Here is a 998,452-nt window from a genome sequence, read left to right on the forward strand (position 1 = left end):
TGTCGTTGTTTCTGGTGGTGTATTTAGGAGCACACTGTCACAGATACATAACTAAAGCAAGTTGTGGTAGGGTATTGCCTCTAACAAGGGCACATTTAATGACTTCTTAAAAATTGCCACTAAATTTGCATTAGGCATGTAATTTTAATATTGAACCATTAAGACACACAAGCAAAACTGTGTGGAACTCAGGTTTCAGATTTCCGCATCTCACAAGTGCTGTGGTATGCTCTCTTCCTCAATTCAATATATACCTTAGATCATGAGTAGCGCATGTCTGTTGTGTTCTGTTTTAGATTCTTTACCTCAAGGTTAGCGCAACGTTGCTATTCTCTGCATTTTGTTGTAGAGTGTTTACTTTGGAATAGAAGTCAGTTGTTTATTCCTACCTGTGATGCCAATCACGTCTTCTGCTCCTGGTTGCCTATCGTAGAAATTAAAGTTCTATTCAGTCTCCTCCATCTCAACATGCTTTCTTCAATTTGACGATGAGGAGAACTGGTCCCCAGTTGTGGATATTCACCACAGACGGCTGGGCCTGTCGTGGTGGGACTCAGCTAGGTCTACCAGTGCTAGGGGTTCGCCCTTCTCTGCACAAAGCCCCCAGACCAACAGGATATAAGTTGGCATGGAAACTGGAATATAAAAACAGTCTTTATTAATCTCATGAGATGGAACTACATTCACACAACACCCTTCGGTAGTGTATGAAATAGCACACTGAACAGACGGAGCATGGTCCTTTTATACCCACACAGGGGCTCAAAAGAAGGCAGTACAAGTACAAAAGAAGGTTTTAGGTACATATAAGGTCATACAGAAAATGCACAGTCAACAGTTGCTAATTCTAGTAAACACATCCTGACAGCTGCAATCTCAACTGAGCATGTGCAGAGTGGAAGAAGCTAAATATAGTTTGTTCCTAGGCAGAATACAAGAGCAGACAACAGAAAGGTAGGACCGAGCACATGGTGAGCACATGGTAGCACATGGCAGACAAGATGGCTGCCAAAAAACAAGATGGCTTCAGCTTAATGCTAACCTCGATCGCTGCCAAGTTACAACAGGCCCATCGTTCCTGATGGCTCTAACGGCCTTGGCGTGTGAGTGCACTCGACTCCGACATCTCCTCACGCCTCTAACGAATTTCACTTCCTGTTGTGATGTTTGACAAGCTCTGATCACTTGGGAGTGCCCTCTTGGTATTGTTTATGCAGTGACTTTCTTTACACCTGTGCTGCGCCCCCGCCACACAGTTTGTTGCCAACACTTGCATGTTTCCTACTGCTGTGAGCCACCCATCTCCGAGACAACGTGCAGCCACTTTAATTTCACTCGCACTCGGCACTGCAACGCTTCAAATGCTGTGACTCATCTGTCCTCAGCACAAACGCCTGCTTACATGGTTGCCTTAATTAAAATGTTTTTTTGTGTTGCCTTTAAGGGACCAAATGTTTCCTTACAGATTCGCTTCACGCACTTGAAGGATTTTCTCTTCAACCACTCATCACTCTCTGCACCCTTCCCTCCTCCCAGGTATTGTGCTTCATATTTACTCTGCAATTATATATATATAGTTTTTTTTCTCAAATGTAATTAGTTTTGCATGTGTTCTTTGAGATGCAGCAGTGTTATTCTCCTCCACCATCACTACTTCAGAATTCAGGTGATCATCCTATGAACTGGAGTAAGTGGTTGGTGTTATTTAGAAATGTTATGGTGGATATTGATAGAAACTTATTTCCTGCAGCCAGGATTAAAGGGTTGTTGTTGAATTGCTTTAGTATGCATGCACAGGAGGTTTTTGATAATCTCCCTCTCTTACCTACTGTTTAAGAGGGTCATCATGCATTGCTACATTTAAAACATTTAAGAAACAACTGCTCATGCATAAAAATCGATCTCTGTCTGAAGTTATTGAGGATGCCAAGGGCACTGGGAGATAGGTCAGATCATTCAAGGTGCTAAATGAAGTCAAAGATAGACACATAGATATGGTGGTGATTCGCAATACCAAAAAAAAGAAAATTAACAGAAGCAAAAGTTACTTTTAATGGGGGAAAGGAAAAGTGTTCCAAATTTGGTTCCAGTGTTCATTCTAATAAGGCTGCATACACGGCCATCAATAAGGATTGCTTTAAGTGTGGTAAAGTCAGACACTTTTCTAGCATGTGCAGATCCTAGTGTATCAATCATGCTATCCAGGTGAGTAAAGCAGAAGGTCATGCTGAGAAAGAGGTGAAAGAGAGAACATGACTCTTGTTGTGGAGAATGGTGGTGCAGAAGGTTATGTTATTATTGACAAGGAGCCATGTAAACCTTCATCTTGTGAGGTCTACATAGATGGAGTAAAGTATGTTTTGTTGGTTGACACCGGGTCATCATTTTCTTTGATTTCTGATGGATTCTTCAAGAAATGGTGGATTGACAGGAAATTAGAAAATAACGACTTCACGTTTTTTGGCTATGGAAATTCCCGTATAAATATTTTGGGCTATTTCATAGATGCAATTGCCTTTGGTTCGCGCACCATTTTAGGGAAGATTTATTTAGCTAGAAATGGTCAACATGTTCTTGAGTGGAGGCACTAGGGAAATGTAGGACTTGTATTGGATCTTTCAGCTGAGTTACCATTTACTGTATGGCCATTCATCAAGGTATTGAAGGAATTATTGATCAATTTCAAAATGTGTTTCATAAAGAATTGGGGGTTGGTGAAAGGTTTCACACAAAGGATTGAATTTAATTTATGGTGCATCCCCTGTTAGACATAAGCTCTGGGATGTTCCTGGGTGCCAGGAAGAGCTCTTAGTTTTTTACTCCAACAACTGCAAGATGATTGGACTATTGAAGCTGTTGATTCTTCATAGTGGGTTTCTCCCATAGTTTTCGTCAAACAGAAACCTGGTATGGTAAGATTGTGTGTGGATTTAAAATCTCTTAATCAATAGATTATTGTGGGCTGTCACCCTCTCCCAAAGATTCAAGAGTTGCTTGCACAGAACAGGGGAGCACAATTGTTCACACCTCTTATCTTAAGTCTACCTATCACCAAATAGAACTGAAAAAGGATTGCCGACATTTAACAAATTTAATTATTCTGGATGGGGTGTATAGATACATAGTAATACCGTTTTGCCTGGTATCAGCCACATCTGATTTTCAACAACTTATGTTTTCACTTTTTGGTGAAATTGATGGTGTCATCGCTTTTCAGGATGACATATTAGTTTTTGCTGATAGTGTTGAAACCCACAATGCCAGGTTACCTCGTGTCTTCAAGATTCTACATGATAAGGGTATGACCTTGCAAATGGAGAAGTGGGAGTTTTTAACTCAGGAAGTGGAATATGTGGGCCATGTTAGTAAAGGTATTTGTCCCAAAAGCAGTTTCCTACAGTCGATTGAGTCCATTCCTGTTCCGACTGATAAAGATCAGCTGAGATTATATTTAGGGTTATGGGAGTTTTGCTTTAGATTTTTTGACAAATGTTCACATATTGCCACTACACTCAGAATGTTACTCAAAAAAAGTGTAAAGGTTTAGGTGGTTGTAAGAACATCAACTTGCATTTAAAAAGATAAAGTTGTCTGTTACCAATGCTGCTCCACTGTCTCCATTTAACTGTTTAAACCATTTTGTTTTCTATTTTGATGCTAGCTTGGACGGGTTAGGTGCAATATTGAATCAGAAGGATCATATTATTGAAAAAGAATTGCTTTCGCCTCAAGACCTCTTTTTGTGACTGAAAGCAAATATTCCACTATATCGCGTCAACCTTTAGCTTGTTTCTGGGGTGTTTAACATTTTAAAACTTATTTGTGGGGAACTGCTTAATGGTACAGGCAGGACTTCTTGTCTGGTGAGAATTTTGTCGTAAATATATGAATATATTTTTCCGCTAATTATATCCCTCGTTTGTGTAATGTGGTAGTGGATTGTTTATCGAGATCGCCCAATTCATGTTGTGTGGAATATCTCCAAATTTGGGATGTGTGTGTTGTTGCGTCTGTTGATGATGTTTTGGAAGTATGAAACAACACACTTTCTAAAGAATACTGGCTGGAGAGTATTCAGCAAGATAAGGAGCTACTTCAAGCAATGAAGTACACTAAGAAAGGTTGGCCATAAGAGAAATTGTTGGCTTCTGATATGCAAGTTTTTGGGAAAGTTAGGGAGGTCATTTCGATTGCTGATGGCATTGTTATGAAAGACGTGTGTTATTTCTTCTAAACGTTTAAGACAAAACATTGGTGAGTTTGCATGAAGGGCATTTAGGTAAGACTATTAAAAAAAAAAAAAGAGTTGGAGAATTCTTTTGTTGGCTGTACATGGATTCATGAATCTCATAGTTTGTCAAGCAATGCTCTATTTGTGCCAATTCAGATAAATCTTTGAGTACCAATAGGGTCAAACCCAGTCATTCTGAATTTCCAGGGAGGCCTTGGAAAAAGATAGATTTGGACGTACTTGGTCTGAATGAAAATATTGCTTTGGGAAAATTTATGTTTTAGTTTGAATTGATAATTTTCGAAATGGGTGAAGAGTATGTGGATTACTCAACCCACTACACAAGTGGTCATGGAGTTTTTGAAGAAATGTTTTCATAAGGAATGACTACCGATTCTATTGAATCTGACAATGGAATACAGTTTACCTCCCAATTGTTTGAAACTTTGTGTCAGAGGTATTAAGCACAAGAAAACGGCATTGTATGCTCCAAATATGAATGGTCTGGTCGAAAGATTTAATAGCAAAAATGTTGAGACCAACCAGGCTATTTGTCTATAGTTCATTTGCAAGCATTTACATTTTGCTAAGTATTGGAAAACATTTGACATTTTACAGCCTTTCCTTTCATTCTGTGCCCCAGCAACATAGTCAGTTGGTCAAGAAATGTACTTAACTTTGCAGTCAAAGGAAAGTAATACAATCTCCCTGTTTAGAACATAAGCAGCAATTTGCAGAGGGTATTGCCTGACATTTAACCTGTCTTTAACCTCAGCAAACGTGGCACGGTTAAATAAAATGTAAATGCCATTTTATTGCTCATTCTCTCTTGTGAACGCTGGCATTGTAAATTTGAGGGTGCTGCAACGCCTCCCACAACCCTATTTCTAGGGACCTTGCCACGGGTTTTCTCCTCCTCCATCACCCTCTATTCATATTAAATAAAAACCTGTTTACAGCCTCCACCCGAGCCACATTAGGACACTCCCCCTCTGTGGCTGAAGGGTGAGTGCCTCGAGCGCCTCTGTGCACCCGCCACCTGTGCGCTCTCCCCGCGCCCCTCGCGCGCAGGCAGCCAACCGCCCCACCCCACTTAGCCAGCACCGGAGGCGCAGGGAGACCAGCGCGAGCGGACCTGGGCTGACGTGCTCGTCACGTGACGCTGCGTCGTTGCTAAGGACTCCGATTGGGTCTTCCCCTCTGATGGGCACTGGACGCTACCTTGGTGGTGGCTCATAGGATACCCACCCGTGTGTCTGTGGACCCTGCTGCCATCACGGGTGATGCCATAGGGCAGTGTCGGGGGCTCCCGGGCTGGCACGAGGCATGCCCGCCGTGTAGCCTCTGAAGGGCTGCTGTGCATGCCCGGCGTCAGCTCTCTACTGTGTCTGTCTGCAGGGGATTATGGTGGAGGAGGAGAGGGAGCTGCTGCCGCTGCCCGTCGGATGCCCGCGGAGCTGTCCATGAATTAACCCCTTGTGCGTGTGTGTGTGAGGACGTCCATGGCAGACCGCACGGCTCCGCGGTCCCAGCTCCGCCTGGAGTGGGTGTACGGCTACCGGGGCCACCAGTGCCGCAACAACCTCTACTACACGGCGGCCAAGGAGCTCGTCTACTTCGTGGCCGGCGTGGGGGTGGTCTACAACACCCGGGAGCACAGCCAGAGGTTCTTCCAGGGCCACAGCGACGACATCATCAGGTGAGGCATGGGCAGCAGGGGCACTGGGGGCAGCATTCACCAGAGACTGCCAACTGTGCTCGTGAGTACAGATGATACTTAAAAATAGACCGAAAAGATTTGACACTGGCTCCAGGATCGGTGTTAGCAGTTGAGACTACCAGAGAGGTGAACTCATTATGGTGCAGCAGGTGCAGTTGCGCCGGGCCCTAATAGGCCCATTGAACCTTAATAATTGCTACATTTTCCTACCCCAACAGCAGTCATTTTCCTTGCTTGCACCAGGGCCTCCTGTGACATCCTTGCAACCAACAGAGGGGGTGGGGTACTCATTAGAATGGGCCTTCGTGGCTTCATACATGTTGGCAGCAGAGTGTTCTCAGCGAGGAAATATGTTCTTGCTGACAGGAGGTGTGAACATCGTGCACTGTCAGGAAGGCGCCTTCAACAGTATGCTCCGCAAGGGAGGGATATTCTTGCCAGAGGGTCTGTTTTTCCAGTGTGCACTGCCGGAGAGGGATATGGTGGGAAGAATTTGCACTGCCAGGCAGAATGAATGTGTGTATATCCTACCAGAGAGGGACCTTCTCCCCCTTATACCCTACCCTGTATTACCAGCGTGCACTGCCAGGCAGAGATTTTATTTTCATGACTCGTGAAAGCAGTGTTCACTAGCAGAGAGAGTTATTCTCCTGGTGAGATATGGCGAGAGCAGTGTGCAGTACCAGAGAGGGATCTTCTGCTGTGAAGGTCTTGTGGTACCAGTGTGCACTCCCAGACAAATATTTTCATGGATTTTTGTTGAGAGCAGTGCGTGTGTGTCTAGTGCCATAGGGTGCCAATTCTGCTCCGAAGGTTTTATGCTACAGGTTGAACTTCCAGGCAGAGATTTTCATGACTGTGGTTAGAGAGGGTGGGGGTGTGGTAGTGTACTGCCAGAGAGGGATTTTCTCTCCCAAAGGTCTGGTACGAGTGTGCACTGGTGCACTGCCAGATATTTTCATGACATTAAGGTGAATTAAGTGTGTGTGTGTGTATAGTGGCAGAGAGGGACGTTCTGCTGTGAAGGTCTTGTGGTGCCAGTGTGCACTGTCAGACAGATATGTTCATGATTCTATGCTGAGAGCAGTGTGCTTCAAGGTGTGCCAACAAATATGAGGTGAATTCACAACAGGCAGAGTTATGAAAAACACTCTGGCAATAAACATATATATTTAAAAACTCTGTCACAAAGAAATTGGCAACAAGGAGAAACGTGAAAATAAATCTGGTGTGGCTTCATTGGCTGCAAAGGCTGTATTAAAAAAAAAACTCATGGGCTTTACACCTGCCGTGGAGAGCTCTTTACAGACTGTGCCCAGTAAATCTCAGGGAATAACAATAGTAAGATAACTATGGTGGGGAAATGCACTTGTGGGAGACATCTGTGTTTTGGCTAGTCGCAGTTTTGGTTCAGAAAGTAGCAGAGAGGGTTACTACGTCTCCTGCAAAGCACATCCTATAACATGCACGTGACAGATTTTTATTTTATGTAGACAGACAAGTGGGTTACTTTCACACAGAGATCCTTTTATTACTTGCAGTTCATAAATTGCAATCACTCTAATATAGCACAGCGAGCGATGAACCAGCATCAAGTACCTACATGCAAATTGAAAGGCATGAGTTTAGAACCTTATTGCGTTTTCCCCAATCTGCAGCAATAAATAATTTCTTTGGGTAGTAATAAAGACTTATTTGTACAGACAACCCCAAGCACTGTGTTATGTTTTCATTCCTGGTTTTGTGTTTTTCCTGGCCATGCACTCTTAATATATAATCCCTACATGAAAGGCCGATGTGTGACCCCTACACAATGAACCCGCCACTGTCTTATGTAACATCCTGTATTTTGATTTATACACTTCTGTGATATATTGCTAATGTCAAATGTGTGCATGTGATGTAAAGCATTCTGTCACCCTGTATTGGAATGAGTAGCACTATAAAAGAATTACAAAAAATGAGTATGCGCAATATTCTTTGTTATTTTTGTTAATGCTTACACCCACCAATATATCTGGTATTCTTACAGTGCATTGACAGTACGTAGTCAGGGATTGAACAAAGTCAAAAGCTTGCCTCCAAATTGTATTTTCTCTTAAATACTTGTGAAGTGATAACAAGCTGTGCACCTTTGCTTCCCATTCGTTGCATTGTGGTGTACTGTTAGGCTCCAGATAGCTCCCAACCAGGATCATAGTGAAACAAAAGGAGAGCTGTTGGGCCTTTAAATTTGGCCTTTGAGGGCCCAGCTAGAATCTAAAATAAGAATACCCCTTCACTCTCTGCATGTTGCTGCTCTGACCAGAAAGCTGACAATGTGCGGGTGCTGCTGAATTGTAGTATTGGCAAACTACACCCAAACAAATTCAGCATATTTCTCTGGGACCAGACGGATCCCTGAACCAGCTCTTTAACCCCTTCGCTGTGGGGTGTTTCTCTCCCCCCCCACCTGTGCGGGGGGGAGGTGGCCGCGCGCGGCGCCACTGTGCTTGTGACGAGCTCGGCTTGTCATGAGGCACAGTGCAGCAGCACTCATGACGAGCGGAGCTCATCACAACCACACCCGTTTTTCGAACGTTCAGCACAGTGGGGTAATTATCCCCGTGTGCAAACGTTCCAACGGCTGTGACGAGCTCAGCTCGTCATGAGTGCAGCTCAACCGCGCCTCATGACGAGCCGAGCTCGTCACGAGCATGGAAGAGGTTAAAAGGTGCCGGATTCAATATCCCCTCTTCATTCCAGCACTGCTCGATAGTGAGATGAGTGTGCACAGCCAGAGAGGAATCTTCTGTCCTGAAGGTCCTGTGTTACCAGTGTGCACAGCCAGACAGATATTTTCGTGACTCTATGGTGAGAGCAGTGTGTGTGCTGCCAAAGAAGGATATTCTCATCCTGGATGCAGTGGTACCAGTGTGCTCCTCCAGAGAGAGAGAGTCTGGATTCCAAGGTGTGTATCAGTAGGGTGCACCCTCAGAGGGGGGTGCATTGGTTCTTTGTGGAGTGCTAGAAGTGTGCAGTGCCAGACAGGGCTCTTTGTGACTCTAGTGTGAGTGATTTGAGTGTGCACTGCCAGGGAGAGTTCTTCTTGACTCTCTGGTGACTGTTATCAGTGTAGTTGACCACACAGGTTATTAGGTCAAGCCTGTGCAGCGCATGCGCTGCTCTGTTGCATGCTGTATTGGAGTATGGAATAGAAGCCCTGCCCACTCTCTGCCTATATTCGTGATTGGCTTGTGTCATTGCCCTTCGTAAATCCTGGCTTCTGATTTGTTAATAGGCTTATTAGTCCCTCCTTAGTACCGCCTTGTCTTCATTTGTAACCTCCCATGAGGACTGGCCCTTTTACTTCGGTTGTCACATTGTATGTCTTTTTAGCCTGTAAGCACTATTTTCTTTAATGAGTTTCTCCTACTGCAGGCACAACATGCTTTCCTGCAACATTCAGCACGCCATGCATTCCTTCGCTTTTCGAGCAGCCCAGGAAAATGGCAGCCGCTTCTTTGAATAAGTCTTACATTTACAAGTTTGAGCTATTGGCATTGGAAATGACAATGCCTTTTATTTTTGTTTTAATTAGCAAAACATAAATACAAGGCATTGTCATTTACAATGCCAATAGCTTTAAACTCTCGCAAATGCGAGACTTATTCCATTGCAAATGCTTGTTTCTTGCTGTTATCAGTGTTCAGTGACAGAGACTGACAGACTTAATTTCCCTCTGTGCCTTTTATAGTATATATCTGAACATGAGTGCACTGCAAGTACAATGGGAATAGCAAAAGTGGCATTGTCAGTAAGATTCACTGCATTACTGTAGTTATTGAAGCAATAATGCTGCCACAAGGGCATATGTATGATCCTGTAATAAAAGGCGAGAACTTGCACACCACGAAACTGTAGCAGTCAGGCCAATCTTAGATCATGTCTCATTGTTGGTATCGGCCATAGTTGTTAGGTACCCCATACTGTGGGTAAAGTAGGGCCATAGGTGCTGGAGGTAGGGGTGCTTCGCTCCCACCCCCAAAGTAACCATGCTGGAGTCCAGAGGTGAATGAGCAATAAAAATGCCTTTACATTTTGTTATTATTTTGTCTCTTTTGCTGTTTTTTCAGAGATTGAGGTCAAACATCAGGCAATGGCTTCTGGCAAACTGCTGCTTACTCCTTTAACAAGGAGATTGGTGTTTGCTTACCCTGTCTGCAAAGTTAGAGGAGTTTCTAAAGTGAGCTATCGGATAATCTTACTGGGGTACAGGGAGTGGGAAAGGAAAGGTTGAAGGTTGTCACTTTTTTTTCTAACACACAGCAAAAAGCAAATATCCACCATTCAACTGTACGTATATCCCAAAATATATATCAAGAATTAGAGAAAAGAAAGCTCTTTTATGTAATTCTTAAGTGTAATGGAAACAAAGATTTTAACAGGTCCAAAACTATTCAAGATACTTTACGTAATAATCAGTGGTGAATTTGTAAAAAAAATTAAAAAGTGCAGGAGGCAGCTTACACCATCCCATTTCTCCTGTTAGCGCCGCCTAAAACAGAAGCAACTACTAGCCATGAAAGTGTGGAGAGGATGTGGCATAACGGCCAGAGCTGCCAATTTAGGAGCTGGGGAACCAGGTTTGAGTCTCGGTGTCAGCTCAACATCCTGTGATTTTTGGCAAATCACTTAATCTCCCCGTAATAGGATGTGTCCTTAACTGGTGCTCATTAAAAGCGCCGGTGTTGGTGATTAAGGGCTGGTGCTGAGTACCAGAAATCACTTGCTCAAATTAAGCACTGATGCTAATCTGCAGATGAGAAATATTTGCTGATACCCGATTTCCACACATTATCGTGTGTGCGCTGTACAGTTTCATCAGTAACATGACATAGTGTGAATTTTGTGGACATTTCGATATAAAATGTGCCTCTGTTAATGACAGCGCATCTTCACGCCATGGTTTAGTAATATATGCACGACAGTCTGCCCCAACTGTGCCACCAGCTACATACCAACACACCCTTACCACTCTCCTGCTGAATGGATGTGCCTCGTTTGCTGTACTTGTTCTTTGTGTGAAGCTGTGATTTTTCACAATACCTATGACTTCAGTGACGTGACATTGATGGCAGCACCTCCACTCTGCAGACTGTTCCAGCACGACAGGGTATGGCTGGGTACACCCACGTGGGCCGTGAAAGGAGACGGGCAGCTGCTGCTCAGCAGATAAAGGGCGACGCTGCCTCGAGCGCGAACGTGATACCTCCTTCCTGTGCCATTGAAGCCCAGGACTGAGCTCTGCCGCTGCCGTTGCCGCCTTTGTGCTGTGGTACACAGGGAGCTGCCCCACACTGCCTCTGTACCAGGGCTGTGCCCTCTCGAGCTGCAGAGAGCCAGCCAGTGTGTGTGTACACACCCATAGCCAGCTTCTTTTACAGCTAGTGGCCAATCATTTGAACCGTTCTCATTTTTGGATGCTATTTTTAGCGGACAACAGATAAAGTATTCATAGTTAATGTCTTATTTCAACAACTATGAAATATTACTGTTAGATGGTATTTGTAAAGTGCAAGGCCTTCTATGTGTTTGGCTTCTTGGCGCTGCTGCCTATGTGAGCACTGTAATAAAAGGCGAGAACTTGCTATATAGCGCCAATCAGCTGAGTGGCAAGAGAACACCTGTGCAGACATTGGGTTGTTGGGTGTACACACACTATCGATTGCATCAACGAATCGGGGGTTTACACGTGTCAATTGAGCAATGACGTTACAATCCACACGACGTTCCACTGGAAATTTTAGGTACATGGAGGATAAGTGAATTGTCCAGAATCTCACAATTTGGAAGTTACATGCAGGAGCCGCCGTTACAACCCAGGTACCAGAGCCTATATTGATCTGTTTAGCCGCTACACCACCTGTGACGTATCAAGGGCGCATGGTCCCTAACGCAAGTGAGCAATTTTGCCCCATCCCTAGATTAGTAATTAAAAAAATACAGCCACTGATAGGTGAAGTGGACACTTCAGAGTCCGCTGTACCATTGCAAGCTACGCCCCTGTAGATAAAAATGCCCCCCACGGTCCAACCCCTACGGTGGACCTGTGCCTCAGTGTTTGTGACACACTCATTGCTTTTGTGTACTTTGTGTTTTCATGTCATATCCTGATGTTCCACCTTCACCCCCCATTGCTGTGCCCTATTGTGCCTGCCCCTCAGGGTCCTTGTCAGCTTGTCCCAGTGTCAGTGAACCTCTCAAGAAGCCCCAGGCCTGTACCTTAGTTGCTCTGTCCTCAACGCATGTCTCAGATACGAACTAGTTAACTGCAGCCCGCCTGGGAGTGCAGCCCACACGCCACTTCATGTTGGATGCACTTACTGGGATGGACGGTGATGCACGCACCGTAGCAGTACAGCTGTAATGTCAACCGCAGACTTTATATTTCACGTTACACAACACATCTGTAATGTCAACCGCAGATTTTATATTTCACGGTACACAACACATCTGTAATGTCAACCGCAGATTTTATATTTCATAGTACACAATGCATCTGTAATGTCACCCGCAGATTTTATATTTCATAGTACACAACATGTCTGTAATGTCAACCACAGATTTTATATTTCACGTTGCACAACACATCTGTAAGGTCAACTGCATATTTTATATTTCATAGTACCCAACACATCTGTAATGTTGTCACCTGCATATTTTATGTTTCATAGTACACAAAACATCTGTAATGTTGTCACCCGCAGATTTTATATTTCATAGTACACAACATGTCTGTAATGTCACCCGCAGATTTTATATTTCACGTTACACAACACATCTGTAATGTCAACTGCAGATTTTATATTTCATGGTACACAACACATCTGTAATGTCAACTGCAGATTTTATATTCCACGGTACACAACACATCTGTAAGTCAACCACAGATTTTATATTCCACGGTACACAACACATCTGTAACGTCAACCTCAGATTTTATATTCCACGGTACACAACACATCTGTAAGTCAACCACAGATTTTATATTTCAGGGTACACAACACATCTGTAATGTCAACTGCAGATTTTATATTTCAGGGTACACCATACATCAGTAATGTCCCCCACAGATTTTATATTTCATGCTACACCATACATCAGTAATGTCAATCGCATAGTTTATATTTCATAGTGCACAACACATCTGTAATGTTGTCACCCACAGAGTTTATATTTCAGTAATGTCAACTGCATATTTTATATTTCATGATACACCATACATCAGTAATGTCACCCGCAGATTTTATATTTCACGTTACACAACACATCTGTAATGTCAACTGCAGATTTTATATTTCACGACACACAATACATCTGTAATGTCAACTGCAGATTATATATTTTATGGTACACCACACATCTGTAATGTCAACCGCAGATTTTATATTTTATGGTACACAACACATATGTAATACCCGCAGATTTTATATTCCACGGTACACACCACATCCGTAATGTCAACCGCAGATTTTATACTCCACGGTACACAACACATCTGTAATGTCAACCGCAGATTTTATATTCCATGGTACACAACACATCTGCAATGTCAACTGCAGATTTTATATTCCACGGTACACAACACATCTGTAACATCAACCGAAGATTTTATATTCCATGGTACACAACACATATGTAACGACAACCGCAGATTTTATATTCCACGGTACACAACACATCTGTCAACAGCAGATTTTAAAAGCTTGTAAAATTGTTATTGATGATGATACAAGTTTATCATTCCACACAGGCTATTAAATGAAATAATATTCTAGATGTCTGACCTCTTTGTATTGCGACAGAGGCACCATGAGCACAGGGCTGGAATACACCGGACATGTGTTCCCTAGAGAGGTTTAAATCAGCGGTTCCTAACCTTTTTATTTCTGTGGATCCCCAGTAAATCATTACTGGAATTCTGGGACCCCCCCCACTGAATTTTTATTGGAAGACAGGGACCCCAGCTTAAGCAATTTCTTTAATTTACCTCAAAGAAATACAAAAACAAGTATACACCAAATACTGAAATATTTAAATATTTTGTGTAATTTGCAATCCAATATAGAATTTATTTTTTCAGTCTTTCAGTGTTTTGCTTCTTGTTTGTATATACTTAATTAATTTGAATTGATTAATCATAATATTAGTTAATTTTATAAAACAGTTGCAGCTCCCAGGAGTAGGCCTCACAGAGCCGTAGAGTCCCTCAGATCACAAGGAAAGAACCACTTGTTTAGATGACGGTAGCTTGGAGTAAGGCGCCTCAAGCATGGTGTGGTAACATGTGTTGTAGAATGAGGGTCGTTGGCCAGATTTCAGAAGTGCCACTCAATCAATCAATTAATCAGGGATTTGTAGAGTGCACTACTCACCCATGAGGGTCTCAAGGCGCTGGGGGGAGGGGGGTTTCGGGCAGCTCTGGTCATCCAAAGAGCCAGGTCTTGAGGTTCTGTGTGCAGTGTGGGGCTTCGTCTAATGCTGAGGGGGAGGTCGTTCCAAGACTTGGCTGCAATGTAGGAAAAGGATCTACTTTCCAATCTGGCTCTGTGGATGCAGGGGATTTTGGGCGAGGCTAGGTCGGCGGAGCGGAGATTTCTCTTGGGGGCGTAGAAGGAGATTCTTTCATTGAAGCATTGGGGTCCAGTGTTGTGGAGGGCTTTGTAGGTGTGTGTGAGCAGCTTGAAGGTCACTATTTTTTCGATGGTGAACCAGTGGAGGTCTTGTAGGTACTTGGTGATGTGGTCTTGTCGTGAGATGCTGAAGACGGGTCTGGCTGCAGCGTTCTGGACGATCTGGAGTTTGTGGAGTAGAGATTTGTTGATTCCGGCAGAGAGGGCATTCCCGTAGTCCAGCCTGCTTGTGAGAAGTGCGTGGGTAACCGTCTTCCTGGATTCGGGGGATCCATTTGAAGGTCTTACAGAGTTTGCAGAGGGTTTTGATGCATGTGGAGGATACGGTGTTGATTTGTCGGTTCATGGTGAGGGAGGAGTTGAGTATCCGTGGGTGTGGGAGGGTTGCTGAGGGCAGGGGGCCACCAGGTGTCGTCCCATGCGGAGGGGGTGGATCGAGGATGAGGACTGTTTAGTCTAGTGGCTAGTGTGCAGTGAGAGACATTGTCGAAGGTTGATGAGAGGTCTAGTGTGATGAGGGTTGCAGTGTGGCCTTGGTCGAGTAGTGCACGGAAATCATCTGTGGTGGCCAGGAGCAGGGCCGGACTGGGAACCAGAACCGGCCCTAGCAAAGTGCTTGGTCGGACCCACAGGGGTGTGGGGGTGTGGAGGCAGCTGAGCTGTTTGCCACAGCCGTTTTCGGCCGATTTTGTTACAGCGGCCGATATTGCAGCTATGCTGCAAAAACGGCCCTGTAACAAAATCGGCCCCAAGGGGCCCAAAACCAGCCCCCAACCCTGGCAGCCCACTAGGGAAATGCCCGGTGCCCGCAACAGCCAGTCCGGCCGTGGCCAGGAGGACGATCCTGGTACTATGGTTGTTGTGGGATGAGGGTTGCAGTGTGGCCTTGGTCGAGGAGTGCACGGAAGTCATGTGTGGTGGCCAGGAGCAGGGCCGGACTGGGAACCAGAACCGGCCCTAGCAAAGTGCTTGGTCGGACCCACAGGGGTGTGGGGGTGTGGAGACAGCTGAGCTGTTTGCCACAGCCGTTTTCGGACGATTTTGTTACAGCGGCCGATATTGCAGCTATGCTGCAAAAACGGCCCTGTAACAAAATCGGCCCCAAGGGGCCCAAAACCAGCCCCCAACCCTGGCAGCCCACTAGGGAAATGCCCGGTGCCCGCAACAGCCAGTCCGGCCGTGGCCAGGAGGACGATCCTGGTACTATGGTTGTTGCAGAAGCACGATTGAAATGCGTTGAGGATGTTGTTGGAGTCTATGAAGTTCGTTAGCTGGATGTTGACGATTTTCTCTGTGACTTTGGCGGCAAAGGGGAGGAGAGAGATGGGCCTGTAGGTCTTGAGGTCCGTCGGGTCTGCAGAGGGCATCTTGAGGAGGGGTTTGACTTCTGCACACACTCAAATCTAAGGGCCTCATTTAGAGTTTGGAGAGAACGCTAATTCTCCAGTTTCTGGCAAAAGCAAAACAGTCGTATGACACTATATTGAGATCGATAATTTCCACATAAATAATATTGTATCCACTTTTTAACCAAACCTCTCATTTCTAAGGCTAACTTGTAGTGCCCTCCTTCATGCTTGCAGTTTCCTCCAGAAATTTGAGGATTTTCCGTTCCCTCTAAACGAGGCCCATAATCTTCATTGGCGTATGTACACTGACTCTGCATGTCTATGAATAGCTATATGGTTTTGTAACAGAACCTGAACCTTGATGTTAAAGAAAGCCGTACACTTTGTAAATTAGGAGGATATTGGTTTCAGCCCTGCCTAACGCCCAGAGTGTGACCTGAAGTTCTGTGCATGTCAATAGAAACCTGAGCCCCTGCACCTCACACCAGACTGCACAGCCTAGTGAAAACCCCAACACTGTCCCACGGTGTACATTTGTATCCGGATGTCTCCTTTAAAGCAGCACTACAATCATATACCACGTCTGTGATTACGCACCAACCAAATACCATTACACAACTAACTGGTCTAGAATTCCGTTGTACTCAGGAGAAATAATCCTAGGTTGAGTTGTTAAACTTTCCTTTACTAAACAGAGGTTTATAATGTTGCTGCTAGGTAATTCCCTGTGAAAAGGAAATGTCTTGGTGTTGGTCTGAGCGATTTTATAAAAAGTTAGCCCAGTGTATTCACTGAAGGCACTTGCGATGGAACTTTGTATGCTCTCTGCAAGTGGTAATTTTGAATTGCTTGTACAAGATGTATCGAAAATGTGTATTTCAGCTCAGTAATAGTAACATCTGGTATTTGTAGTGCCACAAGACTGTTATGGCAGCTTCTCGGTGTTTGTGTGTGTGCACGTGTACGGGTGTGCCATAGAAGCAGAAATAAATGTGGTCGCATAAAACATGTTATTTTTGTATTTATTATTTTATTTCATATTAGTAGTGGTTCAAAGGAAACACTACCACGACACAATATACACATTAAAATAAATAAGTATCAATAAAAACGTTATTATATTAAAAAAGTGAACCTAAGAAATTCATAAGATGCTGTAGCACACATAAAACAAATTATAGTGAAAATTCAGAGGAAGTAGCCTTAGGACTAGAGCGGTCGACGTCGAAGCTGGGGAACTGGGTTCGAGTCTCAGCAACAACGCCCAACATTCTGTGATTCTGGGCAAATCACTTAATCTCCCAGTGCCTAAGAAAAATGAATGTATTTTTGTGTAATGAAACTGGTGCTATGTAAAGCGCTCTGATATCTGATTTCTCGGGTCTAGTTCCGCTATATAAAGCTACCGTCCCCCTTCCCCCCCCCAAAAATAGCATCAGTTCTTTATTCATTTCAACTTCATATTAAATTATTTTTATATTAAATTGCTAAAAGTATACAAACTACACGTCTATGGTAGTATTGCATCTTAAAAAGTGAGTCAAAAAATGTCGCCAGAGGATAGTAAATATTCACAGTAAGTGGATTTGAAAGAAGATATAGTCCTTCCTTGTTAGTTTCTACAGGAAATTTGGAAAATATATGTCTAACACATTTTTGTTTGGAAATGCAGCAAGCTACAACAAAACAAATAACACACAAATCATGTCCTGTATCTTAGCTCTCCAGAATTGACAAATTGGATGGCAGCTGATCTCTTCTCTTTTAATCTATACATTTTCTCCAATATTGATTTGATCTTACTTAAATGTCATAAAAACTCTAGGGACAGATGGGCGATAAACCATGTTATTTGAATAAGTGTCATAAACAAACATTCACACATTTATTACAACATTTCAAAGGTCAAATTCCATTTACTTAAAATGGGCCAGTGAGAGGAAAGTAGACACAATCTCTGCGTACTGCCTCTCATATTTCACGTTGCAATCTCCTTGCAGTGAGACAGGTCCTTAATTCTGAAGCCTATTCTTTAAGATTTTATTTCACTGCACTGATTAATCTCTTGTGCGCTAGTTCCATGTAGATACTTTTGTTTTATACTTCTGCATGTGGAAACAAGCATAACATGAGCCACAAATGTGCTACACAGAGTGTAGTAATGTATTTATTACCAGAGCCATTATGACCCACTCGGGACTCATCATGGCCTTCCCACAATTAAGCATGTTAATAAGTAGCATATTGCACTCAGCACGTGTATGTATATATACTGTCTAAAAACATATACATACACGGCTATATGATGTATTTGGAGAAAAAAAAACTTTCCAGTGGAAAGTAAAAATCAATTTAGTATAATCGGCAACACTTAATAAAGGTGTGGTAAATTAAATGTAATAGAACAGTTAATATATAGTTTGTTTGAAACAGATTTTTTCCCACCCATTAAGAAGCATTGGCAAAACAAGGCTAGTTGCCAGATTGTTACTTCCGATTTTCGATCAGATTATACTTGAGAAACAAAGGATGAAAATTGTTTACTTAGAAGAAATTAACCCGTTGACTGCGGCGGCAATTCCGCCGCGGTGCGGGTGATTTATGACTGGACGTGGCTAGGACGGCCCCCGGCCGTCCTCCGCACACGCCCACCGTGACATTGGAGAGTCACAAACGATAACATTCTGTCAACCATCATCTGAATGTCGTCTCTTTGCAAATATCTATGTATCCAACTTAGTAATAGTATTCAGAAGCAAAAGATATTTTGAAATTGTAAAATCCTTACCATGATTGTCTTTCAAAGTGTTCCAATAAATTTGGACCATTGAGCCTGACCATGGTATAGAGACCATATTGCAGTCCTACTGCTTGCATGTCCAACAAAGGAATGTCGTGTTGAGTGCCACCATCCACAGATATGTGGGAGACCAGATCCACTTATGTAGAATTTTTGAACAAGGTGAACTTCAGTTAAGTTTTCCTTATGCCTTTGTCATGTTGTTCAAGTATGGTGGACCAGTCGTTAGCCGAGTATTGCACATCCAGGTGGTTCTGCCGTTGACGTTGTAGGAATTTCTCAGTGGTTTAGTAAAGCATTTCTGTATATCCATTCAGTCGAGAACCTATTCTCCTAAAGAGCTCTGTTTCTAAAGTCATTCATGTTTCGTGTGAAAGACGAAGGGCAGTGGTCCCTGTCCAACCACACCTGAGGAAATGTGATATATGTGTCTATTTCACTTGTGATCACTCCAAAGATCCTTCAAAGTCTTCACTCTTTGGGGCACATTATAATGTTGGGCGGAAAGCCTCCGCCCGACAGTCGAAATCCCCCGACCGCATAGGAGCCCTTCTGACTGACTCGGTCAGTCCGACTGCCCGATTATGATGTTTGCCGTCGGAACGTACACCGGCAGGTCATTCTGACTCGGATCCAACCGACTCGCGAATTATGCAGTCGGAACAGCACCATAACCCCCTATGGATGGCGTTTTTTCGCCGTCGGGATTACAATGTCGGTTTCCAACACGGAAAGGCTGTCGGAAAGTGACTTTAGGGGCCCCTGGCCCTCGCGGCCTACTGTTGGTGGCCGAAGGGGTACCTAAGGTACCTCCCTGTGAAACCCTGCACTGTGTGGCAGGCACCATTGGGTGCCTGCAAAAGGGTGCAGAGTTTTCCCCATACACACCCCATTTCCCCATACGAGCCTGTGTTACGGCCGATTCTGGGGCATAACATGAGCTCCCATTAGAAACAATGGGAATCCGACCGAGGAGTGTTCGGTCGCATCCTAATCCGGTGGTCAGAACAGCCGACCGCAAGCCGGTTGGTCCCGGATCCGAAACTTTGTCGGGCAGAGGCTTTCCACCCGACATCGTAATGAGCCCCTATGTGAATCCTGCATATTCATATTCAAATAAGGCCATTCAAAGCAACTGAAATATCTTGTCAATCAGGAGAGCAGTAGATGGACACCAGATCTGCAGTTTTGGCAGTCTAACACGCATTGGCGTTTACTTTTAATACACTGTCCCACCACAGATATTTTAAATCCCTGTACCATAACGTGTCCTCTTGCTACTTGGTATTTTGATCAATGTCCTACAACCTATTGCAGGGTCCCTGAAGCCACTAGTTTGAAAACTGTGCCTTTACACAGAGCAGAGCAATGTCACATTGCATTTCATAGACAAAGGTACACAAGTCTTATTTTTAAAACCCTTTCTCTGCCTTTTCCTCCTTCCTTACGTCCTCCCATTTTTCCCCAACATATAGATCTGCCTTTTCTGCCTGTCTCGTTTTGCGATTTTTCCGCCCGGCCCGTTTTACGACACAAGTCTGTCCTACATGTTTTTTTCTTGTCATTAATCACAAGATGTCACTGAGTCAAAAAGTATTCTTTGTTGTGTGAAATTGAGTATGTTCCTCCAGGCGCCATCTTGAATAGTGATACTGTTACACCTAGGTGCAGTGGAGCAGGAAACCGTAGGCCTGCCAGTGTCTCTTAAATCTCTCATAAATCACTGAACACACTTACGTCCTCCTCTCGTTGGCATTCTAATTATTTTTTGCTTTGTTTTCAGTCCTCAGTTTTCACCAAAAAATTGAAGGAGATTGAAGTGTTGCTCTCCTGTGACTGTAATATTCCATTTCTTTTGTTCACCCTGTTTGGCACAGTAGAAGCCAGTGTGTGTAAAGCAGCCCAGGAGATGCCGCTGAATAGTCCAGCGCTGTGAATTATACCCTATTGAAGCATCTTTAGGTGAAGAGCACTTGAATGGAAGCCACTGCCCTTTTATCACGCTCCACTCCATTAGTGACCTGACCTGCTCACTGTTAGACGCTAGGGAGTTGACTGCGAGCGTGAAGCACCTTAGTGCTGTTCAGTGACGCAGTTCCTCTCAGCTGTTGGTTAAGTGCTGTGAATGGCACCCTCGTCTGTCACAGTGCCCGCTAGGCCAGCATCGCGTAATAATAACAATATCAACTTCTTTTTTTTTTTTATAAAGCTTTTCACACTCTACTTCTCAGGGCTAGAAAGACTTGTGTCCAACTAAATAGCACTCAGTTACTGAGCTCGGAATGGAAAAAAGGCCATATTGCCCTGCTGGGGTTCATACCTATGGAAAGATGTTGTCCAGTTTCTTTTGAAAGGCGATGACCCCTGGACAGGGGAGGAATAAGAGACCTAGGAGGGAAAGGAGGAGCATAGAGGGAGACATTGGGAGAGAGCACAAGAAGCCAGAGGGAGGGGCTCTGGTTCACAGACCGAGAAACAGAGAACAAACAGTGGGAATGGGACAGCGAGGTCCTCCAGCGAGGAAATATGTGCAAATTGTAGGAATAAAAAATGGACTTCAGGGGTAAATATTGGCATTTCTTAAAGTGGGGATGATTGAACTATTTTCTTTGATTAGCAGTGCAATATAAAAATGTCCTTCAGGCTTAATGTAGGCCCTGGTAATAATAGGCAACCATTTTAGGTGCGTAACAAAGTGGCAGAATTTTGCGCCCGATGGAGCACCACCCAATCAGGTTAAGAGGATACCTCATCTGACATTTCAGTGGATTCCGTGATCCAATAGGTGCCCCCCTACCACCCCTGGGCACCACAAGTTTGGGGAAGCTGAGGTGTCACTTATACTGAGGTGCCAGCTGCTGGGGTTAGCGCGTTGGTAGTAACCGAAATGCGCAAAACTATGGCGCACCAATAGTATAACATAAGGAAGCATGTTAATGGTCAGTCTGGCCCTGTTTTGTGTGCACCAACACTTTGTGTCGTCATACACCACCAGTACCTAGTACTGTGATGGCTGCACAAAGATGCTAACAGGTATTTCTTCCTATAGGCCTCTTGGTCTCTGCGTGTTTTGCATTTGTGCAGTTTCCTTCTACATCACTAAGACTGTGAATGTCTCTCTCCAGAGCATAGGAAATGGATATGCTTCAAAAACAATGATCTTTCCTACTAAATTGACAATTAGTGCTAAAGATTATTTTCACACTTATGTTTTAGACATTTACTCCTTCCATTTATGTGGCTAATACAATCTTTAAAATGTTGTATGTTTATTTGAGGTTTTTTTGTGTAGGGCAGCTATACAACAACCTTTGCATTATTTTTGTTGTATGAATGTGAATTGTCTTTTATTTCAAAATTACTTTATGCAAGATATAGCAAAGATTCAGCGTGAGAGCACGAACCGCTTCAAAGTAGACTTGTTTTTAGTGCCTGCTGTGTTTCCTCTTGGATTGCAAGCTCTGCATCATAGCTCTGCATTATAAAGTGAGTAAATACAGCAGAGGGGCTGTCTTCTGTGACGTCATCAGAAACACGAGGACCCCTAAGTAAAAGTGTGGTAACACTTATGAAAACACACAACTTTGACAACACAATAAACCCACAGGAGATGCCAGTAAAGCGATTGTATTTTATTGTGTACACAGGCTTTCGTTTCAAAGTAGGTTTGATGCAATGTATACGTCAAATTCTCTCTATGGCTTTTCCCAGCAGTTATTTTAAAAGACTCGAAAAACGGGTCCTCCTCTACCCTGCCTCATTTAGACAATGTCCTAAGGGAATATCAATCAATCAATCAATCAATCAATCATGGTATTTATAAAGCGCACTACATACCTGTGAGGGTCTCAAGGTGCTGGAGGGGGAGGGACGCTGCTACTGTTCGAAGAGCCAGGTCTTGAGAAGTCTCCTGAAGATTAGGTCTTCAGTCTGCAGCAGGCGGATGGGGAGGGTGTTCCATGTCTTGGCGGCGAGGTGGGAGAATGATCTGCCGCCGGCGATCACTCTTTGGATGCGGGGGACGGTGGCGAGGGTGCGGTCTGCGGAGCGGAGCTGGCGGGTGGGGGTGTAGAGGCTGCCTGTTTAGGGTTTATAAGTCGGCCTTTTGCTCTCTTTGCAGAACTGATGCAGCCACCTTTACTAATGATGTGCTCTGCGTGGTGGATTTGGAATGCCTACCTCCTGGTTCTGTTAGCCCACTGTTAGGCCTATGTTCATAATCAGTCCTGGGCAGGGCCGGACTGGCTACCGGGCAGTGGTGTGTGCTGACGTGCTGGGGGCTGATTTCGTTGATGGGGACCTGCGTGTGCAAAGCAAAATTCGTTTTGCATTTTTTATTTCAAATCGCACGCAGGTCCCCATCAACAACAACAAAATAAGCCCCCACCACAGAGAAATTAGCCCCCAGCTCGGCAGCTGCCCGGTAGCCTGTCCGGCCCTGGTCCTGGGGTACTCTGTTCTAGTCTTTCTACACGGATGAGACAAGGGCTAAGGGTATGGAGTCGTTCTGCCTTTTCCATTCTGAAAGAATCCATTCAGACGTGCTTACTACTCGAGGTCTCCTCCATCCCTGTACTGTGTCGAGTTCCCATGTGTTCCGTCCTTTCTCCAGTCATGTTTATCATCTACATGGAGCCAAGGGGAGATGTATGTAGAAGGATATTCAGTTGTGTCTTATAGTCTTTCCTTATTATCATTCATTCGTTGTTGACTGCTGTTGCATTTTGATCTTTCCATTTTCAGTTGCACCCTCCAAAGACTGAATTTCTTAATTTTCATACTCCTCTCAAACGGCTGAGTACTGCGTCATCTAGGAAGATGATCTAACTGGTCAGAAACAAAATGTCATGATTTTTTTTTTTTTCAAGTCAGCTCATGTCAAAGACACTTCTGTGCCCCACTCTTAACCTTAAAGTTATGAAGTAGATACATCATTCTACAGGCGATATGCATACAGATGTAGAATCCATTATGCTTCATCTGATTGATGGGTGAAATGCCCTTGTTGTTGGGCTTCCTCAGTCATCCTTTGTTTTCATGACTGTTTGCCTTATCTCCCCTTTGTGCCTTGATGTAAAATTGATGCTAACCGTCTGAGATGAGAAATCCCCCAAATGAGTAAACGGCGGACTATACTCTGATTGTTTTTAAGAACGACTTAATGACTTATTTTTTCAAAAACATATTTTGAACTCCTCTAGACTTGTTTTTTTTGGCTTCTAAACCTCAATCTTTTTGGGTAGTCATCTTCCTTCACATATTGTTTCAACAATCCGCCTGGGACGACTCCTGGTGGCCCACAGCGCTGGGCACCGCACCTACACCCACGGACCACGCACGCAACCTGGGATTCATCCTGGACTCCTCCCTCACGATGACCAAGCAAGTCAACGCCGTCTCGTCCGCATGCTTCAACACCCTGTGCATGCTCCGAAAGATCTTCCGGTGGATCCCCACCGAAACCAGAAAGACTGTCACCCAAGCCCTCGTCACCAGCCGTCTAGACTACGGGAACGCACTATACGCAGGAACCACAGCCAAACTCCAGAAACGTCTCCAGCGCATACAGAATGCCTCCGCACGACTCATCCTCGACATCCCTCGCCACAGCCACATATCTGCCCACCTGAGTAACCTGCACTGGCTCCCCGTCAACAAAAGGATCACGTTCAGGCTGCTCACCCACGCACACCAAGCACTCCACAGCATGGGCCCAGAATACCTCAACAACCGCCTCTCATTCTACACCCCCACCCGCCAGCTCTGCTCCACCAGCCTCGCCCTCGCCACCGTCCCACGGATTCAGAGAACCACCGCCGGAGGAAGATCGTTCTCCTACCTGGCAGCCAAGACTTGGAACTCCCTCCCCGCACACCTACGACTGACCCAGGACCATCTCACTTTCAGGAAACACCTCAAGACCTGGCTTTTCGAACAGTAACAGCACCCCCCCCCGCCCTTCAGGGCCTTGAGACCCTAATGGGTGAGTATGTTCCTGATTGATTGATTGATTAATACTTTGCCTATAAATACAATTATTTTTGGTTGATTTGCCCCTTTTTTGTACTCAATGAATAGTTTTTTTTTCCTCCAGTGGTATAAAACATTGTTTTTCATTGGTAGGTTAAATTTGTATGAAGTTTGAAGGTTTATTTTGGGTCTGGCCCAGAATGTTTCGTGTAACTGCTCTGGGACATTTCTGCAGGCCGTGATGTTTCAAGAGAAGTACCAAAGAACATATTGACCAGATGACTGCTCTGGCTAATGCTGTCATTGTTCAAAGATATGCACCCACGCCTACGTTGCCCTGGTGAAACTCTGCCCATTCTTGTAATATAGGTGCCAGGATCTTCTGCTATTAGTGATTTCGTGATCCAAGACAAACTGGTTAGGACAGACGAGCTGATAAAGACAAGGGGCTTAGTATCTGATAGCTAACTAACTTCTATGACTTGATGGTTACCCTGAAATTAACTTTCTTAGCTTTGCAAAGCAACTTTGGGAAAACTACTATATAATTTTAAACTTCGCACGAAAATGCAAAATGTGTTTGTTTGATTGATTTACGAAATTGCACTGCTGATTGTAGATATGCCACATCCCAGCCAGTAGAGCCAAGGCGCAACTCTTATTCTAGTACAGACACACATCATGTGCAAGGTGTCATAGTGGGGCCGACTGTGTCTTTTGTATTGGGATAGGTATGTTTTTGATGCCTTCATCATGCCTGAGTAAAATACACGATCTGCTTTGCTTTTGCGTTGATCCTAGTTCAATGTATCTTGGTTGATGTAGGCTGGCTTGTTACATGCTCTCACTCACTGGTTTTATGTAAAGATGGTTTGGGCGCTGGGCCCGGACAGAGTACAGTCAGACTCTTGTATACTCTTCCCGCCTTTACCTCTTCTGGCCTCAAAGTGTGTGATTACTTCCTTAAACTTTCCTCTGCCGTTGGTGTGTTTGCTGACTTGGCTGCATTTGGTCTATGGGTTGTAACTTGTTTGTTTGCGACTTTGCGTTCGTCACGCTGAGCATTAGCTGGATCTTTGCAAGGAGGGGACAAGGCTTCAGTGGCAGCTTTCACCTCTCGCTCTGTCTCTATTTCTCACACTGTGCCTCGCTCTTTCTCACACACACACACACACGCACTTTTTCACATGAACACACACTCCACGTCTATCCATGTCACAAGAACACATAGTCCAATATGATGCATAGATAGCTCACCTTCGCACAACTTCTTCCCTCTGAATTTAGTTCTCTCATATACTATATGCTTTTTATCTTCCATCTTCCTCCCCAATCTCCATCGCCTTGTCCTACCTTGCCCGAGTCTCCTTCCCTTGACAGTGACTGTGATTCTCACAGACTCCATCTGTAGCACTCAGGGGAGCAGACACTCAGTTGGGGGCAGTGCAAGCACAGCAGAGGAAGGTCTGAAGCAGGTGTTGACTGTGAGAGAAAAACAACGTGAACATTGAAACCAAAGAAAATGATGGATCTTGATAATAACATGAAAAAAGTGAAAAGACTGGATCGCTTTGGAGACTCCTGGCAAGAGAAGAACATTTGCCAATAAGAAAAAGATGAGATTGAGCTTTGCTGCGTGTGAGGGGTGTGGTAGGTGTTTGCTGTGCGGTGTGTGTTGTGGTGTTACATGCTCTCTGTATGTGCCGGACCCTGGCTCTGGAATGTGCTGTTGTGATCATTCTTAGGATGGGATGTGCTCAGTGCATCAGTGCTGAGCCTGGCTTTGGGTGTGCTCTGAGTGGAAATGCTGTTGTGTTCTGTACATTAGGGTACTATAGCTTGGGTAGCAGGAGGTGCCACAGTTTTGTTGTATAACTCCTATATATCCCTATATCGTGTTAAGTTAGCATAGGTACGTTTGAGATTTAAACGCCATTTTTCCTTTCTTGCAACTTCTGCACACGACCCTCATTTGTTGACTTAGCTTTCAACCTAGTAGTTTGCCGTGGTGAATGTGAGAATAATATGTTATTGCTCTGATATCTGCTTTGTTTAATAAAACATGTCTGCACGGAGAGTGCTGAAGTTTCAGTAGCTACACGATATGGAATTGTTATGAGGTCTGATCTCCACGCCTTCATAGTCATAACACAAGTGCAGCCTTTGCCAACTTGGGCTTGAGGCGGGATTGATATTGCTTTGCACGAGAATTGTTAACACACTTGATGCGGTGCACATGCAGAGAGAGCTGGTGTATGCTGATGTGATTCCTTCATGCTAGGACGCTAAGGTATGGGCCCGCCCTAAAACAACCCAAAGAGACCTTCTTAGCTAATAATATAATATATGTGTTAGGGAGGGTGAGATATAAGTGTTGTTAACTCTTATTCATTACAGCATGTTAACATGCTGTCACCATTCGCTTTTTATGTCTTAGTAACTATGCTGATAATTTTGCTACTGATAATAAGTATACTTGTATTATCAAAGATACTGCGCCTGAGAAGACGGCATTAGTACATAAACATTTCAAATGCACATGTGTCTTCTTTACTCCATGTTCTGGTTTGTAATGATAATATAACGAAAGAGTGTTCATGAGTCCCACGTACCCTGAGGTACTGTAAGTTCATGTTCTGGTTTGTCTAAACATTGGGTGTTTGATATGTCCAATGAGACACTGTAGCTAGCTCGGTAAGGGGTGAGTTGGTTGCTAAGGTAAGTTTTGGGACATCCTAATTTGCCGAGGTTCCACTCCTCTGTGCACAGTTCTGTGTGAGTACAGAAACCCTGCAACATGGCGCCCAACGGTTTCGGTGGTCTTATATCATGACACTCGAGTAGTTTATCGTTCATGCCTTAACCCCTTCACATCCGTTTCCGGAAAACGGGGTGTTGGTGAAACCTACCTATTTTTTCAAGTAGGTCTTTATTCAAGCTTGATTCTTACTTAAACGGTTTCTTTGAATTACTACCCAGTTGTGCTACAAAGTATTCTTTGTGTTTTCTTGTTTCCAATTCTGTAATGGCGGCAGCGGTGGCTATTGCGCAGCATAGTCGCGTAGCGGTACGCAACCATCTTCAGACGTACCAAGTCCCGGTAGATGGGATGGCTGTGATTTTCGTGGTAAGTGCAGATCCGGCGTTTCCTTACGAGTTGTTTTACTCTTGGGTTACGTTTCCGGCTGTGGACACTAATTCTGGTTTGTACCACTCCTACACCGCCTCGGATGTCCCGGCTGAATATACGCCATACAGGGCATTGGAAATACCTATTGATCATTGGCAGCATCGAGTTTGGTTTGATGGCGCCCTCCCCCACTCTTTGTCCCGTGCGAGGTTAGGTCCACTCTCGATTCCAGGTACTAATTGGCCTGCGCTGGGTGGCTTTACCCCGCACCCGAATCACGGGGCTTGTACCCTGGCAGAAATTCGCAGGCTGCATGTAGTTTCCATTTCCGTGATTCGTGCTTTAGTGCAATACATCGGTCGACATCTTCCTGGTGGTCCCCAGGGGGGTGCGGCCGCTCCCATGGAACGAGGCGGATGGCGTCTCAATCCTGTTATGGTAAATTCGGTTTTTGGTGCGCGTCCTGTTGACAACGATGACTTCCCATTCTGGCTAGCAGAGAAGTTTGATCAACTGGAAGCGGTTTTTCCGAATTCTACTCCTGCTGATAAACATAGAATGTTGACGATTACTCTCCCGAAGGATATTACTCCTGAACTTGCTGACTGTGACAGCTGGGGAAAAACATTTGCGGCAGTTTATTCAAGGTGCTTCGGCACCCCGTCTATGACTGCCCTGCCTGAAATCGTTCGACGTGTTCAGAATGATCACGGTCCAGAGGCAGCGGTTGAATTGGGTATGCGCCTGTGTGGTTCTTTTGAGATTGTAAGTGATCTCATTCTCTCCAATGTTAAAGGAGATGCAGTTAACTTTCAGGTGTCGAATGCTTTGGCTGCTCTGCCCGATGCCGACAAACCCCGCCAGTTAGCAAAGATTGTGGTGGCCGCTTATAAAACGATTGGCCGCACAAGTAGAGGTCTGAAATATTTTCCAGTGAAGGAGAAAAAACAACCACAGGGGCAATCTGCAGTGACAGATGCCCAGCCAAAGTCCAAGAAACAAAATTGGCCTAAAAAACAGACACAGGGGAAGCAGACAATGCAGACTCAGGGTTCTTTTCCTGCAATACAAGCTCCTGCGCCATCCGAAAAAGTTTATGATTTGCGCGACCGCGCGATGATTAAATCACCTGATCGTTTTCAGGGTTCTGATCAACGCTCTCCTCGTTCCTTTCAGGACACATCGGCCCAGAAAACCGGTGGAGGAGGAGGGGGTGGACGTGGACGTGGTGGCCAACAAGGACGTGGTCAGTCCCGCCAGACGGACGGCGCAGTGAAGCAGGAGGATTCTACGCCTCGGCGTCCGCAGTTTGCGAAAAAGAAAGTCGCAGCCTTAACAGCGCATCGATATGCCACAGATAGTGAGAACGCGGCTTCGGAATCTGACGTGGGCTCTGACCTTGCTGGACAGCGCGGCGGAGATAACCATAGTCAGAGAGGCGCTGCGTCCACTACTGAGGGTGACAGCGACTGAAGTCTACGTTGTGATAGAAACAGCGGATACGAGACTTGCTCCCCCTGAAAGACTATATGAAATTGTCCTGTTAATTGAAGGTGACATACAGCGTACCGTTAAAGGTGTATTTTGGGAGAATCTGTCTTCTACATATGATATTTTACTTTCGGAGGCTGACTGGCCCCCACCTTTTGTGCTCGCGGCGCCGCGAGGGGAGGAGGTAATCCTACCCAGTTTCGCGAACACTGTCTCGAAAGAGCATGCGCAGCATTTTGCAGAAGAGTGGGCTCGGGCTCTCGCGCCGGCTCTGTACCGTAACCAATGTGGTTGGGATAAATTGTCGCCTTGCCACGAAATTCCGTTGCGGTCTCAGCCGCAGCCTCAACCTCAATATCCCATTCGGCGTGAAGCAAAATCTTCCGTCGCGGAAATCCTTGAACAATTGGAATATCAGGGAGTTATTGAAACGTGTGTGTCACCGATGAATAATCCCCTTTTTACTGTGAATAAACCTGACGGATCATATCGTTTGGTTTTGGATTACCGGCATTTGAACTCGCATTGCCGTAACTGTGCAGTACAGAATACCCACGGCTCTGCCCTAGTGGATAGTCTCGTGCGTAAGCGTTTCAAGACAACGCTTGACATATCCAATGGTTTTTATGCCCACAGATTGGACAGCTTTAGCTCCCAATGGACCAGTTTTACAAGCGCTGGAGTCCAAAAGCAATTCCGGCGTCTTCCAATGGGCTACAAGAATAGTCCTGGTGTATTTACCGCTCGAATTGTCTCTATTCTGGAGGCACTCGACCCTGATGCTTTTTCGTATGTGGATGACATATATCTCACAGACGACGATATTTGGGAGCATCTGTGTCGTGTAAATTCTCTTGTTTGCAACTTCGCAGACATGGGTTACAAATTCAACTTTGCAAAATCGCACATTGCTGAACACACAGTGTTGTTTTTGGGCTATGAGCTCAACAATGAAGGTAGAGGTTTGGCTCCTCACTTCTTGGAGAAGTGCGCACAATTGCGCGCACCAACAACTCTGAAAAAATTACAATCCTTACTGGGCTTTTTGAATTTCGGCAGAACTTACATTCCGGAATATGCCCAGCGTATCAAGCCTTTGTATGCTTTGATACAACCAACTTTCTCAAAATCATGCTGGCTGCCTGAGCATTCAGCCATTTTGCAATCCTTGCAGGCTGATCTGCTCGCTTCTAAATATTTACTGACTCGTGATAACCACACCAACCTGGTCATAAGAATAATTCCTGGGACGGTGGGTTTCACGTACCTCACTTTTAATGAAGGTGACACAGTACCTATTGCTTACAAGTCACACTTGTACACCTCGGCTGAGATGCGGTTTCCCACCGTAGAAAAGGTTTTAACTGCTGTACAGATGGCTATTCTAAAGGAACGAGCTCTGTCACAGGGGAAACGCATGCTAGTGGTAACACCCTGTCCTCATTTGGAGGCAGTCACGAAAGCCAGTGTACCAAATTCAAAGGCTTTGCACCCTCGGTGGATTCAGTGGGCTGCGTCATTGTCATCCTCGGATGTCATGTTTATTTTTGACGCTTCCTTACGGTCGCAGGAGTACTTGCAGTATGAGTTCGTTCACCCTGCTCCTCTGGCGATGCGACCTTTGGAGGACTTCCATTGCATCATTTACACTGATGGGTCGGCGCAGGTTGCGCATGGCTCTAAACATGCCTACGTTTCCGCATGCGCCATTGTGGTCGGTGCTATGATGAGTTCATTTCCAGGGAGGTACACACATTGCCCCTGGGCGATTGCACCGCACAATTGGCAGAGCTTCGTGCTCTCTTACTAGCTTTGGAGTACGCAGATCCAAGTGTTACTACTCTAATTGTAAGTGATTCTTACTACTGTGTCCAGTCTTACAATGAAAACTTGTTCTTTTGGATTCAAAATGATTTTCATGATTCCAAGGGTAGCACAATAAAACATAAAATGATCTGGGTTCGAGTGGCAGAGCTTAAGGCTATGTTGCCACTCGTTTATGTGATTCATACTCTCGGTCATCAGCGCGTGGGAGTTCACGCTGTTGGCAACTCGCTTGCTGATGAAGCGGCGAAATCAGCAGTATCTACATACTTAGTTGCAGCAGTTACTAGGTCTAAAACCAAGATTGATAGCGACATCTTGGCAGCGATTGCTGCCTCTGAGAAGGGAAGTAAACATCCTGCGGGATTCCCTTCGAAGTATAAATACCACTTAAGTCCCGAAAAGGTTCCTTTTGTGACAATTCCTGATGTTGGGGAACGGCTGATTCCCAACTCGGATCGCAGAGCAGACTTGATTACAGCGGCTCATGAAGGTGTGGCGTCTGCGCATGCGGGCGTCTCGGCCTCTGTAACTCAATTACAATTACGTTTCTGGTGGCGGGGACTATACAAACAGACGCGTGATTATGTCCTTCTGTGTGACATATGCCAGCAGATTAAACCTTCAACTGCTACGCGTCCGCCTCAGACTCAGTTGTACATTTCTAATAAACCACTAGGCTGTGTTTATTTAGATCACTGCGGTCCATTTTCATCTGATACTGCGTATAAATACATCTTAGTAGCAGTTGACTCATGCACACGCTTTGTGTGGGTATGGCCACATCGCAGCGCTGATTCCCGGACTGTCATCAGAGATTTGCGTATCTTTATAGGGATTTTTGCCTGTGGTACCTTCCATTCGGATCAGGGTCCGGCTTTCGCCTCTAAGGCGTATAAGGATGCCATGACTTCGATGGGGGTCCAAGTCAAGTTTTCGTCACCCTACAGACCCGAGGGTAATAGTGTAGTTGAACGAATGAACCGTGATTTAAAGCAATCTTTGACAGCCCGAGTTATAGGCACTGGCAGAAACTGGCTGGCTCACCTCTATGGCGTGCAGCGTGCTCTTAATAATCTCCCTAGAAGGTCTCTGGGTGGGCGGACCCCATACGAAATGCTCTTTGGCATCAAGATGTTCGTCCCTGACCTTGACGGTCTAGACTCGGTGGTTCGCGCCACTTCCTTTGACGCAGATGAACATTGCAATGTTTTACAGAATCTACAAAAGACGAGAGACGCTCTTGCAAAGGAACATTTGCCCTCCACATCGGATGATGCGTTGCAGATCCCGGTAGTTGGCTGGCTACCCCAAGTTGGAGAACTGGTTCGAGAGAAGATCGAAAACAAGAAAGAGTTTGGTCCCTCCTATCGAGCTCCGGTCCCAGTGCTTGGAGTGAAGGGCACAAGAACAGTCATTTTACCACCACTTCCAGGTCGTAAGGAAAACAGGTTTATTTCTATTGACAATGTCAAGATACACAGAGTGGCCGATTCTTCTTAGCATGACACCGGCTGTTTCCTGTCCTTCCATTGTGAGAAATTCAATTATGCCCACTGCTTCTAATATTGAACCTGAAGTGGCCATCGAATTACCTGCTGTTTCCAGTCCATTATTGAATAATTTACCAGGAACTAACCTTGATGAGACAGACTATACATACCCCACTGATTTGTCCATGCCTGACCTACAAGCTCGTTTAGCCACGGAATCCAGATTTTCATTTGACTCTGCTTCCCTTGCCTCGAAAAAACCCTCTAAAATTGCAGTATATGCCGGCCTGTTTAAAAAACATTTTTTGATACCTCCTTGGATATACATTTGGCTGGTCCTTTTTTCAGTTTACCTTTTTATGTCAATTGGTTTTGTGTTTTATTTTTTTCGGATTATGAATGGACACTATGTCGAGGAGAGAACTTGCATTACTCATTTAAATGGAACATTGGCCCCACTTTCCTCTTCACATTCTACACACAGATTAAAAAGAGACTTGACTTTGGTTAACATCACAGCATGGCCTGTTCTGGATGGAATCGCGTGGGATGCAGTTCGTTTTCAGATTCATGGTCCAACGGAAGTCGTTAATGTTCCTAATGTACTGAGAGTTAATATGGGGGATGTGGTGAAACAAAACATTCGTTCTGATGATTGGGATGTTAATGCTGTGGAAAGTTTGTTTTCTGATTTAAAATACTATGCTGCTTTTGATGCTGAGGATTTATATTTAGAATCTGCTAATTATGGTGAATTGTTCTGTTACCAACATTATGGCAATCACTTCTTACACAAGACATCTTCCCGAAGGGATGCGGTTAATTTTACTCAGTGGGAACATTGCCCAGCACCAACACAAGGGAGTTCAGAAACGTTTCTTAAAAAGTATACTTATTTCACTGACTTTAATCAGTCCAATCCCGAGTCCTTTTATTTTAAATTTCACAAACAGCCACTGTCCAAGGTTCGACTTACAAATACAAAATTGTTATATTCAAAGGCCTTCCTGGATCAATTAGTTACTGGAGGGTATGAGTTATGGAAGGATACCATAGACCTTAAATCAGTTTGGGGCTCAAGGGCCTGGCAGGTACAAGGCACTGAGGCTTTGCACCGTGCATGTCTCATCCCAAATCATATGTGGTTTTTAAATGAAACCATTTCCCAGACCACGTGCTTTGGATTGGCTACATCTAAAAGGTTAAACACCCCGTCTTTCCCGGAGTTGGAGGAATATGAGAATTGGAGTAATTTTACTCAATTGTCCATTAGAGATATACAGGTTCTACTTCTGAATTCCTCCTTTAACATTTCCAGTATGAATCCCAAGGGTTGGCTGCTTTGGCACCGTAGTGCTGATTCTTGCCAAAAGAGATTTTTAAACATAACTGACGGTTTTAAGACTGTTAGATCTGATCCCCGTTTTGATTTGAGTCATACTGTCACCTCTTACTCAGTGGGCAAGTTGTGTCAAGCTTGGCTGAAACATTCAACTTTACCTGCGGTTAAGTATCACCTTTCCAAACTGAATGCAGACGTGGATTTGAATGATTTCATTAAGGGCCCAGCTAGTGGCAGGTCGAAACGCTGGTTATATGGTGTTTACAATGAAATTTGGAAACTCTCACAAATTGAGGCTGCTTCACGCCTTAGGGCTATTGATCAGGCAAATCTTGAGAAAGTTCTTGCAGTTGTTGACAATAGCATTAACGTGCTTTCCTCAAGAATTTACACATTAGATAATATTGTGTCGTCTGTTGTTGATATTGTACATGATGAAGTATCTGTATTATACCATGGTCAAAATCAATTACGTTCAATCATGCAGTTTGCATGGACACTTCAGACTCTGAAAATGGGTAAAGTTCCCTGGGGATACATGAATGTTTCTTCTTTATTTGCACCGTTTAATTTGACAGACAAACAACGCTTGCTTTCAATGCGTGATGCTTCCTTTTCTATGCTCCATATTGAAAGGTTGGAATCTTTACCTTTTTCTGTGGCAGAGGCCACTGCTGCTACGTGGCTTATCCACGGTTTAATAACGCTGCCTTTTGCTTTATATAAGTTTTCAAATTGTATGAAATATGTGCCAATAGGTCGTTTTGAACCCTTAGGTAGCGGTTTTCTTCATGAGGTCTGGTCACTCCCATACACATACAGATGTTTCAAGGATGAACAAGAGGTTTATCTAACAGGGGATGAGTGTACTGAGACGCCAGATCATTCTTTAATGTGTAGACACATACAGTTACACGGTTCATGTAACAGGGACAGACCGAATATGGCTTGCGTTTTACAGGGCACGCCAGTTCCTGCTATCATCCCCACGTTTAAATTGTTAGAGAATGGTAGTTATTTAATGCTCAATAATGAAAACTGCTGTGGTTTAATTAAAGGTATAGCTTTCATAGTAACGGTTAGTGAGCGAGTTATTTGCTGCAGAAATGTTCTTTATCCTCCCACACGTGAACATAGGGAGTCTTCCATTTGGCCACAGATACCGACCTTGGGAGCAGAATTCAGCGGCATGGCTAGAATAAGAGCTCTATTGTCCCAGAAAGAGGTGGCCTTGAGCTCGGCCCGTGAAACTTTCGTGCTTCACATTGCTAACACCCGTACGGAGGTTCAGGCTCTATTAAACACTGATTTGCCTTTGCATTTCGGAGCCATGGTCCGTTCTATCTTTAACGCATCCTCCACAACGGGCCTAGCACATTTTTTTAAAGTTGTTAGCGGTGGTCTCGTGACTTCCTTTGAGAAGATATTTGGAGTCATCCCTGCATTCTTCCATTCTATTTTTTCATCCTTATTTGGAGGGTTCCCGTTTTTGCTTGCATTAGCGGCTGGCGCATTGGTGGTTTTCTGCCTTTTTAAATATGGATGCCCTTCCTGTGCAAGACCACGCACAGCTACTACTGACGCGGTGTCGCAACCGCATGCTTGATTACTATGGCACACTGCCGTTAGCGACTCTAAGCACGGCGTTTGGATTATCTTTTCGGTTCTCCTATTTCACCTGTGTCCAGCCTGTATTTCGCTGTCTGACCTGTGATTTCCTTTGGGCCATTGATTTGTGTCTCTGCGGACCAGCATCTTCTGACGTCGATTTTGATCAACTGATGAGTCCTATCATTGCTCACGAGTTGGTTTGTTCTGACGAAAGGGTTATGGCCTTGGCGGTGGCACATGGACTAATGGGTCCCTGGGATGTGTTGTCGGCAGCGCAGAATTTCTTGGAACTAAGTTTTCTTGAGAACCCACCGAGCTGTCCTCTGATGGTTATAGAGGATCCGGTGCTGGAAGATCACGTATGTTCCTTTCATCTTTTAAATTGGATGGCTGAACTGTTTTCTGATGAGGACAGTGACTTCCTCCTGGAGGCTGTTGCAGCTTACTTTTCATATACGGTCTTATCATAGACACTGCCTCAAATTGACATGCTGATTGATAGCATTTCCTTGATTTTATTGACTTTTGGTCAAGACATTTTATTTTTTGCTTGCCTATTGGCTTGAGCCACAGTATATTTGTGGGCTATTTTTTTTAGCATTAATTTTTATATTTGAATCTTTATTCATGCTCGTTTATAAATGGATTCTGCTCTCATGTGATGGCACTTCTGTTACCTTATTTAGTCCGTTCTCGGATCATGGGGGGGTGTTGTATAACTCCTATATATCCCTATATCGTGTTAAGTTAGCATAGGTACGTTTGAGATTTAAACGCCATTTTTCCTTTCTTGCAACTTCTGCACACGACCCTCATTTGTTGACTTAGCTTTCAACCTAGTAGTTTGCCGTGGTGAATGTGAGAATAATATGTTATTGCTCTGATATCTGCTTTGTTTAATAAAACATGTCTGCACGGAGAGTGCTGAAGTTTCAGTAGCTACACGATATGGAATTGTTATGAGGTCTGATCTCCACGCCTTCATAGTCATAACACAAGTGCAGCCTTTGCCAACTTGGGCTTGAGGCGGGATTGATATTGCTTTGCACGAGAATTGTTAACACACTTGATGCGGTGCACATGCAGAGAGAGCTGGTGTATGCTGATGTGATTCCTTCATGCTAGGACGCTAAGGTATGGGCCCGCCCTAAAACAACCCAAAGAGACCTTCTTAGCTAATAATATAATATATGTGTTAGGGAGGGTGAGATATAAGTGTTGTTAACTCTTATTCATTACAGCATGTTAACATGCTGTCACCATTCGCTTTTTATGTCTTAGTAACTATGCTGATAATTTTGCTACTGATAATAAGTATACTTGTATTATCAAAGATACTGCGCCTGAGAAGACGGCATTAGTACATAAACATTTCAAATGCACATGTGTCTTCTTTACTCCATGTTCTGGTTTGTAATGATAATATAACGAAAGAGTGTTCATGAGTCCCACGTACCCTGAGGTACTGTAAGTTCATGTTCTGGTTTGTCTAAACATTGGGTGTTTGATATGTCCAATGAGACACTGTAGCTAGCTCGGTAAGGGGTGAGTTGGTTGCTAAGGTAAGTTTTGGGACATCCTAATTTGCCGAGGTTCCACTCCTCTGTGCACAGTTCTGTGTGAGTACAGAAACCCTGCAACAGTTTGTGATTTGAGCTCTAGGAATTGTTATAGGCACAATCTTCGAGAAAGTGTGCAATGGGCGCATAGCAAACATAGCCTCAAACTGAAAGAGTGTGCAAATAGGAAACACTATGTTCATAGTGCACAGGTGTGTGACATGGAAAACTACTGAGTAAATGTATATTTCATGCACACAAATGCATTAATTATGATAGATGGGAGTGTAAACATCTCAATGGACACAGGCATTGGCAAAGCCAAGAGTCTTGGTGTTGGCTGCCAGCCTTTAGGGTTTGTCAGTGCTGCTCCTGTTTTATCAGACAAGCGGATGAAGAGGGTTCGCTGAAAAATTCTATGTTATAGTATAGTATATTCTACATATTATTTTAGTAAAATCAAAAGGTCCTGCCTAACAGAAGAACATGTAAAGTAATACAAGAAATGTTCTGCTTCTGCTTACACCAATGTAAATTGTTGTTGAGTTCGGTAGGATGAAAGACCTCTTAGGCCCTGCAAGGATGAACACCTGTGAGCTGCGTGCTGTACACAGATCGATGCAGTGGGCTGATTACACCACTGAGTGGCAGTAAATATAGCAGTATAGTTTCCTCCTCTTTCAGACTTCACAGATGAGGCTTTTTATCCGGGGATTTGTTGTTTCTAAACCTGAGACCGTGATGTGGATTTTCGAATACGTGGCACAGATAATGCTGATTTAACTACTTTATAAAAAAAAAATTGTTTTTGTATCTGAGGTGTTAATACAGTACGGTGCTGTGCTATCCATCTCTAACGATGTTTTTTTTTTACCATAACACATCCCGGTGTCATTTGTTCTTTCAAAGGTCAAATTAACCTGGTTCAGGATAGCACTGGGCCTGAGTGAAGTTCACACTAAGATGCCTAGTGTAGTTTTTGAAGCGATTGGTACGCACACATACTGCACCGAACCAATGCCCACATGCATCAAACGATTTTGGAGTCGCAAACGGTGCGAATCGCAAAATTCGGCCGCTTGCGATTCCAAAATCACTTTTTGGGATGCATTAAACAATTTTTCAAAAATCGCAATTTTTTGCGATTTCTAAAAATGCGATTGCATTTAAGGAATCGCATTTTTGCGATTCCTTAAATGCAATGCATGAATGTTTAAAAAAATGCGAATTCGCAAATAGGAGGAGCAAATTAACACGAGGTTGACCCTCGTGTTAATTTGCGAAATCTTTCAAAAATGCTCAAAAAAGCATTTTTGAAAGTGTCATGTTACACACACACATGTCCTTTGGACGTGTGTGTGAAACGTGCAGTTAAAAAAACATTTCAAGGGTGCAGGGGGTGTCCTTTGGACCCTCCTCAGCACCCTTGAAATGCATTAACAAATTGCGATTCGCAAAATGAAAATCGCAAAAAGTTAATGCCTTCCCATTGATTCCTAAGGGCCTCTAGGCCCATAGGAATCAATGTAATGCCATTCCTTAATTGCGATTCGCAATTAAGGAATCGCAAATACAGAAAATTAAGAAATCGCAAAAACCTTTGAGATTTCTTGATGCATAGGAATTTGCGATTCCTAAATTGCGAATCCTTAATTTTCGCAATTTAGGAATCGCAAATTCCTACAATGATGCATGTGGGTGCTAGAGTATGGTTGCTGAAGCACTGTGGATTACTGAATTCAAATACTTTACATGTCTGTGATCTGCTGTGTTGCAGTCTGCACGCGCTCTTGCTCCTTCCGGTACAGTTAGCTGGCTAGGTATTGGAATCTGGGAGGCGAGCCTGGGCTTTTTGTATTTAAATAAGTGAAAAGTGGGGCTCTTGAAAAGTCTCCTGTGGTACAATCCCCCCTATTACCACCCTTAGCGAGACTTTCCCCCTACCTTACTAAGTAAATGTAAAGCTGGAGAGCTCTAAATACATTTGATTGGTTTGTTCCTGTTGAACACGCTCTCTTATGGTCTACCTCCTTCTGCTAAGCAGATTTCACACCTTGTCAACTTGCATAACTGGGTAATGGCTCCCAGACTGATTTGGAACTAAAAAAAACCTACACATTAGTCTTTAAGGCCAATTTACAGCATATTTGCTTGGAGGAAATCAGATAGGCACTAGCATAAGGTGGATTGTGCAAATGGCCCCATTTTCGAGACTTACTCGAATGTTAGGGAGTGTACATCTTGATAGGGTCTTGCATACATGTGCTACTTGCAGATTGAGGCATTTTTACAGGTGAAAGTTGGAATTTTGCTGGGTGTGCTGTGACAGTGGTACATTCCAAGTTAACTAAGACGTGCAATATCATCATACACACCTTTTCTAGACCTTTGATTTGTATTAACACTTGATTGGCTCTAATAACAGCTCGCAAGGGTCATTGTTTACCTCTGTAGCTATCAGGGCCGTGTGCAGCTAGTCCTCTTCAGAGCAGGAGTTCCTTACATCTCATGCCACACTGTAAGCCAGTGAATGTGTTGGAGCATAGTGTGCACCCGGCATATTACTTATGGTTCTGCAGACCTTTTGTGCGCTATGACACTGGTTTTCCAAAACTGTGACTGTTCATATTATGGGTAAAAGACCTGGACATTTTTCAAGATGCGCACAAGCTACACACATCCCCACAAATAAGGATCATGCCGCTTTAGGGAAAAGGTCTTGGAAGTTCTTAGCCTCCAAAAAGACCATTTTTGTTATCTCAAATTGTGAGGCTGAAACTGAGGAAACCAGTGGGGCAATATGAACTTAGTTAGCCTGTCAGAGGATGTTTGATTAGGTGCTGAGCCTTCCTCTGAGTTGTACGTGTTCCTAACCTGTCTCTAGAGATCTTTAAGGAAGATTGAAGTTCTTCTGGGGGCCTTTTACTAGATATTGTCTGAAAAGCTTGGTGGTGCCTTACTTTAAGATTGAGCCAGGAGCATGCCTCATTTTGTGTGGGGTTGAGCTGCTTAAGCAAAATCAACGATTCATGTAGGGAACATGAGTGTCCCAAGTGAGACTATTGGCCCGTCTGTCAATGCATACTTACCTCCAGTGTCAGCAGGTTCAATGGAATAAGCCAATTCTTATTATTTCACCGCAGTTTTACTGTACTGGATCAGAGATAGAGCAGAAAAGCCTCAAATGCTTCGCTCTTATAAGTCACACTTTTCTGAAATAAAATGGTGTTGAGAATTGAGAGTACTTTGTGCCAATGAAACATGCAAATGTATCCCACTTTCTAAATGACTGAGGACACTTGACACGTTGAGCCCGATCTGTCAAACTTAGACGCATATGAAAGGAATGCATTGCTCAGAGGCCAGTCTTCGCTAGTTCAGAAGAAAATGCTGCTGGCCATGGTGCTGCGACATCAGGTGGATCGGCTGGTAGACTTGCACCAGATGGTTGTTTAGTCACATTCCAGTAAAGGCATGGTGGCCATTCTTACACTTGTAAGATGCATGCCTACTAATGCTAGCTGCAGTGCTGAAACTTGATCTTCAGTGGACTCTTTTGCAGAACACGATTACTTCGTTTCAGAGGAACCTAAGCAGCCTCAATTTGATAGGAGGTTCTGATTCCTCCTTGCTGTGAGTGGACTTGGATCCTCAAACAGCCTCCTTTAAACCCCCCCCCCCCAGTTGTGCGAGCAACTCCCGGGCCCTCCCGCCATTCCTCTTACCTATCAATTATGTAGACCAAGACCTTTTGTGGTGTTAGAACGGCCACAGTTTATTCACCTCATAAGTTGGTACCCACTTGTTATCAACATGCTCGTTTCTGGCTCAACTTGGACTATGACATATAAATTGTTGCATATTAATAACCATAACTTCCAACCGTCATGACAGCTCTATTTCTGTCATTTACTTGGTACAGCGGGTCGTGGCTTCGAGGCTTCAACTTATCACTGAATATCTAGCTTTCATGGCCCCGTGACCATGCCTGGGCTGCAAGTGCCGTGTCCGCCCAGCGCAGACCATTACTTACACTTTTGTCTGCCCTCAAGTATCCCTCAGTAAGGCATCCCAAGGTCCTTTTCCGGGCACTTATCTCCAGAGTTCCTGCTGTAAGGCTTCCCACGGATCCTTGTTCGGGCACTTGTCTCATGAGTCCCAGCTGTAAGGCATCCCAAGGATCATGTTCGGGCATTTGTCTCAAGGGTCCCAGCTGTAAGGCAAACCAAGGACCATGTTCGGGCAGTTGCCCTTTTATATCCCTATGTGAAGATTCTTCTAGTTAAACCTCATGACTCCCGACCCCTTCGTCACACTGCGGCGGCGACACCCGTCTTCTCTGGTGTGGATGGGTGGGATCAATTTGTTGCGGTAATGAAGTTGGGAATGGCTTGCCCCGGCCGCCTTCTAGGCCATGCTTGTGACCCCGCTCCTCCTTCCTGATTGGGCCTTTTGAACCCAAACCTCCCTGTCACGCACTGGCCTTTTGGCGTTGGCACAAGAGTGCGCCCTATTGCTGCTGTGCCTTTTTGTCTGCCACCCACAGCAGACAAAACCACAAGGTTATCCGCCCTCCCCCTAGGGACGGCTGTGCCTCCCGGTCAGCAGTAATACTGCTTTGACATGGGTTCAACTAAGGAATAAGTGGCAACGGATATCCATTAAAAAACAAGTTTGTTACCATTGGTAGTGTTCTCTCAGGTGGATACAGGATCTCCACAGATTTCTCATATTCCTCCCATCCTCCCCCTTGAGGATGCTGTGTTTATTTTGTTGCTGTTTTTTTTTTCTTTAGGTCCATCCTCTCTGTCCCTTGTTTCCGTAGGGCTCAGAGAATCTGGATAGAACTGATGTCATGTCACCACAACTCAAGTGTCATTTACGTCACTTTATCACTTCCTGCACTGCCATTTATGTCACTACATGTCACTTCCTGTGGAGTCGTTTACGCCAATCTGCAACTCAGTAACCACTCATTGTTGAAAATGTTTCCCGATCTGCTTGGGCTCTGGAGAAGGTGGTTTATCTGAAGAATCTGCGGGAAATCCGGTATCTATCAGGAAGAACGTTACTGAAGGTAAGTAACTTGTTCACTAGAAGGCAATTCCTTGTAGTGTGCAGAACGGAAAAAAAGATTAATTTTTTTGCCAAGACATGCGGTGGGCAACAGACCTATGAGGAAGGGAACGTGGGAGTAAGCTCCAGGCACTTGCTGCCTGAGGGGAAAATAACTAGAATACTTATAGTACCCACGTTTGATCCTGCATCTTGACTGAATACATAAATATTTGACAAGTTCAAAGTTTATTTCATATTCACACACACAAAGTGCATATGTTGTAAGAGGCCCTAGCTTGGTAAATGTGAAAACTAATGACCTTCTGAAGTGAGTGAGAAATTTCTCCTCTCATCCAACTCGGAGCAATGCACTGTTTATGTTTATGCTGTTACACTGTTCCCTCTAATAATTTTTTTTGCAGTTGCTGTGCCTAATCATGCAGTATGTGACATGAAGGGTAATTGGTCCAATCAGCACTCACTAGGCGCCACGCACGCGTACGGTTTCATGTGCAAATGTAGAACGACTACAGATGTCGCCTCTCATGTCCTTCTCCATTATATATGCTTGTGTTCATTGAAAAAAATGGCTGAGAATATATAGGTTATGGAAGCTGTGCGATGTAAATGTAGCCAGGCATGCAAGGCACCTCTGATGCTAATTGCTCATTATCAGTGTCCTCGCTGCTGAATAATCACAACAGAAACACGCCTACAAAAATAAGGTGCAGAAAAATGGTAATGATGTAGCAAAATATGTGAAGGAGGTCGGAGATCCCTGAAGACCCAGACTTTCAGGGCAAAGATTTTGTTCCCCCTGCACAGGAGAACCTCCTGCCCATCCCGTGTACTCTGTATTCATGAAAAGGCTGTAACATTTCACAAAAAAAATTGTCTGAAACAAATACAGTGCAAACTAAACATATAAGGTAGGTTGCATTACAATGGCCTGTTTTGCTGTTAGGATAAAACATGTGCAATCAAGCAAAATTGACAAATCTGTGGTTATGAAATACGTAAAAGACTTATTGAACATGTATCCTGACACCTTCCCTAAGGGGAGAGATTTAAATATGCTATCTCTGAAATAGGTTGTGTAACTGAAGTGCAAAATGCTCCTTACAGCTCCAAACACGGGCGGGGCAGCAGCAGAGGGCAGGGGGGGAACAACACAGGGCTGCTGGGAGGGAAGAAGACTAACCGGAAGAGAGAAACCTGGAGTTCAGGGGTGGAGAAAAACTAAACTGGCATGAGAACATTGAGCCTGGATGGAGGAAGAGACACATAAGGGAAACAGCTGGAAAACACATGCACTCTTTTGGAGTGCTCAAACAGAAAGAAACAAATAGCGCCTGTTAACTGAGCAGTAGAAGGACTACAGTAATCCATGTTCCAGGGAGGGACACATATAAGAAACAGAAGGAAATCCCACATAATCTAATCAATAAATAAATAATAAGCAAGTAAATGACCATGACCATGAAGTCAATCAATGGTAAGCATTTTGCGGGCTCTTAGCCCACTACAAGCTAACAAACATCTCGCAACAGACCGCAAATGCGCTGTCTAGTAGGCGAAACCTAAAAACTCTGTCTTTGATTCTTCATGGTAAAAGTTTTAGGTGGGTAGACTTTTAGAATGCTATTATACATTTAATTTACATTCTAAGAGGCATATTGGGTATACTTAACAGTTTGATAGTGCACTACTGCTTCAGGCCTTGGGATAGTGTAGCGTTTTTGTATTCTTTTTTATTTTATTAAAAGTATACTAATGGACTACCATTACATGTGGCATGACACGCTAGATAAAGAACGTTGGTTGTAGGCTGCTAAAAAGTGCATAGTAAGACACTGCTTTCTTTTCTCAAAAATTGCAAGATGCAATAACCATAATAAGATAATCGCTGAATGAGTATATATGCTTTTACGTTTCTTTCTGTTTCCTGTGTCATATCTGGTTTGAAGATGGACATTAAAGTGATTTAATGGTTGTTCTGTTGGGAGTCAACGCACTGCACACATTAAAAACATTCTTGGGGATGTGAGGGGACATAATGTATCCGAAAAACATAATGCTAGAACTCTTTAAAACAAAACGCATAAATAAATACATTAATTTCATCAAGTGATGTCATGTCTGAGAATTTGTTTGACGACAAACTATTTGAGCTAGATATACAGATGTGTTTATCTTTAATGTGTATTTCCTTAATGTTCTCTCTTTCCACTACTTTTGTGACTGAATGCTATCTTTTATTGCCTTTCTAGTTGATGTTTTTTGATCATGGAACAATCTGTTAATCTCAAGGTTTTTGGAAGTGTTTCTAATGAATAATCTTTCTCCCCTTTTCACCTGCTGTCTTTCTGAGAGATCTGAACATTTCTTTGGTTTTAGAGCTATCAGGAAAGTATTCATACTTGTTGCGTCACTGCATATCCCACTGTAATTCATTATACGAATAAGCTTCACTGAAATTAGCCCGAAGTCGGGACATATATAACGGCTTTATGTAGCTTTCTTTATCATATTCAAGCAGTTGCTGACAGCACCTCTGCTAGTCATTACCAGCCACGGCCCGTGGAGGGAGTTTTGGTGGGGCGGAACGGTGGGGCGGGGGAGGGGTGAGAAACACTGGAATATGGATAATTGAAGGTAAGTAAACAATTTAATTAATAAAACGAATTTCGTAGCGCGCCCTGCATCGCAAAATGCGATGCAGGGTGCGCTACAAAATTCGTTTTATTTATTAAATGCGGCTCGGGGAGGTGGGCCATGTGGCCCCCCCTCATGTTTACAAAACATAAGGCAATGATGTCATTTGAGATGTCACCAGTGATGTCTTAAATGATGTCATCGGTCATGAGTGATGTAGCATGTGAGTTCATAAACAATGCATGGCTGGGGCACAAGGTACAGTTAGCTCTGCTAACTATAACTGGTGAATTTCTGTGGTTTTTTTTTAGTTCAAAATGTTAATGTTATCACTTAGAAATTCACCTAACTAGAATGCCACTTTACCCTTTGTTTTTTTCAAGGAATATATATTTATATATATTTTATGTCACAAAATCGGAAGGATTTTGTTAACTTCAAATTAATAAAAAAGTAGAAAGGGTTAGAAAAGGCAAATAGCAGGAAACAGATGAGAGAAAAAATTGATAGAAGGAGAGTCAGAGAATGTATTACACAGGAAAGGAAATGAGGGAAAAGTAAGGTTGGTAAAAAGGAGGTTAAAGAAGAGTCTGAAGTAAGACTGAGGAGTGTAGGAGAAAGAAATGAGGAGAAGGGAACTGAAGAAAGGAAGGGTGTGGGGATAGTCAGATGATGTGGCTATAGGAAGGGGTAGAGGGAACGAGGGAAAGGAGGGTTCAGGGGAAAAGGCTCAGTAATGTAGATTTTGATAAACAATGAAAAGGGGTTGTAAGAGAGCAGAGGAAGAAGAAAGAGCAGTGACAGGAGACTGGAAGGGTGGGGAGAAAGTGGGTTGCGAAAAAGGAGACGTGTTAAGGAGAGATGGGTCGGAGAGTGGAGGAGGCAGGAATGGGATGAGGTAGAAAGCGATGGTGGCAGTAAAGGAGATACAGTAAGAAAGAAAACATGAGGAAGGCATGTAAATGAAAGTAACAGAGGAAAAAAGCTTATCTGACAGAATTAATACTTCAAGCATCGCGTTATAAAAGAACAAGGAATACAAAAATCCAGTTTTCGTAACAGACTATAGTACTTAAATCTGGCTTGGAAACAGGGTGGAGGATGAACGCCATACCATTACTGGTATACATGCTGCTGCTTCATTTGTTCCTGTCAAGTACGACAAGTGTCCTGCATCAGTGAAGCATTAGTGAATGCGCACACACCTGTTCTGTGACACAAGATGTTGCTCCCCTCGCTCTGCGTTAACAGTTATCGATTATCAATAGGGGTCATCCAGGTGTGCAGCAGAGATGCTGGGTGTTCAGCAGAGAAATCCTCTCCTGATGCCAGGCAGCTCTGGCACTTCCTCTTGGTGGATAGAAGCTTGCTGTCGGAAGTAAAGAATAAAATATAAAGCACTAGCAATGCCAATAGGTCTGGCTTTAAATGAATGTTGTATGGTAACGTGAAGCATTACAAGTAAATAGCATGGGAATATACATGTATTTATGTGGAAGCAAAGAACTGTTGAATAATATTGATGTAGGTTAAAACGTCAGGTGACGTTTGCTCTGTCACGCAAGGTGTAAAAATGAATGTAGATTAAGGACTGACCTCCAGCCATATGTGCTGCCGCTAGAGAAAAACAACATAAATTATCTAGTTATCTTAGACTCTTTAATAGCATTACAGTGCCCCCTTCATCTCTTTGCTGACGCCATGCATTATTGTTTGAGCCCTGCTCCCATTATGCCAGTCTTTATCAAAGAAGCAGAATCATGTCCATGCAGCTGGCGAACCCAAGGCACTCCAAAGGCAAGCCAATTTGTGCGTGTCTGCCCCCTTCCCCCTTGTGCCAGAGCTCCTGGCCTTTCTGTACCAGAAGAGGTCTTGTGGATATCATATTCTCATGTCCAACTTTGGAACTTAAGGGATGAAGGTAAGTTGCAGGGCTGCTCCTTATTTAACATTAGCATGCCATGTCAGAAAGGGGGGCTGACCTGTACCACATTTGGATTTGAGAGAAAGGTTCTCCTCCCAAGCCCAGGCTTACCTAACGAGGCCTCTACTGTACAACATAGTAGGGAGGTGGGGAGGGATAGCAGCCTGAAAGATGAGAAGATTAAAGGTTTTCTGATCAATACTCGATCTCTAATTAAAAATACGGTGGAATTTGCAGAATTTATTGATGTGCAAAATCCTGACTGTGTCTTAATAACGGAAACATGGGCCCTTGACTCTTGCGTGCCTGACTTGCCTGATGCGACTCCCCCTGGGTTTACTATTCTTAGGCATGACTGAGAAAATAGGATAGGAGGCAGTATTATCCTTATCTATAAAAACTATTTCCATTGCTCTCTCAATCCTATAAAGTGCACTATTCCCCGTGAGGCTTTATGGTTTAGCCTCAAAATTCAGCTTATGAAATCCTTTTTTAGGTTTCGCACCTGCGACGCAGCGCAAAGCGCTGTCGCAATGCAAGACCTATAGTCGTCGACTATGCTTTCAAGGGCTTGCAAGGGCGACAGGAGATGGGCACGCGCAGGCTGCAGATCGGATCGGTGAATGCGCGCGTTCACCACATACACTCACGCGCGGTGCCCATCTCCTGTCTCCCTTGCAAGCCTCCTGGAGTAACTTTCACTTTCCCTCTTCCTTCTGCCGTGGGCTCCACGGCTCGTCAATGCGCATCGTACACGCGCCTCTAACATCGGCTCCCCGGCACGACCAAGCACCCCCCGTCCCCGCTAAGAGGAAACGTGAAAACTCACCCGGTGTGATCACCGGCGCTGGGAGTGTTCTACCCTAGAAAACTGTGTGCGCGCGCCCTTTACTTTTGTGCTGACATGCGTGCCTTTCCATTTAGTACATACGCTTGTAAAGGAAGCATTGCCCGATGCTTGCGTTCACGGCGCCCAGTTGGAACTTCCCCGTCAGCCTTGAGCATGCAGAAAGTAATCACAGGCACGGCAGTGCCGTCACTCACCCGCGTTGTCTGATGGGCCATCACATGCGTCTTCTGTTACTTCCCTCACCTCGCTACTCTAGCCCCCAACCCACTCTCTCTGCTGTGGAAACGCAGTGCGCAGTCCTCATTTAACTGCTGTTGAACTGCAGTGCACAGTCCTCATTTACAGCTGCAGTACAGACCTGCACTGTAGAGAAAACTAATTCCAAACGCAGATGTGCACTTCCTAAAGCAGGCACGATGCACAAGTACCATTTACGTTTCAGTGTTAGTGCACGGTGTAGTGACTACCTTACACGTTCTCCTAACACGTTCTCCTTTTAATGTCACACTCAGACTGCAGGGCATGCTGATCTGCACACGCATGTCCTGATGACTACACATGGTATGATTATTCCTACAACAATAACACTGATACAGCAGGCAGCTGTCCCGATTTCCTCTTCAGCCTGAGGCGCGACCACGCCCCGCGCCCCCCCCTCCCCAGCGGCCCACCTCTCCATCCGGTGGGTGTTCTCGCTTGTGGACTCTCAGCCCCAGCACAACAGTCTCCAGCCCCAGGTTCCTTGAGGCGGTAGCAGCAGGCGCCCTTACCGGTTCTTTATTCTGGCGCTAGGGCACCGGCACAGCCCAATCAGTATTGGTCACGAACAGGCCCACGTTGCAGGCCGGCACCCATATCCTGTGTGTGTGGCCAGTGCCTGGAGTCTGCTTCAGGGCCTCCCACCGGCGTAGGCTCAGAGTTGGCGCCTCCTGCCAGGCTTCGTCACAGACACACCTTCATTCGGTTCAACAAACTCCCCGCCCTCTTCTTCCATCTCGAATAACCTCTGACATCAGTAGGCCCTTTCCAATCACTACCCTGATCGTCGCGCAGCCATACACCCAATCACCCTGGAGGCAATCAATCAATGTCCACCTGCGGGCCAATCGGCATCTCAGCGGGATGCCTTTAATAGCTATAGTAGCTCCCCAAGGTTCCCACAGCCTTGGATGTGTAACTTTCCTTGCACTCTTGCGCCCTACTACTTGGTGTGGTTTGCAGGCTCAGCAGTGACGTCACTGATGTACGGTTGTTGCTGTTCTTGGTAAATTGTGACGTCAGGTTGTGAGGTGCACGGCGCCCCGCTCGCTGTTACCATGGAGGCGCTCATTCCTTCCATTCGGTATGAGGAGAGAGACCTGGAGCCCAAAGGGTACACGGTAAGGAGGAGCAGAGCCGGGGTAGGGTTTCAGGGCACAGAAAAACCATTAGAGTGGCGTGCAACCACCATCGTCATTCGTGTGTACACCACAAGCTCACGTATTGCATCACTGCGAGTCTCCGATAGTGCAACTGAATTAAATCTGTAACAGCATCATTGCATGATGCAGATAGCATCACTTAGAGTTTGGTCATGCGAGTTTGGGAGCATCAGTGCACGAGGCTGTGCGACGGTCCTTTGAACCCACAAATATATGACATGGTGTGGGTGCATGCGTCTTGCCCCTGTCTTTGAGTTAGGCAGCTGTTTGTTGCACTTCATGGTAGTTGTGTCGGGTGTGAGTGTTGTGAAAGGCCACACTCTGGAGAAGCGTGTTTACACAGAGCCGGTGCCAGACGTTCAGGGCACAGCCAGTCCTTCCCTGACCCCAGCACTGCCCTCTGCATGGCAACCTGTAAAAACAATCCGATTTCACTGACCAAATGTAGTCCATGTATGAAAACATTCAACTCCCAACACCCTCCCACCCCTCAACCCTCCAATCCTTGGAAACAGCTAAAAACAGATGGACTCAATAGGTGCAGTGAAAAACGTATGGGCAAGTGGTTTTAAGTAGCTTTAAATACTGGGGAGCCCGGGGAAGAAAAGGTATTGTTAAAGCCACGTGGTGGATGCTGTTACCTCCTCGTGGTTCAAGTGTGACATCTGTATCTTTCTTAACAATTGTGAGTGAACTTCCACAAGAAGCAAGCAGCAGAGCATCTTGAGCCGAGGAGAGGTGTATAAACACCCAGTGGCAATGGCACTATATTCGAACCATTGTCACAATGAAAGTTGAGCTTTAGAGAACTCACCCAACCTGCAAATGTCTTGCATTAATGGCTGACTCACTCTCACTGACACTCTCACAGACTCTCACACTCTCACTGACACTCTCACTCTCTCACTAACACTCACACTAACTCTCACTCACACTGACTCACTCACACTGACTCTCACTCACACTGACTCTCTCACTCTGTCACTAACTGACTCTCCCACTCTCTCACTCACTGTCATTAACAGACTCACTGACCGACTCGCCCACTCTCTCTCACTCACTAACTGACTCTCCTACTCACTGACTGACTCTCCCACTCACTGACTCACTCACTCACTGTCCAGACTCTCACTGACCGACTCACCCACTCTCTCTCACTCAGTAACTGACTCTCCCACTCACTGACTGACTCTTCCACTCATTCTCACTCACTGACTCACTCAGTCACTCTCAACACATATTGCATTACAAATGCAATAGGTGTCACATTTGCAAAAGATTAAGCTATTGGCATTGCAAATGACAATGCTAGTAATGTATCTGTTTTCAAAACACATAAAAAAAAGTGTGTCATTTACAATGCCAATAGCTCAAACTTTCCTAATGCGAGACCTATTGCATTGCAAATGCTTGTATGTATTCTGGTCTACTGCCAACTTGGCCCTACATCTGTCTTCACCTTTGAAATAGGCCAAATGGTTGAACCTTACCTAGAGAATTTTTTTTCTCCATTGTGAGAGACTTTAATTTTAATTTAGAAGACCCCACCTGTAGGGCCTCAATCTCTCTTCTTGACACACTATTGTGTTTTGGCCTTTCTCAACTGGTTAATGCTCCCACATACTGTGCGGGTCACATGCCGGATGGAATTTTCTCTAATAATCCGCTGATGCGGTTTAATGAGGTACTCCCCCCTAAGTTGGTCAGATCACCATGCAGTCGGCTTCGTGTTTTCTTGGAAGTCTTCTCACGGTGACTGTCGAAAGGCTAATAAGAAATTGGTTAAACTAGATTGGAAGGGCTTGTCAGAGGCGTCACTCTCAACCGCCCTTAAAAATAGAAATAGACCTGACTTTGATGATGTCAATTTAGCTACACAAGAATTCACAGTGCGGCTTAGCTCAGCTTTGGACACAGTTGCCATTTTAAGGCAACTCCGAGCCACAGGGAACTACCCACAGCCCCCTGGTTCTCAGATCACCTTAAATATCTCAGGCAAGCTTTTCGCAGACAAGAACGGGTCTGGCGGAAAAAAATATGAACCCAAAGAAAAAAATTAATATAGAGCTTTGATCAGAGACTACAAATCAGCAATTATAGAGGAAAATCTAATTTTGGATGGACAAAATGAATGCCTCCAATTCCTCAAGGGAACGTATTAAGATTTATAAGTGTTATTTCTTCTCCTTAGAGCTCGGCTAATTTAGATGTGACTCAAGATCTTTGAGTCTAAAATCTTAACCATATATTCGGAATTTGATGCAACCTATGAGGAAATACATAACTCCTAAAGACAAGATCTCCAGGGCAAATCAGATCCTAGGGTATTCAAAGAGGAGTCAGTAAATTAACCCATGTTTACATCTTTTTCACAAATCTCGGAGGAACAGACTTAGAGATATCTTCTCAGTGTCAAGTCAGGATCTCCTTTTGAACCATGTTCACCGAAAACTATCCATCTAATGGCCAGCACGATCACTGTGCGACTTGCTTAAATTATAGATATCTCTACAGGATGTTTTCCATTGTCATGGAAAGAAGCAGCAGTCAGGCGTTTAAAAAAAAAAAAGCCAAATCTGGTCCCCAGCGATCTGAAAAAATATTTTCCTATATCCTTACTCCTAATTCCTGTGAAAATTCTGGGGAAACATCTGAATAACCAGCTCATGGCATTCATTGAAGACCACGAATTGCTGGATTCCTCACAATTCGGTTTTCATTGTAGCTATAGTACTGAAACTGCTTTGATTTTGTTCATCGATAATAACAGAGCTCTAGTCAATGCGGGTCAGGCTGCGGCACTGATCGTGTTGGATCTGTCCGCAGCTTAGATACGATCTCCCCGGCCTTGCTCACTTCCCACCTAGCTCAGCTAAGTTTTAAAGATACTGTGCTCAATCTTCTGAAGAAATTCTCATCAGACAAGTAGTAACGTAATGTCCATTCAAATCAAGTCCTTTTGTCCTTTAATTTGGGGTAACTCAGGGATCTTCTCTAAGACCTACATTATTTATTCTATACATATCCCCTCTAGCTAAACTGATTAGTTCCTTTGGTCTTCAGGTCTTCTCCTATGCTGATGACAAAGCAGATTATTATATCTATTACAGATGACGGACATTCTATAGCCATCAATTTCAATAACTGCACAAAGACTATTTCCGCCTGGATAAAGAGTAATTATCTGGAATGGAATGCAGGCAAAACTGGGGCTATCATTTGTGAAGGTCAGGCCTCGATCAGGAACAGCAATTGGTGGCCAGATGTATTGGGAACTTTACCCTTACCTGCCAAATCTGAGAAAATCTCGGTGTTATTGTGGACCAACACCTCTCCTTTGACCTACAGATGAACCGAATGGTATAAACCTGCTTCATCGTTGGTAGGATACTTCCAAAGTATTTCCTTAAATACCTTCAACAGTGCAAAAATCAGAGATTGTGTACTTGATCTCATTGAGGATTGACTACTATAATGCTCTTCATTTAAACATCAACAAGTCCTCTCTTAAAAAACTTCAAACTGTTCAGAATGCAGCAGAGAGGCTCATTTTAGATATACCTAAATATCACTCAATTTCAGCTGAGCTTGTCAAACTTCATTGGCTTCCAGTTGGAAAGCAAATCACCTGTAAAGCTCTGTGCATTACACATAATGCATTACAGATGACAAGGCCTAGCGCCATCAGATTTAATTTCCATTGGTACATGCCGACCAGGTCTCTTCGCTTGTCTAAATGCAATCTGGGGGTGAGGTAGATCCTTCTCAGCTAAGCTGTGGAATACTCTTCCTCGCCATCGAACATGCCTTGGAAATCACATGACCTTTAGAAAGGCTCTTAAAACCGGGCTTTTGCCTCATAGGGATCTAGGACTCCACAGGTCGAGGGTGATGGTCTGGCTCGAGTTTAGGTGGTTCTGATGGCTTTAGTACCTTGATAACTTTTGGTATATGCACACTTTATAAATGTGTTTTCATTTAATTTCATTTCAATGCACATGCCCCTGAAAGTTCAACCTCTGGCAAATGTATTAACAAAATGATCACAGCTGCGTGGTAGCAAAGCACTTTTTTTGTGAAAGCACACAACTTCTGTCCAATCAAAACATGTACTCCTGACTCCCAATGTGTGGGGGGAGGCAAAGCCTCTGTCTAGTTATGCCCAGATAATTGTCTGGTGACAGCTGCGCTATCAAGCAGACCATAAAAGCCAGTTGGCCAGAGCCCTCCTGACCATTGTGCGCATCCACTTTTAGTCTCTTTGTGAAGCTGGCATTTTTGGATCTGTGCAGCACAGGAAAGTACTATCAAGTTAATAAGGCCCTGCTCATCCTTTCATTATACTTGCATCCTGAAAAGACTTCAAGGGTTTTCAACCGTAAGTGCCCTGGGTTATTTGCAGGCGATTCTGCGGCCACAGAGTTTTGTGCATAGTTATGGATTTGCCACATTTGCTATGTAATCCATAATCTGCTGCATAATCTGCAGATTTTAACAAAAAAAATTATGTGTAGCTCAGTCAGGTCAAAAGTTACTAAAACGCAGCGAAACGTGCTGAAGCGTAGTGGAAGGTCCTTGACAAAGGTTGACTGCTCATATTTCAGTTGTTTATTTCTGTATTTGTTTGTGTAACTGGTTCTAACGAGGTGAAATCTATGCCCAGGCAGTGTTACGGTATGTAAAAAAAAAAGACAAAATAATGAAGCAATATTATCACGGAATATTCCGCATTACACCACATAGTTTGCCTTTACTTGCCGCATAATTTGTCAACTCTGCCTCATAATTGGGTCCTCCTCTGCTGCATAATTCCAGTGACCATGGTCCTTTTCATGTTTTCTCACTGATGCAATACCATTGCCATGGCCTGTGAATGCCTCGTACAAGGCAACAGGATGGCAAGCAAACATCGGCAAGCTGGAGAGCTATCTGAAAAGCAGTAGCCTACTGCCTAACTTTGTTTTTTTGGCAAGTATGATTCTGTAATTGAGTTTGATATATACCATATTATTTTTAACTGTGTTGTGCATTGCGTAGAGAATTCTACCCTATTTACTGACAACCTATACATTGCTTTCACTGTGTGATTTATAGAATTCTGTTTTTCTGTTTGATTTATTTTCTGTATTTTATGACCTGTAATACGTAAAGTAGCCTTATGTAATTCACTGTCTCACTCTCTGGGTCTTCTCTGTGGGACAGAAAACTGCTAATCAATAAATACGTCACAGAATTAGGTCAATCCTAGACTCCTGCAGGGGACTGGCCTTCACCTGCTGTACCCGCAGTCCTAGCATTCCAGAATCTTCTGGCAGCTGCAGAGGTTCAAGTATTACCACGAGGCTGTCACAAGTCCTTGCCGTGCTTTCCTGGTTCTTGCGTACATAAAACGACAATTGGTCAAAAAACATAACTAAGTAAATAAATAAACAGGCTCTCAAGAAAAAGTTTAAACCTTCATTTCTTTCGAGGGAAGGAATGCAGAAAGATGTTTGGAGGTGTTGGTGATGGCGGTGGGCGTGATGGGAGATGGGTGGGCGAGAACAGAAGTTGTTTTAGCATAGCACATCCCAGTAAATGGTATTGCAACATTCCTCTTTCCTTTAGATGGAGTCATTTGGTCCAAATGCCACATACATTCTTTGTCTGTGGTCTGGATATTCCATCTCCTAGACATTTATGTCAAAGTAGAGCTGTGACTGATGGGTAAGCCTCATCACAAATGCAAGTTTTGGATTGAATGGACTTAACTCGGGTCTGAGATCCCTGTCTGCCAGTAGATTTCTTCAGTCCCAATATTTCGGGAACCCTGATGGCGCCGGAACCCTTTCCTAGCCGCAGACACGTTAGCAGCAGGACTCTTTTACTATAAGTTGTCTTGCTGCCTAGGGAAAATGCCACAGATTTTTACCTGGGCTTGAATTCGTTTCACCAATACAAGACTCAAAGCATGCAGTGCGTACATATTAAAGAATCAGGTGTTATTCTCTCAAATATGAAAAAACTGTGTTATAGAATGGGTAAATTACAGCCTGCCATCTTGCTGTTTTATTGCAATACTTCAACACTGTTGTTTTGTGAGGACGTTATCTGTGGCTTGCGCTGTTTGGAAAACCTGGGTTCGTGAGCGGGATCTTAGGAACTGCATTATTCTGCACAGACCTTTGTATGTGGCCCTGTTCTTCTAGGTCTGATTAACTAACAGGAAAGGGTCCAGAGTAAATCTTGCTCCCTTCTCGTCTGATTTACAATACACTCTTCCTGATCTCCAGCAGTGCTATTGTGTATATATTTAATTTCTGGCTGGCGTTGGCTCTTCGTAGCCAGATACCACCCAGGACGTCATTGGTCTTAAAAGTGAGGAACCATACAATCAAGTATTCCCCAGAGTTGTTGTTGGAGTAAGAAGCACCTACTCTTTGATGGCACACTGTGAGCTGTAGATCTTCAACTCAGGCAACGTTAGCAGCAGGACAAGCCAGCAGAGTTTCAGAATGGCCTTCAAACCTGTCCCAGCTTAGAAGATGCTGGCAACATTCTGCTGTAGCTTCGTGAATCACCAGTGATTTGGTCTTGCACGTGTGTCTCAAAGAAGGTGTTTATAAGCAAGGTTGGAGCTCCAGCTCCTATTTCCAGCAGCTCACTAAAAGTTAGTTTCTATGCACCCTTGCCAGTTCAAAAGTCCAGCCAATTGGGTCTGGAAAGAATTTTCCTCCTCCACAGTCTACAGACAAAAAACAACAAGCATTGAAAATGCAATAGGTCTCGCAATAGAAGAGTTTGACATTTTTCGTTTTGCAAATGGATGAGTGGCGTTGCGTGGATGAGTGGCGTTGCGTGGATGAGTGGCGTTGCGTGGATGAGTGGCGTTGCGTGGATGAGTGGCGTGTGTGAGTGGCGTTGCGTGTGTGAGTGGTGTTGCGTGTGTGAGTGGCGTTGCGTGTGTGAGTGGCGTTGCGTGTGTGAGTGGCGTTGCGTGTGTGAGTGGCGTTGCGTGTGTGAGTGGCGTTGCGTGTGTGAGTGGCGTTGCGTGTGTGAGTGGCGTTGCGTGGATGAGTGGGGTTGGAATGCAATAGGTCTCGCATTAGAAAAGTTGTAGTTATTGGTCTTGTAAATGACATAATTTATTTATTTTTTCGTTGTTAAAATTGCTAAATTGATGGCTTTGTCATTTACAATGCCAATAGTTATAACTTTCGCGAATGTGACACCTATAGCATTTGGAATGCAACATGTTTTGTATTTACGTGACTTATATGGCAGCTCTGGTCGTTATGCTACATCTCTAGAGAGCAGGAGAGTGCAGCAGGGGAGAGAAGCACAGCAATGCAATATGTCTCGCATTAGGAAAGTTCGAGCTATTGGTATTGTAAAGGACACATTTTTTATATGTGCTTGTTTTTAAAATAGCGAATTAATAGCTTTGTTATTTACAATGCCAATAGTTTTATCTATCGCAAATGTGACACCTATTGTAACACAATATGTGTTGTGAGGGTGAGTGAGGGTGAGGGGTTGAGGGTGAGGGGTTGAGGGGTTGAGGGTGAGGGGTTGAGGGTGAGGGGTTGAGGGTGAGGGTGAGGGGGAGTGAGGGTGAGGGGTTGAGGGTGAGGGGTTGAGGGTGAGGGGTTGAGGGTGAGGGTGAGGGGTTGAGGGTGAGTGAGGGTGAGGGGTTGAGGGTGAGTGAGGGTGAGTGAGGGTGAGGGTGAGTGAGGGTGAGGGGTTGAGGGTGAGTGAGTGAGGGGGAGTGAGAGTGAGGGTGAGTGAGGGGTTGAGGGTGAGGGGTTGAGGGTTGGTGAGGGTGAGGGTGAGGGGTTGAGTGAGGGTGAGGGGTTGAGGGTGAGTGAGGGTGAGGGTGAGGGGTTGAGGGTGAGTGAGGGTGAGTGAGGGTGAGTGAGGGTGAGGGTGAGGGTGGGTGAGGGTGAGTGAGGGTGAGTGAGGGTGAGGGTGAGTGAGGGTGAGTGAGGGTGAGTGAGGGTGAGGGGTTGAGGGTGAGTGAGGGTGAGGGTGAGTGAGGGTGAGGGGTTGAGGGTGAGTGAGGGTGAGTGAGGGTGAGGGGTTGAGGGTGAGTGAGGGTGAGGAGTTGAGGGTGAGTGAGGGTGAGTGAGGGTGAGTGAGGGTGAGGGTGAGTGAGGGTGAGTGAGGGTGAGTGAGGGTGAGGGTGAGTGAGGGTGAGGGTGAGTGAGGGTGATGGGTGAGGGTGAGTGAGGGTGTGTGAGGGTGAGTGAGGGTGAGTGGGGGTTGAGGGTGAGTGAGGGTGAGGAGTTGAGGGTGAGTGAGTGAGGGTGAGGGTGAGTGAGGGTGAGGGTGAGTGAGGGTGAGTGAGGGTGATGAGTGAGGGTGAGGGTGAGGGGTTGAGGGTGAGTGAGGGTGAGGGGTTGAGGGTGAGTGAGGGTGAGGGTGAGTGAGGGTAAGGGGGTGAGGGGTTGAGGGTGAGTGAGGGTGAGGGTGAGTGAGGGTGAGGGGTTGAGGGTGAGTGAGGGTGAGGGGTTGAGGGTGAGTGAGGGTGAGGGGTTGAGGGTGAGTGAGGGTGAGTGAGGGGGAGTGAGGGTGAGTGAGGGTGAGGGTGAGTGAGGGTGAGGGTGAGTGAGGGTGAGGGGTTGAGGGTGAGTGAGGGTGAGTGAGAGTGAGGGTGAGTGAGGGGTTGAGGGTGAGTGAGGGTGAGGGTGAGGGGTTGAGGGTGAGTGAGGGTGAGGGTGGGTGAAGGTGAGTGGGGGTGAGGGGTTGAGGGTGAGTGAGGGTGAGTGAGGGTGAGGGGTTGAGGGTGAGGGTGGGTGAGGGTGAGTGAGGGTGAGGGTGAGTGAGGGTGAGTGAGGGTGGGTGAGGGTGAGGGTGAGTGAGGGTGAGTGAGGGTGAGGGGTTGAGAGTGAGGGTGAGGGTGAGTGAGGGTGAGGGTGAGTGAGGGTGAGTGAGAGTGAGGGTGAGTGAGGGGTTGAGGGTGAGGGGTTGAGGGTGAGTGAGGGTGAGGGGTTGAGGGTGAGTGAGGGTGAGGGGTTGAGGGTGAGTGAGGGTGAGGGGTTGAGGGTGAGTGAGGGGTTGAGGGTGAGTGAGGGTGAGGGGTTGAGGGTGAGTGAGGGTGGGTGAGGGTGAGTGAGGGTGAGTGGGGGTGAGTGAGGGTGAGTGAGGGTGAGTGAGGGTGAGTGAGGGTGAGGGGTTGAGGGTGAGTGAGGGTGAGGGGTTGAGGGTGAGTGAGGGGTTGAGGGTGAGTGAGGGTGAGGGGTTGAGGGTGAGTGAGGGTGAGTGAGGGTGAGGGGTTGAGGGTGAGTGAGGGTGGGTGAGGGTGAGTGAGGGTGAGTGGGGGTGAGTGAGGGTGAGTGAGGGTGAGTAAGGGTGAGGGGTTGAGGGTGAGGGGTTGAGGGTGAGTGAGGGTGAGGGGTTGAGGGTGAGTGAGGGTGAGGGGTTGAGGGTGAGTGAGGGTGAGGGTGAGTGAGGGTGAGGGGTTGAGGGTGAGGGAGGGTGAGTGAGGGTGAGGGTGAGTGAGGGTGAGGGGTTGTGGGTGAGTGAGGGTGAGGGGTTGAGGGTGAGTGAGGGTGAGGGTGAGTGAGGGTGAGGGGTTGAGGGTGAGGGAGGGTGAGTGAGGGTGAGGGTGAGTGAGGGTGAGGGGTTGAGGGTGAGTGAGGGTGAGTGAGAGTGAGGGTGAGTGAGGGGTTGAGGGTGAGGGGTTGAGGGTGAGTGAGGGTGAGGGTGAGGGGTTGAGGGTGAGTGAGGGTGAGGGGTTGAGGGTGAGTGAGGGTGAGTGAGGGTGAGGGGTTGAGGGTGAGTGAGGGTGAGTGAGGGTGAGGGTGAGTGAGGGCGAGGGAGGGTGAGGGAGGGTGAGTGTGAGGGAGGGTGAGGGAGGGTGAGGGTGAGGGAGGGTGAGGGGTTGAGGGTGAGTGAGGGTGAGGGGTTGAGGGTGAGTGAGGGTGAGGGGTTGAGGGTGAGTGAGGGTGAGGGAGGGTGAGGGGTTGAGGGTGAGTGAGGGTGAGTGAGGGTGAGGGGTTGAGGGTGAGGGGTTGAGGGTGAGTGAGAGTGAGGGTGAGTGAGGGGTTGAGGGTGAGGGGGTGAGGGTGAGGGGTTGAGGGTGAGTGAGGGTGAGGGGTTGAGGGTGAGTGAGAGTGAGGGTGGGTGAGGGTGAGTGAGGGTGAGGGGTTGAGGGTGAGTGAGGGTGAGGGTGGGTGAGGGTGAGGGGTTGAGGGTGAGTGAGGGTGAGGGGTTGAGGGTGAGTGAGGGTGAGTGAGGGTGAGTGAGGGTGAGGGTGAGGGGTTGAGGGTGAGGGGTTGAGGGTGAGTGAGGGTGAGGGTGAGTGAGGGTGAGGGTGAGTGAGGGTGGGTGAGGGTGAGTGAGGGTGAGGGGTTGAGGGTGGGTGAGGGTGAGTGAGGGTGAGGGTGAGTGAGGGTGAGTGAGGGTGAGTGAGGGTGAGGGCGAGTGAGGGTGAGGGTGAGTGAGGGTGAGTGAGGGTGAGAGGTTGAGGGTGAGTGAGGGTGAGTGAGGGTGAGGGGTTGAGGGTGAGTGAGGGTGAGGGGTTGAGGGTGAGTGAGGGTGAGGGTGAGTGAGGGTGAGGGGTTGAGGGTGAGGGGTTGAGGGTGAGTGAGGGTGAGGGTGAGAGATGAGACGGTCTTTGAGGCGCCTCTGCTGTATTTGCATTTGGTAAAACAGCCTTAATGATGTGTTGAGAGGCGCCCCCCTGCCATTGTTGCAGGCCGCCGTGTGGGGGCCTGCTAAGTGTACGGGGAGGGGGCAGCAAGCACAATTTATGGTGTCTAAAGCGACCCTTTCCTGAGAGACCGCCCTGGAGACAGAGGATGTTTATTTCAAGGAAGTCCAGCGGCCTTCGCGTCTGGGCAGCATTTAGTAAAAAAACTAAAAAAAAAGTACAAATATTTAGAAGCATTTACATATGCATTTAATCCATCGTGCAAGTCTCTCATTGCACGCGGGTGGAATGTTTGTCTACTTGCTGTTTATTTTTGGCATCAACAGATGCAGGGAGGGTGACGCTCTGTGAAGGAGTGCAGCGTGGGACCCGTGGTGTACGTGGCTGTTAAGTAATGTTTCGGCTGAGATAACATTGCAAAGGCTGACGCATGGATGGTTCAAAACAGGCGCAATAACAAAACGTGAATAGTGCGCATATAGTAGTTACTGCAACAAAACCTACAAAACCGCATAAAACCTAATAAAAAAAAAAGAAAAAAGAGACAGGCTGTTATAAACAATGGAATTTACACACGTGCTTGTTGGTGATGTATTCGCCTACGCCTACATCACTTATAAAACAAGACGGATTGAAGGCAGAGAAGGGGGGGAGGAGAAATGCGACATGGCGGGCAGGGGAGGGGGCGGAGTGGGGAGAGGGTGTTAAGCAGCAGGGGCCTTTGAAGTGAAGCTAAGCTTCACTTCAAAGGTGTGGGAGGAGTGCGGCTGAGGGAACAGACGGCGATTTGGTGATGTGCACGCGCATTTTAGGTCAATGCGCTTGCGCATTGACCTAAAAGCCACGGGCACAGCACCAAATCGCCGCAGTTAGGTAAACTTTGTTTAAAGCCCTATAGTCTTGCTCTGCTCAATGCGCATGCGCATTGACCGGCGAGACCTAAAAATAGTATAGGGACACAATTAAAAAGAAAGGGGTGTTACAGAAACACAGGTGTCCATTGACTGACCTCCTTAGTTGAGGAGACCGATAAATCATACGAGAGATACAAGGGCAAAGAGATGGAAATTTGCCACATGCACATGCACCACAGGATTGAAGGTATTAAAAGAGAGATCAGAAGTAAAGTATTTATAGTAATAATAGGAAATGACAACCGTTCTTTTCTCTGTGTATAGTATCCTGCTCCCCAGGGGCGTTGCTTTGATTGGTGCAGCCGGCACAGTGGCAATCGGGGCCCAGGGGAGCCCATTCAAATCCTGATAACTGCCGTATTTTACTACCACAACAGCAGTCAAAGGGGACATTTTCCTTGCTTGCACCAGGGCCCATGGCATCCAAGCAACGCTCCTTCTGCTCCTTCTCGTTTTCTATGGCAGTTCATCCATGCTTTGAAGTTTGCATAGCACTTCCAATTCACTGTATAAAATCAATAACACACTCTTGCTTTAATTAGAATCTGGAGCTCAGAGACTTGGAACGGAGAAAGTGCTGCAGAGCAAGAAGATTAATCATCCATGCGTAACAAGCTGAAAAAAAGCAGGTCATCTTCTTCCCTTTCAGAAGAAATCACAATATTGGATTTACGGACTTGAGGAGATTCTCACCCTGAATGGAAGGAGCAGTAAGTGAGGGGGGGCGGGGTCCTCTAAAGGATACACGGGTGCTCTATAGAGCTGACTTCTTACAGGCGCCGTTCTTAATTGGGAGAAGACTTGCTACCTCAGTAGTTGTGGACACCCAGAAAGTATATCCAATAGAATTTGCCTTAAATAGCGGTTAACATGAAAAAACAGTAAAACTCCATAAGCTGATTGCTAGAGTATATTGTTGGAGCTTACAACTCTTCAAATACTGTGCGACAATCCATGACCTGTTTTGCAATAAATGCTTTAAAGCTAAATTATCAATGTATATGCACTAAAGACTTTAATAATACCTGTGTTTTAAAAAAACCCTCTACATATGTTTTCATAATTTGTATACAACACCAGGAATCAGTCATTTTGTGATGCGCTGCCTACCACAAAGAATGAGCCCTTGCAGGTAGTGAAAACTGTAATTCATACCTCACGCTGGTAAAATTATTCTCCAGGGCTCTACATCCCCCTCAAGGATTGAGCCTAGTCTGGAGTGTATTTTAGCTACACTAAACTACTCAAATGTGGCCTACACAGCCCCTCGCCTGTGAGGTGCACTGGCTTCAGAAAGCTCAATTAATATAAGGAAGTTGACCTGCAACCGCACTAGTTGCTATCCTTGTCCTGGCAGGCCTTCGAGTAGCGATCAATACCCTTCTAAAGTAGCCACTTTGCAATCAATCTCCAGTATTAGAGCAACTTTACCCTCAAGGCAGGGTCATGGGCACTCTGCCCTATGGCAGCCTCTAACTTCTTCCTAACTCAGTTAGCCACGTACTGGGCTACTTTACCTGCTGGAGTCCACTCCACAGAGTGTTAGTGGTAAATATAATCCAGGTCCAACATGCCTTTGGGTTCTATTGCCCTCATATTGCCCGTGCTGGGTGGCGACTCCGACCCTGGGTGTTTTGGACCGCTCATCAGTCTCAAAGGTCTACTAGGCCCTGCTTTGTTATCGGAATCATCTTAGTCTGGGTCACAATATTTTTCCCCAATATCCTGGCCCTCACAGAGAGGAATCCGGTCCTTCCCTAATGGGTGTTATCCCAAGTTCAGGGAATCTGAAGGATCCACTAAGGCATTGGCTCTGCTTTTCAAGAACTCCATTCTAATTCTCCCGAAAGCATCAGAAAGAGGGGAGGGCAGACTCTAGACTGGGCCCTGTTTTGTGGGGGTGCCGTAGGTGCCTCTTGATGTACAGGTGGTTTCCAGGAACTTACAACTTCCTCAATCGGGGGTTCATGCTGCGTTGCACAGCCACCATCAGCAAATTCCTGTTCAAGGGCTCTAGTACCAGGGACATGGTCCGCTGAAGGGTTGTCCACAAACTTAAGAAGGAAGTTTATCTGCTCCTCACCCACTTCCCTAAACTCCCTTCTCTTTGAGTTCCTGCCATGCGTTTTCAGGAATTAATGGATTTATATAGGCAGAGTTGATCAAATAATGTTATTATTATTAATTATATTGATGGCCTGTATGCACCCACACAGTTGCAGTGGGAAATTATGGGCTTGACTGGGCGTGCTAGGCCCGCAGCACTATGGCACAAGCGCCTTGTTCTACTTAGCTTATGACGGAAAAAGAAGGCGCAGGATGATGCTGTGGAGCCCTAACTCAGGGATAATATGCCTAAAACAAAAGGGGAATGTTTCAAATACCTGAAAAACCCTTTGAGAACGTGTTGAGTTTGAATCTGGCGCGGCCTGTGTCTCCGAAATGAAGGCCAGCGAGACACGAGTACGAAAATATTCCTGCGAATAACACCACTATTGGAATCGACTGGGCAGAGCACCCTACCAGCTCTGCCTGGGGTGCCGATTCACTCAGGAGAAAGCACATTGGGAGAGAAGAGGGGGCAAGCCACACCGACAACCATTTGTGTGTGTAAAAGGCTGCTTTATTGAAACAGGTGCATATCACAATTTTATTAACACTGGCACTTTGCCGTACAAAACTAAAACCTCTCTAAACATAAATTTACCTGACCCCTTGTCTTTCCTCCCCCCACCCCTACGATCCCCACATCATAAAACACCCACCCTGCAACATACAATGCATACATTTAAATAACAATAAATATTACACAATCTTATAACATAGCATTTAAAACTCCTACCCTCCCATGACCTACAATCCTACCTGCCTTCCTGCAACTGTAACTAACGAAACTCTAATGTAAACTTCCAACCTGCTTAACCTTTCCCCGCTCCTGTTCACAAAGTCCCCAGACTTAACCATAAACTACCAAACTCCAGCCAAACTTGGCCAACTTCAAAAACAACCCCGCCACCCAGGAAAAGGCGGGAGTGTAGGCGGATATGCCGCCCCCACCTTTTTCTACCCCCTGCCCTCTGGCCCTAACTCCCTGCTCCCCCCTCCCCCCAGGCCTCTTGTCTAACCTAACCCCCCACCAGGTCCCCACGAAGACGCCCTGCTCAATCTCTGCACACTCCCAGCAGCCTGGCCAACACTTCCCGCAACTCCAACAAATAGAGATACATTCCAAGCCGTGAAAGGTGAACCATGTCGCCCCTTAACAATTCCGGCGCATCATAACGAATGTCCTTATGCCTGATTCTGGAGAAACCCAAATGACGACAAACCCTTACCATCTCAACATTCACCTTCCTCCTGGCCTTATCCACCGCGCCGGGGTTCACTGCGCCCCTCTACACCTGACGCGGGACAAACTCTGTCCAGACCACCGTGCACCCTGACCACTGCCTCTTAATCTCTTCCAAATCCTTCCTCATGGCTCTCATCAACACCAGCCCCGTCTCTCTTACCATGTCATTCTCCCCCAAGTGGAGGACCAGGACATCAGGGCACCCACCAGCCACCAACATCCTGTTCAGTACTTCCAAAAGTTCCCTCCAGAGCATACCCCCCTTTCCCCTTTCAACAAACATTAAACAAATCTAGGTTAAATCCAAGGTCCTCCCCAAAATAACTGATGCGGGCCTGGACCTGGGCCCATTTTACGAACGAGTGGCCCACTATCCATATTGACATATCCCTGGCGAGGGGACCCATCACCCAACCTGAAACGAAAGACATGAGTGAGTACAGGAGAAAACATACACAACCGCGCTACAACTGGCTAGGAGCGCTGCGCACGTAACGCCGATAGCAGCCGGACGACCACCTGCCCAAACTCATAATGTCCCCTCGCCCCCTTCCCCGGTGGTTCGCCACCAACGCCGCGCCGATCCGGAAAGAATTTGTGCCATAGCGTTTGCCATCCAACCCAAGAAGGGATAAGGCCTTCCTTAAAATGGCCAATAGCTGCGAGCCTTTTGCTGCCCGGCCATCCGCGTGCCGAAAAACCGCCCCTTCCGTGCCCCATGCCATGGCCCTCAATTTCAACCCCCTCCCTACCGGACATATCCAACCCGAATCTGCCGCCTGGAGGGAGACCCAACGGCCCACGCCCTTCTGGTCCGTCTTCGATTGCCGCAGCCAAAGACATATCCTGTTCCCCGTAAGAGAAACCTCGGGCCAAAAAACCCAGTCTCTGCCTTTGGCCCTCAACAGTTCAGACACCCGAAAGGCCCCTACAAACATCCACGACATTAGCGTGGAAAACAGGCAGAGCTCCCTGTCGCCCCTGCAAATCCTGGGCAAGGTCTGCAGCACCTGCTCCAGCAGCTCCCAAGACAAAGGTTGCCTAACTCGGCACACCTGCCCGCACTCCCGGGCCCACCCTTCAAGCATGCGAGAGCCGAGCTCCCCAGCCGACGGCGCGTAACCCCACAGGAGCATACCCATGAAGGCGATCCCTGCCAATTTACCCGCTATTGTGACCCACGTTAGCCCTTTCTCAGTTAAGGACAGTATAAACTGGATGACATCCTCCAAGCCTGAAGCCCGCCGTCTCGCCCCAGAAGATACAAACTCCTCCCATGCTGTCATGTAAGTCACCTTAGTAGAGTGCGCCAGGGACTCTAAAACCAGCTGCAACATCCTGTGTTGCCTATGTACCACAAATGCGGCGGCATGCTAACCCACGGAATCTCCCCCACTGCGAACGAGACAAAGCATCAGCTATGTCATTGTCAACCCCGGGCACATGCACCACGTGAAAAGCAAATCATGCCGCAAGCAGCCCAGCACAAACACTCTCAGCAACTTCAGCACCCGCGCGTCTCTAGAAGACTGCCTATTCACCACCTCCACCACCGCCATGTTATCTATGTTGAACGTCACCCTCTGTGGGCCATCAATTCCCCTCAAAGTGAGATTGCCACCACCAGGGGAAGAATTCCAGAAAAGCAATACTCTCCCCACCCCTCACTTGGTCGGGGGGGCCACTTCTCCGCACACCACTTTCCCTGCCAGTACAGCCCATAGACCCCACGTCTGCCCGCCAGCCCCCACTCCCCCAGACCCCTGCGCTACCCTGCCCTCCCTCCGCTCCCCCTGTGCCACCCCCACCGCTATCTCCTGCAAGGGGACCCCCTCCCATGCCTCCCATCCACCTGTGCCCCTGCAAAATCCCGCCCCGTCCCCCCCACCACCCTCCCGTGGGCTGCCTTCTTCCCCTGTGCGCGTCCCCTGCCTGCTGGGGTACGAGTTGGGGATGGGCTCTCCCCCGGCCCCGCGCACACGCTCTTGCCCGACACTTTCTTCCCCTCCTAACCGGGGGCCCAGGCCAACCCGCCCTCATGTTCGGCCCCACCCACCCCCCGTGGCTGCTCCCTAGCACACGGAGCGGCCACTCACTCCCCGTGTCACCCTAGGCTGCCTTGCACCAGCCCCACGCGAACCCCCGGCTCTCACCAGAGGGGCCCGCGCTTCCCCAACAGGTGCCCCGCCCCCGCCTCCCTCCCTACCGTGACTGCCCCCGATGTACCGGGGCAGTCAGAAGAAGCCATTGAGAGCGGCGGGGAGATGCACACGGCGCTCCCCCGCTGAGACTTTCGCCCGCTCGCGACCTGCTCCCTCTCCCCCCGCACCCAGACCACCCACATCCAGGGCCGGGCCCCTGGCATCCTCGCAGCCCTGTCGGCTCACCTGCAACTTCGCCGTCTTGCGTGGCGGCAAACAGGCCAAAACGGCTGCCGCCATACCCGCAGACGCGCGCCTCACGGGGCTCGCCCCTCCCTGGGGGCCCACCAACAAATCCATTCGGCCTGCCTCGCTAAGCAGGCAAATGGCTTCCAGCACCCGATAATCCTCGCCAGACATGCTAATGAACCGCTCCAAAAACGACGCAACAAAGCAGGCCTCAGCCAAAGCACCCCAGACAAAATAACCTACACCTACTGCACTCCCATTCACCAGGTCACCAGAACCTAAAATGGTTGCTGGGCAACCCCTAAATAGCCTTGGGCTATCTTTCAAAATTGGGCTACATTTGGGCTAGTCCCAAAGTAGCTCAAAGCCACAAAACGGCCGCGCCCGTCTGGCACCCCACCCCCCCCTAATCTGTCTGGGGGGCAGACCTCGCAGTGCTCGGCAGCCCCCCAAGCCCCACTTGATGGCGGGAAGCCACAGAGAGGCTCCGACCCCGAAAAGACCCTTGAAGACGGCTTCCGGCTGCTGAGAAGAACCATGGAGCCTATTTGGATGGCGTTGTGAGGGAAAATACCCATATGATGGGATTCCCTCCAGGGCTGGCCTGGGAACAGCAAACAGCCCTGGCAGATTGCTGCTCAACCGGCCATGTGAGTGGTGCAGGGGAAGGATTAGGGGGGCTATTAAAAAGCACCACTCTTGCTTTTGTTACAGGCGGCTGATATTGCAGCTCTGCTGCAAAATCGGCCCCCAGTGACAAAACCGGCCCACGCAGCAGTAAAACTGCCCCCCACCCCTCCGGCTCACCGGGGAAATGCCTCCCCCAGACCCACTACTGCCAGTCTGGGCCTGATTCAGCATCAGTGAAGGAAACCCAGGCAGGCCATCATAAATCAAAGTGTACAAAGACAGTAACAAATTAAGTGAAATGACCAACACTATCAAAGCACTATGTAGTGTATGCATGCACGCGTAAACGCTCGCGCATTCCTTTGCGTGACTCGCGCTTGTGTTTCTTTTCAAGTGTATCTCGTGATGTGTTTATACTTGAATGTATGTACCTCGCTACACTGCACAGTTTGTTAATGGACTAGTCAATGCCTTAACTGTTATTGTTGAGTCAGTTACAGCTGACTGTCCGTAGCCTTCAGATGTGTTCCAGGGAGTGCTTCTTAATCTACAAATAAACTTACTTTTACCATCAAGATATCTGTGGATATTTACTCAACAATTTGGCGACGAGGGACGGAGCATTTTTTGGACCTTTTAGAAGCATTTCCTGGTTAATCCAACATTTTTACTCATTTCAATGAGCATCGGAAAACGCTACTAAAAATTTTCAGGATTTCCTATACCTACAAGTTTGACGGAAACTAACGATCCGAGGTTTGGAATCCATTTACTTGTTCTTTTCTGCTTGTTTAAGCACGTCTCTAAAGCAGCTTACCTTCGCGCTGGTGAATATCATCTTCGTCTATGCTGACGTGTAGATGATTTTGGGCGGAAGCGATTACTGCACTTCCTTCGAGACGCTACTCTCCGTTTGCTGATTAAGGAAAATAAAAGAGGTGACTTCATTTTTCCCGTTTGTGTCTAAATACAGTTTAAAACGGTGAAATTCAGCTTATTAACTACGGAGTGGAAACTGAAAAGCAGAAAAACGACTCCTTCATTTTTCTTTCGTGTGTTTCATTTAATTCAATCTTTAATTACCAAGTGAAAGCGGAAAAGCGTCCTTGTTCTTCTGGAACCGTTTGACTGTTTCTTCAACAACCATTTACAAGTACTTTATCATTCTCATTGGAATTACTCAACAACTTATGATGAACATATATATTTAATGTATTTCATTCATTTCTTTTATTTATTTATAAGATATACAGATTATTAATACTGAGTGTAATTTAACTTTCTAATTTTCACCATTATGTGTGCTCAAGGTTACACTCTTTCTCCACCACAAAGTTATTGGTCAGCTGGTAGTTCTCCTTGTATGCCTTGGATTGAATGGAAGGCTTATTTCTTAAATTATATTGAAACCTTAGATGCCAATGGCAAAATGAAAGCTCCAGAAAAAAAGGTATTTTTCTACACTGTTTTGGGACCTGAAGGGTTAAAAGCCTTTAATCAACTACCTACATCACAAGCAAGTGGTGATATGAATGTCTTTGATAAGGCTGTATATGATTTTGACAAATACTGTTCTCCCAAAGTATGTATAGGAATTTCTAGGTACAAGTTTTTTCAAAGGAAACAGTTAAATGAAGAATCTGTTGACAATTTTGTCTCTTCTCTAAAAACTCTAGCATTAGATTGTAAATTTGGTAATTTACAAGAAGATCTTATTAGAGATCAGGTAGTTATGCACTCTAGTAATGAAACTATACAAGAAAGGCTATGGATCAATGGTGATGAAAATTTAGATTTTGTGGTATCCATTGTAAGAAAAGCTGAACTTTCCTGTAGGAGTGCACAACAGGTTAAAGGCAAAGATGTTTCAGTTAGTAAAGATGTTGTTTCAAAGATTAATCCCAAATATGAAAGTAAGAACAGGGATTTTTCAAAAAAGAAACAAACTATTTTCCCAAAAGGAAACTCTGAGGATTTTAAAAGTAATTGAAAGTGTTTTAGGTGCAACAGCAGTTCACATTTAGCTAATAACAAAATTTGTCCTGGTTTAAAACAGAAGTGTTCAAATTGTGGTCTAATGGGACATTTTACATCTGCATGCAGAAAGGGTAAAATTAACCAAAAAGTGAAATGTATTGAGCAAAGTGACAACAGTGAAGATGAATCTTTTTCAAATGACTCTAACAACTGCTCTTTCGTATTAAATGTAAAGGAGTCTATGATTCTGAATGTAAATGATAACATAATTAAGAAAAAACCATTATGTGATATGGTCATCGGAGGTGTAAAAATCAACATGTATGCTGATTCTGGTTCACCTTATTCCATTGTATGTGAATCTATCTGGAAAAAATTATTTGTGAACAGATTGGGTAATCATTTAGAAAAAAAGTGATATTAATCCTGAAGGGTATTCTGGTGGAAGGATAGATATTTTAGGATTTAGAACTTTAGTCTTCAGATTTAAAAACAGGAAATGTATTGCAAAGTTATATGTCTCAAAAAAAGGCCCTTCAGTTCTTAGCTGGTTTGACCAGGGTAAACTTGATATTATTCTGAATCCAAATAGTCCCAATCCTGTAATGTTGATTGATGAACAGAATGGAATCTCTACTTTAATGTTGAATAAGTTTCCTAATGTGTTCTCAAAAGGCATTGGAAGATTAACAAATTTCAAACATGAGATTCGCTTGAAGAAAAACGCTTGTCCCAAAATACACAAAGCTCGTAACATTCCTTTTTCTGTTAGAGAAGAAGTGAAGAATGAATTAGATGCTCTAGTGGATGGTGGTATAATAGAAAGAATTGAATCATCTGAATGGGTTTCGCCCATAGTCGTTGCAAGACGAGCCAATGGCAAGGTCAGACTATGTATTGACCTTCGCCATCTCAACAATAATATTGTTGTTGATCAATTTCCCCTTCCTCGCATTTCTGAAATGTTATCTGTTGTTGGTGGTTAAAAAATTTTTTCAACCATTGATCTATCGGCTGCTTACCAACAAATAGAGCTCAATGAGAAAAGTAAAGATCTCACTGCATTTATCACTCCATATGGATGTTTTAGATTTAACAGAATGCCTTTTGGCTTAGCGTCTGCAGCTGCTATTTTTCAGAGAGTTATGCAAGATATCCTTAAAAATTGCCAAAATGCCATTTGTTTCCAAGATGACATTTTGGTTTTTAATGATGACAGAGATAAACACATTGCTGCTTTGGAAGAAGTTTTAAGTGCACTTAATGTACATGGCCTTACTATTAAGTATGAGAAATGCAAATTTGGTGTTCATTCTGTTAATTATTTAGGCCATGAGTTATGTGAAGAAGGCATCAAACCAAAATCTAATCTTTTAGAAGCCATTAAGTCTGCGCCTCATCCTCAATCTAAAGATGATGTAAGATCCTTTTTGGGTCTAGTGGAGTTTTATGCCAGATATGTACCTGATTTTTCTTGTAGGACATTTAATATCAGACAATTAATTAAGAATAGGGTTACTTTTGAGTGGACAGAGGAGTGTGAGAAGGAATTTTGTGATGTGAAGAATGCTATTTGCTCTGCAGATGCTCTTTCTTGTTTTGATCCTTCTTTACAAAATATTATTACCACTGATGCCAGCTCAAAAGGGCTTGGGGCTGTGTTTACTCAAAGAACCAACGAAGGGAAAGAAGTTATTATTGCACATGCCTCTAGAGCTCTAACTCCTTCTGAGCAAAAGTATTCTACGATAGAAAGGGAGACATTAGCATGCATTTGGGCCTTGGAACATTTCAGAGTGTTTATTTGGGGTAAGGAATGTATATTGAGGAGTGACCATAAGCCTTTGGTACGTCTTCTCACAACTGAAGGGATGTTGAGAGCTTCAGCCCGCATTGCACGTATGTCCATGCGCTTGCAGGATTTTATTTATGACATACAATATGTACCTGGAAGGGAAAACGTTTCTGCTGATTTTTTGTCAAGAATGCCATTACCCATTCAAGAAGATTTGTATAATGAATGGGATGATTTTCAGATTGCTATGATTCATGATGAAGGTCCTATTTCTATTGATCAAACTTTATGGAGGGAGAAATTTGAAGATGATAAGATTTTGAAGGATGTTGCAAGTTATATCACTGGTGGCTGGCCTGATAAGAAGTATATTAGTTCAGAGTTGAAGAGTTTCTGGGAAGTGAGATCAGAACTTTCATATTGCGACAATGTTGTTAAAAGAGGTGAACGTATTATTCCGCCAGTGGGTGTGAGGAAGGTTATTGTCTTACAGAGTCATGAGGGTCATAGTGGCATGGTCAGGACAAAACAACAGGTCAAGTATTTATTTTGGTGGCCAGGTATGGATGTGTTTATTGAGCGTTTGGTTAGGAATTGTGTTACCTGTGCAAATTCCGATAAGTCATTGATTACTCTTAAACCCAATATGGGTGGGAACATCATTCCTGACAATCCGTGGGAAACTATTGCCATGGACATTATGGGTCCCATTGGGTGTGATTCTAAGTACATTATTGCAGCTATTGACATTTTTTCTAAATGGCCTGTTATCAAGATTGTTCATAAAATAGATACTGACTCTGTTTTATGTTTTTTGGATAAAGTTTTCATTGATGAAGGGCTACCAGTAAGACTCATAACTGATAATGGAGTCCAATTTAATTCCAATAAAGCGAAGGATTATTTTTCAAGGCTCGGTATTGTGCATTCCACTACTTCTCTCTATAACCCAAGCGGGAATGGGGTGCTAGAGAGGTTCAATAGAGTTTTGAAAAGTGCTATACAGTCTGTTGGTAGTGAGGACAAAAAATGAGAGGTAGAAATTTTTAAGAAGGTATGGATGTACAGGACAACTATGAATTCCATGACTGGGTATTCTCCTTTTGAAATTATGAGGGGAAGGATTGCCAGAACCAAAGTGAATCCATCATGGTTGGTTAAATCAACTTCTTCTAGTGTAGATTTAGGGAAAGTTAAAGAGAATCTTGCTCGCACTCATAGTACCAATAAGAAGTATTTTGATGAGAAGTTTGGTTCAAAAACAGATCCGAAAGTGGAAGTTGGTATGATGGTTAAAGTTAGAAAACCTTGGAAGGTCAGGAAGGGTGAAAGTTTGTTCATGGGTCCTTTTGAAGTCACTGAGATTTAAAAAAATTCAGTGAGATTATCAGACAATAAAGTTTGGAATCTCAGTAGGATTGCTATTCTCAAGGCCGATAAGAATGTTTATTGTAAAGAACCTACTTTGGTACATTCTGATCTATCATGTTTAGATGAGGATTTGAGTGGAGATATAGTTCGTAGTGATATGACTGTAACACCCTGCTCTGGTAGTTGCAATATCAATCAGGGTTTGGGTGTCCAATCTCTTTCTCAACCTCAATCTATTCTCAGCAATAATGTTTCTTTACCAAAAAGAACTACAAGGAAACCCAAGTGGCTGTCAGATTTTGTTGCTTACATGATAGGAAAAGTTTAAATGTAGTTTTTTTTTTTTCTTCTTTTGTTTTATTTCATAAGGGGGGAAGGTGTGTAGTGTATGCATGCACGCACGCGTAAACGCTCGCGCATTCACTTTGCGTGACTCGCGCTTGTGTTTCTTTTCAAGTGTATCTCGTGATGTGTTTATACTTGAATGTATGTACCTCGCTACACTGCACAGTTTGTTAATGGACTAGTCAATGCCTTAACTGTTATTGTTGAGTCAGTTACAGCTGACTGTCCGTAGCCTTCAGATGTGTTCCAGGGAGTGCTTCTTAATCTACAAATAAACTTACTTTTACCATCAAGATATCTGTGGATATTTACTCAACACACTAATACAACATTTCTAAGGAACAGCACTTATCTTGCTGCTCAGCAGTGAAGAAAGAGGAAATGCTGTTTCTCTGGGATGTTGATATAAGGTGCCTGACGTACCGGTTTGGTTGATCTTTAGCGAAGTTTTACCGCGGCTCCCTGGATTTGAAGTCCCTAGTGATTAAAGTAAATAAGTAAATCCACATTTGTAAAGCGCACAATCACCCGTAAGGGTCTCTAGGCGCTGGGGGCCGTCAGGAAGATTAAGCAAGCTATTGCTCAGAGTCACATGGTGCTGGGTAAATCTGCCGCCGGTGCCGGGGATCGAACCGCGATCCCCAGATTCCTGAGTCAGTCGCCCTGGCCGCGGCGCCACACCTCTTCCTCGATTAATGTTTTGTTCTATTACATGTTGGAATGCTGAGCTATTAAAGAAGAAAGTGTAAGAATAGGAAAAAATGTAAATAAAAAGAATGCTAAGCAAACAGTCACATACACTCAGAAAGGTGGACACGTGCTTACACTTTTTGCGATTATTGTTGTTTCTGCAAGAATAAAAGCTTTATAAATAACTTTGCTTTACTACTGAACCAATAAAAGATGTATCTACCAGCTCTCATCAGTGTGTGACAGCGAATAATGACATCGGTTTAGGACTCTGCCCAAGCTGCACCAGGTTAGCCCCAGGGGCATAACGTAGGCCCCTGCAGACCTTGTTGCGTAGGAGACCCCTAAACCCTTCATGGGTCCCCGACCTTGCAGGGGCCCCATTCAAACCCAGACTGTAGGAAGGTAGATCCCTGACTATGGTTGCCCCCAACTTTTTGCCTGGTGTTTTGCTGGTTTTCTGACTTAGTTGACCTGGGGCCCTGCTATTCAGGACCCCAGGCCTACTGCTCTCTCTGTAAAATGGATTCCATGTACCTTAGGTACATATCTAAATTGGATACTGAGTCACCTTATCAGTCCCTGTACAGTGTACCTTAGGTACCCAGGGCATAGGTGTACCCAGGGCCTACCAGGGGCTGCAGCATGTATTATGCCACCCCTGGCTGGCCATCCAAATCTGACACAACTGGCTGCTTGACAGCTGGGGCAAGGTGGTGTAAACACCCTTTGCTTTAGATATAGTATACCTATATCTAACCCTAAAATGGACACACAGATCTCCTATCAGTCACTCCTATGGCAGGCCTTAACAATCCTGAAGGCAGAGTTCTTGGAATCGTGTGAGATAGTGCTCTGGCATGAGCTGAGCCTGTCTGCGGCTTTCGGGATCTATCCCTTAGCCGTTTCCATGATATCGCATACCATATACTCTTAAGTGCATTATAATCCTCGCGGTTAAATGCCAACTCTGGTATCGCTTTATCAAAACATGTCGAGTAAGGTGTCATACGACTTGGAATACTAACCCCTCGCCAATTCTGGCGACGGGGTTAGCATTCCACCCTTCTAGAGGGACACGACATGCATGTAACCCCTAAACCCGGTTAAAGTCAAACAGAGCCTCAGCTCCACAAAATGGATGCTGCCACCGAGACACAAGTCTGCCCTCCTGCTGCTGGGAGTCCTCCCAGAGCAGGAGATAAGGACAAAGGGTTTCCTGTCAGGGGCGGTGCCAGCACCGTCCCAGACAGGGTTTTGTGTATTGTAGGTAGGCAGGGCTACAGAAGAAGGTGACTGCACGTGGCACCCCGGTGCTCACTGTGCATAGGCTGGCTTAAACCAGTTCCAGGGACACTCCAGACCCTGTGCTGGGGAAAAGCCCGCCAAGGAAGTGGGTGTAACCACCCCCCTCCTGGTCCCACCCCTAGGGCAGGACTTAGTCGCGTGCCAGCCCCCTTTTCCCAGATAAAGGTAGGGACTGGCCCCCTTCCAAATCAGATCATCTTTGGAATCAAGATACCACTTTCCACGAAAGGACTTCACGATTTCTTCCTCAAGATTCTCCCTTGTGGCTAAGGAGTAGTCACCCTGCATCCGCAGGCACCATCTAAGAACACTGCGGTCTGCTGCACGTCCTTCCTCCGGAATCCGACTGCCCAGCTCGACGAGACCCGGCTTCCCTCGCACCTCTGACCTCTACCCACCTCTACAGCACAGCTGAGAACCGTGGGTGCGACGAGACCTCGAGGGACCGGCCATCGCCAAGACTGCACGACTTCTGCACAGCAAGCCCACCGAGTAATTTCCTGGTGAGTGCTTTGGGGTCCGAGAAGCCCCCACCCTGATCAGCTCCAGCACCGAAGAGCAGCCCCCCCAGCATCTCCACGATCGGCGTGGGGCCCTTCTGCTTTCAGCTGCTCACCGCGTTGTTTGGCTACTAGCCCGCTGGCTTGTGGCCTTCCGAACGACGCCCGACGACAACACTGCTGCTAGTCTGGTTGCTCCAGACTGGCCCTTGCTTCCCTCCATCGGAGAAGTACCCTGGACCCTCCTGGTCCGGCTAAGACGCCATTTTAGGTCCACCGCGTGGGCCTTGCATTTGCCAAGACTTGTTGCCCAATCCTGGGTCCAGCGACGTCGACAGCAAGAACCTTCGTGGGACAGCTCGCACCTCCATCCTGGTCGCCGACAACGCCTCCTGGTCCGAGAGACTGCAGAGCCCAGCAGCGCCCACTCACCTGACTGCGGTGACTTCGCCCGGTGCCATCCTGGTGCCCACTTAATCACTGGCTAGTGATTCAAGAACTTGGTCCCCTCTGCTTTCAGGTTTCCTCCTTCCTTGATCCAGGCTTGGATCCATCGAACTTTCCTTCACTGGTCGCCTGCCAGCAACTTCTTCCTTCCAGGCTCCTGGTCCGGCACGAGGATTCCCGACGTCTTTTCAGACCTATGCAGCTGCAGCCCCTGGGCTAGGTAACTTCGGCACTTCGGTGTCCCAGCATAGCCTCACTATTCAAGGGTCAGGATCCACTGTCGTTTTCTCCCTACCAGGTCGGGTTCGCCCGTGAACACTAACTTTGTGAATTCTAGCTTCCATAGACTTTGTCCCGCATCCCGCGTGAGAGTGCACACTCTGCACCCGAGTTCCCTAGGCCTCCTGCTAGTAATCTAAAGGTTCAGTAGTCCAGTCCTAGCGATCCCAAAGCCTCTGAGAATCGTTACTTACCTGCTAGTAATTCGCATTCCACTTTTAGAGTATATGGTTTTTCGTGCCCCTCGGGCATTTGTGTATAACGTGCTAACTTAAGTATTTTCATAAGAGTTTTGTTGTGTGCTTAGCACCCTGTCCTCATAAAGAGTACAGGGTTGTTGTGATTCTAATAAATACATTGTTTATTTTCATAACACTTGTGTGGTGTCCTTTCACTGGGTGTTCAAGGGGTAATGTGATGGTAAAACAGCTGGCTTAACACGCCCTCTAGAGTCTTAGCCTTAGACTGCTCGTATCCATGCTACTAGGATAGCTGGTCTATAAGGTTGACTTACAACCAATCATCAATAAGGGTTGTTTGGACTGATACATAGTGATCACTAGAATAGTGAGCACTGCACATCAGGCCAACTTCTCACATTGGTGAGCAGCGGTTGGGATTTGAGCTTGCTGTTGTTTTACCACACATGCCCTAAGAATATCTTGTGAAAGATCACATAAGTACTAAAGGTACATATAGCTTAGCTTAGAATACTCTGAGTTCTACTGAACCAGCTGTTGTAGCTCCTAGGGCCTAGCACACCCTAAACTACAACTCTAGCAAGGGATCAGTAGGCAAACCTATAGTGTAGGTAAGTGCACCACTTACACCTCACTAGAAAAGCATGTCTAACCATGGAGAGTCCACTGAGACTCCCCTGGTAAGTGTTGACCCTCCACAGGTCACTTCAAGATATGCAGCTCTCAGTTTCCAGGAGATGAGACAGATCTTTGTCTCCAGGAAACTGAAGCAGGGGTCTAACCCCACCATTCCCTTTCTGATAGGTCTCTTAGAGACATATGATGCCAGAAAGCTTTCTCAGTTACATGAGAACATGCCAGCCTTAGAGGGAACCTCTGGGGATCCAGACCTCCCCAACACTGCTACTGCAGTTGAGGAGGAGGAGGATCAGGAGGAACTCTCTGGGGATGAGGTAGACAAAGGTCTTGAGGTAGTCAGAAGGCTAACCAGGGCCAACTTAGACTTACTTGGGCTAGGATCTGGGGGACCCCCAGTACTAACCCGAAGTGGGCCTAACCTTGGAGTTAGGAGAGATAGATCTCCTTCTAGGGACTCCCTTAGATCTCTGCACTCTAATGCCTCTTCTCAGGGGAGAAGGAACTCTCCCCAGAGGAGATTGACTTCCCCTCAGAGAAGAGAGCATGAAGCAAGGATGAGACAAGCTAGACTGAGGATTGAAAGGGAAGAACTTGCCCTGGCCAAAGAAAAGCTTGCATTTGCTAGAGAGCAGAAGATGAGTGGGTTAGCTCCCACTGGTGGCAGCAATCTCCCAAGAGAAAAAGAGAAGGGTTTAGATACTAAACACCTGACTAAGATAGTGCCCCCCTTTAAGCAAGGGGATGATATCCAGAAATGGATGGCTGCTCTGGAGAGGGCCTGCACTGTGCAGTGCATTCCCCAGAGTCAGTGGGCAGCTATACTGTGGCTCTCCTTTGATGGTAAAGGTAGAGATAAGCTCCTCACTACAAGAGTAGAGGATGCTAACAATTACCAGGTCCTGAAAAATGCACTGGTTGATGGGTTTGGCTTAACCACTGAGCAGTACAGGTTGCTGTTCAGAGACACCCAGAAAACTCAGTCTCAGGACTGGTCAGACTTTGTTGATTGTGCCACTAAGGCTTTGGAAGGCTGGCTACTGGGTAGCAAGGTTACTGACTTCACAGGATTGTATAATCTTATTATGAGAGAGCAAGTCTTAAATAATTGTCAGAACCAGTTATTATACCAGCACCTGGTAGACTCTGAGCTGACCTCTCCACAAGAATTGGGTAAGAGGGCAGACAAATGGGTCAGAACCAGGATTAGGCCCAAGAACCAAGGTGGTGACCAGAAAAAGGAATCAACCAAGCCTCAAGAGAAGGATGGGAATAAATCTCCAGATCAAACCACATCAGGGCCCCAAAAATCCTCTGAGGGGGGTGGGTCCCAGAATCCTTCCAATAACCAGAAGAAACCTTATTGTTATCCCTGTAAACAGGTGGGTCATTTAAAAACTGACAGCAGTTGCCCAAAGAATAACAATAAGGAAAACATACCCCCAAGTAACATTCCCAAACCTCCTGTTACTACTAGTAGTAATCCCCCAGGTGGTGGGAGTGCCCCCAAGAATTTGGGTGCATTTACTTTGGGAGTTCCTGGGGACTCTGGCCTAACCAGGTCCCCTGACTTAGATACTCTTGTCTGTGAGACTGGCATGGGGTTTGCCAACTTCACAACTTGTCCCAACACTTTGGGCAAGTACAGACAGGAGCCCCTCATCAATGGTATAAAAGTTGAGGCCTATAGAGATACAGGGGCTAGCATCACTATGGTGACTGAGAGCCTAGTCCCCTCAAGGCAACTTTTACCTGGTGCCACATACCAGGTGACCAATATTGATGGAGTACAGAGAGATCATCCCATGGCAGTGGTCAATCTCAGCTGGGGAGGTGTCACTGGCCACAAGAGAGTGGCAGTGTCACCAAACTTGCCTGTGGATTGCCTACTGGGGAATGATTTAGAGCTCTCAGCCTGGGCTGAAGTAGAGCAAGAAACCCATTCTAAAATGGTAAACCCCCATGGTAAGGTTAGTGGGGCAGTGTTAGCCACAGCCCCAGTCCAAGATGTCCTCCCTGAACAGGTCAGGAGGGTTGTGCCAGTCACAACCCAATCTCAGACAACTTCCTTCCCAGAACAGGTTGTCAAGGCTGTCATGGTAACAGCCCACACCCAAACTGAGCCCCCTCCTGAAAAGGTTGGGAGAGTTGTGATGGCCACAGCTCAAACTCAGACAGATGATAGTGTTGTGAAGCCTGAAACTATGGATCACTCCACTCAGACAGAGAGCATTGAGGAGGAAGAGAAATCTCCCTCCCACCAGACTTTAGGAAAAGATCAGCCTCCTCAGGGAACTGATCTGACCCCTTGTGAAGAAACTGCCACAGAGGTAGTCAGGCCTAGCCTGGCAGAACCCCTGATGTCAGTGGACCCTTCCAAGGTGGGACCCAGTCTGGAGCAGGTAACCTGCCCCTCTCTACCCTGCCTCAGTCAGCCCAGGGCTGTAGAGGTCAGGGAGGCCAGTGTTGGACCCCAAGGGGCCCCCTGTCCAAAAGAATTTCCCAATCAGCAGATTAAGGGCACTGAAGCTAGTAGTCCTAGCCCAGTGAAAATAAAACATACTCCTGAGGGATCCCCCTTAAAATTAGTTAGGGACCTCCCACAGATGGACACTGTTGGGCACAGCCAAACTTGGGACCTGAGGGCCCCAGACCTGACCTGTCCCTCCAGTAAGCCAAACAGAGGGACCCAACCTCCAGCTGTAGGTAGCCAGAGGTTGACCCTGAGAGCCCAAAACAACTCAGTCTTGGAAAGAAAGGCCTCTATGGTGGAAAATGATTGGAGGAAGCGGAGCCCAAAATTAGTGGAGCCTCACTTCAGTACTCCATTTCAGCACCAGCCTTTTACTTTGCCAAAACACACCACAGGTAGAGATTCCCTATGGTGGAGACCCTCAGACACCCTTAGGGTGAGGGATTGCTTAGTGGACCATGAGATAGGGGGTAACCATGCCAGTGCTGGTACTTCCTTATATGGCCACTCAGGCAATATAGGCTTACCTGGCAAGGCTAGCCTTATCTCCTTTCGTTTGGGGGGGGGGTTATGTAGGAAGGTAGATCCCTGACTATGGTTGGCCCCAACTTTTTGCCTGGTGTTTTGCTGGTTTTCTGACTTAGTTGACCTGGGGCCCTGCTATACAGGACCCCAGGCCTACTGCTCTCTCTGTAAAATGGATTCCATGTACCTTAGGTACATATCTAAATTGGATACTGAGTCACCTTATCAGTCCCTGTACAGTGTACCTTAGGTACCCAGGGCATAGGTGTACCCAGGGCCTACCAGGGGCTGCAGCATGTATTATGCCACCCCTGGCTGGCCATCCAAATCTGACACAACTGGCTGCTTGACAGCTGGGGCAAGGTGGTGTAAACACCCTTTGCTTTAGATATAGTATACCTATATCTAACCCTAAAATGGACACACAGATCTCCTATCAGTCACTCCTATGGCAGGCCTTAACAATCCTGAAGGCAGAGTGCTTGGAATCGTGTGAGATAGTGCTCTGGCATGAGCTGAGCCTGTCTGCGGCTTTCGGGATCTATCCCTTAGCCGTTTCCATGATATCGCATACCATATACTCTTAAGTGCATTATAATCCTCGCGGTTAAATGACAACTCTGGTATCGCTTTATCAAAACATGTCGAGTAAGGTGTCATACGACTTGGAATACTAACCCCTCGCCAATTCTGGCGACGGGGTTAGCATTCCACCCTTCTAGAGGGACACGACATGCATGTAACCCCTAAACCCGGTTAAAGTCAAACAGAGCCTCAGCTCCACAAAATGGATGCTGCCACCGAGACACAAGTCTGCCCTCCTGCTGCTGGGAGTCCTCCCAGAGCAGGAGATAAGGACAAAGGGTTTCCTGTCAGGGGCGGTGCCAGCACCGTCCCAGACAGGGTTTTGTGTATTGTAGGTAGGCAGGGCTACAGAAGAAGGTGACTGCACGTGGCACCCCGGTGCTCACTGTGCATAGGCTGGCTTAAACCAGTTGGGGAAAAGCCCGCCAAGGAAGTGGGTGTAACCACCCCCCTCCTGGTCCCACCCCTAGGGCAGGACTTAGTCGCGTGCCAGCCCCCTTTTCCCAGATAAAGGTAGGGACTGGCCCCCTTCCAAATCAGATCATCTTTGGAATCAAGATACCACTTTCCACGAAAGGACTTCACGATTTCTTCCTCAAGATTCTCCCTTGTGGCTAAGGAGTAGTCACCCTGCATCCGCAGGCACCATCTAAGAACACTGCGGTCTGCTGCACGTCCTTCCTCCGGAATCCGACTGCCCAGCTCGACGAGACCCGGCTTCCCTGGCACCTCTGACCTCTACCCACCTCTACAGCACAGCTGAGAACCGTGGGTGTGACGAGACCTCGAGGGACCGGCCATCGCCAAGACTGCACGACTTCTGCACAGCAAGCCCACCGAGTAATTTCCTGGTGAGTGCTTTGGGGTCCGAGAAGCCCCCACCCTGAGCAGCTCCAGCACCGAAGAGCAGCCCCCCAGCATCTCCACGATCGGCGTGGGGCCCTTCTGCTTTCAGCTGCTCACCGCGTTGTTTGGCTACTAGCCCGCTGGCTTGTGGCCTTCCGAACGACGCCCGACGACAACACTGCTGCTAGTCTGGTTGCTCCAGACTGGCCCTTGCTTCCCTCCATCGGAGAAGTACCCTGGACCCTCCTGGTCCGGCTAAGACGCCATTTTAGGTCCACCGCGTGGGCCTTGCATTTGCCAAGACTTGTTGCCCAATCCTGGGTCCAGCGACGTCGACAGCAAGAACCTTCGTGGGACAGCTCGCACCTCCATCCTGGTCGCCGACAACGCCTCCTGGTCCGAGAGACTGCAGAGCCCAGCAGCGCCCACTCACCTGACTGCGGTGACTTCGCCCGGTGCCATCCTGGTGCCCACTTAATCACTGGCTAGTGATTCAAGAACTTGGTCCCCTCTGCTTTCAGGTTTCCTCCTTCCTTGATCCAGGCTTGGATCCATCGAACTTTCCTTCACTGGTCGCCTGCCAGCAACTTCTTCCTTCCAGGCTCCTGGTCCGGCACGAGGATTCCCGACGTCTTTTCAGACCTATGCAGCTGCAGCCCCTGGGCTAGGTAACTTCGGCACTTCGGTGTCCCAGCATAGCCTCACTATTCAAGGGTCAGGATCCACTGTCGTTTTCTCCCTACCAGGTCGGGTTCGCCCGTGAACACTAACTTTGTGAATTGTAGCTTCCATAGACTTTGTCCCGCATCCCGCGTGAGAGTGCACACTCTGCACCCGAGTTCCCTAGGCCTCCTGCTAGTAATCTAAAGGTTCAGTAGTCCAGTCCTAGCGATCCCAAAGCCTCTGAGAATCGTTACTTACCTGCTAGTAATTCGCATTCCACTTTTAGAGTATATGGTTTTTCGTGCCCCTCGGGCATTTGTGTATAACGTGCTAACTTAAGTATTTTCATAAGAGTTTTGTTGTGTGCTTAGCACCCTGTCCTCATAAAGAGTACAGGGTTGTTGTGATTCTAATAAATACATTGTTTATTTTCATAACACTTGTGTGGTGTCCTTTCACTGGATGTTCAAGGGGTAATGTGATGGTAAAACAGCTGGCTTAACACGCCCTCTAGAGTCTTAGCCTTAGACTGCTCGTATCCATGCTACTAGGATAGCTGGTCTATAAGGTTGACTTACAACCAATCATCAATAAGGGTTGTTTGGACTGATACATAGTGATCACTAGAATAGTGAGCACTGCACATCAGGCCAACTTCTCACACAGACCAATTCATATCTGCGAGATATAAAAGAATCGAACTCTTCTTCACATGCTGCAGGGGAGCCCCGTCATTTTGCATTACGTCACTGCTTAGCACCACTGCCCATTTAAAGCAAGCCTTCTGGAAACAATACATCTTCCAACTGGCGAATGGCCAGAACCTGATATATGCCTCTGATGACACTGCACTGCTGACTAGATCAGGACTTCAGCTTCAATTAAATGAGCTGCCTGAATACATCGAATCCAATTCCTTTGAAATGCACTGCACCACTTTCACGGAAAATCTTATATAAGGTTTCACTGCCTTTATATTTACTTTATCAAAAGTGTCTACTTGAAATCACCCTAGTATGTATACAGCTGTGCATAGCCACACCATGCCCAGGGCCGGACTGGCCATAGCGGGCACAGGGCAATCCCCCGGTGCGCCGCACGGCTGGGGGCCGTTTTTGTTACAGGGCCGGTTTTGCAGCATAGCTGCAAAATCTGCCCTGTACCAAAATCGGCCGAAAACCGGTCCTGGCAAAGAGCTCGGCGGTACCTTCAACCCCCCCGAGTGGGGAGGGGGGCCAGCCGAGCACTTTGCCAGGGCCGGTTGTGGTTGCCAGTCCGGCCCTGACCATGCCCATACACTTTTATTCTGGGGTGAAATCCCTAAGTGAGGGGTCGATAGAAGAATGGGAGTTGGTGCTTTTAGACTATCATGGGCATTTAATTCCTCAACTGGCATGTTTTAGAATTAGAATTCCCTATAATTTGTAGGAGAAATTTACTATACAAGAAAATTAGTCCTGGGATAAGCTCATGGAAGGGATCTCGTGAAGTCCACTGTCTTTAACTTCCCATCAGCGGATAGCATCAGCTGCAGGACTGCTATTCTGAGGGCTCCACAAACAGCAATTTGGGTGTGCGAACTCCTGCTTATGCCAAACTGGGATCTTGACTCTGGTGCTAAGCAAGCCTTCTGCATAATTTATGTGAACTTCATTAGGTCCGATTTTGCGTACCATTAAGCAAGGTTAAGCAAATACAATTGGCATGTTATAAAAATTAATGGTTAATAGTAAAAAAGGCTTTATTGTTATGTGGTTAAAAATCCTTCCAATATAAAAACGATTGCAGCATATTCTTTAAAAGAAAAAACAGTATATAAAATTACACAGAAATCCAAAATTTGCATTGTACATTGGAACTCGGGAGAGGTAATGTTCCACTCAAGGAGCAGCTTAGGGTCAGACAGTTTTTAGTAGTCAGAGAACAGTTACTGAACCCAGAGATGGGGTGCCACGCTGCTGTAATGGGGAGTGGTTGGGAACATTGATGGCTTCCAACTGTTTTAGCACCTTGGTAACAAGTGTTGTTAATCCGATGTTCAGCTTCGTGTTGCTCGGGTTTAAAGCTGCTATTATGGCTTGGCGGCATGATCGAATTCCGAGTATGTTCCATTCTTCACACAGTAAAAAACGTCTGACTATGAGCATTGCGGGACATAGGCAAACTATGTGTTCCAATCCTTCGGTATGGTAGCCGCACAGCCTACAATGTGGGTGATTTTCTGGTCAGTGCCTTTCTGGCAAATTCATTAAAAAAGGCCATTCACCCATCCTTAGAGCCAAAAACGTTTCTTTTCAAAAAGAGTGCAAACGTACTTGATAAATAGTGGGGTACAACCCCGGGTTTAAAATTTGTGATCACTGCCCAGGCGTGTTTCCTTTTTGACAGTATTGCCCTGTCCGATTGAAAGGACCACAGCCTGACGCTCTTCTTAATGACTGCTTTTAATGCAGACTGGGGGGGATTTGTTCCTCAAAATTCCTCAACACCGAGTTTTGTAAGCTATCGTTCAGGCGGAGCCGATACTTATTACTGGCTTGACTTTTCTGGATTTCTTGCCAGAGTCTGGCCTCCAAAGAGCATGACGCAGTCTAATACAAAACTTTATAAATGCACCAGCCTCTATGCCGGGATGGTCAAGTAGACCTAGTTCGAGGCGAACTTGTGCAGGCGATGCTGACTTTGGCAGGTGAAATGCACATTTAAAAATTTTAGTGATTTATTTAAGAGGGTATTTGTGGTGCCCATCATGATCTCATGGCCATACGTTAATGAATTAGTTATCTTGGCATTCATCACCTTCAACAGTGGGATTAAGCTGGGGCCAAGTAGCTTTTTGGAGAGTTTCGTGGCGACGACCTCTAAAGCCAAAGCTTTGGTCCTCAGTGCTTCTTTCTGTTTGACAAAAGAACTTCTAGAGTCAAGAAATATTCCAAAATATTTATAGTGAGTCAATTTTTACCTTGTTGAAATACCACCCACCATACGTTTTCTTTTGCTTCCCAAAGGAGATAGTTTTTGTTTTTGACAGATTGAACTCTAGGAAATTACTTTTAGTTTAGGGGAGCAGTTCATCAAGTAGCCTCTGTAGGCCCATTTTCGTGTGGCTAAGCAGCACCAGATCGTTGGCGTATAAAAGGTTAGTAATACATACTCCATCTAGTTTGGGACAGGTGGCTGTTAACGCTGTCAAGAATTTGTGAGAGATCAGATATAAACAGGTTAAAAAGGAGTGGTGCCAACACGCAGCCTTGTTTTTACCCCTCTTCTCGTCTCAATCTTCCTAGAGACCTGAGAGCCTTCACCCAGCTTGGTTTTAATCCATGTTTCAGAATTGAGTTGAGCTATCGCACGTATCAAAGACCGGGGTGCGCCCCAAGACATTAAAAATGTAATTACATGCTTAAAAAATGTTATGTTGATTTGAATAGTGCACCCAAGAGGGTATCCAGGTGCTTGGTCAAGGTGTGTGTTCCCAAGGTGCTTATATGAAAAGCCAGGTCTTCAGCTTCTTGCGGAACACAAGAAGTGAGGAGGGAACTCTGATTTGTTGAGGGAGGTTGTTCCATGTCGTGGATGCGATTTAGGAGAATGAATGACCTCCATTTGTACTTTTGCGGATACACGGACTGTGTGCGAGTGAGAGCAAGGCAGAATGTAGGTGTTGGTGGGTTGGTGAAAGTGTATGCAGCTGTTCAGGTATTCTGATCCTGTGTTCTGTAGGGCTTAGTATGTGTGCGTGATTAGTTTTAATTGGCTGCACTTGTGAATGGGGAGTCAGTGACGCTACCTGCGGTGCAGTGTGATGTGGGCGTGGGGTGGAAGGTTGGAGGTAGAGCACGAGTCTTGCAGCTGCGTTTTAGATGTTCTGGAATCTGTGTAGGAGTTGTTTGGAGATTTCGGCATAGATAGTGTTTGAGTACTCCAGTCTGCTGGTGAGAAGTGCTTGCGTGACAGTTCCTCTGGTGTTCTTTGGCAAATATTTGAAGATCTATTGCAGCATGTGTAGGATGTGGAAGCAGGTGGTGTACATTGCGTTGACTTGAGCCGTCATATTGAGCTTGTCATCTAAGATGATCCCTAGATTTCTTGTGCAGTCTGTGTGTGTATGGGTGTTGGTCCTAGCTCCAACAGCCACCAGTATGAATTCCATGGGGAGGGCTTGTTACCACAACCCAGGACTTCCATCTTGTCGGAGTTGAGCTTCAGGCAGTTGGTTTGCATCTGTTCTGCTACCATGGTCATGCAGTTGGTGAACGGGATTCTGTTGGTGTTTATCTCGTCTGTCAGGGAGAGGATGAATTGGTTGTCATTGGCATAGGAGGTGATGGTGATGTCTTGGAATCTGATGATGTTGGTGAGTGGTTTCATGTAAATGTTGAAAACAGTGGGGCCAAGGGACGATCCCTGTGTGACACCGCATTTCAGTTTCTTGTTCTCTGTTATGAAGGGTGGCACCTGACCCTTTGGGTTCTTCCAGTGAGGAAGGAACAGATCCATTTTAGATTAGAGTGGATCCTTATATGTCAATCTCGTGGTGTCTTCTGATGAGGGTGTTGTGGGAGACAGTGTTGAAGGCCACGGAGAGGTCATGCAGGATGAGGGCCACTGTTTCTCCTTGGTCCAAGATGTTTCGAATGTCATCAGTGGCCCGATGTGCTTTGCTTCGGTGCTGTGGTTCTTTCTGAATCCTAATTGTGTATTGTCTAGAAGATGGTGAAGCGTGAGGAAGGTTGTAAGTTGCTTATTAATGGTTTTATCAATCACTTTGGCTGGATAGGGGAGCAGGGAGATGGGTTGGAATTTGCTCAGTTGATTCAGGTCGGCTGTGGACGTTGATTTCTGCAAAGTGGAGAACATGATGGAGGTGTTGATGATGTGGGTCAGTGTGGTGCTGATTGATGATGTTCATAGGTTGTAGATGTGGTGGGAGCATGGGTCCGTTGGGGCCGCTGAGTGGATAGTCCGCATGATTACTACTGTGTCATTTCTGGTGAGGGTTGTCCATTCAGTCAGGTGGTCGTCTTGGGTGGTGGTGGGTAGGGTAGCAAAGAGTTCTCTAGGGTTGGGTTTGTATTTCCAAGTTACTGTAGATGTTTGCAAATTTGCTGTGGAAGAAGTTGGATTGCTTCATTGTTGTTGACAGTGGTTGAGGGCAAGGTAAAATTCTTGACGATTCAAATCAAAGTCAAATCAAATCAAATCAAAAATAACTTTATTCGGTTTTTTAGAGAAAAACCATAAAAGTTCATAGAAATACATTTTTATACATTGATTCAATTTAAAAACGAAATGTTAAAAAATCGTGAGTTTAAAATACAGTTTATAAAATCATAAAAAGGGTAAACTTTTACTGCCATCCCTTATGGCCTCTTCACTCATTTGATTGTCAGAGATTAGACCTATGGCGTATGCAAAATTTCAGGAAACATACAGTTGCTTTTGCTATCAGTTCATTTTCCAAATATTGTAATGCCAAGTAAGCTGGGCGGCATTGCCGCAGACCCCAGTATTTAAGTAAGGGCAATAGCCATTGTCTGCGGGGTGCCTCAAAGAATTTACAAAATAAGACTGTATGTATCGTTGACTGCTGCGATTGGGAGTCGCAAGGGCACAACGACAGTTTTGATGACCAGTCATTCTGTGTGGGAAAACAGACCATTAGGTGGAACATGTTGAACCTGAAGCGTGTCAAGAGTAGTTTGTCAAATTGGCTCATATTAAACATCAAATATGGTTCTACAGATGATACTGTTTGAACTAATAGGCTTTGCTGTACAGAAGGTTTATGGACTTCTTTTAGCAGACGTATTTGATGCAAATGTGATAGACATGCTTTCCTCAGTTCTAGTTTGGAAATGCTGTTTAGAGATGTTGGATCTGTAAAATAATGACTGCATCCCATGTCTTTAAAAAAAGCTCTTACATAGGCTGTCCATTTCATCCGCCCGTAGTGCTCGAGCGTCTGTATGTCTTGGATAATGAGTCTGGTTAGGTGGCATTGTTCGGTGACCCAAATTCTACGCCAGAGCATTATAGGTTGAGTTCTTATAATATCCTCTAAATGGTCTATGCCCAACTCTTCGTGACAGGCGTATGTAGAAGAATTTTTCGGAAGCCCCAAGAGGGATCTTAAAAAGGCGTTTTCTATTTTTTGTAAGTCGGTCACGTTTACATAGCCCCATATTCCTGCCCCATAAATAGCAGTGCTGACACATTTTGCCTTGTAGATTTTTAACGTTTCTAGAGGCGGCTTGTGACCCAATTTTTGAACAAATGATCTCAAAGCCATTGTTGCTTTTAGAAAGGATAGTTTCCTAGCAGAAGTTGCTGCTTTCCATTTAAATTTGTCGTCAATGACGATTCCCAGGTATTGGTAGGTGGATGTTCTTTCTAACGGTACTCCCTTCACGAATAGTTTTTTGGGTTTAATAGTTTTCCTCCCCGCATGCATAGTAAAAGTTTTCTTAGCATTTAAAAACAAATTCAGACTTAACATAAATTCACAGTATCTATCCAGCTCTCGCTGCAGTTCCACTGATGTTCTAGCCAAAATGACCGCGTCGTCGGCATATAGTAAGGCAGGTATATGCCGACGACCGACCGAGGGAAGATCTTTGCTTCCCTCAAGCATTGCTATCTCGAGGCCATTTGTGTAGAGGGTGAATAAAAAGGGGGCCAGAACGCATCCCTGTCTGACCCCCTTTTCCACACCGAAGCTGTCTGTCAGTTGTCCCTTTGTCCCGAATCGGACTCTGCCTGTTGTGCCGGTATAAAGTTCTCTTAAGAAGTCAACGATAGGAGGATCTACTCCCATTTTCAACATGGTCATCCACAGCCTTGAGTGTATAACACAGTCAAAGGCTGCGGATAGATCTACATACACCATGTGAAAAACGCTCCCCTTGGCCTCTAAATACTTTCCTGCCAATAAAGACAGGTTTAGCGCTTGGTCCACAGTGCCTAGGCCCTCGCGGAAACCGTATTGTATATCTGATATAACGTTGTTAGTAACAGCCCACTCCTGGAGTCTCTCGAGAATGATCCGACCAGCGACCTTCCCAAGAGAGTCCAGGAGGGAGATAGGCCTATAACAAGTTGGTGAGTTTCGGTCTCCCTTTTTAGGGCTCGCCTGCTGATGCGCTTCAGCGCATAGCTGGCGAAGCTCTATAGGGGCTTATCCAGTGTTTATCCACTGGCGATTCCACTGGCGATTCCTTCAAGTGCATGTGCTTTTTAGGTCATTGCGCTTGCGCAAGCCCTAAAAAGCGCGTGCACAATGCCACCAGCCGCCTGCCTGCCTGCCTCGCATTACCACATCAAAGGCAGCCCTCCGAGCGCATTTCTCACCCCCTAATTATTCACGGCCGGCCGGCAGGCACATCAAAGGCTGCTGCTGCCGTGACTCGCATTTCTCCTCCCTCCTCCCCTATCACTGCCCAGGCCGGCCGTACTTTCTCTTTACAAGGGCGCCCATTCCTGAATCACTTGAAATCTCTCCACATTATTTGCATTTTGTTAATTAAAAAAATTAACTTCAACACAGCGTTGCACATTTTTCTCGACTTCGGAAGGATGAGTCCCAATCTCATTTGTACAAAGTGTTGTAATGGGATTATTGGAGAGTTAGAGAAACGTGCTCACAAGTTAAATTTTTATGCAAATCATCTGAGTAAATAAACAATAGCATGGTGCCGTTTGCGTCCTTGACTTGATCTGGTTTTTATTTTTATTTTGCTATTATTCTCACAAAGGCTAAGAAGGTCTGCCTACTTTAGTATTAAGTGCTATACGTCGCATAAGCAACAGCTAACCATTCACTCACCCACGCAACGCCACTCACCCACGCAACGCCACTCACCCACGCAACGCCACTCACCCACGCAACGCCACTCACCCACGCAACGCCACTCACCCACGCAACGCCACTCACCCACGCAACGCCACTCACCCACGCAACGCCACTCACCCACGCAACGCCACTCACACACGCAACGCCACTCACACACGCAACGCCACTCACACACGCAACGCCACTCACACACGCAACGCCACTCACACATGCAACGCCACTCACACATGCAACGCCACTCACACATGCAACGCCACTCACACATGCAACGCCACTCAACCACGCAACGCCACTCACACACGCAACGCCACTCACACACGCAACGCCACTCAACCACGCAACGCCACTCAACCACGCAACGCCACTCAACCACGCAACGCCACTCAGCCACGCAACGCCACTCAGCCACGCAACGCCACTCAGCCACGCAACGCCACTCAGCCACGCAACGCCACTCAGCCACGCAACGCCACTCAGCCACGCAACGCCACTCAGCCACGCCACGCAACGCCACTCACACACGCAACGCCACTCACACACGCAACGCCACACACACACGCAACGCCACACACACACGCAACGCCACACACACACGCAACGCCACTCACACACGCAACGCCACTCACACATGCAACGCCACTCACACGCAACGCCACTCACACACGCAACGCCACTCACACACGCAACGCCACTCACACACGCAACGCCACTCACCCACGCAACGCCACTCACCCACGCAACGCCACTCACCCACGCAACGCCACTCACCCACGCAACGCCACTCACCCACGCAACGCCACTCACCCATGCAACGCCACTCACCCACGCAACGCCACTCACCCACGCAACGCCACTCACCCACGCAACGCCACTCACCCACGCAATGCCACTCACCCACGCAACGCCACTCACCCACGCAACGCCACTCACCCACGCAACGCCGCTCACCCACGCAACGCCGCTCACCCACGCAACGCCGCTCACCCACGCAACGCCGCTCACCCACGCAACGCCGCTCAGCCACGCAACGCCGCTCAGCCACGCAACGCCGCTCAGCCACGCAACGCCGCTCAGCCACGCAACGCCGCTCACCCACGCAACGCCACTCACCCACGCAACGCCACTCACCCACGCAACGCCACTCACCCACGCAACGCCACTCATCCATATGCAAAACGAAAAATGTCAAACTCTTCTATTGCGAGACCTATTGCATTTTCAATGCTTGTTAAAAATTGGGACGAGTACAGAGGACTTCCATGATTTTATTAGGCCTTCTTCTAGGGATGCATTTAATACATTTGTCAGGAGCGGGGACCAAAGTTCTTCTTCATGTTTGTATATATCTACGGGAACCCCGTCAGGCCCCGGGGCCTTGCCTTTTTTTGAGGACCTTAATGCTTTCTGCACCTCGTCGTGCGTTAACTGCAGGTTTAGTGGATAAATAACCTGGTTCAGCAAGTCTGTTGATTCCGTATTATGTAAGGATCCTAAACCAAAAACATTTGAGTAGTGAGTTACCCATTCAGTGTTGGTAATTGCAACATCAATGGATGGTATATCCTCCTTACCTGTGAGGTATGGTGACCGTACTATTTTCCAGAACTCAGCACTATCTTTGAGTTCTGAGCTTTTCTTTAAACGCTCCCATAGCTCATTTTTTGTCTCTTGTTTTCTATTTTTAATTGCCAAGGCGTATTCTCTCCTTAGAGCAGTGATTATCGCCCGATCTCTATGTTTCGTGCATAATGCTTTTTTTAATTTTCTATGTGCTTTAGTACAAGCTGAATTAAACCAGCCTTTCTTTTCACGGTTAATCTGTTTACAAGATCTAGTTAGTGCCTTTTTTATCTTTTCTGTGATGGTATTAAAACTGGCTAATATATTGGAGCTTTCTGCCTCGTAGTCTAGGCAAAGTGATATCTCATTTTTACATGCTGTAACTATTCCTGAGGTTATCGCTTTTTTATCGACATTTCCCCATTTTAGGGTGTAACCGTTAAGAGACCCCAACTCTAGATTTTGTTGATGTAATAAAGAGAATGTGTCGAGATCTTTTTGTTTTTTTTGTTCTCTTAAAGTCATTACAATCGGGAAGTGATCACTTAAAGGGTTTTTGACTACTTCAAATGATTCTATATTTGGGCCTTTGTGTGCTGAGATCATAACGTAGTCTATCAGACTCATTAGTCCCCTACCATTAAAGGTTGGTGTAAAAGGTACTTGGGAGGTTTTTAGTTCGTTTGCAAAACCTAGTTCTAATTCGGTTACAGCCTCATTCATTTTTTCGCCTTCATGTGAATGGGTAAAGTGGGTGATCGTATTACCATCATCTTCCTCTATCCCGCATTTATCTGTGTTATTATACTCGCATAGGTGGATATTTAAGTCACCACCCCAGAGTATAGTACATGTTTTATTAGTGAATTTCTCTTTTAAGTCTTGTAAAGTAAGAGAAATCTCTTGAAGAAGATTAGTCAGATCGTCTAGTTTCTTGTTATTATAGAAATTTACAATAATGTATAACGTCTGTTTAGTTATCTTTAGGATAACTATTTGGTAATTCTCATGTAGTTTGACTAGAACTATCTCTTCGTGATGTAAAGTATTGGCTATATAGATAGTTAAACCACCACTGTTTCTTCCAGATGAAGATTTTTTGGCTGAAGAAAGGAAAGTCTTGTAACCCATTATATGTAATGGATCGATAGCCCAAGTTTCCTGAAGACAGATAATGCTGCTCGCTGTCACTTGATTTATAAAGTTAGGGTTTGTTACCTTAGCCAGCAAGCCTGCTATGTTCCAATAGGTTATATGTATTAGGGAAGTGCTTCTATTATGTCTAGGAGAAGTTATCTTGATTGCAGAATTTCCCTGAGAATCAAGACTAATTTTTGTTTGTGCTAAATTAAATTCATCATTTGGTCCTACTTGATTTTGAATAATTGGAATATTCTCTGCTATGGAATTATGAATGTTTATTCCCTGAGTATTGAGGGCACTTCCTGACATCTGACCTTCTGGATTTAATGTGTTGGTCTCTAGTCCTACAGGGAAGATGTTTTCTTGTCAATCATTGAAGTCAAGAGTGGAAAGTGCAGCAAATCTATTTTGTGTTGGAATACTATAGAGATTGCCAGAGGCGGCAGCAACTTGTTGCCAACGAGGGTCCCTATATTCTTTGGTTGACATTGTAGACAGATAAGGGTGAGGTGTGAAGTGAGAATGAGCCTGCGGTTGGTGCCTTTGCATATGGGTGTTCGGATATGTAAATTTAGAATACTGCTGTAAGAAGGGAGAGTTGTTTACAAACATTGGATGATGATTGAAAAAAGGGGTGGGTAGGTTGGGTTCCACTGTTAATGCATCGGTAATCAGATGTCTATAGAAATACCCCAGCGGGAGTAGAGTAGTGTTAAATTCCCAAACCGAGGGTTGGGGGGCTCTCGCCAGAGTTTTCTCAGCCCATTGTGGATTTTTAAAACTTATGGATACACAATCACCTTCGAATTTTTTCTTTAAAGGGCCTATCCATCCTACTCTCTGTACATTGTTTATTTCTCCTGCACATTCTATTGGATAGTTACAGTTTGTTACCAGCCAATGCAAGATCTTATTTTTCAAGGATGAAGAAGTTTCCTCTTGATCATGCCTAAGCCTAGGCACATTAACCAAAATCAATACATAAGCACCACATTCGGGAGGAAGATTAATTCTTGAAGGGATCTGCCTTGAATTATATGGAAAGTCTTGTGTTGGTAGGGGTTTTTGAGAGTTTGTCGTAGTAGAAGTTGAATGGTTATGTCTCTTTTTTTGTTCCTGAGATGGTTCTGTTATCTTTCCTGGAGTGGTAGTTACCAGCTGGATGCTGGTGGTTGTATTTCGAGTTGGAACACTTCCTGTAGTAGGATTGTTTGTAGGCTTATCTCTGCTTACTAGAGGTGGATTTGGTTGTAGGTTTGTTGTTCTCGCTACAGATGATGTAACTTTTTCAATTGGTTTTGTAATGGTGGTTATACTGGTGTTTTTGTTTCCTGCTGTATTAGTGGGTACAGTGTCTCTAGTGGGAGTCTTTTTATTAACAGCGGTGAGTTCCTCAAGTTTCTTTTCAATTCGCGTCAATCTAGATTCAATTGGTGAGATGAAGATCGCCAAGAGATTACCAATTCGTTCTATTAATTGGTCATCTTTGTTTACTAGTTTTGCTGATGCGTCCAGATTGTTTGGATACTCCTGGACCTTTTTCTGCATTACTTCTGTTTGAGGCTGGGGTTGGTTTATTATTCCACTAACTGTGGGAGGCTTGATTGTGGTGTTTCTAGATGGAGCTTTAGATTTTTCACGTTGTTTTGCAGGAGGAAGGATGGTTATTATTGGTTGTTGAGTCTGTTTACGAATAGCGCCCTCTTCAGTGGGTCTTAATGAGGTAGAACTATTCACTTCCGTATTGTCCAGAGTAAGATTTATATTTAGATCTGGTGTCTTTTCAAGATCATTGCTCGTATCAGAATCACAATCAATTAATGGGTCCGTAGCCGATAAGTTGATTTCATTGGGAATGGTATGAATATCAGGCCGTGTTTCTTGCAAACAGCCTGGTTGTAATACTTGTTGTTTAATAGGAGTTTTTGCCAGCATAATTTCACCAAGGGAGGAACGTTTGGTTGTTAATAGTTCATATGAGGCCCTGCGCCTGGCAGCTTCTAGGTCTTGTGAGACTCTTCTTTCAAGGAGAGAGATGCTTAAATCAATGGCGTCATGAGTTCTCGTAATAAAATTGTCAATAGGGCCAATAATAGATGTGCTGTTTGCTGCAGCGGTTTTACTTCTGCTACCCCTAGTGGACATTGCGATGTAGTTGTGGCCAGGATGTAATGGCAAGCACTGAATGGAAGAATTAGAGGTCTCCCGGTATATGTCATGCGGGGGAGCTCTATGTCATGAAGGGTATTACTCTTTATAGCCTGAGTAGCAGGGGAGATTCTTAAACACGTATAACGAATAGCATTAGTTTACCTGATGTATCGTTGGGTAGTGATGTCAAGGGGGTGTACCCAACCCGACCTCGTCGTCCTCGGAGGGCCTCAGAGGGCCCGCCCTTAGCCCGGGCTTCGCCCGGCGTCCCGCGAGACGGGGGTGACGCCTGATTTATGCGCCTCCTGGCGCGGAAAGGTAGCGGTATGCGCCGCTAGCGCTGCTGGGATTTGTGGTCCTTGCGCCACGCACACACTCCGCTCAGCTGCCGGACCCCCGAGGTGTCTGAAGGGGTCGGGCGTCGGCGGGCGGGCGGGCTGTGCCGATGCGATGTGCTGTGTCCCCTTAGAGAAGAAAGGCAGCGCCTGTGGTCCGGTAAGGCTCAAGATAGGTTTTTGGTTTTTTTGGTTTCACCCCCTCGATCGGGGTGACGCCTGATTTATGCGCCTCCTGGCGCGGAAAGGTAGCGGTATGCGCCGCTAGCGCTGCTGGGATTTGTGGTCCTTGCGCCACGCACACACTCCGCTCAGCTGCCGGACCCCCGAGGTGTCTGAAGGGGTCGGGCGTCGGCGGGCGGGCGGGCTGTGCCGATGCGATGTGCTGTGTCCCCTTAGAGAAGAAAGGCAGCGCCTGTGGTCCGGTAAGGCTCAAGATAGGTTTTTGTTTTTTTTGGTTTCACCCCCTCGATCGGGGTGACGCCTGATTTATGCGCCTCCTGGCGCGGAAAGGTAGCGGTATGCGCCGCTAGCGCTGCTGGGATTTGTGGTCCTTGCGCCACGCACACACTCCGCTCAGCTGCCGGACCCCCGAGGTGTCTGAAGGGGTCGGGCGTCGGCGGGCGGGCGGGCTGTGCCGATGCGATGTGCTGTGTCCCCTTAGAGAAGAAAGGCAGCGCCTGTGGTCCGGTAAGGCTCAAGATAGGTTTTTGGTTTTTTTGGTTTCACCCCCTCGATCGGGGTGACGCCTGATTTATGCGCCTCCTGGCGCGGAAAGGTAGCGGTATGCGCCGCTAGCGCTGCTGGGATTTGTGGTCCTTGCGCCACGCACACACTCCGCTCAGCTGCCGGACCCCCGAGGTGTCTGAAGGGGTCGGGCGTCGGCGGGCGGGCGGGCTGTGCCGATGCGATGTGCTGTGTCCCCTTAGAGAAGAAAGGCAGCGCCTGTGGTCCGGTAAGGCTCAAGATAGGTTTTTGGGTTTTTTGGTTTCACCCCCTCGATCGGGGTGACGCCTGATTTATGCGCCTCCTGGCGCGGAAAGGTAGCGGTATGCGCCGCTAGCGCTGCTGGGATTTGTGGTCCTTGCGCCACGCACACACTCCGCTCAGCTGCCGGACCCCCGAGGTGTCTGAAGGGGTCGGACGTCGGCGGGCGGGCGGGCTGTGCCGATGCGATGTGCTGTGTCCCCTTAGAGAAGAAAGGCAGCGCCTGTGGTCCGGTAAGGCTCAAGATAGGTTTTTGGTTTTTTTGGTTTCACCCCCTCGATCGGGGTGACGCCTGATTTATGCGCCTCCTGGCGCGGAAAGGTAGCGGTATGCGCCGCTAGCGCTGCTGGGATTTGTGGTCCTTGCGCCACGCACACACTCCGCTCAGCTGCCGGACCCCCGAGGTGTCTGAAGGGGTCGGGCGTCGGCGGGCGGGCGGGCTGTGCCGATGCGATGTGCTGTGTCCCCTTAGAGAAGAAAGGCGGCGCCTGTGGTCCGGTAAGGCTCAAGATAGGTTTTTGTTTTTTTTGGTTTTTTGACGATTCAGAATATCTCCTTGCAGCTTCTAAAGCTTCCTTCTTTGTGGTCCACTAGTGTTTTTTTCTTGGTGTCTCTGAATTGCTGGTTATAGCATCTGAGTGCAGCCTTGTATGTAGTTCTGTTGGTGGTGTTGTGGCTGTCTCTCGATTTCCTTTCTAGCTGTTTCCAGATTGTTTTGGTGTATCAGAGGTCTTCTGTGTACCAACTGGCCTGCTTGTTTGATCTATTATGCTTGTTGTGTTTGATGGGGTGAGGGAGTCCATGCAGTTCTTGATGTCCTTGTGAGGTTGTGTGTGGGGCTTTGCTGATCAGTGCTGAGGGTGCTGAGCCAGTCTGCTTCTATGATTTTGCCCCAGCTGTGGGTTGGGGTGCTGAACCTGTTAGGGGTATTGACTTGAGATGTATTGACTTGGAAGTGGATGATGGAGTGGTCAGTCCACATGGGCAGCATGATGGAGTTGTAGTTGATGCTGTCACTAGAGGTGAAGATGGGGTCCAGTGTATGTCCCGCGGTGTGTGTTGGTTCTGTGACGATTTGAGTGAGTCCGATGTTTCTCAAACTTTCGAGAAGTGCTATGGACCAGACGTCGTTTTGGTCTTCCAGGTGAAAGTTGAGGTTTACCAAGGAGAATGTAGGCTCTGGAGCCAATGGTTTGTGGAGTGACAGTCATAAAGGTGGCTCGTGATCCGGGTGGTCAGTAGGAGAGGGTTCCGTTCAGGGTGAATTTTTCACAGATTTCCAACTTGAAGTGCAGGTGTTCCATGAATGGGATGGTGTACTCTGTGAATGTTGTGCATTTGATAGATTCCTTGTAGATGATAGCGAATCCTCCTCCATGCTTGAGATGACGGCCCTATCAAGCGATTTTATAGCCTGCTGGGATTGGTATAGTGTTGTTGAGAGCCAATGAGGGGTTGAGCTAGGTCTCTGTGATAAAGAGGATATCGGATGCGTTGCAGCTCAGACGGTCCCATATTTCAGTTGTGTGTTTGCTGAGTGATCGTGTGTTGAGAAGCATGCATGCATGCGAGTGTATTTTGACGGGAGGGTTTGTTGTGATGTAGGGTGGAAGTGTAGGCATTGTTGACTCTTTTGTGGGGTGTGTGTTTGGAGGGGAAGATTGAGGGTGTTGGTAGTATTCGTATGGGGGAGGTGGCTGCTGGAGAACCAGCAGGGTCAGGTGATCAGACCAAGTTCCTGGCGTTGGGTGAGGTTCAGGCCCGTCCTTGTTGCTGTTGTCATTAAGTAGGCTCTAGTAGGGGGGAGGAGTCCATGGTGCCATGATGTAATTTCCTGTGCTAAGGTTAAATTATGCAGTGGTTATTATACCCTGTGGTATTGGTATTTATTGGGTGCACAGTTTGCATGTGGATATACACGGGACTTGGATAGAGTCCCAATGTAGATGTGGGAGTACGGTTTGGACTCTTAAAACCACCTGTTTTTTCTTAGTTGTGAGTTGTTCCCTCATTGTTTCATCTGTATTTGCCCAAGTCGTGATGCAATGCAATGGTGTCCTCGTAATAGTCAGAGTCAACATGCACATCACATGTTTGAACGCAATGGTAACCATTTGAAAGTGGTATCCTTTTTAAAGATGTATGTGTGGTTCAAAAAGTAAAAAAGTCTTAGCAGCTGTCCTTTCAAGAATCTAAGGGTTGATCCACTGAGGACTTGAGTGGCATGTGAGAGTCAATGAATAGTAATGCAGGGAGAACGTGCCTGCTCTTTTACTATCCTAATGATGAGTAAGATCCATGAGATGAGAAGGACCCATAAGATGAGGAGGTTCCATAAGATGAGGAGGCCTGGGATCCTTGATTGTGATGTCTACTGTTTATTTGAGTGATAAGAAACTCTTGTCAAATAGTCCAAAACCTGGCTTTTTGCAAGAATTGACCCCGCTTGTTGAAAAATGCACCTCCCTGATCTCTTTTTTACTTCGCAATTTCTTCTGTTCCTTACACGCATTTCTGGACTGAATTCCGATTTCCTAGAAGCCACTAGTAGTTGTAGCACTCTCTAGAAAAGCCAGTAAGGTTAAGATTAGCTTCTCTATTCCAGAGCTAGGCAGGGCTGTGCAATGGTGGTTTCCTCCCCAGGATGGATGAATTTTTTTAAATATATATTTTTTGCTTTATTTTATAATAGAAAGGAAAACACAGTAAAGCCGTAGCAGTAGTCCATGCCACTTCTACATAAAGGCAGAATCCATCATTCTGCAATTGGAGCGCAAAGGTGCCCATATACCCAGCAACAAATGCATTCTGCGTCACAGGAGGAGGAAAAGGGTAGATGGAAAGAGAAACAGAAGGAAAAGTTGAACTCATAACTAATCAACTGCATTCGTGCATAGGAGAAAAAGTGGCCACTGGTATCTATCTATGCGTTTGTCTAATAATGAGGGGGATGTTGGGGCATGCATAGGGGCCTAGAGAGGGGAGTACGAGCTAAGTGTGGGTCAGTTGGAGTGAAGGACTCCCAGGAATCGCCTCCGGGTGGGAGAGTCTGAAAGGCCACACCCGTCAGTTATCATGCTGCTCTCTCAGTGACGCGTGTCCGAGTCAACATAACGAGCTCCATCCTCCATCCACTGACCCGCCACCTAGGATGGATGATATGGATCGCTCAGTCCTGCAGCTCCTTCCCATTAAGCCATTTGCCAATCATCTGATTATGTACAAGGGAATGAATCAGGACATAGAGCTTGTCATTACTCTGAGACGGAACTCATTCAGCTTTCAGGCTTTTTGCGCCATGGTTCTTGCCGGACTCCTGCTTATATGCTGAGGTAGGTTAGCATTTTCCATTTCATCCCTTTTAATTAGCATAACGCTTTATTGGTAAAAGAGGTGGAAAAAACCACAGAACAACATTATGCAATCTCTATTTTTCACGTAACATAAGTACCCAACCAGAAGTGTTAGGCCAAAGACAGCCCCAGGGTAACTCGACTATTAAGGTCTCTGATTTTGACCTTGTATTTCGGTTTGTCATTTTTGGAACCAGAAATCTTTCCCTATGAGAAATCGTTTTGTCTTTAACATGAGATACATAAGTGGTAGCTGGCTCATTGGGGAAGGGAGCTTATACTCTTCGAATCTGTTTCAAATATACTTATCTTGTCCAAAATGACTGTGGGCGCAGATCATTAATTAACACTAGAGTCACAAATGCAAGGTTCCTACAGTATTATATAAAACAAGAAAGTTTAGATTAACATGAGTGAGGCTTTAGGCCTACTCTGTTCTCAGTCAGCACATTTTTAGTGCATGTAGTTTCTATAACTTATCAAAGCTGATGCTGACTCATCTTCCCCTCCCAGTCTGTGCACTGTGGAGCTTCAACTCTGACCATCTCTGCTTGTTATGTAAAAATAGATTCAGTTTCTTCAATGGTCTTGTTCACACTGTAACATTTATAAAATATAGGGCCACATGTATGAAAGTTTTTTGCACTAACAAACGGTGCGATGTGGTAAAATTGGTCATCTGCGAATGAAAAATAGCCTTTCATGAAGTATGAAGTGCTTTGTAGTCGCAATTTTAGGTAATGGCAAACATTGTGATTACCTAAAATTGCAACTACTAAAAAGGTTTCGGAATTTGTGATTCCCTTAGCACATGTATGAAGCATTTTCGAAATGCAAACTGTGCATTCAGGAAAATGCACTTACCCTCAACTTGAAGTAGATGGTAACCAAGGGCAAGTGTGTGCTTTACATGTGCACATTTATTTTTTTGGGGGGGGTTCAGGGGGGACCCTTGGCTTTACATGACCTAATTTGCTATTAGCAATTCGGTAATCCCAAGCTAGCTAATGCAAAACCATTCGCAATTATGGACTTTCGTCCCATAGGAACTAATGGAGTAATATTACCTAATAGCGATTCGCAATTTACTGAATCACTATTAGGTAATATTAAGGAATCGTAAAATCTTTGGCGATTCCTTACATACGTAGCATTCTGCGATTACCAACTAGCGATTAGGTAAATGCTTATTTGATATATGTGGTTTGTAATGTTTTGTGTTGCTGATGTTCCTGGAAGGGACGGATTTTGCAACTGTTTACACATTGAAAGCCATTTCCTTACTTTCTTGTTCCAACGGGGATGCTGTGTATATTTTGAATGTGCTATTGTTTTCTGTGAAAGGCGTGGCACAGCGTATTAATTAGATTTAGAGCAGAGGTTACTAACGCCATGTGATGGGTTTTCTTCTTTTACTATTGGGCCTACTAGTGTAGTTTTCTCTCTGAGACCCCAGCGACTGCATAGTTTCTCTGTCAAAAATGGTACATAAACCCAACATTTTGGGAACGAGTGGGAGTAGACCTGATGCTGGTCAGTTTGTCACTCTGTACTTAAAAAGATTCTCAGGTCCTTTCCTGTTACTGAGCAGTCCATATGACTAATGCTCCATGATACTCCTTTGACATTGTGCTTGGTCATAGTCAGTGCTGCCAATTGATTAGAATAGGGCTCTAATTTTGCTGCCAGTTATATTTTGCATTTTGATATGATTTGACTAACCAATGCATTTTGTTTTTGGTCTAGTTTCTAAATTTCTAATAAACCTTCATGGTTTGCACATTAAATCCTGTCTAGTTTGGATTTTCCTGAGTGGATTTTCTTTGTCCTCTCGAGAAAAAAAAAATTCTCTCTCGACTCGTCTGGAATAGGCTCCACATAGCCCCTCTCCCTCAATCAGCCCTTTAAGTGCTAAAAAGTGCAGACTTTACTCTACACAGCTTGGTGGCTGGGTTCCCATAAATGAATACTTTTCTGTTTGCAATGTCACAAGCAGTAGACAAGATGTTTCAAAGACATGTGAGTTCTGTTTACAAGATCATAATTGGTGCCGAATAACTGGGTCTCCATGGCAATCGCTGTGTTTGCTATAAGAATATAGGGAGATCTATACCTTAAAGGTGGAACAGCACATAATGAGATATTATGTGTATTTATACGATGCATTTTTACCATTTGTATGCTTCCGAAGCACTTTCGAAATCTGGGCCCCTTTTACAGTTCTGGGGTTCGCATTGCCCAAAGTTAGAGCTAGTGGCCAGTGAACATCGTGCTTGGTTCGGTTTCATAATGGTGTAGGTGAACCACCAGTACTCACATAGAGTGACACGGCGGTAGAGTGCTTGGAGTACTGTAACTTGAAGCTGTGTGGTGGTGGTGGTGGAGTTTTTACAGCGGTACCCTCTGCCCTCAAAGGGCCTGTGATAAGAGATGCACACTGGAGTGGTGCTTGACAAAGCTGGTGGTGGCAGTCTTTCAGGGATGCCCTCCTGTGTAAGAGAACAGATGACTGTCAAAGTGGCATTAGACCAGTCTCATCCGAATTGAGCCACATGCATGGGAGCCCGTTGCAAGCCACCACAGTGTACCCAGAGCTGCAGCCTACTAAGATGGCACAAGAGCTGGGCATGGTGGTACAGAACAAGCCAGAGTAATATCAGGATCCCTCATGGGCTGGTGGAGACACGCCTTCTGCCCTCACAAGCTGAGAAACCTGCTGTAAGAAGCCATTGGGTGCTCTGGGACCATTTATAGGTCCTGTTTGGTGGCCTTGGGCTTTTGACAGCTGACATGTACTTTAATGTGATGGCAGCACAGGCTTTTTAGGTCTCGGCCTGCGTAGGCTGCGCTTGCGCAGTCTCGCCCTCGAGATCTTATGTCTCTTAGTACAGGGCTTGAACCCGCCCCTATTCTCCATTCTTGGCTTCCTAAACGGAGGCCAGCCATTGGAGAAGAGGGGCATCTGTCAGTTTAAGCCCTGTCATTTTGGGATTCGGGCGTGTTTTTTCCTGTCCTTTCTCTCATGACGTCTTCAGGAAAAACACCCCCCCCATTACGCTGCCTGCACGCCCAAGTCGGCTCTGCATTGGTGTTGCTTATTAACCGGAAAAAACATGCCCCCCATCATGCTCCCTGGACGCCCAAGTCGGCTCTACATTGGTGTTCCTTATTAGCCAATCAGAGGGCCGACTGGCGCGTGCAGACAGCGTGAGCAGACACAGCGCCTCCTCTCCCCCACCCCTCTTCTCGCGTCTCTCCTCCTCGTGGCTCTCCCCCTCCCGTCCTGGACCGTGCACTCCATGCCTGCAGATAGGCTCTGTGTGCTCCTCTCGCCACCTCCTCTCCCCCCACCCCTCTTCTCACCTCCTTGTGGCTCTCCCTGTCCTGGACCGTGCGCTCCATGCCTGCCGCTGGGCTCTGTGTGCTCCTCTTGTTGCCTCCTCTCCCCCCCACCCCTCTTCTCACCCCTCTTCTCACCTCTCTCCTCCTCGTGCCTGTCCCCATCCCGAACCGTGCGCTCCATGCCTGCCGCTGGGCTCTGTGTGCTCCTCTCGTCGCCTCCTCTCCCCCCACCCCTCTTCTCACCTCTCTCCTCCTCGTGGCTCTCCCCGTCCCGGACCACGCACTCCATGCCTGCCGCTGGACTCTGTGTGCTCCTCTCGTCGCCTCCTCTCCCCCCACCCCTCTTCACTTGGAAGGCTCCATATGAGCCCAGAACTCTCCCTCTGCTTCGGGGAGTCCTCATTTGTTTGCCGCGTCACAACAAACTCAGTGCGACGTCACAATGCAGAGAACATAGAGGCTGACTGGCCTGATGATTGGTCTGTCCACTCCACATTAATGGAGGTATTTCAAAACCGATAGCTAACACTGAGAAGGCTAGTTTTCCCCTTGTGTGTTCAAGGAACCACAAATACCTTTTATGGAGTGCTGATAGTTTGTAGGTTGAGATATAGTGACCAAACTTTAAATTAACAAAATAAGAGTCTGAAAGGCTGTGTGTACAATGTCCAATGTCTTACAGAGCACACCATTTCTGATTGGGTGTCAGTGAAGCTAGCAAAGGACAACACTGAGCTCAGAGTGTGACATCGGTGGCCAGACAAGCTCTTGAGGTCTGTGTGCCACAGCAAGATAGTTAGACCTGCACAAACCAATGATATACCCTAACCTGGCTGGAATAACCGGTGATGTCACAATGGTTGTTTGTGATGGCGGAATGCATGGGAATGCCTTGCTGAGAGCACCGAGTTGAGAAATCATTGGATGGTCACTGCTGCTGCGGAAGCGCCGAGCATCCGATCTTCATTTTAACTCTCTCCTGGATCTTTCGCCCAGCGCCCAGAGTTTCGGTAAGGTTTGTTAACAGGGATTTCTGAAGTTCTGAAAGAGTGCCCATTTTCTTTTTGGGAGGTGAGATGTCAGGTGGAATACCCCTGCCTAAATGTATTAAATTCTCTGGAGCAAACTGGAAAATGAAGTGGGGGAGGTGGGGGTTGGAGTTGGGGGGACTCTGAGAGAGTTCAGAGGGGAAATAAAAGGAATGTCAGACAGTTAACAAAAAAATACTTCAGATCCTTCAAGTCTGGAAGTTCTATTTTAAACACAATGCATCTAATGAAAGTCCTTGACTTAGTGGCTCGTATTCCTGGAAGGTGTTCGACTTTTATTGAGCTTTAAAAAACATCTAAAATCTGCGAAGTATAAGCATCACAGGTGCAGAGTCAGACGACTATAGTGCAGCAGGCCAGAATTCTGATGTCCAACCACCTTTTAGTTTTAGCAAACATAACCATTTTGGACTCATTAGGCTTTAAAAGTTCATTGACATCGAGTGGTCCAACTCTAAGGGGCGCCGCAGTACTCGTGGCTCCAGTAGTCGGCTCCCCTAACCGATACAATGATCTGTATGTCATCGAGTTTGGACAGCTTCAGTTGGTGATACATATGGTACCTTTATTAGATGAGGAACAAAGATCCCATTATATTTAATTGGATTTATGATTTAGAAAGAGAAGTATTCTGCCTCTGAGGTCCCCGTGTACCATTCTATAGCCTATCTGTCCACATCTCATCGGGGTGACGCAACTAATAAGGTCATATCGATAAAGGTTGATGCATCAACCTTGCAAGCCTGGTGGAACAAGGAGAAGGTGGAGACATAGTCTGGTGGTTAAGTTACTCCATTAGAGACATGAGTCCAAGGACTCTAGTCTTGGCTCTAGACTAGAGCTTCTTGTGATTCTGGGCAAATCACGTAATCTCCCTGTGCCCAAAATGGTAAAATAGGTGTGAAATCCCATGCATGATAGACACTGACTTATTAAGGTTCCTGATTTAATAAGCGTAATAGAGAATCACACTTTGTGGGAGTTTTTTAAAATTAAAGTGATATGTAGTAGACACACTACTACTAAACACCTTGTAGGTGTTTACTTTTGCTTGCTGTTCTTCTGCTTGTTTGGTATTTCTGTGAGTGGCTGTAGCTACTTCTGGTTGACAAGTGCTTGAGTACTTTCCTGAGTAGACTGCGGTCAGATCAGCACTTGATGTGGAGTGAATATCACTTTTTGATGTGTAATGCTGAGTCCTATGAGATTAGTAGATCAACAATCCCTCTTAGGGGAACATTGGGCAGTTTTTGTTTTTTTTCACATAGAACTTCGTGCATGCTTTCACCATAAATTGTTTCAAAACATTGATAGTTAGGAGAACTAAGGCACTCGAGATTGAAGTAATTTGCCCATGATCACACATTGTAACAAAGTGGCATAAACTGATTTAGTACCTCGAGCTCCAGTATCCAAAATTGCCAGATTAGCTTCTTAGTCCTCACCCAAGCGAGGGTTGAGTCATCCTGGCATTTGTAGTTCGGGAAATGCTTCTTGTATGTTGTCTTTTGCTGCACTGTGCATCAGTGGAGCCAGCTTGGAACTGGAACAACTTTTCCTTCATATTGTAGACTGGCAATAAGTGTTGCAGCTGCATTCTGAACGTTGTGATGGAAGTAGAGTCTGGCACATTTGGGGTCTTTTGAATGGGTTTCACCCACAGCAGACGAGGGTTCGGTAAGTATGCTGTCCTTGATTAACTTGTTATCCCAGTTTCAAGACTGCCACTTTGTGTAGAATTAACCTAGGGAGTCATGCTCTTGCTGCCTTTATGGTATACCCCTACATTTTAGACCACTTAGGCCTAACAGATTGAGCTTTTGGAGACACTGGCTGGTAGGACATTGACTGACAAAGCCCCAGGAGTAAGACTTCAGTTTCAGCACCATTCCCTTGAAGAATCACTTATCCATCAATCCCTCAGTAGCGTTCTTGATGTTAGACATGTTGATGAAGAGGTATTGTGGGCCCGGAAAAAACACGCCCCCATCACGCTGCCTGCACGCCCAAGTAGGCTCTACATTGGTGTTCCTTATTAACCAATCAGAGGGCCGACTGGCTTGTGCAGGCAGCGTGAGCAGACACAGCACCTCCTCTCCCCCCACCCCTCTTCTCACCTCTCTCCTCCACCCCTCTTCTCACCTCTCTCCTCCTCGTGTCTCTCCCTGTCCCGGACCGTGTGCTCCATTCCTGCCGCTGGGCTCTGTGTGCTCCTCTCGTCGCCTCCTCTACCCCCCACCCCTCTTCTCACCTCTCTCCTCCTTGTGGCTCTCCCCGCCCTGGACAGTGCGCTCCATGCCTGCCGCTGGGCTCTGTTTGTGTGTGTGGCTCCGTCTGTGTGTGTGGCTCTGTCTGTGTGTGTGGCTCTGTCTGTGTGTGTGGCTCTGTGTGTGTGTGTGTGGCTCTGTCTGTGTGTGTGTGGCTCTGTCTGTGTGTGTGTGTGTGGCTCTGTGTGTGGCTCTGTCTGTGTGTGTGTGTGGCTCTGTCTGTGTGTGTGGCTCTGTCTGTGTGTGTGGCTCTGTCTGTGTGTGTGTGTGGCTCTGTCTGTGTGTGTGGCTCTGTCTGTGTGTGTGGCTCTGTCTGTGTGTGTGGCTCTGTCTGTGTGTGTGGCTCTGTCTGTGTGTGTGGCTCTGTCTGTGTGTGTGGCTCCGTCTGTGTGTGTGGCTCTGTCTGTGTGTGTGTGGCTCTGTGTGTGTGTGGCTCTGTCTGTGTGTGTGGCTCTGTCTCTCTGTGTGTGTGTGTGTGTGTGGCTCTGTCTGTGTGTGTGGCTCTGTCTGTGTGTGTGTGGCTCTGTCTGTGTGTGTGGCTCTGTCTGTGTGTGTGGCTCTGTGTGTGTGGCTCTGTCTGTGTGTGGCTCTGTGTGTATGTGTGTGGCGCGTGTGTGTGGCGTGTGTGGCTCTGTCTGTGTGTGCGTGTGTGTGGCTCTGTCTGTGTGGCTCTGTGTGTGTGTGGGGCTCTGTCTGTGTGTGTTTGTGGCTCTGTCTGTGTGTGTGTGTGGCTCTGTCTGTGTGTGTGTGTGGCTCTGTCTGTGTGTGTGTGTGGCTCTGTGTGTGTGTGTGTGGCTCTGTGTGTGTGTGTGTGTGGCTCTGTGTGTGTGTGTGTGTGTGTGTGGCTCTGTGTGTGTGTGTGGCTCTGTGTGTGTGTGTGTGTGTGTCTCTCTCTGTGTGTGTGGCTCTGTGTCCGCTAATATTCTCTACTACCCTCTAATGCTCACCTATTGCCATTGTAAATGACAATACCATTTATTTATGTTTAAAAAAAAATGAAAAAAATGCCATTTGCAATGCCAATAGCTCTAACTTTAACAAAGCCCAGACCATTGCATTGTAAATGCTTGTTAAGTTGATGAGATTGTTGCTCATTTGTACTCTACTAAATAACACTTCATAGAAAACATGGCCGGATAGAAAAAGACGTCCTCCGGGGAAGTCAAAGGTGATTTTGCAGCAGAGCCCTCCAGTGATGTTCTTTTGTCAGGGGGCAAGTGGTCCTTTTGTGCTCCATTAATGTCCTGCATACAGATCTGGTTAATAAAATATCTTATCATAGGATCTGCAGTGAAATGTGTGGAGGAAAATATAGAGACCCTATGTCCTGGTAAATGAGCGGACACTGGAAAGAACTGAGATTGCTGGAAATGAAAGAGTTGCAGTATTTCAGGGGAGGCACAGTGGGCGCTATGTTTACATTGAAGGGAATGCTTGTGTGGGAGAACTATGTTCTGGATGCATCGTGTTTCAGCAGTGGTTATGCCACAGATTTTGCATGGCAGGACTGCAAATGTGGAAGAAGAAGACTTGCTGTCCAACTAGGTGTGGTGGGTAAGCTGTTGAAAAAAGCTTTAGGTTCCTGGCTGGAGTGAAGGACCTGAATAAAGTAAAGTAAAGTCCACATTTGTAAAGCGCACAATCACCCGTAAGGGTCTCTAGGCGCTGGGGGCCGTCGGGAAGATTAAGCGAGCTATTGCCCAGAGTCACATGGTGCTGGGCTAACCTGCCGCCGGAGCCGGGGATCGAACCGTGGTCCCCAGATTCCAGCGTCAGTCGCCCTGGCCGCGGCGCCACACCTCTCCCACTTGAATGGAGTTTCAGGTTGGACAGTTACAGTGGCAATGCATTCGGCTGAAGGGAGAGATCAGATTCTTTGAGACCATCCACTGCAAGGAGGTAAAAATGAGAGATCAGAAACTTGTGTGTCCCAGACATACATCTATCTACTGTGACTAGAAGCAAGGAGACGCTGGACATCAAGTACAATTTTTTGAGAAGGTGGCTCATGGCTTCGGTGGCTTCCATGCCACGGGAAAAGTTCATAATGGACAAAGTTATTTTTCATGCCAACTTAGGAAGCACCTCAGTACTCTGATCGTGGCTGAATTAGAGGATGGTGGATTTGGCACCTTGGAATCAGCCTGGCGTGTGGGGTGTCTGGGCATTTTGGCATTGAGACACAAGAGGCAACTTCTGTGGAGCAGGAACGTGGACCATTCGGGTTGCTGAGATTTTATTTCTGTTGTCTCTCTGATTTACACTTCTCCTACATTGCTCTTTTGAATCGACAGCAGCTATGGTGAACTAATGTGTGTGGAAAAGTTTACCTGGAATGGATGACAATTATACATTGTTTTTAGGCTCTTTGTGATCTTGCACTGTCCCTGTTGGATTGCAGATCGCCCTTATTTGTATTGCACCACTTAATAAATGCAGTTAACTCCTGAATGGTTGATGCGTATATTGGTGAGAGGTAAAGATGTGCTGTTGAGCTGGCAATGCTTGGCCACCACTGACATGGTGCCTTGTTGCGAATGATACAAATGAACCCTTCTGAAACAAGCATTGGCATAGCCAATAGGTCTCGCCTTTGGGACCTTATAAGTGTTTAGTCAAAGCTATTAGCGTTGCCAATGTTTTTGCTTAAAGAGAATATGTTAAGTAGACAAACAGTGACCAAAAGGTGACTTGTGATGCCAAATAAATGTTTTAAATAAAGAAATGAGAGGCAGACTGAAAAGCGACAAGCAACCAGCGCAAAACTGACAGGCAGGTAAACAAGGAAAAAAGAGAAAATGGTATGTCGGTAAAATGAAAAAAACTTCCACGAAGAGACAAGAATGGAAATGCAGAGAAAAAAGAGATAGACAAGCTGAGAAACTGAAGTGCAAAAAGAAAGAGAGAAAAGTGTCCTGTCGCTGAATCGCGTACATTCGCATGTGGGGGAATTGACAGAGCCCAATGTGCACAACAGAAAACACTAAAAGGTCACGTGCTCCAGTTGGCGATTGTAACTTCCCGTGAAACACGTTGGCCTGTAACATCCGCTGTATCCATGTCCCCCTACCCCCACTGTTCTTGGAAGGAGGCGTGTGCACCAGGGTGCCTTACCAGTAGTCTGCACGAGGAAGGGCTGCAGAACCGTGGCATTGCCGTGTGTAATGATAGAGATGAGGCGGATAATGTGGTCAAATAATGGTTTATTTGATTCCTCAAACCATAGACCCACCGGAGCAGCAGGGCAAACGTCCCGACTCTCCAGAAACCAACCGCCTTCTCCCCACAACACACAAAGCTCTAACATTCTAAGTTACATCACTGGATTCTAACGGTGACATAAGCATGTTTTACAGTTTGATTAGACATTACATTTACATAGACACAAATCAAGAATATTACCAACTACCACATGTCTTTTTTTACAAAAATAACAGAATGAAATAAATCAAACATCCAAGATGTAATCGTCAAATTTCTTAGGAACTTTAGGAATCCTCTTGAGGGGTAAATGATCAACCTGAGGAGATATGTCAATAGACTCCTGAAGATTGGAACCACCCTCACAAACACTGGAACTCTCTGAAGAAACAACATTTCCAGTGCCAGCATCGTGAGCAGAGTCATCAGAGAACACATCAGCAGCATGAAACTTTTCTCCACAATCAAGATCATTCCAAGTGCAACCACCATCCTCATCTTTGGCAAAAAAACGTTCTTGCCCAGGTTTAAGAAGAATAACTGAACCCTTGCTCCACCAACCCTTCTCAGCCAGCAGAACAGCAGACTCAGTTACCTTTTCAACCTGAGACGGATTGGAAAATTTGGAAGAACCTTTGCAAGATAAAGTAGGTTTCACCACACGTACCCAATCACCAACCTTGATGCATTTATCTTTGGACTTGAGAGAAGCATCATGATAACTTTTACCAGCAATGCGAGACTCTAGAATGTTTTGTTTGACTTCATCAATGATAACTTTCATGTTAACTTCCTCCTCAACATCTTTAACAAAGTTGGGCCTTAAGACAGATTTAGCTTGTCTGCCTCTCATCAGTAGATAGGGAGAAAAACCCGTGGAGGAATTTGGAGTGATGTGGTAACTCCATAATTTCTCCTTCAAGAATTGCAAAACATCCAACTTGCTCTCTAAGGCAGCCTGAATGCCCTCCTTAATAAATCTATTGGCCCTTTCAACTTGGCCATTGGCCCTGGGACAATACAAAGGAGTGGTTTCAGACTTTACTCCGAACTTTTCCAAAAACCCTTTCATTTTCCTGGAAACAAATTGCACCCCATTGTCAGATAAAATGAAATTTGGAGCACCCTCCAAACTGAAAACAAAATTCAAAAAATCAATGACAGAGTCAGTATTGGGATGTTCCACAAAGGTGTAATATATCCATTTGGAAAAATTATCAATCAGTACAATGGAGAATCTTCTCTCCCTTCCAAGACATTCAAAGGGGCCAGAAAAATCAATAGAGATTCTATCCCAGGGACCAACAGCTCCTTCTTTAAGAGACAAAGGTTGGGTTGAAACCTTCCAGTGCTTATCGGCTCTGACACAAACGGAACAGTTGTCAATAACTTTCTCAATACCAGCATCCATGCCAGGCCACCAATAGTGGTTTTTGAGAATCTTCTTGGTACCAGAAACACCAGGATGACCAACATGAGCAAGCTTAATGAGTTTACTCCTTAAACCATCAGGAGGAATAAACAAGTGTTGACGCAACAAAATATTCCCTTCAATGCTAAGCTCATCAGCAACCTGGGCAAAACTCCTTAAACACTCTTCCAAATTCCTAATAGGAGGCCAACCATTACCTACAAAATTTTTAACTCTATTGAGTACAAGATCCTTGTCCATAGCCTCAATCCAATTTTCCTCAGAAATGCCTGATTCAAACGTACTCACAGCATCGACCAGTGCCACAACACATTCATGTTCATCCAAAATATCATTGTTGTCTTCCTCACTGGGAGGAAGCCTGGACAAACAATCAGCGGTGAAATTTTTCCCACCAGGAATGTGCTGCGTTTCAAAATTGTATTCTTGAAGTCTGGCAATCAACCTCACCAGTCTAGAAGATGCTTTGCCGCTCTTCACACCATCCATCATAAATACAAGCGGTTTATGATCCGTGACAAGTACAAAAGGCCTGCCCCACAGAAAACTCTTGAATTTTTCAACGGCCCAGACACACGCTAAGGCCTCCTTTTCAATAGTGCTGTAATGCTTTTCAGCACCCCTAATTGCTCTTGAAATAAAAGATATTACTCTCTCTCTACCCTCAACCATTTGAGAAAAAACAGCACCGAGGCCAACAGTACTAGCATCCACAGTGACGAAGGATTTGCCCTCCGGATCGAAGGTCTTAAGACCCGGTGCTTTAGAAATAAGCTTCTTTACATTGACAAAAGCTTCATCATGGCTCTTGTCCCAAATAAACTGAACACCCTTTCTAAGAAGCTGTCTAAGTGGCTCCACCACTAATGCGTACCCTTTCACAAACCTTGAATAGTACTCTCCCAAACCTAAGAAAGAGCGCAAAGAATCTTTGTCCTGGGATGTACTGATGTTATCTAAAGTGTTGACTAAATCTTCTTTTGGAAAAATGCCATCGGCCGTGATTTTGTGCCCTAAGTAATTAAGTTCTTCAACAAGGAATTTACACTTTTCTTTGCTGACAGTCATGCCTTTACTACCAAGAATATTAAGAACTTTGTTGAGAATAACATTGTGTTGTTCACACGTCTCGGCAAAAATTAAAATGTCATCCTGGAATGACTGAACACCAGTGATGCCTTGAAACAAATTCTCAATGAGCTTTTGAAAAACACTGGCTGCAGATGCCAGCCCAAATGGCATCCTTTTAAATCTATACAACCCAAAGGGAGTAGTAAAAGTGGTAAGATCTTTCGAAGAATCATCCAGGAGTACCTGATGGTATGCAGATTTGAGGTCTATGATAGAAAAATACCTGGCACCATTGACCGCTGACAACATATCCTGAATGCGAGGTAACGGATGCGTGTCAACGACAATATTCTTATTAAGGGACCTCAAATCTACACATAGCCTCAAATCTTGATTCTTTTTGAGTGCCAAAACTATGGCCGACACCCATTCAGAACTATCAGTAGTCTCAATGATGCCCTCTGAGCATAACTTGTCTAGATGGACCTTCAGTTTCTCACGTATACCCAGAGGAACAACACGCACTTTATGTTGAATGGGAATGGCATTCTTCTTTAACTTAATTTTATGCATATAACCTTTCACTTGACCTACCACATTTTTGAACACATTAGCATGTTTCTTAATAATCATATCTAAACTATACTTGTCCATGTAAATATTATTAACATCAAATTCTCTGAGTTGCAGGGGACGATCAGAACCAGGACACAAAATTACCCCCAGCCTTCCTAAATCAAACCACCCAACCAAATTCTTACCATCAATGGCAACATAAATTTTGGTGAAAATTTTCCTAGACTCAAACTCAAGGGAATCTTCAAAGTAACCTAACATGGTAATATCGAAGTTCCCAAATGCTTTGGGATTGATGTCAGATTTATGGAGAACAACATTTTTCCAATTGTCCCTGAAAAACACATCAGACAAGATGGTGATCGGTGAGCCAGAATCAGCCATGGCTTGAAAAGAAATATCACCAACCAATACCATGCCTAACGGTGCTTTAAACGGAAAACTGAGATTGTTTACAGAATAATCAAAAACACAGTCATAAATGGTTAACAACATGTTCTGTAAATCTTCTTCAACAACGTCAACATTATTGACACTTGAGCTTGAAGAACTAGAACCCCTCCTAGGTGCATGGCAAACAGAAGAAAAGTGGCCAACTTTCCCACAATTTACACATCTTTTTTTAACAGCAGGACAGTTGACATTGTTGGCTAGATGTGCTTTGGAACCACACCTATAACAGGCAGATTTATTGATAGAAACCTGTTTAGAATTAGACTTTCCTTTGTTGGAAAATTGCACAGCGCATACCGATGAAACAGAAGATGATGAGTTGAAAGATTTAGCATTCTCAGCAGAAATGACTTTAGAAGATAAAATGGATCTTTCAATCCCTTTCGCTAGATCAACAGCTTCACTTAATGTAGGATTTCGACAAGCCAGAAGTCTTTCTTGGACCTTTTTTGACTCACATTCAAAAATTAATTGATCCCTAATACAATAATCCACAGTTGCCCCATAGTCACAATTGGCAGCTAGAACTCTTAAAGCAGCCACATATTCCTCAATTGTTTCATCAGGAAATTGTTTCCTCTTATGAAATGCGTGCCTTTCAATAAGAACATTAGGCTCATCCTGAAATTGTTTTTCGAGTCTGGCTACAGCTTCCTTATAAACGTTCCAACCATCACCACCACCACTGGGTGGAGGAATGGGAATCAAGTTTTTAAAAATCTCAATAGCTGCAGAACCCAAAAAACTGAATAAAATGGCTTTTAATCTCTCAGCTGGGAATTTGGACCCATCAATAGCCACAATATAATTTTCGAAACTTTCAAACCATTTCTTCCATTCCAATTTAGGCTTACCTGGAATTTGTAGAAAAACTGTGGGCTGATTGCAAATTTGAGCATTAGCCATGTTAAAAGTCTCTGAAAATCTGAATAAAGAAATAAAGTTAGTTGGGACACACACCTCCTAAGGAGTTATAAATAAAAGAGACCGTGTTTGTAACAGGAACTGAATCAGAATTTCTCAAAAAAAAACTGCAGGAGTAAACAATGTGCCAATCACAGAAATTGCTTCAACAACGGAAGTCCAGCACATCAATTAAATTGAGCATTAAACTGAACATGTACTTAAGTAAAAGTCATCAAATTGTTAACATGTAATTAAAGTATGCGCATCACTGAAAACGCGCTGTTAAAAGAATGTAATAGTGTGCGCATCACTGGTTAGGAACAGCACACGATGTGACACCTTGAATTTAAAGTAAGATGTTGAAGTGCGCGCATCACTGAAAATGCGCAAATGAAGAAAGTAGTATAAGCCATGCAGCAACAAAATGCTTAGTCAGAACTGAAGTAAGATCAAAGTGTGCGCATCACTGAAAATGCGCTAATGAGCAAGAGCACTGAAGCGTGCGTGTGCTTAGTGCTGACGTTGATGTTGACTGAAGTAGCTTGAAGATAAATTAAAGTCTCACCGTTAGTGACAGCCGGATTGTAATGCGAGGCAGCTGGTAATCGCATAAACACGGTGAATTACTCAAAATGGCCGCCCAACGTGAGCACGTGATGACGTCACTGGAACGCACACAGACAGCAAAATGGCGGAAGCAGCGTAGTGACGCTATCAAGTCACTGACGCAACTCTGAAACGCACAGTGGGACCCAATGATGACGCTGTCAGAAACAGTGGCGATTACTCACGCGCTGGAACTCCAAGCTCGATTTGAAGTTAACGGATATCACGAGGCAGGTAGGAAACTCCCAATTTTGGAGAAATAAGAGTAACAGTACCTTGAAAATCCGCAGAGTTCAGCCGAAGTGTAGAAATATTTTCAGATTTAAGAAAGAGTCGTGGGCTCGATTATCCGGTAACCAGTGGCAAAAATCACCGAAAAATTTCAATTTGCCGATCAATCCAGTGGGTCTGGTAGAACCATTTCCCTCGTCGCCAATGTAATGATAGAGATGAGGCGGATAATGTGGTCAAATAATGGTTTATTTGATTCCTCAAACCATAGACCCACCGGAGCAGCAGGGCAAACGTCCCGACTCTCCAGAAACCAACCGCCTTCTCCCCACAACACACAAAGCTCTAACATTCTAAGTTACATCACTGGATTCTAACGGTGACATAAGCATGTTTTACAGTTTGATTAGACATTACATTTACATAGACACAAATCAAGAATATTACCAACTACCACACCGTGGTTTTAATTACATGGGCCACGCCCCTTTGAGAGCCCCCCCCCAGTTTTTTCATCCCACATAAAGCCCTGGGTGGCTCAGACGTCAGGGCTGCATGAAAGAGTCAAACAAGACATGACGGGGCCTTGGCAGCTTTGTTTGCTGTATGCTGACAAGCGGGAGCTTTTGCTCTCAAGAGGCAGGCATTATTCCACAGAAAATAAATGGAAAGGTGTTCTCAAACCCTTTAACATTGCTTTCAAGGGGCTGTCACTTTTGGAGAGGGAGGGGCAATTGAGGGGCAAGGCGGATGCATTCTAAAGGCTTTCTGGGCATAGGCATTGTGAGACTAGTAGTTTTGTTTTCCAATTTGATAAATTGTAGCTTGCTTTCATTTATTGATTTCCTGCTAATTTGTATCTCGCCCAATGCTCACTCAGCTGTCGGCATCTCAGAATGTAAATGCAATGTCTCCCAGTCACTAAAGTCTACCGCAGAGCTCTCCGGGGGACAGCGTGTGGTGCACTAGCTCAGTTCAAATTTTGGCAGGGCTCACTCAACTATTCATCCTTCCGGGGCCGGTACACTCTGTATGTGAGCTGTTGACTTTGTGGTGTTTTCTGGATGAAACCAATAGGTAGTGCATAGGGGTGTGGGGGATCTGGTATAGAAGATACCATTTTATTCCCACAACTCTAACCTCGGCAGAGACTCCTAGAAGTGGGTCACCTGACCCGCAAAGGGTCACCGTATCATGACTTCTGCTCCTGGCTTCAAAGGGCACATTCGACGCGTCCAGTCCCACGCCCAGACCGAATTTCAAACGTGTCACTGTTATTTATTTTAATCTTTTTGGGGAATCCACCCCATGGGTGTTAACGTGTGAGCAGCTGCCTTGGGTCTTGAGTGAGGCAGTATGTTTACGAAGTACCTACAAGTCAGTAATTGCACACTGCGCTCCATCTGTTGCACTTGGGCGGAGACACTGCTAGAGGTACCGGACATGGGCAGGGGGCTGAAATGCCCATACAGTTCAGGATGCCCTTTGGGTCTTTCCTAGAGTTCACCTTGAATGGATGCAAAAACCGAGAAATTCATGGGGGAGCATCTCGGGCCCTGGGTTGTGAAGTTGTGTGTGTGGGAGGGGTGCGAGGGGGGGACGGATTGCTCAGAGAACCCAAGTGTTGTGTCCCCACTGACCTCTGATACTGGGCGCATCATCCCCTACTGTTGCAGGTGATATTTGCGGCCTCAGAAATGGTCCTTTGTGAACTCTACCCTTAGGGCCTGAGAAGACCAACTAATATTTTGTTATTGGGCACTCTGAGGATTGGTATCAGACAAGCAGCGTATATTATCCCAGTGACAGCTGTAGCACTGCTCACGCATGCCTGGAGCGCTGTGTAACTTAGCGCGAGCTGCGACAGCCCCCGGGCTGCCAAACCCCAAAGCACTTAGTGTAATGGGCATAAGTTGTTGGTTCTCGACAACACATTTAAATAAACAGACAACAGAGGTGGGAGCACACTGCTTCACCTCTCGGGCAAGGTTTGCCCCTGACATTCTGGTAAAAGCAGTCTCTTGTAGCTCTCTTTTTAGAAATGTTTTTGAGTGTTTCGCAAAAGTTGGCGCAGATGGTGCTGATGTCTAGACACGTGTTTCTGGTTTGTTAACCGTCATCAGTAGCGATTACAGGCTTACAATTTGGGGTTTGTTGAGTAGGCTGCCACACATCATATCAGGTTGTTTAAATAAACAAGCACGGCAGCTGTAAGGTAGACAAAAAACTATGAATGCAGCTGCCACCCTGTGTGCCGCTGCTCTCAACACGCCTAACATAAAGAACAGCGTCCCGGGAGTGGTGAGCTTGCGCTGTAAGGAAGAAAAAAAGAGGAATGCAGCTGCCTCCCTGAACGCTGCTGCTCACTCCCGCAAGCAAAACGCTGTGGGAGTGAACCTTTGCAAAAGAGGTGAGACATTGGCCCGCCTTTAGCCATTTGCAGGCTACGATAACTAAATGACACAGGCAACAACCAAACCACTGCGTGGGCGGAGTCAGACCCACACAAAGTAGTTTATAGTGCGTACAAGAAGCCTCGCAGAGCAGCACATGCATGATGGCTCAGGCTCGACCTAAAAGAGCACAAGCTCCTTCTTAAAGACAGCTTTAACATTTTTTTTAGGTCTGTGGTTTTAAGGGACAGACGTACGACCGTTTTTTTGCGGTCCGCAAAAAACAGTGGTGGTATGTACATTCGCTATTTTTTGAGTCACTGACTCTCAAAATAGCGTTTGCGAGTCGCTATTAGGAAGGGGCGTGCCAAGGGCGTCCCTTCCTAATAGCGAGTCTGACTGCAGTGAACCATTGTTTTGCAACTGCATTTGTGGTCGCAAAACACTTGCAGTTTACCACCTACTTCAAGTAGGTGGTAAACCACTTGCAAACAGGAAGGGGACCACTTCCTCTTTGTGGATGGGTGTGAAAATATTTTTTAGGAGCAGGCAGTGGTCCCTGCCCTTAAACAATGAAACTGAAAAGTTTCATTTTTCATTTCTAAATGCCTCCCGTTTTTCTTTAAGGAAAATGGGCTGCATAAAAAAAACGGTTTTATTAGAAAAGCAGTCACAGACATGGTTGCCTGCTGACCCGAGCAGCCACCATCCCTGGGAGTGCTAGCCATTCCCAATGGGGTCGCACATTGCACCTGCCTCATGAATATTAATGAAGCATGCAATTTGGGGCCCATTAGGAATCGCAAACAGTGTCTGAGACATTATTGTACATACCATTTTGCAAGTCGCAATTCAACGCAATTTGCATCTCGCAAAATGGAATGGTCGTACATCTGTTTTGCCCGGCTTCTTTAATAAACATTCATAAATAAGAAATTACATACACTTATACATACATACATAGAGTAGTTTTAGCTCCGCCTCCTTCATTCACAATGAATTGTCATTCGCATTTCACATACAACAAAAGGCAGTGGGTCATACCACTTCAGCTATTGGCTCCCTAGCACTGCGGGTAGTGCGATTTTAGCCTGATTGCATGAGCACATAAGCCTAAAAAGTGTACTTCAGTGCCAGAGTTGCTCGGCCAACGCTTTACTCTCCCAATTCTTTTTTCCATTCTTTATCATTCTTTTACTTTTTTTTTTTTTTAGTTATCCTTGTATATTTAAACTATGTGCTATTGAAGGTATAGTAGTTCGAAGCCAGTAGTATCTTTTCTTTGCACCAATAAAAGTCATATTTTCCTGTGTTGTGAAATAAAACTAAAAAGAGTTTGTGCTCCTGTTCTAAATGCACCTGCCTACTAGGAAGCAGCCGTACTGTACTCCTGTAATTATGTGCAATATATATATTTTTTAATGTAAATTTTTTAGTACAAGTACATGGCCACTACTTTTTGGCCTGGCAGTGCACGTTTTTTCCCCACATGTTTACAATAAAAAATGCAAAAAACATGTAGCCATCTCACCAGGTTGCCTAGGTCACACTTGTTCTCTTTTCCGATGCAATTTTTTTGCCTGTGTGTGCAGGAAGAGTTCCTGTCCACAATTACATCCACCAGACTTGTGCTCCTATGTTATCTTTTTGGCCTTCGCTCTGCTGCTCACGTGATCCGTGTTGCACCTGGGTTTGTGTACCGTACTAGAGAGTATAAGTCCTTTAGGCTAAAAAACATCATGTGGAGTCGGTAATGATTTTTAGGAGCAGAAACGACTTTTAAATGACCGGGATGGAGCTGGAGTCGCATTTGTGGCCTATGAGACCTGAGCGTCCTTTTAGTTGTAGGGAAATATTTGAGTGCACCTCAGTGCCAGAGCTGGTGGGCCAATATGGGTGTGTTTTGCCAGTGCTTCTTTCTTTCCACTGTTTAGCTATTTTTAATATTTTTAGTCTTCTTTGTGTGCTTAAACTGTGTCTTTAGGTTACAGTAATCAAAAGCCATTAGTACCTTTTCTTTCTGTCAATAAGAATCATAATTTCCTATGATATGCAATACTACTTTAAAGATTTCCTATACACCTACGCCGGAACCACTGCCAAACTCCAGAAGAGACTCCAGCGGATCCAGAACGCCTCGGCGAGACTCATCCTCGACATCCCCCGACGCAGCCACATCTCCGGACACCTGAGAGATCTGCACTGGCTCCCGGTCAACAAGAGAATCACCTTCCGTCTCCTCACCCACGCACACAAAGCCCTACACGACCAAGGCCCGAGCTACCTCAACAACCGGATCAACTTCTACACTCCCAAGCGCCTCCTCAGATCAACCAACCACGCCCTCGCCGCCGTCCCCCGCATCCGAAGAGCGACAACAGGAGGAAGATCCTTCTCCTACCTGGCCGCCAAGACCTGGAACTCACTTCCCACCGATCTGCGCCTGACCCAAGACCACCTCTCCTTCAGGAAGAAGCTCAAGACCTGGCTGTTCGAGCAGTAGCGGCACCCCCCCCCCCTCCCAGCGCCTTGAGACCCTACGGGTGAGTAGTGCGCTCTACAAATGACCTGATTGATTGATTGATTGAAAAAGCACGTCCCACATAGTAGATGACGCTTTAAAATTACTAGATCAGAACGAAGCCTGCCTTCTTATCCTACTTGACTTATCGTCAGCTTTCGACACCATCAAACATGAGAATCCAAATAAAAATTGCCTGCATGACACACAAAGCTCTACACCACAACACGCCGAGTTACCTGGCCCAGAAACTCTATCTCTCGTGTGGGAACAGATCCTCTAGGAGCGCCAACAACCTTCTTCTGAAGCCTCAAAGATTTGCTAAGAAGAAAACATATAATTGCGCTTTCTCTGGAATTGCTCCAAGGATTTGGAATGCACTACCCCCAGAAACCAGATGCAACCTATCATCTGCATCCTTCAAACGAAATTCACGTGAACATTATCCCGGATTCCTGGAACAATCCAGTTGTAACATATGTCTTTATCTCGAATTACTATGTTTCTTTTGTACTATGCTTCGTTTGTCTAACTACCTCACTTGTGAAGCGCTCTGATACCTGCAAGGGTCTTGTTCGCGCTATACAAAACCTTTACAATAAATAAATAAATTAGTAGTACATAGTTGTCAAGGTCAGATCATTGACTTAGCCAATGCTTGTTGAGTATGTGTTCAGTATTGTGCAGGATGTTTTTTTGGTGTAGCAAATGCTGACCAAGGAAGTCTGATCTACGTTTTGATTTCTTGTGGCTTGCTGAATCTCACAAACCGCAAAGCACCAACTAAGTGCAGTGGGGGAGAGGATGTTGCCTTACGGCTTGAGCGGTCGACCTCGAAGCTGGGGAACCACGTTCAAGTCTCGTAAAGGACACTCAACATCCTGTGATTCTGGGCAAATCACTTAGGGGCAGATGTACAACCACAAAATTGGTCAGCCCCAAGTACAAACCATATGTTGCGAGTCGCTAACCTTTAAGCGACTCGCAAAATATGGTTTGCGATTCGTGCCAAGGGCGTCCCTTCCTAATAGCAAGTCGGGCTGCAATGTGCTATTATTTTGTGACCACATTTGCGGTCGCAAAACACTCGCAGTTTACCACCTACTTCAAGTAGGTGGTAAACCATTCGCTTTTGCTTTAAAGAAAACGGGACGCATTTAAAAACAAGCATTTACAATGCAACGGTCTCGCCTTTGAAAAAGTTAGAGCTATTGGCATTGTAAATGACAACATTTGTATTTGTAGCCACACACACACACACACATACACAGAGCCACATACACAGACACACGCACAGCTACAGACACACACAGCCACACACACACACACACTTCATCCACCCACTAAGTCCATCCACCCAGCCACCACTCAACTCCATTCATCCACTGACTCCATCCACCCAACCACACCTTGTCAGGGGTAGTAAGCACTATATAAATACAGTTACAAAACAATACATAAAACGAACTTGTGCAAGTACATGACACCTTGATGAATCACAATCACTTGCTCTGTCTTGATCCAGGCGTAAAAGCAACTTAAACAAGATAAAAGCTTTGTAAATTAACCCCATTATAACCATCGATTTGCCAGTCGCTGTGTGTGTATGTGTGGGGGGGGTGGGTGTCTCTGTATGTATGTGCGTGCGTGGGCGCTTGTGTGTGTGTCTGTGTGTGTGTATGTGCATGTGTGTGTGTGGTGTTTTGAACTTCCTAGGAGACAGCGCCTGGCTGCAGCGCTCGTTCACGTGCGCGTGTCAGTTTGGAATCGCCTCCAAGGCTCCTGGGAAGCTCACACGCCAGTCGCTGCCTTCCTCATTGCTCTTCCTGATAACTTTACAATAATGATCCTCAATCAGAAAAGAGAAGTATATAATTGAATGGCACAAAACAGACAACTGTGCGCTATATAATATTTCACCACAGACACAGGTGAAATAATGGCATGGGAAGATGTTTTTACGTTAGCAGTTATGTACACAAAAGTGCTACGGATACCAAAGGAAATTGGCACATTTTGTAAACTGATAGCTCATGCTGTAGGCTCCAGCTCCCAACTCTTGGCCAATCCCGGAGAGGCTGGCATCGAAGTCCTGTACCAATCCAGACACGATGACTTTATCCTCGAGTGGCAGTTTGAGACCCCAGGTCATTTTAATTCACTAGTTCGGTCCAGCAGCCCCAAAAGTAAACCCCTGAAAAGGCCGCAGTCATCTGCCCCGCAGGCTCGGAGCCTGGGAATGGAGCAGCAAGCGGGACTCCTCGCCGGATAACTTCTGAGCGTCTCGGGCCCAGGTGGGCCCATCTGCGGCTCCCAGAGGCCCTGGAAGTGTCCGGCAGTTACAGCGGTGCCAGCGGGACGGGGCCTGGGAGGAGGCCGTCTGGAGGTTGGGGGCGGCAGGGCCCCAAGTCCACAGGGACCGGGGATCGTGTCCCCGTCCAGCGGAAGGCGCGGGTTCCCAAGACTCACCAAACACATACATACCCCAAGCCTCTCAAACTCCATACATCTGCACACGCACAAACACACACGCTGACTCACACACTCGCACACAAACACACGCTCACTCACAAACTTGCACACAAACACACCAGCAATACTTTCACACCGAAACAGGCACTCAATTGTCCCCACACAATCCAAGAAACAACGTTGTCGTTGCACACCCAGGTGCATGCTCTACAATTCGTCGGTCGCACGCCAAACTGGACAGGAAGTACACTGCACACGTAGACACAGATCACACACATGCACATAACACGGTCGCAGATAAAAAAAATGCACTGCAGGCACATGCATCCTCACACAGCGCACACACATGCGCACAGATACAAAACAGCCTACCACCCACCAAACAAGGCCACACACGTGCACGCATGCGCACACGTACACAAAATCACCTCACGCCCACCACCACCACAACTTCCACACACACACACCAAAAACAAATAACCTCAGGGGTATTGTCCTATTCTGACCTCAGTGAGGGGTGGGAGAAAAGTCCACTCCAGAGAGCGGTCCTTCGTGGAAAGAAAGTACTCCAGGCTTTGTTGACATCGAACCTGTCGAAGCAAGGGCAAGGGGCAGGGGGTGGGCGTCGCGCTTCCGGTCGGGTCAGGCTTAACCCCTCGTGCATGGGCAGCTCCAACCAGGAGTGAGTTGATTGGCAGGTCCATGCTATTTTTTCGATCCTTTGGAAGAGAGTCCATGGCTTTTCATATCTGACTGAGCCCCCAAAAAATGACATTTAATATCTCACTCTGAGGGACTGGAAAATCAAAATTATAACGTCTCACTCGGAACAGCGTGAACCTATCGTTTTATCTCTCACGATAACACACTGCAAAACCTAACTCTTTGCATTGAGTTATTATCCCCAGTAAACGCTGACGTTTTACATCTAACTCCGAGGTGTTTGAACCACTAAAGTATGCCTTGTTGTACATCTGACATCGAAAACCCGAGAAAGCTGCCACTAGCGCATTAAAATTCTGAACATCTGTACTTTCAAATCTCACCATGACCACTGGCAAAGCTGACTTTTATTTTAATTGTGAAACGCCGAGAAAGGTGAAGTTTAACATCTCAAATTGAGCACAGTAAACGCTGACGCTTTGCATCCCCCTGCAGAACGTCGGGAAGGTCCGCGAGCTCTGGCATCTGTCAGCCGCTGGAAAAGCAAGCATTAGTTTGACATCTCTCGGAGTAGACATACTGCGAATGCTGGCCTTCCCTGCTGCATCTCGCGCTGGTCACGTGAAAAGGGTGGCCCTCGCTTCAGGCTGACCTGGGTACCCGGCCTACCCCGTGCCCGCAGAGGCTGCGATCATTCGGATTTCAATAAAGATGCGTTTAATGCTTCCCTGGTTACAGGGGACACGGATCGCACGTCGCATTGCTTTACTTTGAAAATGACTGTTCATTAAAAGATGCACAGCACAAATTCTGTAATAGCAGTGTGCGAGCCAGGGGAAGGCAGTTATCTGCAGTGATTAGAAACTGTGGAGGAGCGGTGCTATAAAATGTTTTTAAACACAGCTATACAAACTCCTTCCGCGATGTGTCCGGAAGTCAGGCAAAGTCGCCTGTGATGGGGGCGGGGCTGCGTCTGCACCGGAAAAGAAGGCAGGCGGAGTGAAAGCGTCTCGGGACGCCAGAAGGAGAGCGGAGTCCCTCTTAATTGAACTGGTAAGTTGAAAAGAGGGGGGGGGGGCTCGGTGCACTCGTGTGTGTGTGTGTGTATGATGTGTGCGACGGCGTGTGTGTCTGTGTGTGTATGTGCATGCATGTGTGTGGTGTGTTGAGCTTCCTAGGAGACAGCGCCTGGCCGCAGCGCTCGTTCACGTGCGCGTGTCAGTTTGGAATCGCCTCCAAGGCGATGCGCGCGGCCAGGATTGTCTCCTGGGAAGCTCACACGCCAACATAAGGTTCTCGGCGGAGACGCGCTTTGTGCGGCTAGCCGAGACCTAAAAACGGGATGCATTTAAAAAAAAAAAAAAAAACTACTTTATTGAAAGAGCAGTCACAGACATGGTGGTCTGCTGACCCCAGCAGGCCACCATCCCTGTGAGTGCTAACCATTCCCAATGGGGTGGCAAATTGCGCCTACCTCATGAATATGGATAAGGCATGCAATATGCCACCCCATTGGGAATCGCAAACAGTGTCTGAGACACTGGTGTACATTCAGTTTAGTGAGTCGCAAATTGCGAGTCGCAATTCTGCGCAATTTGTGACTGGCTAAACTGAAAGGTTGTACATCTGGCCCTTAATCTCTGCCTAACAAAAATGAATGTGTCCATCTGTAACAAAACTGGTGCTCATGTAAAGCGCTCGAAGTCTCGAAATATATAAAACTCTAAAAAAGTGTATGTATATATATATATATATATATATATATATTCACTGAAAAAACCATAGGTTATAGACCATATATAGTTAGGAATTAGCATTTAGAAAACCTTATTTTACTCACACAAAACCATTGAAATTCCATATATAGTTAGTTGCACTAACTATATATCGCGCACCCGCAATCCACTGCTGATGATGTCACATATTACATCATTCATGACATGGTCAGTGACATCACTGATGACATCACTGATGACATCTCAAATGACATCACTGATGACATCATCTAGTGTCTGTGTGTTTTTGTAAAGTTTAAATACGTTTTACATATTGAAGAATGACTGGATGTATGGAAGACTGAGTGTGTGTGTGGCTGGCTGGGAGGTGTGTGACTCTGTGCATATCAATGTGTACTTGTATCAGTGATTGTATAAGAGAGTAAGTATGTGTTAGTATATGTGTGAAAAGTATGGTGTTCTGTGTTTAACTATAGATGAGGAAATCGAAGTGTGATTGATTCTTCACAGGACTGACTAGGTGTATGAGTGCATATGATAGTGTTCTAATAATAAGTGACTGTATGTATGAGTAATTGTATGGGTGAATGAGTGAATGTGTGTGTAGACGTACGAATCAGTGAGTGTGTATGTAGTAACTGGTATTGGTGTGTCATGATGTCATCAGTGATGTCATTTGAGATGTCATCAGTGATGTCATTTCAGATGTCATTAGTGATGTCATCAGTGATGTCACTGAAGTATGGTGTTCTGTGTTTAACTGTATAGATGAAGAAATGGAAGTGTGATTGATTCTTTACAGGACTGGCTTGGTGTGTGAGTAACTCCATGGATGAGTGGCAGTGTGTGACTGTCTGCATAGGTGTATGAGTGCATATGATAGTGTTGTAATAATAAGTGACTGTATGTATGAGTGATTGTATGGGTGAATGAGTGAATGTGTGTGTAGACGTAGGAATCAGTGAGTGCTTATGTAGTAACTGGTATTGGTGTGTCATGATGTCATCAGTGATGTCATTTGAGATGTCATCAGTGATGTCATCAGTGACGTCATTTGAGATGTCATCAGTGATGTCATCAGTGATGTCACTGACCATGTCATGAATGATGTAATATGTGACATCATCAGCAGTGGATTGCGGGTGCGCGATATATAGTTAGTGCAACTAACTATATATGGAATTTCAATGGTTTTGTGTGAGTAAAATAAGGTTTTCTAAATGCTAATTCCTAACTATATATGGTCTATAACCTATGGTTTTTTCAGTGAATTTTCAAGGTTTTGTAAATGCTAATTCCTAACTATATATGGTCTATAACCTATGGTTTTTTCTGTGAATTTCATTGGTTTTTTAACAGCTAATATCTGTAGCTGTAAAATGTATTCTTCTTTAAATCCAAAAATATATTTTATATGTTTATGAATAATTTTTTTTTTAAATATTTTTTTTTCTTCGTTCCCGCTTCGCGAATCGGGAAGCTTCCCGTTAGCTGACCTTGATGCCGCGAAATAGACCGCGAGCCGGTAAACGTTTCTTTACCGCAAGTGCCGCGTTAGGAAACAACATCGTGACGCCTCCCGTCCGCATGACGTTTCACGTTGTCGCGTGATACGTCATATGACGTACAACGTTAGCGAACTGGTACGCGAAGCGAGTCGCAAAGCGCAGGTTTCTGGAAGCAAACCGGGAGGCCCTGCAAAGCGCTTAACGTAAACACAGCAAGTCATGTGACTTGGTAATAACACTTTTCATTGGTTCATTTCACTTTTGGTTTCCTAATGATGTAAGACTAGGTCATATAATCTAAAATGAACACTTTTGATTGGTTGAGAACTCTTGTTTTTCCCAAATGATGAAAATCCCTCCTTCTTTCCTCACTCTGACTTTCATCATTGTGAGAGAAAGACCCTTTGTGATCACTGAGCAATGGCTTCTTTAGTAGCTTCAGCTGGTGCTTCCCCACCACCTCCACCACATCCAAGGAAGAGTGGACCACCTGCTCAAGTTATAATTCAACAAGGAGAGGAAGAAGAGGAACAGGAGGACGAGCACGAAGAGAGGCAGTTTTTGCCTGAGCAGCCCAGGACGTCTCACCGGAAAGAAAACTTCATTTGGCAATTTTTTAAAATTCCCAAAGGTCAGAAAAAAGTAAATGCAAGATACGTAACTTGCCTTATATGTCAAGATAGACTGTCCAGAGGGACCGACAAAAAATACAGTTTCGGAAACTACACAATGCATCGCCATATGACTAGGTGGCATCCTAACAACTACAGTGCTGCACAGTTTCGGAACGACCTAGATAATCTCCCTATTATGGCCAGAAGATCTGTTGTACCGGAAGTAACGGGACCAGAGGGCAGGGAGATGGTGCCAAATATACAAATGAGATTTGGTGATGTAAAACACATCTGCGTATTTTGCGATGGATTCATTTCCTACGGAGAAAAAAGCATCACTCTGATCAACAGAGCTATTGACTATCATATGCAAGTTTGTACGAAACGCCCAAAATAATAAATACTTCTTTTTTTTGTTTTGTTGCTCCTGTTGAGCCCTTTACAATGAATCGTTTTCATTGCCCCCTCCAAGAAAAACCCAAAAAAATATAAAACTGTTCAGAAAAATTCAAAAAAAGTAAAAAAATGTTCTGAAAAATAAAAAAAAAAGTTCTTTTCAGAACTACCTCCCCGGTATTAAAAAATTGGTACAATATTTGGAACTGTGCCAACCTCTATTTCTCTTAGTTCGCTTCCCAGTTCGCTCCCCGGTACGCGAACCGGAAGCGAACCAAAAACAGTAAGTATAAGGGAAGGAAACAGACACTTATGTTAAAAGAAAGACAGCTATAGGGGAGTAAACTAGAGATACTATTACCCGTAATCCACTGCTGATGATGTCACATATTACATCATTCATGACATGCTCAGTGACATCATCAGCAGAGGATTGCGGGTTTTTTGGCAACGTGCCTTATCCACGGTTTAATAACGCTGCCTTTTGCTTTATATAAGTTTTCAAATTGTATGAAATATATACCAATAGGTCGTTATGAACCTTTAGGTAGTGCTTTTCTTCATGAGGTCTGGTCGCTTCCATACACATACAGATGTTTCAAAGATGATCAAGAAGTTTATCTGAATGGAGAGGAATGCACTGAGACGCCAGATCATTCACTAATGTGTAGGCACATACAGTTACACGGTTCATGCAACAAACACCGACCAAATATGGCTTGCGTGTTGCAAGGCACGCCAGTTCCTGCTATCATCCCCACGTTCAAGTTGTTGGAAAATGGTAGTTATTTGATGCTCAATAATGAAGATTGTTCTGAGTTAATTAAAAGTATTCCTTTTATCGTAACAGTAAGTGAACGGGTTATTTGCTGCAGAAATGTTCTATTTCCTCCCACACATGAACATAGGGAGTTTTCAATCTGGCCACAAATACCAACCTTGGGACAGATTTCAACGGCATGGCAAGAATAAGAGCTCTTTTGTCTCAGAGAGAGGTGGCCTTGAGTTCGGCCCGTGAAACTTTCGTGCTTCACATAGCGAACACCCGTACAGAGGTGCACACACTTTTCAATTCAGATTTGCCTTTCAAATTCAGCAAGATGGTTCCGACTATCTTTAACGCATCCTCCGCAAAGTCCCTGGCGCACTTTTTTAAAGTTGGTACCAGTGGTCTCGTGACTTCATTTGAGAAAATCTTTGGACTCATCCCTGCTTCCTTTCATTCTATTTTCTCCACTCTGGTTCGTGGATTGGCATTTTTACTTGCATTACCAGCGGACGCTCTTGTGCTTTTTTACATTTTTAAATATGGATGTCCCTCCTATGCAACCTCCCACCCTGCAGCTGCTGACACTGTTCCGCAATCGCATGCTAGAATATTATGGCACAATGCCGTTGGCGATATTAAGCACGGCATATGGATTATCTTTTCGATTCTCCTACTTCACCTGTGTCCAGCCTGTATTTCACTGCCTGACCTGTGATTTCGATTGGGCCATTGATTTGTGTCTCTGCGGACCGGTTTCTCCTGACGTCGACTTTAATCAGCTGATGACTCCTATCATTACTCACGAGTTGGTTTGTCCTGGCGAAAGGATTATGGCTGTGGCATTGATGCATGGACTACTTGGTCCCTGGAATTTACTGGCGGCAGCACAGTCTTTCTTGGAACAGAGCTTTCTTGAAAACCCACCGAGCTGTCCTCTGATGGTGATAGAGGATCCGGTGCTGGGAGAGCACGTATGTTCTTTTCCGCTTTTAAATTGGATGGCTGAACTGTTTTCGGATGAAGACGGTGACTTCCTATTGGAGGCTGTTGCAGCTTATTTTGCATACACAGTTATGTCATAGACCTTTTTCATGTTTGATATGCTGAGTACTAGCATTTCATTGACAATTCATTGACTTATTTGTCAAGTTTTTATTATTTACCTTGCCTATTGGCTTAAGACTCGATAAAGTACTTGGCTGTTTTATTTTTCTTTAGCATTAAATTTTCCTAGTTTTTAATGCTTTACCTTGCGGACCGTCCACATATAAACTTGCAATCTGCTCTCATGAGATGGCACTTCTATTATCTTATTCAGTTCGTTTCCGGATCATGGGGAGGTGTCATCTAGGTCCTGGATATCTTTACACCGTGTTAAGTTAGCATGGGCTCATTACCGGTTTAAACGCCATTTTTCCTTTTTTGCAACTTCTGCACACGACACTTAGTTGTTGCTTTAGCTTTCCACCTAGTAGTTCATCGTGGTTTACATGAGAATAATATGTTATTGCTCTACTATCTGCTTTGCTTGTTAAACTATATCTGTACAGCGAGTGCTAAAGTTTCAAGAACAACACGATACAGAATTGTTATGAGGTCTGATCTCCACGACTTCATACTCATAACATAAGTGCAACTCAGTGGAGAAGCGTGGCTCAGTGGTTAGAGGCGGCAGACCCGGAAGCTGAAATCAACCGTGGACCAGGGTTCGATTCCCCGCCTCGGCGGGTCTTGGGCTCAAAAATTCCACGGACTCGACAATTCTCGCTCCGGTGCCTACTCGAATCACGGGGTCACACTCTGCAACTCTGGGCAATAGCTTGCTTAATCCCCACTACGGCCCCTCGCGGCGGGATGCCTGGCTTTCACCTTGTGGACCCCCCGGCCGGGGTTTCTCACAGGGGAATACCAGGACGGGTTCCCTAAGCAAGCGCCAGGATGCCCTTTGGGTGACAGGTTTGCGCTATATAAGTACACCTACAACTTCTGCCAATTCTGGGCATGAGGCGGGTTTTATATTGCTTTGCCGAACACACATACACAACAGTTGATGCGGCTCACATGAAGAGAGAGCTGGTGTATGCTGATGTGATTCCTTCAAATCTAAGACACTAAAGTATGGGCACGCCCTAAACCAACACAAAGAGACCTTCTTAGCAAATAATATAATATGTGTATTAGGGAGGGTGAGATATAAGCAGCCGCGGGCCGTGGAGGGAGTTACGGTGAGGCAGGGAGGCGGGGAGGGGGAGAAGCAGGGTGGAGCCCTCTCTACCTTGCCCCTCCCCCTCCCCGCCTCCCTGCCCCACCGTAACTCCCTCCACGGACCGCGGCTGCTTATAAGTGTTGCTAACTCTTATTCATTTACAGCATGTTAACATACTATCACCATTCGCTTTTTATGTACTAGTAACTATGCTGGTAATTTTGCTACTGATAATATGTGTACTTGTATTATCTAAGATACTACGCCTGTGAAGACGGCATTAGTAAATAAACATTTCAAATACACATGTGTTCTTCTTAACTCCATGTTCTGGTTTCTAAGAAATATATAACGACCGACTGTTCATGAGTTCCACGTATCCTGAGGTACTATAAGTTCATATTCTGGATTGTCTAAACATTGAGAGTTTGTTATATCCAATGTGACACTGTACCTAGCTTGCTAAGGAGTTTTTGATTACTAACGTGAGTTTTGGGACACCCTAATTCGCCGAGGTTCCAATCCTCTGTCCACAGTTCTGTGTGAGAACAGAAACCCTGCGACAGGGGCACCCCCGACCCTTGCTGGAGCTTCATCACACTTGCGATACAACTCCAGCAATGCGCCACCTTTACGGCACAGATACATCACGCATCTGTGCTGTTTTTGCCCCATGATGCGCCGCATTGTAAATGCAGCACACCATAGGTGACGGAACAGCGGCACAGAATGACTAACACATCCCTGGTGATGCGCCAGTCATCATAAATGTATCCCTATGCTTCTTATCTTGTTAGAGATGAACCGCCATATGTATCATCAAAGTTTTTTGCATTTCCTAAATAGCGAACTTTAAGGAATAAATAGCGATTCTTTACCATTCCTAGTTTGCGATGAGCTATTTGCTAATTACAAATTACCCATTAATTTCCTTCATTTCCATAGGGCGGTTGGACTCACTTTTAGCTCGAACGGCTGAATGGATTTCCACGAAACTTGGCAAAATTGTAGGGACTGGTAGCCCGATGTGCCTTTGCTATGTCTCAAGATATATGCTCCAGTGGTTTTTACGAAAATTAACTTTGAAAAATATATATTGGGCTACATTGGCCTATATATATGTTGGAGCCCAAATGTAGCCCAATGTAGCCCAATGTAGCCCAAAGATGGCCGCCAGACACACAAAAAAACAAATGTAGCCCAAATATCAGCCAGATGTAGCCCAACTATAGCCCAGTGACAGAATGACCAATCAGCTTCGCAAACCTCCGTTACGCGAAGCGGAGCGCTGTTACAGATATATATCTTTTTTTGAACGTTAATTTCTTAAAATCCACTGGAGCACATATATTGAGACCTAGCAAAGGCACATCGGGCTACCAGTCCCTAATATTTTGCCAAGTTTCGTGCAAATCCATTCAGCCGTTCGATTATTATTATTATTATTTTTTTTGCCCCGCGGGGCCCTTTTAAAACCTCCACATCAAACCTAGGGGGTCAGCGAGGATCTACTATGCCCCCTTATAGTTATTTCCCCCTTTGTTTTGACCTCCTCTTGTCTCTCGATCCTACCGAGAGACAAGATGGCGGCCGCTACGGACTGTTTGGAATGTTGACAGACGCCGGAGAACCAATCAGCTTCGCTTCACAAAGCTCCGTTGCGCGACAAGTACGCGTCCTGGGCCGCTGCCCAGTCCGCTGTTACAGATATATATCTTTTTTTAAACGTTAATTTCTCAAAATCCACTGGAGCACATATATTGAGACCTACAAAAGGCACATCGGGCTACCAGTCCCTACAATTTTGCCAAGTTTCGTGCAAATCCATTCAGCCGTTCGGGCTAAAAGTGAGGCCAACCGCCCTATGGAAAACTCAATGTTAAAAACATGTTTTGGGACCCCCCTTTTTTCTCGACCCCCCCTGGACGAACCCCCCCCCAATTTTCAGGGGCTGCTCAGAAACAAAATGTGCCATTTTCCTGAAAATTTCAGCCAATTCCGTCCACAAACGCCAAAGTTATTAGACATAGAATTTTCAAAAATCCCATAGAGAAAAAATCCTAACTATATATACCTACTGGCGACCGCCAGTAGGTAATATATATATATATATATATATATATATCACAAACTGGTTTCTCCTTCCACCTCCACCAAAGCCTCGGCGGCGAAGAAAGAGACACGAACCGCTTCTGTTCTCAGGCAAGATGTTTTATTTCAACCTAGCAGCAGTCAACAGATGACGCGTTTCGGGCTCAGGCGCCCTTGTTCACATAAAGGCTGTATGAGGTTAAAGCCGTTTTTAAATAATATGCCCTTCCCACCAAGGTCACGTGTTCAGGAAAGTAAACGATGGACATAGCAAATAGACTACATGATTTGTACTAAATCAATGTAATTTAGCTAACCCAACAAGCCATAAATTATTTTTGCATGACCTTAATACTGTTTCCAAATACATCGTTATATACATGGGAAATTTCTCTTACTGTATTATAGCGTCATGAAAGCTTTTTATGAAATTACAATTTAATTAATTTCAAAGCGCAAATTTCATTTTCGGCATTTTGTCCAATATTCCTGGATAAATCCACATACACTTAGAAAAGTGCAGAAATTCATAATAGCTGCATGAATGCAAATAGCTATAAACTGATTTGTGACTTCAGTTAAAAAAGGGGGATATACAAAAGGATAAGTGCATGGTAAAACTGCTTCCCAAAATTTTCCTACAAAAATATATATACCCTGTGCAAATGATGTGTTACGTGCAGAACATGTTAAAAATGGTGGAAAGATAAAGATGCATCTTTCAACCTGACCTCAACTGAGATAAGACATAATGCAATGTCTCTACCATAGTGTAAAAAAGTGAGGTGAACACTAAACAATCGTCATAATTCGTATGTCTAAGGACCTTCAGCGTCTCTGTATTGACCACGAATTAGACAATCCAAACACAATCAAAAAATCGGATAATAATATCACGATTAAGCAAAAAACAAACTCAAATGTTGTACAGTGTGTATTATCTCATTTAGGGCAGCCATCAGAATACATAATTATAGGCATGTGTACATGTCTTCGGTGTTATTCAGACCATTTGGGCATTTGCTATCGAAGTTAAGGATGAATTTCGTCTCCAATCTCCTAAGCAATGCTTCTCTGTTCCCCCCTCTGCGTGGTTTGGGGACTGCTGATACCACATAGTATTTTAAACAAGATAAGTTGTTATCATGAACTTGTTTAAAGTGACGTGCCACCGGATAATTGGGGTCACTATGTAAGATGGCACGTAGATGTTGAAGTATTCTCTCATGTACCTGTAGTTTTGTACTTCCGATGTAATTAAGTCCACAGGTACAGGTGAGGACGTATACTGCAAACTCAGTTTTGCAGTTATAGTTTCCCATTATCCTTTGTGGTATAGGACTGAATGGAGTACTGTATTCTGTTGTGCTTACCCCGAACTTGCAAGCCCGGCATGAGGAGCATTTGTAAAAACCATCTTTGGGTTTTAACCAATTGGGTTTAGTTCTAATCTCAGGGCTGGTGAGATCTAACTCAGCTCCCATGTTTCTCCCTCTGCTGAATGTTATAGTGGGGCTAGATGGCAAACTCATTTTCAGAACTGGGTCAGTGAGTACTATTCCCCAGTTCTTATTAATGATGGATCTGATTTTGCGCTCGTTCTCACTAAAGGCTGTGATCAGTCTTGGACATTGGACTTTTTCAACTGCCCCGTAGACTGTAGATGGATCAGATTGGTTTTGCGGGACAGGCTCTTCCCCAATGGAATCTGGAAGTAAGCTGGCTCTAGATCTAGCAGATGTCTTCGCTAAAGCTGATGTCAAGATTTTATATATATGGTAGAAAAAGTGGCGATTGGAATTCATGTTTGGAAATGTATGCAAGGAAACACAGCTACACACAAGTACATGTGGTTGCCCTCAATAGGAGCGGTTCTTCTGAAATGTGTACGGTTTTATTATCAACTCCTTTTAAGCCTCTGAGTTATCGAACTGGGTAACCTTTTATCCAGGCACATCACCTAGAAATCTGTGGAGGGTGCTTGGCTTCTAAATGTACTCTGCCTGCTGTAAACCCATTGAAAGAATTGCACTGTTTTGAGGCATTTTCATGGCACATTGCTATACCACTCGTATGGACCTAAAATATTATGTGGCCCCCCCCCTGTTTACTGCTAGCGGGCAAGATTGCATGGTTTGCAGAGTTTATTGACGCTGCACATAAGCATGCTTACGTTGTGGAGAAGTATTAGATTGTCAGAGGTGCTCTTTTAATAGTACTTACCTAAATCCCTTTGTGTTTTAGAGCCTTCTTGTACACAGCGACGACTCCTCCACTTTGGCAGAGGAGCACCCCCTCCCAGCAGCTGCAAAACTTGAAAAATAGAACAATAATAAACAATGTTTATTATTGTTTTATTTTTCTCATACCATGGGGTTTTGGAGGCGGGGCCGGGGGGTGACAGGCTCTGAGGGGGGGTGGTAGGCCCTGTTATCTGTGCACATGACGGTCTGGCCAGGCGTCTCAGGCCGGCCAAACTGTCATGCGCACTGAAACTGTCTCGGGTTGGAGACAGCAGGCACAGGCTCCCAGTCTCCCTGGGAGCATAAATCGAGAGCGTTCAGGCCAATTCTGATGTTGCTATCATGCTGTGCTGTGAGAGCAGCGTCAGGATTGGCCACAGGGCATTCATGGAGTCTGTGCCTGCAGTGGAGCCAGAAGAGCGGCGATGTGGCGAGATTCAGGTAAGTTTATCATTGTTATTTTTTTTGTTTTGTTCTTCCCCCTTTTGCCCGCCCCGCCACTTTGCCTCGACACCAGCCGCGACTGCTTGTACAATCATTTCACTGCAATGTGCAGTTTTGTAGTTCTTTTGTTCTTGGTATGTGCCTCAATAGAGATGTTAGTAACAAGGACTGCCCTTATGCCAATGGGAACCTGTGCATGTAAAATTTACACCAAACAGTGTTTCACCTAGGATTCATTATGGCAAATCAATATTTGGCGGAGAAAAATGATTGCAGTGTAGGCTCACAAGTGATTTTAATTCTCAAATGTAATGAATAAGAAGGGAATACAGCTATTCAAATGAGACAAAAATTATGGCCACTTTTACAAAGGGCGCGTGGGGTGTGTCCCAATGAGAAAACGCATTAAAATGATCATGTGACCTTTCCATAAATAGGAATACTTTTCAGTATGTGCTTCTTATTAGCACTCAACTATAGCTCCTTTTAATGGTAATTTACTTAAGCAAATTAAGTTTGGGTGCGATAGTGACAACGGCGTATCAAGTTCATTTGTAGTATTGAGTTCTCACCAGGACTGTAGATAACAGGGACACCTAATTAAGGAATTAAGAAATAAAGACTCTGATTAGGTATAGAATTTATTAGGCGGTTCTGTGGAAGTCTAGACATGTTAGAGTGGTATTACCTGGATGGTTAGAATGGCTGCTCGGTTGGCCCAAGTAGAACCTGTTGGTGTAATACTGGGTTAATGACAGTAACTGATGCATATGGCGATCAATTGGGTGACCGTAGTAAACTCTTAATCTCACATATATGTGTGAAGAGCGTGGCACCTAAGGTGACTTTAATGAACAGTTAGACTGACTCGAAGAGTCAGTCAAACCTGCCAATTTATTGAAATAAATAATGAGGCAATTAATTAATTGCGACAATTTCTCTAATTATAGGTAGATAATAGGTGTCCATGTAATTGCTCTACTACTCCCTGGTTGTGCAGAACAGATTGTATGTAAATAGAGTACTGTTGCAAGAGAATTGCAGGAAATATCACATCCTACAGACAATTGAATCCCCCTCAGATGTAGATGAGGAAGACCTGGGCCCGTATTATACATGGGGCGCATTGTCACTGTACCTCCTAAGGGCCTGTTTGCCACTGTGTTCACACCCATAAGAGGGCGCAGTTGCAAAGTGATTCGCTCAGGTACATGGGCCACAACACATCCTCTGGTGTGTTCTTTAGTACATGCCTGTTGGAAGCAGCAATGCCTGACCTTCCATTGAAGATATATTTTCTCCAACTTAAAGGCAGCAAAGAAGGCTTGAAGAAAGAAACAGACAGCAAAGGACCAGTGGTGATGTCCTTCCTAGAGAGCATTCAGAGTCGTACTGGATGTCAGCAGGCAGATGGAACAGGAAACAGCATTTACAGCGTGGCCTGAGCCACGCATGCCATTACAACGGAAGTGTTACCACGCACATCTTTACCACGCATATGCCTTTACCACACATATGCCTTTACCATGAAAAATATATGTTTTGGGTGGCAAGGGAGTGTTTAGGGTGAGTTTGGGTGGCAAGGGAATTTTTAGGGTTTAGGGTGGATTTGGTGTTTTGGGTGGCAAGGGAATTTTTAAAGTTTATAAATTCCCAGAAAAAAAGCAAAGGGTACATGGACGTTCTAGGTAGGCTGAGAATTTGCTTGTACAAAATCAGTGAAATTCAGCAGTTACCTGAGCTTACTATAGCTTACGCTCTGGCAATGCACTGCTTGTGACCTCACATATTACATGACTAATGATTTGGTATTTCTACCCTGCCTCCTTTTCTTTTTTTTGTAACCCTTTTTCCTGGGACTTGGTTTAAGCCGGGTCCCAAGATGGCTGTCAACACTTCCCGGTTTGGTGTTGACAGCCAATCAGACCTCAGCACGAGAACGAGAGGGGTCACGGATCCTCCTCGTCCCTATATATACAATGGGAAATGTCTTTTAATAACTCTGCAACTACTGAACAGATTTACACCAAATCACAACAGGCACTTCTTGAACCAACATCTACCTTTCGTCCAAATTTGGTGTCATTCTGTTCAGTAGTTCTTGCTGTAGCCATGTGCCATGTCTGAATGTCCTATGGGAATTAACATGGTAAAACCCATGCTTTTTACCCCCCTTTTTCACAGCCCTCTCTTGATGAATCACTCATGCACATCAAGAGTCACTGGGGAACTTTTTGAGGAATTTATTTTGAAAATTTGTCTAATAACACCAAAGATACAGGCAAGTCAAAAAACGCTTTGCCTATAGAAACTACATCTACATATTAAGGTAGTGCAATGTTCTGCTGGACCACTGGGGATGACATCACCCATCTCTGCCTTGTGGAACATCAGCCAAGGATTGAGGGGGGCGCCCGTCTGCGGGGTTCATCTGCGGGCCCCTTGATTCCAGCAGTACGTTGCACTACCTTAATGGACTAATCTGACATTTCAACTCCCAGAACTCATTGCGCAGTTTTCATATAGAACAGCCCATCGAAGGGCGCGCTATCGTGAGGGAGCAGCTGTGACCAGATTGTGCTCTTCGTCTACCACATCCCATGAAGAAGGTTTTTTCGAAACGCGTCGGCAGTGGAGTAGGAGCTGTGAAAGGAAAGCAGACCGACGGCCCCTGTACCTTTAATAAAGAGTTATGCTTGCTAACTCTTGGCTGGTGTTCGAATGATTCTCAAACTTCGGATGCAAGCGTGAGCGTGATATATATATATATATATATATATATATATATATATATATATATATATATATATATATATATATATATATATATATATATATATACGGTTGCGAGGAATTCCACCTGGCTTTGGGTGTCATGCACTGTCATTTCTACCCCCGTAGACATTTGGACTGCAGCACGTAGGTTGAGACGGTGCGGGGACTCGAGGAGCACTTTGCTGACATTGCAAGAAATCACTTTTTCCATCACCGCAATGCCTACATCCCGCCCATCCCACAGAGACTTCATTCCTATCACCACTTACCTGGAACTTGCCCGTGCATTCTGGGTGTTGTAGTCTGGCGCTACACGGCAGGCAGCAACAGGTGGTGTTTCATCATGATAGGGGGCGGAGCCGACTTTCTTCTACAAAGAGGGCGGCAGGTTGGAACATTATGCAAAATTGGAAGCTGAGTGAAGTTCTTGGGCGCTGAAGAAGGCACGATTTGCCGAAATGCATCCGCCATTACTCTGCCAATAAAGCTGCTTCCTTGTTACTCCCCCGACGTGGCCTCTGCTCCTTTGTTGTTTTAAGGAGTTTACTCTCATATATATATATATATCTGTAATACTTACCTGCTAAATGCATTTTCATTGTAAAGTCATGCGTTGTAAAGGCATTTGCTGATAAAGGCATGCGTGCTAAAGGCGCGGTCGTGGTAATGACTGCGTTGTAAATGCATGCTTTGTAATTGCATGTGTGGTTCCGTCATACAACCAGATTGAACAGTGGCAAGATTTTCTCCTGAAGGGCCCAATGACAAACTTGATGTTTACAGTGAAAGTGAAGTAGGCTGCAGAAGGGACGAAAGATACTTATTGGGATCCTGAGGATGCTAAAGTACTTTTGGGCTCCTGGTGGCTACCAAAGGAGGCAGATTCTGAAAGAGATGAATCTGATGAATGATGCGCTAGAGGTGGAAAAGGAGGTATTGCAGCAGACAAGGATTGTACATTTATGGAAAAGATGGAGCTAAGTTGTTTTATAAGCATAGTTGGTTAATAGTCATTAGAAGTACTAGTTATGTTACCAGCAGCACCCCGTTCTTTAAGGTGGAGGGGCCCAACCCACCACCTTTTTCCCCAACATAAAGAGTGTCTGTCAGGCTGAGGAAAGGTCAGCCTAGCACAAACTCCTTATGTTCACATCACTCAGCCAGGTGCTATACATGCTCTAAATGCTCAGACACCTGGCTGCCGGAGCTGAACTTTGATGGGCTAAAGATATCACAGCTCCTGTGGGCGTGACCTCTTCAACCTGCCAAAGCAACTCCGGGCCCTCTCCCTCGTGATAAGAGGGAACATGATGGATAGTCTTAGACCTGGCCACTTCAATTTTAAGCCCTGAAATGCCCAGGGCCGTGTGTCTATCACTGACACCTCGTCACAGAGTGAGGGTGGGGTCAGCACCTCTGACTAACCCCATCCCACTCTGTAACGAGGTAGGGAATGCCACCTCCTCTCATTGGCTGACCTGAAGCCAGCCATTGAGAGAATGCAGCAGTCCCAGTCTTGGAACCTCTGAGGCTTCCCTCAGAAACGCTGCAGGTAAGTGTTATGTTTTTAGCCAATGTTTGGTACTTTCATGTATGTATGTGTACATGTGAGTGCCTGATCTGAGTGGGTGTGTGTGATTGCATGGGTGTGCGTGAGTGTGCATGTGTGAATGTGTGCCCCCCCCTCCCCACTGAATCCCTGTATGCTGTAATTACTGGCCGCCACTGTATGTTCCATCCTGAGGCTACATGAAGGCGTTCTCTCTTGTAACACTTCTGGACATCTCAGTTAACTCGGTTAACCCGTTGGCTACTGCCGTCGGCCAACGGTCGTCACGTGCACTACCTTGGTAGTGCTGTGCACGTCCGTTGGCCGACGCTGCCCCACCCGTTTTTCGAACGTTCAGCACTGGAGCTGAACGTTCGACGCAGCCAACGGGTTAACCTGTAGGGTGGCAGGGGGGTTTCTTGGAGCATGGGCTTAGGTTAGTGAAGAGGTGTAGGCAATGCTTCGTTAATCATGTGTCTATGGCCCAGATGCATGAAGCTAAAAACCGCTCACAAAGGGGCAGATTCTCAGAATCTGCCCCTTTGCGACCGGTATTTTTGCATTTGGGATGCATCATCCCAAATGCAAAAATCGCAAATTAAGTATTCCCTAAATTGCGATTACTTGCATTTAAGGAATCTCAAATGGAGATTCCTTAAATGCAATGCATGAAAGTTTAAAAGATAGCGATTTCGCTAATAGGGCTCGCAAATTACCATGAAGTTGAACTTCATGGTAATTTGCAAAAACTTTGAAAAATTTACTAAAGTGCATTTTTCAAAGTTTCATGTTGCGCACACACATGCCCTAATGGCCTGTGTGTGCGCAACATATGTGCACAGATCAATTTCAGGGGTGCACAGGGTGTCATTTGGACACCCCTGCACCCTTGAAATCGCATTCTCATGTTGCGATTCGCTAATTGCGATTCGCAAATTGAGAAGGTCTTCCCATTCATTCCTATGGGCCTCTAGGCCCATCGGAATAAAGGGGGAGGTTTTTCCTTAATTGCGACTCGCAATTTGCGAGTCGCAATTAAGGAATTTTAAGAAATCACTATTTTTAAAGTGATTTCTTCTTGCATAGCCTTTTGCTATTCCTTATTAGCGATTCCTTATTTTTCGCGAATAAGGAATCGCAAAATGGATGCTTGATGCATCTGGGGGTATGTGTCTTTTAATTTCGCTATTAGTAATGTGTTATTCCCATCTTTTGGTTAACATTTATGAGGATCTCAAATGTAAAAATACCACATCACACAATTAAACTGGAGGACTACATTGACGGAATAAGGTTAAACATTTATGTTGCATAAGCTAACCATAGGTTTAGTACCTGGTAAGATTTGTTCTGCCTTTGTTCGTTTAGAAATAAAAATATACATTCAACTTTTAGAAAAAAGTAGGAGTTTGGATTAACAGTTCACCAATCTAAAAGCTTCAGGTTAACAAACTCTGAGATCTAACCAATCTCATTATCTGTAGAAACATTTCAACCTGTTTCATTAAAAGAAAGTGAAAAGCCCATCAAACAAGATTTGAGGATTCTCTTTCCATTGGTAACTTTAGCAATAATTGAGTAAAGTACTGATACTACTAGTTCCTGTCTCAGAGCTCTGAAAGATGTTTTCCATTCTCAATGGCTATTAGCTCTCTTCCTGGAGACCTCTGTCTTCAGATATTTTAAGCTAAGGATGCTGAAAAAGCAGGGTTTCAGGTGTTGATCTCCAGCGCCTAGCTTAGAAGCCATGGCTGATCTTTCATTGTTTGAGGGCAGTAGTCATCTTTCCGTCTTAGGCCACAAATGTGGGGTATTGTGGTGGAGGAAATTCTGCCACTGGATTCTCCCCCGAAATCTTGCACTTCCTCCAGAAGTCAGAGGATTTGCATTTACCATTTAACTTTAATTAAACCTATCCCTGAATCTCCAGTTGATTCACGCAGTTCAGTAAATAATGAATGTAAAGGATTGGTTGAGGTTGATATCTTCTTTTACTGGTTCAGTGCCATATATTATTCTGCTAAGTAGAGTTTTTGCAGTTAGCATGCCATTTTTGTGACATTTTACTGATCCCAACAGTGGTAAATAATTGAAACTCTATGATAAAGCTCCTGCCAGGGATAAAAACAGATAGCATGGAGTGTCATTCCTGCAGAGCTAAAGCGACATGCTAAGTACACGCTAGGAGTGGCATTAATGAAGTTCAATCTAATTTTAGCCGGCCTGGCTCTGCTGAATAATGCACAGCCCTGCCCCTATGCAATTATAAGTCTGACATTTGCCTGCTCACCACTTTGAGCTGAACAGCCTCAATAGTCTTTTGACAGTTAAGGTTGACACCCCACGATGTCAACTGGTGCAACTTATAGACAGTTAAATTGTAATGTAACATGACATTTTGAAGTCATTAATGTGTCTCCATGTGTTCAGCAGGGAGAACTCTGGTATTTTAAATATTGTATTTAATTCTCAGTCAAATATAAAAATCAGCATCATTGAAAGGTTCCAACCCAGCATGGTTCAGTGGTGTTTTCCACACGTTCAATGTCATTGGACAGGCGACTTCTGGTAGTCTGTGCTAAATATTTGGTTACAATTTTGAAACACACTGGTCACTTCAAACATCTTCTTTTGGTACCTTTCCTTGAGGGTCCATGTCAAGATAGGTTTCAGGTGCTGAAGTTCATAAACCAAAAACGAAACGCATATTAGCAAGAAGTTTAAAATATAATAAAAAGAAGCAAAGGCCAAGCCATAAGATCCCACCTTTAAACTTCGAGTGCTGACTTTTCGGCTTTGCCAATGCCGGTCTCAAACGGCCTTTATTTTTCATTTTTACTTTACCGTTCTAAAATGGCCATTGGCCATGTTGTAACAGTAAAAAAATAAAAATCGATGCAGTACGTCAAGACGCATGTGCATGAATGGGCGCGTTTAGTGACCATATTTGAATGTTCTGTTTGTTAAAAAACACATTTCAAGGTGGCCATTGAGTGGTCACATAAAATATTTGGGCGCACTTGAAGATTTGCCGGGAAACCTGGAGACCCCTTTGATCTATCAAATTGTTCAGGAGGTTTCTAATGATTGAAGCCAACAAAATGGCTCATGCCAACTGATAAAAAACACACAATATTATGTTATGAAATCATTTTTTGTGTAGCAGTATTCTGTCATTTTTATGGCCTTGTTGCGCTCTTGTGTGTCTGAGGTTGATAGCCTACTGCTTCGGGGATACCTTGTTGGCCAGAGTTGCAAGGTATCATGCACAAGTATGGGTATGTTCTCGGTAATCGTTTAGTCGTTTTCTTATTGGTTTAGAGGGGCGACCACTATGCAGTCTTTTTTTGGTGGAGCACTTTTGTGTGTGTGTTTTTATGCTTGGCTGCGTGAGGTGTAGGACTTTACCGTCCCACTTCACAGGCATGAAAGTTTGTTCATTGATAAATGAGTTGGGCGTGTTTTTAGGCTAAATCCCCTTGTTTTTGTGCTATACTTTTGTTGCTTTTGTGCTATGCTGGGTTTGTGGGATATCAGATGGTCGGACTAATGTGTTCATGCGGTTCTGTGAGGCATGGTTATGTGAACAGTGTATTGTACTGTTGGGGTGCATCACTTTACAAAATGTATGACTTTCTCACCATGTTGTGCTTGTTATGTTGCTGTTGAACTGTCTGATATGTTCTGTTACTGGTGTCAAGTATTAGACACTGAATAGATCTGTAGAGCTCTCTTCTGAATTGCTGAGGAGTGCAACTAGGATGTGTGAAAGGTGTCATAGGGCTCTTTAAGTTGGCCCCAGAGAGGAATCAAAAAACAGAAATAGTAATGAAGTTGAACATTAATACTGATGTTATAAGAAAGGCACAAAACACTTCCTGACATCGGGGGTAAAAGAGCCAAACATGGCTATCCAGAAGTAAAATCTATTGGAAGTTCTGACTGCTAGAAGCAAAACTCAGGGACAAGAATGGTAGCGAGGGGATGAAGAACACAATGACGAGTAAGGAAAGAAAGTGTTGGAAAAATAAAGGATAAAAATAGTAGCAAGGGGGAGCAGAATGGTCATTAAAATAAGTAAATGAAAAGTGTTACGATACATCCTTCACTTGGAAATGCCCCCTTCTTTATAATTCAACCAAGAACTCATCACAGGAAAAAGCTCTACTTTGTCTCAGACTTGGAATCTTGAATGTCATCATATGGCCAGGCTATCATCTTGGGAAGGATAGTTTATAAGGCGTGTCCATGCTCCTTTCCTGAAAATCATGGCATTTGTTTGGTACACAGATGGGAAGCCCACGTATGACATCCTTTGCCCCGCACTGAATTTCACTTTGTATCCTTCACCCTTTCCTATCTAATCATTCAACTCAACTGTCTCACACCTCCTTTTCCTCCGTTGGTCTCAATAGCGCCCACCCTCCCATGAATCCAACTCTTCATTCCCTCGTCTCTCCCTCTACACTAGCCTTCTTTCTGTTTGGAAATCTGGCTCCCCTTCTTGGTTCCACTGGTTAGAAGTCAGTCCGTTAATCATTCAAGTCAAATAATGACATGAAGCTCAGAACAAAACACAAATAATCAAATAGTAGAACAAAGTATAGTTCAACCTAAATAATATGTCATAACTGAGAGACCATAGTGTCACCTTCTAAAGATCAGTGGATAGTGAGCCTAACACCTACAGAAAAGGTTTTCTTTGATAATGCAAATAACAATTTGGATTATACATACGATACATCTGTGTAAGTGTCCCATGATTATAACCTATCAGGTTATAGACAGACTGAGACAGTTCCTGAGATCACATTATTCAGCACTATCCTACAGATACACAAGGTATCCCTGGTGGCCTTCAGACCCCTCAACAGTTCTTACAAATGTTGAGACTCATATACAAGGACAAGTTCTCATGATAAAACACATCATGGTCCCAGTAGGAGAGGCCCTGGGAACATTCACTTCCAGTGAAAGTGTTCTACAGAACTCTAAAGGAAAGAAACATCATTCTGTACCTGGGAAAGTGACATTACAGTTTAAAACATTGTGTACAAAGTTGGTTGCATATGATTCATCTGTGCACAGGATGAGACAGAGACAAAGGGATTACATGCTGAAAAGATGTCCTTTAGACAGCGCAAACCGTGATCAAAATTAATGTGTAAGTGAAATTAGGAATAGAGGGAACCGCATTAGGTTCAGTTATAAGGAGTAAGCAACAATAATGATAATAATGATAATGAGCGTTGTTGCCAAGTTTTACCCTAAGGATCTATAGTTCTGAAGCTTAACACAATCAAGGCCAAAGGGCACCACACTATCTACTTATTCCCATTATGCATGTGTACAACGGGAGCGTTTAATGCAGAAAGGATATTTGTTGCAATGGCGTCCTCTTTGGTAGAGGGTAGAACATGGGGTAGGTGGCTAGGACTTTTACTATATTTATAAATGTGGTTCAAAAAGCAGAGGAGACTCCTGGACTCTGGCGGTGGAGCATCACCCCCCTCTCCACCAGCAGCGGAAACATGCAAAAATAAAATGATGATAAACTAGGTTTATTATCATTTCATTTTTCTCTCACGGGTGAGTCTTGGGGGTGGGGCCATCCATCACAGGGGGGAGGGGGAGTCACGGGGGTAGTGGTGGGCACTGTGATCAGTGCGCGTGACTGTTTGGCCGGCTGTCTCAGGCCGGCCAAAGTGGCATGCATGCTGAAGCTCTTTCCAACCCAAGCTGCATTGCTGGGTTAGAGACAGCAGTCACCGGCTCCCAGTCTCCCTGGAGGTGCTAATCGAGGGCGCTAAGGCCAACCCAGACGCTGCTTTCATGAATGAGAGCAGCGTCAGGATTGGCTGCAGGGGAATTCTGGGAGTCTGTGCTGGTGATGAGGAGGAGTGCGGTGATGCAGCAGGATGGGCAGTAAAGTTATATAAAATTTTTTTGTGTGTAGTCATTAGCCCCCCTGCTATCTCCGCCACTCAGTGCAGACACCATCCGCTACTGTAAAGAAGTGTTATCCCTCTTACAGCTGGAATCTATGATTACGATTAACTATGAGTATCCAAGGGGCCACACTGGCCCTGTAGAAGAAACATTAAGGGTCCATCAGCTGATTCATTGGACACAATGATTCTACATGCACTAGAAGGTAAATAGGACGAACTGCAATGAAAGAATAGGTCAATAAGCTGCTCCTATTCCAATGTGGCGACACGTCCATTTGCATAAAGGAGGCTCTTTGCAACACCATGAACTGATTTGTACTACACCATGAAGCACAGCAATTTTTTTTAATTATTATTACAGATTTATAGAGCGCATGGCTGCCCGTAGGCGTCCCAGCGCTAGTGCAGAAGAAGAAGAGGGGGAAGGGGGGTCTTAAGGAAACAGCCATGTCTTGAGAAGTTTCCGAAAGAGGAGGATGTCAGGTTGGGCCCGAATGTTCAGAGGGAGGGAATTCCATAGTTTGGAGGCGTTGTAGGCGAAGCGACGGCCCCCTGAGCGAGCTTTTTTGATCCTGTGTGTGGAGGTGAGGTGGAGGTGGGATGAACGGAGTGCTCTGTTGGTTGTGTGAGGAGTGATGAGATCCTTCAATATAGGAGGGGCCTTCTTGTGCAGGATTTTGCAACGGTTGCTCGTTCCCGTGAGGAGGCGTGCAGCCGTGTTTTGTACTACTTGGAGTTGTGAGATCACCTTTTTAGGAGCTCCAAGGTACAGGGCGTTACCATAGTCCAGGCGGGACAATATTAATCCCTGTATCAGGAGTTTTTGGGACTGAGGGGGGAGCAGGGGAAGAATTTTCCTGCTGGTCCGTAGGAGGCGAGGTTTACAATAGTACCAAACGAGATGTGGTTTGTCTCTCTACACCACAATCCCACTCTAGTAATAACAATGCAATTGTTTGTTAATCATGGAAATAAAACACCATGAAACAAACACTATTGGAAAGTAAAAACTGCAAATATTGACAACATCTGTACATCAAGAGTGATATAAATGGATGACTAACAAATAGGGTATAGGAAGTAAACACAGTTATTTTTCAGAAAAATCACATTATTATAAGGTGCACTATTTAGTTTTTAAATGATCTGTTTGAAATGTATACTCGAACAGACTTCACACATATTTTTTTGGAAGTTAAGTGCATAACACTGAAATATCTTTTGTCTGAATCGAAAAAGCAATTTATCTACGTAAATGTGAGTAACTTAAGACGTTAATGTAGTTAAGGTTACATTGTAATTTCACTGTAAAGTCTACTTTCTGGTTTATCATGTAGCTATTTCCCAACTCATCCCAAATCACTGGATAAAAGGCGAAGGGAATGAGTGGTGGAGAATGCAGCAAATGTATTTTTTTTAATAAAATTTAAATTTACTTTTTTGCCCATGAGTAACTCAAAGGGGACTATATTATTGACTGTCTAACATGCCAGGTAATTATTACTTATTGCACTGAAGAGCTTTTTTTTGCTCTATGGCGATATGATTTGAACATTTTGGAAATGTATCTTTTAAGTGACTATTTCCATTTTTATTTCCGAGCAAAGCCAAATATTTTAGAAAATTATATATTTTTTTAAGAAATATAAATATTTTACCAAATTACATTTTCCCATTTGAAAATAATGTATGGAAACAAAATATTTGATGGCTATGGCTGAGCATCAGGCAAAACAGTGTATTTTTAAAATGGAAAAAATAAACATAGCTTTAGATCCTTAGATTTGCTGAGTCTTAGGGGGAGTGGATTAGAGGAATTTATAAAGCTTTAATGAGCATCTAGACATTCTGTGGACCTGGTAAACATAACTCTTCAAATAAATCCAGTTAATACAAAATAGTGCACATCGATTTCATTTATAATATGCAATACCTTTTGTGGTAATAGTTGCCCAACAATTTCAAATAAAACTCGCACAAAGCCATTAACATTCTATTCTGCTATAGACCACCAGGTAACAAAAAGTATTTTCCGACACCATTCGTTGATTTGAACTCCACAGCATGAATACACTAAGGTCTATTGTATAGCAACCCTTACACATACTCAAACTGCACTGCCTTATCCTGCATAGAAGAACACACTTCTGGAGCTACACCGTCTGCTCAAAGACTCTACTCAAACTCGAGGTCATATGCTTAACTTGATCTTCTAATAGAAGTTGGGGATTAGCAGTCTGTTGTACCAAAGCATCAAGCTCATAAATACCCTACCCAAACCTTAACAAAAAGGAACAACTACATTCCAGACCAGAACCCTAATTAAACTTCTATCTATACTCCTCTTCCAAAGCACTTCTTTATTTTTTAATTTTTTTATTTATTCATTTGTAAAGCGCATAGTTACACCAACGGTGTGTCCCCGCGCTTAAGACATAATCAGATGAGTGACTACCGTTTCTGCGTGGGTCCTACATTCTTCCCTCATATTTATTGGAGAACAACCATGTCTTCAGGTTTACGGAACACTCTTTCGCTGGGTTCCGATCTTATGGAGATTGGTGGGGTGTTCTTACACTTGTTCCCTCCGATCCCCCAGTGCCTTGAGACCCTAACGGGTGATTATTCGTGCTCTGTGCTAACCTCCTTATCTCACTGTGATTACTTGAGAAATCTTTGCTAACCAAATTCACATTCATCCTAGCACTGACTGCCGCTAGGTCCCATTGCAGTTTGACTTGCACACAGAGCGAGGCACAGAAACGGCCAACCTCAGACTCTGAAGTGGCGCTCTCTCAAGCGGTCATCCACAGAAAAAAGTGGCTGTTATAATTGGTTAGACCAGTTTTTGGGACAGCCAGTTTTTAGGTCATTCATTGTTTATTTTTTTTATGAAACCTAAAGGTTTATTCTTGAATTTTCAATGTAGTCGGAGGTGGTTTCCAGGGTAAAATCCAAGACAATGAATTCTTCACTTTGAAATCATATTGGCTTTAATTTGGGGACCTCCAGTTTATGGGCAGTAGAGGACCCCTTCAGGACAGATGCTAGATTGTCCTTTGTGTTTCAATGTGGACAGGCATCTCGTTATCGAGAGGCTATTGTTAGCAGGGATATAGGTTAAAACTATTCCAGAAGAAGGGGAATACAGAACCCACAAACTTGTGAGGTAAACTGGTAAAATCACAGGAACATCAATTACACTGACCCATCTATACTGGAAGGTAGACTATTCAAATAATATTGTTGTCTGCATGCTTTATTAAACAGCATGTAGAAACGCAGACAGCGGTGAATGCACTCAATTGCAGCTTATGGCTTGCACAGACTGTGTGCCTGTTCACAGAGGCATTTTGGAGTTTGTAAAGTAGTATTCCTGTGGTGCTAATTTACCTGCTCTTACATGCCTTTGTGAATTAAGTTCAAAACAAATAAAATAGGAATACTCACACACAATTAGTACAAATAGAAAGTAAGTTCTGTGCTCTTTTTTCACTTTTACTAATAAGGTGTTGGAAATTTCGGTGTGGGTTTATAAAAGCATAAACGAGTATGTAAAAGAGGACTCTTGTAGTACTACTTCCCGTACCAATAAATGCTTTGTGAATTGGCCCAAAGTACCCTCCCTACACACTACATCAACCAGAGAAACAAGTGAAGTATTAAAGCTCAATGGCAGCTTGTTGAAAATTGGGTTACTGTTTAAGGGGAATGAAACCCTACTCAAGCAGCAACCACAGTCTCTGTCAGGGTGAACACAAGCCAACCCCAAAGTAACCTGTGCTTAACCCTTTGATTTCTTGGCACAAAAGCAGTCATGCTTTAACTTGGAAGCACTGTGTAAAGTATTTATGCAGCACTTCAAACAGTAACAAATTGAAAACACAACACATGAAAAATCCCACACCAAATTAGAAAAATAGATTAAAATTTTATAAATTATTAGAGACCAAAATAACAAAAATCTAATCGAAACAACCGACGATATGCAATTTCAAAGTTTAACGTAAAAATAGTGCTAAGAAGCACACAATGACCTAGTCCAGCTCAACCATATACCCACAGCTGATAAAGTCAAAACTTCAGGCCAACCGAACAGGACACTAGTTAGTCCAGCTGAACAAAGTACATTAAATCCTGGTTGCAGAGCATTGTGGGATCCTGTGTCGAGATTGCATCACCCACAGGTGGTTCCGAAGAAGTGGCTGCACTGCAAAGCGGATTCCTACGTCGTCATTGAGGATGCCGTCAAGGAGGGGCTTGCAATGCAAAGGCCTGCGTGGAGGATGCATCGCGCAGCCACGGTGCCAAGGAGGCAGCAGACAACAATGCGAAGTTCGGCGCTGGGAATGCATCGTGCTGCAGTGGTACAGAATCAACCTGCAAAGAGATGCATCACATTGCCAGCGTTCCGACCACAGGATCACAGCTGGGCTGACAGAGCACCTTCAGGCCCTTGTCTATGGGTCCAGGACTGGGGTGGCACCAGTTGCGGGGGGGGGGGCAGGACTCACAGCAGACTGAGTCTAGGTGCTGGGTTTAAGGTAGTTGAATCCTTTTATGTCCCTGGGGCTCTGATCAGGAGGCAAGCCACCTGGCACTTGGAGTTACTCTGGTGGTCCTGGGTTCAAGATATAGGTCCAGTCCTTTTAATCAGGCAACAGGATAGCTGGGCAGCAATGCAGCAGAGTAGCTGTCCTTCTTGCAGAGCAGCACAATGGACAGTCCTTCTGATACTTCCACAGGTCCAGAGGTGTACTCAAAAGGTAGGTCTGAGGGCACAATATTTATATCTTGTTGCCACTTTGAAGTAAGGAGGTTTGCACCCCAGAGTTGTTTGATATTTCCTGCCTCTTTGTCCTGGCCCCAGCTTGTCTGGGGTCACAAAAGACTAGTGTCAAACCCTTTGCGAGTGTGCTCAGGCAGAGGCTTTGTGATGTGCAAGTGTGGTAGGTGACAACTTCTGCCCTCATCAAACCAGCGATGGCGCATTCTGCAGACACCTATTCTCCTTTGTCTCACTGTCTGGGAGCAATACACAAAGACCAATTGCCAGCTACACCTAGTCACGTGACACAGAATACAGGCTGCAGGACCAAATGGTTAGGGCAAGAAAATGCCAACTTTCTAAAAGTGGATATCCAATTATGGGGAACGATTCAGTTTAGGTTATCAGGGACCAGAATCATATTCAAAATAGTCTAACAAAGAATATGCCCCTGACACCATGAACTATACACTAATTTGTTGATAGCAGAAGTCCCATTTATTGACTCTACTTGTCTCTTATTCTTTTGTTTGTTCTTTATATACAATTTTTTGGTTAGATATGTTTACAGTCCATACACATACATTTGTTTACATTCCATGTTTTAGTAGTTTACACATGAATATATACAACATACACTATTTACAATTGGCAACGTGAGTGGAAATCTATAGAAATAATTCAATATTCAAATTACCAACAAAAAACATATTTCTCCGGGTATTCACCCAATACCACTTCATTTGGTTAAAGTCCTACTTGAGTGCCAATACTTCCTAATTTATTGATTGACAAGATCTAAATTGTGGTCCTGTTAGAGTTAAGAGTCTCTTCCTTGTAGGGATAAATGTGGGAGCGGGTAATCCGTCTCCACCTGTTTATTGCAACAGCATCCTTCCAAATTTGCCCTAGTTCTCTAAATTGTAATGCCAACGCGTTTCGACCTCTGTGATAGTGGACCCCTTGAATTATGTGAGGTCTTCCTCAGGGCGCAGTCAGTTAAGCGTAGGACAGGTTTCTGTTTCTGTGGGGGAGATGATACGGGGATTAATGTGTAAACCTTATTTGTGAATCTATTTACATGTGCCAATAAAAACATAATTTACATCACCTATTACGTACCGCTTGTCATCTGGGGTGAAAGTATTGCGAATTCTTATATTGTCTTTACACGAATGTGTCTCCTATTCTATCAAGAATTGAAAGACACATAAGTGTGTGGCATAATTTCACTTAATTGTTTATATATATTGCCAATGATAAAGGTGACCTACCAGGTTGGGGGGAATGGGAATTTCCTTATATTCCTCTTGATTGTGTGTTTCGTACTTCTTGTGACACAAGGGGGTATTCATTGGTATCTTGTCCCATGTCTCATAAATTGTCACTCATTTTCATACAGGCTGGACTGCTGTTCTTGTCCCTTTACACCTTTTTTCCGTGATGTTATAGATTAAATATCATTACTTTAGGTTAGTATTGCCTTGACATGGGCGGATTTTGCGGATCCACGATTCACGGAATTGCGTATTCACGGATCGTGGATCCGCAAAATCCGCGTATTTGCGGATTTGCGGATTTGGGGCGGGGCTTCCATGCGAGTGCACATGCCTCTTGTGTGTATAAAAGGTCAGAGACCGATCAGAGCAGCGGATGAAGAAGATACAGAAGCTCCTGGCCACAGGAACAGCACGAGGATTGCGCTCGTGACAGTCAAGGATGCAAAGGCCTCTGTCCAGCATCACAGCCGATTTTCAATGGTATATTTGGGAAGAGGGCACAGCTGCCCAGCCTTGACAACGCTCACGATTGTTTTTTGGGCCGATGAGTGAATCACTGAATTTAAGCTTCAACTAGGGCACATGCTTAAATGATATCTGTAAGTGCTTCCGGTTGAGGTTTAATTTTTGTGTCAGGACCATCGTTCCAGAATGAACCCTGCCCTTCATATTTATTCAAGAAGACGCCACCGTTTTGTGCCATACTTCGTTGGCTAAATGTATAGTGCTTTCACTACACTACACTACAGCTGCCTAAAGTGCCAGAGAGTTGTCTACAGCGACCAGGTGTGTGTTACTATGCAATAGCGCCGAAGGGCGCAGGGGTCCCTTGAGTGAGCTATAAAAGCTCCTGTCCACAGGAACAGCACGAGGATTGCGCTCGTGACAGTCAAGGATGCAAAGGCCTCTGTCCAGCATCACAGCCGATTTTCGATGGTATATTTGGGAAGAGGGCACAGCTGCCTGGCCTGTTAACAATTTTACGATGGCGCCGGCAAGCTGCCAGCGCCATCCTAAAATAGTTACTAAATTAGCTTCAACAGGAAGCTCGAATAGGTAAAATAAAGCAGATGCACGAGCGCCTGCTTGATTTTATCTATTAGTGCTTCCTGTTGAAGCTAATTTAGTAACTATTTTACGATGGCGCTGGCAGCTTGCCGGCGCCATCGTAAAATAGTTACAACAACAGGCCAGGAAGGCTTGAACTTTTGGCCTCGGAATCCGCCGCTCGCGGATTGCGAATTTTCGGTAAATTCGCGGATCGCGGATTTACCGAAAATTCGCAAAATCCGCGAGCGTAGCGGATTTTGCGCTCATGCTTACTCGTGGGGCAATCACATTAACTAATTTTCGTGTTGTTAATGGCGGTTTAAGTAGTGTCCCTCGCATGCTGAAGAAGATCGATTCTTTCTGGATCTTTATGGATGCACGGCGATTTTCATTTTTGACATTTCGGAGCATGTGTTACCTTTGTATCGCGGTCTTCCGACTTTCGTTTTTAATCCGGAGCGATCTTCGTCCTGAAAACGGGCTTATTTTCTTCCTTCCGCCAGCCGGTTCGCGTCTTGCTTCATTGCAATGCGCTATGTTTTTCGAGTGGCCGCGTCCCTTGATGTATTAATAATTGCGCGCATGCGTATTGAATTATACTACCGTAGTAGTTTTTCACTTGTATTGATTTTCGGAGGTGTCCAAGTGGGTTATCGTGATTATTTTCCAACTGGTGCGAATGTTTTCACACAGAGACTCCCAAATGATTTTATTGTATTTGTGTATAGTGTCTTCTCATGTCATCGTATCCTTTTGGGGGTCCTACTTTCATTCTAGTTCCGCACATGCGCATCTTCAAGGACTACACAGTAGTTTTTTAATTAATAGTCCTACCAATAAGCGTGGCTGATGAGACCACGTTGTGAACTTTCTAAAAGTGGCATTTTCATAATTGTGACTTAAAATCGGACTTTACAATTAAAGAGGGGTTTAAATTACAATTCTTTAGACCCCAAACTCAACGTCTTACTTGTTTCCAATTGAAAGTTAACTCTTATTAAATGTAATAAGGTAACCCAATGTTATCCTGTGGGTGAGATAGCTCTTGTCGTATTGGAAAATGGATGTAACTGTTTTTCGCTGTCAGGAGATGTAAAACTTAAAACTACATTGCCAGCTTTTTAAATAAACTGCACCCTGCCCTCTGGGCATTTTAGGGCATACCCTTGGGGGACATATGTATTTAATAGGAGGGTTTTGGCCTGGAAAAAGGTTAGTTTTGCCAGGCCAAAAAGGCTGTCTAAACTGCACACACAGGCTGCCATGGCAGCCTTAGATGCTTAAAAGGCAGTGGTACAATCAGTGCTGCAGGCCCTCTAGTTGCATTTAATTTACAAGCCCTGAGTCCCTGTAGTACCCCTTTACCAGGGATTTACAAGTAAATTAAACATGCCATTTGGGTGTAAGCCAATGTTACCACAAACTATATATGCCAATATTTCCATGTTTGGGGGAGTGAGCACAAGCAATTTAGCACTGCTTATCAGCAGTAAAGTGTTCAGAGTCCTATGGCCAACAAAAACGAGATACAAATGTATGTGTAAAGCAAAAGGTTTGGCGGAAAACCACCCTAGGGCTGATGGCTCTAACACAGCTGTACAATATTACAGAATGTATGGTTTTCAGTGGCTCTGTTATCAATGGCAGGATGTTCACCTGCTGTTCACGAGCTAGCTTTACGTATTTCTTTTTTTGCTTCTTTCTGTGCCAACAGCATTTAACCCTAACATTCTCTTCTGGACAAATGTACGCTTCGGTATAATTCCCGAACTAGGCTCTTTCAGCTTTTGTGTCAATTGTTGGGTTTCCAATCCTAATAAGCCCCTGTCACGCAGTGCAGCTGCGGGGAACAATACCATGCGCCTGCCTCTGCATTATTCCTAGACGGCGCGAGCTTGCCTTGAAAAGATCCGGTTTCCTTGACGTCAGGCACGTGCGGCAAGTGAGCATATAAATATAACTTTCACTGAAATTCTTGTGTGCTCTACATTTTCATATGTCACTTATATTTTCGCGTTCCATTGTCAGATCTCTCAGGGCGGGTAATATTGCCGTTTAGCCTGTAACTAGCACAGTACCGTGCACTTTGGTTGTCCGGTGCACTGGTATGGTCAAATACATTGCAGTGCATTGTTTGAGATAAAACCTCGTTGTTCATTGGTCTGCCAGTTTTTCACGGTCCTCCTGACCCCTTGAGCAATGGTTTTATTTTTACCCGTCCTCCCTGCTTTGCGGCTGCCCACGGCACACGCAGTGGACACCTAAAAGGGCGGCCACCTTAGTGCCACTTAGGCACACTTACACCCCCCTCTAGTCTTGGGATCCAGCGCAGGAGTCCCACAGTCCGGCGAGCAGGCAGCATCATTTCCGGCGCACTGAGGGTTGGGGAAGTTATTTATACCTTGCCCTGCCTTCCGGGCACCCTTTTTGTGGCCGGACAGACCAATGTAATGTTTTTGTTTGTGTTGCAAGCAGAGTTACAGGATGATCCGGAGGTGGAAGGGTACAGAAGGGTACTACCTCTTCTGGAGCACAATAGGGGTGCCTGTGCCAAACCCCAGGAGTCTTTACGGCAGGACCCTGGAGAAAGAATTGTCGACACCCAGCTAGTCCTTCGGGCGGTTGGAAGCATGAGCAACTGGGGGCTTGCCGTGCAACGCTCCGCCCTAAAAAGGGGCGTGAGTAAAGTTGTAGACCAGTGGTTCACGGTATTCAAGGGGGGAATCCCTTCATAACTGGTAGCACCGATTGGATTGGCCAAGGTGCTATTTGGCTCTTCAGGCGGGCAAGGCAGCATAGGTCAGTCACCGCTGCCTGCCCTTGGATCGCCCGTAAGTTAACCTACCATGATGCATACTTTTGTATGGAATAAACCTGCAGCAATCTTTTCCAAACAAAGACATGTGTTGTGTATTTATTTATTACATTGTGCATGCTAACTTTGCAAAGGGTGGGGAGTGTTGCCTATATAGGCACTATGCATCTTGGATTATAGGTGATCAGGTCAAAGCAGCAAGCTCAATGGCGAATGATCGTAGTGAAACCCCACCTTATTCCCCTCACTGTGCCCATTGGCTCTCCAAATCTAAATTCTGTCTATTTAAAACGTAATATTTTGAGGCACTGGTGGTGGCATCACATAAAGAGATATAATTTAGGGCGTACCCTGTGCCATGATTGTGGGAAGATGGTATCTTAAAAAGTTGAAAACTGAAAGAGCAAAATGTTACGGCCTTTGGCAGTGGTATTGTACTGTATTGGCACTTTTATAGCACTTTCCATTCCCTCTTACAAGGCCTATAGTTGGTGCCTAATTTGAGTCGGTGGTTGCGTGTAAGTTGGGGGCACTCATTTTTGTGGCCTGGCACTTATGTTTTTTTGTGCGTCAGACATTTACTGAGAGCTAGAGAGAGAGAAACACACACAAAGGGGAATGACTAAGAAAGGGAAAGATGGAAAAAAATCACAAAGGGAAAGCAGAAACCAGCAAGAGAGAGATAAAGGAGGGACAGGGAGTGCCTGGTAGTGAATTAAAGAGGTATGAGGTGAGTTCAAGACAACGTAGCCTTGGTATTCGGCACCTGACGTTTAATGTCACCGGACCCTGGCTTCTGAGCAGAGTTTGGGCACCAGCACTCAGTATTTTACAGATTAAGCACTGCTTACAGTGCTCTCTTAATTGTTGAGCAAGTATCTTCTCTGTATTTATAATTTATATACCGGTTCTTAGCCCTTATGGGATCACGGAAGCAAGCACTTGTCTCCCAGAGCAGCCTTCAAGCTATGACTAAAAGCATGTTGTTGGCAGGTTGGCCAATGTCAGAACAAATTGAATTTTTCTCTGTTTGTATCATTATATGTGCATTCTGGTCCTGCCACCCTTTCTTTGTGTGTGCAGAACAAATTGGGTGCCATGCATGAGGTTTGGAAATGGGTGAAAGTGGTGTGTGTGTGGCATCAACAGCGCATACGTGTGTGAATATAATTGGTTATTTTTCACCCAAATCTTAATGTGATCTGCCTCTTTTATATGAAAATGTAGCAACAGTTGTTTGTCTGTCTAAGAGCCTCATAAAAGAACCAGGTATAATAAAACACCATAACAGGAGACAATAGCACAAAACAGCACAACGAATCAGAACAGATCACGACATAATATTGCAACACGAAAACAACACATACCACAACATAATATCACAGCACAAAAACAACACAATACATCACTAGCACAGCAAAATGCAACCCAGCTACAGCATAGTAGTAAAACACAACACAAATACTTAACACAACATGGCACAAAGCAATATAGCAGCTTAAAAAAACAAACACAACTGTACACCAACAAAAAACAACACACAGCATCTAAAAAAACACAACTCAGCAAAGCACCAGAATACATCATACTCGTCTTCGCAGCAACAATTCAACCAACATTGGAAAAACATACCTACAACAATTGCATCACAAAAAACTCAACTACAAAATACAACAGAAAAATTGCATCATGATTATACTCTAAGGGAAGTGCATTTGATTAGCACATTTCCACGATTGATATGGCCACAGACCTCTTTTGGGGTTTGGGTACTGATTTCGTTTCTTCAATACACGTAAACTGGAGTCTGAGAGCCCTGTTGCTGCTTAGGCTGAGGCACATTAGACAATGGCCGGCAGGTTTGGTAGATTGATGTATAGTATTGTAACTGATTATATTAGAAGGAGCCAGCAAGATATTTTTTTTAGATCTGCTTTAAATGTTATGTGAGTGGATGCATGTGTCAAAGGACTTTTCAGGTTGCTTTATTCTGCTGGAGTGCACAGTTGTCAATTCGATTGGCTTCAAGTGGTTGTCATGGACCAGGCCTCTTTGTAATTATATGGCATTGGTGCTGTTTCGGTACATTTGTTCAAGTGCACTTCAATGTTTTAAAAAATGATTTTTATTGGCTTTCATACTTATCATATTTCAACCGTCTGGTTACACATTTTCACCAACATTACTTGTGGCGCGTGTTTCAAAGAGGTCAAGCAGCCTAGGGTGACATAGTCAGTTTCGTCTATGTGGCTTCCATTCCCCAAATCGTAACCCTCGAAGCAGCCCCAGCTGGTCCGCTCCCACAGTCGCAATGATCCCATAGTAACAGTATGGCGCGGTATGCAGTAAATGTTAGCCAACATGCAACAATAACCTTACCAATACCATTCGCTGGTCAATTCATTCACAAATCCACTGCTACAAGGACCACTCTACGTTCAAAATAGTATCAGGGGTACCATCAACATTCAGGCAACAGTGGCCAGGGTTTTTCAATGCTTTCAACATGAGAATCAAGAAGATACATTGTCAGTGTTTCCAGCCCCAGAAGGGTCAACAGGGCTGCTGTCCAGGTCCGCCATCAAGTAGATGCACAGGCCCCTGTGCTCCTCTTCTCAGAGGGCCAACGTTTCCACTAGCGCCCAGCTTTTCATCTCCCACTTCCACCTACAAGGGGACCTTCTGATGACATCCAGTGCATTACATTTGCTCACTTAGCGAAAGCTAGGGCCAAATTCAGGAACTTTACTGCCAATCTTGCCGATTGTGGGATAGGGTATAAACCTAGTAAGCATGTTTCCATCTGCAGGAGGTCAGGACAATTAAAAGAAAGTTCCAGATTTCCCAGTAACATCTGCCAGAGTTGTGCCACATGAGGACAGGCCCAGATCATATGTACAAAGTCAGCTTCTGGCATCCGAAATCGGGCATGACTTGTCCTCCGTCTTATGTATTCTGTTGAGCTGTTGGGCATGTTGTAGGACATAAGTAGTTAAACCGAGTGTAATGTAATCTGGTATTATGGGAAACTTTGCAAGTTTGCTCCAGAACCCCCTCCCATTCCACCATTGTCAAATGTAGGGTCGATTTATAAAACCAGGGGACCAGTTTTCATCCATGGTGAAGAGGAGCTGTAACACCTCGCGTGTTGGGGGTTCTCTGCGGTCTGTGTTCCATAGTGCTAGTATGCTTGCACCACTGCAGCATAAACCAGGAACTGTGAAATCGGGTAATTCCCCCTCTGCGGTGACCACTTAGAGAGATTTCAGCATCCCTTCCTTGTAACAGTCACCCACCAAGAGCAGGTCCTCCATCATCCACGCCAATTTTGTGCCTGCTGTTAAGAAACCGCCTCTCCGGGAAGGGCAGCTGACCAGTGGTACTGCCGGAGCATAAAGAGGGAACCAATGGGCCCGTTGAAGGATTTTCTCTAAGAACACAGGGCAATGCAGAGCAGCTTAGGTGGGGGTTCTGGGATAGGGCGGACCCTAGCAAGAGGGCCATTAGGCGAACTTGCTTTGCCATAGCCTGTGGTCCCCCAGTTCCTCTGTTTGGCGACCCACCAGCCAACGGGCTAGCCCCTGAAGTTGGACTGTTGTTTGGTACAGTTCAAAGTTCAGGGCACCAAGAGCATTCTCTCTAGAAGTGCGCTACATGAACCGGAGGGAAACCCGACGTCTACCGGCGTCACAGGTTAAGTCCCTCATTAACATATCCAGTGATAGGAACCAGGTTTGGGGGGCCCAGATCAGGAAATTCATGAACAAATAGAGCACCTGTGGTAACACAGTCATCTTCATGAGCACTATTCGGGCCATGATAGGTAGTTGTAATGTATGCCAAGAAGCAACGTTGTTCTTCAGGGATCTTAGCGCCCTATCAAAGTTACCCTCCCGAGTGTCCTTGTGCAGAAGATAGATTTTGACTCCCAGATACTGGAGCACATGAGGCTCCCGTTGTATGCTCTGTGCGGCAACCACTGGTGGGATTGTTTGTAGAGTTTCTAAAACCAGGAAGATGCAGGTCTACTTCCAACTTGTGCAGAGGCCGGTCACCTCACCCAGTAGTCGCAGCATATGAGCACTACAAAGCACTCTGTGCTGGCCCCTCAGAGAAACAAAAGCATGTCATCTGCATAAAGAGCGATGCCATGCTCCTTATCATGTAGTCGGAACCCCTTTGTCCGGCCTTCTTGACGTATAATGTCTGCAAAAGGCTCAATGGGCGACGCAAACAGTAGTGGGGACAGGGGGCACCCTTGCCGAGTTTGGTTTGTATCTCAAAGGCCTCTGATATCTTCTGTCCCACTTTGACCCTGGGCTGTTCTCCAGCATATAGGAGCTTTATCCCCTTGTTCCACTCTGGTTCCATAGTCATACGGTGCATCACTTCGTGCATACATCGCCACCAGAGGGTGTTGAAGGTTTTCCGGATAACGATCCAGGTGTAAAACTCTGATAAGAGGATGGAGCTGGCTGAAGTCGGATAGGATACTGTAACTCTTAATCACTTAATGACTGCCGGAGTAGGTATATGGAGATTACAAATCGTAAATTTAAGGGGTAATAGCTATCCACTTGCCTTGTTTTCATAATGGATTGTTTATGGTAGATAGTTGATACTTTAACACTACTTTTTCGTGTTCTTCCATTCATTTCAAATGCTAGCGTTGTGGGTGCATGGACTAACCTGATGTTCCTTTTTTGCTTCTTTACAATCAGTTTGTGAGCGGCAGAACAGCATTGGAGAGCGAGTGTCGGCAAAAGCATCTGATAAATGATTACTACAGAAAATAATGCAACCCTTTTAAGTCCACGGCTACGAACAGCTAGCACTGTCTGATTTCTGATATGTTGTTTCCAATACATAACATATACTTAGAAAGGGCTTTGGGCCAGCCTCTTTCTCATGACTAGATGGTTTTAATATGTAGCTTGTGTGTCTACTCTTGATCCCAGTTCTTCTGTTTGTCCCACCCAGGATCAGTTAGGTCTCACAGTGCCACAGTGTTCTGATTGGATGACTTCTAGCCTTCAACTACTTGCTTGAGAGGTCTCTTTTTTAGGTCGAGCTTAGAGGCAGCGTGCATGCACTGCTCTGCGAGACTTGTTGTAGTGGAGTATGTAATAGAAGACGTGCCCACTCTCCACCCATTTGTCATTGGCTTGTGTCGGTGTCCTTCGTAAATGCTGGTGTCTGATTTGTAAAGAGGCATGTTGGTCCCTCCTTAGTACCGCTTTGTCTTCATTTGTAACCTCCCATGGCGACTGGCCCTTTTACTTCGGTAGTTACATGGTATGTGTTCTTAAGTCTGTAAACGTTATTTTCTTTATTGAGATTCTCTTACTGCAGGCACAACGCGTTTTGCTTACTGCCTTGCAAATATTTTTTTTAGTTAAGGTGCTCGTGGGCCGTGCGCAACCTCAGATTCTCCCGCATCCTTGAATCTTCCAATAAATGTGCTTTAAAAATTAATAATTTTATAACCATGGCACTTGTTTCACGGTCTCCATACACATGTTAATTGCATGGGCATCGTGCTTTATATTCTACCACGACGCCTGCTTTCATAATTTTTTTAACATTAATGTGCTCCGGCGCCGCACTGCCGATTTCGGAGTCCCCTTTAAAGTTCTGAAAAGCTGCCCTTGCAGGGCAAATTGTGCCGTATCATGCAAAGGAAACACATTTTTTATAATGTCCTTTCATGTATTTTTGGTCAGACCTACTGAAAGCTTTGACAAGAAAACGTAACATATTGAATATAAGCTTGGAGTGGATTTAGGGTCCACCCCTTGCTCGTAATTGAATGGATCTTCTCCCCCAGTTTCCTTCTCCTGATTCAGCGGCTTTTCTCCCTTTTTTGTGTGTCCCGCCCAAGGAGCAACTCAGCCTCAATCTGTTTCGATTGCATGAGTCTTATTCTCCTGCTGCTAATATCATAAATTTGACTTGCAGTGCATGAGGGTCCAATTTGTGCATCTACCTGTTCACCCCTCCGTTCATCCTCCCCATTCTCTTTGAACTGTATTAGTGTCGCTGGTCTCCTCAGCACTCTTGCGCTGTCACTGCTGCGTGCACTGTATTATTGGGAAATCATCTTTAAATTGTTTTTTTCTAAATTCAACGATGGCCGTCTAAAAGTACGCATGTGCGGCAACAATCTAGGAATGTTTTAATGTTGTTTCTCAAATGAGAGATCATTCCAAAATGGCGGGTATGTATGCATGTGCATATGCAGCAACCATTGAAGGGGGAAAAAACCATGGGCAAGACCAGTAGGTATCACGGGCTAGACCTGTTGGCTTAGTGAGTGGTTGTTTAAGAGAGTATTTGATTTTTGTATCTCTTCAGTTATGTTCTTCAAAGGCGTACATAAACACGCTCGGCAAAGCAGCACATTTTATTTAATTATATAATTTTTAATAACGCTCTTAAAAAATAAACCCTCGTATGTGTTTGGCTTACCGGTATAATATGATTGACAATGTTAGTGCAGCGGTTTCTTTATTATTATTTTCCATTGTCTGTCTAAACAATTATTTGAATGTTCCAAAGAAAGGAAGTCCAAAATAATTTCTCACTGGACCAATTGTCGTTTAAATGTTTTTATGTTACATATAACTTAACTCGATACAGATAAAATACAATTCCAAGAGATATTTGTAAAATCTTACTGGAATGTGCATTCCAGTACACTTAACTGTCCTTTTGAGTGAGACAGTTGGTTTTCTGTATACGGAAAGTCAGAGAAGACAATCTCTTGATGTTATAATAAGAAAGAAAGGATAAATTCCCTACAGCAATCAATGCAAAACGACTTTTTGTGTTCCTAATATAAGCCCCAAACATTTACCCCAGTTTTCAGTCGTTCTGTACCATGAATGATTTTAAAATGTTAAATGTTGTTATCATTTCCCTAGTGCAAATTGAAGCCTCCAAGGAACATTCTGACCTCGGACATAAACAGTTGGGTTGTAATGAATGTTCTACTAGTATTTAAGGGAGATGCACTAACGAAGGTTTGCTTTGATTAACAATAGAAACATTTATATCTGTGTGTATATATATTATTGGTAAGGGAAACAGGCCTTTTTTTTAGCTCTTGCCTACTGGCAGCTTTTAATTGTAGCCACTTACCTATTGTGTACAATACCAATATTTAGTGTTGACTCAAGGTTTTCCGTTTCCTTACCATTGTTTAGTTATTTTGGACATCTCGTTTTCTTGCTCCTTATTCCATAACTTTCCTTCCTCCGTAAATTAAATATGTCAGCCCTGTGTCTCATGTGTGCGCTCATACTTCATGATACATGTGCATGCATGTGTCACAATGCATGTGTAGGCATCAGAGGCCATCTTGAAATTGGTTTTCTTGAATAGAATACCCATTGCAAGACTGCTAGCATTGGGTTCAAATGCCATTGAGAAAAGCACTGGAAAAGCAAATAGCTATGCTTTTTAGAGCCAAGATCTATTGGTTTTGCTAATTGTTGTTTTCTTTAGCATTCAGTTTTTCTAATGCTTTTGTCTGCTGTCAATCCACGGGACAGAAATAAAGTATAGGCAAAGCCAACAGCACATCATAAAAACATCAAACAGGTTTGCTTTGCCAATGCTTTTTATGCAAAACTCACTAATTGGCCATTTCTTGGGTAGTGTCCATAGGCAGAGACGTTTTAAGAACTGGGCAAAGTGTGCAATTGCCCAGGGCCCCCGCCTTCCACAGGGCGCTCTGGGAGCGTGAACGTTCTCTTTAGCTCACTTCTGGATATTTGCGTATTTTAACCGCAAACATATAATTTTATATTTTTAGGCAAAACAGGGCTTGAATTTGATAAAATGGGTAATAAAATTCAAAGTTATTCTAAACAGGAGCCCCAAAATATTTCTTGCCTGGGGTCTGTAGTGTGGTAATTGCAAACACAACAATGATGGACAGAATGTGGATCAATGTCACACATTCACCCCAGTCCAAAGATCTGGGCCCAAATCCATCGTTTTTCCACTCCACACCACCCTGGGTTAGACAATGGCGATATGCAAATCAGCGCTGACCCTGTGCCCCATGGGAACAGTCCAGTCCGAACTACAAAAGCCATGTCCTTCCCAGAACGGAAACAAGCATCCGAGGACCGGCCCGGTTTCGAGGTAACACCTCTCATCAGCCCGGCTAGCTTGATTCCAGTGGTGTGGAGTGCCTGGGACTCACGTCTGAGCATCCCCAGTACACTTAGAGCGGTAATTGCAAACACAACAATGATGGGGTCTGTAGTGTGTCCACCCTGCTTGAAATTAAACTCAGGAAACAACTTCTGGTAGCTCGTTCATTGAAGTTTTATTCACTGATTGAGACCCATTTCTGCTCCAAGAGACGTCCCTACTGTGAATGCCTTAAAGGAATTCCAGAACACCCACACCAGATTACATCCACACAATTCCAAATACATAACAACCAACATAATCTGAATACATAAATTCTAGACATCTCCAACAGTGCCACCAAAATCCTCAAGATGATACTGTTCATAGGCCCTGGAAGTAAGGGTGTGAGTGTGCTGCAGAAGCCCCAAAATAAACTTGTTGGAGTTCAGAAAGTGAATGAGCAAAACATATGCCTTCAAATTTTGTTATAATGTCACTTTGCTGTGTGCTCAAAGATGGAGGTCAAATAAAAGGCCATGTCTTCTGACAAACTGCTGCTCATTCTTTTAGCAAGTAGACTGGTGTTTCATTTTCCTTCTCGGACTGCGAATTTAGAGAATTTTTAAAGTGAACTATCTGAGGATCTTGCTGAGGTACAGGGAAGAGCAGTGTGAAAGGGAATGTGCTAGGAAGTCAGTTTTTTCTAACACACACAACATTTAAATACCTGTAAATTCACTGTACAAATAGTTCAAAACATATCAACAGTTAGGAATCAGCAAATAACGCAGCTTTTTGGTTATACAGAAATGTAATGGAAACAAAGATTTTAATAGGATCAGAACAAATCAATACACTTTACTTAGTAAGGTGCAAATGAGAAATATTTGCTGAAACCTGATTCCAACACATTATTTGTGCGCTATATTTTTTCTCTCAGTAAAACTACATGTCAGTGCAAAGTTTGTTGTAATTTCAGTGGAAAATGTGCTGTCTGTAAGTGGCACCACACCATGGTTCAGGAACATATTTGTGACCGCGTGTTCCAAAATGCACCACCCGCTACATATTACACCTGCCATTCTCCTGCTGAGTGGGCGTGGCTCATTTGCTAAACTTGGTATTTGTCTGACTCTTGCATTTTTCACACTACCTATGACTTTTTTGCTGTAACATTGATGGCAGCACCCTCCAGTCTGGCAGTTGTTCCAGCACCACTGGTACTTGAACATAAAAAAGTAAAGTAAGTACATTGTTAAGAAGGAGGCAACCGTCTTTACATTCCCAATGTCTTTCAAGGAAGTCATAAACTCATGTTTTACCCCACGTAGGCCGCTTGGCCTGGAAATAATGGGTAGAGTGTGATGTGCTTTCTCTGTATGTCACTCATTGAGGGAGCAAGAAAGCCGATACATTAAAGAGAATGTAAGGGGGTTCTACTCTGTTTCTTCTGGTGATATACTGATTGGGATGCATAGTTGTGTTTGTTGTATTACATGAAAAAGGTTATTCGACAAAATATCCTTACAGACCTTGGGGCGTCCGAAGATTTAGCAATTGAAGATTTAAAGCATGTAAAAAATAGAATGCCATCAGGGCCAAACTGAGGCTGCTAGGACCTCTCCATCTTTGACATTGTCAACTTCACTCTCAAACATGCCTACGCTCCTGGGTACAATACTTATTTTTCCAGGAAATTTAAACATCTTGGGGTCAATTGTGATGCTGTCTTAGGTTTGATTAGGCCAAATATTGAGAAATCTTTATGCAAAGTGTGGCAACTACACTGTACCATCCTGCTTTTCAACTGAACATCAGGCAAGTGTTGGAGCACTCACGTACTTCAAAATAGGAGTGTTTACAATAAACAAAAATAACTTTAATATGTCCAAAATACTGTATCCAGGGTTATACATGACCTCAACCGATGTCCTCTTTCAAGCATTGCCTGTACTGGCTGCCTGTTGAATACAGAATACCTCAAGATTACCTGACTAGGTTTGAAATTTCAATATGATCTGCCCCGTCTCTAACAGGAGCCATATGTAGGCCATATATGCCAGCTGTTTTATTAGGTCTCGCTAGAGCCAGCGCATGCACTGGTACGGCGAGACATTTAGTAAGCGGGATTTTCCAGTGCTACCAAAGGCCGGCCACCAGCGTGCTATTACGCGCACAAGCGCGCGCGCCTGATCTTTCACTTTTGCGTGCGGGCACCCACCAACTCCCGTTCGCGCCTGAATGTTTTGTTTACACAAACCTCACCGGCTTGCTGGCTTGTTTTGTTTTGCTTTGTTGAGAAATGGCATCAGTTTGTTTCTATTTGCATTCTTTTCTAATCCTGCGCTGTGTTACTGTGAAAAGCAAGTTTAATCGGTTTTTGATAAAAAGTGGAAATAAAAATAATTTTACAGTAATTAGTATGCCTTAAAACACTGTTCCAACAGTGACCCTAAAACTCTCCCTCAAAATGCTTTCTAGCTATCTAAGCTGGCTCTTTCTTTGCTTGCCACCTGGGGGCAGGCGGCACCTACTGTCCCGTTGGCAGGTTTCTGTGCTCGCCTGCTGACTCAGATAAATGTCTTTTCTTGGTACTCGTAGGTCTAGGATCTGGGAGGGTCCGCTCCCCTTTCCACATTATCTCTCCCTTCTCCTCTGACTCAGCATATAATGAACATAATCGAAAATATGACTGTGCAAAAGCAAACATGTGGGGCTGATCTGGCAGCGAGCGGTTTGAGGCAAAGAAAGGCCAGTTTGCCCCACGCGAATGTTGGCTCCCCGCACCCACTCATGGGAAGAAAATGGACTTCCCCTTTATCTTTCGAAGTCTTTCTAGGATGAGTACGGATGTTTCAGCACCAGACATTGGGTTATTCTATATCTGTGCAGTATGAATTTGAACTGTTTTATGAGACTCAGATTATGTAGGTGGGAGCCTTCCAATATCCTATTGCAGTTTCTTCTCCTGTTCAGTACCAGGTGATGCGTGTCTCTGTGACATACATGCATGGCTGCACTGTCTGCATTGGTCATGCAGGCCAGCGAGCTCCAGGAGAGCACATTAAGCAAAGCATCTCGCACTGTACCCCATAGGCAAGACACAACGCAGCTAAGGTCATGCAACAACGCACTCATGTCCACATACACGCAGAATTAATGTTAGTTCTACAGAACACACGTGATGCTGGAGCCCTTCATTTGCCAGAGCGCTGTTCCTTCAATCCCCATCCTCTCTTCACATACCGCAAACTGCTGCATCCGATGCTGGAAGCAGGCTGCTCAGCTGAAGCGTTCTGGCAGGGTCTGACTGGCACGAAAACATCAAAGTGCCCCCCATTAGTGAATTAAAATGCTTAAAGTGGCCCATGTTTGCAAATTTGGGCAGTTTTGAACTTGTAACGGTACGCTCCAAGGTAAAAGATTGTATGGATCCGTGCTTGGAACAGAAACTATTTGTTTTATTATCACAGAAATAAACAGTAGAAGCATGCCCTGCAGATCGTAAAACAGGCCCGCAAGCACCCAGGAAACCGGGCCACACACTGACCAGTGAGAGCAGCCCATCTGGCCCTGCCTGAATGCCCTACATGCTTTGTCGACCGTTCCTCTAGTGTTGCGGCAGACAGTACAATACAGATCCTGTTTGGATCTTATCCTTTCTCCCCATTAACCCATATGAAGCATCTCTAAATAGCATGCTTGTCAGTGCGACCATCACTGGTTGCACACAGTGGCGGAAGCGCGCAAGAGTAGGCTGGTAAGTGCGAGCATTACTGGTCACACTCAGTGGCGGTAGCATGCAAGAGTAGTCTGATCTTTAATGGTTGCCTGCATTTGGTCGGCAGTGCAAAAAAGTGGGCTGGTCCGTCCGAACTTCGCTGGTTGCACGCATTGGCGGCAGCACGCTAAAATGGACTGGTTGGTCCATTTGACCGTAGCTGGTTACTCGCAGGGGCAGCAGACGCAAGAGTAAGCTAGTCAGTCAGTCCGACCGACCTTCACTGGTCACACTCAGTGGTAGCAGCATGTGCGAGTAGGCTGGTCAGTCCAACCGACGTTTGCTGGTCGCATGAAGTGGCGGCAGCGTGCAAGAGGGGGCTGGTTGGTGCGTCCAACCGTCGCTGGTTGCACGCAGTCATCAGAAGATGCATTATCAACAACTGGGCTTGTAGAGATGGTAGCAAATCATTTGGAATAAACTCAACCACTCAACGATCCAGAGTTACAATGGTGTGTCTGAAGTACAACCCTGCAAGATGCTTCATCAGAAGATGCATTAATAACAACTGGGCTCGTAGAGATAGTAGGAAATCATTTCGAATAAACTCAATTCCTCAAGACACGTTATCCCGGGGCACACCTCAGACTGACAGATGCATGAAGGAAGGGTGGCGCTTCAGCTCAAACAATTTCACTAGACACTGGCTGAAACATTCTCTTTCTAATGTTATCTAATAAGCCCTAAGCAAGCTTTGAATGTCGTGGGATCAGCTGAAATCGAACATTCTTGGCTCGCAGTTTGTGTAAATGGTTTGATTGTTGGCCTCGTTTTCAACAAGGCTCTTATTAGAGCTCCTCCTTCAGGCATAAACCAGCTGGCTCTTCATTGGCTTACACTTCAGACCCGCCTTAATTGCTTTGTCCCCAGCTAAACCTGTGGAAATCCAGCCCTTTATTATCCCCATGAAAACGGGGTCGCCGCACGTTTTTTTCTGGCACTGTTTGCACGCTTGAATCAGTCGTTCTTTGGCATTGGGGTTAAGCTAGCAGTTGGGACGGGAAACTGCACTTGGGGGAGGCATTAGGAGTACAGCTTTCATCGAGGTCCACTTCTGGAAGCATGTGTTTCCCCCCTCAAGGAAGGATGTTCTGTAGTCCAGTCTTCAGGTCCACCTGCTGGTTCCTGTGTCTGCAGCAGTCTGGTGCCTTTACCCGCTCTTTGCCAGAAATGGCAGGGCCCATTAAGTGGCATTGAGAATCACTACTGTCCCTTCTCATGACTCGCTCCACAACTAGACCTGCTCAAGCTGTGGTTGTCAGACGTTTGGCATAAAAATACGTTTTGGAGCTGTGGTTCTGGTTTTCTGTCGTTGGGCCCAGACTTAAATATTGACTTTTCTATCCTCTTTTGTAAATAAAGTCTTCAATTGCGATGTGTGATGGCATTTGTGAACCTAGACTATTTTCCCAGATGTGAAATCGTAGAACTCTTCTTAAATGACCTGAGCGAACAATTTTGGTAATATAAAAAATAAAAAACGCCTCTCAGTAGCGTCGCTGGCTGAACTACTCTTCATGGAGAGATCTTTCAGGAGACTAGTATTGGCAAAGGCAATGGGTTTGATTTCTATACAAAGTGCTAATAACTTTGCCAATTCTTGTTTCTGTATTGGGGAACGAGCGCAGACAAAAAAAAATGGATGAAATGAAGGTTTTGTAAAGCACGTGTATGCCAAGGCATCTTAGCGCTAGCTGTCACTGGAGTGGAGCAGAGGGAAGAAGCAGGGACTACAGCTTGGATACAAACAGCCATGTTTTCAGTAATTCCTAAACAACTGTCTGTTGTCTTGACTTCTAAGTGAAAACGGAAGAGTATTCCAAAGTTTGCAGGCCAAGTGGAAAAAACTTTTGCCACCCCATTTTACGGTCTTCACCCTAGGAATGACCAAAAGGGAGCCCGTCGATGACCTTAGATTGCGTCGTGGGCTGTACCTTCTGATATGATGGCTGAAAGAGGCAGGTCCAGCCCCATAAAGTGTTTTGTGTATAATGCACAAGGACTTACATTTGACCCTTGGCTGGACCGGAAGCCAGTGCAGGCCTTTGATGCATTGGGATTTTGGACTAAATTTGGGAAGCTTAGGCAGTAGCCGGGCTGCCGCATTTTGCAGTAACTGCAGCTCGCCCAAAGTCATCTTGTTTGCCCCTAAATAAAGGCATTGCAGTAATCCATTTTTGACAATACAAAAGCAGCAATTACTGTTTTCCTTTGGTCTAGCGGAACGAATGGTAAGGTTTTATCGTAGAAACTTCAATGTAAACAAGCATTGGCATAGCTAATAGGTCTCGCTTTTGGCACCTTTTAAGTATTTAGTTTTGCAACACAATATCTTTGGTGCAAGAACATCAACTGTTGCATGGCAAAACACTTATAAGGTCCCAAAGGCAAGACCTATTGGCAATGCCAATGCTTGTTATAACAGAGTAACCAGCTCCCTCTTTCTGGGGACCCATGGGTTCTCTGTTGAGGCCTCAGGTTGTGGGATTTGCCTTGGAGGTTGACAGCTTTCAACTATGCTGGCTTTTTAAAAGGTGGTTAGAATTTTATTTCGTTGTGGATCTAATTTTCACTCTGTCTAATTGTCTTCTCCGACCTGCTTTTAGCTAGAATCAAAAATGATTGCAGAGCTGTACATTATAAAATGTAAAAAAAGAGCTGAAAATAGAAGCAGAATATGCTCCCCTTGTCTAAATCATCTATTGTGCCTCCTTTCATTCCTTTCATTGATTTAAGATGTCACAACATTGATTTGCTCTCTAGGCTATAATTATTGAAACATTACCATCGAAGATAGTGTCTGAGTAGTTTAGAATTGCACGCTCAGCCTAATTAACATTTACATGAGAAAACATTCAAGTGAAACAGAAGATTAAACCCAAATGAATGGGATTCTGATTTCAGATGCTGTCAAACTTTAAGGCATCAGCTACTGATCTTTTGTGTACTTCCATTTTCACTGCTGAAATATAACATACTGTGATCTCCAATAAATGCGCTAGACAGGTTGTGGGTAATCACTGTTTTAAAATACGTTTGAACGTTCGGGCATTGTAATTTGATGATCTGCATATCACCTTTGTAGGATGATGGGTGGAGGTGTGCTTAATTCTTTAAGAATTTCTGCTCGTCTCTTGGTAAAACTTATCAGGGCAGTAATGCATTTCTAAATTTTCATCCAGTAGCGGTTTCTGCTGATCGGGAGTGTTGGGGCGGGGTGGGAGGTGTGGGGGGCGAGCAGGAACTAAAAAAAGAAAACACTTAGCTGGACTGGCCGGCCACAGCCTCTTGTCCGTCCTCTTCTTCTGGTCTCCACCGGCAGCAGGAAGCAGCAGGAAGCACCCGGGCTCCCAGACTCCCTATAGCCATTCACAACACTGCAATGCAACCTTGTGATTGGTCTGAGCACCATGGTTCGGGGCTCAGACAGGGACTGGGAGGCTTTGCATGTTCTTCACTAGGCTGCATGAAGCAAGTCTGGTGGGGAAGATGCAAAGTGTGCAGGACGGTTTGACCGGCCTAACAGTCATGCACACTTAAGGAGTGCAAACCACTACTCTCCCTGCTCCGACCAGCCCTGCCCCACGAGCCACTGACTTCAACAGGAAAAATTAAATGATAATAATGATACCTTATTATAATTTTATTTTTCCTTTTGAGCAGTGGGGCGAAGCTCCTCCGCATTAGCGGAGGGGCCGCCACTGTATGCATCTTATACAGTAGATGTGCCATTGTTGTAGCAGAATCAGTGGTTAATTTATAAAAAAATAAGTGCCGGGGCTCTATCAAGAGGCAGCTTGCACCAGCCCATTCCTCCTGTTAGCGCCGCTTAAAGCAGAACCGCCTACTAACCATGAAAGTGAGGAGAGGATATGGCGCAATGGCCAGTGTGGCCGACTTCGGATCTGGGAATCCGGATTTGAGTCTCGGCGTTGGCTCATCATCCTGATTCTGGGCTAATCACTTAATGCCTATCATAAATTAATATGTCCTTAACTGGTCTTGTGAAAAGCGCTGGTGTTGATGATTAACTGCAGATGCTGAGCAGTGGAAACCACCAGCTTAAATAAAATAAATTAAGCACTGTAGCAGGTGCATAAAGTGTATTACCTCTAGGCTGCAGTGGCTCTTTTTCATGGTCTTCAGTGTTTAACAATCTCTTAACAGGGACGACTCCCCCGTAACATAGCCTAGCTTTCTTCCCGTGGCGCTGAAAGTAGGGGTGCAGTGCTGCTGCAGCCCCCCCATACATCCTTGATGGAGTTCAGATGGGTAAATAACATTGCAGAGATCTTTATTTATTAGCCCAGAAGTATTTTCTGTGTATTAAAGTACAAACTGTCTGACAGGCAGCTTAGTTTGCCAACGTGGCAATTATTTTAAAATGAAGAGCAGTGTTGACTATTCCTTTCTCTTATTGCATTTAAGGGTATTTTGTCATGTTTAGTAGTGATACTTTTTGCTGGGGCACAGAAGAGAGGAGTAGGTCTCCGTTTTCTAGAATTTTCTAACACATGCGTAAATAAAGATGTGGTTGATTTACAAATTAAATTACCCCATCTCAAAATATAGATCAGGAGCATGAAAAGTACAATCAAGGCTTTTAAGTTAGGTGAGGTCGCGGGCCAGCGCCTCCACCTAAAAAGAATTCCAGCCCCACTGCTTTCTTTAAGACCAAAAACGGTGTTAAGTTTACCTTCTTGGTAGTTTTTCTTTGCATTGAATTGGCTTTATATTTGCCTATTGCCAGATCTAGTTCTAATTGTGTTAGTTACCCAGACTGTACAGTCTTGCTGTCACTACTTAGTGAAATCATTGTCTCATTTAATGATGAGCAATTTTCTTTGGGGCAATTAATGTTTTTTCAGTGACTGCCACAAACACTTTTACTAGTTAATCAGCTACCTTCACTGACTGCAGTTTTGCAGCTTTACTAACCTGTTCCTGGTCCAGTAGAACAGCACCTAGTCTCTCGTGTCAAGTTGATGTTACTCTGCTGTTTCAGCCTACTTGTTAATTAGATCTTGATCTAGGTTTTGGGTATGGGTATGGCATTGAAAACCTTGGACACGGCAGAAGTTCATAGGTGGGTAATGAATTTAACCAAAGACGCAAGAGAATGTGTGCCATGGGCTGTGAGCCCCATGTGCTCTTTTACATCATAGCAGCTTTTTTTTTGTCCTCATATAACCTCAAATGAATAAGCATCCTCCCCGGTCTCAACCGTCCCAATTGTTTATATCTCGGAGTCTGATCTCAGCTGATGTTACGAGATCCAATCCGTATTATACATCATGAGCTGACCAAGAGGTGTAATCATTGGACTTGATGTTTCTACTGCAACCTACTGTTCGGTGTCTAATAAGCTCCAAAATAACCCAAGCTCAGTTTTTTTGCTAAAGACGATTAACCTTTTGATCAAAGTCTCTAAACAATCTCACGGAGTTCCACCAGCTACTCCATGTTGGGTGTAGGGTCGGACGCCTGGTGGAAATTTTTACATATTTCCCTTCTTGCTAGAAGAGCCAAGTAAAAAACAAGTTTACTCTGTAGCTCCGAAGGATCTTCTCGGCCCTCAGGTGGCTGCAAAATGCCAAACGAAATTAATTGCCAAATGCGTCTGACATACTCTTACCCACACTACCCAAAAACTCTTTCAACAGCGGGCAGGTGGTAAACAGGTGCAAGTCGTCTGCTACCTGGGCACAGCACCTTGTACATTCGGCGTCTCCACCACCTCTTATTTTGGACAACTTAAGTGGGGACCAGTAGATCCTGTGAAGTGTGAAAAAAGGGGTTTCTCCTTAGTGCAGCAGATTTAATCAAGGAATAAAGCATGTCTAAAGATACTTGCCATAAGTTTTTCAGCTCCTCAACAGGCAAGCAATTCTCCCAGACCAGATAGGGGGGGCTCAAACTCGTGTCCAATGCAGCGCATAAATATCCATACTAAAGCGATACCGCCTTTTTACTTGGTTTTAAGTCTTGCAGGTCTTTCTCGATAGAGTTATCAGATGGAGAATCCTATTGCTGGTTCCTATGCTACATTGAGATTTGATAGAACTTAAACCTAGATAGTGTGTCATTGGTCAATTTCCTCCAGGTATTCCAGGGCAAGCAGCTATACCCTTCTATTATGTTTTCCCAACCTGTGACACCATCTATTTTCAGTGGCTTTGCTAGGGCATCTATAAGGCACTCCAGTGTTCCCGAGGATTCCCACATGGGAGCCCATTCACTGTAGTAAGATATGCCGAAGCATGAGCGACAGTCAAACCATAGTTTTGCTGCGGCATGCAAGACCTTCAGGCACCAAATTTATACATGAAATCCTCTACCGCACTATCCGCCAACATAACCTTATACATATGACCAACCAAGGTGCCATCTGACCTAAGAAGAAGCATCCTGCAGTGCCCAGGGTTGCTGGACACGCTTCTATTTTACCAGTTGCGTGCCATGTGCCGGAAGTTACACCCTACCTTCCCTCAGTCTCCACCCAGCATGCCAGCTTTGGATTTTATTTACACCTCCTCGACCCCGCATAAATTAGTCACCAAATTGTATGCTCTTACCTTAGTGTCTGCCCCTATCCTTCGGACCGTGCTCGGGAGGCATGTGGTGCTGATCTTGGTGTCGACATCTCGCCAGCGGACTGGCTTTACTGCTGTAATCAAACAAAGAAGCTATCGCCGAACTACCGCCTCCAGTTGATCCATTTTAAATATTTGCATAGGCTGTACCGCACCCCGGTGCAGCTCCATAGGCTCGGCCTTACTCCTGGTGATAACTGTTTGCGTTGTGCTGCACCTGCGGCAGATTTTGCTCATCTTCCCTAGCTCTGTCCTAGGGTTTCGGAATTTTGGCAGGCGGTGTGTTTCACAATTTCTGACATCACCGGCGCAGCGCTACGCCCGGATCCACCTTTGTGTCTTCTTGGTTTCGTCAAGTTCTGTCCTGATGTCTCTCGCTGACTCATTGCGATGCTGCTGGTCCTTGCCAGGCGTAGGGTGGCCATGTGCTGGGGCCGCCGTCCTGCTCCCAGGGTTGAGTGTTGGCTGGAGGATGCCTCTTGGTGCCAGACTCTCCTAACTGAATTCTGGGATTTAATGCCTGCTAGGTCCCGACCTGTTGACATCTGGGGCCCTCTGGTTACCTACCTTCTAGACTCTGTGCAGAAAGTGACAAAACGCTTTACAAAATAGTAGAGTGATGCAAAGTACAAGTAGAAATAACGCAATGCCCCTGCCCTCGCTTCCTTCGCTCTCCCCTGCTGTTTCTGCGCTGTGCTATTTCCTCATGAGGGAGGGACCTTGGTGAGCTGGAACTGTGGAACTACCTTTCTACGTGTTTCAAAGTGCCCACAGTTGTCATCTCTTTGTAATGTAATGATTGACCTGCTTACTGCTTTATGTACTATTGCACTGCGATATTGCACACTGTACCGTGTCTTCTTTGATTTTTCTCAATAAAGGTTTTTGAAAAGCAAAAAAAAACAAAAAACTATTCAGATCAGAATAATTTCTTCTGCCACTGTTACATACATTTCATTTGGGATCAAGTCCGGTTCTTCTGCTTTCTCTTTCTTAATTTTATTGAGAGCGGTCAGGATTTCGTTCCCTGATATTTCAAGGTTAAGAAATATTAGACTATCAGTGCTCAGCTTTGGAAGCTGTTTTTTTTGAGAGCCAATGTACAGCCTCATCTACCATCAAATCCTCCTGATAGAAATTCTGAAAAGATTTAGTGAAGGCCGACTCAATACCTTTCCTATCCTCAACAGCCTGATCCCCATTTTCCGGTTTGATCTTCCTGATGTAGTTGCGTGGCCTATCCATTCTACTCTTCATTGCTAACAATTTCCCACAGTTCTCCCCTTGATCAAAATCTCTCATTTTACTAACCTCTCATTTTTATGACTTCAACGATTTGAGAATGAAAACCAATTATATACATAAAATGGTCTGTGGATATGCAAAGATCTGTAGGGCTTGTGGTCACAGATTTGTAGCACACTGCCCATCAAATGAGAGCACGGATTTGGAGTCCTACTCAGGCTGCACCAACCGAGTTTGCCCTTCCTTGAGGGGAGTGCACGCTCTTTATTCAATTTCAGGCTCTCTGATGTCTGCTGTGAATTTTTTCAAAGGGGCTAAAAGAATTTGTCTACAGAATAATCTGAGGAGCCTGGCCTCATTATTCTACTTTTTACACTTGAGGTTTGTCTGCCCCCTGGCTTATCCTTTGGGTAGACTTGGCTCTTTCTATATATACTTACTCCTTAGCCACATTATCATTTTGTCATTGTGACTGATGTGGTGCCTTTTGTTGTGGAGGAATATGAATCCTATTAGGAGGAACAAGGGCGCGATTTGGCAGATAATCTGGTTGACGGTCTTGACGCCTCAGTGCAGTAGTCTGTCAACAGGGCAATTCAAACTGCAGTTCCCCTTGCAGTTAACAAGGCTTTGGCGACAGCCTTGAAGCCCATTACAGCCCAACTTGAGGTGTTTGCCAGAGGGCATGGATATGATCAGGAGGTATCCCCAAAACCTGCCAACAGTATTTCTGATGTGCCTCACAAGGCAAAAGTCAAGTCATGTGATTGGCCTCATGCCGACGCCTTGTCCACCCTTTCTCAAGGCTCTGTTGGGGATCACCAGTATTGTTCAGTCCCTTCCACTTCCAAAGGGTCTCAGTGCGAACGCAAGGCAAATATTGACATGGATTCTACACATACAGACTCTACGCATTCTGATAATGGTGTCACAATGAGGCACAAAAAGTCTAAAAAGTCCTCCTCTGGTAAACTTTAGGGCTCTGCTCCTTCCAACCCCTTCAGCTTCAACTTTAGGACATTGTCCATCCAAGATCTTCTGATTGGGTCTCCACTCCGGCGGTTTCAGAATATCTGCATGACAAATTGCACAAAGGTTTCGACAAGGAATTTTGTAATAGGCTTCGAGTGGAGTGTCCCCATCCAGATCTCCCCAACAAAGTGGCTGAAACTCTAGCATCGTTGAACTTTCTAAAAAAGTTCGGCATGGACTTAAAAAAGGGGATAGACATGCTTGGCGTGGGTGTCAGCATAAAATGTTCAATCTCACAGGTCCTCTGGCAAAAAGTTTGGAGATGGCCTAACGGCGTAGGAAACGAGTGCCCCTATCGACCCTGACATTTTGGCGGAGTGGCCACAATGGGCCATATGCCTGCTGGGATAGGCCAATTATGCAATGTCCTCAGAAAGAAAAAAATCCCTTCTGATGCATATGGACACAAACCTGTTTGAGTTAACTTCGGCAGAAGCTGGTCCTTTAGCTGAAGGACAGCTTTTCTGGGACAAATTTGGAAAGGACACCTCTAAATATGTCACCACATTTGCTGCGCTGGATAAAGCACTGAGGTACTGGGTTTTTCAGAACCGGTACCGAACCGGTAACCCAGTGGTGTCAGGGTGCACACCCAAAGACCTCGAGTACTTTCCTGATTCAGACCACAGAAACTCAGAGTCTTCTAGGTGAAGTCAAGGATCGATTTTATTGGCTGCAACCAAGTAACAGGCGTCCTAGAAGTACAACAACACGGGATGTATATTCTCAGGAGACTGCTCAAACTTACAAAGCCAGGCTTCTCTTTTTATACGAAATATTGTGCTTTAGGCAAACATTCTTCAAATTTTAGTATACCATTGAAATGTTTCCACTACAAAGGAAAAGCAGAGTCATGGTGACAAGCCCACATTTCAGTTTGTCCAACCCACAACAAATTACCCGGAGAGGAGTTGGCCTAACGGCTAGGGCGCTCGACCTCGGACCTGGGGATCTGGGTTCGAGTCTCGGTAACGACGCCAAAACCTCCTGTGACTCTGGGCAAATCACTTAATCTCCCCGTGCCTAAAATGAGTGTGTCCTCATGTAACGTAACTGGAAAATATGTAAAGCGCTCTTATACCTGATTCGGTTCGGGTCTAGTTCGCGCTATATAAAACTCTACAAAAAAAAAGGCCCAACATTTCCATCAGATATCGGTGGACCCCCAATAAAAACGGGCACCTCCCCATCATAAAGCAAGTGAGAGAAAAAAGAGCAGGGACAGGTGTGAGCAAGATTCAGCAGGGTGTGTGTGCGATGAAAAGGGTTTATGGCCTGTTGTGCCTTGATGCTATCTCGTTCGGCCACTGGGTGAGGAACTGACCAAACAGGTTTTGCCTGGGGCAATGGTTCCAGCTTGCCCAGGTCAGAGAAAAGTCAATTAAGGTGTACGTGTCCTTTGGAATCGAATTTGGCTTAATTCGTCTGCCTATGTGAGGGCAACTCACAAAATGGCTGCCGTACACAAAATGGAAGCCAAGGGTTCAGGACGAAAATGACGATTTCGAGGTGAAATCGTCACTCGAATATGACGAAAATGCTTGTACATAGTGTACTAGCCATTCTCGGTCTTTTGATATAAAAATCGTCATGCTACGACAAAGTTTTATTCACGAGTCCAGAATTTTCAGAACTACAAACCCTCCTTTTGCCCTTACATAGGCAATTTAACCTAATCTCATGCTAATCTGAGTCCAGGTCTATATTCCTAAAGTCATTGAGATGTTGCTGTAACATCATTCTAGTACTGAGTTTGTCTCTTGATACAGGTTTCCTTACACATGATGTAGCACAGAGGCCACATATTGCAGGAGCACACTGCACGCACAGACAGAACAGGAAAAGAATGGCTAAGACCATCCCAATGACCATCAGAATTTTCCATCCCCAGCCGGATATCAGTTCCCAGAACCATCCCATTAACGACCAATCTCCTTTATCCACATGAATAGATTCGGAAATCTTATGCAGTTTGGAGATGGCCTGGTACACTGTTGGAGCGTTATCTGGAATGAAAACACAGCAACTCGATTGGATCAATTTACATACCCCACCTCGGTCTGCAAGTATGACATCTAATGCGACCCTGTTCTGAAGGGTCATAAGACGATCCGACTGGAGCTCAGCAGTCAAGTTACTAAGGGCACCAGCAGTTTCAACTACAGTGGACTCAACCACCCTTGTCAATTACCTTATGTTCCTGCTGTTAACCATGGGTCACCAGAACGGCAGAAAACCCTTTACGAAGTCCCCAAATTCTTGTCCTGCAGTGTCTTCTTTACTCAAGACACCCCTCACTACCCTTGTCTTGTGGTAATCTGCCGCTGCTGTGTAGGTGGGAGGCAACAGGAACGAAACAAAACATGAGCCCGAAAAGTCAGGGGGCAACCATGTATAGGCTCTATCATGGCAGATGAAATAGGTACCCTTAGCTGCTAAAAACGCAGGGGAAGTCTGAGACCCAAAAACATACGTTTCAGTACAGATACTTTTCCCTAACTGAGCTCTGGGATTCTTGCCAGTACCTTGCAGACACAGGTGACCCTGATGGGGTACAATCCAAATAGGGGACGATCTCTTAGCTTGCTGTTTCTCACTCAGAGTAGCTCCATATCCGGTCACGTTCCATCCTATATAGGCAAGTGTCTCATCTTCGGGGTAGTTTTATAAAAAATCTCTTCCTTAATCATGTCGACTATACCCTTAACCAGAGCACTATTCTTAGGATTGTCTTTTTCAGAACGTAGGGGGTGGACTTCACGTGCATATATGAACATCGTTCTGTATGCCCACACAGAACCATTATGGCTGAAAGGCAGGACCAGATAAGGGATACCTTTATCCGTCGTGTGAGGCATAAGACCACACACCCAACAGTTAGTTGTGTTCATTACTAGTTGGTGTTGGTGCAAGAGCTGAACAAAGGAGTTATTAATGAACTCTAATCTCCTAGCGGATTCATGTTCAGGAAGGGGTTGAAAAGAATGAGAGGAAACAGTAGGAGGAGGTATGGGCGATGTAGTGGGTGCAAATCTTACTCGAAAAGAGAATAAAACATATCCTATTAAAAACATCATCATACTGAATAACATGAAAATGCACAATATCAAAAAGCTTTTCTTTGTCATTATTTTACATATTCTGTTTCTAAAGTTTGTTTCCTTGGCAGGTCTCTCCATCTCGAAAAACTCCATCCTCTCTAAAGTGCTGCCTGCATTGGGAGGTTGATTCTGCTAAGGAATGCTTCTGTCAGTCTAGGGCAACTCCCTTGGACCAACCAGAACTGCCGACCTAACGTCATCAGCTGCACCCCAAAGACTTTGGGCAATTGCGGCCCTAGCAGAGGAACCCGGATGGCGGTTCGAAAAAACAAAAATAAGCAAGTTTCTCTGATGGGAGAGCTGCACTTTCAAAAAAATAGTAAAAAGGAAAATTTTATTTATTTGTCCATAGGTCTCGGCCTCAAATTATAACGTTTTCTCCCAGGTACTGTTTGGTCTTGGAAAAGGAGTTCAGGTTCTGTAGTGTCCAATCGAACTGATGGTGATACAGCTGGTTGCAAAATTTTATCACTCTCTTGTTCAGTAAGTGTTCCTTTTACACGTGCATCACTGAAAGGCAGAAAACGTGGCACGGTTTCAGTCTCTGAGTCGCCGACACCCTTCTGGACCCACTGGTCGTACGGCAGAGGTAAAGGTACCCTTTTACAATGGACCCCGTGGATCCAGTGCTTCTTCCCTTCCACTCGAACAGCTGATCTTGTGGAAAGAAGGACGAGGTGCGGTCCGGTCCACCTGGGCTGATCGTTCTTGGTGCGCTGGAAGTTCTTCACAAGAACCCAGGATCCAGGGTCGATGGGATGACCTGGAGTTTCAGAGACCGGAGGCAGGGTGTCATGGACCTGTTGATGTAAAACACGCAATTTAGCCGTCAATTCGTACAGATAATCAAGCAAAACAGGGTGTTCGATTTCACTGAACTTTGTGGGCCTTGGCACTCCCCATATATTGGCCGGGCGGCCGAAAACTATTTCATATGGACTAAGTCCAACTCGCGAATGCACAGTCATTCTGGTTGATAGGAGTGCTAAAGGGAGAGCGTCAGGCCATTTAAGACCTGTGCTCGCTTGAATTTTGGCCAATTTTAACTTAAGCGTGCCATTGTAGCATTCTACTAGTCCAGCTGATTGGGGGTGATTTGCAGCGTGAAACTTTTGCTGAATGCCTAGCCCTTCACATACTTTCTTCATCACACGACCCACAAATTCACTCCCATTATCGCTCCAGACCATTCTAGGCATTCCAAATCTGGGAAAGAATTCTTTCGCAAGGGCTTTCGCTGTGGACAAGGCAGTATTGTCCTTTAGGGGATATGCTTCTACCCATCTTGAGAAGGCACAAACAACAACGAGTACGTATTTTAAATTGTTGCACCTCTCCATGTGGATGAAATCTAGCTGCAAAACCTCGAACGGATACGTAGGAGGTGCAAAATGACCAGCTGGAGTTGGGGTTCCCCTACCAGGATTGTGTTTCAGACACACCATGCAATTCTTGACGACATTCTCTGCACACTTGGGAATTCCTGAATTTTGCCATACTGGAGCCAACAACTTGCAAATCCCTTTCACGCTGATGTGAGCCATTCCATGAGCCATTGTAACTACTGTAAGCACGTACGCATTGGGTAGCAACCATCTGTGATGCTCTGACAATTCAACCCAACAACCATTTGCATCCATTCTACCCGTACTTTCTCTCCACATGTTCAACTCTTTCTCTGTAGCCTCAGCTTGAATAGACTTCACACTCTCTATCGTGTCTTCACACATTCCAACATCACCAACCCATCTTGCAGGGCCTGCAACATACATTCGGCTCATCACATTCCTTGCAGTTTCTTTCGCGATTTCGTCAGCAAATGCATTTCCACGACCAACATCATCAGTCACCTTCTTGTGAGCACTACATTTCACAATCACAACTTGCAGAGGCAAGGTCAGTGATTCAAGAAGCTCATTCACCAACTGCCCATGCTGAATCTTAGCTCCATGCGATGTCAGGAACCCATGTTCTTTCCACAATCGTCCAAAACTGTGAGCCACTCCAAATGCATACTGGCTGTTGGTATAGACAGTCACTTTCATTCCTTTTGACAACACACATGCTCTTGTAAGTGCAATTAACTCTGCTGCTTGAGCTGAATTATGTGGGATACGTGCAGCTTCAACAATTGTATGCAAAGTCGTGACAGCATATGCTGCAGTCGTATCACCATTCGGGAGCTTGAAACATGAACCATCCACCCACAATGTACCATCACATTCAGCAAGAGGAGTGTCCTGGAGGTCTATTCTCCCTTTCGTTTCTTCTTCTGTTCTAAGAAAACAATCATGCTGTTCTGAATCATCTAATTCCTCTACAATTGGCAACAACATAGCTGGGTTGAGAGTGTTGCATCTTTTTATGTGCACATGACTCGCTAACAAGGTTAATTCGTAACCTGACAATCGAGCACTAGTTAAGTGCTGTGTCTTGGTTCTGTTTAACAACGTGTCCACTGCATGTGGAACCATCACAGCTAGCATGTTATTCATCACTAGACCAGCAGACTGTCGAATAGAAACAGCTGCTGCCGCTGTTGCTCTTAAACAACTTGGTAATGCTTTAGCTACCGGATCCAAAGTCGAAGAAAAATATGCACATGGACGCTGCTTGTCTCCAAACAACTGTGTCAACACGGACAATGCACAACCTTCTTTCTCATGGACATACAATGTAAAGGGCTTACTGTAGTTGGGGGTACCCAACACAGGAGCCGAACATAATGCTGTGCGCAATTCAGAAAAAATATTCTGACACTCTTCAGACCAAGGAACGGGATTGGGTGTATCTTTACACGTTAATGCCACCAAGGGTTTGGCTAATAACGAAAAATTTGGAATCCACTGTCTACAGTACGATGTAATGCCCAAGAAAGCACGCACTTCTCTCTGTGTTCTTGGCACATTCAATTTTGCTATTGCCTGAATTCTTTCTGGGGTCAGTTTCCTTCCCTCCTTTGACAAGAGATGACCTAAGTAGGTCACTTCTTGTCGACAATATTGCAATTTGGAAAGTGACACCTTGTGATGCAAGTCACACAGATGACGCAACAATGACAACGTGGCTTTCTTACATATTTCCTCAGTATCTGCAGCAACAAGCAAATCATCAACGTACTGTACAAGAGTAGCACCTTCAGGTAAAACAATCGTATCGAGCTGTGTCTTTAAAGCTTGACTATATATTGATGGACTTTCACAGTAGCCCTGGGGAGCGCGTTTAAAGCGGAAGCTTCGTCCTCCTAAACTGAAGCCAAAAATATCCCTGCTCTCCTCAGCAATCGGGATGCTGAAGAAAGCATTCTTCAAGTCAATCACCGAAAACCACGTTGCAGAAGCTGGAATCATAGTCAATAGGGCAGTAATGTCAGGGACAACTGGAAATTGTGGCACAACTATTTTATTCACCTCTCTCAGATCAATCACAAATCTGTACACAGGTGGCTGAGAGGGATCAGTTTGTTTCAAAACAGGTAGAACAGGAATATTGCAAACGTTGCCTCTTGTCTCTTCAATCACATCCTTTTCAATCAGATCGTAAACGATTGCTAACAACGCTTTTTCACCTTCACTAGAGATTTTATATTGGGGAATGCGTGGCATTTTAACATTGGCTTTCAATGTTACAACATATGGTGGTATTTCTAAAAGGCCCACATCATTAGGACCAGTAGCCCAAAGAATATCAGGAAGAAACGACAATTCTGTTGGAAGTTTATCCCTTGACAAATACATTGAGGAAACCACTTTCTTACCCAGTGTAACTTGTACTCCCGAAGGAGAACAGTACAAAGTCGCATACAATCTTTTTAACAGATCCAATCCCAACAAGTTTTCACCACAACCTGTTGTCAGAATAAGGGGTGCTTCTAATTCACAAGGACCAACAGAAAGGGACATAGGACTAGAAATCGGGTTCCTAACCGGGGCGCCAGAAAAACCTACAGAAACATTCATTTCGCCAGACAAAGGTGCGCCAGGGAGTTTGGAGTGCATAATAGAACTCTTTGTAGCACCAGTATCCAACAGAAAAGGCTCTGACACACCTGATGTAATCACCTCAACGTATGGTCCACTCTGATCTACTGGAACTGAAACAACTCCCTCTCTTTGTCTATGGCTGTCCTAGCAATCATTACCTTCCCAATGCTCATCTTCTGTATAGTAATCATCAGCATAGTACTGAGCTGTCCTACCAGATGCGTTATTCTGCTGATCAAACCTATTCATAGAAGTTTGAGGTGGAAGGGGACGTGCATTCTGAAGGACGTTTCCACGTCCTCTACCTCTAGGCGCTTGCTGAACACCTCTACCTCTTGTGTTTAAAACACCATTCGCGTGCTGTAACAGAATAGGGCAACTATACTTAAAATGTCCCTCTTCCTTGCAATACGAACACTGGTTGGGGCCTACAGGGACACATGGCTGAGTATACTCTACTCTTTGCGAGTTCCTCTGATACTGTTGAGGCTGCTGATAATTATTCTGATAGTTATTCTGACCACCATTATTCTGGCCACCACCACCACGTGGCAGATATGCTTGCTATAACAAAACCTTCGTTTTCAACTCTTTTGTTTTCTTTTCTGCTCTATCTTTCTCATCTTTGTCACGATTTTCATAATACTGTGCAGTAGCCAATATCTGTGCTGAAGGGGAAACTGCCCAAGAACTCTCTGAATCTTTCAACTTCTTACACAACTCTGGAAGCAGATTGTGCACAAATTTATCGACGAACAATCGCTGACCACCTTCTGTGCTCATATCTTGACCACTGTGGTCGACAAACGTTTCTTCAAACCTGGTGAAGAAATCTGAGACCGTTTCATCTTTCTTCTGCTTACATGCAGACAGCTTATCCCAATTCACACGCATCACAGGCATTATAGTTTTCATGTACTCAATTATCCTACCAGGGAGTTCTGCTACTAAAGGTTCAGGTTTAGCACCACCAATTTGTAGGGCATCTGCAGCAGTAATATTAGCCCATGAGTCACCTAACTCCTGATCATGATCTGTATGACGAATCTTTCCCCATAAAGGCTGTGGAACAACATTCCCAAATAACATATCGATATCCGCTAAATTCATGATACATGACCCAGCAGTCTGTGACAACTCTTTGTAATACCCTGCAGGATTCTTACGGGGATCAGGCAATGTCTGTTTAAGGGCCAAAACTTCAGCTCGCTTCAAAGGAACATGTACCCACACACGCTGAAAATGAGGCTGAATAGGTGGGTTAGCTTGTAGGTCCCCTTCCCTCCATTGTGGGGGAACTTCCCTCATGGGATATTGTCTTCTCTTCTTTTTATCAGAAAAATCAGACTCAAACAATGACTTGGAAACACCTTCAGTCCTAAGTGACAACAACGTCGCAACTGCTTTCCTAACATCTGAACCCACAATTGCGCCTTTTGAAAACTCAAACCGTACATGGCTCAACTCGGGCGGATTAGAGTCCAAATCATTTTCCTCTAAATCTTCACACAGAAAAGCACACATTTTCTCAAAAACGTATCTCTGCTTTGATGCTTCCCACTGATGGAAGACATTCATAACAGATTCTAGATCATATAGTGTCGGGTCAGTCATCCATCTATGTGCCAAATGATTTAACGTTTCTATCTCCCTAGAATCAGGCTGTTGACTACGCAACTGTTTATGCTCAGAGACAGGAGCCGGACTTGCCGCTCCAAAGAAAGGATATAGAATACTAGTAACCGTGCTAGCCACTCTCTGATGAACAGAAGGAGAAGTCGATGAAAAGACAAGAGGGAAAGCAGAGTGAGACGAGGCAGATGCAGAGGCAGTGTCAGGAGAAGTACCAGGAGTGGTAGTCGATATAGTAGTCAAAGTTGTAGGGAGTATAGGAAGAGCAGATGTAAAAGCCGGTGGCCCTTGAGGAGGCTGCACCGGAGGAGCAGGAGCCAGCTGAAGAGTAGCTGGTGGGTGCTGTGGAGGAGCAGGAGGCAATGCAACCACGGGTTGCGCAGCTAAAGGTTGCGGAGGTGCTGTAGCATTCTGCGCATAGGGGGGTGGCGAACTTAACAAATGCGCCATTAACGGATCTTTTTCAAGCTCTTGCTGCATCTTGCTGAAGAGGCGGCAAAACTGGATAGCATTTATCTATTACCATTTTACGTTGCCTGTGCAACTGCTCACTCATCTGTTCTTCTTCATTGTCTTTATACTGCATAGCAGCTTGCATTATCGAAATACCCCTTTCTCTCTTATTTTTCTTCTCTAATTTAATTTCCTTCTGTTTGGCCTCCTTATGCCATAGGCGGAAAGAGTCAAACATCGCCGGCCTGGCTTTCTTCTTAAAAAGTTTAACTTCAGGATTATCTAAGATTTCCGTGTCAAAGCTACCATATTGGGGCCATTTTAAAACACCATCTTTTCTGGTGTATTTGATCCACACTTCATTATATGTGATGGGGCCTACTCCATGTTTCACATACAATTCATAAGTTGGAGTTCCAACCGGAGGAACCGGACACGAGTCCTCCAATCGGGAATCCCTATTATTACAACCAAGACAAAACAAATTTCCAAGTCTGCTAAGACCAGGCATTTTCGCTCTCTAGTCTAGCTCCAAACTTCAAAGGATTATCGATTACGATATTTCTCGTGAATACACGAGTCCTTCGGCTTTGGCACTTGCAAGTTCCAAATAAAGATCCCAAAAAGGATACCCAAAACTAAGAACCAACTAAGGACTGGGAGACGCTCCACTTATACTTAACTGAGATATCGATGACGTCACCAGAAGACTCGTCTTAGCGTTTCGCTCTACCAAACTTCAAGGGTCCAAATCAGGGCGATAGCCAGGGCAGCAGTCCTTTGTAGCCGTCGGGAAGTGGGGAACCTCGCAGCAAAGACTTTCGGACCACGTCGACATGCAGGGGTCGTTGAAGTGGTTGGCCTTCCTCCAGAATTTTCACATGAAGCTCCTCACGAACCTCTGGCTGGACTGGTACCGCTGGTATCGCCCCACGTTGGGCGCCAACTGAGGTACTGGGTTTTTCAGAACCGGTACCGAACCGGTAACCCAGTGGTGTCAGGGTGCACACCCAAAGACCTCCAGTACTTTCCTGATTCAGACCACAGAAACTCAGAGTCTTCTAGGTGAAGTCAAGGATCGATTTTATTGGCTGCAACCAAGTAACAGGCGTCCTAGAAGTACAACAACACGGGATGTATATTCTCAGGAGACTGCTCAAACTTACAAAGCCAGGCTTCTCTTTTTATACGAAATATTGTGCTTTAGGCAAACATTCTTCAAATTTTAGTATACCATTGAAATGTTTCCACTACAAAGGAAAAGCAGAGTCATGGTGACAAGCCCACATTTCAGTTTGTCCAGCCCACAACAAATTACCTGGCAAGGCCCAACATTTCCATCAGATATCGGTGGACCCCCAATAAAAACGGGCACCTCCCCATCATAAAGCAAGTGAGAGAAAAAAGAGCAGGGACAGGTGTGAGCAAGATTCGGCAGGGTGTGTGTGCGATGAAACGGGTTTATGGCCTGTTGTGCCTTGATGCTATCTCGTTCGGCCACTGGGAGAGGAACTGACCAAACAGGTTTTGCCTGGGGCAATGGTTCCAGCTTGCCCAGGTCAGAGAAAAGTCAATTAAGGTGTACGTGTCCTTTGGAATCGAATTTGGCTTAATTCGTCTGCCTATGTGAGGGCAACTCACAAAATGGCTGCCGTTCACAAAATGGAAGCCAAGGGTTCAGGACGAAAATGACGATTTCGAGGTGAAATCGTCACTCGAATATGACGAAAATGCTTGTACATAGTGTACTAGCCATTCTCGGTCTTTTGATATAAAAATCGTCATGCTACGACAACGTTTTATTCACGAGTCCAGAATTTTCAGAACTACAGCACAAACCAGCCTAAAAAAGTTATTCCAGGCAAGCCTTTTTGGAAGAGCGAGGCGTGGGCCACACACCATGCCATTCCTACTTTAACGGCCCTCTCAGGGGACACTACGAACGTGGTTGTGGAGAGTATCATGATTCCACAATGAGAGGTACACTCTGCCCATCCTGTCAACAATTCTCCAGATACCACTTAGACAATGGTGGATCCAGAGCTGATTTCCAATCCAGTAATTCCACAGGTAAGAATTATAGATGCCTCCGAGGTTTGTTTGCGGGGTTGAGTACAATTCTTCAGTTTCTCCACAGATTCCTGGGTATTGCAAAGCATTCAAGGTTTTGGACTGGAATTTTATCAGACACCCCATCACTCATTTCCTTCCCTGTCAAACAGTCTCTCTACGGGGTGATCACTTGCCTCATTGGTCTGTTAGCTTTATCTATACAGGTGGTATTTCCCCTTCACTACAGGGCCATTCAAAAGTTAAAACTTCGCCATTTGAGGAAGGGCTTGGCTCATACAAATCAAGTTCCTTTGTTGGGAGAGGTGAGAGCAGAGCTCTGATGGTGGTTAGGATACGTGGACGTGTGCAATGGCACAGCCATTTTCGGATCTCAACCAGAAATGGTTATAGAGTCATACGCCAGCCGTTGGGGTTGGGGAGCTCGCTGTGGAGACATTTCAACAGGCGGCAGGTGGTCTCTCCAAGTGCTAGAACTTCAAATCAATTGCCTTGAGCAGGGTCCTTTGCCATCAGGACCCTCTCCTCCAAAAATATGTCTTGATGCATCCTCCTCAGGATGGACAAAATACAATATTTCTGCAGAAAGGTACATCAACAAGTTTGGGAGCATGAGATCACCCTTGCTGGTGGAGATAGCCAAGAACGTTTGGAACTATTGCCTGAATCACAGGATATCTAGGGTAATCCAACAAAGTGGCGGATTAGAACTCCAGATACCTGATAAATTTCAGCGATTGGAGGCTCCATCCTCGCCTATTTAGGTTGATTCAGGATGTTTGAGGTCCCTGGAGGGTAGGCCTCTTTTCCTCCAGACTGAAACACCAAGTGGAAGAGTTCTTCAGTTGGAGGACGGATCCATTAGTGAAGGCGACAGATGCTTTTTCTCAAGATTGGTCAAAGGACCTGATTTATGCCTTTCCCCACTTCACAATGATCCCCAGGGTAGTGACTCGGATCAAACGGCAGGTAGTAGAGATGGTGCTTGTCAGCCCTGTGTGGAAGCGCAACCTTGGTTCCCAGTCCTCTTGGAATTGTTGTGTGATTGCCCATCTCCTTCACCCTTGGTCTCAGATGATGCTCCAGGGCCCTCAGGGGGAACTGCATCTAATGGTAATATCGGAGCAGTCATCCCTGATGGCCAGTAGGCTTTCCAGCAATAGTGGAGTATTTCAGGCATCTCGGATGTGGCTTCAGAGTTAATTAAACATGCCTGGGCCCCCTCTACCAGGTAGAGGTATTTTTCAGCATGGAGATTCTGGATGGGTTGGTGCTTAGAACGGCGCGTGGATCCAGTGGCAGCAGAGTAACCATTTCAAATTTCTTGTTTCAGAAAGCAATTGAGAGTTTATCATACAGGTCAATGAACTATTTTCGTTCTGCTATTTCAGCAGGACATATACAGGTTGATTATAAACTGAAGGGATGCATCCTGTCATCTGTAAAAATTTTAAGGGTATCTGGGTTAGTAATCTTCCCAAGCCTAAGTATTTCTTTTTATGGGATGTGAATTTGGTCTTAAACCTTTTTGAAGGATGGCCTAGTAATGATCAATTATCTAGGAAACCGTTATCAGCTAAGCTAGCTAAGCGCTTATGTCTCATCGCGTTTTGAAGGACTTCAGATGTGAGAGTTCTGGACATTGAAGGTAGAGAATTTACTCCTAAAGGAGCTTCCTTTGCAATTAATGACAGTACAAAAACTGTTTCAAACTGTATTGAGTATCATGTATTTCCTACTAATGAAAAACTGTGTGTATACTCAAATGCTTGAAGGCTTATGAGGAATGTACTCATGCATCGAGAAATGATACCTCTAGTCAGTTGTTTATTGCTTTACAGAAACCTTTTAAACCAGTGTTATCTACCGCTATAGCCAGATGGTTAAAATCAGTGATGGCAGAAGCTGGAATCAACACTCAGTCATTTAGAGCTCCTTCTGTTCAGGGCTCTATGGTCTCTAAATCCTTTATGTTAGGGTCCGCGATTCAAGATATGAGGAAATTGGCCGACTGCTCATCTACTTTTAAGCAATTTTATTACAAACCAGTGGGTAATATTGAGTTAGTGGTATTGAATAAGCTTTAAACTAGCATAATCGGAGCCTATGGTCCTGACATAGAATAAAAAAAATTGCTAACATTTGTGCCGCGAATTTTCCATTCAATTAAGAACACGTAGGCGAGGATTATCCCACCCAGGAATATCAGTCATTGATTTGAAATGCTATGATTTTGACTGCTCTTCTTTCATTGTTTACCCTACCAGTATGTATCCCTCTGGGGTATATGGATATTATGGTCCCTTATTTCTTTTGTAAGTTACGATCAGAAGACGGATTGAACAGGTTCAAATATCGTTCCCTGGGTTGGAGCTGTGTGCTCCTGTTGATGGCTGAGCAGTTGCTCACGTATTAATGATGTCCGATGGAGATGTCATTTTGGCTTCAATTTATTCTGGACTGGTACCCAGGGCCTGTTGGAAGAATTTCATACGTGGCTGAATAACAGAAGCCCGGACATCAAGTTCAGCCTCTGCTACGACCCCAAATCCTTGCCATTCCTGGATGTTGAAGTATCTGCGACATCAGATGGTCTGTCATGCTCGCTCTATCAGAAAAAGACAGACAAAAACAATGCCTTGCACTATAGGAGTTATCACCCGAGAAGTCTAAAAGATAATCTCCCTTACGGGCAGTTCCTCCGGGTGAGGCGGAACTGCTCGTCAGTCCAGCACTTTGATATACATGGCCAAGCATTAATTTCAAAACTACAGGAAAGAGGATACCCTCGCAAGCTGTTGAAGCACTCTATGAAGAGAGCAAGATGGACTCCGAGGGAGCACCTGTTAGAAAAACGATCGAGACCACCAATTCAAAGGATAGTGTGCGTGTCCACTTTTGGCCCCCACACCCATCCTCTACAGAAAATCATTAGGAAAAGCTGGCACCTGGTCCAAGAAATCTTACCCGATGTCGGTCATCCACTCTTTGCCCTGAAAAAGAATCGAAGCATTGGCCAGTTAATAACATCCACTCGTCCGCCTGCCAAAAAAGACACTCAAAGCACCATCTTCGGTGCCAGCCCGGTGTTGGGCCACCGAAAATGTGGGACATGTACCGTCTGTGACCTCACAATGGAGGGCACCCTCTTTACAGACGGAAGCAAATTCTGGCGTCACAACGAACATACTAACTGCAAAACGAAGAATACAGTATACGCCATTCAGTGCCCCTGTAACAAGGTGTACATTGGAAAGACCACGCAGGAAGTCCGCCAAAGAATTATTCAACACAGATCAAGGATCAATAACAAAAACCTAACAGCCCCGTTGGTGTCCCATTTTCTACGCCTGAAGCACTCAGCTAATGACATTAGATGGACAGTCCTGGCTGTAATTAGGGGCGGTAGTGGTGACTTAGACGCACGCCTCTTGCAGAAAGAGGCGTACCTCATCCTCAAATTCGACACAGCCAACTCTGGTCTGAACGAACTTTCTGAATTGGGCAACTTACTCACTATCTGACCTCTGCCTTGTGATGTCTGCAACTATGGTGAGCTATGCTTGGTCGTGCTGCTCTCTTTGATATGTTTTCTTTGATAAGTGTTCTTTGATATGTTTTCTCAGATGTGCTCTGTTGTACATATGTTTTCTGAAGAGACACATCTTTGATCTAATTCCTGCCTCTCTTCAAATACCACTCACTCCCCCTGTAAAGAACTGTGCCATTCAGGACACCTGGTGCTGTGGCTTCTGTGAGACTCTAGCGCACGTCATCTCCACACATAACTCTGCACCGTTAATTGTAACCCCTCCGCCCTTTAGCGGCGTCCGCTGGCACATTGGTGATACATGTGTTTTATGGAATCAGTATGGTATCCCATGCGCGATCGATCGCATAGATATTTGCAATCTTCAATTAGGATCTCGATTTTACTCATGAACACACGAATTATTTCTGCGCAGCATCGCAGTGATGTAAGTCCACAAACTTTGCAAAAACTACCACTCCCAGAGTCGATCCAACAGATCGTTCAGTCCTCTCTCTACCGCTATGACCCGGCTGTCCAGCATCCCCCGGCAAACAAATAACATCGGAGCCAGCCCGCGGTGATCCATGCAAGTTGCCGGCTGCTTCCGAATGATGCGTTCACATTCATAAACTGAGAGAGTATTCCTCTCTAGCGAGCTCTGTACCTGCCGTACTGAACTTGGTTCAGTTATACGCCTGGTAATAACGCTTGTCTCGCACACAGCGTTCCTCGAAGGAAATCTACAACCCTGGTGTCTCCTGGACCCAGTACTGGTCGGGACACCCGTCGCCTGCTCGCATTTAAGTTCTTTGGCAGGTAGGACCCTCTCCAGCTACCAAGTTGCAAATGCAGACATACCCCTGTTTATCATGTTTGTCCCTTCAGTTTTGTATCGGGGCCAGTTACATGCCTGGTAACAACGCTTGTTTTTCACACAGCGTCCCTTGAAGGAGATCCACATCCCGGGTGATCCCCGGACCCAATACCGGTCGGGGCCCTCGTTTTCCGCCTGCATTCAAGTTCCCTGGCAGGTAGGATCCGCCCCAGCCACTATGTTGTGAATGTAGACGTAACTAGTTTCCAGGAGCACCCCAATTTCTATAACCAACTTTTGCTTTTGCAGAAAGTCGCCACTGTGTCGAGCTCCCCTCTCCAGTTCCACCCGGCCAGCAGCATCTGTGCGCTGATTACAGGTAACCCCCTTTGTGTCACGTGACCAGTCAGAGAGGTCATCATTTTTTACAGTGCTACACAATACTCACACCAGGTCCCATGTCTTACAGAAAAGGACCCTTACAGTCCACGTCCTGAGGAGAACCTTGAACTCATCGTAGGTTCGAAACGCGTTGACTCCCAACCTGTGATAAGGAAGAAGGGTGCAGCTGGGGAATAAGTAGTATCACTGGCCCAGCCCCAGCCGTCCAATCCTTAAAAATACCTTCTCACAGGTTCTTTGAGATAGGCAGGAAGTCTGTATCATCTCTCTTTTCCGCCTATTCGTTGGTATATAATTCAAAGGACTGTGCTGCTTCTATGGAATGTTTTGTATTTCGTAATATGTATTTTATATAGCAATATGGTTCTTGGTGTTTACAATTTTGACAATTCACTGTGATTAACTTTGCCATTTGAATCAATTTATCACTTGTATATATTGTGCACTTTAATGTCTGTTTTTTGATTCAACTGCTTGACAATTGTGCCTTTCTTGTCGTATATATAAAAAAATCAATGAAACCAATATCAAAAAAATGAAAAATAAATAATTTCCAAAGTAATTGTGGCCCACGTAGCATTGACAAGCTGGGTGGGGCTTTAAGTTGCTACAAAGCTTACCGGACCAGCCACTGTGTTCTGTTTGGCACCTGTTGATGGCTGAGCAGTTGCTCACGTATTAATGATGTCCGATGGAGATGTCATTTTGGCTTCAATTTATTCTTGTTCGTATTTAAGCTCTTATGGACTGCTCCGAGCAAAGAACTAGGCTCCCAAAATAGTCTTGACTGTACTTATATGGGCTACTGGGCCATGATTGATGGTTATTAATCAGAGCATCATGGGATATGCAGTTTGTGTTATATGTAAAATGTTTTTTCATTTATTGCTGTTTTTTGAGCAGTTAAGGGAGAGAATCCTTGCCTCAGTGCCCTTAATAGAATTGAAAATTGTTGGTGGGAATGCTAGCAAATATTTTATTTCTCATTGGTCTTCTCTCTGATGTGTGACCCTTATTTAATGGGGCGTAAATGTCATCTGCATCAATCTGTATCCGAATTGCTCTTGGCCCGAACGCCATCTCTGCTTGTTTTGGTAGCTACCCATACTCCTGTTCAAATAAGTGGGAGAACCCCACATCCAAATGGAAGGCAGGACTCCCCAAGACCATTGCCTTCTCTGGCACTCCTGACCCTGTCAGCTCCACTGGGGAGACCTTCAGTTCTTCCAGCAGCCTGCTCTTTGGACCTGGAGTTTTCGAAGAACAGACGTATAGCATGTATATCTGCTTCGTAACAAACCACACCTTGCAATGACATCCAACAGAAACAGTTTCTGTACAGATATCCCAAGACATGGGCTGAGCTGCAATATGCAGCATCACCTTTTCAAGACAAGAAATGTTCTACACAGAAGGACCAAAATCATAAATGCCATAATGGAATTTGATAAAAGTGTGCTCTTAGTCCCCAAGTTTGATTTTTGAAAATGTCGTTGTTAAGTCTGAAAGTTTTGTAAATGAGACAATATGCTGCTTTGGCGTGCCGCTACTTGATTTGTGTTCCATCCAATTCCCTTTAAGCAGATTTATTAAATTACTTAGAACTGCTAGTTGGGAATCTGTGCTTTTTCTGAGCAGGTTTTGCATCATGTTGGACATGCTGTGCATGGGGGCGTAGCAGCCTGCCAGCCGTTCAGTGATACATTGGCAATTAACCATAGTGCTTATGTCTTACAGTGCTTTACAATAAATCAAATATGCCATGTGCTTTGTGGGATAGAAAAACTGTGACTTGAATAAATGTGTGCTCTTCTTAATATACCACATGTACTTTCTCAGATGTGAGGAATGAAATGCCTAGGAGAAATTGGTACATTTAAGTGTGCAGCAAAAAGGTTTTCACTCAAGATCCATGCGGAAAGGATGAGCGCTGCATCACTCTGCAATGCAGTTCCTAACATGTAATATTAAAATATCTTTAATTGGGCTGTTTGGTCGATCATCTGATGTATTGGACATGTCCTTGCAGCAGCGTGTGCCCCCCTAGCTAGAGTTAGCCAGAGTGCTACATGCTGCAATGAAGCAGTGCTACTTTCAAGGGATAGTCCCTTTCTATGATCCAAGGGCGTATATAACTAGTGCAGCCAGGGCTTTAAGTGGGGCGGGCCCCTCTGGGTCTAAGACCGGGCAATAATTAAAAACTGACATTGACGGATTTGCAGTTTGTGAAATTATGCATCATTTTGCCTCATTTACCTGTAACTACGTGAAAGGAAATTTAGCACACCCCAAATTTTTATGCCCTCAACTTTACTGATCGATTTCTGAACAATAATTGTAAAAACATTAAAGTAATCTAAGCCAGCAGGGCAGTTCCTGATTACATTTGACAGGATTACTTAGGGCCGAATTTAGACCTTGGCGGGGGAGGGAATACTCAATCACAAACGTGACAGAGAGCCCTTGTGTGATATTACAATCCCGTTATAACTATGGAGATCGTGATACGGCGGATGGGATATCCATCACGTTTGTAACGGAGTTTTCCATCCGCCGTGATCTAAATAAGGCCCCTAATCTTGCATTCTTTAAAACTGTTTATTTTTCAAGGATGTTGTTTTTCTGTGTTTTTGCATGCAGCATATTTTTCTTGTATTGTGCATACTGTGTGGTGACTAATGTTTAGGTGTCTGCGTGAGTTCAGATTGTGGGTGGGTGTTTATAATGAGGCCTGGATGTTGGCTCTGAAGTTCAGGCCCAAAGCTATACGAGTTTCTCACAGTGCCTCTCAGTGGGTCATAAAGAGGTTCATCATTCAAACTCATACAATCCTTGGCCTCTCAACAGGGCGCAGAGAGCAATAATCAAGAGTGCTAATTGTGATTCTATGAAAAGTGTGTGATGGAGGTATGCAGTTGATGAAATGTTGACAGTGCAAGTAAACTTGCAGGTGAGTTGGTTTGTTGTGTCAATTGGGGTGGTGAAGTGAAGGGGATGCAAGGAAGTACGTGCAGCAGAGAGCGAAAAGAAGGTGCTGAAACGGATAAAAAAATGAGGTGTGCAATATGCAGATGGAAGATTTGAGAAAGATGTTGGGAGAAAATGGGTGCGTCTGAGACATTACGGAGGCTGCTACCACTTCCACAGACCTTATAATCTTTAATTCACAGTCTGATATTTTCCAGTCCTAGTTATTCACAACTAAATAATTGTTCTTACTCATTTATGTGATACTGCTAACAAGCATTGGCAAAGCCAATAGGTTTGGCTTGTTTTAGATGCATATCCGTTACTGTGATATGCCTGGATGCAACAACAAAAGGCTCCAAAATACTAGTGAGGTGATACACTATGGAAAACACAGGATTTTACTTTGTGTTTTAAGCCACACCCTTATGATGATGATGATGAAATGATTACGCACTTGTATAGCGCACGACTACCCGTAGGCATCTCGGCGCTTGTACGAATACCGCCGAGGAACCCTTCCTGGCTTTTCCCTGTGAGGAGCCCACTCCTGGGCACCCCCAAGGTGAAGTCAGACATCCTCAGCGTTGTTGGGGCCGTTGTAGAGATTAAGCAAGCTATTGCCCAGAGGTGCAGAGTGGGTCTCATGATTAGAATAGGCACCGAGGCGAGAATTATCAGGTACGAGGAAATTGAGCCCGAGACCCGCCGAAGCGGGAATTGAAGCCTGGTCCCGGCCAGACTACTGCATCAGGGTCTGCCGCTCTAACCATTGAGCCACACTTCTCTACTTATTGTACTGGGCTCGAAAAATCTACTCGCCCGCTCGCATTTGCGAGCCAGATTTAATTAGGACGAGCTAGTTTTAGGTCCTACTCGCCCTTTCTGGCGAGTAGGAAGACAAACTGGCATTTGACCTCTGTCTCTGAAAGCAGAACAAATGTGATGAGATAGCAAGGTATAGAGGCATCTTTATTACTCACAAAGTGAATGAACAATAAAATGCCTTTAAATCTTGGTTAATTGTCACATGAATTTGCTCACAGAGGTCAAGTGCATTAGAGTTAGGTCGAGTAGATTTTTAAAGTTACTAGACCTGCAGGTTAAGTAACTATTTTTCGATTTTTCATGCCCTGTTTTACATGCCACACTTCTTGGAAACAATTCCTCAATATACTTCTCAAGAGTTGTCCCTTTTAGAGACTACCCACTTTTTCATCCCACTTAAAGCCCTGGATGCAGCAGGTGCAGTGACACCGGAGTGTGAGGTGCCCACTTCACCCTTTTTGGGTCTCGCTGGAAATGCATCCGTAAGGATGCATCCAGCTGGAGACCAATAGCGATCACTCTGGGGGGAAGGACGGACCGTAGGGTGTGCGCGCTTTTGTAGCTGGATTCGTGTGCGCGAACGCGCACGTCGCGTCCCGCGCCGTACACATCGCAGACAGACACTCGCTCACACACACACACCCCCTCCCCCACAGTCACACACACGCACTCCAAGACACATACACACACGCACGCACACACGCACACACACACATACACAGGCCGCCCCCCCCGCACGCGCGCGCACGTACATGCTCCCCCCCCCCTGCCCGCCCGCCGCTCAGCAACGCACTCACCGGCTTCCTCTCCTCAGCTGCAAGGCCCGGAAGCAGGACTCTTCTTCCCTCCTTCGGCACCGGGGCGCAGGGTAGGCTCCTGCCTGCTCCGGTGCTCCCAACACGGCTCCAATCGCGGCTCTTCCGTGGGAGGCGGGGTAGGCTCCCGCCCTCCTACTTCCTGTTTCCGGGTGTCGCGCCGGCCTGCCTGACTTCCTGGTCGCAGGCCGGCAGAGTAACGAGGATGTTTTGCGGTATGTATTTATTTATTTAATTATGCATTTTTATATAGCGCAGACTTTACCCGAAGGCGGTATTTATTTATTTATGTATTTATGCATTTTTATATAGCGCGGACTTTACCCGAAGGCGGTATTTATTTATTCATGTATTTATGCATTTTTATATAGCGCGGACTTTACCCGAAGGCGGTATTTATTTCTTCATGTATTTATGCATTTTTTAGCTTGTACTCCAACATCCACTCTCGCACCAGACAATTTATACTACCCTGTCTTGTAGTTGGGCTTGGGAATTCATATTCCGGACAAATCGGACATGTCTGCAGCGGCAAACTTGGGATCGAGTGGATGTTCGCTGGCAGCTCCATGAGGCTGTTTTAATTGTGGACTGTTCACTATGCCAGTAACATTAATGCTTGCTGAATCCTTCTGCTGTGCCGCTTAGTGTGTGTTAAAAGGATCAAATATTAGGAGCTTTATTGTGAAACACCTGATCAGTAAACTGGGGTCTGCTAGATTAGTTAAGCATGTGGCTGTCACACATAAAACATGGTCCCTTGAGGCATCCTCTGTGCTCCCTTTCTTGAATCTGAAACTGCATTTTCAATGTAATACATAAACTGCCGTTTGCACTGATGTGGCAGCCACCGTTTTATTTTGACAGTCCGGAGTGCTTTTTGGAATGGTGTATTTCTGCTGTCTTTTTGAAAAAAAAAATTTTTTTTATAGTTTGCTAGTGATTGGTTAAGCTTCCAGTGACAGCCATTGATTATCATCTGCTTACGTATTTTTGCATGGGGAATCAGTGGTCAGGAGGAGGAAATTGTAAATACGTTCAACCGCTTTTTATTGTACTTAATAAAACCTATTGCCCCATAACCGCCTTCCTTCCAGACAGCCATGAAGTTTTCCCATGATTATTGGCTCTTGATCTAGTATACTTTTATGGCTTTGGGAAACAGTCTGTGACATACAAGTGTATCATCACAAGGGTCTGGTTCTTTCCTTAGTTTTTTTCCCCAGCTGTTTATATTACCTTGGTGCACACTTTAAATATTTTCATTCAAACACTTGCCACTTTGAAGTCTACCGTTGCCACCTGTCAAGTTGCCCTTCTGCAAATAACTGCATGCAAACACACAGTTTGCGGAACTGCAATGGAGCTAAAGTATAACCAGTTTACATATGCACCACACCTCAACAATTCAGGAGGTTTGTTTATCCCAGTGTGACATGGGTCAAGGCATATGTCTGGTATCTACACCCCCCCCCTTCCCCCCCCCCCAAAAAAAATAAATCCAATGTATAAAATCACGTTTAGGGGTGTGTTTGGTAACATTCTCTGTCTATGCTAGGATTAACAGTTACAGCAGATCATGTCAAGGGATTTGGATCTACAGTAGTTGTACTCAACTTTTATGAGGGATCCAGAAATGATTTTCAGGATATCCATCTGAGATAAATTTGTGTGCAATAAATCTAAAAGTTTAGTCATTTACATAGTGGTTACTCCGAAAACCTTTTAGTTGTTCACTCTTCTTGTGCGTTGGACAACCCTGATGATAAAGATGCAGTGCTCTGAAGTTTTATCTGAGGACATGTAATCCACTGAGTGGTTGTACAGAGGGAAGAGGTCTTGAGAAGAGTGATAGTGACTCTCTCCTCTTTTGCCGGCAGTACTGTGACTGCATTTATAACTCATTTTTTTGCCTTAAATGTTCATTTAAATGATCTTGGCTCATCCATGTGGTTAGGGGAGTTGTTGTTCAGTATGAAATTTGAGCTTCAGATTTGTTTGTGTATGAAGATCTTGCATTCCAGGCTTGGAGTTGTGGTGTGCTGGCAGTTGAAACCTACAGGTAATCTTACAATTTTTGATACTTGTGTACATTATACAGTGTAGTTGAGCGCAGCATGCCATGGCAACACTTGGTTTTGTATCTCCTTGTTGCAAATTCACTCAGATGACACCCAAAGTCGATTGTCTTAATAGTACGCTTCAAAATCCTCATAAAAAGCTACCTAACTTTTAAAATGATAAATCTAAACCAAATCGTTTTATCTCCAGCTTCCTCTTGTGACCTGTATGGAGAGTGCGGCATTTGGACATATGTAAATTGTGTGGTTTATTTATTTATGTGGAGGGGTCGATGGGAATAAAATTATACCGGAATTTTGGAGGAGTGTGATACTGTTGAAGTATTCATATCGGTTCTTTGATCTTGGAGAATTGTTACTTCTATGCCAATAGCAGAATGCGTTATGTATGCTCATATATTTGGATTCCATTTTCTATGTACTTGGTTAAACAATCTCAAGATGATGGTTCTGAGAACATCAAGGGCCGACTAACCTGCACAACGCCTGAAACGGGGCATGATCACTAGGTCCATGTTTTTTTTCAAGCATGACTCTCCTGCGCCCATTCTAACTTTCATTTCATAGGTTCTCCTTCCCCCTCAGACGCATGAACAGTCTGTGAACTCGGTACATTACTTTCTTTCATCGTCTTTAAAATGGGCTAACAGTTTACACCAATGGCCCGCGCAGACCTACCAAGGACCTTTACAGTAAAGCCAGCATATTGGTACGTCCCTGTTAGCACCGTGGGCCCGTCTAGCCCCAATTAACCTCTTCTTTTTGGTTTCCAATAGGTTTACTGCTTTCAAGTCGCGCCATACCACCTCGCCTTTCCATACAATAACTGATAATTGTTTTATACAACTTTGTGATTTTTATACATTTGTTACCGCATAATTTGGCCTCTTTTTTTATTTTTATTTTTTATACCCAACGCTGCCGCATACTATAGCCCAAGCTCTCTCTCTCTCTCCCTCTCTCTCTCTCTCTCTCTCTCTCTCTCTCTCTCTCTCTCTCCCCCACCTTTTCTCTCTCTCTCTCCTCCCCTCTCTCTCTCTCTCTCTCTCTCTCTCTCTCTCTTCCCCACCTTTTCTCTCTCTCTCTCTCTCTCTCTCTTCTCCCCTGTCTCTCTCTCTCTCTCTCTCTCTCTCCTTCCCTCTCTCTCTCTCCTCCCGTGTCTCTCTCTCTCTCTCTCTCTCTCCTCCCCTCCCTACCCTCTCTCCCCTCTCTCTCTCTCGCTCTCTCTCTCCTCCCCTCCCTTCCCTCTCTCTTTCTCTCCTCCCCTCCCCCCAGCCCGGAATACCGTACCACTGTGATCACAAAATTCTTAAGCACCCTGCAACACTGGGGATTTACAGGAATCCAAACACCAGCGTAAAGTACTTGAACAACAATGACGTCTGTCTTATAAATGTCACAAAAAAATGTTAATATTTCACTTCTGTTCTTGGATTTTCGTGAAAATACAACACATATTGCATTACAAATGCTATAGGTGTCATATGGGAAAGTTAAAACTATTGGCATTGTAAATGACAAAGCTATTACTTTAGCTATTACTATAGCTATTATCACAACCAACACATAAATAAAAAAAATGTAATTCACAATACCAATGGCTCAAACTTTCCTAATGCGAGACCTATTGCATTGCAAATGCTTGTTAGTTACTGCTCTTTACTACAAAACAAATGGTTGGAGGGTCCAAATCCCTTACTTGCATTAGGCCCAAGGTATCCTGGCCACCCCACTGGTACCATCCCATGTATGTTTCTAGGTCCACCTCAGTCTTTCAGTCTAGGGACACCTCTCCTTGGAACTATGACACGCTCTTCCATGGTTGCTGGAGGCAGTGTCCCCTTGACCTTGTGTGCAGACATCCGAGCACTGACGCTCTGTGTAGGCTCTGTCGCATGCTTTTCCCCCCTTGTTTCTGCAAGTCTCATATTCAATACAAGAAACCCTGTCGATGATACTCTATACTTTTTATGGAGCTATAAAGTAGTACGCATTACCTTGAAAATGAGGAAATGCTTATAAGCATTAGCAAAACTAATAGGTCTAGCTTGTATTTATATATTTTTAGAGATGAGAAAGAAAGACCTATTGTATTTGCTAGCCCTAGTGATTACCAGTGGCTGAGACTAATTCAAGCATTCTATCCATCACCTTGTTGTGCTATTTCATCCTGAATTGGTGAGCTAGGTCTGGCAGTGTTTCTGCATGTATATGCATTGCAGCATAGGGCCCCTAATAAGAAAGCAGAGTGTTTATCATTTTCAGCCTTCCCGCAAGCAAAACCAGTAGAGGATCCAGGTTTGTTGATGAAGTGGCTGCCAAGAACAGATGATCAGATTCTGAAAACCGAAAACCAGGACATTACACAAACATAGAACTAAAGGCCAGATGTACGACCCTTTTTAGTGGTCGCAAACGGGAAATCTGCCCGTTTACGACATCTAAAAAGTGTGGTGGTATGTACAAACCCTATTTTGCTAGTCTGTAACCAATTACTGACTTGCAAAATAGGGCTTGCGAGTCACTATTAGGAAGGGGCATGCACAGGGGGTCCCTTCCTAATAGCGCGTTGCACTTGTATGTACGATTGTTTAGCCACCGCAATTGTGGTCGCAAAACACTCACAGTTTACCACCTACTTCAAGTATGTGGTAAGCTACTCACAAACGGGAAGAGGTTCCCAGGGGACCCCTTCCTCTATGTGAATGGATGAAAAAATATTAAGTAAGAGCAGGCAGTGGTCCCATTGACCAATGCCTGCTCTTCTAAAAATGAAACAGAAACATTTCATTTTTCTTTTTTGAATGCATTCCTTTTTCCTTTATGTACAACGGACTGCATTTAATAAAAAAAATAAACCTGGTTTATTGAGAAAGCAGTAACAGACATGGTGGTCTGCTGACCCCAGCAAGCCACCATCCCTCGAGCGCTGGCCATTCCCAATGAGTCGCAAATTGAGACCTGTCTCATGATTATTGATGAGGCAGGTCATTTGCGACCCTATTAGGAATCGCAAACAGTGTCTGAGGCACTGTGTACATTCCTTTTTGCGAGTTGCAAATTGTGAGTCGCAAAATGTCGCAATTTGAGACTCACAAAATGGAATGGTCATACATCTGGCCCCACGACCACAATTTTGCATCATCCCAAGGTATAGAATAGCAAGTGATGGCCCTCATCCTAGAAAACGCAGACAATGAGGCACTAGGCTTAATTAAATACAACCTTTAAACACAGGAGCAGCAGTATTAATTAAAGTGGTTATGGATAATACCTGATAAGTAACTAAGCCCTGAAACATATGAAAAATGACCTCCCTATGTGTGCAATCACCCGTCTCAGAAAAAACAGGATGTGCTAAGGTTACTGAAATTTGCCATGACAGATGGTGACAAACCGAGACTGTTACAACATATCTAGGCTGCAGAGTCACCCTATGCCAAGATAGTCACAAGACAAGCACCAATCTGTCTCTTGTTCCTTGAGAGTGCTCGCCATTGCCTGGCACAGCAATTGGATTTTTGGTTAATCAAGCCTCAAGTGGTCATGGGCACAGAAACGAGGCACGCACGCCTAGCTGGGACTCGTAGATTTGTGAGTGAGCCTTATAGGGATAAGATCCTCACCATGGTGTTGTACAGTGAAGCCTTCCCCAGCAGACCCTGTAATGGAGCAACGCGAGTTAGGTGTTCACCTGTAGCAGAGATCTCTGTCAGTGGTGAGGAATCATCCCTTCTGGGCTGTATGTACATTATTGAGCACATGCACACTGACACCCCTGACCACTCACTTTGTTGTAATGTATTTTTAGTGTAAAATTCCACCACAAAGCAGGCAACACTTGTTGGTTGCAGTTTCAACACACTCTACGAATGAGCTATATTTATACCTAGTTTTGTTGAGCCACCCAGCAATGCCTCCTTGTCAAAATTATTCATAATTGAGATAAAACAAAAACACAAACTCTTTTCAAATACATAACTTTCCTCTTCTTGCATTTTGGCCACAAATTGCTCTGGAGCTAAATGTATGAACATTAGTAATAGCAAATACCAAATAGCGATTTTCTGTGAATCCCTATTTGGTCATCTCTATTACTAATGTACTAAAGTGCAATCTGGCCTTGATTTCCAAATTAGCGATTCCTAGTGGATCACAAATAGACCTACTTCATTAATATTAATGAGGTTGGTCACAATTTGTGACCCACTAGGATTCACCGCCATCACAGGAATAGTGGTCTGCTGAGGTCAAATAAATCAGTCTTTTTCCCCCAACTCAGCCTGTTTTCCTTAAAAGAAAACAGAATTTGTTTCAAAAGAAAAATAAAACGTTTTATTTTTAAGAGTAGGCAGTGGACCGTGGGACCACTGCCTAGTCTTAAAAAATATTTTTTCAAGCATTCTCATAGGAGAAGGTGTCCCAAGGGGATCCCTTCCCATTTGCAGATGGGTTACCACCAACTTTTAATTGGTGGTAAAGTGCAAATGTTTTCGATCGCATTACGGTCGCAAAACATTAGTACATGCCATTCATATTCCATATTTGGAAGGGACACCCTGACCTCACCCTTTTGTTCGCAAACTGAGATTTGGTAACAAGTTCCCAAATCGCAGTTTGGTGTTTGTACATTACAAAACGCATTTTTGCAATCACAAATGGCCTGATTCTGTGAATCGGGCCGATTGTGCCAGTAAGATTGCTTGGTACATCTAGCCCTTGGTGTTTAACCAATACTCGCCTGCTCCCAAATGGACCAGTGTGAAGCAGGTGGCATGGCTATAGCATAAGGAACCTGCTGAGCACTGCTGCTGCTCCTATGCTACTGCCTTGTGTCTAGATGGCAGTCTCAGGCACAGCACTGAAGAGCACAGGGATAGCTACACCTACAAGGTCCCAGGGGTAGACTCTTAGGGTATTCTATGACTGACTGTTCATGGTGCCAGGAGCCAGGCTGTCAAGACCAGAGCCCCTGTGTTCTTCCCCAGTGACTATTGAAAGCCAGACTGAGGTGCAGCTGGGAAAGGCAAAGGGCCAGCTGCAGCAGTGATGATAGGCTCCCATTTTCCGCCTATCCATAGACTACCTACTATGGCCCACTTTATTTAGAGAGAGATAGGAAGAGGTGTTCCTGTAGCTTTGATATGGTAATATACTCGTCCCCGTGTCTAAGTGTCCCAGGCTGTGAATACTCTGTGCTGCGCTGAAGTGATTCTGAGCCGATATGTTATACTTTGCATCAACACTTCAGGATTTCCTGCTATTTTAAGGCCCTTCTTGGACCAGTGCATTTTAGAAAAGGGGGTGCATTCTGAAATGAATGCCTTTGCAAGGACATACTGTGAGAAATAGGGTCTGCTCCATTTAATCCTCCTGGATTGTTTACTTTTTGGACTACCTGGTTTATGGACTGCTGCTGTGAGGGGGTCTCACCACCTGTAAACCATGTTGAAATGGATAGAGTGCTATCCGCCAGTGTCTGCCTTTTAAGAGAAGGTCCACTGCTGCGCAGCTAGTGTAAGAGGCTCAGCGGCGCGTGCATGTAAACATGTGTGCACATACATGTTTAAATATGCGTGGGCTGAGTGTATGAAACTACTGTCTAACTCAGCTCTCAATCTGCCAACAAGTACCTGTCACAGAAGGGACCCTTCATGGATTGGTGTAGGACTTATAATTTGGGTGAGCATTAATAGTGTGCGCATATTTATCTATTGTGCTGCATTAAAGTATGTAGAGCGCTTCACTGTATTTTATATTATAAAATATGTACCAAAGCACAGTTTTGCCATTCTTCGGTCTAGAGACTATCCCCCAGATTCATCAAGAACACATTTTGCGATTCCTTAATAGCGAAAAATACCAATTCGCTATTAAGGAATAGCAAAATGCTATTCATCAAGAAATCCCTAAAAAAATAGCGATTTCTACTAATTCCTTAATTGCGAGTCGCAAATTGCGAGTTGCAATTAAGGAATTTCTCCCCATTCATTCCTATGGGCCTACAGGCCCATAGGAATGAATGGGAAGACTATCTCAATTTGCTAATCGCAATTAGCGATTCGCAAATTGAGATTGCGATTGCAAGGGTGCAGGGGTGTTCAAAGGACACCCTGTTGCACCCCTGAAATTGATGTGTGCACATATGTTGCGCACACACATGCCCTTAGAGCATGTGTGTGCGCAACATGGAACTTTGTAAAATGCACTTTAGTGCATTTTACAAAGTTTTTGCTATTTATCACGTAGTTAGACTTCGCGATTAATAGCGGCCCCAGATTGCGAATTCGCAATTTTAAAATGGTTCATGAATTGCATTTAAGGAATCTCAAATTGAGATTCCTTAAATGCAATTAATCGCAATTTAGCGATTTCTAGAATTGCGATTTTTGCATTTGGGATGATGAATCCCAAATGCAAAAATAGTGCTCGCAAAGGGCCAGATTCTCAGAATCTGGCCCTTTGCGAGCCGATTTTGGCTTGATGAATCTGGCCGTAAGCTTCAGGATCCTAGATGACCTGACAATAATTTCCACATATCTGCACTCCTTGTGGTACTTCAAGATTTATCATTTTTCTCTGACTAAGCTCATAATTAGATTCTGGCCTTCGAGTCACTCTGCTGGGCCTTGTTAATTACTCAGCTGGCAGACTAACGTTCTCCCCACACTACAGGGTCATTTGCCAGTAATTAGGCCTGATCTTGGGAGAGAAAGGGGCAGGAACTGAATCAGCATGTGGTAATTACTTTACACATAGCTTCTAGCTAGAAAAGTAGAATGGTTTATAAAGTAAACATGAAAGATAGTAATCGTAGAAATATCTGGAATTGGTCTTGCACATTTAGATCCTAGATTGAAATGTGCAAGACCAAATACAGGTATTCTAGGTATTTCTACCTTTACTATTTTTCCTCTATAAACCACCCACCGTTTCCTTGTGACTGCTAATGGATTTTAATCTTATCTTCATTAACATATATTTCTGGTCTTCCTTTTTTGTACTACATGTATTACCTTCCCCTTCTGCAACCCCACTCGTTACCACCTGTCGCTTCACACCTTGCAGTGCCACGGATACAAATGTCCACTTTGCAATCAGGGGTTTTCTGTACATTACAATATACATATTGACCTTTCAGCCTTGAGAAAACCCCAAACCCACAGCTATAAGCGATTAACCATATATAAGCAGTATCGGGAGATAATCTTTGGCCTACTTATGATGGCTTACAAAATATCACAATTGGTCTATGTACTCTGTGATACGATGAAACCAGTTGTAATAAATCATCTACAAGCATAAGAATAAACAATTCAGACCACATAGAGATGGAAAATGTCGTTGCTGTTCTTTCAAACTATTGAACTTATTACAGTCCTTGACACTTTTTGCACTCAAAATCTGTCATTCTTTAGAAGAGATCCCCACACAGTTTATGCTCTAAAAGACCTCAACTCAAGCAAAAACTCTTGGAATAAGCCAACCCTTTTTTTCCTGGACAGGGTACTTTTCGCACAGCATCTGGCCTGGGAAAGCTCAACCCCCCAAAACATAGAACAATAGACAGACCTCTAAAGCTAGTCACAGGAGAGGGCGGCATTTTAAGGTTTTGGAGAAAAGGGACGAGGCAACTCTGGCAGTTAGGGACAGGGCATAGACTCTCAAAAAAGGTCTTTCAACAGACCATTTGCCAAGCGCCAGCTTGGAAATTCTCAACATGCTGTGCAGGATAGTTGGGGCAGGGTGGAGTGATGATGTATCACATTCGGATTGGGAAGAGGCACCTACTTTCTGGAACTTTTTGCTCTCATTTAAAAAGACATTTGAGAACAGAATGGACCTGGGGGAAGTAGCACTGGAGAAATGCCCAGCTGGAAGAGTGAAGATCCCTGGTGCCTGCAGAGCTCGCGGACTTTTTGATTTCTGCTGGCACCGAGGGATTAGGATTTGCTTTACCAAGGCCAATAGAGAGAAGGGGATCAGTAGAGAGAAGTCCTGCTGGGGTGACTCTGTAAGGCTCACCTGAATCTTCTGTGGGCTAGTGCTGCAGGAGGGTGACTGCCAGAAGAATGGGGACCCTGACTTCCACTGACCCAGGTGCTGTGCAAGTGGTCAGAGCAGGCCCTCAGACATGGAGGGTGCACTTAAGGAGGGCACACTGCTTTAGGGCTGTAGCAGTGCTGTTGAGAGACCCCAGGTGTGGGCCTAAGGATTACAACATTGTAGAGATTAGGAGGCATGAAATACTTGCTCACAGTGACAAGGTTGGATCATCTGGAGCAAAACACAGCTTTCCCCGTGTGAAATGGGCCAATTAGGCCAGAGGAAACAAAAGGAGAAGTTTGATTCCCCTGGTGGGGTGCAGACTGAGGCCCTGACATGCATAGCACACCGCTTCTCAACTTTGCAAACTCCCACAAGGAAGGCCAAGGCTCCAGTGAGATAAGATTGCTGAAGGTGGGGGGCGGGGGGGTGGAGGGGATTGGGGCAGCATGTGTGGGCCTCCCTCATCCATACATTTTCCTTGGGGACAATCCCACTCCACTCCAGTGACTAATGAGAAACACAGCTAAAAGTAAACAAGCATTTGCAATGCAATAGGTCTCGCATTAGGAAAGTTTGAGCTATTGGTATTGTAAATGACACATTTTGTATTTATGTGTTGGTTTTGAAAATAGCTAAATTAATAGCTTTGTCATTTACAATTCCAATAGTTTAAACTTTCGCAAATGTGACACCTATAGCATTTGTAATGCAATAAGTGTTGTATTTATGTGACTTAGATGTATTGATATTACAAATAACAAAAGCTTTTAATTTTTTTAAATAAATAATACTTAAATAAAAGTTATTGTAATTTATAATGGCAATAGCTTAAACTTTTGTAAATAACTTTTGTGAAGATTATGTTCAGTGTATTTTATTGTGACGAAAATCCAAGAACAGAAGTGAAATATTAACATCTTTTTGTGACATTTGTAATAAAGCTTGAAACATTGAGAGAACATTTGTGAACCAGTTGTTGTTGAATGGTTGCACAGATTGTTGCTGTGGTGGCGCTGAGTGATGTTGTGGCGTTCAGTGATACTGTGGTAGCGCATAGTGATGTTGTTGTGCCCCTGAGTGATGCTTTGATGGTGCTCAGTGATGCTGTGGTGATGCGATAGATAGAGTGAGTGCGATAGATAGATAGAGGGAGGGCGATAATAGATAGAGTCTAGATTTATAGATAGAGGAAGGGCGATAGATAGAGGGAGGAAGGGCGATAGATAGACGGAGGGAGGGCGATAGATAGATAGAGGGAGGGCGATAGAGTGAGGGAGGGCGATAGATAGGGGGAGGGCGATAGAGAGGGAGGACGATAGATAGAGTGAGGGAGGGCGATAGATAGAGTGAGGGAGGGCGATAGATAGAGTGAGGGAGGGCGATAGATAGAGTGAGGGAGGGTGATAGATAGAGGGAGGGAGGGTGATAGATAGAGGGAGGGCGATAGATAAATAGATAGATAGAGGGAGGGCGATAGAGTGAGGGAGGGCGAAAGAGTGAGGGAGGGCGATAGAGGGAGGGAGGGTGATAGATAGAGGGAGTGCGATAGATAGAGTGAGGGAGGGCGATAGAGTGAGGGAGGGCGATAGAGTAAGTGAGGGCAATAGAGTAAGTGAGGGCAATAGAGCGAGTAAGGGCGGTAGAGTGAGTGAGGGCGGTAGAGTGAGTGAGGGCGGTAGAGTGAGGGCAGTAGAGTGAGGGCAGTAGAGTGGTAGAGTGAGGGCGGTAGAGTGAGGACGGTAGAGTGAGGGTGGTAGAGTGGTAGAGTGAGGGCGGTAGAGTGAGGGTGGTAGAGTGAGGGTGGCAGAGTGAGGACAGTAGAGTGAGGGCGGTAGAGTGAGGGCAGTAGAGTGGCAGAGGGCGGTAGAGTGGTAGAGTGAGGGTCGTAGAGTGGTAGAGTGAGGGTGGTAGAGTGAGGGCGGTAGAGTGGTAGAGTGAGGGCGGTAGAGTGAGGCGGGATTGTGGTAGAGTGAGGGCGGTAGAGTGAGGGCGGTAGAGAGGTAGAGTGAGGGCGGTAGAGTGGTAGAGTGAGGGCGGTAGAGTGAGAGTGGTAGTGTGGTAGAGTGAGGGCGGTAGAGTGAGGGCGGTAGAGTGGTGGAGTGAGGGCGGTAGAGTGGTGGAGTGAGGGCGGTAGAGTGGTAGAGTGATGGCTGAAGAGTGGTTGAGACTCTTGGAACGTTTGCCAAACTCCTTTTCATGGTGGGACAGGTATGTGGTCAGCGTAACTGCACTGCCACCAGGGAAACATGAAGGGTAGCCCTGACAGCCATCCAGAACATGTCTTAGCTGTCCTGTGGGGAATGACAGTCTCTTAAAGGAATCCTCGCTACAACTATGTCAGCAAAGTTTTACAGGGAACGACAAGGGCAATTTCTTAGGAAACCCAATGCAGCTGCCTCCCTTATTTTCATCGTGGTCCAGACTGCAGCTGGACCAGCAGTTCTTACATCCGGTGAGCAGTCACGCATCATCTAAATGAAAATGGCGGCCGTGCCGCTGCGCAGCTGCCTCTGTATCTCCACGGCCCCGCGTGCCCTCTGACGACAGCGCTGCTTTGCAATCTCGGCGGCCATTCCTGCGGGCTTCAGGAATGCCATCAATCTTCTGACCATTTCCTTCCCATAATTACCCTGCTGACGCTGTGCCAGAACGATTGAGCTTTGCAGACCTTTTGTCGTATTGAACAACTGATTGGACGTCTCAGCAGCTGCAGTACAGCTTATAAGACACAGGCTGTAGTTTTACACTTTTGCGTAGTTCACATAAAGCCCATGGTTTCTGTCTTCACTTTGTGTAGAACCCCACTTCCGGCACAGTACTCCCTCGTCGGAAGCTCTTGTGCAAGTGCAGGGAATTGCGTGGGTTTGTTTGTTTCTTGTCACTTTTAGGTACTAGGCAGTGTGCTCTTGGCTAAAGAAAACCCCATTGCTCTAACACTCATTTCTGCTACGAGGCTTTGTTGCATATTGTAGCGAGCGTCTTTTTTTGGACTGCATTTCAAAGATTCCCAAAACAACTGTCTGGTTTAAAAGAACCAATCACAGGAGCAAGTGTGACGATTATGTGACCAGACACAGCTCTGTTTAAAGGCTTTGGGGAATTTACCAAACTGTTGTACCCGATCTGTCACTGATAACACGCGCATTTTCAATTATGTATTCCTCTGAGGTAAACACTGTGATTCATGTTTTGGGCTAGAGACTCAGTTGCTCACAGTAAATAAAACAAGTCACGTATTGGGAAACTCACCGCCGCAGCCCGGCTTGGACAGGAAGCCAGGCAACCTGTGTTGGGACGGGGGCGGGCCGCAAAAAGACAGGAAGCAGACGGGAGCCTACCCCGCGCTTCTGTGCCCGTGAAGCCAGCCGGAAGTGAGCGCGTGAGCTAGAGAGGCTCCCGTGCTCGTGGAGAGCCCCGCCTGCTGCCGACACTGACCCGCTGACGAGGGAGAGAGGGACAACCAGCGTGGTACGCTGTACCTTTACCAGGAAGAGCAGCATGTGCCAGGTGATGCGGCGGAGTGACGGAGCCTGTAGCAGCGGAAAGAGCCTGCTGAGTGGGGGGGGAAGGGGTGTGTGCGCGTGTGTCTGTGTGCGTGTCTGTGTGCGTGTGTGTGTCTGTGTGCGTGTGTGTGTCTGTGTGTGTGCGCGTGTGTCTGTGTGTGCGCGTGTGTCTGGGTGTGCGCACGTGTGTCTGTGCGCGCGTGTGTCTGTGCGCACATGTGTTTCCGGCATGCTGTTCCCAGTCGCAATGGAGCACGTGTTCACGCGCGCGACCTGATCCGATTCCGGCATGCTGCACGTGCCCATCTCCTGTCTCCTTGAAAGCATAGCCGGCTCTATGGCAGCCAGAGACAAAATGAGCGGCGCTACACTTTTTAGGTCTCGTCTATGCAGCGCAAGTGCTGCCTCTTTCGAGACATGCTGTATCTACTCTGTGTGCTTTCATTACGTCCATCGCTTCTGATTGGTTCCTTCATGTGCCTTTCTCAATTCCTTTCTTTTGATTGGTGTAAGGGTGCTATTTGTCCCGCCTTTAGGTGTGTTGTTACCTCAAATGGAGACGGCCACTGTGACATGTTGCCTAATCCTAGGTTTAGTTATGGTTTTATTGGGCACTCTTTTTTTCTTTAGACTTGGCTCGTGTTTTTGCATTTTATTTATTACTGAATCGCTCCCACACCATTTATTGCTTGTCCCCAGCCGCTCTCTCCCGTCCCGCCACTCGCACCGTTTAATGTGAGCCTCCAGTCACCCAGACAGTGGTGTGAAGTGAATTGATTTCGCCATGTTTATTGCTTGCATTTTCCTGTTAACGTTCTGTGCTCTACCGTTGTTCTGCTCTGGGAGCACGAGGCATATTTCTTTCTTCTTCCTCACTTCTCTGTGGAGGAGGTGCGGCTCATTGGGACCAGCGATGCCTTAGTTTTGAAGTTTTTCTGCATTGTTGCCCCTTTCTGTGAGGTGCTGTGTTATGTTCATAGGCCCTTCAGAATTTACCCCCTGGGCTCATCACTTTGGAACGGTTGGAGAGGCAACCACTGGCTATTTTATTCGGGCATTTTGGAATGACGAGGTTACTGTTCGTATTTTCTATGTCATTATTTAGCTACACAGCTCCCTGACCATACACGCCATTTCACTCTCTAACTTCAATGTACATACATTATTAGAAAGGAAAGAAGGATTATCCATACAATTACCTGTTCTTTTCCTATGCATCAACCAATGCAGCCACCATGAACATGGGTGCTTCCAATGCACTTTAATAATAAATAGTAACAGGGCCGGACTGGCCATAGCGGGCACCGGGCAATCCCCCGGTGCGCCTCACGGGTGGGGGCTGGTTTTGGGCCCCTGGGGGCCGTTTTTGTTACAGGGCCTGCAAAATCGGCCATGTACCAAAATCGACCCCGGCAAAGTGCTCGGCGGCACCTCCAACCCACCGAGTGGGGAGGGGGGGAGGGCATGGGGGAAAACTGGCCGAGCACTTTGCTTGGGCCGGTTGTGGTTCCCAGTCTGGCCCTGAATAGTAATAGTTTGTAACTTAAAACATCATTGCATTTTTAGACATGGGTATACAGTGTCCTTTAGGATAATTACCGTAGTTTAATTCAGTCTTTTTCAACTTTGCTTTTTCAAATTACAAGTGAAACTTAATTATCTTTTTTGTCTCAAACATCATACTTAAATAACAAAAATCAAAAACACATCAGTTTTGTTTTGAAACCAATGTCAACTGTTATGTTTCAAAGATGGCGAAATCCCTGATGCACTTCGCCATCCTCTCCAGTCAAGCAACTTGTTGGTGCGTCAAATCGTCGCCACCCTCTGCTGCTGCCGGCCTGTGTGCTGTGTCTGTGTACCTGTGAAATGCAGACATGTCGACCTTCGTGCTGTCAATAGTGTCCTGCCTCCTGGAGAAATATCTGAGCACCATCCCGCGGCGCAGCAGCCAAAGCTACAGGATACTTTTCTGCTGTACATCCTGCTGACAGGGGGCATGCAATTTGTATACTGTCTACTGATGGGCACCGTCCCTATCACCTCCCTACTCTCCGGGTTCAAATCCTGCGTAGGCTTCTTTATCCTGGTTGGTAAGTATCCAACTCTTTCTGGCTAATTATTCGAAGCCATGTCCAGCCATACCAGCAAAACCATCAGTCACACAACATGTCGGACAGCCTAGGTCACCACTACCAGCATGTTGAATGACTTCATAGCCTTCTGAACAATATATCCTACTACAATGGCTTATTATGTAACACATAAATAATGTACCTAGCAGAAAAGAGTCCTGTTCGTACAGCTGTCTTTTAATAAAAGGTGTGCATCATTTTGTTGATGCAGTCCAGTCATATTCCTAAACTTGTGTCAGTTTCGTTTTAACTTCTGTATATACTACATGGACTCTGCAAATAAGTCTTTCTATTAAGAATGTGCCCTGTAGAACAGTATAATACATTTCGTATCTGTTTGAATGGGTTTCAGCAAGCACATTTAGAGTTAAGATCTTGAAAAGCGATTAAACATGTTTAGGATTCTTATAAAAGTCCAAATGCCCTCTTGAAAGGATTTATGCTTTGAGAACATTGTCTGTGATGTAAACATGAACTTACATGCCTAGTGAGACAAAGGGTTTTCATGACAAAACTCCAATCATTCGTTTCACCGTTTTTGAATTCTGTTAAATACTTATAGTTTTTTGTTTCCTTCTGCAGGCAAAAGCCCTTCCATAAACTCCATCATATTGAGATATTTTTAGTATTGTGGCAAAAGTATCACCAATTTAAATGACTTAATACAGGAGCCAAAACTAAGAAGCGGACAGTTATGTTTTCCAGTGTTTTAGGGAAGGCTCCACCCATGTGGAGTATTTGTTTTATAATTCTGGAAACATTTTAGCCAACAAGAACTGTATTATTTTTTTCTAAAATCTGCAGATGAAAAGTGCGGTACATGCATATGGTACTTGAAAAGGCCTTAACTGTAGAAGTACATTTTTCCATTATAACCATTACATAGAGCCAAGTATCTTCTGCTATCTCTCATTATAAAACCACCATCATTTTGCAGGGGTCAAAGCCACCTCTAATCATGCTAAAACACTAACACGCTAAAACCAGTACACAGAGGCTATGGTCAATGTTCAACCCATCAGCAGTATATACAGCCTGCATCCCTTTATCTTTCTTCACCATACTATGACACCTACATGTAGCCTTTACATTTTCACCATGATGGCCTCTTTATCAACTCTTTGCAACACTCTACCGCCTTTCTTCTATGGCTGCACATGTGGAATGCACTTCTTTTTCGTCATTCCACTTTAATTGGGCATACATCTATCAGGTGTTTATGAGCCCATGGTACTATCGTGTCTGCTAGTTCCACCATCATCCACCAGCGAAGCCAGGCTCATCCGAGGTACTACAAACTCTCAACATCAGTACCATCCACCACTTTTTATAAAGACCATTAATTCACTGAATGAATTCCTGACCCTCTAATATCCGGTCTGCTAACTAGCACCCAAACATTATTATTGCATGACCCTAGCTCTCCCTTCTTTAGTTGGATGCAATAATGACTGAAATTCCAACCTTATCTTGCCTCTAACCTAAACCTTTTCAACATGCTGCACAGCACCCACGCTGCTCTACAACATAGCTTACACAATTTGCTAAGCCAATAGCTCTGGCTAAACACTTACAAGGTCCCAAAAGCAAGGCCTATTGGCTATGAAATGCTTATTTCTAACCTGTACCCAGGAAATCCCTATCTCCCCTGCACCAAAGAGGACAGCCATGAGGCTTTGGGGGCAAGCTGACCTCCAGGAGTGGAGCCAGATGCTTACCCATCCCTCTGTCCACGTGTCTGGGTGGGGGAGAGATAACCAGGTCAGTTGTTCCAGCCTGCACTCCTGGAAGGCAGGAGAGAAAACAAACTGCCGGCTCCTGTGCTTGCCTGTGAAGTTAGGCCTGGCACGAAGGAGCCTGCAAGAGCTGTGGGTACCTTGGGGCTCACACTGCAGCCTCCAGTAAGGGAGATTACACCAGTCTGTTACAGTGCAAGGCAATCTACGCAAAATAACATAGTCGCAGCGTAAAGTTACTCTACATACTGCCTCACAGTGCTGATTTATATTACGGCACGCTGTGCCCAGAAAGGTAGAGGCACTTTGGTGTGCGAAGGGCAATGTTGGGGGGCCACCCGGGAGCAATGGTGAGTACCTCCACTTCCCTCAAAGTCTCATGTTGACATTACGCCATCACCCTAAGTTTCCCAGGTTCTTGTAATAATAACCTGTGGAGACTACTCAATATGTTTCCATGCACTCCTGAAGCTGGAGCTTTCAGGCCAGAGGCTCTGAAGTATGGACCCCTCTTTGATGGGTCTTGAGACTGTTTTGCATCACTTATAAAATTGGAGAGAGGACTCCTGCACACATTTAGTAAATATGTAAATGCTTTATTGATAAAGACAAAGTTTACAGTGGATTGTTGCATGTCTTATTGACAGTAATGAAAATGCTTTATTTACAATAACAAAGTTAACATTGAGTCAGTATTTATCCTAATGAATGTCATTTAAGATGGTACTATCCTTTGGGATTTCAATGATATTGTATTGGTTTATTATGACACATTTTTGCTTTTATTCATTTGGAAACACAGTGACAAAACCAGTAGACCTGCCTTTTGATAACTATGCCCCATTATGTTGTGTCTAGTAAATGTGAGAGATATTTTGGTAATTGGGTTCAGGGCTTGCTATTGGTGCGGACTATTTGGAGCATGTCACCATAGATATTTCCACCTGCAGTCATACATATATTTCTAAATTAATTTGTAGTATTGTGTAATGTGTGGGTAATAAAGTACATTTCCTTAAAAGCACTGACTGGACAGGGATTTCTTGGGTGTTGTTTTTGCATGCCTGTGGCATTGGCTTCTAGCCTACACCACCTTCCCTCAGTTGGACATGGAGTGCTCTGCCTCCCTCCCCAGAGATTGTCAAGTGCTACAACTGGATTCTTGGATCCCAGAAGATGGAAGGTTGTGAATTTAATATTGAGATTGACTTGAATCCTCCCCAACTAATAACCCACGTTCTTACATGTACTGTCTTGTTCCATTCATAATAAAGTGTCACACATAAGGCATTGAACTGTCATACACAGGGCCGGACTGGGAAGCACAACCGGCCCTGGCAAAGTGCTCGGAAGCCCCCCCCCCTCCGCACTCAAGGGTGGGGGGGTGTTGGAGGTGCCGCCGAGCTCTTTGCCGGGGCCGGTTTTCAGCCGATTTTGGTACAGGGCCGATTTTGCAGCTATGCTGCAAAAACGGCCCTTTAACAAAAACGGCCCCCAGGGGCCCAAAACCAGCTCCCATCTGTGGGGCGCACCGGGGGATTGCCTGGTGCCCGCTATGGCCAGTCCGTCCCTGGTCATACAAAAGCACACAGCAAACCTGCAGCTGTCATTATGGGCGTAGCTTGGTCAAGAAGATTGGGGAAGGTGGTGAATTTCAGATTTCCCAACAATCAGACTGGCATATCTTGTTAAAATTCATTAAATGAGAAGCAGGTCATGAATGGGGCTTAAGGGGCAGTGCATATTGTTGGGAGTACTTAAAACACAATATTTTTCAAACAAACATTTTTGAAAACCTTCAGTAGAGAGACGAGAAAACATATGTGTGTGTGTGTGTGTGTTTTTGCCTGTGTGTGTGTGTGTAAAAATCCCAGGTGAAATCCGACAGACGTATCTGTTGGAGTTGACCTGGGATTTTTACATACATACCTGACTGAAAGCACTTGGACCCAACCATTTAGTACAGAATGCAATTTTTAGGGGCTGTAACACCCAAAATACACAACCGAAGCCACGCCCCTGATTGTCATATATTACCAAACTGATAACCTGGCTATGTGCATTTGATCACTTGGAGTGGACAAGCATCCCTAAGGGTCATGTAGCACAGAAAGAAGCCAGCCATTGTGTCAAGCTGCAGCAGAAACTGGGACAGCATCAGCCCAATCCAGTGCCTCCTTTTAAAAGAAAGTGCCAATTATAGGCCGAAGCTGTTGTCCCTTTACTAATTAAGAAAACAAAAACAAAAAAAACAAAAAAAAAAAACAAGCCAGATATAGCACTCCGTTCAATGTCACATTAGCACATGGCACAGCAATTCCAAAAGCTATGCCTAAGGTCATTTGTACAGTATATAAGTAATCAAATGTTAACGATTCAAAACAGTGTCCAATGTATTTCCTTATTCCAATCCAAATTTAGAAATCCAAGTCAGATATATTTTCCAAGATTTTCTTTTTATTATGATTCAATCTTATAATCACAACTTCACAGCACAACAGCCGACACGTGTTTCGTCTCTATACTGAGACTTTTTCAAGGCTGGAAGCAATTGACAAGAAAAAATACAGTCAAAACAATGAGCAAAAATCTATTCAACATAATACATATTATATACATTTAAAATGAATTACAAAATACCTTTTAATCTAAATATGAAGAAAAACCACCTACATACAGTTATATGAATAATTAAAAAAGAATATATATACATATTTACAATGAATCAATTCATTTGTAGCGAAATCTGTATGTATATAACATAGCTTATGAGTGTCACATGATCATCATTAGTCCACAATACCTTAAAGCAATACACTCATAAAGCAAATGTTACACCCATTTCTATTCATATGGAGATTCATAGTATTGTGATGTAGGGAGAAACATCACAAATTCAAGATGCAGATATTGTCACATCTCCTCTACTGTCAATTCTTAAGAAAAGATGTCCATCAATTTATTCACAAGGAAATTACTGATGTTGCGATGTTTTAAAACAATAATACTAAAGAAGTTTAAGCATAGCTTGGGTGTACCAAATCAATATAATCAATAAAGATACATAGCACCTACCCTAGATCGTATAAGGATCTTGGTGGTGTCCAGCGTCCAAATTATTTAATGATTATTGAACTCATTAAGTTCTATTTTTTCAATATTCATGTATTGCTGAAAGAAAGTCTGTGATACCTAACAAGACAAGAATATAAAATTAGAAAGTAGAAAGAAGAGTAAAAATGAATATGAGTGGACAAAAAATTATACGTAGACAAACTCAGTCTCTATTATAATTCTGGCATGTCTTCATTCACTGGATCTCTCCAAAAGGTCACCATTCTATGCATCTAACCCTGGACTATTCACGTAATATCCAGAATAACCTGTTTTATCCCCTCATTCATAGTCTGAAATGACATTACTCTAATGACGTATAATAAATATAATATCAACAGAATGAGGGAGGAATAAGCATCACTCACCTCTCCGCAAATATGTGAACATATGTCAGGAGTAATTCGAAGATATTTCTCACGAGCCCAACCTACGGAGAAATAATACAATGCAACTGGTGCTTAGAGACCCCGCATAGTCATGACATATTCCTAATCAGCTCATATGTATCAACAAATGTCCCAAACTTCTAATCCGAGCAGACCAGTCCATCAAACATAGATATATTGTTAGTCGCCATGAGTGAACATGTATAATGAAGACCACTAAAGCCATCGTCACATCAAATCATGTAGTAATGCCCTAATGCCTAAAGCATCTTAAATATTGGGCTTAATGGACAAGTTCATATTCAGTATATGACAAGAGGAAACAAGTTTCATACTAAACAATGGTTATGTCACAAAAGAGTAAAGTGACATCATCCACAATAAGATGTCTAACGCGAACCATAAAACCTACTTACCGAATTTAGAGTATTCTAGATAAGATTATTCAGGAACTAAGCCACCACTGTCATCAGTAATTGAATGTGCCAATATCTAAAAATCAAAAGCACATTTTTAGAAATAACCCCACAATATGCCTTAGGATGATATTCCATATCGGCACACTAAATGTCTCAGGCAATGTATAGATATGTAAATACATCGTCGTTCTACTTACTAGTATCACAGGCAGAACAAGAGTCCTATGTGGAAAGTCCTTCTATTTAGTGGGGTCGTGACTAGCAGACGACGAGACCATAGTAAGTCTATAGAATCAAAGAAAGAAAAAGATTTTTTTAAAAGCCAAAATAAGATAAACTGCACCCACATATATACAGAAACAGGGTGACAAACTAGCCTCACACTTAATTAAACAGTATGATTATAGGGTAAATACCCGCTCTAAACATTGCAAAGGCCAGTGTGGTGCATTACATCCCAATATATCTAAAGAGTAACAAGCTGTCCTTTTCGAAAACTATACGGCACATGCACAGAGAACAACTATCCGCTCACCTCTATCGAGTCGATAATGAGCCGACTCTGAATCAGTCTCCAAAATCACCAAACGACCGGTCGAGTTACCCGCGCATTTTTAAAGACGCTGATAATATCCGCCCCATCCGTGAATAGTCTCCACCCAGAACGTGTGATGCAGCCACACCCCCGAAATTGACTGTGTATAACTAAAAGTGCCTACACAGCTATTGTATAAAAAGATATCAATATATTAGCATAGTTTTGATGCATACCATCCAAACTATTATTCCAAATTACACAAGGCGTCTGGTGTAATTTGGAATAATAGTTTGGATGGTATGCATCAAAACTATGCTAATATATTGATATCTTTTTATACAATAGCTGTGTAGGCACTTTTAGGAATAGCGCGGCTCACGACATGATAAGATGGCCGCTCGATATACCTGTTATACACAGTCAATTTCGGGGGTGTGGCTGCATCACACGTTCTGGGTGGAGACTATTCACGGATGGGGCGGATATTATCAGCGTCTTTAAAAATGCGCGGGTAACTCGACCGGTCGTTTGGTGATTTTGGAGACTGATTTAGAGTCGGCTCATTATCGACTCGATAGAGGTGAGCGGATAGTTGTTCTCTGTGCATGTGCCGTATAGTTTTCGAAAAGGACAGCTTGTTACTCTTTAGATATATTGGGATGTAATGCACCACACTGGCCTTTGCAATGTTTAGAGCGGGTATTTACCCTATAATCATACTGTTTAATTAAGTGTGAGGCTAGTTTGTCACCCTGTTTCTGTATATATGTGGGTGCAGTTTATCTTATTTTGGCTTTTAAAAAAATCTTTTTCTTTCTTTGATTCTATAGACTTACTATGGTCTCGTCGTCTGCTAGTCACGACCCCACTAAATAGAAGGACTTTCCACATAGGACTCTTGTTCTGCCTGTGATACTAGTAAGTAGAACGACGATGTATTTGCATATCTATACATTGCCTGAGACATTTAGTGTGCCGATATGGAATATCATCCTAAGGCATATTGTGGGGTTATTTCTAAAAATGTGCTTTTGATTTTTAGATATTGGCACATTCAATTACTGATGACAGTGGTGGCTTAGTTCCTGAATAATCTTATCTAGAATACTCTAAATTCGGTAAGTAGGTTTTATGGTTCGCGTTAGACATCTTATTGTGGATGATGTCACTTTACTCTTTTGTGACATAACCATTGTTTAGTATGAAACTTGTTTCCTCTTGTCATATACTGAATATGAACTTGTCCATTGAGCCCAATATTTAAGGTGCTTTAGGCATTAGGGCATTACTACATGATTTGATGTGACGATGGCTTTAGTGGTCTTCATTATACATGTTCACTCATGGCGACTAACAATATATCTATGTTTGATGGACTGGTCTGCTCTGATTATAGGTTTGGGACATTTGTTGACACATATGAGCTGATTAGGAATATGTCTTGACTATGCGGGGTCTCTAAGCACCAGTTGCATTGTATTATTTCTCCGTAGGTTGGGCTCGTGAGAAATATCTTCGAATTACTCCTGACATATGTTCACATATTTGCGGAGAGGTGAGTGATGCTTATTCCTCCCTCATTCTGTTGATATTATATTTATTATACGTCATTAGAGTAATGTCATTTCAGACTATGAATGAGGGGATACAACAGGTTATTCTGGATATTACGTGAATAGTCCAGGGTTAGATGCATAGAATGGTGACCTTTTGGAGAGATCCAGTGAATGAAGACATGCCAGAATTATAATAGAGACTGAGTTTGTCTACGTATAATTTTTTGTCCACTCATATTCATTTTTACTCTTCTTTCTACTTTCTAATTTTATATTCTTGTCTGTTAGGTATCACAGACTTTCTTTCAGCAATACATGAATATTGAAAAAATAGAACTTAATGAGTTCAATAATCATTAAATAATTTGGACGCTGGACACCACCAAGATCCTTATACGATCTAGGGTAGGTGCTATGTATCTTTATTGATTAGATTGATTTGGTACACCCAAGCTATGCTTAAACTTCTTTAGTATTATTGTTTTAAAACATCGCAACATCAGTAATTTCCTTGTGAATAAATTGATGGACATCTTTTCTTAAGAATTGACAGTAGAGGAGATGTGATAATATCTGCATCTTGAATTTGTGATGTTTCTCCCTACATCACAATACTATGAATCTCCATATGAATAGAAATGGGTGTAACATTTGCTTTATGAGTGTATTGCTTTAAGGTATTGGGGACTAATGATGATCATGTGACACTCATAAGCTATGTTATATACATACAGATTTCGCTACAAATGAATTGATTCATTGTATATATGTATATATATTCTTTTTTAATTATTCATATAACTGTATGTAGGTGGTTTTTCTTCATATTTAGATTAAAAGGTATTTTGTAATTCATTTTAAATGTATATAAGATGTATTATGTTGAATAGATTTTTGCTCATTGTTTTGACTGTATTTTTTCTTGTCAATTGCTTCCAGCCTTGAAAAAGTCTCAGTATAGAGACGAAACACGTGTCGGCTGTTGTGCTGTGAAGTTGTGATTATAAGATTGAATCATAATAAAAAGAAAATCTTGGAAAATATATCTGACTTGGATTTCTAAATTTGGATTGGAATAAGGAAATACATTGGACACTGTTTTGAATCGTTAACATTTGATTACTTATATACTGTACAACGGACCTTAGGCATAGCTTTTGGAATTGCTGTGCCATGTGCTAATGTGACATTGAACGGAGTGCTATATCTGGCTTGTTTTTTTTTCTTTGTTTGCTCTATGGGCAATCGTGCCCTAAGGACATCCCTGGTGGTGGATGTACAGCAAGCCACAATAGCACCCGGATGTATGTAAGATAATAAGTATTTACCCATATATTATATGTCTCAATATTTAAAAAACTTTTTTGGGAAGAATATTACTATAGGTGCGGACTTTTTCCCTCTGGTTAGGGAAACACTACCACCACTCCTGTTCTTGTCCTTTACTAATTAATTTACCATGCAGAACAAATGCTGCATGTCCTCTACAGTGTCCATGACAAACTTAGCTAGCAAAGAAACTGAAACCAAGGGATTGTCACATTCAAACCTCCTGCAGAAATATTGTTTACTGTGTCCAGTTTGCTCACCTGGAGAAAATTCAGAATGATTTAGTAATTTTGGGCAACAATCCCAATGTAGAGTCTTGAGACTCTGCGAATAATCTCTCACAAAGAAAGAAACACAGAACAAAGCTACCTAGTAAGTATAAAAGGAAAAAGTACAAGAGGAGCATCAGAGCAAAATAAATGGTAGCTGTGTGACATGAAAAGAGAGGGAAGGAACATGAGATGCAGATTCGATCCAGTGAGTGAAGGGGGAGGGGGCAGTCTGATTAAAACGTGCAAAATGCCTAATGCTTTGATAAAGTGTTGCAATCCCATATGAATAACATAAGCGACTTCATGATCATAAACTTCCCCAAAAGCCCCTCAAGTGAATTTGTAGAAGAAAGAATGAAGGGAAGGCTCTTGCTTGGCAGACACAGAAGTTAGGACCAGGAATCTGACATTTCTGAGGAGAAACTGTATCGTCAACTGAGAAAGACTGCATAATTGTTATTGTTAATGTAGGTTTATATAGCGCCAACTCACCGGCAGGTCTCAGGGCGCTTTGACCACAAAACATAACGACCTAATCAGCGACAGGGAAAGAGTAGAAGCTAGACTAGGCTCAGCGCTGCTCTGAACAGGATAGTCTTTAGGATCTTTCTAAAATGGAGCCTATTTCCATCCTTACGAAGAACCTCAGGCAATTTGTTCCAGATCCTCGGCAACAGAACCGAAAAAGCTCTTCCACCTTTTGTGGCCAATTTAATCCAAGGGCACACAAGCAGTTGAGCCTCGGAAGACCTTAGACTTCTTTCAGGTCGGTAGATCTCCAGCCTTTCTTTAATATAGGCAGGGGCTTGCCCATAGATAGACTTATGGGCTATGCAGAGACTTTTGAAAACAGACCTTTGCGTCACTGGCAACCAGTGAAGGCTCTGCAGCAGCGGGGAGGCATGTGATTTCCTTGAAAGTTTAAAGATGAGTCTTGCTGCATCGTTTTGGACCACCTGCAATCTGTTGGTCAATACCTTTGGTAGGCCCAGGTAGAGAGCATTTCCGTAGTCCAGCCTCGAGAGTATAGTGGCCGAGACTACGGTACGAAGCATGGACTGGGAGAGAAGCTGGACTAGTTTGCGCAATTGTCTTATAAGACCGTTGCAAATTCTTACAACGGTAGAGACCTGGCTCACCATTGAAAGAGCACTATCTACCTTAATGCCAAGGCTTTTGACCGAGTCGGCTGGTTTAGGAGTGGGACCCAGTTCCTGGGGCCAGTACAGGTCACTCCAAGGGGAGCAAGTAGATGAAACTATTAACACCTCAGTTTTTTCCGGGTTAATCTTCAGGAGGTTCCCAGACATCCTTTTAACTGTGTATCTGAGTACCTCCTATGCCTGTAACTGGGCCCGTTCAGTGTCATCCATACTCAACAACAACTGAGTGTCATCCGCGTAATTGAATACGCGGCAACCCATCTCAGTCAAGGTTTTTATTAGAGGTTGTAGATACAGGTTAAACAGGAGGGGGAACAGGGCAGAACCCTGGGGAACCCCACATGTAAGTTCTCCCACTCCTGATACCATGTCTCCCAACTGAATCCTCTGGGTTCTCCCCGATAGAAAAGATTCCAGCCAATGATATGCTGAATCCCGGAACCCAAAGCCAGCCAACCTGTCCAAGAGTAAAGAATGGCTGACAGTATCAAACGTCGCTGACAGATCTAAAAGTATCAGCGCGCTTGGTTTTTTACTGTCAGCCATCAATCTGAGATCGTCCATCACCGAGAGCATGACCAACTCGGTGCTGTGGTGTGCTCGAAACCCTGCCTGCATCTCATGGAGAAGATAGTTAGACTCCAGAAACGATGCCAGGGATATCAGCACATGTTGCTCAAGAACATTGGACAGGAATGGTAGCTGGGAGATTGGCCTGTAATTTTTTAACACTTTGGGGTCTGCCCCTGCTTTCTTTATTAGCGGTTTAACCCTAGCTTCCTTAAAGCTGGCTGGTAACCGACCTGTGTCTAGTGATTTATTCAACATCGACAGGATGTGGTCCTCTAGACTAAGGCGTGCTAGGCGGAACACACTTGGGGGGCATGGGTCAGCTGGAGAGCCTGACTTTATTTTCCTCATCAGGGTTTCGAGGCCTAATGAATCTATCCGGGGGAAGTTGGACATGTGAGTTCCCACCAGAGTTTGAGGTACCTGTGGATCCATAAAGCCGGTGGCAGTATTTTTTATCTCATTTAGAATGGTGTCAACCTTATCCAAAAAATATCTCAAAAAGGTATCACAACTAATTGCGGTATCCGTATCTTGAGCTCTCTTAGTTAATTCCGCAAGTATTCTAAAAGTTTCCTTCTGGACATTGTCCGCCTGATTAATCCGCTTTTCATAAAATGTGGCTTTCGCCTCCTGTATATATTTTTTATATAAGCGAAGCACCTTCCTATAATCTTCATAGGATTCTACATCTTTTTTCCTCCTCCAGACTCTTTCTACATTACGTAGTTCTTTCCTATGCTCCCTCAGAGTGGGGGTAAACCAGGGGGCGCCTTTCCCACCGTTATTAATCTTTTGAGGCTTCTCGGGTGCAATCAGATTAATTGCTCTACTCAGACAGTCCATTATAGTACTACACTCCTGGTCTACATCAGTATCAAGATCTATAGGCTGGACACAGTCCATAAGTTTAGTGGTCAGTGTTTGCAAATCAACATCTTTCCACTTACGGATCATTTTAATTTTAATTGTAGGATGAATGAAGGGAGAACGGATCATTCCTTACACCTAAATAAAATATTAGGATAAAAATCCTCCCCCGTTAAGATTGTTTTAGATCAAGTGTCTCCAACCGGTCTAGCTACTGGACACCTTCAGAGTAACTCGTAACCTTAAGTTAATTTTTAACTAAGAACTGGGTCAGTAATGTTTATTTTATCCTCAGTAAATAGTGTAGCATTTTCCTTTTAAAATTAACACGCCTGTGTTCATTTCAGCCAAGCCTCTTCCATTATAATCCTCGGGATGCAGACAGCAGGGCCTAATAGTGATCAGAGCTTGACTCTGCTTTATGACCCGAAATTGGGCACGGAATTGAATAACTGAAAGATTGATGTATTTAATACCTGAATAAAAGTAGTTATCAACTCAATATTGGAGTGTGAGAGCAAAATGTTTCTGAATGCTTTTTAATGGGAGAAAAATAAAAGTTAACTCAATGATCGAGTTAACTAGTCATTTTAATTGACTCCCATTTCCAAGTGCTGCATTTAAACACAGCAAGCATCTTGCTCCCAGTGGCCGGTAGACACAAAGCCATATTTATAACTAGAAAATACAGCCATTTTCTTTTAATGGGAGAAACTTAAAGTGAAGAAAAACATTTCTATGAAACATTAAGAGCCTGATTTATGTTTTGACGAGTGGCCCATTTCTCCATAAGGAAGGTGTAGTAAATTAGTCCATCACCCTGACAGAGGTGACACCTGCCAAGCTGGAAGTCAATTCTAAAGCATTGGCAAGAATTGCAGTCATGGCGGTTCCTGTCAATGTTGTTTACAGTTTAGTGCATGGCTTCTTCAACTCAAGGGAACCCTACACCAAACTTTTTTTCTTCAAAAAGAAAATCCATGGGAAAGCTTATGTTTAAAAAAAAAATGCTCCCCTCACCATGGGACAGTTTCACTGTCCTTTACCACCAGGGTTTTCCTGGTGGTGATGGGCAGTGAAAACTGACGTCTAATTCCGCCTATCTGAATTTGGTTGGCAGAATTGGACGTCAACCTCCAGCATACCTTATTCCGTTAGGCCAACAGAAGGGTTTAAACATGGGGACATGGAGTAGTTTCCACTGTGATTAAAGCAAAGTTCTATCTGCAATTAAATCTGGTGGCCCGGCTACAGTCTTGGTGGTATGAACACCCTGTCACTATTGCGAGGGAGTATCCTTATCGCCAAGATATAAATCAGGCCCTAAGTCGTAGGGCTCAATTAGGAGTCTGGCAGCCCACGGACCGCCAGACTCATGGGGGCACGGCTGTCTATTGACCGCACTATCACGATTAGGGCGGTTAGACCACCATTGCCCTGCCGCAGCCGCCATGGAACTGCTGTTTCTTGGCGGTGTTACGGCGGTCAGGAGGCATCAATATGCTTGGTGGGACTGTGGCAGTCCCGCCAAGCATATTAGGAGTTTCCTCTCCGCCATGGTTTTCATGGTGGTTCCTCCTTCATGAAAACCCTGGCGGAGAGGAAACACCTTTTGCCTCTGTGCCTCGGGTGCATGCATGAGGGCACAACATGTGGCCCCTGTGTGCATGCACCCCACTACATGGACTTTTTAGTCCATGCTGTGCAGGAACTGTTTTGGTGTTCCCATTGCAGTGCCCCTTTTTAGAGGCATTGCCATGGGAACACCAAAGAAAGCCCGCCAGACAGGAGGAAGCTCCTAATCTGGTGGGCGGCCTAACCAGGGCTATGGCAGATTTGCACTGTACCACCAAAGTCGTAATCAGGCCCTTAATGTTTTTTCCACAATGTCAATTGCATTTAATGTTTTATGATGCATTTTTTTTACTTTAAATTCCTCCCATTTTATCAAATGGCTGTATATTTCTGTTATAAATATGTCATTGTGCCTACCGGGCACTGTGAGTGAGATGCCCCTGTGTGTAAATGTGACACTTTGAAATGGGAGAAAATTAAAATGATGAGTTCTATGGAATCCATATAAACATAATGTTAACTCTTCAGTTTAATTTTCTCCCATTTCAAAGTATCACATTTACAACAGGCATCTTGGAACATTTTTCTGCACTTGAAATTAATCCCATTTAAAAAAATGTTTGTATGTTTGTGTTATACATGCAAAGGTGCCACATATAGTGAAAGGTATATCCTATGCCCCAAGAACATACGATACAAGCTGTCAGTCGCCCATACACATATATCCCATTCATGCACTCATATGTTCGTACATATTCACAGACCATGCACATACTGACACTAAAGGCAACCTTATCTTAGTGCCCCTAGTCTAAGTATTTTGTTCAAACCGTAGTATCTAGCTCTTTGTACATTATGTATAAAGTTAATGAAGCATGGGGGTGTCTAGTAACAATGCGTGCGTTGCTTTGCCTTTAATAACTTGCAAAGATTTGTATTTATCAGAAGTAGCACTCACTGCAGAACATTTCGGAGACACCTGCTCTAGATGATGTGGTTATCCAATCAGACAGATAGACTGGGGTAACCTCACAGAGGTGTTTGGCAATTGGTAAGAAGGAAAAACAGACCAGAAGGTTAAATGGAAATTAACAAGTGGTGAAACTCTGACTTAAATACTTCCTGTAAAAGATCAAAGGGAACTGGGCACACACGTCGCTAATGGCACAAAAAGATATCAAAATAATGCTTAGGGGATCCAAAGATATTGGGTAGCTATTATAATTCTAGGCTCTTTATAGTGCAGGTGGGAAAAACTTGAGAAGGGACTTGACGTACTGAGAAGCAATCAAAAATGTCTGTGGTGATGGTAAACCTAGAAACACATTGTCCCTATGCTTTCTCACATAAGAGCATTCGGTCATTCCGTTCATAGATAGCTTATGCCATCGAAACATTCGGTTATATTTTTAAGACCCTGTTTAAAAATGAATTGATCAAATTATTTTGCTCAGTTTCATGATTACCATAGGCATATAAACGTTTTTGATACAAAAGGTCTTTGCCAAAAAGTGTTTATAATAAACTTGACTTGATCAGCTTAAAACAAAATGCAGTGATGGTACAAGCAATTTGTATAGGTGTGAACGATTTCTTAATATATGCAATTATTTTCCACATAAAGCAAAAATAAAATAGAGCAAATGCACATAATTGTCAGACCAGTTCTCCTGGGCTCTGGAACATAAGGGTAACTAGGGGTTGAATTTATTTGCTGTTGTCCCCGAAGCTAGATACTACAGCGAGCTCCCTGAACTGCTAAGTTGAGCATTCAAGGCTCACTCCTGGAAGGATGTGAGGGGTAGAATATTAAGATCATGATAACCCTTGTATGACTTACAGTAAATTTAAATGTGCAGACAATGTTATGCCTTTAAAAGAAATAGAGCATTTTTTACTTATGATATGAGAGATGCATAGTCATTTATGGAAGTTCTACGAATTGATCTTGGTTGGTAAGGCTCTGCACCTACTCTGTATCAAGCACTTGCTCAGAAATTCAGTGTGAGTTGGTCGCAGGGATACATACAAGCCTTCAAGAGAACTTTTAGCAAAGAGCAGCATCTTGTTTCTGTACGAGTATACAGATCTCATTTCAATCTTATTCAATTTCAGAGATGCCAGAGGAACGCACAAAAAGGGTTCTTACTGAGATCAGAAAGGGGCTAAATGGCTTGAGCACTGTTTGTGCCTGGCGACTGTTCCTCGTTCACTTCATTGTGGGCGAGCGGTGTAGTGTTTGCAGTGCTTAGCATGGAGCATCGCAGTCTCTCTCGGTTGCTTCCTCCTAGGACTATGTTGGTGGGAATGGTAAACATCCATTACAACGCAGTCATTACATCGCACTGCTTTTACAACGCAACTGGTAAAACGCAACTGCCTTTACATCGTATGCCATTACAATGCATGCCATTATAACCCATGTTACTCCAATGCATGCCATTGCAACACATACCATTACAGCATATGCCATTACAACTCATTATAAGGTAAGTAATGGAGATTGTTTTAGTGTTAGGGTGGGTATGAGTTTTGGGGTAGATGGGAATAGTAATTATTATCCCTACACTATCCAACACTCCACCCTACAGTTGCCCCAAAAGTATTATGGGTTGTAATGGTATGTGTTGTGATGGAATGTGTTGTAATGGTAGTTTTAAAAATGAGCTGTAATGGTATGCATTGTAAAAGCATGTGATGTAATGGTAGTTGCGATGTAAAAACCACATTGTAAAAGCATGTATTCTAATCGTTTGCATTGTAACGTCATATATTTGCGGGAACACCAGAACAGACAATGGGCCCCCATGCACCAATCCGCATCACAAGTGGCGGAACTCTGGCCCCGCACCAATGTGGTGGCTCATTGGTCCTCACGCTCGGTTGGCACCATCGCATGTGGGACATTGTGGAACAGCAGCATGTTATAGTGGGATATGGAGGAAGAGAGCGAGACAGAGAACAACACCAGGTTGACTAGTAGTCCACCCTCGACCTCTTAACCTAACAGTTATTCATAAGTGCATTCCCAGCAGGTGCAATTCAGCTACATACAGCATCAGGGGACACCATCTCACCACCATCTGTGACCCCAATAAAACCAAAACACACATGTGTGTCCCACAGGCGCGAAACGCCCATGGGGCTCAAAGGGCTTCAGCCCCCCTGCCTTGTATGGCAGCCTGGCTGAGACAGCTTCCCGGGCACACACGGCCTTACCCGTTACTTCACAGGTCTTTAAAAGACCATTTGCTTGTTAATGAGGCTTTGTGCTTTTTTCACCCCTTCTTAGAGTTCCTGCATATCCACTAACGCCTACTGTTGGAAGAATTAGCCCCCACCCCCGAAAGTTTTTCTTAGCCCTCCCCAAAATTTGTCTCTAGTTGTACCTTTGGTGCCCCATCTTGGTCATGAAAGGCTATACCAATTTACAAAGAGAAAGCCAGTAGGCAGTCTCTTCACTGGAGTGCAAGTAAAAAGGCTTGTGTCCCACCACCATTAATAGCCACCAGTCAATAGTTCTATCAAGGCCTGCTGATGGGGCGGGTAGTACCAACTTGGGTGTACCCCTATCGCCCAACAAAGTCTAGCATGGTATCAATTTTTGTAGGAAGTCTAGATGTCGTTTTACTATAGCTAAGCACTGAAAAAGCAGATACATTTAGAACTTGATGCACTTCTCTATCGAGGCATGGACACTTCTATACGCCGTTGCACCATATTCGTGAGCAGACTGCGGGCGGTCTAGCTTTTAACGGGAATTTGCACTATCCCTCATCTTGAATATAATCGAATGCAAGAGCCATCACTGCAACGTAATTTTACGTGCAACGTCTACTGGCCTCATTTTTAGAATCACAAGGGTTCGGGTCTTCTTATCGTCGGTTCACCCTGTGGCGAATTTAAAGAAAAACGCAATAGACGGCTCCACTCAGTGCAGCCTACCCACCAAGAAGGGTTGGACCAAGCATTTGGAATATTCTGGAGTGCATTTTATGTCCCAAGTGAGATATACCGTAAAATGTGGGAATTTATATTTTAATCCTGAAGAAGGTGTTGGCTTTTAATCAAGTTGCCAAAACCGCATCGCGTCGATGCCATTTTGAATTGTGACACGCTAAGTCATAGGACTAAATAACTTCTCCATCTCAAGATATATGTACAATTTGGAGTTTGATTTGAATATGTCTGACTATTGTGTCCTCTTCTATTTTAATTAGAAATATTCTCTATGTTTTATTCCCACTGTCATGATTATTTGTGTAATTAGTTTATTGTGTTAGGATATTTGCACAATTATTTTACTGTATTTTCGTCTTTTATAAATGTTATAATAAATTGTACACGCTATTAATTTTGACCATTTTGCATTATCTTTGCTCTTGCTAGACTGTATGGATTGAATTAATTCTGTTTGATGAGGTTGCAAGTGTACTATCCGGTTTATATTTTTTCCAAAGGGGATTCTTTATTTGATTTACGAACTCGATAAAAGAACAGAAGACTGCACAGGTCCCTGTCCCTGAGACCCGTACTCATGTGAGCGTTAAACGCCTCCTTGAGTTCCCAAGCACCAGATAACATGGCTGGGTGCCGTCCGGGCGTACATTTAGAGCATCTTAATTACACATGGCATTTATAACCAAAATGAAGTGCACATTTAACAGCCCGGTTCCTAATTAAGAGTTTCACATCCAAAATAGCCCTGGAACAAATTGCTTAGCTTCAGTCTTCGCTGCCTTGTTGCTAATCTGACATTGACAGTCTAAATTATAGTCTATCGCCCAATCAGGTCGAGAAAACTTGCATAGTTATGAGCGAAGTTCATTGATGTGTTCATCAAATAAAGATTAACTCGGTTGGCACAGAGAATTTCTCGGCAAATAATTACTATTCTGGCTCCAAAAACAATGCCCTAAGCTGTGCATGGAAGCGCAGAACACATTTGCAGCAATTGTACTGAGACTTGATTGGCAGATCCTCGCTATAGGCATGTGTTGAGTAGATAGAGCTACATAATGCAGAGCTCGTTGCAGCCACTGCCTTTAGGGCTGAACAGGCTTTCTTTGGCGTGAGATAAACTCAGTTTTTTTTTTCTAATGCCACACTTCTCAAAACCGTGACTCGAAGTTGGAGTTGCATAATGTGATTTTGTGTCAACCGCAGAAATATTGTAACAAAAATATACAAACATTTACAATGCAATGGTCTCGGCATTGTTAAAGTTAGAGCTATTGGCATTGCACATGACATTATTTTTATTTATGTTTTTGTTTTTAAAACATAAATAAATGGCATTGTCAATTACAATGCCAATAGCTTAATCGCTCGCAAATGTGAGACCTATTGCATTTGCACCCACAAAGAGCCACCCACACACACACACAGCCACACACACACACAGAGCCACACACACACACACACAGCCACACACACACAGCCACACTCACAGAGCCACACACACAGCCACACACACACAGAGCCACACAGAGCCACCCACACACAGAGCCACACACACACAGAGCCACACTCACACACACAGCCACACACACACAGACACACAGAGACACACACACACACACACACAGAGCCACACACACACAGAGCCACACACACACACACAGAGCCACACACACCCAGACCCACACACACCCAGAGCCACACACACACACAGAGCCATACACACACACAGAGCCATACACACACAGAGCCATACACACACAGAGCCACACACACACACAGAGCCACACACATACACAGAGCCACACACACACAGAGCCACACACAAACACACACAGAGCCACACACACAGAGCCACATACACACAGAGCCACACACACACACACACAGCCACACATGCACACACACACAGAGCCACACACACACACACACAGAGCCACACATACACACACAGAGCCACACACACACACACAGAGCCACACACACACAGAGCCACACACACACACACACAGAGCCACACACACACATACACAGAGCCACACACAGGGAACAGAGGCCAGAAAAAACGAGGGAACAGGGGGCAGGAGAGCAAGCACAGCGAGGGGGCAGGAGAGCAAGCACAGCCAGGGGGCAGGAGAGCAAGCACAGCCAGGGGGCAGGAGTGCAAGCACAGCAAGGGTGCCGGAGAGCAAGCACAGCCAGGGGGCAGGAGAGCAAGCACAGCCAGGGGGCAGGAGAGCAAGCACAGCCAGAGGGCAGGAGAGCAAGCACAGCCAGAGGGCAGGAGAGCAAGCACAGCCAGGGGGCAGGAGAGCAAGCACAGCCAGGGGGCAGGAGAGCAAGCACAGCGAGAAGCCTGTAACCCTTTTTTTTATAGCAGTGTACAAAGCGCACACGGGCCACAACCCTGCGAGAATTGTAGAGTTTGGATGTACTGAGCTCCCCACCCCCCGGTCAGCAGCAGACCCCGCATCACACGCGGCAGCATCGGTGGGGGTGGGGTTCTTGCAGAGCTCGGATCCGGGGGCGGCAGAGTTCGGGGGACAGCACCCCTCGGGGTGAGCAGAGCTCGGGTGGAGGCTCGGGGCAGCAGGTGACAGCGGAGCCCAGGGGGTAGGAGAGCAAGCACAGCCAGGGGGCAGGAGAGCAAGCACAGCCAGGGGGCAGGAGAGCAAGCACAGCCAGGGGGCAGGTCTTCCCTTTGTACAGCATTTTGAGATGTGTGAAAAGGGTCAGTGCTGCTGCTTACTCTATGCTCCTTTTTGATTTTCAGCAATATGTGTTTTCTTCCTGAGGTAGTGGAAAAGATCAGGGAACAGTCACAACCTTTGCTCTGCATAAGTTTGGCGCCTCCTTTCTGCCTCTTGCTGTAGGAGGCTTTAGCTGTCTCTTTAGGCTTTCAAACCCAGTATAACGGTGTTCTTTCTCCGCCTAGTGTTATCTTTGTAGAAAGTCTGAAGGCTATGTTGATCAGTGTAGCTCCAGCCCCCTCCTCTTTCTGTAATAGATCAACCATTTAATGGATACCATCTGTATTCTGTACCCTCCTCAGATGGTGTATAGGTCAGAAGACTGGTGTTTTCTAGAGTCTCCATCTACTGTTACATGTTTAGAGTGCACATGTCACAGTCATGATAGTCGAGCATTCCTCCTACGGCAGGCTCCAGTTTGGTATGAGGTTAATCCTGTGTTTCTGCACAGCAATCTAAACTTTGCACAGTTTACTTTACCAAAAGGACACTGCCAGCGTACTGTTCCATATTTGATGCGATCGCTTTGTTTGCGATGTTGAATTCTCCTGTTCTGGAATTAAAGTCCAAGTACAGATTGTTCTTACTACTCTGCAGATTCCTTTGATCCCATGCCCCTCCTTGGTTGTTAAAGGGTGTGTGAGCATAGCTTAAAATGCCTCTGCCACCCACCTTTCCTTTTTTGCTTTTGACACATCACACATTAGGTATCCTTTCTATTTTATCGGTTGCTTGACTCACTGCCAATAATTGGTCCCCACTTGATTGATATCACTGTTTCTAGGGTTCCCTTGACTCAATAGATTGACTACCAGACACTCTACCATTAAACAGCAGTGCCTTGACTTGGGATAGAACTGAGCTCCGCACCCCCCGGTCAGCAGCAGACCCCGCATCACACGCGGCAGCATCGGTGGGGTTCTTGTAGAGCTCGGATCCGGGTCGGCAGAGTTCGGGGCACAGCACCCCTCGGGGTGAGCAGAGCTTGGGTGGAGGCTCGGGGCAGCAGGTGACAGCGGACCTCAAACCGGGGGCTCGAAAGAGGGAACGGCGGTCGGTGGATGTGGGGGGGGGGGGCAGAAATCGAAGATCAGGGCGGAAGGTGGCCGAGGAGAGGGCAGATCACGGGCGGGGGGTGCACACGGGTGGAGGGGGCGCCAGCGCTCTGACCCGGACGTTGGGAAGGAGGGGGAACTCGGCCGGCTGGGGAAGGGAAGTGCCCGGGCAGGGGGGAGGAGTTTGGGGGCACTTGGGCCGGAAAGCAAGTACAACGAGGGGGCAGACGCACAACGAGGGGGCCGGACAGCAAACACAACGACGGGGCAGACGCACAACGAGGGGGCCGGAAAGCAAACACAACAAGGGGGCAGACGCACAAGCCAGAAAAACAATCACAACGAGGCCGAGGGGGCAGACGCACAACAAGGGGGCCGGAAAGCAAACACAACAAGGGGGCAGACGCACAAGCCAGAAAAACAATCACAACGAGGCAACAGAGGCAAGAAGAGGCAAGAAAAGCGAGCACTCACCGGAGGACTCGGCAGCTTCTCTACTTCTTCCGGCGGCGGTCCAGCAGAAATGGCTTCCGAAAAGCCCAGACGTTTTCGCATTCGGGGCCGTGGTTTTCGTTCTCTCCTCTTCCCATTGGCTGGAATGTAAAATTCCAGCCAATGGGAAGAGGAGAGAAAGAAAACAGAAAGAAGCGAAAAAACACGCCTCAGAATCCGGTCTTCAAAGGAGTGACGCCCCTCTCCTCCAATGGCTGCCTCCGTTTAGGAAGCCAGCCAATGGAGAAGATGGGCGGGTTCAAGCCCCCATACTGTAAACAAAATTTCTCGCCAGCGAGACTGCGCAAGCGCAGCCTACGCAGGCCGAGACCTAATAAAGGGCTAATTCATTACGTTTTTTTCAGGCATCTACTTGGGGTGCTTTATTTATCTCCGAAAAAGCCAGGATGTGCTGTCCATTCAATATTTCGATTTTGTAATTAAATCTTGGCACACTTTTAATGTGTGTGACATGTACTAACGCCTGTGTAAGCAAGCATTGAATCTGCATGTTTTACGCCAAAGTCTATTCTATATGTGTTAAACACCGTAAAATTGTAAAGAATCTGCAATTTGGATGTCCTCAAAGGAGAGTATCAGAGGAGTTGCCAGGGAAATTAGATTTCCTCTCCCCTCAATATTGCTTGCTGATGTACGGGGGTGAGAGGAACCTTGATACAGGGAAGTAACACAAGCCCCTGTAGCACAGGGGTTGGCCCAACCCTTCAAGGAGCCCCCATTCAGTCAAAGGCCAATGTGTATCTGTGAGATATGGGGGTCTCAGAGGCCCCTCATCACATTCTGCAAGGGTGTCCCTTCATTTTCCTTTACGCCACTGTTTATGGCTGTATAAACATATACACCACACATAGTTGCCAAGGTTTCAGATTGCTAAGTGGGACATTTTCATAATTTCAGTGTAGTTGTGAGTGCCATTTGAACGACTATGAGTAACACTTTCTCGCTAGCAAAATCAAGCTATGAAGACTAGGGAAACATAAATATCAGAAATTACACCCATTTCAGCAACGAGAAACTCTAATAACTGCTACAACGTATAAGAAATATTTGTTAAATGACTTACATTAAAGAGACTCATGCCTAACTAAGTAAATATATATAGAATCATACCAATACCACAAAGCTCTTTTGCAACATATTAAATCAAGGGTTACTGAACACTAGCTCAGGAACAATTGTGTGTTTTTTCAGGCTTGTGCTTCTGTGTGGCAAATGCTAAAAGCCTGCACAAAACAGCCAGCTATGGAAAGCCACGCCATTTGGCAGTGGGATTGTGCAGACCTTCATGTTATGCATCAGCGTCTTTATTCCCAGCCTGAAAATGAGTTCAGCTGCCTAGCCCTGGCCTGCACTCGCAGGCAACGGCACCAGCGAACACACCAGTAGGCTATAACAGACCTGGTGCTACCACTCTGCTGATGTATGTGACGCCGCTGCCGGCCGTGCTGATAGTGATTTGTTGCACCCGACCTGCACCAGCAGTCCCCTGTGACCACGCGCTGTGGTTAGTGCCAAAAGCCAAATTCAATGTCAACAATTAGAGTGAGCGCTCACTCCTTTCAGGCACTCATTTACTTTGCTTGTTGAGCTTCAATAATGGCAATAACAGGCCGCCTCGTCATCAGGGCCGCAACAACTCCTGAGGCAAACGCCGGCCCGCATAATTCCGAGGCTCTGCAGGCCTGGCTGCACAGGGCGTGGGGTTCACTCAGCCAACGGTGGCATGGTGGGTCAGCTCCGGTTACGGCAGGGTCAATAATATCTCAGCACAACGCAGTGCGAGCAGCGCTTACATTTCCACTGCAGTCTGCCAAAACCTCATGAACTGCCGCTGCCCATCAGGCGCCTCTGTGGCGGCATAAGGAAGTCCCGCCTAGGGTACATTAAAAAACTGACCCTGACCAGAGTCATCCAGACCCACTTAATCTCACGTCAGTCATGGTCACGGATTTATCAATAAGCCACTCGCATGGTGGTGTCACGTGAATCCTAGAAAAATTACATTGTTTATTTGTAGCCCTAGCAACTAGAGTTGCAGAGTGTGAGCCAACCCCTCAACCTGGGGGCAGTGCACGGCGGGCTGCAATTCCAACTTTAATTTTTGTGCTTATTATGCCGCAAGATTACTAGTGTGGTGGCTCCTCCTTGGCAGCAAATGCACTATTATGCATGACTTAGCATTTCAGTGCGGTGAACTGAACCACCACACTGAAATGCGTTAGTCTAACGCCTGAAGCGTGGTGCTTGGCAGAGCTGATCACACTGAATTTGACAAAAACACTTCACAGTTTGTAGGTGATATTTTTGTAAGGGGTACCTCTTGTGTAAACATGTTTTTTTCAAAAGGATGAACATTATATACTGGAAAAAAATATTGCTAAAGCAAATAGATCTGGTGTTGGCTGTCAGTTGTTTGGCTTTGTTAATGCTTGTTTTGTTGTGTTATGGTTTTTGCAAAATGTTCTTGTTGGGGGAGATGCTGGGCCCCGGTAAATCTAAATAAAATATGTTTGGTTCTCAAAAAGCACACATTTCCATAGTAGTTGCTGGAACTGAAGGGCACTACTTTGTGTGTGGTTGTGCGATTTGTGAAAGGGCAGAGTGTCATCACTCATAGTGAAGGCAGCCTCTGGTTGAAGTGCGTTGACCTGGACACTGCCCCACGCTGTATGCTGCAGCTGGCGGAAGAAAAATGTCAGTGAAACATTAACAGGTCAAAGGATGGAAAGGTGTGGTTAAAACCTCCTATAAATAAGTATATTATACATATCATTTTATTGAAATCAAAATGGAATGGTTAATGCCGGACTTAAAAATAATATTAGACATTTATATTAAACCTACACATTGATAATCTATGCAAGCATATAATAATCTTAAAGTTATGTCATTTGACGTTGATGGTGACCATATACTGTTTGGCCGGGCGAACAGTACGGTTTGGTCGGCTGCCTCTGTACCGATCGAGGTACACCCTCCGACCCATTGCCGTTTCCTGCCCTGAACACCTTTCATGTTTACTATCCTTTACACATGTGCCTTTCACTCGGGTCCAAACTGTCAGTGAGTACTGCCCTTATGTTTCACTGTTTATTCTTCACTTAGGCACTTCTCAGCACCGACATACCATTTATTTGGGATATGCGGCCCCTTCAATGTCCCCACGCCATAATTGTCCTGATGAGACCCCTTTACCCAGTTGAGGATCGAAATGTTGTCGACTACAAAACAACAAAAAACTGTTTTTTACATTTTGGAACTGTATATATTGTACAAAGTTGTTTGTTGTGAAGAAACACACAATAATTCAGCATGCTGGCTCTTGTGGTTCTCACCACTGGCTTATTGTGGTTGTCTTGCACTTGGGTGAGTGTTTGTATTGTCAACGCTCCGTCCATTATCACCTTTGGTTTTTCTTTGTTCGCCCTAAGTTGGCAGGGTATGCTCAGACGTGAGTCCCTTGCTCACTTTGCCACTGGAGTCAAGCAAGCCCGGCTGAAGACGGCTGTAATGCCAGAAACCGGTCCTGGGAAGCTTGATTCCAGTCCAGGGAAGACATGGCTTGGCAGTTCGGGCTGGACTGTTCCCATGAGGCACAGGGTCAGACTGATTTGCATATGGCTATGTCTGAACTGGGGTGGTGGAGTGAGCTAAAGAACGGTGATGGATTAAACCCAGATCAGTTGACTGGTGTGAGTGTTTGTATTGTCGACCCTCTGTCCATCATCACCTTTGGTTTTTCTTTGTCTTGCACTTGGGGACACATGGCACCCTTGGATGTTGATGTCTTTGAAGGGAAGTCTTTGCTTGATGAATTTTGTTAACATAAAAGGCTTCTTCTAAGCATGTGTTGGCTGTATGTTCCACTGTTATATATTTGGTATATATGCATTGAATGCATACATTGATTTCACTGTTCATTTACAGTTACTATGCATTACTTTATATCGGTGGGAACCATTATTTCCTTTACAATTAGCATATATTAAGCAGCATGATTAGGAAAGTAGGCTCAAGTCTCTGTTCTGTTTGAAAGACATACGTTTGCATTCATGATGTCATGCAATGGAATGTATGTTATGAAGCCCACAGTGGTGCACAGCGGGACATTCAGAATCCTATATGCTCATTGGAGAGATGAGACGTCTATCATTCCCTATGCATTTTGGTACTTATTAAAAAAAACTCCAGCCCAATGACATTACAAATCACAGTTCTGTGAGTGATTTAACCCACTGAAATAAATTCCAATGCAAAGAACATATGTGCCCTGACTTCGTTTAGTAGTTCTCTTTGCCCACCCCTTGTCATGTGAGCATTTTTAAACCAATCGGGGAAGACTAATTGCACCCCCCTTCAACCCCCCCCCTTTGCGAATCCCTAAAAACAATAAAGGCTCTCGTTTACAAGAAAAACAGCTTTATTCTTCATTTCTTCCACTGTTTGTACATCCCTCTGTCTACGTTTTGACCACCCCTCACCTGTTTTGCACTTGGTTTTGAACCCTTTTATCATGAAGGGGGACCTCCCTAATCACCTTTTAGCGCATTCCTTAATTACACTGTCACATACCTGCCAACTTGAACAAAAATCTCACCATGTGCAGAGGGGGTGGGACCTTGCAGGGGTGGGGTCTCATGCCAAGAAGTACATAAGGTGCACTTTTAAACCCCACCCTGCCCCCAAGCCAGCTCCTCTAAAAAAAAAAGAAAAAACAACTTGCTGAGTCTGGTGCGATGTCCTGTGGTGCTTTCACATCCCTTAATTGCAGTTCAAAGCCTTGGAAAACGAGCTGGAAAACCACTATTTACAGCGGTTTTCAGGTTCATTTTCCCTGCAACCGTGTGATTTCGGCTCCTCACTAGGTGACCGTGTGCAGGGCCAGGCTGGCCGTAGCTGGCACCAGGCGTTTCTTCGGTGGGCCACCATGGTGGGGGGCAATTTTGGGCCGCTGGGGTTGCCGTTTTTGTTACCGGAACTGGCAATATCCGCACCCTGTAACAAAATCAGCCGAAACCAACCTTAACAAACAGCTCGGCCGCACCACCCCCCCTCCTCAGGGGGCCAGCCGAGCAGTTTGTCAGGGTCGGTTGCGGTTCCTAGTCCGGCCCTGACCGTGTGATGGGAGCTGATATCGTGTGTCACACGGTGGCACCCCGTGAGTTGGCAGGTATGCTGTCACTTTCTTTACCCTCTTTTATTAAAGTGCCTCTTCCTTTAGCACAATATCACCTCATTTTGAAATGTATCTTCTCCAGTTGCTCTCAGTTGGCAGGACAAATGCACGCTCCCTCCTATATAGAGGAGTGTACATGCAGGGCCCCTGGAATTATGCAGCATTAAAGGACCAAACTATACTGCAGGGTTGGCTAATTATGCAGCATAAGGCATGTGCGGCGTAAGGCAGTACAATCTGTTGCAATATTCATTTTAGTGCATATTAGTGCTGTGTGATGGTTCAGACAGCAAGTATGTTAGCTTCTAAGCGCACCCTGTGTGATGTGTGACACCCTCAGCCAGTGCTGTATTTCTGCGCCTGCACAGCATTGCATTCTGAGTATTTAAGCTTTCAGCATTCAAAGTGCATACAATATCCTTTTTTTTTATGTTTGAAAGCTTTATTAAAAGGAAAATAGATATTACAATAAGGTGACATCGGCAAAATATGAGAAAAGGGCATACAATGGAATAAAGTAAATAGAGGCAGCCAATATCACAAGGAAAAACAAAGCATTTTAAATTATTTGGGAGGGGAGGAAGGGGGAAGGGAGGAGAGAGGGAAAGAAAACATGGTATTTATCATAGAAAATGGATAAGTAAATATAGAAAATACAGTAAATGTGAATCAAAGAGTACAGTAAAAAACCATCATATTCAGTAAGTACTTGAATGAAACCTGAAGTAAAGGAGACCAATATAAAGCTAAATTATTACAATATGAAAACTGAAAAATATCATAACTGAAAAATATCATAAAACTACAGGCAAGAGTACATGTGTTCAGGGGGGTTTGAAATTATCCGAAGAAAGTGGAGAGTAAAACTTTTTGGCAGATTGATCTAAGTATAGAGTAAGAGGTAGCCAGTAAAGGTCAACATTTCGGGAAGGTTTGCAGGAGGAAGCAAAGGCAACATCAAGTCTGTGTGATTGACATACAAGATTCCACCAACAGTTTAGAGACAATGTGTTCAAAGATTTCCAATTGGAAACGATATGTTGTAATGCAAGAGCCAGCATAAGATCAAAAAGACCATGAGAATGTGGGGGGAGAGCTAAATCTTCTGAGAGGCTACCGAGAAATACAAAAGAAGTGGAGAATTGAACAGAGATGGTAAAAATACGAGAAAGACGAGAGAAGATCTGAGACCAGAAAATACGAGTTGAAGGACAGAAAAAGAAGAGGTGCAAAAGATCTGCAGAGGGAGTATTACAGGTCCAACAGGTAGAAACAGAATCCGGATGAAAGCGAGAGATAGAAAGAGGAGAAAGGTATAATCTGTGGTAAAAGAAAAATAGGGTTTGAGTGAGAGAGGCAGTACGGGAAGTCTTCAAGGATCTAGCCCATATTTTGTCCCAAAGCGAAGTCGGCCATGAAGAATGTAAATCCGATTCCCAAGACAATTCCAATTTTGATTTGAGACGATCTGGGTTGGGGGCTGAGAAGTATCGGTAAATGACGGAAGCTTTAGGAGTTGTAGAAAGAACAGTGAGTAGAGAGGAAGACGAGGCTGATAGGTTTTCAGAAGGGAGAGAGTAATAACGATCTAGAATGGTTTCCATAAGGATTGGGAATTTCTTTGCAAAATAAGGAGGGCAGTGGAATTGGGAGCGAAATTTGGGAAAGGAGCAAGGGGATGAACCATCAAAAAGATGATGTACCCATATGATACCTTTCGCTCTCCATGAGGGCCATGCAATAGGTCTGTTATTAATTAAAATAAGTGAATTGTACCATATAGGCAATAGTAGGAAGGATTCCTGTGATACTGAGGTAGGAGAGACTAAAGGATGTAGAAGAGAAGAAGTATGTTTGAATAGAAAGGGATTAAGACATGGGACTTTAGAGGTGAAGCGAATTACCTCTTGGAAGGAGTATGGGAGCAATAATTCTCGTTCAACAGAAAGCCAGAGGGGAGAAAAAGGGGAGGGTTCCTGAGATAACCAACGGGAGGCTTGTCGAAGGGAGAAGGACTTATGGTAGAGGCGAAAGTCTGGAAAGTTGGTACCACCATTAAGTTTAGATTTACGTAGGTGTAAAAGCGATATGCGAGCTTTTTTCTGCTTCCAAAGAAATTTGGACAACACAGAATCAATACGACGGAAATATGAGATTGGAATACGAAGTGGGAGCATGGACAGTAAGTAGATCAGAATAGGGGCAATCATCATTCTGATGGAGTCGAGACGGCCCCACCAGGAAAGAAATAGTGGATTCCAAGAGGTGAGTAATGAGTCTATTCTAGAGATGACTGCATTCATGTTGAGTTGAATAGACGAAGAGATAGAGCTAGAAAAAAGAACACCAAGATATTTAATTTTTGTAGAATTCCAGGCAAAGCCAGTGGCTGTGAAAAAGTGGGGAAGGCAAAATTTGGTTAAAGGAAGGATCTCTGTTTTGTCAGAATTTATTTTGTAACCTGAGACCAAGGAAAATCTCTCAAATTCGTTTAATAAAGCGGGGACAGAGGTGGTCGGATCTGAAATAAATAAAAGGATATCATCAGCATAAGCAGACAATTTAAGATGGTGTTTACCATACGGGAAACCAGAGATGGATGGATTATTTCGTATGGAAGTAGGGAAGGGCTCAAGCGCTAAAATAAATAAAAGAGGTGATAAAGGACAGCCTTGACGAACGCCACGTTGGAGTATGAATGGGGAAGTGAGTTGACCATTAACGAGAACAGAGGCTTTGGGCATAGAATATATTAAAGAAATATAAGATATAAATTTGGGATGGAAACCATGCCATTTTAAGGAGGCCATGAGGAAGGACCAGTCAACCCGGTCAAAGGCTTTCTCAGCGTCTACTGAAATGGCTGCAAGGGGAAGTGAAAGTGAAGGGGCTTTACTTAAAACATTAAGGAAAAGTCTAGAGTTGTCCGACGTTAAACGGCCTTTAACAAATCCACATTGTTCTTTGCCTATAAGATGCGGTAGGAGCGGGTCAAGGCGAAGAGCTAGTAATTTCGCAAAAAGTTTATAATCCACATTAACTAGTGATATAGGTCGGTAATTTTTACAAAACTTAGGATCCCTACCATCTTTAGGGATAAGGCATATGGTAGCGTCCTGAAAGGAGCCTTGGGCTGATCCAGTAGAACAAAAAGACTGAAAGAGAACTAGAAGTTTAGGGAGGAGGAGGTCTGAAAAGTGTAAGTAGAATTCAACCGGGAAGCCGTCAGGTCCTGGAGTTTTGCCTTTAGTGAGGGAGGAAAGAGCAGAAGACAGTTCCGAAATTGTGAGGTCAGAATCGACGTCCGAGAAATTAAGGTGGGAAGTATCTGGGTGAGGTATGTTGTCAAAGTAAGATTGAATAAGCTCTGGGGCGGGAGGGTTTTCCGGAGTATATAAAGTCTCATAAAAAGAGTGGAATTGTTCTAAAATTTCTGCGTCGGTATGAAGAAGAGTATTAGAGGGGGAATAAATAGAGTCAATATTAGTTCGTTCTTTACGGGATTTTAAATAGTTAGCTAATAATTTACCTGATTTATTTCGACCTCCATAATATCGCGCGCTGCTCCGGAGGAGAAAAGAGGAAGCAGAGTCCGTGGTAAGTTTGTTAAAGGCTATCTTAGCTTTAAGCAATTCAGGGGACATAATCTTAGTAGAGGAAGTATAGAAATGATGTTCCATCGATTTAATATGTGCAAGGGTAACTTTACGTTCTTGAAGGAATTTTTTCTTCTTTTTGGAGACAAAATCAATAATAAAACCTCGGGCTGTGGCCTTAAAAGAATCCCAAAGAATATGAGGGGGGGTATCAGGTGTATAGTTGAGGTGAAAAAATTCAGAGGTGAAAGAGCGAAAAGAGGAAGAAAAAAGAGGATCAACAAGAAGAGAAGGATTAAAACGCCAGCGAGAAGATTTAGGAGTCAGAGGAAGAAGGTCAAAAACAGTGATAATAGGAGCATGGTCAGAGATAACAATCGGTTCAATAGAAGAGGAGATAAGGTGTTGAGAAAGAGATGAAGATAGAAAAATATAGTCTAAGCGGGAGAAAGAGGCATGAGGAGGAGAAAAAAAGGAGAAATCCATAGCATCTGGGTGAGTGAGCCTCCATGAATCTACAAGGTGAGATTGAGTGATAGTGTCAAGGAATTGCTTATGTGGCTTGTGAGGGGAAAAACGAACAGAGGATCTACGATCTAAAAATGGGTCCACGATCTGGTTACAATCTCCACCTAATAAAAAGGAATCATCTTTATATTGAATACATTTTGCCGTAATGGAGGGCCAAAAAGAGGAATCAAAACAGGTAGGGCCATAAACATTGAATATCGTAATTGGGATATTATTAATTATTAGCTTAGCCAAAACCCAGCGCCCCTCATCATCCTTTTCTTCTAGAACTACTTTACACTGGAGTCGTTTATGAATCAAAATAGCCACCCCATTCTTTTTTTGAGAAGCAGGAGAAAATAAAACAGTTCCAACCCACAATCGTTTTAGCTTCAAAGATTCAATATCAGATAGGTGAGTTTCTTGAATAAGGACAATATCTGGATTGTAAGATGAGAGGTGGGAGAGTACTCTGTGCCTTTTGATAGGGTGATTAAATCCTTTCACATTCCATGAAACAACTTTGAAGGTGAAAGCTTATTAAACTGATCAAAACCAAGAATTGCAAGAACATACTGTACATCTAGTAATGCAAACTGTAGAAAAATAGTAACTATAAAACTTTTCAAAAAGGAAGAAGGAAGAAAAGGTAGAAAAGGAAGAAGAAAAAGGAAAAGGGAGGGGGAGAGGGGTAGGAACAGGGAAAGAAGATCAGTGGGGGAGGAAGAAAGAAGGAAAGAGAGAAGGCATAGAAGACAGTACAAATCCAAAAGGATGACTGTATTAAACATACCTGAAAGGGGAAGTATACAAAGGGAAGGTGGGGAGGTGGTGATGCGTTACAAGACGTACGGACCAGGATCAGGAGGAAAACCACATCGAGACCGCACAAAAGGAACATGGGACGGGACAAAATGTTGAAAAGGAGTATCCGATATATATCCGTCTGGGGAAGAAAAAGGAAAAATTGTTAACATACAGAACATATGACGCAGAAGAATAGGTGCAAAAAGTAGGAAAAGAAATTAGAGATATATAGGAGACGCAAGAAAAAGACAAAAGGGAAAGATACGCCAAAAGAGAACGTGAAAATTGAGATGAGAAACATGGAGAAGTACATGAAGGCAAAAAGAAGCCATTAGAAGAACAAGCATGTAGACAATAAAAGTCCCATTTCAGCCACTGTGCGAAGCAGAAGAGGAGGCGTCCATCCCTTCTTCACTGTGTAGAAGAAGAAAGTTTCTTAATTCTCCAGGTTCCTGAAATGACCAAGACTTGTCGCGATAGGTGACCCTGAGAGTACAAGGGTGAAACAAGCCATATCTTGCTCCCAGGGAGCGCAGAGAAGGACGCATAGCCAGAAATTCTTTCCGTCTGGAGGCAGTGACATTGGAAACATCCTGAGATAGAAATACTCGGTGACCTTGCCAAGACACTTGTTTTTTAGTTCTTGCAGCTGAAAGAATCAATAGGAGATCTGTGTATTTCAGAAATAAGATGATGACTCCACGAGGTTTGGAGGAGGAGCCCGTTCTGGCACCTAGTCTATGGGCTCTTTGTATACTAATGGAGGTGGACGGTGGTAGGTCTAGAAGTTTCGGCAAGAAAGTGGTGAAGAAAGACACTGGATTGTCCCCCTCAAGATTTTCCGGCAAATTGTAAATACGGAGGTTATTCCTCCTATTGCGATTTTCCAAATCTTCTGTATGTTTTTGCAGTGAGAGGACAGTTTTTTCCAAAGTGTCTATACGTTGTGTGTTGGATTGAACTTCAGGAAGGTGCTGTTCTACAGTAGAAAGACGGGTGTCCATATTGTCCCATTTATCTTTTAAAAGCTGCATATCTGTACTCGTTTTTTCAATAAATGGACGTAGCGCACGTAGCTCCTCTAGAATTTGGTCAGTAGGAGAAGTGGAAGGATTGTCTTCTGGTGTAGGAGAATGTTGCTTAAGGCGTTTGCCCGTTGGAATAGGTGGGGGAGGCTTACTGGTGTTGGTATGAGCCAATGAGGATTTTTGAGAAGTAATTTTCATAGAAGTTGTGGCTTAATTTGTACCAGATGAAGAAGCCTCTGAAGCACTCCCCGATGGCGTGAAGACAAGTTTGCGCAATCTGACCGTAAAAATGACTGGTCGCGCTTCACATATTCTCAATTCCCTGAAAAACAACTAAAGGTGCATTTGAAATGTTCCAGAAATATCTCCAAAAAGAGGCGAAGCACCAAGAAGTGACTGATTTGAAAAAGCGTCAGGGAATTAGAGTGAAATAGGCAGTGAGTACAGAAGAGAGGAGACTAGAATGGGAGCATATGGAAGGGCTTCCTGAAGGAGCTGAGGCGCATGAAAAATGAGCAAAGAGTCTCAGAGAAAGTCGTTATAATAGCGCCATGAGGAAGAACACTTAGGAGAAAAAGGATTTCAGGGCGTTGAGCATGTTAGGGCATGAAAAACACAGCTGTCAGGGGGTGACGCGCTGTGAAAACTGCGGGTTGGTTGTGCCCTCCAATGTGGAAGAGGAGAGAAAAATGTAGGAAAAGAGTTTTCACATGAAATGCATCTCTCACCCCTGAAAGGAAGTCGGCGTCTGCAAGGTCGTTGGTGTCCAGGGACACGTGGCGTAGTGGCAGCGCCCGGCAGCAGAGGCTCCGAGACTCGGAAGAGCCTCAAAATGGCGGCTCCGTGAGGGGCTGAGAAAACATCTCGGAGAGGGGCGAAAACAGCACCACCAGCGCCGCAAAGCTGCTCCACCGACTCCGCCTATGTTCCGCAAGCTAAATCCAGCGACGGTGCCCAGTAGCGGTCCCGTTTACATCGGGAAGATACGCCGTGAGGTGATCGATGCGGCGGAGCTCCGTACCTAGCCGGCCATCTTGCGCGGCAGCCAAGCCACGCCCCCTCATACAATATCCTTTTAAAGAACAGTAGGGCACTAAAGCCCATATATTATACGGACCTGTGTTTGCAGTGCACAGGGGCGCAGCTATGATTGGTGCAGCAGGTGCAGTTGCACCAGGGCCCAGAGCGACCCATTGGATCCTGATAATTGCTGTATGTAACTACCCCAACAGCAGTCGAAGAGTCCATTTTCCATGCTTACTCCAGGACCACCGGATCCTTGCTACACCAGTTAGTGCACAGAGATTCGCCACGTGTTGAGTCAGCTGAAATGCGCCTTGTTTACTAGCACATTTTGTGTTCTTGAGATGGGGGGTGGGTGGGTGCTGTCGGTGGATCACGTTTGAGCAACAGTCCCTCGGGCGACTTACGGCTTCTTGATTCCATTGACAAACATTTTTCTGGTGAGGCAGCGTTCACCAGGGCAGGCCAGTGAGACAGGGGCAGCTTTAGCACTAGTGGCGCCCTGTGCGACAATGTTTGTTGGCCCTCCCAATGACCACATCTACCACGGATTCCCTCACTGCCACCATTTAGTGCTCCACAAGTCTCTATACCCACTCTCTCTCAGACTGATTTTGTTTATAGTGCCACTCATACCAGTGTAGGGTGTTAGAGCACTTTAAATCACACACACATTGACACAGAGACAATCATACATGTGTAAATTAGTGTATAGGAAATGTTACATAAGACAGAGGACTGCAAGGTGTAGGAGTCACATGTCATCTATACTGGTAGGCTGTATAGTTTGAGTCCTTGGTCTGGAAAAACACAAATTCAGAATTTAAAACATAACATCATTGTTAGGGGTTTTCTTTAATAATAGGAATTGATTTCTACCCAAATGAATCCTTTTTGCAAGCTTAGGATAATAAAAGACAGGGCAAAAAGACATATAGCTCTAATACATATTTTGGAGTTTGCATGCAGCTCTTTGATGACAGTCAATAGTTCACTATGCTATATTAGGACTTTAACTTATAAACTGCAAGTAGCAAAGGATCCCTGGGACACAAGCAGTAACCCACTGACCTATTTACATTATATGCACTTTGTTATCTGCATGGTGCACATTCTTTGCAACTGGCGTATTAACCCTTTGGGCTATCTTAGGAGGAGTTAAAACTTCCACTAGACACACCTACAATCTCTCTCCAGCAGGAACATTAATCACTGGAGTGATCTTGATGTTTTTATGGACAGCTGAAAATTGCTGGAAGCAAAGAACACAGCAGCAGGTGCTTTTACAAGGAAAATATATTTGCAAACAGGGCCCCCCCAAACCATGTCAGCGCCCGGTGCAGTAGCACCGATCGCGCCGCCCTAGAGCCGCCCCCGCAGTGAGAGCAGCTTCAGCTCACCTGCGCTCCTCTCACACTAGCCTGCTTGTAAGGGCCTTTCAGCCATATTCATCAAGCCAAAATCGGCTCGCAAAGGGCCAGATTCTGAGAATCTGGCCCTTTGCGAGCGCTATTTTTGCATTTGGGATTCATCATCCCAAATGCAAAAATCGCAATTCTAGAAATCGCTATATTGCGAATAATTGCATTTAAGGAATCTCAATTTGAGATTCCTTAAATGCAATTCATGAACAATTTTAAAATTGCGAATTCGCAATCTGGGGCCGCTATTTACCGCGAAGTCTAACTACGTGGTAAATAGCGAAAACTTAGAAAAATGCACTTTAGTGCATTTTTCTAAGTTGTATGTTACACACACACATGTCCTTTGGACATGTGTGTGCGCAACACCAGTGTACATTACCATTTCAGGGATGCTACAGGGTGTCCTTTGGACACCCTGGCACCCTTGAAATCGCTTCCTTATTTGCGATTCGCTATTTGCTAATCGCAAATAAGGAATGACACCCCATTCATTCCTATGGGCCTAATGGGACAGCCATTCCTTATTTGCGACTAGCAATTAGCGAATCGCAAATAAGGAAGCAGTAGAAATCGCAAAAAATATTGCGATTTCTACATGCATCCCGTTTTGCGAGTCTTTAATAGCGATTCCTTAAAAATCGCTATTAAGGACTCGCAAAACAGGACTTTGATGAATCTGGGGGTTAATGTTTCCCGGCTGACCCACTGCACGAGTAAAGGCTGATCTTCCAGCACCGTGAGAGGTGGAATGACGGATATTTGTCCTTCTCGAGCCACGGGAGGTTTACATGCTATAAAACTCAGAGGGACACACATGGCCAATGTTCGGAACAAGTTCTCCTTCCTGTTCAGATGCTGTGGGAGGATTTCATACTTGATAGAATGTTGCACAAGAAGTGCCTATATCAGTAAATAGTTACAGGTGTCCTTTAGAGCGCTCAGAAGTGGCAGAAGTGTAGCATGAACCACTATATAACACACATTAGCATTACTGTTTCAGTTGATGAATCTTCGTTTCGGTATTATCACTGTAACCCCTAGAACACGAGAATGGTTTTATTTGTATTTATTTTTTATTTATTTAATGCGATTTTCTATAGCGCGAACAGTACCCGAAGGTGTCAGAGCACTTTACAAAAGAACCAGTTGCGATACATAAGGACTTAGGATTACATGAGTTACATAAAAGATACAAACAGGAAAAAAAATGCAAATGTACAAGTTGTAAAGTCACACAGGGAAGAGATACAAATAGAAAAAATTGCAAATGTACAAGTTGTAAAGTCACTCAAGGAAGAGATACAAATGGATAAACTCTAAGAATCACATAGGAATGGTAGTGAGTACAAAGGTCTACCACATATACTAGTGGTTAGAGTTATCTCTATATACATATATATACAAATAGTAGATTTTCTCAGGATTCCATTTTACCAGCGATTCGGCTTGGACAAGTATATATCACATATTTACAGAGTGAAAAGAGAAATAAAAAATTAAAAAAAGAAAATGAAAAGAAAAAGGGGTAGAGAGTGGTATGTGGGGGAGAAGAGTTGGAGGCTGAGATTGGTGAGAGGAGAGAGGGGGACCTGGGGGGGAGAAAGAGATAAGGCAGTCTAGCGTAAGAGAAATGTCTGAAGGTCAGCAGGATGGAATCCAAGGGACCAAAGGAAAGGACAAGAATCAACAAAATGGTGGACCCGGGGCGTGGGCATCAATGGAAACCATCTCAACATGGCAAGATGCACCCAGGGCAAGAGCGACAATAGGAGAGGGTCCCAAAAAGTTACGAGGGCCAAGTCCAAAAAGTGTATTGAAGTTGCGGCTAGCTTAAAAAAAACGGTGAGGCGCAAAGGCGCACAACTCACCATTAATTCAGGAGCTCCACTTGTGCAGCACTTCTGTTTGCTGTCTACAAGCAGGAAAAGGAAGGACTTCCTTCCTGCTTGTGAAATGCAACTCCAACCAGTCCTGGAGCTGCTCTCATACTGTGAAAGTAGCTCCAGGATTGGTGGGAGCAGGCTCACCCAGTGCTCATTTTGAGTCTGGGGCCTTTTGCAAGCAAGCCCCAGGCTGTTTCACATTCTTTGGATTGCTGGGTCTACAGTGCGCATGTCGTGCTGGCCGTCGTAAAACGGCCAGCCAATCCAACATGCACACTATAGACCAGTGCTGTAATCCTGCATTTGCAGGATTCAGCCCCATACACAGCATGAGCTGGTGCGGTGGCACATAAAATGTCATTGACATGCCATTTATTTATTTGTGTTTGCCTTTGCGCTCGCAGCGAGCGGGGCGATGCTCCTCACTTCTGAGGAGCCGCACCTGGTGTATTGTTTTTAATTGACAGTCTATAGTAGAGTTGTAACTACAATAGTCCCCGGATTCCCTGCATTCACTTCACTTTATAGCACTGGTGTTTCAGCGACCTCAGCAGAGGTAAATGCTGTTTTGTTCTTGCCAGGCATGTTATCTGCACCACTGAGTTAAAGTTTGATGCACTGATAGCTTCATGTAAGAATGTGAACTCAGGGTATGTTCACAAAATGGGGTCGCACACTGCTTATACACCAGCGGGATCGCCCCTAAGGACCATGGTAATTGTAGTACCGTTTTCTGCAATGCATCTTCTTTCGAAGTCCCGCGTATCTTCAAATCTTCGCCATCCCTGTACACGTGTTTCGGGGTATTTACCCCTCGTCAGCAGGGATTAGGCCATCTTCTGGGGTTGCTGCGTGCTGCCAAATATTACCAGGTATAGTACCACACAAAGGCACGCAGGTGTCGGGGTCCCTAGCTCGTCAGCTAACAGCTCAAGGGAGCATAAACATTCACAAGTACACGGCCTATCCCTGCTGACGAGGGGTGATACCCCGAAACACGTGTCCAGGGATGGCGAAGACAGTGAAGATAGCAGAAGATCGAAAGATGATGCATCGTGAACACTTTACTACATTGACCAGAGTCCTTAGGGGCGACACCGGCGGTGTGTGAGTAGTGTGCGACCCCACCCCCATTTGTAACTCAGGGTATGTATTTACAAAAAGTTGTGATTTTGGTACACTTTAGAGACGGCGGTTTTCTCAGAGGGAAATATTTGCCCCATTGAGAAACAAAAGTATTAAAATGCACGGGTATGTTTCTGTTACACCATGTGTAAATGTACACGTGTTACCATACACAAGTGTAAATATCTACACATGGAGGTACTCAAGGAAAGCTCCAGTAGCCCCATCTTCTTGTGATGCTTGTGCATTGTGTGAAAACCTAGGAAAATAGAAATGTATTCCATACTTAGCCTAAGTCTACAGAAATAAATTACCACTTCTTTGTGAATCGGGTACTTCTAACCTTCGAAGACGCTCAGAGAACTGTACGTGATTAGAAATCCACATTAGGCATTGGGCGTTGCCTGAGAGGAGAAAGGCTAGAAAACAATTTTAAGGTCTCGTGACAAAGATAAATGGACTAAAGCTAGAGGCCACCAATGATTCACAGAAGACCCTCAAAAGCAGTTCATTTAGATACGAATGTCTTGAGTGCGTGCCAGAAATCTTTTTAGGTTTGACATAAATGGTAGTTACACCATTCTTGGGGAATGCATATTCTGTACTTACTTTAAAAGTCTTCGGGTCAGCCTCGTCCAGCCGTTGTCTTATTTTGCTGCAAAACCTTCAAGCCGTGGCTTGAGAGATTATCATTCTTACCTTGGATCATCCCACAGCCTCACCATTTTTCTATTGAACGCGTTGGTGTGCCCTACCATCTCGGCTAGAATGCATGAGGGACTACTTTTGCATCTGAAATCAGTCAACGAGCAGCCTTCTATCACCAGAGTACCGATAAAAATAAATGTTAGAGAAAAGAAAGAAAGAAACAATTTTTAGGTCGAGCCTACTAGACAGTACATGTGCTATCTTTTGCGAGGCATATTGTTAGCGGCTGCTCCTCCGCTAAGGCAGAGGAGGGCCATCACACTACCCTTTAAGCAGTCCAAAAAGGAAAAAAAATGATAACAAAATGTTATCATTCTATTTTTCTGTACTGAGTCAGTTTAATTTACCGAGTGGGGTGGGGAGGGGCTGGGATGGGCTGTAGTCACAGCCAGAAGGGGGAGGAGTGGTTGGTGCACTTAAGTGCGCATGACCGTTTGGCCGGCCGTCTTGGAATGGCCAAACAGACATGCGCACTTAGCATTTCTCCACCCGGCTGTATTGCACAGCCAGGCGGAGAACATGCACAGGCTCCCACTCCCTGTCTGAGCAATGGTGACAGCAGCGTCGTGATTAGTTTAAGGGAGTCTGGGAGCCTGTGTTCGTCATTGTGTCAACAGAAGAGGGCACAGAAGAGGTGGCGTCTGGCAGCGAGTTAGGTGAAATAGATTTATTTTTCTACCCCCCCTCACCTTACCCCACTTGTACTATCATGTGGCAGCCACCACTGCATATTGTGGCTTACCAAGAACATAGGGGGGCTTGGAGCCGCCCATTGTTTACAATTGGTTGTCTTTCCTTGTCTCAGTTTGTCAGTCTTGTGTTTGTCCCTTCCATGGCACATTGCCTCTTTACCGTCTCTGATTTGGAGGCATTGCTGCTTCCATTGCTTTTCTTTAAAGCAGTCCAGAGTGCATGTGCTTTCGAGCTGGCTCCCTCATGTATGCTGCTCCCCCTGCACTCCGTGGTGCCTGACTGTTTCTCCTCACCCTCATCCCTCTTGGTTTCCCTTCTTCTTCTCCCCATTCTTTCCCCACCTGCTTCCTCTGTGTTTATTTATAAAGTTTTATATAGCTCGAACTAGACCCTGGAAGGGTATCAGAGCGCTTTACAAATGTTGCTTTACCCCAACCCCCATGTTGCTTTCACTCATGCCCTCCCACATTGCTTTCGCATCCCCTCCAGCCCTCCCACCTGTTGTTTTCATATTCCCTCCCATGTTGCTTCGTCATTCCCCCCACCCGCCCCATGTTGTTTTGCCCTTTCCCCACACCCTCCCCCATGCACTGGCGTAACGAAAAGTGAGGGGGCCTCCCTGCACGTGAATTAGAGGAGCTCCCTCCAGGCTCAATCAGGAGCTCTCCGGCCACAGTGCAGTGCCGAGGGGGCCCCTTGGAGCTAGAGGCCCCCCCCGCACCGCGGGGGCTGCGTGGGCCTGTGTTACGCCCCTGCCCCCATGGTACTTAGCCTTTTGACCCCACCATCCTCCCCATGTTGCTCTCCCTTTTCCCCTAACTTTCCCCCATGTTGCTTCTGCTGAGAACTGCTCCTCCTGCCCACTAACGTTTTTAAAAAAATGCTAGATTTTTTATTTTTTTATTATCGTTCTAACTTAGGTAACTATAAAGAAAAAAAAGCCCCAGCGTTATTTTGTAGGCAGGCGCACCTACACACTGATAGGTGTGCGCACCCACTTTAATGACTTTTGCTTGTTGTCTTCTTTGTTTTATTTTTACTTAGCCACACCGCATAGCATCTAGGATGCTGTGCAGTTTGGCTAAATGTAATTGGGTTTTGGGCTGTAAACTGTTTTCTTTTTTTTAAATAATGATGTGAATCTTTTATGGTTTTGTTCAACCGAAATAAAGATACTTGACTAATTGACAATGCCAATATGTCACAAAGGCGAGACCTATTGACTTTGCCAATGCTTGTTTCTGTAACATGCAGTTGTTAGATGCTTTTGTCTGTGTATGTACGCTCCCCGCTGATGCCGGACAAAGACAGTAGGTTTGTATGGTGTGCACACGTCCTATCTGCACAGAATACAAACTTCAAACCTATTGATTTTTCTTGTTTCATTCATTACCCATTAGGTCTCCTCACGTTATGATCTAATGTTGGGCTTGCTGATTTCGCTTGCTCTTTTCATTGCCTGCACACGGTTTGCCTTTGCTCTTCGAATTAAAAAGGCCATTGCAGAGGAAGTGAGGTTAGTGGTTTTCTCAGCCCAAGAGCCATTTAGGAATTTGATCGATGGCTGCCACAGTGGTAATTTTCCCTTGCGACACACAATTCTCATCAGTGGAATAAAGAGGCTCTTAGTGACTATTAAAAGCAAAGCTGTATTCCACCCATGTGTGATTAATCATCTCTGTAACTGAAAGTGTGGGCCCCTCGGGGATTCACGCGAGAGGTAGTTATCGGCCTTCTAAGTACCGCAGGGATAGGAACACCAACTCTTTAGGGACACGTTTGTTTCTTTTGGGGAGATATTGTATTGTATTGTAATTGCATTTATGTAGCGCTTACTACCCCTGATGAGGCGTCAAAGCGCTTTTTTGTGGTTTATTTTTGGGGGGGCAAGCCCCCCCAAGCCCCCCTTTTTTATTTTTACCCTTTACCACACATGCCTTTACTACGTACATCGTAGTAAAAGTATGCGTGGTAAAGGCAGTCGTTGTAACCACGCATGCGTTGTAATGCATGCGTGGTTATGGTTTTCGTTGAAACGGCCTCGTTGTAGTGGCCGTTCCCTCCGGAACCCATAAAGGATTAGTATTGAATTAGTATAGTGAAATATAAAATTAATTTGAGTGGTAGATAGGTTAGTCAGTTATTTGGATTTAGAATGATAGCAGAAGGATAGAAGAGGGATAAAAGGTTTATATGTATATAGCGCTTGTTACCCCTGATGGGGCGTTGTAGGAATTTTATAGTGAAACAAATTAAAAAAACAAAAAAAACACCTCAATGACCATTTACCCTTTATACTTTTAATTTGCCATGCTTTGGACATTTGTAAATCATTTGTTCAAGTATTTTATCCTCAATAAATCTAATGTGCAGCATGAAAGTGTGATTCATGGATTAAATGCTGGTCTACGTTTTTCCCCCAAACCTGTAATGTTCAGTTCCCAATACAATGAACATTGACTGGACCGCTCGCTTTCATCCAATACTCACTTTCATCCATACAATCATCCTCCTTAGCGTCAACTGTAGTTTGTAATGTGCATTCAAGCCGCAAAGAGCGAAGATTTACTATTACTCATCATTTTGAATAACCTGCTATTTTTTTTAAACGTACAGCCAATTAGGAGAGCTTTGCAGTAATAGAGTATTTATTTGATAATGTTCTGGGCAATGATGATCATATGTGCTTAATCTGAAAAGGGACAGATACAACATGGAAGTTACAGCTAGTAGTGTGATGTGGATACTACACAGTTTGTGTAGCAATCCATGGACACCTAAGCATCAAACACTACCCATAAGTTACATCTTAGCTTTTCTGCTGGTCCTTATTTGGGTGCATAAGTAAGAATTCAGTCGTGCCCTCATTCAGACTTGGTCAGCTTACACTCACCCATTCTTGGATGATAAGGATCCTCTCACAATCTAACACGACTTGCGTGTACACCTGAAAGCTTTGAGCGGCAATATTCTGGTCAAGGAGCAGCTGATGAAGAGTTTGGTCATCGATGTTAAGCATTACTGAGGAGAGGCAAGATCCCTGCAAAGCACCCCTGATGACGAAAGAGGTGACAGGATGAAGAGCCCCCCATTCCAACTTCGTGATACCTCCCTGTCAGGATCTGAATCAATCCGCTGACCAACTAGAAACCCCTACAATGAATTCTGCATACCATTCTAAAGTAGTGCAAGGTGTCAAAGGAAGCGGGCAAATCAAGCAACGTGAATGCCACTGCCTCATTGTTCAAAATATCTACTATCCCAAACTTGAACCTCTGCCAATGCTGTTTCAGTCCCTCTGTTGGGGGAAAGTCTAGGCTTGTGGTCATCCAGGATGTTAATAGTCTCCAAATGGGCCTGCAGCTTAATTGTGGCACATTTCTCTTTGATCTTCAGCACTAGATGCAAATTAGATACGGGTGGAAATTTCCTGGAAGCATATATATCTCTCCTGCTAATTCCCTTTCGAATCCCAATACCTTTTTAGGTCCACATTAGGAAGTAAGATGAGCCCGTGGGAGGTGCAATCATCTTGTGGCCTGTCCTATTTATGAATAAGCATGTCGGTGACCACCCTTAGGTCATTTGAGAGCACACACTCTTCTTTGGCTCTCTTGAACAGCTTTAATACTTGTGGGCTCAACACACTTGATACTTCTTTAAGGAGTTAAATGGGGAAGCTATTGGGCCCATCTGTAGCTGATGACTGTATCGGTGATCTCCTCCAGTGTGTCTCCTTCCATGGGTAAGATATTGTCACTGTCTAATCAAAGAAGTGCCTGCTCAGTCAGAATTTGGGCCAGATGTGTTTTTTTTAGAAGAGTACAAATCATGTAAATAATCAGCACAGACCTGACTCATTAATGTGTTCCTCGACATCGCCCATAGTGTCAGGATCCGTTTTAATGCCATCCATCTACTTTCCTCCTTTTGCTTGTTCAACCATACTTTTAGTTTATCTGCCATACATCCACATTCCTATAAATGTCTCTATTCCTAGATAGTATCTCTGGCCTTTTCATTTAAAAGGACCCAGTATTCTATATGTTTCTTTTCAATTGCTTCTTTACCTGCCTCCTCCAACATCCTGAGGGTGTAACCTTCCACTTACACTGACCCTCTCCTCCACTCAGCATCTTAGTCTGCTGAGGTATCACCACTTTTACAAATGTTGGCCCCTAAGAACAGAACAGTAAGCCACCTCTGACCTTGCGAGCCCCCATTCTCCACTAAGTAGTGCCTTGTCATTAAAGCCAAGCCTTCTACAGTTTTTGTATTTTGCAGTTCCCAATGATTTAGCCTTCATTCCTATAGGTCATGTCTAGCAGTGGTTCCCGACTCCATAATCAAGGGAAAGAGGTCTGAAGTTACCCTAAAAAGACATTTTGGATTGTGGAACATCTGCAGGAACAGTCTCTGTGCTAGAACGTAGTCGGAACAAGAAAATGAGCTCTTCATCCCTGAATTAAAATATAAATGTCTGCCTTCTCCATGAAGACTTTGCCACATTTCCACCAGACCCATGTCTGTACTACATTGCAACACATAGGCACAAGTGTAATAGATTAGAGTTGCAATGAGTAAGTGGCATAGAGCAGGGTTGGTGGAGTGGGGTGGAGTGGAATGGAGTAGAGTGCCGTAGAGTAGAGTGTTGTACAGTGCTGTGGAGTATGGTAGAAAAGATTAGAGTGGCGTAGAAGGGAGTGGCGTAGAGTACCGTGGAGTGCAGTGGCATAGAGTAGAGTGGCGTAAAATGGAGGGAAGTACAGTGGCACCGAGTGGCATAGAATAGAGTGGCGTGGAGAGAAGTAGAGTTGTGTAGTGTTGAGTGCCATAGAATGCAGAGAGTGGCGTTGTTTGGAGTGGCATAGAGTAGAGTGGTGAAGAGTGGAGTGGCATATAGTGGCGCAGTGGCATAGATTAGAGTGGAGGGGTGTAGACTGGCATAGGGTGGAGTGGAGTAGAGTAGAGTGCCATCGAGTGGCATTGTGTGGAGTAGCACAGAGTAGACTGGAGTGGAGTGGCGTAGAATATAGTGGCAAAGAGTGTCTTAGAGGGGCACTGTGTGTAGTGGCGTAGATTGTCATAGAGTACAGTGGCATGGAGCGGTGTAGAGTAGAGTAGAATGGAGCGATGTGGAGTGGCATAGAGTAGTACAGTTGTGGGTATAAGTAACTAAAGCATCAATATAGATGGCAGGTATGGTTAAAGCAACATGAATAAGAGGCACATTGCCTGTGTCAGGGATGTGGAGCCCAGCCCCCAGGACATGTTGTTTGGGGTCAAGGGCAACATATTGTCATGTGTATTTTGACATTTGGGACAAGTAGACCCTTTGGCTGCCAGTTTACATTACCACATTATGGTTCAGGGAAAGGTATTGCCTGCAGTTTGCATTACCACATTATGGTTCAGGGAAAGGTATTGCCTGCAGTTTGCATTACCACATTATGGTTCAGGGAAAGGTATTGCCTGCAGTTAAGGTAATATTTGTGTCCATGTGTTAATGCTGTTCAAACTTGTATTCATGGTTCATTAATGCAAAGCCTTTATATTAGGATGAGCGCTCTAAGTAAATGTTGCAAGCTCAGACTGCACTACTGACAGTGGTTCCAGTAAAAATGTGTACACATGTTTTCAATGTTTAGCAACATGAGGCTATGTATCATGCTCCCAGAATGATCTCTGCTTAGATGCCATTATTTGCAGAAGCTTGAAAACAAGATTGATGATTCTTTGCTCTCAAAATAAAATGTACACAAAAAAATGCAAACATTTTTTACTAAACTACTGTAAAATTTTAGGTACCATTTCTTTGCAGCACAGCATCATTTAAAAAAATACGTTGATGTATGCTATTATTTGAAAAGCCAGTGGGTCTGAAATTGTTGGTCAGCCTTTTGGTTTTGCCAATGCGTGACTTGTTTTGGCATGTTTTTTGTAAAACCTTATTGATTAGTGAGCTGCCAGGCCCTCACTATTATAACAAACATTGGCAAAAGCAAAAATTGTTTGGGTCTCAAAAAGCACACATTGCCACAGTATTCCTGGCACTGAACAAAATGACAGTGTGTCGATCAGCTCCTTGTGAAAGAATAGAATGCTGTCACTCACAGTGAAGCTAGCTGATAGACAGAGAGAGAGAGAAACAGAATTTTGATAAACACAAAAGGTCATGGTTAATGCTAGACCTGATTAGAGGCCTATCATTAAACAAAGTCTCATACGTGTACTCATGTCCTTGCATTAAGTGCAGATATACGGCGTTCATGAATTCGCAAGACTTTACAGAAGTAGGCCAAGAAATAATACTCCTAGAAAATATTTGTGAACTGCATTTTAGCATGAGCAAATATGACATATTCAAAATAAGCTTGCCACTCAGTTCTGCTGGTGACTGGAAAGTTTCAGGGTGATTCATCAAGCGGGGCCGAGAAGAAGGGGAGGCCCAAAACGTGTATTCCCCATACAGTTTCCCATACAGTTTTTACACACAACAAAGCCTGAATCGCTAAACGGAATTACACCAAATTTGTCAGAAAGCTAAAAATTGGTCCCCAAATATCTCTTTTTGTGATTTGGTGTATATCTGTTCAGTAGTTTTGTAGTTCTTAAAGAAAAAAAAATATGTTTATCTTGGTACACAGATGTGCTGAGATCTGATTGGCTCCCACCACTTCGACCAGGAAGTGGTGGCAGCTATCTTGGGACTCAGGGCTTGCTTTGAGTCCCATGAAAAATGCAAAAATAAGCACAAGGTGGCAGTGTAGGAATATCCTGACCCCTTAGGCCTGGTGGTGGGGTCTCACAGGCACGCTGTCTGGGGACAAAAACGTTTATTTTAATTTTGCAGCAAATTTGCAGAGGATCCGCTTCAAAATGGAAAGTAATTTTAAAAAAAGCGTGGTCTCCCGGGTCTGTTTTTTCTTGCCTTCCATGAGGGCCAGGTCCTGGGAGAATTTTTTAGATTAATACAGGGGAGTGCGACACACATGGCCCCCCTTCCCTAGGCCTATTTCTACTCCGGGGACCCCATTTTTCAAATCCCGGCCTTTATTAAGAATGAGGAGTGGGTGTGCGCTGACAGGGGGACCTGTGTTTGCTCTCGCTTGGCCGTAGCAATTTCAAAACTCCCGCCAAGTGAGAGCAACAAAGTTTGGTCCTTGCTGGTGGGAGCTTAAAAAGTGCTCCCGACACCCTGGAGCAGACTTCAGTCTGTTTCCATTGCACCCACTATTTGTTTGACTGAGTCTCCAGGGCAGAAATTGGACCAGGGAAGGGGCCATGCAGCCCACCTACCTTTTTAGAATATGGGCAGGCCCCGGGGATAGGGTCCCCGGTGCTAAAACTGTCCTGGGGAGGGCGGCTGTGTGCCTCCCTTCCAATTTAAAAAGGTGCTGGCCCCAGGGTGATGGACTCATTGGGGTCGAAATCGGCCCAGGGAGAGGGGCTGCATGCTTCCCTCCCCCATAATTATAAAAGTGGGTCTGGGGGAATGGGTTCCCCATGGTCAAAAAGCAGCCCGAGGAGAAGGCCAAGTTCCTCCTCTCCTAACATCAAGCATATTTATTCAACTGATAGACGTGCACTCATACTTTGATGTCTGTTGTGTTTTAGCTATTTAAACTGACAAATATTACATAACAATACATCCACTGGTAAATACTAGCAGTATACCACAAATGTAAATTGACACATGCCAATATTTAAAGAAATGTCTTCCTGGTTTTTAATTTCCCATGCTGTCCATCTGTTCAGTTGTTGGGCTATAATTCATGAAAGACAGCACTTAGAGAGTCACTGAAAAGAAGCACCATTTTCTGTATTTATCCACTTTTAAAAATAAATGCAGACAGAAAACACAAATCTGTAAAAACTGAAAACATGCAGCCTTGTATATAATATTTATATTATGCACACATATGTATGTTTCCAAAATATCATCAGTCCTCTCTCCAACAATCATTCGACAGTACCAAATCCGGAGGTCAAACACGGACACCACAAAATAGGGCTTAAAGTGTTTTAATCCATTGAATACACTTTATTTATAACATGCAATGCCAATAAGGCTGATGTGTTTCAGCATAACACATTCCACTACATATCTATATATATTACCCAGTGGTGGTTGCCACTGTGTAGTTAAAGGCAGGACCACGTTTCCATGTGAAAAGCATTTTTTGGTTTGCTTATAATTTTGGCGCTGTTTGATGAATCTTCACAAAACTTTACAAACAAAATGTTAGTCCACCTCAGCTCCTTCTTGGAAAGTTTCAGGGTGATCTGTCAAGCGGGGGCCAAGAAATTGAAAGGAGGTGTCCTAAACTCATGTTCCCCATTCACTTTTTGTATTGGAAAAAGAGACTGCGCTACAGCCAAAACAGCTGAACGGAATTACATCAAATTTGTAGAAAGCAAGCTGTTGCTCCAGAAAAACATGCTTTTTGTGATTTAGTGTAAATCTGTTCAGTAGTTTTCAAGATAGTAAGGTTAAAAAATATTGATATTTCACACAGCGGAGGATCTGTGGTGCTCCGATTTCAAGATGAGGTCTGATTGTTTGTTGATGTGGAGGCAGCCAATCAGATCTCATCTTGAGATCGGTTTACTCCACGTTAGCAAAGATGTGATGGCAGCCATTTTATGTCCTTGGAGCCGAGTCCTTTGTGCTATAGCAGTGTAAAAATATATATAAATATGGGCCAAAAATGTTTTTTTTTATAATTGGCACTGCACATTTGCAGAGTGAGCCAGGGCCCGGGGGCACAATAGGCACATTGATGGCTATGGGGAGGGGTCATGTAACCCCCTCCCCCTCCCCAGGTCTTCATCATGCCCTGGGGATCCCATACTCAAGGGCGGCATTTACTTCAAAGGGGAAAAGGATGTATGCCCCCCCCCCCACACACGCCTTGGACCGCCCCACGGGACCCCACCCTCCAGGGCCTTTCTCTAAATTAAAGGGGAGCCAGGGAAGACCCCAGGGACCCCAACCCCTGTGACCGAAATTCAATTTAAGGGGATGGGGTGTGTGACCCTCTCCTCCCAGACCTTCGAAAGGCCACAGTGGGTGGATCTTGGGGATCCCACCCTGGGACACTGTTTACCTGCCCGTAATAGTGCTGGCATGGAAAACTTGTAAGCTCCCACCCGTCAGGAGCTGCAGAAATGCTCCCGCTGGATAGGAGAACACATTTTTGCCTCTTCCCGCACTGTTGTGGGTAGGGAAATAGAGATTGCTACCGCCTGGGGAGCACAGGAAGAAAACTTGCTTCTGCCGGGCGAGAGAAAAGCCAGCTTCTTCTGCACCCAGTATGTTTAGTTTACTTTATTGTACAGTTAATTAAAACTCACAGTCTAAAACGTACATTTTAAAATCGTTATAAGCTTGAAAGCGCGTGCTGCACCCAGTAGAGGTGCATGTAAGGGAGCCAGCAGGGCTGCAGGGGCCATTGGCCTCCCCTGCAGCTCCGAATGTAGTATGTTGTGTGGGTAGCCTAGGTAAGATCATGGCACCCACCTTAGGCTCCAGGGGAATGAGGTCCCTGTGGCCAGTCTTGGCTCGGGGGTGGGGGGTTACCACACACCCTCTCTCCTTTTAATGAATTTCAGTCCAGGGGATGGGGTCCCGGGGCCTTTTGAAGCTTAGGGTGGGGGCAGACCATACCCCATCCCCAATATTAAAAAAAAAAATGTCCAGCTTCTGCCAGAACCCAAGATGGTGCTGAGAGGGGAGCCGGTGGGCCGTGGGAGCCCTGAGAATCCCTCCCATGGCCCCCAGTCAAAATAAAATACAGTAGGTGTTCCGGGTGGGCCCGGGACACCTACAATAATAGTAAAAAAATAAAAAGGTGGGGTGAATAATAATTAAGTGACAAGAGCTGGTCATTTATTATTCACTGCTTCTAGCAAGGAGCGCCCCATAATGCGCTCGGGCTTTTTTCAAGTAGTGCTGTGCTGCCAAGTTGTGTTGTGACTAAAACCTGACTGACAGGTTGGTTGAATTAGAGATGAGGCTGTGAAAGGTTGCTTGTGAATGAATGAGGAGTAAGTGAGGTCGCTTGAGGACACATAAAAAAGTAATGAGGACTGGTGAAGGGCTAGGAGGATGCCAAGCTGTTATGTGGTGTATTTGTTTTCGAAGTTACACTAATTGACAAGACACAGACAATAACAACTTGGAAATATGAGAAATGGCCTAACTGTCAGCTTGCAAAATAAATGCTGCAACAGTAAAATCAGCACAGTGGCATGGGACTACAGCATACTCAATGCCTTTTTCTGTACAATGCTCCAGCTAGTAGTAACCAGTGTAGTTCTGTGTTCAGAGGTTGAGTGAGGTCAGTAGGGTGCTAAGCAAGATTTCTATGTAGCTGCATTGCAAGGTGTGTGCATTGCACAGACTGTATTAAGAGTGCAGTGTGGAGAGACCAAAGACCATTGTTCCTATGGAGACAGGCCTTTACGGTTAACATTCCTGTTTTTGAGAAAAAAGGCCTACAGGTCGTTGGAGCGTATGGAAGGACCTAAACATGGAAAACCAAATCAATTGCCATTGGAATTAATTTAAACCGCTCCTCTGGGTCCAGATGCGTCCCTACCTCTAGTATTCACCACTCTTTTTTGCTTTCTTAAGTCTCCTCATGTTTCTACTTCCTGGTGGATAGCAGTCCTGAAGTAGCTGCTGACCTCTGCAACGCCACACTAGTGAAGCTTGCACTAGAGGCTGTGCGCTGCTTTCCACCAATCACTGACCAGTTCTTCACTCCCGTATTTACTCTCCTTTCCACTACCCGGTTGGTTTGTTTATTTATCAGTCTGCTATTTAGAGTTTTGACAGACTTTTCTGAGCTATTTACAGATTGCAGGCATCACCCAACTTCTGATGTTAGCTCTCAGAGGCAAGCAACTTAATCAGACTTCCCCTTAGAGAATTGATGCTGATGTACTTAACCTAATCTTGCAAACTACCATACGTTCCTTTCAGTTGTAACAGATTCTATGAGATTCCTCATACAAGAGGCCCCATTCTAGGGCCTGCAATTACAGGTGTAATACCTAACTTTTCTAAGTGCACTGCAGATTTTGGACCTAATTACGAGTCTGGCGGTACGAGGACTGTCAGATTCGCAGGGGCGTGGTGGTGGCAGCCCAGCCACTGCCACATCAGCGGTCCGACAGCCCCATTACAAGCTGGGTGGTTGAACCACCATTGCACCGTCGCAACTCCCAGGGAGCTGCCTTTCCCTGGTAGTGGTGTGGTGGTCAGGGGCTCAGTAGTTTGCTGGAGGTGATGCTGCAGTACCGCCATGCATATTACGAGTTTCAGAACCACCAGCAGTGTCATGGAGGTCTTTCCATGTGCACGTGGATGCATGCAGTGGGGGCATAACGTGTGCCTCCCTGTGTGCATGCACCCCAGTTCCTGCTTGGCATGGACTTTACAGTCCATGCCATGCTGGAATTGTTTTTGGCATTCCATTGAAGTGCCTATTTTCAGAGGCACTGCCATAGAACCACCTAAAAAAGCCCACCAGACACGCGGTAACTTGTGATCTGGTGGGCGGTGTCCACACGGGTTTGGGGATGGGGGAGCGGGATACCGGCATGGCGGTCCGCTCCTGCACTGCCAAACTCGTAATCGGCCTCTTTGTTGGACTACCGTACCCTTACAACTACTATTTGAGAATGTTCAACCCCGTAAAATGTAAACATTTCTTCTACACTGCTGTGACTGTCAGGGCTTCCCGGGAGTACTGAAATTTAACAACTGTTCATTTCTCTGTGTGTGTGTGTGTGTATTTTTACGTGTGTTAATTGCAACTCATCAGTGCGTTTGGACTGAATAGCTGTTATTATTGTTTCTCCATCAGGACATTTATTTTTCCTATGGAAAAACAACATCCTCCACAGCACCACCAGTATTTAGGGTGTTCTTCTCCTTTCTCAATCTGAAAGCAGATTTACTCCTTCGCTAGACTTGTTTTTAGGTTGGAAACTAACTGAAAACAACCTGCAGTTGTGCGTTTGTGGGCGTTCACTCCTTTCAGCAAGTGTCCTTACCCTGGAATGCCCACAGCATGCATCTGTGAGATTTTCTTGCCTTCAAAATTGTGCCTACTGGTGTAGTGTTAAATGTAAGTAAATCATTTTACGAGTGAAAATTCACTTTTCTTGCACAACCTACATTTTCACAGTAAATTGTAGTATTTGCACCCTTAAGTGGGTAGGAGTAATGAATGTGCAAACCTTTGTGTTCTTCTACTCCTCTTGTGTCGGTTGTGTCCTACTCAGTGGGCCTGATTCACAGAACTAATCTGAGACAAAATCCTAAACGTATTACTTTTGGTATTCACAGAAGGCACTTACTACTTTTGGTTCAACTCACTACTTTTAGTTAAACTCACTACATTTGGTTAAACTTACTACTTTTGGTATTCACAGAATGCACTTACTACTTTTGGTTAAACTCACTACTTTTTGTTAAACTTACTACTTTTGGTATTTACAGAAGGCATTTAGTAGTAGTAAACTTAGTTTACTACTACTACTAAATGCCTTCTGTGAATACCAAAAGTAGTACGTTTAACCAAAAGTAGTAAGTGAATTCTGTGAATACCAAATGTAGTAAGTTTAGGATTTTGTCTCCGATTAGTTCTGTGAATCGGGCCCAGTGTGTCCCGTTGTCTTGTCTGCTTTGGACACCTCCTACCTGCCTCGCTGTTTTTTGGTCGGTAAATGTTTTATCAACAGTGTCTCATTTGTTTTTCTGTAGCCCAGTCATGCTTCGCACCGCTGCTTCTTTCGTGAATTCTACAAAAGTGTTCGTTTATTCATCCTCTTTAATAGGTTTCCTTCTACAATCCAAAGCCCATCATGATTCATTACCTGCCCTTTTCCTTCTGCCGATATATTCAAGAAACCACGTTGTCTACATTTTTTCAAGTTGCCTTTGAATTGCTTTCCTTAGCTCACATTGATGTCTTTCCCTTAAAAAAAGTAGCTTTCTGCCTGAGCTCTTAAAAACCAGAAGGGCACAGTTGGTTAATCATGGGTGCCCTTAATGAGTGAACACAGGAAGATCGCTGTAAACACGTCTGTTCATACTGTTATTACTTTTATTGCTTCTACAAGTGATAAAACTCTTGTCAAACTACTTTGAAGGCTCTCATATTGAAATCCTGCTTTCTTTGTTTTGCAGCCTCGCTTTGCACCCGGATAAAGCCCTTGTGGCGACGGGGCAGGTCGGGAAGGAGCCTTACATCTGCATTTGGGATTCCTACACTGTGCAGACGGTCTCTTTTCTGAAGGATGTGCACACGCATGGAGTGGCCTGTTTGGCTTTCGACTTGGATGGACAGGTAGAGATGTTAGAACTGTTTACATCATGTCAATTTCTGTCCTGCAAACTGTGAAATATACTAAATAGTTTTATCAGCTGAATGTATAAGCAATCGGATATTACTATACCAGGACTAAAACAGTCCTTATATAGTAAGCATAAGCCATTGACGCAATTAGAATATTGGTTCCAATTACGTTCAGGTGCAGCATCCTTGATTGGATTTCCATTTGACCAGTTGCAAAAGGCTTTTTATTGCATTCAGCTGCTGGCATTTATTTAGAGAGACTTCTAGTTGTATCTAGCTGTATCTTGGACCTGTTTGTTAATAGCTAATGGTATATCTTTGAAGGTTGTAATTTGAGCTCTGTAGTACACCTCAGCATTTATTTTACCCTATTTTTCACTCACTATATTTTTTACAGGGCTGTGCCTGGTAAACACCCTATTCTCTCCCATTATAACATTTAAGGAAAAAGGGTTTTGGGAAGCGACTCCCCTACCATTTACACCCCTTATCTTCCCATCCTTGTACCGCAAATGGAGATTGGTACAGTACATAGCTTAACCAACCATGAACTGGATTGGACTGAAACTTGGTCAGGAATGATGGTGAAGAATGATGGACCTGCAGAATATAGGGCTCAATAAAAAATACAGAAGACTTTACACTGAATATGGCCAGCAATGGGCTGCCAGAGGAGAAATTCATGACGTCATGTGATGCCTCTTCCCTGTAACAGGTGCAGTTCTGTTCAATATTCTCTTCAAGCAGCACAAAAGAAAGCTAAAGGTTTTTCCAATTATCCCAAGGTGGGAGAAGAGAAAACTGTTGTGGTCGTAAGATGGTGAGAGACTGTCAGAAAGGAAAGAGCTCTTGCACAGCTTTGCAATGGGAGAAACATAACCTTAGGACAGCATTGAGGACAGACAGTTTTCTATTCAAAACCTAATATTCTTTACTACTAGCAAAGGGGTACGGCAAGGGTTGACAGACTAGGGTCAAATGCCGTTCTTCCAAAGGATGAATTACTTCTGAATACCAAAATCCCTGTTTTTCCAGTGTTTAACCTCAGTCTGGTGTGACTAGCTGGCAGCATTTATAAAGTTGCACCACCCGACAGGGATTTCTTGATAATAGTCAAGCAACTGCCTAACCCCACCGGTAAAACTTAAGAGAGCGGTTGAGACCGAGATGACATACAGAATGGAATAATACAATAAACAAGGGTGTACACTCTATGGAGCCTACATACATGGAAGAACCACAAGGATATCTATTGTTAGGCAGGCTTTAATGGCCCGAGAACAATATCACCAAATTTACTAGAAAGTCCCTATATGCACAGTCTTTCCCACAAAACTTCAAATCGAGTGAGGGAATTATTTTTATTATTGGTGGGTCAGGTACCTGCTGTATAAGCCTACATTTGCTCCATTCACTGTTGGACAATATTAGCTTATTTGACTATATGTGTGGTAGGGTTTTCCATCCACTTCCATTTTCCTCCTTCACTTCTCCACAGATAGACCTAAGAGGAAAAACTTTTTCAACTTCCTATACATATCATCTTTGTGAACTAAGTTGCTTTAACTTGGGTAGGGTGCTCTGCCTAATGCCTATTGCCTTAGTAACAGGTATTTGTAAGTTTTTTATATCATTACATAGCTCTCTGCCTAGGCCTAAACCCATCGTTAAAGGTTCTCTATCCAAGTTATAATCCAGAGTCGGCGGCAATGGGTTCTAACCATGGTGTGGCCGGGTAGAAATGTCTACATTTGACAAAGTCTAAAAGAAATATGGAAAACAAGCATTTACAATGCAATAGGTCTCGCAGCATTAAAGTTTGAGTTTTTGGCATTGTATATGACAATGCGTTGCATCCCCCAAAAAATTTAAAATTTGAATTGGTGTAGTGGCAGAAGTACAGGCTACCTGACTCTTCGCACGCACCCATTCAGTTGTTGGCCTCTCAGCTGAGTCTGCCAACTCGACAAAAAAGCATTGGCAAAGCCACAAGGATGGTAGCCAATCCCATATCTACTGGCTTTGTAAATTCAACTGGCTAGTCCTGCTGTTTCAGAGCACACAGAATTATCAAATTCACACTCTAATAGCCCCCCTTCCCTATTATCCCCGTCTTGCCATGGACTGACTTTATGCAGGCCAGATGAAGGCGTTTGAAGGATCAAAGTCTACCTATCATGTGCATATCGTGTCAGTGAGCTGAACTCTACCTATGTGCTGACGTGAGGGATGTGCACATAATATCGCATATCATTCCATGTGCTGCCCCTGCCACCGTGAAATCCTTCCCCACCCGCCATAACATAGTCCTGTTAATTAATTTCAATTGTGTCTCCCTCCAAATCCACTGTTCTTCAGTCGAGACTCAAACCAGCTGAGACAAAATGTGAGTTTTTAATGTGTATCACACTCTTTTCCACGTGCCTGCTTCAGTCCCCATCCTGTCCCTCGTGGTTGTTACTGGTGGGCAATGGTCCCCATAGGGACCTCAGCGGAGAGCAAGGGTGCCAGGGGTCCTAATAGACAACAACAATAACAATAGACACCCGGACATAAAATTCAGTATGGCTAGCAGCAATATACGCTTAACATTTCTAGACGTAGAAGTGTTTCACCAGAATGGTAAGTTAGCAATAACTTTACATCGTAAAAAAACAGACAAAAACATCATCCTCCACTACCGGAGCTTTCACCCACAAAGTCTGAAGGAGAACCTACCATACAGCCAGTTGCTACGAATCAGGCGCAACTGTTCGAGAAAGGAGGACTACTTAACACATGCAGAAATGCTATGTGATCAACTCTCCAAAAGAGGATACCCCAAAAAAATGCTAAAACGCGCGTGGTTCACGCCCAGGGAAGCGTTAGTAGTAAAAAAAGAAAAAAAGCTACTAGAACAATTGGTGTGTGTTACCACATATGGTCCACTCACCAATAAATTCAAATCAATAATTTTGAAAAACTGGCATTTATTGTCTAATTTGAACATTCCGTTTCCAAAACCGATGTTTGCATTGAGAAAAAATAAAAACATAGGACAGCAAATAATCAGAGCAGATTTGGGTATCCCTCAAACCAAGAGTGACTTACGCACACTATGGAAGTTAAATCCAGTGACTGGCCACCACAAATGTGGAACCTGCATATCGTGCGTCAGCACCATTGAAGGCTCCTTGTTTGAACACAATGCCATCAGATGGACTCATACTGAGTTTACTAATTACAAAAGCAAACTGTTGTTTATGCAATTATTTGCCCTTGTGATAAACTTTACATCGGCAAAACTACACAACAAATCGCACAAAGATTGGCCCAACATCGATCCCGGATAAAACAAAAGGTGTTAAATGCACCAATTGTCCAACACTGCATAGACCAAGGTCACTCGGAAAGAGATCTAAAATGGACAGTGATATCAAAGATAAATGCTCCACCTCGAGGAGGAAATGTTGAAACACTACTACTAAAGAGAGAAGCATATCTGATTTTAAAATACGACTGCGTGAGCACAGGTCTGAATGAATATGGAGAATGCTATAATCAGTAGACAGGTCCAATGTAAAACTGACCACTGACAAAAGAAGAAAAATCCCCCAAAGAATAACTAATGTTCTGGACTACACGTCCTAGAAGCGCTAGATCACATGTCCAGTCTTTAAACAATCATGTGACCGCAAGATTCACTCACACGAGTGGATTTTCGGCAGACGGAAGCACCAATATCGAACACTGCAGGTAAATGCCGTAAGCGCCCGCTCTGAAACAATCGGTAGAGCATTCCAAATTGTAAAATATGCCCCTTCTAACAAGTATTCCCCTTGACTCTGTAGCATAAGCGGCAACTTCGGAACAGATCGAAAAAGGCGGCGCCCCACCGACCGAAAGCTCGGCGCTCAGTATGTTTGTGACACAAATAACGTAAGTGCATGATATTAGAACGAACTGCTCAAAACAGTTAACACTAACGTAGAAAACATGTCCCGTTAATACCAAATCCCTTTTACCCACGCAGCACAAACGGTGATCTTCAAATAGACTATAGAGGTGGCGCCCCATTTTAGGAAAAACCCGATGCTTCCCGTCAACTGACATTAAGTAAGTGCACGCCATTCAGGCGGTCTGCCGACGACCTTTACCTGCAGAATCCACAGCCTTTTAACTAAACAAGCCTTTCACCGTAACACGGCGGGCAGGGGAGGGGGCGGAGAGGGGAGAGGTGCGACACGGCAGGCAGGCAGGGGAGGAGAGTAGGAGGAGGAGGGGGGAGGAGAGTAGGGGAGGCACGGCCTAGCGGCCGTGCAATCAAGTAGTGAGGGGGCGGAGCTGGGGGAGGCTGTGAGAGAGAGTAGGCAAGGCTAGCGGCAGGCAGGCAGGGGAGGAGAGGAGGAGGGGGGAGGAGAGTAGGGGAGGCACGGCCTAGCGGCCGTGCAATCAAGTAGTGAGGGGGCGGAGCTGGGGGAGGCTGTGAGAGAGAGTAGGCAAGGCAGGCGGCTGGGGGCATGTGCACGCGCATTTAAGCTCAATGCGCATGCGCATTGAGCTTAAATTTCTCGTGCACTGCAAGGAATCGCCACGATTCCTTGCAGTGTGGATAAAGAGCGGATAAGTGCCAATACTCTCGCCTTGCTCGATGCGCATGCGCATCGACAGGCGAGACCTAAAAAGAAAGACAGACATTGGAATGCTAGGGCAGGGGACATTATTAGCCCTTTGACTCTCTTCTAATATATCCCTGGCGCAAGGGAGATACTGGTTATTAAAGGCCCTCTACTGGAGTAATGGGGAGGGACCTTTAAGGACAAGTGTAGCCAGAGGCAGAATGCAGTAACACTATTAGATCATTCCACAAATTGAGGGTGGAATTATCTAGAATACAGCGGAACAATGAGACAGACATAGGAATGTTGCAACAGATAATCTATCAATGGAATGCTTTGCACAGTGGTTTTTGTGCCTTAGCCTTGTAAGAAATGGGGCTTTTATTTACAGCTTGGCGAACAGGATGTGTGTTACAAGTGTATTATGGAATATAGTACTTGTTGAGGTTCCGTGACAATTTTAAGTGATGTTTTCGACTCGCACGAATATGGTCGAGTCTGGTATCTAAGAACCGCAAATGACGAGTTTAGTAAGTGTGCGCAGTTTCGCTGTGCTAACTTAAACCGTTCGTTTGATATGTGGGTTTTTCATCTGTACCCACGGGTTCCATCTTAGATACGGCATCCATTTTGTCTCTTGCCCTCAAGTAGCCAGCGAACGGACACTGTCCGCTTCGTCACCCTGGGACTCTCAGGATATTTGTGGAAGACACATGTACTTTGTAAATATCTTTTACGATGAGGGGGATGATACTGTAAGGCAGATGGCCCCGCTCGAGGCTCATCTTGCCGTCCGGTTTATTGTCTCAGCCGTGCATCTCATTAGGCACGTCCCTTTGATGCCTGTATCTCGTGTTTCCCGATACCTCCCCTTTTACACCCTTTTTGATTTCCCCACTGTCTCCATCTCCCTCTGCACCTGTCTTTGTCCCTATTTCGATCTGTTTTACTGCCGATTGGAATTCACTAATGTTGGGAAGATGGGTTTTTACAGTTGGGAACCGCCAAATGTTTCCGCACTTATGTTCCGGACCTTATGTGTACCAAAGTGACCAAAGCGACCCCTCTGAGGGATAATTATGGGAACCAGGTTGTAAACTTTTGTGTACCATGTTGTCCTATGAGTTAATTTTGTATAAAAGGAGCGATCCACAGAACCAATTCGAAGCAGTCTCCCCAAGTTACACGTGTTGTACTTGTCGTGACTTCTGTGTTCCCTGCAGTAATAAACCTTGAATCTTTGACGCCAAAGGAAGTGTCCCGTGTCTCTGTAGTTTGTGCGCCGAAACAGGTATCCCATGAAGGTTATAGGTGTTGTTCCCTGGCACCGCTGGTACTGTTAAAAAGTCCAGTCCTTCAGTTGGCGCCCATGTGGGGCGACTTCAGCGGTACCGGTCCGGTCCAAAGCCTGATGATCGTGAGGAACTTCGTGTGAAATCTCCGAGGGAAGGTGCACCCCGCTTCATCGATCCAGTTGTCGAAATAAGTGGCCCGAAGTTTTTCCATGCGAAGATTCCCGCCTCCTGACAGCTGCAACGGACCGATGCCCTGACTGTCGACCTGTCTTCGACGCCCGGCGTAGACCTTATGTACAAGCGAGACGATAGACGGGCCTTCCTGGTGACGCCATTGAAGTTCTGAGTTAAGTATTTGTGGGTCGCTCCCAGTCCTTAGTGGTTGTTCTAGCTTTCTGAAAGCTTTGTGGTTAGCCTTTAAGGCTTTGTGGTAATAGCTCTCCGAGCTTTGTAATAGCCTTAAGGCTTTGTTGTATTGCATGGTTCCATTGCATTTGTGGTTCTTAGTATTGGTTCTTAGTATTATTTGACAGTTGCAATTGCCAAAAACCAAGGGTTTTGACTTACACGAGGTTTCATTGCTTCGGTAATCCTTGAAGTTTGATACTAGGTTAGTGTGCACGATGCCTAGCCATAGTGATTTGTTTCGTATTTTCAAATGTTGCGCAATGGATTCCCGGTTGGAGGACTCGTGTCCGATACCTCCAGTTGGAACTCCGATACATGATCTATATAGTCGACATGGGGTAGGTCCTATAATCTATAATGATTACTGGATCCGCTATACAAAGAAAGACGGTGACCTTAGATGGCCACCACACGGAACTTTTGAACTTTCGATTTTAGATAATCTTGAGGCTAAATTATTTTTAAAGAAAGCTAGGCCAGCTATGTTTGATTCCTTTCGGATATGGCGTAAAGAGGCCAAACAGAAAGAAATCAAACAACTTAAAAAAGATAAAAAGCAAGAGTTTGTTCCGATAATGCAAGCTATAAAAGAATGTAGACAAGACAAAGAAGAAAAAGATATGGAAATCGCTACTAGATTGCATCACATGAAAATAGATAAATGTTACCCAGTTTTACCGAATAATCTAGAAAAGAAAGCAGAAGATTTGAAGGAGGATTCCTTGTTATCATACTTGATGAAATCACCACCTCCTTATGTACAGGGTGCTACTGCTCCTGTAGTTCCTCCTATAGCTCCTCCTGTTGTTCCTCTTGTTGCTCCAGCGGCTGCGGGCCAGCCCGCTGTTAACCCTACGTTTGTTTCACCATCTGTCCTCGTTCCTACTGCTCCTGTACCTGTACCTTTGCAGACTGTTGTTTCTGCTACTCCGACTATCTTGTCCATTCCTACTATGCCTTCCTTCACCTCTAGTGTTGTTGCTCCTGTTTTTCTTTCTCCTTCTGTTCGTAAGCGTGTTCCTAACTCTGTTGCTACCCTTTATTCACCTCTTTCTGGTCCGTTATTTTCGTCTGATTCATCTGAAACTCCTCAGAGACGGAGTCAGATCCCTAGTGGTAGGGAGAAAGAGACGTTAGTAACAATGGCACATAGGTGGATAAGACATCCTGCTAATTACACTCCGCGTGTAGTATTTGATACGTTTTCTCAGTTTAATGAGCCTACGCAGAGATTCGTATTTGAGGAGATGTGTAACTTTTTGAGAGAAGAATGGTACAATAATGATGTAGATGATGTACCGTCCGATATAATTGAACTCCAGAGTCACTTTTCGAACGGTATGATTATAGGAGACGATGTACGACGTGCCGTGGAACGCTTATTAGCATTCAGACCCACAGCACATTCTCGGGTGACATTAGATGATACCACTGAGAACTGGAAAGCGGTTCCTGGTCAGTATCCCATGAGAGAAGTTCCGCCACTATGGGTGCCTGGTGATCCTAATGCGAACCCTGTGGTGCTACCGCATTTTCGAAGGGTGTGGATACATCTTCCATGGAAACGATCGGAAGTTTTGCAAGTGAAGCAATCCTTACCCGATCCGCGTAAAAATCCGGCTGGTTATTATAAGGAGTTATCACAACTGATAGAAGCTTCTATTATGAATATTGCCGACATCGACATGTTGTTTGGCAATGTTGTACCGCAACCAGTTTGGGCTAAAATTCGTCAAGCCAATCACGCAGCTGAATTAGGGGGTGATTGGGCTGCACTGCTAGCAGCTGATGCATTACAAGTTGGTGGGGCTAAACCTGAACAGTTGATCTTGGATTTGCCTCAGAAAATCATTACGCTCATGAAAACTCTCATGCCAGCGATGAAGGTGAACTGGGATAAGTTATCAGCTTGTAAACAAAAGAAAGACGAGAGTGTCTCAGATTTCTTTACTAGGTTTGAGGAAGCGTTTGTCGACCACAGCGGTCAGGACATGGGCGCTGAGGGAGGTCAGCGGTTATTCGTTGACAAATTTGTGTCAAATTTGCTGCCTGAGCTATGCAACAAATTAAAGAATTCAGAAAGTGCGTGGGCAGTTTCAACCCCTGCGCAAATACTAGCAACGGCTCAGTATTATGAGAATAGGGAAAAGGAAGAAAGTGATCGTGTAGAAAAGAAAACGAAAGAACTCAAAACGAAGGTTTTGTTGCAGCAAGCATACCCTCCACGATCAAACCAAAATGATTCACAACAGCAGTATCGACCACGAGCACAGCCCGATAGGACACAGCCGCGCTCTGACAACTTCGATCCCAGATCTTCACTTGGGTATAATCAGTGCGCATATTGTAGGAAAGAGAGACACCTAAAATATGATTGTCTTGCTTTACGGGACCGTCTGAATGGTGTGTCGACACGAGGAAATCGTGGCGGTGGTCCTCAGCAGGCACCACGTGGTAGAGGTCGTGGTTCATCCCACAATCAGATTGATCGTCATCAAAACCTTTCAGATGCAAATAATTATTTTGACCAGCGAAATGCGGGGTCAGTTCGATCTGCACAGTATAATGTTGATGATTATTATATAGACCACGAGACTGTTGTAAATGACCACTACTAGGACAGCCAACGACAAAGAGAGGGAGTAGTGTCAGTTCCGGTCGATCAGAGTGGGCCTTACGTTGCAGTGACTACATCGGGTGTAGTTGAGCCTTTTCTGTTAGACACTGGTGCGACGAAAAGTTCCATCATGCATTCAAAACTCCCTGGCGCACCTTTGTCTGGCTTAACGAATGTTTCCGTTGGATTCTCTGGCGCCCCTGTTAGTAACCCAGTCTCTAACCCTTTGCCTCTTATGATTGGACCACGTGAGCTAACGGCTCCACTGATTCTATCTACAGGTTGTGGTGAAAATCTTTTGGGCCTGGATTTGTTGAAACGATTATATGCAACATTGTATTGTTCCCCCGAAGGAGTGGAGCTTACATTGGGAAGGAGAGTGGTCTCTCCCATGTATTTATCGGTTGATAAATTCCCACCGGAATTGAATTCCCTCCCTGCGTCTCTATGGGCCACAGGTCCCAATGATGTGGGCCTGTTAGACATTCCACCCTATGTGATTCAATTGAAACCAAATGCGCGATTACCGCGTTTACCTCAATATCGTATTTCTCTTGAGGGCGAACGAGCGCTGTTAGCAATCGTTCATGATCTCATTGGAAAAGGTGTTGTTGAAGAAACTCGTGGAAACGTGTGCAATAGCCCTGTATTGCCAATTCTGAAACGAACTGACCCAACTAAACCTCCTGTGTATCGTTTTGTAATAGATTTGAGAGAGGTAAATAAAATAGTAGTTCCACAATTTCCTGTGGTACCTGACATTACGGCTTTATTAACAATGATTCCGGCATCTGCCTCCTGGTTCACAGTGATCGATCTAAAGAATGCTTTCTTTAGCATCCCGATTGCAGAGGAAAGCAGAGACCTGTTCGGATTCTCATTAGGAGGTCGCAGTTTTAGGCTAAAACGCGCTCCACAGGGCTACTGTGAGAGTCCGTCAATCTACAGCCAAGCACTTAAAGGTCAGCTTGATGCCTTTGTATTGCCTAAAGGTGCAGCTTTGATTCAATACGTTGACGATCTTTTAGTGGCAGCTGATACGGAGGCCATTTGCAAAACGGCTACAGTATCATTATTGCACTATCTACATGACTTGCACCACAAGGTGTCGCCTTCAAAGCTACAGTATTGTTGTCAAGAAGTTACCTATCTAGGTCACTTATTGTCAAAAGAAGGGAGAAGGTTGACCCCAGAGAGAATTGCAGCGATTTCCCGAATGACTGTGCCAAAAACCCAAAGAGATGTTCGCGCCTTTTTAGGTATTACGTCCTACTGCAGACAATGGATTCCAAATTTTTCATTGTTGGCGAAACCATTGATAGCCCTTACGTGCAAGGATGTTTCATCCCCAGTACCTTGGTCTGAAGAATGTCAGAAAAGTTTTTCTGAATTGCGTGATGCGCTGTGTTCGGCTCCTGTGTTGGGTACCCCTGACTACAGTAAGCCGTTTACACTATACGTTCACGAGAGGGATGGTTGCGCGTTGAGTGTTTTGACACAACCTTTTGGTGGTAAGCAACGCCCATGTGCCTACTTTTCTTCGACTTTAGACCCAGTAGCAAGAGCCTTGCCAAGTTGCTTAAGGGCAACAGCGGCAGCTGCGGCGTCCATTCGACAGTCCGCAGGTCTAGTCATGGATAACATGCTCACGGTAATGGTTCCGCATGCAGTCGACACTCTATTGAACCGAACGAAAACTCAACATCTGACAAGTGCAAGATTGTCCGGATATGAGTTGACGTTGCTGGCCAGTCATATACGGATAAAACGATGTAATGTGTTGAATCCAGCAACATTGCTGCCGATCAACACAGAATCAAGTGATGAAGCAGTACATGACTGCTATCTCAAAACTGAAGAGGAAACCAAGGGTCGTATTGACCTAAAAGATACTCCATTGACAAATCCCGATGGTACTTTGTATGTGGATGGTTCTTGTTTCAAGTTGCCGAATGGTGATGTGACGACTGCGTATGCTGTAGTTACATTGAGAACGATTGTGGAAAGTGCAAGATTAAATCAAAATTCGGCTCAGGCTGCTGAGTTAATTGCTTTGACGAGAGCGTGTGTGTTGTCTAAAGATAAACGGGTGAATGTGTTTACAGATAGCCAGTATGCGTTTGGTGTGGCACATAGTTTTGGACGACTGTGGAGAGAGAGAGGATTCCTTACGTCACATGGTACGAAGATTCAACATGGACAGCTTGTAAATGATCTTTTAGATGCACTCACATTGCCTAAACAGGTGGCCATAATCAAATGTAGCGCACATCAGAAAGTAACGGATGATGTTGGTCGTGGAAATGCGTTTGCGGATGAGACTGCTAAGGAGACTGCCCGGAACCTTAGCACTCGAATGTATGTGACGAGTTCGGTTAGGTGGCCTGCAGAATCAAGTATGTGTGAAAACACTATCGGAAGTGTGAAAGCAATTCAGAATGAGGCCACCGAGACTGAAAAGGCGAAGTGGAAAGAAAGTACGGGAAAGTTGGATGCGAATGGTTGTTGGATTGACTTATCGGAACAGAAAAGATGGATGTTGCCTGATGCGTATGTGCTGGCTATTGTGACTATGGCACATGGGTTAGCACATATTAGCGCGAAAGGTATCTGTAAATTGCTGTTTCCTGTGTGGAAGAATGATGGTATTACGAAATGTGCTGAACGCTTGGTTAAGAATTGTATGGTGTGTTTGATGCACAATCCTGGTAAGGGCACTCCCACTCCACCTGGCCATTTTGCCCCTCCTGCGTACCCTTTCGAAGTTATCCAGTTAGACTTTATCCACATGGAGAGATGTAATAATTTGAAGTATGTGCTGGTTGTGGTGTGTGCATTTTCTAGGTGGATTGAGGCCTACCCCCTTAAGGATAATACGGCTTTATCCACGGCAAAAATTTTACTCAAAGAGTATTTTTCCCGCTACGGAATGCCTCGGGTTGTGTGGTCAGACAACGGAAGTGAGTTTGTTGGGAGCGTGATGAAGAGTGTGTGTCGCGGGTTAGGGATTGTACAGAAATTTCATAGTGCCAATCATCCTCAGTCAGCCGGTTTGGTTGAAGGGTACAATGGCACCCTTAAACTAAAACTAGCAAAGATTCAGGCTACGACAGGTCTTTCGTGGCCTGACGCTTTACCCTTAGCATTACTGTCAACAAGGGCAACTGTACACTCCCGAGTAGGGCTCAGTCCCTATGAAATAGTGTTCGGTCGTCCTGCCAATGTTTGGGGGGTCCCTAGACCGGGTGCCTTTTGTGAACTTGAGTATCCAATGTTAATCGATTATCTTCATGACTTGACTGCTAAACTGAGGTTAATTCACCAACAGGTTCACGAAGCATTGCCGACACAGACGGAGGGTCCAGGCCACCAGCTCCAGCCCGGAGATTGGGTGGTAACGCGCAATTTTTCGCGCAAGAACAATTTGGATCCCAGGTTCACTGGACCCTATCAGGTCCTCCTTGCCACGAGAACTGCAGTTCGTCTTGAGGGGCGGAAAAATTGGGTGCATGCCACCCATACCAAGAAAGTCCCCATTCCGTTGCCAGCAGACTCGTGGGTAAGGAAAGGCATTGCATCAACTGAAACCGAAGGATTGCCGGCGTTTGTACCTTTCAGCGACGCACAACCTGTCGGAGAATCCTCAGTGCAGCAAAAAGGCATTATTGAACACTTGCCATCAGAAAACTCAAGACCAGAACATTCAGCTGATCAACAGGGCGTTGTCCCTTCAACGGATCTTTTGTTTAACGAACAGACACGTCCTGGGAAAACCCGATATTTTTTAAGATCCAGCACTAAAGACTAATAAAAAACCCCGTTCTGTCCCTTGACAAATGCATTATCCCGTTTTCCATGATCAGTTTGAACACTCATACTATTGTAATTATTTTTGTATATATTCATTGAGCTTCGTTCCTTACACTTTTTGTTTCCACAGCTGAGAGACATTTGTTTTTGATATATATATATATTTGTGAAATAAAGGCCGTAGGGCCGCGCGTGTACTTCCTCCTGGTTAGTAGGTCTTGACGCTAGGTTAAAGACCGTCGATTCCTGGGAACTCCTAGGAATTGACTATTGCTACACAGAACGAAGTGCGTCAAGAAACGTTGCGGACGGTCATAGGGAATGGCATTTTTGAAGCTGATGGACTTGGAAGAAGCTCAAGCACAAAGATTCAAGCTGCAGCAACTCAGTCGTACCAAATGTTGTGTGTTCCAAATATTCGTACTGTTTGTGACTGTTTCTGCGTTATTGGCGGGTGGAGTGTATTACACAATGTCTTACTTCTTGCCCTCTATCATACCTACTCCTACCCCTGACTTTAAACTCACCTCCACTGTTTCTCCTCATTCTTTTCACATCTTACCTGAACACGAGCAGGCTAGACGTGCAGAATTCCGCAACAATTCCTTTATTCAGCTCCTTCATCAGCATCAGTTAGTGGTTAACACTACTAATTGCTGGGTGTGTGGGTTGATGCCACATACTACGGATAAGGGAATTCCATATCTGGTGTTACCGTATAGCTCCCAAGGGTCTGCTCGAGCATTTCAAACAATGTTTCGAAGCGCACTGGGTTTCCACCCCATTCGAGAACCACGTTCCCCCTACTCTGGTCCTACCTCGTACCAAAAATCTTTGTCTATAGCAATAGAGGATTTAGATAGCGATATCTATGATCCCTCGCTTATCCCTGAAGAAGAGGTACAAGCCTATAGGGTCCTTAGTAGAGGCGAATATAGTGTGTTCACTGGTGAAAAACAGCTTAAAAGCTCGCCTCCGATATGGGTCGTACCCCACACTGGCAATTTTTGTTTAATAGGTCGCGGCCGTAGATCGAAAGCCCGACTTGGAGAGAGTGCTTGCACTGAAAATTATATTTTGCCAATGGTCTCGTCCCCTGTGTTTTTGGCTGCCAAGGGTACATACTTTATTTGTCATGATCGTGCGTATGCATGGTTGCCCTCTGACTTCATGGGCTCATGTTTTATCGCAAACTTGTTGCCTCCGACATTTACTGTAGATGCAGATTATCACAAAACTAGAGTTGTGAGAGGCGTAATTAGCGAAGAGGATACTGCCGGTCAAGAGGCAGGAGACTTTTTCAAGGGTTTCCTCCCATTTTGGGGACCTATGGTTAATAGTAGGAACCTGAGACAGTTGACTCGAGTGGTAGAATCGACAGCTAATATTACTGCCAGTGCCCTTGGTAATATCACCACAGAACTTCAGGCGGATAGACTTATGACGTTACAAAACCGTATGGTTTTAGATGTGATCTTAGCAGATCGAGGTGGGGTATGTAAGGTGATCCATTCGAGCTGCTGTATTTTCATTCCTGATAACGCTCCGACTGTCTATCAAGCCATCTCGAAGTTGCATAAGATCTCCGAATCCATACACGTGGATGTAGGGGATTGGACGCTACTTGGATGGTTTTGGGGCCTGATGTCGACCTGGGGTTGGAAAATTCTGACGATCATTGGAGTCGTTGTAGTGTTCCTGTTCACGTGTTGCCTTTGCGTGCAGTGCGGTCCTGCCTTATGTGGCCTCTGTGCTACAACGTGTATGAGACAGCCACCTGTTACCAAAGGGTCTCGGTTGGACAGAGCTATGCTACAGCAACATCTCGAGGGTCTGATGAATATCGAATATGATTCCGACTAGTGCTTGCCTACATGAGGGCAAAAGGAGCGTCTGAGGTTCCGTGACAATTTTAAGTGATGTTTTCGACTCGCACGAATATGGTCGAGTCTGGTATCTAAGAACCGCAAATGACGAGTTTAGTAAGTGTGCGCAGTTTCGCTGTGCTAACTTAAACCGTTCGTTTGATATGTGGGTTTTTCATCTGTACCCACGGGTTCCATCTTAGATACGGCATCCATTTTGTCTCTTGCCCTCAAGTAGCCAGCGAACGGACACTGTCCGCTTCGTCACCCTGGGACTCTCAGGATATTTGTGGAAGACACATGTACTTTGTAAATATCTTTTACGATGAGGGGGATGATACTGTAAGGCAGATGGCCCCGCTCAAGGCTCATCTTGCCGTCCGGTTTATTGTCTCAGCCGTGCATCTCATTAGGCACGTCCCTTTGATGCCTGTATCTCGTGTTTCCCGATACCTCCCCTTTTACACCCTTTTTGATTTCCCCACTGTCTCCATCTCCCTCTGCACCTGTCTTTGTCCCTATTTCGATCTGTTTTACTGCCGATTGGAATTCACTAATGTTGGGAAGATGGGTTTTTACAGTTGGGAACCGCCAAATGTTTCCGCACTTATGTTCCGGACCTTATGTGTACCAAAGTGACCAAAGCGACCCCTCTGAGGGATAATTATGGGAACCAGGTTGTAAACTTTTGTGTACCATGTTGTCCTATGAGTTAATTTTGTATAAAAGGAGCGATCCACAGAACCAATTCGAAGCAGTCTCCCCAAGTTACACGTGTTGTACTTGTCGTGACTTCTGTGTTCCCTGCAGTAATAAACCTTGAATCTTTGACGCCAAAGGAAGTGTCCCGTGTCTCTGTAGTTTGTGCGCCGAAACAGGTATCCCATGAAGGTTATAGGTGTTGTTCCCTGGCACCGCTGGTACTGTTAAAAAGTCCAGTCCTTCATTGTAATGGGCGGATGGGATATTCGCCACAGTCTGGCATAGGATCTCATCGGCCTATCTCCAAATAAGCCGACAGGTTTTGTGTGATGTGATTTGCTAGGCAAATGTGGAGAGGTAAGGAGTTCTGTAACTGTGACGCCAGAATGGAAAATGATCAACCTTGCAAGCTTCTTTTTGAAAGAGTGGAATTATACCAAAGTTCATTTTTTTGTCGATCTGAAGTTTTGATTATGGTCAATGTATTTATAAATCAACAGTAGGCAACCTTTTTTTTTTTTACTGTTTTTATTGATCGCATCGCAGGATATTAGTACAGTTCAAACAATAATTGACAACACTGCATCAAAATGTCTATGATAAACTATGTCCACCCTTCTCTTGTTCATGGGCCGTTTATGAGGCTAAATATCGAATTTGTCCTGGTATGTTCTTCAGTTCTCCTCCAGCGACAAGCAGTAGGGAACTTTTTGAGTGGTATGGATTGTGGCCAGAAGCTGTGGGAGGCTGTAACTCTGGCCAATATTAGAGGTGGGCCAGAGGAAAAAAATGCATATACTCAGGAATAGGTTGTTCCTATATTCATTGCAAAAATCATTGCATCATGGATTTCTTTCTAGTCTTAATTTTTTCTCTCTCTAATAATAAACGCCACAATGAACATTGGATACCCTATTTCAATGATACTCAATGTTCGGCCTGGGGGCCCCATGCGGCCGTCCTGACCTTTACATGCGACCCCCTGCTCAGCAGCAGCACTGGGCTGCTGTTTATTCAACTCAGCACTAACATTAAAATGGTGTTAAATAATCAGGCAGTTATTTACTTAAAGGTTAATTGAAGTTAACGAAAGAACATAACTAGGGTGTCCTGCACCGCTTAACTTTAGGAACACCTTCATTTTTAAAGACATCTTGCAGCAAAAGTGTAAAAATATTCAAGAATTTGATGGACCTGCAGAACTGTTTCACCTTAGTAGATTGGATTAAATCAGTGCATTGAGGAGCATTTTTTTAAAGTGAGTTTTCAAACATTAATTTTTCCCCCAACTGTGACATCAATGCCAATAGTGAACTAAGAAGCAAGCCACTTGTTATGTGCGCACTTTGGGTGGCCTGGGTGCCTAGTATACATGAACATTATAGTTTATTAAATTACGCATAGGAGGTGGTTTTTGACAACACACATCCCGAAGTCATGCATTTCAACGTCCTCTCATATGTGATAATGAAGGAAAAGGAGGGAGAGTGAAATAAAACAATTGCCTAGGATCACGCAATTTGGTAAAGTGGGGAAAGTGAGATTAAACCCAGGTTTTCAGGTTTCACATTGCACAATTCAGCCACTAGATGTATATGCTGTGCTCCGCCTACACCCACCATACTGCCAAACCCCCTCCCTCAAATCCCGAAGGCACATCCTAGACCCAACGTTTTGGCCACTAGGAAAATATTTGCTAGTACCCGTGCCCTATTTGAATGAGCGCTTTCCGAAGCTACATTTTTATATCAGGCTAGAAAGTCCTCTTAAGGGTTTAGGAGTTCGTGTGCTCTCGACACACACGCATCAAGGAGCTGCTCACAGAACAGTTAGTCTGATGGGCCTTGAGCAAATGTAATGTGCAACACCTAGGACCCTGAAAGTTTTCCCTGATAAACAAGACACTGTGCAGCCCTTGACATGGTCTTATTAACATTTGCAACTTGGCACCAGCATTCTCCGTTTTTTTCAATAAAGCGTGTGTGTGTGAGAGAGAGAGAGAGAGAGAGATAGTAAGAGAAAAAGAATTGCTTAATCCCTGTCGTCCACATCAGTAGAATGCCATCAGCAAAAGAGTTCCTCAATTTTTTTTGCCGACATGCTTACAACCTCAGAGTGTGACTAAGAGTGCAGTGTAATTGGACTTCAGTTTAAATAAACTGCTGAACGTGGTACATGGGTTGCCTCCTACATGTTTATGCCTTTCCTTTATGAATGCAAATTCGAGGAACACCCCAGCCAAATAAATAAAGAGGATGATCTTAAATGTCACTGGATGTTGCCAAACTCTGCCATGCCCCCTGAGGATGTGTAGGAACTCAGTCAGTTTGCCTTTACTAAAGTTAGCCCAGTTTGTACAAATGCATGCTCAGTTCCTCTGGAAATGTTTAGCGAATATGCCCCAAAGCTGCTCGTTACAAATAACACAAGATACAGCTGATGGCCATATTCACATTTCTTTACGCATATCCATGCTTACCTTAAAGTACTCAGATAAACTTGCCTCATAAGAGCTAATTAAGTCCTTTTTTTGTCTCTAGCGACTGGCCTCGGTTGGACTGGATGCCAAAAATACTGTCTGCATATGGGACTGGAAGAAAGGGAAAGTACTGGCTACAGCAACTGGTCACTCAGACAGGGTAAGTGTTTGAACATGTTTGTGAATTGTGAAATAATCCATCACTAAATGTCTGTGGAGGGTAACCTTTTATTTTTGTCTAGGTACTGTATTGATGAAACAGAACTTAGCTTGGTACTACTGTAAGGCTGGAGGCCCCGCCAACAAAGGCATTTGTGTAATCTATACTTCCTTGCTCAGATGGCTTGATTTTTGAGTTCACAAAAGGTGAGCTTGCACTCCTAAAACTATTTACCCATGTGTAATCTTACCCCATAATGATTACTATTAGATGTGGGTAAATCCTACTCTAGGGGTGGAAGGTGGGTGTTCTAGGGAGGGGAATAGGCTGCAAAATTTGTGAACATCTACAGACTAGTGATTTTACTGCACATATTCTTTCTGATTGGGACTGAGGGCTTGAGATTTACACATGTAAAGGGCAGGATCAAATCTATTTCCTTGGTGGAAATAGAATAGGAGCACTTTCAAAACTGGTAGAGATGGGGGGGGGGGGGTGAGAGGGGGGAGAGTTCTTCACGTAAAAAAATGTTTCCTCACTGAGGGAAAAAAAGAAGGAAATACATTTGGGTAGCAGTCTGTGCCACTTTGTTAGGGTTTAAGATGTTTATCCCCTTTTCTTATTATTGTAACATTGCAGCCTGTATAGAGAGACTTAATTGATTGGGTCTCACTCCCTCAGCTGACCTGAACCCATATCTAACCAGAAATATCTTGATTCCTGTCTGATCACTCACCAGGTTATCTTATTGAACACTTCTAGTCGTTCAAATTTACTTTTTGTGTAAATTCATCTGCCCCTCCACTTTTTTCATTTTCATGATTCTTAATGTGAGGCCAAAGATTCTTAATGAGTTAAAATTCACTCTTACAATTGAGAGTAAAGCATTCTATGTGTTATTTTAAAAGTACAACCCCCCTGCCTCAAGAACCTTGTTTTAATAAAGTGTTCTATAGCCTGTCCGCGTTAACATATCAGATGGCTACCTTTCCATTCAAAGCTCTTCTGACCTAAGAAAAGAGCATTTATGTAGTTAATTAAAGATCAAGTGTCCTGTGCAGGTTATTGTAAGTATACAGATATTTTCTTTAATTCCTGCTGACTTACCTAAGAGTTGTTCCTTTTGCATTTGTCACCCTGAGTGGGACGGGTATGCCCAGATGTGGGTCCCGTGGTCTCCATGTCCCTGGATTCAAGCTAGCCTGGCTGATGAGGGGTGATACCCCGAAACTGGTCCCATGATGCTTGTTTCTGGCCCAGGGAGGATCAGACATAGCAGTTCGGACTGGACTGTTCCCATGGGGAGCAAGCTCAAGACTGATTTGCATATGGCTGGGTTTAACCTGGAATGGCATGGGGAGCAACAAAACCTGATGGATTTAGGCCCAGTTCTCTGTACTGGGGTGAATTTTTGACATTGATCAGTATTCTGTCCGTCGAGTGTTCTTTTTGGACTTACCTAAAAGAGCGTATGACACCTCATTTATTTTAAACTCACCAGCTTCATAATTACTACTCACTGATATACAAGTGGAATAAATATGTGTTTTTTAAGGAAGAGTTCTAAGCTAATCTAGTTCAGACAGTCGAAGCTTATCCACAAACAAACAGTTGTTTGACGTCAGTCCAGGTAACGCCTTGCTTAAGTTTCAATATTACATGACATCATTCACTGGGAATGAACAGTCCATTCAACGCTATGTCTTCACTTTATTCAGTAAAAACTGCGTGTTCTTGTGATCCTGATATATAATAACTGTAACCTACAGGAACCCACCCGGAATATTAGTTACATGTTTGTGAAAACTTACATTTCCTCATATACACCAATGCGAAGATACATATGAATTATTGGGTATCTAACGAATTGTCAACCCCATACAGCACTCACTCATAGTCTGGTTACCCCACGTCCAGGCTTCTCATTCAGCTTTTGAAGGGAATCCTTAACCCTTCCTTTGGTGTCACTTAATGTGAGGACCATGCTAGTTTATTGTTTGTCCCGTGATAAAAACAACCCCTTCTCAATGTCACAATGACTTAACATAAGCTACTCTAATGTGGCAATGACCTTATGCCATCAGTTTCACTTAATCAGTAATTTTTCCCAGTTGCCTCTAATATTGGCGCCTCAAAAGACATGGCTCAGATCAGTTATTTTTAACATCACACCTGGCATTTTTTGTTGATCAACTAACTGTATGCACATTTTTAGGATTTATGTATTTTAGTACATTTTAAACTATTGTATGGGTTTTAGCTTACACAATAAATCAATAAAGTGGATCTGACAGTGAAGTACTGGGTAGTGAACTGGATGTGGGTCAGGGTTCTAGACACTGGGGATCTTTCCCATGATCTAACATGATTATGGTTCTGCGTAGGTGTACCTAAAACAAACTCTACTATGGGTCTACATCTGTGAAGTCTTCTGTAGGAGAATCGGGGGCCGCACATAGCAAGCCGACCTCCGGAGTCTGTAGAAGGACAAGTAGGATACCAAGGCACTATGTACCGCAGGAAGAGGCAAGTTGAGTGATTCAACAAACCCTATAAATATTAAAGTGGAGTGCCAACGCCTGTGAGCACTAATGCGGTTACAAAATGGACCTGGATAGAACCGCTAAATAAAAGGCGGTGGCGCCATTTTGGCTTTTACCCCAAGGACTGCTGAAACCGTCTCAGCCTCGCATCACTGTCGTGCAGGTTTTTATCCCTTCATTTTAACTGCTTCATAAATATTTCACAAGAGGAAAGTGTCACATGTATTTATGTATTTCTGTCTACTTTCCATCCTACTAAATCATTGTGAAGCCGTGACTAGCAAGCTTCAGGCACACAGCTGCGAGGCTCACTCTCTTCAGGGCCGGTTCTGGTGCAGGGCACGTTTTTTTTTTTAGATTACTTGTGGTAATCTCTGTTACTCACCGTCTTCGCTTCCTCGTAGTACTATTGCTTAATGAATGGTATGAGGAAGCCGGAGCCGGGGCAATAGTCGCCCTGAGTACCACCAGGGGGTTTGGAGGCATCTGATTGGCATGACAAGCATCAAATGTGGGTTCATTTGCAGGGGAGGGTCGACACTATGTCAGTCAATCAATCAGGGATTTGTGAAGTGCACTACTCACCTGCAAGGGTCTCAAGGTGCTGGGTGGGGCGGCTCAGTCTCATCCGAAGAGGCAGGTCTTGAGGCTCTTCCTGAATGCATGCCGTGTGGGGATTTGTCTGATGCTGTGATGTAACTTGATCTATTGAATTCCTGCAAGTTGCTTTGCCTGATCTCTAAGGCCAATATTTGATGGGTTAGTGATTGATTTAAGATTCCATGTTGATGATAGAGAAGAGGGTCACCCTACTCAGGACTACTTACTAGAAGGAAGCTTCGAAAGAAGTATAGGTTGGAAGCCAGCTGAGGTATTGACATACTTAACAGCGCGAGCTAGACTGGGAGCTAAAATCATACCTCAACCATGTTTTAAACCTAGCCCAAACTGCGCCAATCATACCAAAAAAATGTTTTAATACTAGCCCCACACTGTGCAAATTATATACCTCACCCATGTTTTAATACTAGCCCCACACCGCTCCAATCATACATGTCTTAAAACTTTCCCCAAAGTGCACCACTCATATCTCAACCATGTTTTAATACAAGCCCCAACTGCACCAATGATACATCAACCATGTTTTAATACTCGCCCCAAAGTGTACCAATCATACCCCAACCATGTTTTAATACTACCCCAAAGTGCACCAATCATACCCCAACCATGTTTTAATACTAGCCCCAACTGCACCAATGATACCGCAATAACGTTTAAATACTAGCCCCAAAGTGTGCCAATCATACCTCCACCGTGTTTTAATACTAGCCCCACACTGTGCAAATTATATACCTCAACTATGTTTTAATACTAGCCCTACACTGCGCCAATCATACCTCAACCATGTTTTAATACTAGCCCTACACTGCCCCAATCATACCTCAACCGTGTTTTAATACTAGCCCCAAAGTGCACCAATCATACCTCAACCATGTTTTAATACTAGCCCCAAAGTGCACCAATCATACCTCAACCATGTTTTAATACTAGCCCCAAAGTGCACCAATCATACCTCAACCATGTTTTAATACTAGCCCCAAAGTGCGCCAATCATACCTCAACCAGGTTTTAATACAAGCCCCAAAGTGCGCCAATCATACCTCAACCATGTTTTAATACTAGCCCCAAAGTGTGCCAATCCTACCTCAACCATGTTTTAATACTAGCCCCAAAGTGTGCCAATCATACCTCAACCATGTTTTAATACAAGCCCCAAAGTGCGCCAATCATACCTCAACCATGTTTTAATACAAGCCCCAAAGTGTGCCAATCATACCTCAACCATGTTTTAATACTAGCACCAAAGTGCACCAATCATACCTCAACCATGTTTAATACTAGCCCCAAAGTGCGCCAATCATACCTCAACCATGTTTAATACTAGCCGCACACTGTGCAAATTATATACCTCAACTATGTTTTAATACTAGCCCTACACTGCGCCAATCATACCTCAACCGTGTTTTAATACTAGCCCCAAAGTGCACCAATCATACCTCAACCATGTTTTAATACTAGCCCCAAAGTGCACCAATCATACCTCAACCATGTTTTAATACTAGCCCCAAAGTGCACCAATCATACCTCAACCATGTTTTAATACTAGCCCCAAAGTGCACCAATCATACCTCAACCATGTTTTAATACTAGCCCCAAAGTGCACCAATCATACCTCAACCATGTTTTAATACTAGCCCCAAAGTGCACCAATCATACCTCAACCATGTTTAATACTAGCCCCAAAGTGCGCCAATCATACCTCAACCATGTTTAATACTAGCCGCACACTGTGCAAATTATATACCTCAACTATGTTTTAATACTAGCCCTACACTGCGCCAATCATACCTCAACCGTGTTTTAATACTAGCCCCAAAGTGCACCAATCATACCTCAACCATGTTTTAATACTAGCCCCAAAGTGCACCAATCATACCTCAACCATGTTTTAATACTAGCCCCAAAGTGCACCAATCATACCTCAACCATGTTTTAATACTAGCCCCAAAGTGCGCCAATCATACCTCAACCAGGTTTTAATACAAGCCCCAAAGTGCGCCAATCATACCTCAACCATGTTTTAATACTAGCCCCAAAGTGTGCCAATCCTACCTCAACCATGTTTTAATACTAGCCCCAAAGTGTGCCAATCATACCTCAACCATGTTTTAATACAAGCCCCAAAGTGCGCCAATCATACCTCAACCATGTTTTAATACAAGCCCCAAAGTGCGCCAATCATACCTCAACCATGTTTTAATACTAGCCCCAAAGTGCACCAATCATACCTCAACCATGTTTTAATACAAGCCCCAAAGTGCGCCAATCATACCTCAACCATGTTTTAATACTAGCCCCAAAGTGCACCAATCATACCTCAACCAAGTTTTAATACTAGCCCCAAAGTGCACCAATCATACCTCAACCAAGTTTTAATACTAGCCCCACACTGCGCCAATCATACCTCAACCATGTTTTAATACTAGCCCCAAAGTGCACCAATCATACCTCAACCAAGTTTTAATACTAGCCCCACACTGCGCCAATCATACCTCAACCAAGTTTTAATACTAGCCCCACAGTGCGCCAATCATACCTCAACCATGTTTTAATACTAGCCCCAAAGTGTGCCAATCATACCTCAACCATGTTTTAATACTAGCCCCAAAGTGTGCCAATAATACCTCATCCATGTTTTAATACAAGCCCCGAAGGGCACCAATCAAACCCCCACCATGTTTTAATACTAGCCCCAAACTGTGCCAATTATACATCAACCATGTTTTGATACTAACCCCAAATTGCACCAATCATATCGCAACCATGTTTTTATACTAGCAATAATCAGGCGAGCATACTCAAGCACTCTATAGTGGAAGTGGGAGTGAGGAGAGTGTGGTGAGAAAGGTTTGAGTTTGTAGAAGTTTAATTGCCAGATTGTTCATTTTAATGAAGCTAACCAAATCTTTTTGCAATACAATTTTCCGACTTTATTTACAAAGAAATCATAGGTTTTACTAGAGTATGAACAGGAAACTAATGGCATATAGCATTGCGCTGGGACTCAAACACTGCAGAGAAACAATACTCTTTAGGACTAAGGATTATATAGCTTTAATCAAACTGTGTACTAATTACTTAGGTACAGTCAGCGGTGGCTCCTCTACAATTGCAGGAGGAGCGTCGGCCCACTGGCTCAGAGCCAGCAGCTGAAAAATAAAACAATATTTCATTATCGTTTTATTTTTTCACTGCTGGCAGAGCCACAGAGGCGGCTGGCACAGATCAGGGTGGGAGGGTGGAGGGCGGGGGAGAGGGTTAAGGGTGGGGGGAGGGAGAGTGAAAGGCAGGGGGACTGTGAAGGGCAGGGCAGAGGGCGTTAATAAAAAAAAAAGTACTTCCTCGCCGTGTCTCACCACGCTCTCCACCGCCGTCTCTCCCGGATCAGAGCACCTAGAAAGCACCCAGGCTCCCCTGAGGCAATCACAACGCTGCAATGCAGCATATTGATTGGTCTAAATGCTGTTGTTCGGCACTTAAACGGGGACTCGGGCCTGGCCATGTTCTCCACCTAGGCTGTAATGCAATCTGGGGGGAGAACATGCAAAAAAAGCACAACTGTTTGGCCTGCCCTGGACGGCAGGCCAAATGTACATGCGCACTTAGGGAGTGCAAACCACTCCCCTGCTCTGTCAGAAGAGCAGCCTCGCTCTGCCCGCAAAGCTGCAGCAACAAGGAAAAAAGAAAATGATTATAACTTAGAGTTATTTTATCCCCTTGATTTATACTGCTTAAAAGCAGTGGAGCACAGCTCCTCCGCCTTTACAGCGCAGCCACCACTGTTGAGCCAGTGTTTGTAGAGCTGGGCGGGCAGGGCAATGAGTGGAAGCACTGGAGTTCACTTCTAAGTGCGCATGTCTGTTTGGCCGGCCATCTTAGGCTGGTCAAATAGACATGTGAAGTTAAGTTTCTCTAACCTACTTGTATTGCTCAGCCGAGTTAGAGAAACAGCTCAGACTCCCAGTGTCTGAGTGAGTGTTAATCCATCCCGTTTAGGCCAATCCATGTGCTGCTGTCATAGCATGAGAGCAGGGCGGGGATTGCACAGGGAGATTCTGTTGCTGTCCCTGTGTCTGCTGGGATAAGACAGAAGAGGAACACAAAGGCGTAAGGAGCGAGGCGGTCGGCAGCTTCAGGTAAGTCTTTTTTTATTATTACCGCCCCATGCTCCTCCGCGCCCCTTCCACCAGCTCAACCACTTCTTGTTTGTGTCAGCCACCACTGCTATTTTGCGGAATTTTAATGGTTTGATTGTCTGGTGATGTTGTGTGTTTTTTTCTTCGCAATGCGCTTGGTGCATCTTGGCACTTTATTTTAGAGTAGATCTGTGTTGTGGAATCAGAAAGAACTTTGGTAGAAACATTCCTGTAGTCGTGTAGCGCTTAACTCCTTCCATGCTTGTAACGGAACCACTCCGTCACGAGCCACGGGCGCGCTGTGCTTATGACGGAGTGGTTCCGTCATGCCGCCGCCGCTCCGCCATGCAGCACTGATTCCCCGCCTGTGCCGGCGAATTAGTGAGTGGGCGGAGCCGTGACGGAACCACTCCGTCATAAGCACAGCGCGCCCGTGGCTCGTGACGGAGTGGTTCCGTCACAAGCAGGGGTTAAAAGCCACCTTAGTCAATCCAGGGAATGGATGCTAAACCCACCGTGTACAGACCTGATACGGACATGCATGTGTACCCTAGTGACACAGAGTGAACATGCTTGCCCGCATCATACTATCTGCCTGCCTCACTGCAGAGATTCAGAAAAGGGGGTGGTGATGAACAGAGTGTCTGAATTAAGCAGACCACTCTTACCCAGTCCAAAGATCAGGGCTTGATCCATCACCGTTATTTAGCTCACTGCCCCATCCCAGCTCAGAACCTGGCTATATGCAAATTAGTCTGTCCCTGGCCCAGTGCATCATGGGAACAGGGCAGACCAAACTACCAAGCCAATTCTTCACCAGAAAGGAGACAAGCTTCCGGGGACCGGTTTCTGCCATTTCAGGCGTCGTCGGCCCGGCTTGCTTGAATCGTGATGGAGCAGTGAGCAAGGGACTCATGTCTGAGTATACCCTTCCACGCTTATGGTGGACAAAATGATTCAGAAAAGGGGGTGGTGATGAACAGAGTGTCTGAATTAAGCAGACCACTCTTACCCAGTCCAAAGATCAGGGCTTGATCCATTACCGTTATTTAGCTCACTGCCCCATCCCAGCTCAGAACCTGGCTATATGCAAATTAGTCTGTCCCTGGCCCAGTGCATCATGGGAACAGGGCAGACCAAACTACCAAGCCAATTCTTCACCAGAAAGGAGACAAGCTTCCGGGGACCGGTTTCTGCAGAGCACTCAGTCTGTTCACTGCCGACTGCCCTTGGCCACTGGAGCTAATAAAGCTGCTCTGTAGATCACATAACATTGCAAAAATAAATGGTTGTGTATGACTTTAAGATGTCTTTTTTCTCAAACATTTTGTGAACTCTCCCGAACACTGGTGGTTACAAGCTATTCAGAGGGAAAGCAAAGCTGGGATTTCCTGCACCCATGTTTACAGCCCTGTATTTATAGTTCCTGCCGTTTTTATGTTAGAACAAATGGCTTGCGGTCTGAATACAACCGTGGTTTGCTGAAAGCTGGCACTCGAAATGCGAGCAATGAAATCCATTTGTCAAGACATAGGCGCGGGGCCTGGCAAGACATGGTTGGCTGCGTTTTATGGGGCGGGTAGATAGTGGTGGAAATCCTGATGGCAGGGAAAGGAAATCCCAGCCTTGCCTGCTATTGACTTGTGACCTGGGGTTTAGCAGATGTGCTGTGCAGCTTGATCTGCTGCACACAATCCCCGGCCATCCTCTGTATAACTAACAAGACTTACAGATAGATATAAAATGCTGGGGTGGCTGCAGTGCTTACAAGAACTTCTGGTTGGTGCTTATGCCAGTGTGTGCATAGTAGGATAGCATGGCATTGGCAACAAGCTGCATTTTGGTTCCAGCTCTGCCACAGCCGCTGTCCTAGTGATTGCAGGTTTAGTAGTAGCACTTCTCTTGCAACTTGCAAGTAGCTATTTTTTATAAAGCTTTCTATAATTGCTTGTAAGTTGCACTAGAAATGCTAAACCTGCCCCTGAATGTCACCTCCACTAGTGATTTCCAGGGCATGTGTTCTGCCTTGAAGGCGCCCTGCGTTCAGAATGAATGCATCATCAGTGGTCAGAAGTACAACCCTCCCAGAGTGCTCAGAAAGTGTTGAGAAGGTGCTCTTCTTTGAGGTGCAGCCCCTTTTCACTGCAGCTGGGACAACACAGAGATGAGAAACAATCTGCAGTGAAATCCAATTCTCCCATTTAAATGAACAGTAATTGTGCAGCTTCATGCTGGTCCTGAGGGTGCTGATGGAAAGTGCAGCACTTACCATCAGGCCCACAATGAAAGTGCATTGGGTCAAGGTCTATTGATCTGGTCTGCTATAATTGAAGGCTGCAGTGGTGCTGAAACAATTTTCAGAGTGGGGGTGCTGCCATCAATGCTGTGACTGCAATCGTAGGGATTGTGTAAAATCCAAAGGTAGCACAAGACAAGTGTCACAAATGCACTACACTCATTCATCAGGAGCGTGTCAAGGATGTAGTATTTACCTGGTAAGATAATTAAAACACTTACTTGTTGCACTGTACGATTTGCACACTACAGTCCCTGGCGGACATATTTAATGCTGTAAGATATGAGGCATTTTGTAATGTATTTAAATACTTTGTCTACACATTTACAATTGCTTTCTAAACCTTCTTGCCCTCTCAAATTTGCTTTAAAATGCTCCATTTGCACACACTTGGCAAACCCCTCCACCCCGAGTCCATCCTGTAATAGTCGGCTCGCTCACAATCAACGTAACACTTATCCTCGACTTTTACGCCTCACCAATTTCAAATGTCACCATCCGCCCCTGGGTACAGCCTACCAAACCAAACGTTTGAGGATTTCTCACCCCATTCTAAAGCCGAGCACTCTCTTCCAGATTACCAGGGGTGCGCCTTGTATCTCTTGCATGACCAGTTCAGCCCTGCTGACAGCCAAAATCGGTTTCTTTGCTTTGTTGAAACAATGTAACAACAAAGCAACATTGATTTAGCAGAGATACATTATTGTAACAACCTGAATAAAAGGTGTTCTTTCTGTTATGCACTATTCATTACCATCATGTGTGATGTCAATTTCTTGGATGTTTTAATCAATCTTACGTCAAAAATAGTTGTTGGTGATCTCTGTGCGTCATGCTTGACCCTCTGATGCACGTGTCCCATCCTGCTGCACCTGTTGTGGTGGTAATTCCTCCCTCATCTGTGCCGGATTCGGGCTAAATGGTGATGTTGTGAAGACTCATTCTCTTGGCTATATTATGTAGAATGGCACATGTGGCAGCAAGTTTACAACACATCTCAGGTCTATAAAGTATTGTTCTGCCAGTGTTATGGAGGCAGCAGAACCTGGACTTAATTATGCCAAAGGTCCGTTCTATGATGGACCATGTTGTATTATGTGCCCTGTCGTACTGCCTTTCACTTCTGGTTCTTGGGGTCAAGTATGGTGTCAGTATCCAAGTCAATAAAGAGAACTATGGTGCCATCCCTTTTATAAACTGATTTAAAGGTATCTACTATGGCAGGCGGAACTGGGAGACATGGATGACCAGGACTGGCAGGAGGCATTGCCGTCCCCGCGGGATGTGGCAATTCTATCCCGACTACAACTTGTGCAACTGTAAATATTGCACAGAACATACTACACTAGGATGCCACTTCACAAGATCGGACTGACTGAAATACCTTTGTGTTTACGGGGGTGTGGGCAGATGGGCACATTTTACCACATGTTGTGGGATTGTCCCAACATAGCACAATACTGGGAGACAGTCAGGGCTACAATCACCTGGGTCGGTGGCTTCGAGGTCCCCCCAGAACCATGGAGGTGCCCTCTAAATATTTGGGAGTCAACCGACCTCAACCACGCAGCACAGGCCTGGACGACCCTTTGGATTACACTAGCTAAGCGAAATATCGCACAGCGCTGGGGAGCGCTAACTGCCCCCCTGCATCAACGCTGGTGTCATGACCTAGACAAGGCAATGGGGGCAGAAAAGGCAGTATTCATTCACAGAGGTTGTCCCCTAAAGTGGATGTGGGTATGGGGCAAGTAGAACTCATTCCGAGGTAATATTTGCACCCCCCACCTGAGGAATCCAACCCAGATCTAAGCGACTAACTCACACAAACTATCACAGAGCCACATGAGCAGCCTAGGATTGGGGATTGCGAAACTTGTGTCTGGGAAATTGAATGGTAAAGCACATCTGTACCATGTACCACCTGACAAACTACCTTGTAACATGTATATTACGAGATTTGCAAATGTCATATGTTATCAGCAATGTTGTAAGCATACATCAATAGAAAATAAAAAATAGGTATCTACTATTTTTAGACTATTGGTGCTACGGTGCCGCACTTGCTGTAATACCAAGTGCCTAGGGAAAATTCTATGAAGCACTAGCAAGAAAACTTACTAGCACCGTGCACTGTTCACTGGGTTGCAAAGCAAACCCTCCATAATAACAAATTGTTCTAACCAAGAAAACACTTACTCATTTTAAGTCCGTACATATACTCTATTGTTTGACATACATTTTTTCAATCAAGTTTTTACATGAAACCATGGATGTTTATCCATTCAAAGTAAATTTAAACAGTTTTCACATATAATACATGATATAAATCAAAGACATTACAAAGAAAAACATGAATGATTGTTGCATATGATTCTTGTGCAAGCCTGATGCATTTCGGGACTATATCGTCACCTTCCTCAGGAGAAAACCTATAAAAGAATATGTAATCATTTATTTAGAAAAAAAATATTTTATTGCTAATACAGACAAACACATTAATGAGTTTCATTACCCAAAACGTATTAATACACTGGTGATAACTTGCTGCTAGATTTCAGTATCCAATGTACGGCCCATAGGGCAATCTATGGCAAGGCCCCAGCCTACATTAAAGATCGTTTGCAGCTGTATTGCCCTATGAGAACACTCCGATCCTCAGACTCCCAGCTACTGGTCTGCCCTCGCTACAGGTTAGTGACTAAGGGAGGGAGAGCCTTTTCAGTGTTAGTTCCCCAGTTATGGAACAGGCTGCCTGGGGTGCTGCGTGGGGAAGGGAATCTATTACGATTTAGAAAGAGCCTAAAAACACTACTGTTCAGTAAACGCATGAGTACAGTATAATCTAGCTACGGCCTCAGCTTCCACCTTGCCAAGTTATTGTCTGTTACCATTTTTCCAAGCGCTTAGAGACCTGCAGGTGATTAGGCGCGATATAAAACCACAATAACAATAACAATAACAATAACAATGACGCAAGGCATGAGAAGGAGAAATGAATAGGTCGTATTACACAAACAGTTCTGGCCACTGTATGCAATCATCTTGCAAAGTAGAAAGCCATCTCCAAATTCACCCTGAGACAGTCTGTTAAGTATTCCACTGTGGTAGAACATGGAGGAGTCATGGGTGCTGGTTGGGAGATCTTGCCTCATGGTCTGTTATGATGCATGAGGCATGTCGCACTACCTGTACATTGAGTGAGTGTTAGCTTTTCCTATTTCTGTAGATGAATTCATTTCCTGAAGGGGGACATATGACACAGTCAATATCATCGGGGAACTGTGATACCTGGTAAAACATTCATTTGGTGTATTATAAATATTGGGGGTATTTGGAAAATATATGTATTGGTTAACTTTGCTAACCATGATATCCAAAAACTTGTGTAAGAACCTGGAAAATGCATTTTCTGACACCCCCCATCCAGCCACTATTATGACCCATTGATAATTGACAGAAGCTAGAAGGTGTAGACAACACAATACCTGCACATGTGGTAGGATTGCATTGCTTCTGAGTGTTGGGGTTTGAAGCTGAGGTTGTAACTCCGCAATTAATTCTAGGATTACCTCACTACTGATTCTGTACTTCTCATGTATCTCTTCAGTTGTCTGTTCAAACAGGGTGACCCTCACCCTAAATATCCTCTCCTGTCTCCTCCTCCTTCTCTGCTTGCCAACCAAGATCCTCATCCTCCCCACCATTCTGAAAGAGCCTGATGCATTTTGGGTGCCCTTTTATTGTTTGGACCTGGTTACCACCAGATATTTATTAATGGTAATTGCATTTCCTAAATGGCTATTTTGCGACAATTCACAATCAGGAAATCCTTTATGTTATGTTATACCGTTTATAAAGTGCATTGCTGCTCCAACAAGGCTGCTTCCCAGCGCTGGAGCTTGAGGGTTATTAAACTGTACCTACCAGCCTGTCAGAGGGGAGAAGAATGAGGGAATACTAGGTGGAAAAAAGCCATATCTTCAGGCGTTTCTTGAAATGCAGGTGGTTCTCAGTGTTCCTGATGGAAAAAGGTAGCGAGTACAGAGAACAGATGCATCGACACGAAAGAGCGGCCTCCCACTCTTGCTCTCCTAACTCAAGGGACAATGGCCAAATTGAGGTCTGCTGAACATAAGGAGCGGGAGGGTCGGTAAGGGGATATACGATTGGACAGGTTAGGGGCCTCCTGGGAGTGTAGAATCTTGTGAGCGACACACACAGTCTTAAATTGGATACGCTTATCCACGGGGAGCAAATGCAGTTTTTGAAGATGACCGGAGACAGAGCACATTTTCAGTAGGGGGAATAGCAGCCTGGCTGCAGCATTTTGGGCCAGCTCCAGTCTTCTGATAACAGACATGGTTCACAGATACAAGATATTACAGTAATCGAGCCAGGACAGAATTACTGCATGAATGATGGTTTCCCAGGTGCTAGGGTAGAAAAGACCAACAGTGGGTGTGAGGCTTCTCAAGAGCCCGAAACAAGTGCCCACTACCAATTTTGCTTAAGTCTGAAAAGCCAGGGTGCTGTCCATGAAGACACCTAGATTTGATGGATGACTTGGGTATAGGTGGAAACCCGAGGGAGGAGGGCTTCTCACCCCCATAGTGGGTATCTTTTTCCAATAGAAGTTCTTCTATTTTAATTGCATTCAGTAGAAGGCAATTGGCATTCATCCACTCCGCAACAGCTAGCAATCCTTTTTTGAAGTTAGTCCGGTCGAGCATAGGATTATCTTTGTAGGAGAGCATGAGCTGGATGTCATCAGCATAAGAAGATATCAGTGTAATCCCCGTAGATTTTATAAACTGTGGCAACAGTTGAATATAAAAGTAGAACAAGGTAGGGCTCAGTGAAGAGCCCTGGGGAACACCGTGGTGTAAAATGTGGAAGGAGAAATGACCTGGAAGGAGCATTCAGGTAAAAAGACACAAACCTAGACAGTGCCGCTCCACCTATGCCAATGCCTTGTAAGTGCAGCAGTAAGATTTTATGAGACACCATTTCAAATGCGGCGCTTAAAGTCAAGCAGGATCAGGGCTGAGGATCGGCCTTCGTCTACGGCACAGTGAAGTTGCTCAGTGGCTACGAGGAGCACGGATTCCATGCTGTGCCTTGGCCTTAATGCGGGTTTGGAAGATGCCCAAGATGTGGTTATCATCCAAGAACTTGGTAGGAATGCCATCAACTTGTCTCTCTGTTACCTTCACAAGTAAAGTCAAAAGGGAGATAGGATGGAAGATTTCAGGTTTGAAGGCATTCAAAGATGATTTCTTCAGGATGGGGACGACCTTGGCTTGTGTATGTGGTGTTAGCAAATCACTATTTGGAAATCCCAAGTTGCGATTTTCTACTTAGCGATTTTCAAAGTGCAATTTCTACTGGCTAGAAATCTTATTTTGTGCCACCAAAACAGTCTTTTGCACATTCTGGATTAGCATTTTGCCTAAAATTGGGAATCGCAAAATGCCTTTGTTCATATGGCCCTAAGTTCTCCATTAGGGCCTTTGAATTCAGGAGGGACCCCGTGAGCCAATGTTTAAAAGTGGTCATGTTTGTTCTGTCCATATTCAACTAATAGAAACCGCACAGAAGTACCTAGTGGCTAATTTAAACCAACACAGACAAACGTTTTATCTTGGGTAAATCAAATCTATTTTTTGTGGCTGCCATCTCTCACAGAGTAATTGTATATTTTTTGTCTGCTGATTTTTTCCACGCGTTTTTAATAATGGTTCAGGAGATGATGTTTGAATAGATATTTCTTTTTGTGTTAGCAGTAATTTGTTTTCTGGTTAATATCTTTTTAAAGGGTGTATACAGATGGGAAGTCACTTTAATCATTTTTGTATTGTGTCATTACACTCTCTTGTCTCTCGTGTCTGGTTAATAGCCCAGTTTCTGTAGCACAGGACTGGCTTGTCCCATTTTGATAGACCAGGCAAATGGCACTGAAAGTTGTTTACAGCTCATACCTGAACTATTGCAATGCAACCATAGAGGAAGTAAGCCTAGTTGCTAATCATTCAATACTGGTGCAGAGAAGTAAGACAATTTCTGATCCAATAAAAATATATTACCTAGTCAGACTTCTTTGTGACAAAGCTAGCAGCCCAAGCCACATATCCTCATCTAAAAAGATACAATATAGCTACTACATCAGATTGTTATTTATGTGGTCTTGACAGCTGGCGCACATCCATTCTTTCACAGGGTGTTTGAATTAAACCTATTTATAATTATTAGCTATTTCTAATAAAACGTTTTGAGGGAAATTTAATAATCTTATTTTTCAGTTGAGGGTGGATTCAAGTGAAAACATATCTCTAGAAGACGAACCTTATTTATAGATGGAATTTCTCCATGTCAATACATTGACCCACCCAGGCAGAGCCAGGAAAGCTAACTCACACTAGGTGCTGCCCTTCATGTTTGCTCTATTCATGCTGGAGGCTGAAACCAGACTTTAGCACTACACCTGTACAGCATGGGTGCCCGCATTTATTGGCCGATAAGTGTCTGATTTGTTTTGTTAAGCTGTTGGGATAAGCAAGTAAGGGAATATCATGGGACTAGATGAAACTTTTGACTATAAATTTCCCTGGGAGTTCATTAGCATAAGGCCACTCTACCAGGAAGCGGACATGTGTCATCCCATGGTAACAGCAGGTGTGAGAATCAATGGGCCGTTGGATAGTGGTGTTCCCATTGGTGTAGGTTTGCACAGTTTACAAACCCTTCAGGACCACTGAAATGTACAACCAAGTTGGATCTTAGAAGAATATTAACAAATCTCTGCCCTCAAAGTACCACCTTGAAATCTTCTGAAACAACTGATTTGACCCAACACCTTGCATGAGCTTCCTCTTACACCTATTGAGTATGATCTTGCTGTTCAAACCTCTTTACCAAGGTAAGCCACAGATCCCTGATGAGAAATCCAGTTTGCTTTTGAATAGCTGGGCACTGGTCTTGCCCAAAAATATGTTTTCTTTTCTTTTTCCTGTCAGGAAAATGGTAAAATATAATATGGATATAATTTCTTTTTTTGCTACTACAGTCTGTCATTGTTGCTTAGCGGCAGATGACGTGAGGCCCTATGCCCCTGTTTTGGAGCCATCCATACCTGGGAGTCACGTGTAGCATCTTTAACAGTTGCAGTAGTGAAGGAAATTCAACGCAACAGGTGATATTTATTAGGGATTCATCCAGTGGTTGAAGTAGTGTTGGGTTTAGCAGGCAGAGCAGTTAGGTGGTATTATCATTACTCCAATCCATAGCCTTCCTTCCGTAACACAGTTTTTATAGCGAAGTCCCCCATGGCAGGCAACCTTCTTTCTCCATAGAGAAGATGATTCCTACAAATGTTAATCTGAATTTTTTCTTTGGCCTCCAACCATGTTTTTCAAGTGGTCTGCCACCATTGCCAACAAATCCCCCCTGCGAATCACACAGATCCTGGGGTGGCCCTTACAGTGGTTGGTGGAATTATTGCTTAAGGTGATGCCTAGAACTTGGACTAATGACGAGGACTGGTCAGTGGCATAACACAAACTGGTGTGGCCCGTCAGCAGAATGTGGTCAGGCCCCCTTAGATTCCCATACCACACATATATTCATAGGTCTTTGGCTGAATGGGGGGCCCTCCTGCACCGCCGGGGCTTGCTTTACACACCTGGGACTGGTATATAACTTGGTTATTATGATCTCATTTGTCTTCCTCACCGCACCCATCTGTTTTTTATTTTTATTTTACATGGATGTTTTCATTTATTCTTTAGAAACAACATTGTTTTCTGGTAAACAGTAACAACCACTTGTGCTTGAATTCCTTTGTTCATTTAGTAGTGCTTAACATATTGTAAGGACCTGTATTTTTTAATAGTTTTACTTCAGGGACTGCCTAAAGTCTCCAGCTACATTAAAATAAGTTGTTAAATTGGTTGAGGAGACGTATAATCATAGATCTAAATAAAAAAACAAATCCTGTGTTATTGTGCTTTCTAACAGATCTTTGACATTGCGTGGGATCCGTATCAGCCTAACAGACTGGTTAGCTGCGGTGTCAAACACATTAAGGTAAGTTTGTTTTCTTTTATATATGTAATGGGCCAGAGGTTTACAAAATATTCTAAAGTATTTTGTGACTTACAAACTATGTAGAGGAGCAGTAAATGCCTTTCGACATTGTCACTCTAAGTTGGGGGTCACATGCTCATTTGTCATTTCCCTTTCTTCAAGAAATCCCTCCATAATATAGAGTATCTCCCCCAACCACCACAAAGCTTGCAATGAACCAGCACTCAGACAGCAGTTGAAGATCTTACCAAGGCAAAGCAAACCGATACAGAAGGCAGTCTCCCTAATGTCACATTATCAATTTTTCCAAGACCGTTTGTGAAGCTACAGGGGCAGTGAAGAGATTTACTTTACCACCATGATCCACTTGAATTTTGTCTGGATGACAAATCATGGTCTCACATTCAGGTCTCAAGAAGTCCTTTCTCTGGGATAAAATCTTCTCTATTTTGAATTGTGAACATCTTCTAAGATTCGAACCAAAAATCTGTTCTTTCCAGATGTTTATTACATTTTATGCAGTTCAATCAAGTATCATGGCTCAATAATTTGCAGGCGATTGGGAGTCATAGAAAACACAAAGCACAATACAATCTGTATATCAAATTTAGTCGTAACACATCAACCATGGGGAAGGGAAACGTAGACGTATGATAGTGCCTCTGTAATTTCCTTGGGCACTTGTTTTTTTGTCTTTTGAATCCTGCTGCTTAAAGCGGCATGTCATCCTGTCATCATTTTTTGCCGCTTTCAGGAGGAAGGCGCCCCAACTGGTTGCTTTTCTTGACTGACCTCTTGCTTTCTAGTACTTCAGTAGGGATGAGTTCTCTGTCTCCACCCATAATAAAAGAATCTTCTCCTTGTAGTACACATTTTCTTAACTTTGACAACCACAACCATTTTGACTGCAGTCCTCAATTGCACCAAGAACGTCCTTTTACCCTTCAGCTCCCTCTGGGCTCTTGCCCGTAATTTTGTCACCTTCTTATTTGTTATGGGCGAGATGGTCTCAGTTAGAAAAACTTCAGCATCAGTAAATGCTTAAATATACTAATACAAAATTCTCCTTATTCGAAGACCATAAACCCCATTGTGGGGGCCCTGTCTAGATCTTCTAATCTCTCAATTTTTGTCTCAAGCTTTATCAAAGAGGCAACAGTGCAGTTCTGGAAACCACCAAATGATTCCTGTTTATTGCCAAACTCTGCAACTTTTAAAAACCACACCACCTTATTTAGATCTTACATATTATACTTTCCTCTCAGGTGTGTCTGTTCTAGCAGTCAGAAACTCCAATTTAAATTTAATTTCGATACTTTATATCCAATATCGTGGGATGGGAATTTCAACTCTCTGAAGGTAGCCGTAAAGATGGCTTCCCCAAGGGGCAGTGCTAACTGGGTCTTGTAAGAGACTGTCACCCCCGGAGAGTTATCTGTGTTTCTGAGGCTGGGAGATGCAAAGCTCCAGCTTCTCGTTCTGGGTTTCCCTGGTTGTCTTTCGCCATGGTTGTGTTGTATATTTCTGCACTTAGGCCTCAGATTTGCTTCGAGCACCCCAGTGATAGGTCCCCTACCACAGTCCAGCTTCACACCCTCTCTTCTTCAGATGAAGAGCACTTCTTAGGATCATAGCCCCTGGAATTCCACTGACCAGCTCCCGAGTCCTTTAGATCAAATGATATTTCCTCTTAGTAGTCAAAATCAATTGTATCACAAAAATTATGTTGCACATCTCTGCTTGTTGCATTTAAAAGGCAACAACCTATTCTGGTTGGAAGATTTGCTTGTTTTTTGTCATGCACCCTACTGTACAGTTTAGATAATATTTATCATGGCAGTTTTGGCAGAGGATTTGTGGACATTTCACTGTGGGGTAGACACCGACTCACTCCTGATACCTGTGTCTGTCCCGCGGCAACATGGTTCACTCTATACTCCAAATAATCACACATTTCAGACACAATTTACCAATTCACACATTTACCACGTGTATACTCTTAAATGGTCAGCACATAAGACAAGTAAAAGAAATTGATTTGATAGATGAGGACCAGAATTATTCAAAAAGGCAGCATTTGCCTGAGATTGGCAAATGAATAAGATCTGAAATCGACGCGGAGAACTGGAATGATAGCACTCAACCAATTCATTTCTGTTAGTGAGCGAACTATTGGGAAGACAGACCTTACGCCCACATGGTTTCAGTGAGGCAAAGGGTTATAATTTAATTTCATTATAAACCATAAACTGGTGTGTAGATAAAGATATACAGATTAAGTTATCAATGAATAACCAACCGACTAAATACAGTATGCATGCTAGTTTTAATATAAACATGAATACTTAAAACACATTTCTTTATGTTGTAAATAAAATTATCATGTTGTTTACACAATACATAATTTAACATCGAAGCTTGTCAAAATCAGCTGATGCGTAACAGAGTAATTTGCAGCTCACCACTACACAATAACTTTGAAGTCAAAGTTTGCATGTTACTGGTGAAAGGACGCTGAGCAGGGGTACACCGGGATAGCACCTTCAAGCTCTAGTTGTCCCCTTGCTACCCCTGGCATTGTTCTTGATACCCCTGATGTTGGGTTCCTCAAGGGAAGGACAAGAGCAGGCAGTAAACAGGACGCTAGAAGCCATGTTTACGTGGTGTAGTTACCACTCGTGACTCTTCACCTCAATCTCTTCAACAGCTAGGAAGAGGCTGTTAACGGGTAATGGTAAGACAAGGAGTCAACCCTGAGTAGACAAAGGGTACGTGATTTTGGGTAGACAAAGGGTGCGTGATGTCACTTCTCCTACCACTGGCATTTTAGTGTATTAACTCCCATGATCTGTCATTTGGAAAAGTATTTATTTGTCCCAACTGAGTGGCTGCACCAAGGTCTGTGAGTCTAGAACATGTTTAGAATTCCTTTTCTCATTAGTCTTTTCGACATATATTGATTAGAATCATACATCATCTTTTCCCGCTCTCCCTAAATGTTGATGCTTGTACCTTATCCATAATTAAACAGACTTGTTTGGCAAGCTTTGTTCAAGTGAAGCTAAGCATGAAAGATAGTTGGTTGTAGATGGATTGTTTCTATTAACAGTGAGTCTTGCTGCTCCACTATGATTCAAGAACCAGTATGTAACTCAGTGGTTCTTGTTAATGGCAGAGGATCTGGGACAGAAAAACAAAGTACAACACAAAGGCTAAATGGTGCATCCACTGAAATTCTCCCTCGCCACTTGGTCTGTGCATTCCTAGTTTGAGTTCCCCCAGCCCCTTCGTTACTTTATGTGACAAAGAAATGTTAGCATGTGGCTCGAAGACAGAACTGTAGTGACGCCCACAGCACGGAGTGTGTCATCAGAGAGTGTTTCCCAGTGAAACACATTTAATCTTCTCAGGCAAGGCACAGAGACTAATATTCCCTGTACAGTGGCGTAACGAAACTTGAGGGGGGCCCCCCTGCAAAGTACATGGAGGGGCCCCCACGCTCTGGACACATTCAGGAGCTCTCAGGGTGCGGCCAGCCACTCCTGCACAGTGCTGGAGGAAGCCCTCTGGAGATTGCCCCCCCCGCACCGCTAGGTGTGCGGAGGCTATTGTTATGTCACTAGTGAGAGGATAGGTGGACGAGTGGGTCTGGTGGCTTATTGGACTAATGAGTCAACTGTAGGGGCTTGTGTTTGACCTCATAGTCACATATTCAAATCCCAGTGTTCCACTCAGCCTTTCATCCTTCTGGAGTCGATAAAATGAATAACATTGAGTTTGGTAACAATAAACATCTGTTATTCAATGCCAAGATACATGTGCCAGTCAAATACAAATGCTATGGTATGTGAGAGGATAGATACATAGGTGGATGGATGGCAGAGTAAATGGAAATCTGAGGAAGGGTGAAAGGATTGTAGAGAAAATTAAAATCCTAGAGCATGGGTACTCACAAACTTTCTCTCGGGGCCAAATTTACAGTGTGGTTTGTGTCAGAGGGCCGCACCAGTGGGGGCGGGGTCATTGGGGAAGGGGCGGGGCTAGAGAAACAAAAAAAAACTGACCATGAGATTGATCACTGGTCCCTGCAGCGGACGCCTTCGTCCACTGAGCCACCAGACCCGGCATACACACATCTCTCTCTCTCTCCCTCTCCCTCTCCCTCTCCCTCTCCTTCCCTCTGTCTCTCCTTCCCTCTGTCTCCCTTTCACTCCCTCACTCTTTCTCCCTCACCGTCTCCCTTTCTCTCCCTCCCTCTCCCTCCCTCTCCCTTTCCCTCCCTCCCTCCCTCTCCATCTGTCTCCCTTTCCCTCCCTCAGTCTCCCTTTCCCTCCTTCACTCTCCCTCTGTCTCCCTTTCCCTCCCTCACTCTCCCTCTGTCTCCCTTTACCTCCCACACTCTGCCTCCCTTTCCCTCCCTCCCCCACTGTCTCCCTTTCCCTCCTTCTGCCTCCTTTTCCCTCCCTCCTCTCTCTCCCTCCCTTTCCCTCCCTCCCTCTCCCTCTGTCTCCCTTTCCCTCCCTCCCTCCTCTCTCTCTCTCCCTCCCTTTCCCTCCCTCCCTCTTCCTCTGCCTCCCTTTCCCTCCCTCCCTCCTCTCTCTCCCTCCCTTTCCCTCCCTCACTCTCCGTCTCCCTTTTCCCCCTCCCTCCCTCTCCCTCCCTCCCTCTCCCTTTTCCTCCCTCTCATCTGTCTCCCTTTCCCTCCCTTAGTCTCCCTTTCCCTCCCTTAGTCTCCCTTTCCCTCCCTCACTCTCTCTCTGTCTCCCTTTCCCTCCCTCACTCTCCCTCTGTCTCCCTTTCCCTCCCTCACTCTCCCTCTGTCTCCCTTTACCTCCCTCACTCTGCCTCTGTCTCCCTTTCCCTCCCACACACTGCCTCCCTCTACCTCCCTCTACCTCCCTCCCCCTCTGCCTCCCTTTCCCTCCCTCTGCCTCCCTTTCCCTCCCTCACTCCTCTCTCTCCCTCCCTTTCCCTCCCTCCCTCTCCCTGTCTCCCTTTCCCTCCCCCCTCTCTCCCTCCCTTTCCCTCCCTCCCTCCCTCTCCAGCTGTCTCCCTCCATTTCCCTCCCTCACTCTCCTGTATTATAATATTTCATCATCTCACTGCTGTTTCGTAATTCATGAACATTTGCGTCGTCAACATATAAAATATAAAAAATAGTAGTGTACGGAGCTCTCATCTGAACCACCCCAAATTGACTCTATAAATGAAACAAAACAAGCATTTGCAATGCAGTAGGTCTCGCATTTACTTGAGTTTGAGCTATTGGCATTGTAAATGACAATGCCTTTTATTTATGTTTTGGTTTTTAAAAGTAGATAAATAAAAGGCATTGTCATTTACAATGCTAATAGCTTAAACTAGCGTAAATGCGAGACTGATTGCATTGCAAATGCGTGTTCTCTTCTGCATACACAAAACATCAATCCGCATAGTGATGGCCAGGGACAGCTTTAGCGCTGTTGTGGCACAATTGGGTTGCGGCTGAAGGCAGTGTGAGTTTCTCTCAGTGGGGCAGTATGGTGTTCAGTGGGGTAGAGGATGTGGCAGATGACAGAAACTGCAAGGCTCTGAGACAAATGGCTTGTGATAGCACTTTTAAGCATATTTGGGACATTTTGCAAACTGCAAAGTTTTCAGATTAATGTATAGTGTTGACCAATAACAACTGAGCGCATGTGTGCATTGTCAATCTAAATAAACCTGGAAAAATACTAATTGTAGCGTCGTCTTTTGCTTGTGTCAAAAATAAATGTGGATAAATACAGAAAAATTGCCCAAAAAATAAATATGCATAAACGCAGACGGAAATGGCAAAAAAATAAATACCATAAAACCGGGAGCCCTAATCATTTTCTCCGCTTGAAGGATTGTTTCGTGGGGCGATGCTGATTTTTACTCCCGTATGTTTGTGAATGTGTGTATTTTAAATATATTTCCTCTCTCTAAAATACCTAGTTTTACGGATATTATCGGCACTCGGCTGGAAAGACGTTTCAATGGTGTTTGGTGTATTTTTTTTTAAAGGCACTCCATCTATGCTTTAATCTGGGGGATTTGCGTCGCTCCACACACCCCCTCTAACTGAGGAAGGGGTTGTGGTGGGGCAGAGCGCTCTAGCAGTGTTCTACGTGAGGGTTTTTCTGACTTTTTATTGGTGTAAACCCTACAAACCAGGCTTGTCTGTGTCGCAACACTGCTAAATCAATGAATTATGTTTTCATGTGATATTGACCTGTTACTGATCTGGTGCTAACAAGTGACTCCTGTCCCTGCCTGCTGCTGACCCTGCTGGCGCCGTGGACCACGAGATTGGGAGGCTCTATTCATCCATTCATCCACCCAAGATCGCCCAGGGAGATGCTGACACATGAAGAGGCTTCGGAGGACCATGGTTGAGAAGGCCAGCAAGTTTCTCTTGATTTTGGTCGGCTCCGTGTTTTTCATGCTGATCCTCTACCAGTATGTGGGGCCGTGTGTGAACTTGGGTTCCCCCAGCCGGTACCCCCAGGAGGACCTGGACCTCTTTCCCACCCCGGACCCGAACTACGTGAAGAAGTACTACTTCCCGGTGCGTGACCTGGAGCGGGCTCTGTCTTTCGACATGAAGTGCGATGACGTGATCATCTTCCTGCACATCCAGAAGACTGGGGGCACCACTTTCGGCGCCACCTGGTCCAGAACGTGCGCTTGGAGGTGCCCAGCGACTGCTACCGGCCCAACCGCAAGGAGATCTGGCTCTTCTCACGCTTTTCCACGGGCTGGAGCTGCGGCCTGCACGCAGACTGGACCGAGCTGACCAGTTGCGTGCCCACCCCCGCTCACATGTGCACTCATATTTTAGTGAACTGTTTTTTCACCCTCTCTGTCGATCCTACCCAGACCTTATACCACCTGTACCGTCTCACAGCCCCTAATGAACTTTGACCCACCCAGGCCTCTTGCTTCTAAGCCCCCGCCACCCCCTCCTCCCATGCGGAGTGTCATTGCGCTCCAGCTGTTTAACGGCTAACAATGCTCCCACACCCCTGCGACCATCTAGCGTGTGTTTTCAGGCCTTTAATTCTATTACGGCCCCATTGTGCGCTGTTTGGATGAGCCCTGATGGGCTCAGCCCACTGTTTGCAAAGAGGAGCCCTTGAGATGCCGTGGGCCAGTGAATCCTAATCTACTCTCACTGGGGACAGCTCGGGCCATGTTGCAAATACCCCACCCCCTAGTGTTTCTAACCGTCAGTGTTTGCCAGCCATTACTCGTATATCTTCATGGCTCCGAAATCCCACTTGCTGCCTAGCACCACCTTTTGCAGACCCCGACCCGCTCTTTTCAGAGGCGGACCCATTTTCCTGCCTGTCCCATTACCGGTGTACAATTTTCCCATTGCCACATTTCTATGCTTGGACAGGGACAGGCGTTTGCCAGCGCTGGCCTCCGTAGTTGTGCGAGGTGTTTCCTCACCTTGATTACATTTTGTTTCTGATTCACATATCTACAGTTGTGTACAGGCTGTTCTGATAGCTCAGTGGTTGAGTGTCCTCTGAAATGGTTTGCAATGAAGCTGCAAGTACACATTCGCAGCCTTTCTTTTGCCTGAGCAGAGGTTGGCAGCAGGAGTGACGTGCTGTTGAGTCATTAAAGCGCCTAGAGACTGTTCCGGAACATGCACAGATACAGAGCCGTATAGCGCCCTTTTGTTTTCATTCCCCGTGTGTTCTTTCTGCCTCCTGTATATTGCCGTCTCAGAGCGTCGGGTGGGGTGGGAGGATGGGTTCGGGGTGGTTCCTTTGTCTTAGCGGCACGTGTTGTCCATGTCCTTGACCCACATTGCTGCTTTCCGTTCATCGGAGGGTATCGAGGGGGCATAGGTATTTTTCAGTGCCCTCCCCCATCCAGTTCGGTCGAGCCCCCCTCAAATTATCGTGCCTGCCTCTACGGTACATGGAGCAGGGCGGAACCAAGTAAATGCCCCAAATACGGTGTTCATCCGGTGCTGGGGAGTGTCACCAGTCTCCACCGGTATACTGAAGTATTCGGACACAGAAACCTCGATTATCGGTAAAAAAAAAGTGCTGCTGTGGTGTATGTCCCATCCCCCTCATCGTCCTGTCCAGCCCTCATCGTCCTGTCCAGTCAGCTGAGATTCAAGCTCCATCGCAGCAGTACGCAAGAGTATATAACTTGCATTACCCACACCCAAAGCTGCCTGAAACACCCTGTCCGAGATTGCTGCTTCACTGCACGGCCCACACTGGTTTGTCTTTGTAAATGGTTTTAAACTACTGTGTTGGGCTCTCGAAGAACTGACAAGCTGTGCATGTTGTCATTCTCCCCAAAATGACCTCTAACGCGTGCTTTCAGCCTGGTCCTTATTTTTGGAGGAGTGAGCGCACGTGGGAGTAAACTGCCAATGTTCTTTTCATGGCAGGGAAGTGCCCTCCGTACCCTCCCAGCAGCGGGAAAGCTGCACGCTGTGCGGGGCCGTGTGGTGTGCTGGGGTCACACTGGATGGCAGTCACATGGGGACAAATGGCGCAGTAGTATGTACAATGAGATGTAACTGAAAGCCAGGTGTGATGTGGCATCAGTATGTGGGGAGAGGGTTCTCCAAAGGGATATTGTCCAGGGTTCATTTGTAGAAGCATTTTCTAGCGTTGCTTTTCCGCCTTTCTTTTTGTGTATACCGCGTCCTTGCACTTGGCTCTATACACAGGCAATAAAACAATTTGACAACTACTTGGAAAACAGTGTTCACACGAGAGTGTTTCCAAGTCACGGCAGACAGCTGGTCACTGCTCTCGAGTCCTCTGCTGTGATTTTATACCTGCCCCGGCTGTCGCGTGATGCTTAAACAAAAGTTGCTGATAGCTGCCTTTGAGCTTGAGATTTCTCCAGAGCCGAGTGTTCACAAGGGGGTGAGGGGAGGGGAGTGGGGTCAGACTGATAGCACTGAAAAACAAGACGTGCGCAAAAACAAAACCTGCCGTGGGGCGGGACTTCCGTCTTCGGAAGCTCGCGCCCACGGAGTGCCTGGACAGAAAAGCGGTGCTGGTGACGCGGGGCTCCCATGCCCAAGGGAGAGCCCCGCGGAGGCTGCAGAGTCCGGCGATGCGGTGAGTGGGGTTAGTTGGGGGGGTCTCTGTGCGTGTGCATGGGCGAGGGCGGCGGGGGGGAGGGGGTTGTCTGTGTGTGTGCGCTCGTGTGTGTGTGTGGGCGGGGGGGGGCTGGGGAGGTGTGGTGTGTGTCTGTATGTGTGTGCTCGTGTGTGTGTGTCTCTGTGTGCGTGCGTGATCCAGATCCATGGTGACTGACTGAAGAGCCTGCCGGAATCGGAGCACGCGACCTGATCCGATTCTGGCAGGCTGCGTGCGTGCGCGTGCCAGTCTGTTGTCCCAAACCTCGTTAGTCCTTGAAAGCCAGAATGATTACAATAGGACTCCACTGCGACAATCGCTTTCGCGATTGCATCGCAGTGCGAGCCCTAAAAAATTAGTTATTATTAACATGCTGCAGTTCGAGGAGCTGTCACATGAGTGAGGTATGCGGCCACGCATTTTACTAAAAAATTACCAGTCTCCAGCTATACAAGTATAAGGCGTTTTATTTTCAGAGGGTCATCATCATCACAACTATGACAGATTGGGATTACAACATTACGAAAGGACTTGAACTGGAGTTTGGAGATGGAGTTTACTCACTGATTAAATACCCCAGTCATGTGTAGGCACACAGTCACCCCCTCCCAGGGCCTTATCCACAGTTAGAGCACATATATGTCATTTGGGGAAGGGGAAGGGCTTGCATGGCCCTCTTTTGACCTTCACCCTGTCAAGCTGCAGTACTCGGCTGTATACTGGCCTTTCATTTTACCTGGAGCTGCCTGGACACCCAGGCAGACACATACCTCATAAGATAGGCCCTGAAGTCCTTGCTCTTCATGCAGTCTAGTCAATAGCTTTGCGTGCCAGTACTCTCGGCAGCAGTTAGGTGTTCAAGGCCAACGCAATCAGCCGGAAGAGGGACTAGCTAAGACACTGCACCCACCCCGCAGACTCAGCTCAACAAGTCAGCCCCCGCCTCAGCATCATCACTTTATGGCACCCTTGAACAGGGCCCCTAGGGCTACGTCACCATTACTTGAAGCACGGCAAAACAGCATGACTGCGCAAACAACTGCGCGCCACACACATACCCAACTTTTAATTAAATGAAGAGCTCAGAGGCCCTGCTGGCCGAGGCTGCGAGGTCCTGGCCAGGCCTGCGCACCAATGACTAATTAAGAGGCCAGGGCCCAGGCGTGCACCCCTTAATCAATGAAGAAGATGCCGGTGCGTGCCGTGCGCACACACACCATTTAGGCTTGCTGGCTTCTCTGAGAGTGAGGGGGCCCCTGGAGCATGAGGGACCCCTGGAGCATGAGGGCCCCCCCCCCGCAACGCGGGGGCTGCGGGGGCCTGTGTTACGCCCCTGTCCCTGTATGGACAAAAGTTCTAGGGATAGAAGAAGAACACAAGGCACATGGAGGATAACAAATTAACCCACCGTGAAACAATCAGACTGTCTCTACGAATTGGGTTGACTCCTTGTCTTACCATTACCCGTTAACAGCCTCTTCCTAGCTGTTGAAGAGATTGAGGTGAAGAGTCACGAGTGGTAACTACACCACGTAAACATGGCTTCTGTACTCTACAAATTGCCATGCTTTCCATGACACTCTGATCCTGGATATTAAGGGCCAGATGTAGGAAGCCTAATACCGGTCTGTAATGGCCGAAATTACCGAATTTTGGCCGTTACCGACCGGTATTAGGCATTTGGGATGTAGGTGGCTACATTTCAGATTCGGTAATTTACCGAATCGGTATTTAAGAATTCGGTAAATTACCGAATTCTTAAATACCGATTCGGTAAATTACCGAATCTGAAATGTAGGAAGATCTCAAGTGAGTGCTTTTCACCTGTAAGGATTCGTTTTACCACCAACTACAAGTTGGTGGTAAATTACGAAAACCCTAAAAAAAGCAATTTTTTGCATTTACTAACAGTTCCATGTGGCAGATATACATTAGGGCATGTATGTGTTCCACATGTGCACACATGCACAATTCAGGGGTGCAACAGGGTGTCAAAGTGACACCCTGCCACCTTTGAATGTTTCCCCCCTTTTACCGAATCGGTAAATACCGATTCGGTAATTCCCATTCATTCCTATGGGCCTAAAGGCCCATAGGAATGATTGGGAATTAATGGGAATTACCGAATCGGTATTTACCGATTCGGTAAATACCGAATCGCACCGATTCGGTAATACTTACCGAGAAATTACCTACATAGCATTTACCGATTCTAAAATACCGAAACGGTAAAATTCTGTATTTTAGAATCGGTAAATGTAGTTTACCTACATCTAGCCCTAAGTCCCTTTCTCACAGATGAGAGGCAAATGCTTGTCTGAGATATACTGGGCCCAGTTCACATAGAGTTTTATGTGAGCAGGCTTGTCTTAGCGCCATAATAAGTATGTGTGACTTAAATGATGACATTCCAGGACAAAGTTTAACTAATCATTGAAAAAAGCTTTGTGAATGGAGCCCACTGCGCTGTATTCTAGACAAGTGTCCTTCAGGCTAATTACCTCTGATTGCATAGGTTGATAGTAGTTGATTCAAGCACCGGATTATGAAGGGGAGAGGCGGGCTGACATAGATTCGATCAACATAATTCCCTGGACTGGGAATCAAAAGCAGCCCGTTAACTCCTCCCCTCTACCGCCCACTCTCTCCTGTCCCTCTCTCTCTCACCTTCGCTTCTCTGCCTGTTTCTCTCCTCTCCCTGTTTCTTTCTCCCGCCCCCTCTTTTTCTTCTGCACCCCCTCTGCAATGGGAGCTGGAGAAATTGACAAATGCTCCAGGAGCGACCTTGTGCCTTCAAAAAACAACCTTCACTGGATCCAACCCCGTGAAAATGCCCGATGCAATAAATGGCCAATCTGGCTCTAATGATTACTGTTTAAGTAATAGTTGCTCAAATGTATATTTTTTGTCGTTTTCAGTTTTGGACGCTATGTGGAAATGCACTAACTGCCAAAAGAGGAATATTTGGCAAAACAGGGGATCTTCAAACAATCCTTTGCTTAGCATGTGCAAAAGAAGATGTTACGTATTCAGGTGCTTTAAATGGAGACATATATGTCTGGAAAGGGCTAAACCTCGTGCGGACAATTCAAGGAGCACACAGTGTAAGTGAAGTAGTTTTATACTTTATACATGCAAATACAAAATCTACAGGGTTAATTAAAAATGTGTTATGCAGAAACCATACAATGTTGTACATTATGGCACCATACAATGATTCAGAAGTAAGGGACTATAGTCTTGCAATTCATTTAATGTTGTCACTTGTTGAAAAACACTTAATGGCCTGATTTAAATGTTGGCAATTTGCCCCTGCTCTGAGTGATGGAGTAAATTACTCTGTTGCCCTGACGGAGGTGCAGACCACTTAACAGGAACCACCATCAAGGAGGTTTTACCAGTGCATTGTAACTTTGTCAGACGACTCCATCAAACATGATGGAGCCATAAACTAAATAAAAAAAAAATGTTATTTGAAAAGTAAAAAAAACGTGCTTCCCTCACCTGGAGAGTATCCTTCTAAGTCGAGGGGGGCATTGTGCATTTTTCAATACCCGTGCTGTCAGGTTTTTCCAGGCTGTGACGGGCATTGAGAAAACTACTATATGTCCACCCATTTAAATTTGGTGGGTGGGCATGAAGCCAATTCTCTGACTGCCCTTACTCTGTCTAGCTGTTGGAGAAGTTTGACCACAGCAGAGGAGTAGTCTCTGCCGTTGTCCAACTATGGTTCGTTTGAATCAAAATTGGGTGGGCGAACAATAATGTTGATGGGGAGGGAATTCTGTCGCTGTTGCAAAAGAGTTCCCTCTCCACCAACATTTAAATCAGGCCCCAAATAACCTATGGGATGTATATTAAATGTTTTTTTTAATTTAGCCACATGCAAGACAAATGTTTGACTTTTATTTATCTACATGCATGGGGCATAGGATGCAAGAAATATCAGCCTTTACCAATTTGCATACTGGGTTCCTATAAGGCTCACCAGCTCGGTAAAGTGAGGGCACAAGTTATCCTATTATACTGGTGTCCTGCTGGTAACAGTTTTAAATAGATTTTTATTTTTTTAGAAATGTAGAAGTTCAACAAATTGATGAGTACATTCAAAGCATATTTCTTCTAACGACGTACAGAAGAATTACACTAGATGTATCCTTGAAATGACAGTACTTAGGGTGAATGACTGAATAGCTGTCATAAGGCCAGATAAAAATAAGTGCAGCATGCATGGAAAACAGAAAGAGTTACAGCAGCTTAAAACCAACTATTTTCAATAGCTTTGTTTCATTTATCTTTCCAGTTACATATGTTGATCTCTGAATTTTTTACACCCAGAGCTTGGTGTCATAGTCTAAGATCTCATGATCCGGTAGATCATTTGTAATGATGGATGTAGTAAAGGTACTATCTGTGATTAGTTCTAAACTTTAACATTTTTCTGGCAGATCTCATCTAATACAGAATTATCGCTTTTGAGGTTAAGCCTTTGATGGTTGAGTGGAGCTCAGTGGGTGCCAAGAATGTCTGTTTGATGAATATGGGGAGGTTTAGGGCTAGTGTGTGAGTCAATTGCAGTCTTACTCTGTAATCTGTTCCCGCAATTTGACTCATCAGATTCTTGACATTGTTAAACATAGGAGGCTTTATTTGAGTTCCAGTCAGAGTAAAGCACAGTGAGAGCCACAGCAGGAAAACTGAACTGTGGCAGCCAAAGCGTGAAAACTTAAATCTGGCAACTTTTTTGAGAGACATATTTAAGCTTTAAGCCTAAATACTTCCAGAGGGAGTTCTTCAGGTGGCAAGTTGTAGGAATTGCTCAGCTCTTTAGAAGAAAATTGGGATAGTTTTGAATCAATGGAATAAAATAAACTATACCATGGTGAATCCAATTTTGCCAATGGATTTCTTTCTTCCAAATGGTGATGAATGGTTTGTAAAACCAAAGGTGGTGATGGACGGAGCGTTTGACAATACAAGCACTCACCCCCAGTCAACTAATCTGGGTTTAATCCATCACCGTTCTTTAGCCCACTCTGCCACCCCAGTTCAGACATGGCCATATGCAAATCAGTCTGACCCTGTGCCTCATGGGAACAGTCCAGCCCGAACTGCCAAGCCATGCCTTCCCTGGACCGGAAACAAGCTTCCGAGGACCGGTTTCTGGCATTACAGCCGTCTTCAGCCCGGCTTGCTTGAATCCAGTGGCAAAGTGAGCAAGGGACTCATGTTTGAGCATACCCTGCCAACATATGGCGAACAAAGCAAAACCAAAGGTGGTGATGGGCGGAGCGTTGACAATACAGGCATTCACCCCCAGTCAACTGATCTGGGTTTAATCCATCACCGTTCTTTAGCCCACTCTGCCACCCCAGTTCAGACATGGCCATATGCAAATCATTCTGACCCTGTGCCTCATGGGAACAGTCCAGCCCGAACTGCCAAGCCATGCCTTCCCTGGACCGGAAACAAGCTGCCGAGGACCGGTTTCTGGCATTACAGCCGTCTTCAGCCCGGCTTGCCTGAATCCAGTGGCAAAGTGAGCAAGGGACTCACGTCTGAGCATACCCTGCCAACTTATGGCGAACAAAGCAAAACCAAAGGTGGTGATGGACGGAGTGTTGATGAATGGTTTGTCTCATAAATAGGTACATTCATGCTTGTATATGTATAGTTTTTTCTTTTCAGCTGATCGTTGAAACAATCTTTTGGAAGTTCTAATCGTCTATAATAGAGATCAGGTTGAATTTATTTACAGCTATATTATGAAACCTGTGTTTGGAAATGATTCATCATTGTGGATCCATAAGGTCCCTTGACATAGTTGGTGTGAGCCAATGTTTGTTGGTTTGGTGAATGAAAATGATGCAATAAAAAAAGTGAGGTCAGAGAAGCCAGTGCCAGGGATGTAACACCAGCCCCCGGAGACACCGCCCTGCGGGGGACCCCCAAGCTCCGGATGGCACCCTCAGCACAGTACTCTGGCTGCAAAGCTCCTGATTGAGCCTGGAGGGGGCCCCTGCACGTGCCTGTGCAGGGAGGCCCTCTCAAGTTTTGTTACGCCAGTGCCCGCCAAATCTCTCTTTATTTCTAGTTTTGGTAGTGATTTTCTTGGTTGGCAGCTTTTTCCCCTAAAGAAATGACTACAAACATTTTCATTTAAGTGTATTTCATTATGCTTTATTTCAGATAGACATTGTTGGTTTAGTTAGTTCATATATAAATCTGGCAAGTGTATATATTTTTGCAGTGCTATTTTATAGTGTTAAGGACACACCCTTGCAATGTCATCTGTCAACATCTGAGGCATGCCTTATATATGTAATGTAGGCTAGCAAAACAATTCCCAACAGATTTGCATAGGTCTCCTCCATATCTATGCCTCTATTTGCTTATTGTTCGTTTTTGACAACATTCATTTGTTTTATCCTCTTTCCACTACGATTGGCTCTTTTCTTGCCCTCTGCATTTAATCAATTTTCTTACTCACATGGTGTATCTCTTCCCTCCTCTTAATGCTCTCTTGCATTACTATCACTCTTCCTCATCCCCATAGTTCTTTAATTTATTTTGTTTCATGTATTTCTCTTTTTTGGATAATTTGTAGCATTTAATTATTTAGTGTTAGTATCTCTTTGTTGTATATGTTTTGTACCCTAAAGTGTGTGCCCTGAAGGAGATTTCCCTTTGCAGATCTTTTAGGGGTGTTGCTTTTGCACTATCGCAATGCTCTGATGATGTTACATATATCTATTATGATTCTGTTATTTTACTACTTTTATGACTGTGTTAAGATTTGGATCCAAATTATGCCTCAGAAGCAAGAATATCAATAGCATTAATAATTCTACTACAAGAAATAAATATTAGAATTATTCAAAAATTAGAATACTCATGCATCCTTCATCAAATACACTCACCTCACTAATTCTACACCACTAAAACCCTGCAGATGGTAAGTTGGTGCCGAAAGCCATAATTGTTTTCTAACTCTACAAAGCTCTACATGAAAAAAGATTGAGAAGGAAGCAGATCCATTCTCCCATTGGAAATTTGAAATAAAAACATCACCATTGTCAAGTTTACTTTCTAAGCGTGAATGGAAACAATCCCAAATGATTTTTACACTGCATTGACCACAACAATTCATGATGATAAAATTACAAGAGGATGTTCAAACATCACCTGTGATTACATTATGGATAGCAATTACTACACTAAAACAAGTGATGAGCTCCAACTTCCGTCGTAATCTGCTGCATGTTCAGCAGCAGCTTCATCAGCTGCACACTTACAGCGCCAAAGAGGCCTGGTTGGCTGTTCAATATAGGATATATGAATGGGGTGACAAGTCCAGCCTGATGCTCCACAGGCTCTGCAAGGCCGAGCGTCCCTGACGCAGGTCCCTCTATTGAGGTCCCCAGCTGGTGATATGTGCACCTCCCCCAAGGCGGTGGTGTAGGTCTTTGCCGATTTCTACGCGGCACTCTGAGTAATAACCGAACCCCTTATAGACAACTTTTTCACAGCTATTCCCCCCTGCCGCCTCTTGGACAAACAACAAGACGCCCTGGGCAAACGCATTTCCTTAGACGAACTGTGGACGACGCTCTCCAACACCCACCTGGGATGTGCACTGGGCCCGAACGGGTTCCCGTGCGACTTCATGCGCACCCATATGGGGACTCTCGGATGTCATCTGCTCACGGCGCTGCATAATGCTTCGGAGCAGCGCATTCTGCCTACCGATTGGCGACATGCTGAAATCGTTGTCTTCCTCAAGCCCTCCCCCCCCCCTCCCCCCCACTCCCTGAAGATCCGGGTTCGTATCGGCCCTCCGCATGTATATCCAGGAACTGGTGCATCCCGATCAGTCAGGTTTCATGCCACAACACTCCACCAGACACACTATCAGACATGCTCACAATGCCGTGGCGGAGGCTCATTGTCTGGGGTGCCTTGCAGCGGTCTTGCTGGCAGACATTGACAAGGCGTTTGATTCGCTGAGCTGGACTTACCTTTTTAAGCTCTTAGAGGCTGTCAATCTGGGTTCTCGCTTTAGGGCCTAAGTGAAATTATTATATATTATATACAGATCTCACTGCATCGGTTCGCATGACCGGACATTGCTCTGCTCCCTTCCCCATTCGTAGGGGCACAAGGCAGGGGTGCCCACTCTCCCCGCTTTTATTCGCCTTAGCTATTGAGCCATTAGCCGCGTGGGTGCACCTGGATTCTGTTGTCCGTGGACTGGACTGGTCGCTGGAGTGCTCAGACAGGATCGCGCTTCATGCCGATGATGCTCTCTTTTTCATATTATATCCTTGGGCCTCCGGGCCACGGGTGCTCCGGATTTTGCGGATCTTTGGGGAGACTTCCAGGGTCTGCGCTAACCCATCTAAATCTATCTTGTTCCCCATATACGGCGAGCCGCAGTCTCAGACTTGGGCCTCACAACTCATCGTCACTGAGGTGGGTTTCAAGTACCTCTGGGTATATATCACGCGGTGTCCTAACGAAGCTTGGTCGTGTAATATTGGTCCGCTGCTCCCCGCGGTCCGCGACATGACAACGGTATGGTCCCACCTGCCCCTTTCGATATATGACAGATCAGCCATTTTCAAAATGGTGTCTTTGCCGCGCCTGCTATATCGGCTGCAAAATTACCCGTATCCGATCCCCCCGTCATGGTTTCTCCAAATCAATGCCTTCCTGAATAGGTTCCTCTTGGGGGGAGCACGGTTCGTGTGGCGCTTGCAGCGTGTATTCAGTCTACGTATTGCGGCGGCCGACGTTCGGGCGTATTACTGGGCTTCGCACTTCCTGGTGGTTAATGAATGGTGGTATAGCTCTCAGGTGGACCCGGCTTATGCGGTGGAATGTCTCTTTATGGCGTATACCCTGCTGCTCCACCTCTTATACAGCTCCTCGTCCCTGGTGGAGCTTCCCCCGGCCTGAAGGACTGATATTCAGAAATGGAGGCGGGTGGTCCGGTGTATGGGTTGCTGGGGCAGGCAGACCAGTGCGACGCCCCTCTGGCAGGGCTCACACCTCCGGCCTGTTTCGACACTAGTGGGGTTCTGTAGGTGGGACGACATTGGGATATCCACGCCTGGAGATGTAATGCAGGTGTCCATGCTCAAATCCTTCCAGAGATTGCAGGAGGATTTCCACCTCCACAGATCACAGTTCCATAGGTATCTACAGCTCCGTCACGCCTTGTCCCCCCTGATATGGCATCTCACGTCTCTATCTGAGTTTCACCCATTAGAGGGTTGGTTGCTGATGGGGGATCTGGGTGCCCACAAAATCCGGTAAATTTAGCAAACTCTCACTACACACTCAAAAACCACTATTCAACGGACCCGGGTGGCGTGGGAGGTGGATTTTCCCGCCCTGACGAACGATGATTGGGCCAAAGCATTGGCCAGCCCCAGGTACTCCGCTGTTTACACTAGGTATAGGTTGATCCAATTTAAATATCTCCACAGAATATATTACACAAGACTCCGCCTCTGGAAGATGAGGGCTATTCAGTCCTCTGCATGTCTCTGCTGTGAATCGGATGAGGAGCAATTTCTCCATACGGTGTGGAGTTGTGGGGCACTGCAACACTTTTGGTCGGGTGTTTGTCCTGCATGGGCCGGGTATTGGCATGGGACATTCCAGCAGACCCTTGATTGACACTCCTGCATGGCACAGAAGATATCGGGGGAACAGAAATAAAAGACACCTTCTGTTCTTGGGCCTCATGTTGGCTAAGTGTGACATTGCACAACACTGGGAGGCTACATCCCTACCCCGTATAGCAACTTGGAAAAAGGCCATGGATAAGTGCATGTCGGACGAGATTGCAGCATTTCAGGCAAGGAGCTGTCCACAGAAGCACGGGAAGATCTGGGCCGGGTGGGCCAAATACCGAGGCATTGACTTGTCCCTCATGACGCAGCCAGTAAACCAGGACCCTCTTGAACGGCTAGTAGTAAGTGACTTGCCAGTTTAATGTGATGGAGGTATTCAGATATAGACGGGAACTCATGTGATGTGTTTGTATCATGTTTTTTACGATAGGTATGGTGCGTGGTTGGGAGAGGGGGATGGGGGGGTTGTATCTAGTCTGATGTCCAGCAGACCTCAGGGGGGGGGCAATTTTCAGTGCCTAGAACTTTGACAATATGTCTTATCTGTATTTTGCTTGCCGGGCTTGGCCCATCTGGTACTACGGAAAATCAATAAAATCTGTTAAAAAAAAAAAAGTGATGAGAGAGCTCCACTACATTCCTTAATGTATGGCCTAGAGCTACACATATGAGGCCTCCCCCACCCAACCTGTACAGACCATTCTCACAGTTCAACACATCATAAAACACATTCACACCTTTCTACAGGCATCCCTATCTTCAGTATTAAGTAGCATTTGCTTTTCAAATCATACCCTAGTGCATGTCAATCTTTCCTCACCAGAAAAGATCCCAAAAATACCAACTGAAATTCAAACCTTTGTTTTGAAAGATGTAAGGTTTTGTTTAATCTCCAGTCCAACATTGATCAGTCCAAATCTGTCCAAGATGTCAAATTAGTCTGGAACAGGGTTAAGCTCTATGTCAGTGGTAAAACCAAAGCATATACAGCCCACAAAAAGGGAAAACAAATCTCTTTACATTTGTGTAGGCACTTTAATATTAGTTGTGCCCTCCAATGCCACTCACAAACAAGTATTAAGTATAACTAGAAAAACTCAAATATAACATACACAGAATTTACTCCAAAGAAGAAGAGCTATCTCTTTTTCTAGTAAGGCTAAAATACTGAGAAGATGATCAAAAAAGAGGTTGGTGTGTAGGGTACAACTTGAAACAATTTTCTAATCAACTAACTAACTCGAAACTGAAGATGAAACACTAATTTACAAAGACACAGATGATGAATTTCACATTTTACTTAAAGCAACCTCCATAAAGAGGGAGCCATTGGTCTTATAAAACTACCTCACGATGTCTAACTGAATTAGAAAATTAGCCTTGTAACCTAAAGATAAAAGAACTTGAGGGAAATGTTATCAATCCTGATGAAAGCACCTGATACAGACAGATTTGTCAATTAATCCATAACCCTGCAAATTAAACTTTCTCATCTTTCAACTAGTGTGTTCAATACAAACTCCAAAAAGATACTTTTCAAACATTTAAGTAATTGTGTTACGAAAAGACTGACTGACTCCAATATTGTGTCTAGGTAGAAATATTACAATGTCTGGTTACCAAAGTGGTTGATGTAGATCAGTCAGGGTTTATCCAGGGCAAGTATGCCCATCACAGCATATGACATTCATCATTACCAGATTTACTACTTAACTTGGATGATCTAAAGGCCTTCGGTGGTGTAATATAGAGCAATCATTTTAAAATGTTGCACACATGCAACCATGGAGATGCTCCTCAAGACCTCTAGCAATACAAAAGTCATCATCTGCTCTTTTTGCATTTATCGCCCTAGGTGGGAAGGGTATGCCCAGATGTGTGTCCCATGCTCGCTCTGCCCCCAGATACGAGGTAGCCTGGCTGATAAGGGGTGTTATCCTGAAAGTGGTCCCAAGATGCTTGTTTCTGGTCCCAGGAAGATCTGACCTGACAGTTCAGGCTGGACTCTTCCCATGGGGAATAGGGTCAAGACTAATTTGCATATGGCTGGGTCTAAACTGGAATGCGTGGGGTGCAAAAAAATTATGCATTTAACCCAGATCTGTGGCTGGGGGTAAATGTTTGATTAATTCAGCATTCCGTCCATCATCTGTTCTTTGTGCATTTATTGCCCTAAGTGGGAAGGGTATGCCCAGAGGTGTTTCCCGTGCTCCTATGCCACCAGATTCAAGCTAGCCTGGCTAATGAGGGTTGTTACCCCGAAACCGGGTCCAGGATGCTTGTTTCTGGTCCAGGGAAAATCTGGCCTGGCAGTTCGGACTAGACTGCTCCCATGGGGAATAGGGTCAAGACTGATTTGCCTATGGCTTGGTCTAACCTGGAATGGCGTTGCGTGTAAAAAAACAATTGATTTAACCCAGGTCTGTGACTGGGGTAAATATTTGATTAATTCAGCATTCCGTCCATCGTCTGTTCTTTTTCCATCCTAAGTCATTGCCATTAATGGAATCACATGTCAGCTAATCCGCGTTGAAAAGAGGTACTCACCTTAGACGGTCCGCTCTCACCTCTTAAATGTTTCCTGGTTATCGCCCTGTAGCTAAGGGATATCATAGAAAGGATCAGAAATAGTGAGCAAATCGTTTTTCTTTCTTTCTACTTTCTCACATGAATAACTCAGTTAGGAAACCTAAAATTAATAGATTTCTATGGACCCTGAATAACGATCTCTTACTCCCACCTTCCAATGCATTTGTTTAGGTCAATACAGGAGGTCCCAGCTGGAATAGACTATTTACTTTGTGTTTCCCTTCTCTAGATAAACAGTCGAGTGTATAGAGAATAGTTCAACTGAGATAAACAGTGTAAGATGGCTATGAGTCCCTACTAGTCCTATATATTACACCAGTATCCTATTTATGTTTCCCTATAACCATGTGGGTTATGGCAGGAAAAATTACACTCAACTGGAAGATTGTCTGCCAAAAAACCCCAAATATACATAAAGATCTAAAAAAAAGTCCTTCTGAGGACTACACATGATTACCGCCTGCTAGAGTTCTCCAGTATGACAGAAAACGTTTCTCAAAGCTGTTGTGATAGAAGTATTGGGGCCTTTCCTCTCATTTATTCTGTGACAAATGACAAGGTCCTTGAGTAGATCTCTGATGACTGTGCTCCTGGTAGGGTGCTAGAAATCAATATCTTATGACATACAAGAGGCATTGGCCAAGGCTACCAGTTGCTTGCATTCCTGAGGTCCTCTGATGTGAAAAGGCACTACCCTGATTTACTTGCAGAACCCCTTTCCTTGCTTTCCCCTTTTGACATGGAGAAATTCATGCATCCGGCAGGATGAAAAAACCTGGAAAATTCAGACACTTTGCCATTTAGTAGCCCATGGACACAGTTTGTGTCACATGGGACCTGGCTATACCTCATAGTTGATCATCCTCAAGTCACACACAGACCTCTTACTGACTTTTTACACTGGTCACTGAATAATGGTTCCTTTTTTAGTCCTCGCCTGTCGATGCGCATGCGCATCGAGCTTGCGAGACTATGGGGGCTTAAACAGTCTTTAACCAACTTGCAAGGAATCGTGGCGATTCCTTGCAGTGCCCGTGAAATTCAAGCTCAATGCGCATGCGCATTGAGCTTAAAAGCGTGTGCACATGCCCCCAGCCGCCTGCCTTGCATGTATTTTCCCTCAGGCGCACTCCTCCCACACCCCCGCTCCACCCCCTCCCCTGCCTGCCGTGTCGCATTTCTTCAGTTCCCTCAGCCGCACTCCAGGCCCCTGCTGCTTTCACACCCTCTCCCCGCTCCGCCCCCTCCCCTGCCCGCCGTGTCGCATTTCTCCTCCCCCCTCCCCTTCTCTGCCTTCCCTCCGTCTTGTCTCTTTTGGTCTTATTCTTGTTTTAACTTTTTTTTCATCTTGGTTTGCCTTTCTTCACTTTCTACTGCAGTAACACACTCAGTTTGTCCCTTCACGCGACAGCATCTCTCAAATTGCAGTAAGTCTACAGCGGGTTCTTTTTGATGCTATACTTCGTTGCAGTTTGTATTTTAAATTTGCACACTTTTGATGCGGCCGCTGCTTTCACTTTCGCGTGCACAGGGACGAGTCCTCTTCACATCCACCCCCTACAAGTGGTGCCTCCCGCTCACGTGCTGCTGGGTGGCTCTTGTTTACCCCACACTACCCAACCCCCCATCTTCGGGCCACTGCACTGTCTCGCCCGCCAGATTTGCATTTTGCCTAGCACCCTCGCCTTCAGTTCTCGTTGACAGTAAATAATAAAGCGTTTCCGCTATGCTGGCTCTGCAGTGCAGGGCCATGAACCATGTATGATAACATCACCCAAAGTCGCCATTCACATACCGTCTATACTACCAACTTTCAAAGGCCCTCATGCTTGTCTGGCTCCTCCCTAAGTAAAGCAATCCAGAAGTACAACTCTGAATCAAAGACTCTCTGCCTCATCACCATTTGCCAGCATGCGGAGACTTCAAAGACTTCAAGCTGTGGCCATAATCAGGCCCCCTGCTTGCCATAACCCCTCCCTTTTCCCCCTCCCTCCTGGACAGCCTCGCTCTCCCAAGCACCTCGCTTAGGCACATACATACACCACTCACGTGCTCCCCACCCCCCTCCTCCCCCGATCACTTTCACGTCCGTCCGTCTCCCTAGATATAACACAATTACACGCAAAACTGAAAATGTACAGCTCAGCTGTTGATCTCCCAACTCAATGCCGTATGTGCGACATCAAAGAGTTTAAATACCTATATTCCAAGTGCTACTGTTAATGCAGCTTAAGTGAAACTACTAGTTGTTTTGAAACTGGCATAATAAACTCATGTTTTAAAAATATTATTTTAATCTGTGCCAATTGATTGTAGTTTGCACTCGCCACAGGCAGCACAGTCACACACGCAACGCCACTCACACACGCAACGCCACTCACACACGCAACTCATCCACGCAACCCCACTCACACACGCAACGCCACTCACACACGCAACGCCACTCACACACGCAACGCCACTCACACACGCAACGCCACTCATCCACGCAACGCCACTCATCCACGCAACGCCACTCATCCACGCAACGCCACTCACACACGCAACGCCACTCATCGACGCAACGCCACTCACACACGCAACGCCACTCACACACGCAACGCCACTCACACACGCAACGGCACTCACACACGCAACGCCACTCACACACACCACTCATCCACGCAACGCCACTCATCCACGCAACGCCACTCATCCACGCAACGCCACTCATCCACGCAACGCCACTCATCCATTGCAAAACGAAAAAGGTCAAACTCTTCTATTGCGAGACCTATTGCATTTTCAATGCTTGTTCAGTTTGCAATTATTAAAGAACATTTTTATTATCATGGACTCCTGTAAGCGCATGTTAGATTTCAGTTTTTTGAACATTATTAAAATCCTATTTGTATTAAATGTATTGAGTCTATTAGTTTTGAATGTTTGAATTTTGCTAGTAATCTACCTGACGCTACCTCCTACTTTTTTCTTCTATAGAACCAGCTTGCGTTTGTCCTGATGAAGAATTATTTTTTACAAGTGGATATGAAAGGCTGTCTTGCCATTCTAACTTGCTTTTGGCTTAATTCTCATTTGGTCATTTTCTGTGCTCCCAGTCAACCTTCTCCCTAATGTTGCACTATTTGGATTTTGTACACAATGCGGTGTTTTCTGAATCTGTTTTTTTATTACTTCTCTCCAAGATCAACTCGTTAATTGTGAATATTTCTAGAAGAACAAATGGCTAATGGAAACTGTGGAGAGGATATTCAACAGGGTGGCAGGGAATTTGTCCCAGGACATTTACCAACAATAGTGACAGGTCTGTTGTCTTTGTGGACTCGATCATTAGTCGGACCGCCCAAAGCATCAGCTCAGACTTTGGCTATGGAGTGAGACATTTGAGAAAATTCTAGAATTGCAACACTGAAACTGGTGTGTTGGCTGACTTCATGGTAAACCTGGGGAGAAGGTGTGGTCTCAAGGCTAGAGCTGCCGACTTTGTAGCTGGGAAACCAAGATTCGAGCCTCAGGTTTGACTCCACGTCCTGTGCTTCTGGGCAAATCACTTAATCTCCCCGTGCCTACCAAAAAATGAATGTCTCCTTGTGTAACGTAACTGGTACTCATGTAAAGTGCTCCGAAACCTTCGGGTCGAGTTTGCGCTATATACATCTTTAAAAAAAGAAAACCTGGGACTGCAGCTAACGGGCTTGGAGAAGTGCCAGAGGAGATGCAGCTAGCATAGCGACAGCATTTCCTCCTGCACTTTTTGTAAATGCAAGCCCCGAGAGAAGCAGTGCGATAGCCAGCACTAGACTGGCTATACTGGGCATCAGGCGTTTCCCCGGGAGGCTGGAAGGGTGGGTCCTGTTTTGCAGCAGTGGGGGCTGGTTTTGTTATTGGCGGCCCCCAGTGACAGAAGCAGCAGCCAAGTGTTTCCAGTATTCCGGGGCCAGGCAGTGCTTCCCCAGGGGCTGGTCTGAAAATTTTGCAGGGCTGCCTTGGGTCAAGCCCTACTAAATGAGGTAGCTACTGGTCAGGATATTAGTTTTTATTGAGCTGCATAGTTCGCTGGCATCCCCGAAGCCACAGTTAGTGATAAGGAAATGGCAGGAGGAAGAAAAAACAAGAGGTTTTAAACATAGCTCCTCAAGGATTTAACATTTGCCCCCCAAATTAGATAGACCCAAATAAAGAAGAAAAAATTACTCTACAATCCATTAATGCTATACATGTCAACCCACATATTTAAGACTGTGGTGAAAACCCTTAAAAGGCTAAATGGAAAGGTATTGCTGCACGAGTGGTACAGATTGAACTGGATCAGTCTGATGCTACCTCCAAGATTAAAGCCTTGGAATAGAGGGTGCAGGATGCAAAAGAGGTACTTGAGGAACTGACTACATATGAAAGTTGTGCTAGTAACAATATATGTAAACCTGATTTGAGACTGGAAGTGTTGGATCATTTGCAGAGAAGTACACACGTGCGATACCCTATGGTGGTGACCCACGACTGCTGGTTAAGAACACGCGGAATACACTCTGATTATAGACATGGGAGGCAGTTACTGGAGGGCATTTATAGGTGTGCTTCACACCGCAGATTGCCAATGTCAATTACTACAAAGATTATTATTATCAGCCATTGCAAATATAGTACCACAAGAAAAATGCAATGCCGGAGGTCAGTCATCTTCTGCTCTTTCCTAGGCTTTGTCCACCCTGGTCAGCAATAGGAGTTTGTTAGGAATTAAAAAGGACCAAGAGGTGAGGGATGTGGAAGCTTTGGTTGGCCAGCCATTAAATCTGAAAATGTGTCATTAGGTGAAAGATGGGTTCATTCCAGTTGAGGCCGAGTAAAGATTTTATGTACAACCTTAGAGATTACAAGGCCTGAGATCTTTGATTGCCTGCACTCTGGCGCCTTATTGCCCTGCCCTCTCCTCTTACCACTCAAGCATTTGGTTAGCTGTTGTGAATATTCATAAGTGACTTGCGCAGTTGAGTTGTATACATTGTATTGACAGCTAGGCTAAGTCTTATTTTGGCTGTGTTTCTATATCAATGCTGTGCTCTCAACAGTTGAATATAGTTGCTAAAATAAGACTAAATAAGAGATGGCCATAGAGGAAAGATGGCCGCAAGTAAGCTCAGCAGGAAGCAGCTTGTTTATTGAACTTTGTAAACAAGCTGTCGTGGAATGAGCAAGATTGAAGGAAGAAAAACGTAGAGATGAAGAAGAATGGAAAAATAGCTGGGGCTATCGTTTTGAATACTTAATAGTGAGGGAAAATGGAAAGGTTAAATCCCATGCCTTTAAATCCATCATCTTACCACACAAGGTGCTTTGGATGTTGGTGGCGGTAGGGACTGCAGACTGGCTGAAGGAGCGGTGCCATTGATATGGTGAAGGGGAAGGAGCCATTGGCTTCTCCAGTGTCTGACAAGGCTGTGGAGATGAGAACGGCACTGTAGGCTGTGCCAGGAGAAGCAGACAAAAGGGTTGAGTGGTCTACACTCAGTGGTTCACCCCCCACCTTGCTCTTTGGCCCCTGGAACCTTGTGACAATGGAAGATGAGGTGTACACAAGGAGAGACATGGGGAGGTCAGCTTGGCCTCCACTGGAAGACCGGAATGAACTTGAAAAGCAAGCCACTGGTACTGACTCTGAAAAGCCCTGTGTAGAATACAAGGAAATGTCTCAGGAGATCCACACCAGCATAAGCAAGGAAACTAGGGAAGCCTAGACACACAAAGAAACAGTGAAGCTGGCCCTGATAGCCCAGCTGGAGAGACCAGGGACTGGAAGCAAACCCCATGAGAACAACCACAGATTCAAAGTAAAGTGTGGAAGGAGGACATAATAAACAAGTATGCTACAATGGGAAAACAAAACTTGAGTATAAGAAAATTAGAGAACCCTAGAAAGGCATGAGAGCACATTTCCCCTATAGGAAAGAGCTGTGGCACAATAAAGCAACATATGATGTCAATGGTAGGAGGGAACATTAATATGAGAATCGAACCCGAAACTAGCCTCAACTAGTTGTATTCACTTTTTTTTCTGAAAAGGCTAGAGGAAACGCCAAGGATCCATTTATAAACCACCCCTCCCTAGCATCAAGTAAATATGGGAATTTAGAAAATAAAGCTGGCCCTGGTGAACTTGCAGAATGGGAAAAAGAATGTTAACAAAACATTTACAAAATGACCTAAAATGACCCAGTTTATTGTTGAAAAATTGATGATTTTGCAAATGCTAGCAATTTATCTGTGTCACTCTATATCAGAGCAACTACTCTATTGACTTCGTCGACTTCAGTACAAACCACTTGTGACAATACAGACCAAGATCAAGGCCCAGGCTTGGAACAAGGCTGGAGCATGGAACTCAATTCTGTAAGCTCACTGCAGTTCCTGCGGGCAGTGTGACATCCCAGAGAATCCGTAATGCAGCTCCAGAGCTAAGTAGTAGACCATGTCTTCCATTATTGTCATCACATTATAATACCACATTCCTTGCTTAGAGAGGTCCATTGATTTGCACAACTATGAGAACAGGGCTGAAATGGAACTCCCAGAGGAGGATAGTTGTGAGAAAGTGATGACCAACCTTAACACAAAGGTAGTAGAATAGTTCCAGAAAGCAAGAGTACTATTAACTTCAAAGTGGGGGAAGATCCCAGCAAGTCCAGGTTACTCCAGATCTGCCTCTCTTCAATAACTTTTTATCTTTAGCCAAAAAGAGAGCTCCAGCCAATTATCAAAGCAGGAGGGAGGATCTCTTAAGCCCAGAAACCAGGAATGTTATCAAGATAACAGATCACTGCAAACAACCACAACTTGAATCAGAATCTCAGCAACCTCGGCTTGGCTACAGGTCCAAAAGAAGGAACAAAGGAAAAAGTTGGCGAGATCCAAATTCTATTGCAAAAAAGAGATCCTTGTAAAAGTATAGAGAAAGACAGATTGCCAGTGATTACCTACAATGCCAACAAATGTGCTTACCTATAACTACAGTTCTCTAGCATTGTTCTCTTTCCTAGATTCCCATCCTTTAATTATTCCCCGTTGAGCAGGCTGTGAACATTTGGTTATCAATGTTAACCTGGCAGTGTACATATGTTTAAATAACATTGAAACAGCAACATGCAATGGGTAGTCTATCCACCTCCATTATGACCTGGATCTGGCCCAAGAGATGGAGTTATCACCAGTGCAGAGAAAGGGGTGGAAGTACAGATCAACAACACCTATTCCATGCAGGAGTGATGAAAAAGCTAAATGCTTTTAAGTGTGCCTCATCTCACTGTCTCCCATGGAGCTGGATGATCTAATTCCATCTTTCTCTCACAGTTGCCCATGTTAAGGCCTTCTTGGCACTCCCATGCCCTAAATGGATTGTTGATTAACTTTAATAGGCCTGCTGGATTATATATGTGAATCTATGAAAGAGACAAGCACAAGAGAACTGTAGTTATAGGTAAATACTGTTTTGGCTCTTTAGATGGTCAGTGTTTACTGACACTTTCCTGGCAACACTCACTGGGCATCATTTAGTAGTTCAAAATTGAGTAAAAAATGCTGGAATTCTACAGCTGTAACCAGAATATCCGCATCAGAAATTCCGCTGATTCTGATTTTGTGAATCAAGATCAGAGCATTACATGCACAGATGGCAATTTTTCCACTCCTGGATAACACTTTCTAATGGAAAAGGTTCTGCACCAGGCCCTTATTGTAAGGGCTTCTTTCACATTTGGCTCCCCCACCCCCCTTGTGGAGTAAGTGATGAATCTGGTGGAGAATCCACCTGGGATATTTATCAACCAAAGAGATAGGGTGGTGGAGGAATTTCCGCTATATATACTTTACCGGTTTTAGCATGCCCTCCACATATTACAAGATTTACCGGTCTCACTCTATTCTAAATTAGGCTCTAAATGTACTTATTTAATGACCTGACCGTACCCTATATTATCAGCAACTACATATACTGATAGCTGCCAGTGTATGTAATATAAAATACAACAAAAGCTTTTTTATGTGGTAGGTTAGAGCAGTTGCGACTTTGAAATCTAGAGAAAGCGGTTTCCCCACTCAAGTACCTCATCACGGCACAGATAAAGCAATACATTCACTGCTGTCACTTGGGTGATAGAAATATAGTTTGTGTAGTTTATAGAGCAGAGTAATAACTGCTGAACATATCTTTCCATTTTGCAATACAATACACGTTGAGATAGCAGTTTGTTTTAGGATAGCTGTCTCTTCTTATCATCGAGCACAACAATGGAAGATGAGCAGCGAGTATAATGTACTCGGGGTCTTATCTCCATCCCTTTGTATTTATTATGAGCAATGGAAAAGGAAGGCCGCAGAAAAACTAATAAAGGCCAGGTCGGAAAATGAGCGCGCGGCACAAGAACAATTCATCAGCGAGGCGCGTGTCAGGCAAGAAGGGCCAAAAAGCATAGACGTGATTGGAGTGCACTAATTGCATTCTGGGAAGGGAGAGGGCCTAGGCATCATCCGAGTGCTTTAAGATGATTACTTGGAGCGCTGCCCGCGGAGGTATTCTGAGCAGAGACTTTCCTTTATGTTGCCACGGTGTGCAGCTCTTGAGAGTGCTTACTGTAGGAGACGAGAGCCTGCAACGCACGTCTTTAACCAGTCCCTGAATAAACAAGCAATGGCAACACCAACAGATCAATCATTTATATGGTGAATGAAGGAAATAAAGAAGAGAGAGAGATGGACGAAAACAAAGAGGGGTCAACAGATGAGAAGGACGAAGGGGAAGAGGGGAAATGAAGGAGAAGAAACAGTAGGGTTAATTATTTTCTGTTAAGTGAAAGCCTCCTATAAAGCCGGTTGGGAAGACCCCCACACAAATATATTAAAGATGTCAGCTCGCTTCACATTTACCGCTACATTATGTTATGTTATGTTATGTTATAGTGGCTTTTGTAGAGCGCGCGGCTACTCAAAAAGAGTGTCCCGGCGCTTTTAGTAAGGAGGACTACAGTATACTAACATAACACATTAAAAAGAAAGTATCACAGACAGAAAAAAGACACAACAAGCAAAGAGGCCTACTGGGTAAACAACCAGGTTTTGAGGCCCTTTCTAAAAACAAGTAAGCTGGTGGCTCCCCGAAGTACAAGCGGCAGAGAGTTCCACAACTGTGGCGCCAGTAGTCCGAAGGAGCGACCTCCCAGGCGCGCTCTCTTCACTCGTGGAACAGTCGCCAGAAACAGGGACTCTGACCTCAGAGAGCGAGCCGGATGATAGAAAGCAAGTCTCTTTTGGAGGTACTTTGCTCCCGTCGCATGGAGAGCCTTGTAGGTCAGGGTCAAAGCCTTAAAGGCAATCCCCTTGCGGATTGGGAGCCAATGCAGGGTCTGCAGCAAGCCCACTGCACTAGCGTGTCTATTTAAGCCAAAAATCGCTCTCGCCGCCGCATTCTGCACAACTTGGAGCCGCTGTAGCAGGTACTCTGGCAGGCCCAGGTACAGAACGTTTGAGTAATCTAGCCTAGAGCCTATCAGGGCCTGCACAGTCAGCTTCCTGTGCTCCTCCGATAAAAGGGGAAGAAACCTCCGCAGCATCCTAAGGAGGCCGAAGCAAATGCCCGACACCCCCAGGATCTGAGACTTCATGGTCAACCCCTTGTCCATCTTGACCCCCAAGTTCTTAGCCATTTGGGATGAACAAGTTGGGGGGAACATATTAATAGGCCACCAATCCTGCCAGTCTGGCTCCGTGTCACACCCAAAGAAGAGTACTTCGGACTTATCGGAATTGCACTTGAGGCCGTTCAGTTGGAACCATTGGAAAACAGCCCCAAGGCAATCCCGGATACTCTTCCCATCAAAGTCTCCCCCTCTCTTACACGTGAAGAGGAGCTGGGTGTCGTCTGCGTAGGATACGATCCGGGCCCCAAATGACTCCGCCAACGCCGCCAAAGGGGTCATGAAGATATTAAAGAGGGTCGGGCTCAAAATAGAGCCCTGAGGGACCCCGACTCCCAGAGGCGGCATCACGGCGGAATCAGGCGAGGCCCAGACCGTTTGCCGGCGGCCGGCTAGAAAGGAGGAAAACCAGCTGAGCACCGTCCCCCTAAGTCCAATCTCACAAAGTCTTGTGAGAAGGCCATCATGAGGGACGGTGTCGAAAGCCGCCGACAAATCCAGCATCACCAGCATGGCTTTGCCCCCAGTATCCAAAACCCCTTTAATGGTTTCAGAGACCTCGAGGAGCGCAGTCTCCGTGCTGAGATTAGGACGAAAGCCGGACTGGGTGGCATGCAGAATCTCATTCGTCTCTAGAAAATTAGACAGCACAGTCTGCACGTGCTTTTCCACAATTTTCATGAGAGCCGGCAGCAGGGAGATAGGCCTGTAGTTGACTGGGGCCTTTGGATCCAGACCAGGCTTCTTAAGCAGCGGGATGACCATTGCCTGCTTCCAAGCCTGCGGGACCACTCCCTGGCTCAGCGAGAGATTCAGCAACGGGTTAGCCAATGGATTAATCACCTCCGCCATTTTCGCCAGGATTTTAGCAGGGCACGATGTGAAGTGTAACAACAATTAATCTGCTATGATGAAAAGGAAAATAAGACCAAGAAAACCTTTTTAAGACCAAGAAAACCATTTCTAGCTTATGTATAATTTTCAGAAGTAGTCCGTATACTCACAATACATCCAAAGACACCTGGTGTTTTGAGTACATTGGCCTGCGACTTCCTGCAAGGATTTGTAGATAGCACTGACTTACGTTGTGAACAATTTTGTTACGGTTGCTTACATGGTTGAGTAATGTTATTATTTTATCCACCACAGTGGCTGAATCTGGATCTGAGAGCTCAGATTCCTCATTTATTCTTCTTACCCACATAGTGACCGGAATCCTGCCTTTACTACTGGGACAGCGAACAACAGCCGTAAACAATGTCTCAAAGATCTTGCATGAAGCTGCAAAATTCCTAAGCACCGGATGGGTGGGCATTTCCTGTTAGACTGCATTGTGGTGTAATGTCTACCTACAAAGATATTGACGGCATGAACTGGCTTCATGCATGCTGCAACATTGAAGCCCTCCATGATGCGAGGTAGCAAGTGGCTTTTAAAGCTTAAGTGAGGTGTCCATATTTGATTGTGGTCCCACTCCTCCAAAAATCACAAAAGATGCAAAGTATACACCGTCAGTGGAAAAGTCACAGCTCCCCATCAATCTACCAAATGACAGATAGAAGCAAGATGACTTAGTGTCCAAAGGCCCATGTGAGACAGTATGTCTGACAGTAGGGCAAACTGTTTTCAGTACATTGGGGAGGACATTTTGGATCAGTTTGTATCGTAGAAAAAGGCTCTAACCACTTGCCATTAAGCCAGAAGCACTATGAAATATTGTCACTTTTTTCTGTCATGGCAAAATGGGATAAGTGCTCACCTCGACACCACAAGGCTCCTTTCTTCAAAAGATTTTGGCAGGGAGTACTTGGAGAATGGTTTTTTTTTGCCTCAAGGTCCACGTACCCTACCAATGCATACTTGAATGTGAAGAGACATAAAGCTGTAACTAGGCACAGCTTTACTCAAGTTGGCCACCTGAAAGGCAACTGAAAAAAACAACGTGTAACAATGGGTCAACATAAAAGTAAAGCAGCTATCTAGACAACTGTAAGTGTGTTTTTAAAGAGAACACAATCCCAGAATCCAAAGTATTCTTAGTGAAAAATTGTTCCCATCAGATACCCGTCCTGTACCGCCCTACATCACTTGGGATCCTTCACCAGAAGGAAGTGGAACGAACCACTTAGGATTAGGTGTATTGTGACCCAATCGAGGTGTGAAGGAATGTAGGGTGTGTGGGTAGACTATTATGATGGTATCAGGGGGCATAAACAGAACAAAACACAGTGCATTAAGTGCTCGCTGTGGCATGTGAGAGTGAGGGAGTTAATATTGGGTTGAGGGAGTGGAAAAAAGAGTTTATTGTGTTCCTACCCTCACCCAAGGTTAAAAGACAGTGCAAGTAGTGGTAACAAATAACTACTGAGATTTTAATTGGTCGACATGTTTCTGCAGTATTAGGTTCAAAGGATACCAGTCTGCTTCATCAGGACCTAGTTGTTAAGGAAGTGCTACTGCTCATCTTGAAGTGAATGTTGTGTATAAAATCATATCACCCATGTTCTGGGGAATGGACTCTCCACCTCACCCGGCAACAGCTCAGGTACAGAAATGGAGCACCGCTCTGTCCGTCGGTACCCCGCGCCTTCCTCTAGGCTGACTGTGGGAGGCAAACCAATACGAAAGACATCTTAAATAGCTACTGCAATAAAACATGACTGTTTTTGTATACAGTGCACACATGAACTAAAGAAATAAATGTGGTATGGGTGATTGCGGTTTTCAGGTGGAAAATAGTCCCTTGCACATTCCAGTGGATTTACTTACTTATGCCTACTACTTCATCTGGAATATGGGCCATCATCCAGGAGTCTCTAGCCATCTCTGTCCTGGGCCTATCTGTTAGTCTGACTCCAGGTGTAACCCATCTCCTGCAGTCAGCCTCAAGGCCTCAGAGCCAAGGTGTTTCTTGGCTTTCCTCTTTTCCTTCTTCAGTGAGAGTTCTAGGTCAAGACCTGCTTGGTGGTGTTTGATACAGGTTGCAGAGGGCGTGACATATTTAGCCCCAGCATCTTTTCATGAGTAGGGAGTTGGAAAGTCTGTTTCTGATGGTATTTGGCTAGGGGATTTGAAGGATTTTCCTTAGAAAGGTGCTAATGAAGGTCAAGCCTGATGAACTCTGGTCCTCACTTGGAAGGATTCTGTGAGTTTCCCTCCAAGGACTATCTTGCAGGTTATTCCTTTGTAAGACTTCCTGAGGATTATTACGAGTTTATCTAGCACACCGCAGTAGCGGAAGAGTTTCCAAAGGGTCTCTCTGTTCACACTGCTGAATGCCTTCTCTTAGTCAATGAAGTTGACATCGAGGGGAAGTTCCATTACATCAACTGCTCGTTGATGATGTGCAGTGTTGCAATCTGGTCTGTGCAGGATGTATCTTTATGGAAGCCAGCTCGCTGGTCTTGCAACTGAGTGTCAACTTGTTCCTTTATTCTTTTCAAGATGACTCTATTGAACACTTTGGCTGGGGTTGATAGAAGAGTTATACCTCTGTAGTTTGTGCATTTACTCAGGCAGAGTTAATTCCAGTGGAGACTTAAGTAAACACCCAAGCAGTCAATAGAAAACATTAAAGTTAAAATAATAGACAGTGTATCAAGGTAAAGGCTGAAAGTTCAGCAGCTACAAACGCAAGATGCTTATCCATACCCACTTTCTGTATGTAGAGAGTATGTATTGTATACAATATGTCTGCCATGAATAGCGCAAGCCCTTTTATGTATCTAACCTAAACATGTTGCTAAGTACCCACAAATATGCATTTAAAGTTATTTACACAATACCATGCCATAATAACTCAGTTTTGCCTCTCTTGCTACTAGGCTGGAATATTCAGCATGTATGCATGCGAAGAAGGCTTTGCCACTGGTGGTAGAGATGGGTGCATTCGACTATGGGACGCGGATTTCAAGTCCATAACAAAAATTGACCTCAGGGAAACTGAACAAGGATACAAAGGTGAGCATTTATTTTTCTTGCAATGGTTACATTTTGTTAGACAAAACAATCCTTTGTGTACTACCTAGGATCCGAACTTAAATTAAGTGTTCACATACTTCTTTCTTAACAGTAAAGTTCAACCTTCTGCACTGAGTGTGACTTCCATGTCAGGCAGAGCACATGGAGGTCATGGCCTTAGCTAGATTGCTACTTGCTCCATTTTGTCAGATTACCATGTTTACAGTCCTGCACTTTTGTGTTATAAATCATTGTTAGCAAGCGTGTTCGCCACTTGGCTCACCTGAAAGAACTTATATATAGAACTCCCAGAGAACAGAGGGTGGGCAATTGAAAGTCTGGGGCTGGAGACATGTGTACCCTAGCTATCTTAGTTGCATCACATATACACGTATGTGAAATCATTGGCAAAAAATCATATTAATAGATTCCTGAAGCCGGGTTAACTTGGAATGAAAAGTACATTTCTAAATTGAAACCAGTCAGGTACTATCATTTTCTCCACATTGCATAGCTACAAGAGCAACCAACATCTAAATCAAAAATAAAAGAAAAAAAATCAATAGTATGCTCATAAAACCCGTGTTTTCTAAGCTTAGCCTATAGCCAAGGTAAATATAGTAGAACCACACTGGCATTTTAATAATGTTCTTCTGAATTCATAGAATACTGCAACATTTTACCCAGGCACATATGAACGTACCGGAAATACCAGTGACAACAAGCTGCAGGTGTGCTACCGAACCATGAAGCCGCATCCTCAGAGTGTTCCCTTTGAGTCTTGAATGCAGTCTCTGACTCCTGTCCTTGTCTTGGGTGGCCTATAAGCCACATCAAGATTCAGCTTACAAAATGTCCTTACCTTGCATTAATGGTATATGAGTAGGTGTAGATAACAAACCACCATAGTTGAACCATTTACTCGGCAAAAGCCTGCTGTAAATATCCAATGTTTTCTTTGTATAAACAGTGGTGGCACAGCTGTTGCCATGTTTAATACAGCTTGTTCCTTTAAAGTCAATGCTTATATGTTATCATATAGAACTAAGCTTGCCAGGAATTACAAGATGATTTAAATGGTTTCACCTATGTAAGACTAAATACACTCTGGTGGCATCTGCCACTCTTCAACTCCTGCACTCTTACGTCCTCTTGAATACTGTGGGCAAACCATCCTTTTTATCCCTTAAAAGACCGTAGGAAACATCATTTGGGGTGTATGCGCTTCCTCCAATCGACTACTGGATCATGCTGATATGAGCATGTTATTAGTACACCGTCTTCATTACTCTTGCCAGGACCCTAGTGCTTTGAGGAAGTCTCAGACTGACAGCGGCTGCCAAGACTGCTGTGGGATACCTTATGGCTAAAGAGAGGTAAAACTTGATTCCAAACAAAAGAATTGATGGCTGGGTTATAATTGCGCCGGGTAACAGTGATACTACTCTAAAGGAACAGATATAAAAGCTCAAAGGATAGAGTTTAGGCCACCAATCTAAACACAGCAGGCATGAACCAGTCAATGCCCTCATATACAACACAAAATTTATCCTGAGCTAACACAAATATCACTTTGCATCCAATTGACAGATTACAAGTCGTTGTTTATTTTCTTCTTTTTCTTTCTTTATTTCATGTGTAGATTGTTCACAAAACCTCCTAGCCGACACGTGTTTCGTCTGATAGGGAGTTAATCCACAGACTTCTTCAAGGTCTTTTTCACGTTAAATCGGCCCGTGGATAGCAAAAATCAGTCTCTCTCCAATTTATATAGTTAGGGTATTTTCCTCCTTAAGACGATATCTCGTCCTCCATGCATGGGTTTCTGGCGTGCAGCCTGACAACTTAGCACGGAGGAGGACACGTGTCGGCTAGGAGGTTTTGTGAACAATCTACACATGAAATAAAGAAAGAAAAAGAAGAAAATAAACAACGACTTGTAATCTGTCAATTGGATGCAAAGTGATATTTGTGTTAGCTCAGGATAAATTTTGTGTTAAAACTTGATTCCACTGTCAGATGAAGACGGTGTACTGATAACCCAAATTTTGGCACGAAACTCACGGCTAGTATAACCATCTGACCAATCTTTATATGATTGCAGAGTAACTCATATGTTAATTGGGCCTTGAAGAATGCCCATGAACTCTGTCTGGAGTCGAGTGAGGGCAGAAACATGTTGACCTTTTTATAGGGGTATATTTGTATTCAACCCCTAGGCCTCTCTATTTTTAATCCTGTCCCTGGCTACCATTGAATAAAGTTATTAGGTCCCTCGAGACAGTTTTAATCACCTTCTTCATTTTGCACTCTGCACCTGACTCACCTACTTCATCAGCTACCCCTATTTAAAACACCTCAGCTCCTCTCCACTAATTCATTTTCAGCGGAGAGTCGTTGCCCACACCGTGGGCCTTGCAGTCCCATTGTGAGGAGGGAGCCCTACGATGAAGCATGTCACCTTCGGGTGAGTGAGGGTTCTCGTCCTAAAATGGAACGATTTTTTCAAAACCCCTCTCTCCCTTCTCTTTCTTTCCCTTCCCCTTTGGTATTTGAGAATGTATCTCATAGTGAGTTTAAGACATTGATAGAGAGTGATAAGCTCTCTCCTGGGGTCTCTCCCTTTGATTCTTAGTGTGAATTTGATTTTTAACTGTATACCTTTCATCTGGATCCCTGCTTATCTGGTTTGATTTTGTTTAACCCCTTCGACGCTCATGACGAGCTGGGCTCGTCATGCAGTAGCCTCCTGCTACGCTCATGACGAGCCCAGCTCGTCATGAATAATGGTGATCATGTATTTCCAGCACAGGGGAAAAATCCCCATAGCATTCAAAAGGTTAAGAAAACTTAAGTCCATCTTTGGTTGAGTCCGCCCTGGTGGTACTATCCTACCAGGGTGTGGATAGGCGCCGATGATGTAGCATGTGAGTGAGGCGTCTATTCCAATATCTTTGGATGCCCCAGAGGTGCGAGGATGGATCTCCTTCGAACAGGGCACAATCCCCCCCTACTAATTCATTTGAACATTCCAGTTGTTCTTGTGAATGATAAAAAGAATTATACCAGTTTGCCACTCGTTATTGGTAAGAAAAGCTTGGGTGTGATTAATGTGCAACTGGATCTCTTGCAATGTCTACTTATGAAAATTGCATTGTATTACTATGTTATCATGGTGCTGAGGTATCTCTGTACAAAAAAGGGAACTTACCACTTTTAAAATTAGAGTAAAAAATACATGCTATGAACGTATCCAACAGATCTGCAGTTGTGTACGCCTTACGTCCTGTAATCCGTTTTAAGACACATATCTAAGATACCATTTTCATTGGGAGGAGTTTGCAAATATAGTATGCGGGGAAATTAATTTCTAGAAATTATTAACAATTTGGAGCCAATATTACACGTGAATGTTAATATAAAAATGGAGCTGAAAACTGCCTCACAATGGCCATTCGCCGATTTTGGAGTTCATCTAGTTTTAACGAAAAATAGCTTGCTTTGGTCCTCACGTCCATTTTAATTATTAGTGCCTAAAGAATAGTTGTGTGTGCTCTGTGGACAATATTGTAAACCCTGGCTCATTTATTAGATTTAGATATTATTTAATGTTGAACCTTTCCTTCATAAGCGCAAGACCCATGGGAATGTAGTGATGTATCACTTTCCTGGCAACATTTATCAAATACAGTTGCAGAGTGATCCTAATGCAGCCATTGTCTGCAATAAAGCTGCAGCCTGTTGAGTGTGGGTGGTAAAATGAACCAGGGCCGGTTTAGGGCAGTGCAACTGGTGCGGCTGCACTGGGGTGCTGACCTGTGGAGGGGACGCTGACTTCAGGAGGACGCTGTGTTTAGTAATAACTTATGATTGGAGAGATGAGGGGTACTTTTGCCTGGTGGTAGTGGGAGAATCTGAGGAGGCGGTCATGGGATGTGGGGGCCCCAAAAATGATTGTCACACCGGGCGCCACCAGTGCTAAAGGCAGTCCTGAAAGTAATTATTCTTCAATGTCGGTATCATAAATAAATACGGGTGCTCGAATTATTTCCATTGTGAGACTTCAGTGGATTCCCTGCCTGATGACGAGGTATATATAATTCAAATATGTGAAACTATAATAGACACCAAAGCTTGAGAATGAAAACTGTAGTTACAGAGAAATGACTTTAACCCCTTGCGTGCGTTCGCCGGCCAACCGCCGTCGCGAGCACTACTGCCCGCGCAATCGAACGCCCGCACCGCGGCGGAATTGCCGCCACGGTAAACGTGTTAAGAACACAGATGCTATTTTGTGGTGATAATCTTTGATATCAAGGACCATTTTCACTGTGCATTTAATCATATGTTATGCAATAATGCACATGATTGTACTATGCACTCTAGGGGTCAGATAGAATAACTGGCCAAGCTTCAGTTTTTCCACCGAAGGCTGTCCATGTGAAGTATGTCAATTATGCTATTGATAACATTAAAATACAGCTTTGAAAGACAAACGCGAACTAAATTACACGTCACCACCGTGTTACGTTTTTTCCTCTCTCAATTTGGTATCCGTTATTTTTTCCTACCATATGTAATTCATCATGTTTCTCCCAACAATTTTTTCTGCTGAGCTCTGCTACTTTTAAACTATTTTACATATAATTTTTCATACTTGAAGTCCATGAATGCCTGCCAGGATATGCAAAGAGTTTCATTGCATTACAAATCTCCCGTGGGCTCCTGGGAAGAGCCCGTGACGCAGATAGCAATGCGCAGTGCAGTATTTGTTTCCATTATAATGAACAGCATTTGGGCGCCGTAATTTATTTATGAAGGCCATGTGCCCGCTGCGCCGCCTGCGGAGAGGCCATCTCGCGCGCCTGCAGGTGGACCGGAAGAGCACGGGGGAGGAGTCTAAACCGCTCGGTTGTGTGAATGGCGGGCGGAAGGCTCTCATTAGGGGTGCATTACATCTGCACCACAGAATAGCTCTCGACGACGCCATCTGTTAAATGGTGAGGGATATGACTCATTGACATGACATGAGAAGAGTTTAGCAACATTTACACTGGAAAGACTGAGAGAGTGTTTGTTTGGTTTTGCTGTTTTCAGGCAAGGGAAGCCTTAACAGCATTCATCGCAATAGTTTTACTCTCAAATTAGGCGAAAATCTAAATCAAACACATAGCGCAGTCTGTTGCTTTAACTGAGATATTCCGCTGGATAAAACGATAAATTGTGTTTTGAAAAACAAATGGGATGGAGAAAATTGATACAAATCCACTGCCAAGTATTAACTGGGTCAAAAATAGTTTTTCTAGTCTAAATGTTTACTGCATGTGTTGCATGAAACCTTTTGGCATCTGTCCTCTGCCAAACACCCCGTCTCAACTAAGAACCGTGGGGTCATTCTCACCACACTGAAGGCTGACATTTTTTAAACACAGAGCCTTTGGGTCTGATTGGCAGGAAAACTAGTACTGTGGAGGCCTGTAGAACACTGCCTCTGCAATAGCCTTCATGACGATGGCCTTCAGGCCTTTTAATAGCCAACATTCTTGGCATTTGTACTACAGGTGCAATAAATTCAATTCAGTACATTTCCATATTCACAAGAAATTAGCAATCTCTAGACAGATCAAAAGTGGTGCAGCTGCTTGTATAAGAAAGTGCAAGGCAATCTTACATGGGGCCAAGCCATGCATCCCATGAACCCTAGATTCTACTGCTATGTGCTTGTCCCTGTGCTTCATCAATGGGACCCTCTGGCAACAAGCATCTGTTGATCACTTTGATCTACTCCACAAAAGAAGCTGCCTACTCCACATGCCAATTCTGGTAATGCTGTCCAGGGCCAGACCCAATCTGAGAAGGGTTATAGTGTACTTGTTAGGAGGAGTGTCGCCCCACTGCTCCGTGAGCAGTTAAAAAAGGAAAAACAAAATGATAATAACAAACGTTATTATCATTTTATTTTTCTGTGGCTTGTCTGGCTAGGGGTGGGGCGGGCTCCAACAGGAACAGGGAAGGAGTGGTAGGCACTCACTTTAGTGTGCAGGACTGTTTGGCCAACCCTCTTGGGCAGACCAAACAGTCCTGCGCACATTGCATGTTCTTCATCCATGCTGTACTACAGCCTGGGTCAATAACATGCCCAGGCCCTCAGTCCCTCTCTGAGCGCCGAACCACGGCGCTCAGACCAGAGCAGCGTCGTGATTGGCTATGGGAGTCTGGAAGCCTGGGTGCTTCCTGCTCCTGGTTCCTGCCCCTGGAGGCGGGAGAAGAAGACGGAGAGGTGGCAGACTGCCTGCAGGTAAGTGTTTTTTTTAATTATTTATTTTATTTTGTTTACCCCCACCCGAGCTCCCCCTTCCCTCCACTCTAGTTAAGTTGCGGCCGCCACTGTTTGTTAGTAGCCAAGTCTTCTAATGTGAAACAACACCAAATGTAAGGTAAGAAGGAACAGCCAGCCCAAGATGTCTTATAGTTTTCCTGCTTCGTGGCACCAAAGCACCTGAACTATAGTGTAACCCGATACAGTATTCTTACAAAGTCACCCTCCGTTGTCTGGAAACGCAGGCACAATAGAGGAATTCCAGGGGCGACTCCTCCGCTATGGCGAAGGAGCATCACCACACTGCCCGCACAGGCAAGCGAAAAATAAAACAATCTTAATGCAGATCATTTTATTTTTCGTCCTGCGGCTGAGTCATGGGGTGGGGCCGCAGCTCTGCAGCATGGGAGGAGGAGCAGTGAACCCTGCTGTCGCTGCGCATCAGAGTTTGGCTGGCCGTCTCAGGCCGGCCAAACCCTCAAGCACACGGACATCTCTCCAACCCAGCTGTAGTGCTGGGTGGAGAGATCAGGAGACACAGGCTCCAAACTCCTGATGGAGCGCAAAGCCAGTGCATTTCACCCAATCCCAACGCTGCTCTGGTGGGAGCAGCCTTTGGATTGGCCGCAGGGGAAGCTGGAAGCTTCAGCCTGTGCCAAGAGGAGAAGCCCGGGGCGCAGCACAGCGAGCAGAAGACGAGCAGGTAAGTTTTTGTTTTAAAAATTATTTTAACCCCCTCGCATTGCCCCTCCCCCCTGGCCCTCCCCCTGCTCTCCCCCCACACCCCCCCCTGCGATGCCCACCCTTCCCCACCACATTTATCTTACATCAACCTCTACTCAGGAATTCCTTTTCAGTGACCACAGTTGTTTCCAAGTGAAATATACAATGTACAGCTAGCTAAATTGCATCAGCCTATAATGATCTGAAATAGCTACCTCCCAGGGGAAGATGAGTCCGCCACTCCTCCTCTTCCAATGCCTCAACATTTGCTTTCCAAGCGGGCCAGAGAATCGGTTATCAGTGACATTAATTACTTGGGATCAGTAGAATTGTGTTATTTTTTTCCCCTCTACAAATCCGAAAAGGAACAGAGTCTTGTTTGACTTGTGGAGTCTTTGAGTTTGGACATGCCGATTATTGGACTTGGCCCTCTCTGGAGGGTCATCCCCAAACCTTTTGCCTTCTCCACTTCCCTCCTGTTTCTTTGAATTTGTGTTTTGGCTGAAGGACACTGTGCTCTTTACCACTGCATACAAGTGCTAAAGTGCTTTTACTTCCTCCCTAAAACATGGTAAAATTGACCTACACCTGATTGGCATATTTAAATTACTTGTAAGGCAAACTAAAGTGGTATACCCAAGGCTGGAAAGTTAATTGTTACTAGTGGGCCTGACGTGTCCTAAGCTGCTGGGGTACCTGTGGCGACCAGAAGATCCCCGGGAGGCCGTGTAGTGAGCTGCTGAGCTGCCGACGGACTGCGGGTGAGCGGCGGCGCCCGCCATTTTGTGCTGCCAGGAGAGAGGAGCTGCCCTGAACCCCGGAGCCTGACTTGCCAGAAGACCCCCTGTGCCGACGCTGTCTGAGCGGAGGGCCCCCCCGGTGTGAGAGCCTCCTCGAAGGTCATTGCCACCGGGAGGCTGCGGGGGGTGCGGCGAGCCCGCCTGCCGGGGCCCATCGGGGATGAGACGGCGGCTGGCCTAGGGCTGCAGACCGGAGCGGAGTGGAGACCGGATCTGAGGCGAGCCCCCCGGGACGTAAGCGGTGGAAGAAATGGACCCGGGAACACGAGCCCCAGTGAGAAGAGCCGCGGCCTGCCACCGGTGAACCGTGGAGTGGCTGCGGGGCGAGCTGCTGCACCGCTGAGGAGCCGCGGGTGAGCGGCGGCGCCCGCCATTTTGTGCTTCCAGGAGAGTAGGGCTGCCCTGAATCCCGGACCCTGATCTGTCAGAAGACCCGACGGAGAGCTTCCGGGTGTTGGCACTGTGTGAGCGGAGGGCCCTCCCGGTGCGGGCGCGGGCCTTGGGGGCCGCTGTCGCTGGGAGGTTGCGAGGAGGCAGCGGCCCGGCCTGCCGGGGCCCATCGGGGAGGGCTGCAGCCCGGAGTGGAGACCGGACCTGAGGTGGTACCCTCTGGGAGGTGAGCAGTGAAGAGGGGGCCACGGGAGCATGGGCCGCAGTAGGAGGAGCCGCGGCCTGCCGCCAGTGACCTGTGGGGTGGCTGTGGAGCGGGCTGCTGAGCTGCTGGGTGCCTGCGGGTGAGCGACGACGCCTCCCATCTTATGCGGCCTGGGCGGTCCTGAGCCCCGGGGACCCGACCTCCCAGCACGCCCGGCGGGAGAAGGCTCTGAATTGACGCGCCCTGTGTGGTGGGCCCCCCCGAAGCGGACGCCTGAGACGGGGCCTTCTGGGCCGACGGTAGGCCCCCCGGGGATACATACACAGCAGCGGTGAGTGCCGCGCCTGGTTCAGTGACTGAGGTGCCTGGGGGGACGGCAATAGCTTTGGAACTGCCCTAAGGGAACGGGCGCAACGCGACGGCTGGGTGCACCACTCCTGGGTCCTGAGGCAGACGGTGAAGCGACGCTGTGGGGGGTGACGAATCCGGCCTGGGGCGGAGTGATTGCCTGCTGCCTGCCCCTAGAACGAGCCCACGACCCTGCTGCATCAAACTTTGGCCCTGTCATACAGCTTGGTGAATAGGCCCCGAGCCCTGCCAGCGAGCGCCGCCATACTGAGACCTACGCCGTCGGGGCTGCACAGGCCACTGGGAACAGAGGCGGGCGCCCGGGACCTGCCAGGCGGGCGCCACCATCTTGTACTCTAGGTTCCATTGCGTGTTGGTAAGCGCTGCGGTTGAGGGCCGCGGTGGAGGCCCGCGTAAGGGCCAGTAAGGACATCGCAGGGACCCTCACTCCTGACCGGGTGGATTGTGAACAGCACCAGGGTAGGAGCAGTACGTGGGCGTTGAGAGGGGGCCCTACACGTTTGAGGGTGCCACTGTGTAGTGGAGGGACGCCGATGTAGAGACCCCCTCCTTCTGCTTGACACGGGGGTTGGATGTTAACAGACCTATCTAGAGCCTACAACCCATTGGGCCTCCTCTCCACTCTGCTAGCTGGACCCCTAGAAGTGCGAGGAGTGGCGCTAGGAACTCCCCGAGTGAACTCCTATCGGCTAGGCCTCACTGCACTAACAACTCACTGCAACGGCGCTGGCGATGACACGCTCCAGAGGGGGCAGGGCAGGTCCGGCGGAGGCCTCTAGAGACACCTCAGTGGTGGCAATGTGGGGTAAGGCGGGGACGACAGCACCCGTTGAGGAGCCGCCGCACGCTACTGGAGATGCGCTGCCGGTGACCCAGGCCTTCATGACCTCCTTTATGTCGGAGCTCAAGCTGGAAATAGGCTCTCTAAGGTCGAAGGTCCACACCTGTGTGAAGGAGCTGCGGAGAGAAGTTACGGATCTCGGCGACCGCACAGACGGGCTGGAGAAGACGATGGATACCCGGACGGAAGACCAGGAGCAGCTGTGGCAGCGCTTGGCGGCATTGGAAGAACAGAACATTGAACTACAGGTCAAGCAGGAGGACCTGGAAAACAGAAGCTGCCGTAACAACCTGCGCATTAGGGGAGTTCCCATTGGAGCAGAAGGGAAGAACATCATGGCCTACGTGGCGCAGCTCCTCCACGAGGTTTGGGGGGACGACGATGCCTCCCCCCCGAATCTGGACCGGGCCCACAGAGTCTCCGGGCCTGCGGGGCGACCTGGCCTCATCCCAGACATACTGACTCGGGTACATTTTTTCACCGAGAAAGAGGCGATCCTGAAAGCGGCAAGGGACAAGCCTGATCTACAGTATGAGGGCCACAGGATACAGATATTCCAGGACCTAGCACCCAACACTCTGCACAGACGGCGAGTCTTCAAACCGGTGACCGAAAAGCTACGGGCGCTCGAAATCGCCTACCAATGGGGGCACCCTTTTGCCCTTATCTTCCAGTGGGAGGGCCGACGACGAGTTCTACGGTCCTATTGGGAAGCGGCACAACTGCTCGGACTGCCTGACTCGCCAGCGCATAGTCCCTCCCGGCACCGGCGTCAAGAAAGGATTCCGGCCCGGCCATCCTGGACAACAGTGCAGCGACGCCGCCGAACGCCTCCAGTGGATGAAGTCTCCGCCTCCCAGGCCAAGCAAGATATTATAGCGCATATCAAATCCCTCGAAAGCGATAGAGAAGGAACACCGCCGCATCCGACCACCCCGTGATCACCTAACTGGCAGTGCAATGTACAAGAGCGTCCCTGCCCCGGCGGGCGGCGCATACCTCCCTCTTGAACCACCCCTGGGAAATCTGCCCTACTTTTATGTCCCATCTCCCATACAGGGTGGCAGGGGCACCGGAGCTGTGGGGACAACAACCCTTGTATCGCCTCTAGGCCCCCAGGCTGTCCCCTAGGGAGTGACATCCCGAAGTGCATCTGAACCTGTGGGTAGAGGATGCCTTGTGAGTGGGATAGCAAGATGTGGCCCGGTTGGCCTCTGGCAGCTCTAGCTGCCCGTTGGCCTGTTTGGCCGCTACTGGAGTCTTTACCCCTATGTTTTCCTCCTGACTTCTTTCCTTCTCTTTCCGTCTTTTTCCTTTTCCTCTTGGCGTGTGGTGGAGAGGGAGGTTGGGGGGTGGCGGCTCCTGGGCTGGGGGATTGCAGGGGAGTCTATTTTGCTTACCCCGGCTTGTGGGGGTGGAAGTGGGAACATAAGTGGGCCCTATCCATTATGACATATGGCTGTTTGCGCGCCTAGGCCCCTGAAGATTCTCACCCTCAATGTCAAGGGCTTAAACTCCCCCAACAAACGGAGGCAAACATGGCGTTACATTCTCCAGAGAGACCCAGACCTAATATTCCTTCAGGAAACCCACTTGCTGCGCGCGGACACGAAGCGCATGGCGCACCCTAAATATCCTCTTCAGTTCTGGGCTGCGGCTGACTCCCAAACATCTGGGTGGCAATACTGTGCAGGAATGGCTTCAGGCGGGGGGGTCTCTTGGCCTGTCAGGGGTGGCGATGGACGCTTCCTTAAGGTCACGGTTACAATGGGACGGCGCCAGTTTATGTTATGCAACATATATGCGCCCAATCAGATGCAGGATAGATACCTCCAAACACTCTTGCGGGATCAGATTATGTGTGATGACTCGTCCCTGATAGTAGGGGGAGACTTCAACCTCGTCTGGGACCCGGGCCTGGACCGTAGCGAAACCCTTTTAATGACACCAGGACCATGTCCGCTGCCCTGCGCAATCAGATAGCAGAACTGGGGCTAACAGAGGCATGGCGCTATCAGAACCCGGGGCTGAGAGATTACTCGTTTTACTCACACACCCACAGATCGTACTCTCGCAAAGATTTCCTATTTATTTCACATGACTTGTTGCGCGATGTGTTAGGAGCCTCCATGTCGGACATCTCACTGTCAGATCATGCCCATGTCGAATTGCTGTTTCAGGACCCGAATGCCCCACCCGCCCGGGAGACACGCTGGCGCTTACCGCCGAGTGTCCTTCGGGACTCCGCTGACGTGGAAAGCATCCGTGAGGCTATTCACTCTTACTTTCTCTATAATGACATCCCGGACACACCATTCCTGGTGGTGTGGGACGCTTTCAAGGCCACGATACGGGGTCACATCACCTTGCTGTCAATAGCAAGGGGGCGCGAGGCCAATAAGCTGGAAGATGCCCTAACGAAGGAGATAAAGCAGGCTGAACAAAACGACCAATTGCATTCCTCGCTGAAAACTAGGAGACGGCTCGCTAATTTACGTGGACAACTTCGGTTACTGCGCACCAACAAGGCGGAACATTCCCACCTGGCGCTGAAACAGAAGTATTTCGAGGGAGGGGATAAGGTGAGTCGCTTATTGGCGGGAAGGTTAAAAGCTCGGGCGGCTAAGGCCCATATAGCCAATGTTAGGCTTCCTGGCGGTCACAGAGCTGTCTCGGAGAAAGATAAGCGAGATCTAGAGGGCCCTATCCTCGAAGAGGAAATAACGGCAGCAATAAAGGACCTTCCCTTAGGGAAGACACCCGCACCAGACGGCCTGCCCCTGTCCTTTTATCGCATGTTCCAGTCCCAACTTCGGCCCTACCTCCTGCGGATGTACAACTCCTTTACGGAAAACGTGGGGCCATCCCCCGATATGGGTATGGCGGAGAACGCATTGATACCAAAACCTGGGAAGGACCCTACGCTGTGTGCATCCTACCGACCTATAGCTTTACTAAATACGGACCTTAAAATATACACCAAACTCCTCGCGAAGCGCCGCGAACCACATATGCCGAGCCTTGTAGACCCGGATCAGGCCGGATTCATCCGCGACCGGCAAGGAGCGGACAATGTGCGCAGGCTCGCACACATAGTAGGGAAGGTGCACCATTGGAAGATCCCGGCCTGCCTCTGTCGCTGGATGCGGAGAAGGCCTTCGACCGGGTGGACTGGACCTTCTTAAGGGCGGTTTTGCAGAAATTCGGATTGGGACCCAAGATGGTCACGAGGATCATGGCCCCTTACATATGGCCACAGGCCAGGATTCGAGTTAACGGCATGCTGACAACGCCATTTAATATATGCAGGGGCACCAGGCAGGGGTGCCCGTTATCGCCCCTGCTGTTTGCTCTCGCGGTGGAGCCCCTCGCAGAAATTATCCGGCGAGCGCCGAATATACACGGCGTCACCCACGGAGGACGGGACAACAAGGGGGCGTTGTTTGCAGACGTCCATATCCTTACGCTGATGCATCCGCGGGAGTCCCTCCCGGCTCTGCACAGAGTACTTAACCTCTACGAGGGCGCCTCTGGCCTCAAGGTTAACCATGATAAGTCATGGGCCCTTAACCTAACCATCCCGAACGAAGACCTTCATGCCGTTAAAGATACGTCGCCCTATCAGTGGGCTGAGCGCCATATCCGCTACTTAGGCCTTTTGCTGACCCTGCCCTGGATGAGTGGACAACGGTCAACTGGCGGGAGTGTAGGATGGCAGTCCTCGAGGATATGCGGAGATGGAAGCCCCTGATGCTGTCCTGGCTGGGCAGATTGAACGCTATTAAGATGTCGATTCTCCCCAAAATCCTGTACCTATTCCAATGCCTACCCACTCCGATCCCACTTCATTGCATACGAAGCCTACAATGGGAACTCACATCCTTTATATGGGGCGGGGGGAACCCCGCTTCTCGCAACAGCTCCTCATGGCACCGCGGGACAGGGGAGGTCTGGCCTGCCCTAACCTGGTGCACTACTATTGGGCCGCGCACCTCCGCTTTGTGGTGGAGTGGGGAGTACTAGAAAGTGAGAAAGGATGGCTCCACATGGACCGAGCGGTGACGGGGCGAACCATCTGGGACCTACCATGGTTGCACCGCGCGGCTCGTTCCAGAAGTGCTTATATGGCGACACCCACGAAGACGGTATTGGATATATGGGACATGGTGGCTGTGTCCAGGGGCCTCACCACGTTCCCATCCACGCACACCCCCATAGTCGGGAACCCACACTTTCCACCAGCCCACAAATCCCGCGCCTTTGACAAATGGACACAGGGCGATTGTAGGGCGATTGTAGGGTAATATGTGACCTGTACGACGAGGGCACACTTAAAACATTTGAGCATTGCCGGGAAGAGTTTCGTGTACCACGGGAGACAAGATTGCAGTATGCTCAGATCAGACACTGGCTCTCGGAAGAGGGGATGTCACAGGCGGCCACGGAGACTTTACCCCCTTCGAAAAACTACCACGCTCCCTTGGAGGGTTGAAGGGATTGGTATCCAAGATTTGTCACATCCTGCAACACCCGACGAGCACGCCATCTCATACATATCAACGTCAATGGCAACTGGCGATTGACGCGGACATCGGACCCCCACAGTAGGAACGGCTCTGGCGAGATATCCCTAAGATATATCGGAGCATCCCGCAGAGGGAGAACGCTTACAAACTCTTGACCCAGTGGTACTACACTCTTCAGCGTCTCCATAAGATGTTCCCCGCAGTCTCCCCCACATGCTGGAGGTGTCGATCTGCAACAGGGGACCTTGTGCATATATGGTGGGGATGCCCAGTGATGTCTGTCTTTTGGAAGGAAGTTCTTAGCCACATAAAAGAGGTCCTTGGGTTTCCTCTGCCTGAAGACGTGAGCACGATCTTACTCAGCATTAGACCTGCCGGTCTAAAGGCGCTTACACACAGCGACTGGATCCTGACGCTCCAGATGCTGGGAGCAGCCAGGCAGCTCGTAGCCCTATACTGGAAGAGGACCGAAGCAGACTTGAAATAAAACATATCTCAAGCCTTTCATTGCAGTCTGTGCGCAGTTTTTATACTTCCAAATCAACTTTGCAATATAAACCTTTTGCAAAGCCCATAATTCTCATTTTAATACATATTTTCACCACTAGGGTAGGACCTAAACAGCCCATAGGACAGGGTGCAGTGTATATAGAATGTTGGACATGTACTTTTAAGTTTTACATGTCCTGGTAGTAAAACACACTTAGATTAAATTTATACTACGCAAATAGTCCAAATCACTGTTATTAATTATGAAAAAGTTTTGTGCTGCACAGAATTACCAAAATTTCATTTTTCCTAGATACCGATAATTCTCACACTATTTTTGCATGTGCAAGCAAAGATCTAAAAAATGGTGGGAATTTCAGCTACTGTAGAAACCTTGCTTAATGTCAATATTAAGGGAAGATGTTACACGTTTTAACCATGTGTGCCACACACATATAATCTACTTAGGGATTTTCCAGAATCATGTCTTTGACCAGCCTTTTGCTAGGGTCACCTTCTCATGAACTGACAATGTGCCCTATCCCCAAAAGCACAATGCACACACCACTCTGATGGTTGGAGTGCAGTGTCTGAAGTGATGGCTGCTTCCAGGCCTCACTGTAGTCACCTCTGTTTTTTTCAAGCATGGTCTGGCCAACTAAAAACTACAGCATTAAAGACACTTCAGATGTGTGTCCCTTTTACTGAATATCATCTACTCCCTCCTGTGTGGGCTGCAAGATGTTAGTGAGTGAGTGGGAAAGACAGTGATTCTCTGCACATACACAATGATTCTAAAAGTAATGGGATGTGAAAGACTGCAGGTATCAGAATAGAGTACAATAGGCTCTCCCTGCGGGCCAACACCTAAATAGGACAACTGCTGAAACTGTTCCTTTCTTTGTGTAACATTTTCTGTGGGTCTCTGCGTCCTGGTGATTCCATTCTCTCTGGATATTTGGGTCTGATGGTTTGCTGCCTTGCTTGTTAACGGAGGTAGTTGATTGTTGTTGCTTGTAGCATTCATGGCAGTCCAGTTTGTCCGAAGATTACCAATGACCATTCGAGTGTAGGTGCAATGGGATGTTAAAGTGAGAAACTGTGATTGGAAAGACTGCAGGTGCCAGGTGACATAGTGGACTTACAGGTGTTGAATATGTGACCTCTGAAATTGATTACATTTGAAAGACTAAAGGCTATAAACGCAAAAGCTGCCTTACCTGAGTGAATCAAACATGGCTTAATTGCAAAAATCGCTAATTACGAATCTAAAATGTATCCACTGCTGATCTTTTCCACTGTATCACCTCTTCAGGCTTGTCCATCAGAAGCGTTTGTTGGAAGGCAGACCGAATTTTATGTGGGACTCAGGACAGTGAAATATTTGAGGTGATGGTGAGAGAAAGAGACAAACCAATGCTGATAATGCAGGGCCACTGTGAAGGGGAGCTCTGGGCCTTGGCTGCGCACCCCAAGAAGCCATTGGCTGTGACTGGAAGCGATGATCGTTCTGTACGGTAGGTGTTAATGTCCTCAGTTAACCTGTGGCAGCCATTTTCTTTCAATGTATGTTGTGCTTTTTGTCTCAGGAAAATCTCAGATACTGTATCGCTGTTTGGGCTGTAGTTAAAATAGAAAAAATTTAGACATATAGTCACTAACGGTTACTTTCTGTCAAATCAGAAAATCTGTTGTGTTAACACCATTGCCAGGAGTTAACCCTATTCAGAGCTAAAGGCACCTGAGAATTAGCATACTTGCATCATTCATAGCATGTAATTGAACATTATATTGCTGTTCTTTTTGCCTTCTTGCAATGAACAACTTTTGCTGTCCCTGGCAGGTAGGATTACATCCCATACTTCCCATATATAAAGGCATTTCCATTGGATTTATTTTAATGTTCTGCTTTTGATAGGGATTCACTGCTTTCCTCCCTATTCTGTGTGTGCCTTGCCCCAGATCCGTGCATTTTGATTGGATTTGTTGTATCCTTACATAACTCATAGACAGGGGACTACTTTTTCTCTGTTTAACTTTACATATCATGTCTCTTTTACCACTCCATTGACGCACATGGTTGTTGTCCTTCTCTTCTGAACCCCTTTCCATTTTTTGCTTCCTTCTGATTCCCACTTATTCTTTTCTTTCTACCTGTTGCTCCAGATCCCCAGGAGTTCTGTTGTCTTCTGAATAGTTTTCTCTTCCACTGCTCGTCTCTTTTCTTGCTTCCCATTTCTGCAGATCCCCTCTTGCTCTGTCGGCTGAGTATTTTTTTTTCCTCGCCACCCCCTCTCATTCTTTCTTCCAATTACTCCTGATCCCCACTTGCTCTATTGCCTTCTTAATATTTATCTTTCCCCTACCGACCTTCCCTTGCGCCATGGTGGTAGCCGCCATTGCCGGACACTTTTAAAATCCACTAGCACAAATAAAGATCTAGTAGTTGTGAGCGGCTATATTAAAAGTGTAGAAAACATTGTTTACTATATTTTCAAGATAGCTCCCTCTTTGTGTAACAACTTGTGTTGTGTTGTCACATTACATCATGCAATACATTGGTCATCGTGAAAGCATAAACAAGTGTTTTCTATACTTTTAACGTAGCCAGCTGGACATTGGCAAAGCAAGACCAATTTACTTTGATAGGGCATATTTTATCCTGGAATTGAGGAAATGTGGAGATCACTTAATTTTTTTAATATTCAAGATATATTCAACATATATCACTTCATGTAAAGGGGTTATTTGTGGGGCAGTACACCCACAATAACAAATAATCTACGTTAATGAGCATCTGGAGTGGTACATTCGGAAACCGAAAGATTGATCACGTTGGTTTAAGGTGTAATCTGCCAGCCAGTAAGACGGTCAATACCTACAGAAAGAGACCTACATACATAACGTAGGCAAATTCATGTCCTAAAGCAAACCTGTGAGATGTAGTTATCCTGCAAATCTATAAATAGCTGTCATTCTGCTCAGTCAGTTTGAACATCTTTAATGCACTGTGAAAGGGGACCATGGACCATATCAACCTTGTCGATTTGGAGGGCTTGGCGGAATATGCTGTGTCCAACCATGAGGTTCTGTGATTCTCGAACCGGACTCCATTTTGTTTGAGTTGTTCGTGACGCCATTTTTGTGTTGCCCTCACGTAGGCCTATGAAGGTAACCGAACGAACAAGTTGCATGGGCTTCGTTGTTCATGTGCATATTAACTAGGCCTTTTCTGACTTGTGAGTGAACTTTAGGACGCTGACCCCGTCACCTGAAACTGACCCTTTGCGAAGCCAATTTCTCTGGCCGATCGTTGTCTGAGATTGCCAATCAATGTTCAGGATATCGTTAACTTTAGTGCCCTTGTACATATCTTATCCTATTCAGCATCTGAACTATTTCCTTTTCTTATGACTTTTCATTACATGGATAGTGCTTTCAATTATGGGTTTGTCCGGCTTGTAGAAATCGAATTTGGGACATTCCTAATAATTAACTTGTGGGTTGGTACAATGTAAATCGAACTTTTATGATGTGATAATGCGTGGGAAAAAGTATTTCATTCGTCAGTATTTGTTGCAGTGGGTGTGCATTTAAATGAGCAAAATGTAGATAAAAAGAGGTGTCTTGCTCTACGAAAGTTGAGCAGTTTCCTGAGTTGTACACCGTGTTGTATTGCTGGGATTACTGTTACTAGCTGCAGCTAATAAATTTGATCTTTGACGCCATCCAGAAGTATTCCGTGTCTCTGTATACCAAGACAGGAGAACCCGAAGACTTTGGGCGTGCCCCTGGCGCCGCTGGGTTCTAAAACCCGGTTCTTCAACCACGTAGCAAAAGTCTAATGGGAAACATGTTTTCAATCTAGAATACATGACCTGTGTATTGTAAATATTAAGGAGTGTATTGAGAGCTGTCTAGGGAAGAACACTTTAAAGTTCAAATTAATTGAACATAATTAGGACATCACAGGGTCGACCACTATATTTTCTCACAATAAGGGGACACTGCTTATAGAAAGAAACACAAATATGAACAACAGAATAAGTTGGAAGGGTATACAGTGCTTGAAATTGAAATCTAGAAGTGTCGCTACTCGCTAAATAGTTACAAAGTCAATTTCAAGCTTGGTGTTCACTAGCAGTATGCACAAGCAAGGCCGTGGTGTAGGGTCTGCTGAGCTGCCTAACTCTGACACAAGGAAAACAAAATAAATGTTACAAAAGGAAATCATGTTTAAAAAAAGACAAGGCACACATTAGGCCACCAGCCCCTGGCACTTGAAGGGATCTGTTTTTTATCTGTTTTAGTGAGAACATTGTGCTTGGGCAGAATGCTGTCACTCACACAGAACTGAGTGGAGTGATTCTTTGCCCCTTGCTGTATATTGTAAGGTCTGGAAAGAAAAAGTAAAGTGCACTACAGCAGACCAATGAAGAGGGCTGATCAAAAGCCCCATGTATGTATGTTTGTAGGTATGTATCCTTTGGGAAAATCAAAAGATCTAAAAATGAGGAGAATAAGTTATCTGGTTTTTGACAAGGAACTGAAAATACAGATACAAAACACTGATTAATCTAAATGTGGCAAAAAACTAACCCTTGGCGAAGTACTACGCTAGCGTAGTTTCCGCTACTTCGCACTACGCAAATTGCACGTAGCACAGCGCAAACACGCGTAGCGGTAATTTTTTGCTTGCTCGCGGTCCTCAAAGTCAAGTTGGTGACCGCGAGCGAGCACAATTACATCCCTGCGAGACTTTCTCCTCGTTCGCGATCAGCAACATCAAGTTGCCGATCACGAGCGTGGAAAATAAACCTCCCGGTGAGATTCTCAACGCGGGGAGGTCAGGTTTCTCATTGCGAGTGGGCATGTATGCTAGCGACCGCTCGCGATGAGAAACTACCAGTCCGCGTTGAGAAAGCTGCCGCTCGAGTAGAAATCTACTAGAGCGGCAGAAAACGACCGAATGCACTGTGCAGGATGCAGTTTGCACTGATTGCACAGTGCGGACAAGCGCCCGGCATTGTGCAATCAGTGCGAACAGCATTTTACACAGTGCACTACGCAGTTCGCGTAGCTCATGAAGTACACTTCGCGTAGCTCGTGAAGTACACTTCGTGTAGCTACGCGTAGCGATACTACTTGAACTACGCCCAGGGTTACAAAAAACATAATCAAGGTTATCATATTCCAATAAGTTACATAGCTTTAGCTAAAACATTGGATACAGTGTAACCAACTCTAAGTTTAACCCTTCAATGGCTCATCTAATTAAAAATAGAGGGCTGCGAGCACCCACTGTGGCATATTAAAAGTTATTATCCCCAGAATCAGAATTCATAAGGATAACAGTTTAAAAGTTTCTGGGCTCAAGGTGACCATCCCTAGCTAACAGGACACACGGTAAGAGCCTAAAATGAAAGGAGATGATGCTCAAGCCCCTTAAAGGCTTAATGGGGGCAATACTGGCTCCCAAATTTGGACATAGATGTGTACGTTTATCAAGATGAATAGGCCTTTGGTGGCTGTGATGCGTCATCAACCGTCAGCATGTGCAAATCTTTAGAGAGATGTGTAACATAATGGGAGGGCAGAGATATGAACCCCTGAGCCTTCCCACAAGACCTGGCAACGGTAGCAGATAAGTAATTCTCCAACTGGTCATACTGTGTGCCTAAGAGGAAAGAAAAAATTTCCTGAAACATCTTACACCACCCCAGTATCAGACTGTAAAATAAGTAGGTGTGCCTCATGGTAGAAATATCAAAACTCGTCTAGAAAGACAAGTCAGTAAGCCAAGTGTGTCTAGGAGTGTAAGACTAGATGTAGGCAATACATTTGGTAGAGCATTATCATCAAAGTAAGCTTTAATAGTCAAAAGCATACGGTTCACAAACCACTTTAATCTTTACATTTAATCCCAGTTGAGCAGAAGCTCATCTTTAAGAGTTTACAAATCACATACAAGCTATGCCGATCCAGAGGAACCAAACACCTAAGATAACTTTGTGCCACTATAGATCAAAGACCCACCCCCAACATAGGATCCACAGTAGAGGGCACACCACACCTGCAGCATTAAACCAGCAGAGATGCAGAGGGAGGGCTTGTGAAACATCTAGCTGTGTGCCACGCAAGTAACTAAGGCCAGCATTGAGGCTTCCATTGGGCTGCTAAAGCTTACATAATGAACAGAAAACAGAGCCAGAAAGCATTGTGTCATTGTGTAACCGTAAAGTAATAGATGCTTTGCAGTTTCGTTAATTCCTATTATGCCTTTTCAAATCTCACTGTTCCGATGTGGCTGGCCAGCAGCATGTGGTGCCTCAGACATCCCACTGATTTCCACTCATCCTTCTCTTACCTTTAATGGCTTGTTTGTTTTTGTTGTGTAGGTTATGGAGCCTTGCTGATCATGCCTTGATTGCTCGCTGTAATATGGAGGAGGCTGTGCGTAGTGTATCATTTACCCCTGATGGTTCCCAAGTAGCTCTGGGGATGAAGGACGGCTCCTTCACTGTTCTCAGGGTCAGGTAAGTCAAAACATTGGTTATTAATAGAGTTTTATGGTTCGTTTAGTGTACAGAAAATGCTGTCTAATTTTGTTTAGCTTTTTTTCTCCTTGAAGTTTTAGCATATGTAGCCAACATTTGTTTGAAGAAAATTAGAACATATAGGGCCATATGTAGGTAGCCCAATATCGGACAGTAACGGCCGAAATGACCGAATTTCGGCAGTTACCGACTGGTATTTAGGGATTAGAGATGTAGGTGGCTGGATTTGGGTATTTAACCCCTTCCATGCTCATGACGGAATGGTTCCGTCATGAGCATCGGTGCTCCTGTGCTGATGACGGAACCATTCCGTCATGAGGCCAGGGGCACAAAATCCCTCTGCTGCAGACAGCAGAGGGATTTCCTTTTCACCCCTCTGACCTTGGGAGCTGGGGAAGAGCTTCCCCAGCTCCGGAGGCCCCCTCCCTGGTTTCTGTTCAATGACGATCAGCGCGCACGTCGCGCTGTTGTCATTGAACATAAACCGAAACTAAAATGAGCCTTTAGTAGGTTTCCCTAGATGTCCATCTAGCTCGGGCCAAAAACCCAGATGACCACACTTTCAAAAGCTGGTGGGTTTGACGGAGTCAATGTTGAAGTCGCCTATGTCAAAACCTCCAGCTTTTGCTAGTGGGGACATCTGGGTTTTTGGCCCCGTGCTAGACGGCCATCTAGGGAAACCTACCAAACCCACACATTTCTACAAAGTAGACACCCGGGGGCTTTCAAGAAGCTATGGCTTGCGTGGATCCCCCAACGTTCTCTTACCCAGAATCCCTTGCAAACCTCATTTTTTGCTGAAAAAATCGTTTTTTTCACACATTTTTGTGTGGAAATGCGTGGGACCACTGGGGTCACACAAATTTCCTCCCACCCAGTGTTCCCCCAGGTCTCCCGATAAAAATGGTACCTCACTTGCGTGGGTGGCTCAAGGACCCGCGACAGGCAAGGGCCCCAAACCTAAGGAGGCGACATCAAAATAACCAAACACTAACCAACCTGTTTTTGAAAGGGGGTTCCCATGTGTTTTTGGCCCGGGGCTCGGCGGTCATCTAGGGAAACCTACCTAACCCACACATTTCTTGAAACTACACACCCGGGGGAGTCCAGCGAGGTATGGCATGCGTAGGTCCCCCAAGGTTTTCCTACCCAGAATTCCCTGCAAACCCTAGAATTTGGTTAAAAAACACTTTTTCATACATTTTTGCGTGGGATCTCTGTGCCGGCACAAATGTCCTACCGCCCAGTGTTCCCCTTGTTCTCCCAAGTAAAATGTGATACCTCATTTGTGTGGGTGGGCCAAAGGCCTATGACTAAGGTGAGGTGCTTAATTTGTCAATCCCAAACACTACAATTTTTAAAAATTCATTTCTAGCCTGTTCTGCTTTGGGGCACCCACACAAGTGAGGCATCATTTTACTCGGGAGAACAAGGGGAACACTGGGCTGTAGGACATTTGTGCCGGCACGGAGATCCCACGCAAGAATGTATGAAAAAGTGTTTTTTTAACCTAATTTTAAGGTTTGCAGGGAATTCTGGGTAGGTAATCCTTGGGAGACCCACGCATGCCATACCTCGCTGGACTCCCCCGGGTGTCTAGTTTCCAGAAATGTGTGGGTTAGGTAGGTTTCCCTAGATGGCCGCCGAGCCCCAGGCCAAAAACACATGGGAACCCCCTTGCAAAACCTGGTTGTTTAGTGATAGGTTATTTTGATGTTGCCTCCTTAGGTTTGGGACCCTTGCCTGTCGCAGGTCCTTGAGCCACCAACGCAAGTGAGGTACCATATTTATCGGGAGACCTGGGGGGACACTGGGTGGGAGGAAATTTGTGTGAGTCCAGTGGTGCCACGCATTCCCACACAAAAATGTGTGAAAAAAATGATTTTGTTCAGCAACAAATGAGGTTTGCAAGGGATTCTGGGTAAGAGAACGTTGGGGTATCCACCCAAGCCATAACTCCTTGGAAGCCCCCGGGTGTCTACATTGTAGAAATGTGTGGGTTTTGTAGGTTTCCCTAGATGGCCGCTGAGCCCCGGACCAAAAACTCATGGGAACCCCCTTGCAACACCAGGTTGGTTAGTGATAGGTTATTTTGATGTTGCCTCATTAAGTTTGGGGCCATTGCCTGTTGCGGGTCCTTGAGCCACCCACGTAAGTGAGGTACCATTGTTTTCGGGAGACCTGGGGGAACGCTGGGTGCGTGGAAATTTGTTGATCCACGCAGATTCCAGAACTTTCCACCACAGAAATGTGAGGAAAATGAATTTGTTTCACAATTTTTTAGATTTGCAAGGGATTCTGGGTAACAGAACCTGGTGGGAGGCAGTCGAGTCACCCCATCCTGAATTCCCCTGGGTGTCTAGTTTTCACAAATGTATAGGTTTGCTAGGTTTCCCTAGGTGCCGGCAGAGCTAGGGTTCAAAAACAAAAGGTAGGCTCTTTGCCAATAAAGGGCACGATTTCACTGCGAAATTGAGGTGCGACCACGTTGCGTTTTGCGCTGTTTCCTGTCGCAGGCACTAGGCAGACCCAGGCAAGTGAGGTACCATTGTTTTCGGGAGACCCTGGGGAACGCTGGGTGGGTGGAAATTTGTTGATCCACGCAGATTCCAGAACTTTCCACCACAGAAATGTGAGGAAAATGCGTTTTGCTTGTAAATTTCTTAGCTTTGCAAGGGATTCTGGGTAACAGAACCTGGTGCTAGGTAGTCGAGTCACCCCATCCTGAATTCCCCTGGGTGTGTAGGTTTAAAAAATGTATAGGTTTGCTAGGTTTCCCTAGGTGCCGGCAGAGCTAGGCTTCAAAAACAAAAGGTAGGCTCTTTGCCAAAGAAGGGCACGATTTCACTGCGAAATTGAGGTGCGACCACGTTGCGTTTTGCGCTGTTTCCTGTCGCAGGCACTAGGCAGACCCAGGCAAGTGAGGTATCATTGTTTTCGGGAGACCCTGGGGAACGCTGGGTGGGTGTAACTTTGTTGATCCACGCAGATTCCAGAACTTTCCACCACAGAAATGTGAGGAAAATGCGTTTTGTTTGTCAATTTCTTAGCTTTGCAAGGGATTCTGGGTAACAGAACCTGGTGGTAGGCAGTCGAGTCACCCCATCCGGAATTCCCCTGTCTAGTTTTCATAAATGTATAGGTTTGCTAGGTTTCCATAGGTGCCGGCAGAGCTAGGGTTCAAAAACAAAAGGTAGGCTCTTTGCCAAAAAAGGGCACGATTTCCCTGCGAAATTGAGGTGCGACCACGTTGCGTTTTGCGCCGTTTCCTGTCGCAGGCACTAGGCAGACCCAGGCAAGTGAGGTACCATTGATTTCGGGAGACCCTGGGGAACGCTGGGTGGGTGGAAATTTGTTGACCCACTCAGATTCCAGAACTTTCCACCACAGAAATGTGAGGAAAATGTTTTTTTTTGTCAATTTCTTAGCTTTGCAAGGGATTCTGGGTAACAGAACCTGGTGGTAGGCAGTCGAGTCACCCCATCCTGAATTCCCCTGGGGTGTCTACTTTTCAAAAATGTATAAGTTTGCTAGGTTTCCCTAGGTGCCGGCAGATCTAGGGTTCAAAAACAAAAGGTAGGCTCTTTGCCAAAAAAGGGCACGATTTCACTGCAAAATTGAGGTGCGACCACGTTGCGTTTTGCGCTGTTTCCTGTCGCAGGCGCTAGGCAGACCCAGGCAAGTGAGGTACCATTTTTTTCGGGAGACCCGGGGGAACGCTCGGTGGGTGGAAATTTGGTGATCCACGCAGATTCCAGAACTTTCCATCACAGAAATGTGAGGAAAATGCGTTTTTTTGGCAATTTCTTAGCTTTGCAAGGGATTCTGGGTAACAGAACCTGGTGGTAGGCAGTCGAGTCACCCCATCCTGAATTTCCCTGGGTGTCTAGTTTTCAAAAATGTATAGGTTTTCTAGGTTTCCCTAGGTGCCGGCAGAGCTAGGGTTCAAAAACGAAAGGTAGGCTCATTGCCAAAAAAGGGCACATTTTCACTGCGAAATTGCGGTGCGACCATGTTGCGTTTTGCGCTGTTTCCTGTCGCAGGCACTAGGCAGACCCAGGCAAGTGAGGTACCATTCTTTTCGGGAGACCTGGGGGAACGCCTGGTGGGTGGAAATTCGTTGATCCACGCAGATTCTAGAACTTTCCATCACAGAAATGTGAGGAAAATGCTTTTTTTTGTCAATGTATTAGCTTTGCAAGGGATTCTGGGTAACAGAACCTGGTGGGAGGCAGTCGAGTCAACCCATCCTGAATTCCCCTGGGTGTTTAGTTTTCAAAAATGTATAGGTTTGCTAGGTTTCCCTAGGTGCCGGCAGAGCTAGGGTTCAAAAACGAAAGGTAGGCTTGTTGCCAAAAAAGGGCACATTTTCACTGCGAAATTGCGGTGCGACCTCGTGGCGTTTTGCGCTGTTTCCTGTCGCAGGCACTAGGCAGACCCAGGCAAGTGAGGTACCAGTTTTTTTTGGGAGACCTGGGGGAACGCTGGGCGGGTGGAAATTTGTTGATCCACACAGATTCCAGAACTTTCCACCACAGAAATGTGCGAAAAATGCGTTTTTTTGTCAATTTTTTAGCTTTGCAAGGGATTCTGGGTAACAGAACCTGGTGGGAGGCGAGGCAGTCGAGTCACCCCATCCTGAATTCCCCTGGGTGTGTAGTTTTCAAAAATGTATAGGTTTGCTAGGTTTCCCTAGGTGCCGGCAGAGCTAGGGTGCAAAAACTACAGCTAGGCACTTTGCCATAAAAGGGTCAATTTTTAACTGCAAAATTGAGGTGTGACCACGTTGCATTTTGCGCCGTTTCCTGTCGCAGGCACAAGGCTGGCACACACAAGTGAGGTACCATTTTTATCGGGAGACTTAGGGTAATTCAGATTTGTAAATCAACTGTTATTACCTATTGAGTTTTCATGCATTTCTCCCTTCCCAATGAAAGACATTGTGTAAAAAAAAATCTTTTTGAAAAATGACCAATAATTCTCATGCTAGTATGAGTATTCACAATTTTGAAAATGTGAAAATATATACTGTTTCTAAACTCTATAATTCGTACCCAATTCAGAAATACATAGGTGTCTTTCATACCTATTTTTCCATGTATACATTTTCCAAGAATAAGTGTTCTATACCCAGTAAATAATAAAATACCATTGCAAGTTGCTGCTCAGTTTTTGGCTCTGGGTTCGTCGGGTTCTTCGTGAAACTACAAGTCCTATATATCCCCACAACCAGGAAGGTCAAACGGATGTAACGGTATATTACTTTCCAAGAGCTGTCAAAATTACAAGAAGTTATAGGTGAAAACGTTGAGATAAAAGGCTGTTTTTTTCAACAAATTTTCAATTATTCCAATATTTAACTGTTAGTTTCTATAAAGAAACCTTCATGGATGTAGACAAATGACCCCTTTCTGAATTAAGAATTTTGTCTACTGTTCGGAAATGTATAGCTTTCCAGGATCCATTATTGCTTTCAAACTCATTTCTACCATTAACTGGAAGGAGGTTGAAAGCTCTAAAAATAGCAAAAATAGGCTATGTCCCAGAAAAATGCCAAAACTGTGTGAAAAATGTTGTTTCTCTGACAAAAGACTGTCATTCCCTAAAAGCTGAGAAAATGGAGATTTCAGCCCCACAAACCCTTTTTTCATAACATTTGCAGGGAAAAACCCAGAGGCTTTCATTTGCAGCCCGTTTTTCCAATTTTTCTGAAAAAAACTAAAATTTCACTATATTTTGCTTAAATTCTGGGACCCCTCCTAGGGAATCCACAAACCCTGGGCACCTTTAGAATCCACATGATGTTGGAAGAAAAGGACGCAAATTTGGCGTGGATACCTTATGTGGTCAAAAAGTTACGGGGGCCTAAGCGCGCACTACCCCAAATCGCCAAAAAAAGGCTTAGCACAGGAGGGGAAAAGGCCTAGCAGCGAAGGGGTTAAGGAATCGGTAAATTACCGAATTCTTAAAATACCAAATCGGTAAATTACCGAATCCTTAATGTAGGGAGCACTCAAGTGAGTGCATTTCTCATTCAAGGATTCGTTATTTACCACCAACTACAAGTTGGTGGTAAATATCGAAAACCTTTAAAAAAGCAATTTTGTGCTTTTTTAAAAATGCCATGTGGCAGACATACATGCCCTGAGGGCATGTATGTGTGCCACATGTGCACACATGCACAATTCAGGGGTGCAACAGGGTGTCAATGTGACACCCTGCCACCCTTGAATGTGTTCCCCCTATTACCGATTCGGTATTTACCGAATCGGTAATGGTGAATGGCTTCCCATTCATTCCTATGGGCCTCCAGGCCCATAGGAATGAATGGGAATTACCGATTAGGTAATACCGAATTTTACGGATTCGGTAAAATTTACGGAATAATTACCTACATACTATTTACCTATTCTTAAATACAGAATCGGTAAAATTCCATATTTAAGAATAGGTAAATAGATATTACCTACATATGGCTCATAATCTCCAGATCTCGGGTGTCAGGAGATGTCAAAGGGGGTACAAACCTCTATGCCGACCTATTTAATTTAACAAACAACTATTAAGGTTCTATGTTACCATAATACCCACATAGAGTTCAACTGCCTATACATATATCATTTACATTCAATTTGGACCACAGACGTTTTCTAAATTACAAAACATATCTCTAAAATGTATTACACAGCTACATACATTTATAAAATTTGTAATGAAGTGAATTTTCTTGAGTACTTTTTGTGGGTATCACTCCAATAATATGCCATAGGACATCTCAAAAAACACAAACATTTGTTAAAACTGACTTTCACCATTCATTCATTACCAGTATAGTGCTGTCATACAACCTCATTCTCACCATACCACACAACTCATACAACATGCAATATAAAAAAGTTTCGACCCTTTGGAAGGTCCCTGATGGTAGCAGAAGGGCCAATGATGATGTTTCCAAAGCACCCAGTTCAATAGATTATGCTCCCAGGGAACACTTCCCAAAAAACATGCTGTCTACGTGTGTTTCAGTGGATACACCACCTTCCTCAGGACCAAGGTGTGCTGAAATTCATAGAAGAAACGAGGGATGTCTACGGCACTGGAAATAAAGAACAATAAAAGTAACTAGCGGTGGTGGTAACAAAATTGTTTCATCAATTTAAATTAATTTAATTATTAGCATTTTCTTTTTACAGCTGAAATTGAAACTCAGTTATCACAATATTATTTATCAACCAAACAATCAGTCTTAAATTACTATAGCGCTCTAAACTAGGAAAAGAATAATTAAGGAAAGAGCTCCTGTGGAGTTTGGCAGAAGAGGTAAGACTTGAGAGCTTTCCTGAAACAAATGAGCGCCTAAATCTGTCTCAGATTGTCAGGGAGAGAGTTTCCCAAAGGGCAAACAATGGTTGGAAAAGATCTACCTCCTGCTTTTTTTAAAACTCTTTTTTGCAGAATCAGAATATATTCACCAGCAGACCATAATGATTAAACAGGATGGTAGATACTGGAACACTGTTTAAATATCCAAGGGCATCGGTGAAGATAGATCTACGAGCCATCAGTAGATCTTTGAAGCAGATACACGAGGCAACTCTTTGAAACAGATAAATGAGGCAACCAGTAACCAATGCAGTTTATAAAGGCTAAAAGAGATGAAATGAAATGAAAAAAAAACTTAATAAAGCGCACTGCGGCCAAGCGGCTTCCTGACGCTGAAGACTCATCCAAGCTCACAGAAGGAACCCAAGGGGACTAGCTAGAAAATGCCTGAGAGAACAAAAAAGTTTTGAGGGCCCTGCGAAAGTGGGTGTAGATAGGGACGGAACGTATGGAAAGAGGGAGACTGTTCCAGAACCGGGGGGGCCAAGACCGAGAAACGGGTGCCCCCGTTGCGTGATTTACGGAAACTGGGGACGTGGAGGAGAGAAAGTGATGAGGAGCGGAGAGTGCGGCTGGGGGCATGGGAAGTGATGAGAGAATTGATGAAAAGAGGGGCGGAACGAGCATGGGCCCGAAATGCCAAACAAGCAAGCTTGAAGTAGGATCTGAAGTGAACAGGGAGCCAGTGTAGGGACTTAAGTGCAGGAGTAATGTGAGAAGATTTGGGTAAGCGGAGGATAAGGCGGGCCACTTGGTTTTGAATGGCCTGGAGGCGGCGGGTTTCATAAGCGGGAATGCCTACATACAGGCCATTCCCGTAATCCAGGCGAGAAATAATAAGAGCCATGACGACGGTCTTAAGGGCATCTACAGAAAAAAAACAGAAAATCTTACGAATTAAGCGAAGAGACAAAAAGCAGGAGGACACAACGGAACTGATTTGGGCATGCATGGACAGGTCATGACTGACCTTGATGCCCAAGGTACGAACAGAAGAAACCGGTGAAGGAGGGGGACCAAAGGAGAGGGGCCAATTTGCCGGGGACCAGGGGTTAGAAGGACCACCCGTGAGGACAAGCTCTGTCTTGTCCGGGTTGAGCTTCAAATGATTGAAACTCATCCACTGAGAAATGAAGACTAATGTGGAACAGAACTTGGGAAGGGAGTCAGAAGGGGACAAAAGATCAAAGTCGAGCTGGAGGTCATCTGCGTAATTATACACAGAGACCCCCAGCTCGAGAAGAGAAGAGATAAGAGGACGGATATAAAGATTAAAGAGAAGTGGGGAAAGGGAGGAGCCTTGGGGGACCCCACAGGTAACCGAACGAGGGGGAGCGGAGAAACCAGAGAGGTGAACCTCTTGCGACCTGCCTTGAAGAAAGGACGCGATCCAAGAAAAGGCAGCGCCCTGAATGCCCGCTGCGCTGACACGGTCGAGAAGGATGGCATGATCGACCGTGTCAAACGCAGCGGACAAATCGAGGAGGACCAGAGCTTGGGGGAGATTGCTGTCGGCTTTTCCCTTGAGTTCGTCCAGGACCGCAAGAACCACTCCCTCAGTGGAGTGGCCTGGGCGAAAACCCGCCTGATGGGAGGCCAGAAGATGGTTCTCCCCGATGTAGGTGGACAGGCAAGATGTAACATGGCTTTCAAGGATCTTCCCCAGGTAAGGGAGCAAGGAGATAGGCCTGAAATTAGATGAAAGAGAAGGATCTAAACCAGGTTTTTTAAGAATTGGGAGAACTATAGCGGATTTGAATGAAGAAGGGACAGAACCCAAAGCCAGGGAAGCATTAAGGAAAGTGAGAGGAGGCACAGGGCATCAGGTGAAGAGTGTTCTGAGAATCCGTGCAGGAGCACAGTCTGCCGGAGAACAAGACTTAACCTTAACAAGCAGGTCAAGGAAAAGCTCAGGAGAGATGGGTTGAAAATGATCCAAAGAAGAAGAGGGCAAAGGAAAGGGAACAGAGAGTTCAGGATGAGATACAATGGGAAAATTGGCCTTGATATTGATGATCTTGTCAATAAAATAATCATTCAGAGAAGAGCAGAGAATTTGAGAAGGAACAAGAGACGTGCAGGTGCGGTCGGAGGTGGCGAGATTGTGGACTAATGAGAAGATTTGTTGGCAGAGAGGGCCACTCTCTCCATGAAGTATTTTGTTTTGGCCGCTAGGATAGCTCTTTTATAGTCATTGAGGAGAACTTTATATTTGAGGCGGAGAGTGGGGCAGTAATTCCGTCTCCAATGGCGTTCCGAGCGCCTGAGATCAAGTTTAAGAGCTTTAAGCTCGCTGGTAAACCATTTGTGCGCATCGTAGGGACGGAGAGATTTGACCTTCTTGAGCGGGGCAACCTGGTCGCATGAGGAGGAGAGCCAGGTGCTGATGGCATCTGCCTGACTTTCCAGGGACAGGTCAGTCAGGTCAGGAGCAGAAGAGGCCAAGGAAGATAAAAGAGGGTTAAGGTCGGTCTGGTTCCAACTACGAGCCCGGATGTTTTTAGGTAGAGGGACTTTCTCAGGTGGACCCAAGTAGATAGAGAATGAAATCATAGAGTGGTCCGACCAGACACAAGGGAGAATAGAGGTAGATGAGACGTTACAGTGTAAGGACCAAATTTGGTCCAAGATATGACCCTGGATGTGAGTGGGGGCCAGAACGTGAGGTGTGAAATTGAGACACTGAAGTGTAGCAGAGAAGTCTTTGGACGATGAGTCCTCCCTGGGGTCACCCGGCTAGAAATTAAAATCACCGAGCAGTAGCAACGAAGAGTTGTTAACCACCAGTGTGGCCAGGAGATCCAACAGGGTGGGCACGAACAGCGGCATAGCTTGAGGGGGGGCGGTACATAAGGACAACAGTGAGAGGAGAGGAGAGATTAAGGGAGCGGGCCACCAGATAGTCTACGTTGGGTATGAGGGGGTGAGCAAGAAGTTGGAATTTCAAGGAGGAGCGGATTATCATAGCCACACCCCCTCCAATCTTGCCGTCAGGGCGGTCTGCTCGGAGGGCGTAATAGGTGTCAGGGAGGATAGCCAAAAGATCTGGAAGAGAATCTGTGGAGAACCAGGTTTCTGTGAGAAATAGGAAATCAGGGGACTCAGTGTTGAGAAGATTAAAAAGTGCCGTTTGATTTTTGGCCGCAGATCGGGTGTTGAGCAGAAAAGCGGAGGCTGCCAAGGGACCAGGGGAGAGGCGAGTGACAGGGAGAGTACAGGACGTAGGAGAGGTGGGACTGGATACAACTGAGAAAGGACAAGGGGAGTGAGGGGCATATATACCAAGAGTATCTAAACGGTGCAGTAAAGAAGGGGAGAGAGGAATGGTAGCAAAACGTGCAGACAGTTGGGCCGAAGTGTAGACCAGTGGAGGAGCAGAGTCTGTGGCCCCTGGTCCCGGCCCGTCGCGGACGGGCGCAGACGGGCTTAACTTAGGCGCAACTTCGGCGCGCCTTCATCGCGCCCGCTACGCTCGTCCGCTGCGCTGCCGGGACTGATTAGCCAAAATGTAGGGACACATGAGGGGAGAGGGTCAGGGGAGTGGCAGGGGGGGAGGGGCCGGAAGACTGCAGCGCTGACCACAGAGCCGCCCAAGATGGTGGACTCGCCCGTCCCTACCAGCCCGGCAGGAGGAGACGATCAGCGGCAGACGCTCTGGGGCGCGTGCAGGAGGGTGAGGCAGCTAAAAAGCTAGCAGTGCGCGAAAGTCCAGAGCGCAGCTAGAAGACCCAAAGTTCGTGGACCAAAGGTCAGTATGTGGCTAAAAGAAACGTTGCTCCCGGCGAAGCCTCGGGAGATCTGTAGGAGGAGTGAGGATAGGCGCGAGGTCCGCTGGGTGCCTGAAGTGCTTGTCGGGGGGGGGGGGAGGGGCCGGAAGTCTGCAGCGCTGACCCCAGAGCCGCCCAAGATGGTGGACTCGCCCGTCCCTACCAGCCCGGCAGGAGGAGACGATCAGCGGCAGGCGCTCTGGGGCGCGTGCAGGAGGGTGAGGCAGCTAAAAAGCTAGCAGTGCGCGAAAGTCCAGAGCGCAGCTAGAAGACCCAAAGTTCGTGGACCAAAGGTCAGTATGTGGCTAAAAGAAACGTTGCTCCCGGCGAAGCCTCGGGAGATCTGTAGGAGGAGTGAGGATAGGCGCGAGGTCCGCTGGGCGCCTGAAGTGCTTGTTGGGGGGGGAGGGGCCGGAAGACTGCAGCGCTGACCCCAGAGCCGCCCAAGATGGTGGACTCGCCCGTCCCTACCAGCCCGGCAGGAGGAGACGATCAGCGGCAGGCGCTCTGGGGCGCGTGCAGGAGGGTGAGGCAGCTAAAAAGCTAGCAGTGCGCGAAAGTCCAGAGCGCAGCTAGAAGACCCAAAGTTCGTGGACCAAAGGTCAGTATGTGGCTAAAAGAAACGTTGCTCCCGGCGAAGCCTCGGGAGATCTGTAGGAGGAGTGAGATGTGGGAACTCATCTGTAAATTGAACACAACTCTTGCTGCAGAATCCTGCACAATTTGCATCTAATGAATGTTAGAATTTGATAGCCATTGGCTAGTCAATCTTTGATGCCATCACTGCACAAGCCAGATTTTTCAAAGTAATGCCAGATTATACTTGGAGGATTTAATAATCTGAGTCGCCTGATAGCCCAGCGCATGTTTCTTGTCAACAATAACCCCTATTTTTTGTAGTTTCTTCTCAACTTGAATTTCATGGTAATGGACATTCAGACTCAGACAGCTCTGATGCATTCAATCCTGTATGATAGCAAAAATCCCATCTTCCCTCTTCCTATTAACTAATGGATTTTGTGATCGCCGGAGCATACTTTGCATATCAGCTTATGTCTGAAAACCAATAGCAGATTTAACTAGCAATTAATGGAACAGCTCGACATGGATATTGACCAGGAGCTGTGAAAGGCACAATCCCTGCATTACTCCATAACAAACCGTAATGGCATTAGCTAAATCATCACTAACTCTCACTCTAGAATTAAGTCGTAACAAAAGCGACACAGCCATTTTAGGGAAGTCCCTAGCACCTCACCACCCTACCCAGATTACGGATCAAGGTGGGATGTTTAAAGTTGTCAAAGGCTGCTAAAAGGTCCAGTGAATGTAGCTGGATCCCCCCGATGATGTTTAATATTCAAGTTTGAACAACAATTAAAGGGTCTCCATGCCCTGGTGTGTACTGAAGCCCCACCGAGTAACTTCCCAAATCGTATTTCTTTCAATGAAATTCTGTACTTGCATTGTAGTTTTTTCTCCTACTTTTTGTGTTATGGCATAATTGTTTCTGGTCCTGTGTGTTCTAACCAACTTTTTTTAACAGGGGCGTCACACAAAACTCTTTAGAACTTTGAGGGATATTCCATTCAATAAAAGAACTGTTGATAATTTACCTCACAAAAGGGGCCAGAACCCCAAAGACATCCTTTACTAACCTTGTAAGACAGGGAACTCTCTTACAAAAAGTGGTGCAAAATGATTTAAATTCTGAGTGGGTAAGTTTATAAACATATGTATATTTAATATCTTAATATGTGCGACACAACTGATATGTACAGCAAGTGGGTCAAGAAGGCATCAACAAATAATCATTAATTAGATAGTAACAGCTGTCCACTGCAATTATGTTGCAATGTATTACATTTCAATATCATTTGTAGCGATGGCCCAATATTATATTCCCACTGTCATTCTCCAGTATAATTTAATCCGTATTAACAAATGTAACCCCTCATAAATAACATACTGATTTACCACTAGCTCTGTAAAGTCGACACCCTCCATATGAGAATACACATAATAGGATTTTAGAAAGGGTAAGAGTAAGCTAGTATGATTTTTTTCCTTCTAGCCTTATTATTTTCTGTGGGGGGGGGGGGGGGGGTTAAAGAAATGTCTGAGGATTTGTAATTGAATGTATAGAAAGGATACCTGCCAGAAAAATGCTGAGTTTTCTTTTGCTTATGTAATGATCTTGAGAGGGGGTTCCTAATCTATCACGCTTTCTGCATACTGATACCCCCCCTACTAGCCGCTGGCACTCTTCCCAAGCACCCTTCCTTAAGTCTTGCAGTAATTCAGTTGCTGTCTGGCGCAGTCCTTTGGCACATGTTGACTTTTAGGTTGTTGAGTTTGAAATGAATTTGCACATCAGTTCCTCCTGGTTCTTTCCCTGAAAGACCAGGCTTTGCTGCCGGTTGATCAAGGTGCCTGGTCGCCAATGCCTGTACAATATTGGAGCCCAATCACTATATCAAAGTACATGGATGCATTGAAATCGTGCACTGTGGGAATACTTTTGTGTGAATGTGAGAGACCTCCCCACTATCATGGGCCACAAACTTAACTCTTTTCCGAGATGATCTATCTTTTATTCTTCTTTTGGTCAATATGTTTTCACTTGTCAAACCTATAGGGGGTCATTAAATGCTGCACATCAACCCATACATGTTCTAACAGCTGATAGTGTTTGACTTTACTATTTTTATTTCTAACATTCTCTAATCGAGCTTCTCCATTTAAGAGTCATGGATGCATCACACACCAAGCCATCACAACACAGTTCTGGCAAAAAGCACCACTGTCCATCTGATGAACAGTCATGCGTTGTGCCATTGCAACTGCTCTGGAAAAGAGAGATTTGTATTAGCTTGCTAACCTGGGGCAGATGGGACACACACGGCTGCACATGTTTTGTTGTGCAAGTTAGATCATAGTGTTTTAGTATAAGTGTAAATTTAGTCTCTGAATTTCGATGTGGTCATCTTGCTCTATATTTACTATGACATGCGCTAATGCCTTGGTTGTTTGTTCCTGCTTTCTTTTATGCCTTCATTTGTGTGTATTTCAAGTGTGTATCCACTTTCTTGTAAGTCTTCTCTGTTTTTCACCCTTCCAGAGATATGACAGAAGTTGTTCACATCAAAGATCGAAAAGAAGTGATCCATGAAATGAAATTCTCCCCTGATGGCGCCTATCTTGCTGTCGGCTCCAATGACGGGCTTGTGGATGTCTATGCAGTTGCTCAGCGGTACAAGAAAATTGGGGAATGCAATAAATCTTCTAGCTTCATCACACACCTCGATTGGTCTGTAGACAGTAAATACTTACAAACCAATGATGGCGCTGGAGAAAGGCTATTCTACAAGATGCCATGTAAGTGTGTGAAATGACCAAGGTACATGCGTGCTAAACAGTCTCAATAACTCACCATTCAGTGTCACAGTGAGTAATACCATGCCAAGGATTGGCTTGGTTTGAATATGCTACAACCTCAGGTGTGTTTGCTTGTCATCAGTTGCTCTTGGGCTGTAGAGACCCAAGGGAGGTGGACATCAGTTCTCCAAAATGCTAATTCTTTGATCATTAATCACTTAAGAAGATTGACCCAATGTCTTACCCACAGCTTCTCTACAGCATCTTATGTGCTCCTGAAGATGTATGGGATGGGCATATAGTGCAAGTGATCTTAAGTAAAGAAGTCCATAAAATCTTGTTCACTTATTGTTTCTGGTGCTGAGTTAATGATACCCAAGAGCAGTGGTTACCACTCACTGGTGATCATGCAGCTATTGTGTGTGCCTAGCGTCCTAGAGCAGGTTGTTTCCTTTGCTGTGACATCCCTCCTTTGCACAGTGACTTTCAGTTCCTTCTGCTATGTCATCACCGTTGCTGACAATGGTCTTCAGATTGCCTTGCTGCCTTCTGCTATCTCCAAGCCAATGCACACTAGTCTCTATATGAGCAGCGAATAAGAATGTGACTCGATGGTGATAATAAGGTAACTAAATTAGTTTGTATTAAAATAGCTATTAAAAGAGCTTTAATAGACTGGAGACAGAACAGTGATAGTTTTATTTATTTGAGTGTGGCTAAACCACTTTTAGAAATATGTGTTCAATATAGATCACTGCAACGGGAACATTCTATTGAGAACATTCAGAAAATAGGCAAAATCAAGAAAAGACTCTAGGTACGAGGTGCCTATGACAGAAAGATTGTAATCGTTGGAATGAAACTTGATAACACTATATACATATTTATGTGTATTAAATCTACTAATATACTAATACAAGAAAGGTTGTTGTAAAAGTAGAAGAAATTCAATTTGCTTCAAATATTAGGAGCCGTTTGGAAGATTATGTATTACTATTGAGATCCTAATTTATGTAATTTTCCAAACTTGTCACTGGAAGGCCCCCAACATAACTTCAATAAAGTAGAGTACAACCCATTAGCAAAGTGAGTGTTCCCAGTCGCGGGCTGGAGAGTGGGCTTGGCCACGATGACCCTAGGACATTTCTCTGCTTCTATGCCTTGTTTTATCTTTCCATTTTCCATAACAGAAGGAATATTTTAACAAATGCATTGCCATTTGGCAAGGTGATCCAGAATGAAATCACAGTATTGCATTTGAGTTCAATAGGCTACTTAGTGATTTCATTTTTCTGAGTCAGACATTGTCTCCACATACATATTAATTTGCTTGTAGCGGTGACATGCTGTTTTGGTTTCTCAGCAATGGAACACTCAGTGTGCCAAATGACGTGATCGATTAAATGTGATTCTCGGAGCCCGTTTCTATAGCCAATTATCAACTGCAGACATTTCAATAAGCTTTTTTGATGCACATATACCCCAGCAATGTGGGAGGGATTGAAAAATGGCATTATATAAAAACCTTAAAGGTCTCACAAGGACTGGTCTATCCTCTTGGACCTCAACATGAGTGTAATTCGTAGTAAAATGCACACTTAGGTCAAAAAGAGAAATATATTTATCTGAAGAGAGTTACTCTTGTGTCTGTCTGAAGTACTGTAGCAGTTAGTGCTGCTGCTAATGGCATTTTATGTGGGAATGTACCTATGCTGAGGATTTCCAAGCAAGGGAGTAGCAGGAAAATTAAAGTACTCGTAGGGCATCAAGCAAGCGAAGCAAATCATCGCGATCCTCCTAAAAAGAGGTTGCCTGTCTCTTTCATCCTAGAATCTTATCTATTTATTCTTTCATCCTTTAATTAATCCACCCACTGATATCCACCATTTCACCTGTACATTCTGTCATCTATACAGTCTTTCATCCAACATTCGTTTTGTCACCATTCCATCTATCCATCGCCCATCCATATCTAAACCTATCTATCTTGAAACCTATCCATCAAGCATATCCATCCAACATATCCATCCTTTCACTCGCCATCCATCCTTTCACTTATCCATCCCCCTTTCTTCCATCCATTTATCCATTCTTTCACTCATCCACCCTTTTACTCCATCCAACCATCATGCATCATCCTCCCTTTCACTCTTTCATCTATCCTTTGACTCATCCATTCATCCTTTGACTCAGCCATCCATCCTTTCACTCAGCTGTCCACCCTTCGACCCATCAATCCATTTATCCCTTTTCTCATCAATCCTTTCTCTCATCCACCATCCACTCTTCACTCCATCCATTCACCCTTTCACTCATCCATCCGTCCACCCTTTCATCCAGCCACTCATCTACCCTTCCTTTCACTAATCCATTCATCCTTTCACTCATCCATCCATCTTTTCACATTCACCCATTCATCTGTCCATTTACCCTTTCACTCCCCCATTAATCCGTTACTTCACTCGTCAAGCCATCCTTTCTCTCACCCCCATCGATCCACCCTTTCACTCATCATCCATCCACCCTTTCACTCACCCATCCATCTGTTCAACCTTTCACTTATCCATTCATCCATTCTTCCTCCCTTTCAGTCATCCATCCTTACATCTATCCACTCTTTCACCCACCCATCCATCCCACATTCAAAATGCACCCATTCACTCAACATCCCAGACATTCACGTTAATTATGAGCCTTTGTCTCCCGAGTTGCAGAAGAGGCCCATCAAGAACCCCATCCTCACTGTAACTATTAAAGCGGGGGGTTGACGACGCCACTGATTCCAAGCACCACTTTGTTCATGTGCACTATGGAACAGTTGGGTTGTGGCTGCAGAGTGGTAATTTTCGATGGTCACATTAAGCACATATGAAATATAAATGTTTAAGTGATCCAGCTTCCAAAAGACTCTCAAGGAAAGGAGACGTTTTAAGCACTGTATTGTATGTTGTGTACTGGTATTTGCATAACACTTTCTATCCCCCTGGCGAGGCTCATTCAGCTTTTCATTTGTTGAGTAGATACCTCCGTATTTATCACATTTATAGCACCTTGTAAATCCATGTACCTTTGAGCCCCTGACTACATTTATACAAAAAATAAAAAGAGAACAGTAGATGAGCTTTTGGCAATGTAAACGTAACACTCTTTTAGTGAATTTAAAGTAATACCAAAACAGTATGACTGCATGAACAGCCTCCTTTTTTAGGTCTCACCTACAGACACCTATTAGCGGTCTGATGTCGAAAGACCTCATGTGGACCTTATCAAAATATTACAGTGGACTTGGAGGTAACCAATTGCTTACAATTGGTTGGCTTTCTTGTCGCTTTCATTTATGTGATTCCATTCAATGGCATTCCTTACTCTTCTTGTGTTTACCCCTGCCTTGGAGCATAGCTTATTTACCTTACTTTTGACTGGAGGACTTGTATACTTCCTTTGCTCACATCACATCCAGGGAACTACTTCTTTCTTTTCCTTTCAGCACTTCATAAGAGTGCATGTGTTTTCTTGCTCTCTCCCTCGTGTGCTGCTTTGCACCCTCAAATACCGCCCCCATGTGGGCACAGCGTTGCTCCCTCCTTCTCCTCCTTGGCACCCTAGCTCTTCCATTGCTTCAACTACCTCTTCTTAGCTGTTTTTTTAAATTTTATTCTGTACCCTCCCAGCCTCAATTGCCTATTATTTCCTGCTACTGTCTGTTGCTTTCCCCGACTCTGGGTTCACTTTGTCCCACAATTCTCCTTCATTGCTTCCCATTGTGTCCTCTGGGGAAAAAATCTTACATTTTTCGGCGAGGCCACCTGTTTACGTTTGCTGCTAGACGGACCCTTTTTCAAATGCACTTTGTGCTCCTTAAAGTATAGTTTTTATTTACTGCTCCAAGAGATGCGTCTAAAATCTTGAAATGATACAGTTAAACAAAAAATAAAAAATGGCAGACACGCAATGCAATGCGATAGCATCATTACATGTACATGCGTCATCACGCATGCATGAGTACAAGTCATTGTCCTATTTTTCTTTTCACTTTTTTCCTGCTGATGCAGTGATGTTTAACAGCATTGGCAAAAAACATTGGTAAAGCCAATACTTAGAAAAGGTGAGACCTATTTGCTTTGCCAATGTTTGTATTTGCTTACGGGCCATTGCCCTAGCAAAGGGAAGGGACTTGCTCATGCTACAAGAAGAAGACTAAGGAGCTAATTAAAATGTCCCGGAATAAAAATAGCCATGGTAAATCTGCACCCAGGTACATTTCACGTGGGACCCTAGATATTTAAAGCAACCAGAATCTCAGGGTTAATTTAAGGGGGAAATCAGGAATTGTTAGAGGAATCTGACCCAGATATGCAACACCTGATATTTCCTCATTTCTCAAAGAAACCTCTGGGTTCCAGTTGTAGCCCTCGTTAACCTTGCCAATCTGAAATTGCTAGTACCTTCAGAATCTGTAGCATCCAGGAATTAGACTTAGGGCCTTATTATGAGTTTGGTGGTGCAGGAGTGGAACAGCCCCACTCCCGCACCACCAAACCCATGTACGAGCCGCCTGTCAAATCAGGAGTTTTCTCCTGGTCTGGTGGACGATTCTTTGGCGTTCCTAGGGCAGTGCCTATGTAACAGGCACCGCAATCGGAACTTCAAAAAAGTACCTGCACGGCATGGACTACTGCAGTCCATGCCATGCGGGTACTGGGGTGCATGTTCACAGGGGGCCACGTATTGTGCCCCCCCCCCCCGGTGTGCAGCCACGTGGCGTGAGGCACCAGGCGACCCTGTAGGGCCTCCTTTGTTTTCTCTCCGCCACGGTTTTCATGGTGGGCCCACCGCCATGAAAACCGTGGTAGAGAGGAAACTTGTAATATGCTTGGCGAGACTGCATATTGCGGCCCCCGGACTGCTGCGCAACCACCAAGGAACGGCGGTTCCCTGGCTGCTGTGGCGGCCCCTGGGCGGCCAGACTCATAATAAGACCCTTAGTGGGTTGAGCTTAGGGGACCTCGTAAGAAGTGATTGTGTAGCTGAGCCTGGGCTCCATCATGGAACACCTGCTTGGTTTCCACTTAATCAGTTTCATTTACTGAAGCAGCAGGACTTGTCGTTCTGCACAGCAGACTCTTTGTGAGCAGCGGAGTGCAGATAGCATTTTTAAATGTAAATTTTAGCTTCAGTCTGGAGGTAATCACTGGCCTGTCGGCTTATGTCTCCTTAGTGCTTGAAGGTGTCTCCTCTGGCTCCGGAAAGTCTATCAATCTCTGGGGCTTGCATTCCACTATAGTTTTAGCTGCAAGGCCATACATTAGAGGGTAGATTTTCATTTTCAGTTAACAGTACCTTGTTATTTCTGAACATACTTTGTTCCAAGTAAGGACTGTCTTGTGAGAGGGTGGATGACAGAAACAGCTGTTCAAGTAAGAGTGGCACTGAAGTTCTCTTAAGCCTAGCTTGGGCAGTCCTTTTGCTAGTGCAATCGCAAGGCATTTAGTCACCTCATCAGACAGATTAGCTGTTCGTAGTGATGAACCTTCAGCTGATGCCACTACAGTTTTGTACCTTGCCCCACGACTTGTCCTGCTGTTTGTGTTCTCTTCAGACTTTCTGGACAAAATCATTGGAGAAAGATTTGATCTAGACCCAACTTTTTGCCAGCGACAGCAAAGCTGGTCTCTTGAGGAGACAGATTTTATTAACACAGTTTACCAACTCTCTCAGACACTTAGGGCCCGATGTAGGTAATCCCAGATTACCGATTCTTAAATACTGAATCATACCGATTCGGTATTTAAGAACAGGCAATCGGTAAGTTTCGGTAATTACCGAATCGGTAAATACCGATTCGGAAATTGCCATTAATTCCTATGGGCCTGGAGGCCCATAGGAATGAATGCCAATTACCGAATTGGTATTTACCGATTCGGTAAAAGGGGAAACATTGAAGGGTGGCAGGGTGTCACTTTGACACCCTGTTGCACCCCTCAATTGTGAATGGGTAGGGGTGCACATGTTGCAGACATACATGCCCTAAGGGCATGTATGTCTGCAACATGGCACTGTTGGAAAAGCCCCCAAAAAAAGTTTTTTCCAAGGTTTTCATTATTTACCACCAACTTGTAGTTGGTGGTAAATAACGAATTCTAAAAGGGGAAAAGCACTCATTTGATGCTCCCTACATAGCAAAATCGCTAATTTACCGATTCGGTATTTTAAGGAATCCGTAATTTACTGATTCCTTAAAATACCAATTTGGTAAATTACTGAATCAGTAGAATGCCCATCTACATCTCATTTTCCAAATACCGGTCGGTAACGGCCGAAATTACCGAATTTCGGCCGTTACCGACCGGTATTTGCCTACCTACATCTGGCCCTTAGTCTTTTGACTCCACTGGAAGGAAGAGGCAAGGGAATTGGGCCTGAGATTTCTCGCATGCGTGTCCCACCTGAACCCATCTGAAGAAACCTTCTAAGTTTCAGGGGCTCTCGCTTCTTGATTTCCACAACTGTTGTCAATGGTTTCCTTCTTGGCATTGTTTATAGAGCCAAAGATTATTTCACTGAGATTTTACCCCTGCAACCATCTGTAATACCAATTCCGGCCCCATATTCCGTAGACCCAATCAGGCTTTGTAGCATTTATATAGTAAGGCATATGGTTCTATAACCCCTCTATCCACCCCTCAAGAATGTTATACATTTCATGAGGTCGCAGAGACTAGTTTAAGATCTGGCTGAGGACTTGAGGTCTATTTACCTCTACTGCTTCTGTGGCTCATAGGGACACAAAAGACACCCAAATGATGGACATAGTGCCGAATAAATCAAACATTTACCCCCAGTTAAGAGATCTGGGTTATATCTATTGTTCTTTTGCTCACAATGCCACCCCAGTTTAGACCCAGCCATATGCAAATCAGTCTTGACCCTGCTCCTCATGGGAACACTCCAGCCCGAACTGCCAAGCCAGGTCCTCCCTGGACCAAAAACAAGCAAACTGGGACCGGTTTCGGAGTATCACCCCTCATCAGCCAGGCTCTCCTGAATCCAGTGGCACAGTGAGCCAAGGACCCACATCTGGGCATACCCAGCACACTTAGGGCGAGAAAGCAAAAGACACACAAATGATGGACGGAATGTGAAACAGATCAAACATTTACCCCCAGTCAAAAGATTTGGGTTAAATCCATTGTTCTTTTGTTGTTTCCGGTCCTGAGAGGACCTGGCCTGGCAGTTCGGGCTAGACTGTCAAGACTGGTTTGCATATGGCTGGGTTTAAACTGGAATGGCATTTGGACCAAAAAAAAGATGGATTTAGGCCCAGATCTCTGTACTGTGGTGAATGTTTGCCATTGTTCAGCATTCTGTCCATCAATTGTTCTTTTTGCATTTGTCACCCTGAGTGGGACAGGTATTCCCAGACGTGGGTCCTGTGCTCTCCATGCCATCTAGAGACAAGCTTGCCTGGCTGATGAAGGCTGACTCCTTGAAACTGGTTCTAGGATGCTTGTTTTTGGTCCAGGGAGGACCTGGCCTGGCAGTTAGGGCTGGACAGTCCCCTTGGGGAGCAGGTTCAAGACTAATTTGTATATGGCTGGGTTTTAACTGGAATGGCATGGGGAGCAAAAAAACGATGGATTTCGGTCCAGATCAGCATTCTGTCCATCAATTAGTCTTTTTGCACGTGGCTGACAGGAACAACACGACTGCCGCCTGTTCAACCCTTGGCCAGATCCCTTATTACACCTGATGATAGGTAGAAATGCATATTCTGTTGCTTTATCAAGGCTATGTTGGTTTGCTTATGGTTGAAAGAAGGAGGCCGATGTCTCAACATGATTGAAAGGTACACTGGTGCCCATCCTACCCTGTACCAATTAGATCTTTGTTCCCATACAAGATAACATATTAGTGTTGGCTGAAAAGTTGCATTAGGCCCTCATTCCCTGACATTGGGGCTGGCAAAAAACACAGTACACTCGTAATCGAAATGGTCTAGATCATGACTCGCCCACCAACACAATCATGTGTTGCTTGTAGTGTTGGCTGCAGGAAAACTACCAACATTCCCATCTTTGCCCATAGACATAGGTTCAGATATTTATTACAAAACAAATAATGCAAGAACTCTGCCCTTTTATATTGTCTACGTTATTTCATATGCTATCTCTCTTAGATGTAATCTTAAAATGTGGGACAATGGTGGGTCAAGCTTTATATGCCCCCCTCCTAATAGATGGTCCAGGACTGCCTAGTGACCTCCTACTCCAGAGGAAAGTGCTTCTCTGAACGGTTGCATTGAAATCTCTTCCAGTTGTTATGGCCAATTTTGCCCCTAATGCACCACACTGGCTTTTTATTTCCGGAATGATCTGTCAAGAACTGCCATTGATTTTCATGAATTTGTTGCACACACTGCTTCACATCAACCTGTTCGAACAGAAGCCAGAGAAGGAAATGTCAGCAGTCCTGCAATCTTGGAGACCTGGCTTTAGCTCTCATTGTCTGCACTTGCTCAACCTATCATATAATCCTTGACAAAAAATGTGACCTGACTATGCCTGAAATGGACACTTTCTGTGTGATATTTACCTTGACGTATGTTCAAGACACTACTGCTAGAACACAAATATTCTCTGTAAAATGTTCCACTATTCCTTAGAAAGATATCTGTCCCATATACAAAACCAAAATATTTACAAATTCTATGAAGTTCTATCACTTCAGCCTTGACAGTGATCAGGAAAGGACCCTTTTATCCCTTTCTTAGGGTGTAGTTGTCATCCAAACGAACATTAGATCCATTAGGAACCTTCCTTTCCCCAGGCTCATGGGCATCACTTATGTTAGCTTCTTCAAAGCATCACTTATGTTAGCTTCTTCAAAATAAGAGTTCTTATTTTTGGGAAAAATAGGGTTGCCATAAATAAGATCATCAGTAGAGGCCAAGTTAGCTTCTCAAACCACAACTCTTGCCCCAATGTGGGCAAGAGTTGTGGTTGAGGTGTTGAGGTACTCTCTTAACTGAACTTTGGAACGTCTATGGTTGTTTTGTCAATGTGTCATCTACATTTGATGGGGCTCTGCAATAAACTTCCAAATTTGAAATCAGACTGTATACTGATGTGTCTCTTGACAGAGCAGTACATTAAAACATTGACCTATGTCCAGCTTCAAAGCAGAGAGGAATTTCCGATCAAACTTCCAATTGTTGTTGCTTCCTGGGCCTATTTTCATGTAATGCTTTTTTCTCTGATCCCCTGGATTTCCTATCACAGGATGCCTGTTTTGCCTTTTGTCCAATGGCATAGTCTTGACACCTCAGCCTTGTCCTCCAAGACACCAATGGGGGAGGTGGTGTGTACAAAACCTGTAGATGCTATAACTGTATTTGCCATAGTGAACTGACTAAGTATTAATTTGTAAAAGAGTGAAAATGTGGGACTAACCTGGTCAGTACCTAAATGGACACAGGCTGGAGGCCATCCATGTGGTGGACCATTTGGACACACTAATACCTGAGGTGGGGTGTTGGGTCAATAAAAAACAGTTTCCCTTTCATATTCACACATGTATCCATTGATCAATTATATCTCAAATCAGTTAGAATGCACTGAATGAAATACTGCATATATATTATTAATCTGTATCATCAATTGTGACAGTCTCCTTGTCTTAAGAAAATATATGTTTCTTTAATTTATTCAAGTACATTTGATTGTATCCACAATATGCAAATCAGTCAATATACAAATCTAAAACCATAAAGCATCTTAGTAGATATCAAACATCATCTTTACCTGATCTCACATACATTGAAATATTTCTGAAACAGACCCTTTGTTTCTTGTAAACACCCTTTACAAGCCACACATTATAAACATACATAAATTGTTAAAAACAGACAATTGCTATATATCCAAATTCTATCACATGGGACACTTACCCAGCTGACTCCCTTATGGCAAGGCACGTAACTCCGCTCAGTGGCAGCCTTGAAGGGTGGGACCATGAGTGGATTTCGACCCTCGGAGACAGCAGAATCTTCATGAAGAATCAAGTCAACAAGGTCCCCTCCACTTGCTTTCACACTCACAAACTGCTCAGGCAGTTCTTGAAAGGTCTTTCTTTGGACACTTTCAGATCCGGCACGCAAGCCCTTATCACTAGCATGCGCAAATATGTCAACGCCCTGCAGGTTGTCATCACAGCCCAATTCACCAAAAGGCTCCCAGCTATATAGAACATTGCCGTAAAACTCGCACTCAAACTCCCACTCCTACCGCACATATCCAAACACCTTAAAGACCTCCAGTGGCTCCAGATCCACAAGTTTGCCCTTTTTAAACCTAAACCCAGCGTACCTCTACTACAGCATCCTTTTCCACACCCTTTGGGGTTCTTTGCACACAAAATAAAGGTGTAAGTCAAGAGACACCACCCTCAAGGTGAATGCTCAGATCAAGGGCGTGGCTAGTGATGTGTCTTGCAGTGGTGTAATGATAATTGAGGGGGCCCCCCTGCCAGGTACGTGGAGGGGCCCCCTCCGGACTCTATTAGGAGCTCTCAGGCCACAGTGCAGCGCTGAGGGGGCCCCCTTGAGCTTGAGGGCACCCCCGCACTGCGGGGGATGCGTGGGCCTGTGTTACGCCCCTGGTGTCTTGGCGCAGCCATTGCACTCCAACTCTTGCCTCACTGCACTAGCTGCTCATTTATGTTTAAGATACTTTGGGGGTCATTAGGATGGCGGACGGAAGTGGCTCCGCAGCACCGGAGTATGCGGATAATGCCTATTCTCCGTCCGCCCGTCGCGGACACTCCGTCCGCCAGATCAGGATAGCAAATAGAGGTCAAAATCCATCCGCTGAGGTAGATGACGGTCCGCCGCTTAACCTCACCCAACCACGAAGCGGACGTAACCAATCCAGATACGCCGCCGTACGGACTGACGTCTACGCCCGTCCACCAAATCAAGATAGCGGAAAATACACATAAAAGCGCCGCGGAAAAACAACCTGCCTGAACACAGCAGATTCACCACAGCGACCATACCCACCACGAGCCGCTCGCCGACATGGACCCTGCACTACACGCATACCCGATACTCTACGCGATCCACCACGTCCTAGTCTTGGCCCACCATCGAGGACGACGCAGGTAGGCTACAAACATTTCGCTGCCTGGTGAGGAGTACATGCAAGGGACGTGACGTAGAGAGGGGGGAGTGACATGTAGCGGAAACGACTGATTCTTGTTGAGGGCACCACCTGCAAGGGTCGTCACCCAGGTAGGGGGGAGTCACATGTACCGGAAACCACTGAGTCGTGTGGACGGCAGCACCTGCAAGAGTCGTGACCTAGGTAGGGGGGTAGGGGGGAGAGACATTTATCCGAACACCCTCAGCAAGTCCATCAAGGGTCTCAGGGTGGATGATGGTCATCACCTTGTCCTCCCACTCGGTGTAGGGTAAGGGCTCCGGGGGGGTTCCACCGCCTGTGTGATTTGCCCGGAGATAGTTCTTGGCTCGAATGGATTTCACTCGGGTCTTGAGATCATGCCACCGCCTCTGTATATCCTGCTTCGTCCTCGGGACGCTCCCGGAGGCATTCACCCTGGTGACTATCCGGTCCCACATGCTGTTTTTCCTGGCTATGCTGGTCTGCTGCACTAGGGCCCCGAATAAGTGGGGTTCGACACGGATTATCTCATCTACCATAACCTTTAACTCGGTGTCAGTGAATTTTGGTTTTTTTTTGGTGCCATGGTGTGTGGTGCTCGGGGTGTGGGTTTGCGTGAATGGGGAGGTGCAGGTGTGTGGTGTGTAGGAATGGTGTGGTGGGTCTTTGTGTGGTGGGTGTGTTTGGGTGTGGGTTATGTGAATGATATATGTCTTTGCTGTCAGTTAAGTCATGTATCCTGCTAGCAGCTATGCAGTGATGCAGAGGATTTGTGGAGTGGGTGGGAGTTATTTTATGGTGTGTGTCTTGGCCGTGTCTGAATGGTTATTGGCAGTCAGGTGCTAGGTGGGTGTGTTGCCAGGTGTGCATTGTGTGGTGCTTGGCGGTGGATCATTGTGTGTTGTGATTGGTTTGGATGTTTTCGGTGGGTGGTCGTTCATTTTCGTGTGTTTGGTGATAACTTCCGTCGCAATGTATGGCATTGGTTTGACAGTAGGGATGTTGTTTGTGTTGGCGTTCCGCTGTGGAGCACGGATTCTCGGTGCATTGGTACCGCTGCGGACGTGGATGGCGGTGACTACCGGGGTACTTGCGGAGTTATCCTAATTGCGGACACGGACACTGCGCAGGTATCGCGGGGGAAGTGGATGTATTCGCGGTCATGTGCGTACGCGGCGGTCGGTGTTCTTTCTGTTCCGTCCGCCTGCCGCGGACTCAGGTGTACTCCGACCGCCGCGGACGGGGATTGGTGTGCTCCGTACGCCGCGATCGGCGTTTTTAGCATATTTTATCCTAATTGCTGTAGCGGATTTTCCGCGGACAGGTCCGGAGTATCTTGCCACCTTCCGCGGCGGACGGTACACGTTTCCGTCCGCGATCCTAATCGACCCCTCAGTTTGGTCCATAAATCACTTAATCCTCATACCTTTGCACCTTTTGCTAAAAGGTTCAGGTGGTATCAGCTTCTTCCCAAGTTGATATCCTCTGATCAATTCCTTCTGCAGATTCCCAAGTTTAAACAAACTCCAGCCGACATTAGACCTCTTTCCACCATTGCTGACTCTGTGGAACACAGGCTTTCCCCCATTCGTATGAAGACAAGTCTGTTTCAGTTCAAGAAAGAACTAATCATTTTTAATATGTTTAGTTCTTTGCCTTCCCCAACCTTCAGTTTGTCAGTTGCACCTAGATGCCTTTTGGGCGAATATTATCTTGTGCTGTACAATTGCACAGATGCATGTCCTTAATTATGTGCCTCGACTCGTCTTGTAGCTCATTTACGTGAAATCGTGCAGGTCCTGTATTGTTTTGGTTTGGCGCCGATAGGAATTCTCATAAATAACCTTTCTCATTAAAAATGCATTTGTCTAGACCTTTTAATAAGCTGTTCTTCTTTGTTGACTAGTTATGCTAAAATGTACAATCGACGTTCTCATTGTCATGACATCAGCTGGCCAAATGCATGAACGCCAGGATTTCTCAGAAATTACACCTTACAAAGTGAAGCGATTGCTCTTAAGAACTCATTCTGTATCTACGCCAACTTTTTGTCAGATTGACAAATTAACCAAAAAGTTTTCCTTCAAATCAGTTTTCCATATCCTTCTTCGGAATCTCAAACCTGGATAACACAGCATAAATGCGCACAGACTACTTGTATCGCCTCCCTTCTCGGTTTCCTCTTTCTGTACCTCCTGCGGTTGCACCCTCTTTTTCATTGCACAACCCTGTGGTGCCCGTGGGGCAGAAGCATCTCAAGCAGGTGGATTAAACAGCAACAGCACAATATGTCCTCCCACTCAACTCTGCTACAGCCATGTAATGCCATGATTATTGGTGCCATTGTCATGGTCTACATAAAGATTGCAATTTTATAAGGTGCAAATGCCCTATGACCCCATTTGACATGTAATGCAGAGATTTTGCTGTGCATATGTGCCTGAAGTTATGTATAACTGCCTGTTTTGTTACTAATTAAAATGATGAAAACAATCAAAGGAATTATAAAAAAGCATCAGCACCAAAATCTTGGGCAATGAGAAACAGGGCCCAGTAGTAGGAAGCACAGAAAGAGGCAGGTTGCTGGGAGCCATGGCAGAAATAGTCAATGCACATGTGCATGGCTGTGTTTGTATGCCTTGGCTCAGTAAAACCAGGTCTACCGGTTTCCTTGTTTAGTCTCGTCATGGAGTAAAAGATGTCTTTGTCATGGAATCTACCGAGGTCGTCAGAGAAAGGTGTCCATCAAGATGCACACCTGATGTTTGACTTTCTGAAGTGGTCTTATTTCCTGACCGATCTAAAGGGTCAAGGATTCTAGACACTAGTTTTATTCAATTGTTCTGTGGTCCCAAATTGCATATATTTCTCTTTTATAATTGAATTGAATGCTGAGCTTCTAAAGCCAACTTAAGAAAGAAAATGTTGCAGCTTTACGTGGTCTATTGCATCAACCAGCACCATAATTCGAGTGTCTCCATTAAAGGATCGACACTTGGGTACCTATCGTTGTAGGATGTCCCAAATGGGGTGCATTCACACATCTGGTGGAGGCCAGTAAATAGACAAGAACCCTCGGAACGCTGCGCCCAGTTTTGGATGATTTTGGGTAGGACTCAATGGACCGATCAGTGAAGATTGAGCAGAACTAGTGTAGAGTTGTTTTTATTCCTGCTGCTTACTGGACATTTGAAGAAGGATTGCATCCTCCACAATACCAGATGGTGCAAAGAAGTCCATCAATACTTGCCCTGAATCTACAGACTGCCAAATATTGTCAGTAATGTCAAATAGAGCAGACGCAGTTCAGTGGAATGATCATAAATGGGATTAGCTTGGGAATTAAAGTTAGCCTTCTGTTGCATAAACCCTAAACTTTTTGAAAGTTTTACAAAGCATTTGGAGCCCTACTTGGAGTAAAGACTGGTCAAATGAAAGCTAAGGTAAAGCGGATGACGTTTGGATCATTAAACGTACGGCTGGTGATCTGGGATAGCCATTAATTTCTGTACGTGTATGGTGGAGGTTTGGTACTGGATGAGCAGATACTTTACGAAGCTAAACTCAGACAAGAGTCCGCTGATGGTGGTTGGGCATAGGAAGAACTTTTAGAAGTTATCTTTCTTTGGCCGGACGAATTAGGGGTCTCTCCTAAACAGGTTTGTAACTTGTATATCAGATATGACCTTTCTCTATCAAATCAAATTGATTCTTTATCAACAGGGTGAGTTTTTTAGATCAGTTAGTTCTAGTGTATCTTGCCCTGTCTTGCATCATCTGGAGGGGATTACAGCAGTCATCTCTTAGTGGATTTAAATTGCGGTTGTGGGTAATCTCTCTTTTTCTTTATCTACCACAGAATATTCTTTCACCACTGCAGGTAATGCAGAACTCTATGAGCCCACATGTCGGTATTAGCAAACCCTTTCTTATAAACAAAAGTTAATTGGCTGTCTATATCAGCCAAAGTGTCCTTCAAGGTGATGTACATTACTCGTTGCACCATCATGTTAATGCAACTGAGAATTCTGGCGATGTACTCCTTAAATGATGTTTGATCAGATCCCTACGCTCATCTGAACAGATCCGCCTCTGCTTATCGTACATCAAAAATAGGCGGAAGGTAAATAGTTACTTTTTTTCAGTTTCCTTCTATGAGGAATGGCTTACTCGTCAATTGCGGTTCTGTAACTATTTGTTTGCAAAAACGGTCTTTTGCACTCGACTCCTTAATATTTTTTGCATCTTTTGTCCCTGCTTCCTAGTAGCAACACCAAAGAAACCTTTGGGGTGAATGTGCTTTTAAAAAAGCTACTAAATTAATAAATACTAAAGTGATGACTATGCCTGGGCAAACACTGTGTACTTTCCTTTGCGAAAAAATCATGAAATGCCCCTAACATTACCCAAAATTAAATGGTATTATGTGAAATATTAGTTTTGGCATTTTGCACTATTTTGTAGTGTTTGTTTTTGGTGAGAGGATGCATGACCGCACTAAAAACTACCACAAAACCACGCAAGATGCGGGCCACAGCCACTCACATTCAGTTTGTTTGAGTTCTTGCTGTGTTCTTCCCGTGCTTTCACCATATGATTTTTACATGAATGAAGTCACCAAATACGCGAAGTGACATAATGGCATGATATAGGCATTGCAGTAATGCAATACGCCAAAAAGTTAGCGACTTTACGCCTCTGTAAATGGAATTTCATCCGGACCTACATTGGTGAACACTGTACTTTTAAGAGAAGGGAAGGCAGCGTGCAGACTAGAAGAAGGCTCTATAGAGTCTAATTTCCTGTGGAATGTTTAGATTTCTATGGAAGAGCTGCAAATTATGGCTGTGTTGGCTCAGAAATCTCAGCCTTCATGATTAAAGATGAAGAAAACTCGATTCCGCGTCTTTCAGATGAAACTGCAGTACACCAATTAGACTGAACTGCAGTAACTTAAAGTAGCCGTCTGTGACAAAGCGGTATTTTATGGGGCTTACTGTACATAAAAATGCTACAATTTACAGTAAAGTCTATTCGGCGCCTGAATGAGCCAGATTTAGAGTTTTCCTCACATAGGTAAATAACAAATGCATTGGTGAGCTGTATGAAATGTAGGCTGGTGTGTGCATACTGTAGTTTAAGAGATCGTATTCTGTTCTGATCAGCTGCATACACATGAACAAATATATTTAAAAATTGTGCATTGAGACTAAGGGCCATATGTACGAAATTCAGTTTGCCTTTCCTAAATAGCGAATCCTAAGTAATCGCTATTTAGGAAATGCAAAATGTAATGTACAAAAATAGTGATTCATACAGAGTCAGAATCGCTATTAGGAAATTTGCTATTTAGGGAATGCTAAACCATTCATTCCTATGAGACTAATGCCCCCCCTCCCTTGATGCACTCCCAAAAAAGTGGTGCACATGTAAAGCGCACCCTAGGGGCATGTGTGCACTTTATGACACTACCAAAACTGCAATTTTGGGTTCCTTTTCCTAATTTGCACTTGGTTACCATTGTGTTGGAGCCAATGGTAATAGCATTTCCTTAGGAAATGATTTGTACATGTGCTTAGAAAATCGCAAATAGGAAATCCCTATTTAGCAATTTCTTATTTAGCATTTCTTAATGGCCCAAAATAGCGATTTGGACCATTAAGAAATGCGAAATAGCTTCATTCATATGGCCCTAAGGGCCTTATATAGGAACTGTTTTTACACATTCTGTCCATTAGGAAATTCGTTGATAAATAAGGGCCATAGTTACACATAAAGAAGCTATAGACATAGGTCCTCCTAATAGCAATCCTAAAGAATAGATTTATACCAGACCTTTCTGACTATATCAATGCACTTTCTTCTTTTCAGAGCCACTACGGGCTGTAAAGTTCATAGGATTGACATAGATAAGGCTCCATGCTGCATACATCCACTGTATGGCACAGGTGATGGGAGGGGCACTAGTTCATGGATAAGAAAACAACCTCTTGTCACCGCTGTTGAAGTACTGGTGTTGTGGGTATGACACTAACCGCAGAGCATTGGTGGTGGTCAGTGAAAAAGTAGCAAGTGGATGGGGACAAACGTGATGCCATGGGTCTAGAGTAGTTGAATTTCCTTCAGGTTTTCAGATGGGTTCCCAGTTTAATGTGCCTCAGTGGTTGCTTCCTGTAGTATAGTTCAACTTTCGAAGGCTTGTTACTGTAGTTTGGTATTTGGGAAATTTCTGTTTATCAGGGTGTTTACTCTGCTTTCAGGTGGGGTTGAGCATTTCTGAGTGTGTGGCCTCATATGGAAAAGAAATGCTGCATGATTATTTTTTTTTCACTTAATTTTTTCAACTTTTCAAAAATTAATAGAGCGGTTGAATGCAGTCTTCACCATATCTTCAAAAAGTCAATTCCAATTAGCGGCAGAGACCCATGACACATCTATTAGTAGTAATATACTTTATTCGGTAGCCGAGTACCATCAAAGTGTACATATGCAAAAGATTACAAAAATGCATCAGAAACCATTTTAAAACATCTCACAACACAGTTCATTTAAAAATGCATGATAATCTACAGCATACTGTGAGAATAACATCTTACATATTTACCGTATCACACAAATCTCAACTTTACGTTTCGCTGTATCTGCATCTCAAGTTGGTGGAGATTGTATCCATGCTGCTCGTCATTCGTTCCTTTATGCTCTTCATGCTCAGAAAGGGTGGTCACCTGCTTGTATTCTAATTGCAGCCTTTTAATATACTTTTTGGGGAGGCTGCTGTAGATTACATTGCTGTAATCCAGCACTCTCGTACTCGGACACTCGTTAGGTGGCTTCAGGAGATTGTAGAAATGGTAGAATCTTTTGGAGCAGGGATGGCTGGAAGTTCGTGCATTTGAACACTGTATTATTTAGAGAAATTTGGGACCGATTCAAAGATTATGCCAAGGTTCTTTAATGTCTGTGCCCATTGTACCATGATCCCTTCAAATGTGGGCTTCACAGACTGGATCGTTTGTCATTGACACACAATACGAGTTTTAAGACAACGTTATTTGTTTCTTCTAGTAGTAGATAGGTTTATGACATTTGGCTGGATGCTTACTTTTTTCTGGTAGAAACTGATCTGTAAAAGGACAGCAGCTTACATTTAGAGCTGTTGCTATTCTTTTAAGGTTGGCATTGGGCACATGTAGATGTTAATCATCAAATGTTAAATACACAAGTTAACCACAACCTTTGATTCAACTGACCCAATGACTAATTGATGGCTGGTTCAGATTTTCCTTATAGTTTAATCGTTCCTAGGGCAGTTACTGAAATACCCATCCAATCTTTCAGAATGCTAGAAATATGTCAAAGTCAATAGTGATATGCGCTGCTGAGTGATCAGGGATAATCAATTTTGCTGGAATGCTCCTCTATGGGGACACAAGGAGACCATGTCTGAGTGTTGCAAGTGTTACTTTGGTCTCGTTTAAGAGTGTGCAGTTGCACGGTAGCGTGTCGTCTTTCTGCCACCTGCGTTTTTGCTAAGTGTAAACAATTTGAAATGGGCTGTGGTGGCTCCTGGGGCATGTAAGACACAAAACTGACTTACTTTCTGAAAGAGACTAACATTTTCTCAATATTTTTTAGCTTATTAAATCCAGTGCAAGGCATCCACTTACTGTGTGAACTTTGGGCATTTTTGGGATACATTTTGTGAAAAAAGTTCAATCTCCAAGCCTACATTAAGTTTAACACAAGTCTTTTTGTGCAGAAATCAGAAAAACATAGGCCCCAATAGAGACAGCATTTCTTCTCTCCACGATATTCAGAATGTAATTTTAACCATCCTGCAATGTATACTCTTTTATACATTTCCAATTTATAAACTGCAATGGAATGAATACAACAGTCAGAAACTGGGACTTAAGTTGGTGGGAATTAGCAGGTGCAGCCAGGGGTGCTTCACATAAGAAAGACTAAAAAGACCTTGAAGCAATAAAACCGATGATATATAATCCTAGGCAGAGCAGTGTTGAGAACCCTCTGTTGGAGTTACCAGCATGAAAAAGAGGCTGAACACGTCAGAAGGAGGAAGGTTGTGATGGCCTCCATTATTGCAACATAGCTGCGGGTTGAATAGTATGGAGTTCTGTTATATGTAATACAAGCAATAGAAATCATCCAAATGCAAAATCTGTTCACGGTTTTTATTTTTATTTATAAAGTTTTGTATAGCGCGTACGTAACCCTAGTGGATATCAGAGTGCTTTACATGAAGAGAATACGATTAACAATTGTTTTTTGGTTTAAATGTTAACTCTTCATTATTCACGTGCACCTCACTGCAGAGTGTTCACTCCATAAAAACCTATACAAGAATAAAGAAGCGAATTGCACGGAAAAATAAAAAAAGGGAAGATAAAATAGTAAATTGGTCTGGTATTTCCTTTATTCAAATACGGGTGTTCATACGCATGCCATAGTGTCCTTCTTAACAATGTACAGCTTGCAAAAAGGTCATCTATTAAAATATAAGATAACAAAAATTGATTATTTTAAAATAACCTCAACTTAATATTTTCAGCTGGAAAGCATCTCACCAGCAAAGAGGAGATCAAAGGAATTCATTGGGCCTCCTGGACATGTGTAGTAGGGCCTGAGGCGACAGGCATTTGGCCCAAGTATACAGATATCACTGATATCAACTCTGTGGATGCCAATTTCAGCAGTGCAGTGCTAGTCACAGGGGACGACTTTGGATTGGTCAAATTGTTCCGATTTCCAAGCCTTAAGAAAGGTAAGTGAGATGCCTGCAGATGTATACAATGAGGCTCTTTTATAAGGTTTTGTTCAACAAAGCATGGCACGTAGTGCACGCACTTTGTAACAACATGTTATTATTTTATATTGGTTCATGGTCAATCTTTTTAAAATGAATTGCCTATTGTTATATTATTTTATGTTATTTGTATTTGTAAAATGCATTATCACCTGCAAGGGTATTCTGGCGCTGAGCAGGCGTGAGGGTCTAACCTACCTAGGTTAGTTAGTTGAATAGCTAGGTCTTCAGCGTCTTGCAGATTTCAAGAAGACAGGAGGAGTCTCTGATGTGAAGTAACATGTTGTTTCATGCTTTAGCACAATATAGGAGAACCCTCGTCCTCCGGATTTAGTTCTGTGTACATGTGGAATGGATGTGAGTAGGAGTCCTGCACAGCGGAGGTGTCTGAGTGGTTGGTGGATGGAGATATGGCTGTTCAGGTAGGTTGGGCCAGTAGTTGTGTAGTGCCTTGAACGTGTGGGTGACCGCCTACAAGGGTGACCGCCTGCCAAAGGTATTGCTCTAACACGAGGACCCATAGCCTAGGTTACAAGGGGATGCATACAAAATAAACTGCAGGAATGCTAGAATGAACACCACAATGCCAATACATAATTACCTCAACGTCCTGCATTAACTAATATATGATATCTGATTAGCACCACAACATGTTGCAGTAGATGACCATGATTCAAACAGAGTCCGACTCATACCTGGCAACTCTTAAGTTGAGAACTGTATTTTGGGGCATCAAGGGGTGCCAGGTCCTTGGAACTAGTTGTCTGTCTGCTAGGTGTCTCTGAAGGTATCGAGGTGGCCTTCTCCTATCTTTGAGGAGGTGCTGAATATCCCGCATGTGGTTGGTATGGATATGTTTAGGATTGCTGCTGTTGGACATTCTGCTCCATTCCTGCTTTGTGGTGACTGTCTGGAGCTGGAGACAAGGAGATGACGAGCGGGGCAGAAAGGAAGCAGGTGTGATATGGGCACTGCTCCTATGTTCTCTGCATGGAGTGCTGGGTAGCTGTTGGAGGACACTGTTGAGCCAAGGAGCATGTTGAATATTCTCACAACGTTTGGGAGTGCTGTGGGTCAAGTGCCAAATATATTCCAGTTTTCATTTGCCATTTGGGTACAGGGCATTCTGCACTGGACTAGATAGAGTCAACCCTATAATCAATTAACTAAGTTAGACCTTGCCCAGTAGTGCTAGGTGGCCTGGCAAGCTAGCAGCTAGACAACAACTGGTTTCACCTCAACACAGTGATCTGGACACCACAACAGTGTAGATTGGTTGTAGGGGTCAATATTGAACCTTTAGTGTTATGGGGCCATCCACTTTGATCACCTACAGGGGAAGTACCAGATGTCGACCACACACTGGCTAAAATATAGGCAGCTGAGACATGCACTAACCAGCAGCATAGATAACGATGAGAAGGCCCAGGAGGAATCCGGCTGGATAGACGGTTATTAGATGGGCAGATACAACACAAATTAATATCACTGACATATGGAACGCTAATTCGGTACACCCAGGGGCCTCTCGAAAACCTTAAAGATATGTGGGAGCAAGATATTGGGGAAATTGATGTCAAAGACTGGCAGGAGGCACTGGGCTTCTACTCAGAGGGGACCATTAAGTCCAGCTTCAGATTAATCCAACTTAATGTACTGCATAGGATATATACCAGAACTTTACTTCACAAAATTACGAGGGCCAAGAACCCTTTCTGACTGAAGTGTGGTGCTGAAGGGACTTTTATTCATGCATGGTGGCACTGCCCTGGAATACACCCATTCTGGGATCAAGTAACCAAATCCTTGCAGGAAGCGGTTGGGACCACAATCGATCTAGTACCCTGTAGGGCCCTGCTTGGCATATGGGAATCCTCAGATCTCACGTGGTAGCAGAAGATTCTGGTAAACATGGGGTACTTGGTGACAAAAATAGATGTTGCTCAAAAGTGGGGATGCTACACGTCACCATTGTTCAGGAACTGGTAAGAAGGCATGACATGCTGCAAAATTATTGAAAAAGAGGTATATAAGGGCTGAGGCTGTGAGAAAAAGAACGAGATGATATGGGGGGCCTGTGATACACGAGATATGGAGAAATAAGAAAGTGGCCACCAGATAGCATGCTAGTAGTGGCAGAGGCCTAGAAGGTGGAGAAACTGACGATGGATAGGCACACACAGGGTCTAGCACATGGCAAGACTTTCCAATAAGATTGCGTAAGGATGAGGGCTTCATCATGCACGAGGGGTAGGGAGGATGTAATATAACAGAAATGTACTGCATGGATCATGATCTGAAACTGTGTTAATGTGGTGCCTGAGCACTTATTGCTCGTTGTATTTAAAGAACAATAAAACTTCTAAGAAAATATATATAGTTAATCTTTAGACTGATTCTCCAGGCCATATCATGTCCTGGAGTGTTGGGCCAGAGGGTGGCACTGTGCTAACTGTCACTCTGCAGCTGCACCAGAAGAGATACAATAGAGTATGTTTGCTGTTCAGTACCACCCCTGTCTGATCTGTAATATTGAGGTGCCCATGTACTGCATGAGTCAGCTTACACTGCCCAGAAATGTTAGCAAACGATCCAGCTCTGGCAGTCACCTGAGACTGGAGCTGGATTGGTTGCCCTGGAGTTGACTGGGTGTTGTGTTGGTCTGTCTTCTCTTGCCCATGTGGAGGTAACAGGTTATTTGAGAATGAGCTGTGTTGGATACTCCGTGATGCTGTTGGTATCTTCGTGTGGCAGCTGCTGATTGGCCCTTGCTGACTAGCTCTGAGGTATCCTACTTTTTTGCATTTGGCCCCCACAGTGCTTCAAGCTGCTCAGTGTTTTAATTGGACTGGGGCTACACTATGTTCTTCTATAAGCTGCTCTTGATGGTTGGTGTTGTCCCCCTTGAGTGGATTTGCTAGGACTGTGCTACCCTTTCTCAAAGCATGCAAGGCTAATCTCAATCCTTCCCTGGCCGTTGCCTCTGACTCCCTGTGCTTGTCTGAAGATTCTGATGGCCTGCTGGAGATGCACTGGGTCATTGAAGTGGACAGGATTTGCTTTGTTCTGCTTGATGAATTAAAGCAATATTTTTGTTTGGTATTTGTTAGTTCTTCAATCTTTTGTTCTTCTCTGCCTGTGCCTTTGTACTGGACATGTACCCAGAACACTGCTAACTTTATATTCTCTTTCCTGTGATGTTGACCCTCAGTCTAGGTTTTGTTGGTAACTCTGTACAAATGCTGACAGTAGTATGAGTTTGTGCATGTGAAGACAGTGGTACGTAGGTGGACTGCGCTGTCTCACCCCTTGACTCCAATTGGATCTGACCTCTAATGGCCATTATGTTGAAAAGGAAATAGACAAATCTGAAGCAAAAGAACACAACGAACAGTAACACCAAGTCTCATGCTTGCATGTCCACATGTCTTCCGGCAATGTTTTTAGAGCCCCATTCCCTAGCCTCTGATTTCAACAACTCATCTATAATTGAAACTGCCGGGATACTTGAAGTTATCCAGAATTGCCAGAGGTCAGTTTTAAAACAATATTGAATCTGTAGCAAGTGAAGTCCATTTTGTTTGTTGCAAGCTGCATGAAAGTAGAAGATCGCAGTAGTTGAGACCTCTGTACAGGATCTGGATAAGAAAGTGCTTGACCTGCAGACACCATAGGAGGGAGAGGACCTCCCTCTTGGTGGTTCCAACTCCTACATCTCTAATGTAACTTCTCTGCCACCATGGTCCATTAACCATTAGCCTATGCTATATTCTGCCCCACCAAACGTTAGTGGGATCTCTGTGAGCCTTGACAAGAAGAATGAACATTGACTGCTAGGAAGATCCATGAAAGCAGCAAAAGCAAGGTATTTGCTACAACTTGTCTTACTTGACTCTGCAGAAGCATAGCTGTCCTAAGAATGCTACAGCCCACCCACCTGTAGGCCTTGCCCAGAATGCAGAAACCATTGTCCAAACCACTTGAGTCAGCTGCTGAAAAACCTTGGATGCAGTGTTGCCAACAGAGTGGTTGAGGAAAAGACAACCAAGACTCACCAGTGACTGCTCCACCTTCTTCACTGTGTGCTCGCCTAGCCCACCAACCTCTCCTGGGAGTACATTCGAGTGATGGCGCATTGAGCGGTGAGCAATGTCTAGTGTCCAGCCACCCCTTCTCTGCTTGGCCTAAGAAACAAGGTGCTTGGGTACAATGGCTAGTAAAAATCATAGCTTTTGTTTCTGAAACGGTAGCCATCTTACTTTCTGATAACCTCCAAAACTAGGCCATATCATGAGGTTCCTAGTTAAAGAGCTATGAAAGCCTTTCTAGAGTTCTTTACGTACCATGACATCCAGTTCCTTGGTGGGCTACAGTACTTCATTATAACAGCATTCAGCAAAAGTCTATAATAATCCAGCTCCCCATTCTGAAGTGTTTCAAATTCAGTGATCATGTAATCGGCATCCAAAGTCAATCAATCACAAATCTTTAATCACTACATTTCTGTAGCATAAAAGTGCAGGTAGAAAATCAAATAAATATTAATTAGCTTTTCCCAACAATAAATACACTTTACTGCCCAAAAACAGCATATCGCCTACAAAATCATTGCAATAAAAAACATAAATCATTGCAACTAAATATCTAAATGGTTGCTAAATCACTCCCATCATGTAAAATGTATATAATTCTTCTCCTGGGCAACAAACATCTGTTGAGGCATTCCACAAGACGTTGCCCTGTCACCATCAATTTTCCACGTTTACATGACCCCCCTATCTGCCATCCCTGAGTTCTACAAAATAGATGTCCACATGCATGCAGACGACGCACATGTACATCTTAGCTCAATAAACACTTTTCAAACTCCATAATTGCTTCACTGCCTCCCACATTTTCACAGATTAATATAGAGCAATTGAGTATACTTCATTGGAGTGAAACTGGCAGTCCTGGCCTTCAGGCTTGTGAACCCATACCTCTTTCTGTTTATCGTGGCACATAAATTGGGGTGCCCCTCCAGCCCCTGTGTTTAAAGTTCTTAACTTGGGAGTGCTGGTTGTCAGTGACATATCTTTCTTTCACAAATAAATTACATCTCCAAGAGTACCTTCAGCCACCAATGCCTGTTTAAAGTAGCTATGTTTTCATATTTTTCGTCTTGCTGCTTCTTTTCCCCTTCTCATTCTTTCTCTTCATCATAGACAGATAATGAAAAAAAAGTAAGCCCTATTCCACAGTCACTGGCACAAATTAAACACTGATACTTCTGCCTTAATCTTATTGACTCAAACAATAAAACACCAAGAAAGATGAAACACCATCATGGGGTGAGTCACCAAAGTATGTGAGTCGGAAAGGAAATAAATTTGTTCACAAATGTCTGGGCTAGTTCTTGCTTACACCATTCAGATATTTGACTAGTATTCTCCTGCAATGTTTTTTAATAACGCCAACAAATGCTATTGATTATCAATTGGACACTGGGTCAGATTTCACACTTGTATTTTTTTATTCTCTGGGGCGTAGCTTGATCAGTGAGAGGGGGGGGGGGTGTTTCCCAACAGTCTCGCTGGTTAAAATACATTATAAGAGAAGCAGAGCAGAAGGTGGTATTAAGAAGCAGCAGGAGGGAGAGGAGTTGATTGGGAGGGGTACTTAAACTCAATAATTTGTAAAATATCATTTTTAAAGATCTTTAAAACAGAGAGGAGAGTGTGTGTTTTCGTCTGCATGTTTATGTAAAAATCATAAGTTAAATCCTACAAACACCTCATTATACCCAACTTAAACGACCTCTACCCAACTAGTTGATACAGAATACATTTATTAGGGGGATGTAACATCTAGTGGGCTGAACTCAGTGAATGTTGTGCCCGTTGAAATGTGTGTGTTAAGAGCGTAACGTAGCTGCAGGTACTATTAGAATTGCGAGGGGTGGAGAGCATAATGGCCCTGCAGGTCTTGGAACGTTCTAATGTGGTCACCCACCCAGATATCGCCTAGTAGCGATATGCCAATGTTATCCCACCGCCCGAAGCCGCCAAGCACGGCCACGTCTCTCAGCCATCTACCATGTCAGAGAGGTGTCTGCTGGCTTAGTTTCCGGTTCCATTGAGTGTGTCTTAGCACTGTGCGCCATGCTCTCAGGACCGACCCAGTGATCAAGGGCAGGGCCATGGGAATTGGGCTTCTGTAGAGGAATGACTGGATTTGAGGGAATTCAAGGGTTCTGAGCTCTGTTTTGTAGGCTGGATCAGACCCCCCCCCCCAGTGAACCAGTCATGGAGAACCAAAAACCGGGTGGCTAAGTAGTAGAGGTGGAGAGCAGTCATGCCTAGACTGCCATCGAAGGGTGGGATCTGACACCGGGCAAGGGAATACGCGGTCTCACCCCCCTCCACACAGGAATCTCGTGGCCACCCCATCTATTCCCTTAAACCAGCTACACAGGAAGTGGAGGGAGGTGTTTTGGATGAGGTAGTGGAAGCTCGGAAGGACCATCATTTTGAACAGGGCTACTTTCCCCAGTAGGTTGAGTTGTAGGGTTTGCCTGCGTTTAAGATCCTCCTTGGTTTTCTTGAACAGCGGGGTGACGTTTAGTGGCCATTCCAGTTCAGGGAGCAGGGCGATCAAAGCACTCCCTGGAGGGGTGGAGGGGCCCAAGGGTCGATTTTGTCGGGTTAAGTCAGAGACCTGAGACCCTCTCGAAGGAGCGGAGGGTCTGGAGACATCTGGGGCCAGATTCGGCTGGATCTGCCAGGAAAAGCAGGACATCGTCCGCATATAAGGCAATTTTATTGATGTGGTGGCTGTCTCAGTTCCAGCCTTTGATCAGGTCATCCGACCGAATAAGGCATGCCAGGGGTTCCACTGCCAAGGCAAATAGAAGGGGGAGAGGGGGCAACCCTGCCTCGTGCCCCTTTGAATGGGGAATATCTCTGACAGGGCTCCATTGGTGAGCACTCTCGCTCTAGGGTTAGAGTAAAGGACACGAACGAAGCGCCGGAATCGTGGACCCAGACCCATCATCTCCAAAACCTCCTCCAGGTAGCGCCAATAGACAGTGTTGAAGGCTTTTTCGAAGTCGACAAGGAGGAATGCAAGGTAAGGAGTAAGACATTGACAGTGTGCCAGGGCTAGGTGGAGGCGCCTCGGACAGTGCCTCGTATCACTCACCGGCATGAAGCCACATTGATCTGGGTGTACTAATTTACTCAGGAGTGGGCGCAGACGTTGGGTCAGTATCATGGCGTATATTTTCATTTCAGTGTTGATGGGGGAGAAGGGGCGGTAATCCGTGCAGGACGGTGATGGCGGCTGAGTTTTTGGGATCACTACGATAGACGGTATGTCTGTCTCAGGAGGGAAAGACCCTGCGTCGGCAACCTGTTGTATATAACTCCACCAAGTGGGGAACCATAGGTCTCGGTACGCTGCGTAATATTCTTGTGGGACTCCTCGGATGGTGGCTTTGCTGGCTTCCCAGTGGGTACTCGGAGAGGGGACGGATCCCAGATTGGCAAGAAATTACTGTTGCACCTCTTTCCCTATCGTTTTTTTGACCTCTTTGTCTTGTAGGAACCAGGCATTGAATCGCCACAGTGGGCGAGGCGTATCAGGGGTATCACCTAAGCGCAGGCACAGCGCTGAGTGGTCCGAGATTCCCCAAGGGAGAACGGCAATGTTGGCTACTCTCTGACATTCAGACGCAAGCATGAGGATCATTTCAATTTGTTAGTGTGTGCGGTGCGCTGCTGAGGTATGAGTGTAGTGGGAGCTCCAGCGGTTCCAGATTCGCTAAATGTCACACAAACCCAGGGAGAGTGCCCAATCAGTCATTTATTTTGCATTGGCTATCCGAGCAGGGTCGGGTGTGCCAGTCGCATCCAGTAGTGGGTTCATGATTGTAATGAAGTCTCCCCGATCACTGTCTGACCCGTGGGAGGGCAGTAACAATGAAGTGAGCGTAGCTGGTGGAATATATACTGAAACTAAATTAAGGGTGTTCCCTTCCAGCGACCCAGACAGGGTGACAAATCGGCCTTGTGGATCTGTGGTGACGTGGTCAGGTGTGAGAGGAAGGCCTCGCCGTAGCAAGATTGCAACCCCTGTGAGCCTTGCTCAAAGCCAGAGTGCCATACCATGTCGAAGCCATATCTCACCAGGAAGGGCAGTGAGTTTCCAAGAGATGGATCTCCTGGAAGAGGAGAATGTCGGTGGCATGTCTTTGGGCATACTTAAGAACGGCTGTCCGTTTAATGCAGTCTAGCAGTAACTTCACGTTCCAGGACAAGATTTGGAGGGGATTACCCTTAAGAGACGGTCGCTTCATACCTGATGTCTGGAGCGAATGGGACCCGGGGTGTGGAGTCCTCAATTAGCTGATGCATTTCCACAGGAGGGTGCAGATGTGGTCTTCGCCTTGCGAGGTGAGTGGTCACAGTGTACATAGAATGGGCAAGTGTCAAAGTGCTGCAAATAATAAAGGAGAGAGGAAGAAACATTGGCAAGTTCCAACAGGGAACTGGACAGGGGACAACGGTCCTAACCCCACCTCCACCCTCCCCACCCTATACTTCTGGAACGGGAGCATCTGTCGCCCTGTAAAAGAAAACATAACATAATGAGTGAGGCTAAACTAAAACTTTTCGTTGGGAAATACGTGGTGAACTCCTCCACTATTTCGGATGCAATACTAGCAATGGCAGGTAGTTCTAGAGATGTGACTCTGTGAGAATGTTTCTTTTGTCTCATCCCGTTGAAACCCGTGGCTGGGGTCGGTCTTTGGTTATCCAGGTCGATTGTGGGGATTCAAAGAAATGCGTTTTATTTTGAAACACTTCTTGGAGTCGGGCCGGAAAGAGGGCCTGTATTGAAGGCCTAGGTTACGGAGCTTCTGTTTAACCTCTACGTAAGAGCGCCTGGACTTCTTTAGTGTTGTCCGGGAAGATCATTATAACATGGTTGTGGAATTTCACTGCGCCTTGGGCCCGATCTGCACTTAAAATAGCGTCTCTGTCCCTAAAATTCAGGACTCGGGCAATGATGGGGCAATGTGGGGTGCCAGGAGGTGGTTTAGGTGCCAGAGATTGGTGGGCTCGTTCGATAGTGGATCACATTGACAGTGTGTCTCTGGGCATCCATGAATCAGCCAGTTCTCAAGAAAGGTCGCCATCTGGTCCTGCTCAACTCCCTTCGGGAATCCCACTAAGCGCAGGTTATTGCGCCATGACCGGTTCTCCATGTCTTCGGCCCTTCTGTGCAGTTCCTTACATTGAGTGCGTAAATGGTTAACCTGTTCTTGCAGTTGACGGATATCGTCGGTCGGTCTTTGGTTATCCAGGTCGATTGTGGGGATTCAAAGAAATGCGTTTTATTTTGAAACACTACTTGGAGTCGGGCCAGAAAGAGGGCCTGTATTGAAGGCCTAGGTTACGGAGCTTCTGTTTAACCTCTACGTAAGAGCGCCTGGACTTCTTTAGTGTTGTCCGGGAAGATCATTATAACATGGTTGTGGAATTTCACTGTGCCTTGGGCCCGATCTGAACTTAAAATAGCGTCTCTGTCCCTAAAATTCAGGACTCGGGCAATGATGGGGCAATGTGGGGTGCCAGGAGGCGGTTTAGGTGCCAGAGATCGGTGGGCTCGTTCGATAGTGGATCACATTGACAGCGTGTCTCTGGGCATCCATGAATCAGCCAGTTCTCAAGAAAGGTCGCCATCTGGTCCTGCTCAACTCCCTTCGGGAATCCCACTAAGCGCAGGTTATTGCGCCATGACCGGTTCTCCATGTCTTCGGCCCTTCTGTGCAGTTCCTTACATTGAGTGCGTAAATGGTTAACCTGTTCTTGCAGTTGACGGATATCGTCTTCAGCTGAGGAGATGCGGGATTCCACTCCTTTATGTGAGCTGTGGCTTTACCCAGGTCCTGACGAATAAGGGCCATATCCACCCAGAACTTGCCGATTTTGCTCTCCACTGAGGCCTGGGATGAGCTGATAGCCTGCAGGATTGTAGTGAGATCGGCTCCTGGGAGGGAGTGGCCCCCGGGCGCCCACTCAACTGGGCCCGCGTCACTTGTGGTGTACTGGTCCATTTTGGTCTGGGTCTGGGTGGAAGGTGCTTTGGGGGCCCGGTCCTTCCCCATCGTGGGTGGCAGTTGGTATCTGGGTCCAACCGCCCGCAGTATATCGCAAAGTATGGTGTAGGTGGTGGTCAGAGGAGGGTTATGTGGGGCCAAGCAAGTTTAAGTCACCAGCCGTTGTTCACCCCCCTAGGCATTCCACCCCCAAGGTCCAAGAGGGGGGTTTCCATTGTCATTGACCAAGCTCCTCGAGGGTGCGGGTGGCGGCAGCAACAGTAGATGCTAGAGGGGGTTGGAAAAACAAATCGGAGCATGGAAGGGCCCCCAGCCGTGAGTCTGATCCCCTTCAGTCACAAGTTAATGGTCGTAGGGCCCTCGACCCCTCACAGTCTGGCTTCCGAGCCAACCACAGCACCGAGACCGCCCTCATCGCTGTCACCGATGACATCCGAGCCCTGATGGACAACGGAGAAACAGCGGCCCTCATCCTCCTAGACCTCTCCGCGGCATTCGACACTGTCTGCCACCGCACCCTAGTGCAGCGTCTCAGCAACATCGGAATTCAGGAGAAGGCACTGGAATGGATCGTCTCCTTCCTCGATGGAAGAACACAGAGAGTCCGTCTACCACCGTACAAGTCAGAGGCCACCAAAGTCATCTGCGGCGTCCCTCAAGGATCCTCGCTGAGCCCCACCCTCTTCAACGTCTACATGAGCCCCCTCGCGCCCATCGCACGCCAACACAACCTGAACATCATCTCCTACGCCGATGACACCCAGCTGATCCTCTCACTGACCAACGACCCCGCCGCTTCCAGAGCCAACCTTCACGAAGGGATGAAAGATGTAGCCGAGTGGATGATGACCAGCCGCCTGAAACTGAACTCAGACAAGACGGAAGTCCTCATCCTGGGCTCCTCGCCCTCCGCCTGGGACGACTCCTGGTGGCCCCCCGCCCTGGGCACCACACCCACACCGACAGACCACGCACGCAACCTGGGCTTCATCCTGGACTCCTCCCTCTCCATGACCAGACAAGTCAACGCCGTCTCCTCGTCATGCTTCAACATCCTGCGCATGCTACGAAAGATCTTCCGGTGGATCCCCACCGAGACCAGGAAGACGGTCACCCAGGCCCTCGTCACCAGCTGACTGGACTACGGCAACGCCCTCTACGCCGGAACCACCGCCAAGCTCCAGAAGAGACTCCAGCGGATCCAGAACGCCTCGGCCAGACTCATCCTCGACATCCCCCGACGCAGCCACATCTCCGGACATCTGAGAGACCTGCACTGGCTCCCCGTCAACAAGAGAATCACCTTCCGTCTCCTCACCCACGCACACAAAGCCCTACACGACCAAGGCCCGAGCTACCTCAACAACCGCATCAACTTCTACGCTCCCAAACGCCACCTCCGATCAGCCAGTCACGCCCTCGCCGCCGTCCCCCGCATCCGAAGAACGACAACAGGAGGAAGGTCCTTCTCCCACCTGGCCGCCAAGACCTGGAACTCCCTCCCGACCGACCTGTGCCTGACCCAAGACCACCTTTCCTTCAGGAAGAAGCTCAAGACCTGGCTGTTCGAGCAGTAGCAGCACCCCCCCCCTCCCAAGCGCCTTGAGACCCTCCGGGTAAGTAGTGCGCTCTATAAATGTCCATGATTGATTGATTGATCGATAGGGCCAGTTCCAAGGAGTCGTGGGGCTGCTGCATGGGTGGGATCCAGAAGGGGGGGGTAACCCCAGGATTCAGAGCTCAGCCAGGTGCAGCAGCTCAACAGAGGTTTTGTGCAGTCTTTCCGCCCACGTTGGTTAACCCAGGGCCCAGCTCACCTCCCCAACAGTCCAGGAGATCTCAGCTTCGTGTCTGTTAGATGTACTTCCAGCCCCAATAGTGTTCACCCAGGCCTCGGTCAGCATGGATCCTCCAATATGGTAGTTCTGCTGCATGGGGGGGCCCAGCTTAGTTCACGCTTCTCAGAGCCAGTCCCGTTTCCGGGTGCTATGACTGCGCGATGCACTAGGCCCCAGGTTAGGTCAGAGCTGCGGCCGTAACCTTGCATGGGAGGGGCCTCCTGCTGACTGTGTCCAAGAAGTGCTGCAGGTGCCTCTTAGGCCTCACCAACCGGTCGGTTCCATCACCAGCAGGACGTCAGTGCGGATGGCGTGGGAGCGGAGCCAAACAGTCTGCCAAGGCTCCCAGTTTACGGGGGGGGGGAGGGGGAGAAGAAGGCGCCTGTGGAGCGTGGGGCGGGCTGGAGGGTCGCTTGTCGCCGGTTCGGCCTCCCCCTCCAGGCTGCGCAATGTGGGTCTCAGGACCTTGAGGGACTCACCGATGTCATCTGGTGGTCTCACGGCTGCTCCCACACCAGTAGTTGGGTCCGTCCAGGCAGCCTCTCCGCGGCCCAGGGCTCCGGTCGCACCCCACCCCCGGCAGCTCCGGCTGGGTCAGGAAGGCCACAACAGGGCAGGTGGTTGAGTCGGGATCCTGCCAGGCCTGTGTCCACCCGATCACTCCGGAGGGCGGTCAGTAGGTTGTCTGGACGCCGGGTTCAGGGGGGCCTGTACCCACTCCACGCAGATTCGGCCTGGGAAACAACAGATAAATGCCACAATCCCCGCACTTAGGCCGTGTCGGGTTTCAGGCCTCCTCAGCAACTCCCGGCTCATCTATGGTTCTGTGGCGGGACCAATTGAGGCGACATGGGTGGCCTCCGATGACTGCCCGAGCTAGTATGCCGGGCCCCAGGCGCCCGCCGGCACCAGGCCGGATGTGCACCGTGCTCCGATGGAGGCCCTTGATGAGATCTGGCACCAGGAGGCGGGTGCGCAGCAGTGGCAGGCCTCTGCCAGAGCCTCGGCACCAGCAAGCTTGCAAGGCGAGTGTTTCAGAGATTCCAGGTGCTGCAGGTTAGTGGCACAGCCTTCACAGCTCATCTGTAGCTTATGGGGCATAACTATACCTGCTGTTGGCTGTGGATTGTGGAGCGGAGGGGTCCAGAGCACTCTTAGAGTGCAACCGCCATCTTGACACTCCTGGCAACGCCCCCTTCCTTACAAAATTAATAACTAAACAGAGATAATGTGGATACAACTTCCAGGAAGAATGCATAATCACAATTACAAAATATGCATGAAACGGACCTTGAAACCTATACAGAAAACACAAGGGCAAATGTAAGCACACAGTTGAACTGTATAAAATGAACAATAAACCAAACCCAAACCCAAAGAGCACTTAACTGAGAACGAAAAGTGTGCTTTCATACCATGGTACTAAACATTAACAAAATCCATCACATCATGTAATCATTGTACTTGTGTGGAACACACTTTTTCAGCCTTGAAGTTGGGCGACCCGCCGGAGCACAGACAGACTTCACGGAACCTTGAGGCAAATCCATCCCCATTCTTTCACACACAAACTTAGCCTTGGATTTGGGTACCACCACCAATTTGCTTTTGTTCCACACTTTCCCGTTTTCCAAAACCACAACCTGTTCCATTACTTCCTTTACACAAAATGGAGAGGAAAACCTTGACTGTCCCTTATGAACATGCCTGGGATTTACTATCCTCACTAAATCATCCACTTGAACTTTGAATTCCCTAAGCTTGTTCCCCTTGCAAGCATACCTCTCTTGAATGCTTTTTCGCACATCCAGAGCACCACACATCTTCTCCATGTCCAACTCTTTTCTATTCATCCATACCCTGTTCTATTGTGAACTCGCCATTCTGCCTCTCAACGGAGAAAAAGAAGTTACACCAGTACTAGCATGTGGGGTGGTTCTAATAGCCCATAGCATGTCCATTATGGCATCTTCCCAATTTATGCCATTGACTAAGGCTAACTGAAGCTGAAACTGCCGGGATGGTACAGTGATGGGCTTGTATATTTGATGCCACAACACTCCAAAAAACTACTAATTTCACTCCACACTAATTGACTGCCGTTGTTGGTCACTGATGCTCCTGGGAAACCCTCTCTCATGAACTTGTCCTGAAAGAATTGAATGACAGCTCTAGAACTGACACTGTTGACAAATTTTAATTCAGTCCACTGAAACAAAAAGTCAATCAACACCAACGCATATTTTGGTGAACTACCTAACGCCCTGAAAGGACCAGACACAACAAATGCCAACTTGTGCCAAGGTATCCCATTACTGACAACAGGAACAATAGGAGATGGTACAGTAACCTGTATTTTATCGTTCAAAACACATGCACCACATTCTCACACACATTGTTCCACAGCCCTGTCCATTTCTGGCCACCAGAAATCCTCTCTCACATGGCGTTTCATGGCATGCATCACCATATAAACTTCATGTGCTAATTCCAGCACTCTCTACCTCTTTTCCCTCGGAACCACTAACCGTTCACACCTCAATAAGACACCATTAACAATGGACAATTTGTCTGCATTCCTTCAATATGGAATCAAATCCTCCATCATATCTCATGCCCTAGGCCTGCCGTTCATAACACACTTAATCACCTTGTGCACCTCTTCATCTGCAGCTTGCCATTCTTTTTCACTCAGCACCCCTGAGGTAAATACACTCACTGCACACTCAAATTCCACATCCTCATCATCACCTTTGTCATTGTTCTCATTCTCAACTACAGGTACCCTTGAAAGACAGTCTACTTCTCCCGTCGTATGTTGACTTACCTGACCCCCTCCTGCCCCCACTCCACTGCCCCTACTCTGCCTCCCCACCGCTCTTACCTGTACCGGCTGCTACTGGTTACAATAGTAGTAATTAAACTCGGACGTTTACATCGGTGGATGTGTGTAGAAGTTATGGACAATGTGATGCATGGCTAAACACTTATAATGTCCCAAAGGCAATCACATGGATAAAAGACATTATCATTTACAATACCAATAGTTCTAAGTTTTGCAAGACCTATTGCATTGCAAATGCTTGTTTTCTGTACTGATAATGTATTTGGCGCGGAGCCTCCACAAATACAAATTTGGCATTTTTATGTTCTGAGACTCCGCAATAGTACAGATACTACTCGTAAATCCCTTTGTGAATAGCAAACAATCATAAACTTACACAAAGTAATATAAATGTGTAGACAAGGGAGGCATACCTGTCAGCTCCCACCAGCCCCTCAAGTGCCACAATTCTAAATAGGAAATTCTAGATTTCAAACAGAATGACAAAGAATAAACCCAACATTAAACAGCGTGCTTTCTAAGTGTGTAGTCTAGAATACTCTAGGTGGTAGAAAGTGTATTTTAAGATGAGTAACGTACGCATTTACTTTATGCATTATGCCATTACTGATAGACGGCTTTAATATCGCCAACTTCATATTGGAGACATGGTGTACATGACAATCAAAATGACAAATATGACAAGATGAAAATGTACATGTATTGATTGTGATATTCTCACTCACTCAAAAGTACTTTATTAGATTATTTAAAAACAATCATAAAAGCTGCACAAGCATCAGTAGCACTTGTCATTAAGAACATGAATATACCGGAGGTGAGGCCAGCGTAGGTGCTAGTAAGCACTAGTCATCAGAGACAAGTCTTGGTCTGTGTTTGCGCCCTAGCATCTTGATAGGTCGATCTGCCCGAAAATTCAAGAGGGTTTCCAACCAAGTGCTGTAGTAGTACAGAACTCAACAGCAATGGTAAAATGTCAGCCGGCACCTTATCACCCACACACGTAGTGGGGCTTTGAGTTTTAGAGTTCCTCACTCTATTAAGAAGATTAGAAATGCCACTAGACCGCTCCATGGCTAGCCTAGGCATGAAACATATTGACCCGTTATGTAGACCATAGCTCAAGAGTTGGTCTATGATTGACCGATATACACTCTAACTTGCAGAGACAAGGGATCATTATATCCTAAGTTTCTCTGTCTTCTTTTTAAGCTCAACATCAACCAGGGATTTCACATTAAATATTTTGGCAGCATCTGGTTGACAGTTGATTTTATTTCCACACCATTCACCTATCTTGTCAGATTGTAGGACACACCATTCTTTGTCCTATGGTGCTCGATCAATGTATTTATTAAAAGATCTCAGACAATGAGCCCTCTTGTGGGGCCTACCAGGAATTGCAGTGCCGTCCTGGCAAGAAGCATGTCACCTTCCGGTGAGTGAGGGCAACTATTCTAACAAGCATTTACATTGCAATGGTTTTGCCTTTGTTAAAGTTAGAGCTATTGGCATTGCTCTTGACATTATTTTTATTTGTTTTTTTAACATAAATAAATGGCAATGGCATTGTCATTTACAAAAGCAGGGCACAGGGAAGGGGGGCGAGGAGAGACTAAGGAGAGCTGCGGGCTCAGGGAAGGGGGGGCGAGGAGAGACGAAGGAGAGCTGCGGGCTCAGGGAAGCGGGGCGAGGAGAGACGAAGGAGAGCTGTGGGCTGTTGTAATGCTTGCATGGATGAGTTGGTGGATGCATGGATGGGTGCATGCATGGATGGGTGTATGGATGGGTGTATGGATAGATGCATGGATGGGTGGATGGATAGATGCAGCTTGACTTGTTGACCGGTTAATCTATCTAACACTAATATGACTATACTCAGAAGTTTCACAGTCCTCGAGCCATGGATAAAGATAGCACTACCTAGGGCCATTAGCAATTAAACCAACTACCTTGAATTCTGAGAAATAATCATTTGTCGGAAACGTGTTGCCTTATAACGGAAGTGGCGGGGGGGGGGGGTTCAATCATTTTGCAATTACAAAACACAAATTCATTTATTGATCTCTGGGGCAACGCAGCACAGGAGAAAGGCGGCAAGACCGGCAAATAATAAAATTTAAATGGTGTTTTGGAACAACAGCAGGAAAGTGTGTCATTAATCCGAGAAGTCTGTTCCAGAGCTAAAGTTTTTAAACAGAGGAATAACACGGAAGTTAAATGAATTCTGAGCTAAGCGGGCTAACAACAACAACGGTGGCAGTCATAAATGCCTAAGTAATGCAACCACAAAAAATTGTATTTATATAAAAGTTGGGTTGTTCGTTAGCTTTTCTGTGGGTCAGCCAGACATAAATTTGCGCCTGATTCATTTAATCAGTTCAGTCTCTGTGGGTGGTGTCTATTAGCAGATAAGCAATTAGTATTCCAGGTGCATTCTACCCCTTCTGGTGCAATTAAATCTGCTTTTCACATGGCACGATAAATGACGTAGCGCATGCAGAAATCAACTCGAAAGACAGCTTCTGAAACTATTTTGAAAACCTAACGGACCTCAAAACTTTGATCTTAAATCTCAGCAGCCTTCAAACTGAATGCATGCAACAATACAAAGTACCATAACGAGCACTTGGTCAAAATGAGTAGTCGCTGAAAAGAGGCACAATGTTGCTGAAAATGAATGTACCTTTTGATAATAGGGGATAGAGCATCCATCTAAACAGTAGGGGCTATAAGAAATAATGAGTGAATGTTGAACCTATTATTTCCAATGCTTTGTAGATATTTGTGTATGTTGACTGTATTTGTTTGTAAATAGTGTAATATCTATATATATATATATATTTCATACTCGTTACCCTCTCAACGACGCGCCCACAATCCAGAGCCATCAAACAGGAGGAAAAACGGAAGACCCAAGATGCAAGTGAGTTCTTTTATTGCTTAGTACGCCACGGCAGCATAACGTTTCAGCCTACACAGAGGCCTTGGTCACAATATGTTTATTATATATATATATATATATATATATATATATATATATATATATATGTATATATATATATATATATATATATATATAAAGTGAAGTTAAAAATTAATATACAAAATATTTGAAAATAAAATATAATTTCAAAAAAGGAAGACATATACGGTGAATATAATTGATTTATTGAGGTAATGGCTGGTAACTGACATATTAGAATTGTAGAGATTTATTCTAGAATAAGAAATAGGGTCTGATAGTTAACTTATAAACCTGTTTGGGCATTTTTGCATTGAATTGGTCCCACAGCATCATATTTTTGCTTGTGAAAATGAATGTACCTAGCAACAGTCACTCTCACGTGAAAAAATACCTTCACTAGCGTTACCTGATCTGTGCTAACAAGTACCTGGTGAATCAGTCAACCGCTACAGCGTTTATAACGACCCCTAAAATCAGGAACCACACTTTGCACAAATAAAGCAAATGTCTGCCCTTCTATAAGACTTGTTTCACTTTTAAAAGAGTGATATGTCTCAAGTAAAATAACATGCCCTTATAATTGGACCAACTCGAGATATCAATAAGGTACCTGACAAACACAAAAAAGGTAGCTGCCATCCCGTCATGTTAATACGTACAATAGCTACTCTGATTGAATGGGAAATAACCCCAACCGGTGGCAGTAAATAAGAGGCCACTAATAGCAACAACACTTTCCACGCCCATCCGCCCCTTCTGAAACAGTTACAGAAATGGCAGTGCATTGCCAGTGGGGCTCCCTCAACTCCCTCAGAGGTATCCGGTATCCTCCACTCCTTGCTGCCGTCATCACTACAGTGATACTCCGTCTGCCCCTTACACCACTGGCAGCCTCCACCTTCAATGTTCTGCACAATACTCCACGAAGGGTATAGCTTCCCTCGATCACTTTATTTGTGGGCTGTTAGACGTCATTCATAACTGCAGCCATTGCACCCCAAACCCCAATAGACGTGTGACTGTCCCTGTAGCCTCATTCACTCAATACCTATCCTACCACCGTAACTGGCTACACCTCATTCATTTACACCATGGACCCTCCACCTCCCATGACGACGAGGAGGCTCTCCGCAGTATTCAGTCACCCCCTCCGTTAATACACCCACCCCCTCACCATGATTGCGGCTCGTTCTCTCCTCCGGTCTCTACCTCCTCCTGTCACTTCCTCTCCTCCCAAGGAGTTGAACATCCAGGTCGGCGGGCAGCACGCGACCTGACGCCTAGGAAGGCGGGGTCGTGGTGGAGTGGAGTGGTTAATAGACAATGGGGCGTGGACTTCTAATGGATAACCAGGAAGAGTAGCTGTGTAGACAGAGGGAAAAGACTACGAAAGAGGGTGTCATCTTAAAGTGGGACCGCTTATTGTGAAAGTGTGGGAGTTAGAGGGAGGAGTCGTGGGGCGCAATGAGGCTAGCAGATTGCGCGTCACCTGAATTATCATGTCACAGTGATCACAGAGAAATAGCGTCAGTCCTAGGAGTAGGAGCAAGTCTGAACTTGCTCAAATTTTTCACTCGAGCCTCTCTGGGCTCGCAAAAGGAATATGGGCTGGAGCCTCTCGGGGCTCTGAAGGACAAGGAACCGGCACTGCGGAGCGTCTCGGGCCTTAAATGAAGAAAATGCCCCCAGAGCCTCTCGGGCTCTCAATCGACAAAAGTGCGGCTTTCTGGGGCAGTGGGGCCCCTCACGGGGGACCCGCGAACACGTGGGCGTCTTTGTTTGGAGTCCCCCCTCTGGGGGGACTCGAGATGCCTGTAGTGCCCCCTTGAAGCCCTCGTGGCTTCACAATGGCAATGAGCGCGAGCTCGCGCTACGGGGGGGGGCGGACACCGACAATGTGTCCCGGCGCCCCTCCCTCTCCTTCTGCCCCACTCACCGGGTGTCTCGCGGCGGCTCTGCTCCTTCTCCCGGGGCTCTCCCTTCGCTCGGGAGCCTCGGCAGGGCACGGCAGGCTGCTTCCTGCTTCTTCGGTCCTCCCAGCAGCCAATCACCGCGCAGGTCGCCCGGTGAGCCTCCCGCTGCCTAAACCAATGGCAGCGCGGCTCCCGGGTGACGTCAGCGGTTGCTCCTTTGGCGTCTCCTCTGACCTGGGGCTGAGGCGGTGATGCGGGACTGAAGAGGGGTGGGCTCCCTCGATTAAAATAAATAAAATATCCAAACGGAGTCGGCACACGCAACCACGGGCAAATAAAGGCGGCAAATGAGCGGGGTGGCACCCGCGCCGCTTGGTCACCACACGGGGTGAAGGTACACCAAGCGCTAGCAGCGAGGAGAAAGCGCTCTCAAGCGCTCAACGGAGAGTGCAACCACGCCACGGAGAGTGAAACCACGCCCATGGAAAAAATCTCGGGAACACCCCCGAATCTGGTCCGAGATTGACGGACAGAGCCTTCTCCCAATGGCTAGCCTCCATTTATGGAGCTAGCCAATGGGAGGAGGGGGCGGATACCCGACCCCACAGAGAAAAACATAAGATTTTGCTAGCGCCTGCGTACTTCGTACGCATTGGCTAGGCAAAACCTAAAAAGCATGTGCTTCTCAGGGTACCAGCTAGGGATAATTTCTCTGGCACTGAATCACCTCGGAACAGTAAACTAATTTTGACTTATATTAAAAAAAGCACAACAGTAAAAAAGGAAATATCAGTCAACGAATTTCGTTAACATAGAGCGTATTTCAAGAAATTCCCAACAACCAAAGGATTCGCAAGCATACACAGACAATATAGAGCAGGCTTCTATTGGTGAAAACCATAAAACTTAAGAACAGGTCTTAAAAACTTTTTCGCTTGAAATTCATAGTATTTACAAATAAAATATGTAATGAAACAAAGATTGGAAATGGACAGGCTATAATGGATTAATTATTATATTGTCCCTGAGGAAAGCAAAGCAGGTATCTAATGGTCCCAGCCAAAATGTAGCTAGAGAGCTCTTTCCCTAGCGTTGGCCATTCATATTAAGTATGGTTCAAGATAAAGTGTTGTTTGAATGACTGCGTAATTATGCAGCAGAGGTTTCCTTAGTTACTCTTGTTCCCTATATGACACTCTATGGCTCCTGAAAGGTTTTTTTTCTTTGGGAATATCCGCTTTGGTCAATGAGTCAGGAGAGGTAAACAATTTATTCCGGCCTATGGCTTTCGAAAATGATTGCACATAATTGAGCCAAGTGATATAAATACTCTTCTCACCGTTCAGAAAATCTGAGATGATCTCCTGATTAAGGGTTGTATGTTTATTAGACCAAACAGAGATACAGAGCAATAATGGTGTAACCTAAATTGAGTCAGAAACATAGTCCAAGCCCAATTCCACATGTAAAAAAGATGCAGCGTCGATGGGGAAGGCTGAGCAAACGCCGGTAGAATAGTTTCTACTCCGCCTGAACCTTGGTGGCATCCTGATAATACCAAATTCAGAGCTGTACGTTAAAACATGTAAGAACTTCCGCATGTAAACCTCCATGAGCGCCTTGATTGGCTTATTGCCTACTCTTTTGACGAAATCGAACAGGGCCCCTATCTAATGGTTAAAGCATAACACTGGTTCACTACACAAGTTAGCCATGAACTGTTAGAATCAATAATATTTCCAAGATAGGGTAAATTAGTAACCTGCTCTATTTCCTTACCATTGATCCAAAATAACTGTTTTAACAGCTTTCAAAGTACATATCATAAACTTTGTTTTAGAGATGCTGGTTTCCAAGTCTAAGTTGTCCATGAAGCCACAAAGCTGTTAATTAAGGTCCTCAAACCTTCAGGGGTACGAGACATAAGAACAAAATTGTCTGCATAAAGTGGAGCTGGTACTGTAGTAGACTCCATCTTCGACAGATGTTTCCTGGGGGTTTGCAGAATAGCATGTAAACTATTTATGTGCAGGAGAAACAGAATGGGCGCTAGGACACAGCCTTGGCGAACACCACACCGTAAGATGAAAAAATCAGTACATTCTCCTTCAGGCTTATAACTTACAGTAGCACTCACTCCACAGTTCAGGGCCCGCAAGAAGACTACCAAGCTATCGTCAAATCCTGACTCTGAAAGGGTTGTCATAGTTGGCAGCGATTGACTCTATCGAAGGTACTGCTTAGGTCCATTATGGAGAGAAGCAGTGCCCCCCCCTTAACAGTTTTGTATTTATTAACCGCATGCGTGCGGTCGATATTCTGCTGCTGCGCTGACTTTTTAAAAAACCCATTATTCATGACGAGCTGGGCTCGTCATGAGCGTGCGAGGAGGCTACCTCATGACGAGCCCAGCTCGTCATGAGCGTCGAAGGGGTTAATGATCAGGTAGAGGCTGATGCATTGTTCTACTGTGCTGAGGCCCTCTCTGAACTTTATTACAAGAACAAATCACATGGTTAAGGCAAGTCTTTTTCTCAATCCTGTTAAGAACAATATGCACAATGATTTTGATTGTGGAATCTAACAAAGAAATGTATCTTGCCTGCACCCTTTTTTATAGACCTGAATTATCACTGCAGTACGGCAGGAGTTGGAAAGCCTGCTGGGTATGGCACTATTGACCACATTGGTAATGACAGGTGCCCAAAACCCAATGTTCTCCTTATAGAGATCCACTGCAGCACAATCCGGTCTGGTCATCTTCCTTGATGGACTGGCAATAATGGCCTCGCACACCTGTTGGATCAAATCTGATATAAAAAGGAATGGAGATAGATGGCTGACCATGGTTGCAAGCTACATTGTCCGAGTATAAATGGCTTTAAAATGCTTAATCCAGCACTCAGCACTGTTGTTAGTCCACTGTCACTTCAGTCAAAGGGAATGCTCATAATGTAACGAAGGGTGATTTTTGACCGATTAATGATTTTCCAAAAGCCACTGATATACTTTGTCTCAATACTGAAACTAGCTTGTCCCAACATTTCATGTGTAATATCCCATTTTCTAACATGAATAGATTTTTAATGTGCAGTTAAACAGCTAACCAGTGGGATCCTATCCCCAGGGATAGATTGAATGGCTACTCGTAGTCGCCTGTTAGCCTCCTTGCATTCCTCGTTAAACTAACCCAGATTAGAGTTGTTGCCCACAGATACTGGACATGATATGGTAATTTTAATACTAGCATTCAAAAAACAGATTCTAAGACTACAGCATCACTGAGCTGATCAAGCGACAGGAGGTACTCCATTAGTATGGACATTTTTTATTTAATCATAGTACTGCAGATTTTGGAGGAATCTATATCTCGCCACCTGATCCTTAACCAACGATCCCATAAAGAGATACCAGTTTCCCCAATTAAAGTAGGGAATTTGAGCAGTCAATGGGAGGGCAAGCAAAAGCTCAAGGGGATTGTGTTTACTGAAAGCACTAGTGGGGATGTCTATTGGGACAGCTAACCTGGCCATAGAGGGAGAAACAAAGATATAGTCAATGGTCGTGCCTCTGCATCTACCAGTAAAGGTGGGAATATTAGCAAGATCAGTGGGTCCCAATAGTTCCATTGAAATCACCAAACCCAAGTCAAGGATATGCTTATAAAGCCTATCCCCCCTAGTCCTGGTAGACTTGAAATGGTTAAAGCACAGTATGATTGCACCCCAATTTAGCATTCAAATCTCCCCCAATTCTAATATTAAAACATTTAAACATTAGAAAAGACCTTCTTCGGGGGCACTGCACGATATAGAACAGATCATCAATGTTACAAGTGCTGCAAGAGGGACCTACAGCATTATAAAAGTTGTAACACAAAAATTAAAGTTATTGGAGTGTACTGACCTAATAATCTGAATCCCAGTATGCTTAACCGGCACGGGGAACATTTTAAGACTACATGTGGTACGGAGAGAGATAGTTAAACCCCCACTAGATCTCCTCTGTTGGCTTTTAGTGGAGGAACTCGAAAGCTCTGATAACCATCCCACATAAGTTGTTCTGTACACCAAGTTTTTTCAAATATAATCAGGTCAAACGTTTTAACGTAGTTAAGCCAATCCTCGTCGCTCAGCTTCGACGACAACCCTGACACGTTCCAGCACATCAGTTTCAACAGAGATCCTAAAAGGTCTCCTCCATCAGGACTAGGGGAAATGTTAAGAGCTTGTGATATTCATAAATAATGTTGACATAGTCCTGTGTGTTAGATGTAGCTTAGGGTTAGGGGAGAATGAGCTTGTCCTCCAGGGGAATAAAGCAAATTATGAACATTTTGACATGCATTGAACTTCGAAAAGTTAAAAACCTTACTTAACAAAGTGTAATATCTTCATGTTATGTTTATTGTGTTCCCTTTTACTTTGTAACTAGATGCTCAGCCAGTGTGAGTGTTCTGTGTGGAATGTTGGAGTGATGGACATGAGTGGAATGCTTGGGTGCCTGGTGTGAGTGAGACAGTTGGCAGATGGGCTGAGTTGCTAGCAATAAATAATTTAAAGACACTACTTGGCTACGTCTGCTGTGCCATCTCTACGCATGGAACCTGCTTATTACACAAAGGTCTTTACTAAAGTGTAAATCTATAGCAAGGCCGGTCATGCCTTTTATTTCACCTGACGCTTTCCCTGTAGGCTGTAAGCCTTGGAGGTTGGTTTCGAAAGCCCATGGCCGCCCCTGGTGACAGAATGAGCGAGAGACTGGATGGAAAGAGAACAAGCATTTACAATGCAATGGTTTTGCCTTTGTTAAAGTTAGAGCTATTGGCATTGCTCTTGACATTATTTTTATTTATGTTTTTTTTAAACATAAATAAATGGCATTGTCATTTACAATGCCAATAGCTTATTCTCTTGCAAATGACACACACAAACACCCACAGATACGATCCCCAACACGTGTGTGGTAAAAAACGAAGACCTTCCAGCCTCAAGTTTATTCGAACATAACAGGATAGTGAAACGAATACTTTCCGAATGCTCTGTGAAACTGCAAATCCTAAATGAACTCCAAGTTGCGTTTACAGCCCTTGCCATGTCTTTGCGCCATGTTGACTCAGACATTGACAATTCTGTACATTAACACTAAAGTGTTCAGTCCCAGGTTATACTGCACAGACAAAAACAAACACTACTAACAACAATGAGAAACTCCCAAGATTGTTTCGAGAAAACAAAATATATTTTAGTTGGTCAATAATTCAAAGTTAACTGCCAAGAGTCTAACGTTCCGCCCAAAGTACCAGAGTAGAATGAAAGCTAAAGTGAAGCCCAGAACTGGAAAACAGGTGTCACAAGTGAAACGGAATCTCTTGCCAACCAGAAGCATGGTCCCCTAGGGCTGAATCATCAGCACTCAGCAGAGAAGGAAGCCAACTTACCCATGAAGAGGTTCAGGAGCACCTCCTGCCCAGCCAGCGTGCTGCTCCTCCACAGGCAGATGATGACACCCCCCAGCCAGGGGATTCCGTGCCCGGTGACCCCGAGGAGTTTGACCATAGAGCGGGCACTGCCCCAAGATGAAGCACTGCTGGCGCACACCCCTATCCTCTTGGACATGCAGATGTCGATGGCCAACATGGAGTTCAAGGCGATGCCCTTGAAGGAAGGGTTCAGTTGTATGCAGTCCTCCTCGGGCAGCTGCTGGGACTGCCGGCGGTCTTTGCTGGTGCCCTCATTGGGCGATGCGAACTGAGAAAACTGCGCGCTCTGCTTCCTGCTCGAACCCCGGTTCTCTGGGTTCCCTCGCAAGGGCTGGTTCAAAGACATAAACTCTGGTCTGTTCAGGACATTGTTCCGGTCCCTGGCTCGAGATCTGCTCTGAGGGGCAGGCATGGCAAGCTGTGCCGTCCCAAACCTGCTGTGTTAAAAAAATAATAACAGAGAAATGCTATATCTATTTTCTTTAAAGTATTTCCTTTACAGTTAAACAAGCGACGCTGAAATATATTTCTTTTTGAGCCTTCATATATCTGGAATGCCTGCTGCAGCCCCAGCTCCTGCTGCTTGCAACAGACTCGAACAGATAAATATAGAGTGAAAGGTATGTCCATGCTGTTTACGTTCCTCTCCCACCAAGCTTGAGGAGACTGTGGCTGGCCCCGCCGTCCACCAATCAGGCTCTGACAGGACTGCCAAATAGCCAATGGTCACCGCGCAAAGGTAGAGCCGTGCAGGATGAGGAGGTTTGGTGGGCTCGGCTCTGGGTTATTTAAACCTCGTCTCTGGCTCAGTCCCGATGGGCATGAGTGACGGATGACGGGGATTGTAGTTTCAAAGCAGGCCTCCTTCCCGTCCCTCTTAATCCCGTCCCCTGCAGCTGCTGCCGGCCCCCTTCTGGGATCTAAATCAAGTGTCGTGTGTCCCAAGACAGCGAGGAGGGCCGGTTGAGTGAGGTCAGCACACAGCCGCTCCCGACTCTGGTTACATCACATGTGCCAACTGCAGCTCTTTTGGAAGGACCCTTCTCACTCGAGCGCCCACCCCCTTCGCCAACAACATGCAGAGCAGACTATAACCGGGGGCCAGTCCTGTGCAGACCCCGCTCTTACCAGCAGGCGGGCCATTTTCACGGTAGAATCTGCGTGGGAATAAAAGTTCCACAGCTGTCAAATGGGCAATTACGCGTGCAATACTTTTAACCAGGTTCAGTCTTTTAACCGGCGTCACTGTGCAACACGTCATTTAGAATTTAGTATAACTGGTTGGGATTTTAACCTGATCAGTGACACAATATCCTTGACAAAACTAATGTGCCAGAATTATTCATCACCACAATATCGTATTCCTATAATGGAACGGGAACCGGGATGGGGCGGGAACGGGAGCCGAGGCAGCGGTAGGGGGGCGGGAACGGGGCCGGGGAGACACGGAGAGCGAGGCAGCGGTAGGGGGGCGGGAATGGGGTCCGGAGACAGGGAGAGGGGGTGGGAACCGACAAAAAAAAAAAGCAAGCACTCACCTGGACTTCTTCCGGGTGCCTTCAATGCCGGACCAGATTCGGGGGCGTTCTCGGCTTTCGGCTGACGTCGCGTGACGTCGGCAAAAGCCAAAGAATCTCGGGAACGCCCCCGAATCTGGTCCGGCATTGACGGACAGGCCCCTCGTCCAATGGCTAGGCTCCATTTATGGAGCCAGCCAATGAATGACGAGGGCCGACCCAAAGCCACACTACAGTTCTCATCAGGTTTTCGCCTGCGCGAAAAAGATGCGCAGAGCGCATCTTTTCGCCAGGCAAAACCTAAAAATTGCTTGATGAGACGAAGGTAGCGTAGCAGGTTTCAGCATTTTTGCCATGGCTGTGTTTAGTTCCCTAGCCCGGCCTTGATCTATAGATTGACTGAAATTGGTAGTGCTTTTACTCTGTCCATCTCCGTTTGCTGCTGAAAAGTTTTGCTTCATGTATTCACCAATGCCTTTTGATATGTCGTAGTGTGTAATTCCCTTTCAAAGCCAGCTATTCAGGCTATCAATCATTAAAGTAAATATGGTTTCTTATAGTCCGAGAATTATGCCCCAGGGGGTAACTATCTGCTCCTCCACCATAGTGCTTTGGGCTGTTGAAACTGTGTGTTCTGCTTGCCCCCCCCGAGGCATTTCTGCAGCTGCATTGCAACAATACTGCTAGTACAAGTGTGGATTACATTGAAGTCATTGAGACAGCCCACCACCTTCCCTAATAACCTTAGGTCTTGCAACACATTACAGTATTTACTGTTTTGCTATTTCCAGCTGCTGAATAGCTTCTGTGTGTAGGAGGTGTTTTATGTGTGCAATAAATGCCTTTTAAATGAGATTTGTTCAGTGAGTTTCAGCATGTAAGGAGCCGCCAATGACCTCTCAATTAAGTGCAAGTAATAAACACATCAAATTGACCCGTTCCGACCTGGCCATTGTACACACATTAGATTTTATTGTACTTTAATAACAATTGCTGGAAAATAAAAACTAGAATACGTTCAGCAGACTGGAAAAGCTCTTGTATGGGAGCACCTGCTATAAATAAATTGTATTCGCAACTCCCCCCGAGCTCCTCCCACCTTCACCATCGTAAACATGGAGTGGGCAGGCATTGTTTTGGGTGAATGGTAGTTTTCTGAAGGGGGTGGGGCTGTTTTTAAGATTTTAGAACCACTAATGGCTTTCGAAGTAGAAGATCCTTAAAGCAAACACATTGCCATGTACATTTTTCTGTTTGTTTATTTGCTTTAGTGCAACTTTACGTGTTTTGCGGAATCTTTGAGATGATGCACACACAAAGATGTGGAAATTGGTGATTCTCTGGGGATTTCAATTTTTGCAAGGTGTAGAATCAAACCCTGCCTGCAGTGGCTCACAGTCTCAAGGATCTTAAGCAGACTCTTCTACAGAAATCCCTGAGATTTAGCAAGTGTTTTCACAATTAATATGGCTAAAGTTAATCAAACGATTTCAGTCAATTATCTTTATTCGATTGTTAAAAATCATAAAAGAACAAACATTAATACATGACAACATTTCATCAGAACACGTAATAATACAGATCAATATTTTGTTAAAAACCCTAAACTCTCAATGTACAAAATAAGTTATGCATAAATATTAAAAGTATTAAAATCAGTAAGATATAAAAGAGTAATCATTAATCTGGAACAAGGTGCATGTTTCTAGAACGGTGCTTATTTATGCGGGCGCCTGCAACCAAAAAACTAGCAACATAAAATGCTACTTTTAAATTAGGAAGGAGTTGCAGGAACATCATAGCTAGCTTTACCTGCGTAAAACCCAGATTGCACAGTATAGGAAGCAAGTATTTTTTCCTGATCTCAGTATAATGGCCGCAGAACAAGATAAAATGAGTCGTATTCCTGGGTAGAAAAGTGGTCACAATCACATGGTTCGGCATTTTCAGGTCTAATCCATGTTTTAAAATTACCCAGAATGAAGGGAATCAGGTCAAGACGAAATCTCGTTAGAAGGAAACGGTGGTATGGTTTAGTTACCAAAAAAAGATATGGTTCCATACCTGGGACAGATGTTAACGTGCAATGTTTCCTAACCGTAGATTTATTTAACTCTGTGGCTTCCCTCTCCAAAACATAAAAATTAGTCAGGATATTTTTAACTATTTTTGTATCTTCATGGTTTATCAAATGTGGAGATGAAAAAAGTTCAGGTCGGCCAGCTAAAGTTAACTGAGTCTGAACGTATTTTAGCCACGGAATGTTCTGAGCTCTATCCAGGGCTAAACAATCTTTTAAGATAATATGATTTAGTGTGAGCTCCTGGTTGAGCCAAATTTTCAACCATCCAATAACTGGGGCTAGTTTTAAAATGTCGGTAATATAGCCCAGTCCAAGCTCTGTGTGTATTATATAGGTGGAAGTCGATTGGGGGACAGAAAGCAGGGTTCTCAGAAATTTATTTTCTACTTTCTGGATTTTATCATGATTAGTGTACCCCCAAATAACAGAGCCGTATTGGGCAACCGACAAACATTTAGCTTTATAGACCTTAATAATGCTTTCCATGGGGCGGGCTCCAAGTTTTTTAGCAAAACCAAGCAACCCAGCGGCCGCTCTTGCCACAGCGTTGCTTTTAACGGAATGCTGGGGGCCCCACGTGCCCTTTTCATCAAAGGTCACTCCTAAATAAGGAAAAGATGGAACTCTCCTAACCTCTTTCCCAGCACAAAAAAATGTTTTCGACTTTCTTTTCCTGCCTGCGGCACCTGCAATCATTACATGAGATTTTTCTGCATTGGTTTTCATGTCCAACGAGGACATGAAATCCCCAAAAGATAAAAGGAGTTTGTTTAGTGCCACTCCAGAGCGTGCCAAGAGGACAGCGTCATCCGCGTACAGGAGGACAGGTATCTTTGTCTCGCCTGCACGCGGGATGTCGATGTGGGAAGCTGCCAGGACTGCCTCGAGATCGTTTATATAAAGAGTGAAGAGGAGGGGGGCAAGGATACACCCTTGCCTGACCCCCCTCTCTGACTTAAAGTGGCAAGTACACCTTCCTTCCCTGGTCACTCTGACCGAGGTCTTAAGATCTCTATGTAACTCGGCCAGATACCCAACCAAAGGAGCATCAATGCCCATGGTCAAAAGGACCCCCCACAGCTTAGCCCTGTTAACCAGGTCAAAAGCTGAGGAGAGGTCCATAAAGGCCATGTACAGAGAGCCCCCCTTGGCAATTGCGTATTTATTTATGATCAGTTCTAAATTTAGACACTGATCTAAAGTTCCTCTTTTGGCTCTAAAACCATATTGTGCATTTGATAGGGCACCCTTCCCTTCTAAAAGCTGAGTCAGTCTTCCTAAAAGGACTCTCCCCAAGATTTTAACACTGGAATCAATGAGGGAGATTGGCCTATAACAGGCCGGGTCTGTTCTCTGTCCTTTTTTTAAAAATCGGTATTATGGTGGACTTAGCCCAGCTAGTAGGAAAAATAAAATTCCTTGTAGTATTAAAAATATTTGTGAGTATTTTGGCGCTTAGTTCAGGGGCACTCTTAAAAAAATCTGCGGGGACCCCATCGGGCCCCGGTGCCTTTTTAGAGAGTGTGTCATTAATCGCTTTTTTCACCTCCTCTATACTAAAAGGAGAGATGGTGGGTACTGCTTGTGTGAATTGTATTCCACAGCCTGGAGTAATGTCAGGGCAGCTATAAATGTTACTGAAATGTGTGACCCACTGTTCATCAGGTATGGTGCAGTCTGCTCTCTGCTTCTCTAGTCCCACAAAATATGGATGGTTTATTATCGCCCAAAATCTAGCACTATCTCTCTGTATATCAGGCGACAATAAGTCATTCCAGGCCTCCTTTTTAATCTCAGATTTCCTCGTCCTGATAGCATAACTGTATTGTTTCCTCAGAGATGCTATCTGTTCTTTGTCTCTTGGTTTATTTTTTAAGGCTTTCAGGAGGATTGAGTGAGCCTTGGAACAATTTGAATCAAACCATTTGGGGCCCCTATGTGTATAAGGCTTTTTCTTTATGGTCAGGTCTAAGTTAACCTGACGACAGATAACATTGAACGCCTCTATCATGGTAGTTACAGAGTTATTATTATTCAAGCAGATTGCGACCTTCCCCTCAACTTTAGCCAGGGTATCCTGCAAAAAGGTAATTGGGGTTACTTGGTCCCATTTCAGTCTGCGGTTCTGGTCTCTCAGGACTACATCTATCACACATAATGCTTCACTCACTCTCTTTCCCAAAACTCCCTGTGATACAATCTCTAAAATTACAGGGTTGTGGTCGCTAAAAGCTGAAGTTTCTACCTTGTAATTGAGCACTTCAGGCAAAATACTGGACGATAAAAAAATATAATCCACAATTGCGCCTGTGTTGTTACCCACGTATGTTGGTAACCTCGAGCCTATATGGCTACTATGTGATTCATAAAGATTAAAAATTGCTAGGAGCGATTCCAAAGCCTCTCCACGTGGTGAGTGTTCAAAATGCGGAGTCGAGGAGTAGGGGGAAGAATCCTCGTATTCCACACGGCAATCCATATTACATGGGTGGATGTTATAATCACCCAAAAGGATCACCTCAAAACCATGAACACTGTTCTCGCTGTGGGTAGACAGGAATTCCTCTAAAGTTACCAGATGCTCATTCAAGATTTGACTGACAGGGGAATTATAAAAATTAACGAGTAGTATAGGCTGTGAGTTTGGTGTAGTTAGTTCAACCGCTAGGATATTTATTGAATTAGTTTTAATCTGTCTTGGCTTTCCTTGAATATCTAGGGAAATGTATATAGCCAAGCCCCCCTTTGCCCTTCCTGATTTACTAGGTGCTGCCGGTACAAAGAAATGGGAAAAGCCGTCCAGAACAAGTCTGTCTGACGTTTCCCAAGTTTCTTGGAAAGCAAGAATGTCGTTAGATCTAATTACCTCCAACCAGTTCTTATCGATGAATTTGGCTCTAATGCCAGCAACATTCCAGCTCATGATTCTGCAGACCCTAAAGCCTGTAAGTATTGGATCTAATATTCCAGGAACAAGCGAGGGACCCTCGCCGTTAGTATCTTTTCTGGAAGAGAGTCAATCGTTTTGATCCATGAAGGACAATGGGGCGTAGCGATTAAACAATTGAAGGGGTTCTACGAAAGGATTGTGCTGTGGTAAGAGGGAATGATGGGCTGCTGCATTATGCCTTATGTCCTGCCCCCATCTGAGGTTTGAGTCCCAAATTCTATCCCACCCTGGTGCGGGAGTCCTTGGATGGGTGACGTTCTGCTGTTCCCCGTAAAAGAACTTTAGGGTTAGGGGAACAACAGTGCCCTGTCTGCGTTGAGGAGGGAATAGGTTAGCAAGTATATTAGGGAGGACGTCTTGATTTGAGAGGCTCACTGCCACACAATCCCCTTTAAACTTTTTCGGCCGGTTTCCCAACCAGGGGACCCTAGTTGCTGACTTAATTGAGCTAACCGCATATTACTGGTTAACCAGTGCAGAGCCTTGCTTGTGAGAGAGGTAGGGCTTTCCACTGTTCCCCCTTCCAAAGGAGGGACATTCGCTAACACTAGGACCACTGGTGTGGCCTCAGCTAAAAATTGTAGGGGATCCGTTGAGTGAGCAATTACTGGGGGGAAGCTGACAGAGGGGGTACTATCTGTTGGGATGTTAACTAGCAGAGGGTCCTCACTAAAAGTGGACGATGATGTTGATGGTTGGGGCGGTAAGTTCTCATCAGGCGCCTGGATCCGTGCGCCATCACTTCCAGCCTCTCTAACCACATTTCCCCCTGTATTATTGCTCAAGTTTGTAACTAACGTGGTTATGTTTTCTACCCCACCTGCAACCGTGGAGTAGAGTCCACCCAATTTCTTAATCTCTGCTTGCAGTTTATCAATTTTTGAAGTTAAAGGTTTAACAATGGCATTAATTTTTAACTCAAGAAAGTCAGCAATCCTATCAAAAAAAGCGTCCTCAAAAGTATGATTTTGTTTATCCTCCACAATGTTTACTTGCTTCGACTTTGGGGTAATAGCCCTCTTCCTTCTTATCCCCGGACGTGGGCCACCCTGCTTGGGTGGGTTTTTAGTGCATAATCGTCTTGGCCTTGTAACACGCCCTTTGGGTGTCTGCTCGTCAGATGAAACTCGAATCTGTTTCTCCTGATCAGAGTCAATGTCAATGTCACTCTTTGCCTCTACGTTAGGAACCTCAGAGGCCGGAACTATGTTGACAGGTGTGCCGCTTAATCCTTGGGAGATAGGGTCACAAGTTATGCCCTCCTGATGGACTTCCTGCAAAATAGTGTCATCAATCAGAATAGATGCAGTAGGGGACAAACAACGTAGGTCCGGGGATTGGCTCAACCCCAAAGAATTCCTCCTCTGCGTGTTAATTTTTTTCACGGTTTGGACAAGGTAATTGTCAAGAGAGTTTTGCGGGGCTTCCTTCGATTTCGTAGACATGTTTGCAATATACACTCAAACTCACTCTTTATACAGTTTTAAAAGCTAATAGGAAACTCTTAGAACCATAAGTCTTACTTGCGGAGATGATTCCTGCAGCGTTTCCGGCCCTGCCCCTGCCTCCTCCTGCCGATGAGGGCCGTAGAGGGCCCGCCCTTTGCCCGGGCTTAGCTCCGGGCGTCCCGCTCGCGTCCCGCGACGCGGGGGTGTCGGGGAATTTGTAGCGCCTCCTGGCGCGTTCTCCCCGCGACCTTGGTCACGTGCTGTGCGCCGCCGCGTGGCCTGCCGGGTGTTGTGGTCCCCGGAGCGGCGGCGCAGTCTTTGTAAGTTTGGTGACTCTTGGCGGTGGCGGCTGGGACCTTCTGCGGACTCTCAGCGGTGGCGGCGGTAAGTTAGCTGTCTCCCCCGCTCTGCCGGGGTGTCGGGGAATTTGTAGCGCCTCCTGGCGCGTTCTCCCCGCGACCTTGGTCACGTGCTGTGCGCCGCCGCATGGCCTGCCGGGTGTTGTGGTCCCCGGAGCGGCGGCGCGGTCTTTGTAAGTTTGGTGACTCTTGGCGGTGGCGGCTGGGACCTGCTGCGGACTCTCAGCGGTGGCAGCGGTAAGTTAGCTGTAAATAGATTTCCAAAATGTGTGGGTTAGGGTAACTTGTTTAAAGATGTTAGTTAGTTTTACCCAATATGGTATATATGCTGATGATGTGTTTGTGCAATGTAAATGTTCAGTGTATACAAGATTCAAATGCAGGACTAATAATTTCTAGCTTCAAAAGCATGCTAGAGAAATTAAAGATACCCCTAAAAGTGTGGGTTTGACTTTCGAATCAGTATTGCAGTAGCCTTTGAAATAGAACATGCCAGGAGAATAAGAGACATTTATAAAGCCAATACCATCTTGAATTGTAAAAGTAATATCAAGTAACTGAGAAGGGGTTCTGTTTATCTCTAGGTAATGGGGATTGTAGAGTTGAGTGGATTCCAATTCTGCTATAAGTGTATTGATTCTAGCATATTCTCTTCATGGGATACCCCTAGCGTTTTTGCTTTGCACGAACAAACTTGTTGCAGCACAGCAGTTTTGGACTATGTAAAATTAAAGATGGATGTAGTCAAGAAAATCACGAAATAAAAAAAATACAAATAAAATCACAATGGTTCTTTTGTAACTTGTAATTTGAAAACAATAGGAATAAATCACTTAAGGATTCTTCATTAAATAACACAAACACCATATTATAAACAGAATAATTATGCAAAATAATCCTTCTGAATGAATGCTATCTGGGTGAATAAGTGAGGGTGCAGTGTTCAGTTGATGAATATGTGCACAGAATGTGAAAAATAGAAAGCACATGGAAGATAAAAACAATGGCTGTCACTACTAGGAATGAGAGGGTGTTTTTTTAAAAGTAATGAATACCGTGCTACATCCCCTGTATTGAGGGGGCGAATGGAGAGTCCTATGCTGTTCTATTCTTAATTTCGACCACACAGTAGTCTATTCGCTGGGACATCATCCGAACCAATCAAGTGTACAAAGTAAATCTATAAAGTAGTAACACTGTGAGAAAGAAATATAAAAGACAAATGAGAAAATGAGAATCCTAAGTAAGGATGAGGTGTTTATTAAGGGGGGGCGGGTAACTTAAAATTGAAGGGAGTAGTAACCCAATTAGTAGTCTAGTGAGAATTTCAGCAAAAGAGTGCGAAGGAATGACTCCGGAATTAATTAACCATGGGCAGAGTTTGCGGAGTTGCTCTACGCGGAACTCCGCAAGCTGCGGAGTTCGATAGAAAAATGCTGTTCGCAGTGATTGCACATTGCCGGATGCTTGTCTGCACTGTGCAATCATTGCGGACGGCACCTTGCACAGTGCAAGCAGTCACTGGTCTCCTTTTCTGCCGCTCGAGTAGATTTTTACTCAAGCGTCAGCTTTCTCAACACAAACGGGCAGTTTCTCAACGCGTGCAGTCGCGAGCATTCACGACCACTCGCGACCACTCGCAATGAGAAACCTGACCCCCCCCGCATTGAGAAATCTCGCCGGGAGGTTGATTTTCCATGCTTGCACTCGCCAACTTTATGTTGACGATCGCAAATGAGGAAAAATCTCGCCGGGAGGTTGATTTTCCTCGCTTGTACTCACCAACTTGACCTTGACGAACGCGAGCGAGAAAAAAACTCCGCTCCGTGAAGTGGAGTTTTTTGGAACTCCGCGAGCTCCACGTAATTTGGAGTGCGGAAAACTCTGCAAACTCCGCAAGTGGAGCGGAGTTCACCGACTATGGTTAGAATTAGTTGAACAGATGTCCATATCTGGAAAGTGTTGGCCTTAACCAAATTGGTTCAGATGATTGTGGAGCATTGAAGGATTAAAGTCCGATGAGAAAACATAGCAAACAGGATCTGTTTGCTAACAACAGTAGGTCTCAGTTTATCCATGCCGGCATTTTCTAATGATGATTTGTCTCAGAGGCTGCAAACACTTTATGCCTTTGAAGAAGTTCTATGACAGTCAAATAGGATTATTCGCAAGAGGTATAAGTGTTCGTCTAGTGTTCCATGAAAGAACTGGTTGCTGGAAATGCCGTTTACTGACATGATTTAGAATATTTCTTTTATCTTAATGACAATAGGGATTTTTCTAACAAAATCTTTAGAGAATTTTTACTTTGTGTGCTTGAATGTACTATCCCGTAACAGGTTTTTACTTAGCTATGCCCGGTATGTTGGTAGATCTGCATCTGTTTTATGCGTACTCTCTCTTAGGTGTCTCTGTTTTGTAGCTATAATTGGTTTAACCCACAATAGTTAACGTTGCAGATACTGCATAAAGTTATTTGTGTTATATCTTCATAATTATTAGGTTACAGTACTACTTTTTAATGCTACATTTATGTGATGGTACCCAATGTAATTGGAATTATTAATCAATACAGTTCTAAAATATGAAAAGGAGACAGGGCAGAACTGGCTACCGGGCCTTTTGTCATGCTGCCGAGCTTGGGGCTGATGACACTGTGGTGGCAGCTACTTTCTTTGATGGAGACCTGTGTGTGCTTCGAAATTAAAAAAGCAAAACGAATTTTGTTCAGCACGCGCAGGTCCCCATCAACGAAACACCCGCGTAGCTAGGGGGGTGCGGGGGGGGGGGCGGTCCTCCCCGGGCGCCAGTTTTTTGAAGGCGGCAGCCGCGCGGCACTGGCCCATTGCGGAGGCCTTTATAAATTATTTGGGGACAGTCACTGACACACACTACTGTCAGTCAGTGTACCCAAATTATGAAGGCGGCCGCAACGGGGCAGTGCCGCGCGGCCGTCGTTTGAAGTGCAGGCGCTGCCTGCGTAGTGCGAACCTGCTTGCAAAAACGAAAAGCAAAAAATGCAGCACACTGCGCATGCACCACGGTGCGCGACGTACGTACCTCAGCGTTTGTGATTGTTTCAGAACCACGGGCGGGACAGTCATGAAACGGGGTCTGAGTTCAACATCTCGAGGGGCCATGCCGTGCTGTCTGTCATTTGTCAGACGCAAAGTAATCCCTACCGAAATTATGTCCACCAGGGGTATTTAAACTAAAAGCTGCTGGGCGCGAAGTTTGTTTTTACTCTCCCATTACACTTGCGGGCAGAGAGACCTTGACACACAATTTACTCATTCGCGCCAGTCATCTGCCATATGTTCTAGAGGTAGCCTTTGAAAGCTAAAAAGGGCCCTGTTAGGTGCAGCATTGCTTCAGAACGGTGCCCGTGCTCTGGGAGGTGCTGTTCTGGCAGGCAGCCTTCGGGATTGTCCTCGTGCACGGCCAGGTCCCTTCGGGAATGCATGACGGTGGAATCGCTGGTCCATGCAGACAGTGCTGCCCGCAGCTAGGGCCGGAGCCTTCCAACGTGTGCGAGTCTCTGCAGAGCCAGGGCAGGAGCACGCCGGTGCACGTGGACGAGCGGCCTGTACAACCTGCGGAACGTGTACCACTGGGCGAGTGGCGGGCACGTTCTTCAACCAGACCTGCCAATGTACAGGTAAGAGGCGTGCAAATTGCAGCGAACCGACAACTTCGAGCCTGAGGTATGGCACGCGTTACTTAATTCTGTATTTGTACAGTGCTTTCAGGGTTCCCAGGTCCATGAGAGGAGCTCAGCGTCCTTGCTTTCTAGATCTCTGATCACACCCTTATTAAATCAGAACTACAAGTCCCAGAATGCCGTTAATTGGATTTTGTCAGGCAGTTATTACTGGGTGGTTATGGCAGTGACTTGAGTAATCGTGGCCAAGTCTCTTGCCTTGTTTCTCTTAGCTGCCAGAAGCGGAATCTCTTTTAAAGCAGTGGGCGGCTATTTAGCACAAAAATGATTAAGATCTCAGATATAACGCAAATCACCCTGACATGGCATACACACCCCTCTTCATGTTGTATCCACTGGGAGCGCGTGCATTAATGTTTTTGCCCAAGTTCATTTTCTCTATGGGCACACGTCTTTCCCCTGTGCCCTAGCTACGCCGCTGGGTTGACTACATTATGCGGCTAGAAAGTCAAGTTATGCAGCATACTATTGCACATTTTTTGATAGTATTACTTCATTGTTTTGTCACTTGTAGCAGTTATCACTGTGTGAACAAAGGTTTCAACCCATTAGCACTGGCGTAATACTCAAATACAGAAATAAGCAGCTTTCCCCTGCGAAGCAACACATTGCTGCATTTTTAGTAACCTTTCATCCATTTTAGAAGAAGAAAAATTGTTTTTGTTGTTGAAACCTGCAGATTGTGCAGCAGCTGATGGGTTATGTGACAAATGTTCCTAACCCTGCCAAAAATGCTGCAGCCGTAGAAGTGCTTAATTGCAGTGGCACTGCTGTTAAATTGCCCACCAGGGCAGGGGTTGTGCCAAATGAAGTCACCTGTGCACATCTGTTGATTAAAATAATGTTCCCAGTTTTGTTAATGTGCTTAATTCATATGTTTCACTTGTGTACACATTATGACCTGTTAGCTTTGGGCACATTTTTACTATATCCACAATTATGCACACAATCCTCTAATGCCTTCATCATTCATCTTTGTTTCCTACCTAATAATAATCCACTTCTTGTGTTTGTCACTACTGTACACAATCCAGTTGTTCTTGCCACTAAAGCACACTAAATGACACACTACTGTAAGTATTTCCCATTATTCACATAACCCCTCATATTTGTCACCACTGAACCTGTTCCTTTTGTATGTTCCATATGCATGTATCTCATGTCTAACACTAATGTAGCCCTTGAGCAGCTGTGGGCATCAATGTTGTACTTGGAGTCTGCTACCCCAGTGACGGTCTGTTAATTAAGATAAACTGTTTTATCATGTTGTTAATTCTTCGACCCAATCGAAGCAAGGTCAGTTTGAGAAAAACTTCTATAGCTGACATTTCTGTCTTTTACTGCCTTGTTGTGATGGAGTTAATCTGAAGATACGTTAGATTAACAAGCAAGATCATGGACTTCATTGATGGATTCTAAGATTTCCTCACTACCTCTTCCATCTGACATGCTTAATCGTTCCTCTTGGGTGAATTCAGCCTCCCAGATAACTCAAGATAAGCAAAGAAAAACTTAAACTGACTCTTCAACCAAATCTATACACTTAACTTGGTACACTGTTTTTCACAACCAACACACTCCAAAGGCCACAACCTCAGTCATGTCTTCTGAATGTAACCATCAATCAATATACACCACCCTTACCCATGGTCTGGACCAACCACTTTGCCATCCAAGTCTCCCTGCTCGGGATCCTACCATCAAACCAAGCTCAAAACAAAAGAGAAGATCAAACCTTCAGATCCTTCAAAGGCTTCTCTGTAGGCAACCAATACTTTAACTCAGCTCTCACCCTATCAAATCCACATCAGACGCTAGCACCCCTTTAAAAAAAATTGGGTAAGCTATGTGAATATCCATGCCCCAATTGCAACACTCAAGTGCAGGCCAAAACCTTCAGCTCCTTAGTACTCTTAAAAACCTTGCTTGAAAATAAAAGGGACAACCAGCTACTCCACAAACAGCAGAATAAAACCATGTTAGGCTTACAAGTAGTCTCCCACTCCTTCCCACTTAGGACAGACTAACAAAGCTGCTATTCGATGGATAATGAAGACTAAAGTAGACCCGAGTGTACCCACTTTGCTTAGCACTTGTGTTTTAGGAAGGCATCAGTGCTTTAAATGGGCAGGTACTGAGTACTGGATCTTTTTTATTTTTAGACGGAGAGTACCGGCACTTCCAAAGAGTGACGTAATACGTTTAATTTGAAAGTACCAGCACTTCTCAAGAGTGACGTAGTACGTTTAATTACAGAGTACCGGCACTTCTCAGAAACAAGCAGGTACTCTGGTACAGGGTGCCTGCTCTTCAATATTTCCATTTCTAGCTTTGGAAGGCATAGGTAGGTAACATGCCTCAAGCTACTGTACATTTTTCAAGGACGAGCACAGGAAGTGATTCGTTTTTGCTTGTTTCATTGTAAGTTCTTTCACACCCAATTCCAGAGCTCAGCTTAGCAGCGGGCTGCCTATGTAGGAGAAGTTGTGAGCTTCGTCTGACTATTAGCGACGATACTATGTGTCCCTCAGACCTCTTTCAGGTGCTCGCCGTCCTTTTTTCCCAGCACGCCACCCAGGGGGCGTCAATCTGAAGGATAGCCCCGGGCGCCACAAGCTCTAGCTACGCCCCTGCAACGAAATCAGCCCCCAGCTCGGCAGCATGCCAAAACTCCCGGTAGCCAATCCCGCCCTGAAAGGAGACCATACCAGGAAAGACGAATCTTGATGCTGTGGATGCTTGATGGGCAGAAATGAAAGCAGCCTTTTAAGAGGCTTTGATATTTAATGGCAGACAAGTAAATACATCAAGTGTTAAATTATATGATGGGTTGCAGTGGTGTGACATATGGTAAGGTTTATATGATTTTTGGGGGGAGTAGAGTGAATTATAGTAGCAGGTGGAGAAAAAGAGGATAATCAGAGACACTTGCCAAATCTAAGAATGAAAACAGAGACACAAAGGATAGAAAAGGTCAGACTGTATAAAACAGAAAGGTAGACCCCCATTCGGAGTATGTAAATGATACTGGATGTTACAGGGTGATGGTGAAAATGTATCCCTGAAAGTTAGGAAAATCTGAATTGTAAGAGTAAGTAATAGCGAACGGCCGCTGATTGGCTATAGGAAATGGAGTTTAGAGAGTTGAGTTTGTTCCGTCCCTGCTAAAGCATGCAAAGCAAGGTGTACTGATTCTAGAATATTAATTGAGCATAGTAAGGTCATGTGAAAAGTACTTGACACTAATCTTGGTGTTATTCTTACGTGACTTGAAAAATAGATATTGCAAGGCATACGTATCTGAGCTTATCAGTAAAGTTTTTACACTGTTTCAGGCAGAAGATTCATATACACAACTTCTCCATCCTTTGAATGGAAGTCTGGAGTGTAAACTGAAAAATGTACTTGCTGAGTGAGAGACATCATTGATAGACCGCATTGTAGCTCCTTAGGACACCTACTATTTAGATGAGAGGAGAGATATGGAAACCGTTAACGGTGGAGGGACACAGACAGTTGGGCAGGTGGCAGAGAGCCCAGGAAGAAGACAAGAAGTGGACAAAAGGACACGGAGACAGAAAGGGAGGAGGCTTAAAACGGTTTACAAAGAAGTCCGTGATACTGGAAATGCAATATAGATGAGAAGAGGCAAGAAGGACAGACGTTGGGCAGATGAAATGAACTTATAGGGAGGCAGACAAAATAATTTGATGAAAGGGGGAACGGAAGGAGAAAGCTGACAGTGAGCCATGGTCTAAACTGGCAAGGTAAAGGGTGCGAAGGGAACTAGACAAGGCTGTGAGATATGAGTAAATAACAGGGCAGTGAATCAGAGCATGAAGAGAGATTATGAGACTCCCGTTATAAGTTAACGTGTATAGGGATTTCCCATATGCAAATTAGAAAATGAACAGGCAAGAGATTTACATGAGATATAAAATCTGACCCGTTTCTTACACCAGCCTAATGAGACCCCGACTATATTGAGTGCTACTAAATGAAGAACAAATTGCAAAACAGGTGACCCATGGTGATATATTTGCTGAGAAGTACTTTTCAATATTGTTTTTGACCTGTCATTAGGGATTCAAGGCAAAGGTGTAAATTTTTAGCTGATAATACAAATATTAGTCACAGGGTTGATGCCCTTGTTTCAATCAAATAATACAGAATAAACAAAAATCTAGAATGCTAGATAGTTTACATAGTTTGGTGATAATTAACAAGAATTGTCATTGAGTGCATGTTCATGCATTTACTACATCTTAATACTGGGGAGATGTACACATTGTAATCGGAAGTAGGTCTTCCATGTCAAGGAATAGAAAGATAATCTTGAGTTTGGCAATGTCATCATAATAATAATAATAATAATAATAACGTAATTTTATAAAGCGCGCAGCTGCCCCAGCAAAGGGGCGTCCCGGCGCTAGAGGCAAAAAAGCAGAACAAAGGCAGCGGCACAGTCTAGGCAGGAAACAAGAGGGTTTTGATGGCCTTACGGAAGGGGAACAGACCATCCAAATGGCGGACATGGGCAGAGAGGGAATTCCACAGCCTAGCCGCCAAAAGGCAGAAGGACTTCCCCCCCGGCTCTGGCCAGCTTCACACGGGGAACCACAGTCAACAACTGCTCCAAGGAGCAAAGTTGGCGGTTGGGAACATAAGGAGTCAATAAATTGGATAGAATTTCAGGAGAAGAACATTTTAAAATCTTAAAAGTAAGACAGTGTGCTTTAAATTCAATCCTTTTTTGAACAGGCAACCGATGAAGTTGCCTGATGGCACCTGACACAGAACAGAATCTAGGGAGCCTGAGCAGGACCCGTGCCGCTGCGTTTTGGACTCTCTGCAGGCGGAGAACGTCCGCCTTGTTGGCCCCTAACAAGAGAGAATTCGCATAATCTATGCGTGAGAGAATGGTAGCCTGAACTATCAGTTGGCGAGTGGAAGAGTCAAAGAATCCCCAAATGGGCCTAAGGCCACGTAGGAGACCAAAACAAATGCCAGACACCTTTTTAGTGTGATCCTGAAACCCCAGAGTAGAATCAAGCCAGATCCCCAGGTTTTTTACAACTGGTTGGCGCATTGTCCATGGAAGTAGGCCACCACTGTGAGCTCCAAAGGTCCTTGTTTTTTTGCCAACCAGCAATACTTCCGATTTGCTAGCATTTAATTGAAGACAATTCGAGGTCATCCACTCCGAAATTGCCTCGAGTCCAGTACGAAACTGCACCGGACCACAGACTCCGCCATCCGAGAGGGCAACCACCAATTGCGTGTCGTCGGCATATGACACTAAGGTCAAGCCGGCTTCACGCGCCACTCTTGCCAGAGGCTGGACATAGATGTTAAACAAGCAGGGGCTCAAGGCAGCGCCCTGAGGGACCAACTGCTTGCTAAAATGGACATGCGAAAGAAAAGGGGGCGAAGTAACCTGGAACGTCCTGTCAGCAAGAAAGGAGCGAAACCAATCCAAAGCAAGGCCCACTACCCCCGCCTACTCCAGCCTGCGTAGTAAGATCTGATGAGAGACAGTATCAAACGCGGCGCTGAGATCGAGCAAAATCAGCGCCGCTGTTTGACCCTTGTCTAGAATCGACCGCAGATGTTCACAAACTGCCAAAATCGCGGTCTCGGTACTATGGCCCGGGCGAAAGCCCGTCTGAGAGGGGTCCAAGGTGCTATTCCTTTCCAGGAGGCACGCAAGAGTGTTATTAACGTGAGCCTCCGCTACTTTGGCGGCCCAAGGAAGGAGAGATATCGGTCTAAAATTAGCAGGGTTGGTGGGGTCAAGAAAAGGTTTTTTCAACAGGGGGACCACCCTGGCTGATTTCCAAGCAAGCGGAACAACCGCCGAAGAAAAAGAGGAGTAGATCATTTGACAAAGGGGAGTAAGAAGAACCGGAAGGCAGTCCCTGAAATGATCCGGCCGCATTGGATCCAAAGGGGAGCCAGACTTGACCCTACTACTTAGGGAAAGCATCTCCTCCTGGGTGATAGTAGGAATAACCGATAGTGTGTTAGTAGGCCGGAGAGCGGGGATAGCAAATTGCTCAACAGAACAGCCAGGGAACGTTTTGTAGATGTTTTCCACTTTCCGGACAAAATATTCAGCCAGAGCTTCACATTGCTCGCTAGAGGTGAGCGCGTGGGCGGGGGGATTTTTCCTACTTTTAAAATCATTCAAAATTTTAAAAACACATTTAATAGGGTTATTACTGGCCTTGATTTCATCGGTAAGATAGACAGCCCGAGCAGAATGAATTGCTTTATGATAGGCCATAATCTCATCCTGGTACTGTCTTTTAGCCTCTGGGTCGTAGTTCTTTCTCCACGCCCGTTCAAGCTTTTTACAGGCACTGCGCATGGCAGCCAAGGAGTCACTATACCATAGGTTGGATCTAGAACAACGACCAACAGACCGCTTCACCGGGATGAGAGAATCCAGGGCACCAGTAAGCCAGTCACAAAATATTTTATAAGCCAGATCGGGATCCGCGCTTAAAGTTGGAGGGCAAGCCTTTAAGGCGGCAAGAAGCTCCTCCAACTTAAGTTTATGCCAACAGCGTCTAAACGTAGATTTAAGATTAACTCTGGGAAGCGGAGTGGGAAGCAAAAGGGAGAGAGGTACTAAACAATGGTCTGACCAACACACTGATCTAGGAGCCCCAGCTGTGATCCCCAAGATGTTGGAAAAGACCGGATCCAACAAGTGGCCGGCAGAGTGTGTAGCACCCACCACCAATTGTCTTAGCTGGCAAGCGGCAAAATCAGCAAGAAGCCTCCTAATTTCCCCATCCGCGAGGAGATCAAAATGAAGATTAAGGTCTCCCAGGAGAATAAAGTTAGCAGAGGTCAGAGCCAAAGCACTTGCTGCCTCGACAATCGCCGAGCTAAATTCTGCCGCAGGGCCTGGGGGGCGATATACTAGGAGGCCCGTAATGGAGAAGTGTGCCGTAAGAGGAAGAACAAATCTAGCGCATTCACACCCCACTATAGGCTCACTGACCAAAGAGCAGCGGAACCTAGATTTAAAAATAACCGCTAAGTCCCCCCCCCCTCGTCGCCCTGTTCACTGTCAAGATGCTATACTCAGGAGGCAGGGCTAGACCCGGTCCGCCACGCTGTCCTCGGTTAGCCAAGAGTTGGTTACTAAAGATGGCGGCGTAGCAAGAAGCGGAATCACCGCGCTCCCGCCGACGGCCTTTCGTAGCACCGGCCAAAGGCTGCAATAGCTACGGTCGGTACGGCATAACGAGCACCGGACATCCCCATAGTTGCGGTGACACGGACAGACTCTCGTCTGTCCGACAACAGGAGCCCCGCTCCGGAGAATCCTGCTGCCTTCGAGATCCGAGAGGGGGAGGGGCAGAGTCCGCGGCAGGCTGAGACTCTCTGGGCACCGGACCACACCGACCGCCGGATCCCCAGCGCTGACGTGCTCTGCATCACGGCAACAAGGTAGGAGATCCAGTACCAGGCCCCGATAACTGAAGGGGGACCCCAGGGCACCGGAGAGATTGCGGCCGCCATATTGGTAAAGGCGGGCCGGTGCCGAAGTTCCGAGAGGATCAGGGGTGCGGAGCAGGACGTAGGGAACAGCCACAGCCCAGAGGACAGGGCAAAGCAGAAGGCCAGACACGTAGGGGTTGACCCCCACGGCGGCCAGGACGGCTCAGCGAGGTGCAGTGAACACGGCCGCCATATTGGTAAAGGCGGACCGGTGCCGAAGCTCTGAGAGGATCAGGGGTGCGGAGCAGGACGCAGGGAACAGCCACAGCCCGGAGGAAAGGCAAAGCAGAAGGCCAGACACTGTGGGGTTGACTCCCACGTCGGCCAGGACTGCTCAGTGAGTAGCCAGCATGATTTCTGCCTGACTCTACAATGGCGCCGTGTTTGGAACCTGATTTAATCGGAGCCTGCCCCCCTGCAATTGTTGTTCTGCTCAAGGGGTTCTCTGGTCTGATTTGCTATGCTGCTGCTCATGACAAGCCATGGCTGCTGCTCTGTGTAAATCCTCCCAAATAATTACAAGATAAAGGATTCCCTACCCTTCACCCAGTTCACCGCGCCTGACCCCAGAATGGCGGATGAAAACAAGATTTACGTTAGCGTTTCTCATGCTCCTCATGTCCTGAGCCCACTTTTGCTGCTCCAGCATCACCTTTTGCCCTACTAAGCAGTGATCGAGCCTGTTAATTGCTGAGCGCCTCAGGAGGGCGGGAAGACTCTCTCTTTCTTCAGCGCAGCAAGTCCTCTGCTGATACACCAGTTTGGACTTTTACAACTGCGCAGCAAGTAGTGCCAGCTGATCCGCTTAGGCCTTCTTCAGCTGCGCAGCAAGTAGTGCCAGCTGCACCGTTTAGGCCTTTTTACAGCTGCGCAGCAAGTAGTGCCAGCTGCACCGTTTAGGCCTTTTTACAGCTGTGCAGCAAGTAGTGCCGGCTGCACCGTTTAGGTCTTTTTACAGCTGCGCAGCAAGTAGTGCCGGCTGCACTGTTTAGGTCTTTTTACAGCTGCGCAGCAAGTAGTGCCAGCTGCACCGTTTAGACCTTTTACAGCTGCGCAGCAAACACTGCCAGCTGCACCGTTTTGGCCCGTCACAGCTGTGCTGCGAGTAGCGCCAGATGCACTGTTTATGACACAATTTTTCCCTGGGGACATTTCTGTTTGAGTCAGAACTCTCGCTCTATTGGCTGCAACCTTGACACTATGGTTTCTGATTAGAGTCCAATAGTGGTCCGCTGAGACTATGGGCATACAATGCGGTTGGTGCCGAATGTGCTTATGTTTCAAGCTGATGCTATGTACAGTGATTACCAATAGTCACTGGGCGTTCATCTGTGATCTGCTTTACTTTGACTAATTGTGCATTGTGATGGTTTTGACAGTGACCCAGTTGGTTCTATCATATGTAATCATGTCTCTTGCAAATATTATCTTGTGCCAGTTGTTTTCATATACACCTAGATGAAGGGCCCATCAACTACACATTAGTCCAGACGCCTGGAATATGTGCCCCCTGTTAGTCCCTATACTTCTCATCAGCACCGCTCTCCTATGCACACCCGTCTCTTACCCTCCTCGCACTCTCTCTCACGTCCCCAACATGGCCACCTCTCGAGTTAAGGATGGAATTAACTGTTACAAAATCATCTATCCTCCTGGTCAAACTAAAGCTTCAGCTAAACGATTGAAGCATGAGACTATTGAACGTTTCCCTGATTCCCTTTTTGTTGACCTTTTTTACAATTGTCGTTCTGGGAGGCGCAAAAATGATTTCATTTTCTTCACTCACGACACCCCTTCTTGGTCCTCTAGTTTATCTAATTCCCTTAACGTCACCTCCTCCTCCTCTATCCCTCATGGGAAACAACTAAAGATTTCCCCTTCTGCGTATTTCAACGGCTCCCTCACCATCTCAATCTATAACAATGGTACTGTCTTGATCCAAGGCAAAGACACCTCTCTCTCTCTCTTTGACCACCTCTTCCCCTCCCTACTCCCCTCCCCTGCGACCAGGTTTTCCCCCGACTCTCCATCTAACTCCACCCTTTACTCCCTTTCTCCTCCCCTGACCCCCCTACACTTCAATAGGCTGCACCCTCGGGAGGCTCAGGTCGGCCCTCTTCCTTCCCCATCCCCTGTGCCCTCCTCTCCCTTTCCTCCCACTTCACAGTTTGCCTCACCCTTCATCACGTCAGCCTTACCACTAGGCAATACGCTCCTCGTCCAGTTGGCACCCCAATCTCATCTCGTCCCCTCTATTCCTTTCTGCTACTCCCTTTTTTTAGTCCACCCCTCCGCCAACCCCCCCCTGCTAACTTTCCTTATGCTCCCCTCATCCCTCCCTCTCCCCCTCTTCTCTACCCCCTCCTCCCCTCACCTCTTTCCCCTATTTCTTCACAATCCCATTGCATCTCTTTCTTTCCCCCCACTCCGCTAGCAATGCTGTGCTGCCCCCTTTACCCCCCTGGTACCTCTTTCCATCTCCCCCCATCAGGCACAGCAGAACCATTTCCTGTCGTCAACTTCCCCTTCTCCCAACCCCCCCCCCCACTCTACCAGATACCGGCTCCCTCACAGCCACCTCTCCTAGCCAACAGGACCTCTCCAACCACCTCCCCTTTTTTCCTCCCAAACCTCTTACACTCCTATGACACCCCACAGTCCTCCCATCTCCTTCCTCCCCACCGTCTGGTTCCGCACCCATCCCCCCCTAAACATGTCCTTAATTCCTTTCCTTCGTGCAACGCCATCAAAGACAACTCCCCCTTCTCCTCTGATGCTCCAACTCCCGCTCTCAACCTCCCCCTTTCCCCACATATGAACCCTATACCTCAACTCTCCTCCTGTCCTCCCACCTCTCCCTGCCTCCCACCACCTATACCACCCAATCCCTTGGCCACCGAGACACCCAACCATCCGTGTTCTGCCCTACTCTCACTCGAAAATAAGCTATGCTCTCTCATCACCTTCATCTCCCAGCTTGTAGCTTCCATTTCACTTTTAAGCTCTAAGATTTCAACTTTCCCATTCTCATCAACTCCTCTGGAAAACTCTCACCTTCCCACGAGTTGCACCTCGCCCCTCACACCATTATAGCCAAGCATAACCTGTCGTCTGCAAACATTGCTCACTCACACAAACCTTTGAACGCCACCCTTCTTCAACCAGCACTTCCGAGTAACTAAATTACCTACTCTATTCCAACCATCTCCTCTGTCAGAACCAAGCATCCACCTAGACACTCCCGTGCACCCCCATATAGGTATAATATCCCTATCACCCTTCTTTGCCCAAGTGCCCCCGTCACCAAAACAGTCTCGACAGAACTGCGCTGCCTGCTCCACAACTGCAGATCTGCAATAAAACACAAACTCGAAATCTCTGATACCATCACCCATCACAATATTGACCTGTTCTTCTTAACAGAGACCTGGTTCAACGATAGCTCTCAATCCATGTTTGACCTCCTCCTACCCACTGGCTACTCTATTTTCAGGAATGACAGACCTATCAAAGTTGGGGGAGGTGTTGCAGTTATCTTTAGAAACTCCCTTCAACTCAAGGCTTTTCCCATCAGGGCATTCCGCACTTTTGAATGTCTATCTCTTGAGATTCAACTTCACCACCGCTCACCCCTTAGATTCCATGTCATATACCGCCCACCTGGCAGTGGCCCTTCATTTATGGAGGAACTCACTGACTTCATCAGCGACCAATACGCACAAAGTGAAAATCAGACCTTCGTGGGTGACTTCAATCTCCACTGGGGCTCCCTGCAAGACTCGTCCGCAAACCTGCTGGCCTCCTTCCTCTCTACAAACGATCTCACCCAACACTGCACAGAATCAACACACTCTAAGGGCTCAATCCTGGACCTTGTTATTTCTAAAGCAGGCATGCTTTCTATCGCTACCCCAATTCACGTAGACTGGTCTGACCACCTCCTCATTCCATTCTCTCTTCTCCTAGCTCACTCTATTACTCTTGGTCAACCTAAGAGGGCTACCTCCTGGTTCCGTGACTCTAAGAATATTGACACTGTTTCCTTCTGTGAATCAGCTTTGCTGTCACTTCCAAGGCTAGACCCGAACCTAGATGTTGATGATCTCACCTCACAATGCCTCTCAGTACTCGCAGTCGAAATCAATAGCGTTGCTCCTCTCCAAAGCAAAAAGAAAAGGCCCATTCCCTCAGCACCCTGGTTCAGCAAATCCCTATATGAAGAAAGGCAGCACCTAAGACGCCTGGAGAAACAATGGAGGCAAGCACCCTCCACCGATAATTTGGCCACGCTTCGCTCAGCAAGATCCGAGTACCACAAGCACATCTTCCTTGGGAAAGCATCACACTTCAGAACCCTCCTTGACTCAGCCAAAAATAGACCCAAAAAACTATTTGATCTCATCAAGAACTCTAACTACTCTCCCCCAACCTCCAAATTGGAGGATTCTACAAAGAAAGCTGCTGATTTCGCTGTATTCTTTGACGAAAAAGTGAAATCACTTGTGGTTCAGGTCGCTCATCCTACCCCTCCAGAGGAGCGCAAATCACTAGCCATCTGGCAGAACTACGACCCCATCTCTGAAGATGTCCTCCGCAAGTGCATCCTCGAAACTAAGCCCTCCAACCACTCGCTCGACCCCATCCCTAGTGCCATTGCCATTGAATTCTATACCCTTTCTCTTCCCTATTGGACCACTCTGGTCAACCTCTCCCTCTGTCAAGGCTCCCTTCCTGTTCCCTTCAAATCTGGGCAGGTCACCCCTTTGCTTAAAAAACCCACTGCGGATGCAAATGACCTCAACAACTTCCGCCCCATCACTAACCTACCCTTTCTTGCGAAGATCACAGAAAGATGTGTTGCGAAACAACTCTCTCGTCATATCAAGAACAATGATCTTCTTGACAATTTTCAGTCCGGCTTCATCCAAAACTGCAGCACTGAAACTGCCCTGCTGCAAGTGATCGATGACGCGCTGAGAATTTTAGACTCGGGGGGGGGGGGCGGGGGGGTCTTGTCTTCTAATTCTCCTTGACCTTTCGGCAGCCTTTGACACTGTCAACCACAACACCCTCCTCAATATTCTTCAACAGAGAATGGGCATGGAGGGCACTGTGCTCAAATGGTTTGCTTCCTTCCTCTCTGATAGATCCCAAAGGATCAAAATAGCGGACAGTCTTTCATCGCCTTTGGCGGTGGGTCAAGGTGTTCCCCAAGGCTCTATTCTTGCACCCACATTGTTCAATCTCTATTTGGAACCTCTGGGAAATCTCTTAAGTAAATCTGGGGTCAACTATCACCTCTACGCTGACGACACTCAAATTTACCTCAAGGTTGCCTCCACTCACGATCTCTCTCTCCTAAGCTCTACCCTCGACTCCATTCATAACTGGATGTCAACACATCAACTAATTCTGAATCCCTCCAAAACGGAGTTCCTCCTCCTCTCCTCCTCACTTTCTCCTCCCCCGGTGCAATCATGGATGGACCAGATGAATCTGCTGAACAATAAACCCATCATTGTCGACAGCGCAAAATCCCTTGGTGTCATACTCGACACAAAACTCAATCTACTCTTCCACATTAATTCAATTGCAAAGGTTGCCCGATACCAACTGCGCCATCTTTGGGGGATTCGTCGCTTCTTCCAGGTGCATGACCTTAAAACCCTGGCCCAATCGCTGGTCCTCTCCAGACTGGACTACTGCAATTCTCTTCTGACTGGCCTCCCCAAATCCCACCTTTCCCCCCTGAAGTCTGTTCTACATTCAGCAGCTCGTTTTATTTATGGGACCAAAAGAAGCGACCACATCACTCCCATGTTATCCTCCCTCCGCTGGCTTCCCATCGAGGCTAGAGCTATCTACAAGACTGCCTGCATCACCCATAAAGCCTTGCACTCCTCCTCTCCACGCTACCTGGCGAATAAATTGAAACTCTCTGGAGGCTCTAGACCATCACGAAATGCGGAAAATCTACTGCTTGAACCTCCCACTTTCAAGAAGGAGAGATCAATGGCCCAATCCTTTTCAGGCAGTGCAGTGAGAATCTGGAACTCAATTCAGCCTCAGCTCCGGACCACCACCTCCTCCCAGGCCTTCAAAACTGACCTCAAAGTTCTCCTTCTTCAAAGACATTTCCAAATGTAATCCATGCCCTCTCTTTTATCTGAAGGAAGCCCTTCAACTACTGAAAAACCTACTTTACATGACTATGGAAGTGTCTTCCCAGTGTGTTCTTGTGGTTTGAGAGTCTGCCTTTTATTGCAGTATTATCCTTCTTCCTGTATCTGGGACTCGTGTGTAACATGCACCCGTCACTTTCTCCTGTAACACACTGTTTTCTACCTCTTACATTTGTTTGTTTCGATACCTGCACAAGAGCCACCGGTGCCTACGTAACGTTTGTTCTTGTGCTGGAGTGTCCTCCATATTTTGCAGTATTATACCTCTGTGTTTATTTTGTATGCTTTCTGTAACCTGCACACGTCACTTTTTCCTCCTGCAATACAACGTTTGCTACCTCTTGTATTTTGTTGGCTCACGATTGTCACTTTTGTAATGCACCGTTTGCGACCTCTTATATTTTGTTGGCTCACGATTGTCACTTTTGTAATGCACCGTTTGCTACCTCTTGTATTTTGTTGGCTCACGATTGTCACTTTTGTAATGCACCGTTTGCTACCTCTTATATTTTGTTGGCGCACAATGTCATTTTTTGCTTCATTTAATGTAACGTTTGCCTTTGTATTTTGCTCACGTGTAATGTTCTCATGTATCAGTTCTGTTCCTATTGTGAAGCGCTCTGACACCTTCGGGTAAAGTCCGCGCTATATGAAAATGCATAAATAAATAATAAATAAAGACTCGGTTATAAAGAGGACGTCAGGAGCCTCATCTACAATGAGATCGTAAATATCCATGTAGTGCTTTACCATAGAGCGGGCATTGAGAAGGAGGAGTTTAAGGGAGGGCTTTACTAGGGCTGGCGGGGACGGGGAAGTGTCAAAGCCACATTTGCGGCAACAAAACGGACCCTCCATACATTCACCCAAACGGGGGCAACAAGGATTAGAAGGAATACAGAGGGACAGCAGACACTCCCTGGAATAAATCAGCAGTTTGCTTACAGGGCCATCAGAACATCTGACATCTGGCTTATCATATGTAAACAAATGGGTGGTTTATTAAAACGGGCCATAAGGAGACCAAGAAAGGTTGTCGAGCTCCAGGGCTTGGGAGAAAAGGATGCTGTTTTATCAAGGCGCCTATCACTGGTCTCCAATTTAGCAACATCATCACATAATTCTCCTGGAACCTTGTGGCATTTGGCTGACTCTCAAGGTGTTTTTGTTCTTCATACAAAAGCATGGCTGGTCAATCCAAGTGCTAACGGGCATACTGACGTCCATATATGACTGCAATATAGCTGGTGGCATGGGGTCATATTCCCTCTGGATGGGTGCATTAAGGATATGATGCTGGCTGATGTTTCCTGGTTGGGGTGAGTTCTAATTTAAATTGATTCAATATCCCAATGGTTCATTGTTTTAGTGTAGTAGATCTATTGCCTCGTCCTCTTGCTGAGCCTGTGAAAGGATTTGCACATACGCATTTACATTTGGTGCTGGTCTAAGGGACTTTGTAATGTGGTTCTCAGGCAAAGTCTCAGAACTTTTAGGGGGCGACCATTGGGTCCTAATCAAGAGCTGTCATGTAGCTACTGAATATCTTTATATCGTGTTAAGTTAGCATAGGCTCATTAGAGGTTTAAACGCCATTTTTCCTTTTTGCAACTTCTGCACACGACACTTAATTGTTGATTTAGCTTTCACCCTAGTAGTTCGTTGTGGTTTACATGAGAATAATATGTTATTACTCTGATATCAGCTTTGCTTAATAAACTATGTCTGTACAGAGAGTGCTGAAGTTTCAGGAACAACACGATACAGATTTGTTATGAGGTCTGATCTTCACGGCTTCATAGACATAACATAAGTGCAGCTTCTGCCAACTTTGGGCTTGAGGCTGGTTTTATATTGCTTTGCTTGAGGCACAAAAACACACTTGATGCGGTTCACATGAAGAGAGAGCTGGTGTATGCTGATGTGATTCCTTCATGCTAGGACACTAAGGTATGGGCCCGCCCTAATACAACCCAAAGAGACCTTCTTAGCTAATAATATAATATGTGTGTTAGGGAGGGTGAGATATAAGTGTTGTTAACTCTTATTCATTTACAGCATGTTATCATGCTGTCACCGTTCGCTGTTTATGTACTAGTAACTATGCTGGTAACTTTGCTATTGATAATATGTTTACTTGTATTATCTAAGATACTGCGCCTGAGAAGACGGCATTAGTAAATAAACATTTCAAATGCACATGTGTTCTTCTTTACTCCATGTTCTGGTTTGTAATGATAGTATAACGAAAGAGTGTTCATGAGTTCCACGTATCCTGAGGTACTGTAAGTTCATGTTCTGGTTTGTCTAAACATTGGGAGTTTGTTATGACCAATAAGACACTGTAGCTAGCTCGGTAAGGGGTTTGTTGGGTACTTAGGTGAGTTTTGGGTCACCCTAATTCTCCGAGGTTCCAATCCTCTGTGCACAGTTCTGTGTGAGAACAGAAACCCTGCGACATGGCGCCCAACGTTTTCGGTGGTCTTATATCATGACACTCGAGTAGTATATCGTTCAAACCTTAACCCCTTCACATCCGTTTCCGGAAAACGGGGTGTCGGTGAAACCTACCTATTTATGGTAATAGGTCTTTTTCAAGCTTGATTCTTTCTAAAACGGTTTCTTTGAATTACTACCCAGTTGTGCTACAAAGTATTCTTTGTTTTTCCGTGTTTCCAGTGTTAACATGGCGGCGGTGGCAATTGCGCAACATAGTCGAGTAGCGGTGCGCACACATCTACAGACGTACCAAGTCCCGGTGGATGGGATGGCTGTGATTTTAGTGGTGTGTGCTGATCCGGCGTTCCCTTTTGAATTGTTTTACTCTTGGGTTACGTTTCCGGCTGTAGACGCAACTTCTGGTTTGTTCCACTCCTACACGGCCTCCCCTGTATCGGCTGAGTATACACCGTACAGGGCACTGGAAATACCTATTGATCATTGGCAGCATCGAGTTTGGTTTGATGGCGCCCTCCCCCACTCTTTGTCCGCTGCGAGGTTAGGTCCACTCTCAATTCCAGGTACAAACTGGCCTGCGTTGGGTGGTTTTACCCCGCACCCGAATCACGGGGCTTGTACCCTTGCAGAAATTCGCAGGCTACATGTAGTCTCAATTTCCGTGATTCGTGCATTAGTTCAATACATAGGTCGTCATCTCCCGGGTGGTCCCCCGGGGGGTCCGGCTGTTCAAACGGAACGTGGTGGTTTACGGCTCAATCCAGTTATGGTAAATTCGTTTTTTGGTCAACGCTCTGATAATAAAGATGATTTTCCTTTTTGGCTGGCCGAGAAATTTGACCAACTGGAAGCCGTGTTTCCCAATTCTACTCCTGCTGATAAACATAGAATGTTGACGATTACTTTACCTAAGGATATCACTCCCGAACTCGTTGACTGTGAAAGTTGGGGTAAAACTTTTGCGGCTGTTTATGCGAGGTGTTTCGGCACCCCATCTATGGCTGTACTGCCTACGATCATAAAACGTGTTCAGGATGATCACGGTCCAGAGGCAGCGGTTGAATTGGGTATGCGCCTGTGTGGTTCTTTTGAGATTGTAAGTGATCTCATACTCTCCAACATCAAGGGAGATGCTGTGAACTTCCAGGTATTTAATGCACTGGCAGCGTTACCCGATGCCGAAAAGCCCCGCCAGTTGGCGAAAATTGTGGTGGCCGCTTATAAAACTATCGGTCGCACAAGTAAGGGTTTGAAGTACTTCGCGGTTAAGGAGAAGAAACAATCACAAGTGCAATCTGCTGCGGCAGATGTACAACCAAAGTCCAAAAAACAGAATTGGCCTCAAAAACAGACACAGGGGAAGCAACAGCAGCAAACTCAGGAATCATATCCTGCAACACAAGTCCCTGCGCCGGCTGAGAAAGTTTATGATTTGCGCGATCGCGCGATGATTAAATCACCTGATCGATTTCAGGTTTCTGATCAACGCTCTCCTCGTTCCTTTCAGGACTCATCGGCCCGAAGACCGGTGGAGGAGGAGGCGGACGGGGACGTGGTGGCCAACAAGGACGTGGCCAGCCCCGCCAGACAGAAGGCGCATGGAAGCAGGAGGATTCTACGCCGAAGAGACCGCAGTTTGCGAAAAAGAAAGTCGCAGCCTTAACAGCGCATCGATATGCCACAGATAGTGAGAACGCGGCTTCGGAATCTGACGTGGGCTCTGACCTTGCTGGACAGCGCGGCGGAGATAACCATAGTCAGAGAGGCGCTGCGTCCACTACTGAGGGTGACAGCGACTGATGTGTACGTTGTAATAGAAACAGCAGATACGAGACTTGCTCCCCCTGAAAGACTTTATGAAATTGTCCTGTTAATTGAAGGTGTCATACAGCGTACCGTTAAAGGTGTATTTTGGGAAAATCTGTCTTCTACATATGATATTTTGCTTTCGGAGGCTGACTGGCCCCCACCTTTTGTGCTCGCGGCGCCGCGAGGGGAGGAGGTTATCCTCCCCAGTTTCGCGAACACTGTCTCGAAAGAGCATGCGCAGCATTTTGCAGAAGAGTGGGCTCAGGCTCTCGCGCCGGCTCTGTACCGTAACCAATGTGGTTGGGATAAATTGTCGCCTTGCCACGAAATTCCGTTGCGGTCTCAGCCGCAGCCTCAACCTCAATATCCCATTCGGCGTGAAGCAAAATCTTCCGTCGCGGAAATCCTTGAACAATTGAAATATCAGGGAGTTATTGAAACGTGTGTGTCACCGATGAATAATCCCCTTTTTACTGTGAACAAACCTGACGGATCATATCGTTTGGTTTTGGATTACCGGCATTTAAACTCGCATTGCCATAACTGTGCAGTACAGAATACTCACGGCTCTGCCCTTGTGGATAGTCTCGTGCGAAAGCGTTTCAAGACAACGCTTGACATATCCAACGGTTTTTATGCCCACAGATTGGACAGCTTTAGCTCCCAATGGACCAGTTTTACGAGCGCTGGAGTCCAAAAACAATTCCGGCGTCTTCCAATGGGCTATAAGAATAGTCCTGGTATATTTACCGCTCGCATTGTCTCTATTCTGGAGGCACTCGACCCGGATGCTTGTTCGTATGTGGATGACATATATCTCACAGACGACGATATTTGGGAGCATCTGTGTCGTGTAAATTCTGTTATTTGTAACTTCGCTGACATGGGTTACAAATTTAACTTTGCAAAATCGCACATTGCTGAACACACAGTGTTGTTTTTGGGCTATGAGCTCAACAATGAAGGTAGAGGTTTGGCTCCTCACTTCTTAGAGAAGTGCGCACAGTTGCGCGCTCCGACAACACTGAAAAAATTACAGTCCTTGCTGGGTTTCTTAAATTTCGGGAGAACATACATTCCGGAATATGCCCAGCGTATCAAGCCATTGTATGCTTTGATACAACCAACTTTTTCGAAATCATGCTGGCTGCCTGAGCATTCAGCCATTTTGCAATCCTTGCAGGCTGATTTGCTCGCTTCTAAGTTCTTACTGACTCGTGATAACCATACCAACCTGGTGATAAGAATAATACCAGGGACAGTGGGTTTCACGTACCTCACTTTTAATGAAGGAGACACAGTACCTATTTCTTACAAGTCACACTTGTACACTTCGGCTGAAATGCGGTTTCCCACTGTGGAAAAGGTTTTAACAGCTGTACAGATGGCTATTCTTAAGGAACGGGCTCTGTCACAAGGGAAACGCATGTTGGTTGTAACACCCTGTCCTCACTTGGAGGCAGTCACGAAAGCCAGTGTACCGAATTCAAAAGCTTTGCACCCTCGGTGGATTCAGTGGGCTGCGTCCTTGACGTCCACGGATGTCACGTTTATCTTTGACGCCTCGTTGCGGTCGCAGGAGTACTTGCAGTATGAGTTTGTTCACCCTGCTCCTCTAGCTATGCGACCTTTGGAGGACTTCCATTGCATCATTTACACTGATGGTTCGGCGCAGGTTGCGCATGGCTCTAAACATGCCTACGTTTCCGCATGCGCCATTGTGGTCGGTGCTTTGTTGAACGATGAGTTCATATCCAGGGAGGTGCACACATTGCCGCTTGGAGATTGCACCGCACAATTGGCAGAGCTTCGTGCTCTTTTACTAGCGTTGGAGTACGCGGATCCTAGTGTTACTACTCTTATTGTAAGTGATTCTTTTTACTGTGTCCAGTCTTACAATGAAAACTTGTTCTTTTGGATTCAGAATGACTTTCGTGATTCCAAGGGTAGCACAATAAAACATAAATTGATCTGGGTTCGAGTGGCGGAACTTAAGGATAAGTTACCGCTCGTTTATGTAATTCATACTCTTGGCCATCAGCGTCTTGGGGTTCACGCTGTCGGTAACTCGCTTGCAGATGAAGCGGCGAAATCAGCAGTATCTACATACTTAGTTGCAGCAGTTACTAGGTCCAAAACTAAGATTGATAGCGACATCTTAGCAGCAGTTGCTGCCTGTGAGAAGGGAGGTAAACATCCTTCGGGATTCCCTTCGAAGTACAAATACCACTTAAGTCCCGAAAAGGTTCCTTTTGTGACAATTCCAGAAGTTGGTGAACGTCTGATTCCCAACTCGGATCGCAGGGCTGACTTGATTACAGCGGCGCATGAAGGTGTGGCGTCTGCGCATGCGGGTGTCTCGGCCACTGTAACTCAATTACAACAACGTTTCTGGTGGCGGGGACTGTACAAACAGACGCGTGATTATGTCCTTCTTTGTGACATATGCCAGCAGATTAAACCTTCTACTGCTACGCGTCCGCCACAGACACAGTTGTACATTTCTAATAAACCACTGGGTTGTGTTTATTTAGATCACTGCGGTCCTTTTTCCTCTGATACTGCGTATAAGTACATCTTAGTAGCAGTTGACTCATGCACACGCTTTGTGTGGGTATGGCCCCATCGCAGCGCTGATTCACGGACTGTCATTAGAGATTTGCGTGTCTTTATAGGGATTTTTGCCTGTGGTACCTTCCATTCGGATCAGGGTCCGGCTTTCGCCTCTAAGGCGTATAAGGATGCCATGACTTCGTTGGGGGTCCAAGTCAAGTTTTCGTCTCCCTACAGACCTGAGGGTAACAGTGTAGTGGAACGAATGAACCGTGATTTAAAGCAATCATTGACAGCTCGAGTTATAGGCACTGGCAGAAACTGGCTGACCCACCTCAATGGCGTGCAGCGTGCGCTTAATAATCTCCCTAGAAGGTCTCTGGGTGGGCGGACCCCATACGAAATGCTCTTTGGCATCAAGATGTACGTCCCTGACCTTGACGGTCTAGACTGTGTGGTTCGCGCCACTTCCTTTGACGCAGATGAACATTGCAATGTTTTACAGAATCTACAAAAGACCAGAGACAGTCTTGCAAAGGAACATTTGCCCTCCACATCGGATGATGCGTTGCAGATCCCGGTAGTCGGCTGGCTACCCCAAGTTGGAGAACTGGTTCGAGAGAAGATCGATAACAAGAAAGAATTTGGTCCTTCCTATCGAGCTCCGGTTCCAGTCCTTGGAGTGAAGGGCACCAGAACAGTCATTTTACCACCACTTCCTGGTCGTAAGGAAAACAGGTTTATTTCAATTGACAATGTCAAGATACACAGAGTGGCCGATTCTTCTTAGCATGACACCGGCTGTTTCATGTCCTTCCATTGTGAGAAATTCAGTTATGCCCACTGCTTCTATTATTGAGCCTGAAGTGGCTGGCCATTGAGTTACCTGCTGTTCCAGTCCTTTATTAAATACTTTACCCGGAACTAACAATGATGAGATAGAATATACCTACCCCACTGATTTGTCCATGCCTGACCTGCAAGCACGTTTAGCCACGGAATCCAGATTTTCATTTGACTCTGTTTCCCTTGCCTCGAAGAAACCCTCTCGTATTGCAGTTTATGCCAGCCTGTTTAAAAAACATTTTTTGGTTCCCCCTTGGACATACATTTGGCTGGTCCTTTTTTCAGTTTACCTCTTTATGTCAATTGGTTTTGTGTTTTATTTTTTTCGACTGATCAATGGACACTATGTCGAGGAAAGAACGTGCATTACACATCTAAATGGAACTTTGGCCCCACTGTCCTCGTCTCATTCTACTCACAGATTGAAAAGAGACTTAACTTTGGTTAACATCACAGCATGGCCTGTCCTTGATGGAATAGTGTGGGATGCGGTTCGATTTCAAATTCATGGCCCAACGGAAGTCGTTAACGTTCCTAATGTACTTAGAGTGAATATGGGGGATGTAGTGCAACAAAACATTCGTTCTGATGACTGGGATATTAATACAGTTGAAAGTTTGTTTTCTGATTTGCAATATTATGCTGCCTTTGATGCTGAGGATTTATATTTAGAATCTGCTAATTATGGTGATTTATTTTGCTACCAACATTATGGCAACCACTTCTTACATAAAACATCATCACGAAGGGATACTGTTAATTTTACACAGTGGGAACATTGCCCAGCGCCTGCTCTAGGCAGTTCAGGAACTTTTCTGAAAAAGTATACTTATTTCACTGACTTTAACCAGTCCAATCCCGAGTCCTTTTATTTTAAATGTATTAAAATGCCAAATTCCAAGGTTAGACTTACCGATACTAAATTGTTGTATTCGAAGGCCTTCCTTGATCAATTAGTTATTGGAGGCTACGATGTATGGAAGGAAACAATAGACCTTAAATCAGTCTGGGGTTCAAGAGCCTGGCAGGTACAAGGCATAGAGGCTTTGCACCGTGCATGTCTCATCCCGAATCATATGTTGTTTTTAAATGAAACCATTTCCCAGACCACATGCTTTGGATTGGCTACTTCAAAAAAATTAAACACCCCTTCTGTCCCGGATTTGGAGGAATATGATGGTTTGAGTAATTTTACTCAGTTATCCATTAGAGAATTACAGGCCCTACTCCTTAATTCTTCCTTTAACATTTCCGGTTTGGATCCAAAAGGTTGGTTGCTTTGGCACCGTGGTGCTGATTCTTGTCAGCATCGATTCTTAGGTTTATCTGACGGTTTTAAAACTGTTAGGTCTGATCCCCGTTTTGACTTAGTCCACACTGTCACAACTTATTCTGTAGGCAAATTGTGTCAAAATTGGCTGAAACATTCTACTTTACCTGCAGTTAAAAGTCACCTTTCTAAACTGAATGCAGACGTGGATTTAAATGATTTCATTAAAGGTCCGGCTAGTGGCAGGTCAAAAAGGTGGATATATGCAGTTTACAATGAAATTTGGAAAACATCACAGATTGAGGCTGCTACACGCCTTAGGGCCATTGATCAGGCGAATTTGGAGAAAGTGCTTGCAGTTGTTGACAATAGTATTAACGTGCTTTCCTCCCGTATTTACACTTTAGATAATATTGTGTCGTCCGTTGTGGATATTGTGCATGATGAAGTGTCAGTATTGTACCATGGTCAAAATCAGTTACGGTCAATCATGCAATTTGCGTGGACCCTTCAGACTCTGAAAAATAATAAGGTTCCCTGGACGTACATGAACGTTTCTTCACTCTTTGCCCCGTTTAATTTGACTGACAAACAACGCTTGCTTTCAATGCGTGATGCTACCTTTAGTATGTTACATATTGAGAGGTTAGAATCTTTACCTTTTTCCGTGGCAGAGGCCACTGCTGCAACGTGGCTTATCCACGGTTTAATAACGCTGCCTTTTGCTTTATATAAATTTTCAAATTGTATGAAATATGTACCAATTGGTCGTTATGAACCATTGGGTAGTGGTTTTCTTCATGAAGTCTGGTCCCTTCCATACACATACAGGTGTTTTAAAGATGGTCAAGAAGTTTATCTAAATGGGGAGGAGTGTACTGAGACACCAGATCATTCATTGATGTGTAGACACATACAATTACACGGTTCATGCAACCAACACCGACCGAATTTGGCTTGTGTTTTGAAAGGCACACCGGTTCCTGCTATCATCCCCACATTTACCTTATGAGGTAATGGTAGTTATTTACTTTTAAATAATGAAGACTGTTGCGGGTTAATAAAGGGTGTACCTTATATTGTAACAGTAAGTGAACGTGTTATTTGCTGTAGGAATGTTCTGTATCCACCCACACATGAACATAGGGAGTCTTCCATCTGGCCACAGATACCAACCTTGAGAGCAGAATTCAGCGGCATGGCAAGAATAAGGGCTCTTTTGTCCCAGAAGGAGGTGGCCTTGAGTTCGGCTCGTGAAACTTTCGTTCTTCACGTAGTGAACACCCGTACAGAGGTTCAGGCCCTTTTAAATACTGATTTGCCTTTACATTTTGGCGAGATGATTCGTACTATCTTTAACGCGTCCTCCACAAAGGGCCTGGCACATTTTTTTAAAACTGTTAGCAGTGGTCTCGTGACTTCCTTTGAAACAATTTTTGGAGTCATCCCTGCTTTCTTTCATTCTATTTTTTCATCTTTGTTTGGTGGATTCCCAGTTTTACTTGCATTAGCAGCGGGCGCTCTAGTGGTTTTCTGTATCTTTAAATATGGATGTCCTTCCTGTACAAGGCACCGCCCGGCAGCTGCTGATGCTGTTCCGCAATCGCATGCTTGACTATTATGGCACGCTGCCGTTAGCGATATTGAGCACGGCATATGGATTATCTTTTCGATTCTCCTACTTCACCTGTGTCCAGCCTGTATTTCACTGCCTGGCCTGTGATTTCGATTGGGCCATTGATTTGTGTCTCTGCGGACCGGTTTCTCCTGACGTCGACTTTAATCAGCTGATGAGTCCTATCATTACTCACGAGTTGGTTTGTCCTGGCGAGAGGATTATGGCCTTAGCAGTTATGCATGGACTAATTGGTCCCTGGAATGTACTGGCGGCAGCACAGGATTTCTTGGAACTGAGCTTTCTTGAAAACCCACCGAGCTGTCCTCTGATGGTGATAGAGGATCCGGTGCTGGGAGAACACGTATGTTCTTTTCCACTTTTAAATTGGATGGCTGAACTGTTTTCGGATGAAGACTGTGATTTCCTGTTGGAGGCTGTTGCTGCTTATTTTGCATACACAGTTATGTCCTAGACACTTCCGTGTATTGACGTGCTGAAGTGCTAGCATGTCATTGACACTTATTGACTTATCTGTCGCAGTTTTTTATTACTCCTTTGCCTATTGGCTTGAGCCACTATTTTTTTTGTTTGGCTATTTTTTAGCATTAAATTTTATTACAAATTTTGAGGTATTTTTAATGTTTAGTTTGAGAACCATGCTCATATAATGTTGCACTCTGCTCTCATGTGATGGCACTTCTGTTATCTTATTTAGTCCGTTCCCGACTCATGGGGGGGTGTCATGTAGCTACTGAATATCTTTATATCGTGTTAAGTTAGCATAGGCTCATTAGAGGTTTAAACGCCATTTTTCCTTTTTGCAACTTCTGCACACGACACTTAATTGTTGATTTAGCTTTCACCCTAGTAGTTCGTTGTGGTTTACATGAGAATAATATGTTATTACTCTGATATCAGCTTTGCTTAATAAACTATGTCTGTACAGAGAGTGCTGAAGTTTCAGGAACAACACGATACAGATTTGTTATGAGGTCTGATCTTCACGGCTTCATAGACATAACATAAGTGCAGCTTCTGCCAACTTTGGGCTTGAGGCTGGTTTTATATTGCTTTGCTTGAGGCACAAAAACACACTTGATGCGGTTCACATGAAGAGAGAGCTGGTGTATGCTGATGTGATTCCTTCATGCTAGGACACTAAGGTATGGGCCCGCCCTAATACAACCCAAAGAGACCTTCTTAGCTAATAATATAATATGTGTGTTAGGGAGGGTGAGATATAAGTGTTGTTAGCTCTTATTCATTTACAGCATGTTATCATGCTGTCACCGTTCGCTGTTTATGTACTAGTAACTATGCTGGTAACTTTGCTATTGATAATATGTTTACTTGTATTATCGAAGATACTGCGCCTGAGAAGACGGCATTAGTAAATAAACATTTCAAATGCACATGTGTTCTTCTTTACTCCATGTTCTGGTTTGTAATGATAGTATAACGAAAGAGTGTTCATGAGTTCCACGTATCCTGAGGTACTGTAAGTTCATGTTCTGGTTTGTCTAAACATTGGGAGTTTGTTATGACCAATGAGACACTGTAGCTAGCTCGGTAAGGGGTTTGTTGGGTACTTAGGTGAGTTTTGGGTCACCCTAATTCTCCGAGGTTCCAATCCTCTGTGCACAGTTCTGTGTGAGAACAGAAACCCTGCGACAGAGCGCAGGTAGGAATTGCTGTCCTAGGATCATCTAAACTCTCTTCTTCTAATTCTGTGGATTGGTATGTAGTATTCCTTTTGTTGATGTAATGGAAGTCTTGTTGGGAAATGGAATTGAAGTTGCAAAACGGACCATACCCTGCTGCTGGTTTTGGTCTTCCAGGTGTTTGCCCGTCATAACTGTCTTGAGTTGCTTCAAACTTCCTGTTTGAAAGACGGCAAAATCGTGTTTGCTCTCTGGGAAATTTCTTATGTGCATAGTGTTGCCTTCTTTCTGCCTTTGCCACATTTGACCTAGTCTTCCTGTACACCCAGCCACCTTGTGGCGCTACTGAGGGGTTAGTCAGTGGCTTGTTACTTCTTACTTCTCCTATGCAGTCAGAGTCCATTTGGCTTTCCTTAGTAACTGATGTTTTTCTTTGCAGGTGTCTTCTGTCTGGTTGATGTTGGGTTATGTGCTGTAGATTTAATGGACTAGATTACGTCGCTCAGCTAGTATATCCAATGACTGGGCTTCCAGGATACATTCTTTGGCATCCTTGGTCCCCGATTCATTGGCCCCCTTCTTTTGGCCCCCCTCCCTCTCCGGTTCCCTCCGTTCGGACCTTGGGCATCAAGGTCAGCCATGACCTTACTATGCATGCCCAAGTCAGTTCCGTTGTATCTTCTTGTTTTTTATCCCTTCGTCTCATCCGGAAGATCTCCCGCTATTTCTCAGCAGACGCCCTTAAATCCATAGTCATGGCTCTCATCACCTCCCGCCTTGACTATGGGAATGGCCTGTATGTGGGCATACCTGCTTATGAAACCCGACGCCTACAGGCCATTCAAAACCAGGCAGCCCGCCTCATCCTCCGTCTTCCCAAATCTTCCCACATCACTCCTGCACTTAAGGCCCTTCATTGGCTCCCCGGGCACCTTAGATCTTTCTTTAAATTGGCCTGCCTGGCCTTTCGGGGCCACTCACGTTCAGCCCCTCTCTTTATTAGTTCTTTGATCACTCCCTATACCCCGACCCGCACTCTTCGTTCCTCTTCTCTCTCTCTTCTGCACGTTCCCCGCTTCCGCAAAACCAGAACGGGGGCACCCGTTTTTCGGTTCTGGCCCCCCGGTTCTGGAATAGTCTTCCTCTCTCCATTCGTTCTATTCCTATCTACACCCACTTTCGTAAAGCCCTGAAAACATTCTTGTTTTCTCAGGCTTTCCCTTGCTAGCCCCCTCGGATCCTCTACAGAGTCAGGTCTAGTCCCTAGCGCTAGGAAGCCGCTTGGCCGCAGTGCGCTGTATCAAGTTTCTTTTTCATTTCACTTCATTTCATTTCATTTCATTTCATCTTCCTTCAGACTAACCAACCAATTAGCAAGTTTGGATGGTAATAGTCTACTCTCCTCAATAATGTTTTCTGTCCTTATGTAAGAAGTGGGTGTTTAATAAGTCTGGGAAGATAGCTGCTGATTTAGGGACGGGATCTTTGGTAGTATTGTGCCTGTCCAATAAACCCACTATCCTCCTAAACTGCTCCAGATGCACTTCAACCTTCTGTGCCTGGGCCAATAGAGACAGTGCCCCAAACTTTTTTGCATTGGCACTCATTGTTTTAAGAACAGAAAATGCAAGTGTAGTATCCTCCACATTTTGAATTTCCTTAGTATCACTTTCAGTGGTGGACATCTTTCCCCTTCTGCACTTATGCACAATTGGTAACGAAGCCCCCAATTCTATACAGCAGCTGAGCCATCTTTTTCCTACCATCCCTTCCAGATCCTGGAATACCTCAAGGGTTTTGTCAGTAATAAACATCTTTATGTGCTCATTCATATCACTGTGGATAAAACTGGTGTTCTATGCTAGTATGCATTATGTAAATGTAAATGTACAGGAATTTATATAGCGCAAATCACCAAGCGGTCTCTAAGCGCTTGCTTAGGGAACCCGTCCTGGTATTCCCCTGTGAGATAACCCCGGCAGGGTATCCGCAAGGTGAAAGCCAGGCATCCCGCCGCGAGGGGCCGTTGTGGAGATTAAGCAAGCTATTGCCCAGAGTCGCAGAGTGTGAACCCATGAATCGAGTAGGCACCAGAGTGAGAATTGTCGAGTCCATGGACATTTTAGGACTCAAGACCCCGCCGAGCCGGGAATTGAACCCTGGTCCCAGGCTGACCTCTGCTTCCAGGTCTACCTCCTCTAACCAGTGAGCCACATTTCTCCACAGAAATTAGCAATGCAACAGCTTTCCTCACAGCCCTACCCTCAGTCTTTGCTATCATGAAGCACAGAACCAATTGATCTTTCCATGATACAGCAGGTGCATTATATAAGGAAGACTGTAATATGCAATGAGTGCCAACTGCCGGGTCAGATTTTGAACAGCCTTACGCGAAGGACTAACTTGTGGCTCCGGCCTGGCTTGAAGTCTAACTTCATAGTTCTTTAAATCAGTGGACCTGGTACAGGGCCAGTCTTATTACTATCATACATGCTCATGCTGATATCAGACGCTTGACTTGGGCCAGAAACAGAGATAAATGGTGGTAGCCAATTTGGCAAAAGTATTAATAGCGGTGAAACTCAAAAAGTCAGAGGGTGGCTATAAAGCTGCTCCTATCCCCACGCTGTCCAACTTAATGCCCTTCTTAGAGCATGTCAACATAGTTGTAATTTTTTTTGTGCCTCAGAATGTTTTAAACTGCGCAAATATTACAGGTCACTCAATTAAATATATCTCTCCAGTTCTTGATGGAGCTTGGTCTTACTAGTCTGTCAATATGGCAACCAAGGTCTCAAGGGGTTTGTTGCGCTTTTGGGCCTCCAGCAGCAATCAACTGTGGCCACCTCGGGCACAGACACTAGTGCAGACATCCTTCACACTCCTCCAAATTGCGAGCTAAGATGCACTATTCCACCATAATGATCAGAGCTAAGGCAATAATAGGGCTGGGGGAGTAGAAAGAGGTAACTGCAAGTCACACCTGGTGTCACTTTCCTCCCATCACAGTGTCCTGTGGTGCGCCTGGGCAACCGGGCAACAGTCGTCTGCACCTCGAATAGGGTGCCAACACTGCCCTGCCGAGCCATGGCTTCCCTTGGGTTGGCAGCCAGCCCCAACAAGTGTGATAACTTTAGGGGGAAAGGTGTGGCAGCAGTCCCTAATTTGAGCTGATGGTTCCCAATGTAGGCCTCTGGCCCTCAATTTTGTGGGCCAGCACTTATTTTCCCCTATTTTTCTGCATCAGACATTTACCGAGTGGAGGTGAGAAAAATACAAACAAAGCAGAAAGATGGACGAAGAAAAGACGGAAACCCAGTCATGAAGGGAATTAAACAGCAGCTTGCTAGAGTGAGATAAAGAGACAGGGAGTGTCTGGCAGGGCTGGACTGGACTGGGAACAGCAACCAGCCCTGGAAGATTGCTGCTTGACCGCCCATGGGAGCAAGGGGCAGAGGAGCTGCTAGTGAGGAGCACAACTCCCGCTTTTGCCGCAAAACCAGCCCTCCGTAACAAAACTGCCCCCCACGGGTACAAAACCATCCCCACCCGTCCGGCCCACCGGGGAACCGCCTGGTGCACGCTATGCCCAGCCCAGCCCTAGTATCTGGTAGAGTATTAAAGAGGCACAAGGTGGAATAAAGACTACGCTGCCTTGGTAGTCGGTGCACCAACATTTAATTGCGCAGGCTGCGGGCTTCTGGTCAGAGATGTGGGAAATGGTACTCATTCTTTTACAAATTATACACTGTGTTGCAGTGAGCCATAAACTGAGACCAAAAGCTGAGGCTCCAAGAGAACGCTGCAGCAGCCGGAAGAGAGGCATGAGCACGTTTGACAGCTTCCGCGGTACGTAGAAGTTTCAGTTGATACTTGACAATGCAGTGCAGAAGGGAAAGATCATTATACCAGATTTGTGAAGAAATTACAGAATGAGGAGAAGATAATGAAGAAAAAGCTCATGATGGCATTTAGGATGGAAATGATCTGAGTAAGAGCCGAGTTCTGAGGCTAAGAGATAATGGAAGTGAGATGAGTAGATGAAAATGTTTGAGAAGGTAATGGGATGAGGTGATGAAGTACACTGTAAGAACATAGAAGGAATATAAAGCAGAGAAAGAGTCACACTTTGCTGTAGAAAGCAAGCAGGTTGCGGCTTAAAGGTACTAGAGACTTCAAGGCAGTAGAAAGAGTGTGTGTAATTGGGATCGCAGAAGAGACAAGGTGGCTCTTTGTTACTACAAAAAGGACCTGTAAGGGGGCTGCAGTGGAAGGAAACTATCTGGCACCCAGACAGCTCTTTTTTGCAGAAGGATGAAGTGGTGTGGGATGGGATGACCGTGTTGTTTTCTGTGCGCAGCGTCTATCCTCCAACATCCACCCTCCATTCAATTTCGACATAACAAGATGTTCGCAGCTATCTAGGAGTAGGCCTCGTCACAGGTGATTCCAATATTTCCTAAATGATGGTGCTATGTTTTATTTTCTTAAAAAAACAGATTCTCCGTTTCCAGGTCTTGGGTACCATATTCCCAATTGGGATTTGTTTTCCAAGCCTAATGATTGAGAACACTTCCCTACATTAAGCGATACAAACATTTAACTCCATGTTATCAGTGGACACTCGGTGTAACTTTACTCGGTGATGCAATAGACATCTCCCCCCTGGTTGCAGCTACTCATCAAAACTAACAATAGATTTCTACCTGAGAGGACCTGGGTAATGGAGTTGGGCAGTGAACCCCACCAAACTAATAAAATGAGGGCGCCCAGTCACCCAGGGAACACCAATGTTTTTTTTGAGGCGCATTAGAGTTTCAGTTTGGGCTCAAACATATTCAGAAAGAAAACAAATAGAGGTGAACATCAGGAAAGTATTTAAGGTCTCCTGGATTTTGAGTGCTTGAAACAATTACTCAGTGTGTTTTAATTGAGTTTTTACAGGCACAGATAGCATTAGACTATGGTCCTGATTTAGATCTTGGCGGACGGTGCCGGATATCCCGTCTGCCAAAATATAAATCCCATAGGATATAATGGGATCTATATTTCTGCGGATGAAATATCCGTCACCGTTGTGATGTGGCAACCTGTCTGCCAAGATCTAAATCAGGCCCTATATTATTAGCAGTTTATTACTTTAGCACAGTGGCATGGTCTGCTTACTCAAGTAGAAAGATCTTAGGCGTTCTGCTTCAGACACAAGCCTGTACAGCCAGACCTAAAGTAGGAGGCAAAACTGTGGCCCCGCCCCATCTCTGTTTCTACCTTTTCTTATTATGTAACAGGCAGGGGTTGGATCAGTGAGCTTGCTGATCCCACCTCGGTCTGTTAATGATGGGAAGAGTAGGAGGAGGAGCTACGCTAGCAACCAAGATGGCCGCATAAGCTCCCGGCTCCGTCGACCTCCGTCGCTGGCGGATCTATCCTGAACTTAATCCTGACCTCCCGCCAGACTCCCGTGTGTCTGAATCGTCTCTGAGTCTAGGGGCGCAATCCCGGAGTCTTTATCACCTTTTTTGACGAAGTTACACCGTCTGTCATTTTCGGGCCTCCTCTGGACTATAAGCCGGGGCCTCGAGTACTGACCCAGCCGGGTTTCAGTTGAACAACATCGGCCGCAGGTACCTGGCAGGGTCCGGTCTCATCGGAGTGAAACGAATTCTCGATCCTGGTGGTGGTCTCGAGTCCCTGCGTATACTAGCCAGACGGCGACGAGACGTGGATGCCGCGGTGAGTGGGGGTCCGATTCCTGGGACCCTGCTGCAGCCCTAGGGGTCCGCAGGGGGGGCCCCCGCTCTCGGCAGCGGTGTAAAGAGCGCAAAGCCTGAAAGTCGCCAGTCGCCTTCGCTCACCCCACTCCAGTTGGTTTCCCCGGAGTAGCCGGCCTCCGGGGTTGATGATCTGCTTTGTCATCGATTAAGCGGAGATGGATCGGGCGACGTGTGGACCGACACTGGGGACTGTAATGGCCGCCATCGGGGCTCTTCACTGGCAAATGGAGGCTGCTCTCCACAACTTGACTGTACGCATCGAGACTATTTGTTCGAGACCGGACCCTGGCCCAGAGTCAGACCCGCAACATATGGTGACCCCTGCGAAGCTTGATTTTATCCGAGAGGAGAACCCCGAGCATCATTATAATCTGATGCCAATTGTGTCTGCGCAACTACAGCAGCCCGCTACTGGAGCCCCTGACCAGCCAGAAAGCTCGGCAAAGTCATCGCCCGCACAGGTCTTATTTCTTTCTTCGTTTCTGGAGACCTCCATCGATATTCTTTGGATTGACTTTTGTGTTTCTGATAGACTTCGAGACTTGACTCTTCTGATCCTTTCATGCTATATTGATCCCCTCCCTTTTCCACAACGTTTTGACTCTTTTGCTACTGTGCTGGTCCTATCGAAAAAGGTTTGTGTGATGGATCGTAGAGGCCAGGGCTGAACTTGACTGTTTTAATTCTGTACAGGGACTTCCTTTGACACTGCTGGGTGGTATCGGTGGGAGTGAGGGCCAGATGGGGTTCTGCTTTTTTGGGGTTTGGTGTACTGGCTGTGTTCGACAATGGGATTTGTTGCCTCTGTGGTGTCTGGGGCCGGGGGGATGATCTTTTCTCTTTTGGTGATTTCCCTACCAGTTTGCTTACAAGTCTGCTTTACCTCGCTTAGTACCATGGTAGGGAACATCTTCTCACGGCGGGGGGAGGGGAGTCCGGGTGCCCGCATCGTATCGTATGACATTCCTCCTCCATCTTTTCCCTTCCTTGGGGTGTAGTTTAGGGGGCGACGGGCACGCTGCTAGTGGGGTTAGGTCGTAGCCATCCGCAGGGGTGCAGGGTGGGGGGTTGAGGTTTTTTTTTTTTTCCTTTATTTTGTTCTATGACCTATCTTTTTCCCTTTTCCCTTCTTCACAAGAGATGTGGCATATTCTCCTGAGCCTGTTGTTATGCATATTCGGGTGTCGAGTGTCCATTACTATATCCTGTATCCATGGTGGGCGGATTCTGATAATGTTTGCTTATGATTATTTGTATTGTATTGTTTTGACCCAGCTCCGTCTGGTACTGATACTTTCAGGATGCCTACAATCGTACCATGTTTCTTCATTTCTTCTGCCCGTTCGCCACTGTAATATGTTCTACCAACCATACCCGAATTGTACATTTCTACTCTTGTGTTATACTTAATAAAAATATATAAAAATAAAAAAAATGATGGGAAGAGTAAAAGAGGAAACTCCATCCTTTCTGTCCCAAAATCGATATTCGGGCTCAATATGCCTTAGGGGATTGAGAGCTACAGCAAGCAGCACTCGTCTCCTGGGACATCGAAAGTCCTAGAACCACATGACTAGGTGTCCACTAACTATTATTAATCAAAGAGAGAGTGAACTGCACTGGTGAGTGGGGGATGGGTGCTCTGAGTATTGACCCGAAACCCTCAACCAGTAATTGCCAAGGTGGTGTAAGTGATCACCAATATGGACTTATATATGGGTGGCGTCATAATTGGGTTTCGCAACTGGGTACTCACTTCCCCAGGTGAACATCGCCTCCATCTGTGGGAGGGTACTGGTGGGATCTGTGCATAAAGTGTATAAAATTATCTCTGATACCCCAAAATGTAAAGTTTAATGAAAACAAAAAATATAGGAGTAAGATTAAAAAGTAAGACAGTGATGTTGTATTGGTGTGATAATTGCCCTTAGCATCACTCATGAGTGTTCAACATGTTTCGGCCTTTTGTGCCTTAATGGGTCCAGGCCATTATCAGGACCTCTTAGTGGTAATCAGATCCCTTTCACAATTGTTCCATTGTACATAGGTGTCCGCTAAATACAGCTCCCTCCTTACACTCCCATATGTTGTTCCCTCAGGGAGGAGAATGGCGTGACGCAAGGCTAGAGGACCATTGTGGTCTGTGGAGTGTTGTGTGCAGTGTACATGCACTTGGTGAAAATGCCAAGCTGATGATTTAGGACCAAAAATGTATTGCTGTATTTTTCTTGAAATAACAATCTTACGTGTGGTGGAATTAAGCTGATTTATCTAAAGTTAACTTTGTGTATTTCATGATAAAACGTCTTTAATTTCAGAAAGTGTCAAACTGATGTTTCGGCCATAGCAACTCCCTTTCTTTGAATAGATTTAAAGATATTTCAGAGATTGGTTATCTCACAGATTTATTGCTGATTGTGCCAGGCGGTTTTTACTGCTATGTTTGTTATTTCATGAACTGTGTACAGAAATGTCATTATGTTTTGATAACTTTTTTTTTGACATGATCACTACTGATACTGAGCCCTGACCATGCAAGATTGATATAACATGTCCCCTATCTCATCCTGTGATCTCTGTGTTTTAGTAGTAACATTGCTTTATGAGCCTGTTCCAATTGTCTAGCACTTATGCCGACTGCCTGGGACTGTAAGGCTTGTCTACCTTGATTTATTTACCTTATTCACTGTGTCCTTTGCATGCATAGCCTCGTTCATAAGTTATGACCGAGAATCAAGTTTAAAAGCTCTGGGTGGAGAACTGAAGTAAAGAAAGAACACGCATAAGAAGATTTTCGTAACTACCTGTAATAAATATAATTCTTCTCCCAACATTATGTTGAAAAATCCATTGTTGGAATATTTCAACAGTGACCCTCCAGAAGCCCTGGCTTTTCAGTCAGTTTAAGTCAAAATTGTGCTGCAATATGTACTATATAACCCCTCCCCTTAACCTCCCAAAACACCATACATAACATAAGCCTTGTTTGAATTCGAGATGGGAATTTGAGCACCACAACTTCAAAGTTTACAAGGTGGCACTGTCTGAAGAATTGTGTTATTCTAGCGGAGATTATGAAGACCTGATTGGTCAGTCTCCTCCTTTTGCTTCACATATTTCCATTTTAACAGAATAAAGGCATACATAATAGTTGTTCAGAAGTTAAGCCACAAATATATTTTCACATTTTCTAAATAAATCAGTTTTGCAGAGCATGAAAGCTAATTTAATAAGCATGATTCAAAGACTATTTTTAATGAAGTAGACGTCAATTTTTGTGTTTATGCACAGGTTCGAAGAGTTCTTTAATCTTGCTGATTTTTTACTTTTCTTTTTTTTAGGAGCAAAATTTCGAAAATATGTGGGTCACTCTGCTCACGTCACCAATGTCCGCTGGTCACATGACTTTCAGTGGGTGTTGAGTACCGGTGGAGCTGATCACTCGGTTTTTCAGTGGCGGTTTGTTCCGGAAGGTGTTACAAACGACATCATTGAAACAGCACCACCTGGTAAAACTAATTTTCTAGAATATTGTTGTTCGATTTTTATTCCTGCATGCTTTTAGAACCCTTCCAAACGTGTCTAGGCTTAAAGCGTAGTGATTTCAACCACACATGTTTAGGGTGCCTTATTTTTTCTAGTCTCACAATCCTAGAGCAATTTAACCTAACCTATATTATATGTGCTTAGATGTGTATAAAACTTTTATTGTAACCTGTAACTAAAACAAATGCTGCAATTGTAATAGACTAACTACAGATTAAATTAAGCATAATGATCATACATTTACAGAAATAGTCCCAAAGCTTTTGTTCATGACTAAGTGTCTTTTACTCTTAGAAATGTGCGAGGCACACAAGATTCCTCAGTAGTTGTAAAGGCTGTAGTTAAGGAGGAAAGGAGATAGTAATCGTGAAATATTCCATGGTAGAAGTACTAACATCATTGACCTTGACTGTATCAATCACCTTCCCACAGATATCCTCCCACCCACCTGTACCAGACTTGACTGCTGGATGAATTTTAATGGGTGGGTTCTAACATTGACTCCGATTTCCCCAGCGGCGGCCCCTCCATTAGGCTGGAGGAGCGCCACCCTGCTGCCACCACCCGCAAATAAAACGATAATAAAACTGGGTTTAAACCTGTTTTATTATTGTTTTATTTGAACCCCCCTGGACCCGCCACTAGACTCTGATGAGTCTTGGGGGGCAGGTCCAGGGGGATGACACTGTGGTGGGGGAGTGGTAGTGCACTTCCTTCTCTGTGCATGAGGGCAGTAGCATGGCATGGTCAGGTGGTACCCGGTGAAGAACATTTCTTGTCACCACTGGCTTGACAAAATGGCAAAAATATGTGTTGACACCCCGGGCAGCAAATGCTGCAAGTGTAATAGACTATCTACAGATCAAATTAAGCATAATGATCATAATGGGGCATGGAGGTTTGAAAACATCCCTGTTCGTGTTGTGGCTTGTGCTGCCACCTTTTTCGGGCAGCAGCACAAGCCGCAATGGAAAAAGTTATGATTCTGGCCGCCTACATGGCGGTAGCATCATAATTTGGCTGGTGGGACCTCCGACTACTTGTTGGTCGGTCCAAATCCCGCTATGTGCGTCCGACCGACATCGTAATGAGGCCCTTAGTGTTAAAAAACGGCATGTTTTCTGTGCATAACACGCAACTTTGCTAGCAACAGTGCTACTAACTCATACTCACCTCAAGGTCTCCAGCTGCCATAACCAAAAAAGTGCTATGATGCAGCAATCGCTCTCCACATCTTAGTGCTTTTTTGTAAGCTTGTTTCTTATTAGTAATGCTGTGAGGCCCTCCGAATTATGTGGCCGCTCCTGTGCCAATTTAAAATTATGATTTTCCTCTAAAACGTAATGCACAATGTGTTTTTTCCTGCCCATGTTTTGTAAAGCGCTCTGATATCTGCAAAGATCTTGTTCGCGCTATATAAAACTTTCAAAATAAATAAAATAAATAAATAATACGTTATCATGCAGTAGACTGTACTGTCTCCTGCTGGTATAACTGCGGCTTTTCCTGCTGATACCAACAAGCATTGCAAAGCCAATAGGTCTTGCCTTTACAAGATCAACTAGCCTTCTTGTCTCTTTTAACCATGTTGTACAGCGCGTCAGCAAATTTCTTCTTTTCACATTAACTCCACTCTCACACTTTTTATGCACGCATTTCGCACTCAAACGGTGTGGTGGCTCGGTGTTGCGGGCCCCTGTGGTCAGCGACTTTGCATCCCCAGGCTTCAGTGTCTTTGCGTGACACTGCATGTGGTGGTTTGTCCCTGGGATGCTGAGTTAAACAGTACACTCAACTGGCTTGTCAGCAGTTGTAGTCTCTGGGCCACTGTAGGTGGGCACTCATCTTTGGCAGTCGAAGCCTCTATGCCGACACAGTGGCTGCTCTAGTGGCTGCAGTAGCACCCGTCCAACAGGAACGCCTGCAGCATGATGATTTGATGCACAACTTCTTCTTATGCCATTTATGGCAGGAACTGAACTGAGAGCAGAGGGACCCCTCTCATTTTGGCCAGGACTGGCTTTGCTCCCTGTGGGCTTCTCCTACTAGACCGTTGCTAAGGGGCGTGAAGAGCACTTGCTCCTACTGAGGATTTTCTTAACATTAGGAAGCTAGACAATACCGACAAGGAAGCCATACATTTGATAGTGCAAAAAGCAAATCTATATCGAACAATTAGCAAGAAATTATAAAAAAAATAAAAATATATATTTTGTTTTGTTGAGATATGAAATATATGGGTACAAATACGTGTTTAAACTTTACATCCTCAAAGCACATTGTGGCACATTGAGAAACTTGTGCGTGATGTTGGACTGAATGTCCTTACTAGATTCAGGTGACATTGACACCTTGAGCCTGAATTCGCGCTGGTATTAATAGTAAGTAATCCTAATCATCCACAGACTGGTTTAGCGCTTACCTTTCCCACACGGATGTGTATATAAATACATATTCAAACAGTTTATAATCACCTTGGTAACCCCGATTACAGAAATCGATCACCAGGGCAAATGAATGAGAGAAACCCGGGGTCCTGCCTCGGCTTCATGTGATATCCTTGAAGCCATCGAAGTGTAGTGTGACTTAGCAGAGTCGATCTGTACAGCAGAAAGGAAAGCAACGAGCCGAATCATTAATAGCGACCTGTGTGTAAAGAGAAGCCAGAGGTGTGTGTACATTGAGTGATATTGGCACGGCAGGGGTGAAGCGGTGATCCTCCTGGGTACAGATCCTGATAGTGTCCTCGCGCGTGTCTTACAACACCTGGTAGAAGTGTTCCACCTTCCTTATCACTCTGTTCTTGGAGAGACAGGAAAGGTCATTATGCAGAGCCTACATAATGTTGCACAGCACCATCTCAAACTGCAGACAGCGCCATCTCAGACTGCAGACAGCGCCATATCAGACTGCAGACAGCGCCACATCAGACTGCAGACAGCGCCATCTCAGACTGCAGACAGCGCCATCTCAGACAGCTGCATCTCAGGCTGCAGACGGCGCCCTCTCAGGCTGCAGACAGCGCCATCTCAGGCTGCGAACAGCGCCATCTCAGACTGCAGACAGCTGCATCTCAGGCTGCAGACAGCGCCATCTCAGGCTGCAGACAGTGCCCTCTCAGACTGCAGACAGCGCCATCTCAGACTGCAGACAGCGCCATCTCAGACTGCAGACAGCGCCATCTCAGACTGCAGACAGCGCCATCTCAGACTGCAGACAGCGCCATCTCAGGCTGCAGACAGCGCCATCTCAGACTGCAGACAGCGCCATCTCAGACTGCAGACAGCGCCATCTCAGACTGCAAACTGCGCCATCTCAGACTGCAGACAGCGCCAACTCAGACTGCAGACAGCGCCATCTCAGACTGCAGACAGCGCCATCTCAGACTGCAGACAGCGCCATCTCAGACTGCAGACAGCGCCCTCTCAGGGTGCAGACAGCGCCCTCTCAGGGTGCAGACAGCGCCATCTCAGGCTGCAGACAGCGCCATCTCAGGCTGCAGGCAGCGCCGTCTCAGGTTGCAGACTACGCCATCTCAAGCTGCAGAGTGCGCCATCTCAGGTTGCAAGCAGCGCCATCTCAGGTTGCAGGCAGCGCCATCTCAGGTTGCAGACCGGGCCATCTCAGGCTGAAGATCGCGGCATCTCAGGCTGCAGACCGTGCCTTCTCAGGCTGCAGACTGCGCCATAACAGGCTGCAGACCGCACCATCTCAGGCTGCAGACCGCACCATCTCAGGCTGCAGACAGCGCCATCTCAGGCTGCAGACAGCGCCATCTCAGGCTGCAGACAGCGCCATCTCAGGCTGCAGACAGCTCCATCTCAGTCTGCAGACAGCGCCATCTCAAGCTGCAGACTGCGCCATAACAGGCTGCAGACCGCACCATCTCAGGCTGCACACCGCACCATCTCAGGCTGCAGACAGCGCCATCTCAGGCTGCAGACAGCGCCATCTCAGGCTGCAGACAGCGCCATCTCAGGCTGCAGACAGCGCCATCTCAGGCTGCGAACAGCGCCATCTCAGACTGCAGACAGCTGCATCTCAGGCTGCAGACAGCGCCATCTCAGACTGCAGACAGCGCCATCTCAGACTGCAGACAGCGCCATCTCAGACTGCAAACTGCGCCATCTCAGACTGCAGACAGCGCCAACTCAGACTGCAGACAGCGCCAACTCAGACTGCAGACAGCGCCATCTCAGACTGCAGACAGCGCCATCTCAGACTGCAGACAGCGCCATCTCAGACTGCAGACAGCGCCATCTCAGACTGCAGACAGCGCCATCTCAGGCTGCAGACAGCGCCCTCTCAGGGTGCAGACAGCGCCCTCTCAGGGTGCAGACAGCGCCATCTCAGGCTGCAGACAGCGCCATCTCAGGCTGCAGGCAGCGCCGTCTCAGGTTGCAGACTACGCCATCTCAAGCTGCAGAGTGCGCCATCTCAGGTTGCAAGCAGCGCCATCTCAGGTTGCAGGCAGCGCCATCTCAGGTTGCAGACCGGGCCATCTCAGGCTGAAGATCGCGGCATCTCAGGCTGCAGACCGTGCCTTCTCAGGCTGCAGACTGCGCCATAACAGGCTGCAGACCGCACCATCTCAGGCTGCACACCGCACCATCTCAGGCTGCAGACAGCGCCATCTCAGGCTGCAGACAGCGCCATCTCAGGCTGCAGACAGCGCCATCTCAGGCTGCAGACAGCTCCATCTCAGTCTGCAGACAGCGCCATCTCAAGCTGCAGACTGCGCCATAACAGGCTGCAGACCGCACCATCTCAGGCTGCACACCGCACCATCTCAGGCTGCAGACAGCGCCATCTCAGGCTGCAGACAGCGCCATCTCAGGCTGCAGACAGCGCCATCTCAGGCTGCAGACAGCTCCATCTCAGTCTGCAGACAGCGCCATCTCAAGCTGCAGGCAGCGCCATCTCAGGCTGCAGACTGAGCTATCTCCAGCAGCAGACCGCGCCATCTCAGGCTGCAGACCGCGCCATCTCAGGCTGCAGACCGCGCCATCTAAGGCTGCGGACCGCACCATGTCAGGCTGCGGACCGCGCCATCTCAGGCTGCAGACAGCGCCATCTCAGGCTGCAGACAGCGCCATCTCAGGCTGCAGATAGCGCCATCTCAGGCTGCAGACAGTGCCATCTAAGGCTGCAGACAGTGCCATCTCAGGCTGCAGACAGCGCCATCTCAGGCTGCAGACTGCGCCATCTCAGGCTGCAGACTGAGCTATCTCCGGCTGCAGACCGCGCCATCTCAGGCTGCAGACCGCGCCATCTCAGGCTGCAGACCGCGCCATCTCAGGCTGCGGACCGCGCCATCTAAGGCTGCGGACCGCACCATGTCAGGCTGCGGACCGCGCCATCTCCGGCTGCAGACCGCGCCATCTCAGGCTGCAGACCGCGCCATCTCAGGCTGCAGACCGCGCCATCTCAGGCTGCGGACCGCGCCATCTAAGGCTGCGGACCGCACCATGTCAGGCTGCGGACCGCGCCATCTCAGGCTGCAGACCGCGCCATCTCAGGCTGCAGACAGTGCCATCTCAGGCTGCACCCCGCGCCATCCCAGGCTGCAGACCGCTCCATATCAAGATGCAGGCAGACAGGTGGCATGTGGAGCAGTGGGCAGAGGCGAGATTAGCAGCATGTTGGGTCGAGGGCTGCTCATGGCCATAGACAAGCGCCCTATAGAGGCCATCCGTTTGTTCGAGTGCTGCATCTTGGAGATGTAGCTTCAAGAGGAAGGAGCTCTCAAAGATGCTGCCATTAGATGTGATGGTTCTCAGCCTTGACTGAGTTCACCTACTGTGCTTGAAGGATTATAGTAGTGTAGCACAGCGCTTCTTAACATTTTGACTTCTATGGACCCTTCTCAGTCATTACTGGAACCCGGGGACCCCCAGTGAATTATCATTATTTGACTTTGGGCAGACCCACTAAGTCATCATTGGAAGGCGGGGACACCCCAGCTAAGCATTTTTGATTATTTAAACCGAAAAACAATATGAAAACGAATAGAGAAACATTCATTCATGAAACAAATACACAAAAATGAAATATTTAATTTCATTCACAAATCTATTAAGAAAATCACAATCTTAATTTTAATGGGAAGGTTGGAGCTTTTCTAAAATGAATGGAGGCCACTCATCATCCATATTGTACTCTGATTGATACATTTGCACTGCTCCTACAGTCAGTCGCTAGACGATACTAACTAAATTTCAAATACCGTTGTATTTACAGAACGTTTTAAATTGTTTAATTTTACATTTTGTTTCTTCATTTATATACACTTTATTAATCTGTTAATATTATTTAATTTTCCAAGCAGTCGCCGACCCCTTAGAAAGGCTTCCCCAGACCACAGGTTAAGAATCACTGGGATACCAGATTGTTCTGGACAGTGTGGTGTGTAGCTCCTCGGCAGTCTTTTCCCCTGTCAAATTCCAGGCTCAAAGTAGATTCACGATGACCTACACAGACACACAAACTCTAGTCGCCCTTTTATGAGAGCTTCTTTACTGATCATAAAAAGCAATTTTCAATTGCTGCTAATAAGGAAACTGTTGGGTTGCCTACGTCACATTACATACATGTGGATTTTCTTAGTGAGGCATGTTTCTTTCTCTGGAGACGGAGATGTATTCTTCACAAATCCCGCCCATGGGGGTTTAGTTTGTAAGGCGCGTGTTTTCCACCATTTCTGTCCCTCAGTTTCTAACTTTTCACAGCCAGTTTAGAAATGGAAGGCAACTGTAACTTCGTTGTTTTGTCGCACAAGTGGGACATACATCTCCTATTGATGGATTCTTCAAACTCTGAGGAATCCCCTGGTAGAATTATATCAGCAGCTGTATGTTCCACATAACTGCAAGGTTTGTACTGGTGCACACTACTCACTCATTGGTGGCTGGAATCTGGAGAATATATGAAAGATGCAGATTTCCTCATTTATGCTATAACATACATATGTGGTTTGTCCAATAGCTGTCTAATCCTCCATTTGTAGGTAAAGCAGGAATGTGCAGTTGCAACATGCCGCGCTTGCACGTAAATAGAGGCCAAACCTCCTTTCTCTAGAAGAGCCGCGTTAAAAGAAAGGGTCACAGCTGCCATTAAAGTGAAAGCACGTTATGGGGCGTTTAAAAAAAAAAAAAAGCATTTGTCTGAATAACAAATGTTTTTTAAGTAAAACCGGCCCAAACAGCGCTTTCATTTTAATGGCGGCCGTGCCCCTTTCTTCAGAAGCGGCTCGTCTAAAGAAGGGGGCTTGGCCTCTATTCACGTCCTAGCGCGGCATGGTGCCCTTGGAAACAACCCCAAAAAAGTGCAAAGCAATAAGTCTCGCATTTGGGAGAGTTTAAGATATCACCATTTACAATGCCAATAGCTCAAACTCTCGTAAATGCAAGACCTATTGCATTGCAAATAAGTGGCTGCGATTGTCCCGCTGCTTGGAAAGTAAAAGTGCGCATGGCGCTCTGAATCTTGCAGAAAAGCATGCCGAGTCTGCAGTATGAGAAACTCATTAAAGAAAATAGTGCTTACAGACTGAATAAGACATACTGTGTAACAACAGAAGTAAAAGCGCCAGTCCTTATGGGAGGTTCCAAATGAAGACAAGGCGGTACTAAGGAGGGACTAACGAGCCGATTATCGAATCAGAAGCTAGCATTTACAAAGGACAAAGACACAAGCCAATGAAAAATAAGGGAAGAGAGGGGGCAGAGCTTCAACTCCATACTCTAATACAGCATACCTTGCAGAGCAGCGCCTGCGCTGCCCAGGCTCAACCTAAAAACACTCAAAAGGGAAAAAAGAGAAAGCGAAAGATGGAAAAACCGTCACCAATGGCGAAAGCGGGAACCTGGAAGCAAAAGATAAAGGTGCAGGGAGTGTCTGGCAGTGGATTAACACCTTGCCTGCGGCAGGAATTCTAGCCCGGTGCTGGACATTTCAATCGCGGGCGGTGTCGTGACGGAACCCAACCGTCATGCGCACAGGCCACCAGTGGCTCATGACGGCTGAGTCCCGTCATGAGCATTGAAGGGGTTAAAGAGGCATGGAGGTGAATTCAACATTATGCAGCTTTTAATAGGACCTCTAGAGCAGAGATTTAGGCACTGGCACTCATTCTTTTACAAATTAAGCACTGATTACACTGATTGCTTAATGAGCATGTTTTACCTTACTGTATTTAAGAACTGATTTTTTGGGCTGTGCTTTAGTCCCCATGTGATATTTCTTGTTTTTTTCCTGACATTAACTCCTTCTTGTGTGTTTGTTTCATGCAGAGGCTGCCAATGATTCCTACAGTGAAGAATCTGATTCGGACTTGTCCGACGTGCCAGAGCTAGATTCAGATATTGAACTGGAGGCTCAGATTAATTATGATCGTCAGGTCAGTAAACTCCTTAGCATTCCAGAATCTTTATCTCACTTCCTCTGTCTAGTCTATTTGATCAATATGATTATACTCATCGGAATTATTTTTGTTGAAAAAATTATTCTCGGGTTATCTTTTCTCATGGCTTTTCTTCGAAGCTGAAAAGTAGCTCAGATACACAAAATCAGAGCTGATCCACAAAAAGGCATCACTGAGCCTGGGAACACCACCCACCTCGCTGTCATCAAACACACCAGCAGTTCACATCACATTGGCTTAATTCATTGTTGTCTAAAAGATGTGGGGGTGCGCCCGCTGATCCACTGGTCCAAAATGTTATGGTTCAGATCTACAGATGCTCCCCAAAACTGACATCCTAATCCTTACAGCGGTACCTCCACAGGCACCGCCTCCATTGTTGGGATTACAGGCTCTATGGAGGTGTTTTTTGAGACGAGTCGTGTACCGCCTGTCAGAGCGCGTCACCCTCAACACCATCTTTGTTAACGGTCTAGTCTTTTTGGGTATAAAAGACCGATGCTAGCGCAACTGCACTGCCATAACGGTGGAGGGTGAGCGTCCCCCGGGTCAGCAACTTTGTCCTTTCGTGACAACTCTAATATGTTGGCTGCTAAATGTTAGATCCCTGGCCAAACATGCAACATAAATAGGTGTATTACTGAGCTGTTATAGCTCAGATGCACGCTTTCTAACAGAAACCTGGACTTCCCCTGACCTGCTGGTCGATCTGGGTTTAGTCTGACCACCTGGATTTAAGATTTTTTTATGAACTGTGGAAGGATAGGACGGGATGGTGTGTGGGTATTATTTTTAAGGAAAAGTGGAACTTTGTCCCACTCAGTCTTGATGACTTGGTCGGACCTGATTTATTGGGCTTTTCCCTCAAGGATGGCGAAGGCTGTTTGTGCTCTGGTATTTTATGCTACCACCCTCAAGGGCATCTGGCTCATACTTACCTGCTCTTTTAGATCTATTTAGTAATATGGTGTTAAACATTTCCAGTCAATATCAGGTGGTGGGGGGGGGGTACCAGACAGGGATGCCCACTTTCGCCCCTATTGTTTATTCTAGCGTTGGAACCTCTTCTGCAAAAACTGCGTACAGCGGCAGGCCATAGGGGTATATGTATAAATGGGGAGGTGCATGTGGTATCGGCATATGCTGATGACATTATTCTAGATGGAGTGTATGACCCTCTACTCGAGCTTTTTTCAATATTCCAAAAGTTTTCCAGTCTTACGATAAAAGAGTACAAATCATACACCTTCTTTTTTAATGATGTAATCAGGAATGAACCAATTCACTTTAGTCGCTGGAAATTCCAGACCGCACCAGTTACCTTTAAATATTTAGGCATTCAAATATACAGGGACGTGGAAGACATACTAGACGGTAATTTAACTCAATTTATCACATCTCTTCGGAAACAGATAAAGTTTTGGACTTCCCTGCCGCTATCGTTGGCTGGCCGGGTAGCCATAGCTAAAATGGTAATGCTACCGAGGATGTTATATTATTTTGTTAATTTACCCATTTTGATACCACTGTCTAAATTTAAATTGTTGGACACCCTACTAATTGAATTGGTATGGGGCACGGGACGTAAGCACATAGGATTCACTAAACTACATTTAGCCACAAAGCACAGAGAAATTAGAGTCCCTGACATGAGAGCGTACTGCTATGCAGGCCAACTGCAGTGGTTGGCATATTGGATAAAAGGGCGTAACTTGAGAGAGATATCCCTGACCACACAAGCATGGGAGATTGGGGAACTGCATGTACTATTGCTACCGGGCAGTAAAGTTTCGTCGACAGCACCCCCGCTTTTACGCATAGCCCTGGACTATTGGAAGAGGGCTACACGATACACCAAAGTCTCGGTGCCTTACGCTCCGAATATACTTCTAATGGGCCTTCACTTTCATCGGAAAGGGTACAACTCAGACATATAGGGACATGGGCGGAAGCGGGAGTGTCCACAGTAGGTGACCTCTTCACCGATGGCGCACTAATGTGCCATGATGCATTTGTGAGGGGGTTGGGGGTGACAGATAGGCTGTTTCTGTTGCATGTACATATTACCCGTTATATTAAGACAGTGTGGGCATCTAGAGGGGATGAGCCACAGACCCATGCGTTGACACATATGCAATACTTGATGGGTAATGGGGGTCTTTTGACAAAATGGCTGTATCGGGGTATCCATACACACACACGTCGGTGTCACTACGTTCAATTCGACATAGGTGGGACATGGATGTTGGCCGCACACTCACAGACAAGGAATGGCGGTTACTATTGGAACACCCGAGTAAGGTCTCCTGAAACCCGAAATGTAAGTTTATCCAGCAAATGATAATACATTGTGCGTATTTAACCCCACATAAACTTAACTAAATGTTTCCAGAGACGTCAGTGATTGTCCCCGCTGCTGTTCTCCCAATGCAGGCTTATTACACATGTTATGGGACTGCCCTAGGCTAATGACCTATTGGTCGACTGTGCAGGTACTGGTCAACAGCGTGGCACAGACAGAGAACATCAGGTCCTTGGACTGTTGTATCTTAGGTTTAAGCCCCAAAGGGAAGAAGGGAAACCCTACGCGAAGGTTTGTGAATATGGCAATTATACAGGCGAAAAGAAACATAACCATGAGGTGGAAGGCATCCAGACCACCCAAACTGTCAGACTGGTATGATGAAGTAGTGCAATGGGGGAAGGCAGAAGGAGCAGAACTACATAGAGAAGAGCAGGGGGGTTGAGAAAGATGCCAATATTGCTTGACTGGAATGTAATAATGGATGAATTTGTGGCCAAAGACCTACAAGAAATGTGATGGAATGTGTAGAAGTGGGATTGTATATAATGTCAGGTGGTGTGGACGATATAAAAATGCAATACTGTGAACTGGATATACAATGTTAATAATCTACAACTCATTTACACGATATGTATTGTTGACCTCGCATGGATGTTGGATTACTGTAAAATGTACATGTTAGCTCGAGCCAAAATAGGGGGCAGCATGTATGGGAGAGTTTTGTCAATTGTCTTGTTCATAAGGGACAGAAAATAGTCAATATAACTCTAGAAGATCTAGATGATTGTGTTAAAGCTCAAAATTTCAATACAAATGTTTAAATAGTCATATTGGGTGATTTTAACTTTTGGGTGGGCAAAGCTCTCTCCCCGGCATTGAGAGATTTAGTAGGTCTTTGCAACACTTAGGGCCTGGACCAACTTGTGCATGCTCCTAGTAGCAAGGGACCCATACCCTGGATCTCTACTTTTTTGGCCGTTGGGCTGGTGAGTGTAGACACATTTTACACCTTGTTGCTGGACCGACCACGCCCTGGTAGCTTTTTCACCAGCACGTAGAGAGCCTAGCAAAGTCAAAGGGCATCGAGTCAGTATATGCCACAGCAGAGCTTGGAATTAACTCAGTAGGACGTGCCTAGATAATCTCTCCTCTCTCTCCTTTTCGACCTTTGACTAAGGATATTCGGTAAAAGACAATCTCTCCACCTTGGAAAACGAAATATCAGAAACTCTGGATCGAATCATTCCTTTAAAAGAAGTAAAAGTTGATCGTAAAATCCCTGCTCCCTGGCCAATGCTTCATTATGGCTGCTCAAACAACAATGCAAAAAGCTAGAAAGGAGATGGCGTACGGCCTATAAGGAAGAGGAGAAAATAGCTCTTAAGGTCGCCCTATGTGACCATAAGCTAGGCATTTTGAAGGCTAAAGCGGATTATTATGCTAATGCCATTTTAGCCGCCCCTAACAGCACTAATAAGGTGTTTGATATTTTGAGGGAAATGTCTAAGCCAAGCTTTTGTACCTTCACAAGGTCTCTGTGATGACCTGGCAACATATTTTGAAGGCAAGATTAATGCAATCTGAGATGCCCTAAATTGTCCAATTTCGGCAAAGGCCTCCTCAGGTCTGAGGATTAGCTCATATGTGTTGCTGCCTGGCGAGGTGTCACAACCCACGCTAGGGAATTTAGACATCTTTTAATCTATGTCTGTAGAAGGTTTCCACGCCTCAGCCATGACTACTTCACCAGGTTCCCCCTGAATGTCCTCCCAGGTACAATCTGGAAGGAACAGGTGGAAATTTTGTTTCCTCTGCTAAGGCCAATTTGAAATCAATCCCTGCAATCGGATATAGTGCGGTCTGCATGTAGAATGCTATAGTTCACGCCTGTTACGAAAAAGTCATCCTTGAACCCTGCCGTTATGAGTAACTATAGACCCTTCTCCCTTCTGTCTTTTTTGGTGAAAATCTTGGAACGCTATGCCAGTAACCTTCTAGTTCAATACTTGGAAAATAACAGCCACTTGGAGGAAGAGCAATTTGGCTTTAGGCCCAGTAACGGCACTGAATCAGCTCTAATTATGGCCTTGGACGGGCTAAGGGTGTGAGTTGATGAGGGGCACTGAGCTGTACTGATTTTATTAGATCTCTCAGCCACATTTGATACGGTATGCCTATTTCGGGTAGAGTCAATTGGAGTGAGTGGAACTGCCTTGGATTGGTTCTGCTCGTACCTTTCAAATAAAAGTCAAGCAGTTGTTCATCCCCCCTTATGCTCTAAGGTCAGGGGCAATAATCAGGTAATGCCACAGGGCTCTGCCATCAACCCAATTTTGTTCAACAACTATATGGCCCCTTTGATTAGACCTATTAAATCTCATAAAATTACCCTGATTAACTATGCTGATGATATTAGCCAGCGTATCCTTTTGTTGGATTGCAATCAGCGATTCTCCTCTTTTCATAACGGTTTGAATGACATTATTTTGTGGCTCAGCCTAAACTCCTTAAACTTTAACAGGGATACAACTGAAATTCTCTTCTGTGCAGCCCAATCTATCTTGGAGGTCTTACCCCTCAATCTCTGGCCCAGATCTTTGTGGCCTCTGCTAACTCGGTTTGGAATCTGGGAGTTACCTTTGATGACAAAAACTTAGTATGGAAAGTCATGTGAATAAAACGGCAGGTACCTGTTTTGCGCTTTTGAAAGCCCTTAGGAAGATCCTGTCGGTGCTCCCTTCTTTCTCTAGAGCCTTGGTTGTCTGCAGCTTTATTCTTAGTCATGACTACTGCAATGCTCTTCTTTTGGATGCTCCAGAATACTGCCTACACCGTCTGTCTAGGGTCCAGAACGCAGCTGCCAAACTTGCCTTAACCCGACCTTGTGGAGCTTCTGCCTCTCTGGCGCTTAGGGAGCTGCACTGGCTGCCACATAAGCAAAGAATGTGGTATAAATCTCTCTGCATGGCTTTTAAAGCCTTCCATGGGATGAGCCCTGCTCCCCTTCAAAAGTGATTGAGAAGATACATCCCTAATAGAGCTCTTCGATCTGCATCAGCCAACTTACTTTGTTAGCCTAAGTTTAGGAAATCCATGCAAGGTGGCAGGACGTTTACGGTCCTTGCAGCCAAACTCCGAAACTCACTTCCCTCCCTAAGATCTATTACTGACCTATTGAAGCTCAGGAGGGCTCTTAAGACCTGGCTGATCACCCAAGAAGCTGAAATGTAGCCGCCTATCCCTGGAGCTCTGCCTTGTTTTCCCTGCGGTCCTTTTCTTTCCTTTTTCTTTTCCTGTATTTTCCTTAGCTGTTATGACCAGCGCCAGGATTCTTGTTTTTCAAAAAAAAAAATCTTTTGGTTGTTGCACTCCAATACAATAATTGTACTAATCACTGGAAGCCAACAGGATATAGGCTCCGGAATTATCTATGAATTATTGAATGTTGGTTGTGATTTGCATCATCCCTGAAAAAATAGGCCAAATGCCTCGGTTGTCTCCGGGACGCAGGCCGATTACTCCTTTGCCTGCTGTCTGACTAGGGAAGTCTCCTCCTGCAGGCCTGATCTGTTTGTCCTCCCTCCTCCGATTCAAGGGTGCGTTCATCCTGCTAGTTCCTCTGTGGCCTCACCTCTGGCGGCGGCCGGGATTCAGCCACGTCTCTGGTCTCCGCAAGGGGCTCAGCTCAGGTCCCCCTAACATTAGCGCTACTCTGGGCTCACCGATTGCCCGAGGCACTTCTCATGGCTGAGACTCTTTTCACTTTCGACATCTTGCTGCGTCTTTATCCGCTCAGCTATGCTACGGGCGCCATCTTGTTGTCGTCTCGTCTGTTCCACACGGTAACAGATTTGCAGTTGCAGGCACTTTACACAGGCAATCGGAGCTCCCTGCTTGTTTCCCCGTGCTCCAGGGGCCCTCCGAATCGCAGATCTATGTGTATACCTGCGCCCGGGGCTCAGGATGTGTGTTTACCGGGGATATGGCGGACAGAGCCCCGCTGTCCACGTTCCCTCACATCGGCTCCAGGCCACGCCTCCCTCACCCATCCAAGTTTCATGTTCAAGTTTTAAGTTCATTTATTTATGATACGGAACTCTGAAGGTATCCACAACATATAACACACAATCTTACAATTTAACCAGACAAAGTCCATTTCTCTATCCATTAAGATTACTGAAAGGTTCATTAGAAATTATACAACAGTAAAACAAGAGTCACAAAGGTGCAGTAAAATCATTACAAATTGAAAAAGCACTTTCTAAAAGTTCAAAATTTTATAGCTAAACATTTCATTAGAAGGATCATAAAGTGACTGCAGTGCTTCCGAGGCAGATTGTATAGATAGCTGTAAAAATATAGGTCTTAACCATATTTGGCGATATAGTAAAAGTGTCGGACAGACAAAGAGAACATGGTTCAAATCTTGAATCCCATTTTAAAATAAACCTCACACAGAAAAAGTTTCATACCATTTGGACTTGAGGGGATTTAGAGGAGTTATACCCAACCTCAGCAAAATCCAAAATCCTCTCACTCCATGAGATAAATTCCAGTTTATATAGGTTTGTGGTCTTTTTACTGATGTGGACCCTTCAATGCTCTGAAATCTCCTTTTCTTGAGGCATGCCTACCTATCCAGGTAGGCATACCATGTGGTCTGTTTTAGGTGAACCTTTAATTGTTATACAGGTAATGTGATTACCAAATTAGTGTCTAATTGAAGCGGATTAACAGCACAGGAGACATTTCTGTAGGCTAAAGAGTTTTCTTTTTTTTCTACCAGAAGTTATTTTCTCATAAGGTACCTTAGTGCGTCTCCATCACTCCTGTTTAGGCAGACCACTCAGCGGACCACCCATGCCAATGGATGGACATAAACACTTCTAAAGTCCATTTCCAGCCTCAGAGAAGCCACTAAAATCGTGGAGTTGGCTGAGGAAATACTTCTTAGCACTCACCCTTCCATTGTATTTTAAGAAGCCCCATTTGGCTACATCTATTGGCTCCAAAGCATACAGCAGTGCGATGGGGATTTTTGCTCGATAAACCTCTAAGAGAAAAGAACAATGTCTTCTACCAGTCGCTCTATAAAGAGCGCCTAACCCTTTAGACTGAGACTGTGCTTTACTCATGTTACTCTTAATGTGGGCCTTGTCACTGAGGTTACTACACCTTATCTTCCCCAGAAAGGAATAAGCTTTATTATTTCTAACTTTTGAGTACCCAGGAGAAATGAGTGTATTTGGGTTTCTTCTTACCATGAAAGCACATTTTTTTACTTTTAGAGATGTTTATCTCCAAGTGGTGTGCATCAGCAAATTGTTGCAAAGCCTCCAGGAGACTCTTTGGACCTTTGGGGGTAAGGTCCAAGATTTTTCTGTCGTCCGCTTATAGTAAGCAGGCTATTGCTCTTCCACCAATTGTTGGGAATATACCCTTACTCTGTAACAAGTGGGATGGTAAAGTAATCTTTCTAAAAGGCACCCTTGTTTTAGACCATTTTGGGTTACAATTTCCTTGAAGAGGCCCCGGTCACCACATAGCAATACTCTACAACAGGAAGAGGGGTGGAGCGCAATACTAGTTCTAAGAAGGTGCCCTGCATAACCAATCCTAAGAGCTGTCTCCACAGCAGTGATTGATCTACTTTATCAAATGCTGTGGTGAAGTCTATAAAAGTCGCATAAATCACTTCACTTCTAATAGATACATAATTCACGGTAATCAACTGTAGGGCAGCTATATTATCAATGGTCCATGGGGTCACATGAACTCCATTTGTTCAAGTGGTATGATTTGGTTACCATGTCCCGTTTGTCTTCCCATTAGATTTTGTTGATGGGATCAGTAGTTCTTTTGTTAAACAGCAGATGAAATATGACCTTTATTTTGAAACTGACGACTAATGTGTGTTTTTGATGTATTTCATTTAGCTAGGACATCAACATTTTCATTGCTGATTTATGGTTTTACTGCTTGCTATTTGGATGCCAAAACTTGTCATAAAATAAGGTGCAGACCTTTTCACTAATCACTCTTCCACATTCATTTGAATTACATTGGTGTCATGTTAAATTCTTGTTGTATTTGCAAAAATACTGGCCCTTTGTCAAAAGTATGTAGTGTGCGGTCAAAAGCTTCTGCTGTGTAATGTTTTTGTGTGTATGCCTTTTTAGTTCACTATTTATAGAGCAAACTTAATCTTCTGACTCTGTCACATAACACTTTTCTAAGAGATTACTAGTTAACTCGTTCAACGTAGCCTGTTCTGAAGAAGGGCTACTAGCATTTATTATCTTTATGATTATTGTTGCCACTATGAAAAATCTCCTACATGTAATTGTACTAATAAACTATTCCTTTTTTTCCCTACATGATTAGATGTTTTTTTTTATATTGAAGTGAATTGTAAACAACAAACAAACCATTTATAACTTCATATTTATTAAACAACTTATCTGTAAGCAAAAAAGTGTACTTTATATGAGAGGGGTGAAAAAGAGAGAGTAACCTTCGGAACCAAGGGGGCAGGTTTACATACAAGCAATATCTAATGAACTCACCTCACCAATTTATGAAGGAAAGAGCATCTACGCAAATCTGTAATCAATACAGTACTAAATGAATTAATTCTGCTTATGGTAATTATTCTGTTTAGTTAAACATTATTATCATAAATATCGGTGACCATACATAGGCACGTTACATAACATAACACATAAAAAGAATATGTGAAAAAATACAAAAGCATCAGTATTTGAAAATAAATCCACCTAGCCTGTACTATCGTTGTACACACATGAATTGCTGTGTAAAAGAATTGTTGAAGCGTTTCAGTGATCTAAATGAATTTCTCCACCTCCTTCAGGACTACATTCTCTTGTAACCTTCTGGCCATCAATATATGCAGCATAGCTTGCAGTTGTAACAGTTAACTTATTTCTAAGCCAAACGTTTTGTACAGTGTCCTTTAATTAATTAATTAATTAATTATGTGCTTATATAGCGCTGGAATCACTCCCGAAGGGGTACCTCCGCGCTTCGACCGCTGCGAAACCCTTCCTGGCTTCCCTGAGAGATGGTCCCTTAATGGGTATCTCCAAGGTGAGACCAGGCATCCCCGGCGGTCTGGTGGGGCCGTTAGTGAAGATGAGGCAAGCTAGTGCCCAGAGTTGCCGAGTGTGATCGCTGATCAGAGTGGGCACCGAGGCGAGAGAATTATCGAGTCCGCTGACCCTGGTCCAGAAACCTGCCGCGTCGGGAATCGAACCCTGGTCCCGGGCCGTCCTCTGCTCTCGGGTCTGCCGCCTCTAACCAGTGAGCCACACTACTCCAATATGTCTCCATATAATCATTAAAGTGCCCAGAGACTCGGTTAAATCCTCTATGGGACGTCTTAGTTAAGATCATGTGGTTGGGGGGGGATTTTGAAACATATATAGCCACCATGAATCAATCGCAAGGTTTCTAATATACATCAAAGCCTTTAGAATTTGATCTGCCACTCATCCCGGGTATTATCGTCCGGGCTGCGTTGATCAACAGTGCCTGTATCACCTAAGTTTCTAATTCTACACAACACTCCACTCCATCCGTTATTGATGAATCTCCACAAAGTATATGGAGTGTATCTTTATGACTGTCCCCCTCAAACAAGGACAATCAGAAAATAAATCTCTTACGTATATGTGAACTCCACAAGAAAAAAGTAAGAGCATGTGGCTTATTTCTTTAGTACTGAATTGATTACAGATTGGAATGATTGTTGTTCCTTTACAAATAGCCTGGGGGAGCTAATTGTTTTTTTGGCTTCATTAATAACTGTATATTTGCTGTGCTTCTTATTCACAATTCTATCATTTGAAAGCAAGAACTTTAGAAAATGCGTAAATAAAGCTAACGTATAAATATTAGATACAATTATTATGTCCTGCCATACATAACCTTCCAAGCCCATCTAACTATCTACATACTATACCTAACCTACCTTATCTAGACCGCCATACTTTTTTACTTACCATACCTATTATGTTGCCTACCATAAGTAAGCATTCGACCATACATATGATGCCTAACCTACAATATGTACCCTACCTGCAATACCTAAACTAGCATATCTTACCTACACGCTAAATGTAACATATCTAACCTACTTATCAAATATACCTACAATACCTACAGAAATAGCATATAAATGCATAGATACATACATACCATATCCAATCTATCAACTCGAATCCACCAACCCTAACCTACCTACCATACATAACTTACCTAACCTGCCTCCACCAAAAAAGTGCCTATATCCTATGACTATTCTGAGATAGTGGAATTGTGGAAAAGGGGCAGTTTGTGTCTACTTGACCTTTAGTAATGGCTCAAGCTAGTGCAGTCCGCTACAGAAAGTATATTTGTCTATCTCAATGAACCTTTAGTAACACCCTCAGGTACTACAGCCTGTTTGGGAAAAGTGGAGAATGGAGCCTTTGAAGTGCTGGAAAATGTGAATGCCATAGCTTCTTTAAAAATAGTTAGACATATTGACTTTGCCAATGCTTGATAACTCCAGGAAGACAGAAAAGCAACAGGAAGAGCCAGTCTGGCATATTCCAAAATGTAACCCAGTTTGTGTTGCATGCAATTGAGTGCTTTCAGCTTTTATAAATATTTCATGTAGAAGAAAAAAATAAAGCAATGAAATTTCGAATTTCTGAACAAGGAAACGCTCTTTTGCTGTAAATCAACTTTCAAAAAAGGCTATTATCTCCTTTTTAGTAGAAAATTGATGACGGGCAGTATCTTTTTAATTAAAGTAAGAGCACATTAATTCATTCTCTCTGAACCAAGAAATTGCTCCTAGGAGACTTAATGAGGAAGTTGCATTCGAGTTGGATCCCATTTACCATAGAACATAGACTGCTCAGTGACTGCAGACTGATTAGAAACATTAGTTGGCCTTTCAGAAACACTGATTAAAATATGGTACTGAAATGAATGTATTCCAACTTCAATCTCTTTCACTGACTATTGAAAGGGAACAATCATGCCACCGCGGTTCTATCTGTAAATGGAAAGGGGATGCCAGTGTAATTGTCCTCTTTCTCCTACATGCTTCATTGTGTCAATCAAGCTTTGGTGAGACACACTTTATTGAACATACAGTGGATCTTGGTTTCCATTTGTGGTAACAGGAGCTCATCTGTGTATCCACGAAACGTTCAGTGACTGAAGTCCATTACTAGAATCCATACATAAAGTCAGAGGTCCAGCCAACCTCACTTAAGTCCTGGTTCGGATCCCCAATACCACGCTTGGAGCTTCATAGTTAATGAATCTAGATAGTAAAAACAAATACAAAAATACTCTAGCCAATACTATGAATGGATATTTCTAATCAAAATGTAATGGATCCCATGTCCGTGCATTGTATCGGGGTGCTTTGAAAACTCTTCAGTGGCATTGTGGGAGGGATAGTAGGCGCTTTATTTTATTTCCTTCTGAACTTGTTTTTCTTTTTCTAAGACATGGCAGCTCCCCAGACACTGCTACTAAGGTCCTGCTGCAGTCAAACACTATACCAACATACTATCCTTGTGTGTTCACATATTGAACTCTGTATAGCTTTTATTATACTTTGCCAAAAAAACTTCCTTAAAATGACCGTCCGTGCATGTGTTTGCCGGTAGAGGCATTGGTAACCATCCTTGAATATTATTTGTCATACTTCGACAGAATCCACTCCAAGATGGGGCCAACGTGTGCACATTGTTTCCATATGTTTGGGCTCCGTTCACACACTGGGGATTATTTATGAGAGGCTTGCATCACAGCAGCATTGCTTTCCCTGACGCTCCGGCAGCGCATACCTCTCAACCATATCTATGTGGCCAAGCAAAGTCAATTTGCGTGGTTTTGCATAGCAGCACAAGTCGCTGTGTTGCCTTACTCTGTGCCAGGGAGGCGTTCCATGGGCGTTGTGGTGGGTTTTACTATGCGACACCCTTGGATTTTGACTGTCCCAGATTTACTTAATCACGTAAATCTGGAGTAGCGCCAAAACCTTACGCCTCCCCAGAGCAGACGTAACAAGGAGAAATATTTGTATTTCTCCACGTTTGCAGCACACCCAAAAAGAGGAAAACGCCTCTCAGGATTGTTTTTGTGAAGGAAGGTGCCCTATCTGACCAAAAAGAATCCTGCATGCAACGCAGACACCTTTGCACCATGGTGCAAGAGTGCCTATGTTAGCGCTAGGCAGCAAATTGTGCACCAGCGCAGAGGGAAAGACCAGTATTTCATAAATATGGTGCGTTCCTGCCCTTTCACATTGGCGTATGGTAGCACAGAAAGAAGACTTGCGGTGCTGCCCTAAGCCAATCCCTTATAAATTAGGCTCAGACTACTTTTCTGTTCATGGTTGAGACAGTGGTCCTGTGAAACAAATGTCTCTGTAGAGGCTCTGATGTTCCTTGTGGCCGAGTTCTCATAATACTGGGTGCCTAGTGAACATTGTGCCTTGATTTTCAGATTTCTCATCTGAACACGTTTTTAAATATGTTGAAATCCCTGTATGCAGGCTTAATTCTTTTTAGTTTGTTCTTTGGAATTTTCGGTAGCTGGTGGTGACTTTTTAAAATGTACGTGTATTGTATTGGTCTATTAGTCAAAAGCAGCTGATTACTGTGTGAGTGTATCTTTGTTTCATATGTAAATCTTATGAAGAGCTTGTTCAATTTAAAGCTTGTTTATTTTAATATGTAAATCTTTACAGGTTGTTATCTGCTGGATCAAATTGCATTTAGTACCGCCTGCAGGTGAAATCCATAGCACGGATATCATTGGTATTCAAAGAGTGTCTTCTCCTGAATACTAACAGCTAGATTCATGAAAGACCCGTTTTACGAGTCTATAATAGCGATTCATAAGGAATCGTTTTTACAGACTCGGAAAACGGAATTCATGTAGGAATCGCAATATTTATTGCGATTCCCACTGATTCCTTATTTGCGATTAGCTAATTGCTAATCGCAAATAAGGAATAACTCCCCATTCATTCCTATGTGTGATTCTACATCTAATCAGGATACCTTGCACTTTCTTTTGATCTGTCCTAGTTATAAACGTTTGCATAAGCGTTTTTTAGAACCTTGCTTGGTGAGTAGGCATTTAATAGGAGCCAGATCTGTGTTACTGTGTTTACAGATGCTAAATCGTGCTTCTACTTGTCTTCATGTTGCTTGCTTTTTAAACAGGGCTATTAGATTAAGGAATCCAATGATTTTAGAATGATCAATGTATCTGTTGACTTTTATGGCTTTACTTCTTTTACATCGAATAAAGTTATTGAACAGAAGAAATGCTTCCAAGTAATTGCATGTTTCCCCCTCTGGTTGCATTTTCCTTCAGGTTTACAAAGAAGATCTACCTCAGCTGAAACAGCAAAGCAAAGAACAAAATCACCCAGTGCCCTCACTTAAAAGAGAGAAAGCGCCTGAAGAGAGTTTGAAACTAAAGTTTGTGCACGGGTAAGTATATAGCAACTGTTACTTATTGTTGTTTTGAGTATATATTGTGAATGTGAGGAAGGCCCACGTGTAACTATTGTGTAATACCTGAATCCAGCTAGGTCATGTGTTCCAAGATCATGTATTGTCAGTGAGAAGGCGGCACTTTAACGGTTGTACGACGTTACAACGCATGCTTGTACCACGCATGCCTTTACATCGCAGTTTTTACAACGCATGCTGTTACAACGCATAGCGTTAAGGGGTGCTGGATAGTGAATAGTTTAATTTACTATTCCAACTCCAGTCCCCGTGGATAGTAGGGAAAGTGTTGGATAGTAAATGAAATCTATTCCCTATCCTAGAGCGCCCCCCAGCGCTATGCGTTGTAATGACATGCGTTGTAACAGTTGCGTTGTATAGGCACTGCGTGGTAAAAGTTGCGTTGTAAAGGATGTTTCCCCACTTTAACATCTAACTTATGACCAAAGTGGGCTTTACCTGTGGCATTATTGCCTTGTCCAGCACAGCCCTCCTGACTTTGTATTTCATCAAATAAACAAATCTGAACTGTGTAGATCAATTAGGCATTTGCGTAAAGGATTGGAAGTGGTGGCTAAACGTGGTCTTCCATGTGGCCCTCTCTCTACTGTTGTCTTGCAGTAACAGGGAGACCCACTGTGGACATAACCAATCAGCGCAGTTTGTCTGGATGTCACATGCTAGAACTAAGCTTAGTTAGTCAGGAATATTCCAGATTACTCAAATGTCAAACCTACCTTGCCCGTTGAGGTCTTCTCTTTTAAGCTTTTCTGTACGTACTCGCCAGTTGCAAATGATGGTGGTAATTTGTGGCATTTGCTCGTGCGAAGCTGAACACCGTGATGAATGTGTCAGTAACATTTCAAGAAGAGGGGGTATCTTGAGTGATTTTAGATTGAGGAGTTTCCTTATTGCCAATGTGATTGTGGCACAATGATAACATCCAGGAGTTTGAACTTCGTAACTGTCCATCGTCTGTATGAATACGACGTTCTAATAAATGCTGCTAGTTAGTCATGACTGTGTAGGGACATTTATACAAGGGATGCTTTTTATGGGACAATAGAAAGACAGAAAGTGATGGGTAGAATGCTTGAATTAATCTCAGACGCTGATATTTTCTGAGGGCGGCATCCGAGTCCATTATTCTTCAGCCCACCAGGCCACCTCAGACGAAATCTAGCCATATGCAAATGAGTCTTCGTTTTCTTCCAATGGGAGCAATCCAGCCCAAACCACCTACCCAGGTCCCCTCTGAATGGGAACATAAGCAACCCCAGACCGGCTTTAAACTGAAACCTGTCTGTGTGTTTCATGTGTTTCGATTCAGAGAGCACCTGACGTGGCTGTTTGGGTGGACTGTTCCTACTTGGGCTGGAACAAGACTGATTTGTAAAAGACTGGGTACAATTTGAGGTTGCATGGTGTGCAGTAAAACAATGGGCTGGGATGCAGCTCTAAGTAATGAAACCAGTGGCTGAGATTAAAACGAGCATTCCACCCGTTACATTTTTGTATACCTCATAGACATCCTCCTCAGGGTTGGACAGGGATAGAAAATAGTTTCATGCGCCAAAATAAACGTGGCCCGCATTAGTGAATTAGATAGCTAAGAAAATTGCCAATTTTTACAAATTGGGCAGTTTTGAACTTGTAAAGACACTCTGTATAAGTGTTTTGCAAGGTATGGAAGACTGCATGGATTTGAGCCTGCTGCAGGCAATATTTGCTTTAATATCAAGGAAACCTTACCATAGAACATGCCCACAAACATCCAGAAAAACACCCCACACACTGACCTTTCACACCAGCGTTTCAGCCACCTCCTGATTGCCCTACAGGCCAGTCCGACCCTGATACTCTTTGAGAACGAATCTGAGCACTCCCTCTGGAGAGATGCAGTTGGTGCAGAGACATTTGGGTCCCGACTAGCCCGCACAGATGAGAAACACTCCAGTAAGTATGTGCCAACCCCACACCTTTGCCTCTACCTTATTAACTACCCAATTGCTGTGTACGCCTCACCTCAGCACCGCATTCACAGCATTCAGTATCTACCTGGCCCTCATCTATGCACCCACCACATTCTCCACACACCTGCCACCTATGTCATTGTCCCTCTTTCCCAACTTTCACCACACCCATCACTACCCAGCTGATCACCAAATTCTGCCCCAACCTCAGTCACTACCCATTGCCATCAGCACCCACACACCTGTTTCAGTTGTTACTACCTGCCTGCCCCACACCTGTTTCCAGCTCACATAGTACTGGCCTGTCCCCAAATTCTCCACTACACACCTGACTCCAATGCAGTATCTGTCCACTTCACTACCCTCCTCCTGCCATCCCCAGTCCAAGTTGTAACTACCTGAAAGGGGAGTCTTCCAGTGCAATTATTGTGCTTTAATACTTATCACACTTTGTATGTGTATGTATAATGCAGCACACATGCAAAGTTGGAAAAATGTGGAGACTTTTAAAACCTGACCCGGTGTTACTCTAGGAGGCATAATTTACATACAGATGTTAGTAGATAGGGACTTGTATGGGCTTGTATGAAAATCCATCAGTGGGTGCATGTAAAGCTCTGCCCTGCGTTACTTTAGACAACTTTATAACGCAAATCATTATTTGTGTTGGACAGTAAATCCCACCACAACAGTTTATACTACCCTTGCATCACTTTTGTGATGCAAAATTCTACACAAAGTGTTAGTAAATTTGGGAGGGCGTGACCAAGCAAGATGGCCGACCGGACGTACATCGCTTGAGGTCCGCTGGCCCCAGGTTTAATCCTATGGCATCGTGCGAGTAAATGATACCCTACTCGCTGTCCGGACTGCCTTATAATCTGGATATGTCCGCTGGCGACAACATGGCATAAAGTGGTCTGTAAAAACCTACAAAGGGCGCCATTTGCTGACTCTCTACCACTGTAGTATTTGCTGCCCTTTTCTGCCTTGCAAAGCGCGTTGTCACACGCCCGGTGGTGCTAGGGAGGCTGTGAGACTGTAGGGGACCTCTGTTACAACAAAAAAGGTATCGCCCTTGAACAGACGCAGCAGCAGTTTGGAGTGGGGCCAGGACAATTTCTGCAATATGCCAGGTTGGCCATTGTGGCTCGCCAGATCTGGCCCACATTTTCTGGACAAATGACAGACACGCCCTGTGGTGCTCCATATCACCGACCTGGTGGGATTTCGGCACCTGATCACGCACATACATAGGGCCCTGCTAGAGGACAAGTGAGATACGACCGGGGAGGGGGGCGTCTATGGACTTTGGAAAAAGCCTGTGAGACAGTGAAAACTGTATGACCTGAAACTAAATTTAAACGGACTCATTTTAACTACATACATCAAACCTCTCTGACCCCCAGCAAACTGATCTGGATTGACCCTGTTAGGGTGGTGACGTGTGCGAGGTGGTGTCTGCGTGCAGCGGATTTTCTTCATATAACCTGGTTATGCCCACATGTTGTTAGTTTCTTGGAGACTGTTACTAAGGAGCTAGTAGCCATTAAGGCGATAAGGGGGGAGAGGACAGTACAGATGTGCCTTCTGGGCATCTTTTAGGGCTGGAAAAAGCTAAATATGGGAAAACGTATGGTAGTGCTTAGCCTGGTAGAGGCCAAGGGCAGAATAGCGATACATTGGGTTGCCACACAAGCCCTTCAGGTGCAGGTGCGGAGGAAAGATTTAGTGGAATGGGCAATAGTGGACACACAATTCATGAGGCCATTGAAGAAATATGAAACCTTGAGAAGTGGGTTTATGATCCACAGAATTGACTAACACCCTGGTGATCACTCGAATGGTGAGGCAACAGAGGAGAGTGGGGACAGCACAGCTTATGCTCAAGATAGCAGCAAGAGATATGGATTTGTGTACACTTGCGATACTGTATGATTAGTCTGTCTGATGCCTATGTATCCTGTCGAGATGGTTGCAACTGTGCCTATTTTGTTAAACCTTAATAAAGAGATTCTTTAAAAGCGTTAGTAATTTTGGGCCTTCACATCCTAAGTCACTGCTAGTTTTCATGCGAGTGAGATGATGAGGCAGAAAGAACAGAGGGCAGGCGCACATGAAAACAATAAAAATAACACACATGGATGTCCATTCACAAGTGGATGGGCCTTGTAGGGCCAGAGAACTCCTTTGGAACCCGGCCTCTTTGACAAGGAATGGCAGTGACCCATTATAGTCATTTAACACATTACTTCCACCCCAACACTCTGCAACCCTCCCCAAATTTTCTCCTGACCTCTTCACCTTTACCTCCTCTGAACCCAGCCTCTCAGATCTCTCAATATCCCTTAATCTGCCCCTTCCTAAACCTGCTCTTCACCCTTCTCTCCAGCATTCTACAGTTATAATTATACTAAAGTATACACATATTTGCCTGGTTCAACTCGCGCCTGGCTAGTCCCGTACACACCTTGCCCGAGCACAGCACATACATACTTAACTCCTGTTCAGGCTATACCGCCAAGCCCACAGATCGTAACCCTTGACCTGCTCTGTCCTTGCCCTGCACATGCCACTGCTAAGGCCAGGATCAAGGGCTGGAAAGAAAAATATAATTATTTGACATGTACGAACATTAAAATGCAAGCAGTTTTATTGAGAAAATCTAACTCACCAGTAACAGGGTTCCACCTGCTTGCGCAAATGAATTGCTTACATTTCAGGATTAAATGCATGGAATTCCTTTTGTATTAATCGTTATCTCCTTTGGTCCTGGTGCCAGGAGCACGTTGAGAAATTCCATGATGAATCACCTGTGTCCGCCATGGATCAATCATTGTGTAGGAATTTCTCTTTTTATATGTAGAACAAATAAAGAATATTAACAGTACAATGGTTGAACTAGACTTGATTTTTTTTTCCCAGTGTGAATATTGTTATTACCGGTACATGCCAAACTCTTGTCATAAATATTTGTAGTTTCTGATTACGGTTTCCAAAATGTAACTGGGCCTAGGCAGAGGTGCTCTAACTAGGGATGTGCAGCGTGCTGCAGCAACCCCATAAAACCTGAACAACTTAAGATGGAGAACTAAACCACAAAGGGAATCCTCAAATGTTTTTCTTCTGGCAACATTTGTTGTGTTTTCAACGGTAGCCTGTCTCACATCTCTTATACCTTTAGTGAGGTGACTTTATCTGCCAGAGCCCCCACTCTAAGAATTTTTCCAGCACCAGTTGGTCTAAGAGTGGGCCTACAGTTCATTCCTATGGCAGTATGTCTATTGAGACCCTTTCTCTGTCATTTCCCTGCAGCCTGCTCTACCTCTTCTTTGTGCCTAGGAGCTGGGCGGCAGGCTAGGTAGTAAAACTACCCGCTCATGAGGGTGATAACCATCATGGATATTCCCTAAATGGCTGTGGTCCAGTTGGGATTCTACCCTCACCTTGTACTTGGGGCAGGATGAGGGATATTCCAATGGGTCCATTGCCCTAGGGGGACTTGTGGGCAGTAGGAAGGATTATGTCCCCATAAATCTTGTGAAGGAAGCGAATGAAATATAAACAGTACAAAGTAATTTGATATATTTTTGGGTTACCTATAACCTGCATCTGTAATTTAAAGGCATGTATTGTATCTTTTCATGTAGACGATTGGGAGCCTTTGCCCTTATGTGGATTGCTATTTTTATTTCCAGTTACAGAGGATATGACTGTCGGAACAATTTGTTCTACACTCAGACTGGCGAGGTGGTGTACCACATAGCAGCAGTGGGTGTGGTGTACAGCAGGCAGCAGCACTCTCAAAGACTGTATCTTGGACATGATGACGACATTCTCTGCCTTGCCATTCATCCTGTAAAGGACTACGTAGCAACTGGTCAGGTATGGATCTATTTTATATTTACTCCAACTCCTAAACATAACCTCTGTGAAGCATAAAAAATCAAAAGAGAGAATTTGAACATTTTGTTCACTTTGAAATGTATAACTGATGAATGATTGATTCTAGCTGCATTGCATAAGAATAATCTTGGAATCTCAGAACAATTGGTCTAGAAGCCCACGTCTTCACTTTCTAACAAAGTACCCATATTCCCTTGCAAAATGAACATCATTGCTAAAGATACACACATTATTTAGTTATCTCACTGTTCTTTACAAAATTACATTGTGAAGCTGATTGTTACAGATTACACCATAATTCGAGTAAATATACTAGAATGAATAATAAAAAGCGGTCACACTTCTTAATTACTTTACTCATCTCTCCTCTGATATGCTATATTATGCTTGCCACAGATGTCACTCTGATACAGAAGTTAATTCACTTGAGTTAAACTTAAACAGTACTTATAAATGTAAAGGTTTGTAAGTGATATGCAGATAAACTTTTAGAAACTTTAGGTCAATCTCAGAAAATGCAGGTACTTCCTCGTTAGAAGCTGTGCATAGGGTGGTATTTCTATCTTGTTGGCTTGCAGATTGTATTGTTTGAGAGGGTTTCCCATAGAAGTACTGATGTACTAAAAGGTCTAGGCCTTAAAGGGTAGTATCGTCTCTACCGTATCTATCCATAGATTCTGAATTATTTTCTAAAGGGTATGCCACAATCAATCAAGCAATCAGAGTACTTGTAAAGCACGCTACTTACCCGTGAGGGTCTCAAGGCGCTATGGGGACGGGGGACGGGGGGTGCTGCTACTGCTCAAAGAGCCTGGTCTTGAGGAGTCTTCAGAAGGCAAGTTGGTCTTGGGTCTGCCGTATGTGGGTAGGGAGGGTGTTCCAGGTCTTGGCGACGAGGTAGGAGAAGGATCTGCCACCGGAGGTCGTTCGTTGGATGCGGGGGACAGGGGCGAGGCTGGCTGAGCTGGCGGGTGGGGGTGTAGAAACTGAGTTTGCTGTTCAGGTAGGCTGGTTCGGCATTGTGGAGTGCTTTGTGTGCGTGGGTGAGGAGCTTGAAAGTGATCCTCTTGTCGACGGGGAGCCAGTGTAGGTCTCTCAGGTGGGGGGTGATGTGGCTGCGGTGGAGGACGTTGACGATCAGTCGGGCAGAGACGTTTTGGATGCGTTGTAGTCGTCGTAGGTGTTTGGCTGGGATTCCTGCGTAGAGTGTGTGGCCGTAGTCCAGTCTTGTGCTGACGAGGGCCTGTGTCACCGTTCTTCTTGTTTCGTCGGGATCCACTTGTAGATCCTGCAGAGCATGCGGAGGGTGTTGTAGCAGGAGGAGGAGACGGCGTTCACCTGCTTAGACATGGAGAGGGAGGAGTCGAGGATGAATCCTAGGTTGCGTGCATGGTCAGTGGGTGTTGGTGCTGTTCCCAGTGTGGTCGGCCACCAGGAGTCATCCCAGGCTGAGGGGGTGGGTCCGAGGAGGAGGACCTCCGTCTTGTCCGAGTTCAGCTTCAGACGGCTGCTCCTCATCCAGTTGGCGACGGCCTTCATTACCTTGTGGAGGTTGGTTTTGGCGGTGTGTGGGTCCTTGGTGAGAGAGAGGATGAGCTGGTTGTCGTCGGCGTAGGAGATGAGGTTGTGATGGCGGGCCACTTGTGCGAGGGGGGCCATGTAGACGTTGAACAGCGTCGGGCTGAGAGATGAGCCCTGGGGGATGCCGCAGATGATGTCGGTGGCTTTGGATCGGAAGGGTGGGAGGCGGACGCTCTGGGTTCTGCCGGAGAGGAAGGACGTGGTCCAGTCAAGGGCCTTCTCTTGGATTCCAGCTTCTAGGAGGCGTGTCTTTAGAAGTGCAATGGCAGACCGTGTCGAAGGCGGTTGACCGGTCCTGGAGGATGAGGGCTGATGTTTCGTCGTTGTCTAGTTGGCGCCTGATGTCGTCTGTGGCGGCGATGAGGGATGTCTCTGTGCTGTGGTTTTGTCTGAATCCGGACTGGGACGGGTCCAAGATGTTGTTGTCTTCCAGGTGGTCGGGCCAATTGCATGTTGACGATTTTCTCTATGACCTTTGCCGGTGACGGGAGCAGGGAGATGGGCCACACGGTGTTCTGGGTAACCTAGAGTCTTCTAGAGTGATCGTTTTAAAATGTACCCTAGTTTTGCTGGTAGCACCTTCAAAGATTTTCAAGAAAAACTTTGTGTTAGCAGGGTACGTTTATTTATTTTTTTGTATATTTTTTTATTTTAATTTTTGTCATAAACAGGTGTACACATCTCATACATATGTAGTCAATATAACAGATATAAGTATATTCATTGTATGGAACTGCGGCATCATTCATCATTAGAAATTCACATGGCATTTGTCCATCTTCTTTGCTAATGTATACAGTCATCTTATCATATTACTTATGCATGCAGTCTATTCCTAGTAGCATTTCTTCTCACTCCACTATGGGCATCGTAGACTTTTTAGCCAGTTTTTAAATAGGAGTCCACCTATGCCCCTAAGTCTTATAATATTTTGCATACATATATAGCAGAGAAAAAAACAATATTTGCAAACTATAACTAAAACTTATGCTGAGGGGCATATTTTACGTCAATGTGTGTCTGATTCGAGGTTCTTGATCGCTGTGTCTTATTGTGCATATCTAGGTGAGCTACTGGATCCACCCGGTCCAGTATGGTGTAGTATGATGTCCTAATCTCTCTCGGCTATTTTATCTAATTGTTCATTCCTAGGAAAAAGAGAAAAAGAAAAAGGGGGGAAAAGATTTTCGCCCTCCATATCTCATTTCTGAGACTTGGGGATCACAGCTATTCGTGCTCCTTGTTGCTCCTACCCCTCTTCATTTTCTTCCTCTTCTCCGCTAGATTGTGAGAGCGTCTCTTATATTGATATCTCCTCTTTCTAGAGTTCTGCAATTTGGCGCTGCCATATGCCTCTGGCTTCCTCTCTTTGCAGTGGTCTGCCCTCTGCTCCAGCCCAGCTATCACATCCCGATTCCACCCTACTACCTGAGCGTAGCTGACTTCCACTCCAGCGCAGCTCTCCGCCAGGCCAGCCCCAGATCCAGATCCAGATCCATCAATCTATTTCCTACCTTGCGTTTGTGCGGTCGGGGGAAAAGACCCAGCAGGCATACCCTCACAGTGAGAGCCAGTTCCCTTCCCAAAGCATCCTTAATTTTCGCTAGAACCACTTCCCAAAACTCTTGCATCCACTTGCATTCCCATGTCATATGCAGAAAGTCGATTCAGAAAAGGGGGTGGTGATGAACAGAGTGCTTGAATTAAGCAGACCACTCTTACCCAGTCCAAAGATCAGGGCTTGATCCATCACCGTTTTTTAGCTCACTGCACCATCCCAGCTCAGAACTTGGCTATATGCAAATTAGTCTGTTCCTGTCCCAGTGCATGATGGGAACAGGGCAAACCAAACTACCAAGCCAATTCTTATACTGGGAAGGAAACAAGCTTCCGGGGACCGGTTTCTGCCATTTCAGGCGTCGTCGGCCCGGCTTGCTTGAATCCTGATGGTGCAATGAGCAAGGGACTCACATCTGAGTATACCCTTCCACGCTTATGGTGGACAAAATGATTCAGAAAAGGGGGTGGTGATGAACAGAGTGCCTGAATTAAGCAGACCACTCTTACCCAGTCCAAAGATCAGGGCTTGATCCATCACCGTTTTTTAGCTCACTGCACCATCCCAGCTCAGAACTTGGCTATATGCAAATTAGTCTGTTCCTGTCCCAGTGCATGATGGGAACAGGGCAAACCAAACTACCAAGCCAATTCTTATACTGGGAAGGAAACAAGCTTCCGGGGACCGGTTTCTGCCATTTCAGGCGTCGTCGGCCCGGCTTGCTTGAATCCTGATGGTGCAATGCGCAAGGGACTCACATCTGAGTATACCCTTCCACGCTTATGGTGGACAAAATGATTCAGAAAAGGGGGTGGTGATGAACAGAGTGCCTGAATTAAGCAGACCACTCTTACCCAGTCCAAAGATCAGGGCTTGATCCATCACCGTTTTTTAGCTCACTGCACCATCCCAGCTCAGAACTTGGCTATATGCAAATTAGTCTGTTCCTGTCCCAGTGCATGATGGGAACAGGGCAAACCAAACTACCAAGCCAATTCTTATACTGGGAAGGAAACAAGCTTCCGGGGACCGGTTTCTGCCATTTCAGGCGTCGTCGGCCCGGCTTGCTTGAATCCTGATGGTGCAATGAGCAAGGGACTCACATCTGAGTATACCATTCCACGCTTATGGTGGACAAAATGATTCAGAAAAGGGGGTGGTGATGAACAGAGTGCCTGAATTAAGCAGACCACTGCACCATCAGGATTCAAGCAAGCCGGGCCGAAGACGGCTGTAATGCCAGAAACCGGTCCCCGGAAGCTTGTTTCCTTTCCAGTGAAGAATTGGCTTGGTAGTTTGGTCTGCCCTGTTCCCATGATGCACTGGGCCAGGGACAGACTAATTTGCATATAGTCAGGTTCTGAACTGGGATGGTGCAGTGAGCTAAAAAACGGTGATGGATCAAGCCCTGATCTGTTGACTGGGTAGGAGTGTTCTGATTAACTCAGATACTCTGTCCATCACCACCCCCTTTTTGAAATTATATGCAGAAAGTCTGCATCCAGGTGTGCGCACCTTGATATGATATGATAAAATGATTTATTGAGCGCATGTTCACCAGCGGTTTCTTGGCGCTAAACGGAGATGCGTAGACCAATGCAGTGAGAATTAATTAATTAAAGGCCTGGGAAAAGAGCCACGTCTTAAGGGATTTCCTAAACTGAGAATAGGAAGGAACTTGGCGCAATTCGGGGGGGAGGGTATTCCAGAATTGAGGCGTCAAGGTCGAAAATCGTAGACCACCATGTTTTTTTCATTTGAATGAGCAAGGGGTCAGTAGATTCAGGCTGGTAGAACGTAGCATATGAGAGGGGGCGTATTGCTGTATTCTGGTGGCAATTAAAGCAGGTCCATGGGACGACAGGGCTCTGTGGATCAGGCAGCCAAGTTTGAAGAGACAGCGCTGGGTCACTGGGAGCCAGTGGAGACTCCTAAGCAGGGGTTTTGCGTGGTGGAATTTAGGCTGGCCGTATACGAGCCTGGCCGCTTGATTCTGTACCAGTTGTGTGATTGATATGCAGGGATTCCGGAATACAGTGAGTTGGCTCAGTCAATACGCTACATTACTGAGGCCTGGGTAACTTGGATAAGAGCCTCAAAGGATAGGAATCTGCTGATTTTCTGGATTCTTCGCAAGTGGAAGAAGCAAACGGAGACCACCGAAGTAATCTGGGTCTTCATGGTGAGGTCACTACTAATTGTGACACCAAGGCTTTTTACCTAGCTGACTGGGGAGGGTGGGCAACCCGAGAATGGCGCTAGAAGTTAGAGTTCCAAGGGTTGGCTAAGGTCCCAGTGAGAACCAGCTCTTCTTATCAGGATTGAGCTTTAACTGGTTTAAGTTCATCTAGTTGCTAATGAAATTCATGGTCGATTGAAAGTTCTCCATTGAGGAGGGTGACGAGTCAATGGTGAAGACAGGCTGGAGGTCATCAGTGTAGTTAAAAGTAACTACTTCTCTCTTCCGAAGGTCTAAAATTAGGGGAAAGATATACAGATTAAAAAGAAGTGGGGAGGGAGAAGAGCCCTGGGGGACCCCGCAGGTCAGTCCTTTTTCTCAGAGGATAATTGGAAAGACGGACCGCTTGGTAGCGACCGTTGAGGAAGGAGATGATCCATTTTAGCGGGAGGCCCTGCATGCCAGCGCTCTTGACCCGATCAACCAATAAATTGTGGTCAACGGTGTTGAAAGCCGCTGACAAGTCCAGGAGCACTAGTGCCTGCGCGATGTTCTGATCAGCACCCTTCCTGAGTTCATCGTGACCCGCAGAACAATGGATTTGGTAGAATGTTCGTGCCTAAAGCCCGCTTGATGTGAGCCTAAGTAGTGGGAGTGTTCCAGAAATGTGCTCAGGGAATTTGCTACATGGACCTCCAAAATTTTACGCAGAAAGGGTAGCAGCGATACTGGGCGGAAGTTGCTAAGTACAAGAGGGTCAGAGCCTCCTTTTTTTAGGATGTGTGCAACTTCCACGGTCTTGAAGAGGTTAGGGACAATGCCCGTGGTGAGGGAGTTGTTGAAAAGCTATAGGGGAGGTTCGGGAAGGTGGAGAAAGGCCTCCCGAGCGATGTGAGGGGGGGCAGCTGTCCGTTGGGGAGCCTGAGCGAACCCTTTTGAGGAGGGAGAAAAAGACCTTCTGAGTGATCGGTGGAAAAAGATCAAGATGGAGAGGATTGCGATAGAAGCAGCCGGGGTCAGGGGGTAGGGTGGCCTTGGGGATGCTAGCTTTGATGCTGGTGATTTTGTCAATAAAGTATGTATTGAGAGAGTCACAGAGGGATTGTGAAGGGGTGGGTTTAACAGTGACGCGGTCAGGTTTGACGAGTTTGTCCACAATGGAGAAGATGTCTTTGGCTTTGTTGGTGGATTCTAAGATTTTCAGCCAAAAATAATCTGATTTGGCTCTGAGGATGGCGGTCTTATAATCTTTAAGGGCCGATGTGGAGATAGATTTTTTGATAGGGCAATAATCCTGTTTACACTTGCGTTCAGTTTGGCGCAAGGCAAGTTTCTTTTCCTTGAGGTTGTTAGTGAACCATCGCTGAGTGTCATGAGGCCTCTTACATTTGACCTTTCTCAGGGGAGCCAGGCTATCTCTTGCCGATGCCACCTTGGGCACTTACTCATCTCTCCTCCATATGTGACATGGAGGCGGTGGGGTGTCATGTAAGTCATGTGCAGAAAATTAAATTGTGTGTATTTCAACCGGGTATTGCAGGATATCTTCTTGGGATATTACAGCACTTCCCCCCAGTCTACCTCTGATATTTCCCCTTCTACAGCCCTCTCCCACTTTTCCCGCAGCCTAGTCAGAGGCTCAAGCGTTGCCGCTAACAGGCCAGTGTAGAACCATTTCACCTGGTGCCACGCAGAGCCAAGCGTGAGTATTGTATGTTCTATTGGATGCATCTCAGGTTCGGTACAGAATGGTAAAAGATGAATTAAGTAATTTAGCCAGGAGTAAGTCTGGGCTAACCACAGGCTCCGACAGGCAAACCCCCTCCAACCACTGTGCCAGCAATTGCAATTGGGCTTCTAACATATAAAGTTCAACATTCGGTGCCCCCAGTCATAGGACGCTGAAGCGTCTTCAAGGACACTCATTTACACCCATCGCCCCACACCAAGTCTCAAAGTAAAGAATTCAGCAATCTTAACGACTTTGGGGGCATCATCACTGGAAGATTGACAAAGAAATAAAGAAGTCGGGGTAACATAACCATTTTAGACAGGGAGAACGTAGCCATTATGGGCATCTGAAGGGTACCTCAAAAACTGAGACAGGATCTAAGTGTCTGTAGGGCTCTGTCCAGGTTTCCTTCCCTCCGGTCGTCTACTGAATGAAAGACATGTATGCCCAAATATTTGAACGAGTGGAGGGCCCAGTTAATGCCCTCCATCAAAGTCCCAGGCCTAGCTATGGGGCACGCTACCGGGAACAAGTACGTTTTGGCTCTATTGACCTGTAGGGTATGTTTATATTTTTTGAATTGTTAGATGCTACTTATCTTTTAGAATTTCAAATGTCACTATGCAGGCGGTGTTAAATGTAATCGACCAACAAGTGCACTACACACGATATGCTTAGACTGCAATGGTGTCAAGATTCTACAAAGGCTTTCTTCATCTCTGAGCTGCCACCAGCTCCACACATTAAGCCATCCACAATGATCAAGTTGACACTCTGTTGGGACCAGGTTTTCTTAAATGAAAGCAAACATTCTATAAACTTCAAGTAGTGAAACTTAAGGAATACCTTTGTATAAAGATTTTACCAGTAGGAATAAAGCCACTCAGCATGGAATAGTAAAATAAACACTGCAGTTAGAAGAGAAAAGGAAAATAATGATGCAATCTCTTGTTCATAATCAGTAGCAAGACACTTGTAACTTTATTGGCTGTAAGCCAATGTCTTGTAACCATCAATTCATCAAACATAACATGTAAGACTTTATTCGGGAGACATATTAGACTTTTACTCTTTATTGTAGTAATCTAACAGTACTAGGCTGATCTTTAAAACTTTTTTACTATTACTATACATACTTTGCATAGCATATTTGTTAACCAGGGTCTTCAGGCTTTAAACTATTGCTTGCATTTAAGTTAATAGCTTAAGTAGTAATGCTAACTTCATTTCTAGATATGAGATAAGAGTACATTTTGGGTGTTGCTGGTAATATTGTGCAATATTTGTAATGTGGTTGAGCTTACTTGTGAACCCCCAAAAAATATTCCACTTAAGAAACTTTATTCACATATGTGCTCACAAACATGACAGCAACAGTATTGTGGTGCAAAAACCTGCCCCCCCAGTGTGTCCATTGCTCTGTAAAGCGTCAGAACCTGTGAGCAGTTGTGAAGTATCCTATAAAGATGTTTATGTATGTACTTAATGTCTGATGGATATTTCTAACCCCAGATTTCTCACCTTTGGAATATCCCCAGGTGCCAGACTGGATCCAAATGATTTGAAACAACTTTCCTCCCGAGCATGTAGGTGGTGTAGTGAGTCTCCATGTTGACGAATGGAGCCATCTCTGTGCTCTGCCATCAAGTCCTTTTTTTTAAAGGGCGGTGCCAGAACATTAACATACTCCCCACTTTGAACTAAAGCTCTGATAGCATCAAGCAAGTGAAACAAGTGAGCCCAACCCGCCCTAGAAGAGCTCTCTTGTCTCTTCCATCCAAGAATCTTTCCATTCATCCTTTCACCCTTCCACCTATCTATTGATTTCCACTAGTTCACCTTTACATTCTGACATTCATTCATTCTTTCATCCATCATTCCATCTTCCCCATTCCATCCATCCATCAAGCCATCCATCCACTCTGCCATCCATCCATCAATCCATCCATCCACTGTGCCATCCATCCATCCACCCACTCCGTCATCCATCCATCTCACCATTCTGCCATCCATCCACTCTGCCATCCATCCACCCACTCTGCTGTCTATCCATCCACTCTGCCATCTATCCATCCATTCACTCTTTTATCCATACTCTCTGCCATCCATCCATCCACCCATCTACCCACTCAGCCATCCATCCATCATCAATCCAATCTGTTATCCATTCAGACATCCATTCACTCATCTTTGTACCCTCCCATCTATCTATCCATCCCTTAACTCTGCCATCCTTTGACCTCTTCATCCACCTATTCATTCATTCACTCACTCAGCCATCCATACATTTACCATGTCATCCTTTCACCTGTCCATCCACTTATCCATTCATTCATCCACCCACTCATCCACCCACCCACTCATTCATCCATTCTTAATTCCTTTTTACCCTTCCTTCCATTAACTATTCCTTTCTTGTTTCCTTTTTCTATGAACCCATCTTTTGTTCTTCCTTTCTCCTGTTTGCTCTTCTATTGAGGCCGTATACCTTTATTGCGTTAATTACGAGCTTTTGTCTGCCGAGTTGCAGACAGAATAGGAGCATAAAGAACCACAACCCCCTCTGTAGCTGCTGAAGCGGGGCGTTCAATGACGCCCCTGCTTTCTTTCCAAGCCCTCGTACGTGGAACCAGAGCTCGCTCCCACTTTATTGTGGTCAACGGTTTTGGTCCTGACTCCCTCTTCAGTTTCAAAATCTGCACTGGTCCCTTCAACATCGACGCTAGTCCTGGCACTGAGGAGGACACCGTACCAGTAGTTGTGTCCGACTTCGAACCAAATTCATTTCGGCCTCTAACAAAGTTGTGTCTCGAAGCCTCCCTGACGCACCTGGTCCTCTTAGAATCTGATTCAGACAGGGCAGGGCCTCTGCCACTGAGCCATCCCTCAGCGCTCCAGCAATTTTTCGGTCCTGACTCTGAAGAGAGCCACCCTGCCTTTGGAGATGATGATGAGGATTTTTTCATGGGTTTACAGGAGGTCAGTGGGTTTGTCGCTTCCCCGGATACTGGGCTGGTTTTATTTCATGGGCCATCAACGGAAGAGATTATTTCTTTAGCCATGGTGGTACACCACACAGCTGAGGTATTAGACTTACAACTTCCCTCCATGGAAGTCAAGACAAATGTTCTCACTGAAGTTCTTTAGCCTGGACAAACTTGCTCGGAACCTCTGCTGCCATTCAGTGAAGCCCTGACTTAGCACATATTAAGCCCCTAGGCTAAGCCTTGTATTTGGCCACAGTGAGTAGGCAGGTATCCAAACTTCACAGACTGTTGAACAGACAGGTAGCCAGATATTACACACTGGCGCCAGATGACTTGATTGCGTTTTTATTACATCACCCTATGCCAGAAAGTCTAGAGAAACAAGCTTCCACCAACAGCGTAAACATTAATTATGTCCCTGTTACCCCCCTGGGCAGAGAGTTAAAGGGAAGTGAAGCATTCGGCAAACAAGTGTGGCCTGTCAATGCCAGCTGTCTATGGGATTCATATGAGCCCTGGAACATGGTCAGCGAGATCTTGCCAGCAGACCCTGAAGAATCTTGTACCTCCCAAGCTCAAACCATCCAGGATAGTCAGGATGCTGCCAAATACGTTATATGCTCCAAACTGGGCACTACAGGCTTTTCCAGAGAAATGCAAGCACCACTCATGGCTGTACCTTTCAACGGGTCTCCAGTTTGATGACAAGACTGATTTGGCCCTTGAACGATTTAAAGACAGCCGGGCCGCGGTACATTCCTTGGGCCTTTCTACACATGCTAGCCAATTTCCTCAGCAGTTTCATACCTTTTGGAGTTTGAGTACCAGCAGTGCCAAGGCCCACTGCCTCTGCAACATGTACCCCAGTCCTTTCAAGATCAGAGTCAGGGTCAGGAATCAAGCAGACAATATCCAGGCCACCGCGGGCAACAGACTTTCCAGGCCCCCCCTACAGCAACAGCTTCTAACACTTTAGTTTGCCCTTAGTGGCATACAACTAACCTGTGGGAGGAAGGCTCAGCCATGTCTTCCATGGATAGAAAAACATAACATCCCACAAATGGGTCCTTCAGATCATTCAACAGAGCTGTGCTCTGCCATACTTTTCCCCACATCTTCCAATCACAACAGAGCAGCTTTCAGCAGTACATATGTCCATCTTGCTTTAAGAGGTGTATGCTCTTTTGGTGAAATGAGGGTCCAACCCCAGAAATACGTATTGGCTGTTACTCCGTTTATTTCCTTGTGCCAAATAAGAAAAGAGGCCTTAATCCTATTTTAGATCTACTCGCTCTGAATGCCTTCTTGTAGGAAGAAAATTCAAGATGGTCACTTTAGCCCAGGTTCTGTCTGCCCTAGATCCTAGAGCTTTCGATCTGGAGGATCCCTATTTTCATGCACCTGTTCTGCAGTCTCAGCAATGCTATTTGTAGTTCAGAGTGGGTCAGGAGCATTTTCAACTTGCACTACTTCCCTTCTGCCTCATCATTGCCTCTCAGGTGTTTACAGAGGTGATTGTAGCACATCTTCGTGGGTAAAGAATTCCAGTTTTCCCCTACCTCTACAGTTGGCTTTTGAAGGCAGGTGTAGACCACCTCCAGATGACGGTCAGCCTCCTGAGATGGTTGAAGTTCACAATCAATTTCCCGAAGTCTCACCTGGCTCCTTCTTTATGAATCCCTTTTATTGGCGCAATCCTGGATACAGTGTGGTTCCAGGTCCTACCTCCATCACAATGAGTCCAGGACGATCCAGCTATGATCCCTATATTTCAGCATCTGTCCTCGGTTTCAGTGAGTGTGGCTCTGAGACTTCTTGGTCTCCTGCATCCTGCTCATTATACCAGGAGGCCTTTACGAGCTCTGCAGTGGAATCTGAAGTCTCAGTGTGGCCAGCATCAGGCGCACCCGACGAATTCCATGAAAGTTTCAGAGGAGACCGCAAACGATCTGCAGTGGTGGCTGCTCTATCGCAATTGGATTGGCAGAAGACCCCTCTCTCTATCTCACCCAGAGCTGATGGTGCAGACAGATGTGTCATTGATGAGCTGTAGAGGTCATCTGGGAGGGGTGGATATCAAAGGACTCTTGTGTTTGGAAGAGGTCTGCCTCCACATCAACCTGTTGAGTTGCAAACTATTCACCTGGCGCTGAAAGCCTTCCTACCATCCACTGCAGAAAGGCGGGTTCAGGTCCTCACTGATACCACCATCACCATGGTTTACTACAACAAGAAGGGTGCTGTTGAGTCCAAGATGTTCTGTCAAGAGGATGCTCATCTCTGGCGTAGGGTGGAGCATCAGGGTATTTACTAGTCGTGGACCTCTTGGCAGGTTCTTTAAATGCCAGGGCAGACAAACTAAACCGCTGGCGCCTGGCAGATCACAAACATCATTACATCCCAATGTGGTGCAGGGTTTCTTCCAGTAATGGAGAGTAATCTGACTAGATTTTTTCGCCACAGTTGCATGCGATGTGTCAGAATGTTGCACGCTGAAGTTTCAAAGAAGTCTGTCTCTTGGAGATGTATTTTGGCTACAGTGGAGCATGGGATTTTAGTACACTCTTCTGCCGCTGTCTCACCTGCCCCAAGTTCTGAAGAAGATCAGGAAAGACTGGGCCCAAGTCAATCTAGTAGCTCCGATTGGGCCAGTTGACTGTGGTATGCAGAAAGTCTGGGCATGAGGATCTGTACTCCAATCAGGCAACCACGTCTGGAGGATCACCTGTCTCAGCAGAAAAGTAATTTAGGACAGAGTTGAAGGGGAGCCTTTTTAAAGAACATCACAATGCAGCAATAGTACACTCTGCTCCCAGAAACGAGCTTCCTCTCCAATCACTTATTGACAGTATCCTTACTTTTGACCCTATACAGCGCTCCACTGCTATGTTATTAGGTTTGTGCTATAAAAATAACACATACATACATTCATACATAAATTACTGAAGTCTGTGAGAAGGAAGGTGTGTGTGTCCTTGGAGGGAACTGAGGCTTGCCACTCTGGTTCTTATGGCCCAATTGCTACTTAACACGTTCAAGAAGACACTTGTTAAAAATGAAGTTATCGTGATCAGGACCACCCAATTTGTTTCGGCCCGCACTCTACAGAGGACACGTACTTGCCATGCACTAAGGATTTCCCCTTATCCTTATTGATTGTCTGGCCACATTAGGGAGGTTGAGGGGCTTGCAGGCATGGGCTGAGAGAAGTCTTACAGTGTTGGGGAACCTATATGCAGAGGGAACAAGTCTGGGATTCCAGGAACTTCATGAGGAATATGATATAGTATTGGTACAGTTTCTGCACACTGGGTCCCTCAAAGGAGTAATACTCAAATGGTGGAAAAGGGATGCAGTGGAACCCCTGAGCATGAGTGTTGCCGATATATCTTTATGCTTTATAGCAAAACGAAAGTGGTCACACTCTTAGTCACTTTTAAAGTGTGCAGGGATCTACTGGCTTAAGGGTAGGATTGGGCAGAGGACTTGGGCATCCAGCTTACCAATGCTGACTAGCTAGCATCCATAAGTGTTCCTCCAGTGTATCTAGAGAGATCAGTATTATTACATGTACCCTGTGTACATTACCCATAAAATAATTTATCGCTTGTTCCTAGATGAGTGGGCAGGAAGCCCTAGGTGTACTGATGAAGGGGTGGACTTTTACCATATGGTCTCGAACGTCTCTTCACTTAACGTTTAGTAGAACACAATACGCTAGGCTATAAATAGAGCCACTGACCACAAGATCCTCTCCACCAGTTGGTTTGCCTACTGGGTCACTTCCCAAGAGCAAAGACCAACTTTTTTGTTTAAATTTGTTTATTTGAATTTTACATTTCTGGTCGGTTGCAAAATTAGTCATATTTTCTATGACATCCATACACAAATTACAGTAGAATATTTGCAATCAAATACAGGTATTATTACCATTCGATACTGCGACTACCATTCATACTATGAGAAAAAACAAACAAAAAAATCACAAGGGAGGATCTCCCCTGACGTTGTGAGTTATTCAGCGTCATCGCTTGGCACTTCGTCTGGACTTGCCTCCGTTGGGTGTGTGTGAATCTTACAGTGTTGGTTGTTTACCCAATGTTGTTGCGTCCATTCTCGTCAGTATATATTCCCATCAACTATTATCAGGGTTGTGCTTTCCGATGTGAACTTATGAATTTACTATAACTAGGATACACTACGGGGGAAGAGGGGAGAGCTATCGGACTAAGAGACTGCAAGATCGATATCGTCAGTGGTTTCGGATCTTTTTTTTTTTTCTGGTGTGGAGGTGTGATGGCGCCCATATGGAAGGGGGGCCGGGGGCGCAGAACGACATATGTGGGGGGAACTCTCGATTATTCTAAGGGGGGAGTTCGGGTGCATTGTCGAGTGCAGGATTGCCCTGGACAGGTGGGTCTTCCTGTCGCGCTTCTGTGATAGGTCCAGCGGGAGATACCGGTGGGGTCTGAGACTGGGAGTCTGTGGGTGACTCTGGTGGATTTGTTTCGTGTGTGAATCTGTGTAGTACTTGTGCCCATTCCAGTGAGATAGGATGTTTACGGATTCCCTTTACCTCCTCATCCCGGAGCAACTCTTCCTCTGCTTTGCCCCATTTTTCGTCGCTCCTACCCAGGCGGCTTCGGGGGGCCCTGATGGGGCTCGCCAAAGAGCAAAGACCAACTTAGTGATGAGCTAGCTTATATATTAGGCTAGGAGGCAGCATGCAATAGGCTGGAAAAGCCCTGGGGGCCCTGACCTTCAGAAATGTAAAAAAGAGCTGGGTGCATGGGTGTAATGTGGGAGTGTTGATCATAGATGAGAAGAATGACAGGGACTTTGACAACATCCTATAGTGCAGACTTGGGTCACAATTTTCTAATCCTGTCCGACCATAAACTGCTATGGGCAGCTGAACCGGCCACAGACTGAAGAAAAGTAGGTAGAACGTGTGTGGTTGTGGTTAGAAACCTGTAGAAACATAGGGACTATGCTTTCCCCAATGTAAGCCAATCGTAACTCTGTACCCCTACAAGTTAGTGAGATTGTGGTATTTTTGGGCCTGTATATGCACGCACTCCTGGTTGTTGCTACCACTCCAGCATTTCCGATTCCTGATTTTTGGCTATGCCTTTCATACTAGACTAGTGCATGATCATCATGGGTCGAAATGTCCCATATTTCAGTCTACTTTCATAGCAAGATAAGGTTGTGTTATCTTTGTACATACTCCTACATAGGTACATGCCTCTCTAGCTTTTTATTTGATACATCTATTGTCAAGAGTCGGAATCTTCTGTCTAAAAGAAGCTCGTTGTACGGCACTGTTTGGTGTGAGATTGTTAGAATTATGATAAATAGTTGCAACATGAAAAAATATTGTGTGTCTTCTCAGCCACAGCTACTAAGGGCACAAATGTAGAGATGTTCCTAGGTTACTATTATAAATCTCTGTAGGATGACCTCCCTAAAGACTAGCAGCAAGCAGCCATGAATAACGTTTAAAAAATCATTAATACAAATCTCCTAGTTTCTAGCCAGGTCATTGGTGCTGTGATGATTCTTCTAGCCATATGTCCCTTAGTTACTGATATGGTGTAGTGTTAAGTAAATCCTGCTGTCTCCATCTGTTAGAAATTAGGTTTCTGGTTTGCAGAGGTATGCACCCTGTCCAAGCAGGAACCATAATACTAGTCAGGGTAAGTTTAGTACACGGTGAAAGCTTACCTGTGCTCACTCTCTTGTAGCTAGGCATAGAGCAGTCAGGCTAAACTAAAGAGGCAATGTGTAAAGCATTTGTGTACACATACACAGTAACACAGTGAAAACACCACAAAAGTACTCCACACCAGTTTAGAAAAATAGCTAATATTTATCTGAGTAAAACAAAACCAAAGCGATTAAATCCAACATACACAGGCCAAGATACGAATTTTGGAAGATTAAGTCAAAAGGCAGTATTTCAAAATCAATAGCTCCAACTGGGGCTATCTGGTCGCGCTTGACCGAGGCAAGTCCAAAAGTTCCGTCTGACTGTAATGGAGCGTTGGCCGGATACTAGAGTCATGCAGACCTGCTGCCAACCCTTTGGATGTGTTGAAGCTCAAGGACGATGTGTTGATCAAAGGAGGGGATGCTTCGCTGTCGAAGGCAACGCATCATTCCTGAAGTCGGGCAACTTCGTGGTTGCATCGATGTCAAGAGCGATGTGCATCGGCCCGATGCGTCGATGTCGAACCCCTGGGTTGCATCAGGGTCTGGGGATGGTGCATCACAGTTGTTGGCGATGCAATGTTCAGGGCCCAAGCAGCATCGGTGATGCGGAGGCGCGGCAGAGGCAAAGTCAGGGCTGCATTATAAGTGGCAGTTGTTGATCGCACACTCAGCAAGCAGTGTCCGCGCAGGGAATGTGTCAGAATCACAAGGAAAGGCACCTGTTCCGATTGATGCTTTGGTATCAGTGCATGCATAAAACTCTCACTCCCAGGACCATAGGACTGAATTTGGCACCACTTGACAGAGCAGGACTCACAGCAGAGGAGCCCAGGTACTGGTAGCAAGATGCAGGTGAAGTCTTTGATATCCCTGAGACTTCAGAAACAGGAAGCAAGCCCAACAAGCCCTTGAAGAACCTTTAGAGATGCAGTATGTGGAGATTCAAGTCAAGAAGCAGCAGGCCAACACAGCAAAGCAAGCAGCTAATGTAAAGATCCTCCTGGCAGCAGGGACGTATATGGTGACAGAGGTCCAGTACTTACACCCAATTTAGGCTTTGAAGTAGGGAGACTTAAAAGAAAGGTCTTTTGTAGTCCACAGACCCTGCCCTATGCTGCCTTGGCTACATTCACACTACAGGGGGGTATGCAACTATGTCTGGGAACAGGCGCAGCCCTTTTCAGTTTCAAGTGTCAGCTCTTCCTACTTACTCTAACTCAGGAAGACCCATCACATCAGCCTTTTGATGGCCATCAGGATATGCAGGGCACATCTCTGCTCTCTTTGTGTGTGACTGTCCACGGGGAATGCACAAAGCCCAGCTGTCAACCAACCCAGACTTGTGTTCTAGATACAGGCAGCGGCACAGAATAGTTAAAGTAAGAAACGGCTAACTTTCTAAAATTGGCATTTTCAGACTTGTAACTTAAAAGCCAACTTCAGTAAAAGATGTTTTTAAATTGTGAGTCTAGAGACACCAAATTAACTTTCTTATCTTTTCTCAATTGGAAGTTACACTTGTAAATTGTTACAAGGCAGCTCCAATCCTAACCTATGGGAGAGATAGGACTTACTGCAGTGGAAAACTAATTTAGCAGTTTTCACTACCAGAACATATACAACTCACAAGTACATGTCCTACCTTTTAAATACACTGCACCCTGTCCATTGGGCTTCCTAGGTCCTACTTTAGGGGTGACATATGTAATAAAAGGGAAGGTTTGGGCTGGCTACTAGGTGAACATGTCAGGTCCAAATGGCAATTTAAAACAGCACACACAGGCGCTGCAGTGGCAGGCCTGAGACAAGTCCACTTGGATGCTAATGACAAGGGTAACTCGTCATGGAGTTCCCATTCATTTCAATGGAAATTACATGAAGATCCTCCAGGGACCCTAGCATCCAAGTGGTTAAAGGGCTACTCATGTGGGTGGCACTATCAGTGCTGCATACTCACTAGTAGCATCTGATTTATAGACTCTGGGCACATGTAGTGCACTGTACTAGGGACTTATCAAGTAATCAAATATGCCAGTCATTGAGAAACCAAATAACATTACATTTTAGACACAGATCACATTAACTTTAGCACTGGTCAGCAGCAAAAAAGTGCACAGAATCTTAGAGCCAGCAAAAACGAAGTTCAGCACACAGTTAAAAACATGATGTCAGAAGGCAAAAAGCCTGGGGAAACCACGCCAAAAGATTCCAGACCTAACACCATCTTGTACACCTTCTCTTGTATATCTCTATATAGCACTCAAGCTAATGAAACAATGTATCACATGTAGATGAAGGCTGAAACTCCAAGGTATGTGGGCCTGGAAATGTATGTTACAGGCATTCCTATAGGTCTCACAAAGAGTGACCACCAGCGAAAAACAATCTGGGAGAGGTGGCAGCAACCTTTTTTCCCCTGGATCTAGATGTGTTAGTAGAAGGAGTGATGATTTCTCTATTTAAGATGGCCAGTCTACCTGGAGAGAGGCCTTCAATCTAAGATGATTGTCCCTTGTATACTGCATGCTTTAACAAATGCCCTGTTTAACTTTGGCGCCTGGTCTTGCTGCTTTTCGTTCAGTGAAGAAGCAATACATCAGTGATAATTTTCCACTAATAATCTGATATAGATTAGTGTCCCTCCCAGGCCTTTTTGCCATTCTTTGAATTATCCAGGATCTTTTTTTGATCCAACATGAATTTGTTGGTTTCTATGAATCTAAAATCTGTAATTCGAGAGGGAATATTCATTCCTATGCGCTGGCCAGATATATGCCAGCATTCAAAATTATATATAGGTTAAAGCACCCCAGCTGTACATTGAAAGGATTTTGCATGTCACCAAGGCATTAATAACCAATATGTAAGCACTGACAAAGACTGAGTTCCTTTATATGGTCATGAAACTCCATGGTGACTTGAAATTAGCTAATAAAATAAGGCAGAGACTATTTTAGTCCTTAGAATTCACGGTGACATCATCACTCTTGCCACAAACCTTTTAAATTCTTGATAGTCTTACTGCAGAATAAAGAATAAAAGAGGAATCGGTTGAGGGAAATTAAACACACCAAAAAGCAGTAAGTAATTTTTTGCAAATAATATTAGAGTTAGTTTAGATCTGTTGCTCAGAATGAATAGTAATATGTCTGGTGATTTTTCTTTACTGTAATTAACTGTTCAAAAAATTAACATTTTTATAAAACTTTCCATTCTGCTGATCATTGTTCATTTACGAAAAAAACGAATGATAAGATCGAGAATCAAGTTCTCGTTATTTTTGCTTAAAAACAGCTTGCAATGATGCTCTGTGATCAGTCTTTCACCCTGGATGCAGCCATTATGAGGTCACAACTCAACTATAATAAGTTATTGAGCACCTATGTCATTTCTTATTACAGGTGAGTAGAGATGTGTCAGCTTAACTATAATAAGGAAATAAGAAATAGATTTTAGTATGAGATTGCATCCCTCTTTGTATTATTTGCACATGACCTCAGATAGATTTCTTAATGTTCCACTGATATGCCTTGGAAATTTGAAATCGAGGTCAAAGCTAGTGGGGAAAATGCATGCCGATTTTAAATGAAATACCCGGCAAGATACACTTTCATAAAAATATTGAAATTTTGTCAAAAAAACATGGAAAGGTAACACATTATTGTGTTATCTGTCTCCACAAAGTAATTAAAACGAGTACCAGAATCCGGGATTTGCCTCAAGAACTGCAAGCAACAGAGAACTGGTATGTTATAGACCCTTAGAACTGGCATACTGTTGGACCACTTTATACAATGTGTGTACATATGGTGATTAGCTTTAGTGTGGAGTAAAATAAATTAAAATAAAATAACAGCTAGCTAACTGAGCATGATATCCCTAGTGGGAGAACATAAAACTCAGAGACCTGCTTTCTGGGGTGAGGTAATTATGCAAATGAGGTGACTGTGTCCCCCATATCCCATATTTCATGCAGGCCCAGTCTGTCCATTGTGACACTCCGGCATTTTACCAATCACCTGCAGACTACAGGGATATTTCTGGATAGCTTGCTGTAGTAAAGGAGATGTACAAGTTATTATATTCAAATTATTTTATTGATAACGACCTGAGTGACTTAGGAGCCACACTCTCCCACAGGAATTGCCCCAAACGTTCTATGCTGTGAAGTCAAAATAGCAAAGAACTTAGAACCTACAAACATCAGGGTTCTACTCAACTCACTTTGCTCTAGAACCACACAGAAGCTTGGATTTGAGTCCCACCAGGACGTTTCTGAAGTGCTTATGGATCCTTGCTCTGCCGTTAGAAAGGTGAGGACATCCCGTACATTTTGAAAACACTCCACAGAGCCTTTCCGTTAACCTGTGCTTGCGCTTAGCTTAAAGGTGATTGCCATAACCATATGTCTTTGAAGCAGTAAAAAACAGATATAAGCACACACATCCGTTCATGTATTGGTGATCTTCTCCACTAGCATACACTACCATCAGACTCGAGATGGCCGGTTGAACGCTGGCACACAGTACAAGCTGGCGACTAGCCAGCAACGCTCCCCGTAGCCCTGCTCCAAACATTTTATACTCGGACGTCACAGTAACATACAACTTAGAACCTACAAACATCAGGATTCTACAATGCAAGTTGTGACCAAAGATTGAATTAACTTACATTAAAGGTGCCCTGCAGTTGCCATGGCCCAACCATGCCTCCACGGCCTCTTTCTATTCATCGTCTCCTGTAATGTTCGTCTGGTTCATACATGTTCTCATGGCCGATTTCAGTTTTCAGTCCATCTGATCCCAAGATGGCCGTCTCTGCAGCCGTCAGAAGCAGTTTTGGAGAGTAACCTACTGTAACCCTCCTGTATCATATCTCACAATCTTCATTTTGAATACTAGATGAGAATATCTGGAGGTAATAGCGCCTAAAGAACAATTACCCTCTCCCTTCCCAGCAACTACACATTCGCCTTCTCAAATGATTTATTTTCTACAAGGAATTAATTGTATGCACAATAGTATCCTCAATTCTTAAGTCAGAATCTGCACGTACAAGAATAGTGTTGGCAACTGGAAATATTTGATTAATTCTGAAAATACTTAGAGGACATGTCCTATCATGCCTCATATTGGGGATAAACATGCCGTGCTTTAAGCTCAAAATCTTTTACAGAGGCTTTCTTTTTGCTGTATAAGTTCCCAATCGATTTTAATCTGTTTTACCTTGTTCTCTCTCGTGAGCTAGTAACCTAGTCTAGTCAGTACAATGCAAATAGTTGCAGTTTCTTAACAAAGGATGTTAGAAAGTCAGCCATCCACCCGATTTGCACTTGGCCAGCGACTCGTGCGGCTTCAATGGAGAATCCTCAGTTCCTAAAAAGATGCAATTATGCCAGGGATGTCGCTTTGCATTATGCGGCAGATGATTCTAAGAAAGGAAGTACTAAAAGGATAGCCTCTTGTCTTCCTAATGGCTGGCTAATTAGAATACTCGATATAGTCTCAGCAGCTACATCAGTGGCTGGAAGTGATCCAAATTACCTCCACTAAATGCAATGCTCATTAAACTAAAAATGCCCACTTCATCTCTCTGATTCAAAATCAATTTCTGTTTCAGGCTAACCATGAAACACTCCTGCCCTGCATATCAATCTCATTATTCTAGTCTAAGATATTTTCCAGTGTTTTTATTAATTGGAAGTGGCATTATTCCATTTACCGTACCTGTGTTCTGGTGGGTAGCCACAATCACTGACAGGAAATAAAATACATTCAGACACTATTTAAAAAAACGATAGAGATGTTGAAAAAGAACACGAATCATTGCATAATTGTGCACCGAAAATTGATTTGTGATATTTTCATGGTTAGTATTTTAGAAAGTTACTTAAAGTATCTAAGTTTGTACATTATCTTCAACCCTAGATTGCTTCAGTACAGGGTTGTGATGGACTCCAGCAGAAGGCGTTAAGTAGCAACTTTTCTCAAAATGATGCATTTTGTATGTTTGCTGTGACTCAAATTTATAACCATGTACTACAATATTCAATTTTTGTCTTCATTGTTTTTTTCTTTCCTTTCCAGTCTCTTATGCCCATTACTTTCCGTTGCTTGTATTGCAGCAGGATATGAACACTCACTACTCATCGCCTTCCAAGCTCTTTACTATTTTTACTCGACCAGTCTAGGCCAATCCCTTATAAGACCGCTTCCCACCATAAAAACTTCCTGTTTTCTGTAAAGCCCTTCTCTTACCTTCCGGCTTGGAGTTGTTGCAAGGCTACTCCTGTTTTACAGAAAACATTATTTTATGGAGAGTGCTCTGTCCTTTTCATTCAGTGATGTAGGGGCTCGCTTCATTTGACTTTTAATTACAAGCCCATATCAAGAGTTCTGGCTACGCTAGTCTCATTTTGGGCACTGGTGCTAGGGGCCAGCACACGTTTTTATTAGGTCGAGCCTGCGCAGCGCATGAGTTGCTCTGCGACGCATGCTGTATTAGAGTATGCACTTGAAGTTTCCCCCGCTCGCCGCCCATATTTTTGGTTGGCTTGTGTCTTTGTCCTTTGTAAATGCTGACTTCTGATTCGGTAATCGACTTGTTAGTCTCTCCTTAGTACCCCCTTGTCTTCATTTGTGACCTCCCATGAGGACTGGCCCTTTTACATCTGTTGTTACACGGTCTGTGTTATTTAGTCTGTAAGCACTATTTTCTTTAGTGATTTTTGTCTTACTGCTGGCACTCGCAAATGCAAGACCTATTGCTTTACAAATATAATTTTTTTGGGCTGTTTCCAAGCCCAATTAAGAGCCTCTATTCTGAGCAGGCACAGAATGGGACACTTGAAAACTAACAATATTTGCAATTGAATTAGTCTCGCATTTGCGAGAATTTAAGCTACTGACATTTACAGTGCCAATAGCTCAAAGTCTTGTAAATGCAAGACCTATTGCATTGTATTATTTTTTTTTTTTTTTTTTTTTTTTTTTAAAACCTTTATTGAACAATGAAAGCTCACAAATACTGGCCTACAACCCCACGGGCTGGCCAGAACAGAATGGTCAAATAACCAGCATACAAAAAGAAGATCAGCACAGGATATAACATCAGGAGCACTGGTGAAGCAATAAAAACCATCGAGCGTTCAGCAAGAGCAGGATAATAAAGGTTAATTTTCTAGCACGGGGAGGGGACCAAAGGAATAACGGGCCGTATATGAGAGTACAAGGGAGGGACCGCGGCAAGCCGCCATTTTATAAACACAGCGTAAGAAAATGAAGCCATATAATCAAATCTAGCAAAGGACAGAAACAGAATCAGACCATCAAATAGCGACAGTGGCAACAGTCAATCGCGCTCACTCACCTCCGCCCCTACCCGAACAAAGAAGACGTGGTCAAAAAGCCCCATCACAAAGACTATGCAATACGTACCCCAACGGAAAAAGGGGACCTCCATAAAGGAGGAAGGGAAAGAGGGAGAAAAAGACAACAAAAGGAACACCCGCCAGACCATGCACCCCCAGGGGGAAAAACAGGACAATAAAACCGGCATGCGATGTAACAGAAACACGATACCAGAATAGGCAGCGAACCACAATCAGCCACACACCGGAAGAAGGACAGAAAACCCCCGGGGGAGATACGAGGTGACAGAGTCCCGAAAAAGTGAATACACAAGAGCCATAGAACAAAAAAGGGAAAATAAGGGGGGAAAAAGACCCCCCGACACAAACAGACCCCCCCCACCCACCCCTAAGCCCACCCTGCACCCCTGCAGAAGGCTACGGCCTACCCCCCCCGCAGCGTGCCTGTCGCCCTAAGTAGAACCCGAAATATAGTGGAGCAAGAAAAGTTGGAATTAAAAGACAAAAAAAGGGGGGGGGGAAGGAAGGGAAGGAAAGAAGGGAGTAAAGACATACAAACATACACACGGGGGAGGGCCAAAGACAGGAGTAAACGCACCCATCCACCCGCCCGGGTTAAAGGTCCAAGTCCTCGGGAAGCCAAAGAGTATCAGGCCAAAGTCCAGGAGCACGAACCAGTTACACAGAACCATATCAGGACACAGAGATCATCCAAACCGTTCATGAGCTACCGCATATAAGAGTCAGTTTTCATCAGCCCTGACCCTTTTTATCCAAAGCAGTAAGGGTCCGATCCAACGAGGACCCTGCCAGAAAGAACAGAAGGCAGGCAGCAGGAGAGTCCAACGGCAGTCCAAAAAAGTCACAGGAAGAAAAGCACGGAAGATCCAGGAAAATCACAGAATGTAGCAAACGATGCAGGCACAGTTCCAAGGATATATCCATAAAAACCGACCCATCCGGGCCGGCACAGGAGACGTCATCGGGCAGTGGTGATTGAGAGGGACCAGGAGAATCATGAAAGTCCGGCAAAACAAAATCCAGCTCCCGGGCCAAGGGCAGAGGAGGCAGCACAGGAGGAGAAGGCGCCATCAGGTTGCGCACCTCCGGGGCGGCAGCCGGGGCCGAGTCCGCCAGGAGAGTACCAGCCACACCCCGCGATATCAATGCCTCATCCGGTCGTGGGGGCCCGGGAGGCCCGCAGTGAGGAACCGTCTCCAGAGCCAGGAGTGGCGCGGCCACCGAGAGCCGCCAGGATAGCAGGATGTTTAAGATCCCCTTAAGTGCAGGAAAACCTTCACAGTATCTGACACCCGGGCCTTGCGGCGGGCCCCCAGTGCTCGTCCGGGCCCGGCCCAAACAAATGGGGTTGGTCGCCATCTTGAGAGCCCGAACAGGCCGCGTGGCCAACAACCTCCGCCGGGGCGGCAGTCAAGCAGATGAAGTCCCGCCGACAGGCAGAAGAACACCCCGGACAGGAAGGGGGGCCACCAGAAGAAGGGGATTCGCCGGCCCCCCAACGTCGCCAGTCCCGTTCTCCGAGTCCGGGCGGCAAAGAACAAAATGGCCGGACCGGAGAACAAAGGGGGAGGAAGCTGAACACACGAGGAACCCCAATAATGAAGGGCAGCGTCACCATCCAAGGCTGCCGCCACACAGGAGTCTCTCAGCCAGGAACCTCCGGCTCACACGAACAGCGGCCCTCCAATCACCTCCAGCGCGCCCCGAAGGGCAAGCCCGCAGGCTGCATCTGGCCCAGGAGCCGGGACGAAGAACCAGGCCAGTCCGCTCTCGAGTCCCGGGAATGGTCGGGGGCACTGCACCGGACCCACAGCAGCCAGGACAACCGGAACAAGTGGTAAGTGCCTGCAGTGCGTCGTAGTAGTTCCACACAGCAAGGAGGGCTTCCCGGGGCAGGATAAATGCAGGATAAATGTGAAAAACACAGGCGGGCGAACGGAGCCGAGCTAAAGCGCGGCCATCTCGGTCGCGAGCTAGGCTCCCCCCCCCCTATTGCATTGTAAATGCTTTCTGCTGTACCAGGGTGGTACAGAAGGTTTATGCCTGTTTCATAGTTGAGATTTCGGTGTGTGGTGAGCAGAGCGCAGAAGTGCCAAAGGCTGTCCCTTGTTTCATTGCTGCCCCAGTGCGGTGCGGGACACCTGTGCTGGTTTCATTTTTGTTCTATAAATCAACAAGGGGCCTGATCAATCAGTATTACACCTAACTCTATACATCCAGCAATGGAGTGGCACCTATACTTTATAACTCACTCCCGGATTTAACTAAGACCCTCAGCTGTGGTGTATTCCAATTCTAAAAAAGTACCTATACCATCATAGTCCACCCAAAGTGCATGAAAAAAAGTGTGGAGCGGAAAGGAGGCACCTCACAGTAGTAACACCAAGGGGACTGCTAGCTGGTACTCGTCAGCAAGTCCACATATCATCATTGGTTACCACCTTTCCGTGAAAAAAATGTGTGTGTGTCTTTAGCAAATCAAAGCCATGAAACCAAAACTGTAAAAACCTAAAGGTGATAACATGCTAGTAACATGTCTACCCAATGGACCCCATGAGGATCTAAACAAGCAATCCTCACCACTAAAACTTGGTGAAGCTAACTAGCTAAAACTAACTTTATTTGGTGCTGCTAGCTTCCCAGATTAAAAATGATTCCCTTCAAACCATGATCAATTAATCTACGCCGACATGTTTCGTTGCCAAGGAAAAATTTCGGGCAACTTCTTCAGGGCTGTTGGGGCTCCAATTCAATGTCTCATAGTAGGTTCACATCAAACCTATGATGGTATATAAAACAAGAGAGAAGCGCCGACTGTGAATGCACTCGGCTTAACATTAATTTACTATGTCATCACTCATATTCTTAAATATTGCCCGTGTACCATTTGGCTGCATCCATAACATATACCTGCAACCATGTTTAAAAGGAGAACCTTAGGTGCGTCAATGGATCGCAGTTCTCCGCAGTGAATGCCCCTGAGTCTTTTCACCTGCAGAAAAATTGTATAAACCTTCATTTTATGGCCACATCTCAAAACATACATTCTTGTAAGGTCCCTTGTGTCAGCAACCCATCTATAGAAACCAGCCTTCTTATATTGATGTCAGATACTGTCTCATTCCATAGGTACACCTTGCACCCAACTTACTCAACTGAGTATATCATAAGTATTTACAACTTATCAACCCCTTCTCTTATGCGTGCAACTCCTTTCGAGACCACCATCGGGCTCGCATACCTTTTTCAAGCCCAAAGCTGAGCTAACTTGCACTCATACTACTTAACTGCTGCACTCCCCCACTGTTTTAATCTGCCGTCATGCGGAGGACCAGTGCGTGTACGAGGCATGGGTTAGAGGCTATACAGTATTACGCGCTACGCGACACCTTCTGTATAATGTCCGTTTCAGCAATGCGCGCTTACCGCTACCGGAAACGTCCGGTTCCTACTCCGGTTCCACCGGGATCTGGCCAGGCAGCCAGCATAAATCCTGAACACCTCACTGAAAGCCACGCCCACCGCTTGGTTAACGCGGCTACACTCCACTTTGGTGGCCATCTTTGAACAGGATAGATCATTTGAAACCTGTCGGCCATCTTAGAAGGGTCAAATATTGCACCTTCTAGCATGTCACTTAATCAATTGCTATTACAACCTTACTGAGGATTTCAATTGATAATGTGTATTTTGCAATATATTATTCTATTTCCAGGCTGCGCAACATGTATAGAAATATTCATAGCCTGTACCCAGTGTTTAAAATATAATTACATCACAAACCTGCTGATGTATAAGGTAACCCGACCGGGTAGTCATAGTTCCCGGCTCAATAATTACTCATAAGTGTATATTTAGAGGGACATGATTTACAATTTCTATTGTAGCACTCGATCAAACGTTTATTGCCAACCAACTGAAGGCTTCAATAGTCACTTTTACCTCCAGTCGACTGTACCATTTCAAAGATATATGTCAGAGTATTTTGCGCCGAATCAGGCTGGATTCCGCCCATGTCATTCCACCGAGGCGGTCATCCTCTCGGTGCAGAATACTCTGAGACGGAATGCGGATGAGGGAATACATCAGGCTCTGGTGCTGCTGGACCTCTCAGCCGCTTTCGACACGGTCGACTATAACATCTTGGTCGACCGTGTCGAGCAGGCAGGTCTCAGGGGCCTGGCATTGAGCTGGATCCGCTCATTTATTACTGGGCGCACTCAGGCTGTCAGACTAGGACCTTTCACTGCCCCCACTATATCCTCTACTTGTGGAGTCCCGCAGGGTTCCTCGTTATCACCCCTGCTTTTTAATGTATATCTACGCCCCCTATTGTACTCCCTTAGGAGGGCCAAAGTTACGATATTCAACTATGCAGACGATTTGCAGTTGATTTTCCCGTTAAACACCAAGGATGCTGTGGTTGAATTTCAAAACACTATGTCCCACATTTTGAAATGGATGAACTGCAGTCATCTGAAGCTTAACCCTGGCAAGACCGAATTGGTCTTGCCGGGACTGAGCGCCCACAGCTGGAACCCCTGCTTCTGGCCTTCCTGTATGGGAACTCCTCCATCTAAGTCATGTTCGGTCAAGAGTCTGGGAATACACATTAGCGAAGACCTCTCCCTTAAAAAACAAGTCGGAGCAGTTGTCTCAGCTACTTTCTTCCGGCTGAAGAAAATCAAGAAAATTGCCAGCTTCTTTTCCCCGGCCGCTCTCACTCAGATAGTCATCTCCCTGGTTCTGTCCAGACTTGACTTCTCCAACAGTCTTTACCTTGGCATTCAAGCTGGAGAGCTCAAACGCCTTCAGCTGGTTCAGAATCAGGCCGCCAGACTCCTCCTGAACCTCTCAAAGAGGCAGTCTGTAAGATCTGGCCTGAAACAGCTACACTGGCTGCCTGTGGAGCAGCGTGTGGCGTTTAAAACAGGGTGCATTGTATTCAAATCTCTGCACGACTCTGGCCCCCTCTTCATCAGAGACATGTTTAAGAGATATACTCCCTCACGTAATCTCCGTTCTATTCATAAATTGCTTCTGACTGTTCCATCCTACAAGAGGAAGCGTCTTGGAGGCAGCTGCTTTGACCTTCTGGCAGCTGGTTTTTGGAACTCCCTTCCCCTCCATTTGAAACTGAATGACAACATCCTCAGTTTTAGACATTCCTTGAAAACCTGGCTCTTCACTCAGGCGCACGGTTGAGCTGCTCCCCCTCCCCTGTGACCCTGCGCTTGCTCCTTCCTACAGCGCCATGAAGCCCCCGGGCGTACGAGCGCTTACAAATACCTATTAACATTAACATTAACATTAAATAACTCTTCATCATCCTAAGACTGGATATTGTGTATGGACATGTTATAGCCATACTGCTCTGTAAAATAGTCCAGTATGAACCAAGCTACATACAAGTTCTTAAATCTGTTACTGATTGTCATATCAATCAGATCCCATCATGTGTAATCCAGTGCGCAACGGACCAGCGCCACTAGGCATTGATTACCCAATATATATACCCCTCATGTCAGGGCCCTGATTACAGGTTCCGTTAGAACATACATACCTTCACGATGACTATGATCTCGTGCATTTATTCCATTCAATGGAATCATTCAGTCCAAACCTGTCCGCTTTCTCAGAAAAGATCAATTTTGCCTCCTTCCTGGCCAAAATGGACTCGATGTTATGGGTTTCGCCAATGACTCTTTCAAGAACAGTCCACCTCAGGTCCCTGGGATTATGCTGTTTTTCTTGGAAATGCTGTACCAGTCTTGTTGTCAATTTCTTTGCCTTAAGAGTGCTCAGATGTTCCTGTATACGGACCTTGACCTTCCTGGAGGTCAAACCAATATAATGTAATCCACAATTGCATGTCAACCTTTAGATAACATTACTGGTATTACAGTTACTAAAACTGTTAAGGTGCCACACTCTGCCACTTTCCAGTGTAACACTTTTGGTCGCTGTTGTGAGACCACATACAGTACATCCCCCACAAGGATAGTGCCCAGAGGGGAGGTTAGATGCTGTTGATGTCAGTATTGCACGGGTGGGTACCAGTTTATCCTTCAAGTTAGGGGCCCTTTTGAAAGTTAAGTAGTATGAGTGCAAGTTAACTCAGCTTTGGGCTTGAAAAAGGTATGCGAGCCCAATGGTGGTCTCGAAAGGAGTTGCACACATAAGAGAAGGGGTTGATAAGTTGTAAATACTTACGATATACTCAGTTGAGTAAGTTGGGTACAAGGTGTACCTATGGAATGAGACAGTATCTGACATCAATATAAGAAGGCTGGTTTCTACAGATGGGTTGCTGACACAAGGGACCTTACAAGAATGTATGTTTTGAGATGTGGCCATAAAATGAAGGTTTATACAATTTTTCTGCGGGTGAAAAGACTCAGGGGCATTCACTGCGGAGAACTGCGATCCAGTGACGCACCTAAGGTTCTCCTTTTAAACATGGTTGTAGGTATATGTTATGGATGCAGCCAAATGGTACGGGCAATATTTAAGATTATGAGTGATGACATAGTAAATTAATGTTAAGCCGAGTGCATTCACAGTCGGCGCTTCTCTCTTGTTTTATATACCATCATAGGTTTGATGTGAACCTACCATGAGACATTGAATTGGAACCCCAACAGCCCTGAAGAAGTTGCCCGAAATTCTTCCTTGGCAACGAAACATGTCGGCGTAGATTAATTGATCATGGTTTGAAGGGAACCACTTTTAATCTGGGAAGCTAGCAGCACCAAATAAAGTTAGTTTTAGCTAGTTAGATTCACCAAGTTTTAGTGGTGAGGATTGCTTGTTTAGATCCTCATGGGGTCCATTGGGTAGACATGTTACTAGCATGTTATCTGAAAACCAACTAACGAGTAGCATTAAGTCAAAAAACCCTCTAGGTGAGGGGTGAATGAATGCGTGTGCTGATGGCAAAATCAATCATGGGGCACCTTCAAATTAGTTGCAGTGTTCCCATCAGAGTTCCATCCTGTACCGCCCTACATCATTTGGGAATACCACCAGTAGTACACAAGGAGAGACCCAATGTACGATTTGGCGCAGCGTTAGCCTGGTGGGGATCAATAACCCAATGGATTTTATATAGCTGGTAGGAATCAGGATGAAACTGGTAAGCAGTGCTAATAAGTGGAGAAAATAAAGAATTTTTCAAAAAGTGGTGGTTTAAAAAGGGGTAGAAGAAGGAAAATGAATTTATTAGAAACCTTCTGCTCCCACTATCTAAAAACAGTGCAAAAGGTAGTGTCAACAAATAACTACCTAGACAGTTTACATGGTCATGGTCGACATGTTTCTGCAGCTTTACCTGTGCCCCGGGGTCACTTACTGCTTCGTCAGGACCTCTAATGCTACTGCTTAATTAGTGCATGACAAATAAGGAAACTCAAATAAATTTAATATCACCTTCGATTCTCCTGATGAGAGGACCGTTGGATTTCACAAGACAGCACACACATAGAAGGAAACAGAGAACACGCCTGTTAGTAAGTATCTCTGGCGAGACTGAGATTCTATACAGTGTCTCGCTATAAATGGTGATATATCCATTACATTTAACACATATCTTGTTCTTACAAATAGTCACAAGAGAGCAAGATTACCACTCGTGTAAAGACACTCACCCGCTATTAAGGAGAATGTTGCCCCACCTCACCCGGCACTAGCTCAGGTACTACGGAGCCCCGCTCTGTGTAAACAGCAAAACACACACACAAAATGAGCCGGTTAAAGGAAGTACTGTCTGGCCGAGACAAGCCACTCGACATAACATGGTTCTGAAAAAGCGCTAGTTTGTATCTCACAACTCACCTAACCGTCGGTACTCCAGACGTCCAACTGGGCTGTCTGTGGGAGGTACCGACGGGGTGAGTAAGCCTGCTTTTATAAGTATAGGTGTACATACCGAGAAGTAGACGCCGCGCTCACAGCTGGAAGCGTCGTTCATCGACTTCCGGGTATTCAGAGGTGTCTCCCAAGGGGTCGGCGCGGCGCGATGACGCAACTGCGTCGCGCTTAGACCTCTGGGTGATGTGGTTCTTATGAGGCCTGTATTCAAGAACTACTCAATCTAGATTCTTATATTAAAGAGTCTCATATTCTTGTAACTGGGAGGCGGCGACACACAACGTGTTGTGGTGCCCTGCTGGAACGATTTAAAAGCCTTTTGGAATAATCTGGAAGGAGGCGCCAAATACGTCTTACACCAGATGCTCCGCTTTTCGCTGTGCAGATCTTTTATCAGGATGACATTTGGTGTCATGTTAACATTTGGAAAGACACGGAGGGACATTGCGAGAATTTACATGGGATGTCAATGCGTGATCGTGCCACTCATGCGCTATGTCATCTGATTACTGTGAAGCATACTGAACCCTGCAAACCAGTCACATATCAATTAAAACGTATGGAGATGATATCATCAGCACAATATACCGTGTCACCTAATTAGAGGGATTTTAAGGGCAATCTTATCTTGCTCTAGACGTCTCTCTAGAGTCAATAACATGCATTTGTATCATTTATTGTTATGTCTATTGCTCATGCATGAACAAATAAAAAACTACTGACAAGATTGCATACGATGTCAGTTTGTAATCACGCCCTTGCAGCGGTATGTCATCATGTTGGTGTGGTTCATATTATACACTGCAAATAAGTCACATGTCACTTGTAACAATGGGAGATGGTTTGTTAACAATATCACAAAGGTACATTGCTGAGGGCAAACAGCTCATGAATGTCGCAGCATTGTATGTAAAGTGCATCTAGCTTCAGAGTGACATCCAAGGAATATCTTCGTTCAATCCTTGCTTGTCTGTCCCCAATTTGTATACCCATCTCTGTTCACGCCGGAACAGAAAACTTTTGATATCAGTGATATGAGTTGGTATCAATGGTTGCTCTAACACAGTCCAATGCAGATCGGACGGAGTGTGTTTAGTTAGTAAAAAATGGTTCGTCAGTCTGGTTGACTGTCTAGAGCACCTTTAAATTCTGCCCTCTTTTAAAGGCGAACAGTGTTCGCCTTTAAAAGAGGGCAGAATTGAAAGGACAAACTAGTCCATACTCGTCCCAAAGGGGCATTACCACGAGCACTGGGCACACTGTGGGACATGCCTGCGGCCACAGGACACCATCCCTGCGGGAATTGCGCAGCTTGTCCCAATACCACCAGATCACAGACTATTGACATAGGGACTGACAGACCGTGGGAACAGCGGAGATTTACAAATTGTAATAGCTCCAACTTGGTGTACTTAATCAGCTGCCCATGCAATAAGAGATATGTGGGCATGACAACCCGCAAAATTAAGACACGCATTTCTGAACATAAAAGCTCCATTCGGTGCTCTAGACAGTCAACCAGACTGACGAACCATTTTTTACTAACTAAACACACTCCGTCCGATCTGCATTGGACTGTGTTAGAGCAACCATTGATACCAACTCATATCACTGATATCAAAAGTTTTCTGTTCCGGCGTGAACAGAGATGGGTATACAAATTGGGGACAGACAAGCAAGGATTGAACGAAGATATTCCTTGGATGTCACTCTGAAGCTAGATGCACTTTACATACAATGCTGCGACATTCATGAGCTGTTTGCCCTCAGCAATGTACCTTTGTGATATTGTTAACAAACCATCTCCCATTGTTACAAGTGACATGTGACTTATTTGCAGTGTATAATATGAACCACACCAACATGATGACATACCGCTGCAAGGGCGTGATTACAAACTGACATCGTATGCAATCTTGTCAGTAGTTTTTTATTTGTTCATGCATGAGCAATAGACATAACAATAAATGATACAAATGCATGTTATTGACTCTAGAGAGACGTCTAGAGCAAGATAAGATTGCCCTTAAAATCCCTCTAATTAGGTGACACGGTATATTGTGCTGATGATATCATCTCCATACGTTTTAATTGATATGTGACTGGTTTGCAGGGTTCAGTATGCTTCACAGTAATCAGATGACATAGCGCATGAGTGGCACGATCACGCATTGACATCCCATGTAAATTCTCGCAATGTCCCTCCGTGTCTTTCCAAATGTTAACATGACACCAAATGTCATCCTGATAAAAGATCTGCACAGCGAAAAGCGGAGCATCTGGTGTAAGACGTATTTGGCGCCTCCTTCCAGATTATTCCAAAAGGCTTTTAAATCGTTCCAGCAGGGCACCACAACACGTTGTGTGTCGCCGCCTCCCAGTTACAAGAATATGAGACTCTTTAATATAAGAATCTAGATTAAGTAGTTCTTGAATACGGGCCTCATAAGAACCACATCACCCAGAGGTCTAAGCGCGACGCAGTTGCGTCATCGCGCCGCGCCGACCCCTTGGGAGACACCTCTGAATACCCGGAAGTCGATGAACGACGCTTCCAGCTGTGAGCGCGGCGTCTACTTCTCGGTATGTACACCTATACTTATAAAAGCAGGCTTACTCACCCCGTCGGTACCTCCCACAGACAGCCCAGTTGGACGTCTGGAGTACCGACGGATAGGTGAGTTGTGAGATACAAACTAGCGCTTTTTCAGAACCATGTTATGTCGAGTGGCTTGTCTCGGCCAGACAGTACTTCCTTTAACCGGCTCATTTTGTGTGTGTGTTTTGCTGTTTACACAGAGCGGGGCTCCGTAGTACCTGAGCTAGTGCCGGGTGAGGTGGGGCAACATTCTCCTTAATAGCGGGTGAGTGTCTTTACACGAGTGGTAATCTTGCTCTCTTGTGACTATTTGTAAGAACAAGATATGTGTTAAATGTAATGGATATATCACCATTTATAGCGAGACACTGTATAGAATCTCAGTCTCGCCAGAGATACTTACTAACAGGCGTGTTCTCTGTTTCCTTCTATGTGTGTGCTGTCTTGTGAAATCCAACGGTCCTCTCATCAGGAGAATCGAAGGTGATATTAAATTTATTTGAGTTTCCTTATTTTTCATGCACTAATTAAGCAGTAGCATTAGAGGTCCTGACGAAGCAGTAAGTGACCCCGGGGCACAGGTAAAGCTGCAGAAACATGTCGACCATGACCATGTAAACTGTCTAGGTAGTTATTTGTTGACACTACCTTTTGCACTGTTTTTAGATAGTGGGAGCAGAAGGTTTCTAATAAATTCATTTTCCTTCTTCTACCCCTTTTTAAACCACCACTTTTTGAAAAATTCTTTATTTTCTCCACTTATTAGCACTGCTTACCAGTTTCATCCTGATTCCTACCAGCTATATAAAATCCATTGGGTTATTGATCCCCACCAGGCTAACGCTGCACCAAATCGTACATTGGGTCTCTCCTTGTGTACTACTGGTGGTATTCCCAAATGATGTAGGGCGGTACAGGATGGAACTCTGATGGGAACACTGCAACTAATTTGAAGGTGCCCCATGATTGATTTTGCCATCAGCACACGCATTCATTCACCCCTCACCTAGAGGGTTTTTTGACTTAATGCTACTCGTTAGTTGGTTTTCAGAAGTCTTGAGGGACGTAGCATTTTGGTCGTTAAATTTCCCTCTGACCCCCCCCTAGTGAAGTTACTAGCATGTTATCACCTTTAGGTTTTTACAGTTTTGGTTTCATGACTTTGATTTGCTAAAGACACACATACATTTTTTCACGGAAAGGTGGTAAACGATGATGATAAGTGGACTTGCTGACGAGTACCAGCTAGCAGTCCCCTTGGTGTTACTACCGTGAGGTGCCTCCTTTCCGCTCCACACTTTTTTTCATGCACTTTGGGTGGACTACGATCGTATAGGTACTTTTTTAGAATTGGAATACACCACAGCTGAGGGACTTAGTTAAGTCCGGGAGTGAGTTATAAAGTATAGGTGCCACTCCATTGCTGGATTTATAGAGTTAGGTGTAATACTGATTGATCAGGCCCCTTGTTGATTTATATTACGTGGAGTGGGGGGCGGCCTGGTTTCTTCTTCCCCCTGTAGCTCCTATTGTGTGAATAATTCATTTTTGTTCTACCAGCTTCTCTTTTTTTTGGAGAAAAATAGAGCATTCATTTTTTTAAGTGTAAAATTAAGCAGAGACTGTCCTCCTGTTTTTTTGTAGTACATTGGCCCACTTAAGAGATTTCTTACCTGCTGTAGATAGTCCTGTCTGGGATACCTGATTTCTCCTATGACCAGGTAGAAGTACATTTTGTCTATTAACGTTAGGGGGAGAAGAGGCAAAGGGGGAGTTTCCCTCTATTAAGCCATTCTGTGCTGCCTTTGTAAGTGCCTGATACTTTTGTATTTTGTTATGATAATATGGCATACATATGTCATGCATTGATTGCATTCCTGAATTGCAGAGAAAAGGAACAGACTTTTTAAAAACACAAGGTCTCTATTTAAGCTGCTTGGGAGCTCTGGCTCATTGTGTGTTGAACATGCCGTTGTGAATCAAGGGCAAGTATTTTCATAAGAAGAGTCACACAACGCCCTCATCTCCCATGGGCAGTGCTATGCATGGGAACAGAGGCCTAGCTCATGGTATTACTCACTCTTTCTCTATGGCTGAAGAGAGGTTACAGTCTCTATATCAGGCTTATGAATATCATAGGGGCGGACACATTTATCCACAGTTTTCTCCTGATTCTTCGGATCCCTCCCAGTTCTCTGTCACTTCTGCCATTATGGTTTAAATCTTTTATTGAGTTTTCACAAAAAACAATACAACATGACCTCGCTTTGACAAGAAGGCGTGGCGCGGTAAGCTTCGGTGCAATGATACTAGGCATACTCAGTGCTGGCGGAAGCAAATCAGCGTTGAAGGTCACCAAAAACACCCTGGAACAAAATAACAGATCCCTCCACCCTCCCCGCCCCCCTTGTCCACAAAGCAAAAGGGTAACTCCGGTAAAGAAGGGAAAGTCAATGAGTGAGAATAACATCAGTGCGTGGTTTCTGTTTGCGCTTGGGCGCCCTCTGATCCGGAATTGGAGTGTCTGCCAATCGGAGAAGGCGCAGGTATCGGGGGCAACTTAGTTCACGGAACTCCCCTGTGAGGAAAGTCAAGAATGGCCTCCACAACTCCGGGAACTCATCCCCCCGTCCAGCCTGAGCCAGGGATAGCTTCTCCATCCACAGCCTGTGTAGCCAGCCAGTATGTGGGGGGCTTGTGGTGTCCCCCAGTGTGCTAGGAGGTTCTGCGTGGCCGCCCCTAAGGCAATAGCAATCAGGCGACCCCTCCGTGACTTCAAAGGATACATCAGGGTATTCGGCAAACCCAGCAAGATGTAGGTGTCTAAGTATGAGTCTATTTCATCCAATATCATGCCCCAATAGCCCTGTATGGGGTTGCAGCTCCAAAGCAGATGTTCCAGTGTGCCCAACTCCCCACACCCTCTCCAGCAGCGATCGCTGATGCGGGGGTCAAACCTATGCTAGCGCTCAGGTGTGTGATACCAGTAGGTGGCCACTTTCGTCAGGGTTTCAGTCAGTCCAGCATGATATGCGGAGTGCCGTGCTCTATGATAGATACCTCCCCATTCTTTATGCGTGAGGGCCCTCCCCAGCTCCCGCTCCCACCGACGTCTGCCCGCGTTGTACGTGTGAGTGCTTGTGAGGAGGAGAGGTTGATACAGGTCAGAGATTAATTTCTTCTCGGAAGTGCGGGTGACAAGCCATTTGTCGTAGGGTGTTAGATGTCGTTGTGCTGCCGGTCGAACCTCAGGGTGGAGTGCCCAATGACGCACCTGTATATAGGATAGCCTGCTGTCCTCCGGGATACCATAGTCTTCCTTCATCTGTGGAAAGGAGAGTATCCCGCTTAAATTAAAAAGATGTCCCAGGGCCCTGCAAGGGGACTGCCGCCAGGCCGCAAAGGCTTTAGGGTCCAGTCCCGGAGTGAAGTCGGGGTTAGCAAAAAGCGGCGTCAGAGGGGAGGGGAACAACGTCAATTTGTGCCTAATGGCGACCCTATGCCACACCTCCATAACCGTGCCCGTTATCTGGGACGCATAAAGGTTAGGAGTCCGATGGCGCTTGGGGAGAAAGGGGATCCCCTGGAGGGGCATGCCCGCTACAGCCTGGTCCTGGAAGAGCCAAGGCTTTCCGGATTCCAGTTGGTACCACTCCACTAAGCTTCGGAGTTGCGTTGCGTTAAAATGAGGTTGGAGATCCGGTATGCCCACTCCTCCATGGCCGGGCGGGAGAACCGCAATATCGTGTTTAAAGCGAGGACGACGTCCCTGCCAAATGAAGTGCGCCAGATCGGACTGCGTCTGTTGAATCCAGCCTTTCGGTGGTCGTAGGGGAAGGGTCTGGAACAGATAAAGTATCTGTGTGCAGAAGGGTAATTTTCGTGGCAGCTATCCTCCCAAGCCATGAGAGAGAGTGGCGCTTCCATCGCCTGAGCTCGTCGCGGAGCTGCGTGCAGAGTCTGGCATAATTTGTCTCGATGGTAGCTGGGATGGTAGTTCCCCCTGAACTTCTGCCAGCATCTCCGGTGACAGGGACACATTAAGGGCAATCGATTTGTCTGTATTGATTTTGAACCCGGCGGTGAGTGTAAAGTTATGGAGTTCAATAAAAAGCGCACGGAGTGATTGGACCGGTTCGGTGAGAGAAAGTAAGACATCCTCCGCGTAGAGGCTGATTTTGTGACTGTCTCCTCCGAACGGAATGCCCTTGATAAGGGCGTGCTGCCAGACCCGCTGCGCCAGCGGTTCCATATAGAGTGCGAATAAGATAGGGGAGAGGGGGCATCCCTGTCGGGTCCCCCTTCCAATTGGGAAGCGAGAGGAAGTGTGTCTGTTGACGTGGACAGTGGCAGTGGGCAGGCTGTAGCAGTTTAAGATATGAGTACAGAGGACATCCCCAAGACCGAAGTGGCGCAGGACCTGCTCCAAGTAGGGCCAGTGCACCCTATCAAAGGCCTTTTCGGCGCCGATAGTGAGGAGCATGCAATCTGGCCTCTTACGCGAAACCGCTTCAATGAGGTGGAGGACCCTCCTGGTGTTGTCACTAGTTTGCCACTGCGGTATGAAGCCTGCCTGATCTGGCTCCACCAATTGTTGCATGTAGGGTGCCAGCCGACTCGCTAGGATTCCAGTGTATAGTTTGAAATCAATGTTTAGTAGCGAGATCGGCCGGTATGAACTACAGCGGGCCTTATCCCTAAAAGATTTCGGTATGACCGAAATGGCGGCTTCCGAAAGGTCAGCGGGAATCAATCAATCAATCAATCAATCAGCACAATTTGTATGGCGCGCTACTCACCCAGTAGGGTCTCAAGGCGCTTGGGGGAGGGGTTCGTTGCTGATCGAAAAGCCAGGTCTTGAGTTGTTTCCTGAAGGAGAAGTGGTCCTGGGTCAGCCTTAGGTGGATGGGGAGGGAGTTCCATGTCTTGGCCGCCAGGTAGGAGAAGGATCTTCCTCCAGCGGTGGCTCTGCGAATGTGTGGCACGGCGGCGAGGGCGAGGCTGGCCTATCGTAGCTGGCGGGTGGGTGTGTAGAAAGTGAGGCGGCTGTTGAGGTACTTCGGGCCCATGTCGTGGAGAGCCTTGTGTGCGTGGGTGAGGAGTCTGAACGTGATCCTCTTGTTGACGGGGAGCCAGTGCAGGTCTCTCAGGTGGGTAGAGATGTGGCTGCGGCGAGGGATGTCCAGGATGAGTCGTGCAGAGGCGTTCTGTATGCCCTGGAGTCTTTTCTGTAGTTTGGCAGTGGTTCCCGCGTAGAGGAGGTTCCCGTAGTCCAGTCGGCTGGTGACGAGTGCCTGGGTGACTGTCTTCCTGGTTTCAGTGGGGATCCATCTGAAGGTCTTACGGAGCATGCGCAGGGTGTTGAAGCACGATGACGATACGGCGTTGACTTGTCTGGTCATCGAGAGGGAGTAGTCCAGGATGAAGCCCAGGTTTCATGCGTGGTCCGTTGCCTTGGGGTTGGTGCCCAGGGCAGGGGGCCACCAGGAGTCGTCACTGGTGGAGGGTGATGATCCCAGGATGAAGACTTCCGTCTTGTCCGAGTTCAGTTTCAGGCGGCTGTTCTTCATCCACTCGGCGACGTCTTTCATCCCTTCGTGTAGGCTGGCTCTGGCGGTGGCGGGATCGTTGGTGAGGGAGAGGATCAGCTGGGTGTCATCGGCGTAGGAGATGATGTTAAGGTTGTGTTGGCATGCGATGGCTGCGAGGGGGCTCATGTAGACGTTGAAGAGGGTGGGGCTGAGTGAGGATCCTTGTGGTACGCCGCAGATGACTTCGGTGGCCTTGGATCTGAACGGGGGGGAGGCGGACTCTCTGGGTTCTTCCGGCGAGGAACGAGATGATCCACTCCAGTGCCTTCTCTTGGATTCCGATGTTGCTGAGGCACTGTACTAGGGTGCGGTGGCAAACAGTGTCGAATGCTGCAGAGAGGTCCAGGAGCATGAGGGCCGCTGTTTCCCCGTTGTCGAGCAGGGACCTGATGTCGTCGGTGGTTGCGATGAGGGCGGTCTCGGTGCTGTGGTTGGCTCGGAAGCCGGACTGCGAAGGGTCGAGGGATCCGTTTGTCTCGAGGAAGGTGGGGAGCTTTTTGTTGACGGTCTTCTCGATGACTTTGGCAGGAAAAGGGAGGAGCGAGATGGGGTGGAAGTTCTTGAGGTCGGTGGGGTCCGCTGTTGGTTTCTTCAGGAGGGCGGTGAGCTTGGCGTGCTTCCAGCTCTCCGGGAAGGTGGCGGTGTTGAAGGAGAGGTTAATGATGTCCCGGAGTTGGGGTGCGATAATGGAGTCGGCCTTGTTGAAGACGTGGTGGGGGCAGGGGTCGGTTGGTGATCCAGAGTGGATGGTGTTCATCGTGCGGGTGGTGTCTTCGGTGCTGACCGGGGTCCAGTTGCAGAGGGTGGTGGTGGGGGGCGTTGGTTCGGTGGTTGGGTGCGTGGTCTGTGCGCCAAAGCTGTTGTGTATGTCGGCGATCTTGCGGTGGAAGAAGGTGGCGAGTGAGTCGCAGAGGTCTTGGGAGGGTGTGATGTCGTTGTTTCCAGCGTTGGGGTTGGAGAACTCTTTGACGATGCTGAAGAGTTCCTTGCTGTTCTGGGTGTTGTTGTCCAGTCGCTCTTTGAATGTTGTCCTTTTCGTGGTGCGGATCAGCTGGTGGTGTTTGCGGGTGGCGTTCTTGAGGGCAGTCATGTTTTCTGTGTTCTGGTCATGGCGCCAGGCTTTTTCAAGGGTGCGGCTGTTTTTCTTGGATGTTTTGAGTTCGTCGGTGAACAAGGAGGCTTTCTTGCTGCCGGGTCTGCTGGGAGGGTTCTTCAGTGGTGCGAGGTCATCGGCGCAGTTGGTGAGCCACGGTGTGAAGGTGCGGGCTGCTTCGTTGGGGTCCGTTGCGCTCGCGGGAGGGTTCTGGCTGAGGGAGGTGGTGAGCTGGTCGGCGGTGATCTTGCTCAGCTTCTGCGAGGAACCTGTTGCGGGTGGTGGTGGGTCGTGGTTCTTCTGAAGCTGAAGTGGACGCAGCTGTGATCCGTCCAATGAAGTCCGGTGGAGTGGCTGAAGGAGATGTGCTTGCTGGAGGAGAAGACGGGGTCAAGCGTGTGGCCGGCGTAGTGGGTAGGGGTGTCCACCAGTTGCTTGAGTCTGAGGTTGGCGAGGTTATCTAGCAGGGCGGTGGTGTTGCAGTCCTTGTTGTTTTCCAGGTAGAAGTTGAGGTCCCCTAGGAGGATGTAGTCAGCGGAGGGGAGGGCGTGCGGGCTGATGAAGTCTGCTATGTCTTTGCTGAGTTGTGTGCGTGGTCCTGGGGGTCGGTAGATGAGGGTGCCTCTGAGGGTGGTCTTGGGGTCGGTGTGTATCTGGAAGTGGAGGTGCTCGGCGGCGGTAAAGGTGTCGTCGGAGTTGGTCGTGATGCGGATGATGTTCCTCTGGACGATGGCGATGCCTCCTCCGGTCTGGTTGACGCGGTCCCTCCGGGTGATCTTGTATCCGTCCGGGATGGCTATGGCGATGTCGGGCGCTAAGGAGGCGTTCATCCAGGTTTCCGTGAGGAAGGCGACGTCTGGTGATGTTGTGTCGAGCAGGTTCCAGAGTTCGACGGCGTGTCTGTGGACGGAGCGGGTGTTGAGCAGGATGCACTTGAGGTGGTTGTTGCTGGTGCCTGGCCTTTTGGGTGCGGTTCAGGTCCGGAGGCAGGTGAACTTGCAGGCTTGGCAGGTGAAGGGTCCATGGGTGCGTTTTGTGGTGGCTCGATAGCAGGAGGTGTTCCGGTCGGGTTTGAGTGCGTTGAGGGTGGCGGAGTCGTAAGTCTGTCGTGTTGGCTGGCATCGTCGGGGGCCAGGGGTCCTGGCGCTGGACGCGGGTCGGGCGCGGACGGGCGCAGACAGGCTTGCCTTTGGCGCGCCAGCGGCACGGGCGCTGCACGGCCTCCATAAGAGTGGGAGAGGGAGGGAGGAGCAGCTGGGAATCGGGAGCGGGGCAGCCAATGGGGAGAGAGGGGGCAGGGCTGCGGGGAGCGAGCGGCGGGAAAGGGACACGAAGGCAAGAGGGTGCAGGGGGGATGGGAGCGGCGGCACAGAGAGGGGGTAATGAAAGAAACAAGGGGGACAAGAATCAGACTAACGAACTCAACGAGAGCAACACGGGGTACAGAAGAAATAAGGGGGCAGTCAAGGCACAGACAACAGTCACTCAAGATGAGTGCAACCACGGGATACAAAATAAAGAAGGGGGGTAGACAGACAACACAGTCACTGAAGCGAGCGCAGACCTGACTGCAGGGCAGCAGGTCACAGGGGGGCAGCGGCGACGCACAAGGGTGTCTGCGCAGTGGCAGAGGGAGCGACCTGCCTTGGCACAGGGTGCGCAGGAGTTAAAAAGTTCTCGCAGGAGGGGTGCCACCTGGTGACAGAACGTCTTATAAAAGAGCGCAGGCTACCCATCAGGGCCGGGGGATTTCCCTAGCTTCAAGCGTGAGATCGCCGACACTACCTCCTCCAGGCCTATGGGTCGGTCAAGAAACTCCGCCTGTGCTTGGTTCAAGGACGGAAGATACGCCCCTTGTAAATAAGACTGACCTGCCTGCAGGTCGAGAGCGTCGACGGCATAGAGGGATTTATAGAACGCCCCGAAAGTCTCCGCTATCGCAGCGTCGTCCGCGACCCCATCCCCCTGTTCCATCTGTATGGCCTGCACCCCCTGTCTCTGGCATTGTTCACGCAGCTTACTTGCCAGTAGTCATCCGCACCTGTCTCCCCCTGTGTAGCAAGCGTGCCGGAGGGGGAGGGCCGCATACTCCACGGCGTCCTGATCTAGTGCGGCTACCATCTTCAACTTGACGCATAGTTGACGCCAAGCCCGCGCCGCTCCCGGGCGCTGGTGCATTTGCTCCAGCTCTGTCACTCGTTGCGTTATTTCATCCCTCTTCTGCGCCCGCTCGCGATTGTTGGCTGTGGCGATAGAGATAAACTCGCATCGCACGACCGCTTTAAGAGCAGCCCACTGAGTGGCTTGTGTAGTGTCGGTGTTGTTATTGTGTGTCTTGAAGTTCGTGATGGCAGTTTTGATGCGGTCTACTGTCGACGGGGTGTGGAGAAGGTTCACCCTGAGACGCCAGTGCTGTTGTGAGGTTGGTGCGGCTGGAAAAAGGAATGTGGCCACCACCGGGGAGTGGTCAGATAGTGAGGCAGGCAATATTTCTACCTCCTGCGCTCGCGATACCATCGCAGAAGCGCAGAGGAAGTAGTCGAGCCTGCGTAGGACTTATGGGCCCCAGAATGGTAGGTGTAGGCGGTGCTGCGTGGGTGGATGTTTCGCCACAAGTCCGTGAGGCCTAAATCTCGAAGGTGTGCGTGTCCGGACTTGGAGAGGGCCCCTACGAGGCCCGTCCTTTGACAGGAGCGCTCAGCTATGTTATGGAAAACGAGGTTGAGGTCGCCCCCAATCAGTAAGTGTTGTTCAGTGTTAGCTGTGGCAGCTGCCAACGCTGTCTGGAGAAAGGTTTCCTGTCCCTCGTTGGGCGCGTAAATCGAGCCTACCAGTAATGTCAGTCCCGCTATCAGGAAGCGATACAACAAAAGGCGCCCTTTTATCTCCGCCTCCCGCTGTAGGACTCTGCCCGTGAAAGATTTGGATACCAGTATTACCACCCCGGCCACTTTTTTGGGAGAGGACGAGAAGAGTTGCGTGGGAAAGGCTCGTGTTCTAAGTCGGTGTTGGTCCTTGGGCAACAAGTGGGTCTCCTGTAGGAGGCAGATGTCCGCCGAGGAATGTTCCAGAAGGGAGAGGACCGCTTGGCACTTGATTGGGTTGTTAAGCATTAAGGGAAAGGATTTTAAGGTTGTGGAGTGCCATAGACCGTCAAGGTGTACTCCAGAGCTTTGTGTAACATGTGGGATCAGAACAAAAAGGGTGAAAAAGTGGACAAAGGGAAGCCCCACCCCCCCAAAACAACCCACCCGACAACCCCCTGTCCCTGAACTCCCCAACCCCCCCAAAAACTCCAGGCCCCAACTCCTCCCTCCCTCCAGTCCCCCCGCCACCCCCCTCATGGGGCCCCAACTAGTGAGCATAGTCCCAGTCCTGATTCCCTACCGTGCAGGTCTATGGTGTGTTACCTGTGTGGACATCCAGCCACATCGTCCCCTGTGGTCCCCCCGCACCTCCCCACCACCCCCGGACCTGCGTGATGACTGATGCTGATGGTTTCTCCCCCCGGAGGCAAATCTCTGGCCACCTCTTGGACGGCGTTGTCCATTTCCGTCTTGATAGTGTGCGCGTCGGGCCTTAATCTTGCTCCCGGCGACGAACAATTTGCTGCCAGCCATCCCTAGACGACCGTCTAGGTGGCTTTGGTGGTGCTTCCTCTTCGGTCTGGCTGATGTCCAACAAGGTGCATGTTTCTCGAAGGGAGCGAAGCTGATGCAGGGCACCATTCCACCGGAAGATCAGGCGGAAGGGGTGTCCCCAGGTGTATGGTATCTCTTTGCTCCTCAGGAAGTCCATCGCCACTTTGAAGGCCTTGCGCTTTTGGAGTTTGATTGCCGACAGGTCTTGGAAGAGGGCCACCGGGTGGCCCTGAAACCGCAGGGGCTGCTGTTGTCGTGCTTCCCTGAGAATGCGCTCCTTGAGAGGGTAGTCCGGTAGGAAGGCCAGGATGTCCGGAGGTGGCGCCGAAGCCCGCCGCGTTAATCCCACTCTGTGAGCTCTGTCTATTCTGATTGCAAAGTCCGCAGATTCGTCCAAGATGTCTTGGAATAGGGCTTGTAGATATGTGATGTCCGTGCCTTCTTCTTTAGGCGGAACCCCTCGGACCCGGATGTTGTTCCGTCGGGGTCTGTTTTCCAAATCCTCGGCGTGAGCCTTGAGGTCGACTTGTTGTTCCTTCAGTCGTACCACCTCTTGCTGTAGTTGTTCCATTTCCTCGTCCCGTGCGCGACCTGCATCTTCCATGGTGGATACCCGTTTGCCAAGGCCGTCGACTTCTCTCTTGATCTCTCGGACTTCCTCTGCGACTTCTTGCTTCAGAGTATGGAAATCCTCTTGCAGCAAGTTGAAATGAGTCTCCAGGAAGGATTTAGTGATGGGCACTTCCCCTTCATTGGTCTCTTGGTGGGGTTTGGATGCGCCCGGGGATGATTGTCCCTTGTCCCCCTTCAACTGTCCTTTGCCCAGCATTTCTGGGAGGGTGCGTTCTCCCTTTTTCCCCCTTTGGCCTGCCATCAAGTGTCCTGCGATGGGGATTGTGGCTCCTCAGCTCTCTCTGCTGGGCCTGGGTTCTTCTCTTTCGGATCTCTAGCTTGCTCGCCCACCCCAGTTCCAGGGGGGAGGGGAGGTGGGGGAATGGGACAAAGCGGATCTCTTCTCCGGGTGGTTCGCTCGTCTTATGTGGCGTGGATGCAGTCCGTCCGGTGAGGGCCCCCGGGTGCACTGACCCCTGCTTTGTTTGGTCGGGTAGGAACGCTTGGTCTAGCTGCTTTATGGAGAATTCTGCCTACCACGCCTCTTCTATGTCAGCGGGGTAGGTTGCAGGGGCGCCCATGAGGTCCCGTCCGGCCGGCGATGTACTTCCCACCCGTCTCTTGGGCCCCTAGTCTCTTCTCCGGGTCCTGGTACCCCCGATTGAGTCGGGCCGTCCCTCCTGGCAGTAGAGGGGACCGGCGGTCGCGTGGGGGGTCCCCCGCTCTTCTGCGGGTGCAGTGGGGTGGTGTGTTCGGGCCGGGCGGGGCACCGTTCTGTCTTGCCCTCGCGGTTGTAGTAGCCCCCGCCGGGGACCCTTGCCCTGAAGCCGCAGCAGAGGCCCACTCGGGCAGACCCCGGCACCTCCGGGTGTAGGCCGGATCCCCTAGGGGGCAGGGCAGGGCGGGAGGGCCGGGCCGCTCCCTCTCATAGGCCGCATCCTGGGTGGGTCGCGGCGCCGCCACCCACGGCTGCTTATGGGCCGCGGGGCCTGCTCCTCACTACCTCCCTCCAAGATGGCGTCGTTGGGGCCAGTCACTGCTCCCTGGTGAAGGTCGTGTCCCGGCTTCAATTCTGTCCGACCCCCCTTAAGTGCACCGGGGGTTTTGGGGAGCTTACGAGCAGTGCGGGAGTGCCCGGCAGGGTTCCCCTGCACGGCAGGTCAGGGCGAGAGGACTGGGCCGCGTCCCGGGTTGGGCGTGGCACTGCCACTCACCGGCTTCTTTTGGGCCACGTGACCTGCTCCTCACGACCTCCCTCCGGAATGGTGGCGCAAGGGGCCGCCAACGCGCCCTGGATGGCAGCGTCGTCCGTCTCGGCCTTCAGCGGTGCACCGCGTCCTATTTCGCCGCAGTCCCGATGCTCTCCGGCGCGCGCCCCAGTTCGCGCCGTTGCCGCTGTCGTGCCTCCGCTCCAGCTCCCACCGACTCGAAAGGAGCGAAACCAGCCCCAGGAGCGGTGGGGGGGGAGTCCTGTCCTCTCCTGCCCCCGGTACAGCGTTGTGGGGGGGAGAGATGCTGTGTTAGGTGGCCCGGGAGAGTTGAAAGCGGAGGAGCCCACGGAGTGTGCGACTTCTCACTCCGCCATCGTGGCCACGCCCCCCTTTCTGTCGCAGACATTTTGGTAAATATAGGAGCAATTTTGAGAGGGGTGAGTGCAAGAGATATGATTATTTTTACAGGTCTTATTTCAAGCCTAAATTGTTTCAGAGGTATGAGTCCTCTTGCTGGTCTTCTGGAGGTAAGGAATGCCAGAAACCGCATCCCTGATTATACTGAGATCCCAGAAGATTTAAACCTTATGGATGCCCATCTTGCCGTCTTTCAGCATTTTCCGAAGATTACACTAAAAGTCAATGGTTGCTCAATACATTTTATTATCAACAGTGGTGCGTTAATAAACATGCCTGAGGAGAAATAAAATGAACTATCTCCATTGCCCCGACTTACGCCATTGAAAACTAAAGTGTATACTTTGGCTGCTTCAACAGCATTAATTAGTCAAGGTTCATTTGTAGCAACGATGAAAGACAAGAAAACAAAAGTCAAAGCACCCATTCATGTACTTCAAAGTAAGGCGTCAACTGCCTGTTTACTAAGCTTCAGCACAGCTGCTGATATGGGACTGCTATCAATAAACTATAACATGAATGCGCATCACGAAATTGTACGTCAATTCCCTTTGTTTCATGGGGTGGGATAACTCAAGACTATGAAAGTCCAATTACACAATATTGAGAACATCCATCCTATTGCTCAAAGACACAGCCGAATTGCATTCGATTTACAGGAAGTCCATGGGTCGCACACTACTCCACCCACCAGCGGGTATACACCAGGAGCATCTCGGTAAATGCAGTTCTTCAAAGCGTGTGCGCTTTTCGTAGATTTTGAAGTGTAAAAGCAAAGTTGCAGCACCAACTCTGGACACTGGTGTTTCAGGATTATTTTCCTTCATCAGCAGAGTATAGGTAGTTTTCGGGGGTTTGCTGTGCAGGCTGCCAAATATTATCAGGTACGGTACCTCTCACGGCGCGTAGGTGCGTTATCCGAGCTCGTCAGCCCAATGGCTCGAGGGAGCCATATTTAAATGACAGTCCATGGGTCGCACACTACTCCACCCACCAGCGGGTATACCCCAGGAGCATCTCGGTAAATGCAGTTCTTCAAAGCGTGTGCGCTTTTCGTAGATTTTGAAGTGTAAAAGCAAAGTTGCAGCACCAACTCTGGACACCGGTGTTTCAGGATTATTTTCCTTCTTCAGCAGAGTATAGGTAGTTTTCGGGGGTTTGCTGTGCAGGCTGCCAAATATTATCAGGTCCGGTACCGGGTCTAGAGATTCTTGGGAACAACAAGTACATACTTGCACCTACTCAGGTGAACCACTCACGAACTTTACAGTCATTCTTCGAACTTCACGCACTTCATGTACCAGAGTGCCATGGGGCGATCCGGAGGAGGGGCAAGCGTGTGCGATCCATTGCGGTGGTTTCTTCTATTCGGGCTCCCTTGAGCCTTTTAAGCTGACGAGCTTCTGGAGACGCACCTGCGAAGCCTGTTAGGCAACGAGGCCTGTGACGGTTACTTGGCGGCCTTCTTCTCCACCCCAGATACGTTCTCTACTGATGAGGGAAGATATCCCGAAACCCGGGCCATGTCTCGGGTCTAGAGTTTCTTGAGAACAACAAGTACATACTTGCACCTACTCAGGTGAACCACTCACGAACTTTACAGTCATTCTTCGAACTTCACGCACTTCATGTACCAGAGTGCCTAGGGGTGATCCGGAGGAGGGGCTAGCGGTGTGCGATCCATTGCGGTGGTTTCTTCTATTCGGGCTCCCTTGAGCCTTTTAAGCTGACGAGCTTCTGGAGACGCACCTGCAAAGCCTGTTAGGCAACGAGGCCTGTGACGGTTACTTGGCGGCCTTCTTCTCCACCCCAGATACGTTCTCTACTGATGAGGGAAGATATCCCGGAACCCGGGCCATGTCTCGGGTCTAGAGATTCTTGGAACAACAAGTACATACTTGCACCTACTCAGGTGAACCACTCACGAACTTTACAGTCATTCTTCGAACTTCACGCACTTCATGTACCAGAGTGCCTAGGGGCGATCCGGAGGAGGGGCTAGCGGTGTGCGATCCATTGCTATGGTTTCTTCTATTCGGGCTCCCTTGAGCCTTTTAAGCTGACGAGCTTCTGGAGACGCACCTGCGAAGCCTGTTGGGCAACGAGGCCTGTCACGGTTACTTGGCGGCCTTCTTCTCCACCCCAGATACGTTCTCTACTGATGAGGGAAGATATCCCGAAACCCGGGCCATGTCTTGGGTCTAGAGATTCTTGGGAACAACAAGTACATACTTGCACCTACTCAGGTGAACCACTCACAAACTGTACAGTCATTCTTCGAACTTCACGCACTTCATGTACCAGAGTGCCTAGGGGCGATCCGGAGGAGGGGCTAGCGGTGTGTGATCCATTGCGGTGGTTTCTTCTATTTGGGCTCCCTTGAACCTTTTAAGCTGACGAGCTTCTGGAGACGCACCTGCGAAGCCTGTTAGGCAACGAGGCCTGTGACGGTTACTTGGCGGCCTTCTTCTCCACCCCAGATACGTTCTCTACTGATGAGGGAAGATATCCCGAAACCCGGGCCATGTCTCGGGTCTAGAGATTCTTGGGAACAACAAGTACATACTTGCTCCTACTCAGGTGAACCACTCACGAACTTTACAGTCATTCTTTGAACTTCGCGCACTTCATGTACCAGAGTGCCTAGGAGCGATCCGGAGGAGGGGCTAGTGGTGTGCGATCCGTTGCGGTGGTTTCTTGCATTCGATTTACAGGAAGCTGTTGAAAAAGATCTTGAATCCTTACACAAACTTGATATAACTGTGCGTTCCACTGGTCCAGCGCCATGGGTTTCTCCCATAGTGGTAAAATCCAAAAAGAACAGTGAAGGAGCTGTGCGCATCTGCATAAGATATGCTGCATCATACGGACAAGGCAATTTAAAAGAGAGAATGACATCCAGGTCTGCACATTGCCGACATGATAGCACAATTGAATGGTCTGAAGGTATTCTCTCGTCTTGATCTGATTATAGGATATTATCAGTTAGAACTCGAGGAGATTTGGAGTACATTGCAGCCTTTTCTACGCACATTGGTTTGTTTCTGTTACAAAGACTACGTTTCGGTGTGTCATCAGCTGCAGAGCAGTTCGAGGATGTCATTCGATGTGTCATACAGCCTGTCATGAATGCTTTCAATTATGGTGATGACATATTAGTTTTCAGAGCTACACAGAAGGAGCACGATAAAGCTCTCACATAAGTGGGTCACTTGCTTGCTGATGCAGGTTTAACTATGAATGCTGAGAAATGTGAGTTCCATAAAACAAAGTTAACATTATTTGGCCATAACTTTTCTGATGAGGGCATGACACCTGATCCAGCTAAAGTGCAAGCGATGTCAACTGCCAGTCCCCCACAAGATGTTTCCATGTTACGTTCATTGCTTGGCATGGCCAGCTGCTGTTCAAGATATATAAGAGACTTTGCCACAGTCAGTGCTCCATTACGAGACTTATCGAAAAATAATATTTATTTTCATTGGTCACATGAATGTAAGCAAAGGTTCCAGAAAATCATTCAAGCTATTGAGAACGCTACTGGAATGGCATACTTTGATCCAAAGCTTCATTCCGAGGTTGTTGTTGATGCTATTCCTGTCAGGTTAGGTGCCATCCTTGCACAGCACAACGGACACCTAAATGCTGAAAGATGTATTGTGGCATATTGAAGCAGAAGTGTGTCCCAAACAGAACGTGCTTCTTCACAACCTGAGAAAGAAAGCTTAGTTGTGATGTGGGCTTGTCAACATTTCAATGTATTCTTGTAATTTATTTATTTATTTATTTTGAAAGTTTTGTATAGCGCGAACAAGATCTTTGCAGATATCAGAGCGCTTCACATAGAAAGGGGGAGCACGAGGGAACATAGTCAAACAGGTAGGTAAAAATGCTAGTAGTACAAACACGTGGTAGGTTAGAAAATCACATAAATCATTAATACATATAAAACAAATAAGCCACGGGGTCAAACACGGAGTACAGATCAGTGCGGAGTCTTAACAGAGTTCAGAATAGCACTTCAAGTGTATTTAGCCATGAGGATAGCTTTTACTTCTTTCTTAAACAGTGTAGTGGAGGAGATAAGCCTCGTTTCAGGGGGGAGTGAGTTCCAGATCCTGGGCGCCATTCCTGAGAAGGAGCGTTTATAAGTTTTTTCCTTCCGGAATCTTCGAGGCTTCAGCAGAAGATTGTTTGTGCCTCTGGTGTTTCTAGAGCTGCCAGAGATTGTCAGCTTCTGAGAGAGATAGCTTGGTGAGCTCATGTGGACAGCTTTGTGCGTCATGCAGGCGATTTTCAGATGTATTCTGGCTTCGAAAGGCAGCCAGTTCAGGTGTTTAAAGTCAGGGGAGATATGTGAGTGTTTTTTTGAACCAGTGATGAGTCTCGCTGCAGCGTTTAGAGAAGCTTTTAGGGGAGCAGTAGTAGTTAGGGGGAGTCCGCAGAGGGCGATGCTGCCATATTCAATTCGAGGGATGATTAGTGCTTGTACTGCAGTTTGGAAGTCATTGGCAGGGAGGAAGGGTTTAAGTTTCCTCAGGGTATTGATTTGGTAGTTCGCTCCCTCAGTTGCCTTGCTGATATGTTGCTGCATGTTGAGATTGGTGTCAAGTGTAATGCCTAAGGATTTTGCTGAGTCTGCGATGGTGGGTTGGACATTGAGTGCAGTTAGGTGTTTAAGCCAGAGTTGTGTGGTAGAGATCTTGGCGGGAGGTGAGATAAGAAGGAACTCTGTTTTCAGAGCAATGAAAGCCTTTCACGCTTATGACAGATCATCAAGCATTGTTGGCCATATTTGGCAATCCAAAGGCAAAAATACCTCCTTGCATTGAACTTTGGGGTCTGCGATTACAAGAATACAACTACACCATGATATTGTGCATCATCCAGGGAAAGATCAAAACCCTGCAGACTACTTGTAAATGTAAATGTAAATGTAAATGTACAGGAATTTATATAGCGCAAATCACCAAGCGGTTTCTAAGCGCTTGCTTAGGGAACCCGTCCTGGTATTCCCCTGTGAGATAACCCCGGCAGGGTATCCGCAAGGTGAAAGCCAGGCATCCCGCCGCGAGGGGCCGTTGTGGAGATTAAGCAAGCTATTGCCCAGAGTCGCAGAGTGTGAACCCGTGAATCGAGTAGGCACCGGAGCGAGAATTGTCGAGTACATGGACATTTTAGGACTCAAGACCCCGCCGAGCCGGGAATTGAACCCTGGTCCCGGGCTGACCTCTGCTTCCAGGTCTGCCTCCTCTTATCAGTGAGCCACACTTCTCCACATGTGACTCTACAGTGCCCTGGCACCCCTTTCAAGATGGCTTAAGCATACATAAATTTCACTGTGAAATCAAGTACATCAGCTGCTGTTTCGTTGAAATAAATTGTCATTGCCATGAGTCAAGATAGTGACATGTTTAAACTGAAAGACATTATTACACATCAATCTTGGTACTAGCCCCCTCGACCTCATACCAGTGACAGTGAATACCAGAAGTTTAAAAATGTCGATGATGAACTGTCTGTTACTCGGGAAGGCATTATTCTAAGAGGTTCGAGAACTGCCATTCCGGAGAGTCAGCAACAAGGCATAATTGAAGTGGCCCATGAAGGACATCGTGGAATCGTTGCCACAAACCAAGCTCTCAGAGACTGAGTCTGGTTTCCACATCTCAACGAGAGAGTTGAAAGAGAATTGAAGGCCTGTCATCTATGTAATTGTCTGTCATCGAAAACCACTCAACACACCGTAAACATGTGAGAGTTACAAAAGCAGGTATGGGAAAGAATTGCTGTTGACTTCTTTGGTCCTTTTGACAACGGACATCACTTGATGGTGAATTGTTGATGAATACTCATGTTTTCCATTAATAGAATATCTCTCATCTATCATTCAAGAAAGAGTCATCAAGAGGTTAGACTGCATCTTCGTGATATGGGGTGTTCCTGTGAACTTAAAACCTGACAATGGCCCACCTTTCAACAGTCGAGAATTTAGAAACTTTCTCAGTCATCTTAATGTGAAGCATCAGAAGAGTGATAAGTACAAAAATTACTGTGCTGTTCCTGAATAAAAGAAAATTGTACGTTTATCTACAGTGTATAGGATGGTGTAGGGTTAGGAAACAACTCCTCCACATGGGCATCCATTATGTTGGATGTAGTGCCCTCACACACCCTTTCAGGTGTCATGCTTCATCATTTGGGCTTGCTCCTCTTTGGGTCAGCGGTGCAATACCCAACGGGCAACACCTCAAAGAGGGGCTCTTTGGCGGAGATCTTTTATCCAACTGCCATATAGATGAAGTGCGGGTGTGGGGCCAGTACTGCGTAGATGTGTGAGTGTGAGTTAAAAATAAAGCTGGGGGTACCGGGAATACCTTTATTCTGGGGGTCCCCTGCTCTAATTAAAAAGAAAACTATCCGGTACTGACTGGAGTGTTATGCTACCAGATTGCAAGTTACGGTGTAGTATGTGCTGTGGTTGGTCGACATGTTTCTCGCTATAAAGCAATTAGCTAGCGATTCCTCAGGACCTAACAGTCGAGAAAAAGTGTCTCAATTGTGGACTATCTACGGTGATGCTAAGTTATCTCGAGATCAGACAACCCTTCATTATATGTAGTACACAGTAAGGTTTTCCTGCGTCAGAACTCTGTTGGACTGCTTCTACCTAATCGGTCTTGTGTACAGTCTTCAACAGTAACCGGCGGGTTAACAAACGTGTAGAACCATCTCAAATTTGGAGGCTACAGCGTTCTGTCATCTATCCCCTACCCCTCTCCATCGGAACCGGGCATAACACATCCAGTTAGTACCGGATAGTTTTCTTTTTAATTAGAGCAGGGGACCCCCAGAATAAAGGTATTCCCGGTACCCCCAGCGTTATTTTTAACTCACACTCACACATCTACTCAGTACTGGCCCCACACCCGCACTTCATCTATACGTCAGTTGGATAAAAGATCTCCGCCAAAGAGCCCCTCTTTGAGGTGTTGCCCGTTGGTTATTGCACCGCCGACCCAACAAGGAGCAAGCCCAAATGATGAAGCATGACACCTGAAAGGGTGTGTGAGGGCACTACATCCAACATAATGGATGCCCATGTGTAGGAGTTGTTTCCTAACCCTACACCATCCTATACACTGTAGATAAACGTACAATTTTCTTTTATTCAGGAACAGCACAGTAATTTTTGTACTTATCATTGTTCAGAGGGCTTGACTGTGGCTGGACCTACCACTTTTTCCAAGTGGTGATTGCCCTTTTATCAACATACCTCTCCCCCTTCTTGTAAATTATTTATTAAGCATCAGAAGAGCAAATATCTTTGGCTACAGGCCAATGGGCTTGTTGAACGTTTCATGAGTACTCTTAAGTAAGTTGTTTGGCGTGCTGTCCTAGAACAGTTTGACCATAAAACTGTCTTAAATTCTACACTTCAAGCTTACTGTTCCGACCCCTGATTTGACCACATATGAAAGCCCTGCAAACTTGATGTTTGGGAGAGCCATGAAGACCAAGTTACCTTAATGGACCACCAGAAGATCAAGTACTGAGGAAGAAATCTGTGTAAAAGACTTGGATCATAAAAGAAAAATGAAGGCCAATGCAGACAAGCGCCGACATTCAAAAGACGTTATTTTCACGAGAGAAATTCGAGTTCTTGTCCGTCAATCTCGAAAACGAAAATCTGATGCTCCCTTCGATGCTGAGCCCTTTCATATTGTGACCAGCAAAGAACACATGGTGACTGCCCAGCATCCTATTGCCTGTCCCCAGTTTCTGAAGACACAGTCGGGACATGTGATCAAAGCGCCACAAAGACTCATTGAAGAGCTATGATTGTGTATATATTGGTAAAAAAAAAAAAATTTTAACAGAGGGGAAGATGTAGTATTGTGTGAGTTAGAACTGATGGATCCCTTGCGGCTCCAGAAGTACTCTGTAGAACCGTGACATAATTGTTACAACGTAGTGAAGTGAATGCAGATTTAGAATGTTGAGTTTGCGGTTACACACAGAAGAATAAAGACGTGTGTGTGGTGTAGTCATTCGCAAGTACCCGAGCTGGGAAGGACGTTGCTAACAGTACCTCACATTTTGTGTAGAAAAGGACTGTTGGCAGTTTTGAGTTCTCTCTTTCGGCCTAAAGACGGCGCCAAAGGTATTTGCAAAGATGTTGCCTGCTGTAAGAGCTCTGATTCACATCTTAAGGATAAGTGTTTTCCCCTATCTCGATGACCTCCTGATGCAGACTCTTTCTTGTTTCAGGTATTGGAACAGACCCAGATAGTGTTTAGAACTTTACAAGTGTTTGGGTTCCTAATCAATCAGAAAAAACCCTTTTGAGTACCTTCACAGAGCCTGGAATATGTTGGAGCCTAGTTCAGGACGGACGTGGGAAAGGTATTTCTTGCTTTGGAAACAAGAATGAGGTTATGCAATTACCTGTTTTATATCCTATTAAAAAGGGAAGCCACAGTCTGGGAGTGGCTGGGGATCATGGGAGTTATGGTAATTTCTTTCTTGATGTTTAAAAGGAGGGGGGAGGAGATCGTAGATGTGGGTTTGGGATAGTTTACCTTCTCAGTAAGAATCTTTATTTCCCCAGGGAGCTTACCTTGGTGTTATCCTTATTTCAGTGCTGCCCCATTGAATCTTTAGAGAAGGCAAATTTAATCTTCAGGGTTTTTTTTCTTGGTGGCTATCATAACAGTCGGAAGAATTGGGGAATTAGGCTTTTTACAGTATCGCTATCCATGCTTGAAAATATTTAAGGACAGAGCTGTGTTATTTCTGGGTCATTCTTTTATTCCTAAAGTGACGTCCAGCTTTCATAGAGATCAGGAGATTACGCTTCTTTCTTTATCAGGTTATTCACCTCTGATGCCTCTATTCTTCTGGATGTCGTAAGAGCTCTTAGAGCAGCAGTCTTTAGACAATCTGACAGCTTGTTCATTAATTTGATTTATAATGTTATAACAATAAAGTTATTGAATGCTAAGTGTATTTGAAAATTTATTTCTGAGATCTTTATTTCTTTAACTTGATTTCTTTTTGTATTTATTAATTTAAATGAAATAGATAAAGGATCTATTATTGAGTTCTTTGTAGTTAGTCTTGTTTATATTATTATATGTAATTTAAAACATACATGTTGTTATTTTCCTAAATAACTATATTGGTTTGTGTATTCTTATTTAATAATGTCTTGTAGTCAGTGATCAAAATGTTTCACTAATTTAATAGGATTTATATTCATGTATGTAATACGTTTTATGTCAAACACTTTATCTGCTGTTGCTTAGATTGGAGCATAGTCAATCTAACAGCTCCGAAGTCAAATGCTTCCCTACTGTTACTTAGACTGGAGTGGTAATTGTAAATTTAACCCCTCCAAAGACCAACACTTTCCCTATTGTTGCACTGACTGGAGTAGGAATAGAAAACCTAACCCCTTTCGAAGTCCAAAATGTTCTCCTAAAGTTGCTTATACCGGAGTGGGAATAGTCAATTTAACTCGTCCGAAGTCCAATGCTTTCTATACTGTTGCACAGACTTGAGTGGCAATAGTAAATCGAACATCTCTGAAGTCCAGCATTATCCCCACTATTGCAGCAACTAGAGCAGGACTAGTAAATCTAACCTCTCCAAAGTCCAACACTTTCCCTACTGTTGCATAATCTGGAGTAGAAATATTATATGAAATATTCTTATAGTTTTCAAAATATTGGTAAACTTGATTTTATAATAATGTATTTTTTTTATGTTTTATATTATTTGTGTTTCTTTTTATGGTTATAGTATTTTTTATAGTAAATGTGTTTGGGGATTGAAATTTGTAGTATTTAAATTATTGCCGAAATTAATAAAAATATTTTGGTATGCAATTTTTTCAATTTTTTGTGTAAGTATGTATTTTGAATATGCTTTCATTTTTGCATAATTAATTAGGCCATCTAAGCCTAAGCCTGACAGCATATTGTTTTGAATTATAATGGGTGCTCCCTTGTGTCTGGACAAAGCAAACTCTCTCTGAAGAGCTGTAATGACAGCAAAACACCTGTCAGGGGTTGGTTTTATTCGTTCCAGGTTGGCTTGTAAGGCATTTTACCAATCCCAAGCTGTTAATACTGTGCTCGAAGTGGTAAAATGTTTTTGCCATTTTACAGGTCAGTATGGATGGTACTAGCTAATCTTATGCTTAAAGACTTTGCTGTATAAATGGCAAAATACTTTGTCCCTTTCTAGCTCGGCATGGATGGCACTGGTATAATCCTTTGCTCAAAAACTTGACTAGAAAAACAGACATTTGAGTTGAGCAAATTTAGTGTGTCGCTGGAGTTGCAAGGTGCTCTATATAGGATCTGCCCTCCACCTAAACTTGGGAACTGCCCAGAGTTCTCTGCCTCTTTTTTGCATAATTTATGCAGCACTCTAAGCCTGAAAAAAATAATATATCTATATATATATATATATATATATATATATATATATATATATATCACAGCTACAAACAATCCACGAATCCTTAATTCGTAAAGAAAGCAGCACACACAGGGGGTGGTTCCACGTAGATTTAATGGGGGAACCTACAGCATACGACGCGTTTCGCCAGAGGGCTTCGTCAAGATATGCAAAGGGCAAGACATAACAACTCATTATAAATCAAAAAAATCTCTTACTTCCGCTATTACAATGATAAGCAAAGGAGGACTATGTACAAGGTTACAAATGAAACCGCCATCTTGGAAAGGTATATATAGATCCAATTGTGTATAATTGAGAGATAAATCTACACAATCTATATACATATATACATAAGATACTGCACCTCAAATGTGTGTCAAAGGGGGGTGCATAATTAATCAAGCCCAAAATGGGCATAGTAAGTCCTTCTTTCGTAATGACGCCCCTAAATGGGCATATCAAGTGAACAGGTGATATGTACAAAAATACGGGTGTTGATAAATACACATTCTTCTGAGGTACAGGAACCGCTAACCACATATACATACATAAATGCATCTATATACAAGCCGCAATGCAATGTATTCAACATGATCTACTAGCATGGCACGGAAACTTAAGATCCCCGAAGGACACACCCTTAACACATAGAAAAAATATAGGTCATACCTAAATCTCGCCCTGTATGGGCCTATGTACACACCTGCATAAGAGATAATATCCAAAAAATATATATATAGGATGTAAGAACAAATTTAAATAGTAGTGATAATCATATTTACATCAAGAAACCAGAAATGCAAATAAAAATAAAATATGTGGACTACAAAGACAAATAGAGAATACAGTATATGTGCCAACATAAGAATTCATCATAAATGCATGCAGATTAACCCAAATGTACTGAAAGCTCTTCATGCATATTAAGACCTTTGGGATATTTACTCTGCAAGTCGATGATGTATCTCGACTCCAGCCTTCTAAGTTTGAGAAGGCGGTCACCACCCCTGATGTTTAATGCTACACTGTCGAGACAACAATAGGCTAACAGATCCCTGTTGCTATTATGTTTCTTTTCAAAATGCCTCGCTACAGGGTAGGTGGTGTCTTTTTTGGCAATAGCACGCATGTGCTCTAAGATTCTCAATTTGACAGCATTAGTAGTGCTCCCAATATAGTTCAGACCACATGGGCAGGTAAGACAGTAGATGACGTAAGCTGTAGAGCACGTTAGGAATTTAGTGATCTTTTTGGGTGCAAGAAGACCTGGAATTTTAAAAGCAAGCGTCCGCTTGCTATATTTACAGGCCTTACACCGGCCGCATGGATAGAAGCCTTTCAGTGCAGGCAATTGGGCTTTATTTTCAGGAGCTAAATGATAACTCGAGACTAACTGGTCTCTGAGAGATCTGGCTTTCCTAAACGTTACTAGAGGATTGCTGGGCAGGTCAGCTTTGATGACATTATCTGACATTAAGATGTTCCAATTCTTCTTGAGTATCTTTTTAATTTGGCCAGCATTACGGGAAAAGGTGGTAATGAGGCGAAATGCCCCATTGATGGATTTACCCGTTTTCTTGGGTTCTAATAGCGTTTTCCTTTGTGTCTTATTGGCTCTATCCAGAGCCCGGGTCAACACCTTTTCACTGTATCCCCTTATTCTGAATCTTTGAAGACTAGCGTCCGCTGCCTTCTTAAAATCCTCTGAATTAGAGTTGTTCCGTCTAAGCCTTAGAAATTCTCCATAAGGGATACTTTCTACCAATTGGCGCGGATGGCTGCTGGTGGCGAAAAGGGTGGAATTACCTGCCGTCTCTTTCCTGAATAGCTTAGTTTGCACCATTCCCTTGTCATCTATATACACAGTGAGGTCGAGGTAGTTAACAGAGGTCCTGCTTATGTGACCTGTGAATTTTAGATTCATGTCATTGGTGTTAAGTAGATCTATGAACAACATGGCAGTGTCTGTCGGACTCTCAAGGATGATAAACAAATCATCGATATATCGATGCCATCCGATAATTCTGTTGTGCCACTCTGGATTGGTAGTTCTCCAGGGAGCCTGCTCCTCCCACCAACCTACAAAGAGGTTAGCAAAACTTGGAGCGGAGCAAGCTCCCATGGCGACTCCAGAGATCTGCCTATACAGCTGTTTACTGAAAAGAAAGATATTATTTTTCAAGCTGAAATTCATGAAATCTAGCAACATCTTGTTATGTTCATAGTAACACGCAGGACGTTTACCCAGAAAACTAGCCATAGATCTCAACCCATCGTCATGAGCTATACAAGTGTATAGACTGGCAATGTCTAACACCATCATGCAATAAGTGTCTTTCCATACAATGTTGTCCATCAAAGTCAGAAAATGTTTGGTGTCTCTCAGATAAGAGGGCAATGACATGACCAATGGTGAGAGGAATGAATCCACATAAATGGAGAGGTTTTCAGTGAGACTACCGTTGGAGGCGACAATGGGCCTTCCCGGGGGGTTAGTCATGTCCTTATGTACCTTGGGAAGGTAATAAAAAGTTGGAATCACAGGGCTTAAACAACGCAGGAACAGATATTCGTCTGTGCTGAGCATTGTGCTGTTGTACCATTTAGATAACATATCGTGGTACTCACCCACACTTTTGTTGTAATCTTTTTCTCCCACGATAGTGTACGTTTCCATGTCTCCCAATAGACGATTAGCCTCATTTTCATATTGTGCCGAAGTAAGGAGCACAATATTCCCCCCTTTATCAGAGGGTTTACAAACCAGTTTGGAATCAGAGCACAAAGTTTGTAGAGCATTTTGTTGTTGTTTGGTGAAATTCTCATTAGATGAAGTATACTGTTTCACCCTACGTAGTCTGGTAAGATCTCTTAGAACAGCATCTGAAAAGATGTCAATGGCGTCGGTACTCATAATTGGCATAAACGTGGATGCAGGTTTGAATCCACTATGCCCACCTTTTTGTTTGATGTTAGAGGTGGACAAGATCTGTGTATTGGTAACTTCGCCCTCCAGACCCAAATTAATCTCTTGGTCTAGACTCTCCATAGCTCGAAGCCCATCCAGGTCACGACAACTGAGATCTTCCATCATGCTGATACTTCCAGAAGCAGTGCTCTCAATGTGCGGTTTTAGTTTGAAAAATTTGTGTAGTTTTAACTTTCGAGTGAACTTAAAAATGTCAATCCGAGTTTGTGCAAATTCAAAGTTTTTTTGTGGACAGAATGATAGGCCCAATTGTAGAATAGAATTCTCTTCCGTGGTAAGAACCCTATCCGTAAGATTAATAATGGTAAGATTATCAGGTTTCATGGAATTTTCTAGGTTTGAGCTAGGTTCTTTTTCTTTTGATAATTCTTCATACTGCGGGTTACTGGAGGCGAGCCTAGAGGATTTCTTCCTACGGCCCCCCCGCCTCGTCTTCCTCTTGGTCCTTGGTGGTCCGGGGGCTTGCCCCTGCCTCCTACCAATTGGTTGTTTCTCATTACCTTGTATTCCACCTGAAAAGAAGAAGAAGAAGAAGAAGCCTCTTCACTCCCATCTTCGCTGAGCACATCATCTGCGTTGGTATCAGATTCGGAAGTGGCAGGTTCCACAGTGTTAGGACCAATTGCTTTTATCTTGAGTTGTTTCCTTGTATGCTCGTATTTTTTAGCAAAGGTTAACACTCTTCCCATTTTGTAATCTCTTTCGTCTCTATCAAACTTTTCCTCTTTACGTTGTTTAATTTTATTTTCATATTTCTTCAGACGTTTTTTGATAAGTTCACGTTTATCTTCCAAGCCGGTTTGATCCTCTTCCTTTCGTAGATCATCCTCAATCTCCTTGATCTGTGTCAGAGCTTTATCTCTGTCACTCCAGGCAAAGCGAACCAGTATAGCCAGACTACCTTTACACGATGCAGCTGTATGTTCAGCCCAAGCGTCTAGTAATTTAGGATCTGGGTTTTCGTATGCTGGTATGGTGTATATTCTTAATCCACGAGGGACACGGTCAACATCTATATAGTTCTGAAGTGATGTTGCCTCCCACCACTTTCTAATTTCTCTCTCATAAAGCCGTTCCAAAGTGGCCAATTTTGAGTTCAAAGTGGTGCTGCCTCCTCCCGCTGGACTAGTGCTTGCCTTTTGTGTTGCATCTGGTTTTTTCTTGTTTTTGAACATCCCAAGTTCCGCCTCTCTCCTCTCTGCCTCGCTAAACATGATGTGAAGGTAGTGCAGCCGGACTTACTATGCCCATTTTGGGCTTGATTAATTATGCACCCCCCTTTGACACACATTTGAGGTGCAGTATCTTATGTATATATGTATATAGATTGTGTAGATTTATCTCTCAATTATACACAATTGGATCTATATATACCTTTCCAAGATGGCGGTTTCATTTGTAACCTTGTACATAGTCCTCCTTTGCTTATCATTGTAATAGCGGAAGTAAGAGATTTTTTTGATTTATAATGAGTTGTTATGTCTTGCCCTTTGCATATCTTGACGAAGCCCTCTGGCGAAACGCGTCGTATGCTGTAGGTTCCCCCATTAAATCTACGTGGAACCACCCCCTGTGTGTGCTGCTTTCTTTACGAATTAAGGATTCGTGGATTGTTTGTAGCTGTGATAAATACAACGGGTACACCCCCGTTCGAGCGTGCACCCGCTCACGAGTGCAACCGGCTGGTGTTTGGAGCATTTGATTTGGATTACTGGCTGCACCGAGTTTGCCTGCAACTTTACACCGCATTGCCCGGTTCCTGAAGACACCGCCGCGAGCTAACATCGGACTCGCATCATTTTGGCGTGTGTATCATTTGGGTAAGGCGCGGTGTGCGCTATACTGACTATTTGAACTTGGTTAGGCGCTGGCATTTTACTCTGAGCGAAGGGGGGAAACAGCTTGTTTTTACACAGGTAGTTGCGGCTGCACTACCTTCACATCATGTTTAGCGAGGCAGAGAGGAGAGAGGCGGAACTTGGGATGTTCAAAAACAAGAAAAAACCAGATGCAACACAAAAGGCAAGCACTAGTCCAGCGGGAGGAGGCAGCACCACTTTGAACTCAAAATTGGCCACTTTGGAACGGCTTTATGAGAGAGAAATTAGAAAGTGGTGGGAGGCAACATCACTTCAGAACTATATAGATGTTGACCGTGTCCCTCGTGGATTAAGAATATACACCATACCAGCATACGAAAACCCAGATCCTAAATTACTAGACGCTTGGGCTGAACATACAGCTGCATCGTGTAAAGGTAGTCTGGCTATACTGGTTCGCTTTGCCTGGAGTGACAGAGATAAAGCTCTGACACAGATCAAGGAGATTGAGGATGATCTACGAAAGGAAGAGGATCAAACCGGCTTGGAAGATAAACGTGAACTTATCAAAAAACGTCTGAAGAAATATGAAAATAAAATTAAACAACGTAAAGAGGAAAAGTTTGATAGAGACGAAAAAGATTACAAAATGGGAAGAGTGTTAACCTTTGCTAAAAAATACGAGCATACAAGGAAACAACTCAAGATAAAAGCAATTGGTCCTAACACTGTGGAACCTGCCACTTCCGAATCTGATACCAACGCAGATGATGTGCTCAGCGAAGATGGGAGTGAAGAGGCTTCTTCTTCTTCTTCTTCTTTTCAGGTGGAATACAAGGTAATGAGAAACAACCAATTGGTAGGAGGCAGGGGCAAGCCCCCGGACCACCAAGGACCAAGAGGAAGACGAGGCGGGGGGGCCGTAGGAAGAAATCCTCTAGGCTCGCCTCCAGTAACCCGCAGTATGAAGAATTATCAAAAGAAAAAGAACCTAGCTCAAACCTAGAAAATTCCATGAAACCTGATAATCTTACCATTATTAATCTTACGGATAGGGTTCTTACCACGGAAGAGAATTCTATTCTACAATTGGGCCTATCATTCTGTCCACAAAAAAACTTTGAATTTGCACAAACTCGGATTGACATTTTTAAGTTCACTCGAAAGTTAAAACTACACAAATTTTTCAAACTAAAACCGCACATTGAGAGCACTGCTTCTGGAAGTATCAGCATGATGGAAGATCTCAGTTGTCGTGACCTGGATGGGCTTCGAGCTATGGAGAGTCTAGACCAAGAGATTAATTTGGGTCTGGAGGGCGAAGTTACCAATACACAGATCTTGTCCACCTCTAACATCAAACAAAAAGGTGGGCATAGTGGATTCAAACCTGCATCCACGTTTATGCCAATTATGAGTACCGACGCCATTGACATCTTTTCAGATGCTGTTCTAAGAGATCTTACCAGACTACGTAGGGTGAAACAGTATACTTCATCTAATGAGAATTTCACCAAACAACAACAAAATGCTCTACAAACTTTGTGCTCTGATTCCAAACTGGTTTGTAAACCCTCTGATAAAGGGGGGAATATTGTGCTCCTTACTTCGGCACAATATGAAAATGAGGCTAATCGTCTATTGGGAGACATGGAAACGTACACTATCGTGGGAGAAAAAGATTACAACAAAAGTGTGGGTGAGTACCACGATATGTTATCTAAATGGTACAACAGCACAATGCTCAGCACAGACGAATATCTGTTCCTGCGTTGTTTAAGCCCTGTGATTCCAACTTTTTATTACCTTCCCAAGGTACATAAGGACATGACTAACCCCCCGGGAAGGCCCATTGTCGCCTCCAACGGTAGTCTCACTGAAAACCTCTCCATTTATGTGGATTCATTCCTCTCACCATTGGTCATGTCATTGCCCTCTTATCTGAGAGACACCAAACATTTTCTGACTTTGATGGACAACATTGTATGGAAAGACACTTATTGCATGATGGTGTTAGACATTGCCAGTCTATACACTTGTATAGCTCATGACGATGGGTTGAGATCTATGGCTAGTTTTCTGGGTAAACGTCCTGCGTGTTACTATGAACATAACAAGATGTTGCTAGATTTCATGAATTTCAGCTTGAAAAATAATATCTTTCTTTTCAGTAAACAGCTGTATAGGCAGATCTCTGGAGTCGCCATGGGAGCTTGCTCCGCTCCAAGTTTTGCTAACCTCTTTGTAGGTTGGTGGGAGGAGCAGGCTCCCTGGAGAACTACCAATCCAGAGTGGCACAACAGAATTATCGGATGGCATCGATATATCGATGATTTGTTTATCATCCTTGAGAGTCCGACAGACACTGCCATGTTGTTCATAGATCTACTTAACACCAATGACATGAATCTAAAATTCACAGGTCACATAAGCAGGACCTCTGTTAACTACCTCGACCTCACTGTGTATATAGATGACAAGGGAATGGTGCAAACTAAGCTATTCAGGAAAGAGACGGCAGGTAATTCCACCCTTTTCGCCACCAGCAGCCATCCGCGCCAATTGGTAGAAAGTATCCCTTATGGAGAATTTCTAAGGCTTAGACGGAACAACTCTAATTCAGAGGATTTTAAGAAGGCAGCGGACGCTAGTCTTCAAAGATTCAGAATAAGGGGATACAGTGAAAAGGTGTTGACCCGGGCTCTGGATAGAGCCAATAAGACACAAAGGAAAACGCTATTAGAACCCAAGAAAACGGGTAAATCCATCAATGGGGCATTTCGCCTCATTACCACCTTTTCCCGTAATGCTGGCCAAATTAAAAAGATACTCAAGAAGAATTGGAACATCTTAATGTCAGATAATGTCATCAAAGCTGACCTGCCCAGCAATCCTCTAGTAACGTTTAGGAAAGCCAGATCTCTCAGAGACCAGTTAGTCTCGAGTTATCATTTAGCTCCTGAAAATAAAGCCCAATTGCCTGCACTGAAAGGCTTCTATCCATGCGGCCGGTGTAAGGCCTGTAAATATAGCAAGCGGACGCTTGCTTTTAAAATTCCAGGTCTTCTTGCACCCAAAAAGATCACTAAATTCCTAACGTGCTCTACAGCTTACGTCATCTACTGTCTTACCTGCCCATGTGGTCTGAACTATATTGGGAGCACTACTAATGCTGTCAAATTGAGAATCTTAGAGCACATGCGTGCTATTGCCAAAAAAGACACCACCTACCCTGTAGCGAGGCATTTTGAAAAGAAACATAATAGCAACAGGGATCTGTTAGCCTATTGTTGTCTCGACAGTGTAGCATTAAACATCAGGGGTGGTGACCGCCTTCTCAAACTTAGAAGGCTGGAGTCGAGATACATCATCGACTTGCAGAGTAAATATCCCAAAGGTCTTAATATGCATGAAGAGCTTTCAGTACATTTGGGTTAATCTGCATGCATTTATGATGAATTCTTATGTTGGCACATATACTGTATTCTCTATTTGTCTTTGTAGTCCACATATTTTATTTTTATTTGCATTTCTGGTTTCTTGATGTAAATATGATTATCACTACTATTTAAATTTGTTCTTACATCCTATATATATATTTTTTGGATATTATCTCTTATGCAGGTGTGTACATAGGCCCATACAGGGCGAGATTTAGGTATGACCTATATTTTTTCTATGTGTTAAGGGTGTGTCCTTCGGGGATCTTAAGTTTCCGTGCCATGCTAGTAGATCATGTTGAATACATTGCATTGCGGCTTGTATATAGATGCATTTATGTATGTATATGTGGTTAGCGGTTCCTGTACCTCAGAAGAATGTGTATTTATCAACACCCGTATTTTTGTACATATCACCTGTTCACTTGATATGCCCATTTAGGGGCGTCATTACGAAAGAAGGACTTACTATGCCCATTTTGGGCTTGATTAATTATGCACCCCCCTTTGACACACATTTGAGGTGCAGTATCTTATGTATATATGTATATAGATTGTGTAGATTTATCTCTCAATTATACACAATTGGATCTATATATACCTTTCCAAGATGGCGGTTTCATTTGTAACCTTGTACATAGTCCTCCTTTGCTTATCATTGTAATAGCGGAAGTAAGAGATTTTTTTGATTTATAATGAGTTGTTATGTCTTGCCCTTTGCATATCTTGACGAAGCCCTCTGGCGAAACGCGTCGTATGCTGTAGGTTCCCCCATTAAATCTACGTGGAACCACCCCCTGTGTGTGCTGCTTTCTTTACGAATTAAGGATTCGTGGATTGTTTGTAGCTGTGATAAATACAACGGGTACACCCCCGTTCGAGCGTGCACCCGCTCACGAGTGCAACCGGCTGGTGTTTGGAGCATTTGATATATATATATATATATATATGTATATATAGAGGATTGGGAGGGCCTGAATTCATTAAAGGAGGAAGTTTGGACTCACCTCACCACAGCGAAGGCATCTGAGGAAGGCTCATGGGAGCCGAAATGCATTATGCTACACGAACTGCTAAATAAAAGGAAATCCTGCTAAGCTCCCCGCTGTGTCCTCTTTGCTTCTGTGAGGGAGAGGTAATTTTTTGGATAATTTACGCGCTTGTCAGTGCGCGTTCAGAGGACCCGTTCTCCAAGCGTCCTGCAGCAATCTGGCGACGTGGCAATTTGTTTTCCGAGGTATCGGACCCTGCAGGACCCCCTTTGGATCAAGCCTGGCGAGTGGCTACTGCGCAATACAGCCCGTGATTGCACGGGTAAGAGGGAGCATGGACTCACCGATTCACGGCCCAGCTTGACATGTATTCAGGGGTAGAACGTTGGGGACTTGAGCAGGTTTGGGGTTTGCCACAACATTAAAACTTCCTCCCTTATTCGGCAATTCAGCGTAAGCTCCACACCCGGTGTTACCGGTAAAAGGGATTTTGGGAGCTGCAGTTCGAACTCCAATACTGCAGCTGCTACCTGATTAGCGGAGCCAGCTGACCTCACGGCATTGGGAGGGCCTAAATTCACTTTTCTTTGCTTCTGTGAGGGAGAGGTAATTTTTTGGATACATACATATATATATATATATACATCACCGGACCTGTGCTTACTTAGGCGGAAGGTACGCAGGCTCGCTGTGAGGACTGAGGTGGGTGTAAGGTCAATTTACTGAGCCTCTAAAGCACCACAAGTACCACACACCCTTAGGAGCTGCAGGCACCGCCCACTTGGGTTAGGACTACCTATTGTGCCACTGCAGTAAACAAAGAACTCGATCCAATGAGTTTCAAGTCCCTTGATAAGTGGGAGGAGTGTCTCCAGACTCTGGTGAGACGCGATGTGACTTGGGGTGAACAGTGATTTTAAAACGAGCAAAAGCATCTGACGAAGGCACTGAGTGCCGAAATGCATTATGCTGCTTTGTTTTTCTGGAAATAAAGGAGGCTCTGTCTACTCACCTGTGTGGGCTCTCGTCTTCCCTGTTGGAGGAGGTCGTTGGTGTTGATATATATATATATATATATATATCCAATAAATTACCTCTCCATCACAGAAGCAAAGAGGACACAGCGGGGAGCTTAGCAGGATTTCCTTTATTAGCAGCTTGTGTGGCATAATGCATTTCGGCTCCCATGAGCCTTCCTCAGATGCCGTCGCTGTGGTGAGGTGAGTCCAACTTCCTCCTTTGATGAATTTAGGCCCTCCCAATGCCGTGAGGTCAGCTGGCTCCGCTAAACAGGTAGCAGCTGCAGTATTGGAGTTCGAACTGCAGCTCCCAGAATCCCTCTTACCGGTAACACCAGGTGTGGAGCTTACGCTGAATTGCCGAATAAGGGAGGAAGTTGTAATGTTGTGACAAACCCCAAACCTGCTCAAGTCCCCAACGTTCTACCCCTGAATGCATGTCAAGCTGGGCCATGAATCAGTGAGTCCATGCTCCCTCTTCGCCGTGCAATCACGGGCTGTATTGCACAGCAGCCACTCGCCAGGCTTGATCCAAAGGGGGTCCTGCAGGGTCCGATACCTCGGAAAACAAATTGCCACGTCGCCAGATTGCTGCAGGACGCTTGGAGAACGGGTCCTCCGAACGCGCACTGAGAAGCGCGTAAGTATCCATATATATATATATATGTCCAAGAAAACCCTCCTCAAAGGAAAAGGCAGAGGCCTCAGTAGGGGAACAATGTGAAGCTTCCTTTATTGCAGATATGAGGCAGGTAGGCGGGCGTATGCATTTCGGCCGTGTGGCCTCTTCAGCGCCCAGCATGTGATGGGGGGTGAGTACAAATGCTGCCAAAAGGTCGCTGCCCCAGTTAAACCCAGTTCAAAATAAGCTCCACCCCGTAGGCGGGGATCAGTGTCACCTGCTGCAGCTGTGAAACGGTGGAGCAAACTGCAAGTCCCAACATGCATCAGTTCGGCAAAGTTGGCCGCAAGGTTGCGGAAACTGGGGATCCTTCAGGCGGCTCTCTCCCAATGACCCGCACTGCCCTCTGCAACACCGAAGCTCCTCACGTCCCCTGACTGCACAACCACCACAGTCAGGTGTAATGTCCACGGGGGCAAGGCAGCAGTGTGCCAAGCCCAGAGCGGAGTACAGTGACTCCGGCACCGCTTCTCTTCTTCCTGCATGGGATGGTGGGCCTGGCTCTTCCGCTACCACGGAACAAAGAAAGATTCTACCGAGGCAGAATCAGCGCCAACGATAGCCAGGCCAGCTTGTGTGCAGGGGCCTCAGAAAGCACGCTGCTGGCTCGCAGTGTAAGTTATGTCCAAGAAAACCCTCCTCAAAGGAAAAGGCAGAGGCCTCAGTAGGGGAACAATGTGAAGCTTCCTTTATTGCAGATATGAGGCAGGTAGGCGGGCGTATGCATTTCGGCCGTGTGGCCTCTTCAGCGCCCAGCATGTGACGGGGGGTGAGTACAAATGCTGCCAAAAGGTCGCTGCCCCAGTTAAACCCAGTTCAAAATAAGCTCCACCCCGTAGGCGGGGATCAGTGTCACCTGTTGCAGCTGTGAAACGGTGGAGCAAACTGCAAGTCCCAACATGCATCAGTTCGGCAAAGTTGGCCGCAAGGTTGCGGAAACTGGGGATCCTTCAGGCGGCTCTCTCCCAATGACCCGCACTGCCCTCTGCAACACCGACGCTCCTCACGTCCCCTGACTGCACAACCACCACAGTCAGGTGTAATGTCCACGGGGGCAAGGCAGCAGTGTGCCAAGCCCAGAGCTTATATATATATTTCAATCCCTGTTACTATTCGTAACAAAAATGAGCTGCACTTACAAGCCAGGATAATAATAGATTTTATTCAAAAGTTGAAAGGGAGTTGCCAAGTAATGCCCAATGCGTTTCTTTTTATTTGACAACAAGCTATTTCAACAACAACAAGGCACAGCTATGGGCACCTGCTTTGCCCCCAGCTATGTAAATTTGCATTTGGGCTGGGGGGAGGAGCAGGTGCTCAGAGGGCCTAAAATGGAACACTGGTCAGGAAACATTATAACGTGGTTGAGGTTCATCGACGACCTGTTTGTTTCGTGACAGGGTACTGAAACAGAGGCAAATCTATTCATGTCAGAAATAAATGATAATGCTCTCAACTTAAGATTCACCGGGAAAACAAGTAGGACATCCATTGCATTTTTCGATGTTCTCATTAGAGTGGGGTGGAGAAATTGGAAATTACTATTTTTAGAAAACCTACAGTGAGGAATACTATTCTCCATGCTGGAAGGTCCCAGCCCGCCCCTCTGTTACAAGAGTATAGCTTTTGGTGATTTCTTTTTAGCTAGATTGGCTTGCAGTACTGATCAGGACTATAACAAAGTGGAAACAGAGATGAGGAATCGCTTCTTGCAGAGAAGTTACTCACAACCTATAACAGAAGCAGCTTCAAGGAAAGCCAGGGTACAGAACAGATAAGAGGCCTTTTACAATCCCTCTCATTCTTTGTTAAAGGAAAAAGTAAAGGAAGATGCACCACGCAGATTTATAACAACTTGCAATACCGAGCATGCCAAGGTACGTCAGATTTTACAGAAGAACTGGCATTTAGTCTCTTGTATGCAAAAAAAAGAATTTAGCCAGAATTTACTTTGATCCACTAGTTCTGGGCCGATACAGATTACATTTGTTAAATCTTCTTTCGGCCATGTAAACAATCTGATCCCTATATATGTAGGGTGCTTTAGGTAAGCCCCTTGCTCATGATTGGATGGCTTTCTTGTTTATCTCAGGTACCGGCTCATGACTTTATAGCTTTCCTTCCTATTCTTGTTGTTCCTCCTCCCATGAAGCATAATTATTTACTATAATTTTGATTGGCTGGCTCGTATCCTTCCAGTACGGATGTAGAATACCATTTTCTCATTTTCCCTTTGGACACCATGGGAACAAATGGCTTTCCTCACTCTCTGCCCTGTCTTGCATTTTTTCATTAATAAACGTATTCTTCTTCGTTTTGCGATGACTTGATAACAGTGCACTGCTACCAGGTTGCTCATTTCCCCCAATGCAATATTCTGTGTATACTTTCTTTTCTTTTTTTTATTAACTCTTTCAAGATGGCCAACCACCATCTTGAAATGGTAAATAAAAGATAGAGTAAAGAAAATGCAGCACATGCATGGTGACCATCTTTGAATGAGTTTTCTTTTGGTGTAAGACAAATCATTACAGATTGCCCAACACACTGTGCGTCAGATGTTTATGGAAAAACAACAAGCTCTCGCCATTAGGTTTTATGGGAGAGAGCGATTGGCTTTGTTAGTGCTTGTTTATAATGTGATGGATGCGAAAACAGCAAAAAATGGACGGACTGCCCAAGGTTTTGCATTCACTTAACTGTGGTTAAAAAAACGGTCTACAGATATAATGGTCTACAAATATAAGGAGGATTACGTGATGTCAGACCATTGGAGCATAGCACTACTCTATATTCATGCAGAAAAAAACCTTAGGAAGGCCCGGTTATTTTATAATAAAAACATTTGGATGCTTATATGTAGTTTTAGCACAAAAGTTTAGAGGCACTATATTGAAAGATATTATTGTTACCTAACTGAAATAGCTGTGAGCCTCTCAAGGTGCACGCCTTTAGCCATCAAGTTGCACATACATTTCTACATTAAGTGTGTTTGCCCTTTTATGGATCTTACCATTTGTTAGTGTTGTATCTGCTGCTTTTCGAAAATGCCTCTAGTTTAGGAAAGTCATGTTATTGTTATAAGTTGTTTACTATCTGCGAGTACTTATAACGCCTGTATAAACATTAATCATTCAATTAATCTGTTTTAGATCGGACGAGATGCTGCCATTCATGTGTGGGATACGCAGACACTAAAATGTTTATCGCTTCTGAAAGGGCAACATCAAAGAGGAGTATGTGCACTGGATTTTTCAGGTATGCTATTTTACACACCCAGTCTTTCTTAAATTCTCTTAAACTCAATTTGCTATCCCCAGAAAATCTTGAGTATCTCTTGTGTAGTTCAGATATAATTGTGTGGTCAGAGCTGAAATATATACAGATGAGACAAAAACATTGTACTTCAAGTTCAGTGTTTAGTGGTGCAAAGGATTAAGCTCCCCACACTCAGCAGGCGGTCTGGGAAGCTCATGTTAGTACCGGGCATCTAAAGAAGGGGGGACAGTAGGGTTGGTGTGGATGCCAGAATGGGCTTTATGCCCCGCCCAGGCCAATCACTTTCCAGGGCCCCGTTCTCCTTCAGCAACTTTAATTTATGGATTTAGTTGCAAGCAAGCCTTCCATCTTCATTAATGATCAGACAGCTTGTGTGACAAAACCATAAATTGTACCAGACACCATGATTTCGCTTTTCTTGAAGTAATGTTTTTGAAATATTTGAAACAGGTGCTACTTGTCATACCTGGCCATAACCGAAGAAGCCTCAAGGTGGCCCACATTATATTTTGGCCCAGGCTTCTCAATAACATTTGACAATCCTAAATTGGCAGTCTGAGTAAAAGAAGTAAAAACTAATGCAGTGACAGATCTTTAATTTCTGTGCAAAGAGATTAATCCATAGAAATGTAGTCTCTAGTGTCCTTACCAGGAAGTAGACAGTACAAAGAGAGTACTTTTTAAAGAAGCCAATGAGATTTTGGAAATAAATCTCTCCAATGTCTCTAGAATAATTTATTGTACTTCTTATTTAAGTTAATTGCAAAGTAGTTTGCCTGTGCTGATTCCAGATCATAATTAAAGACTCTGTTTGTATAATAATGTGCAGTGTTCTGAAAGAGGTGTTCTTTTCCTAAATCCCCGCAACCACAAAGTTCAATATAAGAATATAGAACATTCAGTCAATTAATCAATCAATCAATCAATCAATCAGGGCACTTCTAAAGTGCACTAGTGCTGGGGGGGATGGTGGGTGGGAGGGGGTTTGCTGCTACTGGTCGAAGAGCCAGGTCTGAGAGTCTTCTGAATCCCAGTAGGTCTTGGGTCTGCCGTAGGTTGGTGGGGAGGGTGTTCCAGGTCTTGGCGGCGAGGTGGGAGAAAGATCTGCCGCCGGCGGTCGTTCTTCAGATGCTGGGGACTGTGGCGAAGGTGAAGCCAGCGGAGCTGGTGGGTGGGGGTGTAAAAGCTGAGTAGTCTGTTGAGGTATGCTGGGCCGGTGTTGAGGAGAGCTTTGTGTGCGTGGATGAGGAGCTTGAAGGTTATCCTCTTGTTGTCAGGGAGCCAGTGCAGGTCTCTCAGGTGGGGTGTGATGTGGCTGCAGCGGGGGATGTCGAGGATCAGACGTGCTGAGGTGTTCTGGATGCGCTGCAGTCGCCTCAGGAGCTTGGCCGACGTATCTGCGTAGAGGTCGTTTCCGTAGTCCAGCCTGCAAGTGACGAGGGCCTGAGTGACTGTTCTTCTCGTTTCGGTGGGGATCCACTTGAAGATCCTGCAGAGCATTTGGAGGGTGTTAAAGCAGGATGAGGAGACGGCGTTGACCTGCTTAGCCATGGAGAGAGTGGAGTTGAGGATGACCCCTAGATTGTATGCGTGGTCGGTGGGTGTCGGGGCTGTTCCTAGTGTTGTTGGCCACCAGGAGTCATCCCAGGCTGAAGGGGTGGAGCCGAGGATGAGGACCTCCATCTTGTCCGAGTTCAGCTTCAGTCGGCTGTTCCTCATCCATTCGGCGATGGCCTTCATTCCTTCGTGGAGGTTGCTTTTGGCGGTGTGAGGGTCTTTAGTGAGGGAGAGGATCAGCTGGGTGTTGTCGGCGTAGGAGATGATGTTGAGGTTGTGCTGTCGGGTGACGTGGGCGAGGGGCACCATGTAGATGTTGAACAGCGTTGGGCTGAGGGAAGAGCCCTGGGGTATGCCGCAGATGAACTCGGTGGCATTGGAGTGGCAGGGGGGAAGGCGGACGCCCTGAGTTCTGCTGGAGAGGAAGGGCCTTCTCTTGGATCCCGGCGTCGTGTAGGCGTGTTCGTAGTGTGCGGTGGCAGACCGTGTCGAAGGCGGCTGTCCAGGAGGATGAGGGCCGCTGTTTCTCCGTTGTCAAGCAGGGTCCTGATGTCATCGGTGGCGGCAATGACGGCGGTTTCGGTGCTGTGGTTGCTGCGGAACCCGGACTGGGACGGGTCCAGGATGCTGTTCTCCTGGAGGTAGCGGGTCAGTTGTTTGTTGACGATTTTCTCGGTGACCTTCGCCAGTAAACAAGAGCAGGGAGATGGGTCGGAAGTTCTTGAGGTCCTTGGGGTCCGCCTTGTGTGTCTTGAATCAGGCTTTGAACTCGGCGTGCTTCCAGCTTTCCGGAAGGTTGCTGTCTCGGAGGAGATGCTGATTCCTCTCCGGAGATGGGGTGTGATGGCTGTGCATGCTTTGTTGAAGATGTGGTGAGGACATGGGTCTAACGGTGTTCCGGAGTGGATGGTGTTAATGATCTCGCTGGTGTCCTTGTCGTTGATGCTGGTCCAGGAGAGCAGGCAGTTGCTACAGGTGGTGGTCATGGGGGCGGTGGTTTTCGGGGTAGTCGTGCCGTTGAAGCTGTTGTGGATGTCGGCGATCTTGCGGTGGAAGAAGGTGGCCAGCGAGTCGCACAGGTCTTGCGAAGGAGGGATGTCATTGGTGTTGGAGCTGGGGTTGGAGAGTTCCTTTACTTTCTCCAAGACCATAAAAGCTAATTAGTTGATAGTGTAGTAAACCAGTATGCACTCCTGTAGAAACTTGCTAACATTTTGGATACAAAATACCCTGATGTAAACATGCATTATATCCTGTTAGCCTGCTGCCGAGGGCTATACCAGTTGTTAAAGGGCCTGAACCAGAGTTATATGGGTGGGCCTTTAACGAGGGAGAACGTCTGTAACAACCAGTATTTCCAGAGGCAGAAGAGCTAAAAGGCTATTAGAACATTCCTCCCATTAAATGTAGAATGTTCTAAATTAACAAGCATTGGCAAAGTCAATAGGTCTTGGCAATGAGCGTATTTGGCATTGTCATTGTCTTTTAGCCATGTTGTATAGTAGCACGGCTGTTGTTCAGCATGGCTGAAAGTCCTTGAAAAAGTGCTATGACGTGGCCAGCATTGACGTGTCATAGCACTTTTTTCTCTGGCAGCAAGTGTGGGGAAAGCAAGACAGCACAGGGGCAGGGCATGCAACACAACACAGGAGTGGGTGGACGGCAGGTGGGGAGAAGGTAAATACAAGGGCTTTTAGTATTTGCTAAAACAGTCCTCACACTTCACATACATTTTACCAGCCTTGTGGTTAGCTGCATCACATTACACCAACTACAATAGTCTCTTAGAGACAGCGCTTGTGCTGTCTAGCCGGAACCTAAAAGGGGGTTAAAACCCAGAAGTTAGGAAACTATGGTTCACTTAAACATGTCCTAGGCAATTACAAGGGCATGACAATCCATCATCAGCCGATAGTTTAAGGGCCTTATTATGAGTGTGGCGGCCCTAAGACCACCGCACTCCTGGCGGCTGTCCAACCACGGCCACCCCTGTGGGTCTGCCCTCAGTATTACGAGTGTGGCAGTCAGACTGACGCATCCGCTGGGATCCAGGATCAGGGGCAGGAATATGCTCTTGGTGCAGCTGCTGCACTGCCGAGCAAATTCCGAGTTGCTTTCCACTACCCATTTAATGGCGGTGAGCCCATCATGAAAAGGGTGGCAGAGATGCAACTATGGGGGCCTAAACAATGCCCCCTGCCGCTTTTTGACCTAGGGGTGCATGCGGGTGGCACATGTTGTGCCCCTTTGGAGTTGGGCCCCTGGTCCTGCACAGTATGGCATACACAACATAGTGCATGCCACACTGTGTCGTAACATGCTGCAGGCACGGTCTGCTGTTAAGCCTCTCCTAGGAGCCTAACACAGCTGCTGTGAGACCCCCGCAGCACCGCCCGCCCAACCTGGAATAGTCTGATAATCCAGCGGGTGCACCACAGACTTGGTGGGCCTCCTACCAGCGCAGCATTGGCTGTGCTGCAGGAGGACCGCCAAACTCGTAATAAGGCCCTACATAATCTCACTAGATAAAACATGCATATAGAATGTGCATTGAAACAACAAGTTTCTCAAAGAAACCTCAAAACACATATACTGATTAAATCAGATTGGATCTAACACGGTATAACCCAAGGGGTGGAGCAAATCAACTGCACTCACAAAAGTCCAAAAGAGTTAAAAACCCAGAAACCTGAAAACTATGGTTCGCTTGATTTTGTGGTTAAAAGGGGAAACCTGATTAGCTTGCCCGCTACTTAAACAGACATGACAGTCACTCACCAAATGTTAATGTAAATATATTAAAGCAGCAGAAACAGACCTAAATGAATGACTCAATACATTGATGTGAACAAAAAATCTTACTAATTATTTTTTGGAGCTGAGTGAATCAACTGCACTACCTCTTTGCTGTGCTCAGAGATAATGAAGTGCGTCATAGGAGTCCCGTTAGATATACGGGATGCTGCCACCAACTGTAGCGTCAGCATGCGCGTTGGTCAACGCTCAGGGTCCTCATACTAAGATGGCGGCCAGTAGGAGGTGGTCTTGACAATGTAGAATTGAAGTATGCCGAGCAGGGTGACTGACATTGGTATACTAGTGAAAAAGACAATCCATTACAAAATATTCAGAGTGGGCCACGGGTAAGATTAAAGACACATTCTAACTCTGTAAAGCCGAGTGTGAAGACAGACATCAGCTTAGTAATGAAAAACTATACTCCGATCATAAAATAAAATAAAAGGAGCGTATGATGTCTCATGGAAGACACATTGTAACCCTGTCAAGCTGAGCGTTAAGGCTGACCTCAGTAAAATAATGAAAAACTGAAGTCCGATCACAGAATGAATGGAGCGGGCCTCAGGTATGGTGATTCATGTAAGATACATGTTATCACTGTAGAGCTGAGCGTGATCACTGTGGCTATTTCCAAAGACAGGCTGATGGATCCATTTGACATTTGACATCAGTCTTTGAATGCACAGCAAATGCAGCGAGAGAAGAACAAGATTTACAGGCCTGTTTCCAGAAACTGAGCTTTGTTTCCCCTGCTACCGTGTGATTTCGGCTCTTCGCCATGTGACCGTGTGAAGGGAGCCAACATTGTGTGACACACTCTGGCACTGTGTGAGTTGGCAGGTAAGGGAATGTAACATGTCTCTTCGAGACAGCGCATACGCTGTCTAACCCAAGACCTAAAAAGGGAGAAGCATGAAGACATACATTAGAATGTTGGAGCTCCAGGCCTCTACCAGCCATTTTAAGCCCGGAGCTGCTCCATTGCCTTCAATGGAGCACTCAACATTCCAATGTTCTAATTAGATATAGAGCCCTCTAGTAGAGATCAGAGAAATATAGAGAAGGAATGGGCAAAAGTATGGGGAGCAAGACCTATCTTGCTCTAATACATACTTGATTCAGTAGCTAACAGACAGGAATCTCCACATAATGTTGAAGACGTGCATATGAGCACAATTATGAAAACAAAACAATGTACACAAAGACACTATGTCATTACTTGATCGTTCCCAGAAGTATACAAAAGGATATTAAACAGCTACCTTGTGAACTTTATCTTTTGAAAATGGAACTCTTTGTAGACAAGTTGTTCACAAACGCAACCAACGAGAAATGTCCACAATGGTTGTACCTTGTTAATTCGATTAATTCTTCTTTGAAATAGCATCAGTTTTTTTTTTATCACCAGTTAATTGCTCACCTTTCAAATTTATAGAGGTTGCTGTTGAAATGAATTCTGTGCAATGTTACTTTGAAAAGCAATGCATTCTTTTTTGTATTTTGAACAGATGGACAAAATAATTGTAGCAATCACTATCATAATTTAAAACCAATAAATTTACTGTTGTTGGAAATAAAATTCACGTTATATAATGAAATTATTTAAATTTAATTTTACACTACACATCCCTGAAAACCCATGCTACCTCTTAAGGCTACCCATTCATATACCCTAAAATCCCCTTGCTACCCGTTGATCCTACCCATCCCAAGCCCTTCGAATCCCATTCTAGCCCTTAACACCACCCATCCCTGAGACCTCAAAATCCTTGCTACCCCTTACCTACACTTATCTCTGAGCCCTAATAAGCACTTGCTACCCTATTAAAGGGTACTAAAAACATTACCCACCCAAACAATAAAAATGACTTCTATTTAATTAAGCAAATAGAATTACTCAAAATTAATATAATAAACACAATTATATTGCTTTAAAAGTAACATTAAGAGAGGGGGAGCAATAATATAAGTGTCAGGACAAACCTAAATGGACTGTCTGGTGAATTGATTGTAATCAGACGAATATGTAAAGACATTAAACGTGGTTTGTTGCCATGGAAGTGTATGCTAACTGTAAAATGTGATTATGTCCAACTTGAATCATATGCCAAAGTTTGTAAAGAAAACAATAAAACTGATTTTCAAAAAAAAAAAAGTAACATTATGTATAGAATATTAAACATAAATTACATAGGAGATGATTGTAAAATAATTTCAATTTATTTTAAATTAACTCTCAATTACTACACATTACTGTACAAAATGAGAGGCAACAGGCCCCCTAGCTGCCATTGTTTATTCAAATTAAACAATGTACATTAATTTTAAAAATGTATATATTTTATCTACATATATATGATATATATATATATATGTTATATATATATATATATATATATATATATACACACACACACACACACACACACACACACATGCACATGTGTAATGGTTCACATACATTTTAAAAAGTAAATATATACTTACCTACGAAGTAAAGGTTCCAAGGACGTGTTATTTTTGTAAGTGTTATTTTCAAAGGTTTCATTGAATACCTCCAGAATCTGTATACAGATTCTATTAAGATTAATAAATGGTGCATGTCATTTTGATCAGTTTGTCAAGAATATGTCAAAATGCTTTCCCTTCCAAGACACTGATCACAAAGGTTCTCAACAAGCAGAAGCAGCAAGGTCATCAATTCTTATTGCTCCAAATTGCCCACTTCTGTGGTGGTTCCTGCATCTTGAGTCTCTCCATTAGACCGCATATGAAATTGTCAAGCTCCAAGGTTCCTCCACCAGAATGGCATTCATTGACCTTGTAGATTTGGCCCCTCGCTACCTCCAAAATGACATCTTTGAACTACCATTGACTGCACACACATACTTGAGGGTATGAGCATCCTTCCATCACATTACCCTATTGGCCAGGTGTACGACCATTTGGAATTGTGACTCGCAAATTGCGAAAAAATAGCGAGTCGCAATTTGCGAGTCGCAATTCCAAATGTACAACAGTGTCAGAGAAACTGTTAGCAATTCCCAATGGGGTCCCAAAATGCGAGGCTCATCAATATTCATGAGGGACTCGCATTTTGCGACCCCACTGAGAAAGGCTGCCACCCCCCAGGGATGGTGGCCTGCTGAGACCACCATGTCTGGGACTGCTCCTTAAAGGAAAACGGGAAGCATTTAAAAAAAAAATTGTTTAATGTTTTAAGGGCAGGCAATGGCCCCATTGGGACCCCTTCCCATTTGCGACTGCATTACCACCTACTTGAAGTAGGTGGTAAATTGTGACTGTTTGCAGTCGCAAAACAGTCATACATAGGGCTCAGAGTCACAATTAAATTGCGACTCGCTAAATAGCGTTTGTAACTGGCCCTGTAGGGTTTTTGCATGTGCAAACGGGTCACATATCTGTTTGCACATGCAAAAACGTGTCGTACATCTGGCCCAAGTTCTTTGTGTGAAAAAAAGTTGTTCACCTGTTGCCTTTAGAAGTTTGTGGATCCTAGGAGATATATCGAATAGTCAGTACAGCCATATCTTCTCTTTTTAGCCAAATCTAGCTGGCAGTCATCTTTCATGAAAGTGTTATATCTGCCATAACGGCCTTCAGCAAAAGGCCAGTCCTTTTTTTCTTTTGGACTATTCCTGTGATTAAGGATCTCTGAAATGACTGTCTGTATCTCATTCAAGAGATCACCACTATGATGGAAATTATATTTTGTCCTATCAGACTTGAAGAGCTCCCCGTTTCAACAAGTGCATAAACGTTCTCTCCAACAACATCCTTGAAAGCTACCTTTCTTATTACTATCACCTCAGCCCATACAGCCAGTGGGATTCAGCCTTTATGACTGATAAACTATATTTTTCAAGAATAAAGTATGTTTGAGAACGCAAAGGATTGACTTATTACACAATAAGGAAATTTGTTTCAGTAATAACCTCATATTTTGCACTACACTACCATGTCTTAGAAGCTAGTGCTAAAGTCAGCACATCATCTGTGATGGTTTTGATCTGAAAAGCGATAGCCGACAAGGGGATCCCTTGACTCCTCTTTGCAATTGTAGCATAGGAACATTGACATCCTATGTTTGACAGAGTAAGCAAATACATAAGTGTATCTCTTTCACTAATGAATTAGACGCCTTGGGATAGAACACAACACCACAATTCTGGATTTATGGTTTTCGTTTTCTCATTTAAAGGTATCACATATTCGGTAACTCTCATACTGAATTATGCCACAGAAAAGTAGCCTTCTTGAATGGTTGGTTAGGTAATGAGGTGTTTGGGTCATTGCTGATAGTCTGTTTTATTTTAATGAGAAAGAAACCTAACAAAAGTAGGTTCCTCCACCAAAAATTATTATACGTTGGTGGGCGCACTAGACCAACAATGAGGTGCTTCATTGGAAAATATTGGATAGCAACTAACATCGCGAATGTGTGAGTAGTACATTACTTGTTTCCTTTAAATTCAAAATGTTAAACAAAATTTCATATTGGGGGAAAGAGGCAGTGCAATAAGCAAAATCCCTTTATTTCTCCCCCACATCAGCAATAGAGAGATGTTGAGCAACCAAAACATTATAATGTCACTACGAGTATATATGGAGGAGCCACATTGGTAACCTCCTTTTTTATTGCTTTTACTGGCAACAGACAAGCACTCTTCCCAGCCAGGGCATTCCTTAGTTACTACCTTCCGTTTACACTGTTTTGATCTTTCCTTGCCATCTAATCCTCAGGAGATTTTTTTCTTCTTTTGCCCTTTCCCTTATTTTATTTTTATTTTCTTTTTCCTCCCAAACATGTTCTACCTCTCTACCACCCCCTTAGCAATGCATTTTTAATCTTTATTTTTGCCTCCACTGTTTTTTTAGGTCTCGCCTGTCGATGCGCATGCGCATCGAGCTTGCGAGCCTATTGCGGCTTAAACAACTTTTAACTAAGAAGCAAGGAATCGTGGCGATTCCTTGCAGTGCCCGTGACTTTTAAGCTCAATGCGCATGTGCATTGAGCTTAAAAGCGCGTGCACAGCCGCAATCGCCATCTGTTCCTCTCTCCCGCATTCCTCCGACACCTTTTGAAGTGAAGCTTAGCTTCACTTCAAAGGCCCGGCTTCTTAACACCCACATGCCGCTCTCCCCGCTCCGCCCCCTCCCCTGCCCGCCTTGTTTTTCTGGCACTCGTCCTCTACTCGTCTTAAGCTCCGTGCCCTTTTTCCGACAGCTGACCCCCCCTCCCCCCCGCACCGCCAGCTCTGCGGCACAGAACCAGTAACATCCAGCGAAACCTTAATCTTGTGAAAATGAAAGGGTTATTAAGAAAGAGCAGATAATTACTGTGGCTTCTTAAACACATGGTTTCGTGTCCCACAACGTATTTGCTGAGATTACTTGGAATAAAAGAAGGCGTTCAATTAGGATTGAGAATGATGCGTGTCAATTTGCCAACACCCTTCGAATTGTTTTTACTTTTTTTCCAAATTTATCTTTGTTCGGTGAGACATCGTAAACCGCGCCTCCTTTGTAGCCGATGCCGCAGCGCTATCGTCCGATCAACTATTGCAACGTTTCATTTGGAGCTTTACAATGCTTTCCTGAGCTTCCTAGTTGGCATCATGTTCTTGTGCTGTAACAAAGTCCCTTTTCATTAAATAATCTTCCTCAGTTGGAGCACGTGACCAGTCGTCACAGATGGTTTAAATTACTTGTTTTCTCACGGCCGAGGCCGTGAGCTACATCAAAGGGTTCGGCTCCCCGACCCCTGCTTCACGGACGCTTCTCAGGCCACCAGCCTGCCCAATATATTTATTTTGCATAGCTCTGTCTTGTTCACTACGTTTCCTTGGAATAAAAGAAGGCGTTCAATTAGGATTGAGAATGATGCGTGTCAATTTGCCAACACCCTTCGAATTGTTTTTACTTTTTTTCCAAATTTATCTTTGTTCGGTGAGACATCGTAAACCGCGCCTCCTTTGTAGCCGATGCCGCAGCGCTATCGTCCGATGAACTATTGCAACGTTTCATTTGGAGCTTTACAATGCTTTCCTGAGCTTCCTAGTTGGCATCATGTTCTTGTGCTGTAACAAAGTCCCTTTTCATTAAATAATCTTCCTCAGTTGGAGCACGTGACCAGTCGTCACAGATGGTTTAAATTACTTGTTTTCTCACGGCCGAGGCCGTGAGCTACATCAAAGTGTTCGGTTCCCCGACCCCTGCTTCACGGACGCTTCTCAGGCCACCAGCCTGCCCAATATATTTATTTTGCATAGCTCTGTCTTGTTCACTACGTTTCCTTGGGTGCATGGACGGTCCAGCAGAACACGACTTTCTCACCCTCACTCACCCTCAACACTTCACCCTCAACCCCTCACTCACCCTCACTCTCACTCACCCTCTCACCCTCAACCCCTCAGCCTCATCCTCACTCACCCTCACCCTCACTTACCCTCAACCCCTCACTCACCCTCACCCTCACTCACCCTCAACCCCTCACACTCACTCACCCTCACCCTCACTCACCCTCAACACCTCACCCTCAATCACCCTCACCCTCACCCTCACTCACCCTCAACCCCTCACCCTCACTCACCCTCACCTTCACCCTTTCACCCTCAACCCCTCACCCACCCTCAACGCCTCACCCACTCTCAATCCCTCACCCTCACTCACCCTCAACCCCTCACCCTCACTCACCCTCACTCACCCTCACTCACCCTCACACTCACTCACCCTCACTCACCCTCACCCTCACTCACCCTCACTCACCCTCACTCACCCTCACTCACCCTCACCCTCACTCACCCTCAACGCCTCACCCTCACTCACTCTCAACCCCTCACCCTCACTCACCCTCAACCCCTCACCCTCACCCTCACTCACCCTCAACACTTCACCCTCAACCCCTCACTCACCCTCACTCTCACTCACCCTCACTCACCCTCAACCCCTCAGCCTCATCCTCACTCACCCTCACCCTCACTTACCCTCAACCCCTCACCCTCACTCACCCTCACCCACCCTCAACCACTCACCCTCACCCTCCCTCACCCTCACTCACCCTCACAACACATATTGTGTTACAATAGGTGTCACATTTGCGAAAGATAAAACTATCTAGGGATGTAGCATAACGACCAGAGCTGCCATATAAGTAACGTAAATACAAAACATGTTGCATTCCAAATGCTATAGGTGTCACATTTGCAAAAGTTATAACTATTGGCATTGTAAATGACAAAGCCATCAATTTAGCAATTTTAACAACGAAAAAAGAAATAAATTATGTCATTTACAAGACCAATAACTACAACTTTTCTAATGCGAGGCCTATTGCATTCCAACCCCACTCATCCACGCAACGCCACTCACACACGCAACGCCACTCACACACGCAACGCCACTCACACACGCAACGCCACTCACACACGCAACGCCACTCACACAACGCCACTCACACACGCAACGCCACTCACACACGCCACTCATCCACGCAACGCCACTCATCCACGCAACACCACTCATCCATTTGCAAAACGAAAAATGTCAAACTCTTCTATTGCGAGACCTATTGCATTTTCAATGCTTGTTTTCCTTGCGCTCTCAAACAACTTCCTTTCTCTGCCTGCACCATACCCCAACGTGCTTCCTTATCCTTAAACTCAGCTTTGTGTTAAGTTGTGCTGCAGCTTCCATGTACCTCTACATACTCTGTTGGCTTCACAATTGCCCTTCCTCTTTATGCCCCATTCACATCACCACAGGGCTGCCCATGTTTGTGTCCATTGTGACGCATGATGCAACAGCCATTTGTACTTGCATGGGTGCCATAGTAACTAGTCTCAGCTCCTACCTTGTGGCACGTACAGTTGTCTCTTCCTTCCCCTGCAACATTTATCTTACATGACTGTCCCGCCATTTTGATTCAGATAGCGCATTTCACCCTGCCTCCATTCCTTCAGCAGAATTAAGAATAAATAAACCAAGGGCATATCGATAAATATTTGATCAACAGGGGGCTATTTGTATTTCAGTTAGCTGAAAACACAAGTAAATAAATAAATAAAAAGTTCATTAGAAATACAGAAAGCTTTTCATAAAAAAAAAAACAGAAGGAAGATATTGGGAATGATTCAAGAGATTTAAGGTAACCGGAGGGAATTAATGTAATCCTTCAACTAAACCGCTGTATTGCTCTTATTCTAAACCTAAAGGTCACCCGCCTCAAATTTGCATTACGTCTAACATAGACATTGCACCCTTAAATATAATTTACATTTCATGAAGATACAGAGGTATTAATAATTGAACGCACTGTTTCGATGAGAATTTCTGTGTTAAAATGTAGATTGGTTGCCACGACAGCTAGGTTTATGTCCTTCATTAAAATAGTTTGTATTCACCCAGAATACTACTGTTGCTGAATTCTTTTGATCTTAATCTAGAATTTGTGAAAGCCACTCACCTTGGAAGTTGAATTTACATTCTCCAGTATCTACAGTAGAAAGTGATAATAAAGATGTTGTCGGATTCAAAGTGATAGGGAAACTTTTGTTTGTTGACATCTAATCTCTGCATGCCAAGATTGAATGAAATGGATACCTTAAGTCATGTTTTATGGAAATGCTGAAGGGTTTGGGTTCTTCTTTTGGTTGGAAGTCTTTAATTGAGTTCATTTAGATTTGACATTATCACTACAGAGCTCTTGTAATGTGATATTCACCAAGTTGTCCCAGGGATTATTACTCAGCTTTGTTGATGGGAGAGAATAGTTAAAATTGTAGCTAAGTCACTTAACGGTGGCTGTAAAGGTAATGTTTTGACTGTCAAAATCTAGTTCAATAGGTTTTCCTCTTTTTTAGGTCTCGGGCCTAGCGTACACTGCGCATGCAGTGTCGCACAACGAGAGTCCTTTTCTCGGGGTTTAGAAAATGGACCTAGAAATTCCACGCAGCTCGTGCGTGTTGTTTCCTAGGTCCATTTTCATTGGCCTTTGAGTGCGTGTATTTATAAAAACAGAACACGCAATAGGCCATGGGCGGTCGCGTAGCTCTGCCCATGGCCTATTGGTGTCTGTTACGTGCACCAAAGGCCATATATCTTCAATTATCGCGGCCATTGAAGACATATGCTGGCAGTGGCGCGCGCGCGCACCTCTCTCGAGCTTCTTTTTTTTTTTTTATCCATTTCACGGCGCAGCTCTCCCTGTCAGCGCCTCTTCTCCGTGTCCCCTGGCGATTTCAGTACAACCAACCCAGTGGCACGTACAACATGGGGGAGACTAGGTGCCCACAATGCATCGTGGAGCCGGTAAAATAGATAGGGGTGGGCTGTGTGAACACAACATGCCCTAGAACCAGTACTGGCGAAAAGCAGCAGGACGCGTTCACCACCTCCCTTCATGGAGTATGATGCTGTGTAGATGGCTAGGCCGCCGTCAGCTCAGCACAGCACTTCCCGCGGTCGATCAAGGAGGAAGGGGGTAGGCTGTGTCAGCACAAGCCCCCCCCCCCCCAGAACCGTGCTACCAGGGGAGTGCAGCCGGCTTCCAACACAGCACCCCATGTGGCCGGTAAAATATGGAGCGATCAGAGTGCTTTCAACACAACACCTGCGGAGCCTGTACTAGGCGGGGTGGGGGAGGCGGGAGACTTTTCCACACTGCACCTCATGGAGCCAGTGCTGCGTCGAGGGGGGTGGGGGGGCAGTACAGAGGGAGTAGGACGCTTCAACAGCTCCTCTAGTGGCCAGTACTAAAATGAAGCTGCAGGGCGGGTTCATGCACCCCTTGTTTCTGGCATGGGGGCAAAGCAGGCCCCTACAGGCGGGGGGGTGGAGGGCTTGGGGGCAAACCTCGACGGCATTCAGCTCAAGGCCGGAGCATATTTGTGAGATACGGGGGGGGGCTCACTACAATCTGTAAGTGGGCATCATTTAGTATTACGCCGATGGTGGCCGGTGCAATAAGGCGGGCTTTGGTCGTAGAGTGCACATGGTCATGGAGGCTTTGGCCCCTTTCAGCACATCACCATTTGTGGCCGGTACTGCAAGGTGGGGGAAGAGCGCTTACAGCACACTCCCCTCTGTGGCCGACAGAGTGTGGGGGGGCGGAGGGGGTAGGAGGATGCGTGCGCACAGCACCCCCTGGAGGGACAGGGCGGCTTCAGCCCAGCACCTCCGGTGGTCGGTGCTGCGGGTTAGGCCGCGGGAGCAGAGCACTCCCTGGAGCTAGCGCTGTAGGGAGGGGTTCAGCCCGCCGAGAGCACATGGCCGTCTGGAGTGAGCACAGCAGGGAGGGGCGCATGCGGCTCTCAGCCCAGATCCTCCTGGAGCGCAAACTGCGGGGAGGGGTGAGCAGGTCGCTGTGAGCAGAGGGCACACTGGAGCAGGCACTGCAGGGAGGGGCGGGGGCGCTGCGAGCACTGCATCTCCAGGGATGGCGTTGTACAGAGCGTCTGTGTGCAGGGCATGGGAGGGGTGACCCGACGGGCCTCTGAAGCTGGTAGTACAAGGAGGCCTTTGTGATGGCGGGGGTGGGAGGCTCCAGCAGCTGGCCTTCTGCCCCTCCTCCCTGCTTGTGTGTCTAAATGCAAGAGTCGTATCCTCTGGAGCCTCATTTCAGACCGCCCCAGGGCACCCCTGCACATCTGCAGTGTTCCCTGGAGACCCAGTACTGTGACCGAATACTCCGGTACCAGCAAGATATACTAGAATCACACCGGAAAAAAATCAAAAGGGAAACAGGGCGCACTCCCGGTGTAACAGGGAGTGAGCCCCGACATTCCCGCATTCCCTAGGTCATACAGCCCCGAAGACGGTTTATTTAATGTGCTTCTTGTATAGCGCCACCATGACTCTATTAGGGCGCTCTAAGCATACAGTGGCGGGCGCTGGAACTAGTGGCGCGGGAGTTGCTGTTGCGCCCCCAGAAAACATGAGCTAGTTTAGATGGCGAATAAACAATAAAGGGACAGTTCAACGGTTTTTCTCTGGCAACATTTGGTGTGTTATCAAAAACACAAGCTGCCCATAGGAAAGAAGAAATCAGAGCTTCTACTTTTTTAAAATAAGAGGCCTGGATTGCGCAGGGAATTGCACTAAAAAGGAAATTAAAAAGGGGTAATACCGACATCCGAATTAACGATGCCCGCCCTATAATAGACAGGGGTAACAAATTCCAACGGTCTAAGAGTGAGCCCACCTTTTTTAATAAAGGTAAAAAATTAAGTACAAAAAGGTCATCTAGGCTGTCCGATACAAATATTCCAAGATATCTTTTTGGATCCATGTTATATATCCGCCTGAATTCTGGAGCTACAGTGTCTATAGTGCAGTAAACCAGAATAATTTCCGTTTTGTTTACATTAATTTTATAGCCCCCTAGCTTTTGAAAATCAGAGAAGATTTTTAAAATCCTCCGTTGACTAGAGGGTTTAGAGTCTATAAAAAGGGCAATATCATCTGCATACAGTTTTATATTTGTCATTCCTAATATTGGGGCTGTGTCAGCTTTGATATTCCTAATGGCGATCGCGAGAGGTTCAATAAATAATGCAAATAAAATTGGCGACAGGGGACATCCCTGTCGCATGCCTCTAGTGACTTTACAGGACCCAATATTTGTATTATTAATGATAATTTGTGCCCTAGAATTCATATACAGTTGTCGTATGAGAGAAATAAAAACATTCGGGAAATTAAAACTACGTAAAATTGCAAACAGGCAATCCCAAGAGACTAGATCGAAGGCTTTCTCCGCATCTAAAAACCAAATTTAAGCCTTCACCTTATTAGTTCTAAAATAATCTAGTGCCTCTAATAAAAATGTAGTGTTGGAATGGAGGTGTCTGCCTGCAATAAAACCGCACTGATCTTGAGCTACCAGGGATCCTACTATTTTATTTAATCGGTTTGCTAAACGTTTTGTAAAAATTTTATAATCTGTATTCAGAAGGCTAATCGGGCGGTATGAATTTATATTTTCCTTGTCCTTTCCTTTTTTTAAAATACTGACCACCACCGCTGTATGGAAGGAATCCGGTGGGGGACCTCCTTGGAGTAAGTTATTAACTAATTTCAGAAGTTCTTTGCGTAATGTTCCCACAAATCTTTAAAAAAATTCAATGGGAAGGCCATCCTCACCGTTGGCCTTACCGTTGGGGAAAGACTCTATCACTTCCTCTAATTCCAATAATGTGAAATCTTGAGTAAGATAATTATTACCCTCAGGGTCTAATTTAGGTATTTCAAGTTGCTCTAGAAATTTCAAGATAGAGTCAGATGTAGCCCCCTCTGATGCTTGATAAATTCCCTCATAGTGTTTTAAAAACAGTTCACCAATAGAGGTGGTGGTCTTAACTTGTATTTTAGTGGTGAGGTCTAATAGCTGATTGTTAGACGGACCGGGAGGGTCGGCCGAGGATAAGGGGAGAGGTCTCCGGGGAGAGCCGTCTCCAGCGAATCGTACAGACAAGTAACTTCCCCCCCACAGACGGACACCACACAAGGATAAAGTTCAACGATACTTTATAGGGAATTCTTTAAGTACGGTAGGATGGTACAAGGAGGTCTGGACTCAGGGGTCCCCTCTATTCTGGTCTCTGTTTGGGAAAAGGGTAGCGGGACAGTCTTGTTACCAAAGAGATGGAAATAGCTCTCAATCCTCGAGCTCGGGGGTGTAGATGAACGGGCCGCGGCGGAGCCAGCAGGTCCCGTGATGGATGAAGGAAGACGACGGTCCGCGGCAGAGCCAGCAGGTCCCGATGAAGGTGGTGGTTACAACGGTCCGCGGCCACGCCAGCAGGTCCCGACGACGATGAAGGATAGGGTGGTTCCCAAAGCCGCGGCAGCGCCAGCAGGCAAGACGAAGGTGCACAAGACAGAGCTACGGCAGCGCCAGTAGTCCGTCAAGGATGAGTTCTTCTTTGCGTCTCTCGACTCCAAGATACAACTGCCGTCCTGCTCTGGAGCTGCCCCAGTTATAGGGCTGGTGTGCTTTGATGTCCGGACCCTCGCACTTGGAGGTCGGGAGGTCCGGGATGAGGGGGTTCAGACACCCAGCAGGGGGGTGGAGCCAGCGCCCGGGGAGGCGATGGGCGAGCGGTACTTGGCGGGGGAGAGCCATCGACACCTCTTGCTCCCATTGACTGACCAAGTAGCCCGCTCACCTCCTGGGTGGATGTTGGTGCCGGAATGTCTGAGGCCTGGCCAGGCCCAGGGTTGAGGTCGATCGGGGGGCCCGGCGGCCTCGTGGTGGAGTGTCCAAGATGGCGCCCAGGATGGGCGCGCAGGCCGGTAGTGGGTCGGCCTACGCGGTCAACAGGTTCGAGTGTAGGGGTCCCTGCGGGGACGGTGGACGTGCAATGGTGGTGTGTGGTACTTGCGTGGTTGGTTCGGGCCTGGTTGGGCCGGGGGAGAGCGGCCCTTCATGTGGCCTGTCCAACATGCGTCCCCCCCAGCTGAAGGCGGGGAGAGTTACCCATTCTCTTGGGGACTCTTCTCGTCGAGGCGGAAGAACCGGGACAGGCCATCTGCGTTGGCGTGATCTGGCCCAGGCCGATGTTCAACTGTGAAGTCCATCCCTTGTAGGGAGATGGACCAGCGTAGTAACTTCGGGTTTTCCCCCCGCATCTGCATCAGCCACTGCAGGGGTCGGTGGTCGGTCTGTACCCGGAAGGGTGTGCCAAAAAGGTAGGGCCGGAGCTTCTTGAGGGCCCATACCACCGCGAAGGCCTCCCTCTCTATGGTGCTCCAGCGTTGTTCCCGTGGTAGGAGTCGCCGGCTGATGAAGGCCACCGGCTGATCACGGCCTTCGGTGTTCACTTGAGACAGGACTGCCCCAATGCCATGGTCAGAGGCATCCGTCTGGACGATGAACTCCCGGCTGTAGTCGGGGGCCTGGAGCACAGGGGCGGAGCACATGGCGGCTTTCAATTGTTCAAATGCAGCTTGACACTCTGGGGTCCAGTTGACTTTCTGGGGCTGACTTTTTGACGTGAGCTCTGTGAGGGGCCTCACGATAGTACCATAGTCTTTCACGAACCTTCGGTAATAGCCCGTGAGGCCCAGGAAGGCTCGTACCTCGGTCTGGGTAATGGGGGGCTGCCAGGACTGGATGGCGGCAATTTTTAGCTGCAGAGGGGCCACCAGGCCGCTTCCCACCTGGTGCCCGAGGTAGGTTACAGACCCTTGCCCAATTTGACATTTGCTGGCCTTGATCGTGAGGCCAGCTTGCTGAAGGGCGTGCAGCACTGCTCGGAGGTGGTGGAGGTGCTCGGACCACTGGTTGCTGTATACAGCGATGTCGTCTAGGTAGGCGGCGCTGAATCCTTCGAGCCCCGCCAGGACCTGATTGACGAGCCGTTGGAAGGTTGCTGGGGCATTCTTCATGCCGAAGGGCATGACTGTGAAATGGTAATGGCCATCGGGAGTGGAAAAGGCAGAACGTTCTTGTGCCCGGGGTGTGAGGCCGATTTGCCAGTAGCCCGCCGTCAGGTCGAAGATACTGAGGTAGCGGGCAGCTCCCATGCGGTCGATTAGTTCATCTGCCCGGGGGATGGGATGTGCGTCTGTCCTGGTGACCGCATTCAAGCCCCGGTAGTCGACGCAGAACCGGAGTTCTGGTGTGGTGCCGGGGGCGGCTGCTTTGGGGACCAGTACTACCGGGCTGGCCCAGGGGCTGTCTGAGGGCTCGATGACCCCGAGCGTGAGCATTTTGGCTACTTCCTCCTGGATGCAGGCCCGTACCCGATCTGGCACGCGGTAGGCCCGGTGGCGGATAGGGGGGCTGTCCCCCGTGTCCACATCGTGCGTACACCAGGAAGTGACACCTGGGGTGAGGGAGAACAGGCTGGCGAATTGTGACAGGAGAACTTGGCACTCCTGGTGTTGCTCTCGGGTGAGGGCCTCTGAGAGTCGGACCCCCTCTACGGAACCGTCTTTCTCCCGCGTTCGTAGGAGGTCCGGGAGGGGCTCGGAGTCCTCTTCAGCCCCATTGTCTGTGGCCATCAGGAGGCTGAGTTCTGTCCGTACAAAGTGCGGTTTCAGTCTGTTAGCGTGGAGGACCCGGAGGGGGTTCCGGGAAGATTCCAAGTCGATGAGATAGGTAGCCGGACCCTTGCGCTCGACCACTTTGAAGGGCCCTGTCCACTTGTCTTGTAGGGCGCAAGGTTCGGTGGGGGACATCACCCATACCTGTTGCCCAGGTTCAAATTCGATGGAGGAGGCATTCCGGTCATACCATCTTTTCATGTCCTCTTGACTGGCCTCTAGGTTGGCTTTTGCTAGTTCTCGGAATCGCCGGGTCTGGTTGCGGAGTGTTAGGAGGTAGCGGAAAACATCTGGTGGGTTCTTTAGCGGGGGCATCTCCCAGCCTTCCTTAACTAGGCTGAGCGGCCCGCGCACGGGGTGTCCATATAGCAGTTCAAATGGGCTGAAGCCCAGGGACTTCTGGGGAACCTCTCGATATGCGAAGAGGAGGCACGGCAGCAGCACATCCCACTGGCGACGGAGGGGCTCTTCCAACCCCCCGATCATCCCTTTGAGCGTGCGGTTGAACCGCTCAACGAGGCCGTTTCCTTGAGGGTGATAGGGGGTCGTGAACCGGTAGGTAACCCCGCACTGTTGCCAGAGAGATTTCATATATTTCGAAATAAAGTTCGTGCCTCTGTCACTGACGACCTCCCGGGGGAAGCCTACCCGGGAGAAGATCCCCATCAGAGCCCGGCCGACTACCGGGGCTGTCACAGTCCGCAGGGGAACAGCCTCCGGGTAGCGGGTGGCGTGGTCCACTAGCACCAGGATGAATCGATGGCCTTGCTTTGTGCGCGGGTCCAGGGGCCCTACGATATCGATTCCGACCCTCTCGAACGGGGTGGTGACCACGGGAAAAGGTTGCAGGGGGGCTTTCAGTTTGCGGCCGCTCTTCCCACTGGCTTGGCACGTGGGGCAAGATCGGCAATGCTGGTGTACATTGTCCCTCATTTTGGGCCAGAAGAAGTGGGTCACCAGGCGGCTATAGGTTTTGTCTTGACCCAAGTGTCCTGCCAGGGGGACATCGTGGGCCAGGTTTAGCAGAAAGTCTCTAAAACGGAGGGGTACCACTAGGACTCGGCTGGCCCCCAGCTCCGCGATTCTTTGCTCACTGTACAGCAGATCATTGTCCCAGTAGACCCAGTGAGTTCCGGAGGTATCCCCTGCGCTTTGGGCCAGTGCTTGCTGGCGGAGTCCCTCGAGGGAGGGACAGGTCTTTTGTTCTTGGCGAAATTGTTCTTGCGTGGGCCCCCCCTCTTGAGGCCACTGGTCGAGGTTAGCGAGGTCTGGAGGTTGAGCTGGTTCGGGGGGGACGTCACAGTCGGTGGTTTCGGCGGGGGCGACCGGAGGCGGTGGCGCCGGCCATTCGAGTTCCTCTGGGCGGGTGTTGGCACGGGCGGTCATGGACCGGGTGGTGACGCACGCCCAGTCCGGGACGCCCAGCATCCCCAGGTGTTCTTTTCGTTCGACTGCTGCCCAAGGAGAGCTTTCCAGGTCATTACCCAGGAGGCAGTCTACGGGGGCATCATCTCGGACCGTCACCTTCAACATGCCGGAGACCCCTCCCCATTCGAAGGGGACGCAGGCCATCCGACACAGACTTTCTGAGTTATCGGCTGAACGTACAGGGCAGAGAATGTTTGGTAAGTATTGTTCGGGGGTCACCAGGTGACAGCGGACGGCTGTTACACTGGCCCCAGTGTCACGAAGGGCTTCAGCCCGGCGTCCATTGATGCCCACCCATTGGCTGTACTTCTGGGTATTAGCGGGTAGGGGGACCCGCGGGACCATGTCTCTCCCCCCTAGGCAGGCGAGAGCCATGGCGGCTGGCTCCCATTCTTGGTGTTCCTGTTCATATTCTTCTTGTTCCTCTGAGATCTGTTCCTCCCCCAGAGCAGCAGCGGCTACTTGGCGGGGTCTTGGGCTCTGGTACTGGGGGCAGTTTGGGTCGTTTGCATAGTGTCCGACTCGTTGGCATCGATGGCAGGTAACATTGGCTCGATGTCCCGGTCGCGCTGGGGTGCTGCCCCGGTTGGCCGGGGGGGTGGGGCTGGTAGTGGGGGTGACCGGAGCGTTGCTTCTTCCGCGTCCTTGGCCTCCACCTCCTCGGGGACGGTGTTGACCATTGTTGTTCCGGTTCTGTTCGGAGGACCCATTTCGACTTACTCTGGTGATCTCCCACCGGTCTGCTTCGGCTGCGAGCTGCCGGGGATCCGCTAACTTGCTGTCGAGGAGGTGCTGGCGAAGTTCAATGAAGCAATTGTTCGACAGATGCTCCCATACCATAAGATTGAACAGTTGTTCGTAGGTTGTGACCTTGCTTCCTTTGATCCAGCCCTCGAAGGCTCGGCTAAAGTAATTGACATAGTCCACCCAAGTTGTACCTGGGATGCGGGTGCAGTCTCGGAACCTCTGACGGTACATCTCGGGTGTGAGGCCATAGCGGGTGAGGAGTGCAGCTTTCATATGGTCATAGGAGGTCATCTGGTGGTCCGGGAGTTGCAGCAGGGCGTCGCGGCCCTCATTGAGGAATCTCCCCCACAGACCGGCCCCCCAATCGCTCCTATCGATCCGGTGTGCAGTCATAGCGATTTCATAGGCCTTAAACCATTGCTGGATGTCGTCCTCTCGGAAGTATTCTCGAACGACATCCTTGGGGATGTGTACCTTCTTCTCTGTTGCCCCTGGAGTGTGGGGTTGCTCGGGCACCCCTGCTCCTTTATTCTGTTTGCGTAGGTCGATTTCAGCTAATTTCCGCTCATGTTCATATGCCAGTTTCTTTTCCTCGAGCTCCCTTTGTCTCTGTTTCTCCTCTCTTTCTTCCCGGAGACGCAGGTGCTCTAAGTTGATTTTCTGTTCGGCCAACTTTAGTTCAACGTCCATTTTGAGCCGGGCCATTTCCAGCTCGTGTAGTCGGGTTCTTTCTCGTTCCTGGATCTCGTCTGGCGAGAGACCCGTTCTTCGTTCTTCAGGGGCCATGGGGGTTTGTGCTGCGATGTCTTGATCGGGGGTTCCGGCAGCCCCGTTTTCTGCCCAAGATTCCAGGGCCTGCTTAAAGTCATCTTTGGTATTTAGTCCGGTGGTAGCGATACCTAATTCGATACAGAACTGTTTAAGTTCACGATGGCTGTACTCGTCCAATTTCTCCATCTGGAATTTCTCCGTTGATCCGCTGTCTTTAGTTGACATCGTGATTCGCCGTGGGGTGAGCTACTCTCTGTACGGTTTATGCGGTGATTCGGATCCCGTCGCTGGCCACCAATGTTAGACGGACCGGGAGGGTCGGCCGAGGATAAGGGGAGAGGTCTCCGGGGAGAGCCGTCTCCAGCGAATCGTACAGACAAGTAACTTCCCCCCCACAGACGGACACCACACAAGGATAAAGTTCAACGATACTTTATAGGGAATTCTTTAAGTACGGTAGGATGGTACAAGGAGGTCTGGACTCAGGGGTCCCCTCTATTCTGGTCTCTGTTTGGGAAAAGGGTAGTGGGACAGTCTTGTTACCAAAGAGATGGAAATAGCTCTCAATCCTCGAGCTCGGGGGTGTAGATGAACGGGCCGCGGCGGAGCCAGCAGGTCCCGTGATGGATGAAGGAAGACGACGGTCCGCGGCAGAGCCAGCAGGTCCCGATGAAGGTGGTGGTTACAACGGTCCGCGGCCACGCCAGCAGGTCCCGACGACGATGAAGGATAGGGTGGTTCCCAAAGCCGCGGCAGCGCCAGCAGGCAAGACGAAGGTGCACAAGACAGAGCTACGGCAGCGCCAGTAGTCCGTCAAGGATGAGTTCTTCTTTGCGTCTCTCGACTCCAAGATACAACTGCCGTCCTGCTCTGGAGCTGCCCCAGTTATAGGGCTGGTGTGCTTTGATGTCCGGACCCTCGCACTTGGAGGTCGGGAGGTCCGGGATGAGGGGGTTCAGACACCCAGCAGGGGGGTGGAGCCAGCGCCCGGGGAGGCGATGGGCGAGCGGTACTTGGCGGGGGAGAGCCATCGACACCTCTTGCTCCCATTGACTGACCAAGTAGCCCGCTCACCTCCTGGGTGGATGTTGGTGCCGGAATGTCTGAGGCCTGGCCAGGCCCAGGGTTGAGGTCGATCGGGGGGCCCGGCGGCCTCGTGGTGGAGTGTCCAAGATGGCGCCCAGGATGGGCGCGCAGGCCGGTAGTGGGTCGGCCTACGCGGTCAACAGGTTCGAGTGTAGGGGTCCCTGCGGGGACGGTGGACGTGCAATGGTGGTGTGTGGTACTTGCGTGGTTGGTTCGGGCCTGGTTGGGCCGGGGGAGAGCGGCCCTTCATGTGGCCTGTCCAACACTGATCTATTCTATTGCGGACCTGCTTTTCTTTAGATTGCCAGGCCAAAAGCTTTCCTGTATATTTTAAAAAAGTAGAAGCTCTGATTTCTTCTTTCCTATGCGCAAAAAAATCTCCCAGACTTGCACTGAGCACTTTGTATGTATCATCTACACAAGGAGGGCTGTCCCTCCCAAATATTAGAGAATATTATTTTGCGTCTTTTGCACATTATAGTCACAGGTTCTCTGTTTTAGATTTTCATGAGTGGGATGATTTTTTTATTAATAGGATGTTGTTGGAATTGAAAATCTATGACCCAGTCAGAATCACTAAAGATCCAAAAAAAGTACGCTATAAATCCCTGCAGTGGATCTTTAAGGTGAAAACTCAGTTTTTTAAATTCTGTGGATTATCTAATTTTAGCAACAAGACAAATTTAATGAATTTTAGCTTGGGAGATGCTGGATGTATGGACAAATACATATTAACTACTTGGAAGGAGAATGGCTTTGAGAAAATTGAAGACTTCCTGTTGGGCAACAGATGGAACTCCTGGGATGAAATCAATAGTCAGTTAATCTATTCGCACTGTATGCTGAACTGGTCGTTTATCAGGATAAATCCAAAACTTAGAGAACTCACTATAGGAAATGTATTCATGAAAGAAAATATTTCCACTATCCTTAACAACAAAACACAAAAGAAAATGAGTATTTGGATTAAAATACTAAGAGAAGGTAAAGATCAGGACTTTTACAGCAAGATTACTGAAAGATGGAAAAAGAGGGAAGATATTATAATTAATCAACAGGTATGGGATAAAATAAATAAATTTAATAAAATCATTTTTCGAGGAGCAAATTTTAAACGTATGCAATTCTTTAATAAATGGTTAATATATAGAACTCCGCCCTTTTTGCATAATATTTTCCCCCAAGTAGCCGACAAATGCTTCCGATGTGAAGGAAAAGGCACGTGGAAACACATTGTTTGGGAATGCCCAAAAATCCAGTTATTATGGAAGGAAATAGAAAAATATCTCTCAATTGTCCTTAAAACTAATATTGTATTGGATGAATTAATTTCCGTCCTAGGTTGCTCTTCTATTCATACCCAACATGATGAGTCCCTTTTTATAGCTTCTTTAATAGCTAAATCTCTTATTTTACAGTCCTGGAAAACAGATCTTGTCCCATCCTCCCAAGCATGGAAGACAAAATTACTCCGAATCCAGGATAGGGAAAGAAAATACGCTCTAAGATCAGGGGATCTGAAAAAATATGATACATTTTGGAGTGGGTTTGATCCTTAAATTTGCCTTGTTACTATTTAATCGGATTTAAAATTGGTCTATTAAGATCGTTTTGTATATGCACGATGCACTTTACAAATCTAGCTATGAAAAATTAACTGAGAATTCTCACAGGGAATTTAAAGGCTTTGTATTGTTTCAATTCTAACAAAATCTTTTGAATATTAGTGAAAGACGATTGCCTGCTTGCTCTTACACAATTTTGCACTTTATAATTTAAATGTTATAATGACAAATTGTAAGGTTGTTTTCAATATTCTTTGCTTCTGTATTGTATTAATTGGATTTCAAATGTGTCTTGTCTCTTGTACTGTATTGTTATATCTGAACTCTCAATAAAAAAAAAAAAAAAAAAACACAAGCTGCCCATGTCCCCATGCATTTAGTGAGGTATGGTTTACTGGCCGCCCGCACTCATCGGTGATCAGGGGAGGTGGACTTTTGGGAGCTAGGATAGGCCCCGTCGAAACAATGCAAGACTCCCAGAGCACACAAAAGGAACTCCATTTATAGGCACCCTCTCTCCAATCCGCCCTGGTACAGGTAGGCGCCAAACAGGCTGCCAAGCCACTTATCAAGCAATCCATCTCAGGACAGGCCTTTTGCCCACCTGCTTCACCCCTGGGACTTCCTCGCGCCGAGTAGGGTTACAACCAGATCTTAAAGCTCCGGCACTGCCAGTGACAAAAAGAGCAGACCCCGAAGCGGTTCACACAGCCACACAGTCAGTGCACACTTTCAACAGACACCATCAGTTGGCAGTGCACGCTTTCTCTAGGCACAACCACCACCAGCCGTCAGTGCACGCTTTCACTGGGCACAAACACCACCAGCTGTCAGTGCACGCTTTCACTAGCCACAAACACCACCAGCCGTCAGTGCTCGCTTCCACCAGGCACACACCACCAGATGTCAGTGCAGGCTTTCACCAAGCACATACACACTACCAGCTGTCAGTGTACGCTTTCACCAGGCACACACACACACACACACCAGCAACAATCAGGGCATGCTTTCACCAGGCACACACACACCAGCAGCAATCAGGGCACGCTTTCACCAGGCATACACACACCACAAGCCGCCAGTGCACGCTTTCTCCAGGCACACACCACCAGCCGTCAGTGCACGCTTCCACCAGGCAGACGCACACCACCAGCCGGCAGTACACACTTCCACCAGGCACACACACCACCAGCCATCAGTGCACAATTTCTACAGGCACACATACCACCAGCCATCAGTACACACATCAATTTTTTAACGCATCCACAATTAAGTACTGTAGCAATCGCAGTATTGCGCACTTTACATTTAAACATAGCCATCTAAAGCCCAACATGCCACCATTGCTACAATACCAGTACAACGCACATAATTCCACTACACACCACATGCATACACTTCATAACACATAGCAAAAAGACATTGCCATTTACAATGCCATTTGCTCTAACTGAAATAAATCCGAGACCTATTGCATTTCCAATGCTTGTTCTCTGATTTGGGTGTAGGTTCCCCTTTTCTTTATCAAAGAAAATGTTTGCTCATGTCTAACCAATCTATCAACATTGGATAGTTGAGTTAAATTGTAATAAATTGCAGATGTGTTACTGTCTCTGTTGTTATGATATAATTGTGTGGATCCAACAGTAGGCGTTTCAGTATGATAGGTTTGATTATTTGTAAAACTCCTACATTTTGAATAAAAAAAAGCTATCGTCGTACAGTGGCTTCAAATTTCAAGGTAACTAAACTGATTTCCTTTCCACCTTTGTTCTCAATCCTTCTTCTGAGCAGAGATGTCTCTTTACACCATTGATGCTAAAAAAGCACCTAATACTATTTAGAACATGATTTGACAATAACAGCAGATCAGTTACAGAAGATTGCAACTGAAGGGGCCTCTTCATTCAATTGTGGCTAACTAGCACCACATCCCTTGAGTATTGCTGTAATTTGTGTCTTTCCAGGCAACAAAGTACCTGTATATAGGGTTTAACACAATGTAATAAAAATCCACCCTTGAAGGCCTATTTACCTTTAACATATGCTTTTTACAATAAATTCTTATTTGTCATAATATTTCGAGATGATGATATCAGCATTTTGTCACCATAGCATCCAGGCCTACTGTTTTGAGCATAATCTTTCCCACTAGGCAAACCGTGCAATAACAGCATTCTTTTCAGTGGAAGCACACACCTTTTGCACAACCAAACCAATCAAACACCTGTAGAAAGGCAAATGATCATTTGGGTGTAGCCAAAGCCCTCCTCACAGAAGTGCTTTTTAAAGCTCTTTATCTGACCTGGGCTGTAAGCCAGACCTAAAAAATAATGAGCCTCAGGAAATCAAGACTCTGCGGAATCTTCGGTGCCCTCATGCTTTCACATCACTTGATTACATCATCTCTTCATTTGACTTCACTCACCACTCATGTGTGGAGGACTCTTGATTTCTTGTCATTTTCCTCACACCGCCAGGAACGAATATCGGATTGTACCACAGCCGTGTGTCACTGGATGTTGAACTCATGAATGACAGTTTCCTGTACTTTCCCTCCTCCTCTGTGACTCCTGCTCTTCCTTTCTCTGTCCACTTCCCTGACATCACAGCCCTGCCAGAAACCCTGGTGTTCTCCTTGGCCCTTCTATACTGATGCTCAACACTGTAGTGTCCTGCTGGGCACATATTTGTGTTCTATCATGTAGCTGTTGTCCAGCCACTCAGCAAGGGCTGGTCTTACCCCCTCCTCACACCCATCCAATACAGGCGTCACCGATCAGGTGACCCTGTCAATAAAAGGGCCAGAGTGAATGTGTTCATGCCCAGATATAGTACTGTTACTCTGGTGTATGTATCCTTCATTAATCTAGCATGTGTGCCTGGAGCCCACTACACCACATTGGCGACGAATATTCTGACCCCATGCCTTGCTGCCTCGCAGTTTTCCTCCGTGATTGAGGAGGATATCAGGATTAGCATTGTCGCTGCAGCCTGAGAGAAGGAGTAGCAGGAGAGAACAGAGACTGTTCGCCTCCAATCCCTCACTGTGACTGCTGCCATCCATCCGGTGTGAGGGCGGACAAGTGAAAGAAGCGAAAAGCAGCACTATCGGTAAGACACCAACAAAGAACGCGCCTTGACCGCCAGGAATGACAGGTCCGTAGGCTGCCCGACCCTGCCGTCATCTGTCCCGGCGAGAGAAGAGGGGAGGAGTACCTCTCGACAATGTAGAGACAAGTCCCCAGTGAGACACGCATATAAACCCCTAGCCCATAGCAGCTGCCACCTGCTATAAACTGACCTCGCAGGTCTGTACCCTCTGCAACACATACCTTCTGAGAACCAGAGAGTCACAGCGACATGGAGAGTGGCGCCATGCATGCCACCTGCCTGCCACTGACTACGCTCCGACTATCATCTGCTGGCAAGTGGAAGGAGGACGCGAGACCAGCAGCTGTCTATCTGCACCACGACGTGACATCGGTGGTACAGCAGGGATCGTGCTGCGATGTATCCTGGCATTCAGCTGGTGATGGAGATACCCGCCTGTGAGGGAGTAAGCCCTGCTTTTGACCATGCTGAAATGTCCATGTCCTCCAGTGTGCCCAGGCAGTAGCATCCCTGATTCCCTATGGGGAAAGCACCGATAGAGAGTGCCCAGCAGCACCACCAGGCGACTGACCACTATTTCCGCACATTGCGGTTGGAGAGCTGTGACTGCCCAGGTCCATGTGTCTAAAAGGGGAAGTGTGTGCATCAAGTGGAATGGATTGAATTGGTGCCAGACAATAAAGTGAAAGCTCTATGGCAGCAGAACGAACACTCATGATATGTACAAGCCGCCCTGCATCAATAAGAGTCGGCAGTGCCCGCGACATCAACCTAAGCAGCAGAGACCGAGAGTGAGGCCCACTGCACATATATGTACTCCCTGCAGTGGCAGAATCAGCAAGGGTGAGGGGTCTGGGTGGGAGGCTCAAGGCTCATGCCTCTGCCCCGAATGGCTGGCATTGGAAGAATGTCAGTGCAAACATTATCAACACAAACCAGTTGTGCAGCCACATTCCTCCACAGAAACTGAGCCACTCTGCCATCTCTCATGCTGTGTGAAGCCTGTAGTCAAGACTGTCAGAGAGAGTGCTGCATGCCCCTTGGTGGTGAACGGCCTCCACTGCATGCTGCCTCCGCAAGGGAGGAGAAACTGACTGTGTCTCTCTGAAAAGAGGAGGAGAGCATTGTGTGCCACTGGTGGCAACCATTGCCACCGCACGAGTGAAGACGCAGGCATACTGGGAGCCAGCAGAGAGCATCCTTGAAGAGATTTTATGTATGTCAAGGAAGAGCCGAATTGCCTGCCAGGTACCTGCAAAAGAGACGCCACAGTTGATGCCAGGAGGAGGCAGTACTCCCCACCAAGGAAAAGACAAAGGCTGTCTGCCATCCACCCTATGACACTATTGCAGCAAAATCAGCGCTCCCCTGAGAGAAGAGGTAAGGAAAGGGCCAGTGTGGCCTGAATGCAGGTAAGAGATTGTTTACACCCCAACTGCAAGTAGCACCGCCAGTAGCGGCCAGAGACTAGTCATGGGGTGCCCCCACACTGAATAAAGACTGAGGCGCCCATTGACCAATTAGAGTCATGAGGGGTGTCTCATGCCCTCCTAGTGGCAAGCTGCCACCACCACAACAAGAAAAGGAGAAGACACCCAGTCTTACAGAGTAGACCGGACCTGTGAGAGGTCCATGACGGGAGAAGATGCACAGTCCTATGAACAGCATGAAGAGAACCAAAGACATGTGGCCTGGCACACTTCACACAACAAAAGAAGAGAATATGTGTGACGCACGGCAGGATGCCACATTGCAAGCAAGAACTGAGAAAGGAGAGAAGTGTGTGGCAAGACCTGTCACACTGAAGAAGGATGTGTGACCAGACTTGTCACACTGAAGAACTTGATGACCCCAGATGTGATCAAAGGTGACAAGAGGCAGGACTCGTGCCACTACCGCAGAGTGCACCCACCGACACAAGCAAGCCATGAGGTGCAACGATGTCACTGGGGACAGCCCACCGGGAGAACCGAAAGTAAGCTGCCTGCAGGCGCGAGCTGCATATCTACCCCACGCTGCCTAGTGCGACTGTCCAGACACCGTCTCTGGCTGCTTGATGAAGATGGCATTCCCGCTAGCAACCGTACATGCCAAAGGTGAAGAACAGCACCAGCAAACACATCGAACTATGTGGATGCGAGGTACCTCCAGTCGCCCTCACTCCCTGCAAACAGTACTCCCTGCAAGCCCTAGTCACCTATTGTACAGTTTGTCTAAACACAACAGCATCATTATGCCATGTACATCACCCTTGGCACCGAAGGAGCATCTCACTACCAGGGTGGAGCCTTACACCCACAAACTTTCAAGAGCCCAAGAAGGCAGTCCTGGCACCGTGGGCGACCAATTGTCCATAGACTATCTGCTGGGCACGCCTGCACCTGGGTCCTGTGGGTGAGCACACTCGACCATATGTCACATACCCATGTGGTTGCACAAATTATTTGGCTGTTGCTCTGTTGGTGAGCCTGCAGCGGCCCCCATGCAGCCCACATGCAGCCCAGCACAATCCATGTGGTCCCGTGGCGACCCATCGGAAAGGGCTTCAAGGGGATTCCAGCACGAAAGATGGTCTGGAAGCAGCTGCACCGCCAATGTTCCGGGAGGCACTGGGCCTCAGAGGAAGACGCCAAAACATTGTCAATGCCATCCAGCACTAATAAAGTTGTCCTTCATGGAGTCGGTAAACCCCAAGAGTAAGCTCTGCAGCAGACCTCCACCAATGCTCCTGATGCACCCCAAGTTCGAACTTTTGACACCTACCGCATCACGGCAAGAGCACACAGGACCGACCAACATTGCATGGGTGGACTTTAACCCCACGAACATGCTGTCAAAGGATCCGGACACCATCTGCACAGTGTTTGTGCCTAGAGTCATTTGGTTAAAGTATGGATGTATGCAGTGACGCCCTGGTGCTCCCCTGCTGCACCGGTCTACATGTCCAGTGCTGCCCTGCGGACAGCCTCTCGAGGCTGAGACTCAGTGGTGTCTAATATGTTCTCATTCTCACAGTTTGCACTTTGTTTCGTTTTTCAATAAAGTTTGGAAGGAATGTAGTGTATTGCTGAGCACATACGTGTGTTCTAACACATAGCTGTTTTCCCGCCACTCCTCAAGGGCTGGTCTTACACCCACCTCACACCCATCCAAAACAGGTGTCATCGGGGTAATGTGACCCTGTAAATAAAAGTGCTCGAGTGCACATGCTCGTGACCCGTCCTTCATTTATCTAGCATGTGGGCCTAGGACCCACAACACCACAGACTCCACTAATAAAAAAGTAGTAATTTTGACAGAAAGATTTGTGAATTTGTAAGTATAATTATTGTATGTGGTCAGCCACTGATAATTATCCTATATTTTTTTTAATAGTACTTAATCCTTTTAGCGGTTTTGTAATTGCATTTTTTTTGGTATTGAGCTTTTTGATATAGAATTTTGCTGACATTCACATCATCTAGGGATTGCAACCATTATATAGATTGCATATTCAGGGGTCCTTCTTTCGCTACTATCTTTTTTACACGTTTCAGTGGGTTGTGTATTTGTTTATTTTCTATGATGTAACCTACCTTTTATACTATAAATATATTGATATATTCTTTTTAAGTTTAGAAAGAATTTTATTTCAGGGAAGAAGAAGGGACAAGGTGCCAAAACAAAGTACAATAAAAAATAGAAAGTACAAGCAAATCAGTAAGCAATGGGCATAATACAGTTAGAAACAAATGGAAAGCTAATCACAAGTATCAGGGCTAAAGAAAATGAAAACCACAGGTGTAGAGATAAAATCGTGTAAAAGGAAGTACATACAATTGATGATGGAATAGAAACGGAATGCAGGGGGCAGTCAAGGAGGCTTGAGAACTTCTTGCTGCGAGGGCTGTGGATGAAACGAGCGTTTAGCACATACATCAAGATAAAGCGTAACAGAAAGCCATAAATCTGTACGTTTTGCTGCCATGTGGGCAGGAAAAACAAAAGCAGTATCCAATCTATGATTATGGCATACATTATACCACCATGCTTTAAAAGAAACGTTAGAAAAATTCTTCCAGTTGACTGTAACTTGCTGAAATGCAACAGCTAATAACAAATCAATAATCCGGGTGTTAAGATCAACATCATCCCAACAAGGAGAGAGGCTTCCTAAAAAACATTAATATAAGAGAAAGGAATGCGAGTCTGAAAGATTACATTAATTTGGGCCCAAACCTGCAACCAGAAGTTATGAACAGATTTACATGAGAACAACATATGAAACAAAGTCGCTTGCGGTGAAGAACAGGACCAACAAATGTGTGGAGTGGTAGAGAAGCGCTTATGGAGATCAAATGGCGTGAAAAGAAGCCTATTGTAAATGAAGAACAGAGTCTGTGTCAATGTTGCTGCTCTAGAGGACTTGCGAATCTTAATCCAAATCTTATCCCAAAAAGGGATGGGCCAAGATGTACCAAAATCTTGTTCCCAGCTTTCCTCCACCTTAGATTTGGGTCTAATAGGATCTGTGGTGTGTAGATATTTGTAAATGAAGGAGGCTTTGGGAGAGGTGCGTAAGAAAGAGTGAAGTAATGAGACATGGGTAGGAGAAGAAATAGGGGAGGGTGTATGCACGAGGCGAGTGTAAGTTATCATTGCAGCTTCTTTAAGAAGAAGGTATTTGTGGATAAAAGAAGCAGGCAAACCATAGGTGGTGCAGAGAGTAGGGAAGGATATGAAAGATGAATGTGAGAACAGTTGGGAAACCCAGATTAGCCCTCTATGCCGCCAGGACTTCCAGTAAAAGGGTTTGCCACGTATCAAAAGGGAGGTGTTGTGCCAAATAGTGGAAGTAAGAAACTCATCAACAGGAGGATCAGGAGATGAAGAGTGAAGCAATTTAACAGTGAATTTGTGAATAGGAGTGGGAATAGAGGAAGGCTTGTGTAAGAAAGAAAGATACTCAGCAAGAGAGAAAGGTGAAAGGAAAAGACGCTCAAGTTTAGCCCATAAAGGGGAAGGGGAAGTCGGGTCCTGCAGTCAGAGGGAAGCCTGTCGTAGTAGAAATGCCTTATGATAAACTGGGAAATCTGGAAAGTTGACTCCCCCTTCTGATTTGGGACGAATAAGTCGGGCAAGGGACATTCTAGGGTTTTTTTTGCTCCAGAGAAAGGATGTCATAAGTGAGTTGATTCTCTTGAAAAATTTAGAGGGAATGGAGACGGGAATATTAGAAATAGTGTAGAGAACTATGGGAGAAAGCATCATTTTAATTGTATCAAGGCGGCCCCACCATGATAAGTAAAGGGGATGCCATCTGGATGTTAAGTCTGATAATTTTTGAAAGCATTTGTTCAGACAGAGGGAGACCGTGTCTGAAATAGAAGAGGTAATAGAGAGGCCAAGATATTTAATGTGTGAGGAGCTCCATGTAAAGTTGGAGGCACTAAAATCAGGCTTAAACGTGAACTTCGTCAAGGGCAGAATCTCACACTTGTCATTATTAAGCTTGTAACCAGAGATCTGAGAGTAATCTCGTACTTCAGCAAGAAAGGCAGGAATGGATTGAGTTGGGTTAGAAATAAAAAGTAAAATATCATCTGCATATGCAGCAAGCTTAATTTGAGAGTCTGAAGCATGAAAACCAGAAATGTTAGGGTTTTGGCGAAGTTTGGATAAAAAAGGTTCCAAGGCCAAGTTGAAAAGAAAGGGGGATAGGGGACAACCCTGACGTACACCTCTTCCTAGATCAAAAAAGGAAGAGACCAGACCATTGGCGCAAACCGCCGCACGGGGATTGGAGTATAATAGAGAAATCAAGGAGATAAATTTTGGGCCAAAACCAAACCATTTAAGGGTATGAAACAAATAGATCCATTCAACCCTATCAAAGGCTTTCTCAGCATCTAGGGCAATTGCTGCAAGGGCATCAGGTGATTTATGAGATTTCGATAAAACATTAAACAAAAGCCTAGTGTTATCCGTGATAAAGCGGTCCTTGACGAAGCCAGACTGTTCCTCGCCTAAGAGATCTGGAAGTAAGAGGTCAAGACGGGCTGCGAGTGATTTAGCAAATATCTTGTAATCAATATTGACCAAGGAAATAGGCCTATAGTTCTTACAATGGTGTGCATCTTTCCCTTCCTTTGGTATAAGGCAGATATGGGCGTCAGAGAAAGAGCCTGAGGAGGCACCTAAGGTAAGAAAGGAATCCATTAGAGAGTGTAGTTTGGGGATGAGGAGTTTGGAGAAATGTATGAAAAACTCAACAGTGAAACCGTCTGGTCCAGGGGCCTTGTCCCTCCGTAAGGTCTGAAGTGCTAGAAGTAATTCATGCTGGGAAATATCTAATTCTAAGGAGGAAAGGTCGAGAGGGAAATTGTCCGGCTTATGTATGGTAGAAAAGAAGTGATCTAGTGACTGAGTAGAGGGTTGAGTTTCAGAAGAATACAAAGTGTTGTAAAAAGAGGAAAATTCGGTGAGTATGTCTGCATCTTTGGTATGAAGATTAGATTGAGCGTCTTAGATGGATTCAATATTTAATTTGTTGTGCTTAATTTTCAAGTAGTTAGCTAAAATTTTCCCGGCCTTATTTCTGCCACCATCGAATTTTGCACTAGATTTTAATAAATAAAGGGAAGCGTCCTCTGTGGATTTTTGTTAAACTTCATTTTAGCATTAACAAGGGCTGTTAAACTGTCTTGTGAGTGAGAAGTAAAATAGGCATGTTCCAATTTCTTGATATTGTGGAGAATATCCCCTGTAAATTTACAGGCGATTCTTCGTTTCTTTGCAACATATCCAATTATAAAATCTCTGGCCGAAGCCTTAAAGGTATCCCAAATGGTACATTTGGGGATGGAGGGAGTGTCATTAAACAAAAAAAATTCATCATAGAATTCAATAATGGAAGCAGTAAATTTGGGATCCAATAAGAGAGCGTTGTTGAAGCGCCATCTTCTAGGTCCTACAGGTTTGGGGAGGATATCAATGCAAACTATGGTAGGAGCATGATCTGAAAGCAAAATTGGACCAATTTCAGCAATGGTAAGAGTTTGGGCAATATTATGAGTAACAAAAATATAATCAATTCGGGACTGGGAATGATGGCATGGGGAATAAAAAGTAAATTCTCGTAATGTCGGATTGCACAAGCGCCAAGCGTCGATAAGTTTATGTTGAGAGATAGCTTGGGTAAAAAGCTTGTGAGGCTTATTTGGAACATAGGGAGACTTAGAGTTTCGATCAATAAAGGGATCAAGGGGTTGATTGCAATCACCTGCCAAAATAAAGTTATCGTCAACAAATCTAGTGATATGCTGGGAAAAGGTGTGCCAAAAAACAGGATCACCACCGGTGGGAGCATAGACATTGAGGAGGGAAATTGGAACACCCTTTAGAGACAGTTTAACATGTAGCCATCTACCCTCAGAATCTGATTCCTGAGCAATTAGAGAGTGAGATAGAGTTTTACGACATAACACAGCTACTCCTTTCCGTTTACCGTCCCCTTGGGAGTAGTAAACCTCACCCACCCAACCTCTTTTAAGCTTGGCTGATTCTATATCAGATAAATGAGTTTCTTGCAAGAACGCAATGTCTACATTCAAACGGGCTAAGTGTGATAAAATTCGTTGTCTCTTAATTGGAGAATTAATGCCCTTAACATTCCACGTAATTATTTTCAGAGACATAATACATAAAATAAAAGAAAAAGGAATTCAATAGCAATATAAGAAGAGGAACCTGTGAGAAAAGGTAAGTAAAAGAAAGCAATGTGATCATAAGTGCCAGAAAAAAGGAAGAGAAGAAAAAAGGAAAATGAGAGGAATGTCAAAGAAGGGAAAAAAGGAAGATAGAAACAGAAGGGAAGATAGAAAGCCATAATAGAAAAGCTGATGATAAGTAAGAAAGCAGTAAGGTCCCAAAACGCATGAGCCAAAAATCTGTGAAAAAGGGAGAGGATAGAACATAAACCAGAAAGATTCACCCAATTAGTTAACAAAAGGAGAAAGATGCAATAAGTGACAAAAAAGAAGGCACGGAGAGAGAAAGAACAGAAAGATTGATGAAGGGAAGGGAGAGAGGACACCTTGGAACACAGTTGAAAATAAGAAAAAAGGATGATTAAGAGGAAAAAGGAGAAGGCATACATTGAAGGAAGGAATGAGAACGTACTTACGAGGGATGAAACCAGGGAAGGGTAATCAAAAAGGAGAACAAACGAGAAACTGGGGGGGGGGTAGAGCCAACTGGGGAGGGCAAGACATCCAGTGAGAGCGAACCGTCAAACCGGGGAACATCACACAGCGAAGTGTAGATTCTGTGAAAAGATGAGGAAAGAAAAACATCAAAAAACAGAACAACGAAGATGTAGTACCAAACAACGACAAAGAACTTATGAATGACTTATATAAATATAAGGGGACAATAAAACAAAAGAACTCTGTAAAAGGAAGAAAGAAAGAACTAGTATAACATGCATGACCAAATCAGCATGAACTGAGTGAGCCACGTGGTGAGCAGTAACAACTCAATAAAGTCATGGAGGAAAAGCAGATGAGGAGCTGGATGAGTCCATGTCAGCTGTTTGACAAGAATTTAGAAAGCTCCGGAGGCGAACAGGATCTTCATAAGTCGTCGTCTTATTGTTATGGGTGACTCTAAAGAGGCAAGGATGAAAAAGGCCATATCTGGCGCCAATGGAACGAAGTTCTGGCCTTATGTCCAAAAAAGCTTTGCGTCGGTTAGCTGTGGCTCTTGCATAGTCCTGCGCAAAGAACAACGTGGATCCTGACCAAATCAGACGAGGAGAAGCTCTAGCTGCTGAAAGAAATTTAAGAAGGTCAGTATACTCCAGGAAATACATGATAACGCCCCTTGGTCTCGAAGAGGGAGAAGCAGGTGAGGGGGCGCGGCCAAGCCTATGTGCGCGCTGGATGTTGAGCATGGTGCCTTCTGGTAAGTGGAGGAGCTTAGGAAGGAAGGATTTGAAGAAAGCAATAGGATCGCTTCCCTCACAATTCTCCGCCAGGCCGTAAATGCGCAGATTATTGCGCCGATTGTGATTTTCAAGCTCCTCAACCTGCTTCTGGAGAGAGGAAATCTGCGACTGCATATGCATAACCTTGGAGGAAGACTCCTGGAGAGAAGAAACACTGTGCTCTACTGTCGTGACTCTTGCATCGAGCTGCGACCAGTTATCGGTTAAGACCTGTAGCTTGGTATTAGTTTCTTCCATAAAGGGACGAAGGGCCCGTATCTCCTCCAATAACAGCTCCATGGATACAACTGAAGAGGAACCCGACGGCGATGGAGGGTCTTTTTTAAGCCGTTTCGTTGTGGCTTTCCCTGGTGGTTGCGCAGGATGATCCGGACTGGATTGCGACATGTGGTCAGCAGACGCCTGAGAAGCTTCCAGACGAGCCAGCGCAGAAAACACTTTGGAGTTCTTAATGAGGACACGTCGTGGGTTCCTGGGAGCACGACCTGTTGTGCCGCTATCCATAAGATTGTAAGCAACCACGTAAAAAGGGAGACAGCAGTTGGGGCGGTCCGTCCGTGAAACACTAGCAGGTAAGTAGAGGGACAGTGAAGTGTTGAAGAGTCCACAGGAGCAGGTGTAAAATGACCAGGGAAAAAACACCTCAAAATGACATAAGAGTGTCAATAGCCATGCAAGAGCACAAGGAAATGCTTATCTGGTTAAGCTGTGAAAGCTGTGAAGCCCTCCTGTAGAGATAAATGCCACAAAATCGCCGCTGATATGGGGAATATGAGAGCAGCATACCTCATAAATAAAGACATCCAATGGAGAAAGTCATAACAGTGTAGGCAATGCAGGCATCATGGAGGGAAAAATCAGCCAACCTGAGAGAAGCAGGAGGGAAGCATGCCTGTCGTTCGTTGCGTGGTGAAGAAGAGCGCCGCTCAGGAAACGCGCTGAGAATCAAGCAAAATGGAGGCCGCGGCCGTCATAACGCCGCGAGTGAGGAAGAGCGGCAGAAACTCCTGAAACAGTCGACCAGGGCAAGAAAACAGGTCCTCAAAGCATTTCTGGACCCTTCCGAGACACAATAATGGTATTGCCGCCGAGAAACGGGTCCGTTTACCGCTGGTTCGCCCCGGCGGTCACGGAGCTCTCTCATAGACGCTTCCGACTCCGCCGGGCGCTAAGCCACGCCCCCCATATTGATATATTCTTGAGTTATTTATTGAGGAGTTGTGTATCCACAAGTTAGGATGGCCATTGATATCTTTACAGCAGTTGTTGTAATTGTGTGGTAGTGTACTTAGACTTGGCCTAGACCATCACCTTGCCTTGAGCTATGCCTGCACTGCTCATCCATGTCTACACGGAGAGTCGGGAAGGCGTAATGAGGCTACCGATCTGGAACTGATCTAGAAACAAGAGGCCTGCTTGTTTGGGCCCCTGACTTCTCACCTTTTAAATGTGCAGTGTTGTTTGGTATCTGCGAACCCCAGATAAAAAGTCTGACCCCTTCCTAAAGGACCATCCTGCCTGTTAACATGTCAGAACATGTAGGGACAGCTCATTAAGCTCTGACTCAGAAAAGGGCATATACCTTTGTCATCACAAATGCCATGAATGTTAGTACAGTCCTTTCTGACCCATTTGGCGCTTTGCACATGTCTTGTTCCTTGTGTTATTCTTTTAGATTGGTTGACTGCAGCAGTGTTACTTCCATGCAGGTATGTTCCTTGTGCTGTAAGAGCCATCTCACATAAATTAATGAATATGACTATATGTCTTTCATGTTTCAGCGGATGGAAAGTGTTTGGCTTCTGTTGGGTTAGATGACAATCACACTATTGTGCTGTGGGACTGGAGAAAAGGAGAAAAGATTGCAACTACAAGGTATGAGACATTTGTATCTTTACATATTAGACACTAACAAAAGCATGTGAAACTGGGCTTTTGTTAATTTAATAAAACTGTGACTACTTTTTCCATTTATCTGTCTATCAGATATTCCACTTATTATGCATAGGTGGGGTGTGTCAGAAATTAGGGCATTGCAAGGGAAGACTGATAAATAAAGACTGCAGACAGCACTGGTCGTTGAAAATTAATCCAGACATGCAGCTGTGAACAATGAAGCTTCCTTAATGTTTTCTCTTTTACCGAGATTGCGTGTGCTGAAATGGTTGCAAGAAAGCCGTCCTTCTTTCATTTTCATGCTCTGCTTCATTTGAACAGTCACTCCCACATACTGTTGGCTTTTCACCATTTGCAAGTGTAAAGGAACAAAAAATTGTAGACTTACTTATTTTCACCTCCGATACGGGGTGGAGCTAAATTTATGAGTGTAAAGTTAATAAAGCCAAAAAGGAGCAGTAATTAGTCCAGCACCACACATGGCCAACCGCTGATACTGCAACACCCTCCCATAGACCGTAAAGGTGGCAGGTACTTAAAACAGAACCCCATAGACAATAATGTTATACTAAATTAACTTATTTCAACTTTTTTTAAATATATATATAAATAAAATTAAATTATGAAATATTATATATGTTTTAAAAATAAATATGAATTCATGATAACGTATTTAATAAACTTTGCATAAATGAAGAATACATGTAACTAATTTGTAAGAAAAATGAAATTAATTTAAATTAATTATATATATATATAGCTTTTTATAATTTGAATATTTAATAAAAACATTTTTAAATTTACTTTAAGTGGGATTTTTCCATAAATCTTTAAAAAACAATGATAATTACATTTAATATATGTAAATTAATTAAATATTAAATTCAAAGTTGAGTTAATCTATAGCATTTTTTTCTTTTAGTCTAAATTTAAAAATATTCTAAATTATTGTACATTAATATTTAACATACAAATAGTTTTACTTTTTTTCAAGTATATTAAATTTTTTCAGTTTTCCCCATATTTTACCATCTTTACCCTGGTGACAGAGATCTCCGTATGGTAAAGTGCAAGCAATAGTAGTTGGGAGTCTATGTAGGAGCAATTGGCCCCATCTTCATCATGTAAGTGGCTTTTTTTTATTATCCCAATTTTATATAAAATCCTGGGCATTAAGAATGGGATTGAGCTTGTCAGGCCTTTCTCTGAGTATCAAAGCAATGGGATAAGTTTTAACATTTGTCTTTTACCTTTGCTCTCTTATGGATATATTGGGTCAATTCATACTCTATTCTTTAATAAGAAGATGGTCTAACAAGTGTGGTGTGTGATAAGGGGGGACCTGTTTTGTTTTTTGCAGCATTGCTTAAAAGTTGTTTTGAGACCGTGAAAATCGAGAATATATGAGCGATATGGCTATTTGGTACAAAGTTCTTAAACTACGTTGCCAAAGACAGAGCATAGGGAATATTTAGATAAATTAGGGCTGTTTTTGTATGACTCTGGCATACCAGAATTCGATTGCACCCATATTTCTGATTTAGATGTATTTTAATCTTTTTCATATCTACCCTTGTTTATGTCTTTACAGAGGTCATAAAGATAAAATCTTCGTGGTGAAATGTAGTCCTCATCATGCAGACAAACTAGTAACTGTTGGGATGAAACATATCAAATTTTGGCAGCAAGCAGGTACTGTGGAATTATTTCTTAGAAAGTTGCTTTCACGTCAAAGTTGTTTTATCATTGATGGTAGAAGCCTATGCCTCCACCTGAATTCTTATCAAAATAAACGTTTTTGATCATATTTTTAAAGCCGTATGGGCATTTTACTCAAAAATGATAATGGTTCAATTTATGCAAAACCAAAAAAAGAGAGAGGGGGACTAGGAGCGGATAAAGGCCCAGTAACTATGCTCCGTAAATGTAAGTAAATTTTAACAAAAGGGGGTATTGACCCTAGAGACACAAAAAAGACTAAGGTTGTGGTCAGAGAGCCTAAGAGAGACATTAAGAACTACTTCTTGTTTCCCTCACACCAATTATTCCTCACATGCAATTTTTTATTTTAGTAGACCAATTCATTTGCCTCTAATTATGAACCTGTTGGTACTAATGATGATGCTTGGAGACTGGCCATCAGGGCAAGGCAATTGTTACATAAAAAAAGTATTAGCTATCTCCTAGACCGTTTTAACTCACTCACATTCACGGTCACCCTACACATTTGACACTCCCTCTTACTTGCACCCTTCTCCATAGGGCGTTAAACCACAGAAAGATCTCCACTAATGGAATACGGCCCAACGGAGGTAAGTAAACAAATAAATAAAACTAATTTCGTTGCACGCGCTGCATCGCATTTGGCAATGCAGCGCGCGCAATGAAAGTTGCTTTATTTATTTGTTTACTTACCTGCGATGGGCTGTATTCTGTAGTTTACTACCCCCCACCCTGGTCCTCCACTGCCCCGCCCTAATGCCTAGCAGCACTCCTTGCACAGGCCGCTACTGGACGTAGAACCTTTTGGGACTGAGTTCTGGGGCACTCATAGTGCACCATGTGGCTAAGCTCTGGCTGTGAGTCATTAAACTTGCATGCGAGGCCCGCCATGTGAAGACGCAGAATTATCTGATATCTACTATGCTGGCCCACCCTTGTTCATTTGTTCAAAACCCTGTTTGTTCACTCCTTATCGCAGAGCAGTGCAGTGAAGCCACGTCTAGTTGGGCCTACTTGCCCTGATGGCCAGTCTACAAGCATCATCATCATCAGTGCCAACAGGGTCATAATTACAGGCAAATGAATTGGTTTGCTTAAATAAAATATTGCATGTGAGGAATGATTGGTGTAGTGCAAGGAAAAGACAAGCTGGTGTTTGTGATCACATGTATTTTTTGTAACTAAATATTAGCATGGTACTTGTGAGAAAAATGAGCCTATTTTCAGGAAATTAAAAAACCAATGTTGTTGTCAGGGATCCAATTAGTTAATACACTGAGAATGAAAATATGACATTTTGATGGACAAAGATAGCAATTATAAACCTTTACAAGGTGATATTTGAGTGTTTCATAGCTGATATAATGAAATCGTTTGCTTTGTGATAGAGGGAACTGTTTTGGTACTTGGGTAGTTATTTTACTTCTTGTCTGAGTCCTTATCTTGTAGGAGCTCAGCTTTGTGAATTAGTAAGATTCTTCTGACCTGAAGGATAGCTCATATTTTGTACAATTTAAAAATTTTCGATCCTCCCCTTTCCATATAGATTTGGATTTCCAGTCATGTTAAATGATAGAAAATATATTTACAACTCATTTGTTCTTGAGAAGAAAGCCTATAAGCCACAGTGGATAATTGTTATTTTTTTGGGGTCCATGAGCTATTGCATTGCTTAATTCTTGAAAGAATAAGTGTTGGGGCCCTAACGTAAGCTTAGAAGCCCGGCACCGGCCCTATTGAATGTCTTGAGTGCTGAATACCAAGACTTAGTAGTCTTGTTTCTCCCACATCCAGTGCTTAATTTGTAAAAAAAAAAAATAAGTTCCTTGTCGATAGGCAACCAAAGCTTGCACCATCCATTGCCGCTGCCAATGACATTACCTACACAACTACTAACCATCACACTGCTGCAAGTGTGACATTTCAGACTGTCCAAGCACCCCAAAGCTATAAGAATGGCTTGGTTCTGTTGGGTAGCAAAAAACAATTCCTTTGGTAGAGGCTGAAGACAGCTCCAAAACATACAACAAGCACACACTCTCTGATAGACAAAGTTTTTATATATATTAAAAACAGAAAAAAGAGACAATATCCTGGAATTACTTCATTCCACTACATTGCTAGTCAATACGTTACATTCGTGAATAGTGACAATAGTGATTAAGGTGACAAGTGCAATGTATATGGTGACACTTATATGCACAACAATTATTTACAATAAAACCACAAAGGGAAAAGGACCGGGGGGGAGGAGGAAAACGAGGTATTTTCTGTCGTTTGTGAGGCCAGTCTTTTACAAGTAAATATTCCAAGGAAAACAAAATGGTTAATGTCCAAGTTCCTGGAGTTTAGCTTGGCCAATGTAATAGCGTCGACGTTTCGACCCTGATAGCGCCCCAGTTGGTGGTCGCGGCGGGTCTTTATCAAGACAAGGGGAAAGGAAACGGTCAGGTGGTGAGTTATTCCAGAGGGTCGCCCGTTGGTCAACCCTCGAAATGGTGTCAACCGCGCTCCGAGCATTACCCACGGACAGCTCGTTTTTGGCGTTCGGTGTTAAAATTCTTGAACTTTACCGCGGATTCAGATCGCGGTTGACACCATTTCGAGGGTTGACCAACGGGCGACCCTCTGGAATAACTCACCACCTGACCATTTCCTTTCCCCTTGTCTTGATAAAGACCCGCCGCGACCACCAACTGGGGCGCTACCAGGGTCGAAACGTCGACGCTATTACCTTGGCCAAGCTAAACTCCAGGAACTTGGACATTAACCATTTTGTTTTCCTTGGAATATTTACTTGTAAAAGACTGGCCTCACAAACGAAAGAAAATACCTCGTTTTCCTCCTCCCCCCGGTCCTTTTCCCTTTGTGGTTTTATTGTAAATAATTGTTGTGCATATAAGTGTCACCATATACATTGCACTTGTCACCTTAATCACTATTGTCACTATTCACGAATTTAGCGTATTGACTAGCAATGTAGTGGAATGAAGTAATTCCAGGATATTGTCTCTTTTTTCTGTTTTTAATATATATAAAAACTTTGTCTATCAGAGAGTGTGTGCTTGTTGTATGTTTTGGAGCTGTCTTCAGCCTCTACCAAAGGAATTGTTTTTTGCTACCCAACAGAACCAATTTGTTTGTTAATCGCATATACCCAGGTTCTGAGGGACACAGGGTTACCCCTTGTTTATAAATCATAAGAATGGCTTGGGCGGCTGGTTTCAGTTGTTTTTAATGTATATTGAATTATTAAACTGTTGTTCTTCTCATCTTTTATTGCTCAATCAGCGCCATCATATGGCAGCTGACAAAGTGCCAGTGTTGACGATTAAGTGCTGGTACCAAGCACTGGAAACCACGGTCTCAAATTATGTACTGCCCTAATCCCTCTTTCATCCACTACCAAGACACTCCCTAGTCCCTTATCTCACTCTTGCAGTTTTCTACTTTCTCCCTTAGAGGCTGTTCTTCAGTTTTTCTCTTCCTCCTCCTTTCGCTCTTTTGTGTTTTCCATTCTCTTGCTCTGGGTGAAAATCTGATGAGGAAAAATAAGTGCCAGTCCCCAGAGGTGAGTGCTGATGGGCCCCACCTGCAGCCATCTGCGCAGATATTAACCACTGAACAATTAGAAGACAATTACCCCATGGTAATTACTAGGGAAAACCTATGATGTTTTACACACTTTATGCGAAAACATTTTCCTACAAAATATATAGGATAGGGTTATCATTTCATTTTCAAACGTTTCTATAAAAGAGAACCTACCTAACTTTCCAGTGTGTGGATGCTTGGGGTGGAGGGAGGAAAAGAGAAAGAGCGACAGTGTGTGTGCATTTTTGGTTTGGGGTTTGGGATGACTGTAGTTTCTATGTGCTCCCTTAGTGCGGCTTGACTGAACTGTTCATTGCCCACTGGTATTAAAGTTCACCAGCCACCACTCCAACTATGAATACCATATGTAATTGGTAAAAGACTTAAACATGCATATCTCCTTTTGAGGCTGGAGACAAATGCTAGTATTTATTGTTTGAGAAAGAAAAAGTGATGCAGCATATTTTCTTGTTTTATATGGTCAGGATGAGTATCAGGCCACTTACCATTGATGTCATTTGGTTTTGTGTTAGTATATTTTCCTTTCTGTAGGCGTATGCACTATTTTTGTATGTCTACGTTTTTCAATTCTGCACCATTACCTTTGTTTATTTTGACATGCTGTGTTTTAAATTTGATATAAATGAATATTATCATGAAATTAATCTATCACCTGCGATGTCCACTATGTCCACTAGAACCTATTTGGCTAAGTTTCTCATTAACGCCTATTCTCCCTGCGTTATGTGGGCGGTGGTGGGAGCCCTAAATCCTGAGGTTAAAAGTAGATCTTAATTTGAAGTCCAGAGTGGACATGTAGTGTCAGCAATCTATCGTGATGACAGGTTGAGATTTCTGATGCAGAGTGCATGTAGGTATTACTGAAATTATCGGATTATACATTACAAATTTAGACCGCGATATGGCATGTTGTGAAACGAAATAATGACAATCAAATAAATTTAAACCATAAACACTTAGACAGAATCTATATTTTTTGCGGGGGTGGAGGGGCAGACTCTTTTGAATGTTGTGTATGTTATTGCTTCAACACAAATCATTATATTCTTTTGTCAAGGTGGTGGATTGACACCCAAACGTGGAACCTTTGGCAATGTTGGAAAGCTGGAAACCATGATGTGTGTGGCTTATGGGAGGACAGAAGATCTTGTTTTCTCTGGAGCCGCCACAGGCGATGTTTACATTTGGAAAGATGTCATTCTCATTAAAACCGTGAAAGCCCACGATGGACCTGTATTCGCTATGCATGCCTTAGACAAGGTATGTCTTTTCATCACAGTGTTCAAAAAGTGCAGGATTGTGGGAAACATGTGTAGAGTGGCAAGTGAATATCTCTTGTACACGTTATGATGTATTTTCATACATTTGTTGTATTTAAACAACGCAGCATCTAGTGAGACTTGTTTTTACTGGGCATTTTATTTCAGCCTGTAGATTTTTCTTTGTTCACAACAAATAATGACCCACTTAGGTAAGGTGTGATACTGTCTGTTCAACAGTCAGCAACGAAAACAAATTTCCTCTGGAAACTAAGTGATGTTACCAAATGTACAAAAGCTTAAAATGCCTAAAATGTTTTTTAAAAGCCCTAGAGTGTCTGATCAAGAGTCAGAATTGCAATCATGACCAATTTGAAGCAGCCCAAATCATCCCTTAGTGGGCAGCTGCCTAAGTGAGTCTGCCTCTCCATATAGACTGATAATATGGTAGATGTGCTGGTCGTAAGGATATCACGTAATGGACACTTCAAATATGTGGCCCTTTGTCAATGAAAAAGCAAGTCCCATACCACAACTTTGTCTTGTAATATCCAAGTATGCATAATTTGTCAACCCACATTCTCTGACCCTAATGGGATGGTCACACATTCCAATTGACAAACTGCCTCTTTTTGTTACTTCCATTATTGCCAGAAGTCGCTTTCAAAGCTAATTCAAGATAGGGATTATAGGAGCCAGTGGCAAATTTACCACTTTACTTTAATGTCTTCTATCACAAGGCGGCTAAACCTAAACTATAGTTGCTTGAGAGGAAGTCCATATTTGCCCAACAAGGGTTTCAGGTAACCTAACAACAGGGCTTCTCTTAACTCTATATCTTGCCTTCTGTCTGTTGCTCCCTATTTTACCATGTATCTGCTGTAGTGTAAATACCTATATATTACAAACTCTTGAATTACTTGCAACTCTAAAATTAGTTCCTTTAAAATGTATCTGTTCTGCCTAGTTCCTTGAGGAGCTAGCTAAAGGAAAACAATAATATGGCAATTAGAAACCTTGATGTTGATCATATCTGAACACTTATAATCATTTTACAGAGTTAATTCAGAGCCTACAGGTCATGTATCAGTCAAAAAGAGCACTTGATACTACTTCACCCTGAAGAAAATTAGTACTGGTCTAAAAAGCTTCCCCTTCACAATTGTTCTTTTAGATCATATCTATGATGCTATGGCCACCTTTTTCCGCACCAACCCTATTTATATAAGAATGCATCTTGATTAACTAATTATCACAAATATATGGGTGCCCTTTGATCATGTATCCCTAAATGTTCATTAATTACTTCACAATGCCCTTCACTTAGTACTTTGCTACCACTTTCCTTCTCCCATTGTCACCTGTTAGTCAAAAATAACTATTGTACTGGCTTCCTAGGTCTTTCTTACTTCTTTGCTAAAAAAAATATTCTACATTTCTTCGCCCCCAATAAATTCTACTTAGTCTTGAGATGTTTCAAGAGGGCAGTTGACACCCTGATCTTGGAAAAGCAACTTGTGAAACAAAAGAGTTTTTGGTTGATTGGGAGACATACTCCATGTTGGAAAATTGCTAGAGTGGCTAATCACTCTGCAGCTTCAAAAGTTCATAGAATCACTTATGTTTTTTATAATTTTCTTTGAAGTGGGCTTATTTGTTCTTCAAGGTATGTAATCCGTGCTTGTCTATCTTTTGGAAGATGTCTGTATTGTGGCAGTGGTGTCTGTGCAGTGATAGCGTGAGACCTTTCAGCTGCCTTTGACAGTGTTGGCCATGGATTGTTAACCCAACTATTTTAAGGAGGCAAATTTGGCGACCCACTTGCATTTGACTGGATTCCCTCTTTTCCATCTGTTTTCAAGTCATTGCTTTCACCATTTTGTTTTAAGATTAGTTTTCTTATGTGATGTGCCACAGTGGTACATATTGCCTTTGCCTTTTCTTATCAGTGTAATGTTAGCTCACCATTTGTTTATCTTTTTTATTAAAGGCGGTTACTGTTGACTTAACCAACAGGAGGAATTCCCTATGCATTTAGCTTAGCTGTCTTTCTTGGCTCCTCTTAAAGTGAGTAGACAGTATCCCTGACTGCCAATCTCATTTATGGGGCTCAGTAATTTGGATTTAGTCATTGGCGTTATTAAAGATATATCCCAAAGTAGTAAATTTGCTTTTGTTTGTGAAAGAGTGGACCATCCTGCCTTTTTTTTTTTGATACTCAGGAATTGTTGAAGCTTTGTGACCTGAGCATCGAACAGAAGCCAAGTATGCTTGTTCCAGCTCACAGACTATGGGTCATGCCAAAAGAAAGCAGTCCTAAAAACAAAACATGCGCCAGTTTTCCTCTGTGAACCATTCCAGGAGACAATAGTCTTATATACTTGTTAGTTTGTAAAGCTTTGAGAACTGCCCTGCCAAGTGTCTCACATTTAGGGTTAAAGTAATATATTTTAAACATAATTTTCGGCATTATCACTAGAGCACAAAGTTGCCACGCATCACTACATAAAGTTGCATCATCCCACCCTCTTCCTCGCAGCCCGGTAGCTCATATCTGTCACCTGGAAGGTAGGTGTGGCTCGGACTACTGCCAGGGACAGATGGGGCAGAGTACTGCAACCAATAATAGTAAATCTTTTGGGCGCAACCTTCATTGAGCTGTGTTGTTGATCCTACGGGGTTGAAGGGCTCCCGCCTGGATAGTCATAAGTCACTTAGTTCATAGTAGAGCATGGCCTCTCGACCTCAGGATCTGTGACGCTTGTGTGAACATGACTACAACCACCGGTGAGGTGCTGGTGCATGGAGGGACCGGAACTCACGTTCTGATCCAAGGTAAGGAGAGGTTTTCAAATACTCTACTGTGCAGGCGTACCCGGGTCACTTTAAGCCTTGTGAAAGTGACCCAAATGTTCCATCACTGGCTCAGTGGAGGGAGACCTGTATAACTTTAGGGCACTGGACACTGGAAGCACCTTCTGCTCCCAAGAACGGTCGCAAGCTACGACAGGCTGGCTGGATCTCCAGGCTTGGAGTTTGCCCATGTTGGTCCTGTCCACCTTTATCTCTGTATCAAAAGTGAATGAGGAGTAGATGGTGTGACAAAATATAGAGTGCTGAACAAGGACAATATGCTAATAGGATACCTGACAATTAGTTGAGTTGTATTTTTGATAACAAAAGAGCAACACATAAAAAAATAAAACAATAACAAAAAGATATCAAGAATGGAGAATATTGAAGGTAGGAAGTGGCTGTTAACCATCGACCACCACAGGAATACTTCCCACAGGAAACCAGCAGTGACGGATTTCTGCCCCCTTTTCCAACCACCACTCCATTAGTTGAAAGCATCAGAAGGCATCATAACAGTGGCAAAGGACCAAGAACGGTAGATTAAATTTGAAATCAGAAGTCTGTAGTCTAGACAGGGTGTGGAGAAGAGGTTACTATCCTGAGCCAAACCTTCAGTAAAAATCTGAAAAAAACATGTGCATACCTTTGCTATCAAGGATGCAAAAAGAATCTGTTACAGTACTTAAATTGTATGATTAGACAACTTACGAAATAACTATTTAGGATTGTCTGATTTATCTAGCCTCACAGTCTTACAGACCCTTTACACTCCTCCCAAGAGTTAATGTGATTTCCTCTCTCTCTCTCCCTCTCCCTCTCTCTCTCCCTCTCCCTCCCTCTCTCTCTCTCTCTCCCTCTCCCTCTCCTTCTCCCTCTCCCTCTCACACTAGCTCAGGCAAAAGATCACTCTGCAGTAGAAAAAGAAGAAAATAATCTACCCCCCAAAGGGCCTCCCCTTTCTTTGTCAACTCCTGCGCTTTCTCTCTTACTTAAGACGTTTGACCACATAACACTGTCCGAATGTACTGCCATTGCACTTCGTTTGGCCCTCTGGTTTGTCTCTTGACACTTGTCTGTGTAGTATTGTAGTGTCAGGATTTGTAGGTAAATGACTACACGGATGCAAGTACTCTGCTAATCTATTCTTTATAATTCATACCCTTTCTTCTTCAGTTGTTCCTCGATGTCTCTGCAAGCTCACCTCCAACCCTGCTGCCTCTGCTCTATCCCGTCCTGGAAAGTCCTGCTTCTCCCTACACTTCTTGTACAGTGCCTGGGGCAGGAAAGGACACCCAGTGTCCTGCCTGTGGGCCTGGGGCGGCTCTGCATTGCAGGGGTACTAGTGTCCTCACAACATGACACCTCCCCACCTCCTCGAAGCAAAACAAAGCATCTCCAACACATCTTTCACTCTCTTAAAGAAGGAAGATACAACATGTCCTCCAGATGACAAAAGGAAACATGAAAAATAATTTTCAAACAACCTATCCCGGCTGTGATCAGTCAACACAAAATCCTTTTAAATGGTCCTTTTGCATGGGTGTTTTTGATGGTCCATCAGAAAAAACTTTTCATGTTTCTGATTTTTCATCACTATTTGTGTTCATTTGTTATTGATTAGGTTTTTTTGTCTTTATTCATTGCCCTTATTGATTAGGTACGGTTTACTCTTGGTGGATCTCAAACTCACTACTCATAGTATTTCATGTGTTGGAAGTGAAAACACCTGAGTTGAGGCCCTAAAGAAATATTTTGAATGTATGTAACACAAATGTAATCTGAATTTATTACAGATAGCATAAACAATGTCCGCATTTCTTGTTTTTGAATAGCAATGCCAAAAAGTAAATGGTAAATAAAGGTACTGTTTAGGTTTCGCCTGTCAATCCGCTGCGCAGATGCGTTCGCCCAGGCAAAATCTTTTGAGAACAGTATGTGGCTTTGTCCCGCCTCTCTTTTCCATTGGCTAGCTCCATAAATGGAGGCTAGCCATTGGAAGAGAGAGGCGTCCGTCATTGTCCGAGGCGATTCGTGGGCGTTCCGGCGATTATTTCCCTCTCCGCCCCTTTATAAAACGTCATGCGTCGGTGGGCGGTGGTTTATTTTTTTTTTTTATAATGTTTTTTTGGGTCATTCCTCCACGCCGACCGCCGCCGGAAGAAGTCCAGGTGAGTGCTCCCCTCCCCTCCCGCTGTCCGTGTGCCCGTTCCCACCCCACTTGTAAATGCTTGTTGGGAGGGTAGAATCAATGCCTGATTAAGAGAGGTGGAAAGGCAGTAAAATCTTTTTTAAACTGCAGACCCTTTCCAACCTTGTTGTTTATCTGCCGCTGAGACGATTCCATGTCGCCCCCAGGACATCTGATTGCTGATAAGAGCACTGTTGACCCGGGAGGTTGACTTCTCCGGGTTGTTTTCCCGATGGCGTTCAGTGATAGATGGAGGGGGTGGTTCCTGGTGGCTTTTGTTCGGGTCCCCTCGCATTCGGTCTCTTAATCTGCCCGTCATTAATCGAGTGGGCCTCTGCCGGTTCTCTACGGTCTTCTTGGCCGCAGACAGTGATGCGTGTCAGCGAGCGTGTTGCAGCTTGTTTCCCAGTGGACCAGAACCCTGTCTTTGCTGAAAGATAGGAAACGTGCAAGGAATGTCTGGATTCAACAAAGCCCGGGACCGAGCCGAGAGGGAGGCTCGGGCGTTGCGAGAGGTGCAGAAACGAGCAGGCAGACCTAAATGTGCCCGACCCTTATCTGCCGTCAGCATCTGTGTCCGGCTTACATTAGCATCCGAGTACCTCGGTACTGTTTCCACCGTGGGCCTGAATTATTTATAACCTGTCACCGCTAACACCTCTAATTAAGGACGCGAGCCTCTGAAATGTACATTGGTTCGAGGTTTTTAAACCGGATGTTTACAATACTTGGCTAGTCCACTGTCACTTCCAAAAAAGACGTAAACATGTTTTTGCTAAAGTAGGTTGTATGCACGATATCCCGACAAGTGTGATGTTAGTCTTGGGGGATCAGTTCCTTTTTGGGATGGGGGGCAGGTTGGGGTCGAGGTTGCGTTGCTTTAGAGCTCGATTATGAGCCAGAACTCAATTTCGTCTCAGGCTTCCGTAGCCATTTTTTTGTCTCGGGGCGCCCATCTCCAAATGCGCACTATTGATCGTATGATAGTCACTATGCACTGTGGAGTAAAATAACAATACAGGTGAATCTAAGGAGATGATATTTCTAAGCTGGGAATGCAAAATGTATGCAGACCTTAACTTGTGCCATCATTGATTTGGGTCACATGAGTAGCTTTTTGGTTTTTCAGCCACATCCACGCTTTCATATAAAACTAAAGGGGCTCGTTGCCTGGAGAAGGAGATATGGCGAGGTGGCTAGAGCTGCAAACTTTGGAACTGGGCAACCAGGTTCGAGTCTGGCACCAGCTCAGCGTCATATAATTCTGGGAATATTACTTCATCTTCAGTGTCTAATAAATACATTGAAAAAAGTGACTGAGTAATGTACTCTGATGCTCATATAAAGCGCTCTAATGCACTGGCCTTGTTGGTACTTTATGAACGTGCAAAAAAGTGCAAACAACATAAATGTATGTATTCTGATAGTGCTGTCACTCCAAATACATATCTTGGCTACATTTGCAGTTACAGCCAAGGAGGATATGCTTTGATATTCTTTGAACGTGCTCGGAAGGATTCTCGTCCGACTTTAGGCACGTGCTCTTTTTAGGCTGTACCGAGCAGAGAGGGAGGCTCGGGCGTTGCGAGAGGTGCAGAAACGAACAGGCAGACCTAAATGTGCCCGACCCTTAGCTTCCGTCAGCATCTGTGTCCGGCTTACATTAGCATCCGAGTACCTCGGTACTGTTTCCACCGTGGGTCTGAATTATTTATAACCTGTCACCGCTAACACCTCTAATTAAGGGCGCGAGCCTCTGAAATGTACATTGGTTCGAGGTTTTTAAACCAGATGTTTACAATACTTGGCTAGTCCACTGTCACTTCCAAAAAAGACATAAACATGTTTTTGCTAAAGTAGGTTGTATGCACGATATCCCGTCAAGTGTGATGTTAGTCTTGGGGATCAGTTCCTTTTTGGGATGGGGGGCAGGTTGGGGTCAAGGTTGCATTGCTTTAGAGCTTGATTATGAGCCAGAGCTCAATTACGTCTCAGGCTTCCGTAGCCATTTTTTTGTCGCGAGGCGCCCATCTCCAAATGCGCACTACTGATCGTATGAACGTCACTATGCACTGTGGAGTAAAACAACAATACGTGTCAATCTAAGGAGATGATATTTCTAAGCTGGGAATGCAAAATGTATGCAGACCTTAACTTGTGCCATCATTGATTTGGGTCACATGAGTAGCTTTTTGGTTTTTCAGCCACATCCACGCTTTCATATAAAACTAAAGGGGCGCGTTGCCTGGAGAAGGAGATATGGTGAGGCGGCTAGAGCTGCAAACTTTGGAACTGGGCAACCAGGTTCGAGTCCGGCACCAGCTCAGCGTCATATGATTCTGGGAATATTACTTCATCTTCAGTGTCTAATAAATACATTGAAAAAAGTGACTGAGTAATGTAGTCTGATGCTCATATAAAGCGCTTTAATGCACTGGCCTTGTTGGTACTTTATGAATGTGCAAAAAAGTGCAAAAAACATAAATGTATGTATTCTGATAGTGCTGTCACTCCAAATACATATCAATATTTGAGTGGAATTTTAGGAGATGTTTATGAAATCGGAATGACCAACAGTTCTGCTGCCGAAGCCAACATGCTCCAAATCTGCTTTCTCCATCACTTGTAATGGCCATACAATATTGCACATTTTTTGTAGGCGATGTAACTGAGAATGTACAAAGGGTCTTTTGAGAACGCTGCTGGTGGCTGCTTGCTTTACATCAGCATCCTGGTATTCTGAAAACCACACACTACTTTGAGATGTGGTCTCTAGTGATGACCTATTTGTAACATAATTCATAGGATGCCTCACCCTCACACCCCCCCACCCTCACACCACCGCACCCTCACACACCCTTACCCTCACATACCCTCACACACCCTCACCCACTCACCCTCACACACCCTCACCCCCTCCCCGTACAGCCCCACCCCCTCACACCCCCTCACACCCCCTCACCCACCCTCACACCCCCTCACCCACCCTCACCCTCACACCCCCCCACTCTCACAGACCCTCACACCCCCTCACAAAGCCTCACCGTCACAAAGCCTCACCCTCACACACCCTCACCCTCACACACCCTCACCCTCACACCCCTTCACTCCCTCACACCCCTTCACACCCCCTCACCCCTCACCCTCACCTCCCCCTCACCCCCCCTCACCCTCACACCCCCTCCCCCTCACACCCCCTCACCCTCAGACCCCCTCACCCTCAGACACCCTCACACCCCCTCACCCCCCCTCACCCTCACACCCCCTCACACTCACACCCCCTCAACCTCACAACCCCTCATACCCCCTCACAACCCCTCACTATCACACACCCCCTCACCTTCACACACCCTCACTCGCCCTCACACACCCTCACTCGCCCTCACACACCCTCACTCGCCCTCACACACCCTCACTCGCCCTCACACACCCTCACTCGCCCTCACACACCCTCACTCTCCCTCGCTCACCCTCACTCTCCCTCACTCGCCCTCACACCCTCACACCCCCTCACCCACCCTCACACCCCCTCACCCTCACACACCCCTCACACACCCTCACACCCCTCACCCTCACACCCCTCACCCTCCCTCACCCACCCTCACCCTTACACCCCCTCACCCTTACACCCCCTCACCCTCACTCACCCTCACTCTCACACCCCTCACTCACACCCCCTCATCCTCACACACCCCCTCACCCTCACACACCCCCTCACCCTCACACACCCCCTCACCCTCACACACCCTCTAACCCTCACACACCCTCCCTCACCCTCTAACCCTCACACACCCTCCCTCACCCTCTCACCCTCGCACACCCACACTCACCCTCAATCACCCTCACACCCCCTCACCCTCCCTCACCCTCACACCTGGCGCTCTGTGTGTGTGTCGCTGTGTGTGTATGTGTCGCTGTGTGTGTCGCTGTGTGTGTGTGTGCCGCTGTGTGTGTGTGTGTGTGTGGCACTGTGTGTGTGTGTGGCGCTCTGTGTGTGTTTGTTTGTGTCTGTGTGTGTGGCTGTGTGTGTGTGGCTCTGTGTGTGGCTCTGTGTGTGTGTGTGTGTGTGGCTCTGTGTGTGTGTGTGTGTGTGTGGCGCTGTGTGGGTGTGGGGGTGCAAATGCAATAGTCTCACATTTGCGAGAGATTAAGCTATTGGCATTGTAAATGACAGTGCCATTTATTTATCTGTTTTCAAAACCAACACATAAAAAACAATTTTGTCATTTACAATGCCAATAGCTCTAACTTTTGCAAAGGCGAGACCGTTGCATTGTAAATGCTTGTTTTATGTAAGCAGATGCTGTGAGAGCCATGTTCGGTAAAAGTAAATCAACTAAACCAAGGCAGCAATGTAGGATTTCCACCCCTTGATGCTGTGGCTGAGGTCAGTTTGACCATTAAGACCATACCAGGATTAATTAATAAGTAGAAGGGAGTTATACACTGCTGTGGCTTTTCATCTAGCTATGAAGCTCAAACATACTCTGAAAATAACCATTCTATTTTCTGCAGGGATTCGTATCCGGAGGAAAGGATGGAGTGGTTGGTCTATGGGATGATATGTTTGAAAGATGCCTAAAAACATATGCCATTAAACGAGCAACTTTGTCATCTACCTCCAAAGGTAGGGAATATATGGGCACTAAAACTGAATCAATGTTAATAAAAGCATGCTACTGCATATAATGTTCAAATGTGTTTTCTTTTTTCATTATAAAAAAAAGTAGCAACATTTAAAATGTCTTTCTAGCCTATGTTATCCATTCTTACCTTGGCTTCTACTTTTATTAAGAGTTGTGTACTTTTAGATCTCTTTATGTTTTTCCTTGTGTTTTTTTCCAAAGCTGATAGATGTACAATTATGAATGAAAAAGAAACTTGTTGGCTGATTCTACCACCTTGGTGTTTTCATGACTATACAAACATAACAAGCTACTTATTTTATCATGTTAAAATGAATGGAGCATTGTCACTTAAAAAGAAAAATTATACCATCTATAAAAATTATTTTGATGGCACAAGACGAGGAAACATAAGGCACCAGTGTGTATGAAACATGTTTGAGTCTGGGAGATGATATCAATTGAAGTTTAGCTACGGACATTCATTTTCATTTGGTGTTACGCAGGAATAACAAATGGATTGTATCGTGGACAAGAGTAACTTAGAAGAAATAGATGTGGAGAAAACTGAAATATAGTGAAGACGGAGGCAAGGGAAAAAGGTCCAATTAGCTATTGCACGAAGGAGTGTGTGAACACTTCCTGGTCCCGATGCTTAGAGTAGGAGGAAGCATACATATTAAGTGTCCTGCCAACCCATAATGGCAGATGGTTCTTCTGCATGAACACGGATACACAATATTAATTAGGCATGCCAGTGCTGTGAAAATATTCCTTATTAAGTTAGAACATTTGTATGATTATTGTTTCCCAGATAAATACAAAATGGATAGAAAGTGCAATAAATGAGCCTGGTCTACATGTACTAAAAACTATAAATAATGTTATAAAGGTAAAAACATACTGTAACATGAAGGTAAAAGGGGTCGGTAAAAATGAATTATACATAACTATAATGTCGTGTTCACTGAATTCAGCATCAAAATGTTGAAACTATATGTGAATGCAAGTGAAGTATTCCCTTTCTTGGAAAGGTGTTACTGGCCCCAGCGTCTGTGGAATTATGTTTATTCTTTTGGAAAAGCATTCAATCATACCTCTAAAGGAGAAGGCTCCAGGAGCACATTTGCAAGGAAGTTTATACCTCTCTGGCAATCACACATAGCATCTCCTTTTGGCCATTGAGTTCTGAAAACAGAACATTGTATTGTGTACTATATTCTATCAAAAAAAAGTTCCAGTACCTGGAGGTAGCTTTTCACAGCTTTCACCTTAAATGGTCCATCTCTACTATTCAGGTCCTCATCTTCTGTCACAGTTTGTATAGATTCCCCTAATTGGTGATATAATATTTTGTGTACGTCTTAATACATATGTACATGACACAATGTTTAATGTATAGCTGAGGGGACTCCTCTTACTTCTGGTTAGAGAGAATTTAGTTCGAAATTCTCAACCTCATCTAAAAAGGCCTGCCAAGCTTAGTCCCCATCCAAACTCTGGAAAAAGGTCTCTCCTTATAAACAGCACAAACAATTTCTGACTCATAGGCGACTGGTACTTTTTATGCTGCCTCATTGACGTAAAGTCTCCTACCTGACTAGAAGGAGCCACCATTATCCTTCAAATTATATCACAGTCATTTTGGCATGTGTCCTCTCTCTTCTACCAAATGGCCTTACCTAACAAGCAGAAGTACCAGGTCCCTGGATCCACAACCTTCGATCAGATGTCCCACATCAATGATGTGCCATTTTGTGGAGAGTCAGCACGTCTCTCAACACTGTATTTCTGTGTGAATTCCACATCCCTCTACTTCTTCTCCATTTTTTCATGAGTCATGCTGCTCACCAAATAAACTATAGAGTAAGCTGCCGGTATCCCATTACAACCGTACATTGTTTTGTTTGCCAAATTAGTGCTCTGCCCATATCCCCTTTTATTGTTAATGTGTAAGACTGTGTTGTGCTGAAAACAGATGATGTAGAGGTTGGTATAGTCGCCAAACCTCAATGGTATAAAGTCACAAGTGCCAAAAGGGAGCTTTACTGTCCCCAGAATCGAAAACGATGTCCTGCAATCTAGAGGTATCGGTGGCAAATGGCTGTATGGTGTTGTGCCCTTTCCCACAATATATAACTCCATAATAAAGGAACATTGGGTTGAGACATTGGGTTCCACAGAAGTAGTAATAGGTTCCTAATGGCCAAAATCCATTGTCTGATGGGTTTCTTGTAAGAAGTGGGATACCGCAGCTTTCAGAACATCTATAGCAAATGTGCTGTATCGTTCTTATGAAGGGCTGTGTGCCATACCCATGCGAAGAATGAATGAAATGAAGTGGCTCATTCAGAATTCATGCTCACTTACACCATCACACCAGTGTACATGCCATTGTTGAAAAGGTCTTAAATCAACTATATGATAAGTCAGAACATAGGTTTCAGCTTGGAGCTTTGCTCATAATTACCTCTTATTGTTTGTTATGTTTGCTCTGTTGAGTAAACAATTCAGTTCTTGAATCTCTTCAACTTGCTCAGCTGTGCAAACAGTCAGAGATATTTTTGCTCAACTATGTGAGAGGGCTGCAACCTCAATTGTCTGGATTATTATGTTTATTTTTTTAGGACTCAGTGATTTAGGTGCTTGGCCAGTCTGTGAATGGGGTTTTCCTCACCAGGGTATATCTGTGACACCAGCACCTCATTTGGCCTTCCCAAGGGGCCATATATGCTAGGGCTGATGGCTATGACATATTGACAGTTTTAACTCATTCATGAACTTCAAAAGTGTAAGAATCGTTGTGACACATACTGGTAAGATCCAGAACTGTTGAAGGAATACCATTTCTCAAAATGTCTCCAGAACTAAGAACAACAAAGTTAATTCAACACAATTTGATATCTTACTAATGTTCAATGTTAGTTAATGTAAGTTATTCAACATTCCTTTAGATCTAATTTTATGAAAATACCTTGGGTACTTCATAGCCTTGTTAGCAAATAAGACAGTGTTCATCAGCCCCACCATACATTATGCCTCTGCAGATCTTCTACGTTTTAGTTCCCAGTCCATGTAATTTCCCGTTTCAGACTAGTGAAGATATGGTTGTTAACCAGCAAAAATATCCTCAACAATGCCACTGTTCTTTCAGTTGCTGTGCAAGGCATAGACAGCTACATCTCTTCTCCCTAGTGAACCTCTGCATTCTGACCACAACAATCAGCATAATACATTTTACAAGCTGTGCCTGAGCGATACAGATGGGCGGGGCAAGGAGGGACCCTTGCCCCCCCCTGGAGCGACCCTCCTTGCCCCCCCTGCGGACGCCCGAGAAAACCGTGACTTCAAGACGGGGGTTCTAACTCTCTTACCGCTCCTTTCTCTTATTTGCTTCCCTGTGAAATGGATCCAAAAAAGAAAGACGCTTTTTCTGGAAATGTCATATTTTTCTGACATTTTAATTCCAAAGTGCAGCATTGGGAATAAAAGGCTAAATATATATAAATAACTAAATAAAGTAAGACAGAGTGGTAGCAAACTGGCCAAACTGATTTTACTCACACTGAAACACATTAGCGCCACTTTTACAGAGTTTGCCAGAGAAGCGATATTTTTGTTTTCTTGTCTTTGTTTTCCCTGGACTTGGAACTAGTGCACCAATCCTGGAGGTACTACAATGTGTGGATTGGAAAACAAAATGTGTGCTGCAGCTCTGCGTCCAGGGATTTGGTCTTTTTACCATACTGCTTACCTTTTGTAAGGGTATAAGCAATGGCCATTGAAATGGGTCCATTCAGGGCCCTGTAGTCGTGCCCTTAACTTTTCAGGAAAAAGCACTCACTGATTTCTGAATAGTGAGTGCAAAACCATTAAGGTAACCATGTTGTTCCTGCTTACCTTTCCCATGGTTTGCTAAAGTTTGCATTCCCTAGAAGTGTTTGCTTTTTCCAGGATGTTGTTACTTTTTTTTTGTAGGCCGCATATTGCTCTTGTCTAGTGCGTAATTTAAATTGAGCCGCATCCAGGTGTTTATAGCGGGCAATGATTGGGTTGTAGTTGAAGACAGTGGGAGTTTTTCTCAGTGGGGCAGTATGGTGTTCAGTGGGGGAGAGGATGTGGCACTATGGTCAGAGCTGCTGGATTTGGAACTGGGAACCAGGTTTTGCCTTAATAACAGTCCATCAGACCACTCTCCTGCGAGAGCACAATCACATGCTAGACTGTAGAAGGCTTCGCAACACCTTAGAAGTCCTGGTGTATTCGCACCAGCAGGTAGACCCTAGCATGACAAGTGTAGGTTAACCTTCAAGGCTTGTCCACCACTATCCATACTGAAGTTCACCTCCAGTCTTGCGGGCAGGCCTATGAAGCAGCACACCCTAGAGCAACAGTGACCCTGTCACTGAGGTCGCAGGACCCTTGAGAAGGGCCAGCTCTAGGGTGGTGCAACCAGTGTGACCGCACCGGGTGCTGACTTTAGGTGGAGGCATCATGTTTGCAAGTATATTATGGTTTTAAAAACGCTTGCTGCCTCCTTCCTGGCCTCCAGCAATTTTCGGCAACCATAAAAATGTCATGATGACTCTGGTGATTAATGTTCTTCCTAGAGAGAGATCAGAATTTTGTCTAGTAGAAGTTTTGACTTATGGAAAGGTAGCTCAGAGGGTTAATGTACCAGCTGCAAAGAACATGCGCCATGCAGATCACAAAGTGCACAGGTCAGTGGGCTACTGCTTTTGTCAGAGAGATCCTTTTATTACTTGCAGTTTATTAGTTAAAATCCTAACTTAGAACAGTGAGCTATTAACTGTGGAGATGTGTGGCTCAATGGTTGGAGCGGCAGACCCTGATGCAGAGGTCTAGCCCGGGACCAGGGTTCAATTCCCCGCCTCGGCGGGTCTTGAGCTAAAAAATTCCACGGACCTGATAATTCTCGCCTCGGTGCCTATTCCAATCATGGAGTCCCACTCTGCAACTCTGGGCAATAGCTTGCTTAATCTCCACAACGGCCCCCACAACGCTAAGGATGCCTGGCCTCCACCTTGGGGGTGCCCAGGAGTGGACACCTCACAGGGAAAGCCAGGATGGGTTCCACAGCGGTATTCGTACAAGCGCCTTGAGACCCTTGTGGGTGAGTAGTGCGCTATACAAGTATCAATTTACATTTTTACATTTACAGTCATCTAAGAGCTGCAATACAAACTGCAAGGTATAAATTAGAGCGTTATGTCCCCCCCCACTACTCCCCCCCCCCACTAGTCTTTGATTATCCTAATGTCACAAAAAGTGTTCTTTTGGACAGAAATCAATTCTGATTGTTAAGGAGAACCCCCAACCATGGTATTACGTTTTAAATTCCGGGTATTGTGTTTCTCCATACCAATCACTATAAAACTATACGGGCTACTAGTATGGTTGTCATGTGACTCCTACACCTTGTAGTCCTTAATCTTATGTAACATTTTCTATACAGTGATTTACACACATATTGATTGTCTCTGTGTAATGTGTGTGATGTAAAGTGCTCTGACACCCTACAATGGTATGAGTGGCACTGTAAATCAAATTAAATGCATCTGAGAGAGAGTGGTCATGGAAACTTGGGGGGCACAGTTAAAGGGTGGTAGTGAGGGAATCCATGGCAGAGGTGGTCATTGGAGGGCACTAACAAACATTAATGCACAGGACACCACCAGTGCTATGTCTGGCCCTGCCCTTGAGGCCAGTCTGCATCACCCGTAGGTACCTCCATTGGCCTTGTTTCAGCAGTAGTAGCTGCAACTCACCAGGGATCGGCAATGCAGGATTTGCACGTACACCAAACTAAGTTCGCAAACTTACAGTCACCCGGCTTCATTCACAAGCACTTTTAACATGTGCTGCCTGCTGTGGGGCCACTGGAATTAATTATGCAGCAAAGGATGACAACATTATGCCGTAGTGTTGACTAAATTATGCATTAAAAGAAAGGCTGCAGCGTAATGCAGTATATTTTCAGATATTTTATTATTTTGACGTGTGTACACGTGCTAACAGTGTCTGGAAAGATTTTGCCTTATTAGTACCAGTGTAACATACAAACGCAGCAGTGAGAAAGGTGATCAGTCAACCTTTTCAATAGGCCATCCACTCCGCAGCAACACAAGTCACATTTTATATTAACTTTTGATATGTTTGAGCTACAGACAATTTATTAGTTTAAATGGTCAGATCATACAGCAGATCTTGCATTATGAGGCAAATATGGCAGAGCCATAATTTTAGAGAAAACATTTGCAAACTAGGATATTTTGCCATTCATGTTTGAACTGCTGTTGTGGAAAAAGGGAGTAGTGCTGATGACAGAAACTCCATGGCTCGGAGACAAATGGCTTGTGTTTCCACATTTTATCGTATTTGGTACATTCTGTGATTAGAAGCATATCCCACTTTGTGAATATATTTTAATGTCAATAACTCATTATAACCTTAAATAATCATGTGTATCCATTGATTGATTAAACTGGGCAGTGAAATGCCAAACAAATACTAAAAATTGGGATGTCTGCACATTCTGGCCACACCTCTGGCTCCACCCACAGATCCAATCCTTGGCTTATTCCCGCCCTTTGATTCTCCGCCCACTATTCCCCTACTTTTTTCCCCCCAGTTCGACCACTGTGCAAGACTCAGCATTTTTGGACCGGAGATGTGCCGCCGCTGCGGGCGCCGCTTGTGCCACACCTTTACGGTGCCAGGCTTCCGTATAAGGGAGCTGGCCATTATTGTATCCCTAAACGTGGGCACGTTGTCAGTTTGATATTGACTGCACGTAGAGGGACTCTAAGTTTCTTTTAAAAAATATAGCTAACATTTGGACCTATACATTTTGTTTTGTATAAATTAATTGAATGTGTGTAAAAGTTATCAATGCCCAGGGAATTCTAGTAAAGGGAGCACCCATTGGCGAATCACTAGCGTGTGTGATTGATGCATTATTTATGACTAACTTTGATGTTGTGCTTTATCTTTGGATAAAAGTTATCAATTCTATCACCAAGAAGCCAATATTGGTAAATATGTGTGCTACAAATAATCCCTAACATACACTGTGCACAAAGTATAATTAATCTGGTGCTTTAATCATAGGCTGTTTTAAAGTATTCTGAATTGAATCGTGCTGAAGACAGCCTTGATTGGTGTTGGATCGAGGACCCGGAAGTCTGCACACCTAGCAGACAGAGATAAAGCACCTTGTCAGAAAGTTTAGCGTTTTCCTTACAGGTGGTGTTTGTTGGCCTGTGGCAGGGTCAGTCACATGTCCTGGATTCCTGGCATTTAATTGAATCTATCCCAGTTCTGCGCCCCAGTGTTTCTTGTCCCCCACCTGGCACACATCATGTCGGAGGATGGTGATGACGTTAACATTTTGCCCCCCCCTGGAAAAATGTCTGCGGACGCCCATGACTGAGTATGTTGCCTAAATGTGGTTTGTTTGAGAATCTTGACAGATTTTAACACATTTGGCCTCTGCATTGCACCTGAAGTGAAAATCTATTAATAATGCGACAACTTTAAAGAATATACAACTAAGTCCACACTTGATAGTCTTATCTGATCACCATGTGCACATAGGTTCCCACTACACTCACAACCATCCATGTCTACATCAACATGATTCCCTAGACCTGGTCAGTCTCCAAAGTTATGCTTTTTGAAGCTGTTGCAGTTGGTCTCCACAATTTCGAAAGTATGATACACCCCATCAAATAATATTTCTACACTGAGAGACTAGAACTCTCATCCACCTTACTGATCATTTGAACGTCTTGAAATGCCGTGCTTCATAATTTTAGATGGAAATTCTTGAGCTCCTTACCATTTGTGAGTCAAAGCCTTATAACTCCACCAATTGCTAAAGGGCCACCAATCGTGAACTGTACAAGTGGTAGCTCAAGAAGGAAAGCACAGTTGTCAGGCGTGTCTTTTTCCCCATGCTTCATGAAGACTGCCAGTCACTTTAAAGTCTGTGGCCTATATTTTTGGAATTTTTTTTTCTAGAACCTGCAAGTCAGAACAAATGACCCTCATTTGGAGCCCTGTTTGAAAACCTTAAATTCCTTCTGCTTATTTCAGCTTGAGTATTGTTGTCTAGTGCTAACAAGTGGGTGCCTCTGCAGTATCTGTGGCACAAATGATCTCAATCACTTGCTTAAGCACACACTCACTCACTCATTTTCAAGAATGTGGCCATATACACTCCATTCCACAAAGCCCTTTTAACCTGCTTGAGTAAGTCGATGCAGCTCACGACAAAGAATTGAGCCCGCTACTGTGCAGCATTGTGCCATGGGTCCAGCCCAACTAATACATCTTCCTCATTGCTGTCATAGACCTTTGGTGTTAAAGTAGTACATTTGTAAACAATATATTCAAAATGCATTCTTTTCAATTTATTTTGATTGCTGTTTTGTTACTACGTTGTTGGACTTTGACCTTTCTGCATGGTCATCCCCAAACCTTTTCCCTTCACCCTCCTGTTTTCTGAACTGTTTGTTGTTGGCTTTTAGGACTCTGCACGCTTTACCACTGCTAACCAGTGCTAAAATGCTTGTGCCTTATCCTTTAAACATGGTCAAATTGGCTTACACCCAATTGGCTTATTTCATTTAGTTGTAAGTTCCCCTCAAAGTGGTATTACATGTACCCACGGCCTGTTAATTAAATGCTACTAGTGGGCCTGCAGCACTTATTGTGCCATCCCTGTAAACATGTCTCAGGCCTGCCATTGCAGCATGTGTGTGCATTTGTAAACTGCTATGTAAGTGTCTAGCCTGCACACCCTTTTGGTTGGACCTATCTTATTCAAAATGTAAACGAGAGTTGAGTGAATTTGGGAGCATCCCAGTTGTGAATTGTGCCCACAATAACAAGTATATCAGCCCTGTAAGGACCTGGACCAAACCAGGTCGATCTGGGAGCTCACCCTATGTCCTATAAGGTTTCAAAATTGTAATACTGGTTTTATCGTAACCTTTATCCAAATTTACAAACTAAATTAACAGTAATTCATTTCAGATTGGTAGTACTTGTTTTTTTACTGATACAATCAACAAGACTGTTCAACATTAAACAATTCAAATTGTACATATGAAATCAAAGACTGATCAATACATTGTATTCTCTCACATGTATCAATAATTGCAATTTACACAAAGATCTCAAAAAAGAAGAAAATTATTCATATAAAACATATCCCAATGCATTTCGGGTCCCGTGGGACCCTTCTTCAGGGGAGTGTAGTTTTCATTCAATACTGATCCTTGAAATTCGATATATGTTGTTCTGTTTCTATGCACTTCAATCCTGTTTTCAGGCACTATAAAAATGATAATCATAATGGGGGTGTGAGTGTCTGCATGAACAGTATATGTGATAAACAAAATACTTGAACGAATACCCGTCACTAATCCACATTGAATTCCATGGTGATATAAGAAAAAGCCAACTACCACTCGTGAATCCTGTCACCCAACAGAAGATAAGGCAACCTTCACCAAACTTAAGTGATCAAAACCTCTCCCTAATGTGTAAATACCAGTCATCTAAACGAAGGGTAAAACCATAAACTGTCTCAAAACAGGGTAAAAAACGTGCAAAGCTATTTTAGGAAATCGGGCTTACCCAACGTGCTGTACACTGTTGGTGTGCAGGTGTTTATCTCAAGGACTTAGGGGAATCGTCCGGTTCTGGAAATGATATTTAATGTATTATTCATACAACAGTCTACAAAAGATCTGTGAAATGCCGATGTGAGAAGAAAAACAATGCTCCCAAACAGAAAATGTGCACGAGTCTCTCCGCTTACCAAAAACACACGTTTCCGAATCTGGCCAAGTCTTCCTACTTGCGGCGGTACTTCAAGACGTCAACAGCCTGTGTCGCTAAAGAGGTTAAATGTAACGAAATATCAGAACTGTATCCCTTATGTTACCCATGTCCTAACTACTCCGGTAAAACGGAGAACGCTTAACAGGCGCCTACCTCAGTCGTGGTTGCGTGCTCCGACCCTTGACCTCCAATTGCTTCCGGCATCAACATCCGGTCCGTCCTCTATTCTATTTTATAGCCTTAAGTAGCAAACCATGTTACGTACCCGATCCTAACATCTCCGTGCGTCTCACGATTGTATATCCCCTACACCAGAAATAAATACCCGTGGTCTAGTAAGTGCACGTATTGTCTTTAAATAATGTAACAGAGTCGTGTGAACAAAGTGCAGTGATGTACACCAAAAGTAATGTGTGACGGGGTAACATGACTAGTAATACGTCTGACAGTGCAACGTATACATAGTGTGCTGTAAAGTAATATTTGACATGGTATTCATTCAAACAAGAGGTTCAGAATTGTGAATTATAAAAAATAAACGATAAGAAATAAACGCAGTACAACAGATGATATTCTAGCATCAGATGTCCAACAATCATAAGGTCATACAATCTGCTTAAGTGATACTATTGACTAAGAATTCCTACATATGCACTACAACCTAAGGTGTTTGAGGTTGACAAGACAATAAGGAACATATCTGCAATGTTAAAATGTGTACAACATCAAGTAACAATCACCTGTCCATGGTGATACATTGCATTGTATGTATGTTAATACTGGATTTCTATTAAGTTTACATGTTGTCTAATCAGATCATAAAAAGCATAACATTTCGTATTGGTCATTAAGCCCCCCCGGTGTAAGGGTGCCTAATTTCTTGATCCAAAAGGTCTCTCACAGGATCAAACAAATCCTCCAAAAACGGTGGGAAATGATTGCGAATGAACCAGACTTTGTCAATGTATTAAAATTTTTTCCCATAATAGCACACACCCGTGCTAAAAACATCAGGGAGATACTCAAAAAACCTCGTAGAAATCTTGAGACCACTTTCAAAGGGATGAGAAAATGTCATAATTGCGGCCAATGCAATAATACAATAGTGAGTAAGACCTTCTCACATCCACAAACTGGCAAAGACATCATTCTGAAATTTAATGCTGATTGCAACACTACAGGAGTCATTTATGCCATACAGTGTCCATGTGGACTAACATACGTGGGCCGCACTTCCAGAAAAATCAAGACTCGGATTATTGAGCATAAAAGTACTATTCGAAACAAATCCACCACCTCCAGTTTAGCCACACACTGGACAAACACATCTCACACCATACCACAACTGAGATACACAGTATTAGAAGTGGTAGAAAAACATCCAGGCATAGATCATAATGTTGCATTATCCCGCAGAGAGACCTTTTGGATCAAGAAATTAAGCACCCTTACACCGGGGGGGCTTAATGACCAATACGAAATGTTATGCTTTTTATGATCTGATTAGACAACATGTAAACTTAATAGAAATCCAGTATTAACATACATACAATGCAATGTATCACCATGGACAGGTGATTGTTACTTGATGTTGTACACATTTTAACATTGCAGATATGTTCCTTATTGTCTTGTCAACCTCAAACACCTTAGGTTGTAGTGCATATGTAGGAATTCTTAGTCAATAGTATCACTTAAGCAGATTGTATGACCTTATGATTGTTGGACATCTGATGCTAGAATATCATCTGTTGTACTGCGTTTATTTCTTATCGTTTATTTTTTATAATTCACAATTCTGAACCTCTTGTTTGAATGAATACCATGTCAAATATTACTTTACAGCACACTATGTATACGGTGCACTGTCAGACGTATTACTAGTCATGTTACCCCGTCACACATTACTTTTGGTGTACATCACTGCACTTTGTTCACACGACTCTGTTACATTATTTAAAGACAATACGTGCACTTAATAGACCACGGGTATTTATTTCTGGTGTAGGGGATATACAATCGTGAGACGCACGGAGATGTTAGGATCGGGTACGTAACATGGTTTGCTACTTAAGGCTATAAAATAGAATAGAGGACGGACCGGATGTTGATGCCGGAAGCAATTGGAGGTCAAGGGTCGGAGCACGCAACCACGACTGAGGTAGGCGCCTGTTAAGCGTTCTCCGTTTTACCGGAGTAGTTAGGACATGGGTAACATAAGGGATACAGTTCTGATATTTCGTTACATTTAACCTCTTTAGCGACACAGGCTGTTGACGTCTTGAAGTACCGCCGCAAGTAGGAAGACTTGGCCAGATTCGGAAACGTGTGTTTTTGGTAAGCGGAGAGACTCGTGCACATTTTCTGTTTGGGAGCATTGTTTTGCTTCTCACATCGGCATTTCACAGATCTTTTGTAGACTGTTGTATGAATAATACATTAAATATCATTTCCAGAACCGGACGATTCCCCTAAGTCCTTGAGATAAACACCTGCACACCAACAGTGTACAGCACGTTGGGTAAGCCCGATTTCCTAAAATAGCTTTGCACGTTTTTTACCCTGTTTTGAGACAGTTTATGGTTTTACCCTTCGTTTAGATGACTGGTATTTACACATTAGGGAGAGGTTTTGATCACTTAAGTTTGGTGAAGGTTGCCTTATCTTCTGTTGGGTGACAGGATTCACGAGTGGTAGTTGGCTTTTTCTTATATCACCATGGAATTCAATGTGGATTAGTGACGGGTATTCGTTCAAGTATTTTGTTTATCACATATACTGTTCATGCAGACACTCACACCCCCATTATGATTATCATTTTTATAGTGCCTGAAAACAGGATTGAAGTGCATAGAAACAGAACAACATATATCGAATTTCAAGGATCAGTATTGAATGAAAACTACGCTCCCCTGAAGAAGGGTCCCACGGGACCCGAAATGCATTGGGATATGTTTTATATGAATAATTTTCTTCTTTTTCGAGATCTTTGTGTAAATTGCAATTATTGATACATGTGAGAGAATACAATGTATTGATCAGTCTTTGATTTCATATGTACAATTTGAATTGTTTAATGCTGAACAGTCTTGTTGATTGTATCAGTAAAAAAACAAGTACTACCAATCTGAAATGAATTACTGTTAATTTAGTTTGTAAATTTGGATAAAGGTTACGATAAAACCAGTATTACAATTTTGAAACCTTATAGGACATAGGGTGAGCTCCCAGATCGACCTGGTTTGGTCCAGGTCCTTACAGGGCTGATATACTTGTTATTGTGGGCACAATTCGCAACTGGGATGCTCCCAAATTCACTCAACTCTCGTTTACATTTTGAATAAGATAGGTCCAACCAAAATGGTGTGCAGGCTAGACACTTACATAGCAGTTTTAGCACGGCCCATTTTCTAGACCAGCACCCATAAAATCATTGAGAAATGGCTTCTTTCAAAGAAATCTCAAACCTCACATTAAATCAGGCAGAAATCAAAGAGTATGGAACAGAAGAGGCAGCATCCATATACTCATTGATAGAACAGGTTCGCACTTTCAGTACGTCCAAAGGCACCACCACACAGATGTTGAAGCAACTAGAGTACACCATGCGCAAAGAGGTTAACCAACGGCTGCATGCAACAACACTTTTTGAATATCATAAGGTTAAGAGGATACCGAGAGGACTCCGAATTGCACTTAAACCAATGTTGTTCAAATTTAACAAGGCGTTTATGATCAAATGGCAGGCCATTCTTAATAAGTGTTCACTCGACCTTATTCTTTTGATCATCGAGGAATTGTCACAGATACTAAATGATTTGAAAGAGGACATCTATAATCTACAACAGGAACTGATCAGAAACATACCAGCAGAGGACTGGACTAAAACCTTGGAGGACATTAATCGAAGACTGGATACTCACGCCAAAGAGGTGCATGATCGCAAAATTCGCAAATTTCGTAGGGATACGATTGATTATAAGCTGGATGAAGTCTACACATGGGCGGAAGCCTATGCACAAAGAAGATTTACAAGTAGGCCGACTCCAAAACAAACATCATCAGAGGAAAGTATAGTACAGGATGAAGATCTCTCATTACAAAGGGCACCCGCACCTGTTGTAAGCACTGAGCCTCAAGAATCAATTGCGTCTGGGTCTTCAAGAAGTGTGAAACCTTCTTTTTTAGCGGAAGGTCAATCAGCAACTCATCCTCCCGACTTAACGACAGAGACAAGAACAAACGGATCAGGAGGGGACAAAGCCATAAAAAAAGTGCCAGACGGTGGACGACCGCAGCGAGTGGTCGCGAAAAAGGTAACTTAGTGGTAAACATATCAAGTCGTCAACTATCACAGGAGGAAACCAAAGTTCTAAACAAGGGGACCTCATTCGTTCCCACCTATGTATCGAATGGCCTAGAAACTGAAATAGCCTTGTTTAAATTCCTACGAAAATTACGACTCAAATGGTTCTTTTCTACTACAACAACAAATGGGTCTCATCGACCCCGGGACACATTCAAACCTAAAAGCAAGTTTATGTCCCCAATTTCACATAAAATACTGGACAACTTTGAAATTTTAGTGAAAAAGGACCTAGAAGCCATCAAGTATGAAACACCCAAGAACCCTAACATTTCCAAACGAGAAAAACGCATTTTGAACAATCTTAGACAGGATACTTCCATTACCTTCCAACCAGCGGACAAGGGAGGAGCACTCGTCATTATGGACACTACATTTTATGACCACAAGGTGGAGGAGCATGTACATGATGCAGCCACATACATTCAACTGGAACAGGACCCTACCCAGGAATTCAATAAATTTCTTGATGAAATCATAACCAAAGCAGAAAAAGCCGACACCATTAATACCAACACTGCCAGATATTTGAAAACTACCACACCTCAAGTGCCACATATATATATGTTGCCAAAAATACACAAGAGTTTGGTAGACCCACCGTTCCGACCCATTGTGGCTGGATGTGGGTCTATACATGAACCAGTTGGACGTTTTGTTGACCATTACCTACAGCCATTGGTACAATGTTGGGGAACATATTTGAAAGATACCACGGACTGCTTGACAAAATTAGCAGAAGTTAATGACCTTATTGACGACAAGACAATACTGTGCACCATAGACGTGGTGGCACTTTACACGTCGATTGCCCACATGGAAGGCTTAGAAGCCATTGAATGGAGATTGTTACAATCTAATTTAGACCAACAACTGTGTGTTTTTTTACTGGAACTGTTACATTTTTCATTATTCCATAGCTACTTTAGCTGGCAATCTCAATTTTTCTTGCAGAAAACAGGGACATCAATGGGCTTTTCAGGAGCCCCAGCCTATGCTAACACATTCATGGCGTTTTTTGAACAACAACATATCCTCACTAACACCAGATGGACAGAAAACCTGGTACTATTTCTAAGGTACATTGATGACATCTTGGTGATTTGGCGCGGCACCAAACAAGAATTAGATGAAAGAATTCAAGAACTGAATGAACATAATCCAAGAATCAAATTCACTCATAACATCCAAGATCAAAAGATACATTTCTTGGACATGGAAATACGAAAAACATCCCAAGGAATCTCAACCACAGTCTTCCGAAAACCAACGGATGTGAACAACGCGTTGCACTACACAAGTGCACACCCGAGAAACCTGAAGAACAATTTACCCACCTCACAACTCATGCGCATCAAGAGAATATCATCGGATGAAATAGAATGTGAAACTTCAATTAAAGAGCAATTGGAGAGGTATACCGAAAGAGCTTACCCAAAAAAGGTGCTGGAAGATGCGGAACAACGAGTACGCCAAATAGATCGTGAAAGTCTGTTAAAGAAAACGGAGAAGTCACCGAATGAACGCATAGTTTTTGTTATGAAACATTCCACTCAATCTCACAGGATCAAACAAATCCTCAAAAAACGCTGGGAAATGATTGCGAATGAACCAGACTTTGTCAATGTATTCAAAAATGTTCCCATAATAGCACACACCCGTGCTAAAAACATCAGGGAGATACTCAAAAAACCTTGTAGAAATCTTGAGACCACTTTCAAAGGGATGAGAAAATGTCATAATTGCGGCCAATGCAATAATACAATAGTGAGTAAGACCTTCTCATATCCACAAACTGGCAAAGACATCATTCTGAAATTTAATGCTGATTGCAACACTACAGGAGTCATTTATGCCATACAGTGTCCATGTGGACTAACATACGTGGGCCGCACTTCCAGAAAAATCAAGACTCGGATTATTGAGCATAAAAGTACTATTCGAAACAAATCCACCACCTCCAGTTTAGCCACACACTGGACAAACACATCTCACACCATACCACAACTGAGATACACAGTATTAGAAGTGGTAGAAAAACATCCAGGCACAGATCATAATGTTGCATTATCCCGCAGAGAGACCTTTTGGATCAAGAAATTAGGCACCCTTACACCGGGGGGGCTTAATGACCAATACGAAATATTATGCTTTTTATGATCTGATTAGACAACATGTAAACTTAATAGAAATCCAGTATTAACATACATGCAATGCAATGTATCACCATGGACAGGTGATTGTTACTTGATGTTGTACACATTTTAACATTGCAGATATGTTCCTTATTGTCTTGTCAACCTCAAACACCTTAGGTTGTAGTGCATATGTAGGAATTCTTAGTCAATAGTATCACTTAAGCAGATTGTATGACCTTATGATTGTTGGACATCTGATGCTAGAATATCATCTGTTGTACTGCGTTTATTTCTTATCGTTTATTTTTTATAATTCACAATTCTGAACCTCTTGTTTGAATGAATACCATGTCAAATATTACTTTACAAAGTAAACAGAACAGAATGGCTGGATAGGGAAAGTTAGTATCGTGAGTATCAGTCACGCAGTCAATATGTACTACGTAACCCAGGTCTTCTGTACCAAAACAAATTTATTTAATTTTTTATCTGTTTTTTCAGATTTTTCAAAGCGCATGGGCAAACCAAAGACTGTCACGACAGTGAATACATGAATACAGTATTTACATTTATACACACATACCAATGTACATTATTTACAAGGTGAAAGAAACACAATTAAATAAAGACAGTTGTAAATGACACACCAAAAAAGCAATAACGTTATTCAATATTCAAACATTAATTGCATTTATATACAATGAGAAAATTCATGCAAAGAGCGAGGGTACAACCAGTCCATGGGGATGTGAAACCAAGGGACAGGCGGGGACAGATGGAGTAGTACGCCTGCCTGCCTGACAACACTGTGGTTCAATATTTTGTATTGGGTTGCACCACTAGGGTCCCAGGTGGTATATACTTTCTCTTGCCACGTGCAGACTCATTGTTCCCAGTCCCCGTCCTGAAGAGAACCGTCAATAATCCGGTTCGAAACGCGTTGACATTCCCACCCTGTGGTCATTCAAAAGGGTGCACCTAGGAAGAGAAAGTATATACCACCTGGGACCCTAGTGGTGCAACCCAATACAAAATATTGAACCACAGTGTTGTCAGGCAGGCAGGCAGGCGTACTACTCCATCTGTCCCCGCCTGTCCCTTGGTTTCACATCCCCATGGACTGGTTGTACCCTCGCTCTTTGCATGAATTTTCTCATTGTATATAAATGCAATTAATGTTTGAATATTGAATAACGTTATTGCTTTTTTGGTGTGTCATTTACAACTGTCTTTATTTAATTGTGTTTCTTTCACCTTGTAAATAATGTACATTGGTATGTGTGTATAAATGTAAATACTGTATTCATGTATTCACTGTCGTGACAGTCTTTGGTTTGCCCATGCGCTTTGAAAAATCTGAAAAAACAGATAAAAAATTAAATAAATTTGTTTTGGTACAGAAGACCTGGGTTACGTAGTACATATTGACTGCGTGACTGATACTCACGATACTAACTTTCCCTATCCAGCCATTCTGTTCTGTTTACTTTGTTGTGGAGATCCGGGCTGGGTAGATGTAGGATCCAAAACCTTTTTTGTTCTACAAATATTACTTTACAGCACACTATGTATACGTTGCACTGTCAGACGTATTACTAGTCATGTTACCCCGTCACACATTACTTTTGGTGTACATCACTGCACTTTGTTCACACGACTCTGTTACATTATTTAAAGACAATACGTGCACTTAATAGACCACGGGTATTTATTTCTGGTGTAGGGGATATACAATCGTGAGACGCACGGAGATGTTAGGATCGGGTACGTAACATGGTTTGCTACTTAAGGCTATAAAATAGAATAGAGGACGGACCGGATGTTGATGCCGGAAGCAATTGGAGGTCAAGGGTCGGAGCACGCAACCACGACTGAGGTAGGCGCCTGTTAAGCGTTCTCCGTTTTACCGGAGTAGTTAGGACATGGGTAACATAAGGGATACAGTTCTGATATTTCGTTACATTTAACCTCTTTAGCGACACAGGCTGTTGACGTCTTGAAGTACCGCCGCAAGTAGGAAGACTTGGCCAGATTCGGAAACGTGTGTTTTTGGTAAGCGGAGAGACTCGTGCACATTTTCTGTTTGGGAGCATTGTTTTGCTTCTCACATCGGCATTTCACAGATCTTTTGTAGACTGTTGTATGAATAATACATTAAATATCATTTCCAGAACCGGACGATTCCCCTAAGTCCTTGAGATAAACACCTGCACACCAACAGTGTACAGCACGTTGGGTAAGCCCGATTTCCTAAAATAGCTTTGCACGTTTTTTACCCTGTTTTGAGACAGTTTATGGTTATACCCTTCGTTTATATGACTGGTATTTACACATTAGGGAGAGGTTTTGATCACTTAAGTTTGGTGAAGGTTGCCTTATCTTCTGTTGGGTGACAGGATTCACGAGTGGTAGTTGGCTTTTTCTTATATCACCATGGAATTCAATGTGGATTAGTGACGGGTATTCGTTCAAGTATTTTGTTTATCACATATACTGTTCATGCAGACACTCACACCCCCATTATGATTATCATTTTTATAGTGCCTGAAAACAGGATTGAAGTGCATAGAAGCAGAACAACATATATCGAATTTCAAGGATCAGTATTGAATGAAAACTACACTCCCCTGAAGAAGGGTCCCACGGGACCCGAAATGCATTGGGATATGTTTTATATGAATAATTTTCTTCTTTTTTGAGATCTTTGTGTAAATTGCAATTATTGATAATGAGAGAGAATACAATGTATTGATCAGTCTTTGATTTCATATGTACAATTTGAATTGTTTAATGTTGAACAGTCTTGTTGATTGTATCAGTAAAAAAACAAGTACTACCAATCTGAAATGAATTACTGTTAATTTAGTTTGTAAATTTGGATAAAGGTTACGATAAAACCAGTATTACAATTTTGAAACCTTATAGGACATAGGGTATGCATTTGTAAACTGCCATTTTGACCTGTCAAAATATACTTTCTGCCCAGTGTCATAACATAGACCCCTGTGGTGTGGGGGGCCCCATGCTCCAAGCAGTCGCTGCTTGAAATTCTCGTGGGTGGGGGGGGGGGTCGTGCAGGGGTTATCGCGCGGGGGTTATCGCGCGGGTGTTACTGCAGGGGGGAGGTGGTAATAAAAATAAAATGAAAACGTACCTGATCCTGGTCCGTGCCGCCTCTGCTCCTGGGCCGGTCCTGAACAGGAACAGGCATGCTCCCTCCCCTCCAGTAGCCAATCACAACACGGCAATGGCAGCGTTGTGATTGGTGCGGAGTCCCGGACAGCGCCCAGCTGGCCACTTGTAGGGAGGCCATTTCCTTTATGTAGGATGCATGCAGCCTACATAGAGAAAATGTAGAGTGCGCATGACTGCTTTGGTTGGCCCCAGGGCCGACCAAACAGACAGGGTACTCCGAGTGGTGCAAGCCACTCCTCCCCGACCTGCTCACCCACCCGCCCTCAACCAGGCATTGTCTCCCGCCCACCCCCAACCAGGCATACACCTGCCTTCTGCTTTCTTGCTGAGCGAGAAGCAGAAAATAAAATGGTATTTGAAATACCAGGCCCACTAGTAGCATTTAAAATACCATTTTATTTTCTGCGTTCTCGCACTGGGAGAAAGTAGTGGGGCGGAGCTGTTCCGCCCTAATGGAGGAGCCGCCCCTGGTTCCAAGGGCCCCCTCAGCACAGTACCTTGACCTGAAAGCTCCTGATTAAGTCCAGAAGGGATCCCTTCCATGTACCTTGCACAGGAGGCCCTGCAAGTTTTGTTACGCCATTACTTCTGCCAGGCCCAAACCTTCCTTTTGAAAACATATGTCACCCCTAGAGTAGGCCCTCAACAGTCCAGAGGGCAGGATGCAGTGTATTTAAATGGTTGGGTGTGTACATTTACATGTTCTGTTAGTGAAGAACTCTTAAATTAATTTTTCACTACTGCACGGCCTACCTCTCTCATAGGATAACATTGGGTTATCTTATTACATGTAATACGTGATAACTTTCAATTGGGAGCAGGTAGTCAGCTCATGCTTGGTGGCTATAGAATTGTAATTAAAGGCCCTTTTTAATGGTAAAGTCAGATTCTTAGTAACAATTGTGAAAATGCCACTTTTAGAAAGTTAAAAACAACAAGGTGATGGATGGAACTCCTGAATTATTCTTAGCCACTGGCAATCGCTCTGGATGCATCCCAATCCATTGTGGTTCTCCCACTATGCTACATCAGTTTGGACCTAGCTATATGCAAATCAGTCTTGATCCTGCTCCTTATGGGAACAGCCCAGCCAAACTGCCAGGCCAGCGCCTTCCTTAACCGGACTACAAGCAAGCTAGGACAAGTTTTGCCCTAGGTAGGGCTTTTCAGCCAGGTATAGCTTGATTCTAGTGGCACATTAAGCCCGGGACCCACATCTGGGGCTGAAAGGACTGGAACTCTGCTGGACTGCGGCCAGGAAAGACTGCTGCCCTACTGTGCTTACCTGCTGCCCTCTTGCCTGTGTGCGAAGGACTGGACCTGCATCTCTAAGCCCAGGACCCCAGAGTGACTCCTAGAGCTAGTTGGCTGGACCCCTGATCTGAAGCCTAAGGGACAGAACAGGCTTCCAACAACCTTGAACCCAACTCCTGGACTGTGCCGTCTGTGAGTCCTTCCCTCCCATGTGGTGCCATTCATAACCGCAGCCGCTGCTCGACGCATCAACACACAAGAACATCGCCTCATCCATTACAGCCTACTGGAACCGCTGCGGCACAAGCATCTCCATGCAAGGACATCACTTGCAGTTCTCCCGAACTGCTGCAGTGGGATGCATCTCTTCGCCCAGACATTTAATCTCTTCTGTTGCACGACGCATCTTCAACGCGGACTCCGAATCTCTTTGCAGGCGAGGATTAGTGTACTTTGATCAGTGGACTTAAGTGGGTCCCTGTAGCAGGCCCACATTTCATTGCGTTCAGCCTGAACTTGTGACTTTGTTCAGGTCTGGCACAACCAGATAACCACAATTGGCGCTTTGTGCTTTTTGGTGCTATTTTCACTTAAATGTATAAACTTACATATCTCCAATTATGCTGATTGGATTTTTCATCATTTTGGTCTGGATTTATTTATTACAATTTACTCTATGTTTCAATTTTGATGTGAAATGTTTTTTGCATTGTGTTTTCACTGTATTACTCTTTGAAGTGCTGCATAAATACTTTAAAAATTGCCTCTAAATTAAGTCTGCCTGCTCTGTGCCAAGCTGCCTGAGGGTCGAGCACAAGTTATTTGGGGTTTGCTTGTGACTTCACCCTGAGGATTGTGGCTGACGCTTGAGTTGGGGTTCACCCCCCTCAACCAGTAACCAAATTTCTTACATACGTGAAATATGCACAAACCATCATTAAATTAGACACTTGTTACATAGGTATTGCTGTATTTGTGCATAAAAGTAATTATGCTTAAGATCATCCTACTTTCGAAAGCTTTGAAGAGTGTTTATATCAATTTGGACCAGGAAGGTTTCTACATCGTACACTGTAATTCTGTTCAATGCATAAGGGCATCAACAATTTATTTGGATCGGCATATGTAGAAATAGGGATGATCAGAAGTAAGTAAACAACAAATAATAGTAGGGTATACACCAAAGCCCTTATTACAAGTGGCCTGTTAAAATCCCTGTTATTTAATTGCACTGGAATTACCATTACCAGGGCTACCTGTAAATCTGGGATCTCAGAAATAACAGGAATTACATATTTGTTGGGAATCACATGCAGAAATCAGTGTTTCTACACTGATTCCTGTATGTTTTCCACCAAAGTTTCACATAAAGATTTAAATCTCCGTGTGAAAAGACAAAACTTAAAAATTATTCCAGCTACCGGGCCCATTGAAATTCATGGGCCACTTATAATCAAGGGCTTAATAGAGGACAAAATACAAAAAATTTACTAAGGGTCATTGTGCCAGTTAGTCTTGGGTAGAGGTCTTGAAGAACCTGGAGGTTCTGATGATATACATGTTCAGTTTTAAGTTGCATTTGGTGAGCAGTAAGCACAACCTTGATGGTGAGGGTGATCAAGGGTCGTTCCCATGGTTCAGCTGTGCAGGTGATTCACTGGAGCATGAAGGATCCAAAAAGGGATGATGTGTGCGTATGGTCTTGGGATGAAAAGCACAAGTTGGTTTACCATGCAAGGAATTTGTGAGAGGAAGTGGTGGATGAGATTTGGGTAGCCTTATAAGAGGGACATGGCCATTGATGACCTTCAAGAGTTTGTATTGGGCCCTGTTTTGTATAGCTAGCTAGCTAGCCAGCTGAGCAACTAGAGGGGAGATGGTTGTGGGAATTGAAGAGGTTGAAGAGAACTTGAATCACAAAGTTTAGAATTTTTTGTAGGGGGACTACTTAGAGTAGGGAGTGGGTGTTGGACTAGAAGGCAGTTGCCATGGTCAGACTTACTCATTATCTAGGTTTTAATGTGGCGTGGCACTTGACTGTATGTAAACAAATGTTAGGACAAATCATTTCCATGTTCAGCATTTGTAATGTCAGACTGAGGTTAAGGGGACGTATAGGAGCTGTGTAATTCTTCTTAAAGAAAAGTTACATCATGAGATTGAAAGCAAGAGATGCAGGATCATGGTTACTAAATATGCAAAGAAAATTAATAAATGTGTTTTCTAAGCATCATGCACTGAGACTCTAGGTACTCAACAAGCTCCTATCTCTAAAATGTTTATATCCCCACAAGACAGTGAGCCCATAAATGTGTTTTCTAAGCATCATGCACTACTCTAGGTACTCAACAAGCTCCTATCTCTAAAATGTTTATATCCCCACAAGACAGTGAGCCCAAGTTGTGTTCCTCCAGCGTGTAATGTACCACACAAAAAATAATTTGTGATTTACATTATACTGGCTAATAAATTTTGGAAGCCAAAGAATTAGGCGCTTTACCCTTCCTTCTCATATTATGATGTATTGGATGGTTATGGAAAAGGTGGTTGGGAGCAGGTGGGTAGGGAAGTAGATGATTTCAGTCTTGGAATAGCTCAGTATAAAGAGGCCCACACACTGATAAATATGTGCCAGTCAGTACGTCTGGTGGAGGAAAAGAAAGGTGAGAATGAGAAAGAAGATGTGCTTGTCAAACCTTTTTAACACGACAACTTATTCAAACCACCAATCCCAACTCTCTAACCACAACTGATCCACCTTTCACTGACTCCATGTTCTGGGGCTTATCTCTTCAAGGCCCTCTACATTAGAATTTCATATCTGTAGACATGTCTGCCTCCCTCCCTCTCTCCTCAAGTGTTAAACATAGCATTGAAAAGACATCTGCTACAATGTGAGACAAGAATGAGACCTAGCCCCCTCTGGTAAATAGGTAGATTACATACTTTCATGTACCTTTGGTTAAATGCACTTCCCTACATTGTGTCTTCACCAATCAGTTCACACATTGGTGCAATTAATCGAAACCTAAGCTGTTATTTCTCTACACATTTTACCCACCCTACATTTGCTGCCCATGTACTGCAATCAATGCTATTTAAAATGTTAGTTTTAAAAGGTAATGTGGCTAAAAAAATAAATATAACTTAGACAGGAGACAGAAGTAGTCAAAGGAGTTAGTGCCCTGCCAGACATGTCAAGGGAGACAATGGTAGTTAACAGTGCATATTGGTTAATTGTGTTGTTCTATCCTCTTTAGTCCAATTCAACTGCACATATTGACAACTCATTTCGTAGTACAATATTACAAAGTAAGTAAGAAATTACATTATTATTTTGAGGGACCGGATAGTGACTACCCACCTCAAGGAAAAATAACAACCCTTCTCGGGGTGAACCCTCAAAGTCACTAAGTTAACCTGAGCTAAATCCCCTGGCAGTTATGACACAGAGCAGATAGGCTCACCATATGGCAATGTATAAAGTATTTATGCTGTATTAAAACAGTAATAAAGTTAGAATGCAAATAATAAAAATCCCAAACGGAATTCGTAAAATAGAGTAGAATGTAATAAACAAAATTACATAAAAATGAGAAGAATCCACTAAGTGAAATTGGAGATTTTTAAAATTGTAAGTAGGAATAACGGTAGAAGCATAAAGTACCACTGATAGTCAATGATCGCCATAGATCGGGACCTAGGTACAATTTCACAATGATCACAATGGAGCATGCGTTAGATACACCAACCAGGTTTTGTCTTTCTCAAAGATTTGAACTTCTTACTTAGTCCTTTAAGTCCCAATCCACCACAGGAGTACACTTCTAAACTCCCCAGGAGCCCTGTAGAGGTACTTAGAGACTTACAGGGTGTCCGACAGTGGCCAAGCAGGAGGTTCCAGTCCATATCCCTTCGCCACTGGTTAGCTAGGTAGTTGCAGGACATGGTCCCTCGTGACTTATTGTATTGTATGACCTTTAGATTCCACTTTTTTGTCCTGGGTACAATAGAGAGCAGGTCCAGTCCTTTAGGGCTCTTCTCAGGTCTCAGACTGCAGGTTCAGTCTTTTTCTGATCTTCCACAGGTCCATCAGTGTTCTGAAGGGGAGGCTGGAGGTGCCACATTTATACCTAGCACAAACTAGTGGGCGGGAATGTATCCTGGTCATACCCTAACAAATGAGGTAGAAGTTCCTAGGGTCAACCCTACCCAGTTTGAAATACTTTTGGTGGCAAAAGTCTCTGGCCACTCTAAACATGGGCTCTGAGCGCTGGGTGTATGTGGGGAGTTTACTATGGTAATCCTTGTGTCCTCCCACATCTAACACTATGCAGTTAGGGACAGTTGCTGTACCCATACTAAATCCAGAGAAAGAAGTCTGATAGAGAACACTGTTTTTCAGCAACCAGACAGTGGACACACACACATTTTTTATCATCCTGTTTCTCTGCCTTTCAAGTGCATACTCATTGTTATATGTAAATGCCAGCTGACCTCTCAAGCAGGATTTGACACTGTACTGTCAAACATAGTCACACTGTGTTTGGAGCCTACCAGGCCGTCAGGGGTAGGGGTGGTGGGGGAGAGGGGTTTGGGGGACAAAGGAAGGGCCCTGCCCAGGCGTCAACTACATTTACCTGTGACAGTGATGGCCTCTTTGAAGTTAATCCAGTTTCCTGGGCCCACCCCACTGATCGTCCAACAACACCTCTCTAAATGTAAAAATGTGTTTTCATATAGAACAGGCAGCCTCGCCAGCTTTTGGGACGTTTTCACTGTACGAATATGTTTAACATTGCATTCCTACATGTCCTACTTTTAAATGCTATGCACCCTACCTTATGGCCAATAAGGCCCACATAGGGGTGACTTATAAATATTTAAAAGGATGGTGTTGACCTGTCAAAAGGTTTTTTTTGACAGGGTGAGTTTTCAGGGTAAAACTGTCACAGCCAGGCTACACTGGTAATTTTGAAGCCGTGTTTGCACTGCCACTGTAGTGCATGACAAAGTAGGTGCTGCAGGTCACTAGTGCCATTCAACTTTCAGGACGTGGGTTCATCTAGTACCATATACTAGGGATTTATAGGTACGTTTAATATACCAATTAGGAATATGTCAATTCGACCAGGTTTAAAGGAGAGCACAGGCACTTTACCACTGGTTGGCAGTGTTAAAGTACGCAGAGTACTAAAGCCAGCAAAAATATAGGGTCCAGCAAATGTTGAAAAATACAGGGGGGCCACACAGAAAGGCTGATTAGAAGTAGCATAACAAATAATTGTGTTTTTGGCTTTTATTATTTGTCATTTTTAGAAAATGTTTAAAAATATCTCAAACCATGTGTATAATTTGAAACTTTGATGGTAAAGAAAGGATCTAACCTTTCCCTGAGCCATTTGCTATAATCGTACTTCAATAAACACCATAGCACCACTGCTATGATAGGACAAAACAATTAAAATACATATGATTTGTAAAAGTATCATTTGACAAGAAATATGTTCAGTTGCTTCAGATATAGTTCAGCTTAAGTTTATTTTTCAGGTTTACTGTTGGAAGACAATCCGTCAATACGTGCAATAAATTTGGGGCATGGCCACATCTTAGTTGGAACAAAGAATGGAGAAATATTGGAAATTGATAAAAGTGGTCCCATGGCTCTTCTTGTTCAGGTATTTGTATGAATGTTTGATTTATGTCAAGTGGTTTATGGTTCCTTTTCAGTAGTTACTGTCCTCATCGGGACTACAGGTAATGTTGGAATACCATGCTACCTGAGTTTTCGATCTGTACACTATGCCTGCTGTTAGCAATCAAAATGTCCAAGGTGAAAATATACATAAAAATGGAGGAAAACTTGTGAGTATTGACACAGAAACATCAATTCCTACGTCATCCATCATTAGCTTATTATTGAGAGTAATTCCCACCCCCCCCCCTTCTGGAATTACCAATGTCTGCATTATTGGTTGCTCTGGAGAAAGGGTTGAATTCCAGACTTTAAACTGTTCCACTCGTTATGGGTCCCTGAGCCATATCTTTTGTAGTGCGCCTAAATAATTAAGTGAGCAGATCTTCGAGTGAACTATTGTTGTTTTTCATGAATGCATCCGTCATCATTTTTCCTTCTCTATCTCTTTGTCTTATCACATTTTTACTATAGCCTTACAGCCCGCTACCAAGGGCTACAACAGTGGTTAAAGGCCCTGAATCTGAAACAGACCCAAGCTTCAGGCAAGGGCCTATAACAAAGGAGAGGGCCTTTAACAATAAATGTAGCCCGAGGCAGAGGGCTATCAGGCTATTATAACATTCCACCCTCTAAGGGTTTTACATTAAAAAGGGAGAAACATGAAGATAAACATAGGAATGTTGTAGCACCGGGCTTGTAACAGCCATTATAAACCCGGAACTCGTCTATTGTCTTCAACTGAGCTCTAAATAGTCCACTGTTGTAATTATGTTTAAATCCCTAAAGGGAGTTGCAATAGATTCACTAGCCAGATGTTTATGATTGAGTCCAGGAAGTGAGAACATCTGTGGTTGACATGATCCACAGAGTGGAAAACTCACAAAATGTGCTTGGGTTCTGTATCTAATATGGTTACTTAGTAAGACTCCACAATCATTCAAGGGTGTAAGTCATTAGAACCTAACCCAGACATGTGGACGCCTGTGGTATAAATGGTAGCTGTAAAAGTCGGGTGCAGCTATTAATGAAAGCTGAAAGAAAAAAATTGGAAACTTTTGCAAAGAAAATCAAAGTTATCTATTCAATGAGGGTGAAAGGCAGACTGTCCCAAAGGCAGGTGAAAGAAAATAAACTTGCATCCTCCTTTCTTCTGCCTCTGCTGCGGGATAACCCATTTCATCTGTAAGGTTGACTGTAGAGTAGAGCTCTTCCTCTTTCAGGTGAAAAGGCAATGTGTCATTTTTCAGAATAGATTAAGCCACCCCATAAATAAGGTGGTGGATCTGACATAGGGCTTGATTTAGAGTTTGGCAGATGGGTTACTCCATCACAAAAGTTATGGACTTGTAATAAGGCGGACAGGATATATGTCAAGTTTGTGACAGAGTAACCCATCCGACAAACTGTGAATCAGACCCATAGTTACTTAAATGTAGCTCTGCTGGTCATGAAGCGCCAAAACAATTAATCAATTAATGAAGTTGGATTGAAAGTGACTGTACAAAAACCAGTGAATTAGGGGCATCCGAGATGGCCGCGTGAGCACAGCGCTCTCCGGACCCCCGCCACTCCCGGCATGATATCCTGAACATATCCTGACTCTTCACGAGGATTTGTGTAGAGGACGCTGGGCTGATCTTCCTGGAACTTTCGGAATTTGATTCTGACCCGGGGTGCCGGAGTTACGGTGATTCGAACTTTCGGGATCCGCCCTCGAGGTACGCCCGGGACTGGGTGAGGCTCTGTGGCCGTCTTGGAGTTGAACAACAGCGGCAGGGGGATTGGACTTGTGGGTCCCCCTCTTAAGTTTCGGTTTCGATTCTGCCTCAGACGGAGACATCTGGCAGGGGAGTCTGGCCTGGGCTGGGTCCGGGGCACGAGACGGCTGTCGGGCCTTTGGCTGGCTTATTCTCCTATCTGATTGGCTCTATCCTAGTGGTACCCTTGTGGCGGCTCTTTGATCCCGAAGCCTTACTTTCCTGTGCCCATTCCATCGAGCCTGGTGAATCGCCTTGTGACGCAGTTTCCAACATGGCGGGCAGAGGGGACCGAGAGACACGGAAGACCAAGACGCCCCTGCGCGGGGGCCCGGTCCAGTCTAACGTTATGGACCGTTACACCCACTCGAAGGGGTCCCCCGGAGCCGCCCTGCCCGGTCCAAGTGCTGCTGACCACATCGTGGACGCGTCAACGGAGCCGTCCTTGCAGGACATCATGGGCGCCATTTCTGGCATGAAGGAGACGATAGGCCAACAATATGAGGCCTTGGCCCACAAAATCGACACCGTGGCCATTGATGTGAACTTGATTCGAGCCGACCTATCGAAAACCAATGAGAAGGTGAAATCATTGGATCTCAAGTCATCCAGCCTCACGGCAGACGTCTCGGAGATACAGACGGAGATTGGTAATCTCCGTAGGGTGAACGATTTCATGACCCGGCGCTTGGAGGACTTTGAGAACAGGGCACGTCGCTGTAATGTGCGCGTGGTTGGCGTTCTGGAGAATCCAGAACCTCACTCTGTTGATCTCCTGGTTGAGGACCTGATCCAAAACTACCTCTCTCCGTCTGGACTGAGTAAATTTTTCGCAGTGGAGCGTGCCCATCGTGTTCCGGGGGGCCAGGGTAAGCCAGGTGCCCCGCCGAGGCCTATTGTTGCGAAACTCTTCCATTATAGGGATCGGGACGCTATCCTGCAAGCATCACGTGTGAAGGGCCCGGTGGCCTTTGAGAACGCCACAGTGAACTTTTATCCGGACTTTTCTCAACAGGTCCAGAAACAGCGTATGGGCTTCCGTGGTGTCAAGAAGCGTCTTCGGGACATGGAGTTACGCTACGCTATGCTGTTTCCGACCAGGCTGCGAGTGGAGTACAATGACCGAACCTTTTTCTTTGATCGGCCAGATTCTGTGAACGACTGGCTGGACTCTCTGCCTGACCGACCTCCTGCGACTGAGTCCGCCGCCCACCCGGGTGGTGCTGAGGGTGGTGTGGAGAGCTGAACAATTCGTCTACGCCTGGGCCCTCGTATAGAGTAAACTCTTCCGGGATTCTATGCCTAAGTGCCTCTACTGTTTGTGTGTTTTCCTCGTTATCTGTCTTGCTCGGGGTGGCGGGTGGGCCAGAGCCTTTCCTCCTCCGGGGTCTTTTTGTAGAATGGGGGTTCTTGGGCGACAGGCACACTGCATGTTGGGGTGGCTTTTTAGCATTTTGCAGGGGTGCAGGGTGGGGGGTGTTTTCTTGATTGTTGGGGGGTGGGTGGTTGGGAAGTTCGATGTTTGTGTGTTATGTTCTCAAGGCGACTCTATCTTGCTACTGTTGGTTTTTATGTCATGCTCATGGAAGAGGGGTTTCGGCGTTGAAGTGTGGGATGGGGGGTAGCGGGTTGAGGTTTGTTTCGTGGAATGTTAATGGTCTGGGGGATCGTATTAAGCGGAGTGTGGTGTTGAAATGTTTACGACGTTTATCTCCAGATATTGTTTTTCTGCAGGAGACTCATTTGGTGGGCAATACTTGTCGTGCGATGAATAGGTGGGGCTATCGCCTTGCCGCACATTCGGGGTTTACCACGGGTTCCAGGGGGGTGGGTATCCTTGTTCGGGCTTCCCTCCCCCTAGCTCTTGATGATGTGATCCTTGATGATCGGGGGCGATATGCTGTCCTCGTGGGTCGTTATGAGGGTCGTACCCTCTCCTTATTTGCTGTTTATGTGCCCCCCGGCCTGCAGACTTCTACCTTTTCCGATTTGGGCCGTGTTTTGTTGGACCTCCCTAATAGTACTCTCTTCATTGCAGGTGACTTTAATTCTGTGTTCTCCGGTCTACACGATCGCCACCCCCCTAGAGATACTCCTTCGGCCCAACAGTGGCTGGGTGGGTTTCTGGACACGTTTGGCTTGGTGGATTGCTGGAGGCTTATGCATCCTACTCAGCTTCAATACACTTTCCACTCTGGGGCCCATGGGAGTTTGTCTAGACTGGACTATTTCCTGATGCCTGCGGCCCAGTCGCCGGCGGTGCGTGAGATTAGACACCTCCCCCGGGGCATTTCCGATCATTCTCCGCTCTGGCTTTGTTTTGAGATGGGGGTGGAAGCGGCGGGCCGGGTTGCTCCTATCAACCCATGGTACCTTACCTCCCCCGAGACCCGCAACCTTTTGACTAAGTCTTTGGACGCCTATTTTTTAGACAACGAGGGGTCCGTTTCCTCTGCGGTATCCCTGTGGGAGGCCTTTAAGACAGTGATTCGTGGGCAGGCCCTTTCCCTTATTGTTGAAGCCAAGAGGGCGAGGGATCGGGAGGTGGTGGACCTCGAGAGGGAGATTGCTGAAAGGGAGGCTGCCTTAGAGTCGGATGTCACATCTGATAAACTCCATGCCCTGGGTCTGAAACAATTTGCTTATAAGTCTTTGGTCACAGATGCGGCCAAACAGATGTTCCGGGAGCAACAGGGTCGTCTGTATGATGTGGGGGACAAAGCGGGCAAATTATTGGCGTGGTTGGATAAGAAGGAGAGGGCGAATCGTGTGGTGCCCGTGATTCAATCATCGAATGGTGTGAGAGTGACGGACCCGATTGGAATAGTTGCATGTTTTGCTGAGTATTTTCGTGTGGTTTATACCCCTGTGTCTGGACGGGATGTTGCTGACTCTCGCCTTTTGTTGCGCGATATAGCTTTGCCCAGTGTCTCCGATTTAGACCGTAAATCGTTGGAGTCCCCTTTTACTACTGACGAGATAGCTACTGCCATTCGCTCACTCCGTTCGGGCAAAGCCTTGGGCCCGAACGGGTTGCCGATTGAACTGTACAAGCTACGTCCTGATAAGGTGGCGCCCTATCTTCGTGCCATGTTTTTGGAGTCCCGGGAACGGGGTATTCTCCCGTATGATCAGCGTCTGGCCACGATAGTCGTAATTCCCAAGGACGGTAAACCGCGGGACCTTTGTTCGTCTTATAGGCCCATTTCCTTGTTAAATGTTGAGCCCAAAGTCCTGGCTAAGCTCCTGGTGACCCGCCTCTTCACGGTCATTAGTGACTTGGTTCATCCGGATCAATCCGGATTTATCCCACATCGCAACACGGCTCTTAACCTACGTCGTCTCCACGGTGCTGTTGCGAGGGCGGGGCTTCTGACGGAACCGGCCATTTTGGCCTCGTTGGATGCCTCGATGGCTTTTGACACTGTGGAGTGGCCCTATCTTTGGGCAGCTCTTGAAAAATTTGGTTTTGGACCTGAGTTTATCGGTTGGGTGAAGTTGTTATACGCTGAACCCTTAGCGCAGGTAGTGGTGAACGGTAGAGTTTCTGTCCCCTTCTGCCTTGGTAGGGGGACCCGTCAGGGTTGCCCCTTGTCTCCGTTGCTTTTTGCGCTCGCCCTGGAACCGTTAGCTGCGTGGCTTCGATGGGAGCCTTCACTCAAAGGGATCCGTTGGTCACCGGACTTTGAGGACCGCGTCTCACTTTACGCGGATGACATTCTTTTATATCTTACTTCCCCGCGTAAATCTTTAAATGTTTTATTTGATGTTCTTACTTCGTTTGGTGCTAACTCGGGCCTAGTTATTAATTGGGCTAAGTCCTGCGTGTATGTTCTTTCGGGTGTTTTGCCCCCATTGCCGGACAGATTTCCTATCCAGGTGGTCCAGTCTGGCTTCCAGTATTTGGGGATCTTTATTACGCTGGACTCCTCACTCCGATTCGAGCGCAATCTCCTCCCCCCGCTTCTTAGACTGCGACTAGATGTGGCCCGTTGGCATAAGCTGCCCCTGTCTCCTCTGGGCAGGGCAGCCCTTTTTAAAATGATGTCCTTGCCGCGGTTCCTCTACGCACTTCAGAATTCTTATGACGACGTTCCCCTACCTATTTCGGAGAGATCGAGAGTCTTCAAAGACAACTGATCTGGGACGGGCGTCCACGTATTGCCCTTGCGAAACTCACCATCCCTTGGTATGACGGGGGCATGGCGCTCCCCGACATCAAGAGATATTACTGGGCTGCCCAGCTGTCTGCCATCAACCACGCGATGTATTCACCGGGTCGAGATCCGGCCTTTGAGATGGATAGACTCCAGCTGCCGGGAGGGGACTTTAATAGAGCGCTTTATTCTAGATCGGCCGGGCGCCATCTTGTGGGCCCGTCCAGGATCGCAGTCACTGTGTGGCGCGCCGCGAATGTGAGTTTGGGATGGGAGAATCGACTGACACTGGCGACGCCGCTTTATGCCTCTGAACGTTTGGGGTGTCTCTGGTCTACTAAGGGCTTCGACCGCTGGGATATGATTGGGATATGTAAGGTGGGTGATGTCTGTGCGAAAGGTAGCGTGAAGTCATTCCAGACCCTTAAGGCGGAATACGACTTGAGTGATAGAGAGTTTTTTCGGTATCTGCAGGTCCGGCATGCCCTGGCCTCAGTTCTAACTCCTGATGTGACCCTGCCCGAGTCTTCCCCCCTTGAAGATCGTGTACTAGATGGACACCTGCCTGATAGCACTATCTCCCTTATTTATAAAAAATTGATTCATAGTCGCGCCGACTTGTTGGTCCGCCTTAGGGAGCTGTGGGTCGGTGACGGATTGGAATTAGATGACGAGGATTGGCAGTCGGCACTCTCTTCTCCTAAGGAGGTAGCCATTCCCGCCCGTCTTCGTTTGGTGCAACTTAAGATCCTCCACCGAGTGTATGTAACTGGTCCGCGCCTGGTTGTAATGGGTTTTTCCCCGGATGGCTTATGTAAGCGTGGCTGTGGGATGAGTGCTACCTTTATGCATATACTTTGGGAATGCCCGTTGTTGGCGGCCTACTGGATTGATGTACTTGAGGTGATGACTGTCGTGACTGGTGTTACCCTGCGGCCTGAGGCCCGACGATGCCTGTTGAATGTGTGGGAACCCACCGATTATTCTGTGGCCCAGACCAGATGGGCAACCTTGGGGTACATGGTCGCGAAGCGGGACATTGCGCAACTTTGGGGCGCCTCCAGACCTCCGGACGTTTCGGTGTGGGAGGATAACATGGACTGGTCCATGTTTCGAGAGAAGACCGTCTATGTGGCTAGGGGCAGACCCAGGGCGTGGACTAAAATTTGGGGTCAGTGGAATGCATATCGTGGAGATATCTGTACCCCTCCCTTGGTTGACACATCCGATGTTACCCTGTCTCCCTAGGCTGACGTTCCCGAAATTTTTCATTCTCTTTTAGGATTTTCCTGTCCTCCCTGCTGCCCCCCCCCCCCCCCCCCGGCCTTGCCGAGTCTCATTGATTTACCTTTATCTTCCTGATTAGTGGCCTTCCCCTCTGTCATCTGGGCTGACGTGATTGCTACATTCGCCTTGTTTTCGTTTGTTATTTTAATGTTTAAGACAAAAAACTGTTGTGTCCTGTCATATGCTTTGTGCAATATTTAATCTGTGATTTGGGCCTGGCCACGGAGATTAATGTTTACTACATGGTACGTGCTTTGCGAACTAGCGGCCAGCCCGTGTGGTTGTAGGCCCATCTCTGTACTTTTTATCTGATTGCTCAATAAAAGTTTTTAACCCAAAAAAAAAAAAGAAAAAAAAAAAAAAAGAAAGTGACTGTACATACTAATACTACTTGATCTCTCAGCTGCATTTGAAACTATTGACAATGAGATCCTTCTAATCACCATTCCTACGCAAATGATGATTAGCAGCTCTCGTATAAATTGTTTTTTTTTGCTTTCTGGTTGGACCCAGTTAGTACAATTTGTACCCTCTAGTCCTCCTCCTTTGCCCACGTAGTGCTAACTGCTTCTACGTTCATTGTTTTGACCTGCATCTTGTACACGGAGCCACTTGATGCAATGCTACCCTAGCCATTCACTGTCATGTTGAGGATTGACTTGTACCCGAAAGCGCCATCTTTAAGCTGAAGTTATTTCAAGCCATCATTTGGACATCAATTAACTCTGATTAACTCTTTCTTGTTAAAATTAACTAGTCAAAAATAATAATAGGCACCAACTTCTCTTTGTGAAGGAAGCAGACCTGTCATTCTTCCCGCTTACATCAGATGTGTTCTTCAATAAATTATATGTTCACACCTGATAGGTAGCAGAACAGTGCTGGCAGGTTTCCATAATGCACCACCAGCTCTTCTTGAATCCATCCTACAGGCAGGGCAGGAGTTGGTCTGATAATGTCAGCCAAAGAGAAGTAGCTATAACCACAACAATGGGTGAATCTCTGCTGGTTCCCACTGGCTACAAGAACCCAATTTTAAACTTGAGTCACATACACTTGTCAATCAATCATTTAGATTGCATTATTGACTGGCAACTACATTCAGCTCCCATAACGCAGGAGGTTAATAGATTCTTCTGCCTAAAACCTTGAAAGTAAAGACAACCAAAACACTGCCTTAAGCAATCACGTGCCAACGTTCTACTTGAAGCAATGTAGCTCTTTAATGATAAAGAAAGCCTTGACAATCTGCATGTTTAGGTATTGCTCATTAAGGACTTACAGCTAGCATCGAAAAAAACAATGTGTATGATATATTGATAACCATTTAGTGCACCCTAAACAAAATTTGCTAATTTTCTTTTTTATACTTAACCACTTGGATGCTAAGGGGTGTGCTAGGAGGACCATTGAATTTCCATTGAAATCAATGGAAACTCCATGACGAGCTGAGCTCGTCATGAGCGTCGAAGGGGTTAATAGAACTTAATATAAACATAGTATAAAATTATGTCACGCACAAATATGCAATAAGAATGAGAATACAGGTTGGAGGAGCTACGCTAGCAACCAAGATGGCCGCGTAAGCTCCCGGCTCTGCCGACCTCCGCCAGTAGCTCGTAAATCCTGGTATTTATCCTGAATTTGCACCGGACTCCCGGGTGACTGAGGTGTTCCTGAATCTAACGGTGCAATCCCGAGATTTCCATCTTCTCGAATGATGAAGATATGCCATGTTTTTATTCTCGGCCTAACCCAGCGTTGAAGCCGGGGACTCCATTTCTAACCCATCCGGGTTGGAGTTGAACAACATCGGCCCCGGGACTTGGGCGGCGTCCGGTCTCCCGAAGTGAAGAATATCCTGACTGACTTGGATGGCGAGACTGTGGTCAGTTGATTCCGAAGATACAGCGGCGTGTCGCGCCGATCGCTGTGGTCAGGGTTCCGTTGCCCGGAGGCTCTGCTAGGCTCCCGGGGTCGACGGGCTTGGATCCTCGCCGGTGGCGAAGGTGTCGATATCGCGAAATTGAGAGCGCCCGCTGTTGCCATCGGCCCCTCCTGTGCCTGATACCCCGGAGTAGTCGACCTCCGGGGTTCAAGACCTGATCTGTCGCTTTGCGAGAGGGGATGGAGCAGGTGGAATATACGCCGTCGCTGCGGAGCGTAATGGCCGCTATTGGGGCGCTCCACTCGCAGGTCACCGCCATCATCCAGAAAATGGTCGTAACAGTTGACAATATCTGCCTGAGACCGGACTACGACCCCTCGATAGGTTTGAAACAAGCTGTGTTACCCGCGGAGCAGGTTAAGCCTGAGACTGAGGGCCCCGTGCGGAAGCCAGATTTGGTGTTTTCTGTTGGCTCCCAAATACCAGCTAGCGAGCCTGGGACTACCATAAGCTCATCATGCGCAAGACCGATACCGCCCAAGATGGACATAGACGATCTTATACTCCATAATAAGTTCCTCAGTGACTATCGGAGTGACTCATTATCCTTTTCCGTCCAGTTGGCTCAATCACGTTCTTGTGTCTTCTCTTTGAGGAACAGTTATCTCCGTCGGACTTGTGGACTTCGAGTACTAATATCCTGGTTTTGGTCCTACCGTACTGACTTTCACTTTTTGGAACATTTGGATACTTCTATTGAAATGGCGGTTCGAACGGAGAGGGCTCGCATGAAAATCGGAGTAGCCAGGGTTGAATTCGACTGTCTGGGTTTGATAAAATGGCTTCATTTGCTACGGGACTTGTAACCTATAATGATGTGGGAGTCGGGTGGTTTTTACAAACTCCCCCGGTTGGCTTGTAATTGTAGCTTTAAATTGTCTTGATTATATTTAGGGGTGGGTTGCTTCTGGCGGGGGGTAAGGGAGACTGGGGGCCTGTTTGATATCTCCTCCTCCATTCCTTTCCTTCTTTTAGGTTTAGTTCTTGGGCGACAGGCACGCTGCTAGTGGGGTTAGGCCATAGCCATTGCAGGGGTGCAGGGTGGGGGGTTTGAGGGGGGGGTTTATTTTGTCTTTGTTTAGTTCTATGGCCTTTGTTTTTTCCCTTTTTTTTCTCCTTTTTACGAGAGGTGGGTTGTCTATCCTGAATCGAATTTTCTCTCTTATCTGGGTGTCTACTCTGGTCTTAAATATGCTGAATCGTGGGTGGGCGGGTCCTGCAGACTGATGCTTACCGAGGTTGTTGATTATTCTGTCTCTCCTTTTTTATATGCTTGTCGACGTTGAAGTCTCATACTCCTGTGGATTGATTTCTCTGCATTGGCCTCTTCACCTACATACGGTTGTAATCTATTTCTATTGTATGGCACCTGATATTTGTAATGTTTCCTCTTGTTTCTCTTCAATAAAAAGATTTTAAAAAAAGAATGAGAATACATTCAAATCTTGATCCGCTATTTCTGAAGCTGACCCTTCCAATATTCAGAACTCTTATCAACAGAATTTTTTAATAAATCCAGCGGTGCAATTGAGTAATCTTACATAAATCAATGAGTCCTTTTGTAAAATCACTCCCATGACCAAAATGGCGGGTCATGACAGAGGTTGAGATAACCACATCTGAAAAGTGTGATTGTCCAAATTAGTTTATTATCCTCGGGAAAAGATATATATTAATCTGATTGAGAGCAGTGCTTCGGTGTTTCTGGTAGGGCCCCTCGCATATTGTGCTAACATATTCAGTGCCTGCTGATATTTTACTCTACTTTATTTCTTAAACATTAGATTTTAAGTACTCCAGTGCCGATGGGTTTAGTTTGGCTTCATAAATGCAGAAATAAATTATATTTGAACGAACTGCTTGGAAGCTGTGCTATGAATCCGTTAAAATTTGTCCTGAAGATATTGGACTGTGCGTAGAAGAGATATGCACACAAACGCGCGCACACACTCTCGCTCTCACACACACACATACACAAACTCACACACACACACACACACACACACACACACAAACACACACACTCTCTCGCTCCAAAATCTTACTTAACTGTTTGACATTTTCTCATCCAAAATTAGGGGATGCGAAATATCCATTTGAGCTAAAACATTTTTGTGAAATCTGTAAAGTATGCATATTATGTGGCAAATGTGGTAAATCCATCATATGCGGTAATATCGACCACTATAAAATCACAGAAGTCCACCAGCCTGCACCATTGCCGGTAAATTAAAAATATATTCAAGAAAGGTAAGCAAAACCTAAATATTTTGATTCCAGTCAGTGTCCATTGTTAAAACTGCACTTCAAAGAAAACAGCTTTTTCAAACTAACTGTCCCAAAATAAACATGTAATATAAACAAATTCATGAGGGCTAACCTGTAATATGGACCTATATTGGTATGTCTGAGTATTTGTAACATTTACAAACCACTCACCTTGGGCCTCATGTATTAGAATATCAGAAGAACCAGTTGATGGCAATGCTGAACTAGGCCTTTTGCTATAACCGGACAGGCAGCCAAACCCCACTGAGGATGGCCCATGGTTTTGCTCAGTGGGGGTTTCCTGCAGAGATTAGCATGGTCAGGTCCTCCGCCAAACCCGCCATGGGCTCCCAACTCCCAGTCTGCTTCTAATGGACAAGCTTTGGCTTGCCACTTTTTCTTTTATTTTATCCTTTTCGACTGGTTCTCAAACCCCATTGTGGATAAACAAACTCAATGTGGGATCATGTACCCATGCATTTGTTGGACCACTGTGAGCTTCCCCACCCTTTCAAGAGGAACAACAAAGGTCCAAAAGTGCTGTTGCCTGGGAGTCGCTGGCCCATGGCTGGGTTTCCAACCATCAGAGGCTTTCTGTGGGTCTTTGTACCTCACAGCAAAATGTATTTGTACTATTTGGGGCGGTCCCTTTGCAAACCAATGCCTCCCCTGCTTCCTGTGCTAAACAGTGTAATGAGCAGCAGTCAGTAGTTTCAGAGGACACAGTAATGAGGAATGAGTGTGTGTATAGGGAAAAGGATACAACATACAGCATTTACAAAGTGGGCATGAGGAAACAGAAGAAGAGATCTCAGTCAAGGGAACTTGCAACCCGGCCAACAGGTAAATCCTCTTGTTTCAGACTAACTTGAGGTTTCTGTGCATGCATTTCTGAAGAGACAGCAACCTAGAGTATTGACAATGATGCCCAGCAATAGGCAGGAAGAGTCATGACAGGACAGAGCCTGACCAAACATATTGCTCAGGGCAGAGCATACTCTTGCAGGCTCAGGAGAAGTAAAATGGGGTCCTCAGAGTAATTAACAAAAGGCAATCAACTGCAAAGCGTTCATGTTTTAGGAGTCTGGTTCTTTAATTGACCAGTAAAGAACCATGGTGCAGGGAAATTGTGCTGACATTTTAGATAGCCGGTCCCCTTGTTTGTTGGTCATGAAGGATCTCATCTTTAATTGGGGTGACCTCTAACATTTATTGGGGCTGCGTCCATCAAAAGCAATGCAAGATGAGTTCTACAGGCATGCGCTGTGGCCAATTTTGCCTCTATTCCCTTCTTGGTGACGTGCTCGTAGATGCAGCTCAATCTACTCCTCCTCAAGTAATTCCACTGTTTCCAGCCCAAATGGGCCTTAAACCTGTGCCTCTGCGATGGGCTCCTAGTTATTAGGCTCTTTAAAGAATGACAAGGACCCAATCTACGATGAATGGAACCTGAATGGAAACTCAGAGATTCAGTGATTAGCGACAGTGGCAGGCAAGCTGTGTTCCTAAGCAAGACGATACCTACCGTTACATTCGTCAGTCAATTACAAGGTAATTCTACATGTTTTTAATAAGGTTTTCCTATTTAATTGTACTCCATGTACCTGCCTCAGAAGGATTTAAAGTTGAACAGCTGACTACTTTTGGTCAGTGTGAGATGGATGTCAATTAGAAGCTGCTACATCTGCATTTTATCTAGCAACCCATGACCTCCAAAAGGGAGCCTCTGCTTTCCTGGCAACCAATCAACATGAACCCCTACTGTTCAGAATGTATCACAAGTTGCAATATTGTTGGAAAGTAAACTCAAAACTGTGATGCAGCGAGACATAAATGGGATTTTTTTTCTACGTAATGAAACCAGAAGCACCCTTTGTAACAACCATGTGAGTATGTACTCCATTAATTGATGTGGTCGGACATGTATTTATTATTACAGAAAGAATAAAACAATGTCAGAGGTAGTAAAAGGCAAATTCAAAGGCTAGCAGCAGCACTTAAACATGTATGTTTTTTCTACAGAAATAACATCTTTCCGAAATTAAACTATGGAATTACCATCTTGTTAGTGAATATTGCTTCATTTTATAATAAATTGTTTGTAAAGTTTACATAACTCATATCATGTTATGTTATGTTATGTTATGTTAATAACATTTCTATAGCGCACAGATGCCCCAGCCAAGGGGCGTCCCGGCGCTTCTGGTAAGATACCCAAACACAACACAGCAGAACAGCGGAGGAGGCACGCAGATGAGGATCCTAAGGGAGATGAGGGAACAAATGCGTTTTGATGGCTCTCCTGAATTTCAACAGCTCATCAATTTCTCGAATGTGGGAAGGCAGAGAATTCCACAACTTCGCAGTCAAGACTCGAAAGGAGCGTCCTCCCGCTCTACTCAGTCTGAATCGTGGGACCACAGCCAGATTTTGGCCCGAGGATCTCAGAGGGCGCGAAAGAACATAAGGCTTCAGAAGATTGTCAAGAATCGGAGGTGAGGCCATCCTGAGGATCTTGAACGACAGACACAGGGTCTTAAAATAGATCCTCTGTGTCACCGGTAGCCAATGTAACGAGCGGATAGTACTCTCAGCAGAACAGAACCTCGGAAGCCCCACCAGGGCTCTGGCTGCTGCATTCTGGATACGTTGCATCCGCGCGATTACAGCCAGTCAACAGTTGTATATTTCTTCAATGTTTTTCTCTATATATAAATCCTCAATTAATATTGTCAAGGGAAGTTTCTTAGATGCATGTTTGCAGTTACTCAGACTCTCCCTCCATAACCCCTCTTATTCCTGTATTACTAACAATGAAAACCTTGTTTGCAGCCTATGCATGTTTAGGTTTTGTCTACCAGACAACATGTGCCATATCTGTTGTGAGACTTATTGATAGTTTACTGTAGGCTTACAGCCCACCCATTGCTTACTATTGGTTGGCTTCTTTGTCGCTCTTATTTGTTACTTCTTATTCATTTGCATGTGCAAGCTTTCCTTCTTCTACTTGGGATGTATTACTGTGTCCTTATACTACTCACTTTTTCAGGCTCAACTTTTTATCAATACTACATAAGCATGCATATGTTTTCCAGCTGTCTCCCTAGTGTGTTTCTCTTCCCCACCCCACGCTGCTCCCTTTTGTGCTTGTGGTTCTCCCCCACACCCCTTAGTGATTCTATCCTGTGCTCACCCTGTCCACGTTGTTTTCACGCCACTGTGCTTTACCCTCTCCGAGCTCCACATTACTCTCCATTCCCCGTTTGTTTTCCTCTCCCATCATCCACACTCCATCTTGGTTTCCTGTTTGCTCCCCTGGTGCCCTCAATGTTGCTTCCCCTACCCGGACCCTCAGTCTTGCTTCTGCCCCCATGTAGCTTTAGCCCCTATCTTCCATTTATGTATTGCTTCCGTGCCCCTCCCCCACATCCCCGGCCTTGTTGCTTCTCCTCTCCTGCTTTCCCAAAAAGTAATGCTTTTGCAATTTTTACTTTTTATTTGCCGAGCTGGATTGGCAACTAAAAAGAAGAAAACTGAGGCGTCATTTTATGGGTGCCCGCATGCATGGTGCACACGCCAACATAATGACGCAACAGGCTATTTTTTTCTTATTTAGCCATACTGCACATCATTGAGGATTCTGTGCAGCATGGCTAAAAGGTATTGGCAAAATAAATAGATCCCAAAGACAGACGAGACCTATTGGTTTTGCAAATGCTTGTCATTCATAGGGGCATAAACAGAGGTAACCAAAATATGGAGATGGGCCATTGATGCTTTAAAAAGAAGAGAAATTTAATTTAAGTGGCACAGTTTTTTTAATCCCAGCCCACCCATTTGGCCACAGAATCATCATCTTAAACAAATAGCTTTCTGCCATTAAAAATAGCCAATGCATTAATCTAGAAGGCTGAAAACCCCCTCCTTTGCCTTTGAAAATGATAATGTCTTCAGAGCCCCTGCCATGCACAGTATTGTTATAAATGATGATTTTTAAGATGTCATCAGTAATTTCATCAATGAGGCCATAGAACATGTCATGACTGATGTAATATGTGCAGTCATTAGGAGTGCTTGGCAAGGACCTGAGTTATATTTACTTCTATTAACTATTAAATATAACTGGTGAATTTCAGTGGTTGTTTTTAGTTGAAAATGTTACTCTACCTAACTATCATGTCACTTTAACCTTTGTTATTTCCAATGAATTTCTAAGGTTCTTTTTTTTTCACCATAGAGGATTAGCTCTTTCTTAAGAGAGTACCACGGTAACATACAAGGCAAGCCTATTGGATTTGTCAAAGGGGCTGTTAACACAAACCTGAAACAAGCTAGAAGTGTGCAAAGTAAATAATACTAAGACGCTGCCACAAGATTAACCCAAATCCTGGTTGAGAAATTGTTTTTATTGGTTACAATACAGTTACGTCAAGGGGCCTTGTCCACTGTGTGGTAGGTGAGAGGGCAACAGACTGTCAGACTAAGGGCTCGATTACGATGTTGGTCAGCGGCACTGTCGCGGTCTCGGAACTACCTGAGCTCCGGTCCCGACACCACAATTACAATGCGATCACCCATGCTGCAGTCGCATACTCCCATTTCTGTATGGGCGCGTGTGCTGCGGCCGGAAACCGGCTGTAGCACAAGCACCCATGGAGAAATGGGAGAGTCTGTTCATCCCTACACCGTGTGGCAGGCACCTCAGGGTGCATGCCACATGGTGCAGGGATTAACAGGATCACCATAGTGGCGAACCTCGGCCCCCAACCGGAGGCCGCAAAGAGAAGGGGTCCCTGCTAGGGGACCCCAAACTCTTTTTCCGACAGTCTTTCCCTATCAGTAAGCCCGGCATGGAAAGCCTGTCGGTAACCGAACATTGCAATCTCAACGGTGGAAACGCCGTCTCTTGTGATTACGGGCCAGTCTCTGACTGGCCAACGGGCTAAAGGAGCCCGTCGAAATCCAGCCGGAAAGATTGGCTGGTTTCAATTCCGACTGCCTAGCTTGTAATTTGGCAGTCAGAATTGAAACCATCAATGTCGGTCAGAAAGCCTCCGACCTGTGGTCAGAAGCTTTCTGCCCAACATTGAAATAGGCCCGATATGTTCTGATCCCTAGAATGAGCAACAATTCTTATTTATTGATCATTCATAGTTCACATTCTAAGCAATGTGCATCTGTCACTAATATACATTGAACAATTTTAATAAGGAATCACTATGCGCAACAAGGGAAAGGTCTGTGGACGTGTAAGTTGAGCATGCACGTGCAGATGTGGAGGAGTGTGGCTCAATGGTTAGAGCGGCAGACCCTGATGCAGAGTTCTGGCCAGGGACCAGGGTTCGATTCCCGCCTCGGCAGGGTCTCGGGCTCAATTTCCTCAGACCTGTTAATTCTCGCCTCGGTGCCTATTCTAATCACGGGCCCCACGCTGCAACTCTGGGCAATAGCTTGCTTAGCCTCCACACCGGCCCCAACAGCGCTAAGGATGCCTGGCTTCACCCTGGGGGTGCCCAGGAGTGGACACTTCACAGGGAAAGCCAGGAGGGGTTCCACAGCGGTATGAGTATCAGCGCCAGGAAGCCGCATAGGCGACACCGCAAGGTGACCGTCTGGTGACAGTGCGCTCTATAAGTACCATGACATTTACATTTACATGACAGATGGCTTTGATGAATCCAGACCCCTTACTGGCCACCTCATTCACACGTTGGTTATACTTCAGACAGTTCCAGGGATACGTAGCTTGAGCAATCAATGCTTCTTGAATCGGGCCAGTTGATTTTCCTACTGCTCGAGAAACATGCATGTTTTACTTCAAAACAAGGGTGTCCCAATAATCGTGCTTGCATTAAGGCCCGGGGCACTCTTTCCATCCATCGGGTGTAAGTGTTAGTGTGCTGCAGAGTGGTGTCTGGAGATGACGCAGACATTCATGTGTCAGCAGATTTGCAGACGCAAGTCACTCGTCTCATGTGACAAGGAACGCGGTAAGGCTCATTGTAACTGGACCCCAAGCCGCTCTGCCAGAATCGTGTTTCTGCTATGTATAGCTGGCAGGGTCCGACATGCCCACAGATATCAGGCACCCGCCTTCTGCTGTTCATAGTGAGCGCAGACATACACGGTGGACACAGCTTTCTTGCAGCTGAAGCGTGTCTACTTAATTGTTGCTAATAACTGGCCACGTCACTGCTGAAAAAAATGACTGCTCGAACTCGGAGTAATTATTAAATTGAGACTGCGCAATTATAAGAGAAATATAGTGTGCATGCTTTCAGTAAAATACCGTTCCGGACAGTGGATCCTGTTGTTTGCCGTAGGATCTGATTAGGAGGAAGTCAGGCATCCTCTTGGGACAGATCATTATATATTTAATTGTATTACTGTGCTCTGGTTGGCCCGCAGGACCTTTGCTTTGAATGGCATTGCTGCCAATTTGAGCTGCTGATAATGAATGGGCAGGATGTTGCAAAATGGCGGCTGTGAAATCTCGCCAGTGCGAAGTGAGCTGACCTTTCTGAGTTCTTTTCGAACAGGGTCACATGGAAGGCGAAGTCTGGGGGCTGGCAACCCACCCGAATCTGCCCATCTGTGCCACGGTCAGCGACGACAAGACCCTGCGCATCTGGGAGCTGTCTTCTCAGCACCGCATGCTGGCGGTGCGCAAGCTCAAGAAAGGTAACCCCAAGGGCTGGTATGTGGGAAACGTGTGAGGCTGCACTTAAGTGTATGTTCAGATCATTGTTTCCAGCAGGTACACATACATTGCTTCGCTCTAGTCCAATAGTACCTATGTAAACGTACACCTGAGCATCATTTGATAATGATCCTGATCACCAATAAAAGTCTGCAAAATATATGACTCAATTACTAAATAACCCTTCATCCGTTCTGTACGGAAGTCTCACTTTTCATTCGCAAGGACAGCTCATATTTCAGATTTATCCAGCTCAGCAATTAGATGTTTGCTTATTTTGTGAGGCTTTTGACAAGCAGTGTGGAGGTCCCTTCTCTGAGTTACAGTTCGGTTTCAATCCTGCACATGAGACACAGGGCTAACAAAACATTCTGTTTATTATGCAATGATGTCCAAACAAACTGCCTTTCTAGTATGGACGCCTCAGGGCCTTAAGTAAAGAAGGTATCAGCTTAGGGCTCCTGCACGTGGTGGTATCAAATTAAATAAAGATGAGAAATTGCCTTTTCTGTGTATGACGAGATCTCCAGAGCCAAAATCGTATTTTGCTTGGAGTGTTGAAAATCTTCCCCCTGTTCCTGGGAATTCTGTTTACTCCCATCCTGTTGAACATCCACTGAGGTTAGAGATGGTACCAGAGTTATTCGTAATTTCTTGATTGCTCTAAGTTCTGGCATGCTAGGCTTAGCCTAACATCTCTGAGGCCTGGTTAACAGATCTTCCTGCATTTAAGTGTTGTTTGTTTTTGTTATTGATAACACACATCATAAGTACAAGTGCTGCTTCAAGATTCAAAAATTAAACTGCACGAAAAAACGCTGTAATCCTTGTTTTCAGAAGCAGGAGTAGTAGTCATTTCTTTCCTCAGATCAGATGTACTACAGTCTGGCTGGTTGTTCATTGTAATAATTGTGTGACTATGGTTGAGACATATGGCATATCTGGGGGGTTGCGGGTCGTGACCCTGCAAAAGCTAACAAGCACTGCACCTAGATATTGTTTTTGAGAGGTATTCTCAAATGTGTGGCAGGTCATTTTCCATTCTGGAAGGTTCATCTGGAAAATAACAGAAGTGCCTATCACAATTGGGAAATAAAAAAGATATGGTGCACCCCTTATTTAATCGGGTTGTAGGTGAAGGGCTTTCAGTATGGAGAAAAAAAATTCCCTTGTAGAAAAATGTTGATTTTCGACATAAATACTTTTTTAAAGAACTCTACATTACGACACAGAAACCGTCTACTTCCGCTCATAGACCCTATCTTCAATCACATGTTGGCTGTGTCTTTGTTCCAGCCAACCCTTCACTGCCTTTCAGCGAGGTTAGTGCCATTCAAATGCCGAATGCTTGATACATACGTTAGTTGAGTTCACCTGGAGAACTAGAATTGTGCCAGGAAAGATACAGTTTTCATAAATTTCAATATATACTCCTTTAAGGTTCAGAACATCAGTAACAATGTCTCAATCCCTACAAATTGTAGGCGTTAGTCTCCGATATATGGATGTATACATTATTTTTAATGAGAACCTAAAAAGTGCAAAGGTACTGCGGTCATTTTGGCTGTGTCTTCATCCCCATCAGACAAAGGATTCTTCTCTGACCTACTTTTTCAGTTGCTGTTTCGCAAACATTTCCTTAACGTCTACACTCCTGCAAGGTTATCTTTCTTGCAGAAGACTGCTCCTATCAACCGTTTCTTTTTCTTGCTGTTTTAAGAGACTATCATGTTAAATTGCATTTGTTCTTTTTCTGCAGACAGTTTGTCTTTCAGGAAATGGCTTGGACTGGACTGGAGCAACACTTCCTGAAACATGAAAAAAGCATTTTTTTTATGAACGCAAGAATATTTTTCTTTGTCACCCATGAGATCAGGCAGTAAAGAACAACAGTGTCCTGTTCTCGAGGGGGCTTATAGTCAGCTCTTCTGGAGGTTACAGACTTTATCAAATATAATCTTAATCTTGGAAAAAAAATTGGTAGTCATCCTACTTGACTTGTCTGCTGCTTTTGATACAGTGTCTTATGACATCCTGCTGTAGAGGACTGGATAAGGCTGGTATAGTGGTTAATGCATGGCATTAGCTAGAATCTTACTTCCCTGACAGGCATCAAGCTGTTCTTCTATCTCCCTATACTTCATTTTCTAGAGAAATGAAATGTTGGGTCCTGCAGGGGTCAGCACTCACCCCTGCTCTGTTTAATATTTATACGGCTCAGCTGTCCCCAATTGTTCAATCTAGGGGGTTCAACATCGTGTCTTATGCCAATGATACACAACTGATGCATGGATTTCAACATCTGGGTGACCCCATGATCAGCAACTTCTAGGGATGTATCTTGGCTGTAGCAAGCTGGAGCGCAGCAGCTGTCTAAAGCGGAACTCTGATAAATCTGAAATCTTAACCTTTGGGGATTCTTTCTCATTAGGCAACTGGAGAATATGGTCTACTGAGCTTGGTGAGGCTCCTTTTCTTACATCAGTAGCTAAAAATGTAGGGGTTCAACTGGACATAGCCCTGTCATTCACTGCTTCCTCACTCTGTGTATGCTATGTAAGATCTTCAAGTGGCTACCTCTACACACAGGAGACACCAAGACACAGGACCTCATTATGAGCTGACCTGACTACGGCAACGTCTTCTACGTAGAAATCGCTGCACATCTCCTACAGAGACTTCAGACCATACAGAGCTCTGCAGCCAGACTCATCCTCGGCCTTCTCTGGCGAACCCACATCACATCCCTCCTCGGGCAACTCCACTGGCTCCCCGTATAGAAGAGATACCAATTTAAACTGCTGACCCATGCACACAAAGCACTACACAACCAAGGACCCGCCTATATTAACCACCGCCTGAACTTCCATCAACCATGGAGAAGACTACGCTCCACCTCCCTCTCACTTGCCCATACTCCCCACATCTACCAAAGCATAAGTGGAGGACGCTCCTTATCCCACCTGGAACAGCCTCTCCACGCAACTCTGGACTATCACCTCACTGCTGGAGTTCCGAATAGCCCTCCAGACCTGGCTGTTTGAATAAGCCTTTAGGACCTGCAAGCGCCTGGATACCCTATCGGGCAATCAGCCATGCTTTATAAATCCTGATTGATTGAATGATTTAAACCAGAGGTGCAGACTATTGCTGCTGTTTGGTCCTTTCTTCTTGAATCTTGAAGAAAAACCATAAAATGACTCCCATTGGTCACCCGGAGAGGCATTGTGGATGCTTTGATTAAATCAAGACTGGATCAGGCCAATGCCCTTTATGTGGGAGTTCCATTGGAGCTGATTAACAGGCTACAATGTGCAAAAAATGTGGCTGTTTTTCTTATTTTAAACATTCCTAAACTGCAATCCATTTAGCAAGGTTTGACGTAACCTCATGGCTACCTATCAAGCAAAGAATGACGTATAAAGCACTAACTATTACCCATAAGGCTTTTCATAAAAAAAGGTCCCTCATACATTCAGGAAATAGTTAAACAAAAATATATCCTCCATAGGGCACTACACTCTTCTCATCAAAATCTATAATGCATTCCTAGGGTGCATAAACCCAGAGCAGGGGCCATATCTTTCTCCTTTTGGGCGGCTTGTTTGTTTACCAGAACACCTTGGGGGCAATCCCCACGGAGCTCGCCTTTAAGGCCGACTGGAAGGCTTCTGTTTGGAGAGGTGTATACAGATTTTGCTTTCCAACTCAGCTCCAGGATGCTTCTTTGGAAGCAGCAGTACATCTCTACACATTATTTTCCATTCATTCATTCAAAGCCATGGGGAAGAGAGAGCACAATCTTGTTATGACTTAACACAAGCTACACTAAAGCTACTACGACTTTCATACTGTCTGACCCCTAAAGGTGACAAGGTTTCCGTGAACTCACCCAAAAACAGCAAGTCTCCTTCAGAGAAATACATGTGGTACATGTGCAATAACTGACTAAAATAATGATCCTGTGAAAGAAAAAAAAAATGTTCAATCCACTGTTTCTGGCAAGATGGCAGATGTCCCAAACCCTTCCAGGTCATAATTAAGAGAAGGTGGCGAGCATCAGTCCCATTAAATAAACCAAGAAGTGAAGTAATTCCCACCATACACAGAGAATGAAACAATATGATTAGAAGCAGAGCGGTTATGGTGTTCAAATGAAGCCCATTTTCCATAAGAATGCCAAGACCACAAGAAATATTGTCTTTAGAACGACATGTGGAGTCAGACTACAGGCCCAAGATGATGTTGGCTATCAAAACATCTGAACACCATGAATTAGGAAGACCAAAGAAGAGAAAGATCCAGGTCACCTAGTCCTAAGCTACCCCTTTTGTTCTGTGAGGTGTAATAACACTGACAACAAAAGAAGAAATAAGCGTAAAATCTAAAAAACAAATTAGATAAAAGATCCGAATGTAATAGGTAAAATGCAAGAATAGTGACATGAATCTAAAGACGGAGGCAAAAGTTATATCAGCAACAAATTACAATTACTTGTTGATAAAAATCAGTTTTGTGGCTTCTTTTCTTAAAACCGCCACAAGGGAGCAGCACTTGATATGTTTTTGTAACTGAAGAGCAGCTTTTTTTATGTTTCGCCTGGCGATCCGCTGCGCAGCAGCGTTCGCATAGGTGAAATCTTTTGAGGATAGTATGTGGCTTTGTCCAGCCTCTGTCTTCCATTGGCTAGCTCCATAAATGGAGGCTAGCCATTGGAAGAGAGAGGCGTCCGTCATTGTGCGAGGCGATTCGTGGGCGTTCCGGCGATTTTTTTCCCTCTCCGCCCCTTTTTAAAACATCATGCGGCGGTGGGCGGATGTTATTTTTTGGGGGGGGGGACGGCATGTTGTTTTCAGTTCATCGTGGCTTTTGCAGGAGTGGGCTGCGCGATTTCTGTTGCCGGGATGTGTTCCTCGATTTGCGAGCAGGTAAGCAGCATATTGTAACTTTGTATGTCTTTCCGTTTTTGTCGTCTCTGTGTATTGTTGTGGCTTCTCTCCATCTTGTCGTTTCCGTGTATGGCCGCTCACAGAATTGGTGTAAACTTGTGGCTGTCGTCTTTGTTTGCCGTCTTGTTGTCGTCTCTGTGTATTGTTGTGGCTTCTCTCCGTCTTGTCGTTTCCGTGTATGGCCGCTCACAAAATTGGTGTAAACTCTTGGCTGTCGTCTTTGTTTGCCGTCTTGCCTGGAACTCGACGATGCATGGGGCAAAGTGTTAATGTGCAGTCCTGGATAGCGCGAGACCATAGGACAGCACGTTATACTTTTTTTACACAGTCATGAGCTGTTTCAGACCGTTTCACAGTCCTGGATTGTGGCAGAACACGGGACAGTGTGGTCATGCACAGTACTGTAGTGTGCGTCTGGGGCCATGCTTGATGTCCTACAACGAATTCGGTGTGTGTGGGGGGGCGAATGTTCATGCACAATCCTGCATTGTGGTAAAAGGTAGCACACTTGGGTCTTGCACTTGCCTGGAACTCGACGATGCATGGGGCAAAGTGCTGATGTGCAGTCCTGTATAGGCAAAGTGTTGATGTGCAGTCCTGGATAGCGCGAGACCATAGGACAGCACGTTATACTTTTTTACACAGTCATGAGCTGTTCAGAGCATAGGGAAGCATGCTTGCATGCCAAACGTATGGCAGTGTGTTGCACGAGCATTGCTGGTCTGTGAATGTGCACCGCAGGCACGCTGCAGAACCAGTGGTGTAACGCAAAAACCCCACCACCCACACACAGAATGTGGTGCGGGGTCTCCGAAACTCCTGTGCCTTATATATATGACAATTCGTGGGCAGAACGGGGACCACCAGTTGCGTGGGCGATCCCCTGCACTCCACTGCCTACATGGCCTTTGTTACGCCTCTGCATAGACCAGTGACCCTGTCTGGTGACGAGTGTGCTTTGACCCATGACAATGACGGCTTCCCTCAGCCCACGGAGCTCATCAGCTATTATCTGCTCGGCTGGCGGTGCTCTTCTGGCTGGTTAGGAATCGGTTGCTGGGTTCCAGCCAGGCATTGCCTTACTTGTGAGACAAGAAGCTGCATTCCCATCCCTGGGAAGCGAGGGGGGCCCTGCATGATCTGTGCTTGGATTATCTGCGAGGCGACAAGAAGAGACATCTGCCTCCAGTGTGTGGGGCTCTGTGTGGGTGTGTGGGGGGGCTCGCAGTGTGTGGTGGGGCTCGCAGTGTGTGGGGGGGCTCTGTGTGGGTGTGTGGGGGGGCTCTGTGTGGGTGTGTGGGGGGGCTCTGTGTGGGTGTGCGTGGGGGGGCTCTGTGTGGGTGTGTGTGGGGGGGGTTCTGTGTGGGTGGGTGTGTGTGTGGGGGGTTCTGTGTGTGTGTGGGGGGGCTCTGTGTGGGGGGCTCTCTGTGGGTGTGTGTGTGGCATTTGCGAGAGATTAAGCTATTGGCATTGTAATTGACAATGGCAATTATTTATCTGTTTTCAAAATCAACACATAAATAAAAATGTTGTCATTTACAATGCCAATAGCTCTAACTTTTGCAAAGGCGAAACCGTTGCATTGTAAATGCTTGTTTTTTTAGGAAACAGTGTATTTAAAAAAAGGAAATAACCGTACAACTTAACTTGCAGCATCTCCATCCAGCTTAGTACTTACCCCCGTCAGGATTTTTAGGGAAACAATGCTTTATGTGTTTAAAAGCAAATAACTTTTCAAGTTCACTAATAGAGATTCTACCCATTTTCTCAGGAAATGATCTTGATAAAATAGAGCTACATCAATTTTAAAATGTCCTTAAATATTCATAATTGGATTTTCCAACCTTGGTTCACTGTTTCTAGTTGCAGGGTGCTTCCTACAATTTCAGTACACATTTATTGCCAAGTGGCAAGTTCAAAATGAGCAGGCTGCATTCTCTGGTAGTACCTCAACTCCTTTGTTCTTGAAGGTCAGCAAGCTAATATGGCTACTAGTCCTGGAACAACATTTTGGACCCACAATTTCAAGGAAACAATAGATACATATCTCTCCATAGTCCTCTATAACACAGGAAGGAATGAATAGGTTCGGTAAAGAGGGAAGTATTCATTTCTTCATCTATCATAGGAAAGTCTGTCCTCTGAGTGGGTCACGTACGGTATTTTAAATCATAACATCAGGTGAATATGACTAAAATTCTTTAACTTCACTGCCTAGATTTTTACGTCTGGCATCAGCCTTGGCCTTTGGATATTAGTAAAATTATATACATACATTATGCTTACTTATAGCGACTTTCAACCAGCCCTCTTCATCCATTCGGCTGTTGTGTTATTCATCTACCCACTAAAGCATGCCGACTATGCAGTGGGTCAGCCCACTTTAGCCATTGGCTGGTTTTACTCTAAATTATGGCAGTCTGCTGTTGCACATTGTGCACTTACATAGAAAAAGTAGTCCCCTTTGGTACCAGGGACTGCTGGCCTAGTGTATGCTTTTTGATAAACGAAAATTTGACTAATTGTTTGATGAAACAAGTGTTTTTTGTCTTCTTCAGTAGGTTTCACTGGTTTTCAACATACATTCCTGCCATTTGGCATGGTGTCATCTCTTCAAGCACATTGTGCTGGTGATGATAGTGCATCATGGTGGATCGGGTATACAGGTGTTCCCATGTATCGAGCACGGTTAATGGTGGTGGGCTAATTAAAAAACTAATTTTATTTTCTCCCATGAAAGGTCATTTTCTGTTAGTCTTGAATTAAATCTTCTCCTGCTTCTTGTCCTCCCCTTCAGCTTTTATACCTCTCGATTATTCTTGATAGGGCAATTGTAAGGTGCGTTCAGGACTTTCCATCACCCTAGGAGGGCCAGATGCTTTTAGGAAGATTATATTTCGGAAGAATCAACCTACCCACAGGAAGGTGTGGGTAGTGTTCCCAGTATCTGGAGTTCTAAAGGATTTAGCATTAGAAATTGGCCTGCAAGGCTATGAGGACCACAATTGATCTGGCCATGTAGCTGAACATGAGAGTAGAATATTGTATTTGCCATCTTTTCGCCAGTGTATGAGGGCATCTTCTACCGAAGGAGGCTCTTTCTATACTTTCACAGTGGGACACCCATCAGGTGATTCTCTTGTCTTTTACAAAAGCTTTGGCACATTTGGACAGCCACTTCTGTTCCACTGTGGGACTGGAAGGATATTCCCTCCCTCTGGTGGAACTTTCATTTTGATTACTTGCTTGCTCCCTACGTTCCATATTGTTGTGCTCAGTGAAAGCTTTGTCAGAAAAAGAGGCTGGCAAACTTAATTGTAGGACTTCGGTAGGGAAAGGGCAGCTATAGGATCTGTTGCACTTCTGTTCTATATTCTTGACTTCCACTTCATTCGTAAGAAATCCTCTTGTGTGGGAGGGGAAGGTTATTTATACAAACATTAAGAAATGGCTGCCTTGTGACCATGACTAGGTTGAAATAACGTGATCAAAGCTGCCTTACACCTAGGTTGAGGTGTTTTACCTTGGCTGGTGTTGTAATCAAAATAGGCCAAAACTGCCAAAGGTAACTTGAAGATTTATTGTGACAAAAATTTGTGAGGCCCTTCCGGCCAGACACTTCTCTTCAACTGATTCCACTGTTCCAATGTCAAAAGAATGAAATGTATAACCATACCAATTCACATGTACACGACTATGACAAACAATGGATGAAAAATTTGGCGTACGGACACAAAATCATAACAATGAGATAAATGTTCATCATCAAAAAAGAGTATAACCTACAGGCAGGTAACGATGCCAGTGGTGAGCTAGCAAGGATTAGTTGCATACACAATTATCCAAACACATTGGTGGTATGTGCCCATTACCTTGTGGATTGTATCAAAATGCGCAAACATGTTTGATACCTCATCCTTTAGAGAACTGTTTCATCTATCCAGATCAAGCAGGTTGGGATGCCTTCTGTTTGAAAAATCTATCTCAATGCACTAACTGTAGACTGAATGGCGATATTCTACATGAACATGACTTTAACCTATTTAGAACTGCCATCCACCAATACTGCAGCATGGCTCTCCTACTTAGACAGAATGAAAAGCGGACCAATAAAATCCAGACACAGCTTATCCTGAGCTGTTTTCTTGTCACATAAGTGCTGTCATTACTCACCACATTCAATACTACCTTCAGTCGCTTTTCTGCATCCTTACGCACTTCACAGTTCATTACCCGTCGCTTAACTTTCTTATCTAACTAGTTGTCATGGTTTGCCTGTAGAGTCCTTCATGGGCCAAGCTGTGAGTTTTCCCTAATACCACATGGATCACATCACCTTTACAAGTCTCCAACAACCATATAATATGGCCCAACCCCTTCAGAAAGTGTAGTTTCCCTGCTTGTTCCATTTTTATTTAAACACTTACCAACTGCAAAGTGTTATCTTCTCTCATTGCTTGAACCCATCATCCATAGTTGTAGAGCTGCGGAACCCTTCCATTGAATCCCCAACACTTGCCACAACCTCCTTTATCTCCAAATTGCATTCCTCCACAGAAACATCAGGCAACCTGAGCAAACAGTCTTCAACCATATTCTTCAAACCAGGGACATACTATACCACACAACTACACATGTTGAATTTAGCTGCTAACTTCATTAATCTTGCTGAACCATTACTAGTTCACCAAGTCTCAATACTCTCAACAATGGCTTGTGATCAGTCCATAAGGCAATTTCGCTGCCCCATATATAAGTACGAAAACGAGTGATGGTCCATGCTGCAGACAATGCTTTCCATTCTATGAATGAGTAATTCCTCCTACCATTTGACTGAGACCGCTGCAGTCTTTTCTACTCTTTTGTGCAAATGGAAGGCAACCGTTTCAATTCCCATTGGCTTGCATCTACTATTAAGATGGTTTTCAAACCAATTTGAAAAGAAGCTAGCCTTCTTCCATTAGCTATGTCTGCTTTCACCTCCAAAAGCACTTTCTGCTGCACCTTCCCCCATTCAAACTTTCACCTTTTCCTTAATAATTCTCTCAGGTTCTCTGTTTTGTGTGCAAAACCTTCAATAAATTCAAAATAATATTCCAACAGGCCCACAAATGAGCTTACTTTCTCCCTGTTGTTTGGCACTGCAGCATGTACTATGGCCCGCACTAAATCATATTTAGGCCTGATTCTTTCCCCTGAAATCAAGTACCCCTTGGGTTCTATTTAAGTTTTCAAAAATCTGTACTCTCTTGTGAAGTTTGTACCCTGAATCAGCAATTCTTCTCAGAGCTTTTTTCCAATGCCTTGTTATGTGTTACAATAGGGGTACCGGGTATCAAGATTTCTTCCTGGAAGAACATCTGACATTAGTTTTTGAAAAATACTGACAGCCGAACACAGCACAAATTACATTCTAGTAAATTGGTAGACATCTTTGGTGGCTATGAATACCATTAATGTAAATGTAAATATGCTGGATTTGTAAAGCGCACGGCTGCCCGTGAGCGTCCCGGCGCTTGCTTAGGGAACCCGTCCTGGTATTCCCCTGTGAGAAACCCCGGCAGGGTGTCCACAAGGTGAAAGTCAGGCATCCCGCCGCGAGGGGCCGTAGTTGAGATTAAGCAAGCTATTGCCCAGAGTCGCAGAGTGTGACCCCGTGAGTTGAGTAGGCACCAGAGCGAGAATTGTCGAGTCCGTGGAATTTTGAGCCCGAGACCCGCCGAGGCGGGGAATCGAACCCTGGTCCACGGTCGATCTCAGCTTCCGGGTCTGCCGCCTCTAACCACTGAGCCACGATTCTGAATGCAACTTGAGCTTGTGGTAAGCACTTCTCAGGTTTAACTCCAAAAAATACTTACCACTAGATAACATCATTATCATCTTGTTGATGTTGAGAAGTGAAAGGCAATCAGAAACTGCATTGGCATTGAGACTTCAAAGGTCCACACAAAATTGCAATGATCCATTGGGTTTCTTGGTAATAACCACCAGAGACATCCATTCAGTGGCTTACATTAGCTCATTTACTCCATCTTTGATCATTTGGCACAATATAGCCTCTACCTCACTCCTAATGGTCAGTGGGACTCACCGGGTGATATGTCTCCCAGGCACAGGCCCTTTTCTTAAAACTATTTTATAAACAGATCTTTTGGCTTTTCCCGGTCTGTCTTCAAACATACTATCATGCTAATTAAGAACTCCATTTAGATTCTCTTCTCTGGTTAACATGACTAGTTTTTTTTTTTTTTTTACTTCTCTACCCTGGCTCATTGCCAATACTTTAGCCGGTATCTTAGTGTCAATAACCAGTATTGATAAAGGCCAAAAGGAGACCACTATGCACAGGTCTTTACCCAGTTTAAGGAGCATCCCGATTTGCGCCTCTGTCATCAACGATGGTTCAAATCCCTCCTGCCTGGTTTTCAGTAGGGTCTCCAGTAGGTTAGAAAGCAGGAGGTCTGCGTAAGTCTGAAAATAGTGTACCGGCAGACCATCAGGTCCTGGAGATTTGCAGTGGATCACTGCTTCTTTCAGGTCTTTCAAGCCAATTTCTTCACTGAGACCTTTGCTTTGCCTCTCATTGAGGCTGGGGAGTGCAAGGTCATCCAAAACACTCCAGTACATCCGGAACCACGCCCACCTCTTCTCTGTACACCGATGATAGGTGAGCATGCATGAGAGAATTAATACCATGCTGTGTAGACACATGGCTACCATCTGCCTGCCGAAGCGTGAGAATGATTGGGGGCGCTCACGCTTAAGAAGCCATGCCAATAAACGACCTGATTTGTCCCCCTTCTGGTGGAGCAGTTGACGATAGGCTCTAGGATTAATCACAATATCAGATTGTATTGATGTGTCATCTAACCTAATATTGATGGTCCTGATTTTGCAATGTACACCTTACCACATACTTCCCTCTCTGAGAATTGAATTTTTGCTAACATAAAACCTCCTACATCAATGTTAGGACACTGATATCCCTTCAAATCCACATCCTGAGATTTCTAGTGTTCTCTTGACCAGCTGTTAAGAACCAGATCTTTCAGTTTTATGGTGTATAGTAATCCTGAGCCACCATCAACATGACCTCTTTGTCATTGATTGTAAAAACTGCTTTCGGTCTTCTATTTCTGTTCACACAATTTTCAAATCGTATTGGTGTCCACACTAATATGGGTCAGACAAAAATGTTGTAATAATAATAATAATAGGCCAAAACTAACTTGAAGATACTTTGTGACAAATCTAGTGCCGCCCTGCTAGTCAGCACCACTTTCCAACTGATTCAGTGTTCCAGTATGAACAACTCTGTAACTGGATGTGTAATCAATCATAATAATCTTCTAAAGGATTTAAATTTACAATAGCTGCACTTTGCCCTCCAGTAGAGACTATGTATGGCAGTAGCAGAAAGCTTTTTTTCGTGTGCTGAAGAGGAGGCAGTTTTTTTCAGGCAAATCTGACAGTTGTGTTACTCTGCACTATTGATGTGCTGGCAAAGTTGTCCCATGAATTTCTTTGTTCACCAATCAATCTTTCTTGGTTTCTCTATACAGCTTGGCTCACATGTTTCTTCATGGTTTACCATGCCTTGGTGGGGCATGGTTTGGTCCTTGTTTTCTCGTGGGTTCATGACTGGACCTGATAGAAGGTTGTCTGTACACCTATTTTACTTTACGACTATATATTTTTTGTATCAACATCTGTTTGAAGTATTTCAGGGTTACTGATTTGTGGGGAGCATACCCCTTTTGTTATGTTCTAATTGACAGGTTAGTGGTCCTTATGGAGGTTTTTCAGCATCTGAGCCCTACCAACAAGGGAAGGAGACTGCACACCCTGCATCTTTATGGGACATTGAGTTTTATATTGTTTGTTCTTAGAAAAGTTGTAGTTGGCTAATCGTAGTTGGAAACACTGGTCCTAAGGAGGTCGTTAAGGCACCCCAAAAGAATACTTTTGTCCTCCTGCATCTTTTTCTGCATAAAATAAAAAGTGGCTCTTAGGGACATCAAACCTATTTTACCAAACAAAGACTGTTTCTTTGGCACTACCCAGGAGTATTTCTGGTAGGGACATAGTTTAGACTGTAACCTGGACTTCGGTCCACAACTTTGTGACACATTACTGTCTCAGCGTTGGGAATGTTGGAGCAGACACCTAGATGAGTCTGTGTGAAAGGTGTCTTGATAGTATTAACTTCTCGGAACCACCTCCTGGGTTGTACGCTTTTAGTATTAATTCATGAGGTAAGGAATCTGCAAGTGGCAGTATCCATAAGAAGAACATGTTATGTATCTTTCTAGTGGATACTGTGGAATCTGTCTGCTGATTCCTCTCTGAATCCATCCTCCACCTCTTTCTAAGAATCAGTGTGACATTTTACTTAATGTTTCAAATTACTTTCTACACTACATTCCTGACGAGTTTGTCAGTCTTGTCTCCTCCTCTAACGGTCTGAAAAAAGGAAAGGAACGGACAGCGGAGCCCTGGGGAAGCACCATATATGACTCTGTAATGTTGCGGTACTGCAGTTGAGCTGGTATTGTGGCACTGTGTACTGCAGAAGGGAAGCTATTTCTGCCTTTATCTATCCTGTCTGTTGCTTGGTAGAAATTAATGAAGTGAGAAATGTGCAGGTTGAGTACCCACCAGAAAGATTGTTACCGAAGGTAAGTCACTTTGTGCCAGATCTATTACATTCACAAAAAAGCGGTCACAATTTGTGCACCAACTTTTTGTGATTGCAATCAAATTTTGCGAACCCATACATTTACAAATAAATAGTTTCACAAAATCCTGCTTCACCGAGAGTTGCAGACAGACTTCCCTAATTATTATTCTTTAGACAGGTCCCAATTTGCGTCTCTCTGTGATTAGCTGCTACCACAGGATGGTGACTTCTAAGGGACAACAGACCGCAATCTCCGTGATGACTTTCCAAAACATTTTGTTATGAGAATTGCCTCAATTCCTTAGAGGATTTTTTTTTTTTCCGTTTTGGAAAACTTCAGTGAGAGCAGACAGTGTTCACTGGACTACTGCCTACTCACCTGAAGTTGTCACCCAAATTCGAAAGGGAAATGGGTCCTAAGAGGACCACTTACCCTTTACGAATCAGTTACCACAACAATTTGGGATTCGGTAGCTTATCAGTTGTTTGTGACTAGAATTGTAGTCGCAAACCATACATACTTACTTTTCCAAATCGACATTTGGAGAGATGCCATAAACACCTCATCGAAATTGCGATTCAGTATCCATTTCGAAACCCATTTAGCAATTCAGAAAACGTGTTCTGAATCACTATATGGGATGAGTACAAACTCTCTGATTTATCAATCGGTGGGTTTGTAAGTGCTACAACCCTTCATATGTTTGACTCCCATTAATTTAACCCATATTTGAAGCAGTGGGGCCTGCTTTGTAGCTTCCACAATGCAAACTGTTTACAGAATCAAATTCTGGTCATTCAACCATTTCCCAATTGAGCTATATTGTAGAAACCTTTTAGATAAAAGTGGTAAGCTGACAGCCATGGCCTCAACAAGTGTGGTATATTGTGAGCCTGTGATGGATGAGTTTGTAACTGTTTCTCAGTTACCAATATAAATGTGCCTCAAACCCTCATTACCAAAGGAGGCCTAACTATTATCTGAACTAATATTACTGGAAATTCCTTTATCTAAACGGTTTGTATAGGGAGTGTTCTCCATTAGCTACTTTACTTGCCACAAAAGCTATTAAAACGTTAAACTAGATGTTCATGTTTCCTACAGGTGGCCGGTGTTGTGCCTTTTCTCCTGATGGCAAAGCCTTAGCCGTCGGATTAAATGATGGGAGCTTTATGGTGGTAAATGCCGATACCCTGGAAGACATGGTTTCATTCCACCACAGAAAGGAAATGATTGCCGATATCAAATTTTCTCCAGGTACAAGTTTGGGTATTTTCTATTTGTAGTGTCTAACGTACAGATTGGCAGCAATGCATATATATTTGTGACTTGTAGTATATTGTTACCATCACTAAAATGTTTAGTAGCACTGTTTTAGGAATGATTACTGTCATAAGTCAATTTCAATTACCAATGTACTTAAATTGTGGGAAATAATTAAATAAAGACACCAAACTGCTACCAGTCTTCCCTCTTGAAAAGGGGATGTGTATTAGATTGTCAGTGCAATGTATATAGACAATTTCGTAAAGAAAGATAGCATTGCATGTGGTGTGATGCAAGGCTACTCATAATGTAAAGAAAGGTGGTATTTCATGTGGTGTAGTGCAAGGCTACTCAGAGTGCCCTCTTCTGTTCATAGTCCATAAATATCTCTCTAGCTGGACTTCCATTCATCTGATCAAAGCAACATTAGAATGTTAGCAGGTCTTACACCTGGTATTTCACCACACTTGGTGCCCCGGAACCTCAGAATATCTCATGCCCAACCTTTAAGTGCCTCGCCATGATTTGTACTCAGCCATTCAGGGCATCTTACACTGTGCCTCAACGTGTGTCCTGTCTGTTAATACTGCATGTCTTGTGCTCTCAACCTCAGTGCCTCCTGTCCCGTAGCCTCTGCACTTCTTGCAACCACTGCCTCAGCACGTTGTGGTAGCACAGACCAGAATCTTACCTCTGTTTACAGAGAGCCATAAGTGGCTTCCCTGTTTGAACATGTGCCCAGGGTTTGGGGCATGCACCGACTTCCATGTTTATACGTCTTGGGATAAACATGCACTTGTCAGAAACCCATTCCAATATGATATATTTTGCCACTACTCACCCTGTACTTTCTCCCAAACCAAGATGGCTATTTTTTTACTTTTGTTTAAACATAGCAGCTTGAGTACTTCAACAAACGTTATTTAAGGGGTTCAGTGCATCACAAGCAAGCTTGATACATCCTATACAGATGATCACCTTAACCCCTTCCACGCTCATGACGAGCTGGGCTCGTCATGAAGTAGCCTGCTGCTACACTGATGACGAGCCCAGCTCGTCATGTTGTGTGGGATTGACGATTTCTCAGCACAGCAGGGGAATATGCTGAGCATCCATGGGGTTAAAGCATCCCACACCAGTTTCAAGTTGCTTTTGTGCTTCTTAGGCTCAAAAGGCATGGTGGTACTGTTTCATCATTTGTTTTTTACACCCTTATCCTTGATATGCAATGTTACATGTATTTAGATAGATATCCCCGTGAGGTTACACTGGCACTGTATCAGGGGTGTGAGGCTAGCCTCGGGAGAGCTTACTTAAAGAACCAGGTCTTCAGCTTCTCGCGTAGTTCAAGAAGGGAGGAGGAGGCTCTGATATGTTGTGGGAGGGTGTTCCAGGTTTTATGACCAATGTTTGAGAAGACACAACCTCCTTATCTGCTTTAGTGTGTGCAAGGGGTGTGTGCTAGTGAGAGTCCAGCAGAGCAGAGGTGCCAGGGGGGATGGTGAAATTGTACTTGGCTGTTCAAGTATGAAGGGACTGTGTTCTGAAGTGGTTTGCATGCCTGGGTGAGGAGCTTGAAGTGTGTGCTCTTGTGTATTGGGAGCCAATTAACTTTCCTTAGGTGAGGTGTGATATAGGCCTGATGTGAGAGATTGAGGACTACTTTGGCTGCTTTGTTCCGGAAGTCTGGAGTATGTGTGTGAGTTTTTTGTTATTCCTGCATATAGGGAGTTTCCCGTAGTCCAATCTGCTGGTTATGAGGACTTGGGTGTTTTTCTGGTGTTGTTCGGTAGCCACTCAGCGGTCTTGTTTGGCATCTTCCGGGTGTTGAAACTTAACGATGCAACTGCGTTGACTTGAGTGGACATGCCCAGTTTGATGTCTATGATGATTCAAAGGTTTCTTGCTTGTGTGCTTGACTTGGGAGCAGATCCGAGATTTGTTGGTCACCAAGTGGAGTCCCATCGGGAGGCATCTTTCCCGAAAATCACCATTTCAGTCTTGTCTGTGTTCAGCTTGAGGCAGTTGGACTTCATACAGGTGTTCACTTCGGTCATGCATGTGGTAAACTTTTAAAAATTTTTTTTTTTTTTTAAGGGTTTTATTGAAGAAAACGAGAAAAATTCACATATATCGGGTGTCTTACATAGAATACAATATTGCGATAGGTGAGCGAATAAATCAATGTGGAAAATTCAACGCACAGGAGTATGCAATGTCAACCTAGTTCGGTACATCAATAAGAAGAAGTACGATCAACAATCCAGCAAAGTAGCAACCAGCAGGGCTCACCCACCCATAGTTCAGGATAATGAAGGCCAAGTCAGACACCCCGATACATAAGAAAATCAATACAGGATAAACAACCCGTCTCTCGTAAAAGAAAAAGGAAAGAAAAAAAAGGCCATAGAACTAAACTAAGTCAAAATAACAAACCCCTCCCCAATCCCCCCACCCTGCACCCCTGCAATGGCTAAGGCCCATCCCCACTAGCAGCGTGCCTGTCGCCCCGGAACTAGACCTAAAAGAAGGAAAAAGAAAGAGTGGAGGAGGAAATATTAAACAGGCCCCCGGTCTCCCTTACCCCCCGCCAGTAGCAACCCGCCCCTACACGTATCCAGAATAATACAGTGCAACGATTAAAATCAGACGGGGGGAGCTTGTAAGAACCACCCAACTCCCGCGCTAATATAGGTTGCAAATCCCGTATTAAATGAAGTCATTGTTCAAACCCATCCAGTCAAAGTCAACCCTGGCCTCTGCGATTTTTCATGCAAGCCCTGTCCGCTCGGTCCGCCATCCCAATGAGAGTATCAAAATGTTGAGAATGTTCAAAGTCAGTACGGAAGGATTGAAACCAGGATAATAGTACACAAAGTCTAAGAGTCAAACGATGTCCGCTGTTCACCAAAGATAAATCGCTAGAGCGTATTTGAACCATCCAAGAGAAAAAGGGTGAGGCAACAGTCCTATAGTCACTGGAGAACTCGCTCTGAAATATAAGATCATCCATGTCCATCTGGGGCGGTATCGGCATAGGGCATGATGTAGCTTCGATGGTCCGGGGCTTGCTAGCAGTCGTTCGGGGGTCGACAAAAGATATTAAGTCTGGCTGCAGCGCGGGGCCCTCCGTCTCAGACGCTTCTTGCTCCGCGGGTAAAACAGCTTGTTCCAGAACCGACAGAGGGTCGTAGTCCGGTCTCCGACAGATGATATCAGCCGTTACGACCATCCTCTGGATGATGGCGGTGACCTGTGAATGGAGCTCCCCAATGGCGGCCATTACAGTATGCAGCGACGGTGTACATTCCACCCGCTCCATCGCCCCTCACGAAGTGACCAAGCAGGTCTCTGAACCCCGGAGGTCGACTACTCTGGGGCACCAGGCACAGGCAAATCCGATGACAACTGTGGGCACTCTCAAAAGCGCGATCTCAACATCGCCAGCGAGGAACCAAGTCCATCGACCCCGGGAGCCCAACGGGGCCTCCGGGCAGCGGGTCCCCGACCAAGGCAACTGATGCGTCACGCCGCCGTAGCTGCGAGATAAAACTGCCACCGATCCACCATCCGAAACGGACCAGAAACACTCCACTTCAGGAGACCGGACGCTACCCACGTCCCGCTGCCGATGTTATTCAACTCCAACCCGGCTGGGTTAGAAATCAAGGCCCCGGCTTCAACTCTGGGTTAGGCCGAGAATAGAACACAGCGTATCTTCGTTATTCAAGCAGCTAGAAATTCCGGGATTGCACCTTTAGAGTCAGGAACACCTCAGCTGCACGGGGTTCTGGTGAGAAATCAGGATAATCGCCAGGATTTGTGAGCAACTGGCGGAGGTCGACGGAGCCGGGAGCTTATGCGGCCATCTTGGTTGCTAGCGTAGCTCCTCCTCCGCATGTGGTAAACTTGTTCCTGGTGCTGGATGTTTTATCAGAGAGAGACAATAAATGTTGCATGTCATCTGTGTATGTGCAGATGTTAATGTTGTGACCCCAGATGACATCTGCCAGTAGGGACAAGAATATGTTGAAGATAGTCAGGCTGGGCAAGGAGCCCTGCAGGCTCTCTGCAAATGAGTTCACATGCTTCTGAGGAGTATGGTGGCATGTTGAAGATTTGGGTTCTTCCTATCCTATCCTATAGTGGTGTAAAATGGAGAGAAAGGAAATGAAAATCTACTGTAGCACCGGAGATGTCACACGATTGGCCCAAATTGTATCATAGACACTGGATGTTTAATGTGATCCAGCTGCCGATCCAGCTGCCTAAAGCTAAATAATGTCAAAATACAAATCCACTTGCCGATCAGCAAAGGAATGGAATTCATAAATGGAGTATTCTGCTCTACGTCCATGGGCGTGACACACAGTTTTCCAACACTTATTGGCAGGATTGCCTCATGCACTGACTGCAAGTCGTAACCCTACAGTGATTACAACAGAGGACCCCAAAACACTGGTGACTTGCCAGAATTTCATTAGGCTTTTCACACACTCACTTAATGTTCAAATACGATTTATATGATATAGGCAGTATATACTTGTGGTTAGCAAGCGTTTTTCATGTCACTGTCCTTGAGCTGAGGGTGAGATTATTGCATTTATTTCCTTTCTTCCTTTTAAATGCATTTCAACGAAACTTGGTTTCTTTTGCAGAAGCAGGAAAATACCTGGCAGTGGCATCCCATGACAATTTTGTAGATTTATATAATGTGCTGACCAGTAAGAGAGTGGGCATCTGCAAAGGAGCGTCCAGCTACATCACTCACATTGATTGGGACACAAGAGGTAAAGCTTAACAAAACACGTTGACAAAGATTTTTTTTAACTTTTGCAATCTCCTTTTTTGTATTCGCCATAATAATTCAACATAATTTCTGCATCCTCTAAAAACCTAAGATACAGCATCATGCTTATTAGAATGTTCTGTTTACTCTATATAGCAACTGTTCTTTGTGGCAATGCCAGTGGTATATATTGGCTAATATAGTCTAAAGAAAGACATTTCCGCCAGGTGTGAGTGGACAAAGAGCCCTCAAATTAACCATATATAGAAGGCAAATCTTATCTAGGAAATAAGATTCTTTGTGCCAAGTAAGGATAGATTAACTTAAGTGCCTGGTTCAAAAGGTATCTTTTCGTTAGTGCGTATGTGTTTTCATGACCTGCTTGTTTGCCAACTATTTTTAAGATGTTATATATTTAAATGAAATTCTTTATTTGCTTGCTGATACTGTAAGTTTGAAAAGTGGTATTGAGTTGCTCAGAACAATGTCTAATACTTCATTCAACAGGAAAATTATTACAAGTGAATTCAGGTGCCAAAGAACAATTATTTTTCGAAGCTCCCAGAGGGAAGAGACATGTAATCCGAGCCGGAGAGGTATGGGGGAAATCCTACTTCCTATATCAGCTGTCATGTTCACTCTTTTGAATGTGTTATAGTGTGCTTATTGCTGCACATCTTGGAGCTGCAGTTCATCACACATGATCTACTGTAACGAAAATGCTTGTGGTGCTTCTTTCTTAAGCTCTTGGGCATCTTGTTTCCTCACAGTGATCAAAGCCTGCAGGCTTTTTTAGGTCGAGCGTCTGTAGCGCATGCGTTGCTCTGCAAGGCATGCTGTATTCAGGTGTGGTCTTGAAGCTCCACCTACTCTCCGCCCTCATTTTTAATTAGCTTGTGTCATTGGCCCTGGTAAATTCTGGCTTCTGATTCGTTAAGAGGCTTGTTATTCCTTCATTAGTACTGCCTTGTCTTCATTTGTAACCTCCCATTAGGACTGGCCCTTTTACTTCTGTTGTTACACGGCAATTGTTTTTAGCGCCTGTGAGCACTATTTTCTTTAATGAGCATCTCCTATTGCAAGCACAACATGTTAACTGCAACAGCGTCCGCTTTGCTTGCACCACTCACAGGACGCTGCTTTCACAATGTCGGCTCGTGCCCTCTTTGCTTGCAACTCTCACGGGTCGCTGCTTTCACAATGTCATTCGGTTCTTGTTATCTCTGGCTAGCACGCTCTCCTGAATTCATAAACTCTGCTCTCAGTGGGCTGGAATTATTTTGTCCAGAAGTGTCTGTCTTTTGTTTCTTAGCACTTAACTCCAGGAAGAGTCGGGCGTTTCTGTCGTTATCATTCAATTAGATGCTCCACTGGCTTTCTTTTGGTCAAAGAGCAGAGAAACTTTTAATTCTGAAGATAATTGCTGCCTCACTCACAGACAAAAAGCTGTCACTTGCTTGTTTGCAGAAGAACTGGGCTATGCGTAGATCATTAAAAAAAAAAAAAAAACTACCAGTCGAAAAGTAGTGCATGTGATTATTAGAAAGAAAAAAGATACGGGCTGCAAAAAAATCGCAGAACGCTTGTCGGTGTAACATCGTTTTGCGCACTTAACTACCAGCCCCCGTGCAAATGAAGAACAGGATATGCATTTCGAAGTCTCCTCCTGAAAAGTCTGCACCGCACTGATATAAAAATAAAAAAGCATTTGCAATGCAATAGGTCTTGCATTTGTGAGAGTTTGAGCTATTGACATTGTAAATGACAATGCCTTTTATTTATGTGTTGGTTTTTAAAACATAAATAAAAGGCAATGTCATTTACAATGGCAGTAGCTTAAACTCTTGCAAATGCGAGACCTATTGCATTGCAAATGCTTGGTAGACAAAGTAACAAGGGCTAGACCAGGCCACTGTACCTAGCAGCAGAAACGTTGGGTGCTCCAGAACTCTGTGACCACCACCACAACACTGATACAAACAGGGCCATTAAACAAAAAAGCCACCAATGTACAATCCCTCCAGTTACAGACACCAATGGCAGCCTATGTCAATTTTTACAGTTAATAATACTGACAAGGTAAAACTTCCCCAAGTCACTCAGTAGCAACACGGACAACATGCAACAGTTGCATCTTCTGTTTACAAAGTGGCAAAGTTTCAAACACTAGTCCTGAGTTTCTAGCTTGAGGGGTCTTGGTCATGTCTTCCAGCACCATGTGACTTTCAAAGGCACATGCTGTTTCTGTCTCCTGAGATTTGAGTGTTTGTGTGTCTGTATCTTTTGCTGTCCTCACAAGTCACTCCGCCTTCATGCCTCGTGTGTGGTAAGTTAATGGATAAATGAATGTAAATATATTTCAGATCTCTTTTGTGGCATATATGACGTAAATAAAATCTTAAAGCTGTATGTAACGTTTTATTTTTAAGTTCACTTGGTGAGATATTGCCTCCAAATTGTATTTTTTGTGTTTTTTAACTGTTTAACATTTTACTTTCTTTCATTCGGCTCAAGTACATGACGCCTTGTCTGGGGTCACTCGAAGAAGTGGTATCCATATGTTGATGGATCTTTCTAAGAGGTTTCAGTGCAGTTATTGACCTGTTGGGAAGTTGCGAAGTTGGGACCATCACTGTATTATGGACGTCAGCAGGGCTGCCCATTGTCCTTGTTCTTGTATGTTTCTGTGTGGCGCATGGGGCACAGAAGATTTACTAAATAATGAATATCTCCCATTCAGTTGTAAAATCATCAATATAAGCTCGTTGACTTTACTGATCATGGGGCATATGTATCAAAGGATACATTTGCGATTCTCAAATAGCGATTTTTAGAGAATCACTATTTGAGAATCGCAAACCGCTTAGTATGTAGGATTTGCAAATAATTTTGCGAATCCTACATATTCCTTTATTGCGAATCACAAATTGCGATTCGCAATTAAGGAATACCTCCCACTTCATTCCTATGGGCCTAGAGGCCTATAGGAATGAATGGGAAGACATTCTCTATTTGCGATTCTCAATTAGAGAATCGCAAATTGAGAATGCAATTTCAAGGGTGCCAGGGTGTCAAAAGGACACCCTGTTGCACCCCTGAAATGTGCATGTGTGCACATGTGGCGTACATACATGCCCTAAGGGCATGTATGTGTGCCACATGGCACTTAAATGCAAAAAAGTGCAATTTTCTAAGAAATCACAAATTAAAACCAACTTGAAGTTGGTGGTAATTTGTGATTTCTGGAGGAGAAATCGCACAACTTGGGTACTTTTTACATCGCATTTAAGGAATCGCAATTTACGATTCCTTAAATGCTTTAGCAAAATAAGGAATCGCAAATTTTGCGATTCCCTATTTTGCGAGGGCCTTCTTTTTCCCGTTCGCAAACAGCTGATTCTGAGAATCAGCTGTTTGCGAACGGGAAATGGGCTTCATACATATGCCTCATAGTTGCTTATGGCATGGGATATTCACTTAACATACACTAATATGTGCTTAAAGTTGCATATCCAGCCATTTACCTTGTAGAAGACCCTGCCATTAAAGCTACTGTATAGCCAAAGAAACCATAACCTCTCTCAACCCATCAATAGCTGCACACACCACACACAACGACAGAGAACACACAATGGGTAATTGTATAACAGGGTCCATTATTACCTAGAGGGGTTCTGATGACATAAACCAGGAGGCTGAGTGGTTTGTAAATGTTACCAGCCTCCTAAGATGGTAGGATAGGACTATATGGCACATGTTAATTTTTTTATCTTTTATTAAAGTTGTTGTCATATAGTCTTTAAGTGACTCTGTAGCCATCCGAGATTTGAATCATCGGTTAGCTAGTGATGTATTCTCGTCTCCTTCACACATCATTATAATAATTGTATTAATAAAATACATGGCACAACTGGAAAGCTTGCTTCGTAAAAAAAGAAAATCACCAGTAAAACAGCCGCAACAGTGATAAAATTGCATGCATATGGCAAATACACTTAAGAAGCAGCAAGTTTTATTTTTCGTTTTGAGGCACATACTTGCAAAAAAACCTCTTTGCACTGGCTTGCCTAGGCCTGACTTTTTGGGTTTGATAATACTACTTTGCTGTTGTGGAAATGCCGATATCCTTCCTTGCTTCTCTCTGTTTCTAGATATTAGCCTTTAAACTGTTTATGTGATCACTTCTCCCCTGAAATGCTGGCGTTTTACCCATGCAAATTCCACCTGTATTACTTTGCTTCACTGCGGAATTGCAATTGCTAGTGATTATAGGAGAACAAATTACCTCTGGGTTGAGCTAATTTTTTGTGGGAGAAAAAAGGCCATTAACTTTATATTGAGTGCTATTTACGACTGCATCCGCTAGGGAAGCCTATAGCTCATGACATCCTCTTTAGCAGGAATCATAAGTGAAGCACAGTAGTCGAAACACTGATATTGGGTAATTAGTCCTATTCCTATAGAATGATAAACATGTTTACAGTTCGAAACATTTCTGAGGCTGACGTTTGAGGAGATATGTTAGGTGCATAGAGCACTGTTATACCTCAGACTGGTCCACAGTAATATGTAGACAAAGTACAATCACACATTTACTGTTTCGCACTGTCATGGGAAAGTGCAAAGTATATTTTTTCATTTATGTAGCTTATAGCAGCAGCGTAGGATGGGTGGCCAGCACCCAGGGCAACATTTTAAAAGAAAGCATTGCGCCCCCTAACTCGTGGACCATTAGCTCAGGAAGTGCTAGCGGTCCACGAGTTAGGGGGCGCTATACTTTCTTTAAAAATGTTGCACCCCCAAAATGTTTGCCTCCGCGGCAACCGCCTCTGTGGACCCCCCACGCTATGCCAATGGCTTATTGTGCACAGACTGAAATCTAAATCAACACTTGGCACAAATAAATGGGCCGTACGGTCTTAATTTGCATGCTTACTGCTTTATATCACTGATCTTTGATTCCCATACCCTTTTTGCTTAAAAATATGCAGTTTTCATTACAAAAAGCAGAGTACTTTGAAAATGTTGGCTTGCGTTGGTTCAACTTTTTAATTGAAATTACAGATTGAGAAAATTGAGTGGAGTAGCTGGACATGTGTCCTCGGCCCCACTTGTGAAGGAATCTGGCCAGCACACAGTGATATAACTGATGTCAATGCAGCTTCCCTAACCAAAGACAGAAAAGCACTTGCCACAGGAGACGACTTTGGCTTTGTGAAGCTGTTTTCATATCCAGTAAAGGTAAGTGAACAATTTCTTTGAATGCACTGCTTTCAAGTTGGCAGATTCTCCATAATTTCGGGCTGTCTTTTCGTTGAGGGGAAATTGTGGGGGATTGACAGAAACAATCTTCCACTATCTTCTTTTTTATAAAATACCTACTACATGCCCTCCTATAGTCGCATGCCTCCCACTTGCAGAATAATGGAGGAAATATTAGCAGTGGATAAGGTGGTTAAACAAATTAAATGCTCCAGCTGATACCTTGTGTGTTTGCACCTGTTATTGAAAACATGCGACAACAATAGCTGCTCTATGAAGTTTTTTATAAAGACAGAATATTATTATAACATATATTATGTCATTTATAAAATACCACAGTATCCTGAACCCAATACAAACGGTTTTTAAAATCTGCCTCGGCTGCGTCCTCTTCCACATCCAAGAGTTTAGTGACAGACGCTTTTGGAGCAGGATGTTCCCTCCATACAGTGGTGTAGCAAGGGGCGTGCGCCACGAGTGACCTGTGGCCATAGCGAAGCGGCAAATGCAGGAGTCACCAGCAACCCCCCGCTCTTACGGACGCCGCGCGGCAGCAAAAGCTGGGACCGCCACAGGCAGCAAAAGGCCTAGCTATGCCACTGCCTCCATAGTAGTACAGGCCTATGTCCCTGCCCTGCCGGACCCGAGTGGTAGGCTATCTGGTGTGCCGACATTTCTTGCCCAGCACACACGATAATGAAGCATGTGCGCTGATGCCTAGGCCTTATAAATAACCATGAGACTCGGGACTTGCCTCTAAGGTCTGGAGGAAATACACAGTTCTATAGTATTCCCTACTATAGAACTGTGTATTTCATTCCGACAGAACCATTATTCTTTGTTTTACTACCCACCCAGGTTCTGAGGGTTACAGGGTCACCCCATTACATCTAATGGTCTAAGGTCTGGAGGGGCACACAACACACACTCTGTGGTTGACAGTTGATATGGAATTAAATGTCCATGTCCTGGGATATATATTAAGCAGTAATGGCAGTGTACCATTTTACTAATTTACAATACTAAATATACAGTTTTTCCTGTTTAGGTGCGGTACTCATAGGCCCAACTCAGGTAAAGTTCCATTTGAATGTGTTGCCCAGACCCTGCTTTGACATCCCTGTGTGCATGCCATGCACATGCTGTATGTGTGGTGACTCGAAGAAGGACTCCATGGCTATTGTAACTGTATGGTTGCAGAGGCAAGTAGCATGCGTTACAGACAGTCTCGAAGACCGAGTGAATTAAGGAATTGTAACCAGCAACAACCCAAGTTTAGGAGTGGGTTTCCCTGCATCCCCATACATTTCTTGACCAAGCATCATATACCCACACAGCCAACCGCTTGAAAGCATGACCTTCAGCATGATCGCTGTTACAACCCACTGGTTGCAACTGGGATGTAACATGGCAAATGAAGGATCTATGACCATCTGTGGGTAGGTTCCTTGTTGTGTGATTGGTGGGAACCCCTGCTTCTGTGATAGAGGTGCCACTTTTTTCGACCGCCTCCTGGAAAAGGAGGCATTTATTGAAGCAGGGTCTTCATACAATGAAGCCATTCATGTAGGAGGTAAGTTCTTTATTTCATGTTAGGCTCTTAGGTTACAGCAATAGCAGGTAGGTCATGCCAGCCTTCCACCCTGCTGCAACCACATACCAACATTCTATTACACCATTCACTCTCAACGTTCCGGACACCAGCTCAGACATACAGGGAATGGGTACACACGGGATGCTGCAAACCTCCCTTTATTACAAACCACAAAACAAAGAACACACATTCCCTTGCATTTAAAGTGCAGGAACAACAATTCACAATCGACCAATCTTCAACATGTCTAGCTTACACATTCACCCAAAATCAACCTATTAAACTGTCGAAATACTCATGCAGACACACAGGCAGCAAAAAGCAGTCATAGAAACTCCATTACATGCCAGGACATGACTCTTCCAACACCTCATGTCAAACAAAGAAATAAGACAGCAGCAGGTTGCGAGTACCATTGTACAACAATCCAAGACATGCAGGTCTTGCGACTTCCTTGTGCATGCGGCCTTACGATCCCATGTGTGCCTCATCACAATGATACCATAAAACATTTATGCACACAGTACATGTAGTTACGGACGCTCAGTCACGCGACAGCCACAGCACGAGACCTACCGGCTTCCTTTGATACAGGGTTTCCCTGTCATCCCTAAGTGTACACACTCAGGCACAAACAACACAAAGATGGAAGGTTTAACCATACATCACCTTAACTCAAAAAACTCCCTTGACCAGATTTGTATACAAAACCTGTCTTTACAACACTCATGCACAAAGTCCCCAGATTTCCACATCACACTACTAAACTACACAGGGGACTCAGACGTAACTCTCATATGTTCTTCATCTTCAACAAACAACATACACAACCCCAGAAAGATAACACTCACCACTAACCACTCACTCACAGAAATGCGAGCTGGTGCGTATGAACGAGATTTGGTATCCCCTAGTGTGATTTTCTAACACAGGCAGTCGCTGGCGTTAGCAAGCCCTCGTGGTCAGAGAGATGCCGTTTGAGTAGATTTGCTGCAGTTTGAGTAGATTTGCTGCTGCTCTGGTAGATTTTCTACTCGAGCACCAGAAAAATCACTTGAATGGCCATGCTCTCTTGCGCAAGACATGGTACCATTCACACTGATTTTCGGCACGGCTTGTGCTACTCGTGCAAAATTGCAGTGCAGAGCTGTATATTTTACATCCGTTGGTGGAATTCCACAGAATCTCGCAGAGTTTTTCTATAACTCCTGGGAATTCCGCTGAGTGTAACTCCGCGAGTTCTGGCCGCCCTGCTGCTGCACATTTTTGTGTCTGAAAGGTAGAACTTTAAAACAAAAAGACAGAGGCAAATCTAAAATTTCAATCAAGGGTATATTTAGTAAACTTTGAATTCCAGGCCCTGTCCATCGAAATCTATGCGTATCATACAGGCCGATTTCAACTCAATTCATTTATGGTCCAGGAACCAATGAACCTGTATCAAATGGTTTAATCCAGAGTCAAATTATTTTAGCCCTAAAAGTAATCTAGCAGAATTCTGTGTGTATATATTGAATGCAAGCATTTGATGTGGATGGTAGTTTTAGGCTGAAAGATTTGCCATAGACTAGATGAAAAGATTGTATGCTAATCTTTTAACTAACCTAAAAAATGCAAAGATTCTGTAATAAAAACAAGCTTTGAAATAGCTGTGATTTGTGTTTCAAAAGAGAGGAAATGTGCGCTAGTATCACTCCCCATTTAGTGGCAATGGGGAAGATTTCCCGTGCAAGTGTGATACTATGGGAGTTATGTGTGGGATTCAGTTGTACATTAAACAGAATTTGTGTGTAAGCAGCATATAAATAAAATGTTATGTCACATTTTTGCATAAAACATGGGAGTGGCGTAAATACAGATTCAATAAAAGATAAGATGAAGAAGAGCCTTGGGAAACATCCCTAAAAGTCAGCTTACATTCAGTCCGAAATTTCGCATTTGTGGAGCTTGCATTCTTTCTGTTAGAAATTACTTTTATCAGTCGCTGTGCTGCTTTCTTAATGAGCCTGGCCAGGATGGTCGGGTGGTCTGTGGTGATGTATGCAGCAAAAAGTATCATCACCTTCTCCACACCTTCTCAACCTACTTTAATGCACAAGACATCTGTAACAGATTCGTCTATCACTGCTGTACTCATCTGAGGATTAAAACTTACATTAGCATCATAAACAAAACTAAGATTTGTACAAAATCTTGAAGCTGCTATGTGACCATTGTTTATGCTAGTCTGATGACACAGGGGGGTTAAAGAGAGTGACTTAAAATTAGCAGATTAATTTTGATCTGGAGAGCCTTCCTTTAGCAGCTGTCTCACAATTACAGTTTATAAACGTTTAGGTGCAGTCCCTGATGTATTTAGAATATCAGTTAGTATAGGGGCAATAGTATCTTAAATAGCAAATATTAATTATGCTGCACAAGTATCCAACAGAGAACCTGTTAGCTTGCTCTTTATCATCAGGTTTAAGACATCTGTAGTGGAGAGAATTTGGACTGTCAAACTTCATATTAGAACAAGGAACCTCAGATTGCCATTTCATTTTAGATTACCTCCTCATCCGTCTTGCTCGATACAGACCTTAAAGATTGAGATGTTCTCTTCCTCACAGAACTTATTCCCTAGATAATCAAAAATAGTTCCCCCAATATATTTTTTTAAACAAATGTTATTGACATTTAATGAAATCATGATCATCACAAGGTAGGAATGGCAATATTTAATGGTACTTAGGCAGAGCGTATGGGGCTGCTAGACAGCAAGACACAAAAATAAAGAGTTCGGTCTCATGAAATAACAGTGCAAAGTCTGTTCTCCAGCCCAACCTCATGATCATACTCCTACGGAACCGCTGCAACTCCCACAACATGCAGCTCCCTCCAACCCACCCAGCACCCAGTGTGGACATGCCCTGCCACATATTGCCCCCCAACATTGGGTGCCAACTCCCACCTCTATCTCAGTCAGTTTGTCATGCCTAATAAAAATAGTTACCCCAATATGGCTGCAGTTACTTATAAGCCCTTAAAAGGGAGGAACCTACTCCAACACTTCCTGTTCTTTCTTTTCTGCAAGTAGGATGTTCCCTAGCTGACGCAAGTAAGCAGTGTCGTTATATTTATCCTGTTAGATTTGCTATAGCAATCTCCTTCAGATACATGATCAGTCGATACCACCTTGCCGTAGCTGGCAAGACCGTAAATCATGTTTGCTGCACAGAAGGGCTCTCTCTATGGTTTAACATCAGGCATCTATTAAAACCAAAACCTCTCTACTCCAGCTCATTTTGAGGTTATGTGACTTTTGCCATTATCTTAGCACAAGGAATCTCTCCACTTGTGTGTCAGCCGTTTTTGCTGAATTCAAGATGTGAACTCCTGCTGTATTAGCTACAAGACTGGAAGTTGCTAAATCCGGGGTAGAACCTTCCCTGCTATTCCTTTCAGGCTATTTGGGGGAAACCTTATTACAGTCCTTCCCTCATTTGAGTAGCTTTTGAGCGGTCATCAGATGAGGTGGCAGGGCCATACTCAGTGGTTTAAAGCTTTACCACTTTACAGTAAATGATTGAGGCAGCAGTGAATGCAGGCTTTAAAATAAGAGAAGGTCTACCACCTCCTAAGGTTCAGTCATTAATACTGAGGAGGAGGAGGAGAGACGGGAATGTTTTATTCAGGGCCCATAGCTGGCAGAGATTTTGCAACACTTGAGTGAGAACTTAAGTTTTCAATCAAATGTTCCTTCATCAAACATAGATGTTTTTTTCATACAGTAGCAGTTTTTTGAAGCCAGAATCTACCCAATTGCATGGGGGTGTTTGAAGCGTGCTCTCTCATTACTGGAAGGAATTGGACAAATTCACTTTTTCTAGATTTTGTTATGCTATCCAGTGGACACATTTTCTGATAAATTCCCTGTGGTAGTTAAACTGGACAACCATATGACCAGCCTTTCTTCACAGGGTGCTAGAATATCTGAAGAAGCCTTAACCTCAGACCCTACAGACAGTGAAGGTTGAGAGTGTGATAAAGATATCGTATGCTGTCTCCAAATTGTGCATGGGGGTGCACATGGATTTCTTTGGCACCAGATAAACCCATTGAGCTAACTCACTGGAATCAACTTGTCCATAGACGTAAACTGTCGTGATCACAGTAGCAGGCTTCTTTCTTCACACATCCTTGCATGCTAGATCCCCCACTGCCACATCAGATAGTATCAGATGTAGGATTACGGTTACCACCGTGCTGGCCCTAGGTAGGGAGTCAATATTGTTTTATTTGGAAACTCCTCAGGTGCCAGAGCACCTTTTCACACATTCCTTCATCCACTTTCAGTCCCAAGTTTTCTTGTTGTATACAAGGTTCATAACAATCTACTGGATCTAGTGAGTGAAGGCAATCTCTCCTGGTGAGAGGTTTGTACTGTTTCCAACATGAACAATTTACTTTTTTGCTAAATTCCGCTGTGAATAAAGGGGGGTAACCAGATACCATGTGATTCCTGTTTTTGAAACAATTGGTCCAAGATTTTGTCATAAGATATCATAATCACCTTGAGAAACAAATAGCTTCTAGTACTAAGCAAATTCTAATCTAGTTTAGCAATAGCCATTGAGTTAGAAATTCTGCCTTGTGCTATGCAGTGAGATGTAAACACCACCAATGACCCATCTCCAAAATGCTGAGGCTGTTTCCCTCCAAATGTTTATATTGCTGCTAATGCTTACTATCCAATATTTGACTATCGGGCATAAAACTGATCCATCAGCTGTTGCCTAACATAGCACTAAGTATCTGTATATCTTGTGGCTTCCCTAGATTTAAGTGAGCCCCGCATGTTATGCCCATGATCACACTAGCTCACCTTGTAGATAATCTCCCGTATGTGTAATTGACTGCCTTTGCACAGCCCTTTTGAGGTACTATAGCGTGTGGAGCCAACTATTAGAGTACTTAACGCTCCCGGATACCCTATCACTACACCATTTTTAATTTGTAGTAGTATTTATGTGGAGCGTCACACACCTGATGAGTTGCCGAAGCGCATTTGTGGACCAATTGTACTGTACTCCGTGGAAGTCATTTGGATGTAAAATGTGTGTCTGCCACGTGGCCTGTATGGGTAGTGTTTCCATGTCATGCACAACAAGGTTGTGCAATATATATCAATATAAAAGAGAGAGGCCCTGCCACTCCAAAGACAGGGTTCCATATGATACTTTATTGTCACCAGTAGATTCTCCTGGAGAACTCAGTACATTCACCATTTGCCTACTTCACTTCTTTCAAAATCATGCACTCCTCTACACCCGTCTTTAAAGGGGCCCACAGGATGATTCTTGATAGTCAGTTTTTAATATCAAACCATATAAAGCAATTTGTACAATTTCATACAATTCATTTGATTAAAAATTGTTTAAAACCCAGTCATAAAAACTTTTGCACATGGTTTTATGAATACATTATAACAAGAGAGACAACACAAAAGACATACACATTTGTCATCAAAAATCTGTTAATTTGAAGGAATGAATAGAATAATTATGTTATCTCAGATCTTTTCAACATATAACACTTTGTGTCGCAAATTTAACACAGGTAGGCGTCAACGTGTTTCGGTGGGTCAACAGGATAGAACCATCTTCTTCATGACAACAAGAAATATTCTTATCCCTCCCAACGTATGTGCAGCATTTGCCTGCATCAAAACCACAACACATATATCAGATGCTATCTCAGATCGTTATAATACAGCCAATTTTATATAGAGAGAATTTACTCATCTTTTTCTCAAGACACTAATCGAATTGACTATCTTCTTCTCATATTTCAACCTTATGATTCAGACAATACATTCCATTGAAGATTATTCACACAAAAAACATGTTATTAAAAAAGAGACAATTGTCCTAAAGGCCCAGTCAAGACTAGGGTGCAGAATCCAACAGCAAACTACATTTGTATGCACTATCATTCATTCAATCTCAAACAAAATCAACTCACCTAGTACCCTTTGTATCTCATGTACTAATTGTCACGATATTTGGGAGTTCATTGAATTACTGCACTATAGGTGGGTTTGGCCCCATTTTTTAGTATCCATTTCGAATTAAGGGTATCTTTGTTTTAACCACTTGGATGCTAAGGGTATTTGCTCTTCTTCATGTAATTTCCATTGAAATCAATGGAAACTCCATGACGAGTTACCCTTGTCATTAGCACTGAAGGGGTTAAACAATCACAGAGCTTACACTGGCCTGTTTAGCTCTTCTGTTCTTTTTATACATAGGATGTTATTTATTGGAAGAGCTCTTACTGAAAAGCAGTGTTCTATCTATCAATAACTGTATCTACAACCACATGCCCTTCACAAATATGGGAGCAATAGTGTATAAAGGTATGTCCAAAGAAAAAATTATTTTTTTAAGTAGTACCTCATCGGAGATTTGAGTATAGATCTGAAGGGTTTGCATTCTGAAGTGACATTGTACCCATTTTTTATCTATAGCTCTATAAAAAGGACTGAAAGCTTACGCCAACGTTTTTAAAGAACAGCTCTGTCAGACCAGAGCGTGCCTCACATTAGAGGGTATTAGGTGAGTTAATTTTGTTTGAGATTGACTGAGTGAGATTGTATACACATGTAGTTTGCTGTTGGATTCTGCTCCCTAGTCTTGACTGGGCCTTTAGGACATTGGTCCCTTTTTTAAGAAAATGTTTTTTTAGTGTAAATAATCTTCAATAGCATGTAGTGTCTGAATCATAAGGTTGAAATATGAGTAAAAGAATGTCAATTAGATTATTGTCTTGAGACAATTGGCTGTACTTTAACAATATGAGACATCATCTGATATATGCTTTGTGTTTTTGAAGTAGGCAAATGCTGCATATACGTTGGGAGGGATAAAGGAAGTTCTTCTTGTCCTGAAGAAGGTGGTTCTATCCTGTTAACACACTGAAACGCGTTGATGCCTAGCTTTGTTAAATTTGAGGAACAAAGTGTTATGTGTTGAAAAGATCTCAGATAACATAATTATTCTATGATTCCTTCAAATTCACAAATTGTTTATGACGTGTATTTCTTTTGTGTTGTCTCTCTTGTTATAATGTATTCATAATACCATGTGCAATAGTTTTTATGGCTGGGTTTTAAACAGTTTTTAAACAGATGAATTGTATGAAATTGTACACATTGCTTTATATGGTTTAATATTAAAAATTGACTATCAAGAATTGTCTTGTGGGTCCCTTTAAAGAGGGGTGTAGAGGAGCACATGATTTTGAAAGAAGTGAAGTACATAAATGGTGAATGTTTTGAGTTCTCCAAGAGAATCTACTGGTGACAATAATGCACAACAAGGACCAGAGTTGTGTTTTCTATTGTGTTACTCTTCATGCCTTGGCATGATTTGAAGTGAAAAGAGCCAAGAGATAGGACTCTTCAGCATTAGATTAGTATATGAATAAAGAAAAAGTTTGTGACTGCACTGTAGACTATCTTGTAAGGTTTTTGGTGTTGTGCATGTCTGGCAGACACTACTTAAACAGTGTTCTTGCTGCTAATACTATAGGTGTAGATTAAAAATAATCAGCTATTAGACCATGTGTCCCTAGAACAATTTTCTTTACATTTTGTTTTACAGGGTTAAAATATGAATGTGCAATCTAACTTTACAATATGTGTAAATTAAGGTTTAAATTCTGTAATTGAATCCCTCAGGTTTACCATTAATGGTTTTATAATGTTATATTACAAAATGATTTTGGTGGCTGAACACAGCACTGTTCCTGGAAAACAGTGATAGTGTTATCTGCTGAGCATACTCAGAACCACTGGAATTATGCAGCAGGGAAGGACCAAATAATGTGTCAAAACTGATTAAAGTATGCAGCAAAAAAGAGCAAATTATGTGACGTAAGCAGGAAATGTCATGGTAGCATTACTTGATTATGTTGTCATTTTTACATGTTAACACTGTGTGAACAAACGTTTAGCCCTATTAGAACCAGTTTAACACCAAAAATACAGCAATAAACAACAGAAAGGTAACCTTTCAACCTTTGGGCAGGACCTTTCACTGTGCAGCAACGTGTCACCACGTGTTATTAAGTTTTGGGCTGTTTGAGTCATAAACATTGTTTAAATAAAATCTGCTGATTATGCAGCAGATCAATAATTATATGGAATATACCAAAATTGCGTAATTCCAGTGAATTTGAATATGCTGATAGCAGAGGATTAGTGCCCATCACTGTATTGTGTTACTTGGGTGAACCTAGTCAATTTTAATCTGGTGTAAAGAAATCCACCATCACCGCTGCATGTTCTAGAGACAAACAATGTTGCAATGTAAATGTTTAAGAATCCGTGATGAGTACAAAGGGCACATGATTAGATATGTGTTTTAAAATGTAAATTGTGGACTGTTGATGTCACAGGGCCAGCATGTAAAGTTCAAGAAGTACATTGGCCACAGTGCCCACGTCACAAACGTAAGGTGGCTGCAGGATGACTCAACGCTGTTGACTGTTGGTGGGGCTGACACTGCTCTGATGATCTGGACTCGAGAGGCGTTTGGCAATCTGGAGAGTAAGCCAGTCGACAGCGAGGAATCTGACTCAGATACTGATGAGGATGGAGGTAACCTTATTCGGAAAGTGATGTCATGTATATTTGCCCGAACCTGCACATACAGCTAGAAATATATATTTGGGACAGTCTTAATCGCCATTAATTTTGCCTACAAATCTTTTAAGAATTTTACTCCATTTTGAGTTTAAAGTGAACCCAGACATTAAATGGCTTCATGGGCTCATGCAAGTGGGCCTTTAATGGCCTGCTTTGGTGGACTATTAGACTGCAGTGTGACATGTCCCACTTGTCAACTGATGTACAAATTAGAAATGTCAGATTAGTTTTTTTGAGATCCATTGTAATTAAACATTTTCAGTCATTTGCGGCTCTTTTTATTGATGATTCTTCCTATATGAGTGGTTATGCTCTTTAATATACACTACACATTTTGATTTTAAGTTGCGCTATATGTTTTTCAAAAACTCTCCTAGAATGTAAACAAAAGTTAAATATTTTTAAGACTGAGTAATTAGTACCCATACCCCCGCATGTTCAATATTTCCCTACTACTTAGATTTGTTGTGCATTTTCTTGTCTAAGCGTCAGTTGTGCATTTTCTGTTAGTCTTTGCCAAGTCACATTAGGGGAATGTCTCTTTGTGCCCTTGGAATTTCCAAGGTCACTTTTATTGCTATTATCTCTCATGTGGGCTTCTGTACAGCTGACCTCTTTTATTTTGAAAGCACAGCCATTACGGCCTCTTCTTTAACGTTTTTGTCTTGAAACAGTCGAAACTACCAATACAACCGAATGAAGACATAAACGTTTCAATAATTTAAAAAAATATATTAACATTTGATTATGGTTGTATTTTAAAGGCTATGACAGTGATGTTGCAAGAGAAAAAGCTGTTGATTATACAACCAAGATCTACGCGGTTAGCATCAGAGAGATGGAAGGCACAAAACCGCATCAGCAGCAAAAGGAGGTGTCGGCGGAGGAGAGGTACATAAGAGACAGCTTGCAATTAATAAGGAGTCATTTCAAGCATGACGTTTCTGAATGTGTGCAGTGCTTAATCCGAGCAACCTTGATGTTCGCCTTGAGATGAAGTATCTGTGTAGAAGTCCATATCGTAAGATCTGTCACACTAGGTGAAAGCCGTCAGACTCCCTGTGCCTTCCCACCAGTTACATGTAACTCAGCATGGCAGAAGGGAAAATCACTTACTTTCTTCATAATACATTTGACCAACCTGCTTAGTTTTGTTATTAAGTATTTAATTTGTTATTTTAAATTATAGGCTCACACTAACCCATGTTTCAAAGGATGTGTGAAAAAAGTTTTGGGTTTCCGCTTAATTAGGCATGAAATACCTCTTACTAAATATGATATCATTAGTGACAAGACCTAACAGTGGGCAGGCAGACCATCCTTTCTCTTCAATGATTTTCTATGGCCTTCCACTCCAAGGACAACTTTTGCACTCTGCCCCTCCCTCCCCATGTAAGAAATAGCACTTACAGTGCGCGTGACAACCCCGCTCCTCTCCTATGGGAGAGTTGTAGCCCTCACTGGCTACCTTGCGGTCCCAGTGTGAAGAAGGGATGATGTAGCATGTCACCCTTGGGTGAGTGAGGGTTCTCGTCTTAACACAGTAGTGCTCTGCAGTCCTTTTCTCTTCATACCATCATATTTCATATGCCCGTGAACAAAATCACCAACTTTATCCAGTACCCTGCAACGGAACTGAAGATTTAAGGCCCTTACCTGTGGTTCCAGAATTGTCAAAGACTCATATTGGCAATGTCAGCAGAACTGCTTAGGGAGATCCCCATCATCAATACTACATCCAGTAAATGTAATTTGGCCTCACTTTTAGAGACTGGCTTAAGAAAGAGTAAAGCCTTCATGAACTCTTTTTCTACATGTAAGGAAGGCACTACCTTAGTGATGAAGCCTGTACTTAAACTCTGAGAATTATCCAATCAGGGAACTCCCTCAATTAGAAAGGTGTTCACACAAATTTGAACAACATTGTTCTGGTGATCACAAACAAGAAAAAAACCCTAAAGAGTTGCAAACTCAACTGAGCCTTTCTGAATGCCTACAAAGGGGTGAAAATTTGGGGAGATCCCGGGAAGGACTCAAACCAAAGGAAGCATTACTGCAGAGTTTTGAATGAAGTGATTAATTCATATCTAATCAAATCTGCAAGGCTCTTGAAAGGCTCAATGGGGCCCACTGGATACATAGCGTAACCACCAATAAGCTCAGCTCAGAACCCTCTTGCAGGATCAGCAGTACAAACCTAGCATCATACTCATAAGGCCTGATGGTTGTCATAGAGGTGGTGTAGGTGCAAAGGGAGGACCTATTCTGGATCCTCAACCAAATGCCACAACAAGGGTACAAAAAGGGACCACCACTAAAAAAAGAGATGCTCCCCTTCAAATTTAAATAAAAAACCTGGGAGCAATGAATAATGAACATTCTATATATGACCCAAGAGTCTGATAGTGAAGCCACCGAGCCCTGAAGAAAATGGGTCAGTCATTACCACGGGAAAAGTCTGAATATGACAGGTGCCATAGTCCGTGACTATTGTTATTAATGGTGTTCAAACTGGCGCCTGTCTCTTCCCAGGCGAGATTCTCTAGGCTGGTATTTACCTGTGCTTGAAGGGGTGTATATTGTTTGCCCTGATTTTTTTGATAGGAGTGCTTAAACTTATGTACCAACTTTGACCATTGAAAGGATATTTGTGCTTCTTATATTCGAAGGAGTTGTAAAACGTTACCCTAGTTGAACACAACACAATAACTGATCTTGGTAGAGGTTAGTTCTGTGGGCTGTCACCACTGCACTTGAAGCCACTGCAGGTGACAGCATTGATAGGGCTCAATGTTTGCAAAATGTATTTGCATCTCAGTCTTCTCCCGCTTGCATTGACAAGGACAGTGCCTGGAAGTCCTTGACCAGTAACTGTACGTCTGGAATTGAAACCAGAATCAGCCTGGCAAAAATGTTCGAACCACCCCCACATTGCCCCAAATAGAAAATGGGCATAGGGGCAGCCCATCCTTCTAGAATGCTTTTCTGAAAACAGGCCATTAGCCTGCAGCCCATCTAGAAAATACCAGAGTGACACAATGGACAGACAGGCCCAGCGCAACTATGAAGAACATAGTGCATACCTCCAAGAGTGAACAGCCACTTTCAGAATCCAGTAGGTCTCTTTTATCCTGACTTGGCCTTTCTGTCAACAGGATCTGATACTGCCACATCATCTGTAACCACAAAGGTGTAGCCCTTGAGGTTAGCCTGCATGCCATTTAAAATAGGGACTATGACATTCACGCTCCACTTTGGCTGGCACTATTGGTGGATGAGGAAATAAAGCATGAAGTCTCATTCCGATCTTTCTATTCACTTAAAAGCAAATCCTTCTCAGCAGCATGAGTGAGTTGAAGAGTAGATTGGCAATGGGACTGCCTGAAATGTGGCCTGTTATCACTTGGTTAAGTTTCATTCAGAAGTATGCCCAGATTAGAACTCAGAAAGACCATGAGGAAACAAAAGATGAAGAGACAAAAAAATGACATACTCAGAGAAAACTGAAGAATTAATACCCTTAATCTGTCCTTGTTCTTGGTCATGGACTGTATCAGCAATTTAAAGTTGTATTGAGAAATTCTAGAGGGCTCCTAACTGTGATGCCCTAGTGTTATCTACTTCTCTTTGTACCCTCATGACTACTTTTTGTTGGGAAAGAAGAGTAATTATATTGGGACTTTTCTCCCACCATTTGCTATGCTCCGCTGCATTCTTCTAGACTTACCAACACAGATATAAAAGTAAACCAGGTATGCCCTAAATATATTTAGCTGAATCTGTTACCTAAGGTGACCGTAGAAAATGTGACCCCACCCTTGCAATCTCAAATTCCTCCATGGCTGCAAAAGTGATTAGAGACATGTACCTCTGTTAGGGTGGGCTGGCCTACACATGACACCACTCTCTGGTGCTGAGAAGGTGGTGCTGAGAGAAGGCATATACCGTTAAGTAGAATCACAGACACTGTAGTGGAGATCAGGCAGACATGCCACCTCGCCTAGCATCATGGCATGTTTCCCATTAGTCCTCCTGTCCAACACCAACAAGGACTCACTTTGTCTTGTGCATGTCAGCAACAAAGAAATATAGGATGATTTTTAAGGGAATATCCCTTTATTCTCCTGTCCTAGTGCAGCAGAAGGGCTTGAGTGGGAAGTGATTAGAGAAAGTAGTTTCCTTTTTGGTGCTAATTAAAAATGTGGTGCCTTTAAACAGAAGTGAGGATGCCATCTCTATTATGTGAGTAAGCGGTCAAGGAAGGGCATGAGAAGGTATTAGTTGTGCAAACCTTTCATGAACGAGGAACCTTAAAAATATCCTTTTGAGCAAAGTCTTCTCTCTGCTTGTATAGTATACGAACTATCTCTCTCTCTTTCTCTCTCTCCCTCCCTCATGGGTCCTAGGTTCAGATACCACTGTAACCTACCAAAGTCAGGTGGTTTTCTTGGTGGCAGTGATCACTTTGACTCCTGCTCCTCCTTATTCACTATGATCATGCGGTTTCTGCAGTGGTAAGTATTTAGCATGGGTCCACGTGTGTGCCTTCCCGCACGTGGCATTGGAGAAGTTTCATGGCTTGGATTTCTGGGATGTGATTTGAATGGCAATCCCAGTCATTTGCATAACCATCATCTGATTGCTCCGGCCACTAATCCCTTTTGCTGCATTGTTTTTCATTTTAATTTCAAAGTGTGCCAGGCTACTACTACTCAGCAATTAAAAACAAATGTCTATAGATTTTCCATCATTTGTATCTGCAATGTGAGTGTACTCTTGTCTTGATTCATGCTGGTTCTCACATAGGTTAGATTGGCAGCCATCTTGTCTAGGTGATTGTTTGGAGAAAAATCAGTAGTTGGATACCTGCTACTGACAGAAATGCCATTGGGACTTTTGCACGTGGAAGCAGAGTGTTGGTTTTGCTGAAGGAAGTGAGGTCAATAGTAATTAATGTCCTCTGCCCGTTCATGAATCTCAGAGTTCCAGAGTTGCTCAATGGCAGGAAGTGCGTTTTATAGATTGGTGTCAGTAAGCACTCCTGTAAAGGAGTAAAACGTGTTTGCTTCTATTGATCTGCGGTGGTTATCACAATGTATGCTTTGCAGAACAAACGTATTCTATTAAATGGCAAATTAAGAAAGGGAAATGGGATTCCAACATGCTGTTGCCAACCCTTCTTCTCTTTTTAAAATGTTTATCCCATTGTCGTCTTTTACTGTGAAAATAAAAAGGGCAGCACGTACTGTAAATCGTTAACCAGCCACATGAATAAAATACTAGATCACATAACAAAATATTGTAGAGAAATTCTGCAGAATGGTATGCATGGCTTCCGTAGGAAGCCTCCATCGTTTACACCAGATTATTAATCTGGTTACTCGATTGACGTAGCAACAGTTGATAACACAACTCTTTACCCACTGTTGCTTTGTCATAAAGAGCTTCCAGGCCAGGATGGCAGGACTCCATGAGAGCTTGTTGGCACAGCACTGCTCATCTGCTTTGACTCAAAACAGAAAACAACGCTGAAGGAGATGCCATGTTATCTATGGCTCCCCCATAACTCGTCTGCCCCTGTGCAGTAGTTTATGGCAGGGGCTGATCATTTTGAGGGCCATACATAACATAAAATTATAGCTGAGTTTAAAGTGAACTACGTGGATGTATTTCACCTCGCGGTTATGAGTAACATCATAGACAACTCGAGCTTTGCTCTTGGTGTCTATTTCATGTGAACAACATCCTTGCAATTTACTGTTAGCCTTCTATAATTCAATGTATTGTATGCTTAACTGTACGTTGTAATTTATGGAGAAATGTTGTGACTTATAAACACCATTGGTAACAGAGGTCAGAGTGCTTCATACTAGCAAATAGCTCCATAATGAATAATTCACTTGACGGTGGTATATTATTCAGTATAAAAATACATTAAAATGAGTTATTGCCATTTGAGATGGTGCTTAGAAACCAATCCTTCCTTTTGGAAAGAGCATCTATATAGGTGAGATAATGCTGCTTTCCTTTGAGTGGACGACTTACCTCAGAGCAGAAGGTAGCATTCGCACCACCTTCAATGAAGTTCTCATCCTGTTTAAGTATTAGGTGATAGTGCAACTAAAGAATTAAAAGCAGATAAACTCCCAACAACTTGCAGTGGTATAATTCATGTATTATACTAGTGCTAACATTACCAGTACTACCTATATTATTAATAACAATACAATAAGAGGCTGTTCATTATCAAGTGAGCAACGTACTTCTTTTGTGTTACACAAAGAAACATTGTAGTCTGTTTTTATTCTGCGATACTCAAACATGATCTGGGCTTTATATGCCTGGACTACATTGGTGAGAAGCACAACGTGACAATGTCCACAGTTTGAAAGAATTTGTTACCAAACTATCTTGAGTGCTAAACCTACTTCCTTCCACTTTCATGCTCAATATGCTGCTACTGACATTTGTTTCCCATTCTTATGTGTGTTCAAATCAGTTTGTTTATTTTACCCACTTCAGAAGACTGTTAAGACCACTGATAACATCGATATTTGACAGCTGTAGCTATGTTCCCAAATTACCCTTATCTCGAGGGAGGGGAAGGGATGAAGCAAGGGGCTGTTCTCAAATCCACTTGAAACCACGTGGCCCATTGAGAGGTAAATCAAATGCCCTAAATCTGCTATGCATGTGGAAGCAAGAAATCAATAAGCATAACTACACTCACATTAAAAGATAAGAGTACTTAAATGCTCAGGTATTTATAAAACAGGACTACTGATGTTATGGAATAGTGGCAACAATTTTAACCATCTACATGAAAGCTAATGAGTGCCATCTTTAGCAGAGTAATCAATGGAAGTCCACCATGCCTATAGGAAAGCTAGGAGAGTTCAGAAATAGTTCACAATAGTCCTATGAAACGTTTCAGAGAAACTTGGAGCTCAAGGGAAGCCTAGTTATGAGTTAACTTTGGAAGTCTTAGGCAGGACGTTGGGGCTTTGTAGACAATGTACTCACTTCAGGAGCAAGATCACAAACAGGTAGGTGCTAGCCAAAATGTGCTTTGTAACTCAAGACTTTTTCAACAAGAGGCGCAAGGTACAACATAAACATGAGGATGATGAAAAGATGCCTCTGAGCGGCCAACTTTGAAATTAAGATCATCTGATTAATGTAAATCATTTTCCTTGATGGATACATTTACTTGCTGGTTTTGCACCTTGTGAATCTTCCCAGGTTCCAGTCTAGAGCTGGAAACTCTTGCAGTACTTCTTGGTACCAGTATGTGGCACCATCAGCCTCTGTTACGAATTTGTCCCACATCCAGACATGACATGGCGCTGTGACATCTCCCCTGAGCACTGTGAGTTCCTCTTGTTCTGCTCTCTTTGACGTGAGGATACACAGTTGACATATGAGGTCCTGCCTTTGCATTCCTCTTCAGATCTGATAGCAATTCTGGAGCTGATGTACCCAGAATTATCAGGCCATCGTAAACTCCGCCGCAAATTGCAGCCTTAGAGGAGGCCATGCTGCAAATATTCAACTTTGCTCCTGTTCCCTCTTGTGCGATTTCCGACTCCATGGACCCATTATTGGTCCGCTCGTCAAACTTTCACAGGCAGAATTGCCCTTGATGTCGATAGACCGTATGCAAACTCAACCAGTTTCACCATCGGTCCCAGGCTGTGCCTCAGCTACACTCCTCTGCTGCAGGCCTCGACAGTTGTTTTACTGGTGCCACTGCTGGCCCCAGTGAGATTGGATCCCAAATTCAGATTATTCTAAATGTGAATTCACCCAATGTCATGCTATACATCACAAAAGATTCAATGGCAATAAGTCAAAATCAATCACACAAATGTTATGAATGTAGAGGAATAAGTCAAATCACACCAAACAAAGGACATACTTAATATGTATCATTTCTATATAATTTGAATGCATCATGGTATATGTGGCTACATGGCTTCGCATTCACTGCGAGTCGCTTGAAGGTTTACATTGAGGCTGATTAATAAGACACCTTCTCCTTCTTGATTGAATTCACAGCATGGATATGGACACAGAAAATTTCAGAATTATTTAATTCCCCCTATTTGAAACAAGGATCTTAATCTTGTTTGTGTATTCCATCCGGACCAGGAGGAGTACCGCTTTGTGAATTCATTCGCTTTGAATTGGATAAAGAGGATACAATATTCAAGAATTGGCACATCCGCATCTTATTGTGAATGCAATTTACTCTCGCTCCCTTACTCCATCCTGACAAGGAGGAGTACTGCTTTGTGAATTCATTCACCTTGGCTGTCTGCAGGTTACAAACCTGACCTGAGGAAGACCCTTGTGATGTTGACATATTAACACACACATCCTGGGTCGAAACGACGACGTTTAATTTATCCAGTCCTGATGTCACTTCACCGTATAAATCATTGTCAAGGTTAAGACAGGGTGGTAGCTGAACTATATATGGTGTAATAGGTCAGATTTTTTCAAAAATATGCTTTGTCTTGAAACGTTTATTTTTTTTGTTAGTTTTTGTGAACATGGGTACCGAACATTGCCACACTCCACGTTATATCAGGCTTGTATCTATTATCCTGTGATTTAACTGTGTTACAGCCAAATATACCATGATGCATTCAAATGATATATAAATAATACATATTAAGTATGTCCTTTGTTTGGTGTGCTTTGACTTTTTCCTCTACTTTCATAACATTTGTGTGATTGATTTTGACTTATTGCCATTGAAACTAAGTAATTGATTGACCCGAAAGAACACATTGTACCAGCTATCAACTATACCCACGTTCTGAGGGACAGAGAGTTGCCCCATTGCATTTAATGGTCTCATCGCAAAAGAGCATGCTCAGAAGCACTCCCCTCTATGTTTTCATCTGCTTTAACAATATTTCGGCTTTATGGGAACCATTTTTTTGTCAGATTTGGATGCTATAGAAGATCTTCAATCAGTCGAATAGGATAAAAATGAAGCAGATCATTTGTGCCCTCCACATTATACTGTTGCTCAACTATACCTTAATTTTCAAAAAGCAAGGGGCCTCATCGTAAATCTACTTTGAATTCATTGCCCACGGACAAAAGTACCTAATTTGCTGTAGTGGGTCAGAGGGCATCACTGTTGGATTTGTCACTCATGACTGAAGAGACTAAACCTAACACACTGACAGAGATTTTTCAGCCAGGACCTTCCACTTCTGAGCCACTGTTGCCATCCAATGTGGCTTTAGTTGACGTACGTGTGGTGCCGTTGATAGAGATCGCAGGTCACCCGACCAACAATTTTACCATATGCGTTTCGGGCCCATACAACTTCAATTCACCATATATACATTAATCAGGTGACCTTACTTTCTACTACCAGTAACCCTGATTCCTTCCTATTTATTTCTAGTGTACCCGACTTACCAATCCACCGTTACGGGTACCTATGACCACAATGGAGCAGGGAGCTAGCTGTAAAAGAAAGGCAGGCAAAAAACAATACCGACTTTTATTTCTTAGGTATTCATCAAATAACCACAGACAACTGGGAAGTTTTAAAGGTTTATCTAGTTTTCAGATTCAGAAAGTAAACAATTCACAGCCAAGAGACAATCAATGATCAAGATAACAAAGATCACATAACCATATAAGAAAAATATCAGGGCAACCATTTATGAGTCTAAAGAGGGTAAGAACATGAGAAATATGCTAAACAGATTTCAAGAATTGGAATTCGATAATGAATATCTATAAAGGGCAAATTTATGCATGTACTAGAGATGTACTACTGGGAAATACTACAAAGGTTGAATAAAGTTTGGAGAATCCTATGCATCTATAGATAGGGGGGGGGGGGAAATGGAACACGCTAAGTTCTAGCAACTTTACTTCAATCGGTTTGAAAAGAGAAAGTTATAAACCACATCTATATGTCATGAACAGTATAGAGAAAGGTGCATAAAGGAAGGGTAACATAGGAACATGCTAGAATAATAGCAAATTACATATGTGCTTTCATTCAGTAGCTTTGCAAAAGCATGGAAAATCAATTATGCGCAAAGGTATGTCTTTATTAAAGCAAAGACAGAAAAATAGAAAGGTGCAGTATAGAGTTCTCAGCACTATATATATTTACCTAGAATGGTGTGAAGACCAACCCTGGCCACGGATCAGTCAAGGACAGGAAATACCCCAAGGAAGGACAGTCATCAATGGGACAGCAGGTGCAGAATGGACACCCCAGGACAGGACAGGAAAACCAGATTGGATCAGGACAGGACCACCAAGGCACGACCAGCACCCGCAGTTTGGAAGCAACGCCTGCGCTCCACCCTCTCTGCAGCTATCAGTCAGAACCCCGATTGGGTTAGCGAATTCCCCAGCAAAGTGCTTCGCCAGCACTTAAGGTTCAGTAAAACCTCCAGAGTCTATGGTATCTTTCGGACAGAGTGCTCCGCAGCCTCTCTGTATCAGTCACCTATTGAGTGCGTTGGGTCAGTGACAGGTCAGCTATTCAGACAAGTCGGACAAAATCTCTAGCTAAACCTAGGCTAGTTATACTGTTTTCGGGTGAGTGTACCACCCCCAAAATGTTGCAAGTGTCAGAATCCCCAATTTCGATTGGTGTGTAGACCTGGCCTACTTGGGAACCAATCACAATTTACGTCTACAAGCCCCTATTTGCATGTTTCTGGGACCGCCTAGCAAGTTTAGGGTTCCCATGAGAGATTTACAGAATACAATGAAAGAATTACATATGTTGCTAATGTAATACATTTCAGCTTCTCCGGCTGGGTGAATGTGCATCTTCCCAGGCACGTCTTGGCAGGGACCTTCAGTTGGCACTGTGTCAATGCCACCGGCAGAAGACGGGCATGCGCATTAGTGTACTTCAAGATGGAGTCCCGTGCATCCCATCAACCCTCAATACCGCGGTACATGAAAAGTAAGCGAAAAACAAACTAAAACATAGAAATAAATGATTCACTGTATACCGTGATTAGCTACTCTATACCCCTTACTTTATAATATACTATTGCGTGTATGATTAGTGCAAACAGAAAATAACACGAAAGCATCTGCGCAAGCTTCACCATGTGAATACACAGACAGCCATCTTAGACGCAAGTACGCAGGCGCAAAGATTCCCACCAGAACTGCAACTACGTCACGTGAGTGTGACTAACGCATGCGCAGTAGAAACCCGCCAAGCAGCGGCCATTTTAGGAACAAGGGTTATGGAGTTAGTAAAACACATAGGCAAGCGCCGCTAGGACACCCCAAGTGTAAAATAAAAGGGAAATTAGTAAGACGTACAGGTTGAGTTACATTATTATATGTTATTCGAGGTTCATAAATTCAAGCAAGTCGCGTAATATGCGAAATCTTGCTTCATCACCGTGACTGAAACCCTTTTTGGTCCTTGCAATGAGCCACCTCATTGCTAAGCACCATAGGCCAGCTCCTTGGGACCCAGAATGTTTGATAAAACATCCTACACAAGAGCCTTGTAGTGCAAGCTTCTACTTTTACAGCCTATCCAAGCTCTTTCCCAATCACTCTACCAATACAAAGAGCCAAACATATTGACATGATGTAAATGAAAGTTTTTCCCAAAAGCGGTGTAGCAATATTCTCTTTAATCACCACTTACTTACACTCCCGCTATTCCTACACTTTTTGGGACTTGGTATGTGAGGTTTTGCCCATGGTGCCAACGGATGTTCCTTACCCCTTTGCTCAAACAATTCAGGATGGCCTTGAGCGTACAACTATTCAGAAAAGGGGGTTGGTGATGAACAGAGTGCCTGAATTAAGCAGACCACTCTTACCCAGTCCAAAGATCAGGGCTTGATCCATCACCGTTTTTTAGCTCACTGCACCATCCCAGCTCAGAACTTGGCTATATGCAAATTAGTCTGTTCCTGTCCCAGTGCATGATGGGAAAAGGGCAAACCAAACTACCAAGCCAATTCTTATACTGGGAAGGAAACAAGCTACCGGGGACCGGTTTCTGGCATTTCAGCCTCGTCGGCCCGGCTTGCTTGAATCCTGATGGTGCAATGAGCAAGGGACTCACATCTGAGTATACCCTTCCACGCCTTTTCTGAATCATTTTGTCCACCATAAGCGTGGAAGGGTATACTCAGACATGAGTCCCTTGCTCACTGCTCCATCAGGATTCAAGCAAGCCGGGCCGACGAGGTTGAAATGCCAGAAACCGGTCCCCGGTAGCTTGTCTCCTTTCTGGTGAAGAATTGGCTTGGTAGTTTGGTCTGCCCTGTTCCCATGATGCACTGGGCCAGGGACAGACTAATTTGCATATAGCCAGGTTCTGAGCTGGGATGGGGCAGTGAGCTAAATAACGGTGATGGATCAAGCCCTGATCTTTGGACTGGGTAAGAGTGGTCTGCTTAATTCAGACACTCTGTTCATCACCACCCCCTTTTCTGAATCATTTTGTCCACCATAAGCGTGGAAGGGTATACTCAGACATGAGTCCCTTGCTCACTGCTCCATCAGGATTCAAGCAAGCCGGGCCGACGAGGCTGAAATGCCAGAAACCGGTCCCCGGTAGCTTGTCTCCTTTCTGGTGAAGAATTGGCTTGGTAGTTTGGTCTGCCCTGTTCCCATGATGCACTGGGCCAGGGACAGACTAATTTGCATATAGCCAGGTTCTGAGCTGGGATGGGGGCAGTGAGCTAAATAACGGTGATGGATCAAGCCCTGATCTTTGGACTGGGTAAGAGTGGTCTGCTTAATTCAGACACTCTGTTCATCACCACCCCCTTTTCTGAATCATTTTGTCCACCATAAGCGTGGAAGGGTATACTCAGACATGAGTCCCTTGCTCACTGCTCCATCAGGATTCAAGCAAGCCGGGCCCACGAGGCTGAAATGCCAGAAACCGGTCCCCGGTAGCTTGTCTCCTTTCTGGTGAAGAATTGGCTTGGTAGTTTGGTCTGCCCTGTTCCCATGATGCACTGGGCCAGGGACAGACTAATTTGCATATAGCCAGGTTCTGAGCTGGGATGGGGCAGTGAGCTAAATAACGGTGATGGATCAAGCCCTGATCTTTGGACTGGGTAAGAGTGGTCTGCTTAATTCAGACACTCTGTTCATCACCACCCCCTTTTCTGAATCATTTTGTCCACCATAAGCGTGGAAGGGTATACTCAGACATGAGTCCCTTGCTCACTGCTCCATCAGGATTCAAGCAAGCCGGGCCGACGAGGCTGAAATGCCAGAAACCAGTCCCCGGTAGCTTGTCTCCTTTCTGGTGAAGAATTGGCTTGGTAGTTTGGTCTGCCCTGTTCCCATGATGCACTGGGCCAGGGACAGACTAATTTGCATATAGCCAGGTTCTGAGCTGGGATGGGGCAGTGAGCTAAATAACAGTGATGGATCAAGCCCTGATCTTTGGACTGGGTAAGAGTGGTCTGCTTAATTCAGACACTCTGTTCATCACCACCCCCTTTTCTGAATCATTTTGTCCACCATAAGCGTGGAAGGGTATACTCAGACATGAGTCCCTTGCTCACTGCTCCATCAGGATTCAAGCAAGCCGGGCCGACGAGGCTGAAATGCCAGAAACCGGTCCCCGGTAGCTTGTCTCCTTTCTGGTGAAGAATTGGCTTGGTAGTTTGGTCTGCCCTGTTCCCATGATGCACTGGGCCAGGGACAGATTAATTTGCATATAGCCAGGTTCTGAGCTGAGATGGGGCAGTGAGCTAAATAACGGTGATGGATCAAGCCCTGATCTTTGGACTGGGTAAGAGTGGTCTGCTTAATTCAGACACTCTGTTCATCACACCCCCTTTTCTGAATCGTTTTTGGCCACTATAGGTGTGGCAGGGTATACTCAGACATGAGTCCCTTGCTCACTGCTCCATCAGGATTCAAGCAAGCCGGGCCGACGAGGCTGAAATGCCAGAATCCGGTCCCCGGTAGCTTATCTCCTTTCTGGTGAAGAATTGGCTTGGTAGTTTGGTCTGCCCTGTTCCCATGATGCACTGGGCCAGGGACAGACTAATTCGCATATAGCCAGGTTCTGAGCTGGGATGGGGCAGTGAGCTAAATAACGGTGATGGATCAAGCCCTGATCTTTGGACTGGGTAAGAGTAGTCTGCTTAATTCAGACACTCTGTTCATCACCACCCCCTTTTCTGAATCATTTTGTCCACCATAAGCGTGGAAGGGTATACTCAGACATGAGTCCCTTGCTCACTGCTCCATCAGGATTCAAGCAAGCCGGGCCGACGAGGCTGAAATGCCAGAAACCGGTCCCCGGTAGCTTGTCTCCTTTCTGGTGAAGAATTGGCTTGGTAGTTTGGTCTGCCCTGTTCCCATGATGCACTGGGCCAGGGACAGACTAATTCGCATATAGCCAGGTTCTGAGCTGGGATGGGGCAGTGAGCTAAATAACGGTGATGGATCAAGCCTTGATCTTTGGACTGGGTAAGAGTGGTCTGCTTAATTCAGACACTCTGTTCATCACCACCCCCTTTTCTGAATCATTTTGTCCACCATAAGCGTGGAAGGGTATACTCAGACATGAGTCCCTTGCTCACTGCTCCATCAGGATTCAAGCAAGCCGGGCCGACGAGGCTGAAATGCCAGAAACCGGTCCCCGGTAGCTTGTCTCCTTTCTGGTGAAGAATTGGCTTGGTAGTTTGGTCTGCCCTGTTCCCATGATGCACTGGGCCAGGGACAGACTAATTTGCATATAGCCAGGTTCTGAGCTGGGATGGGGCAGTGAGCTAAATAACAGTGATGGATCAAGCCCTGATCTTTGGACTGGGTAAGAGTGGTCTGCTTAATTCAGACACTCTGTTCATCACCACCCCCTTTTCTGAATCATTTTGTCCACCATAAGCGTGGAAGGGTATACTCAGACATGAGTCTCTTGCTCACTGCTCCATCAGGATTCAAGCAAGCCGGGCCGACGAGGCTGAAATGCCAGAATCCGGTCCCCGGTAGCTTATCTCCTTTCTGGTGAAGAATTGGCTTGGTAGTTTGGTCTGCCCTGTTCCCATGATGCACTGGGCCAGGGACAGACTAATTCGCATATAGCCAGGTTCTGAGCTGGGATGGGGCAGTGAGCTAAATAACGGTGATGGATCAAGCCCTGATCTTTGGACTGGGTAAGAGTGGTCTGCTTAATTCAAACACTCTGTTCATCACCACCCCCTTTTCTGAATCATTTTGTCCACCATAAGCGTGGAAGGGTATACTCAGACATGAGTCCCTTGCTCACTGCTCCATCAGGATTCAAGCAAGCCGGGCCGACGAGGCTGAAATGCCAGAAACCGGTCCCCGGTAGCTTATCTCCTTTCTGGTGAAGAATTGGCTTGGTAGTTTGGTCTGCCCTGTTCCCATGATGCACTGGGCCAGGGACAGACTAATTTGCATATAGCCAGGTTCTGAGCTGGGATGGGGCAGTGAGCTAAATAACGGTGATGGATCAAGCCCTGATCTTTGGACTGGGTAAGAGTGGTCTGCTTAATTCAGACACTCTGTTCATCACCACCCCCCTTTCTTGAGCGTACAACTGCACACAATTGTGGACTAGACCCGCTTGGTCACAGAAGATCATTTGGTCCTACACATTGTCCAAGTAGACTACGACCTTCCCTTTCTGATTAACCCTCCTCACATTTCCCTAGGTTATACAGACATCATGCCCGTACACACACATCATACACATATCGTCTTCATTGAGGTGATGATCTTATTCACTAGGGGTGCCATTGAGAAATTGGAGTGGGGGTTTTAATGCTTCTCGTAGTATTTCTTTATCTAGGAAAGTTCAAAATGATACCAAAAATAAAATAAAATTAGAATTTTGTGTAAAAGGGATGTTTATTAGACAATGGCCTTAAAATCATAACCAATATCAAATACACTTAGAAGATAATTACATTTAAAAGTCCTAATAAGACAATTAGTAAATATTTTCATAAGTCCAGGTTAGCATTTGAATAACAATTCCTTCACATTCTTGATCACAAAATAAGGCTACTACTACTTTCTTAGTTTCAAATGTATTTTTATTGAATACGTCAACAAGCATATAATGAGACATCTCCATCATAGGTTCAGGCAAGTGGCATACATAGCGGGCGGGACAGACAAGCATGTCTTCCCTATCATGAAGGAATGAGCAATATAAGTACGTCAGGAGAGCAATGTGACATCGTAAGCGCGGCAACGCTGTTAAGCAGTCAAATGACATGAAAAGAACGACAACAACTATAAACTCCCCGCCCCCTCCCCCAAACCCCCTTCCCCCACCCCGACCAGTGTGCCCTGAAATGTCAGTCGAATCATCAATGCGCCAGGGAAAATCAGTGTGGCCGTTTTGTCGTTCACCGAGAGTCGTCAGTGGTAGTGGTGAGACGTAGGATTCGAAGGTACTTAGGGCATGTAATTTCATTGAACTCTTTAGATAGGAGAGTCAGTAAAGGAAGCCACGTCTTCCGAAAGGCTTCGGCAGAATTAGTGAGTGTAGCATGGATGCGCTCCATCCCAAGAGTGAACCAAAGCTTATGCAGCCAACCTGTGTGCGTAGGTGTAGTTGTGGATCCCCACAGTGATAAAATGTGTTGCGTGGCCGCTTGCATGGCTACTACTACTTTCTTAGATTCCAAAGCAAGCAGATACTCAAAAGCCCAGAGCGCCAACTAACTGGCTTCCATATTCTTTTATATTTATAACCAGTTCGAGATACCTCCTACACGCTTCAAGTGCAGTTGCGCATAGGAGCATTAGATGAGCTGAATCATTTGAAAGATGATTTAATGGTGACAGGGGAGGTGATTTATATAAATATTCAATGTATTATAATTCTGAAATGCAGCAAGATGAAAAAGTAACTATTGATGTTAAAGGCCTTGGATTAAGATCATTTGACAAATATAGTGCTAATTTTTACTTGTTGTAAAAAGACAATGCCTTTTTAGTAAAAAATGCCATAAATAATTTCTCCATAGCCACCTGCCTCAGTGTAAACTTGTTTACATACACTGGGCTACCTGCAAGTATTTCCTTTAAATTAAAGTTCACGTCATATATTTCAGATAATGTATTATTTAGATTTCTAGTTTTTTTCTCCATAATTGGTGTTATTGATAAGGCAGAACTTCCTAGCACTTTGTGTCCAAACTGTAACTACTCTCAAAGTCATGGAGCTGTAAAATGTATTTATGCAATTTCAATCTTGTGTTGAACTGAACACAGCCCTAGTTCTAAGTGGATAGATCATTTAACTATGGTTGATGATAATCCCAGAATATGACCCATCCCTTGAATTTCTTAAAGTCATGGACACCCTCTGTGACCAATCCTTGCAGGTCATATGAGAAACTTGGTAAATTTTTTGCATGGTGCTAAATGGTACTAATGGTGCTATTGTTAGACCATGTTATTGACAATTACAATGTCATAAGCCTGCAATGGCTCTCTTTGCTCTGGTAAGTAAATATGGGCTACATTAAAAAAGGTGCATTGGTGGAGCATGCAGAGATCCAATAATAATTTATTATTATTTATTCATTTTGATTGATTATTAAAATGAATGTCTGGATATTTATAACCATAGACAATCTCCTGTTTCAAATTGTTTACGAGGCAACTAAAAGGCTTTCTATAACACACACATATCTCCTGAGCCTTCTATATGTTAATTATTAGTTTATGTGTTATACCATAGGACCTAAGGACATGTAGTTGGTGTTGGAGTCCAGTCGGCATTTGAGGCAATATGACCAAGTCATCACCATATAGTAAATTGTTTAGAGAGGATTCACCTAATCGTGGAGGATTAGCTCTTGCTGAGTAAAGCAATGCAGGGAGATCATACATAAAAAGGGAGGACTACAGTTGGGCCATGGCACATCCCTGCTTCAAGCCATTGCACGATAAATCTTTTCTTGTTCGCTCCCCATGATGCCCCACATTCACTTGTGCCCAGGTGTTTGAGCGAAATGCAAACTGTAGTGATAAGAGTGCATTAGGGAATTCCCATGATAGCTATTTTGGACCTCAACAAATTTCGATCGACTACATCAAAGGTTGATTTGAAATCCACAAAACATACATAATGAACCTTTTTCAGATGCTCTATGCTTGATGGAGTTTAAAGCAAATAATTTGTCTAAATCCCACTTGCTTCTAGGGATTACTCGTTAGGTATTTGATAAGTTCTCAACTCCTCCCAGTAAAATCCGTGTAAAGAGTCTTGAAGCTAGTTTTAAAATGGAGGTAAACAAATAAGCGGAAGGACTATTAGGCTCAAATAAACCAGAGCCCCAAGGACAATTAGGCTCACCTCCCTTATTTAAAAGTAGAATGACTGAAGCGTTCCCACCATCTGTAACTTCACATGTAGCAGATATGTGGCTTAAATATTGGTTCAAATATCCCGCCAAAGACTAGGGTCCTGATTTATATATTGGAGGAAAGGGTACTCCGTCACAACTGCGACAGGTTTCCCTCACTACCAATATAGTGGTCAGACTGCCACATTTACATGCTGGCGGACCTTGGGGTTAATCACGGTGTAGGCTACTCTGTCTCCTGCGTGATTAATTCCCTGCGATGGCCCTGGTGAGTAAGGACCATTGGAGAAATAGCTACATGTTCGCCCACCCAATTTGGATGGGCAAATATGTAGTCATTTTTAGATCTCGAGTAGGCAGCACATGGGCTGTCTCTTGAGACATGCTGTGTCTACGGTATGGGCTTTCAGCACGCCCATCAGTGTTCATTCATTCCTAAATGTGCCTTTCGAAATTCCATTGTTTTTATTGGAGAATAGTTTACATTTGTCCCCCCTTTTGCTATTTTGATCATGCAGTAGAGACTGGCCCTGTTACATGGTTCATCAAATATGCTAGTTTTGGTGCACTACCTTTTCTTTTGCTTCGGCTTGTTTGACTTTCCGAACAATCTCAGCCGAGGACTGCCAATCATGTTTTTTATCTTGTTTTCCACTGTCTTTGGTTTCACAAGCGCTAGTTCAGCCAGAGACTATATTGTTTTTCATCCAGTAAAATGTTCGGTTTCATTATCTCAAATGTCCAAACTTTAAATAATATGCTTAATTAGTTGAAAGTGTAGTTTAAGAAGATGGCTGACAGTGGGATCAAGCTGTTTACATTGTGCTTTTGACAGTGTGATTCTTTGGATATGATTAAAGATGTAAACATGCTAATATTGCTCCTTTTTATGAAAATAAAAGCAGCTTTAGGTTGCGCGCTTTAAACGTGTGATGTTTCCGTTAAGTTTCAATTGTTGGTGAAATAACACCAATATCATAGTATGGCTCCTTGTGCTCTCCAAACTCGGAATTCAATGTGAGGTCACTTAACAATATATCCTGCAAGTAGACAGTGCAACACCACCTCAGTATTACTTCAGTGACGGTCAGATTTACTCAGCACCACTTCAGTAGCACCACCACCCGAGCATCATTCAACAGCATCTGAGCACCACCACAACAGCAGCACATCACCACCTCAGCATCACTGACCCCAGTGCAGCACCTCTTCAGCACCAGTGCGGCACACTACCTCATCATCAGTGCAGCGCCATCACTCAGCATCAGCGCAGCACCAGTACAGCATCCCTCAGGGCCAGCACAGCATCACCCAACACCACCTCAGCACATGCAAATCTCCTCAGCATCCCTTAACAGCACCACCGCAGCATCAGAACAGCGCCACCTCCACATCAGTGCACCATCACCAGCACAACATCAGCTTAGCACCACCTCAGCAGCAACTCAGCATCAGTGCAGCACCACCTCAGCAGCAACTCTGCACCAGTGCAACACCACTTCAGCATTAGCGCAGCATCACCTCAGCACCAGCGCAGCACCAACTCAGCATCCCTCAGCACCACCCGAGCACCAGCACAACATCATCTAAGCACCACCAAAGCATCACTCAGCACCAACCTCAGTATCACTCAGCAGCATCTGAGCATCACCTCCGCTCAAGCACACCACCACCTCAGCTTCACTCAGCAAACGTGCAGGACTACCTCAATACAGCATCAGCGCAGCATTGCCTCAGCAGCAGCACAGCACCACAACAGCACTACCTCAGCATCAGCACAGTACCATCTCAACATCAGCACAGCACCACCTCCAAATCATTGCACCACCTCCAGCGCAGCCTAACCTTTAGCACCGAATCAGCACCAACGCAGCTGCACCGCAGCATCAGCACACCACCCCCTCAGCATCACTCAGCACCACCTCAGGATCAGCACAGCAGCACCTGAGGACCACCACAGCACCACCCCAGCATCACTCAGCCCAGTGCAGCACCATCTCAGCACCTGCACAGCACCACCTCAGCACCAGCATAGCACCACCACAGCAACGGCGCACTACCCCAGCAGCAACTCAGGACCAATGCAGCAGCACTTCAGAATTAGTGCAGCACAACCTCAGCACCAGTGCAGCATCACTCAGTACCACCTGGGCACCAGCACATCACCTGAGCACTACCAAAGCATCACACAGCACCACCTCACTATCACTCAGCAGCAACTCCGCACAAGCACACCACCACCTCAGTACAACCTCAGTATCGCTCAGCACAACCTCAGCACAGCATCAGCGCAGCACTACCTCAGCATCAGTGCAGCACCACCTCAGCATCAGCCCAGCACTATCTCAGCATAGCACCACCTCCTCATCAGTGCGCCACCCCCAGCACACACCAAGTTAGCAAAAGCTCAGCACCACCTCAGCGCAGCACTACCTCAACATCAGCACAGCACCATCAGCACAGCACCACCGCTGCATCATTGTACCACCATCAGTGTTGCCCCACCTCAGCACAGGACAGCCCCACCTCAGTAGCAACTCAGCACCAATGCAGCACTACTTCAGCATCAGCACAGCACCATCTCAGCATCAGCGCAGCAAGCATCACCTCAGCACAGCACCAACTCAGCATCACTCAGCTCCACCTGAGCACCAGTGCAGCACCACCATCTCAGCATGACTCCGCACCACAGCATGACTCATCACCACCTCAGCATCACTCAGCACCACCTCAGTATCACTCAGCACCACCTCAGTATCGCTCAGCATCACCTGAGCATCACCTCCACACCAACACACCACCACCTCAGCATCACTCATCACCACCTCAGTCTGTCCACGGAATCTGGCATCTGTTGATTCTCTCCTAGTGTTCGTCCTCTGCTCATGTTATAATTCAAGTATTATTTCCCAACTTCCACCCTCCCCGTTGTTTGTGTCCGCCCATAACAAAAAAAAGCTATGACAAACAAGCATTAGAACATGAAGGAAGAAGTTGCCAGCATTGCAAGGACAAAAAACTAGAACTCTTTTATGTTAATTCTTTTTTTTAATAGGCATGTTTAGTTGTACATAATGTGTTCTTGGTTATATATAAGGTAGCAGGAATACTTATGAAACTTTGGTATTATAACTTTTAAACAAGCTGCACAGCAGTTACACTGGTCAACAACATATCTTAAAGACATTGGCAAAGCCAATCGCTCTGGCTAAAAACGTATAAGGTACCAAAGGCGAGACCCATTGGGTATAGCAATGCTTGTTTACTGTTTCTTACCACCAGGTAAAAGCTTAAACCAGGGGGTAAGGAACAGTAAAATCATTATACTGCTTCCCATCATGGTAGAATACTCCCATGGTAAACGGAGCATAATATGTTTTCTTTTAAAAAAGAAAATCCTGTTTCGGCATTTTATTTTTTTAAAGAAAATTGAAATACTCTGTGCTGCAGGGCTGCGTCCTACTGATGCAGCCCCTTAGAAAGAGTAGAATGCGTTGACAGGAACTGCTTTCATGGCGGTTCCTGGCAATTCTTTTATAAATGATTGCCTGCCTGGCTGTCATTTATAAATCTGGGTGGCGGTCCTTCCATCAGGGCAACTGATTTGTTTTTACTCTGTTGCCTTGGCGGACCCAAGGGCTGACCACCAAGATTGAAATCAGGACCTAAGTCTGTCCACACTGCTGCCCTACTCATTTACAAATTGGCAATATCTTCCTTTATTTTTAGCTCATTAGAGGCAAGTGCTTAGTTTAAAATGTTTATTATATTATGAAAATTCTTGCATCAACTGTAGCTGAGGGGGTACACTTAAGTTTTTTATTTAGAATCCCTTGGAGCTTGTTCAGTTTATTCATACATTCATTGTTAAACCAAGTCTGAAGCATTGAAGGTCTTGCTGTGTCTATAAGTAGAATGTTTGCATAACTTCAACCAATATTCTAGTGTAGCTTCACAGAATTTGACTCATCCAGATTGAAATGCTCACGTTTTAAATCATTCAAAACTTACTCCTAGTTTGACGATTTCACCATTCTTTTGGACCACTGTCCCTTTATTTAAATTGGCATTATTCCTTCTCCATGTCGCCTCAGCTTGAGGTGGAACCTGTGGTGCCCCCTGTTAATACCTGTACTACGTGGCCGGCACCTTGAGGTGCCTGCACGCAGTACAAGGTTAACAGAATCTCCCATTTCTCTATGGGAGCTTGTGCTACGGCCGCAGCACAAGTTCCCATAATATAAATAGGAGTATGCGACCGCACCGTGTGCTGTTGCATTGTAATACTGCGACAGGACCGCTGACTGGAAGTCGGTCGGTCCTGAATCCACGATGATGTGGGTCGGAGGCAACTCCGACCGACATCATAATCAGGGGCAATGGTGTAGGCCCCCATCTAATACAAGAAATTAGACTTCTATCACAGAACAGCAGGTTTTCAGAGGATTTGGTCAGCCTTAGAATTATTTTAAGGAAGTTTAAATATTGGTGGCAGAAATCGGAAACAGCTTGAATAGCCAAGTAATACTATAGAGTTCTTGAAACCTTTTATGAACTTAACCTGAATGGCATGGTCTGGGTATTCCCTCTCCCAAGATCTGGTGAAAAAAAACTGTATTTTTACATCAGTAATACGTTAATTAAAGGGATCAGGTTTCAGAACTTTAAAATGTCTTCTGCGAAAGTTGTTCTCAAATATTCCTCTAAACCTGCTCTACTATCAGGGTCCATTACATTATACTCATGCCCAACAGAGATCAATAAAGAGCTTTTGAGAAACATGGTTCATTGACCTCATCTGTATCATAAATATATCCCTTGCAGATGAAGTTGTGCTACAACCCATGAAACCATAATAACCCCACTCCTGAAATAAAAGAAACAGAAATCCAGTCTCTCCCCTGCAAGGCCCTCCAGCGTCCGACCAATACTCAGTATCTTGTAGACTATGGATGATCAAGCTTAACAGGCCACTAAGAACTCCCACTGCCTTCTAGTACAAGCAGTGGAAGATTATCTGATTGCATTACCCACAGTGGCATCTGGAAAGGGTTCTGCTTACCTCAGCTCTTCTGTATGATTGTACCTCACAGTTCTCAAGATCCTGTCAGCCAATTTCTATGTGGCGTACAAAGCTCAGAAAATGAAGATTTGATGGAAGGGGAATTACTGACGCATTGCCTACTGGTCTTGGAGTAAATGGCCATAATTATAGATACATTAAAAAATGCATAAAGTGCAGGTGGCTTTGCTGTTCCCAGTTTCACAGAAACTGATACCATTGTATGTTACTGCATTGTTATCATAAGCAATTTTATCAAAGTCCCACATTACTTCTTTCTTTATGTTCGACAGCAACAATTAATTGACTAAACCCTCTTACACGTTTATATCTGGGGTATTGCAGCAAGTCGATATAGCGAATTGCCATTGCAAACACCCAGCCATTGAGAAAAATCACTTAGTGGTACCACTTGAAATTTGCGAGACAAACAAAATAGTAGAACCAATCCAAAGCAGTACTGTGTATATGGAAGTCCACTAATCTCTGTTAATACATTTTATGGTCATCGGTGCTGAATACTTGCTGATGGATCTAATGAAATCAGGACACTGGCACTGCCACCATCGACCATGCAATGGTGGTCATCTTAGCATGATGCTACCATAAATTTATTTCCCAAATCCTCCGTTTTCATCTGATAAATTCTGCACTTAAGGAGTTGCACCTCTCTCTAACACTTTAGGTCAGAATGAAGCAGGGAAATGGGACCAACATTAATAGGAGCATCTGGTTTCAAAGAAAGCTTTTAACAACGGATGAACAATTACTGATTTCATAAAGTTGGGTACACATCCCTATTCGAGAAGGAGCAATTCATAGTTTGATGTAAAATTGACCTAACAATGTCTCTATTTGAAAGCAAGGGCTTGCAACGAAAAAGATCTAGTGAAGACATCGCAGACTTGCTGGTAAGTAGGATCTTAACAACGTTTGCTATCATTAGGTTGGTAAAAACTTGACTTTACTCAGATGCTAAGTTTGCCTGCTACATTTCACCACCAGAAGGCAAATGGGTGACATCTAAGCCAATGGGATCATGAAAAACATCCAACCTTGTCTTGAAAAAAATAATGTAACCAATCTGAAAAAATGGGCAACCAAATCTTTGAAAATGTGTCTCTTTTTTGTTTAGTTCAAAGTGTCAGTGGCCCATAACACAGTGTTATGGGCCACTGACGCTTTGAACTAAACAAAAAAGAGACACATTTTCAAAGATTTGGTTGCCCATTTTTTCGGATTCCTTCACCCATACACTAAAGCCTCCAATGATTAGGAATTCATTAAAGATCGAGGAAAGATTAGTCTCTAATTTGACGAGCCAATTAAAGAATTCCCTAGATAAATTAGGCAAGCAAGATAGTAAAAAAAAAATCACATTGATCTTTTTTTTTTAGATTGAAATAAAATACATGCAATTTCCTAAATTGGGTACACAGAAAGGATGAGCTGGGCAAACTGAAGAAAATTATAAGCTACTCCCTCGGGATTTTCTTGAATATTATTGCCTGAAAAAGGTAAACTTCGGTGCATCAAGGACATTCCCAGGGTCTGGCCACCAAGTCTCCATCAAAAAGAGCAGTCTAAGAATATGACATAAAATCAAGCTCTGTTGTAATGTATGTTTTTATAGCTGACCTCACATTTATCAAACTGGTAGCTAGATGACAGTATTGTCTGACATGCTTACTGTTCTATTGGACTCACAGTGCGCCTTACTGGTGAGGTCATCTGTACATTATAAATAATATGAAATTCTTCAAAGAGTTGCTTGACTATATAAAGGATTAACCCCTCACTTAAAGGGGTTTTATTCTTTATATGAAATTGGACCCAAAAAGCCTCTGTTTGTTTTCCCTTCCCTTTTGACTCTCATGTTCACATCCCATTTAGCTTTTAAAAAAAAAATGTATCTTCACTTCTCCCTCTCCTGTGCTTCAGCTGTTCCCTGTTTTCACCACTGTCCAGTTTCAAAATGTCTAGTTTTTATGCAAAATATGTTCTATAGTGATTACACAATAGCACCTTTAACTCATCCATCCTCTAAAAACCCCAATTCACAAATACTTAATTTTTTTCTGGTTTGTGGCTGAAGTTGGGTCACGCTTTTGATCACATACTGAATGCATGGAGATGAGGCTGCTCTGAAGTGGTGCCTTCCCTTTAAATTTGTGAGGGGCAATGGTGCACAAGGGCCTCTATGCTCTGGAAGTACGATGATTTGTTTTTAGACCCTGACTACAGGCAGCAACAGCATATCTTTAATGGAGACAACATTATGTTGTGGATGAAACTGCTTGGCAGTCTTATATGTTATGGATCAAAGTACCTCTCTCTGCCTATTTTTAGTATTACAGGGAAGTCAGATGTGTTGGCATTGCCTATGCTTGTTTGAGAGAACCACCACAGAGACGATTTGTTCTGACAGTCACACGCCATTTTCTCTTTTAGTGCTTTGGGAAGGCCAGCAGCCCTCTAACTGCCACCTTGAAAGATTAGATCATTATATCACATCACAACTTGCTTTCAATAAAGTATTAAAACCTGGTATTTACATTTTTACAGGTGTGTCTAAAAAAGTAAATTACTCGAACTGGGAGTTTATGTAGAGCATAACTCTCCCTAGTATTCTAATGATTATAAAGTTATCAATAGGTAAATGCTGCGTTCGTGAGTAAATGTGGTCGACACGTGGGCAATCTAAAATAAATTATATGACACCACCAAGAGACCTCCATTCCACCACATTAGTAAGTGTATTCCCCATGCCAGCACACAGATGATTAAACATTTCCTGCCAGGTGGAACTTGCATCACTATATACGTACTGAAGGAATGGTACAATATATATATGCTGTCATGTGTAATCCGATGAATGTGAAGAAACTGTTAATATGTTTATTAATTTTTTTAATTTGCTTTCCTTTGGAGGCAGGGAATTGTCAAGTAAGTATTCGCACATGCCTCAAAGTACGTTTTCGATGTAACTTGTTTATCATGCTAAACAGGGTAAATATGGTATAATTTGTTCTATAAGTTGATTGTAGACTTGCAATTCTGACTGGTATAATTCTGCCTATATGTATGTACTGATAGGATCACGTCTTAGAATTCAACCTTTTCCACAGTTCCCTCACTTTTGTACTTTTACCTGACGTTTATTCAGTCTTGTACTTCAAATCAGGTCCTGTTCAATCATTGCCCTCATACCGATGTCCTTGTGCTTTTTTCATTTTCTGGTTAGAAAAAGACTACTTTGCAATCCTCTAACATGACCCATAATGTTGTCTTAAATATTAGAGAACAGTAAGCAAGCCCTAGCTCATGGCAGATGAAAATGTGTGAGAATTATTCGTTTTTTTCATTTATGTGATTGTTTTTATATGGATTTCCTGGTGTCAACCAGTGGTATTATACCGTTCATGGTACAAGGGGAAAAGCAGATGAAAACAGTCTGCTGAGCCCTGAGTGGGGGGATGTTAGTTTGGGGCAGTTTTGACTACTTGGTGTAAGACATTGAGTTTCAGCATTTACTGTTTTTTTTAAATGAATCTCTTGGCTGAGTGTCATCTTGAGTGCTTTCCATTGGCAGCAGCCTTGAAAGTAATGGGATTTCGTCCCAAAATGTTTGAATCTTCTATTGTTGTGGTAGAACAAACATAGGTTTCTGGTCTAGTGGTATGTGGAAGATACGCATTTTAGTGCTTAGTCAATATGGCCACGCAGGCATGATAAGACATTCAGATTTTCCACTCGCTACTCAAAGTACCTTGCTTAAAAACATGTACAGAATTTCTTGAAAAGTCTTCTTTGTTACACTTTGATAGATTGAGGCAGTGAACAAGACCCTTGTGCATAAAATGAGCCTTTCGCAGTCTTCTTTGTGCAGTTTCTAAAGCGGGACAAATGTATGATATGTGGAAGAGACTCCCTGCTATATCCTTAGAGATGGCACTTCCTTTATGCCAGCCCAGACTTTGCAAATTTTTTCTTCATCTGTCTCTATATATTTTATCTATTGAGGGGATCAGTCATCACAGGATATGGTGGATCTAATGTCAGGCTCAGCAGTCTCAAGAGTAAACTCTTGGTACTCTCCAGCTCTTTTGCTCATCACTCGTAGTTTTTTCATCCAAGTTCTCCCATGCATATGTACAAACTTCTCATCAGTGAGACAAAAGGTCCTGAGCCCTCTGGCTTGACTAGAGAGAGAGCAAAATTGCGCCCTCAGATATGTAATATCCAATCCTGCATTGGTTTCCTTTATGTTTCAAAATGGATGCCCAAATCTTCCACGTCGATCACCAATTTCTGCAAAGCCAATGTTGACCAAAGCCTGTGGAGCCACTGGGAGACTGAGAGAGGTTTGTTTTTTTCCTATGGAAAGTAATAGCCAGGTTTGCCATTCCCAGGCTTTGTAGTGTCAATACCAGTCTGCTTTGGATATATGATCATAATTATTCAATCTAAGGCCAAATATAAAGACCCTCAGGTTGTGGGGTAATGGGAAGCCTACTACCTTGTTTTTATTTGTGTGGGCTATCTCTAATCATCAGAAGGATGAAAGCTTAGGCCAACGCCACTGTATGTCCAAAAAGTCACTGATTTCCCGTATCCCCTCCAGCATAGTGGAGGGGATACGTGAAACATCCATTGAATCTTAAGTAGAGTGTAGCAAAATCCATACATGATTTTATAATGAATTTCTAAATTTTTCAAGCTAATGAAATGTTTGTGGATATCTCTTCTATGAATTTCTAATGTGCAGGTTCTTATTATCGAGCCTACTTATTTTACCAAGTGTTTTATGTAAGGCCATTCAACAGATGGTGTTGTATTTATCAACATTAAATGAAAGTTTGAGATTACACCCATAGTGCTTATCAATTTCCCAGTTATTGTTTTCCAAATATTGTTTTAGCTCTGTTTGCATTTGTTTTGATATTGGGATGTAGGACTCAGTGGTGTATTTGAACATAATGGAATCTTTCAGTTTCCTTCAGAGTAAATTTGTGTTTACATTTTGCAAAACTCTATGGTAAAGTCTTTAAATAGATCCGCTGTCACACAGCATTTCCCCTACTCCATCTGTCAGATAGACCTGAGTTTAAAACGGAGTGAAACTTTTACTAAGGTGAATTGGTGTTGGTGTGGAAGGGTAGTTAGTAACCCACTGTATCCTATATAGTTAGAGTGGTATTCACCTGGGTCAATAAGAATGCATTCTGAGGCCTTTCTTGTTTGTGGCGCCATATAACACGTGTTTTTCACATGTATACCTGAATTCTGTCAGCGGTAATGACAAAAATTCTTAGGTGAAATGTTGGTAGAGGGTGCTCTGTGATACATTTTCCTGTGGCACTCCGCAGCCTTTGCAACTTTCAACACTCAACCACTTACAGATTATAAATAGGTGTTATCCTTTGAATGTTTTGCAGCCATACAGTTACTATATAATGGTTCACCATCGTAACACTGCAGATTTGAAATTGTGGTGTTGCATAGCCTTTTTCTTGTGATTGGTATGGGTAACGAGGCTTGTAGGGACAGTGTGCATAACTTATTATGAGGCATAATAAAAGACTGTGACGTGTGAATCCTACTTTCACAGGTGCACAACTGGCCTCAGTGTGCAGCAAGGCGTTTATTTTGTGTAATTTTATATTATTTTCAATACCGCGGACTCCACTCACCCAGGTTTCAAAGGATCATACAAGTCATTGAGACACAAAGTAAAAATTATTGACTGTAGCACTTTGAAGATTAGCATTAATACTCAGAAGGTAATTCTAGGTAATGATGGAGTGTAATGTAACAAACTATTGGGTCATACTTAGGGGGTGTGAACAATAAATGAGGTATTTACAATATCATTCAAATTACGTAAATCATAATGGGAGTAGAAGAACAATGTCATGTCATGATGAGATGTACCTGATAAGTACCAGAAACAATGTATAATTAACATGGGTCTTTCACTTTACTATATTTAGCCCATAAGGTTTGAGTGTGAACAGTAGGGTCAACAACTGATCGGGTTAGTGAAAATAAGGGGAAACAAGGGAAAATTTACTCAATTGTTAGCAAAGGGATATTCTTCTGAAGTGGGTTCCGGAGAGGGCAAAGGCAGGGGAAGCACCATTTACATTAGACAGCTGCTTAGGGAAAAGTACAGAAGTACCGGAAATTGTAGGATGCTATTATTAGAGAAACCAGAAAGAGAAAGCGGTATGACTTTATATGATTATATGAACATGTTTCCTAATAGGCACCTCTTAAAGAAAAGATCTGAAAAGAAGAAAAAGAGCATGCTTTATATGTACAGAAAGGGTGCTCCATGTTCCAGGTGCATAATCTGAAAAGGCTCTGCATAAAGTGGCTTTTCTAAAAATGTAGTTAACTGGTGAATGGGAGAAAGTTAAGATGCAATGTACTAAACGGGCCTCAGACAATTTTCTCTGTGTATCTTGCATCAGTAGGGAGTCGTTTAAAGAAAACAACCAATGGTGTGATATGTTAATGTTTTTAGAATTGACTAGAAGTTGTGCAGAAGTGAGACAGCTCTTAGAGAAGTGATTTGTTTTGGGTTGGCCAATAAGGACAGCCAAACCATAATCTATATGAGATGTTACAAGAGAATCTACTGGGTTTTTTTAGATATTTTTCAGATTATGTTTATGCTTTTGAACTTTTAAAGACGAAATCTAGCAGATTTGGCCATAGCCTGAATTAGTTGTTTGGGGGTGAAGGCTTTATCTAGAAGGAAGCACTGTTATTTTGCAGTAGTGTCCAGTTACATTTGGAATAATGACACCATCCTTGATGGCTTCAACATGCATTTGGTGGTTACTTAGTTAAGATTTAGAGGTAGTGAAAAGAAATTCTATCTTTAGGGAATACATTTCAAGTATTTTTTGTTCCATCCATTTATAAGTCCATTGTAAAGTAGGTTCAATCAAGGAAATACATTTATTGGATTTCAATAAAAGATAGACTTGGGTGTCCTCGGCGTACTGAAGAAAAGAGAGTTTAAGTAAAGTGTTGTGAACTAGCTTGTGAGAGGCTGCTGTGCGATCCAGTAGGATGAGAAGACAAACAAGGCTGTCATCAAAAATGCAAAGGATCTTATCTTTTACTATATGTATTGCAGATTATGTCCTGTGCCCAGCCATGGATCCAAATTGAAGCATGCCAAGAACGTGTTTGTCTTGGAACTGCTGTTTAATTATGAAGAGACTGACTTCTCAGAAATAAAAGGGAGACTAGAGATGGGATATTAATTCTGAATAATTGAAAGGCACAGGTTCTGGCATCTATGACTTTAAACAACACGATGTAGCTTGAGTCTTCTAGCTTTTTAAAATCCCACAGTGATTTGAAGACAATAGAATCTGCCATGCATACTTGTTTTCATGGTCTTCCTGTCCCACACCTGTGGCGAGAATAAAAATCCAGTTCCTCAGCTGTCAACATGAGGATGCTGTCATGAGCCCTTTTGATCGGCACAAGTTGGTCCAGCTTCAACAACTCTACTTTGAAATGCATTGGACTTGAGGAAACATTTGAAGGGCCACTGTGAACTATTGATTTCCTATCTGAAATTTGGATTAGAATAAGGATCTGTTTAGGATTTCATCTTTCAAAAAGGTACTATGAGCTTTAAACAAAAGTGATACATGTATAGAATCAGACAATATGAGCTGATAATAAGGAGAGTATAAACCACAGTCGCTCTTTCATCCAGTTAAAGTAATACAATTGACTAGGTGTCTTGTAAGCCATAAATACATGTCTGTTTATGCTATGGCATCAAGGTGTGACGTGTACCACACCCACAAACTTCTTTATGACAGTTGCCAAAGAAATAATTATGCACATTATCTATTTTTTTTGCAGCTCTGTTGAATGCATCTCTGCACAGAGCTCATTTTTCTAATAAAGGGAATTCGTTATTATTCTTCCTAATATCCATTTGTGTAGTGAGCAGTCTGCTATTAGTATGGCTTTGCAGAACTTTCGATACTCCTGGGTATGACTTTCCAAACATATTTTTCGTAGACTGGAGTGTGATTTCGATTTCTGAGCAGAGCAGCCAGTATGGTGAGTGTGGCAGTATTAGTTGGGAGGTTTTTTGAGTAGGCTAGGCCAAAGAGTTGTACCAGCAATGTGCAGTGCTGTTTGACACCCAAAGCATATGCAATAACAAGACTCCCTACAGCGCCCTCACATGTTTAGTTGGACGGTGGCCTAGTGAAAGTAGCTCAGAGGCTGAATTTGTTGCTGATCTTCAAGGACCCATGTTTATAGCTATAATATAACTATTATGGAGTTGTATAATAGTGGTGAGATGGTGCGGCACAGTAAACTGGTCAGTGGTCAGAATTTGCCCCCGTGGGCAGCCAGAAGTCTTTACTAGCAATTTAGGATGTGGGGTAGCAGGGTCCTCAGCGTATCAGCCATGTGCTGTCCTTTGTTTGATCATAGTAACACATAGTCATGTGTGCATTTGTGTTTGTATATCTGCTGGTTTGTATTTGTAAATTACCCTTGACACAGAACTTTTAGTAAAAGGAAATCCAATGTTTGCAATCCTATAGTATTATTGCATCTTCTGCATAAATTGATATTATATGAGTTGTGTGAATGTATTATTCAAGTAACATTCACAATGGGGTCCAAGGTAAATGTTATATATCTCTGATAAAGACGTCTAGCTGCAGACTCCTTTCTTAGAATTATCCCCAGGTGTCAGACGATCAGTACATTTTTTGTAAACAGTACCCCTGCGTGAAGTTAGATGGCGTCATTCAACTCCGCGTGGCGTTGTCCACGCCAGTAGTGCATGGTGCCTGTATAGGCACCACACCAGCATGCTGATGTCAGTTCTTTTCTTTCCACACCAGTCAGCACAGATCTGGAGACAGCTACCCCATCAGTCACTTCTCGACTGAGCTTTATTGATGTTTGGTCATGGTATGGCAAGGATGTCGACTAGGAAGGCTGGTTTTAAGCTCTGTGGTGCCTTTCACCAGCAGATGTCGGTAACGGACCCGCATCTCGCCTGCCTCTAGTGTCTTGAGCGTGACCACAACACCAATACCTGGGTCGATTGCTGCCCTATGCACCCCAAGGCCTTTACGAAGCGATCCCTCAAGCTCTTTGCCGTTCGACATGCAGCTCTGAAATGGTCTCGATCCCAGTGGAGAGGAAGGTCCTGGGACTGGTCACAGAGCCATCGATCTTCATCACAGTCGAAGTCGTCCTAAGGTAAGTCCCACAAAAAGAAGAAAAGTAAGAAGTCAAAGAGGTCTTTGACTTCTCCTAGTCTGTTGAAGTCATCTGACAAGACTAGGGAGCGTCATCACTCGAGACCTGGCTCTGCGGTTGAGACTGGGTCTGGGTTGTTTCCGCGCTTTCCCAGGTTTCTGGGAGCCAGAGTAACACCCAGCCAATTCCAAGAGATTTATGAGGCCATGCACCTCATATTTAGGCGCCCCGTCCCCGCCGAAGCACCTTCTGGCCCAGTAGGTTAGGGAGGGGCCCTTACTGGTTCTCCACAGGTGGGTCCTCCCTTTGCACTATTCAGGCACCTTGCATCCACAGATGGATCTGGACCGACACTGGTTGAGCCACCTCAAACGTCTCCAGCATCGGTCCCATTGTTGAGATTGGTGCCGTCACCATTCTTATCCCCGACTCTGATAAGTAGCAGGAGGGCGTCGCCCGACGCCAACTCCAGTGCCGACTGAAGCCATTTCCTCCAGGCCGGAGCCTAAGTCCTATTCCTATGGGTTAGAATTTGGGGAAGACTGGGAAGGGCCACTGGACCCTGGAGAATACCAGCACCTAGACCCCGGTGTGGACTGGTGTGGGGATTTGGCAAATGCCAAAGGACTTGACACCTCCCCAGATACTGGCTTGGTCTCGCCTCCTACCATGGCTATGGTGGAGGGAGCTTCATTTGCAATGATGGTGAGGTAAGCAGCTGAGGACCTGGACCTTCAGTTGCCCGTTGTGGCAGTCAAGATGAACATCTCGACAGAGGTGCTTCAGCTCGGAGTTAACCCCTCAGAACAGCTTCTCCCATTTAATAAAGCCCTTACGGATGTCCAGCTCGGGGCCTGGTCCAAGCCCTGCACAGGTTCTCCTGTGAATAGGACAACTGCCCCCCGCCATGTCCCAACCCAGGGGACCCCTCGTTCCTCACCCAACACCCCTCCCCACCCCGAAGAGCTTGGTGGTCCAAGACTCCACTTCCCATGTAAATCCTTGCACATTACCTACCACCTCAACTGATAAGGAATCTAAAAGGCCAGACTCCTTGGGTAAGAAAAAGTTTTCTTCTGCCAGCCTGGCATTGCGGTCTGTGAACACCACGTGCCTTTTGGGCCAATACTCTGTTTCCCTTTGGGATTCAGCTGCGCAGGTGCTGCCCATGGTCCCAGAGAAGACCAGGACCATATTCTCCCAAGCTATGGCAGATGGGAGAGACACTGCTAATGTTACGATTCATTGTGCCAGTCAGAGTGGGTTTCTTCTTTGGTGGCCTTACAACACCATGCCTGGCTTGAGGACAACTGGCTTTTCAGGGGATGTCCAAGCTTTGCTTATGGACATGCTCTTTGATGACTCCCATCTCTGTTCGGAGACAACGCGGGCTCAACGCTGCTGCAAATCAAGGACAGCAGGGCCACGCCCAGGTCCTTGGGCCTTTCCATGGCCCCCCATCAGCCCCAGTCCATCTTTCTCTCCTTTCGTGGCAACGGAAGGGGCTTCCCACTTTGTTCTTACCTACCCAAGTACCACGTCATGCAAGTTCCAGAAACTCTGCGTGGCCGAGGATACAGTGCCCACTGACCCCTTGGGTCGGGCAGCCAGATGTCAGGCCAGCTCACAACCCTATCGGTGGCTGCAGCCTCCAAGCGTCTTTAGTTTGCCCTTTGTCCATCATTTGCAGCAAATGGGGGGCAGGATACACCATCACCTGCACCACTGGAGCTCAATAACCTCAGACTGCTGGGTTCTCCAGTTTGTTCCCAGGAGCTACTCCCTCCCCTTCATGACTACTTCTCCACCCATGCCATCCACTTGTGACAGGCTGATGGAGGACCATCTATCATTACTCTGCCAGGAAGTCGAGACTCTCTTGGCCAAGCGAGCCATAAAGTGGGTACCGATGCCAGAAGTAGGTCATAGTTGTTATTCTCGCTACTTTCTGGTGTTCAAGAAGGATGGAATGTCCTATCCTACACCTGCCCCTTCTCAATTTCTTCTTGAAAAAAGAGAAATTCAAAATGCTCTTGCTCACTCGAGTTCTGTCTGCCCTCAACCCAGGGGAATGGATGGTAGTGTTGGACTTCCATATTCCTACAGGCCACATACTTCCATATTCCTACAGGCCACAGTTGCTACCTGCTGTTCATGGTTGGCCACAAGCACTTTCAGTTTGCCATGCTCCCTTTTGGCTTTACCATGCACCTCGGGTGTTCACCGAGGTGATGGCTATGGTTGCAAGTCATCTACGGAGATCAGGGGTGCCAGTCTTCCCCTATCTGGATGACTGTCTATTAGAGGCGGGCTCGCCCCGGGCAGTCCTCTCCCACCAAACTGTGGTGGACCTCATACACTCACTGTGGTTCACTATCAACGTGCTGAAGTCACACCTGACTCCCTCTCAAATGTTCCCTTTCATCTGAGCTGTTCTATACATGGTGCAGTTTCTGGCTTATCCTCCAGAATAGAAAGTCAAGGGTATTAAGGCTGTGTTACTGATGTTTCAGCCACTATCCTGGGTTTCGGTGAGACCGACGATGACACTGCTGGGCCTCATGCCGCCTGGGTCCTGCTTGTGACACATGTCCTCTAGCATATGCGGGCTCTGCTGCAAGACCTAAAGTTCCAGTGGGCGCAGCATCTGGGGAATATCTCTGACCTGGTCCAGATCTCGGAGGGTACACCACAAGATCTGCGCTGTGGTAACGAACTGTGATTGAGGCAGACTCCTCTCCCTTCTCCAACCATATCTGAAAGTAGTGACTCTTTGGGTAGGGCAGCCATCTGGGAGAGGTGGATATCAGATGCCTTTGGTCTCCAGTGGAATCCGGACTCCACATCAGTCTATTGGAGTTCTGAGTGATTTGGCTGGCATTGAAAGCCTGTTTACCTTCTATCAAGGGATGCCTAGTGCTAATATTTACAGACAAACACCACTGCCATGTGGTACCTCCACAAGACGGGCAGATTAGGGTGACACATCCTTTGTCACAATGCCCTGTGCAAGCTGGACATGGCTGGAACAGCAGGGCATGTCCTTGGTGGTTAAAAACCTGCCTGGCTCTCTGAATGCTACGGCGGATGAACTCAGCCGAAGATGCCTAGTGGATCACGAATGGCATCTTCCCCCAAAGGTGGTGCAAGGTCGCTCTCTGCAGTGGTGAGAGCCGTGGTTAGATCTGTTTGCCACCACCGAGAACATGCAATGTTGGCAGTTTTGCACGCTGGAATTTCCAAGGCAGCTCTTGCTCAGAGACGCTTTTCCTCTTGAGTAGAACCCAGGCCTGCTGTACGCCTTCTGCCCATACCACTCTTGCCCAGAGTTCTCAAGTCATCCTTGTGACTCCAGACTGGACTCGGAGACTTTGGTATCCTGAGCTGTTGAGCATGGCTCTCGATCCTCTGATCAGGCTGCCCCTTCGTAGGATCTTCAGTCGCACCACCGAACCTGTCCACCCTCTTGCTTCATGCGTGGAGATGGAGCGGCGCCAGTTGGCAGCTTTCAACCTTCCGCCCGAAATCTGGAATATAATCTTGGCAGCCAGGTGTCCTTCCACCAAAAAGGTATAAGTCTGCCATTGGTGAAAGTTTGGGGTTTGGTGTGCAGAAAACAGGTTGATCCCCTTTCTCAGGTTCTTCTGTTTATTCTTTCTATTACCCAGTAGGTCTATTCTTTGGGCACCCAAAAGGCTATCTTTTTGTCATCTCTGCATTTCACTGGTTGCCAAATCAGTCATCCCTGTTCAAATCCCCTATTGTACATAGGATTTTAAAATTTCTCCAACACATTTTTCCTCCTTCATCCTTTATCATGCCTCAGTGGGACCTAAATTTGGTTCTCACATGTCTCATGTGCGCCCCCATTGAGCCGCTACACAACTGTCCTATCGGGCTCCTTACAATCAAAACAGCATTTCTGGTGGCCATAACATCTGCCCAGAGGGCAAGTGCGCTCCAGTCTTTGTCATCTAAGCCTTTGTACCTCAACATCTTCCCGGACAAGCTGATTCCTCGCACCAGAGCTTCCTGCCTTGCAAAGGTAGTCACTCCCTTTCATGTAGGCCAGTCCATCACCCTGCTATTTTCTTAGCTCCACAGCATACCTCTAAGGAAGAAAAGTGACTTCACCGACGGGACCCAAAAAGAGAGTTGTCATTCTACCCTGCCCACACAGAAGAGATCCGGGTGGATGACCAACTATTCATGGGGTATATCGGAGCCAAGAAAGTGAATGCTGTGCAGAAATGGACCATCGCCCAATAAATCGTGCTCTGCATAAAAAGCTCCTATGCATTGTTCAAGAAGCAACCCCCATAGGGTTTGTGGGCTCATTCCACCAGATCAAAGACTGCGACCTCTGTGTTAGCTCCTGGAGTCCCAGTTCTGGATATCTGTCAGGCATCAATGTAGTTTTCTCTGCACATGTTCGTGAAGCATTACTGCCTGGACAGTCATATCCGTCAGGATGGGCACTTTTTTGGTGTGAAATTGTTTTGCAGACCCTCCTCCTGGCAAATATTGGTTTGGTATCTATTCTAAGGTAAGGAATCTGCAGCTAGAAGTGTCTATCAGATTAATAATCTACTTACCTTTGGTAACACTTTATCTGGTAGAGATTCTGTCTAGCTGCAGATTCCTCACCGATTCACCAATCCTGCCCCGCGGTCTGCGAACAGATTGCTAGGGCAAGGCTGTTCCCCTTGCAGGGCCCTAGTTTTACACACCATTGGTCAATGTTCTTCTTGTCTCCGTGTTCCTGGCATGGAAAGTCGCAAAAAGTAACTGACTTGGTGCACTGGGGTGGCATCTATGCGCACACGTCCCTTCTGGTGAGGACAACGCAACACAGAGCCAAACGACGCCACCTACCAGCACGCAGGGTACTGCTTACGAAACATATTTGGATCCAATCTGCCTGGGGATAATTCTAAGGTAAGGAATCTGTGGCTAGATCAAGTCTGTACCAGATAAGGTGTTACCAAAGGAAAGTAAGTTGTTGTTTTAGCACTGAAAACTAAAATTGCAGTTTGCTGAAAGTTGGGGGAGAGGGAGGTAAGTGGTAAATTAGGAGCAAAACATATTTTGTTTAAAACATCAAGCTCCTTTCATGCAAATGTGTTGTATGTTTACAACAATTACAGGTTCTACATACCTAACTAAAATGACCAAAGCACACGGTAGGCGTTTTAACATAGCATTGCGTGTGTGTGGGAAGCATTGACAACGCTTCCTTGTTTCCCTTTGTCTTGTAGGAGCTGTAGTGCAGAGTTTGCCCAGTTATGCCAAGGGTTGAATTTTCTAAATGTGTAGTCTGGTGCACTATTTTAATTTCTGTTTTATTTTTTGCTGGCATGCTTGAATAGCATGGTTTGTGCAACAAAGCAATGACTGTTTAACTCAGAAAGTGCTTGTGCATGAACTAGACGGTCAAAGATGATCAGCTGAACTGCACTAAGTGTCTCAATTCGCTTTATTTGCTGCTTGCAAGGGGATCCAGGTAATTCTTTTTCTCTTTCCTTCTCCATGGTGCCATTGCTTTGTGTATCCATGTAAGTGCACATGTCAGTGTTTGCCTATGTAAGTAGTGTGTTTCATTTATTTCCATTTTGTTTCAGTATGTCTCATTGGCCTAATAAGCGAATGTATGGGGGAATTAAATAAAAGAATAAAAATATTAGAGACAATCATCAGTATGCAACCTGCATTTACAATTTAGAATTGTGTAAACATCTCCCATGAGTGATGTTGTGTGCACCAACCAAGGCAGAATGGGTGCAGTGTGAAATTTGATTCCCTTAGTGATGGTAGCATGACTTGTCAAATATTATAGAGACAACACAGTTAATTAGATTTTTTTTGTACAAGAGTCAGAGGTGTCTGTGGGTGCACAGTTTCTTTCGACTTGTAACTTTGTAGAGTTTTAAAAAGCACAGACAAGGCTGCGTTAGCCCTTCACCCTAGTATCAAATTGTTTCCGCTGCCATGTAAGCTCCCAGATAAACCGGCATAGGTAAGCAATTTTCCCCATGCCCCGCCTATTCACCTTGCCAAAGGAGACCCTCCTTGCACCAACCCATTTCACACTCCTAAGCTGTCAGCACGCGCTGTCCTCACTCACACTCCTAAAACCCCATTGCTCTTGCGCCACGTGCTGGCCCGTTCCTCAGTCCTGAGCCTCTGTACCGCCTACCTCAGGCACCCTCCCCTTCCGCAGTTTTCAAGGTCCCTTGATACAGCGCTCCGCCCCCTGCACCATTCAGTTGAGTTTAAAGCTCCAGTGAACTCCTCCCCCACCCCGCTCCCGTGATGCCTCATCCATGAACTGTGGTACCGCGAGAGGGCAGCGCTCAGCCCACAGGATGTTCCAACAAGAAGTCGTCATTGCTGCCGGGCTAGGGGTGTACAGCTTTACTTATTGTTGCTTGTAAAGGAGTTATAAAGAGGAGGTGTTTTAATTGGATCCAGCAGTTACAGAAAACGGAACAGGGACGCCTTCAGTCGGAATATATCAGAGAAATATTTTTTTCTCGATAGTCATAAAAACTTATGTGTGCCCAATTCTGAAAGCTTTTCAGTAGAAGGCCAAGATTACGCAAGAAAAAAAGCTTTTCAATCAAAAAAAGATTTGACCCTGGAAATACATGAGTGAGTTAAACCTGTGCCTGAACTGAGTCAAAAGTCCTTGCATCACAGACTATGTGAACCAGGCCTGGATATTCATGAGTAATTCACTAAGACAGGAGTAAGAAACAACTTGCAGAAAATGCTTATTGAATTCGGCCTATTATTTACCTCACCATCCTTTGCATTTGACTCCATCACCACACTACATTGAGCATTTAATTCAAGTTTATGGAGAGTTCTTTCTTGAGATTAAATGTCATACTACATAAAGTAGCAGATTGCTCAAGGATTTATAAAGTAAGAGAAGATATTTTTCATCAATTAAACTTGTCTTTTTATCAACCTGCTCTCCTTTTTGATAATCGGAACCTTTAAGTTTTATTAAACAAACCTATGTTCGTCTGTTTATTATTTCCCATCTGTATCATCAATTGTGCTCTATTTCGTATTCATTTATAATGTATTTAGACGTTGTACAGTCTTAATAGATAGATAGATAGATTGATAGATATATAACAACTTGTTAAATACAAAACATGTGATTAGTTCATGTATACACATTAAAACACTACAATTATAGGTCCAATAAATTAATCTTCCCCACTCAGTTCAGTTCAATACATATTTAACATCTTTAGCAGTGTTTCCTTACGTTGTTATAATGGGACTATAATGATAATACCTTCATAAGCATATTTTTATTCCTTTCCTTAAAGTGCTAGGGTAATGCTAGGCATATTCATTTTAAGTAAAGCAATCGTGAATTCTCTCATGCTGAGGTCCTTCAGTTGGTCTTAGTTTTTTCTTTTCAAATTATTAAAACGAGGGGAGTCAATATGACCTGTAACATCACGTCTTTGTCCATCAATAATCATCAGGTTCCGTACTGACCCATGTTCCTTCCATTCGTCGAACATTGTATTGTACTGCAACATTTATATAGCTCTTACTCGCCTATGTGAGGCGCTGGAGTGCTTATCTACATGGCTAGCGTGCTACGCCGTGTAAGGTGTGTGGTTGGAAGTGTGTTGTCTTTGTTTTGATCCCACGTGAGAAGTGCATGTATGATGACCATCGCTGTAGGGTTATCATGTTATGGGACGCAGCGCTTATACACACAGTTGTCCCATCATTCGCTCAATGAGGACCGTCCTCAAGCCAGGATCATCTATGAGGCCGTTGTGCTGCCAATTTCTGAACCTTCTTTATACAACCATGACAGTGTTGTGTTCTTCCGTATATACCTTATACTTCAGGTATATAAACAGCACATTTATCTGTTCTCTTTGTAACTCTTCTTATATCGCAAGTGGCGAAATCAATGCTAATCAGACTCCATGTATCACAGACACATTTGACAACTGGAGAGCAGTTTTCAAGCATCTTATGCAATCTCATTCCACAAGAGCTTCTGCTCTAGACTGCACCTTAGACATCCCAGGAGCACCTCAGAGACAACCGTAATGTAAAATGCTTGAATAAAGGTAGCGTAGCAAGAGACAAACCTAAATCCTTCTGACTCTACTGTTCCGGCCCACCTTACAATGCACTGCTTGATATTTCCTGGCCAATTATGGTCCTTCAAACTAAGCTTTATTATAAAAAGTATCCCAGAAATTGCCCCAGAACATCCGCATGTCAGCACTTTAACGTGCCTACTACATACTGTTGGTTGATGAACCTGAGCATCAGGAAGGGCACTCAGCAGATCTGATAAATAAATCCTGAACAATATGGGAGCAAGTACACACTTCTTTAAACCATTGGTAACAGGGATTTCTGGTGCGCCTTGACCACTTTGTCTAATGAGAATTTGTGCCCATTTCAATACGTGCCAGGACTGGAGAACTGCTACTAACGTCAGCGGTATGCCTACTTTTGGGAGCTATTTTTTTAACGGGCTGTCTTAGCGCTCATAGTTCAGAAATCCACCAAAAAGCTGCTGAGCCTTCATTTGGTCTTTATAGATCTGGAACAAAAAACATAAAATGTTACAAATGTAATATTCAGTGTAACCAATGGTTCTTGCATTCAAAAGCTACATGTTCCAAGTTTGTGCACTGCAGAACTTGGAAAACATATACAATTACAGAATTATTCACTGTTCCAAGGTCCAAAGCTCAGAATGGTGTACACATCACACACCTAGTATATGCCATAACCTGCTGTACCAGCATTTAACAGTATTTAACAAAGTGCATTGTTTGCTCCCAGGATGCATTGAACTTTGATTGTGCCATTTTGTGTCCTCTGTGAACATTCAGTGTCTAATAAGTCTGCTGTTATTCATTCGTAAGCATCCCGTTTGGCATTGCTTGACTATTCTCCTGACGCGGATTAAAATAAGAATTCCTCAGTGCTTTCCTACATCACATTATTGCTTTCTACACCACTTTATCTCCTCCAGCCTACTGTAAAGGACGCTCATGGTACCTGTGAACTTGTAAATGGCAACCGAGAAATGGCTGCTTTCTGGCTCCCACGATTGCAAACCAAAGTTCAGAATCATTTCTTAATCTGAAGACATTCAATTCAGAATGGATTTTTACCGGCAAATATTGACCTTTGTTAAACATATTCAACAATTCTATCCATATTTTACCTGACAGTGTTATGCACTCAACATCCTGTGGAAATCTACCTTTTATCCTATGTTGTCCACCACTTCTAATCTCACTGTTGATATAATGCAAAGTAGTTCTCCGCTAAATGATGTGTGCTCCACCTGCATCCTTCAAACCTTAGAGGCAAAAACCCTTGTTGCAGGAATCACTACCAATTGGTGTCCCATTTCTGTTGTGTTAGTAGTCGCATAACAGTAATAACATGTATCTGTGTAATGGTACATGTTCACTCTGAGCCAGTGCACCTTGTTGCACTGTTTTATTAATATTCATTGTATTATATCCTCAAGAAATAAAGTAATCATAATGTTTTGTGCAACTTGCAGCATTGAAAATATTTTTTTATTTCGTAATGCTTTGATAGTATATATGTTAAATGTTTCTGTTTTTAAACTCTTCTACTAGACCTGGTTCACATAAGGCTGAGAAGAACGTAAGACATTTGCTCCTGTGAGGTTACTCCTACTTTTAAAGCAAATTCCGAGCTTTATTAAAAAAGTTCAAGTGAAGTCCTGAAAATCTGCAGCAGTCGCAGATTTACAGGGTACTTAGCAACTCTAGTTACCGGACTCTCATAGACATTGAAAATGTACAGAATTTAGAGTGCATGATGTATCAAAGCAGATGCATTCAGTTGCACCTCAGTTAGTCTTATTACAACACCAGTATCTCTTGCTATATTATGGACGTCGCATTTGGCCCTTAAAGCTTTGGCAGTGGCACTAAGAAGGAAGAGGTACAACACTCTGAAAGGAAGTAAAGATTACTGAAACTGTGAGCAAACAGCGAGATGACAGTTCCATGTCAGATACACCTATCACTGTGGACATTAGGGCACGAATTATAGTGAAAGTAGAATGACTTTCGGGAACTTAAGATGAACCATTGATTTTAGCAGCATTGAAACACTGGGTGAACATGTGGTCTTACATAAATTCCATTAGGGATAGATTGCTAAATACCTCCTGACCTTTTTGAAGGTGGGATCTAGTGCTTTATGTTTGAAGGTTCCCGTTGACTTAAAAGTTGATGGATGACAGATATACTTCATAATGGGCCACAAGATGAATGTCCTTTCCAGTCATTTACAGAGGCATTCATCAATCTGATATTGAATATCCGGGATGGACCATGTTTGATGTATGCAATTTCAAGATCTGTGTGGAGGAAGTTGAAGCATATATTCGCACCCACATTTTACATATCTTTCTGGATTTGCCTCCACATACGTTTTAAAAAGGGCTGCCTATGATAAGGTTTTCACATGGCAATATCTAGCCTTCCGGTAACAAAGTACAGAAGTGAGATAGCAGCTGCAGATGACTGAGAAGGCAATAAGCCATATGCTTGAAGGCAAGGCAGAAGTTTGGACGCAAGTAGTATCAGATGGTTTTGACACTCCTGAAAAAACGTACAATTAGGATTGGTTCTATGGCAGGGTCTACACATTTGGCAGGAAAACACATTCCCTCCCTTTATACATAAAGTTTTTTTCGATGCTTGTGTGCACCATGGTGGTGGAACCTTAAGGAGATACAGAGCTTAGACAAAAGCCCCAAAACTACCACATATGTTCACCTGTGTGCACATGGTAACGATTACTCATGCAGCCATGCACAGAAAGTCCTTAGAAGTGTGCCAACTCTGTGCTCACTGCATACAATGCTTTCTCTTACGTAACTTACCCACTGTTGCCTTCTTCTGCACTCTGATTTGTCCTGACTCTTCTCCTGTAGCGCACACTGAGGAGCCTTCACTATCTTCATCAAGTCCATACATTCACACCACTCGATGTGACCACACCTGGTCAGCTCCACTCACCTGTAATATGCCAGAAAACTCACCGAAAAACCCAGCACCGCACTCACTCTCTCTGCAGCCTGGGGTTTCCATTGCACTTCTCTCTCGTTCCACATCCCAGTACATGAAAGCATCCCATACAAACGTTGTTCTCTTTTACACAGCTCTGGGTCAGCCCATAACTCTTTCAAAACAATGGCTACCCATGTGTTATGTATATGCGGAACCCACAGAAGGCTTAAAGTACCATACACCCCAAGAACAACTCAAAAGCCTCTTTAGGGGATAAACCAGGCAGCTTGGGTCATACTCTTGCCTTAAACATTTTTATTTATTAATTCATTTCAGGCATCTTATGGTCTACACAGTCTCCACGCTACAGGTATCAGCTGGGTTAATTTTGGAAGAGGGTACAACCAGTGACAAACGTCATTATCAACAAGGGCATTTTGCAGTTCGAGTGTTGCATCTCAGATTGCTGTGACATTTAACACCACAGTCTCTACTTTTACTTAATGAATTTCAATGTTATGAACAAAGGTCCTGCTCTGTTCTTACAACTTAAGACGTCTATGGTCCGTGAGGTATTCCACAGCATTGCCTTACTGTATTTAAAGGAACAGCTCCAAAACAAAATCCTAGATAATCAAAATGGTGTAGAATTTGTTGACTGAAAGTATTCAGGGGGGAAACTTTTCTTATGAATGTGGTCGGTCAGCTATCAGGCCTTCCATTTTCCCTAATTTAGCTTTATTTGCGTAAGTTGACATATGCCCCGAAAGGCATGGAATAATATATGCAAAGTAATCCAACTATTTCTATTTTAACCGAAATTTAGAACCCCTCCCAGTTACATTCGAGGATGTTAGACACTAACCCTCACATTCTTATTAACTGACCAAGACGCCATCTTTAAATTGAATACCCTGACCAAGCAGCCGCAGCCCTAAGAATGCACTGCATGATCTGGCATACATTGCATTTCTGGATGTTGCTGATTTGCATGGTGTTGGCTTATGTAACACACCTCCTTAAAATTGCAATTTTTAAGGCTGTGGCTATATGTTACCGAAGTCAATAAAAACTATTTTTAAAAAATGTAAAAAAAGAATGTACTGCATGAGATCGCAGAACATCTTGTTAAACTTTAAAGGGACAGCTAAGAGCCAGATTACTATTTTCCATGAGGTTTAGTCACCATTTAATAGTAGACTATACTCTCAAGTAGCACTTGGTTGTACACTTATTTATAGTTACCCAATTGCTATTTACTCCAGTAAATCTGGTACAAAAGGCACGATATCACTGTTAAAGGGAGAGATAACTGCACAATCAAGACCACCTAGGATGAAATCAGTAACTTATGTGTGGAAACAAATGGCTGTTGTTTCCACACATAGTAGGGCTGCAAAAGAAAACATCAAAGGACACACTGTGCGCCTGAATGTTGATTACAAAAAGAAAAGATATGAGGGTCAGAAGCTGTAAGATGATAGAATTTTGTTTTTTTCTGCTTAAAATCCAACAAACTGAAAGTACAATAGCAGACTGGAGGATGGATGGAACCGGCTCCACAAATATATTCAGCTAGAGTGCTCAGTGAGGCCTCGTGGAAATTGCGCAAACATTTTCCTACCGTTTACCGCCAGAAATAAATGTGCGTGAATCACAAACTAACGTACACCAAAAAAATATGGGGTATATTATATATATATATATATATATATATGCAAAGATGCAGCAGTTTTGGAGGAAAGCACGCGGGAGTCCCAGAGATATTACACAAAATTAAAATAACTTTTTAAAGTAATGTTTCCTTTTGTAAGTCTTTATCATTTCTCCTGTAGATAGGTAGTTAAACTTATAAAGCTTCACATTAGCAACATGGTGAAACAAATGGAAGGTGAGTTGATGCATTTAGATGGCCGTTTTCAGTGAGTAACCACATTTTTTGATTGTAAATTTTTTGAAAGTGTCAATGGCAGTGTTTAATTTGAGCCGGTGGTTAGAGGTGAAGCCCACTGGCCCTTATTTTCGGGGAACGGCACTTCTGAGCTGGCTTCTGAGCAAAACTTTGGTCCCAGACACTTCTTCTTACAAAAATAAGTTCCACTTTAAACGCAGTCCTCGCGTGCTCCAGGAGACAGTGAAGGGTTCTGAAAGCTCATTATATGTGTTCATGTCCGGCATATTTAAACCAAATTTGGCAGCCTGGTTTTGGAGCCTTTGCAGCCTATCACAGGAGGCCAGTGGAAAGAATGTTTCATTAGTCCAGGGGAGCTAACACCAAACTCTTGGAAGCATAGGTTATTCTTAGTTATACTGTAAAATGGCCAGCAGGTGAAACTTTATTCTTCTAATATTTGTGTAAGACACGATTTGATTTGAATTTGGATTGTTGTAGGACACAAAATTTCCTTAGTCCAGGGGCATCTTGTATCACATATCGGTGGCATTTGATATTGTACTACACAAAGCCATGTTTGTCAGGTATAAGTCAGTACAAATGAGTAGACCCTGAATTTATTCAGTTTATTCAGTACCAATGCCCCAATGCCACAGAAGTCGGAAGAATTCCTGCCAACCAACATCTTTTGCTGGCCCCAGCCACAATTGTTTTTTTAGGCCTTGTTAGAATGATACAAAATTAATATCTATATTTTGTGTTATTTGTTCTAGACCACCAGTTAGCCGAGCTGTTCCTCAACCAGAAAAACTACAAACGAATAACATCAACAAAAAGAAAAAAGTGATTGAGGTTGGATAAAACTTTGTATTTTACATTTATTATCTTAATGTCTGCCTTGAAATGATTTACTTCGAACTGTTACTGTAATTGTAATTGCCAATTGTATTTATATAGTGCTTACTACCCCATACGAGGTGTTGTAGTGCTTCACAGCAAATTTTTTATTGCTGAGGTCTACCAACGACATGTCTTCCATTTTAGAAATAGAACCTGTTCTGAGCCCGTAAAATACATGCATGGTTAAGTTAATTAGCATGCTAATTGTATCATCCCAATTGAGCATACCAGTGCATACTTGTAAGTATATCCACATATGTTTACAAATATATACTGTTATGCTCCATATAATACAAATTAAGGCTCTTAAATTTCAATGAAAAATGCTTGTATTATGTGATCAGAGTAGTGCGCAGAAAGTCTTGAAACAACTACTTAAATGTTAGCAGAACAAGGATAGGAAATTTAAAAATATGTTGCCATGCACCATTAACCAAATGTTGTTGCCTATTCTAATGGTGTCACTCATGATATTACATATGGCATCATAAATCGCATAACAAGTCAGAGGATTTGGGGAGGGGTAGAGAAGGATCTTATTCCATCTTCCATTTCTAGATCCTAAATTCTGCATCTTCAGCCTCAGACACTTTGCTCTTTCTTCAACATCCTTTCCTCTTACTCTTCTACTTTCATTCAGTTCTCTCTATATGCTCGACACCTTCCACAGCTCCTCAGTTTTCCTCATCTCTCTTTCACTCACCTTCTTTTTCAACCTATTCACAGTCTCTTTTCCCATCCAACTCTCTCTCTTCCTCATTGAGTCTCCCCTGTTCTCTTCTATTTCTGCCCTGTGTCTCTCTTCTACATGTATGCTATCTGAGCAGTGTCCTCCGACAGCACATATTTTCCCTCCTTTTGTTACAGATGTAGTCTTTTTTCCATTGCAAGACTGGTGCATAGACTGCAAAAGTGTGTCAACCTAGCTCCACATCACCCACTTCATGATTTGTCAAAATTATTTAAGGTTTTGCAGCAAAATAAACTTCAAATGTCCCAGAAAATGTAAGATTTATGACTTCTCACATGGCAGCATAGACCTAAGAAACACATCATTCAAAAGGTGGAAGATGTTAAATTGCATAGGAGACAGAGGAGAAAGTTGTTTCCTTGTGGGTCGAGGTAGAATTATGGAAATAGGATTTAGGACTGATCAGGGAAGAAAGCATGGGGAGAAATGGAATTATAGTGATCTACACTGTTCAGTTTTTCATGTTCTGGCCGGGTTCTCAATGGGAATGGGAATGGTAAGGCTGGACTGCGGTACTAATCTGGTTTGATGCACATAGCTGATCGTGGTCTCTCAAGTCTTGCTGAAATTTAGATTCAATCTATATTATGAAGATTTAGATTCACAGCCGCTTAAATCGAGGGAGTTTGATGGCCCATACTCTGCAGGAACCAAACCCAAAAAAGACTTGCAACTAGAAACTTTTAGTAATCAGCAATTCACTTCTGTCATCCCAACGGTGCACTTATTACCAATCTCCCATTGAACACTTGCTGCCTGGCTTGCTACAGCCCTTAATCAAGTTTTGCATTTGGAGGCAAACAGGCTTGCCTCGCTCCTAAACAAAGTATTGCCTCAGTTCCACTATGTCTTTGTCCAGTTTCCTTACTGTCTAATTCCCAACTAATGCATCCTAAGCACATGGCGACAGAAGGGGCTGTTTTTTTTACCTAATGAATTCCAAGATGGGCACTGTGAGGTATCATAAACATGAACTTCATGGGGTGTCAACTTTGAGTCACTATATATGTGGTACAGAAGGACTGCATTAGCCTTGGTGTGCTGTGTGCCTGTGTGTAGTGTTGTCATGCTTCATACTGTGATCTGTCTTGGGCCCTAGACTATTGTCTCTTGCACTAATTTCAAAGGGCCAGCCACAATGGAGTCCTTAATGATGATACAGGTGATACCAATGCAAAGGAGGATGGAAAATATATGTGACAGCACAGGAAAAAGGTGTGTAGCAGATATGCCATCCTTAAAGATGGTAGGGATGATGACTCCAAGAAAGAGCATCGTAGATGCCATGTTGTTAGCCCGCATTCCAGGGTAAGGAAATAATGTCCGACACCTTCACCTCCTGCACCTAACCTCCATGGTGCATTTCAAGTCCATACTGTCCTGTTGCAGGTCTTTTGACATAATCAAGTGCCACGATTCACAAATTCAACGGAAATTTCATGAATTGTTCACACATCATGATTTTCTTTATTCAAGTTGGGATGTATCATCAGTAGAAACAAATTATGTAAGAAACAGCCAGCATGTGTTTCGAGGAAAACTCATCCAGCGCGATTGGCCCTAACTGCTTTGCTGCTAGAGTGAAATGATTATCGTGATACCTTATTGTGGGGAGTGCTATAATATTGTTGATGAGGATGAGCTACATTGCAATGGAACCAAGTACTTGACATACTGATATAAGTCTGCCTTGAGTATGAGAAGTATTCCTCGAAACACGTTTTGGCTGTCTCTTACATAATGTGTTTCTACAGATGATATATTTGAACTTAAATAAAACCGTGTTTTATGAATACTTCAACAGGCTTCAGTTGAATTTGTGAATCATGGAATTGATAGGGTCAAAGGATCGCCAACAGGACTGTATACATGTCATGTTGAAGGACATTTTGTTTTCTTGGCGTGACCTTCAGGAGGTAAGGATGCCACCTCACTTGTGTGCATGGATGGAATTAACTCACCTCATGGGGCACACAGGTCTTCCTTGAACATCCCCACTTTCAAATTTCAAAGTTTCAGTTAACAGAGCTCTCGGTGTCAAGGACCATCTGCAGGATGTTTCTATTCTTGGCTCTTATCAGACTCCATTTGGGGGCATAGGGGGAAGGCAGGGGCTAATGAGCCACAACTGTGAGGGTTGAGGTAGTTTGGCATAGGTGTCTCAGATGCCATTCTACTATGGTTTTGCAAATTGCACCAAGTACTCCTCTTCTAGACTTGACTCTCAAAATAGTGAAGGAGAGCAGTCAGAGGGTTCTCAGGAAGGTAGTGTGAGGACAGACACGAGCAGGGGTTGCCCATCAGCTCCTCAAGTACTCTGTAGAACACTCCCTTCCTTGGTCAGGAAGAACCTGGGACTGGAACAAAGTGGGGTGGTGTGGATCTTACATTTATACACGCTTTCCAGACAGGGAATGTGGATCTACTGACTAAGGCTTCAGAACCGGTTTGGACTGGTTCTCAGTCAAATTTTATTTTCAGGTTACTCCTCAGGCACAGCCTTTGGGTGAAGTGATGGCATTCACAGCAGGGAGGGAATCCCTCTCTTGTGCCATGTTAAACCATGTGCCATGTTAAACCCAACTCATTCAACTGGATTCCACAGGACCCATACTCACACAACACAGACTCCTACCACCACACTCGTACTACAGACTCACTGAGATATTCATTATCTATCTAGACTTTAAGGCATGGTGTCCTAATCTGTTGCTGCTTATTTGGAAAATAAATTTGCACCGGACATAGTGCTAAAAAATAAACTGTGTAGCAGTTAAACCATAAATCTATAATCAAATTATACAACCAAAAATAATATGATAGAAAAATATATCTTTTTTATTTCACTTCTTTTTTTTTCTCTTTCTTAAAAATTATTTCATTTTATGAAAAACATACATACATATAATCAATAGTTCTATCAGAAATACATACATATCCTAAATCATTCCCTATATACATGGAAACCACAAGGTATTGTAAGGTATGATGTGCCTAAGAGGTATAAATGTCTTCAGTTATTAAGCAAAACCAGTCACAATAGATCTAATACAGTATATCTAAGTGATATTCAGTTAGACACCGAGCTTACGTCAATTTTAGAAAAATATTGATCACAGATGTTAATTTTCAGGTATCTTATATGCACTGATTTTGAGAAGACACTGGTTACAGAACTTTTCTATCACCAACGCGTTTCGGCAGAAGCCTTCCTCAGGGTTTTCACACCAGTAGTTTGCTAAAATGGAAAAAGATTTTAATGTAACTTATATAAATCTATGGTACAACTGCATCTATACATGGTCATCAAGGTTCACAGGTTCCGGATCCACTATAAAGTGAATCTACATATATTAATATGAAATTTGTGAACATATAACATACAAAATGCTATAGCACCCCTAGAGTGATATTACTGTTATCAAAAATAGATACTATACAGGTCTATGTCTGGTCTTTGTTATTACCCTATGGGTTCAAATACCTCACATGAATGTCAATTGTCCACTTAATTTAGATGCCAAATATGTTGGCTAGATGTTAGTTCGGACCACTATATGTGGTCATCTATTCTGAACAATAGACAATAGAGTGATGTTCACAGGTCCTATTTTAAAGGATTATTCTGTATGCCTGTACTCCCCTATGTTCAAATTAATGGGGGTACAAGACTGTTGTTCTTTTTTGCAATTATGCTCCATTGTTTCTGCTGGTTCGTACTAATGCCTATGTATTAGCACATAGTACATATCTTAGCATTTAGCAGCCTCTTACCAGAACTATTCAGTTCACTTTCTTTGCTTCAACACATAAATCTACGGGTGTAAGAACTTCACTATTTGCGCATGTATTCAATATCGGGCTTTCTCTGAAATTGTAAAGAATAATGTTTATTGACTCATTCTCATATCTATGTAATCCTAATTGTTATACTTATTGATTACTTACCTGAACTATCTTGATTACATCCTTTAATAGCTTATATTCCAGCTTGAGCATCAGCATAAAATTTAAATGACTTGGTTCTTGGGTATTGAAGGGCATATAATGTGGCTGTTACGATAAATCGATCCTTATTACCTATACAAAATTATTTTATTGTACGGTCTCTCAATCTACTATAGGGATACTTTCAGGAGTGTTCGTAGAATACTCACCTTTTACTTTATCTCCATACACTTTCTTAATCAAGTATTAGCCTCCAAGCGCTTTATAGATATACTAGCAGCCCGCCCCGGCGTTGCCCGGGGGCAGAAGGGGGCTGGGGGCTGCATTTTGAGCATTTGTTTAGTCCCGGCCGTGCCGCCCGCCCGCCCGACATTGCTTATACCGCTGCCAGCCCGCCCTGGGGGGCAGAAGGGGGCTGGGGGCTGCATTTTGAGCATTTGTTTAGTCCCGGCCGGGCACCCCGCCCGCCCCGACATTGCTTATACCGCTGCCCGCCCGCCCGCCTCCCGCCTCTGCCTTACCTCAGCCGTGCTCCGGACTTAGCCCCCACTCCCGGGCCCCCGCCCGCCCCGACATTGCCCAGACCGCCTCCCGCCTCGCCTTACCTCAGCCGCCGCGCCACTCCTTGCCACACGTCACTCCTCGCCGCACGTCGCCGCTCGTGACCGCTCCTCCCCGCCTGTCGTCATCACGCAGGTGTAGGTCGCGGTCAGCGCTACGTCGTGGCCGGCGCTTGTTTTAGGGGACTACTTTGTTTTGAAAATTTAATTTTTTAATTTACGTTTATTTTTTATTTTATGCAGCCTATGTCCATCTACACACCCTGAGGATTACAACAATGTATTGGGTGTGTGGATTGGCGCTGTGGTTCCTGAGTTTACCTTGCCAAAAGGTTTCTGTTCTCTCTTTATAATAGTAGTATAGATGTCCCTGCAATTATAATTAATTTGGCTACATTAGATTCAATCTTTCTCTTATATATCTTTATCAATATATTTCATCCATGTTTATACACCGCTAATGAGGGATATACTGACCTCTGCAGTTGGAAATAATCTATGTCCACCGATTGATATTCTGGATTTCCATATTTCAAGGCTAATGAAGGTCATGTGGATAGGTCATGATGTATCCTGGTGAAAACAAAAAGGAAAATCCAGCTAACTGATACAAATATATGTCTATCGTATGTCGTTACGGGAAGTGGATAAAGCATGTGCGTCTACTTATCCTCAGTAGTAACATACTATGCCACTTTCCTATTGGTAAAAGGATCTTATTATTGAAAAGGATTATTAGGCTTATAATTTTAAATACTCAAATTCGTAGCCTAAAGTGAACCCACGTATATATTAATATATTTTGTCATATGTACGCATCATATAAGCGTGCCTCCAAGAATCCCTACTATGTATTTTGATTCTTTAACTCATTGTGACTTGCCGTTCATACTTAGGTGGCATGATCCTGATGAAGTATAAACCACCTCTAGAATCATTGATTTATTAATCTTATACCTTCACAATGATATGCAACCGCTTTATCAGAGGGTCGCTTACTCTATTTTCCCGTACTTTATTATTTGATGAATTTTTTATATATACCCAAATTCCTCTTTTGTAGCTAACAATGTGCAATCTATATCTTTATCACTATAAGAAATTGTAACGCGTTGCTTTTAGCTTGCAACTAATGTCATGTACGATATTGTTTTAATAGGATGTCACCCGAACCCCAGTTCAATGATTTATTAGCCTCATGCCCCGGTAGGAGCTAACTTTGAGACTTCGCAAGTTTTACTTTATCTTTTTTGTAGTCTTAAATCTAAATGGCATTGGTAAAGTGAATACAGAATAGGTTGTCTGCAGATCGATCTCTTACCTTCCTTTCTTTGTAGGTTCTAAACCGTACTTCGGTGTTCCAAGATGCAAACACGGCCCGGCTCATTTCACCATTGAAATAGCCTGACGTAGCGTGAATACGTGACGCAATGACGATAGTATAGTGCGTCTTGGTAAATTATAATGTGTGAACGAGTCCACCATGTTGGTGTTACTATATTACCAATACAGGTGTTGTTATCTAGATGATTAATCATGTGTTTGCTTAAATCAGATATGAAAAATTAAGAAAGAGGCCGTCATGTTGAATAGCTTTAACCGTATGTCGGGAGTCTTTTTAGGAAAAGTCCGTATTGCTGCATTTAACTTAAGTCCGGAATTAGAATATTATATAAACATTGCGGACCCATATTCCCTGTTGTTTTACGTTTCAGTCCTAAAAGGAATATTTAATGCTTTGAAACATTTCTCTCCACACAAGACTCTGACTAGATTTTCACTTGCCAAAACAATTATAAAAAACAACAAAGTGACAAACTTAGTATCTATCCGTGTACCGTTTATCTAAAGATGTTTATTTCATCAAGGGCCAAAACTGAATTCCCGCATATATAGCCATACGTCAGTGACATGGCGATAACAATATTGTGTGTCAATCTACTACTTGTTGTTAAAGAAAAGCTACATAATTCCGAATAATATAGGAAAAAATAGGCTGAACCGTAACAGTTTACTTTTCTTGGTACAACACCCTAACTATCCACCTTCCTGATATAAATATGATATTTATACATATGTAGTGTCTATACTGTCGCTTATCATATGTATACGGTACTAACCTCAGACTATTATATATCAGGCACACACTTTTCTTTAAAGCCCTGAAATCCATATATTTGGTGGAAGTTGTCCTGTATCAAAGGGTATCAACAAACAAGGCTGTGTATATTATCTGAAAGTATAATTTTCAACATATATATATGTGGTGTCTATACTCACACTTCTCATGTGTGTACATTACTGACCCCAGACTTATATATATCAGGCATCACACGTGTCTTTAAGGTCCTGAAACTCATGTATTTAGTGGCAGTTATGCTTTATATTAACTTAAATTATACTGTATTACCTTGATATCTTTGGCAATATATATTTAAATTAAATAAAGTAACATTGTGGTTCTACTTGATAGCCTGATCCCACGGTATTTCAAGGTTCAAGCCCTATACTGCAGTACCCAAGATAAAGATCCAGTATACTTCTCTAATTTTTTCGAATAGAATCTAAAGATTTTCCTTCTTTTGGACAGATTCTTTCCAATATGTACAAATGCATATCCTCAGGTGCATGTTTTTATTTTCAAATTATGGTTTACTAGGGGAGCTGTTGTCTTTTTCGTCCTGATAGCAGACCTGTGTTCCGTTAGCCTCACATTCAGCGCTCTCCCAGTCTCGCCCACATATCCCAATTCACATGGGCATATTATCAAGTAAATGACGTTAGATGGCTTACACCGGTGGGTAGTATCACTTGTCCATTAAAATGTAGTGTGGGAGCCTCTATTGCTCCTGCGCAAGTCTTACAGTTCACGCATTTAAAATTGCCTACACAGGTTGTAGTCCAGTGATACTCATTTGTTTTAACGCTCCTGTCATATTCATGCGGGAGTGCACCACATGATCTTTTATGTTTTTGTTCCTCTTATACGCAAACATGGGTTTGGCAATTGTATCTCTTTTAGATGCATCTGCGTTTAAGTTCTTCCAGCTGGAGTATACTGATTGTCTAATCCTCTCATTTAGCATTGAATGCCGAGTAATGAAAATGAGGGCAGGCTCTTTTTCTGCTTTGGTACTCATTAGTAGATGCTGGCAGTCAAAAAACCGAGCCCTTTTGTAGGAGTCTCTAACAATCTTTCTGGGATAGCCCCTGGCCAGGAACTTCCTCTTCATATCCTCAGCTTTGGAGTCATAATCACAGATGTTAGTGCAGTTACACCTTAGGTGCAAAAATTCTCCAAAGGGGATACTATTTTTTGGGATTGCAGGATGATAACTATTATAATGCAGTAGGGTGTTCCTGGCAGTTGGCTTGACAAATAAGTCAACCATCAGGACCCCCTCACCACACTTGATTAGTGCATCTAGATATTCTACTTGTTTCGTGCTGATGGTATATGTGAAATGTATATTATCATCACATAAATTTATCCATTCAACAAACTAGAGAAGATTCTCATGGCTATCATTCCAAATAAAGAAAAACATATTTCTTTTCAAAATGTGTCATGTATATATTAGCAATAGTAGGGGCACATTATGCCGCCATGCTGACACCTTGTTGCTGTTTAAAAAGATGTTTATTGAATTCAAAAATATTATCTGTAAGGACAATCTTGAGGCACTCCAAAACAAATAAAGTTGGGCATTGGATGTTATATGCATGGATAAACCAATGCACAGCTGCAATAGCACCATCAATTGGGATATTGCTATAGAGTGCCTCTATATCCATTGTAACCAGAAACTGGCTATCAGGACAAAAGTGTACATTCTCTACAAGATTAATGATGATGTGTCTTGTGTCCTGTACAAAAGCTGGCGTAGGATACATGGGGGCATAACATAGCATCCACATATTTGGCCAATGGCTCAGTTACTGAACCTATTGTGGTGACTATTGGTCTTAAAGGCGGGTTTATTATGTTCTTGTGGACTTTAGGGATGCCATAAATACTGGCCATCCTAGGTGTCTCTACATTCAAGTAAGCCCACTCCTTTTCACATATGTCGCCATCTTTCAGAGCTCGATTAGTGAGTTTGCGTATTTTGATAATCACCTGTTTGGTAGGGTCTCTAACTATAGGTAGATAAAACCTAGTATCACTTAACATTTCTTGAATTTGGTCACATAGGTGGAAGTATCATAAACAAGTAGGCCTCCTCCTTTGTCACAAGTTTTTATGACCTTATCTGTACATGTTTTCACATTTTCTAAGGCTTTGTATTCGTCTCTATCTAGTTTGAACTGTGTTTTCTGAACATGCTTGGTGAGATTCACAAATTTATTGTACAAAACCTTTTCGAAGATAGCTACTTCTGATAGTAATTGATCAATAGTAGGAGTGAATGTGGATTTTAATGAGAGTCCTGATCGATTCACATTCTCATTTTCCTTTGGTTGATCGGAAAAAAATATTTCCACATTTTTGAGCTTGGAGGCTACTATCTCCAAATTGCCCCTCTCCATCCGAATCCGAAGAGTCTGAAAAGGTAGTAATCTTTTTCCATAATTAAACTGTCTATTTGGGTATTGGTCGTATTGGCCCATTTGATTATCCTGTTGACTATAGTAATGATCCACTAAGTATGGATAAGTTGTTTCTTTGCTAAAGAATCTAATATCTTTATTCAGTTTGTCAATTTTACGCTTGGTAAGATAATCAGAATAAGAATTGAGATCCTTTTCAATATCCTCCAATTTCTTTTTTGACTCTTCTACTACCTGATGCTTTGATTTTGTTCTCTAGATCTAAGATCTCTGCTGCTAGCTGTTCAATAACCTCCTCAGCCGTTTCTACAATAAGCATCATGAAGTCGCGTGAACATCGGTTTGATATCATGGCCCATCTCTCCAGAAATTCTTTTATCTGGACAAATAGGCCAGGGATGTTCCTTACTCTCAAGCCTTGGGGGATTACTCCTGCCTTCAAATAGTCAAGCATATATTTTCCATGTAGTTCAATACGCCTCATCTTTTTCTTTAATACCAGAAGTGTAATCTGTCGCTGCCTCTCTTATCTTTGGACCATTTTTTGTCCACGTAAGAACCATTGTTTTTCCAGAAACATTAGATGTTAGCACAGGGTTCTGGGATTCATATAACTGCTAACCTTCACATGAGAAATACCCCCATTACATGAACAGTAGTCCAATTCCCATTATGAGGACACATTTTTTGCGGGTCTCTAGGTCATAGAACAGGTTCTGAACCTCACATTACCGTTACCTCACAGACCTAGACCACTGCGCACACTCAGGGCCAAGGTACCCGTTTACCATGCGGAGGACATTCTTATCCCAACATGGAGTAAATCATCAATTAGTTCATTCAGTGAAGTTCTGACAACCTCCCTGCCAAGTTCTCATCACCTGATCCTTCTGAAAATCCCTTTTGCTATTTTTTATATAGGTAGGTGTTTATTAGAATGCTGGCTTGTGATAAATGTTTTACTGGAGTGCTGATGCCACAGAAAGAGGCAGAGGAGTCCAAATATCACAGTCGCTTCATTGGCTGCCTATCCGGCAGCGAATAGTCTTCAAAGCTTTGACCCTTGCGCATAAGGCCTTCTATTCCACAGGGGCTAAATATTTGCAGAAGAGGCTGATGCCTTACCGTCGCTCCCGATCTCTGAGATCAGAGGCGAAGTTTCTTGCCATTGTCCCTCGTGTGAGGAGGGCTCGCATGGGAGGTCGCTCTTTTATGCTCCGGGCCCCTCAGCTTTGGAATTCTTTGCCCCTCACCTTACGTAGCAACTCAAACTTGCTGTCTTTTAGGAAGGGCCTGAAAACTTGGCTCTTTGCCTCTTAGATTTTATGCTCCCCCAACCCTGCTTCTTTTTCACTGTGTTGTGTTTTGTTCTCTAGGATGTCAATAAAGCGCCAGGACACTCTTTTGAGTAGCCGCGCGCTATAAAAGTCACATAATAACATAACATATTCCCGAATGAACCAAGATACAGCTTTAAGGCGGGTGAGGAGATGCCTAAAGGTTAAATTTGGATTGTTCTTTGTCAGTAGTCATTCAGTATTCCACAGGTCCCAATCTCTGTCTTTAGGTGGATGCAGTCCTGATCGTTTCGATAAAGGACAAAAACACCTCTTTGAGAGACAGGTTTTCAGTTTTCTCTTCAAGGATGCCAGATGAGAGGTTCATCAGGTCATGTTGCAATGAGTTCCATATCGGTTCTTTCTGTACTATATGGTTTGCGTTCCTTTTTTCTTGCACTTGAATGTGGATTTATTAACCTAGTTTGCCTTACTGAATTACAAGGTGTAGTTCAGCATCTAAGAAGCAAATGAGCGCTGAAGGTATTTCAAACATCTGCCTTTTGTGTTGTAAAAATGGTCCAGAGAACTAACTTTGTTTTTTTCCTCGGTGGCAATTTTAGGACATCTCAACATGGGAAACTTGCTGCAACATACTTTCCTTTTGCAGGTCTCCAGCGGTGAGAATACTGCCTCTCTGGCTTTCTCTTCCTGCTCCGGTGTTGTTTTTTGTTTTTTTTAGGTTGCCCTTCTCTGGAACCTTTTGTCTTTGCCTAGGAAGGGAGGTGGACCATGCTTCCAGGAACTGCTTTTATTCCTTCGGCCTGCCTCCTTATGTATGATAACATGGGCTTGCCCCCCTTATCTCTGCTTTTTTGGGCAGGAAGGTGGGTTCTTGAGCCCAGGCTTGCCCCTCCCCTCCCAACTAATCCTTATTGTTCGTATTTTTAATTAATCTCTGCCTGCTTCGACTGTGCGGTTTAATCCCACAGTGAAGTGCAAGTTAGGAATTATTTCGCAGTGTACAAAACACACATACAAAAACACATACCATCTATGGTACCAGGATCCTGTGAAATGTTTTAAGAGCTTGCTTATTGTCATTAGATTATTTTAAGTAACAGGAGACTGGCTTGTTGATTGGCAACCTAACGTATGTCTAACGTTTCATAACTTCTTGTACCCTGGGTGCTTTTCCTAGCCCCCCCTTAGGTTGATCATTAACTCAGATTTACGAATGTTCAGTTTGTTCACCATGATTCACTAATGGTACAGCATTTCCTTGGTGACGTCACACTGTATGTGTACATTTACCACTGTATTTTCAACACTAGAGAACAATATCTATCACTGAATTATGAATGTATAATATATATGTATATATGTCAGTATTATTTTAAATACAGGGTTTCTGAGCATCATTTTTGTTTGGATATGTGTTGTTTTCTGTGTATAGAATTATTGGTCCTCGTTCTAAAAAATATTATCCCTCTATGGTTTTATATAGATGTGTATTGTTTTTCAATCTAACATCAGTAGCTATGTAACTGTGCTTCCACTGACTCCCTGTGTTATCCTAAAATGATAAAGCTTCCTTCCTTAAAACCCAGCTTAATGTAAATGGCTGGGTGGATTGAACAAGCTCATATTTTTTGTTCATTTTCCATATAAAGCGCTATGGATATACTTACCTTCTTTAGCGTGGTTTTATTATATGTAGACATTGATGAACAGTCAGCATTGATAGTATCTATAGACAGCCCTACAAGCTTGATGCACCGTAAAATCTATCAAGTGAGCACTACCTTGAGTATACAAAGAAGTGAGTGTCCATAACCGACCAGGAGCACCACTAAAGCTCCTGGGGCCACTATCAGGAGTCCATTAATTACCTAACTCCAGTAGAGAAGGATTGCATTATGCAAGAATCAGACCAGGATCTTATAGAATGTATAATCAATTGCATCCCATTTTAGGGAGCACTCAATTCTTCACAGCTAATTTTATTTTATCTTCAGTGCTAATTCTTGGAAATCGCAACATAGGAAACTCGCTGACACATACTTTACATTTGCAAGTCTCTTGCGGTGAGAATACTGCCTCACTGGCCCTTCTCTTCCTGCACCATTTTGTTTTTGTTTTTTAAGTTGCCCTTCTCTGGAACCATTTATTTCAGGATGGTTTTTGATTACCCTTATTTTCTTGGTTAGGTTGTTCCATAGCTTGCATGTCTGTACAGAGAAGCAGCTTCCCTTTCTGTGGGATTCTTTGAAGAGGGAATATTCGGGGACTATGCCATTTTTGATCTGATGTTCCTCCTTTGAGTGTATTTTTAACAATAGGAAGATAGGACAAAGAGGGTAATAAAGGGAGCTTTAAAAGAACGTCTTCTTGCTACCGCAGAGCCTTAAGAACTCTGATGATATGGTCATGCTGGTTCGGGCTAAGAATTTATCTGGCAGCAGCATTCTGCTTTTGTTGAAGTTTATTCATTAGGTATATTGTGAGCCAAATATATAGATGTTGGTGTAGTCAAGACATTACAACACAAGAGATGTCAAGGCCTGTCCCCTGTAGGAAATACAAGTTGTAATGTTCTCATAAGTTTAAAGTGTTACAGAAAAACAAATGATGGACGGAATGCTGACAATGCAAACATTCTCCCCCAGTCAAAAGAACCGGGTTAAATCCATCTTTCTTTTGCCCACTACGCCACCCCAGTTTGGACCCAGCCATATGCATATCAGTCTTGACCCTGTGCCGCATGGGAACAGTCCAGACCAAACTGCCCAGCCAGGTCCTCCCTGGACCGGAAACATGCATCCTGGGAACGGTTTCAGGGTATGTCACTCTTCTTTAGCCAGGCTAGCTTGAATCCAGTGGCACAGTGAGCAAGGGACCCAGTCTGGGCATACCCATCCCACTTAGGGCTAAAAGTGTTACAGCAAACAAATGATGGACGGAATGCTGACAATGCAACATTGTGTGTGTCTTTTGCTTTCTTGCCCTAAGTGCGCCAGGTATGCCCAGACATGGGTCCTGGACTCACTGTGCCACAGGAATCAAGCTATCCTGGCTAAAGAGGGGTGAAACCCGGAAGCCAGTCCTAGGATGCTTGTTTCTGGTCCAGGGAGGACCTGGCTTGGCAGTTCTGGCTGGACTGTTCTCATGAAGCACAGAGTCAAGACTGATTTGCATATGGCCAGGTCTAAACTGGGATGCCATGGTGAGCAAAAGAATGATGGATTTAACTCAGATCTCTTAAATGGGGTTGAATGTTATGATTTGTTCTGCATTCCGGCCATCAATTGTGTGTCTTTTGCTCATAAGTTTAAAGGCACTTTTGGTTGCATTGCTGACCTGTCCTTGGAGCCAGAGTTTGAAGTCCTTTATCACACCTAAATTCTCTACTTCTATCAAGGTGGCTGTGGCTTATCTAATCTTCTTACGCCAGGCCATGGTGGGGGTCATAGCTAGGCCTACAATCTGCAGGGGAGGATCTCTGTTTTTGAGCGGTTGAGTTTCAAATGATTTTGTCACATCCACTTGTCTACTATTTCCACGCTTTGGGAGAGTCTGCTTCTGTCTAGGTTTATAGGCTTTTCTAGTTTTTGAATAATTTGGGTATCTCAGCATAGCTGTAACAGTTAACCTGCAAATAATTGACAAGCTCAATCATTTGGAACAGATATAAATTGAAGAGAAAAAGGACGATCAGTGAATAGGAAATGCCATGGTAAAATGCAGTAACTATGTTGAAGTCAATGGTTGTCTTTTGTTTGACCCAGATTGCCTTCATTGCTAATTTTGTGCTTTCCCAAGTTGGAAATCTGTCTGCTAGAAAAAACGTTGTTTAGCTTAAAGAACTGGTTCGGGTGTATTCTGCTTTTTTTTTAGTTAGCATATCCAGGAACGGTCTGTTTGATATAGGTCTGTAGTTAGTCAAGTCTATATTCTCAGGCCCTTGCTTCTTAAGGATTGACTTTATGTAGGATTTTTTTAATTCACTGGGCAATTCTCCAGTTGAAAGTGATACATTAATGATCACGTGAACCATTCTGGATGCATACCATTACTAGAAGGATATACTTTATCATATTTGGGGCTGTGGGTCGGTGGGTGATCCAGTGATGATGATCTAATTTCGATTAGATTGTTGGTTTCTTTTATGGTGAACAATTTGAACAAATACAGGTGTTATAGTGCTGCAAAATTAACAGAATTCGTTTAGTTAGGCAGTGTGATGTCTTGGCTTGCATTGGTTAGAAAACAGGCCTCAACATGATTGACTCTTTTAGTCAGCTATTCTGTTATAGAGTGGCAGAATTATTGTGTGTGATCGATGCAGCCTGAGGTGAAATCTGCATCTGGAATTCCAAAATAATGTAGAAAAATTATTTTGACAGTTATGCAATATCGAAGATGCACTGTGTGTAGTCAGATTTTTTTGTTTTTTTTAAATTTGCTTTGTAGATTCTCTACTGGCGCTAAATGACTTATGTACTCAAAGCACTGCTGCACTGGTTCAGCTATAGGAATCTTATATGCATAAAGTGTATGTAAATAACAATGTCTGATGGCAGTTAAAGTTCAAAAACATTGTCTGTATCCATGATCATCCATTGATTTTAATTTCCTTTGCATTCTATCTTAGGAGCTGTCATTAGAACACGTATTTGGATATAGGGGATTTGATTGTCGCAATAACCTTCACTACCTCAATGATGGCACTGACATTGTTTTTCACACTGCTGCTGCGGCCATTCTCCAAAATATTTCCACAGGTAAGTTATAATTTTTTACAGTATGTCAACATGTTTGTGGCTGCTTAGCCTCAATGTAGTACTGTCTAATGGACATATCAAGTAACCTCGCAAACAACAGAATGCCAGCTTGGAGACCTCTAAGAAACAACATACTAGATTTGAAGTGTCTGTAGTAAATTTCATAGTACAAAATAAAGGCATTAAATGATTTCTGCCTAGAAGAGTTACAGTAAAAGGATTGTTTATTTTAGCATGCAATACTGGGATTGTGGGAGGTCACTTCAAGTTACTGCATGACTCTATTTTCCTCCCATCAGTCAGTAGCTTGAAGGATTACCTGGTTTTACTTGTCTTCTGCAAACATTCCAAACCTTTTTCAATTGAGTTGCATAAGATGATGATCTTAGTAGAGTTAGATGTGGTGTAGAGCCCACAGTGGAATCCAACAACAGACAGTGAAGAAATTGAAGACGCCATATACTCAATAAAAATGAATCTAGTGCCACAATTTATGAACATGCCAAATTAACATAGAATTAATAATGTGCAGAATTCTTACCATTATTATTACCCTGTATAACGGAAGGTAGATCAGAAGGCATTAGTATGTTTTTGAATGGCTGGTGGTCAAAAGGAAAAGGATGTTGTGATCAGTGGTGGTATATGGAGTTTACTTAATTATATTTAACAAATTATATAAGTTCCATCAAAACTCATAAACAATCCGTTCTCTGGAAGAGAATTATAGACGTATCCTATGGCATTTCCAAACCACTGGTCTCTCTTAACCGCAGTTTGGGATTTCAGGACGTTTATTAGAAATAAACACAGAGACTTTGATCAATGTAGGATGTAAAATGAATAGTCAATCTTAAGACTACATTGAGTCAAACTGGCCCATAGCGTTCTCAGGTGGACATATGTGGATTTTCCTACAGCAATTTATGTCCAATACTATATATGGATATCTTAAAAAGTATTAGTATTTGGTGGAAAATAGAATCAGATAGTCGTCTGTACTATGAGTCACAACATAACCCAGCGAAACTGCTAAGAATATCAAAGGCATGTTCGCTGCTTAAAATCTGAAAGGTTACTTTTGTATAAAAAAAATATGTGACTAATACCTTATGCTGAAAGACGATACAGGTTCATTTAGAGATATGGTGACAGTTAGTCAACATACAATTAAGAATAGCATTACCAAGATACAGCAGTGGGGTCAAGAGGGCCTTCTATTGCTGATAAAGGCACACTTAAATGTGCTATTTAGTTTCACATTAAAAAAATAATGTTGCATGGTTGTATAGTTTAACTTTCATTTGTATTATTTGAAAAAAGAAAAATATTTTATTTGTCAACAGCATAATAAACAGTTAGAGGAACATTTTAAAAATAGGAATGATGTGATGGAGAGAAATGTTATGTGAAATCTGGATAACTTAGGAAAGTGATAGGTCACTAAGGAGGAACATAAAATGAAAGCTTTCCTTACAAAAGGTTTGCACACCAGTAATCAAGGGTCCTTTAATATGGACATGTGTTTAATAGAAATAGCTTTCTCTGATTTATGTCGATTATTTCCTTTGTCATTGTGTGCCTAAGGCATATGAAAGACGGGGCACTTTGACCGAAGCTACTAGCTCAGCATAATAATGCTGATATGTATAAAAACATTATAAACACAACTTAGTGTTATGTATCAAATTGCTGCAGTCTTACAGTGAGACCAGAGCAATATGCCATGTCAACTATAAGCAAAAGAAGCAAGGTGGCAAAGGGAGGGTCAGGTTCCACAATTGGAGCTGCCTAGGATCCCCACTCGAGAGCCCCGAAGTAACATACCAATATTCAAAATGAAGCGGAAGAAAGGTTTTTCAAAGAGGCGTGTCTCCTCTACTATCCTCTCCAATACAATTCCACCTACCCCACCAACTTTATTCAGGGGACAGGGTCCTGCCAATCCCAAAGGATCATCTATTATTTCATCTAGGTTTTGCTAGTTGATTAAACACAGAATGGGACATGCTTCCACTACTGCTTGACAGTTAAGATTTACCCTGCTGAAGCAGAACACCCTAGATCGGCATTGTATTGGAAGTGCTGATGCACATAACATCTACATTAGTAAAATATTCTTAGATTATTTTTTCTGCACATATTATGTTATGTGAAATGCTTGAAAATGCCAATCAGTTATGTCTAATTTAATCAACCCAGAACAGCTCTTTGTGCTTGAAAGCTGCTCTCAAGGATCTAGAACAACATTCCTATGACCATCAAAACCATCCCAATCCTGCTCCGAGTTAGGGAAGAGCTAAACACACACCTCTTTGAAAAACACTTCATCACAATGCAGTGACAGTTCACTTCCTCTCTCATCTAAATATAAAATCAATTCACTAAAATCTAATATTATGGTTAGCCAGAGAGTGAATTTGCTGCATTTAAGAACATTGTCATTACAAGTCACCTTTTTTGTTACAAACAGTACATTTAAAAATTGGTTATCAGACATTATGGATTTTCATTGTTTCATCCCAGGTGTCCATTACTTGAAGTATGCAATGAACATTATAACAACTGCATTAACAAATGTACTTGTAAAATAATCGATATTTTCATCTTTTATAGCAATGCCTCTTTTTGTGTGTCCCTTTTAGGAAGCCAGAGTTTCTACCTGGAGCACACAGATGACATTCTCTGCCTAACTGTGAACCAGCATCCAAAATATAAAAATGTAGTGGCAACTGGTCAGATAGGTAAGAGATCGACAAATGGTTACCAGAATCATGGATTTCTTTAAATCAAATTGGGAATGGTCTGTTGGGGCACAATCTAGTCACTGTATTCTGTCTGGTGGTGGCACTGACTTTCTCAAAAGGCCTTTGAATGCATAAAATCGAATACGTTGGATATCTGTTGGCATATCTTCTACAATTCTAATTTTAAATGCGGGAACCATACTATGGCAAATGATGAAAAGTACATGCAAAAGGTAAAATCATAACTAATACACACATTCACAAATAACAATTAGATCATAAATCAAACACCAGGACAATTCAGCTAACAAAATATTTATTAGGGTCTGCTCTAGACCGCTGTTTAATAATATTGAGGGCATGAGTACAAATGCTTATATCTGAAAGTCATTACCCAAGACCGTGGGGAACTTGATACTTGACAGCATAGCACCCCTGATCTAATAGGGCACATAAAAAAACAGAAGACCTTAAATTATAAATAGTCCTGAAATGTGGGTTATAAAAAATTATCATATGTAGATTGCAGTCCAGAGTTCTATCCCATTTTACACTGATATAGATTCAGAAAATAATGTATTTGCATTCTCTAAGTCAAAAAAGGATATTGCTCATACTTCATGTGATTGTGGTTGTGCATGCTTGTTTCCCTTTAGTGTAAGTGCACTCAGATGCATGCCAGGTGGTGTGGCAGGCTTGGGGCCCAATTTAGATTTGGGTGGATGGATTACTCCATCACAGCATTGATAAAGGCGGGCCCTTTGTAACCCAGAGAGAAACAATTAAAAGGAAAGGCATAGCCTTAGCAGTCTCAATGAGAAACCTCAATTCCAGACTGACGGGTCCTTCACTGGCTCCTTTGGTAGAAGTTATACGGGCACAACTTCTACCCACAATAACCTATGGTAGCGAGGCACAGAGGGGGAGGGACTCGAAGCTCTTGGATGCTGTGGTTGCAAAAGTATACAGAATAATTTTTGGTTTACCAACACGAGTCTCTCCAGCGCAAATTAGGCTTGAGTTTGGTGTGCAAAAACAGACCATTGCAAGGAAAGGTGCAACAATCATCTTCTGGGACAAAGTAAGGAAATCTGAACCTGGCACCCTAAATTGGCACTTATGGACAGAGCTACAACAGAAGGAGTCATCACCAGCGGCGAAATATTTAGCAACATGCGTGGCAACGCTGGGTCTTAAAGAACTTTGGGCAATACCCACAAGTCATAACCTCCTTAAAAAACTAACAAAGAAATCGGTGCGAAATGAATCCTGGATTGAAGATAAGGCAGCCTTAACAAGGAGGTCGCACGGTTGGATGATTCTGAGCACCTATTCCTCTCTGGGGGCTCAGAAGTATCTAGCTTTGGGTTTTGCTAAACATACAAAAAATTCATTTTTGAAATACAGACGAGGCTTGTTGCCATGCACAAAGCACTTTCCGCATTGGCTGAAAACCCAATCTGATTCCAACTGCCGCTTATGTGGGACAATGCAAGAAGATATGCTGCATCTCCTCTGTACATGTAAAGAATTAACTGAGGAAAGGAGACGGTTTTTAAAACCACTTTTTAACCAGAGAGGCATTCGCACACGGAGACAAGCTGTGTTGGCATGTTTTGCACCCGAGGACACGCAGCTTAACTGTTGCTTTGTAAAATTTTTAATACAATTAGAGAAGAAAATGCCAAAGACTGAATTACCGCACAGCAGATAGGTATAAGGACAAACGCCGCTACAATAATTGCTCGTTTTAATGCGTTGCAAATATCATTAGGTTATAATGTTTTTTAATTGGTTTTAATTGGTTTTAAATCTGCAATGAGATATTTTGTAGCAAAGGTTTTAAGTAACTATGCTAATTAAAACTTTACTTACTTACCATCACAGCAGTGACAGATATCCCGTCCACCAAAATATAAATTCCATAATATCATGTAGGATTTATATTTCATCTAGGTATATGATGGAAGCTGTGCCTGGCACTCCCACTGTTCCTTTTTGTCAGTTATGACTGGCATATTGGTGCCATATCGGAAGGCTCAATGCATGCTGGCATAGCATTGTACCCTGCGTGTATTGCAGACTGTGTACTCATCTGATCATGAGCAGAGGTGTGCTCAATTTACATTTGCCACAGCTGGGCAAATACGTTTCTCATTTTCATTGAAAAACTTGCTTCCTATGACTGAGTACAAGGCTGACCTTGTACTCAGGTGGCTGAGTACAAGGCTTTCCATATAAATATGAACGATCAGTGATAACGTTTGTCAAATGTAAACTGTAGAATGTGCATAGAGATTAATTTAAAAATAAAAAGTATTCAGTCAAATAAAAAGTGAAGACAGGTGAACGAAAGATGTTCAAACCTTGGTGATATGCTTGGATGACTGACATGATTAGGGGAAAAGGCAAAATTGATTAATAATAAAATAGTGGTTTCCACTGTGTTCCATATTAGTTTACTATTGTGCTAGTCTGTCCAACATTTTTTAAAATTGTTTTCTAACTCACAAAGGGCTCGGGCATCAGTGTTATTTTACAATAACTGGGACTGAACAACCAAATCTCTATGCAGTTGATCAGAAGAAACACCCATTCCCTCTCAATTACTGCCCTCCCTCCACCCTGGGTGAAATTCAAATAAAAATTACTGTCTGTTCAGTATACTGCCCGTTAAAGCCTTACGGTTACATATACTCAATAAGTTGTTGCTTAGTCTAACTCAATCTATTGAGGTGTCTCCAGGTGACAGATATCTCATTGTTTTTGGACATATATATAAAAAGTCCTTTCCAAACAGATATTCTTTTAGAGGAGACCACAATTTCTTGTATTTATCACCCATTTCGTTAAGCTACCAAGTCTGTTTTCCAGAGCCAACAGCGTACAAGGTTTAACGGCCCACTCTTGCATAATCATAATAGCTGCAGACTTCCATCTCTGCATAAGTAAATGTTTAGTGGCAAGTAACATATTGCTTATCAATCTCTAATATATCAATAAGACATTGAGAATTTCAGCGGGTCTAAGACCTGCAGGATTGCCTCTGGCTCCTGTTGTATTGGACACACCACTGCCCCTTTTATGTGACTTAAAATTTCTTTCCAAAAGGTTTTCAGTTTCGGGCAAGTCCACCAAATGTGCAACCTACTTCCCACACCCTCCCCTGTTTGCTCTCCCTCCAACAGAATCCATCGGTTTTCCCATACATTTGCTTCAATTTCAATGAGTAACATGCCAACTCATCATATGCTTATGCTCCATTTCCCTGTTCTGTAAACTCTTGCTTGCCTGAAGAAAGAAGGTAGGCCCAGAGCTTTTGCCAACATGGCAAGGATATGGAAGTGCCCAGAATGCATTGCCATTTTTTCATGTATGACCAAGCAGGTTTGGGGCCACATCCACAAGTACTATAAATGTTCGAAATGAGGCCCTTAGACATAGTGTAGGTTACAACGAGCTTTTCTGATGGCATTAGCGGTGTGGTTGCCACCTTGTGCTACATTGTAACCTGTGAGGTCAGTGTATGTTTGCTCAGTCTTTCTGTTTTGGTTAAATTGTCAAATATTGCCATGAAATAGTGACTTAAGGCCAGATGTATGAACACATTCTCCCATAGACACAGAATGGGTAAAACTGTTTGATACATCTGGCCCATAGTTTAATTAAAAGGGCAGAGGTTGGTGACTCAACATTTTTCACACCATGACATCATGTTTTAAGTGCCCTTAAGTTACATTGGCAATACTGATTTTAGGTCTCAACTACCAGGCTGTATGGTGTCTCATTGTGAAAGTCCTATTATGAACTTACAGTGGGCTTGCAGCCCACTAATTGCTTACTATTGGTCGGCTTTATTGTCACTCTCATTTGCTTGCTTCGTATTTGATGGCTTGCATTCCTCTTGTGTTTGTCCTTCCCCTGGAGCATAGCCCCTTTGCCAACATTTTGAGTGGCTGAATTGTGTTCCTCGACTGCTTAATTTTATGGAACTTGAGTTTTTTTTCATTAGGTACTTCATGAATGTGCATAACTTTTTCAGTTCTCTCATTTGTCTGCTTCTTCCCTACCAAATACCATCTCCCTGTCTTTCTTTCTCCCTCGTGTGCCTCTCAATCTTGCTCATGTGCTCCCTTCCCCAAACTTGCCTGCTCGCTGCATTCTGGGTTGGTCTCTCTCTCATGCGTTTCTCTCCCTACCCCACAGTATAGCTCTCTCTCATTCATGTGCTGCTCATTGTCTCTTTTGTGCATTTCTCCCATGTGCCCATGTTGCTCTCTCTTTCGTGTGCTGCTATTCCCCTCTCCCCACGCACTCCTTCATTTCTCTCAACCCATCCCGCAATCCTTTTTCATTTTGCTCTAAAAAGGTCTTTTTTTACTTACCGATTTAAGTGGTGTCTGCCATCATGGATTGGTGAATATTTTTTTTTTAGGAAAATAATGCTTCATTGTTCTTTTTTTTTTTGTTTTTTTTGCTGATGCTGCATATCTTCAGCAAACAGCATTGGTAAAATGTGTAAAAGACAGCAGTGGCATAACGAACCTTGAGGGGGCCCCCCTGCAGGGTAAGTGAAGGGGCCCCCTCCGGACTCAATCTAGAGCTCCCCAGCAGAAGTGCGGTGCTGACGGGGCCCCCTGGATGGTGAGGGCCACCCTGCACCGCAGGGGCTGCAGGGGCCTGTGTTACGCCCCTAAAGGACAGCCTAGTGTTCATCTTATGTTGCCCTAGAAAGAGTTTCATTACTACCTGCAGTTGGAGTGTGAATGCTGCCTGTTTGTGTGTTCCTTCTTCGACCTACAGGCACATTAAGAATGGGTGTTTAAGTAGGATAAGAGGAATTGTATTGGAGCAGCCTTTTTATAGTGCTTATTACCTGTATGTTGAGGCACTGAAGTGCTTGCCTACATTGGTAGCAAGGTATACCATGTCGGGTATGTGGGTGGAAGGGCATTTGTTTGTTTTTGATCCTATGTGGGAATTGTTTTCATATCGTGCACGATGACCACTGATATGCTGTTATTGTATAATGGGGCACAGCACTTAGCAGTTTGGTGGGTTAAGGGGTGAGAGATAGGCGTGCAGTGTATGGTTTTCAGTAAGCTAAAAGCCTTAAGCAATTCTGCAGATCCCATTATGCTATTTGGTATGATCACAATCTACTTAGCTGGTTACTGCTTTGGGTGGCCCAACCCATTTTGTTTATGATCCTGAGCAGGCATGTTTGGCGGGAGAAGTGGTAAGGAGATCTGCTTGGGTGGATCTAATTGCTATAGTCCCTTATCTCAATGTTGCATCAGATGCAAAGAGTGGTCCTAGTATGTAGCTGGTTGAAACCTGCAATGGTGGGTTAGTTTAGAGTCCCCTAATTGGACAGAAGTTTGTGGCCTATCGCTTTAGTTAATCCATGCATGTTCAGTTAGTGACGGCTGGTACAGTACTGGTTGAAGGACACGACTCGTAGCAGATAAGTGTTATGTGAGTGTATGAGGATAAGGTTCAGTTGGCTGCCAACCGCTGAATGCTATGAGATTAGGAAATTACTATACAATACCCAGCGTAGCCATTGGTCAGCCCTTCTTAATAGCATGCACTTTGAAGTAGCTAATAGAAAGGGCTTAGGCACCGTAGAGCAATTTCACAAAAAGGCTTTCTCAGTAACTTTTGTGAATTCGAAGAATGGTAGCACACAATATTTCCTGATGCCGAGTTTGCTTTAAATGTGGATGGACTTCCTATTGTTTACTTAAAAACAAGGTATCTACTCAGATACTGCAGATAAAGAAGTTGTCCTTTAGCTCACACTCAGGAGCAGGACCTCATGTTAGCTCCCCCTGCAGCAACTTTCCTGTCCACCTTGCACACAGTCAGCGGACTTTGTGCAAGGTGGACAGGAAAGCTGTTGCAGGCCGTCTACCTACCCATCTACCTGCTGCACTCTGTTTATGCCTCCTCATTTCTTGCTCGTTTTTGCTTTTGCTGCTTGTTTTTCTGCCCTCTGTTTTGACTTTTTTCTGCCCTCTGTTTTGCTTTTCTGCTCGTTTTTCTGTCCTCTGTTTTGCCCTCTTCTGCTCTGTTTTCCGTCTCTGCTTGTTTCTGCCCTGTTTTTGCTCTATTTTGACTTTTCTGCTCGTTTTTCGGCCCTCGATTTTGCATTTTTCTGCCCTTTGTTCTGTTGTTTGTCTGCCTTTTATTTTGCCTTTTTCTGCCCTCCGTTTTGCATTTCCTGCTAGTTTTTCTGCCTTTTGTTCTGCCTTTTACTGCTCGTTTTTCTGCCCTCTGTTTGGCCCTTTCTGCTCTCTGTTTTGCCTGTTTTGTGCTCTTCAAATAATGATTGATTGATCACACAGCCACTACTGGCATATAAAGGGATTTTAACTTTCACCGTTGCTATTCCCAGGGGCTAAGAGATTGGATTTATATACCCGAGATCACTTTGGGTTGAATGATTTTGACCGAAAATGTTTGTCCACAATTGGAGTTGGTATCAATGATTATCTTAAATGCACAGGCTTCTATCCTGATATGCCTGCATACATCAAACATGTATAGATATTAAAGTACTTTTGCACAGGGAAATGAACCTCATTTTCAGTGCTACCTTGGCTACCCCCTTCATTTTTGCCCCACCTTCACTGCTAGTTTCCCTCAGAGCATAGTTCCGCCCACCAACTCAAACAGTAGTTCTAGGTAACCCCTCTTCACCAGTCATGGATGCGTTGGCCCAGTTACCCCTCTGATTTGTCTACATCTTCATCTTCCTAAAGTAATTCCCATACTCAGAAGATAACTTCTCCAAAGATCATAGGTACAATCATTATTACTCTTTTGTTATTCTAATTTAAAAATTGTATTTTTCCATATAGTTTGATCCACTCTTGGGACTTGAACCGAATGTCTAACATAAAGATTTTTCAACAAATTGCGAGTTGGGAAATGTTTTAATAAAAATCAATTTGAACCTTCCATCTAACCTATCTGTAATCTGTACAGACTAGTCTTTTAAATGGCTAACTATTAGCCTGATCATACCCATGAGGGAAGCACATGATTCCTCTGCAGAGGCTTGATATGGAAATTTTGGAGAGGGAGTTATCTCTACATATATATATTGTCTCTGAGGGGACACATAAAAGTCTAATTCTCAAGGCTGTAGTCACACATAGCTACACGTTTGACGGCAGCAAAACAGCCCTAGGTCATGAATACAGAAACAAATGCAGGTTTATATTGGCACAGCATCTTCCCAGTACTTGTCTATTCAAATATGTCTATTAGGATTTTCGAAGAACATTACAGAAAACATACAAAAAACGTACTGAATAATAAAATGGAATATTAGCACTTACAAATACAATAGTGTCCTATGCATAGAAGTAACAAATGCCAATTTTAATAGGGAACATTAAGAAAATGGGAATAAAATTAAGAAACTATAAATCTGAGCTACTCACAAAAGTATGTAAAACTGTAACTTTTTAGAAATAAATAAATAAATAGTTTAGGACCCATAATAATCAAGTGGTTTCCAAAATATATTGTGACTAGAAGAAGATAACCTATTGACTGGTCTTGTGAAGGTTATCCAAGCACTGTGTTTATAGATAGAGAGTTTAGCATCTCTCCAGTTAGAAGTTATGGTTTTAATCACTGCAGAAACCAAGTAATCAGTCAGCTTCTTGTTAGACGGAGCTATAGAAGAAGAAAGGGCAACGTATTTATAGATAAGTATAGAATCTGAAATTTCTGATAGATACATCTGCCGTGTGGATTCCTCACCTTGTGAATATCCCCCTTGCGTCAGCAACGTTCGGAAATTTTCTTCGTAGCACGCCGACGTGGACGACGTCACAGGAGCACGGCATCGCGCGCGACTCCGTCTGACGTCACCGACCCCTTATCAGGCCCACGCCGGCGTGATGACGTCAGTTCCCTTTTTTCCGCGTCTTCGACGCTAACGGTTTTCGGGATCTTCTGCGATACTTAGTATCTAGCTATTGTTTTATTGTCACTGTTTATCCTTTGCGATTTAATTCTTCATCAAGAAGATGTCATCGAGGAAGACAGGATTTAAACAATGTAGGTCTTGTGCCCGCATGATGTCTATCACTGACCCACATAAGGATTGTTTGTGGTGTCTTGGTTCGAGTCACGACGTTAAGAACTGTAGTTCTTGTTTTAAAATGAACCCAAAAGCGCTTTGTGAGCGTGAAGCAAAGCTACTTCTCGCGAAAGTAAAAGGTCAAGATACTGGAAGATCTTCGAGGTCAACATCGAGACGCTCGAAGTCGAAGCATAGGTCTCTATCGACGTCGAGATCGGCGTCGAGATCCAGAGCGGGTTCGAGATCCAGGGCGGAGTCGAGATCCAAAGCGAAGTCGAAGTCCAGGGAGAGATCTAGGTCTGGATCCAAGTCGGCTTCGGGTCACGCTTCGAGCTCCTCGAAGAGAAAGCACAAGAGGAGGAAGCACAGTTCAAGACATCATTCAGGGAAGGATTCTTCTGATTCAAAGAAAAAGTCTCGCAAACACCATAAGGACTTTGTTTCTCCTTCTCCTGCTTTGTCAATCGGAGGTTCTCCGACTCCGGAACCGGATCCGGTATCTTTACATCCTTCGGAACATGAAGAGGAAGAAGAGGTAATTCCTCAGACTCCGGCTCCGATGGAAACTCCTGTGGACCCAGAAGGTCAGAGTGAACAGGTGTCGGAACGACCTCCGTTGGAACATCCTTTAGGTTCGTACCCTCCCTTTCCTGGTCCTGGTCAGGACCCCTCGCATTTTCTCAATGCGATGTTTGGAGTGTATTCCAGGGCAATGTACCCCGCTGGAGCACCTGTTGGTCCCATGGGTCCATTATCATACAATTTGGGCATTCCTCAGTCGTACGCCCCAGCTCCATTTATGCCTTTTATGCCGGCGCCTCTTCCACCTTGGCTCGGTACGGCACCACCGAGGTCTTCGACTCCGCATGCGGCTTCGCCGACTCCGGATAGACCTCGTAGTTTGGATCAAGGTTCCTCACCTGTCCGTGAGTCTCGTCCTTCGGCTACCCCGACTCCTCACTCGACGTCGAATCCGGCTCCGTCGGAGTCGTTACCGAATCCACCGACTTCGATTCGGATAGAGTGGTCGAGACGAAGGGCGCAACGTCTTCTTGAAGAAAGGGAAGATGAAGATTCAGACGTAGAAGAAGGTGAGCTTCCTGATCATGATGATGATTTTGAAGACCTTCGGGATGCTAGTGGTCTGGAGCTCTCTCCTGAGTGGGGTCTACCTTCAGCTTCTGATGCTCCTTCTAGGGATGTGGCACCCTATCACGTTGTTATTAGGAAGGCTGCTGATCTTCTCAACTTGAAGCTGCCCACAGTTGAGTACAAACCCAACATCCTTACGGAAGTCTTACACTCTCCCTCTTCTATTGTTGAACCTACATTACCGTTCACTGATGCTTTAACGGATCCAATAAAAGAGATTTGGAAGAGACCGTTGTCTGCTCCTGCGGTTTCGAGAGCTATTGCAAGACGCTATAGGGTGGCTCCTGATGACCCTGCGTTCCTTTCTTCACACCCCTCTCCAGAAAGTCTTGTGGTGCAGGCGGCATGTTCTAACAGGGCTGCTGGCTCTTTCCCTCAAGTACCAGCGGACAAAGAATCAAAAAAATTAGATCAGTCTGCAAAGAAGACTTTCTCTTCAGGGAGCATGGCTCTTAAATCGGCTAATGCTACTTGCCTTTTAGGAAGGTATGTGCATGCGTTGATGGATTCAGTGAAGCAGTTATCACCCACGCTTCCTGAGGAAGACAGAAATAACTTTAATGAGGTGGTCTCTGACACTCAGGCTGCTGCGCGCATGGTCATTCAGAGTGGCATGGACACTGTTGATTCTGTTGCCAGAATTATGGGCTCTTCTGTTGCGACCAGGAGGGCTGCCTGGTTAAAGTCCTCTGATTTCTCTGCGGATGTGCAATCTACGTTGCTGGACTTACCTTTTGAAGGGACTGGCCTTTTTGGTAAAAAGGCGGATGTCGCCTTGGAAAGGTTTAAAGATAGCCGTGCCACTGCAAGATCTTTGGGTCTCCAGATGAGAGGGTCGGCGACTAAAAAGTTTAGAGGCTTTGGCAGATCCTCTTTTCGTCCCTTCAGGCAAGGCCAACAACAACAGCAGCAACAGCAGAACCCTCTATATAAGTCCTATAGGGGTAGACAGAAGGGTTGTGGACGTGGGCGTCAAGTCTCCTCTTCCTCCACTTCCTCCAATAATGCCCAACCCCCACCCGCATCAGCAAAGCAGCCCTAGATCCACCATTCTGGATCATGTAAGGCCAGTAGGGGGTCGGCTTACTCATTTTCTACGAGATTGGGAATCGGTTACATCAGATCTTTGGGTTCTCAATCTCGTAGAGAATGGGTATGCACTTCCTTTTCAGGAGTTCCCTCCCAATTACCCTCCTTGCCAAGGTTATTGTTCAGAGGATCACCTGCTTCTCCTGCAGGAAGAAGTCCTGGCTCTGTTCCGAAAGGGTGCAATAGAGGTGGTTCCAGAGCAGGAAAGGGGTCAAGGGTGCTACTCCCGGTATTTCTTGATTCCCAAGAATGATGGCAGGCTTCGACCAATCCTGGATCTCAGGATTTTGAACCTCTATCTCAAACAGGAGAAGTTCAAAATGCTCACCCTTGCTCAGGTTCTTCTGGCGCTGATGGAAGAAGACTGGATGGTGTCGATCGACTTGCAGGATGCGTATTTTCACATCCCCATTCTGAAGTCGCACAGAAAGTATCTCCGTTTTACGGTGGGATCGCAGCACTACCAGTTTGCGGTCCTTCCGTTTGGACTTACTACTGCGCCTCGAGTTTTCACCAAGGTGATGGCAGTGGTGGCTGCGCATCTCAGAAGATCGGGGATACCTGTGTTCCCTTATCTGGACGATTGGCTGATCAAAGCGGAATCGCCGGAGAAGGTGCTCCATCATCTGCAAGAGACAACTCAGTTGTTGCACAGGTTGGGTTTTTCGATAAACGTACCCAAGTCTCACCTGGTGCCCTCCCAGCGCAACCTGTTCATAGGTGCGGTACTGGACACTACTGTATGTCGTGCATTCCCTCCACCTCAAAGGATTCACGACATACAGGAGATGATTCCTTTATTCTTCAATGGAGCGGTTGTTCCAGTCCTGAAGGTCCTTCGTCTGCTTGGTCTGATGGCTTCTTGCATTCTGTTGGTCAGTCATGCACGCTGGCACATGAGTGCACTCCAGTGGTGCCTCCGCAGACAGTGGTATCAGCACAACGGAGATCTCAGGGAGTCAGTGAGGATCTCCAGAGAAGCTGCAGCGGATCTATCTTGGTGGGGCGTGGAAGGCAATCTGTCTCATGGGAAGGCTTTTCAGCTGCCTCCATCAGTGACCACAGTGATAACGGATGCATCCACTCTAGGGTGGGGTGCTCATCTGGGAGACCTGGAGGACAAGGGCTTTTGGTCTCCGGAAGAAAGGTTGTTTCACATCAACCTTCTGGAATTGCGGGCGATACGTCTGGCGCTCAAGGCCTTCCTCCCTTCCCTTCGCGGTCGGTCGGTTCAAGTCCTGACGGACAACACGACCGCGATGTGGTACATCAACAAGCAGGGAGGAGTAGGGTCGCAGTGTCTCTGCAGAGAGGCTCTGCGTCTCTGGTCCTGGGTTCAGGACCATCAGATTTGTCTGGTGGCAAATCATCTGTCCGGAGTTCTGAACGTTCGTGCAGACAGTCTCAGTCGACAGCTCTCTGCCGATCACGAGTGGAGGCTTCACCCAGAGGTTGTTCACAGCATCTTTCAGATGTGGGGGACTCCTCGGGAGGATCTATTCGCCACTCGCGAGAATGCTCACTGCCCGTCATTCTGCAGTCTCCAGTATCCGTTGCAAGGAGCTTTGGGGGACGCGTTTCAGTTGAGTTGGGGAAATCAACTCCTTTACGCGTTTCCTCCCATACCCTTGATTCCTCGGGTTCTGAGGAAGATTCGTCAAGACCGGGCCCAAGTCATATTGGTCGCCCCGGATTAGCCAAGAAGGGTGTGGTACACGGACCTACTCCACCTCTCCTCTCACCCGCCGCTCCGTCTCCCTCACAGGGCAGACCTCCTCTCTCACATGGAGGGGCAGGTTCTACACCCCCACCTCCAGACATTACACCTTCATGCCTGGAGATTGAACGGGGCAACTTGAGTTCTTTTTCTCTCCCTCACGATGTGGTGGATGTCATTCTTTCTGCCAGGCGCGACACCACTAAGTCCATTTATTCCTATAAGTGGTCTAAATTTGTTTCTTGGTGCAGGGAGAGGGATGTTGACCCTTTAAAGGCTCATTTATCTGATATTTTACAATTTGCTCTTTCTCTGGCGCAACAAGGTTTGGCTGTGTCCACGGTCAAGGGGTATCTTTCGGCCTTATCGGCGTTTCTCTGTTTGCCGGATCAGCCCTCTCTCTTTAAATCTCCGGTGGTTTTAAGATTCTTGAGGGGTCTCATAAATATGTTCCCTCCTACTCCTTTTGTTGTTCCTCATTGGGATTTGAATCTTGTGCTGACCTTCTTAATGGGTTCTCCCTTCGAACCCTTGCACAAGTGTCCATTGAGGCTTCTCTCTTTTAAAACGATCTTCCTCGTTGCAATCACCTCGGCAAGGAGGGTAAGTGAGTTTCAAGCTCTAAGTTCCAAACCCCCATTCCTGACCATTCATGCTGAAAGGATGGTTCTCAGGACCAGGGCTGCTTTTCTGCCTAAGGTGGTGGCTCCTTTCCATCTTGGGCAGTCCATTACCCTTCCTACCTTCTATCCTCCCCCTCACCCGTCTAAGGAGGAAGAGAGACTGCATCGCCTGGACCCTAAGAGGGCGGTGTCGTTCTATCTGGACAGGACTAAAGACTTCCGGATGGACGACCAGCTGTTTGTTGGTTTTGCTGGCTGCAAGAAGGGCAGAGCGGTGCACAAGCGCACACTTTCCAGGTGGATAATCCTGTGCATCAAGATCTGCTACTCCCTTGCTGGTAAGGACCCTCCTGAGGGTATTAGAGCACATTCTACTAGAGCAAAGTCTGCAACACCTGCTTTGTCTAGGGGTGTACCTGTTGAGGACATTTGCAGAGCCGCGACTTGGGCCTCCCTCCACACTTTTGCGAAGCACTACTGCTTGGATACTGAGGTGAGGAGGGACGGCCACTTCGCGCGCTCTGTCCTCCAAGATTTCCTGGTATAGCAGAGTGGACACCCTCCTCCGGGAGTGGGGACTGCTGTGGGACTCTATTCACAAGGTGAGGAATCCACACGGCAGATGTATCTATCAGAAGATCAAGTTACTTACCTTCGGTAACGCTTTTTCTGGTAGATACTATATCTGCCTGTGGATTCCTCACATGCCCACCCGCCTCCCTGTTGTCCACTCTGCTATGCCTGGTTTTATTGTTTGTATATATTTTGGGTTTTGATACCTTTGCTATGCACTGTGTGCTATGATGGTTTGTATGTACTGTGTACATTGTATATATATGCATTTTTGCTGTCGTTGGTCCGTCCGTGTGCCTCGAAGGCATGGAAAAAAGGGCGGAACTGACGTCATCACGCCGGCGTGGGCCTGATAAGGGGTCGGGGACGTCAGACGGAGTCGCGCGCGATGCCGTGCTCCTGTGACGTCGTCCACGTCGGCGTGCTACGAAGAAAATTTCCGAACGTTGCTGACGCAAGGGGGATATTCACAAGGTGAGGAATCCACAGGCAGATATAGTATCTACCAGAAAAAGCGTTACCGAAGGTAAGTGACTTGTTCATTAGGAGAGCTATCAAGAATTTTACAAACTATATCCCACATGAGAGCAAAATGTAAAAACAATAACCATTACTGTTATTACTGTGCCAAAACATGTCATTATTGTAGGGTTGTCTGTGAAAGGTTTATCAGGGGTCTATAAACAATTGGAAATAATGAGTAAATTAAATGTATTAGAGAGAACCAAGTAGCCAACCATATATGTTATGTAACCATATCTGCTGCTATTGTTTGAAAGAAAGAGATATTTCCACATTATAATAATTTTAAATTGTCTGTAACCTAGAAACATTATTCAAAAAAAGTTCTTGTGGACTTTAGAAGCACCATGACCAGATCTAATGAATACATTTAAACACAATTCAATCTCAGTAATCTTTGTAATCAGTAAAACGTTAGATAGTGAAAGTTCATAGCTACTCTATATAGAAATAGAGCATTTATACTTTCTCCAGATAGCTGTAAAAGATGAAAAGGCATTACCTTGACTTACATCAGCTACATAAAAAATGTCCTGCATTCTTCCTGGATTCCCACTATGTGATGTTATGAGTCAGTTTGATTGTTGGATTTAACCACAAAAAACATTTTACTGTATGATATAAAGCATCATAATTCAAAAGAGCTCTCTTTGTAGCTTTAATAATTGGACAGTTTATGATCATGTTTTTCTTTTTAAAATTGACAGAATTGCTGGCAGTGGATATGGTTTCATAATATTTTCTAAAATGTTAAGCCAAGAAGTGGTATTTATACTTTTCCTAGATTGAAACCATAAAGATTTTAGACATACATTGAAAGCGGTATGATAATCATTAAAAGGTAATCTGCCATTATCTTTAGTGCATTTAAGTTTGGAACAGCTCATTCTAGGACTTTTGTGATTTGAAATAAAAATGGATATATAATTTTGCAGGTTTTTTATAAAATATACTGGGAAAAAACAATGGTAACATGGGTAGGATGTAAAAAATCTGAGGAACAGTAACCATTTTAATTAATTGAAATCTATCCCACCCATTTAAATGAAGAGGGGGCAATTTCTCAGGTTAATTTCTAATTTTAGAAATAATATACTTACTGTTGTATTTCAATGTGATTTGTGTGGTATTAGCAAAACATACTCCTAATGTAATACTGATTGATCATAGTTGGTGTACAATGAATAATCAATGGTGAAAATGTTGTTTAGATTTTAGGTATAGCCAGAAACCATTGAATAATTATTGTTTATCTGTAATATAGCAGCTATAGAAATAATAAAACATCAGCAAATTCAAAAAGTTTAACTATGGCATTTCGATTAACAATACCTTTAGAATGTAGGGAAGATCTGAGAAGACACTGGAGAGGTTCGATAACTAAGAGGAAAAGAAGAGGGAAAGAGGACATCCTTACCCAGTGCCTCTAAATAGATAGAAGAAGTCCGATGAGTGACCGTTAATGAAAAGTTTGGCAAAAAGATGAGTGTTTAAAGTATTAACCATATCAATAAAATTGTGACCAACATTACAGCAATTCATGATATGAAATAAAAATTGCAAATTCATCATCATTATAAACTTTATTTCGGTCATTACGACCTCAAAAGTACAGTCAAAAATACATACAAGGGAAAATAAATAACCTCATAATTAAATTACATATTTTTGTAAAAGCAACACTATAAATCAGTATCAATGGGTACAAAAAAATAAATAAAAATAAGCATACAACAATACACAATCCTAATAGTATGGAATGGCTAATCACATCGTAAGGAGAATGGACTGGACCCTAGGCAAGAATACATAGATGGAAAGTGCATAGTGCAGATAATAAATAAATAAATAATTACATTAGTATAAAAAGTTCATAAAAAGGTGACCAGGTCTTATCATTAAAAATTGGCGTAAACCTCACATTAGGCTTTCTTACTGCTAAAGGTTACGTCTATACATTAAATTTTAACAGTAATGAATGAGTAGACTAACTGCTTTAGGGTTCCTCTAACAGTAAGCGAACAGGTTAAAATCAAATCAGAATAACAAAACTGTACACTTAAGGCCGTCATGAAATAACCATTAAGGAGTGGACTACCCAACTTACAAGATCTACAGTACTTATGATTCTGTTCTCAGGGCATCTATTGCCCGGTTGGAGGATATTAGAAAGTACCTACGAGAGCACCGCATGGAAAATAAAAAACCTGCGACTGAGTAGACAATAGGGATTCTTGTACCATACTGAAGAATCCTAAAAGCCTCCACACATTGTCTAGTCCCAAGGTTCCTACAGACCTGCACCAGCCAGCGTTTTCTAGCTTTGTGGTGGCCAGGGCAACTGAAGAAAATTGCAAATTAACTGTGTTCTGTCTAACAAGAATAAAATAGATTTTGACGGGTGAAATTTAGAAAGACTATCTAATAAAGGGTCTCTAAAAAAGTTTTAATCGCCTCCAACTATCATCAAGACATTACCTAATTTAAGGATTTCAGTAGTTGTTCTTTTCCAACAAAGAAGGGTCATCTATTGTGGGAGCATAAATATTAACCAAATGCAAGGTAGTATTTGCTACAAGTATCACAACACTTATGCAAAATTTTGAATGGAATATTCTTTGAGATAAGCATTGCAATGCCACTCTTTTTTCCAGTTGTTGAAATTGATGTCCGCTTTATGACGATATAAATACTTGCTAATTTGCTTATGCTTAACTGGATGCCCAAGCCCCTTAACATTAAAAGATACAATTTTTAACTTGAGAAGTAGAAATCGTATATAATGTAGATATTTGAAAACTTAAAAGAAAATTTTGAATAGATGCAAGAAGAAGAAAGTAAAACGTGGATAAAAAACAAACAATACACATTACATAGATAAACACAAGAAAAGATTTACCAGCCTCAAGTAAATAATATAGATAAAGAGATTCTCATCAGATATGGGGAGCTGTGAAGGTAATCCACCTGCTTGATACTCCATGTGAGTAGGGTAGTGTTGATCAAGATAATCAATAAAATCGTGTGGAGAGCTGAAGGATTTAGTTGTACCATCTTTCCAAATCTTCATAACTGATGTGTCAAATAGGCCATACTTATATTAAGTGTCTTTGAGGGGAGGTCAAAGATAGTGAAATTGTTTCTGCATGGCAACATTTTCTTTCGCAAAATCTTGGTTGATGTATATTTTCTTTGCCTATTTCATTAACTATCTGTGATGATATTTTGCATGCAGCTTTCCTGCTCATTACGAGATGATAACGTAGCACTGTAAAGATAACTTGACAAGATTTGGACTGGTGACCTTTGCTATAAGGTGGAATTGATGAGCTTTATCAATCACAACATGAATTTAATGTTACAAATAAGAACATTAGTTCTGACCATCAATATTTCCAGGTAGATTGAAAATTCTGAGATTGTATTGTCTATTAAGAGCCTCCAAATCTAAGAGAGATTTAGATAGAGGAGGAACTTTAGAGATTGTGTGTGTCATTTGGTTAATTTTAATTTGAATGTCTCTAATTTGAAATTTGTTGACAGAGACCTTAATGGAAAGGCGAACAATATCTTGCTGAATTGTTTAATATCAAGAATTCTAATGTCAGTGTTATTACGAACTGCCTGAATTTTGTATAAGGAAGATTCTTGCATTTCCACAGCTTTCGCCTTGCAAGGAGCAAGGGAAGTCACCTGCTTTCTTTTATTGGCAGAAATATGAGTGGTTTTATTTTCAGTTGACATATTTAATTCACCCATAAAATCCAAACAACCAAATAATGTGTTTAGGTTCATAAAGTAAGTGGAGAAAATTAAGTTTACTCTTATTTTGAAGAAAGGTTGTGCATCCCACCCTTCAAAGAAATTAGGCAGGCCAGCGCACACCCTCGCCTTAACTACTGGTGTACACTTCAGAAAGCAGCATTCTAACTTGCAGTAAAATCCACAAAAGCGAAGACTGGAAAACTAGCACAACCTCCACAAAAACAGATGGTGACTGTTCAGAGCCTCATTATCACAAAGAGGATTGTCAATGAGGCTATTAAGCTGAGCATAAAGCGCCACTTGTATCCTGAGTATTTGCCACCGGAGCCCATGTTCCAGGCGCCTCCAATCATATATTTTGCAGGACCAAATACAAGCGAGAGAGAACAAGTAACTGGGAATGTCTTTTAGGCATGCTCATGTTCCTATTAGTAGTCTACCACCACTCCATATGATTGTTATCAACGTCAGCTTAAGAACTAGATGACATGCACATGCTCAACTCTTACTCTGTAGAAGAGTCACCCTCACCAAAGTTAAAATGTTCATGCAAAATAAAATGCAAGTGGGGGAGGCTTTATCTCATCCTTCTATTAGGTGCTACAGTTATATCAAGACTCGAAATCTGAATTTTAATACATCCTAAATAATTAGCCCTCAAAATCCAAAAGCATCTTGACAGCTCCTCCTAGGTATGGGTTATTTAGCCAGCAGATAAGTTCGGCCAGCGCAGTTCAGTAGGCTAGTGCCACATTCAAATGGAATATTGCCCCCTCGAATGTTTCTTGAAAGTATTAGGTAAAACTACCACCATGTCAATTGCTGTTTTAAGTAGTTTTTTTTTAACAAGTGACTTGGATAGGTTGGGTAAGCCAAGAATTTCACCACTAATCATGGTGCCAGCATTTTCACAAACAGACAGTCAACCTATCAGCTTGAAACAATCACAGAAAATCTATTTGTTTTATTTTGAAGGTTTTATATAGCGTTAGCTTCACCCGAGGGTATCAGAGAGCTTTACATCAGCAATGACATTACACAATAACAAACAATCATAGTAGTTGACCACATACGAGTTATACAGGTGTTAAAACCAATACAAAATACAGGTAATAATATAGGCAAAACAATAATGATTAAATGCATATATAGGGAGAGATAGAATAGCAAGTTGCAGGAACCAGAATGTAATTGTAGATAGGAACATTTATAGAACGTCAGGGAGGATTCAAAGGACATAGAAGTAGTGGGAGGTAAAGGGAGGGGGAAGGGAGGCGACAAAAGGAAAATGGGAGGAGTGAATGAGGGTAGGGGGAGAAGTCTAAGGAGGGAGGAGGAGAGGGTGTCAGAAAGGAGACCTTTGATTTAGTTTCCCCAGAATGTAGTGAGTAGATGAATTTTCAGATTTTTTTGAATCTGGGGTCGGTGGGGTTGCATCGAAGGTCTTTGGGTAGGGCATTCCAAATGGTTGGGGCCTTACCTGAGAAGGAGCGAGATTTTGAAGCAGCTTGTTTGAGTAGGGGGGGAATGAGAAGGAGAGTGTTGGAGCTTCTCAGTGTTTGGGCACAGCCAGCTTTTTTAAGTTTATTGGAGAGGTAGGATGGGGTCTTCTGGTAAAGGGCTTTGTGAGTAATGCAGGCAATTTAGTAGGAGGATCTGCCTTCAATGGGGAGCCACTTTAGGGACTTGAGGGCAGGGGAGATGTGGTCCATGAGTTTACAGTTTGTTGTTAACCTGGCGGCAAGGTTGAGAACGGATTTGAAGGGGGCTAGGTGGATTTTGGGGGCGCCAGAGAGAAGGGCATTACCATAGTCTATTTTGAATAGAACAAGAGACTGGATAATTAATTTGAAGTCTTCAGCTGGGATAAAAGGTTTGATTTTTTTGAGATGGCGGAGAGTGAAGAGAGCACTTTTTGCAGAGTTCTTGATTTGGGAATTAAGTGTGAGTTTATTGTTGATAGTGATACCTAGTGATTTAACTGAATCGGCGAGGGAGAGAGAGCAGTTTAGCGCATTAAGGTCGGCGATCCATGTTTGGATGGGGAGAGGGTTGTTTTTGGGAGAGAAGAGGATGATCTCAGTTTTTTTAAGCTTGAGTTTCAGATGATTGTTGTGGAACCAGGTTTGGATCTTGGTTAAGGCTGAGTTAAGGTGCAGGATATCCACATGGGATTTAATTTTATAGTACAATTGGGTGTCATGAGCATATAGGTGGTAGTTGATTTTTTCTTGTTTGAGTATACGGGTAAGGGGTTCCATAAAGAGGTTAAAGAGAGCGGGAGAGAGGATGGATCCTTGAGGGACGTTAAGGGAGACAGAGGTTGGGTTAGAGAGGCTGTTTTGAATTTGAATTTGTTGTGTTCTATGTTGAAAGTATGAAGTGTACCAGTTAAGGACAGTGCCACTGAGGCCGGAGCGGTTTTTGAGTGTGTTTAGTAGGGTTGGGTGGTAAACAGTGTCAAATGACGCGGAAAGGTCAAGAAGGATGAGTAGGTAGGTATCACCCTTTTTCCAGGGCTAAGTGAATATCATTGACCATGTTGAGAAGTGCGGTTTCCGTGCTGCACCCTTTGCAGAAGCCAGATTGATGGGGTTCGAGCAGGTTAAACGTATCAATGTGTTTGTCCAGTTGGAGGAGGGCACATTTTTCCAGGGCTTTGGAGAGGAGGGGAAGGCTGGAGATGGGTCAGAGATTATTAGGGTCGTTGGGGTCAGCTTTGGGATTTTTGGGGATGGGAGTGATTAGCCCGAGTTGAAGGGAGATGGTACCATGAGTTTACAGTTTGTTGTTAACCTAGCGGCAAGGTTGAGAACGGATTTGAAGGGGGCCAGGTGGAATTTGGGGGTGCCAGAGAGAAGGGCATTACCATAGTCTATTTTGAATAGAACCAGAGACTGGATAATTAATTTGAAGTCTTCAGCTGGGATAAAAGGTTTGATTTTTTTGAGATGGCAGAGAGTGAAGAGAGCACTTTTTGCAGAGTTCTTGATTTGGGAATTAAGTGTGAGTTTATTGTTGATAGTGATGCCTAGTGATTTAACCGAATCGGCGAGGGAGAGAGAGCAGTTTAGCGCATTAATTTAGGCGATCCATGTTTGGATGGGGAGAGGATTGCTTTTGGGAGAGAAGAGGATGATCTCAGTTTTTTTAGGGTTGAGTTTCAGATGATTGTTGTGGAACGAGGTTTGGATATTGGTTAAGGCTGAGTTAAGGTACATGATATCCGCATGGAATTTAATTTTATAGTACAATTGGGTGTCATCAGCATATAGGTGGTAGTTGATTTTTTCTTGTTTGAGTATATGGGTAAGGCGTTCCATAAAGAGGTTAAAGGAAGCGGGAGAGAGGATGGATCCTTGAGGGATGCCAAGGAAGACAGAGGTTAGGTTAGAGAGGCTGTTTTGAATTTTAATTTGTTGTGTTCTATGTTGAAAGTATGAAGTGTACCAGTTAAGGACAGTGCCACTGAGGCCGGAGCGGTTTTTGAGTGTGTTTAGTAGGGTTGGGTGGTAAACAATGTAAAATGACGCGGAAAGGTCAAGAAGGATGAGTAGGTAGGTATCACCCTTATCCAGGGCTAGGTGAATATCATTGACTATTTTGAGAAGTGCGGTTTCCGTGCTGCACCCTCTGCGGAAGCCAGATTGATGGGGTTCACGCAGGTTAAACATATCAATGTGTTTGTCCAGTTGGAGGAGGGCACATTTTTCCAGGGCTTTGGAGAGGAGGGGAAGGTTGGAGATGGGGCAGAGATTATTAGGGTCAGCTTTGGGATTTTTGGGGATGAGAGTGATTAGCCCGAGTTGAAGGGAGATGGGTACATTCCCTGTTGAGAGGGAGGCGTTGATGATGTTGGTCCAGGTGGGGGACGATGACATGTTTGAGATCTTGGATGAGTGCGAAAACACTTAGATCCCAAACATGGGTTAACAACGCCACTCCTCTTCCGCTCTCACAGACCCATACGAACCTCTAACACCTACTCCGCCATTGACCTCTCTACCCTCTGCCTCTCCTACCTAAACAACCTCCCACCTAAAGGATCTCCCCCCTTTCACTCCAGTATTCCTGTTATTTTGGGAACCAGCAGAATCCTGGAGCCTCCTAGCTCCCCGAGACCCCCCAACTCACTAGTATTCAATTACTCACCCCCCCTGCAGCCAAACCCAAACCCCTGACCTGCATGCTCGTCAACTGCCGTTCAGCTGTTCGACATGCGACTGATATCTCAGAAACCATTCTTAACAAAGATATCGATATCGCCTTCCTTACCGAAACCTGGCTCAAAGACCATTCAACACCCATCATCGACCTTCTTTCCCCCCCTGGCTACTCTTTTCTCAGAAGAGATCAACCTAAAATAATTGGGCGTGGCCTAACGATCTTTTCAACTCTCCCCTATTAATGACACTGACTACACAACCTTCAAATACTTAGGCGCCAAAATCAAAATGAAATGCTCCACCCCTATACGAATGCATACCATCTATCATCCCCCGGGTGAACCCCTTCCCTTTGCTGAAGAATTATCCGACCTCCTCACTAAATCGTTACTCTCCAGCTCCAAAACCCTTTTCCTAGGAGACCTCAACCTCCACTGAAACGAATCTAATGACCCGGCAATCAGCCTCGTCAATAATCTCCTTGAGATTGGCGACCTCCAGCAACTTTGCCTCACCCCAACCCACGCCAAAGGAGCCATCCTAGACGCAATCATCTCCAACCCAGATCTGACATCCCTATCTAACATCATCCCCATCGACTGGTCTGACCATCATCTCATTCTGTTCACAATATCACCCACCGCCCCTAAAAAAATTAATAAAGCTGCAGTCGTAGTTAGAAACTTTAAACAAACCTCTCCTGGCGCACTGGAACATCAACTCCAATCCCAACTTAGTCTCACCCCCCCCCCCCCCCCCCACTTCTAATGCTAATGACCTCACGGAGCATTTCAACAAAACTGTAATTGACGCATGCTACAGTTTGAGGAGACAATCTTCTCAAAATGTGTGCCTCATTCTAAAATAGTAGGGTAGTGAGGGAGCCTAAAATGTCATTGATTTACGAAAAATAGGTATGCTCGGGTCCTTAAGCACTTATTTCCTTCCCCAGTGATTTCCATTGCATGATTTGCTTGTTTCTGTTCTGGTTAGCACATCCTTTTCGCTTGTCATACACTGAATAATTATTATATGGTTCAATAAAATATAAAAATCTTCTAAAAACACTTACATACACGGAACAAGTCTTGTTTGGCAAACGTGAAATTTTAATGAAGAGGCCCAGCAGAACAATTTGTATTTAGTATAAAATAAGGTACGAATAAATATACTGTATTGAAAGTGGTGTGTGGGGAATATTTATGTCTGCATTTGTATATAATTTGGGTTGAGCACTAAAATTAAAATATGTAATTATTTTGGTAGAGAGTTTGAATTGTATGTCCTCTTTTTAGATGTTTTCATTTTGAGGTAGTATTTGTGTTCAGATATAACCTGCAATGTCAAGAACCATGTGCATTTTTTAATTCCTATACAGCCATTGTTGTAGCCTAAATACATTTGGAATGCTTTTGGAAAAAAAATAATTTTTAATTGGCCTAGAGAGGAATATCTGCAATGAATGTGACATTATTTATAAAAAATTTAATTTCTAAAATGTGGTAGCTTCTCTTTTATGTTACGTAACTCAATATGTCGCCCGCCTAATATCTTTTTAGCTGCTTTTTGCCAAGCTCTCCACACAAACGTCTGTTTGTTTTTGGTTGGAAAAAGAATAACAAATTATGAGTAAATTTCAATAAGGGCCGTATGAACGGCCACAAGGACCATTGTTGTATAATTTGGAGCTATCATTAGGAACAATGATATTGACCTTGCTAAACTATCCATGTTATCTTTACTAGTCCCCATCACTGCTCTTCCCCCAGACAGGCAACCAGTGGCAACCACAGGTAGTAAAATAAGCTGATAGATCTCGTTGTCTGGGAAAGGATTAGTGGCTGATAGACAAGCTCAATTAATTTGGCTATTTAGCAGCTGCATTCTTGCATTCTACTATAAAGTCTTGAAATATCATGGGTGGTGTTTGATCAGTCTATTTTCACAGCCAGTTCAAAGTAACTTTTCCTGTTTGTAGTGACACTGAACAGTGGTCCAATTCAGATCTTTCTGTGCACATAAATCTTTTTTAGGTGTTTAAAAAAAATATCAGTGATTGTAAATCCCAGATCCTAATTTGCACAATTTGGATCTGCAGACATTTAAATCCAAAGATGTAGCTTAGTAATACAAACCATATTACCAGTTTGGTGGAATGTGCACATGTTAAGGTTTTGGGCTGATATGGGTGTTCCCAGCAGAGGAGATAACCTATACAGCGTAGATTTCTCCATTTGATTTACAATTCTTTTAATTGTTCTTCTGGGCAATAACAAAAGCATCATTTATGAATATAAGAGCTCTCATTAGATAATCCATTCTCTCTGGTTGTGACATAAAGTATCATAAGCCTTTCATTTAATACAGCATCACTCTTGCCTGGTGCAGTGTATGCCAAACTGCATGAACGTCAATATCATAAGTGTTTTAATGCAATGTATAAAACACTATTTACTTGTCAGTAAAAATATGTTTATTTTTGCTAACTCATTTCCATTTTCAAGAAATATATTTTGTACTTTTGGTGCTGTGTTTTGGCATTAGGCGCATGTCTTATTTTAGCTATTTATTTCACTCGATGCTTACTCATTTGCCATTGCTCTCACGATGCAGGTGATATCACAGAATTTACAGGTAAGGGTTTTCCCACACCTTTGAGTGTTGTAGACTGTTTTCTCCTCGTCCGCTCAACAGGATTGTGTGAAAATGTTGCATTACCGGTGATTGTATCTGCTTGAAATGGGGATACATGCCATTGTTCACAGCACATTTTATTTTGCATGAAACCTGCCATTAGTCTCTCACTATTCAACCACAAGTAGTCGCATTCCATACACCCCAGAAACCACCACATGCTTCCTCAGCTGTTATAAGGTGGCAATAGGCTGCACTGCACCATCTCCAGTACTATATCAAACTGTTTTCAATTTGTTCTGATTATGGAATTTGTAATGGCTTTTTTTCATCCTGGTTCAAACTGTAGGTACAACGCCTTCTATTCATGTTTGGGATGCAATGAATAAGCAGACTCTCTCCATTCTACGCTGCTGCCATACCAAAGGAGTGGGCTATATTAATTTTAGTGCTACAGGGAAGCTGCTGGCCTCTGTGGGAGTAGATGCAGAACATACTATCACAGTGTGGCGGTGGCAAGAAGGTAAGCGGAGATTTGCTGCAGTAGGTTTACTCAAATTAGGACACAATTTCAGAAAATAGAATTTTGAGCCATGGTTTCACTGCGGTTAGTGTATTTGGTGAATAATTCTGTTTACTCATTGCAGTTTTGGAAGTGACGCATGTCTTAAGTGTTAGAACAAATCTAACATGCACATAACATTTCATTATAAAAATACCGTTGAAGTTGATTTTTCCTGGTTACAGTGTAGCAGTTGTATATTGTAAAGACGAAAATGCTGTCTTCCTCTCAAAACATGTCATGTCTGAACGGGAAAAACTCAAATCACTTGAATTTTGTGTTGATTCAAGAGTCATCAAACTATCAGACAAATTTGTGGCTCCACGTTAAATTGGTTCATTGTTAAATCTGTCTTCCTGGGTTTGTGTTGGGAAGGAAAAGTCTCCGCTTAGTAAAAGACGTGCACCTTAGCCCAGAGTTACCCAGCTGCATGTAGATCTGGAACCCTGATTATAAAATTGGTTTTCAACATACATGGATCATGCGTGTGTGCCATGACCTAGCCCTACCTTGATGGACTGCAATTTACCATAAATCAGGGAGGGAGCCAAAAGCACTTTTACAAGAATGGGTAGGGCTGCTGCCCTCGGACAGATTTGCGGATAACAAGTGTGGACAAGGCAGCACATCCGTTTAGTGAGCTGTAGATTGGTCGGCCTCCATCCTGTGCCATATTGGTGGAGCCTACCGGCTCACGATGCTCGAGTTCCTGGGCTGTATGCACAACTTGCTTGGTCTTCACAAGAGGAATGTGGTGCATTGAAGCATGCACATGTTTGTGTGTTAGATACTGCATATATGTGTACCTGTGGGAGTACATAACAAGGAGGCAGTGGGTTAAATTTTGGTAAGCTGACTCTAAGATTGAGGTGTGGACTGCAGACCCAGCAGAAGATGTGGATTGCTGACATTTCTGGGACTTCAGGGGAGATCTTCACTGGGGCATGGAGCAGGATCATAGCATTCCCTGTGAACATCAAAGGTACATTATGATTCAAGAATGGTGCTATGCAGGGAGACAATACACTACAGGAACAAAGAATCATAAAAGATGGGAGGCTTAAACCTTTGATGGTTTGAGAGGCATATTTCGCGAGAGGCTGACACCCAGGTGTAACCCTTGGCTGCATCCATGGCCTTAGGTCAGGTGCAACCCCTGCTGGGCAGTCAGGCCTGTGAACACAGACTAGAGCCAAGGAGTGGACAATTCAAAGAGCCTCATGCCCAAAACACTAAATTCAAAGGAGCCAGGTTGTAAATCACATTTGTGTACTTGCTTTCTTGCCCAGACTTGTTTTTATTCCCCTGTGCCTGTACTTGCTTTCTTGCCCAGACTTATTTTTATTCCCCTGTGCCTAACTTGCTTTCTTGCCCAGACTTGTTTTTATTCCTCTGTGCCTGTACTTGTTTTTCCTTCCTGTGCCCAGTTCTCCCGCGGCCCTCGCCCGTTTTTCCCGCCGCTGCGTCCCTGCGGCCTGCCCACCTGCAATCCCATTTGCTGCCCCGCTCCCGCCTCCCAGCTGCTCTTCCCTCCCACATCCCCTCATATGGAAACCGCTACTCAGCGGGCACGGTGCTGGCGCGCTGGTGGCGCACCTAAGGCAAGCCCGTCTGTGCCCGTCTGTGCCTGGACCGTGCCCAGCGCCAGGACCCCTGGACACCACGAACGCCACGACGTCCCACACCGCTACGATGCCAGAACCCTCCACGCACTCAACACCGGACGATCACACACCTGCTTCCTGGCCGCCCGAAGCGCACCCACGGAGCTTTCACCTGCCGGAACTGCAGCTTCACAAGCATCCGCCCCACCATGCTGCCGACCAGGAAAGAGCCCAACCACCTAAGATGCATCCTTATCAACACCCGCTCTGCCCGAAAACATGCCGTTCAACTCTGGAACCTACTCGACTCAACTTCCCCAGATGTCGCCTTCCTGACGGAGACCTGGCTGAACCCCGCCTCGGCATCCGACATAGCCATAGCCGTCCCGGAAGGCTACAAGATCACCCGCAAGGACCGCACCAACAGAGGGGGAGAAGGAATCGCCATCGTCCACAGGAACACTCTCAGAGTCTCGACCAACACCGACGACACCCTCAGCACCGCCGAACACCTGCACTTCCAGATCCACACCGACCCAAACACCACCCTCAGAGGAACCCACATCTACAGACCGCCCGACCCCGACCACAGTTTGGCGACTCCATCGCCGACTTCGTCAGCACACACGCCCTCGCCTCCATGGACTACATCCTCCTCGGGGACCTGAACTTCCACCTCGAGAACAATGACGACACCAACTCTACCACCCTGATCGACAACCTAGCCAACCTCGGACTAAGACAACTCGTCACAACACCCACCCACTCCGCGGGTAACATGCTTGACCCCATCTTCTCCGCAAGCCCCCATGTCTCCTTCAACCATACCACCGAACTCCATTGGACCGACCACCGCTGCACCCACTTCACCTTCAAGAAACCCACCACGCACCACCGCGCCCAACAGATGCCTCACCGCTGCTGGAGCAAAGTCACCGAAGACCAGCTAACCACCACCCTTGCCCAAAGCCCCCCCGCCGACCATACCAACCCCGCCACCGCCGCCCGCAACCTCAGACAGTGGATTAATGACTGCGCCAACACCCTCGCCCCGATCAAGAAACCCTCCAACAATCATACCAAAAAGAAAGCCAGCTGGTTCACTGAAGACCTCCGGGCCCCCAAGCAAAAATGCCGAAAGCTGGAGAAGATCTGGCTCCGTGAACGAACACCGCACAGCCACGCCGCCCACAAGAATGCCACCCGCAGACACCATCACCTCATCAGATCCACCAAAAGGGCCTCCTTCAAAGACCGCCTAGACAACAACGCGCACAGTAGCAAAGAGCTCTTCAACATCGTGAAGGAACTCTCCAACCCCAGCTCCAACACCTACGACGTCCCACCCTCGCAAGACCTATGCGACTCGCTGGCCACCTTCTTCCACCGCAAGATCAAAGACATCCACGACAGTTTCAATGCCACAACCGCCCCGACAACCACTGAGACCTCCGCCCCCACGACTACCATCCGCACCAACCGCCTGCTCTACTGGGTCAACATCAACGACGATGACACCATCAAGATCATGAACACCATCCACTCCGGATCTCCGTCAGATCCATGCCCACACCACATCTTCAACAAAGCCAGCACATCCATCGCACCCCATCTCCGGAAAGTCATCAACACCTCCTTCGAGACAGCAACCTTCCCGGAGAGCTGGAAGCACGCTGAGATCAACGCCTTACTCAAGAAACCCAAGGCAGACCCCAAGGACCTCAGGAACTTCCGGCCCATCTCCCTGCTCCCGTTCCCGGCAAAGGTCATCGAGAAGACCGTCAACGAACAACTGACCCGCTACCTCGAGGAGAACAACATCCTGGACCCTTCCCAGTCCGGGTTCCGCAGCAACCACAGCACCGAGACTGCCCTCATCGCCGCCACCGATGACATCAAGTCCCTGCTGCACAACGGAGTAACGGCGGCCCTCATCCTCCTGGACCTGTCGCCGCCTTCGTCACGGTCTGTCACCACACCCTACGAACACGCCTCCACAACGCTGGGATCCAAGAGAAGGCCCTGGACTGGACCACCTCCTTCCTCTCCGGCAGAACACAGAGCGTCCCCCTTCTCCCCTTCCGCTCCGAAGCCACCGAGATCATCTGCGGCGTACCCCAGGGCTCATCCCTCAGCCCAACCCTGTTTAATATCTACATGGCACCGCTCGCCCACGTCGCCCGTCGGCACGACCTCAACAGCCTCTCCTACGCCGATGACACCCAGCTGATACTCTCCCTCACCAAGGACCCCCACACCACCAAAACCAACCTTCACGAAGGAATGAAGGCCGTTGCTGAATGGATTAGGAACAGCCGACTGAAGCTGAACTCGGACAAGACGGAGGTCCTCATCCTCGGATCCAACCCTTCGGCCTGGGACGACTCCTGGTGGCCAACGCACTGGGAACCTCTCCAACACCCACCGACCACGCACGCAACCTAGGGTTCATCCTCGACTCCACCCTCTCCATGAATAAACAGGTCAACTCCGTCTCCTCCTCCTGCTACAACACCCTCCGCATGCTCCGTAGGATCTACAAGTGGATCCCCACTGAAACGAGAAGAACAGTCACCCAGGCCCTTGTCAGCAGCAGGTTGGACTATGGAAATGCCCTCTACGCAGGAGCCCCGGCCAAACTCCTGAGATGGCTCCAACGCATCCAGAACGCCTCTGCACAACCTGATCCTCGACATCCCTCGCCGCAGCCACATCACACCCCAACTGAGAGACCTGCACTGGCTCCCGGTCAACAAGAGGATAACCTTCAAGCTCCTGACCCACGCACACAAGGTACTCCACAGCACCGGACCAACGTACCTCAACAGACGACTCAGCTTCTACACCCCCACCCGCCAGCTCCGCTCCGCCCACCTCGCCCTCGCTACAGTCCCCCGCTTCCGAAGAGCGACCCCAGGCGGCAGATCGTTCTCCCACCTCGCCACCAAGACCTGGAACACCCTCCCCATCCACCTACGGCAGACCCAAGACCTGCTGACCTTCAGAAAACTCCTCAAGACCTGGCTTTTCGAGCAGTAGCAGCATTCCCCACCCCAGCGCCTTGAGACCCTCACGGGTGAGTAGTGCACTTTACAAATGATATGATTGATTGATTGATTGATTGATTGTCTGCCAATATTGTTACAAAATTTGAAGCTAAAAATCCACTTGTTGTTTAAAGCTATGACAAGATCAGTGCTTAATTTGTGCTGGTGCTTGCCGGTGCTTAGCACCGGTACTTAATTATATCTGGGCCGGATCTACACGCGTTTAGTGCCCTTAATTGATTTCATAGTAATTATTTATGCGTGGCACCATAAGTGTTGCGCTGCTGTTACTGCTGTGGTGTACGTTCATTAAGTACTGCTTCCCGACTCACACGCTTCTCACTTACTTTGTATTTCCGTCAGTCAGTATTAGTAATAATGATCCATCTCCTTGATGCTGAAATGAATCTCTTGACGACGAAGGGTTGAATACAGCGGCTGCGGCTCAGTGTTGCTGGCCCAGTGGGCTGGACACTGAGTTGGGCAGGGCTTTGGTGACAGTCTTCTGGGGGGGTTGGGGCTGTGCGCGGCAGCAGGCAGCGTGCGCAGATTTTTTTAGATTGAATGCGCCCGCATATGCTGCTTTGCCACCACGCTCCAGCATACCCACACGGCCTCACAAGTCATTGTGGACGGCCGCCTCTTGCACTGTCTAGTGAGAGGCGAGCGCGATATGGACCACGTTGGTGGTTATACCAGCACTTACAACCAGTCAGGCAGCACAGCACTAGGTGAGGCAAGGCCTGCTGGTAGGCCTAGATAATCATCAGTTAAAATTAAAGGCTGAGTGTATGCTTGTGGAGGACAACCACGGACGCGAAGAGGGCGAAGCCCGCCGCCCATCCTTGAGCTGCAACTGGCACGGGTGCTCCAACTCAGCAGAGTTTGTTGGACTTGCTTGCTTTCAGTGGCCTCCGATGTAACCAGGGGGATGGCCAGGGCCGCCATCGGGATTGAAGCTTTCAAACCCCTGGACACAGTGTGGGGGGGTTGGGCCTGTGCGTGGAAAGCAGCGTGCTCAATTTTTTTCCAGATGAGCATTGCAAGCATTGCGCGCGCATTCGCTGCTTTCGCAATTAATTTGGCACACCCCAGCATACCAGGCCGCACAACTGGCCTCGCCCTCACCTCTCTCAAGAGTCTGACACCACCGAGTCACTCATGATAATACTGGCCATTCGGTGCGGCTTTCAGCCCTGGTTGCAGGATGGGGTATGGGCGTGGGAGGGGGGGGGGTACGCTGGGGTCCTAATGAAGACAGAGTTGTAATTTCTAAAATGGTTTTGTAGATACATCCAGGCTCCAGCATCTAAAAAATACACTCAGATGCACGATGAGGCACAAAAGTGGCATTTACTTGTTGTAGGGTGTTTTGATTGCTTTGTCTAGGTGTAAACCACATCGAGGAGGTTCTCGAAAGCTTGGCTAATGTAAGCAGTATTTACGGTGAACTTGTAGTTGCTTTAACTTTCTGCTGGGCTCCGCTTTCACACTTCGGATTGTTATATCTGCCCATCAGCTGTTTTGAAATAGTTTGTGTTTGATCATGTGGCATGTTTTCAGTTTTGACGTTCCTGTGGTATCAGTTGATGCTGGTGTTTCACAGTAACAAGAAATTTGTGTTTGAGCCTGAGGTTACATGTTCCAATATATTGCCAGTGTTTTTGTTTATATCACCTCTTGTAGATCTGCCTGATGTCATTTTGGCAATGAATATGAATGTGATATTCTTCTATTGGTGGTTGCAAATGAGTCTGCTGTTGTCGTTTACTGCTGTTTATTAAGCAATTTTAGTCTCTGCAATTGTAATATTTAAGACACAAATTTGAAGGTAAGAAATGATTTTCTTTTGAAAGTGCCCATAAAGCACCCTGGAGGGCAGCTGGTGTCTGTCCTTTTTCCTGGTCATTGGTAGTTCAGCTGTAGGTACAAATTCGACTTAAACAGCCTTGACCAGAGATGTATTTTTGCATTCCCTTGTGTGGTCTGAGAGGTGTCAAGAAAGAAGTGTTACACCGAGGGGATGTCCGGTTGAAGTGTGTGGGTGAAAATCTCTAGCTACCCCCCAATTGTGTAGGAAAACACTCGTGTAAGTATGATATTTATGTTGTGACCTTGTGACAAGCCCTATTCAATGCTACCTGAGCATAATAGCATTTGATTAAACAGGCGGCCCCTTGGATAGTGGACTCTTCGTGCCCCTGGCTTTCTTGAGTGACTCATGCAGATTTATTTTTCTTAGGAATTCATTGTTTCTTTATTTTGGCAAAGGCCGGCAGAGCTACAGTGTGTGTCTACTACGGAAATACCTGGGGCTTAATGAAGTTTATTTATGCCTCTACTTTCTTCACTTTATTATTACTACCAGACTGGTAGTAATAATAAAGTGAAGAAAGAGTACCAGCACCAGAAGCATGGTAGCAGCAAGAGGGAGGTTGGGGGTGAAAAATAATTTAGCAGAGGGTAGGGAGGAAGGGTAGGAAACAGAGAGAGACCGGTAAAGAGGGGTGAGGTCAGATACCAAGAGAGAGATGACGTAGCAAGAGATGGGCGAGGAGAGAAAGAAAGATATATAGACAGGGTGTTGAGGGAGGGATAGGTAGAATGACAATCAGAGTTAGAGGTAGAAGGGGTGGGGGCGAGAGATTTAGAGAGAAAAATAGAAGCAAATAAGTGAGAGATAGAATACCGGGGAGGGCCTTGGGAGGTGGGGGCCAGAATAATTGCCTACTTTGCCTTGCCTTAAAGAATATCTGGATGAGAAACCACCCCAATTACGTATACAAAGTTGTGATCCTCATCCTCTTTTTGAATACAAATGCCCTCCAGCCCAGTTGATGAAACTTAAACCCTGGTGGCATCAGCCATGCACGAGTTCGTTTGTAGTCTGTTAAGATATGACTGCGGTGTTGTTTAGTGCTGTGCAGCATTATTTATGTACAAACTTGTATGAAATATGCATTATTAATTTGTAACTTTTAAAAGTTTGCAAGCGCAAGTAATGCACATAAGGTGATGGTAGCACATGGCAGTGGGTGCCACAGCTTGTGATTCACACTTGGCAATCTTGCACTGTTTACTATGAGCAAGGCTCCCTTGCTGAAATTCAGATTGGGTATTACATCTGACTTTTAGCTGTGCCAGTTAAGGATGTGGAACTAATAGAGTAAGTGGGTGGAGCCAGTGGAAGAAGTGGGTGGAGCTGGAGAACAGTAGGTGTGGCCTCCGACAAACTATTGAGCACCTACACTTCATATTTTACAAATTAAGCACTGGACAAGATTACCATGACTTGAGCTGCTGCAACAAGGGATCGAGGACTGCTGGTCTCCCAGCTGACCAGGGGGATACTGGCAAGGATGCCAAAAACACTTGTCCTGAGTTTGGAGCACCAGCCTGCCTGCCACAGTGCGCTGATGGCCATTTTGAGTGTCTGTTGTGGGCCATTGCACAGAGACATCGGTGGGGCCATATCCTGTTATTACAGATTGAGGACCATCATCGTTGAAGAATTTGGCCACTTCCCAAGTGCTTTGTCGGGGCCATCATCCGAAGAACCAAGCAAACGTGCTGTAAAAGGGAGACCTTCTTGACTTTGGGGCTGCTATCTGCGACACTGTGTGTGCATCACCGAGCCCAAGGAGCCCAGGAGCTGCTTACCTGCCGTTGGCTGCCATACTGCCCTGCTGAAAAGGATGCTGCATGATTGGAAGACTCCTGCTTTTCCCTGGACCACCAACTCCTTTCGAAGGGGTTCTCCACTGCCAGAGGAGGGTCTTGTGTCACCGGAGACCACAAGTAATACCAGGGGAAGGATTCTAAACCCCAGATTTCCATGTGTCAGGAGCCGCCCCCACTGCCGGCGTTCCTCCCAGCGCCAGGAGGCGCCTACCTAGAGCCGCGGGAGTTCCTGCTGCACAGGAGACTGCAGGCAATATCAGGGGCAGGACTCTTAGCCCCAGACTTTAATGTAGCAGGAACCACTCATACGGTTGACATTCTCCAGCACCAAGAGGTGCCTACTTTGCACTGCGGGGTTCCCACTGTGCTGGAGACCCATACTCCCAGCCCCAGACTTCAACGTGGCTGGAATAGCCCACTCCGCCAACGTTTCTTCCAGCGCCAGAAGGCGCCCACTTAGAGACACTGCGGTTCACACTCTGTGGGACACAGCAAGCAATACCAGGGGCAGGACTCTAAGCCCCAGATTTCAACGTGGAGCTAACCGCTGGGACAGACTAATGGCGATGTACCTGACAAAACCTATGTGGTAATGGGAGAGCTGTTTTGTTTCGATTTAGGGCAGGCACTGTCAAACATATGTTATGCTTTACCCTAGGATTTCAGGAAAATGTTGACTCCACCCCAATGGGAGTTCAGGCCAATTGCTGCTACACTCTGTATTCTTCTGTGGTTTTTTCTACTTACACTAAAATAATTTTACTTCCCCTAATCAAAAGGTTTGCTACCAGTAATTATAGAGAAGTATACAGGAAATTGCTCCAACTCATTGATGACAAAAGCATTTTCTCTGTGGAAATTTTCCTGAAACTGCAGTGCAAGCCCTTATGTCGATGAACACAATCTAGCAGTGGCCTATAGATGGTTTAAAGTATATGGTCATGAATATTTACTTTAATATTTTATATGGAATGTTAGTTTTTAATGTTTCTTTGTGATTTAAAATTTATTTTAAGGACACTTTTGTAGCAGAATAGAGGAAATTGAATTGAATTGCAAGGGAGGCACCAGGACGTTTTAGCCATTAACATGGCGGGCCAAAGTAGGTTTTTGTTTTTAGGTTTTAAGAACCTGCGCCGCCCCATCTTACATTTATATGCTTTGCTACTGGGAGTGGGCACCTTAAAATGTGATTTTGTTCTAAATGTTATGCTTTTACTGTGTACTTTTATGGTTTCCTTACATGTAAATCTAATAAAGATAATAAATGAAAATTAAATGGGTCACTGAAGGTACTCTGCCTCATGCCAGGAAGCAGCACTTCTAACCCAGTGCTGGAGCATAGAAGGGGACTGGTATATTGTTGCTCCCACCTAGGTAAACATCTCAAACAGGGGCTCTTGGAGACTTAGGAACTAAGATGAGAAGTGCTGCATGTGGAAACTGTTCAAGAGACTTGCAGGCACTGAGTACGGACTTTGGGGCCGATTAGGATGGCGGACGGACTTTGTCCGCCATCCCGTTGTAGGAAGGGACCGTCCGCCAGGGGCGGAGGTGCCGTGCATCGAATTAGGATGCACCCGCCACAGTGGCGGGTGCATCCCGCATTTTTAACATTGCGGCGGGCGGTGCTGAATGCACCATCCGCCGCAATACTAAAAATGCATGTTGTGCGTTTCAAAGCACAGCATGACAGGCACCGCGCGATGCCTGCCATGTTGTACTTTGAAACGCAGGGGGGTACCATAGGTACCCACCATGTGCACCCCCACCCCCGCTTCACCCTGGGGGCCCGCAACGGCCCCCCAAAGCAAAGCAAAGGCAATGCCGCCGTGGAAAGGCATAGGTCCGCCGGCATCGTAATATGGTTGGCGGTGTCTCGCAGACACCGCCACCATATGTAAGCACTTTTTTCCACCGGTCACGAAGGCGACCGGCGGACGGTCTTGCCGTCCGCCGCGGACTCCCCCGCCATCCTAATGTGGCGGGGGGGTCATTTCTGTGAGAATGGCGGACGGATTGTCCCCGCAGGGCCAGAGGTGGCTACCGCCAGCCCGGCGGGGGCAATCCGTCCGCCATCCTAATCGGCCCCTTGGTGAACAGATGCTTACAGCCAAGGGGTGTTGCGTCTGGGAAAAGTCACCTGACGCACAATCTAGACACTTCAGAACAGAGGAATGGGCCTAGATTGGAAGTACTCTGGTGAACTCGTACGAAGCGCTAGAAGTAGCGCTGCAGCGTACTGTGTTGGTTATTTACAGTGGTAAATTTGAATTTGTGTAATAAATACTTGTTTTCCATAAAACTCGGTATTGGGCTGGACCGGATTTATTGGTGCTGCTGGAGGGCACGTCGCGCTGTGTGTTAACAACTATTTGACACTGTACCTCCCCCTCAAAAGCCTTGGACTGCTCCAGCCCCTCTGCCACTGAGAGTCAAATGCTGACAAGGTAGTACTTGGCCCAGTTGCGTAGAGCCTATAGTAGGTTGTGCCCCAGGACAGCAGGAGTAAAAAGCCGTAATCACCAAGGCAGGACCCAGTATCCCCTGCCTGCCCCGTGGGCCACTGAAAGGGGCTCTGACAGTTTGCTTGTAAACAATAAATGTTTTTTGTTGGCTGCACCATTAGGAAGGCCCATTTAGTGGTCCTTATATCTCAAAGCATTTGGAATTCTATTATATATTTTAGACCTGTCAGCCTTAGGGTGGTCTTCTCCCAAACGTTTTGCCTTCATCCTCCATTTTTGCTAATCTCGTTTTTACTGCCAATTGGACTCTGTACTTTACCAATGCTACCTGTGCAAAATTGCATGTGCTCACTCCTTAAAACATGGTAACATTGGCTTATTGCCAATTGGTGTATTTAATTTGCTTTGGCACTACAGGTACCCAGGGCCTGTAAATTAAATGCTACTACTAAGCCTGTAGCACTTATTGTTCCACCCACTTAAGTAGCTCTTTAAACATGTCGTAGGCCTACCACTGCAGCCTCTGTGTGAAGTTTTAAACTTCCATTTCAACCTGGCTAAATACACCTTTGGCCAGGCCCAAACCTTCCTTTTTAATACATGTCACCTGTGACTCCTACTTAAGTAGCCCTATAAACATGTCTTAGGCCTGCCATTTCATGCTGTCTGTGATGTTTTAAGCTGCCATTTCAACCTGGCAAAATAAACCTTTGGCCAGGCCCAAACCTGCCTTTTTAATACATATGCCACCCCCAGTGGCGTAACGAAACTTGAGGAGGCCCCCCTGCAAAGCACATGGAGGGCCCGGTCCACCACCTACCACTTTGACCCACCACCCATCTGGCGCCCCTAAGATTGCCAGCCTTTGCCACATTGGGCCCTCTCCATGCCAGTAATCAATAAGGAGAGCACCGGGACTCCAGGGCTGCCTCTCTTTCCACGGGACCCGACCCAACAGGATGCAGGGCAGCCCCAACATGAACAGTTACAACACACAGATCCATCTTAGCTGCCTAAGTGTGTCACTGAATTGGGCATGGTCAGGCACCATAGTGGCAGTACTGCATTATCCTCAGGTTGAGGCAGGAGCTGTGCAGTATCCCACAGCAAAACCAACAGCTAGTCTGACTGTCAGAAGACACCCACCTGTTTTAAATTACCCCCAAGATACAAACCAAGCACGGCTGCCAGAAAGCCGGCTGCATTTGCCAACAGGCCCTTGAAATAATGTGCGCTCGTACCTGCGGCATTGCTGACAAGTTTTTTTGATTGCTTATGTGCGACATACATTTCAATTGCGATTATTAGGTATCTAAAATATAGAGCAATAATACCATAACAATACATAAGCATTAAGATGTTATGGAGGCTACACTACAGCACGCACCGTCTGCCAGGCATGATTTTGGGCAAGCCACCCTCAGGCTCTGTGAGGCATACACTAGGTTGCAGTGGGCAGGCCACTGCCTACCGGCAGCCTAAGCCTAGAGCCTGCAGCCATGCTCAGCAGCCATGGGGACATTAAACTTCAGGCAGCCGATCGTGCGTTGCTGCTTACACTGAAAAATGAATTGTTAACTTAACATGCTGTTTGCAGGGCTGGCTGTTGTTGTTGTCTGACTTTCTTCAACTTGCCACTACCAGCCAGGCCCGAGCTGCCTGTGCCATGATTCTTGAACCAGTGATCTCCTAAAAAGGACACTAAAGAGTGTTTTGAACCTGCAGAGTTATCTAGCACGTTCTTGCTCTTGGTCCATGATTGGCACAAGGGCATCTTATACCTTTTAGACTCACAGACAGAATGTAAGTAGCTAAGACACATGACAAGAATAGAAACCTAATGGTTCAACATGGAAAGGATGTGACATCTACCGTTATCACAAGCGCAATCATAAGTAGACGCTGATGGAAGAAATGCAAAGGCACACTTATGTACATAACACTGCAAACCGCAATATTTCATTCCAAAGCGCTCCGTCAATATTGGCAGCTATATAAGCGGAGGGATGGAGAAATAAAGCAAATGACCCGTCCCAAGCCAGTATCACAAAATGTGCTATAGTGGGGAACCCATGATCTCTGCCCAGGTCTCCTCGATCCAAAGTATGCATCTTGTCCACAAGACCACTACATAATCTCCCCGAGAGGGACCACACGTTCTATCATGCTTCTCAATCGCCTTCTTACTGCATCCCCATAGAATCAATCTCATGGCCAGTTCTGTCCCTAGGCTTACTCATTTGTTCCTCATGGGGTCTGTCCTTAGCGATATTTCCTCAAATGTGAACATTCCTCAAAATGGCAAATGTCATGCATGTTTTCACCGGAGGTTCCATTAATAAATGATCATCTGGAACAAACTTCCCTGCCAACTACGCAAATGCCAGAACCTCCTACATTTCAGGAAGCTGTCTCTTCTGAAGTGTGTTTGTCTGGCTGAAGCACGCTGCCCCAGCGCAGAGATATCCCTGATGGGGTGATTCGGGTGCTATATAAACGTATAAATATCAAATATTGGCGAAACCATATTCAAGGTAGGCAGTTACTGTCATAGCTTTCTTGCACAAAATTAACAAACTAGTACTGCAGTGACCGGCAGGTGTGTGTGACCCAGGCTGTGTCCCCTACTGCACATCACCCTTTGGTGCCGGATGCACAAACTACACATCACTTAGTAGTCACCACTGGCGAACAACACCCAATGCGGCCCTGGCACTAGCACTTATTAATCCCTTCCTGCACATTACCCTGGGTTCCCCTGGTACATACACATCTGGTACACATCATCCTGTGGTCCCCTAAAGACGACAACAGTTTGCTCCTTTGCCACATCACCCTATGCTCCTCTGGGGACCATCGCCGTATCAATCCTGCTGCGCATCCCTCTGTGCCTCCTGAGTGTTATGTGCACATTATTTACCCCAGTGTGTATAGTGGTCCGTGTTTATTTTGGCCTGTTTTATGCTTGTTTGTATATTTTTGGTCTGTATGCATACGTGGCTGTCTGTCTGTTAATTGGTGCCTGTAAGTGTGTTTGTCTCTCTGCTTGTTTTTGTGTTTTATGCTTAGTGCGTTTGTGCACATTCAGTATACAAAAGCCAGACATATTGCCTTTGTCCATGCGTGTTTACCATTATAGTCAATTGAATGGACTTGACTTTTTCATTGTTAAAACGAGAAGTTTTAACATTTGAATCAATAAATAAATGTAAAAATAAACATGCAGTTTGTGGTTTTCATTTGAGATAAAATAGAGTGAGAATGATAAAAAACAAAATGTAATAGCAACAAAATATCGGAAAGTCATACATAAATAAAAATTTAAATGGTCGTTTGTTCAAAATCGTAAATCTCCGAAAGTTCTTTACCGATTGCTTTGAAATTTTGACACAACGTTAGATTCAAACACACGCGTGTTTTTATATACACAACGTTGGATTCGAATACACTTGTGTCGAATACGCGAGTGTTTTTAATCGAAGGCCTGAACAGACACATAAAAATGTCAATGTTCGTTTGTTCAAAATCTCAAATCTCTGAAAGTTCTTCACCGATTGCTTTGAAATTTTGACACAACATTGGATTCAATTAAGCGCGTGTTTATATATACACAACGTTGGATACGTTGGATTTGAATACACGCGTGTCGAATGCGCGCGTGTTTTTAATCGAAAGCCCGAACAGACACATAAAAATGTTAATGTTCATTTGTTCAAAATCTTAAATCTCCGAAAGTTCTTCACCGATTGCTTTGAAAATTTGACACAACGTTGGATTCGATTAAGCACGTGTTTATATATACACAACGTTGGATTCGAATACGCGTGTGTCCAATACGCGCGTGTTTTAAATCGAAAGGCCGAACAGACCCTATTGTTTTGGTTTCTGCGCAACAACCACAATAGACGCATAAGACAATAGTCTACATATATTAGGATGGACAGTTGGTGTCAGGATGGCAGACCGGGAAGTGGGTGGAGGGAGGGGGGAGGAGTTGGTTCACTTTGCAACATTAGCGCGTGTTTATATATACACAACGTTGGATTTGAATACACGTTTGTACAATGCGCGCGTGTTTTTAATCGAAAGGCCAATCCGACCCTATTGATTTGCTTGCTGCGCAACAACTACAAGGGACACATACAGACAATAGTCACAAAAACATTGTATACCCACAAGCATTGTGAAATTAAACATATTAGAAACGTGCACTTACTCTTTTCTTTCTCTTCCATTTAACTAGACTGAGCAACAGCAATGCGTGGCTGGGTACAGCTAGTTGCTAATAAAGAAGAAAGCGTGTGTGAGGTATACATTCAGAATCCCGTTAGGCCACCTCTCTAAAGCATAAATGTAAAAATAGCAAAATAAGTTAGAAGCTTGTAGCAGTCAGATGAATAGTAGGATTGGGACTCAGCGGCACTGTGGGTTTAGGAAGTTTTTACCTCGCTGGGATTGACATAAAAATACCACCACAAGCAGTGACAGAGCTGCTGCTATTGAATATTCCGTATTGGTACTTTTTAAAACAGTCTTAATATACTGTGATATTACACTTTATACATTACGTGGCTGATTGAGTTTTTCTTAGGCATTTATCACAAGATTTTGAGAGCCATCAGGCTCTCACAGGAGATTAGGCAGATAAATACAGTTTTGCTTCAGTCGTTGCTGTATTGTGATATAGGGTATACGGATTACTAGAACCCGGAGTGTGTGACACGACATCCAGTCCCCTCCAGGAGTGGTCACGTCATGTTAATACATACAAGGGCCCCGGGGTGTTGCACAGAAGACCATTGGTATCTGCGCAGGTGGATAATTACGAGAGGACTAGGTATTGAGTCATACTTGAAAGTACGGTTATTGTGGCCTACTCAGTGCTTGTGTGATGAAGTGATTAGTCTCAGATTACTGTGTGGGCTTTCAGGGCCAAAGGCCTTCATGCAAATCTGGGGTTATGAATTCTGTACTTGCAACTGCGCCCCCTCGCCCCGATACCAGCTACTGCACCCCCTGCCCGATACCAGTTACTGCCACCCCCTTCCCCGATACCAGTTACTGCCACCCCCTTCCTCGATACCAGTTACTGCCACCCCTTCCTCGATACCAGTTACTGCCACCCCCTCCCCGATAGTATATAGCTATCATCTCTCTATGCTGATGGCATGTGGTTTTTAATCGTGATGATTGTCACGGTGACAATCTCTGCCTCCGGCCCCCTTTCATCCTTCATAATCCTGGCATTGTACTTCTGAAACCTGAAGTTGTGCCGGAGATACATTGGCAATGGCGACCATAACAACTGGAACGCTGGTGCAGACCCGATCAAGGCCATAAGGACTGGCCTGCATCTGAGGCCTACGTGGCAGTGCCAGGCACAACAGGCCTGGCACTTGTGAGTGGACTACAAGGAGCTGGTGGGACCGTTAGAAAGCCTAGATGTGTGGCGGAGGTGACTGTCTGCGAGTACACCCATCTTGGAGACATGACGATGCAGCACCCAGGAGGAAACATGAAAGGAACCCTGCCTGCCAATGCGGGGACCCGGACAGGAACAATAATAGCTGTTTTGTGCAGCACTGTCCCGCCTAAACCTCGGGTGGATGGATGGAGGCATGCGACTCTCATGAGTAAACATTTTGATTTATTGCAACCAACCACGCCACGGTCCGCGACTGGTGCGCATGCCGCAGACCCCACCTCGCTCTGCTCTCACTGTAACTGAAGATATGTATCTTCACGGTCTCCATAGCGCAGAACCGGGCCGGGGCCTATAATATCTTTGGTTTTTAATCCCGGCCCGCTTTGCAGATGATGATACATACTTCCCTCTCTCCCACATTCCATCCCAACTGTCTGGAACCGACAGACTCCCTCACCTGCGTGGGCCGCAGAAGACAGGGCAAACAAGGCTAGCCAAGGGACTTCGCACGCAGTCTCTCAATCGTCTCTGGCCTGGGATACCTCCTCTCCTCACCAGTCATGCGCACTTTTAATTGCCGAACCGCAATGCCCATGGCAATTGTTGGTCACACACCAGCCCCACCCTAAGGCTGCGCAGACATCGCAGCAGAGACATCTGCACGCTGCGCAGAGTGCACATTACCATTTTTACATTTTAGGGTTTACCATTTAATTTGTGAAGACAAGTCTAGAAGCTTGAGCGAGCGTAAGTTTGTTACATACTAGCTGATAGTGCTACCTATTAATTAATTACCTTCACGCCGGATGTGTACGGCTTGATGGCTCTGCTGAGGGGGCCCCTGGCTGGAGCAACCCCTCTCCCATAATTTATGAAGTCTAGAGCGAGCGTATCATAACGTAAGTTACGTAACCCCTACCTATCAATTAATTACCTATTAAAAACGGTCACAGATGTGTAGTGTGTAGTGCTTACTGGCTCTGCCTGAGGGGGTCCATGGAGCGCGGGCCCCCCCCCCTGCTACGCGGGGGCTGCGGAGGCCTGTGTTATGCCCCTGGTCACCCCTAGGGTAAGCCCTGGTCCGCCCATAAGGCAGAGCAGTGCATTAAAAAAGTTGGACATGCACATTTAAGCTGTACATGTCCTGGTAGTGAAAAGCTCTTAAACTTGTTTTTCACTTCTGCAGGGCCTACCTCTCTCATAATATAACTTTGGAGTTATCTTATGATATTTAATAAGCTGTTACTTCCAAATGGGCACAGATAACTAGTTCATGTTTGGTGTCTTTGGAATTGTAATTAAAAATCCTTGCTTATGGTAAAGTCGCAATTTTAAATTGCAATTTTGAAAATGCCACTTTTTGAAAGTTGCCATTTTCTTGCTTTAGTCATTTAGTGCATGGGTCAGATGACTAGATGTTGTTGAAAGTTGGGCTTTGTGTATTCCTCCTAGAGAGCCACATTCAATAGAGAGCTTATGTGTGCCTGGATGGTCCATCACTGGCAGGTGGGAGGACGGAGCTGGACACAGCCCTACTTACACTTGAATAGGCTGTGTCCTGCCTCCACACAAGGGCTGCATACCCCCTGTAGTTAATCTGGAGCTGGTAGGGGAGGCAGTACGCCTGTGCACTTCAAGAGGTAGCCTCTAGAAACTTCTCCCACTTCAAAGGAACATCCAGGTATAAATATTGCACCTCAGGCACCACCTCTTCAGTACACTTCTGGATCTGTGGATACTCTACCAGGAAGAAGGACTGCTGTGCTGCTTGAAAGGACTGCCACTCAGCTGGACTGCTGCTCTGAAGAACTGCTACCCTGCTGTGCTGACCTGATCCCTGCTGCCCTCTGAGCTGGGTGAGAAGGACTGGACCTGCATCTGTTGAACCCAAGACTCCAGAGTGACTACTAACCTTCGTTGTGGTGCTACCCCAGTCCTGGACCCTTGGAAGTGGGCCTAAAGAAGTTCTGCCAGCCCATCTTTGGACCCAGCAGAACTGACACATCTCCTCTGCTGCACGAGGTGCAATACGGAGCATAACCAACACATTGCCTCTGCTTTGAGGGTTCCCTCAGTACAAGGACTCTGTATCGACTTTGCAGACAGCATCAGAACCACCACCTGTGGGACCTCGCAATGATCTGCAACCAGAATTTAAGGCACTCTCGTTCAGCGTGCCTAACTAGCTGTAGCTGGCAATTTGTACTTTTTGATGCATAACTCTGGTTCTACTGATTGGAATTTTGTCATTTTGGACTTGTGTTGTTCGTGTTTTTTTAAATACTCTATTTTTCTAATTTGGTGTGGAATCCTTTTGTGCTTTGTTTTCACTGTGTTACTGTATGAAGTGTTGCACAAATACTTCACATTGTCTCTGAATTAGGCCTGCATGCTCTGTGCCAAGATAGCCCGAGGGTTGAGCACAGGTTAATTTAGTGTTTGCTTGTAACTTCACTCTGACAAGGATTGTGGTTCCTGATTGAGCAAGGTTTCACACCCCTCAACTTGTAACCCAATTTCTTACAATATAGAAAATAGATTATGTTCAACTGAATTTAAATTTGCTCAATATCTAAAGAGCTTTATTAACAGAATCCATTAAAACTCCTCTAGAGGTTTAACAAATCTAGTGAACCAAAAAAAGGTTCGACCATATCACTACTAAAAACATAATTTTCATGATGTGACTATGATTAGAATATGCAGTCTATAAATTGATTTCCATTGGCCAATCTATATGAGATACTCACAGGTTTTTTCTATATCTTTTAGCACATCAAATTCTCCTCATTATGTTAACAGCAATAGCAAGTACTGTAAGCAGTAGGTGTTACACTTGTGTTTTTAATCACCTACTGTTCCCAATGTTCGTACATTTTTAATTATCCCGTTTTGTATTTTATTTTTTATTGTTTAACTTTACCCTGGTTTTAGGCGGAGACTTGGCCCTTACTTGCTCCATAATTGTTTGAACACCGCACTTGGCGGGTCCTACTCACTTGCATCGAATGGTCAGCGCCATCTTGGGGGAACGATCGCACGCTCGGCGGCGCCATTGTGGTTAGCGTACTAGGGGTTAACACGACTATTTAAGGTGGCCATGCATACGCGCAGCGTTCGCGTGCAGCGTGAGCACGCCGGAGTCCAGCCCGTCTGCGCCCGTCCGCGCACGACCGGGCCCAGGGGCTAGGACTCTTAGTTGAAACTATACCTATTCTGCGGATACTTTGCATCAGCTTAATGCACATAAGGTGAGGCTAGATCCGAGTATTATTGATAGGCTGAAAGATTTGCGTATTTTAAGACCCCTTAATACTAGGCTCTATCGCCGTCAACACCCATTGAAAGTGGTTAGTCTGAATACAAGATCTCTTCATAAACACCATCTCGATATATTCACTCTCCTCCAGGATGGAGATATCGATATTCTAACCTTAACCGAGACGTGGTTAGATGAAAATTCAGCTCCAGACATTCTAGCTGCCTTGCCCAAAGAATATGACGTTGTTTGGCACAATCGTGCTAACAATCTGCGAGGGGGCGGAGTCGCAATCTTTTTTAAAAGGTTTTTGACAATGGAAAATTTGATGGCAGATTCGATAGATCTTGCAGACCTACTTGGCGTCAAATTTATTTTTGAAAATTCGTGCCTGGTGATTCTCACCATCTATCGTCCCCCAAACTCCTCGCCTGCATTTAATGATCTTTTTTGCCCCATCATATCAGATATCTGTTCCAGATATCAAAAAGTGGTGGTAACTGGCGATTTTAACTTTCATTGGGAAAAATCCCTCAAAGATTTAGCACCCCGACAACTGGAGCTTGTTATGTCCTCAATTGGCCTGACACAGCTTGTAGAAGGTCCTACTCACATTAAAGGACATACGCTCGATTTGTTATGGACCTCAGATCCTGAAGTCACTATTGAGGGGGTCCTACCTTGTATTTGGTCAGACCACTTCCTTATTTACTGTACCATCCCCATTATTGGGAAACCCCCTTGTCAAGTCCCAAAACTGAAGCGAGTACGTCAATGGAGGAAGGTTAATTCACAAGTCTTGTTGGACACTCTCCCACAGCACTGTGTTTAACTCAGACTATCTCTCAGGCAATCGATCAGATAGCCCCAGAGAAATTACAAAGAGTAAAAGGTCTGGGGAAGGGTGCTCCATGGTATACCCCTTCTCTGAGAGAATTTAAAAGAAAGCTTTGTGGCATGGAAAGGAGATGGAGGAAATCAAAGGAGGAAACTGACAGGGAGCAATATAAAACCTTATCAAAAGCATATAAGAAATGTATGTTGGTGGCTAAAACTGAATATTTTGATACCCGCATTAAGCGTGCACACAATGTGCAGAAAGAAACTTTTAACATCCTGTCGGAATTGACAAAGAAACCAGTAAATGCGGATACAAAGATTGAGTGCAACACGTTCCAACATTACTTCTTAGAAAAAGTAGAGAGCATCCTCTCTGAGATCAAGAACAACACTGTAAGTGGGTCTAGCCCATTGCAGACGGTCGAAATATCGCAGGATTGCACTATTTCGACTTTTCCAGAGTTGGACTCCACTAAGCTTGAACATCTTATGTCTTCTATAAAATCTGGTTCACCGGCGGATCCGTGTCCCCCAAGCATTTTCAGAGTAGCTCTAGCTATTCGTGCAGACCACACGGTCTCCTTCTTAAATAACTCACTGCAGATGGGCTGTCTCCCAACGAGGCTGAAAGAAGCCCGGGTACGACCCCTGCTAAAAAAAACAGGTGCCGAACTAGCAAATCTGAAAAACTATCGACCAATTTCTCAGCTGCCGTTTATGTCCAAAATTCTGGAACAGCATGTCCTACAGTCGATGTCTGCTTTCCTGGAGTCACACAATCTTCTCCAGGGACGTCAAGCAGGATTTCGGGCACATCACAGCAACGAGTTGGTGATGCTCTCGGTGTTGGATGAGCTCAGGGACATGGCTGACAGTAAGAAACCGAGTGCCCTGATACTTTTAGACCTATCAGCGGCATTCAACACTGTCAGCCATGTTCTGCTCCTGGACAGACTGGCGAGGTTTGGAATAAAGGACACAGCCTATATATGGCTAGAGTCCTTTTTGACAGGGAGGCAGCAGAGGATCCAACTGGGAGAGGAGATCTCGGAGGTGGGCAGTGTGAACTGTGGGGTTCCGCAGGGCTCTGCGTTATCACCGCTACTTTTTAACCTTTACCTGCAACCCCTTATCGAGTCCTTAGCACAGATGGGTTGTCGGGTGTTCAACTACGCTGACGACACCCAACTGCTATTTAGCATTGAGAACTCCAAAGGAGCACAGCTACATATGCAGGAGGCTCTTAGGTATACAGTCAGCTGGATGAGTGACAATCTGCTGAAAATTAACCCCGAGAAGACGGAGGTTCTGGTGGTGTCAACTGGCATATCACCATGGGGGGATCTGTTTTGGCCAAAAGAACTTGGGCCCACGCCAACACCAGTGCCAAATGTGAAAAGTCTGGGTATAAAAATTGACAAGGATTTGTCAATGACCACCCAGATTTCTGCTGTCGTAGGAACCTGCATTGGCCTAATCAGGCAATTGCGTAGATTAGTCCCTCTTCTATCCGAATCTATGCTTCGGACGGTGGTCTCGGCCACTATACTATCAAGACTGGACTATGGCAATGTCCTTTATTTAGGCCTACCAAAGAACTTGATTAGTAGATTGCAGGTTGTACTGAACGACGCTGCACGCTTAATCTTCAAACTTCCGAGAAGATCTCATGCATCCCCTCTATTGTTTAAGCTTCATTGGCTCCCTGTGAAACAGAGGGTAGAATTCAAGAGCCTGTGCATTGCACATAAGGCAATACATGGGCAGGCTCCTGTCTATATCAAGGATCGTCTAATGCCTTACAACCCGAAACGATCTTTAAGATCGTCGGATGCTCAGCTGCTGACTTGTCCTCGGTTTAAAATGGCCACAAAAGGTGGAAGGTCCTTTTCCGTACTTACTCCACTGTTATGGAATAAGTTGCCAGTTTCCTTGCGCAAAGAGCCTAACCTTCTTTGCTTCAGAAAACAGTTGAAAACTATCCTGTTTAGGGAGGCTTTTGGATCCACAGGCTAACTTGTATAATACTTCTTCTTTTCTGCTGGCAAGAATACTGTGTGTTTTCTTTTGGTCTGGAGCGCCTCGAGACCTGTTGGTGAGTTGGCGCTATATAAACCAAAGTAATATAACAATGTTCTAATATCGTGAATGAATACAGACCTATCGCTGCTGCCGGGGGCTCAGCCAGTTGTTAACCTAAGTTTTGGCCTATAACGAGGGACAGGATCATTAACAACTGGTATAACCTGAGGAAGAAGGGCTATAAGGCTAATAAAGCCTTCCACCCTCTGACAGTAGAATATTCTCAAATAAAAAGGGAGAAGAAAGACAAACGTTGGAATGTTGGAGCAGAAGGCATATACTGGCCATTATAGGCTATGAGCCACTCCATTATTTGTAATGGAGCTCTCACCATTCCAATGCTCTAATGGTACATAGAACACCATTAATGAGAAAATTGCCCTTTATTATTGTTAAGCACATTTGCTTTCGGCTTCAGGTGTACAACTTTGCTGTTGGGCAGTTATCTCATGCTAATTCTTTCTGAAGCCATTCAATAATTTTATAAAACCTAAAGATTTCTGCCAGATAACTCCTAGCAGTCTTAATTATTGAGCAAATATATGTTTCAGACACTGACAATATTGCTGAATTAATTTTTTTGTGAATTTTTCGTCACAGTTGTGGGACTAGGTTTGAATATGGGTATCTCTTTTTGTAATTTCATTGTTTTCCTCTACTAATGAAGTATAATATTTGGTAAGTTTAGGAACCTCTTTACCATCTGCTACCAACATACCTCTCACCTCCTGAGGCGGAAGCCGGGAGTTCTCTTTACTTTTCTTTTGCTTGTGAGATTTCGCTCGTGTAATTTTAACATTGCATTTTATTGTGTGCCTTTGCAGCTCGTGCTCGCGCTTGTGTTAGAAGCGTGTAGGAGCACAGCGCTGCTTGTTATTTGATCTCCCAGCGCTTGTAAGCGCTTCGCTTCCCCCCCCTCCCTTGCCTGGGACTCTGAGACCGCCCTCGGCTGAGCATTGACGCCGAGGGCTGGGATCTCATTTTGGCCGCCATCTTGGGGGTAGGACTACTCACCCTCGCGCTCTAGCAGCGCTACAAAAGGGACCCGGATCACATAGCCGGTGATTACCATCTGCTACCAACATACCTCTCACCTCCTGAGGCGGAAGCCGGGAGTTCTCTTTACTTTTCTTTTGCTTGTGAGATTTCGCTCGTGTAATTTTAACATTGCATTTTATTGTGTGCCTTTGCAGCTCGTGCTCGCGCTTGTGTTAGAAGCGTGTAGGAGCACAGCGCTGCTTGTTATTTGATCTCCCAGCGCTTGTAAGCGCTTCGCTTCCCCCCCCTCCCTTGCCTGGGACTCTGAGACCGCCCTCGGCTGAGCATTGACGCCGAGGGCTGGGATCTCATTTTGGCCGCCATCTTGGGGGTAGGACTACTCACCCTCGCGCTCTAGCAGCGCTACAAAAGGGACCCGGATCACATAGCCGGTGATTACCATCTGCTACCAACATACCTCTCACCTCCTGAGGCGGAAGCCGGGAGTTCTCTTTACTTTTCTTTTGCTTGTGAGATTTCGCTCGTGTAATTTTAACATTGCATTTTATTGTGTGCTTTGCAGCTCGTGCTCGCGCTTGTGTTAGAAGCGTGTAGGAGCACAGCGCTGCTTGTTATTTGATCTCCCAGCGCTTGTAAGCGCTTCGCTTCCCCCCCCTCCCTTGCCTGGGACTCTGAGACCGCTCTCGGCTGAGCATTGACGCCGAGGGCTGGGATCTCATTTTGGCCGCCATCTTGGGGGTAGGACTACTCACCCTCGCGCTCTAGCAGCGCTACAAAAAGCTCACCCCCTCCTCCGCGCAGCGGACGCGATCAGCGGCCGCGCCGGATCTGCGCCGGAGTCGTGCCAGAGTCCTGCCCGTCTGCGCCCGTCAGCGTCCCGGAGGCGTTGGGCGTGGCAGGTACTTCTGGCCACTATGCTTTCTTACTCCGCTCAGGAGCTCATTTCGCTACGCAATTGGAATGAGTCGTGTATGTCAGTCTTTCCAAGCCGACATAGGGGTAAGCATAAGTGCCCTGTTTGTCTTTGGCACCCTGTCCGCTCCCTCCTTTCCCCTGATCCTGTTAAGGAGAGTGGCTTTAAACATCACTGCCTACTCCTTAATACGAGGTCGTTGCATCGCCACACCCAAGAGATCTTTGATCTCTTATCAACAACTAGTCCCACCTGTTTGATGCTCACGGAGACATGGACCAATGATTCCTCCCATCCGGACATTGTGGCTGCCATTCCCACTGACTATACCATCTACCGGCAGGATAGAGACAAGGGCAGAGGAGGAGGAGTTGCCTTAGTTGTGAAGAACACTTTTCCGTGCACGGTCATGCATACTCACACCATCGAAGGGGCTGACTCTTTAGCTTTTACCATCTCCTTATCGCCGCAACAAGCACTGAAGGGCCTGATTGTCTACAGAGCTCCTGGCCCTGTGGGCTCTTTTCTTGACGATCTTCAACAGGTCATGTCGGTCTTTGTCCTGAGGTCGGAGCAATGCATACTTGCGGGAGATTTTAACTTCCATATGGACGACCACAATGACCAAAATGCCATCAAACTGTTGGATATTGCATCCACCCTTGGTCTTTCCCCTTATCTTATTGGTCCGACCCACGATAAAGGCCATACACTTGATCAGGTTTTTTCCACCATACCTATCATGAATGTAACACTCTTGCCAATCGTCTGGTCTGACCATTTTTTGGCCCATTTTGAAATATCCTCTACCTTGGCTTCTCCCGCTAGCGCCACGAGACAGCAGGGCAGCAGTTATAGAGCACTTCATCGGGTGACCACAGATATGCTCACACATGCTCTGATTGATCACCCTGTGGCCTGTACTGGGGACCTGGAGAAAGATCTGGAGAACCTGCAATCCTGGCTTCTTGCCAGACTAAATGAGTTCGCTCCCTTACAGTCACCCAGGTCCGCTGCCCGTCGGGTTTCTGCCCCCTGGTTCACGGAGGAACTAGCCAATGCCCGTAGGCAATGTAAAGTGGTGGAACGGGCCTGGAGAGTCCAGTATGAGCCTGAGGCTAAACAACAGTACAAAACCACGTTGAAGTCATACCATGAACTTGTCCTTCAGAGCAAGAAACGATATCTTGCCAAAAGGATTGATGATGCCGCTAATTCCTGCAAGGAGATTTTCTCCATCGTGCGCGAATTCACTAGCCCCCGGTCCATCTCTACTCAGGGTGCTCCAGCAGAGACCTGGGCTAACACTATTGCCAATTTTTTTACCACCAAAATTAGGCAAATCCAGGTTTCCTTTCCGCTGAGAGCCCCAGATGATCTGTCTGCAATGCCGATTGAAACAGCGTCTCTGTCTCCCTCAGGCCCAGTCCTGCTTGACTTTCCCCCTCTCTCGGTTGCTACATCTCTAGCCTTGATGAGGAACCTCAAGTCGGGCTCACCTCTTGATCCGTGCCCGGCAAAATTTCTGGCAAAAATGGCAGATGCCATAAACCCTATAGCCAATCCCATTCTTAATCTCTCCCTGAGCGAGGGCTTTTTGCCTCAGACCTGGAAGCAAGCTATGGTCATCCCTCTGATTAAGAAGCCCAATCTTGACCCAGAGGTGCCTTCCAATTACAGGCCAATCTCGCTCCTTCCAGCACTGACTAAGATCTTGGAGAAACACGTGCACAGCGTGCTTTCCAACTTTCTGGAGTCTAATGATTTATTTCATGAATCCCAATCGGGATTCCGCTCCAACTTAAGCACCGAGACGGCGCTTTTGGAAGTCTCGGAGATCGTAAAAGAGGTGCTGGACATGGGAGGTAGGGTGTTGTTAGTTATGCTAGATCTGTCGGCGGCGTTCGACACCGTCCCCCATGAGGATCTCCTCACTAGGCTCCGTGACATCGGGCTAGGGGGGACGGTGCTCGATTGGTTTTCTTCCTTTCTGGCCAACCGCCGCCAGACGGTCTGGGTCCCACCCGGATCCGCCGAGATGCCGCCACTGGGAGTCGGAGTGCCCCAGGGCTCTATTTTGAGCCCCACTCTCTTTAACATCCTGATGACCCCTTTGGCGACATTGGCGGAGTCCTATGGGGCCCGGATCGTCTCTTATGCTGACGACACTCAGCTCCTCTTCACCTGTCGCAAGGGTGAAGAGTTCGATGGTGAAGGGATTCGCGAGTGCCTTGGGGCTGTTTTTAGCTGGTTTTCACAAAACAGCCTGAAGTGCAACTCGGACAAGTCCGAAATACTATTCTTCGGATGCCCATCAGAACCAGATTGGCGAGGTTGGTGGCCTGCTGACATGTTCCCTCCCACCCAGTCTTCTAAGTGGGCAAAAAACCTGGGAATTAAAATCGACAATGAGCTCTCGCTCAAATCCCAGGTCTCCACTCTCACGGGAACATGTTTTGGGATACTTAGAATGTTACGTAAGTTTTTTCCCCTTCTATCGGAGCAACATCGGAGGATTACTGTTCAGGCCCTTATAGGGTCCAGATTGGACTACGCCAATGTCTTATATCTTGGCTTGCCTGAATATCTCCTCCAGCGCCTACAGATTACCCAGAACGCCGCGGCGCGTGCCATCTTTGGCCTTCATCGTCGCACCAGCGCCTCTACCCTTCTTACATCCCTCCATTGGCTTCCGGTGCGGAAGAGGATACTGTTCAAGGCCATGACTCTTGCCCATAAGGCCTTACATGGCAATGGCGCTAAGTATCTTCAGAGGAGGCTGGACTTCTATCGACCCGCACGATCCCTCAGGTCAGAAGCCTTGGCTCTGGCGCGGGTACCACGTATTAAAAAGGCTCGGCTAGGCGGCCGGTCTTTCAGTTTCCTCGCTCCTCAGCTGTGGAACTCGCTACCGTTGTTCCTGCGAAACACCTCAAATTTGCTTGTTTTCAGGAAAGACCTGAAAACCTGGTTGTTTGCTGGATAATCTTTTCTCTCTTTGGGCCCCTTTCTGTTACTGTTATGTTTCATGCTCTCTTCTATGGTTTGGAGCTTAAAGCGCCGGGACACTCCCTTGGAGTAGCCGTTGCGCTATAAAAGTCCTATTTTAACATTTTTTTAACATAACCTAAAGGTTTAGCCAGTGTTCATGAAGTCATGCATTTGTTCTAAGTCATTCCAATTTCAGTATTAGCTGTCGTATTTTAACAAAAAACGGTCTGCTACAGTACCTTCACTTTACATCTCAGAAACCCTACATTTTTCTCCTTCTGATTTTTCTTGGGGAGTCTGTTTCATCATAAGTCCTGAATCTTGGGCTCGGCTATCGGATTACAAATCAGCCATTTTCTTGAAGGCTTCTTGATCACTAGGTGCACTTAAAATACTAGGTTACGCACCAGTCTATGCAAAGAACAGAAGAACAAATCAATCCAGGTGATGGCATTTCAGGAAAAGTACAAAGAATCGGCGTAGGGCAGCGCTGCGAGTCATTTTGCTGCGTTGCCCTAAGCCAATTAAAAAATGACAGAAATGCACCGTATTTACAAGATACAGTGCATTCCTGTCCCTTCAGCCAGCGCGGGGTGCAAAAATGGAAGCCGTGCTCCAAAGCAAGCACTCTTGCACCATGGTGGAAAGGTGTCTGTGTTGTTTGCATGATTGTTTTTGTGCAGGAGGGGCATCTTCCTGCAATCACGAAAGGTATTTTCATCATTCTATGTGTACCTCAAAATGCAGCACACGTGGAAAGAGGAAACAACAAGGAGAAATGTAAACATTTCACCATGTTACGCCTGCTCTAGGGAGGCGTACATTTTTGGTGCTGCCCCAGATTCACACTATGTCGTAAATCTGGGGTAGTGTCAAAATCTACGGGTGTTGCATGAGAACACCCATCGCATGGCTCCCTGCCTCAATGTAAGGCAACAGAGTGGCTTACTCTGCGTGGCCTTACACCTTTTCCTCAAGGCCATGGAAAGCAATGCAGGGTGGCTCTGCGGGGTCTTGTAGATATGGGCCTGCACTGTGCGCCACGGGACGTCAAAAATAGTAACACTCTGGTGGGGAAAGGGGCTTGAAAATATGTTGAAACATTTGGAAGTTTTGGTGTTTATTATGAAATCCTTCATTTTGAGTCATGTATTCCATCAAAGACCTCTCAGTGCAGAAGACACATTGAGATTTGCCAGGTGGTATATCGGAAATTATGTTGCGGAGTGGTTTTATTATTTAATTCTGTACTGCAAAGACGGATAATACATCTATATTGTAATAGAGGTTCAGCTATTGGCTTCAAACCGCTGTTAGAAACTGTCCCTTTGGACTCGAGTTGTGGAGTGCCGATAGGAGTGGACAATAATCCCAGAAGAACATACTCACGAGTGTCTCATGCTAACAATTGGTAATATCCCCAGCAATGAACTACATTGAGCTGTTGATGTTCTGTTTTTTCCATTTACTCGTTTTTTAAATACTCACACACAGTATTCGAGATGGTGTGCCAGCGTCTTGCCCTTTATTGATTCTGTACTCTATTACTTTGTAATGCTCTAGGGTTACTATGATCCGATGGCATGTGTTGTATCCTAATGTTCTGTAAAATAAATGCGATAGGGGCTTTGCTCCAATCACATACATCAAAGCCAGAGCTTGATTGGTTCTACAATTAGAAACACTCAATTTTTATTGGCCAGCAGAAAAAAATATTTTATTTTTGCACAAGTTGAGGGCAGAAGCCTTTTATGAATTAACTTATTATAGTGGTAGAGGCACGAAAATTTGACCTCACTGTTCCCACAGCTTAATAGCTTATGCTTTTTATTATTTTCCATACAATTACAACAACATGGTAGTAATTACTGATCTGTCACAGAATAAGATACGTTCTCTTGAATTTATAAACAGATTACAGTCAAATAGTTATCTAACATTGTTCAGTAAGCTTTATACTGGGTCATACGCCTTGATAGTGTTACTTCTAGGGCCCCCAGATTTTCTTGCGGTTTTTAGACCACCTCTGCATATTATATATTGTTTCTTCAGCTTTGGCGCAGTACTCCATGTCTTTGCCCAGCCAAAAAAACAAACCCCATTGCTTTCAGCCATCGTGGAAGGGGGCGCCTTTTTCTGTTTTCCAGTAGTATGCAGTATTGCGTTAGTCTATTAACACACCTATTGGAATAAGTATTCAAGAGTCTAGGTCCACAAATTTCCTTGACAATCACAAATTATTATTTTTCAAATACATTTTTATGGTTATTTTGAGATAAATAAATCATCGCTAAAATAGGCGATTAATTAAGTAATCGCTCTGCCGCCCTCAGTTATACATTCGCAGCCAACAATTACAATTCAAAACATACAATTTTAGAGCTGCATTTACGTTCAATAGCTAACATTGTTGGGCAGATTATACATTCTTGAGAATCCTTCTTGTGAGTGTTTCTATAATAATGACCGCAAACATTTTAACATGCTTATCGGAATTCAAGCAAGACACGTGTGTCGCCCATCTTGAACATAACTGTACATGTATCAGCAATGTAAGCAAAAGGTTATTGTTTACAGGGACTCTTAATGGAGAGCTCATGAACCAGGGGGTTAATAGACGGTTGGGTAAGGGGCAACCACTGGCTCTCAGGTGCATGTAGGCTCTGGGGGGATACCCATGGGGTATTTTGCCCCCCACAAATGTTCACCGCAGATACCATGCAGCAGCATGGGCCGACGGCCTGTCCTCCATGTGCCCGCATGCATATGTTGTGTGTGCAGTGTAACACTTCACTATGATGGTCTATCATCACTTTTAATGGCTTGGGAGAAGGATTGGACCAACCCATCACATGCCCTTGCAATCAGAAACCTCTGTGAGCCTCTTGCCTCCCCCTCTACGTTGGGCCGGGCTCTTGCAGTAGTGTGGCTCACTGGTTAGAGGCGGCAGACCCGAGAGCAGAGGACGGCCCGGGACCAGGGTTCGATTCCCGGCGCGGCAGGTTTCTGGACCAGGGTCAGCGGACTCGATAATTCTCTCGCCTCGGTGCCCACTCTGATCAGCGATCACACTCGGCAACTCTGGGCATTAGCTTGCCTCATCTTCACTAACGGCCCCACCAGACCGCCGGGGATGCCTGGTCTCACCCTGGAGATACCCATTAAGGGACCATCTCTCAGGGAAGCCAGGAAGGGTTTCGCAGCGGTCGAAGCGCCTTGGGACCCTACGGGTAAGTAGTGCGCTATATAAATGCCTATACATTTACATACATACATTTGCAGCTTGCAAATTGTATAACTGCCACCTCCCACTGCTTAGTGTGGAGTCCAGCCCTGGACCTTCAGTGACTGGCTATGGATGGCTGAGCAAACAGCATTAGTAGGTCACAAATCCAGTCTCAGCCTTAACAATTATAGACCGGGACAAGTTCTAAGATACCACAGGTGTATAGTGTCCCTTTCCCATTGTTCTTTGAATGTGTTCACCCACATGTTTCCAAAACTGAGCCAGTGAGAGGCAAGCCCACATTATGTGTAACCTCCAGCATGGTAAGCACCTCCAGCTATTTGCCTCCCTGCCATTTTTCAGTTTGTTGATTATGTTTGGAGTCATGCATTCCCTGTGCAACTGATAACATTGAATCTGCTGTAGCCAGGCATTCTGGGAGACTTTTGGTGGTATAATAATAATACATATAATAATATACCCCACTCTTTTTGTAAAACAGCCTATCTATGACTGCTTCCCACCGGCGCTTCACAGTACTCAGAGGTATCCAACAGCTCCCTTTATATCCATAGAATAAGCCTACGGCCATTACCCTATCTAAGTAGTGCTTCAGTGTATTCGTTTGTTTGTGGCTGTATGCAACGAGCCCACATAATGCATACATACCAGCCATAATAACTCTGTGAAGCAATAATTGCCCTGTGGAAAGGGGGAGGGGACTGTTGTGTCAGTGTGGCCAGGCGGTCAACTCCCCGTTTTCAAATAAATCCCCCATTATATACAACCCATCTTGTTCCCTATTCTTTGTTTCTACTACCTTACAGCTCCAGAGATGCAAGACAATTGTGAAATATGATGGTGACTTTTGATATATATTTATGAGAGTAATGAGTAATTATTACTTTTCATTCGTTTCAAAAGCACAAGTTTACAATGCCCTTTACTTTCTGCAGATGTGGATTTTAGAGTGAGGTCTTAACAGGTGCCCGATCAAGACGATCTAGCAATTAGATCAAAGTGCCACATGGTCACTAAGAACCAACAAAGGCTGCTGGTTGGTATTGTCGTTAGGGGCAGCATGTGGTGTATTTAGCATCAACCAGAAGTACTTAAAAGTGCTTTGTAAGGACACTCCCCATGGGCCTGACTAGCCTGTGAAACAACTGCCTATTGGTAGATCATGATTGAAAAAGCATCTGCAGCTGCCAGCAGATAGGTAACAGAGTGCTGTTCTTATCCTCCAGCTCCACCTCTTTTGCTATGATATAAGCCCTTCCTCTTGACAGAAATGCTGTTCCACCTGTAAACCTTGGTCCATACCTGTGTTTAATGTGAGTGGGAACCTTAAAACCATGTATGCTTTGCTGCTGTCCTGACATAGATTAGAAGGTGAGGTCCACGTAGATAGCACCATAAGAAGCTCAGAGAGGAACAGTCTGTCATTGGCATATTCTCGTGCAAAAGGAATAGTCATTTCTTTTAAGCTTCACTCTTCCTCCAGGAATACCCCATCTCTTTAACAGATATAGTTTTATTAATACCATGCAAATCCAATTGGACCATAAATCGAATGTAAGAAATGCACTTTTAAGCACTGCTAATTTCTTCCGAATTTACTGTATCATTTTCCAAGTTTTAAATTTTATAGTAACTTTAAATATTTTCATAACAAGCGAGAGCCTTTGGTGGTGGGGTGATGGGTCGCCACCAGGGAATTAAGATGGTAATGAATTAAGATAGGTGCTCACCATTAGTGCTTTGGCACTTGCTCCTTGCTACTCCTATCCATGCAGTCGCAGGGAATCTGAAATGTGTAGCCACAAATGGATCCAGGTGCAGAAGTACTGTAGTTTCAACAGATTCTCCAAAATGTGCTGAAGGGGGATTGATGCTGCAGTCAAAGACAACGCTCTTCCTATTCCCGTTAGCCACATTGCTCACCCACCCAGTTGAAAAGTCAAACCCCCGCTGTGGTGCCAGTGATGTCTTGCTAGCTGAAATCTGAGTGACTCTCAATCCTGGCAAGAATCAGTAGACTGAGCTTTTGTTTTACTTGAGATGCTGGGAAACTAAGTCATGTCTTGAAGACTGGTACTGGTGGATATTTTGCTACTGAAGGAGGTGGTGTTCATATCAACTGCTGTGAAAAAGGCACTATAACACCCACTGTATGAAGTGGCTCAACCACCATGACATCTTGCTTGACAGACTTGCTGAAACCGGTGTGCATGCCACTGTACACAGTTGGTTTGCCTCCTTTATGCGAGGCCCTTCCTAGCAGTCTCACTGGCTCCAGACCGTTCCGCCTTCAAGATCATAAATTGCGAGGTCCCACAAAGCTGATTTTATGAGCCACACGCTTGTCAACATGTATGTGGCTCCCCTAAAAGATCGTATTTCTTTTGGTGTCTGGTTCTATGCATATCAGTATGGCTTCAAATCATCCTAAGACTTGAAGGAGAGCTTGCACTTCTATAGGATTAGTTAAAGAGCTGCCTGTGCTCATTGGCAAGTTTGATGAATGTCATCTCACTCACGGTAAACATATATAAGGCTGTGGTTTTTGGTAATTCTTCCATTTGGACCTCAAAATGGTGGCTTGACTTAGGTACCTGTCCGGGTAACTACTTCCAATGCACACAATTTATTAGAACAACCTTTCTTTCAAAACACATAGTAATGAAATAACCGCTATATGCTTAATCTTTATGATGAGGGTTATTCAGGCAAATAACTTCCTTACAGCCCAGTTCCTCTAGGAAACTTTTAGTCCAGTGCATTACCATTGTTAGATTAGATTATTGCACCTCTCTCTTTGTAGGATTTCCAAATTTTCTTTTTCACAAACTGCAATTAATACAGAATGCAGTAGCTCGACTCATCTTGGGCTTCAGGTGAAATGTTTGTATGTATGTGTGTGGTATTTCTATAGCGCAAGCATAGCCAAAAGGCAGCGTAGTGCTGTATAGGGTCAAAGACCAGCATAAAGTGATAAAAGAGGTAGCTGTTAAAGCATTGGGAAGTAGTGTTCTTTAAAGACACTTTCCTGAATCTGAAGGGCATATGGGATGTTATTGCAGAATCTGCATGCATTAATGTAAAAGACCTGCTGCCTTGTTTTCTTCTTTTTTACACTTCTTCTCCGTCTGCTGTCTGATGGTGTCCTGGCTGTGGATGTGCAGAGATCCACCAGAGATGCTGAGCTTGTCTGTATGATCGGAGTGGAGACTTCTGATCTGATTATTAAAATTCCTCAAATTAGCTATTTTAAATTCTTTGTTCTTATAAGCTGAAGTATTTGTCAGCAATAGAAAGAGTGAAAGAAAAGTGGGATCAGCAACAACTCTTCTTTATTGATGAACCATACACCTGATTCATGAATCAATAAAATTAACAGTTTTATCCCTTTAGACGTATTAAAGTCTATTACTGGGAATTTTCCTGAGTGTCCTATTAATCTTGTTGACTTATTGTTTTCAACAGTACATGAACCAGGTGGGTTGTTTTCCTAAGTGAAAAGAAAATGTTAGTTAAGTGGTTAACATATTTAATGAAATCTAGAAACAATGTGATAACTTTTGACTCCCCATGTAAACGTGGAAAGGAAAGGAAGAAGCTAGAAAAGGAAATGATCTGTAAGCCAGATAAGTAAGTACATTGATCACTTGTGTTGCCTCAGCGTCTCCTAAAACCATCAAATGATTTTTCATATGTTAGAGACTCTTGTTCCCCTACCAATTGATGATATGCATTTTCAGCTTAAGATCGCTTGTTCTAGCATTAACTTTTTTGTCAGCTTCTAAGCAAAAATTCAAACCAAATCATTTAGGGCTCTCCTCCATTTACAATATTACAATATGTGTTTTAGGTCTCACCTAGGCAGCGCTTGCGCTATCTCTTCAAGACATGCTGTACTTAAGTTATGTGCATAAAGCTTCGCCTACTTTCCGCCCATCTTTTTAACTGGCTCCTGTCTCTGTCCTTTGTAAATGGTGGCTTTTCATTGGTCAATAGACTTAGTAGCCCCTCCTTAGTACATCTTTGTCTCTTCTTCTAACCTCCTATGAGGACATAGACTGTTACATCTGTTGTTACTCCCCAGGTTTTAATTACAGCCTCAGAGATCTATTTTCTTAAAGGGCTTCAGGCAGGACACATGCTTGGTCCTAAGCAAAGCTGGCAGTGGTTACTTTACTCGCTAGCACATCTCACATTTACGAGACCTCCTATAAATTTCCCTTCATCAGCTCCACACAGAGTACAACTTAATCCGGAATTAATATAATAATTATTTTGTCACATTTCAAAGTTACTAATTGTATATATAGACAGCTATTTGAATGTACTTGTGGTAGTGTCTTGCATGCAATGCATTATGGGCAGGGTGCAGTACCATGTGTGGCCAAAAGAGGTCCCATGAGACCTCCTCTGGCCACATATGATTCTGCACCCTGCAACATGACTTGGTAAAAAACATTGCCATTTATTATGCCAATAACTCCAGCTTTGCAGGGTGCAGTACCGTATGTGGCCAAAAGATGTCGTATGGCACCTCTTTTGGCCACATATGGTACTGTACCCTGCAACATGGCTAGGTAAAAAAAACATTGGCATTTATAATGCCAATAACTCCAACTCCAACAAATGTGAGACCGCTTGCATTTCCAAAGCAATAGGTCTTGCGTTTGTTAAAGTTAGAGCTGTTGCCATTGAAAATGACAATATTTTTTACTCTTGCTTTTTTATACCATTGGCAATCGTGCTATTCAAATATAATAACTACACTGCAAATAAAAAACAAAAGTAAAAACACTGTTATTTTTAACACCCGGGCTTTAACTTTAACAAACGTGAGACCTATTGCATAGCAAATGCTTGATTTATTTACTGTGGCTAATTTGTATTTTTAGATGTGATTTTTTTGTCTCTATATGTTAATATTTAATTGAATTCATTCAAAAACAGGTGCCAAAGTGGCCAGCAGAGGAGGTCACGTGGACAGGATATTTATCGTCGAGTTCCGGCCTGATTCAGACTCGCAGTTTGTGTCCGTTGGCGTGAAGCACATCAAGTTTTGGACTTTGGCAGGAAGTGCCTTGCTCTATAGAAAAGGAGTTGTCGGTTCTGTAGACAATGCCAAAATGCAAACCATGCTCTCAGTTGCCTTTGGAGCTGTAAGTAGATTTGTGTTAAGAAATTTGAAGATCTTCCTTGAAATTATTCAAATTATTCCTGGTTTTAGCATCTTCTATGCTGCAAAGAGTGACTCATATTTTCATTATTTAATCTATGAAATATTTCTTATCTTGAAAATATGATGAAAAAGAATTTGTAACATCTGGACTATATATTGAGGATGTAGAACAAAGTCATTATGTAATTGGTAGTAGTGGACAACTGAGTGGCTACTCGAATGCCATACACCCTTGATTACTCACCATTTGTGTAATTAATCACTCATATTAGTATCACATAAAGAACTACTATTTTCTTCTGTGAGATTACACCAAATGTGTTGTGCTGTTATTATGTCCATGGACTCATGACTTTGGCTTTTTCATGCTTCTTTTTTTAATCACTGTAGAGCTACTCGTAGTTACGCTTTTATTGTGTGTCGGGATCACAAGTTGTTGCCTATTTAAAACAGGGGTTAACCCAATTAATCCATAGGTATCTGGGTAAGGACATACAATAAAAAAAAAATAGCAATGCCTTGGGATAGATAAGTGTGCTAAACAGTAAGATGAAGAGAAACCTAATTTAACTCTTCCTGTAAATGTGAATCTTCTAAACAACTAACATACATTTCAAATATCCATAGTCAATGAACAAACAATATGTGTACAACTTTTCCTGATTCAAGTCTCTTTGTACTGTATGTATTCCATACGTTCTATGCAAAAAAGTCATATTTTTTTATATTTTCAAAATGAGTATACACAAAAACATTACCACAACATATTTATACACATATTTACATTTATACATACAACACAAAAGCAAGTGTAATTATACTTTCTTTATTTTTTTTTTTATAAATTTTTATTTGGAAACCTCAAAAATATCTCCTCAAACCAATATAGACATGGGCCTACAACCATTCAGGCCGGCCGCTTTGTAGGATCGAAAAAACAGTACATAATAAAAGAACACAGTTCAGCATCCCTAGCGCCGAACTCATAGCAAATCGGAAGAACAGGAGTTACATGTGAGCGTGACCACCAAATATCAGGGTATGAGAGGATTCCGTTTTATAATACGGGAGGAAGGATCCGAGAACATATAGTCAAGCAAAGTCAAATTCGAAGCAAGTCATGAAATAGGGTATTCGCCTTCTATACCAACGTGAAAAGAGAGTTACATTAAATACGTGCAAATCAGAATATACCAGTGTACAATAACTACGCGCTAACCCAACGTCCTACCCATTAGGGTCTACAGATGTAATAAGAAAAACGCAAGCGCACAGCGTCAAATTACGACCCAGAAAGAACAAGACTGGACCCTCATCCAAGCAAAAGTATGAAAAGACAAAGAAGAAATACGAACAAAAGAGAAAAAAGAAGGGCCATAGAAACAAAAAAGGAACGAAAACAAATCCCATCCCCCACCCTGCATACCAGCAGAAGGCTACGGCCCACCCCCCCCTATAGGCATGCCTGTCGCCCCAAGCACCAAAACCCCAATTACAAGAAAAAGGAGGAGGACCCCTGCACCCGCCCCCTTCCCCCCCCCCATCACCTCCCAGAAGAGAGTGTAAGCTCCCCAAGAGGGGAGGTAGCCATCATTATGTGTCCGTTACACACCCCCACCATCACAATAGCGAGCCAAGTACTGCGTCATCACCAAAGGCATCGAATCGGTAAAACAATCATGCGATGCTCATCCCTGGCCAGTTCGAGTAAAAGTAGACAAACACTCCGACCCAGCAGTTCCATAGGCAGGCAATCCCGGTGACCCAATGTGCTTCTCAGGAGCCACCCGGGCGCTCAGCAAAGGCAGCTGAACAGTAGCAAATCCCCTTCGCCAATAGTCACTGTCCAAGAGTGAAAGAGCCCCGCGATACTGTTCGATGGCGAGAACATATGGCGGAAATCCAGAAGAAATGTCGGTCGCGTAAATCAAGCCGGAAAGCTCACTGTAGTCGAAATCCAGCACCTCACGCCCCAAGGAATCCATGGTGACGAACGACTGAGCAGTAACAGGCGCCCGACTCACCATATTCCCATCTGCGCTCCTAGATTCCATGTCAGGAACGATAGACGTCAGCGAGTCATGGAGGGCAAGCAAGATAGAGCTCAGGGAGGAATGAAAGTCATGAACAGCCGAAAGGACATCTCCCAGTGTGTACTCCCTTTCTCCACTGTTAACGGTGGCAACGCTCCTCGCCCCTGGGAACCCCCCAGACAGGATAGCAAACAGCGTATCAGGCGTCCGGAGTCTCATTATCACCAGGTAGAACGTGTTGGGGTCGGAGCGGAGTTAAGTAGGACCCTCATAAGTTCAGCTTCACCAGCCTCTTACCCGCCATGCCCAGGGGAAGATCCACAATCCGACGCCTACCGCAGCCGGCGGGCGATCTCATCGGGGGCCATGTCGCCCCGGGCAGCACATCAAAAGGGTCAATGTGGGTGGCCGGAATATCATCCGGTCTCGGGATCTCCGGCGCAGAGAAAATCAGCCAGATGCGTGCCATGAGATCCCAGCACTAGCATCTCACTCCGCTGGCGTCCGTCAACAAAAGCCACAAATTGCGACTTCCGCGGGGGTCAACCGGTCCGTTCTGCTGGCCGCATCCGCTGTTGATCACTTCCTCCCCGGCCACGTCACAGCTCAAGGTCCCGGCTTATGGCTGGCGCAGGCCGCTCCGTTCGCGTCGACGTTACTCAGCCATCCGAGGTGATCGCGAACCCGGAGTTGCACAGGATGGCATCGCGCTACCTCTGCCGTGCGGGGGTATGGTGCAGACACAGGATCAAGTACAGGATGCTAGGGAGGGAGAGGGCGAGCGGCGGAGCCGGGCTTCTAAGCTGCCATTTTGAATGCCGTCTTGGCTCCTCCTTCGTAATTATACTTTCTTGCTCTTTTGGCCCTTTGTAGACCGGGCTTGTGGATCAGGGCTGACTGGGATATCGGGTGTAGGGTCTGGAGCAGGTCTAATGGCTGTATCAGTTTGCACAGTAGGGATTAGAAGGACACCAGGTCTTGCAGGTAAAGAGGGTTTTATTGGGATCACACGTTTTGTATTGAGCATCAAAGTTCTCCTGGTTCTAAAGAAGAGTCTTTCCCTGGCAAATTGACTGGGATCCGTTTTGGCAGCGCGGGTGTCCTCTTCTAGGTCTTCTGGTCTCAGGGCTTGTCCTCAAGGTCTGGTCAAGGAGGCAGCTCGCCGCTCCGGAGCCCATGTAAAGGAAGACCAACAAAGAGGGAACCGTTAGTTCTACTGTCTTCCGGGGAGTGCACCTTTGGGGCCGTGTGATGTGAGGCTGGGAGGAGTTCACCGGTGTATAACGTGCAGGCAAACCACTGTCGGTGATGTGGGGAGGCTTACAGACGGTGAGGGTCAAACGCGGGGTAAAGGAACAGAAGGAAGGGAAAGACGCGGGATACAAACACGGGTCTAATTACACTATTTACACGCTCTTTCTTCCCGCCCACACCGCCATACGCTGCCGTACCTGGGTCAGCCACGCTCCTCCCCTGGGAGAGTGGCACGGCGGCTCACGGGGTCGTTGGCCTCCTGGCACTCCGTAGGTCTCGCCTCCTCCTCCGGGATGTTCTTCGGGGTTCCTTCGTTGTCCTTCGCTATCGCCTTCTCCTCCGCTCCGTCCAAACTGCTCTCCGACGCCGCTCCTCGCCTTCTCCTCCTCCGGGGTGATGTCACACACCTCGTACCTTGCTTCCGGGGGTTTATCCAGTCCGGGCTCGCCGACGTATACAGGGGGAGTGGTCTCCTCCTCCTCCGAGAACGCCCATTTAAAGGCACCGTGTTCCTCATCCAGTTCGTCTAGTCCTGTATCCCAGGGGTCCGTCTGTAAGGAAGGAGGCACAACAGGGTCATTTCTGGGAGCCCACCACTCCTCGGTATTACTCCGCCTCGCTTCGTTACATTAGTGGGAAAGCCTCGGGGAATCGGGTGGAATAGTCCACTATCACCAGGGCGTATGTGTGGCCCCTAGTGGTGCGTGGTAAGGGTCCTATGAGGTCCATTCCCACTCGTTCCCAAGGATTACCTATGATGGGCAGGGGTTGTAGGGGTACTGCAGGGGGTTTAGTCAGGTTTTTCCTCTGACATACCTCGCAACGCTGACAGTATGCCTCCGTCTCTTTATATATACCAGGCCAATAAAACAGACGCAGTACGTTTTGGGTGGTCTTTTCGGCCCCACTGTGTCCTGCGGTTAGATGAGTATGTGCATAGAACAATATCTGTTCACGGAACTCTTTTGGTACCACCAGTTGCCCCTGGTCTCCCTCTTTTCCTTCTCGATAGAGAAGATCGCTTTTGATACTAAATCGGGGGTATCGTTGCCCAGTGGCCATTGTTTGCACTACGTGAGCCGCCTCCCACGCATTCAAGAGGGTAGGGTCGTTGGCTTGCGCAAATTTGAACCCCTTGTCTAAGATCCAGGGCTCGGCAGACAGGAAGGCTTCCACCGGACGATTGGCTAGTTCCCTTTTGAACAGGGCCAGGAAATGCGGATTATCCACCCCTAGTATCAGTTCCTCGGGCAGTGACGCCACCACCCCTACTCTCACTGAGCAAGGATCCCCTCCTATAGGTGTTATGGTGATGCGTGCAATGGGATATGTCTTTACGTCCCCGTGGACGCACCGGATGTGTACTTTTCCCTCCCACCCTATCTGGGAAGGGACCAGCAGAGTCTCCCGTATGACTGATTGCCTGCACCCGGAATCCAAGAGTGCTTTTACAGGGGCGTGGTTCACCAGTACCCTTACGTAGTATGATGGTCCCATTTCGGCGGTGTACAGTACAGCACAGCTTTGGGGATATACCCGACTTCCATGGGTTCCTCGACTGGTTTTTTTCGGGGACACATACATGCTATGTGGCCCCACTCCCCGCATTCAAAGCACTGGGGACCCCTCATTGGAACGACCTCCGGTCTGAATGACCGTGGCTTTAGGGGTTCGTAGATGGTTTTTTTTTTCTCTGTCTTAGCGGGTTGCACCGGTGTCTTTGTGGTTTTATCAGTCTCCCAGGGAAAAGATCTAGGTGCAGCTCTGGTGTAGTTGGCCGCCATCTCAATGGCCTGAGCTGCAGTCAGTCCTGGATGCTGTCTTAGCCATCTTTGTGTCCCGTAGGGCAGGGCTTCCATGAACTGCTCAAGTACTATACTGGTCATGACGTCCTCTTTGCTCCGGTCGTCGGGGCGCAACCATTTTTCCGCTGCCATTTTCAGGCGTAGATACAGGGTTTTGGGGTTTTCCCCTGTGACCCCTTTTTCCTTCCGAAACCTGATGCGATATGCTTCGGCGTCCATCCCAAGGTGATCCAGTATCACCTCCTTGATGGCGGTATACGAGGAGGTACCCGCGTGGTTTGCAACCTGGTATGCCGTCTGTGCTTCACCCGTCAACAAGGGTGCGAGAAAGAAGGGCCACTTTTCCTCCGGCCACCCACACGCACGGGCTGCCCTCTCGAAATTGACCAGGAAGGCGTCCGGGTCTTCTCCTGTGACGTACTTCTGTAAGGCTACTCCGGCTGGATGAGGACCTGCCGGTCTTCTGTCCCCCGAGACCGCGGACCCTGGGGTCTGTACCACTTTCTGCAAGTTATCCATTTGCTGTGTCATAGTGCTGCGGAACAAGGCACGATCCGCGTCCGCTGTACTGATTTGTTGGCTGATGGCCCATTCCAGCTTCTGTTGCCCTTCGATTAGTGTTTGTATGACTTGGTCCACCATTGTTTCGTGATCTGAGGGAGTAGATCCCTCTTCCGACACCACTGTAGACCGGGCTTGTGGATCAGGGCTGACTGGGATATCGGGTGTAGGGTCTGGAGCAGGTCTAATGGCTGTATCAGTTTGCACAGTAGGGATTAGAAGGACACCAGGTCTTGCAGGTAAAGAGGGTTTTATTGGGATCACACGTTTTGTATTGAGCATCAAAGTTCTCCTGGTTCTAAACGTGAGTCTTTCCCTGGCAAATTGACTGGGATCCGTTTTGGCAGCGCGGGTGTCCTCTTCTAGGTCTTCTGGTCTCAGGGCTTGTCCTCAAGGTCTGGTCAAGGAGGCAGCTCGCCGCTCCGGAGCCCATGTAAAGGAAGACCAACAGAGAGGGAACCGTTAGTTCTACTGTCTTCCGGGGAGTGCACCTTTGGGGCCGTGTGATGTGAGGCTGGGAGGAGTTCACCGGTGTATAACGTGCAGGCAAACCACTGTCGGTGATGTGGGGAGGCTTACAGACGGTGAGGGTCAAACGCGGGGTAAAGGAACAGAAGGAAGGGAAAGACGCGGGATACAAACACGGGTCTAATTACACTATTTACACGCTCTTTCTTCCCGCCCACACCGCCATACGCTGCCGTACCTGGGTCAGCCACGCTCCTCCCCTGGGAGAGTGGCACGGCGGCTCACGGGGTCGTTGGCCTCCTGGCACTCCGTAGGTCTCGCCTCCTCCTCCGGGATGTTCTTCGGGGTTCCTTCGTTGTCCTTCGCTATCGCCTTCTCCTCCGCTCCGTCCAAACTGCTCTCCGACGCCGCTCCTCGCCTTCTCCTCCTCCGGGGTGATGTCACACACCTCGTACCTTGCTTCCGGGGGTTTATCCAGTCCGGGCTCGCCGACGTATACAGGGGGAGTGGTCTCCTCCTCCTCCGAGAACGCCCATTTAAAGGCACCGTGTTCCTCATCCAGTTCGTCTAGTCCTGTATCCCAGGGGTCCGTCTGTAAGGAAGGAGGCACAACAGGGTCATTTCTGGGAGCCCACCACTCCTCGGTATTACTCCGCCTTGCTTCGTTACACCCTTATTATCAATAGGGATGCACCTCACAAGTATTAAACATTATGCATTCCCTTCCTGGTTAGATCACCATTTTGGAGCCACCTCAAGGTTTTGTAAATTCAAACCCCTTTATTTCAGGTACTCCCAACTTATTCTGTTTTATATTTTGATTTTATGTGGTGTCTTCTATGCTGCAAAGAGTGACTCATATTTTCATTATTTAATTCATGAAATATTTCTTATCTTGAAAATATGATAAAAACGGATTTGTTGTAACATCTGGACTATATATTGAGGATGTAGAACAAAGCGATTATGTAATTGGTAATAGTGGACAACTGAGTGGCTACTCGAATGCCATACACCCATGATTACCCACCATTTGTGTCATTAATCACTCATATTAGTATCACATAAAGAACTACTATTTTCTACTGTGAGATTACACCAAATGTGTTGTGCTGTTATTATGTCCATGGACTCATGACTTTGGCTTTTTCATGCTTCTTTTTTTAATCACTGTAGAGCTACTCGTATTTACTCTTTTATTGTGTGTCCTGATCACAAGTTTTTGCCTAAACATTTTAAATTGCAGCGTCATATTTGGCTCTGTCTTGACAATTGTATTTAGTCCGAAGGGCTCATTGTTCCTTGACCTGCTTAGATGATTGGCAGCTGTAATGATTTTTCAGATGTAAATAAGCTTTCAAGATAGCCATATGCTTCCTTTTTCCATTTCCATTATATATGTCCTGGTCGCATATCCTTAGCACACAAATGTTACTTCTCAGAGGAAACATTTCAATAACATTTGGATTGATTATTTGGAGTACGTGGGAATTAGAATTCTCAGCACAGGATTCTCTCTGAACTCAAAAGCGCTTGAATTCTACAAAATACCTAGAGGTCCTGGCAGCACACCAATTTTGAAAAATAACTTCAACAAAGAAAACACGCCTATAACAGGCAAAGTTGTATATCATTTAAGCTCATTATACAATTAGTTAACCAACTTTGAAAAAATAAAAGGAAACTGTACCTCAGTATTAAACATGTGAAGTCTTAAAGAAGCAGAATTCTAGAAACTATACCATCCTATTTTGATCCAACAGGCAGTTGTTACTGACTCGCTGTGAAAGATATCCAAAAAAAGCAGGCTTTCCCAAAGAATATTTTTGACTGGAAACTTAATTTTAGTGTTTTTGTTTCACTGAATGTCTCTTGACAAGATGTTTGTGCCACTCAACCTCCACTCTCAGACATGATGTTGATTCTCTTTGACAGGTGGCTTTTTGTGGGTAGTAAGGGCAAAAGAGGTGTCAAAAGAATGATCATAAGGTTTGGTCTTATACTTTCCAGATCCCCATCCATCAAGAAGTGCAAACCAACTTTAGAGATGCCATACAGGAGACATGACAAGAGTTCTCCTCAGGTCGAAATGGGACAGTACCTTTAGGGTACTCTAGCTCCACCTGGATGAGAAAGCAAGAATCCTTCTCATCTGTTCTGGATGCTACCTTCTAGGGCCCCTTGACCTCCCCTAACGATCAAATGTCACTGTAAAGATCCCTGGATTCACCATCAATGCCATTGACCTTGAGAATACACACCTCAATGTCATACCAAGTCATGAACAAGGATCAAGTTTCTTTCTCCCTCTCCAGACCCTACAGCATTATAGCTTTGGAAGATTACTTGAAGCATCCCCAGTAACCTAAAGTGCTTCCCATTCTGGAGGCAGAAGAACCACTAGTAGATGCACCTGCCCTTCTTTTGCCTGCTCCTCCCGGCCTGCCACCTCCAAAGCTTTGAAAGATATGTGCAAGCCCAGGCACTGGAGGCCAAGAAAGAGAAAGAGGGTTCACTGGAGAAACCACAGCCAGGTGCTTCCAAGAAAAGAAAGGTCAAAACGTGATCCCCTAAGGGACCCACATCCTCTGTTAGTAGACTTAAAGAAACACCCTTGCCCTGATCACCCTTCAACCATATCGTGTGTCTTTAATTAAATGGCATTCTGCCTCTGGTGAATGAAGAAGCAAGCCAACACCAGGACTTAACAAGAAGAGATGGTACTAGGTTTTATTTTTGATTTGCCAAAATCTAAACATTTTGAAATGTATAGCACTGTTCTCAGTGGCTTAGTTTTCATTAAACAGACTACAGAAGGCTCTTGTTCTGTATCAAAACTTCTCAGTAGAAATGCTATTGCCTGGTAGACCTAAGGCTCGTTTTACCAGTGGAATACAGCCACACCTGCTTATTTGAGAAATGTTCAAGCCTAGGAGTCTATAGAGTCGGTACTTGGACATTCTTTGCTAAGCACTAGTGCATAGATTCTGACTTTTAAGACTGATGCCCTGTTTGACTAGTCCTCCCTACATTTGTATGTATGGACTCTGTTTATATTCCACACTATGTTTTCATCTTGCTGTTTTATTCTACTGTTTATGGAAATCATGGGGTAATGCACGCAAGGGAAGACATTTAGCCATGTGAAATTGTGCACTGCGAAGAATATCATGTGCAGAAATGCCCCTGCACGCGAGTAAAATGAAATTAATAACATTTTCACAAGAGTATGCCTGGAAACCTATGACTGTCATAAGTTGTCAGGTCTGGCAAGAAAAGACGTTCACACCCATGTGCAATTCTACACTTTGTACAACTACATGTTAAGAAATGCCTTAGCCTGAGAACACAATGAAATTATTACAATTTCCCAGGAGTACGCTTGCAAAACTGTGGCTGTCAGAGGTTTCCAGACATACTCATGGAAACCCATATTATGTCCAAAACCTAGAAGTCTGTACACAGATGAGATCGGACACCAGGGGTTCAAGGTTTCCAAATTTTCTGGCACCAAAAAAGTCATTTTGAAAATGAACAATAGTGCAAGTTTTCATTCTTAACCAATTAGTGATCTCTTTCACTGTAATTTAGGAGGCAGCAGACCCTGACGCTATAGCATTAAATAAACATGTAATACGTCATGGGACACTGGTGAAAACTGTTGGGGGACTAGACTAGAGCCTTATCTTACTTGGAATATGTCTCGCCACCAGCGATGTTTATTGACGTTTTTCAGGTTTAATTTATTTCCGTGGCTACTGCCTTCTAATCATAGCTGCTTTAAAGATTCGATGCTGTCTTTTTGTGATTGTGATAATATCTCTGTTAATGATACTTTACATATAGTTTTGATCTATCCGAAATACAACTACCTGCGTTTTAAATTCATATGTTCACTTCTGAAACCTATGAATTTCAATGAATTGAGACCGGCGTAATTGTTTTTACAGTTTTTAACTACAGCCATAGTGTGCTATTTTTTTACCATGTAAACTTTCTGGGGTCTTAAAGCAATCCAAATGTAACTTGTGCTGATGTGGACATCTATGATTTTTTTTTTGCTGTCTTTTATGATTTTCTTTTTTTAAATCAAATAAAGAATATTGATTGATTGATTGACTGTAATTCAGTATCCAAGATTTTTTTACATACTTTAGCAGTAACAGTGGCAGATTATTTCAAAAGTGCATTGTATTCTACACAACTGAACAACATACTGCTTATTTGTAAATGTGTATTTAAGCCTATACCTGGATAAAGTTTGTTTTTCTCAATTTTTATATTTTTCTCTTACTTGCAGAATAGTCTAACTTTTACAGGTGCCATAAATGGAGATGTGTATGTGTGGAAGGATCACTTTCTAATACGACTGGTGGCCAAAGCTCACACTGGGCCTGTCTTTACAATGTACACTACTCTTCGAGATGGGCTCATTGTCACTGGAGGAAAAGAGCGACCGTAAGTGCAGATTTTAAATATGCATTTCCCTGCATTTACTGTTTGAAAGTATATTGATACAATATATATTTTTTTGTAATATGCCACTTGTAGTCTTTTCCCCTTTTGCTTGGAGTCATCGAAACTCTCATAGGAGGTTTTCTAAATGAACTGTTAAATGGTTTGTCTTACAATTTGTTGAGCATATTGTACGATAAATCCCAGAACATATAATCTTATTTAAATGGTTGTTTAGTTATGCCAGATTCTGTGGTGTCATACCATCAAGAACCACTGCATTCATTCTGTTTCATGATGTAATTCGAAGCACAATTTGAACGCTGAATTGCAACTGCAGTTGTACCTGGTTCTAAATTCATGTTGACATTAATTAACAAAACTGCGTGAGTAGCTCTAGCGGCACTAAGCACACAAAAAGAACCAAGGGAATGACCCCTTGTCCCACACTTAAACCCCTCTGCGCAGCCCTGTTTGTTTCTGAGTGGCTAGGAGAATGTCGATTAGAGGAAACTATAGCAATATGTCTCTGGTCATTTATAAGTTATGTAGATTTAAGTACATAGATATTAGTTGGTCTGGATTAAAGATTCTGGCTGGAATATCTTCACCCAAATCCACCCGTTCTCATTAATCCCTGAGGAATAGAGAATAACCTGACATCCATATCTGTCTGGAAAGAATTTCACACTGTATTCTCTTTTCCTTGGGAATGCTTGTTGCAGGTGGTAAATGGGAACAACGGTTTGGGGGAGAGAGATAGGAAGTATGTGAGGCTGGAGAGGTGTCCTGTACAACCCCATTTTGTAGGAGAAGGTCGAGAGGAAGAAACCAAAGAATCTCCCTACCTCAGTTCACCTTAGAATCCAAGAACATCATCTGTGGTGTCCCTCAAGGCTCAGTACAGTATTTGCAAGAGGCAAGTCCTTACCTACCCAAGCAATTCCATCATAATCAATTACTTAAATAAACCATTAGACCTCTTAAACCTTCCTCTTACCAAACATTAATTGTTAGGTTTTTGGAGCCATATTTGTATAATTCCATTAAAACGCTTTAGTACGCCAATTATATATTTCATTTTGAGGTCATCATACAGCCATAATTATGATCCACATATTTTTGATGAACTGGCTCCTAAGCCTTATGCAAAGATACAGGTAAATATGACCACCATAGGTGCTCTGACACGAACCAACAAGGAACTGATGGCAAGGTACTCTAAGCCTCAGTGATTGATGCAGGGAGGTTTATTTTGAGGTTACCATAGGTTGGAACTGCAACCCTCTTCGCTCCCTCTTATCCCCATGATTCCTTGCATGTGAGGTTCTTGATGTATTTACTAATTTACTAATTATACCAACCCCTAGTGTGCAAACTTGACAGTGTTACTGCCGAAGTAAAGAGGCTAGGAGGCTTGATAGCCAAACAAGTAGCTGTGGCTGATAGTACAAAACCGGCTGGGAAGGGCATAGGAGGGGCAGAGCAGGAAGTTAGGGTTGGAAATCAGCAGCAATCCAATCAGCACATAACTAGAACTGACCCAGTTAGTCCGGCCCCTACTACTGTAGAGAGCGTAGCTATACGATCGACAACAGGGCCTGAGGGTACATCTAGTAACAACCCTGTTAGGAGAGGTAAATTTATAAACCTTCCCCCGGATTGTTCCCCCTACGTAGTTGTTTTAACCAATGTCCCGCCCCATGATTTGCATTCGGCCCAGACATCCGAGGAATCGCATGATACCCTCAAAAACAAAACTGTGTCATGGTTGAACAGGAGGTGTGGTTTCCCTATAAAATTTGCGTCTGATATTATAACTAGAAGGGCCAACTGGATTGGCCCCTCCAGAAAGACGTGTAATGGGGACTGCATAATTGTACATTTTAGACACCCACAACATGTGGCCACAGTTTTGTTAAGGGCAGCCTCTATGACGTACGATGCCAATAGTATTTGTGTGCGCCCTCTTGGGTTCTTCTATAATCATCTATCTAGAGCCTCCCCTCATAGTGCGAAACTGAGACCATATATACCTATCATGGCTCTGATGCCAGGCTCAATGCAGGGACCCGGTGGAGAGAATTATTTTAAATATGGGCCCAATATTGTCACACATAATAGATTCGATGCTCTCTCTGGCTTAGAGATGTGCGATTGACGAGAGGTTTGTGAGGGACCAGGTCATGAGACCCCCCCAGATTTGGTTCCCTTGGTACCTGTTCATACTACATTGATTTCTCTCAATACATACTGTAATCCAGTAACTGTGTGCAACGCCAAGGGGGAAACGGTTAAGATGATAAGTTGGAACGTTGCTGGCCTGCGCTCTAAGAGAGATGATAGTAACTGGTTAAATTTTGTTAACCAATATGATATTGTGGCTCTCCAAGAGACATTGGATAAGGACTGTGATTTTTGGGTGGATGGTTTCACTTCGCATTTTATTCCTGCATTGAGATCGTCAGCAGGGAGAGATAGAGGGGGCCTTGTGCTATTGGTCTCTGTGAATGTAAGGGGGAGAGTTAAAAGGGTAGACTGTGCCTCCCATAATTTTCTTATTCTGGAATTATGTCTGACAAATAATACCAAATGAATTCTAGTGAACTGCTATAATTCGCAGCAAGGGGATTCCCCAAATGAACATTTGGTTTGGCTGACAGATTTTTTAAATACTTATAATCTAAAGCAAACCACTTTTTGCCAATATATTTTGTTGGGCGATTTTAACGTGCATTTATGTAGTCAGAATTGTCTATTAATTGATAATGATGGACCAGATTTCACATCCCCGCAGCATTTCGAGCATAATCACAAGGGGAAGCACTGGAGAAACTCCTGTCTAACAATGATTTGTTTGAAGCAGGGTTCTTTGATAAAAGTACCCGTGTTGCCACGTATATAGGTAGGGATTGTGAAACAATCATTGACTACATATTTCTCTCCTCAGGACTTTTAAAATACGTAATTTCTGACAATGCTATACCTTCTTCTTTTAGTGACCACAATCCTGTGGTGATTGAGTTAGTAAATGGTGTTTTCCGTTTAAATAAAACTGTTCCGCCACAGGCTGTTGTGGAGGTTAAAGCCAAAGATCAGGGGAGGAGGTTAAATTGGAGTAAGGTTGTGCCATAGGATTTTTTCCATACCATCACCGCCAAGGCTGCCCAGGAATTAAACATCTGTGGAGATCCCCTCTTTAATGGGGAGATGTAATAACCTCATATGAAGCTATCTGCTCTCAAGTGGCTAAAGAATTTATGTCCAATTGTCGAGCAGCAAAAAATAAACCGGTAATGGGCTGGTTCGACCACAAATGTACTAAAACCTATAACCTTCTCAAACAAGCTCTTCAGGATCAACCTAGGAATAAAGTTCTGGTTGCGCAGCTTAGGAGAGAGTACTCAAGAGTAGTTCAGGCAAGGAAAAACGAAATTAAACACGAAGCGTGGGTAGAGCTTATGGATAAAGCAACCTTAAAAGATAGTGCCAGGTTTTGGTCTATTATTAATACCCCCTTGTTTTCATGTACTCAAAATACTGTCTTAGAAGTAAACATTGCAGAGGAGGACTGGTTGAGCCACTTCGAAAAGATTTATGGAAGTCATCTAGAGTTGGAAAACTTTGTGGCCCCAGCCTCTGAACCTCCTGTTATGCCAGTAAGGTTTAATTTAGCTGAAGTTGTTAAAGCAATCGAGGGCACAGCAGGACGAAAGGCACCAGGCCCGGATGGGGTACCCTCAGATATGTACAAGGCAGACCCTATGTACTGGGCAAATATCCTGACTAATGTCTTCAATACCTCGGCCTGTGTAGGATTCCCTAAGTCATGGTCCAGTTCGATAATAATTCCAGTGTTTAAAAAGGGTCAAAGGGGAGACCCTAGATGCTACAGGCCTATATCTTTGCTAGATTCCTCCATCAAAATCCTAGGGAAGGTTATTCTAGCAAGGATAACAGGGTGGGCTTCGGACAACAACATACTGACCGACGCCCAGTATGGCTTTAGAGTGGGGAGGAGCATGGAGGACCAATGTCTGAACCTACACCTAATTATAGCTAAATACACGAAGGCGGCAAGGGGCTCTATTTTCTTAGGCTTTATGGACTTGTCCACAGCCTTTTATCTTGTAAATAGATCAAGGCTGTGGACAATGCTCCTGGAGATGGGCCTTGATCGGTCCCTTGTGTATTTTTTGGCCGAGTTGCATAAAGACCTAAATGCCTCAATTAGGATGACGAATGAGGGGAAATGCACATCAAGTTTTAAGTCTGGTAGAGGGGTGCGTCAGGGATGTATCTTGGCCCCCATGTTGTTTACGCTGTATGTAAACTCGTTGGAGGTAAACTTGTTAACAGCCACTCCTGACATCCCGCGCATGGGAGGAACACCGATTCCGGTGCTCCTCTATGCCGACGATGCTGTCTTATTAGCAAGGACTCCGCTGGGCCTACAAAGATTGCTGGATTCTTTTGGGGATTTTATGAAAAGCTTGGATCTGGTGGTAAATAATGGCAAATCTCATGTCATGTCGTTAGGTGCCTCAAAAAATAAAGTTAAGACCTTTTATTGTGGCAGTGAAGAAATCACCAGAGTAAAAGTATTTACCTATTTGGGAGTAGTTTTTGATGATAGGGTAACATGGTCCCCACAGCTCTCAATTAAGGTAAACACAGTGAGAAGTTCTTCTGCTGCAGTGCTAGGATTCGCTAAAAGATTGGGTGGGAAATCTTATGAGGCGATCCTGGCAATTTATAAAGCCAAGTCCATATCAATCGCAAGGTATGGGGCAGCAATATGGGGGTTCGCCAAACCCGACCTCATTCAAACAGAAGAAAATAAATTTTTACGGTCCCTTTTAGGCCTTCCACAATCCACAGCTACCCACTCTGTCCATCTTGAGTTGGGGATAGGATATATAACAGACATAATTAAAATAGCGCCTATCCTGCTATGGATTAAAATTTGGTTGAATTTGAACCTTTCCCTAAACCACAAGATTCTAAAGGACTGTATCAATTTAGATAACATGAAGGAAATCCAGTGGTTGTCCTATATAAAAATGTTAGCTGTGTATATGGGGCGACCGGAGATTTTTTCCAATCCAGAATCACTATGTAAGGCTGACCTAGCGTGGGTAAAAACTAATTTTACTAAGCTAAGGGAGGCAGAGCGGGAAGCAGTAGAATTATGTAAACCATCGGTCAGGGGACATGATCTGGTTACTTTGTCATTAGCGATGTCTCCTTACCTGTCCATTGTGACTAATTCTTTTCATAGATGGCTATTGACAAAATTCCGGTTCAACCAAATACATATGGTACTATGGGATTTGCAGGGCTGGAGTAGGCTTGAGGACGCTACTCCATGCAAATGTGATGACTTTTCCCCCAAGACACCTTGCACTTTATGATTTTTTGTCCTTTGTACCATGAGGCCAGGAAAAGGTTTATTCTTCCATTACTGAAAAAGATGAATTTTATCCAGTGTAAACCTGCTTTACTGTTTTTACAACTGTTGGAATCCCCTGAAATCATGTTTTGTGTTGCCAGCTTCCTTGCTGCGTCTGTTAGAAGCAGGAGGGTTAGACAGGAAGCTGCACAAGAAATTCAATCCTCTTAATATAATGTTTAGGTATACTGATCAATGGTTTTAATAATGGAATTGATTGTTAACGACTTTTAAATGCCTTATGTACTGTGTTTCTATTTTTTATAACATACTTTTAACAAATATTTTTAACGTTTTGTATATGGATAGCATACTTTTATGATTTTAATTAATCGAATAAAGTGGTTTGACTGACTACTAATTATATAGTTAACTTGCCATTACTTTTCTCTGATCTCACCAGTCAGCCATAAGGTAGAACTACTTTGAGACTGGAGTTCATGTGATGTCACTTTATGTGATGTCATAAGGTGCAGACTACTACTCATCTTGTCTTTGGTGAGAAAATTCAGCTCTAAAAGTACGAACTTCAGTTTCAAAGTGGACCATGACCTTTCACTCCCCCCCAAAGCACAATACTTACCATCTTGTATGAGTAGAATAGGGGCATTGTTTATATTTATGCTCCCAGACTATGTTTTACAGTATCCAAAAGATACGGAATACAGCCCAGTCATAGAACCCTACACTGACTTCCAGCTGAATCATGGTTTACATCAGGCAATGTTCAGATGTATGTATACAATAAAATCGCCACAGTCAAGCCTCATCTGTGCTCAGACATGCTTCACAACATATCCTATTCCCTGTGAGGGTTCAGGGGTCTGATTGTATTTTTTGAGGTGTCAAAGATTATGAAACACCTTTGTTGTGATTTGCCAGTTCTAATACTAGTCTCTTAAAAATAGGAAAATTGCGCCTTAAGTGGCCATTTTGTTTGAGCTGTCCTGGTACATCACCTATCTCTCTCTAAGGCACATTTAGTGATGTGCTTTGAAATGTGTACAGTACAACTTTTTGAATATGTATGTTCGAGGCATGTGGGCTGCTGAATTTATATATGTGCATAGATCGCCGCCTAGTGTTGGGTCCGGATGATTGCACATTGTTGTCCTGGAAGAGTCTTCGTAATATCACGAGATAGGTGGCTCCTCCCCTGGACTACAGTGCGCATGGGCATCCACTCCATCCTCAGATTGTTTTTTTTCCGCCATTGGGTTCGGATGTACTTTCTTAACTCACGTTCGGAATAAGTATAAAAACTTTTTCACAAGGCCAAAAGGCCTTCGAGGCGTCGGTATTGTCTTCGTTCGGTGCCTCGTACTTGTTCCAGCTCTTCGAGCCGGTCATCGACGGCCGCTTGCCTTTTCGACACCAGAGGCCCCATCCACGATCGACGATGGAGCGGAGTCCGTTCAAACGATGTCCCGTTTGCAACTCCAAATACCCTCACATCGATGTGCACCCGGTGTGCAATAAATGTCTATCACCGAACCACGATGAGGCCAGCTGTATGGCCTGCTCTCGATTTAGGTCGAAGAAAACTCTTAGGCTTCGACGCGCCGCACGACAGTCGGCACGAGAGTCAGTGCCCGACCCAGAGAACATCTTCGGGGCTGACGACGAAGGGGGTTTAGAAGAAGAGGATCCTGATCGACAGTCGGATCCCACGTCGGACCAGAACTTGAACTATGATGAGGACGAAGAGGAAATCTCCGTCCAGGATGAAGACATCGTCGAGGTAGGAGACGACGCACAAGCCATCGGAGCAGTCGACGACGACTCAAGCGATGAGCCAGGCCCAACCGCAGTAGCGGGGCCCTATACAGACTCTATACTTTCCACGGCTCAGGTCGAGGCATCGCCGGTAGGCCTTAGCCAAGATCTTCATCCACGTTCTCTAGCCCCGCTTCCAAGCCCGGCTAAGAACATTTCAAAAGGGCCATCGGTCGATCGCCCACAATCTTTGGAGAAATGAAAACCAAAACCTAAAGACACTAAATCGAAACCGAAACTGATCAAGACAGTCATCGGCTCGACGCCTTCGGCACCGATCAAGGCGAAGGAGTAGTTTCTGTCCTGTAACTCCAGTTCTGTAGTAGGGGTATCTCTGTTATAGTCATAATCTAGTGAATAGTCCCGCCCATGTGCGTGGACCCCGGAGCAATCAAAAATAATCTCTTACAGTGTCAAAAAATGCAGAAAATGCATAGACACTTAAGAGAGAATTTAAAGACAGATAATGCAGCCAAAAAGGCTACACTGTCCAGTACTTCAACTAGAAATTCCACCATAAAATCCACAAAACAGCAAAGCCTGTACAGATTTCCCTTGCTTAACAGCAAAATCCCTCAGGAATGATAGAGAGAAGAACCTGGACAGACAAGCCCCATAGGCTGCCATTATGTGGCTTAATTAGGATACTGTGCCTTTAAGGAACCTTCCAGAACCTTCTCTCAGTATCCCAGAATGCATAGCAGGTCCAACTTAGCCTCAGTTCTTTTTGAAGGCGCAGAAAACGCCAGACCTGTAGCATTATGATCATGAACAACACTCCACCGGGGAGGCGGGAGGGCGCTTATGACTATAACAGAGATACCCCTACTACAGAACTGGAGTTACAGGACAGAAACTACTCCTTCTGTAGTAGGGGATCTCTGTGTATAGTCATAATCTAGTGAATAGAATGGCAAGCCCATCCCCACACCAAGCGGCGGTGGAGAATAAAATAACGCCACTACTGTGCGAACAGATTCCCCAACGAAGCCTGCCCAACCTGAGCGTCTGCCCTGGCATCAGTGTCCAGGCAGTAATGCTTAGCAAAGGTATGGACCGACTTCCAAGTGGCCGCCTTGCAGATCTCTGCAATGGGAACATTACGGAGCATAGTTGTCGTAGCAGCCTTGCCCCTGGTGGAATGAGCCTTAGGTTTACCCCCTAAGGTCTTATTAGCTTTGCAGTAACACAACTGAATGCAGGACACAATCCACCTAGAGATGGACTGTTTAGAGGTAGCAAGACCCGTCCTGACTGAGCCATAATTGATGAACAATTGGTCTGACCTACGAATATCTTTAGTCTTATCAAGATAAACTTCAGCACCCTCCGCACATCCAGGGAATGTAAAGACCTTTCCGCCGGAGATGAAGGGTTCTGAAAGAACGTAGGCAAAGTGATAGTCTGATTGATATGAAAATCAGAGACAACCTTGGGAAGAAACTTAGGGTGAGTACGCATAACAACTTTAGCATTATGAAATACAGTATAAGGTTCTTGGCAACACAATGCCTGAATCTCACTCACCCTGCGGGCCGATGTAATGGCCACGAGGAACGCCGCCTTCCAGGACAGGTGCTGCAACGAAGCCTTATGAATGGGCTCAAAAGGCTCCTTCATCAATCTGGACAGCACCACATTCAGGTCCCATGAAGGCGAAGGAAGCCTGACAGGAGGGAACACTTTCTTCAAGCCTTCCAAAAAATCTTTGATCACAGGGATCTGGAAAAAGGAAGTCTGTGAAGGGCCTTTCCTGTAGGCAGTCAAAGCAGCCAGATGAACCTTAATGGAATGGACATTAAGGCCCGACTGCGCCAGATGAAGCAGATATGGAAGGATGACATCTTCCTTGCATGACGTAGGGTCATAGTTCTTAGACTTGCACCAGATGCAAAACCTCTTCCACTTGTAAGCATAGGAAGTCCTAGTGGAAGGTCGCTTAGCCTCCTTCAGTATGTCCATACAATCCTCTGGGAGATTCAGATGGCCATATTGCACTATTTCAGGAGCCATGCCGCCAAACTCAAAGACGAGAGGTTGGGGTGCACCATCCGCCCCCCGAACTTCGTGAGAAGGTCCGGCCTGCACGGCAGCTTCATGTGAGGAAGGAGAGATCGGTGAAGCAGGTCCGTGAACCACCACTGTCTGGGCCATTCCGGGGCAATCAGAATCATTCTCGCCCTGGATTGAGACAGCTTGATGAGAACCGCCGGAATCAGGGGAATTGGTGGAAAAGCGTACAGAAAGCTGTTCGACCAGTTGATCCATAACGCGTTCCCCAGCGTCCCCGGCTGGTAGTACCTGGAGGCGAAGCCTCGGCATTTGCTGTTTTCGGCGGTGGCGAACAGATCTACGTCTGGAGTTCCCCACCTTGCGAAGACTTCTCCTAGTACTTCGTCGTTTAAGACCCATTCGTGGTTTTCCTGCACGATTCTGCTCAGTTCGTCTGCCTGAACATTCTGCACACCTGGCAGATGGGTGGCCGTTATCGACAGTCCTCGAGCCAGAAGCCAGTGCCAGATCGCCTGCGCCTCCTGCGACAGAGTGCGCGATCTCGAGCCCCCCTGCTTGTTGAGGTAATACATCGTTGTCGTGTTGTCCGTCTGAACAAGCAGAGAGTTGGTCTGAAAGGACGGATGAAAGGCCTTCAGTGCCAAGTGAACAGCTCTCAGTTCCAGGAAATTGATGTGGTACGTGGTCTCCGTCGGGGACCACGTCCCTTGAATTTGTAGGTCTCCGGAGTGCGCTCCCCAGCCTTGGAGAGACGCATCCGTCACGATGGTCTGTGTGGGAATGTCCTTGTGGAAGGGAACCCCTCTGAGGAGATTCTCCTTCGAGCACCACCACTTCAGAGACTGAAGAGCATGTAGAGACAGTCGTATCTTGTCGTCCCAAGAACCTCTCCTCTGGTCCCACTGATCCTCCAAGCACTCCTGCAGAGGTCTCATCTGTAGCCGTGCGTGAGGAGTGAGGAAGATGCAAGAGGCCATCGATCCCAGTAGAGAAGACACAGTCCTCACAGTCGTAGACGGAGTTTTCATGAGAGCCTGAGCCTTCCGAACGAGTGATAAACGTCGCTCTTCCGAAGGAGACACGCTTGCTGACAGCGTATTGATGGAGGCCCCCAAGTACTGGATGCACTGTACCGGAATCGGGACAGACTTGGACATGTTGATGTGCAACCCCAGCTTGTTCAAGAGAACGCACGTCTTCTGGAAGTGTGCTTGAGCTTCCGAGAAGGAGGAGGCTTTGATCAACCAATCGTCCAGGTACGGGTAGACAAACACCTTGTTCTTCCTCAGGCGTGCCGCTACCACTGCCATACATTTTGAGAATGTCCTGGGTGCAGACTTCAGTCCGAAGGGTAGCACCGTGTATTGATAGTGATTGGTGCCGACTTGAAAGCGCAGAAATTTCCTGTGTTTGCATGCAATGGGCACGTGGAAGTATGCGTCCTGTAGATCTATGGCACACATCCAGTCTCCTCGTTGCAGCTGAGGGTAGATCTGATGCAACGACAGCATGCGAAACTTTTCTCTGCGAATCCACTTGTTTGCCTGCCGCAAATCCAGAATGGGCCTGAACTCGTTTCTGTCCTTCTTGCGGACAAGAAAGAACCGAGAGTACAGACCTCTTCCTCTTTGAGACAGAGGTACGTCTTCGATCGCCCTTTTCCTTAGCAGAACGTCCGCCTCCGCCTGAAGCTCGCGCAGTTGATACTGCGAGCTGACGGGAGGAATCGATGGAGGAGGGCTGGTGAAACGTAGACTGTATCCATTGCAAACAATATTCAGCACCCACTTGTCCTGAGTAATTTTTCTCCACTCTGCCAGAAAAAATTGAACGCTTCCCCCCACCGGAGCGGGTAACGGACGAGGGGGAAGTAACAGCTCAGGGACGGGACCCGGCCGGGCCCTTGGTCGCGGTAGAGGACTGTTGACGACCTCTACCACCTTGGCGCTTCTGGAAGGGCCGCCTGTACTGCTGCTGCTGTTGATGTTGTCCAGCAGACTGACCCCTTCCACGACCCTGCGACCCAAACCGACGTTGGTACTGTCGGAAGGGTTTCTTTTCCTTGGGCTTCTCCAAGCCCACTGCCGTCAGGGTCTCCGCCTCGGCCTTCATCCTGGCCATCTCGTCATCTGCGTGTTTCCCGAAGAGGGTATCTCCAGAAAACGGGAGATTCGCCACGCGTTGCTGTGCTTCCGGTTTCAATGACGTCAACCTGAGCCAAGCATGGCGTCTCTGGTGAATCCCGTGGCAATATCCGTGCGCGGACAGCAATGATATGTCCGCTGCGGCGCCGATGGCCTGGTTAGAGACCAGCATCCCCTCCTGGATGATCTCCATAAAGTCCTCCTTGCGGTCTCGAGGGACAAGGTCTGCGAACTGCTCCATCGAGTCCCACAGGGACCGGTCGTAACGTCCCAGCAAAGCCGAGTCACTGGCGGCCTTCATCGACGAGGCGGATGTCCCACACGCCTTACGACCAGCAGAATCGATCCAGCGGCTCTCCTTGTCCGGAGGCACCGTGGACGCAGGGGAGGTAGCATGAAGCTTTCGTGCAGCCGTCACGATGACCGAATCCGGTACCGGGTCCTTCCTCAAGAAGGCTGGGTCTGAGTCCGGAGCCCTGTACTTTTTTAGGATCCTGGAAGGCGCAGACCTCACCGTTGCCGGCGTCAGGAATAGCTGTTCGGCGGGCTCCAGGAGCCCCGGCACCAGGGGTAACAGGGGGCGAGACAAGTGCCTTTTGTGTAATGTCTCAAATATCACCGAGGTAGAAGTCGTAGGCGCTTCCACCTTGATGCCCAACTTCGCCGCTCCACGCAGGAGAACCTCCTGAAATGTGCTTATATCGTCTATCGGAGACACCCTAGTCTCCGGCGAATCGGACAGCGTGGGCGAGTAGGAACGGGTCCCAGAGGGAGAACGTGACCTGGACCGACGTCTCTTGTGGTGACGCCTGGATCGTGAGGAAGATCCATGCCCACTCCTCGATCTGTCCCGTCTCCCCGAACGAGACCTCGACCTTTTGGGCCTCGGACGCTCCTTCGGCCTCCCAGGGTCAGGAGTCCCAGGCTTCCTAGGTGTCTTCTTCGGAGGCTTCGGAAACTTAGGTATCGACACCGCCCTCGGTGGAACCGGGGGTGGAGGAGTAACCGCGCGCGGGGTCTGCGGACCCGGCTTCGGAGGTGGGGTCGGGGCCTTCGGAGGCGGACCCTTCGGCAGAGCCGGCCGCGAAGGAGGTGTAGCGGGCTTCATCGGAGTATCCACCCCGGAATGCGCCGGTCCCGGCGAGCCACCATCTCCTGCGGAGTGTGGGGAGCCCCCCACAGTCCTGGGCCTGTCCTTAGGACCTCCAGATGCTGAAGATCGGTGCCCAGACGACGACCGATGGCCCCTCGACGTCGAACGGTCCTTCGGCGTCGACCGATTCACACTTCTCGACGTCGAACCGTGTCTCCGTCTCGACGTCGACCCCGACCAGATCGACGAACCACGAAACCTCGACGACGGGCGATGGTGCCTCGACGGCGACCTCGACCTCTTCGCCGGCCTCGACGTCGACTTCCTGGATCGCTTCGACGTCGACCCTTTGGACCTTCTCGACGTCGACCTCTCTGACCTTCTCGACGTCGATCTCCTTGACCGTCTCGACGTCGGCCTTTTAGAATGCTTCGACGTCGACCTCTTCGGCGCCGGAGACGCCTTCCGTCTCGACGGCGACCTCGACGACGAGGATCCCCTCGACGACGATGTCCTCGACGGCGAACGGCGGTGTCGCCTCGACGGTGAGCGCCGACGCCGGGCCCTCCGATGTCGACCACTCGACGCCGACAGCGACGACGAGGAGATCGACAACGGCTTCGACGGCGGCCGGAACACGTTCCTCGACGTCGACGGGCGACGTTTTCTCGACCCAGAGCCCTGGGGAGACCTGGAACTGGCCGTTGACCGCCCCCTCGACGTCGTGGTCAGCGCAACTGACCCAGACGGAGATCTTGGGCGAGGGCTGGTCTTCCTGCCCCTGGGGAGCCCCCCAGAGGCCTCAGCATGGGTAGAAGGAGCCCCTCCTGACCCACCTCGTGCCTTCAACCTTCTCTCTTCAAGTCCCTGAAGCCTGATCTTCTTCCTCTCCTTCAGGGTCCTTCCAGAGAAGCCTCTGCAGATCACACAGTCCTCAGGAATGTGGGAAGAGGGAAGGCAGAGAATACAGACCTCATGGGAGTCTGACTTGGCCTTCTTCCTTGAGCACTCAGGGCATTTGTCGAATAATGCAGGCATTATGGACAAAAAAGAGTGCAGAAACACAGAAAGAAAGTCACCAAAGTACTTTAAAAGTACCAAAAATCGAAATTAGTGTAAAACACTAACAAAAACCCTTGAAAAGGGAGAGCTCAATGCTCCAGGGTCCTGCTTGCAGGAGCCGGAAAAAAGAACTGAGGCTAAGTTGGACCTGCTATGCATTCTGGGATACTGAGAGAAGGTTCTGGAAGGTTCCTTAAAGGCACAGTATCCTAATTAAGCCACATAATGGCAGCCTATGGGGCTTGTCTGTCCAGGTTCTTCTCTCTATCATTCCTGAGGGATTTTGCTGTTAAGCAAGGGAAATCTGTACAGGCTTTGCTGTTTTGTGGATTTTATGGTGGAATTTCTAGTTGAAGTACTGGACAGTGTAGCCTTTTTGGCTGCATTATCTGTCTTTAAATTCTCTCTTAAGTGTCTATGCATTTTCTGCATTTTTTGACACTGTAAGAGATTATTTTTGATTGCTCCGGGTCCACGCACATGGGCGGGACTATTCACTAGATTATGACTATAACAGAGATCCCCTACTACAGAAAGGTGTCATCGACCCGACGGGGTCACACGGGGGTGTCGACCCGAAGATCGGAGCGAGTGAGCCCGTCTCTAAAGTCAAGCGCGTCACGCTACCGTCGTCGACGTCCGGGTCCAAAGATGGCGACACTACCGAAGGACTCAAGACTCAAAAGGCCCTCGAACCGAAGCTTCGGAAGCCAGTAATTGTCAAGGCCTTCGAGTCGAAAACAACACTCGACCCCAAAGAACATATCCAATCCAAACAAAAGAGCGTACCTGCTGCGCAACAACAGCTCGAGTCTACGCATGGCCATATACAACAGGCTGAACAGTCGAAGTCGGTCGGATCGAAAACCATGCCTCCCTCGAGACACGTCAGTCCGTCTTCGATGCCTACGGCGCCAATAAAGTACGGACTGCCCCCGACCGCACGTCCTAAGGCGGCCCAGATCCAAACGGGCACAGGCACATCCAAGTCTTTATCGGTACCCTCTACCACTCGACCCATAGAGCAGGACGTTCTGTTCCAGGCGCCCACCTATGATGATCAGTCGAAACTATTCATCGACTCCGAATCAGGAAAGCTCACGATTTATAAAAGAAAATTCAGACCGGAAACTCCTATGGATTCGTACAAAATACCACTCAAAAAGAAGAGGGACTCTGCCACATCACCTACTCTTTTTGAACCTGTACAGTCATACCAACAGGAATGTACCTATTCTCCCACACATGCCACGGAGGATGTACAGGAAGGGTACAATGAAGACCAGTTTAATTATCCTGTTGACACAGATCAAGAGGAGTCCCAACCATGGACTGACCCTGTTGACCCTGATGAGCCAGACACCGTGACTCACACTCAGTCCTATGCAGTCAAAACATCACCTAATGAGGATACTGCTGCGTTTAACGCCTTAATTGAGAGGGCAGCCCTTAACCATGATGTGGATATGCACGCTGACCCAGTAGAGGAGGACTTTCTGTTCGATACCTTCTCAACTTCAGAACGATCAGTGAGGACGTTGCCTATGCTCAAAGGTGTGCTCAAACACGCTGGTGACATTTTCAAAGAACCAACGAAGGCACGGGTTGTAAATCCCAGGATTGAGAAGAAGTACCGGCCTGCGCCTGTGGACCCTACGTATATCAAAGGCCAGCTCCTGTTGGACTCCTTGGTGGTGGCTAATGCTCGTAAGAGAGCAAACTCTCAGACAAGTGGTGATGCTCCTCCTCCGGACAAAGAATCCAAGATCTTGGAAGCTTCTAGCAAACGTGTAGCGGCTCAAGCGGCTAATATTTGGAGAATCTCAAATACACAAGCATTATTTGCCAGATATGATAGGGCTCATTACGACACATTAGAGCAGCTGCTACAACACCTGCCTTATGCTTATAAGGAAGGAGCTGAAATGCTAATACAGGAGGGGAAGCTAATCTCAAATGCATCCATAAAATGTGAGTTAGATGCGGCTGACACGGCAGCTAGGGCCATCAACACTAGTGTGATGCTCAGAAGACATGCCTGGCTCCGCATATCCGGTTTCAAGTCAGAGATCCAAACTACTCTGCTTAATCAGCCTGTTAACCCTGACTTTCTGTTTGGTCCTGATGTAGACACAACCCTAGAAAAAATTTAAAAAGACACGGAAACTGCCAAGTCCATGGGAGCTCTACTGTCACAACAGTTCAGGGGCGGTTCCTTTCGTCGCTCCGGTAACAGGGGAGCTTCTAGGGGACAAGCATCACAGCAAGCCCAATACAATAAAGGAGGCACACAAACCACCTATAACAAAAGCAATAGGGGTGGATACCGTGGGAACAGCACCAAAGGCAGAGGACGGGGAAATAATAATACCAGATCCTCCGCCACCAATAAACAGTGACGTCTTGTCACTGCCCCCGGACCATATAACACCGGTCGGGGGAAGACTTCAGCAGTTCCTGCCAGTCTGGGAAGACATTACCACAGACAGGTGGGTGAGACAGCTTATACAATACGGATATTGTCTAGAACTAACATCCACTCCACCCAACATACCCCCAAGGCACCGTCCTATGTCCGCAGAGCACATACACTTATTGCAGCAAGAAGTCATCTCCATGCTGCAAAAAGGGGCCATAGAACTAGTGCCTTTCGAACAACGGGGTACAGGGGTGTACTCTCCGTACTTCTTAATCCTGAAAAAAGACGGATCTCTCAGGCCCATTCTGGACCTCAGACCCTTAACACCTTAGGAGCTCGTAAACAAACCTCCCCAGTGCTGCGCTGTCCATTATCCAGTGCTGAACTGGACGTCCAGCGGTCGCACGCAGCACTGGGGAGGTAGTGCCCGTGACGACCGTTGGCCGACGGCAGCACCTAAAGGGTTAAATCAATACATCCTGTCAGAACATTTTCACATGCTCACTTTGCAGCAAGTTCTACCATTGCTCAGTCAGGGGGATTTCCTGGCGACCCTAGACCTGAAGGATGCATATTTCCACTTTCACCCCAGTCACAGGAAATATCTCAGGTTCACCATCAACGACCAGCATTACCAGTTCAAGGTCCTGCCTTTCGGGGTCACCACAGCCCTCAGAGTGTTTACCAAGTGCTTAGCAACAGTAGCTGCGCACCTTCGGAGACAACACATACATGTCTATCCGTATCTGGATGACTGGCTTATCCAAGCAAAGTCGGCCCGGCAATGTGCCAGCCACATGTCACGCACAATTCACCTCCTCCACAGTCTGGGATTTTCACTAAACTACCAGAAATCTCATCTTCAACCCCCACATGTCCAACAGTACTTAGGCGCCCAGATAAACACTCTGACAGCAACAGCACGGACAAACTCAGCGAGAGTCAGCATCATGCAGGTGCTGATTCAAAAATTCAAGCCCCAACACTCACTCCCAGCGCAAGTGTTTATGCAGCTAATAGGCATGATGGCCTCCTGCATCTTTATAGTCCCACACGCGCGGCTGCACATGCGTCCGCTTCAGGAGTTCTAGGCGCAACAGTGGAACCAGGCTCATGGACAACTGAAAGACCTAGTGTTGGTGACCGGTCGTGCATACAACTCTCTGCATTGGTGGAACACACAGAACCTTTGCAGGGGACGACTGTTCCAAGAGCCTGTGCCCCAAATAGTGCTGACAGTGGACGCATCTCTCCAGGGCTGGGGAGCGCATGTCCTCCATTACACGGTGCAGGGCCTATGGACGACACAACAGCAAAAGATGCACATCAACCTACTGGAACTGATGGCAATCTTCATGGCAATGAAGGCGTTCAAATTGCATTTGTGCAACAAAGTCGTGCTGATCCGGACGGACAACATGACTGCAATGTATTACATCCAGAAGCAGGGAGGGACACACTCTCCACAATTATCACACCTAGCACAGAGCATGTGGAAATGGGCCATTCAAAGGAACATGTTCCTCATGGCGGAACACCTCCCAGGCGAGGACAACCAGATGGCGGACCTGCTCAGCAGGCACAGCCATCAGATGCACGAGTGGGAGATCCACCCCTCAGTGCTACAACCGTATTTCCAGCAGTGGGGTCATCCAGAGATAGACCTATTCGCCACACAAGAAAACGCAAAATGCCAAACCTTCGCCGCCAGGTTCCCACACCCGCAGTCTCAGGGCAATGCAATATGGATGAACTGGTCAAACAGATTTGCGTACGCTTTTCCTCCAGCCCCGCTCATACCACTGGTAGCGCGCAAACTACGGCAGCTCTCCATGACACTCATCCTAGTTGCTCCAACGTGGGCGAGGCAAGCATGGTACACCACGTTCCTAGAACTTTCAGTGGTGCCCCACCAGCGACTGCGCCTCACACCCAGTCTCCTCACTCAGAGCCATGGAGACATTCAGCACCCAGATCCGCAACAGTTGAGCCTTGCAATATGGCTCCTGAGGTCATAGAGTTTGGCTACCTGAACCTGCCCCTGACTGTATGGACATCATCAAGGAGGCTAGGCGGCCTACAACCAGGGCGTGCTATGCGGCAAAATGGAAACGTTTCGTCATTTATTGTTCCAACAACAACATAAATCCACTGGATGCCTCAACGCAAAGCATCATATGTTATTTATTGCACCTATACAGATGCAATCTAGCCTACAGTTCCATCAGGATACATTTGGCTGCAATGGCAGCTTACGTTCAGAACATGCAGCACCTTTCGCTTTTCAAAGTGCCTGCCATTAAAGCTTTTATGGAGGGACTCAAAAGGGTAATTCCTCCACGGCACCCACCTTCGCCTGTCTGGAATCTAAACATAGTTCTCACCAGACTAATGGGTCCACCCTTTGAACCTCTTCACTCTTGCGAAATACAATTTCTGACATGGAAAGTGGCTTTTTTAGTAGCGATCACATCGCTGCGAAGGGTTAGTGAGCTGCAAGCCCTCACTATTCAGGAGCCTTTCATTAAGATTCAAGCTAATAGGGTAGTACTGCGTACCAACCCTAAATTTATGCCTAAAGTGGTGTCCCAATTCCACATTACCCAAACTATTGAACTGCCAGTATTCTTCCCAAATCCTGATTCGGTGGCAGACAGAGCGCTGCGCACACTGGATGTTAAAAGAGCTCTCCTGTATTACATAGACAGGACTAAAGATTTCAGGAAAACTAAGCAACTGTTTGTTGCCTTCTCTCCACAGCACAAAGGCAACCCAATTTCAAAATCAGGTATAGCCAGATGGATTGTTAAGTGCATACAAATCTGTTATCAAAAGGCTAAACGCACATTAACAGTTCCCCCACGAGCGCATTCCACACGCAAGTTAGGGGCATCCATGGCTTTCCTAGGTAACATTCCTCTAGAGGATATATGTAGAGCAGCCACATGGACCACCATACACACATTCACCAAACACTACTGCGTGGATGTACACTCCAAACAGCAAGCTGCTGTAGGTCAGGCTGTTCTCCGAACTCTTTTTCAGACTGCTGCAGCTGGCACGGGCAACCGCCGCTAAGGAGGATACTGCTATTTATTCTATGCACAGATATACATTCAGCAGACCACATGCCTCGAACGGAATATGCTACTTACCAGTATGCATCTGTTCTTGGCATGTAGGGCTGCTGACATTTATATCGCCCGCCCTCCTCCCCGGTGCCTGTCGCAGCTGTAGCACTCAGAATTATTCTCCTGCATGGTCATCACTTACTGTATCATACTCCATCTCTGCCACAATGGCGAAAAATAATCTGAGGATGGAGTGGATGCCCATGCGCACTGTAGTCCAGGGGAGGAGCCACCTATCTCGTGATACTTCGAAGACTCTTCCAGGATCACAATGTGCAATCATCCGGACCCAACACTAGGCAGCGATCTATGCACAGATATAAATGTCAGCAGCCCTACATGCCAAGAACAGATGCATACTGGTAAGTAGCATATTCCTTATTCATACATACCAATAACTAAATATTGTTATATTGTGCAAAACTTACTTTTTAAAAAGTGATTTTCAGCGTGTTGCTCTCTTTTACTTGGAATCAATAATGATTCTTGGTAAATCAATAAAAAAAAAAAAAATTGAAACCATTTTTATTTTTTTATAACGAAAACAAAGGGCATACATTAATCATACAGTGTGGTTGCAAAGTTCAGCATTTGGGATGTGCAAATCATGAATATAGCTAATAAGTAACCATATAATCAGAAGGACAGGAGTACCCAGCATAATATTCAGGAGTCAATGTTTCTTGCCACCCTCACTCCGAATCATCCTCACTATCCAACACTGGCGGCTCACACAAATAACCCCGGTATTCATTCCATGCACCCCACAGTCGGACCCACTTCCGTGGGCACTTCCGGTTCAGATACACAGCCCGTTCCGCCATCATTGCAAAGTCTAAATCGCTGCACCAATCCTTGACCGTAGGTACCGCCGGGGATACCCAGAATTTGTCTATGTTCCTTTTAGCATACATTATGCCCAACGTCATCCAATCCTGTGTAGAGTGCGTTAAGTCATTTGGTTCCCAGATATTCAGCAAACAACACCTGGGATCCGGAGTCACTGATACCTTTACCACCTGTGACATGGTCCTCATGATCTTGGCCCAGTACGGGATCACTAAGGGGCAGTCCCAGATAGTGTGAAAAAACGATCCCTCCTCCCCACATCCCCTTAAACAAAATGTATGTGTGGCTCTCCCAATCGCATATAAAGTGGTCCTAGTATAATAGACCTGATGCAGTATTTTCAGTTGTACAAGCCTAAGTCTGGAGGGTATAGCCACCTCCCGTGGGGAGGAAAGTGCAGTCTGCCAATCCGCTTCATCAAACTCTCCCACCTCACGGGCCCACGAGTCTTTTAGTTTCAAGGTGGGGTCGGGAAGATTATTAATAATCTTACGATATACAAAGGATGTCGCTTTTTTAGGCATATGCTCAAGTGGAGTAGACTCGGGCACAACATCACCAGGCCGGATAATTGACCCCAGGGAGTGGCGTATCTGTAGATAGCGAAATCGCTCCGTGGGGGCTAAGTCGTACTGAGTCCGAAGTTGCTCAAATGTCAGAATGTTGCCCTGTTTCCACAGATCCCCAATGGTTGAGATTCCAATCAAGTCCCATGCTTCAAAGCCTTTAGTATGCCGCAGGCTGCCCAGCCGCCACGACGACCAAAGCGGCGTCATTAGAGTAAGCATGAGCCGCATACCACAGCTTGACTGTGTGCGCCGTTGGGTCAATCAGGGCTGAGGCGCCTCTTTTATCATAGAGTGCGCCAAGCACACCCGCCTCACCTAGATCATATCTATCCGCCTTAAATGCCGGTTCTTCCTGAGGGGCATGCAGCCAATGATTTATAATCTTTAGTTGGGCCGCCCAATAATACAACTGGATATCTGGGAGGGCAATCCCCCCCCATCAAACCAGCTCTTGAGCAATTTTTGTCGAGATATACGTGCCGGTTTATTGCCCCAGAGGAGGCCCGAAATCAATGCCTCTATTGATTTAAAATATTTTGGGGCGACAAGGTAAGGGGTATTCTCGAGAACATACAACAATCGGGGCAAAGTCATCATTTTATACAAAGCCGCTTTACCCAGACGGGTCAAGGGCAGAGAGCGCCAATGTCTAACGTCTGCCCGAAAACGATCAAGCGGGGGTTCTAGATTATGACGGAAGAAGGCATTGTGATTAGGCGTTATCCAGATTCCTAAATACTTAAAGGGTTCATCAGTAATTTTCAAGGGACAGTCCGTTGGAAGCTGAGGCGGAGGACCCTTGAGGATAAACAGAACCGACTTGGACCAATTAATATTATATCCTGAAACCCGCCCGAAAATTTCCAAAATGTTAAGGAGCATTATAATAGAGCGCCTAGGGAGGGTCAAATAGAGAAGAATATCGTCCGCATACAACGATATGCGGTCTTCCCACGTAGCCGTCCAGCTGAGGCCCCTTACCATGGGATCCCACCGGACCCAAGCGGCCAACGGCTCTAAAACCAGTGCGAAGAGCAAGGGTGACAACGGGCATCCCTGGCGTGTGCCACGACTCCGTGGAAAATTTCTGGAAATATGATTGTTGGCCACTATGTGCGCCAAAGGCTCAGTGTAAAGTAGTTCCACCCATGCACAGAATCTAGGCCCAAAGCTGAGATGTCGGAAGACCGCAAATAAATATGGCCATTCCACCATGTCAAACGCCATCCGAGCATCCAATGACAGGATAACTGCGGGCTCTGGGAGACTCGGTATTTGCGTCAACACTGTGTGTACTCGGCGTAAATTGAGAGCGGTGCTTCTGTTGGGCATGAACCCAGATTGGTCTGGGTGTATCAGTGTCTCGAGATGAGGAGTCAGTCGATTTGCTATCTTTTTAGCCAGGATTTTGGCTTCTGCGTTGAGTAGGGATATCGGACGATATGACGTACATTCGTCTGGGGGTTTGCCCGGCTTAGGAATAGTAATTATAGTAGCTATTCTTTGATCCAGTGGCAGCTTCCCCCTATTCAGACTGTCACGGAACATTGCATGGAGATACGGAACAGTTATATCAGAGACCCGTTTATACAATTCAATAGGGATCCGGTTGGGTCCCATGGCCTTACCCGATTGTAGTGAGTGGACTGCCGCCAAGACCTCTTCCTTTGTGAACTCAGAGTCCAGGAGCAGGGCTTCCTCGTCTGACAAAGAGGGCATTCGTATGTCTTTAATGTAAGTCTGGGCCTCCTCCGTTGTTATGTGGGAGGTAGATGTATAAACCTGTTCATAATAGTCAGCTAAGGTGTCTGTGATGTCTGACGGAGAAGTGACTATTTCATTCGTCGGCGTACGAAGTTGTGCAATCGTCCTCTGTGCCCTTTCTTTCTTATCTAGCCATGCCAGAAGTCTGCCCGTCTTATCACCCTGCTCGTAAATAGTATGCCTAGTGGTCTGTAGTCGCAGCTTGACCTGCGTCTTTTGAAATTCGGTAACCTCGCATTGTTTGAGGCGTAAATTATGGGCTGTCTCTACAGTGGGGTCAATCTCATGTAGTTTCTGAAGCGCTATCAGTTCCGCTTCCAGCGCCTTTACGTCGCTATTCATAGTCCGTCTGTGCCCCGTGATGGAAGAAATAGCCTGCCCCCGCAGCACCGTCTTGAAAGCCTCCCACAGGATGCCAGGAGATTGCACTGAACCCGAGTTATCCTGAAAATTTTGCTTTGTGCCTGTAACAATATCTTTTCTGATCAAAGGAATCTGCAAATAGCCTGGGGAAATGGGAAAAATTTGTTTACGCACTTTGGTGTAGGAGGTGTAGGTTAAATTGACCGGCGAGTGATCTGAGATACCCCTCGGCCGTATCTCTATGTCAGTCAAGTAAGGGAGACTGTCCGCGGAAACAAAAAAATAGTCAATACGTGAGAGGCTATTATGTGCCCCAGACTGAAAAGTATATCCACGTTCCCCGGGGTGTCTGTATCTCCATCCGTCTACCAGCCCCAATGCGTCCAAAAACCCAGTCATACGTGAGTTACTCGCACCTGTCGTTCTGCTTGGGTGGCGGTCCATTTCTCCATTCATGACTGCATTGAAATCTCCCCCCACAATAAGTTCACCTTCAGGTAGATCCAATAAGAATGCACTAAGAGCTGGAAGGGTCACCGAGTGGAGGGCAGGAGGAGCATACACCGAAACAATATTGAACTGTTTCCCTTCCCACTGGCACATTATGGCAGCAAACCTCCCAAGGGACTCCTCCTGTACCTGATGTATAATTAAAGGAAATCGTTTCCGTACTAGGATGCCAACCCCTCTGGAGCCCGTGGAGAATTCTGAGTGCGCTACCATTTTGTACCCCCAGCGGTCCAGGGCCTTGCAAGTCGATCCCACCAAGTGTGTTTCCTGAAGCACTGCTATAGCTGGTGCTGTGCGCATCAAGTACTGTAATACCAATCCCCGTTTAATCTTATCTCCCAGCCCATGTACATTCCAAGTAACAACGGTCATCGGGGGCACAGGGGTCAACGAGGGGGCATTAGCAGAAACATCAGTGCACATCAATTCCTGGTCCTCCATTACCATTATTGTAGTTTTCCAAACCATTCTCGTCATCACACATCCCACCAATCATAGCAAGTGGTTGCAGCCCAAAACTAAAACTTGAAACATAACTCAAAAAACCCCCACAATCCCACCCCACAATCCTAAACCTTACTAAATACCCTTCCCGCAACCCCCAAAGAACGCCCCTCCCTCTCCCGCTCACCCCCCTTCCTGCTCCCCTGCCTGTGGATGTAGAACGACCCACCCCCCAAAATGGCAGAGTGCCTTTACCCCTCCCAACCATGTTTAACGCAAAAGGGGGGGAATACATTTTTTTTTTTTTAGTGTTGTACATCATTTGTAATATTTTGTTTTAGAAGTAGTATTACCAAAGCTACCTTAAACATAATCAATTTCAGTTCCCTCTTCTTTACCATGTGGAGGTTGACAATGCAGTTTTTCCTAAAAAAAAAAGTGAACAAATTGTGATTTTACTTGAGCTACAGAAGCAAATATTGTTAATCAGTCTCTTTAAAATCCCTCACCAACAACAGCAAAAGGCATGCAGTGTTCGTGGTATGGAATAAAGCAGATAAATATGGCCTAACACCCTTTCTCAAAAACAAAGGGATCAATGTACTATTCTTAAATTGCAAAGCTTTTGCTGTTTTTGGGAAGTGACTGGATTGCAACCTTATAATTGTTTCTACGCTGCAAAAGCTGTACTGGCCTGTTATATTGCAAAAAAGCTCACTCAGAAAAACCAAACGGGTACTACCAATGCATGCGGAGTCGTAGGGGAGGTACAAACAGAAGTCCCTGTTTCTCCCGCTAAACAAACACCCTGCACTGAAAATTAGACGCGAAAGAGAACAGAAATAACCTGGTCTTCAAAGTAGAAAAAGTCAAAAGCATATACAAATAAACGTGCCGCGTAGCAAAGCAGTCTAAAATGCTGGTAAAAACTTGACAGCGGACTAAAAGACCCCGGTGTCCCGTAAGTAAAATGAGGAATAAACCTTAACATTATTCCATAAACTACTGATAATAAAAGTAATCAAAAGCTGTGGTAGTCTCCTATTAACAGCAAAAAAGAGGTGGAGAGTCGTCAGATCAAGGTTCAAAAGATTGACTTGTATATATAGATTGGAGGTCTATTGGTGATAGCATAGTGGGCTTGAGAACTAGAACGTGACTGTGCATTCAGAACTGGGACATGTTTCTATTATGTTTAAAATGTAGTTTAACTGTTTTGCTGCTAATGGTTTGCCGTAAAATACCATACGGAATAATATTTGTCAACCTGTCTGTACTAGAATGTAACTTTCTGTTACATTAGTGTGAAAGATTTTTAATTTTCTTGTAAGCGTCACTTAATCTTCCGTACAACTGTCTGCACCAGGTAGATGAACGACCTACTCTTATTCGGGGAGGTGCAGTGCATGGGAGTGGAGGAATTTCACACATGAAGCATTGCATATTTTTGGTTGCACAGAAATTTGGTTTGATTGACACCAGGGCACAAGTCGTAAAAAAAGAAGTGGGGGGACGCTGTCACCGGAAGTGACGTCACGACGGGAAGTGACGTTACGAAAGGTTCCGAACTCCTCGTCCCAAAGAGTTCAAAGAGTGAAGTCCAGCTGTCTGGCAGGGGGGACGGCGTCCCCTGGTAAAATAAGTGGGGGGACGCCGTCCACCCGCGTGGTACCTCGACTCGAGCCCTGATTGACACATGATTTTTGGCTGACATTTCTGTTTGTAGGACCAAAGAGGGAGGAGCTGTCAAACTGTGGGACCAGGAAATGAAGCGCTGTCGGGCATTTCAGCTTGAAACTGGACAGACTGTGGACTGTGTGCGCTCTGTGTGCAGAGGAAAAGTAAGTCAATAAAGTGAAAATTGTATAAAATGAAACAGAACTGGATTTTAATGTCTCCATCCCCATTGCTCACTTCCCGTACCTTTCTCATGTCAAAGTACCATGCAGTTCCATGTCACTATAGTCACATTCAAGCATTCAATTCAGACTTGGCCATTAAAAGGCAATACTTCAGCAGACTGAGATTCTGCCTGGTTTCAGTGGGTGTATCCAATATTGGTCCTCTAGGGCAGGAACTATCTGAGCCCCTGCCAGAATTTTAAGGAACCTACCAACTATGTAAATATTCCCATTTAGATTTGTTGTATATACATTTATCACATTTTGGATATCTGGCATAGCTCCTAACTTGATTTGTTATTTACGGGCAGAGATGCAACATTTTGCGTAGAAAGGTTTGGTTCACAAAACATTTTATGACTTGGGACTAACATGCTTGAATGATTTACTCCTCATTGTTAATCAATAATTACTGTTTTTGAGATATATTCTTTGTGTCGAACAGGGTAAGATTTTAGTGGGAACCAAAGATGGCGAAGTAATTGAAGTTGGAGAAAAAAATGCTGCATCTAACATCTTGATTAACGGCCACATGGAAGGAGAAATCTGGGGCCTAGCAGTGCATCCATCCAAAGATATTTTCATCTCTGCAAGCTATGATGGTACAGCAAGGATCTGGGATCTTGCGGCTAAGGTGAGACTCCAACCATACAACAAATGTATTGTGTTAAACCTTTGAGGGTGTTAAACAAGCAGAATGTCAATGTCCATATTAGCACTCTATTGGTAATATATTATTAAATCCCAAAGCGATCTGAAATTTGTTTTTCTGTAGAGTCAATGCTCCATATACCATAACTGATTGAGGGGTTTGTGATTAAATAATATAATACCCCAATCTTCATTTGTAATTTACAACATGTACAAAACGATAAAATGTCCTCTGGGCATCTCGCTTTAGAATTTGGATTTTCCAGATTAATTGTCTTCCTGTTAATTCATACCATCATTTTAGGCATCTCTTTCATGGACTGTCTTAACATTCTTTGCTTTTATATCTTTAAGATGATAAAGTAGAAACATTATAAATATGATCTACTTTCTTCCCCCTTTGGCAACTTTTTATTAGGGTTCACATTATTTGTCACCCTTCAATCCCTTTAAATGCAGAACATTATAAATATGTTTAGCATTAATATCCCCTTGGTCACTTTTTGTTTTACATGTTTTTTGTTCTTGGGATATTCTAATGATTAAACAAACTCGTTACCCATTCTGGACAGACAGCGCTTAATTTGAGCCTGTGGATTCCTGTGCTCGACAACGGCATTTAATTGTCAAGCCCCACACTTATGACAGTTTTCCACATAGTGGCGCTGTTTACACAATTTACAGATCAACACACACAAGTAGTTTATTAATTCAGTATACATTCAAAATGACTAATACCTGGTTCCAGAGCTATTTCTATAGCTGTGGGTACCTGGAATATTAGGAATTGTCACACTAGTAGGAGTGTATGGTTTGTAGTTGTGTTGGTACTGTCATTGGCAACGATGCCGGGGCAGTGGGTGGTGCAAGCTACAGCGGCCTCCTGACAAGGGCCCTGCCACTTATTGATTTAACAAATTAACCACTGCAGACAAGTATCTCACAGTCACGGATCAAAGCCTGAGGATACCAATCAAAAGTTCTACACCTTCCCAGTTATGCTCCCTGTATCTGAATTTGGAGGAACCATATCTATATGCTGAGCACATCATATAGCATGTTCATTGTGTATAAACAATGTACAATACATGATTGTGATATGAAGTAGGAGGGACTGCCAGCTCACTTTTGAACTGAGTGGGCACAGTGAAAAGAAATTAAAGATAGGTTCTGAGTAGAGTAATGTGGAATTGAGTAACAGCTACCCAAACCTGTAGAACCTAATAAAGCTTGCAAAGTAGACCAATGTTTAAACTGCACCTTTGCCAGCCAGTATTATTTTTTGAGAATACCATTTTTATGCCTAAAATGTTCAAGTCACAAGGCAAAAAAGAATTCTCTTAAAATTAGTAGCAAGAAAATGGCACCTTTATCCCCCTGCATATTGAGAGACAGCCAAGAGGATTTGGGTATGACTGGTGCCATCTCAATCATGTCTGACTCCTATTATTGGACATATAGTCTACTCAATGCAATTCATTTCTCTTTCCAGAAATTGCTGAATGAAGTCAGCATTGGGCATGCTGCATGCTGTGCCTCTTATAGTGCCGATGGTGAGATGGTGACAGTTGGAATGAAAAATGGAGAGTTTGTCATCCTGCTTGTAAGTTCTCTTAAAATTTGGGGCAAGAAACGAGATCGAAATTCTGCCATCCAGGATATCAGGTGAGTGGGAATATATATTTCTTTATTGGTGTCAACTTCATTCATAACCATCTGTAATGAAGAAGTGGCTAAAATGGCGACATTTAAATTGTATTCCTGTGACTGTATCATGCATATGTTTAAATATCCAAACTTTCTATTTCCCACTGCTTACTGTTGGATTGGAAATTCAGTAGATAAAATATTCCTGGAAAGAAAACTGTTCTTGCCTCCTGAGTGGGGTGGGATTACGTAAAATTGAGTTAAGCCACGAAACTTTGAAAAGCAATTAGCTCAAATTGATTGTAATAAACTTGTCTGCAAGTATAAAATATCCACCATAACAAGATATTATTTCCCAGAATGATACATCTACATTACATATTTCTGTCCTTAGTTAACGTCTACCATATTTCATCTCCCCTTCGATATACTGTTGCTTCAAATTAACCATCTAAGCCCCTGCCCCCTCTTTCAACACCTGGTTTAAAAATTTCCTAGTTTCAATATTTCCTGTTCATACCACCAAAATGTTCCTATTTACATCCATAAATCTTAATTAGCTCACTCAAAAATAAATTCCGTCCATCTCCTTGTATCTACTCTTTGGGCTTACAGCCCACCCATCGCTTCCTATTCGTTACTTCGCATGCCTTTCTAAAAGGCTTCCTTCCATCTGCTTAATATTTGTTTCTTGTCTCTCTTTTGGTATCTTGCTCCCTCCCACGTAGCACTGCCCTCTGACTAGTAAGCTTTCACTTTCAGCCAGTCGTGTTTGTTTATACACACTATTTGTTTCGCTGGTTTCTGCCCATACCACGAGCGCACTTATTTTCAGTTGCTCCGTTCCTGTTTATCATCAAGTTCACTGTGACAAATGTCGCTCAGAGCTCAGTTCTTGTTTATTATCACATTTGCCAATTCTTTTAGATTATGTCTTGCAATTTTGGTCTTTACTTTCTTCTAAGCATAGAGTTTTATTTTTAAAAATGTTGGCATGTGATGTAAAAATCCTCTGCTAATTTTTATCCTCATAACGCTCGATCCAAAGGAGGGCGAGGTTAACACTCAGCGCACTGCACATGTGCATACTCTCTGTGCGTGGCTCGTTACTTCAGCCAGCACGGCAGCCAAGTTCCTGTAATATTTCAAAAAAACAAGAGCAACCCATATGTCCTTGCGAGCTGGGTTTGCAGCCAAGCAAAAACCAGTGTTCACAAGGAACTCATTTATCAAAGCAATACTGTATATGCAAGCTTAGGGAACTCGCTCAGGTTATAACTGCTGTCAGGGTGCTTTAATACAGGCTTGTGAATGTTATTAAGAAAAGGAAGGGACACAGCTCAAATTAACCATCTAAGCCCCTGGCCCCTCTTTCAACCACCTGGTTTCAAAATTTCCTAGTTTCAATATTTCCTGGCCATACCACCAAAATGTTCCTATTTACACCCAAAAATATTAATTAGTTCACTCAAAAATAAGTTCCGTCCATCATCTCCTTGTATCTACTCTTTGGGCTTACAGCCCACCCATTGCTTTCTATTCGTTACTTTGCACGCCTTTCTAAAAGGCGTGCCTCCATCTGCTTAATATGTGTTTCTTAACTCTCTTTTGGTATCTTGCTCCCTCCCACGTAGCACTGCCCTCTGACTAGTAAGCTTTCACTTTCGGCCAGTTGTGTTTGTTTCGGCACACTATTTGTTTCGCTGGTTTCTGCCCATACCACGAGCGCACTTATTTTCAGTTGCTCCGTTCCTGTTTATCAGCACGTGACAAATGTCGCTCAGAGCTCAGTTCTTGTTTATTATCAAATTTGCCAATTTTTTTAGATTATGTCTTGTAATTTTGGTATTTCCTTTCTTCTAAGCATAGAGTTTTATTTTTTAAAATGTTGGCATGTGATGTAAAAATCCTCTGCTCATTTTCATCCTCATAGCGGTCGATCCACAGGAGGACGGGGTTAAGACTCCGCACACTGCACATGTGCATACTCTCTGTGCGTGGCTCGTTACTTCAGCCAGCACGGCAGCCAAGTTCCTGTAATATTTCAAAAACACAAGAGCAACTCATACGTCCTTGCGAGCTGGGTTTGCAGTCAAGCAAAAACCAGTGTTCACAAGGAACTCATTTATCAAAGCAATACTGTATGTGGAAGCTTGGGTAACTTGCTCAGGTTATAACTGCTGTCAGGGTGCTTTAATACAGGCGTGTGAATTTTATTATGAAAAGGAAGAAACACAGCTCAGCAAGACATGGCATAGGTAAGACTACTGTAGGGCTCCATGTCACCGGGTGAAACTGATGAGTGCTGAGGATTTTTTCTATGGCTAACTCAGGCTAGATTTCTCAACATACAACAGTTTCGCCTTGTCGGGCCCACTCCTGCACTCCAATGATTATTACTTCAGCTACCCCCAAACCAGAGTTCCTATGGCCATCGGTTCCACGTGGACAGCCTTGTAAGTCTGCAGAGCTGAGAAAACGTGGACCTCACCTCACCCCATGCACTCAATCAACATAAATTAATCAGTCTAGACTAGAGATTGCCATAGAACGAACCAGGATACTTGTGGGGTTATTTTCACTCGTGAGGTTTCACTTATATACTGAGAAGCAAAGCATTACCACAATTGCACAGTAAAGAGGTAATACATAAACATCATCATTATATATTCAGAATGAATACCATATATAGTGAGAAATCTAACCTGGAGCATTCAGAATGGAAAAGACTTGCGGTAAGAATTATCAACACATTATCATAGGTTTATGGACTCCTTGTGACGATTTGACCTAAACATTTTTTTTCATAAAGACCTCAATTACTTTTAGGTTACCCTCCATCGACATCTTGTTACTTTTCCTGTACATAGATTGTACTAGCGTCTCCTTTGTAAAGCACTTTATAGTGCTTTGATATCCGCCCTTGTGACAGATTATTACTGCAATGTCTGTGGATTATTAGAGAATATCTTCTAATACCGTATGGTACAGCTGCGCTATAGACAAATGCAATCATCAGCAAAGAAAAGGAGAACAAGATAACAGTTTGTGTTGGTCTGTTATATCTTACATGATACTTTCAGGCATTATCAATACATACATCTAACCCAGCACACATTGGCACTGTTCTTGGCTGCTGCAAGGAGTGCCTCTTAGCGAAAAATGTAGTCTAAAGTCAAACATTGGGGAACTTGAAAGAGAAAATTACACATTTCATGTTCTAAGCTAACCAGGTCAGAATTTATCAATGAGATACGTTGGAATTGTTGCATGAGCTTGGCACTTTTTTCAAAGCTAGAGTTATTGACAAGTGGCAGAGGGCAGCATCTATTAGAATAAGGCAGAAAGGAATGCACTCTTTATCTTCCTGAGTCCTTTCAAGACAGCACGAACACCGAAAAAGCCTTCATAACATCACACTCTCGTGCTTGCACCTTACATGCGTTGTCTGAGCGTCTAGCGGGCATCTAAGATCAACGCTTACCTAGAGTTAGCAAGTTACATCACACAAATGACAAGTAAATCCAGCACACCCTTTCCAGTCTTGGGTTTTCCTTTGATCAGCCATTGCTTTTAGGTCTGTTAATCCTGTTCAACCGCAGCAGCTTCCATAGTGCAATGTTTTGTTAAATGACAGGCCAGGGCTGGAGAAGTGCTTCAGGGCCATTTGTTAACCTCTTGGCGAGGGCTTCCTGAGCTAGCGCTATAAACTATAAAATACATGTACTCATGGTTGCTGCCCTTCTCACCTACAATCCATTGATTCATTCATGCTCTCATTGGCTACTGGTTCATAAATCCATGCACTCACTCACCAGTCCATCTGCTCATGCAGTAACAAACCTATTCATCCATCCATGCACTCACCTATCAGCCAACGTCCATCCATGGTAACACACATCCATTCCGGGTTGCCACTCTTCCATTCATCCAGATCCATTCACCCCAGCTTTGAGCTTCCGGTAATGAATGGAACCATTGAACCTTAATCGCATTTATCCACTCCCTGTCCCCACATTCACACACGCATCGTGCCAGTCGATGAAGAGGCGCTTTCTCTTACAGAGGGTCTGTTGACTTTCTGAGTCCTAAAGTCCATCATTTCAATCTGAGGAGCTGTGAATGTCCTATGTTTATGGCGGCGTGCTTCCATATGCTACATCCTATCATCCATCAGATGGTTAAAACGTGTAGTTAAGTCTGTGAACATTGAGACATATAACGCAAAAATGGGACGACCACAGGCCTCACTAATCAGTGCTGTTTTTCCTTTTCAGAATCAGTCCTGATAACAAGTTTCTGGCAGTCGGTTCAGCAGAGAACACTGTTGATTTTTACGACATCACCCTTGGCCCAACGTTAAACCGGATAGGTTACTGCAAAGACATTCCAAGCTTTGTCATCCAGATGGATTTTTCTGCTGATAGCAAATATATTCAGGTGAGTTTACATTGAACCCCTGGAATCTTACAAATGTTAAAGTTCAGACTTTTCTTTCTCATAGATCCAATATGCAGATTCACAGCAACATTGTAATTCCTCAGCACCAGGAATGGGTTTCACATCTTTTTGCTCTGCCAGGATGCCAGTTACAGGATGTAGGTGGGGTCTACAGGCTCAAAGCAGGCAGCAGTGGCAAAGCCAGCAGGTCTCCTTTTGTGTAGTGCATGCATGTGTTGACATCCCTAAAGGCAAGACAGGCGTACACTCTGAACGTATACACAGGTAACACATAAAGTCACACATGTACTCACAGTACAGATGAATGCCATGCAGCTCATACAGGTGCCAGTGCACACATGGGTAGACACACCTGTATCTGCTGCCTGTGCGTTGCATGTACACATGCTCTGTGTCTCTGGAGCAGTTTGGGTAATGAGTGTGTGAGTGCCTGAGTGCCTGAGTGCTTGTCGTTGTTCTATCTTCCCTTCTTTGGTCACGGACAAAGCATGTCTTAATGCTGATGAACAAACTGCTGCGTGGGATCTACATACCTTTGCAGAGACGCAGTTACATTGAGTGATGCACCTTATATCTATGCTGAGAGAGCATTGTGCATGCCCATGCTTTCAGCTGACTGATAGAACTACCCAAAATTAGAGCCCGTCTCAGATGTCATTTAAAAATGTTCAAGGTGTGTGATATCTACAGCTCACCATAAGGTGAGTTGTGCAGGTTCTGATCCAGAGAGTTTCTGAAGAGGGGACATTCTATATGGTTCTATATTCTATATGGTTTATGACTGTTCAACAATTTCAATAGTTTCCATGGTTCTCAACATGTTGAAGATGTTTTGAACTGCGTGATACAAGTCGCCTGGGTGGGACCGACTGATCGGGCAATCAGGCAGTGCCCGATAGACTGGTTTGACGGGTCAGTGTGTGGGCCGGTTGTTTTGTCTGCTGGGACGGTTTTACTGTTTATTTTCCTGATATTAAAACAAACACTGCCTGCAGCACGCTCAAACCTGTGCAGTATTCAATTTCTTGCAAAACACTTATACAGCATGTCTTCACATGTGCAAAACTGCCCCAGTTTAAAAACATTGGCGCGGGGCCTACAGCAACATGCTGGCTACTGTGAGGTTAGGTTCGTAAGCTTTGACCTGTCGGTTGGCATAGTTGATATCCTGGTCGTTCATAGTCTTTATGTATTTATTTATTTATTTGAAGAGTTTTATATAGCGCTAGCTAGACCCGGAGGTATCAGAGCGCTTTACATGAGGAATCGTAGCATTACAAGTTACAAATTACATCCGTTACCAGAGCATAGTAAAACATAGGCAAAATAACAATGTTACAGTAATTCGTCGAAGGGAGGGGGAGGAAGGAGACAGGGGCGGGGAGACGGGGAGAACAGTGCCCAATGTCCGGCTGGGTAGGTGACGGCCGAGGTGGTGAGCAGGGGCGGCTCTAGGTTCATGGCGGCCCTGGGCAGGGAGCACAGGTAGGGGGCCGCAGAAGAGGGGGTCCGGGCAGGGCGGAGCGCGGAGGCCAGTGAAGAGGGGGGGTCAGGTTGTTTGGAAGTGGAACAGAGCTGGAGGCCGCCAAATCCCTGCCAGGGGCCGCCACGCAAATATGTATCCATCCTCAGAGAATTATTATATTAAGGATATATATTGGTGTGGTGGCCCCTGGGGTTTGGTGGCCCTGTGCAGGTGCACAGCTTGCACATGCTTAAGGCCGCCCCTGTGGTGAGCCAGGGCAGATCTCCTCTATAGCTGACTAATATATGTTTAATATTGTGTCTCTTGTGTGGTCAGTATTAGTTGCCTTAATGGGGTTTGCTTTGCAGATGGTTAGTAAAGGATCTGCACTATATGCAGGTGTGTAGTTGTCCTTTTTGCATGTAAAAAATTACATGCATACCGCAGGATGTGACATCACTACTACGCTGGTCATAAAATAGAGGACTGCTCTATGACAGAGGCAATCAAAGGGCTAAATCGATAAGGAACTGCAAAGACAGCCAAGCTGAGGTACAGTGGCGCCACGGACCCCAGTTCAAGCAGCCTAAATGAACCCCCGTCCACTGGCTGCGCAGCTTCGGTGGTAATACCACTGGTCCCAAGTGTACTGCACGTGCTGCACCATTAATATCCACTCCCCTTCTTCAGGCATCTTTTGTCGCACCACAGAATGGCCACACATGGCCACAAAAGAGAGCAGAGAACCTCAGACTGCTATTAATGTCCCTTTTTTACCCCGTTTTTCTGAACTTTAGACCAAGGACCTGGTTTGGTGAAGAGGAGTAGGGGAGAATCCTGCAAAGTTATCATATTCTTTGTGCCATCTGCAGACAGCTCCTCCACCAGGCGGTTGAACATAAAAAAGCACCAAGATTTCTACTGCCTGAGTGCCTGGAAACCTAAATGTACCACACTAACAGATGGAAATTTCAACAGCAAAGTTGAAAATCAGCCACTGAAATCTTAATTCTGGCCATATTTTGGAGTCACAACTGTGTCCTGTGAATACAATCTGCCCAGATAATTCATGTTACTACTCTACCAAGCAGGCATTTGAGTGTAAGCATAAACAGTTGAACAATGCACGCATTCTTAACTATTTGAAACAGATGATTTGGGCGAACAGGTGGCCAAGCAGCAAGAAAAGAGGACTTGCGGGGCTTAGTCAAAGTTAAAGCTGAATCTCATCATTGAAGGATATTTGTTCCTAATTTCATTGTTTAACTAACTGCAATTTAGATAAAGATTGGAAGCCCAGTAGAAGCCTCTGCTCTTGTCTTAAAAATTCAGAGCTCTGAAATGAAATGTAACATTTCTTTAAACCTTTATTTTTTATATAAACCAACTTTGCAGCGGTAATAACAGTAAGCACAGTGTACAGCAGGTAAGTAAAGGATAAAGGGACAGTACCCAACAGTGCAGTATTCATTTTCATTCATTGCATGAAATTTAACATTGTGCATTTGAATTTGCTTCTACTATTTCCAAACCCCACTGCAATCAGTCTTGATGTTTTATATCTGGCCTGAAGGAGAGCTCCACCACATTTTTATTAGACTGTATTGCCTATTAAACTAGCAGTGAAATGTAAGGAAGCACCCAAATGTTATTGTAAAATCTTACTGAATTGCTAAGAGTATGTGCAGTAATATCGTGACACATAGATTCATCATTTGTACATGATCCACAGGTCTCAACTGGTGCCTATAAGCGTCAAGTTCATGAAGTGCCATCAGGAAAACAGATATTGGATGCTGCGTTCGTTGAGAGGATAACATGGGCAACCTGGACAAGGTAACCGCGCAGCGGGTTCTGGTCCTGCACTGAACCAATGCTTCTTCATGATTACTTAACCAGGATTTATATATATATATATATATATATATATATATACTATACATGAATTTATTGCTACTGTACTTTCCAATGATTTTCCTCTTTCATAAGCAATGTAATTTTTTGTCAATTCAGCCAGGATGGCAGCCTGCTTTTCACTTTTGCCTGTCTTACTTTTAGAACTTGAACGATAGCAGGAATAATTCTGTAGTACAGTTTAAGAGCTTCATTTTGAGTTTGCTGGTGTGGGAGCTCTACCATAACTAGGTGAAATCATCAGTGCAGTCCAAGCGAGCTCCACTGGTGAACACTCTTGACCCACTAGCCCACGTGCTGAATGATTTCTAGATCACAGTGGCATTAGCTCCAACCTATGTCACATGTACTACTGTTCCAGATTTTTTTTTCATTCCCTGAACCAGCATGGCAATCTTCAGAAGTAAAATTGAAAATGTTCCTGACGCGCATAGGAAGAGCTCCGTGAACATCAGGGGTGTTTGTCAATTGCTCTGCTGCAACAAATCCCCACTTTGGGGTTATATTAAAGAGAATGGCGAGCGGCTGAAATAACATAGTAGCCAAACCCGGCTTTCAGGTGTGACGAACATGCAACTGCCTTAACACACTTCACTTTGATCACAGAGATCACAGTTAAGGATGCAGGATTCTCTAAATATAGCAGTTGGTTCTCCACTGGAGAGGAGGTGGCAAGGGTCTTCTTCAACCTAGTGGTCTGGCGCGTCCTGCCTGCTAAGCTCGAAATGAGCTCCAAAGACTTGTGAATATTACAAATATTTAAACTTGAGCCAGCCCTGAATCTGGGAGATTGATTCAGTGTAGAACTTCTTGATACGTCGTAGTAAAACCTAGTATTTTGGTTCACATTTGGTTTATGTTCTAAATGAGGTTATTTCAGTGTTTTACAGTATTAAAATAATATATTTTTATCTGATACTGTTGTATAGTGTTCCTGTGTATTCACAGTGTGGCTCATGCTGATAAACCCTGTAACTAGACATATTCTTATCCAAAAATGATTTTTTCACTGTGCTGCCCAAAATGAATTTTTAAAGTTACTGCAAAACTAACTTCAAGTTCACACGTGTGCTAAAAATTAATTGTTCTACTATAAGAATCTAGTACAGCACATGACTCCTCACCCTTAATTTCCCATGGCAGTTATCATAGGTTTTTTTATGTGCTCAGTGCATAAATTCCAGTTACCTCGAGGGCTTCCACTTCTGGTTTACTCTTAGTTACTGTGTAGTCCTGCTCTCCCTATGGATAGTACAGGCAGTTCTTCAGGACAGTTGCTAGACTGACAGCAGAATAGGGTTGAGTGGCATGAGTCATACCAGAGTGCACTCATCACTGCGGCTGGTCAAGGGCTCCAGGTGTGCCTTAGGCAAGATCTGCTGGAGGCTGCTTGATAAATGGATAACCCTTTTAAGCTTCTAGTTGGAAATGGGTCTGTGTACAGAGATTGGTTGTACCTGTAGCAAACATTTACCAGCCCATTAAAGCATATGGCAGGTAGCAGCATGTGGCCAAATTACGTATTTTAAAACAGCAATGTAAAAAATCGGAAAGGGTCTGGAAGAAAGATTTTTCACCGAGAAGAAATCGGAATATTGGGCGGCCATTGGACTGTATAAGGCAGAAATAAAAAAAGCCCAGGCCACCTATTACAAAGGAAAGATTGCGTCTACCGCTAATTCCGCTAGAGAAACCTTCCTCATTGCCAAAAAGCTACTCAAAGTCCCTGGCCCTCCTGCTGTAGCGGATACCTTAGGTCTCCGCTGCAATGAACATGCGGAATTCTTTGCTACCAAAGTACAAAATATACTCAAGCATCTCCCCCAAAAAGACACTGACTCTCCATTTGGGAATACAAATGCAGGTGGGCATATAACCAAACATCAATTGGAGACTTTCACCTCAATGACCCAGGAATCATTCCTAGCCTTCTTGTCATCAGTAAAAAGTTGGTCGCCATTAGACCCTGCGCTGCCAATTATCCTGAAACTGGTCCCACCAACAATTGTCCCCATTAACACTGGCCTGATTAATGCCTCACTGTCTATGGGTTCTGTCCCCTCTGAGTGGAAAAGTGGTATGGTAAAAGCGCTGCTAAAAAAAACAACAATCTGGATCCAGCGGACTAGGGTAACTATCGCCCCATTTCGCTCCTTCCTGGAATCAGCAAGATGGTGGAGAAATACGTTAAACACATACTCTCCACGTTCCTAGAATCCAATGATCTGCTCAACCACTCCCAAATGGGCTTTCGCCCACGCCAAGGTACTGAAACCGCCTTACTAGCAATGGTGGAAGAATCTAGAAAGATTTTAGATTCAGGAGGGTCGTCAGCTATAATCTTCCTTGACTTGAGCATGGCTTTCGACACGGTGAACCACCTCATCTTAGTTCACCGTCTCAGGAGCACAGGAGTGACTGTCAACGCCCCTCATATGGCTACAATCTTTTCTTGAAGAAAGATTCTTCCAAGTGTTTTAAGGTGATACCATCTCAAATCCTATTCTTTTACAGTGCAGAGTTCCTCAGGGTTCATCCTTGAGTCCCACTCTTTTTAATGTCTATATGGTTGTTATCGTCTTGTTTTGCCTGTCTTGTAGCAATTAGAGCGTTTATCTCGCATAGTGCCGCACTATCTGCTCTGTTTCATAGCGCGACCTTGCTGAGGCTTTTCTGCATATTAGTAAAATTGACTGCACACTCGGTGCCTTTAGACATTTGCTGCCCCTGTCTCGCTTTCCCTTTGACCCTCCATTTTGTTGTTGTGGTTTCCCCTGGCCCGCCCCTCATCCCCGCTACCGCCTCCCTGCTGACCCTCCCACGCTCCGCCCCCCCCACTCTCCACTTATGACACATGTCCCTACGTGCAGCGTCCACGCGCTGCGGCCGCGCCGAAGGTGCACCAAAGGTAAGCCTGTCTACGCCCGTCCGCGCCTGGCCCGCGCCCAGCGCCAGACCCCCTGGCCCCCGTCCCACCCACCCCACCCGCACTAAATATGACGCCTCCACCCTCTTAGCCCTAAACCCCGGTCGACTCCCCAACTGCGCCCAAGCCGCTCCTGGACACACCCATGGACCCTTCACATGCAACTCCTGCAAGTATGACGGCACCAAGACCTACTCCTCATCCACTAACACCAAACAGAGATCTGACACCAACCACCTAAAATGCATCCTGATCAACACCCGCTCGGTCCACAGACACGCCATCGACCTTTGGAATCTACTAAACACCATCTCTCCGGACGTCGCCTTCCTAACAGAAACATGGATGAACGCCTCCTCAGCCCCAGACATCACCATTGCCATCCCGGAAGGCTACAAGATCATCCGAAAAGACCGCACCCACCAAACAGGAGGAGGCATCGCTATCGTCCATAAGAATTCCATCCGCATCTCAACCAGCTCAGACGTCAACCTCACTAGCGCCGAACACCTTCACTTCCAGATCTACACCGACCCCAAGACCACACTCAGAGGCACCCTCCTCTACAGACCACCAGGACCCCGTGCACAACTCAGTGAAGACATCACTGACTTTATCACCCCACACGCCCTCCCCTCCGAGGACTACATTCTATTGGGAGACCTCAATTTCCACCTTGAAAAGAGCAACGACAGCAACGCCACCACCCTTCTGGACAATCTCGCCAACCTCGGACTCAAACAACTTGTTAATACCCCCACTCACTACGCAGGTCACACACTCGACCCTATCTTCACCTCCAGCAAACATATCTCCTTCAGTCACACCACAGTTCTCCATTGGACGGACCACAGCTGCGTTCACTTTGTCTACAAAAAGACCACAACCCACTACCATCCTCAACCTACTCTGCGAAGAAACTGGAACAAACTCACCATCGACCAGATCTCCTCATCGCTTCTTCAAAACCCCCCTGCCCACTCTTCGAACCCCAACCAAGCAGCCATTAACCTCACTCAATGGCTAACCAACAGCGCCGACAACCTCGCACCTCTGAAAAAACGTCAAATCAAACTAGGCAGCAAAAACGCCCCCTGGTTCAACGATGATCTTAAGAAATCCAAGAAACTCTGTCGCTCCCTTGAGAAGGCCTGGAAAAAAGACCCAAACACCAGCACCAGGGATGCCTTCAAAAACGCCACCCGCATACACCACCAACTGATCCGGACTGCCAAGAAAGCCGCATTCAAAGACCGACTATACAACAACGCCCACAACAGCAAGGAATTATTCAACATCGTCAAAGAGTTTACCAACCCTACTGCCAACTCCAACGACATCACCCCCTCTCAAACCCTTAGCGACTCCCTAGCTTCGTTCTTCCATGACAAAATCGCAGACATCCACAACAGCTTCGACAACCAACCCGGAGACCAACCCACCCAACCTTCTACCGTACCTTCACCCCCCTTGAAAATCCTTAATGACTGGAACCCAATCTCCACTGAGGACACCATCCTCCTGATGAACTCCATCCACTCAGGATCCCCCACAGACCCATGCCCTCAACACATCTTCAACAAAGCAGACTCCATCATAGCACCACACCTCCGAGACGTCATCAACTGCTCCCTCAACTCCGCCACCTTCCCGGAAAGCTGGAAACATGCCGAACTCAGCGCCCTTCTGAAAAAACCCACAGCTGACCCCACCGAACTCAAAAACTACCGCCCCATCTCGCTCCTTCCATTCCCGGCCAAAGTCATCGAGAAAGCTGTCAACAACCAGCTCGCCGCCTTCCTCGAAACCAACAAATCCCTCGACTCCTCGCAGTCCGGCTTCCGAGCCAAACACAGCACTGAGACCGCACTCATCGCAGCAACAGACGACATTCGAACTCTACTGGACAATGGAGACACAGTCGCCCTCATCCTCCTCGACCTCTCCGCAGCCTTCGACACAGTCTGTCATAACACCCTGTTACAACGCCTCAGAAACATCGGAATCCAAGGAAAAGCACTGGAATGGATCACCTCGTTCCTTGCCGGAAGAACTCAGAGAGTCCGCCTCCCACCATTCAAGTCAGAGGCCACTGAAGTCATTTGCGGCGTGCCACAAGGATCTTCACTCAGCCCCACCCTCTTCAACGTATACCAGAGCCCCCTCGCGGCCATCGCACGCCAACACAACCTCAACATCATCTCCTACGCTGATGACACTCAACTGATCCTCTCACTCACCAAAGACCCTAACACCGCCAAAACCAACCTACATGCAGGAATGAAAGAAGTAGCCGAGTGGATGAAGCACAGCCGTCTGAAACTGAATTCAGACAAAACAGAAGTCCTTATCTTAGGTACCTCTCCCTCCGCCTGGGACGACTCTTGGTGGCCAGAGGCCCTTGGAAAAGCACCCATCCCGACGGACCACGCACGGAACCTGGGCGTCATCCTGGACTCCTCACTCTCGATGACCAGACAAGTCAACGCCGTTTCATCATCTTGCTTCAACATTCTTCGCATGCTCAAAAAAACATTTCGCTGGATCCCCACCGAAACTCGGAAAACGGTCACCCACGCACTGGTTACAAGCCGCCTGGACTACGGAAACACCCTATACGCCGGTACCACCGCAAAACTTCAGAAAAAACTCCAACGCATCCAGAACGCATCAGCCAGACTCATACTAGACATCCCGCATAAAGACCACATTTCTGGTCACCTGAAAAACCTCCACTGGCTCCCCGTCAATAAGAGGATAACATTCCGCCTCCTAACCCACGCACACAAAGCACTTTACGAACTTGGACCCGAATGCCTCAACACACGACTTTCCTTCTACACCCCCTCCCGCCATCTACGCTCTTCCAACCAAGCCCTTGCTGCTGTACCTCGCATCAACAAAACCACCATGGGTGGAAGATCCTTCTCCTACCTGGCGGCTAAAACCTGGAACTCACTTCCCATTCACCTTCGCCTCACTCAGAACCACCTAGCTTTCCGAAAGCAACTAAAAACCTGGATATTCGACATGTAATTCCCCACCCTTCTTCAAGCGCCTTGAGACCCTCTGGGTATGTAGCGCGCTATATAAATTAATTGACTTGACTTGACTTGACTATGGTTCCATTGGCAGATATTGTACCCCCCTTCAGGATTTATATAGTAACATACGCCGATGATACACAGCTGGTTGTAGCACTGAATCATCCCGACCAGTCATCCAGTCTCCACGCACGTCTCGAGGAAGTTGCCAAGTGGATGAGTTTGTCTCACCTAAAACTTAATAGCGAAAAAAACGAGCTTATGATTCTCGGTAACCCTCTAAGCTTCAAACCAAGCACTCTGTGGCCGGATAGTATAGGCCTGGTGCCGGCCTCAAAAACAGAGATAAAAAGTCTGGGATTTTGGCTAGACCAAGACCTTACTTTTAAAGTACAGGCTAGGAAGACGGCTGCCGCATGTTTTGGCTTGCTTAGAATGACCTGTAAAATCCTACCCCTCCTACCTTTTCAAGCAAAAAACTGTTGATCCAGGGATTATTTCTTTCAAGGCTGGACCATGGCAATGCCCTCTACCTAGGGGCACTGAAATCAGTGGTCGCGAAACTGCAGGTTGTACAAAATTGTGCAGCGAGACTGCTCACGGGGACCCCCAATTGTTGTTCAGCAAGGCCCCCGTTATGCTCCCTCCACTGGCTCCCGGTACAAGAGAGAATTAACTTTAAGGCCCTCTGCGTTGCCCATAACTCTTTGGAAGGGAGTGGACCTCCTATCAATAAAGCCATGATTTGGGGCGTGGCTAGGCAGGCCAGCATGGCGGACGTGTGCTAGCTGAGCTCCGTCCGGACCGCCAGATATCCTACCTGCATCCTGACTCCCTTGGCTCCCCTGAGGTCTGGGAGGTGATCCTTGAGCTGCTGCCTTTGGCTGCGGTGCTCCGACTCAAGGCATTGGCGCCTACACCGCTGGGTCTGGAGTGCTGGGGTTCCAACGAGGAGGGGCCTACAATCGTGCAGTGGAGCCGGGGGGTAAAGTTGAGCGTGACCCCGAGGGTAGTGGAGAGGCCGTGGGCGCCGCCCGTTCTCCTCGGATGGCGCTGGAGGCGTCTTTGCACAGCCGCTGAGAAGCTCTTCCAGTGATCGGAGGCCGGAGGAGCGGATCGGCCCCCAGAGGGAGAAGGGAGAGCCGGAACTGGTGGCTGTCTGGGCAGTGCGGGCACGGAGCGAGAAGTCGGTGCGGAGGCGGTGGTCCGTGTTCCGGTAGCCCTGGGAGCAGGAGTGCGCATCGGAGTGGCGGCGGGAGGGAGCGCGGCCAGCGAGGCGTCCTTCGGTGGTGTTTTCCCCCCGGCCGGGGCAGGAGTGCACAGCTCGGCGGCGCATTCGGGCCGCCGTGGGACTCTGCGTGGGCACGGCTGCAGACAGGCAGTCTCCTGACGCCGTTCTCGCCATCCTTTCCGCCTCAATACTATCCCCGGATGACGCGGGGGCCATAGCCGTGTGGGCGGATCGGGCCTGGGCCCTGGAGGTCCGAAGGTGCAGAGGCGGTGGCTGAGGGCCTAGTGGCTGCTGTACGGCGCGGACCCCGTGAGGTGAGCAGAGCGGGGGCCGGTGCGGAGCTCCGTGGCCGTGCTCCTGTGTCTCTGAGCGCTGTGCTGGTGGTGGAGGCTGGACTGTAGCTGGGGGCTCATCGGCATAGCGGCCTTCAGGGGACCCCCCGTGTCCGTTTCTTCTGGGGAGTAGGCGGTGGGATCGGACCGCAGAGGTGAGTGCCAGCGGACTTTGCCGCATCTCCCCTGTGGCGGTGTCTGTGTTGATGGCGGGGGGACCTTGAGGACGACGCCCGTAATCAGATGCAGCAGACTCTTGGGTGGTTGTGGAAGCCAGCGCCGGTGGTGCACGGGCCCAGATTGGGGGGGTCATTCTCCCCACTGAACAGTGCCTGGAAGGCTGCTAGTGCAGAGGGAGCTCCTGAGTAGGCGGCTGGCCCGGCCGAGTTTGAGCCTGTGTGGAGCGCACATTGCCCGTGGCCATGACGAGAGATAAGGGAGGGGCGACAGCCACTTAGGTGGCGTATGTCGGTCTGGCATCTACAGAAAGATGGCTACAGGGAGCATCTAACGGAGGCGATAGATCAGTATCTAGTGCCTAATGTGGGATCTGTCCAGTCCCTGGCAGTACTGTGGGAGGCATTGAAACCCACGATCCGAGGAGTGGATATCTCATGGAGCGTGGCGGCGCGTAAGGAGCATAGGGCAGAGTTGGTGAGGCGGGAGGCCGCCGTGGAGGCGTTGGAACGCGGGAGGAGGAGGGCGGCCCGGTTCGAAGACAACTACTTTTAGCCCAGCAATCTCTTGCGTCCCTATTGATGGACGAGGCCCGACAGGCTTGGCTGGCAATGAGAAGTAGGGTTCACCAATGGGGGGACAAATCCAGTAAGATGCTACATCGCTTGTGCCAGGGGGTGTTCCATTCCCAGGTCCTGCCAAGGGTCCTGGGTCCCACGGGGGAGCTACTTATTGAGCCTCCGGCTGTGGCGGAGAGTTTTGCAGCACCACAAGAGTGTCTCACGGGCGAGGTGATAGTTAAATTTATAGAGGACCTTCCACCTAAAACCGTCTCAGATGAGATGTGGGACCAATTGGACAGGCCGCTGACGGACGAGGAGCTGGGTACGGCCTTGGGGAGCTGAATCCTGGGAAAGCCCCGGTACCGAATGGATTCCCCAGTGATTTAAAAAAAAAACGTTTTTTGTGTAACTGGCCCCACATTTTCGCCCGGTGGCGGAGGAAGCGCGGGAGCGGGGCTCGCTCCCCACATACTGGAGGCACGCGGAGGTAGTGGTGTTTCTCAAGCCGGGCAGGGCCCCGGAGCCACATGCGTCATACTGTCCCATCTCACACTTAAATGTGGAGGTGAAGGTGCTGGCCAAGGTGCTGACCAATCGCCTCCTCCCCACATCTCTACACTGGTACACCAGGACCAGGATGGGTTTATGCCCCAGAGGGCGACCGGCCACAACATCAGGCGTGCACACGTGGCAGTAGCGGCCAGCGGACAGCTGGGGGAGCCTGCGCTCTCCTGCTGGCCGACATGGACAGAACCTTTGATTCCCTCAGCTGGGTATATTTATTCGCCCTCCTTCAAAGGCTTAACCTCAGCCCACGATTGCTGGCCTACCTCGCGTTGCTCTACACTGATCTGACAGCGTCGGTGCGGGTGGGGGGATCGATTTCTCGCTCCTTTCCTATTCAGCGGGGTACGCAACAGGGGTGCCCCCTCTCCCCATATCTCTTTGCGCTTCCCATGGAGCCGCTGGCGGCCTGGGTGTGCATCGATGCCCAGCTTAGGGACTCTCGGACAGAATTGCATTATATGCAGATTATGTCCTGTTCTTTCTTACTGCCCTAGACAGGTCGGGGTCGCGGCTGCTGCGCATCTTACAGATTTTTGGTGAAACCTCTGGACTGTATATGAACCCACGCAAATCTACGATATGGGTGCTTGGGGGGTCATCGGAGGTTGGGGACATGGGCTGCATCGGTTCAGCAGGCTGTGGGAGGATTGAAGTATTTGAGGGTCTTCCTGTCGGATGTGCCAACGTGGTCCTGGGAGCGCAACCTGGTTCCGGTGTGGGAGCGTACCCGGGAAGATATTAAGGTCTGGCCCCATATGCCCCTGTCTTTATATGGTCGGTCGGCCATATTCAAAATGGTGGCGCTTCCCCGTCTCTTACACCACCTGCAAAACCATCCATACCCGATCTCACCCTGATGGTTCCGGCAAGTCAACGCAGTGCTGGAACAGTTTCTGTGGGAGGGAGGTAGGGTGAGGGTGGCACTGCGCACATGTTTCCTTTCTACCTATACAGGGGGTCTGGCCACGTCAGATGTTCTTTCATACTATCAGGCTTCACACTTGTTGGTCCTCAATGAGTGGTGGTATGGGGATAGGGGGGACCCGGCATATGCCGTCGAGAGGCAGCTCGTGGGGCGCCACTCCCGCCACACCCTGCTGTATTCTGCGCCGCTTCGGAGACCCCTGCCACCGGTTACGCAGCTGATATTCTCTGTCTGGAGGCAGGTGCTGCGTAGGATGGGGTGGTGGAATACCTTAACCCGTAAGACCCCTTCTCTGGGGCAATGGACGCCTGCCTCAGTTAGCGGTGCTGCAGGGCTTCTGGAAGTGGGACGCGATTGGTATCTCAGTTCTGGGAGACGTTATGAAGGATCGGACCCTCATGTCTTTTCAGGACCTGCAGGAAGAATATGGTATGCCACAAGCTCAATTCTATCGGTATCTACAGCTTAGGCATGCCCTGGGCCCCAGCTTGGTAGGCCTGGAATCACTCCCCGACTTCAACCCCATTGAGGCGAAGGTCTTCATGGGGGAACTTCCAGATCGCAAGATCTCCTGCATATATCAAACGCTGGTCATCCACTGACCTGCAGGGGCTTCGAAGTGCATGGGAGGTGGACGTGGGCGACCTGGAGGAAGAGGACTGGGTTGAGGCCCTTGCGAGCCCGCGTGGGGCGGCAATAGCAACGCGCTTGCGGTTGGTACAGTTTAAGTATTTGCACAGGGCATACTTTACCATGCAACACCTATGGAAAGCGGGCTTGATCGCATCACCTGAGTGTCTTCGTTGCCAGCAGGCGGAAGGTACACTTCTGCATACGGTATGGGATTGCCTTTCCCTACACCGATTCTGGAGGGGAGTGTACACATGTTTGTCTGAGGTACTGGGCTGGGAGCTCCCCTACACTCCGCGTCTGGCCCTGCTACAAATCATGGAGGGAGTAGGGGGCAATCGGTACAAGCGACACCTCCTGCTATTGGGTTTTATACTCGCGAAAAGAGACATTGCTTGGGCCTGGAAGGCACCTAGGGCTCCGTCCGTAGCCGCATGGAAAAACGGGCTAGACTTCTGTATGGGACTCGAACAACCTATCTTCCTGGCCAGGGGAAGCCTGCGCAAACATTACAAGATATGGCACAGATGGACGGATTATCGGGGGCTGGACCTGGACCCACCACAGGATGTGGAGACACACCTGCCGGGCTGATGCGTGTACTACTCTCATGCTTGTACAGGGGTGGGGCGGGAGGGCCGGAGGGGCTGAGGGGCTGTGATTTCATGGGCGTTCAGTGGTACAGTGGATGACAATGTGGGACATGGACGCGATTTGGGGGAGGGCAAGGGTGGGGTTGTTCTACGGGAATTTTGTTTATTGCTTTTAAAACCAAAAAAAAAGTTGAAGTCAATTACATGTATATTTGATGAATGCAGCTGCCCCTGGGGATCAGGGCCCTGTAATTTATGTGACGCTTGACAATAAAATTGGTTTTAAAAAAAAAAAATAAAGCCATGATTTGCCCCTATAGGGCGAATAGAAAACTTCGCTCTGATGAGCTCCACCTAGCAGTGGTCCCTAGGATCAAGAAGGCCAGAAGTGGCGCCCGTTTTTTTCATACAACGCTGCCAGACTTTGGAACAATCTTCGTAGGGAACCCAACCACCTTACCTTCCGAAAACAGCTAAAATCCTGGCTTTTCCCCTAGAGCGTCTGTTCTTCCAGTTACAGTGTCAGCGCAGGGATGCTCCCGGGTAGCCATGCACTATATGAAAGCCATTTCATTCATTCATTGACCAGACTGACAGAGAAAGAAAGAGAGATGGAAAAACCATCATAAAGGGAGAAATCAGGAACCTGAACGAGAGATATAAAGGGAAAGGTAGTGTCTGGAAGTTGGTTAAAGAGGCATGAGGTTAATTCCAGGCTATGCAGCCTTGGTATTCCATGCACTGGTGCTGGCCTTGGGCTTCTGAGCAAAGCTTTAGGCACGGGCACTTGTTCTTCAACCAATTAAGCATTAAAGACACCAACTTGATGGGAATGAACTGCCTAGCAATATTTCAATGGCACAATCTTTGGAGGGAAGATTTCCTGCACCTTTCCTGAACAAAAGGGCCATGTGTAGAGGATAGCAATTAAATAGAGTTTCTCCTGCCGCTGTGCTCTATATCTTGTAGCCTTTTATGTGAATTACACAACCCCACCTTCTGAAGGCACCACCTGCTTTTCAGGATGTCTCCAAATATCCCTGTGGTAGTGGCTGCCTCTGTCACCTCTGCTGCAAACAAGAAACAGAGCATTACTGAATGCTGCAATTACATGATAGTTCTGCCTCTAGGAGAACATATGTGGGCATCAGTCAGGCCAAGTACGGCTGGAATTGTGAGGCCCAAATGGCTGGAGAAATCATGAGAAGTGTGATCTGAGGAGCCTTTGGCTCAATCTAGGGCCGGGGACCATTGGAGGAGAGACAGTCTCACAATGACACCTCAGGGGAGTGACAGGGGGCAGCACCGATGTTCTTTGGATTGAAGCTAGATGGATGAGGCACAGGCTTTGGTCCTGACAGTAGTTGCAGACAGTATTTGGGAAAAGTCTTTCTCCCTCCGAGTGCCTAGCAAGATGCATGTGAAAGATACCTTTTGCAGACAGGAGGATGATAGTCTCGCTGTGTGTGGATTCCATTCTCCTTTTGGTTAAGGATCCTGGTCTCAGTCGCCTGCCTTTAATAAGGGAAATAGTACAATAAGGTGGTCAAGGTTTTTATTTAATTGGGACATATAAGAACCGCTCTCCCTTACTCGGCATACTGCACAGCCGACCACTGGATTTATACTAAAATGGAATGATAGCACAATTAAATATCTGTGCATTATGACAAACCATGATACAAACCTCCTGATCTGTGATTATTAAGGGCCATCTTGGACAGGTTGAAATCCCTAGGGGATTAGACTACCCCTTTTATTTGCTGGCCTATTGCCATGATCAAAATTGTACATAAATCCCTAATCCCTTTGAAAATGTCATTCTTTAGTATTCTCAAGACCACACTAACCAGGCTGTTATGGGTTAGGAAGCAATCTAGGGATAAGTGGGAGACTCTTACCTTACTTTTTGAGGGGGGCGTCGCATTTGACTGCCCAGGCTCATTACCCAGGATATTGTCAGGATCCAGATTCTCGCTTGCGATGCCTGGTGACTGGGAAAGATCAACCAGCTGAAGGTTCTTTGCTGGCCGCTCTGTGTACAAAGCAGCCTAGACCTTCTTTTGATGTTCGTACTGGGTTCTGTACACACTGGGCCTGGTGGACACTAGGGGGTCAGGACTGGCCATACCTTAATATACTTCCCAGTTGTAACTCTGGCACAGAATTCTTTGGTCCCTTCCATGCTCATACTGTCAGGACCTGCATCACTGCATAACAAAGGGATGTCTCAGATTGGGCATCTTTTCCTGGGAGGAGAATTCTTAACTATAGAAGAATACAAAGCGAAGGTCACAACTAGCCTCTTGTATATCGTCATCTATTTTAGACTTACATTTACTACCAATGCTGCATTCCTGAGAAACTACCTGAGTACTGACCTTTGACATAGTTACTGCCTTCCAACTGTAATGGAAGATGGGCAACCTACTTACAGTGTATGTACATTGCATCTATGGAACCCTTTCTTTCACTGGCTAAACGATATTGTGAAAACGTTTTGGAATTAATAAATGAGGACATGATATGGAAATACTGTTGCTCTCTGGTCAGGCAGGTCTTCATAAACAATAGGCAGAAACTCCTTCACGTTAAATGTATAAATAGAATGTATTACAAAAACACATTTAACAATATGACAAGTACCCTCCGTCATGCTGCCCCGGTCATAGTACCAAACGTCCTCCATTTGGACTGAGCTTGCCCTTCCATTTTCTCCTTTTGGCATGTGAGTTGGTACTAACTCCTGTAGCTACTGCTGGGCTATCTGTCGGATGTCCCAACGCCAGTTAGAATGATTACAGCCATGCTGGTTCTGTTGGCCACGCATATAGAAGCCATGTCCTGGTTAAAAGGCCCTCAACCCAAAAGAGAAGCATAGCTGTGGGACACTGCTTACAGAATTAACTCTGCCTTTTGGCTTGCCATGCCGCAATTCAAGCGATGTAGACTCAGGGATTTCTGGGGTCCCCTGCAAGGTAAACTGGAAAGCCATGCCCAGCTGATTCGTCGATGCTTGGAAATATTTTACGAACTGTGGGGAGTTTGATGGTGTCATTTTAAGGGTTGTGCATTTGGTATGTATACAAGGAAATAGCAATAATTGAGTTGTTTTTGTATGTGCCTGTAACCTTTGGCACTCGCAGCCTCAGCAGTGACTCATTCCCTCATGGCTGCTTCTGCCTGTTGCTGACATTCTATTCCTTTTAGCCTTTATCACTTGCTCTGTAACCTCATACTAGAAATGTGATGAAAAATCCAAGGTGCTTTGCCATGTATGACATTGACCAAGTTGCTTTTTTTGTCTGAACATATCCATTGAAAATCTAAACAATTTTTTTTGTTTTTTTAACAAAAACATGTGGAAAACTTGATTGGCAACACCTGCTTTGGAATTCAATGTAGTGAATGACTGTGCTTGGATCATGAGAGTAAAGCCTTTGCGGTGTGCGGTGGTCAGGCATTAGGATGTGAACAGGCTGCTGAGACTGGTATTCACCAGGCTGGTTTACTCCCTCACACCCCAGTGAGAAGACCTTCTTCGGGGACATCAAGGCGATGTAAGGGGCCCTTAATCTGTCCGTGGTATACCACTATCCTTGCTATTGCTCCTTTGCAGGTGAAGACTTAGTGGGGACCCGGTACAATTAACCCTTCAACAGTCGGTCGTCAGCATGCGTTTTGACTTTGGAGCCTCAGTACTTGTCACTTTTATGACTGCCCGGGTGCAGATTCAATAAATATATCTGTTGGAATAGGTTTATTCTAGGGTGCAGAAGTGACAGTGCTTTAGGAGTCTATTGATCCTGTAGAGGCAAAACAAGGACAACCTTTTCCTTTTCTCCCACGAGAAAATATCTGGTGCTGATCAAGAGGTAATGGGGACATGTGGGAACACAGCTGTAGCATCAACTGGACAAATAGCATTCCTCAAGTCTCTCAAGAATACAACAACATTTAACCATTTAACGGATAGGAGGGTTAATGCAACAGACAGAGCCTTGGCTATATTCCAAGTATCACAAACAATTCTAGAACAAAATATTGATGCAGTGAATTTACTGAGGACAGACCTCCAAAAGATCTCCAACAGAGTGAGTAGTTCTGAAAAAATTGTGCTGAGGTTTCTTTATATCAAGTCACTCAAGGAATCTTGTATGGAACTCCTCCCAGCGCAATAGATTCTCAAGGTCCTAAAGCTTAAGGAGCTGCCATTCTTTTTCTCTGCAGGAAAAGCACCTAGGTCTCCTGTTTTTCCTGCCTGCTGGTTGCTCTCAGGAAAAATAGTACATGCTTACTGAACTACAGGGGTAGGATCAAGATTCTACCCATGACCAGATAGTATAGACCAGTATAGTAGGAAAATGCTAGGGTGCTTATTTTTGTTGACTTCTCTCAGGCAGCACAAAAGCTTTGAAGTGGCAAAGAAGGCCATCAGAGAAATGTGCCATAAATGTATATGATACATTTCCTGTTCCGCCTAAATATCTTCTCTGAAGACAAAACCTTGCTATTCTTCTTAGCTCTCAGCAGAACAAAACTGGGACTGGTTAGATTGTTGGCAGCCAGCTGAATCAGAGGCATGTGGACCAAAGGTAAAAAGGTGCCCTGAAGGGAGAGATAGAAACAGAGGCTGAAAGTCTACAAGCACCAGACAAGATGGCAGTCTATGAAAAAGAAACAGGAAAACCATCTAAGACTCTGAGGTCCTGTTGAGAGGTATAGGGAGTGGATTTCGATGTGATTGAGCTGTGTGAAGGTATCAAAACAATCCTTGTCACCACATTTTGGTGCATAACACCGAGCCTGGCCTTGAGATTGAGTGTTTTGAGGTTCTTATGGAGTCATGAGTGGAGGAGGTCATGGAGTGTCAGGAATAATGTAGACTTGAACTTGTTCACAGTTCCTTTATTAATTCTGCCACCCACAGTGTTTGTGTCTGGATCGGTGAGCATGAACCAATTCAAATTCAAATTGTGTATTTACAGATTTTCTTTTATCTTTCTACTAAATGAAGGAGGGAACTGGATGCAATAGTCCACTGCTGCTGAGTGTTTGAGGGGACTTTACCTTTCCTAAGTACATTTAAGTTTCAATATGTAAGGACATATTGAGAGAGGAATGTCTCCTAGTAATCCGTGTTCCCTAGTTGGAGTGCCCAACTGTGAGTATTTGGGATCCTGGTGTTTGATATTTTGGCCTTAGCCACACTCTGTCCCTTGGCACAAGCACAGTCCTGGTTCCATCGTGATTCTTGAGGGGCAAACTAAACGCGCTCTCTTTAATGACAGCAGACTAATGTCCCTGCCATGAGTACTAGCACTTAAAAAGGTGGTTGTAGTATACTGTGCTTTAGTGGTCATATAGTTGTGACCAGACCTTTTTATCTTTGTCACAGGTTCAGTTGTGTAAAATTCTGCTGCTACAACTGCAAGCTAGATACAGATCCTTGCACTAACATTCCAAGGAATGTGTCCCTGTTTGTGTAGTCTGTGTGATACATGCTATGTGTGTGTCTGAGTCAACCTGAGTGAAAGAAGCCTATAGGTTCCATTTTGAAAACCAATGACCTGCTTATGTGCTCGCGTTTGAGGTCAGACTACCTTCCCAGGCAGTGGAAGTGCATTGCTGACATTACTGAGACTGAATGGAGGGGACTTACACACTAAAGTGAGGAAGCGGAGACAGGCTTCCCCTCAATAATTTAATAAGGTCCTTTTGCTACGAAGAGCTGTTGATTAGTTTGCCCGAGTAGAGTCATTTGATGAATGCTAGGACTGCCATCTTTGTTGTTGAGTGTGAAAATGGTCCTGTAGAGAGGCCACCCTTTTGTCACTCTTCCTGATCACGTTCAGTGTGGCTGTGGATGACCAGGTGCGAAATGATCACACCTCTCTGTGCCTCTTTGTGGGTGCTTCAGCTTTTGCTTGAAGTGAGGAGCATCACTTCAGGCAAAGGCTGAGTCTGGAAGCCGCACTGAGTAGAGCACATGAAAGGAGAATACACATCTCCTGTCAGCCGCACCTCTATAAAAATGGGAGCTGTTGGCTTCTTATTGTTCCAGTTCTAAGTTCTCTCTGGCCAAGGACAGGGTGTGTCATAGGACTACTGCACAACCAGGGCTGGTGTCTTCAAGACAGCCACCTTCCTAGAGGTGAGGGGATATCCCCTGGAGTCTAATCTGAATGAAGAACTGCCTCCCTGGCCTAAAATAACTGGAAGTGACCTACCTTAGAGAAGAGGGAATGAGTGAGTCAGTTATGCAGGAGTAGCTTGCAGCCACCATGGACAAGAGTGATAGACTCTAGTGCTTCCATCGCTGAATATGACACCAGTACTGAAGCGTAAGATCCGCTGCGCTGCCAAAGTGTACCCAAAAGGATCACCCCGAAAATACCTGCATCTTGCTGGTCTATGGCACTTGCCTAAAGTGTGCCCAAACTGACCACTGCTGTCACTCCCTGCAGCACTTGCCTAAGTGTGCATGAGTGGCTCTACACAGCTACCATATAAATACAACTCAAGTCACTGTTACACAGTCCTGTGTTTCTTCAACAAGACTCAGTGGAGTAATTCATGTGACCATGCATACATGCAAAATATAGCATCACTAAACTGTTCCAAAATGCCAGACGAACCCCATTACTTCCCTGGAAGCCCCACCCCACAGAGACACAACAGAAGGTCTGGTGAGTGGGGCAGGAAGTCTGAGGGACCAGTCATTGAGGAGCTTGAAAGAAATTACAAAATGTATTAACGGGGCAAGTGGATTGGTTGTCTCCGCAGTGAAGATGATGTTGCATTATTGTGCTGTAGGCCTTGGTTTATCAAGTTGTGGATTTTCTTATACTTTTCTTTCTGTTAAGAAAAACTCTGTTAGATGTTTAAATGTCTACATTAATGTGTTGGAAATAAAAATTATTATTATGTTTTGGAACAGCATTCTGGGAGATGAAGTTCTTGGAATTTGGCCACGGAATGCTGACAAAGCGGATGTCAATTGTGCTTGTGTGACACATGCTGGTCTAAACATAGTTACTGGAGATGATTTTGGGCTGGTGAAACTGTTTGACTTCCCGTGCAGCGAAAAATTTGTAAGTTGACATCGAAATGCTTATTGGTTTATCAAGCGTGTTTTGTATCTTCATCAGCTTACTGTGTATTAGCCTTATCTGACATGCTTGAGAAATAGCTAAGCAATAAAAAAAGACCCAAAGGTAGGTTGTTTAGCTTTTCAAAAGCATGCCTCTTTCTGCTCTCCAAAGGACAGTTGTGTATTCTGTGAGCACATCCCCTCTCTCTCAAAGGTGTTTAATTTGAGTTCTAGCCTTGCCTTCAGAACTGTTATGGATTTTGTAGGAACCTTGACAGATTTTTCTGCTGTTCTTTTGGTTGCATATTTTGCTGTGGAGTATTGTATTCTAGTTGTTACATTGGACTCCTTTTTTCTTATAACTGGTATCCAGCTTCATGACTCAGCAACCCTGCCTGTACTCATACAGCCATCACATAGGGTTAGTCTTTAAGAATACCAGTTGTATTGTTCAGGGAGATGGGCCTACTGGAGGAGTGTGAAACCCTTATCTGCTGTGAATGTCTATTGGTGTATCTTTGCCTAGCTTAGGAAGTCTTGAAGTCTAACATTAAGATATTACTAGGTCCTTACCATATCATAACCTACTCATAGCTCAACTGTAGAGGCATTTGAGCTATGATTAGGATACTACGTGATAAGTCCACAGTGTACAGCAAGAACAGTGGAGGTCACTATAGTACATGATTATTTATCAAATGACACATATTTCATATCGATTATCATTACATCATAATAATAATAATAAGTCCATTTGTAAAGCGCCATGGTTACACTAATGCCAGTGTATCCCCGCGCTGCGGTAAGAATAGCCGTGGTCAGCCCAGAACCCCTCTGACTTATCCTTGAGGAAACAGATGTGTTTTTAGTTTTTTCCTAAAACATTTTTCTTGGTTCTCCATCTGGAGCTCAATCGGGAGGGCATTCCAGAGTTTAGCCGCCAATAGGTGGAAAGATCTGCCACCCATCCTCGCTTTTTTATGGCCGGCACACATACCAGACCAACCCCACCCGACCTCAACAGACATGAGGGAATGTGCGGGGACACAAGGTAAGTTAGATAGGCAGGAGCATTTCCCTGCAAAATCTTATGGCAGGTACAGAGTGCTTTAAAGGCAACTCTTTCTTTAATCGGGAGCCAATGAAGTGCCGCCCGTGCTGCCCTGGCAGAAGATCTTCTCGGGCGTCTCAGAATGAGGCGGGCTGCTGCATTCTGCACTCCCTGCAGACGCAGTAAGCATCTGGCTGGAGCGCCTAGATACAAGATGTTCCCGTAATCTAGGCGAGAAGTCACTAGTGCATGGACTAGTGTCTTCCTAGCAGCCATAGGTAGTAGGTCCAAGGTTTTACGCAGGACTTTCAGAATTCCGAAGCACATCCCTGCCACCCGCTTGGTTTGGTAGTCAAAAGAAAGGTTAGGATCTAGTCCAATCTAGCCATCATCGGAGTCGACATCATGGTGGTAGTGAATACAGTATTTTTGGAAGCGGATATTGTTGACCTTATACATTGACACACAACCAGCCAAAACCTGTTCTTAGTAAGAAAAAGATACGTTACTCTGTGAAACTAAAAATGCAGCACGAAGCAACAATAAATCAACTGTATCTGTTTTCAGTAAAGTAAGTTTTTATTGCATGCTTTAGAATTAGTTCTTTGTATAACATTTGGAACTGTCTCATCAAACCCACTCTTAATGTTGAGAATAGCTAACTGTATAACACCAACATCTAGTGCTTGATTTGTAAATAAAAAACATAAGTACCAGGGCTCTCATCAGAAGGCCATTGCAGCTTGCACCACACATTGTCTCTGCCATGCCACCAATGATAGTAACAACACAACTACTAACCATCCCACTCCTACAAGTTTGACAATTCGGGCTATTTCATGCCCCAAAGCTATAAGAATGACTTGGGTGGCAAGTAATAGTAATTTTGTTTTAATGTATTTTAAATTAATAATTAACTGTTGTTGGGAGCCATCTCTAAATTACTCAGACAGTGCCACTTTGTGGCAGACAGTCACAAGCGCTGGTGTTGACAATTAAGTGCCAGTGCTGAGCACCGGACCACCCGCCTCAAATTAAGCAGTGCCAACATCATTCCTTTTGAAAAGTGGTTTATCACAAATGTTAAAGCATGAGTGTAGATTGGTGGACATTTTTTCTTCCATAGATGATGTTTATCTGTAATCCTTGTCTTTTTTCAGGCCAAGCACAAGCGTTACTTTGGGCATTCGGCTCATGTGACCAACGTGCGCTTTTCACATGATGACAAGTATGTGATAAGTACAGGAGGAGACGACTGCAGGTAGGTCTATTTCGATGTCACATTCTACAAATGCTTCTGCTTTTAAAACAGATGGCCTGCCATCCCTAATATAAAAGGTGATTTATGGAGTCCTTTAACTCAACAGCTTTCCCCTAATACTTCCACTCCTTCACCCATGCAAGAAATTCACGATGTGTACGCACACACACCTGCTAATCAACGTTCATCTCATGTTAAGTGTCATCCTCTTGGGAGTGATAAAAAATGAGAGGGACAGAGAACCTGCTTCAACAGTGTTAAGGCAGATTAACAGCAATAGAATGCTATAAAAATCTCTATGACATGCTAAGTGTGTAGGGCAATGAGTCTGCTACGTCTGGAGGGCGTACTACCTGCAAAGTATGTGTATATATGGCATTTCTGTAGCGCTAACTTAGCCAAAAGGCAGTGGACAGCTGTAAATGGTAAAAGTCAAGCATAAAGTCAACTAGTAATATAAGAGGAAGCTGGATTGGGGACCTTTAAGGCATTGTGGGAGGGGATTAGAGCCTCTTTAGCGGGAGGAGTTAGTGCCTACTAATTGTGAGGAATATATAACCTGCTAAGTGTGAGTGGCAGAACCTTAGAATGAGGGTGGCATAGAACCATTGAGCCCAGACTCAAACCCAGTATGCAGGAAGGAACGAAGGCTCAACCACCACTCATCTTCCTGGCTGGCTGGTAAGCAGCAATATTTTCACTAGTCACTAGTGCTAGTTACTTAGGGGCAGATTTACAAGGACTGGCACATCCCTGCATATCAGCATGGATGCGCCAGTAAAGATGCGACACACAATTCTACCCTTGCGCCACCACGGATGCATCACATTTACAATGCGGCGCACCGTGGTGCAGGGATAGGCAGATGCATGTCGCATCTGATGCCGTATGGGTGGCGCATTGCTAGAGTCGTGTTGCAAGCGCAACGCAACTCCAGCAATGCTCAGGGGCGTCCTATGCCTAACATGCTGCATCACTCCTTATGCCTGCTTCAAGCAGGCGCAGGTTTTTGACGCAGCATGTATATAAAAGTGACTCCGTGAAATCTTGTAGATTTCACTGCGTCACTTTTACGGGGCTTCCTTACGACGGAACGCCCACCCTGCATACATTAAACCTGACACAGTTTTAATGTGGCGCAGAGCTTTGCAACGTGACACATCTCCCTAGATGTGTCACGTTGTAAATCCGTCACAGCATGGTGCTAGCTTTATGCGTCGCTGGGTCACAGAAGTGACGCAACGGCGGCGCAAAAGTGGCGCACGGGACTTGTAAATCTGCCTCTTAGTTTTTTTTAAGTTCAAAAGAATTTTATTTGATAATAATAAAAAGATAAAGACAGGTGTCAAAACAGAATACAATGGAATACAAAGTTAAAGACTCTTAAAAGGGCATAAATGTACAAATGCATTTGAAGTAAGAAAAAAAAAAAAAAAGAAATTTGGGTACAAAGCGAAAAATAAGGAAGAGAGACAAGAAAAATGCATGAGCGTAAAACATGGCAACCATAAAAACATTGGGAAAATATAAGAAATTGATACAGTGAAGGATAGATGGAATGTATCGAGCGTTTAGGGGGGTTTGGGAACTTCTTGTTGAGGGGGCATTGGGTGAAACAAACGTTTACTGCATGAGTCCAAATAAAGTGTAACTGGAGTCCATAAGTCCATGCGCTTGACAGCCAAACATGCCGGGAAAACATGAGTGGTATCTAGTCTGTGATTATGGCAGACATTAAACCACCATGCTTTGAAAGAGATTTTGGAGAAATCCTTCCAGTTAACTGTTATTTGTTGGAAAGCAGCAGCAAGTAAAAGGTCAACAATTTGGGGTTTTAAGTCAACAACATCCCAGCAAGGGGAAAGGCTACCCAGAAAGATATGTGTGTGGGAGAAAGGGATAGAAGTATGAAAAATCACATTAAGTTGAGCCCATACCTGTAACCAAAAACTACGAACATGAGTACATAAAAATAGCATATGGAATAAGTCAGCTTGTGGAGATGAGCAGGACCAGCATGTGTGAGGAGTGATAGGAAAGCGTGTGTGTAGGGCAGAGGGTGTGAAGAGGAGTCTGTTGTAAATAAAGAATAAAGTCTGAGTGAGTGTTGCTGCTCTTGAAGATTTGCGGAGTTTGGTCCAGATTTTGTCCCAGAAGGGAACTGACCAAGAGACAGATAGGTCATGTTCCCAGGATTCCTCGACTTTGGATTTAGGTCTTGGAGCCTCAGTAGCGTGGAGGTATTTATAAATAGCAGTAGCCTTCGGTGCAGTGCGCAAGAAGGAGTGAAGTGAGACAGTTGGTGTGGATGAGGAAGAGGCAGGGTTGGGTTGAGTGAGGAGATCATATTTCAATAAAACTGCATTTTTAAGCGAATGATATTTGCGTGCGAAGGAAGTGGGTAAGTCATAAAGGATGCGGAGTTCATGGAAAGGTATAAAAGAGGAGTCGGAAAAAAGTTGGGAAATCCATTGGAGACCCCGAGCGTGCCAAGATTTCCAGAAAAAGGGTCTGTCTCGAATGAGTAAGGAGGTGTTATGCCATATGGGGGAGGATAAGAAATCAGCAATAGCGGTAGGGGGTGAATGAGAGAAGGAGAGGAGTATTTTTGTGGTAAACTTATGAATCGGAGTAGAAACAGATGCAGGTTTACGATAGAAGGAGAGGTATTCGGAGAAAGAGAAGGGAGATAAAAAAAGGCGTTCAAGTTTGGCCCATAATGGACAAGGGGTGTCTGGATCTTGGAGCCAAAAAGAGGCTTGTCTCAGTTGGAATGCCTTGTGATAGGCTGGGAAATCAGGGAAGTTAGTCCCACCCTCAGATTTAGGACGAATCAAGCGTGCCAAGGACATTCGTGGTTTCTTTTTGTTCCAGAGAAAGGAGGTTAGAATGGAGTTGATCCGTTTGAAAAATTTGGACGGTATAGGGACTGGAATATTAGAGAGTGTGTATAAAACAATGGGAGATAGCATCATTTTTATAGTGTCTAGGCGGCCCCACCAGGAGAGGTAGAGAGGGTGCCATTTGGACGTGAGATCCGTTAATTTTTGAATACATTTGGACATACACAGGGAAACAGTATCTGGGATGGTGGGGGCAATATGCATTCCAAGGTACTTGATATGGGAAGGTCTCCATGTAAAGTTGGAGGCAGCAAAATCTGGCTGGAATGTAAATTTGGTTAAAGGAAGAATCTCGCATTTGTCATTATTAAGTTTGTAACCAGAAATTTGGGAATAAGCATGGACTTCGGTGAGAAAAGCGGGAATGGAGACAGAGGGGTTGGAGATAAATAACAGAATGTCATCCGCATAGGCAGCTAGCTTGATGTGGGAATCTGAGAATTGGTAACCTTGAATGGAGGAGTTTTGACGAAGCTTGGAGAGGAAAGGTTCTAAAGCCAAGTTGAAAAGAAAGGGGGATAGGGGACATCCTTGACGAACACCTCTTTTAAGATCAAAAAATGAAGAAATTTGACCATTGGCACAAACCGCTGCGCGTGGGTTAGAATAAAGCAGTGAAATTAAAGACGTAAAGATAGGGCCAAAACCAAACCATCGGAGGGTATGAAATAAATAAGTCCACTCAACTCTATCGAACGCTTTTTCAGCGTCCAAAGCAATGGCCGCAAGAGGGTGAGGTAAAAGGCGGGATTTAGAGAGAATGTTAAATAGGAGTCTGGTGTTATCAGTAATAAAGCGGCCTTTGACAAAGCCAGACTGTTCCTCACCCAACAAGTCTGGAAGAAGAAGGTCGAGTCGAGCTGCAAGGGATTTTGCAAAAATTTTGTAATCAATATTGACCAGAGAAATCGGCCTGTAATTTTTGCAGTATTGAGGATCCTTCCCCTCCTTGGGTATAAGGCAGATATGAGCGTCTGAAAAAGAGCCGGAGGAGGAACCCAAGGAAAGGAAGGTGCCAATAAGGGAATGAAGTCTGGGTATAAGAAGCTGTGAAAAGTGGAGAAAGAATTCTACCGTGAAGCCGTCGGGCCCAGGGGCTTTGTCTTTTTGAAGGGTTTGAAGTGCTTTGAGTAATTCCTGTTGGGATATATCGTGTTCTAATTGAGAAAGGTCAAGTGGAAAATGTGTTGGTTTTTGTATAGTAGAGAAAAATGTGTCTAGTAAGTGGGAAGATGGGTGAGTTTCCGAAGAATATAAGGTCATGTAGAAAGTAGAGAATGCAGTGAGAATGTCTGCATCTGTATATTTAAGGGTCAAGTCAGTGTCGTAGATAGATTCAATGTTTAGTTTGTTATGTTTCACCTTTAAATAATTGGCTAAGATCTTGCCAGCCTTATTTTTGCCCCCATAGAACTTGGCACTAGATTTCAATAAATATAATGATGCATCATCAGTAGATTTTTTGTTAAATTTCATCTTAGCGCTGATAAGGGCAGTCAACGTTTGCTGTGAGCGAGAGGTAAAATAAGAATGCTCCAATTTCTTAATATCTAGAAGGATGGTTTTGGTAGCTTCTCGAGCAACTCTACGTTTTTTAGCAACAAAGCCGATGATAAAGTCCCTAGCTGCCGCTTTAAAAGCATCCCAAATAGTGTGTCGGGGGACAGGAGAATCATCGTTTAGGGCAAAGAATTCATGGGAAAAAGAGGTGAAGGCAGTAGTGAATTTGGGGTCTAGGAGAAGAGAATTATTGAAACGCCAACGTTTAGGGCCTGTTGATTTGGGTAAGAGATCCAATTGGACTAAGGTAGGGGCATGGTCAGAAAGTAAAATTGGACCTATTTCTGCATAAGAGAGAGTTTGGGCAATATTGTGGGTAACGAAGATGTAATCGATTCGAGATTGGGAATGATGACATGGGGAGTAGAACGTAAATTCTCGGAGATTCGGATTACAAAGACGCCAAGCATCGGTGAGTTTATGTTGGGAGATGGTGTGGGAGAAGGATTTGTGGGGTTTATTAGGAATGAAATGTGCTTTAGAGTTCCTGTCTAAAAAGGGATCTAAGGGCTGATTGCAGTCTCCTGCTAAAATAAAATTATCATCAATGAATCTGGTGACATGTTGGGAAAATGAATGCCAGAAAGTGGGATCGCCAGTGGTAGGGGCATATACATTTAGGAGAGAAATTGGAACATTCTTAATAGAGAGTTTAACATAAGTCCAACGGCCCTCAGTATCCGACTCTTGAGCAATCATAGAAGGAGAAAGAGCTTTGTGACATAGAATAGCAACTCCATTGCGTTTACCATCCCCAGGGGAAAAATAAACATCACCCACCCAGCTTCTTTTCAACTTAACAGATTCTTCAGCAGACAAATGGGTTTCTTGTAAAAAAGCAATGTCCACATTTAAACGCGAAAGATGAGACAAGATCCTTTGTCGTTTGATGGGTGAGTTGACGCCCTTAACATTCCAAGTGATTATTTTAAGAGACATATCAAATCAAAGAAGGAGAAAAAAAAGAAAAGTAGAAGAAGGTAACAAAAAAGTGCAGAAAAAAGAGGAGGCGGAAAAAATGAGAAGGTAGTCCAGGGACATATCATGTCGAAGAAGAGGAAGAAAACCAAAGAGAGAGAAAGGGGAGCAAAGGAGATCAAAAAAATTGAAAAGCCAGGAAGAATAAGAGAATCAATAAAAAGCATTGCAGTATAATAGAGAGGAAAAGGATGAGGGAAGAAGAAATAAGGTGAGGAAAAGAAAAGTATGAGCGAGTTGTGTGGTGGAGAGGACAAGGTAGTCCAAGAAGTAGGCAGAATAATAGACAGAAGACAGCAATAAAAGAGTATTCGAGAACAAAGAAGAAGAGACACCTGTGAAACAGAGAAAATTGGGATACGTAAAAGCAAAAAAGCTACAGGGAGGAAAGTGAACAACTGGGAGGAAAGGGAAAACATACTTACGGAGGGTAGAGGCGGGGAGGGTTGATCACCAGGGGAAGGGGACGCGAGGAGATAAGTGAGGGGGGGGCACCAGGCAAAGGAAGCAGGCGCCCGATGCAAACGAACCAACAGGTCGGGGGGATGACGCCAAACATGTGACAAAACCTGCAAGGAGAAGGGAGGAAAGACAATAATGAGTGAGACGACTGAGAGAGGATGAGAACAAGGCAGTAACGAGTAGCAAAAATGGTACGCAAACAGGCGGCAGTAAACAATACTAAGTAGTGAACAAAGAGGGAGGAAATACGGAGGGGAATAGGGGGGAGAACAGGGGAACAGAAGAACAGGAGCCGCCGGACATCATAACAAGAGCAAACAAAAAGACGTTCAACCATGCACGAGAAACATGCAGATTAACTGAAATTGCAAAGCTTCAACACGCAGAAATCATGGCGGAAAAGCTGACGATGAACTAGAGAAGTCCATATCAGATGCTTGAGTTGCATTCAAAAAGCTGCGTAGGCGGACAGGATCCTCATATGTCGTAGTTTTGTTGTTGTAGGTCACTCGGAATAGGCATGGGTGGAATAGACCGTATCTGGCTCCAATGGCGCGAAGTTCTGGTCGCATGTCCAAGAAGGCCTTGCGTCGCGTGGCTGTAGCTCTTGCGTAATCCTGTGCAAAAAAAAGGTTGGATCCTGACCATTGCAGTCGAGGTGAGGCACGGGCCGCCGAAATAACTTTGAGTAAGTCAGTGTATTCCAAGAAGTACATGATGATACCTCTTGGCCGTGAAGAAGGAGAGGAAGCAGAAGGGGGACGCCCCAGTCGGTGTGCACGCTGGATGTTAAGCGCGGTATCTTCAGGTAGATGAAGGAGTTTGGGCAGAAATGACTTGAAGAAGGCAATGGGATCAGCCCCCTCACAATTCTCCGCCAGGCGGTAGAGACGAAGATTATTGCGCCTATTTCGATTTTCCAATTCTTCAACTTGTTTGTGGAGAGAGGAAATCTGAGATTGCAAGTGTGGTATCTTGGAGGATGACTCCTGGAGAGAAGTGATAGAGCGTTCCACTGTAGTCACTCTGGCATCCATGTGGGCCCAATTATCAGTGAGAACCTGCAGCTTAGAATTGGTTTCTTCCATGAAGGGCCTGAGAGCACGAATCTCTTCCAATAACAGCTCCATAGAGACAGCCGATGTGGACCCTGTTGGTGATGGAGGATCTTTGTGAAGACGTTTCGTCGTGGTTTTCCCTGAAGACTGAATAGGTCGGTCCGCAGATGACTGCGACATTTGAGTAACGAGAGTCTGAGAGGCCTCAAGGTGTGCCAGTGCGGAGAAGACTCTAGAGTTCTTGATGAAGACACGACGCGGATTCTTAGGGGTCCGAGAGAATGTCTTCTTTTCCATAAAAGTGAAGTAGAAGGGAGTCGTTGGTAAGGAGAAAAAAACCAAGGAAAAACAAAGTCCGATGAGAAGCACTGCTTGTGCAGAGGCAGTGCCAAAATTCCCAACTAGAGGGCTGCACAGAATGTAATAGTGCCAAAGAGTCGAAGAAAAGGGCGGAACAGCAGCCAATTCACTTTGTGCGGCAGAGAGGACCTTTCAAGTGGAATAGATAAAGAGAGCGTGTAAAAGCCATGCTGAAAGCTGCCTTAAGAAGCGTGTGGCGTTAAATGTAGGAGCATGAGAGAGTACAGCGCCTCCAACACCAAGGTGACGAAGTCCAATGACACCAACAGGGTATTTGAGGAGAGGAAAGTCAATTTGCTCAAAATGGCTGCTCAGGACATGCAGAGCGCTGAAAAGACTCGTTTGGCTTCATTAAGGAGCAGCTGTTATGAACCTGGTGCAGCATTTAGACAGAAGTGCAAAAAAAAAGCTCACCAGAAGTAGTTGATAATTCCCATGGTTCATAAACAAGCTCGCATGGTCGAGTGAGAGGAGCGCCGCAGTCCGTGCTGACTGAAAACAAAATGGCGGGCGCGACTGTCACTGAGCCGCGTCCGCTACGAAATTGCCGAAAACAATCATTCCGGCGCTGAACGGAGCTTCCACTCGGAACCGCTATATGGTCTGTGGTCTCCGCTTGAAGAAAAGCGGAATTGCAGGTGAAGTTGGCAGGGTAATATCGGCGGAATCCCCGAGCGACCGGGAGCGCTCACATCTGCGCTGCCGTCCTCGCCGGGCGCCAAGCCACGCCCCATGCCTCTTAGTTTTTTATAGCATGGACCAGGCCTTGAGGGGGTACACAGATAACTATTACAATATATATGAAGTGAGTGCAGTGCAATAACATCTTTGCAGACAGGCGAGGATACATATATTGCTCCTATACATATGAAATAGATGCAGTGCAAAATCATCTTTAAAGGTTAGGTAGTTGAATAGATGGAATCTTATGATGAGGTGGGTGAAAGCATTAATCTGGCACATAAGAAATATTAGCAGAATGACACAGAGTTATGAGTGGCAGAGATATTTTCTGAGTCCACCACACGTTATGACTATGTGGTAAATGTGTGACCTGATTGTATAGCTGAGTTAAATGAAGATGAATCCAGAAGACTGCTGAATGAAGCTTCAATGATTTAGAGGATGGTAAAATTGCTGTAAATGATAATGAGGTTGGATTATGAGCTGCTGGTAGCTGAGCGTGGGATGAGCGTAACTGGGAGGAAAAGAGGAGAAAACTGTATGAAATATAATGAGGAGGGGACAAATACCCTACAGTTTGGAATAGCTGAGCACAAATTAATCCTTTACAAAATGGAAACCCTTTGACCTTTAACATCCCGCCAATCCAAGACAGCATGCTATTGTATCCCTTGAAAGAGTGTGCTTGCTATTAAATATATCCCTGTGACTTTTAGCTCAAAACAGTACCATTTACTTGTGTTACTGTTCTCCCACAAGTGCTGCAAATTTAGCTTTTCATTTCAACACTAAAAACCCTGGAACCTAATCATGTTGAACACACTGGGTGCAAATCTCTCTAAATTACTTGTTCGAGGCATATGAGCTGTAGATCATATGCTTTAGCATAGATCGCCTTCTGCGGTTGGGTCCGGATGTTTGCACTTTGTTTTTTCGAAGAAGTCTTGTAGTCACGAGGTAGGTGACGCTTCCTTTTGGTGATAATGCGCATGGGCATCGACTCCATCTTCATACGACGAGAAGGACTGTGACGCGTGTCGATCATTCCGATCGAAAAAGACACTTTGTGATCGTCGGGCTCGGCGCCACGAAATGCAACATCAGAGCAACTCTATTCCAGACGTCTTCCAAGAAGATTCCTGTATCCAACAACCAGCTCAAGAGCCAGAGAAAGACGAGCAGATCTCCATGTCCGAGCTCGACTCTGACATGGTAGAAGAGGAAGACATCACTGCGGGTCAACGTACCGTGAGCACAGATCCACCTGTGCCCATTCCGCATACGACACAGGCTCCGGTCCCTCCTTCGCCCTCGGGTTCAGGCAGCATTGACAAAACATTTCTTATGCCCCGCCCTCCGGCCTGGCTCTGAAACAAAAAGAGAAGCCTTCTGGCTCGGGCTCGAGCCAGCCCCGCTCTGAGGCCGAACCGACACCTTCAGCAACAAAACATAAGACCAAGCATCTCTCGGTCAACATACCTTCGGGACCGAAGATTCCACCATGGATGCCGAAAGGCTTGGAGCCGAAACCCTCCCAAGTCCAAACAATCAGAGTCGAAACCTTCCAAGGCCAAACATTCGGAGCCGAAATCCTTCAAGGACGAAGAATTGGAGCCGAAATCCTCCAAGGCCAAAGACTTGGAGCCAAAATGCTCAAAGGCTAAAGACTCGGAGCCGAAACCCTCCAAGACCAAACACTCAAAGCCGAAACCATTGACGCCCAAAGGCTGGGAGCCGAAACCTTTGATGCCCACATCTCCACGGAAAGAGAAAGACACTCTCCCAAAAGAGCCTTCATCTAATGAGCCAACCTTCGACCCCAAACAGAAAAAGCTGGTTATAAACCCTAAAACAGGACATATTCAGGCAACCATGAAAAAAAAATGGGAAATTGACCTACCAGAGGATTATCTCATATCCCTTTTAAGAAGAGGAATATGGGCATGAACCCTACTCCTCCTTATATTTCAACTCCTTCCAAGGCCAATTACACCTGACCCACAGGGTGAAGGGGAAGGGGATGAGGATCAGGACACTGATTCTTGGGAAGATTACCACACAGATCCAAATACAGATAATAACCCTGATTTATATCCCTCCAGACCCTCCCCACCTGAATTGGTTATCTTGAACTTGTTAACAGGGCTGCTCATTATCATGGAGTAGAACTTCATAAAGAGCCTTTAGAAGAGGATTTCCTCTTTGAGACACTTTCTTCATCACAAAGAACTACTCATACCTTGCCAATGCTAAAAAGCATGTTAAAACACACAGACAAGGGGGCGTGGTCTGGCCACGTAGGAAGATGGCCGCCTAATTGAAGAGCTCCGCTCCGGGCCGGCACCTATATGGAGACAGCATTATTTACAGCATCTCCAGGACTGTCATTGAAGAGTTCCTGAGCAAGCTGAAGTCGGGCCATGCCTGGGATATGTTTCCGTAGCCCAACGACCTCTTCCTGACCCCTTTTACAAGCTGTGGAATGTCTGAGAGAAAGTGCTCAGGTCGGGCCTTGTGAAGCCTTTGAAGCCCCGGGCTTCGCGCTGTCATCGCGCCTGCTTATCTGATGAGCTTGTGGCATTGACGTGTGAAGATTCATGAGGTAGGAGCTCTTCCTGCTCTCACCCTCACAGCGCTCTACCATTATTTCAGTCAAAAACTGCTGGTGGAAGTTTAGGCAATTAAGTTATTTTCAGAGTAAAGCTGGGAGTTTCCTCACGCACTGCTCTTGATAAATGACGCTTTTACCACGCATTGAATTACCTCAGAGTCGTGTCTGCGCTCAGCACCTCTGGACTGCAACATTTTATTTCTAAATAATTGCTGGTTCATGTGTCACCTGTTTGTCTCTGAGACTGTTTTTTTAGCTAAACTCGCTCTAATTCCTGTCAACTTATCTCTGGGGGTAAATTAAAGCCTTATGTCTTCCTTTCAACAATATACAGACTGCTGGAATTTCTGTTTAAACTGCTGTTGAATAGGAAAATAGATTAAAACTAATTTCCCTGTAATTTTAAACCTTTTGCTTCATCAATGCATAATCGCTGCCTCTCAATTTGTTTGTGTTACCTCGCAACATCAGCTGCCTGAGCCAATGTACTGCGTTATTTAAAAAAAATAAACAACAAAACCCAACAAATATCTATATGTTTCATGTTATGTCAAAACAAGTTACACAACTTAAATTCACGTTATTCTTATTGGCAAGCTTGATTCATTGTTCTTCTTTACTGCTTCAAGTATCTGAGGTAATGCCTAATAACAAGAACGAAAACAAGCCTACTAAGCAGTTACATTTCACTGACGCATTAAAACAATCAAGTAATATGTCTGCGAAGAGCGCTTCCTCATCACCACCTGCTCAACCTCACATTACTTCCAAGGTAATATCAGGTGACACTATGGACCGTCTCTTTCAGGAAATTTCAACCATTAGTATCCGCCTAACAGAAATGGACATTAACATTTCTTCCCTTGCATTGGAAACCAAACCAATAAGAGCAGATATTGTGCAATTTCCTACTAAAACAGAAGACTTGGATCAACGCTTGACTCCTATTGAAAATGAATTCAACACATTACAAAGCAGAGATGGAGTAGTTTCTGTCCTGTAACTCCAGTTCTGTAGTAGGGGTATCTCTGTTATAGTCATAATCTAGTGAATAGTCCCGCCCATGTGCGTGGACCCCGGAGCAATCAAAAATAATCTCTTACAGTGTCAAAAAATGCAGAAAATGCATAGACACTTAAGAGAGAATTTAAAGACAGATAATGCAGCCAAAAAGGCTACACTGTCCAGTACTTCAACTAGAAATTCCACCATAAAATCCACAAAACAGCAAAGCCTGTACAGATTTCCCTTGCTTAACAGCAAAATCCCTCAGGAATGATAGAGAGAAGAACCTGGACAGACAAGCCCCATAGGCTGCCATTATGTGGCTTAATTAGGATACTGTGCCTTTAAGGAACCTTCCAGAACCTTCTCTCAGTATCCCAGAATGCATAGCAGGTCCAACTTAGCCTCAGTTCTTTTTGAAGGCGCAGAAAACGCCAGACCTGTAGCATTATGATCATGAACAACACTCCACCGGGGAGGCGGGAGGGCGCTTATGACTATAACAGAGATACCCCTACTACAGAACTGGAGTTACAGGACAGAAACTACTCCTTCTGTAGTAGGGGATCTCTGTGTATAGTCATAATCTAGTGAATAGAATGGCAAGCCCATCCCCACACCAAGCGGCGGTGGAGAATAAAATAACGCCACTACTGTGCGAACAGATTCCGCAACGAAGCCTGCCCAACCTGAGCGTCTGCCCTGGCATCAGTGTCCAGGCAGTAATGCTTAGCAAAGGTATGGACCGACTTCCAAGTGGCCGCCTTGCAGATCTCTGCAATGGGAACATTACGGAGCATAGCTGTCGTAGCAGCCTTGCCCCTGGTGGAATGAGCCTTAGGTTTACCCCCTAAGGTCTTATTAGCTTTGCAGTAACACAACTGAATGCAGGACACAATTCACCTAGAGATGGACTGTTTAGAGGTAGCAAGACCCGTCCTGACTGAGCCATAATTGATGAACAATTGGTCTGACCTACGAATATCTTTAGTCTTATCAAGATAAAACTTCAGCACCCTCCGCACATCCAGGGAATGTAAAGACCTTTCCGCCGGAGATGAAGGGTTCTGAAAGAACGTAGGCAAAGTGATAGTCTGATTGATATGAAAATCAGAGACAACCTTGGGAAGAAACTTAGGGTGAGTACGCATAACAACTTTAGCATTATGAAATACAGTATAAGGTTCTTGGCAACACAATGCCTGAATCTCACTCACCCTGCGGGCCGATGTAATGGCCACGAGGAACGCCGCCTTCCAGGACAGGTGCTGCAACGAAGCCTTATGAATGGGCTCAAAAGGCTCCTTCATCAATCTGGACAGCACCACATTCAGGTCCCATGAAGGCGAAGGAAGCCTGACAGGAGGGAACACTTTCTTCAAGCCTTCCAAAAAATCTTTGATCACAGGGATCTGGAAAAAGGAAGTCTGTGAAGGGCCTTTCCTGTAGGCAGTCAAAGCAGCCAGATGAACCTTAATGGAATGGACATTAAGGCCCGACTGCGCCAGATGAAGCAGATATGGAAGGATGACATCTTCCTTGCATGACGTAGGGTCATAGTTCTTAGACTTGCACCAGATGCAAAACCTCTTCCACTTGTAAGCATAGGAAGTCCTAGTGGAAGGTCGCTTAGCCTCCTTCAGTATGTCCATACAATCCTCTGGGAGATTCAGATGGCCATATTGCACTATTTCAGGAGCCATGCCGCCAAACTCAAAGACGAGAGGTTGGGGTGCACCATCCGCCCCCCGAACTTCGTGAGAAGGTCCGGCCTGCACGGCAGCTTCATGTGAGGAAGGAGAGATCGGTGAAGCAGGTCCGTGAACCACCACTGTCTGGGCCATTCCGGGGCAATCAGAATCATTCTCGCCCTGGATTGAGACAGCTTGATGAGAACCGCCGGAATCAGGGGAATTGGTGGAAAAGCGTACAGAAAGCTGTTCGACCAGTTGATCCATAACGCGTTCCCCAGCGTCCCCGGCTGGTAGTACCTGGAGGCGAAGCCTCGGCATTTGCTGTTTTCGGCGGTGGCGAACAGATCTACGTCTGGAGTTCCCCACCTTGCGAAGACTTCTCCTAGTACTTCGTCGTTTAAGACCCATTCGTGGTTTTCCTGCACGATTCTGCTCAGTTCGTCTGCCTGAACATTCTGCACACCTGGCAGATGGGTGGCCGTTATCGACAGTCCTCGAGCCAGAAGCCAGTGCCAGATCGCCTGCGCCTCCTGCGACAGAGTGCGCGATCTCGAGCCCCCCTGCTTGTTGAGGTAATACATCGTTGTCGTGTTGTCCGTCTGAACAAGCAGAGAGTTGGTCTGAAAGGACGGATGAAAGGCCTTCAGTGCCAAGTGAACAGCTCTCAGTTCCAGGAAATTGATGTGGTACGTGGACTCCGTCGGGGACCACGTCCCTTGAATTTGTAGGTCTCCGGAGTGCGCTCCCCAGCCTTGGAGAGACGCATCCGTCACGATGGTCTGTGTGGGAATGTCCTTGTGGAAGGGAACCCCTCTGAGGAGATTCTCCTTCGAGCACCACCACTTCAGAGACTGAAGAGCATGTAGAGACAGTCGTATCTTGTCGTCCCAAGAACCTCTCCTCTGGTCCCACTGATCCTCCAAGCACTCCTGCAGAGGTCTCATCTGTAGCCGTGCGTGAGGAGTGAGGAAGATGCAAGAGGCCATCGATCCCAGTAGAGAAGACACAGTCCTCTCAGTCGTAGACGGAGTTTTCATGAGAGCCTGAGCCTTCCGAACGAGTGATAAACGTCGCTCTTCCGAAGGAGACACGCTTGCTGACAGCGTATTGATGGAGGCCCCCAAGTACTGGATGCACTGTACCGGAATCGGGACAGACTTGGACATGTTGATGTGCAACCCCAGCTTGTTCAAGAGAACGCACGTCTTCTGGAAGTGTGCTTGAGCTTCCGAGAAGGAGGAGGCTTTGATCAACCAATCGTCCAGGTACGGGTAGACAAACACCTTGTTCTTCCTCAGGCGTGCCGCTACCACTGCCATACATTTTGAGAATGTCCTGGGTGCAGACTTCAGTCCGAAGGGTAGCACCGTGTATTGATAGTGATTGGTGCCGACTTGAAAGCGCAGAAATTTCCTGTGTTTGCATGCAATGGGCACGTGGAAGTATGCGTCCTGTAGATCTATGGCACACATCCAGTCTCCTCGTTGCAGCTGAGGGTAGATCTGATGCAACGACAGCATGCGAAACTTTTCTCTGCGAATCCACTTGTTTGCCTGCCGCAAATCCAGAATGGGCCTGAACTCGTTTCTGTCCTTCTTGCGGACAAGAAAGAACCGAGAGTACAGACCTCTTCCTCTTTGAGACAGAGGTACGTCTTCGATCGCCCTTTTCCTTAGCAGAACGTCCGCCTCCGCCTGAAGCTCGCGCAGTTGATACTGCGAGCTGACGGGAGGAATCGATGGAGGAGGGCTGGTGAAACGTAGACTGTATCCATTGCAAACAATATTCAGCACCCACTTGTCCTGAGTAATTTTTCTCCACTCTGCCAGAAAAAATTGAACGCTTCCCCCCACCGGAGCGGGTAACGGACGAGGGGGAAGTAACAGCTCAGGGACGGGACCCGGCCGGGCCCTTGGTCGCGGTAGAGGACTGTTGACGACCTCTACCACCTTGGCGCTTCTGGAAGGGCCGCCTGTACTGCTGCTGCTGCTGCTGCTGTTGATGTTGTCCAGCAGACTGACCCCTTCCACGACCCTGCGACCCAAACCGACGTTGGTACTGTCGGAAGGGTTTCTTTTCCTTGGGCTTCTCCAAGCCCACTGCCGTCAGGGTCTCCGCCTCGGCCTTCATCCTGGCCATCTCGTCATCTGCGTGTTTCCCGAAGAGGGTATCTCCGGAAAACGGGAGATTCGCCACGCGTTGCTGTGCTTCCGGTTTCAATGACGTCAACCTGAGCCAAGCATGGCGTCTCTGGTGAATCCCGTGGCAATATCCGTGCGCGGACAGCAATGATATGTCCGCTGCGGCGCCGATGGCCTGGTTAGAGACCAGCATCCCCTCCTGGATGATCTCCATAAAGTCCTCCTTGCGGTCTCGAGGGACAAGGTCTGCGAACTGCTCCATCGAGTCCCACAGGGACCGGTCGTAACGTCCCAGCAAAGCCGAGTCACTGGCGGCCTTCATCGACGAGGCGGATGTCCCACACGCCTTACGACCAGCAGAATCGATCCAGCGGCTCTCCTTGTCCGGAGGCACCGTGGACGCAGGGGAGGTAGCATGAAGCTTTCGTGCAGCCGTCACGATGACCGAATCCGGTACCGGGTCCTTCCTCAAGAAGGCTGGGTCTGAGTCCGGAGCCCTGTACTTTTTTAGGATCCTGGAAGGCGCAGACCTCACCGTTGCCGGCGTCAGGAATAGCTGTTCGGCGGGCTCCAGGAGCCCCGGCACCAGGGGTAACAGGGGGCGAGACAAGTGCCTTTTGTGTAATGTCTCAAATATCACCGAGGTAGAAGTCGTAGGCGCTTCCACCTTGATGCCCAACTTCGCCGCTCCACGCAGGAGAACCTCCTGAAATGTGCTTATATCGTCTATCGGAGACACCCTAGTCTCCGGCGAATCGGACAGCGTGGGCGAGTAGGAACGGGTCCCAGAGGGAGAACGTGACCTGGACCGACGTCTCTTGTGGTGACGCCTGGATCGTGAGGAAGATCCATGCCCACTCCTCGATCTGTCCCGTCTCCCCGAACGAGACCTCGACCTTTTGGGCCTCGGACGCTCCTTCGGCCTCCCAGGGTCAGGAGTCCCAGGCTTCCTAGGTGTCTTCTTCGGAGGCGTCGGAAACTTAGGTATCGACACCGCCCTCGGTGGAACCGGGGGTGGAGGAGTAACCGCGCGCGGGGTCTGCGGACCCGGCTTTGGAGGTGGGGTCGGGGCCTTCGGAGGCGGACCCTTCGGCAGAGCCGGCCGCGAAGGAGGTGTAGCGGGCTTCATCGGAGTATCCACCCCGGAATGCGCCGGTCCCGGCGAGCCACCATCTCCTGCGGAGTGTGGGGAGCCCCCCACAGTCCTGGGCCTGTCCTTAGGACCTCCAGATGCTGAAGATCGGTGCCCAGACGACGACCGATGGCCCCTCGACGTCGAACGGTCCTTCGGCGTCGACCGATTCACACTTCTCGACGTCGAACCGTGTCTCCGTCTCGACGTCGACCCCAACCAGATCGACGAACCACGAAACCTCGACGACGGGCGATGGTGCCTCGACGGCGACCTCGACCTCTTCGCCGGCCTCGACGTCGACTTCCTGGATCGCTTCGACGTCGACCCTTTGGACCTTCTCGACGTCGACCTCTCTGACCTTCTCGACGTCGATCTCCTTGACCGTCTCGACGTCGGCCTTTTAGAATGCTTCGACGTCGACCTCTTCGGCGCCGGAGACGCCTTCCGTCTCGACGGCGACCTCGACGACGAGGATCCCCTCGACGACGATGTCCTCGACGGCGAACGGCGGTGTCGCCTCGACGGCGAGCGCCGACGCCGGGCCCTCCGATGTCGACCACTCGACGCCGACAGCGACGACGAGGAGATCGACACCGGCTTCGACGGCGGCCGGAACACGTTCCTCGACGTCGACGGGCGACGTTTTCTCGACCCAGAGCCCTGGGGAGACCTGGAACTGGCCGTTGACCGCCCCCTCGACGTCGTGGTCAGCGCAACTGACCCAGACGGAGATCTTGGGCGAGGGCTGGTCTTCCTGCCCCTGGGGAGCCCCCCAGAGGCCTCAGCATGGCTAGAAGGAGCCCCTCCTGACCCACCTCGTGCCTTCAACCTTCTCTCTTCAAGTCCCTGAAGCCTGATCTTCTTCCTCTCCTTCAGGGTCCTTCCAGAGAAGCCTCTGCAGATCACACAGTCCTCAGGAATGTGGGAAGAGGGAAGGCAGAGAATACAGACCTCATGGGAGTCTGACTTGGCCTTCTTCCTTGAGCACTCAGGGCATTTGTCGAATAATGCAGGCATTATGGACAAAAAAGAGTGCAGAAACACAGAAAGAAAGTCACCAAAGTACTTTAAAAGTACCAAAAATCGAAATTAGTGTAAAACACTAACAAAAACCCTTGAAAAGGGAGAGCTCAATGCTCCAGGGTCCTGCTTGCAGGAGCCGGAAAAAAGAACTGAGGCTAAGTTGGACCTGCTATGCATTCTGGGATACTGAGAGAAGGTTCTGGAAGGTTCCTTAAAGGCACAGTATCCTAATTAAGCCACATAATGGCAGCCTATGGGGCTTGTCTGTCCAGGTTCTTCTCTCTATCATTCCTGAGGGATTTTGCTGTTAAGCAAGGGAAATCTGTACAGGCTTTGCTGTTTTGTGGATTTTATGGTGGAATTTCTAGTTGAAGTACTGGACAGTGTAGCCTTTTTGGCTGCATTATCTGTCTTTAAATTCTCTCTTAAGTGTCTATGCATTTTCTGCATTTTTTGACACTGTAAGAGATTATTTTTGATTGCTCCGGGGTCCACGCACATGGGCGGGACTATTCACTAGATTATGACTATACACAGAGATCCCCTACTACAGAACAAGAATTATTATTTCTCCATAGCAAACTGGTGGATTTGAAAGATCGCAGCAGGAGAGATAACATCCATGTTTTTGGCTTTCCAGAGAAAATTGAACGTCAGAATACTGGAGCCTTCTTGTGTGAAATTATTCCAAAATTGGTTGGTATTCGATTTGAACCCATGCTTGAAATCCAACGTGCACATCGTCTTGGCCCTCCGCGTAAGGATCTAAATTCCCGCCCAAGACCCCTCATTGCTTGCTTTTTGCAGCATGACCAGGTTTGACAACTACTGACTGAAGCACGTACGCAGGGTTCTTATAGTTATGAGGGTCATGAAATTCATATGGCTTCTGGTTTTTCCCGAGAAACTAATGAACGACGAAAAGCATTTTTATCCATGAGGCCTTTGCTGAGAAAAATGGACATCAAATACGGCTTGTTTGATCCAGCCCGTTTTCGTGTTACTAAGAATGGAGAATCAAGAGACTTCTACAATCCAGACAAGCTACAACGCTTCTTGGATGACATGATGTTGCAAGATATGGATATTCAACATACGTCTACGCCTCAGACTTCTCAAAGTTCTCAATCTACTCATCACCTTCCAGATGTTAGACGTCGGTTCACAGGTGAAGCTCGCAACGTGGTAGAGAGCTTAAGAGATTGAACCTCACCCAAGAAGATAAAAACTCAGCTTTGCAGACAGTATCTAACTTTACTCAAGATCATCACAGAGACAAATCTCGCTCTCCTTTAAAGTCTGCTTCAGATGGAGAGTAGTCCTTGGCGACATGTCTCTTCTCTTGCTCATTACAAGGTTTAGCTTAAACCTCTCAGGTTTATGCTATACAGGGAGACAAGCATCCTCAACATTCCAGATAAGTATTTTCCGCACTCTTTCTGTATTTATTTACTCATTCTTTTTAATGGTTTCCTATACCTATTTGTGTATGCCTTCGATTTGAAACTTATTTAAGCTGTTTCCAATTTTTATAAAAGCATATTTTATATATATTATTCATTATTGTACTTCATAGGACTTTTATGTGCTATCTCCAATAGATATATTTATTTTTACTCTAATGATAAATCTGTTTATAATCTACATTTCTACGTACCTATTACTAATTTAAAGATGGAGTATGGTTCTTAGTAGTGTATTGACTTTTAATAATTAATAACTATTCTAGTTCATGACTCCCATGTTCATATTTCACAGAAAGATCCTACTTTTATATTCAGCAGATGGACATTATCTACACTATTTCTCTCTCTAGTTCCTTATTATTGTTGCCAATGTTCAACATAAGATGTTTATCTTTTTATTCTATACACCTTTAGGTCTGAATTTATATATGTTAATAATTATTATATACATATATTAATTGTTCCGCTTAGGATGAATTTTTATTACATTGGCCATTTCATTATTTATTAATGCTGGTATTTATTGGATAATACTCTCTTCACTGCTTCTTTTCTCATATTTATTCAATTGCTAGGCTGTCATTTGAATTGTGTTTATTTTACTGGTAATCCTTTTTACAACTATACATGCTAAATACTATTTATAGTTATGAATACAATCGATTATTTATTTGATCCTTTATGATATATCTAGAATGAAATATTCTTGTTTATATTATTGACACGTATGTCCCTTTAGAATATTTTCTAGATCTTATTATATTTCCCAGACATGCCCAGGTACACGTTTTATAATGCTTGGTCCTTCCCTTCACAGATCACCACCAAGTATAATTGGGTTCTATAGATCCTAATATTTTCAATAATAATCGGTCCTGGTTTCTGCTTAGTACTCCTGGTGGGGGCCCTGCCTGGAGCGGTGTTCTTGTGAACTCAGACCCGCGGTTAAAGTTTTTGATCTTGTAGTACTCTGTACACCAGTTTATTGTAACTTGAATGTATCTCCTATTCTTTCTACTTAATACATTCTCTTTAATTATTGACAAGCAGATTTTAAAACAATTTTTATACTTGTTACTGGAAAACCTTTCCTCCATAACTCATTTTATTCTGTATACAAAAGTTAAACAAAACGTTCAATACTCCTGCAAATATGGTTATTTCCCATGCCTTGTGGGCGATATCATGGAATTTTCATGGTTTGACGCATTATATTAAGAGAAAAAAGTTATCTCGTATCTCCAATCCAAAAAAGTAGATGTGGCTCTTCTTCAAGAGACACATCTTAACGAACTTGAATCAAACAATTTGTGTAGGGATTGGGTAGGAAAGGTTTTCCACAGCAGTATCCATAGCGACAGTTCCTCAGACTCAGGTCCTACTCGTAAATGTGGTGTGGCAATTCTCATTCGAAAAACCCTTCCAGTTATGGTATCCAAAACATGGGTAGATCCAGACGGCCGTTATATCTTTGCTAAACTGCGTATTGGTGATACTCATATCTGTGTGGGATCAGTCTATGCCCCGACAGGTTCCAAAAAATCCTTTCTCCTACATCTGAATCGTTTCTTGTCAGATATTGATGCTTCACAATACCTTATAGGGGGTGATTGGAATTTGGTGAGAGATCCGATTCTTGACAGGACAGGCCCTCTTGATAAACAGAATGCTGCAGACAGGGCCCTCATGAATGACATAATTGATGATAACGGCCTTGTTGATCACTGGCGTCTTGCACACCCGGATGACACTGAATACACCTTCACGTCCCCCACTCATGGAACTCTTTCTCGGTTGGACTACTTTTTAATCTCCAAGGTTTAGTCCAATCAGTTCAGGAATCTTGGAAGCATCAATATCTGATCACTCTCCAGTCTTATTACAGTTACAAACAGGGATGACAAGACCAGGTCGCAAACCTTGGATGATGAATATTCAACGTCACAAAACGCCTAAGGGTAAAACACAATTACAGGATCATCTTCACAATTATCTTTCCTTAAATCAAGGTTCTGTGACTTCTGGTAGGACTATGTGGGCTGCTGCTAAAGCTACCATCCGGCGGCAACTTACGCGGGATGCAGCTCAGGCCAATAGGAAAAATGCTACTCCACAGAAAGAATTAGAACAAGACATTGAGCGCTTCACCCGTTTATATACCAAGAAACCCAATTTATAAAATCGTAAATCATTAGAACAAGCCCGTATGGCACTGAACAGTCTCTTCACCTCCAAGGCAGAATATGCTCTACAAAAAATGAAAGGGAGACATTATGAACAGGGAGAAAAGGCGGGTAGACTCTTAGCAGAACAATTGCGACAAAGAGAAGTTGCTATGGCTATCCCAGCCTTAAAATCACTTACAGGTAACATGCTGACTCGCCCTCAGGATATAGTTATTGAATTCGCTTCTTACTATGAATCTCTTTATACCCCAGGTACCCAAATAGACCAAGATAAATTGTCCTCCGTTCTTGCAGAAATTGATTTACCTCTCCTTTCTGCAGAGGACAGAGCACTTTTAAATACAGAAATCAGTAAAGAGGAAATATCACAAGCTATAGCCAAACTTCCTTATCATAAAGCCCCGGGGGAGGATGGATTCCCTGCGGAATTTTATCGTTGGTCAGGCGACAATGTAGTGGATTGTTTACATGCTGCATTCCAAGAAGCAGAACACACATTTTCCCTAGGAAGTCTTTCTAATAAAGCTATAATTGCAGCCCTTCCTAAACCGGGGAAAGATCCATTACTCTGTAGCAGTTCTAGTCCAATTCCACTTCACAATTGTGACATAAAAATCCTAGCCAGTATTCTTGCCTCTCGCCTTCGTAAAGTTATTCCTTCCTTAATTCATCATACTCAAGTGGGATTTATATTTGGACGCTCCTCTCAAAATCATTTGCGTTCTTTAACTCACACCCTTCACGCTGCTAAAGTTCTTCAAGAAGATGCCATAGCATTATCGCTTGATGCCGAAAAGGCATTCGATCGAGTAGAATGGACATACCTATTTAAAATTTCAAAACAATTTGGATTAGGAGACCAGTTTATAAATAAGGTACAATTGCTATATGAACAACCCACTGCATCAGTTAACTGTGGAGGTTTTGTTTCTGAACCATTCCCAATCCGTAGAGGAACCCGCCAGGGTTGCCCCTTGTCGCCTCTTTTGTTCCTATTGGCTATTGAACCTTTGGCAGCTGCAATACGCCAATCACCCTTGATTGTTGGTATTCCTCTTCCGTTGGGAGAATCTAAACTTTATCTCTATGCAGATGACATTTCTGCTTACCGTTACTGACAAGATCATTACCATCACTACTTCAAATCATAGAGAATTTTTCTTCTTTTTCTGGGTATAAAATTAACTGGGATAAGTGTGAAGCAATTCCTAAATGTGATGGCACCTCAAAACATGTGATACAAGGTTACCCCTTCTATTGGCAGTCTTCTTGTTTAAAATATTTAGGTATTCTTGTGAATAAGCGGACAGAAGCCATGGTTCCGGATATCCTTTACTTACCCAACTGCAACGTGATTTCGATAAGTGGAAAATCTTGGGTTTATCTTTGTGGGGTAGAGTACAAGCTGTGAAAATGGTCACTCTTCCACGTTTTCTTTACACACTAGGAATGCTTCCTCTCCATATTCCGTTATCCACACTACGTCTCATAGATTCTAAGATTAAATATTCTATATGGGGCCCTATTAAACCCCGTTTAGCCATCAATAAACTTATTGCCCATCATTCCAATGGTGGTGTGAGTCTCCCCTCGATTGAACACTATTCAATTGCATTACAATTATCCCATCTTACATACATGCTTCACGATAACTCTAACATGCCACAATGGGTACATACTGAAAGATTTCTCTTATCCTCTGAATCGGGTCTTTCTGCCTTATATGGGTCAGGTACCAGCCGTCTTGATCCCTGTAATCCTATGTTATCTGCAATGCATAACATTTGGCAAAGGTCACACCGTATTTTAGGCTTTAATCCACGTCTGCATGTAAAGGCCCCAATATGGAATAACTCTGGAATACGTATTAAAGGGAAAACTCTATTTTGGTCAACATGGAAGTCGGTGGGTATCCTGACTTTAGATCAGATTCTTCATAATGCAGACCTCAAATCCTTTCCACAAATGGTTGAGGAGTTTAATCTTCCCCTATCACAAAAGGATAACTATTTACAGCTATATAACTCTCTTCTTAAGGCTTTAGGCTCAAAACCCTGGACACTGCAAATTTAACCAATAACATGTTATCTTCATACTTGGGGGAGGCACAAAGGGTCTGTACAAAACACTCACAACACAATTATTTTCTCATCTATCTCATGACCTTCGTCCCAGGTGGCAATCACGTCTAGGACTTTCCAATGAAAATGAACAATGGACAACCTTACTGGAAAACTTAGTTAAAGGTGCCCGAGAGGCTTGCTTAAAATTTTGTATATTTAAAATAATTCATGACTGGCACTGGTCTCCGGTTAAATTACATAAAGCAGGCCTATTACCGCATACTAATTGTTGGCAGTTTTACGAACACTGTTTCAAACTACTGCAACAGCTACAGGTTAGCCACCGCTTCAGAAATAACTGCTTTGTAGTCTATGCTAAAGCATATGATCTACAGCTCATATGCCTCCTAAGGAAAATGCTACTTTCCCAGTAAGCATCTGTTCTTAGCATATAGAGCTATAGAGTCATATGCGCCCACCCGCCTCCTCGGGTACCTTTACCTGTTGCAGTGGTATCTTACTTAGATACAATTTACATGGACATCTACCTTTACTACTTTACTAACTTCATCATCACCCTTTACGGCAAAACAATCTAAAGATGGAGTTGATGCCCATGGGCACTATCACCGAAAGGAGGAGTCATCTACCTCGTGACTACAAGACTTCTTCGAAAAAACAAAGTGCAAACATCCGGACCCAACACCAGATGGTGATCTATGCTAAAAGCATATGAATCTACAGCTCTATATGCCAAGGACAGATGCATACTGGGTAAGTAGCAATTTCCATTCTTCTTTTATATTAAAAAATATAGCCAGGACCATGAAATACTAAGCACTCTCAGGAAGTCAAGAAGCACTATGAGCTGACAAATACACAAACAAAAACATAACTTCTGACCTGTTCTTTGCTAACAGAGCAGCAGAACTAATGAATCGCAAAACTGTGACATTTATGAGAACGGAAAAATAACGGGATCATCTTCAAACATAAATCTTCTAATTTTGTCCAGCCTTCTTTCACAAAATGAAACCTCGCAAAGACCCAGAGATGACCACCAACCATAGTTTCATTTCTAAACCCATGGCAACTGAATGACTACCATTGCTCTACTGACACACAGAAAAAATCTTAGTAGTGATACAAACTGTTTAAGAAGTCATCTACATGGTGGAATACGCCATTCCTATCTTCATCACAGTTATATTGTGAATCTCATCAACAACATCTGTGCTCTCACAGTAGGGCGAATCGAGGCAATTGCAGCATTTGTCACCACTCTAGAATGCCTCAATTTTGGCTGTTGCATCTCTGAAACCCCTTCATGGACAATGGTATCCTATCAGAAAATGTAATTAGTTTATCAGAAAGGCCAGGGTAAATCAGATTACTCGTAGAGTAGCAGTAGTCAACAAGGACAACAATAAGTGTGTGTGTACGAATAGTCCAAAAAATCCTGATCTGAATGTCTCTAGATAAATATCTAATTAGTCATAAATTGATCACTCAGCACCAGCCAGATTTACCACCCTCTATGTAACAACCACACTGTCACTGAGGAAATAATAGACCTTGTGACTACCCAAATGCTACCAGCCAATTAATTCATCAATCGAGGTAACTTTAATCTGCACTGGAATGGTAGTTTTGCCAGTCAATAAAAACGTTGTTCTCATTTCTACATGAAGATAACCTATAAAAGTAATTTGTAAACCCCACACGCATTAAAACAGCCACTCTAGAACTCCTCAGTGCCAGACCAAATTGCATCAAAACCCATGACCCTATTTTTACTAACTGGTCAGACAATCGCCAGATCCCTTTTAGCATTATCATGCAAAGCACATAAAAAAAATGCCAGGCCAAGACTCACTATACCTAGAACAGAAAGACCAATAATATCCCTTTAAACTCCAAAATGACAAACTTCCCACCCTGGTATGTGGCAAAGGAAATACATCAGAACTAATTGATCAGTGGCAATCTAAAACTTGTCATGGATGATCTATGTGTAGAAAAAGATCAAGAACCAATACTTGAACAGAAAAAGGTTGGTTAATAACAGGTATCAGCTTTGAGAGACATGTCCATGAACTTGAATGTAAATGGAGAAAAATTCCAGTCAATGCTAGAAACACCCCTAAAATACATTAAAAAGATATACAATGCCAACATTTTTAAAACAAAAACTACATTTCTTTAAAATCAAAATACAACTGGAAAAAAGTAAACCCACACAAGTATTAGTCTTCATAAAAGTACAGACCTAAAATGCCCAAAAATTGCCCAGCACCATCAGTGAACAGATTCGTTCCTATGTAAACTTCATCTCATTTAACCGCATGCGTTCGGGCGGAATTCCGCTCGTACGCGGAGATTTTTAAAAGCACATGTTACGTGACAAGCTGGGCTCATCATCAGCGTACCAGGAGGCTACCTCATGACGAGCCCAGCTCGTCATCAGCGTGGAAGGGGTTAAGAAACATAACATAAGAAAAGATATAGCTAACTTGTCACTCTAAATGCAAAATTAAGTCTATTCTGAAGAACATAAAAGCTGAGCTTAAAGTTAAGAAAAGCTACAAATCAGTGATTAGCCTATTTTTTCAATCAAAAACCATTGAAAAATTGTTTGGCTCAGCAACTGAACCAGAACATCCAAGAAAATGGCATGCTTAGCTCACCATTCTAAACTAGTACATCCCTAAAAATGGTCTACTTAGCTTTCGCTAGTACTTTTTCTGAAAAAGACGCTGCCCATGCTCAACTTTATAAATAGTGCTCTACAAATGCGTGAATAATAGAAAGCATGTTTGCGAATTCAGTGGCATTCAACACTATTGATCACAGTACACTACCAGACAACCTACTATCCAGATCTGGAAGTTTAGGGACAAACTAAAAACTGTTCCAATCATAGTTTATGAAATGATCTTAAAGGAGCAAAATCTATGGCACTCTATCTTCACCTCTATCATTCCCTTTGGCATACCACAAAGCCCCATCATATTCAATCTCTACCAAAGTGTAGGCAAACTAGTAAATTCCCTTGGTTTCTCGTACCACCAGTACTCGGATTTTATTTAACTGTACATTTGTCTGAACCAAAATGCCCCAACTACAGCAGAAAGAGCACAGACTAGCATAAATAAAGGAGTGGGTGGCCCTTCAAAATCTCAAAATAACTAACTAAACCTTATTAAAACTGCATTCTTTATCTCAGACACCAAGAATAACATTGTGTCTGAATGACAAAATCTTTGAACGGCTAAGGCACCATGAATACTGCAAAATCATCAAAAATTCATCCAAGACAACCAGCTGAATATGAACCTACATACAAAGCCAATTTCCAAAGACGACAAACTTCTAATTACAGAAACTCAATACTATGATGCCATTCTTATCCAACAATAACCTACAACAAGCAGTCAAGTGGCTAGTCCTATGTATACTGGAATGGGATCTCTTCTCACAGAGATCGTTGTGCAACTGGACTAGTCCCATTCAAAGCACTCTATTTATGGCAGCCCAACTTACCTCCAACTCCCAAAAAGTTGTCCAGAACTTCTGTATTAAAATCATTAAAATGTTTACCCTCTTGAAGACTGGTTACTCTAAAAATCTGCCTGCATCAGCTTTAATATAATGCCAGCAACAGTAGTTCATTCGGAGTAACTCCATTAATTGCTTCAAATTTTGAGACCACAAAATCACTAGAGTTCATATACCACTCAAATGTGGTTAATCGTTCATCCCTGTATGATTAGAAAATCATATGTACATTAGTCAGTTGGAGTGTTACGAGAGTGAATACGCGAGGCACAGTACTCATGCAACTGAGGCTTTTAATGGAATAACCCACTGTTGCTTAAATCTATTAACTAAATTCCTGGGGATACTGGTGGTTCACCTGTGTAAGAGTTTATTATTATTATTATTATTATTATTATTAAAAAATACTTGTATAGCGCCTAAACTACCCGGAGGCCTCGTAGCGCTTCAAGAACCAATAACGCCACAAACAAAAGTCTCAGCCGACACCACCAGTTGAATAGATGTGTTTTCAGAAGTTTGCGGAAGGTTGTCAGACTACGGATCTCTCTTACTAACTGGGGAAGTGAATTCCATAATCTGGCCGCCGCATAAGAAAAAGAGCGGCCTCCCCATCTTGATTTCCTAATTTTCCTTGTAGTGGCCAGAAAATGGTTACTGGAGCGGAGAGATCTTGATGGTACATTGGGCGACAGCATAGAGTGAAGGATGGCTGGGCCAGATTTCCACATAACCTTATGGGCTATGCACATCGCCTTAAACTTTATCCTGGCGGCCATAGGTAACCAATGCAGCTGACGAAGCGCTGGTCCTGCGGATTGTCTCCTAGGAACCTGCAGGAGTAGTCTTGCTGCACTATTCTGAACCACCTGTAGTTTGTTTATTGTGGTCAGTGGGGCTCCTAGGTACAGGACATTTCCGTAGTCCAGCCGAGATAATATCAGGGCCTGGACCATAATTCTGCGGGCATCAAATGGAAGTAGAGGAAGAACTTTGCGTAACATCCTCAACAACCCATAGCAGGTTGATGATAAGACCGTAGCCTGATGGCCGAAGTTGAGGGTGTCATCTAGCCACACGCCCAAACTTTTTATATGTGGCTTTGGCGGTGGCACTGGTCCTAGACATGAGGGCCATGCAGGGATAGAAAGTGTAGGAGAAGAGTTGCCCAATAACATGATCTCCGTCTTATCTCCGTTGAGACGGAGATAAGAGCCCTCCATCCACCTGGCCACTGCTTCAAGGCAGGGTGCCAGCATGTCAGACGATCCCTTGTCGTGGCACAAAGATACCACTAACTGGTTATCGTCTGCGTAGCTGACGATCTTAATGCCAAATGGATGGATGACGGCTGCCAATTTCTGCATGTACACATTAAAGAGCGTTGGACTTAAGGCCGAGCCCTGTGGTACCCCGCATTCCAAGGACAGACTGGAGGAGACCACATCTCCCTCAAAGACTTGGAAGCGGCGGTTACTGAGGAAGGAGGTAAGCCAATCGAGTGCAGCGCCCGACACCCCGCTACTCTTGAATCGGTTGATCAAGATGGAATGGTTGACCGTGTCGGACGCTGCACTAAGATCTAAAAGAATGATGGCAGCCCTTCCTCCCTCATCCACCAGCCTCCTTGCCTCTTCAGTTACCAACAACAGCGCGGTCTCTGTTCCATAGTTTGGGCGGAAACCGGTTTGGGTGTCGTCCAACAGTTTGTTGGACTCAAGATGGTTAACCAGAATGCTGTTTACATGTTTCTCCAACAACTTACTAAGCCATGGCAGGAGAGAAATTGGGCGGTAGTTCGAAAATGTGGATGGATCCAAGCTAGGTTTTTTTATTAATGCTTTAACCATAGCACATTTCCACATGAGAGGGACTGTACATGTGGAAATGGAGAGATTTAAGACCTCTATAATGGTAGCCTGAACAGCCTTGATAACTGCTCTGAGCTGTTGGGGCGGAGCCACATCCAGCGGAGAGCCCGAGGTGACTTTGCTGACAATTTTGTCGAGCATCTCTGCGTCCAGAAGATGTAGTTGATCAAGCACTGGTGCATAAGCTAGATCTGTGGTGATATTATCCACCAAGTCAACCTGCTTGGGAGGGAAAGCAGTGTAGATAGCTTGTATTTTCTCTTTGAAAAACACCGCCAATTGATTACAACGTTCAAGAGCCCCTTCTTTTAAAGAAGAAGTTTGTGGAGAGGTGATGAGAGACTTCGCTATCCGAAAGATCTCCTTAGGGGGGTTCGCTGCGGTACTTATTTTAGTCTCATAGAAGTTTGCCTGGGTCGTTTTGACCTCAGTTTTGTAACTCCTAATCGCCTTCCTATAGACTTCCTTTGTTTCTTGCGAAGGGTCAAGTCTCCATAGCCTTTCAAACTTACGGCAAGATTGCTTTAATGATCTCAGTTGGGGGCTATACCACGGGGCTACATTTTTTCTATTATGTTTTTGAACGATAACCTTAGGGAGAGCCCTATCAAGAGTTTCCTGGATCCACCTATTAAAGTGTGTGTTTGCCTCCTCAATGTCAGTACCTAGCAATGGCTTGGCTGCCTCCAAGGATGTTTTCCATTCATCCAGTGGTAGATTACCCCACTTCCGGTCCCACCGTATGTTAGATGGGTTGTGCTCCCCGTCCAGCCTTTGTTACCCAAAATAGGGGAACTAGGGAGTGGTCGGACCAAGGTAAAGAAATGGGGTCCCCTGATGTAAGATTGCCTAAATTACTGAAGACCGGGTCAAGGAGATGGCCTTTTTCATGTGTTGGAAGGAGGCACTTCAAGTATAAACCCAACGCTTGGAGGCCAGATAAAAGATTATTAGTTGCAGAAAGGGTTACATCCTCCAAGTGTATATTAAAATTTCCTAAAGTAGTAAAATTCGCCATGGCAACCACTCGTTCTGAGGCCAAATCAATAAGTTTGGGGATGAAATCCGTTAGCGCCTCCGGAGGGCGATAGATGAGTACGCCCGATAGGCAGTCGGTTGGGGACAGTTCCAGTGAAAAGGTGAGATTTTCCCCGCCCGTGAATAGAGACGGTAATAATCTGCACCTGTAGGTATCTTTATAAATAATAGCCAGGCCTACTCCTATTCCTGAGCTACGATCCATTCTGCAAATATCGTATCCTAACGGAAGAGCCCGAATAATATCGGGTTCATTCCCTGGTTGCAACCATGTTTCAGTTAAAAATAGTGCATCCAGCTTATATTCCTCAATTAAAAGGGCTACTTTGGTGCAATGTTTGGGCAGAGATCTACAGTTTAGGAGGGCTAAATTATATTGTGTAGTGGAAGCACGATCTAGATCAAGGTGGCTATAAGATTTAAAATGACGATGACAGTAACAGCATACCAGAGGGGGCTTTGCAGGGTCTAAGGTGTGATGACAATCTGACCTATTATTAGGCCTCAACCCGTGTAGGGTAGCACTGCTATACATCAGAGGGGTTCCCCTGCCAGAACCAGGGGGTATGGCCCCTGGTCCCGACCGGGCGCGGACGGGCGCAGACGGGCTTGCCTTTTGCGCGCCGCCGGCGCGCCGCCGGCGTGCCCGCTGCGCGGCCGAGAAGGTGTGCCACTCATATTTAAGCTGGGGATGGGAGTGGCCGAACCACTGGAGCGGTGATCCTGGGCTACCCCCAATATGGCGGCCAAAACTAGCTCCACCCGCCACAGCACCTACTCGGCTGCACGGGATAGCGGCGAAAAATGTGAGGGCAGCGCAGTCTAATGTGCGTCCTAAGCAAGGTAAATTTTAAAACAACACAATTATTAAAAGTGACACAAGTATTCTTAAATTACAACAAGTCTCCCGGCTGTGCCTTAGGAGATTTCGCGCAGCAATTAGTCTGCATCATCTTTAAAGCTCTTGGGCTCAAAACACCCCACTGCATAAAAGACGAAGACATCAGGTGGTTCCAGATTATTTTGCAGGAAAAATCATTCTGTATTGGAAACTCCACGCTACAATAAGAAATTTACCCTGCAAGGCTCGTAGCTGCTGGATTGTTGCTGGTGGTAGGGCTAAATGAGTAGAGGAAGAATATGCACCCGCCCAAAGACAAATTTCATGTAAGGAGGGGACATTGGCCTCTGCCCGAATGCAAATCTCCTGAGTCAGGAACACCAAACAATGTGCTTTTGAACCCCTTTATGGGATGACATATACTCGAATAATTTGGTTGTGTATTCTGATTGCACATTGTGTCCCCTCTGGGATGGGGCAAAATATATCAGTGTCAAATAGACCACTTTTAACTGCTTCCAGTTGGGCTAAAACACTCTCTGGCTCTCAAGCCACTCCGCCTGTGTTGACTTGTTCTCTAAAATGGCCCTATTCCACCCTACTTGCATCTTTAGTCAGGATCTTTTTTAAAAAAAATGTTTAGGTCCTCATATGCGACAACTTGCAAGGTATGTGATCAGGTGTTAAGTGGTACCAACGCCCCATGCCCGCATCCTGCAGAACAGATTTACTCCTGATGTACCTTCTGCTCCAATGCGAAAGATATTAAGGGTCGCCCACCTAAGATCTCTCTGGAGGCGAGTGTCTTAATCATTGGACCCTGATCTTGTCACGACTATATGTGTGCTAGTCCCCTTATAGATGTAACTAATGGCTCCCAGGTTTTTATTCTATTTGATGAGCCACTAAGCCAATCATTGTTACTTATGCGTTCTGCGGTTGCTAACCATTCCGCACAGGTCGGAGGTAATTTTGAGACACACTTAATACAGATTTCCCTACGTGCTATAATTATTAGAGTAAGTAAAAGTTGCTCCTGGAATTTCCTGGCTCTCTCTACAAGAACATTATCTTCTAGCGCCCCAAAAACAATAAGTGGTAGGCTTACCTCAATTCTTCGATGCGGGATGCATGCCCATGGTTTTTATTATGGAAGGTAAAACCCTTATTGTTGCCCGCCTTGCTCCTCCACGGATCTATCAAACCCAAAGTCTTCATTAGATTTTTTTATAGTCTGAGTCATTTTCGGTGTATTTACAGTGGGACGTGTAGAGGATTTGTCTAAGACTGGGTCCAATAATCCATTAAAATCGCCAGCCATTATGATGATATTTCCATTTTCTAACAGTACTTGAATTAAGTCATTTAGGGGGGAGGGATCATCAACATTTGGTCCATAGTATGTGATCATCGAATATTTTATCGAATTAATGTTCACGATCACTATCAACCATCTCCCCCTAGGGTCTGCAATAACTTTTAGTATTTTGGCTTGTGCTGAATTCTTTATTAAAATTGCCACCCCCTTTACATTACAGTTTTGATTTGTGCATGCATACTGATTAATCCAGCTCTGGCCTTTGACTATCTCTTCCCACTCTAGTTTCCGAAGGTGTGTCTCCTACAGTATAATAATATCCTTTTTTGATTGTTTTAGGAAGAGCAAAATTCTTCTTCTTCTAGCTGGCATCCTTAACCCATTCACATTCCACCTTAATATCTTGAGAGTGTGGGTAGTATTGATATTAATCCTTTTTTTTAAAGGGGACACAAACCTTGGCATGCTTTGATCACAATGTATTTTTTACCGCATATAAGGACCACTTTTTTTGTCATTTTTCCCTCGGCTCCCCACTCTGTGAATTATATACATTAGTGCATGTGTATTGACTCTTTCCCCCTGAGGAACCCTCCCTTTAACCAAATAGGGCATTCTGACTAGCCCTTTGCCCTCACCTCTCCGTATTAATCATGATTTATTCATTTTATCGTCTACTCCTAGCCTTTAACTTTTCATTTTTTCTATTAGGTTTACAACTTCGCCTGGATCCTTTATGTTGAACATTTTGTTATTCCACATTATTCTTAATGTGGCGGGGAATTTTAGTTAGGCCGTAGCACCTAGAGCTTTCAACTCCTGAATGTGTTTCCCTAATTCCCACTGTCGATTCTGGGTTTCCCTGGCTAGATCTGACCGAATTCTAAAAGACCAATCGCCTTTTGTAAAAGTGCCCGCTTTTAAGCCTTCGGCAAGCAGCTTCTCTTTTATAGTGTAGGTGTTAAAGTTTACTAGAAATTTTCTTGGCTTAGATATATTGGGATTCTTCCTGAACAGATCCCTATGCACCCGTTGTATATCTTGGTACAAGTCAAGAGTCTTAGCAGACGGTATAAACTCTTTTATCAGGGTTATAACAAATTCTTTTAGATCGCCCCCTTCTTTCCTTTCAGGAATATTTAGGATCCTTAAGTTATTCCTCCTAGAATGATTTTCTGACACCTCCACTTTCTCCTGTAGTAGTCTCTCGCTCGCTTTTAGCTCTGCTATTTGTTTTGAGTTATCTGCCGTTTCCTCTTGTACCGTCTCTAAGGCCACTTCTAAGGTTCCTATTCTTTCTGAGAGGATTGTAAGTTTACTTTCCAAGCTTTCGCAAACATTGCAAATCTTTGCTTGGTTTGCTTCCGAGAGCGTGAACCTATTTTTATTTCTTCCGAAAGGGCACGCAAAAGACCCCCTGTATCTTGCGGTATACTTCCTACTTCTGTGGTTACAACTGTTGTCTCCGAAGCTAGAGCCTCAGGGTCCTCTTCTAGTCTGATCTCGGGATCTAATAAGTTCTCCCCAAGCACTTGGAATTTATTAGAGAGAGGGAGACCCCCCCTGTCCCGTGTGTTTGCTCTGTTCTTTAGGTGAGTGTGCCATTTCTTTACAGGGGATTACTTGGGGAGGAGTGTTGTGAGTAAACTGTGGTATAGGCAGCCCCTCCCTTTCCTCCCTTTCCTGAACCTTAAAGTAAGATCTTAATGAGGGAGTCATTTTTGTTTTCCTAATCAGCGGGTCGTGTGGGGTTGCCTTTGTTTTCCCACTTTTCTTTTTCTGCTTATATTCAAGGAGGTGGAGGAGGAACATGGAGGTCGGGTAAACGCGACCGCTGCCTCTTAGCTCTCTGTTTGCATAGCACCTTCAGCGGAGTTGGCATGAAGATCCATACAGTCCGCACAGTCTGCCTCAAGCCTCCAAAGTCCGTTAGAAGGGAGGGAAATAATCCCTGGAATCGTTCTCCACCATTCCACCCTTGCAGCAGCCTTCCTGCCGCGGTGACCGGTGGTTGCTGGCGGCTCTGCAGCTGCGTCGGGGTCAGCGAGCGTCAGCCCAGCTTCACCTCCAGGTCACGGGGGGCAGCTTCAGAACAAGTCCCCGGGCGTGTGCACCATTACTGGGGTTTTTTAGGCACCCCATCTTATGTGCCCTAAAAAGACCCCCCACACCGCTACAAGAGAGCAAAGGATAAAAAAGAACAATAAAGGCTGACAAGACAGGACAGACCACAGATGTACCCCTGAAACCCCCAGGTACATCTAGATATACTCTGAAGAATTCAGAGGTAGATTTCCCCTTAGGTTTACCCAGGGAGGAGAAACTAGCAATATTTCCTCTAATAATTTTCCTTATTAATGTACCTGCACATACAAGTGTTAAACCTCCCAGTCTACTCCCTCATAAACTAAGTCCAGCGCCTAAAGGGACTCTCCTTGAATATATGGTATGCCAAAGAAGGATCCCAGTGTCAATAGAGATATTTAAATTCACATAGAGAAAAGAACATTAAAACATGACACTTAGGGTAAAGCTTCAAAGAGAAAAGAGGAAAAAAAATTAATTTCAACCAATGTTATTTTTATCACATTGGAGAAGGTGCTTAATTACATGAATGACTTTACATGAGAACCTCTCATAAATACTTGCATAAGCAGTGCCCAAGTGAGGGAGGGGGAAAAAGTGCAAGGTAGTTAGTGATGGGTAGGGTATTTGAGGTAGTGACAATAAATCACAGGCAATTGTGGTATAAGCAGTCAGGATCTCTGTTGGAAGAACTTCCAGATGGAACTCCCTGGCAAAATTCCCTTATTTAACCATCACTATAGTGCTAGAGTCACTTCAGAAGATACAGGAAACTATGTGCTCGCACCGCTGGGATTTGGGGTCCCAATATTGAAATAAATGATAGACTACTGGTTAAAGGTGCAGTCTGGCCCATGGTAGAAAGATCGCTGCTGACGCCATGAGACCCTGTACCTTCACCAACTGTCTGGCTGTCAGGGCTTCCTGGGTCATAACAGCTGAAATATATGACACTAGTTTCTATTTCCAGGATGACTTCAAGAACACCATCTCCAAATCTGTTCTGAAGTGTGCATCTATGTACTAGAGATCCAGAATCAGCATCAAAATTAACTGTTTATTGGATTTTGAACAATCAGTGACTTTCCAATGTGCCACAGATCTCTTTCACTTACTGATGAGACTTAAACCACAAGAACAGATCAACCAGTCATCCAAATATGGGACTATCGGAATGCCTTTCGCATGAATTAGCTCCAGCAATAGTACCAATACCTTGGTAAAGACTCTCTGAGACGTAATCAACCCAAGTGGTAGAACTTAGAACTGGTAATGGTCGTCTCTCACAGCAAACCAAAGAGATTTCTGTGAAGTTTGATGTATTGAGACATGTACATTTTGCGTCCATGAGGTCTAAGGATGCTAGCATGTCTCTGTTTCTATTGATTGCCACAATGTTTGTAGCAACATTATCTTGAATTTGACAAGCAGTATAAAGCTGTATACTGCATTCAGATCCAACACTGGCCTGATGCCTTCTGTACCAAAAAGAGGCTTGAATAGAAAACTTCCTCTCTCTTTACCACTGGGACTAGAATCAATGTGCTCTTCAGTGGTAGAGCTTGGACTCCTTCCAGCAAGGCCTGACTCTTCAAAATATCTTGCGGTAGAGGGATTGGCCAAAAACAATCTCCTGGATCCATCTGAATAGAACTTGATAACCTCTTTAAACATTATTCAGAACCCACTGATCTAAAATTGATGTTCTCCACTTGTCCTAAAAAAAAACTCAGCCTGCTTCCTACTGGAAGCTGGCAATGAACCCCAATGTAGCCATGATTTTGAAGGGGCGAAACTGGATTGGAAGGTGCTGTTGACTGAGCCTGGGATTCTTCCTGAGGAGGGACTGCCCAGCCACGTACTCTGCCCCAAAATGCTTGAGTCATCATTCTGGCTTGGAAAGCTGCTCCAAACTGCCATATGTGGAGCACTTGATGGCAGAATTAAAGGCTAAATATGCCTTCTTCATTTCCAATTCAACCTCTTTGTTCACCAGGTCTGATTGTGATACCTATTCAGTAATGATCGTACCTTGTGATGAGAGCTCTACCATTAATGAATCTACCATCATCTGTGAAGGTAACTCCTCCACAAACCCTTGTAGAGGGTATCTCTTAACAAGAAAACAGGGGAGTGGGTGCTTATCAACTCCCTCCATTCATTTGTCATCACCTTCTTTATGGCCCTGTGCAAAGTTAAGTTTTCTGCCTCTTTCCTCTGATATTGAAAGACATTTTCGTCCTCTTCTTCCTGAACCATGGCCTCTGAGAAAGCCAAATTCCGCCTCAGATGTTGTAGCATTTATTTTAGTTCTACCACTTGGACGAATCTTCCATTGATTTCTTCCTCCTGTAGATCCTGTTCCTGGTCAGGAGAGTATACCTGGGGCCTTTAAGAAGAAGCTGGGCTTACTCTTGTTTTAAATGCTGCATAGACCACTTTCGCAATGAAGTACATTAGGTATCTGGGCTGAGGATTGTCCCTCCTCTGGCTCTTTAGGGGTACTTAAAACAGGCGGTACTTAGCAACACTCTTTCAGCCAGATTCATCATTGTCCCGTTTTGCGAGTCCTTAATAGCGATTATTAAGGAATCGCTATTAAGGACTTGCAAAACGGGATTCATGTAGAAATCGCAAAAAAAAATGTGATTTCTACAGCTTCCTTATTTGCGATTCGCAGGGTGCCAGGGGTGTCCAAAGGACACCCTGTAGCACCCCTGAAATGAAAATGTAGACTGATGTTGCGCACACACATGTCCAAAGGACATGTGTGTGTGTAACATACAACTTAGAAAAATGCACTAAAGTGCATTTTTCTAAGTTTTCGCTATTTACCACGAAGTCAGACTTCGCGGTAAATAGCAGCCAAAAATAGCGAATTCGCAATTTAAAAATGGTTAATGAATTGCATTTAAGGAATCTCAAATAGAGATTCCTTAAATGCAATTCCTCGCAATTTTGCGATTTGCAAATTAGCGAATTTTGCAGTTGGGATGATGAATCCCAAATGCAAAAATTGCACTCGCAAAGGGCCAGATTCTGAGAATCTGGCCCTTTGCGAGCCCATTTTTCAATGATGAATCTAGCTGTTTCTCTTTTCTATATAGCAGCCAGTACTAGGGGAAATATTGTTGACTCTGTGTACGTTATTTCACATTTGAGTTATATGTGTGCATTAATATTAGTCATTCCACATTTAAATTTATACATGTGTATTAATATGGAGTTAATGCAACTGAATCAAAATCGTTACGATGCTTTTTAGTTGGTTTTTCTTAGCTTAGGCTAAACTAGTGCTCAGTTAGGCCTCGCCTCCATCTTTGTTAATATTGCTGCAGTGTCATGATGTACATTGTGTGTTTATATTTCCCGCTGGACACCATACTCAGCAAGATGTGCATTATTTATTTTGTTCTCGGAGAGCTCGCTGGAGGAAGTCTTTTGCTACTTTCCAAGGCTCTTCCAGCTAACACACTGTATTGCATTTATTCACATTTTTTCTGTTGTTTAATGTTACTAGTTTGTTCCGACACCTCCAGTTGACATTAGGTCAGAAGGGGCAAATCAATATTCATGTGGTGGATTAGTACCAAGATGGTGGAGATACATGACGTTTTAGAATACTGCAGTATGATTTGTTGTAATTGTGATACTTTTGCTCCCACCATGAAGACTTTGCAGTTTCCATTATTTTCTATGCTCAGATTGGCTATATAATCCCCTGAATTTGGGGGTGAGCCAGAGACTGTGGGTTGTTGCTATAGATGTTCGTTTTCTATTGATTTACTCCTTATTTGCGACGTGGGCTGCCTTTCTGATTTTCTATATTAATACTTATCCCTGTAACTGAGAGCCTTCATGGCAAATGATTTCTGGTATTTTAATTAATTCTATGAGAATTGCTCCTGCATTTTTTTCTTCTCCTGTATTGCATTTTAAATTTAATAAACCTTAATTATTTATCCCAAGTTCTGATTTTTGAGTCCATCCTTTCTCATTGATTGTATTTTGAAATGCTCTTTTGACACTTATCACTAAGGACACATTACTTTATAGTTCATGGGGTCAACACCGTCCCTGCAATCTGGGTTCCACTATTATGCATATTATCTAAGCGATAGCACTCCCTCACCTCCAATGAGTTACATACAGTAAGATGTAAGCCAAGCGAAATACTCCCTCGTTCTCCAAGCCACTTAAATATTTGCGCTCATCGCACTCCTCGAAAGAACGCCCTGTTTTCGACCCCTCTCCGCCAATAAACAGCGTCAGAACATACGAAGAGAATTGCGCTGCTGAGCAGGTGCCTAATGCACAGGTGAGTTCACTAAAGCAGGACGCCTAGACGTAAAAACCATCGAAACAGGAAATCACTACAGCAGGCTCTCCCAGTAACTTAAACATGAATAAAATACATTTATAAAATTCAAAAAGAAACAATCTTACTTTTTCTATGCAGCTTCAAGACTCGAGACACAGAAGTTGGGATACAGTGGCTTCCCTTTCTGGGGCCTGATGGGAGGTGTTGCAGAAGGAATCCATATCAGTGTGTGGAGGATTGTAGGTTTTTTTTGGCTTTGTGAAACTTGTGCAAGGAGCAGATGCTTAGTTTTCAGGACTGTGCCGAGGAAGGTGGATGAGGAGGCAAAAAGCAGATACAGATCTGCCACTATATGGCAGTGTACACACTAGTTAGTAGAAGAATATAGGAGTATTTGTTTACTTGAAAGGTCTAGATTACTAAGATTTGGCGCAGCACAGCAAGACAACTTGCGTCAAATGGAGAGAGCCGGAATGCGCCATATTTGCTAGTATATGGCACATTCTTGCTCTCTGTATGTGCCAATGCAGGCATCCTTTGGCCATGGTGCAGGGGTGCCTGCATTACAAGCAGGGCTGGACTGGCCATAGTGGGCACCGGACAATCCCCCGGTGCGCCGCACGGGTGGGGGCCGGTTTCGGGCCCATGGGGGCCTATTTTGTTACATGGCCGTTTTTTGCAGCATAGCTGCAAAATCGGCCCTGTACCAAAATCGGCCGAAAACCGGCGCTGGCAAAGAGCTCGGCGGCACCTCCAACCCCCCCGAGTGGGGAGGGAGGGGCGGCCGAGCACTTTGCCAGGGCCGGTTGTGGTTCCCAGTCCGGCCCTGATTACAAGCAGGATTGTTTTTGTGCAGGAAGGGTGCCTTCCTGCACATAAACAATCTTCATAGGCATATTTCTTTTCGTTATGCCTCTGTTGGGATGGCGTAACATTTTGACTCATTCCAAGGTTTACCAGTCTTAATAAATCTGGGAATGTACCAGAAACCTGGGTGGATACGGGGGAAACATGCACGCTCCACCCATGGAACGCTTTTTCTTTTTTCTTAAACATATTTTATTAGTTCTCGCTTTACAGACACAAGAGAACAATCTGAGGAATAAACATGTCTCACATCGCAATATTCCGCACTTAAAATCAGCAGTAAATATCACATAATCACAAATATACACTATTTCTATTTTCATAACACCGGATATCCAACTTCTGTTTTGCCATCCTGAGGTATCAGTCCCCTTCTGAGTCAGAGTCACTGTCTTCATGATCTGATGGAGGATCACAAATTTCCCCTCTGTATGTATTCCATGCACCCCATATTTTTTCCCACTTTTTTGGGCACCCTCTGTTACTGTATATTGCCCTCTCAGCTATCATGGCTGCGTCCATATCTTTGTTCCATTGTGCTAGGGTAGGCATCTCCGCGGCACCCCATTTCTGTGCTATATTTCTTTTTGCCACCATCATGCCCAAGTTAACCCAGGTTTGTTCCAAATGCGTGAGGTCATTAGGCTCCCATATGTTTAGGAGGCAGCGCCTGGGCTCAGGTAGCAGTGATACCTCTTCCACCTGTGAAATTGTTCTCAACACCTGCGCCCAATATTCCATTATCCTAGGACAATCCCATATAGTATGGTAAAAGGTCCCCTCTTCCCCACAGCCTCTCAGGCAGTAGGGATGTGCAATCTTTCCTATCGCATGTAGGGTGTGTCTGGTGTCGTGAAGGGATACCCACCTCCCTCGGGGACTCAATGCTTCCTGCCACTCTGAGTCGTCAATGTCCGCAAGTTCGTGTACCCATTTATCCCTCAGTGGTCCTGTCGGGTCAGGGAGGTTATTTACAAGTTTACGGTAGGTTAGAGAGGTTGCCTTCTTTGACATATAGTCTGTCAACAATCTATCTTCCATTGGGATGCCTCCGGGACCTCCGAGCCGGTCGCTAATGCCCGCACCAGAGCGTGTCGTATCGGAACCCTTCCGAAGGGGCCAGCTCATATTGGCGTTGTAAGCTTTCAAAGGCAACCACTTCCCCCTTCTGCCACATATCTCCGACCGTTGATATCCCAATACCATCCCAACGGTCAAACCCTTTACTGTGTCTGAGGCTTCCTAACCGCTTCGTGTCCCATAACGGAGTAGGCCGGGTTATCACTCCCCGCCATCCTGATCTCGTCTGAGCTCCATGCCACAATTCCAGGGTATGTCGCAGCAGTCCAAACTTTGTCTGCACCAATTTCTTATCATACAGGGGAGCCAACATGTCCCTCACACCCAACTGCACCCTATCTGCCTGCAATGCCGGGTCAGACTGTGGGAGATGTACCCATTGATTAACCACTTTTAGTTGTGCGGCCCAATAATAAAGTTGCACATCTGGAAGTGCTATGCCACCGTCATACTAAATACGCACCAGCTTGGCCTGTGCAATACGTGCTGGCTTATTGCCCCACAGCAGACTGGAGACCTGCGCTGCGATAGCTTTGAAGTAGGAGGGCATCACAAGATATGGTGTATTTTCCAGAATGTATAGGAACCGCGGTAGGGCCATCATTTTAAAAAGAGCTGCCCTTCCCAACAAGGTCAGCGGCAGTGTTTCCCAGTGATGAATGTCTCGTTTGAGACGTTCTAGTGGAGGTTGCAGATTCTTGGTATAGAATTCCCCTGGATTTGTCGTAATGTGGACTCCTAAATATTTAAATGTAGTATCCACTATTGTAAGTGGGCAATTGTCGGGGAGACGTGGTGGTGGGCCATGTAATAGGTACAAAAGGGACTTGGACCAGTTAAGGGTGTATCCAGATGCGCGACCATAAGCCGTACATATGTCTAATAGACTAATTATAGAGCATCTGAGTCGAGTTAAGTATAGCAAGATATCGTCGGTGTAGAGAGAAATACGGTCCTCCCACGTATCGGTCCATCTAAAGCCTCTTACCATTGGGTCCCACCGTATCCACACTGCCAGTGGTTCCAGCACTAGCGCAAATAACAGTGGCGACAAAAGACAGCCCTGACGCATACCCCTTCGCCAGGGGGAATTCCTCAGAGATGTGGCCATTAGCGGTAACGTGCGCTAGCGGTTTGGTGTAGAGCAACAGAACCCAAGAACAAAACTTCGGACCAAACCCTAAATGGCGGAGTACTGCGAAAAGAAAGGGCCAATGTATCATGCCGAACGCCATATGGGCATCTAGAGACAGTACCACCGCTGGCTCCTGTAAGTACGCAGAGCGCGCAAGCCCCCGTGTAACCTCCTCAGGTTGAGCGCTGTGTTTCTGCCAGGCATAAAGCCCGACTGGTCCGGGTGTATGAGCTTCGTCAACTGTGGTGTGAGCCTGAGCGCCAGCACCTTTGCAAGGATTTTGGCCTCGGCATTTATAAGAGAAATAGGCCTATACGAGGCACAGTTGTCCGCAGACTTTCCTGGTTTTAAGATAGCCACTATTGTGGCCATGCGTTGGTCCAGTGGGAGTTCTCCCGCCTGTAGACTCTCAGTGTACATCTGCAGCAGGTGTGACGTTATGGTATCTGACATCTTTTTGTAAAATTCAATAGGGATACCATTGAGACCCACCGCCTTGCCCGATTGGAGTGCCCTAATGGCTGCCTTTACCTCCTCTGCCGTGAGGTCAGCCTCCAAGTCCTGCGCTTCTTCGGGTGCTAATGTGGGCATGGCAAGATCTTTAATATAGGTCCGTGCCTCATCGACATCTATTGCAGAGTCTGACGAGTATACTGTCTGGAAGTGGTGCACCAGTTTTTGCACTATACTGTGTGGGTCAGTCGAGGGTCGCTCCTCCCCATGTCGATCTGTGCTATCCACCTATCGTTTTTTTTCTTTTTTATCTAGCCATGCCAGTAATTTCCCTGCCTTGTCGCCGACATCGTATATTTTGTGGCGTGTTTGTGCCAATTGTTGTCTAGTTAGTTCTGTCAGGTGTGCCTTGTGACGCTGTTGTGTGAGGTGCAAATGGCATGTGGTTTCGGGGTTGGGTCTATATTATGTTGGGACTCCGCAGTCGCTAATGCCGCCTCTAGTGTCTGTAATTCCAACTGCCCTTCATGTTTGTGAGCTTTGATGGAAGCTATGGCCTGTCCCCTAAGGACCATCTTAAACGCTTCCCAGAGAGTGACAGAGTAAGTAACCGACCCCACATTGTCCTGAAAATAATGCTTCGTTGATTTGTGGAGTTCTCGCCTGATCTTCCGGATTTGAAGATAGCCGGGGTGTATCGGGTATATTCGGCGCCGCTTCTGCCAATGGCAGGCTTATCTGAGCAATATAGGGGAGTGGTCTGAGATGCCCCTTGGTCTAATTTCTTTAGTGTCGATCTGCTGGAGGCTACCCAGCGAACCTATGAAGTAATCTATTCTTGTGAGGGTGTTGTGCACATTAGAATGATATGTGAATTGACGTTCTACAGGGTGGTGCCTTCTCCATATATCTACCATTGCCATTGCCTCCAAGAAGCTGGCAAGTCACGACGGGCCAGTAGTACCTGCCCTATGAGGGAACCTGTCTATAGAGTCTTGGGCGATCGCATTAAAGTCCCCACCTAGGAGTAGTTCCCCTCCCAGAAGTCCAAGCAGGAACGCGCTCAGCTCCGGAAAGGCCACCGCATGAAGTGCTGGTGGAATATAAACAAACTATATTAAGGGGTCTCCCCTCCCATTGGGCGTGTATGGCAGCAAACCGCCCTGAACCATCCGACTTAACTTCTTTTATTATCAGGGGGAATTGTTTCTTCACTAATATGCCTACTCCCCTGGAGCTTGATGTAAATTCGGAATGTACCGCCATTCTATATCCCCATCTGTCTAGTGCTTTCGTGGACGTGCCTGTGAGATGTTTCTTGCAGAAGTACCACTGCCGGGCCCTCCCTCCTAATACTTTATAAGACTAGGCCACGTTTGATTTTATCACCCAGTCCGCGCACATTCCAGGTGAGTACATAGAGGAATGGTATCGCGGTGTTGGAATCTCCCATTGAGTCAGTCCGTTGTCCGTCCTCCATTGCTATGGTCTATCAATCTATGGATACAAGTGACTTGCCTTGAAGTGGTACTTAAGTGCGTCCCTGAGCGTGTAAGTGCATGGAACGCTTTTTTAATCCAGGGCAGCGACTTGCACTGCCTTGCGTTGCTCCAGATTTACTAAGCCTCGCACTGTGGCTGTGTGTGGCTTAGTAAATCTGACTTAAGGGCTTGCGTTACCTTGTGTACTGTGACAGCACCGCAAGCCCTTAGTAAATGGCCCAAAGTCTTTTTAAAACATTAGAACTGAAAGCCTGCTGCAGCGGCTACCTTCATCCAGGTTCCACATGAAAACACCTCCTTTCAGCTATGTGCTTGCCATTTGGTTTAATCCACTTTCAGTTGCTTGATTCTATAAACAGTTTAATAAATCAAATGAATTCCTGTTATCGTACAAATGTCTTGCAGGTGATGACCTATATTTATGTTTTTTTCTCTACAGCGTGTTCGTGTGGAGATGCCTTTAAAAGGTAAAACGTTCTCAGGCTGCCGTAAAGTGGCAACGTTCTCACGCTGCCTTAAAGTGGCAACAGAATGCCGAGTTGCGACCGCATCGTGAAATCTTTGGCTGCTATGACGTTATCACAAATATGCTGCATGGATGCGTTTCATACGGAGGAAAGATCGCGTGGTAATGCCTAAATACTGCTGAGACCTTCCGTCGTCAAAGTGAACTGTGAGGCTGTTCAATAAGAAGAGAAAGAAGAGAGACTGATGGCAAGCGGGCAGAAGAAGCAGGCATGCCGTTCAAATACCTGACCTATATCACTGTCTTGAGTCGCTTACGGACCAATTTAGATAATATTCAATTCTGATCATGACCATGACAAGATTGCAGGTCACCAGGTCATAAATATATGTATATTTCAGAGTCTGACTATTTTGACACCTTTACACTATGGGCCTCACTACAATGTTCCTGATAATTCTTACAGGGCCAATAGTGAGAGTTATTTGCCCCAATCAAAATTACAATGTCTGCAGTACATCCCTGGACCCATTGATGTTTACCTCGAAGTTGTGTTTGCTGGAAGTGACCGCAATTTCCAAATGAAACTCTGCGTTGGTGATGAGAGGAATACCTGCCTGGTATTTCTTGCACCATTAATTCCTGATTTCTGAAGGGACCACCAGGATCCACCTCATAATCCATTGGTAACTTCACCTCTACAAAGTTATCTGTCTCCTCTGTATTGATAACACTGGGATGCAGTTACGTCACGAAAATTCAGGAACCGTGTATTGAGGCCATATTTGTTTAGGACAGTGCCTCTTGCATAGGGGTTTACAATCATTTTGTCTTAAAGTATGTGATAATCTCTTAGACTTTCACAGTACACAAATACATTTTATAACAATTATGAATTTGACTGATGCCAAAAAATGTACAGGTCATACAATTATAGTCTTAGATTCAAACCAGCATGGTGTCCTCACTCTCCAGCAAGAGACCAGGAGGATAGGGCAACCACATAAGTTTTGCCAGTCACATTTTGCCAATTCATAGCCTCAAGTTACAAGGCGGAAAGACATATCACAGAAGTACATTGTGTCATTGTAGCTTTATGTCAGCACATTTTTACCTCCGCCAAAAGGTGTGAGATTTGTTTGTTACATCAAAGAATCTACCTTTTCATTTCATTTTTATGGTCCATCTTGTCTACCTTGTAATACTTGGCTTAAATGTGCAGGTTAGCTTTTATGTACTGTGAACTGTGATAATCCAAGTCTGAATCATATTTATTGATTTTGTTTTCGCAGAGAATTTAATTAGAACATTTTTGTATTCATGAAGTGCCTTTACATTTTGTTATGTAATGTGGGAGCTAGTCTCATCTCCCACAATTAAATGCTTTCTACATGTGGTGCTATAATTTTGTGACACAGATTAGCAAATTGTTCATGTTTTACCAGTAGACATTTGTGACTCTTGTAAGTACTAGTGCCAAGTGTACTGCTGTGAGCTAGAAGGGAAAGTAATTTGGGGTGGGGGGAGGGGAGGGTGGTAGAAAAACAGCTAAGGAGGTATGTTAACAGAGCTTGAATATGTGGGAACAAGAAACAAAGGGGAACTATGGGAGTGGGAAAGGGGCATGGGCAAGATGGAGGAGTGATGCTCACCAGACAGGCCTACTAGTCTTGTGTTTAGCTGGCCCTACCCAAACAAAACAGAAAGAGGGCGATATCTGAGACATGGAAACATGAATGCAAGGAGATGCGGACAATGTCGGAGATATGGTCCTTCAAGGCAGTGAGTAGGGGTCTTCCGAGGGTGAGGGCATTAGATGCACTATGGTGTAGGATACACACCACATGAAAAGGAGGATATATATATATATATATATATATATATATATATATATATTGTGTGTGTGTGTTTTCCGTGCACTAGGATGTCACACAGTTTCTGCAGTGAAGGACAATTGTTTTAATAATGGCAGCACCAGCTTTAATGCAAGGATTATCATGTCCGATATTCATAAGCGAGAATGAACTGTGAGTGCAATATATTGAAAAAATTAAATTAGCGTAACACATAACTTACTAGTTTCACTGAGAGGGAAGGGGCATATCAAAGTCAGGAAATAGACGTATCAAAGACTCCAAATAATAGAAAGAATAGCCTATATATATATCTAGCGGTCACTTGACCAGAATATATTATTATTGCCTGCTGCTCAGAATTATGTCTTTTTAAAAAGCCCTCCAGCAGAATTACAGGCCCAAGCCACAAGTAAGAGCCTGTAATGACAAAAGGGCTATTAACAATTGGTATACCATGAAAAAGTTTATTTATTTTATTTATTTATTTAAGAAGTTTTATATAGCGCTTGCCTGACCCCAGGGTATCGGAGCGGTTTACAGCAGATACATTGCAGAGATTCACAAAACACAAAACAGAAGAGCGACACATTAACAGTGCAGGACAGTCTTAGTCTTCGGAGTCCTTCGAAGTCTTAGAGTTGGAGCAGTGCGCGGTGTAGGGTTATAATTCAGTTAGAGCATTCCAACGGCTGAGAGTTCAATGTTCTAAAATAAACATGGAGAAACAAAAAACAACCCTTGGAATACTGGAGCAGAATTTCTACACTTTCTACTATTGGCCCTATTCCCCCCTCTATAGTCTTCAGTGGATCTCCCAACAGTGCACTGTTCTAACTGCTATTAATACTTTAGCGCTCCTTCAGCCTTAACATCTCACTGTCACAGACAGTCCTCTCCTTTCAATCCACTTTTTCATAAATAGAAGATTCAGTACAGTCTACTTGTGAGTTATACGTTTACATTGTTTACACAGGTGTTGGATTAGGATGGCCCGACAACTGTAATGGATATGTGGTTAATTGTGTTTCGCTGGGAAACTGAAATCCTTAGATTTACTGTAATGCTGTTTTCTTCTGGAAACTATTCCTCTGCACATTCTTAATTCTGTGAACTGTCAGGTACATCACGCAACCGTTTAACCATACAAATGTTGTGTGATGAAACAGTAGACTATATATGGCATGACTGTGACCCTTTACAGAACATGCCCTCAACACATTCTTAGCAGATACACAAGTATCATTAATTGGAAATTAAATACATCAGTTTTACCATAATGAGTATGTAGCAAATTTGCATGAAATATTAGACCAAATGCCAGTGATCTATGTGTATTGGGGATACCTACAGACGCTATTTGTGGTGTACTGTGAGAGTTTCTAAAGCTGTTCCCACAGAGCAAATTCTCCCACCACTCCCCCATCTTGGAATCCATAGCCATTGTCTCTTGGCAATGCAATTTTGGACTCCAATGCACGGAATTCTTCGGTAACCATACCATCAGATAACGCAAACAATGTACCTGCAAAGGATTAATATTGATTGGAAGAATTTCTTCCCATCGGTAACAATAGTTTGGATAGATAGTGTCTTAACTCAACAGATTGAACACCCCATTCTGTCTCCTTTCAGTTGTTTCATAATGTTCCTGGTCCATGGTGGAGAATGCCTAAAGAACTGATGGCACGAGTGTGATTATACGTATATATCATCTTATTTCAAAACTTTGAGCAGTCCACTGAGTATGTGTGGCACACCAGGTACTGTGAAAAAATACATAATATTTCCAAAGTCACAGGATAGCAGTGTATAAAAAGTTTCCAAAATAAAGACTCTGCATAGGAAAGAAAGTATTCAATACAACATTAGATATTGTACTTAAGTAACAAAGCATTGATACATGCAAATCTTGTACTGATACAATGCATGGTTACCTGTTAGTGGAAACCTTTTTATAGGGTGCTCACAGTTGCTACATTTACTGGGTGGCCATACCTTGAAGAATAACAAACCAAATTGGGCATCATGAAATATAAGAAACAGCGCATTCTCAATGTTGACCATTATTAACTAGACCCAAACTAACACTGTGCAACTTTAGTTCAAGGCACTATAATTTTACTGGCAAATAGAATCAAGGAACAAAAAAGTAGATTCATTAACCACAGAAGTGCTTAGTTATGTTGTCAGAAATATCATTACATTTGTAAAAATAATATTTTTATATCAATGGAATATAACATCAATGCCTTATAGTACACTGCAGATGTGAAATGATCCAAAATAAGATTCCCTATGCAGACTACCATTCTTACTTTTTTAGATTTATTATAATGTAATTATGTGACCATGTTGGCCGATGATGTTCTGTCCACCATCTGGTTTACATATGTTGTATTGTCGCCTTCATAATGATTGTATCTGTTGTTTAAAAAGAAGCAGGTGTGAAGTGACATTAAACAAGAATTGTTTACTAATGCAGTAAATGGTGATTAGTGAAATGCTACATCTTAAAGAGCAATAGCGTTTGAATGGTGTATGTCTTACAGTAATTTATAAATATGATTTGTACAAATTTATATTGTTTTATGTATATTGTAAATTTAAAAACAAATTGTACTATAATGCAGAAGAGGAAATCATGCATGTATTTATTTTTTAATGGTTCAGAGTCAAAACTAATAATTATGTTAAAGAAATTGTTAGTGTGTAAAATAAATTTGTCGAGAAAAGCACGCATTAGTCCAATTCTTTGAAGACTAATTTTATCATTTTAAGTCTGATGAAAATAATGTTCTTAATACCGACAATATCAAATACAGAAAATACACCTGCATCATGTTACTCAGTTTTACATTCCAGTTATTGTAGCCCACGGTAGGAGCAGAAGTCAGACCACTATGAAAATGCTACCTTTTTCTTCTACCACACTTTCCAGTCTTTTCAGGTTAAACATGCATACTTCTATTAAATGAGAAAAGAATCTCACTACCTGACTTCCAAGTTGCCAGATTCATCTTCATCACTTTTCAGATCTGAATGATTAATCCAATGTATATGTGTGCAACCTTTTTCGATTATATACCTGATTTAATGACTGAGTGATAACTTTCAAGATGTATTTTGTACAATTTGTTTGACTCTGATTATTTATGTTGACAGTCAGAAGCAGTCATTGAATACTGAAACATGATAGGAAAGTATCCTGAAGACATGGACAGTGAGAACAATTATTTGAGAATCTGATGTTCTGTAGTTTGAGGTGTGCAGAGTAATCTGAAAATGTACTAAAGGCAAGGACAGTGAACAGTTAGTAAAAATTGTTGTGCTCTATAGTTTTCAGAGTTGTGCAAACTATTAGGGAAGTGTACTAATGTCAAGGACAGTGTGGACAATTAATTGAGAATTTGGTGTGCTTAGTTTCAGAGATGTGCAGAGTAATGGTAAACCATGAATCGAAGCATAGATTCTCGCTTGGAAGTAACTCCATTCCCGTTTCATGAATTAGAACAATTAGTGATTGTATCATTTGTATCACACTTACCTTCTTCTACAGTCCACAGATTCCCACTTCTAGAATTTGTTCAAGATTTTATCTTTATCTATTTTTTCCTCATCGCTTTTCCAAGATTAAGAAGAAGTGGGTTGCACAGATCGCAAACGGTCTTTCAGCCACTATATATGTAGGTAACGAAACAAGAGTCGACAGCAACCTGTTCTAAGATGGCCGGAGCAGTTAAGAAAATATGATCTCTTTACTTGTTGGATATTGTTGTGAACAAGCTGGACTCTGCACAATGGCTATGGGAAGAGTGTGATCTCATACACTTTCTAGTTCTTATGAATTTTTAAGTCTGCTTCCAGAGTCTCCCTGTATTCTTTCACTAAACCCTACTCTTTGGACACTGAAATCAGAGTGGAATAACAATTACCAGTCTCAAGAGTTTTCTAGCCTAATGTTTAATTCACCTTCCTATGTTTAGAGACTACAATGGTTATGGTCCCACCCATATCTTCCTTCTATTTGGTGCAAAGATGCTATAAATTTCCTGGACGACATAGTAAATGGGGAATCGTGCTATTTTAAGACATTATTCTCAGTATGCTTAATTAAACAATTCATTTATTTTCTAATCATGCACACTAGAATTCTACTACAAATAAGAACTGTGCTCCCTCCAGAGTGGTTTATCAAATATTGACTTAACACCACTCAGGATTGGCAAAGCAACAGAGCCAGTGATACGAAGTTTAGTGTTTCCAAATGGCAAAAAAAGGCCTGCAATGTCAACTAATAGTCAACATCTTATTAATGTAGTATTATCAGAAAGGTATTTTACAACAGAAAAGCAAACAAATTTGATCCTTATGGATTGTTCAGCAAAAAGATGTATGCCATTTTAAAATTGACAACCAACAGATTTGTCAATGAAAACATATTCTCCAAAACTTCTCTGACTGCTGGTAGAGATACAGTTGAAACAACTTATCTCTGGCTGATGACAATGATAATCTATAGCCACAATTACATACTTAACTTCACCATTGAGGACATTCCAGGGAACTATATTATCAACTCCAATCTTAAACTAGGTGTGGGACAAGAACTGACTCTATGGGACTTGGCACAGTGACTTGAAACTTGTCACTAACCACAAAAGATAAAAATTCGGTAATAAACTGTGTGACAGATTTATGAAGGCACGGTCACCAGAACAGCTATCTATCCGCCCTCTTAATGGCATGAGTGTCATTAATGTCCACATGTGCAAAATCAACCTCCTTAGTCTGTTTAAACACTGTACAACTAAGATGTCCAGATTTCCTGAGAGGTTATTGAAAGCAGACAATTCTGACACATTGTAGCAATAAGAATCTACTTCATTCTGAGGCCATACACATGTTTTATGAACTTCCAGAGTCTGCTCTTCACCAAGCTCTTCCTGCCACTCAGACTAACATGGCTCCCTTAGTTACGTTGAATATAGTACTAATCACAAGCTCTTCATAGTCCTGTTCCTTTCCCGCATCATCGTCCAACTCTAACTGGGACAAGCAGTACACCATAATGTTCATGGCTCCGAAAGATATTCAGCTTGGTAACCAAATTCCTGCTGCCTAAACTGCCATTTAGCAATTCTGGGTGTATATCTAAAGGTACCCCTTGGTTGTAAATATGTCCACCACAGGTTTATGGTCAATCCACTTATTAAATTCCATTCCCCAAAAATATTGGGTAAAACACCCACCAACATGCAATTGCTTCCAGTTTGTTTACCAAGTAAGATACCTCAGCCCCGCTCAAACTCCTACTGGCAAATTCCACCTCTTGGTCTGTACCATTCCTACGCTGCATTAACAAAGGTCCAACCAATGCTGACTAGCAGTATGGGCCAGGAACTTGAAGGTATTGAAAGACTTGAGCAGAAGATCCTCTGCCGCATTTTTGTTCACTTGCATAAATTCGCCCTCACAATTTTTGCACCACACAAGCCTTTCTTTTTTCTTAAGGAGCTTAAGCAATTAATTTGTCTTGTCTACACATCTAGGATTGAAACGGACATAAAATTCCAGAAGACATTGGAAAGGAACACAACTGCTCCTTAAATTGTGGCCTCTGGAAATAAATGTTGTCATGTGCAACGATTTCTTTCTGATGGATACATCAGCCAGTGGATTCCTGACCTTGTGAATATCCTCCTGCGTCAGCAGCATTCGGAAAATTCTTTGCAGCTCGCCGGCGTGGACGACTTTACAGGAACGCACGACATCGCGCGCGGCTCCGCTGACGTCCCCGACTCCATAATAGGCCTACACCGGCGTGATGACATCAGTTCCCTTTTTTCCGCATCGTCGACGCTAACGGTTTCGGGGAACCTCTGTAGCTGTTGGTAACTTTGTTACTGTTTTTCTCTGTTGACGTTTACGGACCCGCATGAAGATTGTATCTGGTGCCTAAGTTCGGACCACGATGTCAAAGGCTGTTCTTCGTGTAAGAAGATGAACCCGAAGGCTCTTCGAGAGAGGGAAGCAAAACTTCTGGTGGCGATGGTGAAAGGTAGAAAAGAAAAGAAGACTTCGAGATCGCGTTTGAGGGCGAGGTCGAGGTCCCGCATGGCGTCTCCTTCGAAGTCGTCTTCTGGTCATGCTTCGAGGTCAGCGAAGAAAAAGCATAAGAAGCGAAGGCATGGATCTCGTCATCACTCCGGTAAGAACTCGGAGTCGAGGCCGAAGTCGCCTAAGAGGAGGCATAGAAAAGATGAGGTGTCTCCTTCACTTGGTGTTCCAGAAGGTGAGGTCTCGCCCTTGGAGTCGCGGAGCATTCTCCGGCTCCGGTGTTGGTTCCCTCTACGGCGCCGTCCCCGGCTCGAGAGGAAGAAGAGGCACCTTTACAAGAGGGCTCGGTGACACCAGTCAATCCGCCTGTGGAAGAGGAGGCGAATCCGGAACCTCCGAGAGGGCATCCTATGGGTTCTTACCCGCCCTTCCCAGCTCCAGGTCAAGACCCTACTTTGTTTTTAAACGCGATGTATGGAGTCTACTCGAGAGCTTTGTACCCCTCTGGTGCACCTTCGGGTCCCATCAGTCCTTTGGCATATTGTTTAGGAGTTCCCCACTCCTATGCTCCAGCTCCTTTTATGCCATTTATGCCGGTGCAGGCTTCGCCTTGGCATTTCTCAGTGCCGCCGGAGTCGTTGACGCCGATTCCATCAACGCCGGCTCCGACTCGACCTCTTGAGCAGCAGCTTGGGCTTCCGGATCCGGTCTCGACGCCGGCTCCGGCTCCGTCAGAGTCGGTCACGGATCCGACGGCGCGGCTCGTGAAGGAAAGATCGAGGCGGGAAGCTCAGCGTCTTATAGAGGAGCAGAGATATAGAGAGGCTGAGGCTGAGATGGAAGAAGATGAGCTTGAGGAGCACTATTTTGATGATTTGAGGGAAGCTAGTGGCTTAGAGCTTTCCCCTGAATGGGAGCTGTCCTCTGTTTCTGATGCCCCTTCAAAGGACGTTGCACCATACCATGTGGTCATTAAAAAGGCTGCGGCTCTTTTAAATTTGACTTTGCCTACAGCTGAATTCAAGGCTAATATATTGACTTAGGTCTTTCATTCGCCATCTTCGGTTGTAGAACCATTGCTTCCTTTTAATGAGGCTTTGACTGAGCCTATATTGGAGGTTTGGAACAGGCCTCTTACAGCTCCTGCAGTGGCCTAGGGTGTTTCAAGGAGGTATAGGGTAGCTCCTGGTGATCCTGAGTTTCTATCCCCGCATCCTTTGCCTGAAAGCCTGGTTATACAGGCAGCCTGTTCGAAGAAGTCTGTTGGCGCTCTCCCTCAAGTGCCTGGGGATAAGGAGTTCAAGAAACAGGCTCAGACTGCGAAGAAGATTTTCTCTTCTGCGAGTATGGCTCTAAAATCGACCAATGCCACGTGTCTCTTGGGGAGATATATACATGCTCTGATGGACTCTGTACGGCAGTTGGCTCCAAAAATTCCTGAGTACAGCAGGAAGGATTTTGATGAGGTGGTGGCTGATACACAGGCGGCTGCACGTCAAGTGATTCAAAGTGAACTTGACACTGCTGATTCAGTTGCTCGCATTATGGGAACTTCTGTTGCCTCTAGAAGGGCTGCTTGGCTGAAGTCATCTGACTCTTCTGCGGACGTTCAGGCAGCCTTGTTGGATTTGTCATTTGATGGTACTGGATTATTTGGCAAAAAAGCTGATGCAGCTTTAGAAAGATTTAAGGACAGTAGGGCTACTGCCAGATCTTTGGGGCTGCAGTCCAGAGGCTCTGCGACTAAGAGGTATAGAGGTTTTGGGCATTCGTCATTTCGGCCCTACCGTCAAGTTCAACAGCAGCAGCAACAGCAAAATCCACTATATAAATCCTACAGGGGCAGATAAAGAGCTTGTCCTCGAGGACGTCAAGCCTCCTCCTCCTCTTCTTCCTCCGCTTCCCAACCCCCTCCATCATCAGCAAAGCAGCCCTAGATCCGCCATTCCGGATCATGTGGGTCCTGTGGGGGGTCGGCTTACCCATTTTCTAAGGGATTGGGAATCGGTTACATCAGATCTTTGGGTTCTCAATCTCGTAGAGAATGGGTATGCTCTTCCCTTTCGGGAATTTCCTCCGGATTACCCTCGTTGCCAAGGATTTTGTTCGGAGGACCACCTACTTCTCCTGCAGGAGGAGGTCCTGTCACTGTTACCAAAGGGTGCGATAGAGGTGGTTCCGGAGCAGGAAAGGGGTCAGGGATGCTACTCCCGGTATTTCCTTATTCCCAAGAAGGATGGCAGACTTCGTCCAATCTTGGACCTCAGAATCTTGAACCTTTACCTGAAACAGGAGAAGTTTAAGATGCTCACCCTTGCTCAGGTTCTTCTGGCGCTGCTGGAAAAAAAAGGACTGGATGGTGTCGATCGACTTGCAGGATGCGTATTTCCACATCCCCATTCTGAAGTCGCACAGGAAGTATCTCCGTTTCACGGTGGGATCGCAACATTACCAGTTTGCGGTCCTTCCGTTTGGTCTTACTACTGCACCTTGAGTTTTCACCAAGGTGATGGCTGTGGTGGCAGCACATCTCAGAAGGTCTGGGATACCTGTATTCCCGTATCTGGATGATTGGTTGATCAAAGCAGAATCTCCAGAGACAGTGCTCCATCATCTGCAAGTCACAACTCAGTTGTTGTACAGGTTGGGTTTTTCAATAAATGTACCCAAATCTCACCTGGTGCCCTCCCAGCGCAACCTGTTCATAGGTGCGGTACTGGACCAAACTGTATGTCAAGCATTCCCTCCACCTCAAAGGATTCTCGAAATACAGGGAATGATTCCTTTATTTCACAATGGAGCGGTCGTTCCAGTCCTGAAGGTCCTTCGCCTGCTCGGTCTGATGGCTTCCTGCATTTTGTTGGTCAACCATGCACGCTGGCACATGAGGGCACTCCAGTGGTGTCTCCGCAGGCAGTGGTATCAACACAACGGAGATCTCAGGGAGTCTGTGATGATCTCCAGAGAAGCTGTGGCGGATGTATCTTGGTGGAGTGTGGAAGGCAATCTGTCTCAAGGAAAGCCTTTCCATCTACCTCCATCGGTTGCCACAGTGATAATGGATGCATCCACTCTAGGGTGGGGTGCTCATCTGGGGGATCTGGAGATCAAGGGTCTTTGGTCTCCAGAGGAAAGGTTGCTTCACATCAAACTTCTAGAGTTGCAGGCAATACGTCTAGCACTCAAGGCCTTTCTCCCTTCCCTTCGCAGGCGGTCGGTTCAAGTCCTGACGGACAAAATACTGCGATGTGTTATGTCAACAAACAGAGAGAAGTGGGGTCCCAGTGTCTCTGCAGAGAGGCTCTGTGGCTCTGGTCCTGGGTTCAGGACCATCAGATTTGTCTGATGGCAAATCCTCTGGCCGGAGTTCTGAACGTGCGTGCAGTCTCAGTCCGCAGTTCTCGGCCGACCACGAGTGGAGGCTTCATCCTGAGGTGGTTCGTCACGTCTTTCGGACGTGGGGAAATCCTCGGGTGGACCTGTTCGCCACTCACGAGAATGCTCACTGCCTGTCATTCTGCAGTCTCCAGTTTCCGATGCAGGGGGCCTGTTTCAGTTGAGTTGGGACTCACAGCTCCTTTACGCGTTTCCTCCCATACCCTTGATTCCTCGGGTTCTGAGGAAGATTCGCCAAGATCGGGCCCAAGTTATTTTGATCGCCCTGGATTGGTCAAGAAGGGTGTGGTACACAGATCTTCTCCACCTCTCCTCGTGCCTGCCGCTCCGTCTCCCTCTCAGGGTAGATCTCCTCTCTCAGATGGAGGGGCAGGTTCTACACCCCCACCTCCAGACCTTACACCTTCATGCCTGGAGATTAAACGGGGCAACCTGAATTCCTTTTCTCTCCCACATGATGTGGTGGATGTCATTTTATCGGCAAGGCGTGACTCCACCAAGTCAATCTATTCATACAGATGGTCTAAATTTGTGACTTGGTGTGGGGAGAAGTCCATTGACCCTTTAAGGGCTCGTTTGTCAGATATACTTCTATTTGCTCTTACTTTAGCGCAGCAAGGGTTTGCTGTGGCTACAGTTAAAGGTTATCTTTCGGCTTTGTCGGCATTTCTCTGCCTGCCGGATCAGCCGTCCTTATTTAAATCTCCTATTGTTTTAAGATTTCTGAAGGGCCTTACAAATAAATTTCCTCCTACTCCTTTTATTGTGCCTCAATGGGACTTGAATCTGGTGCTTACTTTTCTAATGAGTTCCCCTTTCGAACCTCTACATAATTGTCCCATGAGGTTGTTGTCTTTTAAGACGGTTTTCCTAGTTGCAATTACCTCGGCAAGGAGGGTAAGTGAGCTTCAAGCTCTTAGTTCAAAGCCCCCATTCTTGACCATTCATGCCGAACGAATGGTTCTTAGGACCAGGGCTGCTTTTCTGCCTAAGGTGGTAACTCCCTACCATCTAGGACAGTCTATTACCCTTCCTACCTTCTATCCTCCCCCTCACCCTTCCAAGGAGGATGAGCAGCTTCACCGTTTGGACCCTAAGAGGGCGGTGAGCTTTTATCTTGAAAGGACAAAGGACTAGCGAGTGGATGACCAGCTGTTTGTTGGATTTGCTGGCTGCAGAAAAGGAAGAGCTGTGCACAAGCGCACACTTTCGAGATGGATAATACTATGCATCAAGATTTGCTACGCCCTGGCTGGTAAGGAACCTCCAGAGGGTATAAGAGCCCACTCTACTAGAGCAAAGTCATCAACATCTGCTTTGTCTAGGGGTGTTCCTGTTGAGGACATTTGTAGAGATTTGCAACTTGGGCCTCCCTCCACACTTTCGCGAAGCATTACTGCTTGGATACCGAGGTGAGGAGGGACGGCCACTTTGCGCGGTCTGTCCTCCAGGATTTTCTGGATTAGGACAGTGGACACCCTCCTCTGGGAGTGGGGACTGCTGTGGGAATCTACTCACAAGGTGAGGAATCCACTGGCAGATGTATCCATCAGAAGAACAAGTTAATTACCTTCGGTAACGATTTTTCTGGTGGATACAGTATCTGCCTGTGGATTCCTCACATGCCCACCCGCCTCCCCGTTGTCCACTCTTCTATACCTGAATTTTTGGTAATGTTTTTTAATGTATACATGTTATCCTCAAAAGGAATGTGTTCTTGGACATGTTTACTATTCTATTCACACTATGTGTGTTACCTTGACTAGTTTGTACTATGTATACTGTGTATATTTCTATTGTTGTTGGTCCGTCCGTGTGCCTCGAAGGCACGGAAAAAAGGGCGGACCTGATGTCATCACGCCGGCTTAGGCCTATTATGGAGTCGGTGACGTCAGCGGAGCCACACGCGATGTCGTGCGTTCCTGTGACGTCGTCCACGCCGGCGAGCTGCAAAGAATTTTCCGAACGTTGCTGACGCAGGGGGATATTCACAAGGTGAGGAATCCACAGGCAGATACTGTATCCACCAGAAAAAGCGATACCGAAGGTAAGTAACTTGTTCTTCAGTTCCACACCTTGGGCAGACAGTTTGTAGCCAAGGTTGTCCAAACTATCCATTTTAAACTTTTCGCCGAGTGTAATGCCTTTCTCATATACTATGGATTTGTGCTTGTCTTCTACCATGCAAATCCTTATCTGCAGCACAAACCAACAGATAATCTTGAAAACAGATGACGATCCCAATGAACATTTACATGAGATGCTGAAAAAACATGGAAGCACCCGCCTGGAATTGAACGCTATGTCCGCAGTGATAAGTAGGATCATATGGCATGAATCCTTATGCAAGGCAATCTTGTGATGTACAGAGGTCATAAAAAATGTAGTCAAAATATTTGCTTCCTTTAGCAAAGGCAACATTTCTGTAATGTTGGGAGGGCTGCCTATTCGCACAAATACTACAGTTTAAATCCCTAAGATCCACAGCTTCTAATGGAACAGTTGGCTCTGAATGACAACCATTCAGATTTTTCAATAATTCCCAGAGCACACAATTTCTCAGTTCTTATTTTATTCAGGTCTTACCACTAAAGAAACAACAGGTACCCCAGCAGACTTTAATTGGACCTTGTACTTAAAAGCCTTCAGGTTTCGGTGACCAAATCAGGGAATTTCTGTTCCCACTCAGTTTGTCTCAGCCAACAGACCTTCAAGCATTCTTCCCTCAGAAGAGCCTGCTCTGGATTGTTGGGGTCTAATATCACCAAATTTTGCTGTTCTGACCACTCCAACAGGCATGCCCCATCATTAGCCACATAAAGTGTCCCCAGCATGGTGTTTCCTTTGAATGACAAAACGGTATAAAATTGACCCATGACATCAATGGGTTTACCACTATATGCAACAGCCCTGGCTTGCGGTTCCCTTTATTTAACAGTCTGTAATTTACTCCATTCCAATAAGTGTAAAAGGGGACCCTGACTCAGCCATCATGTTCACCTCATTACTTCCCCTATAGACTTGATAATATGATCTTTTTACCACATTGCGCTGCTGCCGCAAAACGTGAATGCTTCCATGCTTGCCAACTTCCAGAGGAAGAAAATCAACCCACACCACCCCACTTCCATCACTTGAATCAGATTTGTAAGATTCTCTATCCATGTCTCCCAAACTATTACCGGATTTAGAATATGAACTCTTGACCGTTTTACATACTTGTCCATGCATGGCATTTCTTTCTACGCTTATTAAGCATATGGTCAAAAGCTAGACAACACTTGCCTAAGTGGTTCTTACACCCACATCTATAGCACCCCAACTCCTTGATTTTCACAATTGACTAACTGTCAGAAGAGGGCAGGAATGTGCCATATCTAACATAATCTGGCACATTTCTGATCCCTACTTGCATTGGCACAGTTTTGCCTGCCTAGCACCAATGCAGGCACCCTTCCATTATGCAAGGGCAATGCAACTACTTAGTCAGATTAATCAAGCCACGCAAGGCCACCTTGCGTGGCCTGGATGACTTGATAAATCTAGAGTAAAGCAAATCACTGTGTTGCATTACTCTGCCCCAGGGAGGAGTTTCATGGGTGCAGCTTGGGTGTTCCCATCCATCCACCCATGGATTTTGGCGAATTCCCAGATTTGCCATTACTGGAAGACTTGGGAATCCGTCAAAATGCTAAGCATCTCCCAGTGAGGCGTAACGAGGAGAAAAATCTTTATTTTTCCTGCATTTTGCAGCACACATAGAAAAGGAAAATGCCTCAGAGGATTGTTTTTGAGCAGGAAACAATCCTGTCTCCAAAACAGGCATCCTTGCACCATGGCGCGAGGGTGCCTATGTTGGTTCTAGGCAGTACAATGTGTGCCAGTGCAAGGAAAGGATGGGAATGCGCCATATCATGTTAAATGCAGTGCATTTCTACACTTTACCTTTCACGCAGCGCAGCAAGGTGGCTTGCTGCCCTGCATGAAATAATGATAAATCTCACAATCCCTTTGTTGTATTGCAAGACAAACTGCTGCTATGGATTCCAGGTACCCTGGAAGTGTGGCAGCAAGTGTGCCTAATGTTGCAGAATAATGAGCCACAGGTCTCTTGCTTTTGCCATGTTTTTGGGTAAAGATACACAATGCACACCTTTCTCCTTCATGGCAAACACATAAAAAATATTTCTTATAATTTGGCATCCCTAGAGTGGGAGCTACAGAGTTCGTCTCTGAGCTCGAGGAAGGAACTCCTGCACTCGTCATCAAACAGCACCCAATCAGAAACATCCCTATGACTAAGCCTGACTAAAGGCTTTGCAATGAAGGAAGGTTTTGAATCTGCTGCCTACAGCAGCCAACCATTCCCAGAAACATCCTCAGTTCGCTTTCTGTGTTTGGAAGATTAATTCTCAGACTTGCAGAAATGCAATTCTTGCCCCTTTCTCAATAGGGTGACCTAGATAGATGACTTCTTTCAAACAGTGTTTCATTTTTGTGGGAGACACTTTATGACCATTGTCAGTAGTAAGATGGTACAAGAGTGCACATGCATCCAACTTGCAATCTTCTTTTGCTTTAGATGCAACAATTAGGTTGTCTGGGTACTGCACTGGATTCGAATTACAGGGCAGTGGCAGACTTTCAAAATCTTTCTTTAGTATCTGACTAAAGACAGAAGGTGCTTACCATATACTCTTGTTAGATACAACACCAAATAAGGACTTTATTGAGGAACGTAAAAAGATATTGACTATCTTCATGAAGAGGAATGGAAACAAACGTTTGTCCCAAGTCGATGACTGTGTACCATTCTGCATCCGTAGGAATCTGGAACACTATCACAGCGGGATTTGTTACCACAGGACAATACAGGACTATAGTTTTGTTAATCTTTCTCAGGTCTTGGACTACCCACATTTGTAACTCGTTTTTATAATGCCTACCACAGGTGAGTTGCATAGACTACTTAGCACTTCCGTTCGAAATTCCTGTTCTAACATTTTTTCAGTGGTTGGTTTCACACTCCCCTCCCCTTCCCGTGTAAGCTTTCACTGATGTGTTCCATGGTAATCTGCCTTTAGTCTCACTGTAATTTTCACTAACTCTGCACTTTCAATGAATCCTTTCTCTTTAGTGTAAACTCTCATACCTCCTGTTTCGCTGAGTCTTAAATCAGGAGGCAAATAATTTTTTTCAGAACTCATTGACTCTTGCAATTTCATTTTGAGATCAGTCATCGTTCTCCATTTGAATTGTGACACCATCTGGTGTACAATAAATCATGCAGTTCATTTGCAGATAAGTTCTCTACTCCTGTCACATAATGTAAATTAATGTTCATTTTGTCAGAGAACCTCTTTTGACAGGAACGTTTGCTGAAAGCTGATTTGGTATCAGTTTTTCACTAAAACCAACAACTTGGATTTTTTTTATCCCGAGAGAGGTAGGTTTGGAATCTCCATCGAACTAACCATGGAACAGGTAGCACCTCTATGAATCAGAAATTATACTGGGTAGCCATTCACCTCACCATCTACACATGAGCTACTCTAAGGACTGCACCAAGCATGTAACATCCCCCCCCAATCCCATGGCACTGCAAATTCATTACTGGTCCTGAAAACTGGTGGAAAGTCAAAATTTAGCATCAAAAGACTTTGCTGTAAGTCGTGAATCTTCTTTGTCAGCATCATTGGAGCTACTGGCTAGTCAGCATTGAGTTGCCTCTGATTCAGCATGTTCTGCACAAAGCCCAATTGAGCTGGGACAACTTGCCCAGTTGGTGGTGCTGATTTGCATTCTGTTGCATTTGAGGAACAAAATCATTTTGAATTCGATTTGGATTCTACCTGCATTCCTGGTTCAAGTGTCCAATGCGCCCACAATAATAGCTATTGCACACATTTGTTCCATCCAAATTATTAACAAAACCTCTGCCTCTGCCTTGAGAAGCGACATTCATCATACCACTTCCTTGCACACCTACTCCTTCCATGTGCAAATTTACACCATCAACAGATCCAGAAGCAAAAGTCAAATCCACTACTTGAGTCCTACCACCTCTCTATAAAGTCTTTGTTGGCGCAGCCATGAGTTTCTCCTTCTACTTCCTCTACTTTGCATCAAACCAATCACTGCAAAACTCCATGTACTTAAGTATTTCATCTATGTTCTTAATCTGCCAGCCCATCACACTCTACTGTATATGAGAAATATGTTCTGGACACAAACCCATCACAAGCACTGATACAAATCCGATAATGCCTTTTCGTAAATCTTCAGCTTCACTATACGTTCTATAGATCTGCATAAGTCTCTGATAGTAGGCATGTACAGTCTCTTTTGGCTCCTGAGTAGCCATCTTTGACCAAATAATCTTTCTCCTGAACCTTTTGTTTCAAATGCACAACAACTTCTTTGCATTTTTCCATGACAACTTGAGACGCATCATTATGTGGAGCTACTCTTTGGGGCTCTTCTGTTGGGCACACTACAGCCACTTTACATTGATCCCACAAATGTTTAGGGGCTGTAATTTCAAATAAAATATTAAAATCTACCCAAAGAAGCTTTGGAAATGTTTACTAATCTCTCCACCTTCATGCAGCGCTTATCTGGATTGTCGAACTTGGCGATTTCTGCACGAGCATCCCCAAACATTTTGCTTGCACCCTCCTATTTTCTGAAGCTCTTTTTTGTGGACTTTTAGGACTCTGCACAATTCACCACTGATAACAAGTGCTAAGGTGCTTGTGCTCGCTCCTTAAAACCTGGTGGAATTGGTTTAAACCCAATTAGCATATTTAATTTAGTTGTAAGTCCCTAGCAAATTGGACCTACCTGTGCCCAGGACCTGACATTAAATGCAAACATATCTGGGGCTGGTTGGTTTTTCCTAGAGACAATGTAATCCCTAGCAGTTAAAGTTAGAAAAGAAAACTATTACTGCACACCCATCCACATCTCAAGTACACACACACACATACTGGTTGGATTTTTCACAAGAGTGGGTAAAAAGTTCAAAATTTAAATTTTATTAACAAATAATTTTACAAAAAAGAAACCGAAAACACAGTTTTTTTTATTTTTTAAAACTCTTTATTGGCGGCTGCATATCACAATGTACATCTTATCATTACCTTCATCATACAAAGTACAGTCCATTTTCATTTTTCACCCCCCCCAACATATCTTTTCGGCTAAGTGCACGTGACTTATCCCTTATCGTTTCGTAAGAAGTATAAAAACATAAGCTTAAGCATTCGTATACTACATGCAGGGATACTTCAATTTATTTAACATCATTATACAGCACCTCGTAGGATATGCAAGTCTATCAGGACCCATCGTACCTCGAGCCCATGCCCGCCCCTCCCCCCTTAACCTCCCAAGCCCTCTCCCTCCCCTCCACGTCTCCTGGTGCGTCCAAACTAGGGGATAACATCTCGTTACTGCATTCACAAGTGGCATATCAAAGAACATGCAAAGGCTATTCTGTCCCATCCTGCGTGGCTCTGGGATTTCATGTTCGCGCCTCTCACTCGCTTCATCCATAACAAAGCCATCCATTCACTATCCCACTGCTTGCATTGGTCCCAATTCCATCTCTTCTAGTTCTAGCAGCATACATTCCCAATCTTGTGCAATAGGGTATTTCCGCTGCCCTTTTTGCTCCTCCCTGCGCAAGACTGCTCCCTCTGCCATACCCCACTTCAGCAAATCAGAGTGCCACACTGTGAAACCAGGGGATCTAGGAGATTTCCATCTCATTGTTAGAACTCTAATTTCTAATAGCAATGCCAGATCCAAGAGTTTCAATTGAGCTTTATGGCGCTTGGGGCGTTTACGGTGCCCTACCAGACAATATAGTGCATTCTCCAACAGCGGCAAAGCGATGATTGTACGCAGCGTGTTGCAGACCTCACCCCAGTATCCGCGGGCATGACCAGAGCATATGAAGCAAGTCAGCCTCGTCTGCCTTGCAACGAGGGCAGTAATGAGGAGAGTCCGGGAACATTCTGTGCAACCTGTTGGGGTAAGATACGCCCTATGCAACACCATGGCTTGGATAAATTTAAATTTGACATTCCTGGACACTTTCCTAGGGTGTTCAAGGACAACCTTCCAGGCTCTTTCCGATAAATCCTCTCCTGTGTCCAGTGTCCATGCATCTCTGAGTGTGGCAAGTGAGGTGGCTACATGTTCCCTGACCCCGGTGTAGAGCCATCTTACTAGGTGGCCTCCATTCCCCATATAATAGAGCAGATGGACCAGTTCGTGTTGTGTAGGTGTCTCCCGTTGTGGATCCCATGTGTGATACGGCGGCATGTAGGAGGAATGAACCCCGTGGGGCCCCAGTGGCTTGCAGGAAGGAGTCGTGATCTAGCAACGTGTTATCTCCGAAAAAGGCCCCAATGTCTTCCACCCCAGCTTCTGTCCAGGGCAATAGCCTACGGTGGTTGAGCCGACCTTGCGGCGTTAGGATGCCTAATAAGGGGACATTCGGAGCGAAGGGTGCAGTCGTAGACGTATATGCCAGTGCCTTCCTCCAGCACATCAGGGCTGTGCGTAGGAGAGGGTGACAGTCCTGAGGGATCCTGGTCCTAGGCAACAACAGGTAGTGCAACTCCCCAGTCGCCATTCTCTCAGTCGTGAAGTTAATCTCATGCAGGTTTCTACCCGCCACCCATCTTGTTAGCCATTGGAGCTGACTGGCATAATAGTATGCACGCAGATCCGGCACTCCCAAACCACCCCTTCTAGTGCTTAGTTGAAGTTTTCGGAGGCTGATACGCCTCCGTTCGGATTCCCACACGAGAGTTGTTAGGATCGTATTCAACATATTAAATATCTGCTGAGGTAGGATGACAGGCAGGTTAACAAAGTAATAAAGCATGCGGGGAAGCATGACCATCTTCGAGACGGCAATCCTACTCATGACGGAAAGGGGCAGGGACGTCCAGAACCCTACGCTACTGCGGAGGCTATTAATGGCCCTTCTAATATTACCCTCAATTTGGTCTTCAGGCGTTCTATAGACTTGAATACCTAAATATTTGAATGTGGTCTGGGCCACTGGGAACTGGTATTGTCCGAATTGAATGGAAGGGGGTTTTTGCAATTCCCTAAAGTAAAAGCCGATAGACTTTTCGGGGTGAATAGCTAAGCAGGATATAGTCTCGAATCATGTAAAGACGTCGGCTATGGGCGAGTGATCCTCTTCCAAATCACGAAAGTATAGTAAGATGTCGTCCGCATATATCGATATTAGGTTGTGTGTCCCACCGATGGTAATACCCATCCTGTCTTCACGCGCCCGGAGTGCTATTGCCAGGGGTTCCAGCGTTAGGACAAACCGGATGGGCGAGAGGGGGCAGCCCTGTTGGGTTCCTCTGTATACCCGGTAGCTGTCCGAGACATACCGACCCGTGCGCGCTCGGGCGGAGGGGTCCGTGTATAACAAATGCACCCACTTCAGTAGAGACTCCGGAAAGCCGAAGCGCCGCATCACCTCAAACATTAACGGCCATGACAGGGAGTCGAATGCCTGCCTGAGGTCTAATGCAATACATCCAGCCTGGGAAAGGTCTTGCGGTGTGGCAGCCATAAGGGCGTGGAGTCGCCGTGTGTTCTGAGACGTACTCCTGCCTGGGAGGAAGCCACATTGGTCTGGATGTATCAGGGCGGCGAGGTGAGGCTGTATCCTCAGAGCAATGACCTTATGGAGTATCTTGTACTCTGTAGCTAACATCGAGAGGGGCCTATAGTTAGTCAAGTCAAGCGTATCTCTACCAGGTTTGGGTATGGACGTAACCAGAGCCTGCATCGTCAAGACGGGTAGATGACCTTCCTCAAATGACGTCCTGTATATCTTCTCTAGGATGGGCACAAGCGTCTCTGAATATGTCTGGTAAAACTCCATCGGGAGTCCATCCATGCCAGGCGTTTTATTACGTTTGAGAGATCGGATAGCCATTCTAATTTCCTGCTGTGTGATGGGGCCGTCAACTTCCTTCCGCACATCCCGGGGGAGGGCTGGGAAGGGCAAATCCTGCAAAAATTCCATGATCGCACTCGGATCCTCCGCGGGGAAGGGAGCATATAGTGCCTGCAGGTGATCATGAAATGCCTTATTAATCCCAGACTGCGTGGACACTATGTCACCTGACCCGCTACGGATCTGTGTGATTGCCGGGGGATCAGGACTATCTCGGGCCAGTAGGGCGCCTGACCTATCCGCTTCGGCTTGTTGACGGCGCAAGTAATCTTTATGGTCTATAGTCCTCAATGTTTCTAACAGTTCAGCATGCTCTATATTCCCAGCCTGTAGGTCCCTTTTCCGTTCCGGGTCTAAACTCGCCTCCTTTTCTAGTGTCTTCAGGCAGTTTTCTACCTCACAGAGACTCTTGTGAATTTCCTGACGCGCTCCCACCAATTTCCCAATAGCAGCTCCTCATACGACAACCTTCATGGCATCCCACACTATCAGATTGGACGTTGCGGTGTCCCAGTTCTCCCTGAAATAGGCATCCAACGTATCAGAAAGAAATGCGTGGAAGGGGGTATCCTCCAGTAACGTCAGGTTAAGTGTCCAGGTGGGCACCGGGGACCGCACCCTACCCCAGAGAAGGTCAAGTGTCAGTGGCCTGTGGTCGGAGAAGGTTTTAGCCAGGTTTTCTGACGCACCGGTCTTAGATAGTAGAGAGCTAGAGCACAGAAATCTGTCAATTCGTGTGTGTAAGTCGTGTACTGGAGAATAATAAGAGTACTCCAGGTGTGTCGGATTTAGTGCGCGCCAGGTATCCACTAGCCCCCACCCTGCAACCCACGTCTGAAATGTCTCGGCCAGTTTAGTTATCCCAGTCATCTGGAGGGGTGGGTGCGATCTATCCAGGCCCAGGTCTAACACCATGTTCCAATCTCCCCCCAGAACCCAGGGGATACCCACCCAGTCAGACAGTGCCTGTCCCACTTTAGTAAGGAAGTCGTTCTGATCGTAGTTCGGGTCATAGATACTGCCAAGAACCAATAGCGTGCCATCTAGTGTGCCCTTCACCAAGATGTATCTTCCTTGGTCATCAACCTTCCTTTCTAGTTCTATGAAGGGTGTCCCATGGCGCACCCAAATGGTTGCCCCTCTGGAGAAGGCGGAGTAAGAGGTAGAGTATATAGTGCCCCTCCATCTCTTCCTCAACGTGTGTATGTCAGATGCCGTCAAATGAGATTCCTGCAGGAATGTGATCTGTATGTGGTGTCGCAGTAAGAAGGCATGGATCCTGTGTCTCTTTTGTACGGCCCCAAGCCCACGCACATTCCAGGGTAGCTAACTTACATTTCACCAATTGTGTCAGCCATAGTCGTGCTCGGAGTACATTCTGAGTGTTACCTTTCCTTCCCTGACGCATAATGTTAAAAAATAACCAGGAGACGTATCCCTTCCCACCCATGAACAAAACTAACGTGGCGCAGCCTGAGAACATTACTGAGCCGAACAAGAAAATTCTGAACAAAACGAACCAAGTATTGGTGCACACGCCATTTGGGGGCCAAGCACTGTCTCATGCATTTCCGCTCTCCATCCGGGTGCAGCTGGCTCAACGGTTTGCCAGCCTGGGGGTGTCGTTCTCAGGACCTATTCACAATCATCTTCTGGGAGACCCCAATGATGGAACTATAGCGTCCAGCGGGACCCCGCAGTCTAGGTGGCCACACCTCCCGGACCCCTCCTTTAGCACATCCCGTTTGTCCCGGGGCCCAACATTCAGAATTATAAACATAACTAGCCCAACCGCCTCCCACGTACCCGTTCACATATTACAGTCATTATTAGCCACCAGGTATTTCAAAAAAAGGATATCAAAGGTCTTCAGGGGGGCCATCCAGCCCTCGCAGATGCTCAACTCCTTCAATTATCCAGCATGTCATCTACCGCCCTGGGTGTCACAGTGGGAAATAAAACCATACTGTTCTCCGAGTCCGAGTGAATCGTACTGTCCTCCGTATCCGTGTGTATCTTCTCTAAAGTTGCCTGCCAAGGCGACGGCTTCCAGCTGGTCTTCTGACTGCTGTTCCCGAGAGGGTCTACGTCGTCCTGATCTCTTCCCCAGGCCAGGAGAGTCACCAGTCGGGCGTCCTGAGTCATTGCGGGATCGGCCACCAGACGTGTCCTGAGTGGCCTCCTGGCTACCTTCTAAGCCCATCACCTCTAGCCATTCCTCCACATCAGCAGGACTTTCAAAACAGTGTGTCTTTTTGTCGTGTACAACCTTCAGTCGGGCCGGGAACAGTAACGCATAGCGCAGTTTAACTTTTTGGAGTCTTTTCTTGACTTCTAGGTATGAAGAGCGTTGCTTTTGGACCACAGTGGTATAGTCTGGGTACAGAGAGATGCGGCGATTTTCGTATTCTATAAGGGACTTCTCCCTCGCCTTTTGCAATAGGATGTCTCTATCCCGATAGTTAAGTATGCGAACAATCAGGGGTCGCGGCAGGCGACCTGGTTTGGGCCTCCCAGTAGGGATGCGGTGCGCTCTTTCCACACAGAACAGCGGCGACAGGCCTTCCGAGGTAACGTGGTCGCGGAACCATTGTTCCATGAAGTCCGTTGCGTGGGATCCTTCACAGCGATCCGGAAGGCCAATCACGGGGATATTATTGCGTCGATTACGACCTTCCGCGTCCTCCACGCGGTCCATCAGAGAGGCGACCTGTCGTTGCAGCTGCTGGATGGAGGTAGTGTTTGTCGTCACCGTCGGGGTTATGTACGCTATCGCCAGTCCCTGATCCTTGACCTTGTCCGCCAATTTTGAATGATCTGCTTTGAGCAAGGAGAGGTTGGGGGTGAGAGCTCCCAGTTGCGACTCCATTGCTGACCTGGAGTCTCTAATCTCTTGTAGGATCAGGTCCAGTTTGTCCACGATTTGCCCCTCCGAGGGGTTTGGCTCCGCTGCCCCTGGCAGGGCCTCCCCCACATCAGTGTCCTGACTGTGCTGCATCGCAGGTGGGCCATCTCGGCCCTCCAACGCTATCGCCCCTTTCCGAACCATGATCAGATCAGTCCAAGGCTCTCCTTGTCCGGCTCAGGTAGGCTGCTCGCAACTGGTCTTGCAGTTAGAGGGTACGTCGTTTAGCCCTCACCTCGCTCCGCAATCACTTATTATGCCACAGCGCTATGCGTCCTGCCGAGACCCTCCACGGCTTCCCCACGCTAGTCCCTCGTGCCAACACACCCGCCAGCCAACAGTCACTCAGACATCATTATGATGCTCCACACACTTTCATGTCCAAAACACTCCCAGAATGAACAAATTGCACACCTAAAACCAATGGTACCTGGTGTGGAATATGACTTCATATAATAGGGAGGAGCTCCGGAGGCTTTTTCAGACGATATGGGGCCTTGAGGAGATGTAGTCAGGATGAGGAGTGCAGAGTGCTGGATATGTGTAAAATGTATTAAAACTACCTCTTGATAGGCTGAACCAAAACTTTATTCTAGTGCCGCCAAGGGATATGTTGAAAGATGAGAGTAGAGTGAGACTTCAACCTAATACGAGGGGTGAAACTGTTTCTGCCTGACTCATGACCTTTCAAAGAAGTTCCACGCTTTCTTAAAGACCATGAACGTACGTGCTAAAATATAAATGGATCGATACAGACAGTGACCCACAAAAGGATTCATAGTCGTTCTCACCTGAAAAAGTACAGAAGCCATAAACAAAGGCAGACAGAATCGATCGGGAGGGGGTGAAGGGGAGAGGGAGTCCCCTATAATTATAAAATAATGCAATTTCCTGGGGTCTTTCCACACACTCCTGGCTGAGGGGGTTGGGCAATCAGCCTAAAAACAGACACGTTCAACAAAAAGGTGTATCTCGAGAACTTAAATTTCCATAAAACTGCTTACCCAAACTAACTTATCCCCTAATACAGAAAATTACAGCAATTATACGTTTTCCCCACATTTGACAATACCACAATAACATGGTCTAAAAATCTAACTCAAAGATATATCAAATCACAGTAATCAAACCAGCTAATAACCTGCAAATCACACTCCCATAACCAAGAAGCTCACACTCAGAATACCTTGCCACAACAAACAAATCCACGCACATTCACAATCTCAAACCAAGAGTACCACCACAATGCACTCTGATTGACACCAAAATCTAACGCCGTTGCAAAAACAATACAGGTCAAATAAAGAGTGATACAGGCAGGCTAGGCCGACTTCAGGGTGGTGTGACCGGTACAGCTGCAGCTGACCTCGAGGGGGAGCTGTGTTTAGAAAAATTATGGGTTTAAAAGGGCCTGCTGCAGAGTTCCTTCCGCGTCCAGCAGTTTTCAGGCAACAATAAAGATACCTCTGGGGATTAATGTTCCTGTCCGAGAGAAATCAGAGTTTTGACTAGTGGAAGGTTGACTCAAAAGTAGCACAGAGGGTTAATGTGTCTGCTGCAAAGTATGTCTATCATATAGATCTTAGAACTGTACTTTTCGTGGATAGCTCAGAGGATTACTGCTTTTGTCACAGAGATCCTTTTGTTACTCACAGTGCATAAGTTTCAATCCTAATAGAGCACAGTGACTTATGAACTGTCATCAAAGAGCTGCACTCAAACTGCATAATATAGGTTCATAGGTTGTTTTTCCCCCGCAATCTTTCATCATCTATTTCTGTTACTTAAAAGGGTTAATTTGGGTAGAAATTGATATTTGGTAGTAAAGCCAACCCCAAACACTGTGGTGCGTTTTAAATGCTGAGTCTGTGCTTCTCCAGACGAAACACTCTTAAAATATACTGCCAATTAGTATGTATGACTTGATTTCTGCACCTTATAATCCTCCTTGATTTATTTCACATTTCCTACAGTCTGATTTCTACACGTATGCTTCATTGTCTCTGGAGAGAGAGAGAGAGAGAGAGAGAGAGAGAGAGAGAGAGAGAGAGAGAGAGAGAGAGAGAGAGAGATAAAGTGCTCCAACACCCTACACTGGTATGAGTAGCACCTAAAAAATAAATTAAATGAATGTGAGAGAGGAGCTAGGGAGAGAGGAGGAACACTATTGGAGGATAGTAGTGAGGGAATTTATCAAAAAGGTCATTGGGGGATGCCAAAAAAAGATTGTCGCACTGGTTGCCACCAGCACTTAAGCCGGCCTTGCAGGCAGGAAGGGCCTCAAATGTAGCTAAAGACTTACTCCATACTCCTTCAAGAACAGCATGTCAACACAGCATCAGTGTACATTTTGGTTAAGTGTGGTGTCAGAATGAAAAATGAACAACATATCATGGATGCTGCAGTTGAAAACAATGTGGCCTAGTTCGGGCCTATTTGCCAAACACAGGAACATGCAGTATTTCAAAGGTGAAATACTTTAATTTTAGCACAGGAATATTCATAATGTCAAGCACACATTTTTAACCAATCATAATCAACTTTCTCAATGGTTATGCCCATCTGTTGGCACCGTTCTCATCGAGCAACAGGACTCAAGTTGTGAAGCGTATTGAAGAGGCCCAAATAGGCAGAAACCATTATGAGGTGGCTTGTGGTATAGCTGACAGGTAACCTAGCCTGGCAGTTCAGGCTTGACTCTTCCTATTGGAGCAAGACCTAGGCTGATTTGCATATGGCTGGTTCTGGTAAAAGAAAATTGACTGGATGAAAGCCCAGACTAATTACCAGTGGCAAAGATTAATTCAAGCAATCCACTCATCACCTCTTCGTTTTCCTCAGTGTGACAAGCATTCCTAGAAGTGGCTCCTGCGCTTACTGTACCATAAGACTCAAGTGGTACCCTACTGAAAAAGCCCTCATAGGCTGAAACTAATCTCAGGTCGTGTGTTTTCCCACTCGGAGGCAAATGGCCTGGCAGTTAAGTTTGAGCTGTTCCCGCTGGAGTTGGACCAAGGCTGATATACATATGGCTGGTTCCTTTCTGAGGTGGCGTGGGAGGCAAGAAAATGATGGACTGGATTGTGGTCCAGGGTACTTAGCAGCAGCTGAGGTTAATGTAAGCAATTTACCCTTCAGTGTTTTGTTTTTATTAGTGCCTCAACACAGGACAGCATCCTGTTGGGTTCAGGGAAGTGACTTCATATTTCATTTGGTCTTTGTTTCTTATAGGTTTTAAATGGTGTGTTGTTATTCTTTGGAATTTTTCTGGTTCTAGGAGAAAAATTGGATTTTCTTAAGCATTTGATTGCATGATTTACTTTAATTGCCTACTACCTCCAAGTTTCTGAATTTTCCCTGAACAAGGGAGCATTTGTGTTAGTTTTCAACTATTTATTTTCTTTTTACCCATTAAGAAAGGACATTATTTTTGTTGTGGTTTACTCACTTTTTTCTGTCTCGTTTTGCTAGCTTTAGGGCTGTGTGCTATGCTACAGCTAAATGATGACATCGTATGTGAGCGTTTACTCTAAAACAAATTTTATCATTGGTTTCACCTAAGTGGCTAGTCACATTTCAAGTAAGAACATGGTAGATGGCACAAGAACTGCAGCTGTGGACATAACATTTCATGTGGGGAGTAGTGAATATTTACACCACCCACATAGGCCAAGAATATATGGCTCCATAGAACACCATAGTGATCTGTCTGGGCTGAAGTTTAAAAGCACTGCAGTGTCACAATGAAAAGTGCCTATGCCATCTTGACAAGCCCCCTTTATAGCTAGATTACTTCTACACTGTATCCTGTAGGTCCGCAGGACCTGGTGCCTAAGATATACCAATGTGGTATTGTAGATAGTTGAAAAAGTATTCCTTCACAGTCAACAATTACAAAACGCGTTTTTCACCGTGGAGGTAAGGCTGCATTGTATAGGAATAGACCTAGTTACTTTTTCAATTCTAGGCATGGGAAACCCATGGAGCACTCATTTAAAGTTATTTTCCACTTCCAGTGGTGAAATCAGTTGGTTCATAACGTAGTGGAAAAGTAAGTTAAGGAAAGTTTACTTAATGCTGCCTGAAGTAAAGTGGTTTAGAATTAATTTGCCACTCAGCGCTGTTCCGTAGACTGAATACACATTCTTGGCTGACTAGTTCATCCTGGAGGACAATGACTTGGCCTAGGCAGAAGGCAAGAAGAAGTGATGTCAATAGTGTCCATTTAGCAAGGATCAGCCTTCTGACAGAGGAAAGAATAGTTGGCAGAACATAAGGAAACTTTTACCGCTCTCCCTTTGATTTAGAAATCCAAAGGTGGTGTCAGAATGGTAGTCATTAATTCCCAGACACACCCTACATTGTCTGCATCTGTCTACAGGAGGTGGGAGTACGAGCACTTCCTTGGGGTGGAGTTCATCTCATCTCCATAGTGTAGGGTAAAGAGGGGGGGACCAATATCCTGCAGTTGGGAGACAAAAAGGGGTGATTGACTCCAGGAAAGTTTTCCTTAAAATGTGCCAGCAATGGCTGAAAAAGGAAGTGGAGTGGGAATCCTGTGAGAACTTTGCTAGGATTGGGTGGGGGAAATTCTCCAATCACTGCCTAATGCTCACAATAGGTCTGACATCTCTCCCCCAGAACATTCCTGAACCTGAGAAGAAAATATCCTGTAGGAAGAAGACTATGTCTTGCTGCTGGAACAAAACCTCCTCAAGGACTCACAATTCCTGGGGAACAGAACTGCTCTCAAAGGGTCAAGTGGTTGGTCTCCCTTTATCTGCTACAAGGACACCAAGGAACACCCAAGCTGACCACTTAGAACTGAATTCTACATAAAACATGCATGGAAGGAAACTTGATGCTTAGGAGCCTTACCCATTGACTGCAGGAGTGACATGAATCTACTTTTCCAGCAGTTGAAGAAAAGAGGGACTTAATTTTTCTGAAACTCTGGAGGACAAGGAGCTGAGACTTCCCCATGGAGAGCTCATCATTGGTGAGCGCAAATACCAGATGCACAAGAGACGATTGACAGCATATATGTTGGTGTAATACATTCTATTGTGACATGGAGTACAGGGAGATAACACATATTTACATTATAGTGATAGGTGTGCATACCTGCAGGGGTGGGGGCATGTATGTGACAGTGTGTGATATATTTCTTGTGGTGGGCATTGATATCTATACCCACCAGGATGGAGCGGGGAAGGAAGAAGGCTGCCCACGTATAGGTGCGTTTGGGGTGTTATGGGACCCACATATGGACCGGCTGTACTGTGCGTATAGGTGTGTTCTGCTAGCTGGATTAGAGCTCAGTCAGCCAAGACCAAATGAACTGCACCGTATCAATATGCCACTTAACATTCTCCACCCTCACCAATCCAAAATATTCCTGGTGCAACTTGAAGATGTTATGGATAACTCAGTTCAGTTGTGCAGGAACTTGCTCTTGGTACCCAGGTGGGTGTTCATTAAACGCAAAGACTCTCATGTTGTCAATTCCATGAGCCACCAAGTCCTGCTGGTCAAAGAAGCCTTTCTTTCAGATACCAAGCTTTGCCCAGGCCAACCACTTACAGATGCATGGCTGTCTCACTCGGCCACTTTGTTGGATGGGGCATTAAAAGCGGAGCTCTGGGGGATGTGGCACGTAGACCGATATATGGGAAAGACCCACTGCTCACCTGAGGATCCCTTTACAAGTGATGATGGAGACAATACAGAAGGTGTATCCAGGTGGGAGGGTAACATGGGTTTATGAGCACATAATCTGTGGTTTGTTTGCAGATGAAGGAGGAATTACCTATTGACCACTGACGTCAGTCGCCAGGAGTTCGGCGCTCGGTGGAGCTGCTGGGAACAAGGTGAGGCAGACTAGCATCGGAGCAGCGGGGAGGCCTTGTGTGGCCGTGAGGGCAGCGACGTGTGGAGGCCCCCTGTAGTGATTTAAGGTGAGGGGGCGGCCTGTGTCAGCGGCCCTCAGACTCACTGGGCTTTGGATAGGAGCAATGGGACAGCTCCGCGAATGCCCTGCCTGCTTGCCGAGAGTTATCCGGTATTGATAGCCCACTGCCTACACTTCCCCTCCAGGGGTAGGAGGTTGACTCCCTGTTCCTTTCTTAGATTGTGCAGAGTTGGAGTGATTTTGAAGAGCCTCCTGACTGAAATGTGACTTGAGGGCTTCAGCAGTGGTGTGCTGGGGAGGCATAGGCTGCAGGCCCCACTTGGTGTGCGGAGGCGGTCGGCATTAGGTTGGTGCGGCTAGTGCCGCGGGGAGTTCTGCTCCCTGAATGTGCACCCATTATTCATTTTGTGCCCCCTTGCTTTTACCTTCTAGAAAGGGAGTTGATGCCAGTTTGTGGAGTTGCAGGGGATAGGAAAAGTGTGGGAAAGCAGGCATCTGGCGCCCGAGGCATCTGTAGTCAAGTATCTTTATAAGATGCCATCTAGGTGCTTGCGCTATAGCTATTTAATTGTCACGTTCGGCCCAACTGCTAGCCACATTTGCTCTCTCAAACCTTCAAAAACAAAAAAATCTATTGGGCGAAAGAAGCCTCAGTCTCATCGGTCTCTCCTGAAGTCTCACCCCTCCCTGTTGTCAGGTGCAAATTAAGAAGATGATTTGAGGTTAGTTACAGCTTTGTCCCATGTAGGAGAGTAGGGTCTGCTATCCTATGGTCACCCCAAATTTTTGCTTTTTGCTTCACTGGTTTATATGACTTAATGTAGCTGTGGGCCTGCTAATCAGACCCACAGCCTGCTGTTCTCTCTCTAAATTGTAACCCATGTACTTTAGGTGCATAACGAAATTGGAACTGGTTCACCTTATTGGCCCCTGTAACAGAGTACCCAGGGCATAGGTGCTTCCAAGGCCTACCAGGGGCTGCAGCATGTATTGTGCCACCCCTGGCCTGGCCTCCATATTTGACACAACTGGCTGATCACTCAGCTGGGGTAAGTCGGTGTAACCACCCCTTACTTAGGTGTAGTATGCCTATACCTAACCTAAAATGGACACATATGTTCCTATCAGCCACTCCTATGGAAGGCCTCATCAATCCTGGAGGCAGAGTGCTTGGAAATATGTGAGATGGTGCTCTGGCATGAGCTGAGCCTGACTGCAGCTTTCGGAACCATGTCCTTTAGCTGTTCCATGATATTGCCATACCATATACTCTTAAGTGCATTATAATCCTCGCGGTTAAATGCTATCTTAGGTTTGGCTTTATCAAAACATGTCGAGTAAGGTGTCATACGAATTGGAATACTACCCCCTCGCCAGTTCTGGCGACGGGGGTAGCATTCCACCCTTCTAGAGGGACACGACATGTACCTAGCCTGAACCCCGGTTAAAGTTAAACAGAGCCTTAGCATCACAAAATGGATGCTGCCACCACAGACACAAGTCTGACCTCCTGCTGCGAGGGCAGCTTGGACAAAGGGTTTCCTGCCTGGGGAGGTGCTAGCACCACCCCAGACAGGATTTTGTGTATTGGGTAGGACAGGGCTGAATAGAATCAGACATGCCTGGGGCACACAAGGTGTCCCTGTGCATAGGCCAGTTCAAACCGGTGCTGGGGCTTTCCAGCCCCAGTCCTGGCGCGAAACTGGACAAAGGAAAGGGGGTGTAACCACCCCCCTTCCTGGTTCCACCCAGAGGAGGGACCTAGTAGGTGATCCGGCCCCCCAGATTCGAATAAGAGTGGGAGCTGTGTCCTGAGACTTCAGATCATCCTGAATTTATTTATTTATTTATTTATTCAAAGTTTTATATAGCGCGAACAAGATCTTTACAGATATCAGAGCGCTTCACAATGACAGGGTAGGGGCAGTAGGAATGAACAGAGGTAGTGGGAGCAATGTAGTAGTCACTAACATGAAAGGATAATAATAACATACATAAAACATATCAATACACAGTCAGGTAAACAAGTAATATGAGACGGCACAAGTCATTGATCCCACTACAGAGGTGTTCAGGTACACCTTGGGTGTGTGGAAGGCTTATACCAGTGTTTTAGTATAGTCATCAAGTAGAGGTATAGTGCCAAAGGACAAGGTGAGCATTGACGCAATGCAGAGTCTCTGATCCAGCACCTATAAGGTTCAGGAGATCTTGGCCAGAAGGATGGTTTTCACCTCTTTCTTGAAGAGTGCAGTGGAGGAGATACGCCTTGTTTCAGGAGGGAGCGCATTCCAGATCCTGGGTGCCATTCCTGAGAAGGAGCGCTTGTAAGTTTTCTCTTTCCGGAATCTACGGGGTTTCAGGAGTAGATTTTTTGAGCTTCTATTGGATCTCGAACCTCCTGATATAGACAACTTTTGAGCGAGGTAGTTGGGTGCATTGTGGTGCACGGCCGCGTGTGTCATAACTGCAATTTTTAGTTGTATTCTGGCTTCAAAAGGCAGCCATTTTAGGGACTTTAAGTCTGGGGAAATATGCGAATGTTTTCTTGAGCCAGTAATGAGTCTTGCGGCAGCGTTCAGGGAGGCTCTTAAGGGTGCTGTTGTGGATAGAGGGAGTCCGCTGAGGGCCACAATTCCGTAGTCTATTCGAGGGATGACTAACGCTTGTACAGCACTTTGGAAGTCTTCAGCAGGGAGGAAGGGTTTGATTTTCCTCAGTGTGTTGATTTGGAAATTAGCTGCTTTTGTGGCTTTGCTAACGTGCTGCTGCATGTTGAGCTTGGCGTCCAGTGTGATGCCCAGGGATTTCGCTGAGTCCACGATGGTGGGTTGGACATTGAGTGCTGTTAGGTTGTTGAGCCATGTTTGGGTGGTGGAAATTTTCGCCGGGGGTGAGATGAGAAGGAACTCAGTTTTCAGAGCATTTAGTTTGAGGTGATTATCAGCTAGCCAAGATTGAGTGTTAATAAGTGTGGAATTCAGATGTTTGATATCTTCCGGGGATTGAAGCTTTAGGTACAGTTGTGTGTTGTCGGCGTACATATGGAATTGGACATTAGAAGCTTGGAGCAAGGTGGCGAGCGGTTCCATGACGAGGTTGAACAATGTGGGGGAGAGGGAGGATCCTTGTGGAACCCCTAGATCTGCAGGCACAGGTGAAGATAGCACATTGTCGATCTTGAACTTCTGAGACCGGTTGTGAAGGAAGGACGAAAACCATTTGAGAACCGTTCCCGATAGACCCATTCTAGTGCTTAGCAGCTCCAGCAAGTTCTCATGTTTGACCGTGTCAAATGCTGACGAGAGGTCAAGAAGGATGAGGAGGCAGGACTCATTCCGATCAAGAATTTGGAGGGCGTCATCAATTATGTGTGTCATAGCTGTTTCCGTGCTATGTTTCGCTCGGAAGCCTGATTGATGAGAGTTGAGGAGGTCAAATTGGTCAATGTGTCTTGTTAGTTGGAGTTGGACACATTTCTCCAGCAGTTTGGCCAGGGTGGGGATATTGGTGATGGGCCGGTAATTGTTTAGGTCAGACGGATCAGCTGTAGGTTTCTTGAGTATAGGCGTGACTTGCCCCACCTTGAGGGCGTCTGGAATGAGGCCTTGTTGCAGGGCGCAGTTGATTATTTTGGTCCAGAGAGGGAGGAGCAAGGGGGTGAAGTCTTTTACAGCATTAGCAGGTAGAGGGTCTGTGAGGTGATTAGAGGGCTTCAAGGTGCCGAGCAGTTTGTGTATTGTTTCTTCCGAGTAGGTATCGAAGTACAGCCAAGATGCCATGTTTTTAGGTTGAGTGTTAGCCATTCTGGTGTGGTTGGGGAATCGGCTTACATCCATGATGAGGTAATTTCTTATGTTGTCAGTCTTTAGCTTAAAGAAAGCAGAGAAGTCTTCACAGTGTGGGGTGTCGCTTGTTGTGCTATTTGATTGTAAGGGTTGTGCCTTTGTTTGGGTCTTGATTAGTTCGAACAGTTTTCTTGGCCTGTTTTTTGCTTGGTCCAACTGGCGGCTGAAGAAGTCCAACTTTGTGTGCTTTATTTTCCTGAAGTAGGCATTTCTCTTGTTTTTAAGCCTTTTGAGGTGCAGTGCTGAAGGGTCCGCTCTCCAGGTGCGCTCTGCCATTCGCATCGAACGCCTGTCGTCGTTGAGTCTGTCGTCATACCAGGGGTTAGAAGTTTTGGTGGAGACTCTCTTCAGTTGCAGTGGGGCGACTTCATTGACTAATGTATTCATAGATTCAAGGTAGTGGTCAGTCAGTGATTGAACATCCGAGGCACCTGAATAGGGGAAGGCGGAGATTGCCCATGTGGGGAGGCAGGGTAGAGGGGTTGAGATTCTTCATGTCCCTTTTCCATGTTTTGGCTTTGATTGGTTGAGCCGGGTTAGGTTTAACTTTTTCATTGATAAAGAAGGTGATAATGTGGTGATCTGACCAGTGGCAGGGTAGAATCGTCTCCAGTTGTGTAGAATTCTCTTTGGCAATGATGAGAGCAAGTATCGAGCCTTTGTCGTGTGTTGGTCTATCGCATATTTGGGTGAGGTCAAGCGCATTAAGGAAAGTTTTGAGACTATTCACCACTGTGTCTTTTCGATCGTTCCAGTGGAGATTGAAGTTACCCAGGTAGACTTGGGTGGTCTGCCGACCGGCATTGGAAGTGATCATGTCCATGAGTTGTTGGGTGAATATGAGATTGTCACCAGGCGGGTGATAGATGAGATGTAAAGCACAAACTTGTTTGCCCTCGCTGGTGATGTCAAGGCAGAGGAGTTCACAGGAGGAGAGGGAGGGGGAGGGGATTTTAGTAACGGAGAGGTTGCTTCTAAAAATGCATGCAATTCCCCCGCCCGTCTAGTCCGAAGACCTGTCTAGCCTAATGATGTGATAGTTGGGGGGGACTAGTATGTCCATAATCGGGGTAGAGGCTTCAGTGAGCCAAGTTTCTGTTAGAATGGCTAGGTCCAGATCCCTAGCTGAGACGAGATCAGCGATGTCGGAGGAGTGTCTCTGGGCCGATCTGCAGTTGAGTAGGATGCATTTGAGTTTGGGGGAGAGAAGGGTGGTCGAGCTTTCTAGAGTGAGGGGAACTTTTCTGAGGTTGTTAGGGACGGAACCTCTGTTGTTGAGTGTTGGGAGCCTCAGAGGGTTTGTGAGAATTGTGGGTATGGGGATGTGCGTGCTGGATATGTGTTTTACCGGACCTGGGCCGTAAGAGCTTAGGAGAGAGCATAGGTCGCGGTCCGACAATGGGTTGGGGACACGGCGGGGGCGGTGGGAGTTGTTGCGAACGGGGATAGTCGGCCAGCGTGGATGTCGTTTGAGGCGAGGGTATGTAGGGTGGGTGCGTCCTTTGTAGGGTAGAGGGATGATGGGAGGTGGACTGGGCTGTGATGAGAGAAGGTCTTTCATTGCGTGGACATCTTTTTTGATTTGTAGAATATCCTCTTTCACTTGTTGGAGGGTGGGTAAAGTCAGGTCAGGGGGTGCATTGGGGATGGCGTAGGTGGTGAGAGCCATTGGTGAATGGTTGTGTAGTGAGCTGGAAAGCGGGCAGGGAATCGAAGGGGGGGATATACTAGCGTTGTTGGAATGTTCTGCGGTGCAAATGGGTGGGATGGCATTCAAAGAGTGGGCGTGTTTGTGGGCGGAAGTGGACGAGTGGAAGAGTGAGTGAAGGCTGAAGACAGTGGGGGAGACCGGAGGGTAGTGAGGGCTGAGAATAGGAGGTGGGAGAGAGGGGGATGCTAAGGTAGGGGAGGTGGTATGTTCTGTGTGTGTTGTTGGGATGGTGTGAGTGTCGTGGGTGGGAGTGGGGAGGGAGCTGGGGGGGGAAGGTGTCCACCGTGGGTGGTATGGGAGGGGGGGGTGGATAGACTCCGAGTGGTGATGTTGTCATATGGTGGCGTGATGTGGGTGAGAGTTGTTCTGTCAGGTGTGGGAGTGTCGTGGGTGAGAGTGGGGAGGGAGCTGGAGAGGGAGAGGCGTCTGTCGTGGGGGGGATGGGAGGGGGGTGTGGATAAACTCCGAGCGGTGGTGTGTTCAGGTGACGTGTTGCGGGTGGGGGTAGTTATGTCAGGGAGGAGAGGGATAGGGGGGGATGTGAGTGGGGGTAAAAGGGGTCATGTTAGAGGGGCGGTTAGTATAAGAAGTGGCGACATTTGTGTCTGTCCTTGGGGAATGTGGGGCGTTGACAGCAAGTGGGCCATTTACTGGGGTGCTGGGGGTGTCTGTCCTTGGGGAGTGTGGGGTGTTAACAGCAGGAGGGCCATTTACTGGGGTGCTGGGGGTAGAGGTGTTGTAGGTGGGGGCTGCGACTTGAATCAACTTGAAATACAGAAGAAGACTGGACTTCGACATTCTGCTGCACAGAAGACGGAAGAGAATCTCCCTTGTGGCCAAGGAGTGACCACCCTGTGAACACAGGCACCAACCAGCAACTCGACGTCTGCTTTGCCGCCGCCTCCCGCCGGAGCCCGAGCCCAGAGCCTGACAAGACCCAGACTCCCAGACTTCTCACAGCCCGATCCACAGTCCCTGCAAAGAAGGGACCCGTGGAGGCACCGAGAGACGTGGAACTGGACCTCTTGGAAGACCCCCGAAACGCTGACTGCGCAGCATCAGAGGCACCCTAGACGCTGTGCTTTGGGGTTTGAGAAGCCCCAACCTCGAGCAGCCCTTGCACCGAAGATCAGCCCTCCAGCATCTCCACGATCTGCGTGGGGCCCTTTTGCATCGTGCCACTCGGCGCGCCTAACCGTCCACTTGCCACGCGGCTAGTGGCCATCTTGGCGACGAAACCTACGACTTTCACTGCGGGTCTGGTTGCTCCAGACTTGCCCTTGCTCCTGTAAAAAGGAGCCCCTGCTCTGACCTTGCTGGTCCGAGTAACAAGCCTTTTTCGATTCCTGCGTGGCTTGCATTAGCCAAGGCCTGTTTGCTTCAATCAAATTGCCGACACCGCCAACAGCGAGAAGCCTGCGTGGGACAGCTCGTGACCGACTCCTGGACGTCTTCGACCCCTCGTGTCCATGTGGCTGCCGAGAGAAGCTACACCTCGACGCCTGTTTGCACCCGACATCGCCTGGTTCCAATCTGGTTCCACGGTAGTCACTGGCTAGTGACTTTGAACATTGTCCCCTCTGCTTTCAGGTCTTCACCTCTTCAGATCCACCCTTGGATCCACCGGAACTCTTCACATCGAGCCGCCTGCAGCATCTTCAGCTCCAAGCACCATCGACCTGCGTGACGAAACCCGACACTACTTCGACCCTATGCACCCGCTTCCTGTGGGTGAGGTAACTCAGCTCCGCCGGTGTTCCCACACTGGTACACACCTCTAGTGTCTGTGTCTGAAGTTTCATCCTTCTAGGTCACTCGGAAGTTTCCTTTCTAACTAACTTTGTACTTTTTACGCACCATAGACTTTGCATTGGTGAGTGCGTGCACTTTAAACACTGCACCCGAGTCCCGCGGGCCTTTCCCGACTTCTTCACTGTTAGTCCCGAACAGCTCCAGCGATTCCCCAGGCCCTAGGCCTATTTCCTGTCCAAGTGGCATCTCTTATACCACTTTCTTAGTATATGGTTTAGGTGGCCCCTAGGGCTCATCCATAATTGTGCAACTTTTGTGTATTTTAACTGTGTTTTGTTTTAACGCATTTGCTTCTGTGCTCATAAAGAGTATCAGGGATATTTGTAGTAATAAATCCATATATATTTTCAATATATATCTGTGTGGTGTCCTTTCATTTGGTATTCAAGGGATTGTGTATGGTAAAACAGCTTGCTTCACATGCCTTTACAGAGTTTAGCCTAAGACTGCTTAGTCCATGCTACCCCTAGGATAGCTTGTCTATAAGGTTGACTTTACAACCTGCACCATAAGGGTTGCTTGGCATGGTACAAGGTGATCACTAGAACTAGTGAGCATCATATACCAGGCCAACTTCTCACATTGGTGAGCAGCGTTGGGATTTGAGCTTGCTGTTGTTTTACCATTACAATCTTTGAAAATATCATTTGAAAGATCATACAGGTACCTGATAGGTACACTAAAACAAGACTAGATATACTTAAGTTCTACTGAACTTAGTTGTTGTAGAGGATAGGGAGTAGCACACCCTGACTACAACTACTAGATAGGTTTGGTAGGAAAACACCAGTGTTGGTAGATTGCAACACATCCACCACACTAGAGCAATGTCTGGAGCAGAGGGATCCACTGGACCCATCTCTGTTGAGAGTGATCCTCCAAGGGCACCATCCAAATTTGCTACTTTTCCATTTAAGGAACTGAGGCAACTGTGTTCCATGAGAGGAATCAAAACAGGTCCTTCTCCTACAGCAGGACACCTCAGAGAGCTGTTAGACCAGTCTGAAGCTCTAAGGAACTCCAAACCAGGCCCCTCAGGGACTGGAGATGGAGGATCTCCCACTGAAGATGATAACCCTGATACCCCTGCCCCTGTCGTCAAGATAGATGAGGAAAACCAGACCACTGGGAATACTCAGCCTGAGGAAGAAGAAGAGGGGGAGGAGGTAGACGAAAGTGAGTCTGATGATGATAGAGATAGCCAGGTGTTAGTCAGCAGGCTTAACCAGGCTAACCTAAGCTTATTTGGGACTGAAGGTGGGTCCAACCCATTCAGACCCCCAAATGGACTTAACCAGGAGCATAGGAGGAGGAGGAATCACTCAGGTGAGTCCAATACTTCCCATGTTTCTAAAGGTTCTCATGGCAACTCCAGAAGGGAGTTGACTAGCCCTCAGAGAAGGGAACATGAGGCCAAAATGAGAGAGGCTGAACTTAGGATCCAGAGACAAGAATTAGAAGTTGCCCTGGCCAAAGAGAAACTTGCTAGAGCAAGGCAGCCTAGAGAGAGTGGATCAGATTCCACTGGTGGCAGCACTATCCCTAAGGATAAAGACTGGTCCTATGACAATAGAAACCTGAGTAAGATTGTGCCCCCCTACAAAGTTGGGGATGATATCCACAAGTGGATGACTGCACTTGAGAGAGCTTGCAAAGTACAGCAGGTCCCTCAGGAGCAGTGGGCAGCAATCTTGTGGCTCTCCTTTGAAGGTAGAGGCCGAGACAGACTCCTCACAGTTAGTGATGGGGATTCTAGAAACTACCTGGTCCTGAAGAGTGCTCTGATTGATGGGTTAGGCTTAACCACTGAACAGTACAGGTTAATGTTCAGAGATACCCAGAAGACACAGACTCAGGACTGGTCTGAATTTGTTGAATGTGCCACTAAGGCTCTGGAGGGCTGGTTGCTGGGAAGTAAGGTTACAGACTATGAAGGATTGTACAATTTGCTTATGAGAGAACAGATTTTAAATAACTGTCAGAACCAGCAGTTGCATCAACATTTGGTTGACTCAGATCTAACCTCTCCCCAAGAATTGGGAAAGAGGGCAGACAAATGGGTTAGAACCAGAGTTAAGCAAAAGAACCAGAACCAGAACCAGGGTGGTGACCAAAAGAAAACAGACCAGAAGGGTGGGGAGCAGAAAGCTAAAGACCCAGAAGTCTTCAACAGGGCCCCAAACTAATACTGAGGGTGGGTCCCAAACTTCCAAGAAGAAGAAGAAAGAAGGTCAAAGAAAACCCTGGTGTAGCTTTTGCAAAAACACCACTCACTGGACAAGTGATTGTAAAAAAGGTGGAGCCCCCAACACTGCAGCCCCTAAGGCAACTGCACCCACTAGTACAGTTAGCAGTGTTGGTCCACAGACTAAGGGGGTAGTGGGTATCACCTTGGGAACTGATGGAGATTCTGACCTAGTCAGAATCCCCACACAGGCTGTTCTGATTTGTGATGGGGAGATTGATTTTTCCCCTACTGTCAGTCCCAATAATTTGGGCAAGTACAGACAGACACCTTTAATTAATGAAAAAGTGGCTCAAGCATACAGGGACACATGTGCCAGTGTCACTATGGTGACGCCTAGCTTTGTGGACCCTGGACAATACATACCAGGTGATAATTACCTGGTGACCAATGCCAGCAATGTCACTACTACACATAGTGTGGCAATTGTTAACTTTTCCTGGGGAGGGGTAACTGGCCTAAAAAGAGTTGTGGTTAGTGCTGATCTCCCAGTAGAATGTTTGTTGGGCAATGACCTGGAGAGCTCTCTATGGTCAGAAGTTGAGTACAGGACTCATGCAGAGATGTTAGGGATATCATCACATGTCCTTGCTGTGACCAGGTCACAGGCCAAAAAGTGCCTCTCTGAACCTCAGGTCTTGGATCCTGGAACAATGGACCAAGTACCTTCCAAGACAAGGAACAGGAGGGAAAAGGCTGTGCCTTCCCAAATGCCTACAAGTGAGGATCAGCCTTCACAGGAAGATGATTCTGAGACCCCTGAAGGAACTGTCCCTATAGAGCTTGAACCTGATCAGGTTGAGTTTCTGGGGACAGGGGGACCTTCTAGGGCAGACTTGGGGCAGGCTCAGTTATCCTGTCCTTCTCTTGAACCCCTCAGACAGCAGGCTGCTGCTGAGGCTGCTGGGAATGCTCAAGGTACCCATAAGGTTTATTGAGATGATGGGCTCCTTTATTCAGAGGGTAGAGACCCCAAGCCTGGTACAACCAGGAGGTTGGTCATACCTCTGCAATTTAGGGGCTTCCTTCTTACCTTGGCACACGATATTCCCTTAGCAGGACACCTAGGCCAGAACAAAACATGGGACAGACTTGTCTGTCACTTTCACTGGCCTCACATGTCAGAAGATACAAAGGAGTTTTGTCGCTCCTGTGTAACCTGCCAAGCAAGTGGCAAAGCAGGTGTTTCCACAAAGGCCCCCCTTATACCATTACCTGTGGTGGGGGTGCCCTTTGAAAGAGTGGGGATTGACATTGTTGGACCAATGGATCCCCCTACAGCATCTGGGCACAGATTCATACTGGTGGTGGTGGACCATGCCACCAGGTACCCAGAGGCAATCCCACTTAGGACCACAACAGCTCCTGTTGTGGCCAGGGCCTTACTTGGAGTTTTCTCCAGAGTGGGGTTTCCTAAGGAGGTAGTATCCGATAGAGGTGCCAACTTCATGTCAGGATACTTGACAGCTATGTGGAAGGAATGTGGTGTTAACTATAAGTTCACCACTCCCTATCATCCACAAGGCAATGGGCTTGTTGAGAGATTCAACAAGACCCTAAAGGGCATGATCAAAGGATTACCTGAGAAGCTCAGGCGAAGATGGGATATCCTTCTGCCCTGCCTTCTGTTTGCTTACAGAGAGGTCCCACAAAAAGGTGTTGGCTTCAGCCCCTTTGAATTGTTGTTTGGACATCCTGTAAGAGGACCCCTATGTCTGGTGAGGGAAGGATGGGAGTTACCTCTCAAAAAGCCCAAGCAAGACATAGTGGACTATGTACTTGGTCTCCGCTCCAGGATGGCTGAGTATATGGAGAAGGCATCCAAAAACCTTGAGGCTAGCCAGGCATTATAGAAAGCCTGGCATGACCAAAAGGCTGTCCTGACTGAGTACCAGCCTGGACAGAAGGTATGGGTGTTGGAGCCAGTGGCCCCAGCAGCACTCCAAGACAGATGGTCTGGACCCCATACAATCATTGAGAAAAAGGGAGAGGTTACCTACTTGGTGGACCTTGGAACTCCCAGGAACCCCCACAGGGTGCTCCATGTTAACAGGCTGAAAGCGTATGTTGACAGGGCAGACATGGGCTTACTCATGGCTACAGATGAGGGGTGAGGGGCAGGAGGAAGAGAGTGACCCTCTCCCAGACCTGTTGACTCAGAACCCTGAGGATGGCTCAGTTGATGGTGTGGCCTTAGATGGCAGCCTCACTGAACATCAGCAACATGACTGTAGACAGGTTCTGCAGTCATATCGACATATGTTCTCCCTGACACCCAGTCAGACTAACTGGTGTACCCATGTGGTGGACACTGGTGATAGTCTTCCTGTAAAGAAAAAAAATTACAGGCAGCCTGACCATGTCAGAGACTGTATCAAGGCTGAGGTACAAAAGATGCTGGAGTTAGGTGTCATTGAGCCTTCAGAGAGCCCCTGGGCTAGCCCAGTGGTTCTGGTCCCCAAACCTCACACCAAAGATGGAAAGAGAGAGATGAGGTTCTGTGTGGATTACAGAGGACTCAATGCTGTCACCAGGACAGATGCACACCCAATTCCAAGGGCAGATGAGCTCATAGACAAATTGGCTTCTGCCAAGTATTTGAGCACATTTGACTTGACAGCTGGCTACTGGCAAATCAGGTTAGCTGAGGAGTCTAAAGCCAAGACAGCATTTTCTACCCCCAGTGGGCATTACCAGTTTGTGGTGATGCCCTTTGGTTTGAAAAATGCACCTGCCACCTTCCAAAGGTTGGTGAATCAAGTCCTTACTGGGTTGGATGACTTTTGTGCAGCATATCTGGACGATATTGCTGTCTTTAGCTCCACCTGGGAGGATCACCTGGTCCACCTGAAGGAAGTGCTAGAGGCTCTGCAAAAGGCAGGCCTCACTATCAAGGCAACCAAGTGCCAGATGGGGCAGAGTAAGGTTGTGTACTTGGGCCACCTTGTGGGTGGAGGCCAAGTTCAACCACTGGAGAGTAAGATTCAGACCATAAAGGACTGGACTCCTCCAACTACCCAGACTCGGGTCTTAATGATCTGACATCCAAGAAGATGCCCAAAAAGGTTCAGTGGACAGAATACTGTCAAAAGGCATTTGATGACCTGAAGAAGGCCATGTGCTCTGCACCTATCCTGAAGAGTCCTGACTACTCAAGAGAGTTTATTGTCCAAACAGATCTTCTGAGTTGGGAGTGGGAGCTGTGCTTTCACAACTTAATGTAGATGGTCAAGACCAGCCCATTGCTTTCATTAGCAGAAGGCTGACCCCCAGAGAGAAACGTTGGTCAGCCATTGAGAGGGAGGCCTTTGCTGTGGTGTGGGCCCTGAAGAAGTTGAGACCATATTTGTTTGGCACTCACTTCAAGATTCAGACCGACCATAAGCCCCTGTTATGGCTTAATCAGATGAAGGGTGAAAACCCCAAACTGCTCAGGTGGTCCATTTCCCTACAGGGGATGGACTTTACAGTGGAGCACCGCCCAGGGACTGACCATGGTAATGCAGATGGTCTCTCCAGGTACTTCCACTTAGAATATGAAGACACAACTGGTCAAGGTTAGTCTAATGTCCCTGCGTTTGGGGGGGGTTGTGTAGGAGAGTAGGGTCTGCTATCCTATGGTCACCCCAAATTTTTGCTTTTTGCTTCACTGGTTTATGACTTAATGTGGCTGTGGGCCTGCTAATCAGACCCACAGCCTGCTGTTCTCTCTCTAAATTGTAACCCATGTACTTTAGGTGCATAACGAAATTGGAACTGGTTCACCTTATTGGCCCCTGTAACAGAGTACCCAGGTACCCAGGGCATAGGTGCTTCCAAGGCCTACCAGGGGCTGCAGCATGTATTGTGCCACCCCTGGCCTGGCCTCCATATTTGACACAACTAGCTGATCACTCAGCTGGGGTAAGTCGGTGTAACCACCCCTTACTTAGGTGTAGTATGCCTATACCTAACCTAAAATGGACACACATGTTCCTATCAGCCACTCCTATGGAAGGCCTCATCAATCCTGGAGGCAGAGTGCTTGGAAATATGTGAGATGGTGCTCTGGCATGAGCTGAGCCTGACTGCAGCTTTCGGAACCATGTCCTTTAGCTGTTCCATGATATTGCCATACCATATACTCTTAAGTGCATTATAATCCTCGCGGTTAAATGCTATCTTAGGTTTGGCTTTATCAAAACATGTCGAGTAAGGTGTCATACGAATTGGAATACTACCCCCTCGCCAGTTCTGGCGACGGGGGTAGCATTCCACCCTTCTAGAGGGACACGACATGTACCTAGCCTGAACCCCGGTTAAAGTTAAACAGAGCCTTAGCATCACAAAATGGATGCTGCCACCACAGACACAAGTCTGACCTCCTGCTGCTGGGAGTCCTTCCAGCGAGGGCAGCTTGGACAAAGGGTTTCCTGCCTGGGGAGGTGCTAGCACCACCCCAGACAGGATTTTGTGTATTGGGTAGGACAGGGTTGAATAGAATCAGACATGCCTGGGGCACACAAGGTGTCCCTGTGCATAGGCCAGTTCAAACCGGTGCTGGGGCTTTCCAGCCCCAGTCCTGGCGCGAAACTGGACAAAGGAAAGGGGGTGTAACCACCCCCCTTCCTGGTTCCACCCAGAGGAGGGACCTAGTAGGTGATCCGGCCCCCCAGATTCGAATAAGAGTGGGAGCTGTGTCCTGAGACTTCAGATCATCCTGAATCAACTTGAAATACAGAAGAAGACTGGACTTCGACATTCTGCTGCACAGAAGACGGAAGAGAATCTCCCTTGTGGCCAAGGAGTGACCACCCTGTGAACACAGGCACCAACCAGCAACTCGACGTCTGCTTTGCCGCCGCCTCCCGCCGGAGCCCGAGCCCAGAGCCTGACAAGACCCAGACTCCCAGACTTCTCACAGCCCGATCCACAGTCCCTGCAAAGAAGGGACCCGTGGAGGCACCGAGAGACGTGGAACTGGACCTCTTGGAAGACCCCCGAAACGCTGACTGCGCAGCATCAGAGGCACCCTAGACGCTGTGCTTTGGGGTTTGAGAAGCCCCAACCTCGAGCAGCCCTTGCACCGAAGATCAGCCCTCCAGCATCTCCACGATCTGCGTGGGGCCCTTTTGCATCGTGCCACTCGGCGCGCCTAACCGTCCACTTGCCACGCGGCTAGTGGCCATCTTGGCGACGAAACCTACGACTTTCACTGCGGGTCTGGTTGCTCCAGACTTGCCCTTGCTCCTGTAAAAAGGAGCCCCTGCTCTGACCTTGCTGGTCCGAGTAACAAGCCTTTTTCGATTCCTGCGTGGCTTGCATTAGCCAAGGCCTGTTTGCTTCAATCAAGTTGCCGACACCGCCAACAGCGAGAAGCCTGCGTGGGACAGCTCGTGACCGACTCCTGGACGTCTTCGACCCCTCGTGTCCACGTGGCTGCCGAGAGAAGCTACACCTCGACGCCTGTTTGCACCCGACATCGCCTGGTTCCAATCTGGTTCCACGGTAGTCACTGGCTAGTGACTTTGAACATTGTCCCCTCTGCTTTCAGGTCTTCACCTCTTCAGATCCACCCTTGGATCCACCGGAACTCTTCACATCGAGCCGCCTGCAGCATCTTCAGCTCCAAGCACCATCGACCTGCGTGACGAAACCCGACACTACTTCGACCCTATGCACCCGCTTCCTGTGGGTGAGGTAACTCAGCTCCGCCGGTGTTCCCACACTGGTACACACCTCTAGTGTCTGTGTCTGAAGTTTCATCCTTCTAGGTCACTCGGAAGGTTCCTTTCTAACTAACTTTGTACTTTTTACGCACCATAGACTTTGCATTGGTGAGTGCGTGCACTTTAAACACTGCACCCGAGTCCCGCGGGCCTTTCCCGACTTCTTCACTGTTAGTCCCGAACAGCTCCAGCGATTCCCCAGGCCCTAGGCCTATTTCCTGTCCAAGTGGCATCTCTTATACCACTTTCTTAGTATATGGTTTAGGTGGCCCCTAGGGCTCATCCATAATTGTGCAACTTTTGTGTATTTTAACTGTGTTTTGTTTTAACGCATTTGCTTCTGTGCTCATAAAGAGTATCAGGGATATTTGTAGTAATAAATCCATATATATTTTCAATATATATCTGTGTGGTGTCCTTTCATTTGGTATTCAAGGGATTGTGTATGGTAAAACAGCTTGCTTCACATGCCTTTACAGAGTTTAGCCTAAGACTGCTTAGTCCATGCTACCCCTAGGATAGCTTGTCTATAAGGTTGACTTTACAACCTGCACCATAAGGGTTGCTTGGCATGGTACAAGGTGATCGCTAGAACTAGTGAGCATCATATACCAGGCCAACTTCTCACATCCCACGGCACATTTTATGTAAGATCAATTGATTTGTCCATAGCCAAGTTCTGGCCATCCCCTTGAGTCAGTCCAGTAAGTCATGTTGTTCAGTGGAAGTAGTAGAAGAAATGGACATAGAGGCGGTTCCTGAGACAAACTCGGATGGCATCAAGTTGGATTCCGAGCCTGGTCCTAGAGTCCTGTGGCCCCATTTGGTAGCCAAGATGTTGCTTTTGTATTAGAAATATTGTTGTCTAAGGAGACTTCTGGGGCCATATTACAGAAGGTCCACCGGGGGTGGCAACAGTCGTTTGCGCCTGCTTTTCACACACCGGGGCACTTTGGTATTCTGGAAGAGGGATCAGACGCTTGTGCGTCCCCTTCTATAATACTGATAGAGCTGGCGCACTTAATGCGCCAGCGCTACCGTCAGAGGTTGTAACCTCATTTGCATAGGGGCATGCCTAATGCAAATGAGGGAATTCCTTTGACTCTGCGCCATATTACAGATGCGGGCACAGAGTCAAAGAAGCCCTCTGGGGTGCATTAACTGTGCACCATTTAAAAGGTGGCGCACTGTCATTGTGCCTCCTGACAGCAGCCCTCTGCTGGGGGTAAAGGGGGTTGCTATGGACTCCCCAGACATCCTCTTTGAAAGTGCAGGCGGGTGCCATCTGCACAGTGAAAACAAGGAGCGGCTGCTCCGTGTCTTCACATAAATGCACTGCCTTGAGGGAACCGAGAGTTTGCAGCTGCCCTGGAGACAGCGCATAGATAATAATATAATAGGGCACACTGGCATGGTTTGTGCCCGGGGCACCTTTTGAAAGGTGCACAGGGTGCAAACAATGCCAGCGCGTAATACGGCCCCTGGCGTGATTCCCGTTGAACTCTGTGAATGATTGTGTAGTGTTGAGCCTGGTGCATTGGAGGACTATTCCCTGCTGGGCATTGCCACTCTTATAGAAAAGAATCGAATCAGAGAGGCGAACTTAAAATCACCTAATGCCTCAGACCTGGTCTTGAGCCTGCCTCCGGATTGTCTAACTAACCGTCCATCACTACCGATTTGTAAAGTAGCACACCATCTTTGAGGGTGCCTTTATTAGGTTCAATGAACTCTTTGAATTGCGATGTATCTGCATCCACAGAGACTCAAGTTCTTGTGCAGTCATATAATTTGGAAGTGGAGGGGCATCTGCGGGAAGGGCCCACTCTGATATTTTATATTCGGTCGAGAAGGTTCTATCCTTTATTCTGGCCTTGTTAGAAAGCTCAGTTGTTAACTGTGATCATGTGCTGGATATGTTGTCCCCAATTCTAATGGGGGTGCAGCACGTCGCCTCTCTTGGCTAAGGCCCAAGGAAGGAAGAAAGGGGCATCAAAATGAAATCTCAAGCCTCCCAGAATAACGTGGCAAAAAAATGGGTTGGCAGAAATTGAAATTCAGACGTGTGATCGTGGTGGATTTGGGGCCACTCTTTTTTGGCAATCCAATGGTAATCTTGAGGCCACTAAGGAGATTGACAACATTCCCTGTTCTTCCTTCTCAAACCATCTACCTGAAGATCAATGTCATGTAGCCCAAAGGGCAAATGTAACTGAGAACCCTTTTCCCATTTTTCCAATATATAAAAAAGGGGCTTCCCCCACTTTCTTAAACTAGGGATTGATGTTACATCTGTCATAGAATATGGAGAATCTCCCTCCAGGCATCCCGTAACTCAGTATGAATGGTCCAAAGACCTCTAAATCAGTGGTATCTGATGCGTCCCTATTTAGAGATCTTATCCTGTAACCCCAAAGATATTGTGGTATATTTGGGCCAAAGGGGACGAACAATAAACATGGTGACGGGCCTGACAGCGGGTCTTCAGGTTCCAGATTTGAAAGACGACTTGGCCCAGTGGAGTAGAGTGGCGGGAGCCTTGAATAATGTCCCTGGTGTTTTCTAGCTATGCTAGGTGGTTTGAAAGAGGCCATGTTCGTGAGGGGGTGGCCATCCTGCTTAATATTTCGATCAATTGGAACCAGATTGTTTTTAGTCATCCCTCGAATCTGTACTTATGCCTGAAGTTAGCATGTTTGGACATGTATTTTTCATTTGGGAGACACTTTGATTACTTGGTGAGTTCACTATTTTTATTTGTTTCTGATATAGCGATCAGGGAAAGATTTCCCCATATAATAATCATGGGAGACAAACGCCAAAGTCTCCAACTTGGCTGCTGAGATTTATGCCAACCCAGATAAAGAAAGAGGATTATGTTACTTACCCAGTAAGCATCTGTTCTTGGCATGTACAGCTGTAGATTCCCATGCTTTGCATACTCCTGCCAACTAGTTTTTCTTCGAAGATGTCTTTCCCAGTCATGAGGTATGGTGACTCTTCCTTTCGGTCATAGAGCGCATGGGCATTGATTCCATTGTTAGATTGTTTTCCCGCAAGGGGGAGAATGGAGTGAGTGAGTGTAGGACAGAGCCGTCTATGCATATGCAATGTAAATAATGAAAACTGCAACAACTACAGGTGTCTGGGGAGGTGGGAGGGCGCATGTGAATCTTCAGCTCTACATGCCAAGAACAGATGCGTACAGGGTAAGTAACATAATCCGTTTGAGACATGTGTGCTGTGGATACACATGCTTTGCAATAGACTATATAGCAGTATTCTCCCAAAGCGCTGGCTAACCGGTAGATGTTGAAGTTGTTTGAATAAGTTGTCTTTAGCGCTGCTCGCCCTACATTGGCTTGTTGACGTGCCAACACATCCACACAATAGTTCTTGGTAAATGTGTGCCGTGTGAACCATGTTGCTGCCTTACAAATGTAGGCTATAGGGATGTTACCTAAGAAGGCCATAGACGCTCCTATTTTACGAGTGGAATGAACTTTAGGAGGTATAAAGTTCATTTAGCTTTAGTATAGCAAGTTTGAATGCATTTAACAATCCATCTTAAAATACCAGATTTAGAGATAGGATTGCCCTTGTGAGGTGTAGCAAATGCAGCAATCAGTTGTTTCGTCTTTTGTCTTTTCAATATAGTACAATAACGCTCTTCTGACATCAAGAGTGTGAAGAGCTCTTTCTGCTACCGAATCAGGCTGAGGGAAGAACACAGGTAACTCAACTGATTGATATGAAAAGCAGAAACCACTTTTGGAAGACATTTTGGGTTGGCACGAAGAACTACTCTATCTTTATGAAGCTGAAAGAAGGGTTCATCTAAGGTTAACGCTTGTAGCTCACCAACTCTCCTCAATGAAGTGTGAGCAATGAGAAAGACATGAGAGAAACTGTAAGGGACAGTCATAGCTCAAATGGTGAACCCATAAGTCTTTCAAGCACAATGTTCAGATTTCAAACTGGTGCAGGAGGTACCCTGAGTGGTATTACTCTTTTAAGGCCCTCCATAAAGGCTTTAATTACTGGAATCTTGAACAAAGATACATGTCTGTTTTGCAAATATGCAGCTACTGCTGCATTATGCAATCAAATGGATGTGTAGGCTAGTCTTTCTGCTTAACATGCTCTGGTGTTAGGCTTTTTTGCTTCTTTAAGTATAGTCATACAGTCTGGTGGCAAATATAAGTACCCAAACTCTATGACTTCAGGAGCCAAATCGCTAGATTGAGCTCCTTAGGGTTTTTTGTGTCTGACTTCTCCATGGTTTTGAGTGAGAAGGCTGAAGTTGAGATGCAGCTTTTGATGTGGAACTACTGATAGTTCCAAGAGTGTGGTGAACCACGGTTGACGGGCCACTAGTGGGAGCCACTAGAATCAGTGTGAGGAATGTTTGCCTGAGCCTCTGCACCAGAAATGGAAGGAGAGGGAGAGACGGAAAAGCGTAGGCAAATATCCCTGACCAATTCATCAATAGTGCATTGCCTTTGGATAGAGGGTGCGGGAACCTGGAGTCATAGTGTGGGCATTTTGAGTTGTCCACTGTGTCAAACAGATCTATTTGTGGGATTCCCCATTGTTGAAAGTATGGAAGGAGAACTTGGGGATTAAGTTCCCACTTGTGTATTTGTTGCCGCATCCTGCTAAGGTCAGCAATTTGATTGTTCACTCCTGGGATGTGCTCTGCCAGAAGATGAATTCTGGGATGGATTTCCCAATGCCACACAGTCTGAGAGAGGAGTTTCAGTAGCAGAAGGTGTGCCCCTCCCCTGTTTTTGTGCATAGAACACAGCTGTTATATTCTCCGTGCGGACTAGAACAAGTTTCCCTATGAGGTGAGACTGAAAAGCTTTGAATGCTAGATACACAGCTAGAAGCTCTAGATAGTTGATGTGAAGACTTGTGTAATTGTCGTCCCATTGACCCTGAATTGTCAAATTGTGGAGATGGACACCCCCACCTGTGAGAGATGCATCTGTTAGCACGATCTGTGGAACAGGGTCGATGAAGGGCCGCCCTTTTGATAAGTTTGGTGCGTTCCACCACTGCAGCGAACACTAGATCTGTTAATTGACCCGGAGACTGGTTCCACTGATGCATTCTTGTAGAGGACGTATGTGTAACCTTGCATGAGGCACTATTACAATGCATGATGCCATAATTCCTAATAGTTGCATGAAATTCCTGCGTACTAAGTATTGAGTGGTCTGAAACTGTAGTAGCAGAGTTTGAATATTTCAAATGTTGGCTGCATTGGGAGAGTTTACAGCCATGTGAGTGTACAGAGTCGCTCCCAGATAGGACTGCATTTGTGAAGGTTGAAGATGAGACTTCTGCACATTGACCGTGAAACCCAATTGGTGGAGTAGGTCTAATGTATGTTGTAAACACTTTTGGTGTGTGCTGGCTTTGATGAGCTGTTGTCTAGGAATCTATTGTCTTCTGAGATGGGCTGCTAGACATTTTGTGAACACTCTGGGATCGGTAGTTACTCCGAATGGAAGTACTTTGAACTGATAGTGTTTTCCCGCTAATACAAATCTGAGATATTTGCAATGTGCTGGGTGAACCGGAATGTGAAAGTATGTGTCTTAAGTCTAGTGTGGATATAAACTCCCCATGCTGTAGAAGTGGAAGCACCTGCTGAAGAGTGACCATGTGGAATTATTCTGACAGTATGTACAGGTTTAACGTCCTATGTCCGAAATTGGTCTAAAGGAGCCGTCCTTTCGGGGGATTAAAAAGTAGAGAGTAAACCCCGGAACCTTGGTGCTGTAATGGTACTGGTTCTATGGCTCTTTTTGTTAAAATAGCTTGTACTTCTTGTTTGAGGAGTTGTTGGTGCTCTGACAAGAGTTTGAGTGTGAGGTGGAATATTGGGAGGATTTCTGGTGAGCTCTAGGCAATAACCATGTTGGATAATGTCTAGTACCCATTTGTCTGATGTTATAGATTGCCAAATGAGAAGAAATTGTTGAAGTCTTCCCCTGACAGGTGTTAAATGATCAGGGGGAAGTGTAGGCAAGTCACTGTTTATTGGGGGTAGAGGAGCTCCCATGAATTTCGCCATGTCTGTCTTTTTTCATCTTTTCTAAAGCCTCATCTACTTGAGGTCCGAAAAGATGTTGCTTGTCAAAAGGGATACTTAAAATAGACTGCTGGACCTCAGGTTTAAAATCTGAAAGCCAAGCATGTCGGCGTAGGAGAGCGCTGGTGGTAACTCCCCTTGCTGCAGTGTCAGCAGCATCCAGAGCACATCTAATGGAATAATTAGATATGAGTTTGCCTTTTTGAACTAACTCTTGTGCTTTATGTGCTCTTCTGCGGGGTATTCAAGTAGGCCTTCCATCTCGTCATAATGTGTGCCCTGTCATACCTAGCTAGTAGGCCATGAGTTTTGGCAATAGGTCAGTGGTTAGCTCCTTGAGCGGCCACCCTTTTACCAGATGCGTCGATCAATTTAGACTCTTTAACCGGGGGAGGTGCATCTGCAGAGGTCTGGGAGTTTGCTCTTTTACGAGCATTAGAGACTACTAGTGAGTCTAAAGGTAGCTGTCCTTTAATAAAAATAGGATCAGATGGTGGGGGTTTGTATTGTTTGTCAACCCTACATGTTAAAATGTAGACACGAGCAGGGTCCTTACTGATTTCATCTGCATGTCTCATCATGCCTTTTAACATAGGTAGACTCTGACTAGTCCTATGTGCACTATCACAGAGAGGAGTAGTCACCTTACCTCGTGACTGGGAAAGACTTCTTCGAAGAAAAACACTAGGACGCAGGAGTATGCAAAGCATGGGCATCTACAGCACACATTTCTCTCGACTTCTTGTCTATACCTGAAACTCTATTACCGGAAAAAATGAGAGAGGACAAACAAGGGCTGTCCTTCCTCGAGACCCTTAGAAGATTGGATTTGATTATATTAAATGGGACAGTACCCGCAGGTGATGCTGCTTCCTTTACTTTTCATTTCCCCCTGAACCAGAGTCTTCTAGACTATGTGTTTGTCTCTTATGAAATGTTTGGGGTTTGTGAAAATCTTTTTTGTTCTCCCGTTGGCATTGAGTGACTATAGTATAGTAGGCATGACAGCTGCCTTTAATTTACTGCCATTGGATCCGGGAAATTTGCCTGGCTATGTTTTCCTTTAATAAATCTAATGGCCACTCCTTTTGGACATCAAAACATATGGCTACTGTCAATCTCAAAATTGAGAGGGTTTATGCAGATCAGCTGGGATGTGTGCCCAACAATCCTATTCAATATTTCGAGGCCCAAATGGAAGAGATTCGCAACTTAGGCAAGAGATTCGCAATTCAGGATCCAGTTTTGTTGGCCTTCAAAAGCCTAAACAGGGCATGTTCCTTCTGAAAATAATAAATCAAGATATAAATCAACTAATACGAAAACAGCATTCTCAGTTTTCTAGGGGTCGCCATTTCCAGCAGGAAATTAACCATCTCAAATGAGTAAGAAGTTGCCGCAAACTTCGTGAAAGAAGAAGGGATTGGGACTCAAAGTGGATCAGTTTGAGATAAGCTGCAAGAGGCCAAAGATTCCAAGAAGTACTGGCGTTTGATAAGAGAATATGGAGTTCAAAGGCAGAAGGCACTTCCTATCCCGATCTCCGAAAAGGACTGTGTGGATAATATCTCCCTCTTCTACACAAACAATAGACCAGTCGTTCCTGCAACAATTGGTGTGGATGAGGCCTCTCTCTTGGCATATGCCCCCCCCCCCTTTCAGGTGAGGAATTAGTGGGGTTTATAAAGAACGCTAGAACGTCTGGTGCACAGGGCCCTGACAGAATTCCCATTGTGATAATCAAAAAGGAGGCGGTTGCCTGGGGAGCCTTTCTTGCTCAGTTGTTTAATTTCTGTTTTCGATCTGGGAATATTCCCCCTTCTTGGAAGGGTAGTGTTGTAATACCTTTGTACAAGGGGGTCCTAAAACCTCTCCATCTAGCTTCAGATAGATTATTTTGCTTGATGTCTCGGGCAAACTATTTGCTAAGAGCATTCTCCATCATTTACAACAATGGGCTATTGACTAGAACAGTATACCCCTCAACAGGGCGAGAGACCAGCAGGGCTTTTTATGGAGGTCCAGCATACATGCCCTATCAAGCACTACCACTTAAAGGTATGCAGTTCCTCAATTGTTCGTACCAATGAGACAAGAGTAGGGAATCTCTGATTGTGTGTGCCAATCAGATAAACTGAAAAGGTAGGAGGGGAATACTTCCTTTCAGAACTAGGGTCCTCAGACACCCAGCAAGATAGGTGTCCTGCTTCATCATATGGACCTGCTCCTCATCGGGTCGGCGCTCCAATACCCATGGGCACCCATAAAGGGACTCTTTAGCAGAGATCTTTTGTTCCTCGCCGTATAATTCAGTGGGTGTGAGGGGTCTAGATAGTGTATATGTATTAGAAAAGTGATTAAAACAGATGGGATAGGGGAAACGGCCACTACAACGCGGCCGTTTCCACGGATACCTTAACCACGCATGCAGTACAACGCATGCGTGGTTACCACGATAGCCTTTACCACGCATACCTTTACTACGAGGTATGTAGTAAAGGCATATGTGGTAAAGGTTAAAAGTAAAACAGGGGGCTTGGGGGGGGGGGGGGGGTTTCCCCCCCCCCAAATAAAAACTCACCAGAAGTCACGTCGGGATATGCAGGCAAACAGCGTTGTTTAGGAGAAAACGGAAAAAAACTTCAGTTTTCTCTTAACGACGTATGACGTCACCACGCAAGATTTCGAGGAAAAGCTAGTGCGTAGAAATACCATTCCGTTGTAACGCATGCGTGGTAAAGGCATGCGTTGCAACGGAATGCGAATTAAGAACATACAACCATGGGATAGTCCAAATAAGACTTTTATTCAGGCTGGCTATCCACCTGATTAAAAACAATAAGAGTTGCAGCAAGGAAGAGGTGTGGCGCCGCGGCCAGGGCGACTGACTCCGGAATCTAGGGATCACAGTTCGATCCCCGGCACCGGCGGCAGGTTAGCCCAGCACCATGTGACTCTGGGCAATAGCTTGCTTAATCTTCCGACGGCCCCAGAGCCTAGAGACCCTAACGGGTGATTGTGCGCTTTACAAATGTGGATATTATATTATTATTATTAGCTCTCTGACATAATGGTTTAGTTTAGCTCTGCTCTACTCCAGAGGTCGACATGTTTTATGCCCTGCTGGTCAATATGATACGCAATTCCTAAGAAGAGTATGTGCGTCTCTGAGTTTGTATGTGTGAATTTTAAAAATTCATTGACCCACAGAATGAATTTTTAAAATTTACACATACAATCTCAGAGACGCACATACCCTTCTTAGATCTGGTGGTGAGACTTGAAGACACAATGAAACATGTGGACCTCTAGAGTAGAGCAGAGGTCAACTGAACCATTATGTCAGAGAGCTGCCACTCTTATTGTTTTTAATCAGGTGGATAGCCAGCCTGAATAAAAGTCTTATTCGGACTATCCCATCTGTTTTAATCACTTTTCTAATACATCTACACTATCTAGACCCCTCACACCCACTGCATCATACGGCGAGGCACACAAGATCTCCACTAAAGAGCCCCTTTATGGGTGCCAGATGGGTATTGGAGCGCCAACCCAACAAGGAGCAGGTCCACATGATGAAGCATGACACCTAGCTTGCTGGGTGTGTGAGGACCCTAGTTCCGGAAGGAAGTATTCCCTCCTACCTTTTCAGTTCATTTGATTGGCACACACAATCAGATTCCCTACTCTTGTCTCATTGGTACGGACAATTGAGGAACTGCATACCTTTATGTGGTAGAACATTATACCCCCAGCACAGGCCGGTTTCAGAAAAGAGCAAAGAACACTACACAATATTGCAGTCCTCCAGACTATTGTAGAGAAATATGTTTTTCTTCGAGGCATGCCAGTCTACACTGCATTTATCGACTTCAGCACAGTGTTTAATAGAGTGGACCATCAAACGCTGTGGCGAAAGCGCCTCACATTGGGCGTCCCACATCATCTTTTGGGTCTCATTATGGAGCTACACTCAGACACTTGGTGGCAAGTTTTAATGGGAGGATCGCAGGGATTATCTGGTAGGATTAGAACAAATAATGGGCCTAAGCAGGGTTGCCTGCTGGCTCCCCTCGTTTTCTCTATATATTTGATCTCCTTGGCCCCCTAAATTCTGTGAGGTGAGACGCCCTTAGAATTGGTACGTCAGTTGGCTCAATATTATATGCTGATGATGTGGCCATCCTTGATTTGACACCAATAGGCTTGCAACATCGTTTGAAAGCCCTCACCAAATATGCAGAAGCCCATTTCTTGAAAATTCACACCACCAAGAGTAAGATCTTGGTCTTCTGCAAGAAAGGGCTGAGAATAAAGAGGTGTTTGCAGTGGCTGCTCAGTTCCAAAAAACCTTGAGCTGGTCAATTCTGATCTTGGAAAGTTTTTTTCAAAAACTGGGCGGAATAGAGAACACATTAAGTGGTGTGTAAGCAGGGCTTTTTTCCAGGCTAGCGCACTGCACAGATTCTAAAGAATCTGTGGGAACGCCATTTTGGGCATGTTTTATCAGTATTTAGGGTAAAAAATTTCCCCTTCCTTGTCCTATGCAGCCGGGGTGCTGGATATGAGCTACTGACTTTCCTTTGACAAGGCCGAATCCTGGGTCAAATCTGAAAATTAAACTCTGGCTGGCCCCCATGATTTGTGTCTTGAATTTGGCTTAGTCTCCTCATAGATCTCCTCCTTGGCAGTGGTTTTGAGGTGGAGCAATTCCCTCCTTCAGGGGGATGAGGTGTGAACACTTAGGGTTGCCCTGAGTCTCAAAATATTTTGTAGGCTGAAACAGCATTCCACATTTTTTAGGTCCTTTGAGCGAGCAAATTATTTATTTGGGCTTAGCCCGAATACTGATTCCCCCATGCTAAAGTCTGTGTTGAAGCAGTTTAAAAAGAGGCCTGTGTCCCTCATTAGCTTGGCAGAGATATCGCCTTAAGTTTAGTCCAAGTAGCACAATGAGGTGATATATGGGCTCGCTTTGTGGAATAAACCACAGCCCTACTTAACTTGGAACCTATCCCATGGGATCAGAAGGAAGATGCTCTTGTTGAGACTGCATTTGCTGCCCTTAATAGAAATTACTGGCATTTGGGATAAAATACTGCAAAAGGAGAGAATCTGTGAGATGTGTCACCTACAAGTCCAAGATATCAATCACGTGTTAATTGTATGTCCGGAGTTGCAAAAGGCTAGGTGCTATTTTTTACGATTTTTTTTCCCCAACTTCAACATTTACACCGCCCTCGAGGCGCGTGCTTTTATTTTGTCCCCCCCAAACGAAATGGTTTGTAATAGGGTTCATCTCTTTTTTTTTTTTAATTTTCTGGAGATTTATTAGGCCTTTTTTAAAAAAAATAGAAGTCACTTCTTACAGTGTAATATTTTCTATTGTTCCTCACTTAGGGATGTTTTGTTTCCACTTCCACTTTGTATATTGGACTTTTTTGCCTTGCAAGATTGTTATTCCTTTCAGCATTTTGCTTGGTATGCATGGTAATATATTTTAAGGAGATAGTTTTGTATAAAGAAACGTTATTTATTGTAGGAAATGGACCACCGTAGGAGTTAGAAATCATAAAAATAAACTTGAACTTGACTTGGTGTTCTATTATTACTCGTAGTAATTCCATTACAAACATGGAGGAACGCTAGCAAGAGAAGTGTCACAAATCCAGTCTACTCTACATCTTTTCTGGATGCAGATATATTTTTGAGCAAGCTCCAGCAATTACACCCACCTGTTTCTGTATTAAAAATGCTTGAGCCTTTTTGCATCTTTCGCAAAGTCGCCTCCTTATCAGCGTTAAAATTGTATTTTCTTATAACTGAACTCAGTGCTTCACTTGCTTTCGACTTTTTCCGCCTGTATTTAAACGTGAACAGTACGATTTCCGTTTACTTTCCCTCTCAGAGATAGATGTTCAGCCTCAGTCGGTATGTGAATAATTAACCACAAGATGGCAGTGTGGCTCCATGTTTTCTTATTTAAAGACTTTCGTTGGTGATAACACATTTTCCGTTACATTTGGTTTGCTCGCCATGCATCTTGACAACAATTTTAAAATCTTCAAAAGCACGGGTTCAATGCGAGCGGCCAGGGAAAGTAAAGAAAATGTGCGACATGGTTTCAATGCGTGCACTCCGGGAAAGTAAACACAAAATACAATTTCCACACAAAAGCAGGACATAGTATTTCGGCGGGTGAACCGATAATAGTTCCCTTTTATAATACATTAAATGCAATCGATTTCATAAGCACAGCGCTCTGCAGGCGAAACATAAAAACAAGCTACTGCAATGTGACGTCTAGATTCTATGGAAAACAGAGAAAATAAATACTCCCCTACACCCAGCTGAGGTCTTCAACTTGATCCGACTGCCTTGCCAAGGGGCAACAAGGTCTACGGGTTGTGAAGTTTGATGCAGAGGATATTACAATTATGATGCAGGGTTTAGGACGGTTTTGTTTTGGGAGTTACAACATTGTCAAAGTATTGGTAAAATCATGATCTGCAATGAAGATACTAAAATGTAACTTTGTCCTTTCCCTAGGGGAGGAGCAGGAGAAAATATGGATGGAAGACGTTTTCAGCGAGTGGTTCAAAGAGGCTTATTATGATCCTTTCTTGGACTTTGCTGGAACTGTTCAACTAGGATTGGTTGTCCCTGATCATGCTTTTCTCATAATGGTTTGTAGCTTCAGGTTTCTGAGCTGTAAAAGTAAACTTGGAAAAGCATAATCGTCACCTATGTCCTTAGGTTAATGCAAACTCTCTTTTTAAAACAGCTAGGAATTTTCATATTCTTGCTCCACCACTAAGTGCTTGTGGGTAGTTCCACTGGTTGCCAATGGAAGAGGTTTAGTTTATTGATATTGGATAGATTTGTAGAGCGTAACCTATACCTGGAGGCGTCTTGGGACGGTCTGATCAATTAGAAGAGTGCCTTTAGTTGGAGAAGAGCTGGGTTTTTAAAGATTTTCTGAAAGCCAAGAGTGGTTGAGGATTTCAGAGACTGTTCAACTGAAGGACAGTACATCTGATGAAACTCCTGCGTCCCCAAAACATATGCTTGTGGGGAGGATCGGCCAGATTTTTACAGTGGCTGGAGCGTAAGGATTAGACTAGAATGTACCATTTAAGGGTATTCTGCATGTCATCTGGGTCCTTTCCATGCAGCGCCTTATATGCTAGGCAGAGAGCCTTAAAGCAATGTGCCGCTCAATAGGCAGCCAATGATACTTCAAGGCCAGGGATGCCGATTGAAACCTAGGGATATTAAAGAGCATCGTTGCTGCAGTGTTTTGCATTGTCTGAAGTTTCAGTGATCTTTTTAGTAAGTGTTGAAAAAGATCTTTACAGTAGTCTAGTCTTGCCAGAATTAGCACAGTAACCCAGTCTTTAATGGGTCAAAAGTAATCAGGTGAGCGATGTTCTTTATTATTCTAGGAGTGTAGAAAGAAGAGATGACCGAATTGACTTGCTCTTTAAAAGTGAGCTTGTCCATGAGAACGCCCACATTTCTCACCTTTTTTTACAGGCATGGGAAGAGTATCAAGATCCTGGGGCCAGCAAGAGGGGGACCAATACGACACATCATTCCCAAATAGCTTAACTTCTGTTTTAGTTGAGTTTAACTTTAAGCAACTATTGCTCATCCAGTTGTTGACTGCCACTATGCAGTTGTGAAACGACTCCGCTGTATTTTGGATATCATTGCTTATTGACACAATGATCTGAGTGTTGTCTGCATAAGTCAATAATGAAAACCCAATGGACTTCAGAAGATTGGCCAGGGGGGAGATGAAGATGTTAAGCATTGGAAATGCAATAGGTCTCGCATGAGGCGGTTTTATACATTTTGGTTATCCATTCGTTGTGGGCAAGAGATGGGGAGATTACCAGTGACGGAGGGCAGGGCGCAGACCTTTGCAGCTGTGAGCGCATTCAATTAATGAAGAAAAAAAAAAAGAAGACCCGGCCGGCCGTGAAACTGAAAGCACGGCCGGCCGGCCGGCCGTGAAAAAGCCTTTGATGCAGCAGGGGGTAATTAGGGGAGGAGAATGGCTGGGCTGAGGCAGAGCGCAAAGCCTTTGATGCAGCAGGGGGCGGAGCAGGAAGAGCTGCTGGCGGCACCAAGCTGACGATTTGATGCTGTGCACGCGCATTTTAACTAATTGCGCTTGCGCATTGAGTTAAAAGTACACATGCACTGCATCAAATCGCCAGTCTAGGTAAGCTCTGTTTAAGCCCCTATAGTCTCGCTCTGCTCAATGCGCATGCACTTTGACAGGCGAGACCTAAAAAGGGTCCTGCTTAACGACTAGCCGGGAGGAACCCCGCATGGCAGAGTAAAAGGCTCGGACGTGAATCGCTTTTAAGTGACTGCTGGTGTCCTATCAATAAGAAATGTTGTGAAGAAGTGCAAAGGCTGTATCTTGGATCCCAATAAATTGCAAACGGTCAATCAGATAGATATGATTGATCGTATCAAAGGCTGCAACAGGTCAAGTAAGATAAGGGCTGCTCGGCCGTCTTATCTAAAGATGATCCAATTTGCTCTGTTAGCCTCAATAATCACAGTTTACATGATGTGGCCACTTCTAAAGCCAAACTAAGTCTTATTAAGGTGATCATTAGACTCAATGCACAAGTTACTACTTGTGTAACGATATATCTGTAAGAGACATTAGTTAGTATTAGATTCCTTACCTTAGAATATCCCCAGGCGTCAGACTGGATCCGGAAATTTTTGCGTAGCAGTACCTTTGCGCGTCAGTCGGCGTCGTGGGTGCCGTGATGACGTCGTCGGAGTACTTAGACGCCGCCTCCGCGTGCTGACGTCAGTTCTTAGACACAGCTTTTCCGCGCCAGAAACGCAGAGCCATGTTAAAAACCAACACTGGTGCCATTGAAACTAGGGCCCTGAAGGGGACAACCCTAACCCTAGATATTGGTTCGCAGAACGGGGAGGATAGGTGGGTCGGTAAGGAATCTAATACTAACTAATGTCTCTTACAGATATATCGTTACACAAGTAGTAACTTGTGCATCTGAAAGAGACACGTTAGTATTAGATTCCTTACCTTAGAATAGATACCCCAGCAATACCAACCCCGGTGGTGGGTCTGCGAACCAATAATCACACCAGAAAGTCCTGGAGGACGGAACGGCCAAAGAAGCCATCCCTCCGGACTTGGCTGTCCAGGCAGTAGTGTCTCGCAAACGTGTGCAGCGATGCCCACGTAGCTGCCTGACAGATGTCTTGTAAGGGCACACCTCTGCCCAGGGCAGTGGTGGTCGCCGTCGCTCGGGTAGAATGAGCCCGCAGTCCAACCGGGGGCTCCTTCCTAGCCAAGGAGTAGCAAGCCTGGATACACAGGATGATCCACCGGGAGATGGTCCTCTTGTGCACCGCTTTCCCCTTCTTAGCGCCCACGTAACCAACAAAGAGTTGGTCATCCACCCGGAACTGGCGTGTGCGATCCAAATAGAATGAGAGCGCACGTTTTGGGTCCAGACGGTGGAGCCGCTCTTCCTCTTTAGAGGGATGCGGTGGCGGGAAGAAGGTTGGCAAGGTGATAGACTGCCCGATGTGAAAGGCCGTGACAACCTTGGGCAGGAAAGAAGGTTTGGTACGAAGCACCACTTTGTCCGGATGGACAGAAAGGAAAGGTGGAGTACAAGAAAGAGCCTGGAGCTCACTCACTCTCCTGGCAGAGGTGATGGCAACCAGGAAAGCAGTCTTCAACGTCAGAAGGCGAAGAGGACAGTTGTGAAGTGGCTCAAAGGGAGCGCACATCAGGAATGTTAAAACCAGGTTCAAGTCCCACTGAGGCATCACAAACGGAACAGGAGGAAACGTGTGAGTGATGCCCTTAAGAAATCTGTTAACAATAGGGGACTTGAACAAAGAAGGCTGATCAGGTAGCCTGAGAAAGGCTGAAAGGGCAGAAAGGTAGCCCTTGATAGTGCCCAGAGCAGAGCCCTGCTGGGCAAGAGAAAGAAGGAAGAGAAGAACCTCAGAAAGAGGGGCAGAAAGTGGATCCACAGCCTTTGCTGTGCACCATGCCACAAATCTGTTCCACCTGCAGGCGTATACCGACTTTGTGGAGGGACGCCTGGCTGCCAGAATGATGTTACAGACTTCAGGAGGCAAGTCAAATGGCCTCAACTGTCGCCGCTCAATCTCCAAGCATGGAGGTGGAGACTGGACAGGTTCGGGTGGAGGACCCTCCCCTGCTGCTGCGACAGAAGGTCCTCCTGAAGAGGCAGACGAACCGGGGGATCGACTGACATACTGAGTAGCTCTGGATACCAGTACCTTCGTGCCCAGTCCGGAGCCACAAGGATGACTTGGGCCCGGTCGCGCTTGATCTTCTTCAGCACTCTGGGCAGAAGTGGTATAGGCGGAAAGGCGTACAACAGACCGCAACTCCACTCGCGACGAAAAGCGTCTCCGAGCGAGTGCCGCCTTGGAAATTCCAACGCGCAGAACTGATGACATTGCACGTTCTCTTCGGTGGCGAATAGATCTAACCAAGGCTCTCCCCATTGCTGAAAGAGGCCTTGCGCCACGTCCGAGTTCAGACGCCATTCGTGATCCATCATGCACCGACGGCTGAGCTCGTCCGCCCTGGCGTTCAGAGAACCTGCCAGGTGTTGAGCCACCAGGGTCACGCCCTGGCGTTCCAGCCATTGCCAAAGGCGAAGAGCCTCTTGACAAAGGATCCACGACCCCACCCCGCCTTGTTTGTTGCAGTACCACATGGCGGTGGTGTTGTCCGTGAACACCTGCACTACACTCCCCCGGACAGAGGGGAGGAATGCCTTCAGCGCTAGACGAATCGCCCTGAGCTCCAACAGGTTGATGTGGAGCCGGGTCTCCGCCGGAGACCAGAGGCCTCTGATCTCCGCCTCTCCCATGTGGCCTCCCCAGCCCTGGAGGGACGCGTCCGTCACAACTACGTGCTCCGGTTGGGGAAGGGAGAGGGATCTGCCGCTGACCCAATCGCGGTCCGTAAGCCACCACTGCAGCGGTCTCGCAGTGCCCTCCGAGATCAGGACGTGGTCGGATAGGTTGCCCTGATGCTGGGCCCACTGAAACTTCAGGTCCCACTGCAGAGCCCGCATCCGCCACCTGGCGTGATGCACCAGTAGGATGCAGGAGGCCATCAGCCCCAGAAGCCGCAGCGTCAACCTGACCGAAACCCGGGATAACGGCTGAAAGATGGGAATCAAAGCCTGAATATCCCGGACCCGCTGTTCGGGCGGATAAACCCGAAACCTCGCCGAGTCCAGAACCGCTCCGATGAAGAGGAGCTTCTGTGAGGGACACAGGTGTGACTTCGGCACATTGATGGAGAACCCCAGCTGGTGCAGGAGGTCTGCCGTCGTCTGGAGGTGGCTGACGACTGTCTGGGGCGAGCCCGCCTTCAACAACCAGTCGTCGAGGTAGGGGAAGACTGAAACCCCTAACCTGCGCAGATGAGCTGCGACCACCGCCATCACCTTCGTGAACACCCGTGGGGCGCTGGTAAGGCCGAAGGGGAGGTAAACTGAAAGTGCTCGTGGCCCACCATGAACCGCAGGTAGCGCCGGTGGGCAGGCAGGACGGGGATATGAAAATAAGCGTCCTGCAAGTCCAACGCTACCATCCAGTCTCCTGGGTCCAGGGCAGCCAGGACCTGAGCCAGTGTCAGCATCTTGAACTTCTCCTTCCGGAGGAAGCCGTTGACGTCCCGTAGGTCCAAGATAGGGCGTAGGCCCCCTTTGCCCTTCTTGGGTACCAGAAAGTAGTGGGAGTAGCAACCACTACTTACTTCTGGCCCAGGAACGCGCTCGATGGCCCCCTTGGCCAAGAGGGCCGTAACTCCCTCCCGCAGAAGTTGCAAGTGATCCCCCGATACACGGTGGTTCTGCGGTGGCATGGCTGGAGGAGTCGCCTCGAAGGGGAGGGAATAGCCCCTTCGGACTATTTGCAGCACCCACCTGTCCGACGTGACAGTGCGCCAGTGAAGGTGGTGATGGCGAACCCTGCCTCCCACTGGCGTCACATGGGCCTGAAAGCACGGACTAGGAGGGTTTAGAGGCGGATGCTGCGGGGGAAGGTGTGGACTGACCTCGCCGCTGCCCCCGACCACCAGGACGGCGGTTCCCACGGCCGCCACCGCGTTGGGTATTGCCCTGCGGTGCGTGGCTGGCGGCACGTGTGGGCGCACCCCTTCCGTGGCCACGAAAGGAGTGATAGGCAGCCGATTGCTGGCGCTGGCCCGAGAGGCCTAAGGACTTGGCCGTAGCCCTGGAGTCCTTAAAACGCTCAAGCGCATGGTCTGCCTTGTCGCCAAAGAGGCGACGGCCATCGAACGGCATGTCCATAAGCGTGCTCTGGACATCTGCCGAGAAGTTGGCGGACCTCAGCCAGGCGTGGCGTCTGACCGCCACCGTCGTTGCCATCGCTCTACCCAGCGAGTCAGTGGTATCCAGCCCACACCGGATGGAATATTTGGCTGCATCCCGGCCCTCCACAAGGGCTTGGCCGAGTTTGGCCCGTACCTCCAACGGACACTCTGGCAGCACTTCCGCGACCTTATCCCACACAGAGTGGGTGTAACGTCCCAAGAGGCAGGCGGTGTTAGAAGACCGCAGGCCGAGGCTAATAGAGGAGAAGATCTTCTTCCCATACTGGTCATACCTCTTGGATTCCCGGTCCGGGGGTGCGGACGGGAATGCGGTCTGGGAATTGGAGGCCTGGATGACCAGGCTATCGGGGGTAGGGTGGGAGGACAGAAAACATGGGTCGCCCGGGGCCGGGCGGTGGCGTCTGGCCACGTTCCTATCTACGGGCGAACCCGTAGCGGGCTTGGACCAAGTGCCCAGCAGAACGTCGGTCAAGGCCTCAT

At 45.1% G+C, this 998,452-nt stretch overlaps 2 protein-coding genes and 1 pseudogene across 2 annotated transcripts; 2 read left to right on the top strand and 1 right to left on the bottom strand.

Annotated features, from left to right (window-relative positions):
• Positions 1–5,240: 5,240 nt before the first annotated feature.
• On the top strand, positions 5,241–934,011 carry EML6 (EMAP like 6). Its single transcript, XM_078649484.1, has 41 exons — positions 5,241–5,930; positions 264,569–264,728; positions 282,573–282,671; positions 300,284–300,352; positions 312,402–312,587; positions 335,221–335,356; positions 351,334–351,535; positions 356,417–356,554; positions 370,847–371,103; positions 390,853–391,065; positions 463,360–463,527; positions 471,856–471,962; positions 485,701–485,819; positions 491,512–491,698; positions 562,459–562,564; positions 601,489–601,582; positions 603,195–603,295; positions 607,998–608,200; positions 617,759–617,870; positions 644,245–644,372; positions 662,349–662,490; positions 677,244–677,396; positions 682,064–682,195; positions 682,702–682,790; positions 687,259–687,435; positions 697,490–697,691; positions 698,504–698,630; positions 744,158–744,236; positions 760,026–760,155; positions 762,801–762,899; positions 787,597–787,770; positions 823,313–823,521; positions 833,963–834,120; positions 859,433–859,547; positions 860,053–860,241; positions 861,751–861,923; positions 866,183–866,345; positions 869,564–869,667; positions 887,674–887,827; positions 890,038–890,138; positions 933,976–934,011. The coding sequence occupies exons 1-41, from the start codon at positions 5,734–5,736 to the stop codon at positions 933,998–934,000; spliced, it is 5,877 nt and encodes a 1,958-aa protein (XP_078505610.1). The 5' UTR covers positions 5,241–5,733; the 3' UTR covers positions 934,001–934,011.
• On the bottom strand, positions 416,182–416,843 carry LOC144761426 (inactive phospholipid phosphatase 7 pseudogene; annotated as a pseudogene).
• Positions 841,502–850,207, top strand: LOC144761849 (uncharacterized). Its single transcript, XM_078647076.1, has 2 exons — positions 841,502–841,636; positions 848,191–850,207. Exon 2 carries the CDS (start codon positions 848,527–848,529, stop codon positions 849,808–849,810), a length of 1,284 nt encoding a protein of 427 aa, XP_078503202.1. The 5' UTR covers positions 841,502–841,636; positions 848,191–848,526; the 3' UTR covers positions 849,811–850,207.
• Positions 934,012–998,452: the final 64,441 nt, after the last annotated feature.

This window comes from Lissotriton helveticus, chromosome 6 (assembly GCF_964261635.1).
Source record: "Lissotriton helveticus chromosome 6, aLisHel1.1, whole genome shotgun sequence".
Taxonomy (NCBI): Eukaryota; Metazoa; Chordata; class Amphibia; order Caudata; family Salamandridae; genus Lissotriton; species Lissotriton helveticus.

Excerpts from the sequence above, each read along its gene's own strand:
- LOC144761849 (XM_078647076.1), top strand. The coding sequence starts at position 848,527 with ATGCCTCCCTCGAGACACGTCAGTCCGTCTTCGATGCCTACGGCGCCA.
- EML6 (XM_078649484.1), top strand. The coding sequence starts at position 5,734 with ATGGCAGACCGCACGGCTCCGCGGTCCCAGCTCCGCCTGGAGTGGGTG. Across the intron at positions 662,491-677,243 it reads GGTGCGCAAGCTCAAGAAAG|GTGGCCGGTGTTGTGCCTTT; the intron begins GTAACCCCAAGG and ends TGTTTCCTACAG. Across the intron at positions 682,791-687,258 it reads ATGTAATCCGAGCCGGAGAG|ATTGAGAAAATTGAGTGGAG; the intron begins GTATGGGGGAAA and ends TTGAAATTACAG.